The sequence below is a fragment of the Zootermopsis nevadensis genome, unplaced genomic scaffold, assembly GCF_977971745.1.
Source record: "Zootermopsis nevadensis isolate Lab colony 2312 unplaced genomic scaffold, Znev_1.0 Znev_ptg000011l, whole genome shotgun sequence".
Lineage (NCBI taxonomy): Eukaryota > Metazoa > Arthropoda > Insecta > Blattodea > Termopsidae > Zootermopsis > Zootermopsis nevadensis.
In genome coordinates this window covers 8,603,628-9,757,060 of record NW_028259143.1, presented here as the reverse complement: position 1 = coordinate 9,757,060, position 1,153,433 = coordinate 8,603,628, and the positions used below count along the sequence as shown (strand labels likewise).

The 1,153,433-nt window shown below is 36.7% G+C and overlaps 23 protein-coding genes and 12 long non-coding RNA genes across 82 annotated transcripts; 17 read left to right on the top strand and 18 right to left on the bottom strand.

The window, feature by feature from the left end:
* Positions 1-85,856: 85,856 nt before the first annotated feature.
* Positions 85,857-137,263, bottom strand: LOC110828462 (uncharacterized). Of its 2 annotated transcripts, none has more exons than XR_002542681.2 (3): positions 136,917-137,263; positions 136,728-136,767; positions 85,857-87,043 (listed from the first exon to the last, which is right to left on the bottom strand). It is a non-coding gene; the product is annotated as an uncharacterized LOC110828462 (long non-coding RNA). The 2 variants fall into 2 exon arrangements; XR_002542680.1 differs by lacking the exon at positions 85,857-87,043 and adding an exon at positions 134,426-135,365.
* A 1,537-nt stretch (positions 137,264-138,800) lies between these two features.
* Positions 138,801-353,785, top strand: klu (zinc finger protein klumpfuss). 11 transcript variants are annotated; one of them, XR_002542673.2, is made up of 4 exons: positions 138,806-139,353; positions 139,458-139,574; positions 169,833-169,954; positions 207,292-208,077. XR_002542673.2 is itself a non-coding variant. In XM_022061209.2 (4 exons), exon 4 carries the CDS (start codon positions 212,928-212,930, stop codon positions 214,746-214,748), a length of 1,821 nt encoding a protein of 606 aa, XP_021916901.1. In that variant the 5' UTR covers positions 138,841-139,353; positions 139,458-139,574; positions 169,833-169,954; positions 212,678-212,927; the 3' UTR covers positions 214,749-225,385. The 11 variants fall into 11 exon arrangements, 4 of the variants coding, with proteins under 4 accessions (XP_021916901.1, XP_021916904.1, XP_021916903.1 ...); XR_002542672.2 differs by lacking the exon at positions 207,292-208,077 and adding an exon at positions 184,404-185,538; XM_022061209.2 differs by lacking the exon at positions 207,292-208,077 and adding an exon at positions 212,678-225,385 and having other exon boundaries at positions 138,841-139,353.
* On the bottom strand, positions 244,499-252,003 carry LOC110828461 (uncharacterized). The gene is made up of 4 exons (XM_022061213.2): positions 251,936-252,003; positions 248,718-248,872; positions 248,003-248,227; positions 244,499-247,536 (listed from the first exon to the last, which is right to left on the bottom strand). Exons 2-4 carry the CDS (start codon positions 248,870-248,872, stop codon positions 247,443-247,445), a joined length of 474 nt encoding a protein of 157 aa, XP_021916905.1. The 5' UTR covers positions 251,936-252,003; the 3' UTR covers positions 244,499-247,442.
* A 19,947-nt stretch (positions 353,786-373,732) lies between the features above and the next one.
* Syx17 (syntaxin 17) lies at positions 373,733-380,888 on the bottom strand. 3 transcript variants are annotated; one of them, XM_022061225.1, is made up of 6 exons: positions 380,606-380,738; positions 379,323-379,398; positions 378,014-378,209; positions 376,618-376,877; positions 374,959-375,175; positions 373,733-374,582 (listed from the first exon to the last, which is right to left on the bottom strand). In XM_022061225.1, the coding sequence occupies exons 2-6, from the start codon at positions 379,338-379,340 to the stop codon at positions 374,458-374,460; spliced, it is 816 nt and encodes a 271-aa protein (XP_021916917.1). In that variant the 5' UTR covers positions 379,341-379,398; positions 380,606-380,738; the 3' UTR covers positions 373,733-374,457. The 3 variants fall into 3 exon arrangements, with proteins under 3 accessions (XP_021916917.1, XP_021916919.1, XP_021916916.1); XM_022061227.1 differs by having other exon boundaries at positions 379,323-379,386; XM_022061224.2 differs by lacking the exon at positions 379,323-379,398 and having other exon boundaries at positions 380,606-380,888.
* Positions 380,889-381,717: 829 nt separating this feature from the next.
* Positions 381,718-400,054, bottom strand: AcCoAS (acetyl coenzyme A synthase). Of its 2 annotated transcripts, none has more exons than XM_022061234.2 (11): positions 399,609-400,054; positions 393,452-393,647; positions 390,720-390,846; positions 390,229-390,380; positions 389,507-389,622; positions 388,305-388,497; positions 387,054-387,187; positions 386,247-386,436; positions 385,219-385,408; positions 383,889-384,134; positions 381,718-383,735 (listed from the first exon to the last, which is right to left on the bottom strand). In XM_022061234.2, exons 1-11 carry the CDS (start codon positions 399,911-399,913, stop codon positions 383,533-383,535), a joined length of 2,052 nt encoding a protein of 683 aa, XP_021916926.1. In that variant the 5' UTR covers positions 399,914-400,054; the 3' UTR covers positions 381,718-383,532. The 2 variants fall into 2 exon arrangements, with proteins under 2 accessions (XP_021916926.1, XP_087203364.1); XM_087347238.1 differs by lacking the exon at positions 381,718-383,735 and adding an exon at positions 384,256-384,374 and having other exon boundaries at positions 383,914-384,134.
* An 82-nt stretch (positions 400,055-400,136) lies between these two features.
* Positions 400,137-439,026, bottom strand: ppl (glycine cleavage system H protein, mitochondrial). 3 transcript variants are annotated; one of them, XR_015534726.1, is made up of 6 exons: positions 438,387-439,024; positions 434,075-434,154; positions 432,515-432,578; positions 431,109-431,240; positions 419,754-419,940; positions 400,137-400,277 (listed from the first exon to the last, which is right to left on the bottom strand). XR_015534726.1 is itself a non-coding variant. In XM_087347250.1 (5 exons), the coding sequence occupies exons 1-5, from the start codon at positions 438,538-438,540 to the stop codon at positions 400,207-400,209; spliced, it is 501 nt and encodes a 166-aa protein (XP_087203376.1). In that variant the 5' UTR covers positions 438,541-439,026; the 3' UTR covers positions 400,168-400,206. The 3 variants fall into 3 exon arrangements, 2 of the variants coding, with proteins under 2 accessions (XP_087203376.1, XP_087203375.1); XM_087347250.1 differs by lacking the exon at positions 419,754-419,940 and having other exon boundaries at positions 400,168-400,277; positions 438,387-439,026; XM_087347249.1 differs by lacking the exons at positions 400,137-400,277; positions 419,754-419,940 and adding an exon at positions 426,776-428,293 and having other exon boundaries at positions 438,387-439,023.
* LOC147874046 (uncharacterized) lies at positions 418,661-419,369 on the top strand. Its single transcript, XR_015534729.1, has 2 exons — positions 418,661-418,965; positions 419,123-419,369. It is a non-coding gene; the product is annotated as an uncharacterized LOC147874046 (long non-coding RNA).
* LOC110828480 (uncharacterized) lies at positions 422,667-429,241 on the top strand. The gene is made up of 3 exons (XR_015534727.1): positions 422,667-425,818; positions 427,724-428,412; positions 428,637-429,241. It is a non-coding gene; the product is annotated as an uncharacterized LOC110828480 (long non-coding RNA).
* A 1,380-nt stretch (positions 439,027-440,406) lies between the features above and the next one.
* Positions 440,407-986,482, bottom strand: csul (protein arginine N-methyltransferase 5). 5 transcript variants are annotated; one of them, XM_087347239.1, is made up of 15 exons: positions 986,241-986,482; positions 892,483-892,525; positions 727,105-727,144; positions 652,491-652,549; positions 456,088-456,189; positions 455,467-455,585; positions 453,730-453,947; positions 451,869-451,975; positions 450,466-450,763; positions 449,978-450,186; positions 449,264-449,386; positions 448,996-449,171; positions 447,835-448,038; positions 446,987-447,168; positions 440,407-445,708 (listed from the first exon to the last, which is right to left on the bottom strand). In XM_087347239.1, exons 4-15 carry the CDS (start codon positions 652,514-652,516, stop codon positions 445,556-445,558), a joined length of 1,917 nt encoding a protein of 638 aa, XP_087203365.1. In that variant the 5' UTR covers positions 652,517-652,549; positions 727,105-727,144; positions 892,483-892,525; positions 986,241-986,482; the 3' UTR covers positions 440,407-445,555. The 5 variants fall into 5 exon arrangements, with proteins under 5 accessions (XP_087203365.1, XP_087203366.1, XP_087203367.1 ...); XM_087347240.1 differs by having other exon boundaries at positions 727,105-727,142; positions 892,486-892,525; XM_087347241.1 differs by lacking the exons at positions 892,483-892,525; positions 986,241-986,482 and adding an exon at positions 862,998-863,273.
* LOC110828467 (uncharacterized) lies at positions 458,131-466,681 on the top strand. The gene is made up of 5 exons (XM_087347252.1): positions 458,131-458,244; positions 462,893-463,031; positions 463,191-463,345; positions 464,793-465,014; positions 465,540-466,681. Exons 3-5 carry the CDS (start codon positions 463,191-463,193, stop codon positions 465,553-465,555), a joined length of 393 nt encoding a protein of 130 aa, XP_087203378.1. The 5' UTR covers positions 458,131-458,244; positions 462,893-463,031; the 3' UTR covers positions 465,556-466,681.
* Positions 466,845-469,023, top strand: LOC147874045 (uncharacterized). The gene is made up of 2 exons (XR_015534728.1): positions 466,845-467,040; positions 467,578-469,023. It is a non-coding gene; the product is annotated as an uncharacterized LOC147874045 (long non-coding RNA).
* Positions 469,736-473,046, top strand: LOC110840959 (uncharacterized). Its single transcript, XM_087347253.1, has 3 exons — positions 469,736-469,778; positions 471,221-471,372; positions 471,904-473,046. Exons 2-3 carry the CDS (start codon positions 471,221-471,223, stop codon positions 472,115-472,117), a joined length of 366 nt encoding a protein of 121 aa, XP_087203379.1. The 5' UTR covers positions 469,736-469,778; the 3' UTR covers positions 472,118-473,046.
* LOC110828471 (uncharacterized) lies at positions 473,348-475,816 on the top strand. Its single transcript, XR_002542688.2, has 3 exons — positions 473,348-473,470; positions 474,039-474,169; positions 474,701-475,816. It is a non-coding gene; the product is annotated as an uncharacterized LOC110828471 (long non-coding RNA).
* Positions 502,474-505,709, bottom strand: LOC110836154 (uncharacterized). 2 transcript variants are annotated; one of them, XR_002545191.2, is made up of 4 exons: positions 505,555-505,709; positions 505,241-505,395; positions 504,566-504,787; positions 502,474-504,030 (listed from the first exon to the last, which is right to left on the bottom strand). It is a non-coding gene; the product is annotated as an uncharacterized LOC110836154 (long non-coding RNA). The 2 variants fall into 2 exon arrangements; XR_002545190.2 differs by lacking the exon at positions 502,474-504,030 and having other exon boundaries at positions 504,187-504,787; positions 505,555-505,705.
* On the top strand, positions 507,062-512,761 carry LOC110836153 (uncharacterized). 2 transcript variants are annotated; one of them, XR_015534725.1, is made up of 4 exons: positions 507,062-507,238; positions 507,398-507,552; positions 508,006-508,220; positions 508,647-512,761. It is a non-coding gene; the product is annotated as an uncharacterized LOC110836153 (long non-coding RNA). The 2 variants fall into 2 exon arrangements; XR_002545188.2 differs by lacking the exon at positions 508,647-512,761 and having other exon boundaries at positions 507,070-507,238; positions 508,006-508,603.
* LOC110836151 (uncharacterized) lies at positions 552,605-873,668 on the top strand. 5 transcript variants are annotated; one of them, XM_087347245.1, is made up of 12 exons: positions 596,834-597,150; positions 601,795-601,944; positions 641,076-641,152; positions 743,909-744,083; positions 758,451-758,558; positions 802,519-802,597; positions 822,598-822,615; positions 852,983-853,134; positions 858,588-858,722; positions 861,604-861,833; positions 870,819-871,031; positions 871,401-873,668. In XM_087347245.1, exons 3-12 carry the CDS (start codon positions 641,141-641,143, stop codon positions 871,500-871,502), a joined length of 1,224 nt encoding a protein of 407 aa, XP_087203371.1. In that variant the 5' UTR covers positions 596,834-597,150; positions 601,795-601,944; positions 641,076-641,140; the 3' UTR covers positions 871,503-873,668. The 5 variants fall into 5 exon arrangements, with proteins under 5 accessions (XP_087203372.1, XP_087203371.1, XP_087203370.1 ...); XM_087347246.1 differs by lacking the exons at positions 596,834-597,150; positions 601,795-601,944 and adding an exon at positions 552,605-552,741; XM_087347244.1 differs by lacking the exon at positions 601,795-601,944.
* Positions 879,743-884,187, top strand: LOC147874044 (uncharacterized). The gene is made up of 3 exons (XR_015534723.1): positions 879,743-879,873; positions 881,370-881,494; positions 883,007-884,187. It is a non-coding gene; the product is annotated as an uncharacterized LOC147874044 (long non-coding RNA).
* On the top strand, positions 969,018-977,943 carry LOC110834221 (carboxypeptidase B). Its single transcript, XM_022073179.2, has 9 exons — positions 969,018-969,125; positions 970,154-970,363; positions 971,683-971,770; positions 972,035-972,343; positions 973,540-973,636; positions 974,277-974,422; positions 975,067-975,123; positions 975,290-975,374; positions 976,897-977,943. Exons 1-9 carry the CDS (start codon positions 969,061-969,063, stop codon positions 977,079-977,081), a joined length of 1,242 nt encoding a protein of 413 aa, XP_021928871.1. The 5' UTR covers positions 969,018-969,060; the 3' UTR covers positions 977,082-977,943.
* A 2,583-nt stretch (positions 986,483-989,065) lies between the features above and the next one.
* On the bottom strand, positions 989,066-1,005,630 carry smid (nuclear valosin-containing protein-like smid). 2 transcript variants are annotated; one of them, XM_022071532.2, is made up of 16 exons: positions 1,005,608-1,005,630; positions 1,004,154-1,004,280; positions 1,003,301-1,003,419; positions 1,001,448-1,001,515; positions 1,000,483-1,000,642; positions 999,391-999,546; positions 998,388-998,522; positions 997,807-998,026; positions 996,119-996,401; positions 994,569-995,079; positions 993,957-994,124; positions 993,317-993,439; positions 992,335-992,541; positions 991,107-991,334; positions 990,874-991,014; positions 989,066-989,422 (listed from the first exon to the last, which is right to left on the bottom strand). In XM_022071532.2, the coding sequence occupies exons 2-15, from the start codon at positions 1,004,275-1,004,277 to the stop codon at positions 990,967-990,969; spliced, it is 2,550 nt and encodes an 849-aa protein (XP_021927224.2). In that variant the 5' UTR covers positions 1,004,278-1,004,280; positions 1,005,608-1,005,630; the 3' UTR covers positions 989,066-989,422; positions 990,874-990,966. The 2 variants fall into 2 exon arrangements, with proteins under 2 accessions (XP_021927224.2, XP_021927312.2); XM_022071620.2 differs by lacking the exon at positions 1,005,608-1,005,630 and adding an exon at positions 1,005,079-1,005,454.
* Positions 1,005,631-1,006,836: 1,206 nt separating this feature from the next.
* Positions 1,006,837-1,015,069, bottom strand: Arp3 (Actin-related protein 3). The gene is made up of 8 exons (XM_022071840.2): positions 1,014,886-1,015,069; positions 1,013,883-1,014,063; positions 1,012,170-1,012,326; positions 1,011,515-1,011,672; positions 1,010,073-1,010,390; positions 1,009,191-1,009,409; positions 1,008,610-1,008,693; positions 1,006,837-1,007,811 (listed from the first exon to the last, which is right to left on the bottom strand). The coding sequence occupies exons 1-8, from the start codon at positions 1,014,927-1,014,929 to the stop codon at positions 1,007,716-1,007,718; spliced, it is 1,257 nt and encodes a 418-aa protein (XP_021927532.1). The 5' UTR covers positions 1,014,930-1,015,069; the 3' UTR covers positions 1,006,837-1,007,715.
* Positions 1,015,070-1,016,613: 1,544 nt separating this feature from the next.
* su(r) (dihydropyrimidine dehydrogenase su(r)) lies at positions 1,016,614-1,037,533 on the bottom strand. The gene is made up of 19 exons (XM_087347236.1): positions 1,037,404-1,037,533; positions 1,034,482-1,034,592; positions 1,033,070-1,033,240; positions 1,031,813-1,031,974; positions 1,029,126-1,029,307; positions 1,028,125-1,028,251; positions 1,027,222-1,027,372; positions 1,026,666-1,026,835; positions 1,025,438-1,025,648; positions 1,024,005-1,024,189; positions 1,022,768-1,022,983; positions 1,022,100-1,022,264; positions 1,021,310-1,021,462; positions 1,020,924-1,021,044; positions 1,019,854-1,020,116; positions 1,019,283-1,019,462; positions 1,018,245-1,018,472; positions 1,017,627-1,017,784; positions 1,016,614-1,017,383 (listed from the first exon to the last, which is right to left on the bottom strand). Exons 1-19 carry the CDS (start codon positions 1,037,443-1,037,445, stop codon positions 1,017,320-1,017,322), a joined length of 3,060 nt encoding a protein of 1,019 aa, XP_087203362.1. The 5' UTR covers positions 1,037,446-1,037,533; the 3' UTR covers positions 1,016,614-1,017,319.
* An 870-nt stretch (positions 1,037,534-1,038,403) lies between these two features.
* Positions 1,038,404-1,047,612, bottom strand: Prp3 (pre-mRNA processing factor 3). The gene is made up of 13 exons (XM_022073060.2): positions 1,047,462-1,047,612; positions 1,047,180-1,047,355; positions 1,046,417-1,046,658; positions 1,046,025-1,046,246; positions 1,045,023-1,045,184; positions 1,044,036-1,044,224; positions 1,042,556-1,042,716; positions 1,041,976-1,042,061; positions 1,041,213-1,041,355; positions 1,040,540-1,040,754; positions 1,040,302-1,040,448; positions 1,039,832-1,039,922; positions 1,038,404-1,039,339 (listed from the first exon to the last, which is right to left on the bottom strand). The coding sequence occupies exons 2-13, from the start codon at positions 1,047,328-1,047,330 to the stop codon at positions 1,039,187-1,039,189; spliced, it is 1,962 nt and encodes a 653-aa protein (XP_021928752.1). The 5' UTR covers positions 1,047,331-1,047,355; positions 1,047,462-1,047,612; the 3' UTR covers positions 1,038,404-1,039,186.
* Positions 1,047,613-1,049,132: 1,520 nt separating this feature from the next.
* On the top strand, positions 1,049,133-1,061,250 carry jef (major facilitator superfamily domain-containing protein 6 jef). Its single transcript, XM_022075358.2, has 11 exons — positions 1,049,133-1,049,606; positions 1,051,280-1,051,670; positions 1,052,859-1,053,350; positions 1,053,876-1,054,031; positions 1,054,835-1,054,948; positions 1,055,124-1,055,220; positions 1,055,461-1,055,622; positions 1,056,254-1,056,384; positions 1,056,833-1,057,004; positions 1,057,665-1,057,768; positions 1,058,797-1,061,250. The coding sequence occupies exons 1-11, from the start codon at positions 1,049,212-1,049,214 to the stop codon at positions 1,058,908-1,058,910; spliced, it is 2,328 nt and encodes a 775-aa protein (XP_021931050.1). The 5' UTR covers positions 1,049,133-1,049,211; the 3' UTR covers positions 1,058,911-1,061,250.
* On the bottom strand, positions 1,049,736-1,058,921 carry LOC110835398 (uncharacterized). Of its 6 annotated transcripts, none has more exons than XR_015534719.1 (4): positions 1,058,780-1,058,921; positions 1,055,451-1,055,589; positions 1,053,945-1,054,043; positions 1,049,736-1,053,380 (listed from the first exon to the last, which is right to left on the bottom strand). It is a non-coding gene; the product is annotated as an uncharacterized LOC110835398 (long non-coding RNA). The 6 variants fall into 6 exon arrangements; XR_015534721.1 differs by having other exon boundaries at positions 1,049,736-1,053,093; XR_015534720.1 differs by having other exon boundaries at positions 1,053,945-1,054,086; positions 1,055,459-1,055,589.
* Positions 1,061,251-1,066,377: 5,127 nt separating the features above from the next.
* On the top strand, positions 1,066,378-1,068,757 carry Spt-I (serine palmitoyltransferase subunit I). Its single transcript, XM_022075477.2, has one exon. The coding sequence runs from the start codon at positions 1,066,648-1,066,650 to the stop codon at positions 1,068,052-1,068,054; it is 1,407 nt and encodes a 468-aa protein (XP_021931169.1). The 5' UTR covers positions 1,066,378-1,066,647; the 3' UTR covers positions 1,068,055-1,068,757.
* Positions 1,068,758-1,069,223: 466 nt separating this feature from the next.
* LOC110834812 (double-stranded RNA-specific editase Adar) lies at positions 1,069,224-1,090,867 on the bottom strand. Of its 14 annotated transcripts, none has more exons than XR_015534710.1 (14): positions 1,090,634-1,090,866; positions 1,090,411-1,090,448; positions 1,089,158-1,089,212; positions 1,088,854-1,089,011; positions 1,087,083-1,087,578; positions 1,086,383-1,086,566; positions 1,084,863-1,085,125; positions 1,083,652-1,083,763; positions 1,082,007-1,082,166; positions 1,080,723-1,080,874; positions 1,080,090-1,080,232; positions 1,078,980-1,079,248; positions 1,076,689-1,076,822; positions 1,075,687-1,075,782 (listed from the first exon to the last, which is right to left on the bottom strand). XR_015534710.1 is itself a non-coding variant. In XM_022074750.2 (14 exons), the coding sequence occupies exons 1-14, from the start codon at positions 1,090,680-1,090,682 to the stop codon at positions 1,075,762-1,075,764; spliced, it is 2,190 nt and encodes a 729-aa protein (XP_021930442.1). In that variant the 5' UTR covers positions 1,090,683-1,090,867; the 3' UTR covers positions 1,075,687-1,075,761. The 14 variants fall into 14 exon arrangements, 9 of the variants coding, with proteins under 9 accessions (XP_021930511.1, XP_021930442.1, XP_021930344.1 ...); XM_022074750.2 differs by having other exon boundaries at positions 1,076,689-1,076,778; positions 1,090,634-1,090,867; XM_022074819.2 differs by lacking the exons at positions 1,076,689-1,076,822; positions 1,078,980-1,079,248 and adding an exon at positions 1,069,224-1,074,907 and having other exon boundaries at positions 1,075,589-1,075,782; positions 1,090,634-1,090,865.
* Positions 1,090,868-1,090,876: 9 nt separating this feature from the next.
* On the top strand, positions 1,090,877-1,092,639 carry LOC147874043 (adipose-secreted signaling protein-like). Its single transcript, XM_087347234.1, has 3 exons — positions 1,090,877-1,091,187; positions 1,091,281-1,091,655; positions 1,092,099-1,092,639. Exons 1-3 carry the CDS (start codon positions 1,091,175-1,091,177, stop codon positions 1,092,197-1,092,199), a joined length of 489 nt encoding a protein of 162 aa, XP_087203360.1. The 5' UTR covers positions 1,090,877-1,091,174; the 3' UTR covers positions 1,092,200-1,092,639.
* Positions 1,092,640-1,094,475: 1,836 nt separating this feature from the next.
* Tapdelta (Translocon-associated protein delta) lies at positions 1,094,476-1,096,094 on the bottom strand. Its single transcript, XM_022071283.2, has one exon. The coding sequence runs from the start codon at positions 1,095,809-1,095,811 to the stop codon at positions 1,095,296-1,095,298; it is 516 nt and encodes a 171-aa protein (XP_021926975.1). The 5' UTR covers positions 1,095,812-1,096,094; the 3' UTR covers positions 1,094,476-1,095,295.
* Positions 1,096,095-1,097,021: 927 nt separating this feature from the next.
* LOC147874042 (uncharacterized) lies at positions 1,097,022-1,116,482 on the bottom strand. Its single transcript, XR_015534716.1, has 2 exons — positions 1,116,366-1,116,482; positions 1,097,022-1,097,463 (listed from the first exon to the last, which is right to left on the bottom strand). It is a non-coding gene; the product is annotated as an uncharacterized LOC147874042 (long non-coding RNA).
* Positions 1,098,368-1,100,484, bottom strand: LOC110833368 (uncharacterized). Its single transcript, XR_002544198.2, has 2 exons — positions 1,100,416-1,100,484; positions 1,098,368-1,100,065 (listed from the first exon to the last, which is right to left on the bottom strand). It is a non-coding gene; the product is annotated as an uncharacterized LOC110833368 (long non-coding RNA).
* On the top strand, positions 1,107,180-1,111,704 carry LOC110833173 (uncharacterized). Its single transcript, XM_022071017.2, has 3 exons — positions 1,107,180-1,107,898; positions 1,108,539-1,108,877; positions 1,110,276-1,111,704. Exons 2-3 carry the CDS (start codon positions 1,108,548-1,108,550, stop codon positions 1,111,476-1,111,478), a joined length of 1,533 nt encoding a protein of 510 aa, XP_021926709.1. The 5' UTR covers positions 1,107,180-1,107,898; positions 1,108,539-1,108,547; the 3' UTR covers positions 1,111,479-1,111,704.
* Positions 1,112,719-1,118,199, top strand: LOC110833269 (uncharacterized). The gene is made up of 2 exons (XM_022071148.2): positions 1,112,719-1,113,450; positions 1,116,443-1,118,199. The coding sequence occupies exons 1-2, from the start codon at positions 1,113,139-1,113,141 to the stop codon at positions 1,117,637-1,117,639; spliced, it is 1,509 nt and encodes a 502-aa protein (XP_021926840.1). The 5' UTR covers positions 1,112,719-1,113,138; the 3' UTR covers positions 1,117,640-1,118,199.
* A 3,354-nt stretch (positions 1,118,200-1,121,553) lies between these two features.
* Positions 1,121,554-1,126,296, bottom strand: LOC110833107 (PI-PLC X domain-containing protein 1). The gene is made up of 6 exons (XM_022070803.2): positions 1,126,121-1,126,296; positions 1,125,495-1,125,611; positions 1,124,775-1,125,256; positions 1,123,759-1,123,963; positions 1,122,567-1,122,828; positions 1,121,554-1,121,943 (listed from the first exon to the last, which is right to left on the bottom strand). The coding sequence occupies exons 2-6, from the start codon at positions 1,125,568-1,125,570 to the stop codon at positions 1,121,688-1,121,690; spliced, it is 1,281 nt and encodes a 426-aa protein (XP_021926495.1). The 5' UTR covers positions 1,125,571-1,125,611; positions 1,126,121-1,126,296; the 3' UTR covers positions 1,121,554-1,121,687.
* Positions 1,126,297-1,130,072: 3,776 nt separating this feature from the next.
* LOC110833626 (uncharacterized) lies at positions 1,130,073-1,141,456 on the bottom strand. Of its 2 annotated transcripts, none has more exons than XM_022072046.2 (5): positions 1,141,253-1,141,456; positions 1,134,532-1,134,985; positions 1,133,197-1,133,374; positions 1,132,218-1,132,393; positions 1,130,073-1,130,988 (listed from the first exon to the last, which is right to left on the bottom strand). In XM_022072046.2, exons 1-5 carry the CDS (start codon positions 1,141,344-1,141,346, stop codon positions 1,130,205-1,130,207), a joined length of 1,686 nt encoding a protein of 561 aa, XP_021927738.1. In that variant the 5' UTR covers positions 1,141,347-1,141,456; the 3' UTR covers positions 1,130,073-1,130,204. The 2 variants fall into 2 exon arrangements, with proteins under 2 accessions (XP_021927738.1, XP_021927657.1); XM_022071965.2 differs by lacking the exon at positions 1,141,253-1,141,456 and adding an exon at positions 1,135,549-1,136,569.
* A 239-nt stretch (positions 1,141,457-1,141,695) lies between these two features.
* On the top strand, positions 1,141,696-1,147,280 carry LOC110833777 (uncharacterized). 2 transcript variants are annotated; one of them, XR_015534722.1, is made up of 3 exons: positions 1,141,696-1,142,098; positions 1,142,899-1,143,259; positions 1,146,028-1,147,280. It is a non-coding gene; the product is annotated as an uncharacterized LOC110833777 (long non-coding RNA). The 2 variants fall into 2 exon arrangements; XR_002544341.2 differs by lacking the exon at positions 1,141,696-1,142,098 and adding an exon at positions 1,142,268-1,142,493.
* Positions 1,147,281-1,153,433: the final 6,153 nt, after the last annotated feature.

Sequence of the window (1,153,433 nt, the reverse complement as noted above, 5' to 3'; positions counted from 1 at the left end):
CTAGTGACATCTACATGTTATCTCGAATAATAGGTCGCCCGCCTAACGTAATGCTTTGTCCACTGTGACAGAAACTAAATAAAAAAAAAAGCAAGATCCAAACATTCTCTGAAATCATATAATTTAAATATGGTTGTCTCCTGGGTTTTTACGCCCTCTGGTCTGGTAGAAGTTTGCCGACGTTTCAGAGGTGAATTCTGCAATCATAAAGGCGATGAGACAGCAAGTAGCTCTGAATTGTCTGTGAACTTGTACCAGACTGGACGGCGCAAGAAGCCACAAGACAGCCATCTTTATGAGAACTCACTTTATGCAACATCGTAAAATGATGTACGAATAAACGAAAAACCATTATTTTCGGGCAGTGTTCAGTTTGTGATATCAGACAAGGCGTATAAAATGTTGTGCACAGGAATTTATTCTTTGACAACTACAAATTCGACGACGGTAGAAAACTTTGAGGTTATGTATAACTAGATCTAACGTGCACGAAATCTGTATTACTCGAAGCTACTAAAGAAATAGCTATTATTAATTTAGATGCGTACTTATATTTAGCTACACCACACAGATTAAAGAATTTAAGAAGACAAGCCGCTGGAAATTTCTTTACATTAATTTCTTCTCTGGTATCATTATTTTGAAAAGATAATATTGCCATAAATACAAACGAGGTTTTTAAATTTACAAACATGTCATTCTCCTGTTAAGCTACGCATTTTACTAACCTTATCCTTTTAAGCACGTGGATCTACAAATTGAACATTTCGTTAGTAACATGATCAGGACAGGCGTAATCAGATATCGTGAAGCAAGGATCTCATAAATGTTTCTAGGTTCTCATTTCGGTGCAACAGAACCGAAGCATACTAAGAAAGTAGCTTTCAGTTGTTTTCGTCGGTGTAAAGTTTCACGTCCAGCCATCGTCATGTAATTAATCATGCCAACGTTATCTGATGGCTCATACTTTGTCTGCTCAAAGTGTAGAACCAGAACATAAAACTATCATGGGTTTGCAGCGACTTAACGTAGTAATCAATCTACATCCACGTTTATCATCCAGTGTCTTATTTGTAGGCAACGCAGCAGAGCCTTCAGGTATTCTCGTATGTTGTGGTCGTACAAAGTACACTGTTATGCCCCGAGGATGTAACTGAGCTTGATCCACTCATACCTGCTTACAAAATTTTTTGGAAATACAAAGTTGGAAAGATCCTAAATAAATGCGGCTTTTAGGGTGCCTGAGGCAGCTACAAGTGTACCTGGTTCCCTCTACATCACTTTTGAGGCTCTGCACTCGGTAATTAACGTTTACAAAGGCGAATTGTTTGTTTTCTCTTGAAGATTCAGAAGTCTGAATAAAAGATTATAAATCTAGAAGATTCGTTGTCAGTATTTCAGACTAACATAAAATAAAAAGTTTATGTTCACTTTTGGGTCCTGGTTGTGTCAATAGGCCAATAGGCTATGTTTTTATTAACTTTTCGTTTCATTTTACAGTAAAATTTTATAGATGTTCAATGCGAGACAGAGAACACAATTTCATACAAAAATTAACCAGAAAACCTTGGCTTGGGCGTAAATTGAAGAAGAATTTAAAATGGGACTCAAATTAATTACTTTCACCTATCAACACCATAAGTTCCTAGTTTAGGTCATTCTATTCCATCACGGTCTAAGTACAACAAATATAAGGTACTGGACATGTGTACTAGCGGTAATTATGTAATAAATAGATCAAAGAATTTTGCAGTTATTAATTTAATTCTTTTAATGGCTTCTTTCTATATACGGAGAAGTTTATATGGAAGTTATTATGTCGAATATTCTTACTGCATTTAAAATCATTTATGTATCTGGTACCTTAAATAATTTTCCATCTCCCCTCTCTTCGTATTTTATATGATAAACTTATTGTTTAGGGGAAAAAGTATATTTGGCGTAGAACAATTTTGTGTTGTTGGATATGAAGTTTTCATGGCGGTCAGTCTGAAGATGGCTGTCTTCTGGATTGTTTTGCCGTGTAGTCTGGTAGAAGTTTAGTGACGTCTTAAATTATGTGAAGTTGTTTGCTTGGATAATAACCTTTTATTTCAAATATCACATTTAGTGTGGCACGGGATTATATTTTGTTAAAAATAAATATTTAGTAATTTCCAATTTCGTGGACTGCAGTAATTACAATGATTTCAATACCTTATACTCATAAGCTAAACTTGTACATCTCAAGAGTTCAAATGTCTATAATTTTCTGGAAAATAAAAGTGATATATCTATAATAACAGTAATAAAACAATACAATATCAAAATCACACACTGAGACGGCGAAAGGATCGAAAAAAATGTCTCGTTTTCTAGGAGTGCGCCTACCTGCCAAATAAAATTAGTCTTCACTCAGAACAACAGAAGAAAAATGGCTAACATTCTTCGTTGTTTCTAAGAAAGGCCGCAAGACGTATCTTTTTCACCCGCCTGGTGCCTGCCTGGCGCGTCCCGCCCTTACACGTGCCCCTCTGGCGTGAGTCGGCAAACACCCCCAAATTTAGGTTGAAAAGAAATGTTCTTTTTAAAAAAAAACATTCGGTAGCTGTAGGCAAGTGAGCAGCCTGAGGTAACCTGTCTCGCGTTCGCATTAACGTCTCCTATATTCCCACCACAATTACATTGGAACACCACTAATTTAAGGAGTGATTTAAAGGAGCAATTATCAGCCTAAGATGGCGCACACCGTCTAGCCCACGCAGTCTTCCTCCAGAGCGCCGCACTCAGGGGTGCAGAAAGCCACCCCATCGTGCAGAACATTTATTACACCCTAACCGCCACACCAGAAAACTATTTCTCTAATTCAGACGCATTTCAATCCTTAAAACATCTCACACCGTATTTATTTGCTCAATTTTGAAAGCGCTATACGACTTACAACTTCTGTTTTAAGGGACGAGAAGCGACGAATAATAGAAATTATACACTGCAGTTTTCATCATCAGAGTGAATATGTAATAAAGCGAGGTATGAAGAAGAGGTGAAGAGTCGGCCCTTTTCAGGGCCAGTTGATGTGAGAAGGGGTGACAGAATTTTAAGGACACAGATGGAGGTTAAAATGCGGGAATCCGTCTTCACGGTTAAACTTATGGGAATGGTAACCACAGTATTCGACGCGGATATTTCCTGAATATTATCTTAAACCTAACGTTAAAAGCCAAGTTATGAGCATGGTTATTTAATTATACCAAAATTGTATTTAGAATTGTCCATTGTTTCTTATACACAACTTTTCGACGTTTCTACTCTCATCTTAATTTTTCAAATGTCGAATGTGATTCAGATCGTGGAACAAATTCTCACAGAATTAACACGTGTTTGTAGCATTCTGAGATGTTTCATGGTTTTCGTTTGCCATCTCAATTTAACACTAGATAGTACTCTGAGATAGACTGTGGACCCATGCCTTTTATACTCCCCCACGTCATTTATCTGCCGTGCCATTTCACGATAAACGACCTCTTCAGTTGATGTAACTGCATTAAGTAAAATTTAAAAAATAATATCTTCAAGCCATATATTTACATAAGTAAAATATACGAAAACTTAAGTGAACGCATCAGAGTTTAAGTTGAGGGCTTGTAAATCATCTGATGCCAAATAAAATTCGAATTTGTTCACCCATTTCCGAATTCCCCTCCGGGAAGTAGAACTGGCACCCTCTTCAATACTCCGGCACCCCCGTCCCGCTAACGTCCCAACAACATTGTCCCTCAACAGTGAAGAAAGAAAGTCATAATTATGAAGTGAAATTCATCATGACAGGCAACGATGCTAACAAAATAAGTAAACTCCTGTAATTTTATACGTTAAAGTCGCTGCAGAAAATGAAAATTGTGCTCACAGCCACGAGCACAATTCCAGTTTTCGAATCTAACCCAATCACATTACATTTATTAGAAATGATCTAGCCGTTTTCACATTCCAGGGAAAATTTCAGAATTCCTCTGTCGTTACCTTGTGGGCACAACAACTGATGAATTAATTCGCTTTTATATAAACGGAATTGTTTCTCTTCGAAACCTAACTGACCATTCTTCGGGGTCTTTTAGTAAATCTCACGCCTCGCGGGTGGAGTACTACCCAACCATTAAGCTTTGTTCCGTGCAATCCATAAATCACCCAGACTGGACGAAATTCTATGAAACTGAGGCTTCGGCGTCCTTCAAAAATGTGTACAATGTGGCTTAAGTAAATTATCACCGTCTCCCATTTCAATGTGTTTGTGGCGCCCAACGAAAGATGGCACGGCGGCACAAACTAAAGGTTGCTTGTGTAGAACAAGTCAACCTTGAATTCTCCAAAGCCTAATCCATCATACTATAAAACTAACTGAATACTATGTTGCTCAAATTTAATGACACCTGATATGTATGGGCAAACTTACTAAACTCAAAAAAAATTTCTGTAAGTTCTTAATTTTTTATTCCAACACTCAATTCTTATTAATATAATTACAGTCTAATTCGGTGCAAGGTTAAATGAATATAAACCTAAAAATTACAACAGAACATACTTTACAGCCTATATTTTCAGCTACCTGCAATTAAACTGCAACTTCAACTCAAAGTACGCATACAAATTTTAAATTATATTATTTTTTCAAAAATCAATAAATATCAGTTGTATTTTATACAGCCTACAATTTTTCTTTTACTATACATGTTGGCATCAGTAGTCGTAATAGAATTCCAAACGACCGCGGCGTACTCGAGATTTGATTTAAATAAGGTTACATATAAGATATACAGACAGTCGAGAGGAGAGAATGAAACGGTTAATGTGCGAACAAGACCCAGCAACTTAATATATTATGAAAATATGTCGTCAACATTGCTGTGAAATCGGAACTTAGAGTCGACAAATATTCCCAGGTCTTTAACAGTGTCGTCGGTACGTGTTACAGAGAACTGAGAAAGTTTGTAATCAAAGATCAAAGTAGTGGTTTTTCTCGAGAAATAAATTACTGTAGTTTTACTAATATTGAGTTTCATGAAGTTAGCAGTGCACCAACCTTGTGCAGAGTCAATGTCAGTTTGAAGTTGAATGCAGTCGTTATGAGACTTTGATATCATCAGCGAAAAGAAGACATTTAGAATTATTAATTACTTGGCATATGTCGTCAATAAACAAGTTGAAAAGTAGGTGACCGAAAACAGATCCCTGTAGAACTCCAGAGAGGGCTACAGAAGGATACGAAAGAGTTCCAGAAACACGAACCTGGTTAAGCAACTAACGAAACCAGTGTACATAATCACTAGAAAGTCCAAAAGTACTGAGCTTTTTGAGTAGCAGAGTATGAGGAACAAGATCAAATGCACTGCTAAGATCAAAATAAAGAGCATCAGCTTGACCCTGGGAGCCAACTATTGGGTTAATAAAATTTAGATAAGTCACGAGATTAGTTACTGTAGATTTAGATTTTGTAAAACCAGGTAATAATAATAGGTTAGTATCGTGTCAGGTTCAGGGATTGATGGACCCGCTCTGTAGAGGGGAGAAGGGGGTAATTACGTCATCGGAAAAGGCGACCACGAAATGAAAATAATCACTCGCTTTCATACATAATCGAGGCTAAAGCTACGAGGAGCTTTATTCAACATCTCGAACAAGACATGATGAAAGCACACGCAAATCTAAACCAAACTTTATTACAGAATTAATCGAAATAATCTTAACCGTCAAATACAAAGGCTTTACATACAAACATATCAATATGGAAAAATCATATATGAATTAGGAAGTTAGAATAAAACTGCGCCTGGATAAGACACAAATATTAATTATATGTTTTATGTAATTCTAATAGCCATGTAGTACGCCATACGGGCCCTGGGTTATTTTACTGCTTCTCGTATTTGTCGCCATGCAACTTATGCTAAAGCAAAGTTTCAGAAGGGGACGTGTTAAATTCCGTGACTCTGGAACTACAAATCTGATACCAGCTATTTGTGTAGAAAGGTATCAGCTGTGACTTATGTGTTTCTTGCATTATGTAAGCCTTCCTCTCACCCCGTCCTGCCTTAACAACGTAACAAAGGAGAAGTGGTAATCTACATGAGACGGGGAGTGTTTAAGATCCAATTTGTAAGCACTTCAAAGTTAACTGCTAATGCAAGTTGATATAACTTTTAAGGGCCTTGTGCTATAAGATGTCATTAAAGGTAGCAGATAAGGCACGCAGTGGACTGTTACAGCAAGGAATATTCTGTGTATTTTGAAAATTTATAACTTTTAATTTTAATTATATCAAATGACATGTTTACGAAAATTACTGAAATGGAATATCCAGCACATCTGAACTTCGACAATTTCTGACGCTTGGGCAAACCTTTACTTTTGGACTTCTTCCATTGTTTGAACAAAAACAACACACTAACGTACTAACTCCACGAGAACAGTCGGTCTTGGGAAGCTGATTATCGCTCAGCTGGCAAAATTTCTGCTTCTGATTTTATTTATATTTTCCAGAGTTAGTGAATATTATCGGATTGCACATTAAATGGTACATTCTTTACAATTTGTCACTTATTTTTAATATATTTGCTAGCTCCGATGTTCTTGTCATCAGTAATATCTGTGCTAAATAATTTCGCATGAAGAGTTTGAAGGAGAATCTGTATTAAGAATAATAAGACATAAATCATGATATAAAAACGTGAACAGGTAGTGGGCATGACATTGAATGGATTGATTGTCTGGTTCTGTATCTTATTTTTGAATGAGCATCACGTATAATCACTACAACGATGAATAGATGTCTAAAAACAATGTCACGACTTGGAAGGAGACGGTAGTAAAGGTACATGACATGTCTGGTGAAGGTGGAATTAATTATTTCGTCTGATGAACACGTGCAGAACATAACTGTTCACATGATGGGCTTGGTGTTACACGATCGTTGTCATCCTGATGATGTCAGTTGACGAAATAACTAAAATTTGTCTCGCTTCCTATTTTTGCTTTGCTATAGAGAGAATGGCTGACTCACAACAGTGTTTACTAGCGCTCATCAGAATATTTTGGTCAACAAAATTTTAAACCTGGTTACGAGGTAGACAATTGAGGTTCTTGAAAGGGCAAGGATTTTATCATAGAATGACCCGCCTCATAATTCTCGTGCGGATAATCCACAGCCCAGAAATGTACTTATCATTCACAAAGTCAGAGATCAAACGTTTCATAACTGTTAATCTATGCGTACATTTCTTAACTTGCCAACGTATATCCTTGGTTTTCGGAGATAGGCCATGTCGAATGATAAAGCAGCTCAGAGATGTATATTTTTGGGATGTTGCATCTTGTAGTCTGGTACAAGTGTACCAATATTTCAGTGGTTCTAGTAAGCCATGCGTAACATTTCAGAAGACAGTCGTCTTATATTCGCATCCGTGAGAACCTGAAATCTCACCTTAAAGTAGTTTTCTCAAGTGTGAAATTATACATTAAACAGTATTTGAGATCTAGCTCCAAGGGCAGAAACATACATTTTAATTACAATGAAAACAGTCTTCGGAAATGCGCAGGTTGGGAGATGATGCGTTACATTATTATTCACTGACGCCACACCACATGTCGCATGTTGCAAGGTGACTTGACAGCACATTAATTTCCAGAAAACTGCTGATGTCTTCGGGACGCATTTCTTTTAGAGCTGGTGCGAGAAGTGATGACGTCAACAAGATTTTTATTCTATAGTCTAATAATTTATATAGGTGTTTGATACTTTCATGATCATATAAAATGGCAGCGCTTTGTCTACTCATGTATAAAACATACTTTTTTGAAGTTCAGGAACATCGTATTGGATTACGTCATTTATGTGGTCTCTGTAACGCCTGACTTTTAGCTATCACTTCGGTAATTCGCTTTACAGTACTTACTGATTGATGCATGCGGGTGGCAAGGATCAAAGCTAGAAGTTTTGGTTAGAGTGGGGTCTGGTGTCGAATGAAAGTACGAGCAAGAACCCTGCAGGTCTATATGTAGTGAAGGTTATTTATGTCTATTTTAACAATTTAAACATGTCTACATATCCCAGTTCAACTCCGCAGTAAATAATTTCGTAAAAAACTCAGATTATAACATATGGACCTAAGCAAAGCTAATATTCGATTTTGTGTAGTATGGCTGCCAAAGCTCCTAAAATGTTTATACATAAAATTTGCATTCATATGTTATATTTAATGCCGGTCACAGTGGAGCTTATGCGCTTGGACACAGGGACCGTGGGTTCGAATCCTACTCAAGGCGTGGATGTTTGTCAGCGTCTTTCTGTGTTGTGTAGTCCTGTGTACAGTTAAGAGGCCTTGCGACGGTCTGATCACTCGTCCAAGGAGTCCTACCGAATGTCTAAATAGACCAAGAAATCTCCAAAAGAGGCGGCCAAGAACCACATATTCCAAATATTCTCGTCAGAAACCTGTCCTCAAACATCATAATCCTACATTCTTCCTTTTGTGAAAGACCTATACACACGCAGATATAATTATACTTCAACCCAACAGATTTAGGTGATATTTCTGCTTCCCACAGCAACGAGTATGAAGATGATTCTTCTCTGGATTGTTGCGCTGTGTAGTCTGGTGATGGAGGCAGAAAGTGCCTTCAAAACATCGGTAAACATCTACCAGACTAAATGGCTCAACAACCCAGAAGACGGTCATCTTCAATAGCTTTAGAATCTCGAACAGAAGATCTTGAACCGAATTGTAAGGATTTAGGCAAATGTTGATACTAGAAATTGAGAAGTGGACAAGCAACCCTACACCTTTTGTGCATGTAATGATAATTCACTGCACATTTACGTATGTTAAATGATAAATCAGAAAATCCTTACGCAATTAACCATACGTGATTCAGAGCAGTCTGAAACCTGTATCAGCATCTATTTAACAGAGAAGAATGTGGATCTGGTAGTTTATTACGGATAACTGTGTCAATGTTGCCACACCTGTTGGCCACAGCTAGCCAAGCAGGTTGGCAGGCAGTCTGAACCTTGACAGCCATGTGTCTTATAGTTAAACTGCCCAAGTGTAATAGTCATTAAATTCAAACTCATAATCACGATAGGTCCTGTGACGTGATATGTAATAAGTATGTATATATCTTACATAATTTATTAAAAATGATTACTGACTTCTGCACTTGGAAAGTGGAAGTATTGCATAAAGTATATACGACAAGAAGAAACAATACCAAGCATCTATGCAATGAACTAGGCTTAATTAACATAGTGTTAGTTACGTCTCTGAATTTAAAGTGTTGTGCTTTAGTGACATAATTCGTTTTTAACTTGACCCTTTTAACAACGAGAATTCCGCAATGATCTTATCTGTTTTCGATATTATTTTATCTTAATCTTCTTCTCCGTAACATCACATAATTGAAACTTTTCAGGGCTAATTCACATCTGGGCGACTGAAAATGTAACCGAAAATTTTATAAGTTAACCTCCATCTACCACGTCTGTCAGTCACTAATAATATTTATGTGATGTTAACCACAAAAATCATATTTAGTCGTTTCATTTTGCCAATATCACGAGTATCTTCAAGATACAACCAACAGCGTACCATAATAAATACGTGTATTATAAGAATATTAATGTAAGCGTTACTAAGCCATATAAAAGCAGGGGCTCGATTGGTTATATCCTCCTTTTTAAGAAACAGTGATCTGTAAAGCGTTAATAGAAAAAATTAATCATGATTAATGCAGTACGTCTGTTGACAAAGCCCATTTGTGTTGTTTGATGACGCTTTTAAACTGCATTACGTATTAATGTTAGGATGATTACGAATTATAAATTGGAACAGATTCAGAAGAAAGATTTTAAGTCCTCTTTTAACGTAGTGCTGTTCCAACAGAAGCTTGGAGCGCCTGATAAAAACCATAAAATAAGACAGAAGCTCGGTCTCAAGCATTGAATTGGATTCAAGCGGCTCAGGGTAGCCTAAGAGCTGGTCTCTGTGAACACTTTAACAGTTCCAAGTGAGATTTCGGGTTCTCACGGTGGTGAGTCTGAAGATGGCTGGCTGTCTTCTGAGTTGTTGTGTCGTGTAGTCTGGTAGAAGTTTACAGACGTTTCGGTAGTGCCTACTACCTCCATCGTCAGGGCAATTCCTCAATCATCGCCCTCATGATGAGGCAACAATCACCTCTCGAAACGATTCATTCGTGATGTGAAGGTCTGTTAACTGACTAATGCATGATCTCGGTCGATACGACTTGAAACCCCATGTTCATGCAGTCTTCATGGCCCAACGTACACTACACAGTCCGTGACATAGAGTGACAACTCATGACGTCAGTTCCATCTCGCCTTGTACTGACCTTCCCAATGACGTGAACTCTTCGCTGCAAAATTATCACATTTTATGAGGAACCACATGACGTCTGTCAGGACGTGTGACGATCGACGTCATAAACATTTAATACTAAACTTCACATGGCGCCGTGTCCAAGTTAAATATAGTCTTAGTGGCACGTGACGTCCCCAACTGTGACGACTTGGGTGTTATTTTTACGACAGTGTGTTGATGGAAGTAAAACTGTAGGTTCACTACCAGATCTTTGGTGCGAAATTCTTAGTAACAAATTAAAAAATTGTAGTATTAGTAGCAGCAGCAATGATATCAGTAGAAGCAATTTAGATTTCACATAATTCATTCTTACATTTTTACAAAAATTGTTAAGGGTTTTGGAACACGACTCAAAATGAACCAGCAGCGTAAAAATTCTGACACGTTCGCTAATATTGGAACTTAGTCTTTGTAAATTGAAGGGGATTCCCAGGGCGGAGATTCACGAGGAACGCGTGCAGTTATTTATGAAAAGGGATCGTTATTGTCACCCGATCTTAACCTAAACCGTAAAATGTTGACAAATCTTAACAAAAAAAAAAGCGTGTATATGGATGGGCCCAAACTTGGCTCACGTGCTTTTTCTGTATAGACGATAGAAAATTACGGAACTAACAGATAATAATTCGCTTAAAACTAAATTCAGCGATACGGAAATTCCTGGAAACAAAAGTCGATATTGGCTTACATAAAAGAACTATATCTACCTTTTCCTGAAACTGCTGAGATCGATAAACGTGTAGGTCATTATCCATTGGAATTCAAGTAGACTTGTTACCGCTGAGGTAATCTACTCAGTCTGTACGTTGGAATATACTGTACCAGACAACACGTCAGTGAACTTATGAACTCCGAGAATGACCACAGTGCTGTCCTCTCGTGGTCAGGAGGGAAAGTTTTTCAGCACTATCCCAAAATTCTGTATGTTAATGCACTAGATCAAAGTTAGCAAGTGGCCCATTACAAATTTTACGCAACTGTTTTCTCAAATGCAAAGGTTACCTGCCATTTTTTAAAGGACGATTTTAAATTATGAACCTTGATAGGATGTGAAAGCAAGTGACTGTTGTCACTTTTAACAGACAGTCGAGAGCGATCTCCGACCCACATTCGAACTCGGGACCCAAAGACGTAATAGACGGCTCAACCACTCGACGCGATATTAGATCAGTAAAAATATTGCATGTGACAGACATATTTTACGTCTACTGCGTGGATTTCCAATCAACCGATCATTCCTTAAGTCGAATTCTCTACGCAGAAGACTGTGTCTGCTTAACACAAGGTTTATGCGGTCCACAGCTCTAACTTAACTACAATTTGTATTTCTAGTACGGATGTACTCTTGCTACACACAATGTCTTTCTGTAAGTACAAATCAACTTTCATTTTCATTTTTCCAGTTGTATATGAGAAATTTTATTCTCCCATTTACTCCATATTTTATACAAGTATTTTTCTATGGTTTATGCCTGCAGCATTTCTACAACTTATTATTTGCTAAAAAGCTACCTGTTCACTCAAAAAAAAGGTGGCTTTCTGAATATACATGATTATTCGAAGCTTCGAAGAATTAACAGCGGTTACAGTTCAGATTTTAGTCTTTTGGTTTATTAGACCTTGTAGACTTGTAGGTAGTTACCAAGGTTTCGGAGATACATCTGCCTTCATCGTCAGTGCATACGTTACACATCATCCACAAGATGTAGGTAGTATGTCCGCCCGAAGGTTAAAATTCAATTTATTTATTAAAGTGTTTGCCTACAGCGAGGAGTTAAAGACAGGCAAAAACTGATAATAAATGAATTAAATTTAAAATAATAATATTAATATTGTTATTATTATGACACTGCTGTGTTATATAGAAAACATTTCCAGATTTAGTTGTCTGTTGGCACGTTACAAGCTGGACCAGAGCACTGGCTATTGAAAATATTGAAATAGTATTTTGAATAAACGAAAATGACTTCGATTCTTTTGGATGGGACAACTCTTTCTACTTGACAGTCCACTGTCTGATCCACATGACGGATGAAGGGGGTACAAGTGATGGTTTATAAAGTGGGAAAACAGTAATCTAGTTGTGCAGGGTGTAATATATAAAGGGCACGAGGTTACTGGTGACGCAACCCGTTTGCGTGTTTGTGACGTCAGCAAGTTAAGGTCCTCCTCCATACACACGTATCGTGCACGTAGGGCCGAATATCCTTTGACGTCAGATAGGATAAAAGCCCAAATACAGATCTTCTATTGTAAAATTGATAACAAAGCTTTTACGGGTCTCTTAAATGTTCAATGTGACGACGGGGTACAGCGTCTATTGTCAGGTAATCGAAGCGCGACTGATTTTGTTTGCACTATCAGAGTTTGACCTGCGATAAAAATGTCCGATCTCCAGCAAAAATAGCGCCAAGAACTGAACTATTTTATAAGTAAAGATTTCTGTCTTCTGGGTTGTTGCGCTGTGAAGTCTGGTAAACATCTACAAGACTACACAGCGCAACAACCCAGACTACACAGCGCAACAACCCTGAAGACAGAAATCTTCATACTCACCGCTGTGAAAACCACAAATCATACATACTTTATAACTCATTCAATTTACACTTAATGATTTTTCTTACAAATTATATTTTCCTAAGCCTTTAACTCATATCGTTAGAGCAATTTTAGCAGGATTACAGCAACGTGGATAATTAATAAAATCCTCTCCTCTGGCGGAAATAAAAAAAATAATTATGGTATTCACAAAGGCGCGCCATCAGCACTGTCCAGATATAACCAATCTACGCCTTCGCAAACTATTTCCCTAAGTCTAATTTTAATTACATTCTCTTATTGATGCCGAAGCCTTCCAAATTGTATGTTCCCTCCTGGTTTTCTGACAAAGCACTCTATACACTTCTCATTTCTCCATGCGTGCTACACGGCTTGCCCATCACCTTTTTTTTGATCATCCTAATGATATGTGGTGAAGAGTACAAATTATGAAGCTTATCAACATGAAACTTTCACCAGCCTCCCTCCACTTCCTAATTTACAATAAAAATTCCTTAACTCATATAACATAATTCTTTCTTTGAATATTCTTTATAGTTTAATTCTGAATTTCATAGTGTAAAGCTGCAATTACATCATAACGAAAAGGAACTTATATCTTGAACCATGCTAATTTATTTTAATCTAGATGCGTATGAAAGGCAGTTCAGGCACTTTTATTTTTAAAACTAATCCTCTGAGTTTTACATACAATATAATTGAATTAAGTAGACATTATTCTTAAAACACCTTTAAATCGATGACAAAAAATTAATTAACATTCAATTATTTGTACAGGTGCTTGTGAATTTGGAAGTATGGACATAATTAGCTCTGTGATCTGTGACATTTCAACAGATCCGTTTAAATTTAAAAAAAAAAAATATCAGGCTGAGTCCGACAGTGGTTTGGAATGTTATTTTTCAAACAGGCTGAACTCGACAAAGTTCTGACATGTTCACATGATTGTATATGAACACATCACATACAAACAAAACCAGTTTCAATATATAATTTGAGACTTTCACGGCGAGTAAATCAATAAAATCTTCTCCGGCAATCAGCCGCGTTAGCTGGTAACCGTAGTACACCGACGTTTCGGGAACAAACTTTGTCCCCATCTTCAGGGTTATGATGTGACAGGATCCAGTTACATCAGAACCCTGAAGATGGGGACAGAGTTTGTTCCCGAAACGTCGGTTTACTACGATAACCAGCTAACGCGGCTGATTGCCTGAGAAGATTTTATTCATTTTCAATATGTTTTTGCTAATTGCTAGATTATCGAGATTACTGCATTCAGTCCTGCATTTCAACGAGACATAATTTCGATCAAAGGAATTATTTTAATGTAATCATTATGGATTATTAGCTAATATTAGAATTCGTTATGTGGATATGCAAGTGTGTTACAGCGGCGAGTGACACGTGGTTTGTTGAATAATGTGGTGGTCAGGGTGTGCCAGGAAAGAGTTGGAAAACTTGTTGCCATTATTATTATTATTATTATTATTAAAAAGAATTTAATTGAAAAAAAAATTGAATTATTATCTGAAGTTTATACAGCGATGTTGTCCGTGGCTCCAGATACAAAACTTCAAATTACAGGATGATTAATAAAAAGTGAATTGTATAGGATACCGAAGGTTAGGAGAACAACCACGAATAAACTCATGGAAGAAAGAGTGATTGTTTGTGCAATTCTGGTCTTATCCTTCAACTGCAACCGAATGGATATTTTTGAGATATGAATCAGTATCTATCTTTAGATTGGAGCTCCATTTATTAATAAAACTGCCTATATGCAATATGTTGATTACTAACCTAAATAAAATTATCGTTAATTTTCATGTTAAATCCAAAAATAACTGCATAATGTCACAGATAATTTCAACTTTTGATTCATCCCACACAGTATCATTGTTAAATAGCAGTTTCATATTCGGTAGATCCTTAGTTCAAATCTTATCTAGAAGATTACCTATCACGACTGAAGCATTTCAAGGCTTTCCTAAGTCACTTTCCAGACTAATACTAAGATTGCAACTGACGTTAGGCTACGGAAAATTCCCTACATACTCTTTTAAAATCATTATTCTTTAACCGAAGTATTATTCGACACGAATTTATCTGATATGTTGTTATTTTCATTAAATAAACGATAAATAATTACATAACTAATTCTGGTGTTAAAATACCCTATGTAATATTGGATGAATTTAATGGTAGGGATCTTAACCACATCACACATTAGTAAACCTCTCTCGAATATCACCTACGAGGAAACATTTCCAATTACAGAAAACTCATTTCAGAGAGCTTTTACACGAACTGTAATGAGGTAACGCTGGGATATGTTTGTCTAGGATCAGTTCAATATAAAAGTAAGTTCGAATGAACACTGCAACAAATTTGATTTAGTTTGGTGCTGCATTTTCCACAGGACTGAATAATAAAAACAAATTCGAACTGCGCTCGTTTCATGTGGGACTGGTTTAATGGAATTGCACCATAGTTGCAGCAAGTGTGAGGTAGGTTTCTTGTTTAACGTAGGTAAAACAATGTTCCTAGTTAATGGGTAACATATATGCTGCATCACATACACTTCACATTCAGATGTTTCGAAGCACGTGCTGTGTGTGCGACCCAAGTAATTCTACCACAGAGTTTCACAACTCTAAACCTTTTTATACAAGAATGCACTATGTCCTGCAAATTACATAATTATTTGAGTTTTTATTATAATTATATTATTTATAATAAGTATTAAAGCACGAAAAACAGAAATATTTTACCTAAATTTCAAACAAAAATAAATTATAATAATGGATAAAACATTTTAAAATTTTCCAGTTCACTTATCAAAAATTAGACAACGGGATTTATGAAAATTTTATATAAACAAATTCAGATCATATTCTTTGGAGTTTATGCCCAGTCTTCCAATGGGCACATCTTTTTAGATTTTCCTAGGAATGTTTTAAACACGTTTTTAATCACTCCATGCTTCCTACATGTCCTGCCCATATAATTTCCCATGATTTAATCTCCCTAGTAATAGACCTATTTCGAAAAGAATGAAAATTATGACGTTCTTCTTAATGAAATTTTCCATATATTCTTGCTACTTCCTTTCTCTTAGATCCAAACATTATCCTTAGCACTTTTTAAACGACCTCAACCACAGTTCTTTGCTTATTGTAAGAGAATTATCTTAAAATAAATTAGTGTATAATAAATAAAATAAATGTCAGTATAATAACAACAAATAACCAGAAAATTGTAATACAAGAAAATATCAAAACGTGTTGTAGGATCACATAAGGGACCATGAACAACATATATCAAAATAATTAATCTACAACTGTCACAAACCTTTAGACTATGCATACTGCAAATTCTCATAATAATCGTGACATAAACTTTTGAACAAAGCAACCGGTAAATTCTCATACTCTACATACAATAAATTTTTAGAGAATGCAAAACGCAGAGTTTCATATATTTTGTATCATAAATATATTAATTACAGATGAATAATTTGCAGTTTAATCATTGGATCTAAAGCATTTGTCACTTTACGCACTTGGAGACAAATAGTGGTGACATTAATCACCGCTTTTAGATAAAGAAATTGGTTGGAGTGGTTCCACTTGTGCCCTAAAATTGTCCATTTCTGCCAAATTATCAACAATGCTGGCACAGTTTGCTTTGATTCCAACGCATGTAATAATATAATTTATGAAGTTCACATCATAGAATCCAAAATTAGAAATCTCATTTGTACACAGATATCTAGGTATTAAATAACCGCTATACATCGGAAATATAGAGATTATAACCATTTCTCAATGCCTACTTATTTCCCACCCACCCTGTACATCTTACGTACTGAAAACCACAATTAACTTAACATCTCAGAGCGCAGAGCAGGAAACGATTGCATATAAGCGTCCTCGTGTTTGTAATGGAGGTAGTTTACTAGAGGCATTAAAGTAAACAAGGAATTTGGGTTCTCCCATATTGCCAAGCACATAAACTGAAAAAAAATATTAGTTCTGAATTCTTATATTCAAATAATAACCTGCGTAATAGATTAAGAAAGTTTAGAATCAATGAATTCTTATTTTATTTTATTTTCGGGAGAACTTATTAGGGTTGCATGAGTATAGATTTTATCTATTTCAAAATAGCTGGACATTACCTCATATTTGATACTGAATTTTGCGAGATAGTTTATAATCTGTCTTTACATAAAATTCACATGTCTAGCTTCACTGCTTCGTTAGTTCCGCTGTCAAACTAAAGGCCAAGGAAGGGTTTGGCACTCCCGCTGGCCATGTTTTTATTTCATTGCATTACTTTAACACTGTAGTTAGACATTGGCGTTATTTTAGAATATGTTTCCAAAATAACTATCATCGTCTGATTCCAGTAATGCTTCAGGTATGGCGCCACGCAAAATCCATATTTAGTGTTTTATGTGAATGTTGTCTGGAGATAGGTAATATACAAAGTTACAAATTATTTGATACTCATTTTTATATGTTGGCAATTAGAAACTTGAAGATTTGAGATTATAGCTCACAAATTTATCTCAGTCGGTATCTCTACAAGAGAACGTACAATCAACAAAAACAGTTTAGTAGATTGTATAATTATTAATTTACAAACGTTCTTACTTTTTGTTACAGGTCACAAAGAAGCTTTTCCAGAAAACAAAGATATTTTTTCAGAAATTTTATCTTTATAATTTGGAGAATACGACAAAGAGATTAATGTAAGGAGGCGTCAGTACCAATTTAAAAATTCCATTGAGCGGAGTCATTTTTAAGAAACTGATATTCGCTCAGATAGTCAAGTAATTATTTGTCTTTTATGAACCCCGAAAGCAGATTATAGATGACGCAAGAGTCCGCTAATGGACCGTATCATGAGCGAATTTAAACCGGTCCACATTACAAATTTAAACTCCCTTTAATAGCAACCTTTCATCTATATTAGATCACCATTAATTTCAGGTTTTATCATTGTCAACAGGCCTTCAACAAAACTGTTGCCGTCTCTGACATTCTAAGCATTGTACTTCTTGTGGACTTTTGGTCCTACTATTACATTTGTCGACATACAGATTGACTACAGACTTAAGCAATACTGAAAAATCTGTTTTGCTTTGTGACTATTCATAAATTTGAAATATTCGAGAAATCCTAACATGACAGATTGCTCTGTTTAACACGAGGATATAACTCGGTATTGCCCTAAGTTGTGTTCGTACATCGTAATTCCAACTCAGATATATAGGACACAAAGCTACCGTATGTGATTGTGATGTGGATTGCGTATGTGTCTGGAGGTAATGAAAATAGGATATCGGCGCGGGGGGTTGTACAAGTGTTCGGATGGATTTGCGGTATTACCCGATGCCTAACAGAACTGTCGAGGGGAAAAGAGACGTTGGTTCAGTAACAGCAACCACAATTGAGTGTCAGTGAAACAACTGGAACTGCTGCACCAACCTGTAAATTTATCTCATTTCCAAGTTTTGATTGCCATCTGCTGACCGGCTCTGATGCCTAATCTCACCTTCAAACCAACCATAAGACAGACGGTGATGCAACGCACAAATAGAAAAATTAATGAATATTCAGTTTAAAAATTATGTGAGGATATTTCGCGGCTGTACTGCGACAATACACAATCTTCCCGTTATGCGAGTCCGCTGGGTTGCTTGCCGCGATTTCTAGTTCTAACGGCACAGTCGCCAAAAATCTACATTGTATATTCATACACAAGAAACATACTGATCTATAACAAGATATTTATTCTAACCAATTTGGTAAGTTTACCTGAGCCTTAATTCAGAAACTGATAGTCGTTCAGATAATGAAAAAATTTTTGGTCCTTCATCCAACCCTAAAGTTCATTATTTCACATATACCAGTCACTTAATTTTATTATAAGCCAGCTGAATCCTCTCCACGTAATCTATTTTTTAAGATCAGTTTTAATATTATTCATCTACTCGTGCTTAAGTCTCCTAAGCGGTATCGTTCCATCAGTAATTTCGGCTAAAATGTTACGTGTATTTTTCACTTTTCCATCTAAGTTAAACGTCGAACTCTTTACCATAATATTTGGTGAAGAGTCAAAATTATGATGTCCCTCATTATGCTTCATATTCCTGTTAATTTTAACTCTGAGAACCAAATATTCTCTTCATCATCTTGTTTTTAACCATCCTACATATTTAGGTTTTAAGACAGTTTACGGATAGATAAACTACTTTAAACTAAATGGTAGTAAAACATCCCCGAATTTAATCGGCTCTTAACTTCTTATTGAATGTAATTACACTTTCTTACTGTACTCCGTGATATAATTAAACTATCTTAAATTTTGATAATTTATTAGCTATAAATATATTATGATTTTGTTTACACCAAATTTATAACGTCATGACTCGGTCACCGATGCCTCGTTTGTTTGAACATCGTGCACTAAGTACAGCTGAATTTGTATTAAAGAGGGAAGGCACGTCCTACATCTTACCTTCACGAACGATAATGATTATTCAATTCAATCCTTTATGTTAATGATAATTCAATTCAAGTCATTTATTACAGTGCATAACAACAGCCAAAAAGGCCTATAACAGCCAAGTACTAACAATACAAACATTACAACATAAAAACAAACAATAAACTAAATATACAAATGTACAATGTTAATTTATTACAAAATAATCAATAAGCAAATGAGCCAAATATACTTAAGTAATATATTTCAATTAATAATACTAAATAAAACAAAACAGAAAAAACTTATAAAATTAAAACCACAAAATAAAATGCAGTCAGCACAGCAAGTTAATAAACAAAAAACGATGATTATTGTTTAAAAAGTTGACTGATATCAGTAAGCAAAGCACGATCTTTGTTAAAGATGTCGATGCTCCTGCAGACTGCATTGGCAGCAGAAACACATCTGGCAGAGGGACTGGCCTTGAAATTACGTTGTACAGTAAAGGTAGAGTAGTCTCTGATAGACCTAGTGGGTACGCAGAGACTAACTGTATCAAAAACAGATGAGCAACTAATTTTGCCTTTAAAAACATTGATAAGGAAAAGCGCATCCAAAAGCTTTCTCCTTAAATGCAACGATAAAAAATTTAATCTGACTAATATATCATCATAATTATAGGCACAAACGCCATTAAAGAATCTAGTGTAACATAGAGCTACAAATTTCCTTTGATTAGTAATAATACAATTTAATTCAATTCTTTATTATTACTGTGCTGTATCAACAGCCAGATGGCCAATTACAGATACAGCACAAGATAGAAATATAAGAACACAACAATAAATATAAGACATAATAATATTGATAAAAGTAACAATATTCTATAAAATGGTGAATAGATGGGATAATAATAATAATAATAATGGTGGTGATTATGATAAACAAATCCACTGTACATGACCGTGATAAATGTTAATGCTATTAGCCAGAGAGACTCACATATATACAGCGTGGATTAGGCAGCGTATAATAAACAAAGTTTTTGTAGTGGCAGGTAAACTTGATTAACTAAACACGTGACAACTAGAACATTCATCGTGACTACGTTACCTCGTGTTACCCCGTGTTACCTCGCGTTACCCAGCGTTACCCAGCGTTACCTGGTGTACAAGTTAGGAAATTAATGCAAGGGTGAACCAGATACATTACAACGATCCAATAAATTCTGTTGAGGAAATATAGGGCATATGTGCACACAACTTGTTTTAAAGTTACGCTGCATGTGTCCGGCGTTATTATAGCGGAGTATATTCTCTCACTGCGCGATAATTATTTACTCCAACCACTTTTAACGCGATGGTTAAAGAAATAAATTTCCACATAAGGAAGTAAATAACTCAAATGTTACCAGTATTCTTTTACTGACGTGAAACTTGATCGCTTACTTAAAGGGAATTGAGAATGTTTGAGAATAGACGCTCTGAAGGATTAAAAAAGCTGTATAATTAGGGGCTTATAATTGTACGTTTCAATAAATGTTATTGGATGGAGGAAATTGGAGAGGATGTGTTTGGAAAAGGCGAAAATCATATAATATTTACTTCGGAAACGTGAAGAGACTACGAAAAATTATCTGACAGGCGACAGGACTTCAGTATTAAAATAGGTTTTGGGAAAATACGGTATTAGAATCTGAATTGGACCAAACTGGTCCAGGATATAATCCAATGGTGGGATTTTATTAAACGTGGTAATGAACCTTCGTATTGGATATAAGGCGAGAAATTTGTTGTCTAGTTAACAAAATATAAACTCTTTTATCAAAAATACTCTGTATTTTGGTATTAGTTAATTATATAGTGGACACGCCTCCGCAAAGAGATACATGGCTGCTTGCTGAGTGCACATGAGCATTCTAGAGGTTATATTTGGTTTTGATTTTAATTATATGCATTTAAATTCCAATATATATTGAGCAATCAATAGCTGACGTAATAACTGTAGAGAGAACTGAACGTGGTGTTGAACGACTAACAAGTCTTCTTCGAACTCCGAAAATATCGAATTCGACTCTCGGTCCAGACAATCGTAATCGTGACGAATTATTCACGTAGTTTTTCTCAGACATTCGAGGTTAATGCCAGATTAATGATTAAACGGGCTATGTCCGTTTCGTCTCATGTTTAACTAAATTTTCATCATTCTCCCCTTTCGACCCTAAATGACCGACGTCGTTAAATAAGCTAAGAAATTTACAACGCAGGGAGGTCATTTGATGAGGTAGACGGCAAACCTAACGTGAGTTAAATATCTAGTTACGGACCAAGAACTAAACCTAAAGTGAAGTGATTGGTAAAATTTGTTCATATGGTACACATGTACATTCATCTTAAAATGAGATGATTCTAGAAAGGCATTGCAAGGAAGAAACCCGAGTATTATATAATATTTTGCTAATACATGATAAGCCATGATCTTCAGTGATTAGATCTAGCAGAACGTAAATTTTCCACATCTAACATTTTGTTTGGTCAATTTAGTTTGTAGAATTTTCAGTATTCTTCTTTCTTGTTAAAATCTCTTTTGTAAAGTCTTCCATTTGTCAAGAATTTCTAACAATTTAATGATGTAATTTATAATTCCTTCTATAATATTTTTAATCCGTAATTAATTTCTAATTTCTTCAGAGCAGTAGTAAACTCCTGATGATGATCTCAGGCAAAGAATTTGAGAATCTTAAAACCTTCTGTAGTAATGTCTGTTATTGTTATGTTTCTGTCATTCTATGAAAGAATAGGTCTTGCCATTGGCTAATACTACACTATGTGAAATTCTTAAGCCAAAATTAAATTTATAATGCACAAATCTACCTACAGCGTACGGGATACGAAATATGATATGTGGTTAGGTTAGGTTAGGTTAGGTTAAGTTAAAGTTTCCAAGAAATAAATATGGAGATTAGTCTAGAACCCTGAAAGTATATGAAGTGCTGATTAAATAAGAAAAAATGTGATTATGAAAACAGTCGTGCGATAGCAATTGTGTTGTGTAAAACTATAGGCATTGAAAATCATGGTAGGATATCTCTCTGGATATTTATCTTCTGCTCCCTGTATCCATCATCAGCTATATTTCTTAATATTTAAATAATAAGTGAAAAATGTATTTTTAAAATAGGTCTATGATTTAAGTTACAAAAATAGGATCTATGGTCGTGACATGGATCCATCTTGCAGAGACTAGGGACCAGTGGTGAGTTCTTGCGAAAACGGTACGATTCTTCGAGTCCCATAAAAAGCGGATAAATTATTAACTGGCTGAGCGACTATTACTTTTGATTTCCATGGAATTTATGCAGTATTTACCTAGTAAATATATGCTACAACATTTTATGCTAATCTTAAAATTATGACAAATGATCTACAAAATATTAATCAATATACGCAAACATCGTGATAAACAGAGTACGGCGTATTTGATGGCCAATGAGGATTGAGGTAGGGTGGGGTTAAGATACGACGTTATTTCCAATTATTTCTGGCGATAGCAGATACGCAGTCACCTGTAAACCGGAAACGGTAGTACGCCAATTTGTAAACTCCTTCAATCGTAAATAAGGACATCTGACATTGGCTGAATTGCAGGTAAAATAAAAAGTAACATTTGAGTTGAGTTCGTTTACAAATAACAGATTATTTAGAGTCTAACACATTAACAGGATGATTATATAGACCTAGAGTGAACTGCAAAGGAGTGGGTAGTAAGCATTCACGGCCTATTTAAAATATTACCTGTTAGTGCTGATGTAAATTTACAAATAACTCAAATCAGACACTTCCCATATACAAAGCGCATGCACAATCTGTATTTGTGTTCATAAACCTTTCCTAGCCATTTTATTATTCAGAGTATCACAGCATGTTCTATTATCGCGAGGGAAGTACACGCGTACCTGACCCCCCCTCCAATACATTTATATACACAAGAAAAAGCTATCACATGTGTTGGGAATAGTAATGATTAAGAGGAATGGGATTAATTGGCCACTTGCTGCTTCTAGTGCACCTCAATAAGAAATTATCATCTGTTATCGTGACCTTCATTTTATAAGGTTTCTTCCGGTACCAAATAAAACAACATAGGCCTATTTCTCATTCAGAGTCTTTGTCTGATATTATGCCTATTTAGGCGAAATATTGTCTCCCATTAAAAACCAGGACATAAACAAACCATTAATTTCATAATAAATACTTCGTATGCATGAACACTCAATTTACATGCTAGTTTTATGTTACACTATCGGTGTAAAAGTAAATTTAATTACTTAGTGTTACAGATACATTTTTAACATTTATTTCACTACCGTCAACTCATTAAATTAGCATATATAATAAAATGTGAAGCAATATTTCACTATGATCGGTGATATTTTTTCATTTATCATTGCACCTACACTTATCGATTTCATTTCAGTAGCAGATCAAATTATTTAAACAATTACATTCGACTACAATACAATAGCACGAACATTACATAGGCCTAATAAAGTTCATTATTTGTACGTCCGATCTTTACAGAATATTAATATGGCAACCAATAATTAAATAAGAGGTGGGGGACATGTAGCACGCATGGTAGAAATTGCTACAAAACTTTGTTTTACTTTAAGGAAAGAATCACTTGCTAGATCCAGGAACAGATGTGATAATAGGAAACATCTGAGAGCCTGAAATAGAATTCTCAGGGAAACCGGACTTTTACAACTCTCTTCGCAAGAGCCCTGAGTCAGATGAACACAGCCCATATTCTCATTCCTTATTTCTTTTAAATTAACAATATTACCCTCTCATCTTTTGCTGGTATTTACGAACTGGTCTTTTCCCTTCACGTGTTCCGATTAAGACTACTCATGTCTCCCCGTGAGTGGTATATGCCTTGCCCATCTCATTTTCCCGATTTCATGATCCTAATAATACAAGGCAGTGCGTAGTATATAAACTATTAGGCTTCTCATTGTGCAAACCGTGAAATAAGTAGTTCAATAAAGAAGAACGTTAATACATAATAACGTATCTAATTCCAGCTTCACGTCTGAACCCGGCGCACATTCATTGTCGTTTTCTGACGACTGATACGGTAAGAAAAGCAAACGGACGCTCCTGAACCTTGCGTTATGTTCCCACGTCCCGGTAGAAATGTTTATTATCGACACAAGACTCACCTACAATCCAGTGTTTGCACCTTTGAATACTTCTACTGATAACACTGTTACAATCACACACCCTCACCGCCTTCAAATTTATCACCTCGCTCCTTTGCAGATAGATGTTACTGTGCTGTACAAAGAAAGGCGCCAGGTTGTTGTCGCACAACACGCCATGAAACAAAGCGTTAACGGTATCCTATTAGGAATGAAAGACTTTCTTAATACGTCTGGGTAAACCTGTGCAGAACAAATATGTTTACGCGACACAAAACCTTTCCTGAAGCCAAGTGTGAAAGATTACAAGTTTCTTGCAACATCTAATACATCGACTTAATGGAAAAGAGCTGCTACATGAATGCTAATTACCTCACTTCCTTTTTAAATTAGGTATTATATAAATTATCCAATGAAATCTTCTGAATCTAAGGCGTGTGTGTAGGACAAAATATTTAAAATATTTCATAATAACGCAGTTTCAGACAAACGACGCTTGGATAATATTCAACCTCTTGAATAACAGTAAATATTTTCAACCGCTGATAATGTTAATACAAGATACAAAATTATAAATGATACTAACAGAAGAGCCCTCAGACCAAACTGGTAATCATTCATTTGTTGACCAATACATACATGTACATATCGTTAGCTTACGAGAAAATCCCGTTGAATCCATAAATGTTTCTGACAAAAATGACTCAGAAGTTTGAATCCTCAAACCCAACCGTTTGTGTAATACAGTCAAATCCAGATACAGCACCCCTCTATGTACAGTTACCTTACATTGTGCCCACGAAATCCTCAAAGCAGAAATGATTTGTGTTATTTCAAAGGGAATCCCTCGGTAAAACACCACCTCCGCCATCAAGTGTGGTATTATAAATCTACCGCTAAGCATTATAATCATGTTTCATACAGCTCTATAAAATTTTGTTTCTACCAGCTAAACAAACAAGATTTTCTACTAAAATTCTGTAAGTATTTCTTGCTTCCCTATCCGAGGTTTATGTGTAGCCCATTCAAATTTCCTACACTACCATTCTTGTATAAACCACGGAACCCCGTGTTTATTTAACAAGAAAGAAAACTGAAGATTGCTGTCTTCTGGGTTGTTGCGCCGTGTAGTCTGATAGAAGTTTACAGACGTTTCAGAGGTCCTCTAAAACGTCGCTAAACTTCTACCAGACTACACAGCGCAACAACCCAGTAGACAGCCATCTTCAGACTCACCGCCGTGAAAACCTCAAATCCTACAAGAAAGAAGTCTACAAATAATCCTGTTTGTGGATGAAAGGTTGCGATTTCATGGGCCAGGTTAAAGATTTTGAGATTTGTTTCTCACTGAAGAACATAAGTTGGATAAGCACAATTAACGCCACACGTGGCATGGAAACTCAAAATGGCTTCCCTGAAATAACAAGCGAACTGTTTGTTTCTGGAATGCCAAGACTAATAAGACAATACGGAAACGCGTGACGCACGTGAATCCATGTCTATGGGTCAGTTTCACAGAACATAAATATTCTGACCCCGGTCTACATACGTTAGCTTGTTCGAATATTTTGAAGCAGACTACGACGTCACATGTAAACACTATGCACTAATGTAATATCACCGGTCAATGCTCTCAAATGGTGTATACTGGGTTGTCCTCTTCGTCACTTGTACAGAATAGTCTAGAAGTCACGCGACACTCAACAAAACTTAGTTTAACTCATACACGTCTTGCTCTAATTGTAATTACTTTCTTACGTATTTCACACTTTTCTCAACACTTCTGTAATTTTTAATTATAGTGCGTAGTGGATGTTATCCTTCGCATTCCCGTCCTAAAGACCAAAGCTCGTCTAAATAATGTTTAAAAATTAAGCAGGATCTCAAATAAAACACAGATCTTCACCATTCCCCAGTCGGTTAATGGTGTTTAAGAAAAAATCACTGCTTACTCTGAGAATTATATTAAACACATAAATAAGGCAAAATGCAGACTTGATGATTGTTAAAGAATATAGTAAATATAGTGACTACTGGGCTTTAATGTAGCCCGAAAAACTTAGGTTTCTGGTCAAGCCGCGTCGAGTGTTGGTATTACGACGTCTAACTGCATTTATTGAAAACGAAGGTTCATTGCCGCGATAACAAGAGTCTGCTAGTGGACCCTGCCTTAAGCCTGATGAAACAGGTTCGCATATTCAAAACCTTTCTTGTGGCGACAGACCAATATCTATACCCGAATAAATTAACACGTAAGATTACGCTTTTTCAGGACTTTGTTTTAATCTTTATATTTCATATAGTATATGAGACAACGAAAGATCCAGAACTGTGTGATATCAGGGATTCCCCAGATTGAATCTGTCCTTAAATTTCTTCCGTAAATTTAATTTTGATTTATTATTATCGTTCTCAAGTATTTGGAATTTGATATAATTTCGAAATGTTGATGCAAGGCTGTCATGACAATATTTGTAATGACGACTAGGTGTCGGTTCATCGGAAAGGCCTCTACCAACACCGGACAACACGACACCAAAAGATGACGACAAAATCCATATCCTGAGTGCGATTAGAACTCAGGATGTTTGAAACCATCTGTTACTGAAACTGAAGAAGAAATAGCAAGATGGTTGCAACTAGCAGGTCGTGAAGTCGAAACTGTGGTGATATAGCTCATGAATGTTCCTTTAGTCTTGTGCGTGACTACCTGTACAGTTTTTGTCTCTCGTAATGGTACAAATCTATTGCGTGTCGAATGGCTCCGGGGCGAGAATGTTTCCGTAAAAAGTGTTGCATCATCTGAACTAAGACAGATTTCCCCATGTGATGCGTGTGTTCATACCACATAACAAATCTCGACAGGAAGTCGACTTTTACACAGGTCACAAAAGCTTCGTTAGCCAATACAAAATGGTTTAATAATAATTCGTGAAAGACTGTAATGCATGTATTTAAGGAATATATTCAGCACAGAACAATCTCTGTGGTTCCACAAAGAGAAAACTTGGAATAGACCAAAAAAAGTGCAATATCCACAAATAAGATAAGCTGTAGCATGGAATGTGCATTCTAACGAAACCAATATGTGAGAACTTATTTCCAGTCACTGTTGACACGAAGCCAATAAAATTAGTTGAAGGAGAGACCGCTGTTCATTAGACTATTAAGAACGGAGTTTCCGGTCCGAATGTAAAGTGCATCGTATTTCAACATGCAGTTCTTTTAAGTAACTATTTCTGTTGGATGCAAAGTGGCTTGCTTATGGATGTGTGACTCAAGAGAGCTACAGAAAGCAAAAATTGTAAAGAATCTTTTGAAATTTCCGTGCGTGCAGAAAGAGACAGATCAACTCGTGTTGTCGTCAGGAAACACACCAAATTAAATAACGTACACCCCCGATTATTCGGTCTGACCGGAGTTCATCTGGTTGAAACCTATTTTTGCGGAATATCCTGGCTTTCTGTCATCGGGAAAATATATTTCCCAACCAATACGGATAATCATTAGTCTACTGTAGCTTTACAGTCTATGTCAAACAGTCTCACTGTTTAGATCTTTACAGTAGTTTCTGTAGATAAACATAATTATATTTTATTTCCAAAATTAACACAACTATAAATTACACTGTATTCGTGAGAAATATCTGAGATGGTCTGTGAGGATGGTAAATGGATGGAGTTGGCTCAGGATCGAGTCCGGTGGCGGGCTTTGGTGTTGTCGGTGTTGGACCTGCGGGTTCTGCTACCAGGGAATTAGTTGATTAGTCTAATTTCTGGGATTCATTTTGGTTTAAAATATAAACTTCTCTACACTGTAATAACATAAATATTCTAAAATGTTAGTAGAATAACTGTGTATGTATTAAAGAGTGCATTCTTACAGACATATTTTCCATAATCTTAAGATTTGTTCGAGGAAGTGTTTCATAGTTGCAACGTCTTATCGAAAAGTAAACATGTGTACTGTCGAAGGATGGCTCAACAGGTATTTATTCAAACAAATTCGCTTCTTTGTATTGGCGTGGCCAGTAAGGTATCTGCGGTTTACGAAATAAAATATATATCTTTATTTACCATGAATATCATCAAATGCAGTGTCAGTCTATTGAAAGAATGATATTGGCCAAAGATTATGTCATTCTGAAAAAAGAACCTTAATCTCCCATGCACCTGGCACTAAGTAAAATCATCACATCCTTCTTGTGCATAAAAATCATGAGACTCAAGGTAAACCATACTTAATATTGACATTCAAATTTGTAAGTTTTTAAATATAACAGAATAACGACTGGTATATTCGCTAGAATCGTTATTAACGATGGTACTAGAAGACACAACAGAACAGCCAAAGACAAATTTATTATTTCTTACAAACTCTTTAACTTCTTTGCGATTTTCTCACTCAGTGGGTCTAATCGAAGTAAATGCATGACAATGGACATTCATTCATTCATACACGTGCTTCATTTCCTTAAATTTAATTTTCTTCCAAGGTCTGACTAATTTCTTTCTAGGTACATCGGCCTACGTGTATAGAATTTTACAACTTAATTCAGCCGGGATATGTCGCAATATGCATGACGGACAGACAGAGTTTGGGACAGTTTTCACCCGTTTTTGTCCGTATCTCTGAGCTCCTAAGAATAGGAACCATTACGAATTTTTCTCATGTAAAGAGTAACCTTGCTTCATGGCTATTATCATCTATCAGTCTTTGATGTAGGCCTATCCATACTTCTAAAATCCGCCATTTTAGTTCTGTTGTTTGATAGATCAGAATTGTATAACGATGGCGTATCAAGTGAAGCTGTTATTTAAAGTCTAAATATATTTGGGGGTGAGTGCTAATTTAAGAAGAAAAGGCAAAAAGTAGTCTTGATCTGTTCATAGGTTCTGTCCTGGCATTCGTCTAGAAAAACCGAGTAAAATCACGGTTATACTAAGTCAGAGGAGCCGGTGTCACAGACATGATAGGATTATTATAATTACGTTCATGTTATAAATGTAATACAAAATTAATAGAAGTGAAATATGTCCTCAGATGTCATTTGCTTAGCCACAGCTGTTCTTGTTACTGCGTGGTATTGGAACCAGTCTCTGGGATTGAATATTATAGAACAAAATATGGACAGAATCAAAGAAATACATAATATAATATGAGTGTATCGAAAACTAAACTAAGCCTTAATGCAGCAGTTGAGCCCCAATCTCAATCAATCATGTTTCGAATTCCATCCGACTGGAATTGCCACTTTATTCAAAAGTCTTCACCGACAATGGAATTAACTGTTTCTTTACTTCAGTCTCAGGAGACGTGCACGATCTGCCGAGAATAAAGTTGTTCTTTGTATACAGTATTGTAAATAGGTGATTGTTTTTCTGAAGCCGAATTTATGGTTGCTTCACTAGTTGCATGGTAAAGATGACTTACCCCTCATCTCATCAGCATAGAATGCCGTTTTCGAAAGTTTAAAGCTCGTTGCGTTAAACCAAACTATTCTCGGATCCAAGCAAGAAGGCGGGAAGCTGTTAGTTGCGTGTTATCAAGGACTGTCACGTGGTAAGGGCAAAATAAATCAGCGTTAGTGTTTGAGTTACTTAATTATTTAAAGTCAGAATCGGACAATTACGTAACTTTGCTAGGTGGTGACAAATGACAAGAAAGAACTGTTACATGTAGTGATGGTTTTTGAACCGCCAGATTGAAGATAGAAATATTGGAAAGCCACAAATTTGGTGAACCGTCTCATACGGTGCTCCAGCCATCTTAACCCCTCCTAGTTCAGGCACGTCAACAAATTGCAAACATAACCTTTTAGCTTCACCATATCTGTATGTCTGCATAAAACAACTTGCGAACAGCTGAACATATTTTTATAAAAAAAATAACACCAGTAACGTTTACTAAAATGTCTTGGAACTTCCTAGTTTTTGCTAAATTTTGACGACGGTAACGGAAATTTTGCCTGCTTTTGCGGGCATCTGTAGCTCAACTCACTGAAGACGTATCGAAGTGCAGAATGTTATGAATTAAATAAGTGCAAAATAATAGGAGAAGCATTTTATGCGAAATACACTTGTTACGCAAGTCTTGACTTTCTCGAGATAATTAAACATAATCTATGTAACGCTATGATATCTCGTAACTTGAGAACAGAAGGGAAAATTAGTTACTTTCACGATACGAAATATATAAATTTAATTAATATATTCTGATCCTGATATTGATCTTGATCTATGGTTTAAAAATATATAACATACTGCGATTTGATTTCAGTTTAGAGCACATGGACTCACTTTTACTTAACTGTACTTCATCTTCTAGGTGTCTGATTTTAATGAAATGTTTCATATATAAAAAACCAATTCCCTTTCATAGACGAATACTAACTACAGTTCACATACTCAAATATCAACACTTACATAATGGAATCAACAAGAGAAAACAGAAAACGTCGATCTTCGTAAGCTATTAGAAAAGGCTACAAACTTCTTACGAGTTTAAACTGGCTACTGTGCATTGTAAATCAGACAGTCGTTGTGGTAACCCGCCCACAATCCTATACAAGAATGTTGTATTAAGTTAGATGTAAATATATGTGTGTATTATATAAGCACTAGATGCATATATTCTGCTGTGCACACCTCATTTCATCAATTCAACTTGCATCTCTCTTATTTGTTTCGCCTCTCGCAAAACACTTAAAGGGCTGCCACTGAATACGATAAGTTAGGTTAAGTTTTTGACATCCGCCTTTAAATTCATGAGGCCATCTCAGCATGCCACCTACTCTACAGATGCAAGAAGTGTGTGTGGGACTATGAATAGTGATTAAAGCAAAACAAATAGGTATAAAGTGAAGGCTGTAGTTTACTTCTTGATATGCGCACTGCGTTCCTATTCTCCGTTTCTCAAGCTTCATCTACTGAAAAAACAACGTTAAATATAAATTTTCTCTTTACTCTTCCAACGTCTTACGTCAAACAACCAAGAACTCGCTTGGCTAACGTTCAGAAAGTTTCTTGATCGAATTCTGCTATCAACTGTACTGATTCAACTTTAATTTTCCTACGGAACGTCGCCGGCTAGTGGTTAGCACGCCTGATTCCAATTCGGGAGATCCTGGATTTATGTCTCGGCACGGAGAGATCGGTTATCCTGACTGTAGGTGGGTTGCCCTCATTTCATCCAGTTAAAGACCGGGATACGTACAATAACAAAGACCAAGAAGCTTCCTTCCACTTCCGTTCCAATTCATCATTCACTAATCATTCTATAATTCGATGTTACGTAATCTGAGCTACTAAATCGTTAAATAAACCATAAATAAATTTAAAAAAATTGAAGAGTCAATACATATCTAACTAACTAACTAACTAGATGGCTTACCGAACCCGAAGTTTCATCACCGAACAACCAAAGCCCTCCACCGGACCCTGTCCTGGGCCAACATTTAAAAATATGTCACGAGTTTTGCCGTACATTTTCTTGTTAGTTTATGCGCCGTGTACTCTGGTAGAAGTTTACCGACATTTCTGTCTCCATCATGAGGCGATGCAGAAAGCACACGGCGCAACAGCCCAGGAGACAGCCGTCTTTATGCTCGCCGCCGAACCTGAAATCTCGTATCTTCTCGTCACCGTTCCGAGAAACATATGTTAATGTACGTTTCTCTATTCCAGCGTTGAGACTATTCGTGGGACATCCTACAAGTTACGAAGGGCAAACATTGTAGGCCCTGGGCGTGTATGTTATATTTTAATGTCAGTGCTTTGGAAAGAACACGTAATAACTCTTTCTTTTTTGTCACTAGATTCTAATGTTTATAATGAATCCGACCGTCATTGTCACATTGTTTTGGCGTTTCTGGTCACGTGCTATGGGTGGTCGGTGTAACGGGATAGGACCACTTCAACACCTGCTGTAACCCACACAATAGACAACTCTTATAAGTATCGCCAGATAAGCGAGTAAATACATGATAGATTCGAACTGTACACTCCATTGACATAAAACTGGGCCTGTTTTAAAGCAAACCGGAAATAAATATGAATGTTACATGATATTACGTAGCCAGTACCAATATCTTCTCTCCAGAAGTGTAAAAATTCAGTCTGGAATCGTGTGAACTTTATAACACACTAGTTGATATGCAACATTAACTTACTGGAATAAAGACAGTTCGAGTATAAGGTTTCAGATAAGCTTCTAATATCTTTTACTGAAAATAAATGTTTAATAGCGGTTACACTGAGTCTCAATCCATTCCAAAGGAAATAGCAAGTTTACGTTTTCAGGGAGTGAAATATGATTCTGCACATACGTACTTATAGAATGAACAATGGATGATTGGATATTTTCATAGTTGTAGGCCCGTAAAGTCGCCACAAATTCCGGATGTTACATTTTAACAGACATCAGATTAGTGAACCGTTAGTTCGTGCAATCTAAGAACACCTTTAGTGAAAAGACCATTATAAAACAAACAAAAATTTAACAAAGGTAAACGAATGTTAGATCATTCTTGCCACGCATTATGACAACGCAAAGACGCCATTTATCAACAGTAAGTATATGAAACTAAGATGGCTGTCTTCTGGGATGCGCACCGTATAATCTGATAGAAATTTACCGACGTTTCGGAGGTGTTTGCTGCCTCCATCGTTAAGGTGATAAATTATCCTCTGAGTCTTTGCTAAGTATGTACCAGGCCACACGGTGCTACTTCCAATAAGACACTTATTTTAAACCCACAATACCTTGTTTATTACACTGAATTTTTATATAATAATTATATACTTTCTATGCAAATTTTAACTTCGTGTATTCAAAATCTCATTGATAGAGCGAATAAAGTGATCAGTGTCAAGTTCCAGCCCTCTTCACTAGCGTTATTAATTAGATGGGGTCTTCAGAAAACAATGCCGGTAATTAGAATTTAAATACTTTTAGAATCCGGTAACAAAAATTTAAACTTGTAAGAAGTGTGGAGAGATTTCAAAATTAACAATACCATATGTCGTCATGCGGGTTTTTACTATCAATTGTGCTACCTGTACAAAGTCAAAATTTCTCCTCTGTCCTATAACTACGTTAATCTGCTTCTCTTCCATGTTATTTTAAACTCAAAGGATCCATTTTTATTGCGTTTGTATGCCACAATTATTTAAATAAACTAAATAATTTTATGGTGCAACTATTTAAATAAAAACGTTTTTTTGTTTAAAATTCAATGGTAACATACAGAGTGATTCAAAAGGTTAGGGCCAAACTGAAGGAGCGTATAGAGGGACTCAGAGAGAACAACTTTCGAATAGGAATCCATGTACTCCGAAGTTATCCTGAGTCAGTCACGAGACTACAAAAGCAGCAATACACCAGTCACTATCAACTCACAAATTCATTGTAAGCAGTCCAGGGGCCTGTGTAGAATCTGACGGGATACGTGTGATTTAAAATTAAGCTAGTAGGAGAATAGCAAAGTACAATTATTTCAGCGGTATGTTATCAGACTTCCCTACCTTCAATGGCCTCGACTGACTCAGGATAACTTCGGAGGACATGGGTTCCTATTCGAAAGTTGTTCTCTCTGAGTCCATCTATGCGCTCCTTCAGTTTGGTCCTAACCTTTCGAATCACCCTGCATGTAAACCTGCTCTAACAATAATTACGTTTGTACTTTGTCACAGAACACATTTACTATATTCGCTTGATTTGCAGAATAAACGACTTTCTTATTTTTTTTGAGCTAAAGGACTGAATTTTTAAATGTGGTCGTTCTCGTGTAAATGCACTACCTTTGATTATTATAATTTTCATAAATCAGAGCATGCCTGATTAATCCTGACATAAAAATAGACTCTTATAATATTTTAATATTTTTGATGAGGAGAGGCAAACCTTCCAAGCCATCAATTCCTGTGCACCAGGCTTTCCGTGGAGACAATTTGATTCATTTTAAGAAGAATTCTGCTGCTGCAAAAACTGTTATACATTCTGAAACATACCTATGAGCAGTCAAGTTTTACTTTTTCCCTCGGTTGACGGACATTCTGGTCAATAATTACTGTTCTCAAGGGTATTTACACACAATCCCGATCACACAACGTTTGTAACATGTGACTGTTTACCGTGACACTGTGATCTAGAATGCATTTGTTCTATCTCATTGCAGTTCTGTTACACAATTAACATCTGTCGGATTGTAATCAATGAAGCGCTATTCACATTCTTCAGACCAAAGAAAACAGACGACAAAATATTTTTTATTCTTGTGTACCTGTAAATCTTCTCTCAGGGGTGAATATTAAGTAACGTGTGACGGAACAAAGAGTGAATAAGCTCAGAAAGTTGCCGGTCAAACTCAAGCAACTGGCTGGCATGAAGCGAGAAAAGAAATCTTCCTGTGAGAATGATGAAACTTTGTGTTAAAAGTTGAGGCATCGTGTTGTTTTTACAAACAACGACAGCATAAAACTTTTTGTGGTATTTAACTGTATTCGTTGTTTCTCATATCTCAATAGGTCTTGTAACAAAACTTGCGATTTATAAACATGACGATAACAATTACATATGATGTGAAAGAAATATAATCCTTCATTATTAAAATATCAAACCACAATTTTATTATAGTAAATCGCAGGAGGGAGACACTACCGAGGAACATAAAACTTTCCGAAAATTAGTGTCTTCTGGGTTTTTGCAATGGGAAGTCTGGTATACGTTTACCGCCGTTTCAAAGGCAGGTAGCTCCTCCTTCATCAGGGCTGCAGCTCTAGTCGGTAAACTTCTAGCAGACTACATGACACCGTACCCCAGAACACAGCCGTCTTCGTATTCGTCATGAGAACTTAATATCTCAGCATTGATAGTGCCCAAACTTTTACTGAAGACCAGTATATTATAATTATCAAAGAGTAAAACGTCTGTCGTGCTATTAAGCAACAGGTTCAAATCTTAGGCTAGATCCTTTTGGCGTTAGTTTCATTATTTTTAACCTGAAGACGGAAGTAGAATTCAGCTTCAGAAATATTGTAATTTTATTATTTTATGATTTAGACGATGAACAAAGTCCGAGAGAACAATTTCACACATCATATACTTCCTTTGATACCCCTGCTTCTAGAATTGTAACTATGGTTGTGTTGCTATCAGATAGAGGGCTCACTGAGTGTAGGAATTGTATCGACAGCAACACACGTTGACATTTGAAAGCTTCTCTGCCCTCTACTGTCCTTAGTACACAGTTACTCTTTACTGGCATATTGTCATTCAGCAATTTTATGTCTTCCAGGATTATTATTATTATTTGAATAAGAAACTCCAGACGAAACTCACAAAAACCTATTTTCCTACTATAGACATTGCTAATTTTAAGAATCTTGTGTTGCTATATTTATACAATATGCGCATATTAAATTGTATAACTTTACGTTAATATTGCTAAATAACTAGATAGCACAGGAATAAAAACTAAACACACCTGAATGGACTATATGAACAAGTTTTTATAGGCTGCTAGAAACTAAATATAACGCTGTGTTATGTATTAAATAACATTGATTTTAGCGCTGAGCAATTTCATTACAGAATTCGACGCCTCACTCAATTTTTCCAATGTCGAAAAGACAGTGGAATGTTGTCACTGGTCACGTGGAGCGGAGGTATACATCCACACATTCTTAACCTTGGTACCAGGCGGACGTGAATGGCAAGCTTCATATCCCGGTCGATTTATCCCCGAGGGAAGAACTCCGAGCCACCGAATAGCAAATTAATTTAAAATAATGCTTTGTCTTTAGTCGTCTTACGACGTAAGGTTCTTGGTGTCTTTGTCCAAGATTCTCAGATGTGTACGAAGCATCGCTCTACTCAGCCGTACGTCCTCTGGAACACGGTGTTGTTACTCGTGTTAAGTTCATTTCCCTGTGCAGCCACACCCGCGCCAAGTGAGCAGTGCAGGGCTATTGAAGAGGACACTGGCGGGTGAGTGGACTGGACTCGACCTTGCGAAGCGTGATGGCTCTAGGTGTAAGTCCGCTAGATCAAACGTTCTTTCTCCGGGATCAATAGAAGGAGATAAACATAGGAAATCCATCTGCCTAATTTCAAGATTGACAGTTTATTCATTGGTCATTTGTTTTTAGGCTAGTAAGAAGATGGCTTACTTGTCTTCTGGGTTGTTGCGCCGTGTAGTCTGATAGAAGTTCACCGACGTTTCAGAGGAGCAACAACTACATGGCGCAACGATTAAGAAGACAGCCTTATTGCGATACATGGGTCGTTTAAACACCCTTTACAACAACATGGACTGTTCTGAGTCCATGGTTAGGTGATTATTAATTAACTTTAGGGAACAGCGTCCTTCTTCAGAAACTTAAAGTCGATTAGCTCGTCATAAACATCTCCGCCTTTTAAGAAATTTGAGAGATCATTCACACGTTCACAACAGCTCACCACTGGACCCTTACTTCCTCCAGTTAAACCAGTCAACATTCTTATTACCTTAAGATAATCAATGTACTAATTCAATGTCGACAACAAATAAAGCTTGCAGTTGAAATACGATGAGGATAAAAATGTAGAATGCGTTGTAGTTGAGATTAGGCATTGTGGTTGTGTAAACGTGTACAGGAAACGAAGTTTACTGCGGATGGAATGTTGATATATGACCCTTGCGAGGGAGGTGTTCGTCCTTCGCCGCTCGAGGGTCAAGGTCTCACAAGCGTTTATCAAGCGGAACGGTTACAAACATCTTCCTTAGACTGCGTGACAATTAGTGGTTCGTAAACGGGAGCCAGGAAGCGCCATGGTTTGCCAAAGACAAGCACCGAAGATCCACCACACGGAATACAATTTGGCTGCTGTATCTGTTTTCAGAAGCTGATTGAATATTGATAAATTTTACTGTTTGAAGCGACATTCGTCACATCCGAAGGTTGTCGTATATCGAGGAAAGGGGGGAGGGGGGGGGGTAATAGTTTTGAATGTTTTTGTGATTTGGAGCAGAATTTGAATACTTCGATTTTACCGTGGGTCAGAGAACAGGAAGAAAAAAAAGCATATACCGAAACGGCGCCAAAACCCAAAAGATCATCCTCTAAAATTTCAGAGTTGAAAAGTATCTCACCAGGTATAACATAGTCGCATTAAATTAATATACTTTTTTGACATAACAAAATACATACAAATTTCATTATCAACAATTAATTTTGAAAAGAAAACTTTTTTCTGATTCTTGTTCTTAAGCTTTTTTTTAGCTGATCGGGAATGAACTCTTGAATTCAAGATGTCCGTCGTTTCATAGGTGCAAATACTCATCGCCCTGATGAAAGAGGCAGTAAGCACCTCTGAAACGTCGGCACATTTTTACGAATCACGATGCTACCTTCATAATGCCGCCGTCAAAAAGATCCTGAGTTCTCCCACTGACTTCCTCGTACCCAATGTATCAAATGAAATTAGTAACTATAATAAGCCTAAACCTACCAGATGCTCCAAAACCTAACCTAACCTACATTGCAGTATTTAGATATCCCCAGACCATAGTTTGTGAGACACCGTAGATGCAGAAATAAAACAGATGAAGTAAGCTTTCTTTATAGGGTTACCAAGTAGATGGGCCCTATTCTGTGTTCGCCGAGATGTCTCATCTCTGCAGAGGAGCGATCAGCACGCGAAGGTCACCTCTACCCGAAACTGAAGAACTTCACTTTAAAGTGCCTTTACATCTTCATGATTAACAGCTGACCTCCGATAAAAACATCATGACGCTGAATGATCGATTACCCGTCCAATGCCAAATTTCTACTCTCTCTCTAATGTCTAAAGTTTTCTTTCGCGAATATGATGCCATAATAGAGAAAATGATCCCTTCATTTCAGGAACGACCACAGCCTTCTAACACAGCAACGTTTTTATCAATACAATTGTAGCCTACATAGCAAAAATGAACAAGCCTATATCCATGACAAACTTATTGATATTAAAATGTTACAGCCTACAAGAAGAGCAGTTAAAACACTGACATGCGTTGCTACGATGGAAACAGTGTGAATAAACTGAGGAAAACCTAGTAAAATATGAGGATATCCGGTGTCTGCATTCCCTAAAGGAGATTTCCTAGTTCGTCGTTATTCGTGACGTTTTCCCGTATGGTTGTGAAACCTGATCTTTTACCCTAAGGGACGTACAAAGATTGTTATGAAGACAGGATAATGAGGAGATTATTTTGGACCTAAGTAGGAGGAAGTAATAAGTGGTTGGACAGGACGTGAGCAGAAAAACTCTAATTTACACTTTGTATGAATAATAAACAAAGGCACTAGGCGAAAAGAACGCTTGAGAAAAATAATAATACTAAGAGAATCTTATTTGAAAATTTGGAGAAAAAACCTAGGCGTAGATGAGAGATAAATAATAAATTAAATCTTACGAGTACAAGGTGTGAAGTTGTGAAATTGAATTGTGAAATGGTAACAAACCACCTCGTTCAATAAAAAGCGGTAAGTATGTTGACCTGCTGAAGCTTCTAAAAAAATACTCTGGTTCCATAGAAGCAGTCATGCTTATTTGTGTATAGGTGAAAGCATTTCATGAGAAGTATAATAAATTTTTTTCGTGAGCCAGTCCTTCATACATATATAACCAAAACTGAGTTACATTTAGTTAGTGCATCTGACAGTACTCGGTAGTGTAGAATAAACGCGTAAGATTTGTAAGAGCATACGTGTTAGGTTTGCCAAAGAATCTTCATTTTATAAACGTTTCTACTAACAAGACACTCCTTTAATTAATGACACGCATTAACATTTTAACCAAACATCTAACTCTTTCCATAAAAAATGTCCATGCCAAGTAGCGCTGTCTTTACAGTTTTAACTCATACAAGAAGTTGTGAGTCTAGTTAACTTAATCTTCACAATTGTCTGAACAAAGATAAATGAAAGTCAATTCTGCAATCTGGCATGGTTATTGCTGTAAGTAGTACAACCTCCGCTTGGATGTGGCTTCGCAGCGTCTGCCTGTTCCACTCAAGGTTCAAAAGTGTAATAAATTTTGTCTGAGTGGGCCATTCTTTAAAAAAAATTTCAAATAATTTTCACCAAACTTGTAAACACGTATTACAAATTTACATACAGAATAAGTACATTTAACCGCATCAGAATAAACATCGCCACATGGAAACCGTTTCTGATAAAAATTGTAAGGTCAGGTGTTGATTTACTTAGATAATGGCTAAAATTACAGCACATAGAAGCATTTTTTGTATTACATTAAACAAGGTTAAATAATAATAACAAAACTAAAGTCTTAGACCGTAATAAGAGCCAGGTTCAGCGACTACGGACTGGACATCTCAGGATTCGACCTCATACAGATTTGCTTCTAGCCTCTGCATCGAGACCGGCTTCTGTCCAGTGAGTACCGGGGTCCTTTTCTGGGTATAAGGCCGGGCGCAAACGGAGCCACTAGTGGCTAAACACGACCACTAGTACCCGCCACTTTATGTAGACATTTTCCCCAACCGCACGTCAGTAGCACAATGGACTCCGATATGGAAGCATTGGTCTCAATACTAATAATACGACAACGCCGACGTAAACGACGACAAAGACAGCGCCGTTTTTGAATACATCTAATATTGCGAACTCGCAGCGAGAATGGCCATTTTGCTACGCTTTTTGAGGAGCTAACGAGACACGAAGATAAATTTTTTAAGTATTTTCGAATGAGCTTGACAACATTCAATGAATTATTGTCCTTGTTACAAGATCATTTAAAACGCCAAGATACCATCATGAGAGAAAGCATACCTCCTGTAGTGGCGGGAACAAGTGGCTCCGTTTGCGTCCGGCCTAAAGCGCGGCCGGGCTGCGACCGTCACCACTCACCCCATCTAGTGCCGAGTTTAAGAATGATTATGAACGAAATATCTCTCATCCCAAGCGCCTACACGGCGTTTGGCTGGACAGAAAAAAATATCTTAATAATGTGTAAGATCTATATTTTATTCTTTGTGTTATGAAATGGTTGTGCTACCTCAAATAAAGTTTGAATCATGTTCCATATGAATATGCATGTTGTTTTAAGAGCCTGTAGAGAGGATATCCGTACAAAGCCCTCCACCCCATTTTTAAAAATCAGATCAGTGATTCTGGAGACCAGATATGCGACCAGAAATAGGAACATGTACATGGTCTTCTCAACTTCGTGGAAGCAATACAAATAAAATGAACTCTCTCAGCTTGCTGTAAGGTGTGACCGCCAAGTGAACAACGCAAGATAAGGTCAGCTTCAAGCATTCTATGCACGATCTTAAGCACTTCCTCTTTGTTTACTGTTCCGTGTGCAGTGTGACATGTCTGAAAATCTCTTCATGTTTACCTTACGTTTTAGTGCACAAGAAATCTAACCGGCACATAAACGTGAACCAAACACGGAACAAATATTTCGTCATAATTCCCTTACTCCACAAAAAAGACGAGGGAACGATCAGCTTCGGGGTTGGCAAAACAAACTTGTAAACAACCGTTATGCGTTTCTACAAAGTAAACGGGTATTGGGTAGATGAATGTCTTCTCGGTTGTTGCGCCATGAGGTCTGGTACAAGTTTATCGACGTTTCAGAGTCCTTGCTGCCTCCATTATCAGGTCGATGATTCGCCCTAAAACGTTATTAAACTTTTACCAGACCTTACAGTGCAACAACCGAGAAGACAGCCATCTTCAGACTCACCGCTGTGAAAACCACAAACCCTATTCAGCATATGGGGAATATGCCTCCCAGACCGAATGCTTCATTCCTGAAGATAATGAACGGATATCGATGTAAACCCAAATTGTACTACGATTTTATGACATAAGTCATCCAGCTAGTTACTGAATTCCTCTCCTTTCACAGAATTTTTCATCATTTATAACCGTGTTCATAGCAGAGAGTATAACATTTCAAGCTCCTTTTCGTACTAATAACACGAAGTTCACGAAAATAAAAAAGTACGAAAATCTTTTCTAATAACAACACGTTAATTCAAAAAGTTAACGGAGCCAAGTATCGAAACGTCGTGTGTCATATATTAAACAGGTCAATAACGTTCATAATTTCAGTGTCATGAATCGATTTTTCACAAACGTTTGTAGCTGACACAGCATCGTTAGATAAAGTATGTATTTTTTTTATTATTATTATTCTAGTGTTTTGTCTTACGACAGGTCCATATGAACAGGATCCTTCCATCCTTTTCTCGGACTGGGACCTGTTCATATACGTTCTTGGCAGATGATCCAGAAGTGGTTTGCCATTGCCATTGCATTGTGAATGGAGTAATTGTTGGGATGCCACGGAGAAACCGGGGAAGCCCCCGGAGGAAAACGCCGTGTTGCCTAGACCACGGCCTTGCCCAACACAAGTTATAAATTCGGGCACCGTCGGGAATCGAACCCGAGACCCCAGGATTACAAGGCCAGCGTTCTAACCGCTAGACCACCGTGGCGGTATATAAAGTATGTATATATTTATTTATATACAGGTCTAGCAACATGATACTGTTTGTGAAGTACTGCTGAAGGAAACCGAATGTCGTGGCGGAACGGTTAACTCTCCTGATTCCTTTTCCAGAAGTCCGTGGTTAAATTCTCGGTCCGGACACGACTGACCTGAAATTTCTAGCGGTGCTAGTCTCTTCAGGCAAATGAAGAGATCGTTCTATTGTTCTGAGTTACTCACTGTGTTGTTAAATAAGCCATAAATAAATAAAATTAAGGAGTTATATTTCTGATTATAGCCTATATTTCCAGTGCGGACCACTATTTTGAACATATCCCATCTGAAAGGCAATTTTCAAATTCTAACGTTCTGCTACGCTGACTTTGTCTTTTTTTAAAGCCGGAATTTGTTACCATAGCAACATGCATGACGCAACTTCACAAACACACAAACACCTTTCAAAGCGTATTTTCTCGAAGCACATTGACAGCAACTATCATTCTGCACTGTCACTTCTATTCTGCGACGTGCTTAATGGCAAAATAATGTGCCTAGTGTCAGCTGGGCTCACAGAGGCATAACGGTAATAAGGAATTTTGTACGGTACGTGAAAAATAACAACAGAATCTCACTTTTATCTGAAAATGTCTTCATATGATATCGATTTATAAACCATATAAAATTAACAACAAAATATACTTTTTTAAACGGACAAAAATTTGAAACATCAAACCTAAGGAAGAGCAAACAGTCAACATAAATAGAAAGTATTTTTCTCTTTATATAATTTTGATCCAAACTGCGTTTCCTATAATTAGTGTGACAAGCAATATTCCCAAAACAAATTCGAAATAATTAAGCCCGCCAGTCTACAGATATGTGCAGAATATTATATTGGCTACTTTAAATGAAATAGATCAAAAAATAAATTTAAAAAGCATGATTCAGTAATATTGTGTTATAGGCCTATATAACCATGAAGGGTGAATTTCTGGCTTGCGATATGTAATAAAACAAACATACACACATATACATAACATACATATATGTACAAAGCGTTATTGGAACATGTCTATACTTTAATATTCTAATGTATAAAAAACAATTTAACATTTTTAAGGTATGAGACTTCTTATGAATTACACAGCCTTGAAATGAGCGCGATGTTTTCCTTTGCACGATGCTGTACTTCGTCCTCAAAGATAAGCTACCTTTTAGTATCCGCGCTATAATATTCAAACGGAACAATGATGCCATGTGAGAGCACAGAACGGAGGGAGGTGGCCAAGGAACGGAAATGCAGGTCCTTAACTATGATTTCTTAGTCTCCAAGTGTAGTCGTGTGTCATTTGAGCTAGATCGACTTCTCCCGCTACAGTCTACGGGTGTTATAGGTGACCTGCAACTCACATGCGATCATAATGTAAAGAGAATATTATCGTATCTGCTAGTCTCAATTTGTAGCTGGAAATGCGTCAGAACGCTGCAGAAATAGCCGTAAGGGTTCTTATATCGGCTCAAAAGGAAAGGTACCTTTGAAATTGTATTCGTTTTTGTGCTTAGATAGACGCATGATAATAATGTCGAATCCTTATGCCCATCAGTTATATCACATATTGGTGAAAGTAAGTTACGAAATTGTGGTACGAGATGTTGACATATATTAATTTTATTCTGTAATGACCTCTATATGCCTAAATTCCAACTTACTCGAAGTTCAATCACAAGAAATTTGGTCTCATTTTTTACTTGGGCGTGTTTCTGCTACTTGGCGACTGTTAGAACAGCTCAGAGAAACAGGAAATTTACTTGTATATCAGCTTACCTCGGTTGGCAACCCACATCCTGAACTTTATGTAACGTCAACTATAAGAAATCCACTCATATAATTAGCTAAAGTAACAGTGTAGCAACTTTAACCGAGATTTCGCTAACATCTCTAACACTGGAACCCCCCCCCCCCCCGCAGCCAGTTTCATCCGGCAATCCTAAAATTTATCTTAATATTCTTCTTTTATCTCCTCGTTCTTCAAATTTGACATTTTTCAATATCAGGACATAAAAAACTCTACGGATTCTATTACTTTCCCATTCTAAAAACTTCTGCAAGTGATACACTGTTGTAAGATAACTTACAAATAAACTACTAAATCACGTGCAGTAAAACAGAATATAGAATTGGCGCAATGTATCTCTATTTCCACTCCCTAACAAGGAAACATATTTTGGAAGTCGGTAATCGTGTATCTGCACATACGAACATGATCTATGAACTCTGTTCTTAACGATTGAAGTGGGTCTTCACGCTGCGGGCAAAAGAACATGGCCAGACATAAAACGTACATGTGAATCCAAAAAGCAGTCGCGAACATCCACTGTGACGAGGACCTAACAATCTCTCACGGTAAAAACTACTGTCACAAGAAACTACGCACTTCGATGCCATTTACCTGAGGACAGTACCCAATGGCTGATCGTAACGAACATACCAATGAAAGATTCTTCACACTAAAAGGCGGACAACTTCTTCATACGTGACCGACAACTAGCTTTAAAAAGAGATTGTCCTCCATTGAATAGGTTGTTTAAAGACGTTATTTCAGCAACCAACGGTATATAATATAGAATCTTTGAGAGGGCGGTAAGTAGATAGTTAAGGATTTGGAAGGAAGCTGTAGTAGCCCCCAGTGTTAGCTTGGTGAGGCTGAGGATATCTATGAAAATCCTCACTCAGCTTAACCTCTAACCCAACCTTCTCGCAGAAAAAATATCTTGAGTGTTATTGTTCAATGAATTGTTGTCACTTTCCTACAAGTTTATGGAACTATCGATGAAAATTGTGCATACTTGTGTTCTTAGCTATTAATTTTATTTGTGTGGTACACGAACAAGTCCTTTGTGGCATTAAGCAGGCGAATTGTCACCCCTGCCCAACGCAGTTTATCTCGTCAATATACCGAAATGACCTGTGATACGGAGCGGGGCGGCCCCTTCCTGGAGGAAGCAGGAAGCAACCATAAGCTCGCCACCTCCGTCCAGTCAACAGGAGATTCAAACTTCACCGGAAGAAACAAACATGATTGTTTATTCCAGCTGTCGAGTACAATGATCGCTTCAGACGGGTGGCTATGAACATAATAAAATAGAGCTAGCAATGATATTATGGCTATTAGCTGATATTATCATCCAATATGTACTGCCTGGAAGAAACAATGCCGATTATATATATATAACATGCAAATTTCTTGAACATTCCTTTGCCTAATTTCCGACAGAGTAAATAATCGATAATTATCCTGTTGTTGTTTCTCCAAAATAAACATTTTGTGTTTTACACCACTTACTGACTTCGAAACTTACGCTGCATTTTAAAATATCATTCCGGCTATTGAAAATAATACAGCTGACGAACAAAAAGAATGTTAGGGCGTGTTTATTACCAGTGCCCATCTATGAAATGTGTTAACGTAACTCGTTCGGTGTAGACATGTATTACACATTTATCTTGATCAGAATTAAAACAAGCAAAATATACATACGAATAATTCAAAGCGAATCGACTGACATACAATTTACATCTTACTATAGCATTTGCATTTAAATCCTAAGCTGGAGAAAGTACTATAGGTTATAAAAAAGAAGAAAGACGATTACTTAAACTACCAATGTAAATTGTATTATAGATAAACTAGTAATGATATATGAATCTCTAATCAGTGATTAATGACAGCATCATCTTATGTTTATTCATGTCTCGAGGTGAAATGAAGTTTTGATTGCATCTCAATGGACAAGCGACGGTAAACAGAAATAAAAAGTCTTTTGAATGAAGTTTTGTTGCTTGTTCGGCTCGTCTCAGAACAAACACACAACATGTAACAAGCAGACAACATTGCTCCGTCCCAAGATTTTTAATTGTTCTGCAATCTTGTTCATTACATAAATTGTCGTCTATGATTTAGGTGCGTTTGGGTGTGTGTGTGTACACTGTGCGTAGGTGGCTTTATCATAAAGGCTGATTTCTAATACTGGTAAATGTAGCTTGGTACAACATCAGATTATCTACGCGAATCTTTATTAGTTCTCTACACCAAACGGTTAATTCAAACATGTCTTCGTCTCCGAAACTCCTCAACGGATTTCGATTCAGTTTGTTGTGTGCAAAAGGCTTTGTTTTTGGGCGAAACCTTATCGGCTGAACACGCAAATCAAACACAATTCCATTCTGGTCTCTGACGCAGTTCGTCGAACAAAATATCAAGTTTACATGGCATTAACATAGCTCTAATTAAAGTCTATACTGTTTATTTTAAAAAATCTTAGGACTTTACGTATTGTTAATAATACGGGAACAAGTATTCTATGGCCTTATTCAATGCCAAGTTATATTGTGTTTTGCCAAAAGACAACTTACGATACTCTGACATTTATCAGGTTTAATACAATAGATCTGTATAAAAGTTTCGGAGAAATATACTGTCTCCATCCACAGGGCTGAAGACGGAGACAGTATGTTCCTCGCAACGCTGGCGTCTACCGACGAGTCTACACGGCGCCAACTCTTATAGTAGCTCATTTGGTACAAAATACTTAGATTTTATAAAATCCAATGGTTCATTACCATGTTCACAGAAGTCCGCTACTGAATCCTATCCTGAACCAGTTCAACTTCGGTTACATTCTCACAGACCATTTCTTCAACTTACATTAACAACATCCTTCCTTCTATGCATTCGTCACCCAAGTGGTCTGACTTACTTTACGTAAACATTCCACCTATTTTGTATTGAATTTACATGATGAAGAGGTCTCTGTGAGACTAACAAGCTCACAAAATGTGTTCCGCATCGGAATACACATCTTAACCTTATGCATTCTTTGCAGCGTGAATTTCGAGGTATTAAATATAGGCCATGTTCGATAGTTGTCACTTTGGCCACCGGATCGTAGCACCTCAATGCCTACCTAAATTTGATCAAAATCCATCCAGTGGTTCTCGTGTTGAACCCACTGGACAGACGGACGGACGGCCAGACATGATGCGATTATAATACGTTCTCGCTATGTACTCCGTGCAAGGAATGTTACGTAAACAGCTCCTCTACCGTATGTCTAGTTTACTATAATGAAAACACCAAAAGTTACACTGAATGACGTCTACACACATTTCAGCATAATAAGGGTCACGCGAGATTGAATTATCTCATTTCGTGACCCACCACATGTAGAGGACATCCATTTCATGGCACGGGAGTGGTATCAGCACTCATTGTTAGACAATAAACGAGGGCTTACGGGGGCGGTCACCAACATTACAAAACAAGTTCTTGCGACACGTGGTCGTTTCAAGGCAGCATGGATACATCGGGTACAGAATGTAGTGAATGCAGTGATGGTAAGTTTAGTTTCTAAGGAAGACATCGTTGTGGTGCATTGCGTTCACTGATAAAGCCGTCACTACCCGGCTCCCGGAAGGAACTGTTGAATTCATTATTTTCCTTAAGATTTTGTAGCTGGAATTAAATTTGTCACTTGTATTTCCGATATATATCGATAGTTATCTAGCGTTTCGGCAAACATTGCAATTACCATCTTTAGGGAGAGGATAACACTGAAGCTGGAAACTACTATACTTAAAATTATTTACTGTCTGAACTTTTTCCATTGTCTTTGTTTAAAATAAAATCTACGACGTTTCGGAATCTAGCTCTGTTTCCGTTTTCAGGCGAGAGGTACCTACTCAGTTGGTTACGTTAGATAGAGCTAGTCTCCATAACTGGACCAACGTTGTGATTTTTCTTTTAAACAAAGACTATAGAAAAAATCCAGATAGAAAATAATTTTAAGTGTAATCCACTATCGTCAGGAACCCTTTACAATTGAATGGCAACTATTATGTTTGCCGAAACGTCGAATAACTATAAATTATCAACGAGGTCTTCCCCCGAAAATAGAAGTCACATTTTCACCCCATGGAAACAATAGGATGTTACGAAACAATATGAGTTATCATTACAACTATCTGCTTATATTCAAGCATCGTCCTCCAATTTAATTTAATTGTTATAGAGGTCTGCGTTACAGAAGTACAAAGTCAGGTCCACACCTGCTTTTTCTCCGAGTTATTCGGTTTTCCCATGTCAGTATCATTCCATCGCTGATCCAAATTCACTCAGTGGACCAGTTAGTGGCTACAGTAAAAACAATAGTTAGTAGGTTATCTGTTCGTGGTTTGAGGAAGCACAATGACTATTAAAAAGTCCGTAAATTTGAAACTGTTAATTTTACCCCATCGCCAATAACATTTAGAAATGAATAATAAATGTTGTATAAGAATTAAATCTTCTTTTAGCGAATGTTCATATTACACAAAAGACATCACGGGAAAACATAAATACAGACACATCGATAACCTTTCAGTGTTTAAGACGATCGATATCAGGTAAGTTTTCTACACACGTATTAGAAATACGTATAACAGGAAATAATTACACGAATTCAGTACAAATTACAAATTATTGACCACAGTTTTTATCTATCATGATCAAGGAGGGAAAACCCCAAGGAAATGAGGTCTAGGACTATACGTCCGGCTCCATTTGTGGTCGAGGCGTTCTTGGAATTAAGATGGCTGATACGTAAAACTCCCCCTCCACCCAAACCAAGCTTGTCGCTTCCTTTGGAGGCCTAAGTTCCGGTCACACATCGGTGTCCCACAACGACTTGTAACCAGGAAGTTACCGCACGGATAAATCAGAACTAGAGCTCATAACATTCAGTTCCTCTCACATCCAACAAATAAAATAATGCTACTCAATTTCATCAAGATTACAAATGCTGCCCTATTCTTAAATACTACTACGTTGTGAAAGCTTATAAGTGGTTTCAAAACAGTTCCATGCATTTTTAACCTCCTCAGGTGGGAGTGGTGGCGTACTCCTGTAATCCAGCTACTTGGAGGCTAGGTGTTGAGTGACTGAGATAAGACAATATGTGACTAGTTTGTGTAAACATACTTAGAATGAAATTTCTCCATGATAAAGTTAACTGATATCTCAGGATCATCCGACTTGCTGTTATTTTATCATTCTTGGTAAACTGCGTGGTCGTTTTATTTACATCTGTGATAAAAACAAGCAAAGTTTTGGTTAGAGTTAGCTTATCTTCTAATGCTTCAGTCCACAAGGTGCGGCTAATAAACACCAGGAAATTCATGAAACACGGTCCTTACTAAGTGATTAATAAAAGCTCAGATATTTAATTAATTTCCAGCCACTTATTAAGCCCTAAAGTTCATTACCATGTGTACAAAAGCCCGCCAAAGGGTCGTATTCTGAACCAGAAGAATCCATCCACATCCCCAAATCCTATTAATTTAAGATCTATTTTAATAATATTCCCCCAACTAATTCAGATATCCGAAATCGTCTTCCTTTCAGGTGCTGTGACTAAAAGTTCAAGGCCAGTGTATTTATCATCTTTCATACATGCTATATGCACCGACCATCTCAACATTCTTAATTTGTTAAGCAAAATAATAGGCTATTTGATGAACATATAGTCATAATTAATACAAATCTAAAATTGTTGGGAGTTGCATACTTAATAAGAAATATGCAATACCTCATACAACTAGGGCAAATTTTAATAACGTTACTTTACGTCGCAGGCAATGGAGACGTGATTTTTTTGTCTTTATTTTAAAACCTGTGGGGAATTTAGTAAAACCACGTGACTTTTCACTCTTCAGTGTTCGCATTCATTTCTCACTCCCAGTGACGTTCGCTTCAAGAAAGGTCGACATTATAAAACTACAGCAGTAACGAACCTCGCGAAAAACATCAGTTTTGCACACTTGAATTATAATTTCTCTTCTATTACGTCACATGGTGACCAACAAGTTATGAAACTGAATGTGTATAAACACAGCATTAGCAATTCTATCTATGTAACTAAACATATGATTACGTCTTCTTAATTTAAGTCAAACAACACGTTTAACAATATCACTCGCTTCCTCTTATTATACAATGTAAAGTATCTATGAAATATCGTAAGTGAAGTTCTCCTGCAGGGATATCCAACGTAGAGTCACAATAATGTTTTTTAAAAATCTGTAATTTGGCATCAGAGTAAAATGCAAAACGCTCTAATATATATAACTTGTCATTATTCCAAACATAAGTTTCAAAGAACTATAGCTATTGGTATGGTTAAGACCAAATAGTCACGTGGCATGACAATCTGGATTAAAAACCACTTAAATTTGAATTGTCTATATATTTATGTTATCATCCCTTACAACGTTATTAATTTCTCTTAAATATAATATAACTTAAACAATCAATTTTAAAAGTTCTAATATATTTATGATTAATGTTACGTACATAAAGCAGTCAGCTTGTAGAGTATCAATACAGATTTAAACACCCCTGACTTACCAGAGGCTGGATGGGTATACATAGCCATTCATACCATCTGGCTATACGTTTACAGTCGTATAGGCAAAAGCTTACAGTGCAATTGGTAATAAAGGGAATGCTTCAAACCGCGACTGACTTCTTCCATATAAGATGACCGGCCGACGACCTCTACTGCTACTGCTTCTCCCGACCAGTTGATTTCTCCAAAAATGGACCACAAATGTACTTTCCCCTCCCTCTCCTCAGTTAACAGCCTTAAGGTAATAATGTGTGTAATGGTTTGGTAATCCACTCGTCTGCTGTGTAGCGCCACCGCACGCCCAGTATCGCGGGTTAGAACCCCTCTCTCGTTTATTAGCGTAAGAGAGATAGAAACATCATTACAAAGCGAAATTCCCTTTCAATCTCCTGTATGAAATGATATCGTCTACGACTGACTGGGTCTTGATTTATTTAATGACGCTTCAACTAATGCTCAGTGCTATGTAATATATAAAAGCGCAGAATGTTACAGTGACTGTAAATTAATTTCAAATACTTTAAAACCGGTTGTGGTCTATTTTGAGGTAACATCAACGAATTTTTCCTAAAGGAATTGAGAAAAATACGAAAACGTCACTCACCTGCTATCAGGCCTTCGTACCGAGATTCGAAACCTAACCTTCCTGAAAACGAAGTAGAAATGCTAACCACTACACATGTACGTTTGGTGAATCTTCATCCGTTCGCTTGATTCTTAAATTATATTCTTTTATATCTTTATAAATGGGACTCGTTTTAAATTGAAGATCTCGTTTTTATTCTAGTAATAAAGTCTTTGTATTTTGATGGCCAGTGAAATTGTTATCCTAGTTAGTACGTAAAATAACTTACATTCCTGTACGACAAATAAATCGGCCAGTTCAAATTTAAAGTGATCATTGTAACCTATTTACTTATTAAAATACATAAAATACTTTACATATAGAAACAAGCAATCAGAACTATATACAAGCCTATTATTGGATTCCTTTAACATTTGCGTAACACATTGCTATCCACGTATCATGTACTCGATACTAGTTTCAAAGAAAATATTTCAACGACAGTTTTAATGTCTATTTACCATAAACCAGTTGTTGGTTTAACGATAAAGATGCAAGTTATGCATCCAGCCACATAACGACTGGAAAATACAACTATATTTTATATTGTTCTGATATTAGCGTGTCCAGAAAGTCCGAGGCCAAAGGAGAGCCCAGCTGTTTAACAAAATAAGGAAAATATAACGAGTGGGATCTATTGAAAATATGTGCTTGCAGTCTCGAGTTATTTAACCTAGGACGAGCCATTACAGAGCTACATTCTTTCATAATCTATAGTAAAAAGTTACGGCGATGTTGCCAACTTGACATGACAGTTCGCTATTCGTTGCTGCATTATTTATTTATTTCCCTTCGTGTTCCCTGAAGAACCTGAGTCTATTTTTCTGCTATTTAACCTCACTCTGGAGAGATCCCACTTTCGTTGTCAGTGAATATGGCAACATCGCTATAATGTTTTACTACTCATAATGGAAGGAGTGTAGCACCGTAACGGCTAGTCATAAGTGAAAAAGAAAAAATCCCAGCAGTTGTGGTTAGAAACACAAGAATTGCAACAAACTTCCCTCTTTACATTTATGCTTCTATTACCAAGTAAAAGAATTCTCCTATGGCCCCAGACATGTGAGATACATTGTGTACGTAGATTAATATATACTGTAATTAGAAATTTCTTAACACTTTTCGCACGAATCTTACAGAAATAAAATCCGCGTTCTCATAAATCGTCCGAAAATGAAACTTACGTTGAAAAGTGACACTTTTATCAGGGTTAATACAGTATATTTCAAAGGGTGTGCCGTGAAGTTACTTTAATGGTGGGAGTTCTCGCAATCGCCCTGATGATGGTAAGGCAGTAAACACCTCTGAAACGTTCACAAACTTATTCCAGACTACACGGCGCAAAAACACAGAAAACAAACATCTTCATACTCGCCGCCACGAGAACCTGAAATCTCACCTACTAACATGAAAATCACGCTAAATTCTGAATATGGTGTTACAAGTTCACGGATTTCCATATTGAAAAACTGAGCTAAGAAACAAGTGAGGAACAACGGCTACACAGCTGTTAAGAAACTCGAGGGGATGGTTCACTCTGCCGGAAATCTATTCGCCTGAAAGAAGTGACGTCACCATAAATACTGTATACACTTACAATTGTGTGTGTATTATTTGATTAGAACATGTTTTATTTTTACTCCATGATATTACACATTCAGACGAAACCCCTTGCAAAATTGACAATCATTAGTCCTGCTGAAGGAGTTGCGGTTATGTATCCACTGAATTACAGCCTACGTATGTGTCCGGAAAACGATTTAACAGCCCTCTGAATCACACCTCATTATCTGCAAAATGCTTTTATTGAGAGCACGATATCTTGTGGTCACGCTTATTACATAGCACAAAGCGGTAGAAATATCTGCTCTTGTAGGCACCATGTGTGAGTTCTACTCGTAACCCTGAACTCTCATGATGTTCAGAACGTTTTGACAAGCACCCTAAAGCTACTGAGGCCCCCAGCCACTTCTTACTGGCAACTTAGATTTGTTTCAGTAAGGGACAAGAACCATATCATCTCAAGTAAAGGATTCTTTGTGTCTGTCTACGAGACCACGCTTTATATCCTTGTCAGTTGAAAAAGCGTTGTTAAATAAACAAAGGAATATTTGCTTTCTACAGGCCTGCCATATTTTGAAAAATACAATAAAATGTTGCGAAAAATATAATCAGTTAAATCATATATTAAGTTTTCAATAAAATGGATAAGATTAATTTTAGACTTCAAATTAACCAATTAAAGCCCAGTCGCAAATATACGCCCCACGGGTTTAACAATGAGGTCTGCATTTGTGAGTTTTGCGTGAGTCTAACTACAAACAGGAACTATTTCCTAATGCTTTGAAGTCGAAGCTCGCTTGAGGAATAGTTAAACAATCTGTTCATACCGCAGACAAGCATAAAAGATTTACCCTTGCAATGGTGAAGTGTAACGTTTTCTTTGCTTGCAGAATGAAATAATAATGTTATTTAGAAGAGCTTCTGTTTTAAAGGTTAAAGGTGGCTTGAATTAACATTTCTGCACAAAGGTTCAGACAGTGGGCTACATACACGTAACTGACAAAGACGTATTCACCTACAGCAGGGAGAGTGACATTTTTAAACATCAGATCATATTCAGAAACATCTTATCAGACTTGTTAACAGCACGCTTCAATATTCATCTACTGTCGTCATTTTAGAGAACGAATTGTATAATAATGAAATGTTTCACGTCGATTTGGATTCTTTACGATTCTTACGCGTGTCATGAAAGCAGAATGGCTTATTACTCTGATTTACTGATTACTGTTACATAGTGCAGACATAAACCACTTCGGTTCATTCACATAGCCTACATGTGGTCTAGACCAGGGGTGACAAAACTACCAATGGATGGTATAGATATCTGGTTAGAAAACTAATTTGAATTTCCATATTCTTTCGAGTGGCTTAAACAAAACAGAGTATGTTTGTAGGTGGGTGTCTAAAAACCATAAAAATAATTAAACATTATTTTACTTACTTAAACAATGACTAAAAATTAAAAAACGTACAAAAATATAAATAAATAAATAAATTTATTAATGAAATGTCAGACAAAAGTTTAACTTTCAAATCTCTTTTTAATAGAGACTATATGTATGTGAGTTACACAAACACACGAGGATTCTGTTATAAAGTAGTTTGAAGGTTTATGTAAAGCCTTTGATATAAACGGTATTCATAACGATAGTGTGCTCTTTTATTTAAAAAAGTTATTTACAAATTTTATAATTAAATTAAAAAGTACATTTTTAAAATTTCCAGCCTAAATACAAAAATAATTCCATTCAGATTTAAGGGATCCATAAAAATAAAACTTCGATTTCATTGGGGCCTAATAAAATACTTTAACAAGAATGGAACAGATTCCTAGTTTGACCGGAGTGTAGGGTATGACTTTAACGTAAAATAAATAGATTTAAACACATTTTTTAGAAATATAAAACGCATATTTGTAAGGAAATACTAAACGCAGACCTTACTAAAATTATACAAAGAGCCATAACTTTGAAGAAAAATAACTGCTTAATGGTGTTCAAGGACTTAATCGCTGTTTATTCTGACAATCTTATGAGAACTCACAAATACACACCATGCGCAAAATGCACACCAAGTTGAAATAGGTGGCATATATATACTTAAAACATTTAGGGAAGAACTCGGGATGCCAGACATAAATAACCAGCTGTCAAAGACTTGCCAGAACATTAAAAAGCCTTAGAACGGAATCTGAAAGTTGCTCTGTCAATATTAAAGTAAATATCAACCTAATGGTAGCAGATGCTGCTGACATCCGTCAAGGGGGGGGGGGGCATTGAAAATTATATGTAACCTTAAATGGCCAGGAATTTGACTTATTCCATCCATCATTTTATTGAAGATGACAATGATGATGATAAAAGATAATGTTAATATAAAACGTATAAATTATGTTACTCACCGACAGAGCGAACACCAGCCGTGCAGTCCAGAACAGCATTTCCAGTGAACAGAAGTAACCTAAGAAAGAAATGTAATTTATATGAATTCACAGCGTTATTCAAGCACAATACAATATATAAAACTGTAATTTTTGTCTGTTGTTTTGTACGGTGGCAAATTCTGATTCTGACATTAAGTGATGAGCCTAGACTGAGGGTGTTTTAAAACAGGATACTAAAAAGGATATTTGGTGGAAGAAACTGCGTTAGAAAGAATTTAATAATTGTATTCTTCGCTGTTTTATTCAAAGTGTGATGAAATCGAGGAGGATTAGACGAGGGATGTGCGCATCGGAAAGACACGAAATGTATATAAAATTTGGGGTGGAAAACCTGAAGGGAAGAGAATACTTGATAAACACAGATATAAATGAAAGAGAAAAAATATAATGGTTGTTGGGAAAAATAATGGGAGGGCGTGGGTAATCAATCTGGCACAAAATAGAAGAAGAAGGTAATGGGACTTTGGGATTAAATAAAGTATTGAAAAATTTCTTGATTATGAAAATGACAGCCACTTTGGAAGTGCGACTTATATTCTCGTAGATACAGACCGACGTTTCTGAGGAGCATACTGCTTCCGTCATCAATGCGATAAGTAACTTGATATTTCATAATTTCTTGACTACATGAGCGATCGTTAGGTGCTCAAGAAAAGCTTTACTCTAAAGTGTTAGTTATCTGTAATAGTCTACATTAAATGGTTTAAATTTCTGATCAAAATCTGTAGTACAATCACTACCAAAACTCAACAGACCTGCATCTAAAAGGTGAGAAGGATGACAATTAAGCGCGTGTTGACGCAGATACTTAATATCTACTACATTAAATGGATGGTGATGTGTTTAATGAATTAAATGCCTGTTTATAGAATTTCGTTCTTTAAGAATGCTGTAATTCTATTAAAACACAATGAGATTTTGCCTTGCACGTGGACTGTATAATTGTGTACTAGTCTAATAGGTCGATTCCGAAGTTCCCAGAGCTGATCCCAGCTGTTGCTATTAATTATATCAGTAAAAATAATAACATATCTGTCAGTATAATGATAACCAATCACACAAAACGATAAGAAAGCTAATTCCCCATATCAAATATAACATGTTAGGCAATCGGTCATGCTAGATACAATATTGATATGATTAATCAAACAATGTCACAAACGAAGATTGCTGTCATCTGGGTTGTTGCACCGTGTAGTCTGGTAGAAGTTTATCGGCATTTTAGAGGTCCTTGCTGTCTCCATCATCAGGGAGATGAAAGAACCCTTGAAACACCGGTAAACTTCTACCAGACTACACGGTGCAACAACCCAGAAGACATCCATCTTCATAATTACCGCCGTGGAAACCTCAAATCGTACAATGTCACAAACCTTCAGTGAATAAACATATAAAAATATACGTACACGTGAACTTTATTGCATAGTAACTTACCGTTACGACGAAATGAATAGAACAATATTAAAGATTCCGAGGCAAAAGCATATATCACACGGATTAACCAGGAACAAATCAGCAGTTCAACGTGATAACTTTCTAAACAACAGAAGAATTGAGTAAACAATATTACGACAATGTCCGTTCTGGGTTGCTACATCGTGTATCCTAATAGTAGTTTACCGATGTTTCATTAGTGCTTGCTGCCTCCAACGTCAGGGAGATCGCCCTATGTAAATGGACATCCCTGAATTGCAGCTACGAACCTGCCTATAGAGTGCATTCAACAAAACTAATTGTCATTTTACATAGGATAACAGGCAGCAGAAGACAAGTAATTCCCATGAAGAGCACGTATTGATCATAGTAAATATATGTAACTAAGTCTGCAATGATTGGAATAATGCAGTTCAACAAAAGTACTTGTAGACATGTGTACAGAAACTGTCAGAAAGTTTCATATTTAAAACAAACACAGTGAAATTATAGTAGCCGACTTTCTTATTATAATTAGCATACATCAAACGATAAAACGTTATCATCACACAAACAAAACATGTTTTTGTAACACGTCATGTAAAAGAATTAATACCTGCCGCTACCAAATGTAATGACCTTTGTTTTTACTTTCTTCGTACAACATCTTTGTGAAAACGTATTGGCTACGGTAAGAGCCATAGTTGAATGGGGACTTAAGAGGATTCAACGTCTTAACCCCACTTCACACAGAAATGTCAAGGTAAACTTAAGAAAACTTTCCCAGCAATAACTAGTTATAAACGACAAACAAAATAGTTCATCTGGAAGTCTATGAAGGCGAAATAACACGTAGTTTTATAAAATGTTTTTAGCATAATTTACTTCCTAAAGATACAAAGTCCACTGTTTCATTTATATGCATATATATATGCAGTATATTCTCTGGTATGTGGTAAACGCCTGTATATTATTTAATTTACTTGTATTGCAACATTTCAACTCTCTGAGTATTTGCTCACAAAGTTTCAAACTTTCATGATTCTAACCCAACCTTTAAAATCGTAAATTATCTTCTCTTCACACAGCGACTTCCTTCTGTATACAACTGCTAGTGAATTCTTGATAAATTCAAATGACACTTGTAAAGAAATTCGACAAACACATTTCAAAGATGGCTTATTTCTGTTTCAGTAGGTCAGATATATCCTCGGTTTTCGATAAGAGGGGCTTAAGTGTTTCGATTTTATCCCTTCCTTCGCAGTGCCAAAGACACAGAGTCGAATGACGGAACAATGAACTGAAAAGGATGCGGAAAGAAACGGCCATGGAGAGGGAAATAACCCCTGAAAATTTCCAGGAGAAAATTAGAAAATTTTTGACAACTTAAGTCATAATAGTAATGGGTAATGGTACTTTGTGATTAAGTCGCAGAAGACAATGATAATTCTGATGGACCTGATCAGATTGTGATAAAAATACTTATTTCTTTTTGTGAGGATCTTCTACAGTAAAATCTGTGTAGTATATAATTGCATAATTTTATTTCTTTAAGAAGACTACTGCTTTGTAATTCAGTTCGATTCGGTTTTATTATCAGTGTGCTGCGTCAACAGCCAGAAGGCCAATTACAGACACAGTACAAGAGAATAACACAAGAACACAATAATAATTACAGAATGGTAACAACAAACAGACTATCAACAAATTACATGAGTGTATAGGACATTTATACATAAAGCTAACTTGCTACTAAATACGTTAATATAGTTTTAATAATAATTAAATTAAATTATGTCAATTAGATTAAAAGGAGAAGAAATTATACAAAACAAACAAGGTATTAAATCAGAGAATTTATATATATATATATATAAATAGTCAATGGTGAGTTGTGGAGGAGAGAAATGGAATATATTTATATTAATGTAATTAATGTCTAATGTAGAGATAGCAACATAGTTATTACAGAATATTATTAAGGGAAGAAATATTTCTTCAAATATATCGAAGTCCCTACAGACAACATTAGCAGATGATGTGCATGTAGCAGAAGGACAGTTTTTAATTGAAGGGCTGTAACTAAACATAAAAAGTCTCTCAGAAACCGAGCATGAAGTCGGAGCTCGACTGCTTCCAGAAGGGAATGGCAGTATTTCAAATCCACGGTAAACTTGGATAAGGAACAGTGCGTCATTGTACCTCCTCTTATGAATGCTTTGGAGTTTTAAATACTGCAAAGCGTTAGCATAGCTGTAATGCACATGGGGGAGGAAATGAATGTAGCAAAGGGCTGCAAACTTCTGCAGGATACGTTCCAGTTTGTTGGCATCAGTAGTCGTAATAGAATTCCAAACGACCGAGGCGTACTCGAGCTTTGATCTAAGGTAAAATACGGCATGTACAGGCGGTCAGAGACCAGAATAAAGAGGTCAAAGTTCGAACAGGACCCAACAACCCAATTCACTGTGAAAACACGTAGTCAAAATGCTTCAGGAATCGAGCTTTGGAGTCAACAAATATTTCCTGGTCTTTAATAGAGTCGGTACATGTTACAGAGGACTGACAAAGTTTATAATTAGAACAATATATTAGTTTGTCTTGAGAAGGAAATTACTCTAGTTTTACTAATATTGAGTTTCATGAAGTTAGCAGGGCACTAACCTTATACGAACCGATGTCAGATTGAAGTTAATTGCAGTCGTTAGAAAACTTAATTGCACGAAAGATTTTTATATCATCAGCGAACAGAAGATAGTAATAACAACAACAATGCCCTTCGCAAGTATAAGAGCTAGATGACGCAACCTAATCATGGATTTCCTATTCGCCTGCAGGACAATTCCTTACTCTTTGTGGACTTCAGTGCGACCCAAAAGTTTCGCTTATACTGTTTTGTTCACTGGAGATATATGTCTCGATCTGTGTTGCTAATAAAGGTGAGTTCACAGTTATTGATAGGACTATTTGCATTACCAGTTCAACACATTTTAACCCCCAAGCGAGGAGCAGACCTGTAAACTGATTATGAATTAAGAGAAAGAAAAATAAATCTGCACAGACCAAGAAAATTCGTTCGAAAAGCCGTTTTAGGTAGAAGAAGAATTTCACTATTATAAATAATCCTATTACCCGTAAATTTACGTGTAAAATATTAACACAGATGATAAATAAGATGTTCAGACGTCTTTCATGAATTCATTACTTTCATCCAAATGCATTTTGTGCAGTATATATTGATCCTTTGAAGCTGAAAGCACACCTAACAGCAACATTTAAAAATGTGGTTTTTACTTCAAATAAAACACAATGCGTCTACTTACAAAGGCCAACTGGTTAATGATATTCAGCAAAATATTACCAGTTTATTCTAACAATCATAGGAAATCACAAATATCCCCTGCAACCAAAATACAGAGTTATTAATTCTAATAACAGGAGACACATTTGTGCTTTAAAGCGCTAAAAATCTTGTCTGCAATTCCAGGCACAACGAATCAAAAGAATTAAGAGCAACATTATTATGCAATTCAGCAGCAGAATATGCCAAACTGACATCTGTATCTTCCTCTTAGCTTCCTGTCTTGTTACATTTTGTTGTTTGGATATTTAAAAACATCAGTCGTAGGGAGGTGATTTAATACGTAGAATTAGGCGTAAAATAAAGTAACTGGCCATCAGTGAGTGAGATTCTCGGCGAAATGTCAAGTACGGGGCTGGGCAAAGCACGTTACATTAGTAGATCAGAAAATAAATTATCGTTTATTTGAAACACACAGCTTTCAAGCAAGTTATATGATTTCTATTACTGCTATATTTCACGCCTCGTAAAGATACAAATATGTCAGTGTGACGGACACTGGTTCCCATTTGGGCGAGTGCAAGAAAAACGTATGTGACGCTTGAGTGTTCTTCAGCCTTTCACAATAATGTAACACGTTTAGGCAAACAGGCAGCGTTATTCTTCCTTCCCAGTTTGACAAACGTAGGATGTCTGGCATCCCGAGACTCGACACCCCTTCATTCGGATGCCAATTTGACGTCGCAACACCCATTCTCGTAAAATGTATTCATCGTGGTGGAGCGGTTAGCACTTCTGCTTCGTATTAGGGTGGCCCTGGGTTTAAATATCAACCCAGAGACCGGCTAACCTATTTTTGTGATTTTACTCAGACCATCAAGGTAAGCCCCGGGTTAATACATTAAATTAGGCTACGACAGATTCCTTTCACATCCTTTCCAATTTATTATTTACAATAATCCTCTCATTCGACTCTATCCAGTCTGAGCTACTATAAAAAAAACGAAAAGCGTAGTTATATAAACTTTATAAAATATACAAACACGTTTATTCGAATTCCATGAAACTGAATATTGGTAGTAAACGCTATAAGATTAAGCTACTATGTCGTAGACTTGTAGGTCTCTGCCTATAACTTTTTGTGCCTAATGTCGATAATAATTCTGTGTTATTCCTGATCAGTCTATTCGTGTTAGGTGGTGTAATATTACTCTAAGTTCTCTTTGTGTTGGTTCATTAGCCCCTTTCCTCATGTTTGTTTATATTATGATGTGGCTTTTATTCCTAACCTCTTTGGGCAAAATATTCCGATTGTGTGGCCGTAGGTAGATAGGTCAGCAGCGCTGTACGGAATTAAATGCGCTCCAATGACGACAATTATCTAGAATAATCTGGCCACGAAACAAATTTTATACTCACTATTATGTGAAGCATGTAAGTGGCAATTATTCTAGCGAAGCGGTAAATCAGTCGGAAGCCGATCTCAGTACACAATTTTAGCGGACATCACTATGCTAGCTCAACCTACGCACAAACGATTAAAAGATGCGGAAAGTTACAAGAATGAAAATACCGGTGATGCGTGCCAAAATGTTTCGGTAGCAAAGACCGTGTAACATTTTCATGCTGATGGATTTATGGGGCTGCAGCATCTTTATGACTGTAACCAACAGAGGCGCTGTCGGTTTGGAAAATTATGGGGCCGAGTTGACACTCCGTACACTTCCAGTGAATACCACAAAAAAGAAAAAGGGAGAGAAACATAGAAGGAAGAGAGATTAATGGAATGAGGAAGACACAAAAGGCAAAGAAATAAATAAAAGTTTAAGAAAAAAGAAGAAATTGACTATTGCAGAAAGGAAAGAATAATGAAATAAGGCGTTAAAATGAAATGAAAATAAAGAAAAATAGAAGAGGAAATATAAAATAAAGGAACAAACAAACAATATAAAATCTAAGATTAATATAATGGATCGGTGGAAAGCTTTGGTTAATTCGGTGATGAAACTTCGGGTTCCGTAAGCAATCTAGTTAGTTAGTTAGAGATCAATGTAATAAAGATTCGTATATTTATTCGTATGAGCTTTATTGAAAGTTTTTTATTAATGGACTCACAAAAAAAGTTGTATTTCGTATATTTTCTAATTTCAAATGATTCGTAATCCATACAGAGTATCTGCCTTACAGTATGCATATTGTTAAATGCTCTTAAAATTAACCTTTACATAAAATGCAGATTTTTAAGCAAAAAAAAAACTTATTAAAATCGCCGGGAGGCCACACCTTGTCTGTTATCCGTCAACCACAAGAAGACATATTACATAATGCCTACTAATACCTGCTGATAATCGTCGCATAAAAATGTATTGTGTACACACATTAGTTATGATAATACGATGTTACACACAGTAATAACGTGTTTGAAGACAGAACGAACGTTGCTTAATTCATTTTATAAAACGTTACAAAAGTGACATGAAGACCGTTTTGCATTGTATATTTGTGTCAGGCCGCGCGTTTGAACTTAGCCCCCTAGCGTATTGACATATACCATTACAGAAAACTGAAACTATTTACATACTAAAAATGTTTTATGGATGAGAATTAAAATAGACCAGGTAATGTGTACGTTTCAATACCTAAAAATGTGTAGTTAGGGGTGACTAAACTGTGTATGAAGTATAAAACACAAAACATTTAAAACTTAAACATAGACACACAGGACATGCGTTTAGTTGTAACCTGGTGAATTAAACTTAGACCAGATGTTATTTTACTCGTTAATTGACCATAAAAGTGATCTTCCGTTGACACAGGTTATTTTAAAACTTGTATATATGACGGACTAGTTTAATTTGATAAAACCTGTCATATTACATCAGACCAATTCTGTTCTTGGATTATGAAAATGAGGGAAGGTGTTCTAATAATTTTACGATACCAATGCAAAATTACTTAGGATTCTCGGAGAAGGCATAGCAGTTTGTATTACATATAGCACAAGAGGCTGATAACAACCAAATCCCCAATGAGAAATAAAATTTATGTTACCAGAACGAACCAGTGTCTTAATCCCTGATATTAATGCTAGTAATGAAAATACATATTTAACTATTCCAATACTGCGCCTCTTTCGTAAGTCACAAGTGCCAAATAAATGTGCAAGGGGTAGTGTTACTAAGCAAGGAATATTAATCCCATACAACGTACGATAAGCGCTAAAATATCTGTTCAGTTTCGCAGTAATTCCTCAGCGATTAACAGAATACCTTCGTACTTTTAGTATGAAGAGTATCTGAGTCTCATCACATAAATCGCTTTCTTCCTTCAAAAGAACGTGACAGCTCCAATTAACTTGTGTAATTTCGCTTATTGTTTTAACATTTTCTTTACAATGCACTCATCCTCCCATTTATCAATTATACGAAATTTCTCAGAACTTTGTCTTTGCTTTCTGTAATTGTTTCTTCTTTTTGTCAGAGTCCCTTCTTGTAATTGCTTGAGCACTCATTTTTTGAAAAGTAATTTTAGTATCTTATTTTTACTGCCTCATATTTTTGTTACGTTTCTAATTTCACGATTAATCGCAGTTCTTTGTATAAACCACTGGAACATAAGAAAATAAAACTAAAAACTCGCGTACAATTTTTCCACGTATTTTAACTACCTCTACTCTTTGTTGATGAATGCGCCTTAAAATCTCACTGTACAAAAACGTATTTTAACGCTGCAATCAAACATTCCTAGACCTATTTACTTTTTATAAATTCTAGAAGGAGAGACCTCACGCAGTTAAGAAACTGTCGTTATTGCGTCTACCCTCCTACACCCTGAAGATTAAGACATACAAAATAATTTTGTAAATTTTGTAAAAAAATATGAAACGTGTCTTAAGTTTCAAGGGATAACATAAATTACAAGTGTTTGAAAAACCAGTGCCTGGGAAAATGTTTAAGCCTGAAACTAATTGAGCGGTTTAGGTCATTGCCCAACGAGAAAATTTGTGATACAGACCGCATAGTGTTTGTTTTTTCCTTCTTCCTTGGCCACGAGGACTAGGTCTTCAAGACCTATTCCATCATTAGGGTTATACTAATTTTTGAATAGTTACTCCCATCTTATTCATTGTCTAACAGACACCTTCTTCCCTCCTGAACTGTAGTATTAGAATAATGTAATCTAGGAGGCTATGATAGGATGAGAATGTTGCTAAAATCAGGAATAAATCAATTAACAGAAAATGTTGGTAAGGAATAAGGTAGATCATGGCGAAATACGTGGTCAGGATGGGAAATGGATCGTGTCCAAATATAAGTTTGGTATTAGCAGTTCTGAACATCTGGTTTCAGCTACCAGACAATTCATTAACGTTTTATATGACATAGGTGAGCTAATTATTTAATTATATCTTCAAAGGGCATTATGATGTGATGATATGTATGGAAATAAAACCAATCTAATTTAGGGAGGACCGTCCATGTTAACCAAGTTAGCCGGTCTTACACGGATAACATGAACTCTTACGATCTAATTACATCTTTAAAAATATCACCTACACGCAGGACGACAAGTTGCACATAAAATTAAAATAGCTTGTCAGTTGTTTTCGTCTCAAAATAAAATTAATATTTCACACACACACACACACACACACACACACACACACACAAATGTCAGACACAGACGTTATCGATCTAACATTGTGTGCCACATAAATGTTAGTTTCGTTTTAGTGAATTCGTTTCGATAATGTGAACAAACAAATTTCCTCCTGCGTCACATAAAGATGTCTACATACAAGGAAAATATTCCATTTCATAATGTGTATAGATATTCTTAAAACACTCGTTGGTCCAGTAAAACTTGTTGAAAATGTCTGCTTTTATCGTTGTTATTCTAGAAATAAACATTAATGAAATAATTAAATCTTATATTTATTATAATCTCTCGAATACTTTCATTGACATTATCCTATTATTTACTGCCTTTGCGTCTAAATTGACGGTTTCCAAGTAATGAAATCACGGTAACCACAAAAACGTTTTTATTCTGACGCAACTGTTGTTATTTATAAATCGTGTTGTATAGAGCAGATATCGTCGAAAATTTAATTAGCCGAGTAACTCAGAAGTATTAAAAAAATGCGCGTGACATTAATTTAATAGAGACATTAATTAAAATGATTTAATTTTTTCAATCGTTATTAAGAAAACCCTTTAAAACAGTGACAACTCTAAGTACTATCTGCCAATAAGTTTTGTCTGCAGAATGTAGGCCTCATGAAGAGGTTTCGTATCATGCTGAAAGTGGACTCTTTATTATTTTCCTGAACAGAATTAACCAATTTATCTTTAATGGAGAAGCTAAGCCTTTTCTTTGAGGAATAAACTGATTTTTTAAACGTTATACTGATCGACGTCATTTTTTAAAAAAAAAAAAAAATAATGTTGGTGTTTAAAAAAAGGCTAGTCATTTGAATCGTGTTATTATTCAGTTACAACTCTTTCTCCAGGAATAGGCTTATAATATTTAAATTAATATCAGCCAGCAGGCTTGTATGAGTTTGAGAGAGAAATACAGTGACAAGGAAATGTGAATGAGTCAATAAAGTGTCGCTTGTCTTAGAGAGTCCATATCCTCAATATTTGTTATTTTATTACCCATAAAATCTGTCGTCACATTTTACTTGTTGCCAATACATTACAGCCACATCGATGGCAGTAAAATTCATCCAATGTTCAGAAAAGTTGAAAACTCAATACCACGTATACATAAAGACTTAATAGTCAAGACAATGTGTTCAAGTATTTAATAATGCTCATAAATGGTATAGGTCGTTAAGTAAATATTATTACTGTCTAGTTTATTGTGGTTCCTAGCAAATATGTTATCATTTCTTGCGGACGAACAATAACTTAAAGCAACCTGCTACATATTACGACAATACATTGTAATTCTACTGACCAGATCGGTGTAGCGGTAACGATTTGGATACGTAGGGTACACTCAAATTTCGTCTGGAATACTACCCATTGAAAGGTTTCTATGGTCTTTCTCAGTCACTCCAAGATATTCCTGGGTATCATTTTTAAATAAACCACAACCGCCTCTGTCCTCGTCATTAACCACTCACCATTCATGATCACCTTCTAATCTCACTCTACGCTACATAACATCTACAGTTAAAAGTGCATCGTTAATGACTGTGAAAAGTAGCAGCCTAACAATTCTAGATGACTGATGCAAACCACGAATTTTCCTGTTGTGTAATATCCTGAACTTCTCTCTTCAAAGATCTCTATATCTCTGTATCATGTCAAAATATATGAGAATTTTATATTTTAATATAAAATTTTATGCATATATAGTGTTATATTCAATTATGCACCTGAAAAAGAGTATCAAATAGCACAAGTAACCAATCAATCAACACTCGACCGTAAGAACTAACGAAGTGTAGAACCTTCAAGACAAATTTGCTTTGAAAATGGAGACAGTCAAATTCTCTGAAACGTCGGTAAACTAATGTGCACCACAGTGTCATCAAAACAAGTACGAAAAATCAAATTCATTGTTGGAAGCTCGAAATTTTCATAACCTGTGAACCAATATATTAATTACATTTACTAAATGTAACTCTTACAAATATCTCATAATTTTTGTACAGACTGTACAGAGTAGCATGTTCTAATGAGACTGTATTCAGAATAACAATTCAATCCGTCCTCCTATTGTTTAACGGTATGCATAATTGGGAAACAGTAAGAATAATAATTTGTGGCACTGTGATGTTTGTCTGTGTGAACCATGAAGGCTTATGGAACTCAAATCCCTCCTTCTCTCGATTAACCACGCGCATTTGTGTGTATACATCATTAATATGTCACAGCATTCTAATTGATTGATCGACTAACTGATCTTCGAGTTATTTAACGGTACTTCTGAACTGCACAGGTTATAAACCATCGGAGAACAAAATTAAAATAATGAATTGAGAAAGCTATGGGATTTTTAGTTCCAGCTGGGCTTTTAATTGTTAAAGGTTAGTGAAAAGAAATATATATTACAAATTGAATCTTATTATCATTACGCTCTCATTATACCATTCGTCATTCCCTTTCTTTAACAGAGTATCTTTCGCTCCGTTCCTTCACTTTCCCTGAAAGTGATTTCGTTTGGCCTCGCTCAACTTATCTGGCAAGATCGGACGATATCACGATCTAGGATTCAACGTGTTGCTTGCACATTCCTCCAGTTTGGAGCAGTAAAGAGCCAGGAAGGAAAACAAAAACTTGGCTCTTTTCGCAAGGTCAATGTCCATGTCCCCAAGGTCACGGGAAGAATTTATTCTGTACACGTGATTTTGTTGTAGTTGAACGGATTTCTGAAGACACTTCTCGCATATAATTTGACTTTACTTTCATTTACATATATTTTTGTGACTACACATGAGGACGCGATGCAGATGGGTGATATTTTGTGGGTATATATCATGAACCGTAATATCTTGTAGCGACTTCAGTTTGTTATTAGTGGATAGCTGTAATATCTGCGCGTAGGAAAATAAGTTACGGAGAGTGAAAATTTTCTGTCAAAATAGCGCAGACCTAATAGTAATCTTCTCACACTGTAGGGAGATGCCTTGACAAGGTAAAAGTTGATCATATAGTCAAAGATTACACAACTCTTTTAGAAATTCAAAGTATCATTACCGTGTTCACAAGAGCCCACAACTGGACTCAAAATGTAAGCCAGATGAATCTGTCCACATCCTCACTCACTTTAAAATTCACCTTATAGAAAATATTGGAACAAAATTGACCACGTTTTAACATAGTGTGTTTATGGTTTCTTATGATTCTCCGGTTAAACAATGAATACGACCCTAAACGACATTAACCAGTTGATGTTTGTTACGGTGAAGTATTTCCTTTGTGGGATTTGAGATTTTCAGAGCGGTGAGTCTGAAGATTGCTGTCTTCTGGGTTATTACGCCGTGTAGTCTGATAGATTTCTACCAATCATAGCCCTGATGACGGAGGCAGTATGACCTCTGAAACGTTGGTGGAAATATACCAGACTACACGGCGCAATAACCCAGAATACATCAATCTTAAGCCTTTTCTTTGCTTACTATTTAGACCAGCTTCGGTTTCAGAGACTTAAATGGAAGTCTTTCCTTGCTGTGTAGTAACAATACAATTATTGACTTTGTTTCGATCCTTTTTCGCCATTGTCACTGCATCTACTGCAATTTCGTAGCTTCAGACTATTCTAATGAGGCATTACATGCGGTCTTGGTAATTAAACAGAAATTGTAAAGGATTTAAGGTTTTCACGACGGTGAGTATGAAGATGGCTGTCTTCTGGAGTTGTTGCGCTGTGTAGTCTGGTAGAATTTTGCCGACGTTTCAGAGGTCCTTGCAGCCTCTATCATCAGGGCGATGCCCTGATGATGGAGACAGCAACCCAGAAGCTATTCGAATATCCCAGGCACTGACAATGTTTATCACAACCAACTCTAGAATAGTTATCAGAATACTTAAGAGTCTCGTGTCTTTTGGATGCTGGCAAGCGAGTACAGCATTAGATCGTGACAGCATTACAATGAATATATCTTTCATGTTATTGTGCTTATGTATACAGGATAATTTAATGTTTAACCGTTTTAAAGAATTTGTTTGTTTTCCATAAAATGGGATAAAATGTTGAACAACAGAAAGTTATAACGATTCGAAACACCTTAAAAACACGACATATTCAAAAACTACTTAAATTTTGATACACTTATATATTTAACGTTATTAATCGTGTATGTGAGGGTAGTGTTTTACTGACATTTATTCTGCCATAAATATTTCACTGTGACCAAAGAAGCGTTTTAACGATATTTTTGACTTATTTAAATTCTGTGCGCCTTATAAGTTTACAGTGTTACCGTCGCATTCTGTTATATACTCTGAGAAACCACGCGAGAACGAAAGATAGAAACAGAAATGAATGAATTAAGGAGACAAAAAACAAAAGAAAAGAGAAAAGAAGAAAGAAAAACGCAAGCAAGTAAGAAATTATTATGAAGAACTGTGAAAATCTAACCATGGATCTAACTAACTAACTCCCTGTTAACAGAACCCGCAGGTCAAACACCGACAACACCAAAGAACACCATCGGCCACGATCCTGAGCCAATTCCATCCATATTCATCCATGGATCTACAAAACAATAATCCAAAATGACCATCTTAAACCTTCGATCTCATAAATCATCTCTAACATGCATCTGCTAAATATAACCCCAGATTATCTTTCGCGTTTTAAATACTGCTCTGTCACTCCGCGGTGTTCGACAGCGCTGCGATGTTTCGATACATTCTAACAGAGGTATCAATCTCCCATGATAGGTGTAATGGAAATTATGACCTTGGTAAAAATGGCATTTATGAATTATTAGTTTAGGCCTTATATTTCATACATAACCTTGCGACATAAAATCAAAACCGAGCTGTCGCACGGTGACCTTGCTTAAGAAAAATACTGTGGCTCTGCGCGCATTTATTGTCAGTGGCTGAATGTCACACGAATACGCAAACGATAGTTCTTGAAGGCTTCTTACTTACTTACTTTGTGTAAACTAACATCCACATGCAAAAGCCAAAGACGGAATAATACATGCATATAAAAAGAAAAAATATGTCAACTCGTATGATTAACTCTTATATAAACTGACTGATCCCGATTAAAGTACGTTTTGACTTTCGGAAGCAAGCCGATGGGGCGAGCAACTTGGTAAAGGAAGCCTGTCACAAGCCATGACAGAAAGATCGCATCGACATTATATCGACATCGATATTTTGTGCAGGGTCAAAGGTCTGAAACGTCCGGTAAAGACTTTCCTAACTCTTGTAACTGTGGTACCATGTCTTGAGCCAAAGCAGACGTCTTAAAGTTCACGGGACGTATTAAACTCTTCTGCGCCTAGTGTTATGTATCTGCCCCCACATGCTTAACAATTTATGAGTCTGTTCTTTTTCCCATTTCGACCAATTCTCAGTGTAAACAGCTATTATTTACTCAAACACCATTAACAAATTGATCTTCGTCAAGGCAAACTTTTGTGTTTTCTTCCCGGGACGGACTGACTAAATAAATAATAACATTACGCCCGTAGTGCTAATGCAGGCAGCTGCCGTGGCGACCTTCTTAACCTGGCTACAGTGGCGACCTGTCTACTATAATTCCCATTGCAACAGTGACGACTTGGGCGACCGAAGTGCCTATGTTCTGAGAATGGCATTTGGCGACTTGTGTAGTCGAGTCGATCCGAGGTCATGAAGCGTATCGTCGAATCTATCGATGTGGGTTCCTATGTGTCATGTATGTATTCCCCGAGGGTCACGTATCCTTGAATATTAAAGGAAAAAATATTCCGAAACCCAAAATCTTCACCGAGATCGAACCCAGGAGGTTTTTAGGTTTTGTGACAATAGTTCCTGTAATTTCCATTCTGAAAGAAACAAATTATACCTTGACATATTCCTTCGCTTGTACTTAGTTTTAGAGCTATATAAAACTTCCTCGACTAGAACCTGAGGAAGTTTTCGGTGGTGTTGCTATTGTTTTTATAATCTCGTAGAAAACAAAACAAACAAACAAACAAACAAACTTGGTCTTGGCGCTGTTTTTCTGTCGTGCTCATTATCCGATCTACAGAAATCATCTACACTGGGAATCAAACCCAGGTATTTTTCTGGGATTTAGTTTTGTTTGCATAATCTCCTCTTCTAAGCAAAGGACTATATTTCTATCGCGTTTAGTTTCCGAACTACGGGGATCACCCTCAGCTAGAATCGAACTCATGACCTTCGTATAATTTCCCGGTCTTAAGAAATAAGCATGCAAGCGTGGTTTAAGTCGGTAATCCGTTCTCGAGCTATATGCGAATAAGCATAAGAATAAACGTAAACCCTCGATATCAGCTTTATAAGTGAGGTTCTTCAGACGAGCTTCGGCTTAAGAGATCAAACGTTTTCAGCGTTTCATACAAATCGCAGATGTTAATCGGATTAAATATAGTACCTACCAGTTAAAATGTTCAGGACTTTTGTTGCAATCACAAAATTAGAGAAAATATTAAGCAAATAAATCGTACAAGGTTCTTTGATTATCTTCAAATTCATAAACTCAAATCGATATATGGTACATTATCTTACAGTCCAATGTAGTAGTGGGTGAAAACACAATAAACATGACTTGGTGACGTGTTACATCTGACTCGAAATTTTCAAGATACCGCCGGCTGGGAGTGTTTAAAACTCATTCTTTACCACTGACCATGAATGCTAAAACAGTTCTTGAGACTGGAATAGGGCCACGTCCTTCCCAGTCCTATCCCGTTTTGAATATCTCAGTATTTTTATAAGCCTCACTTCTGTTTATGACCGCATTAGTTCCATACCGTAGGTGGAGACCAAACAGTGCTCGTACTACCTTATGAATATTTCATAGTTAAATGCGTAACGGAATACCAACACCTGATTTTTCTCCCTAGCGTTACTCAGCCTAATGGGAGAACATCTGTTTGACTGTTTGCATGTGCATTATTTGTCTTTCTTTTTAAAAAAAATTAATGGACTGGCGTAAGTCATGTGTTGTAAAATGTAAACGATTATTATAATATTTAACTATGGGTATAGAAGATTCCATCTTTCTCTCTGAATCTCCTGTTGTGTATAAGAAAATAATATTGAAATAAAGAGAAGTCCGTACAAGATTTTGGTTGGATTCTGAAGTTACGTAATCTGGCGTGATGGAGGTTTACAAATTATGACGTAAACAAAAGTAGCGCTGTGTAAGTCTTTACTTTTTAAAGTAATTTCAGTTTGGAACGAGAACATGGTTTTTTTAGCTCCGTGCAGTGTCTTCTCAATGCTGTTTACAAGGAATCAACGTTACAATTACAAAGGTAAGATGAAACAATATGTTAAATTTGCAAGTAAATATTCAATAAAAATACCCATTGTCTTCTGAAACATAAAACACGAAACAGGCCTACAAATGTAATAAAATTCAATTTCTAATAATGATCTTAAATATGTAATCATCTACTCTCACAATGACTAAATTTAAAATGATTACATCTATGAAATCATTCAAATTAGTATCTTATAGTCTGCTATATTAAAAATCTGATAATTAATATATTTAAATTTTTATATTTGAGGTTCGAATGACGGCAAAGATTCAGGTAACTCAGAAAATGTGCTTACCAAATATATTGTCATGTAATAATTTGAAGGAACTTTTACTTTCTCCGGACTGCCCTTAAAATGTAGACGGTATGCCGTATATCCCTTCGAAACGTTGGTAATCACAAGACTACAAGAAGTCAGACCAGAAAATCAGATTCCATGATAGGCAAGAGGCAGGAATTTATACCGAAAGGAAGAGTAAAATATTACAGAAATATCTGAGTACTTATAACTTGAAACCATAATCTTTAGTGTCTTTGGGACGCATTTCTCTCTGTCCATCCATCCATCCATCAATCAATCAATTAATTAATTAATTAATTAATCTGTTTGTACAACTGTGCATTAATCTAGTCATTATATTCCTACCCATCTGTCTGTCTGTCTATCTATCTATCTATCTATCTATCTATCTATCAATCTATCTATCTATCTCTCTATCTATCTATCTATCTACCTCTATCATTCTGTGCTATTATCCTATAAAATTAATGATAGAGCATTGGACTGTTATGTAAGAAATGTGTGATAAGGTGAGAAGAAATAATAAATCACAGAGAAACCGCAACCAGTTCAAAGGTATTTAATATAAATAACAATAATATTTATAATAACGAAAATTTGGTCTACATATTTATATACTACTTAATGATGCTGTCAACAGGTCGAATTAGCCTAAATGGCATGGCATGTTTTGACGATTACTGAATAATAAATTGAAAAATAGGTGGAAGGAAACAGTCGTGGCCTAACTGAAAAGACTGTTCCAGAATTTGCCTGCAATGACTGACGAAAAGCACGAAAAACCTGTCAGAATAATAGTCTGCCTATAGGCCGATTTTTGAAAGATGCAACTCCCGAATTTGAAGCAAGGGTGATAAACACTCGACGACATTTTTCGGTAATAATACAGATGTTTTATCCAACCATGTGTAAGCAGCATCAAAATTCAACAGAACTCGTTCTCATGATCCAAACGTCACAGCCATCATGTTATCACTTATATTAGCGTTTTCGTAAGGATGTTACGTAGGCGTGACCTCTCTAAAACCGAAGCGCCGTCTTACAATGATGCTGAGTACTTTGTACAGGTGTTCTGTAACAATACTAGTTCTGCTTACTGTACTGTACTGTAATGCAATGACTGGTTATCAGTTTTTGCTGGCAGTCTGCAGACGTACATTGGGTTAAGCTTCTGTGGAGGCGGTGGAGAAAGGGGTGGGGTTATAGACCTTCCATCGTCTGAAGTATGAGACAGACAAAGCAGTGGGGTCGGTACTCCTGAGATGACAAAGTACCGACTGTAATTGGACTTCTTTGAAGTCGTCACCTTTAGAAAATAAACCTCGTTGTACTTGAACATTTGACATGATTCTCTGCGAACATCAGGTTACTCACGCATGAAATTGCGTTTAAGATTCTGAGACTTCGATATCACCTGTTTCATTTTCTGTTCTTATCAATGTTTGAACAGACTGTATGATGTACGAGGTTCTCATGGCGGTGAATAAATCCATATTTGCCTTCTGGGGTGTCGTGTGGTAGACACCAACGATGCCTCCATCTTCAGGGCTGAATAAACGTAATTACGTAAATTTATTTAAAATATATTCAATCGTCACCATGTAATCCACTTGGTGATCACGGTTCCAAGTAGACTGTATGAAGCTAGTGACTAGCTTTATTGAGAGGGATAAATCAAAAAGACCGAGATGTAAAATACTTGGGAAAATAAAATAATCGTCGACGTCACAGAATAAAACGCTGGAGTTTCTAAGAAACGGGTAGATTGATGACTGGATACAAAATGCATGCTGCTGTCATATGGCGACACCAATTAATCTTCTCGTTTCATAACATCGATATATAATATTTTGAACAGCTGTATAACTGTCGTCTGATTACGATGTCCAAAAAATGATTCGACTTTGAAATTGATACGCGGAGTGTAAGCCGATAGGACTCACATTCCCAAAAACTTATTGTCTTGTTACAAAGTGTTTAATTTGGTGATTATGTTATTTAAGTCTGAAGATTCGACAAATTAATTCAAACCTTGACATGTTTACGTCGTAGGGCAATTTATTTTGTATTCCGGAAACAGCCAATTCCAAATTGGTTTATTAGACATCTTTTTCCGCGTATAATCCTTTAAAGAATTTTTTTTTACTTTAAGACATCATTATACTAAAGCGAGACATTATTAACACAAAAGGGTCACGGCATTTCACGAAATACAAATAAACTAACTTACCAACTACATTCAGTCTGAAAGCCAACACCTGCCAGAAATGTAGACAACCTACCCTTACACAACTTCATTGATACCTTTCTATTAAAACGATAAGTGTAACAATTATTTAATTAATTAATCTCCATATTGATAAAAGATCTGAGAGGGTTAATGAACACACAACTAAGCCTTGACCTTCTCTGCCTTCTGCTTGGAATGAAGGGTCTCCAAACTGGTTATTAGCTCCCCCACAAACTACCATCTCACCAAACTATTAAACGCCGATACATATGTAACACGGGAACATGTCTTGCCAGTCCCTCAGCTTTACAGACGTTGATAACAGCTATTATTTTCAGTTGTGTGAGCAAAAAATGAACAAAACTGTCAATATAGGTGAACTAAGAACGTGGCCACTGAATCGAAAATAATACGAATCGACTACAAGTGTAGGCTAATAGATATGATGGCATCATACAGTGGTCCGGTACACATAACAGACAGGAGTTATCTGTAAGATTAATATATAGGTACCTGAGTTAAACTCCGAGTAGTTGGAATCTTAAATATGGAGCAGTTATAAGAATACCGTAAAGTTAATGCTCCTAAATCTCCATAATACGTCGAAACCGAAATACGTATTCAGTTTATAATTATTTATTATTTATAAAGCGCTACGGGTGAGGAGATATTCATCAGATAACATAGAATTTAGGTTGTAACGGCGACTAGTAGTCTGAAAGATATTGTCCCTGATGATGGAAGTAGGAAGCTCCTCTGAAACGTCGGTAAATACCTATAAGACTTGCACAATTTCCCAGAAGATAACAGTTTACTTTGTAAGTTAGTCTCGTAGTTGCATAATTACGGAACGGCGCATATAAATCGCGTTACGTATTACCTCGCACGGTCTTCCAGGAACCATCAGGGAGGAAGCCTGAAATAAACACGAAGAAATAGAAGAATATTTTCTGCACTCATATCTATATGATTGCTTTATGCCTTTAATTACGTTTGAAGCACCTGTTCACTTTTCATGAGATCACGACTGGCTTCTGAGGCCACCGAACTTCTCTTTGGTGTGGTAGGCTAATACTGTGACTACGGTTCATTAAGCAGCATTGCCATTAAGTATGAAGAAGTGGAGTTGGAGCTCCTCGTATTATTGACATCGACACTAGACGGAGGTGAACCGTTAGTTTGACTTGCAATCGAGTAAAGGGTTCCTGATTGAAAGCATGCTGCCTTGTTTAGTACATGGTAAGATCAATTTAATTAACTTCTGAACTCGGCAACTGATTTCAAAACACAATCAAAACGCAGTCTTTACGCAGGAAAATAAAAAAAGTAATTAACAGTTTACTGTAATTGAAATATACGTATTTTGTTTTATTAGTAATTCCTTTTGTTCATGTGAGATGTGGTTGAAGTAAAAGCCATATTTTGCTACTCTATTCCCACTGTAACTTATAATTCCCGGAGGGTGTTTGAAAACGGGATGCCAAAGAGAATCTCTAGATCTGGAAGTGGCAGGAGGCTGGATAAAACTGAATAACCCTTTGCGCCCGAAGCTCAGTTGTTGCCGCAAAGAGAACAACACTTATCCATTACAAATATCAATTGATTAATATTATTTAAGCAAATAACCATACAAAACCCATAAATATAAAATACACAGTTAATTACTGTAAAAGGTGGTGGGACATAAAGTTATCACTGGGGTTTTAAAAAGCTAATAAGAAGCTTCATAATTAGTGGGGTATATACTGAATACTGGGAACGTCCCGTTCTTCAAGTGCCTGAGCACTGTGGGTCCCAACTTTTCGTTGGCAGGATCTGTAGACTTTTTGGTAGGATTCCCTGGGCGAGGGATCGGCCCGTCGCAAGGCCTGTACAACACAACACAGAAAAACGCGGACAAACATCCATGGCTTGAGTGGGATTCGAACCCACGGTCCCAGTGCCCAAGCGGCACAAGGGTGGGGTATATAATGAGCAGTATTACTAAGGAAATCATATTAAGGACGGCTAGGCATACAGCACGCGTTGCAACCACCAGAGAAAACATAGAAACATTTGGTCGGACATTCTGAAATGCAGACACTATTCGACGTAATAGAATAATAATAAAATGTATCTTAAATTATATAATATGTAGTTTTTACTATATTCATCTGATTCAAGATAAGAAAAAGTGGTAGTTGTGAAAATAGTAATTAACATTCTGGTTCCATGAAAGACAGGGAATTTATTGAGTAAGTTAAATATTGGTAGTTTCTCAAGAAGGACTCTGCCCATGGAATTATTCTCAGATTTCTTTTGGAGATAAAATGAGCGGTGGTTTGTCAACGATATTTTTCTTTCTGAAACACACATAGTCGCCAAGTTAACACGTTCTTCTGGTGACAAAGAGATAAATCGACCGTGAGTCAAATATCCACCAATGACGCCCTCGTAGTTTCGGTGTGACAGATCAATGTTACTTTCTTCACAAGTCATTTTTGTTGATATCAGTTATGAATGAAACTTGCATGAATGAAATTTACAAAAAAAGAAAGTTTAGAAGAAGCCGTCTAGTTTCAGCTTCTCCTCACTTCATAATGTAGCAGAAAGGGGCGTGAAAATCACGACTTCGAGCCCATTACGAACAACAAACACGGCGTGAGTGAACACAGCAGTTTGCTTCTTATACAGTTCTGGTGAATATAAAATATCACGACTACTTTCATTGAACTCCTATTAGGTTTTTATAATAATGGAAGTTGGACCTAGCCCGTTCCAAAACTTCAGATTACAATCTCTTATTTTAAAGAATTATTTATATATATATATATATATATATAAAATGGTTGAGACTATTTTATCAGTATTTATGAACTAAATTCTGCCAAAAAATATATACGTAGACCTAGGTCTATAGATTTCAGTACCACAAGCACATTTATAGAATTAAAACATTTTAAAAACATGATTTTTTAGTTTAATATTTCACGTAAATGATTTTGTTTTAAAATTTAATTTATGCTTTATTACGTCTTGTGGTCTCCTAAAAGTTTAATGACGTTTCAGAGCTGTTTGCTGCCTTCATAATCAGTGTGATGATGGGGTCTGATAATGGAGGTAGCAGTCTCATCTGAAACGTAAGTAAACGTCAACCATACTACAAGACGAAACGAACCAGAAGACAGTTATCTTCATATGTGCCGCCACGAGAAACTAAAATCATCAATTGCCTCATAATTGTCTGTTGAAACATGTTAGTGGTAGCCGCGTTGAAGCTATGGATTATATTAGTTCGTAAATGATTTATAAACGTTTACGCTCCACAGAAGTAGACCTAGATTGCATGTTACAATGGGACTTTAATTAAAGCAAATTTGTTTATTTTTGGTGTGATATTTACATGTGGTTTGTTTAACGATGCTGTCAAGAGTTCAGAATTTTCAGAGTCGAATGATTAGGAGAACTAGATACCTCACGAACACGTAGCAGGTGTGCGAGCCAATCGACCGCTGTTTGGAGGTGTACAGACTCTTCATCTGATCTGCTTGCTAGTGGCTTGCCTCTGAAAGAAACAGGTTACGGAAAACTCCCCCGCAGTCAGCAGTGCGCTTGGTGTAAGATCTTCACCGTGGGAACAGCAGGGCAGTGGCCCTGGGTCTTCTACAGCTCGAAGGCAAGTCGTCGCCCATGCTTCACTTGACCTCAAGAAGTCTTCTTCGCTTCTCCACAGCTCGTGAGCGGTGCTTGCCAGTCGAGACTCATTTAGAAGGAGGGAGGGAGTCATCATTAACGCGACAAAAGTAGTTTGTTTTTACAGTAACCGACTGGCAATGAACTGACGTGTCTTCATGTCGTTCTTCAAGTCCCTAACTGACCAACACCCTCAGCTATTCAATCCACTAAACCTTTATTAGTCCATCCACTTCCCCGCATCGTTACTTCAGCTCTGAAGATGGAGACAATATTTATCCAAAATGTTGACATCTACCAACGAGTCCATACGACGCCAAAACCCAGAAGTACATCATCTTCACTGCCTTTAAAACATCAAACCTCACGTAACGTACCTTTTTCAGAGCGCAAAAAAGAACAACTGATTCAGTAACACACGCTTACTATACATAATGTAAATCGGTGGTATAGGAATTTGAATTGCAAAATTTCATCATCCTCCAGATATGAAGGATTCAGAATCAATTTTTGAAAAATTCTTCAGAAAATTGATGGAATACCTGTATCAGAATTCAATTCGTTTCCCCTGGACAGCACGGACGTACTGAAATGTTTCCCATCTTCTGGCCCGTACTGCACGGGACACAGCACACAAAAGGGGCAAGTGGTGGATGTGTTACGTTTAGATAACAGGGCACTGGCAGTGTAAAAAGGAATAAGATGCGTTATCATAAAAGGAAAATCCAGAGGTTAAAATCTAACGACGTCCTACTGGGTAACAATTACATCTTTATCAAAGAAAAGTAATTATATTGCAGCCCAGAGCGGAAAGACATAAACCGAGATTTGCTCTTCCTACAGGTGACCTGTAGGAAGATACAAAGTCTGTTCATTCTTAATTCTGGACGCACCACGAAATAGGAATCCGAATTTGCTCCCGTATCTCGTCAGAATATCAGTGTTGCTTTGTCACGTAATATGGAAACAAATACAGACAATATTAAATTAAAGAATTTCAAAAAATTTTGTCATCTGAGTTGTTACGCTGTGTAGTCTGACAGAAATTTAGCGACGTTTCAGAGGCGCTTACTGCCTCCATCATCAGTGTTTACTCATCGCCCTAATGACTGAGGTAGCAAGCACATCTGAACCGTCGTGAAACTGCTGTCAGACTACATGGCACAAACCAGGAGACAGCCATCTTAATATCCGCCACCGTGAGAACCTGAAATTTCCCTTGAACAGATAAGTTTCTTTACATTTGTTGCAAAGTACATTGTACATAATACTGTCTTGCAGTCACTTGAACTGAAAACTACGATTTAAATTTGCGATTAGAAACTGGATATTCTACTAAATCGTAAAAATAGAATAGATTGCAGATAGACTGGAATTTTTATGGTCGAAATATGATACTGCCGGAATTATTATAAAATAAATAACATGCCACAAACGGACCTGTAAATTTCAACTGATGTTCGGTAGAATCTCGTGTAAGAAAGCACATACCTCTTCAGCTAAATCACCCCGACGAGAGGAGACGCTTCTATACGTTGTAGAATAAACATAAGTTAATAAAGAACAAGCATAACAGATTAATGTTTCCCCCTATCCGTCTAGAAATAAACAATGTCAAATTTTGTCAAATATCGTCACACGAGTTTTACATCCTAAGTTACGCGAGCAAGTACAGGTGGGTGAGAAGTAAGTAAGCATTAAATAATCGCTATGCATTGGAAATATAGAGGTTATAACCATTTCTTAATGCCTACTTACTTCCCAGTAGGAAAAACTGCGTCTTACATGGGAAGCACAAGTTGAATTTTTGTATGAGTGTGTGCTAAAAGAACGAATGAAAATACGTAATTTCCAAATTGTCAAACACAAACACCTGAAACGCTACATAAGTACCTCATAAATCCTTGTTATATATTAAAATAATATTGGTGAGTAAAGTTTGTTCAGGTATCTTAAATTTGAGACGGATGAAGAGTGGTACAATAAGTTTAAACATGACTGTCTTGTAGGATTTTTCGCATTGTAGTCTGGTAGATGTAAATCGACGTTTCATAAGAGCGTATCTCCATTATCAATCATATTTTATCTACAGATAGGACTATCCACTTGAGATCACGCTTACAGCCTTTCAATTTAGAATATTTTGACCATTCTCTCTTTTAAACACAAAACAATTTTTAAATGTACACAATAAGGTACTTTTACTTGCTGTTTTATTTAGGTGAATTTTTGTCTCTTACTTTAATGAGGGGCTTGATTTCTTATTCTTTTCGCGGATAATCTAGGCCCCATGCAAACGTGAAAACATAAATACATACAACATTTCTATCGGAAAATGTAGGATTGCTGAGGGTAAATCAAGTAAAGGAATTTTGTGAACAAGCTAATGAATCTGTAAGTTGCTCACAAGCACAGAATTCTTTCAGCGGTTGAGCGACTATCGATTCTCAAGAAAGACCTTGGTCTATAAAATTATTTTTTGACATACTAAAGCGATTCGGAAATAATGTAAATTACTCTTGTATTTCAATCCGTGACTTTCTTCTGAACATATTACGTCCTGTCTTCGAACTGCCATTCATTTACGATGACGAAAAAACTATTTCCGTTAATGCAAAAAGTATATAATAATTTAACTCACAAGCGCGTTTTACTAAGACTATACTGAAGTAATGCATTAACCCATCCATCCAATTATTTCCTGTTGTGGTTGACTGAAACTGGTTTACAATTTTTTACATTTGTTTGTAGTAATAATTCCCCAAAGCTACATGAGAAAGCAGGCAGACAGAACCAGTTAAGTCACCCATCACAAGCCTTGTTGCCCTACACAAGTTCGTCTAACTAATGCCATCTTATAGGTACTAAAATTTAGGAATTAATTAGCCCACATAACCGGATTATATCGTGTCCAATATTTCTTGAACTATTTCCTCTGTCCAAGAGGATGTTAATTTTACACAATAAAATACTGTCATAAAAGACATTGATGGAGTGTCTGATTAAAAGAATAGAATATGTAGACTAAGACATTACTCAAGTAATTAAATAGTTATTTAAAGCTACGCGACAAATAACATAAACCCCTTTCAATTAAATGATAATAATACGGAGCTGGCTGAGACTAAATCGCTTGGTTGGCCTTCCAAACCGTCTCTTGTGATGTGGATGATGATAGATGAATATGGCAACTGGCTGGGGGAAACCGTGGTAGAATTAACATTAGATATACGAGACACCGAATATTTTCGAATAGTGACAGGTGTCACTGTATGATAGTCGCTATTAGGCCACCAAGTGTCCTCTACCGTGTAGGATTTGAGGTCTTCACGGCGGCGACTATGAAGGTGGCTGCTTCTGGGTTGGAGCTCAGTGTAGTCTGTAGTACATAGCGCAACAACCAAGAAGACAGCCACCATCAGAAGGTATGTTGCCACTGTGTCGAACGAACCACCACGTCGAGAGAGAATTGAGTGTTCGGCTCCACGCATTCTTAAACTCAACACTTTTTAGAGGCGAGCGGTTGTCTTCACGGCCAAGTTTTTTTACATCCCGGGATATAGCTCCTGGCCACCATCCGGAAAGAAGCCTGGGTTAGGTTCCCTAACCGGTCGAAATGACACCGAGCGAAGTGTCGGGAAATGAGTTAGTCACAACGCTTACCACGGTCTTCGCATGCTAGTAGGTGGGTTCCAAGTTAAATGGGACACTGTATATCTATAATGCTGTGTATTTATTTAAACACTGAAAAATCTCTCTATTTTATGAGCTGTTTTAATGTGAATCATTTTGTTTCTCCAATACTTCAGACTCTGCGGGATGTAACTTGAACGAGTGACTTGTTCGCAACTCAAGCTCACCTACTGGAAGCATTTTATTTTATTTTAAATTAACCAACAGTACCGCTGAAGTAAGCAACATCTCTGCATGGTGCCAGATATTCCACTATATAGTGGTGTAATTATAAACTGTAATTCCACGAGAAAAGATCTGTTACCTTAACACATACGCTGTAGTGTCTGCAAGACATAACTTATTAATTACCAACCGAGAACTTCTCACGTGATGATAATATTTATGTGAAGATTTTTTAAATTATTATGTCTGCAGAGATTTAGCTTCGTGTCATTCACGAATTAAGATAAATCTTTAAATATAATCTACGCTATTAAAACACTTAAGAGGTCTTAGCTGCTGAGGTCATGTATTCAAATTCCGGTGGCAGTGTTTTGGGTTGTGACATTACAGAATAAGATAATAATAATAATAATAACAATAATAACAATAATGGTCTTCAAGATATTAAAAATTGCAAGGAATGAAAAATCTAACTGGACTAGAAATTAACTGAATGTTCATCTACGCAAGAGTTCAAAACGATGGTCCATGAACTAAACTGCATTACTTTTGAATTACTAACATAATTGCATAAAAATGACATTAACCAAACAAGATTTATAGCAATGAAAGTCCGTGAAATAGAAATGGAATATCTGGATTTCTTTCTAATTATTAGTTACATTAACTTTATTAAAATAACTCACATTGTGTGCAATAAAATAAATCAGATTTTATGATAACATTCAATAGTTAAGTTATTTATCAAATACAGGTAACATTTAAGCGATAATTCTGACGCTATTATTAGCCTATATTTCTATTCTATAAGGTTATATTATTTAGAATTAAAATAATCAGGATAAATGCTACGAGCTTCTAGAAATACGAATATAGCCACTTACTTTCTCCTTTTTGGTACGTATCAGTTCCTAAAACAAATTAAGATAACATGGAAGATAAACTGACAATATGTGCTGACAGAAATGAAGGATTCATAAAGGTAAGTCCGTATTCTGCCTTCTACGAACCACATACGTTTTATTGATCTCTATCAGCACGAAGCTTGCTGCTAATGAAACGTACGCACACACTACAGTTGAGAACAAAAACATCATTAAATTCTGCTCACAATGGGCTTTTTTGAACTTCCTACTTTCTATTCAGTATTTAATATTTGCGTATTGATCATACAGTCAGATAGTCAGAGAAAACGGGGCAAAAATACATCAAAGATTTCATTATAATACTTTAACATCTCGACAAAAAATATGGGCGCTTTGAAGTGTTTTCTGGGAAATGGGGTACGAAGTTGAGCTGGCTGGACTGTAAATTTTAAGTTTTTGTAAATTATTTATTTTTGCATTTTCGCCTAACCAATTGCTATGAAGAGAGTACCAGCGTATCAGATATGAAATATAAATGCTGAATTGCCAAAGGTTAAAGGTGGAGAGCTTTAGAGACGCGTGGCATGCGTTCGGAATTTGCATACGCCCTACAACAGAGCCAGGTATCTCATTCAGTATAGTGACTGATAGCCGATCACGGTTAGAACCCCAACAGGAACAGAAGATTTTTCTCTAGCCTCTGTGTCCTGACCTCTTTCGAGGTCTACCCAACCACACGTCCAATGGATACCGTGGTCCTTTCCCAGGGTGCAAAGCGTGGCCGGGGCGTGACGCTGACCACTCACCCCCATCTAGTGCCGAGGTCAAGAATGAGCAGGAGCTATACGCTCCTCCCCGAAGCATTTACATGGCGTATGCGTTACAACACCTAAGATACTTTACACTACACTATATAGACCTTTGTGATAAAGTGAATATAGTATTAGGTTCAGTAATAATGTACGTGGCTTTTTTGCCGTTTTACAGAAGTAAAGTAGAATGTTACTTTTATAAACATAAGATCAGGAAAAACGTATGTGTGTGTATATATATATATATATATAAATAAAATATTGTTTTTCTTCATAAATAGTTTATAAATCATAAATAATAATAATAATATTAAATCTGATAGCTAATACGCGTGATTAAGAAAACTGGGGAATATAGATCATTACAATAACAAAATCTATCAGGAGAAATAGCTAGATGCAGAAAGATTTGTTTGCTTTGTGCAAGAAAATTTAATACATTTCCACGAAGCACTATCCTACGTGAAAAGTTGATATTCTTTCAGCTCCAAAGACATATCCCGTCTTTTAGGGAACCCATAAGTTAATTAACGTGTTTACAAAATCTCACAACTTGTACCTGTCCTGATCCAGATGAATCCATTATATAGCTTCATGCCTTATTTTTACTTATCCACATTAATATTATGTTTCCATTTGCGCCTAGATCTTTCGAATGGCCTCTTACCATCAACTTTTACAATGCAAATTTTGTCTGAAATTTCTAGTCCTCTTCTTCTATTCCTTATCCCAAATTACGGAGCTCATCATTATAAAATTTTGTCTTTCTGTTACTTCTTTCTTATATAAAAATAATTTCACCCTGTTCTAAAAAGCCCTCAATCTAAGCGTAATTTTAAGTTACCCTTCCTACCCGAATTCGCTTACCGAATCGAGCATGTACATTCAATAATTGGTTTGGGACGAAAATCTCACTGCATTACCGTGCTCCTAGTAATTGTATCATATTCCGTCAGTTTTATACTGTGCAGATAGAATGGCAAGTTGAGTAACATTTAAACACCAACACACCTCACACGGTGTCCTCCACAACAGTGATTACACCAGGTCATTTGAATTTGATTTTATAGTCTACAACTGATCACGGAGAGACCAAAGCCAGGAAGAAGTTGAATGAAATATTAAGGTTACATGGATGGCCACAGGGACAAGCATACGAATTATACACATTCCCAAAACCTATTCTGCTGCTGAATACCATAGTGCGGAAGAATTATTGTAGCAACATCTCCACTGTCTATTACGAATACGAGATCAACTCTGTCAAGCCAAATGAGAGATAGTAAGAGCAGAGATACGAACGAGTAGCAATACACGCTACGTTTAACTGGGGCGGACATATATGTAGACTATGAAGGTTCCCAGACAGTACCCATTCGTCCTTCTGACAAAGGTTGGTTTAATGAAAGTAAGGCGTTTAGAAGTGTAGAAGGAAAAGAAATAGTAAGTGGAGAAAATATAGAAGTTGAGAAGGGTCTTGCTGTATTCGTAAACAGTTTCGAATTTTAATATTAAACTTTTGATATCCCAAGCTCGTTTAAACAATGTATATGAATTCAGTTCGTATATCAAAGAAATCACTACATTTCACCAATACTTATTTTAAAAGTAGGTGGTACATCTTGTTTCCACTGGGCTTTGGAAAGTTAAATATACTTTCACATGTGCTAACCTAACCTAACTTAGCCTGAGTATAGAACGGAGAAGCACCTCAGTTCGAGAACTTTCAGTTAGAAGAGGATCGAATACGTCAAGATATAGAACTGATCGCTGAAGTATGTGTGTGTCGTGTGCGCAGTTGTATGTAAATCATGTTTTAACCTCAATCGATAGAACTGTTTTTACTAATCTGTTGCAGAAATGTGCCAAACGAGCTTTCGACCCATTGTTTCCTAAGCTAATTACTTTCGTAATTAACTCAATGGAACAGTATCCTTCCTGAAAAGAAGTCTTTCAGTAGTCAAAAAATTACTCGCCTTTTATGAAACACTAATGTTTCTTACGATGTTTACAAGAAACTGCCTGTGGTTCCTATCCTGAAACGAAAGGATCCGCTGCAAACCATCCAAACAATTTCTCTAACAACTATTTTAATATTTCCATCTTATTAAAATTAGGTTATGTTTATATACATAAGTTATTCTATATGTATAATGACTGTGGATAGCAAAATGTCGGTATTAAACAGACACTGTCTTTTGTAGACGAGAACTAAATAAATTATTTGATATTATCCTCCCATCTATGCCTTGTTCTCGCAAGTGATCTCTTTAATTCACATTTTCAGACCAACTCTGTGTATAGGTTTATCTTCCCAATGCATGCTACATGCCCCGAAATCTCGTTCTCTTTGATTTGATAATTACTTTCCTGAAAATGAAAGAGCGGTGCTTTCAAAATTTCTGCCGCATTGCCGCTCATTTTTGCGTCTTGAGTTTCTGCACTTGAAGCAGGTCGTCGGGTTTCGTCGCGGCGGGAGGGCGCAATCTTCTGCTGGCCGTTCAACCTCGTTTGCGGCTCGGCTGGTGGAGTGGGTGTGGCAGAGGAAGAGCCTGACAGCATCCTCGGGGCTGCTTTGAATTAGTGTCTGCAGGAGGTTCCTTGAACCTGCTTAATGACTGTCAAATTCGTCGGCAATTTGTTTCCTTTTTCGAATGCTTTATAATATATTTTCGTGGACAGAGTAGTACTGTTAACTTAGACTATTATCAATATTTTCTTCTTCTTCCTTGGTTCTACAACTCCGTCTGGGTCTTCGTATCCTCCATTCTAAGGTTTCTGCCAGAGCCATCTAGCAGAGAATCAGGAGAGACATTGATGAGAAATGGCCGCTGAATTTTGCTTACGAAACATGTCGCTCATGCTCGTAAATCTGTGACAAGGGACCGCCGGCTTTACTTCCCCTCCGAAGGAAGTTGTGCTACCGATTTTTATCACCCTTAAGAATCCATCGACCTTGGACGGCTTTGAACCCGAGAACCTTTGGTCCAGTGGCGAGCGCACTAACCACGACGTTTATTTCTGAAACCGAATTCTAGTCAAGCGCCACCAACTTTAACACAACTGTCACCGTCATATTATTCGTAGTTCTATTAGTTAATTGGTTCCATTACATGCGTCAAAACCCCTACATCTTTCAGTTATTATTTCATCTAAAATATGTGGACTTTATCAGTACGCAAAAGCATGATTAAGAAAGTTCAATACTCTTTTTAAACATATCTTTCGATGGGGTTGATTTTGCTTTTTCAGTGTTGGCAACAGCAGATGTGACGGATGCTCAACTTCTGAGATGTGGTTATGATCCTCCGCCATGACGTCATTACCCATGATTTTACAGGACGACTGATGACGTTATCGCTTATCATGTCCGTCTGTGCGAATCTAATAACAGAAGAACGGCTGAAATCATTTTATAAAATTTGGAACGGATATTATATCACTTGATTCCATTCCAAAATTGTATTTATATTTTTCCAATCGGTAATACCAACTTTATGGACTTTCGAACTTGTGAGGTGAGGAGATTATACTCCAAGATGACGCAACAATTAATAAATAAACAAACAATAAATGTAAATCACCACTGCGTCGTTGCTTTTATATGATTACCCAACTATGAAGCGTGTTTTGCCAGTTTTTCATCCTACGAAAGTCAAATCCTGGCGAGCGCACCATAAATATCCGTACATTTGCTAACTTGTTTATTTATGTAGACAAATATATCCTTTATTCTGTTTTATAGGAAACATTTAAGCTTAAATATTGCTGCTGTGCTAACATAATTAGAGATATTTTGAAAAATAACACCAGGTTTATTTATGCAAAATAATTCACTGATTTCACAAGCGTCATAACGCAATAAACAGGGCACAGGTAATTACATTGCAATACACCTGCCAAGAAATCTTGTAAAACAAGCTTTCATTATGGGAAAAAGGAGCTCACAAAGTGCATTTATCCAAAGATTCAGAATGGGGCCGGGCGAGTTTGTAGCAAATATCGATTTCTCTTGTTATATCCGTATTTCAGTTCATATTCCTGGCCTAATATTTACTGATTCCAAAATACTAATAACTTCATTAATTACCTATAAGAATGTATTTTGAGAGATAGGCTTATTGATTCGAGAAAAGACAGTTGCTCTTGGAATTAGAAGTATGTTCTGAAACACCCATTCATATCAATTCGGGTTCACGGTTTTCATCACAAATAGTCCACACTCACTTTCAGATAATTATAATGATTACAACAGCAAAAGAAGGGTTTGAGGTTAACCCGGAAGTTTAGAAATTTCTCTGCTGCCACATTCAAACACAGCACGTGAGCCTGAAGTTAGTAATCTACTCTTTAAAGGGAGACAGGAACTCACTTTTACATTAATCAGCTTCATTTATCTTGAACATTAATGCTATCTTACTACATGGTTATCCAAATGACAGCTACATGTTCATTCTGATCAATGAGTTTTTACAATAGCGAACCCAAAATTCCACCAATGTTAACTCGGTCATCGCCCATTCTTTGAGGTGTATTAATACGCTTATTGTGGCAAGAACTTACACATTTATTCAGAATCTACCGCCGTAAAGAAACAAAATACAGGACGTGCTGTGTTCAGAGAAGGAAAAGGTTATATATATAAATATATACGTCGATCTATTCCATCCACATAATATCTCCGTTCAGGAAATTAATGACTGATTATTCTGATAATCAGACAAAACCCATAAAAGCACACCACGGACATATGCTGAGTTACAAAATGTTGAAACGGGTGGTTCAAATTGTTTAAAATCTGCTTTGAAGATTTTCCTGACGAAGAATCTGAAATCTCAATAATGTGTGTCATATCACACAAATGAGTCAAAATACATAATATGGTACGTAAAAAGGCAGGTTTGAAGTGGTTCTGAAATGAATTAAGGTCAATTAAAATTTCACATTATAATAGTTTAATCTTATATTAGAACTGTCTGCCAGAATCACCCTCCATGATTACATTTCCTCAATATCTGATGCCAGTATAAATTATAAAGTTCATTAATTTTTTATGACTTCCATTTCCCACTTTATATATAAATTTGCGCCAAGTGAAATTGCAAGTGGTATCCATATGAAGGTAATAATAAATCGGTGAGAAATCATTAGTCAATTTATTTAGCCATTACTGAAATGATATCGATTAATATGTTAATATATTTACAGCCCCAATTTAAATTAGGACATTATATACAAATAATTCCGTTTTCCTTTAGAATCCTTGAATATAATTCTAAACAAACTTATGTTATTTACATAAATCTCACAATACACCGTTGTATGGACTGTCAAACTCTTTACAGCAAGACAAGATATTGCCCTACAACTAGACAGTTTTCGAGAAGAGAAATCAACTGTTTCTCAGAACTCATTTCACAGCAAGTTGCTATGCTGGACTGGTTTCTGTCGGTGGAAAACTAAACTTCACATTTCAGCATCCAGCCCTTTTCTGATAAACATTTCACCAATAAATGGATTCTAATTTTACTCATCAACTTCCTTTACAATAATCGGATCGAACTGGTTAAAAGTTATATTGGGTTTAACTGTCGGTTCGGATAATTCAGCTCTGAAGAAGGAGGCAGTATGCGCCTCCGAAACGCTGGTGTCTCTCTATAAGTTTACGCTGCATTGCAATCCAAAAGATCGACACTGACAATTTTGTTCCTTGTATACTGGCAGTTGAATGCACTGCCTTAAGTTTAAAGCTCATACATGTGAGAACAGCTCAAGTAAACGTCTCGGGTTATCTACCTTGCTGGAATAATGACCATGCAACTGCAAGTGATGGAGCAGGAAAAGGAGACGAAGGCAGAGAATATAATTGAATAAAAACAACAGAAGGCGAAGGAGAAGAATAATGAGATGGAAGTAAAATATCCTTGTAGCGATAAGACACATTGCGACCCCGGTCTTATGAATTTCGTCTTCGCCAGCACTAACTACATATATGGCACATAACTGTGGATGACATCAAAATTTTGATATTATTAAGAACATCAGAAACGAAATTAAAACAACATGCTTCGATTGTAATATTTTGCGTAATGACTCTGTGGACTTGTCGGTGGTTGCCAGTTTTTCAGAGGAACGTACTGCCTCTATCTTCAGCGTACGGTGGAGGGTCCTTCCAAAATATCATTGACCTCGAATCTTAAAACTCTTCATACCGTGTAGTACTGTAGTATAGAACTTTAATAAACCAACCACATTTACCACAATTATTGCATTTTTATTTCTTTATTTGCCAACAGCATTGAGGCTTCTGAGAAAGTATAGTGACTAGCTACAGCTGAGCGATCGGGGTTCGAACCCCAACAGGGGCAAAGGATTTTTCCTCTAGCCTCTGCGTCCAGACCGAATCTGGGGCCCACTCACCCTCCTGTCCAATGGGTACAGGGTCCTTTCCCGGGGGTAAAGCGCGGCCGGGGCGTGATGCTGACCACTCACCCCCACCTAGTGCCGAGGTCAAGAATGAGTACGAGCTACAACTCCTCTCCCCCCAAGCGCGTGCATGGCGTGTAGCGGGTCTGCTTTACTTCACTTTACGTTGCGGCTTCAAAAAACATCATCAGCAGCTATACATTACGCATTTGAATCAATTTATCCTGTGTTACGAGGTTTCTAATTGGCTTCTTTGCATTTAGTAGTTGTCGTCACTACGTTTAGCCTTGTGACGCTCGGCATCAATCCAGAAAATCCTATCTACATCACAGTTTCGAAACGCCTACATAGCTTTTTCGTTTTTGGAACCTATTCGCGCAAAATTATTTGAGACTCGAAGGATGATCCAATTACTCAAGACTGTTGCCTTTGCCGCCACTTCAGTTAGGGATGTATGACTTTACCTAAGATACATTGTTGTCCTATCAAGAGCAAAGCAAAAACTTAGGTTTGAAGGACAAGTATATGAGCATTTAACTGCAACTGAAATGTTGACAACCGGTTTCTTGGTCAGCAAGATATTGTCTTGACCGACAGTTCAAGTTCCGCTCGATGACTCGTCATAGTATGGAAAAGCATAAACGTTTACTACATGCCGACTCAACTACACGTTCTGCTGCTCTCCTTATTAGGGAAAAGTGCGTCATTTATTAACTCTTTCCAGTGCTGTGTTATGTTAAAAAAATATGCCATATTTTATTTGAACATTTCCACGATAACTATGAAAATTCCATGCGTGGAAAGTTACAAAGGGTTATCTTGGAGTGTAATAAAGATAACAGCGAAAGGAATCAGTTATTGCAAAAAGTAAAGCTGTCCCACTATACGCCATGTAGGCGCTTGTGAGGAGAGGAAATTAGCTCCTCGTTCTTGACCTCGGCACTAGATTGGGGTGAGTGGTCAGCGTCACGTCCAGTCCGTGCTTTACCTGCAGTACACACTGGGTAGGAGGCCAGGTGGGCCACATAGCCAGTCCCTTGCCCCTGTCGGTGATCGAATCTTGGTCGTCCAGTTCGTAGCCAGACATTATACAGAATGACTATGCCCATGTACAGGCATAATGAATACGATAAAACTGACAGTAGTATACTAACTGAAGAGAAATATCACTTTTATTACTAACTTCATACACAACATTCACAAATATTCTACCCAATTATGTAAACAGCGGAACATAAATGCATAAATACTGGTCTCATATAAGTTACGTCTAATTAACTCTGTGGTAGCAGAACCCGCAGGTCCAATACCGACAACACCAAAGCCCGCTACCAGCCACGATCCTGAGCCAACTCCATCCATTTACCATTCTCACAGTCCACCTCCCTATGATCCATCTTCATATTGTCCCCATCTTCTACTTGGTAGGCCCAGTGATCGTCTTCCAGAAGGATTCCTAACAAAAATTCTCCACGCACCCGTTGCCTGCCCCCATGCGTGGTACATGCCCAGCCCATTGGATCCTCCTAGATTTCCTATTCTGAGGATTTGCTGTAGTTTTCGTAACATAAAATATTTTTACGGTGAAGGGTTGTTAGCCCTACGCCCAACTCCCAAGCTGGAGGGCCACCCCTTAAAGGCTGTCCGTGACTGCTTATTCAATATATTTGCAGCTAACTGGAGGCAGTTGGTCCATCCGCAACCTACCTTCTCACACCAAAAAATCACTGCCTCTTTTACTACTATATTAGGATGAATGCAACTCAGATTGAAATCATAGTCCATGGAGCTGGTAGATGTTTCTAGGGCAACACATATTTTTCTAGTATTGTATCACTATGCATGGTTAAAAATACCTCACTATATCCACGTGATTTTAAGGAAACAGTTATTAAGAATGACAAATCAGCAAGTGTGTTAAAGAAAACAATTGAATAATACGTAAAATTTTGCCTACCTTTTTAATAAATTGCCATGAATTTTCAACCAACCGCCTCCCACGGTGACTTGCGAGTCGGAATACGGTTAATAATTTCAGCAGTCTTTATCATACTGTATTCTAAGATGAGAAATACTGATGGTATAACAGTGAAAGTCGATATGCCAATTAGTAATCCCTCCACTTACAAATTTTCGCTAAAACGAACCATGTAAATTCATACTTTTTCTCAATTTACGATCATTATATTGCTGCAACAAAGAACCAACCTTCGTGAAATGAACATCCACTTCGTAACTAACGCTCGTCAAACTACATGAGCTTTCTTAATTAAAACCTTAAGTTCAACATAAATTATTAAAGAAGGTTATATTAATTTCTTGTTATAGATTCCTTATAACTATTATACTCATAGTAATTAAGATTTTAATAAGGGTGAGTTTTTATTTTTTTGCTTACGTACGTTCTGACATTCATTACTACAACTACAGTACCTGCTATTATATTGAAATAACATGAACCAAAATTATATTTTCCAAATAGTTTCTGGGTTAGACTCCCTGCACTAATTTTTTTCAAAATCCAGTGATTAGGTTCTAAAATGTAAACATAAGACTTACACGGCCTTCATAACATTTAATTCTACTCAGTGTAGGGATGAATAAATAAACGTGTTTATGCGATCATTCGTTTGTTAAATGTCGTAATTAATTCAATAAATAATAAATTATGAAACTGCATATTGCTTTTCATGCCATCAAGACTCCTTGTCTCCGATATCTGCCTTTTTTATGAGTTATAACTGTAAGAAAGCCTCCATAGAACGTTCCAACAGCAAATGTATGGCAATGACTTGTGAAAATCCTCAATGGTTTTACGTTCCTCCCGGCAGTGTGTAGTCCCCATTCTTTTGAATTGCCCAACATTCCCTTACTAATCAATATGACATTCTTTCCACCTGACTCCCACCACAAATCTAACGTCATTTCTACTTGATTGGTCTGTAGAGTCTCTATCGGTTACAAACTAATTTGGTTACTTGGAGCTGTTAAATCATCCCTGCCGAAACTCTTTGCATCTCAGAGATTAAAAATCGATTATTATCTTGAGTTCTTTGATGATTTCTATGTACTTCCCATAACGTCAATGGCCTGATTCATCTGGACCTAGCATTACAAAGAACATTAGCTTCGTATGTATGATTTGACGCTTTCACTGCGGTGAGTAAGAAGATTTCTGTCTTCTGGGTTGTTACTAACGTTTCGGAGTTCATACTGTCTCCGAAACGTTGGTAAACATCTGCCATACTACACAGCGCAACAACCCAGAAGACAGAAATCTTCAACATGAGCTTCGTCATAGTTTTATATACAGGACTAGTCTAAATGATGTTCCCGATTTGAAACACATGTTACTCACGTTTCATGAAATTCAGATGCACAAAATTGATACCGATGGAAAGAGAAACTCTCCAAGTTTATGTTGGTATACTTCGCAGCCGCGTAGTAACACTGTTCGCCGCTAGGGGCGATGTGAGAGAAAATGGCTGCCATCGAAGACAGGGGAGCCTTTTGTGTCCTGGATTTCCACGTTCACTGGTCTGTTATTAGTGTGCAACGGCATTTCCGAACCAAGTTTGCGGCAGATCTACTCAGTGGGCATACAATTCGTAAGTGGTATTCCGAATTTAAGAAAAGGGGCTGCATCTGTAAGAGAAAGTCAACCGGCAGCCCGTCAGTAAGCGAGGAAACAGTGGAGCGGGTCCGTGCAAGTTCACACGACTAGAGGCTGGATGTGTGCCGAGTTACCAAGGGGGCTCACATTGAACACCTGTGGTGTACTGAAACAAAACTTGGAGAGTTTCTCTTTCCATCGGTACCAATTTTGTGCATCTGAATTTCATTAAACGTGAGTAGCATGTCTTTCAAATTGGGAACATCAATTTGCCTAGCCCTGTATACTGTGTGCTATGCAAGTACCACGAATCTAGTGGCAGGTTATGTACCACCTGATAATGAAGAACTCTACATTTTAACCACCTCCGTGTAAACCTCTGACTTAAAACGCATAATTACTGACTTAGGCAGTATTGGAGAACAGGCCGTATGACTTGGTTCTCCTGTTGTGACACAACTCTGCAGAACGCGCAAGAACATTTTTTGGCCGCCTGTAAAGCATCGGAGAATTCTATGTGTTTTTTTAGATGGCCTTCAATCCTTTGACTCAATAATTGATGGTTATATGTAGCTGGCAGACTTATAAAAGCAGGGGCATCTTGGCTTCTTTGTAACGCACTTATGAAACGGGTAACAGTGGTGTTTTAATAACGGTAATCTTCGACATAAAGGACCGATGTTGTTTTGTTATATCCATCACTAATTTGGAGCTGAGAATCGCAAACACTGAGTCCTGACACGTCTGGTCACCAATATGTTTTAATTGTTATTTTCGCAGAGGACTATTTTGCTACAAAAAGACCATAACTTTATGATAAAGTAATCATACATACAAACACTGAAGATAATCACAGTTCCAGACGAAAAATATACAACATATGACAAATGACCTGTTCATATGAATTCACTGATGAATACAAATTATTCGTCCAATCACTAAGAAGTCTTATAACGTAGATCGGAGAAATGAAAAATGTATACACAGTTTTGTTCAGAGAAATAAAGGAAGGAGGTTAAGTGAGAAACCTAAGCGTTGGTTGGAAAATAATATTAAAATTATTCTGAAGAAATAGAGTTTGGGTAACAGTTTGACTAAAATTTGAACATTATCCATTGTCTGTTTCTCGACGTTTCGAGGTCTGGATGTGTCTCCGACATCAGGTAAAATAAGGACAAAAGGGTTTCCACTCTGTGGGGTCCCTTAGAAGTACCTAGTTTCCATCCAGGGATGGAGACTACCTATAGACTAGCTCCTAACAAGGCATTTGAAAACAGGTGAATAACATTTGAAGATTTCGCGGCGACTAAAATCAATAATATGTTGTTGGGCTATCAGCCGCTTCAGTTGGTTACAGGAAGAGACCAACGCCCCAAGAAACACCAGGGTTCTGACCAGAACCGTGATGATGGGATCGGAGATGGTCTCTTCGTATAGCCAACTGAATTGGCTGTTGTCCGGAAAGATTGAAAACAGGTTACTGAGGAGAATATATGTACCCGAGAGAAAGGAAGTGACAAGTTAATGGAGAAAACTGTAAAGGTACAATTTGGCTGCAAGCGACAGAGACAAGCGACCGAGGCAGGCGACAGAGTTACGAGACCGAGACTGGTCGCTTCCTGTCTGCTCTCTGTACAATCGTATGAAGTACAATTACGAGCGCGAGACAAAGCACAGGAGACCGCTCTCGGACCAGTAGTGTCTCGCGACGGGCTCAGGCAGCACGTATGTTGTTGAGTAAAATAATGGCAGAAATTAAATTTACTGGTGACCAAGATGAGCAATTGGTAGAATTAGTAGCAGAAAACCGACCACTGACCACCGACAGAAAGATCCTTCTTCGCGTCTGGTTTTGAATATTGAACTCACAGGTTTCCTTTGTTTATTTCGCAACAAATAACACAGCAACACATCATCATCTTCTTCTTCTTCTTCTTCTTCTTCTTCTTCGAGTAACCTTTTTAGAAGCATTTTTGTACTCATTTTTCACAGAATATGTGCACGTATGTCTCAACAAAACAAAGAAAACAAACACTTTGCCGTATGTCTCGGTCGTCGCCTCAAAAGTGTGTGGCGACAAGCTGCAATGTGTCCGTCTCCCGTCTCTGTCGCCTGCCTCGGTCGCTTGTCTCTGTCGCGTGCAGCCAAATTGTACCTTAATATGGAGCCTCATAATTTGTACTCTTCACTAAACACTACTTACTTACTTACTTAATCTGTGACTCTACAGTCCTTGAAGGACCTTGATCTTCTTACATATGGGAGGTAGCGTAAGGTACTTAGACATTGGTAGTACTCCTTGGACGAGTGATCAGACCCTCGCAAGGTCTCTGCCCACATAGGGCAGCAAAACACAGAGAGGCGAGGACAAACATCCTTGCCTTGCGGGGATAACAACCCACGGTCCCTGGTGAACATGAATTTAGTAACTGATACAACTTTGAAACTAAAGGAGAGATAGAGTGAGTGAGAGAGAGGAAGGATGGCAAAAGAGTAGAAGAAGGAGAAAACTTATAGCTGTAATTTCCCAGGCAATGCAAAATCAAAAGGATTACGATTAGTCTCCGCCAAACAAGAAACAAATCGTCCTTCTGGTAAGGTTAAAGTAAGAGTGAATTAGTGACAGCGAAATTTTGATTTGCTCAAAACTCGTTTAAAAATACCCAATAATTCAGTCCATACCCCAAAGAAAACATAAGGCATCTCCATCACACATAACAATCAGTCCATGCTGTTTTAGAAAATAATCACTGTTTATTCCGATAAGCCGTCACAGTGGCCGCCTGGTCTGAGGCGTCGGCCTTGTGCCGCTTGGACACAGGGACCGTGGTTTCGAATCCCACTCAAGCCTTGGATGTTTTTCTGTGTTGTGCTGTCCTGTGTACAGGTGGAGGCCTTGCGACGGGCCGATAACTCGTCCAAGGAGTCCTACCAAATGTCTATAGATCAAGCCAAGATCGAAAAGTTGGGACCCGCAGTGCTCAGGCACTTGTAGAACGGGTCGCCTAAGTATCTAAGTAACTAAGTATTCCAATAAAGAAACGAAACCTATGATGTATACTATGTTGGCGAAATTCGGAGTTTCTGACTGTTAAATCACATGGTACATATAGTCACCACTGGGCTTTGAAGTGTTAACCTCCGGAACACTAAAATGCGTAGTAAAACAAGCTCGAGTGTTGCGGCGGAGTGCGACGGGTGGGTGGGGGGGTGGGGGAACACAACTCTCGTCATGTAGCAAGTCGCCTTATCGGAGTAACCTTGACTCGCAGAGTTGTTGCAGACGTTAACACTGTGAGCCGCGACCCCCTATAGACTGGTATTCGAAACCAAAATAACAGTCTTAAATGTTAACATTCTCCTTGCTGAAGCCAAACAATATGTTGTTCAGAAAACAACTTTCTAGAAAGTAATATATGGGTCCAGAAATTTGGTACAACGTACCAGAACACGGTGCCTCAGAATTAGTGTTAAAACGAGATAACATAAAAATCCTTTTACAAAATTATGTGAAAGTGTAGAGAGTGTTAATTGGTTCAAACTGGCGAAGGATAAAGGCCAATGCGGGCTTCTTTGAACACGATGTGCTTTCGGATTTCATAAAGTGGGGATTTGTTTCCATTTAAGCGGCCACGAAGTTGATTTTCCATACCGGTAGCTGATGAGTTAATTACTGAGTCATTCAAGGATTTAATGTGTTAATGAATCCGTCAGAGTTGCTGATAAGTGGGTTAGTTTATTAGCTACTGAGTTAAATTAATCTGTCATGAAGTTAATTTACTACTATTATTCGCGTTCTGTGTTAAGAAACATTCTGTAGGCAAGTCTGCCACAGTACAGATTTCTTTTGCTCTCAGGAATCAAGGCATTTAGCAGAATCAAGACGTTCATAAGAACCACCACATCGCATTATACATCCTACAACAGTGGATTAAAGAAGCAATAGTAACAGCTGACCCTTTCTACAGCAAGTCACGTTAAAAGCTGAAGTCGTGATTTCTGTGACACAGATTATTACAACATCACCTAAGATGATATCATATGTACCATCTTGACTAGCCGGTCATCATCTCACTCTTTCCCTTGTCCTTTGTTTCCTTTCTTTTGCATTTTTTCTCTGCAGGCCTCTGCAGCAACTGTCTGCCACCAACACAGAAGAATAAGATTTTGGGTTTTGCTAGGGATCATTACACAGACAGGCAAGCAGAATGCCATGCCACGCCACGTCAGAAGCTAGAAAGATAGAACCGGTTACTGATGCTCTGGTGGGTGGACTTCTCCCCTTTCTCCTCTGCAGTAGCTATTATCTTATGATATTTTATATATGCTAGACTCCATCATCCAGCCACAACTTGGCTCTGTTAAATCAGCTGCAGAATCATGGACTGCAGCAATTGCAGATTTGGCTATTCTCTTGTTTGTTATGTAGTCTGTGAAATTTAAACACTTTCGATAGATTTATGTTTCAAAACTCTGCAAAACACCGAAGGTCTGCTAAAGCTGCCCTGCCTCGATACATTACGGAACAGGCAAATTTAATGTTTCTGAAGACGCACAAACAGATATTTATATTGTACATAGCTGAAGTGGCTGTTTTATCGTTGCATCTTTATCGTTGGCGTATGTAATGAGCTAAATAAGAGCAGCAGACTTTCACGTCTCAGCAGGAGTTCTGCAGGACATACGACGTTTTTCACGGAGGAAAAGAGTGGCATAAGTCGTAACAAAAGCAGATTCTGACGGAAGATATTACGAACTGAAGGAGATCGAGAGCTTCTATCAATACATTGAAATAGGTTACGACGTATTTTCCATTCTTAGTAATCCCTGTAGGTAAAGAACTGTCTGTTTAAAACTTGCTGTAACGACGTTACTTTACAAGATACACCATCACATACCACGCAATGAGATGTGACAGCTTCTGTGGTTACGAACATGGCAAGTAGAATGCTTCTTAATTTCTTCAGTTACAAGATTCTTCTATACTTAAAGCACAATTTGTCCCCAGTCTTATGGAAATTAAAGACGGTAACTGTGGGTTCAACAACCCTTAAGGGAGAAAAATATTTTTTTGTAACATTCTTTAAAAAACTTTTTGGAGAGCCGGGATAAGTATATATATTTTACAACTGATACCTAAACAGATTTTATACCATGTTCGCCTGTGCCGATTTGGGTTTAAGACTGTAATTTTTATTTTATTTAATTTATGTAAGTTCAGATGAAGTTCCAGGAATTAAAACGAGAAGCTGAGAATAGGGAAAACTGGAGAGCTCTTTTTGGGCAGAGCAATGGACCTGTCGTAAGACAAAACACTGAATAATAATAATAATAATAATAATAATATAACACAATAAGGTATTTTACTTCTGTATATAGAATCCTAAAGATATATAAAAAACAAATTGTTTACAATTTCCATGATCATAAATAATTTAAATAATATTACAATAAACATAAAACAAAAAACTATCGCAATGAATAATGAAGTACTGGATGGATTGGCCAAATAATTATTATCGTATTTCATAAAGAATACAGATGAATATTATATTATGTAAGATTTGATATTATATTGCTAATTATATAGGCTCTTTCTGTACATTAGATATATTATTCAAGAATTAATTACAAATACTGTTCGTTGTATTACATATTTCTGTACGTAAGAAAGATGAATCAATGGTCTCATTGCGATGATTTCGCTTATTTTGGCTGTTGTTAATAAAGATCAGCACGCTTGTATTTAAAAACACCGCATGCCGTTTGTCGAATTTGCAGTAGTACATTAACATTTACTCTTGATGTGGATGTAGCTTTGGATAATAGAACGCATTCGCTGACAGCAGACAAGGGGTGGCTCCCAAATTTGTGGGTTTCGACGCGGGAGTAAAACGTCCACACGGTAAAAACACAGGTGTTAAGAAATATTGCACAGGGCCCTGAATTTTACCGGCTCTTATGAATCCGGTAATTAAATTTTGAGTTCCATAAAGGACTATGAATGTCTTAGAATGCCTCAGGGACTAGAGGTTTATCAAGTAATCTACTTCATGGAGTCACTGTGAGATTACAGTATCGAACGGGTCACGAATGACAGGAAACGCATATATATATATATCCATCGGCATTTCCCGTTCCATTGTTGAGAATGCGTTGACCTAGAGGAAGACACCAGCATCCAACATTGACTCCTGACTTCTGCTGGCATTCTTCATTATAACAGCTTTAGGTTCGGGCAGCAGCAGGAGAATAAAGAAGAGGAATTAGCTGCTGGAAACTTGTCTTGCCGGAGGGTGTTTAGATTTGCTTTCTCTTCGTTTTCGTGTATATTATAATATTATATTATATGTGGCAGTCGGAGCAGCTTTGAGGACGGGGCGTGACTCCCGTGTGTGCGTGCGTGCTACGTTTGTGTTTTGGAAGGTAGATTTCGCTACCATGCTACCCTCTTATGTCAATTCTTACTGGACCAATAGTACAGTCATTGAACCACACAATAGAAACCTCCTGCCCCGAGGTGCGTTCATAAACTGGAGTCTGAAATCGTAATAAGCGCAAGACCAGTTTTAATATCACAGAAATAATTAAGAAATCTATTTAATTCTTTCCCTTGTGTTAGCAGGAGACGATGATTAATGTTCCCTGGTATTGCTTTTGATACGGCATAAACCTAAAACGAAATTGTCTCTTTGGAGCGTTGTCGTGTTAAGACAAAAAGACAAAGAACGAAATTGAAAAAAAGGCTGAAATTCGATAACTTTCCATAAAGTAAAGTTCTTATATAAGAATCTTAATTTAAAGATTGTTCGAGTTAATAAATATGTATATGGACCTACATGCTAGTCGAAACGTTTGAAAAAGTGGCTACTAAGAGGCCTGGCGTAGGCGGGAGGGAGGCTAATGTTGACGTCCATCTTCACAAAAATAGGATTTAAAAGACTGGATTAAATCCATTTGGCTCAAAATAGATTCCATGTACGGGATCTGCCAAGAACGACAATAAACCTTCAAGAACCGTCATAACTAAGATTCTTTGGACTATTAACTATTAACTATTAAACTTTCTGGGAAATGTTTTAATCAAAAAAGACCTTGTACAGCACTGTTTTAATTCAAATTTAATTTGCCTGCGAATAGCAATTACTAGTTCTGAATATTATTTATGACATAATCTAACATGAATATTTTTTGTTCGTTAAATTAATCATCTTGATGTGTGTCGACATTACTTAAACTCATCTCTATCCTGGTGCCTGATAGATCAAATCCACATCCTCCTGCTTTATTGCCTAATGTCCATTTTAATATTTTCTTCCCACTGGTGACAACGTCTAAGCTACGCAGACGTTTATGGGATATGTAGAAGAATAAATAAATGCTTGACAGTGGAAAGAGACAGTATTATGATAATTTTATTATGTTTATACAACTAGACATAATATCAACAAGTACCCCGGAATAATTCATTCTTTGACTGTAATGCCAAGAATTCTCAATTAATTAAACCGTTGTTAAATCATTATTCCAAACCCATAGAATAATAATTAGTACGTAAGGAAGTAAGATTCCATAGTCTCTGTTCTTGGCTGATCTTGAACGAGGCCATTCACACGAAGACTTCATTCTGAAGTCTAAACCATGGAGTCAGCGCGGTGTCCGAGTGTTAACATACTGCCGCAAGCCAGTCGCAAACAAATTATTTAACAACAAAACGAAACAAGAAATAAGAGTTTGTCTTGGCCAAAAACCTGTCGAATGGCGACTCGAGACGTCCATCTCCCTCGCCCCAAATAATGATACATGTCCGCGTTAATTGACGCTGCAGGAATGTACAACTCTTCTCTTGCAAATGATTTACAGACTTAGTCATTCACTTTATGTGACCTCAGGTACAGAATAACTACTTCGCCGTCATTAATGTCTCCTTCGAACAAAGTACTGCTGGTTCCAAAGCACGTTTCTAATGCTTCAAAATTTGTCACGAAAATATAGTAGATGCTTTGTTGCTTTCTTACATAAACATTATATTACAGTCATCCATACCACACACTTTTAACCTCGTTAATACTTGGAGGAGAGTATTCAGTTTCAAACTCCGGCCGCTTTGTTACTTGGATAAACATTATGGCTATCATACAATTGCAATAGAAGTGAACGCCAAACTCAGTCTAGTAGTGTTAATTTATTTACTTATTTATGGATGCTGTATCACTTGGCGTGTCATATAGCTTCGAATGGTACAAGCTTTGTCAATTTGATTGGACGAGAATATACGTGATCGTGGCCTATTTCAGGTACGAACCCAGAGCATTCTGGAGGGACTGATGAAATCAACGAAAATTGTTAATCAGGCTAACAAATCTCTATGCCCAGAACAGAACCTTGGAGTTCACAGATACGAAGCAGGAATGCTAATAACTGAACCCGTGATAATCGGTGATTGAATTATGAAGAACAAAGCAAGGTTTTGTCCCAGTAGGCCAAAGATAGAATCTACCGAAGAAAGTGAAATCAAGATGAGACGAACTGAAACGTCTCTCATATTCCGCCACTGAATGAAGACAATTTATCTTCACTAATAACTTCTGAAGAAGCAAAGCTAAAATAACTAGTCCCATACGTAACGCGCACAAGAGCGAAAGACGCTGGCAAAGCTCACACGTCTTTGCCAGTACGCCCACTCCTTGCGGCGTATTCTAAAACTGTCGTTCCGAATTCTATTCTTCGTCTCTCCAAGTTCCAAATTTGTTTTTTTTCAGAGGGGGGGGGGGTAGTGGCACAGATTCTTTGGTTGCCTACGAACCGTGTTCCCTTTGCCTCGCGTGATTCGCCGACTTACGCAAGGGATATTTACTCTGCTGCCATTAATTTATTTTGATCATTACTCATCATTCTAATTGCTTTCAGTCTTACATTCTTTTGTTTAGCAAAACTGGAAATGTGCACTCTTTGGAGTACAGTGAAGTTACAGATGTGCTCTTTACGCTACATTACGGTACATGAGGTCAGAAGGACAATCAAGGTAATAAAATACGACAATAGTATCCAATGTAATTGTGGCAACAATGCGATTCTGGTTGATGTTGATGTAATGAAAGACGTGAAAGATACCGACATGTACGATTATATAAGATGTTCTTCGTCTCTGTATCCTGGTTTCCGTGGAAATGATTTAATCTGAGGTTCTTTCCTCAACGACTAAAGGGTATCGGATTACTTTACGTTATTCGTCTTAAATATTAATAGTACATTATAGCAATACTTTGTCAATATCGTAGGTTGCTTTCTTGTAAAAAAAACACTGCTGTTGGCAAATCAAATTCTCATGAGTAAATTCGGGGGGGGGGGGGAGGGGGTAAGCCGTGGTAGCTGTACAAACTAAGTTGCCTGTTCCTTACTTAAGGAAAAAGTACTAACGTTAAAAAATGTTGACATAAAAATACGTTCTACAATTGGTAAGCAGATGCTATAGAAAACTTGTATCAGATGCTGTTACAGCCCTGATATCAGTAAATGTGGGTGTTGGTGTGAAATCTACAGATTTCTTTCCACTTTTACACAAATTAGAAGCTGCTAACTGCTGGGCCTTTAACAAGCTAACAGCTTCTTGCCCTCTCTTCTTCACATATCGGTGCCTTGCAGCCTCGAAACGCACCGTTGCAGACAACATATTTCAGAAATCACTTCACAGAATGGAAGTTCATGTGAACTTGTCCTTGAATTTCTACATTTTTTTATATCTGAGGGTAGAGATTGCTCGAGGTGGTTCCCCCAACACCCAGCCGCAGAAGCAACAGCTTCCAATCTTGTGTTGCGTGACTTGAGCAAGTAGCTTAGTTTCATCATGCAACGGCCCATCTGTTATCCGTCCACCCACGAGACCTTCCAGCCTCGGGCCAAGAAACGCCCAGATCTTCAATTCTAACTGCCGCTGTATATTCACAAGCAAGTGGCACAATAAAGGATACAGATGAACATGAAAAGTGGACAATGCATTAAATAAATTATGGATGATGGAGAGAGAGATAACGTTCATAAACCAGTAGGCCCACCTGTCTAAATCTCGTCTTTCCCTGCTGGTAAAATTCTCGATATCGATATCAGAAACTCGTAGGCCTCTTAATTTGACGGAAGAAAAATAGAAGTTTATTCTACAGTTCCTCTGTAGCCTATAATCTGTGTAACAACGAAGGTGGTGTGGGCAGCACTGAGTAGCCGACCAGATAATAGTAGTCGCCAACCTAACAGCAATATATTATCTGTACCTTTAGTTTAGGTTAGCTTTGGTAAGACCAGTTTAAGGAAATATGCTATAGAAGATGGCTGTTTCTGTGTTGTAGTACTACAACCCAAAAGACAGCCATCTTCGTATTCACTGTCGCGAGAACCTAAAATCTTAATTAATATACTTTTATTCTTTCGATGGTGGTCGTCTAAGGCAGTGGCATTCAACCTTTTTTGTTCGCGTACCCCCAGATATAATTTCTCTTCAACTTTGTACCCTCAAAGTTGTTGGTGTATAATTCAAGTTATACATAGTATATAATCTACATCTAAAATAAATTAAATAAATTACATTACTGATTATTCAGTGTTTATCATAAAATAATATATATATTTTTTAAATTTCACGTTCCTCCTAAGATGTCTTCGACTATCCCAGGTTGAATACCACTGGTCTAAGGCAGTATGTTCCACCCTAATGTCTGTCTACAAATCCACTCGGCGTTTCAAGTAAGATTATCAACACTGATATCTTTACCGCTGTGAGAACTTTAAGTCCCATACTGTAGTATTGGCGGTCTCTTGAGGCCTTTAACGCATTCGAGGGAAAACTCATTACCATATTTAACAATCTTCCTCAGGAAAACTTTTGGAAGTGCAGGCGTTTATTACGTTTTAATCTGACGCTTCCACCCGCCTCATTACTAAGCCTAAGCGTCTTGACACAATCCCTGAAGATGGACGCAGAGAGTATCTCTGAAACGCTGGACTTACGGTCAGAATTAAAGCATCTGATCACTACACAAAACTTTGTCACTTTCAGTCGCCGTGAAAGCTTTATGCCTTAAACAACGTCTTGGATTTATCCGTTATTTCTAGACAAAGTAATCTAAGTACAGGCTGGGTCTGTCTTTGTCCTCAGGCAGTAGAAAAATGTACATAATCGGCGGCTAACCGAAAGCAATGATTACCAACTCGCGGCAAGCAGACCGCATGCTGACTGTCGGTGTGTTTTGTGCAACCGGCGTAATATTTTTATAAATATGCTTCGTTAATGCTGTTAGTATCTAGTAGTAAGTACCACTGTAACGGCTTCTCAGCTTAAATAAACTTAATGCTGAAAGATTAATCAAGAAAAATCAGTGTCACATCGTATCTTCCAGTGTTTGAAACCGAGAGGCATAAACAACGATAACGTATTCTATTAGAACTGGAGCTGTATCCGGCTCGAATATCAGCTATTGACTGGCCACCCCCGACAGTGTTTTCTTGTATTAACTCAGAAAGAAAAACTTTCATAACAGTATTAAAATAGATCACTATCAGTTCCTTCTACATCCCTCACAATCCATCATTCATAATCGTCCTTCAGAAGTTGCTTCAGCAAGAGTAATAGGAACACAAAATGAAAACAACAACAAAACAGCCTCTGTGGCAGATACGAAATCGTTAAACAATAATCATCCACTCAGTAAGTTATTGGACATAGCTGCAGGGATCCGAACTGAGTTTGATTGGTCGAACATCGATTAGAATCTTCCTCCCAGGAACAATAACACAGTTTCATCTTGACTAACACGAACTTCTGTAGAATCACGTTGTTGTTGTTGTTTGTAAATAAATACACTGGGTCATCTACAACGCTTCGAGCCATTCGTGACATTACAAATTACGTAAAACTGAAGCAATGTCCTTGGGTGGTCTACATTTGCCATGCACACAATGTTCCATTTGAAAAGCAACACTGACTATTAATCACGAAAACTAAACCAATAAAAATTATTAATTCTTGCAGCCGTGTACCGTTTTTGCATCTGATACGCTGCTTAAAGCCGCCGTTTCATGACTTCCTCTCAACTGGCATGAGTAGCGGCCTTAGCAACCAGGGTGCCCTTAAAATGAAGCAGACCGGTGGCCCAGAATCTTGAAATTCGCCGACGTTTTTTCCATTCATATCATTTCAAATTCACCATTTCCGCTGATGCCTTAAACTCTTTGCAATCAAAACAGAATGGCGTTCTTGTCCGTAGGTTTTCGCGACTGGAGTTAAATGTATAATTTTCGCTTTTGGGGTTAACACAAAATATTCGACCCAGAGATTTGTTGTTGTTAACTAATAATTATTATAACATTTTAAGATTATCCAAGTCTCCAAACTTTCTCAAATATCCCCCAATTAATACACAATGTCAAAATAATTTTGGCATAATATCATTGCCGCAGACGTTTCGAGACTCAAGATAACGGAGTAAACCATACAAATGACTAGTAGCGGGAATAACTTCAGAAATATAGAAGACGCACGGCAAAATTCGCTTTATATATTTACGTAACTAAAAAAGTTTATACGAGATTATTTACAGGGAGAAGCGCTTTAGATATTAAAAGAATTAAAATAATTATCTATTCTTCATTAAAGATCTAAAATTTTAATACGCGTGGAAGAACTCAGGTTGAAGCATTCGAAAGCCGATGTTAGCACGAACATAAAGCTTTGTCTCACAAGATGACTTGTGCCAGACGTTATCTAGATAACCAGTAGTTATGCACAAACCACTCACATTTACATTTCACAATCGTAAAGAGAGATTTAGCTGTGTCTGTCTATGCAAGTGAGAGTGTTGGCTGGGATCGTTTCTCATCGTCGGTCTCAACAGTACCACAAAGTGACTGCGGTAACTTAGACTCCTACTGTATGGAGAGGTTTTACAAATAAAATTAAACAACAACAGCAATAAACAACAACTTGCATCTGGGAGGGAAAGATATGAAAATAATAATAAAAACTAAGTAAATTTTAAGATTTTTGTGTATGTTGACATTCCTTAAACTATATTCATCGGATGAATTTATTATTTTTTTCATATAAAAATATATTTAAAATGAAATCCGAAACTGCTGTCATTTGTTCATGTTTGAACCTCAGATGGTCGTAGCAACAAGAAAAAGGCTGCAGAAAATTTCATAATGAGGAGGGTCATAATTAATACCTTTTACCAAATAGATCTTAGGGTAACGAAAGGAATTAAGATAAAATGGGCAGAACATATATAGAAGACACGGAGAAATGTTAAATGCGTACAGAATTTTAATATGAAATTTTAACTAGAAGCCTTTTAGATAATGTAGACGCAAATTAAATGAAAAGATGAAAAAAAAAATCAAGTCGTAATCTTTACACAGAAGTTCCAGATACAAGATCAACATAATAATATATTCCCTACATTTTTGAAACGATACCTTTAATTGCAACTAAATCTTTTCACATTCACTAAATTCAACAGTTCCCTCATATTACTCTGTGCAAAGTAACATCTGCAGTTCATACAGCGTCGTTTAATAACCTATTATCTAACCTAGCACAAACGGCCGTGAAATTATGTGAAGTGAATGATTGCATGTGGCTACTAGCAGAAACTTCAATAAATACTTGAAGTTATGCAGCTCTACAGCAGACACCGAAAAATCTCGAAAGGAAGTTATTTAGATTAATTAAGTTTCCTACTTCGTATTTTGAACAATCTAAATATAACTAAAAGCGCGCTAAAATTAAGTTGTTCTTACAATCAACACATGTTATGTAACCATTCTTTGTGTACTATAAAGAGAGTAATAATTCTTGTTCCCATTAACGAATCTTTCATGTTTAAACAAGTTACAGCATTTACGTGTAGAACAAAAGTACTTAACTTCCATAACGATTCAAATATATTTAAATGTGTTGCACTATTTTTGTCGAAACCGGTTTTACATTTCTCTCACGTATGAAGATAAAAGCTGTGTATAAAATTTAACCCTTTTAATTTCAAATTTTACTTACAAAATTTAAAAATGGAAACCGTAGGTCAGTGGAGGTAGTCCTTAGAAGCAAAAGAATGACAATGTCTGTCCCGTTCTTCCAAATTAGCCTTTTATCTTAAAGTAATAACTGATTTACTCTACACGATTAGACTTTAACAATAACGAAGTTAAAGCTGCCACTGTATTTGATTTAAGCACCACGCCATGAAGCCGTTGGTGGAGCTGAGGTACAGCTCCGCGCGTTTTTAACCTTAATTCTTGATAAAGCCGAGTAATTAGCTTCATGCTGGGGCCGCATTAATTCCTGTTCTCGTGGACAGGAGGTTACATGGGCCTCAGAGTCGGTTTGAAAGTGGTACGAAGTTGAACAACGGTCGCCCAGCAGTAGCTAACCACTATATTAAATGACATGTCTCGGCTTGTGTAGACACACCACCCCTGTTTGCAACACTAATTTTATTCCTATTTCAACAGAGTGATTTACTTGTGCTAATGTTATTAGTAATTTTCTTGCCGTGATAAAATAAATAATGTAGCATTCAACTACCTCAATTAACTTAAATTTAATAAAAATTTTATCTGGATATAATTATATTATCCTGTTCTGAGTTTACAAGATTTATAAACATATTTTTATATCTTCAAGTCTATTTTTATGATGCTAGGACACGTCGAATATTTGTAGCTTTGCTCTTTGTTGTTGTAGTTCTGATCTGTCTTATATTTTCTTGAAATTAATTTCATCGGATTGGAAAGGTGTGTAACTACACAGCACGTCTTTACTTTAATTCAAGTCCTGGTTTCAGAACTGTCAATTCTGTAGACCTGGGTAGAACATGTGCGAAAACATATATTCTTTTGCCCAGTTTTATCTCCTGCTAATTAATATAATTTTCTATATCCTTTATTCATACTAAAAACATCGTCTACCTAAGTAATGCAACTCTCATAAAACATTTTCGTTCGCATTAGAATTTGGGTTTTATAGATTACTAAGTAGGCTGTGTTATTTATTTTCTTCTTTCTTGGTTTATTTAACGACGCTTTAATAATAAACGACAGTTGTGTACGAAGGAAACAGTAAAAGTGTAAAATAAAACAAATGTGATTTATTTTAAGATACTATCCAAGCACTTACTTGGAGAGGCTGGGAGAAGAGAAGCCACGTCAGTCAGGAATAACGAGAATCTATTCCGATGCCTAGCAAATTGACCGCGACATTAGTCTCTGTCTGTACTTGCAGCTATGACTGTTTTGACGCAGCTTAAGTCAATTTGAAATTCTGAGGTCACAGTAATTTTTCACGTTGTGCGACGGTTCCATCCTGTCTGCCTGCAATCCTCACGTGCATCATGCAGTGGGAATATTATGGCGACATAAACATCTGCATCTAAATATTCGTATCCTTGAAGGATGGTAAATAGAAACTACGAGGATAGGTTAAGTATGAAAAATAGCTCCTACTAGAATATATTGTGTTACAAACATAAAAAACTAGCTGCTGTCTACTAAATCAGCATAATTATCTGATCTATCCCTAATTTGTTAGGACAATACAAGACCTTTAGATCGCCATCTTGTTAGGAAGTGACATCTTCATGTTATGTAAGGAGAAAGACACTGTTTCTAGCTTCAACAAAATTATCTTCAGCTTAGAAGATTGAGGTAGTATGTTACTTTAAAATGATGGTATTTACATACGAGTCTACACAGTGTCACAACCCAGAAGACTCCCATGGCATCTTCACCTGCCATGCGTAGAAACCTCAGATTTCAAACATGCCGGATAAAGGCTTACAGAAATATTTCAGTTTTAATTTTTAACTGGTCATACTCCCACATCAAATAATGCAAGAAACCCTATTTAAACCTCTTACTCTAGAGACAACATTATCCTAAATGTTAGATTTTAGACACTTTTAATTTATTGTCAGGTTAATATATTCATGTTTCGTATCTTTACAAGACAAAAACACAATTTCTAATATACTAGTATACGAGGGCAGTAAAATTGCGGTCTAATTTGAAAATAAATGTTGTCGTGACATTTTAACTCTTTAAAGATCTAAGAATAGGTAACAACATTTCCACATTTAAATAAGGGGACAACATACTTAAATCATAATCCTACCCTGCTTTATAAAAGAAATTAGGCTAGAAATACACTACACTCAGTACACCCAGAAGGTCAATTAGATTCTCGTTATCAAGAAAAATTATGTAGATTATCAGCTGAGAAAATACTTGTAGCCGTTTCAAATCACTTGACTAGTCTTTCCCGTGCAAGTGTCTACGTATGCTTGTCACCCATACCAACAAGCAGTTGCGACTGTATCACCAGTCTTCATTGGTTTGAACAGAAACTAGTAGTTCCTTCACCTCGCTCGTACAATGATTTAGAAGTGAGTTGTGGTTTATAGCGTGCAGCTAACTTCCCACGATCAAGGGCGTTCCAAAGACTTCTACAGCTGATTTTCGATATCGTCCAATTACCAGTTCAAAATTATTTCATATCTGATTTGCTATGATCTGTCGGCTGCCGTCGGTTTAATGTCGTACCAAATAATTTAAATCTAATCTTCAAATCAGTTCTTTTCAGGCCAAGCGCTGTGTTCTATATGTTTTGTTGAAACTCGTACATGCTTCCTGTGATTCTTATATAAGATAGTAATGATTGAGGACTAGACGGACAGACTGAAAATAGCGCGGTTATGTGGCATTGTAACGAGCTATTCCGTAACTTCCACCAGCTAGTCGTTTGTTTCATGACCTTGCGTCACGTGCTTTTACTGCAGGGTATCTAACAGCGATAATGCATGAATGAATTATTTTCGTGCGTCATAACGCTGACAGGCTTACTGGGTACTGATTAGTTATTTGTTTAGTAAGATTTCAGGTTCTCACGGCAACATGCATGAAGATGGCTGTCTTCTGGGCTGCTGAGCCGTGTAGTCAGGTCGAAGTTTACCTCCATCATGCTCATGGAGTACGTAAACACTTCTGAAACGTCGGTGAACTTCTACCAGCCTAACAGCCTGGCGTAACAACCCAGAAGCCAGTTATATTATAATTCTGTGTTCATTTAAACAGAATTTTTTCGGATGACTGAATAGAGAATTAAGTGGACGGAGCAAAAAGTGAGCATAAGGGAAATGAGAAATGCGTAAAGTATTTTTATAGGAAAGCCTATGGTAAGAGACTGCCCGGAGAACCTAGGCGTACTTGAGAGGATAATATTAAATGAATCGTAGTGACACATAAATGGAGGGTTGGATACATATGGCCTAGGTTACGGATCTGTGGTGGTCTCTTGTAAATAAGGCAATGAACCTTCAGGGCTTTGTGATCTATTTTCTTGCTGTTATCCTTGTCGAATCACCGCGTCATGACAATCAAACGCCGTCAATCAACGTAAGTTTCGACACTGAGTTCAAGTAAACTGACTTAGTTGTAGTTTTCCCTTTCTGTAATTGTTTAAGGGAAGGTTTTGTCTTCTATCCCGTACTCTATGTACCATCCTCCATTAGAATACATCTTCTATGTTTCCTTCCGCCTTTCAGCTTCGTCGACCCGGACATATGGCGCGTCACTTTATTGTGGACAACATTCATCTTACGTGCTGTTACTCATCCTCCTTCAATTTCCTCCTACTTCTTTTCCATCAGCTGCCTTATGCTAGTTCCCACACGTTCCTCTCCCAACTCAGCATTGTCCTCAACTTGCAATTTTCATCTTGAACGCCTCTCCCCTGCATCCTCCTGCTTCATCCACATGTCTTTATGATGGGTCAGACACAGTGGCGGTTAAACGTATGCACCAAGGTACATTCGTAATTATGTTTCCGCCTATAATTTCGGATTTAATGAGTGTCTAACAACTACTTGCATGAACTAGCAGTATTTGTGTCATTTATAACCTAGCGGTTAATGTAGCGGTAACACTGCAGACTGGTATTCGGAAGTTACCCTGTTCGAATCTCGGCCGGTTTATTGGCTATCCTGAGAAAAACATTTCTGGTTGCTGTAATTTAGTCCAAGAGATTGCTCAGGCGGTACTTTGAAATAAGTTACAATCGCCTCCTTCTAAATCCTTACTTCTTCACCATTAATTATCACATTACAATGTCATTCGTTATTTTCCTCAGTGTCTCTGGACAGATTGTGTAACAGTATTTTAAAATAGACCACGGTCCACCGCTTATTATAAAGCATTTTTACTCTCAGTCAAACTGTGCTAAGCCTAGCAATAATTAAGGCACACTAAATAATTCTCCGCTAGAAAAGCAAGCTTTGTTTGCAGAAGTTCTGAATGTAATTCACAAAAGCTTTATATTTAAATAATTGCTTATGTCACGTAAGAAATGCTGATTTTTTATACCTCAGAATAACAAAATATTGTGTAAACGTAGGAAAACTGTCCTATATCCTTTTCATGATAAGATATATTCTCTGGAGATAAATGGTCTACATCTCTAGGAACATTTACTCTATTTATATCACACAAATTACAAACATGTGATAATTCTATCAACACTAGGAATGTGTATCATTGATTGAAACATCGAATTTTATAACAGAAATATTAGTTAAATTATTTAATTATTCTTCAAGTTAAAAAACTGGACTCTCTGGTCTGTTAACATACAGAATTACATCTAAATTTTTAAGTTATTAAATTAATAAAGTATTTTTCATAGCACGATCAATAATGAAAATGAAGTTAAAACATATTTACGTGTATTTATATTTATTTAAGATTAATATAATATGAAAACACAACGAATCTCCATTACATATATCAATCTGTTAATTCTGTTCTGGGAAATAACAGCTGTCCATTCTGAGAATCATATGAAACCCATAAATACATTGTGAACAAAATGTACAGTTGCTAAATATTAAAGCATGAAGAACAATTGGGGTTTAAAGGATTAAAATAATCAAATACAAATCTACGCTAAAAGTGGTAATTTGTTAATGAAGATCACATGTTATGCTTCGTATGAACTATGAATACTTGTATCAAAATGTTAATTAAGTAAATAAACAGTAAACTATACATTCACATATCCCCCCTGAAACGCACACACACTACAGGTCACTACAAAGGGGCATAGAACTGCTGTATACACTGGATAAAATAATTAAATTATATGAATAAAAACAAAACATAAAAACTCCCCTGCCCCTTTCACAGACACCAATTTTGCTGGGTGGCTGATTTACCTCTGTCGCTGTTCGGATATAACTGTCCAGCGACGAACGGTAGTGACCTCGTAGGGGAATGAACCCCAGGCATTCCAGTCAGGATTTAGTATTCTGAACCAATTTATCCCCCATTTATTTTTTACTGATGTGGTGGGTCCGGTTTCTTTTGTCCCTTGATACGTGTTGAATGTTTAACAGACACTATCAGACAATTACACAAGCCCGAGTTGAGACGCGAACCCACAACCAGACTGTAAAGTCGTAATAAACCAGTTATTTGGTTTGCACGACGCCCGCGAAGTCCTGCAAAATGTCCGTGGCGTTAATAGTTTCAACAGCTGATTCTGAACTAGAAAAGACCTGAGGACAAATTCATAACAACCGAAGAAGAAACAGGGAAAATATTGGATAAATGTCAAAGGTAAAGATAAAGGGATATTTTGACAAAATTTATCTGGAAAGGCTGATGTAGGCAGTGAAAAATCGGTCCGGACAGCATCTCTCCAAACAGAGATTAGAACTCTGGACATGAATAGTAAAAACTCTGACTACGAAATGGTAACATTTGGACCACTTATCACAATAAATGTGCTCATTCTGAAATGTAGGTTGCATATGTAAACGTATCACATAGTCATAGTTTAGAATTATATCGCATAGTTGTTCCACGTAATTTCTGTTCTTTAGAAACAAAGTAAGAAATACAAGTTTTGCAGGCTACATGAATGTAAATGAACACACAAAACACACCATAACTGATTGTTCGGACACGCATATAAAATGCAATGTGGGGTAACTGTACAGAAAGCCCTTATTGAATATTCTTTGGTTTGTAAAATGGATCGGTGCTTTGTTATTCCTTTTGGCAACCATGTTTTTTTCCCCATAACAAGTCCACAGTACAAGAGAAGTAAATTTCTATTATGAATGTTAAACTATTGGCAGAAGAATTTTCATCTTTCTGAACACGAGGTAAATAACAAAATAATATTTTTCATCAGGTTCACGAGCATGCATGTACCTCGAATGGAATTTGAGCCCTCTGCCCTATTGCACGAGCGAACGTATCATGTTTGAAACTGGTAATTCCTAAAAAGCTGTCCTGACAAATGAAGGCGTTACTACCGCAAAATTGATTCACACGATCCATATTGAATTTTCAAAATGTAATCACCTTAATGTTGTTATTTAATTCAAAATTTATATCCGACAGCCATAGTTATTTAACAATGCAGTATCACATTCAAAGTTAATGTACTTTTCAATGGTATTAAATGATTATTGTGTACGTTAATGAAACGGACGTGGGAGGAAGCAGTTATGGCCCAATACAAACTTCACCAAAGAAACCTCTTAGATAGACGGAGATAAACAATGAAATACCTCAGAATTTCAGCGCCTCAGGTAACTATCAAACAGAAGGGTGAAGTGTTAACACTTGTGGTACGCTGGACTACAATATCAAATTTAATCCGTTAAAGAACATTAAAAAAACTGAAACAGTAATAAATAAGCATGTAATAATTCAATTACGCATATTTAATTAGTCAGTCACTGATCCGCCACTGATACATACATCCTCACACTATGATTTCGAGTCCCTTGTTCGGTTCCCGCTCACAGGTAGGACAGGGGTACAGGGCAGGTGTGGTTGTCCCCTTCTAAGTGACGTCCACGTAATGTGCAGGGAACTGAGCGTCAGTTCCCACGAATCCAGGCGGGCGTCATCCCACCGCTGTAAAATGGGGAGTTACAACCCCCACACCATGCCACTGACGGGGGTTACAACCCCCTCATCGAACAACTACCGGGTCTAGGAACAATGCTAACTACTTTTTTCTCTTATCCGTACTCATGTGTGGGTATGTGGTATTGCTGTGTTTGAAGTTGAAGTTGTTGTAGCCTCTAGCCTACATGAAGAATGACAGAGTAGACTTATCGCATCCCTCTTAGCTTCCCAGGCTGTTTTATGTGGTCTCAGCGTGGGATCAAATGCTGTTTGAAAAGTTTAACTTGCCAATTCCGTCCTCCAACACACCTTTACTTGCTTCTGCTTTCACTACAAATAAAAATAGCCATAAACGTCTGGTCTATGCTGATGACGTTAATTTACAGAGTGAAAAATTAAACACCATGAACAAAACGCTCAGACCATCAATCAGTCCCAGTACAGAACGGCAATGCTCAGTGGTTAGTACTCTAAATTTGTATTCTTGATATCCGAGGATCAAATCTCGGCCCAAAGACCACCTATCCAGACTGTGGTTTTTTATGTTTCTCCCCAGTGCCTCCAGACAGTGCGGGGATAGAACATTTAATTAGACTACTAATGATTCCTTCGATATGTTCCCTGTTCATTATTAAACCTACAATTCCACTTTATATAGATTCAGCTACAGACAGCTTAGTTAAATAAAGCATAAATAAAAATCAGACCACAGTAAGGACGTTGTTCTAAAAATTAGCGTAAATAAAATAATTTTATGCTCATGTCTGATCATTACATTGCGGGAAAAAAAACATAATATAAGGATAGATAATAAATCCTGCGAAAATATAACAAAGTTCATATATTTTGGAACTACGGTAGCAAATCAAATTAGATGAAGCGTTAAGAACTTGAGGAAGGCGCTTCCAGCTAACAACTCCTCGTAGTAAAAGCAGTTTGTTAAGAAATGTTACACAGGGCCTCGGACTTGACAGGCTTTTGTGAGCATGTTAATTAACATTCCGGTTCCATAAAAGGCGGGGAATTTCTTAACTACCTTTTCAAGGAGAACTCTGTTCCATGGAGTTCATTACCGAAATTTGTAGTGCTGTAGTTGTTTTTCTTCTGCTTTCTTGTTCCAAAAGACTGCGTTTGGACGTGCAAGACTGTATCTTTTTCTCGCAATTTATATACGATTTCCTTTGAAACCGATTCAGTATTCATAAAATCGTAGCATTTTCCACAAATCCATTAACTGGACCGTAAAATTGTTACTATTAAAGTCAATGAATATATTTTTTATTAAGTTTGTGATCTATTTAACGAAATTTTCAGTGGCTGAAATCATATAACGCTGAATAATAGAACGAATAATGAATTGAAAATAATGTGAAAGTGGTCGTCGCCTAATTTAAGACGTTATCCCAGCGTTTGTATGGGTGGACTGAGCAAATCCACAAAACCTCTTAATCAGGATAGTTATTTATCAGACTGTTACTTAAACCTGGGGCCACGTAAACACAAAACAGGAGTAGTAATCACTCAAGGGCAATGTTTGTTCAACTCTACTGATATGTACCTTATCATACAATGACCTCGTGATATATAATAGAAGAAAGATGATCCACGTTTAGTTTCTAAGTGCATACCTTATTGTATGATATATTCAGGCTAATAGCGTTTAAACTCACGCTTATTTGCAAATTTGTAATATAATTGACAACAATTATTAAAATTCAGTTCTTCTGTTCAACACAATGAGATGCATTTATTTGTTTGGTAACGTTTATCGTGTTTCCAGTGTAAAAATAGTGATCATTTGACGATTAATAAAAATACGTAAAGTTAAATACGAGTGCTAAACAGAGAACAGAACATAATGGAATTTTTGAGGAATAGTAAAGAAGATATTGAAGAAATATAATACGGACCAAACAAAAAGCCAAGATTAATGTTTGCTAACAAGAGCAAGGCCTAGACTCTAAACACCTGTAACTTGAGGACACGTCATGTGGTGAGAAATCAAAGAACATTTAATTCGATTAAATGAAATTATTATATATTTTAATATTTAGCTCTTGGACTGAGTATTCCTGAGACGGACTGTGGTGTCATTTCTTCTATTAATTAGTTAAAACAATTTTTTCCTTCGTTCATTTACTTTAGTAGTTCCTACGCGGTCACTAATTACAAAAGCATTAATTCATTAACACTTTAGAGAGCAATAGTAACTAATTGTCCAACCTGCTTCAAAAATGAATAACTCTTAAATGTGTATTTAAGAGTTTCGTGTGATTCTCGTAACAAACAGTGGCTATTTTATTAAACAGCATTAACCAACTGATGTTTGCAATACTGAAGTGTTTTTTTTTGTGGAACGGACAGAATTCTTAAATATTATTTAGCCAAGCTTTCAGATTCAAAGGTTAATAAATAGAATGCCACTGATTTGTGAACGCTACTAGAGGATAAAAATAATTAATTTTATAAGTGACCCACAATTCACTTAGGTCTACTATTATTGAATATTAATTTGAAAACAGAAGGTGATAAAATTTCAGTTTAAGTTTATAGGTTTGAAACTAGTGTGAGATAATTTAAAATATTTTGTAAGCTACAAACTTATTTTATTTTTGCGATTTATATATATATATTGTTTACATATATTGTTTTGAAATATCAAGACAGTTAAATGCGATACACTGAGTGGTTTTTCGCTCGCCTTATCGTAATAAAAGTAGTTCTTACAACCTCTACCGTGAGAATTAGACCAGTGGGAGGATGGGGGGGAGAGAGAACAGGGAATCTTCACCCCTCATTCACATTTGCCAAGAGGTAGGGGTATTGAAGTGTTGACCGTTATAATTTGAAGACTCCGCCATAAGTAATGAAAATAACAAAATTCTGAAAATAGTTGTAGGTCTAATGAAGAGGACTTATATTTTGTAACAGATTTCAGAACTTTTGAAAATCGATAAATCAGATTTTATCATGCATGCCAATTGATATATCACATTCAAGGGCTTTGCAGTTTGCAACTCTGATGAATCTGTCCCTGGCAATGTCGTGCTATAACAAACTAACTGTACTTTTGTTTTCAGATAGGTAGGCCAAGAGTTACTCTACACTCTGTCAACAAGAAATAAGCCAAAGACTCTATATTATATACATTTTAGAATATTACTGCCTGCTCATAAAAACAAGAAAATTATGACGTAATTTTACATAGAAACTTCATTGAGAAACACTACGTATCTGTAAATTTTACTTATGAAATACAGAATCCGACTGGAATTAATAAAATATATCTTATATAAATTTAGTTTTGTAAAAAATTGTTTAAATTTGTAATACATTTTGACCTAAAACTAAAATCCATACTTTATTACAAGTAACAATTTCAAAACATTCTACAAATGTGTTTAAACGAAAGAATTTTGTATTTACCAACTACTTCCACCAACTTCATGACAGACGAAATAAAATAGAGTCTATTTTTTAACTCCTGGGTCGAGGTTAAAATTAAACTTCGTTATTCGTCAGTGGATACAGCGCAAACAAGAACAAGCTAGTGTAATGTAGGCGTATTCTTGACATGCAAATCTTGCAGGTTGGCGAAAGCATTTGTAATACACAGACGCCTTTCACTTTGCTACTCTTACATAGAAATTAATTATTTAGCCTGAATTAATAATGCATTGAGGAAATTATCGGTTACTTCGTATTGTAGATTTGTATTAAAATCAACCCCCATGGTACAGTGTTTTCATTTAAAGCTTACAGTTGCTCAGATGTTACGAAATTACCTACGTTTTAGGAATCCATAGGTTCATTACCATGTTCACGTGGTCCCACTACAATGGACTGAATCCTAAACCAAATAAATCCAATAAGATCCATTTTATATTATCTTCTTATCTACGCCTAGATCTCTCATGTGGCCTCTTACTTCAGGGTTTCGGATTAAATTTTGAATGAATGTCTTATTTATTCCATGCGTGCTACATATTCCACCTATCTAATATTCCATTATTTGATCACCATAATAATATTTAGTGCATTTTCTAATTACAAAACTCGTGAGAAACAAGGGAACATGTTTACTCAAATTCATCCCGTTTTCTTGTACTGTTTAGTTTTGGACATCCTGAACTGAAGAATCAATAATGAGACGACAACATTACTATAAATTGCTCCATTAGAATTCTATATAAGAAGTTGAATGATCGAAAAAGTAATTCATATACCCTTCTTGTTCATAAGAAAAAAATATATAGCATAAATTTACTCTTCTGATAAGGAAACTATTTATATTCTAAGTGAAATGTACAGAACTATATAATGGAAATATATAGTCTAAAGTTTAATAATGACAGTGTATTAGTCGGGTTAGCTCAGTCAGTATAGTGATTGCTATGGACTGGACGACCAGGTTTCGATCCCCTGCCAATGCCATAAAAAAATTGAACTACCTAAATAACAATAATACTAATCATCATCTGTAGCTGTACAACCCAGCATGGGTCTAGGGCGCCTCTTTTGGAGATGACTTAATCTGTTTAGACATTTGGAAGGACTCCTTGGACGAGAATTTAACCCGTCGCAAGGCCTCTATCTGTACGCAGGACAGCACAACACAGAACGACGCGCAAAAACATTCATGCCTTAAGTAGGATTCGAACCCACTGTCTCAATGTCCCACACCTCCACTCTGGCGGAAAATAATTTTACTAAACGTTAATTACATTACAGTGGATAACGAAATTTACAAAACATATTCCTTCTTTTGAAGCTTATAGTTCACGTAGTCACAAAATTATCTCTTTTAAGAAACCTATTTTTTTTATTACTTGATATGGAGACCTGTACTAAATCCAGACTACAACTTACACTATATTTCTTCAATGTCAATTGTAATACCATTCTCCTATCTACAACTAGGTTTACCGAGTTTTTCTTTCTATTTATCATCTCCCATACCTATTACGTATCCTGCTCATTCGTGTCTCGATTTGATCACCGTAATACCATTTGTAGAAGTATAAATTATGAATCTCCTTGTCAGATAACATTGTCTATATATATAATACTATTTTCTTTCTCTTAGGCACAGAAAGTCTAAAATTTAAGGAAACAAACTGATTTAGAAAAGGTTAATCGCGCATTATAATGTCACAAGAAAGAGATAAGGGTATAATAAAACATGTCATAAAACAGCTTAATCCAGTTCTATAGAAATAGAACTTAAGATACGATGTGCGATTTGAGGTTCTCAACGCGGTAAAGATGTCGATGTACTATGGCTTAGCGCCGTGTGGGTATGCAGGTGTAAATCAGTGTTTCAGAAAAGTACTGCCTCCATCTTCAGCCTTAGATATGGAGGTAGGAGCTTCTTCACGACGCAGAATAACAACATCGATAAGGAAATTACGTTCTGGCAATTTTCTAATATAACCTCAGTCAGTTTCAAGAACAAGAAAATGCCTCAAGCAACGATTTAAAGTTATTTCAGAGCTACAAATTCAAACATAAGGGAAATGATACGAACTGGTGTGTTAACCTGGTTGTATGATCAGGATCTAATTTGTAATTTACTTTCTAAAAGCTTTTAACGGTTTCTTGAATCAAGATTTATAAAGGCAGTAACAAAATGAAGTCGTCACACTGAAACAAGGTACAAGGATACCGTGTGAGTTACATTAGTTTACAGTCTGCTCATCTTGAATTATTGATAAAGCCAGTTAAAAATTGGGGATTTTATTTTGGTCAATTTTGATTTATTCACTAGAACGTCTCCTTTCTAATTTTTGTCTCATTACAAATAAACAATACTTGTTCCAGAAATAATGTCGCAACTGATTAACCATTTAAACCGCAATAGTAATTTTATACACGACTTCGTCAACAACCAATAGCTGTGCATTCTTTATACAGAATTATTTGGAGTTTCATGTGATCCTTGCATAATTACACATACACAAACACATAAATATTCAGTATGTGATTAAGTGTGTTAAAAGATAGATGGGTGTTGTTTTCACTGCAGCAATCTGCCGTCACGTGTAAATTGTTACATTGAATCAGTTCATTGGGTTCGTAACAACATAGCATCACCTACTACATGATAAAATAAATAATTAGTCTATTCTCTGCATTTTGTAAAGAAAAGGTCGCGACAGTATTGCTACCACGGAATGTCATGTTTTCCCGTCTGACTCGACATCGCCTCACATACGCTGCACTGCTGATATTGAACCATTTCTCAGAAAATATATAAAATATTTCCACGAATACAATGACGCACATATAATCATCTCCATAAACAGTGATCAAACAGGTTTTTGAAATCCTCAAAGTGTCTTACACAAAAGTATTGATAAACAGATATCTTACTGCATATTTTATAAGGTAACATTCGGGGCCTATTCAAGTGAACTTGGAGTGAGGTTTTTAAAAGTACTACCACAGTAATTACTTATACCACACTCAGATTCCCTTGCGCTGAATTCTACTATGACATAAATATATAAAACTGTGACTAAAAAAGCCTGGTGTTCAATAGCAGTTACAAAGAAGGCACAGGCCGTGAGCGGTGGTAAGAAATATTAGCATAAATCTTGTGTTGAGAATGGGCTCAAAAGTCCCACGCTGGGGTCCCATTGACGTATGCGCTTCGAAGGGGGACAGATGACGATATGGGGTAGGACCACCCCTTCCTTCACACATGATCCCACGATTCTGTTTTGAAGAGGATGAAACAAGGTGCGGAAGTAACTGCGAAGGAATGCGGAAATCGGGGCCAGGTGCAGGGAGAATTGCGTAACAGCGCAACGTCTCTCTAACTTCTGGGGGGGGGGGGGGGTTCTGGTTGCTTTGTTGACATGGAATCGGGCAATCCAATCCACCCTGTTTAGAGGGAGGAAGAGAAGCTGGTGGTGTCCCTCCACCTACTGTAGATCGTGTGAACCAGTGGAGAGAGACGCTGTGGTGTGACGTAATAAACTGAGCTTCATACATCTTGCGTCTTTAGTGTTACAAGCAAACCGACTAAGAACTAAAAGTCTCCAACATCGGTTTCGATGACATTTTCCCTCAAGACACTACTGTAATGACGACTATAATCAGACTCATGGTCAACTTTCTGTCATGTCAACTTTATGACTGAATAGTCCATCATAATTTTTGTGTTTTTATGACAGATTCCTTGTTTTCTGAATGACCGTCATGTGTCAGAAAGTTTGCCGTTACTGTGATTACAGTCGTCATACCTGACCTGATAATCTTCTAACTCTTTAAAGACCAGTGGCGACTTCCTGTACCACGTAATGTAATAAAAATAATTTTTAATTTTGCCCATAGATATTTATTTCGTTTGATTCACAAAGTAAAAAGCGATTATCTCCTTAAACAGTATTGACCAACTCACCTTCTTAAGGGAGGATTTTTAAAAAAGTTATTTGCGGTAGAAACTGAATGTTTAAATACTATTTAAATAACAGCCGGCTTCAAAGGTTTTGTGAGCATTCTCTCAACATATTGTGTTGCTTATAATAGCTTATTTAATTCACAGGCCTGTAAATAAACCTATGTTTAATTGTTTGATTTTTAAAGTAAAGTCTTAATAATTCGAAAGTTTTACAAGTATACGTCAACAAAAATTATCCTGGCTTCAACTGACAAAATTCATCCAGCCACTACACATTCACCCCGAGAATAGCAAGTGTAATATTTCCTGAAATCTTAAATAATACTCAACATTTGACGTTGCTCAAAAGGACAAGAATAACAAATTCTGTTCTAGTATTTCTTCAAAAAATTAAAAAGAAGCAGTCCCAGGATAATAGTTTGAACAGGGCCCGCCATTTCCTTAAAGTGACCTTGCTCATGTATCGAAGTTTTAAAAACTTCCGTAGCACAAATTTACATAAATGATTCTTGTTGTGGCTTGGAAGCAAGGAGTAAACAAAGGTTTACATAAGTATCACTCAAGAGCACAGTATTATTTAGTATCCAGTAACAATCATTCTCACGACAGAAAACAAGGTCCAGTTTTAGACATTATATGAAACGAGAACAAGAAGGCCTTGGTGATATCTGATGCAGTGATGCTGAGACAGATTAGATGACTTGAATAACACCATTCGTCCCCGGTAAGTAAATCAAGTTGTGATGGTAAACTAACGGAAGATCACCTGAGCAACGACGCAAGGTTTAACACATGCAAGGACCAGAACATATTCAAATACACTTGTTGCGCAAAAACTCGCTAAGTCAGAGGAGTATCTGTATCATAATCTGATGTTGTGGTAAGTCCTATATCTATTGTCCTACTCGATTTCCATTCCATTTTGAATGACTTTAGTTGGCAGTCGCTTATGAAATGTTCGTACACTGAAAGACAGACTGATTCCTTCCCTACAACGTTAGAGGTGTAGGTGAAAACCAACCTTAAACTGATGTCTCTATCTTGAGGGTAGAAATTACTTATTTAAATTTCTTACAATTTTAAATTAATATAATAAAATTAATTTACAACCAAATATCGATTTATTTATCCTTATTCCTTCTAATCTGTCCATGTTAATAAGCTATTATTGACCTAACAGCCAAAATTTATCTTATAAGTCTTTAAATTACTATAACCGCACATTATTCAAAATATTTTCAAATTCTTTATATCTGAAAGAATGTGTCATTTCTAAATAGAGACGTTAAAACACACTGAATAAACTCAACAAGAAGAATATTATTCCACTTTATCAATAAATTACTCCTGAATCTATCTCGTTGATGGCGATCGCCTGCGGTGTTCAAAGACAACTTCTACAAAATGTCGAACAGATTATACCATATGCTATCTGAGGTTCTCACTGTGGTAAATATGTCGATGTTCATCTTCTGGGTAGTACTTACAAGTCCATACAGCTATTCAATACTGAAGACCAACATCGACAGCCAAAAAATGAAAGTCTGAACACGGCCATCATCTCTGTCTGTTGAAACAACACATAACATTGCATTTAAAACCGATAGTAAATTTCAGTAGCCTACCACCCTAGCTCAAAATGGAGTTGTACAGTTCTTGTTGTCATTCTTATCGCATCAACGTGTGCTGTGTATGGAAATGCATGGCGACTGAACGCTGTATTTAAGTAGGTTTCAGTTTAACATTTTCTACGACTGCTAAATATAGATGCATGTCGTCCACTTCCGGTAGAAATAATTTATCTCGCTCGTGGGCGATGAATGATTCAAATAAATAATGATTGCAGACGCGGAATGTCTTGACCCAAATATTAAAATACGTTATAACTGTTGCCGGCTTCCTTGCTTTCCGACAATCTTACAGGTCATCATCATTACCCTCATCTGTGGTCCTAAAACCTCATGTGGGGTCTTGGTCATCTCTTTTGGAGGTTTCCTTGATACATTTAGACATTTAGTAGGACTCCTTGGTCTGAGGCGTGGGCCTTCTGCCGCTTAGTCGCTGGGACCGTGGGTTCGAATCCCACTCAAGCCATGGATGTTTGTCCGCGTTTTTCTATGTTGTGCTGTCCTGTGTACAGGTAGAGGCCTTGCGACGGGCCGATCCCTCGTCCAAGGAGTCCTACCAAAATGTCTATAGATGAAGCCAACAAAAAGTTGGGATCCGCAGTGCTCACGCACTTGAAGAACGGATCGTTCCCAGCATCCCTTGGACGAGTGATGAGCCCATCGCAAGGCCTCTACCTGTACACAAGACATCACAACACAGAAAGACACGGACAAACATCCATGGCTTGAGTGGGATTCGAACCCACAGTCCCAGTGTCCAAACGCACGCCTCAGACCGCTCGGGCACTGTGACCGGCAATCTTAAAGCTACAGGTTGATAAAAAGTTATTTCATAGCTACGAAATGGGATATGACAACGGTGTGTTTAATTTCGCTTCTGTGAACCGCACCAGAAATGGTGATGACAATAATGAAAATACCAAAAATTCATTTTAAATCTTTAATTATTTACGTACTTATCAGACAACCTAAACAACAGGCACAAAGTAAACTCAAGTTCAGAAGAAACAGAAAGTAAAAAATAAACATACAAAAAAAACGCACATAGAAACAAAATACTAAGCCAAGGCAATTAATATAATTCAGATGATAATTATTTTGACTTGTGTCATAAATTCTAAGAAAAAAGCTAAGCAAGAAAAAATATAAACATCTATATTAATAGAATATCTACTAAACTGGAAAGTATATAAAATTATAAAATATCACTGAAATGAACAATTTTGTATTAAGTATATCAAAGTCCCTGCAATAGCAGATGACGCGCATCTAGGAGGAGGATAATATTTAAAACCAAGGCAAAGGTAAGGGACATCGCATCAAGGTGATTCCTCTTCTGACATAAAGTATTTAGTCTTAAATACTCTAAAAACCTTGGTATGACTGCAATAGCCATGAGGGAAGAAACGGTAATAACAAAGGGATGTGTGTTCCAGTTTCTTGGAATGACTAGACGTATAATGATGAAGATATGATAATGATAACAACAACAACAACAACGATGTCGAGCACTCCACTTGAGTTCTGAGAGGCTCAAAACCAGCTGTCCTGTCAGGAACATCATTGCATAATGACAGTACCACAGTAATTTTTTTATACAGCACAGACTCACAATCATAATTGTGTATAAGACACTCACGGTTCTGTTTGCAAAAACGCTGTTTAGTTTTCATACTTGTTGGCACAATGAAACGGGGTTCATTGGCTGCGAATTTCTTTTTGAGGCTTGTAAGACAGGGAATCCTCTCAAACAGTCAAATAACAGTATCCATGTTCAAAACAGAACATGTATTTGTTTAAAACATTTATTCAGCAACTAAGTGAAGATACACGTAGCGGCCATGACATGATATAGTCTGTCACCACGTAATATGAACCATAAATGAACAAATATGAAAATTTAGAAATGATTTTTAACATTTTTACGGAAAGCTTCAATGTAATTTAGAAGATACTTTGCAACTATTTTAGTAATCTACAGGAGCAGAACTCGCAAATATTGTTACCAAAACGCTTCAAATATTTAAGGAACAGAAGTATTAATTCTTTAATGCGTCTGAGTAGTGTTTCTAACTTCAGTTTCTATCCCAATGAAAACACAAAGCCCCTCATTAAATAACATTTAATTAATTCGATTTGAGGAATTAATCTATGTTTATTCTGTGAACCAGGATGCTATAGCAGTGATATAATTATGATTCGATATTTTCTTCTCTCAACAATCTAACACGTGTCGTTACAGGAATATTTTTAATTAATTCAAAACTATCGGTGTCATTTAATGAATTGACACGTTGGAATGTTTTCTGAGAATATTATACAATTGCTTTTTTCCTTTACGATAGGTCAAATGCAAACTACTTAAAAGTTAATGCGATGACAGACACTAGTTTACAGTTGTTGACATTCTGTGAAGTGACGGTGCAAACTACGCAGAAGACTCCATAAAGTCTGGACCAAGAAAGGTGAAAGGGGTGGAAAGAGTATTTTTCTCCGGTATACCGGTCCACGCAGCTGAAGAACCCAGACAGCATCTACAAAGGACCGTTTCCTTGTAATGAAAATACTGGTCGTATTTTAAAGAGGAAGTTTGTATGTAACAAAGCCAAAGGTTACAGAGCTAACTTTTAATGAAAGTCGCCATACTGCAGTAATAAAATTTATATTTGTACCCTTCACCTTTATCCTAATGGCTTCATGAAACCAAAAACAGCACAGCTTTATAATCCCAAGGGAGGATTATAAATGTGAATGAATTCTTAATAGGAAAACCTCAGAGACAAATTTCACTTTGCAGACATGAACATGGCTGGGTAGATAATACTAAACTGATTTCATTAAACTGTCTTAGGATGAGGATTTGTAATCTTTTGTGAATACGGTGATGAACATTTTGTTTTCATAAAAACTGAAACAATACTGACTTTACAACTATATTTTGATAAGATCGTCAGTTTGAAAAATGTTTCTATTTATTTGTTACTGGTGTTGTGACAACAATAATTTTATCGCTCTGGTTATTAACTAGTGAATGATTACATGATCCAACCATGACCTTACTTTCATATTGCTATTTATAACAGATGCTAGCACATACATTTATAACAACAGGGAAGGTACCCGCCTATGTCTTATCAGAATGTTTAGATTAATGGCATGTCCTCTGATCCCTTTATCTTACTTTGACCAAAAACAACAAATACATCAATTGACATTCGCACCAAACAACAAACAAATCACATATGCTGTTATGACGTGTTTATGATGTTTTGCATTACAGATTACTTAGTTTTACCAGAAAACAATCAAAAGAAAGAAGGCAGACAAACACACATTTATGATATACACCAGCGTGTTCCAACTGGCGACCCGCGGGCTGGATCAGGCCCGCGAAGGTATTTATTAATTTGTTAATAGTTAGTACAAACCCATTTTTTTTCGAAGTTGATATTCCGTCACTGGTAAAAGAGCAATCTGCCTAGTGTCCCCACTAAAGCCATTGACTTTAAAAGCGTAAGATATACGTTTACTGGTGCAAATTGTTATTGTATCAGATAAACGCTCTTAAAGTAGCGGAGTTCAAAAAATTGGTGAAAGTTTTTCAGATAAAAATTGTAAGAGATACAATCTGTTGCAGGAGCAAATTAAGCATTATTAAAGGATAACGACAATGCAAAAATAGTGACGGTAGGGGTTTCGTGGCCCTTGAGTCCAACAGGAAAACGTTTCTGGTCCAAGCGAGGAAAAAAGTTGGACCACCTTGATATATAATTGTTGTACATTGGACGAGTACACAGAGACAAAATAAAGTTCGGAGACTAGTCACAGGGCTTAAAGTGGACCTACACGAACGCAAAATTTTTAGTGTAAATCTGCTTCACTTTATTGAAGAGGTATTAGGACGACTACCATGATGATGAAGGCAGCAGGGACCTCTGAAAAGTCGGTAAACTTCTAAGAGTACATGGCGCAACAACCGTGAGACAACCAATTTTATGTTCGCAACGTAAGAACCTAAAATCTCACGATATTGCATTGGTTTTTAGTAGTTCTTTGTGACACAATTTAGCAAATATGGAACTGAGTGTCGGAGATATCATGGATGGTGTGAATTATTCTATTATTTTCATCGCCATTTATAATTATCACTGTTAATTGCTGTTTATTAATTTCGCCATTAGTGAGATGAAGTGCGGTTTAAATGAAGATGTGTACTGCTACAGAGACCGTATTTTTACATTATAACATCAAAATTGCATAAAATGCATTATTTTCATACATCCTTGAATAATAAATAAAGTTTTCGCTGTTCCTAGTGACAAAAATTTCAATTATCTTTCCTTCAGGCAACAGTTAATTTCCATACTCCTGTGTAACGTAAAAACATTTATGATGTGCCCAAAATAATTCTTTAACGAAGTGATAAATAGATTAATTTCATGTTGTAGATCGAAGTACTGGATGGAACGCAGATCAGGAACAACAAGTTCACCTCTCAGCCTACAGCCGACGCCCTGTCCAAAAACATATCCTCCAATTTCAATATCCCAGAATACAATTACAACAATAATAACACGAAAAGACGACGCCAAGCTTTATCGTGAGTGGTACACATTTTTACAACGCCCACCCAGATATATGTGCGTGCACTAGCAACGTATGTCACGCCGCTAGAGAGACATCGGTCTCACGTGAAAATGTACTGTTCAATTCCGCTGAAAGTTTTTTCTTGCTTTAGCAGTTTTAATATTCATAAAACTCTGCATAATTAATTGGTGTAAACACCAACTAGAACTTATTTTATACTGTTCAACATTTTTCCCTCCACCTACCTCTGCTGATTAACAAACGGAAATGCGAGAGGCGTTGTCCTTCGCGATGGAGCGTGGGGATTTATCTCTCAAAGGATTACTTGTTATAATAATTAAATAACATGTTAGGTATAAAGCGAATTACTTGGGATACGTTAATATCACCAGTAGTGTAATGGTGGCCCATAATTGCAATGGGAATTGTAGGCAGATTAAAAATATGTTGGGAGGAAACACCCATAACAGTGGACAATATTAGAAGAACTGGTTAATTAGAATTAATAATTGGAATTCGTTCTTATACATACTGCTGCATGTAATTTTATAGAAAACTTTACATCTCTTGCTAAAAATTATATTTTTTCTGGATATAAAAGACTATAAAACTACTTTGGGCAGATCATACCATCAAAATTCTTCTCCACTCCAAGAGTTCGTAGTTTGTATCTGGAGACAAAATACTCTTAACTTCTTAACTAAAACAGTTTTATAGAATTAGAATGGTGGAATACATTTGCGTGCCAAAAAATTAAAACTAACGCATAAATTTTAAAACGTATAATTCGAACTAGTTCTGTTTATCACACATTTCTATGGTTAAAAACAGTGCCTGGTATATCCCATCAAACACTTTCATCTTACTGTTACTGAGAGAGAAGGAAATGTTTAATGGGTTTTAATTTCTTTCTTTCTTCCTTTCTTTATCTTCTTCTTACCCAGCAGTCCATTTTATGTTTTTTCTGCACTCTCGAGATTTATTCTTTCCCATTTGTGACACGAATTCAACCATTTTGACGACTTCCAAGCTTAATTCGTGTTTATTCCATATTCTCTGAAGAACAATTGAATGTTGATACTACAGAAAATTATTTTTTCTTTAACCCCCCCCCCCCCCCCAGTTTCTTCTTGCAGGGCTCTCAAATGCTTAAGTTATGACGGTAATAAAATGAGAATTTCAGCGTTTCTCACGAAAAATGAGAAATACCAAGTGTGTTTAGTGACAGTGACTAAGACTTACCCTTTGAAGCGGAAACTAGCCTAAGTAATATATGCAAATTCATTTCATACCTCAAAGAAAATACGTGTCTCCACTACGAAAAACAAATGGATAATGCTGTTTATGGAAATTATCATTGTTTATTTCCTTAGAATTATACTAAACCTATAAATAGACTATGGGCAAAATTCAAATTTACTAAATGTTATAGCAGATGGTATATATCGTTACCGCTGGGTATTAAAGAGTTAATAACACACTGCCTTGTTGGAAAATTCTCTGATTTGATGGAATGTGCTAGTTTCGGATATTTAATCACGTTTTGAAAAATTTAAGCCGTATCTGTCTGCCCGCATTCAGTAATTGCGTTCTGGATTAACGGACTCTTTTAAAGTCGATATTCTAGAGTCTCTAATGAAATTAATCGATAAAATGACATTTTCATTACAGTTTTGACAATATCGAATATCACTTCACACGAAGACATGCAGATAAGATTACAGTCGTGTATCTGTATGTTCACATAAATACTGCGTATCTACACTGACTCAGTTCGATTCCTTGTGGCAAACCAACTCCTTATAAATCAAAGCTCCATATTCTGGATGGAGATTACTGAGAGGTCAAAGGACCCAAAATGACGTCAATACTAGAGCTGTTGTTAATGCACTTAAATGGGTCATGAGACTATGGCAAGCGGGTGGGTGGCGAGTACATACGCCAGGTCTTGTGCATGTATTGGCCCTGATCTCGCCCTGATTGACACTGATGTTGTCGACACTATAACGCAGCACAGCGGGGTCAATAGATTGCAAGTGGAAGACAGACCCGACCTCAGCCATCTAATTGGACAAGTGGTTTGTTTTGTTTAAACATCTTCACGTTCTACTCAATGCAGTCTGTCATGTATGTGAACAAGAATCAGATTTTATTCCAGAACAAGCTAATTTTGGTATGAAAAAGAGTAATAACGTCATTTAAAGCTGACTGTAATTTGGCTGAACTGCTTAACATACCGCTAAGACCTACAAGAACTTCCTTTCTCTCTTTTGTTATCGTCTATGGTCAACTTGACCGTCGTGACCCCTTTCGGGGTTTTCTTAAAGTACCACGATGGTTTCTCCTTGCCTTCAGTGACCAGTCTTTACCCACCACACTGGAAGGAGAGACGCGGACAAACATCCATGCCTTGAGTGGGAATCGAACCCACGGTCGCAGCTTTTAGGCGCACGAGGACCATGCCTCAGGCCGTGGCCACTGCACCAGTAAACATCACTCTAGAGAAACAATAAAATAATATTACCTCTTATATTGCATTTCGTGCCGGGTGTGTCGGAAAGTGATAGTTACGCCCTGTAGAGTATTTAACAGGACTTATAATCTTCGGCGAAAGGATCGGATGTGTAATCTTGATAAATGAAACAGATGTGGAAGAAACGGTCGTGGATTAATTCAAGGTTCATACTATTCCAAAATTTCCATCGAAGAATAAGTGAAAACCGTAGAAAATATCTGAACCAAGAATCAAACCTAATATCAGCCGAAAACAAAGCAACTTAATCGAAGTATTCAATCAACATGAAGTGTCAAGTGTACGATGTGAATCATAGAGAAACCGGTCTTGGTAGAATATATGTAATATTGGTCTCTCAAATGCGTGGCAGACACGCCGAGTGTTGTGTTTACTGTCATGTGATCAAAGATGACCAATGGCATGCAGAAGTGGTTTGCCCATCCCTAACCTGTCGCTTTGTGAAAGCGAACATAACTTATATGACCTGAATTTCATGGTACTCGTTCGTGTCAAAAGGTTAATCCACGGTGACTGCAATTTGAAGACAAACTGTAACTCTAATGAACATCAAACAACAATCATTGTGGGCTTGTTCATCATGTGTCAAGAACATACGTAAGTGCCAACTGAAAACAACACACACGTCTTATGTGAGTGTCCTTGATTTATGCTCTATCCACAGATAAAGATAATCCTACACCCACAATTATCTGTTATTTTAATTGTACTTTTCTTTAATTATATATATTCCGTTCCTTTTTTCGACAATTACTTTTTCCATTGAAGATGTCTGTTGTCTGGGTCATAGCACCTTGTAATTTGGTCAGTACGGTGTTATTAGAAACTGAAAGCATCGTTCATTAAACCAGGAATGGACAAGAAAATAAATAAATAAGTGAACCAAAGAGGTTGGCAAACCTGTAACGTCTTTTATATGGGAGACAGTCGGTTCATAAGTGGACTTCAAAATCGGCAATCTTAATTGAGTCGTTTGTCTGGCGTTTCTCATAGAGACCTATTTACGGATATACCACTATCACTTATATTCAAATACTTCTGCAGTTCACTCATCATCCATATGATAATTATCACCTTATATGATTTAATGTTGTATAATATATACGTATTAAAGAGCGTTGTTATTTAGAACGATAATGAACAAAATCTACGCGGAAGACAACAAACGTAAACAATTATTTCAAGGAAAAACACTCATAAATTTTAGGAGGCGCAGAGGAAAACTACGTAGTTCTTACTATGATAATACACAGAAGTGGGGTCAAACCCCGGCAGCAAAGTGGCCCCTGCAACCACAGTCCTGAAGCGTGGGTTGGTTGCAATAAGGCGAAGAGAAGAATTCCTAACGCCCCCACCAGAAAACGGGGCAATGCCCGCCTATCCAGTTAGTTTACTCAATGTACCATCATGGCTATAAGTTGGAATATTATGTATGCATTATGCAAGCATTCTGTTGTGGATCAAAGTTAACTTGTTAGAATTTCAGTCAACACGTAGCAAAATGACAGTGAACGAAAGATAAACTGATTGAAACTAGTCTAATGTATCAGTTAATGTAAATTATACGATGAATATTTATAAACTTTTCAAAATCGAATGATATATAACCTCATGATGCCAAGCCGTAGTTAAAACATGTCGTTATAATTGAGCTTTAAGATTCTCACGGCGACGAGTATAAATATGGCTGACTCCTGGAATGCTAAAGCGTGTAGTTTGATGATGGATACAAAAAGTCTTTCTTGAAACACCTGTCAATATCTACGAGACTACACTGTGAAACATCCTACAAGACAGTCATATTAATGTCATTGTTAATTTTTATATATAAATCCTATTTCTCTTGCAAACTTATTGGCATAAACAAAACTGCTTTCTTCTACAGGACTTTTATTGAAGAAAGTTAAAATGTGAAATTCAATAATGAAACCAAAAGCTTATGACGACAACAGCGTGAATATATATCCTCGACGACCAATGTTTTAAGTTTTATTCATCGCTGGGATGCCTCACGGTAAATATAAGATTCATTAAAACAGTTGCCAATCTACGAAACCGCTGTGAAATAATACTTTTTACGTAAAACAAAGACCACTAAAAGAAAAAAAATTAGGTACAAGGTACACCCATAAAAGAGCGATTTAATAATGATTCGAATTCGAGACAAACGAAAATTCTTGACACTTTATTTATATGACGCTGTTGTCTTGGATTGTGTTCCCTCCCGCGGTCATTATTATAATAAAGATATTTCTCACACAGCAACAATGAGCAACTGGTACCTTATAATAATGGCATGGGGTAAAGTGAGGACCACACCTTTGCATTATCATTGTCTCAAGAAAACATTAGAGCAGGGCGAGGTAAGTCCCTTGATGACATTCCACCTCCATTGCAACATGTGACATGTGCAGCCATCATAGTTTGTGGGCCTCCTACACGTACACTCCATAACAAAATATAATAACACCTATATTAATGACACTGTATTACCAGTAACAAACAAAAATTGACATGACAGCAGATCTGAAAAAAGAAATCGCAGTTACCGAACATAACTTGAATTTTGATATTGGTAACGATAAGGTTATCCCAGTAATTAAGCGCCATATAATAAAGTAATATAGGGGAACGGAGGTAAAATCTCACGCATTTTTAATCTCAGATTAGGATGGAGATGAGTGGTTTCAACACAGGGCGACATGAATGTAGTGAAGGAAGAAAATATCGCCCCTACGGTAACAAAACCACGGTCGTCAATCCCGCAGAAAGTTGAGAGTAAGGATAACACGTAATAATAATAATAATAATAATGAGACGACAGATCACGTTGTGTCCGGATGCCCCGTGCTCGCAAAAGAGCAGTATATACAACGACATGATCGTGTCTGTACTCAGTCACATTTTAACATATGCAGGAACGCTGGGGTAATGCTAGAAGACAAGCATTGTTATGAACACAACCCGAAGACAGTGGAGACAAGTCAAGATGGCCAAATAACTATTTTGTGGAACCAGCAAATCAGAACAGATAGAACCATCCCAAATAATAAACCTGACATAATAATCAGAAACAAAAACGGAACTTGCCTCTTAATTGACATAGTAACACCGACTGACAGGAATGTTATTAAGAAGGAAGCAGAGAAGATCTTGAAATACAAAGACCTTCTCATAGAAATACAGAGAATGTGGAAGGTTCAAGCAAAAGTAATCCCAGTAGTTATAGGGGCAACAGGAACTGTCTCCAGGTCGCTCAGGAAATATTTGGCCAACATCCCGGGCGAACACGACATCAGGGAACTGCAGAAGACCGCCATTTTGTGAACTTCATACACCATTCGAAAGACGCTGTCATAAAATAAAATTATATAATACATGTGACACTTGCTAAAAACAATATGTATCCCGGAAATAGCTACTGCCCTATGTACGTTAGGGACAAGGTCTGTCTCGGGTACATGGAAGTACATGCCCCATAAAGTGGTGAAGAGATGGGATAATTCAATTCAATTCATTTATTAAAGTGCTTAACAACAGCCAAAAAGGCCAAAATATTAATAATAATAATAATATAACGAGTCAGATAAAACAAATTGGTTTATGCCTGGCACGTAAAACTCAGTGTCTACTAACGAACGACTGAAAAAGTGGCTTCCTGAGGACAATACATGGGTGGAAAAATCATAAGTGCCAACATTTACAACTTTCAAGCTTAGCTTAAAACGTATTTTTTATTTCCCCACAGACACACACAAATGTGAATTTCATTTAAACATATTTCCACTTTATTTAACTAAAATGTAATCCGGCGGTACTCAACCTAACATAATAAGCAGTCATTGACATGCACATGAAACTTAATTTTTTTTGAAATCATGTAAAATTTGAGAAAAGGGTCAGGATACAGAAAATACTGAAAAGGGCCACATGCGGTCCGCGGGCCGCGGGGTTGTTATGCCAGGAATAAACTGCAACTAAAATACTGTAAGTGCCTACCTAGTCAGGCCTTTCTATAAGAAATGAAGTGTCGATCAAGACAAACAACTTAATAGCAAACGTATCAAATAACAACACCAATAATGTAGCTAAGGTAAAATATACATTACATAATTAAACGCTAATTATAATTTCGTACGAAGTGCTTATATACCGACCGACAGCGGATTGTTAAATACTGGTTGACAAACACAGCATTACAAGTATAATTACAATTAGGTCTCTCTGCATGCTAACTCCATGGAGAATATTTCTTATTGAGAAGCATGAAGTCGATCGGCCAATCAAGAAATTCCCCTCTTTCTATGGAGCCCGAAAGTTCATTACCTTGTTCACAGCGACTGGACCACATGAATCTAATCCACAACATCAGATTCTATTTCTTTTATATCCAGTCTAGTATCATCCTTCCATCTACGTCTAGATCTTTCATAATACGCCATAATATCATGTTCAGAGTCGGCTAGTCAAACTCTCAGCTGTTCTTCGGCAATAAAGTCATCGACCGTGTTCCTTTTGTTCAACCGAATTGAGATAGCATATCAACGTACCTGACCACCAATTAAAAGAAGAAGTTTACATATTAATTGAGTGCATTGTGCTAAGTCAGAAGGGTAAAGAGATGGCTTATCAGAACTCCGTTAATTACAAAGCTCTGGTCTGTCATACACCCTCTACTCATTCTAATGGATCGTTGTTCGATTTGACAGAGGGTCTACGCCTCATTCTTTCTTTCTTTTTTAATCGTACATACATGACTTTCAAATCATGCAACAGAAACTACGGTAAGTGTTTGCGGTATGTACAGTTTTGAATATACGCGACGAAATGAACCACAACAATAAAGAGTCTCAAAGTTTCTGTAACCGAGAAACTGCTAACTTCGTAGGGTAAAGTTTGTTTCTCAACAGCGTAGATCAATGTTTCTCAATCCAATGTAAATTAAATTCTCTACCGCTATTTTTAAGAATTATATAGGCTCAGATGTCTTAAATTCTTATATAAACATAATAAAAATTGTTAATTAACATTTCCTTTCTTGGTCGTTATTTTAGCAATAAAGCAAAACACAGAACTACATTATAAATTGTATGTAAAGACAAACTTAAATGATGTACCAAAAATGTTTGATAACAAAACTTGCAGAAAATTAAAATAACAATTGAAGTAATAAAATAGCGTTGCTGTTCTTTATCATTCAGTAATTTTTATCTCTTCCCATTAGTTAACAAAAATAAAATACCCCTGGTAGTAAAGAGCTTTCGGCTCGGTAAAAATATGCCGCGAATTTCTGCCTACCGCAGACCTGGGGTTGAGAAACGCTGTTCTAGAAGGCTCATAACCATATTCAGAAGATCCTACCCATTTACTCTAGATAATATCTGCATTGAAAATGCCAGAACACGTTCATTGTGCCCCATAGCCGTAAAATATAACTCTTTCGTGTAAAACTGAAACCAAACCTTCGTAATCCTCTTTAGAAATTCAAAATACCTCCGACGCAAACAGCGAAAACAGAAAAATCAACACGTTATTAACCCAATTTAGCTGTTAATACGAAAATGTATAGTGTTATATGCCGGCATTGTTATACAACCGATTAAATCATGAAAGAAACTAAATTTAAAGTAATAAATAGACTGCAAAAAGCAATTAAATTGGCCAGCATAGTTTAATGGTCCATTACTCATCCATGGCCTTAAGCAAGAGCTGTGTATGTCTCTAGACACTACTTTCACGACAGTAGTTAGTGGTTCTAAACCAATGGGTAAAACATGCAGTCCTACCATTAGCAGCAGGTTCGCGGCATTATGAGAGGTACGTCCGAATATGTTACACGTATTATCAGACATGGAATAAATAAAGTTTGTTTTCAAATAAAAGTACTTGAAAAGTAAATTTTCGTTTCTCACCTAAAGATGGAAGCAGTGTGTTCATCCGAAACGCTGGTACCTGCAACATGAAAACATACCGTCACAATACAGAAGACCCAACGCTGACGTTCTATTAATTTATCCGTGAACATAAACTTGATTTGTTACTGTCATTCAAAAATATTTGAACGTTGCTACATTTTCTAGTGATTTATTGTCTATTCTTACGCTGTGATTTCTCCCGTATTCTTAAAATACGTTACTAATGCGAAGTACGTGTCGTATTGACTACCTAACTCTCAAGCATGATAAAACAGGTGGTCCAGAATTATGCTCTGTTCAAGATGTGTATGGAGCGGAAGTGCACCATACGAGGAACAAAGATAGACAAATGACCTGCTTTTATCCGTGCTCATATGAGCTCACATGTGTTCAGATTAAAGCGTCCCCGGCCCAAGACCAATCCGAGGCCAATATGATATCGCTCCCTGACGAGTTTTTATTGATGCCTGTCCATACACATCTTGAATAGACCATATTACTGGAGACACCCATCGGGTGTGGTTATTTGTATTTTTTCTCCAAACACTTGTTGTCTTAAGTTGCTAGGTGATGACACAGCAGTTCCAACAAGAAACCTTGCTCCTTCCTTGTCAGGGATTAAACAAACAAAAAGCATTCACAATGTTTCGCCTACTAAGCGTGGGATGAAATTGAAGTCATCGCTGATCGTGATTAAGATAACTTTTAACTGATCAACGGAAATTCATGTTCATTAATTTTCCAGCCAACAGAACCACAATTCTGCTTGAAGGCCGAGAGGCTATGCGATAAAATTTCTGTTTAATATAAGCAGATGATGTCTAGCGCTGTGTCTTAAGAGTGGATGTTCAAACCCCGCTTCCAGCTGGCTGTTTAATTCTGATGCGTCAGCGTCACTGTTTCTGTTGCTGAGGAGAACCACGACATGTGCCATCATAGATTGTGGGCATTCTTGTTTGCAATACTGCAGATTTGTAGGTTGTTAACAGAGCCTTAGTGGAAAATTCTACCTCCATCTTCAGGAAGGATACACGTTTCTCTGAAATTCTGACAACAGCCAATAGTCTAAACGGCGTCACAACCCAGAAGACCAGCTTATGCAACACTGAAAAAATTCGGGTAGACAACTTCTAGAAATTCTGGTATAATTTTAGAAAAATGTTAACTAGAAATGATCTGAACAGTAGATGTTTTATCTGCTCACTTCTTATCTGCAAGTCTAATGGTGTGTAAACAGTCCTAATAATTGAATAATCATTCCGTAAAATGCAAGGAAAAATTTCCCTCTACCAATGGATAAAGCAGACACATGATTTTAACAGCACCCACAAGAAAAAAGTAGAAACGAAACATAATTAACTCAGAATTGTTGCAATAATATCCTATTTTATTTTAATATTATTGTAACAATTACTCTACATAATTTTATTTGTTAATATTGTCTATCTATTCTCTTACTTTCCACCTCTATAATCTTTAGATATCGCTTATTTGACACCTCAAAGACAAAGTGTATGAATTTATTGCCCCAAATATGAAATTAAAAAGTTACAGTGGAACCAGGGTTCCGGAGAATTTGACGTAAATACGTCTCTGTATTTAAACTATATTTATGTCTCTGTAATGTAATGTAATGTTATCTTCAATGTCATCCATCTTGTTACGAAAGCGAATTGTTAACGGCAGTAATGTAACACAACAATGCCGAGTAAACAGATGACGTTTCCTAAGTAACATAACAATGCACGCAAGCTGACCATTGTTGTCGGTCCATATTTACACATTGTTGTCGATTTGTTGATACGGATCTTACACATTTTTCTGTCACTTTTTCGTTACACTTTTTCGTAACACTTTTTTTGCGGAATGACCCTTCCATATAGACGTATTTACGCCAAAAATTCGCTATAAGGAATCAAAATTCACCTAACTTATTTTTATAGCGACAATACATTGTTCGTTCATTATTCCGCCTACATCTGTGACATAAGAAATAAAAAAATATCACTGTTATTTATTTAATCTGTGATACCCGCGTTAAGAAAGAAACAAACAGTGTTCAACGACTATATATACAAACGTTTTTATGACCCCTGAAATAACACAAGAATAAATGCGGTATTTTGTTTATGTGGGTGAGCTGCAAGACAACAAGAATATTAATATGCTATTGACAATCTGCATTGACATTAGAGGTCAGAAATAAGTTATATGACGTCAAATATAGATCTACAAAAAAAGAATAAAAAAGTGACACAAACAAGCAGTCTATATATAAGAAAGCACACCCGCATAGGCTAGATCTTTCTGGAGCTAGTTAGATACTAGTGGTTTATCGTTGATAACAGCACAGTCATTTTAATCCTTTAAAATTAATTCGTAGAAAAATACACACACACACGAAAAGAATTGAGAGACAAGAACGGAATATATTTTTACTGTATATTAGCTAATGTAAAGAAGAATTCGGGCATCCACGGTGGCTCAGTGTTAACGAGTATCTTGTGCTTAAACCAATAATAAATGGCAGGGACCATCTGCTATTCTTTTCTCCTTCAAGATGGAGGCAAAAAGGATCTACGAAACGTCACATGTACATATGGCGTCATAAAGCAAAAAACAGGTTAGTGTGACGAGCTTCTCTGAAAAATAAATTCTTGTAGGTATAGTGTTGTAATTCAATTAAAATTTAATAACTGTTTCAATACATCCTATATCCATCAAAAGGAAAGTGATTTGGAGACACCTCGGAGCTTTCGGAAGGGATACAGCATTCCACGGAGAATCAGATCCACCTACTATCAATTTTCAACAGGAACAATACTGACCAGCTTTTTTTGAAAGGTAAGCGATGCATTTGCAGGTACATCACCATAAAGCTGCCTCATGTCGTCCTCTTTTGGTTTCAGAACAAGACCAGCGTTTCGGACAAGCTAAAATATATTTTAAAGCCTTTTCTGTGTAATTTAATAGTTTGCTTTACATTTCATAAAATACGACTTTAAAGCATGGTTGTCCCCCCCCCCCTCCCCGGTTCAGAATATCAACACGTAGGCCTTTTTAGATGCTCCTTGACTAACGGCAAGTCATAATTTGTATTATATAATTGGCGTGTCATTTTGTAAGTCGGCTTTCACAGTTATACGCCATCACATGTAAACGCAATGTACGTCTACCTTAGTTTTTAGCGTAAAATACCTTGAAATTTATTTCATTTCCTAAACAAAGTAGCCTTCTGACTAAAAAGAGTTGATTCTTCGTGCTTTAAGCAATTTTTTTCTGAAGGGTTAATCAAATCAGGAATAACTGTTTACCTTTTGGCCAACATATTTCAGAAAAACAACAATCTCATCTTTACTTAAAAATTATCCCATTTATAAGTTGGAGGCCCAAGGAGTTACGTCCGATCTGATATTTTCCGTCAGAAAACATAAATCGGAACAAACAGCAGCTGTTCAACCGAGGGGCATGGGTTAGAAATCTGGATACTTGGACGTCGGACACAGGCCTGTAATTTCAACGGTCTCAGATGTTTGACGGACGTGGAATAGATTCCACGTTTTATATAAATTTATTCCTAAAATTTATTGCTGAAAGCACAGCAACGACACCTGTTTCATCGAACAAATAAAATAGTATGCAAATTAGTAAAACAAAGACTGTTGTCCTAACTTCATTTTATGACCGCCCTTTTCCCTGTCTTGAATCGATTATAGTTATTATGTAGGCCTATATTAGTACTGAAAATATTGATTACGTGGAGACATCTACATTCAGCATCAATGTTTACATCTAATTTAATCAAGATTATAACAAAGGCTTTTGTTTAGACTCGCATTTCAAACTTGTCAAGAACTGAGCATAAAAGACACAATGCTAACCTTGCAAGGCATTCAGCTCTACGTATGTAAATGTTCTGTCAAAGGAACAATACAAGAGGTCGGCGTTTGTAAACAAGACAATAATTCTGCTAGTTGTTTAGTACTGATGAAACCAAGTCTCTTACTTTAGGGTAGGACATGAATTACAAGTGTTTTAAACAAATGTTTTGTAAAATGTTGAACTAAAGAAAGTTGTAGAAGTGTGGAATGTAGAATATTATTTAACAAAGTCACTTCGCGATCTGTAACATTTACCTAGGAAGCTGCGTTAGACTGGGCGTGTAGCTAGTATGAGGATGGGTTGGCGATTTTAAAAATGCATACAGAATTCTGTTTTTCAAACTTCCTGAGAAATTTTCACGGAGGAGTAACGAATAACGGGAAGACATCTCTGTGATATGGAAACGAGGGTCGGAGATGAAGGATTGTGTCAATTTGCGGAATTTGGTATTAGCAATAAAACCTCCTGCTACCAAATTGTTATGTAATTAAATGGTTACAGTAACTGATACGCTGATGTGCAACACTGTATATATTGCGCAAGATCAATGCTCTTGATAAAATATACCCATTTTTTATTTGAATTTCATCACGACTCTTTGACATAAGTTAATTAAAGTATTGCAATAATCTTCAAGCAGATGAGTTTTCAGATTCTCACGGTGGCGACTATGAAGATTAATCTTCTGGGATGTTGTACCATGTAGTCTGATAGAAATTAACAACGTTTTAGAGGTACATGATGCCTCCATCATCAGGGCGAGTAACATCATGCGCATATAACAGACATTTTAATAAAATAAAATTAATAATAAAATATATTACAAATAATTTGACACTAAAAGTTTTCGTTTAAAATATTATACATGTCCATTGATTTGATGTTTACTGTCACCTGGTCTCTTTTATTCATGATTTATTTTAGCCCCACCCGTCTGACTCTCTTTTACATAGCAAACAACGGTTTTGCACACCACACAAACACAATCAGATCCTTAAAAGAATATCAACACCTCCAACTGCAGTTCCTAAGAAAATGCAGTTAAAGCTGCTGCATTATTTTTCACCTTGCAATTAAGAACAGAACTTACACTCAGGTGCACAGAAATAATAGTCGTAATTGAGTAGTCAGCTCTCGGCTTCTGAGTCGAAAAATTCCGAGTTTAACTCTCCTGATGCACTTATAGTTTAACTCAGTCCCTCTAAATAAATATTTGGATAGTGCCTTAAAATAGGCTGCGATAGCTTCCTTTCCAATTCATACCTCATGACAGTACGGTTAGGTAGTTGGTTAAGCGCTGATATACAAACCAAAAGAAAAGAATCTGGTATTTTAAATATATACAGGTCTACCCGTCAACCGGTTCTCTCCTGACACCATCTTCATATCACACCACGTTTTACACTCATTAATATAGTATGCTTCTCCATAGTTCAGAGAGAAAAATGCTTCGTAAAACATTCAGGACTATTAGAAACGTAGCGTGGTTTATGCGGTCCAACTGCAGTAATTTTACCGACCACAGAATAAAAAAATGTACTTAATGTAATTTAACGACGGTTGTTTATATCCATTGTAATTATTTTTTTCTGTCGTTAACTGGTCCCTAGCCACAACAGATTAGCATATGCTGTGGGTCCAGCGATGTTGAATGAATGGGATGCTTTGTTAATTACTTAGATTTCATAGTATCGATGCGGAAAAGTTCAATTAACTGATTTAAAAATATTTCAGGGCCTTATTGCCTGCTGTTGAATTATTTAGTCTCTTAAGTATCATGTTTTATTTATTAACATATGACCCAGAATTTCTTATAGTTTACAGCAATGTAGTAAGGAACATTGTTTTCATAAACGAGGGCGTAGGTAAAAATATAAATGTACGTACACTAAACACACCAAAAATTTCTTCCTCCCCAATTCATGGATGCTAATAAAAATAAATTTCTTCCCCCCGTGACCGGGTTTAATGATCCACTTCTGTATAATTTTCACTAACGAAAATTCTCAGTGTGTTACAAGTGACAGATCACTAACTTACATATAACTGTTTATTTACATCTTTAGTTAACTAAAAAATACTGGCTGAAGCCTTTGAAGGAAAGAGAATGTGAAATTCCTTGTTTGTTTAGTCAAGATTTGGAGTTGCGTTAAGTCATAAGGAATGGAATATTTCTGTTTGTCCAATGTTTAACTTCTGTAGACGTTTATTTTAATATCTCTTCTCTTCCTTCCTTCCTTCCTTCCTACATTTCTAAACATATCCTAAAGGGAATCTTCCAACATGGATAAAGTTTCCGAAGCATTTCACTTTATTTTAGTTAGGAGGTCTACAGTAAGCTGAGTTTTACCACCCATACCCCTCCCAACATGTGTAATCTTTAAAAAGGACATTTTCAAGCAGGAGGTTATACATCTATATTATCTATTTCCACGCAAAATTATGAAAGTTATCTCCATTTTTCAATCATATGAAAGGGAAAATATCCCTTCGGTTAATATCGTGCGGCAGCCATGTTGCTGTCTTACAGTTCTCAGAAGATACATGTTTATTAAAAGCCTTTAACCTAAAAAAATTCAGTGTCTGTCTTAAGTGGTGGTTACTTCAACAACAGAAGTTAGAATGGCCATCAGATCAATTCTGATGACTATACAATATCGCAATATGAAGGTGACTAGTTCTATCATCTTAATAATAAGCTTCATGAAAATGTGCCAACTGTGGCTCAGATTTAGGGGACAAATGAAGAAATTAAGGGACAAACACTGGATATTATGCTATAAAACAAAATTATCCGGATGCAGCGGGTGAATCGCTTTATTTACGTACTACAGTTACAAAGATTGAATCCCGAGTGGTACCTGACAGGGCTTATTCATAATTTATTTTACTTTTTCTTCTCGAACAGTGCCTTTAAGAGAGATTGACAACCTCAGTCCTGTTAATGTTCTTATCCAATCCCCTCAGTTGATGAAGCATCGTTCAACAAGTTTAGATGTATACAAAGGAATAAATAAGATGTCTACTAACATGTCAAGAGAAAGAAACAGACTTTAGTTCTTTATATGCGAACTTTACAAATGTTGCGTGACTTAACGCGCCGTTCATAAGAGCGACCCCTAATCCGGAATTCATATTTAAAAGAGACAAAACCCACGCAAGCGCAGTGAGTGCAATAAGTTCTACACCGCCCTAAGTGAAGGTTAAATAAATATCTGTGGCGGACAGTACCTAATATTTCTATAGATTTTACGCAGATAATTATAATTTTCACCATGAAACAGAAATAAAAATTCTTAAAAAAATTTTCCTCGACAATGACTTTAATCAGACACAATTTTAGTGCAAATACAAATGTACGAAAATACTCCTCGTGTGTGTGTGTATATATATATATATATATATATATATATATATATATATGTGTGTGTGTGTGTGTGTGTGTGTGTGTGTGAACTTCCTTATACGGTCATGGTAACCTTACAAACTCCGCCCCGTGATCTGAAACCTCCCCACCGCCCCCTCCTGGACATCATAATTTTTCCCAGGTCCCCACCACTACAACCCCAGGACGCATGGCCCACCGGTGCACCCTCCTCCAGTCATACCGCAATCTTTGAGTTTAAAGTTGAGTGCTCCAAGCAGTACCACGCCAGTCAGTCGTTTCGTGCACAGGATCGCGGGTTGCTTTTATACTGTATTCTTCACTTGTTGCTACACCGAATCTCTGTCTAGCTACTCAGTATTAACACTTTATGGTAATATTTACATATTTAAGGTGAATTGTGCTTATTCGTATCTAACATCCAGTATCGGTTTTGACGACTACAATTTCCCGTGTTTCACCAACTTGAAGGCTAAAATCGTGTGTAACACGGTAGATCTTCCTCATTTGATTCTCGCTTTACCTGCGTGGTTGATGGTTACAAACACTTCTGGAGTTCAACATAAATAATAGATTAAGGTATGTGTTAATTTTTTTTTTATTTTGTGACCGTAAAAATATTTACGTTAAATTAATAAAATTTATGTTCAAGATTCTAGGTTTTCACAGCTGTGAGTCTGAAGATGGCTGTCTTCTGCTTTGGTGTTCCGTGTAGTCTGGTAATCTACCAGACATAATGGCCCAAGAACCCATAAGACAGCCATCTTCGGGATTTCAATACATTTTCAAGTATCATTACAGAAATAGCGCAAACTACTTCAGAGATGCATATGAGTAAAGTAAATAAATGTGCATGAAAATAAATAATACTATTGAATAACTTACTGCTTCCATTATCAGAGGGATTAGACCACGATGATAGAGGCGGTAAACACGTCTGAAACGTATGTTAATATCTACCAGACCATAACACAACGATCTAAATAGTCGTTGCAGCGGAAACCTCAAATCTTAATTAACACGGAATTTTGTGAAAACATAAACCTTCTCTTATTGCATATTTGTATGTTTTGAACCTACGTGTTCTCCCACAACAGAGTTACTGCCTTTGGTTTGTTAGTTAATCGGCCGGTCTCAATCCTTAACCCAAAGTTAAGAAATAATTCAGTGTTCTAATTAGGTGATCAATAATAATGCAATGTAAGAATTACTGGTATACGTTTTGTTACCACGTACAGCACATTGAAAACAATAATTTTGCTCGTTTTGTATGGGTGTGAAACATGGTCTCTTACTCCGACGGAGGAACATAGATTGCAGGTGTTTGAGAATAGGGAGGATATTTGGGCCTAAGAGAGAAGACGATGGGGTCTGGGGAAAACTACATCTTGATGAGATTAAAAATTTCTACTCCTCTCCCAACATTTTTAGGGTGATTAAGTTAAGAAGAATAAGATGGGCAGGGCATGTAGCGCGCATGGATGGGACAAGAGGTGTGCACCGAGTATTGTTCGAGAAACCTAAGGGGAAGAGACTGCTGGGGAGACCTAGACGTAGATGGGAGGATAATGTCAGGCGGGATCTATGGGAGATAGGAGTTGATGGAGACTGGATTTTGTTGGCCCAGGACAGGATCCGATGGAGGGCTTTGGTTAATTCGGTGATGAACTTTCGGGTTCAGTATGCCATCTATTTAGTTCGTACAGTAGAATGCCGATTATCGGACCTAACGCGAACCGAAGGACGGTCGGATAATACGGAAGACTATCGCAAAACAAGAGGGTAACGTGACCGACATTATATTATTCTGTTACTTCTGCCATAATTTCACATATATCAAGTCTCTGCAAGAATTCCAGTTTTTGTTAGATGGAAACAACCACTTTCTTGACATGTTAATGAAACAAATCACTACATTATCAAAAATTAGTAACTTCCCCAATGTCGGATAAAATGTAATGTCGGATAATCGGAACTGTGCTGTATGCCCTGCACAGATAATCGACTACTACTATTACTTTTTAAGCAGGATTCGAAAACACGATCTCACTGTTGGAGCGGCCATGTTTCGCACCTCAGAAAGTGCGGGCGTTAGAGATATTAATGATACCTGAAAGTGAAAGCAAACAGACCACATATATATATATATATATATATATATATATATATATATATATACAACAGTCTGTATGAAATACTCATTAGAATTTTATTTAGAAAGTGCTGAGGTGTGAAGATTTGCTTTTTACTGTCTCGCTACTATTTATTTTGTTCTGACAGTTAAGATTAATTTGGAGTATTAGAAGAGAGTGCTACTGTTGATGTTTTTCTTGTTTCTCTGGATTAATATTTTTAAAGAGTTTCCAGTTTGTTTCAAATGTAAATAGCTAGGTAAATGACTAATAAATATAGCTTTCACATTAATAGAAAAGCAGTTACAATTAACCTAGTGAAGGCTATTGTTATTTTAAAGAAATAGAGTAGATTATCTGCATTAAATTGATAAGTGAAACAATACAAAAACTTGTCATTTCTCGGAGAATCTGAAACGATTGACTTAAATTAGGTGATGCAAATCCATAAGCTGATATACACATTTCTACCAGTTTTTGAATAACATTTGAAATAAAAGTCTAGTGGCGATCTCTGTCAGGTAAAAGCTGCCATATGCACACGAAAATACAAAGCTATACAATCAGTGAAAAATGTAACCTCATAGCCAGAAAACGTGACTTTATATATTAGCTGCACAACTCTGAAAATGGTCTTCTGTAAAACTGTTTTCTTAAAGTATCAGCTTATGGGCTTCTATCTCATAATTAATACGAAGCTATCAGCCCTAAAAAAACATTTTTAAAACGAGAAACTGGCGTTGTAATTCTAGATGGACTTCGATGTCAGAAAATTAGTAAAATTAGAAACAGTAAAAATATCAATTGCGAGACCAAAACGGCAGTCCAGTGGCAAGAATCAATCTGCCATTGCAAAACAATTATTATTTGCATTTGCAGTGAATGGTAATAATTTTTACTCCAAACTAAGTTATTATTTTAAAGCTTCTGTGCTCAGTTTTCTGTTATTAGCATTTTTTCTTATCTATCAAATTTAATTCCGTGGTGTTTCAAGACATTCTTCTCACTTTGCTCAAGCCTGTACGTTTAACTTGGCCACGAAATACCTATTACCTATTAATACACAGTTCTATTTTATTCCACTATATCATTCTTCCACAGTTGGTAATAATTTTGATTTGTTACATATTTTATTGTAATTTATCAACACCTCTACAAAATGACAAAATAAAACAGAAAGAGTTAACAACAAGCACTCCTCTTTTAGATCAGTGTAAAGTGCAAGAACATTATATTTGTATTTGCGTCAGACTTAAACTTACTTCATGACGCGAAGTAATCACTAAGAAGCTAATTATCGTTCCGTTAATATACAAATTTCTTTCATTATCATGTTCATAACAGCCAGTCCCTTTCCTGAGCCTAACGCGCTATTTCGTTTAGGTTACGTTTAATATTATCCTCTGATGTAAGCGTAGGTGTTCCGTTCGGGTTTTAAAACATAATTTTGAATTCTCCTATCCGCTGCTACTCCCTCTTCAACACGCATTTATCAAACACCAGGTTTAGGAACACAGGAAGATTTTGTCTACAAGTGCTCATTGAGCTACTAAACAGCTGTAAGAATTTAAAGGTTTGTTAATAACTGCAAAAGTGGTATACGGGGTTAAATAATTCAATATTTCCATTGGTTTCGTCGTTTTGTGTCTGAAGGGGTTCATGACAAGTAGGACTGCATTTTAAATGTAACGTTACGTATAACTGCGTAGAGAGGGAAAAATCACCCCGACACAGATTAAAAATTAATATTTGGAAGACTGATGATTTTATTTCTTGACGACATGGACAGATGCAATCTCTGAAGCATCGATTTCGTTTCGTATCGACGCGGCTGATCGAATGGGAAGACTTCGTGGGATATCGCTGCCATGTAAACTTGCTATTTTATATACGTGTAAGGATAACTGAAAAACACAAACACAATCAGAAGCAGTGTAGAGTAAGAGATGTTCTCAGAGTTATCGGAGTAAAGAGACTGTCAGAAGTTTCGGCTACAATACAGAGCAATATTATGAAAACAAAGAATATCAAGCAAACGCCAGAACACAGAAACTATTAGAATGAATATATCCTGAAAAAAATTGGGATAACATCCACACACAGACCTCAAGATGAAGACAACATGTTTCTTAGAAATAGTGGTTTCCACCTATAAGTAGACACTTTGAAATCCAAAAATCAGATTCGATATTTTCAGCACCGTCAGACCCTGAAATGACACACAGAGAGAGTTCAGAAACAGACAATTAATTCAGATCCTTCTACGTTGATGATAATGATAAATGATAAAAGAGCATGACTAATTAAAAAAATCCTAGAAACTTTACGTAAAGCTCTTCAGCAACTGAACTAGTATTCTCCCCCCTCCCAAAATACAACCACCTTGGTGCTTTCGCTCCTTCCTGATAACTCCCCCTAGTATTTCTTCTTTCTCGTCAATCCTGCTATTCATCGTCTCGTCTCTAGCACCTGGTATTCGCTCCCCTTATGCAGGACGTTTCTTGAGTATAAGCTAGGCTGACAGGTTTAAACTAGGAGCAGTAATACACAGCCTACATCTACTTCAACAGACAGTTCATGGCATATGTCATCTTGCTTCATGATGCTTTGCTTGCAACAGCAGTGCTGACGACAGAATTTGTCGTGACGTCATTGCAGACACTTCATGCAGTCCCACGAGTACTTGGATAACGGGTTCTTACACCGCTCGCGACACTGAAAGGCCCATAGAGGCAAATGCAAAATTCTTCCTTTGGACTTCTTTCATCGTCTCAAATTATAAATTCACATCCAGGTCGCAATTTCGCAGTCTTGTAACCTTGGGTGTTTTCGTACACTTAACAGACGACGTAACATAACCGAGGCACTGAGACACGTGTTAGAAATACGAAGAAAATAAAATAGGCGACTTCGAAGAAGCGAAACGTGTTCTACATTTCGCGAATGTAACTAAATGAGAACAAAACCTGTCTGCCGCCATCAAATGACGGTGTGGGATGTAGGATGTCAGATTAACCTCGTTCATGTGGTACAGAAGAATTTACAGGTAAAGAAGCAATGTGGAGAAATAGTGCTCAATTTTTTATTACACCGAGTTCCTTTATGCGTAATACAGGCCTCTATAAAGCCTATGTTCTGCATTACTCAGCTTTGATTCAACGTGATATTATTTGAACACCTTAAGATGATTCGTCAGCACTGAAAAGCACTGAAGTACGATGTCTGCATTACTATTACTTGACTATATGTTTCAGAATATAAGTAATTAAATTAATGCACCACGGATAGATGTTAATAAAAGTCATCCATCTTTACTATAACACTTCTCTTTTTGTATGAGTGCGATACTTGTTGACTGTTACAATTATTTTGTCAACACTTTTATAAAACTTTCTAGTTTTTTAAAACTACTTTCGAGTGTTACCCCTCAGATAACTGTAGAACGTCTGAAGCACAGACTAAATATTAGAAACGAAACTTGTTTATATAATTCACGTTCTAGTAATCAGCCACTGAGTTTCATGCCAATAACTACCTTTCAATTCCAGCCGTAATCCAGTTAAGAACTACACAATTTGATTCAGTTAAAATGTAGGCTAACTTTTTGTTTCTTTATGAAGATGAAAAAATTTATTTTAATTTGTAACCTATTCTGAATAATCCCATCCTTCAGTTACCTAAAGTCATATGCTGCAAGCTATTTTCCTTCCCAGTAACAAAGGAACTAGCTCATTTCGAAAAACTTAAGTAGAGATATTCGTCGGCATTTCACATAATGACATGTCTTGAGGTTTTAATATTTGCGCTACCACTTCCAGTTGCACGCTCATACTTTTTATTACAATTCTGGCTATATTTTATACATCGTGGGTTGATTATAAATACATTAAAGATTGAGCTTAAATCGAATAATTTCCTTCAGCATTAAACGAGAAAGCCCGGAGGCAGTGCGGAGCATTTGGTATAAATAACACAGTACGATGGTACATAATCACCGAAACGTTTAGCATCATGACGGACATTAGAATAGTTTCACAAAACCTTTTCTTAATTTCGGGTTTACATTTGTTAAACTGGGATATAATTAATAAATTTTAAGTTATGGAAACAGGTGGTTTCGACCTGCTACTATTTGCCTGTGGCGTTGTTTCTACTTTCACCACCACCACCACATAATTTTGTGGTCCTTTTTATTACACAGGTCTGATTTTAATGAAATTATGTGTTAAATGTTCTGTTTTCATATGCAGACTGTGAAGATGCGTTCAATCCTTAACAGTTAATCGCCTTTGTTATTCATCACGTTTTCAGTGTCCAAAAAACAAAACAATGAGATGGCAATAAAACGATCTTAGAAGTCAATGATCGAATAGTATGTCACGTGTCGTACTTCGTAGTACGTCTGGCAGAACTGGAGTTTATTATATGAAAATTAAATTATTAAAATATCTTTTATATTCAAGCAGGCCTATAACATACAATAAACTAAGAAATACATGAATAGAATGATGAAACAAAATTTACTAAATGTAATCTACTGATCTGTAGATTAATTAATATGAATGAAGAAATTCTCACAGTCAGTGGCGAATTCTGGTCTATACGTCGCATATTACAAAAATGGTATATTATTAAATACCTCAAAAATCGCACCAAAATACTAAGGTATTTAATAATACTGATAATAAAAATACTATTGTCTTCATAAGTAATAAATTTCAAAAGTTTTAGTGGTCAGGCGGCTCACTAATAGGCAGACCTTAGCATTTATCACTATTTATTGCGTAGCCCAGTTTTACACTTTATGTAGAAATTAAAAATTTATTTGTGGGTATACAGCCGACACGAAATAAGGCGGAACCGAATTTTACGTTTATAATTCTTCTTCAAGGGGCTTTGTGCATGTCATAGAAGCCTTGGTCTGATGGAAAATTTCCAGCCTTTGAAACATACTGTTAGACGTTCGGTAGGACTTCTTGAACGGGAGTCAACATGTTGCAAGATACCTACCTACACAGAACAACTTTTATTATTATCTTTCGCAATTATAACATTTATAAGTATAGAATCTAATAGATTCTAAAACGTGTTTAGTGTATCACACGCCCAGTTACAAGAAACTTGTGCACAGTTAGATAACAGAGCGAAATGATTGGAAGCTTGTCTTTTAAAATCTTTTCAATAAGTTCGGTCTTGTTTTATAAATAAGCCAGGTTTAAACAAGCCCTAATATTAAACATTAAAACTTTGTTAAAATTTTGTTTTACAGAGTACATTTTTAAACTTTTTACTAGTCCTAAGCAAAGACAAAACCCGTAATGGGGTGGCGACCAATCCGTAGGATTGTAGATTTAAAAAAAGTAGTTAAGGTCAAATACAGTTTTGACATGACTTTTCTCATAGAATATTATTGTAATGAACCTATTAATTTCAGCATTGGTGATGGTGGGACAGATTATTTTTACACAGTCGCCAAAATGCAAAATTAAGGTTTCACAAACATAAAAATAACATTCAATATTTATGATACTGGATACGGGTTCTGTTTTCACTCTCTATATTGCCATGGTTACTCAATTTGTAGTGTAAATAGTAAAATAAAATCATCAAATATGTTACAGGGGTTTCGTAATTTACATACGACTTGGGCACAAAACACAAATTATGTAAAGGCATTTAGCGACGGTGAATTAAATAAATAAATGACATAAAACAGAAATAAGAGTGGAAATATTCATTCTATTGGTACTTTTTCCAAATCATGCCTTTGCTAATTAATGCCAACATACAAAACTACTTATTATTCTTCTTCGTTGTATTCATCTGGTGTTGAACTACTGTTCCGAAGTGAATAATATTCTCAATTAATTTTAAGCCCAAATTGAATAACAAGCATTCTTCTTCCTTATTACTTCCACTATCTGCCGGTATCATATGTATATATATATATTTATTTATTTATTTATATACAGTGATATTTTTGTTAAATTTCACGTTATATAAAATATGGGCTGTAAAGCATCAATTATTCTTTTGATATAATATTACTCTTTTATCCTGGACCTACCGAGTTTTGGAATAATTTGTTATTTTAATAAGCAAATATTCTTTACTGTCCGCATACATAAAAATGAGTTCATAAAACTTGTTACTCGGTATCTATGTCATTATGAAGGCCAGGATGTGTTGTAGAGCAGTTATTAATATTGTCAGAGTGACCCACTTGTAGCCTGTTGCAAAGACAATTCATGGAACAGTGTGGCATATAATGTCAATATTAAACCGCATATCTGACAGTGACAAATAATACCCAAGTACTTCATTATAACATATTCAATACGTTGCCTCCCATTATAATAAATTCCTAGTCCTATACTGATGGTGTCGCTTCTCGTGTGCACTAATATGCAAGATCAGATGACCGTATTCTAACACAGGTGATTTTAATAACTCTATGGAGAATAGTCCTCCTTGAAAAGGCTAAGTGACGCTCACCTGATAAGGAAATTCCTCTCCATTTTATAGAAACCAAATGTTCATTAAATTGTTGAAAATAGCCCACCAATCACCACACACTTACCCACTTAAATACAATCTTTAACTTCACACAATGCTTGTCTGATGATTCAGTTTAAAATTGCCCTTCTGTCTATACTTAATTTTTCCAGCTGATCTTATAATTCTCAAGTATCCTGTATTTTATTCCTTATATTATGTCCAAATGCTTTCAAGACACATACGCATCAACTTCCATCGACAATCTTCCCTAAAGGCGAGTGACCAAGTTTTAATCCATATAAAAACATAAAAACTTAAAACGTCTATCTTCTGGGTTGTTACTCCGTGTAGTCTGGCAGACGTTTACCGACGTTTCAGAGGTGTTTATACATCCCTTAATTTAGAAATGAAGGAGAGAGACACAGAATGTAGAACTGATTAGAGCGATGAAAAAGTCATACAAAATGTTGAACAAAAATCCTAAAGGCAATAAACTACTCGGAAGAGGTAAGCATAAATGGGAGGATAATATTATTAAAGTGGAAGGATTCGGATAAGATCCATCTGTCTCAGGATAGAGTACGATAAAGGTATTTTATTTGCACGATAATTAGCCTGAAGTTTTATTAAAGACCGGTAAATTTATTATTAACTAAGCGACTAAAATCATCTTAACAGAGACTCTACTCCATTGAGTTGGTGTTTTATCATGCTAGGGGTCTTTAGACGTCTTTGTCTGATGACAGTCATATGAAATCCACGCTTTCCTTGGGCTGTGTAAGACAGCAAGCCGGGCCGAGTGGATGGATGTGCGTTGCCTTTAGATCAGCCGGCCAAGTGAAACACTTGTTCTAAATGGAAGTGTGGGTAATGCAGCATCAGTCTGAAATGGACTACAAGAGACGCACTCAATCTTGTTCACTGAGAGAATTACGGGGAGTCCAGACGGGTAGACACGTGGACAGATTTTTCATACTAATTAGAAACATACCGCCGAGAAAGTACACTAAAAGGAAAATGTCTGATTTGTCTGCTTGTGCTTTCAAGTGTCTAAGTTTAGTCTGCGTAATATTTCTGTGAGTGTGATGCCCTTTGAAAATGAAACGAAACGTCCACACACTGGGTAGATAAACCAGCCTACACTACAGACTATACCATATTCCATATAAGCTATCATTCGTACATGATCTTTATTCACTGCATCTTTGTCCACGATCGTTCGTGTCGTATCTCTTCTATACGTGGAAAGAACATCAACTCAGGAAATCTGACAACAAACTGTTATATGCAGCTAGAGACGCAGATATGAGCGCAATACTGTATATACAATTTAAACTTGATTTAAGTATGAAGTCTGGATTAAGCTGTCACCAGTGACAGGAACATGTGAACACGTTAATACACTTTGAGCTTTAAAAAAGAGCGAAATTTCGTATGGCTGAGTTGTCTGTCAGCTTCTCAAGATAGTCTCTCTGGGTAAATTAATAATGTTGATGCAAAATTATTTTTAAGACGAGGAAAAATAGACCTACGCCAGGACACGCTGTTAAACAAATGTTTTCAAAAGTAACAGAATGTTGGCCTATTCGTTCCTCAACGGAAGGCATCTCACAGTATAGATAATATTAATATTACAAATCGCGAAAGCACACAAACTGATGTAGGGTTCCTCATTAATCTGGCTAGTGTGAAGTTTAGAAATTTTGGCAGAAAAAACTATAATCTATAATTTGTTTTGTGACATCCAGATCTTCGTTTCGATTTGAATGACTCAAGATTTTATTTAATCATTAAATTAGTCTCATTTCAGACTTAACTGACTGCTGGTAATAATTTATTTGATACGTAATATCACGGCACGCGGCCATGATGAGAAAACTAGATCAGGCCCGAGGCTTCTTAAGACTGCATGCGTGGTGTAGACAGTAGACCGGGTCACCGGCCTTTCTAACAATTTCCCTGGTTCCCGTCAGACTCCAGACAAACGCCGATTTAGCACATTAACCTTTCAAAGCTCAATGGTAACTGTGCGTACCACCTGCTTAAAAAGTCACTGAACGCCCCATTTTATATTTATGGTTTTCGTATGTTTTTCCGAGTAAACAGCTATTATTTCCTCAAACAGCATAAACTAGTTGATCAATGTACTGGAGACGTGTTGTGTTTTCTTTGAGGTACGGACTGATTTTTTAAATATTATTTAAACGAGCTTCGGCTTCAAAGTTACGTTCCTTGTGAGTTCTGTATGGGTGTGAAACATTGTCTCTCGCCCTAAGGGAAGAACGCAAATAAATGATATTTGAAAACTGGGGAGTGTATTTGGACATACGACGGATGACGTAACAGGAGGCTGATGAAAATCATTTAATAAGAATCTTCATATTTTGCAGTCTTCATATATTATCAGGATGATCAAATGAAGGAAAATGAGATGGGCGGGCATGTAGCATGAGAAATGCATGCAGAATTTTAGTGCGAAAGCCTAAAGGAACAGTATCAAATTGATAACGTTTGGAAAACACTGTTAAAATAGATTTTTAAAAAGTGGTGTGAAAGTTTAGACTGGATTCTGCTGGCTCACGAAAGAGATAAGTAGCACATATTATTAAACTTTTGGATTATAGAAAAGGCAAGGAATAATTTTTATAGAAGAACAGCCATTATCTACTGCTACTAGTAACCTCTGCACTAGATCTTTAAATAATCTGCAAGCCAAGCATATATCAAGTTCTGTTGAAATTCCTACATTCAAATTGCCTGTTATATAATTAAACACATGCCTTTTGTTTCAGTTTATCATCTCTAATACGAATTCACCATTAAGCAGACAAAACACATCTCTAGCAGAAAGTAGTACAGTCTGAAAGTCAGTCACAACGGAATGCGTTTCATACCGACTGCAGTAGCTCGGATAAACCTGCTTTTGCGTGACATTCGTGTCGCTGTTAAATGACCGGCCATCATATGTTGTTGTAACCTAACCTTACTCTAGTTTAGAAGCTGTGTCACTCACTACGCGTCATTGACTTCAGAGTTTTCTGTTTACTGCTGTTCAAGAAAATGGCCCCACCCGTCGATACGCACTGTTCTGCGGTTGTGTCATATTCCATCTACTGTCAATGCGTCTTACAACACAGTTACGTCTCTTCTCCTTTACCTTTAGCTCCTTTCTGTTTTTTTTGTCGCTTTATACCTGCCGTTACACGTCTGTAATACTGCCTAATACAAATTAATGCTACAGTTTCTAAGACGCCTGCATCATTCGTTTCTACGTTGTTTAAAACTGATTTTCATAACACGCATTTGTCTACATAAGTTACGCAACGCAACGCAGAACATTAAAATTATTTTTTAATTATAAGATGGAGAAGATATTGATGAACCCAGTACGGAATTTTTTTAACTCATATGTGAATGTAACTAAGTGTAATCACGAACATATCGTAAGAGACTGTGTTCAAGCCGAGATTTGGCATTCGGTCTTATGTTGTTTAATAATCGTATTTTAGTGGCAGGAGTTGATTATAAGAATCATACTTAGATGCGAGTTCATTGAAGTGGTAACACTGGTCTCAATTAATTGCTGTATTTTATGTTGTATCAGGACTGCTCGTTGCCTAAGACACCAAACATAAATACATTTAAGCGTTCTTTATGACATTTAGGAAACTGGTTCCTTCATGTCTGTCTTCAGATAGGAGCAAATATCCGCTAGAAAAAGTCAGAAAACTGTTGTAAGTTCACTACATACATCCTAAGCTGTATACTGTTTTAATTTTTCTTCTATTTTTTCCTTCCATTTATTTTCATTCCTTTTTCCGGAGTTCTTTCCTTAATTACATCATTTTTATTCTCAGATGTATAGGTTATTGGGTATAAATACTCTTTGTGTATTACAGGAATATTTCTGAAATAAATTCCAGGATTTATAGAGCACGTAACAAAATTATATTAACAAAAACCTATCCAAAAGATTCATTCGTTAAATTTGTTTGTTTCTCCTTTCTAGATGCTATTTCACATAATTCTTCATGTAACATTCCTCTAAAGACAGGTTTACGTTCAACACAGATTTTGTTTCCGACACGTCTTACTGCGAACTGAACAGCAGCATTGTGATTAGGCAGGTTTGCATGACACACAGTAGCTACAGTCTATTGTTCGTGGGACCTTTTGAAAAAGACCTGAAGAACAAGCAAGCCGGTTGACTGACTACACGAGGCACGTGCGACGCGTGCAAGCAAACGGAAAAAAAGAGAAAAAAAGCATCAAAGCCGTTAAAAGGTGAATCGTGATTCCGTGTATTTATTTGATGGGAAAGGATGATTTTTGGAGAATGAACTCTACAGCTGTTTCATATCTCCGAGGGCAACAAAACTTTGCCGTAATCCTTTGAAGCACGAAGCTCAAGTGAATAATATTTATAAATAATATACTCAAAACCCGTCTAAATTACAAAGATCAGTTTCGTTAATGCTCTTTAAAAAATTCACTGGTAATTCTGAGAATCACAGGAAAAACTGTGCACAAAACACAGAATTTTAAATGTAGTGGTTGTTTACAGTTACCGGTGAGTTTTTTAAAAGTGTTGACGCGTCTGAATTCAAACAGGAAGGACCTCGTATCAGAACGACTGCTTTCTATGACGTTTCGTTGGCATCCTTAATCAATCCAAATGAGCTTCCGGAAAATAAATCAATTAAATAAGCCACTTGCAACACATCTGCCCGTATTATCTGTTCAAGAATTTGCGGATTACCAACAGGATGACATTAGGAAGGATCACGGCTCGAATCCTGGGAGGGAATTGTCTATTCTAACTTCTTTATCGCTATCTTACTATGCCCTTCTGGGAAAATGTTCAGACAGCTTTAAATGTGGTCTTCAACGCTTCCAGAGCTCTTAGTCGTAACCATCCATCCATACCCTTTCACATTCGACATTACCAATGAATAAGAATTTATTTTTTTATATTCAATTTTGTTGTTAAATGGGGACACATTTTTATGAAGGGGTGGAACTACGTCTACGAAACTGGGCTTCTAACGGGTCCCCTTGTTCATCCCCACATAATAAACCAGAGAATATAAACGCAAAGGTAGAATGATACTCTTTGGGGAACACAGAAAGACTCGGAGAATGGAATGTTGCCTCTATCATCAGGGCGATGTCTGATGGTAAACTTCTACCAGACTACACGGCGCAACAGCCCAGAAGACAGCCATCTTCAGAATCCAATCCGTCATTGCTCCGCGCGACCTGTGTGGGTGCTGTGGGGGGACTAATGAGAGAGAGAGAGAGAGAGAGAGAGAGAGAGAGAGAGAGAGAGAGAGGGGGGGGGGGGCGGTCAAATTCCCACCAAGGTCGGACCCCCTACTGCCGAAACATGACAATCACAAAAAAGGAAACAACTTGCCTCACATCCTAAGTCATCATCAATTCTTCTATATCTCAGAAGTTACTACCAAAACAAATCACAAGTGGGAGACTCTCGAAAAGTGTTGAGTTTCCTGCAGTTTTATGATACGTTTCCTTCATTATGGCAGGATGTTAAAGCCACACATTTAACACCATTGAAAAACTGGCCTATGGGTTTCTTCTTTTTAGTATTATGTACAAGCAACACTGTGCTAACCTGTCAGGGTCATTCATGAGTGCTTTCGGCACTCTGTCAACATTAACAGTATAGTGTTTTAGTAGATGCCGATAATTATTCGCTGCTAGCTGTATAAATGTGTGCCACCAGTTCATTAAAATGCAGCCCTATGCTAGTCATTTACACCCAAAATCATAACTTATGTGTTCTTATTTTTATATTTATACCACTCTTTCTTTACTGATATATTTTTAACCATAATTTTCCTGTTTTCTTCGTCGATTCGTTGTTCCTGTTAACAGCATTTGTAGTTTTTGTCTTGATAATTTCGTCACCAAAGTGCACCTATTCCTTCTTGATGTAAATATCACTCAAAAGCTTAGACAGCGGCCTAGACCAATTTTTTTTTATGAATTTACAAACATTTTGTAACTGATCTCTTATTCCTTACATTTATTCACGCAAATAGATTAATGAACATTACAACAGAATAGTTGCTCCTGATAACTCTGTGTGTTACTGCAGACTAGCAGTAACCAGAATACAAGACAAAATAATGCGACAATAATAAATTTAAACATTTCTGAATATTGTTCTTTATGACAATAATCCTCCCGAAAATTGCTGTCTTCAGACGCACCACCGTGAAAACTTCAAATCCTACAATAATCCTCCCTTTATTCCAATTCAGAATTAGGTTTCGAAATTATACATACTTCTATGCATTTTATATAACTCCTTGTACTGGAGATCAGCCCATCACAAAGCAGAGCACAGGAAAACTGATAAAACTACGGACAATCATCCGTGCCTCGACTGTGATTTGAACCTGCAATCCGAAAGCTTGAATGGTAATTGAAAATATAAAATTTGTGCATGTTACAAGCTTATCAGCTGAGAGTAAGTTGCTTCCGTCAGTGAAACGTACAAGATCTAGTCCCCCGAGAAACGTAAAACTTCTTCAATTGAGTCGGTGTCGTTAACTAAAAAGAAATCACTCATTCTTCAAATGGATTATTAAAATTATATTGTAGATTCTGGGACGATCTAGACCTTTATTTTACCGACATATATTTTATATACAGCCTGTTAATTATTCCAATAATTGAAGTGGTGTTAATCTTAAACCTGGTCTGAACTTTCTAGCAACTTCTGGTGACCTAACAGGAGATTCGATTTACTTTTCTCGGGAATATCTATAACAGCGGGGACTAAGATCTGTTATGAAATTTAATATATTGCCTAGCTATTGAAGCCTAAAAGATTCAGCCTCCGAGCATCTAAAATAAAACCGGTGTTATAAATCATGTGTTTGAATAATTTGATGTTAATCACTACGCCCAGCCGTTAGGTACTTAGCCAGTTGCAACTGGTATTTAAATTTAAATAATTTAATCAGTACCTCTGGTAAATCTTGTGACTCCATTCTTGTGCTCTAAATACACCCGAGAAAATTTGGGATACGTGTCACTCAGACTGAAGGGACCAGATGAGAAACAAGGGAATTGTCTTCTAACTAATTAAACTTAAAATCTTTTACCAGCTCTTAAATGTGATTAAAATTGCTAGCTTCTGAGGGAAAGGACGTTCCATCATTGCTTACGCCTTGCAGTTTCTTATTCTGGGTAGGGTTAAAATACGTGTACACATGCTTATGTATGACATTAATGGATTTATAACAATAAATTTGATGTTTGGAAATGTTACAGTTACTTGCGTGAAGCATATTGTGCCATTTTGAATTAAAATGCCCTAAAAGTTGCCCTCGCCTAAGAAACATTACAGACTCGTGTGAGTACAGCATTTTAATCGGGAAATCTTGTAGAAGGGAAGCGATTTGGGAAAACCAGGCTTAGATGAGACATAAATATTAGAATGGATTTCAAAGAAATAGGGTGTCAGAATGTGGTTTGAGTTTACCTGGTTTGGAATAAGGTTTAGAGGCCGGGAGTTCTCAAGGAGTTTCAAGGAATTACTGAATTCGTAAAACTATTCTTCTAGGATTTGTCCATCCTCTGTTTTGAAAGTCTTAAAACCTTAGAAACTACTAAATTTCTGAAGCTATAACTTCCTTTGTATTCAGGTAAAAACTGGAGAAGTAATCTATTCTATTCGATCTATTATCCCGAGACAATCCTCTTATCTATGGACTGTCTACTGGACTTCTAGGTAGAAACCAACGTTTTGGAAGAACATACTGCTTCCATCTTCCCTAAAACCGTCGTGAGAAACTCAAATATATTCAAATGATTTTGTAAGCAACATATAGGCTTCTACTAGACTACATGTCTGTCAATGATAATACGTATATAAAATTCTTGATAAACGGTTATATTAAATCTGTATCGTAAAACATGTATAAGTAAAGTTGACAGTGTAAAAAGTTACTTTTAATTTTATTTTATCTTCATATTCCTCCTCGTTTCTCCCCTGTAATCTCTTCCCTTGGGGTTTTCTGGCTATAATTTTATATGTAATCAGACTTTGCTAAGTTTTAACAGCGACCGTGGTGATTCTCCTAGCCCCAAACTTTCCACAAGGCAATAAATAAGATTGCCGAACGCGATGTTTTTTAATCGCAAGCCCGCATTTGGCCGAGGGATTGCTGTTTTGCACCAAATGAATATTAAGTACTGAAAACTAAAAACGCCCTTTGGACAATAAATGTAGCTACAAATTGAAATAAGGCTTTTCATCCTTGTTTCATTTTATATCATGCCACTGACTGACCTTCATTCAGATAAGGCCATTAGTGTCCCTTAGCTGTGCCTACAGCATTCGGATGCGTGTTTGAACTTCTCTGCTTCCAGTAGAAGACTCGGCCAGGGGAAATTCTTCGCGTGACGACGACAGATACCAACCTGCTCCGCTCTGTCCGTATTAACTCTGTTTTATAATCTGACATGCACGGTAGCTCGGGGCAGTAGCAGCAATCAAAGCGAATGGACTCCCATTCATCATAACTTACATCGGCGTAGTAGGCTTACTGATATAACGGAGTTCCTTCTTTTTTCGTGTTTATTACACGACTCGGTTTCAATTGTAGCCGTTACACAGTGTTAAATTAGATGGTAAACCAAATGTGGTTAGGATTTATACCCTCGGGATCAAGTCTCGGCTTCGAGATTGGCTATCCTGACTCACGGTTTTCGTAGTTTTCCTCAGTTCTTCCAAACAAATTCTGCAATTGCCTGATAGGCTTATCTCAAATCATTTCCCTTCCACATTCTTTATTCACCAATAATTGTATCATTAGACACGTAACAATTTCGTTTAATAAACCAACAATAAATACAAGATTGGCAAACCTAATAACGGTCCAAACTTAAGAATTTGGAAGCACCTTGCTGTGACCTACTTCGGTAGTAAAGCCGCGGAAACTACAATCAACATGTCCTGTAACCCGGAGGGGATTTGAACCGGTTACTGCAAGATCAGTATCTCCTGTTACAGGGACGTATGTGACATTGCGTTCTCACTGAATAAATTATGACAAAAACTGGTATTTGGTGTTAGTTAGCACCTCGGGCTGAAATCGTAACCATGTTATACTTTGTCTGCGAGCTTTAATCTCACAGACTCTTCGAATATAAAACTTCATAAGATATAAAGTTTATTTTTAATTATCGTGTTACATATACAGATCACATTCGAAGCATAAGTTTTGCCATTAGACGGAGGTGTTTCTAATTTTTATTTTATCGATGTTATTCACCAGACGATGAGTAATATTTGATAAAATGGCGTCCAAGTTGAATTTCAATTAAAATGTTTTATCTGACGTTTTAATTCCCATATTTCTGTAAAAACAATATTAAGGAGCACGTAACGCAAAAGATTCCTACGTCGTGAATCTAATTTTATTTCAAACGGATAATTTGTAGGACTAAAAATTCGTCTTTACAACAGTAAAGTAAAATCACAAGGCTGGGAACCGACGGCTCGCTCTTTTGAATGCGGTAATGAACATTCGGATTCCATAAAGTCGAGCAATTTCTTGGCCGGCTGTGCGACTCTCAGCTTCTAGATAATGACTGTTCTCTATCGAGTTATTCGAGTATTAGACTAAACCACATACGCCAACTGAAGCCAGTATATGACTGCTTGAAATCAAGTGTTAGAAGATACATAAATGATTCTCAATATTTTGAATCACAGTTAGAATGAAAATAAACAGTAAATATTCTTTGTCCACTGGTTTGCGGAGACAATATTCCAACATTTATGGAAATAGATTCACGACAGATCATGTGATAAATTATTAACGTGTTAGTTACAAACAACGGATCGAATAATAACCGGTACATACAGTATTTATTGATATAGAGAATCATGAATATTAAAAAGGAGTTGAAGACGTATAGGAAAAAATATGGCATTCACTTAATGTTTCCGGTTCAGAACCACTGCGACGCAAATACGTAAGTCTGACGAGCTATTCTACGTACACGATGATCCACTGCGCGCATCTTCCGAGAGACCGGTCGCTGCAGGGGCAACAAGTTTTTAGCTTCTGCTGCTACTGGGTATACATCACACACTGCCTAATCCCGTATATACAAAAGAAATTCTAGAATTTTCAAAACTGACTTCCGATTCAAAAGCCGTAGTTTGGTTATTAAATTCAATTCATTTATTTAAGTGCTTCACAACAGCCAAAAGGCCAATAACAGCCAAGCACTAACAAAAAACACAGAAAAATAATAAAAGTAAACATTACAATACAAAAACAAACAAACAATGAACTAAATATGTAAATGTACAAGGAAGGACGTATAATACCAGTGGATTCACACACATTCTCTATTTCTAGGAAGTAAAATCGGAATAATATTTTTAAATGGGACATGACTTATCAAAATACCAAGTCATTGACACAAACATGGAGGCTACCTTTTCCTAAGGGACCCTCACAGATTCTAAACTCTCTTGTCCCCCTTATTTTACCTGATGAGAACATAGATGTCTGTCTTCTGGGTTGTTGCGTCTTGTAATCTTCCTAATAATGAAGGCAGTAAGCATAGACTACACGGCGGAACAGCCCAGAAGACAACCATCTTTATACGCGCCGCCTTGAGAACCCGACTGGACGTAATAAAAGGACTTAAGAAATTAAATAAAGATAAATTTCATCATTTTTACTCATCGCCTAATAATACTAGAATCTTTTTATTAAATAGAGCAACACAGGCGAGGCACGTAGCACGAATACCTTAAATCAAAATCACATTCAACTTTAGAGATATTTGGTGTCTTCATTATCATCTTCGCTATGATGATGGAAACAGCAAGTACATACTTCTGAAACGTTAGTAAACTTCTACCAGGCTACTTGGTGTTACAACCAAGAAGACAGCCAAATTCGTTCTCGCCGCCGTGAGAACCTCAAATACTACACTCCTGACATTATTCAATTTTAAAATCATGTCCTTTTCCATTTCTTGGGACGTCCTAGAAAATCGTTCTAAGTAGGCCTATAGGATTCACGACGTTAAGTAATACGCCACTGCTTTTTCACGTAAGAGGTTATTAGGCTCCTCTTGTCCGCTGTCCGCGATTGCGGGTCAGGCGAGAGGATGTGACGTATTTCACATCACTGCCTACGGAAAACCATCACATTCTCCCGCCCATTTTCTGCTACACTTCATGTGTCTGATGACACGCCATACTGTGCTTGAAGAAATGCACAGAACACGTTGATATATCAGTTGTGTGAGTTTAATCGAATTTACGTTTCTGTACAATCCAGACAAGCCACGGTGGTCTAGCTGTTAGAACGCTGGCCTTGTAATCCTGGGGTCTCGGGTTCGATTCCCGGCGTTGCCCGAATTTATAACTTGTGTTGGACAAGGCCGTGGTCTAGGCAACACGTAGTTTTCCTCCGGGGGCTTCCCCGGTTTCTCCGTGGCATCCAAACAATTACTCCATTCACACACAGAAGAAGGCAATGGCAAACCACTTCTGGATCATCTGCCAAGAACGTATATGAACAGGTCCCAGTCCGAGAAAAGGATGGAAGGATCCTGTTCATATGGACCTGTCGTCAGACAGAACACTAAATAAAAAAAATATAAATACAATCCAGACACTTGCAATATTAGATCCCATTTCCTAATTTACAAGACGTACATTAAACTATAATTAGTTATTTTTAAAACAATAGAAGATTCCTGGGGTTTTATATTGATGTTTGCTGCAAGACTTATTATGCTTGTTTCTCTTTCATTTAACAACGATTTTTAAACCGAAGAGGTCTTGTAGTGTCGAGCTGGGAATTGCAGGATAGTATTTAAGAAATGTGGAACTATTTGGTAGACAACTATCACAGTACACGATTTCTACATTCACCTAGAGACTAACACAGACCATGGAACTCCCGTTAGGAATCGCCAGTGTGTTGGCTGAGTTTCAAACTATGTACTTTCGAATTTTAAGATAATAATTCTACCAAAACCTCCTTTGTGGACAGGAATTTCGACATATACATGAGCGGTGGGGGGGGGGGAAGTATTGCTTTAACCCTTAAAAATTCCAGTGGTAATTACATCTTACCTGCTTCAGCAATAGTAGTCTTCAATTTGTACTTAAAGGAATTTGTATGATTCTCACTGTAAATGGATTATTATACGTTCTTTGCACGATGTGCACATAATTAACTCTTGTCTGTCTGCCCTTCCTTCTGTAAGTCCGCATGATTCAACTAAAAAATCGCTGAACGGATTTGGAAAAAATATGGTATGGATGTTATGGAATTGGGAAGTATTGTACTTTACAATTTCCTACGATCGATAATACCAATATGACGAGCAAAAAAATGTATGAAGTGGAATCGATAATAACGTCTCTTGTAACAGGTCCATACAGAGGTGTACGGTTACAGATATTCTGAAAATATGAAACTTTGTCAATCTTATGTAAAGTTTAAAATAACAACATGGTAGTTGCAGGAAAGAATGAATAGACTTCACGTGGATTCGATCCCACAACACCATGCGTGCAAGACAAGTGCTTTCCAACAGATCTAACTCACCCGATAACGTTGTACTGTTGAGTTAGGTTAATTAAAGGCGACATAGATTTTATAGTCTGAATCTAAAGATGTCTAAAGAAGATTACTGACTTACTATTTTATCATATACTGAGAATTTTCAAAGAACTCTGTGTCTTCCGAAATGGTTTACACATTTCCAGTTTGATTTTCTTAAACAATACCAAGCATTTAATTTTTGTAATAATGAACTGTGGTGTTTTCTTTGCGGTACGAACTGAATTACTAAATATTATTTAGACGAGCGTATGCATCAAAGAGTCAAGATACATTGCGGCAAGAGAATAAATGTCAAAAATTCGTAGTATTGGTACAATGAATCAGTTACTGCAACAAGATATTATAGCTGAGTTTCCCAAACAACCATTTTAAAGATGATCGAGAAATGTTCTTCGCTGACAACTTATTAATTTCTTTGACCGTTGATTTACAATGCTCTTAGCAAGAGACACCAAAGACAAACATATATAAATAAAAATAATTAATTCCACAAATACATTAGCACTTCTGTATGGCTTGTTTGTGTGCTTTAATTGATTTCATTAATTTATTTTTTGTTGTATCCCACCAATATTCCACTGACCACCGAAATGTAACTACTGGACTTCTGACAGCCCGCGGCACACTCTTCAAAGAACCAATACCGATGATAAAATAGAATACGATAGGTTCTTCCCACATCCTTTCCAAAATCGCCATTCATAGTCATCGTATCTACACGGACGTAGATCTTCGTGATCCAGAGATCGGCATGCACTTTGATGGTTTTGTGTGGACGACTAGGCAACGCGGGAACCGTGGGTGGAGGACGTGTGGGAGGGGTAACGCTGGAGGGAGGAATGCTGGAGTTGGCCTCAAGGTCCGACAGACCGACTCTATGAACTTCTTTGCCGCCGCCAACGAGATGCTCGAGGAATGCCAGTGGCCTCTAAAAATGGGGGGGCAGAGGAGGAGGTTTTACTATGCGCAGATTATGAGCAGGTAGTTAGTTACTTTTGCCGCCAGCTTAGTAAGTTGTAGTGCACTTATTTCCAATGAGCTACTGAGGGCGGTGTGGATGTAGCGTTCATAAACTGAACTTCTGGCTGGTAAGACGTCTGAAGAAATAGGGCTCAGTCATTCACAATAATTCAACACAATCATCATTCTAAAAACCTCATATATATCCAGAATGAAATCCACAGAGCAGAGTCCTCTTTTCTGAAGATAATTGTCACTCAGCCAACCAAGACATTTCCCAGGGTTTCATGCAATGTTAAGATTCATTACGAGATTTCTGATTCTCACGGTGGCGAGTTTGAATATGGCAGTCGTCTGAGTTGTAAAGCCGTATAGTCTGGTTGAAATTTACTTACGTTTTGCTCTGATGGTGGAGGCAGCAAGCACCTCTGAAATGTCGGTAGACTTCTACCAGACTAGATGGCATACAACTCAGAAGACAGACATCTTCATACATTGCAATACTGATATGAACCCTTCACTGGGCCCTATCCAAAGACAGAAAAACACCTTCGTATCTATTTGCATAAGATTCGTTGCATTATCGTCATGTCTATGATTCTGCCTCCCAAATAATCTCTTTCCTTCAAGACTTCCAACAAAATTGTGTATAGGCCTATATAATATTTCCCAGGAAGGTCTCAATTTTGATTTGGATAGTATGTGGAGGGAAGCGGCCAAGGCTTATTTTGGTTCAACATTCCAACATACGCCTGTTCCGAGAGGGGCTGAGGATAGTCATTAAACACCTCAGAATAGCCAGGCTTCAGGTTGAGATTCGAAACCGGGATCTACAAAATACAAAACAACCACTCAACTGATTGTAAAGCAGGCTGACTGCTGAAATGTTACCCCAGGGTTCAAGTGTAAAGTACAATTACATTTCAGTGAAATAACTTGGCCCGGTTGCTTCTAGCTATTCTTCTTGCGTTGTATCCTTTCTAATTGTGGGCGTCTGAGTTTCAAGGTCTAAATGAAAGATAAAAGACGACAGAAGAGACAAGTAAGTTTACAGTTTCCTTGTTCTAAGGGTTTGGATTTCCCGAAGAATGGAATTTGTGCCCTAATGTGCAATGAGTTGGAAGTGAGTGGTGGGTTACCTACCATTAACACAGTCGCCACTTAGAATTTAGCTTCACTACATTGTAATGCCTGTTGGTGTCTTTGAGGGTGGAGTAAAATTTATGTACAAAATGTAAAATGCGAAATGCATAACAAAGGCGAATGCTTTTCTTTCTATATAAACGTTTCAGACAAGTTATGAGAAAGCTTGCCCTGAAACGAGTGTGGTCATCACAAAAATATTCCACGTCTTGTTCACCGTCCTAGCAGAAACGTATATTCTTTGAATACCAATTCATAATCCAGTTCATGCTGAATTTTACTTTCTACAACTGAAACTCTCTGTGTTTCCGGCATTATTTATTACTAATACATCTTTTAATTACCTCAAGCTTTGAGAAGCCAAGTTGACAGCTTCACAATGTAATCAATGCCAGCATAGTAGCCCAAAGAAAAATGTTTTGTTTCCCCCTTGTGACGGGCCTTTAATAGGCCAAACATTTTAAAGAATACTGTTGTCTATAACGTTACGCTACGGAGTAGTCTCGTAGAAACTGAGCGACGTTTCAGAGGCGCTTACTGTCTCAGGGCTCTGATGACGGAGGTAGTAAGCATCTCTAAAACTTAGATCAATTTTTATTAGACTAGACGACACATCACACAAGACAGTCATATTCATACTCGATTCCGTCAGAACCTAAAATCTCAGTTTACAAATTACATTTATTTAAGGAAACATAATAAAACATTCTAAATATGTGCAGTTTGATACCTGTAGAGCGATTAGCTTCGCGAAAATAATTTTGGCTCGTAATTAAATAAACATCAAATATGAAAACTAACATAGAATAACCCTAGAAGTTATGTTTACTCCACTGGAGCTCTATTTATGGAAGGTGCGTAAATGTACACCATTCTATGTAAAGTGAATGGAACTGTATCTAATCTATTTTTGATTTTGTTATAAATACAATTTTCAAACCGCTTTAAATAAATATATATTAGTCCATGTGACATGGGTTATTTAGTGTAGTTATTTGTTTCAAGTACCAAAAGTAATTTATTACAAATATTACCACACAATCTCTACCTTCCATGAACTAAAGTTCATTTTTAGTACACGTATTTTTCACCTTCAGATAAATCAATTATCTGCGTTATTACAAAACGAGGGCTAGATTTCGAAGTACAAAGAAAGGATTTGTCGCATGCGCACTCTGTAGGTTGTCCACGTGACCTAGGCAGATGTGACGAAGTAGGTGACCTAGGCAACCAGTATCAGGTCAAGGCTACGCCGGGTCAAACCCAGAGCACAAGGGAATTCTTGCTGTAATGATAAACAGAAAGCAACACCTAACTGTTTCAACTTGTTAATATTGCATCGTTCTGCCAGTAACCGAATACGTTTAGTATCTACATACATATTTAAACGCTCTTTGACGAAAACGTGTGTTCGCATAATGTAACGCTGAATGCATTTGCGTATAAAATTGATGATATGACAGTGGTGATAACTGAAGGACTAGGAAGAGATCCGCTGCGGAATATTTTAAGGAAATAGCACTGCAAAATATTTTCTAGTACGAACAGAGTATTAACATTGTAAATAATATCTAATAGAAAGTAGATGCGACATCAACGACACTATAATATTTCGTGGTTTGAAGACGTAGAGGCCAGTTTAATAAATATAAATTAAATGTATAATTGTGCACTAGTAATTCTTAATCATTCTTTCGTTTATAATGTGAAGCTAGAGGCCGTAATGTCAACATTCTTGTGCTGACCTGCACGACTCAAAATGTAACTGGAATATCTCCTACGCTTAAATTTCAGTTAATATCACTATGATCTATGCAGTCTGCAAGTATTTGTAGACTATTCTTATTTCTATGACTGAATTTACCTCTATGCCTGCAGATATCTGTAATTCACATAGAATTTTTTTTCTAATTAATAGAAAACTCACTTGATGTACATTAGAACTGTTTGAAAAGCAACTAGCTAGCTACGACTACTTCAGGTCTACACATATGGTAAGAATTAGTAACTGGAATTATGAATATTAAATGTCGATTTTGTGTAATTCCCATACTATGATGTTGTATAATGGCCAGACTTTATTTGCAATAACAGGATTGTTGACTTGTACCGTAACATATACACTGACACAAAGTACAGAGTATAAATAATTCCTTACAAAAATACCCAATAACATTATTTCCATCGTATAAATTTGTAAAGGTAGATTAGACTAAGAATGCGTTTTTACACTCGATATACTTGTTAAGACATAGTAACAAATAAATAGTATCTTGGTTAAATTAAAAATTTGAAAGGAAATTTCTGTTTATCTACATCAAAGGTTGAATTTACGTTACATTTTATCGAAGACATTTCTGTCTTACTGCACTTTAAGTCCTATAATACCTACTTTTATAAGATAGAACCTGCAATCAAGCCGTTAATAACATTAATTTGTTTCAAACAATCTTTACAGAACATGTTGCACCCAAGCCTGTGGTCAGTAAAGCTGAAAATCACATCGCATACTTTGACTGGTAACTGATTAGAACAGTTTGTCCGAAGCTGAGGAAGAGACATCTCCATTTCTAATAAAAGGTAATGTAAAGCCACAATTTCTTTAATTCAAGGGTTATACTCTAACTACTAATCTGCTAAAATATACAGGTTAATGGGGGAAAAGTGGTACCAGCAGCTTTTCCTAATTCGTAATATTTCCACTGTATTTATAGCCTATATTATTCAAGGTATCTCACCTGTTACATAATCCCTTAATTATAAATCTGAGATGGGGAATAATTTTTCCTAATCTGTCACAACACTGTGAATAAGAAGTAATTTTAATGTAGATAACTAAGCGAATCAATTATAAATCAACATCATTCACCATAAAATCGGCCTATATTCTCGTAACTTTATTATATGATATATATACGAATTAACCGATCACTGTGTGTTAGTGCATTTCGCTGTACGGATGATAAAATTTATTCTACCAAAGACCCAACAGAATCTACGTATGTATCTAATCGAAGATGACTGTCTTAGGGATGTTGCGCAGTGTCATGATTACCCTGATTATGGAGGCAGTAACAACCTCTGAAAAGTCGGTCAATTTCTACGTGACTTAAAAGAGAGTCATTTTAAAACTCGCAGACGTGAGAACTCGCCATGTATTTATCTGCATACAATTGTGTCTCTGTTTGTAAAAGCCTCTGCAATTAACTTTAGGCGATGAAAATCGATACAATTTACTCTCTATTCGTGAAAGCCCTTTCAATTAATTCTGTGTTGGTGAAAGATTCTGTGACATTTGGGTCAAAATGATCCGTGGACATAAATCAAAGGCAGGTTAATGATATATATCAGCTGATAAAATGTAGAGGAGAGAAACTGTCCTAGACATCTGTGTGGAAGATGATTAAAAATAAGTCTTAGGGTCAACCTTTCTAATGAGTCCAAAGCAAACTCCTATCCGACTGGCTTGTCAAATTCCACAAAGAAAGAGATCAATAAAAATAAAAAATTAGTACAAATTCGAATAGACGGAGACGAAAGATTTTGTCGCGTAAGAAATCTACGAACTTCAACTCCATGCTGCATTTCCAAAAATACGGAACAAGAGGGCACTCATAGTAGCCGACAAACGTTAGTGAGCTAGCCTGAACTAAACAGTTAATTCGTTCTGATAGCGGTTAAAACAGACAACGGGTGTTGATAGTTGAGAAACAGAGATGCAATCTATCCTTCCACCACACACAGTCGAACTTTGTTCGTCTTACATTTCATCTCAGAGAACTTCTAGGAATCCCTATAGACGTATCAATTCGGGGAATCCCTTCTAATGACGTAATATATATATATATATATATATATATATATATATATATAATAAATATACTTATTTAAAATAATAAGGAGTAAATCACAGATTTCGATAGCTGTGTAAGCGCATCTGCTCGGTCAATTTTATACCTTAGACCTATCGTAACGTAACACACAGAATTCCTCTTCTTATCTTAGCTTCTACCCTTCACACAGAGAAAAAGAGAAAAAAAGCAGTCGAAACTGTTCTAGCGTTCATTTAACAAGCTTACTTGAATTAAAGAGCGTCAGGTTTGGAAGTTTTACTTTAATTCCTATAAATTTTTATGAGCCGGGATAGCTCAGTCAGTATAGTGACTAGCTACGGGCTGGACGATCGGGGTTCGATCCCCGACGGGGGCAGAGGATTTTTCCTCTAGCCTCTGGATCCATACCGGCTCTGGGGCCCACCCAGCCTCCTCTACAATGGGTACCTGGGGTTCTTTCCCGGGGGTAAAGCCGGCCTGGGGCATGATGCTGACCACTCACCCCCATCTAGTGTCGAGATCAAGGAAGAGAGGAGCTATACCTCCTCTCACCCCAAGCGCCTGTACGGCACGTAGCGGGACAAACTTTACTTTTACTTTTCCTGTAAATTTTAATGTAACATCATATAACTAGTGAAGCTGATAGAGCGACGTTAAACAAACACAAATTAGTGTTTACTGCAGAAGTGTAACAAAAACTGTTTTCAATGGGAACCCCTTGCTTTTCATCAATGATATATAATATATATAATAAATAAAATGGAGCAGTTTTTTTATTAAGTTTTATATCATTTTATTAATGTTTCGAAAGCGCTGTATTTGTATTCAGAATAGGGAGTTTTTCGATTTACTGAAATACTACGAGAAAATGTCATTGAAATCAACTACAAATAATGTAAGTTTCGTAACTTACTATACAATCAATGATAATCAGTTTCGTATTTGAGTACGAAGACCTGCATCAGTTGTCACACCGAAAGATAAACAATATTTTGAATCGTAACTACTAAGAATTCAACAAGTACTTACCGATCATCAAGTAGGCGGAAACTGCTTTACCCCAAACTGTGACTTATACCTATGACTGTTGTTAGGTACACTGCACTTTTACGACGGTGGTGACCATTATTCCTGCAGGATAACAATAAATTACAATTAAAATACGGAACATCACAAGAAACGTAGACCTAACAGTTATAAATAATCTGGAGTGAGATACAGGTGGTTTTCAGACCTGTCGACGTTTTTCATACAGCCAACATTTGCAATAATTTACAAGCAATAAAAACTCTTTTATTCTAATATAAAATTATTTAACATCAATGAAGCACAGGGCTGTTCTTCGTATTATAATTTATGGGTTGTTTTGGTCTTATTTATAAAATTGGTGAAGGTAAGTATTTTCTGAAAATTTATAGGCCTATCATACAAGATACTGGAGCCTGGACATTTGAATATTTCTAATTGCTCCTACATTAAACTCGCAGTAAATTTTTTTTCAAGAGAATTATGCAATACCCCTCCTTAATTAAGCTTATGTAAACATTCAGTTCAGAACAGACTTCACGTGAACCATGATCGTCTCATACGGAAACTGAATTAGTACTGGCTTGGTATTTAACTTCACATAAATTGTCACTTCAGAATTATGCCAGCTTGTGGTTTCAAGGGTGCATACCAAATTTTCGGAGGAACACACAATACTGCCTTCTTTTTAAGCATAGAAAATGGCTGTAATATTTCAACTTCTAGATGTTATAATTCACTGTTTTTGTCGTGAAACTGTTAACACGAGTGATTCATTATTCATTAGTTTCTCTAAAACAGAACAACCACAAGAATTATTAATGCTGGAAAGTCATCAAGATTTTTTCCTGACTTTTGCAGCCAGTAAAAAAAGTTTTTAAATTTGGCCATAAGAACAGTCAACTTAACTTAGTAATAATTGTATAAAATAATAAGTGAGGCAGTTATTTAGACATATATTTACGATCTACTTAAAGACGCTATAAGTTTGTTGAATCATAAAGCGTAGAACAATCGCCATGATGGTGGAAGCAGCAAGTAACTCTGAAACGCCGGTAAATTTTTACCAGGCTATACAGCGCAGCATACCTGAAGAGAGTAATCTTCAAACTTAACACCGTGAGAACCTGACATCTCAGTCTTGATATTATTTGCGTTCTAATCGAGTGACATGTTGAAATTTACTAGATTTTAGCAACTGTTAACTGCCTTGAAACACAAATAGTTTAAGTTCCTCTTCTTGATGTCACTAAGTGTATTATTTTAGCATTGATGATCTGAATTGGGGTATATGAGACCGGGACAGTGAATAATTATGTTACCGATAACGTTCAGCAAGCAGAACTACAGTTAGAAACATTAGCAGGTCAGAATTTCTCAGGCATTCCAAAATGTTACAGAAGAAAGTATCAGATGTTTTAAATAGATACTGATGGAATTCCAGACAGTTAAGTCAGATATATAAGGTGAAATGCAGCATAGGAAGTAAATTGTTAGACTTCTTAAAAACACCATGACTTGAAGCCTTCAGTAAAAGCAAAAACAAACAATAATAATAATGATGTAACAAACAGATAAGGAGTTTTGTTTTGTTTTCAGTCTGTTGCTAGTCTATTATCAAAGTAAGCGACAGTGGGTTTATTGCAAGGCAAAGGCTAAAGTGGTGGGGGAAACGAGCAGAATTTCAACTTGTCCCCCACCCCAGCTAACACAAATTATATCTCACTATTTTATTTACTTAGAAGTCTGAAGTACAATGAATTGTTCAACGTAAGGTTTGTATTTCGTTCCCTACCCATTCCCTGCCGTCTTCAACTCTTCTTCGGTGAAAAACCTTCAACGTTAGCCACCATCCGACTAGCGAACTCCATTTGTAAAACGTATTTAATACGCCACTTTCCTATTTATTGGGCGTACTTGATTTCAGAATCTGTGTATGAATTTATATTAAGATTGCAAGCCTCTGAGTCGACATTCAAGGCCTGTAATTGGCAAGGGAAACTTTACTTCAAACTAATATAGGCTTATTTGAGACATATTTTATTCCGCACTAATTTTACTGAAAACTAATGCAGGCTATATTAAATAATTATTCCCCGCATACAAAGATACATGGGAAACTATGTTAACTAACGAAACGGACAAAACAGAGGAAGAATTATATAACGGTCCCAATGGTTTGCACACATCGACGAAAATAAATCACGTGATAAGCGACACACTTTGCAAGTACGAGATAAATGATGAATGCATTCGATTTTGTCTGGGGAACCTCGAGAGATGGCAGAAGGTAAATATTTGAGATGGAAATGGATAATTATTAGGCTGCAACGATGTGGACTGAACTCAATCGGATCAGGACAGGTAAAAGACGTAGGCTGTTGTGAGCGCGGTAATGAACCTTGGGATTCCATGAAGGCGGGAAATTTGCTGATCAGATGAGCGCCTCTTGGATTTCCAATAAAGATTTCGTTGCATTCACGTCACCAGATAGTACAGCATCATTGGGCATCCAGTACCTTGGCGAGATTTCAGGTAGTCACGGCTGTAAACTACCAGATTGCACGGCGCAACTTCCCAAAAGACAATCACCTATCCAACACCTTATCCACATTACTAATTGTAGTCATCGGAAGTCCGTCAATGACCTTCAGGACTGGTTCCAAAAAAAAGATTACTCAAGACTAAAGCTGCGATATCTGGTGCTGTGCATTGCATGAAGGTATTGCTTCTGTGTTGTTCATCTTCTTCGTGTGCCCTCGTGAATGTCCGGCCGTGGTTAGAATTGCCCAAGGCGGGGAGTAACGCCTAGTGGTAGGGCAGTGCAGGCGAATCAACACTCAGTGTAGTAGAGGCTCAGTTAGCGAGCGCCGGATGGCTCCACAACTCAGTAGCGAACACGTCTTGCACGCGGGTTCTAACGTGACGTTTGTAACAATGAAGAACTAGGGAAAACATAGTGATTATGTGTAAAATCAGTGTTATAAATCCGCAACATCAAACGTTTTTACATGATGAGACTCTGAACTAATGTTTACGGAACTTTCAGTTTCAGTTTGAGTGTGTTAAGTGCAAGGTGAGTAGATCGTCATGTGTCTGTTTCATTTCTAGTGTTCATGTTGTATGATCGTAACATTTTGAGAATTTCGAGTACTCTCGCTTGAAATAATGTTAAGAATATTACAAATTACAAAACGTTCGTCTTATTTGAATGTGTTGTATTGGCAATAGTATTCAGTGTTACATTAACGTAAAAAGTACACTTAAAAGCAGTGATAAACGGAAGTAACAACAATGGTGCGATTGTCGATATTTCTTTATCTGTTATGAAGATCGAGATTTGATTATCCCGTTACGTTCGCAGTAGTTTCCAGAAACTCTAAGCCTGGTGATAATTTTTCCCCACCTGATTTAACAATCAACGAGTCTGTACTTTTAATGATCTGTTTCATATCAGACAAACGGAAATTTCCGAAAACAACTTAAGGAATTGATCTTGGTAATGGTGAAGTGAACTGTTTTGTTTCAGGACTGTAATTTTTTTAATATTATTCAGGCGACTGAAACATTAAAAGGTTAATTATCCTGCATTAATGCTTTCCAAATTAGTAGTATTTCATTTTATATCATTATCATATCATGTCACATTTTGTATAAACCTCCAGGAACACCTATAACAGAAATATTCAAATATGCATGAAAATTGAAGTCATTCGATGTTATTTTCTTTAACGCTGACAGTGAGAATTTTTCTTTTGATACTGCAAAATAACAGCTCGAATAGTATTTTAGCGATTGTATTAGGGTTCTTTGTTAAAAATATAGTCGGATCATGGGAATTTGCAAAGATATTACGGTATAATGATTTTATGCTCTTTGAAACGCGGGGTATGAGAACATCTGCTATTAGCAGTAGAATTTTTGGTGTATTAATTTAGTTTACGCGAGTTAAAGATGCATATTTGAGGCAATGATTTTCAGTAACTTACTGGAATAATTAGATTTTTCTGCAGAATGGTAATATTTCAGTACTTTTAAGGAATGCTGAGTTGTGACAATTTCTCATTAGTGTTAACTCACCGGAAGTTTTCAGCACCTGCCATACCTAGCAATTTTGTATGCACTATTACCGCGGAGTCCTTATAATCACAACAATTGTTATCTCTGCCTGGGTGTCTGTAATCTACAAAAGTGTTGAGGCACGATCATTTATAGGAATATATGAAGCTCTAACAATTTTCACGAGTAAGTACTATTAATTTTGAGACATGGCAATTTTAAAGTCTCTTTACGAATTTAAATTAAAAAGGAGTGCAGTGGTACCATGACATTGCAGAATATAAATTTATAACATTATAGGTGTTAGTCGGGGCATAACATTTGTAAGTGTGTTCGTCTGTATTGTTAAATTTCAGTAGCATGACAGTTTCCAGTTTAATTGATTTTTGACATAAAATCCTTCGGCTAAAACATGACAGTTTGTAATAGTGTTGGGAAAATTTTCGTCGTCAATATTTTAATTCTCATCTCAATTAACTACCTATAATTTTTCTTAATACGAATATTATTTATCTCTTGCTAGCATTACTGTCTCGGCTTTATGATGCAGCTAATTAAAGTGTAAATGCCGTTAAATACGAATAATGGTGCAGGTGTGACGTAGCGAGGAATAGGCCTGCGATCTATAAAGGACAGCGACCGAACGCCGAACGTGAGTTCGTACTGTCGTTAGGATGAATTTTCATCATCTCTGTCCTCCGTCACATCTCGTACCGTCTCTAAAATGCCGGAGGGCCGGACTGTGAAAGCGGTTTCAATAAAGAGAAGCAGAGATGTTTGACGTCATCAGGGTAGTTGTATTGACGTCACATTAACACCCTAGATTCACCTGTTGGGATTGGTTACAGGAATAAGCGTGGCCTGCACATGTAACATTCTACAGGTTGCAGTCGAGTGAGAAACAGTAAACATTTCATAAGCATGTAGAAGGAAAGGACAAGGCATTGCTAGGTGAGAAAAATGAGAAATGAATGGAAATTCGCCTTGAACTGATGGTGTCTATCATTTTAATTGGCTAAAATCTTATCTTTTATCCGATTTAGTGCCATTTCACACTACACGCCAGCGCACAATGAGAAATAATCGTTATTATGATCGAAATTCTTACATTTATTGCAATTATCGGACGTATTCTATTAACCCCTTGAAGCCCATTGATAAATATTTGTCCCGCCTGCTTAAAAAAATCAACAACTCTTAATTTTGTATTTGTTTCTTATGATTCCCACTTTATATAGCGATTATTTCCTTAAACAGCATCGACCAATTGATCCTTATGATGATGAAGAGTTGTTTTCTTTGCGGTACAGACTATTATTCAGACGGCTTCACAGAGTTCTTTTTTCGTCAATTCTCCTTCCCCAAGGACAAAACAAAGGTTGTTCTGTCGTGTCTTTGGGTGAATCGATCCTTAGACCTACTTTCATTAGGTTTTCCTCATAATTAAACCCATGATTAGTATTCATGACAGACTTTATGATTCTGAACTATATGTTACTAGTTCTATGACAAAATATTACTTCCGTTCACTTCTGAATTAGGTTTTATCGTATTACCAAGAGTTTTCTTCCAAATTACAACACTCGATAAGAGAAAAGTAATACTGGTTTTTAATGTGATTCTGTTTGGAAATAAGCTTGCCAGTTCAAGTTGCATTGCAAAAATATACCTTTAGTAATTATGAGCACATATTTTATATTATGACATACACATTCTCTTTTCAGTGGAAAATCTTCTATAGGTATCGATTCTTTTCTCTTGGCTGAAGAAAGACGTAAATTGAAACCGTTCACAAAAATCTTAAAGTGAAATAAACTTCACGTGAGATGAATATCAATCTCCATCCCAGTTACAATTAGCTATTTACATAAATGAAAACCGAAGGCAAGTAATTCCACTTGTATTATGTGACTAATCACGCGTGTTGTATTTGTTTTTATTTTATGCTGTAATATTAAATGAAGGCAGAACATGCAACACATTCTGTCATGTGTTTTATCTGTCAACCTATACTTTATACTCACAATGAAATAGGTACATACCTACAATTCACTGAAAACCTATTGAATACTTCTACCTTTGTCCTGCCACATTGAAGTACACTGTGTAAGCTGTGTACAGTGGAATGTGACCTGAATATTATTAACGTTTTCTATTAACCAAATTATCAACAAAAAATATTTTACTTATGCTTTAAATATATTGTATTTTGTTAAAACATTTTTAATTAATTTTGTTTTTTTATGCATGTGGAAACAATATGAGAACGAATAGGCTTGTCTCGAAACAATATTTACATGTTATGAAAATTAAAATGGCAGAGAAACAGATATCACATCCGAGAGCCACTAACTAACTACCCTGTGTTATTACTTTCATAAATGACTGTCGTTAATATGTCTATAGCATTGTTAAATACTGTTGATTAACCCTTTGAAGTCAAAGTTCATCTAAATAATATAAAAATTAATTTCGTACCGGAACGAAAACAACACATCACCATAATGAAGATCATCTGATGATTTCCTGTTCAAGGAACTGATCACTATTCATTCAGAGCGTCGTATGAAACCATAAACACTCGTGGGCAAAATTCAGAATTAATTAATGTTAAAGCAGGTGGTATAGATAGGTACCACTAGTTGCTAAACGGTTAAGAACATTTCAGGTTGAGTGGATGGCATAATATTGTAGACATAAAACAAGTTGACTGCGTTGATTGAACTAGGTTTCTCGGAATAATTAAAACTTTAGTACGACAGACACTTTCCAAGTTAAATAATAAGGTAAACCTATAATAACTATGTTTTACAATTAGATTTTGATGAAAAATATGTCACATTCGTGGTTAGCGCGATTCTTATTGAGAACATTTTAAACGTTAATTCTTTTTTGTAAGTGGGTGTCATTTCATAATGTCGACTGTGGTTGCAATCTGAAGTGCAAATTTTACGAGATCTATATAGGTTCACGTTTTCACGACAAATAGTTGCCTTTTCTTCGTTCACATTCTATGCTACGTAACTTTATTGCAACATCAACACCTTTTTTATTTGCTATCCTTTCACATAATCTAAACATAGTACTGACTTTTTATTACCATTGTGATTTACAAGAGGAAAACGGACGAGAAAGCTAAAACAGCGGATTGATAACAATCACTTTGATATTTGTTTTAATTTTTCAACCCAGAACCTTTTACCCCTAGGCTAGTGAGTGAAATATTTTAATGTTGGGGGGGGGGGGAGGGTTTACACACATATTTTTAGTTCATTAACCTCTTAAAAGTTATTCATTGTGTCAGAATTTAACTTTGATTAATAAAATTTAGCAGTCGCCAATTATATATTTACGAGAATATTTTGCATTACAATTGTGGATTCATTTCTATGAGAAATTCCATAATGTTCTGCAGTCACATTAATACGTGTAAACTAACTGTCTAGTGTATTTAATTTTTTATACCACGGAGGTTCAGAACACGCATTTCACAATTTTCCGAGAATAAAACAACATTCGTCACACAACTAGGCCTGTCTGTATCCAGGAAATGAGATTTCAGGTTCTCAAGGCGGCGAGTATGAAGATAATTGTATCTGGGATGTTGAACCTCGTAGCTTGTTAGAAACTGACGTATCAGAGGTGCTTACTGCAGTAAGAACCTCCCAAATGTTGGTCAGTTGGTAAAAGACTACACGATGTAAAATACCAAAAGGCACTTACCGTTTTGATGTGTTGAAAAGTATCCTATAAATATTTATCTGCCACAAAATATGAACACATTAACATTTTTAACATTTTAAAAATCAGCTCACCTCAAGATATCTGGCACACAACTATGTATCGCCTATCAGTTACACGTGGAAAGTGGAAATTCTGAAATTAACATAGCTGCATGAATGAAATGTTACAGGCATAAGTCTACTTGTGACCCGACAATCCGTCGTGACTAGTCAAATATAATTCTCCAGCAATTCACAATGAAATGACTGTAACTTACTTTATAATTTATCCTAACTTCTTTCCACTCTCTGAGTTGTTATTAATCATTATTCAGTATTTATAAATCTTAACTTTTGGTATAATATCTGAATTTAAGAGAAGTAACTTCTGTTAGACACGACTTGACAAAATGGAGTAAATGCTTTGCAAGATTTTAGATTGAACCACTTTTAGAATGGATTGTAAGGAATGTATGAGGAATACATATCCTATTTCTGTGTGCTTCTCTATACAGATTTCAACTACTTTTATTTACCTGTACGCAGACATATTTTTTTACACCGAGCATCAAAATATCAGTAATAGCCTACACTCTGTTTCTGAAATTTACTTAAGGATCTAAATCTTCTAAAAAATCCTTAAATTGTCTCACACTTTGCCCGCATTTCTGCAGTAGGACTTATATTAGCGTTGCTATCAAGGCGTAGGCTGGTTTGTTATGTAATTAAGACTTCCATCCGATTACACACTTTGGAATTTCTAGGCACACTTCCCGTTTTCAAGAATAAAAAAGAACGCCATTTCCTGTAGCATGGGACACGGCTGTAATGTCAACGTTAATACTTAAGTTACTTTGATCATGGTTCCTGTAAGCGCCGACACGTAATTAAGTAAGGAAATGGATTAATGTTGTATAATATAAGCAAAGTGTTTAATATCCCATAAAATTTAAGCTCGTTCCAAACAACGTGTACATAGGCAAATGCTGGAATAAGAGAGACACTGATGGACAGTGTATACATAAAGTTTTTATTACATTTCATATTCTCACGGCGACGAATATCTGAGGTGTAGCACCGTGTATTCTAGTACAGCATTTCTCAATATATATTACGCGTACAACCGGTGGTACGCGAGCCAATGTCGAGTGGTACGCGAACTAAGTGAGAAAATCAAAATATAATGATAACATAAATAAGTTTTCCATTACCGCATTTGGTTACTGGTACATTTAATGTGTTAAATTAGAATTAGTGGTACGCCAGCGAAAAAGGTTGAGAACCCCTGGTCTAGTAGATACTAACTTACCTTTCAGACTATCTTATCGCCACTTACTTATCGCTCTGAAAATGGAGGCAGCAAGTACCTCCGTGCAGTTGGTCAGTATCTACCAGAGTACACAGCGTAACATCCCAGAAGACATTGACCTTCTAAATCACCTTCTGTCTATAATTTTTTCTAGTCGCACATCTTTCCAGTTCACGACACGTAGTCAACTTTCCTTCTTACTTTGCATTAAACGTACTGCATGTATTTATTCGTCGTTATTTAATAATTTAGGAACGTGCTAAGTAGTAACAACGACAACTGATTCACACAACCTTGAAAATTTTTGTCTTCCAACCCAGTCCAATGTAGATTTCTGTCTTCTGTTGGGTTGTTGCGCCGTGTAGTATGACCTCTGAAACGTTTCTTAACATCTACCATACTACACAGCGCAACAACCCAGAAGACAGAAATCTTCATAGCGTAGATAACTTAGAACGAATCGCCCTGATGACGGAGGCAGTATGATCTCAGAAACGTTGGTAAACATCGACCATACTACACGGCGCAACAACCCAGAAGACAGAAATCTACATACTCAACGGTTTTAAAACCTCAAATCATACCAGTCCAATGTCTTTGTGTACACACATCTGTGGCACAAAATTTAAATTTAGTCTCACGACAAAACGTCGAAAATCTTAAAATTTCTACAGTCTTCCTGTAGGGAGGTTTGAAGTAAACCTATTCAATAAATTCTGCAGCATGAAGTCATACGAGTAAAGTTGAAGCTGTTGAGATTCAGCCCTACTTGATCATTTATAGCTGTGTTTAATTCAGTTACGATCAAAGTGATGTCTCGTAACCTACCCAAACGCAACTCTTGGCGAGAAATTATCGATTCTCCAGTACAGGGGAGGTCACTGCTCGCGTCATCACGCCAGTCGACCTTGATAAGGGTTGGAATTAAAGCAGGGCGGGGTTGGTACTCTGACACCCCAGGTCATTTCGATTTTATATGCTACGCTACACTACTGTTGCCACAACAAGGCATTCTGGGAAGAACTCGTGACGCCCAGCTTTGCTTAGTACGTTTCTAGACCCTATGTATTCTGAGCTACTGCCAACGTCATAACAGAAACTACAGACAAATTTGATATGTTTCATCTCGTATAGTGCAGCCGGCGAGAATTTATTAATTTATATTTACTATTTCCACTGGAGGACTACATATGTTGGCTAAGTTAACGTTTTGTAGACTTTTCCCCAGTGTTTCTATATATCTCTTATGTTTGTAGATAAATAAACAATATTTTATGCCAAAATTGTAGGTACGTTTATTATGTATCGCCTTACAACATTTCACACGTCTAGTTACAATGGTTCTTTATTTATTGCCGTAAAGCCCAGAACAGAGTATAAGCTTTTTGTATTTCACGACTCCTGGGTTGCTTATTTACATAATTTTCAGAAAACACTTCACAGCTTAGATGTTTTTCTAAGATGGGTCGTACCACAGATTTACAGTGCTTCCGCTAATGTTGCTTCAACCACAGATCGTTTAACGCTATCACGCTGATACAAGGTTGGGTGTCATAGACCCATAGTCATACTTCGTTCAAATTTGCCGAAGATCCTCCGTCCTCTAGTTCGGAACTTATTAAGGGGGCGGACACATATTTGCACGGACATGAACAGCTTATATGAACATAGGCTAAGCATATGTTGTTTTATGGCGAACTAACTCACCTACTTCAATGGGACAAGGGTCTTCTTGAGCAGCTAATAGTCCCTGAGCTGGTAAAAATATTTCACTCCGCTTTGTGGAATCGTAAAGTTAATTATATTTTGCCTTATTAAGTAAGGAAATTAAGGCAGATCCTAATAAATTACGTCTTTATGTTGCACTCCTTGGATTCTCAATATAAATTGGGTTCATTCCGCACCATGCAGAAGTCATAATGCGTCCTTTGGCTAGGATTAGAGATAATGGATAATTAGCTACGATAAGGTTATGATGATGACAGAGACGGAAAACCGTCCTTCAGTCAGAGATTTGGAAGTAGAGACGCCTTAAATCTATCACAATAAAAAGTACATTAGTATGAAACCTTTAAAATATATTAGAATTTGATAGACTCGAGAGTCGGTTGTGTGGCTTTTTTATGTATTGTCCCAAAAATTGTATGCAGTCATTGCGTAAAATCAGGATAAATACTGCCAGGATAGCTTTCGAACCTATAATCAAACCCGGAACGTTCCGAATACAAAGCATTTAGTTGCATGAGGGAAATTAAAGATTTCATAATAGTCTTTAGAAATGCATTCGGAAAAACGTGTAGAGCAGGCGTACGTGCAGGAGGGGCGATGATATCATTTGGATATTTAATAAATAGAGTTTGTGGATTGTCTAGGAGCTCTTGTCTGGTCTAATTTAAACAGAAACCTTTTGGTTTGGAAATGACATCACTTTGCTTCGGATCCTTGTGTAGCGTAACGGGATTTCAGACTGTGACGTAGTAAACAGACACGCGCCCCTTTCCCGCTAAATCGATCGATGTAAATCGAAGCTTACACGAGGTTCAGGCCAGTGCCGACGGTGGTTCCCTCTTTCTCTTGCCGGGTCAAGGTCTGGATGTGCCACGTGGCAACACCTGTCAGTGCCACTCGCTCGCCCGTGTTTCTTTTTCAATTATTTGGCCAACGTGAAATGTTTGCTGTTAGGGATTTCAAATATGAAAACATCTGTCACAGTTAACACCATACGTTTCTTTTAAGAAGTGTGAGTAGTCGCAGTGTTTCTAGGCTGAAAAGTATCCTAGAAATGTTTCTGTATGATTTTGTTCGTTATTTCATTAAGGAGTAACGTACTGTAGACCTCATTTGAAAATAATTAAATATACTTGACAGTCTTTTTATGCTAAATAATGTCTGCAGTTGAAACTACATCGTTAAATTAGCATTAGTACATTAAGCAAGGCGTCAAGTTTAGTGAGCCTGTACCATGGCTGCTGATGATAAAAGTGCACAAGTGAGTAAGAAACATCCAACGTAGAAGCAACGGGTTTGAACACATTTTCTTAAAATTATTAGTTTAAAAACAGAAAACCGCTAACTTACAGATGCTGGCCTTCCAGATTGTACGTGTGTGGACTAATAGGGCTGAACCCTGAAAATGGAAGCAGCGTCTACCTCCGAAACGTCGGTATCGGCTTACAAGTTTTGACACTGGGTAACAACTTAGATTGTCATGATCGACATCTTCACTGTCGCAAGAACCTCAAATCTTTCTCAACAATAAATTTACTTAACGGCACACTCACCGCGAAATAAGGTTTTCAAGATTAAGTAAAATATTCATATTAAATAATTTTTCGTGGATTAATAAATTAAAGTTACGCGCCTGTTTTTTAAGAGTGCACAAATGGCATAAACCAGCTCACTTTCGGATTACTAAAACCCATCATTTATTACATTTTTTACTTCATCATTATTTTTCTGTTCTACAATGCGAAAATTCTTATGGATAATTTTGTGGTTCAGTTTTTCAGGTCATGCGTCTCGTTCTGGTAGGTTTCGCCAGGTAATGACTTAAGTGAGATTCCCCATATTCACACACTTCATTTTACAACACATTGTAGTCGGAATTTGGCTTGAAAATTCGCCAATGATTTTAACTGGTAATACTTGTCGTGCAATTTTTTACCAGCCAACGTATGTGAATTTCACTGAAACAGTTTCTTACCAAATTATTTCGAATTTTCGCTTTGTCCCAGTCGTGACAACCGTCACGGTTTTGCATTCAAGAACAACTTTTCATTTACGAAGCCAAGATCTTTCACGTACAGCCTACTGTATTTTGTTCCTACCTTTTATAAGACGTGCTAGAATGTTTGACAGATCGATTATCGATTTACTCTCATTTCATACAATAGAAGGAACTATGAATTCTCCCGAGACACACAGACGATGAATTGACGTGCTAAGTTGTGAGTTATGACTCAGAATTGTGAAGTGAGTATTGTCAATGTTACATAATTTGTGGTTTACTACCTACTTCTTACGTTTAATGACTTGTTACAAGCCTTTTTATTTTTTAATAAGTTTTAAATGAAACATATTCCCTCTTTTCTTTATTTTTGGGACGCCACTAATAAAGTGTCGGCTGCTTTTAGAGTAATTTAAATACAAAACTCGATAAACATGTAAAATGTAATGGAAAATTTAAAATAAACTTAATTCGTGTAATTATACTAATTTTATTACAGTCTAATTTCATTTTAGGACTCGAATTTGTCATCGCCAAATTTGTAATAAACAGAAGAAACGTGTAAGTCACTGGTTTCCGGTTGTCAGCTCTTTGAAAAGCGTTAACGTACAACTGACGGGCACTGACACCAGCTGACTAGCATGTTTGTCAACATAATGGGTACACCGGTAAGATGAGGAATGCAACATTCTGCCTCAAGTTATGATTTCTTCCTGCGAAGTTCAACGAAGTGACAACCGACTGAAGGACCGTATCGAAACGATCTACTTACGGCTATCAGCTAACTAACGTTGAGCCACGGTGCCAGTTAAATGTCTGTTTCATACTAAAGCTACTCGACGTCTTCTGGTCGACAGCATTTTAAGTAGAATTGCAATACGCTTGTGTGAATGTTTCAGAACACGCATTCAATTTTAGGAATCATGAAATTATTACTAAATCTCCGTTGATAACATTTAGAGGGTCGGACATCTGATGCCAAAATCAGACACTGGAACTGATACTGAAGTAGTTCAGTTCCGTCAACTTCTCTAGTATGTAGTTTAATATTATTCTATCACCATGTTCAAGGCCGTACGGAATTGATGCTTTCCAAGATATTCCCCACACAATTTCTGAATTTGTCTCATGCTTCTCTGACCGAAAGAGTTATAAGCCATGTCCAATCCATTTCCATCTTTAAGTCATTTCCTTCTGAAGGACTCGGGATGGGCCGAAATAAGAAAACTGCTTAAAATTACAAATTTTGTGAAGGTACTCATATATTACCTTCGACCAAAAAGGCTACCGGTATCCCTTTTTAAAAATTTAAGTAATAAAATTACTTAATTATTCTTTACAATACTCGTCATTATGTGTAATATATGAAAACAAAGCCCAAATGGGCCCAGTTCCAACAGCGTACAATACTGCTATTTGCTTTGCTGTATCAACGAATATTTTATTTCTCAGTAAATTAACCAAACAGTCGCCTACCTAAGAGTAGCACTACTCCAAATAAATCTGATATCACAAACTACGCCTATGTTTAACTTTACATATTGTTGAAAATCAAAGAGTAGAATGTATCCCTATGACGTCATGTTCTCTTAACACTCACTTCCTATGTGATAAGCTACACTTTTTCAAGGTCGTTTTAGACAAATTAAAGAACTCAGCATGATAACAGTGGGTGCTGAATAACACCATCTTCCCTAATGCATTCCGTCTGTGCACTGTGTGTAACAAACCCACGTTTTGTAACAGGCCCTTTACCTTTGGAAGGAAACATTTTCTTGTTTTGACATACGGTCATCATCGGTGCCCATTAAGAAGAGTTTAAATCGATAGGAATAACGTTCAACTCAAGCTCTTCTTACCCGCGTCAACAAAATCTTAACACTTATTTATTTATGTCAGTGTTTTATACTACGATGAACAAGCTAGTTTGGTATGTCACTTGTAAACGTGCCAGCCATGTGAACAGGATAAAGGAATAAACGCTGGTATAACCCTTACTTGGAAGTGGTAACAAACTCTGAATGTGTGTCACTACTCCGACAAGAGAAAAAAAGGGTTAGTTTGTATCACTCGTTTCATTGATTCTGCGTGAAGCTGTTGTTTCGTACACGCCATTTTAGTCACGAAGAGTCAGTTTGATTTTACGATAGTATATGACATTCACAGTCCATAAATAGGCATATTGCCGTTTGAAGAACGTTCATGCTGCGAAAAAAGTGTGTTCCAGTGGCGTATGAATGGTCGGTCGAGTGGGGTTAAGTGCCCCAGAAATCGTTGCTTCCGGAAATTATACACGCAGACGAACAGCATGACCTGCTTACTGTGCGTTCATTTTACAAACTCTGTGCAAAGATGTCTCCACTGGCGCAGTGGATTCCAAAAGACTGGGCATTTTGCGATGTAAAATCACCCATATGCGTTCTGTTAGCCCCTACCTTTGTAACTTCATTGCACATTTTTCAAAAGTTACCTTAAACGATTTGTCGTTAAAATATTCACATCAAAATACTTTTGTTGATATTTTACATTTTCCTAGGCAAATAAATAAATGAAAGTTTTATATTTTAAAAAAGTCGTCATTTAAGACTCCAGATTGAACTTTCAAAGACACTAGTTGTTATTTAAACTAATAATTTCACATGGTCATGTTCGTTGATCATAGAAAGTAACAAGGTCGGAAACATATGCATACCGTAATAATTCTGGCGTTCGTCAGAATTTAACCGTACCCAGTCAAACCAGCGCTCATAAATGCTTGCAACTCCTCAAGCAAAATGCTCGTTATTGTCCAGTTTTATCCAAGAAATGAATTTATCGTCATACGATATTTTAGCAAAACTGCCCACTATCGAATTTCATTAAAATCCGTTCAACCGTTCTCGAACTCCTTCGTGTATATCGACAGAAGGCCAGACCTATGACTGAAGCATCATTAAATGTTCTTCCAATTTCTTTATATGTTTCATACGTGTCTATTTGTCTCACAGACACCAGAATTAGGTCACGGCATGCCATTTGAGTAACAAGTGAGTAGATGAGGTGAAACGGTCAAGAAAGACAAATCCTCCTGATTTAAATTCATCTCCGCTAATTTCTTTTGAAAACCCTATTTGACTATAGTAATATTCTTATTCACGTGGAAGATGGGTTCTGCTGCAAAACCTAACAAACAATATGACGTCATATATGACGCGGAACAGGCTCAACGGGACCGAGCTCATGTGGATACAGGAGTAACCTGTTGGAGAAATGCTGTTAGTAGTAACAACCAACAAACTGATATTCCAGGAAAGTGCTAGTAATAAGTAGCAGCAGAAGCTTGTATCGCTCGACCCTCACACCACCAAAGACATGCGCAGTTGATACTAAAACTCCTAGCGTCACTTTCCCTTACGTTAACAAGCAGTGACGCTTGACCACAACAGGTTCTCTGTGTTGGCAACATTGTTGAATATTGTCATTATCTAAAGTGAACAAATTACCTTTACTCCGACACCAGCAAACTTCTGGGTCAGAGATGAAGCCCCTAACTTAACCACTAAGGATCTGGTGCGCTGCTTTGTCAAGATCGTCGTACACCTCATGGGGAGGTGTGGTGGCTACCAGTGAGAACTACGCTATACATTCAGAAAATTTGTATATTGAGGGCATAACTATCATCAAACCTTAATTTTTAATAAAATTCAGTTACTTATATTTATGAATTAAATGCCTTAACATAGGAAAGAAACGTTACCTAACGAAGGTTTCAGCAGTCAAAGTTGTGTAGCGCTCAGACATGAGGCAGTTTGTGAAAGATAAATTGGAAAAGTGTGGAAGAGATATTTATCTGAAGGGACTCAGGAAAATCTCGATAAATCAGAATATAGCCGTTTCTGGGCCCATATGCGAACTCAGGATCTCCCGATAGTGAAGCAAGATATCTAACCCCGCATCCCTGACAGGAAGTTTTTAGAAGGCCGAAATTGAAAAGCTTATGACACATTGAGAGACGGTAATAGCAAGCAATGGAAATTATATAATTGATGAAATATTGTAAATATATTTAAAAAATTAGTTTGACTTTTGATTTGAAAAACGCAAACATTTTCCGTGTAATTTGCTCTTAATTTAAAGCAGGCCTCCATAACATGCAGCTAGTGGAAAGAATTTACTTGGCCCACGAGCGATCGGTTCAGCCGCGCCCCTGGGCCCCTGAAAAAATCACCTTTCAAATTTAATCAAGTATAATGAAACCTGACCACGGTGGTCTAGAACCCTGGAATTGTAATCCTGGGGTCTCGGGTTCGATTCCCGACGGTGCCCGAATTTATAACTTGTGTTGGGCAAGGCCGTGATCTAGGCAACACGGAGTTTTCCTCTGGGCGCTTCCCCGGTTTCTCCCTGGCATCCCAACAATTACTCCATTCACACACAGAAGAAGGCAATGGCAAACCACTTCTGTATCACCTGCCTAAAAAACATATATGAACAGGTCCCAGTCCGAGAAAAGGATGGAAGGATCCTGTTCATGTAAAGGAGACGGCGTAATAAGAAGAATAAAACCTGACGTTATTTTTAAAGAAGTGCAGATCAAATTGCACTTTTTCCTCATGCCTGTCTTTAATATTTTTATAATGTATTTTATTGTACAAAACATATTTAATATTATTGACATTTTACAGTTAGAATGGAATGTAACCAAATCATATTCTGAGTACTTCTGTTTGTATTTTTTTCATCTATCACCAAAAATCATCTGTTATATGAACACCCGCGCCAAAAAATAATATATGAGACAGTACTGAAATTTCTTACCTCCACCATTAATAGCTGAGCGTGTACTACTTTCTCAGTGTTGTTTTCCGCAAGGAAAAATCAGTATTGTTTTGTGGGTAAATGTTTTCAGTAGTTTTCTTTTCCTAGCACGTTATATCAGTTTGCGTTTTATAAACATAATTTTTTTATTCGATTCATCGTCATCATGAATTATATAAGACGTAGAAAGACTGGATCTGAAAATAGAGCCTTTAATCCAAAATGTACGAGAGACAAAATTTTGTGTTATGTTTGCCGAGTAACCTGTCTGTACCTAAATAATATAACATTTGTCGACACTTTGAAGGAAAACATAGCGACTTTGCATAAATGGATGTCACTGAAAAGCAAATTACAACAGCTCAGTTGGGAGCAGAGCTTTTATAAGAATATAAATGCGGTTAATGAGGCAGATACCAAAGTTAGTTTTCATATTGCCAGATAAATTGCTGCTCCTGCTGCTGGAAAATATTTGACTGAAGGCGAGTTAGTGCAAAAGTGTTTATTAATGGCTGCTTATGAATTTTGTCACGATAATAAATGTATTTTTGAGAATATAAAATTTTCACTCATGATAATGCAACGAAGGGTGACCGATGTTTCTAACATCCTCCTTTTCTAACGTAATTATCATACAGGAAATACGAGACTATACAATAGTTTACGTTTTAGATCACAAGTACTTTTAAAATAGTGCAGGCCTAGTATAATGCATTATGGATAGCTTTACGAGTAAACTACAATTTTCCGTTTCAGTGTGAATAACAAATTGCAGAACAAGAAATTTGGGGTATCTAACCTGATGCCATATTCATGCTGATATTTTTTCAACACTTAACATTTCATGTGAAATTTGTAAACACGTCTGTATCCGCCATCATGAATAGGCTGTCCGATTTATGTCCTATATTTAAAACTGTGTCGTTTGAACGCCAACACGTTAAGAACGAATGCCGTCCAGTTTAGACAGTCTATTTATATAGACGCAGACCCCCCAAGCTATCAATATAGAACGTATTTGTAACACTGTTTCAAAATCCCATGTGTCACAGTACTGACCATGCTTACAATTTTCACACAGCGTCTAGTTTAATTTTGGGAGGGACCTCAGTGGCAGATGTCTGCTTTAAAACTTTGGCATTGTGGTCTGCTAGTTTCGAGCATATCGCTTCAAGAATATGGTGGTAGACATATCGATTTACGAACAGCCTAAATCAAGGGTCAGAAGCGCTTTGCCCGCGGGCTGCACGTGGCTTTCGTAAACTTCTTTTGCGACTCGTCACATTATTTGGATATTAACCAGTGACTTAAAAGTAATGAATCATAAACCTAAAATGGGAAAAACGTCTTTAGTAGCCACAGTAAAAAAATATACTTGCGTAATCCGATAATTATTTTGTCTTTTTTTAATGCAATGAGCAGTATTAAAGCGAGTTTAATCGGCACCCGACAAATACTTTTCTCCTTTCAACTTTTGAATCAACAGGCTAGTCGATTCTGAAGGCTTATGAGGATGGTGTAATATACTATGAATTTTTTTTATATATAGTATAATGTTATAAAATATACATTTTATCAAAAAGCCAATCAAACTGGATCTTCACTAGTTCTGGCATGAATGCTATTTATGCCACTGAAGGTCAGCTGAATGCCATACTGTTTAATATCCTACAATAGGCAGAACAAAATGGCAGACGCATGAATCCATATTTAGGCTGTATTTTAACAATAACACATGGCGAAGGCGCGAGATTTTGAGGTTATGTTGACAAATTTAACGCACACAAACATTTTGTCTTTTAGACCTACCTAAGTAACACCTCTTGAAGAACTATTAAACTTAAATTATATCTTGTTCTCTTTTGCTGCTGTATCTACTACTACTACTACTAACTAATGAGAATAATAATAAAATGATAATAACAACAATATCAACGCGAAACATTTACAGTCGCGTGCAATAAAAGTTTATGCGGCAGACAGGATTCGATTTTATGGCCATCTTTCTTAGCCCAAGAGAAAAATGACGTTTTATTGTTGAAATTTTTAAGTTAGTGTTAAGTTGCCGAAATATGACGTCAACAACACATGATTAGTAGGACTGGAAGTCTGTACAATAGGAAAGCAGGATTTATGACTCCTACCAGGTAGCCTTGATACCTTCTCAGAGAGCAGTTTTCACAGTTTTGTAATTTAGACGACGCTGATAGCGAAAAACGGGTTTGAAATTAACGCTACTAGTCTAGAACGTGAAAGTCGTTATGGACATCAACGCGTTGTCTCACTAGAACTATGTGTGTGATAAGAGTCGCTAGTACAAACAATGTTGACGCCAAATCGGGAATTTTGATGACGTGATGTTCAAATATAAAAAGCCGATAAGGACACGCACAGTGGTCTGGGTATAAAAACAAAGGAAAAAAACTTGCCATAAATTATATTCTTATTCTACGCGCAGACATAGTTATTTATATATTTTCGTAGCTGCTAATGTCGACACATCAAAATGTATGTCTGTCTGTCAGCATGAAACAATTCGAGAATGGTTGAACGGATTTTCTTGAAATCGGATCGCCGGGACTTTTCCTAAAAAAATCGCAACATTTAGTTAAAAAAATTAAAAATAACGGACATTGTATACGAATGTCTGAACGCGTTTCTGCCCGCGAAGAAACTGTGGTGGGAAACGGTGGAGTTCGCACTCCCCTGACCGCCCTGTTTCTATACAACACAATCATGAAAATTACGAAGAATATTATCAACGTGTAATAATTTATATTTTCTCCATTTGTTCATAAATTGTGTGAATCATGTAAAGATTTTAATAAAGGCACAGTGGTATCTATGTCCCCCGTCGAACCTCCAGGTGCCTCCACACGTATTGGTCGAATACCGGAATATGTTTTTCATCTAAACTGCGACGATTATCCCAGCTTGAAGCGTGCTCAAGAACATTATGACTTTGCATTTGGTAAGGAGCGAGATGAAACTTGTTGCATATTTCATGTAGCTTCTTTAAAACTACGCCCAACTTTTTGATGTCACACATACGACGTTGCAATTTATCACACATTATCGTACAGTTTCATAACAATGTTTATAATACAAGTATCACTGAGGATTTTAAACGATAAGACTAACGACATTACTTCGATAAATCTGTAATTATACGTCCGTTGTGTTGTGACACAGATTTTTTTCTTGTATTAATTCGAATTTACTGAATTTAAAACCAGCAAACTGTCCAAATGCCTCGTCGGTTTGTTCATCTGTGGAGCGTTATACGTGGTTTAAGATATCATTTCGCTTCTGAAACGTACCTAAGCTTTCATACTCTATAGCAGATACTTTGTCACGCATTTAGAGCTCTTAAAAGTGCCTAGAAACTGATGCTCTACCAATTCTTTTATTTCAAAGCACTTTACAGCGTAAACAAGCTCTTTTGCGCATACTGCCATAATTGCTGACAGTGATTCTTTTGCACTGACAGCGGATAATATGTTGTGATTATTTAAGTATTAATATTTGTCAAAAGACTTTGTAATCCTTACTGCCAAAATATGTACACAATTCGTAAGAATAATCACGACATGGGAGCCTCGTCATACATTTGCTTCTGTTAATTACATTTATTTATTCCAGATATCAATTAAACAGAGCCACAAATATATGTACCTAATTCATGTTTCTATTCGAATTAATCAGATATGTTGGCGTGTTTGCGTCATAGTTATCTGGCACAACCAATTGTAATTAATTGAAGGCAGAGAAATGCCGCAACTGGACAAACACAAGAAAATTAATGGTATTATGACGTCACATCACTTCAGGTTTCGTACTATGAACATTTCATGCGTTTGATTTTTGTTGCACAGAGTGTAAAAGGCAAAATAATGTCTGTGCTGATTATTATTTCTGTCAGCTGTGGATATTTTTGTTTTATTCTGTGATGTAATATCCCTTTTATTGACAATTATATCAGCAGCAAATTTCAGCCTGAAACAAATGAACGCTTATACCAATGATGTACAGCAACCTGAATAAGCATTACCACTTTTAAAGTGTTAGTAAACAATTAGAATTATAAAAATTGGTGGACAGTGTAATTCTTTCCCGGTGCATGATGCTTGGTAGACGCAAGCTATGGCTGTCTGCATGTTTCACGAAATATATTATTCTATGAATTACAGTTCTTAGTTATAAAAATTCTTGTGGTCCTTATACACGGTGACCAGCTCGACGAGGAGGGGTTCGGGTGGGGACACCTAGAGATGTTATCTTTCTCGTAGATCATCTTTAGCATGCATCGTCGTGGCCTGCACCTGTTCGAACGTCCTGTATCAAAGGCGATGACGTCAGGTCCACTGACCAACGTGTTTCGAAACTAGGAGCTGCAGCGTCTCTGAAGTCGAATCAACTGTGACTGATATTGATTACAGTCGTATCCTACACGAGTGGAATGATGAGTGTTTACCGGGTGTCCAAAAATATTTGGGCCAATAAATTCCGTGACATGTAAAAAAAAGTATGACCGTTTGTAGCACATACGTTTTTCGGTTGTTATAAATAAATACACGTCCCTCAGAAAGCTCGCTAATTTATGGACACACTTTACACATTTTATTTACTTATTAAATGATAACATTCTCATTATAGTAGACCCAACTGAGTACCTCGGACACAAGCTTTAACAGTCACATACTTTTGGGTGTCTATTGTTTTCTAGAACTCAAATAGCTTATTCGCTGTAATTAGTTGTTTTGTACTTGAAACTAAAATAAGTATTATTTGGGATCACTGACACACAACTGTAAATGAGTAAAAGTTTTATCTGATGTAGTCTTACATAAATACCATTTAATGCGGTACAGTGTTTGGTAGCGAAACTACGTTTTTCGACTTGCAAGAAGTTTTACGGTTGTACTAACCTATACGGCGACCTTTAAAAACTACAAGAATTTTTTAAACAGCATCGTATTTGAACTGATCACTGTTTACCTGCTCTAGGAACAACAACTAAAATATATTATAGGTCAAGTACATTCACAAGATACATCTGCGCCATTCATAATTAAAATACCACAAAATTGGAACAAGGAACAAGTTTTTATAAAACTTCTTGCATCATTCATATTTCAACATTTCGAAATATTTATTAGACTTTTTAAAACCCTCCAGCTGACAAATGATTTCGTCCAAAATAAGAAAAATAGTAAGTCGAAACATGTTTCCAAGCTTTATACCATATTAATGTTTACTTTCTGTACAAACTTCATTCCGTTATTTTTGTATGTGGACTATCGCGTATCCCAAATAATGGCTTTAATCGACAACAGGCTGCGTGTACTTCATTACAAAACAAATAAATTAAACGCTCGCGACCGACATTGAAAACTCTTTCCTTTACCCGAAGCGGAATTAAATAGCTTCTAATTTTAAAAAAATAATAAAACATAAAACTCAATGAAATCACAAAAAAAATTCTAACAAATCTGACAGGATACATTTTCTGTAGTTTAGTACATTTTAGTACGTTTCACTTTCGTTTAGAATAAGGTATAATATTGGTGTTTATAGTTACTTTTGTCCACTAACTGGTATTGAACGCTTTGACCCCTGCTCTCACTGATGTGCAACTGTCAATTAATTATCAATATTACGATATTTTCAACCCGATAAGCTACTGCAAGTTATTAGTTTAGATTCTGCAGTATATTTCCAAATAATCGTAAGTGCTTATATTACTTCTTTCACCCTCAGATTAAATTTTTTGTGTACTTGCCAACAAAACAAAGGAGGTACGCGGGAGCAGTTTTTCTTCTTTTTTGTGGCTACCTTTCCTAGACAATATTTAGGGGCACCGAAGACTGAGGAGACGTAAGGGCCGTTGCTTTGGCTAACTCCGTCTTCTCCACCACAAGCGATGGGTTTTAGTCCACATGCCGACCTGTACTGGCCTGATGAGATTTCTCTGTCGATAATTAAGCGAGGGACAAAGACAGACGACAAGTGGTTTTCCACAACGCAAGAACTAAAGTAGGATTCCCAGACACTGATATGACGCCATTAAAGTGACTGAAAATGATATTAAAGAGGAAATTAACAGAAGCTTTTGAAAATAAAGATTCCTGATTATATCGCCAATGCCGTAAAGAGGGCAGAATAGTATAAATTTCTGAGAAACGAGTTGTTGATGCGTGCTCAGATGTGTAATTAGCCCCAGTCGTCATGGAAACCAATTACGCTGACCAAGATTCGAAACCAGCCTTTTTGAGTCAGATTTATTTATTGTTTATTTAATAACGCTGCCAGTTGTTTTAATCATATAGCATCGAATAATAGGAAAATTAATGAAAAAATAATTTTAAAATATTTGTAAGAAACAGGTTCTTAGACTAATTTTAATATACCGAGCTGGACAGTTGTTTTTTTTTTGGAGGGGGTGGTGGTAGCTGGGTTAAACTACAAAACCCTCGGCGAAAATATCTAGTCACCCAGTATTCGATACATGTGAGTGACAAGCTTCATGCTTCGGCATATTTTCCTTTGGAGATACTGAGACCATTTCTTTAACCAGAAAAGTAATGTTGGAGAGAGAGAGAGAGAGAGAGAGAGAGAGAGAGGACTCAGAACAAAGGTTAGGTTAGGTTGACGAAACTGGCACAAGAGTCTGGTAGCAACCCCGGGCTATCAGTTGACTACATGTTAATCAACAATAACTCTAATTAATTAGGCCATACATTCATTGTTCTCCAGTGCATTGTGTTCTCAGGAACAACGTTTTGCAAGGAAAATATTTATTGAAGTTTAACAAACGTAATGTTTAATTTGATCGATTAATATATACAGCATGATGATGATGATGATGAAAATTTGGACAGAATTACATTGGCAGTTTGGACAATTCCTAAGTGCATTTGACGTAACAAATAATCACGGCACATCTACGAGAAGTACTTATCTCTTTTATAATGTGATATATTTCCGTGTACAGTTATATGAGGTGTGATAATTAGGTCTAAGTAACCAGATGGAACTGTAAAATAAAAATGTTTCCTGTAATATTTACTGAGTGCAATCATCTTAAAGGTTGAAAATCTCGTAGAATGTTTTTTTTTCACTTGAAGAATTCAAAGCAATGTGTAGATCAGCCATATTGCTCTGAATCTCTTCAAGTGAACCAAAATAAGAACCATTCTACGAGATTTCTATTTCCAGGACCGTGTAAAATTAACGCTATATCACATGTTTGGCCCATTTATTTTTTCAGCGTAGAATTGCTTTTGCAAAAGTGTTGTGTGCGAAGTCACGAATATGACCAAAGATTCAGTTAGCTATTCTTTACTACAGTCTGACTGAGCAAAATGTCTGAACTTTACAACAGAAGTACCCATCTTCGCAGGCGCACAGCAATTATAATACGCGATGTAGACACATCAGCTGATTATCAGTTCTTCGTCAATTTCCTAGGTTGTTTAAGTTTTCTCGAAGTGAATTTTGATAACTTTAATCGTTTTTCAGATGATCTGTTCAATTCAAATAACTTATTCGTTGATAAAATGATTCGCTGAGAAAAGGTATGTTATGTTTTTATGTGCGAATTAGCCCGGGAACATCTAAAACATAAAAAAAGTCGGTCATAAAAGCATGTTTATACCAGATGAAATGCTAAACGTGGCCTACCTTCCACTGACAAAGACGCTCTCAGCTGCTGAAGTAGCCTGTTAGTAAAGGCATGCGAACAGATTACAATCTGACTTTTGTAAAGTGACATTAGTAATTTGAGTGGTATTTGTTCTGCCACTGGACTCTTTGTACTTGTCAGTCAACACATTCAATCATTCACCTTATGAAAGGGGCCACCAGAATGCATTATTCGACAATTTGTAATATGAATATTCTTTCTATTCTTGTGCCCATAACAAGCGAATGTACCGCGGTTCACGTAGCTGGAAAGTTATAGCTAAGGCTGCAAATTTTGTGCTAATGATGATGATTCTTTGGCTTTTGGCACAATGTGGACAGGACGGTAGATGCTAGGGTTCAGCCCACACGATGGAGACAGTACGTTTCTCCGAAACTTTGGTATCTACCGACGAGTCGATTGTGGTTTTCTGGGTTATAACACCGTGTATTGCCCTGGTCAGGGTGAAGTAATTTTCACCCTAAAGATGGAAGCGATACGTTTCTCAGAAATGTTCATAATCACTCCACGGATTCAAAACCTAGAAGACCACAGCTGACACTAATAATGCCAGAATAATAAAATTCAGAAATAGATATTTTACTAAACAACGCGTAGCTACTCCAATGTCCTGTTATTTTAGTTTATTTAATAAGCCACAACCAACCACGGAATGGTTATCGAACTGCGCCCAGCGGTTGGTGTGTAAACTAGATATGACTTCACCCTGCGGCAGGAGGCAACGTTGACCTATTCTGCGTCTGTTTCTTAGCGCTCGGACCCGCCGTAGAAGTATCCAGATGTCATTACAATGGTTCATTTAATAACAACGCGCTTATATTTGGCAATGAACTTACATACATTGGTTCAAAGTGTCATACAACAAATGGCATTCAATGAACTATATATATCATGCACCTATTAACCAAGAAATGTACAGGTGTAATGCATGTGGCGGCAAACTTTCACTGCGGCGGTCACCCGCGTTACAATCTGGACCTGTCTCAAGTCAATTAAAGTGCAGTTACGACATCAGCATCAGTACTACCAATCGCTACACACAAAACATGTGAGGCGGTGCTCCAGTATTTTTATAATCGATGAGTTACGTGTACTGTGCTGAAACGTCGATGACACACTAGTCTAATTTTTACCGCGTATTGGAGATACGAGAAATGAATGGAATTAAAAATAGTCTTCATTTATAAAGAAAATAGTTAACTGTAGGATGGTCCCTATCTCTTAGTCCAAGAATTATCGAAGCCTCTGAACATTTCACCTAGTTAAAGGCTTTTAACGATAGTGTAACACAATGCTTATCATAATTTTCTTGGCTTTTATTCGTTAAAATTTGGCCAAGTTTAAGACTACCTCAGACAGGGATCCGACAAGTATAATTACTTCCTCTCATTGGTCACTTGTAGATAGAAATAAAACTATCAGAAACGCCGTGTTCTAAATTAAAAATCCCAACAGAATTTATTCGTTCCATCGTTATACCTCTCTTTACCTATTTCTTCTCTTTATTTTCTTCCTCCTATAAACATGCAGTTGCAGAAGAATTATAATTAAAAAATAACCCCCCTGTGCTACTGATTACGTTATTCGAACGTTTTCCGTGGATCTCCTTCCATTTAAATAGGGAGCAGACATGAAAGCGTCGAAGTATAGTGTATATAATATACTATAACTGCTTGCTTGTTTTACAGACAATATCATCGGCACCAATTAGTAGGCCTGTTACTTGGAGTGGACACACGAAAACAAAATAACACGCTACTCTATTGGTCACGCAGCCAGAGTGCGTTTTAAACGAAACACATGCAAGATAATGTCTATAAACAATATTCAGTGTAGGCCTAAACGTAACGCTGTACTTTGTTATAAACTTCTGGCTCTTGTTTTTTGACGTAAATACGTCTATAAGGAAGGGTCATTCGGCAAAAAATGTGTTACGAAAAAGGGAAACGAAAAAGTGTAACTGCATTGTTATGTTACCTAGGAAACGTCATCTGTTTACTCGGCATTGTTGTGTTACGTTACTGCCGTCAACAATCCGCTTTCGTTATTGGGGAAAGAGCTGAGATTTTAACATTGATTTAAAGAAGGAGGAAAATCAAAGCTTTATCACATTTATGGAGGAAATGTTTGGCTTAATGTTGATGTCAAATCCTTAATGTAGTACTACTAGATCAAAATCTTGTTTAGATATGGTGTTTGCACGGAATGTTTGTACTCTAAAGTGCACTAATTTTATAACATATTTCAGCTACCACAGACCCATCTTAAGCGTAACTAATTCAAGTTAAATAGGCAATGTCTTAATCAAACTTTACTCAATTGTAAAGCATGTATAGAGGAAATATTTAGAATAAAGCTGATATATAAACGGCATTTCATTGTATTTGTTGCCTAAATATAATTTAAATACAAAGACGTATTTACGTCAGATTCTCCGGAACCGTGGTTCCACTGGCAAGTTTTTATTACATTGCGTTACTTCGAGCAGATCTTAACTGAAACAGTTCACACGTCGACATTTTGGGAATGGATTTATTCATTCATTTCGGAATTATCATAATTTTACAGTTTTTGCCTGAGTTTGAAATAAGTTTATACGCTAAATATCTGCATATGTTTTTTCTTCATACTAGGAAACAGCTCTCTTGTACAATTCATATGTTCTCCAATAGCCAAATCTCGTCTTAAAGTCTCCAGAATGTACCACAATCGGTGTGTCGCTACTAGGTTTCAGGTGTGCAACGATTTTTTGGAAAATTTGTTTCCTCGAATGTTATAATTAAAAAAGGCGATATTTTATCTTTCGCAATTATAATTCGTAATACGTCAGTTGAACGCACGCACACCCCGTTTATCATCAATAGTTTTATTCAACATATGTTTGGTTTTCATATGCCTTCAGTCTTATAGGGCAATTATCTTTATACAGATAAAAATTTATGGTCATGCATAGTTTCTGTGTATCACTGGTAGAAACTTTCAACGTACCATTAATCTAGAGGAAAGCAGCAAGGTCTTATACGCTCCACTGACTGACTATAAGGTAATAGGACTACAATTTAACTGTTCATTTCTGTGTATATTTTCATTATAACGCTGTTCCATATAAGAATTCGCACAGTCGCCATATTTATTCTTCTTAAGCATAATCAACATTTCATACACAATTCGTAGGTTCCTTGTGACCTACCTTCATAAAAATTGTATGTACCCAGTTTCAATAGTTCTTTAGTTATTACCATGCAATTAAAACCTAGTTACAGATTTATCACGTCCGCCATGTTATTGGTTTTCATAAAGAATTGGAATGAAACTTCCACATCTATCAAAAATATGTTCGAAGCCCTATATTTTAGGGCGATAGTATTACTCCCACCTTAGAAGTTCGCACTGCTGTCGATATTATTGGTCTTGGGAAATTAAAAATCACTCGGTGAAGTGGCATCTAGCAGCTTGATGCTCGTATCAAGTTTTGTCAAAATCCGTCATTTTACTCGAAAAATGTTCAAGACTAAACTCATGGATGTGATAGTAAGTCTACCATTAGGCTTATCATATCATTATAAAATAAGTTGCACAATTCTTGAGATAAGTACGCAGAAAAACATATATGGTTACGTACTGGGGCTGTTACCTTGGAAAATATTACAAAATCCTCTTACACCCGACTTAAGAAACTGTCTCTTTTTTGAACAAACTGGCAGAAATCTGTCTGTGGCATGATTTGTTTCAGTATAGGAAGATACGTATCTGATGTTCTGTTATTTATATGCGGAGTCTAAAATGTTTTGCAGGGTGTGGTTCTGGTCGCCCACTGACTGCCGCTCACTGTAAAAGCGAGGCCACTTCATTCACACATTAGCACCTACTCTCGCAGGTGTTCGATTGTGTAATGGCGCCACAAACTTCTCAACTTGCGACTCATTTCTAGCCTTCGTTGCTGTCTACTGGATACTTGGGCGCTTTTCAGGACAAAACCCTTACTCATGGCCCTAAAACCTGAGTAAAAACATTTCTGAATTTAACGGAAAGTTTACGAAATCGGAAAATGTATTTCGCCCCAACAACAAAGTCTAAAATTTAATGTCAACGTAAATTAATAAACTAATTAGAAATAAATAGTAAATATTTATTGTTCAGTTATCATGAGGGTCTTTTTTTGATGATCTAGAAATTCGGAAAAATACACCCGACCGTCAACGAAATAATATACAGAATGCAGAATACTTTAATGCAGTGCCTGCTATTGGAAGGGGGTGTGGTGGCGCGAAAGGATAACTGGTAAAACTCATAGGCTCATTTGAATTTCTTGCTACCAGAGTGGTCACCATCAGAACGTAGCTTTCGCTTGTTTCACATCCACTCGTCCATCCAAGTCTGACGGACACTGGCTATTATACTAGGAATAAAACTAGATGACGTCAGGTTACCATGATATACCTACATATATTAACCAGGAAAGTGATTTCCAGTTTATTAAGAAGAAATGTGTTCAGTGTAGAATAGTAATGAAAGTCATACAATTCTCCACGCTATTGGCGAGATTCAAAGACGTGACCCTTGCATATTTTGTATTCCCCCGAGCACCAGAATAAGCTGTGCTTCAAAACCAAAATTTCTCTAGCGTCTTATCTCGATGTTCATGTCGCAGTGTCCACGATAAGTAGGCTACAATTTAAATTCTCACAGTTTTCGTGTTTCAGGTTGGCAATGTTGTTCGGTAAGTTACAATAAATTAAGTTATGTGGTGCTTGTAAGGCCATTCTGCCAGATATTTCGACTGGAACATGTTGATGTACAGGATCACGAACCACTTGTTTGTAACTTGTGATTTATTGTAGTTGTTGCGAATCGAAGATAGTGTAGGTGGCTGTCGGGAACCTGAACACGCTACTTATGACTATTACATGTCCATCCATTATTCTGTGGAGTGGAATTACATCGTACCGGAGGGGCCTTGCTCTTTTTCTCTTTTCCTTTTGTAAGAACAATACTGCTTATTGAAACATGGGCTCGCTGTATTGGTGTCCATGCCTTCACGTACAAATTCGAAACCAGTGCTAAGTTGTGAACAATAAACCAAGAAACATGAACTAGCTACCTCTCTTGTGTTCTGTAAGAATAAAGAGACGTTGATTGTTTTGTCCTGTTTCTTTTGTGTTCGCGTTCACATTCTCAGGAAACTACGTAATTCTTTATCTCATTTTCTTCTTCATCGTCATCTTAGCTTCCTCTATCGGCAGGTTTACTAAATTATATTCTGACGGAACAAATCTCGAGAAAATAACATTTATCTGTGTCGCTCTTTGGAATGCATCAGACGTTTGTTCCATTAATGAAGAACACGCCTTAGAAGCAGTTTACAAATATGTGATAGGCCTATGAATAGCATACTACGTGACAAAGGAACATTCAAATCTACTGTAATAAAATCAGGAAGTTGAACGCCGTTGAATAGAATCACGTCACTGGCCTCTATCTAGAGAGAGTTTAATGCAGTTCACATCAATACTATCAGTTTCGATGACAAATGCTAATATTTTCCTCCAATTTAGAACTTTGTCTTCCCAAAGTCTACTTTCCAAGAGGTCTATAAAAGCTGTTACTCAGCTCAAAGCAAGCCGCTTTCGTACGCTTGAAGGCAAGACGTCTTGTGCTTAATTAAGTCCCACGCCAAGCAGTCATATGCGAAAGTGAATGTCAAGCTCCACCCGTTCTTAAACTTAACGCTTGATGGGGAGATGAATGGTCAGTTTGACGTTTCGGCCGCTTTACCCCGGGTATTACCTGGTTTTTTGGTTTCCAGACCAGGTCTCGACGCAGAGGTCTACAGGGACATCCCTGTTCTTTCCGGATGTTGAACCCCAGTATTTCAGATGTATCCTGACTCATGAGATGTTATTTGGTTTCATCATGCTATATGTGATGTTAAGTGCTGAAGATTAGAGTTAAAACGTCTCCTTTGTTTAAATTATTAATTTATTAAATAAAGTATAAATAAAACTGCTAGATAAAAACGGTTATGCTTATTAATTCCACGGAATTGGATTTTCTTCTTGAGAAAGTGACAGTTCATTAATGTATTAACAAAACCCGACACTTTGGGACAACTTTTACCTACTTGTAAAAAGAATCATACAAGATTGCTGTCTTCTGGGTTGTTGCGCTGTGTAGTCTGGTCGATGTTAACCAACGTTTCATCGCCCTGATGACGGAGGCAGTACGACCTCTGAAACGTTGGTTAACATCGACCAGACTACACAGCGCAACAACCCAGATGACAGAAATCTTCATACTCACCGCTGTGAGAACCTCAAGTCTTACAGAATCATACAAGCTGGCGACGACGTTCTTGACAGCAATGGTCGATTGATCCTCCTGTATGTCTTTTGACACCGCCGTTTTTCTTTTCGTACAGGGGGCCGATTAGACATAAGCTCCACCACAATGCAGTTTGCTACACTACCGACATACAGTTGTGTGTATGTGTGTGTGGGGGGGGGGACAGGTAAATTACATAACCCGTATTATTGAGGCGTTATGAAGAGGACTTCCTCCGTACATCACGTGATAGGTTGTCCTCATTTCTTCGGTACGCGATTCGCTAGAACACATTTGTGCCTTCGGCAATTTTGAATTATGTGGGTGTACGTCATACGGCAGTCATCTTGTTTTCAAAAGAAAGGACGTATTAAGGAACAAACTTCACCAATGGTATTCAACGGGCCTATGTACTTTAATATACTTTTTATGTTAGTTTAGTCTAATTTTAAACATTTAGGCATATAAGAGCAGACAGAATTACTGGGAACACGCGTGCCGTGTTCGAGAAGGCGCAAATCAGTGGAATTATCAATTATATTTCATTTTTAAATATTATTCTAATTTAAAGTTGTATAAGACGAGAGATGCGATCCTAACGGCTGTATCTGACACCTTAATCCTTATACTGTGACTCCTATTTTAAGTCAAGCACATTATGCCATGTATTAAACACAATTTCACAACTACAATAATAATAATCATCAGTGAATCAGGAGACGGGGTATGGACTGGGTGGCTTGTGTTCGATTCCGGTAGAAGGTCTTTGATGTGTTTCTATTAACATGTCGTTAGCGATAACTCTGGCCTCCACTTCCGGAAAAATAGGTGAGACGTGCGTGAAGCTGATTATTCACCTCAATCTAATCTCACGGTTTAAGGATGCGTGTAATTTAGGCTCCGCACCACATACAATCTTTAATGTGCTGTAACTCGGGGTTATCTTCAGATAATCGTTATTTAATCATCATTACAAATAGCGCTGAGATGTTATTAGAAACAAGCTGCGTATAAAATTCTGATCTTGATATTTTTAGGTCTTCCGTAACAAATGCAGAAGAATTGTCAGTGTCTAAAATTTATAGGAATTTTTTTATTAATTTTATTTAACTAATTATGATTTATAGTTTATTTATCGAAGCTGTTAATAATGAATTGGAAAAAGATTTTGAAGGAAACTGAAGTAGTATAAATTTTGGTAAAGTAAAGTTTTCCGGTACGTTGTGTCGTACAGCCTGATAGAAATTAACGTATGTTTCAGAGTTGCTTATCGACTTTTGAGTGGATTTACAAGTGATGACGGTTTATTGAAGACCCATTTATAAACTGCTACTAATTAGGCTTACTGTTGCAAACAGATTGCTTAATACTTAGTACTCAGTTTTTAACATAATTACTCGTCAATAAGAGATGCGCACAGCTTTTGCTCAATTAATCTTTCTTTATCAGGCTTAATTTCTGTTTTAACGATTAGAATTCGTCTATCCAAGCGTTCGTCAGTGGGACACATCCATTTCCTTCATTTAGCTGCAGAGCTGCTGAAAGTCATATCTACTTTAATATAATTATGAAATAAACAAATATTTGTTCTATGATACAAGACAAATATATTCGTCAAATAGGGCAACATAACAGTACAAAAAATGTACCTAGACCGCATAAAGCGCATCGACGGGCCGCGAGTTCCGAACCCCTTGCCAACAAGTAGGCTACTGCAATACATTTACGACCCTGGTGGCCGCAGACCGGCAATATTGTTCCAGTCTATCCGCTTTAATCAAAATGCCGAGGGCGTTCCGTGGCGTGTACCGGCTCAGCCTGTGTTATCTGTATCTGACAACTGAGAACTATGCTCATCCAGTCAAATATATGTCGAAGATACCACCATTATCAGGGCACTCATCGCTGTGATGATGGAGGCAGCAAGGACCTCTGAAACGTTGGTAAAATTCTACCAGACTATACGCGCAACAACCCAGAAGATAGCCATATTCGTCCTCATCGCCGTGAGAACCACAGATGCTACATAACAAGGAGCACTTTATCCCAGAGCTAATTGTGAGATTTCAGGTTCTCACGGCGATATGTTATGGCTGTCTTCAGCGTTATTGCACCGTATAGTCTGGTAGAAGTTTACATCCATCATCAGGGTGATATGCTCTGGTGATGGAGACAGCAAGAACCTCTGAAACGTCGGTAATTTATACCAGATAACACAACGCTACAACTAAGATGACAGTCATCTTTAGGCCAGCTTGTTTGTTTGAATTTGTGTAAAATTCTGGATTGTAAAAATGATTTGAAAATTTAAACACTTTCATAAGAATTCCAGTTAAATTTCTTGTGTATTAATGTCAACTATAATAAGCTGATTGCTCGTTTCATTTTGACAATAGTTATTTTAATTGACAGAAAGCAATTTTCTGACATTTAGAATAATATGTCACATTCTGTTGTCACGTGACTTGCGTGACAGTGACGCAGCAACAGTCATCGTTATCTACAAACGAAGCGAAACGCCATTTTCTTGTTATTGTTTGTTTACTTACAAGCTAGACTGCTATCACTTTTGTGAAGATACCCTTTCCAAAGTCAATAAACAGCTGGATATAAAACTTCACTTCTTCATTAATATTCCCCATGGTTTTGCTACCTACTACCCGATTTTCTCAGTTAATATAGTGACTGGCTACGGATTGGACGACCGGGGTTCGATCCCCAACGGGGGCAGAGGATTTTTCCTCTAGCCTCTGCGTCCAGCTCTGGGGCCCACTCACCCTCCTATCCAGTGGGTATCGGGGTCATTTTCCGGGGGTAAAGCCGGCCGGTGCGTGATGCTGACCACTCAGCCCCATTTAGTGCCGAGGTTAATAGGAGCTATACCTCCCCCCCCCCCCCCAGGCTTTAATTTTTACTTCTGAGTGTGCTTCCTTTAAAAATGATCAGTTAGACGTAAGGCACATTAAGAAACTTCTTTGGTCAAAGTTCTGGCATCGATATGTTTGTCGATAGATGACAGAATATTCGCTTTACACGTTTCCTTTCCTGTCCTGTCCGATTATAATCATCTACCTTGCCTAAACACATGTTTCATGAATTTTAAGTATGTGTATTAAATGCCATCATTGAATAGCTGTAAATGTGACTTGGTTTCTTAAGAAACGTTTTCACGATATAAAATGGTTTTAAATTAGCCACATTTCCTTTTAAACGTGTACTGACAATTTATGATCTCATTTGTAATTAATTCCAATGTTATATTAATGACTTCTGGCCGATACGAAACAAATCAAAGAGCCAAAAAGTTGTTTTTATATTGGTATTCTTGAACAGGGCACACACAGTTTTTCAGTTACGTCTAACTTGGTTATATATTTCTAAAAAGTTTTTATTAATTTCGAGTCTTGTTTCTTTACAGAAGTTTTTCCATCTACGTATGTTAGGCAGGCAATGCCCAACGGTATGATGATTTGAAAATTATGAATTGGAGAAAGGATCTGGAAGGAAGCCGTCGTAGTTTGGTGTATGATACTGACCCTGGTATTTGTCTGAAATGACTGAAGAAACCCATGTAAAACCTGTCAGGATCATCTATCTCAGAACTGAGAACCGAAACCATGACCCCCTGTAAAACATGAAATTCGATTTTAAAGCGCAGAGACTGACACTAGCACTAACAACTGCACAAATAAAATATCGTGTAGAGTGACAAGTTACGTATAAAAGTGTAAGATTCGACGTAATTCTTAAAACCAAGAGAAGTTGTAGACGTATTTTATTGTCTCTAATGTCTTATTGTCCTTACACTTTTGATTTTAATTCATTCTGTCACATTGTGCTTAACACTATTGCGATGACTGAATGAGTTGATGTTATGTCCAACAACTTCCAATCCATTACACTGTAACTTTATCGTGATTTGCCTCCCTATATGTCGCTTGGTAAGCAATTTTTATTTGTGATAAGGAATAAAACTGCAATTGCAGTTTCCAATGACGTCTTATGACTGTACCGTGCACTTGAAATTGCGTCAGACGACACTCAGACCCGAAATCTACCACTGCTATGGATTACGCGAATCTGGGGCGTATTAATACGTTGTAGAGTGGGTGGGGTTCAACCGGTATACGTGACGTAGTGTGTTTGATGTCTGTGGTACGCGTGTAGAGATTGTCATCATGACCCGAGTAATGGATTTCAAACCTCTGCCCACCTTCCAGCATGAATTATTGATGTCGGAAGGCATTTCCACCATCACACCCATCACGAATTTTTTAAACGATCATGGAATTAGCTTTATTGTACACAAATTTTAACACATTGTCCAGAAATGTTCGTGTTACGGACATGCACTTTGAGATTTTTACGGCCGTGAAGATCATGATCAAGATCATCTTCTGGGCTTTGGCGCCGCGTAGAATCGACAGTATATTTATCCGAATCTTTGGCATCTACCTACAATTTTACATTGCTCCGAAACAAAGAATTGTAACAACGCCATGTACTATGAATGCACGACGGCGCTTGAAATTAATTATAAACTAGTAATTAACGAGACAGTAATAACCAAGGCTCGTCAATATTACCAATATTTTACCTGAATGTGATAAAAATATTTAAAGATGGCTTTAGTACAATTATTGACTGAAAGTACTGAATGTAAAAGACCATGTGGGAAACCTAGGCATAGATAGCAGGATATGAAAATTAATCTCTGACAAGCAGGAGGCGAAGGTCAGAAGTAGATCAAACTAGCTCCAACAAGGTCAACAGCTGGTTTTATGAAGACAATAAACTTTTACCGACTGAATGACACCAACTTTCAAGAAATACCAGTCAATCACCAAGAAGATATGTTACAGTACATTTATTAGACACACACACAAAGCCGAGATAATTATATAATTACAAACTGCGTTTTCATCAAGTTTTGGTATCTAAACTATATCGTGTACTGCTTATATTTTCTTTGAAATCGACAAGGCAGTCAGTCACACACAGAAACAGTTAGCTCTCAGTGACGTAGAGAAGGGAACTCCTGGTAGTTCGCTTCCCTACGTACACGAGGTCCTGCTGTTACAGCAGAAGGCAGGTGTTAGTCTGTATCTAAACGGAAAGCATTAATTCATATGACGATTTAAATTAGCTCACATATAAGTCCTCAGAACTGACATACTAAAGAAACACTTATGTGTGATTCCTTCTGCGTTATTAATTTCGTTGCCTTAAATTTCACATTTTATGTATTTAATTTCAATATTTTTCAGACAGAATTATGAAACGAATCGTGAATCAAGTATTAGAGCCTTGCGTCTGTAGAACATACCCCTCAATAAGAATTGATGCAGAAGGAGAATAAAGTTTAATTTTACAATGTAGGTCTCAAATAGTTTTCCGTTTTCAAGGTAGTGAAGGTGTCGTTCGATATTGGTCTTCTGGGTTATAACGCCGTGTGGACTTGTTAGTAGATATCAGAGTTTAGGAGAAGAATAATGTCTCCATTTTAAGGACTTAAGATGGAGAAAGAATATTGTCTCGGCAAAGTTGGTATCCTTCTACTTACAAGTCCATACGGCGTTACAATCCAGAAAAAATCGACACTTTTCAAACAGAACTGGGACCGATATTTTGAAATTTTCCACGACACTGAATTGGAGCGGCTGATGAAAACATTAGAAGCTGGTACTGCGTCCTTTCCACTGAGACCTGTGCTGATTAATGTCGTTCATTATAAGTTAAAAATATCATTCATTGAAAGTCTTAAATTTTAGTACCAAGACATTTGAATGTCAAATGCCAAGTTGTTTTTAGTCTGAGAAAATTATTTCTGTTTGTATTCTACGTCCCACCCCTCGCTCCTGAAGTGTTTATCGACAATGCAGATAAGGAACTTGGCTCCGTATTCCTGCTTGAATGGCGGACTATGTAACTACAGTCGAACCGTAGCTTGACTGAGTCTTAGGAATAGTAAGTTGCTAGTGGGGAGGGTATAGTATTAAGTAGACTATAATCCATTATTTGGTAGCAGCTGTTCTAGTTGGTAACATGTGACGAGAACAAATTACAGAATTTTGGAATTTATGTGCAAATCATGAATTAATTTTTGTTGTCTTCTGGAAAGGGTTACCATATTTCCCGAGAGTTAGTAAGCCTTCTCAGAAGAGGAGGTCGTTCCATCTTAAGAGCTCTGCCTACACAAGATAGGAGGGAACACAACACCGAAAGTTGAGGACGAACACTCCATGCCATGAGAGGGATTCGAAACCACAATCCCAGTATCCAAAAGACCAAGACCCACGCCCTAATTTTATTTAAACCCTTCAAAACAAGGGCCCGCGCTATATTCGGGGTGCCAAAAATTTGGCAGAATGCGATATAACAACAGTTAATAAATAATTATCAAACGTTTCCTCCCTTAATCGCCTGAGAGTAAAATTGATCAAATATAAGACTTCCTGATTAAATCAAGGGAAGCATAGATACATTAAATTGTTATTCTGTTGTCTTCGATTGTAACTCATAAACAACAAAGTTCTTTAGTTGAATATAGTTGTAGAAAAAGGACAAACATAGATCTACCTTACAGTGACTTAGAAAATAAGTGCGGAAGAACATATACACTTTATTCTAAAATAAAGAAATTACTGAAGAACGGCTCATAGAAAGGAAAGTTCATTGTTTATATAGCTCGTCTAGTACTCTTAAAATGAATAAATCAATTGCTTCTGACACGCAGTCTACTTTTTTTTTTGTGGGGGGGGGGAGGTCCTACAGAATTCTAATGGCAGTACTTCTTGGAAGGGGTTTGAAGTGGGAGATTGAATGGTGATATTAGAATGTTTAAGAAGATAGTTGAGTATGTGGTGAAGTTCTAAACTTAACTGAACTGTCTCGGTGTCTTTCCAGTTGCGGGCTTTAGTGTTATCGACGTTTGCTTTTCCTGTTGTTATCAAAGAGTGAGTGATAACGAGATTCTTTCCTTATTATCGTAACAAATTAATTTGATGGCAGGCACTACTGCTTGGTATGGTACATTTCTTGGGTCATCTGTTATATCTCCTCGAGTGGCAGGACGACTAATTTATCGGGTGAAACGACGTGGAAGGAAATGTTCACGACCTATTTTTAAGTATCAGTGACACGAAGTAGAATGGCGCAAGTATTTTGAGGCTGGAGGGGAGAGAGTTGGGTCTAAAGTAGTTCTCCTTTTGCCCCCATACGTTAACTTGTGAGATAATATTAAGTCGATGAGATGGTTGTCTGACGTCACTGACCACTGCGAAAATGTCTCAACGCTTTGGTTATAAGTTTATACCTTTTTGTTATTTCTTTCTTCTTGGTATTTTTACGACTCATTTCATAAAAGCTCAGTGTAAAAAGATAGGATGGTAAGTAATAAACTGGAAAGCAGGTGCGAAGAAGTGGACATGACCTATCCCGGTGAATTGCCTGGAAGGACTGAGTAAAATCCACTACAAACGTAGAGATAATCTGCTGCTGGGACGAAATTTGAACCCGGGACCTCCCAAACAAGAGACAGGAGCGTTAACCACTCGATTCTGACGTTCGGGCTAATTCCGTATCAACCGAAAATGTATCCAGAGGGACTGAGGAATACCACGAAAATTATGAGACGGAACAACCGATCTCTGGGGCCTGGTTTCCAGGACACTGATGAGGTTCGTTGACCACGTTCAGTAACGTGATGGATGTGTGTTTTTTAAGTGGTCACGCTTAGTGGGTCACAACTGCTGGCAGGTATTGACTACGCGGCACTCGCCCCCGCATCGCTCCTCGCGCCTACTCGAGCGCAGCAGACTGTCCGCAGTGCACCACATTGCAGACACGTGTTCTGATGTCTCACGGCGTTGCAGTCACTGCATGCGCTGGCTATCCTCCCACAGCTTCACATATCGGTTACTCTCTCCTGTCTCTGGCGACATGTCTTCCAGTGGTTCCACGGATCGACACCCATTCATAAAATTGTATGTTAAACTAACTACATGAGCAATAGTCCTTCTTGAGAAACTGCCACTGATTCAGCTAGTCACTGCATTACGAGGTTTTTATGGAAACCAATGGCTCATTCCTGTCTTCGTCGGAGTCCGACACCTGTCCTTCTCCTGACCCCTATGAATTAAATCCTCAACTTTCCGCCTTATTTCCTCAAGATAAATTTTAATTTCATTTTTCCACCCACCCTTAATCCTTCCAAATAGCCTGTATGTCACTCATGCGCGCAATATGACTAACATATCTCGTCTTCCTCGATGTAAATGTATTAGTATCTTTGACTTGCACAAATTGTAGAGTTCCTCAATGTTCGGTCTTCTCCAGCCTCCTGTAACTTATCCAACTTGGGGGTCCATATGTTCTCCGCAGTACCCTGTTATCAAAACCCCTCTTCTTCCATTAACATTAGAAACCAATACTTGTTCAGATGGTCGAGGATTCCCTGCATTTTACGATGCATGAAGGTTCATTACCGTGTTTATAAGAGCCAGCTAGCGGACATCCAATTTGCTACCATTCAGTCCAGAAGCACAAACATTAAAGTCTACAAACTATAATTTAATCTGTTATTTTGATGAATAACAACGTCTTAAGAAAAAAGAACTGGCAAGACGGTCTAAGTTGTGCAACGATTGTATGCAGGTCTACATTTAAACGTCTGTGGGGAACGGTTTCTTCGAAATGTAAGCATGTAATGGTTTAGATTCTTGTTATGAGCACACAGTAGGCCTACTGCTGAAGTTGTCACATGGGTTGTACGATCGTTTCACTAAGCGTTCTTATTGTTCCAGGTGGAGTATCTGCTCAGCTGTTGCAGTGTAGAGGACACTGCGTATGTATTTTTGCCAGTGTGCATTCTGCATCCAGTTCATGCAATATTATCAGTACCTGGGACAGTGCTGCGCCATCCAATGTGTTTACAATGAGCAATTCTGACGCCAGCAATTGGTCTTGGCCTGGGGGCTTTGCCAGTGCGCGCTCTGTCGTCCACAGAGAAGACAGGTGGGGCGCGGGAACGCGGCGTCCCGACGCCCCCGTGTGATGATGACGATGGCCGAGACCCAGGTTGAATCTACTGCGGCGGCGACGGCGACAACAGCAGCAGCAACAACTCAGAATCTCGTGCAGACAGACCAGCGACATGGTGACAAGAATTTCAGCAACAATAACCACCCATACGCCACTAATAACAACTGCAGAAACAACAAGCAGGGGAAAAGAAAGCGTCTGAGTCAGGTGGTAGACAAACTCGCGATTCAAGTGTCCTGCACAGGGCAGCGGTCACCGAATAACAACGCCCACAATAACAACAACAACAACCATATCGACAAGAATGAGTTCAGAGCGCCGGCCCATGTTCTGAAGACGCCGGAACACATGTTCAGTGGTCGCCACCCCGAGCCTCAGGACCAGGCCGGACGAGACATGGCGCCCCACCACGGTGAAGAAGAACTCCGCTGTGATAGCGCGGACAGAGAGCGTTATCACTACGGCGCCATCTCGAGCGAAGTAGAGGACGTGTTTTGTCCAGCGTCCTCCTCCGACAAGTCGCCCAACTCATCCAGAATGAGTTTCAGCCCACTGAATATTAAAGACAGTAGTACTGAAGGGAAGATGGATGGTGGAAACATCTGCATCCCTCCTCCAGCGCTGTCACTAGTCCGTAATTTTGTTGAGCCTCCTGCAGAACATGAGAAACAGCATTTCAGTCTTCAGCCCAGCTATTCTGGTTATCCCTGCACTTTATGCCCGATAGGTAGTGGCCTCTTTCCACAAGCCCAAGACAGATTGTTCTCGCCTTCTTTCGTTGATCCTCAAACCCCAAAGTCTCCAATAGTTGCTCCTACACAGAGTTTCGAAAGCTTCCTGCAAACCAAGTACCCAGATGTATTCCACAAACGGAACCATTCGGATTCGGACCTTCCGGATTGGTTGGAGAAAGGGAACGCAGTGAGTGGGGCGCAGAGTCCAGGAACAGTGCTGGGGCAGCGCGGCAGAACGATGTCTCATCCTCCCACTTTACAGCAAATGTCTCACCATGGAAAAGGAGGCTCGCTGGAGTCGGAACATTCTTCGCTGCAAGATTCACCGCTGGATCTGTCCATGAAGGGGAGTCGTGAGCGAGTGGCGAGAAATGCAAGATCGGACTTCGTACCGCCTCCACCCAAAGAGCTGCCTCCACCGCCGATGCAGTTGCTGCCACCGGGTTATCTTTCGCCGCGGGGAGTCGTCACTGTGCCCATCGTGAAAGGAGACGTTGCATCTTCCACCACGAAGGAGTCTGTGGCAGTGCGCTATAACATTGAGGTGTCTCCCGTAGTAGAGGAGATGCCACCCGGTGCTGACGTGGCATACGTGTGCCCCCACTGTGGCCAGATGTTCAGCCTCCACGATCGGCTAGCTAAGCACATGGCTTCGAGGCACAAGACGCGACAGCATACCCCTGATTCTTCCGCCAAAGCTTACCTCTGCGGCATGTGCAAGCGGTCGTTCGCGCGCAGCGACATGTTAACTCGACACGTACGCCTCCATACGGGTGTGAAACCTTACACGTGCAGGGTTTGCGGACAGGTTTTCTCGCGCTCGGATCACCTCTCCACGCATCAACGCACGCATACGGGCGAGAAGCCGTATAAATGTCCACAGTGCCCATACGCTGCGTGCCGACGGGATATGATCACGCGGCACATGAGGACCCACGCGCGATATGAACCAGGTAGTGGCGGTGGTCACTCTAGCTCCGAAACTGTCGAGGACCACGTGATCACTTCTGATATATCACTTTCTCCCTCTCAGGCGCTCAGCTCATTGTCCGTGCACTCGCCCATGGACACTTCTTCTGTCGAAGATGATTGTGACTGACGTACATTTTACGCCATGTTTACTGCATGGCAAAAATCTCCCGTTTAACACGTGAGAACCAGTAAGGCAGCGCACCAGTATATTTGTAGCTGCATGATAATTACAATAGTGTAAATGGCATTGTTCATCTTGGTCCCATCCGTAGCAAACAGGTATTTAAAGGTTGGGCAGGACATTCTCACAACCTTTATAAAAAAGTGCTTTTCTGAGTAAGATTTACAGTTTGTATGAGTGGGAGTTTTGGACCAAAATGTACATTGACATGCGTACAGTGACCTCTGCGCCGAAAAGAATGTGACACTCCTTGAGTTGTATGCCCGTAGAATGTAAGCAAGCGAATTGTAGGTTTACGTTAAATATGATGAATGCTCACCGGGGTTCATGAATGTACTCTAATAAGAGGAGGTTGTGATGAGGCTGACACTTAAACCAATCGGTTTCTTCGCTTGGAATTCGGGAAGTTTTAACTTTGTTTCATTGATGTTGTCATGTTAAGTTTCTTCGATGGTATATGGCAAGAAATTGTTGACTCAAACTCACGTGTACAAAATACACCGTCGGCCGATTGTAACAACTGCGGTTTATCATTGTATATACATTTTTTTAAAAAAAGGTGCTTTGTTTCATCAAATACCATACTCTCCACAAGAATGTTTCTTCCCCGATGGGTTGTTAAAATATAATCCCGTTCATAACTATGTGAATGACAAGCCAATTTTTTATATTATTGCATGCTTTTATTAATCTGTTCTCACTTATATTAGTGCCTCCTCCCCCATAAATATAGATTCGACTGTTTTGCGCTCTGGAGCTCAAAATGGCGTAACAGTAAAGGCGCAGATTTACGCAACTCGCTTTCAAGTACTATAACTAGATTCTAATTGCCAGTTTTCCTCCTGCAGTAAAACTTTTTCAGTTTAACTTCCAAAACGTCCATGTGGCTTGTACGTTATACACCTATAGATGGACAATTACTTGAGAAAACTATGGAGGGGTGGCACATTGATTAAAAACAAAAGTAAATATATCTAGCAGTTACAAAACGCTTGTCCAAACTTGAATCTCTTTACTTGAAACTAATAATCTCGAACCCTTACAAAGACATCTTGCTCTACAAATAGTATTTTTACTGTGCCCGCGTCTTTTTGTGTTGGCCGTCTGTCATGTCACGTGTTGGTTGTTTTTAGTGTAGAATTTTAATAAGCCGTGATATATCTTCCTCTGCTACTGCTGATGGACGAAAGCAATTGTAGTTGGTTTTTGTTTTTTGGGCTCGTGGTAAGGCCTAATTTGTAACGCGGCGGTTAAAATCAAATCTTGTTAAGGTATTTTGCTGAACCAGATTTTGAAATGCTTTCCAATTTTCCTCTTTTATTTATAACTGTTATCAAGCGGTTTTGATGCAAGCAGGAAACGCTTAATATTATAACGTCGCACTATGCAGAAGGTGATAAACCAATCAAATTAAACTACATCTCCGTTTCCACATCTATAAATAAACATTAAATTGTACAAAAGCTACTGTATTTCATGTCTCCAATTTTGCTTTCAGTTATGGAGCTTAATATAGTGAAAATATTTCTGTCTACCAGAGACTCTTCATTGATTTCATTTCGCAAATTATAACCGTCTTCGATCCCTTTATTGTCCTCCACTTGACTTACAGATTTGTAAATGTTAGTGCCAGTAGCAGATGGGAAGCCTGAGGTGAAGAGACCGCTGGGGAGACCTAGACGTAGATGGGAGGATAATCTCAGGCGGGATCTATGGGAGATAGGAGTTGAAGGAGACTGGATTTTGTTGGCCCGGGACAGGGTCCGGTGGGGGCTTTGGTTAATTAGGGCCGTTTCACACTGTCGACCGGTCGCCGGCGACCCAATCGCTGAACGACCAAAACCATCAGCGACCAAACGAGGAAACCAGCGCAGACAGAGGCCTCAGCCTCAGTACTTTGGAAGCATTCAAGCAGTATGGACGTCGAGGAGATCACTATAATGATAAAAATTCGTTCCACTAAAAGAAACAGGAAAAAGAGTAGTAGAAAACATTAGGTGCACCCTTTTTTCAACTCCCTATTTGCATAATTGGGACTTCCAAGGTCCGAAATGGCTCTTCGTGACTCTACGGCCGAAATAAATCTTTTTGTATCAAAACGCATGACATACCGATCACTTGAGTGACATGAACAGGACGGGAGAAAACAAGAAACAATGGATATGTCACGTCTTTGAGCTCTGGTCGCTGACTGAGTCGCCCGCAATGTGAACACGTGATTGCCATCTATGTATCTCGTGGTCGTTGGTCTCCTGTGCGTCGCTCAACTCTTGTTGGTCGACGGCGGCCATTGGTCGTGGTCGCCCTCGTGTGTAAGCTCGTACTTAGCTTTTCTACCTGGTGGTCGTTCAGCGACCGGTCGTCAGTGTGAAACGGGCCTTAGGTGAGGAACCTTCGGGTTTGGTAAGCCATCTAGTTAGTTAGGTAGTTAGTGCTATAGTTAGATAGCAACATCCTAAAATGGGGTTAGCACTTTTAAGTGACACATTTTGAAATGGTAAATAGTCTGAAATTAAGTGGAAGAAATTATGGAACGTTCAAAGAAACAAAAAACAGTATTATAATGTAGGTTGCACCATGGCACAGCTCACTTTCGAGATATAAAAGTATAAAATCTTGAAGGAAATACCTTGCCTGTTTGAAGCCTTTATTCTTCCATAATTTGAAGTGAAATGTTACAAAGTTCCCTCCAGTCTTTGATAACTGAGTGAAACTCTCCAATATTGTACCAACACAAAATAAAATGCCAAAATTATAATAAAGCTCTTATTGTTCAACTTAACATCTCCACGTCATGGAGGACGCCAGAGGCCAGCACAAGTCAGTGATGTTTACAGCCGCGACGCGTCTCGACCTTGCTAACTCCTTATCGATTTTCGAGAGAGGAAATAGGGAATCGGGTCACTCTCGTTAATATGTCAGGAGCAAGGTCATTTGTCTATAGAATTTAATATTTATTGTTAGTGTTCGCAAAGCTTAAAGTGGTTTTTTGTTCATTACGAGCTTTTTTTTGGCACAAGATTTGTGTATGTAATTCGGAAAAAATAGTCATCCTCATTTTCTCGCCTCATTAAAAATTATTTCACAAAGTCAACTGTGTGTATTACACCGATGTTTCAGATAATCCATTTCTATATTAAACCGTTGGACAAAACTATTATTATCTACACCTTAGACCTTTACGTTATATATCGTCATTCAATATGTGGAGTTAAAAAAACCATTTTAAAGTTTCTATAAGCTATTGTGTTCAAATAAAATCTGTTGTTTTTACAACGCGCTAAACTGTAGTGTTAAAATATTATAAAATTCACGAATTAAAATTATATTCCAAATAAGCATCACTCCTTTCTTTTAGGTTTTATGCGTCAGCTTTTTTTTTGCTTTAGACTTTGCTGTTCACTGGTTTTATGCTGTTTACATAAAATTAAGTTATGAGAATCAGCCTATACGTTACTATTCTACTCGTAATTCAACTCCAGCGTTAAAATATTACGTATTTATATGTTTTTGAACTTCAGGTCTACTATATTTGATTTACGTGTCTTTGGCTATTCACTGGACCTGTAATGTAGCAGTACCAAAATTTTCCCACTTCCCCTCCACTTTACCAGAACGATTTCTGGCGTTTCTCGCTAAATTAAACACAAAATTATGATCTGTAACAGGCCAATAAATATGACTACGAAGTTGGCTGTCTTCTGGGTTGTAACTCTATATATTCTGGTAGAAGTTTACCAGCGTTTCAGAGGTTTTTAATGCTTCCATCATCAGGGCGACCAGTTATCATTTGAAATGTTGGTGAAATTCAACCAGAATATATAGAGTTACAACGAAGAAGACAGCCATCTACCAGTCCTGCCTGCCTATTACGCAATTCCAGTGTCCACCTTTGGCCGCGGCCATTTGAGTATCTCGTCTTTGAGCGCAAGAAAAGTGTCACCCACGAAGACCAAGTCGACTTTAAATGATACATACTAGAAATTGCTTCTGATTACTTAAGTATAGAAGTTAGGTAATACTAGGCAACGGCCCACTAAAATCCGTATAAGGGACCAGCATGATTTATTCTGTTAGAAATCGATAAATCACTCAGCCCAATTGATATCTATTATAGACCTTGTGCTAAAAATTCAATCACTGTGCGTCACAGATGACGACCGTGTAGGCTCGGATATTGGGGCGTGAACATCACAACGTAAAGGATACCGTATTGAACGTGATTAAAGTTTTATACGAATTCTGGCAGCCGTTAATATGTCAAATACAAGGCCGAACTGCGAGGTTGTCCACACACGTTGAACTGGATTAAATTTAACTTACACTCTGACTGTCATGTCTTTTGACCGTTAAGACGTCGAAAGCAAGGCTGAACTGCCCACAACTGGCACAAAGTCCTATATATTAGTTGCCGCGCGGAAATAATGAGTATTGCTGAATGTATGGACGTTAAGATTGGAGAAGTTTTCTCTTTCATAATAAAGTGAAGTCAAAATTTGTTATGTCAATATGAAGCAACCCTCTGAAGCCGGCGATTATGTAAATAATATTTAATAATTCAGTCCGTACCACAAAGAAAACACGACACGTCTCTGTTACATATATCAACTTTTTAATTCTGTTTAAGGAAATAATCGCTGTTTACAGTGGGAATCATACAAAACACACAAATAAAAATTAATTATTACCGATCGCTGAAGCAAGTGGGGCACACACTATTGGACTTTGAACGGTTAATTTAACTTCTGAACGATTTATGCAAGTAAAGCTAATGAGTACAGCGTTCTGCAAAATATTTTGAGTTACGTATGATTTAAATTCTTTCAGTGTTTAAAAGCTAGGCGGTTACGGGCTACGAAAAATTTATTGTCTGTGTAAGCGTCATGTTATGTAAGGAGAATGTATTTCATTTTATGCTTTTAACACTGGAAGTGTGTCACATTTTTCTATTAATTTATTTTTTTCGTCGGGTCATGAATGAAATGACTGAGGAGTGTGGTTATATTCTGGGTTGTTGCGTCGTATAATCTGGTAGAAGTTTACCGACGTTTCAGATGTCCTTGCTGCGTCCATCGGGGCTATAAGTGGCTAATCAGACTACACGAGGCAAAAGCCCGGAAGACAACCAACTTCATACTCGCTGCCATGATCACCTGAATGCTTACTGAAATATATATGGCATTTTCTTCTTGCAGAAACGTGGTACAAAAATTTCTTTCCCCTTTTCGGTTTGAACGAGACTAAGTGACAAGAGTCTTTTAAGAACAGACTGGATTATTTACATTTTTATTCAGCTCTTCTAGATTAAAATAATCCGATATTTTCTTAACTTCTATTTTAATACCCATAAGGATTCTCTCTGTGGTGGCAATTTATAGACGACTATTCAAGCCATTAATATGTACTCTGTTATTAAAATAGATTGATATGTAGAAGCGTAATTATGCCACATGTTAATTAGTGACTTAACCGAACTGCAACTAGTAGATTCACAAGAGTTATTTCATTTTAAGCGTAACCTGCCTGCATAAATGTAAATATTTGTAAAAATGAATATGTCAATGAACATTCCCTATAACGACAAACGAACAAATATTAGAGATTAATATCAGTAATATGTCTTTATGTCATTTTTAAACATTACTCAATGCTAAGATGCAAGATATTTTGCTCTCTAATGAGACTGCTTGATGCTATTTCAGTTTAGCGCATTGTCAAACTGTTGAATCCTTACGCATACTTTAATTGCATTGCGAAATGTAGGGACTTCAGAAATGTGACATGAAATCATAACAGAATTAACACATGCTCAACCAAAACAGTTAAGTGTAAGAAGATTTCCGCCTTGCTCGTTATAACGTTCATCTAACCACGGAAATAGCATCAAGAAGGCCTTATGTGGCTACAACTTTTACCCATTGCTTATTGTGCCAAATACAATGAACGGACAGTTGTATTTTCGCGTGCAACAATTACTTCCCGTTGAAGATTAAATATGCCAGTGTTTTAATTCAATTTATAAGGTTATACCACCTTTTTTGCACTTTTTACGTGTTTAATTATTTAATAAACTTTAATCCCTATACGAAAACTAATTTACCTTTAAATTAGCAATGATTCTATGTCTGTCTATGCGAAACAGAACGAGATGGATGAAACAACACTCCGAAGAACGTGCCACACTGTTGTGCCATTTCAAGCAGACATTGTTATTATTTTATAGTTATGTGACCTTTCCCACATAGGAGATTAATTGAAAACAGTAATCAATGATATAGGGCATTATTAGATGGTTTAAACATGGCGAGTTGTGATTTATATATATATTGCTTATATACTCTTACGTATAGCTCTCTAAAAATCGATATGTTGAGTGTTTAACCTACCAGAGAGAGAGAGAGAGAGAAACAAATAATTTTCATTATGAGTGTAAGTAATTATTTGCTGTTCGTTCATAATCCTCTATTCGTCAGTTGTAAAATGTCTTTCATTTTGGCTTCCTGTCATGTTCACACGTTGGAAACCATGTTGAATTTTTCAGTGTTGTCTTACGGATCGGTTGATATGAGAGGAATAAATATTTGTGCCAGATTAGTGTAATACATAATAAGTTATTTTGTTACCCTTTTTGAAACCTTCTTTCAGGGAAGGTATATTCTTATTGTAAATTTGGATTTACTGCCAATGTACATTATCGAGGTAGATTGTTTTAAGGTAAATATTTTGATCATCAAACTTGTTCTTTATTATTTATGTCATCCAATATATTTTCATGATTCATAATGAACATTAATTATTAATTTCTTTGTTTTATTATAAAAATTGGCTGCATTTTTAATATGCCTCAAAGAGTACAAAACGATGATACCAGTTTATTAATGATGTTATGTTGTAGTAGAAATTGTTAGCATCTATGGACATACATGTTTTTTCCCCAATAATTAAGTGTTTTTACTCCTTATCTGTTTGCAACACCGCCTTCCTCTCTCCCTAACAATTGTCACCACTCCGTAGCACTTTGTTCGTGAAGAACATATTTCTGAATTTGTGTCCAAACATTATATTTAAATTATAATGAGGCCTACATTGTAATATTTGTAACTTACTTGTAACATATCATGACTTGTTGGTTGTTAAATAATGTGAAGCCTTTGGCTACAGAAACAAGTGACATTTGCCTACTTTCACGGCCAACTGGAAGTTGGAGCGAACGTTTTCTTGGAGGGGCGATCACTTCTGTTGGCTAGCGAAGTGATAATTAATTCTGTCTCTAGCCAACGAGTGAAACAAACGACAATACACTCATACGCGATTTTCATGCTGTATTTATTAAAAGCTGTTTGTCTCTTTAAATCTTGGACAGTGGGAAAGAATAATGGTGCTAAAATTGTCCACGATATTTTTGGGAGAGGAATGTAACATGATAATTCTAAGCGTTAAAGATTGAATTGTGGGAGAAATAGTGTAATTTTTGAGTAGAAATTACTACATTTCTTATATTGTGCCATTTATAAACTTAAAACTACAATTTTATCAATTTATGGCATATTTCTTAGTATCTGAAACTGTAATCCGTAAGTGCATACTTATAAGAAGATAAAAATAATAAAAAGTCTTTCAGTAGCAACTTCTTTCTACATACAATTAGGAATCTAGCAGCTGAAATTTGTTACTCCATATATTTTCCACGTCGTTTGCTCAATTACTGTCAACTTTTGCCTGTTACATTTTATGGAGTGAAACGCTTTCTTTTATACATCACACCCGATTTGAACTTTCACATTTAAAACACAATATTCAAATTATACACTTGAACTTGCCAACTTATAATTTGTTCTTAATTAAAAATATAATAGCCTATATAACTGATTATTAATTTGCAGGGAAATCGAGTAGGGACGGTATTCTGTCGGGATTTAAATGTTAAAAGTGTACCTGGGAACCGAAAGATTCTGTGATGATGTTAAGTAGTTGTTCTCTTTGTATATTGTAATCAGGGTCTATTTTTTATTTTTTGAATTTGAAAGTACAGAGAGTTGATAACACAAGGAGGCACATTAAGAATTTAGATGTTAATTTGATGTGATTTGTTTTAAATGTCTGAATAATAACCTTAATTTCACAAAACTGAAATCAACTGTAATTTTATTCTAATACCACACTTCCCTCTCAATATGTAACTGTATAGACTGCGCATTTGAAATGTGGTACATATTAATGTATTCCCGTCTTTCATGAATTTACCGCAAATCTGTATTTTCTTCACACGATATATCTTTTCACTACACCAAGGATCGGATACTTTTTTGCAAAATATCTTACAGTTCTCTCGAGATGCATTTCTCCTAAAGTATTCTACGTATAGGAAATGCTGTCCTATTTGTCGGTCATAATCTGCGTTATGGCATCGCGTTGTTTTGTAGGCGCTTACAAGTGTTTCGTAAGTAAAGTGGTGTGGGACATTTATACAGGAATAATATGACCAATGGGTACAGAAAAAAGTAGTTGGCATAGATCCCATGTAATGTGCAACTCCTACTATGTCCTTACAAGGATCTAAATTTAAGGATGGCACTGTGAAGAACCGGGGGGGGGGGGGGGGAGAGTAGCGATAATGAAATTTGCCCCTGTCATTTTTGTCCTTTCCCATTGGTTACCCTTCTCAAAACAAGATACTAAATCATTCCACCCTGAAGATGGTGGCGACACATTGGTAACCACCTACAAAACTAGACGTAATCATAACCCAGGAGACCACACTCAACAATTTCACCGCCCTGAGAATCTCTGATATCTCATTTCTTTATTCGTTACTCTGACTAAAAACTAGATCGATTTTCAAAAAAATTTAGAATGTGCAGAATATTAACTCATTGAGATTCTCAAACTGTTACGTTGGTCTATAGCACAAGAAATATATGTTTTGCTACAGCTGCTTCCATTTACCAGTGTTTCAACTCTCACTGTTCGCCGAATTTCTGTACAGTCTCAACAGCAAGGCCTACTGAATTTGTCTGAAATTTGGCCGGGAGGCGAATGTTTTAATAGACAAAACACGAATTGCTCTAAGCTCAAATTATAGTCATGAGCAGTATTTTATTGTTAAGCACTATGAATATTTACAAATTATATAATGATTTGAAAGCCGTCAAAAAATCTTGTCCCAGTTAACTATACATTGCGTCTTCATGTAATTAGTGGTTAGTAAGAAGTGGACATGATTATGCCCTTCTAAGTTTTGTCGCCTCTTAGATGGAGACTATGTTTCTTAGAAACGTTGGCATCTACTGACGAGTCTGTATTGTGCCAGAACCCATCATCACCGCCTTGAAAACTTAAGATATCACAAGAAGTGAATATAATCCGCCACTGCCAGTATAAACTGTGTTTAATTCTGCCGAACACAAATTTTCCAGGGATATAGGAGCTTGGCATTACTAATGGGTTACATTAAAATCACAAGTACAAGTAAATGTTCTGATGATACGTACATCTGTGAACTTATAATTGGAGTATACAGGGAAGCTTATTTTCACGTAAAGGGGAGTGCTATTACCTAAAAAACAAAAGCGTATTAATATATTATTTATTTATATAAAGAATATAGTTTAGTGCTATAATGAAACCGATTACACCTTTCAGATATCTTTTACCATCTCTTTTCGCTTGTGTTTGTTTTCATTAAAGACTGCATAGTTGTCAAAATTTTCGGTATCTCTGTAGTATTAAACACCTGTTACTGTAAAACACAGAAAAATTATTTCGGTATTTGAGATAATTCATACCAAAATTCGCGTCTCACAGAAAATGGCAGAATACTGGTACACTGGTAAAACATTCCGTTATCTCTGGAAAGTAAGACCATAGAACAGTACCGAGACAGTTTTGTGCCTTCCACCAAATGTAAAATTCTTAACGGATGTGAAAACTCGACATGCAATTTTTGTGAAAGACGCATCATTTCAACATTGATCTAAACAATTGTGTGTGTTAGTCCCAATCAAGCAGTACACTGTTATATCCTCTGTCCTAAATAAGGGATATAATCTCTGACACGGCACTTACTTCGGCTTAAAAATAGTTGTTCTACGTTTGATAAAATGTCAGTATTTAACATTTGTAAGTTTATAAAACAATATCGTTAAGGAATGGTCGTTGCTGTTGAGGCTAGCAAAACCCTTGCGTGATCATTTGTTAGTTGTTACAATTTTAAATGGTCTACTAAAAGCATTGGATGTCTCTTATCTGATTTGTCAAGTGTCCAAGTTTTGTTTGGAAAATTTATTAATGGAAAACAATTTTATTGAATCATATTTGTACAGTATTATGAAGATCTGGTTGATGTATTTTATGTTAAAACATTGTGTAATTCGATAACTAGGATGATGGTTTGCGGGTGGATTAGACTAGCTGCCATGTTTATGTTGGCAGAAGCTGCGTGAACATTATCCACACCGAGTTTCTTAAAATTTGCTCAACGTTTATCTTCTATATACATATATATTCTCTCTGTCGAGCTTGTATTTGAGAATGCCGTATGTAATGTATAATATTTTCAATAAATGATTCTTTGTGTATATGCACATCAGTAATCCTTTTATCAAACTTCATACCTTCCTCACACTTGAAGCATGGAGAGACAGTACGTTTGCTGTAACTTGCGCCCTATTTCATCAGCTGTTTCGAAGTATTACGATTATTATAGTTTACTGTTATAAAATTATGTAATTCTCTGGCAGTATAAACCGGGTGTTCAACACCGCTAATACAAAACCCGCCAAATGGACAATAATGTGAGTGATTTCTAATTAGTTTCATCCTCACAGCCAAATTAAATGCGATCCATCTTAATATATCGTTATTCCATTTGTTTCTCGGTTTTAAAAGTAGCCGTCTTCCAACAAGTTTACTTATCAAAGTTTCGCATTTCTAGTCCCCATTCTAGCTACATATTTGGCCCATCGTAACTTCCTTAACATCAATCTCAATGAAAATTGAAGAAGACGAGATAAATAAGGATTCTCGACATTTAGAGTTTAAGAAGTACCCATGAGACAGCCATCTTTGGACTCACCGCCGTCAAAACCTCAAATCCCACTTAAGAAGTAATTTCTTTTAAACGTTATCAGTTTTGTGGGCTTCTAATGTTTAAAATACACAAATCAATATGCTGCTTCTATCTATTGATAATTAGTTCTGTTAATAACATATTTCTGAGTTTCTCTCTACATATGAATTGAGGACAAATTCGATAAGATGAAATAAACAGATTTGTGTCTAAGATAAATGATCATAATAAATTACAAATTTATAAAGAATGTATTTGGAAGAGTTGTGTACTCCGCGAGAGTATCCCACATGTTTCTACTATTTTTCTGTTCCCACTCGCATATGACTTTTTTCGTGCGAGTTAGGACTGCGCTTTCCTAGTGCGCACGAATCCAGTCCAACAGTTCAATTACAAACTAACCTAACCTATACTGACTGGGGATGCTAAAACGTTTCCCAGTGGAAGCGAAACTGTTTCTCCCACGATAACAGATGTCACAACGTAAAAATGCGATACAGCAGATGCGCGAGTTCCTTGCTGCTTACAAAGTTTCAAATTCCCAGCGTTAACACGGAACTTTACAATAAGTCTCTCAGTGCTTATGGAGCGTTACCCAACACAAAAGAGCACCAGATAATTACAAGCAATTCGCATCTCAAGTAAGAGGATTTCTTTCAGCTCTCCTTTACACTTTATTTTCAATGTTTTGCTGAGATAGAACTCATTGCACGCCACGGTACCCTACGTGGCCATTCTCCTACGGAACAGATACGAGTAACTGGGCATGTGACGGCAATGTATTGTCGTCATTCACATCTATTTACTTCAGAGATCTTACCGTCACGCCCAAATACATCTCACCGAAGTAAAATGGCGAGATATATTTATGTTATAAATAAAAGTAGAAAAAGTAAAGCTATCCCACTATAAGCCATGTAGGCGCTTGGGGGGGGGGGAGGTGGTATAGTTTCCACTCATTCTTGACCTCGGCACTAAACGGGGGTGAGTGGTCAGCATCACGACCCGGCCGCGATTTACCCCCGCGAAAGGACCCTGTACCCATTGGATAGAAGGCTGGGTGGACGCTGAGTCTTCAGGAAAAATCCTCTGACCCCGGTCGGGCATCGAACCCCGGTCGTCCAGTCCGTAGCCAGTCACTATGTCATAAATATAAATAAATTATTTAATAACACTGCATGTTACAAAGTTTTAAGTCCAAGAGATCTGTCCTCAGATTGTAGATTAGGATTTAGAATTTTCAGTAGGGTATTGAACATTCGGATTAAGTGAAAAGCATTTCTAAGCTTTATTGAACATCTCTTGCTAAAGTTCTTACTGTACGAGTTCTTTCGTATAGATCTTGTGATGGGGGATTAACCCCATATCATGAGTCCAACTATGCAATTTTCAAAATTTCGCCATCTTATAAATAATTTTGTAAAGAATAGGCCTGAAGACACAATTCTTGTTAACTTGTCCTTGTACCTAACCACAGCACCATAAAGTAGTAATGGCAAATAAATGCAAGTAAAGTTCCATTTATTCTTAACATAGGCTGTTTTATTCCGTGGGAAAACGCGACTGGTACCCATGTAATATAAGAATGGGCGGACCTCAGTGTCCAACGGATAAATTCCAGCCACTGTCACTTATTCAGCTATCGATAAAATAACAACTACGTTCCACTCAGCCATTTAATGTTATCGATATGGCAAGGAATGCGATTATAATAAGGGCAATGACCTCTCAGCTGCTACCACGTCTTGTAACAAAACGATGCCTTCCCACGCCTGAGTGTGACCTCATCAGATCTGAGGGGCAATCACTTTTATACTGACCGTACCAAAATGGTTATTTTCGAGATGCAGTGTGCATACTACTGCTAGTTCTGTTTCCCACAATAAGTTCCTGACCGCAGAAAGGCAACAAGTGCTGTTTTCTCTTTCAATATAATTCTACACCTTCGGTTCCACACACGAGTTAAGCACTCATCGTAAGATAGAAATGTTGTAAACAAAGCAAACATTTCTGTCCTTGTTTGCTTGATATCTACAAGTAGCTAGTTCCACACTAGAAATCAATAATGGATATATTCCACGTACTCGTTCTATGACTAGTCGTGGAAAGATTGTGAGAGTCTAATACAGATATCAGAACAATGTTAAAACATCCACAAATATAGGCTTACCTGTATTAAATCCTGAAGTTGGTCGACGCTGACCGAAACACACAAGAGCAATTTTTTTAATTCTTTGAACCCGGAATAGGTCAATAGTATAATTTGTATTGATGAAAGATGATAAAATTGATCACAACTTACAGATCGGCACAATCAATGGATTCTGCACACTACAACCCACTTGAAACACTTCGGTAATTGCAAACGTAAAATCTTACAACTCACATTTATCACACACACACAAAACCATTTATAATATATATTTATATTAAGTATGTTTTACTCAATTTAAAACAATTCGTCTGATAGAAATATGTTTACAAATCAAACACATGAAAACAACGCTACACGAACTGCGTCTCGCATACGACGAGATGTAGCGAGACAGCCGCTGAGAACAGAAATGAACCAAGATTAATATAAAAGGGTTTGGCTGCTTGATTTGTCATACTATCACAGAGCTTGAGTCAGGTAATCGACACACTACCACCCCTCCGCTCTGAATAACCACTGACCTTGGAGACGAACAGCATGTGCTGGACTGTTTCGTGCAGGAGCTAAGCTCAGTTGCAAAGAAAACTTTCCTTGCTTGGACATAATACAAGTTGACTGTCGTAAAATGTTCACGAAACGCTACTTTTACCTAACAGTTTAGTGTTGTATTAAAGACTTGGAATATAAAAGTGTAGATGATTGAAGTTTTTCGGCTGGGGAAAATGAGATAAACGACGAAATCTTCAGTGAGGATAGCAAGTAACCCGGCCGAGATTCGAACTGCGCATCTCCCAGATACAAGTCAGAAGTGTTGCAGCTTCAGTTGGCTTTCTCGATGATGAAGGATACAACGGGATACGACGGTAAGTGTTTCATAAATATATACATATTAGTGCATTCCTTGAATCCATAATTTAGTAAATAACAGGTTGTGGAATTTGTCATAAAGATTTCATACACAGTAATGAACTGTTTCAAATAAATCAACACACATAAAGTAAATAAATTTTACTACCCATTTATGCTACAGAAAGGCAAGAAAACCTTACAAAAACATGCGTCAAACATTAGAAATTCACAAAAAGAGTAAAAGGAGTGAGCATTTAAGTAAATTTTTAATGCTACTTTAAATTGTGACTTTTTATTCATAAGACTTGTGAGACTAGATGGTAGACTGCTGAAAATTTTGATTCCTGTATAGAATGCACTTTTCTGAAAGCATCAGAGTTCGGCAATAATTGATCCATGAACCTGATATTTATTCCTTGTGGTAACACTGTGTACAGTGGAATTCGTCAGAATATGTTCTTCGATATTCACAGTGAATTTCATTAATGAGAATACGTAATCACATATAAGATATAAAATCTGTAATCTCTTAAATATTTTTACTAAATTTATAGCTTTGATGCCACCATTTATTCTAATAATTTATTTTTGTAAAGTGAATATCTTTTTGCTGTTAGATGAATTTCTCCCCCTCCCCCAAATTATTCCATACTTAATTATGGATTGAAAATAGGCAAAATAAACTTATTTGAGAGTGTTGCTGACATGAAACATAGATCTAACCACATAAAATGCTCCATTTAACTTCAGAACCATTAGATCAATATGATTTTTATAATTTATGTGGTAATAAATTTGTGGTACTTATCGGGACACATCGCCTTAAAAATAGGTTAGGTTAGGTTAGGTTAGGTTAGGTTAGGTTAATGTGTGTGGATAAATGACATATACTTGAAAGTTATTATACTCAATAAATGACAAATTATTTTATTTTATTTGGATATGCATGAGATGTTAATTGTTGTTACAACCTGTCTCCGTAGGCCAAAATTCGCTTATAGATTTTAGAATAATTTTAAAAATATCGCCGTTATCATTTGTACGCCGCCACATGAACTCAGCTAAATATGAATCCAGATTATGTCGGGCCGTGCCTCTCTCTTTTTTATTCCGCCATTTAGCTAATCCCCATAGTCTTTCTATTGTTTGGGTGTGTGCACCGGATTCCGGATCAACAAAGTTGTGGTTGACAGGTGTTCTACAAGATTGTTTACCGGACCTCCATTTCACTCTATCACTGAAATATAGTTTCATAATGTGATTACCTCGCTTTTATTGTTTTGCAGTTTGAGAAAAAAATTCGCCTTTAGGGGATTTTATTTAAATGTCTTCCATCTGTTAAACAGAATATGAACCATTTTTCGGCTGTTGCTTTAATGCCATTAATATGTAATCAGTTAATAAAATTTCGTGTTTTTCACAGTCAAAAAGCTTTTGATAAATCATTGAATATTCAACCAACATGCATTTCTTGGTTAACTGACATTAACACACTTTTGTTTGAAAGATACAATTTCAGCTGATACATTTTTTCTGAAACCAGCACGTTTTGTTAGTTTGTGTATGATGGTTTAATCTATTGTGCATTACCTTCTAAAGCAATTCAGAAAAAGTAGTTAGTAGTGAAATTGGACTGTAGTTTGTTATACTAATCTTGTCACCTTTTTTGTACAGTGGTTTTATATTGAGATGGTCTGGGAAAATGCATGTGTATAGAAAGTGATTAGAAATGTGAGCTAATGGGTGTCTAATTAAAAGTGAATACTCTTTCAAAAATTTACTTGTTACTTCATTATAACGTGATGATTTTTTTATTTGAGAGAATGTATTATACTTTTTATCTCAGTTACAACGGTTAAAATAATTTTAATACCAGGAAAGTTCACAGAAAATTCGTCTTCTAAAAATGAAATAGCATCTTCACTCCCCCCTGATGTAATTTAGACTTTCAGTAATTGTTTAAAAATATTGAAAGCGCTAGAAACTATTACTGGTTTCTTTATATCTTCTTTGTTTACAACGAGAGGTGGCATCTGTTCAGCAAAAATTTATGACACACCTAAAGACATTATCAGTCGTCTTAATATAATTAAAACACGACGTTTCGGAGGTTGGAATCCGTATCTTCAGGTACAACCTACTAAGTTCGTCCCAATCGACAGAGTTATCTCAGGAATTAAAGTCTGCGGAAGTGAAAGGACGTGAATGAAGTCGCGTCCTTCCTTCCCTTAGGGAAATTTTGAATTTGAATAAAATTTCCTTTCCTAGTCATAAATTTTACCCGAAACAAGTGTGGACTATGACCACATTTCTGATGGCAGTTTTCTTAATTCTGTCACATGAAGTTGAAGAGGTTTCTAAAGCTGTTATATTTATAACTATAAAGATAGATTCAACAGAAGTAGGAACAAAATATGATAATTTTACCTTCCAGAAAACCTTACACCGAATAATGTCTTAGTAATGATTTGGGCGAGGCGATCGTGAGGGAATGCATTTCATCTCGTTTTCAGCCTCGAGACAGATATCTGGTTTACAAAACACGTTTCTGAAGCTTTTTCGCATCTGCGTGAAATATGGATACGAGACTTGATTATCGATGTTTCTGAAGCAATGAAAAACTCTGGATTTTTTTATCTGTGTAATTTAATATTTTTAGTTGGAGGCCACATTAATTTCAAATCATGCGTGTGATGGGCTTCCGGTCTCGAGGGCATAACGCAGAGATACACTGAATCATCACGCAACAATAAAAAAGTTCTCAGGGGTGTCGAACATCTTCCTGACAAGTATAAGAAAGAAATGTACAAAGAATTAAATGACTGATATTTCACGACAAGTCGGTCTACTTCGAGGATAGAATTTATAGTACGATTCTTATGCAGGAAAATTTAATTTCACCTCCACCAATATATTTCCTCATTTTATAAGGAAATTTTAGGCTACTCGTTGAACTAAGTGATGGTTTTTCATGAAACGTTGCACAAAAATTGTGACACATGACGTCATAAAGCCTCTGCACTTTTTAATTTTATACCGAAACTCTAATTGGTCTTTGGCTTCAGACGTGTTTACAACACCGGTCATTGTATGGCACTCATGTTGTGTGATCAAATATATTTAAACTTACGCAACCTTTTGTAAAAATATGACTTACTTTTTTGTATAAATCACAGCACTGGACATGAAAACTTAAGACAGAGCGGTAACGTAAAGATTGAATGATACTATTAAGACAGATATTAGAAAAATAGGTCGTGTGAATGTTAAGTGAAGGAAATGGTTTACGGTCAGGACTTGCTAGACCATTGGTACATAAGAATGTTGTATGGAAAACGTCGGCCTAATTCCTGATGTCGCTCTGCTGTGTAGGTCTACCTGAAATCTACTTTGCTACGCATTCCAGGCAACAAATACACGTCTTATGTCAAAGAGATGTACAAAGTAAGATTACACTCCCGTGGTGAATTTTTCGTTGTTCCTACTGGATGTGTTTCAGGTCTTACACACGTAACTGTCTTTCCACAGCCAAACTGTCTCAGGCAATTACAATCACTATGAGTTTCTGAGCAGCTGCGGCGATCAGACGTTCCTTGAATTCGGAGGAAAACACCGTGCTGAATTCATTAACTAAGTTTAGAGACAGCAATCGAACAAACAAACAAGCAAACAAACACGTAGTCTGAGCTGACTGGATACATGAACTGTTGCATTGTTTTCTACAGATTCATTACAGTTGGAGGAAGATGCTATTAAGTTACACTGTAGGCTTACGTCTAATGGAATAAGTTTAAGTCAGTGGACACGGAAAATTCGTTAAATTGACGATCACATAAGAATGCGATGGGATTAAATAACAACAATAATAAAAATTACGGCAAGAATAACAAATGTTGATTTCGCTATGTCTATTGTATTATGGTTGTTAAACTATTAGGCATTTTGTTGTTATTCTTAGACCTTTATCATCATCATTATCGTCTTCGTCATCAAAAACCTACTGCACAGAAAGGTCGATGCAAAAAGACGCGGTTACTTTCTTGGTTTATTTTTTTCCCCAACTGCATAGGTTAAGTTATGTAAACCTATATAGACCTAATGTTGAAACATAGGAACATGGAAATGTCTGCGTTGTCCTATTCGTTAACCCTTTGAAGCCGAAGTTCAAGGCGTCTCCATTACACGGATCAGCTGGTTAATGCTGTTTAGGGAAATAATCGCAATTTATTCTGAGAATCGTATCTAGCGCATGAATACACTCCGTGGCCTAAAATTCAACTCTTAAAGAGGTGGTACATATATTTACCATTGAGATTTAAAGTGCTAATGGTTTATAATACGAGCCGGGATAGCCCAGTCAGTATAGTGACTAGCTACGGGCTGGACGACCGGGGTTCGATCCCCGACGGGGGCAGAGGGTTTTTCCTCTAGCCTCTGCGTCTAGACCGGCTCTGGGGCCCACCCAGCCTCCTCTACAATGAGTACCGGGGTCCTTTCCCGGGGGTAAAGCCGGCCGGGGCGTGATGTTAACCACTCACCCTCATCTAGTGCCGAGGTCAAGAAATAGTAGGAGCTAGACCTCCACTCCCCCCAAACGACCTTCGTGGCGTATAGCGCGACAAACTTTACTTTTTTTAATGGTTTATAATAGGATTATCAGGAGTGACTAAAGAAAACCACGAAACAATTTAGTCAGAATAGCGGATCTCCGAAATGGAAACTTCTATTCATACGACAGTGACGTTCGTTGAAGAAATTCTGACATCATTAGCATCTTATCTACGTCTTCTTCGTGAGAATCTCAAGTCTCGTTATGTGTTTTCTTCATTACCACTTTACCGAGATTGGCTGTTAGTGACATCCTGACCAATTGGCAACGTGGACCCATTGCACGAGGGTAAAGGCTGTCGAACTGTGAAACTCACCGCTTAACACCATCTGGTGTTGTCCCAAACGTCTTAAGTCAAAGACGCACGTGGCCCGCTGATTGAGAACCCCATAAATTTGGAATGGATGGAACTATCCGCCCACGCCCACTACACGCCTTCTCGGTGTGGTGTACAGGCACATAGGCAATTTTACTTTTAAATTCTATCCCTGGGAGGTGGAGGATCCCGAAAATAAAAAGTCCACTATTCCAAATGCATAAGAGCGCATTGTAAAGCCCACAAACTTGTTGATCGTGAAACTGAATCTGTTATTCTCAGTGTTTTATGAGGCTAAAGAAGATGGTGACCTGTGCAGCTGAATTGGCAGTCGCCTTACTAATCTGCACCAGATCACAATTCCCACGGAACGTCGCGAATCAATTCAGCTGACAAAGTACACGCCACAGGTAAAGAATTTTTGTCGCCTACGTCTTGGACCCGAGTTGCATATGAGGGGGGGGGGGGGGGGTTTGCAATATATTGCGCAGCTGCAAATGGGCGTGATCCATTTTGTGAGGTGGAGCCCTGAGTAGGTGGAGCCCACCAGAGGGGCGTCACCCACCGTGCACATGCGTCTCCGTCGCTATTTGGTGATATAATTCGTTTGCGATAATTATTTTCTCTTGTGGTGGGTGAATAAGTTCAGTGAATATCCAAATCCCCTAATCCACTCACACAGGAAAAATATCTTATACATCGAGAAATGAGCTAAAGTAAACTCATAAAACCTTGCCAATAATGTTTAAGGGTGTGATTAAAGCAAAAAATAATCAACTAACACAAACTTTCATGCCCCTAAAATGTTTCGTGTAATCTCAACAGATCAAAGCCGTTGTTTGAGAAACGAATAGGTACTTAGGCATTCAATAAATTCCCACGTTGTTTGTAACGTGTTCGTTACCAAGGTCACAAGAATCCGTCACTGACTCGTATTCTAAGGTAGATAAATCCTCTTATCTTTCATATTCTGGGACAGGAGAATCCAGTTAATATCCTCACCACTTTTATTTAATACACATTTTAATATTATTCTCCAATCTATGCTTATGTCCACACGTTACTTTACCCTTCAAGCTATTTATCTTGTATTTTGCGCGTATTTCTAAACTCTCCCATGCGTTCTACATGCTTCGTATATCCTTGATTTCATCATCGTAACAATACTTGGTGAAAAATAGGCTTCGAAATTATACAGTTCCGGAAAAGGCAATCAAAAGGCCAGCCTACATTATAATGTTGAGTTGTATTGGATTTAGGCCGTAGCGATCAATTCATCTGTAGAATGTAGTAATTGCCTAATATTATATTACATTTATCTGGGCACATAAAAAATTAATAGTTAACCAAACGTTACATATACAATTTTAGACCCTACAGTGTCATTAATTAGGTAAAGGTACTTAAATAAGTTGTCCTTTGAACTTATTTAGCACTGCGCCATGAAGACGTATGGGGTAGTGGAGGTATAGATCCACTCCTTGTCCACAGTGACACTACGTGGAGATGAATGGTCGGCTTCACACTCCGGCCGCTTTACCCTGGGGGCTGGTTGGGCCTCAGAGTCGGTATGGAGGCAGAGGGAAGGAAAAGATTATTTTGCCTCTGTCTGAAACTGAACCCCGGGCGTACAAATCTTACTCAGACACTACAATAATTGAGCTACTCAGGTTGCGCCATTAATTAGGAAAGGCGGTTAAAAATTTTACTATAAAATTGCCTCTTTAATGTGCCGAATTTCCCTTTCAGGGAATAAATCGGAACATATAACAGCACAGTGTCAGGTTTCATGATTTCTATGTTTAAAATTTTCGTGCTTAGTCCAGTGTTCGACTGGGACATGATTCTGTTAATATTAGACTGAGCTTAACCCAGAACCATGGACAAAGTTACGTCGCTACACTGGAATCAATCTAATTCGCCTGGAATGCTACTCCACGCACATCACAAGAATACTGAACTCTGTGTAGCACGGGTGCTTAAAAGCAAACGTAAGGTGTACAGGTAGATCAGCATTCCCTCACCCCTCGCATCTATTACACAGCAACCTGCTCCTTTATGCAGATCGCTACAATCGAGTTGAAGGCAATTTCGTAATAATTATTTCTTGATTTGGCCTAATGAGTAGCTGCTTGCTACTGAATGAATCTTGTCCGCCATCACCGCGGGGTGAAAGCAACATAGTCTGTAGTTAATCAGCAGCTGCATGTTCCTTGTCATGAGAGTAAGAATGAAAAGTGACAGCGGAAAACCTGGATTTCGTACCCTCGTAAGAGCTTCGCGACAGTTATCATCACTACAACGTCTGCTGTACATCATAATAACATAGTTATTAGACAGCCAGATTGTTTTAAGAGACAAGGTAGATAAGTTGGCGGATAGAAGAATAGACTAAATAAAATAATGATAATAATATTAATTAAATAGACAGTAGGACTCTTTACTGTATAGTGGCCAATGGAATAAACTGGTTTAGCAGCGGGCTTTTGCGAACATGGTAATGTTCTTCAGATTCTGTAAATATAGGAAAGTTATTAACTATATGCGCCACAGTCAGCTTCTCAGTAAAGCCTTTGAACCACCGAGTTATTGCATTTTTTAAATACAAATATACCACTTTTGCTCCCGTAAAAATGTTACGAGTGAAGGGCTGTATCAACTTGATTTTAAGATATGATGTTTCTAAATTGTTTAGCAAAAATTAAACTACTGCCATAATTTTCTCGCAGTGCTATGATTTTATAAATCGGTAAACATCTGGGGTAGAGTCCTTTTTGAGAATCTGATAGTCTGTCTATTGGACATGATTTTTAAACATTTTCATGGAGCTAGAGGTTCATCATCGTTTTAACAACAATCCGCTACTAGTCTCTGTCCAGAATCAGCTGAGTCAAAACCAGCATATTACGTTTTTTTGTGATATATTATAAGAAACTTCCATCTGATCTTAAGTTTCCAAAGTAAACTCTTTTATTTCTATTTTCCAACAAAAGTTGAATAGAATGTTTAAGGAAAAGAGTACGTTTTATCAATTATTTCAGTTTCAGGCCTACATTATATTAGGCCGTAGGCAACAATTTGAGCATCTAGTTTTATTAATCCCCTGAATACTGAGACAGGGACAAATGTTTTCAACCCCTGATTATACATTATCATTTCAGACACCCACCATGTTCCGACTGTAAACAATTTGTCTCTTGGTGCTTGTCATTATAATGCATTCTAACGTACACGATTATTAGACTATGCCATTTCTGCATAATATACTGCAGATGGGAACAGAAAGTGTGTGTATTCGTGACACGAAATGAGTGACAGTCAACGGGGACCCGTGAAACAGGTTTTTACTTCGCTTTGTATAACGAAACACAGCTCCCTCCTCCTTCTCTTCCAAGGTCCCCTCTGTATCTTCTACGTACATGATCCATCGAAGATAGTAGCACGTATGCACCTGTTTCATCATAAACGCGGACTGATGCTCCCTTTTTATGCCAACGGCTTAAGGGTTTTCTGTAATAAAAAAAAGCAACTTCAGCTCCTCCCTGAGAACCTGCCAGCACGTGATTATGCTCAGCATACACGCTAACTGTTCTGGATCTAATCACTCAAAAAATTATCATAATGAAAATAATCATTGTCAATAACACCAAACGCTGAGACTTGATGCCTAACGCTTCCGACACGAGGCATTGAATTACACTGGTTAAAGAGCAGATGTTGACGGAATCCATCGATCAAGCGAGGCCACTGAGGCATTACCTCACAGCTTATGCGGTACAGTTCACTTCTCTGTTTCTTACAGACCGTGCTGGAGTGGAACTTCCGTCATGGCTTAGTTAACTACAGACACCACTTTTATCATCCTTATAGATGCATCGCATGTCATAAAAGTAATATATAACGATTAATGAAAGTAGTTTATATTGGCAACTCTCATAAGTGGTAAAAGCATTTTACTACAATTTAATGACACGAATGGCTCCAGAGATGTGTTGCCTTACTTTCTAATGTCTTGGACGACCAATCGTATGTCCCAGACTTGGCTCCGTCTGATTTCAGTCTCTTTCCGAAACTGAATAAGCATTTAAGAGGATGTCAAGACGACAGCGGAAATGTGGTTTAGTCAGTAAGACAAACATTTTTATGGTGACCGACTCATAATGCTACCTGGACGTTCGCGTAAATATATGGACAGCAGAAGTGATTATGTTGGGAAGTAACTTTGCAGACGTACAGATAAATTTCAGTAAAATCATCTGTTTTTTAAGTAAAATGAAGTGTCTAATCCCGTTACGGAGAAAGCGAGAAAGCATTACTTTTTAGTACGCTTTGTGAATATTGCTGATCTGGGAGTCATTTAAAAACATTATTTTAACCCATTTGGTATTATACTGACATATTTTGACATGAAATAAACCTCCTTCTTTTAAAAAACAAAATATATAGAAAAAAGGTATAAAACGTAATAATTTTACATTGCTTAATTATTAATACAATTTCATTAGACTTTTAAATAAATATTAGGCCTCTTTTGGAAGCAACTCTAATGATAAACTAATTAGTGTAGTACAATAGAATATAAGCATATTAGTAGAACACACTAGAAAGTTCGTCAGATATTGGGATGTGATTCTAGATAAAATAAATGAAAAGTGAGTAGGCAGCTGTACGAGAAACAGGTGAGAGATACTTCTTGTTAGGCTTATTGGTAACTCACTTGCTGCATCTCCAGACGGACATAAGGGTTATTTGTGGGTTAAACTGAGATTACTTTCTTCTCGGTCTTAGTGATCAAGTCTGAGAGTTTTGGGCTGGTCGGTAACCTAATGAGACACAGGAAAAGCTGCTAAGGGACAAGGAATGATAAAATAAAAAAATAAAAATACGCTTCGCGGCACAGAATGAAAGAGAAAAGGTTGAATACTTCCTCATTTATTTAAAACAAAACCAGTTTTTCTGCTTAGAGCTCATCGTAAAATAAAACAACATACAGACGAAACCAGAGCCATGTGGCTTTGCTTTTGAAGCCCTATATGAGTTATATTTTGTGCCATAACCGGCGATTTTGAAATCTGCTTCAGGCGGACACAGCGGTTGTTGAAGGTGGGTGCGCGGCAGAGTTGCAGTGTCCTTCTTGGCACAGAAGATGGTTTGAGGGGGGCACTGATGGAAGAATTTCAGTGTGAGGTCGCTACTTGCATCAAGTCCTATCAGGTGGTTAAGTCGTTATAGACTTGTCCTGTACCTGGAAAATGGTTTATATGCATTCCGCTTGCCAGTCTGATTGGAGTGCAAGGTATAAGCTTTGATAATACACTAAGAAGGAAAATGTTATTCGACGACGTACTTAAGACTTTGTAATTAAAATGCTTAAAATGTTTCAGTGAAAAGTTATCGTATCATTTAATTTGAGCAGAATAATTGAGCAGGTTTTTAAAGTAGGAATTCAAGACACAGGGAGATCAAGCCAGAAGTGAACAGGTCGCAGCTAGCACTAAGACCTGCGAATTCAGTTATAACAATATTATTCGCACATTGTCTTATTTAAATTATCTCGTCTTCGTGATCCATTGACTCTCATCTAGCAATAATAAATATTTTCCATTTGTCTATGCCACAAAAATTTATTGACGATTCGTAGATTATTTAACTATGTTGTTTCAGCTACAAAGCTTATAGTTTCAAACATAACCACGAATGATAAGTGTACTTTTAAGATATTTCTGATCTTCATCGACCTCTGCAAGCATAAACGTATTTGGGCAGCCAGCTGATGTATTCGGAAGGAGGAGAAGCCATTTCCCTTCCCCTCTTACTCTGACTTAACTCAGGTTCGCAGATATTTTGCGGTAAGTGTACTTGCACCTTTTCGTTAGCCTTTAATGTCACTTAAGTTGACAGAGGCAAACATTAAGTACGGCGAACTTCTTTAATTAAAATACGTTGGACAAATCAGTCTAATTTTATAAGGAAGAGAGTGTACAAACGGTAAACTAAATACACGGAACAAGTATGCAAATGAAAGGGGAATAATACTACACAGGTACAAGATACTAAGGTTTAGGGCCTCGTTTGAGACCAATCATGTCTGTTAATGACCGGGTCTGAGGTGGCCTGAATATTATTACGCAGTGCGAATGTGTCACCTAACCTATAGGGATAAGAAAAGCAGTGACTTGTCAATTTGTACTTGAGACAGACAGATAGATGAGTAGCTTATACAGGTCCATCTTACTTTATATAATAGATCAAATATTCTCAAAAGAGACATTTCTGTTAGTATTAATCTGTTGAATAAGACAATACAACATCAGTTTAATAAATGTGAGAAGAAATTTGTAATGTATAATATATATATATATATATATATATATATATATATATATATGATTAGCAAGATTCCGTTTTAGCGTACGCCACAATCAGAATAAATCGATTCGCTTTGTTCCGTTCAGTGCTCGTCGGTTTATATACTTATTGGGTTAATTTATCAGTAAATGATCCCACAAGCTGGAGATAGTCAAAAGGGAATCTTAACTTTATGAAATGTCAATGATATGCCCATCTAAGGTCATAAACAAAAAATTGCGCTTTTATGTCATAGACGTCACTAATATGATAGAAGGGATGGAATTGGGGGAAAGTTTGTAAGAAAATAGTACGACACTGAACAGAAGAAATCAATGGAACGTGGTTATGGCGTTGTGGAGGTGTTGAGAGGCGGAGATCAGTCATCAGGGTGGACCGTAGCTTCCAAGAATGTGCCAGCACCTTCCCATTGCACTGAATGGGAGACAACCACTCCTGCCATTGTTCTGCGGGATGTCAAACAAAATATTCCAATGACGTTTTCCATTCTAGTCTCCTCTACGCATATTCTGACACTGTTGTTCTACAAGAGGGACAATCACAGTGATAATTATTGCTCGCCTATTATTCTTTACGAGGGAGTTGAGCCACACGCCTCTGACAAATGAAGGAAGCCGAATGGAAACTTTGCTCTATGCCACTCCTAGTACACTCAAGACTATTTAAACACAAGGACAGTGGCTTTCCTTACCATAACGACAGACTCAGAAAATGATTTTCTTCCTACATAGACCTACTTCTAATTTCGTATTACAATAGGCTGTGTAACCCATAGTCTTTAACCCGTTAAAATCTAGTCGTGCCACTTGCTTTAACAATGAGAAAGTCTGAATATTTTTTTCTTAGAATTATCAGTGTAAAAAGGGATTATTTATTATTTTATATATTTGATCTTTGCAGTATTGAAATGTGGTGTTTTCTTTGCGGTACGAGTTGAATTATTATTAGTCCTTTTTGGCCAGCCTCCGCTTTAAAGCGTAAATGACAAATTACAATTTTCAGTGCTTAAAAAAACTATAATGTTCCTTGTTATTTTATACGGTTGTAAAGCTTAGTCTGTGAAGTCCTTAGAAAGAACGAAGTTTGAGAGTGTCAGTCTTGATCTTCTGGGTTGTAACGCCGTGTAGACTTGTAGATAGATACCATTATTTCAAAGGAACATAATGTATCCATCTTCAGGGCCGGAGTTCTGAAAACGGTGTTCCTTCGAAGTCTGCATGGCGTCACAACTAAGAAAGATAGGATCGATTAGTGTCTCGTATTGAAACTATAACCTGAAGGTTCGACATTTCTTGTACAGAAGTCCGCAACGCTGGATCTTATCCTCAGTCGAATTTACATATGACCTTCCTTTTTCCTGAAATCTGTCTTAACCTTATCATCCGTCTTAATCTTAGAAGTGCCAGTAGTTAGTTTTCAAGAATTTTCTATGTGCCCGTTTCTAGTGGTACCACCAGCTGTTTTCGAAAGGAAGGAGAAAAATGAAAGTAGGCCCAATACTTCGAACCAATGGTAGTGAGGATTATAATTATGATTGCAATTAACTTTTGAAGTTAAGCGTGGTTTACCTAACCCTGTAAGCAACAGCCATCGGAAGATCATTTACACTTGTGATTTAGCAGACTGTATTGACTACCGAAATTCTAGTCTTTCAGCACTCGCAGTGCTGCGTTTAAATATTTGATTTGTCGTCTCGTGCTTGGAATTTGGTTTAAAATAAAGAAAATGGCGCCATAGAAAGTGCTGGAGGGCGGGGGTGGCTCGACAGCCGCCAAGAATATCACTCGCCTTATCATGTTGCTTAGTTAACTACAATTTATTGCGCGAAGCGCATAAAACGAACGCATAATGATGATGATGTAAAAATTTGTGTTATAACTCCGTGTCTAAATACCTGAATTGCTACACTTTGCCTGTAACAAAAAGGCTTAAATTTTTGGTTGTAAAATCTCATACAAGGAGAACACTTGGGAGACTGAGAGACGATAATTCATGGAAGGAACATAATGATTAAACTGATGTAGGTAAATTGGTTGCGATAGATTAAGAAGCGTGCTAAGATGTCTGGGTACATATTGCAATGACAATAATGGAAAAAATAAATGTTGGAGGTAATTTAAAATGGGGATATTTTAAACATTTAGGCTTAGAAATGGATTGTTAAAGACGTCTAACACGGATTAAGTTTCTTAGGATTTCAACGACGCATTGTCTGTGGCGAATATCTGCAAAGTGTACGCCTATTATTATTTTTACAAATATCATAAACATTTTGTGGATTAGGAAGATAAAGATAGAGTATATACTCTAGAGTTATTCTGGAACACCTGGAGATAATCATGTTGGAATTCAGAAAGATGTGAAGCTCCTGTCACTTAAAAGTGGAAAAGAATACGTAATCATAGAACTATGGCGTTAACGAAGCATTTGCTATTTGGCGACGTGCGTTTGAGAATGTGACTTATGGTCTGTGCGTTAGCAGCAAACTTTAAAATATAATGAAATACAAAAGACTAGTGAAATGAACTTTAACTTTCTTCGGGCAGATAATGTTATTAAATTATTGCATTGTAATAAAAGTCCACCTGTTGAGGTATTCGAAAGAAACACTGTTCAGTGAGTGTTGCTTATATGACGTCATGGTAAGTGAGGAAATTCAAAGAATGGGAGGATAGTAATAAAGGTTTAAAGTGAATATAAGCAAAGAAGGTTTTTTCACGTATCTTCTTCATAGCCAAATGATAAGGCTGTATTGTGACTACCTTTTTCTATTGCAACAATGTCCATCAATATTATTCATTTTGATAATTTTTACAAAAGTGTTTCGGCAATACAAAAATAAACTAAATGTGGATGGATATTATTCTAGTGTTGTAAGGTATGTCAGATAACACGGAAATTAATTTAATTAACACTGCAATTTATTTTAGAACCTGACCCCCGCATAAGAAACGTGTCTATTAGGCCAATTTTTCTCTATATATTCGTACATAAAACGTAGTAATTCAGTGTTGAATGAATACGTTATGAAACACATTAACTTTAAAACTTCGCAATGAAAATTACTTTCCTTAATAAACACACTTAATGTGCGCAATGCTATAGCCAGTCGGATATAAGTTTGCTTGGATTTCCTTAAATATTCATCATACTAACTTTTTCTAAAAATTTACACTTTACATTTAATAAACTCTGTATTATACATTTGTTTTATTGTGGTTTATTTCACGTTACTGGTACTAGCTCAGTGTACATGATATCAACATTTAGATATATTTTGCTATCACGAATGCATTCTGAGTTGATCATCAAATATATCTGAGGTTCATGTAAAAATTAAACTCACTTCGTTACATTTAATACAGAGCTCACACCTCCAAGTCCAAATTTAATCCTAAAATCAATGCAATGAGATGAGTAACAAATATTGAAGTTAGATTTTCCTATGTATCTGAACATCCCTTATCATGAAATATAATTGTTTCTAATACATTCCTCGGCATTCTTGTGTGATTTCTAACAGCATCTATCTAGATCAGATGTAATATGTCACCATGCTCTCCAAATACGTCTGCAAATGTTTTGTATATGTAAGATAACACTTGTAACTAACGTGGGATTTGAAGCCATTTCACAATTTTGGATAATCGATTTATTTATTTATTTATTTATTTAGTGTTCTGTCTGACGACAGGTCCATATGAACAGGATCGTTCCATACTTTTCTCGGACTGGGACCTGTTCATATACGTTCTTGGCAGATGATCCAGAAGTGGTTTGCCATTGCCTTCTTCTGTGTGTGAATGGAGTAATTGTTGGGATGCCACGGAGAAACAGGGGAAGCCCCTGGAGGAAAACTCCGTGTTGCCTAGACCACGGCTTTGCTCAACACAAGTTATAAATTCGGGCACTTCCGGGAATCGAACCCGAGACCCCAGGATTACAAGGCCAGCGTTCTAATCACTAGACCATCGTTGCTATCGGATAATCGATATGTTATAATAATATAGTATCCTGGTCAGTTCAAATGCAACATAGTAGTCCTCTTGAGAATCTAACAGTTACTTACCTACTCCATGAATCTCCCTCTGTTTTGTTGTAACCGAAAGTTAATTATGGTGGCCACAAGACCCGCCACTGATCTCTGTCCTGGACTAGACGAATCAAGTCTACATCTTCAAGGATCATATCAACTAATTCAAAATTAATTTAGACAGGATATACCATAATCTTACTTTCCAAAGTACAGAAACGCTGATACGCGTTAAACAAGATGACATAATTCAAGGTGATATGCATTCTTTTCTCTTCAGTTGCTGACAGTTCCAAGTATGCGCCTTATAAAACAATTTATTACATAAGAAATTGAATTGTACTCTGTAATTACAGGTTGCTGTAAAACTGTGGCAAATAGAACAAAAAGAGCCATATGTCATATAAGGTGACCAGATAAATGCACACATGAAGAAAGCCCACACGAAAATTCCGAACAGAAAACCCCACATAAATTCTCACATGAAAAATACCTTCACCGAAAAATGCTCACACGGATAAATGCTCACACGGACGAATGCTCACACGGAATAATACACATTTAGAATAATTATCACATTATCTTTAGTTTACAAAAATATTATTTAATATTTGAAAACGCCAACAGGGCCAACGAGGCCAACGGGACCAACGGGGGCCAAGGGTAGGTTAGGTTAGTGTGTGTAGTATGTTTGAACTTCACTTCATACCATGCACATAACGCTTTATTAAGAGTGTTAATTGATATTATTGTGAATGTGAGAATCTTTCTATGTGCGTATTCTTCTGTGTGAGCATTCGTCCGTGTGAGCATTTATGACTGTGGGGTTTTTCTATGCGAAATCTTCATGTGGGCTTTTGTCATGTAAAAGTCATATACATGTTTACGTGGTTTTACAAACATTCTTGATATCGTCCCTAATGATAAATTATTTTCAGTTCTGTCACACCTTAATCATGTGGGCTGAAAACCTTCGTGCCTATCAAGGTCAAACTGATTGTGAAGTATTTAAATACAACATGGCAGCTTTTAAAGTTGTGTGACATGCTGCTAAGAGCCGGGATAGCTCAGTCAGTATAGTGACTAGCTACGGGCTGGACGATCGGGGTTCGATCCCCGAAGGGGGCAGAGGGTTTTTCCTCTAGCCTTTGCGTCCAGACCGGCTCTGGGGCCCATCCAGCCTCCTCTACAATGGGTACCGGGGTCCTTTCCCGGGGATAAAGCCGGCCGGGGCGTGATGCTGACCACTCACCCCCATCTAGTGTCGAGGTCAAGAAAGAGAGGAGCTATACCTCCACTCACCCGAAACGCCTACATGGCGTATAGCGGGACAAACTTTACTTGTGACATGCTGAAAGTTGGGCATTTCTGAAACTATCCCATAAAGAATAAATGTCAAAAGATTAATTTGTTAAGATGATTGTCTTCTGAGTTGTAGCGCCTTCTAGTCCAGTAGACGTTTACCAGGCTACACGCCACTGCAACCCAGAAGACACCAATATTCTGACTTAACTTCAAAAATCCTACTAAATTGATTTCTTAAATGTCATTAAGAAGAACAAGCAGAATATTAATAGTTGTTGGCCTCCTGGTTTCTTTAACGACGACGTAACAACTGCAAAGATTACATAGTATAAAGATGGCCAAATAATAATGATTTTGAAAGGCTGTGTAATTGGTACTCCAGCATTAATCTGACGTACTATATAAAATCATGTCAGACCCCAGTAACTTTATCTCAAGATAGATAGATGGATAGCTCCTGTAACTCCTAAGTGGAGCATAGGGCCTCCTTTCGGAGGTTACAGTATTTAAAGCTTGCTTTTGAGAGTAGTGAGTGACTAGCCCACTGACTGTGCACAATTTCTACTCAATCCTGATTTGACTGCCAGAGCCATCTAGCAGTGAAGCAGTGAATCAGGAGAGATTTGGGTGAGAAATGGCCGCTGAATTTTGCTTAGGAAACATCTCGTATCATACCCGCAAGGTTCTTTTATATGACCTAAATCTACGCCATCGGACCGCCGGCTTTACGGTTTCTCCGAAGGAAATTGTACTACGGATTTTTATCACCCTTAAACATATCTATCGACCTCGGCCGGGATTGAACCCACGAACCTTGGGTCCAATGGCGAACACGCTAACTACGAGAGCTTGATTTATATCAAAGTTCTGTCGAATATAAAGGGAATATTTTATTTAGTAGCAACACTAGGGAAGCACGTGGAACTTCAGTTTAAGTTAGAAGAAAGCTGTCCAAGATTTTACACAAGAATCTAAGATGCAACGTCCATATTTGGTGAATCGAACATTTTATTTTGGCTACCCTGACCTCATTCTGAGGCCGGAATTAGAAATATCCTTCCCCCATTCTTGAAGTAAGAGATGTGCAATGCGGTAAATTTTATTCCAGTGTTCGTAACTGAGAGTGCATGCATGCTTACACACTGCAGGGAAATAAAGTATGCCTCGAAGAACACTTGCATTCCACTGCGTTTCGGCCATTCCCCGCTTATGTATGTGATTATTAATTGTGGCTGCAATCCAAACTATTTGGGAGGGTCTCGGGGTTATGATGCCAAATGAGGCACAGTTGTTTCTATAACAGGAGGTCAGCCATGATGAATATCCAAGAAACTCACATATGGTCATTCTGAGTCTTCAAATTCTGCTACCATCTTCTGGGCTGGATTTGAATTTCCCACAAGTGCACCAGTGATCCAATCTAGCTCACTCTGGGTGTGATTCACGCTCTCGTGGATTGGAGTGGTCTTTAGCCCACTCCTCCAGGGCATCCGCCACTCCCGACTCGAGCTAGATGAGATCTCCCGTGCACTACTGAGACTACACACGTGAGTTGCTGACGAAGACTGGACCCTACTCGATCACATGATGGCCACTTGAAGCCGACAACAAATGAGCTTGAGATATTGTAGCATTGTTATCTGACAACATGGGGATGTGAACATCACCATCAGAGAAGATCTTCTAAAAGTACGACTACAGGGTTGGAGGCCTCTTAGGCTCAACGTGCCGCCGATGTTCCCTAGGACGAACGGGTCCCCCGTAGATCGAACTTGAGTACGATTTAGGACCTATTTTACTGCGTGTCCCAACATGTGGCCATTTTTCTCGGAGACTAACAGTCTTCCTCACAGGAAGAGATGTCTGCGGTGTCTTCTGCGCGGATTATATTTGTTTCTGCTGATACGTGGTGTGGCGATGACAGTTATTCGTTTGCTCATGTGAAAAGTGTCGGTGATGTACTATTAGTGGTGGAATTAATTCCACTTATCATACTCAGTGTCGAATTATGTGGCGATTCAAGATCAGTCCTGTAACACAGATTGAGATCACAGAGATAAAGAAATAATTGTACGTGGTTGATGAGGTGACCTGTTACCTCGCAATATTCTTGCTTATGTCCAGGCAACCAATTGGAGTACGGAAATATTAAAAATGTTAATTTTAAAGTAATATAACCGAAATATTTGAAGTTACATAACCTTGTATTGACATTAAAAGGCATTTGAAATTCAGGCTCAAAATTAATATCATATAGTCGATTTTGAATCGGATATTTTTCAAACGTATTTGACATTAAGTGTTTCTTCAGAAGTTGAGCGACGTTTCGAAGTTACGAGCTGAATCCTAATTTTATATAGCGAATTTTATTACTTTTTAAATTTAAAAGTTTTGGTATCGTAAAAATAAAAAATCATAATTTTTCCCGTTCCTTAGCGAAATATTTTCGGAATACAAATAGTCTGCTTATGATATAGAATATCCAGGTGTACTTACTTTTTCCGCTCATACGCTATTAGGTATATTCCGATATACGTCAAGAATATTGAGTACACAAGTAAACTAATGAATATCTCTATACCTTCTTTATAGAAATCGTCATTTTTACTTGTGAATGTTGTTGGTGACGTACTGTTAGGGGCGGAATTTTTGGCAGTTTCTGTGTTGGAATCTGCACTTATCGTAGTCAATGTCGAATTATGTTCTGATTCATGAGTAGTCCTGTAACACAGATTGAGATCACAGAGATGAAGGAAAATACAGTACGTGGGTAATGTGGTGACCTCTTGTCTGTGACCATGCAACCAATTGCACTATAGACGCATTGCTAATGTTAGTTTTAAAATAATATACCAGAAAATTTTCGAAGCTTCAAATACCTTGGTTTGAAATTAAAGGCATTTGCATTAGAAGCTTAAAGTTAATGTCATATATCCGTTCTTAGATTGGATATTGTTGAGCCGTGGTTGACATTCGCTCGTATAGTCTTCAGAAGTTCATCTACGTTTCCAAGTTGCGTGCTAAATCCAGATTATAGATACGCGACCTGGCTGTTTATGTAGCGAATTTTATCAGTATTTGAATTTAGACATTTTCTTATCGTAAAATGTGAAAAATCGTATTTTTCTCCGTTCCTTAGCATAATATTTTGGAAATTCTAAACGTCTGCTTATCATCATAAGTGTTTGAAGGAATATGCAAGTGTACTTACTTTTTTGGCCCCGCAATTAAAATTATCAGCGTAAGTATGATTATTGGAATCGCAAGTACAACAATAATTAGCGATACGATTCCCAATATGGCATCTGCATCCAGGGTTTTGACGAGTTCGGTGCTGTTTGCATTAACTGTGAAGTTGTTCTCCATCTGAGAAGTTAAAAAGGAGATTGTACGGCTCATAACGAAAAATAATTCTGTACACTTAATATTTGAACCATGCCATTAGCTGCGAAGTGAGCTGTAATAATTTTGTAGGTTTTTTTCACATCTGTGTTGCAGGAGTTTTGTTGATGACGTCAATAATCTGTTTAACAATTTAAAAATGTATCAAGACGCTGCAACAATTTAGTGAAAACGAAGTTTTTAAACAATTGGAATGTACAAATGATGAGTTAAATATAATTTTTCTACTATAAAGATTTGTGTTTTGTCGTCGTCGTCAGAAAATGACGTCATCAACGATGTCATCTTGTATTTGTTTATACTCGGCATTGTTGTGTTCCACAACAAAGCCGAGTAAACAAATGACGCTTCACAACAGCGAGATCAACAACTACCAAGCCAGTCGCATTATCACTGCTCCAGAAGCAGCACATCGCATTCTTGGAAATTGACTGACAGTTGGCCTAAAACATCACAAAAGTGAAGGTAAGACTTACATTGATAAAGGCAGGAAGACGTATTCAACAAGAACAGAAAGAAACGAAGATTTGCAAGGGTGGGGCTGGACGTAGAAAGTTGACTGACCAAGAACAGTTGGCGACGTAAAGAACTAAAACTTCAGATCTATTTAATAAATAAAGAAAAGCGAAGGGAGACTTACATTGATAAACGTAGAAAAAGTGACAGTGGAGCCACGGTTCCGGAGAATTTGACGTAAATACGTCTATACGGAAAGGAAGTTTATATATTGGCTTTATTCTAAATATTTCCTTCATACATGCTTTACATTTGAGATAAGTTTGATTAAGACTTTGCTTATTTAACTTTAATTAGTTACGCTTAAGATGGGTCTGTGGTAGATGAATGTAATGTAAAGTAATGTATTGTAATGTAATGTAATGTAATGTAATGAAATGAAATGTATTGTAATGAAATGTAATGTAATGTATTGTAATGAAATGTAATGTAATGAAATGAAATGAAATGAAATGTATGAAATGTAATGTAATGTATTGTAATGAAATGTAATGAAATGTAATGTAATGAAATGTAATGTAATGAAATGTAATGTAATGAAATGAAATGTAATGTAATGAAATGTAATGTAACGTTTCCTAGGTACTTCTATTTTTTACGTTTTCTGTACTGTCTCATATATTCTGCGTTATCGACTCTTTTAGCTTCAATGTGTTTCATCTTGTACATAGTATGACGCAACAAACTATTGCAACAATAGATTTCTTAATAATTATTATATAAGATAAGTACTTGTGATATTGTATAACGTTTTTACCAGCACAAAATTACGTAGTCCACGACGCACTTCTTCTATAATAAACGATTCACAGCTCAGCTCTTGCCGCAATAACGAAAGTAATGTAACACAACAATGCCAAGTAAACAGATGACGTAACAATTAGTTTCTTAGATAACATACCGAGTAAACACATGACGTAACAATTAGAGTAAACAGATGACGTTTCCTAGGTAACCATCTTACACATTTTCCTGTCGCTTTTTCGTAACACTTTTTTGCGGAATGACACTGACCCTTCCATATAGACGTATTTACGTCAAAACATATTCACCAAGAACAGTAGAGAAAAAACGAGGATATGTAAGAGTTGGGTTGGACGTAGAAAGTTGTCTGGCCAAGAACAGTTGGCCTCTGAACAGCGACGTAAAGAACTAAAACATCAGAACTATTTAGAAATGAAGGAAAGCGAAGTAAGACTTACATTGATAAACGTAGAAAAACTTATTCAACAAGAACAGAAGGGAAAAAAAGCAGACGATGATTTGGTCACGGTGAGACATGGTCAGCTAACTTTCTACGTCCGACCCAACCCTAAAATATCTTCGTTTTTTTCTCTTCTATTCTTGGTGAATAACTTTTTGATTTAGTTTCATACTCAAGATTTTAAAACGCAACCAGCTCCCCCGAAGGGGGTGTTGGTTGCGTTTTAAAAACTTAACCAACCCCCCGAATGGGGTGTTGGTCAAGTGTTTAACATCCCAATTCGGGGGGGTTGGTTTAGTTTCTTATTCAAGATTTTAAAACGCAGCCAACTCGCCCGAAGGTGGGTTGGTTGCGTTTTAAAATCTTGACCAAACACCCCGAAGGGGGGTTGGTTGCATTTTAAAAACTTGACCAACCCCCCCGAGGAGCTCCGAAAGGAGCGCTCTGCTGTAGTTGCATTGAAATGTTGTGGATCGTAAGCTAATTAAATTTTGTTTTCATGTATAGGCTATAATTACAGTTGACTTTCTATTATCGAGGTTGGTTAAATTTGTGATAATTAACTAATAACGGAAAATACTTTTTTTAAATTTAATTAAGTACATACCAGCAATTTTTAAACGTTTTTGCATCCCGTTGTAATAACATATTATAGTAAGTTTCCTGTACATGTTAATACGTTAAATAATTTGACATTTTATTTAAACCTTTCTCTTCTAACGCTTATTTATAACACATCTTATATATCACATGTTCAGTTTTAGCTTAAGTAATATAATCCCCCCCCTTCATAATCACTGTGAAATATTTAGAGATATATATAGACGCTTAATTCCACACACTCATACAAGTACAAGTCATTATAGTGACTGGCTATATACTGGAAGACCGGGGTTTGTACCCGACGAGGGCAGAGGATTTTTCCTGAAGACTCAGCGTCCAGACCGTCTCTGGGGCCTACCCAGTCGCCTATCTAATGGGTACCGTGGTGCTTTCGCGAGGGTAAAGCAAGGCAGGGGCGTGATGCTGACCACTCAATCCCATTTAGTGAAAAAGGTTAAGAATGAGGACGAGCTGTATCGTTCTTTTCGACCCAAGCGCCTACATTGCTCATGGTGGGACAGCTTTATTTATTTTTTCATACAAGTACACATACGTGATGCCTATCCAATGAAATTTGCGTAACTTTTTTATTTTTCCGTAACTACTATTTAGATGAGTTTCGGCTTCATGGGTTATTCCACTTACCTTATTGAAGATTATATTTTATCAATTATTTATATTAATTAATTTAATTTGATACTCACCTTACTTAGTAAAATATACCAGATGTTTTCTGCGCACTTATGTTCTGTTTCAGTACTTTTCTCTTGTATATCTTTTCCTAGGCGAGACCAGTAAACAGTCTCTAACAATGTATCAGTAAATTATATTTTTTCGCTACATATCCACATAAAAATTGACAGTGGAAACATGGTTCCGGTGAATCTGACATAAATACGTCTTTGTAATTAAATTATATTTAGTCAATAAATACAATCAAAGGCAGTTTATATATTAGCTTGACGCTAAATATTGCCTTTATATATGCTTAACAATTGAGTAAATAGTTTCATTAAGACATTGCTTATTTAACTTGAATTAGCTACGCTTAAGATGGGTCTGTGGTAGCTGAAATATGTTATAAAATTTGTACACTGTATCAACATTTCGTGCAAACACCATATCTAAACAAGATTTTAATCTAGTAATATTACAACATTGCGGATTCGACATCAACACTATATAAAAAAATAAATGTTTGTAGAACCTAAACCATTTGAGATATGTAAAATCTGAAAACAGATATGGAAATCTCAAGAGGTAATACGTATTTCATACGCAACATGTCCGATCCATGTCTTACGGTTTTCGAGAGGCGAGGCGCTTAATGCGCCAGATGCATTGAAAATTGTTCACATTGGTTCATTAAAATTACAATAAATATACTCTTACCGGCGCTGGATCTTACACATCTTCATAACGCTGCTTTTGCCGAATGACCCTTCCGTATAGACGTATTTACGTCAAAAACGACAGCGGTTGCCACAGATTACCACCAGCCAAGGAATGCTTGTGAGGATTTTATATGGCTTTCGCATTTACAGGTGGTATTTGTCGAAGATCTACACAAAATACCACATTCATTCCCCCAAACAGTTTATCATAGTCATTGCATATTTCATGTAATCTCAAATTTATGATGTGTAAAATATCAGCACCAATCATGCTTACTTCGTCCACGAACAACATTTGAACATTATGAAATGCCGATCTGTACGCCCACTTTCATGCATTGTTATGTACGCAGGAGTTCATATAAAAGCTGACCATTGTCGGTCCATATTTACAAATTGTTGGTATGGATTTTACATATCTTCGTAACGCTGGTTTTGCCGAATGACCCTTCCGTATAGAATTTTTGAAGAGCCAGGTGTCAGGAAATCAAAAATAAATCATATGAAATAGCCAAATGCTAAATTCGTTTTGTAGGAATTCTATAATAAAACAACTGTCGTGAACCCTCATCCATGCACAGGGTTATCCATAGTATAAAGACACGTCACACAGGGTCTCTCTAGTGAAAAGTTTCTATTGTTCCATGCGATACGTAAGAAAATCACTGGAGTTAACTAACATCATGGTCTCATTTCTTCCATGTGATGTTACTTTGCTTGTTTCTTCGCTGAAAGTCCAAACGTTCCATAATTTACAGTTACTTGCGTTTCATTCGCCCAAATGTTATATACGAGGCTCGTCCACAAAGTAAGTTTCCCTGGGGCCGTTTACAGAAACAAAACACAATTTCATGGAAATATTTATTGCAACAGATACAGCAAGTGTCCAGCTATTTTTCAACATATTCGCCACCGGAATTGAGACATTTGTCATACCGTGGGACCAACTTTTGAATACCTGTGTCGTAGAAGTCTGCCGCCTGGGATTGGAACCACTGTGTGACAACCATCTCCGCCTCTCTGTCATTCTCAAAACGCTGACGCTGACCGGACAGGAATTTCTTGAGGTGTAGGAAAAGATGGAAATCACTGGGAGCGAGGTCCGGGCTGTAGGGTGGATGATTAAACACCTCCCAGCTGAACTACTGCAGGAGACTTGCTGTCCGTCGAGCCGTGTGCGGCCTAGCGTTATCACTGACCGCACTTCACAGTCGGCGGGAGCTGGAATAAGAACCTCCATCTTCAACAGCTGCAACGATGCTACTGTGAGAACGCGGGAAGTGCCGTTAGTGCATGCGCCATGCTACGTCATTGCTCTATCACGTACGCACAGTCGCTTCGCGCAATATAAGGTTTGCTAGCTGTGGGACGAGTGGGAAACTTACTTTGTGGACGCGCCTCGTACTTCTGAGCGTTGATACAGTAGACATGAATGTGTACGTACCTCTCTGAAACTCTTTCCTATGCCGTCGCGTTCTTTGCGATATTTTATTGTTCCAGACATTTATTTTTCAGTTAGGTCAAACAGAAACGCAGTAAGTGCCTTCTCGTGTTCTTCGATGCAATGCCAAGCAGAGAATACGTAATATGCTCTAGAGAATAAAATCCTAAAGACTCTATTGTTAATTCACTGAGACAATAACCAGATAATAGATATCTTTCGTTAACACATTCACAATGTCTAACGAGGAGATAGATCCTTGTACTTTTTTAAACTGTTAAAAAAATTAATTATGCAGGGTTTTGTATTTATCGTTTATACCAAGGGATGTCTGAAAGTACTAATATTTCTATGGTCTTCATGTAAGTAAAACAATTGGTCTAGAAACTTCCAGTTTTTAATGAAACTCGAAGTACTAAATAAGTTTTATTTGTTAAATTACTGATCCAACTGCGATTTGTTCGTGTGTACACATTTTAGAAGTGCTGCAAGAGTATTACAGGTACTTTCTCATTCTGACAGACACACTCGCAGTTTCTGACATTTTATGACCTCAAATCTTACCAAAGAATCCTTTTGAACAGCCACTGAATTTACTCATACACTTCAAGTAAGAACACCAAATTATGATTATGAATGTCTTTTCGCTTGTATCGCCGTGTAGTCAGGTAGAAGTTTACTGAAGTTTCAGAGGTTCATTCTGCCTCTTTCATGCCCCCTTTTTACCACAACACTGAAGCAGAATCCAGCCTTCGAAAGGCTGTGGTTTGTAATTTAGACTATGGAAAAAGTCTGGAAAAGCAGTTTTAAATAAAGTCAACCAATCTGTAGTTCGTAGATTAAAATGTGTCTCTGATTTTCAGTACAACCCTGAGTTTTCGGCACAGCGGAATGTCTTTGAGAAACTGCGCGCATTATAAACCTAAATGTACGGACGGAGTCAACACAAAAGTTCAAGCCCTCGCAGCATGTGTTCACGATTATTTCGATCTAGAATGGGGCGATTTAAATTTAGTCTGTTTTAAAATTAGATAGTAGGCCTACTTGGCAAACAAAAGCTCATCAACGTTAGTCAATGGCGCACCTTTTACAACACTTAATGGTACAATTGAAAGCCTACTGGTACTTATATGCACTACCTATTTAAAAATTAAATACATTTTGATTGTGCCTTCGTCTCTACATACGGGTTTCTTAGCCAAATGCAATATATAGAAGACCAGCATCAACATTCTCACTTCTATGAGGGTCTCGAATCTTATGTACGATGTACATAAATTAAAGTCCACGGACGAAGTCATTTCACAGCATGACAGAAGTGGAAGCTGCCACAATACATGATGCACTGCAATTTTATTAATATCTTGTACAGTGCAAGTAAGAATAATGGAGACCTGGATAAATTGTGATGCTGCTTAGCTGATTACTTCTTTTTTTAAATTTCTATTCGGTTGTTGTTACGAGTTTGGAAATTAAGACACACATTTTTTTTAAAAAAAGTTTCGTAGAATATCTACACCATCGTTACCTATCAGACAATTCATTAAAACTACCTCACGTCGTTTTAAGTCATCAAATATAGTCTACAATTAATATGGCTTACTTTACAGGTCTGCCTTATGATGTCAAAAAGATGAATGTCAATTCCGCCAAGTATTTTTACGTATATCTTCAAAATAGGTCCATTACATGTTACCTTGATCAGGCCAATGATCTCACCGATTATGGAGGCAGAAAATACTTCTGAAACGTCGGTAAACTTATACCAGTCTACCCGGCGCAAGAATCTAGAAGACAGCCATTTTCACATTTTCTTAACTCGTCATTCAAATCTTCGTAGTTTATCTACATTAAATAAGCAGTACATCTAATAATAGATAAACTAGGAAAAGACGCGAATTACAATTACTTTAGTTCTTTTTTGTGATTTGTTTCGATTTATATTCTTCTATTTCTTTATCACCTGCTGTATTATTTTGTTTTATTCAATTTTGAGGCCAAATATTGAGTTGAAATCACCTCTGCAGGTTTAATCTACATGCAACAGCTGGAATACCTGTTGAATATGAAGTCAGCTGATGCATCATTGACCACACTTGTCGCTACTCACCGCCATGCAGTGCTACTACGAATTAATTTTACTAGAGGTAATATGTTGGAAATATTTACCTAGTTGCATGTGTCTAAAGGTCAGGGGTGTGTCTCAGTTCACTCTCAGGGTATCTTTTACTAAATAGGAATGACTGGATGATAAATAAGCAATGAACAGGCGATGCTGCAGACGGTGGCGTTCGTGGTCTAATTTATAAAATATTATCCTGGTATTTGCTCGGAAAGTCTGAGGAAAACCGTCCGTTACATTTTCAGATCTGCTAACCCAGATTTCAACACGTCATTTCAGGAGTCAAAAGCATGGCTGTGAATTCGACTGAGCCGTTTATTTCATGATATTTATGTACTTAGTCCGTGCCTGAAATGAAACGAAGCAGCTGTTTGACAAAGAACTAGCGGTTTAAGTTTTGTTAGAAATTAATCGCTGTTTATTCTCGAAAGACATACATGCACTCTGTGGGAAAAATTACTGGGTTACTAAATATTAAATCTGATGCTACATATAAACAACTTTTATTATTTGATGAATTTAATGATTTATTCGAAAATAATACATCCTTCTACGGAAACGTTTACTAATATATTCATCTGTTATTATTCATAATTTCATATTAACTCTCATTCACAATAGTTTTTATGTTTCAAAATACTTTTTCTCCCTATTTCTTAATTTAAATTACCTACAATAATTAAGTCGGGAATTTTCAGATCCACACAAGTTCACTTTTAGATATAACTAAACTATTGTTACCATGGCAATCACCAGGGATAAATGAGTCCTCTAGCGAAGAATAAATTACATAATTTCTGATATTTGCTTATACAACACAATCAATGATGTCATATATTTTATTGGGTGTGGTGGTGTCTGCAGACCCCAGATACTCCCAGCGCCAGTGGTTGCATACCCTTACCACCTGCCACTCAGCTTTATTAGCGTTCATGGCCCCCCTGCCGTCCGTCCACCAACAACTTACCTTCTCTCACTCCGAATGGCCACGCAAATATGATACATGCCACATTTTAGGCTATAGAATTGCTGCTACAGTAATAAGTAGGGCCTAGATCTATTTAATAATGTGAGGTTAATAATTGCAATGATGGATAGAACAGCATAAATTTGTGGCTTATTTTAACTGTGTCACTTAGATCTCCACATAAGTGGAGGTTACACGTGACTGATTCTCTGTTCTAGGCCTTCTTCTTCTTCTTTGTAATCAATCCTAGGATTGGTTGGCAGCAGCTTGAGCTGCTGATGTTCGGGAAATTCTGAGGATTTTTAATGCGTTGGATTCCCATTGCCTTCCGCATCCTATGCCGTTGACCCATCCGACTTCATCCGCTTTTAGGGATGATTTCTCACCCCAAGGGCATGATGGTGCTCTAAACCTCTATCCTCCGAAGAGGCTGAATTTAGGCCTATATTACGTTAATTATGTCTTAAAACGTACGAGATAATCACACTAATGATAATGACAAAAACAACTTTGAAATTTTCTTATACCATCCATGTTTGGTAATAACGTACGTACACATACGAATTTACTAATCTTTTCACATGATTTCATTTTTTATTTGTATGTTCTTTAACGGAGCCTTATTCAACATTTGTCATCCTTTAATGGATGTGAAATATGACGAGTTGGCCGTGAAGTGTAGAGTGTCATTTATAACTGAAACCTAACTACTGTACGTAAAACCCTTCACGCATGAAAGAATTAACCCAACTAAATTATTGAATTCTTGCGGCCGTGTGCCGTTGTTGCAGGTAATGACCTGCTTTAAATCGGTAAGGACGTAAACTCAAATGTTTTGTCTCTCGATGACCGTTTGTCACAAACACTTTCAGTGTCCGGAAAAGTTGTTACAATTAGGTGCGTTATTGTTGTCTTATTCTTTACTTCCTTGTCACGACACGCATTGCTAAATGCTTCACTAACAGCAGCAAACAATTTTGATGCGAAGTAATGTTCGAAAATAAACCACACATTCTGCTCTCGAATACACAATGTTCGCACATGCATAGCTTCTGCGCAGATAATAAGATTTTGGTCAGCTACTAATTTCACTTTTGTGTCGCAGTAAGTGATTTATGTTTGGTTGCGTTCCAAATAGAACACCTTGCAATTAACTTACGGTCTCTAAGTTAAAGGAAAATTTACATCGTTTAAGAGGTCCTGTGTAACTTTTCGCAAAATGCTTGTCTTTCACTGCTAAGATTTCTTAGTTCCCTTCCCCCTGTCCATCCCACAAGTTGTCAGCTGTCCAGGATTTCTTAGTCAATATATTTTCAGACAATTATCATATCTGTAGGCCTTCTCGTATATGTGCAACTGGAAGACGTGCCTTGTCGTGGTGGCAAAATACCCATTTAAGCAGTTTACTTATTTTGAGGCAATTCCGATACTGGAAGAACGACCCTTGTCGGCTGTCCACAACGGTTTGTTTGACAAATTTAGAATTATCTTCAAAATCTTGAAATCTTTTCGTTAGGTCCAGAACTCATTCCAAGTAATTGGAGAATAATACGACGCTGATAATGATGATAAATGAGGAATGAATCTCGTTGGTGATAAAATGCCATGGGCACAGTATTCAATTAATACTAAGAAGCCGACAGCACAATATTGACTTCGTTGCTGTGTGTAGCGATTACAGATGTCCTCGACACTTATTTATTGGTGTCACGGAGTATATTTATATCATGGCTGAACTTTGATGTTGCAGTAATTGAAACATGGTTCACCCACAGCTTGTATTTTGTTAGGATCACAGTGTTTTATTGTGCGCGGAGTCTGCCAAGAATATAACCCACTCAGAATGTTGCGTGTGTATTATTAGGTTCAGATTTTATCCCTCTGCACCGCGTCTAGCTCTGTCCGAGAAGCAATGAGAAGAATAAATAAAAGAATCGGAAGAAGTAACTAAGAAAGGCCACTGGTTCGAATCCCGGAGGAATGTTCGTGATTCTTCACTTCAGCTTTTCAAGATAAACCAGGCGTAGTCTGTTTAAATACACAAACATCGCTTTACGTTCATTCTATTATTTTTCTTTTAGTACTACATGATCTCTATACTTAACAATTATGCTCTTTATCAATATTTATTATTAAAGAAATTAAGAAAAATGTAACAAAATTTATTGGAGGTTCTGTTTCCACAATTTCCTCTCCCGAAAACTATTTAACTTCTGGCTTATAACTGATTGGTTAGTGAGAGGATAATATTAAAAATGCATGTTAAGAAAATAGGGAGGGAGGGTGTGGACGGGATTCATCTGACTCAGAATAAAGAATTTCTCGCATTTTATGGAAATGAAAATTCATTGCCTTAGTTAAAAACGTACACCACATGACGTGACATGAGTATTATATTACGAGAAGTCGATCTATTCCGCGAATATTTTTCCCTTTTCTAATGACATGTGAATATACTTTAAAGCTGTATTGATGTTTCTCCCGACCTCCCTACCTTAGCAATGCGCTTAATGTGTAGGCAGATATCACTACCAATCTAAGCGATTCCTATGGCTAAATTGGCATCACTGTTCCTACTAAAACTCTCGCTCGGGACGAGATCGACTGCTAATAACAATTTTCTGGACCATATTTAACACTACACGGCGTTTCAACTTTAAAGTTTTATCGCATATTTGCTGTTTCTGTCTCATAGTCGCTGATTATAATCGTTTTTAGGCCGCGTTATAAGGGAGGCATTATGGTGTGTGTTCAACGTTAGACTGAGGGTCTGTCTACACGACAGGAAATTTGTGAAAAATTAGCAGACATATCTGTTAGTTACGAACGTTTAAAGAGAATCACTTAAAGATGACCAAGTGAGGTCGAAACATGTAGCAGATTCTTAGTAAACACTGAAACCATAATCAAGAACTGATGTGTAGACTGGACGGACTGCCAACCTGGCCCGTTCGTAACTAAAATTCACAAGGGTTAAAGTTAAAATTCTGGTAGAAAGCCATAATTTTTACATTATACGAACATATCCAAAGTTGTTCATTTCAGTGATCCCAGCTTTGGTATGTTTATACACTTAGACTGAAACGAAATGGCGGTAAATCGTCTTCAGACAGAGCGTTTTGTACACACGAAGATAAAAGTGATGAGCTATAATTCTCAGCAGACTTCCAAAATACTGCCTGTCACTACTTATATGCGAGGGTCGCTCATTAAGTAATGCCCCACATTTTTTTTCTCAGCCAATAATGAAGATAGAAAAGTGCACTTTTACATGCTTGAGATTTGATGTTTCCCGCGTTCGTGTACGGAGTTTCAAATGATTCAAACCGATAGCGGAGCTGTAGTGAACTGTTAAAATGGCGTCTGTGAACGACTCTCGTTACAAGCAACGAGCTGTAATTGAATTCTTTTTTGCTGAAAAAGAAACTGTGGTGAACATTCATAAACGTTTCTGTGCTGTGTATGGAAGCTGTGCAGTCGATAGGAGCACCGTTGGTCGCTGGGCTAAGAGAGTTAAAGCTTCAGGAAGTGAAGAAACCGAGCTCCGTGATCTGCCGCGCTCTGGGCGTCCTGCCACAGCCACCACTCCAGACATGTTGAACCGCGCGGATGCCATTATTCGTGAGGATCGGCGCATCACAACTCGACAATTGGCCCAACAGCTTTCAGTCAGCAATGGAAGTGTGATTGCAATTATCCAGGCTCTCGCATATTCGAAGGTGTGCGCAATATGGGTTCCACGAAGTCTCACAGCAGACCACAGGATTCAAAGGAAAACGATTTCTTCTGAATTGTTGGAGCGTTTTGATGCTGAGGGAGAGATCTTTCTGTCCCGGATCATTACAGGTGAAGAAACCTGGATACACCACTTTGAGCCGGAGACAAAAAGGCAGTCGATGGAGTGGCATCATCCTCAATCACAGAGAAAGAAGAAATTCAAGACAACTCCCTCCGCCGGAAAGGTCATGATGACTGTCTTTTGGGACAGTGATGGGGTCATTCTTGTGGATGTGATGCCAAGAGGTGCGACCATCAATTCAGACGCGTACATTATGACCCTGGAAACCCTCAAGAAGCGTTTCCGACGAGTTCGGCCTCACAAGCATCCAGCAGAAATTTTGCTCCTGCACGACCTCACACAAGTCCGAGAACCCGGGAAGAAATCACCAAATTGGGTTGGACGGTGCTGCCCCATCCACCCTCTGACTTCCATCTCTTTGGGCCACTTAAAGATGCTATCTGCGGAACAAGGTTTGAAGATGACGAGAGCGTTATTCAAGCAGTGAGGACATGGCTACGTGCACAGGACAAGAGCTGGTACCGGCAAGGCATGCATGCACTTGTTCCACGCTGGCGTAAAACCGTACAAGGTGATGGGGACTATGTGGAAAAACAGTATGTGTAAAGGAAACATTGATTTATATTGTCACTAAATTTGAGCCATCTTGAATAAATATGTTCTGAGGAAAAAAATGTGGGGCATTACTTAATGAGCGACCCTCGTATTACTCAGTCGGTTTTCCGCATAATTACATAAGTTAAACATTATATTACGTCTATGCTGATTTTGTTAAGATATTGAACAAACACGGAACTACGCACTACATGCAAAGATTGAGGACATTTTCTTCACAAGTTTATAGTTAGACACAATATCTAATTTTTGTGTTCAGAATGATACGTTTTTCCTTTTATACTAGCTGTTAGCAAAGACTGTGTATCGTAGTAATAATACTGAACAAGACAACCAGATTAATCTTATTTCGCCTGAGTATAAAGTACAGTGAGAGCAATAATTTTGTTGTTTTTGCTGTTCCTGTGATCCGTGGGAATTTCCAGTTTTAAAACTGAACGGATTCAATAGGACGTTTTCAGATTCAGATTCAATCTTTTCGATTCAAATGAACAGTCAGTCTGATACATAGCTTTACCCGGTGAAATGATTTGTTTTGCTCGAATATATACGTCTGTAGTTCTAAGTTAAATATCAACTGTACTTATTATTTTAACAAATGTTATCTCTTGAATACCTTTTGTAGTACATGACCTAAAGGGCCATTAACCACTGACGCAGTCTTTGCTATTGGGATGATATCTTGGAGAGACCATGATGGAGATGGGAAAATAACATTAAGAAGGATCTTAGGAAGACGGGCTGTGAAGATGGGGGATGAATAAAATCAAATCACGACTCTGCATCAGCGATCTTTGGTATTGTTGGAGTTGAACAATCAGGTTGGTTTTGTTAGAATACTATTTACTCAAGAAGCTCACTTCAATGCGGCTGTTGTCAGGAACTTGGTGTTCAGATTGCGCTGTATTTTGCTTTTGATCGCATTTATTTATAGACTTTCAAAGACACGATTTTTGATGGATATTCCCAAAGATTTGCATAGGTACAGAAACCTGTTACCACTGTTAAATATAAAATCATCACACTGACTGTATTGGCGTTACGAACAGAAAAGATGAGGTACGTGAGTTCCCGAATATAAATGAACTGAACTCATTGCAACTGCATCGTGCATTGTCCCCTGCTCATGCAAAAATAAATGTGTTGTAATGTGCAAGATAGATGGTTTTATTCTATTCTTAGGAAACACTCTGTGCATTCTAGTGCAGACAGTTTTATCACCATTAGTTATTGTACTGTCACTAACAACATTCAACTGAGCTAAAAACATTCATGGCAATTTTAATAGAATATAGGTCTCTGACCGGTAATTTCAGTTATGTCTTAGTCAACCCATCACGTATTCATTTGTTTCAACATCACAAAAGCTCTTTGTCCTTCAGAACTATAGTTTAATATGTAGAAACTCAGAGGTAAATATATGTACCACCTACTTTAACAATAAACAAATCTGTATCATGCCCACAGAATATATTTATGGTTTTAGTATGACTGTCAGAGTAAACAGTGATTACGTTTTTAAAAAGGATCAAGCAATAGAGAAGTATTGTTTTCTTTGCGGTATGGACTGAATTTTTAATTAGCATTTACATGAGTTCCGGCTTCAAACCGTTAATGATGCACGGTGGGGTTTTCAGTTTGCCGAATTCTGATTAAATTCCATCATAAAAATATATAGATTCTACTTGAAGAACAGTAGAACTTAAAAAAATCTGAAAAGTGGTAGTTATACGTCTACTGGCGTATGAATTTGAAAATTTTAGCATTGGCAGGAAGAAATCGGGAGAACCTGAATCTAAATAAATGGTATCTCGTTCGAGATTCGAATATAGTCTACAGTACCAACTTTAGAAGTTGACGCTCTAAAGGTGTTGCACCAAACGTGTCATTAGCGTATTGCCATTGGCATTCAACTATGTAACTAAATGAACGCAGTTTTTTAAAAAAATATTACCATATATTGTGTCTCTTTTTAAATATTTTATAATTTACTCATCCCTTCAGTTAAACGTGACTTACAGATATTTCAAGATGTTTTAATTTCTCTGTTTTTCATATTTCTTATGGGATACACGTCTCGTTTAAGGAAAAAAACTACGTACGAAGAAAATGTGATTATTCTCAACAGTAGCTGAAAATAAATAATGCGAAGCTGTTGGGGAGTGTGAAAAGATGAAAGAAAACCACAGATTTAATCAGCGCAGAGAAAACTGTTACGAATTTCAATGCTTCAATAAAAAATAACGATGCAATAACTTAACATCACTTAGCAATGGAACTATAGCAGACTAATTCACCCTAATTGCAGTTAAATCTGTTAATTAGGCCTACATAGACATTTAATTCCGACTGTAAATACAAAAGTTAATTTAATATATAATAATTATAATTTCATTATTAATGATATTGATTTAACCTACTCTTTGAGTCATGTTTTAAATATAGGACTTTCGAAAAGTCACTGCACAGTTAATCACGATTTGCCAGTATTGCCAGTGTCAGTGTTACCAAGTTTTTATATTGCCAGCAATCATTAACTTACATTTAATGGAAATATAAGTCACTTCACAAATACAACCCCTCCTGCGACAGCTGCAATACGTGGAACACTACAACATAATCAAAAAATAAATTCTTCTTTGCAGATATATATACTTTTTACAGTGGCATAAATAAAAGCAAGAGAAAACCGCACACGTACAGCCTGTCCACCATTAATTTCCACATTCGTTTATCGGGTATTAATTTTTATCCATTTTCTAGACGAAATGTGTGTTAACCACAACACCAGATGCGCTTAAGCCTCTATAATATTCCTTTGTGTTCTTTATATGTTGTGTATGTGGGTGTGTTTATAAAAGTACGAATAGTCGAAAGGACGAACTGGCATCCGGGCGGATAATAAGCAGTGAAAACACTGAAAAATCTCCCAAGCTTTCTACTGTCCAGGTAACACTTTAATTGGATTCTCAAAAAGGCCTTGTCCAGGTTCTGGTAGTAAAACAGAATGTTGTAGTTTTGCTGCTGATCAATAGAGGCCCGTTTCAAGAAGGCGGTTCGTTGCGTGAGTGATTAAAGTCTGTCCCAGGGCTTATCGCATTCGAACACGACACCTGGGGTCAAAGGAAAGGGTGAGGAGTATATGTGGCCCTAACGTCCGAAACAGGGAGGTCCCACACCTTTCTCCTCCATATCCATTTCTTTGCTGTTCCCTTAGGAATGTGCTTGTGTTCCACAACGTCGTATTATTACGTCATTAGGTTTTGCTGTTCTGAAACAGTGAGACGAGCCGATAGCTTCCATTCCACAGTAACTAAAATTAATTAAACTCTGCCAGAGACTAATAAAATATACAAAATGGAATAAGATAATTGTATTTCTATACCAAATGTTGTAAGTTTAAGATTAAATACATTCGGTTATACTCCAATTAATGTTGTTGATGTAGGCCATAGTCTGGTAAAATAAAGGTTGTTGAGATGGGTGCGTTAGGAAGTAGGAATTAATATCAATACAAAATTTTAGTCAGGACTCTGAAGGGAAGATAATATTAACATGGATCTTGAAAATATTGCGTGAGCTTGTAGACTTAATTCAGTTGGCTCAGAATAGAGTCCGGCCGCGGGTTTATGATATATTGAACCTTCGGGGAGTTTCTTAATTAGCTTAGCGAGTTATTACCGCTGTTTATAAAAACAGAATTGTTGCATGGAATGTGTTATTTGCTTAGTTAGACAATTTGTCGAAGGAAACAGCACAAACAGCAAGAGACAGCTTAACCGCTGTGAGAAAGTTAGGTCTCTGACATTTCATTTGGCACACAGTTTTGTTTAACAAAATGGCGAACTGATATGTGGAATTTTTATACTTTAGTCAGCAATGGACGGTAGTTTGAGGTTTTAATAGCAAGACATGGTTTGGAAAACATCTGGGTCGAACCTAAAGAAGGAAGTTTCACAATTTAAAAGAATAAAAACATATCCGAAAAGCACATTTCTGACGCCGAGAGTGTTGAAAGTTGACAAACGACAAACATCTAAATTCTTGGCAGAGTACATGGACAGAAAATCAAACAGTTTTATTTGACTGCAGTTGCACATGTTATGGGCCAACTGTATTCGGGAGTGTAAATATAACTAACAACTGCACAATTCAATCCTCTAGCAACTTCCAGAAAACCGCAAAGAACAAAGAAAAAACATATATCATCTTCACTTAGTCACGCGCTAGCACTTGAGGGATGCACCTGTTCATCTTACTCAGTGTTACACTTAGATTTTATTAGGCGTCTTCGAAAAGAAAAATTGTAAAGGTGCGCCAAATAGTTTCATCATGTCTGTACTCACCTAACAATTCGACAACCGATCAACGTACTTTCATTTTATATAACACTGGCGAAAAATTACTATAATTCTTCTGCACGTTATAATTTTACAAGATTTGAGTAACGAAGCGAACAATAAATAAAGATTTACATGCGTTAGGCCACTGCACTTATATCGGGCAAGACTTATTGAAGCGAACGTGTTTATCGGAGGGAAAAATGCTTTGAACAAAACCTGTACAAGGAAATAAAAAACATATTATTCCCGGTAGAATTTCTTTGCTTCCCACAAAATCAAATAAATTATATATTTTTACGTCATCCGTGAACTAGTCCACTTGTCTGTCCGCCTTATTTATGCTATTATAGCATAAAAAATTAGCACCCAAAAGTTAAAATTTCGTTGTAATAACATATAGATATAACATAATCTGTATAAATAATAAAACTCTAGAACAAGTCAACACATTTAATTATTTAGGCTGCACCCTATCTTATGAAGGTGAGAAAGATATACGCTCAAAAATATCAAAATTTATACAAACAACCGGAGTCATAAACCAAGTCTTCAAACCATCCTTAGTACAACAACATACGAGATTAAACATTTACAGGACTCTAGCAAGACCAGTTCTATTGTATGGTAGTGAAGTCTGGACAATTAGAAAGGCAGATGAGAAAAGATTGCAAGCAGCAGAGATGAAATTTATGAGGAAAACTGCTGGATTTACACTTTTGGACCGCAAAAGAAATGAATAAATTCTAGAAAAATTGAAAGTCGAACCAGTCTCTAAATTTATTCAGAATTATCGTGCCAATTGGAAATATCACGTTGAAAGAATGGACTCTAATAGAATCCCAAACAAACTTTTGAACTACAGACCGAATGGAAAGAGAAGCCTGGGAAGACCATTAAAAAGATGGAATGAAACCGTAACAGGCCACTTGGCCTAATACTTTATGAATATGATGATGATGACATAACAAAATATAATATATACGTAATAACTATTACGCCATGTTTGCATTTCCTAACTTGTTAAATAGCTGTCAGCACTGCTTGCTCTGAGGGTCTTCGGAAATCTATTTACTCAACGGTGCACGGTAAAAATATAAAAAAGCGTACCTGCTTCTATTAGAAAGGGTTGTAAAAATAATATTGAACAAGGAGTTCAAAATATGAGGTTTTATTCTCTTTCCTGATTAGTCAATTATGAAATAAAAATATTATTAGCAAAAATGGTTGTTTAAAATATAGCTTAGTATTACTGATAGTATTAATGGTTACTAAGCAGAAACAATGTTACAGATTAACAAAAGCTGGTGGCCATTTTTGTTAAATTAAAAGGAATAAGGGATTTAGATTCTAACTTATTTAAACAACTGACCTACTGTCGCTGTTCTGAGGAATGTTATGAATCACTTAATTAAGATAGCTGATACAGGAATTCGACTTAGGAGCTTTGAAAATGAGACGCAGACACATCGCTGAGAATTTCATTTGGTTGTAATTCGGTGAAGACGTGAGTAAAATAAGTAGCACAAACAGTCAGACATTTCCAGCTAGAGTGTCGTTATAAATCTGCTAAACTGCCTACAGTTTTACTCCTCTCAAAATTATATTTCTCAATTAATTACAAGTGCATCTCAAACGAGGTTTGATGAAGTCTCTGGCACACATCCAAAACTTTGCACACACTATGCAGTCTGAATAAATGATTCTTGGTTTATTTAAAGATATTCATTCGTTGTTCTTGTTATGTGCAGCCGAAAAGTAGAATTATACGTAAATGATCCCCGTAAATGGATTTGAAAAAACGTGGTCGTGGCCTATTATAAGACACTTTCCCTATATTTGTCTAGAGATGTTGATGTATCGTGGTCAAGATTCGAATCGAAGATCTCCCGCATACGAATGAGAAGTGAAAAACACTGAACTGTAACTGTGTTGCATACCTTTACGTAGTATGCCAGTGTTAAGAGGTGATGAATTATGACACGTGAAATTTAATATAAACGATAATGAAGTCATATATTACTATGTTAAAGACGAACATAAATAAAGAGATACATTCACATCCTTAATCCGCCACTTCTACTACAGCGCGAAAGATTGAAATGTTACAGTCTTCTTAATTATACGAAACGTAGAAACCCCCATCTTCAAGTAACGCGCTTAGATGTACAAAATATCAACAGGGTTGTCATAGTTACATATTGTCTAGTTTTGACGCGTATAATCTGAATTACTGACGGCATAGTTACATGTTTAACAAATAATTTTTCTGCTTTTATGTAAAAATCGATATTTATCGAATATTAGTAATCCATATTCACGATATATCGTGGACGAATACATCGAACGCGTTGGGCTGTAATGGCAGCTGGGAGACACCGTCACAGTTATGACGCTGAAAAGAATCTCGTAGGCGTTTATTTACTGAATCCGTGTTACATTCTCGTTCCGAGAACGTTTTAAGCTCCTAAATTTAACTACTCTAACAATACCAGCAGGAGAGAATAAATCGAGTTGTTTCCTAGTAGCCAGCTACAAGCTTGTCGAAAACAATTATTAGTCAGTCCAGGTTAAATGCTAGAATAGCACTCGTACAGTAGAACAACAATCTCCAAAAATTTTCCCCCACGGAATTACTTGAAAACTTCTAACGGTCTTGGCGGAACACTTGACCATTTGCCTGCGTGTTATTTAAAATTGTACTTCACTGTGCTACAGATTATAAATAATAAAATGAAGAGGAAATGCTATATTTAACATATGCCATAAGTAGGCACTTCTTCGCTTCGTTTATGTGTTTTTATTAATTTTGTTTCATAATAGTTTTGTAATTCCACTCGTTCTGCGGACAACCTGAATAAATCTCACGAGCCACTGGTGGTCTGTGGACCACATATTTGGAACCTTTGCGTTAGAACTTTCCAGTGGCTGCTTCCAGTTAATATTCTAACCACCCTTTCAAATGAAGCAAAAGGCCTACGGCGTATTCACGTGGTAGGTCCGGTATTTTAGGTTGGAGCTGTGACGACGCGTACACTAATAGACGAACGTTTTGGATAAACTGTCTCCATCTTCATGGTCGCTCTGAAGGCGGAGACAGCATGTTCCTACGATATGTTGGAATCTACCTATGAGTCTACATGGTGACCCAGCGTAGATCATCTTCGCCACCGTAAAAAAAGGTAGCTTTCTTCAGTAAAAATTACTTAATTCCTGGCCGAGATTTTAAACTGTGACGTTCGGATTCCAATGAAATCCTAACCAGTACAATGCCTTCACCCTTACCGCCGTGTCCATAGTATGGATTATATGTGAGTGGGTCCCAGAACTTTTCATGTTTGTGTAATGCCCTTGCCTGGGGTCGAATATTTCCGTCGATCTCGGGGAGATTTGAAATACCGTGTGTCAGAGAAAGGCAATTTTTAAGTGTTTACCTGAACAAACTACCAAACGTAGAGACAGATTTAATCTTTGGGTCGTGACGCAGGTTTAAAAATAATGCTGCTCTGTGTCAGAGAGGCTTTTTTTTCTTTGCTTGAGTCAAGTTTGGATTCATCAAGCTAAGTGGCATCGCGTTAAGATCGTTATGTAGGTGCGGTGTCCATCCTTTAGAAGATGAGGAGGTCCTACAAGGAGAGTTTGTAGTACATGCCTTACCATTTAATGAACGCTAGAATGGAGGTGAAGTAAAAAATAGTAGTAATACCCACTTATCACATATACGACATCCTTATTCGTTTAGCTTCTTTTTTTCAATGTCATTATCGAAACTATAAGAAGAACTCTTATCTTAACGTGAAGTGACAGGGGTAGACAAGATAATTGGGGGCTATGCATACAATATAAGTCTGTCCAATAAGTGAACTTAGACAATGTAGGAATCGAAAACTACGTTTCCGATTAAGAAGGCATTTCATTTCAGAAGCGTGTTTTCTATATGACACTCAGTTATACAAAACACATACATTTCCTTTTTAGGCGACCCTCAAAACGTCGAAGAAGATTTTGGACAAATTTGTGCTTAGTGCCTGATATTATTAGGGTGTTTATATAAATAAAAATATGATGGGTGGGGCATATAGCACGCAAGGAGTAAATGAGGAATTAAAAACACTGTTAGAATATCACTGATAAATAGACAATTTTGGACATTTATCGGAAGTAGTTATTCAAGTTAAGTTGGTTAACTTTAGTGCATTAGAATTAGTCAGTGAGTTAGTAAGTTAAGATGATTTAATCAGAGACTTAAGTGCTCTTTCAATTCTAGCAACCGAACTGTGGTATTCAATATTTTCCTGTGCAAGCGGATAACTCTCGGACTTGACTCCAGAAATCTGGAATTCTATTTCCCGGGTCTGAAAGTTATTAATCGTACTTTAATGGTGAATCTGTTTCACAGATATATTTATAGTTACATTGGACCTTATATCGGTATTTTTAACATTAATCGCCCGTTTAGAATTGATAATCTAGCTACTTCGGCTGTTTTCGTGAATTAATTACTCTCTAAATAGGTTGAAACAATTATATGGTGTTTAATATACGCCTATGCAATATATATTTCTTTTGCTCATAGACAGCGCAAATGTGTAACATCTCAGTCACAATGGAAAATTGAAAAGAACAGGGTGGAAGGGGGAGACAAAGCTGGACTTTCTTCACATGCCGCGGATAAATTTCTGTAGGGGCCTCTAAGCAGCAGAATTATCGTATTAAATTTCTCTAAACCATTTCTCATTTCCAAATTTGCTATAAGAGAACATTGGTGACAGGGGTGCTATAAGCGGCCTGTTTAAAAGTTTGTAACATCTGTTACAGAATATTAGGTACTAAATGGCAGAGAAATTTATCTGTCGTGAGACAGAGGTAAATAACTGTTTATTTTTACTATGCTTTTGAAAAATATGATTAAAGATTTGTATTTTACAAACCCACATCAGAGAGAACATATACAGTATTAGATGTTTATTAAGCCGAATTTTTTAAAATAATACGATTTTTGAGTTCTTCATAGTAGTCATTAGAAGCTTAATATTTCTTAACAATTATTACTTTTTATAATGTGTAGACGAAGAGGTTTGAAATATTGTCTCTTGGATATTTAGTTGAATTTTAACAGGAACTTTGCTAGTTTTATGTAGGTTACCGTCTACAAATTTTATAGCAGCAGACATACGTGCACAACGCTACGTTGCAACCATAAAATATTTTGTGTGACGGAAATTTGCGAAGTATAATGATTCTTTAAAACAACTTACGAAGGATCGAATGGAACAGCGGAAAATCCTATAGTGTTCGTTAGTTATGAAGTGATGGCTGTTTATCTCACTACTCTTTATCAAGTGTTGAAGTCGAATGTGATACGGTAGGATAATGGCGAACGAATTATTGGAGGATCTAAGATGAGGCGACCGCAGTATATTTAAGGAAGGCCTCCTGGAAAGACTGACTAAGAGAGGACGTTCTGTGATCCGGTGAGAGCAGAACGTATGTTAAAAGCGACTTGAGCCAATTTGCTGCTCTCATTTCGCCATGAAGCCTCAGCTGTGTGCTGACACGAAAAGAATCATGACAATGACTGTCACAGGCTGCTGACAGGCTCGAGGGCAGGCCACCAACTTCGAGGATTTGTGTTTGAATTTATCTCTAATCGCTCGGTGGTCTAAAGCAAATAGCGCAGAAGACTTGCTGTGTTCGTTCCACGCAGCCTTGTTGAATACCAGCATTTAACACGAGTACGTAATCGCCTTAAAGTTGGCAGACATATAAAGATTGCAATAAATGGATTGTAACTAATTATGAAGCTGAAGATGGCCGAGCTCTTGGATACTGAGAAGTTGGCCGACGTTTCAGAGGTGCTTATTGCGTCCACCATCAGGTCGATTATTCACTCGGATTCTACCAGACTATACGACGCAACATCCCAGAAGACAACCATCTCCATACTTGTTACCCCAGCAACCTGAAATCCCACAAAGGCAAATGCGTGTTTACATTTATGTAATATGTAAGCACGTTGTGTATGTTTGTCTGTATGTGTTAGTGCTACACATAAAGCAGTTTCTTTACAATGTACCGCTGTTTAAGCCATTCGCTAACAGCAAATTTCCTACAAACAGGAACTGTACCTATTTTTATTTTTATTTTGAAGATCTAAACGCCTATTTTATTTTACCTTATGTGAAGAGATTAACTTATGCCCAGAATTGTCGATATATTATTCTGATGGCTTTGTATCTTTGTCTATTATTATAGCCTATACTATTTTCAAATTTACACCTTGTAGTTTCGATTCAATGATGCAGGTGGCAGCTTCGGTGTTGACGAAACAAATTTACGTAAATGTTATTTTCATTTCTGACATAAGCTTTTTCTCTAGCTCCTAGTTTATGGAGGAGGTTTCTAAATTTATCGAAAATTCGTGCAGGTTTGCGTATCAAGTTATTGTATTGCCGCGAAATATCGATACTATTCTTGCTATGGATGCCAATGCTCTTTTAAAACTGGGAGGGAAGGGTTGACGAAGTAAGATGTCTAATTTGAATTTTGCAACCACTATAAATGAGGTTGATATCCTATAGACTGTCTCATGAAGACGTTATTTTGTCAAGACAGTTTCTTTATGAAGAGACTCAGGTGAATTTTTGATTTTTCAGACAGCAGTTATTGATATGGGATTTGTTAGATCGAATACAGGATCGAACTCTCGATTCGAGAATCGTTTTAAGAAAGTACCCAAAACTTGGCATGATACAGTTAATAATTAAAACTTGTAGATAAAATTATTTTGTGTTTGAAAACACTGAAACTCTAATCCTACAGTTTTATCAAGCACTAAAACATTCTCCAACCCGGACTTCTTCGAAACCCACAGACAAAAGAAGTTGGACATCGCGGCTGAGTGAAATATACTGCGCAAGTGTTGGTTTATGATGGTAACTTGCGGTAAATTCTTTCTTTCTTAAGAAATATGTCTCCTACAGCCTCAACATATAGTCAGTGGTCACTGACACCGTTTAGCACTTGTCCTCATGGCTCGGGGATTCACCCACGCAAGTCGCACATCACCGAGTAGCCACCTGTCTACATGACCGGTAAGATGTCTGAGGCATAACGTAATATTTATTACCTGATGCAGGGATATTTCAGAATTCCATGGCAGCACTCCATGGGTATTACAGATGGATATGAAGAGACCATTTATAATCCAGATTATATAATCCTAAGATAATACACTGCACGGAGGTAAAAGACCAGATATGCTTGCGGAGTGGCACTGTTTAATCATTGATTATCTTCAATAAAATCTTCTCGGGCAATCAGCCGCGTTAACTGGTTACCGTAGTAAACCGACGTTTCGGGAACCAACTCTGTCCCCATCATCAGGGTTTTGATGTGACTGGATGTTATTGATTGTACACGCCGCGAAAGTCTCAAATCCTATATTGATTATATTGTTTTGTACGTTACGCGATACTTGGTCTCTCGCGCTAAAGTATTGCTATTGATGCTAAGAGGAAAGGATGGATTGTGATTAAGAGAGTGGAAGTGGCAAAAAGCTGAAGGAAGCTGTGTCTGTAAAAATAAATTTTATTTGGTTAGTTGTTCGGTCGGTCATCATTTACTGTTGTTACTTCCTGCCACCAATATCTGGACAATGAGTAAAAAAATATTAAGCACCTCTGAAACGTCGGTAAATTTCAACGAGACTACACGGCGCAATATCTAAAAAACTATTATCTTCATAGTCGTCGCCTTGAAAACCTGAAATCTTACTTGAAAGTGGTTTACAAGAACCGAAATGTCGAGCTTAAAATAAAAGCATTCCGATTGCAGATGTCATGAAGGCAAGAGGTTTGATGAAAACCTATCAATAATACCGTTCATTCTTTTAGCTCAATCGCGTTGATAGTGTGTGGATATGTGGAGGCGGGGAGCTGTTTCCAGTTCGAGCTGACAAGTGGTGTAGGATGCAGACTCGGGTCGTGATGGCAGATTCAAACAAATGTGTGGGCAAAGTCAGTTTCCGGTTATTGTTTCTGCTGTCTTTCTCAGCTGATTGATCAGTCTTTAGTCATCTGCGTTAATTTACCTGCAATGATAACAGATACGCTTCACTGCCTCCCAGTGGCTTTGATCTGTATCAAGCAGATGCACGTGTTATGGAGTCAGAAATGCTGTAACTGAAGTACTCGCATATTGGAAATTCACGCCTGTAGCCTGTTGAGTTTGTGTGCGCAATTAATTAAATATAAAATGATTTTTTAATTTTAAGGGCTTAATTAGGGCTGTAATAAAGGAAGTAGGGCCTACGCGAGGTGCGGTTAACACACTTGAAAATAAACTTCTAACTCGGGTCAGGCCAAATGATCTTAGGGCTGGGTGAAATTTTGAAATTTCGGGTTAAATAAGATTGGGAAGCCTGAGGGGAAGAAATCGCTGGGGAGACCTAGATGTAGATGGGAGGATAATCTCAGGCGGGATCTATGGGAGATAGGAGTTGAAGGAGACTGGATTTTGTTGGCCCAGGACAGGGTCCGGTGGAGGGCTTTGGTTAATTCGGTGATGAACCTTCCGGTTCGGTAAGCCATATAGTTAGTTAGTAGACCTGTAAATGGTAACCTTCCGGCTGCGACGTTCGGTACACAACCATAATACATTCTTACTTTGAGCATCTCACATCTTGCGTGTTTTTTTTTCTGTACGTTGGAGAGCGAGACGTTGAACTGAAAAGTAGCGTGGGTGGTAATGGACCAAAGAGGACACCGCTCGTGTGTGGGTGACATTCCAGCTGCATCTCTTATGAGAGTTGCATGTCATCGTCTTTCGTTTAATTGCACTAGAGGTATGGAGACAAGTGTATGAGTGGGAGGCCATCTGCAATGTCCGCATTTGACATTCCGACAGATGGTCTTGCGGCCAGACACCAAGTGGGCCCGTATTTCAGACCTCGATATGTCTTATTAATTTTGTCACACCAGGTGCATTCAAGGTTTTGCTCTTCGGGTTATTGTTGACGTACGCAACTAAGTCAGTGTCCCAGACACAAGAAACACCGAAAATTTGATAAAATAATTCAAGCATTTATTTCATTCGCATTACCGAGCGTTACAAATGTCGATTCTTTCAATACTGTTAATTAAGCAGCTGGCTAATTGTCTAGACCTATATGAACTCTGTATGCTTGAGGAACGATTAGTAATGTCTGGTGCGTTACAGGTTATAAATTAATCAACTAAGACTACAATCAACATTCGATTAAATTTTTATCTTCTAAATACAGGCTTATTTTAATTGTGTATATATTACCGTAGCGAAAATGTCAAGAAAGGTAAGAATGTTCATGAAAAAGTGAAATTTCCTGTTTTCTTTTTTTCTGAATGAATGAATTCAGACTTTTGTTGTGTCCATCGGTTTTGTATTTAAACGTTCAGAGCTCAGTTTTGATTGTATGTTGGCCTGTTAATGGTTTTAACATTGAAAACTCTGCATTTTCCCAGAAGTTGCGGGTTTGTTATGATTCTCATAACAAACAGCTATTATTTATCTACATAATATTAACCAATTGATGTTTGCAATGCAGATGCGTTTTGCATTCCATTAAGAGAAACTGAAGTTTATACTATTCAGATTGGGGGGACGATAAATAAATAAACAAATAAATAAAATAAAAGACCACTTCCTTTACTCTAAATAGTTTTGACCTACATTGTATCAAATCCAACAGGATATTTATATACATAACAATAGAACCAATTAGAATGTAATTTAAACGTATTCATTATACATTGGCACAAACGCAGAAAGATTCAACTGTACCTCAAGTCGCCAATGTTAACTCGATACTTGTGAACCAAAAAATATGTTTGTTGCCTGTGATTTATTCACGTTTAAGGTCTTAGGCAAATACCATTCTAGAATGATATCTGAAATAGCGAATCTCTTAGAGATTTCTTACGGCCCCTTGGACCGCCGTCACACGAGCACCATACACATAGAACAACGCTCAGAACAATTTAGAACATGTACGCATGGCGTACCAGTTCTGGTGCTTTACTCAGAATTTGACCTTTAAGAATGGCACCAATGACGTCTCTCTAGGATCAACAACCTATGCTTGTCCGACTGGGCAAACATATTACACAGGGTTCCCACAAGTGCTTGCGCGGCTGACTGGTAATTCCCCAAGTGGGAATTATCCGAACGTGATTCCCCATGCATAAATTTCTCGGATTGGGATTCTTCACCCAGAAAAAGTATGTAGATCTTCATGTCCAATTTAGATTAAAACTGGATTGTGTCGAAAAATTCTAGTGAAACATCTTTGTATTAAATTTAATGAAAATCTATTCAATGGTTCTCTAAAAGTTATATGCGGATAGACATTCATGCTCCGAGCGGATTCCGAACTCGCTGTTGCATAGGAATAAAATAGTTACGTAACACTGAACACAAATAAACAAAGACTAACAAATTATAAATAAAGGAGGCAAATTTTTCTCCCAGGCTAGTTTGTTGGCCACCCAGTTTCGTTTCTGACAACCCACTCAATCACGTGACAGCAACACAACATAAAAACAAGACCTAATCGTCATTATCTTATAGATTTCGTCCGATCTACTTGCCAAGCGCCATTATTATTACAACACGTACATTAAAGCACGAATATTATTTAATATCTAATATAACATCTCATATCTTGAGGCTCTCCCTCTCATCTGATAACAATTTGTTTGTTTACTATGCGCCCATGTTAACAAAAACCTCTAACGAGTGACTGGATGCGCGATATCCCATTACAAAAAGCAAATTACTTATCAGGGGAAACCAAATAATATAATATAAGCCGGTCTGGTACACGCAGACAGGGCAAAGCTAACAACTCGCTTTTATGGGAAAAGCGAGCTGTTAGCGTCATCGATGTGAACTATGACCGTTCATGAGACCTGAGAAAAATCCAGTACGAGTCATTCCTTCATCTTTTGTTAAGTACAAATACAAAAATGGGATTTGATATTTGTTAAGTACCAGCAAAGCTATTTATTCATTTGTAACATTTCCACCCAAGCTGTTACACTTTAGAAATGCCAAAGTCCCATTTGTATGTGATTTATATGTCAATCGGTCTTTTCTTACAAAGTTCGGATTAGGTTTTCCATTCATGGACTGTGTCTGGTATTATAAAATTTCCGTTGGAAGACGTATATACTCTGCACCCACGTATAGACACCCTCTGCTTTGTCCATTTCCTGAACACACGCCCTGATCTTCCTTTTTGTATTAGGCACCCTTCGTATAGGCGTATTATATATAGCCCGTCCCAAAAATCATGTCCACTCAAATAAAAACTCTGTATTACTACACAGAACTTAAAATAATATGACAGATATTGGGAGTTGAAGAAGACTGGCTTTGGTTGGGTCGGTGATGAACCTTCGGGTTCTGTAAGCCATCTAATTAGTTAGTCAAATATTTATATTAAACGTTCCAGATGTCAGAAACTTATCAGCAAAAGCAGCCTGCTTCAAGAACCAAATGGAATAGCCTAACACAGTCTCAGTGTGTCTACGAAAATTATTCTGAGGAAAATATTTGAAACTATGAGAAAGTAAGTAACAGTGGATGGAAAAGATTACATTAAATTCTTCAACAAAGATGAGGTGGGAATGACAAGTAGAACGCATGAGTTGGATTAAAAACACAAACTGGTTTCGTCACAAAATGTGAACAGAAGAAACCACTTTGAAAACCTAGGTATAGATGGAAGGAAAATATTAAATTTGGTTTTAAGAATCTAGGGTTTGAGAACTCGAATCGGCATAGGGACCACTAGACGGCTCTTGTAAACACTGCAATGAACCTTTAGATTCTATAGAATGTAGAGAATTTATTGACTAGCTGAGCGACTATTGGTTCCTATAGAAGTGCACTGCCCCGTGGAGTTAACAATTAAATTCAATTAAACATAGCACTCAAGTCTGCTGACGTTGTAGACTATAAATCATTTAAGTTACAAGTATTTTACATGCATTGTAATGTTGGTAATATTTGAATACTGGGCTACTGTATTACTTAAAGACGTTTCAGTTACTGGAACTGGAAAGAGACGGTCATGACCATGGTCATGTTCGTTAGTATCATCATTTGGAGAAAGTAAATCAAACATCCAGAAAAGTTGACGTTGGATGTTTTATGGATTCTTGCACCGTGTGGTCTGCTAGACGTTTATTGGCACTTCACAGGTGCTTGCTGCCTTTATCAAGGCGATGACCGGCATGAGAACCTGATATCTCACTCGAAAATCGTCAGTTAGGACAGTCAATATCCGGGCCGAGATTAGAACCCAGAACTTCCATTTACGAAGCAGGACTGGTAACCATTTGACGGAAAAGTTCGATAAGGAGTCGTAAAATAACGGAATGAATATGACGTGGCCCTGACTTCTTAAAACGCTGTACATGAAGAATCTTATTGCTTGAGTGATTCTTGTTGGAAGATGCGTGTGTGTGTACAGTGGGTGCGTGCGATTTGTGCGGGAGTGAAGAATCTTTTGAAATGTTAGGTCGGTAAAGCACGTGGTGCTTTGTCGGTCAAGTTCTCGTGGTGGGGGGTGGGAGGGCACGTGGATCTACAGCTGCCGATACACACCTGGTTGTACTAACTGACGTAATTCTTAATAGCACCCTTTGGAGTTCCTTGTGCTACAACCAATCCAACTGTTTTTACTGAAGAAGCATGACTTACACACGTACCATAGAAGGTCGAAAGCTTAATTAACACAAAGATTGGAACGTCAGCTGTGTCGTAGAAGAGTGTGTCATACGTTATTTATATAACAACGCCGATTCAACTGTGTAGGCATAAACAACTCCTACTTCGTTTACGGGATGTCCCGGGTTTAAATATCGGCCGGGAGAACGGATATCTTGACTGGATTTTTCGTGGATTTTCCTCAGTCCTTCCAAATTTGGACACTACCGCTTTCTTCCTCATCCTTTCCAGTTCATTATTCACTATCTTTCTCTCATTCGACGCTATATAGTATGAGCTACTGAAAAGCGTCTTTAAATAAACTACAAATAAATGTTACGAACGAGATAAAGTTCATAAATTATAAGAAATCAAATGCTTGGAATGATAATGTTATGGCCAATTTCAGTGTATTGTTCCATAAATTACCTGATGGTGTTGCTGAGAACGAGTTAGGTTAGGTCAAGTTAGGGGGTAACATATCGGGGATATGAACTGGATACCTTTACAACACAACGCTTAATTCTGTTTAAGGAAATAATTCGTGTTTACACACAAATAAAAAATGTAGACTTATTGGTTGTTAAAGCACGTGGGGCATATAAAATTCTCTACTTAAAATAAATGAAAATATTCAAATAATTATTCAATAGATTATGTAGCTTGTATATTCCTGACATTACAGGTTTAAACATATATTATAAACACAGTGAAAAATCTTGCTCGCTGTAAGTGATTGATATACAGAACACGACACAAACGTATTCGCCGTCACTTATTCTGCATAGGAAAAACTCCTCCTTAAGTGACAAATCCACAACACGTCACTATGCATTATCAATGCCACATCGACAGTCAACTCATCGGTAAAGAAACGAATGGTTGTACCATTAAAGTAATGGCAAGAAAACATCTCTGAGATGCTATACCTTGATCAGAATTCCTCACACGTTTATTTCTGTCTCCCACACTACTGCTCACTTTATTTTTTGTCTTCATTCTATTTCTCATTATGTTTTTTTCCTTCTTGGCTCACTTCATCTTCTGGTTTTTTATTTTAAATAATTCTTTAGACTGCTCCCTAGCTCTGAAGATAACTACAAACACACAGATGAGCTATTTTATTTTAACCTCACACCACATGCGCATCGTACCCCTTGGAATGCGTTTGAAACATTTCGAACCTGGAAGCTACTGGGATGTGCTGACGGTATCACTGTAGGAGCAAAATCAGTACAAGATAACTTCTGGCTCATGATCCTGATGAAGAAAATTGGAATAGATGTGTGTCCATTTTGCTGAACGAAAACTAGATAGATCGTATAAATAGATTTAAAACAGGGATATCCAACATATACTTATAGTCTGATTTGTCCACTTTAAACACTGAATGGAAATGTTTAGTATTAAGATCGATCGACACAGTTTAATTATCATGAAAGTTCTCAAATTACTTTGCTGTACAATTAATTTTATAATAACTTCTTAATTTTCAGTAATAAAACAAAATATTCTCTCTGAAATTAACACCGAATATGCCCCCCCCCATTCAGCTTATATTTGGAAGGAATAATAGATTTTGATAATTATGGATTTTAGTTTGGGAACAGCAAAACAATTCTTAATTTTTCTTTGTTTACAGGCTTAAAAATTTAAATAAATGTTCGAATTATTTAAACAGATATGTTGATTCTCTATCTATGATTGACATTACTAAAAGGGAACACCTATAGTATTTTAATTGTTTCATATTTGTAATTCAAACTCTTCACAACCACAGAAACACTGATGATGATGGTGATGATGATGATATTTTGAGTTCTTGCGCAGTGTAGATTCGTTGGTAGAACCCAACGTTTCGGAGCAACATACTGTCTCCGTCTTCAGAGCTGAAGTCGTGACGAACATGTGTTATTATGCTAGGACCAAGCAGGTATAGGATACTCAAAAGTTGCCTGACTCGACTGACAGCCTTCACTAAGTTTTGTAGTTACTTTCCTCAGTTCACTGCTTCTTTCTTCCCCGGCGTTTCAAATGTACCATTCACAATTTTTCTCCCATTTAAAATATAGGCTTGCATACATACTGTAACTCCATAAAACCGAGATTCCTCATACCCTAAGAGTAGCTGAGATGAACAAGAAATTCCCCGCCTTTTACAGAACACGAAAGGTCATCACAGTGTACACAAAACCGTGTAACTGAACTCTAACCTAAATCTATGTATATTTGTGTATACAGGCTTATATATATTATGCAGATGAGATAGAAGACCAACGTCATGTATGAGATTTGAATCTTTCCGAGCAATAAATGCACTGGAATTACCTCGAACGATTAGCCGCGTCAAAAACAACTGAAAAATCGACGTTTCGGAGACCTGCTCTGTATCCATAACCATAGTTTCCGAAACGTTTGTTTCTTAATCAGCCTCGACGTGGCCTAATATACGAGAGGGCTTATCATCGTCATAAAAATGTAAATATCTGGGCCAATTGTTAGAAAAGGTACGCACAACATATTATATGTTTACGAATAAAAGCGAAGGTACGAGGTGACATGTAAGATTAATTTAACTTAAATTTAAATAGATTTTTTATAATAGTTACATTTTAAACGCTATTGGGGAAAAATATTTCCATTAAACAAAATCAAAATTTAAGCTTCGCAATTCAACCATGACAGACAGCAGTTCGACAGTTGACGGAAGCATTCGATTCCCAAAAAGAAAATAAGGAACGGTGATTCCTTGTCTGGAAATACTGGTTTCAGCCGTCTGGAATGTTTCCGCACCTCAGGCTTGAAACATCTAAATGATGAAAAGATTTCAACTAGGAGCATAGTTACAAGTACGGGGTCATTTTCTGAACACGTACTGATCTGCATTTATCATGACAAAAGTAAACAATTTTTGCTGCAAAATCCAGAGTCACTTAGTTCCTTTTTCATCCTTATTTACATCATATTACTACATTTGCTTCTATTCACCTATGTGGTACTTTTCTTGTGTTTGTGTGAGCTGTAACATTTATTCCTATTGACACACACCCACATAATTATTACTTGAGATGCCTTATTTTTTGTATCATTTATAATATTAATATATAAATGCAATTACTACTTAAGAAGCCTATTTATAGATGAGAGGATACTATTAAAATGCATCTTAAAAACTGGGTTTTTATGATGTGGATTGGATTTATCTGGCTAAGAAAAATTCTAATGTTAGGCTTTTTGAGTATAGTTAAGATAAACTGACTGGCATGGGTTTCTCAATTGTCTCTTCCTTTTAGGTGTTCCCGTCAAAAATTTTGTATACGTGTATCATATCTACCATGCGTGCATCATGTCATAATTATTGGTTTGGTCATTATCTGTTTAAGAGCAGAAATTCTGAAGCTCCATTCAACGTTCATAATCGTCTTCGTATCTCATTCAGTGCTATATGAACTCAACAGCTCATGTAGAATTATAGGGCGTATATAGATCCAATCTATGAAGTAATTTTTGTTAAGTCGATCAAACCACCGACTTCAATGGAGAGATATCAGTGAATGCAAACTGCATAACCAGTCTCTCAGCTGCATGTATTGGTGTTATTCTACGCGTTTATAAATTTTGTTACTTATTTCTACACTGCTCTATCTCCATTAACTATAAAATATTTACTGTCAAATGGGCCTATATGTTTTTATAACGGACGCAGTTGTAGCCCTTGCTGGCTATAACGTCATTCTGTATCCTTGTTATCTCATAATTCAGTTGCATTAGAACCGGTTTCACTTTAAAAATTAATATTTAGTTACCAAGTTCTTCCTTCACTACGTCTGCATATAAAAATTTATCTGAAAAATAAGGTTGTTACACCTGCAAATTTTCCATGCACAAATCATCCTTTGTTATGTGCCAGGATAGATTCATGAATTTTCAAAGAATTAAAAGAACTTTTGTCATTGAAAGAGATGCAGGTGGGTACTTGATGACAAGTAGATTCTAGGATTCGTTTCCCACCTGTTACATCCAGCACAGCGAACAATATTACGCATATTTATTATAACAACGTAATATGTCAGAACTGGATATTAGGTAATTATAAAATGTCAGAGGGAATTTAACAGGTATCAGACTACAAGTTTTTCTTATGAATTAGGACTGATACTTTTACAACTCCTGTATAATTAAAACTATTTTAATTTAACAATTAATATTTCGTAAAATCTGTTTATACCTGTCTTTTACTTTGTTATAATAAATTTAATTTTAACTCAGAATTCATAAGATCAGTAAAAAGACATTTTGAACTGAATCTATGATACTTCGTTTGTGATTAATGAATCCTTTAATAGTGTCGAGAACAAGTAATTTTTTACATAGGATATGCTTTCACGTATTATCTTCTGAGTGATCATCTCATATAACTAACACAATAACTCCACTGACACTTTTGCTTCGTATTTGGGAGGTCCTGGGTTCAAATCTAGGCCCGCAGACCTGCTATCCTGACTGTCCCTGACAGTCCCTGCAGGCAAATGCCGAGATAGTACCTTAAATTAGGCGAAGACCGCTTCCTTTCATATCCTCTGCAATTTATTATTCATAAACATCCTCTTATTCGACGCTACATAGTCGGAACTGCTGGAAAAGCATCTTTAAATTAACTATAAATAAATAACTACAGTGAATAAAACCTTTCTTAGAAAGTAGGTAGGTGCTCGGCTAATCAAATAAATCCCCGATTTTTTCATGGAATTCGGATGTTCATTGCCGTGTTCACATGATCCTGCCACTTTATTCTTCAACGTAGCGGGTAAATTCTGTCCAGCTCCTCAAATTCTACTTCCGTAAAATCAGTTTTAATAATATACTTCCATCAACGATTAGGTCTCCCAAGTAGTATTTTTTCTTAAGGTTTTATGATTAAAATTTTGCCTCATTTATCACCAATCCTAAACATGCTGCATGCTCCGCCCATCTCATTCTCCTTGATTTGATCACTCTAATAACATTTGACGAAGAATACGTAATTTTCTCTGCTATATTTCGCGTCACACCTCCCATGTCCAAACATTTTCCTTAGCACCTTTTTCTCAAAAACCCTCAGCCTCTTAGGACGAAACAACACCAAATTTAATAATCTAAAAAACAGGTTAATTTTTAATTTTCTTCAGATTTCAGATATAAGCGATTAAATTGCATAGTAGAAGCATTTTAGAATATTATTTTAACTTAATTTTTCATTATTAGCATATTTACCAGCATCGAATACAGATTCTGTATTTTTATTTTTATAGTCGTACATATGTCTCCACCCCCAATTAATTAACATCACCACCACAAACCCGGATGTAATGCATCCGACTCACTCCCTGTTTCCTTGGATATTACTCATGGCGTATTCTAAAACAAAGTTGAAAAGTAATGATAATAAAACATCTTGCGTCAGACCATTCTGAACAGGAAATGCATTGGTCAAATTTTTATGTCTATACGGGATTTGCTACATGTTCTGTTTAAATATACTTTAATTACCCTAACTGGATTCACTGGAACACCGAATTCAATGAGAATGTTTTATAAGCATAATTCATGTCTCCCGACTGTACAGTAAGCTGTCTTCAAGACAAACTGTCTTTTATTGTGGAAGCTTCAAATCGTTAGTAAAATACAGAGCATAGTCTGTATTTTGTAAATGTTTTGAAGTAGAATGTGTTCAGTCAAGATGTTCCAGATTTAAGGCAAAAGGGGATAGTGAGCCAACAGAAGTTCGGGATTTGAGTAAGATAATGTACGAGGTGCGATCGGAAAGTTTCAAGACTGCGCCTATAAAAACCCGTAAACTTATCTCAGGTATTAAATTCATCCATCACCCTCGAAGTAGTTCCCCTGGGAGTGAACACAACGATCCCAGCGCCGCTGCCAAGCCTGGAAGCATCCCTGAAAATCTTTCTTTGTCAGCCTGTCAAGCACCATCTGCGATTCTGCCTGAATCTCTTATATCGTCTCAAATCTCCTTCCCTTTAGCTGAATTTTCATCTTTGGGAAGAGGAAGAAGTCACACGGAGCTTAGAAAGGAAGTTGGGGTCGGTTCTTGCAAGATCTTTGAGCTCCTGACAAACGAGAAGTCGATTCTGCTTCTGGTCTTCAGACAGGATGCGTCGCATGTGGAGTTCTTCCTTTAGAATCAGCTGACAGGTCCCATAGCCTATCCCAACAAGTCAAGTCGCACAAGTCGTTGATGGTACGACGTCGATCTTCGTGAATGGCCTGTCGAATCTTCGTAACATTTTCGGGCGTTGTGCTCGAAGATGGTCGTCCAGAACGCTCGTCATCATCGACAGAGGTTCGGCCATTTTTAAAACGTGAATGCCACACAAAAGTTTGTGCACGACCCATTGCGGACTCCCCAAATGCTTGCTTTAGCATTTCATAGGTTTCCGTAGCCGTTTTGGCGAGTCTTTGGAAAAATTTTATGCACACGCCATTTCGAAATCGCAGGAGGGTCGGTGTAATGCACTACCAAAACGCCCGTAACTAAGAAACAAATGCTAATTCGATGATGCCGGCTGGCACACTGATTCACTATGAATGTAGGCCGCACCCCCTAGCGGTTCGCCCTCTATTGACACAGTCTTGAAACTTTCCGATCGCACCTCGTATCTCTTGCATGCATCAAGCTATTTGACTTACAGGCTTCAACAGCTGCAGTCGATTCTAAGCCAGAATGCAAATCACAGTACTTTGGATAACGAATTCTTATTATACTGCAGCCAATCAAAGGCTGGTACGTCTCCATCATTGCAAGCCGAAATGGTTTGCTTCCATTTCTTACTGAGGTTAGAAATCTTAAATAGATATTTTTCCGACTACATTAATGTCGAAACGTGGGTGTAAGTTGAAACACGCCATCACACCGTCTGTTAAGGTAAGTGATATAAGTCGAAAAAAAACTCGTAGTAACTTATTGTAAAAATTTAATCTGTCAATTTAGTTAAAATTTTAGTACGTCACAGTCGAGATATTATTAACCTATCTTGGTTTTCAGAGGTCAATTTTCAAATGCTCGTCGCTTCAGACGAGTAGCCTGAGATCTTCGTGTTTGTTTTTCAATTTATCAAGACAAATGCTGGGGTGGTATCTTACAACAAGCCGTTCAGAATAATTTTAACATTCGACTGTAAATAGTCTACACAGTTGAGAAAGCGTTGTTCAAACCAAAACACCCTGACTTGTTCTCAGCTTTACTAGGCAAAGTAAAATCCGTGATTTTCTGTGTATTTCAATCCAGACTAGTGTGTTTTTGTCAAGGGTGGGAAACAAACAAGTTAATCAGGGCTATCATTAAATGAGCTTCCAGTCAGTTGAATGTAGCCTACACACTACACTCCAGTTATTTAAGATCCATTTTCAATTACATCCACTCAGTGTCTCTAATTCTCCGTTCACTTTTTCCGAATGAAATGTATGAATTTCCCACCTCCTTCTGTTGGATTTGAAAACTATACAATTTTTGGTGAAGAGTACAGATTATGAAGATCATCTTTACACAAGTATGTATTGTAATTATTGGAGTTTTTATAGTTCTAGAATGAACAAAGAAAACCTTGCAGGCCAGTCCATGTATGTCTGTCTGTCTGTCTGTCGAGGCTTTGCTAGAAATGTACAACCCTAGGTTATCGCAATACTGATGCAACAACGGACACCGGGGTCATGGTTGGACCAAATTGTTGTGAAACAATAGGAATCTAAGATAGCTGTATTTTGGGTTACAGAGCGTGTACTCTGATAATAAAGGCAGCAAGTTCCTCGGAAAAGTTCGGTTAACTTCTCACAGACTATATGGAGCTAGAACCTGGAAGACATCCATCTTCATAATCGCCGCTGAGAAAACCTAAAATCAAATGGGAATCGAGGTTATTGTTGGGAAGGGGCGAGACCACTCTGAAGACCTAACAGTAGGCAGTGGCGTAGATAGGAGGATAATATTAAAATGCACCTTAGGGAAGTAGAGTTGGATTCAATGCACCAGGCTTAGGACTGACCGGTTACGGGATCTTATGATGACGTTATTGAACCTTCGGATTCCATAAAAGGCGGAGAATTTCTTGATTAGATGAGAGAATTGCCATTTTCTCATGAAGGACTCTGCTCCATGGAGTTAGTCACTGTTCGCCTGTCCTACTGTGAATCAAAGCCATATGTTTACATGACTCCAATTGCCAGTACGTTGTTCAGCAAAACAAATGGAAACCGAAACAAAGAAATACATTGCTTACTGCATTCAGATGCGACGGCGGAACTCCGCCATAATACATTCTAATAACCCGGTGCAGCCTTTTATACATCATGCAAACAGACCCATCCATCTTACACAAGACAAGCAACTCCAGCCGATGGGCTTACAAGTGTAGCAGCCTGTACTAATAAACCGGTCTGAAACCGACGGCTGGTATGGATGAATTCTGTAACAGCTGTTTGTTAGTCGCCGGCTTCTCACCGCAGGAGACAGGGTTCGCGTCCAGGTCAATCTATATGGGATTTGTGGTGGACAAAGTGCTACTGGGACAGATTCCTCTCCGAGACTTTCCTCTGTCAATGTCTTTCTATCACTGCTTCATATTAATTCATGTATCATCTGCTGGATGGACAAATGACACATTGAAGGCCGCAGATCCATTAAGACATGGTCCCACCCCATAGCAAGAATGTCAGTGTAAAATTATTAAATCTGGATTTGCTTATTAACAACGTCATGATTCTTACGCAGTCTTCGCGAGATGAAACTTTCTCCCCATATAAGGTGCACACATTTCGTCAGATACTTGGCTTTTGGCAGTTCTTAACAGCTTTTACACATACTTTTCTGATGTACTGTCATAGGAAAAAAATATCTTTCCTCTTTGCATTGTCTTTTACTTAGAAGATACATAACGTGGCAGAAAATGACAGCACGCACGTGCTTATGTAAATTAATAAAGACTTTGTTCTGTTACAATGAACATATCTTCTGATAAATATAGTTACATATAAAAAATGCTACTGTAACATTGTTAATGCCTAAACATTTTTGTGTTTATATAAGTACTCGCTTAAGGATTTAAAGAGTATTATTAGTTTCGACATTTCATCAAATTTTATTAGGAAAAAGAATTATTTGATATATATAGATTTGTTTAGTCAGTATGTAAATACTACGCCAGTTGAATGACAATTAAGCACTAACCACGGATTAGATAAGAAAAGGAAAGTTAAAACAGGAGTTAAACCTGTTTCCTAAATGCATCCTGATAGCCACATATGTTCCATACAGAGCATAAAACATAAAGGCCAGTGGTCTTCACTACACTTGCGTTGGATTCCGAGAATCGAGGACCGAATTCGAATTCCAGACTTCTGTTTTTATAAATAACGACTCGAAGTAAAGATGACGTTATTTCTAGGTATTGCCCGTACCCGGGAGAGGCTATTGAGCGTTGACAGCACTTGTGACAAATGAGTTTCTAGGAAAACATACGACAACTTATTTTCTTGAAATGTCACAGTGTATACGATGACGCTAGAAATAAAGTATAAATTAATGACGGTAGAAAATTTTTTCTGACAAATTCAGTTAGTAGAAATCTGTATAATTGGATGTTACGCACAAAATAAACCCCCAAGTTTTATTATTAATTTGTACTTCTCATTAGCCTCGGCGCATGAGTTGATGGGAAATCTAAATGCAACAAAATTGAGGTTCATAATATCTTTACTGGTTATTACAAGACGATCACAACCAAAATAATAAGCTGTATTTTTGTGTCTGCCCGTACCGTAGCTCAAAACTAAGGCTTTCCCATCACTCGCAAATTGTACCACTACATGCAAAATGAAAACACTACAAGTTTTAACATTTGGAATCAGAAGCCGGTTTATAACATACTGGTGGCACTTTCTGCGGTCAATACGCAAACTACTGAGCGGATCATGAGGGTACCAAGATGCCACGGCTTCTCAACTTTCATTTGCCTATAAACGCACTAATAATTACTGGCCATTATGTAGAGTGTGCGGGCTTACGACCGGGCAATTACAAATAAGATTGAGGCATTTTTTTTAACACTTTTGGATGTAAAGCCACCAACGCTTCAAATTCTATAATTAAACGTTTAATTATGCCTACATGATAGCCGACTTGGATCATATTATACATTATGTTTCCTTGCATATAACATAATTACAGGCGTAAGAGCAAGACGTCCATTTGCTTATTTATCTTTTTTGCTTTTTCGTGTTTCCTATAGGGAATAAAATCAGCAGATATGTTCGTTAGTTTGCAGCAAGAAACAGGCAAGCAACTGCTTCTCCTGACTAATCTTGTTCTCGAAAGTAGGCCTTCAATTCTGACGGAATAACAATCGATTTTGTCAGGCATTAAATAAAATATATCTGTCAAGAAATTCGGGAACATGAAGCCGCTAAAATATTAAAACATATCAGGTAAAATGCTCATGTAATCATTTATAACAATATTAAAAATTGCAAGTCAAATTACTACATTTCACGAATATTAATTTGTATGTCGAACAGGTTTATAGATTGTTTAGCGACAAAACTCTGGATGTTTAAAATTGAATGTTTTATACAGATCTTTGATCTAAAAGTTATATCTCATTACAGATCCCGTCTACGTTTAGGTCTTTCGATTGGACACTTTCCCATAAGCTACCTAACAAAATTATGCACGCATTTTTCATCTCTCTGAAAGCGTGAAACATGCCTCTCCCATTTTATCGCCATTGATTCGACGACCCTAATAATTTTTGGAATACTTCTGTTATGGCCTTTCAAAGCGGGAATTGTGCGCCAGGCTTATATCTCCCCACATCTTTTAAAATTATTTTCTCAAAGCCCCTGCACAGTAACAACAGTCTTTTGCTTTACTGGACCACAGAGACATATGTTCACTACTAAGACAGTTATGAATGTATTGGTTCCTTTCCAACGCCAGTAACTTATAAATGCGGGCATTATTTATATCACCCGGATTACTGTAATAGACATAACTTTAATGAATCCATTTCTTCTGGCTTAAGATTTTGCGTTCTTTTTGTTTTCTGCACAAAATTCAGAAAATAAACCCTCAGTGCTTAAACTGCCTGTCCGCATATTTTATAATACTTTACAGACCTACGATACGGATTTGATTCAAATTTGTTATTAATGACTTACAACAAAAGCCTGGAAAATGTTAGTTTGGTTAGCATATATCAGATGCTTGAAGATAAAATTTAAATACATTGATTTTTTATAAACTGCTCGTAGTTAAAAATTTAAAGTCTGTAGTTTAAATTGTGGTTATAACTGATATCTGTAAACTGTATTTGAATCTTTTTCGGTAATGCAAATATTGTCTATTACATAATTGGAAAATATGTTTTAATTCTATGTGGCGTGAGTGAATGTCTACAAATATGTATCTGAAACATAACGCAAATCCCTATAAGGCACTCGCATATTTCTGTTGTTGTAGAAAATACAAGAGGGAAAGGATGTTATAATAGTGAATACATGAATGGGATAAGTTATTCGAAGTAAATAGCATCAATATGTTAAGTTAGTTTTACTGACAAGACATTGACATGCAATATGAATTAGTACAAATATAATGTTTGTTCAAGAGATACACATTAATGTGTGTGAATGGTGATAGGGTCATTGATCAAAAGATAAAAAATGACGTTGAAATAAATTAATTCAACTTAACTGTCTGTTGAGAGACCATTTACATGTCTCAGATACGTGAGGTTACACATTTAATAGTATGCAAGAATTGTATCAGCATTAGATAAGCACCAAGGTGAATGAGACATGTAAGTTTACAAATAACGCATTTAAAAAATATGTATAGGCCAACTGAAATCCATCGCCAGTCGCGAACTTTACATATCTCAGTTTTCCCTTTTGTATACGTATACAATATTTGCGTAAATAATGACTCATTTTAAAAAGCCACGAATATGATATAAATGCCTATAAGCGGGCTTTATGAAAGTGTTATCCAAGCTGTTAAGAATCGTTACCATCAGGATGTCCGTTTGACTTACAAGTTGCATATATAAATATCGGATAGGCTTCATGTCTAAGTAAAACTATCCTTCCAATCAGATAACCGAACGTTAATTTTTTTTTTGTTATGCTGTATTAAGTTCCATCTACGTTTCGCTCACTCAATCTTCATCATTTGCCATCTGAACTTTTGTGAGCAGTCTAATTTAAGATAGAGTCCCAGAACTGAAAAAAAACTCTGCACATACTACATCGGAATCGAGATTGGAACCCATGACCTCTTGCTGAAGCAGGTGTGCCAACCACTCGACCGCGACTTTCAGTTGAAACATGTGAATGGCTGTGGGGTGATTACTGTTTCGTGTTATGTGCGTCATCACACTTGCAAGTGTGAGTGGAAAAGGCAGATACCTGTCCTGGCACACAGCAGCTGCCTTAGGATCATTTTATGTACACACTCGCATCCGGCAGCTCATACAACGTTCAGCATCAGACTTCTTGTGTTCTTAACTGTCAATGTCGTGAATTTTGCTTTCGAAAATTCTTACAGCACGAAAATGTAAACGATATTAAAATATTGCCTCTGGTATTCGGGAAGAGCTACCATAAAATGGTTTCTCAGTTTACATCGAACCTTAAAATCTCTACTTTTAGCTTTCACATAAAATTTCACTTCTTGCTTTTATATATACACTTTACATTATGACAATAAACAAAGGACTAAGTTCTGACTCACAACTGCTTTGTTTTAGTCTATGGTGGCTTGTGTTCAGTCACTGAATTTAAAGCATCAAGTTTTAGGGCACTTCGCGTGTCGCTTAGTGCTTTATTGGATGAACATTTTCCATTCTTCATTGCATAGTCTTCTGTGTGTCAAAGCAACAAAAATTGCCGACGTTTCGGAGTATCTTACTGAATCCTTCTCTCTGGTTTTGAGTATATTTTGTATGTACAATCTGTGACATGTTCGTTTTGCTCAAAATTTCAACCACGACAAATGTTCGAGATTTATGAAACACAGACATTAGCGAAAATGTCGGATTTTGGCATTCCATTATACGGCCTAATACTGTCTTTTTAAAATGAAGGATTTTAAGTGAAAAATCAATTACGTCCATGACTTATTGTCATGTTATTGTCTTTTACATATAAAAGTATGCAGAATGTTGTACTTAATCTCAATAAAGTAGCATCGCCTTGATTCTAAAATAAAACGGATATGGAGCTCAACGGCTATATTCAAAGCAAATGTATCCTGCATGGGTCCCATCCATTTCAGAACTCAAAGGTTCACGTGTTTACGTCGCATTAGATTGAAATTTGACACATAAATGGAAACAAGATCGTAGCCCTTCAAGTCTCTGACTGCCAAACAACGCTGTGGCAAGGCTAAGATTAGCTGTTGTTACTCATCGGTCCTACACATCATTACGACAAAAATATCGCTTTCGTTACTAGATACAGAAATCAGATTCTACAACAGCAGTGGCGTCCTTACCTAGAGGATTCCAATCTCAATATGGAGCTTTAACCAGTGTAGAATAATACCAGTGGTAAAAGCGCTTTGACATTCAACTGGGAATTAAAAATTTCTGTTTTAACTACTAAAGCCATTTCTTCATTTTTTTTAACCTTTTCATACAATTATCTCTTTATAACTACTTTCAAAAGCTGCCCAATGATAGCAATACTTTCAAAAATAATTTTCATATTAGCTTCATTACTGAGAACATGATAAGTTATGAAAACGCAGATATTTTGTCCTTAAATTATATTCTATTATAGACCTGATGGGCTTAAAGATGGTTTCGTTAAAAGTGTAATACAAATTATCATATAATGAGAAGAGAAAAATTTGGCCTATTAACAATATTATCAATGCATTTAAATGTTGCCGACGACTTCTTCGGAAACTAACATTATCTAAGCTAGGCAAAAGTTGCCTGTCATTTATGAAACCCAAAGGTTAATCGAGGTGTACATAAACACCTGCTATTGTCTCCTACACTGAGCTATATGAATTCAGTCCACATAGTTACTAACCATTTTTAAGATCAATTTTTATATTATTCATCCATCTTCGCGTAGTCCATGAAGACGTGACTTCGCTTCAGATTTTCGATTAAAATTCCAATTGAATTTCTGATTTATCTCACGTGTGCCCACAACATCACCCGTCATTTTATTGTTCTAATACCATTTGGTAAAATGCACAAATTATAATATAAAATTATTTTAATCCCATAAAGAACAACCATCAACAGCAAGGAATTATAATAGGGTAATTTGGGTATATAGGAGTCGAGATTGCTCAGTCAGTATACTGACTAGGTACGAGCTGAGGCGACCGGGGTTCGATCTCCGAAGGGGACAGAGAATTTTTCCTCTAGCCTCTGCGTCCAGACCGGCTCTGGGGCCCACCCAGCCTCCTGTCCAATGGATACCGGGATCCTTTCCCGGGGATAAAGCGCGGCCGGGCCGTGATGCTAACCACTCACCCTCATCTAGTGCCGAGGTCAAGAAATAGTAGGCGCTAGACCTCCACTCCCCCAAGCACCTAACATATACGAGTAGCTGCACGCTTTACTTTACTTTAATTTGGGAATATCGAATTGGTGGCAAGTTTTCTTTCATAGTTTGCCAGGAAACGGGTGGAATTGCTTTGGTATTCTATCGCGCCTTTGCCAGGGAAAGGGTTAAAAGATGTTTTCTTATTTCAAAGGTCTCCGCGGGCAACATAACACTGTGTCGTGGACAACATTTTGCCCGAGAGCTACAGGTTGGGCGGTCCGACCTCAATGCATGTATAGTCCTGAAACGCTCAGTCATTGCTGTAGTGGGTTTGAATCGGCCTCGACGCAAGTGTGTCTGTCTGTTTTTCCTGTTGGCTGCCCAGAGGCCTTAGTGAATGGCCGATGCTGAGTCCAAATTTGCAGAAAATTTATTATTTCAGAAATTATGTCTGATTTGTAACTGGCCAAAAGGTCTAATCAGTTAAAAGCAAACAAAGAAAAGAAAAACATTTATTATATTTAAATTTTTAAGATAGGTCAACCTACAGAAATTGTTGTTTCGTTTACTATCATAATATCTTTGAAAATATGCAATATTTTAAAAGATCTAAAAGGCATGTCGAGGTCAGGGTAGTAACAGACGAATAACATGGCAGGATGTGGAACATCTGAAGTAGTGATGTTATGATTCTGACTAATGATTAATTATCTATAAATCTGTGAAATTTATGACAAATATTCATAGAACTTGACTAAGTGCTGTGTTATATTCTGCCCACAAAATTAGCACGTGTAGGATTTATTTTGGATTTTACTCGAATGACCGATTACATTTTGTATTCCGTCTTCGTATTAAAGTTACCTAGTGTATGTAATTTGGGTTGGGTTAGGTCTATCATACTTTGTATAAAGCTGAAATCTAAATTATTTTCTTCTCAGAATCGGCTTGTTGTGCAAATAATATGTTCGATTACAGAAAATGTTATATACAGCTTATTAAGATTTTTTATTTAAATGCATTTTTATATGATAATAATTAACGAAATACAGGAAAAGTAATATCTGACTTTAAGTAGTGTGACAGGTTGCAGAACACATGTATCTGTATGAAAATTATTTTTTACGTTCAAGAAAACTTACATACCTAGCTACATATTCACAAAATAATTGCATTTGATAGTTAAGTAAGTTTTGTTAAAAAATAATATTATTCAGTCCATAATTTAAATTTACTACGTCGTCTGAATGATAGTTATACACTAACAAAATAAATAAAAAAGTGTGCTTAAGCAGAGTAGTCCAACCTGTTTCTGAGAGATGAAATTTAAATTAGTAACATTACACATTTTTTTGTGTGAGTGTAAAACGTTGTTTCTTACGAATGTAGATTGAGGGTGTTTGACAACAAAGTGCTAAGAAGAATATTTGGTCCTAAGAGGCATGAAGTGACAAGAGACTGGAAAAATGTGGGCTGGAAATCCTGAAAAGAAAAGATTGCTCGTAAGACCTAGGCATTGACGACAGAATATTATTAAAATGGAACGTAAGAATTGGGTATGGTTAGGATCTATATGTCTCAGGGTAGGGACCATGATGGGTTATTGTGAACACGGTAATAAACCTTAGAATTACATAAAAGGCGGGAAATTTCATGACTAGTTGTTAGCTGCTACATGGACAAGTCCCTAAGCTGCCCTTCGGTCATGCTAGAGAGCGAACAACATCTAAATAAATTTCCAAGTCTCTACCAGGCCTGATTCATACCTACCACACAGCGTAGTTAGATAATCTCCTACTGCTAATAGTATTTCTGACATGCTTCTTTTTGCCGCTTTTAAAAAACAACCGCGTAGTTAATTTTCGGCCGAATAGTAGGAAACACTTCGAAAAAGGAAAGGTCATTAAAGCAGAACGGTTTTACTGTATACCACTGTTCTACGCCACTGCTACCAACTGAGTAATTGACGTCTGAAACTGTGCGTACATTCACAGAACAGTGGGCAGAACATCAATTATAATAACCTGGGAAAGACTGAGACATTTGTGTTTTGCTGTGAAGGAAAATAAAATACGGAAGAAAGATATACAGACAAGCTCCACTTTGTATGTGACTTCCAAGAGACATTTCAGCATTTTTTTAATGATTTACATAGTTTATAATACCGAGACAGTTTTCTGTTTATTAAGTTTCTTCTGTGTCAATTTCCTGACTTGCTGCAGCGACATTATTGTATCCTTTGTGGCAAACTTCCAAAAGTTCTAGCTAGCAGAACACCTGACTGTCGTGTAGCGTAGGTGAAAGAGGTAGGTCTGTTATTTTAATTTGTTAGTTCTGATACGCTGCTACATCATTCACTATGACAAGCCACAAAAAGCAGGGACCTGAAACGCAATCTACCGGGTGTATGGCAGTCCAACTTGTTACGACAACAGTTCAGTTAAACCGCCTTAATTAACAATATGTCGAAAACTGAGCTGGTCTTTGATGCCTACAATGATTAGTTTTTACAATATTTAACTATTGTCTGTTACTGAGATAAAACATACGAAGAGTTTAAATACTGTGGTGTAAAATACAAAGACACAAACAAGATAATTTTCCTGTACGAAAATAATTAAAAATCTTGAACATCAAACTTGTGAGCTCTCCTGCATGAACCGGGAGTTAGAACCTCAGCGTTCGTAGGAATTAATTACGTAAATAATAAAAGAACTAAGTAAAGCCCTGGTTGGACCCTTCTGTACTTTTGCTCGGCAACTTCCTGCAAAGTGAAGGTAAGAGACGGGTATCAACTAATATAATAGCCAATAACCGTCACGCTTGACTGTACTTGTGCGCCGTTCGTGCGTTACGGAGAAGACTGAAATTACGTTCTGAAGGTGGCGACTCTGATAGTAAGAAATGCTATCGTGATGCCTATGGTGGAGTTTGGCGGAGATTCTGTTTGGCGGGAATCTGAAGTCAGATGGCCGGTTTTATGTTGGTACGTTTTACAGTTATATGGTTTCAGTGGATGTGAGATATTTTCACATTAATTTAGTTTATAAAGTTATACGTTTTGTACTTTCAATGTAATCTGCACAGATAATGCTACAATAAATTGTATTACTGTTTAACACAAAAGAAGTTTTGTTCCCGTCAAATTTGACGGGTCACAACAAAGCTAGTTTCTGAATAATTAACCTACACTCTATTATTTGTGTTTATTTAACGAAGCTTTCAGTTACTTGTATTATATTATCGAATGATGAGATGATTGTTAAATTATGAGTTGAACAGAATGTGAACGAAAGCGGCTATAAATTAATTTTGGTACTAAACGACAATTTTCTTAATGAGACTTGAGAAACCTCATCCAGGAATCAGGTCTTCTGGCTAAGATTTGAAGCCGGGGTCTCAAAATATGAAGCTGTAGGGTACCCACTTGATTTATTTTCAGGTTAAATTAAATTTGTTGACGTAAGAATTTTAGTTATCTGTGTGGCATGTATTTCCAAATTCTCATTTAATTACTATCACTATTTTCATTTTAGTTTCTCGAACATTAAATTACGTCAGCTGTGTCCAACCACGCGTTTCACTCTCGCGCGCAAAAATGTCACTTGAATTGTGGAGAATTCATCATCAGGTGTTGAGCGCAAATATCTCTGATTTGGTTTAACCCACAAGTAGTCCCATTAACGTCACTAATTACGCCATGGTTTGAGCCGTGGTAATTCTATAGTTCACTACACTGTAACTGTGGATATCCCTCGAAGTAATAAACTGTTACAGATACAAAATAGGGGTTGTCCCTTACAGGGTTTGAACCTCGGAGATCCCTGCTCTAATGACGATTATACTCGAAGGTTCAAAGGCAGTGCAACACTCTGTCTGATGGCACGGTATGTCAATATGTATTTATTAACAATTTTGTCCGCAGGCAATGGATACATAAAGTTCATCACAGTCGCCACAAAAGCCGGCGGGTGGATTTTAATCTGAGCTCAAAGCCTCATTATAATTGTTAGGTTATTTCTTTCAGATCGTAACACTCAATTTGTTTATTGGATGGGTTTGTTACATCCAAATTCTACCCCCATACAGGGTCTGCGTTTTTCAGATTTAAATCTCGGGGAAACCATTTAAAACAGAGAAGTTGGTAACCGGAGACTGTGATTCGCAAATACCTTAGGCTATGCAAAAATTTGTGAAGGATTCGCCGGAAAATTTCTTAATGGTTAATTATTTTACATAGTATAATTATTCCATAACAAATTTGTAAAAATAAATTATGTGGATGCTGATGTATTTGTTGGTTTTTTTAATGTTAATTTTCGTGGCCTGTTCTAAGTGCATGGTTGAGATGTGAAGTTATGCTAAGATCCATTTCATTTCGGAAAAAAAATGAACTGTAAAATTCCACTTTAACTAATTGCTGCTTGGAATGATCCAGATAAGAAAGATACACATGCGTAAGGTAAAATGTTCTCGAGGATGAGTAATTATTTTGATCTGAGGAGTAGGGTAGTTTAGTTTTTCAACAAAGGGGTCCTAAGATAAATTGAACTGTGGAACTTAGCATTCTAATAAAAACAAGCAAGATCAAGAAGATTCTCACCCAGTCGGTTAGAACCGTTGTGTTTCCATTTCTTTACGGCAATTCAAATTGTTGTGTGGGAGGTGGGGCCCGAAGTTAGCCATTTTATTTGGCACTAATAGCACAAGAAGTACTTTACACTACATAAAATCGTTTACATAAATGCTTGTGTACACAAACGAGGACCTGTTCTAAAAAAACATGTACATCGGTGTATGATAAACCACACGCAAAATGTACGTCTCACTTTTTTCTTAAGCAGCCTACCGTGCATACTTAACAGCTGTCGACATGTGTCTTAAACAGGCTCTGGTATGGTAAACAGGGAAGCTTAATATCACGCCACAATTTTATTTTAAACATTACTCTGTCGAGGATCAAAAATGAACCCATAAGTTTCTCAAGATTCATAGGGCAAAACGTATAACTGACTAAACATATAGACGGAGAAGCCTGATGTAAAGTGACTGGCTACAAAAACTCCACCAAAGCAGAATCTCAGAAGCTAGTCAATAAATTCCCAGAATTTTATGAAACTGAAATGTTCGTTGCCGTATTCACAAAAGCCCACCACCGATCTGTATCCTCAGCTAGATGAAACCACTCCACACTTTCACATTTTATTTATGTAAGATCCATTAAATACCAAACTTCCATCTACGACTAGGTCTTACGAATGTTACCTTCTTTCATGAATTTTAACAAAACTTCTGTACACATTGCTAAAGAGTATTCTATATGCCTCTCCCATCTTACCATCTTTGATTTAATCACCCGAAGAATGTTTGGCGAAGAGTGTGAATTACAACGCCCCTCTCCATGTAATATTCTCCAGTCTCCTGCCACTTCGTTCTTCTTAGGTCCAAATATATGGTACAGAAGTAAAATAAAATATAAATTGATTATTTATAACATATATTAATAATAAAATAAGTAATAGAATATAAAAGACTAGGAAATAAAATAAATTAAAATGTTTAGTTATTTCCTCTGAATGCAATTCTGTAGTGAATCGTGGAGTTTTGGGTTATGTCGCCGTGCATTCTTGTAGGTAGTTAACAGAGTTTTCGGAGGAATCTATCACTTCCAGCTTTAGGGTAGAACAAGGTGTAATAACCCAGAAGACCACATCTCATATTTTCACAGCTGTGAAAACCTCAAATATCATAAAATATTTATTCTGTTTCGTATTTTGATTTCACGCACACTGTAAGCCTGTGTGTTTATTAATAGCTATTAGAAAGATAATGCAATATCTTTGGCTCTCTAATCCTTTTTTGGATTCAAAGGAAGTACTGAACGTTTACTTTTGGGTAAAATGTGGTGTCTGGAAACATATTGACCTAGACAAGATCTTTGAGTTAATCCTTTGAAGCATTAACTTCATTTTCTACCTTAGACAGATCTACGATTGATTAATGACGTTTCGAAAAATATTAACTGTATAATCTGAGATTCATACGAAATCCATAAATAAACTCTATGGACAAAATTCATAATTAGTAAATCTTAATGCAGGTGACACTTGTATGATTTGTAAAGTTATAATTTAAATTTATTTTAAAAGAAACATTTTGTTTTATAATTCAGCATATGTATTCTATAGTGTATATATTATATTTAATAGGAATCGTCTCAGTACAAACATAAAATCAAGGTACTCTACTCGAAGATGTGCTATTCACTGCACAATAAATTTCTGGCAAACAAATTTATCAGCAGGAGAGAAAGAACAAAATTAAGTTCCGTTCAGTAAATTCAATGGTACTAATAGCAGAAGAAGTTTACGCCTTCATCAAAGATATTTTAAAACATTAGAATGCTAAGGTGTAAAGAACGGATGTAGAAATTGATCTCTGGTACAGATCACAAATTTCAAGTCGTGTTATAGAATTGTCAACATTAATACGCAAAAAAAATCATAATTTCAATACAAGTAATGCCATTGCGTAATCTAAGGAATAAAATCTTGTAGCATAATTTAGATAGAGTGCAGTAGACCTGTCCGGAGACGTGAGGAATTTCAACAGTCTGTCCGCAATATCAGTGCCTGAACCACATCGGACGCCACTAACTTGTGGGTTCTGGTCTGCTAGTTCTTAGTTTCCTCCCACGACTAATGGAATTTAGACCCATTGGTCTTCTTTAAAGGATTGTGCAGAGAGGGACGAAAGAAACAAAAAATTAGAGAAAAATAAAATAACTCTACATTCAACATTCTTAACCACCCAACCATGTGTACTGATAAATGTAATACCTCTGTTTTCATGTCTACAAACACACACATGGACAAGTTTCATCATGCGTCTTTAACAGTACAAATTCCACAAAATTCGTCTCTGACAATAAACTGACTGAATCTAATATTTTTGGTCTTTGTATTTTCTGAAATAAACCTATATAAACATTCTTATGGTCATGGAAGTACATTAAATTCGCCAATTGCCATGTAGCCTCGTACAATGAATGTTTTAAATGCCCTGTGTTTGTATAAATACACGAAATAAATTCGGGGATAATTGTGGTTAAATTCATTTATTAAAAATTTATGACAGTACATAATAGTACAAATCTTTTTTGTAGCTAATTGGTTTTGTTGTAGTGATAATACTATGATTTATTTAACATTGATAGAATGTACCAAACTAGAATAATGAGTAACTTTATGATTGTACATTTCAACTGGTACTATTTGAACAAACAGGTTGTGGAGGTTGTGATGGGTTGGACATATAGAGGGAACTGGTGGTTTAAAAAATCTGAAACTTTTTAAGTGGCCACTCGGAAATGTAGATATAGCTGGAAATATATAATATAAAAATGGAATTTATAATGATGTACACTAGATTCCACTAGGCGAATGTGTATGGGTACAATGAACGTCTATGGGCTTTTTGTTTCTCCTGAATGGCGGTTCAGAGACAGTGTAATGTCAGGGAATTAGCTTCATCGATATTTGCTCCAAGTAAAATTACATGTCTAGTGGTCGATTAGCGAAAGTAAATTAAACTTTCGACATTGTATTTATATCAGATCATGGGGTACTGTAATTAAATGCTTCTCAAAAATATACCATACCACTTCTCTTCCGAATTTGCATGAAAAGATGATAAATGACTCGTGTCCTGTCGCCGCCGTAAGTCCTTGGAGATAAAATGACAGGTACTGAGCAACTAGAGACTTTTGTAGACAGCAGAGACAACTACACTCTGATCTGACTGTACACCTGTAACTCTCTTTTGTTTGTTTACGAGTTCCTGAAATTTTTATCTGCTCTAAGCGATCGAGCAGTTGTAAATTCACTGAGACCTACGAAGTAATTATGGCATTTCTTTAGGACAGTCAGCGGGCACAATGCGTAGAATTTCCGCAGTCTCAATTATTTCCTGAGAAATGCCAATAATTTCAAATATTTTTTTACAATTTCGGTTACGTAAATAACAAAAACCTTGACACCTGCGGGTAGAAGAGGATCGACTAAGAAAGAAGGAATAAAGAATTTACAGAGTAAGCTACTTATAAATTATCAGCGTAACAATTGCGGTGATTAAAAAACTGATTTCAAAACTATAAATTTCGAAGCTTAACCACAATTGAATCGGTCAATTGTAAAATTGCAAATTTATCTTTTGACAGAACTGAACTGTTGCTGCCATGGCAAACATAAGGGATAAATACGCCGTTTCCTGAGAATTACATAAGTCCACGCCTTTACTGTGCAACGGGCTACCATAGCTATTGTTTGTTTCCCAGAAAACGAAATGAGTCCTGGACTCTTGTTGTTTTACTATTAGGTCTTGGTCTTTACCTTAAAGAAACCACTGAAACCCACAGCGATCTAAATAGATCACCTTAGCATTAAAAGACGATACATAACCACACGAGTCATACAATGCTCGTTTAATACTATATGGGTACTAGTAAAAACAACACAACTCTAAACATAACGTTAGCTTATAACTTTAGATGCCAAATTTTATGGTGAATTATAATTGTATGAAATAAATATATGCTTGTCGTTTATTCTTAAGGAAAAAATCAAGCATAAAATAAGTAGTGTGTTCGATATTTTTTTTTTGAAAGCGAGTTTCGTGGATTCACGTTGTTTTTGCTTCTGATCGACTCAATTAAATTTGAGTCTAGTGCTGCACGCGACAAAATATTGACATTGGTCCTGTTATTACAGCTTACACTGAAGGTCGTTTTCAGGACATTAATTAATTTTAAATCATTTTGAGTTGATAGAACCTCACACTGAAACTGCCACATACAACACATATTTGAAATGTGGACAGGAGAACGTCTGTAGTAAATCTGTCTTCCGCCGAGCTGCGGTTGTGAACAAATTCGTTTGACACACTGCGGAATCCTTGAGAAGTCAGCGTCACACTCCCAGATATATCAGAATACGTCACATATTATTCTTGGATGCTGTTCTCTACATATTTTACGTTTCACACATTTGCTGCGAGGTTCTGATTTTTTAAAGTAATTTAACTCTTCTTTTAAACCAAATAGATTATTGAGATGGCTGTCTTCTGGGTTGTTGCGCCGTGTTGTCTGGTAGACGTTTATCGATGTTTTAGAGGTCCCTGCTGCCTCTATCACCAGGGCGATGATTAAACCATGCAGCAAGCATCATTACATTGTTGCTCAACTTCTACCAGACTGCACGGCGTAACAACCCAGAAGATGGATATCATCATACTTGGAAAGCTACACTGAAAATGATAAAATTCGACAAATTTCACGGAAGGTTATCTGCATCAAATTTTTATCGTGCTGTTTCAAGTAATCAGTAGTTATAAGACTAAACAGGTTGACACAGTGTGTTAACAGGGATGTTCTAGGCTCGCTTACAATGAAGGTGTTTAATAATGTTTGTAACAGAACATAAAAATTTAGAACTCACTATCTGGCGTCAATAACAGAGAATATTCTTTGGAATTCTTACCCTATGCATGCATTTATTAAATTGTTATTTTTATATACAAGTGAATGGTCCTAAAATTTATCCATATGTTGCACAACTTTTTAAAAGATACGTACTAATGGTACATTATAGTAATTAGCTCCTTGGCAAAAATACTATGATACACACGTGCTTGAAAACACGTCAAGAAAAATCTTCATATTTTCGCAATAAAACAAAATTATTTTTATATAATTTACACAATAAAATAAGGCCCAAAACCAGAACTAATGCAAACTTTCCCAAGTTCATTGCAGCCGTTTCAGAACACAAACATATATAGTAAAAGACAATAATAAGTACTCATAAATTTCCCATGCATGCCTTAGTTTTTGCTTTATAAATAATTTATGAAATAATATAAGTTTATATATGCTAAATTTGAATCCGTGACTTACTTCGATAGCCTAGAACACCAACATTATCAAGTTTATTTACTGTCTCTCCACATTTTTCAATTCAATGTAATATCCTAACATGAATTTGGCCCCACTTTGCAAATGATTTGCCTCCCAAAGCTTTAACGCACGTGTTTGGGCTATGATTGACACTTATGTGATGATGATCATGAACTTTGTTAAGTTAAAATGTTAAGGTATGAATTTCCATTGTCGTTTCGATCGCTCTAAGCATATACCATGGTAATTTTTAATTTCTGAATAAGTATTGTTAAGGATAGCAAAAACTAACCATTATTTGGACCAAAATGAAAACTTTTTGGACCAGGGAAAGAAAAATATTGGACCACCCTGACTTAGAATGTACAGCAAATAATATAATTATGCGAGTAATACATTGCGACGACATTGTCTCTCTTCTGCTCATGCGCAAAAATGTATGACAGGAGCAAACTTTTACATAGTCTTGCCGAATAGTGTTTGTCAACTGTCCTATTTGGTCAGCAAACATAATTTAGTTTATGTGAGGAATGCATACACACGTGCTAACGGCTTAGACAAAGCACTAAAACTAGTTATGACAAAAAATGCGTTCATAAATTAATCAAATTTGTGGAACAATGGTCCATCTCGTCTGGTATTTGCTCTCCTTTTAAAGTATCGTTGTACGGTCATTGTCCTTGCTGATGTGGGCGCATGCGCTGTAGGAGGTAGCGCGAATCTAACATTCAGGGGGGCGATACAATGAGGTAACGCCCGAGAAGAAACGTTCTTTCAATCACAGAATTTTTTATAGATGATGTAGTTGCTTTAAAATCCATAAATTTTAAAAGTCAAGACATAACTTGGTGCATTTAACTGTCTGCACTTCGGAGATGAATCTTTTTGTCCTAGCGTGCGAGATATAATGCAGAAGCCTAACTCAAGTTTCATCAGAAAATCAGTAGCCCGAAAAGTTCCTTCCTTTTACCACCAACGCCATCCGTATTTCCTTCATCCTGTTTCTCCTGTTGTTTTCTTTCTTCGATGTCCAGTTTTCAACATGTCTGCTTCTCCTCACAACATATCTGCATCACTGTTGGTACTGAATGCCTTGTGAGCGGGCAGTAACTTTTATCCCGTTCATTGATATTTAAAATATCTTCAGAACTAGATAGTTTGTTTGTGTATTCTTCAAATTCTGCTCTTTTACAACGCTACAAACTGTATTTCTTGAGTGCCTTTCTCTCAGTTAAACTTGGATCAGAAACTCAACATTCTTGGTCGAATGCGTCAATCTCAGTAGAATCACATCTCGGATAAAACTGACGTATCTACAGGTAATTATCTTCTAAGTTTTGTAAGAAATGTATTATATTATACCAGGTGATTCAAAAAGGACTTTACAACTTTGAAAGTGTATAGAAATTTAATCAGAAAGCTTACAGAATCGGTTGAGGTGTCATTTTGTAGCAAGTCAAATCAAGTTTGACTCACGTTGTGCTGTATTACCGAATTCCGTCACCGCGAGCGCAAGCGGCAGTGTATTTGAAAATGGCTACTTTCACAGGGCGGAGCGCGCTCGCTGTGTGCTGTGGTTTGAAGAAACGAAATCTGCGACAATGGTTCAACGAAATTTTCGCACCCAGTATGGCAAGGATCCTCCCAGTAGACCTACAATTTACTCTTGGCACAAGAATTTTCTTGAGACTGGTTGTTCTGTTCGCCATGACAAATCTCCAGGTCGCCCGCGTGTTTCTAGTGCTGTTGTGGAACACGTTCGTGACAGCCCAAAGGTGAATGTGTTTTGTGCCCTTAGCAAAGTTAAAGTGTACGGCCCGTTCTTTTTCCATGAGAGAACCATCAACGGTATCGTGTATCTGGAAATGATCGAAAATTTTCTCATATCACAGTTAGACGAAGATGACCAAAAAGGACGCATTCACTTCAAGCTAGACGGCGCACCACCTCACTACCTCACAGAAGTCCGGGATTTCCTCAATAACCGTTTCCCAGGTCGGTGGATTGGTCGAACAGGGTCGATACCATGGCCACCTCGTTCTCCAGATTTGACACCTCTCGATTTTTTCTTATGGGGTTTCATTAAAGATCGTGTGTATGTTTCACCCTTACCTGCCAATCTCACTGAGCTCAAAGCTCGAATCACCGCCGCAGTTGCAGAAGTGACACCGGATATGCTGAATCGTATTTGGCAAGAAATTGATTTCAGGTGGGGTGTCTGCAGTATCACCAATGGCAATCAGATCGAACCAAAATGACTATTTGAGGTAAAACGTGATTTGTTTTGCTACAAAATGACACCTATACCGATTCTGCAAGCCTTCTGAATAAATTTCTATACACTTTCAAAGTTGTAAAGTTCTTTTTGAATCACTCTGTATACTTGCTACACTATTTTATGCGTTTATAAGACATCCCAGGTAAATCTGGCACCAGTCGAAAATATGGTGCTAGTAGAGAAGACTTAAAACCTATTCGTATGGCTGATTATTTAAAACGGTTATAAGAAGTATCGTTGCTATTTAATAAATTAAGGTGGATTCTAAGTAAACAGGCTTAGACCATGTATATTGCACTGAACCGGCTCAGGATTAAATCCAGTTTCCATTCTTTGCTCTAATAGCTTTGACCCTTTAGGTCATAACCGGTAAGTTGCTAACTTATGTTGGTTACGTTAGTCACAAAATCGGTTCGTTGACTTGCTAATTATTCAGTCTGTTTGTCTTTTAGTGAATTAACAAAAATACACGCCTTTCTAAGAAATAAAATAACTGAAAACTTTATTTTTTAAAATAATAAGAAAATTCTCAGACACGTGCCGAAGAGAGGTGATGTTGATAATGATCATTTTGAGCGTGTTATTAGTGATGTGTTTATCCTGAACAATATATTTTAAAGTGGTTCTGACCTTATCACACACTCTATACTACCGGTTCTCGTTATAATACCAAAGTTTTTTGATCCGGTTTGAAATATATAGGTTTATAGCAAAGTGTGGGAAGGTGGAGTTAGTCTTACGTGGCCCCACCGCTGAGCCAGTCTCGCTCGGCTACAGTAATTTCTGAATGGTTCCCTGGACACCTGCCACCATAAGAAAGTACTGAAATATTAGTTCCAGGTTTCCTTCTACAGAATGTTCCATTTAAATCACAACAATAACTATAATAATGTTTGTAAGCTTTGGTGACATCGATATAACAAGACAAACAAGTTATTTTTATAGTGGTTATTTGTTAGGAAAAACTTAAGAACAGCTTTACAGCAGATACTAAAATTGTCCACCTTCTTCTCGAAGACGCGCCGAAATGTTACCAGTAAACGAAGGTCCATTGTCGTATTCGTGCTTGCTTGTCAAAGTATGTTAATGCTCCTCGTACAGCAGCAAAATATTTCGATGTTTCGTTCGAGAATAAACATACGATCTTGTCTCGCGCAGCGGCCTTGCTACAGGAATGACCTTGCCTCGTTGGAAGAGATGTAAACCTGCTTTAGATTTAATTTCTGAACAGAAACGTGATTTTCTTTTTGCTGGGTTGCGTTTTAAACGGTTCATCCTGTATAAAGAAACATGTTGAAGGACTTATCTCAGAAGGTGTTCTCGTAGGTGATGAAATGTTTACTAGCAATTTCACGTATTATCTGCGTATTTTCTTTAAGTATGACGGGTTGTTTCATCTTTCTATATGGTAAGTCAGATAACAGGCCTATAAGACGCCCCCATGGGTCATAGTGCTCATATAAAAGTAGAGTGGGGGTATGTATGCTACATTATATCTTCTGGATCACTTTATTAGATACCTGAAGGTACGTTTCGCCACGCCTTTATCAGTTCTAAAGATCAATGTCTTCATCGACAAACACTGAACTAGTAGAGAACAGATTTAGGGTCGCGTCTTCGTATTGGTCTATAAGCAGACGCCATGCACAGGTGTAATATCCTGGGCTCCATTATTGTCTTATTTGGAACATATACGTTCACACGAGGCGTAAAGCGTCTTATTTACACTTGCTTCTTTAATATAGCATACCTAAGTACGAGAATATGAATATAATACGAATGCCCGATAAAATGAAAGTAATAAATTAGTTTAACTTATAAAAAAAATATTAAATCCCGGAAGGAAAGAATTAACAATAAATTCACGACAAAGTAAGACAAAAATCAGTTCGATCCGTATTTATAGTTAATTTTAAAAAAATGTTTCGTGTTCATGCTATTTATAATATTTAACACATTTAAAACAAAAATACTCCAGTTAAGTTTGAAAACTGAGAGACATTGCTTTATAGTTTATGGGGTAAATATAACATAGAAAGGGCATGTGAAAACAATTTACCAAAGAAAATATTTGGCTCAAAGACACCTGAAAGAAGTGAGATACAAAAACAAACAAAAAAACTTATGATTTTTACAGTTCGGGAAGCGGTTTCAAGTCTGCACACCGAAAGATGTTATGATGGGGAGGTTATTCGATTTTAGGTTTTTACGGCGGTGAGACTGGAGATAGATGTCTTCTGGGTCATTGTGCCGTGTAACCCGGTAGACGTTTACCGACGTTTCATAGATGCTTACATGTACCAGGTTACACGGTATAAAAACCTAGAAGACAGTTATCGTTAGCAAGTAAAATTCATGAAAAAATTTGGTAGGAAATCGACTGAAAACTATCGTTTGTAAGATTTTGCAGATAAGGTAAATATTAAAATGGGCCTGAAAATTAAGCTTTAAGATTGTACTTAGGATTTGATTAGTTCGGGATATGGTTAAATTTAGAGGAAATACGTTATATTACTACTTAAACGACGTTTATACAAACCGCTGAATTGAGACAGAATGAGGAATTTGTAACGAAAGGGTAAAAGAACAGTCCCATTAAATACACATAAGTAAAGAGACAAAAAGAGAAGGAGTGAGTTAGAACAGGATCTTAAACACGCAAGCTTGAACACTCAAGTGTAGTTGTAAACTGTCACTGAACATATGTAGCTGGATCCACCGGTCCGACTCGTTTGGGAGGGACAGTGACTAGGGTAACACACTGCGCAAAAGAAATGCACCAATAAAATTGAAACGAACTGTAGTTAACACCGAATAAAAGCTTATACGTATTATTTTGTTCATTTGTGGTGCATTTAACGACGCTTTCAGCAGGTCAGACTAATAATTAGATTAATAATATATAAATAAAGAAATATAAAGAGTTTGGAAGGAAACTGTTGTTGCCTGGTTTAAGGTAATATCCCGAAATTTCAAGGTAGAATATCCGATATTTGAACCTGGGAGCTCCGTTTACGATGTTGCAGCGATGTTGGGTCTGATGGGTAATGAATTGTGGAATATAAAATATTGGATAGCGTGTTGGAAGAAACAGTTAAGGAAAATGACAATGGTCAGAAATTCCATAATACCATGTGCTGGCCATAACGAAGATATACCTTCATGGATCGGATTCCTCCTTAAGAAGTTAAGAGTTGCTCAGCTAGCTGATAAACCTCACACTTTTATAAAACCTGAAGACATGTTACCGCGTTGACCAAGGGCCACCATTGGTCCTTATCTTGAACCAAATAAATTCAGTTCATACCCTCCCATTCTACTTCCTTCGGATTCATTTTAATATTATCCTACCATAGCCATTTGAAACTTGTTACTTTACTAAGTGGCAATTATAGTAATTGTCACTAAAAAATTTGCCTACGTGTTGGACGACCGGCTTTCGATTCTCGGTATGTTTGTGGAATTCTTATATACCGAAGTTAAAAATCCCACGTGATGGATTTTGGGATCTCTTTCCGTGGATTGTGGCTCTGGAGCTTAGAGCTGACCACTAACCTCATCTGGTGTCAGGATAAGAATCTACAAAAATTCGCTTCTACGCACCCGTAGGCCTTCATGGCTTCTAACTTCGACACAGAAACACATTTAAATTTTCACCCTATCTCTAATAATAATTCAGTTCCTTATTTTAACGCGCTAATTCTAAAGCTACAGGAGCCAATTAGAGTCGGCACAGCAAAGTAAAATAAATACAAAAATGTAAACAATAAAAACAAGTAAAACCAGACAACTAAATACCTGTACACATAAATAATCTAAACACGTTCTCGTGTAGAAAAGTTGTTCTCAGAGGTGGCAAATTTTTTTGCCAAAAATGCCCAAAAGTCTGCGTAATAAATTTGGAGTAAAGATACACTTAGCTCAAAGACTGTATTAAAACACTGCTCAGGCTGAAAGTAGGAAATTGTCTTGTCTTGTAGGAATTATAATGATGATGATGACGACGACGAAGACGACATCAATAATAATAATAATAATAAATCAATTCAATTACATAATAGACTTACGCAGGCTACATTTAAACTACTAAAATATGGCATAGACCCATAAAACCATTTCTACGTTTTTAAGATACGAAAGTTACATCCCACGAGTTCAGTGAGTGTATTCCTTTATACATTAGTATTATCCCTCTATAATATATGATATTGTACACAGACAGGGAAGAGGTTTCTGTAGTTATTATGCAGCCTGCGAAATCCTACTAGCTGCTGCTAACGTAACAACAAATCAGACGCTATTAGTCACATACGTAATCTCCGTACGTTGGGAGATTTTTACCGGGAAATGAGTCACTGGCCATTCATAGACTTCTACAGTAACAATAGAATATACGAGTAGCAGCGGGACCACTTTGGATTTTTGGCTTGTCTGTTATTAAAAATAAATTTTACTTTTCGAGAAGTCGTGTTTATGTTTCTGTATAACTAATGTTTTCTTTTTAACATCTCAGTGCTGTCATGAAACATATTAATTTGTCCTTGGTGCTTAGATGACCACCACAGACATTTTCATCACCGTGGGAATATCAGATCTCAGAGGGTAATGGTATGAAATTTATTCAAAGGCCATTTCAACGTTTTATGAAATGCATAAATCTCTCAACTCTTTGAAGTATAAAAGAGATGAAATAGAAATGATAGTAGAATAGGAGAGTAGGAGTAAAGAAAAAAGTGTAGGGGGCAAGTGGGCATTGCCTGGGATCCTTTTAAGAACAATATGTTCTTTTTCCCTTCACTCTTGACTTGAAAGTCTGATTACAGTTTATTGATAGTAATATAAATTATGAACCTCCAATGTGTTGGGAATGTATGTATAAACGTTAAAGTAGTACACCAACATAACAAAAATAAAACAATATTACTCACCCAAACATATAAAAAAAATTAATAATACCTCTGATTCCTTGCTTGTAAAAACCAAATTTTTTTCTACTTAGTTTACTTTCTGCGGCGGATAAACACGCGTTTGGAATGGTATCTACCAATTTTCATTCAAACACGACTTTTTCGTTGCTAAGATACTTAAAACAGATCCCCAGATAGCTAGTAGGCAGCATCATTTAACAGTATTTAGGAGATTCCGTGTTCAATCGTAATTGACTACGATTATATTAAAGTGATATATGAATCTTGAATTAATCATTGTAATCACAAAGCGAATCTATTAGATCATAGGTCTATCCTGAGTCAGTTCAATCTACTTCATATTATCACAACCTGTTTTTCAAGACCATAAATTAACATAGAAATTATTTGGAAATCTGTAGTTGATGCATTGTCCTCAGACAGTCGTGTCAATAACAGTGAAGCAGCCATTTGTCTGGTGAACTGCTGTTGTCCTTACAAAATTTAAATGACACGAAACAAAACTTTAATTTCTAAGAATTTTGTTAAGTGTCTTCGTGAAACAAACTTATGAAGATTACAAGGAAGTATGGAAAGAATAATTGGAGATGTAATATTTTTGGGGCAAAGCAATATTTATAAAAAAAGAAAAGTTTTAGACCAAAATGTCATTTCTTTCAGAACACTTTTAAAACCAGTATTATATCTTCTAGAAATAACAGTTGATGTTTATACCTTTAAGAAATTAAATTTTCTTCCATTTGGCCAGTGTTACTCCAATTTCTAAAATAATGCTCTTTAACAGAAACAGATAAGATCTTTAAGCATTAGAATTCTGACAGCCACACACAATGATCTGTTTTGGTGTGTGGCATTATAGTATTGTGTGTAAGGTGCAAACACAAATTAATGCGATTTCTGTAAAAGATAACGCAGGATAATTTAGCACAGAACATGTTTACGGCTGCCACAAAGGAACGAACCGGTTCAGGCTACTATAAGAGAGAGAGAGAGACCAGAATTTTGTTGTTGTCATAAGGGTTCGCTGTATCTTAACTCCAGTTGCTTATTCCACGAATGTCTATTACGGTGCAAAATACCGTAAAGACATTTTATATTAACTTACAGTTCCGACGTCGGGAAATTTGAACAGGAGACGTCATGGCCTTGCTGATAGTAGGAGATCAAGAAACACAAATAACGAACCGGCTTGAATTGTTATGATATTCACACGAACTCTAATTAAAATCCAGTAACTAATATAATATGAGGCGGACCAGTCTTTTCTTACAAATTAATTAAGTTATAAGATAAATATTTATAGACTTTATTTCAAAGGTTCTTTCGTATTCATAAGGACTTACAACCTGGCATTTAAACACATGAGCCATTTTTATATATATGTACTATTGTATTTTTAAACTCTTTACAAATTTGATGTTCAGAGATTTTTATGTTTTGTATGAGAAAAGATCAGCGTAGTAGGATTTGATGTTTTCACTGCGAAGAGTACAAAGATGACTGTCTTCTGGGTTATAGCGCCGTGTGTTCTGGCAGAAGTTCACCAACGTTTCACATGTTCTTGCTGCCTCCATCATCATGTGTCACATTCATCTTACTGGTCGTCTCCGTTAGTTTAGGTTCCGGTTTAAATTTCGAAGATTTCTATATAATATTTAAGAATTCAGCTCGTACCTATTAAAGTATGCCGGGGTGTAAAGGGTGGCTGGGATGTGACTCTGAACGCTCACCCCCATCTAATGCTGAGGTTGAGAATGATTTGGTGTTATACCGCGTCCCCTCTGAGCGCCTACATGGCGCGTAACGGGATGGCTTACCTTCGGCAATTATACTTACACACTGTTGGAAACATGTGATGGTATATACACAACACTAGACCTAAACCGCCCAATCAGGTAACTCTGCCTCTGGCAGTTAGAAATTTTGTTGGTATGTATTGTTTTGAATAAATTTCGATTTTTTCATTAGCGATAACTTCCAGGGTGAATTAGAAGAAAGATTTTACTATCTGCTGTGATTGAATGTTCTGAAGTCTGCCATTCTAGTTTAAATTACACCGAAATTTATTTTATCATGATTCTTGATCTTCGAAGTTATGTGAGATCCAAAAAAAGAAATTCTGTTGAGAAACACTTATGAATATTAACGATTTTACCCTACTACAACCGGAAAAATAAAATGAAATACAAATAACTGTCACAGAGTTATACATAGACCAAAGTATTATTAATCCTGGTTATTCGTACATATTTAAAATATTAACTTGTGCAAAGTGAGATTACAACGAAATAAAAATCCATAACAACACCTGCCCGGAAATTATAGTCATTTTGCACTTAACAGGTTCCCTAGTTCAGACAAACCATTGGTCACTTGTCTGAAGAAAACGCTAGGCGGGGAGAGAGGACGGTGACTTCGGTGGTTATTTATGCTTTACAGTAATACAAGTTTCACATACAGGCGTACGTAGCTCACGACCCGTTGAAGGTAGAGACACGTCACTTGAAGAGAAAAAAAGTAACACTTTTTTTGTTTTTTACTGTGCATAACTAGCACTTCAGAATCTTAGCTTACATTTTGTTTTGTTTTTTCAGTTGATTCAGAATGAAATTATTTATTTTTATTATGAGTACGTCGATGCTGTGGTGATACCTGAAATGACTTCATTCTTAAATTTTGTTTTCTGTGTTTAAGATTATTTCACATTGGGAAGTCGTTAGATCGACTCTTCAAAGTCTTCAACTGTTTTGTGTTAGCCGGATATACAAGGGCAGAATACGGTACGACAAAACATTCTAAACCGAATATTAGCAAGTATTTTCCGAATTTAATTTACCCTTACTTCTTTCACAAATTCGGGTGTAAAGTGATGTGTTTCTGAGTTCATTAGCACCTACTTCAACAATACCAAACTCATTAAAATTAGAAACATGAAGCAAATGTGACTCAAATTTACAAGTTATTAAAATAAAAGTATGCTTACGCTATATAGACTTATATAATATTCCCGTGTATCTACAGGTATCACACTGATGTTCAAAACATACAATATTTTGTTAGGTTCCAACTCGTTTAGATGTTTTAATATATTTTATCTACATCAAAATACATAACGCATGCCGTTACAAAAATAATTCGACAGATGACATTTAGGAAAAAGACCATTATTAATTATTAACAGAAACTATTGTGTAAATCCAGTCTAGTGCCTAGTTATGGAACGTTAAACATGTGATATACGATTATTAGAAATAAATGAAGAGGTATCTCTTTCCATGACAAGCTTATAAACCTCTGGTACTCAGCATGAAGGTCTTAAGGCAATATAAATTACTTATGACGTAAGTCTTTCTTACTGAGCACCAAAACCACAGACTTTACTTATTATTCTGGTATATTTCCATGGCGAAAATTTATTTGCTGAAAAATTATAATTGTAATTAATTGTCAAAAAAAGTTTCAAACACTTATCTTGTCAACACCAAAATACATTTCAACGAGAATAGTCCGTGTTTTAAAGCGTGATATCGCGTGCACAGCATAGAGAATATATATTTTTCCATGCACCATCACAATTACCTACACTTGTCTTGTGCATTCTGTGTTTGGCGTTATAAAATTTTTGGAACTACAAACAACTAATTATATTTGTGTTGAAATGTGTTATCCCAGATAGCTTCTAATTTGCATGTGCCCTACGAGATAACCGGAACGGGAGCTGGATTTTTATCATCTTAAATAACGTTTGAAATGCACGATTCATAAACATATGCAGATATAATTGTTCACATTCGTAACACAAAGAGCTGATTTACTGACAAGTGAAAACTTGAACCGACAAGCATCCTCCAGCGCCCTCTAAATCAAATTCGTCTGACAGTTCGTAAACCCACACCAAGCTGCAGGAAGATCAAAAAGATGACCACTGTGACCCACGAACTTTAACCGTTCATCAGTGCGATGAGTCATCGCCCTGATGATAGAGGCAGCAAGGGCCTCTGAAACGTCGGTAAACTTCTACCAGACTATATGGCGCTGTAACCCAGAAGACAGCCATCTTAAGTCAGAGAATAACTTTACTTACCACTCCGTTTTTTCCATTACCTACGCCTAAGAATTAATTTGTTAGAGATCTTGTGTAAGCTAAGTGGGTAAACATTTATAATGGACAGGCCCTTACGACGTAAGCAGGGAGGATTAAGAAGACTGAACCTTCGTAATTTACATGTGGCACCGAAATGCTGTTAGAACAATAGAGAACCAGTCATATACACACAGAAATGCCATTCGGCTTAGTTGTGCTAGCCACTTCACTGGTTTTGAAATTTGAGAGTGGTGTGGGTAAAGATGAGAAAACCACGAAGATGTCAGCTAGGGTATAATTTGTCTGATACCTGTTTCTTATCCTTACTCTGAAAGATTAATATATGGAAATTAAGTATACAGGACTAATTTTTATAAAACACCTCATTCCAGTTTTACGGAACATTGGTAAGCTTATAGTGGTATGAGGGCAGAAGGTTTTCGGAGGTAAGTAGTTGTCAGTAAACCTACATGCATCATCACACAAGGTAAAACTTCTGAACTGCTCAATCTACATAATCTACTTTTTCATTTTAAAGTAATTATAAATAATAAATTTTCTAGCATTCTTTCTACAGAGTTAAATTCAAAATTCAGAGACCGTGTTTCTGTATGTCTAACCCTCCGTCCGTCTAAACATTTTATTTCTAAATCGAATGTATAAGAATTTTTGAACGTTAAAAGGTATCGAGAAAATTTAATTTTGATTAATATTAATCAAATAAGAAGTTTGTTTTACATGAACAACACATTTGTTTTGTGATGTGCGATCATTCGAGTTGTAACGCCGTGTAATTGCAAACGTTTTGGATGAGCATTGGTGGGTTAGACCATTAAACACTTTAAGGTGCCACGAGTATGTACACCACAATCAAACTCGGACTATGAAGGCCTATGTTTGAATAACATTAGATGTTTAACAGCCTGAGTAACTGACGTCGTTAAATAAACCACAGACATAGAGATGATGAATGACAATCATCCTGTTCATAAATGATTACCTAGTAACTCTTTTGTGGTCCTTTGCATTGTGTTTTCTAATTAAATGTTTAATGAAAGAGGATAAAATTAGAGTATCATATAGCACGCATTAATAATGATAAATAATTATAATTTTTTTAGATAGCCTAAGAGGAAGAGACCACTTGTAAAACTTTGACGTTGATGGTAGGATAATATTAATATGGACCCAGAGAACTAAGGATGGAGGGTGTGTGATGAAATGCAATCCAATTTATAGTTTTGCTATGGAACGGTATTGAAGTAAATAAGATGATGTGCTGAAAAATACCGGAACTTATTGTCTGCTTCAAGTAAGCATGACAACATCAAAACTGACAAAAAATATTTAAAATTAAGGCTTCTTTACCACGAAAGTTTACTTAAGAAAGATTTTTGTTTCGTTTTTAAACACTGCCACACTGTAATCCTATAACGAAGTCTTAGAAGGGCACACACCTCTGTTGCAATTTAATGATATATCAGGAGGAAGATGAGGGCACTAGAGCCATCAGTTAACTGTAATTATTTCAACTGATCAATCAAACGAAGAACTGAAGATCAAACAGCTAAATAAGACAGACACTTAAAAAAATTAATCACCAGAAGATTTATATAAATTAGCTTGAATATATTACATTTTGTCTCTCATTTCAAATTATTGAACTACGCCTATTGGAAAGTGTTTAGACAACCACAAAATCTACTCTGTCAAAGATGTTGCCGATACGTCACGGCGTTATACCCTAATCGTACAAGATTTCGCTGTGGCATTTCGATTACCAATATGTGATTCCCAGACTTACAGACGAAGCTTATTACACGCATACAATATGATTTTCCGTATCTCAGTACCGAGTAGTCTAATTGATTTATGTATGTCTCTAAACGTAATTAATTTCTGTTTTAATTGTTATTGATTTATGCATTTAATTATTGTTTCAGTGACCCATTTACATTGTTTAACCCTCACATTCAAAATGTATACACAGCGAAAACTCAGATACGTGTTATACAGCACGAGGGCCTTATGAATCACGCGTCATGTTTCGTAAGTCAGGGAGTTCAGGTTGAAAATTAGCTTCTAATGCAGCGTATTCTTGTAGATGGAGCTTAATGTTTCGGAGGGACATACTGCCTACGTCTTTAGGGTGGATACAGTGTGTTCCTCCAAAAATTGTCGTAAACGCATAAGGCAAAATTCCGAACTTCCTCTACCATAAAACTTCATTTCGTGTTAATGAGAATGTGTCGAGATTTTAACACAAGGATTGACTCTAAATTAGTGGTTAGAAAATCCATACACTCGTTAAGTAGTCTAGGTAATGAAACATCAACGAGTTGTTTCTAGATAGCAATATCTCGTGGAAAACATGATGAAATCTACTTTAAATTATATCCAAAATGTATTTTTGCAAGTTCTTGTCGTTTCATAAATCAAAAGTATTTTAACTTCATAAAAATTAAGCAAGACAGGACGAATTTATAAGAGTACCCCTATGTAAGAGGTAATAGGGATATATTAGGATCCACAGTGGTGCAAATGTTTAAAACTGGATTCCTACTCTGTTCTTGGTACTCTGTAGTGACCTAATTCCATAGCCTCTCGTGGTTTATGTATTTTTTTCTCATACAAACATGTGAGAAAAGTGTACATCCCACTTTTGCCAACTGTGGACAGCAATTATCGATATATAAATCAGTATAGCAATATTTAATTAAATTTACTTAAGACCTTACCAAGGAACTAGCTTCCAGAAGGTAATACATCTTCTGGTACAAAGTGGGAAGTAGCCATTTCATAAATTGAATAAATCTTGTTTAAAAAATAATGCAACCTAAAGTTAGAGATTAGGCAGTCGGTGTGTTGAGCGGAAAAATGCACCTGCCAGCTATTGCTGTGAGTCAGGCGGGCAGAACAAACCAGCTTCTTGTCTCCTCCCACTGCCTCTACCTTGATTTGTTACCTAATTAAAGCTACCGACACAACACGGCTACATAAGATTATTTCACCCGAGTTTTATGAAGCAAAATGTACACATTCAATAGTGAAACATTAAAATGTATCTATCGATAACCGAATATAATTTGCGTAGACTCGTCGGACTGCTTTAGATTATGTCGAAACTAATCTCAGTTAGTGACTCTCTGATATTATTCTAACTCCATAGTTCGCATTTACACATATCCCTTCTGCATGCTACATGATCCGCCCATCCTATTCTCCGCGATATTATCAAGATAATATTTTGTAAAGAGTAAAAATTACGAACGTTAATATTCTGTAGTATTCTAATGCCTTAGAACTTCTCAAACGACGAGACTTACACCAGCACAAAATTATTGTAACTTCCAGATAATAAGAGAGAGTTATATTAATTGTATCTGCTCTTAATTTCGTCTGTAATATCATAATTTTGTCAAAATATCCTATGAAAAGTTGCAGCTGAGTAGTCGACAATCCTGGGATCGTAGATTGTAATTTGTAAATGGAGATCAGTAGAGCTAATCCTTAGCTTTCCTCAATTATCTAAATGCTACATAAACTTAAAATAACTGAAGTCACGTTAGCTTGTCTCCACTTATTTCACTATTCATGATTTTCACCGTATCATTTGAAAGTTCGCTCAATCAATCAATCGCTGACGACGACTCAAATGCACTGTGTGAACGTCGTTTACATGCTACCGGTACAGACACTACATAAAATTTCTCACGGGACGACTCAACTTTATCACGATCGAAAAGTGACAATTTAATACGAGCAATATAAAGACACAGGTTACGCACTTTCGGTGTGATGTTGATTGTCTTTTGTCACTAAGGTAGGATGAGTCTTTAAGTTGTGGATGAAGAACACGCATACCACATTTGAATGCAACTGCAAGTATGTTGAATAAGCTGTTCAGAATAGCCAACAGAGTGTAATCCTGCAGCTTTGGGGCTGGCTAAGGGAGGAAGAAGAACACAGTAAAAATTTAATTTGTTTCAAAATATTTGAAATGGCCTCGTAACATGACAGATTCATTGTTTGTCTGTAGGACAATCTAATGAACGACATGCACTAAGCATGGAAGAGGCGATAAATATACACCATATTATCGGTAAATTTGAAGGGAAAATTTCAATTGGAACAGGTAGAAAGGAATGGAAGGATAATATTAAAATGTTTCTTAAAATAATTTTTGAGAACCGAAGTAGGTTAATCTGCTAGAGATTCATTGGCGGGTTCTAGTGGACACTAATAAATTTTGAGGTTAAGTAGAAAAAGGGAGTTTTCTTTACCACATGGCTGATTATCAGGTCATCAATTAGGGGTTTGGTCGATGGATATTATCAGTTATTAAAAAGACAAGGGAAGGAAATTATAATTTTACTTAAGAAAATATCCCCTCGTGACTGTGGTAACATGAAACTATTTCTTTGTAGCTGGTTAAAACAGGAAGATAAGAGTTAATTCAACCTGAGCATGTAATTATGACCGGATCTAGGAATTATTACTACCTGAGTATTATGGTTAAATGCAAATAATAAACCTCCATATAAATATGGGTCTCTTTATTGCTTCTAAATACACAGGGCGTTGAACTTACCTTAAAATAAAATTGTAAACGCATTAGTTCTAATATAACATTTATTCGCAGTCCTTATAGAAAATATTACAAGTAATTAACATTAATTTTTGGCACACACTTCTGCTCTTCATGTGACAGAATGACACATCAGCCGGGAAATTTCTGGTAAATTACAAAATCAGACTCATTTCTGCATAGAGTTCCCTGTTTGTATTTCTACCATTGAACACAACTTATATTTTACGACATATTCCTAACACATTCTGTATATGTGTATGTATTTATGTATTCATAAACTGTATATAATTTGCATTTGTTTAATTGTCTCAGTGTAATTCGGATGAACATATAAGCCACATTTATTATATAAGCTGGTGAAAAGTATTCAGACGAAAAACAGACAGAACATTACGCACCTTAAAGATGAAACATTTAGATAACTTTTGCATGAAACAAAATTCAAACGGTCCTAATATCCTACTTTAAAAATTGTGCTGTAATGTCTTGTTGTGAATCAAATCATATAGAAGCTTAATTAAATATTCTATTTCCTTTCATTTTCAACTACAACTTTTCACATGTAATTACACGTACAAAGTCCACTATTCCTAAATAGATAAGTTGGTTAAGACACAGTTAAGTCAGCAACAAAAAATGTGTATACAAATTAGCAGTCAGTTTTGAACACTTAAAAATAGCCACCTGAAGATGACTAAATAAAGCCGAAACATATATCAGATTCTTAAGAAACATAGGATCTTTATAAAAAAAATTGTTGTGTAGACGATCCGTTTCCTTCCTAATATCCACATAAATTTCTTGTTGAACCTGGCCGTCATATTCTTTCCATAAACATGTTAGGGAGATGCGTTACAGCTTATAAAATGACCTGTTGTCCGATGTGTTGAATTTATGCTTATGGGCTTGTGACAAAATTTACATATTGCATCCCTAACTCGATTTAAACTTTAAGAAGTGTAACGGCTATAAATCTGTACACCGAATTTCTTACACAAGTTGTAACAGCTTATATCCATCTCTGTCAGCACCCACGCGCTCAGGAGGTTCGCCAAAAATCTTACAGTTAGCTGCTTCTGCAGACTTGTAGATATTTCTCAGACTCACAGGGTACAGTTCCAACCTTATTTCGCCGCCAACAGCGGTTGTTTACGGACTAAGTTTGGAGCATATATATCATTAATTAACTCTCTAATCATAAAAGTTCAACAATACTTAAAACTTACCACTGAAGACAATCCTAAGCCATTTGCTACTTCCATCAACCTACTGTTCTCAAGTGACAAGTAGCGACCCTGGCTTGTTTTAAGGAATATGATGATATTTTCTGAATAAATTAATCTAAAAGGTTATTCCAAATAGCTTGCTTCAGATCCGAGATTTGAACCTAAAATATTATTAAAATGAAGCTTAAATTATAATCACTAAACCTCCACTGGTGGTAAAATGCAAATGTAACTGAAATATTCGTTATGAATAATTTTGAAATGACTCCCCAACTGTGAGGAAACTCTACTTGTCATTTAACGCGATGAGGTGTATATGGATCAGTGCCACTTGTAAATAACTATTTTTATCTGTAAGCAGCGGTTTCTACTGTCAGAATCAAGACAGTGGAATGATGGAACTAAAGCATATAAGTGAGGCAAGTAAGGAGGGGATAATAACAAATCGTGTGTTCAGTATCTGCACCTGCCTGCTAGTTAACAGGCTTCTAGTAATAGAGACTTTTTGTAAATAAAAAAAAAAGCTCTCCGCCCTCTCCTTGTCCGTCCGTCTGTCCAAAACGCTTCATTTATAAATTCCTCGGCGGTGGATTCTTGTCTGGTAGCTTCCATTATGTCTACTGTGGGCGTCTTACTATAAGAAATGCTAGCCAAAATTCAAAGTAACACAACAGCCATCTCGAACGGCAATTAGCAAGACCTTAAATTAATTCACGACAACTGGCTGCGAGATTTCGGATCTGAATTCTGTTGTTTTTCGTTATACTGAGATGTGCCTGGTATTTAATGGTAAAGGTAGAATGAAACGTGACTGCACCAGTATCTAGTGAATTATTAGGTGTACTTCGTTCCAATGAATTAGACTCGTTTCGTCTGTTTGTCAGTTTACGTATTTAGACAGTTTAACGGCCAGTCGTGTTCGCTTTACGTGCTCTTGCGAAAGCAGGAAGAACGTTGAACGTTTTGGACGTTCAAACTGCATTCTCTTATACAAAACAATTAAATTGTAGTGAAGATTTAATCATTTTGTAAATAAATAATCGTAATCTATTTGTGAATCTGTAGCACGCATGAGGAAAATTTAGAAAAGATCTTGAAATAGGTCTCATGTAATATTAAAATGTACCACAGATAAATCGTGTATGAGATCATAGACTAAATACTACTGAGGAAAATGTGATTTTATGTTATTTGAAATTACTAAGTAAATCACATTTTTATTTAGTAATGAATTTATAATTTATAAGTCAGTGACCGCACGGTCTAGGGGCGTGGGGTTTAGCCACTTTGACACTAAGATCGTGTGTTCGAATCCTACGCAAGGCATGGATGTTCTTATTCGTCTTTCTGTGTTGTGATGTTCTGTGTAGACAGAGGCTTTTACGACGAACTGATCACTTATTACAAGGCCTACCAAATGTCTAAACTGATTCGTAATTTCAGAAGTAATTTTGAATTGGGACAGGCTACGTGGGCCTATTCAATAAGAAATGACGATATTTCACAGTAGAATCGCTACACAGACGATAAGCGATTAAAGGACTATATATCGAGGTAATGGGTTCGAATCCAAGTAACTATAAATGCTTGACAGTTTTTGCTGTGTTTACTTTAAAAGGCAGAGACGTCACACTGACACCCTTAAAAATATTCTATCGCCTTTCTGGTTAGAATCTAGGAAACCTGTAAGTGTAAACGATGCCCAGGTTCTAATATGGTTTTACAGCATATAAAGGAGAAAATGTAATGTAGTTACTTTTGCTGGATTTCTAGACTTTATATACTGTCTGGAATTCTGAAAACAACACAACGATTCGGAAAGTAGATATGCTTCCGTTTTCAGGCGTGATACCAAACACTAAAAAGGTCTGAGTTTATATAATTTTGATTGACTGTTTTGGTTGTCCAGTAATTGAGGCTACCTTTTCATGAAGGACCCACCTAAGTAACTATACCCCACATTTTCACGCAAGGACAGAAGCAGACCCAGTTTCCGAAATGTTCTTTCCTTTACAGAATACCAGACGATGGACAATATCAGAAATCCAGTAACACTAATTGTAACACACCCCTGTGAAAACACTTTAGAAATAAACTGGTTAACAGCTATGTATTTTATTCAGTTTACAATTGTAGTTTATAAGAGTCTCATCAACTATTTAGCTGTGCAGATATAAAATGTAGTTTTGACTTCGTAAGAGTCAGTCACTGACATTTGAATTACAATGCCGTATATTTTATTGGATGTAATCCAAATTAGAGTGAGCCATGAGGTCTGATAATTTTCTTCTAGCGAAGAACTTCACCTTGTTTCGCTTTTCTGAATTGTTAATAACATTTTTGTTTGTCACGGGGATGAATTTCAGTTATGTATGTCGATTCATTAACTTTTAGTATCCTTCGTTCAACATAATCGTATAAGATAGAAATAAAATACACAAATGGTAAACGGATACTCAACTAAAGTTAGAAATGTGCCTGTCTTCTTAATCTGCTGTGTAGAAATTAGTTGGAATATTATGAGCGGTAGCTTTCATATATTTCATACACAAGCTAATAAGTAGCTGCATTATCTGGACCGCTGTATCGTCTAGTGCGCACAATTTTAGACCAATTTATTAGGAAGACACTGTTAAATCACTACACACGGACTAAATGAAACACTGTATCTAATTTACAGGTAGTATGGCCTCGAGGAAACTTCCCAAATCCTCCTCCTCGTATTTATGACTTTATATGATTTATTTCTAACGTGTTGTTAATTTGAATTCTGGCAACACAAAAGCAAGTGTAGAATTAAATTTTAACTTCTTTACCGATTAAGTTATTTTAATAGTGGGTGACTCTATACACCTTTTTTGCATATCAGAGGCGTACTGACCTCAAGTACGTTTATAGTAGTTTTACGATTACCTACCTTACTGTCATCATGTTTTCACTATCAACTTCAAATTTCATCATAATTTTCACCTTCTATCTCACGAGGCCTTTATACTGTTTTGTAGCATGACGTACTTGCACAAACGATCATTATTTGTTGTCACATATCTGTATTAGATAGAGTTTCCAACCTCAATATTCGTTAGGCTACCCCAAATATTATTACAATGAACGGATATAGGTGGAGAGGATTGGCAAGTCATGTGGCACGGATAAAAGAGATGAGATGTTTGCACAGGGCCTTGATCAGAACAGATAAAGAGTATAGGTCACTTTTAAAACGGGCACAAATGAAAGAATAGTGGTAAAATTAATGTTAAATAAATATGCTGGAGTGTTGGGACTGGATTCATCTGACTCAGGAATGGGTCCAGTGGTGATCTGTTATAGACACGATAATTTATCTTCGAAGTCCATAAAAGCCATGATATTTCTTGGATTGCTGATTCTCTCTTAGGTCCTTAGGAAAGACTCATTGAGTTGGGGGTAATTGGAAAGACTGTAATATGACAGTGAATCAGAAAATATTGGTGACAGATACAAAAGAAACATAAATATAGCAGAATTATTACTTCTTACATTAAATTATTAACGTTAATATTATTACAGCTAGGAATTTAAAAACCTGTGATAGATAAGTGTCATTAAAATGACACATAATCATGCGTGCGCGAAGCTAAATTTCATGCCCAGACTTAGAACAATCTAAGTTATATTTGTAACAATAAAGCGATTGAGTCGTAACGTGCCGTTTATATACTACGCGTCTATTTGTCGTACTTTAACCTTTTAAACGTAAATTAGGATATATACGACGATCCTAGTGTCAATGATGTTTTCCCTACGTAAATCTTCCAAGAATAATGTTCACTAACCGAATTTACTGCATAGCGAATCAACGTCATGAAACTGGGCGTAAGGCCAGCTTGAATACATTGTTAACCGATTTATTATATATAATTAACAGGTAATTATCAAACATAATGAAATGAGGTAGAGTTTGGTGAGACGCCAAGCCAGGTAAAACATTTCAATAATTCTCATTCAGTGACAGTGTAAAATGGCCACTGTTTACGAATACTACGCACGATTGTGGATAATTATTGGACGACCCCCGAGAAAAATACAAAGCCGAGGCCTTACGACATAAACAAGTCGTAAACTACATCAACACGATGTATTAGCGACTACTAAATATTAATAAGATATTGGCTAATAGTAAGATAATTAGTGATAAAAATGAAAGTTAAAACGCGCATGGGTAAGATTTTATGTACAATAAAGCATAATAACAGGACTTTTTGTTAGTACAGATTCAGATTTTTAAACATTTCATCGCAAAGCAAGAAGATAACGTGGAAGAATTAAACATGTTTAAAATCAGCCTTAAGTCTGTGTTATTGCTCATAAAGGCGATGAGTTTCCAACGAATGAGGTGATGACAGATTTATTATAATAGAGAAAATAACAACTCAGAAGTTACCGAAGGCCCTATTTTACAAATCAATGCGCTTAGACGCAAATAGGCCATAGGATTATGTATCACAGTCACAAGAACCGTACAAGCGACATTTATTTTATTTTTTATAACCACACCCAAGAAGACAGCCATCTTAAATAATTCAGTTATATTCAATTCGGTTTCCTACGACAGGCAAGCACTAATTAAGGAACAAATTAAAAGAAAATTAAATTAAAATAATTAATTTAGACACTTTCTTGTGGAGAACAAATGGTATGAAATGAGAAAGTGTTTCCGATATAAATGTACAAATATGTGATAATAATTCAATACAGTTATTTATTATTAGTGTGCTCCCATCAACAGGTAAAAAGCCAATTACAGATACAGCACAAGAGACGAACACAGGAACACATAGTAATTACAGAGAGGCAAGAACAAAGAGATTGTCAAAAAATAGACGATTAAAGAAGTAATTTGTACATAAAGGCAACTTGTTACTAAATACATAAATATTTTTGTAATAATTGTTCAAATAAATTAAGTAATTTAGATTGAAATGAGTACAAAATACGCAAAACAAACAAGGTACTAAATAAGAGATTTAATATAATTAGAATGATAACACACAGTCAATGTTGAGTAATGAGGAAAAAAGTTAAAAATATACATACATTTATATTAAATGTAATTGATATCTAATACATGGATAATAACACAATTATTACAGAATATTATTAAGGAAAGCAATTCTTTCTTCAAATATATCGAAGTCCCTACAGACAACATTAGCAAATGATGCGCATGTAGCAGAAGGACAGTTTTTAATTGAAGGGCTGTAACTAAACATAAAAAGTCTCTCAGAAACCGAGCAGGAGGTCGGAGCTCGACTGCTTCCAGAAGGGAATGGCAGTATTTCAAATCCACGGTAAACTTGGATAAGGAACAGTGCGTCATTGTACCTCCTCTTATAAATGCTTTGGAGTTTTAAATACTGCAAAGCGTTAGCATAGCTGTAATGCACATGGGGGAGGAAATGAATGTAGCAAAGGGCTGCAAGCTTCTGCTGGATACGTTCCAGTTTGTTGGCATCAGTAGTCGTAATAGAATTCCAAACGACCGAGGCGTACTCGAGCTTTGATCTAAGGTAAAATACGGCATGTACAGGCGGTCAAGAGATCAGAATAAAGAGGTCAAAGTTCGAACAGGACCCAACAACCCAATTCACTGTGAAAACACGTAGTCAACATGCTTCAGGAATCGAGGTTTGGAGTCAACAAATATATCCTGGTTTTAATAGAGTCGGTACATGTTACAGAGGACTGACAAAGTTTATAATTAGAACAATATATTAGTTTGTCTTGAGAAGGAAATTACTCTAGTTTTACTAATATTGAGTTTCATGAAGTTAGCAGGGCACTAACCTTATACGAACCGATGTCAGATTGAAGTTGATTGTAGTCGTCAAGAGTTTTAATGTTACGGAATATTTTGATATTGTCAGCGAAAAGAAGATACCTGGAGTCATAATCACATTACATAAGTCATCAATGAATAGGCCGAAAAGCAGAGGCCCCTTCCCAAAAAAACAAAGGCCCCAAATTATAATAATAGTTATTATTATAATTTTAAGATATGTCGTAATTATACTTCGAAGTTAGAATAGTTAATACTCTCATTTTTTCAGACTCTTGGACAGTTCAAGGCCTTTTGCCTCGTGGGTTTATAACGACGTGATAAATGCGTAGAAAATTTTCGTGATATTCTGAACAACATGAGCAGAGTTGTGACATACACATTTTTTTTATTATTTATTTAGTGTTCTGTCTGACGACAGGTCCATATGAACGGGATCCTTCGATCCTTTTCTCGGACTGGGACCTGTTCATATACGTTCTTGGCAGATGATCCAGAAGTGGTTTGCCATTGCCTTCTTCTGTGTGTGAATGGAGTAATTGTTGGGATGCCACAGAGAAACCGGGGAAGCCCCCGGAGGAAAACTCCGTGTTGCCTAGACCACGGCCTTGCCCAACAGAAGTTATAAATTCGGGCACCGCCGGGAATCGAACCCGAAACCCCAGGATTACAAGGCCAGCGTTCTAACCGCTAGACCAAGTGAATCTCCTTTTGCTGAGTGATTGTGTAAGTTAACGTATTGAAAAGTGGCCAGAAATCATTGTTCCTAAATTTTCCACAAGAAGAAGTTTAAAATATTAAACACCAAAATTATCTGTTAATCTGACACGAAATCAGTTCAGAGATTTTCAAAGCAAACAAAGTCAAAACAGAAGCGTCCTCTGGGCATCTCACCTTGTCGACGTTTCGAAGGAGATTTTTTGTTCAGGGTCTAAGTGATTGAATATTAGGGTCTGAACAGCCACTTACAAATTGTTATTGGCCCGAAATAAGATGAACACTTTCTAACTCGACCCTGAGGAATGAGACAGTTAGTTCCTCCGAAACGTCTACAACTTCGACATTGTGCAGTATGCTCAAAACTCTGTAAAGACAAATCACACTATTTGCAGCACATTTCCTTCTATTTGGAGACTACATTTATGCGTTTAGTTTATGAATGACGTATTGTTTATCATTAGCTCGCTGCCGGCACGATCTGGGGCGAGTACCTCCCCACTCTTAGCATAATAATCTCGTTCCGATGAGCTCCTACCACGGCTACAAATGGATTTCAGATCGAACGCCTCGCGTAGTATTAATTGGTTATGTACAGCACAGTTCTCATTAATTGTGATTGTTATTTAGGGCTTACTGAACCGGACAATTGGCTATGACATTGTTCCTGATATAGCGAACTCAACTGTGTGTCCAAGATTTCTTTACACCTTAGCGATTTAAGTGGAAAACTTCGATGAATTAAATATTGTACGGAATTATTATCATGGGTTCCAGCTTAATACAGAGTGTCTGTCTTTGGCGGAAGTTCTTGTTATAAAACAATGTACAGGCATACCTCATTTTATTGCGCTTCGCTTTATGCGCTTCGCAGATATTGCGTTTTCTACAAATTGAAGGTATGTGGCAGCCCTGCGTCTAACAAGTCTATCGGCGCCATTTTTCCAACAGCATGTGCTCACTTCGTGTCTCTGTGTTACATTTTGGTAATTCTCGCATTGTTCTTTTAGACAATATGCTATTGCACACTTAACAGACTACAGGATAGTGCAAACACAACTTTTATATGCACTGGGAAACCAAAGAATTCCTGTGACTCGCTTTATTGCGATATTCGCTTTAATGTGGTGTTCTGGAACCGGAACCGCAATATCTCCGAGGTATGTCTGTATATAATTTGAGGATTTACATGTAATATGACAGTTTTCTGTATGAATGCCCAACGAAAGGTAATATGTAGTAATTTAACTTTATTGGATTAAATGATGAATGTTAAGGAAACATGGTTTATTCCTTCTGTCTCCGATTACAAATGTAATACTTTGTCGTTATCTTTAACTTCCCTGATGATGGAGCCGGGAATAGTCCCCGAAACGTAAGACTTCTTTTCACAAGTGACACGGCTTAGTAAATTTGTATTTTAGGCCTGTATTTATGTCGGAAAAAGGAAGTTTAGAGTCACGCAGCCGCACATACATTTTTAAACCGTGGACCAATCAGCGCCACTACTTAAATCCAACGCTCGAATGTGAAGGCTACTTCTCCGTGCCTCTTGACCCGAGGTATAGCAAAACAGGCTCCATGGCTCGGCCAGGTATTTCGGGTAGCCGACTTCATTTGTTACACCTGTCGGCGACCGCCTCCTCAGCCCCATTAGTGCGCTTCTTTCACCTTGATTGTGTTTAAGACAGGTGGACCACGCGCGCTACCGTCGAAACAAAGTAGCAACGCATTGCTCTTCAAATCAGATATATGATCAGTGGCTCTAAATGCTTCACGTCCAGAAAGATGTAATCTGTATCATTATAAAAGATTTGCTTCTTACGTTTTACGCCTCTTCGTTTAGCGAAATATTTAGGATAAGGAATTATAAATAAATGTATGAAGAATTTGGGGGGGGGGGTAGGGGTTTACGGCGGTAAAGATGTTACGTAAAGAGGGGTGAAGCCTCGCCTAAACGTCAGATTGTATATTTTAAGGACTGTTTATGGTGTGAATGTAATCCTTAATGTATGGGCTTATGTACAGGTACGATGTGTGTTACAAAGAGTTGACCGAGACAGATAAACCATCAGGGCCAACAGATTTTTATCGGAATACAATTGAAACATTTCTATTTTCTGGATGGTCCATTACATTGTGGGTACTTCTGATAGGAGCGAAAAAAAATCAGTTCAGCTATTTTCTGGAATCGAATCCTGAGCCCAGTTAATACAGATAATGAGTGGTCCTTGTTATTCCATCATCAGGGCGCTGATGATGTTGAAAATATTTTTAAATATTTTAGTATTCATTTATTATACTTAAGAAATGACTCCAATTTTAAAATCACAACGCCTTAAAACCACGGACATAACAAATCGTCAGACAGATACAAAATAAAAACTACAAACAAATTAACAGAGAGTCTCAGTCACACAGAATACACTCATAGTTAATTTATTGCTAGGTTACTTTATATGAGTTTCTAGACAGATTAATTTTCCTTAAAGAAATCAAAGGGATACATGCAGTGACCGAAACGTCGGATTATGTCCATGCAGACAGTGAGTGAACGATTTGTGTGTACAAAGCAGTGTGGGTGAGAATGGAAATTTGGTGTCGTTACAACTCAAGTAACGCTACATGAATTTCCCATTAGAGTGCTTCTATCATTAGCACAAAATGTCTCACAGCCAAGATCATGCTTAGGGCGCTATTCTGTACGAATGAGTCATCGCACTCAAAGCCTGCTTGTGGCAAAGTGAAAATTCAATTCTTGGAGCTAGTAAATTTCCTATTATTTGTTACTTTCCGGCTTGATTTGATTATATATGTCATCAGCAGTATTTGACCTTGAAATAATAATGACAATTATTTTGACAGAAATCACGATGTTAGTCAATACGAGGAATTATAAAAGATACCCATGATAATAACTTAAAAATTCTGTGTACATAAATAGTTTTTTTAAAGCGGAAGTAATGAGTAATAACTTCAGGATTAGTGTGAGGGGCAAAGTAATGGTTGCCAATAACTAAGTTTAGACCGTAATAAGTGGGGATTTCAACCTATACACATTCGTCGAAAGATTCTAAATCATGCCTACGTTTGCAGGAACGTACTCAGGGGGGTAAAGCTATTAACACTCTACCTCTACGCGCCTTGTTAGTACACACTCTGTCAGAACGGAAAACTGAGTAACTGTCAGGAAATAAATTGTGATCATTAACACAAGTCGTTAACTCATGTCTCAGTTAAGCATATTACGTATATTGTGGGTCGTGAACCAAACGTTATCATGCTATTTAAGTTGCTTGGTCCTGAGACATTTGACGGTTTAATAATAAATGTCTAAAGAGTTTACTGGCTGGGTGTTAGACATGGAGAAACGACCGGTGTTTACATCACAATTACGAGCCATTTCTAAGTGCAGTACCCCATCCACCTGAGGTCCATTAGAATCTGTAAGTAAGAAACGATGTACTAACGTAGTGTGACAAAGAAAAACCACGAAAACCCGCCAATCAGGATAAATGGACTCTTGGTTATGATCTGAAGGCAGTTAGAGCAAAATTCGGGACCGCTATTTTTCGACCGTCAAATCTTCGGCGTAGTTAGTAAATTTATTGGACCGATTTGTGGGACAAACACCGCAAAGAATGTCGTTTAAACATGTTACGATTTGGCTGCTAATTGGAAGATTTTTTTTTTATTTAGGGTTGAGTTTTTTTTAGCGATAAATGTAAAGTTTGTTGTGAGTGGTTTTAATGTTTCGAATACGTAGAGAATATCGCGCGCAAAATCAGGACATGCCCCGCGTATTGTCCCATGAGCTGGAAAGTTAGATGCCGCTCTTCGGTGGTCATCTAGAAGAAGAAGCAAGCGCTGGTTTTTTCATGAGAGGCGAGTGTCAGAGGCTACTCGCTGCTGGAAGACGATTACTACGCGCGTCAAGTAATCGGGTGCTCTGCCCAAGGGTAGAGGCTACCGAGATCAGCCTTGGACTCATCATCATGTGTGCCGAGGGCCGGGAAGGGGTTAAACAGCAGCATACGAGACAGGGTTGGCCATTTATAACACGAATGTCTCAACAGTAAGTTTCATTGTATGTAGGCTTCCTGCTGAGGGGTTTACTAGTTAATTTTCAGTCAGCACACAAGAAAATCTTTATATAACAACAAGGCAAAATTTATTAACAGTTGCAAGTACATGTTTCGACTACATGTAGTCATCTTCAAGTTTCCTATTATTTAATCTCGAAGAGTGAACTTTATAGCCATATTCGTTGGTACATATTATATTAAGACAGTCATATAACGTTGTTAGATACAGTTGAATAAAATAATTAGAAATAGATTAAATCATTACATAGACTATATTTACTAAGCAGTCTTTTGTGTAAAAATTACATTTAAAAACTACAGTGATGTTTTTAATATTTTAACTATCGTATTGTGGTTTTATACGTACTGAAATTACGCCAGGAAGATATACGAATATGTTATAGTAAAGTTCCTTGTCAGTTTTAACTTTTGTGAGGAGTCTTATTTTTGTAGTATAAATGCTCCTTTCTAGTTTATTAAAAATTTGTAATTTTCTACTTAACGTAATAATAAAACAATTACCCCTTATTTTAATTTCTGTTTAAATATACGAAATGTAAAATCGTCATATGTTTTGAATGTAGCAATAACGGTATGCGCAGATGGTAGTTAGTTAATTTGTTTTATTTTGTTCCATGTCGTTAATGTGCATGTCAATTTGCGTCCTGAATTGTTCTCAGGATAGTGCATTATAATCTGGAGTACTCAGTTTTTTGGACTTGTCCATCGTCTGGTGTTCTAAAACACACATGGAGTGTTTCCAGAACCGGATGTCTTTATCCCTAGGTGTAAGGAAGAGGGGTATCTACTCTGTTGGGTTCACTAGAAAGAGCTAACTTCAATCGTTGAACTGGTCTAGTGAACCCTTTAGAACACCATTCGATGGACAAAGTCCAAAAATTGAGTAATACAAATTTATCCTATTATCAATGTTTCTTGAATCAGACTTATTAACCAACTACATGGTATAAAGTCATTATTTTGAAGCTAATAGTCTCTCAGTTGGTTATAAATTTCCAGCCTTTCATAGAACCAACCATGCTCCAATGTTCGTCTGGGTTTTCAACGCTGCACCTCATCCTACCATATTATTCTCATTGATTTGGTTACTCTAATAATAAATTGTAAAGAGTACAAATAACCAAGATCCCCATTTTTCGCCATTCTGTTGCTATTTTTCTCATAGGTCTAAATATTCTCACCTTCAGTAAGAATTATCGATAATAAACCAAAAATAATTCTTGTCTAAATCGGCTGTAGTATTACTTTTGAAGCATAACGAATATTATTTTAACTTCCACTTTAATTAAACGTTATTACAACTCTTTAAAAAATGGGATTCTGCTGAAAGATTAATAATTTAATCATGCAAGACGTTTTTTAAATAAATGGACCAGAATTAAAAGTAGAAGGAGAAGAAACCTATAGCTAATTACCAATTGCAATGAGCATGAATTTGACGATAATGCTATTGTGCAAGTACAGTTGCTATATAAAAGTTTGATTCCTGTCAGAAATACCTATAATATAACTAAATTTATCAGATTAAAAAGTCACTGATATATATTAAACAACATTGTTTAAAATAATAAATACTTTCTATAAGCGTGCACCATGTTGGACAATGTTGAAATAAAGCTTCCAGACAAGGTCAAAACTTATTGGTTTAGTTAGAATCTGCGAAGTGGTGATTTGCTCGTGGTAATTTTATCTCGTACGAAGAGTATAAAATTATATTACTTACAGTTATTAGCGTTCTAGATTTTGTGGGAAACTTCATATTGAGTTACCATGGTTACGGAACATGGTGGATGTTATTGACACGTGTCGTGTTTAAGCTTATAAATGATTTATCCAGCCTAAGAGAGAGTTATCCTAAGCTTACCTGAGGGGAAGGGGGGAATCTGACTGAAGCAGGAATACGTATCGATAATTAAGTAGGCTTTACCGTATTTCCTATAATTTAAGGCACACTATTACACATTTTACATTTTCTGAAATTGGGGTGAGTCTTGCATTCGATGGCGTCTATGAATGAATGTGGCGTGTGTTTACCTGAGAATCTGTTACCGAACCAAGGATGCGTCTTACAATCTTTGGAATTTTAAAATTCAGGAAATACTATATATGAATTATTTACACAAGAACATGCATCTATACTCTTTGGTAAGAGGCGTCAGTTTGAGGCTTTTCCATAAGAAAATTGCAAGAAATAATACGGCATGGGTCGTCTTTATCAGTCAGATTGCAAAGAGTGCACACAACAATTATTCCATTCACCGACATCTGAAGTGTTGGGCCTGTATCATGACTCGTTATCGGACGTTTAATGTTAGAAATTAATAAATATCAAACGTACTTACTTAAACATCGTCTCGCACAAAGGCGATTAAGACTGTATAAGCCTAATTATGATACACTGGCTATTCACAACGTATTTGTTGCACCCACGTTGATGTAATGACTTTTTTCGATAAAATATAATCTTGGGACAACACTTAGTGTCCGCTTGATAGTAATTTTAAATTTATGATAAAATTTAATCAATATAATATGAAATGGATTAAAATTTCTGATAACATTTAAACTTTTATTACTGTCTTTTCTACATTGTAACTAAAAAATATGGAAATATCGACTTGTGGATACACCTCCTGCCAAGTTTCATAACAGCCGTTCTTAGTTTTTTCAAGAATAATGCATCAGATGAAACAGTGAGACAGTCTTGAAAGTAAACGTTTCATTGATTTCAACAACTTCTCTACTTTGTGACTTTTCTACTAAAGCTGAAAGTCTTGATAGAGGCCGTTACTATTTTCTTGTGAAATTTTTTACTTACATTGACAATTAAAGCGTATAAAAACGGGGTAGAAATTGTACCCCGTTTTTAAAACAATCGGAAATATGTGTTTATGCTCCAGTAGAAGAAAATGTGTACATTACAGGAATTGTGCATCAGGAGGGAATCGATTGACTCGAACTGGTTTAACGATCGGTGAGCCACATTGCCTTCTGGCAATGTAAAATTGTTTCCAACTGTTGGATAGTTCTCACGCTCAATTTGTACAGACTATGTGGATGCCAACTACACAGGGAGTATTAATCCAATCAATCCACAGCCAGGAGCTGGGAGCAGAAATCAATAACAAATCACAAGTCCTTCTATTACACAAATCTATATTGACACTTTCACAGAACTCTGGGTAGAATGTGTGGACCTAAGAGGTGACAGGAGAGTGAAGAAAAATACGTAATGAGCAAAAACCTCTGAAACATCGGGAAACTCTCGTAAACTACACGGCTCAACAATCCAGAAGACAGCCATCTTCGTACTCGCCTCCGTGAGAACCTAAAATCTCGCAGGTGTGGAATTAACGTTTGTTAGCTAGGCTCAGAATTCTTTTAGAAAAGCTGAAGACAGAATTTGACCAGGTTTGAACTTAAACCTCAACTTAGCCAGCCATTTCCTGTCAATACCTAACTACTCGTCTGTGAGAAGGGTGGCATATGTAGAGAATTAATTTTTCATAGTCCCCTATGGTGGCCTACATACATATACGTAAAATAGTATAATTCAAACACGTTTAAATGAAACAAGTTGATTGTTTGTTTGAGTCTTCGTGAATTAGAAAGAATTATTCTGCAACTTTATGCAGAGCGAACGAGACGGTAGTGGGCGAGGAGTAACGCATTTGCTCTCGAGCAAAATGAAAGTGGAACAGATTTTAAACAAGAAGTCGCCTTCCAAGAGTATTGGAAAACACAGGTAGTGGGTGCAGGTTACATGGGCGGTCACGGGCGGATTAAGACTTCGCAAGGCACTGAGTTGTGATATAGACGTGGTCTCTGTACATATTAAAATTTTGTAATAATAATTATTAATAAACATTGGAAAATTTTATTCAATTCATTATATATTAACAGGCTTTTTGTGACAGGGGAAATTTTAACAAAGTAAGAAAAAAATAAGTTTCATTTAAAGTACATTCAACTTTTGTCGGATTACTAAAGATTAAAAACACTTGATTTTAATGAAGTCTCGTTTTATCGTGGATGGAATATTTTTATCCAATTAGTAAACTGAGAAAGAAGTAAAAGATATGTTGTGGCCTGTTTTAAGGTACTGTCTCAAAGTCTTCCTGAAGGGATTGAAGAAAACTACAGAGACTTCATGTGAAGGTATCGGTCCCCATACCAAGTCAAGGAATTTCCGAAATCGAAAACAAGAAATAAAACATTGATACCACAAAAATTAAGTTTTTATCTTCACAACAAGCACTTAGATAAACCTTTATCTCATTCACAGATTATCAGCTGATGACATTAAGAATTTATCCTTGACTGCATCCACGTAGAACAAATTGTTTCATGACATTGCAGTGTAAATTTGTTAATTTAAGGAGCCATCAAAATCTTGTAGTTAAAAAAATACTTACGCGTTCCAGTCCATAACTTTGCATACGGATGGGCATGTTCCAAATTTCGCGTGAAATATATATTCACCTCTCATCAAAACTCAACACTGAAGTATTAGTACTCATATGGCGCATTCGTCACTGCTTTGGAATGGTGACAACTGCTGACACAGACTGGCACATACACTCTGTCTCTGATCCAAAATGTGGATGACACAGTTACATACGTTTACTTCCGTGTTAAAGAAGTGTCCGCCATTTAACAAGTCCTGAAGGTTGCACTAATCTGACTTAAGTTTCTTAAATTTAACATAGTTTCATCTAGTTAACAATTTGCCAGGTCTTTGATAAAATATCACGTAATAAGTCGCAAAGAGAATTCATTCCGGACGGATAGATATAAGACTGATATATTTGATACTGTTGCCATCAGAAAGCTGTGCTCATTTCGTGTTTTCCACTCTTCTATTCGATTTCTCTCATTCGATCTACTTCCGATACGAGTATATTATGTATCGATTCGTGATCTTAAATGTATACATTTCGTCATGTCTGGTATAATCTGCGTTATTACATAAACGACTACCTAAATTGTTTATTTCTATAGTAAACCCTTCTTCCACGCGGATTCGATTATACGCTTGAAGATAAATCCAAACACTTATTAAAGAAATACTTAAAATTATACGTGGTCTACCAAACACAATGTAGAACGAAAAATTCCACTGTGACTAACGATAATTTCTATATGTGTATGATTCTCATATAATATTTAAGAATTTAGTTCGTGCCGCAAAGAATACACTTAATCATTATAAACAACATGTTAATACTGTTTAAACAAATTATCGCTGTTTACACTGAGAATCATACGAAATATATAAATATAGAATGTAGCGTTACTAACTGATAAATCTGATGGTAATTGGTAAAAATAAAGTAAACGGGAGATCATTAATGAAAGTGTTTATTCCAAGTAATCAAGTGTACACAGATTATTGAGCATGTCGGCACATTATATTTTGTAAGAGTCCTACATTTCGTTCCAGGCATCTCTAAAATCTTACCGCTGCATTTTCTATGACTGCATCCAATGCGTGCTTAAATACTGTTGCAAAAACATGTTTGATGTTCTTTTTCAACTGAAGCACAGTGTGGGATACTGGATCTCTGTGCACAAGTTCTCTGAGCATTTTCCAAGGTCCGGTGAAAGAGCGGGGTACGCAAAATTGGTGCCTCTGGAAATGGTTCGTTCACCAAAATGGCCTCGAAGCACTGTGATTGTCTCCCGAGCTGTTTCACTTCTTGCCCCATCTTGTCAGAACCACTGTTCATTCATACGTAAATTTTTTGAACGACGAAATCTCAGTTCGCCGACAAATTTCTCAATCACCTCTCGATATCGCACTTGATTGTCGATTACTGTCTGACAACGACCGGACCGATGATGCCATGGCTGGCGACAGAGCATCAAACATTTTTCGATATACTTTATTTTGCGCAACTCTGTATTTGCCACTCGGATTGGGTTCAGTTTCAGAAATAAAGTAAAATAAATATAGTGTTTATTCTTTATTAGACTTCGTATTATACATTTCTTTGCCCAAACTAAAGAGTCATATCTGACGGACAAGAAACTCGTTCTACAGCCTTAATCAATGTTTAATGCTAAATATAGTCCTTGCAACTCCTTGTAGGCATTACAAACCTGCCCTTTCTCTCTCCTTCCCACTTCTGATGACCGCGTGCTTTTTAGATCTAATGGAACTCAGTGGCAGATTCCAATCATACCATATCTGAAGGGACACCGAACTGGTGGTAAGCAATTTGGCAACAGTTCGGAACGTTACATGTCTACTTATTTGCTCTACAGAACTCAGGAACGAAAGTCGTTGTTTAATGGTTGGCAATCCTGCTTCTAGTTCGGAATGTGTTCTTTGTGCATCTCAGCTGGAACGACGGATATTCTGAGAGTTTCAGTGGTTTTATTCAACCACGCCAAAGCAGTATCTCAAAGTAAGCTCTGCGATGTTTATACACATTCTTTCTATCTTCCTCCGCAATCACTTAGTATTAAATATGAAAAAAGATGAAATTACCCCATATGAGAAATTTCATCAGGAGTATTCAACAAATTGTTTCACTTTAAAACTGCAATAGATAATGTAACGATATAATTGTCTATGGAACTACCATTAGTAACATCAACCTGCTTCGACTGCAAGGTAATTAATTTTAATTTTTTATAGAAAAAAGCTCAGAATTATATTAAAATATTTGAACTAATGTTATCACATACAAGTAGAGCACGTGACTTGAGTGCGACACGTGACAGTGACCATTAGTCTGCTTCAACCAGCTGTGCCGAGGGCGGAGAGGCCTTTCGATGTGCGCAAGTGTAAAAATTGTGCTCTTAGAGGAGCATAGGGACATTTGAATCACCCTGTATTACGACTCGGTAACAAGAGGAAGATATATTCCGTTTCAAGGAAAACGTGACAAGTTTTTCTGAAATCAAAACGAATTACGAGAGACTTAAGCCCTTTTTACCGATTAAAACATGTGAGTTTTTTATTTGTTCTCAAACTATTTTATTGGAGAATTGTTTTGTTTTATGGTCGAAACTAAGCTTCTAAATATTATTTAGTTAAGATTCAGCTTCATACAGTTGGTTAGCATTCGAAATGGCTTCAGTTACCGAGAAGTCGCAACCCACGATTTCGTTGTTCGAAGTTTCTAATCATCGCCTTTCATCCGGTCACAAGATATCATACATTTGCGCCTGTACAGTAGGCCTACATCTTAACCTGGTCCACCCACATCGCTAGCAGGTTCCAACTCCCGCACTGCCTGCTGGACAGACATGTACTTTCCCTTATAAGGGCCGTGCGGAGAAGCTGTATTCACAATCAGGGTTGCCCAAAGCAAAGTAACGGTTGATGCAGTGTCAGTGTATTTCTCAAGGCAACAAGGCTTCTTTCATTTCGTGCATTTTATGTATAACTGATAAATTATCAGCAGAATCGTCAATGAAGCCGCAAATACTGTATTTGAAAGAGTGCAGAATGATCTAGAACTAGGTTAGAAATATTTCTTACTACAAAAAATAATATTCTTTCACGGAATATATTCATAAATTTAGTCAATTCATCTACCACTTTTAATCAACCATTGCTTAGGATAAATCTTCCAGAAAATCGTGAATAACAAGCATAATATACTAAAGAAACTGATTTAGGGCAGTTTTAATGATGCAAGATAGACAGAAGATATTTGAGAGCTTAAAATCTGACGCAGGCAGACTTACTTTGATAAAAAAAATAGCAAGGTATAAATAAATAGTGAATTCACCCTGTAAACAGTGTTTAATATATATTAAGCCAAATTTGACGTGCGTATGATCATTAGTCCTTTTTGATTCTTTCTCGTTGTGTTTACTTTTAGTGCCATTATGTTAGACGCAATTATAATCTTATAGCGTAGAAGGAGTGAATGTACTGTATCAGAGGACGTGGAAGAAAGGTACTGTGATATATTTTTAGAAATCGTCATGAAATTCACGTTGCATAGATCAGCGGTATTCAAACTTTTTTGTTCGCGTAACCCCAGGTATAATTTCTCTTTAACTTTGTACCCCCAAAGTTGTTGGTGTATAATTCAACTTATACATAGTATATAATCTACATCTAAAATAAATTAAATAAATTACATTACTGATTATTCAGTGTTTATCATAAAATAATATATTTTTTTTAAAATTTCACGTACCCCTTAAGATGTCTTCGCGTACCCCCGGGGGTACGCGTACCCCAGGTTGAATACCACTGGCATAGATTATATAGACTATCATCGGTCGTTATAGAATTCTGTAATTCATTAAAATATCAGCTTTAGATCTTAGTGTACACAGGTTCAGTGTTTGTCATTTTATCATAAGTAGCAGTGTGGGAAATGTTCCAACGTGTACTACGTCCTAAGAAGTGCTTAACCATATCTCTGGTTAAATTCTCCAGGCATAGAAAGGTGTATATTTCTCTGTTCCGATAGTGAGAATTGCATTTGAAATCTTAACTTATTTATTTCGTGTTCGTTTCGCCATAAAAACTTCCGTTTTTAAGTCATTTTACTTTTCTTTTCACTTTGTGTTTGTACTCGGAGTTCTTCGATAAATGTCGGTTTCCTTGTGATCTATTTTGCGTTTAAGACAGACATTAATTCACAAGGACGTAAGATTATTGCTGTGACAAGCAGCATGAGATAAGGTCCATTTTGGTAAATGGAAGTATGTGTCGAGTCTTTAAATTCCAGCAACCATCTGTTGAGTGTATTCTTCTTACCTCTGTCCTTCCAACGTCTGTCTTAGCTTCTGATATATTTTAATTCTTTTAAAATAAGTTCCAACGTCTCCATTCAGCTAGACTTCCATCAACAAGCAAGCGTCATCTGATTGCACGCGTCGGGTCTTTCTGCTGTTTCAAACAGGTGCTCAACGATGGCGGACTGGTTACGATAGTGAGTGACGGGTATCAGTGGCGAACTGGATCATGTCACGCTAGCGAACGCATATCCCAGACTGATATTTCCATGTAGACAACGCGGTAGTAGATTCTTCGCAGTGTCTGGTTTGATCAAGGTTGCCAACTTTATTTGTTATTCGACCCACTGATGGGGCTTCATTTGCTCGATTGTCATCCAGTTAACCATGATGGGGGAAATATGGAACTCTGAAATATCGGCCAGTTTCGACCAGACTGCACGGTATTAGTGACAAATTAAGCCATTTTTACAAAGCACCAAATACATAATCTGAGCAATTTATGACCTCGACGCATACACCAAAAACAAATTAATAATATTATCCCACAATATGCACACCCTTCTTCCAACCGGTTTCTTCCCTTCAGATACTGAATTAAAAATTCTGTACGGTTGTCTCTCCATGCATTCTACATTCTCCGTCAATCTCATTTTCCTCAATTTATGAAGTTCCTCTCGTTTCACGCAATTTCTCTATCATCCACCCACGTTCTTTGCCATATATCCAAATGATAACGTAAGATATCTATTATCAAACACCTTCAGTCTGTGTTAAATAATCGTGAAAAGCTTAAGACTTACATTAAATCAAGCCTATTAAATTAATCCTTTGCCACTACACGTCCTCATACTGAAGATTTAATAAATGAAGGAAAATTTTAAATGTATTCACAAGAGATGGTCCTGTGTATTGGAGACTAAGCATGGAGAACAATTAGATACAACTGAAAAAAGAAATATTTGTAGCTAAGTTATAAAATTTCTTGAGTACAGATTTCGTAGTTTGCACTATTTACAACTAAATGTTGCTGTAAAATCAATAACGCTGAACTTATTAGAATGTGTGACAGACACAAACTTAAAAGTTCTTCTGTAGCAACGTTGATTAAAATTTGGTTTTCATAATAACAGAACAGTTAAATATCCAAATAAGTCTAAACTGCTCAGGCGATACGCAGTTCCTCCTTTGACAGCCATGATGGCATGAGAAGAAACGCTAGCTGTATCTTCAAGTCACGCAGTGACGTAGATGTGTGGCAAAGAATACTCTGTTATTAATAAACTAGTGGAAGTAGTAAATTATAATTATTCATCCTCAAAAATGGATCGTTATTTTGTTATGAATAAATCGAAAACTAAACTGTAACATTAATCTGAACTCGCAATGGCAAAGCAAGTTTTAATACATAAAAATACTCAGAAATTAAACATAAGGACATTAAAATTGTATTTAGAGTGAAATAATTGGTATAATAATGAAAAATTTAGAGCCGGGTAGCTCGTTTTGAACAGCGACCGACTACGTGCTGGGCGATCGGAGTTCAAACTCCGAGGCAGAAAATTTAATTTTCTAAATATTTTTTGGAAGTCGTTTGATAATACCTATCTCAATCGGATCGAGCCAATTTATTACAATAGCCTTAACTAGTGATACAGCATCGTTGCATATAGAGACACGGCCCTTTGAAATAAACATTTTGTGCATCCATGACCCGTATAATTATCTTCTTTCCAGGCCATTCGACTCTGAGTAACATTTGCAGTTGATTTAGTGTAATTTAATAATCTACGGTCGAGCCAACCAGCCTGGTGCAGTGGTGTAGACTATGTAGTGACATGTGTTACGTATGTCGCGCTAGGATTGATTTGGACAACTGGATTGTGAGGCTGGCTGTTGTTGTCCGTGGAGGAAGGCTATTAAAAATAGCTGCTACAGACATCTGCCAGATTGCTACGAAACGCGAAGGTGGAAGAAGACGACGACCAATGGCTCAGCGTCGTACTGTTAAAATCACTGCTTGTTTACTGATGCTCCAACACAAGAATTTTCTGAATTACAATCCCTATTTGAAACTGTTGGCATTTGTATTCCCACTCAAAATTTTAGAGCCAGTCCTTTGTTTACTAATGGTTCCTCACGTAGAACTTGTCCCTAAGCTAGATGGCATCAATCACAAATACGTTTTGCCAAAATATTGATATATTCAACAAATATTTAGTTGTACTTAATCACATTTTAAAATATATAGTTTTGCTGTTATTAACTTTGATTTTAATTATAATGTTTAATATATTCATTAGTTTTTGTATGTTTTTGTTCCTGTTATGGAACTGAATTTGCTATGTTGCTGTTCATGCAGCACATTAATATAAAAAATCAAACTGATTTATATTATTATTATCCTTTTAAATTTACCTGGTTTTGTCGTTCAACTATTTACAGCCCTGATCCTTACGTGGGAGATCCATAATTCTGTTCTCGGCAAAGAAGCCTGGCATCTTGACCGAGGTAATTCATTATTTTCCCCAGTCCCTCCTAACCAACAAGATCATGAGTAACTTACAACTTCTGTCATGTGCTTCGTATCATTTTAGTCTTGTATTTTATTAGCAAAGATAAAAAAATCATTTGTCAAGTACACAAACTTCTAATAAGTCTCAAAGATCAGTTTTTCTGACAAACATAACGACCTTCAAGACAATTAATTTGTAGATAATCCTATTTATACACGAAACTGAAGATAAATAGTAGTTAATATTTATGAATTAATCGCTGAACATGCTTATTCGTCTGGTTCTTTCTAGAATCCAATTTTTCTTGTATTTATTTATACATTTTTGTTTCTTTCTGCCTTCCTTCCTGTATTAATTTCTCCCTTTCTTTTCATCTCCCGTGATTCTTTCTCCTTCATCCTTTCTCTTTGTTTCACTCACGCATTTGTCTTTACGTTCATCAATTCGTGTATGAAGGTAGAAGTGTGCATGTAGTGGACTGGCAGGAAACAATTCTTATGCATTCAGTCTGACCCCTGCAGGGTAGGCTGCTCGCTTCTTCTTTCTGAACTCAGTCCACTGTGCCGGAAGCGACTGGTCGTGATATAGGAGAAGACGTTATAATGGTTCCTTGGATATTATCAGTACACTTGTTTAATTTAACCGTCTGGGTTTAGTGTGGAGACGTGGCAGTCTGTAGTACCTGACTCGCCCACGGGAGGGCAGAAAAACCAGACCATTAAGAGGAACGCTAAATAGCTCTAGGCGTGTTTTGTTTTGTTTTTTTAAAATATTCTTCTACATACAGTAAGAAAAACTACGCACATGCGCTGTCATTCATCTATCCACTTTAAGAGAAGTCAAATTAGGCACTACAATGTTTAATTTACATGACTGCGAAGTAAAAAAGAGCACTAATAAAAATGGATCAGAGGAGACTTTTGGTTCCCCCTCTTGTAATTGTTATCGACGGTTAGGAGGAACCTTCTGCCTTATTCCTCGGTGTCGAAATTCAGTTACCCAGAAGACCCTACAACAAGTATGATAAGTTTACGTCTCCGGTGAACGATCGTGTTCAAACTTTCTGGAAATACAGTCCTTGTTCGAAGCCATTTATTGTATTGAACAAATTACAGTGACTGACCTCATGTAGTTTTATACCAAATACTGTATATCAAAATTAATATGAAATAGGACGTTCATTACATTATTTGGATCATTGTACAAGATTTGAATTACCACTTTTAAAGAATGAAAAATTAAAATTACGTACCTACAAATAACTGTCCCTATCCCCAAAGCTTACTAATATTACTACATTATTAACATGTTATCAGCTATTTAGTTACATATATTGTCTTAAAAGTGAGATAAAGCTCCCGTTGTAGCAGCGAAAAAAATGTTATTCTACCAGCTCTGTTTATGAACTATCATGCTCAACATTAATTTTTCATGCCTAATTACGTTCAGTTAAAGTCAGATGTACCATGAGACGGTAGCTCAGTATAGTGACTAGCTACGGGGTTTGATTCCCGACAGGGTGGAAAATTTTTCTTCTAGTCTCTGCGTCCCGACCGGCTCTGGGACCCACCCAACCTCCTCTACAATGGGTACCGGGGGTCCTTTCCCGGGGGTAAAGCCTGCAGGGGCGTGATGCTGACCACTCACTCCCATCTAGTTCCGAGGTTGGGAATGAGACGTAGTTGTAAGCCCATTCCCCTGAACGCCTACACTGCGCGTTGAGGGATAGATTTACTTTTTATGTTATGGCAGTGTTTCTCTATCCCCCATACAAGGAGTGATGCCTCATGTCAAATGATTCACGAAGATATTTAAGAATCAGTTCTGAATCGAACGAAGTAATGATCGTTTGGTTAAATCTCGGGCTACCAGCCGTGTCAGGGGTTTGAAAGATGAAAACACCAACATTTCGAGAACTAGTTTCGTCCTCATCCTGAGGTTACTGAAGTATTCAGTAACCTCAGGACGAAGATGGTATAATAGACCTATATTTTTTCTCCAAACACAATTAATTGGTGGAAATAAGAGTTAAGTGGTGAGACATTAGTTTCTCATCGTTAGGATGTCAATGTTGGCCTTCTGGGCTGTAACGTCATGCAGATTTGTAGGGTGATACTAGCGTTTCGGCGGAGTACATGTCTCCACCTTCAGCTCTGAAGGAGATAGTATGTTTCTCCGAAACGTTTGTATTTACCAGTGTGAGGTAAGTGTGTACACGTGCGTAACTTGAACATGTTACTTCTCCTTTATGCATGGATATTACCTACATACGTAGCAACTATGTGCACTCGTGGAACAGGTTCTCAGGAGCCAGCAGCAGGTGTAATCGGGTCACCTGCGAGGGCGAGGTGGGTCACACCACGTGCCTCCAAGCTGTTCGACCTTGGGAGTGAGCGGAGGTCAACATGTCACGTGATTACAAAGTGCTTTGGCCACTCGGAACAGTGGGAGGCTAGGTGTAGGTTGAGATAGGTAAAGGACCAACAGCTGTATTTGATGGCTTGAAACAAATTATCGCAGTCCATCAAATTCCGTCGCACTCCTGCTTAACATTCGGGAGGTCCTATGCTTCAATATCATACCGGATACTGGCCATCCGGATTGAAGTTCTTTGGCTTCTCCAGGAAAATTCAGGAACAGTAAATAAAATTAGGTCACGAACACTTATTTTTATATCGTTTCCAGTTTATCACTAACCATCCTCATAAACACACAAGATCTTATGTTAGTACGCTAAAAGTGGCGCTACTATCGAACCCATCTCAGCGGTTCGCAAGTCTGTCACTTTTGTAGGAAATTTAAAGATCATTTAGTAACATGATGGAATATGAAGTTTCAAGTCCACAATCCCACATCGTACTTCTAAAAGCCACTTTAAAATATTTATTCTATCTCCAACTACGTCTCCCTGGTTCACCGACTTAAATTCCATATTTTTATGTTACACTCCGTAAACGTATTTGTATATTTGATGGAATGACGGTTGCAACATTTTCATTTAGCTACACAAATATTTAAGCCAAAAGAAGTGCCTGGGATTTGATCCAGCTTCCATATACGAGTTAGACACCATCAGCTCGCTATTTTATTTACGAGTGACACACCGCAGTTTACGTTAATTTGATATCCTCAATTTGCGTTTTAATTAAATCAATAACAGGTCTCCAAAACAGATGTTAGAAAACTAAACATATGCTTTGTAACGTATGGTTATGTAGGATACCTGTGAATTGTGTAACAAAAATTAGTTACTAGTGCTAGATGTCTCCAGAACAAGTTAAAAAAATTCAGCGAATATTTGTATAAAATAATTTTCTTTCCTTGTCAGAGGAATCCAATCCTATTAGGGAGTTAAACATTATTCTTACGCATTTCCTGTGATGAACATAATATACAAAACCATGAGCCTAAATCCGAGTTGAATTTGAACCCGCCATTCCAAAGTCCAAGCTGCCGAAATGCCACATTGAACCTGATGGAAGATGAGCTACCGAATTTTATGGTAGTAAAATTAATGCTTAACAACTCTCTTCTTCTTCAAAATGCGCCATACTAAGACATCTTAAAAACTTCTTCGTTGCCTGGAAACTACTAATTACAATATACAGCAAAAAACAGTGTGGTAAAACAGAATTTGATAAAATATGCAAATGAAGAAATATTAGCCTGAGGAGATGGCACAGTCTGTATTTAAAGGCTGTGCTAACGTTAACATTTTATTTTCTACCCAACAGTTTTGTTTTGTTCTGTTTTATTTAACTACGCCTCGCTTTCATAATTTAAAGGCACGCACTGAGGTTGTTTAACAACCGTGAGCTTTGGCTTATTTGGCGCTCTACGAATTCATATCAGGTTAACTACGTGTTAACAGTCATGAGTTTTATTTTAATAAGGTTACGGCATGTTTATAAAAAATTTCATTGAGAGAAACAAACAAGATTCGATAATACAATATGTTCCTTCGTCGTATTATTTAAATACTCTATTTTCATTTTTTCAGAATTACTGCTCTCATTCTAAAGCTGTCACTATTAATTCTGAAGTTATATATCCCTTAAAAATTTGAAACGAATTAAGTGCTCCAGGCCAAGGCATGCTTCTAGAGAAGCAGATTTCAAAGGATGGGGAAGAAACGCTGGAGGGGGGGAGACATTACCTAACCAAAGAAATCTGTAGCCTACATGACAGACTGAATAAGCATGTCCTACATCATATAATTCAGTAGGATTTTTCGGTGAAATTTAATTTTCAAAACTAATTTAAAAGAAAAACACGTCTTCTTGGGTAAAGGTATCCACTTGCTCAGATCAACATTCCCTGTTCTTAAGAAACTGTAAGGTTTATCTCCACCATAAAAAAATCCTGCTCTTGTCCTGAAACAATTCAATACATTTTATATCTTCGTTAATTACATCCCGCTAAACTGAATTCTACATAGCGAACTACCTTTTTCTTACGACTCAGTTTAAAAAGTCTTAAAACTCACAACGTTTCAAAGATGAATCCTTCTTAGTCTTCATGTAAAACGGGAGAGACATAATTTGTAGCCCACAGCTCAGGAATATCTCAGTGTATCAAATGCAACAGCATAAGCTTCTCCCCTTTTACATCATGGCAAAGGAAGATCTATTACTGGAAATTGGATTTTTAAGAATCTCTAAACAACTTTTAACAGACGATGCGTAAAGTACAAAACAAGGAAATGAGCAATATGATAACTGCCAAAAAACATTCAGACAAGAAATGACTATACGAGTCTGACAAAAGACAGGGGTTGATTCTGCAAAATATAAATTGTGACTAACCTATGGCTCCTTCAGCCGAATTAAAATATTTTTCCCGACGCGTCCTCTGCGAATTTGTAGTACCTTATAGCCTTAACGTTTATTTAATGTAGACAAAAAAAAAATTCTTCGTTCTCACCCATCTCGTACTGAACGCTCGTGGTATAAATGACCATTAAAGTTTATTAATTCAGATCTTAATAACATCTTATCCAAGTAACAATTTTTCGACTATCATGGGCTCTATTTTATTTATTTATTTTGAAAACTGAAAAAATTGTGATTCTATAAATAGGGGACCAGCATGAAAAAATTTTAATGTACACCCACAACACAGTTTTCTTTAATGTCCAGTGGTTTTCGGAGATAAAACACGTGGACGGCAGATACGAGAAGTTAACTTCATACATCAAGTCTAAGTAATGCATACAAACGTAGATAAGTATAAATACGTCTTCTTGTATGTTGCGCCGTGTAGTCTGGTAGAAATTTATCGACGTTTCATTGATGCTTACTGCCTTTCATTAAAGCCTTGATAAAGAGAGTAAACACCGATGAAACGTCGGTCAATTTCTACCAGATTTCATCTTCATATTTACTACCGTGAGAACCTGATAACTCACCAAGTTTAAAACAGATGCCCATTGCTTGCATAGGCCTACGTTATCGGAAACAAATCACCAAAAGTAATACACAGATAAGACAGTCGGCTCGCACTCAACTTACTACAAAAGACAGACGAACACAAACCACTTTACAAGTACGCGCGTGAATGAAGATGTTCACCCCTCCCCCCAGCGTCGATAGTTAAGTCGTGACCTGTTGCAGACGCCAGGCTGAAAGTAACATCCGTCATCGATAAATTCACTTGAATGCTTCAATTTAATTAATACATTATGACACATGACTTTCTAATCAATAGCAAGTGTTTTAAAACCGGTTTGACTCTCACCACTAACCTTACGTATGAATGAAATTTCCGACATAAGATAGAACGTAATTATAAACCCTTCCTCTCAGCCATTAGGCAACGTATACATGTCAGATCTGAAAGCAAGGAAATCAGTCTAATGAAGTAATTAATCCACCTTTTTGCCTTGTGATACGTCAATAAGAAATCTTGAACGTCTTGTCACAATTATATTCCATACATTTAAAATGTAATAGAGGCATACCTCGGAGATATTGTGGGTTCGGTTCCAGACCACCGCAATAAAGCGAATGTTTTGGTTTCCCAGTGCATATAAAAGTTATGTTTACACTATCTTGTAGTCTGTTAAGTATGCAATAGCATTATGTCTAAAAAAAACATTGCGAGAATTACCAAAATGTGGCACAGAGACACGAAGTGAGCACATGCTGTTGGAAAAATGGCGCCGATGCTCGACGCAGGGTTGCCACAAACCTTCAATTCGTAAAAAACGCAATATCTGCGAAGCGCAATAAAACGAGGTATGCCTGTACATGCCCGCAAAACCGACTTCTACATACCGTATGTAATAATGCTGGCCATTGAATTTCTTGATACCGGTGATAATGAATGGTTAATGGAAAGAATGGTGACATGGACTTGTGCAGAAACTAAATAACATCGTAGAAGCCCGCCTTGCTGATATCGTTGTGATTTATCATGACTTTTTAGCGAATTGTAATCGCAACAAATATTTATATTAAGAAGAACTTTAATCATTAAATCATTAGAGTTCTGAGTTCTGTGAAAGAATAGTTTTGCTGTCCTCACTATACGCCACGTAAGCGCTTGGATGGAGAGGCGTTATAGCTTCTACTCATTCATAAACTCGGCACCAGATGGGGGGGAAATACCACAGTTCCAATTGGATGGGAGGCTGGGTGTACCCTGCTGGGGATCAAAAGAAAGCAGGGTTTAGTACCATATAATATGTCACCAACCGATCTTTGTTATTCAGACGCTGCCGTAGAGGACTGAGTTCGATTCCAGGTGGGATTTCTGATGGACAAAGTGGCAATGAGACAGGTTTCCGAGTCCTTCCGTTCAACTCTGTCAGTATAATTCTACCGCTTACTTCCATGAACACTTTTATATCATCTGGTGAATAGATAAAAGACCCGTTAAAGGCCGCGTACCACAGCGAGTCTCACCCCGTCGCAGAAAAAACAACAGAGCCGCTTTGCGTTTTCTTTGAGCTAAGAAATTAATTTGTTTTATATTATTTGGATGATCTGCATTTTTCAAAGATGTAAACACAAATAAGTTTATTTTTTGGCCTGGGTTACCACTTACATTAATCGAAATGAATATAGTATTCCTGATCGATTCATGTATTCGAAGTAGATAAAACGTTCCTTGAAATTCGTTGTGAAGATGCTCTCAACAAATTAGTTACAATAGACGTCACACAGTCATGATCATCACACGGATATGCATTAATCATAAAACAAACGAATTCACTGTCCAACTAACAAACTTGCCATCAAAGTTCGAGATGTAATGTATTTTCGAAAGGTGCCGTGTCCGAATCTTGATACTGATCGTTATTAGTTTTTTCTTCAGTCCCTCTGGGTTCAGATGCTGGAAAATTAATCCACTAGACCTTCTAACTGCGTATTTCCCTTTAATTCCTTCGTGCTGTCAGCATTATATAGAGTGAGTCAGAAGTATGTTTACAAACTTCGTGTGCATGTTCCAGGATCAAAAATAGGAAAAAATGTTCCTAAGAATATGGGGTCGCAGATGTTTCATTTTCGAAATAATAACCAAAAATAATTTTTCATGTATGCCTTTATTGCCAAGTATAAGGACAGGGATGTTTCTTTATAACAGATTCTCAAAGGTTGTTCCTCCATTCTCCACACATACACGAGCACGAATTGCACAAGACTGACGAATTCGTTCGTACACACCAGGGTTTCCTCGAATCATCTGGCATGCATTCTGCACACGTTCCCATAGGTCGTCTGCATTGTTCATGGGTGTTGGATAAACGACGGACCCCACAGATAAAAGTCCAATGCATAAACCACATTGTCTTCTTGTATTCAGTGGTACATCTTCAAGGAGACGTGACAAGTGTCTTCTTAAGAATCACCGGTATGAAGGTCCTCTTAGACTTGATGGAAGCTTGTGTGGACCAATAAGCATGTCGCCAATAATTCCTGCCCAAACATTAACTGAAAATCTTTGCTGGAAGGTGGTTTCACTCTGATATAATGTCAATTCATTGTAACTTACTTTTGACTATTATTTCGAAAATTAAACATTTGGGACCCAATGTTCATAGGAACATTTTTTTATTATTCTGTAACACGCACAAGAAGTGTGTAAACATACTTCTGACTCAGCCTGTATAATTTAACAAATCGACAAAACTTCGCCAAAAAAATTCATGTCTACTAATTGTAGTTTAAAAACTTGTGAAATTAGGGCACATATTGTAGTTTTTCATTCTTAAAGCCGGTTTAAATTGCTACGTTTCGAATCTTGGTCACAGTGGAATTAAAATAAAGTCAGTCGAACTACCTGACGGGGAATGAGATGAAATGACGTATGAAGATTATGAAAAGAATGGATACTCACATACCATAGTAGTGAAGAAAAATCACCTGGCTTTACATTTTACAGAAGGGGAACTACAAGGCTGTCACAGCCCCGACTGACGCCACGGCGACCGCAAACGCCATCACCAACGTCACAGAAGCCACCGCCACAGCCACAGCAAATCCAACGACCATTATCGGCACAACCATCGACACAAGTACCACCACTCACAAAACCACAACTACAGACGGTACGACCACCAACGCGAATACCAACAGGACAAAGAATACAAACAAGAACTCAAGAAACCCTACCAACCATATCATAAATGCCAACACGAATTCTACCACCACGACAAACGCGATCACCATCAAAACGACGATTAGAAAAAATTCAATAATTTGAAAAATTACTGAAAATTATAACATTTTTGAAAGTAGTTAAACATTTTAAACAAATAGAGCAGGGCGCTCCTTTCGGAGCTCCTAGGGAGGGTTGGTCAAGTTTGTAAAACGCCATCAACCTTGTGTAAGAAACTAAACTAACCGCCCCGAATAGAGGGTTAAAACAATTTACCAACCCCCCTACTGGGGGGTTGGTTGAGTTTTGAAATCTTAGGTAATACGCTAAACTAACTTCCCTTCGGGAGGTTAGTTTAGTGACTCATTCAAGTGTTTTAACTCCTGAGTAAGAAACTAAACTAAACCCCCGAATGGGGGGGGGGGGTTTAAACATTGCGTTGCGTTTTAAAATCTTGAGTAAGACACTAAAATAAACCCCTTCGGAAGGGTTAGTTCAGTGTGTCATTCAATTGTTTTAACCCTTGAGTAAGAAACTAAACAACCCCCCGAATGGTGGTTAAAATACTTGACAACCCCCCATCGGAGGGGTTGGTTGTGTTTTAAATTCTTGAGTAAGAAACTAAACTAACCCACCCGAATGGGGGGTTAAAACACTTGACAACCCCCCATCGGAGGGGTTAGTTGCGTTTTAAAATCTTTAGTAAGACACTAAACTACCCTCCCCTTCGGGGGGGGAGTTTAATGTCTCATTCAATTGTTTTAGCCCTTGAGTAAGAAACTAAACTAACCCACCAGAATGGGGGGTTAATACACTTGACAACCCCCCTTCGGGGGGTTAGTTGCGTTTTAAAATCTTTAGTAAGACACTAAACTAACCTCCCCTTCGGGGGGGTAGTTTAGTGTCAAATATAAGTGTATTAGCCCTTGAGTAAGAAACTAAACTAACCCACCCGAATTGGTGGTTACAACACTTGACAAACCCCCTTCGTGGGGGTTAGTTGTGTTTTGAAATCTTAAGTAACCCGCTAAACTAACTCCCCTTCGGGAGGTTAGTTTAGTGACTCATTCAAGTGTTTTAAACCCTGAGTAAGAAACTAAACTACCGCCCCAATGGTGGTTAAAATACTTGACGAACCTCCCTCCGGGGGGGTTGGTTGCGTTTAAAATTCTTGAGTAAGCCACTAAATTAACCCCCCTTCGGAAGTGTTAGTTTATGTCTCATTCAAGTGTTTTAACCCTTGAGTAAGAAACTAAACTAACTCTCACCCCCCATAGGCGGGTTGAAACACTTGACTAACTCCCACTTCGGGGGGTTGGATGCGTTTTAAAATCTTGAGTAAGACACTAAACTATCCCCCTTAGGGGTGTTAATTTAGTGTCTTATTCGGAGCAGTTTCTCTAATCTGATTTTTTACTTCATTATGTCGCTGTTCAGAGGACAACTGTTCTTGGTCAGTCAGCTTTCTACGTCCAACCCCACCCTTGAAAATTTTCGTATGATTTCTTTCTCTTGTGTTTTTGTTGAATACGTTTTTCTACTTTTATCAATGTAAGTCTTACTTCGCTTTCCTTCATTTTTAAATAGTTCTGATGTTTTAGTTCTTTACCTCGCTGCTCAGAGGCCAACTGTTCTTGGTCAGCCAACTTTTACGTCTAACCCAATCCATACATATCTGCGTTTTTTCTCTTCTACTCTTGGTGAATAAGTTTTTCTACGTTTATCAATGTATGTCTTCCTTAGCTTTTCTTTATTTGTTAAATAGTTCTGATGTTTTAGTTCTTTACGTCGCTGTTCAGAGGTCAACAGTTCTTGGTCAGTCAACTCTACGTCAAACCCCACCCTTTCAAATCTTCGGAGCTCCTAGGGGTGGTTGGTCAAGTTTGTAAAATGCAACCAACCTTGTGTAACAAACTAAATTAACCCCCCGAATGGAGGGTTAAAACACTTGACCAACTTCGGGGGGGGGATTGCGTTTTAAAATCTTAAGTAATACACTAAACTAACCCCCCCCTTCGAGGGGGGGTTAGTTTAGTGTCTCATTCAAGTGTTTTAACCCTTGAGTAAGAAATTAAACTACCCCCCGGATGGGGGTTAAGACACTTGACCAACCACCCTCCGGGGTGGTGGTAAATTGTTTAAAACGCAACCAACCCCCCTTCGGAGGGGTTGGTTGCGTTTCAAAATCTTAAGGAAGACACTAAACTATCCCTCCTCATTCAAGTGTTTTAACCCTTGAGTAAGAAACTAAACTAACCCCCCGAATGGGGGTTAAAACACTTGACCAACCCTCCCTTCCGTTGGGTTGGTCAAGTGTTTAAAACGCAAGCAACCTCCCTTCGGGGGGGTTAGTTTCAAGTGTTCTAAAAGTTCGCTGCGTTTTAAAATCTTAAGTAACACACTAAACCAACCCCACCTTTGGGGGGATTAGTTTAGTGTCTCATTCAAGTGTTTTAACCCTTGAGTAAGAAACTAAGCTACCCCCCCCAATGGGGGTTAAAACACTTGACCAACCCCCCCTTCTTTTTCAGCGTCTTGTTTTTTTTCTCCTCTGTTCTTACCGAATAAGTTTTTCTACGTGTGTCGTTAATATGATCTCGTCTATCATTGTAAGTATTCTTTCTTAAATAGGTCTGATGTAGTAGTTCTTTACGTCGCTGTTCAGAGGCCAACTGTTCTTGGTCAGTAAACTTTCTACGTCCAGCCCCACCCTTGCAAATCTTCGTCTTAAAATCGATCATAATAGTTTTCGTAATCGTAATATATAGAGTATATGAGTAGTATTATTAGTAGCACTTTACCTTGTTGCAGTTGTTGGATTTGGTACTTCAAGTAGTTGATAACTTCTTTTTTCACTTTTCTGATGTTTTAGGCCAACTGTCAGTCAATTTTTAATAAATGCAACGTGCTGCTTCTGGAGCAGTGATAATGCGACTGGCTTGGTAGTGAAGCGTTATTTGTTTACTCGGCATTGTTGTGTTGTAATCGGCATTGTTGTGGAACACAACAATGCCGAGTATAAACAAATATAAGTTGACATTGTTGATGACGTAATTTATTGATGACAACGACTAATCACAAATTTTTATAAGGAGATTACATTGTCAAGTTTTTCAAAATTTTCGAAACATCAAAAAAACTTGAAATTGTCCAAAAAAGCGCAAAAACCAAAAAAAATCGAAATATTTTAGTGTTTTTTGGAGTTGAGATATTTCAACACTTTTCATTTCTGTGCGCTTCATGAAAAATATGGGGCATTCTTTGATTATTCGATAATTTTGAAATATTAGAAAATTTCTTAAAATTTTTTTCCCAACTGATGCATTCCAGGACCGGTCTCTGCCTAACTCTGGCTCACCCGGTCTGTGCCTCAAGCGGTCTGTGCAAGAGTCGGTCTCTGCCTTACACGGTCTCAGCTGTAACCGGTTTGAGCGAGACGGCCAGTTAGAGACAGGGTCATACAGAAAACGGATCATGTTGACACCGTGTCAGAAAAGGATCGGTTGGGGAGAATTTTGAAAAAACTTCGAATTTTTCATGATTTCCAAAAAATAAAAAATGCTGGAAGTTGTCCAAAGAGACCACAAAAATGAAAATTTTTGAAAAATTTTAACTTGATTTTTTAATATTTTCGCAATTTTTTTGTTTTATGCGCTTTTCAGATTATTCCAGGATTTTTTTATTATTCGAGTATTTCAAAAATTTTGAATTTTTTTTATCAAAATTCTCCCCATCTCTTCCGCACCAGAACCAGTCTCTGTCAAACGCGATCTCAACCAGACACTCTCTGGCTCACCCGGCATGTGCCTCAAGTTATCTGTACCGAACACGGTCTCTCAGAAACCTTCTGTCTCACACATCCTCTGCGTCAACCTTTCTCTGCCGGACTTTGTCTCTGAAATAATCGGTCGACGCCAGACGGCTCGTTAGAGATAAGTACATGTAGAGGTCTGATCTTTCTGGGACAGAGAGGGTAGGAGACAGTGTAGGTCAAGGAAGATGTCCGGCGGAAACCGTTTCTGGCAGGGATAGCTTGGGGAGAATTTTAAAAAAAATTGCATAGGATCAAAAAATATTGGAAACAGACACCAACCGGTTGAGATACATTTCGAGTCCGGCAGACACAGAGTGAGGCATTCAAAGAGGCTGGTATGCATCGCTATCGGAGATTTTTCAAAAAATTTCGACATTTTCAAAAAATCAAAAAATGCTGGAAATTATCTGAAAAGCGCACAAAACCAAAATTTTTTAAAAATTTAAAAAAAATTTCAAGGTGGAATTTTTCAAAAATTTCTAGTTTTGTGCGCGTTTTGGACAATTTACAGCATTTTTTCATTTTTCAAAAATTTTCAATTTTTTCAAAATTCTCCCTACCTGATGCTTTGCAGAACCAGTCCCTGTCAACTGTTACTGAAGAACTGTCTCTCACAAACGAGGTCTTTGCCTCACACGCTCCTCGACAAGCGATCTCTGAAAAGCCCAGGTGCTGAAGACAACACGTAAGGCAGAGACCGAGACAGGCAGAGACACGTTTGTTTACATACCGAGTTATGCAAGGGCCAGATGCTGCAGACAAAAAGGCAGACAGCAACCGGGTGAGATAGAGGCCGAGTCCGGCAGACACAGGATGAGGCATTCAAAGAGGCTGGCATGCATGGCTTGAGGAGATTTTTGAAAAAATTTCGAAATTTTCAAAAAATCAAAAAATGCTGGAAATTATCTGAAAAGCGCACAAAACCAAAATTTTTAAAAATTTTGAAAAAATTTCAAGGTGGAATTTTTCATAAATTTCTTGTTTTGTGCGCGTTTTGGACAATTTCCTGCATTTTTTGATTTTTCAAAAATTTTCACATTTTTCAAAATTCTCCGTACTAGATGCCTAGCGGTACCAGTCGCTGTCGGACTGTTACTGAAGAAATGTGTCTCTTACGAACGTGGTCTTTGCCTCACACGCTCCTCGACAGGGCCGTCTCGGAAAAGCCCAGGTGCTGCAGACAACACGTAAGGCAGAGACCGAGACGGGCAGAGACATGTTTGTTTACATACCGAGTCATGCAGAGGCCTGTTGCTGCAGACAAGGCAAACAGCAACCGGGTGAGATAGAAGCCGAGTCCGGGAGACACAGGATGAGGCATTCAAAGAGGCTGGCATGCATGGCTTGATGAGATTTTTGAAAAAATTTCGAAAATATCAAAAAATGCTGGTAATTATCTGAAAAGCGCAAAAAAACAATTTTTTTGATAATTTTGAAAAAAAGTTTAAGGTGGAATTTTTCAAAATTTTATTGTTTTCTGCGCGTTTTGGACAATTTCCTGCATTTTTTGATTTTTCAAAAATTTTCAAATTTTTCAAAATTCTCCCTATTAGATGCCTTGCAGAACCAGTTGCTGTCGGACTGTGTCTTTCACGAACGCGGTCTTTGCCTCACACGCTCCTCGACGAGCCGTCTCTGAAAAGCCCAGGTGCTGCAGACAAAACGTAAGCCAGAGACCGAGACGGGCAGGGATATGTTTGTTTACATACCGAGTCATGCAGAGGACTGTTTGCTGCAGACAACAAGGCAGACAGCAACCGGGTGAGATAGAGGCCGAGTCCGGCAGACACAGGTTGAGGCATTCAAAGAGGCTGGCATGCATGGCTTGAGGAGATTTTTGAAGAAATTTTGAAATTTTCAAAAAATCAAAAAATGCTGGAAATTATCTGAAAACCGCACAAAACCAAATTGTTTTCAAAATTTTGAAAAAATTTCAAGGTGGAATTTTTCAAAATTTTCTTGTTTTGAGCGCGTTTTGGACAATTTCCTGCATTTTTTGATTTCTCAAAAATTTTCAAATTTTTCAAACTTCTCCCTATTATATGGCTTGCAAAACCAGTTGCTGTCGGACTGTGTCTCTCACGAACGCGGTCTTTGCCTCCCACGCTCCTCGACGAGCCGTCTCTGAAAAGCCCAGGTGCTGCAGACAACACGTAAGGCAGAGACCGAGAAGGGCAGAGACACGTTTGTTTACATACCGAGTCATGCAGAGGCCTGTTGCTGCAGACAACAAGGCAGACAGCAACCGGGTGAGATAGAGGCCGAGTCCGGCAGACACAGGATGAGGCATTCAAGGAGGCTGGCATGCATGGCTTGAGGAGATTTTTGAAAATAATTCGAAATTTTCAAAAAATCAAAAAATTCTGGAAATTATCTGAAAAGCGCACAAAACCAAATTTTTTAAAAATTTTGAAAAAAAAAAAACAAGGTGGAATTTTTCAAAAATTTCTTGTTTTGTGCGCGTTTTGGACAATTTCCTGCATCTTTTGATTTTTCAAAAATTTTCACATTTTTCAAAATTCTCCGTACCAGATGCCTTGCAGAACCAGTCGCTGTCGGACTGTTACTGAAGAAATGTGTCTCTTACGAACGTGGTCTTTGCGTCACACGCTCCTCGACAGGGCCGTCTCGGAAAAGCCTAGGTGCTGCAGACAACACTTAAGGCGGAGACCGAGACGGGCAGAGACACTTTTGTTTACATACCGAGTCATGCAGAGGCCTGTTGCTGCAGACAAGGCAGACAGCAACCGGGTGAGGTAGAGGCCGAGTCCGGCAGACACAGGATGAAGCATTCAAAGAGGCTGGCATGCATGGCTTGAGGAGATTTTTGAAAAAATTCCGAAATTTTCAAAAAATCAAAAAATGCTGGAAGTTATCTGAAAAGAGCACAAAACCAAATTTTTTGGAAAATTTTGAAGAAATTTCATGGTGGAATTTTTCAAAAACTTCTTGTTTTGTGCGCGTTTTGGACAATTTCCTGCATTTTTTGATTTCTCAAAAATTTTCAAATTTTTCAAACTTCTCCCTATTATATGGCTAGCAAAACCAGTTGCTGTCGGACTGTGTCTCTCACGAACGCGGTCTTTGCCTCCCACGCTCCTCGACGAGCCGTCTCTGAAAAGCCCAGGTGCTGCAGACAACACGTAAGGCAGAGACCGAGAAGGGCAGAGACACGTTTGTTTACATACCGAGTCATGCAGAGGCCTGTTGCTGCAGACAACAAGGCAGACAGCAACCGGGTGAGATAGAGGCTGAGTCCGGCAGACACATGATGAGGCATTCAAGGAGGCTGGCATGCATGGCTTGAGGAGATTTTTGAAATATTTCGAAATTTTCATAAAATCAAAAAATGCTGGAAATTAACTGAAAAGCGCACAAAACCAATTTTTTTAAAAAATTTGAAAAAATATCTAGGTGGAATTTTTCAAAAATTTCTTGTTTTGTGCGGGTTTTGTACAATTTCCTCCATTTTTTCATTTTTCAAAAATTTTCACATTTTTCAAAATTCTCCGTACCAGATGCCTTGCAGAACCAGTCGCTGTCGGACTGTTACTGAAGAAATGTGTCTCTTACGAACGTGGTCTTTGCCTCACACGCTCCTCGACAGGGCCGTCTCGGAAAAGCCCAGGTGCTGCAGACAACACGTAAGGCGGAGACCGAGACAAGCAGAGACACGTTTGTTTACATACCGAGTCATGCAGAGACCTGTTGCTGCAGACAACAAGGCAGACATCAACCGGGTGAGATAGAGGCCGAGTCTGGCAGACACGGGATGAGGCATTCAAAGAGGCTGGCATGCATGGCTTGAGGAGATTTTTGAAAAAATTCCGAAATTTTCAAAAAATCAAAAAATGCTGGAAATTATCTGAAAAGCGCACAAAACCAATTTTTTTTGAAAATTTTGGAAAATAATTAATGGTGGATTTTTTCAAAAAAAATTCTTGTTTTGTGCGCTATTTAGAAAATTTTCTGCATTATTTGATTTTTCAAAAATTTTCAAATTTTTCAAAATTCTACCTAATAGAGGCCTTGCAGAACCAGTTGCTGTCGGACTGTGTCTCTCACAAAGGCGGTCTTTGCCTCACACGCTCCTCGACGAGCCGTCTCTGAAAAGCCCAGGTGCTGCAGACAACACGTAAGGCAGAGACCGAGACGGGCAGAGACACGTTTGTTTACATACCGAGTCATGCAGAGGCCTGTTGCTGCAGACAACACGGCGGACTGCAACCGGGTGAGATAGAGGCCGAGTCCGGCAGAAACAGGATGAGGCATTCAGAGAGGCTGGCATGCATGGCTTGAGGAGATTTTTGAAAAAATTCCGAAATTATCAAAGAGTCAAAAAATGCTGGAAATTATCTGAAAAGCGCACAAAACCAAAAATTTTTTTGGAAATTTTGAAAAACAATTCATGGTGGAATTTTTCAAAAAAATTCTTGTTTTGTTCGCTTTTTAGACAATTTTCTGCATTTTTTGATTTTTCAAAAATTTTCAAATTTTTCAAAATTCTCCCTATTAGAGGCCTTGCAGAACCATTTGCTGTCGGACTGTGTCTCTCACGAACGCGGTCTTTGCCTCACACGCTCCTCGACGAGCCGTCTCTGAAAAGCCCAGGTGCTGCAGACAACACGTAAGGCAGAGACTCGTTTGTTTACATACCGAGTCATGCAGAGGCCTGTTGCTGCAGACAAGTCAGACAGCAACCGGGTGAGATAGAGGCCGAGTCCGGCAGACACAGGATGAGACATTCAAAGAGGCTGGCATGCATGGCTTGAGGATATTGTTGAAAAAAATTTCGAAATTTTCAAAAAATCAAAAAATGCTGGAAATTGTCTAAAAAGCGCACAAAACCAAATTTTTTTGGTAATTTTGAAAAAAATTTCAAGGTGGAATTTTTCAAAAAATTATTGTTTTGTGCGCGTTTTGGACAATTTCCTGCATTTTTTGATTTTTCAAAAATTTTCAAATTTTTCAAAATTCTCCCTATTAGATGCCTTGCAGAACCAGTTGCTGTCGGACTGTGTCTTTCACGAACGCGGTCATTGCCTCACACGCTCTTCGACAAGCCGTCTCTGAAAAGCCCAGGTGCTGCAGACAACACGTAAGGCAGAGACCGAGACGGGCAGAGACACGTTTGTTTACATACCGAGTCATGCAGAGACCTGTTGCTGCAGACAACAAGGCAGACAGCAACCGGGTGAGATAGAGGCCGAGTCCGGCAGACACAGGATGAGGCATTAAAAGATGCTGGCATGTATGGCTTGAGGAGATTTTTGAAAAAAATTCGAAATTTTCAAAAAATAAAAAAATGCTGGAAATTATCTGAAAAGCGCACAAAACCAAATTTTTTTGAAAATTTTGAAAAAAAATTCATGGTGGAATTTTTCAAAAAAAAAATTCTTGTTTTGTGCTCTATTTAGACAATTTTCTGCATTTTTTGATTTTTCAAAAATTTTCAAATTTTTCAAAATTCTACCTAATAGAGGCCTTGCAGAACCAGTTGCTGTCGGACAGCAACCGGGTGAGATAGAGGCCGAGTCCGGCAGACACAGGATGAGGCATTCAAAGAGGCTGGCATGCATGGCTTAAGGAGATTTTTGAAAAAAATTGGAAATTTTAAAAAATCAAAAAATGCTGGAAATTATCTGAAAAGCGCACAAAACCAAGTTTCTTTAAAAAATTTGAAAAAATATCAGTGTGGAATTTTTCAAAAATTTCTTGTTTTGTGCGCGTTTTGGACAATTTCATGCATTTTTTGATTTTTCAAAAATTTTCAAATTTTTAAAAATTCTCCCTATTAGATGCCTTGCAGAACCAGTTGCTGTCGGACTGTGTCTTTCACAAACGCGGTCTTTGCCTCACAGGCTCCTCGACGAGGTGTCTCTGAAAAGCCCAGGTGCTGCAGACAACACGTAAGGCAGAGACCCAGACGGGCAGAGACATGTTTGTTTACATACCAAGTCATGCAGAGGCCTGTTGCTGCTGACAACAAGGCAGACAGCAACCGGGTGAGATAGAGGCCGAGTCCGGCAGACACAGGATGAGGCATTCAAAGAGGCTGGCATGCATGGCTTGAGGAGATTTTTGAAAAAATTTCGAAATTTTCAAAAAATGCTGGAAATTATCTGAAAAGCGCACAAAACCAATTTTTTTTGATAATTTTGTAAAAAGTTCAAGGTGGAATTTTTCAAAATTTTCTTGTTTTGTGCGCGTTTTGGACAATTTCCTGCATTTTTTGATTTTTCAAAAATTTTCAAATTTTTCAAACTTCTCCCTATTATATGGCTTGCAAAACCAGTTGCTGTCGGACTGTGTCTTTCACGAACGCGGTCTTTGCCTCACACGCTCCTCGACGAGCCGTCTCTGAAAAGCCCAGGTGCTGCAGACAACACGTAAGGCAGAGACCGAGACGGGCAGAGACATGTTTGTTTACATACCGAGTCATGCAGAGGCCTGTTGCTGCAGACAACAAGGCAGACAGCAACCGGGTGAGATAGAGGCCGAGTCCGGCAGACACAGGTTGAGGCATTCAAAGAGGCTGGCATGCATGGCTTGAGGAGATTTTTGAAGAAATTTCGAAATTTTCAAAAAATCAAAAAATGCTGGAAATTATCTGAAAAGCGCACAAAACCAAATTGTTTTCAAAATGTTTTTAAAAATTTCAAGGTGGAATTTTTCAAAATTTTCTTGTTTTGTGCGCGTTTTGGACAATTTCCTGCATTTTTTCATTTTTCAAAAATTTTAAAATTTTTGAAACTTCTCCCTATTATATGGCTTGCAGAACCAGTTGCTGTCAGACTGTGTCTCTCACGAACGCGGTCTTTGCCTCACACGCTCCTCGACGTGCCGTCTCTGAAAAGCCCAGGTGCTGCAGACAACACGTAAGGCAGAGACCGAGACGGGCAGAGACACGTTTGTTTACATACCGAGTCATGCAGAGGCCTGTTGCTGCAGACAACAAGGCAGACAGCAACCGGGTGAGATAGAGGCCGAGTCCGGCAGACACAGGATGAGGCATTCAAAGAGGCTGGCATGCATGGCTTGAGGAGATTTTTGAAAAAATTTCGAAATTTTCAAAAAATGCTGGAAATTATCTGAAAAGCGCACAAAACCAATATTTTTTGATAATTTTGAAAAAAAATTTCAAGGTGGAATTTTTGAAAAAATTCTTGTTTTGTGCGCGTTTTGGACAATTTCCTGCAATTTTTGATTTTTCAAAAATTTTCAAATTTTTCAAAATTCTCCCTATTAGATGCCTTGCAGTACCAGTTGATGTCGGAATGTGTCTTTCACGAACGCGGTCTTTGCCTCACACGCTCCTCGACGAGCCGTCTCTGAAAAGCCCAGGTGCTGCAGACAACACGTAAGGCAGAGACCGAGACGGGCAGAGACATGTTTGTTTACATACCGAGTCATGCAGAGGCCTGTCGCTGCAGACAACAAGGCAGACAGCAACCGGGTGAGATAGAGGCCGAGTCCGGCAGACACAGGATGAGGCATTCAAAGAGGCTGGCATGCATGGCTTGAGGAGATTTTTGAAAAAAATTCGAAATTTTCAAAAAATGAAAAAATGCTGGAAATTATCTGAAAAGCGCACAAAACCAAATTTTTTTGATAATTTTGAAAAAAATTCAAGGTGGAATTTTTCAAAAATTTCTTGTTTTGTGCGCATTTTTTTTTCCGAAAATTTTCAAATATTCCAAAGTTCTCCCTACCTGACCCCTAGCAGAACCGGTCGCTGTCGGACTGTTACTGAAGAACTGTGTGTCTCACGAACGCGGTCTTTGCCTCACACGCTCCTTGACGAGCCGACTCTGAAAAGCCCAGGTGCTGGAGACAACACGTAAGGCGGAGACCGAGATGGGCAGAGACACGGTTGTTGAAATACGGAATCATGCAGAGACCTGTTGCTGCAGATACCGAGGCAGACAGCAACCGGGTGAGATAGAGGCCGATTCCGGCAGACACAGGGTGAGGTATTACCGAGGCTGGCATGCATCTCTTGAGGAAAGTTTTGAAAAAGTTGAGAATTTTCAAAATTTTCGAAAAATCAAAAAATGCTGGAATTTGTCTGAAAAACGCACAAAAACAATTTTTTTTGAAAAAAATTGAAGATGGAATTTTTCAATTTTATTGTTTTGTGCGCTTTTTATATAAATTCCAGCATTTTTGATTTTTCGAAAATTTAAAAAATTTCTTTCAAAATACTCCCCACTTGATATCTTGATGAACCTGTCGCTGTCGTATTTTTTCTGATGTACTGTCTCTGACGAGCGCGGTCTGTGCCTCACACGATCTTTGACGTGCCGTCTCTGAAATGCCCAGTTGCTGCAGGCAACACGTAAGGCAGAGACCGAGACGGGCAGAGACACGTTTGTTGACATACGGAATCATGCAGAGACCTGTTGCTGCAGATACCGAGGCAGACAGCAACCGGGTGAGATAGAGGCCGAGTCCGGCAGACATAGGGTGAAGCATTCACCGAGGCTGGAATGCATCTCTTGGGGAGATTTTTGAAAATGTTGAAAATTTTCAAAAAATCAAAAGATGCTGGAAATTGTCTGAAAAGCGCACAAAACCATTTTTTTTAAATTTTGAAAAAAAAATTGGAGGTGGAATTGTTAAATTTTTTTGTTTTGTAAGCTTTTTTGACAATAATCAGCATTTTTTGATTTTTCGAATATTTTGAAATTTTTTTCAAAATTCTCCCCACCCGATGCCTTGCAGATCCGGTCGCTGTTGGACTGTTTCCGATGTAGTGTGTCTCTGACGAACGTGGTCAGTGCCTCACACGGTTCCTTGACATGCCGTCTCTGAAAAGCCAAGTTGCGGCAGACACCACGTAAGACAGACCGAGACGAGCAGAAAGACGGTTGTTCACACTAGTCCTGCAGAGGTCTCTTTTTTGAGTGTGTGTCTCAACGAGTCGGGGTATCGGTGAGGACAAGACCGGGGTAGGCAGACACGGGTTGCGGAGAATTTAAAAAAAAAAATCAAAATTTTTGAAAAATCAAAAAAATGTTGGAAAATGTTCAAAATGCGCACAAAACAATTTTTAAAAATATTTTCAACTTCAAATATTTTTAAATAAATTCGAAATTTATTTTTTATGACATTTGTGAATTTTTTGAAAAAAAACCAAAATTTTTAAGAGCTTTCGAATTTTTAAAGTCGGTCCAACACACATCCGGACCGGCTGAGAGCGGTTGCGGCAGAGATAGTCCATCGCTTCTCGTCGGTTATCAGGAGGCCTACCTCTGTAGACTGGATCTCTGGCTGTGGGCTTGGAGGTTTGCAATCCAAGTTCGATGGCTACCGCGCCTCTTCGTTATGGTCGTGAGACGCATCCAAAAGCCCATTAAATGCAATTTCTTTGAGAGCTGATACAATGGGTAAAAACAGCACGGTATCTTGAGGTGACCCTTGACACCGGGCTTACCTGTTCGGCGGACTTCAGCCAGGTGGGGAAGAGGGCAGCTTAACGACTTGGCGTGTTTGGTTCTCTCCTTAGCAGGAGAAGCAGCCTCTCTGTCAGAATTGGTGTACTGCTCTACAAGCAGGTCATCCGCCTTATGATAGATTATGCCTGTCCGATCTGGAGGTCAGATGTCAACAACCACGTACGGAAGCTGCAATCGGTTCAATCCAACTGTCCTCGTATTGCGACCAACGCGTCTTAGTACGTTGGTAACAGGCAAATTCACGAGGATTTGGGAATTCCATTCTTCGTAGACCACATCAGAGCACTGACTGACAGCTTCGACTCAAAGTTAGCTGATGTAGAGAACCTCTTAGTTCGGCAACTTGGAAGGAACTTGTGCCGACCAAGGGCTGACTGAGGTCACGCACGGGCAACCGAGAGGGGCTGATGTTCAGCAGACGATCCGAGGCTGTCCCTGAAATGATGGTTAAGTCGGCACGAGTGGTCTAACCACTAGGTTACCTTGACTGAGGCTCTCCGTGATTTTTCTCAGTTGTGAGACAAGTGCAATTGGTATAAATCAAACGGGGCTCGGCTTCAGCTGAAGTGGTTCCCCCCTCCCCCCCCGAGTCGCAGAGGCCATCAGCCGAAAAGACTCCCGCCCCGTCTGGGTTCAAAACCCAGATAGCCATCCAACCGAAATCGTTTTCACAGAGGACAAGTTGCCTGACGAGATAACCTCCCACCAGCAGCAACAGACCCTAGAGGGATAGTCAAGGCATTCCGATACGAAACAATTTCCGTTAGCGAAGCACACCAGCGTTTTTTTTATAAGGCGTTGTTTGCGATTTACAACTTTCGTTTCGTACGCAGGAGTGGTGTAACCTAGCAAAAGACAATGTCTTGTGCTTGCGTAGGACTTAGCCCTTCATTAGGTTTTTGGTTGGTTGACGCGCGGCTTTCAAAGGTCCCTGATGATGGAGGCCGCAAGGACTTCTGTAACGTGTGTAAACTTCTACCAGACTACACGGCGCAACAACCCAGAAGACAGCCATCTTCAAACTCACCGCCGTGAAAACCTCAAATTTTACTTAGTTTCGTAACCTATTTATATTTTCGTGTACAAAATTTATCTTAAGAGACAAAAATACATTGAATAAATCCTTCAGCCTGTCAGTAATTTTCCTGAATTAATTATTATTAATGAAGAGAATTAATGCACAATTTTAATTAGGTTTGTCTTGCAGCGGACCAAAATGAATGCAAGTCATGTCCGTGTATAAGTTGACAACTGAGGAAGATGCACTGTGACAAGTGAACGAAGCAAGGATTGTTTGAAATCAGGGGTCAAACACATCTCCAATTAATTCATGATTACTTGAAAGGTTATGTTAACGATTCCTGTTCATTTTTCGCAGTAATCTTGCAGACAGACAAAGATTTGTGTTTTTCCATTAACTGTATTCGTTGCAAACTTGCCACGTGAAGGCAAATTTATTTCAAAAGCAATTCACACCGAATAAGGAGATGCACAATTAAGATACATGAAACTATTTGTTATGTCATCAATATAAATACACTGCTAAAGCAGGGGTGAGTAAACTGTTCTTATTTCTGAAGTAGTAGTTTTTTTCATTTTACATTTTCAAAGTACGAAGTAAAGTAATGAGGAGTTTCATAATTGCACTCCTCAGTAAATATTATTATTATTATAACGAAATCTAGATTGGTAGGGCATGTAGCATACATAGGATGAGTGATAAATGCATACAATTTTTCAATTGAAAATCAAAAATAACATAGTAAGGCGTATCACAATAAATCGTGGATCAGGATAGGAGTAAGTGACCTGTGAACACGATAATTAACTTTTGGATTTCACAAAACAAGACAGCTGAGCGACTATCGTCTTCCCATGAGAGGCTTCGTATTTTGGAGATGGTGAGCTCACTACCACTCTTTACTTGAATTTATGATAAAAGTCGCTGGATTATTCAGGTGATATTCTGTTCTGTGGCTTCTCACTGAATTCTCTTTAATTATCTCTTTCGCTGATGGAAGGTTGGGTTACTTTTGATTTATCAAACGATTATTTTTAAAGCGCAAAGACTGTGGGGTGTCAGTGGTTGGTTGATGGTGTAGGAAGAAAAGGTCGTAGCCTAACTTAAATTATATCCTAGCATTTTAATGGGAGTACTAACGAAAGTCACAAAACCCAAACCCCCAAATTTAGACCAGAATTTTGGATTTCGGAGTACGAAACATCTGTTTGGAACTAGCGAAAACTCTTTCTCGTGTCCTGAAATATTAACAACCCTATCCTTTTTCCTTGGCATCGGCAAACCCAAGTGCTTCCAGTACCTATCCCCATCTTAAAAATGTTTAACATTCTGTAAGCAACAAACACTAGTGTATGATCTTATAAACAAGCAGTGCATACGATTCGGAACACTACATGCATATTGTCAACGACGAATGCTTTTAATACTTGTTCCTTTACAGGAAACAAACCTGGAAATTTATTACATTAATCAGCGAGCTTCAGGATTCGATTCACGGATCTCACAATAACGATTCCTACACACTTCAAGTGATACAGCCTTGAGCCTAAGATCATCAATCACACGTTAGGTTGAATGAGCAACGGATACAGCTACTTGTTACTGATAAACAAAAGGTCTTGTGCAGGAATCTTAAACTCTTCAAGACGAGTTCTACGATCAGAGCCTTCTCATACCCTGACACAGCCGAGGGCATTCCCATTCGACCATCTCTTTCCCACTTACAACCATAAGCTTCATTAGGCAACCGACGCAACTAGTCTTCCCCATGGACATTAAAAAAATATTAACATGTCTACGTTTTGTCAATTTTGGTCAAGGCTCTGGGTAAAAATGACATACGAGGTGCGATCAGAAAGTTTCAAGACTGCGCCTATAAAAACCCGTACATTTATCTCAGGTATTAAATTCATCCATCACCCCCGAAGTAGTTCCCCTGGGAGTGGACACAACGATCCCAGCGCCGCTGCCAAGCCTGGAAGCATCCCTGGAAATCTTTCTTTGTCAGCCTGTCAAGCACCATCTGCGATTCTGCCTGAATCTCTTCGTCTCAAAACTCCTTCCCTTTAGCTGAATTTTCATCTTTGGGAAGAGGAAACCTTAGAAAGGAAGTTGGGGTCGGTTCTTGCAAGATCTTTGAGCTCCTGACAAACGAGAAGTCGATTCTGCTTCTGGTCCTCAGACAGGAGCCTTGGCACAAACTTGGCTGCGATGCGTCGCATGTGGAGTTCTTCCTTTAGAATCAGCTGACAGGTCCCATAGCCTATCCCAACAATGTCGCACAAGTCGTTCATGGTACGACGTCGATCTTCGTGAATGGCCTGCCGAATCTTCGTAACATTTTCGGGCGTTGTGCTCGAAGATGGTCGTCCAGAACGCTCGTCATCATCGACAGAGGTTCGGCCATTTTTAAAACGTGAATGCCACACAAAAGTTTGTGCACGACCCATTGCGGACTCCCCAAATGCTTGCTTTAGCATTTCATAGGTTTCCGTAGCCGTTTTGGCGAGTCTTTGGCAAAATTTTATGCACACGCCATTCCGAAATCGCAGGAGGGTCGGTGTAATGCACTACCAAAACGCCCGTAACTAAGAAACAAATGCTAATTCGATGATGCCGGCTGCCACACTGATTCACTATGAATGTAGGCCGCACCCTCTAGCGGCAGAAGCTCGTCCTACTTCCGGTTCGCCCTCTATTGACACAGTCTGGAAACGTTCTGATCGCACCTCGTACCTTCAACCTTCTAATGAACTACTGTTATGTTTATCAATAAACGTTGCATAACACATAATTTTATCATAATGAACTACATATTAAACTCAGAGGAGCAAAACAGAACACAGAGCAATATATCACAATAAAAACATAAGTTTCCTATAAATAGCAAAGCAAATATACATTCAAATAATCAAGTTCAACACAATGTGTAAATTGACGTCTTCATTTTAAAGACTTAAAGGAGAATACGTAAAGGTTTGGGTGCAGAGTTCAACTTAACTCAAAGCTATCTTTACGTGTTTTCGTATCCATAATGTAAAAATACAAGAAACATTGATCGAAGACATTAGTATTAATTATGACTTACGTCATGGTCTTCACTGGATGTCTGTTTCAGTAAACTTGTCACAAACCCTACATTACTAACGTTGATAAACTGTGATTATAAAATAATAATATAAACGCCATCTTTCACTGATGTTATCAACATGACCGATCTAACATAGCGAAATGTAAAATCATTGATGAATACATTTGACCGTAATAGAGGTGAGTTATTTTACCCAGCTATATAATTTTACGCCAGTATCCCTCAGTTTTTCCACAAGCAAATAAATGCGACTTACACTGAAACACATCTCCACTTTCACCAAAATATAAAAGAGCGATACACCAGTAACTATTTGACGTGCATTTAAGATTAAAATTGATTAAAACACATAAGAAGGCCGCTACTTCGACATAACATAAATGCTAACAAATATTTTGGTCGAGAAACATCAAGGAACGTGACGAGAGCAGTTGTGAGACCCGAATTTGGATGGAATGACAATATTAAAACGGATCTTGAAGAAACAGGGTGAGAGGGCGGAAAGTAAATTCAACTGACTCAGAACAGGGCCTAATAACAGTATGTGGAGAAAATGTCTTGACTAGCTGAGTGACCATTAAAGTTTTTAACGATGATCATGCGCGGTATAGTTTGTTAGCCAAAATAAATAACCATTAGTTTATTTACTGTCACAAGGCAAGACTACGAATCTACTGAAAGCACTGTAGCACTGCCGCTGGCATAATACACCCCTCGTGTAAAGAAGCCACTGCTTTGTAATGCCTCGCTAATGGAGGTTAATTTTTCAACCGACAGACTAGTCTGACCCCTTGTGGCCCGATAGACGTTCAATTGAGTACGAAGGAGGCGGGGGCGGAGATCTTAAGAACACTTGCACAATAAATCCCTCTTGTTCCATAATTTCACTTTGAAGCTGTTAACCTTTGCGCTTGAGTGTATGAGTCTCGCCATTCCAAGACTCAGATCAGAACATGTTCAAAAGTTTTGCATCATACGCGACAAACATTCACTAATTCAGACATCAAACTTTACCTTCATTATGTGAATCCATTAGTATTTGCTGTAATCATGCGGCCAAAAACATGTTAGCGTGTCGCCATTTTTATTCCTATACTAGATTTAAGGTCCTTACGGCGGTGAAATTGTCGATGTTAATACGAGTATTTTTGGTTGTAACGCCGTGTGGATTTGTGGGTAAGACATCAACGTTTCGGTGGAACATAGCGTCTCCATCTTCAACAATGTCTACAAGTCTACACGATATCACAACCCAGAAGACCACCAAAGCTGACATTTTTTTATTCATATACGTTCAGAGAAATTGAATACTTTCGCCTACTCTCCTTATTTAGTAGGTAAATAAAGGCTTCCTAAAAATATTTAAATAATTTAATTTTAAAGAAAAATAGGCACCAAACGTTCTTCCATAAATGCCAGATTTTTACAAACAAAATTTTAATTAAATTGTAGTCATGCAAGCTGATTTTTTTTCAACTGTGCACTAGAAAAATTTTCCCGCAATTAATACTAAGAACTGAAACAGGCAGAGTAAATAACTTAAGAAGAAAACTTAATTTGAGTGCTGTACGCTTTTGCAACAAATATGAACGACGACAGACACCTAACTGCCAGTGAGCGGGGGCGCGCATTCTTCTACCCGACCTCCTGGCGCTAAGACAATAAGTCGGTTGGTTGCATCAATCATGACAGCGAGGGAGCACTTGGCCACAATTCAGTCCAGTTACGTAAGCTATGAGCACGTGCGATGAATTAAAACTACGCTTCAGTACAAGAAAGGACGTACGACTACGAGGATTATTCCCACGTGCTGAATATTTGAAAGAAGTCAACAGAGCAGACTGGTCCCTGAATCGACTCTTGCTGAACTAACTAACTAGATGGCTTACCGAACCCGAAGGTTCATCACCGAATTAACCAAAGCCCTCCACCGGACCCTGTCCTGGGCCAACAAAATCCAGTTTCCTTCAACTCCTATCTCCCATAGATCACGCCTGACATTATTATCCTCCCATCTATGTCTAGGTCTCCCCAGCGTTCACCTCTTGTCCCATCCATGCGCGCTACATGCCCGGCCCATCTCAATCTTCTCGACTTAATCACCCTGACAATATTGGGGGAGGAGTACAGATTTTTAAGCTCGTCATTGTGCAGTTTTCTCCACGCCCCATCATCTTCCCTCTTAGGCCCAAATATCCTCCTCAACACCCAATTCTCAAACACCTGCAATCTGTGTTCCTCCCTCTGAGTGAGAGCTCTTGCTGAATACGATGACATTTTTCTTGATCCCAAATCACAAAGATGGCTGAATGACTTGAGAATTCTATTATCCATGATAGCAAGGCCGTGGATGCAAAGTGAAAGACTACCGTCAATTTGAATGGAAGCAGAGCTGATAAACTCTGTGGCTTATCAACGGCAATTGGTGGTTGAAGAACACTGATGTATTCCTATGTTTGAGTATTAGAAATGTCTTCCGGTCTTCAGGAAATGTCGGACATTCTTTTACTTTTCGTTCTGTTGTACTGCCACCACTGTTAACACAGTGACGTGGGGTTTGGGGGTGTCCTTGGCCATTCTCGCTTAAGTGACAGCACATAATGATGTATAAGCAGTGCTGTAATATACTCGAATTCTTGGCATAGGGTTTGGAACACAAGCTCGCATATTTCTATCGTCATATGACACAGCCCATGTCCTGGGTCAGAGTTTGTTCCAACTGTTGCAGATTCATTTTAAGACGTTAAACCTTCATATCAGAGTACCATAAATTCACACGAACGTCAAGTGACACCAAGACTGCGGGACCGCAACAATTAAACACGAACAAACAAGACCTTAATAAATCTAATAGACCTCAATATCTAAGAAATACAGTAAAACCCCTCAAGTTGGACACCCCTTTATATTGGACACTTTTAATCGGAATAGGCGAATATCCTATACTTTTACATGTCCACAATACCCTGTATCTTGGACACCCCTTTATCGTGGAACATGAACACCCCTTTTGTTGTAAGTTGGACAGGTTCATGCACTTAACTTCGATGCTTTTCAGGGAAACTTTTTCAGTTACATATTTTGTTATTTTGAATTTCTGACTGATGAATGCCTCCTCTCTGGAGGATTATCTAATGGACATTGAACCCATCACTGGAATGCATTGCAAGTGTTTAAATATTCTTTTGCTGAACCCTTAACTGGACTACAGTTTTAACTCCGTCAGTACTGTGCTTGCATTCGAGTTCAGACTGTGTTAACAGAAACTGAATTTTTCTTTTTGCGATGGGGAAGCGAAATTTGGTGGAATTAACTTTAGAAAATGTTATTGAGGCTGGGGTGTAATGTGCAATGCATGGGAGTGGGCTTCAAAATATTATTGTTAATACTATTGTCATCAATTCTTAATTCCAGTAAGCCTAAAGTAGTTCGTGTATGTAAGTAAATAGATTATGTTGCCATTAGACCACAATCTGATTTTTCTCTTTCCCTCTATCTTGGACACCTCTTTCAGTTGGACGCATTTTCGTGGAACCCAAGTGTCCAACTTAGAGAGGTTTAACTGTACATAAACCTAGAAGAATAAGAAGAATTGTAGTAAACACAAAACATGCGGCAAAGTATGTGATGGGAGTGTAATGGTGAAAACACGAAGATGATGTATGTATTCAGCACGCAAAGGAGGCCAATGTACAGGAAAACTTGAGAGCCCTCTTGGTATCCCCTGCCACAATGAGGACTGACCTTCCTCTGCAGGGTATGCTTCAGCTAGGTGTGGCCTGGTCAAGGGTCAATCTTTAGACATTGGAGTGTGTACGTGAAAGTTTGTTTCACAGTATTTGCTGCAACAGTAAGACTCTCTACTGCTAAATGACTTCTCGACAAAAGAGGAGGGACATTTTTAACGGGACTTTACAAAATTAAGCTTCAATTCAGTTTTCTTCTCTCATAAGAGCAGAATGTTAACATGTTACATATGCAGGTCGTGGCTAGAAATAAGAGAAAAACAGTAACGTTGTCAATAATCGTCAGATACGTTGGTTACGCGTCAAAACACTTTGGTAACTGTGAACAGACGAGTGACGAACGAGGACAAATGTTTTGCTGGTGTCAGCGAGGGCTTAGGACATTTCCATTCAACATCCAACACACTTCCTGGCAAAAAATTTGAAAATCTCAGATTTTCAATTGTCTGAAATAATGTACCGATATAAAGCAGCTCACAGCCAATAAAAAAACAAATTATATTACTCATAGACTCGCCCAAGAGAAAAGAATGGCTGAAGGATTTTCGAAGTGAAATCCTGATATCAGTCTCAGGAAGCCTAAAACGACGTCTGTCGCTCGTGCAGTCACCCATACAATTGCTTACAATAAGCCATGAGTTTTTAAATTGTTTGATGTTTATCACACGCAAGGGGGAAGAAAAACAACAAAAAACAATGTTTGTTGCCTGTTCGCTGAACTTAAATGGTGTTTGAAGCTCGTAAAAAGAAAAAAAAATTTATGTTGTGGCAAGTACTGAACAAGGTTTGCTGCACGAATCCTGAAACATTTGTTCTTCTGGCCTTAAGTACTTTTCAGGCATGTCTGAACCTAAAAGTTCTAAAATAAGCACCATTTCGCTTTGCCACGTGTGTCCGACTGCCCGCGCACGTGACAACTTGAGAACCAATGAACAAATTTCCATATGAAATTTGATACTGGGGAGTTTAACTAATACTGTATTTCTTCAATTGTAAGATGCAAACTTGATGTAGTAATAGATTTTCAGGAAAAAAAGGTGCAATATCAGTGATCAGATGACATCAAATTTAAGACACACCCAAATTTTAGTAATTTTAAAATGTGAAAAAAGTGCATCTTAAAATGAAGGGAGTACATGCAACATGAAGGAATACCAGGAATCATCAATGATGACTATTATCTTCCAAAAAGACAACTTCCAGACACCGAATCCAACTTCTTAATGATCAACACAGAATTGCATTTGCTTACTGTTTCAATAAAGAAATAATTATAACAAACACTGGTGTATATTTTTTCATACTGTTGAGAGAATTGTAGGTGCCCCCATCATTAGGGTGATGACGGAGGCAGTATGACCTCCGAAACGTTGGTAAACATCTACCATACTACACAGCGCAACAACCCAGAAGACAGAAATCTTCATACTCACCGCTGTGAAAACCTCAAATCTTACAAATTTGGAATTCCTTATTCTGCCGCTAAAAAGAGCAGTTACGTAAGAGTTCGGAATTTTATGATCTCCGTAGCAAAATTAACGATCGGTTTTTAAAGGAGAGGTGGGAGTTTCACCTGGAAAAAGGCACAAGGGGCCCTATAAAGTAAGATTTGAGGTTTTCACAGCGGTGAGTACGAAGATTTCTGTCTTCTGGGTTGTTGCGCTGTGTAGTCTGGTTGATGTTAACCAACGTTTCAGTGGTCATACTGCTTCCGTCATCACGGCGATGTGCCAGTGGGGTGTGTGGCACATTCATCACCCTGATGACGGAGGCAGTATGACCTCTGAAACGTTCGTAAACATCGACCAGACTACACAGCGCAACAACCCAGAAGACAGAAATCTTCAATAAAGAATATATATGGTATTTCTGTTTCAGCAAGTCTATGACACAATTTCACAGACTTAACTGTAACAAATTTAATTTTTGCTACTATTTTTGGCAATACATTCACACTCAAACACACAATAAAATTATAATTTATGAAACTACCAAAATCAGTTCAGTTTTATATAGTATAAAGCATCACAAAATATGTGCAAATATTTTAAGGCACTTTTGTTAGTTATGATGTCAGTGCAATTTTAAAAACTACCATTAGTAAACCTTAAGTTCAGGAGAGAGTTCTAAAAAATATATACCTTTTGTAGTTAACACATCCAAGTGTTTCCTTACTTTATATTTTTGTATAAAATTTCTAGGGCGTCATGCCAAAATTAAAAATTACTGATTTACAGGAAACTAAACTCTTATGCTTATTTGATATCATAAATGTGCATTATTTGCATTTATATGCCCAAAAGTAGCTATAATATATCTGTGTACAGCAGAAATATCAATACACCCTTCTGGCATTACATCCTCCATCTGTTTTAAACAACACATCGATGGAAAACAAAAATATAAATTACAATAAAGCAACAGTTTCAATTCAAGTTACGAGCACGTCAGGATACACCAAATAAAACTGTAATAAGATTTACTATAACAATATTGCACTGCCCACATTTCATAAAGTTTTCTTTGTTTCAAAGAACTTACTTTGTGGTAAGTACCTCTGTACTGCAACGAGGAACTTTATTTGTATCACAGATGTGGTAAGGAAACAGATCCCCGCAAGTTGCTGGACCGTCGAATATTGGTAAGTTCAACATCATTCTTACCTCCTTCTGCTTGTTGTTTCTTTTTCAGCAACTGCCCACCAGTAAATCCTTAAAATAAAAATGATAACAGTAACCATCAGTCAGTTTGTAAGATTTGCGGTTTTCACAGCGGTGAGTATGAAGATTTCTGTCTTCTGGGATGTTGCACTATGTAGTCTGGTGACGGAGGCATTATGACCTCTGAAACGTTGGTAGACATCGACCAGACTACACAGCGCAACAACCCAGAAGACAGATATCTTCATACTCACCAGGGCGATTCATCGCCCTGATGACGGAGGCAGTATGACCTCAGAAACGTTGGTTAACATCGACCAGACTACACAGCGCAACAACTCAGAAGACAGAAATCTTCATCAGTCAGTTTCTATCAGACTACACTTTAAAACATGCCAGAAAACAGTAATTTATTACAAATACTTACCAATGACTCCACAACCAAGAGCGGCAAGCCCACCTAGCTTCATGCCAGCAATAAGGCCAATTGGACCTCCCAAACATCCACCAAGCACAGCACCTGCTATTGGATACATTGTAGCCCTGTAGCGTGCGGCCCTCACCAGATGTGATGTGCCTTCCTCTACATTCTCTGCTGCTTCTTCGACATTTTCTTCTACTTCATCAGTCTTCTCCTTCTGTTCCTATTATTATTATAAAATAAAAGTATTCATAAAATGAAACATGCTTACCAGCTGTGAATAGATACCAAACTTAAAGTTTCGTAGACTTCACGGAACCCCACTGTGTTTCATCTGTGTCCATTACGGACCTGCTGTTGTACCTTATTGTACTTCGAAATACAAGTTATATGTAAATTCTGAAATTAATAATATTACAAAATCTATTCTTTAGAAATAACTTATTAATGTTATTTATTTATTTTTGGTTTACATAATGACTTTTCAACAGCTCAGAATACAGTGTCAAATAATTAAAAATAATTGGAAAAGATGTGGAAATAAGGGGTCAGGGCCTAGTGTATGGTACTATCTCAGAATTTTCCTGGAGAGACTGTAGAAAATCATGAAAACCTGTCAGAATATCTTATCTCTGAGCTAAGATTTTAACCTGGGATCTCTCAAACTGCCAACCACTTGGTTATGACACCTGGTATTAATAATGTCAAAATATAAATCATATCTAAAATATGCATTCAGAAATTCTGATTGCAATGTTTATGGCAGTACGTGGGAAAAGAACGTGTGCCGTATATGTGATATAAAAATGTGTCACGCTCACAACTGTGCTCAGGAGAAACATACAAACAGCGAAGGGAAAAACTGAACACAAGCTGATCAGCCAGGTACCTCTTTTTATGGTCATACGGTATCACATGTTCAACTTCATTTCATTATAATTTCTAATGGACAATTATTAAATAACCGTATTCCCGTCATCACCCAACCACCATACTCTCCAGATCTCGTTCCGAGTGACTTCTGGCCATTCCCTACTCTGAAAATGGGCCTCAAGGGGACGAGTTTCGCAACCATGGAGGACATCAAATTGAATGCGACGGCCGAACTCCAGACTTTTCCAAATGAAACCTTCCGCCAGTGCTTCCAACAATGGCAGGATCGATGGAGCAAGTGTTTGTGTGCGCAAGGGTCCTACTTTGAAGGTGATTAGGTAAGCCTTGCCATATGTCCTACCATTACAGTGCTATACCACAATTCCAGGAACTTTTTGACTGCCCCTCGTATATCAAGTTATCTTAAAAAAATAAAATATATAAATAAAATGGAGTACGTTCTTTTAATTACTATCAGTTTATTACAAAGAAGATGGACCGTTATATAAATTTCCTTTTCTAGTATGCAATATGTATGTACATTCTAATTTAATTCAATATTAATTTCTTTTACATATAACATAACCTATTCAAGACTTTTACTTCCTATTATATGAGACAACTTAAAGATAAATGAATGATTATATATGTCAATGTGGTGATGGAAAACTAAAAAAATTAAAACCACTAGCGCGATGATGGTTAGCCGGACTACATGTAAGCTGTGTCACATGGACAATGAAGGTTAAAATGGCTGTTTAAATATTCATTTACAGAGGTAAATCTCCTCACCTGAACCATAAGTGAAAAGTCTTCAAACAGCTGGTGTATATCCTGTACCTCTGCCTGTAGATTCTCCCACGACCTCAGACATTCCTTTTGCTTGGCCAGTTCCTCAGAGGAAATGCTGCCAGTGATTTCTACAGGTAAACCTGACATCTGATTCAATAGGGTTTCTTCCTCTATGTTGCTTGTTACATCTTCAGTGTCATTTGCACTGATGTCACTCTGCGGTGTAACCCAAACTGGTTTCTGATGCTGAGGATTCAAAACTTAGAAAAAATAGCAAATTAATTGCATTAAACCATACACAAACTACTAAGAAACTAAAGGTATACTACTAGCTATTCATGGCACAGAATCTGGTTGGCAAATTTATAGTGAAACATGTATATTCTTTATGCCTGCGTGATTTTGACGTAACTTTAATGCTAAAATTTCTTCTAAATTAACAAACATTCTTTAAATCTTGTTGAAAACAATGCAATCTTTTAATAAATTGCAAATAGTGCACCCATCTAGTCAAGAAATTCCCTACCTTTTAAGGAACTCAAAAATTCATTACTGTGCTCACAAGTGCCTGCTACCTTGTCAGATAAATACTATCCATGCCCATATATTTAATTTCAGCAAAAACCATTTCAAAATTATTCTTACATCTACACCTTGGTTTTCTAAGTTGTCACCTCCCTTTACACTTTTCAACCAAAATTTTGTTCCCATTTCTCATCTCCCCTATGCTTACTGCATACAGCTCTCATATTAAACAAATTTCTAATAGTAATCTAAAATTTATAACATCATACTAAATCATACACAGTCATGACTGTAAATTGAGTTCCTACAGCACAATTTTCATTTTGAAGTGGTGGTAGCCTACTTTAATATAACAGACTGGATTCTCCTGGAAGAAGTGCAAGGAACCACAAGAAATTTCAGTCAGGACAGCTAGTTCCGTCACTGAGAAATGAAGAAGATCCATCCGTTTTGCGAACCTAACAGTCACTTAGGTAGTCAAGCAAGTTTCCTCGTTTCACAAGCGCCCACCACGTATCCCTATCTTCAGCCCGATGAATCCAGTTCACACCATATCACCTTAAGATTGGTTTAGTGTGAATCCTCCCATCTATGCCTGGGTCTTCAAAGTAGTCCATTTTCTTCAGGTTTACAAATAAAAATTTTGAATACACCCCTCAGCTCTCCCATGCAATATGCACTGTTAATCTGATCCTCTTTTAATTTGATCACTGTAATAACATGTAGTGAAGGTCTTCTGTCAGGATCTCACACACAGACGCAGACACACACTCAGAGATACACAGACACACATACACTCGTGTGCACAAACACACACACACAAATTCGTACTACTGGATCACTCACCAATTACAATCATTACTTTACTTACCTAGATAGTCCTTAATGGCATCCTGAGCATTTTTGCGAGCCCTATCAGTGAGAGTGTCAAACTTCTGTAGATCTGAATCTTGTACCTGACTTCTTAGCATGTCCATTTCATAAATCAGAGCTTTCAGCTGTTTTATTAATCTTGTTGCATTTATTTGTTCACAATGCATTCGATCCCAGTCTCCCAACTGTTGAAACTGGTGCAAAGAAATTAAGAATTGGGTACTTGTGGGTTATTGGGGCACATCGTTTTAAAAATAGGTTAGGTTAGGTTAATGTGTGTGGATAAATGACATATACTTGAAAGTTATTATACTCAATAAATGACAAATTATTATATTTCATTTGGATATGCATGAGATGTTAATTGTTGTTACAACCTGTCTCTGGTGGCCAAAATTCGCTTATAGATTTTAGAATCATTTTAAAATATCGCCGTTATCATTTGTACGCCGCCACACAAAATACATAAAGGCTACTACTGAACTTCCCATGTAAAGTCAAAATTTGTTTATAAAAATTAATAAGTTTTAATAAATTAGAAGCAATGCAATGTTTCTTAAATTAAAGCTGATACTTATAATTTAGAAATGAATATCAGTGAATAACAAAAAAAATAGAATTTTTGAAGATGGATATAATGAAAAGAAAATTTATGATAATTTAAAACAATGTTTAATTTACAATGAAAACAGCTTAAACTAAACAAAAGTTACGAGATGTTTTAAAAATCCAATATGGAATGTCAAATTTCTTTCTACCCAACATTCAAGCTTTGTATGAATTCTGAAGAGGAATTTGAGAAGTACAGTCTGAAGGTGATAATGTGAGATGTGATTTTAATTCCTGGTTTCACAAGAACTGCTGAATTTGTTTCAGAGATAAGAAAGAACTTCAATGCATGATTAATATGTAATTGTAACTTTAAGTATATATTTCATGTTATTAATTTATTTTCCTGTGCTTAATAAACCCAACATAATTCTAATATAATAAAACAAACTAAACTAAATTAAACAAGTGTAACCTGTCATTTAATATGTATATGATAACTTCACTAGAATGATGGACAACATCTATCACCGTGCCACTATGTACTAGTGCTACTGATAGCATCAATAAATAAACCACAACCAATTCAATAAATCATTGAAAAGCATAACTAGGTGAAAATATCATGTCAACAATGGAGGCAACATAAATAAATATTAAGATTTTTTTTCTGTTCCCTTTTTTATTATGTTATACAGTGTCTGACAATTTACTAACCAGACTGATTCTGAAAAGAAAAATTACATACTGTCACTAACCTTAGCGAGTGTGGTCATCTTTGCCTTCTGACTTTATAAACACACTCCAGTGTCTCTGCCATGGCTGGGAACATACCTGAAAATCATTTTCTGAAAATCCTTTCACTATTGTCATAAAATGCTCTGAATGCTCCTGGAGTTTCGAAGCAAAATCCTTTCAAAGAGTTTTAATAACCCCCCTGTACTATTTTCTAAATGTTACCAACATTTTTCTAACCCACACAAAATGTGAATGTCTTACAAAGAAGTGACATTTTTCATCAATTTCAGTAAAAATGTCATGTTGATTTCTAGTTATAACAATATCATCCATGTTCTATACAAACAAATAAAACATTCCTTAAGTAAAATTGTTACTATAACTTAAAAACTTATTTTTAAGAACTGTCTGGCACAAACCTGTTAAATAATCTAGTCATATGATCCAAAATATGCAACTCACCAATGAGATGCTGCATTAAACATCAGTCTAGTTATTTGTCAGACCTCATATAACAGTACCACACCACCATTTGAGATTACATTAACATAAAACAAACAACACAAAAGGTCAGTTTCAGGGGGACCAGAAACAGATGCTATGATGTATTTAAAGTTTTGTCCTGAATTGAAAAATTCATACAAAATCTTAATTGGGACATAGTCACAGCCAGAATTTGAAATGGAAACCTCCCACTTATAATGATACACACATAAACAGGAAGATCTTTCCAACATCAATGATGCACTGCAACCATAATGGTTAGACAACATCAGCTTTTAAAAATTTAAATTGCTAAACTAAATTTATTATAATGTTTTCACTTTATATCAAGAATTAATTTATGAATGGGAATCTGATATAAAAAACTTCCAATTAAATTCTATCCTTAAGATGAAGAAGATATACAATACTACATGACATCACAAACAGAAGACTGAAAACAAAAAATTCCCAGCAGCTGTAAATTATTTACGTATCCCAGAAAGGACCAGATAGTTTGATTTGAATACATTGTCCAGTACCATTTATTTCAGTTCCTTCAATATTCACAATAAATTATGAAATGTCATAATTTATAACCTTTATCAAGTTCTACCAGCTGTGGCAAATTATCAATCCACATAGTAAATGTATGGAACAATCTCAATCCAGTAATGAAATAGGTTAAAACGTAGCTTACACTGCTTTGAAAAGGTTCCTGAATTTAATTTTGGCACATTATATCATAAAGCTGAATGGTCCATATTTATTTTTGAACACAGAAATTAAGAAATTCATGGACATAAAACACAATTTTTACCTTTTCTATGTTGATCTTATGTTTTTGAAGTAAATCTACGTGATGAGGTATCGCTACGTCATTGAATTTACACAATGGAATTTCAACCCTCTTCAGAGGTTGTTTAGGAACTGCCGTGACACTTATATTTTCGTTGGATCTTGACATTATGCTATGATTCTGTTTTCCAGTACTTTTCTCTTGTGTTACACTATTTTATCGAAGCTATACTTATTTAAAACACGAATCCCACTTCACTACCATATTTAAAATTATTTCACAGCTGACTAGTATGACGTCGTCATTTCAGGATTGCCAATGACATCAAAATTACCCATTTCCAACGTAAATTCCTGACTTTATTGCAAGTGGTAACATAAGCAGCTATTATGTCCCTATTAAGCATTAACCAATTTATCTTTTTAATGTGATTTTAACGGATGCTCGGCGGGGTTGTGCACACACCTTAAAAAGAAACTTAAAAAATGGTAAATTACAGAAGCATATATGGACATGGGGTAACAGAAACTACGTGAAGTAAGGTAGTAGAAACAAAATTGTTTGGGCTCGCAGCTGACTAAACTGGCAAAAAAATATATGCTATTTTATAGAAACTTATGATTGGTAATATGGTTTACCATGTATATTGTAGATAGATATAAATAATGAAGACAGCATAGCATTACAAATCTGTATGATGAAAAGTTAGGGGAACACCAAAGAAATGCATGAAGATATCCATCCTCTCAGTCTTGAGTTAACAGTATGTGGTATATGATTTTGCTCATTATGTCTCATTTTGGGCTGGCCATTTTTCTCCCTAATAATATGTTCTTCCATTTACTGAATATGTATATGTAATTTTTAGTTTTACATTTGGTTTTAAACTGTTTATGTAGTTTTTCACTAATTTCTTACCTCAAGGACACAACTTAATTTCAAGTACCACCCAATAATGTTTGTGGAGAACAAGGATCAGCTGTTTCCTGCAAATTATTTACAGTATGGATGTTTCAGATACCACATGTAATCCATGAGATATGACTTCACTGTAAAATTGTTTTGGAATCATTAATATGGAAATTTTGGGTCCTATAACAAGGGCTATGGAGTCACTAAAATAAACTACCCTCTAACCATAAATTGTCATTTTATTTGCATTTGCATAGGTACAGCATAATTACCACAAAAAGTGTAAGCTGTAAAAGAAAAATACAGTACATTAAACCATGCATGGTGCTATGCCTACAGTTCATATATTCATTTTACCTTTTCAGGTTAGAAAACAACGGGCATAATAATTCTGAATGCATTATGACATGGTTACAGACCCTTGGTATCACATTATCCCTCTTAAATATTAACAAACAACTGTTCAATGATGGATTTTTATAGAACATTTATATGTACTATTTTATGATAATGTGAGTTGTATTCATAATTATTTCATTGTCCTTGTCTTCCATATTTCACCATATACATATATTCCCAAAACAATACATAAAGGCTGACTCATCAATTTAAGTTCCTGAAGGAATGATATGTAGAAGTTAATGCATGCCTGCACGCAAGTTTTCAACTATAACAAACTATGTAAGATCTGAGGTTTTCACAGCGGTGAGTATGAAGATTTCCGTCTTCTGGGTTGTTGCGCTGTGTAATCTGGTCGATATTTGCCAATGTTTCAGAGGTCATACTGCCTCCGTCATCAGCGCAACAACCCAGAAGACGGAAATCTTTATAACAAACTAGACTAACACACACAAACAATTATAAAACACTTTAATATAGTACTATGAGACAAGTTAAGTTATTAAAACTGTGGTTCTCGACCATCTCCATATCAGGGATCACATTTGCCCTGTCTTATTAACTCGCAGGCCATCAGGTTACAAATGAGGACAAATAAAATTTATTGAAACTTGTCAGTAATTTATTGAACATGCTACTAACTTACTATTGCAAACAGATATATATTATTAAATATTTTGTTTAACAAATTTCATTAATTATTTTTATTAACTATTCACTTAAAATTAAATATCTGACTGATACAGTAACAGTTTCTGCATCATGTAAACTGATACAAAAGTACACAGTCTGCACAAAATGTTGGCAGGCCACAATTTTAGAACCCCCGTTTGAAATATAATATTAAGACCCAGTCAGTTACCTTGCCAGTTTGTGTGGTTGAACTTTTCAAAACTGAATTTTACTTATTTGAACGATAATGCAGGTTGACATCAATTATTTCACCTTCTGTATTAACTTGCTATGTTCTGTGAGCTAAGAACATGAGATACTAATTCAAGAAATGCAACTGTTAAACATTTTTGTTTTCCACTTGTCCAAAATTATCTGTTTTGTATTTAAAAAAAATAAGGTTTTGTTAATAACAGATATTTCATTCACCAGTTAAGTACATTATAAGCTACTTCTAAAGCCATGCAGTTACTTGTTAAGATTATGTGAATACAACATATTTTCAACTATATTTTACATCTCAGTGTACATTTCAGTCATTGTATTTTCATTGATTCATCTACTGAAATTTCTAGAAAAGATCCAATCAACACTCTCTAAAAATGTTGACAAAATTAAATCATATAACGCGCACATTACACTGTTTGTAAAGCAGTCAAAACAAGTATAACAATAATTTTGTTATTTATAATTATTGCAGAATTCAAGTATCATCTTCAGGTAAGCTTAACATTTTCTTTCCACAAGACTTAAGACAACTATCATGAGGCAGAGTATAGTTCTAAAATTCCGACAATCTTAGCTTAATTTCCTATAACTACGTTATGTATCAGTGTTTTCTTTATACCTTGCCATGTGAAACATCAATATGTATTTAAAGTAAATACACTACATAACAATTATAAATATCTATAGAATACTGCTTCAACATGAGTACCTTTGTGCTATTTTTTTCACATTTAGTTTCAAGCTTTAATTTCTATCCTGTTTTGAAACAAAATTTCAATGATGCCCTCATCAGCTAATGTCGAGATGTCCCCAATATCTCTATCGTTCTGAGCAACCTTGCGAAGAATTCTTCTCATGATTTTACCTGATCTTGTTTTGGGAAGGCCAGGAGCATGTTGAATTACTTCTGGTGTAGCAAATGGACCAATCTTTTCACGAACTGAAAAAAAAATTAGCGCATAATTATATCAGAAATACTGATGTGACAAGACACTAATGATGGTAAAGATGACACTGGCCCAGGACTAGGTGCTACAAGTACATGTGCAAATCATTTAAATATTTTAAATGAGAATGTTTACATGAACTTTACCTTTCCTCTTAAGTTCATCTGTCAGTTTCTCTGAGAATTCCACATCTTCATTTGGGGTGACAAAACAGTACAGGCACTCTCCTTTGATTGGATGAGCCTGTGAGACTACAGCAGCCTCCGCTATACTTGGATGTGCTGAAAGTGTGGATTCAACCTCAGCAGTGCTCAACAAATGTCCTGATACATTCAACATGTCATCCACTCGGCCAGTTACCCAGAGATAGCCATCCTCATCTCTGTGTGCTCCTGCAATTGTAACACCATAATTACATCAACCAACTGCACAGAACAGAGTTATTGAGAAGCTAACAGTATATCATCTAGTCAAAAAGTTCCCATAATTTTATGGAACTCAAAGGTTCATTACCATGTTCACAAGTTGAATCCAGTTTATACATTCATATCCTATTTATTGAAGATCGATTTTAATATTTTTCTCCCGTCTATGCCTAGATCTTCCAAGTGGCCTCTCTTGAAGTTTTCCAACTAAAATTTGATTAACATTTAATAACACACTGAATTGTTTATACTGACAGGTGGTAGTACTTAGTAATTACAATAACTTAACAAAACTATTTAATCAATGTTTTGACATTTATTAAATAATCTTGCATAATGGACTAACCTACCTACCAACTAAAAAATAATTAACTTCATGGTGGAAAAGTTGACAGTTGCTCAGATAGTCAAGAAATTCCCTAGCCTTATAAAACCTTTTCATATCCATGATTACTGAGGCCTGACATTGGCCAGTTCAATCCAGTCCACAAAGTTCTCTGAAAAAATTTTAATATCATCCTCCCACCAATGCGTAGGTCTCCAAAGTGGTCTCTTTCCTCTATGTTTCCCAATTAAAGTTCTCAATTAATTTTTCAATATCCTCATACTGTACATAAGCAATTCCTCATTATAATGTTTGTTAACACACAGCTGGATAGAACTCAGATTCAAATATCATCTCATCTCGCAGAATGGCTAACCTGGGTCACGGTTACTGTGATATTTCTTAATCCCTTTTGAAAATGAAAGGACAGGACCATAAAAGAAGCCACAAGTGCTTCGTTTCACATCCTCTCAAATTCATTATTTTGCAATTATCCTACCACATGACACTATTATCTGGAAATGTGTCATTAAACTTTATAAACTGTTCACTGCAGTTAACATGTTAAGAGCAAATAAACTTTTTACCATTATAATATGATGCGTATCTGTATAAAAGCTATATATACCCCACAGGGGCTCAATCCAATGAGACTAACAGGTGCACTGTATCTAAACTTAGTCCCATACTCACTCACTGGTAGAAAGCAAATCTTGCATTTCTTACCATCCCCTGTGCAGTAATATCCAGGAAATTTCTTAAAGTATGTTGTTTCAAATCTCTCATGATTCGCAAATAGGGTCCTCATTATGCCGGGCCATGGTCTTCTGAACACCAGGTACCCTTCTCCAGGCCCCAGAATCTCCTTACCATTCTCATCCAGCAATACAGGGAGAACCCCAAAGAAGGGCAATGTCTGAAAAAGGATATTCAGTATAAAACGTAAGTTTCGCGGGGCGGAAGTCTCGAGTCAACGCGAAACCAGATTATAAGTGGTAAGAGGTGATCTGAAACACGACTCATTCCATTGGGGCCAAGAGAACAAATCAGACCTGTTAGCTACACTGAAGTTCAGACAAGAAACATGGAAACAGGGACCTTGAAACTACATGTACTTAACATAACTAATTAAAATCAAGACTCCAGAAATACAACTTAAATGTCTTTAAAATATAAAATCATCTTGCCCATAGTCTCACAGTATGCTTCAAATAAATGTTAAGTTTAAGGAATTAAAGTTATACATTATTTAATTTGCTTCTTGTGCTTTACATATGATTTATTTCCATTTTTTAATGATGCTGTCAATAAGTTAGATAATACGGTATCAAATGGTAGGATGATTAATTAATAAATGAACAGAAAATAATGCGGAAAAAAGTGACTGTGTTCTCATTAAAAGTAATTTTCCAGCATAAGTGAGGAGAGAGTGACAAAAATCATGAAACGGTGGTCAATATACCCAGTCCGTCAGCCAAGATTTAAAACTGTGAACATCCAAATAAGAAATATGAGTGCTAACCACGTGGCTGCAATGATAACTATTTGTTAAATTGTTAATATAATAATACATTTATATGACACTATTGGTTAATTCGGTGATGAACCTTCGGGTTCGGTAAGCCATCTAGTTAGTTAGTTAGTTTAATATGCATTACCACCTGTGGAAAGTATGTGTTTCTGGAACCCACAACAAAATTATGAATTAAAAATCTTTTAAGATGTTAACAAAGGATTGTAACTATTCCACATACCGCTGAGCCTGGTTTCATAGGTGTACATCCAGGTAATGGCGTTATTACATGTCCTCCAGTCTCTGTCTGCCAGAAAGTGTCTACAATAGAGCACTTCTCATGTCCAATAATTTTGTAGTACCAATGCCATGCTTCTGGATTGATGGGTTCGCCTACTGATCCAAGTACTTGTAATGTGCTTAAACTATGCCTGTTCAGATAAAATAAACATTAATTCTGGAACACATTTTCAAAAATAAACATGTCCATGAGAAGGTGGGGTCAGAAATCCACATTCTGTGAACAAATACAAATGCTAAATTAATTGTATCAGATCATCCCACTATCCTACAGCTAAATAATATGATCTTCACATGTTAATCTTCATTGCAAAATGTAAAGTTAAAAAAGGGTGCTCCTCCACTTGCCACAATCACATCAATTAGCCCCAGTGGCCCCCAGGCTGTTTCCAAAGATTAAAAAAAACACTGAGGTATCCAAAATCAGTTATTTAAAAACAGTGGCGGATACAGCAACTTATCTGTGTGGAAAACATATCACTAAACAAGTGTTTAAAATTCAGATTGAGATCTTTGGGTTGTAACACGTAGTCTTGCAATATTTTGATGAAACTTGCTACAAGAGGTCCCAAAATGTCATGAAAAAGACCACACGAGAAACCAGAAGCTATACGGGAGAATACTACAAAATGTATCATGAGATAATACACTGTGGAGATGTAAAATTAATAAACCCTCTAATAGTGGTGGTTGAAATTTACCAGATCTGTAGCATTCTTGCTCTGGTCAAGTTTTTCATGCGGCTTACTTTTTAACAGGTTCATCCCCAAACTTCATGAGTGCTCTCAATGCTGTAGGTGCCGTGTAGAATTGATTTACTCGGTATTTGTCAACTATCAGCCAATACCTGTCGTTGTCCGGATGGAAAGGCGTGCCTTCAAACTATACCAGAAAAACAACAACATATATTTCAGTGAAATGTGTGATTTAATAAAAATACAATACCATTTTCACACGCACGCATGCGCGCACATGTCCTTCTAAATTTTACTAATTGTAAGTTTGGTAGAATTTATGGCAATGTGTTTTTTAAACATCAACCAAAATTTTAAAGTCACAGGAAGGAACACAAAATAATATCACATAACTGTTTGTACTAAGAGCTGTTTTCTCTTGTTGAAAAAAATATAAAAATTTCAATATGTGAAAGAAATTTTAGGCATTTCAATACTGGAAATGTATACGATATGGAGGATTTATAGGTTTTGAAAACTATCATACACTCAATTATACAGAATTTTGTACCTGCACTCAGGAATGTGTATGACGAGTACTTACTAACAAAATAACTTTTACAATAAGGTTCTCTATTTATTCATATATCTTCATTATGTTTCACAAGCCAGTTTCAGAGTAATAAAATGCAAATAAATGAAATTAAAGTAAAGGAACCACAAAATTTCACTTAAATAATTAACCTTTCCTTTATTTCTATAAAATTCCTTATGTATTTACGAGTCACTTATATGGTGTTTAAAATTCTGCTTGCATCATGACCTTTGTCTTCTGGATCAATGATAATGTACTTGGTGTTTTCACATTACAAAGGATCCTTAACTTCAGGTTCAACTTCAGAAGAGTGATAATTCCAAGTTAAATGTTAAAGTTAAAATATCCTGGCATTTGCTGGATGTTACACACGTTTCCAGAATTCAGACACTGCTGACATAGTACTTTGCATTTAAAAGCAAACAATCTGATTATAAAGCACAGTTGATCATTAAAAAGTTTGTACAACACAGTAATTGTTGCATCTTGTTAATTATAAAATAGATACACGCTAAATAAAAAGTTTTCACTTTAGAAATTCATACCAGATTCTGGAAATAGTTTTACTTGGCTCAATATATTTGAAACTGAAAGTAAATATTTAGCTTGCGCAGTACCGAGGTGCTAATTTAATAAAGCCTTCTTTACTACACTAAATTTCCTTTACTCTGAGACCAGCCAAGTGCTGGGCTAATCTAAAATTATAAGTTAATGTAAACATGTTGCTTACTAATACTGAAGTTGCCCCATTTGCAAGTGGTCCATACACAACATACGTGTGGCCAGTGATCCATCCAACATCAGCAGTGCACCAGTACACATCTCCGGGTCGATAATCAAATACATATTTGAAAGTGGAAGCGGCATACAATAGGTAACCGGCCGTTGTGTGGAGGACTCCCTTTGGTTTCCCTGTAGATCCACTACAACAGACACCCAAATAATTGCGCTAGATGCTTCATTCCATGTTCTGCATGGTAAGTAACCTTGAAATTACATTAAAGAAGATGTGAAGAAAGAAGTCCATATACCTAATTTCAGCAACTCGTATTATATGATGAAATTTAAGAGAACAGATATAAAGTGATTTATATTTATAATGTTACCATCAATTCAGAAGACTGTGTACTGGCCATAACTGCAAACTTGAATCAATATGGATAATTTATGCAAGTCCATACACACAAAAAAACAAACAAACACATATCAGTTAAATTAGAAAGAAGCACATCATGATGGTGATAACACAAACATCAAACGAAGTTGTCAAGGTTACAAGTTACAACCAATACCATCTTATTAATAAAATAAAAAAATAAAAAGAAGAAGAAGATGGAAAAAAATTCTTGAAACACAATGATATATTCATGAAGTAAAAGCCAACCTGAGGATAAGGGAATCATCCATGTTGGCTATGTACATTTGACCAGTCTCAGTGTTAATTACATACACCAAATGCTTAAATAACAAATGACTTTGCATTTTGCTCACGGAGTATATTCATGAACTTCGTATGATTCTCAGAGTAATCAGCAATTATTTCCTTAAACAACATTAACCAAATTTATCTATGTAATACAGACACGTGTTTTCTTTGAGTTATGAACTGAATTCTTAAGTATTATTTTAATTGTATTAAGTTCATCTGTAGTTTCTTTAATGGTGCTATCCATAGCTCAGACTACACAACGGAAATGAAAGTAGTCGTAGCAGCAGTAACAGCACCACTTTCACATATTATTCTTACTGTTATTATTAGTTAGTTTCATCATCATCATTGCTGCTGTTGTTTTTGTCATTAAAACATAAACACACATTACTTCAAAAAAGTGTTGACAGACATCACAACTAATTCATGAACCATAAATCTTCACTACATTATTAAACATTATTTGCTGTGTATGCTTCGATATATTAATACTTATTACACACCTGGTGTAGAGCATGAAGAGAGGGTCTTCAGCTCCAACCCAGACAGGATAACAAGATGTAGACGCATCTTCCATCTCTTCATGCCACCAGACATCTCTTCCTTCTGTCCATGGAATCTGACGACAAAGAACATATCAAATGTCTAAGCAATGTTGTGTGATCCTTAGATATTCTAATCTTCATTATCTAATGTTCGTAAATATTACTGAATCTATCCTTTCATAACCTTTTGGGAGGGGGGCATATTAATAATAAGGAGAAAAACACTATCGAGGTGTTTTAATACAATGTCTAGAAGAGATATTTTATGTTGTTCTGTGCTATTAATCCAAATGAAAGAGGAAGAGGAGAATGCTGGTTAATGCGCGCTATATGTTGCGGTAGCGTTATATTTTCAAACAAATTGCTTGAAAGAAGACCAACACAAGAGACTCTAGTATGGGACTGCATAACACAGAAGATTCGAAGGCACTGAACATTCAACCTTGCATAATTAAAATATGGATGCCTGTGTTATCATACAATAGAGTTACTATGACATTGAATATATGTCAATTTTGTCCTTCCCAGTGAAGTCAGACATCAAAAGACAGAATATATATTAACTTTCAATGCACTAATAGCTTGATATATATTTCAAGACACAAACACTTCAAACACTGTATGTAATATGTTAAATCTATAAATTTTAGATTATGTTGAAGCTTGACTATAATAGTTACCTTGCTGCCAAATGCGTTCCTTTTTTCTGGTGATATATCACCATTTTCCTCAGTGATACCATTTCTGTTCTGTGAGGCACTTAGGCGGGGTAAGTGTTCAATAACTATGCAAGTCTCCACTTCATGCCCCAGTTTTTTGCAGCGTTCCAGAGCTACAATTAAAAGGAAAAATTAGTGCATCCTTCAAAAATAAAACTTTCTGGAAACTCACTATACACTTTCACTAACAAAGAACACCTTTAACAACACATAATAATACTGTTATTCCAGATATATTCCATAATCACTTTAATTTCCCATCAAGGTTAACAATGCTAATAGCTAGTGAATATAAGGAGCTACTTTAGCCATTCAGTATGGTATTTAATGATGTATAAAACTTATACATCCTTGTTTTAGAAAATAGGATATTAAGATGATAATTTTCTCTGTTGAGCATATTAATTGAAAATTAGAACAGTTCTTTGAAACCAAAATGCAACTATTTCTACCTGAATCACAGATTTCCTTCAGACAAAGTAACTTCTGTCCCCTCCACACTCCATCAGTGGTTACTACCACTTTACATTTTGAATCCAGCATTCTTTCAGCAAAGGAGTCAGCTGAAAATCCTGCAAACTAAAAAATTACAGGAATGCAAATGGGAAGTAATTTAAAATGTTGATTATTACGTTGTCTTGAGGACATGTGGAGCATTCAATTTAAGCAGTTTAAATGTAAAGACTTTTAAGTTAATTCAATTCATTTATTTACATATTAATAATAACAACAATAAAGTCTGTGGACAGTCCTTGAAAAACTGCCTTTCATGGAACCAGAAGGGTCATTAACACATTCACAAGAACATATCACTGAACACTATTCACTTGAACGAGTCCACAACCTCACACACTATACCACTAAGATTAATTTTATTAATTATCCTCCCATCTACACCTAGGTTTTCCAGCTAGTCTTTTCCATTTTTTTATATGGTTATATTTTCACACCAAAAGTTTATATGAATTTATTGTTGCTCATATGCTACTACATCTCCTGCCCATTTCACCTTCCTCAGTATGATCACTGATTATTTTAATAACAAATGGTGAAAAATACACACATTATGAAAGGTTTAATTACATAATTTACACCATTTCTCTCTCTCAGGTCCAAGCTATCTCAGAAATTTGTTCTCTGATACCCTCAAATTATCTGCTTTCTTTTGTAGAACCCACATGAAACAATCTGTAAATTATAGTTCTCTTTTGTTGTTATGGACAAACTACTTGCAGCATATGTGACTGTTACAGGTAGGTTGTAGGACTGCGGTGAAAGTCTTAGCTATGCCATGCTGAAAACATTTATCTCAGGATTTAGTTCTGGTTAGCAGTTCAAGGTGTACAGTTATGTCCTCAGTTAAATACATTTTCAATTAATAACAGGATCACCATAAATTTCTGCCAATTACAATACTACTAGTACTTCTGGACTGCCACGCCGTCTCTAACATTTCTATTACATAAACAAATACCAGTGATACTCAGCAATACAAATATGTTTTCAATGCCATTATAAAATTGTAAACATTACTGGCTGCATTCAAGAAGACAACTATGTTTGTCTAGACAATCCTTCAATTGTACTTTGCAAACAAGATAGTTACCACATAAATACAAAAATAAATTAAAGTGTACAATATTAAACAATTTTTGTCAGTTACAATAAAATATGACACCAATCAATCAAGAATTTTGCTCATGAGTTGTGCTTAACTGTCTCATTCTAAATATTACTTTAAGGATGTGACCTAGCCGGAACAGCAAATGCACTGAGACTTGTATTAGGACATAAAGCGCACAGAAAATGAGTCAGAGAGCTAAGTTGGCTGCATATTCTGGTTGAATTACTAATAAAATGAGCTCCTATATTAAGCACAGCAAGGACATACACACACACGTACATGTGTGAATATACCCATTGCTTAAAATTGACAGAAATTTCTTCCAGAGTTATTGAACAAATGGTAACATATTTTTAACCTTCTCAGTATTATCATTATAATCATCATCATCATCATCACAACCACTACTGCCATAATGTATCCAGAGCTATCATACTGGAAGGTTTAAGGATGGTTTTATGTGTTTCATCTAACAACACTATCAGTAGCTCAGATTACACTGAAGGCATCACGCAAGATGGGTGTATCAACAAAATGGCTGATTTTCAGGAGACTACATGCTTATGCCCGTCCCGCGCTGTAACCGTGCGGTCTGAGGCATCACGCTTCAGACCGGTGATACGGAATGCGTGCTGGTTCGAGTCTCTGGGGAGAAGAAATTTTCTCATGAGCTTTCGACCAGTGTATGGGACCGGTGCCAACCCAGCATCGTGAGGAAATTGGGCAGCTACAATGGGTAGCGTAATCTGGTCAGGAAAACTAGCAATGGCTGGGGGTTCGTTGTGCTGTCCACACGTCACCCTATATCTGGTTGGATGATCGTTTACCTCTGCTTAGGCATGTGAACGTGAGGCCAGCAGTCAAGCTAGTCGGCTTTGGCTCTCTGGAGCTGTTATGCCATGGATTTCATATTCTTATGCCCATTTCATAACAAATGTGCATTATAAATGTTCACATACCCAAATGTAACTGTTATCTATGTGTAGAGCACCATAACCATAAGCATTATGCTCTTCTGGCATGATATACATCCCATTGACATAATATACACCTAATTATTTTATGAAGTTATTTCAAATATCTTTAATTATGCTAACATGCTTACATGCCCTTCTGGCACGATGTCCTCAATTTTATGTTGAATGATAAGACAATCAATGAAGAATGAATTAAAATGGAGGCACTGGGAAGAGGATTTGGCCTAATTTAAAGTAGTATCCCAGAATTTGCCTTGAGGCACTGAATAAACCCATGGAAGCCCTCAGTCAGGACAGCCAATACATGAATCAAAACATGAACCCAGAATCTCTTGAAAATGAAGCACAATGTTCAGTTTAAGGCTAAAGGGAAGGACGATTAAAGAATGAAAAGGACATACCATAAAAAATGCAGTTTTAACAGACAGACACACCTACCCTAGCAGACATCATTTCTATCTTCAGTTAACTTCATCTTTTCTATCCCATATACTCCAAAGTTCTTTAGGAACTTAATAACGTAAAGAGAGTCGTAAACTTTTGAAAATTGTATGCACATCTACAGTAAACTTTGTTTACATACCACAATAGTGTGGACGGCTCCAATTCGAGAACAAGCAAGTATTGCAATTATTACTTCCAGGATCATGGGCATATAGATAGCTACCCGATCCCCTTTAGTGACGCCTTTTGACTTGAGAACATTGGCAAACCTGCACACCTCCTCCAACAGCTTTCTGTATGTAAGTCTGCTGTAATCATCAGGATCATTTCCCTCCCTGAAATTATAAAATAAAACAATACAGAAATACGTAAATATTCACCTAGACAGATATTGAAAATGGATAAAGTGGCTTGTACCACAGACTTTGAAGGTTCATTACCATAATGGAACTCGGACTACTGCTTACAATTATTTGCTAATATATGGTTAAAATTCAAGCCCAGGCTACTATTTAAATATTTATAGCATTATAATATCAAAAGCTGTGCCTTAGCTGAAAAGGTTAGATACTAATTTCTCACTGTGGAACTTGTAAGACAGTATCCTGTTGTGTGTCTTCTAGAACTACAATGTACTTTAATTATTCGACAATTTAATAATAAAGTGCTGTATTATCAAACCATTAAATAGTTAAAGGAATAAATGGTGTCAAGAATATGATGACTTATTTCAGATGTGTGTTGACTGATTAAAAATACTTTGTTCTCACTGTGGAGACTGAGTTGAATCCCAGGTGACAGCAAGATGTATTCCTTCAATCGTGAACGCACACATATACATATATATTTATTACATTCCATAGATCCATAAGTTAGTCAGACAACAACAAGATGTGAAATAAGTCAAAACAAAACAAATATACATGTACAATTCAAACAAGAACAGATTTCAGTTTTACTCTGCTGACCATCATTCTGTCATTCATGCTACTTATGTAACACCACTCATGAGCTGCATGAGAGCACGGATAAAATAGAACATTATCATACCCTCGGTCTTAAGATAGGGTTAAAATTTTGGCCCTGCCATCCTAACTGGATTTTTCATGATTTTACTCAGTCCCCACAGTAACATCCAATCCAATCCACTCATTCGATTGAAAAAGCATCATTAAATAAACAATAAATAGATTTTTCGCAACTTTACCCTGTACCTGCATTCAAATTCCATACATTAGCTGAGTGATAAATCCACCCTTTACTAATTCGCTAATCTTTATCGTAATCTGAACTGTTACATCAACACCTTGGGTAAGTGAATAAACATGACTGTCAGGCTACCAGGCTGGTAGCCTGAGAAGAATTCATTATCTTGGTAGCATGTATTTACTTCTTCTGCAACCATTGTTTCCATTTTACACATTGTCTAAAACTGTACAAGGAAGTGAAGAGGGCATTGAATATTCAAGTTTGGATTTAATGCATGTCTTAACACCTTCAAAAAACCAATGACAGTTTATAATACCCTGCCTTAATTAATAATAATGCATGTATTTTGGTTTTCACCTTCTTTACTTCACGGCACAAGCATTAATGCCTGTTGCAGTAGTGAAATTAAAGTAAAGACATCTTTTGCATCCATTCAAGGTGGATACTACCACTAGGTTCTCGTGTGTTCTGCCAGGAGAAAATCACACAATATTTAAAACACAAAAAATAATTTGCTCATTGTTCACATCACATTTATTACTGATGTCCTTTCCTAAGGTCAGAGACACATTTGAAAAATCTAAACTATGCTCTTAATGATAATATTATATGATAAAATATCCTGTAATCTTCAAGTAGGAAGGCAAAAGCTAGGCTGTAAACTTTGTGCTTATCAAACAATGCACATATTCTTTATATTGTTTGTTTACAGCTTGTGACGGTGACAATCGAATAATGCAGCTTTTTAAAAATTTGTCAGTCAGTCTTTGCAAGAACCTACACTTCCCACCCACACCCTGACCTTGACTCCAGTCTTATTCAAATTCATTTCATCCGTCCCCAACTGTTGGTAACGTATAAAGAAGTACAAAACAGGAATATTAAAACTATCCATGCCGATATCTGAAGTGGTTTAAACTGCACGTGTGTACGTATTTAAGCCAGCAAAGAGGGAAAGTCTTCTAAATAATCACTAAGTGTTTCACACGGGGCAGCTATTCACAGGTGCGTAGTAGAGTCAAGGCAATCCAAGGTCGTGCATGGTATGTCTTTGAATGCTGGGAATTATTTTGAAGCCCACCCGTCCATGGGCACAGCATAGAAATTTTGAGAAATAAATTGCATAGAGGATGATAAAACTGCCATGATTTAGTAACTTCCTGATGTTTCTTGTTATGGGTCAGTTCAGTTAAGTTATATCTCTTTAAGAGCGTTGTATTTATCATACAACCTGCTGTTGACTGGGATACATACACTGGTACATACATTTGCTTGAGACAAAGAAGGCTACAATTAAAATTTATTTACCTTCCATAGATCCTTCATAGCAAGAGCCAAGAGTGTAGAATATGTCATAGCATGAACATGAACACAACAAAACAAAATACCAAAACGTAATTACAATTGCATGCTAATTACATCTATTTACATAAATATTTACAGTGTTGTCATAATTGTACTTTATAGTTATATTAGAAACAAGTATTGATTGTATTTGTGCTGATATGTTCTACATCCTTGGCTTGAGCCTATGAAGAATTTATGGAATGTAAATAATTTTCAATTGAAATAAATTCTTCTACATCTTTTTGTCTCACTCCTTCCAGGAGTGAGATAAAAGATAATTTTTTACCAGCCAATTTATCTGTCTTCTCCACTGCAAAAATACTACCTAAGAAATTAAAGTGAAAGCAAAATCCAGCTCCCAACTGAGAAGAAACCGCCAACGTTTGCGTTTCCTTTTCAGTTGGGAGCTGGATTTTGTGGAGACAGTTAGCGTGTGCTCTAGGCTGATAAGTCGAGGCATAGATTTTATTGAGGCTGTCGCTGTGTGCGTTTTTTGCTAAGAGCAAGGGCGAAGCGTAGAAATAAATTCTGGTTCCCTCCACTTGTAAGTCAAAGATTGTTGAAAGCCCAATTTCACAAGTTATATGAGGACCTGCGTATGTATCCAAATAAATTATTCAGGTGCTTTCTTTTTTTTGTCAAGTTGGCTCGAGTTCGGCAGTAGAGCTTCACAGACTTCTATCCACAGTTTTCGTCACTGTACTCCGATATGGCCGAAATGTACAGTGCCAGCCTTTTCTCATATTCAGTTATCGTCCTGTCAAAAACTTTTCTGTCAATATCCGTGACGCGTACAATCGCTACCAAGGTCGGGCAAACAATGGTCACCGTGCTGCTGTTTCGCCGCTCGTGCGGGCACACAGGTTAGGTTATTCACGTTCCATTGCCACTGTGGGGCCACCGCACCGCATAGAGCAGGGGCCAACCCAAATGATCTTTCGGGCCACTTTGGAAATGCATCATAACTCCGCGGGCCACATATAAAATTATATATCCCCATATTAGATTTACTCGTAGATACACTATAGACTTTGGCCATTATAAAATAAATATACGAGGGTCGCTCATTAAGTAATGCCCCACATTTTTTTTCTCAGCCAATAATGAAGATAGAAAAGTGTACTTTTACATGCTTGAGATTTGATGTTTCCCGCGTTCGTGTACGGAGTTTCAAATGATTCCAACCGATAGCGGAGCTGTAGTGAACTGTTAAAATGGCGTCTGTGAACGACTCTCGTTACAAGCAACGAGCTGTAATTGAATTCCTTGTTGCTGAAAAAGAAACGGTGGTGAACATTCATAAACGTTTGTGTGCTGTGTATGGAAGCTGTGCAGTCGATAGGAGCACCGTTGGTCGCTGGGCTAAGAGAGTTAAAGCTTCAGGACGTGAAGAAACCGAGCTCCGTGATCTGCCGCGCTCTGGGCGTCCTGCCACAGCCACCACTCCAGACATGTTGAACCGCGCGGATGCCATTATTCGTGAGGATCGGCGCATCACAACTCGACAATTGGCCCAACAGCTTTCAGTCAGCAATGGAAGTGTGATTGCAATTATCCAGGCTCTCGCATATTCGAAGGTGTGCGCAAGATGGGTTCCACGAAGTCTCACAGCAGACCACAGGATTCAAAGGAAAACGATTTCTTCTGAATTGTTGGAGCGTTTTGATGCTGAGGGAGAGGTCTTTCTGTCCCGGATCATTACAGGTGACGAAACCTGGATACACCACTTTGAGCCAGAGACAAAAAGGCAGTCAATGGAGTGGCATCATCCTCAATAACCGAGAAAGAAGAAATTCAAGACAACTCCCTCCGCCGGAAAAGTCATGATGACTGTCTTTTGGGACAGTGATGGGGTCATTCTTGTGGATGTGATGCCAAGAGGTGCGACCATCAATTCAGACGCGTACATCAGGACCCTGAAAACCCTCAAGAAGCGTTTTCGACGAGTTCGGCCTCACAAGCATCCAGCAGAAATTTTGCTCCTGCACGACAATGCACGCCCTCACACAAGTCTGAGAACCCGGGAAGAAATCACCAAATTGGGTTGGACGGTGCTACCCCATCCACCCTACAGTCCAGATCTGGCACCCTCCGACTTCCATCTCTTTGGGCCACTTAAAGATGCTATCCGCGGAACAAGATTTGAAGATGACGAGAGCGTGATTCAAGCAGTGAGGACATGGCTACGTGCACAGGACAAGAGCTGGTACCGGCAAGGCATGCATGCACTTGTTCCACGCTGGCGTAAAACCGTACAAGTTGATGGGGACTATGTGGAAAAATAGTATGTGTAAAGGAAACATTGATTTATATTGTCACTAAATTTGAGCCATCTTGAATAAATATGTTCTGAGGAAAAAAATGTGGGGCATTACTTAATGAGCGACCCTCGTATTTTGTAAAAGTGTGATGAATCTCGCGGGCCGGAAAAATGGTCAAGGCGGGCCACATGCGGCCCGCGGGTTGGCTACCCCTGGCATAGAAAATGAAGCATGTTGCGTTCGAAAAACCCCAGCGGTAAAACTACTACACGTGCGCTCGCTTCCTATTGAAACAGTGCGTTCCATCAATACGGCAGAAATACCGCTGCGGTCCAAACCGCAAAATAAAGAATAAAAGTATTATTTTCGATTAATTTACTGCTTTTAAACTCTTACTTAACATGCATTTATGCAATTTTAAAGTTTGCAGCACAATCCAGCCTCTGAAAATGACCAGAACAGAAGCGATATATTTAAAGAACTGGTCCATTGGGGGGGGGGGGGGGGGGGGGTTTGAAAAATCTATTTTCCGAACCATCTGATACATTTTAATAACGTCACTTCAAAACATGATGGAACTGAAGTTCTGAAGTGATGCAACAGATATTATATCCAATACCCCTCTTAGCAGGGACGTATTTAGAAGGAGCTTTAGGTGCTAAAGCCTCCAATGCTAAAATACGAATCGGTTTTAAATATACAACTTTTAAGAATAAAATCAAATTAGAAAGTAAAATCTGGTGACGAAGCACGCCAATAAGATAACTAATAAAACAGGCCAACGTGATAACATGAAATTTCATTTGTTTTAACCAACCTTCCCCTGCCCGGAACAATATTTTTAATATACAATACTGACATACTACGTGAACATGCAGTTTTTGGTTAAACTTTTACTGAGTGAAAGGAAATTAAATGCTCAAGGTGAAAAAAGTAACGCTACCTTCGCATTTGTACAGTTAGAAATAGAAACAGGAAGGACACGCGATATACTGTCTGAAAAGTCACTAGTGGGTATATGTTCGCTTGAAACTTGGACTCCTCTAACCTCGATATCCACAGTAAATATTGCAACATTTAGTAAAATTAGTGTTCTGCAACAATGTTTTCACCCGCGGCACACTCTAAAATGTTAATTTCGCCTCACGAAGAGGAGATACGATACCATACATGATCATAAATATGTATCTACATACAAATCCTTGCCCAAAAGTGAGCAAACATATTAAAACAAAACATAATACATGTTGATTAAACTAATGATTATGTACCAGTGTGTGTAGAACGAATTCTAAATACGGAACACGAGTTACTTTTGTTTTCTAACGATAATGTGTGAATAAACAATTTGTTACAAAAATTCGCGGCACACCTAAAACTACGTGGTGGCACATCGGTTGTGGAACACTGGTAGAGAGGATCTCGCCACCAACCAACCAACACATGTCTATTTTATACAGATATTTAAATTTCACTTACCAATAAAACGCAATTTTATCACCGAGTCCACTTTTAACGTTGCGGTCCAGCAAATTGTAACAAATGTTTGTAGTCGCTCCTTCCATCCATTTAATATGAATTGGTCCCTTGGTGATATCGAAATTATAGGAGAAGAATTTGTTTGGCGATGCTGGAGTCTCCCAGTGGAACTGTTTAGCTATGTCACCCCAGAACTCCTCGGGAGTATCGATCGAGCTTTTGTACATATCCAGGTACTGAGCCATGGAACTGATGTGACTCTTTCGCGATAGTGTCGAATCGGGCATATACACCGTTTTCCCCATCTTGTCAATCAACTTAACACTTGCAACTGTTGAAATGCCGCCGAATAAGAATTACACAACACAACAGCCGTCCTTTGGGCTCGGTGCAGACTACGTTCGCAAACAGTTCTACTTTATATCAGCACTGAACACACAGCATAAAACTCTAGTAATAGAGACAGCCACCAGATGGCAACAACAACCTACCAGTGGGCGAAATATGATCACTGCGATGCAGGTGGAGACTTTTTAAACGAGAATCTGATTAAACTGCACAAGAAAATGGTTTAACTTCACGTTCATTTACAGAATTATCAAAAAACTGTTTTGGACGGACCGAACTCAGTTATTTTAGTTTTGTTCACATGATCCTCAGTATCGCCATCTGAAAACAAATCATTAGATGAATAAGAAACCACAAAAATGCACACAATTTAAACAATATTACCAAACATACACATTATATTTCACATCACATTTTTAGATGTAATTATAAAAATAAGAATATATATATATGTGTGTGTGTGTGTGTGTGTGTGTGTGTGTGTTAGTACAAGCAAAGCTAAACTCCTCATGTATCTTCCATTGAAAACCAACAAACCCGGAAGCCTGAAATTTACCGACAGCACAATGCCAATCAGAGGCCGAGATAATTTTTTCTATCGATTAACTTCATTGTTTTTATGCAACATACGAAGCTTACACTGTGGAGATTTCCTTGATTTTACTCAGTCACCCAGCCAAATACTGGAATACAAACCTAAAATACGTCTCGTACACTTTCTTCCAATTATGCATTCGTAATCGTCCTACAGTTACACGAGCCAGTTCATAAAGCGTTGTCAAACATTAGACTCTTGGGTCACTCAATGACGTTTTATTAACTGGAAAGGTTATATAGCACTGTATTGTACCTAATAAGGTTGCGAATGATGAATTTCACTCTTTACAGGTTTAATTAGGGTGATCACATCTAGTATGATAATAAGTGCTGGACATTTAGCATGCACTGTAAAACCTAAAAGAATGAGATTACTTGAGAATAAAAATAATTAAATTTATTCGTTTGTTTGCCAACAGCAAAGAGTCTATAACAGGTAAAGTACCAAACATGTAATTTAAACAAAACAATTTGACGCTATTAAATACATATAAATAGTTTAAAAACGTTCACGCATAACGAAAGTATCCTCACAAGAGATATTGTTTTTTGTCTGAAAATATCCACATATGTAATTTGCCGCAATGACACACCTAGCTGAAAAACCATGTCTTAACGCATTGCTGTCACTAAAACATAAAATAATCCTGATTGCCTTGTACGCAAATAAATAAGTTTTCAAGGCGGAATAACAATTTATTTTTCTCTTGAGAAGGACCAGGAAGCGGCCATTTAAGGTACCGCCAAAATTTTCCTGTAGATACTGAGGCAAACCACAGAAACCTCAAGCGCAAGATCCAAACCCGGGATCCCCAGAACTTGAACAAACTTTGAAACTCTCGACCACTTTTGGTACTGATAAAATAAGCCTTCAGAGGTGATAAACCAAAAACAGGTACCTTCTAGATATCTTTCATCAATATACGAGCATTCAGGACGGCTGCTATTTCAATAAAATCTCCACTGCTGTTGGCAAACACTCCAAATTGAATTATTATAACGCCTAATTACTCATTTTACTCACACTTCTTCGGAGTACAGACCGTTATAACACGAAGCATCGCTTTAACAATCATGCATATCGAAAGTTAAAAAATCCTTAACTAATTACATTGTAATCTTTCCTCCTACAAAGTATGCGAACAGAGAAAACTAGCCAATCGCAAACACTCAAAGTATCAGCTGGGGTTCTCAACCTGGGGTCACATTCACTCCTTGTTTGGACTCGCGGGTTGAAAGACCATTGCACCAAACGGCGACAGTTTCTTTTAACCAAGAAATGTTCGGCATTTTATGGAACACGAAGATTTTTTAACGAGTTCACAAAAACTCACCACTGAACGCATACTCTAACCCCCAATATCACCAATTTCATGGAAAATTTCCTTCCTAGTTCCGGATAACAATATCTTCTCTCGTTGATGAGATTTTTGAGGTGGTGAAAACGTGCACTGTGGTCTTCTGGGTTGTGACACCGTTTAGTCTTGCAACATCTCGGAGTAAACATGTCGCATCAATTACGACTACACAGTGTCACAACCCAGAACACAACAACCTGCAACCCCTCCCCCTGCGTTGCGACTGTAACTCATTAACAAAGAGTTCATACGGTAGATAGGTAACTGATTAAACATTGATTTTATGTTCCAATTCTTCATAACTACTTTCCTAACTTGGGTCAGCGACATTACATCACCAAATACAGCATCGTTAAATAACTCGTGAAAAAAATAAATTTTGCGTGATTTTGAGCCTAGTTTTTCTACACTTAGCACTTGCCTTCAATTCTTAATAAACATGACACACATTTAAAGCGATACTAACTGACGCATGATGACTGCTACATTTTTGTATTCTCGACTATTACAAGACATCCGGTGATTAAAATACATTCATATTCCTACTTAGAATAGGTGAAGTATTGAACTGAGCTGTGCCCATGACCCCTTAGACCCATTATCCCGGTAGACACAATGATAGTCTCTGCTTAAAAGACTAACACGTTGTGGACGAAACAGTATATGTCCCTGCTATATCTTGAAGCAGGTTTTGCCTACGAGACAAGATGTGAGTAGACCCAAACTTGTGATTAGAATCCGGGTAACATCTTTAGCGTTAACTTACCAAGGGGCACTGGAGAAGTCCACCTAAACAGGTTATATTACACAGAGGCATACCTATTGTCACTTCATTGAAAGACGCCTTTTAGGAGAATAAAATAAAATCTGAATCAAGACAACTGACATCTTGCAGACAACGCAAATCACAATTTTACTAACATGAAGAAGGCAGCATAGCTAATAATTGCAGAATGGAAAATCAGTAGCAGTACGTTCATACTACACGACACACATATTTCAGTACGGTATGTCTATATGCAAAAAAAAAAAACAAAAAAAAAACATGCTCATTGTGACATGCGAAACATTTCCGTCTTTCGTACATTCTATGTTATATTTATTTAACTCTGTCGTCAACAAATGACAATTGCACATTACAATGTTATGTAATGACCACGTCAGTGATAAACAACTTCTATGCATTTGTGACACTCGATAAGATTACAATTGATATATGCGACCACGGTATTCGATGTTACAGGTGCGAAGCGTTCATGTTAACCGTGTTAGCCCGGCTAACACTGTGAAGAACAAAAACATAAAAAGTCTTCTGTATTACTTTTGCTGTTCAGTGGTACTCCACATTCTGTAACATGGCAAAACCCATCAGATAAATAGCATCGTTAGCGTAAAGAACACCTTTGGATCTTCAGTGTATACAACAACTTCACAGCCTTGTTATGAATGTTCTCTAAGACGAATGCATAAAAGTAGCCGAACACGACAACGGAAAATTTCCACAGTATGTAAATGATAAAATGAGGTAAAAACATTTCCGTGTATTGTCTTTTGTAAAACATGAACTGCGAAGTCAAACACTTTCTGAATATACGTACGTCTAGCACTACAGCCACCAACTATCACAGTTAAAAGTTGTAGTCGCTGAATTTAAACACACATTCTAAAGTCTCTGCCGTGTCTGAAAATACTTTTCAAAGTCGTCGTTTTTCAAAAGCCCTTTCAGTACTGTCGTCACATTGTGATAAAGTTAACAGTCTGCAAGGAAACTTTAGTGACATTAGGCCAAATCAGGCGAGCAGGGCGTACTCGGGCTTTTCCAACACTGATAACGATGTTCTCAACACTCAATCACCAGTAAATACACTGATACAGATCAATTAAGTCCTCACACCTCTTATTTCCTGAAGATCTTATCATCGGAGGAGCATACAGCCTCTATCTTCTGGGAGGATATGAGATTTTAGTGGTTTTGTGATTAAACATCGTGGGTTTCTGTTTTCAAGTTTCACATATAGGATTTTTCTAAAGATGTGGTTTTTCCAGGATCTGATACATGAAGTGTCTTCTTTGTACTGCTTATAAGTAGACCCTACAAGTCAGATGACGTTAATGTTGCTTCTACACACGATCTACAGTTTACTTTTCACGGCATTTCTACACTACAGTTCTTGTCCTTCAACTTCTCTTAGCTTGTGCTAAACAATACGCATAACAGACAGTTTGGCAATGAATCTATCGCCTACCTCTGACTCAAGATGATATCAGTCAATTATTTTTTTTATTTTTCTATTTTATTCATTGCTCAACGACGCTTTCCATAGCTTAGAAAAAAATCGTCCAATGAAGGGGAGATTAATACATTGGAAAATATGTGGTCCTGGTTCAATTTGAGGTACTGTCCTAGTATATACTTGGTAGTGACTGAGAAAACTATAAAAATCTGTCATGACAGCCCGTCTTCGGGCCCATATTTGACACCTGAGTCTCCCTGCCAAGACGTCAGGTAGTAACGTTTGGTGTTGTTAGAGTATGCAGTATTCGGCACACGTCTACACAAAAACGCGTCGATTTCTACTGTATCTACAATTAAAGGTAGGGCATTATAATTCCTCATGTCTAAAGCCAACTCCCATAAAAGCGCAAAGATAATTTATTTACTTGAGCACATAAGCTATCATGACTTAATAAGATAAAGGTCTAGTAAAGGAATACTCCTTAATCGCTTTCCCAAAAGGTATGTACGAATGTACTTAATCTGTTCATCAATCGCGTTATCGCAACATCTCCGCAACATTTATAATCTTCATTCACATCCTTTTAAATAATGCAAAACAATTTCACAAAGATAAGTTACGAGAAAAAGGTGCAACTAACCTCATTAGCATTTCAGTCCATATATATATATATATATATATATATATATATATATATTATTTATTTAGTGTTCTGTCTGACGACAGGTCCATATGAACAGGATCCTTCCATCCTTTTCTGGGACTGGGACCTGTTCATATACGTTCTTGGCAGATGATCCAGAAGTGGTTTGCCATTGCCTTCTTCTGTGTGTGAATGGAGTAATTGTTGGGATGCCACGGAGAAACCGGGGAAGCCCCCGGAGGAAAACTCCGTGTTGCCTAGACCACGGCCTTGCCCGGCACAAGTTATAAATTCGGGCACCGCCGGGAATCGAACCCGAGACCCCCTTGGATTACAAGGCCAGCGTTCTAACCGCTAGACCACCGTATATATGTGTGTGTGTATATGTGTGTGTGTGTGTGTATATATATATATATACGAGGTGCGATCGGAAAGTTTCTAGACTGCGCCTATAAAAACCCATTCACTTATCTCAGGTATTAAATTCATCCATCACCCTCGAAGTAGTTCCCCTGGGAGTGAACACAACGATCCCAGCGCCGCTGCCAAGCCTGGAAGCATCCCTGGAAATCTTTCTTTGTCAGCCTGTCAAGCACCATCTGCGATTCTGCCTGAATCTCTTCTATTGTCTCAAATATCCTTCCCTTTAGCTGAATTTTCATCTTTGGGAAGAGGAAGAAGTCACACGGCGAATAAGGAGGGTGCGGGATGACGGCCATGGTGTTTGAGGCCAAAAACTGCCGAACTTTGAGGGCGGTGTGCGCTGGCGCGTTGTTATGATGCGTCGCATGTGGAGTTCTTCCTTTAGAATCAGCTGACAGGTCCCATAGCCTATCCCAACAATGTCGCACAAGTCGTTGATGGTACGACGTCGATCTTCGTGAATGGCCTGCCGAATCTTCGTAACATTTTCGGGCGTTGTGCTCGAAGATGGTCGTCCAGAACGCTCGTCATCATCGACAGAGGTTCGGCCATTTTTAAAACGTGAATGCCACACAAAAGTTTGTGCACGACCCATTGCGGACTCCCCAAATGCTTGCTTTAGCATTTCATAGGTTTCCGTAGCCGTTTTGGCGAGTCTTTGGCAAAATTTGATGCACACGCCATTCCGAAATCGCATGAGGGTCGGTGTAATGCACTACCAAAACGCCGGTAACTAAGAAACAAATGCTAATTCGATGATGCCGGCTGGCACACTGATTCACTATGAATGTAGGTCCAACCTCTTAGCGGCAGAAGCTCGTACTACATCCGGTTCGCCCTCTATTGACACAGTCTTGAAACTTTCCGATCGCACCTCGTGTGTGTATGTGTATATATATATATATATATATATATATACAGACACACACACATTCGCTTTTCTCTCAAAATAATTTTAATCAACATCATATTATTAATATTTTTATAATTATTAGAATCGTAATTATCATATTGCTATTATTTTTATTATATTGTTATTGTCAACATGATTAACACTTTAGTCAATTGCCTAATTCGAAAATTCTAATAGAATAACTCAGCCATGATTATGCGGGCAGTAAGAACCTTTAAAACGTCGGTAAACGTCTACCACATTACACGGCGCTGGAGACCAGAAGACAGCCATCTTCGGACTCACCGCCGTCAGAATCTGAAATCTTACTCAGTTTGTAGTCAGATTCCTACCAAAAACCGACCGTCTATCTCAGACTCTAAAAGATATATAAACTCGATTCCGCCAGATCACTTCAGGGCATCGTTTGGATTTCTTGCTAACACAGCCGCCACCGTCAAAACGTAAATTTCACTCTTTTTATCGCACTCAAGCGTGGCGTGACATTGGGTACTATATTAGGAGTGGATTATAAATAAGCTAACTCAGCGTTCCTCAACCGTTCTAATGACGTGGACACTCTCCCCCTCCAAATTGTAATGAATTTTGATTAATTATAATCCAAGTAGCCCAATGTAAAATTCCGTAGTACAACTTCTTTCGGAGGGAAGTAAATCCGGCGATTCAATGTCGTAGATTTACGAGCATGAACGAGATGGTTCGTAAGCAAAATTCAGCGGCCATTTCTCACCCATATCACTTCTGATTTGCTACTAAAGGGATCTAGCAGACAAATAAGGAATTAGTAGAAATTGTGCGGAGGCAGCAGGCTTGCCACCTGCTACTCCAAGAAACTAAAAAAGACTAATAAGACAAGTTCAAGGGCCCAATCCTTGATACAAGATGACGATGATGATGACAAGTGGGCTAACTAAAACACAAATAGGAGGTACAGGTTTTTTTTTGACTTGACTTGACTGCGTGGAAGGAAAAGGCGACGAAAAAAGTTACAAAATTTCGGCAATACAACATAAGAAAACAAAAAAATCAGAACGTATTCAATTAGCGGAACCATTTGGCACAACCTGCGCATCCCCGGCTGAAATACACTTCGTTATCCTGTAATCCTCCTTCGTCTTCACTTCTTACGACAGTCGTCTTACCAACCTGTCTACAACTGTAAACACTCCATATTTATATATTGAATCAAATATGTACATACAAAGCCACTAATGATGGATTCATGGGGAAGAAACCCGTTTGACATAGGAAAGTCAATATTAGTGGTAAAAGTGGTTGGTTTATATAACCTTTGAATGCTACTACGAAGTACGAAGTGTTTTAATACTACATTTATGATACCAGACGTCAGATTTGGCTTCATGGTCTTATATAAGATTCTACGGCACTGTATTTATAAAAAAGAAGACATACAAAGCATGTGTCAAATTTTAATATAGCTAATTACGTAACTCTCACCGAATGGCTGATCAAGCGAAACACTGAACTTTAGGTCTATGTAGTGAGTTATTTTGTCTAACATCATAATAACATAATAATTATGATCAGAGATAATTGTCTCGTAAGACGATACGCAAATATACAGAGTACCCCATAAACGCAGGACTACAGGAGCTCTGCTATTTGGCAAATACGGAAAAATGTAAAGACGGAAAGTTCTTGCAAATGATATTTCCAATCTTAATTGCTAAATTTCTTTTTACCAAAGACAATCCATTAAGGCACTACATTCTTTACGCTTTCAAAAGTAAGACGTTTCGGTGATGTTGCCAAAGTGGTATGATAAAAAAGGGGGATACGTTCCCGGAGTTGGAGGAAAGCAGAAGGAAATTCTAGAAATACATACCTCTTCCGCTGTCATGTCAACGTGGCAACACTATCGTTAATTTTACTGTTGATAATGTAAAGAGAATAACGCAGTAACGTCTAGTCCTGGGTAAAAGACCCCAAAACATGGTTTTCAACGGGTTGTTAACACGGTAATGAATCTTAGAGTGGATGAAAGATTCCCGGGCTGCAAGCCGCGTCAGGTGGCTGAACGGAGAATAAACCAAATCTTCTGCCAACGTTTTGAGAACAATCTCTGTTCTCATCCTCCGGGTTGCTGGGTAACCAGTCCGTTACTTTGTTGCGCGCTAGCTGATGAGAACTGGCCGTCCACCGACAGCCATTTTGGACAATTTATTAGGAACGTCACGTGGAGATTAAGATAATTAATGTTAATAAATGACGTATGAAACAAAATTTTCCAAAATACCCTTCACTCTGTAGTTTCTAACCTGACCAGCTGTCTAACGATAGGGACATCTGTGTGGTATGTACTATACCACACAATTTCATCACAACAAATGTATTTCATCATACAAAAATATAATTGTATATTTATTCCTAATCTATGGTTCAAATGACGGACAGAATCATAGCCAGATTTTAACCCAAGTACTTGTGACTCTTTTACCACGCGACAGATAATAACATGCTTCTAGTCGCCATACAACTGTCATGTGTTGACGCGGTGCAAAGATTTGTTCTTTGTTTGCCCTTCCACTTATATGTCTGGTGATGCGATAACATTTGACTCTGCAGAACAGAACATGAGATATACTGTAAAGATTGGGCACAGTTTTCCTTTAACAGTTAATGGTCGGCCATCTAGACGAGAAATCCTTCGTCTTTTATGGAATCAGACTTCATCATCGACATCACACGTCAGGCACAGAACGTAACCTGAACTATAAAAACCCAGTCCACAAACTCATACCCTGTTTCTTCAAGATCAATTTTAATAGTATCCTCCCATCTGCAGCTCGATTCATCAAGTAGTATCTATTCTTCAGATTTTCAGACGGAAAATGTGTACATATTTCTGATTTCCCCATGCATGCTTCATGACTTCACCATCTGATCCTCTTTGATTTGATCACCGTAATAACAACTGGTGAATAACACAAATTATAAAATTATATTTTATCTATGCCGATAATTTCTCTATTAAGTCAAAATTCTGTCCCCAGCGCTGTTTGTTAATTTTAAACAAGTAAATTATTACAATTACTGATTATGAAAGAAAATTAGCTGATCTGTAATATGTAAAGTCGAAGTATTTCGATACTTTTTAGTGCCGTATTTACATTAAAATAAAAATAGTACTCGCTGTAACGAGTTAGAAGGGGAGATTGTACCTTCTGTAAAGGCGATAGTAGATTTTTACAAATTTATGTACATTTTTCTCAAGAACGTCTTCTGCAATGCTCTACAACACTTTGCAATAATGCAAATACACTATTTGTCACCATAATGACATTAGTTCAAGTCTATAAAAGCAGACAAGTAGTAGTGATAGTAATTTCCATAATATAACAGTTTACAGTCCTGTAATAAATACTTCCTGAGATAAAGGTATATTTGCCTGCGTAAAGTTGGCACATCACCGCAATGTCTATAAAAAAATCGGCACTTGAAGCCTCGACAGGTTCTCCGAACACAAAATGACAATGCATTTATAAAACAAACCCAAAACTAATAAAAAAAAACACAACACTGAATATTTCATCACAAAACGCCATACAACTTCCTCTTAAATAATTCGCACTAAAGACAACATAAAATACAGCACGTTCACGAGGAGGTGCGGTCCACTGAAAAAATGTTTCCTGTTATTTAAGTTTATTACAATCAGATGTCGCCATACATACAGGGACAATAGAATCGGTTTCCGGTAACATAATTTATAATGTACATTTGAGGGCGGAAATAATGACCACTACTTTCAACAATTTATCTTAAGCCAGTTTCTTCCACATGGGCTGCGTCTCCTTTTAAACATTACGTAAGTATTAATTATAAAATGTCATACAGGAATAGAGAACATTAGCATAGAAGTGTGTCACATATTGATAAAAATAATGAAAAATGGGATATACGAGGTGCGATCGGAAAGTTTCTAGACTGCGCCTATAAAAACCCATACACTTATCTCAGGTATTAAATTCATCCATCACCCTCGAAGTAGTTCCCCTGGGAGTGAACACAACGATCCCAGCGCCGCTGCCAAGCCTGGAAGCATCCCTGGAAATCTTTCTTTGTCAGCCTGTCAAGCACCATCTGCGATTCTGCCTGAATCTCTTCTATCGTCTCAAATCTCCTTCCCTTTAGCTGAATTTTCATCTTTGGGAAGAGGAAGAAGTCACACGGCGAATAAGGAGGGTGCGGGATGACGGCCATGGTGTTTGAGGCCGAACTTTGAGGGCGGTGTGCGCTGGCACGTTGTCATGATGCGTCGCATGTGGAGTTCTTCCTTTAGAATCAGCTGACAGGTCCCATAGCCTATCCCAACAATGTCGCACAAGTCGTTGATGGTACGACGTCGATCTTCGTGAATGGCCTGCCGAATCTTCGTAACATTTTCGGGCGTTGTGCTCGAAGATGGTCGTCCAGAACGCTCGTCATCATCGACAGAGGTTAGGCCATTTTTAAAACGTGAATGCCCATTGCGGACTCCCCAAATGCTTGCTTTAGCATTTCATAGGTTTCCGTAGCCGTTTTGGCGAGTCTTTGGCAAAATTTGATTTGTTCATGAAAATACGCCATTCCGAAATCGCAGGAGGGTCGGTGTAATGCACTACCAAAACGCCCGTAACTAAGAAACAAATGCTAATTCGATGATGCCGGCTGGCACACTGATTCACTATGAATGTAGGCCGCACCCCCTAGCGGCAGAAGCTCGTACTACATCCGGTTCGCCCTCTATTGACACAGTCTTGAAACTTTCCGATCGCACCTCGTAGGTCTTAAAATACCAGGTTAAAACTGTAAAAAGTTTTAGGGCAATAAGCAGGCTGTAAATCCAAATCCAAGCAAATGTCGATAATAAACATGGAGTAGCTAATAAGTTATAAACTAGACTAAATGTAGACCACTGATAATTAATTACAGACTGCTAAGATAATTAAAATAAAAATAGAATCACGAACGTGCATAATGGTTTTAAAAAATGAAATGGTTTACAGATAAATACAATTGGTCAAGAAAGATACATAAATGGATGTAAATCATGAGTTGGAGGTATAAAACTAGGGAGTCGTGGCCCGAAATCTGCAACACGAAACCGAAAGGAAACATAGAATAAATTAATACATTTATTACGAACTAGCAAACAGAAATGGTGGATTATTCTGAATACCTGTTTGGCTCGTCGTTCAGTTGTTCAGCGACAGCTGCTTTGTTTTGTTTTGTTTACAGGACACGAGTGAAGCAAAAGTCTACTTACGTTCCTGTACGTGATACATGTTCAACCTTCAAGCTGTTTCGTAGTGTAGCCTGGTGAAGCTATCTCATTGTCAGTTACGATATTTAGCGTGCAAAAATATCTGCAAGGTTTGAACAACTACACGTCTACCACAATCACAAAAGTTCGCCTGTTGAGTCGGAGGCCAGATAAGGTAATCTTCAAGGTTACCTTTATTCATCTGTTCTATGTCAACGAGCTATTTCCAAACTCAAAACAGTTACGTCATCACAAGGTATGCTGGTATGACGTAAATTACGTTTAAAGGGGTCCTTACAAGTTTTGTTTATTTATTTTTTTGGCGAAGCTGTGCCAACTAAATTTATAGAGAAAGAAACGAGACGTAAGAAGTTTAATATGGATAACAAATTAAGAAGGGTAGGGCGCGTAAAAACCAGAAAATATTTTAAGATGATACGGCGGTTTAAGAGAAATGTGTGAACTGATCTTTGTAAAGAAAAGAGTCAGAGGAACTTCGATTTCAAAGGGTTAAAGAATGTAATTCCGTTCCTCGCACGAGTATCTGTTGTCAGGATTTAATATGCCTCAGAATCTTAATAATGAGTTGCACTAAACTTAATGAAAGAATTTCATTTTAGTTGGCCCATTAAAAACATCGTACACAAATCATGGCTGGACCTTTACAACTTTCTCCTATCGAACCCAAGATAGTCTTCGTCTACCCATCATCATTTTGATCGATCTATTAGAATGCATAATGTCTGTAATGATAAAATGAAGAAAACACATATGACCCCTCGAGAAAAAATTAAATATTTTATGAGGAGACATTTTGTGGTGTGCCGTCACGTGTCTTGACATTTCAGGGTGTTCTGCGGGTGGGAAAAAAAATTGCCAATTACTGCTCTATAGTGTGTATATAATTATTGATGAACCCCTTTTATTTTAAATTTTTTATAAAATCCTGTTTTAGCTTAGACATGGACTCAACAGGCTTCTTCTTTATAACCTAATTTCATGTCATCTTACATTCACACTTTCCAATAGTTTCTAAATTAATTTAAAACTGTGTCGGAGGCTCAGTATTTACATATTATTCTTTTCCTAACATTTTAAAACCTTGAGAAGCTGTTTTGTACGTTATCTTTACAATTATGCACGTTTAACATTCTCACAAATCTCTTTCATATTGGTCCGAATATTCACTAATCATTTCTTTGTAAAGAGGTTGACTGCATAAATACAGGTAAGTTACAGGGCTGCAGTCATCCAATGTCGCCAGGTGAAAGGCGGACGAGGGTGTCGTCGCTTGAAGTCAAGCAAGATTAATCAATCGAAGTACATTACGTCATTCCAGCGTCTATAAGTAACCACCATGCTGAGCAACTGTAACGAATCTGGTTTGTATTTGATAAATGCCCGGTTCGAACTTCGGTCCACACAACGTATTTTTTTTAATTGTCTCCTCAATTATTCCAGTCGAATACTAGTTTAAGCCTTGAAACAAGAGGTTTCAAGCTCTTAAAATTGAATTCGTTACTAGGCCGTATATATGAATTTTGTATGAAATATTATAACCATCTATAACTTCCACCAGAAATGTCTCTGGTTGGACAAATTAAAAATTGCATTACCAAAGCAGAAATTCAAAGACGCTTTTAACAAAATGTTTGTCTGTGAAATAATAATAACACTTTATATCAAACATATTACACAAACGACAACGTCGACTTCACATTTTATGGGGTTTCTGAAACATCACTAGCTGAAAATCAGTGTAGGACAATTTTGAATACTTTACTGAAAATTCAACCATGACAAAAGTTGGTACTATTTAAAAATAGTGCGTGTAAAGAAATTGTTGACGTACAGAGACCATCACGTTATATAATTTAAATTTATAATCTCGACTGACTACTATAATCAAGGACATATAATCACCACACGTCCTTTCGTCCTTCAACAATTTCTTGTTATCATAACGCGATGTTCTTTATAAGTAGCAAAGCATACAAAGCCTCTGGAAGGTCAAACCCCTAGGTCCATCTGCCCTCGACCTACTTATCAGAAGTGTCTTCAATAAACGTTTGATAATATTTCATATTCGGCAGTGTTACTAGAATCAAGAACTCAAACTGTGCTTTCAGATAACCAAGGGTAAAAATACACTTGAGGACCTTCATAAATTTATAATTTTTCGTTAATAATTAACAAAATATACAGATATCTGAGATAGTTACAGAAAACAATCATAACGTAAAATATAGATGCGACCTGTTACATATCCAATATGATGGGTCACTTTTAAAAATGTTTACAACATTTATTTTGAATGTAAACCAATACAGTGTATGAAGTCTTCCCCTTTGTTTATTAGGACCTCGACCCACGGAATAATTTGTTGGAATTCTTCCGTGTTGTAAAATCGGCATAAGATTATAACGTAAAAGGGAGATAAAACGCAATTTGCTAACCTAACCTAACCCACAAATCTTCAACCCAGAGGTTACAAAAAGCTGACATTCGAAACATTCTTTTTTTTTTTTTTTTTTTTTTTAGTTTATATCTTAATTGCATCATGCTTGTGTTCCTCAATACAATACTTTTATTTTCCGTCGTTACACAAGCTTGTTGTTAAAAATCATATAAAATTTCACATAAAATTGTTACATTTTAAAATTGACGACATGTTTCGATATACAATTCTATCATCGTCAGGTCTATCAAAATTAAAATTAAAATCTGGTGTATCTGTTGCTCTGCTTATATTGCTTTTGTTTTTATCCGTTTTTATTACATCTCAGGCTTCTTCCATTTAATTTTGGAGACGCGCCTGGGTGCCTATATCTGCAAAATCAATTTTAATTTTTATATCGTGATTCTGGATACCGACATAGGAAATGGAATAATATTACTCTAATTTTATATTAAGGAATTACTCAAATATATATCGCATTACAAGCAAAAGAAATGCAATCACAAAATATAAAGTATTATAACATACCGGGTTGTGTGTGAGGTGCGTGTCCGTTGTTATTGAATGGCAGACAGCAATCAATCAACAGATTCAGATAAAACGTTTACCATTAGTATCAATATCATAAGGAAACGGATAGCAGCAATCGGGAAAAATAAATCCGTCGGACCAGATGGCATCCCCGGGGAAATTTTAAAGTTAGGTGGGGAAGCAATGATTCCATACCTTGCGCGTCTGCTGGAGGTAACGATGAACAACAATTCTATCCCAGGGGACTGGAAGAAAGCTATAGTGGTCCCTATTTATAAAGGGGGAGATCGATCGGTAGTTGGGAACTATAGACCGGTCAGTTTAACCTCGGTGGTTTGCAAGCAAATGGAGCACGTTATAGCAGGGTATCTAAGGCAAGTCTGGGAAAGGAGTGAGTGGTTATATGAGGGTCAACATGGGTTTAGACCAGGGTACTCATGCGAAAGTCAAGTAGTCACGGTTTGTCAAGATGTTGCTGATTCATTGGACGAGGGAATCAGGACTGATGCGGTTATAATAGATTTCTCAAAGGCATTCGATTTAGTCCCACACGATAGGCTGATTACAAAAATTGCTGCAACCGGTGTGGACTTGAGGGTAGTGTTATGGGTAAAGGAATTTCTCTTAGGACGTTCGCAAAGAGTAAGAGTGGAAGGACAGCTATCTCATGAAGTCAGGGTAACGTCAGGAGTGCCGCAAGGGAGCGTATTAGGTCCCTTGCTATTCCTAGCTTATGTTAATGATATTTGGAAAAACATTGATTCAAATATACGGCTTTTCGCTGATGATTGTATAGTATACAGGAAAATAATGGATAGTAGTGACATTGATAAGTTACAGACAGATATGAATAGATTATGGGAATGGGCGGTAGACAATGAAATGAAGATAAATCCAGGTAAAAGTAAAGCAGTCAGCTTCAATAGAGCTAGGGTGAAGGATAAGCTGAGTTACTTTTTTGGGGATCAATTAATTCCAGAGGCAAATAGCTTTAAGTACTTAGGAATACTTATTCGCAGTGATCTGAGCTGGGCAGATCATGTGAATTATACACTAATTAAAGCATGGAAGGCTCTCCATTTCGTAATGCGTATACTAAAAAAGGGAAATAACAATACGAAACGTTTAGCTTATACGTCGCTAGTGAGACCGATACTTGAATATGGAGCTGTGTGTTGGGACCCTTACAGGGAAGGACAGGTAAGAGCACTAAATCGGGTGCAGAAGAGAGCGGCTAAATTTGCTAATTTCACGAACGAATCTGGTTGGGAAACATTGGCACAGCGTAGATTGATAGCCCGAATGTGCGCCCTTTTCAAAGCATACACGGGGGGCCGGGCTTGGAAAATGATAGAGGATAGATTATTAAAGCCATGCTACCTGGGCAGGGACAATCATACTCGGAAAATTAGGACTAGGAAACAAAGAACGGATGTAGGCAAATATTCCTTTGTAAATAGGACCATAAGAAGCTGGAACCAATTACCTCCAGGCGTGCTAGAGTCTTTCCCCTGTAAATTAGGCACCTTTAGAAAGAGGGTCAGAAAAGTAGTTACAAGGTAAGGGTTATTAAGTTGGGAATAAATGGTGATAAGTGAAGTGAAGTGTCTTAGTCTCCAAGTGATGAAGGGCTGTAGTTCTTTGGGATAAAATTTTCATGTACTGAGAGCGGACTTTATATTCTACTCTTAAGTATTGTGATTAATTAGTGGATGTGTGTTTTTTTATTGTGTGTCAGATGTTTTATTTTGAGTGTGGTATGTTGTATTGTTGTGTCTCATTGTATTGTTGTGTGAGTGCATCAGTTCATGACGTTTGTAATACATTACAGTTATTGTCTTATGTCTAGGTGGTATTAAGTTCTTTTTTTTAAGTTAAGTACTTGAGGTTGGATGGTTTTGTAATTTATGAGTTGGTTGATTTTGAGTGGGATGTGTTGTTTTTGTTGTGTCCTTTTTTATTGTTTTGTTCTGTCTCTGTGTTGATGTATCTCATTGTATGTTGTGTCTTATGGTTTTTGTTGTGTCCTTTGTTTATTGTTTTGTTGTGTCTCATTGTGTTGATGTATCCCATTGTTTGTGTGTCATATTGTTTTTGTTGTGTCCTTTTGTTTATTGTTTTGTTCTGTCTCTGTGTTGATGTATCTCATTGTTTATTGTGTCTTATTGTTTTTGATGTGTCCTTTGTTTATTGTTTTGTTGTGTCTCATTGTGTTGATGTATCCCATTGTTTGGGTGTCATATTGTTTTTGTTGTGTCCTTTTGTTTATTGTTTTGTTCTGTCTCTGTGTTGATGTATCTCATTGTTTATTGTGTCTTATTGTTTTTGTTGTGTCCTTTTGTTTATTGTTTTGTTCTGTCTCATTGTGTTGATGTATCTCATTGTTCTGTTCTGTCTCATTGTTTTGTATGTTATTGTAGGACACTGCCACCGGGTATAAACCCATTTGCAGTCAATAATAAATAATAACTGAGTTGTAAGTTTCGTGTGTGGCTATTGTGGGTGAAAGTTGTTTAGGGGGTTGGGTCAATGGACTGTAGAATGTTAAATATCGGATTGTTCGTGTAAATGTTGCTGTCGTTTAATGCAAGGTTATGTTTATGTGTTCGTTGTATATGATATTTCTCTATGGTGTCTCTATGTGGTTTGTTTTGTATTATTTTTATAATGTCCATTGTATGTTCTATTTTGTTGTATGAATGTCCTGTGTTTAATATATGCTTTGCATATGCTGAATGGTCTTTATTATGTTTTATTGCTGTAATATGCTCTTTATATCTTTGATTAAAGGTGCGTCCAGTTTGGCCTATATAGGTTAACGGGCAATCATTGCATTTTAACCTATATATGCCTGGTTTTTCGTATTGATTTGTTGTGTCTATTTGTGGTTTTTGTTTCAAGATGTTTTTTATAGTGTTTTTTGTTCTAAATGCTATTTTTATGTTATTTGTTTTAAATGTTTTTGTTATATATTTGGTTTCTTTTCCTATATATGTGAATGTGGCCCATTTGTTTTGTTTATTTTCGTTTCCGTCTTCATTTATGTTGTTTATATTGTTTATTTTATTTTTGGGTTTTAATTCATAATTATTATATCCGTTTTCTATTAGAATTTGTTTTATTGTGTTACATTCAATTTGTTTGTTTACTGTGGTTATGGGATATGTATTTTTTCTGTTTATTAAGTAGTTAATAGCCATCTGTTTATGTTCATTCGGATGGCATGAAGAGGCATGAATTATGGTGCTTGTATTTGTGGGCTTTCTGTATATTTTGAATTCGAAGTTATTTTCGTTTCGTATTATAGTTAGATCTAAATAATTTAATTTGTTATTTTGTTCTTTTTCTAAAGTGAATTGTATATTTTGATTTATGTTGTTAAATTCATTTAAAACATTTTTTATGTCTGTATTTTTTCCATCATAAATCATGAGTATATCGTCAACATGGGAGCTCCCACCTCGAGCATATTATCTGAAATATTCTTACAATATCTCGAGCATGATTACATAGTGAATATATTAAATAAATATCAAATTAAATACTATAGTAGATATGTTGACGATATACTCATGATTTATGATGGAAAAAATACAGACATAAAAAATGTTTTAAATGAATTTAACAACATAAATCAAAATATACAATTCACTTTAGAAAAAGAACAAAATAACAAATTAAATTATTTAGATCTAACTATAATACGAAACGAAAATAACTTCGAATTCAAAATATACAGAAAGCCCACAAATACAAGCACCATAATTCATGCCTCTTCATGCCATCCGAATGAACATAAACAGATGGCTATTAACTACTTAATAAACAGAAAAAATACATATCCCATAACCACAGTAAACAAACAAATTGAATGTAACACAATAAAACAAATTCTAATAGAAAACGGATATAATAATTATGAATTAAAACCCAAAAATAAAATAAACAATATAAACAACATAAATGAAGACGGAAACGAAAATAAACAAAACAAATGGGCCACATTCACATATATAGGAAAAGAAACCAAATATATAACAAAAACATTTAAAACAAATAACATAAAAATAGCATTTAGAACAAAAAACACTATAAAAAACATCTTGAAACAAAAACCACAAATAGACACAACAAATCAATACGAAAAACCAGGCATATATAGGTTAAAATGCAATGATTGCCCGTTAACCTATATAGGCCAAACTGGACGCACCTTTAATCAAAGATATAAAGAGCATATTACAGCAATAAAACATAATAAAGACCATTCGCATATGCAAAACATATATTAAACACAGGACATTCATACAACAAAATAGAACATACAATGGACATTATAAAAATAATACAAAACAAACCACATAGAGACACCATAGAGAAATATCATATACAACGAACACATAAACATAACCTTGCATTAAACGACAGCAACATTTACACGAACAATCCGATATTTAACATTCTACAGTCCATTGACCCAACCCCCTAAACAACTTTCACCCACAATAGCCACACACGAAACTTACAACTCAGTTGCTGTCTGCCATTCAATAACAACGGACACGCACCTCACACACAACCCGGTATGTTATAATACTTTATATTTTGTGATTGCATTTCTTTTGCTTGTAATACGATATATATTTGAGTAATTCCTTAATATAAAATTAGAGTAATATTATTCCATTTCCTATGTCGGTATCCAGAATCACGATATAAAAATTAAAATTGATTTTGCAGATATAGGCACCCAGGCGCGTCTCCAAAATTAAATGGAAGAAGCCTGAGATGTAATAAAAACGGATAAAAACAAAAGCAATATAAGCAGAGCAACAGATACACCAGATTTTAATTTTAATTTTGATAGACCTGACGATGATAGAATTGTATATCGAAACATGTCGTCAATTTTAAAATGTAACAATTTTATGTGAAATTTTATATGATTTTTAACAACAAGCTTGTGTAACGACGGAAAATAAAAGTATTGTATCGAAACATTCTGTTTCCCAGTTGGGATACAGTACAGATAACACGCGGCTACCTACAATCTGCGAATTGCCGAAAATTGTAAAGCGGTTGATTAACAATGACGTAAACAGCAACTGCCAATCATTTACTTCAATAAATTTTCTCTGTTTTCCATAAGGTCTACAGAAACTGTTTGTTTATAGGTTCAGACACGGTCATATTCTTCGACAGCACGAGGTTTCGAGTGTCTCTAAGTCGTTTCTGCGTTAGGGTAAAGGTAATGTGGTAGGCAAATCCCTTATCTTAGGGATTCTACCGGATATTCAACAAAATTAGTGGGAAAATACAAAGAACTGTACAAGATCAACCAAAAACCGATAAGAATGAACATGTAGCTTACCCAACGTCGAAGACGAGTGGTTAGAACTTCTGCTGCGTAATCGTGAGGTCCCCGATTAGAATCGCGGCCCGAAGACTGGCAATCATGATATATTTTGTGAACCACTTACTATTCTTACTTCGTCCAACAGACTTGGGTCATCTCTTTTCATATCATTTTCAATACATCATTCAGTCATCCCACCATTCTGCAATATAAAACCAGTGGATTTCGAAAAGCGTTGTTAAATAACCTAAGAATCAATCAACCATTAAACTAAAACCCGTCGAGGATGGGTGTAACAAAGTGGCTTAATTATAAGATTCATAAGCTTCCTTTCAACAAATTACCAAGCCGGTGGGCTATCCAGATCGATATTAATGGTGCAGATTCTGCGCAGAAAGGATGCTACTTTAGCACTACACCGTTAGAACTAAAAAATTCATACTAAAAGAACATATGACAGTGAATTATTTAAACATTTGCATATTTGGGTTACAGGGCATGATATTAAAGTAGGAAGACTAAACCTGATCACTTCCGATTGAACATGTGCACGATATTTGAGGCTTTCGAGATATCGTAAATGTGGACTGTGGTCTGGGTTATGATTTCGTGTAATCTTATAGGTAGTTAGCAACATTTCGGAGAAACGTGTAGCCTCACCCCGACAATCGGAAATATACGATCCCCCAACCAAACAGAAAACCGCAATCCAAATTCATAAAACACGCGTTCTAACGTTTCAGTTCTGCCTGGGAAGAGTAACGTAAATATTTTTTTTCGAATGTAATTTCAGTACTGTCGTCAGATTGTTCTCAGTGATGTCTTCAACTGGTTCAAAATTAGATTCTTCTAAGGAAATTTATGGATTAGGGAACTCAGAGTAACACGGGATCAAACGAGGAGAATATTTTGAAATGTTCCAAATTTGATATTTGTTCCCCAGTCAAAAATCTCTTTACCTGAAGTTCTGAGTGAAAAGGTATGTCATGACGAAATTACCTCATTGTCCGAAGAATGCGCTGCTATAAACAATAAAAAAACTTGAAGTAAGAATACTGGGTTGGGCCTTTAATTTAACCAAACAAGTTTTAGGGAAACAAAAAAACAGATAATGGCTTGCTTTGGCCTTCGATGCTGATATTTCCGCTTTCTTCAATGTCAAAGAAAAAAATTATATAGCGAATATTTGTGTTCTGCATCTAAGTTGTGCTAGAAAAGGTATATATCATCACAAACTATTACCTCCCTTCCCAAAAACTTCAGGTCCTACCAGTATTGTTGTTGAAAAGTCTTGAGTGGAATTTTTTCATCCTCGTGTGTTTGATAATACGACATAGCCAAATACTCAAACTAAATTGAATCTCAACAAACGTCTGATACAGTATTACTGAATTATATAATAACATGACACACACGTGCCAGATCACAGGCGTGTCCAGTTTATATAAAAAACAGCACAGTTGTCAAAGTGCCAGAACTTATAAGTAAATAGCTTCATTCAAAACCAAACTATTTGCTTGCAATACAAGTCAAGGAAAAGCTTGAACTTGGGAAAACATTTATCTTCCTAAAAAATAGTCACTGCTGTTAAAATAATGCGGTCTTGTACAAACTCCAATTTTCACCAGTTATCGCGAAATTTCAAAAACTTTAACGTGTTTACCCATTCACAAGTCAAAATCATAACATATTCACCATTCAAGACCACATTATTAACCAGTTGTAAAGTAACACCCCAAACTGATACATCATTTTTTGTTTATTTAACGACGCTTTCAATAGCTCAGACTAACTTCCAATGATCGGATTAGCAAATGAAATGCAAAGGCTGTGGATGTTAACAGCAGTGACGTAATTTGAGGTACTATCCCAGCATTCGCCTGGAGGGACTGAGAAAAATACAACCACAGTTGGAAAAACCGGTCTCCGGGCCGATATTTGAAGAAGGGACCTCCTTTATACTTAGGAGTGCTTGACAGCAACGTTCGGTGTGTATCTGATATAAAATACCTAGAAATCTATGATAATATTAAAAAGGGTCTAAAGATTATTAGGCATTACCTTCGAAAGGTGGATGAAAATTATCCAATTTGTTTATACAAACAGAGCAGACTCTGTAACACCACTTTCCTTGCGGTAATAAGACTAAGGATATTCTTGGGCTGTTACTTCGTATCAAGGCTAGAACCGTGACATTGGAATTACATTTAAAGCTCAAAGCCGGAGGCCCAAGAAGGATTTCAAATGGAACATCTAAATTCCAGGTTGGTTAGGTAAATTCGATCTGAGTTCCGTAAGTTCGTTGCATATAAATAGAATATAACGCGAAATGAACTAATCGTCATAATGTTCTGTCCTGGCATTCACAGTGAAAGATCGAGAAAAGTGATAGTCTAACCGCGCACCTTTCGAAACTGAGACAGACATAAAAGACACGGGTTCTGAAGGCGGTGAAAATGTCGCTGTTGGTCTCCTGGGTTGCAACGTCGTGTGAGCTTCTAGGTTGGTGGCAACTTTTCAGAGGAACGTATTGCCTCCTTCTTCAGGGCTAAAGATGAAGGTAGTACGTTCCCACGAAACGCTGGTATCTAGTCTACGCGACGTTTAAGTTAACATGGTACGGTCCTTGACAACTTACGCACTAACTGTAAATTATGTGTGACGTTTTGTTAATGGTTATGAATGGTTGATGAGAATGTAAAATTCGCTTATACAACCTTCACACAACAAGCTAATCCGTAACCAAATACCCATCAGAAGACATTACGTTTCAATTTTCTATTTGTGACCCACTGAAACAGCAACACAAATAGTTGTAAAAATATTTAAAAATTTTGGTTTCAAAATATTATATATTTCGTGGGTTTTCAGGTTCTCACGGCAGGGAGTATGAAGATGGATGACTCTTGAGTTGTTGCGCTGTGTAGCATGGTAGGAGTTTAACGACGTTTCATAGGTGCTTGCTGCCTCCATCATCACTGAGATGTTCATCAGCAAGTTCCTCTCAAACGTCTGTAAACTTCTACCAGAATATACTGTGCAACATCCCCAAAAAAGTAATATTCATATTCGTCGCCGTAAGACCCTGAAATCTCAACTTCATTACCAGTTTCCTGGAGAATCCAAAGCCACAAGGCGAACTCTGACGTCATTCGCAAAGACCACAGTCTGGCAAACGCTACGCATACATTTCTTAAAGTTTTTCTCCGAGTCCAAATAAAGAGCTTTCCACATGATAAAAGGCGAATTTTCCACGTAATGAACACAACAAAAAATTATAGACACTGAAGGGTGTAGTGGACAGCTTCGTGTTCTGACCCGCCAAATTATATATCAGTTACAGGCAAAGTTGATAAAATAAAATTTTAGTTTTACATTACAAATGCGAGTAAAACGACAAAAGGAATTTTTGTTTTAAGTCCTGCCAAAATAATCACAAAATAATTAGACACACTTTACCAATCGATGTAATCGCCATTCCTTTCAATGTATTGCAAAACGTAACTTAATTCTTTCACCGCTTAATTCGACAACCGACGCAATCTCATAAAAGTCAATTGTATGTTCATCAAGGACGTGGAAATCGATCACCTCCGTAACCTCTACAAATCACGGTCAATAGCCATCCAAAACAAACTTTCATAATTTCTCCCATTTATACATTTTCCTCTTACAAATTGAGTTACTTTTCTGTAAATTCCGCTAGTTTTTGCACCCTCTGATCACAAAAACCACGTCACAAGTTACTTTTCTCCCTCGGTACATCCTATCAATGATGATGCCATGTTAAAATTGTCAATGTCCAAGCTAACCTAACCTAACCCACAACTAATGAATTAATAATTATGCTATCTTTACGCATTCAAAATGTTGCAGCCATTACAGGGATTATTACATCAAAGATTCTAATTTTTGTCTCATTTTTAATTATTCTAGGAAGGAAGATTCATGATTATTTATACTGCCACCTTTTGATGTTGCAAAGATCACTTACGAAGTATAACAAAATTACATCTCCTTCTCGATCTTCTATCATACATGATGATATAACACTGTTGGCCAATTTGCAAAAATATTCTCAAGGATTCATAATCATGGGAATAATCCACGTTATGGAAACACCATGTGAGCCAAATTAGTTCAATTAAATTACATAATAAAAACGTCTTCGAATTTTTAGCGATGATATGATACCAAGTTTCACGAAAATCCACTGCGTACTTGAAATTTATAAGTAAAGACAGACAAGAGGATGGACATACTCTTGCAGGCGTGACGGAACCACAAGCCCATTTTTCCTAATAAATAAATGAAAACAGCTCAACAATGAAACACTAGCAGAAATTGTTCAAAGTTAAATTTGTCACACATAATATCAAAATTTTGTATGTTCACATGAATGAAATATAGAATTCTTAGTTCTGTTTATGATCTACCTACATATATAAAAATTCACGGGGGTTCATTATTGAATTTCTTAGGCAGCTATTTTGTTGCTTTACAGTTTAAAAAAAAGTATCAAAACGTTTTTGAATATCTATCACCTCACAGAATTTCAGGGTTGTACAGATGGTAAGTGTTGCTTCCACTTTAGAAGTTCTCGCTGTTGCTATGTTTATTTCTATTATAGCAGGAAATTAAACCAATTGAACAGGTTTGTAAGGATAAAATTCATTTCGTCCATGAAGGTTAACAACAAACAAAACTACATTTTGTTTCAAAATGTGCATAAAATGCTATTCCAGATGACGAAAGAAAATATAAAAACTAGTGGGATGAATAGAAAGGCACACAAAATCTGTGTGGTTGGCCAATCTCCTAGCCAAGATTCAAACCAGGTTACCTCCAGAATACAAAGTTAAGCGCTTTACCTTCCAGCAAACATAAACGGCAGCTACGGCCGAAAATTCAGTAACCGGTTTGAAAAAGATGCAGATCTTGTTAAGCAGACATTTCATATGCATCGGCAAACCACAAACCACTATCTCACAAAGACGTCCGCGGCATTAATTCAACATTCCGTCACGCTCGAGGAAAATACCTAAAATGGCATGACAAGAATTCAAATTAATTTTCAGGAATCTCCCATTACATATGAACTTACTTTTATTTCATATCTGAAATGGGCTCACTCCAGACTCTTCTCATAAATTCCTTGTAAAGTTCTGCTGTACGACCATTTATTTCCAAAAACAGGAGCCCAAGGATAAAGGAAATGCAACTTTGATAGCCATGATGCATGATATAGTTACTGCATTCAGATATTACATTATTAAAATCTGCTATAAAGAGTTTAAAGTATACTTAATAAAAGACAGAACAGATATTTTTAATCAACAAGTTCAGGGAAAGACTTATGATGCTTACTTTCCTTCAAATGCTTTTATCTTTGATAAATGATAAAATAAGTTGTAACATGTCCGACAGTCTTTTGAGATACCTAGTCTCTGTAAAACGTAAGCATCGGGTCAATTTGTATGTGGGTGCTATGGAAACTATTTTCAGATGTGTGGGATGCATTTTCAAGGATTGAAGTATGTACTAATAACCTTCGATCATTATCAGTATACAGTGATTTTGCTACTCAAAGTCTGGGCCCTCTACCAAAAGGATGCAACTAAGAATGCAGAATTAATAATTATAAATTACAGCAAGGGTCATCAACCTGGTCCCTACCGCCCACTAGTGGGCGATTCAAGCTTTCATGGTGGGCGGTGGGGGTTTCTGTCCGTTGTTACAAATTTTGTTCTTTCTCCATATATCGAATACATTGCTAACAACTTCGCGCAAGTTTGACTTTTTAAAATATGCTTTTGCAATTTACTTTGGAATTCCATCTCTAAACTTTGAATATGGATAATAATTCACCGGACACTTCTCGAAGTACACTCGTGGACGAGGGAGCAACGAATGAGCTCCGTAGCCAAAGGCACGAGTTTAGTGAGCATAACGAGGGCGGGGCTTACCACCGGCCATCACTCAGTCTTCGAGCTGTACCTCTTTCATGGTGGTGGGCAGTATGTGCGGCACCGGTGGGCAGTAAGGAAATTTTACCATCAACAAAGATACAAAAGTGGGCGGTAGGTATGAAAAGGTTGACGACCCCTGAATTACACAATTCAGTGGTCTATTTCTCCAAGTATAAAGTATAACTACGCTAAATCTGTCCAACATCTAAAAGTTTCACAGAGCTGCCATGTTTGCAATTGTGAACTTGAGTTTGAGGTACATTTGATACGCAGAACATTCTGCAAGATGGCTCTACAACTGTCTTCAAGCTAATGGCTGTCAGTATAACCACAACCAGTCACCTGAGCAGGAAGTAGAATCAACTTCCAAAACACTGTGTCTATCAAATGTGCATAGAAATTGACAATATCCTATACAATGTTATTAAAATAAATTGATTAACCGCTGCTACAAGAGTTGAGAAAGTCGATAAAAGTTTATTCAAAATCTGTAGTTATTCTAATAATTTATCTGTAAACAAAGTTTTGCATTGCTGACTCCAGTGGTTCATTAGTTACTGCTACCAAATGGAAAGCTAAATATAGGTTTCACACATTTGCCACATTTTTATTTTGTGTTTCAATGATGTATATTTCCACGGCTATAGAAATAAATATTAGTCTGTAACTCTTCCTGGGGAATAACTTACATATTTCAATGAAGCATCATACAGGAGAATGAATGTGTGTGGGAGATGCAAGAAATGTATCATGCATGAAACAGATGAGAATAATTCTGGTCAAAAAGTGTTGGACCCAGGCATAAATGGGAGCAAAATATTAAAATGGATCTTAAGGAAATATGATGGAGAATGCAGATTGGACGTACATAGCTCAAAATAGGGACCAGTGGGAGAAACTTGTGAATAAGATAATGAAGGTTTAGGTTCCAAACAAGGTGGAAAAATTTCTAATTAGATAAGAGACAATTAATAACTTCTCAAGGACTCTGTTCCATGGAGTTAGGTAGCATTGCATTCTTCCTCAAAAGTCTGTTTTCCTCCCTTTGAACAATCATCACTTCTTAAATTCAACAACTTTAATAAACATTTATTAACATATAAAAATACCTGTCTATAAAACCCACAAAAACATAATCTTAGAAATTATGAGTATATTCGAGTACAATATTTAAGATCTACTAAGTGATTTTAGAGGGAATATAAATTCATTCTGTATCGTTATACAATCCCAAATTATAGTCTACAGACTATAGACTTCCTTTTACAAAACAAAAATTACTCCAACATTCTTTAATATTAATCGTGTGTATCAGTTCTAGTAATAATGTGTCATCAACAAATGATAAGAAAACATGCATTAACAAATTGAAAATACAACAATTTACATATCCCAAAACATGGAACATGAAACCTCTGTCATGTAAGCCCATCAGAGTCAAATATCACAACTGCTTGTATATTAATATTATCTTCCCCTATCCCCAAATTCTTATGTATTTGACCTAGTGTCAACCAATCTACACAGATTTATAATAATATTTATCCTATTATGGCACTCAAAATATGCTGCAATGTTTCGCAAACCTTTCGTAAACACTAAAAAAATTAATATAATTAACATTCAAGGAGATGAATAATTTGAAATTAAATGGTCCAAATATATCAAAATATACCTAGAAAAAAACACAGAATACAATTAACCCTGTTGCTGCATAATTTCTGTTAATAGAAATTCCTTGGTTGAATAAATAAATTTGGACACCATTTTGTTCAATTTAATTTTAAGTGACAGATTACATACTATCCTTACATTCACTATACAGTTTAAAATCTGCAAATAAGGTATACTATCTGTAATCTGTTATGTCTGAAAGAAGCCATGGCTACCACTTAATAACCTTATTAAAACAACATACCATCAAATTGGCATAACTTTGAAAATAAAGATATTTGTGACATCTAATGGAAGAAATTATATTTAATATAAGTAAAAGCTTCTACATATTGTCGACAGACATTCCACTCTTCCACAAAATAATTCCTGCATAAACGCAAGATCCACATGACCAGAAAGTTTAAACTCAGAATAATATGAGTCCTGCAGAAACCGGCTCCTAACCTAACCTTGCATTTTTACAAGATCCATTGCAAGACGGTTAGAGGCAGAACAAAAGACCTTAAGGTACGTGAATATTCATATTAGCTCCTCACAGAATTTCAAAATGCTATCACACATCAATGGATTTGTACAAAAGACATGCAATATGAAAAAGATACTTTAAATCTGGTTTCTATTCCAACAATAAAACAGAAGGTTGCAAAAATAATAATAATGAATTTTATCTATAACATTCTATTTTGTATTATGCGAGAAGAGAATAAATTAAATGGTCTTTCAGTGCAACATGTTTTCAGAGAAACACCTCCCATAAAAACAATTTTTGGATAAACTCCCTGAAATGGTTTAAATAATATATCTGATCTCATTAATGGGCATCAGTTTTAAGGAAATTCTCATATTCAGATTCTGTCATTAATTCCTTTAGTTCATCTGGATTTTTAAGTTCAATCTTGAACAACCAACCTGGAAACAAAGGAAACATTCTTATGAAAACGGAAACAAAATAATATAATATATGCAGCTTGCATTACTATCATCAACAAATGAACAACGGGAAAGAAATTTATTTCAGGAATGAAAAGGTAATGAGATGCTTGAGAATGTATCAAATTTATGCAAGATCAAAGTTACAGCTAAAATGCTTCTTTCACAATTTCTGTGGTAGATCTTTCAAAAATATGCAATGTCTGTTAAAGTAATATTTTGTAGAATGTAAAACAACATGACAGCCACATAAAATGTATATTCAACTTTCCACCTGAAGACAGTAACTAATGAACCATTTTTGTTGTTATTTTTACAAAAGGGAAACTATGTCTCTGCGGAGCTGCAGCCACTAATGGGCCCTTTTTCCAGCCCCCAAATGATACATGAGAAAATATGAAAAAACAGTGGAGTGATAATGACAGGGAAAAACTCAAGAACTTGGAGAAAAGCCACTGTGTCCATATCCAATCCCACATGGGCTGCCCTGGATTCAAAGCCAAGCAAGTAACCTGCAACTGACTGACTGTCTGGGCTATGGCACAGCCTCGGCTAGGTGTGTACCACCTTGTATGAAGACGTATCTACCACAAATATATTTACAAATTCTATATGAATATTATGTTTTATATGTTAAAAATTATAAATATGGTAATGGTCAGAAAATACCAGGTAGTAATATGAAATTATACACAGAATTGATAACCAAATTACATAATTATAACTCTGTAGTTCTTATTAATCTAACCATAAAAAATTAAACATTTGAAAGAAAGGAAGTGTGATTAAAATTATGTAATTTATTGTTATTCTTAAATCGGCACACTCATAACCCACAATGCGATGTTTTTCAGTTTCTTAATATGTTAATGTGTAGTTTTAAACAGATTACATCTTGTGTTATATTTTAATAAACTTCAGTTATTTTTAAAAATAACCACTACTTACAGTTTGCACGCCATGAGAAGTCTGCTGGGAATGCTATGCTACATACGAGGTGCGATCGAAAGGTTTCCAGACTGCGCGTATAAAAACCCGTACACTTATCTCAGGTATTAAATTCATCCATCACCCTCGAAGTAGTTCCCCTGGGAGTGAACACAATGCTCCCAGCGCCGCTGCCAAGCCTGGAAGCATCTCTGGAAATCTTTCTTTGTCAGCCTGTCAAGCACCATCTGCGATTCTGCCTGAATCTCTTCTATCGTCTCAAATCTCCTTCCCTTTAGCTGAATTTTCATCTTTGGGAAGAGGAAGAAGTCACACGGAGCTTAGAAAGGAAGTTGGGGTCGGTTCTTGCAAGATCTTTGAGCTCCTGACAAACGAGAAGTCGATTCTGCTTCTGGTCCTCAGACAGGAGCCTTGGCAAAAATTTGGCTGCGATGCATCGCATTTGGAGTTCTTCCTTTAGAATCAGCTGACAGGTCCCATAGCCTATCCCAACAATGTCGCACAAGTCGTTGATGGTACGACGTCTATCTTCGTGAATGGCCTGCCGAATCTTCGTAACATTTTCGGGCGTTGTGCTCGAAGATGGTCGTCCAGAACGCTCGTCATCATCGACAGAGGTTCGGCCATTTTTAAAACGTGAATGCCACACAAAAGTTTGTGCACGACCCATTGCGGACTCCCCAAATGCTTGCTTTAGCATTTCATAGGTTTCCGTAGCCGTTTTGGCAAGTCTTTGGCAAAATTTGATGCACACGCCATTCCGAAATCGCAGGAGGGTCGGTGTAATGCACTACCAAAACGCCCGTAACTAAGAAACAAATGCTAATTCGATGATGCCGGCTGGCACACTGATTCACTATGAATGTAGGCCGCACCCCCTAGCGGCAGAAGCTCGTACTACATCCGGTTCGCCATCTATTGACACAGTCTTGAAACTTTCCGATCGCACCTCGTACTTTCACAAAACATTTGCAGAGTACTGAAGTACAATGCATTTGGAACAGGAATAGGCAGAGTTTGCGTGCCTAGTAACATCTTCTCCCACTTCCGAGCAAACTTCTCTTGGCACGCGAACAGTAGTAAGTATACGCCACCAAACTCCAGTAACTGGCCTTCCATCTAGCTAATTCCTGCTTGATTCAGAATGCGTTACATACGCCTATACACCAGACAGGCAGTGTGTGTAAATAAAATGCACACTGCTTGTGCCTTCCCTAAGGGCATGTTTGTTGAATCTTCTTATGTAGATGGTACGTAAAACGATGACTATATAAAGTTTGTATTTACCATTTAGTCTAAGGCAGTTGATAAACCACTGCAGCAACAAATGTGAATTTGATACAGAAAAATCATAAACATATAGAAAAATAATATTTGTGTAAATATTACAAGCATGGTTAAGCTGTGAGTTCACTTTCAGATAGAGGAAATCCATACTAAAGTAAATTATACACAGAAATAGATAACAAAGTTGCGTAATTATGTTATTAATTTGTAACTTCTGCTAATTAACCTTTACAGTTGAAGCATGACAGGAAAGCAAGCATCATAAGTTCACTCTGAACCTTCCTCCAATCTTGTCTTTAATAACGAAGCATGGCGACTTAGCTGCTGGATATATATGTACTAGTGTTAGAAGCTCATTCAAATTTATTCCTCTATTTATTTCTACTCTTCCGTCACTGCATTCATAAGTCTATTTCCTTCTCTCTACAACAAGACCTTAAAGAAGGCTTATATGAAGAAAATAAGCTGAGCTACAAGTTACAATTTAAATACAGTACACACAAGCACGAAAGCAAAAAGCGATTTTTATATGATAAACATAGATTTCATTCTGCCATACCTTTTTCATAACATGACTGGTTTATAAGAGCAGGTGTTTCCTCTACCGCAATATTCTTCTCTACAACTCTGCCTGATACAGGGCTATACAGCTCACTAGCAGCTTTCACACTCTCTAGAGCTCCACATTCATCTGCAACATATCAGAATTTTAAATTTTAAGAAATAAAAATACAGACTATCCTATACAACAGTTTCCTAAAGTGTAGCGCGTGAAGGGATTTTAAGGGGCATGTGGCAAAATTAAATTATTAAAAATTATTCTAGAATTCTATCTGCTGTCAGATAAACTGATATAAATTATGTTGAACAATGCTGTTTAAGTTGATAATGCTCTTATATTTCTATATGCTTTTTAGCTTACCCCACGGCCTTTTCTTTAGTTTGAACATACAACTTAATCGTACTGTTTGCGATTGTAATCTTGAGACTTGCAATGAATGCAGGAAGTCCAAAATGTACTACTATACTGCATAGCAGACGCTATCTTTCCTCCATCACCTCACTTCCTCACCCCACAAGTCTCATGATTACAGTCACGAACATTACTGTGGCTTGACCAGTTGCAAGTTAAATAATTTTGATCTAACTGGGATAGGGGGTATGCCAATAAGGCCAAGTTCCCAGAAGTATACACGTTACAAGTCTGGGAAACACCGCTATATGACTACTAACCCATAATGTTTTCATTTCAATGTAATATAGTAGTAGTAGTAGTAGTAGTAGGGAAATAAAAAGGAAAGGAAAGTTTAATTTATCTCAGAAGTGATATTTGTAGCATTGAAAAAGATAGCCAAATAAAAACCTTCTTCTATCTACATCTATTTAGTTTTTACATTTTTAAAATAGTAATAACTAGTGAGAGCAGCTGGCAATTACCCTTTTCTTTAGAAATAACAATAAACTGGGAAGTGCTTCAATGTTTTGGACACTTTTGCACACTACTGTCACCTGCCCTTGTCAACCAATCACCTTCAGTCACAGCTGTATGCTCGCTTGGGTAACTGACACATAAATTATTCAGTTACTTCAGTGTTAAGCTGCTGCTGGCACACCAGTCCACATTGTTGCCAAAGCGCAAGAACATGCTCCTGACATGCGTGAAATAAGTGTTGGAAGCGTGCAAGGTCACAATTTGCATCTCGCCCTCTCTCCATGCCACCTGCCTTTGTTCCTGTCAGTCACTTTAGTTTTAGAGAAGTTAGAAACCTTCATCTGAACACTATATTTCCAATGATAAACACAAGTAACACACATATAGGAGTTTTTACTTTTATGGATTTAATGCAGTGGAGCACAATTCTGTAAGTCATTCTTTCCATACTGCACAACTGCTCCACTTGGCTTATGTTTGTGTATAATATATCTGGCTTGAAAATCAAGATGATACTAAACTACTACACATACCTTTCTTTAGAATCTCAGTGTCTATGTCCGGTAGTTGTGCATATACAACATCACCAAGTGCATCCTAAAATAAGAACAATGTCATATTAAACAGACAGAAGTAACAGAGTAACTAAAGATTAAAATAACAAAAGAAAAACTTTCTCACTTTTAAACTGACATGTTCATTACATGCTTGAAATTATCAGATGGTAACATCTTTAATAACTTAATTACATAACAATGAAAGTATGAAATGATAGTGAATGACAGTTAATTGTTTCAATTTATAGCAAAGAATATTGTTGAATGAACAGCTGTTATCAGACTCATACATTTGATTAACATTTCCAAAGAAATTCCAAGAATTAAACAGAATTAGGCTCAAAAGTACACTACCTGTTTTGAATAACACACGGCACTTATACTACAAGCAATAACCGGTGATTCTATTGTACTGTCTGCATATCATGAAAAGTCCGCTGGAAATGGGGTGGGCATCAATGATTATGCTATACACTTTCAAAGAACACGCATCTACCCCTGCATTCAATATTGATATGCATAATGAACTACATTGCTCGAGACTATTGAAGTATGATGTGTTTCGAAAAGGAATAAGCAGAGTGCAGTAAAATCATCCCCTTCTCCCACTACTACATCCCAGCAGACTTCTAGTAATGTGAGTAAAACAGGCATATGTACCAGATTCTATAGACATCTCTTACATAACATAATGATTCCAATTCTGTTACTGTGATGTGCTATGTGCGTGGGTCTAAACTTACTTAAATGGCAAACTATTTTCAATATAATTTATTTATTTATGTCAAATGGCAGGTACATATGTTGCCAAGCTTGTAGACAACTTTGCCATCAGAGACGTTGCCCAGGTTTGCACCCCATTGTCAACATAGTAGGCACACTTATTTTGAACAGAGCTTCATTTAAATCAACATATAATAACAAAATGAATACAAATTTAGATACACAGGTTAAATAAAAGTTTAGATATTTATCAGACTTTATGAATTATTCTACTTTTAACCATGAAGTTCTAGGATACTTTTAATAAAACATTTTCTTTAAATGGAACCTCAGTCAAGACAGCCAGCTTTCGGGTTGAGATTTCAGTCCTGGACCTCCCAAATATGAACCACAAATGCCAACCACTCAACTGCAATATTTAGTAACTGACGGGAGTATAGGATTTTTCCTCTAGCCCCTGCATCCAAATCAGCTCTGGGGCCCACCAAGCCTCCTATCCAATGGGTACCGGGGTCCTTTCCCAGCAGTAATGTGTGGCCGGGGTGTGATGCTGACCACTCACCCCATCTAGTGCCAAGGTCAAGAATGAGTAGGAGCTATACCTCCTGTCCCCCGAAGTGCCTACATGGCGCATAGTGGGACAGCTTTACTTTACTTTACTATCAAAGTTAGAAAGTATCCTACATTGTGACGTTTATAGTTTCACAAAAACATATCAGGATCATAGAGAAAAACATGCAACTTGTTCCGTGATTTGCCAAAAAGAATCTCTGTTCCTCTAGAACCATACAAATTACTTAATTATAAACTAACCTGTGCATAGTGAGAGATTCCAACTGTGCCCATTTTCCCATCAATTAAAACCCATTCATGTTTGTCTGTATACATGCGTTCTAAAAAAGAAAATACATTCATTAAGAGAAGCAGTATTTAAAAATTTATCACTGCAATAATAATATGCTTTACATGGGATATGTCCTGCATTATAAGGTTTAAGCTGCATTTGTCAAAGCAACTTCAAGAAACTGCTGCACATACATTAGTTTGATTGAAGAATCTCTACACCAAAATAACTTTGGGTTAGTGCTGGGCAAATTCCTTCAGCAACCAGAGTATTTAAGGTATGCTGCTGAGTAGCAGTTAGAATTATTACATAATTAAAATCACTGGGAGAACAGTTGACTGTACTCATTTGGACTGTAATGAAAATTTGGACATAATAAAGGAATGAAATATGCAACCAGTCATAGAATTACTAGAAACTACAGATCCACTATAAAGTTCCAAATTCTCTGTCACCAAACAAAAGGATGATGATGTTTGAAGACACCACACACAATGGCATGAGATTTAAATGGGCCATTATGCCCAACATGTGGAAGACCAATAATTTTGTTATATATATATATATATATTCAATAAAAATTAACTACACAACACCCAAGCCGGACAGGTCTAAGGAGATGCGCTAGACTAAGAGTGATACCCTGGTCCTCCAGGTTGGGGGTTGGGTGTAGGGCTAACAACCTTTCACCTTTTAAAAAAAATATGTGTTACGAAAAAATCAACCAAGCCTCGGATCAGGACGGACTCTTTGGCACGACCACGGCAATTGAAAAAGGACATGAGATTTGGTACCTGGAACATTAGGAGCCTCTATAGGGCTGGGGCACTGAAATCAGTGTGTAGGGAATTAGGGAATTATAAGTTAGACTTAGTGGCAGTGCAGGAAGTGCGATGGGAGGGGGAGGGCACGATCCCAGTGGACAATTTTACATTTTTCTATGGAAAGGGGAATGACAATCATCAGCTAGGGACGGGTTTTTTTTGTTCATAGCAGAATTAGGGCAGCAGTTAAGAGAGTAGAATTTGTTAGTGACAGGTTGTCTTACGTAATTTTGGAAGGACGTTGGTGCGACATCATTGTCCTTAATGTTCATGCCCCAACTGAAGACAAAAGCGATGATATCAAGGATAGCTTTTATGAAGAATTGGAATCAGTATTTGATACATTTGGCAAGTATCACATGAAAATTCTGCTAGGAGATTTCAATGCAAAAATTGGGAGGGAGGATGTCTTCAAACCCACAATAGGCAGCGAGAGTCTCCATGCACTTAGTAATGATAATGGCGTCAGAGCAGTGACCTTCGCTACGTCAAAAGATTTAATTGTAAAAAGTACAAAATTTCCACACCGTGATGTTCATAAATACACTTGGACTTCCCCAGATGGCAGAACACACAATCAAATAGATCATGTTTTAGTAGATAAGAGAAGGCAGACAAATGTAATTGATGTGAGATCATTCAGAGGAGCAGATTGCGACACTGATCATTATCTGGTGGTAGCAAAAGTGAGGGAGCGGCTTTCAGTAAGTAGACGAACTAAACAAAATTTTGACACAGAAAGATTTGATTTGAAAAAATTAAGTGAGGGAGAGGCAAAGGAACAATATCAAGTTGAAATTTCGAATAGGTTTCAAATTTTAGAGACAAATGAGGATAATGAAAGTGTGGACATCAACAGGGAGTGGGAAAATGTCAGAAACTGCATCAAAATTTCAGCAAAAGAGAAACTAGGATACTACAGGAGAAAGCAAAATAAACCGTGGTTTGATGAAGAATGTTCAAAATTAATAGATCGAAGGAAGCAAACAAAATTTCAATGGTTGCAGAACCCAAACAAAACAAATGCGGATAATCTATGTAACGTGAGACGTGAGGCTAGTAGAACCTTTAGGACTAAGAAAAGGGAATACCTGAAGGGCAAAATTGCTGAACTTGAGACAAATAATAAGGAAAAAAACATCAGAGACCTGTACAGAGGCATTAATAACTTTAAGAAAGGATATCAACCCCAGACTAATTTGGTAAAGGATGATAGTGGCAATTTGCTTGCAGATCCAATAAAAATTGTGAATAGGTGGAAAAATTTCTTTAGCGAGCTCTTAAATGTTCATAATACTGGTGATATTAGACAGATTAAAATGCATACAGCTGAACTGTTGGTGCCAGAACCTAGCTTAGATGAAGTGGAACTAGCCATTGGGAAGTTGAAAAGTTATAAATCTCCAGGAATTGATCAGATTCCGGCCGAATTAATTAAAGCAGGTGGCAAAGGGTTGCATATGAGGATCCATAAGCTTATTCAGTTAATTTGGGATAAGGAAGAGATGCCACATCAATGGAAGGAATCCATAATTATTCCTATTTATAAGAAGGGGGACAAGACTGAGTGTGGTAATTACCGAGGAATATCGCTGCTATCAACCTCATACAAAATTCTATCCAACATTCTTTTGGCAAGATTAACCCCATATGCGAATGAAACTATTGGGGATCATCAGTGTGGGTTCAGACGAAACAGATCAACGATTGATCAGATCTTTTGCATTCGTCAGATACTAGAGAAAAAATGGGAGTTCGGTGGGACTGTACATCAGTTATTTATAGATTTCAAAAAAGCCTATGACTCTGTGAAGAGAGAAGTGCTATATAATATTCTTATTGAATTTGGTATACCAAAGAAGCTAGTGGGTCTAATAAAAATGTGCTTAAATGAAACCTGCAGCAAAATTCGAGTAGGTAAATATGTATCTGAGACATTCCTCATCAAGAACGGTCTAAAACAAGGAGATGCTTTGTCTCCCTTGCTCTTTAACTTTGCGCTAGAATACGCCATCAGGAAGGTCCAAGGTAGGCAGGAGGGTTTGCAATTGAACGGGACACATCAGCTATTGGCATATGCTGATGATGTTAATTTATTGGGGGACGATATAAATACAATAAAGAGGAACGCAGAAGTTTTACTAGAGGCTGGTAGACAAGTGGGGCTGGAAGTAAATTCAGAAAAAACTAAGTACATGTTAGTATCTCGTCATCAGAAGACAGGCGGGCAAAATTATCTTAGGGTAGCTAATAAATCCTTTGAAAGGGTTACAAAGTTCAAATATTTGGGAACAACAATAACAAATCAAAATGATACTTGTGAGGAAGTTAGGAGGAGACTAAATTCCGGAAATGCTTGCTACTTCTCAGTCCAAAATATTTTGTCTTCCCGTCTGATTTCTAAGAACCTGAAAATTAAAGTATACAAAACAATAATCTTGCCTGTTGTTTTGTATGGGTGCGAAACATGGTCTCTCACTCAGAGGGAGGAACACAGATTGCAGGTGTTTGAGAATCGGGTGTTGAGGAGGATATTTGGGCCTAAGAGGGAAGACGATGGGGCGTGGAGAAAACTGCACAATGACGAGCTTAAAAATCTGTACTGCTCCCCCAGTATTGTGAGGGTGATTAAGTCGAGAAGAGTGAGATGGGCGGGACATGTAGCGCGCATGGATGGGACAAGAGGTGTGCACCGGGTACTGGTTGGGAAACCTGAAGGGAAGAGACCGCTGGGGAGACCTAGACGTAGATGGGAGGATAATCTCAGGCGGGATCTATGGGAGATAGGAGTTGAAGGAAACTGGATTTTGTTGGCCCAGGACAGGGTCCGGTGGAGGGCTTTGGTTAATTCGGTGATGAACCTTCGGGTTCGGTAAGCCATCTAGTTAGTTAGTTAGTTATTAACTACACAACAGACTAACCAAATAAGAAGTTTAACAAAAATTTGAAACATGTAATTTGATGTGCCTGATGAAGTTAGCATTGTATCTATTTGTTCCATAAAAACACTAATGAATAACATAAGTAAAAGAGCTACACCAAGCTTTCAGAACAAGTTCTAAGTAACAACCAAACTAGCCTTTAATGATTTTATGGATTCAATGCAGTTTTTCTATACTTTTATACACTTGAGTAGAATATTTCATGACATCTACAATCCTGCACAAAACACAATGGTTAATCATCTTCTCTACTAACCCTATTGTGTAAATCAGTGGTAAGTGCATGAAACATAATATACATGAAAGCAAATACATGAAACACACTTATTACATTACTCGATATTGGAATGCACGTTTCATGCCAAACGTGGGCCACATATATCTCAAAATCCAAACCTTTTTCCTGTGCACTACAGAATCTTTCACAGTACACTTACTGGTAAACCGGCCTGCTTAATTAATATATCACCCCAATATGTAATTAATAATCAAACATACTGAAAATGTCTACAAACCTGCATACGATGTAAGGGTTGTCTTGATGGTTCTGAAGTTCTGGAAAGATATAGGCGATGATTTAACACACTTTCTATGCAATATACCCAGCATTCGAGACGACCTGGAAGTTATCTGTCCACATTTCGTAACCATTTGCAAACACAAAATCATTTTTATAAATTTGTCAGTTTATTCTTTAATCGTACACGGCAACTAAATACACCAAATTAAGTGCGGCCCTAGCTGCTCTAACGTACGTAAACAAAATCTGAGAAACAGCTTACAACATTCATATACGAAAGGAATTGCAAGCATGTAACACACTGAACCACATTCTCAAAATTCCCTTACCACATGCATTGCGCAGTTCACCATGTTGAAACATGACGTCATAGATTGGGTAGCGTTTAGTTCATCTGTGCGTAGTAAAACACCTTTACAAAGTTGTGTGACAATTGTAACGTCACGTGAGAAATTTCGTAGACGTTGCAGTCTGGATGAGAAATATAAACTTTGCATAAGTTACCTCTGCCTCCATCCCAGATATATAAATGTATTAACTGTCACTGGGTCTAGTATTAAATTCAGTATGAGACGGTCTCCGAAACATTGTACATTTGGGTAATCTTTCTGTATTAGCGAAAGCAAAGAAAACATTGTACCCAGCCATGCCTGTTCTTCGTTAGCCGAAGAGGTCGTGCTGCCATCTACCGGCGGTATTACGAATTAGTTCCGACTACAAAACTCAAAAATTTTCGTTAAACATTGCACATATATCGGGGAGCCGGGTTAGCTCAGTTAGTGACAGGCTACGGACGGTTCGTTCCTTGACAGGAGCACGGGATTTTTCCTCCTGCGTCCACTCAGCCTCCTATCCAATGGGGTTCTTTCCCGGGAGTAACGCTGACCACTTACCCCCATTTATTTCCGAGGTTAAGAATGAATAGGAGCTATATACCCCCCAAGCGCCTATATAGCGTATTGTGAGGCAGCTTTACTTTACTGTATGAATATTATATCGTGGACGGGTCCGCAAAGTCATGAAGTGAGACGACGATGAACCACATAGCCCAAAATCGTTTGCACAAGCCCTTATAACCTTTGAACTCTATAGCAAATAATGGTGCTGGAAGCGATGTGTACTCCAGCAATCACTTTTTCAAACTTGTCTTACCTAGGCAATGGACACAATAGAAAAATATTACAATATTAAATGTGGCAAGGTATTTATTCTAGTAGTCTGGCCCACTTAAATCTTTTGAAAGTATCAACACTTCCTCCTTAGGCAATTAAAATAATTTTTCAATATTTAATGAACAGATAATTATAATAATTTATTTTATGAACATGTATAGTTTACAATGTGCTCCTTTGGTTCATTCTTTAAAAACTGTAGAACACAAATGCCTAGAAGTGCACACTCAGAATATTATCTGATTTGAGGTTTTCATGACAGTAAAAAATACTGATAGTGGTCTTGCAGGCGGTTACCAACATTTTGCACAAACAATTTTCTGATACATTCCTTTGACACATTGGTGACGTATCAGAAGATGGACGGTCTTATTCCCGAGTCATGTATGAAGATGAGTCCAATTCTCAGTGGTTGCAGAGCTATGGGCAGAAATTCAAGATGATTTGAACATAATTACTGTTATACTTCCACCATAATGGGTCACCCCGCATTATAGTAGGAATGGTCACTTGACCTCACTACTGTATGCTACATTTTCATGTATAGGGTTACATGAAAACACGATGTATTAATCCAGAGAAAACAGAATAGAGGAAATACCTCATTGGGTTTTTAATGCTGAAAGACAATGAAGTTCCTCCCAAGGTTGAAATCATCCTGAATTTCAAATATCTCTATCTCTGTAACCTTTGAGAATCATACCCATGTTCACATGATAACTCCGACTGGGAACGATGTCAGAAACAAGACACTGAGGTATTGACAATCACCAGACACCCCATACAAACACCAAGATCAGTGAAATATGTAAGCCTCAACACATTTGAAAAATACACACCTACTGAAATATGCCACTTAAAAACTTTAATATTTTATATGGTGTTACACCTCTGAAATTGAAACATGGTTGTTGTGTAACTGATAACTAGAGTCTACTGTGTATTAACCTGTTTTAACTGGCTTATGCAGCAAACCATTAACATACTTCTAAACTGTTAACTGCAAACTTAAAGTCTAGCTGACAGCCCCATATTACAGAGGTTTAAATCCACACTTCTATTTAGTAAAGGTAAAGATGTATAAAAATTCCAGAAATCATTGGAATCATACACCTGACAATTTTAATTTTGACATGCCAAATAATGTTCTGGGTGTTGGCAGTATTGCATAGGATTGTGCTTTGTAATGGTAGAACTATAAATTCACAATGAAGCGTATTTCATTATACATTACGCATGCAAGCAAATTGTTCAGATGTAGAATGCTTGTATTCACTGAATGCATTTTTCTTTCCCTTAAATATACAATGTGAATACTACAGTTTCAGCAACATTACATAGCAAACAAATGGAAATTTGACAACCATGGTTTTGATATGACCTTTCATTTGGGTCATCTCAGTGGAACTTGGTACAAAGTTGTTATCTCTACAAAACAAGAATTATGCATTCTGCCTTTTTTTAAAGGGTCAAAAGCATCAATATCATAACAGAATACACACTTATTTAAAACTGTCCTTGAACCTTACATTGTACATTTAAATACATGGTTATGCTTTATAAGAATCGGGCAGCCATTCAAAGTCAATAATAAGGTACATACCTGTATCTTTAGCAGTATTTGGTAACTGATGTAATGCAGGATTATGGAGGAATTGCTCACTATTCAGGAAAGTTTCTACAGTTTCAGTGTTAGCTTGCATCACAGATACAGACATATTCACAATTATCGTAACTATTTTGTTTATTACACACTGCATATGTCATGAATTACTAAAAAATTTCATATCAAATTACATTTAACACAACCCTATACTGGCACGTGGCTTTTTAACAGAGCATAATGTCCTTTTATTCAACATCAGTTCAATTAGACAATGACTGTTCACAGAAATGTTCTTGTTGAATTCAATAAAAATCTCTTGATGCTCAAAAAACAATTTAATTACAACCAGCACAATCTTAAGTCTATACACTGAAGTTCATGACTGTTGTGGGAAGGCATAAATATTATAGTTACACAAATTTGCAAACATCTGTATTGTAATTTGATGTGAGTGTTGTACTCATTATTGTACTTCCCCAATTTGCTAAAAAAAAGTTACACTATGATTTCTTCAAGGATGGGTTGAAATCAGAAGAAATCTAATTAAAACTATCACATTAAAAGAGTGTATTTATGATCACGTTCAGCTGAAGATCAAGATTTTGTTACACAAGTGCAATTTTCAAATAATAAGAATGACCAAGTCAAGGAGGAAGAGATAGGCAGGGCATGTAGCCCACATGGGAGAGCAGAGGAATGTATACACGGTTTTGGTAGGCAAAACAGAAGGAAAGAGAGCACTAGGAAGATCTACACACAGGTGGAAGGATAATATTAAAATTGATCTTAGAGAAACAGAATGGTGTGGTATGGACTGGATTCATCTGGTTCAGGACAGGAATCAGTGGTGGGCTCTTGTGAACATGGTAATGAATCTTCAGGTTCTTTAAAATGTTGTGAATTTCTTGAAGGCTAGAGTGGTTATGTATTGTCTTTGCGCATGTCCGTGAGTAGCCCGTAGGGAACTGCAGTTTAATTTTAATGTACGCTGAAAAACAAACAAAAGCCTCAAACTTACAAGGCTCCAAATCATAACATCTCATTACATATAACTGAAATTCAGATTTTTGTTCTTCACCTTTAAATTTACTTCCTGTCCCCACCCCAAATTAACTTTTTTTAACAGTAAGTACTAATTCTGATTCCAATCTCCCACTGCAGTGAGTCACAACCATTTGGTGAATTCTACTTCTAATATCCAATAATCGTGCCACCAAGATGTTTTAATTGTGAATAACGGCTTCTAACAGAAACGAGGCAAAAAGGAAACATGTCTTGATGATCACGTGCTTTTGCCTATGAGCTGGATGTCCAAAGTTCAGACTGGGTGTGGCCCACGTAAGCTCCTCTAATGGTGGGGGTTCTTTTTCCTGGTGGTGAAGCAGCTGGGACTTAAACAAACGACCATTCACCTCCATCTAATTCTAAAGTTACGAATGCAGAGTGCAAAACCCACTCTGGTATATGTCTTCATAGTGTGAGTAGAGTAGAGTTTATTTACATTCCACAGATCCTTCTTAGGACTCAACCAAAGGATGTAGAACATGTCAAATTAATTATGAATCTCAATAATCATGAAGTTCAGAGTATTCTGGGCAGACTAGATGCAATATTTTACTGTAACTTCACCCAACCACTTCTGTAATATTGGGACCAGACATGATTGATGCATAAAATCACTATACTGCAACAATTACAATTTTTTATTACTGAGGTAAACAGATTAGGCAACCTCTCCAACAAACATTACCATTCTGAATGTAAAAATGTATTGTGCTAAATATATAAGAAAAATTTCTGTTTCCTTCACTGTTTTGGTAAAATTGACAGTGAATACAATTCACATTAAAATACAGAACTTTCTGCCATTATGATGGCATTTTTCATCCTGTGCAATTTACTGGCCAGCATCGGTCAATGTTGGAAATGGCACCTACCATCTGTACAAGTAACACAGTTGTAACAACCAGTGTTAATAAAGTAATCATGTTGCTAGCTCTTTTCTGTTTATGCAAAGTCTTTATTAAATGACATCATTCAAAATTTCTTTAATAATTACAGTTTCCACAAAAAAGAACATGACTCTTGTTGATGTGTTTGATCAAATTCTATAGTTTCCTTGGCCTAAAAACCGAAACACAACTTTAAACTGACATAACATGTATTAAATTTAACCAAGAATTTCCAATGCGCATTCAAAAGAAAACTGGAAGTTTGTAGTCACTGTAATTCACTCAATACCACTGTTAACTCCACTGTATCGTTCTTAAAGGTACACAATCATTTTAGAACACCTTGTTTTACTCAATAATTCATAAGCATAACATCATTTTAGGACAACACACATCAAAATAAACTAAAAAAAAAAATACAGTAAAAGGAAACTATATAGACGGCGTCTTAAAACACAAGGTTACTGCCACTTGTCAAAGAAAGGCCATAAAACTCTGCAAGTAATCTTCATTAAAGAAACACAATGAGTTATCATAGCTGAACACAGAAAGTACTATTTTATGTTCACGTGAATCTTTCATTGAAAGCACATGATTAGCGATAAAGTCATGATGTCCTTAAAAACTTTCAAATGTGGCACCAAAAGTCACAACAACCAGTAGTCATAAAAGTTTGATAGATCTGTGGCCAATTAAAGTATGTTGTGGTAGCAAGTACAATAATTAAACAAAAATTATGTCCAGCATGTTCCATGGCCATGTAACATTAAAATTTTCCCGATTCTGGCATATATTTTCAGCCCACCTTCTTCTAACATGTATTATCAATTCCCACTTCCTCTGTCATCTCTGAAAAAATATCCATTAACTTTAATACATCTGGTACAGCTCTGCCCAACATGGAAAACAGCCTGATGTACTGACTGACTTTAAAAATGTTAAGATTTTAATTTCAAACTGAAAATACCATAAATTAATTTTTAATGCTCATTATATCTTCCTTTTTGCCAAAGTCTTTTACTAACAAACTGCACCTGGGACTTCTTTTAACCTTTTGAGTAACTGGTACACAGTGGCTGAATCAAGCACGATTTATTATCCTGCCCTGATACAGAGTCTGATATAGTTTCATGCCATCTCATCAGTGGTTTTAAACTTCTCTTTCCCCTATAATTGTATGCCACAGTCTATTTTAGTATTTTGATTTCTATTCTCAAAACATAACAAAATTAATACTGTTATATTTGAGACAGCATATTGAAAAATAAAACCCATATGTTTACTTTTATTACTGAATAAATTAAAGAACTGAGAAAAAAATATGGGATGTCCTGTGAATAAATATGTTTCAGTATATGTCAGTCGCACTGTTCGTACCCTTATTTCTGAATACTAGAATAGTGTTTTTAGTACACAATTTGTTACACATTAGTGCTGATCACAAAAATGTATAAATCATTCCACCAGCTTCAACATTTATAATAATTTCAATGATTATGTTCTTTAAATCTTGTAACAGTGGGCTTCAGTAAGCTGTTTCATAATTTTAACCCCAATTTGTGTTAAAAAGCCAATTAATACAGGTAGCACTCGATTTACGCCGGGGATGTGTTCCAGGACGAACTGGCGTAATCGACGTAAAGTGGAACGATTTTATAATGTAAATCAATGGGAAGTCAATGACATGCATTCCCAGCACCCAAACATTGATGAGTAATATAATGGCATTACATTTAAAGCTCTGAAATAATGTAAATAAAATAAAGGGAATTTAAAAAATATATTTTATACACTTACAATCGGCAATGGCGTGATGAAGCAGCGTTAGTTCTCTGACGAAGTCCCTGGCTGAGGATCGTCATATTTTTTAAAGAAGGCATGTAGTGTGGACTGTCATGATTTCTTCTTTCTTTCTTTCAAAATTTCATGATTAAATTAGTCTTTTGAAAGTTAAAAGAGCCAGGAATGAAATTACACAAGAGCAAACTTGTATAGGCAAAAGTTTGCATTTCACAAGCAGCTTTTACCGTTTCACTGATCTCATTGGAGCAAATTCACGTTAATGAAACATACGTAATTGCAGAGATGACTGTATTTATAATTTTTTTCAAAATCAGCGATGTAAGCATTACGATTTAGTATAAGTAGTACGAGAAACATTATAAAATGTTACAAATAATAGTAAAATATATATTTTTGACTTTCTGGCTTCAAAATCGGTGTTATTCTGAATCGGCGCAAATTGGCCTGGCGCAAATCGAGGGCTACCTGCAGCTATACAGGAACAGAGTAGTTAAAATCCAATGCCACAATTTTCCAACAATATCTATCATACCATTTACTACATGAAATATTTTGCAATGTCTGTGACTTACAGAAATTCAAAGAGCTAGCAGCACAGTTTTCCACAATGAGACATGTACTGCTTCTGCTATCACAGACCAATGGTGTACGACCTGCCATTTGGATTATGTACAGACACAGGAATGGGTTTTGTGATACTCCACTCATACCATACATTTTTCTTGCTGCATAATCTCCAGAAGTGCACCTCCAATTCATTACCACTTTGTAGCTGCACAGGCTCCTGATACGTAAGATATAAAACAGAAACAGTTTAACACCATTCAGAGTTAGGAGAATACGTAATAATGAAGGCACTAAACTCATTACTTTTTGCGACTAAGAGAATTAGTATGTTCTGAGGTTTTCACTGCAGCAAGGATTCAGAAGATTATCTTCTAGGTTGTAGCACCATGCAGTCTGGTAGATTACCAATGTTTCAGAGGTACTTGCAGCACTCATCACCCTAATGATGGAGGCAGCAAGTACTTGTAAAATATCAGTGGACTAAATGGCACTCAGCACAGAAGACAACCAATAATCTTCAAAATGAAATAATATTTGGATGAAATCTACAATTCACTTCATCCATATAAGTTGTAGATTTTCACTTCCCCAAGCTCGAAATATTTCGGCAAGTACACTAAGCTCATTCTTGCTCAATAAAGCTTTTAAAAAGTACTAATTCATGGAAGTGTTTTGGAGCAAATGCTACATTCACAATTCTAGTAATCAACAATTTTTTTCCTGGGTGGTATTCAACCAAATGAAGGATACAAGAAGTATGATACAATGTCTTATGCAAATGGATTTACTAGTCAACCTCCTATAAAGTCACTTCTCAAGTCACCAGTACAATCCCCAGCATAAAACCCACCTGACAGCCTTCCTTATAACAAGTACAAATCTCTCTCTCTCTCTGGCTGGTCAAGAAGGCATCACCCTATTTATTTTGATTTATTTATAGTTTATTTAACAATGCTTTTCGCATCTAGACTATAGAGTGTCGGACGAGAGAATTACAGAGAGTAATAAAATGGAAAGGACATGGAAGGATGTGGTCACAGCCTAATTTAAGGTACTACCCCAGTATTTGCTTTGAGGAACTGAGGAAAACCATAAAACGCTTAAGTCAGGATAGCAGTCTCCAGGCCAAGATTTGAACCTGTGACCTCTGACACGAATATGAAGCAGGAGAGTTAACAACTTAACTACTACATTTGGTGCATCAGCTCATTTTACATGTAACCCTACGGATTCAACAACATTTTCAAGGAATGCATCCCAGTTGAATCTAGGAGAAAGCTTGTATACTGTGTTCAGTACATATGTGAAAAATTATGTTTAGAATAAGAAGATATGGGGCATGCTGAGCAATGGGGCTGCATTATGCAGCAGTATGTTTCAGAATGAGTTTGGATTATTTATTCCATACTGACCTGCATAAATGCCATATTTCTAAGCTAACTAAATACAATTTTCAGCCATAAATGAATTTTATATCTTTCGGTAATGTACTTACCCGAATAGGGAAGAAAATTGGGAACCAACTAAACATTCCTCTTGAGTGTGTTTCTGGTACAATACTGAGATTTATATTTTTGTACAAAACTGTATCAAAATAACCAGAAAAACCGTGCAGTACACAGTCCTGAGCTATCTTGAATGACAAGCATTTATATCGTGTGTTGTCAAGAACTTCATCTGAAACAAAAGCAAATATTACTTCATTTTATAGGTTACAATTAGTCACTGATCAACATTATATGTTGTCACTGTAACTTTTTACATAACACCAATTCCCACTGCTTTACAATTGTATACTTTTGTTGACAAATGTAAAGGGTACCAGATGCAACTACACTCTGTGTTTGGCGACAAAAATTAATACTTGTAAAAACTGAAAGTGAAAATAAAATCAAGTCTACAAACAACACACTGGGACGGTACACTACAGAACTAGTATAGGACTATATTTTAAATTCTCCTGTTATTTCCTGAAACAAAGCAAGAAGTATCTACAAGATAGTCAGTGGGATGGAAACAAACAGGACAGAACAAAACAGAGATCTGTAAAGGAGCAAAAATTAATAAATACAAATTTAAGTTACATTCATGACAGGTATAATTGAATCACCAAAGCTATGAAATGCCAGAATCAAAAGTTATGTTACTACAATTGCAAACCCCCAATTTCACACTGGACATAAAGCAACAACAAACAGTATTTTTAAATTATGATAGAATCTACAACTTATTCAATGTGTCTGTTCTACTGCACTGTTAGTTTTTCTTGGACGAATGCAGTCTGCTTTCAAGCAAAACAAAACAAACTTAGATCAAGACAAACACAAGAAATATTTTTCTTACCTTTGTTAGGATGGTGGAATGTAAAGAGCGCCTGTGTTGGTGCTAGCTGAAATCTGTTTTGCAGGTGAACAACATACGGAGTTTCAAAGTGATTTAATGCATGTTTGTCCTTCTCTTTGCTGAGACGAACTTCGTTATACAGTTTGGAAGACTGGATGGGACACAAGTATGAAGTGTAACTGCAAGGAATACTAATACCATCACCTGCAAACACACACAATAAAATGCTTGCTGCAGTATAAAAGTGTATTTGGGGCAGATGTTAGGTGCATAACAACTTTAATTATAATCATAAAAAAACAGTAATTATTTTTTTTCCTTTGATTCAATCAGAATCTTTTCTAAGACAGATCTCATTAACAGAAAAATAAATATTTTAAGTCATTAATTCCAATGTACTTATGGAAGATGATAGTTAATCATCCTTAAAATAATAATCACCCACTATCCACAGTTTCTCCATGGAACTAACATCACAACAACTACATCCCTACGGTTCTCTTTATATTACACTTCCATCTATTTCCTAACCTTCCAAATAGTCTATTTTCACAAGAGTCTCCCATCAAATGTTCTGTAACTACTCAACTTATCATAATTTAAACTTAAGTGCTTAATAACATTAGATAAAGAGTCCACTGTAAATCATGAAGCTCCACATTTATTTAACTCCTGTTTGGTCCACAAAATTAATCAGCACTTTTCCTTCTAATATATTCCATTTCTGTTAAATCATTTGCATAATACACCAGATAACACAAACCGCATAAAACACACAATATGGTATCTCAAAAAACCTTCAAACTGAAAGCAATAAAAATAAAGTAAGAAGAGTGATCACTCTGATGATGTAGACAATAACCTCCGAAACGCAGGCAAACGTCTATCAGACTACAAGAGGCAACAACCCAGAAGAAGCCATCTTCACATCATACACCATTTCAGGACCATGTATCAAGTGACACTAGTGTCATCCACCTCAAATCTGTCTGTATATAATTCATGTAGATGGAAGACAATTCACGTAGATGGAAGCACAAAGCAGTTATCATCTGCATGCACGTCATGTTGCATGCCAGTGGATGGCATTACACTGCACTCCATGCTTAAAGGATACAAAAGGAGAAAAATTAAGAAGTAAAATTATCTTCAAGTACCTACCTTTAAGGAACTTCTGAGCCCCATCCAGGCATTCAGGTGAGAGTTCATTGTCTCCAAATGAACCCAGAAGTTCGGATACCAAAACATCAGCTTTTTCAGGCGAATTCCAATCTCTCATATCACATGAGACTACTGTCACTTGATCACCCCACAGTTCTTCCTGTTGAGCCTGTAAACTGAGAAAAAAACCCATAGCATTGTTACTATTGTCTTCTATACATACATCGTCCTTTAATCTTGATTAGGCAAGAATAAACTAAAAACTTACGTAACTACAGCATTTGGATTTTTTTCTACTGCATAAACCCTGATCTTCCTATCTGCCTTATGAGCTGCATTCAAAGCGGCACGAACAAGCGGTCCTCTACCAGCACCTACCACCATCACGACACTGAAACACAAATTTCAACGTATTTGATTTACACACCATGACGTCATTTCCAAAGCTATATGAAGAGAAATATTTTGTTAAGTTTTTGCTGTAGCTGAACATAACATTTTGAAGATGTGCACTGTACTTTAAAGCAGTGGTATTCAACCTGGGGTACGCGAAGACATCTTAGGCGGTACGTGAAATTTAACAAAATATATATTATTTTATGATAAACACTGAATAATCAGTAATGCAATTTATTTTAGATGTAGGTTATATACTATGTATAACTTGAATTATACACCAACAACTTTGGGGGTACAAAGTTGAAGAGAAATTATATCTGGGGGTACACGAACAAAAAAGGTTGAATACCACTGCTTTAAAGCAACCTCATATGAAGTTGTGTATGAGATGAGTTTGGTCTTTTATTATGGAGGTGCCGAAACAACTGAACTTCAATGGAAAATATTAGAACTTGTATAGTTCCTGGCTTGGGAGCCATTTCAAAGTAGGCACCTCAAATATGAATTTGGGTGGGAGGCGGGGTGTTTACAGTGAAATTCCAAATAATGGTTTCTATATAAATGGAAAATGAATCCTACTTACACAACTTTGGTATCCTTTTCTTCAAAAGGTATTCTGTCAAGAAGAGCACTGTATATGGCACGTTGATACTCATTATATTTGACCGGATCCTTTTCAAAAACTTCGTATGTCTGAGATTCCAGATTATCCATGAGGGGTTGAAGAGGGCATTGCAGATAATCTTCATATCCTCTTGCATATGTTAGCAATGAATCAGTATGTGAAGCACTCTGAAAATATGTAAAAAAGTAATTTCACTTAGATTTCAAAATATTCTATTACCGACAAAATTATGTGCTGGACATTGGTTTTAACCCTTCCTCAGAATAAAGGACCCTCTGAAATTCTTTCTACAACTACATATAACTTCGAAATGAGAATTAATGTAACAAATGCTGTACCACACACTTCACAGACATTCAGGATATATAACTACAAAAAGGTTTAAAATTTAAGGCTTTTTAGTATGAAATGTAACTTAGGTCTGAATAAATAATTCCTACACCCACCTGCCACAGATGATCCAAATACTGCTGATAGTATTTAGAACAACCATGCCTGATAGCACCTCGTACCACAACCTGAATATCCAGAGATGCAAAGGATTTTATGAGATTTTGATGTGGACGTAACAGCACAGGGTATCCTTTCTTATTCGTAACAAACAGTGACGTGGACAAAACCAAACACTTGATTGGTTCACCCATCCATCGAGCAATTTCTTCCTCAGGTGGAATATCTGGAGTCACTTCCAATGCTAGACCCAGTTTCTTCTCAAAGTTGCACACAGAACGGAACTTGTTCCACCTAACACCACATTGTTATAAATGAGTTTCAAAGTCCATGATGAACTACAGATATAAATCTCAGGCTTATTTTTAACGGAATGTGATTGACTACAGTTGATAAAGGTACTTCCGCAAGGAAGAAACATGACATGACACATAATAACAAGACAATTTAGATGACTGCACAGGCCAAATTTTTTTAATTTTTCCCATCCGTCTGAGGACCCTTTGACCTGTCCCAGCCTGATCCTGAAGTTTATCTTCAAACATGTTAACTCTACCTGACCGTGCCCTGACTTCCTTTTAATCCAGCCCAAAATGAAGACTAATTCATTTAAAATTTCCCCTGACTGTCATATCATCAATACGTTTCTTTTAATATATAAAAGCCAGTAATCCTTGAATGACTTTTTTAACAACATTTCAAGAACATCTGGGGTTATGTTCATGTTTGGGGAGCAGTACAAAGATATCAAATACCAAGTTTGTAATATGATAAAGTGACCTATTTATGGAAAGGGACAGGTATGAAAATCAAGTCAGTGGAATTTGTTTTCAGAACCTGAGTGTGTCACGAGCATAAGATGAGCGTAACAAGAAATAACTTTTTCCACATGAAAAAATAGCATGAGAAAGCTCAGAATGTTCTGTACAACGTTAAACTGCTATCATCTAAAGTAGGCCCAAACCTGCACATTATCTGACCTACTCCCCTGCTGACCTCTAAGACAAACAATTAAAGAATGCAGACAACAGACATGTGATTCAGTAAAAATGTTCTATGCATCAAAATGCCCCTCTCAGATTTCTTCAAATTTAGTTATACATGTACTTAAGGAAATTTTCCACTTATACATTTAATATCATTTCCACATTAAGGAATGGGCAACTGGCCCGTTTCGGGACAGTTGCTTAAGGCAACTTATCCTTATTAGTCTTGTATAGTGCATTTGAGTAGTGAGTGACAATTTCTATTCAATCCTGACTTGTCAGCTACAGCCATCTAGTAGAGAATCATGAGAGAATACTTATATATCAAGTACGAAAAAGTTAAAATACATGTCCATGCCATAGCCATACAACAAATAAAATGTTTTTCCCTTCTAAACACATAAGCTAGTTACCATCCCCATGTGTTGATATCTCCCTGCAGTTTTATCAGCTCTTCTTCACTGTTATGATAATATGAAGCTGCTACAGCAGGACTTTCCATGGGTAAATGTACCCAAACCTAGAAAATATTAAAATATGCTGTTACTTAAAGGTTTACTTATAACTAACTAACTAGATGGCTTACCGAACCCGAAGGTTCATCACCGAATTAACCAACGTCCTCCACCTGACCCTGTCTTGGGCCCAGTTTCCTTCAACTCCTGTGTCCCATAGATCCTGCCTGACATTATCCTCCCATCTATGTCTAAGTCTCCCCAGCGGTCTCTTCCCCTCAGTCTTCCCAAAAGTTTACTTATACATATATTAAACATAATAACAAAGTAAAAATATTAATTTGCAGAAAATTAGTAAATCAGCAATACAAAATCAGTGTCCTACAGACACTAAAAGGAGGTTATATGAGATCCGGCAAGAAAATTAAGACGTGATTTGTGAAGTAACTGCAATTCAGGTTAACTAGCGCACGTTGATTCAATAGTCTTGAACAAACACTTTTAAGTCCAGTGGTAAGTATATGTACCTCCTGGTTAAAAAATCAGTAGCTCTGCATTTTGCTCAGAGTGTATTTGTGGTATGGTAAGCTTCTCAGAATAAAGTCACTATTTCCCTAAACAGCATTAACCAACTGATCTTTCTGATAGTAATGCATTATGTTTTCTTTCAGGTAGGAACCGAATGTTTAAACATAATTTATATGAGCATTGCCTTCAGAGGATTAAACAATGAATAAAATTTGTTTTGTAGTTGTAGGAAGTTCATTATTGGCACTGTGTTTTGTTTGTCAAAAAGCAATGGCGATAAATCATCAAAACAATGAACCAACATTAAATACATATTTAGTGAAGCTAAAGAAAAATGTCAACAATGTACAAGTTTATGAAGATGTAACAAAGGATAGAACAAATCCTACACTTTCTCCAGTTATAATGGCTAGTCCAGCATAATCACGACGGACGCTCTATGCACCAAGGAAGTAAAAGCAAGGATAGCCATGGCCAAGGCAGCTTTCGTCAAGAAGAGGATACTTCTCACTAGCAAGTTGGGCTTGGAGATGAAGAAGAAACTAGTGAAGTGTTACGTATGGAGTGTCGCGCTATATGGAGCAGAGACTTGGACACTCAGGAAGAAGGAACAGAAATACCTGGAGAGTTTTGAAATGTGGTGTTGGAGAAGACTAGAGAAGATCAGGTGGACGGATCGAGTGACCAACGAAGAAGTATTGTGAGTCAACGAGCAAAGAAACATTCTGCAGGCGATTACACGAAGGAAAGCTAACTGGCTGGGACATATTATGAGAAGGAATGGATTACTGAGTGATATTACCGAAGGCCAGGTTGAAGGAAAGCGAGGACTGGGAAGAAGACTGACACAGCTAACCGACGATCTTAAACAAGGAAAGAAGATGAAGTTCCAGGAATTAAAACGAGAAGCTGAGACTAGGGAAAACTGGAGAGCTCATTTTCGGCAGAGCAATGGACCTGTCGTAAGACAGAACACTGAATAATAATAATAATAATGGCTAGTCCACAATTACACATTACTCAGTTACAAATTACCATAGCCTTGATTTCTCATTAATTTCTGTATAAGTAACCATTATTTCACTAATAAAACATAAGAATGTTTGTAGGGTGAATTAATTCACATCCTCAAATTTAATTCATCCAAAACATCATTTACCACCTTTTGCTGTTTTAATTCTACTTCAAATCAAGCTATCACGTCATTATACAACCAGAATGAAATCAAACAGCACACCTTATAAAAATACTAATCTAAACTTAACATTACATCTACCAACATGAAAGTTACCTGGTAAGTGCTTCCAGCCTGCATTTTACTGTGAAAAATTCGTGCAAGATTGATTTGGTTATTTCCTCTGAGAGTTAACATAACAGCAGGAAGGCCAAGATGATTTGCATAAGTGAGTTCTTGGTTCAGTGCTTCCTCGGAATGTTTTCGCACAACTGGATCTTCAGAATCAACATTAATATATGGTGACAGTTTTCCTACTATCAAATTGTTCCAATCTGTAGAAGGAATTCAAATTTATTGTTCTATCAATCCAACGTCAGCTACATAAATTTTCTCATTTAAATTCAAGCAAATTTTTATAGTCTGGAAATACTTATTTCCATGAAATCCTTCTGATTAAGTGTTTGTTATTTTGTATATGATATCCACTAGTGCAAACCACTCATATGATATTTTAACCATATTACCTAGTCTCACATCCAAATCTTGACCTGCTTCAACCTGATGATGGAAGGAATATGTTTCTCCAAAAAGTTGTAACCATCTACAAGTTCATGAATAAAACTTTCACTGCTGTAAGAATCCCAAATCTCAAGGGCAGGGGACATATCCTTATATACAAATGCTCAATTAACATATTTATTTAACATACTTTAAAAATCTTCTTCTTTTTCTGGTTTAACAATGTTTGTACATTTTCCAGTACCCTTTACGGGTCCCCAACTTTTCAGTTGGCTTGATCTATGGACATTCGGTAGGACTCCTTGAACGAGGGATCGGCCCGTCGCAAGGCCTCTACCTGTACACAGGACAACACAACACAGAAAAACATTCATGGCTTGAGTGGGATTCGAACCAACGGTCCCTGCGACCAAGCAGCACAAGGCCCACACCTCAGACCGCACAGCCAATGCGGACCCCATACTTTAAAAATCAATATCCTCTTTCCCATGTGTCTAATGGATTTTTGCTAACAGTAAAGAACGTTACAATGAAAATACACCATGTAAATCTCACAAATTAATGTCCATATCTTTACTGCTGTGTTCAAATTAATAGAAGTTCAGTTTTGTTTTTCCAATTTTTTTCTAATGTATGACTTTCAAAAAATGTATTCCTTTTGTAAAACAAGTTATTGTTTACACCAGTGGTCCCCAACGTGGTGCCCGCGGGCGCCATGGCTTTTTTTTGGGTGCCCGCATTGTTACGGAAAGAGGTTATACTGAATAATGAAGGCCGTTGAACCATGTACATTACAAAATCAAAGCGCAGATCTCGACTTACTAACACCCATCTTGACAATTGTTTGCGAGTAGCAACGTCATCCTACACTCCCAAATTTGAAAATCTGGCAGATGAAATGCAGTGCCAAACATCACACTAACTTCCCACTTGAGTAATAATAATTGTACTTATAAAAGTACGTATTTTTGATTGCATGGTTTCTTGCGTCATTAAACGTTGTGTTGTTGTGCGTATTATTTGGTGTCCATATCTTATTTGTCCAGAGAACAGAAAATTTGGCTTTGTTAATTGGTTGGTGACCGCCACGATCTCATACAGTCTCAAACGTGCCCGTAGGCACAAAAAGGTTGGGGACCACTGAGTTACACATTGAAGTAATTCATGACGGTTGAACTTTCCTCATTTTCTCACATTCTTCCACCTGCACAAATGTATATTCTGTAAAAATCTCGGCAACCTTCCTAATACCACAATGGAACAAGAGACCAAATTAAAGTTTTATGTACAAACTAGAATCCTTGGTCACAAAATGTGTCACAAATTACATACCTGAGCCAGCAAGGATAAGATCTGATCGTGTAAAAGCTCCAGGTCTTTCTTTACTCTTTCCACTAATAAATTCTCTTTTAAATCTTGGATGAACAATTGGAAAACACGTAAAGTCATATCTGAAAAACAAAAGGAAACACATCCTAGTATTGCAATCTTATTGGTTAACCTGTGAGACTATAATAGTGAAATTAGATCTAAGTCCACATCACAAAGTTAACATTTCAGAATATGCTACAAAGGTTCATGCTGGGTCAGTGACCTTGCGGAACAGATACCTTCATTTGTTCTCGAAAAAACACTACCACCCTATCTGAAGTTATGCTGTTTTCTGGAAAATACCAAAGGCCAGATCATTACTGGGAAAAAAACAGATATGAGTTTAAGATGCGTGGTTTAACCCTTCCTTCTCCTGACATTTAATCAAAGCTGATGTCATGGAAAGTTCTAAAATACAGGAGCCAATTTTATTAAATGCTGATATTTAATAACAGCGCACAGGTATTTAGTTAAGGGTTTAAAATTGCAAACCACTCTGAGTTTCTTTTTTTAAAAACTACAAATAAACACACTGAATTTAAACAGTACAGTAAATGAAATAGAAATGTAAAACAAGCATACCCCGCTTCTGAGGCACCTTGAAGACTTCCTCTGATATCTGGAACACTGCAGAAATCCAATCCACAAGATACATGATGGGATGAGTTTGCCATCTTCATTGAGCTGCAAATAGAAGAAAGGAGAACAAGAATTAAAAGGTACCAAGAAAATAGTATGATTTTCTAGTGGTTTGTGATAATGGCTGAGGAGGTATAGCTGATATATAAAGAAAACAAAACATCTTCAAGAATGGTTTATATTGCAATAGACAAGCCTCATAGTCTACAAAATTAATTATTACTTATTTTTCTGTTTCTTTATGTATGCTGCAATATATTTCATGAACTATTTTCTTAGTACAGTGGGACATCGATATAACATGGGTTTTGGGGGACAGCTTCAGTTCGTAAACCGAGAGTTGCCTGTAAATATGTATTTTATAGTTTAATTGAAATTCTTGGTGCATGTGAAATACAATTAATGAATTTACAAATATTACTTGAACATTACAACTATGCAGATTATCTGACAACAGATTTTTTTTTACACATTTCTCATCTCTCCCATACACATTACATGTCAGGTCCATGATTAACAAACTTAAAATTTTATGAAGAGTACCTCAAACCTGGTATCATGTTAAGGAAGGTTCATAATTACTTAAGCTAGCAAATATATTTGCCACTTACTGGAAGAATCACACCTTTCATACCAAATCATAAACAAAGATAAAATACTTTAACAGCTGAAGCTGAAATCACAATCCTCATTGCCCACCTAACTAGGCTAGGACTTTTCTTGGTATGATGTTGAAACACAAGGCCTCCTAAAGTATTCACAACAAAATAATTTGGAGATTTGTATGACAAAACACAAACAAGAAAGGTATGCCTTGATGAATAAGGGACCAAATGGTTTTGGCACAAGATTTGAATTCTCACACAATGATTAGCAGGAAGAAGTCTCACAAAAAAAATCTTACAGGTAATGCATGGCTTTTACTTGGGAGGAGTGGATAAATTTATCAAACTTTACTAAGAAAGCCAGTTCTACATTCATGATTACATAAAATTTCAAAATAATCAGGTAGGCTGACCTGAGATTAACAACATTAAAAATATATGCACTATATATCACTACATAACATTAAAGCTGACACACGATGAATTAGAAAAGACACATATATTACTGGACCAGTTATTTTTATAACAATGCACAAACTTAAACACATAAATTAATTACTATATAGGTTGTGTAACACACAGGACTGGAAAACAGACTATGGTTCAATTAAAATCAGCAGAGAATTAACAAAAACAAGAAATTACACGTTAGGAAAATACTGACGTAAGATAGGTCATATAAAGACTTTCGTACTAATTATATATCTGGAGAATCCATGTAATTAATATGTAATTTTCGGTTTCCTCATCTGGCCACATGAAATAATGCAAAAATATGTATGGACTAATATGTGTTTCTTTATTATACCAGACTGGATAAATGTATTCAATGTTTACAAATAAAGGTCCAAAACAGGTTTTATGGCATGAATGGGATCCGTTCAAATATCTACAAAGGACAAACACACATTGGACTACGACTGTTGCAGTCATTAAAATAGCTGTTCTCGTCATTATAAGTCTTTTTGCAACATAAAGAACGGAAATAAATATCATAGAAATTCCCAAGAATGCATACATACTCTGTCTAAGATGATTCTAATAACTTTAAACAACAAACCACTATTATTACTTCAATACGAAACGAACAAACACTACGGCGCCATTTCTAAGCAAACAGAAATCGAATTCTTTAGACGCATTTTCGCCATATTAGTTATCCGAGAGCACAGAACTACCAACACTCAAGTAGTAATCTTAGAATTATACACTTATGTATAGGTTAACGTAATGAACGCGATTCGGGAGCCTCACATTATTTTATATTACAGCCCGTGTTAATTAAACTCATTCACAAGTATTATGAAATGCATACATATTTGAAAAAGAGAAAAGGATTTTAGATGCATATCTATTGTTTCATTCTGGCATGTTTCCACCTTTAAAATCATTGGCCAATAACAACTTGTATTTAGTTTCAAAATATATCAGATGACGAGCAGACTGTGATGCTGTTTGTTATCAAGTGGTAGCAAAAGTGAGGGAGCAGCTTGCAGTAAGTAGACGAACTAAACAAAATTTAGACACAGAAAGATTTGATTTGAAAAAAATTAAGTGAGGGAGAGGCAAAGGAACAATATCAAGTTGAAGTTTCAAATTTTAGAGACAAATGAAGATAATGAAAGTGTGGACATCAACAGGGAGTGGGAAAATTTCAGAAACTGCATCAAAATTTCAGCCAAAGAGAAACTAGGATGCTACAGGAGAAAGCAAAATAAACTGTGGTTTGATGAAGAATGTTCCAAATTAATAGATCGAAGGAAGCAAATAAAATTTCAATGGTTGCAGGACCCAAACAAAACAAATGCGGATAATCTATGTAACGTGAGGCTAGTAGAACCTTTAGGAATAAGAAAAGGGAATACCTGAAGGGCAAAATTGCTGAACTTGAGACAAATAATAAGGAAAAAAATATCAGAGACCTGTACAGAGGCATTAATAACTTTAAGAAAGGATATCAACCCCAGACCAATTTGGTAAAGGATGATAGTGGCAATTTGCTTGCAGATCCAATAAAAATTGTGAATAGGTGGAAAAATTTCTTTAGCGAGCTCTTAAATGTTCATGAGACTGGTGATATTAGACAGATTAAAATACATACAGCTGAACTGTTGGTGCCAGAACCTAGTTTAGATGAAGTTGAAAAGTTATAAATCTCCAGGTATTGATCAGATTCCAGCAGAATTAATTAAATCCAGTGGCAAAAGGTTGCATATGAGGATCCATAAGCTTATTCATTTAATTTGGGATAAGGAAGAGATGCCACAACAATGGAAGGAATCCATAATTATTCATGTTCATAAGAAGGGGGACAAGACTGAGTGTGGTAATTACCGAGGAATTTCGCTGCTATCAACCTCATACAGGTCAACAATTGATGAGATCTTTTGCATTCGTCAGATACTAGAGAAAAAATGGGAGTTCGGTGGGACCGTACATCAATTATTTATAGATTTCAAAAAAGCCTATGACTCTGGGAAGAGAGAAGTGTTATATAATATTCTTATTGAATTTGGTATACCAAAGAAGCTAGTGAAAATAATAATAATAATGTGCTTGAGCGAAACCTGTAGCAAAATTCGACTAGGTAAATATGTATCTGAGACATTCTTCATCAGGAACGGTCTAAAACAAGGAAATGCTTTGTCTCCCTTGCTCTTTAACTTTGCGCTAGAATATGCCATCAGGAAAGTCCAAGATAGGCAGGAGGGTTTGCAATTGATTGGGATACATTAGCTATTGGCATATGCTGATGATGTTAATTTATTGGGGGACGATATGTATACAATAAAGAGGAACGCAGAAGTTTTACTGGAGGCTAGTAGACAAGTGGGGCTAGAAGTCAATTCAGAAAAAACTGAGTACATGTTAGTATCTCGTCATCAGCAGACAGGCGGGCAAAATTAACTTAGGGTAGCTAATAAGTCCTTTGCAAGGGTTACAAAGTTCAAATATCTGGGAACAACAATAACAAATCAAAATGATACTCGTGAGGAAGTTAGGAGGAGACTAAATTCCGGAAATGCTTGCTACTTCTCAGTTCAAAATATTTTGTCTTCCCGTCTGATTTCAAAGAACCTGAAAATTAAAGTGTACAAAACAATAATCTTGCCTGTTGTTTTGTATGGGTGCGAAATATGGTCTCTCACTCAGAGGGAGGAACACAGATTGCAGGTGTTTGAGAATAGGGTGTTGAAGATGATATTTGGGCCTAGAAGAGAAGACGATGGGGTCTGGAGAAAACTGCATAATGATGAGCTTAAAAATCTGTACTCCTGCCCCAGTATTGTCAGGGTGATAAAGTCGAGAAGAATGAGATTGGCGGGGCATGGATAGCACAAGAGGTGTGCACCGGGTATTGGTTGGGAAGCCTGAGGGGAAGAGACCGCTGGGGAGACCTAGACGTAGATGGGAGGATAATCTCAGGTGGGATCTATGGCAGATAGGAGTTGAAGGAAACTGGATTTTGTTGGCCCAGGACAGGGTCTGGTGGAGGGCTTTGGTTAATTTGGTGAAGAACCTTCGGGTTCGGTAAGCCATCTAGTTAGTTAGTTAGTTATGTATTTTCTCATTGTTAGAACATAGGGTTTTAATTTCATTGTTGCAGTCCCATTGTCTATTCGAACATTGTTATGCAATGCCTGCGACAGAAGCACTTGAATTGAAACACAGCCGAAAAGAGGATGTCTGAACATTGTACCAATAATTTACTGGAAATATAATCATAAGGAGATAAGTGGTGTTTAAATTATATATATGAAAATTATTTATGGAAATAACTGACAACAGACAATCTTGAATAACACAATTTATCGACAGGGAAAGAGTTGTCATATATATTGTATGGTCGTGTATGTCTGTGACGAGTGATGCATATGCAAGTAATTATATTAGTAACTTCGCAGTAAAGTTTCAATTCAAGTCTGTTGAACAACAACACATAACCTAAAGGGCCATAACCACGTCATCATTAATTCGGTTTAAACAACGACATAAGCAGGCGACAAGGAATTTTTCTCAAGAGACAACAGTTAATAATCTGACAACATATTTTAACTCGTCCACACTCTCACATACAATTTAATATTCATTTCAATTTTTTGATGTAAATACGTCTATACGGAAGGGTCATTCGGCATAAACAGCTTTACGAAGATGTGTAAGATCCATACCAACAATGTGTAAATATGGACTGGGGTTTGATCCCCGACGGGGGCAGAGGATTTTTCCTCTAGCCTCTGTGTCCAGACCGGCTCTGGGGCCCACCCAGCCTCCTCTACAATGGGTACCGGGGTCCTTTCCCGGGGGTAAAGCCGGCCGGGGCGTGATGCTGACCACTCACCCCCATCTAGTGCCGAGGTCAAGAAAGAGAGGAGCTATACCTCCACTCACCCCAAGTGTCTGTATGGCACGTATCGGGACAAACTTTACTTAAAAACGTTTTAATATATCACAAGTTCTTATATAAGGCCGGCCATTCACGATCGCTCCATTCGTCCAAATGGCGCGGTGTCGCTCCAAAATTGTACCGTGAATGCGGAAACTGAAGTCCATTGGCGTGGCGCGGTGGGCTCGTTTGGATATTCTGTCGAGCCATAATCCATCCGATCGCTCCATCGCGCCATCGTATCGTGAGTGGCGGAAACGTGGTCCATTCTCATGCCAGTCTGCCACGAGCCTTCGTCCAGTCAAGTCGAAAGTTGCATAATGTCGGGGCGTGATTTCGTTATTGATGTTATTGATAAATATAGAGAGTTGCCATGTATTTTACAAATAAGTTAAAATATATTATGAGACATGTTTCGCCTCTTAAGTGGCATCATCAGTCATGTGATTCACGAACTAATTGAAACTAATTAAATGTAAAAAAATAATTACATTTAGAAACTAATTAAATTTTAACAAATATAGTAATAATCCTGACCTTACCTTAAGGTATCCTTTCAAACACTGCAGTATTGCCCTGCAAGTCTCGGGGATAATTACTCCTAAACGTTGTGGAGAAGTAGCTGTCACATACTTCAGTTCTTCATAGTTCATGCCTGAAGCCAAAAATCTCAAAGTCGCTGACAATCTTTCATGAGGACTGATGCATTGTCTCATATTCGTGTCCTGTTTTTGTATCACAGGCGTGACTAGCCCCAATAAGCGGAAATAAGCACACTCATCCATTCGTAAATAGTTTCTCCAGTCTGACGGCTCCAAACTCAGTTCACTAATTAAATTGACGTGACTTAAATTGCTTCTATTTAAGAGCCATTGCTTTGACCACTTTCGTTTTGGTTTCCTCCTTTTAATATACAGGCATACTGCCGTAGCTAGTAACAATTCTTCGTCCATCGCAAACACCACGCACTTCACAGAGTGACAACAAACCGCGACTGGCGTGACGCGACCGTGAATGTAGTACCTCTTTGGACGACATCCGTTTGGACGTCATCCATCTGGAGCGATCGTGAATGGCGGCCTTAAGAATTATTAAGAAATCTGTTGCTGCGTTTGTGTGTTGCGTCATACTATGTAGAGATAACAGGATGGATGGCATTGAAGCTAAAAGAGTCCGGAATGCAGAATATATGAGACAGTACAGAAAATGTAAAAAATAGAAGTCTTAAATAATGAACATGAAGTTCCCAAAAAATACCGAAAACTAATGCTGAACGTATGAGGGAATATAGAAATCGCAAGAAGCAATTATTGCAAGTTAATGCTTCGACGTCATTAGCAAGTACAAGCGTTCCTACAAGAATCGCAGAACGTATCAATTGTGGCTAAAACTTGAAACTTACTATAATAGGTTATTACAACGGGATGGAAAAACTTTTAAAAATTGCTGGTATATACTTAATTAAATTTAAAATAAAGTATTTTCCGTTATTAGTTAATCAAAAATTTAAGTGGTGTACATCTGTGAATAAACTTACATATTTATTAAATTAGTGTCTTTCTCTTTCATTTATGCGGGCTATTCAAGGTTACCATTAACTGGGTTCATGATCGGAAGTCAACTGTAATTATAGCCTACGGATGTAAAACAAAATTTAATTAGCTTACGATCCATAACATTTCAATGCTGTAATTATGTTTAACTCACCATTTGTACATCTCAATTGTTTAAACACTTTTTCATTCAATTGTTGCAGCGTGTTGATACATTATTTACATTGTTGGAATGTTTGCTGACGTCATAAACAAAACTCTTGCAACACAGACGTGAAGAAACAGAATGGAACAGAGAACAGTCTGCAACCAACAATTTGAAAGAGAACATAATTTTATAAGGTAAGTGGCAACTGGCCTCCTGACTGAAACTGTGTTTGCTTCTTTCATGTCCAAATTATAACCACAATTCACTTCGCACGTAATGGCATGGTTCACATATTAAGTGTAGAGAATTAATTTTCATTATGAGCCGTACAATCTTGATTTTTAACTTTTCAGATGGAGAATAACTTTACAGTTAATGCAAATACCATCGAACTCGTCGAAACCCTGGATTCAGATGCTAAAACTGGAATCGTAATGCTGACTTTTGCTGTACTGGGGCTTCTATGTATCATATGTAGTGTGATAATAGAAATTTATATTCGATATGAGTAAGTACATTTGCATATTGCTTCAAAACATTTATGATGGAAAGCAGATGTTTAGAATTCCCAGAATATTATGCTAAGGAACGGAGAAAAATACGTTTTTTCACATTTTACGATAAGAAAATGTCTAAATTTAAATATTAATAAAATTCGCTACGTAAAATTAGGACCATCTCACAGAGGATTATTGTAACAGCCGGGTCACATATCTATAATCTGGATTTAGCACGGAACTTGGAAACGTAGCTAAACTTCTGAAGACTATACGACCGAATGTCAAATACTGCTCAACAATATCCAATCTAAGAACGGCTATATGACATTAATATTAGGCTTCTAATGCAAATGCCTTTAATTTCAAAACAAGGTTTTTTAAGTTGCATCATATGACTTTAGTGTGGGTCAAACTGGACATACATTCACAAATAGGTATAAAGAACACATTGCGGCAATAAAACATAATAAAGATAATTCAGCATATGCCAAACACATTCTAAACACTGGACATGCATATAGCATGATAACAGACACAATGGACATCTTAAAAATAGTATACAATAAGAAACACAGAGACACAAATGAAAAATATCATATACAACAAGCATTCAAAGAAAATGTTTGCTTGAATGACAATAATATTTATCTCAATAATCCCACCTCCAACAACCTCCTTTCACTTGCCACCCCTACAAGACAACCACAATCCACAATGAACACAGTTCAGTTCAAACACGGCAATACTTCCAGACAGATGTAACTCCTCTACAACTTTCATTTCTGGTATGTTTCAAAATTATATTTCATTATTTCAATATATTATTTTATTTTCTATTTCTATTTTATTAATATTCATTTAGTCTTTATATTATTTACATTGCAGGCTGATGCAAAGGCAACAAAAAAACGTTCACCCACACTAAAGTCATATTGAGCATGATGTACATATACAGAACAACATTGAATATGTTATTAGAATGGAATAGAATCTGGAAAGGAACATCGTTTGATACCTGATAAACGTCCGATAAAAATATACGCTAAAATAATATATAGAAATTGTATTTAAGAAATTGTATTTAAGTTATTATTGATTTGAATCTTTATATAATTATATACACCTGAAGATAGTTCTTTTAGGAACTGAAACATGTCGTGAAAAATGATGGTGTAATGTAAATCGAATATTTCGATAAAGAACATCATTTAATATTTTAAATGTTAATTATTGTAATATTTTAATATTTAATAAGAATTTATTGTGATTAGACGGACAAGATTTAAACAATATATAAGGTTTTTTAAGCTTCGAACGTTTTCTCATATATTACTTTTAAACTAACATTAGCAATGCGTCTGTAGTGCAATTGGTTACATGACCACAGTCAAGAGGTCACCACATCACCCACGTACTGTAATTTCCTTATCTCTGTGATCTCAATCTGTGTTACAGTACTACTCGTGAATCACCAGATAATATGACATTGATTACGAAAAGTGCAGTTTCCAACACAGAAACCAACAACAATTCCACCACTCACAGTACATCACCACCAATTTCCCCACGAGATGGATTATACAAGTCACTCTACGTAATGGAGATGATTGGTTTAACTGTGCAGTTTATATTGCATATATATATCGGGATAGACCTAATAACTCGTGAGCGGAATAAGTAAGTACACTTGCATATTAATTGAAATATTTATGATGGTAAGCAGACGATTTGAATTCCGAAAATATTTCACTAAGGAACGGAAAAAATTACTATTTTTTTACGGTAAGAAAACATCTAAATTTAAAAAGTGATAAAATTCGCCACAGAAGATTACGACCAGCTCACAGGATTATTGTAACAGCCAGGTGGCGTAACTATAATGTGGATTCAGCACGTAACTTCGAAACGTCGCTCAACTTCTGGAGAAACACCTAATGTCAAATGCGGCTGAAAAATATCCCATTGAAAATCGGTTATATGATATTAATTTTAAGCCTGAAATTCAAATGCCTTTTAATTTAAATACAAGGTTTTGTAGCTTCAAAACGTTTCGGTTATATTACTTTAGAATTAACATTCTTAATGCGTACATACTCCAATTGGTTGCCTGGATATAAGCAAGAGTGGTGTGAGGTAAGAGGTCACCCCATCACCCACATACAAAAATCTCCTCTAACTCTGTGATTTCAATCTGTGTTACAGGACTGATGTTGAATAACCACATAATTCGACACTGAGTACGATAAGTGCAATTAATTCCACCACTAACAGTACATCACCGACACTTGTCACATGAGTACAAGAAGAATTACCCTCGCCAACGCACATACCAGCAGAAAGAAATTTCATCCACGAAGAAGACAACGCAGATATCTCTTCCTGTTATGACGGACCTATAATTGACATCAAGGAAGACTTACTCTCAGAGAATAATGGCCACATGTTGCGACACGCAGTAAAATGAGTCCTAAATCGTACTCAGATTCGATCTACGGGGGCCCCGTCCATCCTAGGGACATTGGCGGCATGTTGAGCCTAGGAGGCCTCCAACTCTGTAGTCGTACTTTTAGAAGATCTTCTCTGATAGTGATGTTCACATCTGAATGTCGTCAGATAACAATGCTACAATATCTCAAGCTGATTTGTCGTCGGCTGCACGTGGCCATCATGTAATCGAGTAGGGTCCATTCCTCATCAGAAAAATGACGTCTCTAGTGTCAGCTGTGCACGGGAGATCTCATACACCTCGTGTCGGGAGTGGCGGATGTCCTAGAGGAATGGACTGAAGACCACTCCAACCCACGAGCACGTGAATTACACCCGGTATGAGCAAGATGAGATTTCTCGTGCACTTGTGGGAAAAGACCTGCGCTTGTCTGGTGATTGTCGGCAGAGGTCTGGTGGGCCTTTCGTTATCGCGTAATGTTCGCTGCAGCCGACGACAATTTTCGGCGTTGGCAAACATATACAGCTGGACCCCCTGACTGATAGCAACAAGACGATGGTCGCGTTTGATGTGATGAATGCGCTCATTATCTGGGGTGGATTAACAGGGTTCTGTCTGGTTTAGACGAAAATTACAAATTTATTTGGAAAATCTGCCATAAAATGCAATGTTTAATGGAAAGGAATAATGCAACAATGGCATTGTATGAACTATTAACTCATTTGTAGCTGAAACTTAAAATTATAAAACAGAGCATTATTACTTATCCGTCTGAATCATTTCCAAAAATATGTAATATGTATTTTGTGAAATTTTATATAAAACTTTTTCTATTATTAGTATATCTAAATTTAATAATGTATGTTCGTAAATAAAATAAAATTCTGGTTAAATTGTGTGTTTTTCTTTAATTTTCGCAGATTAGTCATACATTTAAGTACCCAGAACAATGTTTTCTTCAACAAAAGTCAACTCTATTTATAGACTACAAATTTAATAAGAAATTCAATTCGCCTTTTATTCAGAACTAGGGCAGAACGCTCCTTTCGACTCGGCATTGTTGTGTTCCACAACAATGCCGAGTTTGTTTATAGTTGACATTGTTGATGACGTAATTTATTGACGTAATTCATTGTTGAAGTCTCTTAGTCTCCTACATTGTTACGCATTGTTACAAACTGTTTGCTGGCGTTACCTAAGAAACACCTACAGTTGATCTGAACACAGCTCGAGGGGATGTCTGAACTAGATATGAACGTAAGTGGTAACTTAGATTATATTTATGAAGCATAATTATGAAAATAACTTATAACAGACAATCACGAATAACCTACTTTATCAATAGAGAACAAATTGTCCTGTATATTGTATCGGCGTGTATGTTTGTGACGAGAGGTAAATATGCTTGTAATTACATTATTAAATATGCAGTAAAGTTTCGATTCAAGTCTGCTGAACAATATTGCTTAACTTATATGGCCAGAAGTATGTTGTCATAAGTTCGTTATAATATAACCAAGCAGCAACACATTTTTCTTAACAGACAATAGTTAATTATCTGATTCCCTATTCTAACATGTCCACACTCTCACACAAAATTTAATATCCATTTTAATATTATCAAAAGGTCTACGTTTGATTCTCCACACACGTCATACTAAAAGGCCTTCTGACTAAAAGTGTGTTTATATCTTTCACCTGTAAAATTATGATTACAGACAAATTCGCAAATATTAGGTATGGAGAATTATTTTTTCGTTATGAGCCGTACAATCTCTTGTTTTAATCTTCCAGTTGGCATTTAACTTCAAAGTTAATGCGAATAGCACCGAACTCCACAACACCATCCTGCTATCTACAGGAACTGGAACGGTGATTCTGCTGATGTTGACATATATAATTTGGATATTTATCGAGATACTGCGTTCAAATTCAAATGCACCTTCCAACACAGGAATCAAGCAGAATTCCATCACAGAGAGTACATCATCAATATATTTCATACGAGCACAAGAACCACTAGCGCAATACCACGTATCGGATGAAACAAATAAAATCCACGCAGAAGAAACAGCAACATCGCCTCCTGTGATTACGCACATTTAATTGACATCCAGCAAGAATGTTACTCTCAGAGTATAATGGCCACATGTTGGGACACGCAGTAAAATAGGTCCTAAATCGTACTCAAGTTCGATCTACGTGGGACCAGTTCGTCATGGGGAACATCGGCGGCACGTTGAGCCTAGGAGGCCTCGGACTCCGAAGTCGTACTTTTAGATGATCTTCTCTGATAGTGATGTTCACATCCAAATGTTGTCAGATGAGGAAGCCCTATGCAGCCTTTAGAATTTTTCACGCTGCTTTATCGCCGGCTGCAAGTGGCCGTCGTGTTATCGAGTAGGGTCCATTCCTCATCAGAAAACTGACGTCTCTAGTGTCAGCTGTGCACGGGAGATCTCATAAACCTCGTGTCGGGGAGTGGTGGATGCCCTAGTGGAATGGACTGAAGACCACTCCAACCCACGAGCGCGTGAATTACACCCGGTATGAGCAAGATGAGATTTCTCGTGCACTTGTTAGAAAACACCTGCGCTTGTCTGGTGATTGTCGGCAGAGGTCTCGTCCCATCTTAGTTGCATAATGTTCGAAAAAGTGTCACGCGCTGTAGCCGACGACAATTTCCGGCTCTGGCAGAGAGCTCTAGAGCCGGCTAAGAGCTCAAATATCGTCTGGACGTTCTCTGTGCTACCAATGGATCCCATATTGAGGTCTACTGAGGTCAATAAAAAATTTCCAGAAATTCATTATAATCTGCCACAAACCGCATGTGGCTAGCTCAATTTGTTTGCGCGCCACAATTTTTCAAAACCCCGAAGGGACTTTGTGGACACACTGTATATCCCAAAAAAGTCAACTCTAATTAACGTTTTCATCATCATGACTCTAATAATAGACTAACAATTTAACAAGGCATTCATTTTGCATTTTTATCCACAATACGTTAAGCTGTAATTATATTTTTTAACGTTTTTGACGTAACTATACGGACGGGTCATTCGCCAAAATCAGCGTTAGTTACGAAAATGTGTAAAATCCATCTTCGAGTCACATTTAAATGTTCATTCCTCAGGAATGGTAAGAATAAGAGTAATGTTAACCATATGTAAAATGATCAGTAAATAAGGACCTTTCAGAATCAGTAATGTATTTTATTGTAATTATAATTGTTTATACATTTATTGTAATTTTTATGAACCAATGTGTACAATTTTCAATGCATCTGGCGCGTTAAGCGCCCGCCTCTCGAAAACCGTAAGAGATTGATCAGGACATATTGCATACGAAATACGTATTACCTCTTGAGCTTTTCATATCCTTTTTCAGATTTTACATATCACAAATGGTTTAGGTTCTACAAACATTTATTTATACAAATAAAGGCGCATCGCACTTCACGCTACTGCTGTGTTTGCGTGTTGCGTCATACTATGTAGAGATAACAAGATGGATGACATTGAAGCTAAAAGAGTCCGTAATGCAGAATATATGAGACAGTACAGAAAACGTAAAAAATAGAAGTATTAAATAATGAACCCGGAGTTCCCAAAAAAATACCAAAAACTAATGCTGAATGTATATGGGATAATTAAATAAGCAATGTCTTAATCAAACTTTACTCAATTGTAAAGCATATATAAAGGGAATATTTAGAATAAAGCTAATATATAAACTTCCTTTCAATGTATTTGTTGCCTAAATATAATTTAAATACAAAGACGTATTTACATCAGATTCTCCGGAACCGTGGTTCCACTGTCAATTTCTTGCTTCCCCATTGTTTTAACATCTAGTTTTCAATTCATTGTCGCAGTCTCTTAGTCTCCTCGTAAATTGTTACGCGTTGTTACAAATTGTTTGCTGGCGTTACCTACGTAACGCCTGCAGTTGAACTGAAAGCAGCTTTAGAGAGGGTGTCTGAACGATATGTGAACGTAAGTGGTGACTTAAATTATAATTATAAAGTATCTTCTACTATAAAAATTTGTGATTCCTCGTTGTCGTCAAAAAATGACGTCATCAACAATGTCAACAGATATTTGTTTACACGGCATTGTTGTGGAACACAACAATGCCGAGTAAACAAATAACGCTTCACAACAAAGAAATCAAAAAATATCAAGCCAGTCGCATTATCACTGCTCCAGAAGGAGCAGTTCGCATTCTTGAATATTGACTGACAGTTGGCCTAAAACATCAGAAAAGTGAAAGAAGACGTTTTCAAGTATTTGAAGTACCAACTCCAACAAGGTAAACTGATACTCATTCGATATATTACGATTACGAAAACTATTATGAAAACTGACTTTATGATCGATTTTAAGACGAAGATTTGCAAGGGTGGGGCTGGACGTAAAAAGTTGACTGAACAAGAACTGTGGGCGGGAGGGGTAGTTTAGTTTCTTACTCAAGTGTTTTAACCCCCATTCGGGGTGGTTAGTTTAGTTTCTTACTCAAGGGTTAAAACATTTGAATGAGACACTAAACCCGAAGGGGGGGTTAGTTTAGTATGTTACTTAGGATTTTAAGATTTTTGAACACTTGACCAACTCCCCTTCGGGGGATTTGCCAAGTGTTTAAAACAACAACAGTTAAAATAACTGACCAACCCCCCTTCGGGGGGTTGGTCAGTTGTTTTAACCCCAATTCGGGGGGTAGTTTAGTTTCTTACTCAAGATTTAAAACACTTAATGAGACACTAAACTAACCCCACCGAAGGGGGGTTGGTCAATTGTTTTAAGCCTCCATTCGGGGGGTGGGTTGTTTAGTTTTTTACACAAGGTTGGTTGCGTTTTAAAAAATCGACCCCCCCCCCCCGGGAAGCTCCGAAAGGAGCGTTCTGCTCTAGTATTTATATAAATCACTGATAACAAACAATCATGAATAACCTACTTTATCGATGGGTAAAAATTGCTCTGTATATTGTATGGGCGTGTGTGTGTGTGTGAGACGAGTAATTCATATACAAGTAATTATAAAATTAACTTTGCAGTAAAGTTTCGATTAAGGTTGTTGAACAATAACGCATAACTAAATGGGCCATAACCTTGTTGTCATTAGTTCGTTTCAAACTGGCATGAGCAGGCGACAAAAGATTTTTCTCAACAGACAATAGTTAATTATCTCATTCCCTATTCTAGCACGTCCAAACTCACACATACAGTTTAACATTCATTTTAATATTATCATAAATCCTACGTTTGATTATCCAAACTGGTCCTACTACCAGGCCTTGTGATTAAAACTGTTTTTACATCTTTCATCTGTAAAATAATGATTTCAGCCCAACTCACAGCTAATGGAATGGTACATACAGTAAGTGTAGAGAATTATGTTTTCGTTACAAGCCGAACAATCACTTGTTTTAATCTTTCAGATGAAAGTTGACTTCAAAATTAATGTGAATAGCAGCGAATTCGAAAACACCCTGGTGTTAGCCTCAGGAACTGGAGTGCTGATTCTGTTGTTACTGACATATTTGTTTCTGATATATAACGATAATTTCCGAACAAATTCAGGCCAAAATGAGTAAGTACACTTTCACATTGCTTTCAATATTTACGATGGTAAGCAAACGTTTTGAATCCCGAGAATATTTTGCTATGGAACGGAGAAAATTAAGATTATTTATATTTTACAATCAGAAAACGTCTAAATTTAAAGAGATAAAATTCGTTACGTAAATTCAGGACCACCTTACAGAGGGTTAAAGTAACAGTCAGTTGGCGTATCTATAATCTGGATTCAGCACGCAACTCCGAAACGTCTGTCAACTTCTAAGTCTATACGACCAAATATCAAATACAGATGAAAAATATCCATTCTAAAATCGGCTATGTGACATTAATATTAAGCTTCAAATGCAAATGCCTTTAATTTAAATACAATGTTTTGTAGGTTCAAAACATTTCGGGTAATTACTTTAAAACTAACAATTTCAATGCGTCCGTAGTGGAATTGCTTGCCCGGACATAAGCAGCAGTCCTGAGCCAAGGGATCCCCCCCATCATCGGCGTACAATAATCTCCTCTATGTCTGTGATCTCATTCTGTATTACAGGACTACTCGTGAATCACCACAATGTTCCACAGTGAGTAAGATAAATGCACCTTCCAACACAGGAATCAAGCAGAATTCCATCACAGAGAGTACATCATCAATATATTTCATACGAGCACAAGAACCACTAGCGCAATACCACGTATCGGATGAAACAAATAAAATCCACGCAGAAGAAACAGCAACATCGCCTCCTGTGATTACGCACATTTAATTGACATCCAGCAAGAATGTTACTCTCAGAGTATAATGGCCACATGTTGGGACACGCAGTAAAATAGGTCCTAAATCGTACTCAAGTTCGATCTACGTGGGACCAGTTCGTCATGGGGAACATCGGCGGCACGTTGAGCCTAGGAGGCCTCGGACTCCGAAGTCGTACTTTTAGATGATCTTCTCTGATAGTGATGTTCACATCCAAATGTTGTCAGATGAGGAAGCCCTATGCAGCCTTTAGAATTTTTCACGCTGCTTTATCGCCGGCTGCAAGTGGCCGTCGTGTTATCGAGTAGGGTCCATTCCTCATCAGAAAACTGACGTCTCTAGTGTCAGCTGTGCACGGGAGATCTCATACACCTCGTGTCGGGGAGTGGTGGATGCCCTAGTGGAATGGACTGAAGACCACTCCAACCCACGAGCGCGTGAATTACACCCGGTATGAGCAAGATGAGATTTCTCGTGCACTTGTTAGAAAACACCTGCGCTTGTCTGGTGATTGTCGGCAGAGGTCTCGTCCCATCTTAGTTGCATAATGTTCGAAAAGGTGTCACGCGCTGTAGCCGACGACAATTTCCGGCTCTGGCAGAGAGCCCTGGAGCCGGCCAATCTATTGTTTTTTGGAACAAGACGATAGTAAATTTTGGTGAAGTGGTGAATGCGGTCTTTAGCTAGGATTGGATTAACAGTGTTTTGTCTGGTTTGGACGAAGATTACTAATTTATTTAGAAAATCTGATGTAAAATGCAATGTTTAACGGAAAGGAATAATACAAAACTGACATTATATAAAGTATCAAATCAGTTGTAGGTGAAATCAAAAATTATAAAACAGAGGGGTATTATTATCCTTTGAAATATTTTCATAAAAATAACATTTTCTTTGTAAAATTTTAGATAAACACTTCTGTTATTAGTAAGTTTTTACAAGTTTAAATAAAGTATGTTCGTAAATAAAACTAAACACTTGGTAAATTTGCGTGTGTTTCTTTCATTTTTGAGGAATGTTCATAGATTTCAGTACCCAGAACAATGTATTTCCCAACCAATGTCAACTCTATTTATAGACTACAAATTTAATAAGAAATTCAATTCGCTTGTTATCCAGAATACGTTAAGCTGTAATTATATTTTTTATCGTTTTGTACTTCCACATTGTTTTAACATCTAGTTTCCATTTCATTGTCGCAGTCTCTTATTATCCTCGTACATTGTTACGCATTGTTACAAACAGTTTGCTGGCGTTACCCAGGAAACGCTTGCAACACAGGCAGTTTGAACTGAAATTCAGTAGAAAAGAGGAATGTCTGAACGATATACGAATAATTTACTAGAAATGTAATCTTAAGGAGGTAAGTGGTGACTTAATTCATATTTCTGAAATATTCAATTCAATTCAATTCTTTATTAATATATTTACAAAAATAACTGAAAACAACGTGAATTACCAACTGTATCGCTGGGAGAAAATTGTTCCATATATTTGATGGGCTGGTATGTCTGTGACAATTGATGCTTAAGTATGTCATATTATTAAGTTTGTAGTAAAGTTTCGATTGAAGTCTTTTGAAGAAAAACGCATAACTTAAAGCGCAATGACCATTTGTCGTTAGTTCGTTTCAAATAACGACATGAACAGGCGAAAATATTTTTTTTTCAACATACAACAGTTAATAATCTGATTCCCTATTCTAACACGTCCACACTCTAAAATACAATTTAATATTCATTTTAATATTATCATAAAGTCTACGTTTGATTATCAAAACGCATCATACTACCAGGCCTTCTGACTAAAACTGTGTATGCATCTTTCATCTACAACTTTACGATTACAGCCCACTTCATAGCTAATGGTATGGTACACAGAGAATAATTTCTTCGTTATGAGCCGTACAATCACTTGTTTTAATCTTTCAGATGGAAAATAACAGCGAACAATATACCACCCTGATGTTAGCTGCAGGAACTGGAGGGCTGATTATGTTGACGGTGATATTACTAATTTTCATATTCTGGGAGTTACTGCTATCAAAATCGTGGCTAAATGAGTAAGTACATTTATATATTGCTTCAAACATTTGTGTTGGTTAACAGATGTTTCGAATTCCGAGAAAATTTCGCTAAGGAACGGAAAAATTACGATTTTTATATTTTACGATAAGAAAACGTCTAAATTTAAATGAAAATAAAATTCTCTGCGTAAAATTAAGACCATCTCACAGAGGATTATTGTAACAGCCAGGTGGCGTAACTATAATCTGGATTCAACACGTAACTTCGAAACGTAGCTCAACTTCTGAAGACTGTACGATTCAATGTCAACCACGGCTGAAAAATATCTGTTCCAAAATTTGCTATATGTAATTAATTTTAAGCTTCAAATTCAAATGCCTTTAATTTAGTACAAGGTTTTGTAGTTTCTAAACGTTTCGGGTAATTGCTTTAGAATTAACACTTTCAATGCGTCCGAGGTGTATTTGGTTGCCTGGCAATAAGCTGAAGTCGCGTGGGTCAATAGGTCCCCAATCACCCGCGTACTATAATCTTCTTTATCTCTGTGATCTCAATCTGTGTTACAGGACTACTAGTGAATCATCATATAATTCGACACTGAGTACGATAAATGCACCTTCCAACACAGGAATCAAGAAGGATTCCATCTCAGATAGTACATCACAAATATTTTACATACCATCACAAGAATCACCAGCGCTACACCAGGTATCAGTAGAAATGCATGTAATCCACGCAGAAGAAACAGCAACATCGCCTCCTGTGATTACGCACATTTAATTGACATCCAGCAAGAATGTTACTCTCAGAGTATAATGACCACACTTTGGGACAGGCAGTAAGATTGGTCCTAAATCGTTCTCAAGATCGATCTACGGGGGACCCATCCTAGGATCGACAGCTCGTGGAGCCCAGGAAGCCTCCAACCCCGTAGTCGTACTTTTAGATGATCTACTCTGAGAGTGATTTTGACATCTCTTTGTTGTCAGATAAGAAAGCCCTATGTAGCCTTTAGAATTTTTCCACGCTGTTTAGTTGTGACCGTGATGTGATCGAGTTGGGACCAGTCCTCGTCAGCAACTGACGTCTGTAGTCTCAGCTGTGCACGGGAGATCTCATACACCTCGTGTCGGGGAGTGGTGGATGCCCTAGTGGAATGGACTGAAGACCACTCCAACCCACGAGCGCGTGAATTACACCCGGTATGAGCAAGATGAGATTTCTCGTGCACTTGTTAGAAAACACCTGCGCTTGTCTGGTGATTGTCGGCAGAGGTCTCGTCCCATCTTAGTTGCATAATGTTCGAAAAGGTGTCACGCGCTGTAGCCGACGACAATTTCTGGCGTTGGCAAAGAGATCTATAGCCAGCCATCCTAGCTGATAAGAACAAGATAATTCTCGAGACGAGGCATATCCTGACAGCTATTGCCCTCCTCCCCATCAAGAACTAGTGTATACATGTGGTCAGTTCTTCCGCATGACGACGGTCAGCAGAACGCCTACTGGCCCGACCTTGAAAGAGTGTCACAGTGAGTGGGAACAATTAAAGCAACTCTGACAGGTGCTTAGTTGGAAGTAATGAATCAGACTCTGCCTCCGACGACTACCAATATCTTTCTTTTCTTAAATCTGTGCAAAATTTGTATAGGATTATTGTGACTGTAAATAAAATGTATAAATTATTACATGACTATCATTTAAAGGTAGGGATTACAACGGACCGAAGAAAAATAAAGTTAAATTTACCTGGAAAGCTCCAATGTAAACTGCTCCAACACAAAAATTATTTGGCTGTCCCTCTGTAGTTTAGGAACGGAAAACATTGAGGCCTCCCCCAACCACGAATATTGTATGATTAATGCAAAATAAATGAGGCTATAGTTTTTCACACAAGAAAGGAAATTACATTACTGTTACACACTTTCAGTACTTATGAAAATACTACACATCAAATTGCTGTTCAGAAATGAAAATAAATAGAAATATCAATGTTACGCACATCGCAGACAGTGATATGTCTGCTATGGTACTCCATGTTTTACGTCCCATGAAATCTTGATTTTGTACCCTTTATCTGCTAGAAAAGGACATTTTGACAGCTGATAAGCGTTAATTGCTATTCATATTATAAGGCACATAATGTTGTCTGTGTTCGGTTGACTGATTCAGCTGCACACTGTTTCTTCTGGAGATAATATCAATTGTAAAAAACATACAAATATACTTAAGTAACTTACAACTTCTTAATGAGGATTAGTCCTTGAATAATTGATCACACTTACTTTCAACGGAAAGAATAAAATTAAATAATAATCGCTTCAGTAAGGCCAAGAGATACGGCACGCAGTCTAGTTCAATAGGTATAAACAGTAGCTGATGCGACGGTCTGCAGTAAGCTTGACAGTTTAATAAATTCCACGGGGGGATGTCACTTGAACAGACACAATTCCTCTCATCGACACAGCAATATCCTAGTCCTTGATGATTTTCGAATAGTAACTGCCCTATTCTAGAACCAATTATCTTTACACGACCCCAAAGCTATTTCTCACCCTCAGAAACTTCAAGCAGCAATTTTGAATTTACAGTTCCCCTTCACCCTGCTATGTGTGAAGGTATTCGGCACACGAGAAACGTCGGAAGAAAATATATACGGATGAAGAAACCTACAAAGAGGGACAAAAATATATTAAATCATTTTATTTTTCTGGTGTGGAGACACGAGACAGTTGAACGAAAGAGGCATTCTCTTCGAATGGCGTTAATAAAACTTAGGGTATTATATAAATATCTTATTCTTCTTTCTTGTCTATTTAATTTGCTTAATATTGTCGTTGTTATAATTTTTAATAGTGTGATTATCTAAAACAACAAAGCTAAACATGTCGGAGTATATGAAAAAGATCGTTTAAAATTTTTTTGAAGGCTGTTTAACCTTTTACACTACAAAACCTAACATAAAGAACATTTAAAAATGAGGTTCAAACATAATTCATTACTGTTACGAACATAGCCTAAGTATTTTAAAATATAAAGGTTTACGTGTGCCGGCGAGGCAAATGAGAGAATTTTCTACTTTTAGTGTGAGCAGTGCGCTAAGACACAGTCCTTCAGCCAGGTGCGTCATCGCTGCAAATGACGTATGTAAATATTTGGACGTGTTTAGCATAAACATTGTCTCCCTTGAGGACACGTTCTCAATAAGGGAAAAGATCTAGATAGGTTGTCTTGATAGATGATCTAGCTTGGTTATCTGTTTTTTTGTATTTCTTTAACGATGTACATTTATATTAGTGTTCCCTAGGTGGATTATTTGTTTTTATTTATATTTCTTATTTTATTTTCTTTGTGTATAGTATTGTTTCTATTTTTGGCTTGCCTGTTTTTGGCTGTTATATTTAATACTGTACATGTATAAGTTTAGTTAATCTGTTTGTGTACTATTTTTCATTATTATTGTATGTATTATCAGTGTTTGCATGTTATTGGCTTCTTGCTGTTGGCAAACACTTAAATAAATGAATTGAAGTAAAATGTTGCTCTCTATTCTGAGAGTGAAATTAAATACGCAAATAAAATCTGTGAGCGACTCTAAAATAGTATAAATGTAGAATCAGCAGGTATACATAATTATCACTGATAAACTGACCTAAATGTTTAAACAAACTCTTGTTTAGTTATTTAATAACGTTTTAAATTGTCCGCACTGATGCTAATTTAATTTAGAGTCAGTCAGAATGGGGTACGTTATTTAGTACTGTGTCTTCCACCAGATGATTCATTTTTCAAAACGTAATCTTATTGAAATACAGGCTATAGACAAAATCCAAAATGCCACTTTTACATATTATAACGCAACATTGTCAAGAACTTTCAGACTACATTTCTGAATCTTTGTAAGGGGATATTTTTCATTAACTTTTATTGTGTGCTTGATGAACACAAAGATTGAAGGCTGCTCAGAGATTATCATTTTAATTAAAACTCGCTGTAACGTGGCAACTGAATGGAGATCCACTACTTCTGAGCTACAACGATCTATGACTATGAGTAGGTACCGTCGAGATATTTTCGTGTCAGCTGAGCAAACAACTTTAAAGCCTATTAAAAATTAATAATCCACTGTTTCTAATGAATAATAAAGCTCCGAAAAACGCAAAGAAGCGGTCGTTGTCTAATTCGAGGTCCGATCACTGATATCCGGAGGAACTGAGGAAACCCACGAATAACCTAAGTCAGATAACCGACTCCATAGCAAGATTCTACCTCGGTCCTCGGGAGTACGAAACAGAAGTGTTATCCAATGGAAGGCAACGTTTGATATTTCTGCTAAATACAAATAACTAGAACAGTAACGTACATTCCTCATTACCTTGTTCGCTTATACATTATCCAAACAACAACATTTTTTTTAGAAGACGTACTCTGCGTTTGAACTAATTACCGCAGACAGGGCGTTTCGTATATTTATAAAGGGACGTGTTTGTGTTGAGGCAGAATGCGGTTCTACACCCTGCCACAGACTTGTGGTGGCCGTCTCCAGCCAAGAGGCAAGGGATGAGGCGTCAGAGGTTTGTGTTTGAACTTCACCCCTCGAGCTAAGCGACAATTTTGCGGGGAGACGACCCCGACCTCAGTTCCACAACGGAATATTTAATCGGCTTAGGACTTAGCAAAGCAAAATGTACAGCAGTATAAGGCAAAGCGCTAAATACGTACTATACATTTAGCACTTTGCCTTATACCGCTGTACATAGCTGGAACATTCGGTACGGTATATTGCGTATTAAACGTTACATTCTGACGGAGGATGTCTGTGTACAATACGATGACGCGAAGTGTTTGGAGGCTTAAATTGCTGGCAAAGCTCTGATAATAAGTGCTGCGTACATGAATACAGGCAGCAACAAAACTATTATGCTCTTCCTTATTTATCTATGTTTTCTGAGGAATATTGTACCTGACCAAAGAACGTACAAGGGAGAGTATTAAGTAGAGGAGGTACTGAATACAACGGTGAATGTAACCAACGACATGAATGATAAAAAATTAAAATACTAACTAAAATATTCTCGGGAGATTAACCGCGTTAAGAGGTTACACGAAGAGACCAATGTTTCGGGAACTATCTCAACCACCATCATCAGGGTTCTGATGTCTGAAGTGAAAGAAGACTTTATTGAGTTTAGTCGCCGTGAAAGCGTAAAATAATGTAACTTAAAACAATGCACAACACATCAATTTCATCTATGCCTCAATATAAATATTCAGTATTATTTCAATAATATTTTAATGTTACTTAAAGGTTTTAAACCTTTTTAAATAAAGGTACAATGCGCTTTGTAAAATTTATAGATTTCGCTGTAAATGATGGCCAATACACCAAATAGTAGTCCTTACTTCAGATTATGTGTAACCGACTACCACATTTCCAAATTTACCGAGTCAAATTAAAGTTGGAAATGTGGAAATCTACTGAATCATCTATACACATAATGGTATTATAGTTTGCAGCTTTATAATTCGCTCTTTCTACCTAATGTTATTACCAATTTCAGTTCAAGGATGATAGGGTAGGTGGGGTATATAGCACGCATGACTGAGACGTGAAATCCAAACACAATTTTAACACGAAAACCTAAAGGGAAGCAACCACTTGGGGAATCCTCTGTGTGAATTTGAAGATAAAATTAAACTGGAAATTAATGAAGCAGGGTGTAAGAGTTTGGATAATATTAAAGTTGCTCAATATCGGGGATCATAAAGTGGCGAGCTCTTGTAAACTTTTGGGTTTCATTAGATGCAGGAAATGTCTTTGTCAGCTGAGTAAACATCAGCTTCTCAATGCAACTAATAATTATCAATAACTGATAGTAACGTCCATTGTCGCTTATACATCTGCAGATTACGTGCCGCATCACGTTGCCTTGATGGTTTTCGAATTAAAATTTATAAATTGGAAATCAACAAAAATACAAATTTAATAAAATTTCTAAACACAGTCACTTACGAAAAAAACATTAGCATATTTAAAATGATATTACACTTTAGCATTATTTCAACATGCTATAGATCTATCATAAAAAATTAAACCTCATTTTATAAGCATTTATAAGCTTTTTCAAGAAGGGGTCACAGCTCAACAGGTTTAGATTGCTATTTTATATAACACACAGAGCAAAAATACGTGTATGGATGCAAGAAAAAACTAAAATTACTACAAAAAAAAAACACAATATTTGGTGGTTATAACAATCAATCGAATAAATGCAGCAATGCGGTTTAGGTGCAGTACGTCAGTTTTTTTGTCCCAACTGCATGCAAGTCATCCGCCTAGCCAAATACTGATTAGAGTACAAGCATGAAAGTGCTGTCAGAGAAGTTGCCGCTGTAGCACGGCGAAGACAGACTGCCGAGTTCTCGAAGCCCACTGTTTTTGCTTTACTTATCCTGGCGACGCAAAAAGCTCACGGATGCAAATGCATTGGGGAGGGAGGGGAACACGGAAACAGACAAACTAGTGTATTTTTTTAATGAATGAAATAAACAAATTTGAGCTAGTGCCTTGAAGTTTATGGAAAACAAATTTCCAAACTACCAGTTAATTTATGGGATACCTTCCTTAGATTTAACGGAAGAGTAGCATGTAGTACCATTCCGCCCAATAATTTTAGTACGTTCATAGATCCAAAACGTGGACAGACTATACCAAGGAATTTCGTTGTATATCATGGTTTAGCTACAGGAAAATTCAGAGACAGTACTTTAAAACACTTGTTTATAAACTCTCAGCTGTAAACATGACAACAAAAGATACTGTCTCTGTCCATGTTTTTCACGAACGTAGATTACTTTTGTAGGAATAATATATGTTAATCATCCATTAGTTTGGATTGTTCAAATTTTGTTCGAAACCATATCGTAATCTCATTTGACGAAAAGTTCACGAACTATTCAAAACACAGGACGAAAATGCATATTCCATGTTATGGACGTAAGGCATAAACAATTGCCTAGTGAATTACTGGCAGAAGTTACGTCTTCGTCCTCATTTCTTTTTCTCGACGAGTAAAAACGTCCAGCAATTCATTTCACGCTGAACGCATGCATCCATATTGGAATCGTCCATCACTCCGCCGTAATAATATTGTTAAAGAGAGAAATTATAAAACGTCACGTCAGTACAAAATCGAAAGCCAAGAAGTTTATTTTACATTTCATGTAAGTGATTTCCAGGGTTCAGTAGCCGTTAAGGAGGTCAACTGCACTACCAATTTCACTTTTCCCTAACAGATGTCGTGAGTCTCACAGCACTGGTAAGCTCTTTCTTTTCAACTATTCAGATTTACCGAAAAACTTTTATACCATTGACAGATACAGATAAGATATGTGACATTCCTTTGTAAGATTTGAGGTTTTCGTGGTAGTTTGCATTTCGATTGTAGTCCTGTGGATTAAGGTGGCATGTAAGATCGCGACCTCGAAGAAACCTATTCCCTGAGTTTGCAGGATTGTTAAGTCCACCCTGAACGCGGGGGCAATAACTACTTCCGAAATATTAGTAACCAAATACAGTACACGGCGCCATATTCCCGGAGGACCACAATTCATAAGTCATTACTGTTTTTCCGCCCTGTGAATTCAATTGAAATAAAGATTTTCTTCTGGGTTGTTGCGCTGTGTAGTCTGGTCGATGTTAACCAACGTTTCAGAGGTCATACTGCCTCCGTCATCAGGGCGGTGAGTATGAAGATTTCTGTCTTCTGGGTTGTTGCGCTGTGTAGTCTGGTCGATGTTAACCAACGTTTCAGAGGTCATACTGCCTCCGTCATCAGGGCGGTGAGTATGAAGATTTCCGTCTTCTGGGTTGTTGCGCTGTGTAGTCTGGTCGATGTTAACCAACGTTTCAGAGGACATACTGCCTCCGTCATCAGGGCGATGACATCTTCATACTCACCGCTGTGAAAACCTCAAATCTTTCAATTGAAATACTTCAAATACTCGTTTCACTATTTCTGTGTCATACGTGCTTAAGCAAACCTCCCAAGATCATATCGTCCATCGTATATAATCACAGATAAGGTCCTATGTCCGAACAATATTGACACTTAAGCTGGTATTTATCTTAATAATATTTTTAAAAATCCAGTTCTTACAGCATAGGAAACATGAGACGCCTCAATTATATAGACAAAATGTAGGATTTGAGGTTTTCACGGCGGTGAGTCTAAAGATTGCTGTCTTCTGGGTTGTTGCGCCATGTAGTCTGATAGAAGTTTATCGATAAGCTCTGAAACGTCGGTAAACTTTTTTCAGACTAAACGTCGCAACAACCCAGAAGACAGCAATCTTCAAAGAAAAAATGGTTAATGTTGTGTAGGAAAATAATCGAAGTTTATTATAAAAATTAAATGAAGCCCACGTATATACTCTTTATTTAAAATAGAATAATTTAATGATAAATATATGGTATATATAGTTATTAATTGGGCTTAAAGGATTAAATATACAATGTAAATGCTGTCTAGTAAAAATTATTAAATGCCCACGCGATTCACAATTCAGTGGCTTAAATGAGAATTTGTTACGTTAAAAAAAGCAATAGTGAATATATTCGGGAAAACAATATTACTGCAGTGCATGGTATATTGCAGATGCTCTAGCATAAAACCCAAGAACAAGACGAATTGGTGTATAAAAGAACAGAGCTGAAATAATGGTTATAACTGCAAAGCTCAACCAGACCTTTTTTATGCTGTATAATATACAAATAGAGTATGTTTGTGAGACTTTGAGAAATATCAATGCAAGAAGGGAGAGAAGTTATTTGTTGGAATTCGGTAGTACTGTAACAAACGTGAGCTGAGAATAGAAGTAGCATGAGAAGAATGCCCAATAAAAAGAAAAGAAATAAAAAAAAACACGACGTAAAAGTCTTCAAGTATGCAGATGGAAGGAATTCGTAAGGGTAACTGTGAAAAGTCGAGATCTCAAAATCCTGAAAGAAATACACACACAAAATCCAGTAACTTCTAGTGTTGTACAAGTCACATACAAACTACAAAGTTTTCTATACACTGCCATTGGAACGATTAACATTTGTAAACTTTGACAAAAAATCTGTACTACCAGAAGCAGACGTATTATTCTTCATGATGAGAAGAAATTCCTTCGTGTGAGAATATTTTGGACAATGGATTAAGTTAATGATGGGTTATCTTGTAGCCTGTATTAATAAACAATAAATCTGTGCAGATTTTTGGGTGGGATGCAACCAACACAGAAATGGAACCATAAGAATCGAAAAAAAATTGCATCATGTCAGGAATTTTCGTGTATGCTGTACTAAAATTTTGAGAACCAATAAATACCAGAAGAGAATTAGATACGGCTAAACGTACAAACGGACAGAGGAATATGACAAAATTTAATAGTTTAGTTTCATTTCTTTACGCATTATTTCTGAAAATATACCTATCGATTTTTTTAGACAATACTTTGTTAAATTCCGAAAATGACATGTCTCCATTGGATATAATCTCGTGGCCAACTGTAAGCTGCAATACAGTATAAACACGTTTCAGGAATTAGCAGTAACTATACGCTCTTAACTGTAACTACTGGACACGTGGCTCTGATCAAAGCCTGAGTGGTCACCTATTGCGTCCTGTACGCGGAGAAATGCATGCAAAATTCAATTATTTCCTAGAATTCGTATTGATGCTACGGCTATGTTGGCAGTGGGCGTATTCTATGGTCATTTCTGTATATTCTGATTAAAACAAGAGTGTTTATGTGTGTGTGTGTGTGTGTGGGGGGGGGGGTTGGTGAACATCGATAACTCAAATCGATATAGTAATACAATAATTTCTTGTCTGGTTTAGAAACACAATTAACAAAAACTTGTAAGAAATTTTAGAGGAAATTTCTTGATCTATATTTACGTTTAATTCATCTGGCTGTGAACAGTATTCAGCGGACTGCCCTACTGAAAACGTTGAGAAAATTCGAGTTATGTAAAAAGAGGGAAATTTCTTGAACTCTTAGCTTTACAAGAAGAATCCGACTATGTGGACTTAGGTAATTTAATGTACCTGATCGATTATGTGGCATTATTAATAAAACAGGAACACATACGATATTATGGCGTACAAACCCTGCGAAAGCTTAAGATTTTAAAACAAAAGAAAGAAAAACAAGAAATTTGGCCTGATATTGAAATTGGTGATAGGAATAACGAAATATTTGTTTTCTGGATTGTTTAGTGATGTGGGGCTGGATAAAACTACATAATAACGAGCTCCAAAATTGTACTCTTCACCACATAACTTATAAGGATAATCAAATCGAGGATGATAAAATGGACGGGTTATGTAGCACGCAATGGTAGATGATAAATACGTACAAAATTCTTGTTAGAAAGCCTGAAGGGAAAATACTACTTAGTAAATCTAGACTTTGGATAATATTAAAAATATTGAGAGGGGGTGTAATAGATTTATTTGACCTAGAGCAGGGACAAGTTAAGGGATTTTGTAAACACGGTGATGAACCTTCGCATTCTGTAACATATGATAAGTTAAGAGACCACAAGGTTCTCAATAAGGACTCTATTCCATGTAATCTAGTTTTTTGTTACATTTCTTAGATCAGTGTCCAGCGGGGTTTAACTTTAGCGGGGCTCCAGTAAGCAAAATTACATTAAAAGTTTCAAGTTTCATTCGTAACACCTTTAGGGGCCATATGACTGATGCTATCCTGTTCGCCACAGTGCAGATGTCCAGGTTCATAACCATGTCCCCAACGAATTGCATCTGGCACTTGTGGTACAATATTTAATCCTTCTGCACTTCTGCACTTTGAGGTGAAGTTTATATTAAATTGTAAGACTTGAGGTTCTCACAGCGGTGAATATGAAGATTTCTGTCTTCTGGGTTGTTGCGCTGTGTAGTCTGGTCGATGTTAACCAACGTTTCAGAGGTCATACTGCCTCCGTCATCAGGGCGATGAGCATGAATATTTCTGTCTTCTGGGTTGTTGCGCTGTGTAGTCTGGTCGATGTTTACCAACGTTTCAGAGGTCATACTGCCTTCGTCATCAGGGCGATGAGTATGAAGATTTCTGTCTTCTGGGTTGTTGCGCTGTGTAGTCTGGTCGAAGTTAACCAACGTTTCAGAGGTCATACTGCCTCCGTCATCAGGGCGATGAGTATGAAGATTTCTGTCTTCTGGGTTGTTGCGCTGTGTAGTCTGGTCGATGTTTACCAACATTTCAGAGGTCATACTGCCTCCATCATCAGGGCGATGAGTATGAAGATTTCTGTCTTCTGGGTTGTTGCGCTGTGTAGTCTGGTCGATGTTTACCAACGTTTCAGAGGTCATACTGCCTCCGTCATCAGGGCGATGAGTATGAAGATTTCTGTCTTCTGGGTTGTTGCGCTGTGTAGAATATTCATCGCCCTGATGACGGAGGCAGTATGACCTCTGAAACGTTGGTTAACATCGACCAGACTACACAGCGCAACAACCCAGAAGACAGAAATCTTCATACTCTGATGACGGAGGCAGTATGACCTCTGAAACGTTGGTTAACATCGACCAGACTACACAGCGCAACAACCCAGAAGACAGAAATCTTCATACTCATCGCCCTGATGACGGAGGCAGTATGACCTCTGAAACGTTGGTTAACATCGACCAGACTACACAGCGCAACAACCCAGAAGACAGAAATCTTCTTATATTAAATTGGTCCGATAAGAAACAAAACTTAATTCAGCCAACAAAATAGTCTACACCGTAAATAGATTTAATCAAAAACTGTTGAGATTTCTATACGATGAAACATATTGAGAGACACGAGCTCAGCATTTTGCGTTTGCTTCATGCATTTCGTGCAAAGTTGGCTTATAAACACAGCCAGCACATGGACACGGAGGGCACTTCTAAGCGTCAGACAGACAAGCTAAATTAGTCTGCGATTTTGAAAATACATTGGAAGATTTAAATAAAACAAAGTAATACATTTAGAAATTGAATTGTTTTATCCCATAGTGCGTAAAGCTGAAGTTTATAAAACTCCACAGACAATTCTCTGATCTCATTTGTTCTTTGGGTAACGGGGATACTCTCTTTAAAAAGGCAGCTAATCACGAAAAAATAACACAAACGTTTCTGTACATCTGAATGTTTTCAAAGATAAAATTAAATAAAAAGAAATCAAACGGAAACAAATTACGATCCGTTGCGTCGTCCAATCTACTGGTTTAATATTGCCTGAACATCCTGTGTGGGCGAATGTCCTTTGTTTTGTTATTTTGCGCACACACACACACATTTTACTAATGAATCCTGTACAATCAGTGGCTATTCTTTCATGAAGGAGACCAGTCAAGCTTTTCATTACTGCCCGGTGTTTTATGTCGGCATCCGGCTGATGGAGCCGCTGGCATCTATTCACCAGACCAAAAAACTCAAAGTGATTCTATTTGTTTTACCGTGATTTTTGTTAATAATATGGCTCTTTTGTGATTTACCCTACGGTGCAATATGTTTTAAAACGAGATTTAAATGCCGAGGGCCTTTGCTTTGTTGCATACATATTTTAAAAAAGACTGTATTTTATACTTTTAGTTTTAATACGGCGAAACTATTTCTGTTAATTAATTTAGTTTAATTAAATTTGATATATGTCATTAACAACAAAAATATTTCCTTTTAAAAACAGCTAAGTTAAATAATATATACACGGAATAAACAATCGATGTTTTCAAATAGAAATACAAATTCTGCAGGATCCATCGCATTGACTATCTGTTCTAGATAAAGCAGAATTAACATGTATTTAAAAGACTATAGAGAATATTCAGATTAAAAAGAACATCAATGAAGAGTTCTGAACATGCAACGTCAATTGCAAACAGAGTTAAAACCTCTCGTTTAATTAATTAACTAAATAAATGTTGTTACTATTAGCATCGTACAACCACAGGCCGGTAGAAAATTAGACTTTTAAACTATTTATTACTTCAGTCAAAGTTATCTATTATGATTAATAATAACAACAATAAACAATAGTAGTAACTACCTGTTACATGATTTTTTAACCAGCGGGACACAGATCTTTGGCTGCTTTCATAAATCACGTAATTATTCAGAATCTCAAACAGCAAAGCAGGAATTTACCGATCAAAAGTACATGGTTAAGGCTGTGAAGGAAATTAAATGTATAAAGTATAATACTTATTAATACCAGGATTCAATGCCTTAATACCTTTAATAAAATGAATGAAAAATGGCAAGAAGGACAAAGTTGTTTGCGTTGACAAGAATATTACAGGAACTCAGGTCACAAACCCAAAACCTCTCCTGGATATAAGTGCCTCGGTGAAGATGGTGGGTTTATAGATATATTTTCTATGACAGCCATACGAATAGAATGATTAATAAAGATTTATAAGATGTGTAAGCTTTTATCGAACTCCCCGCAGTTATAGTGCGGGAATTTTGCTAATACTTTCACATGGGCTTACTTACAAAGATTTACTATTTGTAAAACTACTATTGCAGATTTATAAATACAACAGTAAAAAGAAGTAGTTATCAGGACAACGAAAATCTTCCAAAGAAGAACAAATACGTTTTCTTCCATAACATTTGTTTACACAATTGTCGTCAGACTGAATTTAGCCTTATTCTAAGTAATTAAGGAAGTGAAATTCAACTGTTCATACAGAACAGAAATGACAGATGAGAAAAGGGTTTTAAGGTTGTCTAGAAGGCCTTTAATAATATAACTAATTTCCATTGGTATGTTGCAACTGTTACACAGAACTAACGAGCGAATAATGTAAATCATTTCTAATGTCATATCTTTTATATAAATGACACAAAACAAACCCCATTATGAATTATGGAGCCCATGTTCTCTGTCAGAGCAGATGGGAGGAACGTTGATTGAGGCAGAATCATACTTTTTGTTTGTAAGATAGGCAGATACATTGTAGGACCAAAATATGTACAATCTTAAGAATGAATTGAAATTCGAGAAAAACACACACACACACACACACACAAACACTCTTCTTTTAAACAGAATATACAGAAATGACCATAGAATACGCCCACTGCCAACATAGCCGTAGCATCAATACGAATTCTAGGGTGTATATATATATATATATATATATATATATACGAGGTGCGATCGGAAAGTTTCAAGACTGCGCCTATAAAAACCCGTACACTTATCTCAGGTATTAAATTCATCCATCACCCTCGAAGTAGTTCCCCTGGGAGTGAACACAACGATCCCAGCGCCGCTGCCCAGCATGGAAGCATCCCTGTAAATCTTTCTTTGTCAGCCTGTCAAGCACCATATGCGATTCTGCCTGAATCTCTTCTATCGTCTCAAATCTCCTTCCCTTTAGCTGAGTTTTCATCTTTGGGAAGAGGAAGAAGTCACACGGAGCTTAGAAAGGAAGTTGGGGTCGGTTCGTGCAAGATCTTTGACCTCCTTACAAACGAGAAGTCGATTCTGCTTCTGGTCCTCAAACAGGAGCCTTGGCACAAACTTGGCTGCGATGCGTCGCATGTGGAGTTCTTCCTTTAGAATCAGCTGACAGGTCCCATAGCCTATCCCAACAATGTCGCACAAGTCGTTGATGGTACGACGTCGATCTTCGTGAATGGCCTGCCGAATCTTCGTAACATTTTCAGGCGTTGTGCTCGAAGATGGTCGTCCAGAACGCTCGTCATCATCGACAGAGGTTCGGCCATTTTTAAAACGTGAATGCCACACAAAAGTTTGCGGACTCCCCAAATGCTTGCTTTAGCATTTCATAGGTTTCCGTAGCCGTTTTGGCGAGTCTTTGGCAAAATTTGATGCACACGCCATTCCGAAATCGCAGGAGGGTCGGTGTAATGCACTACCAAAACGCCGCAAATAAGAAACAAATGCTAATTCGATGATGCCGGCTGGCACACCGATTCACTATGAATGTAGGCCGCACCCCCTAGCGGCAGAAGCTCGTACTACATCCGGTTCGCCCTCTATTGACACAGTCTTGAAACTTTCCGATCGCACCTCGTGTGTGTGTATATATATATATATATATATTTATATAGACTGGGCATATGGCACAAGGCGTTACTTCCAGTTTCACGTTACACCTGGGAATCTAAGGGAGCCTTGACACAAAATCGAACACTTCTACGTGTAGCTACTAGACAGCATTTTTATTTGAATGTGGCAAACATGACATCCAGATAAGAGGACTAAAGCTACACACGAGCGAGTAAAACAGGAGGTTTATATTTAAATAAATCACAATATCTTAATTCAAATAAAAGATTATCTAAAATTCAAGCTATAATATGTATTTCAATCTATGAAGTTACAGTAAACAGAAATTACTTGTAGCCTTTGTCTGGTGCACAACATTCTTATACTTTATAATATTAATTTAATATATATTTTTTTTAATGTATTTCCCCTGCTGTTTCTATAAAGATGCTTATAAAACAGTTGGGTAAGGAGTCTTAGATGGCTGCTTTGATTCGTTTTAGCTCAGGCATGAAGACAGTTGTCACTGCGGGGGGGGAGAAACATTTCGGCAATGCGAATGGCCCCTGCTAAAGAACTTAAAGATGTATACATCAAATACTCGTGAATACATCAGTGCAACTTATCACAAATCATACAAAGTTCAAGTAAGGCGTTGACTGACAGTGACATTGATTGATGGAGTATATGAGGAGAAGCATCTAACTTTTGAGATTAAATTTACTGCACGCGAAACACCGCGTGTTTTCCCTAGACAGATACTCTTGAGCTATGAAGTCACGTGGAAAACAGAGAAACGAGCACAAGAAATGAGTAGAGTGTGTGGGTTTTGCATACCAAGATGAAGGGTGAGATTAGTTGGTAGCACAGGCAGAAGCATGAGTTAGTTTTAAACAAGATTAACAAGCCAGTAAATTGGAAAAGATTGTTTCTTCTCGTCTCTCTCCTCACATGTGCCCTATGAACTCATACGGTAGTGTCACAAGAAAAGCTCATCTGTTTCTATAGATCTAAGTTCGTTAAATTACCGCGTAGCGTAGGGGCAAAAATGTTTTGATCGGTTTGCGATGGGCAATAAATTGAATTTATAACCGAGAAGTTAAACAGACCGGAAATGACACTCACTAAAAGGAAAACAAATAATTATTTCAATGTTACACATCACATACAACGATTGGTGTTGACAATTTTCGTTTTAACTTAGCCACATCTAAATATGCTATAGGTTCTGAGAAGCCTCCAAGTTTTTGTTTTGCATTTTAAAAAATTTCAACCTTAATCAAAACTGCATTATTTCAAAGGTCATGAAAATTTTAGGGCAGATATCGGACATCAAGTTTGTAATGTGATATCTCGAAATATTTCTGGGAGAAAGTAGCTGAAAAAATCTCCGAGAAAATCAAGTCGGTAGCATTTGTTTCCAGAGTCAGATAGATGAGTGCTATTACGAATAACATTTACTTTAATAAAAGGTAGGGTTAATGACTAGAGAATGCTCGATGCTTGATTGTCAATATTTGAACCAGACCCAAACCCGTCTTGGACTCAACCACAATATTATCTGTTTCCGGTCCTCAAAGACCCGACAAGACCTTCCCGGACGTCTACTGTCGATTTGCACAAGTGTCACAGAAATGTATTTACCAGTTTATAATTTATTAAAGCTAGGCAGACACACATAGATGATCCGTAAGTCTGTCTGACCTTGCAAGATAACAAAAGTATTCTAAAAATGAAACATGTTACCGGTTCCTTAACTCTGCCCGCAAAAATAACTTCTAATACTTCACAGAAAACCAAGTGACCTACTTACGATATTGCCACTGCACTATATTGCCAGGCAGTCAGGAAGTATCCATCCGCTGGTTTGTTTCGGTCCACTAATGACCTCATAAAATACCGTCTCTTAGGAGGTAGTTTATTGAGGTGAATTAAGTTAGCGCTATTTGTGTCAAGCATAAGCTGAGTACTTTTGGCAGATACACGTAACTACACGGATACCTGTAGTACATGCGCAATGCATAGTTTACGTGGATTCAAATCCTGTCTAACGCAGTCCAAGATAAGTTGGCGGTCACGTATACCTGGCCAAAATATTTATAATGACCGTGGCAAGCAACCCATGTCGTTTTGAAATGACAACAGATGCTGATTCGTGTAAATATTAATGACATTTCCAAGATCCAAGCTCTCTTCCTAAATTCCATCCATGTTTGTGAGATTAGAGGTTCTCATGGCGACAAAATATGAAGATAGCTGTCTTCTGGATCCAGTATCCTGATGCTGGAGGTAATATGCTCCTCTGAAACGTCGGTCAATATCTACCAGACAACACGCTGCTATATCCCTTAAAGATGGCCATCCCCATATACATGTGCTATCAGACAGTAAACACATCGGATTGGGTAATATTTTCGATAATATCTTGGACCTGTACAGACAGCGACTTCGACTCTAATCGAGATATCAACAGATTCCCTCATTTATCTGCCTTTTATTTTTCGATACAGACATTGAGACAGACCAAACCTAACCTCAATAAGTGCTACTGAATTTCTAAAGAATTAATAGTTCTAGAATTAATTCTGTTTACGTAGTTTTATTTTAAATATCAGACACTTGTATCAAACGACATTAATGTTGCTTCCACATCAGAAGCTCGAATAATAGCCATGATTTTATTACTGAGGGCAGATAATTATAATGTTCACACGTGGGTGATACATTAGCATGTTATTCATACGGAGTTTCAATAATTATTTAATTTGATAAACATATTTGTCAAAAACTTTCAGATTTAAAGCTCTCGAAGATAATTACGTGAAGCACAAATTTATTCTTTGCCCCGTATACTGAAACTGCTTACCGATACTGTATTCTTCAGTGCACTGCTGATTCAGCTACTGTTGATTAATTCTTTTCTGTGTCTTTACGTTCTCATTTGCTACCACTCTATCTTCGCACAATCATTCTAGCTCGCTTATTTTGTAATTTTCCCATGCAAATGAATATCTAGCCGAGATAACGCGAGGGCAGATGATACAGTATCTGAAACATAAAAGTAATCTCTGTGCTACCCAATGTCCACAGCCTCATTGGGCCATAAAAACCGCTGGACGAGTTGAGGTAGTGGCATGTGACGTCAGAGGCTATGAATACTGATTTAAAACTGGAGGATAATAACAGTGTGTCCGTGTGTGTACATTATATGCACATACAGTCATGTAGATTAAAACGGCATATAGCGTTTCTGACCTCTCGTTAGAAGGCGGTATGCGATTTTAGCTACACTTGCTGACTAAGCGAAGTACATACTTTATATTCTGTCAGTTAATAATATCTTTCTCATTCACTATATACTAAAAATTCGTAAGATAATTAATACCTTTTGTATTAATGAGTGTAACAATAAAGGCCCCCCAACAACTTATCGTATATCTCGCTTTATGTGGCGAAACAAAGGTAAGGAATTTAGTGCAGGAACTAGTATGTAATTTAGGTCGTGAAAGTATGCATATTAAGTATTTCCTGGCATTTAAACGGTGCTTGGGTAAAATTTTGTTTTATCACTTTAAAATAAAGCTTAAACAATATGGAGCGTATGTTGTAATTTAAATCGAAATTATTTTCATGATACAATTAATTATAAGCCTATTAAATCCAGGAAGTTCCTACTGTGGCATAATTCAGTTCACTGTTTCTAGCGTCCTGCATAAAAATTAAAGTATAATTCTACCTATTGTTTTACATAGTTGTGAAGTTATATCTCCCAATCTACAAGAACAACAAGTTACAAATGCACCGGTATTTTTTTTACAAATACTCAAAGGAACAATTGTGGAAAGATGTAGAAGAAAGTGATAATGGCATAATTTTTAAGGCGCTATCCGGGCATTTCTCTGGAGGTACTGAGGACAGCAGACGCCCGGACCAAGGTTTGAACTGGAACATCAGAATACGAAGAAGAAGTGTTAACCAATCGATTCAAACTCACAACCCAGTTTTTGAATTGTCACTATGAAAGTTAATACGTAACACTGCACATCACTACTGATGAAGATGACGATGATCGCCCTGATGATGGAGGCAGCAAATACTTCTGAAACGTCGGTAGACTTCTACTAGACTACAAGGCCTAACAACACAGGAGAGAGCAATCTTTATACTTGGAGCCATGAGAACCTTAAATCTTACGTTACTTTAGATATTGTCTCCAAGTAATGCTTATAAAGAGAACAGTTTACCAGGCGAATACAATGTTAAGGTCGAATGATGACTTTGTAACACAAACATAACTGTAAGATTTGCCATGGTTGTGTAAGAAGAATACGAATGTAAGGTAAGACGTCTTAGATTTATGGCCAGAAGCTTACGGATGGCTGCAAACGAATGGATACAGGGCCCTTCCTATAAATCACCGCAAGCGCGTGCCAGGAAAAATATCTGAATAACAATAATAAGAAAATTAGTTATCCCAAAGTAAGAAAAAGTGGCAAAACCCAAGGAAATATAAACTTTAATCTTTTAAAAAATTAGTTAATTCTAAAATTAAACGTATGGATCAATTCAATGAGGATTAAAAAGGGAGATTAGAAATGCGAACAAAATTTTGGTTGTGAAGTGCGGAACGAAAGACACCACCCAGAAGAACTAATAGACGGTGGAAGTAGTGTAATATTATAATGAATGTTATGGAAATCATTATGGTAAGTTTGGGTTGAATTATTCTTCCTCGGTGAAGGGAACGCTGACGCACACTTGAAAATGAACCATCGGAATCTATGACACGCGAGGAATTTCTTAACTGAGGACTTAGTTCCATCGAGTTAGTTAAGATCCCAGTCACATCCAACACTCAAAAACATATTCCAGTTGAAAAAAATATTTCCTAAATCAAGTATTCAGTTAAAATGCAGAGAAGTAGCACCTTAAGGACCTTGAAAGATATTGTCGTACATATCTTTAGCAGTTTGATACATTTTTATAAAATTTGATATAGCGTATTTGCGTTAGAGGAATACTGTAATATGAAATATTATATAATTTATCATAGTAATCAAAATAACTGTCAGTTAACACTAATTTATTGGAGACATGTCGTCAATAAATTATAATAAATCAGTGTCAACTAACCATTAGTTTTATTCATGTTTGCAATAAATAACAATATTAAAATACAACCGAAATGCTATAAGATAGTGTGAAAGTTCTATTAACTATAATTCATTTCAAGGCCCGCTTTACGTAAGCTACAATTAAACATTAAATTAACAGCCTAAAGAAGTAGAAGATCAGGGTGGTGAATGGACTGAACTGGCTCAGGATAGGATCTAGTGGTTGGCTCTTGTAAACTCGGTAATAAGTCGTGGAGTTCAATAAATGGTGGGGAAGATTACCTGAGTGATCATCATAATCTTATTAAGAAATATACTTGGAAACTTGTAATATGCCAAATTAATTAATCGTTAAATTATGATTGGAATAAAATTAAAAACAGGAAACGCTTGTTGGGAATTCATATACGCTCAACTTAAAATTAAATCAGTTTATTAATCTGTAACAGATCTACGGATAATTTTGGAGCTTAGTTCAATCTTTGAAGTGAGCAGAATTTAGTAAATTCTTAAAGAGCAAAAATTCTGTCTTATTACTACTAACGTCTTGACTTCATTTGAGTGGTCTCTTATTACTGCACATTAAATCGAAAGGAAATGCCAAGGCCCCAATATAATTTCAGATAGATCTGCTACATAGTAAACAGCATATTAACATCCCACTTTCCCAAGTTACAAAGGTTGCTGACAGATGTCACTCGAGGCACGTCTCCTCTCATTTGACTTTTGAGCTATGGAGGTAGGTTCCTTTTTCCACATTGACGTCAGTTAGAATTAGAAGCAAGGCCGTTTGTTATCTAGTGGGACAGCCTTTGCATCTACTTTGTACTTTATGGTCTTTAATTATTCTGTGTTCATGACCATAGCTATGCTCTCTGACGATTTAGGAGTCTGCGCGTATTTCAGTCGTACCAACTCCGTCTCCCTCCAGAGGGTTCTAAATAATGGATCAGGAGGATGTTTTAAGAGGAACAAATGAACTCTGTTGCTACCACAATAAATACGGGAGTGTCAGGTAGGATCTCTCGGGACAGAACATTTGCCACACCTTATTGTGGGGTCTGGGCGTCGAGTGTGAGAGTAAGCCTGAGTAGTAGAAGTGGCCCTCGGAAAGATTAGAAAGCTACAACAGAACCATTATGTGACTTTCTGCACCTGCAATTTTAAAACTATCACGTCTAGTAAACCTACATGTTTTATAAGACAAATAAAAATCTGTTATATAAACAGAAACAGGAGTATGCTTGTCGCGAATTATTAATGCAAAACTTCATTTATACAACTAGGAGTGTTACAATTTTGGTTTGTAGCAAAATAATTATGTTCTACGTTTAGGACGTTTGGCGTCTGTGCTGGCAGCAAGACACGGTCTTTTTCCACTGTCGGCGGTTGATGTATCGGTTTCACCGTATCCTAGTCCTGACGGCACAGTTGCCAAACACACACTAAGCTGTAGATGCAAAGTTTTCAATTTGTGAGATTTATCCGTCAAAGGCTGGAATATGTGAGACTACCTGTGAAAATTACATACAAAATGAATCGTTAACTTGTATGTACTACCTACCTATTTGTTACCACTGTATATTTCTAGCCTTACCATAGGCTACGTTATGTAACATCTGAAATAATACAATCGTCAGAAAAGGTTTTATATTTCATCTCGGGGAAAATTTGAACTGTGATCCTGAATGTGACATCGTGTAATCTTGCAGTTGGTCACCAACATTTGTGTCGATATGTTCCTCCAGAACTTTGGTAGCAAAAGTCACCCATGAGACTGTACAATGTCACAATCAAGAAGGCCATTGGAATCGTAGTACGTCTGCACACGATTGGTGGTTGAAGGTAAGTTAAACAGTTTCTCGGCTTCATTTTGCCATTAGGTGATTTGATTCAGAACGACACAGTGATATCGCCAGAGTTATGTTCAATAAATGTGGAATGATAAAGTGTATACATATCTAAAGAACTTTAAGGTATTTAGAGAGACTTATCGGTGGACTAAATTGCATTCCAGTTACATTAAAAGTAGCAACAAGATCGTGTATTTTGTGTAGCGTTGGAAGCCTATTAGTCCGATATTGAAGTGATGACAGGGTAAAATATTAAAGCATCCATCCTTTAACTCTTCAAAGTTTATAACGATATTTGTGCAGCATATAAAACGCGAACACAGTAAATATACGTATACACCATCACTTATAAAACTTCACACGTACCGTATCGTAAATGGGACTGCAAATTGGAATCTCACTACAGTAATCTTTTCTTTTTAATGGCTTCATCTCTTATCGCCTCGTAGCAAAAACATTACACCGACTATTTTAATCTTGTAACGATAACTTTTATATGTTGTTATAGACGTCAAGAGTAAAGGGGCTGGAGAGGTAGATGTTATGCGTACGTTGCAGCTCCTCGTAAATTTAGATGGGTTTCTGCAGAAGTAATCATCCTCTTCGACACCAACAACCTGAGTGTTTCCATCCTTCTGTAAGAGCACGTGTTTGATCCTTCCACTCTTTACCTTTGTAACGCAATTTCACTTCACTAGAATACCTTTTAATAAGGTAATTACGGTCTATTGTTTTTAAACCGCAAGGCGCTGCGGCACCTGGTAAGTTTCTGCATCAGTAGTGTTACTACATAATATCAGCCTTAATCAAAAGGAAGATATTTGCTTTAAGTCTCTGTTCGTTCCCTGCTCCAGACTTTGAAAGAGGGGTGGGGTGAGGAAGAATTACTCCTCAGATAATTAATTTTAGGCAAATAGTTTTAAAACAAATTCTTGAGATAATTTCACAACTTATGTTGAAATATTACAAACAATCTTTATTCTTCTTATTGTCTGATAGAGGGAAAGAAACAGTGCGGCCGGGGCGTGATGCTGACCACTCACCCCCTTCTAATGCCGAGGTCAAAAAAGAGTAGAAGCTATACCTCCATTCCCTCCCTCCCCCGAAACAACCTACATGGCGTGTAGCTGGACGAGTTTACTTTTAGAGGGAATAAAAATAGCTTCAATAAAATACTTAGAACTAACTCTAGATAATTATACTCATTACAATTCTGATTTACATTTAATTGTAACAGTTATATAAATTTTCAAGGGTAAAAATGACTGTAGTATATGAACTATCAGGGAATCAGACATTCAACCGAAAAATTCATATTTTCGATGCAAGGTTCCATATTTTTTTTAAAATACGACGGACGAGAGAAAAAAATACGTAATATTAAAAGGTATCTTCATTAAATGCAAGAAGACAGAATATAATTCAGTAGCACAAAAAGAGTAGCTAGATCACAAATTCTATTCTAAAGGGTTTTGACTACGGTAGTTTACACTTAAAATTATTCATTGTCAGGACTTTTTCCATCGTCTGCTGTTTAAAATCACGACGTTTCGGAGGCTGGTTCTGTCTCCGTCTTCAGGTGAGAGGCGCCTACTCTGTTGGGTCCCTTAGATCGAGCTAGTCTCTGACACTGGTCCAGTGGGACTAGCTCTATCTAAGGGACCCAACAGAGTAGGTGCCTCTCACCTGAAGACGGAGACAGAACCAGCCTCCGAAACGTCGTGATTTTAAAGAGAAGACGATGGAAAAAGTCCTGACAATGAATAATTTTAAGTGTAGATCACAAAGTTTTGTATCATGCTTTCGGAATTCTTCGGCATTCTCTCGGGTTGTTTCGTGTATCTGTAAATGTGGATGGTTTCATTTACGCCAACCAAAAAATAGCGATCAGCCAGAACCATAAATTCACTACAGTGACCTTAAACACCGACAACAATTACGCCAAGTCTCTGTAGCACGAGATCAATCTCAAACAGCTGCATTCAGAGAGTAACTTTACTGCCACAAATCCAATGTGTGTGCCCACATGGCGACGGTAATCCGGATTCTACCAGAATCGATTCAGCTTTTCCGGAATTATAAAGTGACACATTTCACTTCCTACTTGTTCTCTTCCTGACTGGGCGTCTTCAATACATGTAGTCGTTGGCATTATTCCGAAATTAAAAATTAAATGGGCTAGATCCGGGGGTTTAGGTGACCAAGAATTGGCCCTATTCTCCCAATTCACCTAACCAAAATATTTTTTAAGCTTTCACGAGCGATGCAATAAAACTGTGGGCATAAACAACGAGGCCCAATAGTCTTAAATTTGAAGCGTTAGACAGTCCTAGGGCAAATCAAAAAAAATATTACTTGTTATGGTTATTTCATATAAAAGGAAGATATCAATAACTTCATCGTTCGGATCGTGAAGGTTATAGAGAGAGGAAAAGTGTAGTTGGTTTCAGGAAGCGAAATTGTAATTTATATTTAAAATTTAGTTTAGTCCATTGTGTATTTCCAAAACCGTCAATATCAAAATCCTGACTCAGTAAAAGTAATGTTTATTTCTATTATTTATATCAAATCTAAAAGTTCGACAAGATGGTGAGTTATTTGAATAAAAATTTCCTTGGATATTTTCCATCGTCTAGGAAAATAATAAATAGGAAACGACGTTTCGGAAATGGAAATCTATCTCCGAAACGTCGTTTTCTATTTTATTATTTTATCCTGACTCAGTAAAAGTAATGTTGATTTCTATTATTTATATCAAATCTAAAAGTTCGACAAGATGGTGAGTTATTTGAATAAAAATTTCCTTGGATATTTTCCATCGTCTAGTAAAATAATAAATAGAAAACGACGTTTCGGAAATGGAAATCAATCTCCGAAACGTTTTCTATTTTATTATTTTATTAGACGATGGAAAATATTCAAGGAAATTTTTATTCTGTTATTTATGTCTTTGATGAATTATTCTGTGATGTAAATTAAAACTATTTATGAACGTACGTATAACCTCGGTCTTGTTACAAAGTTCAGTCTTCGGATACGAATCTTATAAAGGCCGTTGCTTGTTCGTATTAAACTGGCTTCTTCTGAATTTTACATTGATATTTGACGCTGCCTTTGAAAATAAGAGACATTCTTATTCTTACATAGAATGGAGCATAATATCACCATCAAGTCCCTATTTACCAACCACACGTTTCCAGCTGTGCCGAATTACTTTTCTCTTGTTCAGCAGCTTGTTGAATGTAATATAATTAGCGAAGTGATGCTGACAGACCTTGTAGTGCCATTTAACTCTCAACAAACTCTTCTTAGAAATCTTCGGAAATACTTACGAACAGAAATCTCACGCAGCATATAAAGTTACTGTCACATTATCAAGCAAAATTATTATCTATTCACCAAGATGTTGCTTAACTAACGTACAACATAATTTTGGGCTTGAATAAGCAGTAAATCCCGGCCGTAATTTTGCTTTTGTCTCTTGTCTCCACCTCCTATTAACTATTAATCAGACACTTATTGTCATCATAACTTTTAAAACTAAGTATACAAACATCCTATAATGTTATTGTTTGATTTTAAGACTGAGGGATTAAGTGGATAATCCGTTTATAAAGACGGAATTTATCGAAAACACTTCACGAAATGTGGACGAAGGATATCAACGGTACAGCCACTGCGGACGACAATTTTAAAAAAAGATTGCTGTCGAACAAATATATTTCTGTCCGATAATTATTTTTTAATCACTGAACGAATAAAAATATTCCAAATCTAAGTAATATTTTAATTTTATTGGAATTACTTAATTATTCCCTCTTAGATTGCCACTTCTAACCTAAATTTGTCAATCACATCTAATGGGCAGGTCTTGATCTGCGTATGCATTAATATGAAGATCAACTCTGTAGATCAATGCGAGATTTATAAATTTATTTATGCTCTTAAATTGTGCTGGTTGGACCCACGTCACTTTTAATTCTATTTAAAAACAAAATTAAGCTAGGAACGTGTGAAATGTCTGCATGATTCCATTTGCACCAGTAAACAAACTAACGTAACTATAAAAACAGCCAAAAATTGCATACGCTGTAAAATAAATTGTTGTACATCATGACAATAGTAATCCAGACGTAGACGATAGTGGCTTTATGACAAATGTAAACCTTAACAGCTTTACCATTTAAACTATTGTAATAATTTAAAAACAATACACACATATAGACACTTAATCATTATCCCAGGAGGTCGAAAATTATAATTTTAACGATTACAATAATTTATGCATAAAAGACAAAACATAAATAGTCATACACATTTTTCTATTAATAGTCTGTAACAATGTATCTTTCTCCACTGCTGTTAATCTGTAGCCAGGCTTTGGAAACACAATGATGAACGGATAAGCGTTGGACTGGATCATGTTAATCTTCTATACAAGCCAAGTTGCTTTTAATATTCCCTTTTGTTATACAACACTGTACCAGCTTTCTGTTGGTTTTGATTGAAGATTCAAATTAGGTAAGCAAGTAGAACACCCAAGCTAGAACAGGACCGAGTACAGCGTGTTCACATAATTGTCCAGTCTTTTGAGAATGCAAAGTTTAAAACCGTTCTCCCTCGCATTACATAATCTTTTAAAAACTTTCATTAGATCGAATACTGATTTTTAAAACTTTTTTCTCTATTATTAAGTGCAATGAAATCTCAGGCGATAAGCAGTATAAGTATGGTTTTACAGTACAACGTTTCGGAGACCGTTTCTTCTTCCATCGTGAGGGTTCATGTTTACTAATCACTAGAGAAGACTTCATTGAATTTTCTTGCCGTGAAAGTTTAGAAATTTTACAGTTTTCTTAATGTTATTATATATGAGGTAAAACTCATACAGAAAATTAATTTATTGTATAAGAAATACAGTCTATAAAGATAACCATCTTCAATGACCACTTATCGCCCTGATTACAAAGTCACCAAGCACCTCTGAAACGTCGGTAAACTATCAGATTACAAGGCGCAATATTTAAAAATGGAGTCATTTTCATATTCGCTGCAGTAAAAACCTGAAAATTCACTGTAAGTGAAGTTTATGCAACAACAAAATGTGACGGATTTATGAGCCATGGCGTATAGAACTGATAAGTATGCGTATTAAGGCTGACCGAACATCAATCAATATATAGTGATTCACTCAGTGCCAGCCACTACTGGAGGAAGATCCGGTAACTGAAGTCCGTAAAGGAATCTAGGAATAGGAAGACGTTGGTGTATTTCCAACTCAGAAACCGAATGAATTTGAAAATAAGGCTGTCTTGTAATACGACATGAAGTCTTTTAGAGGTAAGAGGAGGGAAAATTTCACTACCGTAAACTGAACTGGAGGTAGGAATTAGCTCTACCGACTGGACCCAACAGAGTAGGTTTTATCTGAACACGGAGATAGACTCCCATCTAAGAAATGTCGTGGTTTTTATTGATTTTGTTTAAACTTGGACGATGGATAATATCCGGAAAACAGTTTACTTCAACAACGCACCATCGACACATAAGAGATGCGATCAGAAAGTTTCAAGACTGCGCCTATAAAAACCCGTACACTTATCTCAGGTATTAAATTCATCCATCACCCTCGAAGTAGTTCCCCTGGGAGTCAACACAACGATCCCAGCGCCGCTGCCAAGCCTGGAAGCATCCCTGGAAATCTTTCTTTGTCAGCCTGTCAAGCACCATCTGCGATTCTGCCTGAATCTCTTCTATCGTCTCAAATCTCCTTACCATTAGCTGAATTTTCATCTTTGGGAAGAGGAAGAAGTCACACGGAGCTAAATCTGGCGAATAAGGAGGGTGCGGGATGACGGCCATGGTGTTTGAGGCCAAAAACTGCCGAACTTTGAGGGCGGTGTGCGCTGGCGCGTTGTCATGATGCGTCGCATGTGGAGTTCTTCCTTTAGAATCAGCTGACAGGTCCCATAGCCTTTCCCAACAATGTCACACAAGTCGTTCATGGTACGACGTCGATCTTCGTGAATGGCCTGCCGAATCTTCGTAACATTTTCGGGCGTTGTGCTCGAAGATGGTCGTCCAGAACGCTCGTCATCATCGACAGAGGTTCGGCCATTTTTAAAACGTGAATGCCACACAAAAGTTTGTGCACGACCCATTGCGGACTCCCCAAATGCTTGCTTTAGCATTTCATAGGTTTCCGTAGCCGTTTTGGCGAGTCTTTGGCAAAAATTTGATTTGTTCATGAAAATCCGCCATTCCGCAATCGCATGAGGGTCGGTGTAATGCACTACCAAAACGCCGGTAACTAAGAAACAAATGCTAATTCGATGATGCCGGCTGGCACACTGATTCACTATGAATGTAGGTCCAACCTCTTAGCGGCAGAAGCTCGTACTACATCCGGTTCGCCCTCTATTGACACAGCCTTTAAACTTTCTGATCGCACCTCGTACTTCAAAATTGAGTTGATTAAGACATGCTGAAATAAATACGTTGGTTGGTTAGTGGTCATTTTTATGGCCACAATCTGCATCATATGGTTTAATTAAGTAAAGTTAAGTAATGTTTTAAATGTATATATGATATTTAAATAGACTTATCTATAAAAATGTTTTTAAACACTGCTTTAGATTTTTGTATCGTTCTTGTCAGGTAATTTTTGTGTGCATGTAAAATAATGGTGGGGTAACAAACAGTCATATTTTTGGAACAAAGCACGATAGAAACATGAAATAAAAGTTAAAATAAAGAGAAACTCTCTAATGTTTCGATACGTACACAGGATCTAGCGCAAGCGCATGCGCGCTGTGTTACAAGGTCAATAGCCGTGTGAAGCTTCTTAGTCGCCATGATTACGGTGCAGAGGAAGGTTCAATGTGCTTTTTGGCTTGCTAATTTTTAGTCAGTTACACTTGTTAGGCGTGAATACCGCCATGTGTTTAATGAAGAACTACCACACGAAAATAACATTCGCCGTTTTGACCAACAACTCAGACAAACGGGCAGCCTACTGAAGCAGTCACGTCCAGGACGACCATCAGGGTCTGACGATACCACTGAAGCTGTGCGAGCAAGTTATCTGCGTAGCCCGAAGAAATCAGTGCCGAAGTGTTCTGTAGAACAACTGTTCACAACGTTTTAAAGAAACGACTACGCTTTATCGCTTAATATGGTCTTTCTGTGTCTTCAAATTCTGATACCATCTTCTGGGCTGCATTTCAGTTTTCCCACAAGTGCACCAGGGGTCCAATCAAGATCACCCCGGGTAAGATTCACGCTCTCGTGGATTGGAGTGGTCTTTAGCACACTCCTCCAGGACATCCGAAACTCCCGACTCGAGCTAGATGAGATCTCCCGTGCACTACTGAGACCTCACACGTGAGTTGCTGATAAAGACTGGACCCTACACGATCACATGATGGCCACTTGAAGCCGACAACAAATGAGCTTGAGATATTGTAGCATTGTTATCTGACAACATGGGGATGTGAACATCACCATCAGAGAAGATCTTCTAAAAGTACGACTACAGGGTTGGAGGCCTCTTAGGCTCAACGTGCCGCCGATGTTCCCTAGGACGAACGGGTTCCCCGTAGATCGAACTTGAGTACGATTTAGGACCTATTTTACTGCGTGTCCGAACATGTGGCCATTTTTCTCTGAGACTAACAGTCTTCCTCACAGGAAGAGATGTCTGCGGTGTCTTCTGCGTGGATTATATTTGTTTCTGCTGATACGTGGTGTGGCGATGATAGTTATTCGTTTGCTCGTGTGAAAAGTGTCGGTGATGTACTATTAGTGGTGGAATTAATTGCACTTATCGTACTCAGTGTAGAATTATGTGGCGATTCACGAGTAGTCCTGTAACACATATTGAGATCACAGAGATAGAGGAGATTTTTGTACGTGGGTGATGAGATGACCTCTTGGTTCCCACGACTATTGCTTATGTGCAAGGCAACCAATTGTACTACGGAAGCAAAGAAAATGTTAATTTAAAGTTATATAAACGAAACGTTTAGAATCAACAAAACCTTTTATTGAAATTGAAATACATTTGCATTTCAGGCTTAAAATTAATATCATAAAGCAGGTTTTGGATCGTATATTTTTCAGCCGTGTTTGACATTCGGTGTTTCTTCAGAAGTTGAGCGACCTTCCGAAGTTACGTGCTGCATCCAGATTATAGTTACGCCACCTGGCTATTACAATAATCATCTGTGAGCTGGTTCTAATTTTACGTAGCGAATTTTATTACTTTTTAAATTTAGACATTTTCTTATCGTAAAAAATAAAAAAAGTCGTAAATTTTTCCGTTCCTTAGCGAAATATTTTCGGAATACAGATCGTCTGCTTACTATCATAAATATTTCAAAGAATATGTAAGTGTACTTACTTATTCCGCTAATAAGTTATAATGTATATCCCTAAATATAGCAATAATAATGACACAATCATGAGAGAAATGACAACAAATGCAATTTCTGTCAAGGGTACTTCTTCTCGTGTAGAAATTGTTGGTGATGTACTGTTAGTGGTGGAATTGTTGGTGATATCTGTGTTGGAATCTGCACTTATCGTAATCAGTGTCGAATTATGTGGTGATTCATGAGAAGTCCTGTAACACAGATTGAGATAACAGAGATGACGGAAATTACAGGACGTGTGTGATGTGGTGACCTCTTGTCTGTGGCCATGCAACCAATTGCACCACAGACGCATTGCTAATGTTAGTTTCAAAGTAATATAAGAGAAATCTCTCGAAGATTCAAAATTCTTGTTTTGAAATTAAAGGTATTTGCATTAGAAGCTTAAAATTAATGTCATATAGACGTTTCCAAGTTGCGTGCTAAATCCAGATTATACATACGCGACCTGGCTGTTACAATAATCCTCTGTGAGATGGTCCTAATTTTACGTAGCGAATTTTATTACTTTTTAAATTTAGACATTTTCTTATCGTAAAATGTGAAAAATCGTATTTTTCTCCGTTCCTTAGCATAATATTCTGGGAATTCTAAACGTCTGCTTATTATCATAAATATTTCAAAGAATATGTAAGTGTACTTACTTATTCAGGCCCAAAATTCCTGCTATTAGGAAGTATATGAGATATAGATTCAGCACCACATAAATAGTCAGCGATAAGGTTCCAAGTACGACACATGAATTCAAGGTTTTGGCGACTTCGGTGCTGTTCGCATCAGCTGTAAAGTTATTTTCCATCTGAAAAGTTAAAAATCAAGATTGTACGGCTCATAATGAAAATTAATTCTCTACACTTAATATCTGAACCATGCCATTAGCTGCGAAGTGAATTGTGGTTATAATTTGGACATGAAAGAAGCAAACACAGTTTCAGTCAGGAGGCCAGTTGCCACTTACCTTATAAAATTATGTTCTCTTTCAAATTGTTGGTTGCAGACTGTTCTCTGTTCCGTTCTGTTTCTTCACGTCTGTGTTGCAGGAGTTTTGTTGATGACGTCAGTAAACATTCCAACAATGTAAACAATGTATCAACACGCTGCAACAATTGAATGAAAACGAAGTGTTTAAACAATTGAGATGTACAAATAATGAGTTGAATATAATTAGTACAGTTGACTTCCGATTATCGAGGTTGATTAGAAACTTTATAATCCCGCTCAGACGTAACCTTGAATAGCCCGCATAAATGAAAGGGAAGACACTAATTTAAATTTTTGATGATAAACTAATAACGGAAAACAATTTACTTTAAATTCAATTAAGTACATACAAGCAGTTTTTAATAGCTTTTTCTTCCCGATGTAATAACCTATTATAGTAAGTTTCCGGTTTTGGCCACAATTGATACGTAAATTTCAAAACGTTAAATAATTCGTCATTTCATTTAAACCTTTCTCTTCTAACGCTCATTTCCAACACATTTTATATATCACATTTTTAGATTTAGCTTAAACCACATAACCACCCCTGATAATCACTGTGAAATATTTCGAGATATATAATTCGACACACTCATACAAGTACAAGTCATTGTAGTAAGAGGCTATAAACTGGACGACCGGGGTTCGATCCCCGACGAGGGCAGAGGATTTTTGCTGAAGACTCAGCGTCCAGAACGGCTCTGGGGCCTACACAGTCGCCTATCTAATGGGTACCGTGGTGCTTTCGCTGTTTTTGCCGACTTACCCGTCCGTATAGCAATGTAAGCGCTTGGGACGAAAAGAAGGGTATAGCTCGTATTCATTCTTGAACTATTTCACAAAACGGGGTTCAGTGGTCAGAATCACGCCCCTACATTGCTTTACCCTCGCGAAAGCACCACGGTACCCATTAGATAGGCGACTGGGTAGGCCCCAGAGCCGTTCTGGACGCTGAGTCTTCAGCAAAAATCCTCTGCCCTCGTCGGGGATCGAACCCCGGTCGTCCAGTTTATAGCCTCTTACTACAATGACTTGTACTTGTATGAGTGTGTCGAATTATATATCTCGAAATATTTCACAGTGATTATCAGGGGTGGTTATGTGGTTTAAGCTAAATCTAAAAATGTGATATATAAAATGTGTTGGAAATGAGCGTTAGAAGAGAAAGGTTTAAATGAAATGACGAATTATTTAACGTTTTGAAATTTACGTATCAATTGTGGCCAAAACCGGAAACTTACTATAATAGGTTATTACATCGGGAAGAAAAAACTTTTAAAAACTGCTTGTATGTACTTAATTGAATTTAAAGTAAATTGTTTTCCGTTATTAGTTAATCATCAAAAATTTAAATTAGTGTCTTCCCTTTCATTTATGCGGGCTATTCAAGGTTACGTCTGAGCGGGATTATAAAGTTTCTAACCAACCTCGATAATCGGAAGTCAACTGTACTAATTATATTCAACTCATTATTTGTACATCTCAATTGTTTAAACACTTCGTTTTCATTCAATTGTTGCAGCGTGTTGATACATTGTTTACATTGTTGGAATGTTTACTGACGTCATCAACAAAACTCCTGCAACACAGACGTGAAGAAACAGAACGGAACAGAGAACAGTCTGCAACCAACAATTTGAAAGAGAACATAATTTTATAAGGTAAGTGGCAACTGGCCTCCTGACTGAAACTGTGTTTGCTTCTTTCATGTCCAAATTATAACCACAATTCACTTCGCAGCTAATGGCATGGTTCAGATATTAAGTGTAGAGAATTAATTTTCATTATGAGCCGTACAATCTTGATTTTTAACTTTTCAGATGGAAAATAACTTTACAGCTGATGCGAACAGCACCGAAGTCGCCAAAACCTTGAATTCATGTGTCGTACTTGGAACCTTATCGCTGACTATTTATGTGGTGCTGAATCTATATCTCATATACTTCCTAATAGCAGGAATTTTGGGCCTGAATAAGTAAGTACACTTACATATTCTTTGAAATATTTATGATAATAAGCAGACGTTTAGAATTCCCAGAATATTATGCTAAGGAACGGAGAAAAATACGATTTTTCACATTTTACGATAAGAAAATGTCTAAATTTAAAAAGTAATAAAATTCGCTACGTAAAATTAGGACCATCTCACAGAGGATTATTGTAACAGCCAGGTCGCGTATGTATAATCTGGATTTAGCACGCAACTTGGAAACGTCTATATGACATTAATTTTAAGCTTCTAATGCAAATACCTTTAATTTCAAAACAAGAATTTTGAATCTTCGAGAGATTTCTCTTATATTACTTTGAAACTAACATTAGCGATGCGTCTGTGGTGCAATTCGTTGCATGGCCACAGACAAGAGGTCACCACATCACACACGTACTGTAATTTCCGTCATCTCTGTTATCTCAATCTGTGTTACAGGACTCCTCATGAATCACCACATAATTCGACACTGATTACGATAAGTGCAGTTTCCAACACAGAAACTGCCAACAATCCCGCCCCTAACAGTACATCACCAACAATTTCCACACGAGAAGAAATAACCTTGAAACATTTGTTGTCATTACTCTCATGGTGGTGTCATTACAATTGCTATTTTTAGGGATAGAAATTATAACTCATCAGCGGAATAAGTAAGTACACTTACATATTCTTTGAAATATTTTTAATGGTAAGCAGACGATCTGTATTCCGAAAATATTTCGCTAAGGAACGGAAAAAGTTACGATTTTTTTTATTTTTTACGATAAGAAAATATCTAAATTTAAAAAGTAATAAAATTCGCTACGTAAAATTAGAACCAGCTCACAGATGATTATTGTAATAGCCAGGTAGCGTAACTATAATCTGGATGCAGCACGTAACTTCGGAAGGTCGCTCAACTTCTGAAGAAACACCGAATGTCAAACACGGCTGAAAAATATACGATCCAAAACCTGCTTTATGATATTAATTTTAAGCCTGAAATGCAAATGCATTTCAATTTCAATAAAAGGTTTTGTTGATTCTAAACGTTTCGTTTATATTACTTTAAATTAACATTTTCTTTGCGTCCGTAGTGCAACTGGTTGCCTTGCACATAAGCAATAGTCGTGGGAACCAAGAGGTCATCTCATCACCCACGTACAATAATCGCCTCTATCGACACTGAGTTTGATAAGTGCAATTAATTCCACCACTAATAGCACATCACCGACACTTTTCACACGAGCAAACGAATAACTATCATCGCCACACCACGTATCAGCAGAAACAAATATAATCCACGCAGAAGACACCGCAGACATCTCTTCCTGTGAGGAAGACAGTTAGTCTCAGAGAAAAATGGCCACATGTTGGGACATGCAGTAAAATAGGTCCTAAATCGTACTCAAGTTCGATCTACGGGGGACCCGTTCGTCCTAGCGAACATCGGCGGCACGTTGAGCCTAAGAGGCCTCCAACTCTGTAGTCGTACTTTTAGAAGATCTTCTCTGATGGTGATGTTCACTTCCCCATGTTGTCAGATAACAATGCTACAATATCTCAAGCTCATTTGTTGTCGGCTTCAAGTGGCCATCATGTGATCGAGTAGGGTCCAGTCTTCATCCATCAGCAACTCACGTGTGTAGTCTCAGTAGTGCACGGGAGATCTCATCTAGCTCGAGTCGGGAGTTTCGGATGTCCTGGAGGAGTGTGCTAAAGACCACTCCAATCCACGAGAGCGTGAATCATACCCGGGGTGATCTAGATTGGACCCCTGGTGCACTTGTGGGAAAACTCAAATGCAGCCCAGAAGATGGTATCAGAATTTGAAGACACAGAAAGACCATATTAAGCGATAAAGCGTAGTCGTTTCTTTAAAACGTTGTGAACAGTTGTTCTACAGAACACTTCGGCACTGATTTCTTCGGGCTACGCAGATAACTTGCTCGCACAGCTTCAGTGGTATCGTCAGACCCTGATGGTCGTCCTGGACGTGACTGCTTCAGTAGGCTGCCCGTTTGTCTGAGTTGTTGGTCAAAACGGCGAATGTTATTTTCGTGTGGTAGTTCTTCATTAAACACACGGCGGTATTCACGCCTAACAAGTGTAACTGACTAAAAATTAGCAAGCCACAAAACACATTGAACCTTCCTCTGCACCGTAATCATGGCGACTAAGAAGCTTCACACGGCTATTGACCTTGCAACACAGCGCGCATGCGCTTGCGCTAGATCCTGTGTACGTATCGAAACATTAGAGAGTTTCTCTTTATTTTGATTTTATTTCATGTCTCTAACGTGTTTTGTTCCAAAACTAAGACTATTTGTTACCCCTCCATTATTTTACGGACACACTGTATAATATTAAATATAAAGTACTATCTTTATTACACTCACTTACTTCAAGGAGCCGAGTACTTCCTGAGCATCCAACAGCTGCTCAGCTACTCTAGAAATTTCCAACATTTTATGGTAACCAGAGGTTTATTACAGTGTTCACAGAAGACTATCACTGGTCCCTATCCTAAACCAAACTACTCGAGTGTGTACCACCCTATTCTATTTCTCTAAGACCCATCTTAGTATTATGCACACACCTGCTTCTAGGTCTTCCGAGTAGTCTCTTTCCTTCTGGTTTGCCCACCGAAATCCTCCCCATGGTGGCTATAAGCCCCGCCCATCCCTTTATTAAATATTGTTTTTCATTACTGTTATTATCTTAATAATAATTAAGATACTAGATGTAACAGAGTTCTTCTAGAGATATCATTTGCTACGCTAGTCAAAAAATTCGCTAGATAACCTAGAGACCCTACTAGAATTGCATTTCTAAATTATATAAAGGTATTTTTCATATCATATTTCTTATTAAAAGTTAAGATTACATTTATGTTTGCATTTAGGTTTTCGAAGTCTTTGTTCATTTGTGTGAAAAATGGAGATATTTGTACCCTCGAACGAAATAAAAATGTAATCAAAGTTCTTGCCAATTTTCTTGACTCTAACGCTCTTATAGTTTCTATAAACTTTTCCAATATGCGTTAACGCAGTTTACAAATTTACTTCGACGACGTTTTTGTTTGACGTATACTGTTGCGACGCTAATACTTACATTCATTCGAGGCGTGCGGGAGAGAAATATATTCTCAGCTACGATTCGAAATTGTTTTCTGCGCGTCAGTCCAATTTCTATGACTTAAATATACGAGGCTCGTCCACAAAGTAAGTTTCCCTGGGGCCGTTTACAGAAACAAAACACAATTTCATGGAAATATTTATTGCAACAGATACAGCAAGTGTCTAGCTATTTTTCAACATATTCGCCACCGGAATTGAGACATTGGTCATACCGTGGGACCAACTTTTGAATACCTGTGTCGTAGAAGTCTGCCGCCTGGGATTGGAACCACTGTGTGACAACCATCTCCGCCTCTCTGTCATTCTCAAAACGCTGACGCTGACCGGACAGGAATTTCTTGAGGTGTAGGAAAAGATGGAAATCACTGGGAGCGAGGTCCGGGCTGTAGGGTGAATGATTAAACACCTCCCAGCTGAACTCCTGCAGGAGACTTACTGTCCGTCGAGCCGTGTGCGGCCTAGCGTTATCACTGACCGCACTTCACAGTCGGCGGGAGCTGGAATAAGAACCTCCATCTTCAACAGCTGCAACGATGCTACTGTGAGAACGCGGGAAGTTCCGTTAGTGCAAGCGCCATGCTACGTCATTGCTCTATCACGTACGCACAGTCGCTTCACGCAATATAAGGTTTGCTAGCTGTGGGACGAGTGGGAAACTTACTTTGTGGACGCGCCTCGTATCATCCCATGTTCTCCTTCGCTTATTTACAATCAACTTATATTACGCTTACTTCAGTTAATTGTAAAACCGAATACAAATTAAGATGACGTCTGTGAGATACTTTCGTCATAAAGCTGCATTTTCCGTTACATAAACGTGGTCTCATTTCAAATCCCAATAATTCTATTTCAAATTTGAGGTTGTGGTGAACAGACTAACGGCTTTGTTTGTATCTTAGTTACTTTAATATTTGCAATTAAACAATCTTAGTTCTACATATTGGCAGGTAAGAGCCCTAAATCGGGTGCAGAAGAGAGCGGATAAATTTGCAAATTACACGAAGGAATCTGGTTGGGAAACATTGGCACAGCGTAGATTGATAGCCCGAATGTGCGCCCTTTTCAAAGCATACATGGGGGGCCGGGCTTAGAAAACGATAGGGGATAGATTACTAAAGCCATGCTACCTGGGCAGGGACGATCATACTCGGAAAATTAGGATTAGGAAACAAAGAACGGATATAGGCAAATATTCCTTTGTAAATAGGACCATAAGAAGCTGGAACCAATTACCTCCAGGCGTGCTAGCGTCTTTCCCCTGTAAATTAGGCACCTTTAGAAAGAGGGTCAGAAAAGTAATTACAAGCAAGGGGTTATTAAGTGGGGATTAGATGGTGATAAGGGAAGTCTCCAAGTGATAAAGGGCTGTAGTTCTTTGGGATAAAATTTTCATGTACTGAGGGCGGACCTTATATTCTACTCTAAGTATTCTGATTAATTAGTGGATGTGTGTTTTGTATTGTGTGTCAGTTGTTTTATTTTGAGTGTGGTATGTTGTATTGTTGTGTCTCATTGTATTGTTGTGTGAGTGCATCAGTTCATGACGTATGTAATTCATTACTGTTATTGTCTTATGTCTAGGTGGTATTAATTTTTAGGTTAAGTACTTTAGGTTAGATGGTTTGTAATCTTATGAGTTGTTTGATTTTGAGTGGGATGTGTTGTTTTGTTGTGTCTTATTGTTTTTGTTGTGTCTTTTTTATTGTTTTGTTCTGTCTCATTGTGTTGATGTATCTCATTGTTTTGTTGTGTCTTATTGTGTCTTTTTTATTGTTTTGTTCTGTCTCATTGTGTTGATGTATCTCATTGTTTTGTTGTGTCTTATTGTGTCTTTTTTATTGTTTTGTTCTGTCTCATTGTGTTGATATATCTCATTGTTTTGTTGTGTCTTATTGTGTCTTTTTTATTGTTTTGTTCTGTCTCATTGTGTTGATGTATCTCATTGTTTTGTTGTGTCTTATTGTTTTGTATCTTATTGTAGGTCACTGCCACCGGGTATAAACCAATTTGCAGTCAATAATAAATAATAATATTACACTAAATCTAAAACAAATCATTTCGATAGATAATATTCTAGTCCACAATAATTAATACAGTTTTGGTTGAAATTAGATAAGACTGCTATGTATCATTCGAATTTAATTTGCACAAGAACTGTGCCATTAAAAAAGATAGGTCTACTGAATAATTTGATTAAAATTGATAAGTTACATTACAAATTTGCAGCCACAAAAAAAAAAATTCGCCTTCACGAAAGCAAAACTCGTCACTGGAACTTACTGCCCTTAAATCAATTACACGTAAATGTATTTCATTTTTCTCTTTTTACAGTTTGAGGTTAAAGCTAAAGTATAAGATTTACTGTAAGAATGTGTGCCTGAAGTTGTGAGGCTATTTTTCGTATATCAGAGCGTTACCCACCAATTGTGTCTAGCGACTCTACCACTCACCAACAGCTAAAATGGTACCAACGCTGCTTGATGTTTGGGGTACAGGCTCTAGGAACAGCCAAATCTTAGAAAATACCAGCTCTGGGTGAGGGTTTTATTAAAATAGCTCAACCTGTCGACCCTTCATTCATCTCTCTCTCTCCCCCCCCTCCCCGAACTCAATCGCCTAAATTTCGTAATATTCCATTGCGAAGTTGGTATCAATGTATAATCTCTACGTAATAAAGACTTAACTGGTGAGGTGTTATTAATTAGGTTTGTTAACCTGTATGATTGGCCTACGTCTGCTTTATATGACGAATGCCACATTCCAAACGACCCTCTATCCCATTATTTTACGTTAAAGAACATATTGAAAATATTGTTTTTGTTTCATTTTACGATTCTAAAGTCGGTTAAACATGTTAGAACTTGTGTTTGTGTTCTGAAATAAAATTATAACTTCAAGGATTTCTTGCATTTTGCTATTCTGAATACAAAACTAAAAGTCAATATATTGAGTACGGATTTGTCCATCTCTCGTAAGAATTAAATCTGTATATACATTTATAGTTCCACCAACTCTCATTATGAACATGAGCTGGTTGAAATTATTAATATACATACTCAAAAAATTAAATCATATTATTTTAGTTAAAATTTTATAAAACTGCAGGATACTTCAGAATTAAATAATTGAATTCCACGTGCAGGCAGAGATCAGATCATATCGGACTAAAAGCGTCAGGACAGTAGAGACTTTTTCTGCTCTTATTATTAATGTCTTCACCACAAGAAGAACGTCATGGAGCAGAGCCTTTATTGAGAGGCTAACAGCCATTCAACTACCCAAGAAATTCACCGCTTCTTCTGGAATTCCGAAATTAATAAACTCATTACTATGATCACAAATTTCAGATATTGGTTCCTATTTTAAGCCAGAAGTAACCAGTCAACAACCTCATGCTATGTTCCTCTTAAATCCATTTTAATATTATTTACCCGTCTATGTCTAAACTTTTATAAATGGGTTTTCCGAGCAAAATTGTTCATGCATATATTATTTCCCCTGCGCTAATCACAACCACACACACACACACAACAAATAACACATTTATATCCCGATTAAATTTCGTATTCTTTACAGTTTGAAAATAGACAAGGCATATACTGAAATTCTCCTTGTCAGAATCATTTTCATTTAAATGCTAACTAAAATTATTAAATGTTTATGCTTTCTAAATATTTTAAAAACAAGAAACGGTTACTATCTATATACACGAAAGGTTTAAATAAGGTTACTAGCAATATGTCAGGAAACTCCCCGTTTTCTGACTGAAATATCCTTTGTTTATAGCTGAACAGTACACAGACGATCGGCAGGTAACAGGCATTCAATACATCGGTCCTGTAAAAGAGGATCTTGATCTCCAGGGAGGACCTGCTGCTAGGAGGATGCTATTGGTCCCAAAACACTTAAACGCTAAGGAAATAGTTCTTCTTCCTCTTTCCTAACTGAATAAGACATAGTCCTGCAGTATTCCACAGACCACGAAAATGCGTCCTCTTACCCGGCTCTATTGAGTGGTCAGAAAGGCAACTAAATTATCTTCCTCAGTTATTTTCTCTAGAGGCAGCGAGAGGTGGAAAAATGTGGCAGCTTGTACTGGCGACCAGATGGAGACATTTTCGTCCGAGACTTAGGATATGAAAGATGTCCATATATAAAGAAATTTTAAATAGGCAAATATTTTTGAATCTAGCCGCCAAAAAAATCTTCTGTAAACCAATTTAATAACTAGAACACAATATATTTAACGTAATGTTCATAACAATTTAAAATCTATATTATACAATTAAAATCTTTGAACTATGGTACATAAAACAAAGACTGAATAATTTACGTCTTCTAAATTTTTCAGCATGCGGATTGTCATTTACAGTGTGAACGTCTAAACGAAATTTCTTCAAAGTATTGAACAACGTTTGAATAAACTGTGTTCGTGTGAGTGTGAACATAAGCAAGAAGTCGAAGTTTGTAGGTTTCTCACGATGGTGAGTTATGATGTGTGACATTTATCGTGTAGACTTTGATGATGGTCTAAATTACAAAATCATAAGATCACACGTTTCGAAATCACGATTCTAATTTCTTCCTCAGGTTTAAAAAAAAAGGATTTTATAATTCATACGATGGAAGAAGTCAAAAAGAACAATTTTACACATAATTCACAACCTAACACAAATTCTTAAAATATGTCAATAAAGGAAATATGTCGAGATTCTAGGGTATTAAAATCACAATAGCACTACGAAGTTTCCACTAGACACACCATATCTGATAAAACACTGAAATACTAAAGAGAAGAGAAACCTAATACAAATTAAATCAGAAGCTGCTAATGAAAGGCTATGAATATGGCGGCCGGATTTCGATTCCCAGAAGATATGAACAGAACAATTTATCCGACTGGTAACAGACACTTTGATCCTGAAGAAATAATAGCTCAAATATAAAACTGACAAACCATCTTCATGTAATGCGAAGGTAAGACTTATGGATCCAACCTCCGGGCCCTTTTCACATCTCTTCGTGTCGGTATTGCGCTTAAGGATGTTGAATACATGGGAGGAGAGCCCTTGGGACTGTAGGCAATAAGACATGCGTAAAAGGCCTATAGGTTATGTATTTTATGATCTGGATATTGCCATTAATTGGTCCAATATTTTTTTGTAAAAATCCGTGATGTTTAATTAAGTGATTGGACAGAGAGAGCCGGCCAGTAATTGGGGAAAAAACTGAAGGGACTACTCAATGCTTTCATGTCACGAGATTTCTTAATTTCTAGATTGGCAGCATCGTCACAATGTACATTCTTTGCTGCCTAATCACAAGAAATCTTTCTGTTACTATTAGTAAGCTTTCTTCTGCTTCTGTTCATGAATACGGTGACTGATTCATGGCGATGAGAAAGCAGAAAGGTATCATATTAACGCTATATTGTGACATGCATAATATTCACGGATATAACAAGACGCAGTTCACATAGACGATAACGAAAACCACAGTGGATAGTAGATGCAATGATGTGATAATGAAGAGGAAATTATAATCAGCTGGAAATAGCTATAAACTTTTCAGGCTGAAATTACTATAGCAACAGTTATCAAGAAATATAAGGAAAACCTAGACCCAGAAGGGTAAACATCGTCTGATACTGAAACCATAAGTACTTGTTACATGTATTTGATACTACACGACGTTCACGGAAGTGACTCTACTCCCGCCATCAGATGAATATTGTCATTATACTAACAGAATTTGTATTCTAAAGCTATTGTCGTCGTTTGGGATTGAACAGGAAACTTAACCATTTGACTAGTATCACAACAACAAATTGCAGACTACAGTCAACTCACGAAACTTCCTGCAGATAAAATGTACCAAAGATCATGAACAATGTGTAACATAACATATCGATGATGACATTATGAGAATCATTTAACCATCATTCCCGAGCAGCCTATATGACCAATCCTCAAGAAACGCGTGAGGCCGATTAATTATTGGTTCATTATATGGACAGAGCCTACGTGTTTGTATAAACAAATTCTCTGCTTAGCATATAAAAGATTAAATATTTTGTTTGTATTTTGGGGGGATTAAAGGGTGTTTTGGTCGAGTTGCAGAGGATACATACGTAAGGCTTGAGTTTTCACTGCTATGTGAATATAAATGGGACAATCTGTTGTGTTGTGTAGCATAGGCCAACTACAGAGTGGGCCTACATATAGGGCTATTTAGCTCTTTAACGGATCTCTTAAACGTAACAATTGTCTTATAATATAACTCAAGTTTACATATTAAAATAGTAATTAGTTTGGAAATATGTAGATTCTGTGCAAACGAAACACAAAGCGATTTTCTGAACTCCGATTAAATCCTTACAATTTATATCAACATGGTTCACTTTCCTAATGACTCAATATTAATAAAAATTCCCATAATTTAACAGTCTACATATTTTCTGAATACTTAAAAATTTTTTGACGTAAATACGTCTATAAGGAAGGGTCATTCGGCAAAAAAGGGGAACGAAAAAGGGAAACGAAAAAGGGGAACGAAAAAGGGTAACCTGGATACCTAGGAAACGTCGTGTTTATTCGGCATTGTTGTTATCTAGGAAACGTCAATTGTTTACTCGGCATTATTGTTACCTAGGAAACATTTCATTACATTACATTACCTTACATTACAAATTTATAACTTGTGTTGGGCAAGGCCGTGGTCTAGGCAACACGGAGTTTTCCTCCGGAGGCTTCTCCGGTTTCTCCATGGCATCCCAACAATTACTCCACTCACACACAGAAGAAGGCAATGGCAAACCACTTCTGGATCATCTGCCAAGAACGTATATGAACAGGTCCCAGTCCGAGAAAAGGATGGAAGGATCCTGTTCATATGAACCTGTCGTCAGACAGAACACTAAATAAATAATAATAAATAAATGAACATTACATTACTTTACCTTACCTTACATTACATTACATTACTTTACATTACATTCAGCTACCACAGACCCATCTTAAGCGTAACTAATTCAAGTTAAATAAACAAAGTCTTAATCAAACTTTACTCAATTGTAAAGCATGCATAAAGGAAATATTTAGAATAAAGCCAATATATAAACTTCCTTTCCGTATAGACGTATTTACGTCAAATTCTCCGGAACCGTGGTTCCACTGTCAATTTTTTTACTGAACATATTTTTGCCATTTTGTTGTTTCAAAAACTTAACCTCATTTGCGTTGAAAGCAAAGTCTTTGCATATCTACTTCATATTATTGACATTTATCAAAGATTGGACGCTACATTTATTGGTAATTTTAATCAGGATTAGGCAGTCGAAAAATACTCCACGTCATGATCGTGGATGATCCCGAATCCCATAAGTCTTGTCAAGATAATCCCGGTTAGTACATTTTACAGAAATCTCGGTTACTTACTTTTAAAGTAAATTGTAAGTAAATGAAGAAAGGCAATTTCGAAAATGTTCTTTTGATGGCTTCCTACAATGCGTGCAGGGCAGCGATCTGCTAGTTCCTTACAGGGACCATTGGAGTAGGAGGGGCGAACGTTTTCAAAAGGGGTTGGGATTCAAGATTGAGTTGTCTGCTGCAGATGGCACTATGTTGTTAGTGGGTGGCTGTGGGGGGTGGTGGAGGTCTTGCTTTATAGTCGCGTGCTACCCTTTTTGACCGAATTACAACTCAGGATACGATATTGACAGTAATATACGGCGAGTGACTGTTTGGACGAATTTATTTGGTTATGCATTAAGTACACTACGAAACTTCAGGAAACCATGTTTCTCGTGAGACCCATCTTCTAAAACATATCTACATTATATTGATACAGTTTAAATACATTAGGCTTAATTATATTCATCAACTTTATTCTCATTATCACTCTTGTTAAAATTATATAATTTTTATTCACACTCTTCTACCATCTTTTTCTCATTTTCTACAAGAAATTTCTAATTCTTTACAAAAAGGAACTATCACATAATAATTTCATTAATTGTAAATTATTCACGGTATTTCCTTAATTTTATAGCATTCGCCAAACCTGCAGCTTCCCCACAATCTAATATAACGTATTTAGCACCTTCAAATTCGCCCCACACCCATTTATAAACTTCCCTGAATAACCTTCCACTTTCTGTCCTAGACTCCACAAGACTACAAACTTCCTCTCACACCTGTTACATTTATGTAGTTCTCTCTGTCTGAGACACATTTCGCATTGAAGTAGGAGGTTAATGAAATCATCCCTGATATTATAGATAACAAGTTCTGTGTCTCATTACATTATATAGTTTTTATTATGACACATATTCTACCAATGTTTTTAAGTTGATAATTCCCTGTATATGCAGGACCTAGCCCATATATTTACTCCTTAATTGTGTATACCCATTTGTCAGTGATAAGACCGTCTACATGAGATTTCAAATACTACTCTGAATTTTCCAGAGATATTGGTCGATGCCATTATTTAATCATATGTTTGGATATATTAAATTCCGGAACTTAATATAAAGTCCACAAAATATTATAAGAATGACAAATCAACCAAAGATGGCTGAAATGGGTGAGAGATGTAAAATGCATATAAAATTTTGGTCGAAAAACAAATATTAAAATTATAATATTCAAAATCCACGTTCCTAACTCTATTATAACATGGGTGAAAGTATAATTAATAGCAAATAGACTCGATAATGCTCTGAAAACGTTCAACCAATATTTAGATTTATTTGATTTAAATTCTTAACAAAGACGTATACCAAAAGAGTGACATAAGATTTCAGATTTTCAAATATTTCGACTATATTTGAGACAACGTTTCAGTTAATGATCCAAATTGTTTTATTGCGAAATGAAGACTATGGGTAAAGCAGCCGATGAGGATGTCGCTGGACTGTTCACAGCCATCTTGGAAATTATAAACAAATGTTAGAGACCAAAAGTAAGTATTCCTGAATAACAACAGAAATAAATATCCTCTAACACCGAACGAACTACGCTGTTTATTCACTGTTTGCCTTATGCAACAGATACATTTCTGATCGAGTCACAATGAACTGTGTACACGTGCATATTGAGGACTTTTTTTAATAGACTAAGTTCCATTACGTCTCGGGTCGATTATTCTCTCTCTGACTTTAGATCTTTCTGTCATGAAAATACTTTGCATGAATAGGCCATTGTTATGAAATTTAATTCTTAATAAACCGCAAATTATTGTAACGTTTGTCTTACTGAACATCCCGGTAAAAGTAGGAATATGAGTTAGTAACAGTAGGGAAAAATTCTACTCGTATTCTCATTAAATTTAATATAACCTGAACTTAATTTAACTTAACTTAATTCAAAGTGACTATAAAATATCTCGGGTTTCATACCACTGATGTTTTGAATTAATTAATAAGACAAACAGAATAATATTAGTTTTTAAGAGTATAAAACACTGAAGTAATGCAAAAGGTGTGTACAAAATGCTGAAACAGTAAAGAAGAGGGCGGATTTTAATTTTTGTTCGAAACCTTGCTTAGGCATCCTATATAAAGTCTCATATGACGCTGTCAATGTGTTAACCGCAGGCTTAACAAACTGAAACAAGTTTGTGCTGGTTCTTACATTATCTGTTCAATACCCCCTCAGTAGAGGATGGGTCAGATTTGCCCATTTAATATTTTACCTCAATCTCTTTAGGAATTCAACAAAATACCTAGAATTTACATATAATGACTAGGAATACTACAAAAAATACAAAGAAAATATCTTCATTCCATACTTTACCAAAAATTTATAGGTATTTTACAAACGCCCAGGAATTTATTTTAATGATATTCCGAATACGAAGCCGGAGACTGCTAGCAATTATAGTAAATTCTCTGGAGCTGGGTTACTTACCGCATTTCATCCAATATCTAACTCTAAAGTTTAGTTTTCCCAGTCGAATGTAACAAATAAAGTTGTAGTAAAATGCTACCCGTTGGAAAAGCTTGGCTGTAGTTAGAGCCCAAGCACTTTGTGTTTCTATAGAGTTAACTGTGTCGTAGGAATAAAATTGTGTGCATCTCAGAGACATTTTAATGACATCAGCAATTTATTTAGTAATAACACATTTATAAAACATACAATATCATAAGTTAGCACCGTATGGCAGAGTTATAGTAATTGCACAGGACATTAACATATGTAAGCAAACACACTTCTAACGCTTTTGAAAATATTACATAATTTACGGGCGCGGATGGCTTTAAATTCCTCTGTCGTTTCGCGTTTGCGGATTCAACAGCGTTAAATGTATATCACTTCCTAACACGAGGCTACAAGAATCTAAAAGATCTGTTCATAACGAACAGAAATGAAAGAAAAAAACAGAGACGCATTTTAATAGTGTTTGGATATATCTCGCAGTTGTTTACTCATTAATGGAATTTATAGTTTAGATGCGTCATGTTTGTGTTTTCAATTGATACATATATTTATTCTTCAAGTCTATACACAAAACATTTTAATATTGATGTTTAAAATTAAAATTGATATAAATAATTCGCGCTATTCATCGTTTTTTCTCGATGTTACAATTTGCGCTATATATTACAACATGTTTCGATGTCTCAGCATTAAAAAATATTGAATAGTTTTAAAAAATAAACCTGAAGATGATGCTGAGACATCGAAACATGTTGTAATATATAGCGCAAATTGTAACATCGAGAAAAACGATGAATAGCGCGAATTATTTATATCAATTTTAATTTTAAACATCAATATTAAAATGTTTTGTGTATAGACTTGAAGAATAAATATATGTATCATTAATGGAAGTTCACACATACTCGGAGGTCACTGTTTGTTTACATACGGTTCTTTCGTTTCTACTGATTTTTGATAAAAAAAATTTGCGCTATAAAATTAACCAACTCTATCGAACACAGTCGTCGTTGAGAATCTTATAGTCATTCAGCTAGAAAATACATTCCCGGCATTTTATGGAACCGGAAGGCGGAGGTTTATACGGGTCCAGACCTTGTCAAAATTATAGCACACAAATATATAAAATATTTCGGGCTTTCTCGGACCATTATCTTTTATAAAATAAGAATATATTTATAGTTACGCTCATCTCATACTCATGACAAAGCCAGGCTTTGATAACAGATTCCACATATTTTATTTTCTCAAAGATAGTTGTAAATGCCCCCTTTCAGAAATAGTTCGAGGAAAAAACCTTACAAAATTGGAGTACGTTATTTATGTACCGTTTCACAAATGTAAAAATATCATATTTCCATACAGTCTCGCAATTCACTCAAACATTTCTTACATTTTTCGGTCTGGATTTGGTAAAATTAAAAAAAAGTCCGATGCAAACTTTTACCTGAAGGTTAATTACTATGTCCACATTACAGATGTAATCTTGCGCTGCTTAGTTTGGCATTAATGTGAATCTTTGTTCTATACAGATTGAGAGCGAGATTAACAGCAGCGGATGCTGTACATCCAAATCGGGGGCTGTATTATACTGCCCTAAATTAAGCAGCTGCTACTGGTCTCATGTTTTTCTGCCGTGTGCTGCAGAATGAAACCCTCTGGTGTTAGTAATTAGTGTACCAAATGTTCTCCGCTAAACTTGATCCTTGTCTTCAGTCGGATGTTCGCCCATTGGCCCACTGTGAGTTCCCAATGTCACTCCCACATAAATTATAACTGATCTGTAAACAGTTTTCCAACAGGATGCCCGCGGGACAAATGCGGCCCGCGGACACAAAATATTCGTTTACCGTACTTTCAGATTTTCACGGCAGAGTTTGACAATTGCTATCTGGTTGAGTTTTATCGACGTTTCAGAGGTATAAGCTATTTCCATCATCAAAGCGGTTCTGAACTTGAAGGTAGAAGCATTTTTGAAACGTCGGTTCACTACCAAACTACACTTTGCAGTATCCATGAATACAGATCTCATCTTCAGAAATAATTAATTTTAAAAACGATCACTCAGTTAAGAGCACACCCCGTTATAACCACGTTCCATTTTAGACACATTGCCTCTTGAAATGAAAGTATAAAACTAAGAGATTAATATTCCAATGGTCTAAAATATCCCAATATTGTAAAAAAAATCACAAAACTCATAACTGTCACTAGAAAAACACGCCATTGAACCTTTTTCTTAAGTCCTTTCGTTGCAGCCCACATAATTAATTAGATTCAATTATATTATATAACAAGAAAACACAGCTTTTAATAAATACATACCACGATGCAGTGTCACATGTGCGGACGAATGAATGGATGGAAGAGGTTAAAAAACGAATCCTACACACAAGTTTGATCACACGCAACGCGCTTTGTAATGCACTAATTCCTGAAACCACTAGGCTTATACCGAATTTCATATTATTTATTTTGGCGTCTCTGTCCGTCTGAAAAAAAACACTCGAATATTAACCGTAAATGCAGTCAACACATTCAGATATGAATATTAAGTTCGTAGCGCAAAGCGTTTTAATATTTAATATTAACATTAATATATGCACATGTGTAATTGCACTTTACTTTTTATTTTAATTTCTTGCGTAGCGACTAAATTTATTTCACAGTGTTGGTATAGGCGTGATTTAGTCGAAGGAATTTCGTAATTTTTTACGCCTATTTTTCGTGACAAATAATTTATTTAAGAACACGAAGATGCGTCAGAAATATAGCAAGAGTATTAATATGTTTATGAAAAATGATAGATTAAAATATAACTTTGCTGGAGTAAAATATGATAACAGATTTTGATTTCATTTTTTATGATTATATGGATTTTATTCAGTTTGCTACTTGTGTGGAAACAAATAGGTAATTTTCTTGAACTTCTGTAATATTGCAACTACACTAAAATGATATAAACATTTGATAATACCTACTCAAATTATTTAATCGGTTGCTAACAGTTTATCAAATCATCTTCGAGCTCATTTGGATACGGAACCTAAATTCAGATAGTCTAACATTTAAAGAAGTCTTACTTCCTGGAAATAAAAAAAAAGATAATATAAAAAGAACTTCTTAAGTCATGGTCTCCATTACGTTACAAAACTGCGAAGAGAAATTACTACAGGCAATGAACTTCTTCCCACTAACACTCGAAGGATGTCATGGATAACCTACAGCAGCTAATTTGTGAAGAATATGAACTTCCCTGTCTCTCTCTTTTAATCTGTTCGTCTCTTGGTTAGCAACCAAATGTAGCAGCTCGTGAGACCGCGCAGGTTATTAACAGCCACTGAACTTATCGGACCTGAAACGCAGTCACTGAAAAACGAAGGAAAGATCTTTTGAACTCCTAATGTGTGACGACCTACGAGCAAAATGGAACTGTTTTAATTCTGTAGTGAGTAATTTTCGGTTTTTATATCATTTCGAAAGGCAATTTCAAATTATTGCCTCCTTTCCTCTTTCTAGCTGTGGGTAGGCCTTAAAAGAATATGTAAGCTGTAATATACTTAAGTGTTATAAAGAGTCGAGTTAATGCTCTACTAAAGGAAAAGATCAATGCAAATAAAAGATGTCACTAACCGAGCAAAGACGAGGGCTTGAGGTGGGATAAAAACACATACATCCAACTGACACAGGTAAATTCGTCACCAAGATCTTAATGTTTAGAGATATAAATTACATCTGATTAATTTACTTTTATTGTATATAACAGTAATGTAAACAAATCGTGGTAAAAATGCACAGATCTGATTACATCCTGATCATAATTCTAGAGCAATGTATCATTATTATAAAAAAGTTAAATATAAGAGACTAAATTCGCAAGAGGCCCAATAAAGTTTCTAAGCTAAAAATCGTTTCTGAAATTCTCTTAAAAAATTCACTGCACAGCATGTATCTGGGAGGTCCCGGGTTAAAACTTCTATCCGGAAACCGGTTATTCATCCTGAATATTCACGTGCAAAGAGATTGATTTAGGATTCGGCACTATCATTCACATTCTTTACAATTCATGAACCATTATTTATCATGTCACTCACCGCCATATAGTCTTAGCAACGGACGTCGTTAAATAAACCACACATAAATAAGACGACATTTATTCTTCCTTCATGTTTTAGATACTAATGTATTTTGCACCTACAGTTTATCTTCTTATTTATACTTTTTGTGTTCATCTGTACCTCCCAACAGACTTACATTCCACTATACAGATAAACAAACATTGTATTCTTAATTACGTGCCATCAATAACCTCAACATGGCTGACGTGCGAAATATGTGGTTCGATGGCAGTATTTCAAATAAACATGGGAATCTAAAATGTCATATGACAATAGAAGTTAAAAGTATGAAAGTATGTAACATTTGTTAGGGCGTTTCTTTCGCATAAGGCAGAACAACAATATAGTAGTTACAATAAATAGACACTTATCCTTACGTTAAATGGTGATAAGCACTTGGCAGTGGAAAATCTGTATATAAATAAATTCAGAATGAACAAATTCAAAGACAATTACAAATCATGAAACGAGGCGAAACTTATATTGGACTTCTATAAAGGAAATTATACATAGAAATGGATAATAAAATACAAGTATTATTAATTATTAGTTCATTTTAGATTACTATAGAGATTTAAGTATTTCAAGAAAAGTGTCTTACTTCACAGATACCTACTTCCTTTCAACTGTTTCCGTGACTAACACGTTGGGATTCACAACATGGAGGATTTTAACATTTATGGCAAGAGAACTGATTCACCCTCTCCGATCCCGCAACCGTGCGATATTTATTCTGCTTTAAATCACGCCACTTTTTCAACATCTATATACCCCGCAGAGGGAACACACACACACACACACAAACTCTGAACAAAATGTTACTGGACTGAAATAAACATTGTTTCTCGATACAATAGCATATAATACTACCATTCAGTTCTAATGTTCTTATCCAATGATTTTAAATCAATAAAACTCCCATTTTGGTAAACATAGTATATCAACGGATCTACTTTTGTTTACCAGGGCAATTACCAGCGTTACGTTACTAGTTTACGAGTAAGTAATCCTATAGCCTACAGTGACAAGGAAACACTCTTCTTTTTACAACATGAAAGACATTTTAGTATCTCAAATACTTCAACATAAAGCTTGAAATCTCGAACCACCGAAAGGATAATGGCGACTTTATTAGATTACAAGAAGTGCAAGGAGGAAAAACCTCGTTGACTGAAAATTCTTTACGGCAAACATAGCCAATAAAACACATTTAGAACATATAACGCAAAGTCGTAAGCCTTCATTAACTTTCAAGCTTGCAACCCTGCGTTGAATGACTCGCATAAAGGTAACGCTAGAATGGGATAGACCTATGGTTATATCTAATTTAATCCTAAGATAGCTGTATGAGATTGTCCGTTGCCTCGGTAACCAAGCAATTTCCATTTCATCCAACGAGTAAGCACATACCTATTCAAACAACCTTACAATATAAAGTCCATATCACTTGTCAAATGTCATTCTGTCCTAACACTCTCATGGATATTTCTTCTACAAAGTTAGTGGACAATAAACGTGAATACACCACAGAGTTTTGGAACGCAAAATGGCCGGCCGTCTGTCCTTTGTGCGAGATGATGGACGCATAGGCCAGGTGATTGAATTTCCATACCAGAACAGGAAATTGCATCTCTCGTGGTGCCATCTTCGTCGTCTATATTGCGATGTGGGGACACACGGCCTTCGACATGATTTCGTAGCCATTTCGACTATATTCAAGCAAGGATCCTAACCAGATCGGCGTTACACACTTTGTCCAGAGACTGGAATCAAAACAGAATGAATCTTCTACCAACATAAATTTGATGATGACTTTTCTGAGCTATTACGTCGTATAGTCTGGTAGATGTTTAAGTTACATAGGCGTTTGCTCCCTTCATTATACGGGAAATAAGATAAATATGTTTTACGCATATTTAAGCTCTCAAAATATATGAAATGTTGTTCTGAAATGCGTAATTTGTGAACTGATGGTAAATGGAATGTGTTTCCGTATTCAATTATATTTAAAACAATAATACACATCTATAAAGCAAGTAACATAAAAACGAAATTCTGTTAACTCAGTTCAACGTTATGTAATTCTAAATATGTACGCTATTCATCAGTTTTAGGTATAAAGGTGTGGAATCATTGAATGATCAAACATGAATAAACACAGTGAGAAGCAACATAAAAGCGATCCAGTAGCTTAAGTTATACACTTACAAACATTGTTGTAAAACAGTTTGCAAACAAGTTTTTTTCTTCCCGAGTATCGTCCGTATTTTCAAGCAGTTTATAAAAACAAATATTCCATGTTTATTGTTTATTATTGCAAATGGAAAGCAAGATACGATATTTTCAAGCGTGGATGTGTTTACAAAAACGTTTTCAGTCTAACGCGATCTTCCAGAATGTGGACAAGTAAAAATAAGTCGGAGCTTGATACAGTATTTTGTAAGCAAACATTTGTTGCAGTACTGGATGATTGGTGTCATTCTGTCCAATTTCCTGTAACCAACTCCATCTGCTACTTACGAATCTGCAGAAAGATTATCTCCATACCACGCTCCTTATTTGAGAAAGTGTCTACTATACTTCATCGCCTTTCATTAACAGAATTATATATCCAGCGCAAATTCCAGCCAATGCTACAGGATGCTTTGAACAGGCTGATCACTGTGATTTCTGAAAGCGAATATTTGCTGACAGTCGTCAAACTGGAAGTAAACACTTTGGCGACAAATATGTATGTAATTACGTACGTCCAAACCTTTGACACGGAAAAGAAACTGTTGTCAACAACCTCGTAACTGCGCATATTTATTTTCGTTCACTCTAAAACAGATCCCTTAACAGTCGGCAGTTAATATTAACTTAATAGATAGAATCATTTGGAGCTCAGGGCAACAGCTAGTCACAAATATCTTGGCTCTCATGGAAACCGAAGTATCATTATCGTAATCTGAAGAGCAACCAGGATCTATCTTGTGCCAGGTGAATCCACACTCATTCTCTATTCTTTCGGATCCATTTTAATATTATACCCACATTTACATCCAGGTGTTATAAGTGTTCTTATCCTTTCCGGTTATTTTATTAAAATAACTCTAGCATTTTCTTGTCACACATGTACCGCCCTTTGGATAATCTTTAATGTTATAAATCTTTGATAAAATATACAATTTATTAGGCTCATCATCGCGTAATTTCTTTTCGCCTTTCTGTTACTAACCTACCTCTCTTACTTTTAAATATTATCATCTGCAGCTGTTCAACAATCGTTAATCTGTCTTATTCTATTTGGTTGAGAATCGAAGTTTAGTACTCACAAGTTAAATCGACTTAGGTTTTAAGTAGGACACGGAAGAAACAATTATAAATTGAATAATTAAAACAATTATAACATACATGTATTTTCTGAACACGAAGACCTACAACATTCTTGTTAAAATTTTCGAAGTACCACTCAGTCTCTTGCGTTAAATTGGGTTTGTAATTCGTGTCTTACAAACATTTGATAGTTACAGGCTATTTAAAGTCGAACTGGCTACAATATCCTCTTTCTGGATGTTTTTTTATAAGCGCAACAAATGACTTCCTAGTAACGAGAGCTAAAGTTACGTTTTCTATTTGTTAAACACATCCGGCAAGCGCCTTACTAAACAGGTATACAGCCACGAGGCATTCTTTACAAGATCCGCTATCATCAGATGTCCGGAAAACTTTAATGAGCACGACAATGTATTTACAGTGAAATCTATCCGAACAGCCTTTTCACAAAAGAGCAGGTATATGGAAATATGCAGAGTTGCAAAATTGTGTTACACTAACATCATACAGAATTATACACATGTCCACACTCCAGACGTGGTGTGAATAACAATGAGGATGGAATATTATCTCTCTTACAATTTTAACAGGAACGAATTTTGAAAGAACTGAAATAAAATACACTCTATTTTAAATTAGCCATGCTGAGGTGTAATGAGAAAAACAAACAATTTATCTCCTGCCGGATATTAAATGTATTTAGCGGATATTCATTACGAATGTTAAATTGCAAATTTAATTTGAAAGTGTTAAATCTGCCATTCTAATACTCCAAAAGAACGTAATTCAGTCCAGGAAAAATAATAAGTTTAATGAGCGCACTTAATTACGACTAAAACCTTTTGTGACTGAAGTTCTTGTAAATTACTAACACAAAAAATTTCTTTCTACAACTCAAAGAAAACAACACGTAGATTATTCAATATATAGATCAGTTGACAAGGTTATAAACATAAAAACAAATTCTTTATGGATATTTTAATATATTAACAATTATAGTTAAGGTGCGAAATTCTGAGGTTATATAAGACATCAATCACGTTCATAACAGGAATTATAAACATATCTTGAGAACTATATTGTACGCCTGTAACTATTGATTCACAGTCCTTGCAGGCCTCATCTCAGAGAGAAACATTTGAATGAAATTAAACACTGCAAGTTTCTTCCAGAAATCATGGTTGAATCCCATTTGCATTTAACGATATAATGTTAGCGCTGATTAGGCGTATCACAAAATTGCTCTTGTATATAAACTATAATAAAATATGTACGCCTATCTGTATCATTCTGTAGAGACAGCTCAGTATCTTGAATACTCTAATGTCTAGACGCCTATGAGATTTTACTCAGGACCAGCAAAGGCATACGTTAGAACTTCAGAGTTCAGGAACACGTCTTCTGACAGCAGAATATCCAAAGTTTTCTCTGTTACTATTCTTGTAGGTATTCTAAGCAATATATCTTAACGTAGATTAGCGGCTATGTGTCACCTGCAGGCGTTATGAATTTTGATATTTTGATAAATGAGTACTACAAACCGTTCAGAAAGCTACACGCTGGCTTCTCACCGCGGTTCAACCCCAGATGACAAGTGAGATTCTTCGATTACCCCCTGCTAATCACCATTCCACCACTGCCCTACTCATATACCACCACTACATAAAAATTGCAACTGACCGAACCAAGTAGCACATTATAATTCATTCTATCCTCAGAGGTTTCATCTGTGGCGTGGTCTCAAAGGTGGGTCTTCGGCGCTCGAACGCTAAGATTGCGGGATAAAACCCCACTAGATTCTAGATGTGTGTCTGCGTTCTTTTTTCGGTGTTGTGCCGTATTGTGTAAGTAGAGGTTTTATGACGTGTCGAAACTCCCGTCCAAGAAGTTCTGCCAACTGGCGAAAATGTATCGAAACGCTAACAGATAATTCTCTAGAGAGCTAAAGCTTAGAATTCGATAAAGCGGTAACGTACTAATAATATAAACTTGTATTACAAAGTGAAAGATTAATTAATTTTTCTGAATTAATTACCGATACTGGAATACTGGGAACGACCCGTTCTTCAAGTGCCTGAGCACTGCGGGTCCCAACTTTTCGTTGGCTCGATCTATAGACATTCGGTAGGACTCCTAGGACTAGAATTACCGATACAAGAATCAATATCCTGAATTGAATTGAATTTAAGATCTGGCTGTAATTCCATAGAATTGAGTATCTGATTAACAAAATTGAAGACAATACAAAACTGCCTCCATCTGCAAATGTTGTAACAATTTCTAACAGGTCCACTAATATTACATTATAACGTCAGTATTTAAAAAATCTATGATGGGGAGAGGAAAATTCAGTCTTGGTACGAACAATCACTTTCTGTTGGTTCTGAATCGTAGCTGTCTCCACTAACGTCTGTGTCGATGAGAGGATTAAAAGTTGGCCCAATGGGAGGGTAGTTGTGGCATGTTCAGAAAAGTTTTTAAAGCTGTTCTGTAAGCTCATAACAAGCATTATTCCACTGGGGGTCCTAGATCGGATTTGTGATTACTTTTGGGCATGACAGGACCATGACAGAAGATGACTCTCTGCTGGGGTGTTGCGCGATGTAATCTCGCAGAAACTGAACAACTTTTCACAGTTACTTACTGCTTCCATCATCAGGGTGATGATGGAAGCAGACTTGACGGTTCAACATCCCAGAAGACAGTAATATTTATAATCATAATGACACCTTGAATTTTCACTAAGAATCAATACTCCTCATAGCAATGAAACTGACTAAATTTCATTTTATTAATCTGAACCAAGAAATTTTGTAGAAATTCACAAAGACTATATACATCTAAATGTAATATGAGTTATAAATAATAAATGTCTTTTATTCCTGTACATACATTTCGGAATATATTTATAACAAACAAAATATAATTTTATGTTTCATTCCTCGCTGAATGAAACAGCATTTTGCTACTTGAAATATCTCTGGGCTAGAAGATTTTTCCTTACTCTGAACTGTCTGCTCTCTCACGACTGTAACAATCTCTTTCGAGACGTCTCGAAAGGAATAAAAAAAAGCTGAATGTCTTGGATTTACGAAACGGATTGACCGCTGTGATCCACAGCTGAACTGGCATGAAATCACTTTAACATCGGAATCAATGTCTATTATATATCAGACACGGGATAGGATCACTAGAAAGGTATTCAACATCTGGAAAAGTTTAGGAAGAAGTCATAAATCATGACAGAACACGTTTCTGGACGTGATGAGTGTTGGAGGCAAACTCAGTGGAACAAACAGTGATCTGATAATGGCGACTGTAGGATAATAACGGTTAAAGGGCCAATATTTTTAAAGATGCAAGAATAATAATGAGACAGCTTACACAGTTGCACGTGGCATTTACAAACAGATATATAAATTACTAGAAGTTTGGACATCGGCTTCAATTTCGTGCATACAGATGCAGTATCTGACTTGTGAGTACAATGCATTTTCAACTTCTGCTCACAAAATGTCGTGTGTTTTCTTACAGCGATACACCTCTATCAGTGCACATAGAATAATTAGGGAAGTCCTGAAAATATGCAAAAACCTAAACATCCATGATATAAAAGGTTATTCAGGAAGGGAGGATGGGTTTCCGACTAACACATGTACATTCAGTAGAAGTGACATTTAAGGTTCTCGCTGTGGCGAGTATGAAGATGGTTGTCTTCTGGCGCAACATCCCAGAAGATAGCCATCTTCAATCTCGTCGTCGTGAAAAACCCATGTCTCACCCTAAAATGTTTGTATTTGTAGCAGGTAATTTCAGATTAAAACAATGCAAACTGAAAAAATACAACTTTGAAAATGTGATCTTGTTTCGTTAAAGGTCTTGGCTTCACGAGTCTTGCGTGAACATGGTATGCGGAATAGCATCTGTGACAGAGAAATCGGTTCTACGCGTCGCTGAATTGCCGAGTTAAAAGTTCGCTTCTAAAGTCAACTCAATTCTAGAAGATGTCTCCTGTGAGCTATTCGCTCTTCGTTTCTTATCCCATGATTCATTTCAAAAGAGTTTCGATTCTTTCTTGAACAGTAATCCATCCAATGGATCTGCAGGTAGAAAGAATTGGGGGGGGGGGGAGGTGAGGTTTCCATCGTCCGTCTGCCTCAGTGACTGACATTGTGCCCATCAGTAATAGTTCTCTCTTTTCGCCACAATTGGATTCAAATCGTCCTTTTCCTCTTTGCTAAGGAATAAAAAAGAATTCGGCGTGAGGAACAATTCCGTCTCTGTCTTATTTTTGATGTAAAAGAATTCTTATTCTTAAATATAAATGACGAAGAAAAAACCCGGGAAGTATTGTTAATAGGAAATGCAACTTATAAATAGAAGTTAAAATTGTCTCTTCATTAACTACATTCGTACATATGTGTGCCAAAAAAGACGCTCCGAGATATAGTGTAACCACTCATCAATCTCTGTACTGGTGTATGTTAATTATATACGTGTAAGAAACCCAACTTTTATGTGGTAGGTTATGAGGTTTTATATTATCCACTTGTTGTCCTGCTTTTCTTTTGTTAGTTTATAATTCCTTTGTTCTTCATTTATATTCTGGAATATTGTAAGCTTCGGATCGGAAATGGATAGCCGATACTAAGTGAAGTAGGAGTACCTGAGGTAAGTGGGAACGCAGAGGTTTTAGGAATTTCCGTAATTTGAAATTCTCTTGTACCTGAATTACCTGCTCTTAGCCTAAGTGGGTTAGAGATGCCCTTTAGAATTAAGAGTGTGGGAGGGAATCCCAGAGGATTGGTGGGAAAGGGGAGGTCCTTTGAACCGAACCTGGACCCACACATACAGGAGTTAATTTACATTTCCTTTTGGGCAAAGCTGGAAATATTGGTTGTCGAGCCGTAAGGGTGCTTACGGTATAAAAAGGGGTTATTTTGCCCGCAGAGGGTTATTCAAGATTAGATTACCAGATTATTGCAAGTTTACATTGCGAGATTACATTACATTACATAAAAAGTTACAGTATTAAGAAAGGAGGTAATTGAGAAGTCAGTGTGTGGCTGTGCATTTGAGAGATTTGTGAAATCTAACGAAGTGTAAAATGTCAAGGATTGGACTGCGTGTCGTGGGACCAGCGTATGTAGATCAACGATCACGCAGGTCCTAAATAAATTGTGTGTTACTTCCAAACGATCCGAGTGTTCAATCAGGCTGTTACGAACTGGCCGTGACACCGAATGAGAGTGAGTCGATGTATACCGAGTAGCTGAGCTGAGCAAAGAACCCTGAGAGATCCCGAAGACCCAACAATCCTTACCAGCCACATCGTAGTGGAGGCTGTGATCAGCAAGTAAGGAGGAAAACGTTTAAAATATATAACATTTTTCAGCTTCAATAATAGTGAAAAAATCAGCAAAATATTACTGAATCGCAAGTAAACAATTCATGTTTTACTATGTCTCAAAAACATATTGTAACGTAATATTCTTAGTTAAGCTTAATATGAATGTAAACACGTGATAAATCGTATTATTGAGTTAGAGAATATGGACCAAATAATATTGTATTTTACAATATGAATGGTAGGAGATCGATTCCCAGCAGAGACTTTAATTTCTAATTTACGATACTGCGTCTACAGCAGAGCAAAGTTTGTTGGAATAATACTAATGCATTATTTCAATGACCATGTATTCGCTGGGGGTATCAGGCATATGTTAGATAAGGTATATTTTCACATCATGAAACAAATCGAAATGTCCTAAAAGCTTGACAATATGAAAAATAAATGTGAAAGTTATGTTTCGAATATCAACGTCTTCGTCTGACTATCTTGTAGATTCTAGATCAGTTTTCAACCCTACCCTAACCTACGAAAACCTCTCCATCCGTTCGTCTATCCACAGAACCATTCTAGGCAAGGTGCAAAGAAGAAATCAAATTCCACCTGCCAAGATTCGAACCACGGGCATGATCTACCGATGTCTTTACGTTCATTTTACTTTACTGTCAGACTATATAGTGTCGAATTACAGGATGAATAATAATTAAATGGAAAGGATATGGAAGGAAGCGTTCGTAGCGTAATTTAAGTTAAAAACCTGATATGACTGAGAAAAACCGCGCCTGTCAGAATAATCTGCCTTGAGACCGGATTTGAACACGGGACAATCCGAATACGAAGATGTGCCAAATATTCGGCTAACATTCGGTATTACTGGTCCTTTGAGAACAGAATATTCCTTGCTGAAATATTTTTCTACCCAATGAATTGTCACATGTTTTGTGGGCAGTCTTTCTTGGCAACATAATCCAAAGGCCAGTCTACATCACCATTATTACACCCGATGATGTCACTTTTGTGCTTCAAGCTGCCAAAGAATTTCTTTTAAATGATATTTTAAAACCTGCTCCGTATTTTTATAGCAGATTGCACCTGATAAGAATTGTCAGACTAATAAAAGTCAAATGAATGCTTGATTGGTCAGCACACCTGCTATGTATCCGGAGAACATTCATTGACACAGACGGCCGGCCACATGCTGAAACAGGGCAGTGAGTGTCCGAGTGGTTTCTGAAAGCACTTAGCATGGTTTAGTTCTCCTCCGCTATTGGTCCATGCCACTGTCATGAAATGGTCCGTTAGATAAGCGAGGTGGACTCCTACTGCCTATTTCCGACACTCCGCTCTGTCCACTGTAAATAATTGACTTGTGAACAGGGGTAAAATAAAAATGAAAGGGCAGGGGAAATGTCAGTCTGTTACTGACAATGAACCAAAAACCGCAGAGAAATAATTTCAGCACTAAAAATCAAATATAAATATCAGCTTTGCGTGATAAAAAAATTCTAGCTAGTTTCAATTGATTGGAATGATTAAGCATATGGTTCGTTTTTCCAGTACGCGCTGTAATTTTAATATTTTTTCATTGTGTAGTTAACATTCCTCACCGCTGTTTAAACGAAATAAATGCCTGCTATTATTAGATGTTGCGTTTATAAAAATTACGGTAACGTTTTTAATACTAATTATATCTAGTTATAATTAGGTTTGGATTTATATTAATCGTATACTCATTTGTTTATATCCAATTTACAGCGTCATTAAATAAATCATAAATAAACAGATTATACCAAAAGTGTGTGGTTTGGGATTCCCAAACAAATACAAAGGGTAATTTTTGTTACTCATTAGAAATATTACATCAGCAAGTATTTAAAATTAATAGCATGTGTAGTAAAGTACAGTCTCACTAACTCCCCGAGCAAGGGGTTTTCACTGTGTCTTCAAGATTCGTTGTCTCAGGTAGTAAGCCAATGTTTATTTAAAACATAAACATGGAGCTCTGTTATTCTTGTTTTCAACAATTGCCATTCGAGTTGCTTTCTGAACATGCTGAGCGGTGTTATCGAAGCGAATGAAAGCAACAGAAATTATACGATGCATACACTACTTACCGAAAAGCAAACAGCTCTTAATTAAAGTAATTCAGGTACATTAACTAGAGAAGTGAAGAGATGGTTTCTTGTGTGTACACATTGTCAGCAGCATATAACACACTAAGGCAAATTTAGTGTCAAAATGTCCTGTATATGATAATGAAGTGTGTTTGGTCACATTGTGTATGCAGGTAGGTCCATCTTCGTCTTTATGTCAACAGCGTTCGCTGTCATTAGAAGTCTGTTTGTATTAGATCGCTTCTCCAGTCAGCTCTTGCGAATCGTTCTGGAACCAGCGAGGACTCTCTCGTGATAAAATCGAGGGTACAGTCAATCGACAAGAAATACCAGCAGACAGAAAAATTGCAGGCATTTCTTATTGGCTGGTTAGGTTAGACTAGATGTCTGGTCATAATAAATGAAACACAAATAGCAAATTACTCGTAACATAAATAAATACATTATTACATTTAATTCTATCATTATATACGTGGCTGAAGAAATTTGCTATTCATTTAATTTCATACAGTCATCATACAAGCGGGCATAGGGTTGGGAAATTTCTTATTCTTTTGATTGCATGGGTTAATATAGGTTTTGGTGTATCGATATGTGGAGCGAAATACATAATTACTGTGTAAGATTTGAGGTTTTCGCAGCGGTGAGTATGAAGATTTCTATCTTCTGGGTTTGTTGCGCTGTGTAGTCTGGTCGATGTTTACCAACGTTTCTGAGGGGGAGATGAATCGCCCTGATGACGGAGGCAGTGTGACCTCAGAACGTTGGTTAACATTCGACCAGACTACACAGCACAGCAACCCAGAAGACAGAAATCTTCATACATAATTACTGTTTCTGCTCGCTTATAAATTAGTTTATGAACGTCGAAAGTGCATCGCAAAACTAACAAAATTAGAAAATCAGTTTATAAGAAACAATGTAGCGTCTTCGAGAACAATTGAAAGTTTTTTGCACTCATATTTATGATTTATTACCGACGTAATACAAAGGAATATATTCACTGAAGATTCATCGCCCTGATGACGGAGGCAGTATGACCTCTGAAACGTTGGTAACATCGACCAGACTACACAGCACAACAACCCAGAAGACAGGAATCTTCATACTCACCGCTGTGAAAACATCAAATCATACGAATATATTTACTCGTTTAAAATCACGTACCTGAAAACTTGAGAAGAAAATTTCGATACTTTTAGTTAGTTCCCCTTTAATTTCTACCTTCTGTTCACTCGACACCGCCAGAAAATATCGCCTAGGTCGGTCTGCCCCTAAAGAAGATTAACGTAGGGTCAGGATTAAAGGTGACATTTGATAAGGCAGTGCGATCACACCCGTGCATTGTGGGTCTACCTTCATCATTCTCTCTCTCTCTTCCACATAATTCCTTTGGGTTTTCTACCCTTTCTTACTGCTCTACCCCTTTCTTTGGTGGTCTGAGAGACGTTTGTCCATACAACTCAGAACACTGCTCCAACAAGCTTTTTACTTTCCGTTCCGAAAGAGAACCGAAATGGCTAGTTTGTCTTCTTTCTAGAACAGCCTGCTTTCTCTTTTCCACAGGCGTATCTACATTTATCCATTTTTATTTTCTTGGCCACGGTACTCATTTCTACCAATCTTCGAAGCGCAGTGCCTTATTCCACCCAGTTTCATTTCATGTGGCCATCTGTCTTCGGCCTCCAAACCGTAAACTTCGGTTACTTCTGGCATCGTTTGTTGTTCGTTCGTATCACACCCTAAACGCTGTGGCTGTAGGAAACTGTTGTGGTTATTATTGAATGTAAGGGTTCAAGTGTTTGGACCCAGTGGATTTTGTAACAAGTTACAGGAAATAGCACGTGTAATTATTAACATAACTCTTCTATACATAAACGGCACTTATTAAATTGATAACGCTGAGAGCTGCTGACAATTTATAAGCTTCATAACTGTCTTGGCGTATTTATGACAATACTGCCACAGTGAAATATAGCCCGGAATGTGAAAAATGTTACAACTAAAAATCTATTAAAATTTTCATTGTGACGCAATGAAATGATGTGTGTCTATTGGATTTAATGCGTAAGTTACTGTAAGCAGTTTCATTTGAAAATAATTAAAGCTACCAAGGACTGAAAATAATACAACATTGTCTGAAGCAATGACATATAAATCAAATCGAATACCAAAATCACTGGTAACAAACTAAACTTCGCAAATAGCGCGCAATTCAAAAGCAATTGACATAAACCTAGAGAACATGTGCTTGTTTCTTCTGTTTCGTATCATGTAGTATCGTGTTCCATTCTCGGTCTTAATTCGGATTAACCTAACGCTTCACGGTTTTCTCAGTCCCTCCGGGAGAATATTGAGATTACACTTTAAATCAAACCAAGATCACTTCCTTCTACAGGATTCACAATCATTTTTTCATATTAGTAGATATAAGCAATGCATTTAATGCCAGATAAATTAAGCTACAAGCAATATTTCATAATTACTGCACATTCTTTCAATGGCGTTCTTTTGTTTGCATACAAATCATACAAACTTGGTATATTTGAAGGACTGTGGCACAGGGGATGTTACCATACAACTACGTAATCACACCCGAGAAATTAAATGAGGCCACCCTACAACATCTCGACGCCAAGAGAGCAGTAAACGAGGAAGCGAGCTACAATATTAATTTCTCTTTCTCGCTGGACTGCTCATGACATGGAAGTGACGACACACAGTGGTCTAAATTTGCCAAGAAGCACTTTGAATACGTGAACAAACCCCCTTTCAGACAATGCAAGGTGTGTAAATACAGATTATGGATTTATTAGGCTCACAGTACGACGTGATAATTTTTTTAAAAAATCATTACGGTAGTCATCAGAATTCCTCTGAAACTCGCGAAAAGTTGCTGGGTTATTAGACAACACAGAATGTAGGACTGTAGTGCCTGTGCAAAACACAGTAAAGTTACGTATAATAATTTAACTTATCATGTCAACACTTCGAAATTACCGAGTTTGAATACGCTTCGCGTCTGACGTATTTTTAGCGACTTATTTATCTCCAACATCCAAAGGAAATATGAGGCTACCCAGAACACTTGAAAGTACTCGTAATGTCAGACCGCTTGATAGAGGCATAGAGAGAAGCTACTGTACCTTAAGATCCTAAAGAGATTGTACCTTCAGTTCTAATTGACTAACTCTTTATGCGATTCTAAGATAATTTGAATCTTGTAAAAATTTCAAACACTAATTATATTTATTTAAATAAAGGCTAATTTAAACACAATAATTTTTAATGATGTTTAGTAAGCTATTTGGAAACGTTAAACGAATCGTTATGAACTGCTCGGAATGTTTGATAGCTGTGAGGCAAATGCATAGAGACTGTTGGAAATGTTTCTTCCACAAATCGCAGATAAGGTATATAGCAGGTCTGGAACTTGGTTATATTTGGCAAAAGATTCTTACGTCAGTTACAGATAATTTACACAACCTTGTCATTTTCTGGCACCAAGAATTCGAAATTTCCTTAACTAAATATTACAATTAATTTATTTTCATTACTTCCAACACACGTATTTCTCTTAGATTTCCAAGGGAAGTTAATATTTTCTGTATCTTAAGAAAGGGCTCGCTCATATATAGAAGGTTTCATATACATAAGAGTTTGACATGAGAACATGGATATGATAAAATTCTGCGTCACTAAGAAATATATTTGGTTCATGTTCAAAATATTTTATAATTTTTGTCTCGCGTTTTCTTCATCTGCTATATTCACATTGTTTACACTTACAATGTTAGAATTTTATACAAAACAGCTTGCGTCCAACTTAAAGTTGATGAGACTGCATTACTTGAAACAGATATATATATATATATATATATATAAATTAAAAAAGTATAATCAAATTATTCCTCTTCTCACTGTTATAATTACGGTCTAAAATAATGCATCTTCCCCTCCCAAATAAGGAGTAAATACCAATGTTTTTTTCAGCATATTACCTACTTTTCACTAAAATTTATGACAACGGTGTTATTTACATATAACCTAACAGCTGACAAGTAAAAGATGTTACTTACGTGAATTATTATCAAAGACGAACGTTACACTCGACCACGTTCGAAAATGAATCATTATAGTGTCACCTGCCGGCAATATATACACAAAAACTGTAGTCAATTTCTAAGCCAAGTGGATCGCTGCCACACAATTAAAACGAAAGACAAAATACTGCAAGTGGATGAGAGCCAAATGTTTACGGAAAGCCTAAAACAAACTTAAGCAAATAATATTTTACCGTCTTCTTATCCTCAAACAACAAGTCAGACAGCAGGGAAAGTGTCATAATTTCTCAAGAGAACAATACATTTGTATCTTGGCCAGTTCATGGCATTGGTTCAGATCTGTAGCGTGAATCACCTGTCAGTCTGGCACAGCGTTATCGTGTTGCTTAAAAATAATGGTCGACCCATGGCCTTAATGCAAAACTAAGAGGCCGGATACTAGCTGAAGGTTTCCTCTTTTCTTACACGGATTAAGAGCCCTGGACCATGATACAAAGAAATTATGATGATATAATAAGTCTCTTACACACGAAGTAATACTGCATATAGATTACCCAATTCTACAGAGTGCTCAGAAAGTCTGCACGTGATTGCAATTCTACAACATTTAGCGGATGGATATATGATAAATTTTATCTGGGTTGGCAGCGCGAATTAAAGACAGTTGTGTACAGCTGATATAATGTTGAATGCAAAATCGAGTTGTGTCAGAAAGAAATATGTAAAAGTAAGTATTTTTTTTTATTTTCTACGGCATAAAAACATTTTAACATCACAACCAGACTGTCAGCACAGGCCAACACGCAGAACAACAAGGAACACCCATGTGGACTGTAAATTAAGTGTGCAGTGGCCTGTAATAGCAGAACATTATCTTCGCTAAATGATGACAATCAATTTTTACTTACATATGCAACGACGTTTAGACCAAAATAAAAAAAGCAAAGCTGAAAATTACGCTAACTATAAATAGGCAACTTAAAGACAAAACTATAACTCAGATACAAAAACACTGAAGTTTAAAACATTATTTATAAACTACAACTAATTTTTCCCTGCATCACAGGTTTATGTCAAATGTGTGTGTAGGTAAGAACAGCGATACAGAGTTTGCATTCAAGATCCAGCTGTTTCCATTCTCGAAAGCGGGGATCCCTCAGCGCCCTGACAATGGAGGCAGCAAATATCTCTGAAACGCCGGTAGTCTTCTACCAGACTACACGGCGAAACAACCCAGAAGACAGCAATCTAAATACTCGCCTCCGTGAGAATCTCAAATCTCACCAACTGCAATAACATTTTTCAACCCCCATCCCCTTTAATACATACCCCAAGACATGAGGTAAATACCTCTTTAATGAAGATTTTCCACAAAAGTCCTCAAGACTTTTCAATTTAGTTTCACGCCCTTATGATACACATCAAAGAAACTTAACACAAAAATACCTGTATCACGCAATGGACAAATTACGTAAAGCACACTTAATACAAGAAATTTAAAGTAATTCGTGTAAAAACTAGCTTCTATTTTGGCAAACATACAATAATGAAATTTATCCGTTTACTGAAGGGTCAGTAAAAAAATTCCACCAGTTTACAAACAACCTTTCTAGCTCTTCATTTATCCATCTACCTATCAGTCCAATTTCATGGCGTAGGGACTTTTCTGAAACGTTGAAAATTATATTATATTACTATTTAAGTAAAAAAAAGTAAAGTTTGTCCCATTATACGCCATGTAGGCGCTTGGGGTGAGTGGAGGTATAGCTCTTCTCTTCCTTGACCTCAGCACTAGATGGGGGTGAGTGGTCAGCATCACGCCCCGGTCGGCTTTACCCCCGGGAAAGGACCCCGGTACCCATTGTATAGGAGGCTGGGTGGGCCCCAGAGCCGGTCTTGACGCAGAGGCTAGAGGAAAAATCCTCTGCCCCCGTCGGGGATCGAACCCCGGTCGTCCAGCCCGTAGCTAGTCACTATACTGACTGAGCTATCCCGGCTCATATTATTTAAGTAAAGTAAAAAAATTAAAGCTGTCCCATTATACGCCATGAAGGCGCTTGGGGGGGAGTAGATATATAGCTCCTACTCATTCTTGACCTCGGCACTAGATGGGGGTGAGTGGTTAGCCTCACGCCCCGGCCGCGCTTTACCCCCACTGGACACCGGTAAATATTTAATTGTCTTCAAGTTCAGAAGTAAAAGTAACTTATGTCTTAACGCAATTTCCTAAACCAATATGTATCACATCACTCATGGGGGCGCAAAGCAGAGGAAGAGAGAAATATCGTTATGTTGCGTAGATGTACGATAAATATGATGGAAATTTTTGAATTTTCAAGTGAGCAGAAGAGCAGGGTACAACCACAGAATGCTACATAGGGCAGCTAACGATAATTATACAGCCACTGCTCTTCTAATTAAGATCAATCTGTGTGGAAAGGTTTGTGTGTGTTCGCATAGACTGAAGCACGATCCAGTACATGAAACACAACCCGTATAATTGAACTAATCCTCTTTCTGGTAATTAAAACGAAGCATGTTGAATGCAGACAAGCTGACCACAGATATTCACCGTTAGTTGGCTGTACCTGAAAAGACGTTGGCACATAAACACTAAAAATTTATTCCAATATTTTCTATATTATTTTTTAACAAAGCAAATACCTTTATTTATGTATGAGAAAAAGGTAACTTTTATTTATTTTTACGAAATCAATTTCATATCATCACAAGTAAGTATAAAGTGTTACTAGGCCTATTAATGCTATTATTTCCAAGACTGGTTACAAATCCGTATACACTAACATACAACATGTATTTTGACAGTATGATATTTGAGTATAATATTTGCTTAATGAAGAAATAACAGGTAAATTTATACTGGGAGATCAAACTTTCTACATGTCTACATAACCAGGTCTGTATTTTGTTTTACAGAAGTCTGAATTTCTTGCTTGGAATTCAGCAAATACTTCATGTTGCTGTTGGTCATCATCAGATCACTAATGTATAGATTCTGTTGACATTTAAAGGGAATGATTTGCTTCAAATCCTAACCCCTCACTCCCTTCCCTTTGCCCCTTCCATGACATTATCTCATTCCCCCTGAAACACGTCACAGATGAACAAAAAAACAAACAAACAAAAAAAAAACTGTGCTACGTGTTACGCCACTTGAACGTTTTCCACGAGGACCATGTTCATTTAAACAGAGCGCGAGCAAACATGAATCGTGTTTTACTACATAATATGAATAGAATGTAAAAATTTCTGCTAAAATATCAATGGTTTTCATATTGTCACCTGATATATTGGTCTACAAAATAATTCTGATTTTGACCATTCATTTTCCGAAATTCGTGATTCTTTTTAACTGATTATAATCTAAAAATAATAAAAGGTAATGGCATAAGACGTGGTATCAGAAATATGCCCTTAAGTTCGTGTTAATATTTAAAACAATTTCCACAATTAACCTACGTTGTGAGCAAGACCACATCTGATTCCTCGTTAGTTATAACGAGGCTTATTATAGGTCAGATGAAACAAAGGTCCCAACAGGTGAACGATTACGACAACATTAAATTAATTTGAAATATGTTTTAAATTTTTCACACCTTTACTAAAACTACTTGTGAAGCATGTCCATCAAATTGTCATAACTGGCAAGATAACTGACAAATATGTAAATGGCGTTTGAACTTCAGATATAAAAAAAATATTCCTAGACTGTGGGGCACGTCTGCTAAATGCGGTCCTTGTCAAAATGTACTCTATATCAGAAGTAGGTTACATGGAAAAGAATAATTTCTGTGGGGCCACTAAGGGGTAAATTAAGGTGCTACACTGGACCCACACAGAACTGTAAATGCTATGTATGGCGCAGTATGAATGTCTTGGCTAGAATTCCGCGCATCTGTGTCTTGTGGCCATCGCCCACTAATTGCTGTTAATATACGCTTCATTACATCTCTTATGCCTGGACTGTAGTCTGGTGTTCCAAAGCTAAACCAATTAGCCATAGTTCTTCTGCGTGTTGTTTCACGGAACCTTAGCTAGACGAACGTTAACTGAGGCGAACGAAAACCATAGAGATGGTAGAACACTCGTACGTTTGTGAAGGTAGTAGTAAGAACTCCACGAGATATGATAAAACGAATACAGAACTTCGATCAACGACCGTATTTCCTAATAGTCTCCATAATAAAGTGAAACAAATAAAAAAAGCATTACAAATATTTTTACAGTCATGACCAGAATTGCCACCTATAAAGGTGCATTACCTGTTATCATAATATTGGATTTTTCGAAGTTGGTGCATAAATGTGGGAGGTAGTCGACAACTGTTGTAACAGTTTCACAGCCTGTAAGCACCGCCGGTCCTTTCAGATGAAAATAAGTTCTGATTTATACCCATAATAAAACCCCACACTTTTCCATAATTAAATCTCAAAGCTATATACACGAAAAGAATTAATCACCCATATAACATATAGCAGCTTTTAAATTTAAACTTATTAATACTCGTAAATCTGATTACAGTTCTTCACACGAATTGCTTAATTTATAAAAACCCACCAAGATCAGTTAATAATATAGGAAGAGAATTCAACTACTGTGGCATTGTCAGAAGATGATTTGTTTTTATATTCATTACTGTGCAACACATGCACGCATCATTAAACAAAAATAATAGGACTTGCAATATTAGGTCCAAAGTAACCTAACTATACAATTTTGTCATTTTTGTTGAAATACATGAAGTACAGACAGTCTCCGAAACTTTGAATATTTTATCTCCATGCTTAAAATTCGCCAGGGATGTGGGTACGTATAATCTGACATAACTTGGCACACAACCTCAACAAATTAAAACTAATGAGAACAATTTCTGTCACAGGTAACAATGTTCGCTTTTACTTATAGTCTTCCTTGTAACAATAGCTTGTGCTTCACAGTGTACCTGGCACACCAAGACTCTGTGAGAAAGCTCTCCGATGAAGTATTAACGTTTCATAATGAAATGAATCCTTTTTAATCACCGGGTAATAAATCTGTTGGTTCTTTCATTACTAGCAATTTGTTAGGGCCCGGAAATTATCCGACAGTCTTCCTATACGTATATAAATTGCAGGCGAAGCCATTCCCGTCGTGACAAACAGCCCTGTGCTCGCATCTTTCAACAAGCACCGTGCCAATTTGTACGTTGTACGGGGTACAGCGGATACCTATGAATGCCTTGCTTGTCTTCCGTTACTATGGAGATGACAATGAACAAGTACTTTGGGTGTCGTAAGTTTAACACAGGTCAGCTCTGAAATATTCACGCCGAACATTTACAGCTTACATTACACACACATGTCCTTGTGTTATTTTCCTTCAGTGTTTAATATTTCGCTGTGAATTTAGTGACGGGGATGATGTATATTAGTAACAACTCACGATAAAGGTTTCAAGTGATTTTGGTGCGCACGCTCATTGTCACTTCTTCCGTTTCATCTTAAGACGTTTTCACTTCAAGTGGGCCGTTTCACATCTAAGACCTTCCATCTGTTTCTTCTCACAACTATTTCCTAATTCCTTCTGTATTATATCTTTCATAACCTGCTATTTCGATGCTCAAATCGATAAATACATACTTAATTTTTTGTGAACGACACTTAAATATGATATTCATATAACAGAAGTTTCTTGTAACGTATTGACATAAATTTACCAGGGAATTTAAGATAAGAAGCTCCTCCTTATCTTTAAGTAAAACAACCGTTGGAATTAAGTTAACGAAACTTACACAGTGTAATCCTGGCATAACGCAAGTTGAAAACAAGTGTGATTAAAATCTGCGAAAGATTTATAATATCTGGGCTTTAAATAAACCAAACAGAAATAAAAATTTATCAATACAATTTAGTGTAGTTTACAATATAGCGTTTAATCCAAATCGGTCATATTAGGTTATTAAGGCACTGTTATGTGTTGGCGGGCAAAGACAGTTCGCAATGAAGTTTTCATTAGTACGCACCAAAAAGCGAACCTACAGAATGGTACTTTTAGTCATTATCCCTTGTAATGCTCGTCTTCGTGAAAGACAACACGCAAAGCATTCTGTAATTGATCCCTTAACATTTAAATTCCTCTGGGCTTAGCTACATAAGGCCAATCATTTTTTTATATTCATATTATTATTATGCTAATAGTGATGCAGTGATTGTAAAAAAACTCACTTAAAATATTTAGAGAGCCCTAGTTAAAAATAAGCACAAATACCGAACAGAATGAATTAGTCCCTGAAACTCCATATTGTGGGTTATGACTCCTTGTAGTTTTGTATGGATTACAAATGTTTCTGGGAATCCTAACCCTGCAGATTAAGGCGATTTTTTCATTCAAACGCTGGTAACCACTACAAGGCAGAAGTGTGTGTTCCAGATATTAATCGCCAGACACCAACAAATCTCGCATGAAATTGTATTTTGGTTCTACATGACAATATTTTCCGAATAGTTTAAGAAGTCAGACGTATAAAATAATGAATTGTGATATTATATTTGTAAATTCTGATTGCCAGTAATAAACAATATAAATTAAATCTGGGAAACTAGATGTCTTTAGAGATAATACTATACTACTACTATGACACATTAAATTTAGTGTTCTGATACTTTGTGTGATCGTTTGTGTATTGTAACTGAGTATACGTGTGTATATAAAAGGTACAAAGGACGACCACTAGACTATCTAAGATCAAAGTTTCAAGCATAAATCCGACAACTCAAGTACTTGGCCGAAAGAAAATCTTATTTAAACAAATTTCTGATATTTATACTTCGCTTGGACTTTGCCTTTATGTCCTTGTTTCTTTGCAGTAGAAAATCAAATTTTCTCACCTTACATATCAATATGGACCACAAACTTAAGAAACAAACTTAACCAAATTCTATAGAATTCTCTTTCACAAAATTCTATTTCATTTTTATAAAACGTCATTTGACTCTCCAAGTCCCTTCGCTGTCTTTCTGGAGACGGGTTTTCGATAATTCACTTTAGACCCATGTTTTTTTCCAGTCTCTGAGCCCCACAGAAAGGTATCCAAAAACTCCATAATTTAACTACTGCGTCACTGCTACGGAAATTACATAAAGCAAAAAGTGCAATGCTCCCCACTAGCCATCACTTAGTTCGTCTCTTAAAGGTGGAAATATGCGACCTGTTAAACTGCTTAGATAATTACACAGAATGATGTTTCTCTGTAATACTAAGATACCATGTATCAGAACCATATAAAACAGAAGATAATATAATTGTTTTGTACGTTTAATTTTCATTAAATTTGTAGAGTAAAAAAATCGACGAATGATATTTTAACAGAATACTGTATTTCTCATTTAATTATTCTCTCAATCCTTTGAAGCACAATGTTAATTTTAATAATATTAAAAAAATAGTTTTCACGTCATAAAAATATCCGTTACAAAGGTAACTGACGGACTGTTTAAAGAAATATTCGCTACTTATTTTGAGAGTCATACAAAATGTTTTATGATATACTTGTTTGTCTTTATAAATTTGAGTATGCGAAAATAACAGGACTTACAACAAGCAGTGAAATGATTGTTTGCTTATCGATTACACGGCGAACCTATAGCATACTGAAAACAAAACGTACATTTACGGAATGTTAAAGCAGGTGATACAGTGCTTTAATACGCACGTTATTTTGTCATTCATGTCGGTTTCTTTTTATCTTATATATGTTAACAGCTATTCAGTTTGTACCACACTTTGACACCAATACTACATAAAGCGCAATATAAATAATATAGAGCTATATTACACACAACTGTTGAATCAGCACGTTAGAAAACTGGATTTAATTGACTTCAATCATAAATATCTTTATCTTTATCTTTTATATTCCAATAAAAACTGTTTCCCTTTTGAGACAATTTCTCGATATATGAAAGTGTCTACATTGATTATCTGTTTCAGTTTAAGTTTGTTTAATTAATTTTGTTCTTAACGCATTCTTATTTGTGTTGTACATTTTTATTGATGTTTGCCTGTTATAGGCTCTTTGTTGTTGGCAAATAATCTAATAACGGAATTTCATTATTTATTAGATAGCCATGCCATAGCTCAGACAATGGATGCTGGATCTCACAGCGAAACCCTGGTTTTAATCTCGGGTGTCTTAAAGTAAGATTCGTATTGTACGAAATGGCATTGAACATTCCACGACTGGTCGATACCTATCGATCACCACCCCATGAGGTGTGTGATAAACCTGACCAAGCAACACATAATATCCTCGGTACTAAGTCATGAGTTTAATCTCTGAAATGTCACTTGGATAGTCTTGGAGTAAAAATATTATTATTTATTACATAATGCTATATCGACTGAACTGATTTGTTGACAGTGTAATATAGCCAAACACTTATTTCTGTACAAAAGACTCGAAACATTTCTTGTATAAAACAATTCCGCAAATACATTTTTTACGTAGTTCGTAGGTTTAGACCTGGCAACTTCTAGTAACTTCCATGCCAGCCAACAACTCATGTTCACGAGGTAACCAAATGAGACAGCCCACTGAGTGCATCCAGGTGTGTGTGTATGCTAAATGCCACAATGTGTTACTCCCAGCTGTTCGCAGGCATCAGGAGACCAACATACTGATGACCCACTTACGTTGGGATAAAAATGTCACTCCTTTAAAATCATATTCAGTCAAATTGAAATAAAAGATCGCTTTCTTTCTTGATAAATTAATTTGTACGCTACGTATCAGCGTAGTATCAAGTACTGAGGTATACTTATTGGTATTATTAGACGGTTCTACATAATTTATAATTATGGTCACTTTTATCGAACGCTACGGTATCAGACCATACAGGTTCAACATAGCTAATAACAATACCGTCAGTGTTATTATTCCAAGTCGATCAAAAACTAAATTTAAGCATCCAGGGCGAGGTGGCAAACAGTAATATAATCTGAAAAAAATAATTATAGCATGATGCTGAATTTATATTCCCTGGTGCCGGGTGGAGTTGCTGTACCCCCAGACACTGCGTAGCTCGTTTGATTCGGGAACGCCGCTGATTGTATAGGTCGCGCGAGTAGTCGTGGCATTTGAATGCGCGATGTAAGCCAAGAGAGGGGAGTTCAGTAGAAGTGGGGGTCGCACAGCCTCAGCTGTGGTGACGCACCGAACTAAACACAGCTAGAGCTACAAACCAACTGAAGCTGACACCCCTCTAGCCCGTGCTTCGAACGGGTCCATCTCATACGACCAAAATCATTCCTTTGCGCAAGTCCCAGCACTTCTCGCTCGGCCTATACTCACTACGTGAGCCTCTGTTAATCACAACACGGACCTTTTTGATTACGAATTCCTGCAGTGAAGAAGACAGAGCTACGTTCTGTCCTGTGTTCAACACCCTGGAATATCGTGTGTCACAGACCTACACTGGGTATCATTTTATTTTCTCTGCTGAACTGATTACAGACCAGCAGTTGCGATTGGAGACCTTGTGTTACGCTTTGTAATGTCCTTTTGAAATATAATACTAGGCATTGTATTCAACAGAGTTTACCTTACAAGCACCCCGCATATTTGCTGTTGATACCCATTCTTTTACATATATACAGATATAAATATGAACATGCTAAATAATATAAGTTGAGGCAAACAAGCGACTGGCGACGAAATTAACCGGAGTTCGATTCCCGGCTAGGTGGTATGTCCAGACAGCTCTGGGACCTATTGAGTTGGTATCTGGGACTTTTCTTACGGTAAAAGTGGTGGAAGTGTAAAACTTGCAACTTAAATTAATTTATTTCCGAGGTTAGCAATGTTTGGAATTTCGTTCAACTCCATTTACCTTATACGCCTTGGTACAGCGACACATAGGACTGGTGAAATTTAACCAAATTACGTAAAATAATTAATAAATTGTAAAGATTTCAGGTTATAAGTCTCATATTGATCTAAATTAAAATTTTCTGGTATCAAAATGGGTCCAGAATATTGGGTTAGTTTAGATATTTTTGTTAAAAATTTGCTAAACTCTTTTAATCAGCTTTTATACAAAAACGTAGCCTGTAGTAATCTGTTGGCGAAATTTGTGCACGGATGGACGAACACAAAGTAAACAACGGTGATTCTGCTTTCATGAAACTCTCCAAAAGATAAAAATAACAGGACCGTTATAGTAGCAATAGAGTTTAGCCAGTTTGTTCAACCCTATTGTGGGGGTAAATTTGAATCCAAGTTTCAGAACAATGTACAAATGTTCCCGCGTGGACTGCACTTGTAATGGAAGATATTGTGTAACACATTAATTAAAGGCCAGTGCTTTACCAACCCAGCTAATGACAACACTCAATTTATATGTTTTGTAGTGTCCATATAGTTGTCTGCACGGATCCACAAATGAACATTGTGATAGTGCCGCTCATGGACTCGCTATTAAAACAGAGTATATAATTTTTTACCTGTCCACTGAAGGTTTAAAGGGGAAAACACTGTATTCTGTAAATGTCTACTAAGTATTTAATAAATCTTCAGCACTCTGTCTCAGAAACATAAGAAATGGTACAACGAAAATGAAATTTAAGAACCCGGGTCTAGTGACAACACGATTGTTAATTCAACTAAAGACCTTTTTAAACTGAAAATATACACTCAAATGTTTATCTTATCTTTTATATCTTTTCTTCTCAGGATCCTACTTTGTGTCCATAAAAGTATTATAATTTTCGGGTGAGATGATTTGTCTCTGTATCTTGTGATAACTTTCTTAAGTAAGTGTACACTTTATGAATCTCTTGCGTTATTGTATCCAGTTTATGAGCACTGAGGCGTAATTCTTAAGTAAGTTTAATAAAATAGTTACGCACCTGGCCTATTAATCTCTTTGACACGGGGTTTCCACAAGTAGCAACTGACTATCTTCGTTCAAAATTTATATGGTGGCCCTACACTAAATGTTGTAGAGCCGTTCTCATTTTAGGTCAGTTTAGTTAATTCTAAAAGCCTAAATTATTCTCCAGTCCTTAGTACCATTCAGAATCTCCACCCATTTTAAGAATTACAATTATCTTTGTTTTGTCGGTAGGCTGTATGGTATACACGAATTAAGAAACTGGATTGTATATCTTGAGTAGAGGACTAATTTGATTTCAAAGAAGTGCAGTTTGGCTTCCTGGGATACATAATATAATGTAAACCCATTTTTTCCCTGAAGATAAATAATTGCATACTCGTATAAGAAAGCAATACGGAAGAAAGTCACTTGTTACATGAATACAAATTAAGCTTAATATTACCTTATATATATGATGTACAAAATAAATAATTCATGATCCGATAGACTTCTTATAATTGCTAAACAATAAAACGTATGGGATCTAAACATGTTTATGACTACTACAGACCAACACGATTCTGATTTGTGAACTCAATGCGTAGTCTACATGCGACGTTATCTTACCTAACAGATATCTGAAGATGGCTGTCTTCTGGGTTGTTATGCCGTGTAGTCTGGTAGAAATTTACCGACGTTTCAGAGATAATTGCTGCCTCCATCATCAGGGCTACAACCTAGAAGACAGCCATCTTCAGACTCAACGCCGTGAAAACCTCAAATCTTACCTATCAGATGTGTGGTTTGATTTTGAGCTCTAATATGTAAGAACTCTCGGTATGCGGAAATTTTCTAGTCTAACGATGCGCTAGTTTTTAAACGGAGAGGCATGAGGTTATTTTTCAATCTGCTTCTGTTTCCGGAATGTTATCTTTTGCCTCCTGTAGCATCTGAATCTTCTCTTTATGTGACATTCCTCTGGCTAGCATCCAAATGTCTTAACATTTCAGCTTGTGTTCCACATTGAACACGTATATAGGCCTATCGCCCTACACAATTAAACATTAGAGACGGAATACTGAAGAAAATCTGTTGTCACGTGCTTATGAATGTTATTTATTGGATAGATCTCAGTATACTGATCGTGTTAGGTGCGTATAATTATGAAGCTGATTATGTTCTGGGTTCTTCGAACCCAGAAGACAGCCATCTTCGGACTCATCGCCGTGAAAACCTCAAATCATACAAGATTGTCAGTCAGCCTTCACATCCTTTGAATCAAAACACTTCCGGATAAGAACTGCATTAAATTCTTCGCACACACTTTCATCCAGCGATTTGTTATAAATGTTTGTAATGAGATAATAATAATGGGCTTTGCAACTTTCTTCTCGAAGGTTCATAGCATTTTAAACCAAGACACATGCAACAGTAAATTCCTTTTATGTCCAATACGAGACGCTGCAATGGTTCTCAAGCCACAATGCGCAGATAAGTATCTGTTTTGTTTTCTATATTATTAACACAAGAAGTCACGTCTTACAAGAGCAGGGAGAATATTTTATCTATTCCAAACTAAAATTTCGCAGATGATGAATTGTGCTCCATCGACAATACACTTAAGTTATTTCTTTATTCTACTAGTTCTGTATAAAAACTTACTTCAGCTTCTCGCCTTATTAATTTTACATTTTATACTTAAAGCATTGTGAAAATAAATTGCTTATCTTTGATTAATGCCCGTTGATAAATTAAGGACAATAAAAATTATCCTATGTCTACGTCTGTTAAACGTAATTTTAAATTCACAGAGACAGTTTAAATAATTAGGATTCAAATGAAGAAATAAAGCTAAGCCGCTTTATTCCAGAACAAAAATTCAGAGGAGAAATAATCTCTCTCCCTCTGTACCAACTTCACCCGCTTCTTTTTCATAACCTCACATTCCACTGAATGTAACAGCCACATAAAGAGATACCCTACGTATACCGAAGATGGCGCTACTGGGCACCGCATTGTATATTCATTCTTCTCTCAGTCGACGTGTGAATCTCTCCCTTCACTCATTTCCCACCTACTTCGGCTTCTGACAGAGACAGCAGCACTTTAATGCATACGTGAGTGAGTGACTGAGTGTAGTAAGTGGAGGTTGGTGAATTTTTAGCTTGGCGGGAGTTGGACCTGGTCCCTCCCGGGAAATACACAACCACGAACTCGGCAAATATCTGAGAGAGATGGAAAAAAATACAGCCAGCAAGAGGAAGGAAGAGGAATGTAAGGTAATGTGAGCCTTTAGGGGTCATGACGTGTCGGAGTGCAAGGCCTTAGGACAAGCAGTCATTTATCCCACTACAACGCGCGGATTTTACACCTAAGCTAGGATTTGTCAGAGGACGAAGCATTCCAGTGTGACTCGACTATTAGACTGTTGGAATAAAGCGTCTCTCTGCATTTCGAAGAGAATTTGGGTAGTTAACAGGATCAAATGTCATTGCTTTCATGTGTAATACACCAAAGCAAAACCCTTTTTATGGCTACCGCTAACTGTTTCTGTGGAGCACGTGTTGAGCTTAAGAGGGGAGTGTCTATTATAGCAAAAGTTTTAAATGAAATCCTTCGGTCTTCAGTGTAAAATACACTGCCAAAATTCTTTAATTCTGTGTCGTTCTTTATAACTAACTAGATGCAGCATAGACTTTCTGAAGTTTGTGGTTGTTTCCCTGCCTTTCATGAAACCTAAAGAGTCATTAACGTGTAAGATTTGAGGTTTTCACAGCGGTGAGTATGAAGATTTCTGTCTTCTGGGTTGTTGCGCCGTGTAGTCTGGTCGATGTTAACCAACGTTTCAGAGGTCATGCTGCCTCCGTCATCAGGGCGATGAGTATGAAGATTTCTGTCTTCTGGGTTGTTGCGCTGTGTAGTCTGGTCGATGCTAACCAACGTTTCGGAGGTCATACTGCCTCCGTCATCAGGGCGATGAGTATGAAGATTTCTGTCTTCTGGGTTGTTGCGCTGTGTAGTCTGGTCGATGCTAACCAACGTTTCAGAGGTCATACTGCCTCCGTCATCAGGGCGGTGAGTATGAAGATTTCTGTCTTCTGGGTTGTTGCGCTGTGTAGTCTGGTCGATGCTAACCAACGTTTCAGAGGTCATACTGCCTCCGTCATCAGGGCGATGAGTATGAAGATTTCTGTCTTCTGGGTTGTTGCGCCGTGTAGTCTGGTCGATGCTAACCAACGTTTCAGAGGCAGTATGACCTCCGAAACGTTGGTTAGCATGGACCAGACTACACGGCGCAACAACCCAGAAGACAGAAATCTACAGTCAATAACGTGTTCACAAAAGCCTGTCACTGCTCCCTATTCTGAACCAGGTTAAGCCAGTCCGTCCGTCCGTAGCATCCACTTGTTTCAGAATTATTCTAACACTATCGTACCACCTACATCAGTGTCTTCCAAGTGAGCTTTTGTCTTAGATTTTTCTGGATACAATTTTTATGCATACTTCGTCCATCTAGCCTTCATTATCTGAATAATATAAAAATTATAAAGCTCCTCACTGTGTAATTTTCTCCAGAAACATTACTTCTTCCCCTCTCTCTTTTAGTCGAAACTATTCTCTTCATCACCTCTTTCTCGAATTCCTTTAATCCGTCCTTCCGTCAGGGTGAAAAATTAAGTTTCAAGCTCGTAAAAGCAAGAGATAAAATTATACTTCTGAAATTAAGCTTACGCTGTCAGTAAACTGTTCGTACGGCCTAGAAACAGAGACGCAGAGAATAAATGTGCAATGCACAATCCTAAAATTCACTCCAGTTTCCTTTTACACGTAGCACAAATTAAGTGCGTGCCAGTTTACTGCCTTCTAGAGGGTTAATGTCTTTCTCGGCGTTAGAGAAGCACCAACAGCACTAGCTACGAACAAGGAATGATGGTATTTTAATTCCCTGCTGGTATATTCTCAAACGTACCACATCCTTTCAAATATAGTAATATTAGATTTTTAAGATCCTATTCATTCTTGACCCCGGGTGAGTGGTCGGCTTTACCCCAGGGAAAGGACCCCGGTACCCATTGGATAGGAGGCTGGGTGGGCCTCAGAGCAGGTCTGGACGCACAGGCTAGAGGCAAAATCCTCTGCCCCTGTCGGGGAACGAACCCCGGTAGTCCAGTCCGTAATCAGTCACTATACTGACTGATTGACAGTTCTAATTGTCCATTGTATCGAGATGTTTTAAGGTGTTTTCAGTTGCCGATAGTCTGCAGTGGGAGATAGAGCTTATATTTGGTCATATTAAGGATATTAGTAACTCGCTAGGAGTTCTATCACATATGACGTATAAGCGCAGTCAATCACATTTGTTGTAAGGAACCTACTGACGGAATGTTCTAGAATCTATTATGTCGTTCTTACATTGTGCTACAAATAAAATAGTTGATGCAAGTGACGTGTGCGAGGACGTGGTACGAGCAATGTATTTTTACATTAGTATTTTGGCACCAATATGTTACGTACAGAATTATAATGCACTTCTGTGCAAATATAAAATAACCTCCTCACTTCAAGGCAGTGACTCACATTGACAAAGTTTAGCAATCTCTTAACGTCACTGGAAATACAGTGTAATGGAGCTGATACGAGCAATTTTATCGCAAAGAAATAATAATATTATTCACAAATAATCATATTATTCGACGCTATATTATATGAGATATATAAAATTAATATACATAAATAAATATATTTTACATTCTACAGAAGACTATTTATTGTTTCCAATGAAACAGTAAATAAATTCATCACGTGCATTTTCTTTGAGTTTTCTCGTTTCACAGCTGTTGCTTTACAGCACGTTTCATTTTTGATGTAACTGGTACCAATATTAAAACCGCAAAGCACAAATACATAAACAACATACGGAAATTAATACTTTGAATACGGTTATTGGCGATAAACGGTCACACGAACCAAAATACTACATAAAGTCGTTTCAGCCCATTTTATGTGCGTGTATTTTGTAACGCGATGTAAAAATTCTAATCAGCACACAAGCAAAATTACGTCCCACCTAACAACAATGCAAATTAAATATCCACCAATCATTCACAGTGATACATACGATGGAAAACGACGGCTGACGGTAGATTTTGGTTCAATATTGTCTTCCTTCTGGACTAAATCCATCATTCCATATATTGAAATGAAGCCACTGGCTCTACTCTCGTCTTTACGTGATATAAATCTACTTTTTTGAGTCTTCTAGAAGGGCAAATCCCAGTTTCTGGATAACTTTAGGTCAAGCTCCAATCAGTTGACTTAAAAGGGCTATAGAAATTGGGACGGGGGAAGAGTCAGCCTTTGACAAGCCATGGTTTAATTTTAATATAAAGAACGATGGATTTAATCCAGAAAATAAATATTACTGAATGCAACACACCATCGGAAATGGCTCTCTTCTGGGTTGTAGGGCCATGTAGTGTGGAAAGAAGTTTACTTCTACCAGACAGCCGTAAGAACTTCAAATCCTACTTAACACACCACAACTAAAACCTTTTAAAGGGATTTTGGTGCTCAAATTGTTCGCTGTACGAAATGGGCAGAGCTGTGGTATAACTGCTGTTTGGCGTGGATTTTCAAAAATTCGTACACAAACAGACTAAAATTAATTAATCTCGAAAATACTAGTAGTGACGACGAAATTTCTAGGTGACACGACAACCTGACGCGCAGGTTATATTAAAACCTGACTTAAAATTACATAATGATATTCTTACTAGACATAATCATTCCATGTAACAATCTTATAGTCAAATTCAGTTCCTACCTTCAAGAAAACATAAACCCGTTTCAAATCAACATGTTTAAGTAATAACAGATATACGTTATTCTGTGAAGGAAGAAAATCTGATGAATAATACCGAGTAACTCAATGTACAATCAGTGGACCTTCATAAAATGACACGTATGACTATTTTCCTGTAAGTAACGGTGATGATATTGATTCTGCGACCGTGGTAGCTGATTTTGCCTCAACAATCTGCGAAACTATAAACACTCTTAATGATAATAGATTAGAAAAGTGTCTCTACATAATTCTTCCCTCACTCTCTGCTAATTTTTTTACTTAATAGCCTATTACGTTTCCTGGGCAACATTTATGGTTGTTCTTTGTTTCAGCTACCGTCAGACAAGCATCTAAATTAAATAGGCTATTCCATGATTTGCGTAGGCTGTAGAGTGGCTCAGCTCAGGGGAACTAACTGAACAATTTTCCACACCACTTGATAATTATATCTATTGCTACCCTCTAGTCTATGGTTGAAAGGGTACAACAACTGTTTTCTTATACTGGTTCGAACGTTAATTTGAGAAATCGAATATGGGAGAACAAAAGTTACATTGAAATAAAGTTAATTCTACTATTTCATAATGTTTTATCTTTCCACATTCAATACATAAAGTAATTTGCTCAAATTTCTTTTATTTTCTTCTGGAAATGAATTGATTTTGAAAACAAAAATATCCCATCATTATAGGTATCTCTATTCTGTTAATATATTATTTGCGTACATGGTTTCTTCATGTTCATATTGAAACGTAATCATCATTATACAAGATTAAAGTCCTAATTAAGATGGCACAACTTCTTGGAAGAAAGAAATTGAAAACTGTGGCTCACATCTAACTACTTAACTCCTTGAACCAAAAACGTTGTTGAAAAGATGACAGCTGACAAGTTAGTCAAAGATGTTTCGTCTTTTGTGGGTCCCGAAGGTTCATTAACTTGTAGGATTTGAAGTCTTCACGACGTTCAGAGTTTCGATAACGGTCTTCTGATTGAATACAAACTATATGGAGGGGCATGCTGCCTCCGTCTTAGGGGTAAAATTGTTTAACGCTGGTGTTTAACAAAAAGGCTGTAAGGTGAAACAAACTTGAAAATCACTAAGTTAATTGCCGTGTTAACAACAGCCTCCTACTGGTCCTTATCCTAAGCAGCATAAATCCCACCCAACCTACTTGTTTAAGACCTCCATTTATATTATATTTTCATTCACACGAAGGTCTTCCAATTGGTATTTTATCTAGACTTTCGACGCAAATTTTTCATGCATTTTTTATCTCCCCATTCCTCATACAAGATCAACACATTTAATTCTCCTGGGTACGATTACCCTATTTACATACGGTGATCAGGAAAAAATTATGAAACTACTCAAAAGTGTTAACTTCTACAACTTCTGTCACTTCATTTCTCTCAGATTCAAATTTTATCCTGAGCATCCTGTCCTCAAAGACCATTAATTTATGTCCTTACATTAACAAGAAAGATCAAGTTTCACATCCGTATAACACGTGTAAAATTACAGTTTAGTATTTTTCAGATAACGGACGGGAAGACAAATAATTATGAACTGTGAAAGATTTGAGGTTTTCAGAGCGGTGAGTATGAAGATTTCTGTCTTCTGGGTTGTTGCGCTGTGTAGTCTGGTCGATGTCAACCAACGTTTCATCGCCCTGATGACGGAGGCAGTATGACCTCTGAAACGTGGGTTAACATCGACCAGACTACACAGCGCAACAACCCAGAAGACAGAAATCTTCATACTCATCGCCCTGATGACGGAGGCAGTATGACCTCTGAAACGTTGGTAAACATCTACCAGACTACACAGCGCAACAACCCAGAAGACAGAAATCTTTAATTATAAACTGCATTGTACGAAAATTTGTCCCAATTCAATCTGCCGTTAATTCCTTCGTAAATGCAATTTAGATTTGTTGTTAGTTTTGAATGCAGCACTTTCTACAGAAGTTCCTACTTTTGTTATACACTGAGATAATTCCATAACGAATGACTACACTTCACAACCGCATTTTTAAACAGCCTATTAATCTAAAAATTCCAAAGTTGCATCCTTGTTAAGATCGTTATTTGTCAAACAGCATGGCACGCCCTCAGGATGCAGACAGCAAATTTCCAGATATGGAGGTTATGTAGCTTCTGAAATAATGAGAAAGTCTTTGCGGACAGCCCACAATGGGTGGTCTTGCAGCTTGTTGTCGGAACGTCGGGGTGGAAGGACAACAAATTCGCACCGTAAAAGAACCAGAATGTTAGGAAATATTACACTGGATCTAGAACTTGGAAAATATATTATTTATAGGCACGTGTACAAACACAGAACATAATATTAAACTAAATACCATTTGGTAAGTTAATTTATTTTAGGGTGAAATAATTTGTCAGAAAATTACTCGCAGTAGTTTCACTTTCAAGCCTTAAGAAATCTCTAATCCTCGTATTAACCAATTTTCGTGGTAATTAGACAAATACAGTAATGTCGTAAGGGTGCAATCTCGTACTGAAAGTTTTCGCGGCTGGTCACTCTCATACCCCAGAGTTAATGAATTTCGGAAGTCGATATCTCGTTGTCGTATACCAGGCTCTTTACCATCCACAAGTCGACGCCTGCCTCGATATAATAATTGAGTTACATTTAGTAGTACATTTGTTTTACTATAAACTTTCGACTTCTGTTATCTGGTTAATTTATGTAAACGGGTTATAACTAGTTTACACGCATTAGCACGTCCAAACACCACCTGAAACAAAGTGCAGATGCTTGATAAACGAATGGAAATGGATACACTTGTTTAATTCCTCTTTTCCCACGATGCCAATTAATCTGCGTGTACGCCTATAGACCAATCAAATCGAACTTCATAAACATTCTCAACAACGGCTTATTATAGAAATATAAATACGTACAAGTTATTTAGAACACAGCTGTAATTATTTTAAAAAATAATCTTTTGTATGCTAAATATTTAATGAAATAAAGTTAAAAATATATTTGCTTTATCTCGGAAGTGTAAACTCTGTCATCAGAGAAACATTACGCCTATGGTGATAAACATTAAAGTCAATTAGTTTCGCTAAATACGGAGAAGATTAAATTATTTCTGAAAATACGTGAATTTCACGGGGCTAATTTCTTTTAGTTTATAATTTATTCTGCGACGTTAATAATTCAGACTATACAGCGTTGGATAATATGAAGATTAATGAATAACGAAAAGTAAAAATCATGAGAGGAATTGGTTGTGGCTTAAAATATAATATTTTCATGATACTTTCCCGAAATAACTGACAGATACAAAAGTCAATGAAGATAGCCGGATTCAGAGCTGAGATTTTAAGTCTATATAAGTAACAAAGGACGAGACACTGTCAAAATGTAGGAAGAAAAAGGAAAAAGTTTAATTTTTTTATTAAAGTACTTTTACTATCATTATTTCAGATTACATGGGTACGATAATTCGTGTGCAGTGGAACAGAATTAAGGAAGTAATTAATTGTACACAGGCCTATAAACAAAGAAAACATGCTGTAGCGAATACAGTATTTCAATTAACATTCTTCTGAAAGAATTACAGCAATTTTCAGGCTCCACTGCAGAACAGTTGCGGTATTCTCATTTCCTATTTGATGACGCACCAAGATCTCATATGGCGAATGTCACATGAGTTGCATTATTGCTAGAGAAACAGGAATTCAGAGTGGCATGGCCCTGAGCAATTTGATTCTCCCTCAGGACTCATTACCAGGATATTAAAGACATCGGTATGAGAATTTACCGTGTCTTAATACCAACCAAATGCTTGGAATAAGCAGAGGAAGGGAAGGTAAAAGGGCTTACGAACGCTAGGCTTTTCGTATTATAGGCTGATAATAAAAAAAGGAATTGGGGAGATTATAAAATATTTATACTTTCAGTTTGAATTAGCATATTATTTTTAAACACAATAATTCCGCTGTAAATTACAGTGTTTCCTCAAGTTTTCGTCAATTACTAAATCGGTTTTTGGTTTACTACGGTACCGAATAATAAAACATGATCAATCGGAGCCCTTTTAGATGCGTAGGTAGGTTTGTCCGTCGCCGGATTCATTTCTGTTAAACAGACTAGCTGATCGGCCTTTGAACAACTCACTACAAACACAGTATTCGGAGACGCCTAATCGTGGTCAATTTTAACTGCGTGTCATTAATAATACGGACATGACAGCTTTGATAACTTGTGAATTGAGAACAAAAGTATGGTGATTCAATGTAGGGTCTTTTAAATGTTGTATGGTGATAGATATTTAGAAAATTTACAAGTTCCATTACAGTCATTTTTGGTGTGATCACGATAACTGCAATATCATTTTAACTTGACATGCGAAATATATGATGTGATCTGCTTTACGCATATCTAATAGAAGTACTAGCAGTATTCAAGGGTCATAATGCAAACCTGCAGTACACTTCAATGGATAATACGATAATAATAATCGTCTATTTATTTAGTGCATGTTCTATTTTTCTAACGAATATCTGAAGTGACAGAGAGAGAGAGAGAGAGAGCTTTTGGTACTGTGCATCCCAGATTCAGCACGTCATTTTATCTTAAAACCTCGCTTTGTTTATATGCATGTTTTATACGTAATTTTATGTAAACACGTTCCCTTTTAAATAAAAAAGTCTTAAATATTCAATCACAAGAGCAAGCATATTGTATCTGAAACATTCGTTCTTGATTTCATAAACACCTCTCGAGAAAAAATTACAATAAGTCGACATATCTCTCAAATATTTTCGCCCTGATGATAAGACGTAACAGAGTTTAAACAAGCAGTATGAATATAAAATATGTTTTTAACCCTTGAAACGGAAGCCCGTCTAAATATTTAGGAATCCAGTCCGTACAGAAATTAAAACACAGCACCTGACCCGTAGAAAGATTAAATGGGAAATACACTTTAAACGAATAATCACTGTATACAGTGGGAATCATACAAAACGAATAAATACAAAATGAAGAATTATTAATTGTTAAAGCAGGTATGACGTAGTTACCACCGGAATTTAAAGGGTAAACTGATCAATTACAAGCCACAAACCTGATTTTCTTCAATCAAATGTTACGTAGCTACAATAAGGATGTTTGGCTGCTGTGCTGGCGACACAACACGACGTGAGTGAAAACTGCGAAGATTACAGCGTTTCCTGGTCCTAGCGGCACAGCCGACAAATATCTTAACCGCTGCCCCGTCATTTAAATGTAGTCACTTTCTGCTTGCTGTGATTACACAAAAATACAGTGAAGAGATCCAAATAAAAGGATGGATTATTAGAAATCCCCATTATAAGCTTCGCTAATCCGGATTATCGCCTAATCCAGACCACCTTCCGCTTTCGTAGATCGGATTAGGGAAGATTTACTGAACTCAAAAGGCATTACAGATAACAAGATACTATACCATCACGGCAGAGAAACTCAACTGAGGATATCTCCCAAATATAAAAATTAAACACATTCCATAGATTAAATTTATAGACTGTATCTCTTACTCTATGCGTTTTTCATTTTTCTGCTATCCCGTTTAGCGATTCAACGGCACCCAAATGTAGCTCAACTGTGCCACAAACGTTTTCATCTCTAAAGCCAATGGAAAAGAATAGAATAAGTTGAGAAATAAACGTCGCTAAATGAACAAAGTATCATCAGACACGTATCAAAACATTTGATTAAGCTTTATGTATGAAATTTTCTACCATTGCCACCAAATGACCGTTACGTGAGTGAATGTTTACTGGTAATTATAATTACGGTGCAGTGACCGAACTGAAATTGTTGCAGAAATGATGCAGTACTAATTGAGTCAGGGGGACCACTGTGTAACTGACCACGAGGGTTTTGAGTTCCAAAATCCGATTAAATTTGGCATCAAAATGTACAAAATAACAGACAATGTAATGGTCAGTAATTCACGCATCACACAGATCTCAAAACATACTTTTTGTTAATTTTATTAAATGTGGGAGTATTTTTCTAAGCAGCCAACCATATAATCTATAGTTAGGGAATCTGATCAAATTGTAGTTAAAATTTCGATATGCTGACATTTCTCTACAGGATCTTGCTTGTAAACATAACTTATTTTATAGGATTTGAGGTTTTCACGGAGGTGAGTCTGAAGATGGCTGTCTTATGGAGTATTATGCCGCGTAGTCTGGTAGAAGCTTACCATCAGTCATCGTTCGATGATAGAGGCAGCAAGGACTTCTGAAATGTCGGTAAATTTCTACCAAACTACACGGCATAATACTCCATAAGACAGCCATTTTCGTACTTGGTAAATATTTTATGCTTTAGTGATACATATATATGGCCGTGTAACTAGGGAAATTATGATCTTCGAGAAAAGGGTATGAGGGTGTGGTCAGAATTAAACTCGCTCTCGAATAGGACCTAATGGCGGACTATTGTGAAGATGGTAATGAAACTCAGAGATTCATAAAAATTTGAAATTCCTCAACCGTCTCCACAACTATCGGTTTTTAAAAAGTACGTTGCACATTAACTTATTACATTTCGTTGCCTTTGGTTTAGTGTCGCTTATTTTGTATAGTCTGTCTGCGTTACGTATCTTTAAATTTCTGAAAAATTAGCCGCATCCTGATGAAGGTCTGTATGGGAATGTTTTAATAAACAAATTTGGTGAAGTTTTAAGATACTCTGAAATGTTATAGATACAAAGTATGGGGATGTAGAATGGACGCAACTTACACAGGACAGTGACCACTTGCGTATAGTCTTGTGCGTAATATAATGTAGGCTTACCTCATATTAAATAAAAGAAACAGCTGGAGATAATTTAGCTTCTCAAGAAGGACTTTGTTCCAGGAGTTAGTTATATTTTGTGCTTCATTTATACAATTATTTCTAACAGTAACGCAAGTATAACATTTATATTTACACCAAATATTACTTTCGTGCAGTTACTAAAATGAATTTAGTTTGACAGTAAATAAACAATGGTGTGTTTTCAAATATAAATAGTACTTACTCTGTTAAAGTGAGTAAAATAGTAAACAACTTGGAAATGGTTAGGCGGGATTTTATGAGCTCTTTGCGTCATCATCATGTTTAAGGTGGCGGAGGTATTCTACCAGTGTTATTGCCAATGGTTACCCTGGGTGTTATTCTTGAAGACAAACATCTAAATAATGCAGCTGAACACACAATTCTAGAGCAGATACCAGAAAATACATACAGCTTTGTTGATATTTGCAGCAAAACTTTAAAGAACAATTCTATACGGAATTCCAAATAAGTTATGAGTCGATGTAAACAAAGTCATGTAAGGGGAAGTCTACCATTTCCTGACCTTGGGCCTCAACAGGTTACATTTCACATTACTGCTCCTGTATCCCCCCCCCCCCCCCGAAAGATGTAATAGCAATTATGTTACTGTATTCAGTGATAACGTCTTGAAGCGTCATATTTGTGAGTATTTATTATATTAATAGTGTTAAATGATACAGTTATAGATGCTACTTAAGCCCTTTCTGTACAATCACCTTGATGTTGATGCATATTTATTTGAACAGTGAGTTAAGTCTATAGATTACCCATTACGAAAACATTCGTTCTTGTGTTTCGTGACTTACAACAGTAACTTGACAAACCACTATTATCTTGTAAGGGTTTGTTTGTGAGTATTGAGAACAACGTTTGTATATTTACAGAGTGTGGTAGACAGAGAACAGTTCAGTAATACAGAAAATACAAGAATGACAAGGACCTACGTTTGCAGGACAGGCAGTAACATTTATACTACGTGTTCCAAAAAAATTTTGAAAAACACGATATATTGTTCTGACGTCCTATCAACTTAGTTGTGACATGGTATAGTTTCAGTTAAAAGTTTTCGTATGTTCAACAGAACGTAAGTCCAATCAAAACTCTCGACACGATTACTTAATTACCCTTTTAATTGTAACTGGTTATACGCTTAGTCTGTCCTCTACCAAATAGTTCACAGTTCAGTGCCGATGCGGTTGGCTGAGTCCACATAATGAAGGCAAAACGGCTCTACTATCGTTTCCTACCATCACACTACTATATATTTGCGTTGAAAATTATTTAGTATGTAGAGGGGTTAGGGGGAATTTACACGCCCTGAACTCTCCCCTCCTATCTTACCACCGTTGTTATTTTATGCACCTAGTTTTCCAATTTCCAAGTCCGTGTTTCTCAGTAGAAGGCAGGTTCAATAACTCACATGGCGAGAATTGCAGGACAGTGGTGACCAAGCAAGAACAAACATTGCTACAGATTTGCCAGCACCAGCCAGAGAAACGTTCATACTAAGGATAACAACGCTGCATCGCGAGAGACGGTCTCAGCCAGGAGACCATTTGTTAGAATAAAAATACAGGGAGATGGGAGGTTTTAGTCTATAGAAATTGGATGGAGAGAGCTAAATTTAAGTGCGAAACGGACACTGCAGGATATTACAAAGGAAAGAGATTAACGCAGTGAGAAAATGAATAGTGAATAAAAACTGCTGTTCGCGTTGGTCCTACACTTTCTTGATAATAGTTGTATATTTGAAGAGTATTTTTCTAAAAGAAACGATTTCCGTAACATGAAAATAAATAGGATATCAATAATCGTAATCATAACTGATGATTGAAGCAGGAAGGACCTCTGAAATGTTGGTAAACTTCCACCATACTACACGGCGCTACAACCCAGAAGACAGCCAGCTTCGTACTCAACGCCGTGAGAACCTCAAATCTTATTTAAGAAATAAGTATTACTATAAACAGTACGGCGTCAATGCTTCAATATATAGATGGTTAAGCTAGGTATATAAAATGGGGTGAAGGGATAATAAACTAAGAGTTGAACTTTTGATGAAATTTAATTTTACGTCAAGCTTACAGTTTCAATGTAAAATTACCTTAACGATCTATTTCGTTTCAGTTTTAAAGGCCTTAGAAGCCGTAATCCACAACGGAATACACACAGTTTCCACATGCATTTTTGCACTTTTATATTTGGAATTCTCGCAGCTGTCATAAAATATACCGTTACCATAAACCTTTTTTGAATGTACCTGTATATTTTCTTATTCACAAAAGAAACAGCAGAGAAGTGGAATACAATTCACGAATTTTCCACGACTACAACTATTATCATCAGTGAAATACTTAAACATACATTTCAAACATTGTATTTTTTCTTCTCTACTAATTCATTTGTTTTTCAGAAACAATTTCTAGAGAAACCAGCATAGTATCAAATACAAGGCCCTAAATTTGTTTCTAGCCTATGATATAATGTTTCTTAGCCTGGTAGTGTTAGTGTTTATGTTTATGTTCACAATGTGTGGCATACGTCAAACGTGAACTATGAAAATTATCATTCCATACGAATGATGAAATACTTCGGTATTTATATTTTGTTCCGAGATCAATAAGGGTTTTCTTCTGCGTTATATCTAGATACATTTAAAATAAAACAAAAGTAACAAATGCTACACATAAAGAACAGAAATATTCTACATGAAATCGAAACAGACCTATTTGCAAATATGGAATGACATGAAAGAGTATTAATAAGATAGCCTAAAGATTGTCAGGCGAAATATATACGGAAAGAATGCTTTAAACGAATAGAAAGCTGTGTTGTCCTTTTTAACACGAAACGCAAAGCCTACTGAACAGAAATTTAGACTAATTACGAAGTTGTGTGACGTCAGAGAAGTGGTATTTTCAATTCCGTAGTGCTTGTCAATTCCCCTGGTGATTAAAATTTAACAGTAGACACGCAGTGCATACGACGAAGTTTGGTGAACACGGTATGGGTCTGGTCGAACAAACCGGCCAGACAATTTTCGGTTGTCTGTTTCATGCCCTAGTCTGCTGTTCGTCTAGATAGACTAATTGTAACGAGCTATCCCCTTAACCTCTACTAGGAAACTTGTTTAATGAAATGCATGATGGGAGGACAGGACCGTCTGTCGTACTTCCTAATTCCCACCGTAGTAAAATCGTCCCTTGACTTATAAGCAAGGTTTTAAATGTTTCAATTACCCAGTACGATCCATGTATAATATCAATGATCGTTGAGGTCACATGGATAAATTAATCTTTATAGGCTACAGATAATGGGAAATGGCATGTCAACTGATGCCCAAGTAATTGAGAACCTATGACGTCAACTCTAGGATTAAGACAAGAATTGATTTTCTATGCGTGCTTATGATTCTTTTGTGGAGAAGGCGAATTTATTGTCATTAAATTTAAGTTTAAACCTATGTTATTGAATCCTATCTGTATTTAATTTAATTGTTATCCAAGTGTTTATAGAAGCTGCTAGTGGCCTACTATTCATATACAAAATTATTCAAAGTCTTCGTAGCTCTCTGATACGCAGACATCCAGGTCTGAGGTTAACTCAGCCAAGGGGCCTCAACAGATATATCCTGTATTTTTCTATTTTATTACCTGATCATGAAAGTAGAATTTATATTTGTAAACGTCATTATTTTATAATTTAGACACTAAACAAGTTTAAAAGAGTAACTTAACATAAGTTAACGTGCCATCTTCAGAAACCTCCAGAACTTCGAGTCTTTAAGTAGTAAGTAAATATATAAAATACTGCACCAAAGTTTGCTGCTTATTACAAAAACAATGAAATAAAATAAAAAGGTTAAGAAACGTAATCCAATGATGAAAATTCTTAGCTTTTCAGTTTATCACGCGCAAGCACATATATATGAATTTTGATACACAATTGCGTGAGAAACAAAATGTTCACAAATTTACAAATTGCTTTATGTGCCAGGTTCTTTCAAGAACTGCGCCCCTTCTGAACACTCAAATGTCAAACATACTTGGTGTGAAATAAATACGAGATTTAGGAAAACATCAGTAATCCGTAGCACATGACGACTTCCAAATATCGTTTTTACATTGATCAAATTGAAACTTCGCTGATACAATATTATACAAATCGATATGTGAGCGGTTCTGTTAACCTCTGAACCATCCTTGTCTTTCGTATCAATATTACCTTCAGCGGAATAATAAATATTTTCAGTAATGGCTTTTCAGTGTCGGCTGTCAATGAGGTCGAAAATACCGGTGTTTATTTTTTAATTGGTTCACACTAACCCCGTCTATTTTTAACAGGCAAATGGAAGAATCTAATTAGTTCCTTCAAGACCGCTGTACTGCAGTGGATGTTTTCTGTAAAAAGGTTACTGAAACATTTATGAAAATCGTATCAGATGGGAACTTGTCAGAAGCTTCTTCACAAGTCAAGACTCTTTTCCATCAGAATAATGGCCAAATCGAATCTACACACGATTGTTTATCATTCTTTCAAACTATAATTGTTGTTATATTTTTAATTTTAATATTAAAAACTAATATTGATACCGTACTTCAAAACTTAAAAAATATAGCAGCGATACGTATTACTGCAAGCTGCAATGCGAAACATGTACTAGCCTGTCACAAGACATCAGGTCTTTAGAAATCTATCATGTATGCTGCTAACATGGCAAATGTTAGTACGGTAGTCCAGTTCTGCTAAATTTATTGTAGTCCACAGTATATAAATGACTCGGTTAATCCTGGTCTTTAGCACTTCATTGATGAAGTAGAATGCACTGCTTCGCGAAACCTGATAGTCAGTCGAGTTTACAGAACTGAGGCAGGAATTAATAACTAACCAAATAATTCAGCAGAATTCTTGTTAAGCTAGTGAGGGCCCACTTATATATTTTTTGTAGCTCGTCTATCTCCTGCCATTTGAATAAAATATATTAAATTGCAACACGTTACTTTTTACTATAAGTATTATTGTTTCTAAACCAACAATGATCTTATTTTATTATTTACCCTACCCATTCACGACAATTCTTTGATTTTTATCAAAAAATCCTTTTACATTGCACGAAATATACTTTTCCATATCTTTCAAAGTTCATACCTCACACTCATAACATAAAATGTCTCTGCTACAGCACTTTTGCCAGTCCATCTGTTACTTCTGCATCCTTTTCACAAATCTTTAACAGCACCTTGTTTCACAAAACCCCCAAATTGTATTCTTACTACAGGCAAAATTAAAATTTGTGTTTTTCTTTTTGGGTGGGGGAAGGAAGGACAAAAATTCCAAGCCGAACGGTAGCGATCAGAACTTCGAGTCTTTTTACCTCACGAAGGTAATTTACAACTGTCGTTTAATCATTATTACTAAAATGAGAACAAAATTAATAAATAAGAAATTATTTCTCTGTCGACTCCAAAAACAACTTCCGCTTATCACCGTTCTGCCTAAAACAGATAGTTTAAAACCCATGAACTCCTACTACACGAATTCGTATTTGTAAGAAATGTAAACTAAACAAAGATGCAATTTAATCCAGTTGTGTCGGATAATTACAACAATAATGAAGAACACCTCGGGGCGTGAAGTTTCTTTTCCATATCGATTACCTTCGATACGAGTTAACGCAAAGTGTAAAGTCGTAACTCCAGCAATTACTCGTAACGCCATCCTACAGCGGGACTAAGATGAATACATAGAGCGCCAGGTATCTGTAAATGGGCGTATTGTAATTAAACGTTATATTGTCTCAAATGACAACTGGGGAAAATTGCTCAAAGCTATTTCGTAAGAACATTCAGCCTCAATCCACCGCGAATATTGCTAACACCTCACACTACCGACAACGGTAACTGAACTGTTTCTATTCTGGTTCATTCCAATAAGCCCTGGTGTCTAAAATTGTATAATCGAAACATAATTACGGCTCTAATCCTTAATTTGGCAAAACTAACAATCCAGCCTTAGGTTTATATACTCATTTTACTTACATTTATATATAAGTAAATTATCCTGATTCGTGATGACACGTATAGCATCATTAATTAACCAAGATATAAACAAATAACAAACTTTAAGTCAAGTGCTGACCAGAATTAAGTGAAGGGAAATTTACTATGAGTAAAATATTTAGAGACGTTATAACTAGTGAGATGTCTTCTCAACAATGTTTGCCAGTAGCAAACCTTACTGAATTTCACAAACCTCTGAATTCAAAATGCATCATGTTTATACTGACTAGTGGCAAGCTTACGAAATATGGAATTCAATGTATCGAGAATCTGAAATCGATAAATCTGTGGTATCAATGCCAATATCAGTACGTGGATCTAGATGCTGCCAGTGTGTTAAAAGACGCTTTCACATTTAAAGTTATGTCGATGGAAGCTACGTATCTCCATCGAGTTCCAGTGATGTGTCGTTCCGTGTTTTATAATGCACGGCATAGTCCGTGCCAGCCCTGAATATCAGCATGCAAAGAAAAAAAAAACTTTTACAAACCTAACACAACTGTGTGGTTTGCTTACATGCCAGGACCCAAATATCTGGAAAAAAGTATTTATTTATATTTTATTTAACGACAAATTTTCAGTACCTTAGATTCTATGGTATCGAAAGAGTGGATGATAGTGAATAATGAATTGTAAAGGATGTGGAAGGAAGCTGTCGTGGACTAACTTAAGGTACTAACCCAGGAGGGACTAAGGAAATCCACGAAAAACCCAAGTCAGAATAGCCGGACTGTGAGCCGAGATATGAACCCGGGGCTTCCCGAATACGAAGCAGGGGTGACATTCGGTTGGAAACAGCAGAAGAATACCCCTTTATCACCTACCAATCCACGTCCGACTGTTTAATGACAAGCTTTCAGGTACATGGTTTTTCATGTGATGCGAAACTGTAGCGTAGTAATACAAATCAACCGTCTAGATGCAAACAAGTAGATGTAAGAACCAAGCTCTCAAGAGACTGCACGGGACAGAACAAGACAAAGTAATTGCAAAACAGCGTTAGATAATGGAAAATCATAATGTTCCAGTCACAAACACTGCTTAATAAATTAAATGTATTCGTTGGTGTGTTTAATCCACGTATCCCTGTTGATGGAGATATCCAAGTACTTCTGAAACGTCGGTTAATTTCTGTGAGACTACAATGAGAAACATCCCAGAAGAAAGTTATCTTCAAAGACGTCACTGCCGTCAAATAATCAAAAGAGAAAATATTTTAAATAAAAATACGTTTTGCGAATGAAGGTTTTGGAGCAGGTGACAGCAATATGTCTGAAAAGTATGTGTTTCTAATAATGTATACAAAGAACAAACACTCTACATCTAGAGCAAAAAATGAGATATCACACTGCTGTGTATTTGCCATGATTGTTTGTTTTGTATATTGCCCAATTTGACCAAACACAAGATAAAAGACTTGTTTTTCAGACCACTCTCGATGAACTGAAATTTTGTTTTCACTTCCATTTCAGTAGTAGTAGTAGAGATGAAAAGACCAAGTATAATATATGCCAGTAAGATTAATGAACAAAACGTAAGCTCTTTAGAGGATATTGGAGGTAGCAAATGAGTTTCATACATGAAAGAATTATTTATGTTAAAAGTTCTTTTCATACAACGACCCTAAGTCTTAATTATCTTATGACTGGTTTAGAAAAACTTATGTTTTAGAAACTTGTTTGCAAAGTAATCGTGAATCAATATAAGTATCAGTAATATTTTGGGGAAGAAATATACAGCGTGTCCGTAAAATAATGATGGGGTAACAAGCAGTCATAGTTTTGGAACAAAGCATGATAGAGACATTAAATAAACGTCAAAATAAAGGGAAACTCTCCAAGAATCTTACCTGTTCAGTAGATTTCGATATGCCCTCCTTTATTTGTTCTGCAGACATCAAGCCGATATTCAAGCTCTTGCCATACACGACCGAGAACATCCGGTGTGATAGATGAAACAGCTTCAGTGATCCGTTCTTTCAAATGGTCCAAATTTATTATTTGGACAGAAAACACTTGTTGCTTCTCATAACCCCACAAATAAAAATCCATAGAGGTAAGATCTGGAGAGCGTGGAGGCCAGGCTATCCACCCTCCTCGTCCGACCCATCGCTGAGAAAATGTTTGGTTTAGGTAATCCCGCAGGAATGTGGCAAAATGTGGAGGATCTCCATCTAACTGGAGAATTAAATTCTCCGGTATTTGGGGCACTGCAGTTCAGGTGTTACATAAAATTTATCCACAGGAAAAAATTAAAAAACCATTCGAATTTGCTACAGACATTCTTGATAGGTTAAATCATGATGGGGAATTTTTAGACAAGTTTATGTTCAGTGATGAGGCTACGTTTCATGTTTCGGGACGAGTCCATCAGCATAATGTTAGAATATGGGGTAATAAACCTCCATATGTCATTATGGAACATCAACGTGATAGCCCAAAAGTTAATGTGTGGTGCGCAATTGGACGAGACAGAGTCATTGGCCCCTTCTTTTTACTGAACAAACTGTGACCGGAAAAAACTTCCTGGATATGTTAGAAGGGTGTGCTGTGACAAGACAAAGACAAAGATTGGAATATGTGACGTAGATTTTTGAGGATGTGGGCTGCAAAAAATATATGGAAATGAAGAGATTAGCGCAAGATAGGCGAAAATGGAGGACGGCATCAAACCAGTCGAAAGACTGATGACAAACAAGCAAACAATGGTGAGTGGATTTTCCACATTTTGTTTAAAAGACATAAAGGAAGGAAAACCTCCGCGGTACAAAGAGTGACCTCCAGTGATATATACAAGATTTACACTTGGCCTACAATAGTGGATCGAATACGCAAAGTGGGATCTCATGAAAACTAAAAGAGAGTTTAAATTATAACACCTGAAGATAGAAGGAATAATTGGTAAAAATCAGATCGCACAGAAGAGATGTGCTTCATCGAGAAAAGCAACTGCTCACTAAATAAAGTACAGAAGAAATGAAACGGAAAATAAGAGCGACACAAAAAAGAAGGAATCAGGACAGTAGAAGGTGAAATCCAATGAAGGAAGATAAAACACGTGCCTCACGCGAGTGGGAGAGGACAATCTGTGATCGATTCTGCGAAGACCTCGACATTATCTGAAACTGAGTTCACAGGTCACATTGTAGGCATTTGGACACAGAACGCTGTTCCCTCGTCATCCACGAATTTAGTCACCGGAACAGTTTTTTTTTTTATATTTTATGCAACGACACTTTTTCCACGGATCAGGCTACATAGCGTCTAATGAGAGGATAATAGTGAATAATGAATTGGAAGGGATGTGAAAGGAAGCGGCCGTGGCCTAAATGAAGGTACTTTTCAGGTATTTGCCTGGAGAAACTGAGGAAAACCATAAAACACCCAGTCAGGATAGCGGATCTCCGGGCTAAGATTGGAAGTAGATGTATTTAAAATTATTCAGCTATTAAAGAAATTAGAAGTGTACCAGGCTCCATTACTGAGCTCTTAGTACACTGTATAAATAGTATGACAGCCTACGATAAGCCTACTGTTTATAAAGTATCCTTAGTATATTGTGTGTGTACCTTTTCGGGACACCCGATATATCATATAGTGCCATAGTGCCGTATGTCAGATATATGAGGTGGTCCCCAGTTCGAATCTTGGCTCAATAATCGGCTTCGATCGAGGGTTTTTATCAGCCCTACACGAAAATTCCGGGAAAGAATTTTAAACGATGTTTCGACAGCTTCCTTCCGTATCCTTTCCAATTCACTGCTCTTTACTCATCTATCATTCGACGTTACTTATGAGCTATTAACATGACTATTAATTAAACCATAGATAAATAAAACAAATATTATATCAGATATAACGCTGCATACAGTCTACATATAATAGAAACTCGGTTTAGAATACAATTAAGTTATATTAGTTATATAACGTTGAAAGGTAAGACGATTAACCAATAATGTCTAGGACAGGACGTGGAAAAAGTGGTATATTCTTAAGAGAACAGAAAAGAAATTACGAAAACCCTCAATCAGGATAATCCACCCCCGGTCCTTGTCCTCCAAAATAGGACGCAGCATTTTCAACTACTCGGCTTCGACATGCGGTTATTGCTATAAAAGAAGGTACACTTCAGAATACGCTAAATTTGATTCCGTTTTGGGTTCTTTATACTTTTATTGTTTATTCCAATTATTATTTAAAGATATGCATTAAAATACTTTAATATAATATTTTAATACACCCAACTAAATTTCCAGTATTTGGTTGCTATTCTTTGTATTCAAATAAAAGCATCAGTTATCCTACAAAAACGCTCTGAACTACATCAGAACTACAGTTTTTCAAATTTGAAATCATCAGAAGGCCAGCTAAGCATCTATTTGATCTCAAGACGGGGTCTGTTTCGTACAGTTAGTAATATCCAGCAAGAGATAAGGAAATTCAGATCCTAAAATATTTATTTCTTAACAGATCTATGATTACATTAAATGCGCTGAGTAAATAACCTTTCTTGTTTTCAGTGTGTTGAATCAGTCAAACATCCCTCACAAACATACCTATCGAATCATTGGTTCAGAAACATATTTTTCGTGTTCTGATATCAGTTTATGCAGACAGAATTCAGCAGAACCTCCCAGGGACTGTTTCCTCGCTCAGTATAGCTCGTATATTCTGCAACAATAGCAGGCAAGACTTCTGATCCGAAACACGTCCACATTCCGAATCGCTCTCCCTTGCTTTTAAGGTCACAATAATTTATAACCGATGATCTAACATTTCGAAGGAGAAAATGTCAAGTGAGTAATTTGTTATACGAAAGGGCATTACATCACTTTGTAACAGAATAGGGCTAGATAACCTTTGGTAAGCTGTCTTACAGCGGTTGCCACATATTATACAAATCTGTGATTTATCTGTTGTTTTATATGGGCGTGAAACTTGGTTTCTCAGTCTAAGGAAAGAATGTTAACAGTTTGAGGGTATTTTGGAAAGAAACTCCAAGGAGATTATATAGACCTTGTGAGAAGAAGTCACAGAACAGGAAAAATATTTAATGAGGAAATATTTAATTTGTATTCTTCGTGGGAACACTTGAAAGAAAGAGTAGAAAAATTCCATTTTAAACGTTTCCTGCATAAAAATAATTTGTATTATATTAAAGCAGAAAATATAAATAGAATAAATCCCTGTGTACGCAATAATATCATTCGGCCCACGGACACTTAACAAAAAACTCTCTGCTTTGACATAAATTACAGGAGTCTAAATTTAAGTTCATATTTTAAAAACACACACTGAAATGTCAGAGAACTGACAGTACAAAATACTATGTCACTACTGAGGCATTTTACCACCCTAGCTCTTAATGTAAATAAAACAGAAATTCAACTTAATCCATATTATTATCGATAAGTTAGTCCTATTTCATAAGAGATGATGCTGTCAACTTGTTCACGACGGAAATAATCTCTCTACCTGTCGACCTTAGTACTTGTTCTATGATAATTTTACATCCGATTCTTCTACTTTCTGTCATCACTAATCAAAACTTCAGTGCTTAACCACGTAACTCAGTTTGCAAGTTTGTAATGTTATACTGGAAAACTCCGGGAGATGTTCCAAATACGATAACTAGTATCCTTGTTCGGCAATTGATGGACCCACAATCAAAGACATGTTAGTTCTTAATCTTTAACAGATATTAATAATGTGACCAGAATAAGAAGCATGAGATGTACAAGACATGTAGAAAACACGGAAAAGATAAATCCACAACTGTTTTACTTAGAAATTAATGGCTGAGCACAAAAGCAAATAATCTCACCGATCGTTGCAGAAATGAAAATTGTTTTGCAGCCATAAATGTTCATCATTAAATATCAGTGAATACTAATTAGAATAATATGAGCCGGGATAGCTCAGTCAGTATAGTGACTAGCTACGGGCTGGACGGCCGGGGTTCGATCCCCGACGGGGGCAGAGGATTTTTCCTCTAGCCTCTGCGTCCAGACCGGCTCTGGGGCCCACCCAGCCTCCTCTACAATGGGTACCGGGGTCCTTTCCCGGGGGTAAAGCCGGCCGGGGCGTGATGCTGACCTCTCACCCCCATCTAGTGCCGAGGTCAAGGAAGAGAGGAGCTATACCTCCACTCACCCCAAACGCCTACATGGCGTATAGTGGGACAAACTTTACTTTACTTTTACTAATTAGAATAATATTTAATTCCTATGACGACATCAAGAAATTATTTCATCTGGAATTAACAAATGATTGGAATACTTAGTATCAGGTCAATTAACAGTAGATAGGGAAAAATAATTTTCAGAATTTTTGGACATGCAAAAGTTCTGTGCCATTAAGAAGTAAATTCTTGAAAAGAAACGTGTTCACATATTGAGAAAGGAATAGATTTAAGAAACCTTTGTTAGAAATCCTAGACTAAATGTAATAATCACGGCGTTACTCGTCATTAATTAATTTCTGTTCTCTCTGCTGAACTGAAATACACTTAAATTAAAACCGAGGCTTAAACAGTTGACCCCCGCCCTCTCCACATCCGTAAGGTCCCGAGCTTGAACATTAAACTAGCAACAGGTTATATTGACTAGAGGTTTTCATTATCGTTATGGGGCAGCGCATTAAAATAGACCACAACCTCTTGCTTCGACATGCTTTGCAGTTTATAAATCAGTCAGCCGTATTATCACGCTGTACAACACTAAGACAAAAATTCACAGCATTAAAATCATTAATGTAAACAATTTTCTAAAAGTTCTGTTGGAAAATCTGAAGGTAAGAAAACCTGCATGACTTAACGACATAAAATATTATGTGTTAAATTCGAAATTATAAAGAAGGCTAAGCTTTTGTCCTACGATAAAGCAAGTTTACTATCTTTTACTTTAGTGCAAAAACAAGTGGCAGTTAACAGGCTATCAGCATTTCGGATTTTTTTAGTTTCTAATTAACTTCTGCGACAGCAGTTTGCAATCTGGAAAGAAAGCAATACAGCGGCAAGAGGCACTTCTGAGGGTTCCATAAGTTATATAAAACTTTTTTCCTCAGACTGCAGTACCTCTAGTGGCAATTACCCACACTAGCCGAAGAGTTTGCACCTCCATAGAATACCTAAGTTACTAAAAGACAAAGACAGAAATGAGATTACTATCGTGTTTGTAAGCAAGAGTTAAAAGCAGTTTCATTACCATTACAAATCTAGACACCAGTAACAGATTCGTGTTTGCCCAACCTCGGGTTCGCGAATCTCTGTCGAACCGCAGATGAAATTATGCCGGCGTCAAAATTCTAGTTAGCGTTTACTAGAGGTAGAATACTAATATTGTACCGTTCTCGGGGAAAATCTGCGCGTTTTACCTACGTCACTGGCTGATATTAAATTTGCACAGGAAAGATTTCTGACTATAATGTCTCACAACATACAGAATGGGCCCAAAGTCATATGCAACATTTCACAATAACATGTTGATATTTATAATTTCTTTACTTAACAGCAAATAGACCGGGCAACGAGATTCTGTTTAATGACCTCCGAGGTCACCACACCTCACACTTCTTCATTTATTCTACTGGAGTCATTTTAAATATGCCTACGATGAGCACCAAAGAACGGGTGTGTGGACAGACTAGGCCTAATACTTGGGATTTAATATCAGATTTTGGAAAGGAAAATATCTTTCTGAGAAGTTCGAAAATATGGACCACTACAGGATTACAAACGCCTATGTGGATCTGTGGGTGCTCCCGAAGTATAATGTGCACGTGAGAGGTGTTTTGATAGTTTGACTACGCAGCTTGAATTTGTACGAAATCAGGATTAATTTGAACAAAACAGAGCAACAGTATGTGCGTGAGTAGCATTTAAAACATCCAAAAGTTGTTGACTCCTTTTTGTCTGTCACAATACAACGTTTTACCAGGATACATTAGTCCACACTGTTATATTTTGGATATTAAAACCGGTGTAAAATATGTTCTACGAATGTTATGCCCCACGAGCTTAAAGAATATCTGCCCTATAAAACTTATATTTAGAAACTTTTAATAAACTGTGTATTATTATGAAGTCTGCTTCTATGAAAGTCAGGGTATCCAACATGAAATTCAGTGATTTTAATAACATGACTATCTTTATACTGAATCAAATGTGCCCATTAGTTCTCAAAGCGTTCGTAACGCTGTCACTTTCGGAACTGTCGGAAAAAGGAATAGTTCCTAAGTAATTTGTGAGTAGTTTGTAGTAAACACGTACACAAGTATAACGAGATTAGTCTTAAACATTTGAAGCCGAAGCTCTTCTAAATAATACTTTAGAATTCAGTCCGTGTCGCAAAGCAAACACAATATTTTAACATTAGAAAGTTCAACTAGTAATTTATATACATTTTTTATACTAACGTCAAAATATAATGTAGTATGTGAAGATAATAATTTTAAATTTTATAAGAAGATTGTATTTGCAATGAAAACTTGAGCCTTCTGTGTTAATATTTTAATTACACGAGTCTTTTCAGTCGATTAAAAAGTGGATTAATCTGACTGAAGAACAACGGGTCCAAACTCTAGCACAGATTTCAGAAAGTTAAAAAATTCTGTCCAGAGCAGTTTTCATTATTTTACATTAAAATTGGCTTTGTCATTATACTCGACAATTTACTGGTCTACAAACATAGTTCACTGAGGTCGAAAAATAGCAAATAATTTTTTAAAAATATGCAGTGCACGTATGTTTGTTTTCCCTTTAGTGTTTTGCTTTGTATTACAAATTTTATCGAGTTTAAAGTACAACAAAGTTTCCATGATAAACCTCTGGATTAACAGACGGATACTAATGAAATCTGTTAGGTCCCATAGGCCCCATTTTAAATTAATTACTTTAGCGATACACATTGACGAAAATAAGCAACCCTATGGAGCAGAGTCCTTCTTGAGAAGCTAGTTGTCACACACCTGTTCAAGATATTTCTAGTCTCTTTTGTAACCATTAGTTTAATTTCAGTGTTGACAAGAGTCTGGAGTGAACTTAACATTTGGTCAGATGATTTTTTTTCGGATTTCATCAAAAGTCCAAAAAATATAAATTAGTAATTCAACACTATCGTCAATGACACTTAGAAATGAACGGATGAATCTAAAATATTGTTCCTAAAAACCAATGTTAATAATATCCTCTCAGCTACTAAAATCTAAACATAAGTATCGAACACTGCTTACAGTATGTAATACACGTAAGCGAAATAATGTCGATTTCAGTAGTTGAACGCGTTAACAAATTTTGAATGAAGTATCGAAAACGAAGATCCTCCCATGACACAGAACATTGCGTGCGTCTCTCACGGATAATAACCTTCATCACTATCTTAAACACCATATTTTTGGAAATCGGATTCTGTTGTTTGATAAAACCTTCGAGTTCAGGAAGGTCTTTGAGCATTAGATATCTGGGACACGACTCATATGTCTGAGAAACTCCGAGAAACGGCCTTAACAGAACCAGTAAAATTAATGCTCCTCATGTTTAAAAATAAGCAAATACACATGGAAATACAAGGTCATTTATCTAATTTAGCAATTTCAAGTAGCAAATTCAAACCTAAATCCCCTCATATTGATATGTAAATATTTCATGTCATGGTCTATCATTTTATCCGGTAAATTTCCCAACTTCTTAGTATCGCTTCTTGATAATGCGTCATATGTGGAGAGGTGAGGCCAGGTAAGCAAATTCTACTCGTTATTTACGACATAAATTTGTTAGTTCTCAGATAATGTAAGGATGAAATTGTTTGAACATGGATAATTGCCAATTAAATTAGATAGGCACATAAAACTAGCTGATGAAATGTATGCAAGAATGTATGTATACGTGTGTGTAAAATAAAATGGCGGTGGTTCAGGGTAAGCTCAATTAAGAGAGAGAGAGAGACAGAGAGAGAGAGAGACGGATGACAAAGTGGATGGAAGCTTAAGGCAGGGGCCATATTGTAATTAAACGTGTAAATAAAACTGAAAGTCAACATACGCTAAAATGCTGCACCGTGTGTTTGGGAACCAGGCTTCATTCCTCAACGAACTATAAAATTAGAATATACAGGCATACCAGCCTCTTGAAAGCTCCGTTTCTTAAGAGCCTGCCAGCAGAAACATTATAAAGAGTTGCAATTGAAGAGCAACGATAATTTTACCAAGCTAAATCAATCTATTGCACTCTTAGTATCAAATTCTATAGAGATCCACGATGGTGGTGGTAGTGGTAATATAATCATTATCATCATTAGGCTTTATGTCCATAAACAGTAAGAAACACTTGAGATATTAAAAAAACTCATTACATTTAGTTGTAGAATAATACTTTTAAAATAAGTCCTTTTGAAATAATATCACCAATAAATCTTTTAATTATGACGAACTACAACGACACCCAGGCTTCAACGTTGAAGATGGAGGAGTGTTTCTTGGGAATGTTATCATCTATCAATGAGTCCACGCAGCTTTACAACTCAGAACAAAAACACTTCCATCTTTACCTTCGAGAGAACCTCACCGTTAACATCATCTTAACATTATTTGCCGAAAAACTGTGCTTCGCTTACCAGTGTATTTTTGGTTTTGGTTTATTTAAAGACACTTTCAATAGCTCAGATTATAACTTTGTAATTGTACCATAGAGATTACGTTTGACTTAATCCATTTTCACTGTTCACAAAAAATATTTAGGAATATAATGGTGAATAATGTGTTGTAATTATTTTGAGACAAGATTGTAAAAATATATAAGTTATTTTATATTTAGATTCTTTCATGCAAGGCTATGAATGTTTCAGTGAAAGATAACAGGTACCAAGGTATATAAGTGACTCAACACAGTATTCCGTATTATTTTTCAATATTTTTCTTTGTTTCGGAAGTTCCGGAGTGGCTACCTGTAATAAAAAGGGAACTTATGAAAGATGTAGGAAATTATTCAACAGGTGTCTCAATATTGAAAGAACCTCTTTCTATGCTGAAGAAGTCCTTCGTCTCTCTTTTGCTTCCTTTTTGCTACCACTTTCGTGTTTCCTTTGGCTGAGGTGCTTGGAGTAGAACCTCACACTCCAAACACAAACAATATTTTAATTTGTGCCTCGCGGCGTGAGGTCCTGGCGCAACTGCAAATCTTAAACTGACCGACTTCAAACTTGACATAACCGTGTATCGATTCCCCATATTTCCAATCGATCAAAACTGTCGTAATGCATCAAAACATGAAATAGATATATACAAGAATGTACAGGAAAGTGTACTGAATAAGACCACGAAAGCTTAATTCAACATCCTATTCTACTCATTATTCACTCATCACCCTATTATTCTACGGCACATAAGTTAATCTCAGTAACCGAATAGTCGTTAAACTACTATGAACAGATAAAATAAAATAAATATCCTATCACCATTAATATCAGAATAATATCAGTTAGACGTTTCAACGTAGAGGATACATTTAAGTCACTAAATTTTGGATTCTGTAATATTTTCTTTTATAATATATAAAACTGTTGTTAGGAAGTCAGTTTTGTTGCATGTAAAACAAGAATTTAAGGAGCAAAATATTCACAATTCTGTTGATGGAAATAATGAAAAATCCGCTATAGGCAGGTTTGTATAATTTTGTATAACTGATCTTAGAACATTCACAGAAATCCTGTATGGACCATACGTCGCGAACTCTGACACATATTTAACACTGGCTAATGCGAATATTTGCTGAAAGAAATTATTAACGTTCCTACTAAACTCAGATTGAAACATTTGGAAATAAGTACCAAACTGTCTTCCAGAAGCTTCACACTAAACTACTGGCTGAATATAGTACATGATTAGACAGATTCGAAAAATGTATTAATTTGAAAAAGATGTGTGTTGAAAAAATTCACAAAGCACTGCTTTATAGGTACTTATTTTAATCGTTCATGTGGAAGGTCACACTGTCAAATCCCGAAGTAATGCATTTTTAATTAAAGAACTCATACATCATACTAATTTGCCTCCATTTAATAACGTTACAAGCTCAATCTGTGACTGAAAGTCAGTATCATCCTCCGTCCCAACACAAACAACACAATGATTAAAAATAACGTCAGTGGATATTCGATTAAAAGTCTTTGATATGAGACTTCAATGACCGACTGATAGATTATAGCTTTGAAGCGTACCATACGACATTGTTCGTTAGTTGATTTCTTTCTTTTTCCTTTTAGGTCTACTGCAAACGACTTGTCAATAATCGGACTGTTTTGTTTCCTATTTGTGACCAATTATACTTCCCAGGTATATTATAAAATACAGAGTGAACAATAAACACGTAATTATAAAAATTTAAACTGCTACTCTAGCATAATTTACAGTTATTTCTTTCATTTTTGCTTATTAAAGTATCATTACATTAACTTTCATTTTATATTCTCGAGACTAAAAAATGTTACGATACACACACTTTGGCTTAATACAGATACTTGACCGTATACTGATATTAAAAAATACTTAATTGCATATGCATGCATATTAATTAATATGGCACTGGACTTCTACGATTGGAATTAGAGTGTACAGTAATAATTCAAACTATTCCTCATGGGAGTTACAACAAGAGCCCTCCTCCCTACTGACATAAGCATGTGTGGAGTTATGCACAATAGTATCTCCCCTTGTCTAATAAATTATCAATCTGCACCCTGTTAATAATATATATATCCAGTCGAGATTCTCAGTGCATCATTTTACAAAAGCAGGCAGACCGAATGTTCAGTATTTTGTAGGCGGAATTCTAGGCTCTGTAATAAATTCCTTTTAACATATTTTACAAATACACAGCATGATTCTATGCTTGTTGAATGACACAGAAACGAAGGCTGTCGATTGCAGTGTATTTCCATATAACAGTAAGCATACGAAGTTTACAAGGCGTCTCATATAAGTTTCCAAACATTCACTGAACTCTTCAGCGAAGCGAGGTAAAAATTTCGATTAACATCACTTTAATCGAGTTCAGGTTTCCGAGTTATGCCACATACAAGCCATGTAGATACATTATTTTGAATCTATCACACATAACTTGTTATAATATGATATTATTATCGAATGTCACATGTTTCGACATCCACTGCAAGCCTTCATCAGACCTTATTTATATATCATATATATTTAAACGTTTACCTCTGATTTAACTTAATATATAATTATGTAAAGTGTGAAAATATTAAAATATTTATAAAACCAAATGCGGTGATAATTAAAATTATATATGTCAGTAAAGTCTATGGCAAAATGCGATTCAACATGCACACAACATATCAGATTCGGGTCAATGTTTATGGCGTTTATTTAACTTAACGGAAACATAAAAACCATACAAAAAACAGAGATTCTGTTAGACATCAGTATGGAGGTTGATCTGCAAATGAACGCCGAAAAAAATTCATTTACCTCGACATCTCGTCAACATATGCAAAATATGACAGCTAATAAATCGTTGCAAAATATTCTAAAGTTCAAGTAATTGTGATCGACAGTAAAAAACACCAAATTATATTTACGAACAAGTTAAAGGAAAATTAAATTTGAGGCATTACTGAATAATTAATATGTCCGTTTTTTGCCTAGGATTCTGAAAATCAAAATTTAAATGTCGTTTCATGTAAAAAAGGGTACCTAATGAATTCTTTGAAAATACAGCGAAGTCCAAGTATTTGGGAACGACGTTAATAAATCACATTTATTTTAGTGAGGAGATAGGAGCAGATAAAATTCGTGGAATGCTTACAACTGTGCGGATTATGGTCCTAGGTGGGATGAAGTGACAAATACCTGGAGAAAATATCACAAGGTGTTTCATAATTTTTACCATTCATCAAATATTATTAGGGTAATGGAATCCAGAAGAGTGAGATACATGGAACATGCATGGCGCATACGGAGGAGAGAAATGTGTAAAAGATTTCAGCATGAATACATGAAAAGAACAGACCATTCCAAAGACCTAGACGTAGATAAGCGGATAATATTACAACGGATTTTAATGAATTAGAAATTATGCAAGTATATTGGATTCATTTGGCTGCAGACAAGGCCTGGGTTGTTGTGAACACGGCAATGAATCTACCGGTTCCATAAACTACATTGAATTTCTTGACTAGCTGTGAATGTTTATTAGCTTCTAGTACATGGAGTTAGTTGGTATATGAGGCTAAGAAACCTGGACTAAATGAATAGCACAAAATTATATTGTCTAAGGATAATATGCTGAAGAGATATCTGGATCCAAGAAAAAGTAACTTAATACCTGAGAAAATAATTTACTGATGTGTGTCACACATTGATCTCTTCACGAAATATTATTGGTTCGGGGGGGGGGGGGGGGGAATCGAAGACGACGAGATGGAAACGAGATATAAGAAATTTACTAAAAATTATAGAAGGAAAACGTAAATACGTCACAAAGTTATACTTTGTGTAATTTTGTTCTGGAATAACTTACATATAGTTTAATTTCCATATGCGATTACAAATACTTCACTTTCATTATCGTTGGCTTTAATCTTCCCAGTTCCACAAGTTCATCTTTTACGTTTCTGTTTTCCTACTGTTGAGGTAACCTTCATACAAACAAGAGACATTCTAAATTAACGTCTTTTACGAAGTAACATTTTCTTTACATTCAAACTCATAAAAGAAAAGTTTGAGGTTACTGCAGATTTATAATCCCTGTAGTGACACAGCCACATAAATTGTAATGAAAAGAAAATCTGAAGATGGCTGTCTTCTGGGTTGTTGCGCCGTGTAGTCTGGTAGAAGTATACCGACGTTTCAGAGTTCTCTGCTGTCTCAATCATTAAGGACCTCTGAAACGTCGTTAAACTTCTACAAGCCTACACGGTGCAACAAACCAAAAGACAGCCATCTTCTGACTCATCGCCGCTAAAACCTCAAATCATATGAAACGAAATTCCTTAAACTTTAGAGGCTTTGATTTATGTTGTGCGTTTCTTGTATAGAAATGGAGCCAAGTGTATTGGACAGTATCTAGTTATGTTAGTCACTTCGCAGCGGCAGAAGATAGGGTTATACTGACTTTGGGAGGAAAATGTCTTCTTCAGCACTCATATATGGAAACAAGTCGTTAGGATAAAAAGACGTATTTGTTTGTAGGCCAGAAAGTACCAATAGAACTAGAAGCTTCAGTCAAATGAAGGTGAATATATGACACATAATAATTTAAAAGATTTCTATTGGTCACTGCAAGCAGTATGGAATAGGTTGTAATGTTTGGATAACGTGAATGTCTTCCGTCAGGACATTGCGTTTATTTGTACCTTTTATTTCTGTAGAAATTTCCGTTTCGTTATGAAAGTATGAGAATGGCCGTAATGGATTGACTTTGTGACTTCTGTCCTTTCGATACGTTTCAGGTTACATCTCCTCTGGAAATTCGTAGGCTGATGACCTCTTTTCAGTGTCTGGATTTGTGGAATTTCACATAATTATATATATTATGATAAAGCCTTGTATAAAAACTCAACCTGTTCCAGTGTTACTCCTACAATTTCTCTAAATAAATTTAGATTTTTATTCGGAAAGATTCAATTAAGCTAACCAAAGTAGAACGTAAGAGGAAATAAGTTTATTACGACAACTATTGGTCCACAGAAAATATTAACCTAAAATATTATCATTTCTGTTTGGGAATATTGCCCTGGCTCGCATCTCTCAATACCTATTTCAAAAACTAAAACTGACGTTATTTTATAATTATCCACATATTTGTTAAAATTAATATAGATATATTTTACCTACTTTCGAATTATCTTTGGATTATCTGAACATTTACATTTGGTTCGATTATGAATTTATTGCAACACTATTCTCAAAGAATGGTGTGTTGCGCTGTGTAGTCTGGTAGAAGTTCACCAACGTTTCGGAGATGTTGCTGCCTTTATCACTACGGCGATGAGTAAGTCATGATTTTAACCTGTCCGAGTACATACAAAACCACTTCCTCGCATGCGGATTATTGTTGCCCTAATTGATTCAGCAAGCACCTCTGAAACGTCGGTAAACTTCTACCAGACCACACGGTTTACATCCCAGAAGAGAGTTACATTCACACACTGCTGTAAGAACCTGATATCTCACAAATTATTTATAGTTTCATAAAGTCTCATGTTTTGTTAAGTATTCAACTAAACCATCCTTTACTGTTCAGGGATCAAGACCCTAAATGCTGACCGATCACATTATCATTAGTGATCCACACCTCTAGTGGCCGTGATAGTTAAGTATGTAACAATAAAGAATTGTGATTATCAAGAGAAAATCAAAGAAATAGGAGTCTTCACGGTGACAAATCAGGGTGTTTAAGCCTAATATTGAACTAAATGCTAATGGACTACTTTATGCTACTTATGTTAAGTCATAAGCACATGATATCTTTCAAATTACTTTAAAATGAAAAATATATAATATTATTGTAAATATTCGGGGGGCGGAAGTAATTATCTCAACATTCCTCGTCATTTCTACCACCTGAGGTGTTGAATTCAGTGCTGAGGAAGATAAGATTACTGAAGACAGAGAACTGGGGTTTCAAAGTAGGAAATGGACTGACAGTTTTAGCGACATGGCCGTTGGGTTCTACTTACTGTTTTTGAGACTAAATTTGCTTATCGCCGCTTACTAAGCTTCAGTGTGCTCCGTTGTCATTCAGCGAGTAATTCTTCTGACTACTCATTATGCAAGATAAGTCGTGCAGCTTCTGGATTTGGTGAAACGAAATAAAAGAGGTTTATCGCAAGCAGAGCACGTAAGTGTAGGGCTGCTATCCGCACTCTATAATTACAAGACCGCGTAAAGGCAAGCAAATTACTATCCCTGGCTGTCTTCTACTTATACGGTATCTGAAGTCACCCAGATATTTCCGCTAATGTGAAGTATCTACAGGGAGTTTGCGAGCGGGCTCGGGTTGCACTCCACCCATAAGTCTTTCCCATCCATAATGCATACGTTCGCTTCACGGGTACAATTCACTTCATTTAATGACACCCTTTCCACTAATTAATATTAATTCCCAATTCATATACGACTATAATCCACTTGTATCAATGAATGTAAACAGAACATGTTAAAATGTCGCAGAACTAAAAGATCTTTCGTTCGTGACAAAAGACTGAACCTTATGAGTCAATAAGGCTAGTCTACTGTTTGCAACAAATGAGTTTATTCGGTGCTATATACACTTTAAAGTAAACGAAGAACAAGTTATGGGCCCGTTCTATCCGTCCTTCTGTCTGTCACGTCTTACACCCATAAAGAAAATAGTCATTGATTTTTCGATGCATGCAACGACAAATTTATGTAAGTGCATATAATGTAAGTTATAAATAGACCTCTCCGAATATTAAGCGTGACTACATGAAAAATAAAAACACATTAATCATAAAAATGGCTGTACTTGATTGGTAAGTAAAACCTCAGACCAAGTAACTTGTAAGTAAGCGATATACCTTTTATTCCTGATTTTATGACCTACAATATAGAATGAAGGGGCATTTTTTAGAAACGTAACAAATTTGATGTTTGTTCACGTTGTCCTGTTTATAACTGGAGAAATTGATTTTTAGACGACAGATTTTTACCCGAGACAGTTTAGAGCAATGTAAAATGAGTGGCAAGCGAGACTAAATATTAATATGGTATTAAAACAATGATTATTTATTTCTAAATCATGAAAAACCACAATTAATTTACTGAAACGCAACCAATATTCTAGCTGAATCTGGAATGTTACAGAACGCTGAGATCCAAAATAAACCAACAAAATATTATTGCTAAAGAACTATATGCATATGTTTTTCACAAAATGTTTGTTTTAGATTAAAGGTATTGAAAACTCTAATAAAGGTTTATTTGTCAGCAGGATTTATCGCGCTAGTGAAACATGATTGTGATTTCAGATTAAGGAACACGTCTTTGTACGTTTCCAAGTAGCACTTCTATGGTATTTTTTTCTGCGTGTTGCTTCGCCTTATTTCTCGGGGCATACTTAGTTCACTGTACAGCGGAAATAATCGGGCATACTTTTGTAACGTGTGTGTGTGTGTGTGTTTGACAGGTGTCCAACTACACAGGATTTAAATTTATTTTAAACATCTAAATAGAATGTGTCATACTGTCAGTTACAATAGGGATTTCAGCTATTTCTTATAAAACGTTTGAGGGTGAGTATAAAGGTCTGATTACCTAGTGCTTGTTGTGATAACAATTTTTTAAAAAACGTTTTTAGATATAGCTTTTTGTCAGAATACAAGCTGATTGAAGGTACTGCAAGCAATTAAATATACAAAATATTTAGTACCATGTAAAATTGTCACGTAACACTTTACAAGAATAACTTGTATGTTAAAAACGCGACAAAATGTTTCTTCTTCAAAAAATATATTAGCATTTCTAATTGAGCGTTAGTTTTCGACATTTGTCCCTTTTCATGAAAGCCGTTTATCCATCTAACTGTAAGTGCTGGATGTTATGTTAATTAAAGCAAAAGTATCTCCAGGCCATCTTCATTAGAATATCTGTTTATTTATAGTTTATTTAACGACGTTTTTCAGTAGCTCAGACAATACAGCTTCGAATGAGAGGATGATAGTAAATAGTGAATTGGAAAGGCATGATTTAAGGTACTCCAGGCATTTTTCTGGAGGTACTGAATAAATCCACGGCACACCCTAATAGCTTGATTCCGGGTGAAGATTTGAACCCGGCACCTCTCGAAGAGGATGCAGGAACCACGACGTTCCGTTCGCCATTAGAAAGCTGTAAGACATTACGACATCAGAATCAGACAGTAACTGAGGAAGACATTGGTAGTGAATGTAGAGGTGATGATGTGGTGACACGGTGATGGCTGCTTTGATTATAATTAAAGCTGTTATTTTGCTTTATTTCAGATTTCTAGAACGTTATTTTTAACAAAACAAAACTTTGAAAGTTTCAAAATACATACGACTGAACATCGCTATCAATTGATTGGCACTACTTTTATGTATTCGGGAGGACTCAGGTTAAAATCTCGGCCCTAAAACTGAATATTTTGACGTAATTTTCGGGGTTTTATTCATTCTATCCAGCTAAGTACCGCGATATCTCTTAAAATTATGTCACGCCTCCTTCCATATTCTTTCCAAATAGTTACTTAGAACTCTCTGTACTAATCGATTGTACACAATCCGCGCTATGACGGTGTTGGTAAACAAATACAAAACTTGTTGTTCATTTAATAATTGCATATGGACGAGTGATTGTACATCCCTGTCTTCTTAAATGCATATAGGCAAGTCTAATTCGGGTGATATTAATTTACCATGATAATTTCTAACACAGATCTTTAAATTCGTGATAATTAAGTGCATAGCGAAAAACGTTGCCAAGAACGATAGTCTTTATGTAAAAACGCGAAGAAATACGAGTACTTCGACAGATAGTAAGTAACGTTAAGTTCCGTGAAGCCTTTCAACTATTTTGTTTAATGAATTTAAGCTTTTGTAACAATATAAACACTTTGCATTTTCAAGTATAATTCTCTTAGTTTATTGTATAATTTCTTTTACGACTCCCGGACAAGGAAGGGGCAACATTATATTCAAGTCAGTGCACTGGACCTCTGAATTACGTACGGAATGTGTGGCTTTTTAATCTTCTGACCGAAGCCTATAAATTACTGGAGTACTTCAAGCCAAACCAACCGCGTTGTTACTGCGTACATCTGAGAAAGAAGCGAGTGGAATATTCCCTCGGTGTACGCTACTGAACTACTCACAGCATTAATATGATTACGGATTGTAATTTGATTATCTCAGATCCGGAGACAGTTGTTATTGAATTATAGCAGTGGAGCTGTAAAAGACACCCGTTTCTTGATTGCCTATCTGGTGTCTTTGACTCAAAACTTACTGCAGAGAAGATGTCTTGCTTCTTTATTTGTCATACCCGAAAGAGGCGCTGTCTACCCTCCACTACTTTGCCTCCATGGCTGTAAAGGAAGACGATACGCGCAGGTACTGGATGATTCTAGATTCGATATCGGAAATTAAATAATCTCTGTTTTATATATATATATATATATATATATATATTGATTACTTCGTATTCATTAGTATCAGGGTGGAGTCTTTCGCTGGTGGTCTACTATCCTGGATGAGATTCTGTATAGTTTTCTTCAGTCCCTCCAAAAGGATACAATAAAACTGTATGATTCATGGTCACGACAAAATCATACACTGTTGTAACATGAACGTCTTAGCCCAGGTTAGAGAAAACAGATCAATTTTTGCATCGTAACACAACTAGCAACGTTATGCTGGTGACTCAGAGTCGCGGTTAAAGGTGGAGTCCCTCCGTGACCTTGAAGCATGCAGGGAGACGGCTACTAGAACTAAGATTATTTTTTCTACTCTTGCTACAAATTGTCTTTGACGATCTACTGATCTGAAACCAGTAGTAGATGTGAAATGCACACATAATTTAATCAGAAGACTTGAAAATATACCACTTCGGAACATGTATGTTTCTGTAAGGATAATATTAAAATGTATCATGGAGAAATATACTGGAGTCATCCAGCTGAGTACACGGACCAGTGGCGGGGTCTTGTGAAGAAGGTAATAAACTTTCATTAATCCTTCATAAAACATGGGTCATTTGTTGACTTGATTAGGGACAATTAGTTTCTAATAAGTATACTAATGCAGTCAAAGGAATACAAGGGATATATTCGTTCTTTGTACCATTTGTGAATACGAGAGCATTATTTTGATTTCTCTGTGGTTTCACAGCTGTTTGTTACCATTTGCCTTTTCCTGAACGGTGCGATATGTGCGGCAGTGTTAAGAATGATCGATATCAGTATCGAAACAAAACAGTTCCTACAGAAATTCGAAAATACCTGATCATAAAGCTCTAGAAAGAAGAAACTCGATGTTAGAACTTCTTTGAATATCAGCTTGTTCAGTTTGGTATTACATCAAGAGTCCAATTTACGCATTCTATTTAAGATTTATCTTAATATTATCCTACAACATAGGTCTACGTATAGTTCTCTCAACTTATGATATAGATTAAGGATTTATGAATGCAAATTTGGTAATTATTTCTTGTTTCCAAAACGTGCAACATAGCATCTATTTACTTACATAGCAAGTTTTCGTGGGAAGTGCAGGCCTACAATTCGTTAAAATCCTTATGAAATATTCCCCACTTCTTGTCACTTCTATGTAGGTACAAATATTCTCCCAATAGATGTTATCTCAAATTTCCTTAACGTCCTTCAAAGCAAGATAATATATTTTACATCCATACGAAAAGTAGTTCACAGATTTATAAAGGTTTATCTGAATCTATTGATTTACAGAATGAACAAACATATTACAGAACCAACAGCTCAGGAAACTGAAGTTCCAAGTAGACGTATCACGTTAACTTCCAATTTTTGTTTGTGATAATACTCGTATTTTCTGTTCTTTATTTCGTCTTTTTAAACGGACAAAACAGGCCTATTTAATGATGCAATCTGCAAAGGTTTAGATTTAGTATTCACATTATATCTCCACAAAAGAATATTACCTCTGGAATCGACAAGTTAGTAATACCTTGTCATATGGTGCGGAAACCTGACTATATGGTTTATAAGAATTATAAAACCAACGCCAGACCCTGGATAGCAACGACTCTGATGACCAACATACCAAGTTATGACGCATAAACTGTTTTTAAATTTATTTTCTGTTTCTTTTCATAATTTGTTTGCACCTAATTTCCTAAAACAAGGGCAAGATAGGTCGGAGAAGTTGGCAGGAATGGCGGTAGGGAAGCATGCAAAGGTCAGTAAAATCGGGAAGATAATGATGCCCAACCCTGGAGGGGTTGGCGCGAGAAGCGAGCAGAGTCACAGCCCCTAATTAAGTACATGTTCTTCATATAAAGCTATTTGCATAGAGTTCATGTATTTTAGGTTCTCTGCAACATCTGTGTCGTGTTATGTGAAAATATATGCCTTTGTGTAACACAGTACATATTTCTTTTAGATAAACCAGTATTGTTTCTTATAGATCAAAGGTTGTTGCAAACGGATTTTATAAATTTTCTTCCCACTTATTAAAACTGAGCAATAAACAGAAACTATTTCTGATTTATTACATTTCATTGCCACTTATCGAGAGATTGGAATTGTCCAAGAGATCATGGGAATAAGAAGACAGCCATCTTCAGACTCACGGCCTTGAAAATCTCAAATCCTACTACACGAAAATACGAGGCTGGTCTACAAAGTAAGTTTCCCTGGGGCCGTTTACAGAAACAAAACACAATTTCATGGAAATATTTATTGCAACAGATACAGCAAGTGTCCAGCTATTTTTCAACATATTCGCCACCGGAATTGAGACATTTGTCATTCCGTGGGACCACCTTTTGAATACCTGTGTCGTAGAAGTCTGCCGCCTGGGATTGGAACCACTGTGTGACAACCATCTCCGCCTCTCTGTCATTCTCAAAACGCTGACGCTGACCGGACAGGAATTTCTTGAGGTGTAGGAAAAGATGGAAATCACTGGGAGCGAGGTCCGGGCTGTAGGGTGGATGATTAAACACCTCCCAGCTGAACTCCTGCAGGAGACTTGCTGTCCGTCAAGCCGTGTGCGGCCTAGCGTTATCACTGACCGCACTTCACAGTCGGCGGGAGCTGAAATAAGAATCTCCATCTTCAACAGCTGCAACGATGCTACTGTGAGAACGCGGGAAGTGCCGTTAGTGCATGCGCCATGCTACGTCATTGCTCTATCACTTACGCACAGTCGCTTCGCGCAATATAAGGTTTTCTAGCTGTGGGACGAGTGGGAAACTTACTTTTGGAACGCGCCTCGTATATTCTTTATTCACTATTTTTGAACTTAAGTCACAGAAGAAAGATACACAAGGAAATGTGTATTTCTTATACTAACAAAGCTTGTAGATATAATCCCACGACAGAGTTTCTGAACGTTTCTTTCAACGTGTGCGTCAGAAGCCAACTTGTTCGGCCAATTTAACTATTAAAGATCCACAAAAGAAGCTTTTTATATCATTAAAAGGCAGCAAAAAGATTTAAAAGACAATTAATTTTCCTGTGAGAACCAGCACAGATGTATTTTGATCAATGCAAAATTTGTGTCTGGTATATCAGAATAACTTCTTTCCTATAATTGCATTTCAAGGCGAAAATTCTGGCTTTATCTCCGCCGAAGATGAAAAGTCTGTTGTAATCAACGACACCTGGTAGTGTCAGCGTTGTTAAGTCTGTCGAAACATAATTTTAGACTTAACAGTGATATTAACCTGTCGTTGGTTGTGATCTTCTGGGTTGTAACGTCGTTAATTCCTTATTAGTGGTAACTAACTTTTCGGAGGAACATATCGTCTATACTTTTAAAAAATACACAACGTTACAATCCTGGCAACCTCGACAACATTTTCACAGCCGTGAGAACCTAAAATCTCCTGAAATTACCTTTATGATACTATAAATGACAGCACCTTGCTGTCAATTTATTACCACAAATAAAATAAACAAGAATTAAGAACGAACACCAAGAGAATTAATGCAATGTCCTGGTACTTTATGAGGTAACAGCTTGCATTAAACTGTAACTGTGCAGACCAAAATTTCATACGTTAACAATTCCAACGATGGGAAGAGTGGGAATCAAAAGTTGATAATGGACAAATTTAACATACAAAATTAAATAAACCAAAGAAATTAATTACTGAAGCATATAATTATTAATCTATCATTCTTCCTTCTTCTAACACACGTATTGAAGTATATGAAGAAAAACTAATATAACTACTTTCTATGAGATTGCTTGAAATCGACATAGAATCGTTTAGTTTGTCATCACTTGGGATGTCACGCCTTGAAATGCCTGGTTATACACCAACATCTGGAAAAGCAGAGGCCCGATGTTATTCGACAAAGCTGGTATGCAAATAAAAAAGCTACGACTCGCAACAATCCGAAAGACTAAAATCTTAATCCACGCCGTCCTGAAAACATGTTCTGCGCACAGACGTGCTTCATTATGTGATGCAGAGATAGGGAAATACTAGATTAACAAAATGTGTATACAGCAATAAATAGAATATAAATGTGAATAAACTCTCCACAGGAACAATCATATCTGTTGGACCCTTCGCTCAGGAATAGATAAAAATGTAAGGACATGCGTAAATTGGGGTGTGACTAATTACGACACACGAAACAGTTTACAATACGTTAGTACACAGATTCGTTCAGTATTTTCTTAACGCAAGAATATTAAAACAGCAATGCTTCAACATCTATTTTTCTAAATCCAGCTGAATTTTTGTGTTCTGCCGTAGTTCTGCAGACACACCCTTATCTAATTTAAAGTATTCTTTGTTATGAATAATCATATCAAATCGTAAAAATCGGCCTTCAACATATATTTCGAAGATAATTTATTAAACAATGCGTTAGGTATATAGATTATAGGCGTGATATTAATAACCTACACTGATTGATATAGATCGCAAAAGGACATAAGCTTTAATTTAGCAATTCAGATATAACTAACTGAATTATAAATAGTTTTTAATACATCTGACACGAACACTTGGACGCACGATCAGCCCACGGCGAGGCCTCTACAACTCTGAAGAAAAGTGGACATACATCCAGGCCTCGACTGAGATTCAATCTCACGATACTGGGGTACGAGAGGTCTAAGCCAGGTAATGTTTACATTCTTTCTCATGGAAAATTCGACGAAAATAGGAAATAAAAGAAAATCCAATCAGTAACATTATCTTATCAATATCTCGACTTTCTGACATAGAGTTACAGTCCTACCAGATGCTATAGTCTTTAAATTTGCCAAATCCGGTTGATTCCATTGTTCAAGTGAGGCTTCGTGATGTCTAGCCACAAAATCATGGGTCTCTTAGACACTGACGTTTTTCGACAATAGGCTTCGAAGCACACGCGACGTCTATAAACACACAAAAACATCATATAAAAGAGATCGATGCACGAAATGCCAACTGAAGTCACGGAGAACCATCGAAACGTCGAACAAAGGAAGATAAATAGAGTTCCTGAAAAGCTGTTGTTCACCGTTTAAGCAGAGCACGTCAAAATATTGCCAACTACACGTCACACTTTCCAATATCTTAAATACAAACAAGAACTGTAAATCCTAGTAACAATTACTTAAGTCTTTCAACCACTACTTTGTAATTTTCAGACGTGTTTGCATGAGTAGACAAGGTACGATTTTTAAAGCAATACCAAGACATGCTGTACAAAAACTCTCTAAAGTACAGACAAAGAAAGTTAAAAGTAGTTGTAATTATAAGTAACGTTCGCTAGCAAAAATATAATTGTCAAAATATTAACGTCATTGTATTGGCAGCAGCAACTCGTCTTTCTGAGGGAATCCAATAGTGTTTTACAATAAATTTAGAGTAGTCCCTAATTACCCTAGTATATACACGTACACTGACATTGAAACATCGAAAAATAATTTTATAATAAATAGGGTATATAGATATTGCTGCATGGAATAATGATGATGATGACCATAGAAACAACTACACTTCGCTGCTGTGATATATATATATATATATATATATATATATATATATATATATATATATAACACTTACTTTATATTCCTCCAATATCAGTGGTCTTAATGCGCATTACTATCCAGGGCGGAGCATCTGCTACTACTTTGTAACAAGTGTTTGACAAATTGTACACGAAAAAGACACAGGAATAAAGCGACATACAGCAAATACGTGCACATATTCATAATCGGAAGCCAATAAATCCTGCAACTTCATACTTGGTATGGACTGAAACCACAAACTTAAGCGAGACGTTATACTTTACGTCTCTTTAAAGCCTTGCGTAATACAACAGCGAAATGTTTTTTTGTGAATATTTAAGATCGATAGGTATTTCAGCAATGCGAAATGAATATTTTACCTGCGCTTGTAAACCAACTCGTTTTACGGCAAGATGAAATTGCTCAATAAATATTTCCTTTTCGAAACAGATTCTGTTCTGTTCTAAGTGAGAGCTTTTCTTAGGAAGTATTAGGATGCGTTACTTATTTTACCACAAACATCGACCACACTACACAGCGCAACAACCCAGAAGACAGAAATCTTCGTATATATTCACGTTTCAAGAGAAACAAATGTATAAAAAGTAAGAATCAACAAAAGTTAGATATATGACATGCAGTTTATCTATCTTTATAATGAGAGGGTTATTTCTGCTTCTTTTCTTCATAAATCCGTTAAATATGAGAAGTGATGTCGGACGAACAGAAAACATTTGAAGACTATTGGATGATCTGAGATATCTAAAGAAGAATTTAAACACAATTTAAACCTCCCGTGACTTTTCTCAAAACGCATTTAAAATTCAAATTCTATAACCTATGCTAGATTATTACAACATTCGTGCTAAAAAATATCATTGAAATATTTTAGGGCAGCAATCGTGAGAAACTATTGTCCTATCTTAATTTCTCTTCTCATCTCACACATATCAGGAAACACTTTTGTAAGCTATAAACTTGAAAAGAAAATTTCGTTTATTAGGTGTGCTTCATAATCAATCAAAAATCTTTCTAATGATTTTGTTCCCAATCATACAATTTAATATAATTCGAAATTACAGTAAAACAAATACTGGTGCAGGGATGAACAAATCTTTCATCCGAACGAATAAAAACCGTTAGCTGGTTAAAAATAATTTTATACCGTATACAATTTAATAAGACTTAATAGAATCTTCATGCCTAGATCTTGGGTTTCTATTTGGATAATGTAATAAGATGACATATTTTATTTGTATTCTCTTAAATCTTCTTAATAAAATTAGATTTTTAAATAGACCAGTTTTTTTAATCTTGATTTAGAATATTAGATTAACGTTTCCTGCAATTAAAGCAGTTCATGCTTCATACTTATTATTTTTTTACAGAAACCAAGTTTAAGTGACAAACGTTAGAAAAGTAGTTGAGAAATTATTCACGTACATTATTTTAACTTGTAAGAACTAGCCAAAAACAGAAGCTTGTACATGATACTGATGTATCTCGTATGTTTAAGATTTGGAAAGGGGAATTCTTCAACTGAATTATAATCGTGAAGGCAAAAGTGTTTGGTTGACTTTTCTCCTGAAATTTGTCTTTCCTGCTTTATGAAAAGAAACAAACTGTTGCGTCTATAGGGCAAAGTGGGAGAGGAGTCCTTACTTGTATCGACAGAAAGTGAGAGGATTCGCCCTTGCTACAACAGCCCTTATCCTACGCGCAGTCTACGATACGGAAGACACATTTTTTTCTCTCATACGCCTGACCATTGGAGCTGTGTTCCGTGCGGCAGTCGCTGCGTCTCTGTCTCTCTTACACCGAAACTTCGCGAAAGAACCCGAGCAATGGCGGAACCACGCCGACGCTTCACGTCGCGCCGCCTCTAACTGCAAGCGAGTTCTGCGTGTTTTCAGAGTTAGTCAGTAGGCGGAGACGCAGAGAACAAAGGTTCAAGGTACAGGAAATTTTCAGTGTCGTCTCTGTGTTCGGTGACATGAGTGCCCGGTGATCGGTTCTTACAGGTGTCAATGAGAAGTTCCTGCTGAGAAAGCATTACGGTCGTCACATACATACATATATACGTCTACTGAAGCTGAAGGGTGGTAGAAACTTGAATTGCGTCTAGGCTCATCGTAATAGTGAACCAGCTGACTTCCAGCAACGCAAAAGTCTTCAGTTGCCCAACGCTTGGGCCTTGTTATAAAATCTTCAGTAGAACAGGTATGAGAGTGTTATAACTATTTCACATTCTGTGTAAGCACGTCGTGTTTATTTATCTGTTTTGACACTGTTTTCTAAGAACAAATTACTGATTTTCTTGAAATGATTCTAGTTCAATTTTCAAGCATAATTTAACCGGCGATTGGATTTTGTTGGCCCAGGACAGGGACCGGTGGATGGCTTTGGTTAATTCGGTGATGAACATTCGGGTTCCCTAAGCCAGCTACTTAGTTAGTTAGTTTAAACAACAATTTTCAGTAGATGTGATAAGTTCTGCTAACGTATTGTAATGTTAGGTTGTACTACTTAGAATCATGCTTATTTATTTCTGCCATCAAATTCGGAAAAAATAGTATGGCTTATATTCAACAGTAATTTTAATAAATGCGAATACAATTTAATTCCTAAAGCGGAAAAACACCTTCTGGTACAATATTACAATTTTAAAATTGATATACAGCCAAATTTTATCGTAATACTCTAATTAAAGTAAAAAATACAACATATTTTTACAACATATTTTCCACAGGGTCCTACTTTCAAAATCTTACTGATTTGTAATTCGTATTTTAAAGGGCGAGAATATTACCCAACTGAAAGATAGGCGATGAATTACAGTGGAATTAAAGTTAAAAGGAAGATGAATAAAGTAGTAACACTTCCAATAAATACTCGTAATTAATTTTGGAATGAACAAGGGCGAAATTTTAAAATTATTAAAATTTTAAATTTCCCTTAAATAAATATTGTGTGTTAATAATAGGTTAGGTTTCGCTATAACGCAGAACTCCAGAACACATGCTACCTAATAAAGCCAGAAGAATAATTTATGTCGGAAACAATTTTTTCTATAATAACAAATGAAAAATCTTGACAATTCACTCAATTTTCACACATATATTTTAAGAGTTATTTACACTTTTGCGCACTTAACAGATTTAGGCGTTTGCCTTTTTTTTTGCGTCTGTTTAAACGTTTAACAGGATCAAATATATTGTTTCTAACAGCTGAAGGAAGACTCCCTTTGAAGAGATGGTACGATTATATTTAGTGCCGCACGTGGCGTTAATAAAACACAGGGATCGCATTACCTTAATGCCTAAGTGCTTACCAAATAAACACAAATATTTAGCTGTAGTAATCGTTCTTAATTACATCATACGCTCTGATAATTATATATAGTTTCATAAAAGTTTGTGAACTAGTAACAAATAATATTTATTCCCGTATTTATTGTCACGTGAGTAATAGATCGGCACATAAACCGAAGACACACTCAAACTATTCGTTAATATTTCGTGTAAAATTAATGGCGTCGTTCAACATGACAGTACATTCTTGATATTACATTTTAAGTCAAGGACCACGTCAATAATTAACTTTTTAGAGGCAAGGGAAACATGGTAATTTATATTCATAAAATAACCTGGACTGATAAGTAGACCAGAGTTATAAACCTGACAAGACCTGATACATACAGATTGGCCACCAGTGTAGAAACATAAAAAAAGAGCCCTCTAACGGCTGTAAAATTGTCAATGGTAGTCCCCTGCGTTGTGACACCTTGTGGTATTTTAGGTGGTTACCAACATTTCGGAGGAACGTATCACCTCCATCTTCTAGGTAATGTGAAATCGGAGGTGATACATCCCCCCGAAAAGTTGGTAACCACGGCGTAACATAGCCAGAGGACCACCGTTCCCATTACAGAATCGTTTTTTGATATCAGTAAAATGGCCTCTTATGTTGATACATGAGTCTGTTTATGTTTACTTAACAACGATTTCACAATTTGTATGTACAGTATACAATGTGATAATTATTAAAATTATATATTATTACGATCATATATAATTATGTGGAAAGAAATATGGGGGGGGGGGGGGGAAGCTAACGTGATATATTTTGAATGACTAACCTCTTCATTTCACCTTTTACATTTTGCGTTTGTGCTATTAAAGAACTGCAGTCACATACGTACTTAGGAAGCCGAAAAGTCGTTACGTAATCAATAAACACATACATCACAATTCGATTTTGAAACTCGATGTGTTGTGGAAGAGTCCATTATCTGCGAAGGCACAACCACACTACACATAATGCTAGTCTGTGCATACGACGTTATCATTCACAAAGATAGCTGTGTTTGATTTATGTGCTCCTAACTACGGACAGGTGCAAACTTGCGTTGTGGCATACAGACATCTATTTAGAAACTACTGTCGCGTTCAAACGAGAAGCCCGCTTAAATTTCGTGTTTTCAAAATATCGTACCACATTCATTTGCAAATAGAAACTACGAATTCGTTGTTCATTTCTATACAGAAACCGAAACATGCTACTTATACTTGCTGGATTTTATGAATGAGCGTAAGCGACTGTCAGCTTCTCAAGAAAGAACCTACTTCGAGGATTTCGTTATTCCAAACTCACGAGATGTAGAACATTTTCATTTCAAAGGACAAAATTATGATACTGAAAAGATTTTTTTAAAAAATTTGAAAGCATGGAGGCTTAAATCAAGTATTTCATATCAGGCTTAATAAATCTAGTAACAATTTATATATGTGCATATATATAATATACGCCGCAAACATTTTGTCTGGGAACTATGTCCTATTTCGTCATGTATTCCTCTGTTTAGATAATACACACCAATACCTTACCGATAAATCTGATCAGCAAAGCAGAGCGGATGTTTGAATTGGGGAGGGTCCCCTATCTTCCACAAATTAAGGTGAAGCCAAATTTAAATTCACAATCACATTTAAATGGTACTTGTGGCTTGTGAATTCGTGTGGTTTACGATGTACTGCAAGCTGCTGTAAATTTTGTTTACAAGAATTAACAGTTGTTCTCTGTAATCAGTTGTTAATCCACGCACTTGTCTGTAAGTAAGAAATGAGAAAGTCTGAATTATCTCATGTCTAAGTGACCGTAAAATAACAAATACAAGAAAGCTATCCTCTCCTTGAAGATAAAACTTTAACAAATAGACATGAAATATGATTATGTACGTTAGAATTTCTTCCAGGAATAAAACAATTTTCACCTAAATACTCGAAACACGGCATACAAAGTTTATTTTAGTTTCTCTGGAATCCTACTGAAAGCCAAGATCTAACAACGTGTAGTCTGCTTGAGGGCTGTATTACAGCATATGGTACGGTCACCACGCAGAATAATGGCAAGCAGTTACTTGCTAAAATGTAAAAGGCAGGTCTGAGCAGCTTAACACCTTCAAAGAGACCCCGTTCTTCTCTCAAATAACTAAATATTCACTATTCATATATATCTACTTAAATTACGCCTGTGTCATTCAAAATCATCCACCCAACCACATAATTCATAATTATTCACCCACATACCTTACTATTATCCGCTAATATCATTCATAATTATTCACTCACACTATTCATAATCATCCATCTGCATACTAAATAATCATTTGCTTATATCTTTCATAATCATCCACTTATCATTCAGCCATAAAATATATTATAATCCACCAATAACATTCGCGTATTACATAATCTTGTAATCAGACAATGAACTTCGAGGTTAAGTGGTTAGAACCCCTGGTCCTTATTCAATGGGTCACTAATTCAATCACCGGCAAGTACCTCAAATGTAACTTAAATCACCCCACAAAAGCTTCCTTGTATATACATTCCACGTCATTATTCATTGTCCATCCTATCATTCGAAGTAGTATCACATGAGCTACTGATAGAGTCGTTAAATAAACAACAGACAATACAAAATATTTCACCCACATAAAGCATAATCATACATCCTTATAACCTTATGTCACATAGCCTCTGATCTTTAAGTATGTAATCTAAAATTCTGTCGTATGTTAGAGAGAGGTTAATAGAATAGTAGATCTATGTAACACTGTCATTTAAAAACACTGGCAGTACCATTTAAAACGCAACCTAACGATAATCACGTGACACGACACATAAAACCAAAATCAGGTCTACCACCGGCTTAACAAACTCTCCTAACCTTACCCGTGACAGTAGAGTCAAGGTCATTCAAATTCCTAGGCTGCTGTTCCTATATTGACATGGATACAGTATTTTTTTCCCAAAACTGGTAACTGCCTTAGGTCCCACACGACGTCACAAACCAGAAGCACAATATCGATATCATACACTAGCATTTCTACGTCCTCAGTAATCTATGTACACCCACTAAAGTAAACTGGCGTGACGTTTGAATATTTCCTCGCTTCGACGAACATAAAATACGGCCCGCTCCACAATAAATGTGAGGGTATATATGGCAACCTACACATTTTATGTATATCCGTTAACATAACATTTGGTGACCGTATCGCACACTATAAATTGTTTGTCCTCCTCCGATAAATTTTAATTCTTCAGTACTGTCATCGGATTGATTTATAGAAGCGATGTCACTGTACACTTAAATATCCTTAAATTTTCATCAGTACGTTCGGGTATTTTAAATCATAGAAAAGATTCGGTGATTCAGAAAGAATATCCATGATTTATCTTCTTAAGAAATGCTCTCAACATAGAAGAGACTTTACTAAACCATAAACAAAATTTTAAATTCAATAACATCTCATTGTGAGAAACTGAGAGTTGTTATTTATTCATTATCGGATTACAGATGGAGGATAAAGTGGCGCTAACATCGCTTGAAGGCGGCGCGTGAGAGAAATGACAAAGCCAAACACATCGCAAAATCTTAAGGAATCCGACTATTTGGGAGACTGGAATACGGCACTAAAACATATTCCAATGGAATATGTAATACAAGGTTATGGATTTGATCCATCTGTCTAAGGATAAAATGGCTGGCTCTGGTAAACAGAGTAATTAAACGTTGGTGGTGAAGCTTTGACCAGATACCAAACATAATGGCATAGAAACGTATTGTATAATAAAATCATATAATAATAAGTTGGCCAACTTTATTTGTTTCCATTAGTTTCTTTTGAGTATAATTTACTTTTATCTAGCTTTGGGCTTTCGTTGTTTTAGTTAATAGGCCTATACAATGATACATTCTTGTATATCGATATATCTTGAAGGTTCTGTTATACAGAGTGAATGTACAGTGACTTCCAAGTTTTTATGTTACGCAAACGTTTACATTCATACTTCAAAACATAAGACTTTATTTCGTAATACAGCTGGTGTTTGAACCGTCGGCCTTTTTTGCGTATAGCCAAGACCGTCACAGGAAAATTCGTGAGTCAGAATTTCCCAGACCTTACCTCATACCTTCATTTCTGAACGTGACTGTACTGCACTACAATGTTTTTACATACTGTTTACAATCGAATCAGTAACTTGCTCTTAGTCATACACAGCGTTCACTACGATAGCGCTATATTTTTATACCAAGAGCTTGACAGAAGACCATCACAAGACAATTTTGTCACAAAAAACCTCTTAAGAACAATTTTGAATGCATTGAACATTCAGTTTGTATTCTGAAAGTATTATAGGCCTAAAAAAAGAAGAAGAAACACTCCAAAATACAAAACTATCTCTTCATCGAAGAAACGCCCAAGCACTGTATTTTGCGTCGCTTGGAGGATTGTCCGACAGATGTGGTTCGTCCGCTTGTATCGATCCAATCCACGACAAATTAATTTTCCTTTGTGTTAACCAATTGTTCTGGAAATACCGCTGGATGAAGCCACAGCATGCGTCCACTGAAACGTAGCCCACAAATTAAAACAACGTTTCTATCTAATAACACAGTCTTGTAATACGTGTCTCACATTTTCACACTACCGTAACACCAGTTCATAAAACTTTCTCTTTTTATCAAATGTCATTAAGACAGTGGATTGTTACGACGTTTCAGCAGCTGGAATACGTCCATCACTCTACTTAATATGAAAGCAGAGGTAACATGTTTCTTTGCCAGCTTGGTCCTGTCCGAAAATGACATATGTTCTATCGTCATACGTCTTCCTTGTTTTTGCAATTATTCACATACGGCCAAGAATCAAGGTATTTCTTAATGGATAGTTCATTTTTTTCACGTCCGTCTTTGCTAATGGTTGCTTGCTACTTTAATAAACAATTTAAGCTTCCTACCACGGTTTTACCATAAGCTTTAATACGATAATTTAAAGCTAACCATCATTTATACTCATCATACAAATAATAATAGTTTTTATTACATAGTAATAATTATATTTTAGTATAGTTATTTTAGTTATAGGTTTTAGTACTAAATACAGTTTTAACTGTCGTTTCACGGTTGTGTTACACTTGATTTCTTGCCCTAAGGGAAAAAAACAGTTGAATTTTGAAAACAAGGTGCTGTTGAGAATACGTGTACCTAAGAGAGGTAAGTTTTAAACGGATGGATAAAATACATAACGGAAAAGTTAGTCAATATTTTTATAACCGTCTTAATTTTCAAAAACTCGTGTAATACAGCTCCCATGGTATCCAGCATAAATTACGCTCATACCTAATGCTTGCACATTACAGAGCAACACAACCATTCTGAACAATATTTCATACACACTCTCACGTACGTGCAACCTAACAGACATTAGCTTGTCAAGTCATCTGCGTCAAACAGGCCTAACCACGATTAATGTTCTACGTAAAATCGTTTGACCCTGGGGAAATGGAGTAACAGTTTTGAGGACATTACTAGCGTCAGCAGTGAATATTTTCCCCTCGTGCTGTCTTGTAAACTCTACATCCCCAAAACCAAAGCCCTAAATCTGAGAAACAAATGAAAGCTAAAATACGGCTATAATAAATAAAATTAGTATTCCGGAACAAATTAAGGATAGATTAAATTTGAGTAATGCGTAGTAACATTTAGCTCATAATCTTCTGTCTTCCGATCTGCTGTCCAAAAATGTAAATATAAAATAATACAAAATCATAATTAAACTGTTTTTGTATGGGCGTGAAGCTTGGTCTGCCCCAATAAGGGAAAAACACGAATTGGGATGTTTGAATAAAGGGTTCTGAGGGGAATATTTAGACTTGAAGAAGGATGAAGTAGCAGGAGAATAGAAATACCTGCAAATTAAGGAGTTTAATAATTTGTATTCTTCACCAGATATTATTAGAATAATGAAATGAAGGAGACAGCACGCATGAGGGAAATGAGAAATATAAAAATAATTTTGGTAGAAAAGTCCGATTGGATATCACTACTTGCAATACCTAGCCACAGATGGAAGGTTAATATTGAAACTGATCAAACGAAAATAGTGTCTAGGCTTCATTCATCTGGTTTAACATACGGACCAATGACTGGGTTTTGTAAATATGTTAATGAGTCTTTGTGCTGCATACAAAAAGGGAAATTTCTTGACTACCTAGGCGACTGTCAAAATCTGAACAAGAAATTTATTTGTGGTGTTACTTGGTTTATTTAGTTTAAACCTAAAAATTACACATTTTCTATTTCAATTGCCACATCCATTTAAATCATGCCTTTTTATGTATTTTATAATTTCGAATCCCAATCGATATGTAATTTCTTATTGATATCTTCAGGTACAGTCATGAAACGAAATGCCACGAACATAATACTGAATAATTTCTAATTAAAACCAAAGGTGCACACCCATGACAGGTTTCTAGTGGCCGGTCTTCAGATATTTCAGTTACATTCTGAGACAGTTACAATCTAGGTAGATTGAAATCTATCCAAAGTGAATCAACATATAATTCATTATCTTGCTATTTATGTACAGTCTCTAACAGATGAGGCGCAGAACGGTTCAAATAAAGAATATAAAAACTTTTTGAAAGTAGTTATAAATTAAAAAATATAAAAGGAGCAGTATTTATGTGCATCATTTTTATCGCCATAATTTTTATTAACTCCAAGGTAAGAGATTATTGCCGCGTTCATTCCCACTGGAGTTGCTACTGATCTCTCCATCGTATATTAGGTCTTCCAACGTCTTCTCTATTCCGTGGAGTATATTTATAAGTCTTCTTTGGAGTGCTTTTATCTAAATTCTTGTCAATGGTCCAACCAGAGCTGTAATTCTATATTTGTTTTCATTTAAACTATACAGCTTCAGTAATTCCCTGAATTATTCATTTATACGTTTGTAAAAAGTTAAGCTACACACGCTAAATTTGGTTCAAAGTCAACGAATTTCTCTAATCTGTTGAATCAGGTCTGACAGTAAACTTCTGTTTTTGTACAACATTTGTTTTTCGTTGACATGTACTTGTTTAAGGAAATTTGTCTATTTGCGGTCTACAACATAGAGTTATTCATCGCGTGAGCTTTGTCCTATCAAACAAGGCATAATCCAAGCAGTATCCCAGAGCTTTGCCTTGTCTGCTTATATATGGCGTCAGTTCAGTTGCTGAATGCTACTAGATACATACACATACAAAATTTCTGGGATATTTCTTATTCCTTTTCTAATATAATTTCGTGTCTGTGTGCATATACGTATATGTATATATATATATATATATATATACATTCACATATACATATTTTTTTATAAGACAGATAACTCAGGCACGGTCTGTTAAATTTATGGTAGAATTTAAAAAGCGTAATAAAAGATTTCTGGCAAAAGGTGTAAATTACATTTTCACAAAATGTTTATGCATCTTAGCTCGTAAATAACAAGATTAATGACGAGCTTATTCACAGCATATTAATAAGCATTTGTTAAGAATAATTCTATAGTTTTACATAAAAGAGCTTTAAGTAGCTAGACATAAATGCACTGATATAATTAACTCAGTGTGTCATCATGCAACTGAATCGATCGTCTTGAAATTTTGTGACATAATTCGGTTTTAACTTTATCACTTTAATAAAGAGCATTTCGCGGTGTACTCTTCTGATCTTGATACATTTTTTTAGCAAACCGTATTTACGGTAACACCACAGAAGTGTAGGAAGCAAACGAGATTACCTTGAATGAGTAGAGGGTGACACATCCACTTTCTTTGCCAAGCAGGTGAATACTGCGATAAATCAAGACGTCGTACAGTTTTGCTACCTTCCCTGTGAAGCCCTGACAATTTACGTACAAAAATTACGACGTGATATGAATTAACTGGTAACAGTTCTGGCTTATTTAATTAAAAACTTAATGAAGATAAAAACGTGTACGAGAGTAACAGCAGAAAAAACTGATAACTGTAACAGCCAGTTAAAACTGCCGTCATATTTGTTTACTAATACATTTATGAATATAATCACGATTGAAGAAATTATTTACACAGAAATTAAATGTACAAACAGACTCTGCAGTGCAGTCTCGTGTTTCAAATTAGATTTACAGCTATCCCGGCTCATACAGTTACATTTAGGTAATTAAATATCAATGAAATGTATCTTAAGAAATTGTGCTAAATAACTGTCATGTGCACATGGGATTCATGTGTGACCTACTAGGAGAATAACTTGAAATTTAATTCTGGTTATGTGTTAATTTCTTTTTATGGGTTTCATTATTCCGCTCTCTACTTCTGTAGCTTCAATGCATTGCCACTCTCCAGCAGAGAGACTGTTCATTTCAAGCAAAATAGAATTTCCATTTTTCTATGTTAACAAGAACTCCATGCAGCACAGTCCTTAAAAAGGTCACTGTAGCTCAGATACTTTAAATATTCACCTCATGCATGGAACCTGACGTTTACTGCTGTCCACACGAGTAACTTGTCACTGTCTTAAGCTACTTAAATCCAGTCCACATTTTTCCACATTATTTTCCAATCTACGCCTAGTAATTCCAAGTACGCTCTTTCGTACAGAGCCTCCCTACGTTAGGCATACATATTAAAAACGGAATTCAAGTAATATAATTATTCATGCAATTAAAATATCCTCAAAATATTAATCGTTTAGGCAACTTGAAGCTTGGACCAATGCTGTGGATAGTAATAAGAGGAATCCATGTATCTGCAAGACAAAAAAGTAGCTACTTTGCAGTGTTTTTGGTGTAATTTTTTTCATATTATACGTACTACGCAAAATAAATTACGTGCTATGAGTGTATTATTTCAAAATAAAGAATTGTCAATAATGGGAAGAATACGTATGAAATTATAATTTAAAAAGTAGATGGATGGTGAAGAAATGATAATATGGAGTGTGTAAAGGAAACGTTCGAAACAGTATGTATATCTAATGGGAATGGGAGGCAGATAGCCAAAAATAATATATAAATGGACACCCATCAACCAATAGGATGGGAGTAAGAACACGGACGTTTGGGAAGAAGGCGTTCTGCAAGCATGACTTGTAGACGATGCACAAGGCTGACAGAAGTTGCGTCTTGGGAAGCCAAGGTGGCGAAAAGCTGCATAAATGGTACATATTAAAATGCTTACTACATGCTATAATAAATTTGAATTCAAATGTTAAGAAAGCAGTTCAATAACATATTAATCTCATTACTAGAAAATGTTTCAAGAGCACCAACTCTAAGTAAACAGTCTAACGTTTTGCATTATAAATACGTATAATATGTTTTATAGAGTAGATATAAACATTTCAGTTTCATTCATTAACATTATCATCTGTAAAAATTCTTCTTCTATTCAACAAATACTTTATGATTACTTAACAGAATTTAACTTAGATTACATTGACCACTACTAAACTGAAGATGTTCTATACAGTAGGTTCATTTTCGGAAATCAGAATGAGTATATATACTAGCAACATCTGGCATGGACCCAAAATAATCGTGTAACATTGTAAAAGAGAAACTTGGAGTCTGAAGAACTCAGACGTTTCTACAAATCTTTCATGAATGTCCACGTGGATGAAAAATTAATCAACGTTGCGGACAGGACTGGAACGAACATGTGGCGCAACATTTGTACGGGCGCCAGAATTGCTTCACATATATCAATTTTAGCTAAGGAAATATATCAGTAACGGGTGGAGTTACTGTGTGGCCTGCCGTAACGCTAAGTAACAATTTGCTGGATTATATGAACTGAGAGACAGAAATTCTTATTTCATACCAAATATGCCATAACATTTATCAGCAGAAAATATTTTATTTTCTGACTTATTTAACGACGTCAATAACCCAGACTTCATAACGTCCAATGACAAGATAATCTACGCATTATTAATTTAAAAGGATATAGAAGGAAGCGGCCGTGGCCTAATTTAAGGCCGCTAATATTCAGAAATTTTCCTTAAGGGGATGGAAATAAACACGAACAACTCAACCCGAATAGGCAGATTCCGGGCCGGGTTTTGAACGCCGAATACGAAGCAGGGGTATTCGTCAGGGTTTTGATGCTGTGTGGTCTTGTAGAAGGTTGCCAAAATTCCCTTCGAAACGTTGTTAATCACCGAGTTCACCAAAGAAGATCATTTTACTCTGAAGATGGAAGTGATACGTTCCGCCTAAATGTTAGTAACCACATACAAGGTCACATGGCGTCACAACACGGAAGATCACAATGGATGTCTTCGCCGACGAAAGAATCTCAAATTCTGGACATGTCGCATAAATTCGCTTCACGCCTGCGCTGTCTAGGAAATTAATCTTATTGTACTGTATATTGTCTATATATTACAGATGAACTATTAGTCAGTGATGAGAATATCAGAGTGTTTCTTCTTCTTCTTCTTCTTCTTCTTGTTCACTTCATGATATTCAAGTCCGTTCCAACTTCGCGTATTGATTCCACTTTTTCCTAGTTCTAAACTTGTCTCGGCGTCATTTCAGTTTATCCTCTTAGATGAAATTGCGTATAGTTTCGTTTTCATCTGTTCTCCTTTGTAGCGATTATAATTTCGATTCCTTCCTCATATCTTGTTTTAATATGGTTTAGTCTAGTAAAGCCATTAACAGTTTTCACACAACACATCTTTGCCGATTTCATATTATTTATGTCCCCTGTTTAAATTTTTCAAGATTTACTTTCAATCAACAAATCGATACTGACACAACTTTATAAAATCTCAGCTGTTTATTTTCTTTAGTCAGTATGTTACTTAGTAAGATACCACATATATCATAGTCATTGAGCATATCATATATGCCAGTGTCTAAAGTATACATATTATCACTTCATATTTATATGAAATAATATTTATTCTAATACATCACTATAAAAATGATTCTTACCGTGTATAAATTACGAACATAGTGAACTATATACTCCTCAACATGCCGCATAGATCTGGTTTTCCGCGACGCCGTGGTTAGATTTTAATTAAGATTAAAATATCTTTTAATTACAATACAGACACCAGTGACGATATTACTAGATCCAAACTAAAGGCCGGAAAAACTATTTTTTAATACAGTACACATTTCATGAAGTTACATGATCACCTCGCATAATTCGACGCTAAATGAACTTTGTAGTTGATACATGTTTGATAACCCATCACTCGAATTCGAAATACAATTAAAAGAGAATATTGTTTATTCTATATGTAGGGCCTGTATTTAAACAAAATATTGAATGTAATGTTATCATATATTATCATATGGAAAGTTTATCTTTATTTTTAAATTATATACGTATATTTGATTTTTCGCTTCGAAAAATAAAAGCAAATTCATCTCAAGTTGCGTGCAGAAACGCGAGTTAAGTCTTCATATGAGTTGTCCATTATCGCTATTTGATTTGGTATACAAATAATATTCCAAAAGTATAACATTTAATAAAAATCCGTTCAGGGATACGAGTTTTTACATACTAGCAGACAGACGGACAGAAAGTCATGTTAATGCTAACTGGTCATGTTTGCAACTTTTTGTTGTGAACGCTCCAAGAGCTATTTTTATTTACCTTTTACCTGTGCAATATTCATGTTCTCTTCCTGGAAGAACTGATTGGCTGTGTATAAAACGTACAGAACCAGACCAAGATAATGCTATGCAGTACCAACATGGCGTACGCACTTTCGTGTCTGTCTGACGCCTGTTTGTCACGCTATGTAACCCATAAATATCTGTTGTATTGTGAGACTTGAGGTTCTCACAGCGGTGAGTATGAAGATTTCCGTCTTCTGGGTTGTTGCACTGTGTAGTCTGGTTGATGTTAACCAACGTTTCAGAGGTCATACTGCCTCCGTCATCAGGGCGATGAATATTCTACACAGCGCAACAACCCAGAAGACGGAAATCTTCATCTGTTGTATTACCAGCTCCTGGAGATTTAACAAACTTATACGTAAAATATACCAGTTTATGGTTTTTAAAACCAGAAATCGCTTCATGAAAGATAATTTTTCTTATTCCTCTGTAGAGGGGGAGAGGGTTTAAGAACCAAAGTCTATGCAGTTATATTTGTTTAAGTTTTTATAATCCGATAGGAGGAAAAATGTAATTTAAATGATGGGTTCTATAGGTCGAAAAAGATAAGGCATGGATGAGTCAGGGAGTTGATGAAGAGAAGCAGTGCTTGATAATCGTGTCTTAAGCCGGGTTTTACACGCGAAACTGACACGAACATGTGACCATCCCTTATAACAGATCACGATACGCCACGCACTCAGTGGGGTGAGATCATTCACCTCAGGTTTTGAGGGCTGAGTCAGTGAGAGCATAAATAGAGAAAGCTGTCACTATGTATGAGCTTTGTGTCTGGTCTCAGGATCGATTCTCGTGTGAATAAGGCAAATAGATTGGTAATTAACTGCAGGTCTAATATATTAAATACAATCCAAGAACAAAAGAACAAACGAATAAACAAATAAAAGAGAAATGAAAGCAGCGGGAGACATTACGTTTAACGGAAATTGTGGGAAAAATAAATTTTCGCTTATGCTCGTCCATCAGGTAAAGGGAGAGTGGAGAAGGTAGAACGATGAGAAGGAAGCAAGGAGAAAAGTTGGGTAAGATATTACTGCATCCGATTAGAATTTTTACATTAACCTTAGAAGAGCGGAGTTTGATAAAATTTTGATTTTATCATGGGGGAGGGGCTACTTCAGGGCAGAAATTTATTATAGTATTTCGAGGACTGTTTGAGAAGCTTGTAGTCCAACGTGGAATTTGGGAACCAACTCACAATTTACTCTGAAACTGAGGGAAAACACAGAAATACTTGATGGAGTTGACAGGTTGCATTTACTTCCGGACACACACTGATCAATTACAGTTTCGTGCTTTTCAGACAAGCATTTAGATGAGACATACATCACTGAAGACATAAAACGTATCGCGGCTTGATTCTGAATTGTTTTATGTAGCGGCGTAAAACAGAGGTGCGAAAATAATAAAGAAAACAAAGGCTGAGGAGAGGAATGAAGATAGGACGAAGAAATGGAGGGAAAGGTAAGGAAACACTGGAGAAATGAGACACAGGAAAACAGATTGAGAAGTAAAAATGGAAATAAACGAGACAGAGGAATGGCGGTAAGACAGACATTTTCTGTACACCTATCTCTTTGCCTTTAAATCTCTGTTTCTTCCTTATATGTGAACCCAAATTTCCGACGTTTTAATGTACATCAAGTACAAAAAATTACAGTTGAACGAAAGTAATCAAATAAGTTTGTATACTCTGATTACTTTTTTAATGAAGCAGGCAAAGATGATTTCGTGTGGCGAGTTGACACAGTAGAATTTAATTATTTAGACGGTTTTTCGCAGTGGCCATTAATCTCGTGGTTTCCGAGAGAGTAGCATTTCCACAGGCTGTAAGCAGACCCGAATTTTCATTTGATACTTAGAAGTTTCATTGAATTAAGTTTGTTCAATGCATAACAAGGCCTTAAGGTATTTTATCCAGGCATTATTCCCACCTGGGGCGAATTCATATTTATCATACAGGTTAAAAACTAACTTTCTCTACCATTTATCTTACAGTGCTGACTTGATATGATGGTACGGGACAAATTACTTGAAGAATAATGACTCTCTTGAGCGTATTCCGCACAGCAGAACTAAACTCACTGCAAAGCATTCTTCTCTCAAACGCATGGAAGCAGTACAAACAACATTTTTGGACTATTCTCTTGTAGAGATGCGAACGGAGATTTATGTTTTATTTACAGCTCACACATCACCATTAAAACTAAATAATTATGACCTAAATATTCCACTGCGTACGTTGTATTAAGCACACGTATCTGACATGAAATGTTATAGCTGATTCTTGATTTGTTCAACGACACTTTCTCTACTCTGTACTATTATAATAGCTTAAAATGGCACATATAATTTGGAAATTAGGTGAAATAGAGCGATGGTGACCTATTAGTTCGGCATTTTATTTTAGGGACTTAGGAAAATTACGACAAACTCAGTCAGAATAGTGAACTTACAAGCCAAGATTTGGACCTGGGATATGTTCAGCCCGAAGCAGGATCGCTAGCCCAACATCGACGTTACTGACACAGGGCCAGTGATTCATGTACGTAACTTAAGACAAATAGTTTACAGAATCAACAAATGAATCTTGTTGAATCGCAAGATACAAAATTCGTTTCAATTTCTTAAATGTGACTTATTCTGGAATGTGTTCAAATATTCCGTACTATATTCAACTGGAAGCTTATCCATAACAGACGCCGAACTTACCAAACTATCCGCAATTTTTGAAAAAGAATATAATTAAGTATTTAATGAAGACCCAAAAAAGATGGCACTGCTAACAGTTACAATCATTTATCTTAATTTATCTTTCTTTCTGGCATCATGTCATATTAGCAGTTAGTTAGCGTCAAAGCCGAGAGTCTTAAATAAATATGCCTACACGTGTTAATATTTTGATTAAGATGTCTTAAATGCTATGATGCAAAAGACAAATCGACAGAGCACGAAAAAAAAATGTGCGTGCGTGCGCATTTTTACAAACGTCTTTGACGTCTTCGAATTTCCAGTCGCAATTCTCCATCCACCCACTGTCCTCCCACCATCCCTTCTGCCACTGCATTATGCATTCCCTCCATTCTTTTAACGCTGTCCTCCCCTCTTCCTTCTTCAGAAACTATCCACCTAAGCACATGTCTGGCCCATTTCTTGTTGTTATTCTTTTAACGTAGACCTATCAGAACCAAATTAATTTTTATTGAATCCTAAACACAATTCTGTAAACTAAAATACCGTCTACTTATATGATTTTGGGTCTTTATTTTATTCATTTTCTTGTTGAAATTGTAGCTGTTGTTAAAGTATGGAAAGTTATCCCTATATTACCATTTCAAAGCCTACTGGTACATATGCGTCTTGCGTGCTTGATAATCTGTAAGTCTCCAACCTTTTGTGTTTCTTATTTTCAACGTTGGCAGTATTAAGTATCACATTCGTAATGGCGAAATGTTTTTTTCTAGGCGATACTGAATAACTTATTAAATTATAACAGTGTTCGCAATGCTGCTGCGCGAAGCCATTGTGGTTAGGTTAGGTTCGGTTCGGTTATGTTTGGGTTGGGTTTGGTTAGGTTGAGTTGAGTTGAGATGGTTTGGGTCGGGTTGAGTTTAGTTATGTTGTGTTTAATTAGAATTATATTTGGTTTGTTTATGTAACTTAATCGATATACGTATCTCGGCGAATGGCGGTGTCACATTTTCCGTCGCTACGCCTGGCGTCGGTTTGGTAGGTTTTTGTATTAATCCCAAGGTTTATCTTTTCTATAATACGAACCATCTGTATGCACCGTAACGCTCGTCGTCGATTTGCCAGAGTCGTTTTGCATGGCGTCCTGAGGCTTCTATTAGCTTCATTTGTGTTTTGGAGTTGGCGTCACAATGCTGAGCGTCGGTTTTCCTAGAATCGTGCAGTTTCACATCCCAACGCCCTTACTGGTCTCTTTTGAAATTATGAGCCGTCGCGAAGCAAAGAGTTGTTTTGTCAGAGTCGTGTCATATGTCTTCCTATTCTCATGTTTGCTATCGATGGCGTCTTCTGTCGACGTCTGAGCGCTGAGCGTCAGTTTGCCAGTAGAGAACAGATCATTCTAGTGTAGATGGATGTAGGCCAAATCTCGGATGCGTGACCACTATGACACCTACAATTTTCATGTTACTGCTTTAGGCAGGACATGTAAACAAATTAAAGAAAGATGTAATGATATCGAAAGGCGGAATTTTTTGAAAACGTGAAACAGGAAAAGGTCACTAATATTTTATTGTAAGATGAAAGTAGAAAGGGCTAGAGATGAATATGTAGTTTGTTGTGCAAGGAAAGCGAGAAGTGGGCTAGCAAGGTTTATGTTGGGTATTTGGAAGCTGAGAGGGATGAAGAAGGGATTTGTGAAAGGAAGATTTCCCTCATGGAGTAAAGAGGAAGATGCTTTGCATGTACTATTAAAATACCCAGAAACGAGGAAGTTGAGGGAACACCTACTCAGCAGAAAATGGCTGGTAGTCAATGAAGAAATAGCCTACAAGAAAATAATAAATTGTACCAATACCTTAGAATTAACAAAATATATGAAGTTATCTGTATAAAGTTAGATGGTTGAATAGAATTAAGAAACTATAATTATATTAGAGAGTAGAAATATAGAACTATGAATTACAACTGTGGTCTTTCAAAGGTCACAGCCTCTGTAAAGAGATCTAAACGCAATAAATAAATAAATTAAAATTATTGTGATAGTTTTTTGCCCACACAAATTACTGTGTAGAATATTTAAATTCTCACCATGCGGTTCCGATTTCACAGTACAGATGGCAGATCCAGCTTTGGAAAATAAATTTATGTTCATATCATTTTTATTCCTGAAATATTTTCTTGATCATAAATTTATAAGAAATTTTTACAGACTTGGATGGTGAATACTATTAAAGCGAATCTTAAAGAAATGAGATTGGAAAAGTGAGTAAGTATGTATAGGAGACAACTGTGATCTATCCTTAAATATGTTCCTGGCATTCACCTGAGAGGGTTAAGGCAGACCACGAAAATCCCCAGAGTCTAAAATTAAAACCTGGTATTGCCAATAGGAAATGTATGTATGTATCCCAAATCTAGTAGGTGCTGAAATATTTACATGCGTTAATTATAGGTCAGGTATGATACGTAATGAAATACGATTTTCTGTGCTGGAGTCTGCTGAATTATTACAGTTATGACGTACTGCTATTTCAACATACTTTATTATAGAAACAAGACATCAGATTGGCGGATGTATGTATATATATATATATATATATATATATATGTATCTTCTGTCATAATTTTTCTCATTGTTGCTTTTTTCAGCTTATATCAACCTGACTTGAAAGTTCGTGTTCTCCTTTACTTTTGATATCTTCACAGATAATCGACATACTGTAACCGCTCATCTGGAAGTAGTTAGGTTTTGTTAGTTTTTCTTTTGTGTGTGTTTCCAGTTTTCAAAACCTTTGTGTAAGATTCTAGCACCACCTGCAGAGAACAAGGGTGGACTTCAGCCCTAAGAGCTAGAAGTCATGTTTAGGCCATCTGGGTAACAATCCGATTTCGACTCCGTCTACGACAGACAAAGAAGTGCCTTTAGGAGCAAGTGTGGAGGATCATGTTGGGCGGTCCGTGAGAGGTCTCTCTCTGACAGCGGGGGGTGCTTCGCACCAAGCCCGGGACCCAGGCGCCGAAGAAAATTAGGGTAGAGACTCACTCTTGTTTGAAGTCGCGATAGCGGAGGTTCTAGGACATACTGGAGACTGTATATTGTATAGAAATAAATAGTAGTGCCTTCCAACTTCAATCCGAATCATTATTGGCTGGTGTGATCAGGCCGTTAACACGACCTGAGACAAGAGCTACATCCCGACTAGCTAGCTAGCCCTTAACAATCCTACACCCTGATAAGGCAGCTGTTACGAGGCCACGAGCAGTGGACGGTTACAATACATTTTATTCGAAATCAAAACCTGATGAAGGTGAATAAATAAATAAATAGTTTTGGTTGTTGACATGGGTGCTCTTTGGACAACAGATTCCAAAATGGCCAAAATTAAAGACGGACAACAACAGATCAAACTTTTGTCGTCCGAATAAAAGTGATTCTAATATAAACTTTTCTTCCACTTTATTATAAATTTCCGAAGCTCTGTCAACATTTAGTGTGATAGACTACATACAAAATTGTACTTGAGACATCGAAAAAAGTGATTAGCCGAAGTGAACGGAATTATCATTTAAGGCTTATACTTTAGTAGTAGGAGTCAAAGTATACCAAAGTATATTGAGTCCCACGCACAACGCCGCTTATACTAAAGGCAGGCAGACATAATGCGCTTTATTTCAGCTGCGTCTCTCTCAACATAAAACTGAATGTGTGTAGAATGAAAATAAACTGATAGGTTGAAAGCGAGGTTTACATTACCGCAGAACGCAAAGAAAATGAATCAAAGGAACACAAGTAAAAAAAAAAACCCAGCGAATCTGAGCATAAATATAAGAAGATATTTTCACTTCATACACAGTTACAGAGCTGTAGTTATTTGCATGTAGGATTTGTAGTGCCGATAAGGTAATAGTCCAACCACGGGTGTTAATAAACCAGTTTAATTTATGTTATTGTTTTATACGAAATATGCTGCACATATTATTGTAGGAATTGGCAGATATTTGACCTAACATCACATACGAATTCAACGCAGTATGTGGCAACTTCAATTAATCTTTCGATCATATTACAAAAAAAAAACAGTGTGCGTTCTATGAATTTGTGAATAACATAAAAATCTACACACTCTGTATGAAATGTATTTTATTTTCAACTCTTTAAAGCCCTATGGTAACTATATGCACCACCTGCTTTAATAACCACTTATTCTGCATGTGGTATTTATGGATTTCGTACGATTGACTGTAAACAAGGTTTAGTTAGTTAAACAGCATTAACCAGATGATCTTTGTAATTCTTAAAATTAATTACACGCACAAAAATACTGGAGTTGTCACGTACTAACTGAAATTAATTTATGTTTCCTGCATATGACTTGCGATGTAGTTACTGAAAACTTTTTTACGATTCCAGCGTATCATGACAAACGTTTTCCATGACGACGCTCAAAACTAGATACGATCTCGTGATTCCATGAGTCCTTGTCTGATTCTAAGCCGTATGAAAATGATGACTCAAACTGGCATAAAAAGTAAATGACAGCTTAAACGGAGGTTATATCTCCAGAATAATCAACGCAGTGCATGCATATGAATCGTTCATTCAGATAGCAGATTTGCTCTCGTTATGAAAATGTTGGAACACAAGAAACGTGTTTTCGTTTGTTCAACCCAAGCTTACAAACAAATCCTAACTCGACAGTTACTAAAGCTAATGTAAAATTAGGAATAATCTTTCGCTCCCCACTGTCCTCTTAAAACTTGAAGTTAAACTGTACCCTTAGAATGAATTACTTATGGATTATTTATTATATATGATTTCAAGCTTTATTATAGATTATATTTTGCTTTATTCAATATCAAATTTACGAGCTACAATGGATGATTTGCAGTGCATGATAAATTTGAGAGAACATATCTAAACTAACATGGATTATAGAATTAAATGAGGTTCTTTGTTACTCCGACCGAAAAACCTTTGTAAAGAAGGAATCATTCCACTGATTCATGGACTGAACTTCTGAAGAGCGTTTACCAGTGTGTAAGACGTCATACTAATTTTACTGCCAATTATTTTGTATGTGGTGATTAATGCACTTTACATTTTGTGTGTGTTAAACGTAGCCACTCAACCTAAGAAAAGGACAATATACACTGAGGGTGTCTAAAACAGGGTGAGAATAAGATTTAGACTTAATATGGAGGAACAGGAGGGTAAGAAAATTATGCAATTAGTAGTTTTACAATTTGTAGCATTCACCTAATATTATTAGCGTAATGAAATCAGAAAACATGAGATGGAAAGCGAATCACAGTACAAATTTTTACAAAATACCAGTCGGAAAATCTGAAAGCAAGAGACCACTTGTGAAGAATAAGTATACATATGAGGTTAGGTAACACAGGTAAGGTAATAGTTAAATAATATTCGAGCTTATGGGTAGGATTCGTGTGGTTTATGGCATGGGCCAGTAGCGGGATCTTCTAAAAAATTACCAGTAATAAAATAATAAAATCAGGAGCGATTATTAGCTTTATAAGGAGAACTCTGTTCCGTGAAGTTTAAAACGATCACCGCTTCCTTCCACATCCTCACTCAACCTTTTATTCACTAATTGTCATACCAGTCAACACAATAACTTCAGACCTCTGTAACAAAGGCTTGAGTCAAACGTAATTCCTATTGATGCCTTTAAAAATCACCAAAAATATAGGACCAAACTATGATAATGAAAGCAATGTCAACATATTATAGCCTATAGCACAGCTCTCTTTACTTATGTTTCGTGTATCCGCAGAAGTAAATGGAGTGAGATTTGCTCTGTGTGTTGTATATAAGTCAGTCATGTTGTATATGAATTTACTGTTATTTCAGCTTGTATGTGGGGAGGAAACGTAGCGTATAAATTTGTGAAGTCATACGACGTGTTGCCAGGAAACATATAAACCAGCCTAGCGAATTTATTTTCAGAATCAACAAAGTTCTTTCTAAATGCGTTTTAAATTGTAAAATCACGACAGATATCCAACATCAGCTGTGAGAATTGAAAATTCAAACACTAGTTTTTAATGGAGGATTAAGTGGGCACTATTTTCATAGATGTCGTCTTTATCTTACAGGAACGAATTAATTTTGCACTGACATAACATTTATTCCCTCTGTACCCTGTGAAATATATTAAATTCCTAGTATACGTTGATAAATTATTTATATTGTAACCCCCGACAAAATTACTATGATAAAAACTCTATGTTAAGAAGATGACAGGCAGCTGGTAAAAATAATATTTTAAGGAAGACGATGAATAATTAAATGTTTGCAAAATCCCGCTACTGAAGCCTATTTTGAGCCACTGAAATTCAGTTCACAACTTTACTTTTAAGATCCATTTTAAAATTGTCCACCCAAGTGATACATTTGTTTAAGGTTTTCAGACTACAATTTTATGCGTGCTACATGGCCCACTTTCTTTATTTTCCTTAATTTGATCCTCTTAAGAATATTTGGCAAAGGGTGCAAATTATAAAGCTGTTAATTATGTAACTTTCTCCATTATCCTATAAATGTACGTCCCTTGAGTCCAAGTATCCTTCTCAGCACTTTGATCTCAGAGTTAATCAATCAACATATTTTATTCACTGGATTCCTACAGTCGAATAAGTATTATTTACTGCATGATAGTAAGTATTTCCAATATTCAACCTGTTAGAAAATATAATTTTGCTAAGACAATCATCGGATATGGAATGCAATACACAAGTCGAGGGGAATCCGATTATGTTGGAGATAAATTGAAATAAACTGGTTCACTGTAAAATCCAGTGTCAGTCTTTTGTTTTGGTGGTATAGATCCTGCAAACTCTAATAAAATAAGTTATATTGCCTGCTTAATTAGTTAACCCATTTATATTTTTAAGACGTAATCCCACAGAGGGAAATGTGTTTATACTGTAGCAGTTCCGCCATGCTATGTCAGAGAGTTGAATAAGGTTATACCTTATTCAAAACTGTGTAGGCATCTTTCATGTTAGTGTTACTGATAAAATATCGATGTTTGTATTCTGAAACTATGCTTTGCCTCGGCCATTTTGAACATGTCTTGCATTATAAAGTTTATATTGTGAAATTCAACAAGACATTCATTTGTGTGAAAGTAGAGTTCAGTTTCCTGTAACAAGACTTTGCAGTGAAACCTGCTAAATGTGAAATGACGATAAAGAAAATTTTAACTTATAAGCTGAAATAACTCACTCAGTATAATAGCTACTGTAGCCTAGCCTATGGGCTAAATTCCCTGCCAGGTTAGGACTTCTGTCTTCGGCACATCTTCCATAACACCTATTCAGCTTCTTACTGAGTGAGGATTGAAGTTTCTTCCTCGGGGATAAAGCTAAATTTAAGAAAGTGTGGAGCTATACCTCCACCACCCCATACGCATTCATGGCATTATAATTTCTAGGACATATTTCAGTCGTCATGATTCATCATTGAGATGATCTCACTCAAATTACCCCTTCAGATTTAACTTCCCCATACCTGACAATGGAAACAACCAATTTATGACACGTTACAATTTAAGAAAAACCAAAATGATGGTCAAGGTTCACGAAATTATAATTAATCACGAAATTTTTACTTCTATTAGAAGCAAGAGGAATTTATGTGCGCTACAGCTGTGGTTTAATTCCTTCAGCTACCAGAGTATAAAAATATTTGCGAGTAGTTTAATTTATAGATTACATCCCTAGTATTATATGAAAAATGTCTAAGTATAAAACTGACGCTTTCCCTTATCGATGACTCAAAATCCAACTGAATCCAGGTCACACCTCCATGAAATCAAAGCAAATTTAAACAACTTATTAATATTTTCTTGCTGTAACCAAAACACAGATCACGGTGAGCTTTCTGGTAAATGCCTCTGTAAAAACCTGAAGCCAGCCAAAGCTTCTAGTGAGAACCAACACCCTGTTTAAAACCCGCAGATCATACTATACGTGTTTGCATTGCAGTATATTTTAAACAAGATACCTGGACCTTCAGCGAATAAACACGACACCACACGTGTTTACGTATAACAATACCAGCGCGTGCCTTTATCTAGGTACGTCCAATGTGATACACTGTCTACACACAAACTTTCATCCCAAAACCTCGCCCCTATATACCACCAGCTCCCGTTTCACAAAATATATCAAACCACTTCAAGGCACGTTATCTACAGTAGGGTTTACAAATAATAATCTCGTTTGCCAACAAAAATTACTTGAATATTTCCAGTCTAACGGTGAGCTAATTTGTTACTTTATTTAATAACATTGTATCAACATAATGCATTCTACAGAATTGAATGCCAGTATTATTAGGAATGATGAATGGTAATTTCGTTATATAAATAGGCCGTGGCTTATTTTACGTTTATATTATATATGATCGCATTAAGTAATGTATCAATGAACTTATATTCGAAATAATACATTACATCTCAAATTTATTAGTGTCCAGAAGCCTGATAGACACAGAGTTTCGAGATCCAAAACCCCGACTAAAGATCCACGAAGGTCGGACAGTCGTACATCCTATGGGAGGCGACATAACAGTATAGCGCACCATTGAGAACACGATAATAGTAGGGAATCACTCGTAATCTGAGAAAACCCTATTTTAGTGCTATTATATGTACCGTGCTGGTATTGAACCAGGGCCTTAAAGGTGAGAAGCCGGGGTCTAATAGCTCGCGCTATATAACTCTGCTGAAAGTTATATTTTGATTTTCATGAACGAGAAATAACTACACGGCCAGTATGAAGACTGTCAGATTAACAGAAACATTCCAAGCATTAGATTTTATTCAAATGTTTAAAACCGATTTTTTAAAAAAATCTAACATATATTATCTTTAAATAGTCTGAATTCAATGGGACGACAGAACTAAGGCAGTTCCGATTCAACACTGTGCATTGTCAATATTGGGCAAAGTGTTGTCTGTGTTTACTTCCAGGAATTGGTTCATTTGGCACGAAGCATCAATATCAAACAATTGTATATGTGTAAGTGTACACAAAACAGAGTGCCCACAGCCAAGTGGCAAAGCCGAGAGAGGGAGGTATTCAGATGTACGTTTGTTTCCATAGCCTTCAAGTCGCACGCCCCCTATATTACGCATGAGCAGAGCCTGATCTCATATTGTAGTTGTGGAACAATACACTGTTTTGATACTGAACCAGTCTGACTACATGATAGAGTCCAGTTTCAAAACAAATGAAACACAAAGAAAGCTTTTGGTAGATGAAACCATTATATTATTTACGTTTATAACATTTTATTTCTATAAAGATGTGGACATAGCACAGTAATTCAGAATAAACTCCAGTGGAGTATTCATGTTGGTATCATAACATACATTTTGGTTTCATGAAAATCAAAATATGTCTAGACCAGTTTGATGGTTAATAGCTTTTTCAAAATAAATTTATTCCACCGAGTCAGTAAATCAGAATAACAATTTATACAACGATCCCGATAGAACATTTCTTTAGTAGAATATTCACACCTATTACAAAAGAGGTAGCAGGAGGAGATTCTCTACCAATTATTATCATGACGTGTAAAATCGAAGGATATAGAATGAGTAGCGTTTGTAGCACGCATGAGATACGAAAATAACGTATATAATGTTAGTCGGAAAGTCTAATGGAAAGAAATAACCCAGTAGACCTGGTAATAGATAAATTGATAACATTAAACTGAATCTTGACATTCTTTAGAAATTGAATGGATTCATCTGTCGTGCATCGTAGACTCTTGTGCAGGCGGTAATGAATACTCGAGTTACATGAAAGACGGTGAATTTCTTGAGTAGATGAGCGACTATTAGCTTCACAAGAATAACTCTGCAAAGGATGAATCAATATAAATGAGACATAGGTTTTTAAACACTTATACTGTGTGATGGAGGAATGGAAGACACAAGAGATATATGGCACATGCCATTCAATTTAACTTCGTGTTCTGCAGGCACACCGCCAACGTTTGAGTGAAATTTACCGTAGCTCCTCTCAACTTTTGGAACAATTAAACAGACAGTATATCTAACAACAATTTTAATTAGAGGTGCACACAATTTCGGTCTCATTTTTTAAACACATAACTTTAAAATTACACCAGTAAATATATTTACCTCGTTTAACGCCATATTATTTATTTGTGATTAATGACTGTATATTAACATAACTGATATCTATTTTCGAATTTAAACCTAATGTAAAGTTCCAACAAGGCTACCGTAAATAGTCTCATGCATGAACCCTGCGAGCGAATAAATAATTGATTAGGGTAGCAAAGTTTGTCCTCTGCAAATGTTTGAATAGCAATTTAAATAGTTTGGAAGGATTTCTGTTTCTACATAAATGTGTGTTTCAGTAAGAAACCGTCAACTTACTCTTTCTGTTGAACACTTTAAAATATGTCATACACATTATTCTAAATCCGTTTACTCTACCCCAATAATCTGTCACAAATAATTTTCAAGACAAAGCAAGCTGATTCACAGATCTACACAAATGTAACGCTGAAAAGATAAACATCGAACCTAGGTCAGATTATCGATAACCCTGAGTCTTTTCGAAGTAGTTGTCAGTATCTTCAAATAGGACAGAATTAATTTTCGGAAAATTTCATAAATGTGTATGTTATATTACACGCGGCTTTACAATTTTAGAATACCGACACTTTAATTCTTGCAAAATTTAGAGAACCTGTTGCCATATAAAATTACATGACGCATATTTAAAGGTAACGAGTAGGAATTTTCATGGCTGTCATGTTTCGCTTACATTAGTATATACAGATCGATATAGATAGTAGGTTATGTAAAGACGTAGTATCAACTGTAGCTATTATTTAGAACTGAATAACGTAAAAGGGTAACGTTCGTTAAACCTGAAGAAATTTGAAAGAAAGTAATCATGACATAATTCAAAGCACTATCTCAGCACTGGCCTGGAGGCGATGAGAAAAGCCATGAAACCATCAGTCAAGGCAGTCAGATCCCATCATAGATTGGAACCAAGATTCTCCTGAATACAAGTCACAACCTTGGCCTCTTGGGCTAACTTGCTCGCTTACTAATGACAGGAATTTTAATAAGTCGATGTTTCGATGTAAGACGAAGACCGTAGACTATAAGCAAAACATTCATTACGAGCTTTAAATAATATTTCATTTCATTCAAAAGAGTCAATAGGAAAACAAAGATAGGTTTACGTTTTACACAGAAGTCCGTTTTTCTGCTGTCTGAACTATTTGATACATAGTCGCTTGCAGGCCTCCAGTGACAAGATCGATGAAACATATATCGATACTGAATTACGAGTGGGGAAATTTAATGAGAAATGCTTAGATTACAAGTGAACAGAATCAGTCGACTGTCTTCCTAACTTTGGCTAGAATAATTCAAAAACTATAAGAAACAGTAAACTCCACGCCAAAACACTAAAGGGATGTTCATAATTTAAACGAGAACACGTCGTTTATAAGAACACGCTATTCTCAACTACTTGAGGTCATATATCGTCTGAGCAGTTTATGTTGAAATATGAGGTTTTAGGTTTGGTATGGAGTTAGGGCTGTTACCTGCTACGGACAAGGCTCTTATTGATCGTTTACCTAAAATAGATATCTCTGAACTGGATGGACCGTATTCAAAATTTAGCTAATGCCGTCAACAGAAAGTAAACGGACACTGTCAGATAAATTTCTTGTTTCCACTTCATTTCCGAATTAATCACGAATGTCCACAATTATTAATAATCAAAAGACAGTAAAACTTTATATGCAGGTGGTCATAAAAGAGTAGTATTAAAGTGGGTCTTAGAGAAAGGGGACGAATTGGATTCAAATGCCTTCGCCTAGAGAAAGGGGATGAACTGGATTAAAATGGCTTCGACTAGAGAAATGGGATGAATTGGATTCAAATGTCTTCGACTAGAGAAAGGGGATGAACTGGATTAAAATGGCTTCGACTAGAGAAATGGGATGAATTGGATTCAAATGTCTTCGACTAGAGAAAGCGGATGAACTGGATTAAAATGGCTTCGTTTAGAGAATGGGATGAATTGGATTCAAATGTCTTCGACTAGAGAAATGGAATGAATTGGATTAAAATGGCTTCACCTACAGAAAGGGGATGAACTGGATTCAAATGTCTTCGACTAGAGAAATGGAATGAATTGGATTAAAATGGCTTCGCCTAGAGAAAGGGGATGAACTGGATTCAAATGTCTTCGACTAGAGAAATGGAATGAATTGGATTAAAATGGCTTCGCCTAGAGAAAGGGGATGAATTGGATTCAAATGGCTCCGTTTAGAGAAATGGGATGAATTGGATTCAAATGTCTTCGACTAGAGAAATGGGATGAATTGGATTAAAATGGCTTCGCCTAGAGAAAGGGGATGAATTGGATTCAAATGGCTCCGTTTAGAGAAATGGGATGAATTGGATTCAAATGGCTTCGCCTAGAGAAAGGGGATGAATTGGATTCAAATGGCTCCGTTTAGAGAAAGGGGATAAATTGGATTCAAATGGCTTCGGATGAGTCAAATGACCCGTTTCCTGAGTACGATAATTAATTTCCGCAGAATGCTTCTTCATCTGACTAGTAACTTTTATTACGAAGTTTAGCGATTAGTTGATTCACAATGATACGCAATTATACCTTACAAACATGTAATCTGTTTCATATACAAATCCTGTTGAATAACAAAACATTTGTTTAATAAAATGGTATTCGAAATGTTAACACCCTTTCCCTCCCCACGGTTTAACAAGTATTCAATATGTGTTTACACATTTTTCACACATGTTATTACAGAAATATTTGTGGTCATCTGTTTCGCCCCTCTGTGCTTTGTACAAAACACAACTTTCTGTGTTTACCATTATGCACAGTTGCTGGTCTGTGTTTGCAGTTGTACAAGTGCGGACCAGCATCTTTAAATCCAATGCTGTGGGGCAGTCAAACAAGCTGGCTTGTTGGCAGGCGATTTACTTTAAAGGAAGTTTCTGAAACACTGATTATTAAGGTTCATGTACACAAATAGCTCTCACTTCTCTTCATAGTTTTTATCTACGCACAATGCAAATTTATCCTCCAGTAATGAATGAATTAACATAATATGCGTGCGTATACGTGTGAGTAATTCCAAGTCCCAAAACAAAACTTTCTACCATTTAAAACTAATTATACTTCAACAATGATAGGTTCAATCAATCCTCATACTCAACAGAGGGTAACACGTTTGAAGCTTTGCAAATTCAGCAGTTTTGTGTTTGTTCAAATCTGTATTTGGCGTCCATCCAATTCATAGGTACAGTCATTTATAAATGTCATTCACTGCAGTCATTATTCAATTTCTATTCTAGTTCTCACAATGTAAAAATTAATCGACCGACCATGTTCAAATGACATCAGATACGGCCTCTGCATTTATGGTCTAACCTGTTGATTCAGCTGCCACTGATAGATGCACGTCAGCTTAGATTTAATCCACACTTCAGTGGAGTTTTGCTGTTTGTTGCAGTTTTCCCAAAATATTATAGTATTCATCAGAATATTAGGTGCATAATTTTTCCATTACTTTATTTAAAGGTACAGTATAAAATCAATAACAAAATATCAACTGTATTGGAAAATTTTAAATTTGTTTCATTACGCCCTATTACAGTTACAATGGTACCATTTGCACTAGAAGTACAAAATACATAGTCATTAAATAGTTCATGTCCACTGCTGTGAAAAAGTGTTTAAACTAGGAAGTGGTTAAAAATCCCTACGCAATCACACGGTCTATAAAGTAATAGTGATAATTTAGTATCAATAAAAATGAAGGCTATGTTTGTCCGAAACGTCGGTATCTACCTACAAGTCTACGCGGCGTTACAACACAGAAGTTCAACATCGACTATCTTTACAGCGGTGAGAACCAAAAACGTCGCACTGTAGATGCACGTAATTTATTTCATTTCAGTCTACTCGAAATATATGTCTACATGCTCATATATTTTGTATAAAAAAATAACGAACTGTCATTAGAAATATGGCTATCCAAAACAAGCCTGTAACAATATAGCAAGACCGCTACCAAAAAGTATATTTAAACTTTTATATTACTGTTAATAATTTCTTATTACTCTCCATGTGTTACAATATCGATAATGATTTAGTATTGAACAGAAAGTAGCACTTTATTAAGGAAGCCCCCGATTAAAACATAACCTACCCTGATATTTGCTTCTATTTTCCTCAGAATCTCAGTCGAATTTCGAGATAGCGTCTTAAAACATAAATGTAATTTCCCATCACACCCTCTTAATTTCTGATTCGTTAGGTTACGTAATTGGTTTAATAAAACCTTCATAGTTGATAACCAAACAATTATGTAATTTGGAGGAAATATGAACTGGGACAGACTTGTTCTGCAGCAAAGAACGTATAGAAAAAAATACAGAACAAGCAGGATCAAGTGCACAGAAGCACGAAAGTACTTTGGAGGCCATGAATACGCAGTTTATTTCGAGATTAGAACTAGAGCAGAAGTGCCACTCCATATCCTCCACGTAATGCTGGAATGTTGGTTGAGATGGAAGTCTGGCGACAGACATGCAACCAGCACATCACATACCAGTAGTCATGGAGACTAATGATTTACGGTCATTAGCAAGGGCATGTCCCAGCTGTTACCGATGACATTCTACCCCTGCTGCCCATGTTCGGCGTGTCGATGCGAACGAGGTGGACAGAGATGGAGAGGAATACGTCTGCGCCGTCTCCTTCCTGCGTCAAAAGCCGATCGTCTGTTTTCAATGTTACAGGGAAATTCTCCCTCCCTTGTACTGCCAACACCACACATTCTCGTGCATGTCCCTCATACCTTAGTGTCATGGGCATTAAACATTTCCATGTCTTGATTGGACTGCAGATGAAATTATCACGAGAAATTTCTGAAAAACTCGAGATTCCGTTAAAATTAGTTACGAAGCAAAACGGTACTTCTGGTAACTCTGTAGTTACAGCTAAAATAAAGGCAAGCCTACAAAACGTAGTGATCAGAGTATTTATAAGTGGAAGGTACTAATATTGATTTCGTCTGTCAGATGAGGAAACTAAAATTAAGAAATCCACCTTTAGAACAATTTTTGGCTCGCCTATATGTTCTTTACGAAAGTGTATCATTAAACTGATGCAAATTCTTTAATATTTTTCTTCGTGTACTCATTTGAACATTTTTAAAAACACAACGCGTTTCGGAAGCCAGATCTGCTTCCTTCATCAGATGAAACGATGCAACCTAGCTGTTTCCAATTGACCTAACTGATTAGATTGCGTTTAATCTGATAAAGGCCCGCCAATGGTCCCTATAACGAACCAAACTAATCCAATCCACGACCTCCAACCATATTTATTTAATACCCATTTTAATATTATTCTCTCATGAACGCCTACGTCTTACGTGAGGTTTTTCACTTCAGGCATTCAGACCATAATTGTTTACGAATTTCTAATTTATCCCCACATGCTACGTTCCCTACCCATCTTATCCACCTTGATCTGGTCATCCCAATCATGTGTGATAAACAGTACAAGTTATGTGTCTTCTCGTTATGGAGTTTTCTTCAGTTACTTCTTTCCTCTTAAACACAAATAAATAATAAGCCTATAAGAAAACAAAGAGCAATTTTATAGTCTCAAAAGCCTCGAGCAGCCGTGTAGAACTGAAATATTCCACTAGAACCGAGAGAATGGCAGTATAATTCATAGAAATCAATTGTGAGCATATCACAGCCGCATTCACAATGCGACGATACGTCCGAAGAGACCGAAGACATATCTCGCATATTGCCTGCTGGTTCGTACCAGTTTCGCGCTGCATCTCGTAAACGGTTGAAGGCATGCGACTGATAGATGTGCTCTAAATAACCGCTCGACAGACTGCACAGTAGGCCTATAGGATTTAGGTATTCGAAATCAACCAATATTCATCGCATATTATACTGAGAAAGGGATATAATCCAACCCTGCCTAATCGCAATAGTAAATTCATACGGAATTACGTGAGATTCCAGGGTCTCACGGCGGCGAGTACAAAAGTGGTTGTCTTCTGGTATGTTCCGCAGTCCAGTCTGGTAGAAGTTTCCAGATGTTTCAGATGGCTTTATGTCTCCATCAACAGGGTGATAAGTGCTTATCGCCGTGATAATGAACGTTAGCACATTTAAAAACACATAAAAATCACGCCGTTGTAAATTTTGTAAAATAGAAAATGGTTTTACTCTGTTACCAGTCAAGTGTCGGTTCAGAGATAAAGCTTCTAACGTAAGTCCATGATAATGGGCTGGTTGATCAGGGCGATCCTGATTGATGATGGTGGCAGCAAGGACTTCTGAAACACAAACTTTGACCAGACTACACGGCACGACAACCATCTTCTGAAAGAGAAGAGCTCATGGCGATGGATTAGGCATTCTGGACAAAGATGGGCAGAGGAAGTCCAGCCGAGATTAATAATTCCATACAAGTCAGATCCTCTGTGTCATGTAGCTGCCTTTATGCGACGGAACCGTGGGTGTTGGGAGGGGGGTGGCGTCAGTGAAGCCGTCGACAGCGCGAGAATGTTGAATTCCAAACGCTGGATAGTCACAACAAGTGTACATGATGGACATTTAAAAAAAACCACATTCAAATGAATACAAAAGAGGAAACAGAAGGGAAAAATATCCCTTTGTTATTCACATTTATGATGCATATTGGCGTGTGAAACAAAGTGGGATGAAACTAAAATGACTCCAGGCGTCGGCTGAAGACTGGACAGAATTATTCGTGGGAAGAATACTAAGGACCCTAGGTTATAGCACGTCTATTATCTAACTTTAACATCACAGAATCATCAAATCAAAGAGGGTTCAGACATGGTGAGCCTATGTACGGAGAATACAATAAACGATGCAGAATTTTAATTGAAAAAATGCACGGAAATACACCCGATAGTAGATTTTAATATAATAGTAAAATGGTATTTCAAGAAAAATGGCGTGATAGTATTTCGGACCTCTCAGAAGATCCATTAACGGGCTAATGTGTAGAGAGTAATGGAATCTGAGTTCCAAGAATGGTTGAAAATTTGACCAAAATATAGCTGTAACTTTATTAGTAAAGGTCGTCAAATGGCTGTGTATTTTCACATACAAATAAAAAAATAAGACATCTTCTATAACAACTGAAATTGACTGTTAAATAAATAGGTTATAACATATAACATATAATTGAAATGTAAGAACTGAGCTGATTTCTTAAAGCTATTTTTCTCATACTTATGGCACTGCCCTGACTAAAGGAGTGCCAAAAGCAAATAGCGTTAAGATACACAAATCCTTCGTTAATATCATTAAAACAACTCCACGAAGCAGAGGCATTTTGAGAAGATATTATTCTCTGAGTTGCGTAAGAAATTATTTTAACCCAAGAGTTTATTACAGTGTGCACGTTACATCAGCGGACCCACATGAACCATTCCACAGTCTCACGCCCTACTGGTCCGATATCAATTTTAATGTTATCCTTATACCAAGCGGTCTTTCCCCTTCAACTCTTTGGAGAGAGGAATGTGAATTATGAAACTCTCCATTATTTAGCTTCCTCCAACGTCCTGTTACTTTCTCTCTCTCCCTCACTCTCTCTCAGATTAAAAATTTTCCTCAACACTCAGTTTTAAAACAAATTTCTAACCAACATAAAACAAGTAACACATGGCTACATTTTTGTATGTTGTAAACATTACGTTTTTTTATAAGTAAGGGGAATACAAAAGATAAGTAAATCAATGATAAGTAGATAATAAATCGTGAAAATACGGCGTACAATAAAATATAATAAAGAGACTCGTATTTCTCCCCCACTTCAAAACGGAGAACATGTTTAATATAGAAATGAATCTGTGTTACTGGAGCTGGAAGGATGGAATACATAACCAAAGTCTGTCACTAAATCGTAAAACAGTTACATTAATTTTATATACTAACAACGTATTTTCGGAATGTGCAGCCTTCCTTTCCCCCCCAAAATAACGAATTTTGTGTATACTTTTTTCCCCTATGACCTATATATTCAGCCCATCGAAATCAACTTCATATGTTTATTTTAACAATAAAACCAACGACCTTGTTATGAAATATCTACTAGTCATGACACTTTATCACTCCAAGGCCCATAATTATTGTTCAATAGCTTAGACTGCACAGAGTGGAAGTATAGGATGATTAATAAATAAATAATTTGAAAGGATATGGAAGGAAGCAGCCGTGATATAATTTAAGGTATTTAATCATAATTTGAATGGAGGAACTTGGAAATTCTACAAAAAAACCTCGTGCAGTACAGCCGATCTCATGACCGACATTTGAGCCCAAGATATTCAGTTTACGAGATATTGCTTACCACTCGACAGGGACTTCTTGCGATGGCAAGTGGGGGGTATATATAAACACACACTCACACACAAATTTTGCACGCATATTTACAAAGATAACCTATTGCGCATTATTATATAAATAACTTTTCTTTCATCGGGAGTTACTCAAGTTATGTGTCTGCTGTATTCAACATATGGACGTTTGTTTATATTTTAAATACATCAGTAAGTTTTCAGAATGAGGTCAGTCCTGGTGTAGTGAATATGGCGATGCAAGTGTAAAGATATTCTGGCCGATTTTTCCACACGTTACTGGACAGGTGTGTAAATAGAGAATGCTTTATGAGGCTAAGAATGTGATCATTCGACAGGAAAAATCGCTAAACCAGAAAGCCCTTGCATCAAATAACTTTGTTCCACAAATATCAACTCCACTCACTTTTTAATAACCAGCATATTTCACTTCGTATTAAGTTCAAAGTTCAGTAGAGTTATCACAAAAATATCACATACAGAAATACCATGGGAACAGTAAAGTGTTTAAAACACGTCTGTGTTAGATATCACGGAATTAAATCGAACGTAATGATTATTTAACATAAAAAACGTGGCATTCTATGCGTTGCAGAAAACGTAGAGATACTTGAATCTTAACGCTAGTAAGTTTTGGCATAACTCCATTTGTTAAAATAATTTACTTTCGATATGACACACACGCCAAGCTATAAATTGTGTAACGAACTTGGGCGAAGTGATGCAGAAGTTAGAATGTGCGTTCCGTAACAGCATGGTTTGGAAACTATCTTAAACTAGTTTACCAACTATGCATGAAGATTTACGCATGAATTCCGGCTTTATAGTAAGATATCTGAGAAGTAAACTCGAGACGATATGTGTTAACGTAAGTTTATCAGAAACCTCTGTGTTCAAACTAGTAATAACATTTTAGGAACTGAAATATATTTATTAGAAGCACATTTTAAATATACGTTTATCAACACTACGTAAATGTAATCAAAAGTTTCTTTCCGATTCAGAAATTACTGCGTAATGGTGGTTATTTTCCTTGTAAAAGTGAGTGTATTTTACAAGTCAGAAACTGATGCGAAATACATTTATTGCCTACTAGAAATTAAATAAGTATGATGTAAGTATGTAGAATGTGGTTAATCATGTTAACTGTTGTATCTGTCGCGATTATAAGCCTCACATTTATACCATCATATACGATATTATACGCATTTTTCTACTAACTTCTTGTAACATTCAACATTTTAATTTTGCACCAAAATGTTTGCCGTTGCTAATTAAAATTTAATATACTTTAATTATTAAGCTTGTTTTATTCAACGAATTCAGTACTGACATCACAACCTCTGCTTCTCATTTTAAGTAATCTATTCCATTTTTTCTTTTTATGATTTATTTCTAGGGTAATGAAAAATTACGATACAAATTCAGTTTCTATCCAGAAATTTTTACCTTTACAATGTGTAGGTCTATGTACGATATGCTTCGTGAAATTATTTTCGTACAAATTAATTTCAAATCTATATGAACTAGAATGATGAGCGATTCCTAAGTAAACACGCATTGGAAATAGGCCTATCTTAAGACTTAAGTCTGTTAAGTCATAAAGATTCAGTGCAAGTACGATTTTAATTTTATATAAATTATTTAAAGGCTTACTTATGTTCAGGTAAAATACATTAAAAAACTATTAAATATCCCTCTTTGTAGTTTCAACACTTTATAAAACAAATCTTAATTGTATAACGAGTAAAATTATTATTCTGGAATCTGTAGATCGTCTAAATTACAACATCATAAGTCACAACATTTCGAAAACTGGATTCTGCTTCCATTATCAGTGCATGTTTAGATGTAATCTTCATAACAGGAGACGAATGAAAGACATCCTCGCACAATTCCTAGGTTACTGCAATCTCCCGCAGACAGATCCACCTTTCAGCTCGTGGGTGCCATACCGTGCTAGCTTCCTGCAATTCGTCGACGACCTACAGGTGTTCTGTGGGCAGCGGAGGAGTCACGTCGACCGACAGCTCATGCGTGTTTATAAATCACTCACTAGGGACGAGATTACAGCTCACGGATACGTCAAAGTGGGACAGTCTTCGAATTATCCACATCGTCATCCATTTCCAAAGAAACAGGGTCCATAAGATGGTCATCGCCTCTTAACTGGCTAAAAATTCCCTCGTCTTTATGGAATTTGAAGATTCATTGCCATTCTCACAAGATCCCACCATCGGATTTACTGCTCAGATAAATTAATCCAGTCCACAATCTCTCTCCCTATTTTTATAAGACGTATTTTAATATCATCCTCAGGGCGATGAGTCCTAGAAGCAGCGAGGACCTTTGAAACGTCGGTAAACTTTTACCAGACTGTACGGCGCAACAACTTACAAGGCAGACATATTCCGTCTCGTAGACGGTTACCACTTTCGTAGAAGCGTATCGCCATGGTAGATGGAAGCGAAATTGTTCTCCGAAACGTGAGATATATCCTGTAAGAATACATTGCGTCACAAACAGAAGACAGTAATCGTCATTTTCACTGATGTGAGTAACTCCAGTCTGTGTTTTCCATTTGGTTTTTATATAAATGTCTTAAGTTGAAATATGTTCAGACTGCATCTCTCTTTACTGTTCTGCTTTGTGAACAGCTCAATCTGCTTTGGCTGTATCGCCAAATGCGGTTTATCTGGAAAGAGGTTATGGCTTAACCTCAGACGTGGATACATGTCCCACCTCACGCCGCAATGGAACTCCTTTATCCACATCACGTACTAGAGCGACTCTCCAAACGCAACCTCTTTTGACTGCAACACATGCTTGGTACTTCTGTTCTTTTCACATCAGTGCAAACGGATATATGCTTTTTATCTGGCCAAAAATGTCGTCAGATTAGCCGAAAGTGTGTGATGTCTCTTTAAGGTGTAAAAAATTACACATAAAGCACAAGAGTGTCTAAAACAATTTTCACTCTTTTAAAAATATATTATAAATAGAGTGAGCTGTGCAGAAAAACAAACGTTGAATTTCCTCTCTTCGGAATATGTTCAAAAAGTTACTACTGCAGATTTGATCACATAATTCTCCAACGTTGTTGAAAATATAATTTAAAATTCTGTTCTACTAATTGTAGTATCATGTGGACCAATTAACGTGCAACAGGAAAAGTAACGTCTAACGGTGTGGGCTGGATTCATCTGGCTTAGGACACAGTCCAATGCCAAGATTTTGTGAATGTAGCAATGAAAACTAGCCTATTCCATAAGTGTTAAAAATTTTCTGAGAAGGAGAGGGACTCTCAGTTTGTCTATAAAGGCTAAGCATTGCGGTCGAGTTGAATAATTTTACGTTAAATTATGCTATTTGTAAGAACATATTATGTGCTGAAAATTCGTGGTACGCTGGAAACGTGGTATGAGGAATGTTCTTGTTATCGATTTAAATGATCCGCTTGTCTTTATGCAAAACAGGGTCACAGAACGCATAAGTAGGTCAATATCTGATTCAGTTAGTCTTATACTAAGGATATGAAGAGGATAACAAATTATAGTCCTGTTTGATTATCCTACATTAATGAAACCAGAATGAAGTTCGCAAGAATAGAAATATTAAAAGAGAACGGGAAAGCTTTAAACGTACTTAATGAAAATATGACGTATATGAAATGAAAAGCGTATGTGAGGAACGAGTCTATTAAGGGAGACCATGTGACAGAGAGTAATTGGTCCACTGAGCTCGTATGATGGAAACATGATGACAATATCTTAACTTCAGAGACAAGATAAAATTAATTAAAATGAAACAAATACAATATATTAATTCTTTAGGCTCATCCATTGCTTGCAACTGGCACAAAAGTCTAAATTCCCACCGCCTTTCCTCTGTGTGCATTTTCTGAAACTACTTGGTGCTATGGATCCATTGTAATAAAATTAGCTGACGGCTTTTCTACACTGTATCCGTGCCCTCGTTGTGTATAGGAAAGGTTTAGTAAAACGGCATGTGATTCCAATCCCTAACAGAATATATTACTTGATTTCCATTTTAGTTCATAGGGGCAGATTTTGTATTGATTTAATCATTTTAAAGTAAAGTGGGTAACTATATGTACCACCTACTGTAACATCCAGTAAATCTGAATTCTATCAACAGCATGTATTTATGAGTTTTTTATGCTTCCGAGAATAAAACTTTATTATATATATGATAGCATAAAATAATTAATCTTTATAATGGAGACACGCTAAGATTTCTTTGTGGTACTCAATAAATTCTCAAAAGGGCCACAAAATGCAAGAATGTTCTGATGTATTTGCTCATAAGATTGAATCGCAGTATCAGAACACCTGTTAATTACTCAAATATTCTTAAGTGCATAAAACGCACAATAAAGTATGGAATAATCTTGGAGTAGCAAAACACAGAAAAAAGAAAATTGTTAAAATGGGCCTTAGAAAGATTTGTTATGATATGACTAAACTGAAAATGTGTAGGATACAGTTAAACAGCGAATATTCATTAAAGAATTTTCGAGTTTCAAACCATTTAGGAACTACTCCGTAGATGATGAATCTCTCAGTCAAGAGGGTAATACATTTATTTCTTAGTTAACGACGCTTCTAACAGAACAGATAATACAGCGTCAGTTAATAAGATAATTATTAAATAATGAATCGATAAAGATGTGAAAGATAGTTGTCGGAGTATAATTTAAGATGTACCGGAATTTTTCTGCAGGGACTGATTAAAATCTCGGGGAAGAATGCAATTTTCCGGGATCAGATTTGAACCATTGACTATCCAAATATGAAACAAACATCACGACGTTCCGTCAAAATGTTTACAACTACTCAACTATTTTCAAGTGAAGTTCATCAACACTTACTACAACCATTTCTATAAGATTTTAACGCGGTGAGGAATATACACAGACCAATTTCCAAAAACATGTCTCCGCTGAATCGTATAATTGTATTCTAGTGATCAATTTCAGGGTCTGAGTTCTCTTTCGCTGTAAAGCAAGACAAATGCGAAAGGCACTGCGCGTAAAGTGTGCTCTGGCATGATTGGGTTCACGATGATGATGATGCTCAACATGGAGAGTCTTCTATAGAAATATCGGAAATAGAATGTAAACGGGGGGGCTGAAAAAATAAGGTGGCTGCCAATCAGCTATCGATTTTCATCAGCAATTTAAAGTTTAGAGAGAATACCCATCCACTTGAATTCAAGTTATTGAGTCATAAAATATGTTCTGGGTATAACTGATTGTCCACATTTTTGAAGCAATGATAACTTCACGATTTTTCTCATTTAGTTTCTTGTATTTTAATAATTTTATTATTAATGGTTCATTTAATGTCGTGATAATAGTTCAGATAATATAGCGCTGAATTATAAAACAATCATCAGGGCGATGAAACGTTGGTTAACATCGACTAGACTACTCAGCGCAACAACCCAGAAGACAGAAATCTTCATATTTTCATTTGTATCCTGCGTCTTATTTCAGTTTTAATTAAAATTTAGAATAATAAATATCTAGTCTCCACAAATTCTAATTAGGTTTTTAGCATACCTGGAGTAGCAGTGTTGATTTCCACTTATTTCTAGAAAGTTTGAATTACAGGCTTTAAAACTGGTGTGACTGTTCACTTCACCATTTACTCAAATACCTGCCAGTAATTTTAATTTGCAAAAAATGTTCAATATTTACACCCCAGCACACAGCGAGTTACTACCAAATAACTCTGTGGAGAATAATGTGATTTCAGTCAATTTCAGCAGCGATGCAAAGGAGCGAACACGCGTTGCCAAACAAACACAGTAAACAATATTACACTGAGTACAAAAACGTATGTTTTTTGAAGTTAATGGTTCATATACGTTAACATGTGGTGTCAAAGATTTTTTCTTCTTTTGGTGGCGGGCTATTAGGTAAATGTTCAACGGATGTGTTTGGATTTACGGGCCACAGAAATTTAATTGAATCTAAAAATGTGACATTATGGTACACAGATATTCCTTGTTGCATACGAGCAGATCTAAAAGCAAGTTAATTCTGTGATCAATCACTGTCCGTATTGATAATTAGCTGTTATTGCGTTGCCTGCATTTATGTATCTTCTGTGATCGGTGGTCAGTTCATTCAGAATTTTGCCTCTTCAAGCGCTGCCTTTATAATCGTATTTTCAGATTTGCTGAATTAGTTAAAACTGATAACGTACCGACTGACGTGTCAGTTTGTAGCTCTGAAAATCAGGGGATAAATTTTGTTAACGTAGGACCATTCTTCGATTCACTAACGAAGATTAACAAAAAATAAAACTTTGTAGACAGCCCAAAATCTTATAGAATCCACAAAAATAGCATTTGTGAAAATTACTGATTTACATTGCCAGGAAAATTACATGCTTTGGTAAGACTTCATGTTATTACTGAGGCGAGTATGAAGATAACTGTCCTCGGGACGACGTTTCAGAGGCTCTTACTGCTTCCATCATGAGTGTAACAAAAGAAAGTTTTTCATTACTTAGGGCTTGGTTTTGGCGCAACTATTTTATCGAGCAAAGTAGCCGAGATACACAAATTGCCCTGTCCGAGATTCAAACTCAGGACATTGTTTCCTCGAGTTTAAATTTTCAGATATTTTTTCGTGATCTCGTGGAATATGCGTGCTAATTTTGTGCAAATCGGTGTATCCGTTCTCGTGCAACAATCGAGCATATATACGCCTAATTTTCATTATATATGTATGTGTGTGTGTTTTCCTCAGAAGTAGAACAATATTTGGATCTATTAATAATAACCAAGGTTTAGTCCACACATGCATACACTGTGTCCTTCTTACTCTCATATAGTATTTATGATCCACATATCTTTTATGTACAATGTTTGAGGTGAAAAGACGGGGAAATCAGACCTAATTTCGATAATTAACTGATTTCTCACAAATTTTTTTCTTCCTGTATTTTCTGATCGCCTGGATTCAGGGAGAATTTATCGTTATAAACATAAAGACGGAGCAGGGAAATAGGTCAATGGATAAATTGAAACTCTCCCCCACCCTCTCCGTTTATAGAGAAAAGTCGATCCGAAAATGGGCTCCTTTAATATAGGCAGCATCATAAAGATACGTCTAGTCTGTATAAACTCATACACCAGGAATTTGCTTGCTTTCAACGTTAAAAACTTACAGAGACGCTACTCCTAAACATAACGAAACACAGGGTTACTTCATAACAGTGACGAAATATTCCAATGCACTGGAAGTGACTACCACATTCAAATTAAGAGGTTAAATTTTAACGGTTCAGTACCTTCTACATCAACTACTAAATTTTACTGTCTCTGCTGTCGCCAGAACATCTATAGTTTTATGAGAGTGTTTTCAACTCCGCAGGAGGTTGGCAACTTAACCCTGGAGTAGAATAACCACAAAAAATGAGATCAGCGAACTCATTTGTCACTCACTGCAAATTCGGGTTGGGGGGACGGGGCCTGTTCTGTGAAACGTCTTTCTGCTATTTTCGTAATCTTCACAATACGTAATCCCAGTGACCAAACTTGCTGTCTATTTACCACGTGCCTAGTGCAGGGTTTGGTAACCGGCTTTATTAGTAATATCAAAAATGCACGAGTCCCTATATCTCTCTTAACTACAAACAACATTTTTTAAATCATTCATGAATAATATAACATATAATAGATAATATTAATATAAAAAGTAAAATGCCACACGCTACACGAAATGGTCACGGTTTTTTTTGGGGCGGGTACTCGTTCTTGACCTCACCACTAGATGGGGATGAGTGATAATAAGCGTCACTCCGCGGCTGGCTTCACTCTAGGGAAAGGACTACACGTATTAATTGGAAAGGAGACTGGGTGGATCTATACACACTTCTTGCTCGTGAATTCACCATGATCGCACCTGCCCAGCTCTTGCGCAAATGGCGTGAGCTGCGGCGTAGTAACAAGAGTGACCTTGATTCAAGTTGTCACGTGGAAGGATGGGAGAATACAACATGAGGGGGGGATAAACTTGCTTCCAATTTCACTCTTGTACCCTTTGTTTATGATTCTTGTTGAGCTGAATGCATCGGTCTTAGGCAGAACAGGGTTCTTGCTAGTTCTTATCATTAGGTCTATAGATTCTAAATTAATGTATTCAACAGTAGGCCCAGGAATAATTAATGATTTTATCTAACCACACTCTTAAAATATCTGAAGGCGGAGACACTGTCAATCCCCGATATATATATTATATATTTCCATCAAGACAAAAGATGACAGTGATAAAAGTTATAAAATTTAGAAGCGGCACACTTTTTTTATTAATGCTATTGATGATGTGTGTTGCATCTCGGCACGTTAAGGATTCAATAAATGAGCCAGTGGTTAAAACGCAGACATGAGAACTAAGCTCAAGATTATCTTATAATATCCTATTTTAGTACAGTCTAGAACAGAGTGTATAAATAGTAATCCATTTTAAACAAAACAGATAATTTAGTACCGTAACTAGTATTAGGTTTACACGGGTAAAACGTAATTATACCCGAGCAATATTATCATAAATAATGTAATATTCTCATTTTAATTCATTACATAGAATTATTACATCGCCATTAACATGATCTTGTACAATATATCTATATTAAAACAGAAATACATTATATAGCTAAACTCATTAATGTTTTCTAATATTTTAACTAATACTGAAATGTGTTGATATATTTATTCGAGTTATAACACGTAGACAGACAACCACGTCTAAGCATTTTTGTTACTTTTCTAGTTGTGAATGCGTCCAAATTTAGGTTCAGCTCTATTGTTATGTATTATAGGAAAGAACTATTTTCTTATCTAGGCAGGAGAACGAGGAAACCGTCTTTTATTGCTGCACGAATAGCATCGATTTCTCGCACATACAGTGGGAAATATTCATGAATTATTGATAATGTGTTGGCGTATCGCTAGAGGGGGGGGAAGGGTCAGGAGCAGGAGAGAATGAGGAAAATATGAAAGTGAGAGATAACAGTTAAGAGAGAGACAGAAAGTAAGCAAAGGCTGTATCGATCCTTGGAATTGCAGACACTCCATCAGAGCACACATAGAAAAGAATACGTGGAACAATTGTTTTATACTAACGTCCAGAAGCAAGCTCATTTTTAAAGAGAGTTTTACTAAGATTTCCCAAGTGAACTTGAACATTTAGTTTATTTATTTACGCATCTCAAATTTTTCATCACTTTTTCAAACGAATAAACAGGTTTTGGAGAAATGAAAAACAATCTAATATAAATTGTGAAGATGGAGAAACTACCTAAAATAACCTCTAAGTTTACAACAATTATCTGAGTATAATGCTTTTAATGTAGGCATCCATAAAATAAGCTAATTAGTAACTCAAATTACTGAGACATATTAATACCAAATTATGACACCTTATAATAACAAACCTGCTGTCATAAGAACTGTCATTAATTGTCTCGGCAGTGATGTAACAAAGCTTACGATGGTGACCATTGTTGTAGTATTTTATCTAACATTAACAGTAACATTTTCTGTAGAAGTAATTTAATTTATCTTTGTTTAATTTAACGATATATTCAACAGCTCAAATAAAAATGCGTCAAAAATAGGATTAGTAAATAATGAATTAAAAAGTATGTGAAAGAAGAGACTGTGTCCGAATTTAATATAAACTGTCCAGGAGGGAATGAGGAAAATCACGAAGATGTCAATCAGTGTAACCAGTCTTTGTACCAAGGTATTAACACGGAATCGCCTAATTACGAATCATAAGTACTAAACATTCGACCTTTCAACGAGAAGTGTTAAACATTGAAATAATGTTACGTATGTGCCCCCGAAATAGTGTTTGTTTAAAATATTTAATAATATGCCGTATTTCATTTACAGGTAATACGAAAGGCGAGCCGTGGAAAGAAAACTGAATGGTGTAAAATCAGCACAGAAGTTGCACTATGGAATTATGGGTAAGTAGCTTTTTATTGTTTTCCGAAGAAAATTTCCTATTCGTAATATTTGTAGTTTCTTTTCTCGTTACGTTCACCCAGAATGTTAACACACGATGTTTCGGGAGTTGGCTTTATTCCCATCTTCAGGTGACTGGTCATTATTTGTAGCTACGGTCATGATGGTTTGCCTAGAGCGTTGGTTATATATCGTCGGATTGGGTGACTGTGAGAGTGAATTGGAAAGTAAATATAACAAAACCATTGTGGTCTAATGCAAGATTTTATCCCAAAATTTGTATTAAATTGTGGAAGAAAACAACGAAGAAACTTATGGGATAACCGATCTCACGACAGATTCAAACCGGTATTTCCCGAATACGAAGCAGATTCACTAAACAGTCGTCATTTTACTGCTCTAATGGAGCAGAAAAAGGACGAAAGTAGCGACCGAATTGTTAGCATTAAGAAGATCCCTGGTTCAAATGTCTGTTCATTTACGTACGAGGTGCGATCAGAAAGTTTCCAGACTGTGTCAATAGAGGGCGAACCGGATGTAGTACGAGCTTCTGCCGCTAGGGGGTGCGGCCTACATTCATAGTGAATCAGTGTGCCAGCCGGCATCATCGAATTAGCATTTGTTTCTTAGTTACGGGCGTTTTGGTAGTGCATTACACCGACCCTCCTGCGATTTCGGAATGGAGGATTTTCATGAACAAATCAAATTTTGCCAAAGACTCGCCAAAACGGCTACGGAAACCTATGAAATGCTAAAGCAAGCATTTGAGGAGTCCGCAATGGGTCGTGCACAAACTTTTGTGTGGCATTCACGTTTTAAAAATGGCCGAACCTCAGTCGATGATGACGAGCGTTCTGGACGACCATCTTCGAGCACAACGCCCGAAAATGTTACGAAGATTCGGCAGGCCATTCACGAAGATCGACGTCGTACCATCAACGACTTGTGCGACATTGTTGGGATAGGCTATGGGACCTGTCAGCTGATTCTAAAGGAAGAACTCCACATGCGACGCATCGCAGCCAAGTTTGTGCCAAGGCTCCTGTCTGAGGACCAGAAGCAGAATCGAATTCTCGTTTGTCAGGAGCTTAAAGATCTTGCAACAACCGACCCCAACTTCCTTTCTAAGGTTTCCTCTTCCCAAAGATGAAAATTCAGCTATAGGGAAGGAGATTTGAGACGATAGAAGAGATTCAGGCAGAATCGCAGATGGTGCTTGACAGGCTGACAAAGAAAGATTTCCAGGGATGCTTCCAGGCTTGGCAGCGGCGCTGGGATCGTTGTGTTCACTCCCAGGGGAACTACTTCGAGGGTGATGGATGAATTTAATACCTGAGATAAGTGTACGGGTTTTTATAGGCGCAGTCTTGAAACTTTCTGATCGCACCTCGTATTATCAGTCACTGCAGACAAATTAAGGGATAGTTTATTAAATAAAGCCACAAACACTTCCTTCTATATCCTTAAACATCTGTTATTCATCCAATCATTAGACGCTATAACTATAGTCTGAGTTACTGACAGCGTCGTTAAATAAACCACTAAAATATATTAAGACACACTGTGCCGAAAAGACGATGAAATAGTTACCAGATTAGTCGGACTGAAGACTGTACACTGAACCTAACGAAAGGAATACTAGTTCTAGTGAAAATTACATTATCATAATTGAATCGAATGCAGTTCATATATTTAGTCTGCAGGTAAAAACAAAATTAGCCATGTAGATTTATTGTTGAAGTAAGCGAGTCTGGATTCATTCAATATTGCAACGAAATGACACAAATAATTTCTTGCATATTTCTGCACATAGTTCCTTGACCACGCGTTCTCGTCACTGTTCCATGTGACGCCCCATTCTGTGACACTGGCCCTTGGTCTAAGCCGTCAGACCTGGGACTCGAACCTCAGGGTACAATCCTCAGAGAAAGACCAAGCAATAGACTGATCGATAAATACGACAGTATGTCAGCGTTTACATACTTTCTTTTTTCCTTTCTGTAAATATAGAATTTTATGAAATTGTTGAAAAGGCTTCATCGTGAGAAAAATGCATACATGAAATGAAAATTTTATTTACACAAGTTTGTAACTTCTGTCTGCAACATTTATGTCTCTTGTATATAATGGGGCAATAAAACATATTAAATAAAGTGTAATGAAAATGTTATCCCTGCGCTGTAGCATTAATCATCATCAATCTAATTAATTTTATTCCATTTCACCGAGATTCCAAGTAAAATCGATTAATTCCACAGCCACTACGTACCTTATAGCGCCTGAGGTCTTACACTGCAAGCGTAGTAGCATCTAGAAAGGATGGACATGTAATTCCAAGTTATTTGTCGCTCTGTAAGAAGGGAAGCCTAGAGAAATTTTGTCGCACACCTCGGACAAAATATCTAGACAAATTGGACCAGAATACTTCCTTTATAATCATTAGGCATGTCTCCGTTTCTGCTTCAGACTGTCACTAACGGTTGACAATATCTAGATCCATTTTCAGAGTCTTACAATAGACCACAAATTCATTCCCTTCTGCCTCGAAGAATTCAAAGGTCTTATTTCTCTAGCAGGTAACATTTTCGGATGGAATCTGAAAGGGTTGAATGACAACGACAGTAATATTACGCCATCTTTACATAAATGACCTTTAAGACATTTGGATTTTAGAACCGATAATTCAGTGTCTGACTGTGAAGGAAAGTACACAATGACTAGCGCACAGCCAATTATTCATATGGACTTTTCTTGGTTTCAAAACTTTCAAATGAATATCTCAAATAAAGAACAGCGAATTGTTAATGTAACGTCACTTAACAATAACTACACTCAAATTATACTTTACAGCTAAAGAATTTCTCACACTACTAGCTTAAGTTTAAAAATAATACCGATATCAGTTCTGTCAGCTTATTACATTAATAAATTGCATTATTATGTAGAACTATTGACCATAGTTCTTTCATTTGTACGCACGTGTACTGGATTTTCCTCACAATTTCTAAATATTCTTACTTAAGTTTCAGGAGAGCAAACAACCGGCAAGTAATTAAGTCTTCTTGAATGCAACAGGATTTTCTTTCGTTTGAAGTGAAAGTTATTTCTGCAACTTGCTTTCATATAGGCACCACTGCGCTTAGCGCTAAGGAGTGATTCTAGAAGGAAGACACCCTTTCACAGAACATGGAGAGTGTATATTCTAAGTTAACAGATGTTTTATGAGGACATTAATCATACTATTATAATTTTCATAATTCGGTCTATCGTATACTAAAATCTAAAATCACTATCTCTCTTTTGAATGCACAAAGATTATTTTCTGTTAGATTAAAAGTTGATTGTGCCATATTACATGTGGAATGGGGAATTTTCCATCACTGATTGAAAACAATGCGCCTGCTTTTAATGAACGCTAATCGGAGACTTGGCCTTTTACGAGACTGTAAAAAATAAGTTATACAGAGTCAATGTTCAATGAATTATATTATTCAGTACGGTATAAAATTCTTGCATTAAAACAAGCAGTCTTTATTTGGTAATACACCAAGTGTTTTTCTATGGTCCTGGGTTTTCTTTATTTAATTTTTTTCTCCTTCAACCTATGCCTTATTCCATACCTTCATCTCTACCGTTACTGTACTATATTTCAAAAAAAGAATTAAGCTGTTTATAATCAAACCAACAACTGGCTCTTAGACGGTTAATGCACATCATAAGCTGCTGTAGCATTATATTTTCATACCAAGCGCTTGAAGAAAGACCAGCAAAAGACACACTAATGGGTTGAGCGGGACTGCAAAAGATAAAATTTTCGAAGGCATTGAACATTCACTCTATTTAACACGTACAACAGAATTCCGCTCAAGGACGTTTAGGACAGATCAATTTAACACAGCAATTAAAAATAACTTTACTTTAGAATAGGACACGCATCGAAATGTCACAAAATGCTGGATCCCGTATTTCCTGATGAAACCAATCGAGCATTTTGTCTGCGATCTAGGCCTCTGCATTACCTTAGTTACACGCCCGGATGTAAAACGCAGTAATGAATACCTGGTGATCTGAGATCGTAATAATTATGTTTCAGTCAGACGTTCGGGTCTTCAGAACTACGAGATAACACTGAACGCCGCGTTTTTTTTCGAATGTGGTTCACAGCCATCCGGTCAGCATTGTCGGCAATCATCCTCGGGCGTGCTTGTATTAAACCTCCTTTATATATCTTACTAATGTAAAAAGCCCGTTGAAATTCATTGGGAAATGATTTATTTCGTAACTCCATCCTCGAACTTCACTTTCTTTCGCTTTAACCATTCCTTGATTTTTTCTTTGTTCGTTCCTCCTGCATTCCCTACCCAATCTTTTCATTTGTCCATTCTATTGTCAACCCTTTTCAACTTCCTTTACTTTATTCCGTTCGTATCTTTATCTCATTTCCTCCAAAAATGCCATTACAGAAGAATAACAAAGGACAAACTGTGCTATGCGTTACCTTTTTGTACATTATTCGCGGGGATCTCTCCCATTTAAATAAAGCGTAAACAAGCATAAACGCTTAAATTTTTGTTTTATTAATATATACCCACTTTACTAGCATTTGTAAAGGAAAAATTTTCAGTGTAATTAATTAAACGTATTTAAAATTCAATAAAGTGCACAATTTCGTAACAGCGACAGTACGAAATAATAACATATTACAAGTGTTATTTTATCATATTAACTTTTTAATAATAACCCTTATATTACCTATAATTTGTGGCTTGCGTGGTTTATGACTGATGCAAATATATACCCATTAGTTGGTTACTTCAGCGGTAATGGGGCTAGACTGTTTCACTACTCAACTGTAAAGCGGCGTGTACCATTTATGTTCTGATGCATCCCTTCGTTACCTGTCTGTTGATGTTCACGACAAATATGTTCCATGGTTTACAGGCATTATAAATTGTGTTAAGAATATTATTCATGGTGAGTTATAGGATATCACAGTTAACAATTTGGGTTCTTGTTTATTTTGAAGCACTGAATATATTAACTATTATCAATTGAATGGTATTATTATTCGGACTAAAACAAAGTAATTTATTGTGTATTTCCGACATTTCGCAATGCCCGTGTGACGGTTCTATAGGAACTATCCAGTATGCGGAATAAAAGGAACAAATTAGGCCTATAAACAAATAAAACCATTTTAATAAAACAATTCAATGGACAACATGTTTAAAAATGTAATACAGTAATTTGGTTTTAAATTATGCAACAAGTCTTTAGAATTTCATACAGTATTCACTTTCAAAACGGAATAATATTATAATAATATTTAAGAATTCAATCCGTACCCAAAGAATACACCACAACTTCACGATTACAAATATAAGCTGGTTAATGATGTTTAATGAAATAATCTCCGTTTGCTTTGATAATCCTATGAAACCCATAATACAAAATGCACGTGCAGATGGCCCATATATTTAACTGCTGGACTTTAAAGGGATAAAGCCATTTATGCTGGCTGAAATGAAGAGGACACTGCATTTTAATTTGTGAATACGATATAACGAGTTTTCGTAATCATTCATTTCCAACGATAAGTGGAATCGTAGACAACCGGTCATGAATAGAAGTATTCGAAGGGACAGTTATAAAGATTAAACAACTGAATTTCGTTACAGAACCGCGTGGACATTTTAACACGAACCGGACTTTTGAGTGAAAACGCGACTAGTCACGTGCAGAAGTTGCGTTCTCTGACCGGAAACAGAACAAATAAACAACAGCATTACAAACTGGCATTTATTTAAAATTCTATTTTCCAACACACATGGATAGTGGGATACAGTAAAAACGAAAATAACAATTAATCTCCCAAGTATGATTCTGAAGTATGGCTACATAATGTCGACATAATTTACTTTCTTTGTTACAATCTGTTCATGCACATCCCTCGCACGGGAAATATCCTCTGCAGTTGATAGAAGACGTTAATGCCAGTAATACTCAGCAACCAATGTAACAAGGATCATAATGACTTATAAACCTTAAAAATAAATCGTAATTTATCTCTTTCTCGGCTTATTTCACAACAATCACCAACAATGAAAAGAAAATTGTTGCCGACGAATTGGTTTTTATGTTGAAAGCAGGCGATCGGGGCCGATTTTGATTTACTCTCGAATTTCCAGGAACAACTGAGAAAAGTCACATAAAAGATTCGCTCTATTTAACTGGTCTACGAAGCAAGATTCGAACCTGAAATGTTCTGAAAATCTAGCATAAGTGCTAACCATTTTCGGCGAAATGTATCGTGTTATATCTTCATCATGTCAAGGTTTTAATTAAATCAACATAAATTTATACACTTACTGACATGTGACTTCTTGTATGGGTTTCGTTCTTAAGTATATTACGGCTATTGAAAATGAAAGCTGCTAGTATGTGAGGAGGCGTAGAACTTCGAAGTCTTGGCCTGCCGCTGACAGCAAAGGAGATCTGGTAAAAGCCTTATTGGGGAAAAGAGGGAATCTATTTCGGGTTGAGCTCTTAATAGAGTTATCTCTTCTTCAACAAAGAGATTAATAATAGCATTGAATTTTCTATTTCCATCATCCACTCAGTTCCGGAACTTCTACTGGATACAGCCTATAATAATATCTTACAAAGAAAATTAATCTATTCGATACCTTGTTTTCCGTTTCTTCAGACATAAAATTAACTTCTTTTTTACGATGATTTGTAAAGGACTTTCCGGGTTGTTGAACCATATAGTTCAGTTGAAGTTTACCGGCGTTTCGGAGGTGCTGGCTACCTCCATCATCAGGGCGATAAGTCCCCTTATTAATGGCGGCAGTATGTACCAGACTACATGGCGTTTCAACTCATTCGACAGCCATCTTGGCACACACTGATTGCAATCAGTATCAGTATGGTACAGGGCATTCAAGTAATAATTTTTGTATTATCGGTGGTTATAATAAGTATGTGTTCAGTAGTCTAGTTTAAAAGTGGCGAAAGTAATGTTAAGTGAATGAAAGATAAATTAATACAGAAATTGTAAAGGATATATTTACTTCCTTCTTCAACATCAATATCAGTTTTAAGTTTCGTGCTTGCATTTCTAAATGAATAAATCTCTGAGGAACGGAAATAAATTTACGACAACATATAAAAGTATTTTCCCCTTCCGAAACGAAACATATGTTCTGTGCGTCTCCCCACTTTATCATTTATATCCTTGTCGATCCTGACCGGGTCCTTTCCTTGCTGCAAAATCAGACTGGCTCCTAGACACGCGACCCACATCTTCTTATGGCTGCCGTCTGCCGTCTTGGTTGTCGCGGGCAGTAAATCACATTTGATCCCCATTCCGTACTTACAACTACCAGCCAAAACCTTCTGACTCAAACACTACATATTTTCACGTTCTTCAAGTCTCGTCTTCCCTCTTCTGGTGCCTTATGTGAATCCTGCTTCTCCATTATCCATCAACCGAGACAATGCAAATTGAAATTAAATTGGTTTGTTCGATTTTACCTTCTGCAGGATTCCGGATCACGTAAGCCGAAAAGATTACAGAAGGAACTGAACTTTTCTCATTGTTTGTCCTTCATTCAGGTAGAATGGTAATGGTAAAATAACCTTACAGTTTCACTAAATAGTATTTCTATAATAAAGTTATGTACACTGAATAACAATGATTTACAATAATATACTGAATTGAATTCTAAGAACTCTAATTAAAATTACAATTAAAAATTCTGCAAAATCATCATAAACCTAAAAAAACTGTTTATTTACATTGTGAATCATCAATCATAATCATCACCATCATTCTTCATCGCCACTGATGTTGTTCAGATTTCATATTGAACGGTGTTATGAGACAGTACGCTGTAAAAAGCAGGTAAAATTTTGGCTACAATAAGTCCTTACCTTCGAAGCATATATAACATTTGATGTAAACTTCACAGCATATAATGTTACCCAAAAAACTTACTTTATAGTAAAAGGAGCTTTTGGCAGAGGGCGTCTGACATTTCACATAAATTGTCTTTGAATTTATAGGTTCTAGCAACATTATCTTTTAAATCTAAGTTATTTGCTTAACATTTAATCCGTGTATTGTGGTTTTCTAGGCTATGACACCGTAAGTATTTATAAACGATTCGAATGAACGTATCTCTTCCATTCGGGATTACAAAATTCTTTTAATTTGTCCATCGTCATTTGTTCGAAAGAACACAACGTTTCGGAAACTGATATGTTTCCGTCCTCAGGTAAAAAGGAAAGAGGCATCTACTCTATTGGGTCCATTGGTTTAGTAACTGAGTTTAGCGTTTTCTAACCAATCCAACAAAGTTGATTCTCCCTACACTGGTACTATAGGTTTAGCCATGTATTAAACACCTGATTGTTGGAAGCTATATACTAATTTTCTGGCATTTAACTATTTGGTCGAATGATCTGAATATAGGTCAACATTTCTTCCAGTATTAATGACACAACATTAATCAAAATGTAACGATTTTAAAAATGTTACCAACTAGTACGTTGCAACAGCGTTAACTGCTAAGAACTAAAAATGTGATGATATCCCATTAAAATATCCCACTACACAGAGTATGCTAGTACTACGCTGGGGTAATTGGGTTATAATATCCTCTTGTAAGCCCCCATTCAAATTACCTCGTGTTCCAGTAAAAGCGGCACGCGATAGATGTGGATGACGTATTACCCACTTTGTACGCAGCCGAGTTTTGGTACCGTAGACACGCAACAGTACATCAATTTTCACCTCATCAAGAACTGATGGCACAAGCAACGCCGTGTCGTAATATTTTGACGTTATTACATAGTAACTTCCTCGTGACGTACTAGCACACGATAGGAATGCGCATACTAACTTGAGCGTAATAATGCACTGACATTTGACTTGTTCGTTTGTTTCCTTGAAGTTCAAACCAGAAGTAAACAATGGTGGAACAATCTACATTATATTGTTAATAAGTCTAAATGAAATACAGTCCTTTTCGAGCAGCAAAATATTGCTTAGCTGGTCAAGAAATTCCATGTCTTATACGCAACCTAAAGTTCATTATCGTCCTTATCCTCACATAAATTCAGACTACATCCTAAAAAGCTTTTTCTCTTCGACACAATTTAATATCCACGGCTTGGCCGGTCTCCGGAGTGTTCCACCCCTTAAAGTTTCGAGATTAAAATTGTATTTGTATTTCTTGCCTTACTATGTGTGCTACGTGCTCCGACCGTCTTATCCTCCTTTATTTAATACCTCTAACAATATTTTGTGAATGAAAGAATGACGAATAAGAAATAACAATAAATACACACATGTCTAGAATTAGACAGAGATACGGTTGAGAGGTGAAATTCGTAAAAAATTGTAAAAAAGACTTCAAATCTATTATCTTTTTTCCCTGATAAGAAAGTTAAGACGTGCTGATAGTATGGTAGGGTGAAACTATGTCTCTGTAGAACATGAATGACAGTGGAGCAGAAGAGGAATGATATTTACAAGGAGAAATCGAAATATTCGGAGAAAGACCTAGCTGAGTGACCTGAACACGAAACCAGGTCTCGCGGTATGATGCCGGTGACTAATCGCCTTTGCTATTACACGGCCAAAGTTAGCCTTACAGAGTAACGTTACGAAATCTGAATAGTTCACTTTGTCAATAATTTCGATTACAATGGTGAGTTTTTTGTTGGAAATTTTCTAACATTTGCATCTGGCCAAAGTTCTTGTTCCTGACCGTATATCACAATTTTTTGTGTTTTGTTGACAATTTCAATGACCATTTTGTGTATCGATGTTATCATTTTAGTGAAGGTGGTAGGCCTGTGAGCACGCGTATACGCGGACTTCACAGAAAGTAAACAGCAACTTACGAGGTAGAATAAACAAGCGAAGTGCTACTACTCGTAAATAAGCCCTTATCATTTCCTAGAATCGCTCTAAAGGCAGATTTTTTTATTTTCGCTCTACCACAATTTATGTATGTAAACGTAAGTTAAAATTAATTAAAAGTTAATTAAGTTAAAATGAATTATGAATGAGTTCAGCCTCTTGTGAGAAAAAAATTATACTTCTGTGTAATTTTAAACATAACAAAGTTATGAACGTCATTGATGAGAAACGTTCGCCTCTTAAAGTATTGTAAGACACGTCACATGTCGAATGGTATAGACGAACGAAAATAAAATACTTTTGGGGAGGATACAAGTCGAAACCAGCACAGATAAAAAACATTTTTGAAAGTTACTTGTGAGCCTACGTTTCTTTAAGTCCTCTCACATGGACATAGACACCCCAGAAGACAGCAATATTCATATATCAGGCGTAATATTTATTTGTTTCGGGAACCATGTAGGCCTATGCGCAAAATTGAGTCTGAAATAATAACTGAGAATAATTATGAAATCTTGAAATACGTAAGAATTGTAATTCAGAAAAAAGTTTGGAAAAACATACTAGTTGTTTCGATTCAATTTTATGAAATTTATCAGATTAAATCAATAATTATTTCGGTTTACAGCTTTTAAGAAATGGGTTTCTTGAGTCTTGGTTTATTTAAAGAAGTTCCAATTGCTAACTACGCCATGTTACACAAAAGACCAGAATAATTCGTGAATGGTAATTGCAAAGGACATGAAAGTACAATTTTCCGGGCGTAGCTGAGGAAAACTGCTAAGGAACTCAGCCAGAGGAGCAGGTAACGTGTCCGAGAATTAAACCCGTGACCTTCTAAATACTAGGCAGTAATGGTGGTCACTTTGCACCATGGTTCGGATTAACAAATTTATTACTTGTCTAAAGGCTGATGATACTGATTCTGAATTCCTCATAATGGCGAATATTCAGAGCGTAATAAACTGCTACACACAACCTGGCGTTTTCTAATTTTATGCTCCAGCTTGCAGAAACTACAGCATGGAGTAAATTGAATACATTAATGCATATATATTATTACGGTATACCATTTAGTTCCTCAATGGAAAATATTCTTAATATAACTCGGTTTTAACAAGTACATTTCGCGATGCTATTTTATCATTCGAAAACATTTGTTTACTGAATCCTCTTTTCCATGACCCCTCAGTTATATTGTCTTTAAGATTCGGTTTAAGGGGAAAAAAATGTAATATTCTGCATCTCATGGAGAACTACATTTGTCAAAATCCAGAAGCATCAATAAAAAATCCGGGAGATGTAGTCTTACGATACAATTAATTTTTCTTGGTTTTAGGTCAAAATACGCCTAGATAATTTTCGTAAAACCAATATTATGGGATAATGTAAAGACAAAATGGACTTACCCCGCATCTGAGTGGTCAGCATCCATTAATAATCCTCCAAATGGTCCCGCGTCAACATTCTGCAACGATCCAACGACAATCATTAGAGAGAATTTTGTAAAAAACATAAACACAATTAGTCTGTGTAATAATTTATTAATATCTAAGCCATAATTACATTTTTAAGTGATTTACAAATTTTGGACTCTACTAAAAGCAGAAAACAAGTACTTTTTCGGATTTCCTTGTCAGTCCATAGCAATGATCGCGCTAATTAAGTTTAACAGAAGCTGACAATGGGGTGAGGATTTCGAATTTAAAAAGCCATGACTGTTGGGCTGTGTGGTCTGGTAGAAGTTTACCGACGTTTCAGAGATGCTAGCTGACTTTATTATCTGACAATGAGTTAGTGATGGACGCGAATCTCCGACCGTAGCAAAGATTAACCTCCCCTTAGAGGTTTACTACGTGTGATTTAAAAAGGTTCTCAAGGATAACAGTATGAAGATGACTTTATTCTGGGTTGGTGTAATCTGGTACACGTTTATCGACATTTCAGAGGTGCTAGTCGTTATGAAAACCTGAAATCTCACTTAACAGACATTGACTAAACTGGTCACACGACGCAACATCCCAGAAGATATAGATATCTTCAACGATTATATCCCTACGCAGCATTAACGAGCTGATCTTTATAACGGAGACGTGTTAATAATTGCTTTGTGGTATGAACTAAATTTTAAATATTATTTAGACCAAACTTCGTGATTCAAAGGGTTAATGATATGCAACAAACTGAGGAAAGGAGAGAATTGACTGATTAAATATTCATACAATTGCCTGAGAAGGATGAGATAAGCAATTTGGTATATGTAATATGCATTAGTGTCAAGGTTAAAAATGCATGGATTAATACTTCGTTAATGGCATCACAGGACGAGGAACCACGTGACTTATATAGGTCACGGACAATAACAATGTTAGGATATTAAAGTGCACGGGGCTACGGTATGAGTCTAGGATGAGAGATGTAAGCAATGCATACAGAATTTGGGGGGAAACAATTTGAGATGGAGAAAAAATTAGGGGATAACATTAAGATGAATCTTGGGGAGATAACTTTAAGCATGTGGGCGGGAGCATGGAAATGGCCCATTATTGTGTTCAATGGTGGGTTTTGGTCTTAACTTAAGATTAAAAGGAATGGCGACAAACCATCTCTTTATTTTAGACCATTTAATAAAAAAACGTGTCAGACGAATGTTTACCTACACGGACTTTGGTATGAGTTTCGTTTGAACACATTTTAATAAGCCTAACTAGTTTCAATGAGAATATCAGTCAGTATAGTGACTAGCTACGGGCTGGACGACCGGGGTTCGATCCCCGACGGGGGCAGAGGATTTTTCCTCTAGCCTCTGCGTCCAGACCGGCTCTGGGGCCCACCCAGCCTCCTCTACAATGGGTACCGGGGTCCTTTCCCGGGGGTAAAGCCGGCCGGGGCGTGATGCTGACCACTCACCCCCATCTAGTGCCGAGGTCAAGGAAGAGAGGAGCTATACCTCCTCTCACCCCAAGCGCCTACATGGCGTATAGTGGGACAAACTTTACTTGTACTTTTTACTTCCCTCCTAACTGAATCACAAGCTTTATTAAAGTCTATGAATAGCTTACGTACTGTTTCATTCTACTCCCAATTTTCTACTTGTATGTGATGAATACAAGAAATCTGATCAGTAGTTGACCTATTGCATCGAAAGCTACACTGATAATCCCTAATAATTTCTTCTACGCATTGACCTAATCCTGAGAGAAGGATGTTGAATACAATTTTGTAAGAAGTTGATAAAAACGACATGCCTCGATAATTACTACATTATATTAAATAAAATTAAAATTAACTTGACAATAAGTAACTGTATAAAACTGTAACATACAAAACACAGCACAATTTGTATTTCTCATTAAGTTTTACTACATTTACTTAAAACATTTTTCATATGGTGGATTTTTAATTACATAGGTTGATAAGGAAAAGTACAGAAATACGTCTAGTGATCAGCTTTGTAATAATATGATTATGCGAATTTCAAGTGCAATGGGACTGAAAAAATAACAAATAACTTACATACAAATTAAATGTACTCCATTCGAACACTCCTTATTATTACAGTTTTATTTCTAAACGCATTTTTATGTTCTATTCAGAGTAGACACAACCGTTCACCTTACCTCATTTGATACCCAATGAAGTAGTTAATTGCCTATTCAAGCTGATATCCAGTCCCTATCTTGCTGACATCATCAGGCAGTCAGAGAGTCTCTTTGAGCAACTACAAATTGCTGGTTAGATTTGTCTTGTAGTCCGCCCAGTACTTAATTACAGGTTGCGGGGTGGGGTGGCGTGAGGTGGGGTAGGAGGACAAAAGTTGTGATTTTGGAGTAAGTGGAAGACGAGAGGTTGTAGCTGGCAAAGACAAGGTACAAAGGTAATCTGCTGAAGAAGAATAAATGGTCGCAATTAGCTCTTTATAAGAATCGCTGAACTTGCGAATTACAGCGGACGAAACGGAGTGGGAAGTTCGGTTCTGTTAAGTGAGCAACTTGAAGTAAGTTCGGAAAGGTGACGGAAATTCCGTCGTCACCTGCTTGTCCCTCAAAGTCAAGTAAAGTTTGGTCGGTCAGCTTAATGGAGTTAAACCACAATGACGTATTATATCTATTCATAAACAAATTTAATTTTGTGGCTGCGTATGTTTTACCTTATAGATCGAGAAGGGAAAAATCAATCTTCCCCAAACTTGACATGATAATCCTCTGAAGTCAAGGAGAGTAAAAGTGTCTTGAGCTCGAGTCCCGGCGATGGCGGGTTCTGCAGCTCAGAAATTTTACACGACAGAAAACTGAAGCCAAAATTATAACCGTTTGTATCTGTCAGTAGATCACAGAAAAAAAGTCACTATCCTGTTAAACTGTCCTACGTTCGAGTCCCCATATACATATTTTCCGTATCTTGGGAAACAAGTAACAGAACAGGACTGGAAACCGATTATTGTGACGTAATTTCGTGGTTTTCTCAGTCTTCCAAGCGAATTTTGAGAGAATACCATAATAAGGTGATAACCGATTTCTTACACATCCCATTTCAACTGACAGCGTTGTTAAATAAAGTATACATAAAATGTTAATACCCTACATCAGTGGTATTCAACCTTTTTTGTTCGCGTACTCCCATATATAATTTCTCTTCAATTTGTTCCCCCAAAGTCGGTGTATAATTCAAGTTATACATAGTATATAATCTACATCTAAAATAAATTAAATAAATTACATCCAAAATAATGTATTAAATCTGGCCCGGATTATTCAGTGGTTACCATAAAATTTGTTTTTAAATTTCATGTACCCCCTAAGACGTCTTCGTGTACCTCCGGGGGTAAGCGTAGCTCAGGTTGAATACCACTGCACTACATTAATGCGAAACTTGAGTAACTCATGCCGCACTGCTTTAATAATATTCCCCCACTAGTAATTCTTAGAGAAGGTGACACTGATCAGTGATAAGGCAAAATACGTGTCAGTTCAAATAAAAATAAAGGCGATTACTGCAGACGTGCTAAAGATGTGCCACAAGCAATTCAATATTTTATTGCATTTAAGTGAAAGAAAAACTTGGCTTATTAAAGATACATGATTCTGAATGTTATTAGAATCCGTTCTACTAGTTATACATGAATGTTGTTACAGTTAGCGCCTGAGGGATAAATACGAAAACACATTGAAATAACATGGAACTATCAAAACCCGAGGATCTGCATAAATTTTAGTCTTATAATCCGTATTTAGTATTTCTAATATCATATGTAGTATCTTCCGTTCAGGTTTTAGACTAAAATTTTGTTTACATATTTCATGTCCCCCAAATGATAAACCCGTCTCAATCAACTCATCCTCCTTGATTTAATACCGCTTAAAATAACTGAGGAGTATGCCTATATATTATAAAGCTTATTATGTAAATTTATTTACGCTTAATCTAAAGTTTACTGTCATTTTCCTTCGAAATATTTTTCTCAGGACTTTGCTCTTGGTTGAGCAGTAATGTTGGAATGCACAACTAATTTAAAGGTTCTCTTATATTACATCAGCTGATAGCTAAGTATGTGCACCATCTGTTTTAACAATCAGCCACAATACATTTTGTATTTATAGTTATTGATTCTCACAAATAACAACGATTATCCCTTCAAACGACAATAATTAGCCTATCTTTGTAATGGAGACCTGTTGCATGTTCTTTGAGGTACGGACTGAATTCAATATTATGTGGACAAGTTTTGGGGATTACAAAGTTCATTCGGTGTCTTTCTTACTAAGTAAGTTAATACAGTACGAAGAAACCACATGAAAATATATACCAATGTAAGAGTATGAAGAATAACAAAATAAGGAAATAGATTCCAGGGCATCTTGTATTGAGAATTGAGACGCGCAGTAGCGATCCTTTATAAATACCCATGTAAACACACAATTGCATAGGTACATGCACCCTCTATAGCAATTTCTCTGAAATTTGGCCATGGCCTGTCCATTTGACATGTTTACTAAACCCCAAGTCAACACAGTGAGAGACAAACCAGTCATCACTATTCAAAGCAGATACACGTTCATGTCTCTTCCGCAATTCTGTGGATATATGCATAATTTTACGTCACCTGTTCGCATAATTCGATGTACCAGTAATTCAAAGCCGTCACCGGTTGAGCAAATTTAACTTCGTGTCATCAGTTTCAAAATTTTAATTACTTAAATCAAAATAATCTAATTTTTTACGGCTTTGTGAAAGAAAGTCACACATCTGACTAGAGAAGCGACCTATTGAAGTTCACAGAACATAAATATCAACACTAGTACCGTATCAGCTATATTTAATTCCAGATAAATTCCCCCTTACTCTAAGTATCATACAGTCTAGGGGTTCTCAGCTTTTATTCCGCCAAGATGCAGTCTTTGTTGTAATGTATAGCCCTGCGTGATTAAGAAATAGTAATCGCCTACGTTAAAAATTATTAGTTTAAAGTGACCATTGAATAATAATGACTACTAAATAAATCTCTTAGAGAAAATAATTCAGTAGGTCTATTATGGACACGTAAAAAAGCTTCAGTTTTCTAATTTACGGCAGACTTACTATCCTACGATTAACATGGAGGAACTAAATAAAACCACGAAAAACATCTGAATACCAAGTCTGTCTCGAAGCCAAAATGTGAATTTGAGATCCACAAAACACGATGTTAGAATGCTAACCACTCTACAACTACATTCGGTGTATTCCTCTTATAATACGTAGGAGTGGGTCTAAAGTGGAGGTCCTCAAGTATTTTTTCATAGTTACATAGCAGAACAACCAAAATATAAGGTGACCTGTAACAAACCCAAGTTCATCGCCTGATAGTTTAGTAATAGGTGTATAGAAAGAGCTAAATTCTAGATTGTAAGCTTATAGTCAATGTGGAGGGGTGGGTAAATTCGTAAGAGGTTTCATAAATAACGGCCTACTTGGGAACTGATGACACGTGTCTTCTTTTCGTGATACGTTTAAGAGATGGAACGGTCTACGACAGATTTTTCCACGCTATTCGAATGCATTTTTTGCATTTGCTTTATCCATTCGACATTAGCACTGAATATGTTTCTTATCACCTTCGTTCAGCTGCGATTTCTCGTTTCTAAAGCTTGTTTACCCTAGAGAGCCACTACACTACACGTGCTGTATATCGACTTTATATGATAGTTTGATTGTCGTTATCAGTCGAGAGAGACTGTCAGTCACCATTTTAATTCGTCTTGACTCTTCCTGCAACAGTTCAGTTTATTCAACGCTTTGAACTGAACTTACATAGCAAACAAATTTTATATCAGTCCGAGGATATATTTGGTTTCTAATTTGTAATGGAAATGCAAATAATCTAAAGACTTGTAAATGGCCTCAGAAATAGGCAGGTAATGGTATTATAACGCTTTAAAACACAGTGATAAATTATATGAACTACGCGATTTAACATTCACTGACTACGAATTTTAGGTCTACAGTGTATATGAATATAACATGATTCTCAGAACAAGAAGTAATTATGTACGTCCTTCGTGGTTAAAAATCTAAGGAGAGCTGATAGAACAAAAAGATAGTGTTTGAGAAATGCTACATTAGCTTATATGATATAGAAAATAAATATCTAAATTATAATTCAACGTACCACATTTCTCATATTACTTAAGAGTTCGACAAATTATAATCGAGACTTGACGTTCTCACAATGGTAAGGATGTCGAATGTGGTATTGTGGGGTTTTGATATCATGCAGTTCTGCAGCTCGTTTTTAACTCCGTACACCACAATTGAAAATCATATTAAAATTGAGATGTTTTAAAATAATTTCCAATATCTTTATATTTTATAGAATATATGCGTAATTTAGAATTCAAGACTTCTGAAACTACATACGAACTGAAGCATTCATATCAATTATAGTTAACTCAATTAAGGAGGAGTGCGATGGACTGTGCATGCTGAAAGCATGGAAGAGAAGAGAAATTGGAACAACATATTGTTTGGAAAGCCCGGAAGGTTATGTGCTGGATTAATGTGGTTTACGCCAGATACCAGTGGTAGGCTAACGAAACTTCTGGTTTCATAAAAGCCTGGGGGAATTTCCCGACTAGAATTCTGCTCCACAAAGTAAGATGTATAACTAACCCCATGAAACAGTCCTTAAAAAACGTGATAATGGCTAACCTGATCGGCTCTGATGGTGCAGGCAATAAGCCCCTCTGAAACGTCGGTAACCTACCAGACTACACGGCACAACAACCCAGACGACAGAAATCTTCATACTTGCTGCTGTAAGAAACTCAGATCTCACAAATCGTAACTGTTTGTAAAAATATTCCAGTCTGTTCTGATACCTTGATTTCATTTACTTCCAGCAAGTATATTTCGTATTACATGACTCTGTATAATGTTAACAGGTTCAGCATGTCAGTATTTCAGCTAATCAACAGCCTTCTATCTGCCAATCTGCTTCCAGAAAATAAGTTTAAAGGGAGCGAAATTCACAGTGAGACCCTTGAAAAGAGTTCAGAAATGTTGCTTCTAGTATCACAGTCGCTACATTTTATTTTCGTACAAGTAATTCAGTGATATATGACAAAGATACTCTTCACCTAAGAGGCACGCGTAATACAAAAGTGTGGGATAAACTGGCAAACTTCGTCCACAGTATTTTTGAGCACTATTCAAGAACTGAAATATTATTTGAGGAAATAAATCTCGCCTACGAAACCCATAAAGGCATAAGTGGACAAAACACATTTCTGCTCAATACTAAAACAGATGGTGGTAGAAGACAGTGTAGAGTAATTAAACCTTTGAATCCGAAGTTCGTCTAAATAATATTTAAGAATTTAGTCCGTACTGCAAATAAAACATTACATTTATAGACTAGCACAGAGATATGCCTAAACAAAGAATATTGTTGAATTGAACTGAATTATTTACACAGTTGTCTGCATACATCCCTACAGACCTTTGGTTTCCATCAACGATGGAGAATTTCTTGTCTAGCTGAGCGACTATTTGCCTTCAAATAAGATTCTGCTTTATGGCGTTAGTGTTTATCAACAACTTATACATTTACACTATACGTCTACGAGATTTACCCTAATGTCCTACTACAAGTAGTTCACCCATTTGGACACTTCCGTTTAAGTGTTTCGCCCTATTAGTTCTGAATACTTCGTTTTTTCCCTTATTAAATTAATTTGCCTTTACAAATCTGATGTGTTCAAATTTCGAATTCATGTATGTTTTCCATTGATTAATTCGTTGCAAAGAATGTGTACAAGCCCGAAGAACTTTGTGTCGTTCCGTATCAAACTAGTATTTTTTTAAATAATAGGTTGATAGCCCCAAGCGCAACCGAAAACTCAAACGACCAAATAATGTCATTACTGTTATTACAATTGTTCATGTTTCATATTTGCATGGCGGATATAGCAGTGTTCGCGGCGTACACTGTGCTTTGTTTTTGCTTGTCCAAGCAGCCACCATTACGTTGCACCATAAATTAACGTGTGTATGGTCAGCTTTATGGCGCCATATTGCTATAGGGGTCGCTACTCTTTGAAGCGTCTGCTTGCTGTCTCGATGTATGCAAATATATCGTAAAAAGTTAAATTTTAATATGTTTAAAATTATAAATTATTTACCAAAACACTTTAATATTAAAACTTTTTATGTATCCTTAATTTTTATCTTGAACAATAATTTATGCGTAGGTTTTGTTTGAAAGTATGTCTGTCGTGTTTTTTACCCGAGATCGTACAGCCATTTTTCATAGAATCTATTTGTTCATAAATACATTTCAGAACGGCAAAGCGGGTATTCACGAAATTCGGTATGATGTTATGCTATTCGAGACTACATCAAACTTGTACATTCTTCCTTTCCTGCATCAATAATACCAACGTAACGGTTAAACGTATGAGGTGGAACGATGGTTAACTGTGATGACGTCATGAACGCAAACAATAAACAAGCAGAATGCAGTACAGTAAGTGTCAAATAAAAAAAATAAGCACACAAGAACTGTTACGCCATGTACACATTATAGAAGTTTGACGGTTTGACAATATCCCACTACATTTAGCAAGTAATCCGTGTATTCAGTTTAATGATCCTAATTAGCCAGCAAGAAGCTTCACGTTATAGGCGATAATCAGAGTGACCTATAAAACTTAAATTGAAGTTGGAATATTCATCTCTGTTTCTAACAATAAACGACAAGCAGTAATAAAAGCTCCACATTTTTAAATTTATTTTGAGTGGAATATCACGTTCTGAAAACTTCTTAATATATATATTTCACATATATTAAAATACTGTGCAAAATGAAGTTTTTGCTCAGCTCCAGCTTACGATCAGAGTTAAAATAAAAGCGTTAAAACGCAGTATTATACACTTCTAAATCTGAATTACAACATCAGAAGTTTTCTTGATGAAGTCCACTAGACGCTACTCCATTCCGTTATTAATGCATTCTCCATGTTTACCGTCAATCTCGTTCCTTCCTCTTTGCGTACTCCTATCACTTTATTTCCCTCCTCCTTCTGTGCTCAAAATCCAGCTACATCGCCAATATGAACACAAGGATGGGAGAAGACAAGCATTGATGACAAAGGAAACTACAATGCAGGGCACGCACGCGGCCTGCCTAATCTCCGGACTTCACTGCCTACTTTATGTGTTTCTTTAGCATCTGATATATTCCTGACTTTAATTAATTTGAGCATCGTAACTAAAATAATTTATATGGCATCATTCCAAACCTAATTATTATCATTATCAAAGTTACAACCTTGTTTCATATCCACAGATCTAGAATAGGAGTTTCTATTCTCTCTTAGATCAGGTTAAGGGTCAACTTCATCTTCGGCAATTTTAATAATTCTATTTATGAGAACTACAATGTTACAACACTTGCCAACAGCCTCCTGTTGTAGCCAATATGGCACTGTAGCGAACGTTTAAGGATATTAACGGCGTTTAGAAACAAAGCAGTATTAGCAAAGTAGAAAAGCAGGTCTGAATGTTTCGCTTCTTTTAATTTCTTCATCTAGCATTGTACAAATGTATTATAATCATGTTGAAAATGCAGTCCTTCGTCCTTCATAAGTCTGAAAATAAGACTTAATAACGCATATCTGTAACATAAATCATTTAATTGAATGACTCTTAGTTTTAACTGCGCTTTATAGAATTTAACACGGAATGGTACGATAATGTAAGGACGATACGTTGGGAATTTTATAAATAAAATTATTCTGATATTCGTCCAAAAAATAACAAATTCGTTGCTCTTAATTTCCCGTCCGCCATCTAAAAACGTACCGATCTGAACATTTAAAATTATAATTGTAGTTATTCTTTGAATGGGTCTGAAAACTGGTCTCTCGCAATAAGGCAAAAACACAGTTTGGAGGCTTCAGAAAAGACGGTAGTGATAATAATATTTGTATCTCAGAGGAGTGAAGGGACAGAAGGCTGGAAAAAATTGCACTGTGAATCTTCGTAATTTATATTCATGACCATAATTTATAACGACAAACAAATGAAAAGAGGATGAGATGGGTAAAGCATATAGCATACGTGGGAGATAAGACATGAGTACAAATTGTCTGGAAAGTCTAAAGAGAATATACCAGTTGGAAGAACTTGGGGCAGATGGAAGGAAAATATTAAAATTGATATTTGGGAAATGGGTTGTATTCACCTCGCTCAGTAACGTTACTGGCTGTGGTTTATTGTGAACACGGTAATTAACTTACGGTTTCATTAAAGGCGGGGAATTTCTTGTTTAGATAAGGACTCTGACCCAAGGATTTAATGAGTTAATGAAGCAAAAGGAAACACAACAACTGATTTATCTGTGTTTTCCGTTTCACGATGATATTGAACCGGTTACAGAAACAAAGATTAGAAAGTTGTAATCGAAAGACGGACCTTCACAGTTTTACATACTTCACTGCACTAATTTTTATTGATTGACGACTAAAATTCGTGTTGCGAAGATAAACGTACTTCAAACATCACAGTGCGCTACCAATTTATGTAACCCTCTTTTCCTTTCACTATATACAAATAAATATATTACAAAGGAAAATGTTTTAAATTAAATTGTTGACTTTAGTAATACGGTTAATTTTGGTAATGATCAGCCATTCGGGGAAACCCAATCTCATCCAACAGATATTAGTGAGAACATCCAATATCTAATTCATATAAATTCGACGATTAGTTCTGGAGATAGAGAGACAACATTAAAATTACGCTATAATTCTATCACATGTTGACATAAAATGTAGCCATTCGGCTCTGGGGCCCACCCAGCCTCTTTGCCAATGGGTAAAGAAGTGCTTTTCCGGGGAAAAGGCGACCAGGACGTGACACTAACCACTCACCCCCTTCAAGTGCCGAGGTTGAGAATGAGTAGGAGCTATACATCCTCTTCCCTAAGAGCCAATATTGGCGTGTAGTGGGACAACTCTGCTTTTTCTTACTATGTAGTAGTCATTTTGCTAATGAAGCGAAGTACTTACAGTGTGCCGTTATTCGGATGGGTACCTATACTTTGCCTGACAGTGAGGCTACTATCCTGTCTAATGGATATTATTACTCATGAATTCTATGTCTGGTACAGAAGTGCCCTTACAGAACGCTGAAGAGCACACCCCGGAAATAAACTGTTGATCAATATAAAGCACTAACGTCTCTTATTATAGGATAAAACAGCCGACGGGTAAAAATTGGTAAACAGGATCTCAAATAAGTCAATATCGATTGTCTTCGAGGAAGGAACTGAGCTCGAGAAAAATAGAAACTGTACTTACATCAGCTGTAAGTTGCACTACAACTCATAAGACGTCGGTCTGTCAGCAGGCTTAAACCTGGGAATCGCTGGATGGATTTTTAAGAAATCTGATATCTGAAGCCACCCGAACTTCGTACTTTTCAATTTCCTACAATCGATAACAACATGGCGATCGCACGAACTCGTGAGGTGGAAACGGCATTACTGCCTACAAATGCGAGGTTCTGAAATGATGTATGGTGACAGATATTCGAATCATACGCAACTTATTTTTTGTCGTTATTGTATAATGTAAAATCTAGCCTATATTTAGCTTTAGCTTTTACGACCATTAACTAGTGAACTATTGGGGCTAGGAACTGGAAAATTGTTATGGAGATAGATAATAATATGCCTATAAATTCTTCCTATAGTACAAAATGCAAAGCAAGAAAACTTGCGATTTTTTTAAAACGTACTAGATAAATTTAACGCAGACAAAATCTGACCCCTCAGTAATACATTCTCCCCCCAAATAACAACAAGAATAACAACAATAATAATAAAATTCCTGGCGTCAAGTAGCAATTGTGCCTAAAATTGTCACGATGGCGCCTACAATTCTCTACATAGGTCTATTATAGTCTATATTATATATTTTGAATCTTAATTTTCTTAAGTGGCTCCTGCATTTATAGGAAATTATATAGACAAAATACTGATAACAGTAATAATACCAGCGTAGTGCAATATACTTACCATTTCACACATTCCTTTTAGAATGTGTGATCATTTTTGTAAAAGCCCAGCCCGCTACCTTTTGTGAAAAATGATATTTCATTTCTGTTGCACTAATTAATTAGGACAATAAAATACGATTTATATTTTTTTCTAAATAAGATAGTGAATATTTTATTTTATAAAATTAATAGGTTGAGAAAAATTTTCACATATACTCCATATCTTTCATGAACTGAACAGTTTGTTGTAGGTCTACATAAACTTAAAGCCAATGCCATCTTTTCTAGAAGCATTTTCTGAAGAAAAAAAAAGATTCAGTAAAGCACAAGAACAAAATTAACATTTAAAAGTTACGATTATGTTCTTACAGCGATAGCAATACTGGGAACTATGTAAATTAGACTGCAATGCGGCCCATTCTTTTATGTGAACAATACGTTGAAGTCGTCATCATCAAAGTTGTTTGCAACAGTACGAGTATTCTGAATGCCAAGGTTCGAAGAACGCGAGTGGATACCCTGTTTATTCCGGCACGGATTACATCTTTCCAATCTTGTTTGAAAGTACTTTACCAATTACAGTAACAAACTAGCGAACAGGCAGTTCAGGAGGGCCCCCACACCTACTATAGTCAAGCAGAGCAGATTCTGATATATGTAATGAAGGCTTGAATAGAATCTGTCAAGCAAAAGTTTTGGACGTGTTTATCAGGCGAATTGTACGAACAAAGTCTGCGTGCATGCAAGAGGGAGAGACAGAGAAAGATAAAGAGAGGATAGAAATGTGAAAATCATTAATAGGATAGAAGAACGAGATGAAAACGTGATTTCAACAAAGCAAAATTTGCCGAAAGGAAGAACTTTTTGGAGAAGGTGCGTCTGGACTACCACCTTCTGGGTTCCTGAGGTGCTAACGTCTTTGAAGTTCACATTTGGGTTTGGGTGTTGAAGGATGATATAGGGAGGGCGTGTGGAACCTTGCCAGGAGCGAATAATCCTGTATTCGGTCCATTTAACATGAACTGATGGCTGGAACGTGGGTGTGACTTCTAGGTTCGTAGAATTGTACAGATGTCCGGACGAAAGTGTCCATGTACGAATCTTTCTGATACATGACTCAACTTTTAAACCTGGGAATAACAAGGATTCAAACAATGATATCTCTGTAAACCAGCTCGTGATGGATATTGTATAAATTTAGTTTGTATCCGCTGTCTTTTCTGTAATCTGTTCTGTCTTCAGATTGGTTGTTTTTAAATGCCATTAAAGAAACTTCTTCCTGACACTTCTTTAAAATCTCATAATCCCTCAAATAGCCAAGAATTTCTAGCCTCTTATGGAACCAAAACTCCATTAAAGGGTTCACACGAGTCCACACACCAAGTCCGAGAGTGATATTTCGTAACATTCCTTTAAGATGAGAAATTGAGAATTTTCCAACCTGAAGGAACATCTTCCTTTTGTCCGTCACTGCACATTCAGAATATTCATAGCTCCTACCCATATCTGGAGTACTCTACATGCAAAATTTGTAGACGCGCCGAATCGCTATGAAAATTGACTCACTATCATGGAAAGCAACAACTAATAAATAAATCGGCCGTGGCATATATCAGTTGTTGGCTGCATAATCTGGAGGATAGATAATGGGTCCGTTGCCGATTTATTTTAACAGAGACACACCCTCACACAAACAATAAACAAAAGAAACGTTTCAAGAAGGAAACAAAGACAGACTAGAAGACGGGAGAAAAAACCATAATCATGCAACTAGCAGAATATTTCGTTCTACAAGACAGAATTCAGTGGAACTGAGATTGCGCTACAGAAACAAAATTGTTTTCTGTTGTGAAGAATACTAGACCGGGAATGGAATACGCATTTTTGACCACATTACAGTAAATTACGTAGATTTAGAGATATAAAGGAATTATAAATACTTCTCTTGATGCATTACTTTCATCGGTTTTTTTTTAAATAGCTGTAAACTAGTTAGCTTTTGTTAACAGGGACATAACATGACACAAAAATGGATTTGTATTACGGAAATGTACACTTTATACACCGAGATGCAACAATTAACAAAGTTCCAATTACTTACACCAAAAGACGAAACTGCTTAATCAATAATAGCGAAGTCTCAGAAGCGTACTTTTTCTTCGCAGACAACTAGTGGCTTTGACCAAGTTACTAGCTTCATATTTTAGGTAACAATTACTGGAACATGAGACTCCCCCGTACACTTCATCCCATTTTATCCGTTATCCAAGTCGTAAGAGGTGAACGTTCCGTGATAATTGTAATAATTACTAGAGTTTGGTTCTTGGAGTTCGGTTGCTGGCAATACGTATTTACACAGCTCTGTCAATGTGGTTTATGCAGGCTTAAATGTTACCAACATGCCCTCAAGATCTTTGCAAAGAAGTAATTATCACAAAATTATAATGCTTACAATTTACTAATGATCGTACTTAGACTTGGTATTCTGCACATATTCTAGGTAATAATTACTTTCTGTAATGCCAATTTCAAAGTTGTGTACATGATTTTGGTAATTATAACTGACTGAAGAACAAATACAGCGGTCGACTTTTTAGCATTGCTGCTTCGAATTCGGAACTTATGAAATTTTTTTTGTTTTCTCTGTCCCCCTTAGAAGAATTCGGGATAGTATATTAAATTAAGGCATGCCCCTTCCTTCGCCATCTTTTTCAATGCATTGCTTAGGCGAGTCATAAACAAAGAAAATTAGTCCCATAAAATCGGTGTCATAAAAATGGAAACCAGTTTTTATTCTCAGTCTGATTTTCTGTAAATGGTTATCTTCGTTTATAACATGTCTTCCTAATAGTACAATTATTCAATTCAATTCAGTTCATTTATTAAAGTGCTTGACAACAGCCAAAGGGCCAATAACAGCCAAGCACTAATGACAATACAAACATTACAATACAAAAGTAAACAAACAATGAACTGAAAACATAACTGTACAATATTGAGTTATTGCAAAATAACTAATAAGTAAAAACCTAAATGTTATAGATAAGTAAAATAATAATTAAACTAAAAACAGTTTAATTTTGGACAAACAACATACAAAATAAAATGTTATACTAAATAAACAATAAAAACAATGATTATTGTTTAAAAATCTGACTGATATCAGTAAGCAAAGCACGATCTTTGTTAAAGATGTCGATGTTCCTACAGACTGCATTGGCACCAGAAACACATCTGGCAGAGGGACTGGCCTTGAAATTACGTTGTACAGTAAAGATAGAGCAGTCTCTGATAGACCTAGTGGGTACGCAGAGACTAACTGTATCAAATACAGATGAGCAACTAATTTTGCCTTTAAAAACATTGATGAGGAAAAGCGCATCCAAAAACCTCCTTAAATGTAACGATAAGAAATTTAATCTGATTAATATATCATCATAATTATAGGCACAAACGCCATTAAAGAAACTAGCGTAACATAGAGCTACAAATTTCCTTTGAATCCTTTCCAATTTAAAGGAATCAGTATTAGTAATAGAGTTCCAAACAACGGAAGCATACTCAATTTTGGAACGGACTAAGGTACTGTACAAGACCAAAAGGCTATCAACAGTGGAGAAGGAAGAAGTAATGTACCGAATCAAACCTAGCATTTTTAAGCTTTGTGAGAATATATAGTTGATATGCTGGTGAAAATAGAGCTTACAGTCCAGTAGAACACCGAGAGCTTTAACACATTGGGAGCGTGCTGTGTATATAATCAGAGCTTTTGACAAAATTAAGTTCATCAAGAATAAATAAAAATAAACTGATTGCTGGAACTTATACTTCTAGAACTTTGTTACTTTTATAGTATTACTATCTACAGACAGTCGCATTTGTCTGTAGAGCATTGTCGATTATTTTGATTACTGTAGTTAGGTAACATTGCAGCCACTTTGCAAATACGTGGTGTTGCTCAAAACGTCTGTTTTTATAAATCAACCATGTAACATGCAGAAGTAAGTTACCAAGTGTCTACCAAAATAAAAAAGCCTATAACTTTATTACTGCCTGGGTACTATGATGCTTTTATCTCAACTTCTTTTTGAGGGTGTACAAAAATTGAAAACCAGTAAAAATAAAATAGGCCTGTATTATCGAAAGATTTGCATTTCACTTAGATAAAACTGAGGGCACACAGCCTCACTTCACACACTCTTAAGTTTAACTAAAGGAGTTTAAGGTATTGTGGGAGTATGCCGTACTTAAATAGGCCCTTTGAAAAGCCAAAGCGTAAATGGAAAGTAATAGGGTATGATAACGTTAAGCGGATCGAACTACTTCAAAGCTGGTTCAGCAAATAGCTTTTGTGGCAACGATGATGAGTTTTATAGCGTAACAGGCAATTTGTTACCAAATTATTTAGTTAGAATATGGTGTTTATCCCGAGAGAATAGTTGATCCCGCAGGCAAAGAGCTTAAAAGCTACCGGAAACATACAGATGACTTCTGAGGATCTAGATACACTTTACATGATAAATTGTTACCAGGGGATATTTCCTTGGGGTTAAATCGGTCGGAGAGTGAAGCTGACCACTCATCTCCACCTAGTTCCAAGGTGCTACATTTTACCTTTATATCGTTATTCGCCTTTATGGTATGGTGCTTAATTAAGCACGAACTAAACCTAGTATAAACTGGTGAAGATACAACGAAACTGCGTAGAATTTTTTAAAACCTCCTGCAGGTTTATTCGTTACAAGGTGTGATCCACCCTGTATTTTGGTCAGCGTACAATGATGTAACTACACACCGGCAGAGGTGTCCCTTCTGAGAAATTTGTAAATATATCCCCCTTTTGAGATCTGACGTAATACAGACCTTCCCAAATTTATGTACTCAGTACTATACACCGTTGTTTACGAATGCACAATATCACTGTCTACGAGGTCAGAGAAATATTCTTGAACATTACAGAAGAACTAACAGCTAACTATGCATACAGGCACTGATAGAAGTCTAGTGATGGAAGCAGCAAGGACCTCTGAAACGTTGATAAAAGTCTACCATATTATATAACCCTACAACTCACGATACAGCCTTCTTCGTATCTAGTTTATTATGTATTTATGTCACACCACAATTAATTATTTTTGCTTTCGTATTTTAAACAGTGCTCAGTTGCTTCTTTCTCACCCGCTTTTATATCCATAATCAAACAGAAACTTGTAATATCTCAATTACTTTTAACGGATAAGAACTTGATTATATAAAGATCCGTGTTAAAAATGATGATATGAAATATCCAAGATAATTATACAGCTCTGCTTTGTTGGTACTATTGAATTATCTTAACACTTTTAGGAACATTGATGTGGTTTGTTGACAGTTTTAATGAGGAGATTCTCTATGCCCCAAACGAAGACACGCCTCAAAGGATTTCTTCCATTACAACTGCGAGCTCAGATTTTCACGACACACGTTAAATAATTTACAGGATCGACTTGGACTGGTTCATGTAGAATGCACGAGCAGCAAACTGACATATTGGTGTGGGAATTCCAAAAGGCAAGGATCATTATGTTTTCATTGGGGAAACAACACACATCGAGCTACATGCTACGATTTACACAGTGAGATCAATAAATACTGTAAGACGTACATCTTACCTATCCCCTGAAGAAAGGATTATGAGAGAAGAACATGACTTTATAGATGTTTCCCTCTTTCCTATTTCATCTGAATGAAATTTTAATATTTTCTTTGGTTCCTTAAATTGTGTTTGTACATTTACAATATATTTAGGTAAAATTACAATGAGTAAACTTACATACGTGATCAATGGTTATGGAATATTTCAGTCACTTAATAAGGATAATATCATTCAATTTACATACGATATCAAGACTATGAATGATACAAACATGTAATGTGTGAGGCCATAACATGCCTACTGTACGTCTACAAACAGGATAATTAAAAAGAGGTTTATAATCTCTTTCTTCAAATGATAATAAAGTAGTTTTATTTGCAAATGAATATCATGAAACAAACGTTTTATTTAATTGGAAATAACAAGTAATGTCTAAGACTGTGATATATAACAATATAATGTATTTATAATTAAAATTATTTCCAAACACTTCGGAAAATAGCATCCTGGAAAACATGTCTTATTATTTAAACTGATTGATGGTATGTTAAGATAGCGTAACAAGGATATGTAATGACAAAGACAAATTGTGAGTACAACTGGTAGACATGAGAACATTATGACCTACGGATCGATATACTCTATTAAGCAGAAAATGAATCGCTGATATGCACAGAAACTTAACATCGACAGTGCAGTTTAAGACATTGCACATAAAAGAGATGGAAAAATCACAGCGACAGAGAGGACGAAGCAGGTGTTGGGAGACCAAGGAGGAACCGAAAGGAAGTTTATTGGGGCCAAATCTGTGAAAAGGTATATTAAGTTTTCTTTAGACGTACTTCTGAAATGTGTGTAAATTAAATGTGTATATATATATATATATATATATATATATATATATATATATATATATTCTGGATTTGACTGCGAGCAATAATTAACTATCCTGGCACACGGGACCTATTAGAGAGACTCTTGATCAATATTATATCTGATTTAGATTTCTGGATTTGAAGGGAAAGTCACTTTCCTTATTGCCTTGAAAAGGAGGTCTCTAACATCTCATTTTCATTATTAACTCAACAGCTGCATATCAAAGGCTTCTTGTAATTTTAAGCCAAAGAAACTTTGTTGCATTTACAGTCATAGAAGGAAGATTCTTGTTTGGTGCTCCCGTTCTCAGCAAACATATGTGGAGTATAGAATAGCGACAGTTGAGTGTATCTAGTACTAGAACAAACAACGACGAGGAAAGTGAATCTTAGTGTTACCTCATTAGTTGTAGGGGAAAGTTACAGAAACGAGCAGCGAGAAGGTAATCTACGAACGGAGAAGTTTATATGTGTCGGGGTGGGGGTGGGGGGCGCTTGCCTGGGGACTGTCCTTATGTGGGTCACAATAAAATTTAACACTGAATACTCACATATCACGATCAGTCACACGGACACAATCAAAACTCTGGCGTATAGTGGTCTAATCAATTATGAATAGATTTTATATGATTTTCCTATCTTTTCTGGGATTATAAACAAGTATATGACTATCGTTCAATTAGTAGAGATTTAATACTTAACCAAATTTATCTCTGTAAATTTAAAATAATCAGTTCTTAATGAATTAATCCAATTTTGTAGGAGGGACATCAGTTAGAGAGCGAGAAGGAACTTTGCATTAGTAGGGCGGAGAACAATAGGATGTAACAACGAGCTGGGAAAGGGGTCATATAGAGGAAACAACAAATGCCTACACAATTTTATTCAGAGTATCTCATGGAAAAGATTCACCTCCATGAACGATAAGCAGATATCAGGGTAACATTTAAGACTTATCATGTAAAGACATGTTGTTGGGTCGGAGTTTGTGACTCAGGACCATGTTCAATGGTAGAATTTCGTGTTAGTGATAGAAATAGTTTCTGCTTAAAGCAAAACGTCAGAATACTCTAAAAATATTAATAAATGTATACTATATTATACATATTTTTTCTGTGTCGTCAGTTTACTCTCGATGGAAAACGATGGAAAACGTAAATTTTTCTAATATTATTTAAGGATATTAAACAGTATTGGTCTAAAGGGGGAAGAAAATTATTGCATAAATACCATTTTACTGCAATCTAATTATTTAAAAAATATTTTTAATTAAATATATTTGTACCGACACTGTGACTTGTTCTTTAGGAAAGTTCTTGGAAACCGGAAGTGATGCGCGTTAGTGGTAAATGGAAGTTAGGTGTCTCTGAGGGACCACAACTTGAGCTTAAAGGAGTGTTTACTGAATCGAACTTGGGGCTAACAGTAATGCAGTCTATTTATGTTAGTCTCTCTCAATATGTGCGTGGAAACTCTAGTATTCCTTATGTATACTGCCCGTCTATGATGTTCAATTAAACAAATCGGAATGTGACAACTAATTTCAGTGAAACCTCACCAACATTAAATTTTATAAATTCTGTTTAGCGGACAGCTAAGTATCCAGACAGACACAGCAAAGCAAATAAACGCATTGGGTACCTTTTTGTTGTAAACGCGCTAAGAAAGCACTTTATTATCTCGGTAGGCGTCTATCCTGAGCAACAGGTTGCAAATATTTCCTGTTGTACTATTTTAGGGACTTCAGAGTTATGCCTGGTTTCTTCTCGAATTAAAATATGCTCGTCACATTCCACAGTTATTTTCTGCGGCTGACAAACTTTATTGACACCCACACATTTGTACGCACTCTTATTAAGTCAATCGCTGAAAGTTTATTTACGTGTACGTACTCCTATTACTTGACATTCCAATTATTATAAGACTTATTTTCTAATAATTCGTTACCACAAACCAGCCTGGCTTATATTCACACAATATTTTAGACCAAGCTGTTATCTATCTAGCTTATTGACTCCATTTAATAGAGTCTTTTCTGAGAAGCTAACAGAACGTTCACCTATTCAAGATATTCCCAGAATTATATGGAACCTGAGGGTTCATTATCGTGTTTACAATGACCCGCCATTGTCTCTATGTTTGGCAGGATGGATTCATTCCCCAAACACAAATCCTATTTATCTAAGATACATTTTAATATTATCCTTCCATCTACGCCAACGACTTCCAGCAAGCTATTATCACACAACAGAAAGGAAATTTCAATGGTTTACAGCCCTAATTTATTTTCAAATGAAATTAAATTTATTTAGTATTTATTTCCATATATTTTAATATATTTTCCGAAAGGCACGCACTATTAAATGAGATGGCTGAGTTTTCAAGGATCGTGATATTATTATAAGATGGATGTGTACGACCCATAACATTCTATTCACGCGTGGTGAATTATTAGTTCTGGCCAGTCTAGTGAACGGCATTCCAGCCTAAGGAATCCAAACGTGTGCCTTGTAACCTGCCGGCTACAAGCAAACTCATATGCACCCAGGAATGTTATCACACTGCTTATGTGGCCTATACATTTCACTGATCCACTATGGATTGTTAATGAAATTTGCAAGTAATAGGACTGTAACTATTCAGGCTATGAGGCAGCTGAATGATGGAGCATGAAATAATAATACTAACAATAAAATATTAATATATTAAATCATTACTCCTCAACCTATCCCCAAAGACTGTCACCATCACTTTCCCTAGTCTTAATTTATTTATATTTGTAATATGTTTCACAAATGCTGATATCAGCGTATTAAATGTCTTATTGTAGTAATCTTAACTAAGACATATATCTGTGAAAACGATACGATGTGAGATCTATATTAAATGGCGGATGTCAAATGTGGCTTTCAATAGTTTTAAATTGAGTATTAAGAAAGAGACAGCAAGTTTCTCCGAAACGCTGGCATCTGCCGACGAGTTTACACGGCGCCAAAATCGGTAACAACAATAACGTAAAGGAAGTGATAGTCTGTGAAATTGTATAGGAACACTTCCAAGTGATTTAATGTAGACAGCCAACAAATTACAGAATCTAAAGTTTAGGTGTAATGTAGCCTAACATTAGACTAAGTCTGGTGGCATGGTAAATTACTAAATTGACTCAGTAGTATACAGCGTTCTCTGAGAAATCGATACATACCCTGATGTTATAGCAATATCCTGTTGTAATGGATCACGTTACACAACAGCTTGCCCCTGGGCTGTATGCATCCTGAGCTTGTTAGATCCTATACATACCCTTACAAGCTATGCCACTAATATGAAGTCAAGTGTTTGCGATTTCTTTGATCAAGCCCTTAAAAATAAAAATACTGTCGAACAACTGCCCCAATTCAGATCAAAATTACTAAATATCTTAATTTTAAAATAGATGGGTTACTTCTGTCATGGAAAAAATATAAAGGAAAAGATATTTACATCAATATATTTTATAACAGGAATTATTTCTCTCGGTAAATATGAAAGGGTTAAACAAGAGATCTGAAACACGCAATACAATATCGGGACAAATATAAACAGGATTGTAACATCAAGAAGATATAAACAAATTACAAAATGACAATACTTTTACAGATATTAAGACTTGTAAACAATCACAAGCTAAATCTAGTTCAACGAAAATCAAGATTAAAATTATACAAAACATTGGCTCTTTCGTTGGTCCATTATCTCATCCAGATATGGATAATGAGAAGAGAACAGCAGACTACAAATATCAGAGACAACATTTCTAACAAGAAATAGTAGGATAACGAAAGAGGTTAAAGAATTTTATAAGAACTCAAAATGGATCCTTTGAAGGAAAAACTTTAATACAGAGAAATAAATGACTTCTATACGTAACCGAATGGGAAATCACAGAATCTTATAACATTGTTAAAACAGTTATACCACAAACAGACTGACAACTTGAACCAACGTAAAGGCTAAACTTCGCAACTGCTGATGATGATAATGGCTGGTCCTATAAAAACAAATGCAGGCATGTGTAAAACTGAGTGTGGTCACCTTGAGAAAATATACGCTTTCTGACGTCATATACTCGTTCCCCGTATATTCCACACCTGAAATCGACGAAGAAAATAATTTTATCAAAATCCTATTTCTAGGAATATTGTTGTCACATTTCTTCAAGCATCCAGTGAGATTTCAGCTTCTCACGGCGGTGAATATAAAGATAAATGTTGTCTGAGTTGTTGCACCGTGTACAAGTGGCACAGGTTAACGACGTTTCAGAGGTTCTTGCTGCCGTTATCATTAGTCGGATAAGAAAGCTGTATTTTTAACTAAAGTAAGGTGTTCATAATTTTACAGATTAAAATATGGTATAGTTTTAAATGTTATGGTCATCGCTATTTCCAGACCTCGTATTTTGTGCATTTCCTTGTACAGAAAGAATTATTTCTGCATCGTCAACGTCTGCGGTAGCAGAATTCAACTTCTCATTTGCAGACTCTGAGACTAAAACTGTCCTAATACAACTTTTGGATTGGGAACTTCGACTCCCCCCTTTATTTTTTGTTTTATTGTAAATGAATGACTCTGTTACCACTCGATTGAACTGCACGATACATTGCGTCCTAATCCGCCAAACCTTCCGCCGTCTTCGTCTATCTCCCGAGGGAACGGTGGGAGTGTTTGTCGAAGGCTTCTAGGAAAGCGCACGATGTAGATAAATACGTGTTAAAAATTGAATAGTTATTGATGGAAAGGAATACCGAAGTGGTCCATTTCCGAAGAAATTGCAAATGTCTGAAGAAAGGCGAAGCTTCATTGCACATTTTAGAATATATAGAAATATTCAGGAAGAGGAAACTGAAAGGACAGAAAGTGTGAGAAGAAAGAGTAATAAAATGTAAATGAGAGAAGGAAAGGAAATGTTAGAAGACGATAATGTATAACGGAAATTGAAGAAAGTGATGTAAAATGGAGGTGCATGAAAGTAAAAACAGAATCGATGGCCTAGTCAGAACAGAGTTAACAGAATGAGAAGAACTCAAATTCAATGGGCAGAAAACACAACAAGAAAGAATTAACGAGATTCATTCAGCGTACACTGGTACATCTGCTTATGTGCAAATCATTTAAAATGTCAGCAGGACGATATTTATAACGAAATCTGATAATTCATATCTATTTGTGAATGTGTCGTAGAATTAACTCTTAGGGCATATGTTATTTTCGGATGGCATTGTGGAAAATGTATCCACGCTACCGCATCCTATAAAACCAGAAACCTTTGACGGGAATTTTATAAAGTGTATAATGAAAGCATTTTCTATTGAAACATAGTTTTTATCATATTAAAAAGGCACCAAATGAATAAAATATTTTAAGAGATGATAGTAGAATTATATGGTGTATTTGTTACGTTTCATAATTCGATGTGTGAAACCATATCCCCCCTCCACGCATATATAAAACTAAATACATAAAACGATAAATTTACTAGCAGACATACTGTTAATAACCAACAAATTGATTCACAAAAGCTCGAAAGTTAAAATTTAAATACTTTTTTATAAATATTCAGAAATATGGATGAGTGTCGATAACATAGCTCTCTGTGTTTGCACGACGCATCGAACTAATCAAACGCTCCTCAACTGTTATCGGTTCACTTCCATGGTCTATGAGTCATGACGCTGTGTAAAAATTCCGATGTATGATACTTCGCGTGCATACATGCATTCACGAAGGACATTTGGAGGGCTTCTACGACGCACCGTTCGCAGTCAAAGATGATAGATGATTGATGATCGATCACGAAGGGACTGTCGGCTCTACCACTGAAGGCATGTCTCAGAAGAAAGCCTTAGGTTACCTGAGAACACAAACATGACGTAACAACTACACAGTATGTATAACTACTTTTGCCTTTCTGTATTCATCACTTGAATGTTATATAAGGTCTTCATGTCCTATAGGATTACATTTTATCGTACATGTATGTTGCATACCGGACTGTAGGGAAAAGTGGGTAGAGAGGTCTGGCACCCCGCCATGGATCCAAAGGGTAATGGAAGAAAATGAAGAGGGTGGAACTAAACTACTCAAAGTTGGTCGCCTGCTTCAAGTAATTCAGCCGGAAACACAGAATCTGCTTTTCTCATTCTCGACATTTAATGAAATGGGTGTTGAAGGAGCAGCAGACAAGAGAAATTCCTACTGGTCCCTCCTTAATAGTTTGAAAAGACAAGAGTTAGGCGATTTAGTAGATGCCTAAATTTTTATGAAATTAAATACAGGTGAACATTATTTTCCTGACAGATTTTTGTAAAGTTAAAACCAAAGTAACATTTAAATAAAAACTTATTATCTTAATTTCACGTAAGAGGTTGTCGCAGCCAAATTTCTATTAGAACGAATAATTACCGTCGATAAATACAAGGGCACGATTACTCAATTTAAACTGGATAACAGCCAGGTATAAAATTCAATATATTTTTTCTATAAATATCCGCCATTTAACGTTGTGTATTAGATATCACAATCACTATTTATTTATAATTTTGGACTATGACAATCGAAACATCGATTCTATTCTCATAACTGAAATTCCCTGTTGCATTTTACTGAGAAAGCAATCCGGATTGCCTCGCGGCCTAACGCGTTCAAACAAATAGATCGGAGTTTCAAATACGATTCCCGGCTTATAGACACGCTTGTATTGTTCTACCCAGCAAGCTCGCGAAGCGCTATTCCGTTTGCAAAAGTACACAAGCCTGAGTTGACTTCGTAATGTAATGCCAGGGTTTCTGAAGCGTGACATTTCTCTGTATAAACAATTTAAAATCAAAGTGTATTGGAAATATTTACGCAGACAGGGGATATAATATCTGCATTAAATAACTGATGTATATACGTATATATACATACACACACACATATGAAGTGAATATTTATTAGTCACTTAACACTAACAGACAAACTTCTAATGCTATAAGAATAGGAACACTATAGTATTCTACACATTTACCCTTTGTTTTTGGCCACTCAAACTCTTATTTCACTCCTTGCATTTCATTTAATGTGCGTCAATAGTATTTGATTTTGATACGCATAAATGAATTACTACTGATAATGGATTTATATATTTTCCTGTGAGTATAACACTGATTTATTCTTGTTTTGAGAGTATTAATGTCTGAAAGCCTCAGCTACCAAGACAATAACTTCCGAAATTCTAAAAAAATTACAAAATCCACTCAGCTAAGCAAACTCTTCAGCGTTTATGGAACCTTAAGATTCATTATCGTGTTCACAAGAGTCCGTCACCGGTACACATCCGGAGCTTTAAATTCTCGTAATAATGACAATAAATACGAACTCCATTCGAGCAACCATTATAACAAAAGATAAAACTGAAAGTTGCCATGAAAAGTTGTATATGATACATACAATTTCTAGAAATTTGTATGGACTACAAATTATACAAATGCAAAGTAAACTCTTATAAAACAGGAAGCAGTCATGTTACCCCTAAATTTTATTCCAAATCAGGACAGTGGATAATTTAATTTTTTTAAGCTTTACTTAACTCACACATCATGTCTGTTACATAAATGTTATAAAGGATCAATTCGCTAAATTATTAAAACTGTTTTTAATTGCATGCTGCATTTTAATGTCTCGATGTAGGTAATTTACCGCTAGTATTACTAGCAGATAGACCTACGTCTATAATATTTCCACCACGCATATTTAATTTGTAGTGTTACAATATTCCGATTGGTCACTATGTACCTTTATAATACTTCCTGAATTACAATCTTAATAAACTTCAATATTTATCACAGACTTGACACTTCACACCATTTCAAACCCCAGGAGAACGGCTGTAGTGGTTTTCCTCTATGACAAGTTTGTGAGGTCATCGTATTGCTACTGATGACAAGAAAAACGCAACAAGATGGCGTGGCCTTCTACATTAAAACTGACTGCAGGAAAGTTACTTAGTCTGTAATTTAATCAAGCGATGAACGTACACTCTGAGCTCGCTAGAACCCCAATATTGTAACATGTCTTTACTACAAACTACACCGAGTTGTAGTTCTCTTAACATATCGTACATTCTACCAACTTTGGGTTATTTATGGGAATGAATGAAGTATGACGTAAACTGTTTTACATGATACCCTTATATTCATTCTACTTTAAAATGTTTTATTCATTAGCTATACATTATGACTTTACCTGGGGTCAAATTTCCCTCTTTTGGCAAACTGAGAGAGAGAGAGGGGGGGAAATCTATTCACTCCCGTGTGCATGTACACATGAACACTCATGTATTCGTAATTGAAACTCTTCAATTAGTGAATGCGCATTGGATTAAACACCAGTCCTCTCAACCACTTTCACGTGGCCCTTCTCCCATTGAAACCATTCTACGAGCGTCCCACTCTAAATCACGTCGCTTAGCAACAGAGTGACAAATTCGACGGCAAGTCCTGTATTTTTAGGGCGCCTCACGGCCACTCTGTTTAACAATAGAAATACGTAAACAACGGGACAGGTGCAGGAAAATAAAGTAAACAATTAGAGGGCCTATTATCATTGGTCATTTTCTAGACAGAAACAAGGCAAAGAGAAGAGAGTGCGTGTTTAACAATTCAAATGTACTAAACACGAAGCCGGAGTTAAAACTGATTATTCGCTCTGAATACTATAGGCTTCACCTAGATATTCTTAAACACTTAATTAATATTAGATTAACTTATTAACTTATTACTTGTTTTATCCAAGTGTTTTTCACAACTGCCCCACGATTGCCGAGACGTACAGACATATCTGGATGTCATCTCTTACCATCAAATGTTACGTAGTGATATATATTTATTGTGATAAGAAATAAAATATTTCTACCGTTAGGTACATATTCTAATATATAAAACTTAAACAATGGTGAGACGGTTTATTACAATTTGAAGTGCATATAGTTTTAGACAGCATACGTAATTTGTGATTTTACAGACTTCATTGGTATTTTTTACTCTTTTAAATCTTCTACACGGATAATTTCAATTGCATCTTCCTTAGTGTATTTATAATCCCACTGATCGAAATAGGCTAAAATTCATTTCATCAACCTTATCAATCTTTTTTGTGTATATCACCTTTAATATGCCGCAGATCTTGAATAATTATTAGATACTGGTCACGCTCTAGAGAAAGTTAAGAATACCTCATGAGCCCTTTATGTCTGTCTCTCTGTCTGTCTATCTGTCTGTCTGTCACTCTTTCAAATGGACGAAATGCACTGTTCGTTCACACGTCGCAACAATTACATCAGATCATATTATTCCAACAATGACCCTCGATACCACTGTTTAATTTCTTATTCCCTTCTTTTCGTTGCTGAAATCAATGCCCATAAGCTCTTGTGGCTGTTAGTACGCCGACGTTTCAGACTAACAAGCTGGCTCGATATTCATGCCTGTGGTTAAAAGGATACACCAACGTTTCAGAAAAATACTATGCCTACATCCTCAGGGTCGACTCTGAAGATAGTGGAAGCATGTTCCCTCCAAATGCTGATATACAACCACATGACTAAGAGATGTAACATTCCGGAAGACAACGACCGAAGTTTTATTGTTATCGAAGGCATTTTTTTTCACTTTAACGAAATAAGAAGATTGCTGGTTTAGGTTAAGAAGCTTTTAGAACAGTGGGAGATTGTGAACTGCACTAGACAGTTGACAGAGATGTGTTTAGCTTTGGATCAAGTGTGGGATTCTGCGGATACAGATGTATTGAGCCAGAAACAGCCACGCTGCTTGGCCTCGAGTTCAGGATCAATTCGGTAGCGATTCAGCCAGACCCCGCTCTTGATTAGGAGTCTTCGCGAATTTCCTCCCTTCCAACCTTCCAGAGTGAGACAGAGGATAAAGAGCAGCTCTTCACTTGTGGTGCAGGAAAACTGGATTTTCCAGCTAATTGGCTCTCAAGACACCAAGCTCCAATATCTCACATCATGGACTACGAACAGAAAGCCTCAGAACAGCTAAAACTGATACAAGATGCTACAAGGGATGCGTGTATTTTTTTATCCAATATATTACATTCTTATTAATTAGCTCCTTGAACAAGCTGGCTGCATAGTTTTAAAAATGGAAGCCACGTGGGTAGGATTACTCAAGTAATATTTATATCCACCCTTTAAGGTATTTTATACGTAAATAATAAATTCTAAACCCCTTCAGAATATCATATGAAATATTACATCCACCAAGCGGTTTCTTAAATTTCACATAATGGATGTCATTCATTTGTCTTCCTTTACACTCCACTTCCTATTCTGTTTCTGTCCCCTCCATTCGAATTTGTTTTTATATGTTTTTAAAAGTATCTTCCTTCTTTTGCTATCTACAGCAGCAAGAGATAAGTTCTAAATAGACGCAAGGTTTTTTTTTTTTTTTTTTTAGTGTTCTGTCTGACGACAGGTCCATATGAACAGGATCCTTCCATCCTTTTCTCGGACTGGGACCTGTTCATATACGTTCTTGGCAGATGATCCAGAAGTGGTTTGCCATTGCCTTCTTCTGTGTGTGAATGGAGTAATTGTTGGGATGCCACGGAGAAACCGGGGAAGCCCCCGGAGGAAAACTCCGTGTTGCCTAGACCACGGCCTTGCCCAACACAAGTTATAAATTCGGGCACCGCCGGGAATCGAACCCGAGACCCCAGTATTACAAGGCCAGAGTTCTAACCGCTAGACCACCGTGGCTATAGACGCACGTTATAACACAATAATGCAATATTTGGTTCCGAACAATTAATGCCGTAAAATTACCCAACATAGACATAAAATTCCCACAGAGGACGCTTTACGATGGAGATCTAGAATAGAGTTTTGGTGCTTTTGCTGTTAATAAGAATCAAACTGGGCCATCGGGTCAGAATTTCGTTACTTTTTGTAATGTATTTGAAAACTCATCGGAAAACATCCCCCATAATTTCAAAGCACATTTGAACAATCAAAGCCCTGAGCTGCATTCTTAAAGATTTTTGATCAGTTTTTCGATAAGGTAACCCCACAGGAAGACGTCATAGGAATTTATGTTCAGGCTATTGGCTGGCAATTTCTGTACACATCCATGGCGAGCAGAATATCTGTGAGAAATCACAAGAGGACCGAAAGTGCAGGTTAGGATGTCCAACACAACGTTCGCTGTGTGTGTGATGTGGTGTGTAGCCCCATCTCGCATGAACTACTGAGTATTTAACAGCAAACCAGGATGGCGTACAAATTGATACCCTGCTTTTTAACGATATGCGCCGTGATAAATAACTGAAATACACGATAAATTATCTTCTCCTAATATTTATAAGATCTAACGGGTTGCGCCTATGCCTTGTATGACTGAAACAGAAGATATTTCGAGAAGCTGTTTCTTAGGTATAACTTAGAGATGAGTTGATAACGTACGTTACCAAAATGAATTTAGATAAACAGAAATAATGAATCGGACTGTAGTAGCTTAGTAAAGGGAACAGAGACTATTTTTTGCGTTCGAAATAAAAAAATTACCCTGGTTCGGACGACACAGACAAAAAATTAGGAAAGTGCTAATTAAATATAATGTGATACACGTTTTAAGGCAATTTTCACGTTGCAATAAAATATTTTTTATCTAAATAAGACTACCACTTATTACAATTATTTATTTTATCTCTGATAAAGTTTAGAACAGTAATATCGATTACATGACTGTTGACGTACACACCATATAAATCATTTCAAAATGATGACGACACTTTGGCGTTGAACGATCATACTTTACGTTTGTTGTCTGAATGAGACCACAGTGATCTGTTCAGTGCACATATAATAAACGCATACGAGATTCCGGGAATACTCACAGCAGATGCTATCGTTTTTATTAGCTTTGTGTCCTCCATTTTATAAAATGAATGGTTCGAAACGGTTATGAGGCATTGTGTCCCTACCATCGGGACTGCACATGTAATTGCATATATTAATACCGAATCACCGTTGGGACTGTTGTGTTCATTGTCCCATTACAACTTTGAGGTCAGGTGGTCAAATATGTACACGATTTCCCATTCTGTAGCGTTTCCTAAGCTGTTTATCAAAACATTTCTCGCATACCAAACCAAAAACTGTATTAAATTTGTACGCGGTCATAATGTCAAAAAAAATACCAAGGCAATTTATCTCAAACGTCATGATGGCAACAATTAGAAATGGCGGTGCGAAATAATACGAATCCTTCCTCAGTTACACGGACGAGAATAATAAAAGTTCAGTGATAGTAACATGATACCTATAACATGGCTGTTCACTGACAGAATGCACCAAAGAATAACAACAATCTGTGATCCGATTTTGTGGCCAAAGAACGTGAAAACTAGCGAAATCCATAGAATAGTTAAAGTTCAGTAGTCTGTGGCCGTAACTGTTAGATACAGAACAATTCACAAATGGATGGTTAGAGTGAAAGGGGGAAGCAAGTTTTGTTACTAATGCGCGTTCTAGAAGGCCGTTGACTATAACAAGTTTTGAAGAATCACCTTTGATGAAGATGTACCTCAAATGAGCATCAATAATGGATATAACAGTTGCAAATAAGGTTTAAATTTTTGTTTTGATGGTATCATAAAACCTATCAACGCTGCATTTGTAAAACAATGCGGTTACAACGAAAAATAATATACATTTAAATAGACATATTGTTTATTTTACAAAGATATTTAACGAAACTACTACCAAGTTTTTACTTACGTTTAAAATATGACTATAAGATGACTTCGTGGGTTTTCTGTCAGTACTTACGAGACTTGTGTGGTGAGATTTCAGGTTTTCAAGGAGAGAGAAAGAGAGATGAATGCTTTCTGGGATTTTGCACCGAGTAGTCTGGTATGTACAGACCGACGTTTCAGATGAGCTCGCTGCCACCAACATCAGTCACTCCCCTTGACGACGGAGTTAGTAGTTCCTCCGAAACATAGGTAATCTACCGAACTACGCAGCGAAAAATTCCTAGAAGACAACCATTTTAATACTAAGAGCTATGTTTTTGTTTTTATTTCTGTATTGAAAACGACGTATCTTCAAGGATCGTTCTACTATTTTCCATTAGTTTGCCTTCTCAGAGCTTCATCCAAGTTTTAAGGGGATACGTGGACAAACATTCTGCTAAATCTAAAAGATGTTTCACACAAATCGCAATAAAACAAACAAAGGAAGTATTTGCACACTATAGTAAACAATACATCCGACGGTTTAGTGTAGTCGACTTCACTAATAAAAAAATAATACATAGCAAAAAATATCCTAATATAACAACAAATCAATAGAAGACAGAAGCAAAGGAAATTCTTGAAATGTTTTGTAAAACAAATATACAACACATAATATCCGTTTAAGTATAAGATTATGCTTATGTTATATAATCATAGTAACGTTGAATCTCATGTTACCTTAGCAACGGTTAACGTGGATACACGCTTCAGAAATCCATCTTCCACTCCTTATGTTATTTCGTACAAATATGGGAAATGTGCAGGCGTGGGCGACTCTTAGACACAAAGAGGTGTGATTTGAAATCAGTCAAATTAATGCTAGCATAACAGAAATTGTTTAACTAAGTACAAAGTCGCTTACGATACAACTTGTTATACACTTACACTTATATTATATTTTTATCCATATTATATCACCAAGTATTTCCTGGTATTCTGAAACGAAAATGTTTAACAGATCGTTTTAAAATGGTTCTGCTGACACTTTTAAGCGATTGGCAAATACATGTACCACCTGATTTAACAATTAGCCTCGTAACTCTGAATTTTATTTACAGTGTTTCCTTAAACAGCATTAATCAAATGATCTTTGTGATGGAGAAATGTTCTATTTTTCTGACGTACATATATTACTTTAACGAACTTCGGTTTCGCAGATTTGGTGTGTAACGGATATAACACTTTCAGAACTTCTATCGAAGAAAAGAGATGTGGACATACGATCTCTACAGATTTAATTTAAACGACAAAATAATTTGCCATAAAACACAACCGCATAATATTTAGAGAATTACTGCTAACAAAATTCGGTTATGTCATTCGACAAGTCACCTTCTTCATCTGCTTATGACTAAGAACTCTAGCGTGTATCTTTAATTTAGGCTTGCGTTTATTACGTCTCAAGTTTAGTTTCGCTCTCACCGACAATTCTATCGGAGGTAGCCATTAATCAGCATATAACACTGCTGATCACCGAGATGATGCAGATTATAACATTTGCCCAGAGGGACCACCACACTAGGCGTCTCTTGGTCCGGCCTGATTGCCCACTAGGGTATACGGGTCATCGATTAACCCTGTACACCTGTCGCGTTCCCCCAAGGTCATACACCGAAGACACATGTAGATCAGGGACAATCTTTACACACTTCTTTTACAACTAATTACAATCATGGAGCATAATACTTCTGAAAATCAGCTTACAGTCGCTTAGCTGCCCCCTCCTCTTTTAGAGAACACAAAGGCTAAGAGATGTGTTCGTAGGAACACCCACTGGAGGATATCCTGAGCTATTTGAATCCAGTACGCACGCCAAAACTTCATTTCTGTAAAATTAGTTTAAAATTGTGATATCACCGAAGGCCAGGTTGAAGGAAAGAGAGGACTAGGAAGAAGATTGATACAGCTAACCGACGACCTTAAACAAGGAAAGAAGATGACGTTCCAGGAATTAAAGCGAGAAGCCGAGAATAGGGACAACTGGAGAGCTCTTTTTGGGCAGAGCAATGGACCTGTCGTAAGACAGAACACTTAATAATAATAATAATAATATGCCCAGCTCTCATCTTCACCATGCGTACTACAAGTTCCGTCCATCTCATCTTCTTTAATTTTATCACTTTATTAATATTTCTGGGATACTGGAAACGACCCATTCTTCAAGTGCCTGAGCACTGCGGGTCCCAACTTTTCGTTGGCTCGATCTATAGACATTCGGTAGGACTCCTTGGACGAGGGATCGGCCCGTCGCAAGGCTTCTACCTATTTACAGGACAGCACAACACAGAAGAACATCCATGGATTGAGTGGGATTCGAACCCACGGTCCCAGCGACCAAGCGGCACAGGGTCCACGCGCGGCCACTGCGGACCCATTAATATTTCATGACGAATAAAAGTCAGAAAACCCCGTTTTATGTATCTTAGTTATGACGCTGTGATCGTTATAAATGTTTCGGAAGAATTCAGGGTCCACTTACGTCACCAAGCCAGAGGGTCTACAGTGTGGACTGGGAACGTCAAACACCTCAAAACATAACCCAACCTAACCTAACCCAACTGAACCGAACCTAACCTAACCGCTGAATTATTTCGCCCACAAGCACAAATAAAATCTTCACTCTGAAGATGGAGATAATACTTTGTTCTAGAACGTTGGTAACCACATACATGACCAATATCCAGAATACCATTATGATCGACATCTTCAGCACGGTCCTCCAAAAACTAACGATCGATTCCCGGAAGGGAAAAATATTTCTTACCGTTTCGACACTGACACTGAGGCCAGACTAGCCTCTTATTTAGTGGGCACGAAAGCCCTTTCAGCGGAGTCTAATACGACCTGGGCGTGCAGGAGACTACTCCCACCTATCGTCTAGGATTGAGAACGTGTGGATTAAAACGTCAAATTTCCATTCGTCGCCATGTTTCGAAGCTTAATAAAGAGCCAGGCACAACTACACCTGGTTCAGAGATGTCTGATGTTGGACCTTCTTCCTGAACTGTAAAGACGGGGAAAGCCTTGCATAATATTTTGAACCAACGCCAGAATCAATGTTCGATTCCTTCTTTCCAGTAGAAAGAAGACGTCAGAGATACTGAAGGCATAGAGGGTTCGGCTTTTGTTGTCTGGTAACAGGCGGCCTTGAATGTAAAGCTTTAGTATTTATGTAGAAAAGTTCTAAAGCTGGAGTTCGCGACCTAAAATATTCACTGGAGCTTGTATGAGGTATACCTCAGAGATATCTCAGAAAGCTGTCAATGCTAGCACTAAAAATTCGAATTTTTGTTTTGTCGGTTTATGTGAATTAAAAACCAAACCCTGGAACTTAACTTTTTTTTTATTTGGCAGAAGCGAATTACCTGACGGACGCTTCTTACTTAAACCCTCATCCGTTACTTCCTTATTACACCAACTACTGAGGTTATTTATAGAAATCAATTCTAGTGACAGTAAAGAATGCAATGTACCGAATACCATTTTGCTTTCTTCAGCTTTCCTTCACGAAATGGGCTTCTTAATGTCTGCGTCGGACCAAATTAACTATTTACCTAAGTTATACTATGGAATTATACGGCCCACTAAGTTTACCAAAAATCTTAAACGCACACCGCTGTGCCTTACAAACGGGGCTATGGAAAAATACCAGTTTTCTGTAACACTGTTTACATAAAGAGAGAGTTTTTATCCACTCATATCTGTAAAAGTTACAAAAACGATAACGATGCCGAGTGGTTAGCATTCCACTTCCATATTCGGGAGGTCCCGTGTCAAAATCTTCGGCACGTGGACTGGCTATACATACTGAGGCATTTTGCAGCTATCCAAAGCCTCTATCAGCTGATTAATTACGCCTGGATGGTTGAAGCTAGCTAACGCTACATTTTATCTGATCGGATCTGCTGTATTCGAGTGTTCTACCAGTGAACCAAGACAGTAAGACAAAATAATTTGTATTTTTTATTTGTCAAAACGTTAGTCGGTATAACGCGGTAAGCATGACATTTCACTCCTGGGATGGGCTTAGGAAAACCACGGGGATACCTAATCAGGATAGCCGCCTACGATGCAAGATTTGAACCCAAAACTCCCATGATTACAAAACATGACCACTTAACCGTAATATTCGGTATACATCCACTTAAACCTGGGTATTAGGGTAATGGGCAGGGTATTAGGACAAACGCGCTGCTGTTAAGTACAGAGAACAATGATAGGTCAATTTATTGGAATGAAAACTAAGTTACGGCTAGAATTGGGAATTTCTAAAGAGATTACAAAAGTAAAACTGGTATTAGCGGTCGAACGACACAACTTATCATCCGTCATGGTCTTTTACATGGTGTTACATTACAGGTATATTATGTAACAGTAGGCTGACCTATGTACCATGAAATATAGCTCATCCTTATTTACGTTAAGTTATAGCAACGACGTATTTTAACTTCTACTTCCAAAAGGGTAAATTATATTAAAAGGAGGATAGAGTGATTCAATAAAGCGTCTGTCCTCTATTGAAAATTTGTAACATTTACAACAATAATTTAAACCAGTGATACAATTACTTAATACATTCGCATCAATGGTTTTAGAATACATTTATGTATTATGTCCTATTCTTTTCCTCTATTTCAGTAAGCCTTCCTACTTCATTTAGTACAGTAAAACCCCTCTAGTTGGACACCCCTATATCCTGGACACCCCTCTATATTGGACACTTTTAATTGGAACCGGCGAATATCCTATAATTTTACATGTCCACAACATCCTATATCTTGGACACCCATTTATCCTGGAACTTGAACACCCCTTGTTTTGTAAGTTGGACAGGTTCATGCACTTAGCTTCAATGCTTTTATGGGAAACGTTTACGGTTAGTATTTTGTTGCTTTGAATTTATGACTTATGAATGCCTTCTACCTGAGGATTAGCTTATGGTTGAGGGTGTGAGACTTTGAGCACATCAGTGGAATGCAGTGAAAGTGTATAGTTATTCTTTTGTTGTAGGTATTGCTGGTACAGTTTTAACTTTGTCAGTACTGAGCTTGCAACTGAGTTAAACAGAAATTGGAACGGTGTGCTTTCGCTCATAATCAACCAGGAATGGTTGAAACTTTATTCTGATTGCGGCGAAAATTAGAAAGAGGATGGACAAATTCAAAGATAAAAACAAAAAAGCAGTGTCTTGTGACGGACTTTTTGCAAGAAATAAGTGACATCATATGTTGAGCTAATGCCGTAAGTACAATTAAAAAAAATACGTTCTGAACATTTAAAATTTCATTGAGGCTGGGGTGTAATGTGCAACCACGAGAGTGGGTTTCAAAAGATTATTATAATTAATAATTAAATTATTCTTAATTCGATCAAGCCTACAGTAGTTAGATTATGTAAGTAAATAGATTGATTGCATTTTCGGTAGACGTAAAGTATTGGTGCCTTCCCTATGAGCTTATCCATGCAAGTTTAATTTAGTGAAAACAAAATTTGTAAAAATTTAATTTACCCTTTTGATTTTTCTTATCAATAATTTCCTTTTTGTGAAGGGCTCCATAATACTTTACAATTACCACATTGTTATTACACGACAATTTGAAAGGATGATTTTCCCTCTTTCCCTCTATCCTGGACACCCCTGTAAGTTGGACACATTATCGTGGAACCGCAAATGTCGAAGTTAGAGAGGTTTTACTGTATCTTTCATTATAATCTAGTTTTATATATCATATTTATAATGTTGCTTATTATAAGTAAAACTCATCGAACGCGCGTTCTTTTCTCCAATATTCTACATCTGAAACTAGAGGATTAATATAAATATATAAAGGGCTATAGTTCGAGAATCAGACTACCGACATTTTAACACAAGTATAAATGTTATAGAAATAATCCCTTGACGCACACATAAACAAGGCTCATCCATTACGTCGTTCATACACCACACATAAACACTACAGCATCTAATTTTTATTTGTCCTGGTATTAATGGGAGATTCATTCGGGATTCATCTTTATTCCTACATGGATTTAAATAAGAATCCCTTGTGACGTAAACGATTCTGTCACATAATTCGAAGTGAGTGCTGTTCGCTACTACTGACACAGTCTAAGAAGAATTAACACTTTCCAGCATTCGTCACGACTTATGTGTTCGTTTTTTATGACAATTGTCTCCGTTTCCAACAATATATCTTCGTGATAGTCTATTTATTCAGCAATGCGTATCAGACTGACGTACGCAAGTATTTTGAATTGTATTTTATTCTGGGTCTTCTGGTTTGCATCGCTGCTTGCCTATCAATGTTCATTAGAACTACATTTGTGAATTTTATTAAAATTTATTTAAATTTATTTAATTTTACGCTGTGGTGATAAAATTTCACTTCTACTCTTCATGTACTAAATGTAGTCCAATATTAAATAAATATGGGAATCTACAGCAGGTTTAGTTATTCTGATTTTGAGATGTAAGTGTCACGTCGACTGAAAAAGTTTCAAATTACTTTAAGTCTGACTCTCATAATTACAGTCACGTCGATTAAACAAATTTCAGACCTGGTGAAGTCTCACTTTAAAACCAAGGAATATGTCGACCGAAAAAAAAAGCTTTAAAACGTTATACTTCCAACGCATTTTTAACCAACTTCCAAGAATTTGCAGAAAATATAATACAACATCAAAGGAAAAATTTCACCAGACTACATATTTTCTCCGCCTATGATAATGGAACGGAGAACTAGTTAACAAGATTGTTATTACACACGTGAACAAAGAAACAGAAGAAGCCTTCATTCTGACGTCTCCATACCCATAATACATCATCAAGAAAAACAACAAATAAAAACGAATACCGCATTCCCAATTGTCATTTCAATTCTAAAAACGCGGAATCCCAAATAAAATAAACTTCGTAACAGTACTCATTTTGTCAGCCGGATTTTATGTCAAACACGTGGACTGGAACATAAATGTATTTAAATATCTGTAATAAGTAACAAAAGGTAAATATTAAACTCAAGGCTGAGGCAGGGAGACTTTTACTTAAGTAACGCGTAATTAAGTATATACACTTAAACATTATCAGGATATTTTGCCTCTAAATCTAGATTCAGCCGAGTAAAATTTATAAAAGTGAATATTGGAAACAAAGTGTTCAAGGGTAATTATCTGGACCAAAGAAAAATGAAGCAGGCCTACGTGAGAAATTTAGGATAGTCTTAACGAAGAACTTTATAATTTTGTACTCAGTTACATTATGACAAAAATTTGAAGGATACGATCAGCTGCACATGTAGCTAGGAGGAGGATACAAAGAATGCACGTAGAATTTTGGTGGGGAACCTTCTCAGTAATCAAACCTTTAGAAGAGGGGCAAGAGACGATAACATTGAGAAGGATCTTAGGAAAATGGGATATGGGATGGGTGGTAGTTGGAAGTGGCTCAGAGTCCATTAGTGGGTATTTTCTGTAGGTCCTGGGTTTCCATCTCGGCCCGAACACCATCAACCCTGAATCCTGACTGACAGCGTTAGTGATCCTAAAAAGCACTTCCTAGCAACAAGTGAGGTACAGCCTGTACCTTACATTAAGGCACGAAAAATTCCTTCTACAGAATACATTAATCATACTGTCATTGGACGCCACATAATTGTAGAAATTGAAAGCGTCGTTACATAAAGCTGTAATTAAATAAAATTATTTGGGTATTAACCTCACACACACACAAGAATACACATCGAATCCGATTAAATAAATACGCAACTTCTAGTTATATCCGAGACGTACTTAAAAGGCTTTTCATTACGCAACTGTCATTTGTAATAGATGCAGCTGATAACTATAACACCGTACGTTTAGGCTTACATTCTACATCACGATCAGAAACGAGACAATCAAGTTTGCCGCATTCCAATTAGTTTACTTCAATTCAAGGTGTACGTAAAGTCGTTTCTTCACTCTGCATTTGTCCTTTAACATTATAAATACACGCTCCATGGCTTTCTGCTTGGTCTCCGGAGGCTAGAGACGGACTTGTACAACTGCGTCTGGAGAGAATTGATTTCCTCACGTGACGTCACTAGTGTGTGCAGAATACTGTAGTCATCACAGCAGAGAGGCACAGAGGGGTACGAACCAGTTTCACAGTGCCTACCTCACTCTATCTCTTTCGTATTCTCTTCGCCACTTGTCCATTACTATTAATATAGCTAGGAACTGATGTTCTGAAACATTTGGAAGGTTCCGCTCTGCCCCCGGTTGGAAGCGGTGAAAATGTCGCCTATCTTCCGAAGATAACAGCATGAAAACGCATGGACTTTTGTTACACCTGAAGCTTACGTTATTCAATTGTTACACAAAACTTTGTCATATCGTCACATTTCTAATCAACAGACATTCTGATTATTTTTACCACCTGGTTTAATATTCAGTAACTTTGCTTTTCTCGTAAGACTTGAGGTTCTCACAGTGGTGAGTATGAAGATTCCTGTCTTCTGGGTTGTTGCGCTGTGTAATCTGGTTGATGTTAGCCAACGTTTCAGAGGTCATACTGCCTCCGTCATCAGGGCGATGACGGAGGCAGTATGACCTCTGAAACGTTGGTTAGCATCAACCAGACTACACAGCGCAACAACCCAGAAGACAGAAAGCTTCATACTCATCGCCCTGATGGCGGAGGCAGTATGACCTCTGAAACGTTGGTTAACATCGACCAGACTACACAGTGCAACAACCCAGAAGACAGGAATCTTGCTTTTCTCATTATGAGCTTAATTTTATTCTCAGAATAAACAGCACATCTTTTCTAAATATCAACGAAGGTGAGCTCTTTGGTGTTTATGTGGTGTGTTCCCTTCGAGGTACGAACTAGATTATTAAACGCGAAAATTCAGTGCAACGCAGTGCACGAGGTAAAGAATTGTTGTAATTCTGTTCTCCATTGTTTTCAGTTTGTCAAAAGTTGTTTCTCGCCTTTTCTGCTCAAGGGTTTCCGTGGTATTACTACGTTTTCTTAAATTTTAAGTAGGTCATTGTTGTCACCTTGGTGATATGGTCTCAGCAATAGTTTCAATCCTTATGTTCTCTTACTTAGTTATTTTCCGATCTTTTACAATGTACAGAGCTTGTACTGTTTCGAACGAATAATTTGTAAGCTATTATATTAAAACACAGATTCTATTTCATGCTTGCTTGTATTATATTTAAATGAAGTGTATCTCACGGAATATGCCGAAACGAATAAATACGTAGCACGGCTCAATGGTATTCTGTAACGACATGTTTTTTTACGATAAGATGACAAAAGTAAAAAAATATATAAAGGAAAAGAAGAAGAAATGGGGTAAGGAATAAACATGCGAAAGAAACTGTTCCATGTAGAACAGAAACGGACTTTTTAAAATAGTAATTAAGAATAAAGAGTCTAAAATCTTGAAACAAGTAGACGTAACTAATATTAAGAAAAGTGTAATTCTACAAAGAAACATCAGAAAACTGATAATAGTTGGACACTGACGTTTGAGATATGAACATCTAACTACGAATCAGTAACAGTTACAATAACACAAAACTACACAATTTATTATTTGGTTTAATATTGTAACCAAGTCCTGGTTACAGTTGACCTATTGTCTTTTGTCATTGCTTAATATATTCCGACCAATGGAGAATTAATTCTCATATGATGTACGTTTCATATTACAAATATTGATACTTTATTCTAGTTATTTCACATGATTCCCTTAAGTAAATTATTTACCTACTTTAGGATTGAATTTACTGGTTAAGAGCAGGGGAAATCCCCTTCAATTACATACGAACCTATTCACACATTTATCCACACTGGCTTATGGTACCTTTGTCTTTGCACACTCTACGTATTTGGGATTCATGTACCAATGCCCATATTTTCCTTTGTAATCTTAAACCTCAACTTACAATAGGAGAAGTTTCAAACTTAATTTGCTTATTGGCAACAATTTTAAAATTTTGTTGTATCTAAATACCTTTGCATATACATATACGAGGTGCGATCGGAAAGTTTCAAGACTGCGCCTATAAAAACCCGTACACTTATCTCAGGTATTAAATTCATCCATCACCCTCGAAGTAGTTCCCCTGGGAGTAAACACAACGATCCCAGCGCCGCTGCCAAGCCTGGAAGCATCCCTGGAAATCTTTCTTTGTCAGCCTGTCAAGCACCATCCGCGATTCTGCCTGAATCTCTTCTATCGTCTCAAATCTCCTTCCCTTTAGCTGAATTTTCATCTTTGGGAAGAGGAAACCTTAGAAAGGAAGTTGGGGTCGGTTGTTGCAAGATCTTTGAGCTCCTGACAAACGAGAAGTCGATTCTGCTTCTGGTCCTCAGACAGGAGCCTTGGCACAAACTTGGCTGCGATGCGTCGCATGTGGAGTTCTTCCTTTAGAATCAGCTGACAGGTCCCATAGCCTATCCCAACAATGTCGCACAAGTCGTTGATGGTACGACGTCGATCTTCGTGAATGGCCTGCCGAATCTTCGTAACATTTTCGGGCGTTGTGCTCGAAGATGGTCGTCCAGAACGCTCGTCATCATCGACAGAGGTTCGGCCATTTTTAAAACGTGAATGCTACACAAATGTTTGTGCACGACCCATTGCGGACTCCCCAAATGCTTGCTTTAGCATTTCATAGGTTTCCGTAGCCGTTTTGGCGAGTCTTTGGCAAAATTTGATTTGTTCATGAAAATCCGCCATTCCGAAATCGCAGGAGGGTCGGTGTAATGCACTACCAAAACGCCCGTAACTAAGAAACAAATGCTAATTCGATGATGCCGGCTGGCACACTGATTTACTATGAATGTAGGCCGCACCCCCTAGCGGCACAAGCTCGTACTACATCCGGTTCGCCCTCTATTGACACAGTCTTGAAACTTTCCGATCGCACCTCGTATACACACACATATATATATGTTGTCTGTACGAAGAGCACATTCTAACTCCATGAAGCGGAATGCACAAGAAGCTAATAGTAGCTCAGCTAATCAAGAAATTTCTAGCCGTTAGTGGCACATGAAATTGAAATAACTTGGATACTATCTCGAGCCAAGTGAATCCAGTGTGCAGGATGACATCTTATTTTTCTTTAAGATCAATTTTGTTTTTCTTCCAAAATAATCTTTTGCATTTGTAACCTCCTTCAACATATTTTGTAATCTTCATAGACTCATTCGTATTTCGTGCCCCGCACACCCGATTCTCCTTAATTTAAACGTCCGAACAGTCTTCCTAGTTGCACGACCACAAAACTTGGTTATTAAATATCATGTTTCGGTCTCAAAATTCTAACCGTAGTCTTTTAATTATTCGTCCAGGTCTTTTCAGTACAAATGTGTGACCAAAAATCAATTATTGCTACGTATATGGGAGGTCCTAGTTCAAATCTCTACCCGGAAACCAGCTACCCTGAAGCTTATCTTCGTTTCATCACTATCCTTAGGCGAATAACAGCCTACCTTAAATTAGATCACAAACTATCGCTTACACGCCCTTTTAAAATTAAATTTCACTACGCATCTTATTATTAGTAGCTGCAATTAGCTTAAAGGCGGGGTTAAATAAATTAAATAAAGTAATTAGGTTAACACACAAAAACGTTTTCAGTCTTTGTATCCTCAAGTCATCGCTACAGGTACTCTTCGGGGACGTCTAATACAGAGTCCATTATTTCGGCTACAATTTATACAGTCCTGTTCAGAACGTATGTCCACATTAATTCCGTGCTCGATTGTCCAGCCAACACGTAGAATCAGTTGCCAATTTTCACAAAACACACATCACAGCCTCTCTCTGTCAGTATCTTTGTAAGGAACATAAACACCAAAGTACAAATAAGCCAGCTTCCTGGAAGCGGTATTTGGTTGATAAAAGTTAAATTTAATTCTGTGTTTAAACATCACAACGCGAAGTAATGCTCCACATAATTTTTAATTTAGGAGCCACGTGGATATGAGCGGTCAGTTTATCATCTGACCACTTTGCTACCGGGACAAGAACGCTCGGTTCATGAGTAAGCTAATATTAGCTTCTCTCGAATGCTTTTGTGGAACTGATGAGGAATTACAATTATTGAATTATTTCTTTATCCAGCACATTCCACACGGATTCGTTTGAAAAAAATTGCTTATTTGCTCGCACATTCCGTTCGTAATTATCACCATCTTTATTTTCTCAGTTTATCACCACTAACTTCTCATATGGGCATACATGTAGGAAAATTGTGTTAATAATACCACACAATTTGTTTTGCATGAATTGAGGTTTTCACAGCGGTGTGTATGAAACTTTTTGCCTTCTGGGTTGGTAAACATCTACCAGACTACACATCGCAACAACCCAGAAGACAGAAATCTTCACAATTTGTTTTATTTGCAAGATAAAAACCACGCAGTAACATCTGATATAACCAACACAACATGTTTCTATTAACTGTAATTCTCAACAGAAAAAGTTTTTGGCCACTAAGGAATTTCTCAAAACGATGTGCAGCACGTTCATAAATTCAATACTCCGAAGCGATATAATGGGTTGCGGTAAAAATAAATGCAACAGAAGAAAACCATTACGTACTTTTTCCTCGAAAATCGTTATAGTGGTGTCATGTAATATCGCTCAAGTGCATCAATATTAAATTCCGAAGCATCTCATATTGATTTTCAGCGGGGCAGGGGTTGGGGGTGAGATGTGGCATTGTGAAGGCTATATCATCGAATACCTTTCTTTTATCTTTTATTCAGCAACTGCGTAGATTCCAAAGCCAGACCTGCGTTCTTGGCTCAATCGTTCATCCCCGCCACGTGGACACGAGCGTGTTACCTAAACCCTCTGCCGAAGTGCCAAATCTCCGATAAAACCCTTCCCTACGCTTATTACTGTGACGGATTAGAGAGAAGTCGACGATTTTGGTCTTCTGAACTGTAACGCTGTGTCGACTTTGAGGTAGATACCAGCATTTTGGAAAAAGCGAGCCCTGAAGATGAAGACAATATTTTTCTCCGAAACGCTAATTATCTACTTACAAGTTCACAGAGCTTTACAACCCTGACATCGATAAGTATTATCAAGTTAATATTCACATAATGACATTTATATGAGTTGGTCATAGATTCTAATTCTTATAAGAGTTTCCACATACACGCACATAGTGGCAGACACGAAAAGAATTACGTTAATTCAAAATTAACTGATATATGTTTATTTAGAAATTATTCTTATTTCCAAATGTACCATGCCGATTCAAGGTCCAAAGGGTTCAATTTAAAATGCTTTAATCTACTGTGAGTGATTACTACGTTTAAAGATACCATGGGTGATTCTTGTTTTGTCTTTATGAAAAGCGTTAAACAGTTCGTGACTCCGTAAGATTTCGTATTACATATATTAATTTAAATATTATACAACGTGTCTGTGGATCAGTGGAGCGGAATCCTTGCTGCAAAGGTAACAGTGCATTAACTGAAGAACCTGTCTCTTTGTTCTTGTTTACGTCATGCCAATATAACGTTACAAATACAAAATGATGTTGACAATGCAGACAGAAAGGACCTCTGAAACGTTGGTAAACTTCTACCAGACTACACGCGCAACAACCCAGAAGACAGCTAGCTACACAACACGTTTCCATTGCAGAGATAAATTGGTTAATGTTGTTTAAATAAACAATCTAACATGGACGTGTGTATCCCGTTGCGTTCATGGATCAAAAACAGTGTTTAGAAAAACAATTGATGTATACATGTAGACGCTGGCCTTGTAATCCTGGGGTCCCGGGTTCGATTCCCGGCGGTGCCCGAATTTATAACTTGTGTTGGGCAAGACAACACGGAGTTTTCCTCCGGGGCTTCCCCGGTTTCTCTGTGGCATCCCAACAATTACTCCATACTCCATACACACAGAAGAAGGCAATGGCAAAGCACTTCTGTATCACCTGCCTAAAAAACATATATGAAACAGGTCCCAGTCCGAGAAAAGGATGGAAGGATCCTGTTCATAATATGACGCCAACCTCCTGTAAAGGAGACGGCGTAATAAAGAATAAGAATACATTTAGAATCATATGAAATTATATTATGAGGAGGTCCATGATTTGTACTTTCCAGTAAATTTAATTAGGCTTACTAAATCAAAGAGAATTAGAATGTGGGCTGGATTCATCCGGCACAGGATCCAAAAGTGGGTTTTTGTTTGAACTAACACTAAACTGTGGGTTCCAAAGAAATCGTGGAATTTTCATACAGCTGTATAATCAGCGAAAGTTACTAGACTTTTTCTTCTTAACATATACAAACACTTTCCATCTTAATGTTTTTTACAATAAAATATTTGTGGATTGATGTTTGAGTAAGAGATTTTCCGCATGAATAAAATTAAATATCTGTTAGAATTGGTGCATTCAGGCAAATTGTGATTATCAATTTTTAAAATTTACTGAATTCTATTTCATACCAAATAAGCACCAATGCATTGTCACGCGTAAATTGTTATCAGCAAACTGCTGCAGAATACAACAGGCATTGTCATTTGCATACTAATCCATTCCCAGCTTCATACTTTGTTCATATGTGGAGCGATCACAGATGAATGAAAGGATTTTCAATTGTTATAATTTGCAATGGACTGTGCACAGACTTCTACATGCAGCCTCATTCAAGACGGTTTTATCGTCATGATATCGATTTGTAGCTCTAGCAAGTTCAATACGAAACGAAGCTTTAACTACACCGCGATATAATACTAGTGATGTGATTTGTTGTTTGAATTTAGGCCATCTGGTGTGTAGTGAGGCATATTCCATAGATCCACACAACGGAATACGAATAGGCGGTCTCCAAATGCACTGGTTATCACATTTTGTTTGTAAACATTCATGAATAATGAGGTCAAATTACAGAAAGTCAGTCACTCCTACTGGAGGATTAACACGCCTGATTTGTGCACAGGGTGCAGTGCTCGGTCCCACACATTCGCAGTTTTCATTACTCTAAATTTTTGGTTACTTCAGGAAAATTATCCAATAAGATCAACCTGCAATAATAACATCTCATACTTCTGATCCGATACTGCAAACTCATAATTTTTATCTCATATTTGCGTCATGTACCACTCCTAAAATATTTACCGATTTAATAGAAATGTCTGGACAATTATTTAGTTAAAAATTACACCAATGCCACACTCTCCTAAAACCAATATTATGGTTAGGACTGTCCACACGACGATTCTAGAGTTGACTGTACTCCAGTTTCAGAAAATCTGTTGTCACTAAACCCATCTTCACGCGTCTTAGTATCTTATTTATGATATTAGTGTCTACGGTTGACACAGAAAACTGGATTTTTTTTAATAAAAGGCTATTATTATGCTATCATCTATACCAGCATTACCCCAAAATTTGAACCTGGGCTACCCAGGAATACGTGAAGCTCTTTTTGACGGTTGGGGGAGGCTAATGGACTAATTAACACATTCAATTAAATTAAAAATATTACATTTCGATTGAATTTAACCTTATATAAGGTTGGGGGTCACAGTGGCCGCGCGGTCTGAGGCGTCGGCCTTGTGCCGGTTGGTCACTAGGACCGTGGGTTCGAATCCCACTCAAGCCATGGATGTTTGTCAGCGTTTTTGTGTGTTCTGCTGTCCTGTGTACAGGTAGAGGCCTTGCGACTGGCCGATCCCTCGTCCAAGGAGTCCTACCAAATGTCTATAGATCAAGCCAAGATCGAAAAGTTGGGACCCGCAGTGCTCAGGCACTTGAAGAACGGGTCGTTCCCACTATCCAAGTAAGTAAGTTTATAAGATTACACAAACAAAAACTTCAAAACCTTCGTTGTGGTTTAGTACACAACGCGTCTCATTATGTCTCATCATCGATTATTTTTAAATAGCTAAATAATATTTTTAGTCATTTTTATAGGATGAGGTGGAAGGCTTAAATCACACCAAAGGAGTCTCAGAATAAAGGGATTTGGTAAATATTAACCCAGACCACTGGAACGGTCAAGAGGTCCCGGGTTCGATCCTATCACTACCACATAACTTAATAAATATCTCTCTCAAGGATACCTCTACCTTCAGTTTTATTTTGTATATTTACATTTTATTCCTTAATATGTGCGGTGTATGGCTCCAGATATCAGAGTAGTCCTTGTTAGTGACTATAGGAGCAAGTGAGGTATAGACTATGAAGATTTTTCGTTCCTCTGTAACTTTATAACACAGTAACAAGTCAGGCTCAGCAGTAACTTGGTTACTGCGCTACAAAATAACGAACAAGACGCCATCTCATTTCCTTTGCTAGTAAAAAAAATAAAGACGTACTAAAGGCAAATATACGTATTAACATAGAAGTTTAATGGAAGCTTTCCAAAGGAGATTCTCGCAGCATTATTCCATGAAATTTTGGAGTGTACTTGTGGGAAATATGGGTATACTAAAGAATACTAAGCATTTTATGTTTACCAATTCTTATGAATGAATTGGTCAGATTATTAGAAACCAAGCAGTAACCCCGAAATAAATTTTTAAATACATTTTCAAGGACAAAGAAAGAGTGTTGTCAGAAACAGAAATCTGGAGAATTAATTTATGTTATATAAACAGTCCCTTGAAAATGTCAATGAAGGAATTGATTCTAGAAGTTTTATTCGGAATTTTAATTTAAATTCACGGAAAGAATATCATTATTCTGAGGACGACAAAGAAGATGGATCTCGAAACTATGGTGTTTTCTCCATTAAACCACCTGACACGACTGGTAGTCCGAAAAGAATTCATTGTAGAAAAATACAATGTAAGCGCGATGCATTTCACGTATTTGTTTGTTTTATAATTCTAGAATCATCTAATTTTAACAGTAATTAACACTATCTGTTGTTATTAGAGAGGTGATGATATTATAATTTAAATATTTATCGTATAAAAATCTTCCGATCAGAATTACTCTTATAATGAAGCTGACCATAATGTTTCTGGCACTGTCTAGATGAAACGTATAAATAAACATAGTGACGTCACAATTAAGGTACTTTTGCCCGTTTTGATAGAACTGATGACAGAGACAGCGAAAACCTCTGAAGCGCCAGTGAATTTCTACCAGATTACACGGCGCAACAAACCAAAGGCATCTTCATCTCGTCTGTTTGAAGCCGCCGTAAACCTTCGTAAAAACATACCCGATATATAACATATCAAATGAATACTTTCAAACTGAACGTTTAGAAAGTTATTTAAAATATTCCACGACCATTATTTTCGACGTTCTACTTTTTAAGCCTTTATAAATTACACAGATAATAAGACGTCGTTACATAAATTATGACTGAATTACAATTTACTAGCATTTATGAAAATGAAAAGACAATAATAAACAGAAATTCATTACTCCGGAATTAGTACATACACAAGTTATAAGGTCTGTAAAATATACAAATATGATAACTCAGAAATAAATATTTCCCGTTTGGTGGCTGGAGGGACAAACACGCATATGAGATTGTTGGCATTTCCGTGTACCTGTGACTGCATGACATATGACTTACGAGCAGTAAAAATTAAATTTATTCTTCAATAAATTTAAATTACGTGACATTTAAAACTGCAACTTTAATATTACCCAAATATTTAGTTTCCTGTGTTATTTTTCTACAATAGCATATTTATACAACACTTTCCTTGAAGTCGAGCGACGTAACTTCAGTACTAAAACTTGCTTCCGGATAATTTTTATTTATAAACCTAACAGCATACCCATGTTCCTCTGGCAGGTTATACAGAACATATATAACGTATAAGCACCGCATATAAGAAGGCTCTACGTTGGAAGTTTAAAAAGCTAAAAATTTAAAATCCCAAAGCATGAATAGAAATGGCTCACAGTTAAACCGATAAAACGCTTTTCGTATAAATTCCGATCTATGAGGATTCTTGCCTCACAACTGTGGCGATTTTTAATATAACTGGACATGAATTCATGTCACTAAGCTATCTTAGCGAACACATTTACCTTGACAGTGTAAAGGCACGTCTAGCCACAAACTACAGACTGTGATTCCTCCCGACATTATACGGGAGAAGTTACATTCATTTAAGGGGGTCTGGCGGATTAATGAATGCACAACAGAAAAAATGCCAAAAAGAAAATAGTTCAAATGTTCTTGAAAAACTATAAATTATTCGTAAGAATCAGACTTGCTTTAGATATAGCGACTAATATTTGTCAAAACGTCTCGAAAACAGCAAGTCGAATGTAAAAAAGTCTGTTGGACATGGAATTTGGTCTAAACTTTCCTCTGTATCTATTATTCAAGAAATTTCTTGCATCGATAAATATTTAGCGAGTAACGCGTACGTTACACTGAGCCGCGCGCAGAAATGAATGTAAGTCTTCCAATAAAATGCCCATTATCCAGTTTTAACCAAAATTATATATATGTCAGCAAATTTTTGTAGAATAGCCCAATATCACATACAACTAAAATTCGTTCAACGATTCTCCAGTTTTAACGCCCTGACTAATGACCGAATATATGAAATAAAGTGCAATTAACAGGCACATTTATAATGCTTTGTTACAAACATATCAAGAATATGCATCAACAATTAATCTTAATGACCAAGACCGACAGGGCATAAAACACGTCATGCTTGTCTCAGCACAAAGAAACTCATAGAGTTATTTTCGATATTAAAAATTACATCTTCTTATCAGTAATATTTTTCATTTAATAAAGGTTGAAATCTGATCTGGAACTATCTTTATTTATAAAATTCTGATTTACTTGCAAACACTTTCTAAGAATTCTATACTGCGTGTATTAACAAGTGTGTAGGACTTGTTTGTAAATAGAATGTACCTGAAGGAAACACCTAAAAGGGTTTGTTGACGTAAAATAAGGCAAGTTTCTGGTCAGATGTCAACTGGCTACGTAAGCTACACGCAAAATAAATTATTAATCATTGTATTTAAATAATCCCGTAATTATAAACGTGTTCCGAAATAGAATCCGCTTATAACTTGACTCCAAATAACACTGTTCACATTACGACGGAAACTTTCTGTTTACTCTTGTTGTTGAACCTAATTCGATATTATGTAACCGAAAACACCTTTTCGAGATAATGCTGGAGCCCGTCAAAACACTCCCGCATTATAGTTGTTTGGGTTAGTGGAACACGGGGTAAAAGCCAGCATTACATGAGGTTTTGCAGAAATACCACACAGTCCGATACGCCTACAACTGAATTAGTTAAGGTCACTCCATCTGGCATAAGAACAACTTAACCTATATTCGTGTTGCGTGAATTTGACATTTGTTTCGCTCTGCAGTCAGACCTTCTGCAGTTTGAGCTACAGTCCAGTTACCTCACAGCAAACAATGTTACGACTTCCAATTCTGTAAAGTCGACAAAGGACTTCTATATTATACAAGTCAGGAGGATTTCATTAGGCTACAGAAACTATACATGATAATGTAAGGAGGAGTTATGACAGACATTAGAAAGAGTTATCATAAGATTTTATGTTGTAGAAAATAAAACTTCTGCTGCAGTTACATTTGGCTATTTGGATTTTAACAACAGCTAAGTTAATGAATGCTTCGCGGGCTACCAGCCGTGTAACGTGCTTTAATGGAGAAAACACCAATGTTTCGAGAACCATCTTCTCGAAACGTTTGTGGTTTCTCTATTAAACCACCTGACACGGCTGGTAGCCCGCGAAGAATTTATTATACTTATAAAAGCCTCAGATCACACAGCTAAGTTAATCTTGCCACTTAACTTTACTTAACTTAATATTTATATTTTTAATATTCACTTCGCTCAAAAAAACTAGCTGCCGAATCCGAATGTCGCAAATGAGTGGTTACTACTCCTGATTCTTATTCGGGAAGTCTTGGGTTTAAAATTCCGGCAAGGAGATCGGCTTTAACTTTTGAGTGCTTTGTGGTTTTTCCTAGTTCCTTCAGGCAAATTTCGCGATTTTACCTCAAAATCAGGCCACTAACGCTTCCTTCCACATCCTTGAATTCATTACTCATTCAATAATTATCCTTTTCATTCAACGCAAAAGGACATAAAGGACCAGACTGAAAAAACCTGAAAACACGTCACATAAATCGTAAGAAATTTAACTGACGACTGCTTAATTGTTCGATATGAAGAAGATTGATACGTTTATTTAACTACGTTCTTCAACTACATAATTCATATTTAAAGCAGAATGGGAGAATGACCTGTGAACGACAGAGTACATTGTTGTGGATGTAACGAGTCTATATTTATCCGAAGGTACTATATTGGAATTTACCTGAGGATAATCAGACAAAACAATATTCAGAAGATTTCACCTTTGGCAGAGAATAAAACCCGGAAACTCCGAGCATGTAGGTGTGCTGATCGCGACGCCGTAACTCCGGTAGCCAGACAGTAGAGACCCACTCGTAATCCCGAGATTTATTCGACAAAACACATCCACATATCAGTCAATAATAGCCTACAGTGAGTCTACAAGACGTACGGCATTCTGTTAGGCGTAAAGCACTAGTAGTCAATTAACTTGAAGCGTAGAGTAAAAATCCTTAGAAGTCATTTAAAACGAGGAGACCTCTTAAGGAATATTTCATTTTCGGAATTTCTATCAAGAATTTCTGTTAATATGTAGTTATTAATTTACTATCACTTGGTAGCGTAATGATATTTCAAAATACGTTATTTTCACTGAAAGACCTTTGAAATACAATTTGGAGAACCAATCGAAAACAGTCTTTTGTAATCAAGCAATGCAATATCGTACTTTGGAATGTAAATCGTTTGTTGAGGGAGAGTCATCGAACTGTGAGGTTAAGTAAACAAACATCCGAGTATTTCTTTCCGCACGGTCACTCATGAGATAATTTTGGTATAAACATAAGGATATAATTTTTATTAATTCTGAAAACTATGGAAAAGAAAGCTCCAATCATACTTCAAAATTTACTTATCAACTTTTGTTTGAAAATCACCTACAACTTAGATAATAATGGAGTTATTTAAGAAACATGAAGGAGTTATTTCAGACTAATTACTTTTTCTTTATAGAAACTGGATGTGCATTAGAACGAGAACGATTCTGTGACTTGAACATGCAAATATATGCGTTGTTTGATCTATTTAGTGGCTACCATTTATAGACTAACTTACTGAATTACACGGAAATATTTAATATATAACTAATCACTCATTTGTTATTTGAGGGGTCTACGTTAGAAACTAGCAAATGGAAAATAAATTATCACATAGCGTGTTGAGAGGAATCTGTATTACTTCGCATTGTATTCCTATAAATTCAGTAACCTCTTAATTTATCTTAATATTAGACACTACAAGCAGTAAACGTTTCAGAATTACAGTGGGTTTGAATATACAAACATTAATTTATGATTAGTATACTGTAAAGACATAATTTATAACATATTTTATATTATATGAATAGTGGAACTATTATTACAAGAGGGAGGGGCCGCCATTTTCCCAGTTGACGCAGTCGGGAAGGGTCGCTTATGATGAAGCGAAATCTGGAAAGGCCGGCGTATAAACAAGTTGACCTTACTCGTCCTTGGACCTCTGCCCAAGTATGTTACGTTCCACTCGTGTTTAGTCGTACTGTACCGTAACCTCGCAAACTTTCTCTAAACTTGATTAACAAGATGAGCGGAAAGAAATATGACATATAATCGCATTATTATACAGAAGTCAACAACATTACTGTAACTGAATTTGTGTATGAATGAGATTTGATATTTTCACAGCAGTAAAAATGTAGAGCGCAGATTTCTAAGTTATCTCGCCGTTCAGTCTTGAACGTGGTTATTAACGTTTAAGAGGAATATACCGCCTCCATCTTCAGGGCAGTGTTTATTACCTACCACTTACAAGAGTACATGACGTTACAACCTGAAATACCATAATCCACACTGTGCAACAATGTATTTTATTTTAATAACTTTTAAAAACCCTCAATATCTGAAAGCCCGTTCTGCACGAAGATTAATAAATAATACGTGCATTATTTATTCTTCCAATTTTAGTAAGAAACTTATAATAATAATATTACAAACCCGCAATTTTAGTATATTCACGTATCCATTCTTCATTAACGAGCTGGCTCTTTATGTATGTCCAACTGTTCCCATGAATATGGCGTAAAGAATGAAAAATATGTCGATGGAATCTAATCAACTGTGTATCTGATCTCCCTAGAGTGACGTGGGTAGATTTGCTCCAGCAACTACCCACTAGTGTAGAGTGGAGTATTTTTGTTGTGGTCCCACTTCATTTATTCTGCACGCGAAGTCCTTCATCACATGCCTATCACATAACATTTTAACTACTACAAATATGCAGAAGTTACAACGTGATAGTATGCAGACACATGAATGACATGGTGTCAATACACACATATTTCGCATGTCCGAAAATTATGATTAAATTAATTATTAAATTATATTTAAAAAGGAAATAAGTACACACACACACACACACACACACAAGTAGAAGTATATTAGGATATAGTACATTTATCAGACGATTTTCAATATGTTACCCCACGCTTCCAAAATAAAATGGTTCATAATTCACAGATGAAAATTCCAAAGTGCCATGTTTGTACAAAATTTATCATCTTATTGTGCGTAGAGCATGCCTCTAAAGCGACGCAGTGTATTACAGAAATATTCTGTACATCTTTGCTTCTGATTATATTCAATCGAATAATTCCAATGCAAGCGACCCAAGGTCACACACACTTAGATCGCACCGCCACTGTCACCAGCAATTAGCAATTTCATACTGTACAACTCAGTTACTTAAAGTACCTTAAATTTAATGTAACTTAAAAGAGAAACTAAGAGAGATGTAACCGGCGTTCCGTTTACAACCTACATAGTCCATGAAGATCATCATCCTCAGTCATCAGGTCGCCCTGATGACTGAGGCAGCATGACCTCTGAAACGTTGGTGGAAATCTACCAGACTACACGGCGCAACAACCCAAAAGACAGCAATCTTCAGACTCACCACTGATAAAACCCCAAAACCTACATAGTCTATCTTTCCGGGCGAAAAAATGTTACATTTGTTTAAACAGGAGCTAATAATTATTTCGGTCTGGACAACATTGCGAACCTTAGAATCTGTTCCCCCTCCTAGTTATGCATGGCCGTATTACCCCTGTTTCAAACGAAACCACACCCTAATCATCGAAGATGGAAGCATCATTTATCATCGTCCGACCCAATCCATGACACTCGGGATGTACAATTCCCTTTTAGAAACAACCGTAAGAAACATCCGCTAAGTTAGTTTAAACGGATAATAGGCCCACTAAGCAAATATTTATAAAAGCAGAACTTTATCCAAACATAGCTAAGATCAATCATGATGTGATGACGTGTAATACAAGATAATACGGAAAATGTTTCGTGTAGGCACACATCAAGTTTCCATGATGAATTACCTCAATTCAAAATATTTAGTTAACATGTACGTCTAGAAGTCCTATGTGACATGTTTTATATCGTCTTATGTATTTAAGGGTAGAACTTGGGGTAATGTTCCGGAGAGACGTTTACGAATTAGAATATGCCATGTCTTTCAAAGCTCAGACATGAATGAAAATATCTAAGAAATATCGTATATCTGAGAATGATGGCTGGACTTAAGCAGTTACACAGTAAAGGGTTCCGAGAGAGGGGGATAAAAAAAGATAAATGGTCATCAGGATGGTCCATCTAGAATATGTGGTATACAATCCAATATCGTGCAAACCTCCATCTTAAACTACGAAATGAAATCCAACAGTTTTCCATTATTCAAGTATTATGGCCAGTTTAATTTTTATTATATATCTTATAAACTACGTCCTTCATCAAGGATTTGTATGACAGTTTGACAAATGGTTCATTATTACACAGAAACGTAAGTTTCGAACAGTATCCATCTTATTTTAAATGTTATACAAATTTTCCTCAACAAAATATGTGAAAATGCATTCGTGTGTAATGTTTTCAATTTATTTCTTGCATCACAAGAATTATTTCAGTATAGCGTGTAAATGATATACCAAATACAAGTATGACTATTAGTTAAATACATGGAATTAAAATGCTTAGGAAGTGCACACACACACATCCACTAACAAGTCATGACTTCAGACACTTACTGTTTAAATCATACATCGAGTCTTTTTTTATTATTTAATTTCGTTTACAAATACAATATTTGTTCCTGTAACAACTGGCAGTCTGCGTGTTCGAGGCTTGTTATTATGTAAACTAAGAAATCCATATGTTAACTTACTCGCTATATCACAGCAACACAGTACAAAACCATATATTTCGTTTGTTTATAGTATAATATGTATTAATTATCTTGAGAACTACAACTTTAATAAAACAAATGCATGTAAGTGAATACTATTTTCTGAAAGGGCTGTCGAAATTCCTTGAACACGATTTGCTTCCATTAATTTAAAATTGTTCGTGCCAATTACTGAGTCGATATTCTGTACTCCTCGTGAAGAAACTTTGGATTAAAGTGGGGTGGGACAGAAGCTGCATAAATTTGCAAGACAACACATGTAAACCGAATCAGTAGGAGAAAAGTATTTAACAACATTATCATTACATTTTATACAGAACTAAACAAGAAAGTAGACAGCCTAATTAAAACGCGTTCAAACAAACTGTACTGGAAGCAAGTTAGAGTAAACATTTGTCAGATACATTCTATTTAGAATGACATGAAACAAGATATTATTTTTATGGTCCAAAACTTTTACGGCGAGGAACATTTCATCAATTCTCTACGCTTAAAAGCCGTGTCAGTTTTTAGACAGTGACACGGCTTATAGCCCGAGAAGATTTTTATGGTGATGCTTTATCACCAATGTTTTTCAACTTCGGTTCAGTATAATGTGTGCAAAAAAAATAACATCTACAGGTAATCGTTACTTCCACAATAGAATATTACAGATGAAGTAAATCACCCGTATAATATATGTTTTCCGTTGAAGGATAGGCTAAACTCCATTCAAGCATTGTCATTTGTACACAATCTGCGTATCTATTTAGTAACTAATAATGGATGTGTGTTGATTGACTGCTTTGCGGAGTGATACATAATAGAGTAGCCGTTTTCGGTGTGTGCGAGGTTTAAAGTGAGTCACACCGAAAATAAAACATTTTTTCATATTTCACGAACCTACTTTGCCTTATAAAGGCGTAGCGACGCATAACAGCAAAGGGTCCGTCATTTATTTTATTTATATTTGCAACTCAACGTCCAAATAGATTAGTGAAATCTGTTTAAAAATAATACAAAAAACAAGCGGATCTCACAATCCGCGAGAACTCTGAACTCTCTTAAGACGATTAAAATCTTATGTGAGAAATAATGAGAGATAGTTAATATATCTTCATACACATAAACAAAAACGTAAGCCGAATACATGACACGAAGAAATTTGTTACGAGTAACATGAACTATATAAACATCTCAAGAATTAATAATTATTAATTCTTGAGATGTTTAATAAGTGGTACAAAAAATATTGCAACAGACAGCATTAAGCTACTACCCCAGTCCCCCTTGTCACCAAGGTATGGTGCATTCTGAGATTAAAGATGGCGGAGACTGCCTCCAGCTGCTAAAACATTCTTTAACAAATATGCATGGTCCGCTAGCCTGATGTTGGAGTGCGGAGTTAGTAAAAATGAAACAAGTCAAATCAAACATTACTTTTAAGACATTTCAACTCGTGTTGAGAAGCAGATTAAAGTGGGAAAACATTACTAAAAATTAGGTCTATACAATAAAATTGTATTATTATACATAACGATATACATGAGAACGTAAAAGATCGGAGCATTTCTTCTGGAGTCATTAACGAAAACCACGAAATACTTCAGTCAGGATAACACACATCCGGCCCGGGACTCAAAGTAGAAACTTTCTACAAATAAATCTGAATTATTACCCACTGGCAATGGTGTTTTTAGGATATGATCCCGGAATTTGAATCAAGGGACTGAAAAAACGCCAAGAAAAACTAAGCCACTACAATCGAACTGCTTCATTAATATACGTACGCGGTTTCCGTAACAAGCGAAATAAGCTTCAAAGTCCTCTCAAATTTTGAAAGAAAGATACGATGTTATTGCTATGGGCTGCTTTCATCATCCGTGTGCCATGCGGTGTTGTATTTGCGCCGGCAGATGGCGTTACACGTGTGTCCGCGTAATGATATACATACACAAAGGAACAACACATGAGAAAAGGTAATGTAATTAGCGTGTATTATGAACAGCTGCTCTCTGATTTGTTGTTATAATTCTGATGCACATATATTAATGTATCTACCTAGTAAAACGATGGTGTATGCTTGTTAGGATAATATTATACAATATAGATCAAAATACTGAAATTAAAAAGTATTATTGTTATTCTTTGACGTTAACCCTTTAAAGCTCATTGGTAATTACATGAACCACTTCAACAATCGCCCTTTCTGCATTTTGAATTTCGCACGATTCTCAAAAGAAACAGAGTTTATTTCCCTAAACAGCATTAACCAGTTTGGAGCCTATATTGGGGATAGGGGGGTCTGACGTCATAATTTTTAATAAAGGAATCAAAGAGGCATATATAATAGCGCTATAGCTAACGAAAAAAATTAAATTACAGTGTAAGTAAATATGGTGATTTGAAGATTGGGTTAAATTGCTTATAGAAACTCAATAACGTATAAACCCTACCGCTGAAGGTGTCGACCACTGGTCTGACAAACAACACGTCAATCAGCAACCTAAACCTAACCAACTAAATAGAAAAATAAAAAGAACACACACACATACAGATGCAGAAAGACGTAGGCTAATTATAGCAACATGAAACATCACAACAAATTTAAAAATAACTAGAGCAGTATGTTGTATGCCCACGTTAGTCTGCCCCCACCCCAGAAAAAATATAACAGCTGAGTTAAGAAATGTGTAGTAGCATAACAATAAATAAATAAACAAATAAAACGCGTAATTTTAAAATATTAAACGCAAACCGAAGAATGTTTCAGTCCATGATATTTAAATGATTAACTTGTGATTTTCAATTTGGAACAGCATGCTGATGAATATAACTATATCATCATCTATTATGAGTCATAAATCAGATTACCAGCTTCCCCTCCGCAGTCATCGGACCCCTCATTCTGTGATCCATCACACCCGAGAGATCTTGCTGTCACTTGTCTGCAGACACGCTCATCCGTCTAGGTTAACACAGGAACCGTTCCCCTGCTACTGTATTAGTTGTTGAATCATTGATGACTCGCTGGTACAGACATACAGTGGCACTCGCCTCATTTCTATTATTTGGTCCCATACCACGTGTTACAAGGAACCTGCAGATTCCGAAGGAACGTCACTCCGATAAAAAAATTCTATAATGATAATTTAATTGTCAGTCTAATTTCAAATACTGGAAAAAGGAACGTCTACAATTAAAACAGCATAACTCTAAATACATGTTCTCCAAGAAATTGTAGAATGCTACAAAGAATTTTCGGAACACTTGTATGACTGAAAAATAATACAGGTTCTAAAAGGAAAATTTTTGCTTTAAACAGAAACAACTTCTAATTCTTAAAAGCCAGTCCTCTGATTTCGCAAGCTGCTGCGACAAACCTTCGGTTCCATTAACGGAGTAAAATTTCTCTATCGGCAGAGGAAATATTAATTAGCCCCCGAAGGGGTGTTCTCCAAGCTAGATATTGGTAGATCCATATACATGAGAACAGTAATAAATGTGCAGACAAGATATCCATTAAATCTTATTTTAAGTAAATTAAAGTGATAAATTGTAGCATGTGAATAATATATTCTACATAATGTTTTGCTTTCCTTGTTACAAAGTTCGTTAAGAGTTAAGGTACCACATCCTAAATGTTTTCTAACCAGGAAGACGTAGGTACCGTTTAATGTATTTCTGCAGTGTGGTAACAGGAAGATGTATGAATGTGGTAGCTTTTAAAATGAGCCCTGTAATGTACGAAGTATTATGCCTTAATTAGAAGTACAAGTCAAGGTATTCCGCCACAAGGTCGGTCCATTTAAGGGTGGCCTACTGCAGCTTAATAATTTACATGGACTAAATGAGAGATGGTAAATTAGAATTCATGAAGATGGCTGTCTTCTGGGTTGCTGTGCTGTGTAGTTTGTCACAGGTTCCCGTACGTTTCAGAGGTACCTACTGCCTCCATCATCAGGGCGATAAGTGACTTAAGTGTAAATGTGAGACATTATTATGGGTTTTACAAAGGTAGGATGTGTGAATGTTGCTGACGTTGTGGTCAGGTGGTAGTATTTTATAAACAGGGCAACGCATTTTGAGATTCCATAAACAGCGAGGAATTTATTGACCACTTGATCGACTATCAGCTTCTCAGGAGAGGCATTACTCCATAGAGCTAACAGTCTATCAGGTCGTTATTGTTACAAATGCTGCTGTTTAAATTATTGTTAATGAGTCAGTACCTACCCATTTTCACATTTTTATTTTAATCAATTATTTCAGCATTGTTTTGCTTAATGTTTTTTCTCTTTACTCTCATGTCACTCAGTAATATTTTAAAAAGGGAAGTCGAAATATTTGCTCTTAATTCTCGCTACCACCCCCATCTATCACTGCCAAAACATCAATCATCTTCTTCGTGTATCTTTAAAGAAAAACGGAAATTCAAGTGGTATGAAGCAGACGAGGTGATCGGAGCGTATGATCAGTTTTCCTTGAAATGTCAGATGTGTCCTTTATAACATTAGCGCCAGCTGTAGAGCTGCAAAACAAGAGATTGCTATAAAATTAAACAGTGATATGCGATTCTCCGTACCAACCCTTCACCTAGCTGCTGCCAAAGCACGTGTTGTCAGACATTTAACTTCTGAGACAAGATAAAATATAGCTTTGAATATATCACAGAAAACACCAAGTTCATTAAGTCAGTAGGCTGATGTAATAAGCTTACTTACACTGAACAACGAAGTTATCTATAGCTTATGAAGTCAGATATTGTGCGTTTATGAACAAATGGAAATGGTCTTATATATTTCCAAATGAAAATAAATTATTAAATATTGAAGCAGCTGCGTGGGGGACAAGAATAAAAGGCGAGAAATGTTAAAATACAACGAATGTAACATTAAGACAGTTATATGCCAACGATATCAGCTGCTCAGTAGTTTTATCCGAATAAAGGCGAGTGATTACGTAGCAAGAACCGAAAATATTCAATGAATATGTTTGCTAAGACACACTGCATTCAGTTCATTAGCTACATACTTACGCGCTCTCGTAAGCTAAATAATATCATAATATAAGCCTGTTTTATGCGTTGAACAAAGTAAATAACGTATTCCCATGTTTTGTCTTCAAAAGTACTCAGTAACTTTCGATTAAGTTGACACTGTGCCAGACATTACAATTTGGTGGCCTGCCACCATATTTGGAATTTTTACCCATATGAATTATTGTACAGGGTCGAAATGTTAAATAATTTAAATCTGTTCGAATCTGTTAAATATAGTTTTGAGTCTGTTGTTCCTCGAGAAATACAGGACCGACGGACCGAACAATTAAAACGTAAAATGGAAATTTGGGTCGCGATGAAATAGAGCATGTTTACAAATAATGTACGAATGTACTGCCAACCTTCTATTCGAATCAAATTTTTCACCACAAAATAAACGGTACGAATCATGTGACTTCTCATTATACATTGTCCCCAGCCTGATGTTTCTCCTCTCTTACTTCCAAATATTCTCTTCAGTACACTGCTCCCACACCATTAATTTACGTTTTTCCTACAGGATAAGAGACAGTTCTAAATTCAAACACGGCAAATAAATATTATAGTTCTGTACATTTTCATCTTCGCGTATTTAGATAAGAGGCGGAAAAGCGATGGATTCTGAAGTGGTATTAAACATTCCCTCTATACAAGATCTGCATGCACGGAAATATCAGTGTATGGAGAAGAGGAATGTTTTATGACCGCAGTATTCATATATTCATGCAGAATAGCAGACCGTAGTTCACCTGTGCTCCAACGAAGTCAATTTTGAATTTCTGAACACTTTATTCATCATGTATGCCGATGCGAAGTCAGATTAAGTAACAGCATAGAATGGCCTCATAATATTTTAATTTTTCCTTACGTGTTCTTATCACATTTTATAACAATGTTGCCGCTGTTCGTGTATTTGTGCGTGAGGCTTATCAAGAAGCTAAAAAAATTAGACAAATTACATTTGACAGGTGGGCGTTGAATTCAAGAAGGTTGCCATGAAATGTTACGCAAAATACACTTACTGCGAGGTTGAATGCAGTCTTTCTGTGATCACAGATTTGAAAGATCAGAAAAAAATACAGTTTTATGTGTTGATTTACATTGAATGTAGTATAATTAATTCTTCCAGGACTACCAGCCGTGTCGGGCCCTCGTACTCAGGTACCGAAGAACTTTAGTACCCTGAGGAAGAGGACGAAGATGGTTTTCGAAACTCTGGTGTTTTCTCCATTCAACCACCTGGCACGGCTGGTAGCCCCAGAAGAATTCATTTTACAGTAATCATCAGTTATCCGGGACACGCGGTCTCTCTTACTGCTTACCAAGGAACAGGGAACTTGTTTTTATTAAAACGCAAGTGGTTTTTTTAAATTATTCAACAGTAAGTAACGTGACAAAGTGGCGTCTGAGAAAAAATATTCTCAACCTCCAGGAAGTACACCCTAACTCATTAAAAATAATTACCGCTTACATTTCTTATGTAAAGTAGACTAAAACACAAGAAAGTAATTTTCTGGTTTCTTGATGTTTCATACTGAAGAGAAATATCCTCGAGAGAAATCGAACAGCAGAAATGTGGTCTACTTCAGTTAACAGTTGTACATTTACAGTATTTATATTTGGAATTTACTTGTAACAAATATAACATTTAATTCACATACATGTCTGATCTTAATATGAATATGCCACCAACTTATGCATCTGTGTTACCCGTATAGAAATAAAACATTCTACGATCACTACACAAGGATTCTTTCATTACGTTTCACAAAGATGCTAACCAATTAATTATTTACCCCAAATTTTCATATTTTGTGTAAATTGTGAAAGCTTGGAGATAAAACATATCTTAATATTATTACATTTGTTTGAATCGCTTAAAGTTTTACGCCAAAGATGTAATCGGTTTTCTGAGTCTTAACGCAGTAAATACGATGAAGTTGTTTTCAATGAGCGGCTGAGGAAAGGTATTTTACAGTTTCCAACATCCTACTTCACTCGATACCGTTTGTGAAAGGAAACAGCTATTGTAAAACGTATACCGAATATATTTCGTGGTTTTGCTGCCTGAACAATCGCGTTTTTATAACCTAGAGAACAGAATTTTAAGCATTCGTTTTATATTTCACACCTCACTAGATCTCTTTCTACAAACATGCAACAACAAGCCTCAAGCAGTTACACACACTAATCTTACACACAAAGTGCCTCAGAATCCATAATTAACATTGCTATTTTAGGATAGAATGTCTTCTCCCTCCACCCCCAAGGATTATCTGCGGTCCATTAAAACTGTTAATGAATAATTGGTACATTTTCGACGAGTGTAAAACAGAAAGATATAAAAATACGCCTATTAGCTCTCGAAAATCGCTGAACGGATTTACATGAAGCTTGACATTGGGTATTTTTACTGAATCTGTCGCCAAATTCAAGTTTTTGGTTAAAATCGGACAAAAATAACGAAAACGATGCCGAGAAGCGCGCTTTTAAATATGTAATTTGCTGTATTTAACGGAGAGAATTGTTTCTTTAAAAACAAATAATTGATATTTGAGGTTCTCACAGCGACAAAAATGAAAATTACTGTATTCTGGGATGTAGTACCGTGTAGTCTGGTAGATGCTGACAGACGTTTCACAGGTGTTTACTGCCTCCATCATCAGGACAATGAGCCCGAACTGAGTTTCTCAAGGACTCTGGAGTTAATTTGTGAATAATGATGTTGATAATAAAAGTGTATCTAGGTGACATTACCACGACAAATTTTGTTTGTCACTTTCTCAGAATTGTCTTTTCTGAATTAAATAAATTGTTTACGTAAGGCTACTTTGTGTCTAAAGCAGACGTGAAGTGCAGACTTATGTAACCCGCGTTACGCTCTACACATATAAATAGGCCGTACATGGTAAAGCACACGGACTTTGTAGTTGTCATACAGGAACTCCACAAACGTTGAATGTGTGCTGAATAAAATGAGACAAAACATGTTTCAACTAACAACATTTCGCCTGGAGAAAGATTTAGCTACCGTGGTGTATATCCTTCCCATGATAAAATACATGGTCTTTGCACAATGGAAAGCAGTTTGTTTAGCACTGTGATAGGAAACTTAGCAACCAGTTAATAATCCTATGCTGTTTCCTGGATTTATTTCATAATATTACGGGCTAATCAACTTTTCAGAGATAATTATACCTTAAGTTTATGCATGAGATAAAATAATTCCACCATAAGTAGAGAAAAGTAAATGAGTTATATGTAATTATTTATTTAGAAATAAATAATTATACATACATAATTACAAATAAAGGAATTTTAAAAAGTTCAGTGACAGCTGCGTAAAGAATATTTTTATTTCCCATTAAGGTGCTAATTGTCGGAGAAAGCTGACCTTTCTGTTCGACTGTTAGCGTTCTTCAGATACGTTTTCTCGACTGAATCAACAAAATAAATTAAATTATGGCCTACTTAATGGGGCTTGTAATTTTAAATAATGATACGAAATTATCTTCCAGTCATTACTTTAAATATTTAAGCGCCTTAAAGGAAAGTAGAATTTGGACTAATTTTATTTATTTTGCAAGTCTTTTCCCCCACAATAATTTACAACAGATTAGGTGGTCAATGCTGTCAATGGAAAAATGCCTGTTTGTATAAAATAATAAGTAACCTACTTTGTATAGACAACGCAGACATACTGACTGTTAAGCGGGTGATATATATAATTACCACTGAGCCTTTAAGCTGTAATAAATGTTGTTTTTTCTGCGTATTATATTCTTACATCTGCAATTTTAAATTACATAGATGTAATTTTTGTGTTTTTTAAATGCTTCAAAGTATGAAGCGTGTTTTCGTAAACATGTTCATGAATAACTTACGTTTGATTCAAGTCCGTAGTACCATACCGCCATCTTCTATCCACGGTAGGTCCTAAAACAAAGAATCTTGAAACGGCGGACACCCAAGAGGGGCGGGCATTAATTTCCGTTGCTTACTGCACTGAGTCCGGAATTTCGCTACTTAAGCATTCCGTCTTTTCCGGCTTTTTACAAATACGATTACGAGACCAGAGATTTTAATCGAGAGTCTACCACAAACCATGCTGTGACAAAAGAGTAAAAGCTGCCTATGTTTCGACACGATTTCTTGCAAACAGAATAATTTCGATACGTGCGTTTCCCGCTGCTTCTGTGTTTTAACTGCCATTTTGTTTTCTATCAGACTTTTCGATGACGACGATAACTTTAGTACAAAACTGATATCAGTTTCCTCGAATTATAAATGTTGCTTCCACTCAGTAGGGTATATCCTGTAGTCTTACTTGACAACTAATTGTGTTTACATTTTTAATTGCCATCGCAACAGAAATCTTCTCAGAATGCATCGCATGATTTTAAATATATGTAATACTAACAATTCGTAATACAGACTACAACAAGTAAGATTACCTTCAGCCAATTTCTGTAGGTGGCAAAATGGATATTGCCCCAATGTAAGAATTATATGTGGCTCTGCAGTCCTTGACGTACCTTGGCCTCCTCACACACGGGAGTTTACTTAGTCTATTTATAGAAATTTGGTAGGAATCCTTGCACGAGTTATCAGCCCGTCGCAAGACCTCTACCTTTATAGAACAGCACAACACAGAAAGACGCGAACAAACATCCATGCCTTGAGTGGGATTCGAACCCACGGCCCCAGTGTCAAAGCGATCAAGGGCCACAACCACTGTAGCTAAAATGTTAGAACACAATTAATTCAGCTTAAAGTCTCTTACATAGCCAATAAATTCTCAATCTTTTAAATAAACCAGGGTCACGATCGCATAAGAAAGTGCCCGCCAATGTAAGATAAGCACGGAAATCCAACAAACATTGTGCCATTTTAACTTCCATTTTAATATTATCCTTCTGTATCTGCCTACATCTCGCAAGTGGTACCTTTCCATCAGGTATTTCAATTGTCTCACCCAACTCATGCTCCATCAATTATCTGATTACCATAACAATATTTGTTAGAGATTGTACTTTAACATGTTGATTTATGACTGGATACAATTAAGTTACAATTATATAAATATCACTCTTACAAATACAGACATGCATTAATTAACGCAGATAGATTGCAGTTAGGTACGTGAAGAATAAGTCACTGATCCAGTTAAGGGTGGATTAGTGTAATATCGCTAAAGCATACAATAAAACTAACTGATGTTCAAAACGTAACATGTTTTTCTCAATAGATATTCTCTTCAGTTCTAAGACCTAATGAGAGTTAATTTAGTTTAAAATTTGCAAGACTATATTCTGAATATTTATAGAACAGTTATCAGGTTCTTTGTACCTGAACGCATTTAAAATGTTCTTAAAAACGAAACGAAAACCACTACAAACATTATATTTTTTTGAAAGAAGAGTGCTCACGTACAATTGGTAGGGTCTGATAAAGTTAAAATGGTTTTCCTTCTAAATGAGGAAAGAATTTCATGATCTGTGAGCTGAATATTTAACAGAAAAACACACATCTTTATGACTACGTCAGAAGGAACGTGAGATTACGACATTTTGTGGCAAATTGTTCGGAAATCTCCTTTACTGTTCGCCTTTAAGAACTCCCACCATAATCATCGCTTACGATTCAGTTTTGGAGGTGGAAGACGAATAAAATTTGCTCAGGATTCTTTCCCTCGTAGTTGTAGGCTATCAGCAGGCGCCTGGCCTTTCTATGCTGTTCTGTGTGTGAGACTAAGGACATCGTCATTTAAAAGTCAAATATCTGAAGTCTGTTCTATCGCTTGCGTTTTTCTAAGCAGACACAGTGCGTTAGAACGGAAGAAGAAAGTGCTTTCTGCCTCAAACTGTGTACTGGTTAGAAAAAAGGATTAAAAACTATCGATAGTAATGTCGATACTGTGGCTGTGCGATTGATAGATGCAAACTTCATCGATCTGTAAATCAATATACATTCTCCCTTAAAGTTTTTCAAATACTTTGAAACCGAACCACAAACTCCAGTATGACTCGAACACTCTGTATGCAGTCACTCGTGAAGTACTTGAGTTCATTATGACTTTTCTTAATTACCTCAATTGCGCTGAATACAAGCCCTTAACAAATGAGAAGCGCATACCGTCTTCCTGGTTCTGTGTTTGTTGACAGTTGTGAACGGTACACAAGAGAACACTAAAATCATGGCGGGCGTCTTCCATTGTCTAAAGTAGGTCTGTTTTTGACGGAATCTTACACGACGTTTCGGAAGTTGGCTCTTCTCTCGGGCTGTCATATCCAGATTCATTAATTAAGTAATTTACTAATCCATCCATATCCCCCCCATCCTTTCTTGGTTTCGCGACTAGTTTTGAAATTTAAACCGAATTAATTAATAAACTACATGCTAACAATTCGAGATCAATGCGGATGAACAGATTTTGTTTATGTAATGGCAACGAGTCACCTCAATTTATTTATAGTTCATTTAACGACGCAATTAAATAAATTATGATTTATCACAAAACTTATATAATCCTGCCTAACGATTCTGTATTATCGGTTCATTTTTTACTGTCACGTGATTGTCTATCGAATGTAGATCTAGTGATAAAATTAAGAGTTTAGCTCGTAAGTACAAGTAAAGTTTGTCCCACTACACGCCATGTAGGCGTTTGGGGTGAGTGAAGGTATAGCTCCTCTCTTCCTTGACCTCGGCACTAGATGGGAGTGAGTGGTCAGCATCACGCCCCGGCCGGCTTTACCCCCGGGAAAGGACCCCGGTACCCATTGTAGAGTAGGCTGGGTGGGCCCCAGAGCCGGTCTGGACGCAGAGGCTAGAGGAAGAATCCTCTGCCCCCGTCGGGGATCGAACCCCGGCCGTCCAGCCCGTAGCTAGTCACTATACAGACTGAGCTAGAGTTTAGCTCGTACGTAGTAGGAATTTATTATATCATGTCAGAATATCGAGGTTATAACATCGTAAAAACTGTTTCTGCGACAAATTGCCTATTATGATTCCAACATGCGTCTGTTATGCATGCGTCTTGCTGTACGGAAACGAGGTACTTAGGAAATTTCTCATTGACATGGAAATACAAGTTTTAATTGTAAAATTTTTAAATTAACTGTGTATTGAATACTGCCAGAAGAACGAAGTAAAGATAAAAAAACAACCGATACTTTCATATCTCCGCTGAGCGATGATGCGAAATCGGATAACGACTTTCCATAAGATGATACTACAATATTATTAAACAAAGCAAGAAGGCACGTGGTACACATCGATTGTTACTTTGGTATAAAGTATTTTTATTTTTAACAAAGTTTAAATGCAGTTTAGCAGTAGTAACTGTGTAATTAATAAGTTACAGCTCATGCACTAGTAAATCTCTCTAAAACTTGTACGCATCTGCCATATCATTATGTAGCGACAGATTCAATTATCTGCTTTATACGCTGCGGCAAACATGTCTGCAGGTAGGGGATGTTGTTAACAAATATAATACTGCACCCAGACGTCTTTAAACAATTACATGAAAAGTTTCGCTATTTTAGATGTTAATAAAACAGAAACTGTCACAAAACGTGCATATTATCTATGGAGTGAATATCAAATGTGACCCTATAATATCTGCCAAAAGACAAAATGGGGATTGCAACCCTACTTCAAGCAAAAGTCCTATAACTTACTCTTTTGTCTAGAAATTTCTAAAACATAAATCTCTCAAAATACAAATAAACCTATTATTATAAAATCCCGCTACTGAATTATGTATTGATTTAGTCTAATCTGTTCGACATACACCACAGTGTATTTATTTACAATAAATTTATTTTTCAGTATTTTCCTCGAATATCTGATTAGCTCTCCCAATTGGTCTTTTCTCCATCAAGTTCTTCGAACAAAATTTTGTATACAGTTCTCATATCTTCTACCATGCTACATGTCCCACTCATCTCATCCTGCCTAATTTGATGGCTCTAAGAACATCTTATGTAGAGCAGAAATAAAGAAGATTCTCGTTAATTTTCTCCCGTCTCCTGTTCTTTTTTGGTATTTAAACCAAAATATTCTCCCCAGTACTCGACCTCACCACACGTATTCAGAATATTAAGTACTTTACAAATTTCAATAGTTTTAGAACATATTTAACAAGTCGAATGCGGTCTTCTGGGTTGTGGCCCCCTACAGGCTTGTAGGTGGTTTATCAAAGCTTCAGAGAAACAAGTTGGAGGCGATACATTCTCCCGAAAATACGGTAACAACCTACAAGACAACCCAGAAAACCACAATCGACATATTCATCACCGCGAGAACATGAAAATCTAAACTATTTAACATTCCAGACCGTGTGAGTCTGTTGTTCAGTTCCACATTTTCCAGAACATATTTCTACTTCTTTACGTCGCCATGATTTGTCCAGTTACAGCAGCAGACTGTAATCTGCAATCTGGTTGGACTTCAGAGACTTACAAACTTCGTTCCTTAGGGACGCCACTCCCGTTGTTATAGTGGCATATCTTAGTTAATGCAGAAGAATGCAGTAATTAAGCTCATATTGTAGTTGAGGCAAATATATGCGTTCTGCCTGCATCACTAGCTTGAGGGTAATACTTCAATTATTCAATTCGCGTTTTAAAGTACTGTGGCCGATTCATGCAACCCTCCCAATTTAAATTAATCAAAATTACCCTCTTGTGTGGGGGTCACTAATTACTTCACTTTCAAATTATCATTCCAGTAATCATGTTTAACTTTTGTGGTAAGTTATCAAGTTTCGAAAGACAAGATCTAGCTTTTATTATTTAATGTGTTCATTAAATGGTGAATGATAGTTGTCTGACTCCTTACGGCATTAATGAGCGAAAGGAATTTTAATTTCTCTCCAGCCTGATGCAAGTCAAACGTCATTAAGAAAGTATGTAAACGTAGACGAAAAACTCATGAGATCGATAATTTTCAACAGTCATCCGCAAGTTACAAGCATTTTATAACTTACCACGCCTATTTAAAATGCAATGGTTATTATTAACGTACCACTAATTTTAATCTGTATGACGAGTCCTATTCGCTAGATTCGTATGTGACTAACACATTTGGCTCGTTACGTGAAAGCAAGAAAGAAATTTCTATTGTAGATTAATTACCGTAATGGGTTGCTGTCAGCAAGTTAACCTCCCAACGAATTAGCTCAAGCAGAGAAATTTGGCACGGAAGCTACGGTATATAAAATGTTCCAAACTCAGGTGTAACAATTCAGAACTGTCAAGTCTCTGACCACAACTGATTACCTGCCTTCAAGAGTCATAATCTAAAAATACAAGTAATTCTAGAATTTATCGACTGAAATGAGCGAAGTGCGAGAACTAAGGACCAAAATCGGCATTTCCCTGTCACAGGGCATGAAAAAAAATTCTGTGTGACATTTAAGGTTCCCCATCCGAATTTGAAGCTTGAAGCTGTCTTCCGGATTGCTGCTCCGTGTAGTCTGGTCATCGCCCTGATGATGGAGGCACCAAGTACCTCTGAAACGTCAGTCCACCAGACTACATGCCGCAACAAGCCAGAAGGCAGACGCCTTTACAATATTTATATCAGTGGGACGGGTGGATTCAATATCGGGTGAAAAAATGCGTATTGCATTTACATGGGTTAGGATAGGGTTCAGCGGCCAGACCTTCTAAACATTGAAATAATTCTTTTGGTTCCATAAAGAGAGGAAATTTTCTTTATTAGCGAACCAACTATTAACTTCTCAAGAATTACTCTCCTCCTTGGAGTTAATTTATTTGGTCATGAATGATCGCTCTCTGATGCGTTTATATGTTTCTGTGAATACTGTGACGCTTCCTAGTAATCTGATAGAAAATCAATGCCCAGTTCCTGCTGCACTTTAAGAACATGCATATTTGAGAAGTTATTTTTAAACATCTTCCTACGTCCAATTAACATTTGCATGCGAATCTGTCGCCATGGAGTAAGGTCCTCGTATGCCAGATGATAGTTGCTCAGTTGGTCAGAAATATGAACAACCGGCCTTAATCGGACACTAAAATTTATCGTCAAATATGCCAAAACCAGTGGCTGAACGCTGTCATAATTTGGTTGAATTCATCGTCTCCCAAATAACTTATTTCTTTAACATGTTTTGACCAAATTTCGTACGCATTTCTCGTCCCTCCCGCATGCTTGCTTACATTTTACGGCCTCTCATAGACCTACTTAACATTTTTATTGCTCTCATAATATTTTATTACGGACATAAATTATGAATCTCCTATTATATATTCCAACATCAACTCTGTGAGTCGCGTTTGCAGAGAAGGCTGACAATCTAAGAGGCATTTCGCTTGAATACTGTGTGTACTGTGTTGAAATCTCGGTACGGGACCAAATATACTAACTAAAATATTTCACGGTTTCCCTCAGTCTCTCCAGATAAATAAAGAGATAGTACCAATACCAGTCACATCGCCATATCTCATTTGCCAATAAACTCATTAATCTATAGAGCTAATACCTTAATAAAGTAGGATTTGAAATTTCCACAGCGGCTGCTATGCAGAATACCGTCTTATGGATTGCAACGCCGTATAGTCTGGTAAACGTTTACGAATATTTTAGATGTATTTCCTGCCTCCACCATTAGGGCGATGAGCCGCCCTGATGATGAACCCCATCATACGCCACGTACGCAACCTTACACACAATCTCACCGAACCATATATTTGATTTTGTTCATCAAGGGTTTTCTTTTCTAAAATAGAACGAGACAAACGATTATGAGCTTTATAAAATTACGATTACATCAAAAGAATATTGTTATAAAAATAACCTGACACAATGTGCACCTGCAAACTGCAGAGCGAAGCCAAAGATATCTGCAATTCTTTTGTTAATGCAGCACTAGTGAGTCACTAGTCTATTTGTTTGTCGGCAGATGCCGCGTGAGTCAGTTCTGGGAAGTGGCACAGTAGGCAGTGAACCAAACTTGGCCTCTCAGCTGCGTGTCGAGAGACACACTTCACCTGCCCCGCCTCGAGTTTCAATAAAATTCTTCAACGCACTCTCATTTTCAAGACCTCAAACATAATTACGTATGAGAACGACAGAGGTCTAGAAGGCTTCGTTTCGAGTTTTTTTATTTCGTACATAAACGTCTAGATTGACTATCATACAGCCACTCACTGATTCCAAAAACAAAAACACCTACAGTCACTAAACCGCAACAAATGATTGTCAAAACGTCTGTAACGAACAAAGTTCATATTAATTAATGTAGAACAACAGCGGGTTTGCACCATTTTATTGTTTCACTTGACTGGCCGATTTTAATTACGTCACGTAGACTGTTCTTTGATCAGCACCATAATGACTTTAAAATTTATTCCGCAACATGAGCAGACCAGAATGTCACAGTATTTTCTCTTACATACAAGCCCCATTCAAAACCTCATAATAGACTATGGGTGATTAAAATGTTGGCCGCAAACCACTTTTGCATCCCCGGTATCAGAGGACATTTACAACGTAACCCAGAGTGCGGGTATACCCCGGCCTAATATTGGCTGCTACTTCAGTACATCCTGTTGAATATAAAGTTAATAAAATCGAAAAGTACCTGTAAAGAATTCTTGTTTCATAACAGCGGATCACAAACGCAACCAAATTAACTTTTATGTGAAAAAAAACTAATAAGAAAATAGACTTCCAATTCTTAATCGCTAAAATCAAAAGATTATATAGCAATTATCAAAAGATATTCTTTGCATGTGCGTTTTTAATGCAGAAAAAATTTATTTGTGTTGTTGAAACCAAAAATCGAACAACTTACACATGCGATCAATAAAGCAGCGTTTATTTATATTCATAATAAAGGGGTGTATTAACATAAACAAGGATATGCCTTATTTTGTATTAGGACCTAAGACAGATTAAGTGACAAAAGACTACAGAAAAATATGTAATAAGGACTTCATACTTTGTAATCTCCACCAAATATTAAGAGTGATAAAATAAGCAGGATCTTGGGGGGGGGGGGGTGAATAGGTTTCGTGGATGTGAATTGGGTCCATGTGACTCAAGATAGGGGCCAGCGGCGAGCTTTTGTAAATACGACAATGAACATTCGGTTTTCATAAAAGGCGGGCAATTTCTTGACTAGCTGAAAGTACTATTAGTTTCTCAAGTAGGACTCTGTTCTGAAACACACAGTGATTTCAGTCACACGAAAACACGACATACGCTCGTATTTTATAACATGAATTTTTAATTCAACATTAAATATTTCAACATTATATTAAATGTGTTCAATCATAATATTACCATACGTTTAATGATCAAACACCTATCATTGGGCGGATTATAGTAGGAAATTCATAATTTTGTGTTAATGAAATGTCAAATTTCTGTGTAATTGGTCTATCGCTGTAAGCCATCGACAATTCTGTAAACGTTTATGTGGTCTAATTCTGTCACTTGACACAGTTTCGGGACATATGTAGTTAATACGGCTATATGATGCAATATTATTTAAATTAAAACATCAAGCTACTTGTCTAAGTATTCTCTGTCCCTAACGGAGACCGCTGTCCTACCTATCTTAACACACATGCCTTATTTACCGTCTAAAACCGCAACAAAACAACAAATAATGGAGACAATGTTTCTTTTCTTGGCTGTAACGTCGCGGACTAGTAGGAAGATACCACCTTTGTTACAGATATATTGCCACCATCATCAGGGCTTTTCTGAAGATGGGAGCAGTAATTACCTCTGAAACGTTGGTACATACATGCGTCATTACAAATCAGAAGACCAACATCGACGCCTTATTAATCTGAGACCCCATATGAGACAATTAAAATGTCTTATTGGATATCAATTTCTCTCTTCAAAAGCAAATCAGTTAAGGCCCGTCTCAAACTCAGTTAGTGCTTAAACTTCTGCTACCTAATCTGTTATTCTTCTCTCGTGTATCTGTCAAACATCAAATTAAATCTTGACGTTTCTACGATGTATTCTCTTTTTCCTTTTCTCCCTTCAGTTTCTCAAGATTTCTAAACCGTGCTTTGATTCATTTCTTAACCCCCCCCCCCCCCACCCACTATACCGTGCCAGATCATTACCAGATGTCTGACTCAGTCTCGTCAAAGACAAGAGACGAGGGAAACGCGTATGTACGTTTCTTTCTGTCCATGTTGTCATGGAAAATGCGGAAATTCGTAGGATGGAAAAAGAGCTGAAGAGTTAAAATAAAGACGACGAAATACACATGTAGAAACGTCTAAAGAACGGAATATACGAAGAGACGGCTTTTTTAAATGCGAACAAGAATGAAGGGAAGAGAATTACAGTGTAGGGTTGGAGAGACACAGCATAACAAGCAGAAAGACGTATGCCTCATGTCAGCAAAGTTGAGTGACGCACGAAAAATTGGGGTCTCTGGTATCAGAGTGAGAGAGAGAGAGATATAAAAAAGAAATTCCTAATGTTCGGTCACGTGGTGTTGACTCAGAGCAAACCTGACATTAGTTTCTTTTTCAACACTTTATGTTTCTAATTTAAGATCAGTGGATGCAATTTAACATCCAGTTCCTTTTTTATTTTTTTTTACTATTTTTTTAATGCTTCACGCTTTCCCTACATTTTCATTTGTATGAAAGTTGTCTGTTTCGAATTATGATTTCTGAAGACGGAAATAAATGCTATAAAATATATTCAGGTACTCACCAGACGTCTTGAATGAAACGACCGCCATCTTTGGACATCTGAAACATAAAATAATGAGCAAAGTAAAGATACTGAACTTCCATATAGCACCACACAACGAAACCTACACACAAAACTAAAAACCATCAATGCAGAATTCCCTTTTATTGGCTCAGCAGTCATCAGTCGTAATTAACAAGAGTTTTTTAAAATTAAAATACTATCATTGAAAAGATATAATTACACGTCTGAGGTTTCTGTGTTCGATGTGCGTTACACACTCACCCTTCTAACTCTTTTTTTAGGTAGTGAGTTTGCTGCTTATTTTGAAGTAATACCATTACTGCAGTAATTAAATTGCCTAAACGCTCCTGTCCATAAAACTAGTTGAAATTAACTCTCTGTAGCCATTTGACTACAACTGTTCCAATTAACAAAGAGTTAATTATTGAGTGTGTGGTGTTAACTAGGCCTTTCTACTGTATAGACGTCGTATACAAAACAATTTAAAACACATTTCAACTCTGTACGTTCTGAAAGAAGCTAAGCAAATCATTCAGCATTTGGAATTATAAATATTTTTATTACCATAAGGAACTTCAACAAATATCAGAATTACCCCACATACAGAAAATACGAATTCCGTACGCCGTTATATCTTCTCCTGTTAATTATAATAATCTAACACAGTGACTACGTAAATATCTCGGACACGACATCAGCTCACTTGATAAAGAGATTCTTAGTGGTATTTCTTACTCATTCTGGGCGAATATATTATCACTACTTCGTCTCTGATGAGGTTTATAATTTGTGGTCTAACGACCAAGAATAGTAGACATTTGCAGCTTTCTCGTTAATGTTTTGCTTATACATTCAATGTTAGTCTACTAATTAAAAGGAGACGGTGAGAGAAGCAAAACTTGATGCGGTGCCGACGTCGGTCGTCCAAATTAAATCCGCGAACAGCCACAGGGGTCGTTGCTTGTGGGGATTTTGCAGTACAAAACGCTAACTGTCACACTACTTTACGCCAGGGCTAGATATTTATGTGGAACTGCCTCACACTGACCATATCAATGTGATGGACCCGTATTCATACTTTGAACGCTGAATTTACGTCCTTTGCTTAGACGAGGAATCTGCTGCAATGCTAAATGCACTGAAAAGTTATTTGTCTGTTTCTGTGCACCCTGACCATTCATTACACAGTATGAAGAGAAAATTATATTTATTTGTTCTCTTACTGGAGGTGAGTTGTATGTCTGTTTAAATATAAATCATAAGTTAAAAACTTCCTAAGTAACACAAAAAATTGTTGTGGATAAGCACTTTGAACAAAATTAGTGATATTAACAAATGCCAATATTTTGCGGATTGGATTTGGTTCTCATAATAAACCAACGGACATCACAGTTGGCTATCATACATACATCCGAAGATAATATGTGTGTGGGATTTGAGGTCGCCCTGATGATGGAGACAGCAAGGACCTCTGAAAAGATGGTGAACTTCTACCAGACTATACGGCGCTACAACCCAAAAGACAGCCATCTAGGATTATCAGCGTTCTAGCCCCGGACTTCAAGAGAAGAATACGACCATAAATTAAGAAGTTGATTTGGTGATGAAGATAGTATTTGAATCTAAGACGGATGACGTAACAAAAGGCTTGATGAAACTGTATAATAAAGAGGTTCGCAATTTTTACTTATCAGATCCTTTTAGGTGGATCAAAACAAGGAAAATGCGATAGGCGTGGCATGAAGAACGCATGGAAACATGAGATACTTATACAAACGTCAGCAGAAAAACCTGAATATAAGAGACCACTTGTAAAACCTAATCATAGACGGCAGGATAATATTAAAGTAGATTTTAGAGGGCCAGGATATGACGATGTAGACTGAATTGATCTGACTGAGCAGAAGAATCAGTGACAAGGCAGTGTAATCACGATGAGACTGAACGTTCTTGTCATAAAAAGCAGGGAATTACCTGCTAATTGTGCGACTATTAGATTTTCATGAATAATTTTTTCTCTATGTAATTAGTTATTTCAGACATTACCTATGACAGTCCTTCATTAATTTAATGACCGTTGGAACACATTGTCATACCTCAGCACACAATACAGTGTCATTACAGAATAACAAACAGAAAACTAGCAAGTTCTTTGTCTATTGTGGTATCCTGTGTTGTCTTGCATGTGGTTAATAACATTCCTTGGAAACCACCTGTAAGACCACACAACATAACAACTCAAAAGATATCGAACCTCAGACAGCGTGTTTTGTTCTGTTGTTGAAACCGTATCAATAACACCACTTTTTATCATACGCAACTATTTTTTTTTCTAATTGTTACGTACAAAACTTCACAACGCATCTGGCTAAATGCCGCCTCACACAGCATTTGTACTTCATACAAGAATGGAGATTAGCTTTTTCAAACAAAAACTTTCTATAAAGAGAATTTTATAATAAATTTGCATATGAAAGAGGTAATAACTTAATTTCCCCCGTTTTGTACGTGCTGCAAAAATATAAAACATAACTACTCTTGTGAAAGAGGAAATATTACATAGATTAATAACAAATTATAAAAACGTTCAGGGAGTAAAATTACGAATCTGTTAAATACATAGAAACTAGATGAAAAGGAGATATAACGTAGCAGAGAAAGAACTAATTACAAAGGGGAAACGAGCTGTGTACATTCTCCCCCCCCCCCCACAGTTCCAAATAAGTTAGGCATCCTCAGGTCAAGTACGACTACTACCTAGAGTTACCTGACACCTATCTTCAAGTGAAATTATCAGAACAGAGAGGCCAAGAGAAACCACTGGACACTCCACTTCATCCGGTCTGCTCGCCATGACTTGAACTTTCGACCTCCCAGATAAGAAGCAGACGTGCTTCGCTTCATTTTTGATGTTCTATTGTTTTCCTTTTATTTTACTTTTGCCCCAAATTTCTATTATGCAATCTGCCTAATGCACTTAATTTGTTATGTATCTTCTGACGAGTGTTTTGGTTAATTAACAGCACTGGATTGCGCCTTGACAACTTAAAAGAATGTTGCTCTTAACAGATACGATATTAAGTGAGTTGTAATTTCCATCTGTCAACGTAAAAATAGCGTTTAACGGCCCGAAAACATTTTACTTCACCACCGATGTTTCACGGATTTTCGCCGCGGTTGTAAAGCAATAAATTTTATAATCGAAATTTGTAGCTTCTCCGAAAGCTGTCAAGAACAAATTTTCTTTGTGTTATACATATTAAACATTACGTTTATTCAGAAAATAGGCCTATACACAGGGTAAATGAAAGAAAACAATTCAGTTTAAATTGCACCTTCAAATCAAGAAAGTGCTTAAAGCACCAGTATTTCTTCATTCAATATTCCCACCACTGTTGCCTGACCGGGAACAAAACAGTACTTATTCGAGAAATTTCAGTAAAACTCCCAATTTAAAATTACATAATAATCTGCTCGGCGGTTCTTATATTCGAACCGACAGACAGACAAGGCGAAGGGAAAGCGCTTAAAAAGTAGCTAATTTAAAGGAGTACTTAATATTTAGAAAAGAAATTTAACAAAATTAGAACCTTAGATCTACTCGAAAATGCGTGTCTTTAAGTCGAAACGCTCTGTATTTATGGCGCTTGAGTAATGGTCTCCGAATATTAATTTTGCCCACAGGAAAGACATCTCATGTTAGTTTCAACATCCTCTCACCATTATAAAACTATAATGTAATCAACCGAATTACAATTTCCGTGACTGGATTATACAACATTCTGTCTTCAGGTCATACACCACGTCTATAACCTATCAAATATTAAAATGCAAGACGAAGCATCTATGTACCTCGGGGACTTTTAATAGAATGTATGGTCGTGGGACATAGGCTGCCTCTTGTCTCTTCCTTTACGATCGTCACATTCAATTTTGTAGCCCTTTTCTTCAGCTCTGACTTGCACTTTTCTCTGTCTTTCAAGAGGGAAACTTTTCGAATTAGGTGTCAGGAATCCACATGGAGTTTAATTCCGTGAACGTTCATTTGTTACAAATGGCAGGCAGTCAGGCAATGTAATCTAAGAAGCGTAGTCTTCCAATGAAACCTATTGAAAATATACGAGTTCGGGGTTTGTATCCATCTGAAGGAATGTGTTTAACATTCGCACTAAAGCATGCTTACATCTTACAGTTGAATCCTTTCGAGCATACGTAAATGTACAGGACTTCGCCACGCACATAGAACACTAAAAGCGAAAATAATTCCTCTTCTGAATTTTCCGAAATTGGTACAGACGTCTGGTGGGGAAAATCTGTTCAGAAATATACATTTACACAACCAAGAAAGAGACAGGAATATAACATTCTAATAGAAAGGATATCTGTTGTGAGGATGGGCGGTAGATGGAACTGTTTTCTATTCGGGTTCAAAGATGAACTTCGTATTAGCGCTGAGCGTTCGACGTTCCTACCATAATGTTAGTGTAAATTCTGTTCTAGCCCTTGTATTTTCCACTACGTATATCGTTGTAGGTAACGTTGGAGTGTTTCCAATGTGATTTTTAAAAATTATTTCTGATTTTAATCTAATAGAAAGAAGCTCTATATAGTTTTCTGTGTTAACCATACGAAAACACAGAGTTTAAATAGAAAAACAATCAGTACAGATATTTGTCTTTATATTCTCTGAAGTGTCTTTTGTCTTAACGAGGTTTACGCTAGTATCTGTTTCCTATTCAGAGAATACATTTCTTTTCGTTTTTGTATATTATAAGGAAACTCTTTCGTTATGGTTTTATTCTAACTCAGCCTAATCTTATCTACCTTGTGACATTCATTTTTCCGAGACTCTGAAGTTCTCAGAGATTTACGACTGAAGCCTGTATAGGACTCAACGTAATTAGGAAAGCAGCAAGTGAATAACAGAACAACCGGAGATTTGCTGCCACGCGATGCTGTATAATTGTCTCCTTGTGCTAGCCAGTCAACTTCCAATTAGAGTCCTCTACAGCTGCTACCGGTGGTGCAGAATAAATACACAAATACTGGTCTCCATCGGTGGTCGCCTGAATTATGAAATTTATCTTTTATAGTGGGATAGCAAAGCTGTATTATAACATAACTAGCAGGAAGTTATGGAATATCTCTAGTAATTTGTGATGTAAATACTAACTTGCTCATATGATAGTTCGACAACTGTACCTCTCTGGTCTCAAGAGGTTAGGAAGTCGAATTATTTTCGATAGATTCAGACAGTATGGCGAGTGTACTGTTTACAAGCAAAATTACAATTAATTTATAGGTAATTTCTACATTTTACCTTATACAATGTAAGTAGTGAATTATCAGTTATTTTAATAAATTTAACGGATTACAGAATTATACAACCATAGGCCGTGTAGTTCTCAGATTCAGATCATATATGCTGCAATGATGTTGTAAGTACGAAATTTCCAATTAGATTTAAATATAATAAATTATTCTCGGGCTACCAGACTTCTAGTCCGAGAGGTATTCCTTATGCTTAGTCGCAGTGAAAGCTTTACACCATAGGCTCGAATATGTAGACCTACTGTTTCCGTTGTAAAAATACAGATTAGAGGAAATATCACATAGGAATATCAATTGTAAAGTTTAAGATACGAGCATGAATAAACATGGGGAGATATTTGTTTATGAGTAAGTGTGAAAAACTCTATATAAATTACGAGTTTCCAACGTACTTAACATAGTTTATTTGTCTTCAGGTTTATCTCCCTACTTCACGAGACTTTTTCTCTATGTCATCGTATTCAGACCGCTTCCTAACAAAGTGGCTTCTGCGCGTAAATGGACCATAGGTTTAAGCTAACCATTAACCTCCGTCTAAGGTCGATGTTAGGAATTCATTACATTTCCGAACTGGCGATTTCCACACGTGTGTAGTCCTCTGTACAAAGCCCTGCCATAGCTAAGACAGCTAGACGCTGGCTTTTCACTGCAGAGTAACTTAAAGTGAAATTTGTGGTGGACGAAACAGTATTGGAATATATCTTTTTCTATCCCCGAATTCTTTAGCTTTATTTTTCTAATTAATATTCCAGCATTGCTCCATTTCCATCCATTACCACCCCACGAAGTGTGCGATAGTCCTAAACAAGCAGCACATTATCACATTATCATACTCTCAGTCCTGAAATAGGGGCTTCATTTCTGACCCCCTGACTGGTATAAAATTAAATTAATTATTTTAGTTTCTTTATTATCACAATGTTTTACATTATCAAGTTTAGGTTCACATTTTGAAATTTGAAATTCACAGCTATTTATACTGTTTCAGATTAAAATATTTTCCTAGTCGATTTTTAAGTAGGAGTTTATAACATGGACGTTTGAGTAGCACAAAATTCTTGAAGAAATTTATGAAATATACCAGTTATTTCACTTAATGTTATGGAAGACAAAGCAACGGGAAATTCAACCATATTCTATACCACGCCTTGTACCAATGTTTTGTTTTTGGAAAAGCAGCATAAAATGTTATGCAAGTACTTGTATTCTTGATGATGATCAATATTTCAGTCCACCAAGTATTCGTAAATATCAGGATACTGGAACATGGACGTATTTCGCCAGTGACTGGGTTTTATAGCTAGCAGAAGCACCTCCAATGTGCCACCAAGTGAGAAAGGATGGATGGCCTAGCGTACAGCTCGTTTGGGCCTACATGCAGCTTAACAGAAATTTCCCTCAAGAATAATTCTATGCACATGGAGTGTGAAAATTTATATGGTGTACATTTCCTCACTGAATGTCAGTTTTACTATCTTCGCATGAAACACAAAGCTTACACGGTAATTCAAAGCTGGGCTTCTAATTTTGTTTCTAAAACTAAAATTCGTCTCTAAAATTATTTTTAGGTAAGTGGTTGCCAACTGTATCATATTAACTGAGCGATAAAATTTGTAAGCCTTTTTAAACACGGCGTATATACGTACAAATATATGACGTACAAGAAATCAAAATGTTAGTACACAACTCTGAAAATATACTACAGCGAAGAGCCATAAACTGCAAGGGAGGAATTAGCAGGAGACTGTAAAAAATACATAACGAAGTAATACACAGTGTGTATTGTTTACCAAATATTAATAATGCAAACAAATAAAGAAGGGGCGAATGGGCTAGGAAACCATACGTTGAGGAAATAAAAAATAACAGAATTTTAGTTTAAATATAAAGGAAATTTTTTATCAAATTTTACGTATGTGTTTGGACAATATTAAAATCTATATTACGTATTTATTGTACAGATTCGACCCATTTATTTCAGGATAGGGTTGTAGGACGGATTCTTGACTGTTTTAGAGAGTAAATTCAACTCAAGAAAAGTTTTTCTTCGTGGAGCTAGCGCACGTCTTTCAGCTGACCGCACAGGGGACAACTGTCCCTTTTTTTATATAACAACCTGGAAACCGGTTAGCCATCTGGAGGTTCCACTTTTACCTCTAAAGAAACTAATAAACTTCACATGTGACAGTAATAAACATCATGAACTATACACGTTATGAAAGACAGTGGGTCATGAAAATTGTTAGCCACACGTGGGAAGCACTGATTTTACTGCCAGGCATGCAAACCATAATGCTGAAAATCCCCAAACAGCGTTACTATGCCAACGGTTACAGTTATGCATAACACACATACTTATACGCAGTATCCTATAAAGTAGAAAGTCCTTTAATAGCGTTACCATAGTAACTGTTATAAATTACGTACAGTCTAACATAACACAGTCATAAACGTTAACTAATACCACTGCGAACGAGTTCTTTCTGGGAAGATTATTTTTCGCTCAGCTATCCAAAAAATTCTTAACCTTCCATGAAATTCCAAGGATCATTATCGTGTTTACAGTATCCCGTAATATTCCCTATTCTGAGCCATATAAATCCAATCCACACTCTCAAACCCTATTTCTCTAAGATACATTTTCATATTATCCTCCCATCCACGACTTGGTGTTCCTAATACTCTCTTCCATTAAAACTTTCAAACAAACATTATGTGCGAATTAATCATCTCCCCACGCACGCTACATGTACCACCTACTCCATTATTATGGATCGTAGCCATCCGCTGAAGAGTGTAAATTATGGAGCCTCACATTGTGCAGTTTTCCACTCTTGTCACTCCAAATGTTCTCCTAAGCACCCGCCCTATTCAGTCATAAACCTTATCTTATTATATGAACATAATAATCATAACTAGTAAGCCTACTTATTCGCATCACACATCATAGTACATAGCATATATTTACGTTGCACTAAACGTAGGCCAAACGTCTTTAAAAATGTTAAAAGTACAAAATTACAAAAGAGTTTCCGATTAAAAATTGTATTTGGTGTCCACACTAAATATTAGGCGTTTAATTTTGATCAAATATAATTGTTCGTGAATCTCGAGTCGAAGTTCATAGAATTTCTCAAACACATATCTTCGTAGAAAATGTGTACATGACAAAATATAGGCTGAGACTTACGTAAGAATCATATATTGTAAAACAATTACGAGGAAAATATCAGGCTGTCCAGTGTGAACAGCTACCAAACTAAAGATCGTAAGTGTTGGACACTGTCAAAACCTACACCGAGTTACGTCGCAAAATTTGCTCCCAGTATCTGCAATTATTAATGCGGTTTTCGACGGAATTATGTTCGCTTCCGGTTAAACCGTATCGAAGGAAGATTTGACATCTGTGTTCAAAAATGTTTATGTTTATCAACAATAAATTAATAAGAAGGCCGACAAAGTATGTAAAACGGCGAAGAACACACATGTTCGTGAGTACCAGAATTCAAATTCTGCATAGACCAAGTTATGTTTCATCTGCAGTCCAATACCTTTTTCTGTTAGTTTACATTCCATGAACCCTACACATATCTGAATTTTACCTCTAAAAATAACTATTGTAATTCTCAAGGCGCCACCTGAATTACGAACCCGAATCGTGTTATAAGTTTTATGGCAAAATAAGCAGTGCGGATTGTCTGGACATGTGTGCGCCTCGAGTAGGGGCTGTAAGTTACAGTAATAAAATAATTGTTTTACAAATGACTAAGTCCACTTTGTGGACTAGCGTGTCGCACGACTTTGATCAAGAAATGAGATTGGTTTCGCTACTTTTATAGGACGCAGGCAGCTAAATGGATGGTTCTTAACCTGTGGCCAACGAAAAATAGTCAGGTGGTGTGACGAGAAATTTCCAAAATCGATTTCAAATGAAATATGCAAGATTTGCGTATTAGAATAAAGTCGTATTAGCTGTCTTAGAAACTTGTTATCCCACGTAACAGCAATAATGAATTAAAATTTACCTAAGCCTAATTCAAAGACCGCGTTAAGAAATTGTTATTAAACTGTAATATTTTAAAAATAAATTTCATTTAATGGCGCTTGATAGTCATGTGATCCACCTAATTTCATATAAATGCTTTATATAAACAAATCTTATTTATTATAAGTAAATATAAACATTTTTTAAACCTGATAGTTTTACAACTGCATTCATTAATTTAAACAACTTAGAGATGAAGTATAAATCTGTTATATTTATACTACAGACCCTTAGTATCCTAGTCTGTTTACTTTACTTCACATATTTCATATACATTCATTGTGGAGTAATAATCTTTGTAGAGAGATTTAAATTTTACTACAGTTAACTGACTTTAAAAACATCTCCTTGGCAGACCGCATCAAGATAAAGCCAATGGCCTGAAGAAATACATTTGGCACCCCTGAGCTAGGTAGAATGTGATTGTTACAAAATTAAATGACCTACAACAGTTTACGTACGAAGAGTGTCTTTAAAAATTCAGCACTAGTAAGCATCTTACGGCCTTGTATGAGTTACTCAGCGGACTACAAAGAGTAGCAGCAAGGATATTGCTCCCGCGTGCCCGATGGCGCTTACCTGTTAGACACAAGACGAGGCCACAGGGTCTGTCGCAAAGAAGAGCGGGGATAAAGGGCTGTGAACCCCATTCAAAATACTATTATTACGATAATATCTGTCGAATATTGTGAAACGATACTTCGATCCTCTTACACATCAGCATCTTGTTCATAAAATGTTTTATTGTAAATTAAATAATACAGCTTACAAAAAACAAGTTACTAGTTTCGTGATTTTATATTCACACAAATTGAATTATTATTTAATTCTATACCAAAGTTCATGTGAGCGATCAGGAGCAAAATGATGTTTTATTACAATTTATTTCGATTTTACCTTACTTTAAAATACACCGTTAGGAATGTCCACTCGCTAAAAAAGGATGCATAAACGTCTGGGTGAATATGTAGGAGACCACATGAATAAAATAAGGACAGCTTTCGAGACGTACTCACAGCGGAACAATTCAGGAGCTTTCGCCAGAATCTGACCCACGACCTTTAACCAAGGTAACAAGAAACCATGGTAACCAACGTAGCCTCTGGATTATCTACTTATAAAACAGACACGTGTGGAGGTCTTCAAGCAAAATGCCTCATTATTGTCCGATTTAAAACAAAACTGTAATGTGTCACAATTTTTTGTAAATCTCGCCTATGTCAAATTCCATGAGATTTCATTCAGCTGTTCTCAAGTCTTTTCATGCCCACAGACGGACAGATGAAGCTACTTTAACAGCGTTCCGCATCTACACGACCGTGACTGTAAGCATAAGATTCTACTAAGAAAATTTAGCCTATAAACAACCACAGAGAAACGTACGTGTATATTCATGTCTCGTTACCAGAGTAAGGATATTATCGGATGATGTTTCAACGCATACCTTGAACGGTATTAGGGCAACAGGGTTTCCTCGACAGTTCGAAGACGTACTATGACGATTCAGTCGTAGTTCATAAGGCAGACATGTATTACTCATGAAAATGCTGAACTGATTTTAAGCCAGGTTGTTTTCCATATATAACGAGATTTTGTACGATTTAGTAGACTACAGGATAAAATAATAACATAACGGTAGCTAATAATTACTTCGAAAACGTGGCAACGTTAATATAGCCGAGAACGACGGTGACGTAACAAAATTACACATACGAAATAATTAAGCGCAGATTAAAGTCGAGGGATGCTTGATGCTACTCAGTCCAAAATTTTCCGTTTCCCAATCGCTTATCTAAAATCGTGGTTATGTGCTTTAACTATAATTATCTTCTTTCACATTAATATCAAACGTGGACTGTCACTCTGGAGAAGGAAATAAAAGAGAAGAAGATATTTGGATCTAAGGAATAGAAAGTAACAGAAGACTAGATAAAAGTACATCATGGGGAACGTCAAAATTTGTACTCATTTTATCAATCATTATTATGATAACCAAATCAGGAAGCATGTGATGGGTGAGACATGTAATATGCAGGGGAAAGATAAGAAATGCGTGCAGAATTTTTATTGGAAATGTTAAAAGGAATATCTCACTTGGTGTAAACAGAATGATATAATATTTGGTCATCAAGAAATAAGATACTACGATGTTAATTGGATTCATGTGGGTCATTTTAGGGATAACTGGTGGGATGTTTTGAGCGTGCTAATGAACCTTGGAGTACCATGAAAAGCTGGGAAATCCTTAACGAACTAAATGAATGTGTTATAATTGATGTAACGTCTTAAGTTGACACAGTGCTGTCAAATAATCGTGAAACCAACAATCTGGTTCTTTTATTTTAAAACACAATTGTCACAGTAGGCAGATACGTAGTTTAACTAACATTTATTTCAAATTCATTAATTAAAATAACTTTTCTAAGACGTGGGTCTTATTCTATCAGAAATGTTGTCATACCAGCAGAGTAGAATGTCCCTCTGTAAGGTCCCGAAGTGATCCGTCTTCAGCTTAGGAAACAGAAGTGACACCTATGCAAACAAGTCAACAGTCACACGATAAGAAAACCCTCTTATCTGTCCGTCGTAAATCATTGTCAGTTACACATATATTCTGTCTCGTTACATTCAAGTACGTCTTTATTATCTGCGGTTTACATAAGATCAAGAAGACACATGCAGTTTTCAGTGTTGACTTAAGAAGATACCAAATAAATAGGCCCATGTCGTGCGATATTCGTGTTTGCTTTGGGCTACAAGTTGATCTATTTCTGCAGGCTACGCATTATATTCATCATTCTCCATCTCTTAACCTCTGTTGTTTCTCTTTGTGCATTTTCCATAAATATTGCTACAATTAACTACATTTTATTCACTGTCTGGAGCAATAAAACAAAAATGTTATTCATTAAATCCTTTTAACGTTTAAAAGGAAACCTTCTTCAAAACCTAGAGACCTACGTCTGTCGGTCCGGCCAATGACTCAAGTGCATCTGTTCCAGTTGCCAGGTTGAATACGCCACTGATTCTTTGGGTTCATTGGTTGTCATTTCATTGACATTTTCTTTTTGTGTAACGAGATTGGTGGCGACGTTGGCATCGAACTACTACACTAATATCTTCGTTTTTAAAACACACTGGCAGTCCGGAAATTTCCTAAAAGTAAATAACAGTCCTACTGTATTCAAGACCAACATTACCTCACAGAACTGAATTAATCTTTAAATCTAATGTGGAAAGTACATACAAGCTGATCTTACCAATGTACAGTAAACCTCTCCCTAAGCCTGGGTAACGTTCTTGAAATACGCGATGTTCAAAGTTAATACTTATAGCAAAAATGGCGTTAGGGAAACCAAAGACACACTAAACACGACACTTAATACGGAAAATTAATTAATAAACATGAATAAATCAGTATTTGTGTTCCTGGCCGAAAGTTGTCAGGATTATCTAACACAAGGGCGACAACCAGTTTTAAAACCGCTGAGAATAAACTCGGTCCTTTCGGTGTGGAAGGTAGTTGATGTTGGCTGTCGTGTACGACGCCATGCGCCTGCCCAAGAGTGACCGCGAAAGAGCGAGGGACCCAAGCCGCGAATAAACTAAACCCCGGTAAGGAGGATGATCTGTTTTATACCGTTACTAAAAACTACACAATTAATGGAGGACTGTCGAAATTTGTCTGCAATTTTACCACCAAATGTAAACAATATCCTTGCTTTTCTTCGCATTCAGTGAATGGTAAACACGTTGCCATTCATAAATACCGTCTCAGAGACGAAATTAGTAATATTAGATCTACAATAAATGAAGAACAGTATGACGTAGTTTCAATATAAACACCCTTTCTTGTTTTATGGAAGGAGAATTAGGAAGCTGTATTTTCCGGAATGTACACTTTATATAACCTCAATTACATTTATATACATTCGAAAGATGTAACTTGGAAAACCAAACGCCTACCACGCTCTCAGGTAAGTTTCGGTTCGTTAAATTTGAGGAGGTATTGTATCTAGAAGTCAGGAAACAAAGCTCTCGCAACTTCAGTACTTCAGAAAGCGTCGGGGTAGAGACGAGGCTTCTCTTGCTAGAATAATACTGAAAACCAGACGAGAAGTGTGACTTAATCTCTCTACGTAGATTAGCTTTACTGTAAGGCTAATAACCAAATTGAATTGTAATTGTGATTCACGTTTCATTCTTCTTGGATTTTAGGCCTTATTAGCAAAACAGTAAAAATAACTTTGTTGTGAATGCCGGGATTTGTCCATGTAAATTTAGTAATCATAAAATTCAGCCTTAAATTACATAATGTCAAATTGCCTTTGTTTTCTTTAAAGTCATAAATTCATATTAAACAATTCATTACGTTTGATTTCTTTGTATATTTATGATTGTTACACCAGCTACTGAATTCACATAACACTGAATTACGGGCTTGAAAATTGTTTTAAAAATAGAATCGGGGAAAAATGTGTATTTGAGAATTTTTACTTTGTTTACAGGAACAAGCGAAAACGTTCGTTTCTACAGCCAATAATGTTACTATACAAATTGAAGCACAAACATATCAGGATGCTACATTTTAATTTGGCTTTCTGTTCATTCGGTAATAAGAGGCTTCTGTGATGTCACATTTGTTTCACGAGAAACCTGAAACCCTTAATTTTAGTTTTAAATCAGCCCTTGTTTTGTATCTAATGACGGGTAAATACATTGTGGAAACAGGAGTCGTGTGAATATGGCTGTCTTCTGGGTTGAAGCACCGTGAAGTCCATTATCAGGGCAATGCACCCTGCCCTTATAATGGAGACTTCAAGTACCTCTGAAACGTAGGTAAAAGTCTATTAGTCTGCACAAGCGCTAAAACCCAGTAGGCAGCCATCATCATACATCCGTGAGAACCACAAATCCTATTCATAAAAGAAAGAAGGATCTAAAAAATAAGGAAGATATTGTAAAACTTATTAAATTATACGCCGAAGACACAAATTTCTTCTTGAAATATGGAACGAATTAGAAACTGCAGATACTTCGCATTTGCAACACACTAAACTACCTGGTAGTAAGATAAACTAGTTCATCAGTAGCTACTGAACCAAGCAAATTTTATCCCATCACTGCTCTTGATGGACGCGACAGCTCTGCTGGAACTCGTGTAGTGTGAGTGGTTGCGATACATTATAGAGTTCTGGAGCCGTCCGGTACATCACCACGGCAGCGAAGCGTCACTCAACGCAGTTAACGTCCTAGCTCAGTTACGATATTTTAAACAACGAACATTCAGACTCTATTATTTAGTAAAATTTTAGGTGGAAAACTGTAATATGTATACTAGTACTTTATTTTCTGCTTTAAAATGTTCAATTATTTACCTTATAAAAGAATCACAAAACTCTCTTTATCTGAAAAATTCTGGGCAGTTGCTTAAAATATATGTAATTAAAATCGAATTGCGAGGAAGTCTGTCATAATTCAGTTCACTGTATTTCATTCTACCGTCTCCTATCTAAAAAAGTAACATTAAAATAAAAAATTTCATGATTACTCCTTGTTTGGCACAGACGTGAAGGACCGGTGATTTAAAGAAATGCTAAGAAACATATTTAGACAAAACTTACGGGATGAGAAATTCATATAAAATATAGGTCTGAATACCTGAACAAAATAGCCTACTTAAAATGTCAAGTCAAAGATGGGAAGATAATATTGAAATGGGCCTTTACACGTAGTACATGTGGCTGAGGTATCGATTTATCTATCTCAGGAAATAGAACAATAGCCAACTCCTGCAAACACGTTAATGAACCTTGTAGTGCCTCAAACGAGAGGGCTCTACTGAAAAACGTATTCTAGTCCTTGGAGAGAGCCGGATATAACAACCCTCTAATACGTATGTACATAGAAACGTACGACCGCGTTAGAAACATTTTTATGTAAGTTTTTCAGCATGATATAGTAGGCGAAGAGTACATGGTCAATTTATGATTGTGTCTGTTTTTCAGTGTCTGACCTGTACGCGAAAGAACTCTTGGTTTTTGAACGTTCCTTCTGCATTTCAACTTTATCAATTTTTAATTAATATATCACAGCAATAAAGAATAATATCAAATAGCAACAGCGATTCTGGACCCAGACTTGCTTACTTCACCCCTGTAAATAAAATGTGGAAAAGTTAGAATCACACTCCCAATAATTCACAGGACTTGCTTTTTTGCGTAACAAAGGACAGCCATTTTATTGTCTGTAAAAACATTTACGATCCTTCGGCATAACTACCCAAAGATTTGAGCTAGACCCCGATGTTTATCGACTGCGTTGTAACACGGTATGGACTTGTTTCGGAGAAAGATATAGCCTCCATCTTCAGTGATGCCTCAGCCCTGTCTTGCAGATATCAGCAACATGTTTCTCCGAAACGTTGGTCCACACAGTCTCACAACCCAGAAAATCACTAACATTTTCATCGCCGTGAGAACATCAACTCGAGAGCTAAAATTATTGAAGCTTCCAGAACTTTACTTGAAATCTTTAATATAAAATGCCAATTATATTTAGAACTATACATCAAACTGTCATTCACGATTCGTGGATCAAATGACAACAGAGTAGAGAGAATGTCCGTCATGCAGAAACCTTGCTTTAAACAATGTCACTGAATTTCTCTCACCAGCAGGATGGAAGCCATAACTGACACCGTAATAAACGCTGTCAGTTGCTATTTTGTTGGCAAATGCCTCGAGAAGACAAGACTCCTAGGAATGTTTGCTTTGTTTAACTTCCCATACAGTCTTCCTTCGATGTGTAAGGCAATTATACTGCATGATTAAGTAGCTTATTGCAATCTACCTCGACCCACATCAGCCACGTTGTTTAATACACAACGCACACAAGTACATTATTAGTTTTAAAAGTATACTGAATCTATGCAACGTATGCGCATAGGCTCATATTAACAGTTAGTTCAGTTTTCCAAAGTCCAAAACGATAGATATTCGACAGCAGCGCGGCTTGAATCGAGGTTGGAGGCAAAAAAGATCATTACCGCAATACACTCTTCTGAATCCATAATCACTTAAAAATTCGATTTTGCACAGATTTTTTAATTGGTAGAGCATTTTAAAAATTACATCTCTTTTTCACTATTCCAACATTACACACAGGGATAGGAGCTTTGAAATTAAAATACTTAGCCTACACCCCTTGTTACAGAAATATTTATTTTCCATGTGTATTACTAATTTTCGTAATGCGAGTGTAGAGGCTTACAAGTTTCAATATTCACCATGACCAATGGAAGTAACTAAAACGATTCTTGAAACATGATTGCAAATTTCAGCCCAGCTGTCAATAGATTAATTATGAAAACTTCGAATCCTACAAAATAATAATTAAATAAGAATTTGTTGTTTGCTGTTACAGGCAAAGAAGACCATCACGTTGGAACGCGCTATGAAGACGAATAAAGTGGGCAACCAGACAAACTCTCAAGACCCTCAAGCGGTGAACTCGCGGGTGTTTGTCGGAAATCTCAACACGTTCCACTGTAGTAAAATTGACGCGGAGCGAATTTTTCAGCGATACGGACGCATTGCCGGTAAGTTCCCTCACTCCACATGCACTCACACGTTTGGCGTTCCTAGCCTTCACTCAAATGGTCATTGTCTAATTAATAGTAACTGTCTCTAGAAACAATTTACGAAACTCATCTACGCCTATATATACAAAATCTACATTAAAATTAAATTAGGCCTAAATATTATTTTAAAAGAGTGAATAAAATCTCAGATCTCAAAGAACTGTCTTATGAAATCCAATTTCTTACACTGATGAATTTTCCAGTTTCGTAACGTCAGGGAATTTCTTGAAGATCTGATACTGATCCAGGACCAAATCTTGGATAAGTTTTTAAGTTCCCCCAGAAAAAGTGCTTTCTACAGATTCAACAGTAACTTTAGAAGGTAAAGTGTTTAAATTCGAAACCCAGATTATCTGTTTCATAAATTTGTTAACGATATCCTCAAAGCTAAAGAGGTTTTCAGTTTAATGAATGTGACTTTTAATAGACAAAAATTTAAACATACGATTATTACACCTGTAAGAGGGATATTTTATGCACATGCAAGCTATATATTTCTTTTTAGATATGTGTTAATATATTCGACTGCGTTTTACTGTTGTGTAATAAACACTTTCTTTATTAGCAGCTGAGATGCTACAAGTTACGAAGGTTTTAATTTTTAAAGCCCGTAATATTATAATTTTTAATCAGTCTACAGAGTTGGCTGAACTGTTGAAAATCTTTGTCCTGTAATTGCATTCATTGACCAGGAAGCATTTACAAAAATATGTAGAAAAAATTGTTAATTACTCGTTTTGTAATTTTTTAAATTACTTCCAACGCTTCGCTGAATAAAACTTGTTAGCTCTGCGCTGTAGAAAGCATGAGCAAAGTTTAAAATATTATGCAAATGCTAGATGTATATGGGTTTCACTTCAACAAAATAAGCATAGAAATTGATCCTCCACGTTTTTGCAGTTTCTAGAAAGAAATTAACAAGTCTGCTACATGAATTGTACACTGCATCTCGGTTCTAAACTTCTTTGGTCAGCCAGTTCAACAAAATCCACGTTCAATTATATAATCACGCAGACTATAATAAATTCAAGAGTCTTTCGAATTTCTTTCAACTTATACAACATCCAGCAAATGGAAGACTAAGAATTATAGACCGACTGTAAAGCTTGATGCAGAAAATTATTACATGTTTATATTTTCTAGATCTTATTACACAGATCTCCATAAGAATTCACTAAACGCTATATAAATCACAGCATATAAAACAATGCACTGCAGGACATTTGATGACAGTAGTTAATAATAACCACTTTAAGAGAGCTTTATTGGGGTAAAATAATTAATTTAGCTGATACTAAAAAACAACATGGCTACAAAACCTAACCTAACCGTCATAAAAACATTCACTGTTGTGAAAACAACAAATCTCAAAATGTACTCTAAGGTGGAAGAATATTTTAAGAAAGAGTCTTATGTAAATACGCTTTGCTCTACACAAAGAAAAGTATGAAGGAAAAAAAAAACAAAGGACTGTTATTGAAGGAGTGGATGTAACTTTTATTACAACAAAGTAAATAAGTATCATGCAGCACATCAATAATTGTAAACAGCACCATCGTTTATTCTATACTAATTTACCAGCTTCTCTTGTGTACATTAAATACGGAGAAGTTAAAATAAAGGACATAGTTATGTTGTTGCAACTGGTTCTGATATGTTTCACAAAAATACGTTTCCACTCTGCTTATGTTGGCATTTTGTGTCTGCTGGATAGATTCCATGAAAACGATGTGGGAGCCAGACAGATGTTTAGACTTTGCTGGGGATTTTTAGCTTGAAGAGACAGTATTTTTATTTTAAAACATGTTGAATGTAAGCTATATACAAGTATTTTTCATTCTTGGGTTTACATTATCCCATTAAAAAAGAATATACATCACGACTCCCTCCATCGACAACCAGAATACAACGAATTAGAAAGAAAAATACGCGGATTTACTTTTCCTAATGATTTTAGAAGTTTGTGTTTCACTGTTTAGGCCTGAAAAATTTCGTCATATCGATATTTATTCTACAAAGAGTTATTTTTGCGCAGTGCAATAGAAATTTGCCGACTTTTAGATACACCTACTTCTTTCATTATCAGAGCGATCGCCCTGATATAGAAGGCAATAAATATCTGTTAAACTTCAACCGATTTATATCAAATTACGCTGCGCAATATCCCTGAAGACAGTCATCTATCTTTAGTTCAGTAGCTAATCGTCTATTTAGTCGGTCTTTCAGAACAAGGTCTTCGACCAATGTTATATCTAAGACACTTACTTCAGGTGGTTTGAAATAATTCGTTAGCGTAACTGAAGAAAATCATAGATCTCATGATAGAAGTAACGTAACTTTAAAACGTAAAGCAGGGATGACAAGAAGGTTATCGCAATGTTAGGTTTATACCTAAAAATCCTTTACGCACCAGTAATGCCTTCCAAAATGAAGTAATTTTCCCTCGTAATTAACTTCGGAAGCTACTCACCGTCCCGGAACGAAATGGTATGAGATTCATTTCTATAGGAAATACTATTATGCTGCAAACTTTAGGCACGCGCCTGTCGAGAAATCTAAGAAAGATTTTACGCTCTTACGACAGCAATTATAAAATGGTAAGCACCTCTAAAACACTAGTAAATATCTACTACACTACTTGGCGTTGAAGGGCAGAAGACAGCAGTCTTAATAGAAATTCTAATTGTGTACGTATATACCTAGGTTTGTTTTAATTGAATACATTTGGAAATATTTTAATTCTTGAGCTAGAAATGCATAATTAGTTTAATATTGCTATGTGTGACATGTAAATTATTTTGAATATTTTATGGAATGTTTGATATAAAATAAAATACTTAGACCTAAAACATCATAATAACTTTTAGAAACTGAGAACCATAGAATCCAATATTTTTACTTCAAATATTATACGGAATTTAAGCTAAAATGATCATCTGTAGTATACTATTATGTGTAATATACGTTAAAATCTACAGGCTTAAAAAATTATTTTGTAATTTTACTTTTCACGTCCTGTTCTTGTTCAAGCTGAATTCTTGTACAAGCTACATTCACGTGTACAACACGATATGTATACTTTTAACCTCTAAACAAGATAAAAAGTAATTAAAAACATGTAAACATACAAACATCAGCTTTTGGATGCCTGTCTGAAAAAAAGTTCAAGTAATTTACCAGATCCCAATAAAACAGGCATCACGACAGAACTTACACAACACACTAATCACCCTCTCTTCCGTAATATAGGACGCCACATTCAGAACTAATGCTCTAAAATTAAAGCTCCAACATTACTTTACGGTACCTTACCAATATCAGGCCAAATTAGCTCCACAAAACGAACAGCCTCTAAAATAATGCTTTCGTGAAGACGCTTGAATTTGTGTGTAGAACCTACACTGATTCAGATGCGGGGTTTGCCCTTACATTACAAATTTAAGAAACGTGTAGCGATTAAATACAGGTTCCAAATTTAGAGATACTGAACATCGACAAAAGAACCATAAAACAACTTTGGTGTTCAGGATTGTTGATAACTTGCTCTAAGCAGCGAAGTCCTTCATAAATCCCGAGCATCAAATAAAAGTGTGGAAGACAAGACATATACCTGAACTGAACAGAGGCATCATGCGGACCAACAAACCGGATTTCTCTCCATGACAAAACCGATGGGCAGTAGCGGGAGATTAACTGTTGTCGTGCCGCCTGCATTCCGCCGATAAAGAGCTTTATTTTGGTCGGAAGAACAATTTCAAAATCGATATATAACGGTCGACAGCAAAGAGGAGACGCATTGAACATATACTGGTTATTTAGCTTAGAATATAAGGCAGTGATGAGCAGTTCAGAAGTAGTTGTACTTTACTGCAGTAATGTTTGTAGAAGAAACGGTTACTGAGTGTCGCGATGCGGTGATTAGAAAATACATATAATTCGTATTACGAAGCTACTCCGATGTAAACTCGGAGTGAGAAAGAGTTCATAGTGCGTAGTTTTACCCCCAGTTTTCTTTTTACTATCAGGAAAATTTTAGAATAATATCGAGTCATTTTAATACCGTGAGAATCTGAAATCTCACTCCAAATACTACGTGTTTTGTGGGGGGAAAAAAAACTATCTGAGAAGGAAATACTACGCTTATATACTTTTTCTTAAGTTTCAAATTTGCAGATCTTTTAATGTAATAACCAGGCAGAAATACCGAATCGGACGCATTAAGATAGTCTCTTTCCAATATTACACACAGTATTATTATATGAATGCTTTTGATAGACAAGAATACCGTAATCACTAATCAATACATCTGTGTATCGGGTTATCTCGTTACAATTAGCAACTACTAATACAACAGATAATAAATACGGGTTTATTGTGGGGCTCAGACATTGCGCTGTGTAGTTTTGTACAAGTTTACCGACGTTTCAGAGATGAGTTCAAATTATACGAGACTAAACGGCGCAATATCACAGACGGCTGGCATCTTTATGATTAATATGTTGAATATAATGGAATACCAGTTGATAACGCATGGCTACATTTGTTCTGATACTATAATGCCCATTTATAAGGGGCTGCCTAGCATATTGCACTTTTACTAGATCCGAGATCCACTAAATCGTGTTTCATGATAAATGTCATTATTCAAAGTCAGATACATGCCTCAGGATTAGGAATTAGGTAAAACGAGTATTAACGTCCTGTAATTACCTATAAAATAAAATTCTGATGGAAAACCGTCGAAGCGTAATGCAAGCAGGAAATCGGTCGGATATGATAGCAGACCATCGGCAAGACACTCTGCAGGTAGCTACATAACGAACCTAGGTTGCAAATAGAGCCAGGTGTTTACATAAAAACCTGGATCAGATTTTATAATTTCACTGTAAGCTTGACCTAATTTATTTTGGTACGTTACTTTCAAAGCATTAATTTCGGCTTTGTGACCAAAATTCCTTCATCCATTAAGATTATAACTTTAGAACATGTTTTCTTTGTATGATTGAAAAGTACATCGCAGATTCGATTTCCGGCGAAGGCACCGGATTTAAGGATAATAATTTGTTCCTGTGATATTTAACATCACACATTGAATTATGAAAACTATGATGAACATTCGGCTAATTAATACTGATAAAAAACTTACAGAGCTTATGAGAATTTCCCCCGAAATAAGAGTGCGGGCTCTCTGCTCGTGTTTGTATAAACACAGGCGTTTATCTCTTGTACAGAACGCATAGAGAAGTGAGTCTGTCACTTGTAACAGAGCTGAATGCTGTGTCACGGAGTCGGACCATCACTGATGAGACGCTTTGGCACGTACTAGTGTAGGCGGTAAGGCCAACACCTAATCTCTTGCAAGTCCACGCGGCCGTGGAATTGCTAAGTAAATCGATACCGCGTTCAAAACGGGTCGCAATCGAGTAAACTTTCAAAATAAAACCGTGCAAGTCAAAATAAAGACTGTGATTCAAAGGTACATACATATACAGGGCTACGCCGTATCTTCCGAGTTGCGTGTTTTATAAGCCTTTGAAGACGGAGTTCGTCTAAATAATGTTTAAAAATTCAGACCTCTCGTAAATGAAAACAATATAACGCTATTGCAAACATCAATTGTTTATATTGCCCGGGGAAATAATCGGTTATTATTCTGAGAATCATATGAAAGCCATAAATACACTTTCTGGGCAAAATGTAAATTTGCTGAAAATTTAAAACAGGTTGTATATATAGTAATTTCTGATTAAGAAACAGACCTCAAGGAAAGAGACCGCATTTCATGCCCATATGAAACAACAAACAAATGTATTACTACATACTGTTTTAAATTTGTTGTAAATGTATTTGGTGACAGGTTCTTGAACCGAACAATAAAAAAACGTTCTGAAAAGAACTCAACTTTCCTCCAAATTCTTTAATGTGTGACCTAAGACCAATTAAAACTATCAATTAATAATCATAAAATTTGTAATTCAATTAAAGTATCTGTTGGAATAACGCTGTATGATAATTTCATAACAAAACTCCGTCCTAATTTCCTTCCTGCTGTTGCATTGTTCCATGATCAATTTTCATTTCCCTGTACTGTTTTAATATAGTTATGTATCTGCCATTCATAAGTTGGCTGTCCTGAAATAACGCTGAATAGCAAAGGATGAAGGGCAGAAGTTGGAAAAAGTTTTACCAGAAGAGTGCAATTTAGGGTTATATGTGAGGAAGCCTCAATTATGTCCGTAAATTTCACTATTACAGGTTTTCAATACATTACATTTGTCAGATAAAACTTCAAACTTTTACAACGCTTTTCAATAGAACAACTACTGGCTTCTACAGAAAACTAAAGATTCCTAAGCTTAACTGTTTCATATGCGTGTGTATGTGCCATTCCGTATGTCCATATTTAATAGGACTTATAAATTATTCACTCTGAAAATGGAAGTTGTGTGACTAAAGATATTCACATTGAGCACCACGTTCCTTTCAGGCGTGGTAGAGTAAAGAATGATGTAATCAGATCAGTCGTAAAAGTATCTGGCACCCCGTCAACCTGTTTCCTGAATACTTTATCGAAGTAAGATAATGGCTTCCTGAAACAAAATATTCAGTCTACAGAGATTATTACAATAATAGTCTTTAATTTTGTGCCACGTTTCTGATCACTTTTCTGCGAACTTTGTATCAGAGTAGGAAACATGCAAAATACAAGGTCAGGCGAAAGAGTTATAAACAAAATGAAAAATTAAGAAAGAAAAGAAATACTAGGAAAGTCAAATAGTTGTGAACACGAGAAAAGAGAATCCCAAATGTGTCAAAAGAAGACACAAAAATTTCAAAGAACGAGGCAACAGATTATATTTAATGGGAATACAATGCTAATGCAGGAAATAAGGTTAATTTAACATATTTCTTTTAGCGGTACATTAAGTAAGATTTTAAAACTTATAAAGTCGATGAAGATACATCCACGAGACGCTGTAAAAAAACAACAACCTTAGGTTATGTCTTGGACTCTTGGACTTATGTGAAGAACAGAAGACACATATACGACGCACCAAATAAAATAACATCTTATAAAATAAAGTTATAGTTTTGAGTTTCTAGACTTTAGATACACGTACAACGTATTAATGTATCGGCGGAGACTTAATGGTGTAGAGTATTTTACGAGTGCTGGATAGAACTTATTTCAACAGTTAAAAACAAAACAAAATTTTTTTTAGCACGCTCGTAAACATACGCAGATTACAGGGCTCGTGTTTTCTTTGGTATCCATCAGGCTTTCGGACAGCAACCTAAAAGGAACACACATTATTTTCTGATGGAAGATAAGCCACGAAAAGAACGAAAAGTCTGTAGGCCTTATGAAAATTTTATGAGAAATGCTAAGCCATTAGAACCCCTGAAGCCATCCTCTGCCCGGCGCAATGACTAGTACACTGTACAACACACTTATCTACTCATCGCAGAAATGGACACTCGTCAGTGTCATTTGGCGTAATTTTGTTTGAAATAGAACTACACTCACTTGAGGCCCGATAATGGAGGCAGTATATACTTTTGAAACTCTACGAAGTGCGCATATTTTATATTTGTTTCATCTACGACCCTACGTCTTACCGGTCTTGATATTCATTTATCCCACCCGGACAGTAAAAGTAAATAGAATTACCTATGCTTTCTTAATGGTGAACACCATCTAAGTGTTTGTCTTCTGAGTTATAACCCCACATTGACTTGCAGGTAGTTACCAAAAGATTCGGAGAAATATACTTTTTCCATCTTCAAGCCTCAAGACACAAAACATTGATATCTACCTGCTAGTCGACACAACGTTTAAACCCAGAAGATCAATATTGTCATGGGCAAGAAAACGTGGTTTTTCTTGAATGCAGTTATCAGGTACCTCTTCACAGGTTTTGTTTTTTCTTTAAACACTCTAAGTTCATAAACATCCAAAAAAACATTTATTCTTATTAAGCAAAATATTTAATTTGGTTGTGATATTTTGCAAGAAATGCCCTGACCCAATATAATATAAACGTAGTATAAACCAACATTTAATTAAATTACGAGTTATTTAAATGTCACACTTATCTCTTTACGATCTGATCTTAAACCTGGAGAAAAAATGGCACATGGTTAGATAATATTAAAATATATCTTGAGAGAAAGAGTGGAAAAGTATGGATTATTTTCTTCGCGTGGAGTCAGTTTATTTATTAATGTCTCATGAACAGAAGTAATAATACTATTGTGTATTATTACTGTTAAATTTGGATTACTGGGAAGATAAAGTTGAATCAGAACTGTATGGGCTACTTTTAGAAACACTAAAGTATATGGAAATACAATACCAGTTGACAAATGCAGTAAAGTTCTTTTACTTAATCTTGTTTAATCTTACCCATTACAACAGAAGGAAAATGTTTTAAACGCTTTGAAAGCGACGGCACAGGATCAAAATGGTCTCTTACGTTATCTGTTAGAGATGATAATGAAAGAAATTATGTCAAAAAATATAAATACTGATTCATTAGTTTTCTTGTCTGGGGAAAAAATATCTATTTACAAATTATTTGACTTTTTGATCTCAGTAAAGTGAAGAAAATTCTTTCTGAGTCAGGCTGTGCCAGTAAAGTGGATTCCACTGTGCCAAAGTTATGAATTTCCCTGTATAAACTGAATGCACTGCTTGATCCGACAGTCAGTGCAAGAGTGCTGAATGAGGTAGCGGTGACCTACAAAGCCCTGCGAGAAATCTCTTTCGAAAGCTCGAGACCTTGTAGGGGCGTAGGCAAGTTTAAAAAGCCCATAAGTAGTTAAACACTAGTACGATCTCCTTACTTAATAACATTTTTGCGCATAAGACGAGACAATTAAATAACTTACCAAATCAAATTCTATGCGTATTAGAGCTTTGGAGACATGAGATAGCACTCTAAGTGCATTTAACAAAGGAAATAAGCATTTTTAAGAATTCCTGTAAATTCTAATAAGTTGCAGGAGAGACGGTCTTTTTAATTATATAATTCTGAAGAGTTTTTAGATTAACTCTTTAACGCACCGTTATAAATTATATGTAACAGCTGTTTTAACATTGGACCAATTTTCATTCTACCCACAGAGTGCATTTATGACTATGACGGGCATAGATATAAAAAATCAGCAATTATTTGCTTAAACATTCGGATGTTTATAGTGTAATCGTCTGCAGCATGCCGTCAGCTGACATTGGACTTGTTAGAAATGAATAAGCAAGTTGTAATGGGATGATGTTTTTTTTGGATGATCGGCTATCATAAACCCTGGTGATGGGGGCACAGAAAGTCTTCGAAATGTTGGGAACTAACTCCATTTTCATACGGTACAATCGCCCGAGCAGATTTCATTGCATTCAATCGAGATAAAAGCTTAAAATTTTAAATGTGTGGTGTCCTGCAAAGCATCTACCTGAAGATGCATGAAAAATTAATGACACCTTACCCACTAACTCCGGGGAATATAATTTTAATTATAATTTCCTTATTAGTGAATATTATGAAAATTACAACATGGCGCTCAGCTCTTCAATTACATATACCAAGCTGCTTTAACATTCACTAATCCTTAATTTTGTATGCATAGGTTTCGTCTAATCTTACAATAAACAACCATTATTTCCTAAAACAGCACTAATAACTTGATTCCTAAAGGTGAAGCCTTGTGTTTTCTTCGAGGTACGGACTGAACTCTTGAATATTATTTAGACGAGATTGCCATCAACGGTATCATTGCGAAATCAATCGGATTGTGAGGAATCAATGATGCTGTTTCAATTGAAATATGACGAGATGTAAGAAACACAAGAACTCGAGCTTTGAAAAAAACCTAGATCACGTTTACAAAGCAGGATACTGTTCAAAAGCGACGAGAAACACTTGACACGCGACACCTGGTTACGGCCACTGAGGATCGACTGTAAATATCGTATTCAACAAATATTTCCGAAATATTCTAAAATAATAAAAACACGCAACAAATCAATAATTTTAATTCACAAATTCTGAATCTCATCCAAGCGTGTGCCAAAATTCACTTAGGTTCACATAATATTCTATTCAAACACACCAAATAGTTGATCTGACACGTCAAACTTAAACAGAACTTAAAACAGCAATCCCATAAATAATATCAGTAACAAGTGCGCAAACTGATTATCCGAACGAGCGGATAACGCCTTAAAATAACACATTTTTTGGCCCATACTCGCTGTACAACTTCGGTAGGCAACGTTTAAAAGATGAACAAGATATACTTAAAAGGTTTTTGGGGTTTTGAATAGTTTTAAAAGTCTAAGAAATTATTAACTATAACGGTATCCGAAATAAAAGTGACAAAACTTAAAGTATACGACAAGTTATATATTTGAAAATATTCTCTAGAAACGTTCACACACTTTCCTCAATATGTTTCAGCATAGCCGACTGCACTGTAAATGGTATGGAACTCTAAATAAATAATGAAATAACGCTTATAATCTCTCGCAATAAATAAGTACATGCGCGCAGTTTAATAGGTCATAATATCGAAAACGAACAAACCTAAATATATTTCACTAGACAATCACGTTATTATTTTACATTCTACAAGAAGAAAGACTTTCAAGATCGCAAAATTTCGTTCGCCTAAAACGACTCATAATTCTAGGACCACAGACTAGTATCTTAGCAGTTGCGTTAGTGACGATTCGACTACACAATGCATTTCCTCCACGTGTTATTAATGATGTTTTATAAAGCATCAAGTTTTGTGAAAACCAACAGCATGTTGTCCATACCAAATTTCATTAAAATGTCAGTAATTATAATATTTGACAGTATTGACACTCACAACAATGCGATACCTCGAGTCTGTGTTATCTAAAGGAATTAGTGAAAATCAGCTGGAACTACAACGTACAAATCCTGTCAGTGGAAGAAGGTTGTAAGACAGCTGATCGAATTAGTAATGGAACACGTCACAGATGGTACTCCTAATCTGAAGAAATGTCGATGGAGATAGGGTTGACTAGAAATGCCACAAGCGGCAGTCCGTTGGAAGCTGAAATATTAACCGAGATTCATGCAAAACTGGCGCAGACGAGGACAGCCGTACCCTGCACCAGTTGCTTTAAAAAAAGAAGAAATATCGTACGTCACCGCATGGAGTCTGAATAGAGTATGAGCAGGCAGGCACAAGAAGGAAAAGACGAAGAGATACAGATGAAACTAGTAGAACCAACACCGTGGCGCGAATCTCGAGAAATTGAAGTTTCCACCACACACACACACACACACACACATACATACTGAACTTCCGTTCTGGGAAATAGAACCCCTGAAATTAAACTTCACGCACACTCCTCAAACACCAAACTGCCTCACAGAAGCGGATGCGAGAAATGGAACTGGCAAGAACCACCAGCTATTACCTCTTTCTAGAGAAACAAAGTTATTACCGATGTCACATTCCATGTAAAATTGTCGTGGAAACAGAGGATGTGGTATAAAGATCAATGAGGAATACAAATGGGAAGCCAAATTTTGTCTTCTTCGCTATGTAACTGCGAGCCGATAGAAGACACGGTAGTTCGAATGGAAAAAGAGATGGATATTAGACGTTTAGTTTACCTTCATGATTGCAATAAACATCTACCCCTTGGATGTGTCCAAGTACAAGATGGTGGAGAGAAACGAGTGGTTTACCGCGTTTTCGTTGTAGTCAAATGATTCTTAGTGCGTTATATAAAAAAACATTAAATACTGCTGTTTTCTGGGCATGGCCCGTCGTTGAATATTCTAAAACAAGACCACTGCTTTTCATACTAAGCCTTCTATCAGGATCATCAGAACACATGCATTCACATGAAGAAGGGAGCAGAGCCAGGTATCGAAACATAGTGATTTTATTTTAGAATATTTCACGATGGATCAAGCCCAGAAAAAAATCAATATTAAACGTAACACACTCATTAATAATAATTTTATTTGATAGCCAAAAAGATGAAATCATTAAAATTAGTGAAGATATTTGGTAAAGAGAACGAATTAGGTACTTCAACGTTAGAAGATTTTTTCCCAGTCACTTCCACAAATAATATCATATTTTAATGTCCACATTTATTGATAAGCAATGATTTTAAAAAATGCCATATTCAACTGAATGACTTTGAAGAAGACATATCGCTCGTATACACCTTTCTTTCTTAACAACGTGTTCGGCGGTACACCACATTCTTCCTTGCAACGTTGATAGACGGTATGATAATTTTAAACATCACAAGCCTTTGGGTTTAAAATATTTCTCCTCGTTTACTTTTTAAGTTCCTAATCACTCAGTTTTCCTATAACATACTTTAATCCCTTTTCTGTAAGGTATTTCCTTGCTGTCTTACATCCCTTTATAATCTTCTTTACTTTAAATAACAACGTGGATAGGTCCATGAGCAGTAAATTTCATATTAACACAGATAAAATGTGTGCTATGCTTTAAGAAACACTTCCACATACAAATTAAACTGAAAATGGGATAGCACGTGAAAATTTAAATTCTGAAAAATCATACGAAAGTTTTTTAAAAACTGCAAATGTTTAAACTACATAAACCTAAAATACAGCGCCGAAATATATTTAACTTCCTTTACAAAGCATTGTTTTCTGAAAGGATAATAAATTGTGCATCATTCTGTTTTGACGCCAGCAACCTACGTAAACCTTTGAAAGTGATTAAAACGAATCTCAACTCAGAAAAAGGCAGAATAGCGTTTAAAAGAAGAAAGTGGATTGTGGGAAGAGGGAAAATGGAAGAAAGCCGGACGAAGAACTGTTGCAACAAATCGAATGATATGCCCGCTGACTCCGACTTCTCGAGAGACGAACGGACGACGAAATTCAATTCTTGAGTGTTGGCACGGCGAGAAGAACTTTTGGTGGTTGCAGTCGTAATACAACGGCTGTAAGCACGACAGCTGCTTTCTTGTCAGCATTGTGCCAGCTGATATTGGATTTTATCACTTTTCGGGCAGACAGATGTGTGATGCAGCGCCCATCACGGGGGGGGGGGGGGGGGGGGGGGATCGTCATTCATAAAATGTTCTTCCTGCTACAGTCGCATGTTTTTTTTTCAAGAAACGAACACTCGATCATAACATCATTGTACACACAGTGAACAGAAAATTCGATTGGAGGACAGACGGCCGAGTTCAATAACACGATGGGGGATATAAAAGTCGAATAAAGTGGTTTCTTTATTAGCTTAACTTTTTTTTATAAAACGACGCCAGATAAAATAAAGAATTTTGTTAATGTGTTTGAACTTCAACGAAAGAAATAACTAAATATTATCTTTTCAGCACGATGGAATATATTAAAATATATTGCGTTGTCTGCTTTAAAATTCATAAAATGCAGTCATGCCTGTCAGCGAGATTCATCACTGAAACTACTCGACGTTTTTACATAAAATTTACTTTTCGTGTGTACCGGTAAATCATAATTTTTTCTTCCATAAAGCTCAAACTGTACTGTACGAACCAACAGATCTACTTGAAACTATCAGCAAAGTTTATAAAATATTTAATGAAAACAAATAATGTATTCTCAGATGTTTAGATGAAGTGTTATTAGATATGATAATGTGTATCACGCCTTCATTTAATGTGATAGATCCAGCGAGGTACGCAACATGGCAAAGGAAGCGTTTTCATTTTAAATGTACATGCACCACGGACTAATTCTAAGTGTCTCAGTAGACGTTGTCCACTTCTGCTTAGAGCAGCATACAGCTTCGAATGATAATTTAACACAGCAGGTCCCTTTATAAACTTATATTTGTTCACCTGATCAAACTATTTCCGGCATTTTATAAAACCAGAGTTCACCAATGCCAGCCACTGGACTTCATTTTAACCCACTTTAGCGCAGACCACACGCCCAAACCCCACGTAAGTCCAGTTTAGTATATTCCTTACATTTACGTCTAATTTTCCCAAGTGATCCGTTTTCCTCAAGTAATTATATTAACATCCTATATGAATACACGCGTGCGGAAAGCCCTGCATCATCCTTCTTGATTTGACCCTAATAATATTTTAGCCTAGTAAAACTTCGCCTTGTAAATTGCCAGCAACTTTAACTTGCTGTGTGTACATACTGCATTTCTCGATGCGTCTCCTTCTGCTGCCGTGCTGTGCCAGAGGCTGTCAGGAAGGTCTGAGTTCGTTGTAATCACCGCGAATATAATACACAAGAAGAAAACTTAACTAACCTTAGTGTTGTAATGACTTGGTTTTGTGTTTCCCCGCAGGCATCTCCATGCATAAGGGGTACGCCTTTGTGCAGTTCACGAACCCGTTCGACGCTCGAAGTGCGTGCCTCGGCGAGGATGGACGAAAAGTGCTAGGACAAACCCTGGGTGAGTCGATCTATGCGTTTCAGCAACTATTCCATATGATAACCAATTTTGCAGTAATTTCTTCTTGAGAGATGTGTGTTATACCTTGAGTCCTTCTCTTTGAGATGCAAGTAAATACGTCATTTTGTTTGTTGACGTTATTACTTTCCAAATACCGTGTTGTACTGAAAACCTATAATTATATCTTTGTCATCTACTATCAGTCTTAAAAGTCTGTAATGAACCCTAAAAAGTCTTCACGCATTCTTCAATATGAACGTATTTTGGTACCTGTAATATCAACCTGGGATAAAATAACAATTTTTTCTAAACGACAAACATTTTCCGAGTAAAAATGGTTCAAACTATAATGGCTACTTCGTTATACACAAGGTCTGACGCTTGTAGGAAGATGCAGCTAAAATATGGCAATTATTTTAACAAAGATTATCACATACACCCATACCGCGTTCTTTACAACTTTTTAATACCTTATAAAAATGGAGTTCATTATACTAGCAAAATCCAGGAAAAATGAAGCAGGTACTTAAAAATAATATGTGGGCTGTGTACCACGATTATGTGTAATAAAGGTGGTAATAAAACCAGATCTCATGTGAAGATAGCGACCATCGGACACAACCGGGAAATATCATGCTTAAAGGTGAGGATGGAACAGAAATGTAAAATACGGACAACTGATCTTAGGTTGGAGTTTAAGTTAATGTAAAATGAATAGAAATTTATGATAGACTATACAATAAAGGTCTTACTAAGGGAAATGTTTAAAGAAGTGAAATAAATTAAAGATATGTGCATAAAATAATGTAAAAGGTGGGAGAAAAAGACCGGGAAGTTAGCATGTAAAAATTGTATATGACAGACTGAATAAACATATCATAGAATCATACAGAATTTTAGACATATGGAAATTTTTATGATTCTTTTTTATTTCAGTCAATAGTTTGCTCGGTTTTGAGTTCCATTTGAAACTCTGGCTGTGCATGATAGCGTACTCTCATTTATGATATTATGTCGAGATGACGCAGGTTCACATAAAACGCTGCTGCAGAAAAAAAAATTTCTGACGACGGTTCTATGACTTTTATTAACAGGCACGATAACAGCACACAGAACAAGAAAATTAATCTGTAGCAACATACGATGTACTTATCTGTATATATAGATTTTTAAACCAGAAAACTGAACTCTTATCATCAGATTGATGATTAAGTAAGCTCCTATAAAACGTCGATAAGTATCCACTAGACTACATCCTGCAATATCTCAAAGTTAACCATCTTCATGCAAGATTTTAGGTTTCGAAGATGGCTGTCTTCTGGTTTGGGTTGCCTCCATCACCGCTCTGATGATAAAGGAATCAGGGACCTCTAAAACGTGCGTGAACTTCTACCAGACTACACTGTGCTACAACTCAGAAGACAACCATTTTCGAAACAACATCTACTCGACTCCGTGAGAACTTGTAATTTAATCTACGCTATTAGATGCAGATATTAACTGTAAATAGCCCTCAGTGTGCTTAAAACTAAAGAGCAACTAGGTACATAATTTTTGTGTCATAATACTTTTATTATCGACATTTATTATTCTATCGGATTCAGTTTACAATGCTGAACATGACTCCCTGGTCTTATGTCCACTTATAAATATACTTACATTTCCTATAACATTTTTACATTCTCTACTTTCCTTTAATTTATACTACCATCTGTCATCTTTAATACCGTCTGCTTTACAATTTATTCGTCGTCATATTTCATCACTCACCTTTTCCATTTCTCCTTATATAAACTTAAACATAACAACTTTTTGCAGTTTCTCATAATCCTTATTTGTCGTTATCCTTGTAATACCAATTTCGGGCTCCGGTAGTCTTTGATCTTATGTCTATCAGCTCTTCCCAACAATTTTTGGTCCCCTCTCAACATGAGGCTCTGGTCTTTTTATTTATCGGGTACATCCTTTTTTCTGCATTCCCTTAACACCCTTCAATTTTCAGATGCCCATTTGCCACCATCTTATACCTCTTCTAGCCTCCTGAGTACATGCTTCTATCAGAAATGTATTTTTTAACTACTCTTCAATTAATTCTAACAAACCACTAATCTTTTCTTTCATAATTGTTTCCCTTTCATATTGTCTCAATGTCCACGCCCAACGTTTCGTATTATTCTCGTCTATACTTTCACTATTAGCTACAATTATTTTTATAATCTGCTAATTTATAGGAGCTTACCCTGGAATGTTGATTTTATATTCCATACAACTGGGACTTCAAAATATTGCTACAGTTAACAGGTTAGGTGTTGGAATTCAAAATGTAATCCTGTATTTTTTCGTGGTATGAAAATGTATGTGAAGGGAAAGTGAAGATATAACAACTCTGCTTCAGCTCACGAATGCGGATTTGGCATTATTGCATTTGTATAATTACGTTTGTATAATCATTTTATGAATTAAGAAGAAATTTATATTTCCTTATGACGGCGATTATAAAGATTGGATTGTAGTGCATCGTAGTCAGGTGTAAGTTTAGCGACCTGATGATGGTGGCAACAAGCTCCTCTGAAATGTCAATAAACATCTACCAGATTACAGAGCGCTACAACCCAGAAGACAGCCATCTTCATTTTACAGATTCGATTCCAATTTAACGAAATATATCTGAATTTATATCAACGCGACAAATGAAAATAAATAACAGTACATGAAGTTTTAATATAATTTGTTAGTTGTGTGTTAGCTCAATGCGAATACATAAACCTGTACCTTTGTTTAATTGTGCATACATTTCAAATATTAATGTCCTTTTGTTAACTGCAAGTTTATTTAAAGTGGGTTAATAAAAAAATCGCTGCATTCGCACAACTGAACTAAGTAAGAGTAATGAAGAAGGGAAGGAGGCACATTTACATTACGCTGTATCGGCGTAGCATTTGAAACCCGGCGCACGCCACTGCAGCGCTCGGCAGATGATGTACTACCGCATAAAATAGACACACATTAAACATTTCATGCAGTGTTTTTGTTAGCGATGATAAACTGAGCACATATATAACACACGTGAAGCGGTAACTAAATTGCTCATTAAGTGAATTTAAGTTTACTATAACAAAAGCAGGTGGGATACGTTCAACAAGGTTTGATAATATACTTTGATTTCTTATACTCCTGAGCTCAATTATAACTACCAACAAAAGAACATCGTCAATTTTGCTATGGAGATCATAAAATTCCGAACTCTTACGTAACTGCTCTTTTTAGCGGCAGAATAAGGAATTCCTAATTTGTAAGATTTGAGGTTATCACAGCGGCGAGTATGAAGATTTCTATCTTCTGGGTTGTTGCGCTGTGTAGTATGGTGACGGAGGCAGTATGACCTCTGAAACGTTGGTTAACATCGACCAGACTACACAGCGCAACAACCCAGAAGACAAAAATCTTCAATTCCAAATTTGTTCGCAAAAAAATATAACACCTACCGTTGCACAATAGCACAGGACCCAACAGTGTAGCCGATTGTAGCTCTACTTTATTTGCTCCGCACATTTGTGGAACCAACGGCAGTGAGTGACCTCTAGATGTTTAAACGTAGTTTAATTAAAATCCATCAATTCCCTCAGACTTTTTAGACAGTCACGAGACGACGTTCCTACTTTTTATTATTCCTATTAGTAAGGGACCTAGCTGAAACACGGAAATGCATGCTATGCTCACTGCTCCTGAAGCATGGGTGAAGCCAGATCGCAGTACGCATGCGCTGTATTATTCCGCCCTTATTCACGCGAGGTATTACAGCGGTTCTAACGCTTTTAGTCACAGTGAGCACAGGGCACAACGTTCGTTCGTGATCGGGAAACGAACAGGTATAGCGTTAGATTTTGTATTCCCCCTGTAACAAATAAATCATTGTCCATACTGCGTTCAATGTTGTGAGGGTGGGCAGGTGAATCTCATGCGTCGTCAAACAACGGGAAGTTACCATCAGCTCTCGGACTCCTGCGGTTCAACGGCAGATCACGCAATATTTTCCAAGTGAACGGAAATTCAGTGTCGGGACGTTAAAACAGTGAAATGATTGAACCACGCCCCACATTGCCACTACAAAAATTATTGTCATGACGTGGCATGTTTCGCCCAAAGTACCTCGATGCTTCGACTTTAAACCCCTATTTACACGACCTATCTTACTGTACATAAACCGTGCATTAAAAATGCGAAAATGCCCAATGCATTAACAGGTTCCTTAAAAGTGGTTTTTGGAGTCAGAGGGTTTGATGGTGGGGGCATTATTAGGGAGGCTGAGTACCCTATACGGAGATTTCGTTCTAACTAAATCAGTCAGCCACGCCTTTTAATGCATGTAAATACAACAAAAGTCTATATCGCGATTCGATTAAGGACGCTCGCCTATGGATGTCTCTGACGATGGTATTATGCCGTTTTCTTTGTTCTGGACTTTAACCATCGTATGTTTTTAATCTTAAAAAATCTTAAACCCTTCAAAATCACTTCGCTTCGAAGGACGGATTTTCCGTAGTCTGCAGGTGAAAAGGGGTGGGGAGACATTCTCCTGGATCCGACAGACAGAACTAATCTCTCCCCCCCCCAACTTAATACAAAGGAAGAGCCATCCTTCAATACGTAATAAGTTTTTAAGGCTTTTAAAAAAATGGAAGAAAGTAGTCACTTAAATTCGTACTCCCAGAATTCTAAGTTTCGTGTAAATAGGACCTTGCGGGGCTTTCAGTAGGAACCAACCGACAGTTTAAGCTCATATTTTAGGATCGTGCAAGTCCGAATCCGTGACACAGCTTCCAACTTACGCTAAAATAAATACCAGATTCGCATCTTTAAAATACCCGCATAAGGAGAACCTTCATAATTTATTATTAGAACTATAAAATCAAAGATGATGTAATGGGATAGACGTACGAAGAGGATGACAATTTACGAGAATTTTGTTCGGACACCTGAAGAAGGGACATTGCTTGGAAGAACATGTCGTAGGTGAGAGGATAATATTAAGACATCGCTTATATCTTTATAATTACGTAAAAAGTGTAGTTCACTGCTTAACCAAGTAGGCTATAGGATATGTATGTGTGGACTGGATTCAACTGGAACGGAGGCAGATTATTGTGCACTCAGTAATGAAACTTCCGGTCCCATAAAAGACGTTGAATTTGAATAGCAGAGTGATTATCCTCTTCTCAAGAAGAACCTCGCATCGCGGTATTAGTTACACTGCAATCTTGTCCAGAAAACCTGATGTCGGTAAATACGTTGTGGTTTACCTCTGACCCTTCCCAAGTCAGAAATATAATTATTCAAATTTATCACCCATCATACGTAACCGTTACAGTCAATGCGATGTCGTTAGGTAAACAAGGTATCTGAGTTTTTAAAACTTTAAATGCTGAACACGAGACTTCTCATTTATAATAAGCCTAATTATTTTCTTCTGCCTGTAGGTCATTAGTGTTAATCAACTCTTTATTGTCATCTCAATAAATTATATAAATTATTACTCACTAATGCCCAACTAAAACAGTAGGTTACAATTATGTTAATACACAAGAAAAATTGGTAACTTATCTTTCCTTAAAATCTCAGTATATAAAATTACCTCAAGAGCAAAAATATAATTTTTATCCGACGCCGAAGAACAAAAATATGAGCCTGCTAAAAGTATGCCTACACCACGCTGTTACTGAAGAGTACACATTTTCATATTTTCAGCGACTCCTTAAAGCATCTGCCCACATTTTATCTGCGGTCGGGCTTTATTGGTTACACTAATGACCATTTTCAGAAACCAAAATCATATGAAAAAGAGTAATCAAACATTTAGCATATACTTTACTCTGCTTAAAACGTGTTTCTTTTGTTTGCACGTCACAGAGTTAGATTAGAATTTCACTCTGTAATCGCCAGGGTAGAAAAATCCAAAGGATGAATTACGTCCGTTCTATTTTAAACTACCATTAACAGCCTCTAGTGTAGCATCCTGGTGTGTCATGTTGATTTTTTTCCCTGACAACTTTAAAAACGTTAGATGATAAAGTTGTCACCTTGTCAAGAAACGCCCCAGTTTTTATGAAATCCGAATATTAGAATGTTCAAGTCAATCATAAGGAGACCTCCACTAGACCACATCCCGAACCAGATGAATCCAGTCGACATCACCACTCCCTACGTCTTCGAGATTTATTTTAACAAAATATTTTCCCACGTACTCCTGGCCCCCCTAAAGTGGCCCCTCCACTTCATTTTTTTTTCACTAGCAATTTGTGTATATATCTCATCTCTCTCATGTATGCTACTGTAAAACAATTTCGGAAGCATCACATTCTCCATTATGAAACGCGAGTATAATACTGCACTCTACAACGCTCGTACCATTAATTCCCAAATGTCCTTCCCTGATGTGAAATGCTTCGTCTAAAAATTACTCGCATATTTTCCGATAACTGAGGTGATACCAAAAGCCATTTTAAGTATGCTATTTTCAATACGCACATTTTATAATACTTCCCGTTCCCTAAATGCTAATCAGACAATCCGTGGTAGAGCCGTATCGTGCATGGGTTGTGGAGGAGTAAAAGCCTCTGTAAAGAGGCGCTTTATCCAGTGACACTGCTGATTTCTCACGGTCTGAGTTCAGTACCACACTGTCCCTGGTTCCCTGCAACCCAAGCAACACGCAACCGGGTCTCCACGCTGGCCGACTTCCTTTCTGTCGACACTCAGTCCCCCACAAGGGGGGAAATCTGGATTCAGCATGAAGCCATCCACACAGAAAGTCGAATTACACCTGGAAACTTTCCGGCAAACAGACCCCGAGTAATATTAATCACAAAGGGAGGTACCTTGAAAGACGTTCATTTCACGATATAAAGATCTACGGTGAGCAATTCGGCACTGCCAGGTTAGAGTGGTATAAGTCCAAATATTACAACCAAAATATAATTTCGTCCTTCAGGTCAGGTATGTCAAACTCACGAAAAAGTAACGGCCGCTTAAATACTACGTGATTTTCAATGGTAAAAACAACATAATAGCCTTCTGGTATTAATTACAAACAAGATTTTTTCGTTCCTCTGTTTTACCACAATACACACAAATATAAATTTTACTGAAATAAATTTCCACTTTTTCAACTGAAATATAAGACAGTGGAACACGGGTATGTATTTCAAACGAAAAGTTATTACAACTGTAATTTTGGAGCCGGTCACTGTGTATAATTTGAGAACAAAGTCAGGCCGCTTACACCGCTGAAGGCGCACACCGGGTCACTGAATAATTTCAAGATGGCAGTCGTGGATGATTTGGTTGCTACTGTATTGCCACTCATATTAAAAGCGATTTCACTGAGCTGCAAATTTGCATAAAAGAAGTTCATCACGACGCAGTGCACAAAGCATCGATGAAACTAATCCACACGGAAGCAAATGGGCTGAAAAACTTGTGAAGCTGATTTGTGTCTGCGTAATTCCAAGAACCAATTCTTGTAGAATCATCCGACAGGAAGTAAACTACACGGTTTGTCAGAAGCATTTGTATTCTACCATAATAACTAAAATACTGTAACTTAATATAAAATACAATAATTTATTTACCGTCTTTACACAAACTTAAAAATGTTGTTAAAATTACTTAAAATTTATAACATTTTTTCATTAGATACTAGATCTTGTTACATTTTACATTCGACGACATGTTTCGATGTTATTTCATCATCATCAGGTCTATCTATTAAAATCTGTTGTACTTCTTGCTCTGCGTATATTGATTTGTTTTATTTGTTTGATTTTTAAGTCTCTTCCATTAAATTTGAAGGCTGTGCCCGGATGTTTTAAATCTGTAAAATTAATTTTAATTTTCAAATCGTGATTTTTGGATAATGACAGCTCAGTTGCTATCTACGAGCCCGTAATATCGGACACAACACATCACATACAACCCGGTATGTTTTACTACTTTTAATACTATTTTGTGATTCTTTTACTTGTATTACGATATATTACGTAATAACTCTTTAAATTAGTAAATTATTCTATTTCCTATGTCATTATCCAAAAATCACGATTTGAAAATTAAAATTAATTTTACAGATTTAAAACATCCGGGCACAGCCTTCAAATTTAATGGAAGAGACTTAAAAATCAAACAAATAAAACAAATCAATATACGCAGAGCAAGAAGTACAACAGATTTTAATAGATAGACCTGATGATGATGAAATAACATCGAAACATGTCGTCGAATGTAAAATGTAACAAGATCTAGTATCTAATGAAAAAATGTTATAAATTTTAAGTAATTTTAACAACATTTTTAAGTTTGTGTAAAGACGGTAAATAAATTATTGTATTAATAAACACAAACATGACGCAATTAAGATATAAAAAAAAATTAATATAAAAGTACAGAGAACAGTTATTTTGTTTCTTTCATCGGAATGTACTTTGTTGTGATTTCTTTGTTAGTAAGTATTGGTAAACGAATATTATTGTAGTCTAGCTGGATAACAGCTTCATTATAAAGCCAAGATTTTGGGCAACACTTGGGAACAATTTTTACTCTTACGTAATAGAGATCACAACGAATTGGAGAATAAATATTTATTCCTGAATATATCAAAGGGTGTTTATGTCCAAACTGTAAAGTAATGTTTGTAAGAAAATATTAGTAACACAAGATTTGAATGCACTTTCCGCCCCTGGCACAACTGAATTGCTTGTATGTTATACGACGTGATGTATAGAACAATACTTTGTAGAAAGAGGGCCCTGTAACCTTCGTAAGGTAAATTGTTGTTTCATTGCTTTTACAATGCCACACGGTGAACTTCACAGTTACTGTAAGATGTAACCCTTTATGCAAAAGTTGGTAAATTATCTTTATAGCCGTGGTCCTCCAGTTTGGGTGTTAGGCGTGTGGCTAACAACCTTTCGCCTTAATAAACTGTAGTGTTACGAAAAATTATATCAATCCTCCAAACACGACGGACTATTTTGCACGCCCAGGACAGGGACGGTGGAGGGCTTTGATTAATTCGATGATGAACCTTAGGATTCCCTAAGCCATCTAGTTAGTCATTTATTTAGTTTCTTAAATTAGTCATAACTAGGATACAATCCTTTACTCCATACGCCTCAGAGTTAAAAATTTAAGGACCCTTAATGTTCCGACATGCTTATATCTGCGTAGACTTCCTACATACAATTCTAATTCAGAAGCAAATAAATACACATAAGCCAATTCAGTGAACTAAAAGTTTCATCGTATCATTGAACCACATGACTCAGAATTTATGAACCGCCTGCCAAGCAGGTTGAGCATTGCCTAGTCGTTACGTCTCAGAAAAACAAGCAAATTAGGAAACCCGTCTTTCTAGTTGAATGTTTTGGCATGCAGACAACATCTTGTGTGTTTGACAGTCGGAAACTTCTTAGAACGTAGTGGATCAGAAACCTGTACCTATCTCTTGTAAATAAGTGATACGAGTGAAAGAGAAATCAAAGATTCGTCCTCTAGTGTTGTATTAAACTTTTGGTGAATCGAGTTAATTTTTAATTTTATTCTACTATGACGTTGTTTTTTAATAACTCGCTCTACAGCCCCAATTCAGTAACTGGGAAGTGTATTTTTGGTACACCACAAAATGGGCGAAAGACCAGAGCGGAAGAATAGCACACTGTAAGATGATGGTCATGATTTTAGAACACCGTGGTCGGACAAAGTAAACGATCCCAAAATGCGACATTCCGCTTTTACGTTTAAGAAAGGCATAAAAGTGAACGTGTTCACAATAATCATAAAATAGTTCAATGTATGAAGTAAAGAAATGCATTTCTTCGGGCAGTGAGGAGTCTATTGGCTGTTTACAATTTCCTTTGCAGTTTCCGGAGTTTATGAAAACGTTTATCGCCCCTGACATAAAAGGCATCTAAACTTTATAATATATTACTAATTTGGTTTTGTTCAAACATACAGGTGTCCCAAAAATATGTATATGCAAATTCAATGAAATATGGATATTTTAACAAATTAAATAAAAAAAGGAATTTAAAATAAATTGTGTTGCGATGACACCTTTACCAGTGTGACGAATTCTGGATAAGTGTTGGAATTTTAATATTAAGCTCTGTAGATGACTCGACACATGCCTGAGACAAGAACTTCTGGAATAAGGAATATAAGTTTCAAGGTTTACCACAAAACAATATGACTGTTATTTGTGGCCTGTAACCTAAATATGTAAACATAAGACATTTTAGGCCAACGTGTAATCAAGTCCCAGATATCATAATTTATAGTATAAGTTGCAGAAGGTACACAAGCGTACTGTCTAATACGTCGTTCCTGACAGTAAACTTTTAATGTGTGTTCATACTTTCTCTTCATCAATATACGGAGTTTATAAAATCGTTCTTAACGAGTTTCGATAAATCGCCGATTCGTAAAAATTATTTATAGTGTATTTTTAGGTTTGTTATGTATACAAAAATACCTCATTCACTAAATTAAAATGCAGGCCTACGTGGAGTATATAACTTAAGATCTGATATACTTGGATATTAACCTCCAAAACTTTATCTAATCTGAATATAGAACAGGACAGATATTTTAATTTTCTTTAGATCGGGTGTGTGTGTAGTGTTTTGTGTTGGCATCTCACTATTTATTTCTAACATAGTGTAACTAATATTTTATAAATATATTAGTTATCATTTTTACTCGATACTTCATTCACATATTCCACTGCAATTTAAAAATGTCAGTTGCAGAAGTAAATAAAAAATTCAATACTGATTTCTTACATGGAAGTGAACCAATTCTATCAGTTTCGTATTTTGACTAGATTCATTCTAGTCTCGTCCAACATCTTTCAATACACTACTTCAAAGGATTCATTGTGATTAGTATCTTTAGACTGCAGAAGACCATTAACGAGGATTTTTATCAAGCACCTAAAATGGGTCAGACCTGTTTGTAAAGAGAAAATTATTAATAAAAACTGTGTTTTAACTGCGCCATGTACGAAACGCATACAAAATATTTTGCGTTTTAACCCAGTACCCTGCAGTTGGATTCTGGCCTGAGACGTAATACGTTAAACTTATACAGCAAATATCATAATTCGTTTCTAAGTGTTATTTGCACTTTAAGCGCAAAAAGAACGCGTGTAAGGCTTGGTCATATCCATGTGCACGTTTGTCTGTCAGTCCGCATGATTCGATTCTAGAACCACAGGACGATGGATTTAAATAAAATTGTCATAGACGTTAAACGACTGGTAAACACAGTGAATTCGTAATTTTTAATTTCCTGCAACCGGTAATACCAACATGGCGGTCGACCAAACGTGTGATGTGAGATCGTCACTAACACCACTAGCAATAGAGACATACAATGATATATGGCTATAGATTTTCGAAAATTACAAAACTTTGGCATAGCAGTTATTTTATAATGTAAAACAACAACATGGTGGCTGCATGAAAAACATGTTTTGGCTTGACCAGAATTCGATCTCATGACCCTAAGCGTAAAAGTATCCTACAAGTAAGACGCATCGGTATTGATTTATACATTACTTAAAAACAAATCAAGATTACATAATTTGTATAGTTAGAAACTAAAGTTTCCTAATTAAGATAAGTGACAGTTTTTACTAATCAAATGACATCTGAAAAGAACGCGCGCGTGTGTGTTCTGGCACGGATTGCTCCTTTCAATTCTTGCATTCCTCAAAGCTCCTGGTTTCAATCATACTGATAACAATTGTATAAACATAAAAGACAAATCGTCATTAAACAAATCATTTTTAAAAAAAACCTCACATAAGAGGTAGAAGAATGTATTTCATTGCTTTCGTTAAGACGATTTAAAGCCGTAATTAAATTTTTAGGACTGGGATCACCTAACCTGACTGCGGTGTTCATATGTCATGTAATCGTGTATACGCGACAATTAACACTCCACAGATAAGACACCATCACACCAAATCTCAACCAACTGTGCCTCAAAATTTTTATTAAGTCCCCATTATTTTTTATCATTTTAGAAGTTCAACTGCTGATAATTTATTACATCTAGAAAAGATTAAACCTAGAATAACAGCAACTCTTGGATTTTCGTACGAATGCACTGACCGCATAGACGTAGCGAACCTGTTTTATGAACTTCATGGTTAACAAGAACATGGTTGCACATGGAAAAGCTGGAGGAACCAAATAATTTAATCTCATAACGAATCACTAGTTCAACACTTGATGGAATGAAGGTAGGGAAAAGATATCTTCCGAAACATAAACATAATGTGTACCAAAGACAATGGGCAATGTCCAGGGAGCATAGTAACATCACGACATAAATACAGTTTTAAACTGCTAACGGAGAACTCTCACAGACAAAAGCATATTAACGACTTTTTATCAAATGTTGACTGTACAAGATATACCTGAAGGGAAAAAATTTAATAAAGTGTTAAATGTAAGAAAGCTAAGTGAAATCTGCTAGAAGACACTCAATCGACCCACCACGTGTTTATCAACACCGTGCCGCTATTGGAAATCTATAGCTGCCCGATATCGGATATTAAATGCAGTACAAGTATTGGACACTCGATGGCTGAAGAATGTATTCAACATCGGACTGACACAGAAATTCCATTACTGTCCGAAATATATGCACAGAATTTTAGGCATTGATTCCAGTGTCCTGCTAATATAAAAAAATAATTATACAGTCTTATAAGAGAATATTAGACCCACTAACGTCTAGTGTTTCATTTACTGATTTACATTCATGTCACTCAGAATATTTCAGAATATTATGAAAATCGTGGAACGAAAACATTTTACCTCTGCCTAATTTATCTTCGTGAGTTCTGAATCATATCATTGACGCTGACATTGAAGGAACTAACTCCAATATCCGACAGTTTATAGATAAAACGTAAGTTTCTGATTGTATTATTTTTAAATTTGTTTAATATTAAAAATATCGTATGTCATAAGGACGAGGGAATTTGCAACATTAAACTAAGAACTGACTGTATTGCGCATGACGCAATCCGTCGGTAAACAGCAGATCATTGCGAAAAGATATTACTTACGCGGTGATATTAGTTTATATCCAGTTCTAAGTAAGAGTGAATGGAAACAGATATATAATCACTTAGTCAACCGAGTTGCCTACATTAAAAGTTCATAAACACAGCTTATATTATTACAAACTGTGAATATCTTGTCACAGCAGTAATAAACCATGCTGTCGTCATTGAATAATATCAACTGAATGTTTTGACGTGCATTTATGTGTAGATAAGTAATTTTTTAGTATGTTGTAGCAACGCATGTTATAATTCGTTACGTGCAGTAAGATCTCACAAGTCACGTGACTGAGGGCAAACTTAACACTTGAGCGAACGTTTGGTCATGTATTTCCCTTGCCTACATAGCCAACGAAACTTCCTGGTCGCGCGATAACGTTAGGGTAACGGGCACCTGACATGATCTGGACGTATCTGCGTATTCAGAGTCGCTGGAGAGGAAATAATACGGATATGTAACACCAAGGTTGGCAAGCCTACTCGTCTTCTTACGCGACGAATAAAACGTTAAGGTGGGCTAGTGAAGAATCTTCTACTTTTCCCCTCAATACTGTCTTCAGTTATCTCTTATAATTTCTCAGCAAATAACGAATTTGTACCTTGCGTGGGTATGAGAATCTTTGTTAACCCGGTACTGACGTGTTTGAACGTGGAAATAGGTTTTGGAAAATATGAGAGCGGTTGATTTTATCCAACAATGATCGCTCTTGCTGCTGATGGCATTGAGTCACCTCTTAACTGAGAAGATCAGTTGTAATCGGCTACTACCGTTTCTTTTCTGGAAGAAATATTTAGCTAGTAGCATTTTTGTCACACAGGTGAACCAAGCTGTTGACTCCTGTGAAAAAAAGTCCTACTTTCGTTGCTATGGATCCTCACTTCACATTCTTCTGGTCACCGACTACCATGCTGCAGGACGGTTCGAGAATCGAAGCAGGATCGTTAATTCAGGTGTTATAGACACGCGTTTCCGATAAAGGAGGCAACGCTTACAGTAGCAACTCCAGGAGAATAATGGCTTAACACCGGTGTCTGCAATAGACTATAGAATGCTCATTTTCCACCCAGCTCCCTAAAGCAGGATCCATTCTGAGAAGCTGGTAATCGTTCAACTAACCAGTAAGTTTCCCTACATTTATGCATCTCAAAGGTTCATTGTCGTTTACAACAGCCCACAACTGGTCATGTCCTAGGCTCTGTGTAACATTTCATTAAGTTAATAGCTCCCCGCCAAACCTCCACACAGAAGGATCAACCATATTTCCGCTATTCGCGACTATTTCCGCCGCTGCCTCTGTATGCGAGGCAGACTCCTTCATCGGAAACCTCATTACATATCTTGCCGTATTGACAAGGGACACACTTAACCCGGTACGCACTGCTCAAATCCTATTAAAAATGAATCAAAACCTAGCGTTGCCTTATGTTTAAAGATACTGGTGTTTCGATACGTTATGCCATCGATGAATACGTCTTAGTATCGAAATGATAATTGGTATCGAGAACTATCATATTCTATTGTATAAGACTACTTAATATTATTACTAAAACTGATAAAACGTCCTGTGATAAAACCCATTATTGTTTAAAAGTTCATAAAATAAAATATTCAAGCCCTGGGTTACCGACAAATTTCTAAGTCATGGTTCATTTACAGACAGCAGTGTATGACGACTGTTCAAAACGCTGAACCATAAATTCTACATTTACTGTGTTGACTAGACGTTTGTTAGAAGTTACATCATCATTGCTACTGATGTTTCTGATTATTTTGTTATTTAGACAGCCACGTGTATGCGGAATAAAGCGAACCTTTCAAATGAACACAATGCCTGATATACGGGGGCTATGATCACATTCAATGTTACTGACGCTGCTAAACGAAGAACAATCCTGTTATGTGAGTTCATTTACGGCATGTTTTTGCAAAACAAAGCAAAATTTCCAAAATAAAAACAGTTACACGCTAAAAGATTGTAACCTCTTCGATGCCTTTTTTATGGAGCTTACCTTAATTACATAAAAAGGAGTAACATAATGACTGTCTCTCTCTTTAAAGAGATATTTATGGACTTTAAAGAAGTTTAAATCACGAAGTTGATATAGTTTCCTATTTCTTCTTCATTCTAATCGTTTCTTCATCGTACGCATTAGATGTACATATAATGACGCTTGTACCAGGCTCGGAGCATCTCGGACTTCGTGTCTCTTAACTTCCCTCATACATCCATACACTGACAATACACGAAACCCTATAATGAAGCAGACTCCTTAAGTCATGGCGTGTCTGGACGTAGTTGCATGTACGAGCAAATTAAGAAATACTGCAGGTCATGTGCCTATCTCAGGGCTCCAGGGAGAATTGGAAATGGAGACTTAAACAACTTCTTCTATCTTATACAATAAGTCAAATACCATTAACTGAAACTCTAGTATTTGAGAACGTTTCGTTTTATAGGTCAGCTTCTTTCCGATCAGTGTCTCCGCGCGGCTCGAGGCCTCTTCAACACTGGGATAACGAGTTCAAAAATCGGCCGAGACATGGACGTACCAGAACACGTTTTTCTATGCTATGCTGTCGTTTGTAGGTAAAGGCGTTGCGATGAGCCAATCTCACGATAAAGGAGGGGACATATTAAATGTAAAAGATGATTCATAGTTTGAAAAGTTAATTCTTAAATGTAAGAAATAACAGAAACTGTCTTAAATTCTGATGGAAAAGAACTTCCATCTGAGTTGCTTCTGTAATATGTAAATCTAAGTAACAGTACTTTTTTTTAAGATTCACGAATCTTAGGCATTAAAGTCCACATCACAAACATCAGCATTGTTTGCTGTTGTAAGAACCTCAAATCTCATTAGATATTTGAGGTTAGATTTGCAAACGCGAATTAGCGGGCTTACAAATTCAGTATACTGTTATTGGCTATTTCTCTCAGAGAAAATTTCCATTAGTTTACAAAGATTATTGCTGCGTAGTCTGTAAGCTATTCAAGGGACATAAGTCAGACACGGTGTCGTAGAAAAGAAAACAAATATCTGAAAGGGCCTACACGTGTATTCCATGAGTCAGAAGGGTCTAAGGGGGAGTCGTCAGGGAGCACTGGAGTGAAAAATTGAGTTTCGCATGCAACGTACACAGCCTCATCTACGGAACAAATACAGTATGTCCCAATAATGTATACACAATGGTGACGTATGTATTGATGGGTATACAAATTTTGGCACACGCTGTATACGGAATACTAGAAGACGAAACATATAAAATCAAACGAAACTCGCCACATATTCAACTCACTACCCAGACAACGAACTGTTAACAGTAAATCATCACTCGACACCAATTTACGAATCTTTATGATTAAATATAAACATCTTAAAAAACTTGACCGCTGTAGTCTTCGATAAATCAACTCGAAGCGATTGGCATCCTCATAACCTTTCTCGTTGAGAACAATTAGCTTCTAAATATTTATGATCCAAGAAGTTCCTCAGTAGTCGGGGCGAATTGGTGAGTTCGTCGTCTCTAGAAATAAATGGCAAGGTGATCAGAAGGGTTGGAGGTGTAGTAGATAAAGAAACAAAAACATCTACATTATAAATATTATCTCAGCGATAGTACCTTGTAGATCGCTGTCTCAGTTACAAAGTACGTAATATCTTTTGATTACATAAAAAGGCCTATATATTTGTTTTCTTTCTACCCGCAATCTAGTGACGCTTAAGCAAAACACACAGTTAGGTCTTGGATATTGTTAAGGGCTAAAAGAAACTTAACAGTGGCTATAAAACTACCATGGGCAAAGCCCTGATGGAGACACAGCTAGTCTCCGAAACGTTAATTTTTACTCAAATTGAAAACTAAAACCCAAAAACCCAAATGTAACAGACGTTTATCAGCACAAACGAAGCTACTTCTTTGAAAAAATTATGTGTAATTACAGATAAATATATAATATTTTCCGGCTCTCTTCTTTCGGAAAACCTCTTTAATCACCATTATTAAAGAATCTTATATAATAATGCCTTGAAGTAACTCGAAATTGTAGATGTGATTCAAAATACAAGCCTACTTTTGAGTCTAAAGAATAATAATTACTCAAAATATGTGTTAATAAAATTCACGTGACATGGGCCAATTTTTTACAACAGTCACTCTGAAGAGAGTAACGAAATTTAGTGCCATAAAACTCGTTAAAATTCTGATGACGGAATAATAATGATTATAATCAGTCATGCCTGAGTTGTTAATTTTATTACACTCCGTGATGAGCGCACGTGGAATCCCCATTTTTACAAATGGAAAATGCAATATTCTCTCAGTAGATGTTAAATTAAAGAGAACAATAAAAATGTAATTAGTTAAACACATTCGCAGTAACGTGTGCATGGATTGTGTTAAAGTAGCTAATCACTTCGACAATAAAGAAATGAAGCTAGAGAGAAGAAAAAGTCGGCCAGTCCCATTAGTGACGGCGCCCATTTAAAAAAATCACACGAAAAGTAAAAAGACAAAAAGACTGCTTGAACACGAGTCGCTAAAGAAATTGGAAGCAATTTTCACATTCCACAGTATCCATTAAAATAATGTACAATTAAAACTAAAATTTCCTTATTGACAAAGAAATAAATAATATCCATTAATGTCCAATTAAAAGATGAATTATTATAAGAACAGGTGCATCTTTCTGACGTCCTACACAGAAGCCTCCTAGTAGAAACAGGCTCAATTCGAAAGCATAAATTTCCTCATTTATCTAAACTTAAAATTCCCATTCACTCAGTAGAAGAAAAAACTGTTTTCTTGACAGCAGCGATGATTAATATGTACTCTAAGAGCAGTCTGTACAAAGCAGAAATTAATTTATGTGTCGGCAGCTGCTGCTGTTTCTATTAAGGAAGTCGGGTGTTAAGAGCGTAAGTTATTGAGTCAACATCGAAATTCTTCCTCCTCTAAGTAGGCATACTTCATTAATACAGCATTACAAATATGCAGTTATTAGTGACGCATCAGCACGCTTTCGTAATTCATGGAGACGGGTGTAACAGAACAATTTAGATTTCAAATCTTCCATAAACCGTAGTTCTAAATTCATTTTATACTTATAGGATGTTTCAAACTCAGATTTACAACTCAAATGTTTGTTGTATCTAAGGAAACTTATGCCCATCTTAAAAACATTCCTGAAAGTCAACGGGAATTTTAAATTATGAATACAAATTTCGTATTTATTGGAACTAATTCCAAACAACGACACATCTTATTTCACAAATATAAATGCAACACAGAATAAACATTTGCACCAAAGACAACAAAGTTTAAAAGTTTCTTACAAGTACAATAAATGACGACTAGACTCACGCATATTTAGTCACAATACCGTTTCTATTTCAGTGACGTCGTGTTGTTTTGTTGGTAACATTTCAGAGGAAAATACCGCCTCCATCTTCAGACATAAAGACTAAACAGTGTCACATCCCAGAAGGTTCTGTCGTCATATATTTTAAATCTATATTTTTTGGTCCGAATTTAAAGAGAAGATGTCTGTCTTCTGTGTTATAGTGCCAAGTGCCACAACCCATAATACTCCTACCTTCATACCTTCCGCCACAAGAACCTGAAATCCAACTTATCAAGTGTTTGCTTATCCATGGCTCCTTTTAGCGCTTCCAGAACCTCCGAGAACATGAACGACTAATATAATTGCCATTTCGTATGAATCATGCTAAATTGTGAATTCTCTGTGTGGAATGTAACTTGATTTTAGAACTATTACGTTCCTAAAAGTTACGGTGCAATGGTTGCACGCCCTCACGGCGTCGTAATTATGGTGACATGAGATATCCGCCTGTGTCCATAGCTATGTCTCCGGGAGGCACATTCTCAAGCCTTGGCGTCAAATTATACATCCTCTTTATTTTAACTAGCATATGAGGTCAGATGGAACAACAGCACACACAGTTAACGAAGCCAGTCTAATTTGTTACTATACATTAGTCTTCTGTTAAATTAACGTAGCAAGTTATGTTGTTTTCTTGCAACATATCATGAAGGCCGCTTAAAGATATCGTGGCAGTCCTAAAAAATCGGTACCAGCGCTTTAGACATAATAAATGGTAGTCCAGATTCGCTACGCTGTCTCGCACCCTTAGGTTTAAATGCATGTGATGTTTCGTTCTTTCTTAAATAAAGAATCAAAACGCGAACCTGGACATAGCAACTTACATTACAGTTTACATCACGTGCGTGTATTCATGTTTTCGACTTCGAATGGCTTGTTGCATTAAAGTACATCCCTCGATACTGATGTATCATTACTTTCTTCTACGCATACTTCGATTGCGAGTTAATTACCAATAAAGTCGGGACCAATTTCAAATTCTTCATATTTTAAATTTTGGTTTCTCGTAGTGAATTTATCGTCATGACTCAAATCCCCTTCAAGGATAACCCAAGATTTCTTCCTTTCTTGCAGTACACAGACCGGCGGTTCAAACATGCCGCATACACCAAAAAGTTTACACAGCGTCTTTGAAAAATTTGTCTTGTATGCATACAGATCCTAAATTCTAAATTTCCTCCGTATTACAATTAAGGAAGGAATTATGGAAAAGCTCTTCTCGTATCTTAAGTGATGTGTTCGATGTTTACGGAGTTACGTTAGTGACAAACAAACCAAAGAAGTTGGAAAGAAAATTTGCCACTTTGGTAACCAGAAATCTGAAATGTTATATCAACCAGAACTATGTATCAGCTTCTACGCTCCGAAATTTTATTTTGGGTTGCTCCTTTTGAAATAACCGATAGATTTATAACCGAAATACGATATAGTAAACCGTACATCCATGATGATGAAGACAGCGCGTACTTCTGGAACGTCAATAGAATGCTTCCAGTCTGCATAGACAACTGAGCAAACAGCAATTTTTATTATCACCACGGCGAGAATCTTAGAACCTAAGACATAAAGATGACAGACAATGTTTAAAATTACCATACACCATCGACAGAAATAATTTTATTGAAATTTCAGACAGTATTTTAAGACTAGTTCCCGCAACCACTATTCATTATCCGTGGATAATTTTTTCACTTTTATTTTAGCTTCAGTCTGTTTCACTTGCAGCAGAATTTAATACGTTCTTTATTAATTAAATACATCCATAATTCTACTTCATTACATTCATCAGGAGCGTCATTTGTAAAGTAATTCTGATTATTGTATACCGACAAACAGCCAAAGAAGTTTGAAAGTGTGATTGCTTCATTATCTCGACATTTATGTATTAAGCCATTTTCCTTTCTTGTTTACTTCAATGGCTCCCTACTCTATTCTTCTTCTTTGACGTTCATTATTCCAGTCTTCTTTGTACAGACAGGAATGAAAGAGGAAGAAAACGTTAAAACGGCCCCCGCTGGTATACGAACAATGGCCTTATATCCTCTGCGGTATTCATGAATGGGGGAGTAAGTGTTGTTAGGCAGAGAGGCTTCAACAGTGAGTGGATTTGGAGATGGGGCTTGAATTGTAATGTAGCTAGGTCATTTGCAGTTGTAATGATTTTAAAAGGTAGTTTGCAGCTTGTTAAACTGGCATTGTTTGGTACTAAACAGGAAAATAAATGTATGGACTTACTGGGCGAATATGTTTACTAACTTCAATGCTATGATTATTCGTATTAAGTAAATAAACACTTTTCCTCAGAACATAATAATATATTACACATACCTGAGTATTATTATGTAAACACACAGGCATACAGTGATTTATATAGAAATTAAACTTTTCTGTCTGTTACACAAGAAGTTAAAAAAATATTTCCCGGTATTTTCAGCTTTTTTTATTACGAATGTCGAGTCTATACACTGTTAGCAGGACACACACATGTGAATCACTCATTCTGAAAATAACTTTACCCCAAAAACCTAAATTTTCAGGTCCTCACAGCGGCTAGTTTGGTACTTGCTACTTCCATCACGCCCTGATGATGGAGGATAACAAATAAAATATTACACATTTATTTTAGATGTCACACGAGTTTTAGTCATCCACATCCGCAGACAGACTAATTTATCACACAGGTATCTGCGGTCATGTAGGTCTATACTTCACACAGAGTTTAAGACATTATTACGAGAAAATGTTCATAAAATTCTGGTAGAACTGAGTAACGAAGTAAATGACTTTTTGCTGAGAAATAATCATCGTCTTGTCTCAACCACTTCCGATTAAGTGGGTGTCAGAAGATAGCCACCTCAAAGATATTTTCTCTGAGGTGGAAAATGATCTGAATATCTCAAAGCAATCGGACGCTATCAGTCTACTGTTTTGCTAGCACAGAAAGCAACAGTGTCCATGGGAAATCTAAACTGTGGACTCGGATGATGAAGGAGAAACTGCTTCCTTTCGAACATGGCCTTCTTCTGATAGATAACCATTCTGCCTTCATCGGCGCACAGGGTATCATAATGTAAAACTCCAAAGGAAAAAGAAACACACGCACGAACTGAAAAGCCGAAACCAGAGTTCAACAGTTCTCGAGAATGTGTTCGAGAAGAGTTAGATGCGAAACACCTTTAACGTCGACGCAGAACTACCAGACAGTACTGCCTGCATCCGTACGCTGCTGAAAATGCTTACTGAACAGCAAAGTGATGGGAAGCCTCTCTAAGATTTCAAAAATGAATTCATATTTACGAGCTGGTTTTATTTAAGTTTTGCACAACCTTCATTTCACCAATATTTTCTTTACGCTTTGCCCCCCTCACTCCGCAGGAACCTACCTATGTTTAATTCCTGCCTAACATGAAAGCTTCATCGTCACGGCTGTGACTGGCTCTTATAAACAGTCTTAATTATTATTATTTAAAAGTTAATTGGTACTTCCATTCTTATAATGAATTAAGTGTCTATTTTATGTATTAAATATACTTTTAATTAAGGCTCGGATGGGAAGTGTCGTAATTTGGGTCGCGATTAAAAAATAAGAACCAATGATTTATATTTTATACAGCTGTATCCGTAGACTGTTTGAGCACACTGTACCTTTAACGGCCTCTGCAACTGACATGTGAAACATATTAGAGAACAGCTATGTAATCAACTCATCCAGGTCCGAAAAGCGTTTAGATTGTGCAGATAGATCAAAGAAAGCAACATAGCAACATCACAAACAGTTACTTCTAACGATCATACGAAAAAAAGCTGCATTTCTTTAAATTCAGGTTATATGAGCTTTGAAATGTGGAATATGTTTATGTAGTATAAAATTACACGGCTAGTAAAATAGAGTTAATAAAATTTTAAAACGCAAAAGAGAATTACAGTTATACGAGGTGCGATCGGAAAGTTTCTAGACCAATACAGAAAGCTATAGAAGACAGAAGATTCGTACTGGGTTTAACTACGCTTTTCAACTTCCCAAATCCTGTAGCGTTGAATTGTAAGATGGCTGTGACGGAAAGGGATTCGCACGGAACAGTCATGGTCTGCTTTAATATAGGTTGGACTCCAGGATTTGCTTGGAGAGACTGAGGAAAATTACGTAAGATCTCTGAAAGGATAGTTGGCCTTTGAGTCGAGATTTGAAGTCTGGGCCTCCAATCTAAGAATAAACGTTAACAAAGCGACTGAAAAATTTGATCACCAGTGATTACAAGTACAGGAGGGGGCTTATAATATTTCCTCTGTCTATCATATTGTACTTCAAATACGTTATGAATAACAGAAAGAAGTCTGAGGCTAAGCGTGGAGAACCGTCGATTATCAAAGAAAAAACTTTTTATAATTACTGAATGTGCTAATAATAGTCCGGAACGGTTACATTCATAATACAAGATTAAGACGCTTACTTCATACAAAAATTTTCATTTACACGAATGTATGTAGATTCGTTTTTGACCTGCGCCTAAGACGATCTTGGCAAAGTAATTTGATGAGTACTGTACCACAGGGTCTGTCTACGAGAACAGCGGTTTTCATATTGGCCATCTAAGGAGAGGATCAATTCCGAACACCTGCGCCACTAAATATAATGCCCGAGCACTCGCAACTGCGCCTATATTGCGAACTAACATTACAAACTCCGAAGCTCAGTTTTCAAAAGTTCTTTTGGAATTCCTACTTTATGCATTTAATGAACTACATTCTCAGGACTCGCTTAGTTTACGTGGTCAGAAATACGAGTTTTGTTGGTTGATCCGTTGTTTATTCAGCGAGTAGTAAACAAAGAAGTCAGCGGTCGCCTACATCAGCGTAGTCCAACTGGGGACCTGCAGACCACATCCGGCACGAGATCAAGTATAGTCCCGCTTGATTGTTAATTTATATCTAGTTAATATAGGTTTACGGTGGTCTAGCGGTCAGAACGCTCGGCTTGTAATCCTGGGGTCCCGGGTTCGATTCCCGGTGGTGCCCGGATTTATAACTTGTGTTGGGCAAGGCCGTGGTCCAAGTATCACGGAGTTTTCCTCCGGGGCTTCCCCGGTTTCTCCGTGGCATCCCAACAATTACTCGATTTTCATCATTTGACACTAAGCACACAGAAGAAGGCAACGGCAAACCACTTCTGGATCATTTGCCTAGGAAACATATGAACAGGTCCCTCTCAGAGGGAACTTGTTCATACTTCATACCCGATGGTACAAAAATAATAATACGGGTTCATCTATTGACTTTACTCTGAAGGATAAGGTTTCGAAATCGCGATTCTTATCTCGTCATTTGCTTTTCGTAAAAATGCCACACACGCTGTTCACTTTAAACCCTATCGTAAAATGCAATTTTTACGGATCAGAATTTTGACAGATACAAGCAGTTGTAGGAAAATATTTTAAGATAATAAGTTGGTGAAAATTTCAATAAAATTCATATTTGAGCAGATATTATTGTAATTTGTAATTTTTAATACGCATTGTTAAACATAGCGAAAATATCTTAGGAGGGGCTTCTTGACCCTTGGGCGCAATGGGAAAACTATTCTTGGCCCGAAAAAGAAATATTTTGGACCACCCTGGCCTATTTAAAGATACTATTATCCTATCCTTGTTGTTTTCTGAAAACGTTTCTAAGTTCCCAGAAAATAACTGTGTGTTGCAGTTAAAAGTTATAATCTGACCGATATCACTTTGACTTTTCACGAAAAACCCATAACTAACCACTAGACACACACACAAGTGACAGCCTTTGTTCATGATGTATTATCTCATCCCTATTAATCCGGGAATAAAGACGGTCCTATGAAGAATATAAAGCCTGTGATTACAAGTTCGCAAGCTCCCGAGTTTTGTTCAAATCCTTTACGGAAGGGGAGCTGTTTGAAATGTCTATACCATAAAATTAGTGCACGTGATATATCAAGAGGAATTAGTGAAGTGATGGACCTAACACAATCCTTTTAGATCTGAAACACGCTGCACGAACTGAAAACAGTAAGGGGTTATGATTTATACGCCAGAAAATGACAGCACGCTAATTAGTCATATTAAGTAATTAATTACGCAACGAAATGAATTAATTAAACCTTGTGCATGTGTGAATATATTTCTCGTCTGTATAAAATAACTGGTTCTTTACCTCCCTTGTCATTCATTTTTATTTTTCTCAGCTTTGAGGCAACATACTTCATTCAATTCGTTAGCATGTCTAAAAGCACCGTGGATACTGTGACACGATGCGTAATAGAGATCCTAAACATACCTAATAACTTAACAGCAATGATGTTTGCTTTGGTTAAAATTTTTAAAACTTTCTAAAAGGACTGAGAGCGGTTGGGTGTCTGTAAAGAGAAGAGTAGGCGCACACTTGACATAGAAGTTGCCGCTAACTGCCTAATCTCATACGCCTCTAAGTCTATACACACGTACGAATTCAGGTCTTTTTTCTCTTCCAACATAGGTCTGTATTTAAATAATGGTTATATATTTTCAAATAAAGTGTAGATAATGCATAAATCGAAAATAAACTAGTTTACAAGTGGGAGGATAAAAGCAGCATTAACTTTTCCGGAAACAATCCGTAATGATTTATCATAATTTTAATAATATTTATAACTGACACACAAACTGTGGCACGCTTCATTAGACCCACAAATTATCACCTTTTTATCACAAAGCTCTTCGCTAAGTTATGTTACAAAATATTAGAAAGGTCCTCAGTACACTAATGAAACTTCGGGTCCCATAAAAGATGTAAGATTTGTTTATTCTCTGAGCGACTACAAGCTTCTCAAGGATTAAATATCTTTCAAAAACTAACATTGTTATCAAATAGTTTGGCTAATACACAGTTAGTAGGAACATGGTGTTAAAGATCTTAATAGCTTCGTTATTTAGTTCAATATTAAAGGATTATTAGCCTGAATTAGAAGCGTCAACTTATGTATCACATAATTATCATTTACTTACAGAGTATTAAACTTTATTAGTAGATTGTTTACCAAAACGTGTAAGAAACCGCCAATCTGAGTGTCGCCTGTGTACTAACGACATCACTTGTCATTTTACCTTTATGCGATGTAACTTCTGCAGACTTAACAGGTTCCATATACAAACACGGTCTTTGAAACGCGTGCATGTAACATGTGGGAAGCTTTCTATTCGAACGTGCTAAGCTGAATACATGTTACTCGCTTGCAGTTTGAATGGCTTTCTTCATACGCCTCATTCTAGCATCGAAAGCACACTCCACAGACAGTAATTAGTAAAGTTTTAGTCTTGGTTATAGAATGACTGGTGCTATCACATCCGAATTTGTAACATATTCAATGACTGCATATGTCATCAAGTTACTACGCTAATCTGTTCTCATGCAACAAACAGTTGGAGCTTTCAGCTTTTCGTAAGTCGCGTGGCAGTGAGTTGTAAACTAACGCTCGTATACAGTCTATTTATACTAACAAGTAGCTCGTTAGTATATCTGTTAATGTTCAAGTCTCAAAATGAATGGATTAAGCTCAATTTAAGACATACAAAATTAAAGTTGAGGCTACTTTTTCACTGAGGCTGATTAATTCATAGAATATGTATCATTTAGCGCGCATTTTATTACACAAAATATCTATGACCACAGGTGTGATAAGAAACCGTTCTGGACATGACTGACTGATGAGATTAATCTGTGGTTTCAATTAATTACCACAGAGACAAAAAAATCCGAAGGTTTAACATTACTGAATCATAAGTACTCCCGTGGACAGGATTCTTAACCAGTTCCAACCTCACAATTAATTTTTTCTAAGATTCATCTTAATGTTATCCTTCCAATTCTTTTACGTTTTTTAAAGCAAAGTGTCTTTCAAGAGTCCCCCAGTAAATACATAAATTCCTTTTTTCAGTACCCACCTCTCAAATCCAGCTGTCTCAGCGGTTGAAAACTTATATATATGACCATGACAAAATTCATACGTTACATTTAAAACAAATTTGAGAGACCCCCTAACTATCATGAATGACACCAAAGTCGAAGGAAATTTGAATTAAGTGACGAGCGTAAACATACATTTTCATAATATGTCATACCTTTAAACTTATATTAAGAGTGCTACATAGTGTTGGTGTCGTCACTAGTTTAGCAACCCATAACATTCTGTTACGTACAACGAACGGCTAAAATGGCGAAAATTAAATTCTCATCATTCTTAAGGCATCACGCCGTGAAGACGTACGAGATAATGGAGAAACAGAGATGACATTACACCCTCGGACTACAGGTGGAGGTGGGTGATACGCTCCACTCTCAGACTGCTCCCAGCAGCAACTGCAGAGGGGACAGAGTGCACCCAGAACCAGTCTGGACACTGTGACGCAGAGAAAAATCCCCGCTTCAAACCCAAGTCACGCAGACATGTAGTCACTTTATTCCCTCAGCTACTAGGGAAGAATTTATAAATGACCGTAATCGTACATCTTGCCACTATTCATGATTAGATTTGTCTAAATTAACCATTTTGGAGAACACATAAAGTGGATGCTACAATTCTTTAATTCCTTCAGGTTGTGTGAAAATATATGATTCGATTATTTTAAAAATAATAATATATATTAAAGTAAATGTGGCTTATGACGTGTGAGATATTAGCCAAATTTAAAATATTACTTCTCCTTACTAGCATAAATTTGAATTTAAATTTTAAAGGTATTAATTTGTTGTTCTTAATAGTCTAACCACATAAATCTAAAGACAGCTCCAGGCAGTAAACTTCTTCCCAGAACTTCTCACTAAGCTTATCAGTAAAATTGTACCCTTAAAATACCAGGGTGTAATATAATTTATTCAATTTCATTTAAGAATATTTCAAAGGTAACCTGAATACATGACAGCTGTATAAACGGCAATGTGTTTAATATGAAAGAGATTGTTCGTCTACCGTGCTCAGACGCTAAACAAAGATTCAAAACAACAAACTACTTGGGCTAAGATGACAAAAAGTTCTCGAAACTTCAGTAACAAGGAGCTGTGTGAATACAGTTTACCTACGTATGTAGAGGTGACATGAACTGTAACATTTTCCAAGAGTTTTACAGACATGATCTGAGCACTGAAGATTTATCTAGTTCTGCAATAAAGAAAAATAGGAAAAAGAGGAGTGTTTATGATTTAATCTCCCTCTGCTGTACAGCAGATACTCCCTTATTGAGGGTACCGCCAGGTCCTTATTATACCGTAGCCCACTATTTCAGTTTTGTAATAAACAACGCAAAGCTTCATCAGTATAACATTCAGTTTCATTTTATTCCACCAGGAGAGATGAAAGTATTGCCTTGTCTTCAACTGCAAAACAAATAACGATCTCATCTTCGCCCTAATAATTTCAGAATTTCTTTTCCATGTTGATTTTTAAGACTATGACAGGGGCGGACTGGACGTTAAATCTCTCAAAAACCTCATGCACTCACACATTCTTAAGAATAGTCACGATTGACTTTCAATACTTCATATGCAAGCCTAATAATATAACATCACTAGTACATACCCTACATGTTGAGGAATTCCTCAGCTTAAAGATAGTAAATGTGATACAACGTAAATCGTAATGATTAACCAAGAAGTAATCAGCATATAAAACAAGAGGAAAATACGACAATGTAACTCGTGACAAGAATAAATTAAATGAATGCACGTAGAAAAAATTATAGCATCAAATTTACTCTATCATATTTTTATCTTTTAAAGAAGATGCCGTTAAACATAGGTTATAGAATCAACCTTCAATTACTTTTAAACAAATACCTAAACTGCATAAGCATGAAGTGTGCGTAATACAGATATAAATAAAGTATATTTACGGACCTAATTTTTTATTTAAGTTGGAGACATAATAGGATACAATCTCTTAAAATCCAGAAGGTTCGTTACAGCTCCTTTCACAAGTTTATTCTAACCAAAACGTTTTTAACTTCAGGTTCAAAACTGATGAGAGTTAAAAATAAAGGATCGTGTCTATATTACATACAGATGTAAACATAAGAACAAGAGGTTAACACCATAAATTTGCAAAATTAATACATTTTAATATTCCTATCACCTTTTACACAGCTAGTTTTAAGGACGGGTGGGATTACAATGATAAGCTAATCTTGTGTTAAAAACATCGTATCTTTCCTTTTCTAAACTGTGAGATGTGGAGGCAGCCTGGAGCATCATTTGGAGAATCAGTACAGCCAGCACTTGACATGCAAATCTCGTGAGAAAATTCTATGTATATGGAAAGGACTTCTTGTGTATGCTTTACCACTACTACACAGAAAGACGAGAGTCGAAGCAAGGGGTCACGTGCCTGATAAATCGGCCACTTCTTCCGCACCATTATCCCCAATAGCGGATCAAGAAAGTTCGAAAAAGGGCACTGGAACGGAAGTGGAGCTGTTGAAGTTGAGAACGTGGCTGTTGCGATCGGAAAGGTTCTTACAGCCTTTAACAAAACAGTTACTATGCTCTGTGGACTATGTAAACACACATCAGTTCAAATCTGTTATTTTAAATTTAGAGACATTTGTAACTACACCCTAGCATTCCATCTCACTGCAAAGGCATTTTGATTATACGTGTATTCTCAAAAAACTACACCCGACAAAGGCAGTTAAGACTGCTGTAGCACTCTGTTACATTGTGCTCGCCCTAAAAGTTTCATTACATAACCGAGAAATATCCGCGAAAAATTCCATGTGAGTGAACTTCAAAGCAGGGTAACGCTAGGTTGTTAACCGTTGGGCACTTACACACAACAAAATTTTATCGTGTTTAATGTAGATAACTTATTAAGACACATTATAGAAATAATTAACACTGGCTAAGTGACTAGAGCCCAACACTTTAACTTTGATTTAATCATAAGTAAGTCGCACTTCGCTAAATATAACACAGCAAGTATACGGCATATGAGATCAATTATTCTGACTGGGTTTGTTATGTCTGTCCTTAGAAATTCAAGTAAATTATGAAATACTGCCTTAAAATGCGCTAAATAATTTGTCACACACCTTCAATATTTAGCCAACTTTCAGCGCTACAAAACCACAGTAGGTGCAAAATTTATCTCATTTTTGTTCTTCCCTGTAATTTTTCGATATTTTAAAACAATTGCCTTCTGTAACAAATTCTATTATATCCAATAATTATCTATTATAATATATAGATATGCAAACCTTAATATTATCGGTAATATGACACTGTAAAAACTTCTTGGAACAAATGAAATGACAGTGCGCTTGACCTTAATATTTTTCTCACTACGTATACATACACAGAAACTAAAAATGCTTACAATAAACTGATTGCACTACACCTTTATGTACAACATTTAATAAACCAGACAGTGGATTACGGCATGGCGGTAATATTACTAATTAAGATTATCCCTCTGGCGTTGATATGGATGCAAAGCCACTGCGAAAAATTTACGTTGAGATAAAATTTGGTTCTTTCTTCCTTCGTACGTAGAGAAATTACAAATAACCAATACATCTGGCTGGACTTTAAACCCATAAAACAACCAAATGGCTATTTCATAAGCTATAAATATAGGACTTCAAACAATAACTGACTCAAGAAATATACACTAATCGATAGTACGTTTTCTGAAATGTAAAGGACAAAAGTACTTTACTCACATGTCTCTGTTGTTCGATTTCAACCAACGAAGATCCAGACACAATAAATGAATGGGAAATATATACACTTCGTTTCTATGGGTTGCCACATAAGCGGCAATACAGTTAGCTACAGCTAACAACGCCGGATCGGCTACAGCTGGCTAACGATACGTTTTATCTGATCAGTTCTACTGCGTTCCACTTTTTTGAATAAGGCTAATCCCTAAAATAGGCAGACGACGTTCTATTATTTGTTTTTCGAAATGTTCTCCAGACTGACACGGTTAACAAGAACGCTCCGCTCATGACGAAACGATGTTACGAAGCTAACGATTCCGTCGCAACTCGTGTGTCAACTTGCCTTACAGGTGATCTGCGATAATACGCCGTAACTACGTCTTGAAGGATATTCTAACCCTTCTATTGAAAAAGTACAGTGGGTAGATAATGAAGAGGTACAAGGATGAGAAAGGAAAAGCCTTGGGACGAGGCAAAGGAAGGAGAAAAAAAACTTTGGTGTGAAAGATGATAGATAGTGAGTAAAAGTTTGAAAAGTGTATTATCAGCTGAGTGCCAACCTGACTCCTTCCACTGAAAAGAAATTGCCGCTACGAAGTAACGCGAAGCAAAGCCGGATCTAGAATCAAGGGACTACACGAAAGGAAGACCAGGGAGCAAAAATTTGTTTAGGTTGCAAAAATTACAATGGATGTTAGTCGAACAAAATCAGCCTCAAACTGGTGGACTATCATGGGAATTTTTCTCCGATCAGAGGTGCTGTACGAGCAAATCACTCGGAGGAACCACCACCCAAGGGAAATTTCGTGTCTTGAGAACTCCTGGATGGCTTTAGAAATAAGAATAAATTGACCAAAAAACTGATTCCAAAAGTTTAAATTAGTTTCTTGTCCTTGTCGTCCAAAATACAACATAAAGAGATAGTAAGAAAGAGAAAGGAGGACTTTATACTAAAATACTTTGCGTGCTTTTGTACATGGAATTTAGAGTGTTTTAGAGTAGAAGGGGGTCGAAGCAACTCTCCTTCAGGAAATATCTCGCTTTCGCGTGTATGAGATAGTTCGCTGAACTTGCCCTGCATACCGTCAGTCGTCTGCAGACCTATCTTGACTGTGTCTGAAGGACGAACACGGAGCATTCAAGAACTGTCTCGGACTGGGAGTTCTTTGCAAACGCTATCGTGCTCCGGAGACATCTACAGTATTCGTACCAAGCAGCGCGCATCTACAGAAAGAAAGCAATTTCTGCATTCATTGCCCTGATAAATTCAATGTTTAATTCACGAAAGGAATCAATAAATTTTATATTTTCAGTCACAAAATACTTGAACCGCTTACAGTCTTCACGAAATCGCTGAAGAATTGAGGTAAACGGTCGACCGTTCTGTTCATAAAGGTTAATAAACTTTAATTTATTATAAATCGTAATTGAACTTCCTACTTCTTCATTTTTATCCTCATCTCTCATCATAAAACACAAGATTTTTATTAGTTTAATCACTGATTCAAGGCCGATAAAAATTTAGTAATCACATTTAATTAACACAGAGACAGAAAAGCGAATTTTTAGTCAATTACTAACAAGTACATCAGCAGTCGCTACATTATATTTTTTTTTTCGGTGAAGTTACTTTAAGGAAAGAAACGGACACAGCCGCCTTAATGATCACAACAGAATCGTCTGAGAAGTCTGTTGGCCCACTAGTCTATACCGATTCTTCACTTGATCACTGGAGTGTTTCAGCGAAGAAATCGGCTCCATTAGTCTAGTAAAATTCAATACGAACTTTCTTTTACCACGTTTCAAGAAAGTAAACTCTCTCTTAGCTCTAGTCTATCCAGAATTTCCCGTCATCTCAATCGAGCTATGTGGTAACATACTATGATGAAATAACTCGACATCACGCAGTAGAGTGCTTCTTAAGAAGCTAATGGTCCGAATCGACAAATTCCTCGTCTTTTATGGAGCCAAAGTACACAGAAAAACTCGTGACTGAATCCCATGTTGAGCCAGATATATAGTGCATAAACTCACACCCTATTTCTTTGAAATTTCATTTTAATATTATATTCGTATCTACACCTAGGTCTTCCGAATGGTTTTGCCTTCAAGTTTTTCGACCACATTAATATGCATTTCCCACCTTTCTGGTAACCCTAATGATTTTCGGCATAGAGCTATTCTGAATGAACTTCAAAATGTGTTTTTCACTTACTGTGAAGGACCAAGCTATACACCCATACCAAAAAAGGCAAAATTCAAGTTGCGTATGTTAATCTTGCGAAATATGAGTCTTTTTTAACTTTATTTCAGAGAGAAGCCAGACTTTTTGGATACTAAAGCTTTCACGGCGACCAAGTAAAATGATTTATTCTCGGGCTACCAATCGTGTCAGGTGGTTGAATGGAGAAAACACCATTTCTTCATTCAACTACATGACACGGCTGGTAGCCCGATAAGAATTCATTATTTTAGGATACTATTTCTTATGCCACACTAACTTTATTTATAAGCGTAAATCGTCACAGATTTGTAAGTGCGTTGTATCCAGAAAATCAAGAGGTTATAAATCTAACACGTCACACATAATTCAATTCAATTCAATTCAATTAATTTATTTACGTGTTTGTCAACAGCAAGAAGCCAATAACAGGCAAACACAGATAATGGTTATCTCATTAAAGTTTTTGGCCGTAAATTGCAATGAGCGGATGTAATCATATTAGAAACAATTTCTTGCATTTGGTTTGGTTTACATTTTCTGCACTAAACAGAGTGTAGTAGGTTCATAGGAAAACAAAATTTGCTCATATTTTAACATTATTTTCTGAGAAAAAGCTGCATTGCTCTTGCAACTATGCAGTACGAACTACGTATAGTTCAGCTTCGCTTTAACAAGATCATGATCTACCTTCCGTTCGATTGCTCGGTACGGGCAAACCAAGTTTAGTTCAGCCACTGACAGACACTTGTCGACAGTCGGGAAGGCAGGCCAGGTGATTTGGTATTCGGCAATCGACTAGCCTGACCTCGCCGCAGGACACATGCCGCCCTTCAACTTGACATCACACAACTTGTTTGTTTTTGATTCTACAGACGGGCAGCGTGCGAACATTGTCGAGTATTTGTCGCTTTTTTGGTTGTCGACTGTGTTTTCAAAGGAGCAATGAAGGGTCTTAAACATGGAGCTAAAGTTAGGGCTGTTTGATCATCCACTTTCCCGTATTTTCTCATAGAAACCTTAGGCATACATTTATGGCGCTTAAAAGCTTTGATTTGTATCAGAGCGGATAAAACACAGTCACAGTTTGCCCCCAGCTTTACTCGGAATATCCCAACAAACAAGAATCAGGGTCTTCGTCCATTAATCTTCTGAACACATATGAGAAGGAGCCCTATCCATTTCTCCCTCCATACAAGTTTCGGCTATGAAGAAGTTAATATTTTACCTTAGCACCACTTATTTTATGCCTACGAACAGCGCTTGGAAAACGCACGGCGCAATATTAAGAACACGCAGAAACTTTCATCTTTTTGATACAGGGATCAGATTTTAGTGAAGTAACTAGCCAAGGAACCGAATAACATATTCCATAACTCAGTTTAACGTGTAGGATGTTGACACTGTCCCTGTCAAATTCTAAAAATCATAAGAAATAAAATATGTATTAATTAAGCGATTGCAAAAAGTATTAAAATTATAATTTGATCTTGTTTTTAAAAATAAATAAGTAATATTGGTACAGGGACTTTTAACACAAATTTCCTATATGCACGTTGTCGGAGACACGTCGTATTATTACGTTAATGAAATGATAATCTTGAATGTATTTCCCCTGCTTTGTAAAAGACACAGACATAAGGTCTCAGTTTTGTTACTTCACTTAGTTAATCACGTATTGTAAGAAAAGGACAAAATACACCGAAGCTATGACTTAAATTGGAGAAGGGAAAATAAGGGTTGGGATGATGTTGAAGATGTAAGACGGGAAACGTAATTTGGATCAATCTGTTCTCTCTTACTCGAAAGCCGACATAATCAACTTACGTCAATATGGAGAAGGCGGAGGATCTGTTAAGATAAAAATAAGGATACGAAGTGCTGAAGTGGAAGAAACCTCAATTATTGGGGTTCTTTATAACAATACCGTAACCGGAACAAGCAAACGTTTTTAAGTTTCGCAGAGATGATAAAACAGCTTAAGAATATTAAGAAATACAAAGTGTGTGTTTAGATGAGCACAGTTTATAAAACGATTCCAGTCACTGCGTAAAAATCAATATTCAAAAGATATAGACTGACATTTTAATTTTACTCTTACCACGCAGAAATATATTAAATAAAAACACAGTGTTTACACATATACCGTGTTTTTTAGTCTCGATTCCGCTATATTAGAATAGGGATGATAAAACATCCTGAGAATTTTATTCGTAATTAAAAATAGGTCTACGTCAATAACCCTGTTTCCCTTGGGGTGGGGGGTCCATGGGTCTAATGTAACTATCTCTAATGCCGCTATACTACGCATATTCATTATCATTGTAATTTTACTCTCTCCTCCAAAAATTCAAAAAATAGGCTAATTCCTGATTTATTTCTCTCACGCCTAATTTTACACAGGCAATTTTGTATATTTCTTAATTCCACTCGACACGGATTATGTTACATGAACAAAGCTTAATGTATTGTTCAAAATATAATCCGATTATGTAATTTAGCGCAAGTTAACTATTTAACTACCGAGTGTGTCGTGTTTCAGTTATTTTTATAATTTTACTTATTCGTGTCAAATGCTACAATGGTTTGTGGTGACTGATGAATAAAGATCTGGGAAGCATATGAAAGATATCAGTAGTAAAATAACTTAAGGAGTAACTGAGAAAGATCATGATAATCATTTATGATATCCTGTCACCGGGTCGAGTTTTGAACTTGCGACCTCCAGTATATGAGCTAGGAGAGTTAACAAGTTCGGTGAGAATTTACTATTCATAAGATGTCATAAACATTTCGTATACAGTTTTGAAGTAAGATGTTTTATCACCATTGTTTTTCAACTTTATTTTGAATAAGCCATCGAGAAGGACCAATAAAATGAAAACGGGGTTCGAATTGAATGACGCACATTAACTTCTGGTCTATGCCGATGACAATTCAAGTGAAAACATAAAAACGTTAAAAAAAGGCTCACAAGGTAGTATGGAAGTTGGTCCAGAAGCAAAGTCAGAGAAAAGGCATCTGATCGTATCTCAACACCATACTACAGGACAAAATTATTATGTTAAAAGTAGTGAACAAATCCTTTAAGAATGTTCACAAGTGCCTACTACCAGTCTACAAACACCCCCCTCCCCAAAATCTTTGTTCTTCATTTAATGTTAAAGACCAAGTTTCACACACAAAAAAAGCTACAGCTGAACATTGTAGTTTTGCATATTTTAATTCTTATGTTTTTAGATAGCAGAGAGGAGGGCCCAACATTCTGAACCGCGTGGTACGCAGGGTTCCCCGAATTTTGTCTGGTCTTAATTTCCAGTATAATAAAAGTAATTATGATATGTTATAGTTATCCCCAAGCATATGAAATTTGTCAAACGGAAATGAACATGTTGGTTACATAAAAGACGGGTAATACTGACTAATTTAATGTGCCACGAGTTTCTCAATAAGGACTCTGTTCGACGGACTTAGCTGCGATGTTATTGTTGATGAAATGTTTCATATGTCCTGTTTATAATAAAATCTGTCAACATTTTCGTTTTATATCCACACCTCTAACAACACGTTCCTGGTCACATCAACTGGCGTGCCCAATTTGATTCTGCTTCAGTCCACTGTGGTCTGTTGCTATTTTGACAGTTCATACTTCCTTAACCTTGGAGGAAAATAACGGACGAAGTTTAGTTGGGAGCTGCTTCAGGAATCCAACAGCATGTGTCATGTCACGATCCTCAGTTCAACATGCTCAGAACCTCAACTCAAGTTGGGAGCTCGCTTAGTGGCACCTGGCATTCCATTCGCTAGCCAGCATAAGCATTTCGCAGCACCACATACTGCTTGTGTTAGAGGAACAGAAGTGCCTTGGGTAAATATAGAATCTTGGCGAGCAGTAAAATTAGACGCTCATGCTAATTTCGTTGCGTTGTTTCCGGAAAGAGTCGCATAAAGACCACAAGGAGGAATAAGACGCCGGCCAAGAGAATTGTTTTTCTTAAGCCTGTGCTTTTGAGACGATACTGTTCCTATATTTTCATGAAGTTTAGCTATGATGACAGACAATTTACCAGATAATGTTCACAATCGATTGTTTAAATCATATTCCGTATCAGTTACCAAATAATTTTTACTTCGACAATGTAAAATTCAAGGCGACAGCCATCACAAGAGAATCCAAAACTGATACATAAGATCACATGTGCACAAAGACGAGGTGCGTGAAACATGAAGTGCACGTGGATAAATAAGATTTCAAAGAAAATCAGGCAAAGTTTGCCAAGTTGGTTGAGAGGTTTATAAAGATTGCCTTAGCACAAGAAAAAATTTAATAAATAAGACCATGGCTTAAGGCTGTCTTTAAAACAATTAAAGTATAATTAGGAAAGTATTCGCAAAACAGGAAGAATAATACCAAAGAAAGACAACAATGGAGACAGGGAAGTACACAGAAAGTATGAAATAACTGAAGGTAGAGACGATGAAGTGGTAGAAGAGAGACAGGATTTGTTTGAAAAAGTGTTGAAAACAGTGTAATCAAACTTACATAGACTACGGGGAACAAGATAAGGTGGAGAAAAACACAAATAAATAGAAATAACTGGAAAAAAGTTAGATAAAACGTAATGAATCTTTAACTCGGAATGGAACTATTTTTGTAGCCCAAGAAATTTGAAGTTATTGTCAACAGGGAGAGAAGATTGTAATACAAACCACGTGATCCAGCGTGGCCCAGTTCTAGCGAAGCATCCAGTTTTCCGGGGTAAGTTATGCATTTTGTACAACTCCAAAACCTCTATCTGGGACAAGTCAACGTAAATACGACACACTGACCGACTGAGTGAAGTAGTTGTACAAAAAGGGTGTGTGAACAACATCCACGAAGTTTCAAGATGCGATTCCTGAAGTTCAGGGCGACTCCCGATTTGCTGAAGGAGGGAAAGCTTATATGACAGCTGCTATTCCATAGGAGTGGAGTCTAGACGCTACTTGAAACAGAAGGGAAAGCTTTCCCAGCAGTCAGTGGAAACCCAAAGGCGATTTCCACGCCTCAACACGAGTCTTGCATTAACCGAGAAGAAAAGAAGTGAGTGAGTGAGTAGAAGCGAAGTGGTTGACTGGCTGGAGCAAGAAACGACATGTAGACTGAAGAGCGAGGAAGGTGTCTCCCTCTCTCTCTCTCCTTTAATGCCCCGTGGAATATCCGAAAGGGCTTGCATTATAGACAACGTTCAGTAGTATGGGCTACCAATTCGCCTGCAGAAGAGAGAGAAGTATAAGCCTCCAACCCATCGTCGCGTCCGAGAAGTTGACATAAGTTTGTTCGATGGAATGGGGGTCATATGGATTTATGACAAGGGATGCACAAAATATTCTACAACCTGCTTTGTAACAAGGCTAACCTTCTCTTAGCCACAACAAAAACAGTATCTCGTCATCACAGACTGTCACGGAAGTACAACATTTCTCTGCTAGGAGTTTGATATGGACAGGGGATGTAGCACGCACGGTGGAGATGGGAGAGGCATATATGCAACTTTAACTCCTACGCCTGGACCCCTTCACGCACAAACTACACGAATACTTGTCCTACACGCAGCGCGAATATATATTTTTTAAAGATATAAATATTCTGGCCAGATAAAAGACGATTATGTCTATAATGTGAGGAACTGAGTGGTTAACAAATTCCGTAGATATCTAAACTCGTTTTTATACGAGACTGAATAAAACTATGACCATTTTGTAAAATTGCTATTTTTTCTTTAAAACATCTGGTTTTCCTATGAAGAGTTAATTGCGTCATAAAAACTAGGGACTCCGTTCAGCTGTGTCAGTATTACGTTTTCAATATTGCATTTATTACAAAGAAACAAAAGGAATGTAAAAAAATATTTAAAGTAATTTGGTTCTTTCTGTTGGTTCCTAGTATCATTTTAGTTTTTAAATAGCCTTCTGAAAAAAGCGGGCTTTCTGTTTGCCTGGAGGGGTTTTGTTAGACTGTAGAGGCTGCAAAATACCTTGTTATAACGGCAATCGCTGTTAGATGTTTTTACAACAGAAAGAAGCAAAACTGAGCAACAATTCGCATTTACTACCGTAGTATTCTACACAACGATTTGTAAATCGCTTCACCAAGATTGTACAAACCACTTTAATGAAAAATATATCTGTTTCAAGTGAATAAGAATAAAATAAATAATAATTTTTACGACAGTGTGAAGAATCGATGCATACGAAAGTATCAAACTAAGATAAATTAATGTTCAGAAACTCTCTCGGTAAAACAACATATTAGCCAACCCGTATTTTTATTTTAATATACGATAAATTAAACGGTAAAGGCGTCTTTCAGTTCTTTCAAAGCGTTACGTAGACCAGTGGTATTCAACCTGGGGTACGCGTACCTCCGGGGGTACGCGAAGACATCTTAGGGGGTACGTGAAATTTAAAATATATATATATATATATATATTACTTTATGATAAACACTGAATAATCAGTAATGTAATTTATTTTAGATGTAGATTATATACTATGTATAACTTGAATTATACACCAACAACTTTGGGGGTACAAAGTTGAAGAGAAATTATATCTGGGGGTACGAGAACATAAAAGGTTGAATACCACTGACGTAGACAGTTCTAAAAAGTGTGGGGAATGTAAACATTAAACTTCTGTCGTTGCTCCATGTTGCGTTTATTGTCGTTTCAACGGAAATTTTGCTACATTTAACACGGCTGTCTTATTGACAGTTTGCATAAAAGAAAACCAAGTAAGATACGATCTGCGGGGTCACAGGTTCATATGACGCGTACAAAAACCAATACTTCACCATAGCGAGCCACAGTAAGTATAACGAATTGGTTGGAGGATTCAGACTTTGTCATATGAGCGTTCTGAGTGTTTATTGACTTTAATAGCATATGTTAGGGTAAAGAAACACACTTATAAACGTATAAACGACAACGGTAATGTCGGCACTGATTAAATTAAGTCTGAAACGAATATCAGGTTCATGAAGAAGCTGTGAAAGAACGGATTGAGGCAAAACACAAAATATTTTATTTTTGGCATCAGGAAATTCAGAATCCGGTTCTCAGCCACATTTTCTCTTAAAATAAGTGACCAGGGCTCTCTCCCACACACAAAATCAGGAAAAAAACAGAGTTAAGTATATTTTAATATTTAAATTTTTTACATCAGACCGAAAGGGAACGATTTCTGAACTTCGTGACAGGAAGCATTCCAGACAATTAATATACTCTTTATTTATTCGTGAATGCAATCTTGATTTTTTTAAAATCGTTCTAAAACCGCTTAGCTTACCTATCAAACAAATTTTCATGTTAACAAATCAGTTAATAATCTTAAACCACTGAGTATGGTAACTGAAATTACATTTTAATCCCAGAATTATATTTACTTTTTGTAACACCTTACTTTAATTTGAAAGAATTGTGGATCGGTAAATAACTACCAGGATTTGAATCATAAAACTCCAGACTATATATATGGGTCATAACATCACTGATTACAGAAAACGTAATGTTGCGTCAACGCACTTCACGTGTGAGTTCTAACCATAATGTGATTGAAAATACATTTAGGTATATACCGAGATAATGGATAACGGAAAATGTTTTTGTGCGAGTATGTTACAAAAAAATGACCAAATGCGTTAGAAGTACTGACACCTGAAACAATAATCACTCTGGACACACGTAACAACTATTGAAGTGTCTATATGAATCGGTGCATAAGTTAACAACATCGTATTAACATGGTTCGTTGGGCAAATAGACTCAGAGACTAATGTTCCTCTAAATCCACAGATATTTCACGCAGACAGGTAATACACGCAAGTACATGCATATGTATATACAGAGTGAGTAACAACTGGATCTTCATTAAAATAAATTATAACTCCGAAATAAACTCGCGGCAGCCACATTGACCATATATAAAAATATACGAAAACAAAATTTAAGTTTGCTCCTTTATGATATGCCGTTGGCTCATATCATATCCGCAGCTTTGTTGGTTTCAGAGTTGTAATTTCTTTAAAAATGTACTTACGTCTATATACCAGGTTTTAAGAACCGGAATAGCTCAGTGGGTACAGTAACTAAGCTACGATCTGAAAGTCCGAGATTCGATTCCCATCACGGCACCACATTGTCCAGACCTTCTCTGGGGCGCACCAACACCCTATCCCGGTTATTTGTTTGCGGGAGTGAAGTTGCCACTCAACTATATTTAGTGCCGAGGTTAGGAACGTGTGGAGCTTTCCTTCCACTCCCCATACGTCTGCATGGTACAAGCATAGTTAAGCACCAGGGGTCAACTTAACCTTTATAGGCCTATAGGATATTAGAACGTTCTTCAACACGACAGATGTAGGATTTGAGGTTCTTAAGACGGCGAGTATAATGATGGCTGTCTTCTGGGTTGTACTCATCGCCCTGATGATGGAGACAGCAAGTACCTCTGAAATATTTGTAAAATTCTACCAGACTACACTGCATTACTACCCTTAAGACTGGCAACGAACGATAAATGTTTAAAAATAAATGGTCTAGTAAAACAGTGTACTCGTAAAAATAATAAGCTCATTTTTACTGACACAAAAATATTCTATGTGGGAACGAGGTCATGTATTGCCGAATTATCTGAAGCAAATATGAGAACTCTGAATGGTCTCCCCTGGAGCTTCCATTCGCAGGAACTGGCAGCAACTTCTAATCCGCTCTAAATTCGACTTTGTTGCGGTTCTGTTGATGACTTGCTGACTTGTCTTTGTTTGGTCATGTACACGCCAATGTGGAGGAAACACACCAAATTCAGATATTCTGTATAGGACGCCACACAAAACAGATATTAAGTGAAAGTTACTGAATGTCTCTGAGTATTCAGCCCGCAGCCAGCACAGGGACATTGTGCGATGCACAAACGACCGCTTATTCCCTCAGACACTGCAATTAGTAAATTTGCGTCAGTCAATTCTGCCGACACGTTATGTCTCGTGTACAGCAACGAGAATATTCACACGCTTTAAAACTTCAAAGTCCACTGCTGACTGTATGTACCACCTACTTTAATAATCAGTAAAGTTACATTTTGTTCGCAGTGTGTATGTGTGCGTGATTCTGAGAATAAACAGCGACCAGTTTAAGGAATTAACCAATTGGTCTTTGTAATGGAGACGTGTTCTGTATTATTTGTCACAAGGACTGTAATGTAAACAATATTTTCTGTATATTTTAACAAATTCTCGAATGTTCTCGAGTTCTTAGCTGCTACTGCATGCTTTTCATACAGTCGTCCAGATGTATATTAATCAAAATTACCCTCTTACTATGGATGCCAATAAATTACTTAACTTCCTCGCTCTCTCGGATTCAGAGGGTTAAAAAGAAGTACGATTATAGAAGCACTGATGTCTGGCGCGATGCAGTAACTGGGTTTCATTTACCTTAATATCATTAGTATTAATGTCAGACACAGTAGCCCCTCTTGGCACATACTCGTCCAGGAATACCTGTGGGGACCGGGGGTAAAGTTCCTCGCACTTGGTACAAGTGTGCGGAGACCAACGTCACACTTCATTTTAACCTCTGAAAAGCGGCCTGAATATCTATTAGAAACATCCCACTAAGACTATTAATAAGGCTGTATATGTTGTAAAAGTTAATATGTGCATTTAAGATGTCTAATTATAATTATTCCTAAATTATTAACAAAGAGAAATACTTCACGCAAGCACCTCATTATCTTACAAGTTCCTAAAATGTTATCTTAATAAACTTGAAAATGTTTTCAAAAACATGTCGCCTATTCCAATCTAAAATTCATATACTAACGACCTTAATGTTTTACCTCACAGCTTACAGGGTTGTCATGTTGATAATGTTACTGACAGCGAGATGAAAACCGATGTTATTTTGAATCTACTTTCATAATATTTGTAAAATACACGTTCCACGAAAATCGATCAATTAATGTGTAAAGTACTGATGTCAGTAACTGATGAATCAATGGGCGGATGTTCACATATGACGCGCGTGTAGCACAATTAGCACAATTATGAAAGGCGAGCATACAGCGATGGAAGAAAAACCATCCAAGGTCATTCAAAAGTACAACGCGCCCTTAACTTTGAATCCGCCGGATACTCTTAAACACTTGTCCACTTCCTTCCTTATCCTTATCCCTTTTGTAACTTTGCCTCCTCCATCCCTTTCAACTCAGAGCTGCAATGAACAATATCAGTCATACATCAACGTAGGCTAATAAAATTTGTCTTACAGTACCGGCACTTGTAAAACAGAACATTTTACCATCTAACGCCATTAGTACGAACGCTTAAATTCATCAAATCAATTTTACAACCTTCATATATGTATGGAATTAAGAGATTTAGACAATGTGACTGACCTACTCTGTCCTTTGAAGCACAAAGTACATCTAAATATTTTAAAAATTCTGTCATTGTCTCAAAAGAGACACGATGTGTGTCCACACACACATAAAACTGGTGTTTTTAAGTAACGACAGTATATTCGGCGACTGAATGGTAATCTCGGAGCCAATGTAAAATGTAGATGCATGACATTACCTTGTATCGAAGCGTGGCTGCATATTTGTAAGAAAAAAACCACTTGAAGTTACTTGTTTGTCGCACCACGTTAACGGAAACACAATTTGAGCGGAAGATAAATCTGGAATCTGACTTACCTTACCTGTAACAGGACAAAAATGTTATATCAGCTTTCATTAGGAAATAGTACAATTCTGTCTTACGTTACTGCATTTTTTGAAGTCGGGTATGAGAAGGAACTTTCTTGTTTCATTAGGGACTGTTTTCAAATTACAATTTCTGCCATGAAACACATTTTTCATCATTTTATTGTATGTACAACTAGAATTAACTTTCAGTAACTCTGCATGGTGCTCAGCTGGTCAGTTCATGATTTTCCTTTGGTTTCCAGAAAATGTTTATGTAAACTTCATTACAAGACTGATCGGAGTTGTTTCTTTGGAGGTAGGAGCCGAGTTATTAAATATAATATTTAAACTTATAAATGCCTATAAGCCATATTTATTTTAATGTATTATTTGACCTACAGTGGGAAGACGCACGAAATCTTAAGTAGTGAAAATAATTAATTATGAAACCATATTGAGCTCAGAAATTTCAAGAAAAAATGTTACTAATTTTAAAAATTCAATTTTAACAAGTATATACTATGCAAGTAATACTGTAATATCTTAATTACTTTCATCATCATTATACACAACATCATGACTTTTGTAAACATCGGTTCTTAATTTTTAAGAAATTTTGATTTATTTACAGCTGATTTGGTGTGGAATACTGCAGAAACATTATTTTTAAAGGCAAAAGAGGACCCACATTTTATCCGAGTTGCAGTGAATTTCGCCTGCACTTTTTTCCAGACATATTTTGACACTAACTCGTAGTGGTATTTTTCAGATGTGAACTTGGTTGCCGAGCCAAAACCACATCAGACTGGTAGGAAAAGGCAAAATGTTGCGAAAACCGGGAACGACTGGTGAGTTTTTAAACCCCCAAATGTTAATATGTGTTTTGTGAAATCAATGCAGAAGGTTTTTGTACTGAATTTTTGTGATAGTTTTAATGCGGTGTTTAAACCATTTTTGCCTTTGAGAGGCACAGACATTATTTTCTTGTGTATGTGAAAATTATTTTTATTTTAATCAATATAGGCGACAACCAAGTAGTTTAAGGTATACTTGTGTGTTCTTTATGTATGATAATTTAACGTGTTAAATTATAGTACAGGATAAATAAAAATAACATTTAATACTTACAATAAAAATACATTACATAATGCCTACGTTAATAAATCTTAGAGTTAGAATAATAATTAAATTAAGAACACTAAAATTAAGTATACATTTTACTGTACTATTTATTTTTAAGAAATAATTCTGCATCCATAGATATTATATAGACAATTGTTTTCCTGACAGTATGATTCTTATGCAGTGGCTAGAAGAAAATCCTCTGCCCCTGTCGGAGATCGAACCTCCATCGTCTAGCCCGTAGTCAGTCACTGTACTGACCGAGCTACCCAGCTCTTAATTTATTTTATTCTTTTGGGGAAAAAAGCTACCCTAATATTTTTATAAATCAACAAACAAAGTGTAATGTGAGCCCTTTTACTCTTTCCACCGCTGCGAGGTTAAGTCCGCACAAGTGTCGATTCACACTGTCAGATGTTCGCCATTTCGTGTTAATGCAACACCGGATGATCGCACGCTAATTACTCAAAACATGCACGCAGCAGTACGAAAGCGGGCACTATGCTCCAGACGTATGTTTTAATGTAACATACGAGGGTGAGTCAAATGAAAACCGTAAAACTGAGATAAAAATTCGAAATATCGCGCCATTGTCCTATAAGTTGGCAGACATGTTACCAATGCTATAAAGAGTATCCTATAGGTGGTAGTATAATGCAGACAAACATATCGCCATCACAGTGCCAATTTGAAAATGGCTGCTCCACTAGTTACGTGCACGAAAGAAGAACAACGTTCTGTAATTCGTTTTTGATCAGTGAAGAATCTTGAAGAATCATCTTCGACCTGCAGTCAGATCAAAGCGACGTGGACTTTTGACTAGAGGTGTCCTTGACATGACAATGCTCGGCCCCACTCTGCCGGTGCAACAGTTGCAACAATCAAAGACTTGCACTTTGAGTGTCTTCCACATCCGCCATACTCACTAGACCTAGCCCCAAGTGATTACCACATGTTTGGGCCACTCAAAGAGGAGATGGGAGGAAAGAAGTTCCGTTCTGACGAAGAGATACAGCAGGCGGTGCATGAGTGGTTGCGCAGACAACCACAAGAATTTTTTTCTAGAGGAATCCATACACTTCGTAAACGCTGGAGGGCCTGTATTGAACGAAATGGAGACTATGTAGAAAAATGATATAGTTGTGTACCGCTTTCACTCAATAAATTAAATTTAAAAAAAAAAATTTACGGTTTTCATTTGACTCACCCTCGTACAAAGCGCTACATCGCACAAATATTTTAAATTAGGCAAATCTTAAAACAGAACATGCTCATTCTTGAGCCCCTTCGACGGTGCAAAGGAATATATCTTCTGGTTAGCCTGTAAAAAAAAATCAAAAACTTCCCCTTCGTTTGTGCTAAAACATTTCTGCTTTGCGTTTCTGTGGGTCTGGAAAATCCGTAAATATCGGAAAATGCAGAAGTTAATGGCGGTGAAATGTATTTGTTTTTCTTGTATTGGCATCCTTCTCAACAGTTAATGCCACCCAAACTTTTGAATCTAGTTAGACATTTCCTTATAGCATTACTAAGAAACATCTGTAAACCGCACAAAACCTCATCATTCACTGAGTAACAGTACATTCTGGACCTATGCTTTAAATTCATTCAAACATTTCTTAAAAACACACTGACTTAAGAGTTTTAATACAAGTTTATGGAGAGTTTCACAATTTTGGAAATATTTTTACATTTCAGATCCTACGATTACGTAGCACATAAATGTATTTGTTAAAAAAGTAGAATAAATCTGAACATTCAAAATATTCACCCCTTTACTGTAAGGAGAATGCTTCTTCTTCTTCTATAGTCCGCGACTGTAATCTTGAGACTTGCGGGGTGAGGATGTGGGGTGAAGGAGGAAGGAAAAAGATAGCGTCTGCCTTTAACGATCCGGACTTACTGCATTTCTTGCAAGTCTCAAGATTACAGTCGTGGACTGTACACTCTCTCTCTCTCTCTCTCTCTCTCTCTCTCTCTCTCTCTCTCTCTCTCTCTCTCTCTCTCTCCCCTTCGATTCCGCCATACATGAAATGCTAAACTTCTTCCTGTGATTTTTATAATCAGGCCACTCTGATGATAAATATTTATTTCTCCAAAGAGTGATTCAAGAAACAAAATTTATCGTTGCCACAGCATAGCACGTAAATACACTCACGCAAAAGTGAAGTGTTTAAGTTATGTAACTTAAGAGCAAACACGAGTTCGTGCTATAGTGTCCTTAAGTACGACTGAATAAACGCAAACTTTTATTGAAGAGATATTTGCTGTCCATGCCCTCTACAACATAGGATGATCATTTTTGCGATCAACTTGAAAGATTCACCAATACTTATACACAAACATTTCAATTGTATATTTGAAAATAGGTAGTTTAAACGACGTTTGAGGCAGCCAACCACATGATGTGGCGACCAAAGAATGGATATAAGACCTTATTTTACTAAAGAGTGCTGTACGCGATGCGGGCCGTGTTGAAGGACAAATTAACTAGAGCATAACAATAATCTCTCACAATGTCAACGAAAAAGAAAAGACGAGAATAACTTGAAGTAGAAACATGGAACTGCGCCAGAAGATGTACAGCCCTGGTTAGTGAACGAATTCTGTGAGATACCGCAGGACTTGAACTTCAATCGCTTGAACCGACGCATTGCACCTAGCTACAAGGAGCACGATTACATTACACTTTTATAACAATTCTATCCAGACATACAACAGAAGTTGTATTTAGACATCTTAATGTACCTAAGTGTGAGAATAGTATTATTTCAAGAATGTTCTCTACAGCGTAGCAAGGGAGATGTAGAGTTGGGTTATCATTTAAAATATACTGAATGCACCTGACTGTGTAACTGAATCGATTAACAGGAATGTTAGACAGTCATACAGACATCAGAACTATACTTCGTGTATGGATGAACAATATATCGAATTCTTATAATTACATTGCAAATACTATAGCAACTACTAAAAATAATTTCACATTATGTCTGGTATAAGAACGTAGCACAGTTGAAACAGTGGTGGAGAGACCAAGCTGTCACGATGTCACCTATCTTTTAAATTATTTTGTCAAAAGGAATGTTGTAAATTTTTGTATCCCATAATATGTACACTCTTATTTAAGAAATATCTAACCGTTCTTGTGTATTTTAGTCATAGAAGTGTATAACAAAAAGTCCTCAAGAAGCAAGAAGGTATATGTGACGTATGACAGCAAATTGAGTCCTTTCCGGTTTTCAGACCAGAAATGCTTCAAAATGATGAGGACATTTTTTAAAGCAATATCTAATTATCATAGTCATGAAAAAAGTAATTTCAGTTGGTTCTGTAAAATGCACCTTTCTTTCAACGTAGATTTGTTTCTAGTTCCATCCGTGACCATGAAAGAGTTTGCAAAATAGCACTAATCGTAATAAGTAAATTTAGTTTTCGAAGTTACCCCTCTTTTGGAAAATTAAAAATATACGCAGCTGAATAGAAATGCCTCCCTAGTTTTTGCTGAATGTCGTTTAATTATTGAATTTAAATTAGGTTCCAATTTAAATAAATTATAGTTCTAAAATGAACAAAGCTGCAGATATGACACAAATCACATTATATTGGAGCAAGTTTGTTTTCACAATTTACATTTTTGTAAGTGCTCAGTGTGACTGCCACAAGTTTATTTCAGTTATATTTTATTTAATTCGGATCTTAATCGTGACTCACCTGTGTTACAACTGTCAGCAGAATAGTCCAAACTGAATCTGTGTATTTAGTTTCTCCACAGTGTGTGTAATCCCTATATTAAATTACAGATTGAATTAGGTATAATCAGAAATACTTAACGCACAAATTATCTACCGAACAAGTGACGGACTGTGTATAGACCACATCACAAATTGGCAGTGCAAGATAGAGAGTGATTGGCTATCATTTCACTTGATTCCATAAATCATTTCGATGTCTTGCATAAACAAGTTCGATTATATCAAAGCATTCTTTGTACAGCTTACTAACCCACGTTGAAAATCTCCCTCGCGTACTTGTTGCCGTAGTAACATCTTTTCTTAGCTGAAGCAGCAGCCTCAACAAAAGTCTCTAGAGGATTCTGAAGAAATATTCTACTCTGAATTTTAAAGAGGTTTTCCCCTGAATGACTAAACCGAAATATAAGCTTGTGCTGCCACACGAAGACTACGATATCTGAGAAGTCGCTTTGCTTTACCCACGTCTTACAACTATTCTTCCTCATTTTAAAGCAGCGTTTCTATCACTGATGCTGTTATTTGTATTTTTTTTTTTCCATTTTATCAATCTTAAATTCTACTGTGTACAGAAGTATAATGACTTCACAATGATATCCTTTCTTCACCTTTGCCTTTCATGTCTAAAACTTTTGAGATAAAACACGATTTATTCAAAGTGTGAAAGTAAACAGTGTGTAACATGAATTGTTCGTACTGAGAGTTAAAATTATTAAAATTATCTTTCCAGTATCTTATCCCAAGTAATATGAATTGTATGTCGCCTTGATTTTTCACAATTACTTACGGCGAGTTAATACAATACAAAAAAATTGACAGTGGAACCACGGTTCACTAGTTAACGTTGAATAACGTTTAACTGTAGAAGTATATTTGTACAGAAATAAAATTTTATTTGCACATTGATGTATACCTTTACATCTATACGTGACGTCATCCGCCGACAGCTTATCTATGTGTTGCGTCATGTACTCAACACACTCACTCTAGAACCGTTCTTTGTTACCAAATAAATGGCCAAAACTCCTAAACCGTAAGAGTTAGCTGGAATCAGTTTACAAATTTGAAAAGCTCGTGTTTATTTACGTATTTCACTCGCAATATGTCCCGATCTAACTCTTGGGCTTTAGACGTGGTAAGCGTTTGAAGTTAAGGAACGAGGGTATAGTTATTACATGTTTTGGGTAATTATTTAAACAATGTATAAAATATGCATTATAGAATAAAGTAACCATCATGCAGAAAAAGCCCTTTATTTACTCTTTAATTTACATATCGGTTTAAATTCTCTATCTTACATATGTCTCGAGTTATTGGCGTTTGAAGAAGTTACACACCAGCGTTACCTTACATCTTACAGTTTCCGTCGAGTGTACCGTGATTTTATAAACGTTATTCAACGTTAAAATTGTGATATATTACGAAACTGGAATTTACCTTTTGAATGTTTGTTTCACCTAAGTTAAAAATATTAACATGTGTTTAATTGAAAATGGACACCAAAATATGGAATATATGACTTAAAATCCCAAAATGGATTCCAAGTATGTATGCCCAGACCGTACCGATCCAAAACCCGCTCTCTCCTGCGAACTTCGTTTAGTTTGTAGATGCAATTCACTAAAATCCACGTGCATGCAAAATGGATCGTAGCAAACTCTCTAGCTTTCTTTTCAGATAGCCTACTTAATAAACGAATACAAAATAAAAGAGATCTGAGGTTTTCACAGCTTAGATGTGATATTCTCTGTTGCGACTCAATTTAGTTGTAGGTACGTATGTGGTTGGTTACCAATGTTTTCGAAAAGCTTCCCCATAACGCTGATAACAGTCTCCATGACTACAAACTCAGAAGACCTCAGTCTAAATAAGTAGTAAGTTACACCGTGAGGTCTTCCTTTGTAATTTTTGGTCTTGCACATATCGATATTGGTCTCCTGAGCAGGAAGTAACGCCCTGTGGAATCGCATGTAGAGACCAATAATCAGGAGAAACAAATTGCATACTTTAAGGGTTCAGTCCCGCCTTTCAGGCTAAACAGCGTTTTAACACAGAAGACCAACATCTCTTTCTCACCACTGTAAGAATCACAGTCTTATACCTAGACAACGACGTTTCGCTGAAAACTATTGCCTCCATCTTTAAGGTACAACAATTTTACCCTCAAAATGGAAATTGCTTCTACCATGAAGGCGGCGGTAGTAGCCCCTCCCCCCCCCCAAAAAAAATCGTTATTAAAAACCCATAAGACGACACTAAAAGACGTTCCTGTATATTTGTTGCGAGAAATACAAGGGTCATCATTTCTTCCATTCACTCTTTGCTATCTTATGCCAATCTGCGTGTTAACTAAATGTACGTAAGGTATATTTACTACTAAACAAGAGAACGGCGAAGCAAATGTTAAATAAATACTAGTCGACCAAAGTGAGATATATTTACGTAAAGATATGCAGCATTTGGTCGTTTTATACAGCCAAGAGCTACGACTACACCATCCTGAACACAGATATTACTACGAGATGTAGAAGACTCAAGACAACATTCGTAAGACACAAACGCATTCTACGCCAAATGGAACATGGTCTCAAGGGCTGTGCTGGGATTTGATGTCGAGATTACGTTGTTTAGTGCAATATTATTATATACAGCGTACACTCTGAGGGTTTGTTCTGGAATTCAGGTCACTACGCTACAACAGTTCTGCAACGCGTAAGAGAAACCGAGGGTCCCTTAACTGCAGGCTTAGCAAATAACACAAAGTGGTCTGTAGGTATGCTGAAATTACGAGGCTTCATATACAGCTCAGTTTTAAATAATAACACCGTATTTGTTAGGGCTAATACACTCAAGCTGTTAAAATAATCCTTGCAAAATATACTGTAATAGTAACCGCAGATGCGCTTTAAATACCTGAATAAATATTACACAGAATTTCTCAGACATAAGTCATACTTAATTCCATGATTAATTATATCGCTTAACATGTTTCAGTTCCAAGTCAAAATTCTTGTTGCTGCTCTAGTATTATGCTTCTGCCTACATTTTCTAGCGTGTGTCCCGTAAGTAATATGATTTAATTGTACCTGAGACAACACTAGTATTAACAAATTTGAAATAAATGCATCAATCTTCACTCGGCGTATATGTCTATAGTCTATATTGTACTGACCGCAATAAGACTTCAATTACGAGCAACGTTCCCTACTTCAAACCCATATAAACGTACACATATCACTTTTAAACCCCTGTTTCAGTTTGTTTATAAAATTATACAAATTCTAAATTGATTTAATCTTTGTAGTGATAAATTTCTCATAATACTGTTTCTTAGCCAATAATTATTTTACCCACATTCTAGGTAATGCAATCTAGAACACGGAAAGTGTGTTCTAGCTGCCGATCAGAGTAAAATTCATGGCAAATAACTGCGGAACGAGTAGCTAGACACAAGTCATTAGTCTTCTAAATTCTACTCTGTTGATAAAGTTGAATATCAGAGCGCCAACACATGTTGAGTCCTTTATCCAGTACTATTACTGACTCTGATAAAACATGCCGGAATATTATATGGCGTGACACGCTTGTAACTTAAGACAAAAACTGAATGGGTTGAGCTGCTTCAATACTACAGATTCGATATACAGGCTACCCTACCATAAAGACAAACACAAAAGAACGAAAATCAGTGCTGTGTATTCACAGAGGTACCGAACAGAAGTGGCATTGCATAACGTTAGCAAATCCCTCAGTGTTGAAGTCAGCATTGTGTTCAGAAGGGGTCGTGACGTCACCCCCCTCACCTGGCAGACGTTACAGTAGACTACCGATGGTCAGAACCCGGACAAGCGGGTGGAAGGAGGCGGTCCCCTCGGGATTATCTGCAAAATGGACGCGCCAACAACCATATGTAATACCTAATCTGATTGTGGATGAAAAGCACAACGACCAAGAGGAAGAGAATAAAATGGAAATAGGGGGAAGACGAGGAAATTGTCCAGTTCAAAAGGGCAAGTTCTATAGTGCCTAGTTTTCTGGACAAACGTGGTAAGCTGAGAGAAACACGGGGATAGCTACAGCATTTAATTTCAAATTCAAATAATGAGGAGAAAAGTCGAATAGTGTCATCTGTTATGTAAATATGGAGAGACAAACTTTGTAGGCCTATTACTATGAACAGGTTATGCGCATAACGGTGTGAGTGTATGAACAAACCTTTTGAAAAAATGCGAAGGAAACTGTTCACATAACAGCAATTTGTCGGAAATGCCACTCAGCTTTGTAACACAACTCCATTTATTATTAACTACCGGAAAGCTTACATGAACGAAATCACTTATGAGATCTAGTCGTAGAAGGGAGGATAATATTAGAGTTTATCTTACTAGGGTATGAGGATTTGTACTGGAGTTATCTGGCTAATTTGACAGACTCTTCTGATATGAAAACCAAAGACGAAAGAAGTGTATTTTTTTGCTATTTGAGCGCCCACTACCAGCTCAAGAAACGCCAGCTCTTTCGCAGGAGGCTTGCTTATTTACCACCCTGACAATGGAGACAGTAAGCATCTCTAAACTGTCTATAGATTTCTACGAACTACAAGACACAACAACACAGAAAACAGTCACCTTAGTTTACCATTAAATCGACATAATTTACTCCATCTCACAGCACTAACATTCAGCTGTATTTTGAAAAAAATTTCAGCTGAAGTTTTAAGGAATGAATTATGCTGAGGATTAGAATACACTTGTATAGCGTAACTTAAAAAAACATAAATACGTGTAAATGTATCCTGAAAATGTTAACTCTAGACGAAGTAAACACTTCGGTGTTAAAAGAAATTCTCTGGACCTACTTAGAAATAGAGATATAAAACGTCGATTTCTGTGAGGAGCAAACAACTTAATTTCATGATATGAACATTATTATGGTATGGCGATATTCTGTACATATCGACCGAGCCACCGACAGTGTGAAGATCTCTGAAACGACATTACACGACACCATCACACCTTCCTTAAGAACATCCGCTATTATCTTTGTGAAAATCTGTAATACTGGAATTTAATATTACGTGCGGCAGCAAATTATTAACCAGATAATACTTTATAGTCATAAAATACGTTAAGACATCATGCCTACTCATGAAGTATAAATGTAAATATTTATATGGGCCTATAGATGGAAAACTCCAGCAAATACAATATAATAATATTTCAAGGTATAAAATACGTTTGTTTCTTTGAGTCTTTAAATCTCGGCGAGGTATTAACACCCTAACTTCATATAACAAAGAAATATTTTACATACAAGTCTACGCTCGTAAACTGGTGAATGTTTCTGTCTGGCCAGTAGTGCGCCGTCAGACCACTAAAACTGGAAGCATATGAAAAGAAATGCTTTACTTTTTAAAGCAACAGCGACAAAAAGCAATAATAAAAATAAAACACCTTCGCGCTGTGGTGTGATTTTGGGGGACATTTAATAATATTACACTTCAGCACAACAAATATCAGCCACTGACAGGAATATATTTTTACAAAGTTCGAGTCTTTATTCTTTTCATTGTCTCCATTAGCTACCTTCGTAAAATTTCAACACTGCTGGGGTGAGATGTGTATGGACATTTAGTGGTAGGAGACTGTAGACGATTGTCTACTATGAAATATACTGAAAAGCTATGACCAACATTCTGGATAAAATCTGAACTATAAGAGTATAAAACACGTGTAACATCTCTATATAATCTACCGATGTCTTTATTATGATTCAAAGAGCTTTCCCCTTTGAAGATGATTGTAGCACCGTGAGGTCTGGCAGAACTTTGCCAACGTTTCACGGGTCCTTCCTGTCTCCATCATCAAGAAAGCAGCAAGGACCCAGAAGACAGTCATCTTCGGACTCACCGCGGTGGAAACATCAAATCTTACTTAGCTTTCCCCTTCTCATGGATTGGAATTATATTTTAACTTTAGGTATCGCAATGTATTCATTCTATCTTCGTAAAATATATGAAGGGATACATTTCAATTACGTACAAAATAGGAAATACCATTCGAACAGCACCTCCTGATATAAATTACAGGTTCGTAACTTCCATCTTTGATAATGTAGGTTTCGTAAAGCATAGCCGACATTCTGATCTTACTGTAAATAAGAGAGAAAGCATGATACCTTGGTATACAGTCAGGCCATAACGTCTAAAATCCTCACACTGCCCGTAATGCAGCCCAGCTGTGCATCGTGCCATTGTCTGTATTCAGGACGAACGTGTAATGTATCCGGATGTAAAGGACACGCCGCTTGTAAATGCTCGGTGTATTCTTACTACCCGCTTACATGAATAAATAGAAGAAGAAAAAACAAACAAGGAAAGCTACTTGAGATGTGTCAGCTGCGGAGAGATGCCAGATTTCTTTGAGAACCGTGTCACAAAGGTCATAAATAAGATTTCGCCTTGCGACGCCTCATCACACTACACAGCTCTGTTCTCCATCTTGCCTCCTCAACCTCAGTACTTGAAGACGAGGCAAGAAAACAGTGTCGTAAATTTGACTGCGGTCTGAACTGGAAATGTCCTCCAGTTCACCATACATCTTGGAGTTTCAACGTATTCTAGTCCTCCTTTGATAACAGCTTGCAGTGACGTTGTATACATCCATTCATCTTACAATGTTTATTAGCTACTTTCCTTGCCTACAAATAATCATTATTCGAGTACACGTTTGTTTCTGCAAGTCTACATTCCGAACGCCTCTGTACAATTGTTGGCACTCGTGCTTGGTATTCCAGAGGTCCCAGGTTCAAATCTCGTATAGGTTCTGCGTATATTCATTCAGACTCCTTTTCTCAGTCCGTCCAGGTATATGCCGGGATAGTGGCTAAATTTAAACATGGCTGCATCTTTTCATATTCTTTCTAATTTATTAGTCTGTTTACTAATAATCATATAATTCAAAGTTAATATGAGCTACCGAATGACCCGTTAAATTAATAAAGAACAAATACTCCTGTATAAGATGTCGGTTTCTCGCGGTAGGGAGTTTAAATATTAGGATGTTACACCATGTAGTCTGGAAGAAACTGGACGACGTTTCAGAGGTGATTACTGCGCCTCAACGCTCAAATTATGGAAGCAGTAAGCACCTCTAATACGTCAGTAAATTTACAAAAGACTGCATGGCGCAAAATCTCAGAAGACAGTCATCTTCAAATATATCTACTTAACGCGTATCTTCGAATGTGAATTTTACTATAAGTGTAGAACTACGGTAGCCCGGTCAGTAAGACAGCCGAGTTTGATTCCAGGCCGGACAGAATATTTTTCTTGCCACAATGTTCCGACTAACTCTATAACCTTCGAGCAGGTGTGGATATCGGAGGTTCCTTCTTGATGAAAAATTGGTCGGTGCGTGAAGCTAACTACTAACCCCCTCTATTTAAAAAGTTGGTGATGCTTTGAGCTTTACCTACTGAATATACCTAAGCCTGCAATGGGCTGATCCCAGACCTAGTGATCCTACCACATTTTTAAATGACTGTTTCAGAAGTAATTATAAATTATGAGAGGCCAGAGACTTGAATAGTGGCAACTGAAGATGGATTCGGGTGGTAGGAAAGTCTTGTTCACCTGCTACACTAAATGTGTACTTACCCCCCCCCCCCCATTTCGCTTTGCTTATTTAAAATTTCTTGGAGTGTATTTATAAACTGCGAAGTTCTACCTCAACCTCACTCGCCTGTACAGTATGTAAGTTAGGTTGCACCAACTCATCTTGTTTCTTCGTTTTCCCTTATCAGCTTGTCCCTCTTCCTTCTCTCTTACATAATCGCACTTTCGTCTGCAGCTCCGAAGATTCGAAACGCCTTGACATTATTTATTTTATCTGCAAAGTTTCTTAGACGTTCCTCTTTCGTTTCTTTCGAAATCGTCAAAAGACAAAGCCTTGGTGGAAACCTCTCCTTCCTGCAAAGCGAGATGTAATGTTTGGTCCACAAGGCTATTTACTTGTAGTTTATAAAAACACGCACATATGGCGTAGTTTAAAAACTTTTCATAAGTTTATAGTTGTTCCCGTCTGTTCTGCTGAACACGTGAGAAGTCCCCGGCTTTCAGCAGGGTCCAACAATAAAATGACTTAGTGCAACTTCAAAGCAGTAATTACAGAGTTCCTGATCATGGTGCAAGAAGCAGGGAAGTGATATGATGAAGACAGACGACGGACAGAAAGCAGATTGTACGGAGTAGTCAGGTGCTCTGCCCCTTCAAGACAAATAAAAGAGATATCTCTGAAAGATCCGAGTGGGTCACAGGAAAAATTAGGGTTAACGGATTTTACAAAACGGAAAAGCTTCTAAAAAGAGACAGGATAAAAGGACAGAAATTGTGCGTTTTATCGATTTCATGAAACTTGATTTTCTTTTCTATCCGCTTTAGTTTTTCCTCATTTCATTTCTTTGTGGAGATTGCCGTGTTCTTTCATTTCCTCTTTTACTTCCTGGTTCCTTGCAAACCTATATACTAAAAATTGGGTTTTATTCTACTTTATTTCTCGGTTTCTTTTCTTTTCGCTGTGTGGTTTGCGACCGTCGTATATTACAGGGAGTAGAGGGTGGTATATAAGCAAGGGAAGGGGTTATCCCGCGGGAGATGTGCACAGGGGTTATGGGGTGGCTCAGAATGGAGAGGGAGTAAGAATTAAGGAACGCTATATTACGGAATTTACGTCCGGTGATCCTTGGTGGCTGTGCCGGGAAAAAAACACATGGGAAATTATATCCCTGTAGGAAAGTGGCTATAACATTGCGGCTCGTGTGACAACAATTGGAGGCGGTGCAGAAAAAAGGGAGTGACAACATTTCTGATCAGATTCTGCGTTTTTTAAACGTACACCAATTGTCAGAGAACATAAATCAGTTACAGCAGCCTTAAATTTTCAACCAAAACGCTAAGCTTTTATGGACACGTACATATTCGTGGGGTTATAGACAGAATTATGGCTACTGAAGGAATTGTCTGTTAAGACTGTTAATAAGAATATTTATAGCGACATTAAATTATTTTAAATGTTATTATATTCTCTTAATAATTTGTTTCGAGGCCAATCTTAGAGATTTTCAAACTTTTTTTTCTCAAAATATTTAATAAGCAATGCAGAGTTTCCGAATTACGGATATTTAAAAATGGGGGGGGGACTCTGAAAGATATATGACTCAGCTTTGATGCTAACGAAATAGTGATTGCCTGTCGGCAGGACTTTGGGTAATTTCTGGATTAACGGACAATTGGACTGCTCCTAAGCTATGACGCGAAGCCGACAAATACTCATCAAGTGAATCTTAATTTGATAACTAGTATTTTCTTATGCCATTTTTTGGCAAAGAACCCTGTCTGTAGCTATTTTTCTGATATTTATTCCTTGTAAACTTATAAAATTCACTTACAGTTTTAGTAACATTTATCTTCACACTACCCTGACCGAAATGAGATCATCCCCCTACCCCCCAAAGTGGTCTGAGAACAATTTTCTCGACAAGATAAAAACATACGTTACAATTTAAGTAAATCCAATCTTCACTCCAACTGCAGTCATGAAACTACTGACCACGTAACTTTAACTTACGACATTAACAGTTACGTACTGAAACGGTTGTGCCACTAAGGCACTTTGCTTACGTCTTCTGCGCTTTTGTAAGTTTAATCCACTCGGTACCGCATTGTAACACCATGGTTTCCGTCGAATGAATGCAAATGATTGACAGCCCCTATTCAGACACGGAACTGCAGTCACAAAAGGACGTATTTTTCCACATCTTCTCTCTTCTGTCATCCTTCCATCTTGCTTTGCATCTTGCATTAATCCAATTCCAACTTTTGCATACAGACGAATTACTGGAGTTTCCGCTCTTCGCTTTACAACACGATCACTGAACTGCTTAGGTATTCACATTTTAAATGTATCATTCAATAAACGATCTCTGAATATCTGTTTATTGTCCTGTAAACCCGATAAGTTGTTTTGTAAGAATTGTAAAATCTGGTTTCTCACATTAAGTAAAAACAATCAACTGAGAGTGATTGACATCACAGTGCTGAAGGTATATTTTTCATAAGGGAGAACACAAAATAAAAGGCTGAAAAAATTACAACTCTGAGCTTTAAGATTTATGCACGTCACCAATTTTTTTTTAAATAATAAAGTCAAAGAGAACTAGACGGTTGGAACATACAACGCGCATGGGAAGTATGATAAACACAAACAATGAATTTTAATGGATAGGAAATATTTGAGAAAGGAAACTGAGAATATATGTAATAAGAAAAATAAAGAAACAGATAAATGTACAACACATGTAACGCAGTTTCTTCATCACCTGTTGTTAGACTGCGTAATCAGGGGCTCTCAGCCATCTTTAGACTTGGAGCCACAAGCGTCCTTTTTTATCGACTCGCGGGCTGCAAGGTTAAAATCGCGGGCACCTTTCTGAACCGCCATGCCAGTATAATAAAATGCTGCCACAAAAGAGCATTACAGGAGAAGTCCACACACTAATAAATTTCTTTAATAAAATATGTAGTCAACAAGCTTTTTGACTCTGCTTTTGATTGATTGACCTTTCATTATCAGGTAAATTTCAAAATAAGTAAAAAAAGTTGGCTGAGAAATACACAACACAAAGAGGAAACGGGGCGTATATTTCAGATACTGGTTGGAAAACCCTCTGAAAGAGACACCTTGGGAGAAGTAGACACAGATGGAATGGATTATAAGGAAAGAGGCAACAAGGATATAAACTGGACTGAACTTGGTCGGTATATGCTCAATAAATGGGATGTCTTGCATCATCGATTAACCTTTGGGTTCTGTCAAAAGAGGGCCACTAAAGGCGAACGCATTTTAATGGATATAATTGGGTTTTAAATTAAATAACTCATTCTACTGTTTCAAATATCTAATTTGCATGCCGACAAAGATATATTATGTTGGAACGCCACTTATCTCAAAACGTGTAGCGTACATATAAATAAATAAATAAATAAATAAATAAGACATTTTGTTCTTCAGCAATGTTTTACCCAAGCTGTGTAAGATGAGACGTCTTGTGTGTAAATAAGACTGTAAACTACAGCTTTTCATTAAGTCGTCAGAGCTCCACTTATCTCATTTTGTAAAGTCACACAAACGCTCAGTTTTAAAAATGCTCAGTTAGTTTGTGACTTGTAATTTTGTAGTATGAAAGTGACATTTAAATACACTTTTACATAACACAGACTAGAAATCTAAGAGTATTTTATTTTTCATTAAACATTACACCCGTTCCAAACCCAAGAACGCGGTAAGGATGCGTTCCATGAGCCACATTCACGTTACACAAAGCCTCAAGCGTTCAACTCCTTCCGCGTGGAAGAGTAGTTCGATATATCTGATAAACTTCGAGGTTAATTATTTTTCAACTGAATAGTCAATGGAACACTGCATCAAATATTCACGTTTTCACAAAACATGAGAGTGAATAAACGATAAATCTCCATCCACCCTGTGTATCAAAACAGCTAAAGACAAACCTCCTGGAAAATGCATGGTAGGGCTGGAAGTTCTATGTCCAATGATCACAAACAGCAGTTAATCGCTTTGTAGTGAGTTAAGGCATGATATAAGATACATCCACACCAGCAGCAACATAGGAGGGATTATGATAAAGTGATGTCATGAAGCACTAATTGTGATTATCAAGGGTCATATTTGTTGACGAGGTCGCTCGACTTGCATTTAAACAGAGGAGAGAGAGAGAGAGAAGCAATCTGTTGAGTGGCTTGTTCCCTACGTTCTGAAACTTACCAGCATACAAGTCTGTGAGGCAGTTCCGTACAATTGGCAGCTTACACGCGAAAATATGACGCAGGACGAAAAAAATCAATTTATTACCACTCTACAATGATGGGAATTTTCAGATTCAAGTAATTTTCCCGAAATGTCTCAATCTAACAGAAAATAAGGTGTACGTGTTGTGTTGACATTGGTATGATAATTATGTAAGATGCGAAATTCTCAAGGCGAATAAATAGTATAAAATCCTAGCGAACGATAGGATGTGAGAATGTTGAGTTCCGCCGAGCAAAATTTATCATGATAAAGTAATCTAAAATAATTACGACAGCCGCAACATAACAAATTTTCACAGAAGTCTTTGGCATTACTATGAGAAAACTCGACAAACGCTTATTATGCTTATGGACAGACAAATTAAAAATAGCCTTCAAAACAAATAACACAATAAAAAACTTCCTTAAACAAAAACCACCAATAGACATAAATAACAAATACAATTTACCAGGAATATACAGACTAAAATGTAAAGAATGCCCATTAACTTATATTGGTCAAACTGGACGTACATTCACAAATAGGTATAAAGAACACATTGCAGCAATAAAACATAATAAGGATAATTCAGCATATGCAAAACACATCCTAAACACTGGACATGCATATAGCATGATAACAGACACAATGGACATCTTAAAAATAGTATACAATAAGAAACACAGAGACACAAATGAAAAATATCATATACAACAAGCATTCAAAGAAAATGTTTGCTTGAATGACAATAATATTTATCTCAATAATCCCATCTTCAACTCCCTTCAAATAATTAACCCCACCTCCAACAACCTCCTTTCACTTGCCATCCCTACAAGACAACCGCAATCCACAACGAACACAGTTCAGTCAAAACACGGCAATACTTCCAGACAGATGTAACTCCTCTACAACATTTCTGGTATGTTTCAAAAATTATCCTCAATATATATTACTTTGTTTCCTATTTTACTAATATTCATTTAACCTTTATGTTATTTACATTACAGACTGATACAAAAACAACAAAACGTTCACCCACACTAAAGTCACATTGAGCATGATGTATATATACAGAACAACATCGAGTGTGTTATTAAAAATAGAATAAAAATCTGAAAAAGAACATCGTTTGATATCTGGTAAAAATCTGATAAAAATGTACGCTAGCATAATGTATGAAAATTGTATTTGAATTATTTATCGTTTTGAAGCTTTATATAATTATATACGCCTGAGGATGGTTCTTTTAGGAACTGAAACATGTCGTGAAACATGAAAAATGATGGTCTAATGTAAATCGATTATTTCGATAACGAACATCATTTAATATTTTAAATATTTTAAATGTTAATTATTGTAATATTTTAATATTTAATAAGAATTATTGTGATTAGACGGACAAAATTTAATATATACTTATGGACAGAAAGTTAAAAGAAAACACTTGTAACTGAAAATGCTAGTATTCTGTAGGCTCGGATGAGTTTGTCTAATCCACAGTAAAGTCCATTTGCAACATCTATGAACAACGTGTGCATAAATTAGCGGGAGATTCGAAGGGAAGCTTGCGTAATCTTTATCCTGAATATCGCAAAACTGTTCATGCCTTGAAAATAACACAAAAGGGAAACGTTCACATTTGCATTTATATTTTATCACACCGTGTGAATGTATCCCAAGACGGACCTCAGTAGACGTTATTTTGAAAAGCGTACGCACAGCTCAGCCAAATATTGTGAAGGCAAATCTTCCGACCAAAAGTAACAGTTTTATAACCGATGCTTTTCACTCTACCACGGTCATAACAATTTAGCACAAAGAGAAAATCCATGGCATTAAATCTAAAATATGTATTTCATTGAAAAAAATTCCTTCCATACAATACCCTATTATGCAAATAATTAAATTCCCTCTCCCTCTTGATATGCCAGTATAGAAAGACTACCAATATTCGCCCCCTCTCACATTTATTCTTTAAAATTATTCATCATGACCTTTTCACTAAATCTGTTCAAGGTAACACATTTATATCGTAATCAACTCAGCAATATGACAACTCGGAAACTTTACCACTACTTAAAGTCTACTGTAAGCTACTGATTTCCTATATCTTTCGCTGTGAATCTGAACCAGTTTACCTCACAACCCCTGCATAATACATAAATGTTCGTAAGGACATTAAACCAAGCAATCGATATTAGTGTTAGTATCGACATTCTCAAATTACGAGTAGTCTGGAATACACCCTACGACCTTTGCTGTTACTTTTCAAAGCAAGAACAACGGAGGTTAAGTAACTGCCAGAGGGTGATTTTTAACTGTCTCACAAATACAGACGTATGATCAGTTCTACCAACTACTCGTACAAAGACAAATCTATAAGTTAATTTCACCTATGAAAATTGAAACCGACAAACAAGAATAAAAGAAGATTAACAGTGAAGTACCTAAGGTTCTTCTAGAAATCAGTCGGTAAAATCGTACATCCACAAATGTTTAAGTTTTTGTGCTAGGCTAAATATTTCTCTAATACTGTACGTCTATTTAACTATAGTTGAAATAGAGGAGCATTTTATGGGGCATGTCCAAATAATTTACATAACAAAGGGGGTGGGAGTGTTTACGACCGCCTTTATTTATTAGCTATATTTTTATACCTGAGGCTTCAATAATATTCCGTTTGGTAGCGCTTCATTGCAAATAAATAAACGAATGAGAATAACTATTCAATAACTGACTATTTGATTATTCTTGGCAGTCCCGATGCATACGGAACTATATCGTCATTTGTTGAATAGCCTAGTCCACCCGCGTCTCCGACAAGTTGCATTGAAATGTTCTTTCTGGTTCGCCGACATGCTCGGAGACATTTCTGACAGCACGTGCCTCAAATACGTTCATCACCATGGGAAATCACTTCTTGTCCAATATTTATCTTTATTCTCAGCCGGCGCAATAGGTTAAAGGGAGAAAACACAAGATGAGCATACAGGCTACGTATTCCAGCTCTTAAGTTACGTTCCTGGATAGAGTTCGTAAAGCCAGTCGCTGTTTCCCATAAGTACGATGTTATAAATTGGGGTTATGTTCCCGAACGACCAAAAATATTCACTATTTGTGCGTTCTACTGGATCCTGTCCTCAACCAAATTAATTAAGTCCGACAAAAAACATATTTCTCTGAGATTCCTTAGGCTTATAATATTATTCTTTCATCTACGTATGTTTACCTAGGCCTATCTTCTCCTGAACCCTATAGCCGAAATTTCTGTATGCATTTTTAATGGCCCTGCATGTCATATGCGACACACTTGCACGTCACGTCAATATATTCTATAACTCACTCTACAATATAGTTTATTACACAGGGCACGAGAAGATAAAAATCCAAGCCTGCATTTACAATGTTCTCTTATATCCACCACGATGAATCATTATGTGTAATTATACATGTATAGTCAGTAATACATTTACATGTAAATTTTAAGTGTATGGAAACAGTAGCCTCAATAATTATTTGCCCATAGTTTCATTTCTGAACAGTCTACTTGCTAGCTTCTAGTACGTTCTAGTGTTCGTCCTAGCCATATTTATGTTTTCACATAATAAATTCACATTGTGATTATATAACATCAGTCGACGTGTTTCGAAAATCCCAAGCTCTGTTGATTTTCAGGCCATTAAAAGTAGTACATTCTATAACAAAACTTGACAGCACCTTTTTGTTTCAGATATACTGAATTGTAAATTTATACACTCAAGCCCTTCACACTTTGGTGAAGGTAGAATGAATTTCTGAAACCTATTTCAGCCAAACATTAATTTCTTGCTTTGTCAAGTGATATTTTATTCCATAAATGTTCCTAAGTAACAAAAGCAGATAAATATTTTAACAAATTTAACAGTTACAGTCAATGCTACCAAGTACTTTATTCAATGATGAAAACGTATTTTGTCTAAGAACTAAATAATTACTATTTAAAGAGATTTGTTAAGACTGGGCATAAGTTCTTATTTGCAAAGAGTCGATAATGAACAATTGACGAATTTATAATGCTTGCAACCAAATCAGTCTACTTTAATAAAATTCTTTCTCTTGTTTCAGGGACTACTACTACGACAGGTAAGTAAAACACAACATACTTCGAACAAAGTTGCATCGACTCCGGCCTGCAGAATTACCCAGACTTCATAAGCGATGCTAGTAACAATTTCATATCCTATTAATGTACAATCCCTACCAAAGCACAGCAAAAGGACTGAGTCCTTGGGGGCTTTAATACTTCCGCAAACTATTCCTCACTGCTACACTTCTCAGAATTTTCTGATTCACGGACTTGTAAACCAGTTGCACGTTTTTCGAGGACCATTTCCCTATTTGTCTCACGATGTACAGAATTTCCCCTTTAAAATGCAACCGTAACTACGTCATATGAACACCTTTATACATAAAATGACTAAAACCACAACAATATTGAATTCTTGTAGCATATCCCGTGTTGCAGCTGATGCACAGATTCAAATCAGCACAATCGCAATTTCGACTATTTTGTCTTTTGATGAATATTACTTCGCATCGAAATCGTTTGCCGCTGTTTGTGAAGCAATCAGCAACACGTCGCCTGACAAAAATAAAATAAGATAGCGCAGAATAGCGACAACATTTTGGGGCACAAGAAATGTTGGTCTGTGACAAGTGCTGGAGGAATAACACACGTTCTAATCGTGAATACGTCATGTTCGCACCCATACAGCGTCTGCGCAACTGGATTGAGCAGAGGCCTAGCAATAACGGTGATCTTAACTCGAGTGTCAAGGGTAAGATTGGGAGAATCTATTATAATACAAAGGGGTGAACCTGCTACAGATTTCATTTATATACCATAGCACGTGATTTGTGATGGCGTGCGTTTTAAATGGCGTAGCCTATTGTTACTTAGTTAATGCCAATGAGCTCAGGTTAATTTGCCTGCAAGGAATGAGTCCCCGGTAACCGGTGAATGGAAGCTGAGAGGGACTCCATATGTGGTAGCAAAGAGAAGAATCTCTCCATCCGACTAGACCAAACATCTGTCGGCTAGCTGCTAAGGATAATAAGAAAATAAATTTATGACAGGTCGTGAACAGCAGACGGTGACTTGTGGCTAATAAGGGTACCATATTAATGAATTAAAATCATTGGTTACTGTCGTAACATTTAAACAGGACATGCATTCAATAACACACAAACCGAATCACGTAATTTGTGTATATACACACTTATAATATGATTAAATGAATTCTTAAAGATTATTTTGTCATTTAGCCGTCACCAGCCTATAATTCATCCGACAGTAAAGCTCATTCCATTATTCAAACAATGAAGCTACTCGCTCCTCTTCTTATATTAGCCAGGACTCCAATACTTCCTGCTGCTCTCAAGAATGGTTGATCCCACCATTAAAGTTAATTGAATTTTCTCGGCGTTTGCGAGCTCTTAACCTCAAATTGACTTTGGAAAGGGCGTGCAAGCATGTCTGAGGATAGTTTGCTTCATACTGCAAGAACTACGCTAAGTGGAATACGATTCATCCGTGACTCAAATATGAATTTAAGCAAAGAGTTACACAGGCTGCAAAATCAACGTTACGCACACCCCGGTGAAAATGCAATATTAATAATTAAAGCTATTCAAGATACCTCCACGTGACATTTATTTGCCCGACATATATCGTCACAATCCTAACCTCGGCACTTGAATACAACAAAACGCAATAATTTCTACTTATTTAAACAGTTACTTCAATTATAAAGATGACTGCATTTATATTTGCACATTTATAAAATACGCGTGTTTAAACTGTGGTAACAAGTTCTTTTCAAGAACCTTTTAATGAGTAAAGTGAAGCCATCCCGTTACATGTCTATGTTGGCACTTAAGGAAAAGGAGGTATAGCTCATACTCATTTTCAACCTCGGCACTAGAAGGAGGTGAGTGGTCAGCATCACGCCCCGGCCGGGCTTTACCCCCGGGAAAGGAACCAGATACCCATTGGAGAAGACGCTGGATGAGCCCCAGAGCCGGTGTGGACTCAGAGGCTAGAAGAGAATCCTCTGCCTCTGTCGAGGACCGAACTCAAATCTTCTAACAAGCAGAGTTGCTTCCTTCGTCATGGTTAAAGCCCCAAGCATCATTATCATCGCCCTAATGATGGAGGCAGTAATCATCTCTGAAACATCCGTCAATTTCTGCCAAACTGCACGGTGCGATGCCCCACAAAACAGTCCTAATCATAATCCTTGACAATTTTGCGGAAGTATTTAGGCAGCCCTTTCATCGACCATAAAAGTTATATTAATTTAGTTTACAAAATTACGATTTAAGGGATCTGTTTGCTCTTACAAACGTTATGACATTAACCACAAAAAAGTTCTTTAAGAAGCTGCATTAGAGCCAGTTTTGAAGAAATTATCAGAAAATATTTTCAGACTTGATTCTCAAAACAGCAAATATTTGTCCATCGTAACGAAAGATTTACTATAAATAGACATTTACTATTTACGTGAAACTCATGTAGGCTTATTTATTTCACTTGTCCCCGTTTTCGATATATCTACAACTCCTTGCTTTGATACACGAACTGTTTAATTTTTAAAATAACACGCGAGCTTCCTATATTTAATATTATGGTTGTATAATAATTTATAGCTTTTGTCTGCGCCTGTGTTTGGGTAGCGAAATGTTTAACAGTGAACAAAGCTCTTAAAACAAAATTTTCTTTATTAAAAGAATTCCTTTTTCGTATGAAATACACAAGCTTCTTTTGTGTATAAAGTATATTAATTAAACCACATCGTGCAGATAGAAAAGTAAGCAACGGATTGTACTTTTAAAAAGGAAAATTTTGTGTAAAATAAATTATGCCTTACTCTTTGAACCTTCTTTCATGCTGCATTATTTAATTAAGAAACTAAAAGTGCAACAGACACGTGTAAATAATAATTTACTTTCTTTCAATATTAAAAACTGTATAAAGTATTCAGAATATTTAAACTCATGTACAGTAAGGCTGGTGCAATGAATTCCAAAACAATTTTCGTTCTGTCAAGAAATCATTGCCCTTGCTGGGAACAGAAGACAGATCGCTTAGCCTAAAGCTAGTTACCATATACATAATGTAATAGACTTTAATTGTTCGCCGACATTCGATGCACCGTGGAGGAGACTCGGGCACACATACGTAGGTCTATACATCGCATTTTCAGACTTGGAGTACAACTTATCTTACTTCCTATGAACTGTACGTTGGAACCAAGAAAGATGTTTACACTTCATTACCTCTTCAATCTGTTGTAAAGTGGATGGGTTAGGACTGTCTCTTGAAAAGCAAGTGTTGTGTAAGAGACTGAGACGTGGTTTAATTATTGAAGCAATATGACGAGATGCCTGCTGTTTAATTTCCAACGCTGTTATATTACAAAAGAAGATGTTTTGAAATGGAACAGAAATTTTCATTCAGCTGAAGAGAATGAGCGGTTTTGTGCGTGGTGATACGCGTAGTCGTGTTAGAATGTTCATACTTGAAAAAAAAAGTCACCAACACAAAGGGAAGCATCCATTTCTTGTGCATTGTTCAAAACTTCTTGAAAACCGCTGAACCGAATATTAAAACGTAGGGCTTCAGCTTATATTCGTTCGTGCACTGTATGCTCTGATATCCCTAGAACACTTTTCAGTTTATCGAGAATTTAAAACAAGAGGATTTATGATGAACAAAGTCTCTCAAGTATCGTCAGTTCGCGTATTTGTTCAAGCTTCACAATATACGATTCTACCTTCGCCGGAAATTTCTCCTCAGTCCTTACAGACTCGGCCGAAGTTAATGCTGTATTGAATGCTACTCAATAATTCATTAAATTATGCATATTATGAGTTTTCAATAAAGTGAACAAAATAAACGCACAACGGTAAATTTTAGCTCTAAACGTATAGTTCATTCTTGAAACTACTGAACAAATTGAACTAAATTTGGTTAATGAATGTCTACAGCAAATTTGTCTGATGAATTTAATTTTTGTTCACACCTGTTCAATGTGTCTGTTACTTTACATGAAGCTCAAAATCAACTTATCACCTCTTCCAAAAATGTTTCTGAACTCCATGGAGAAGATACTTTCTCAGACTGTCACACATGGTAATAATACCAAGTACAATGCAATAATCGTTTAATAAAATCTGTTAGAAACTCGATCTAAATCGAATAAAGTTTATTTAGACATTAAGTCAAACAGGTGTTTCGATAAACAATCTGCTCCATCTTCAGCATTTCCAGCTCTGAATATCGAGGTCGTATGTTATTCCGCAACGTTCGTACCTACGTACAAGTCCGCGCGGCTTCACAATCCAGAAGACCAAAATCGACAATATTACGTTCGTCGTCTTGGAGATTAGGAAGTTCGAAAGGTATGATTTGTAGTGGGCACAGTAACACTCAAACCTGGCTGTCCGAGTGTTTAAACTTTAGTCTATCGTCTTTTCAGTGATGTTCCACCCTCGCGTCACTTAGGGATGGGGGTTAAAGCGAAAATACCACACAACGCCTCGGGATTTTACGATTCAGGAATCTCACTCGGTCGCCAGCGTAATTCCTGCACTGTCATTTACGAATACGCTAATTGTTTCTCGTCACTCATGTATCGCTCGCTTTTTATGGCAGTTCCTGCTTTAATCGCGCTGAGGGCCGCCATGTATTGCATTTCCGCCTCATCACGTAGCCGATTAGCCTGCCGCACTGCAGTACTTGGAAGGGCCATTCTTGCAGGAAATGAACTGCTGTATGAGTTTATTAACGCCACTTCGAGTTTATCAAGCAGAGGATGTAAAATAACAAGGCTGCCAGTAGAGCACTTGAGTAGATTGTGACGTTACTTATCACAACAAAACGGAATCTCTTTACTCGTCCCAGTCATAGCTTTCTCTGCCCATCACAAATACAGTATCTCAGGTTGTTAGCAGGCTATCAGAACACAGGCAATGAACAAGATTTTTGTTAAAGTTAGCAGCTGACAAATTTAACTGGTTCTCAAATCCATCCTTTATAATGCGTTTGTAGGCGATGTGAGTGAAATAAAAGGAAAACGGGATGGTCTTATTTGTCTCTCTGTCTGGCTTGCTCATGATTTAACTCGAGAACCAGCGGACGGATTTGGATGAATTTTGGTACGGATTTTATGCCTTTTGCCGACTACCATAAAATCATACTCTTCAATTTCCTGCAATCGGTAATACCAACATGACGGACGAACAAACTTCTGAAGTGGGATCGACATTAACACCCATTTGCATCAAGATCATGAAATCGCGTAAGGTTGGAGATTTCCGAAAATACAAAACTTTAAAACAATAATACTTCGTGTAATGCAAAATACGTGCCTCATAACCTATTCGTATTTATGTGTTGTACTTAAAGAAGTCATCATTTGCAAACTAAAGTTCTTAAATTGAGAACTGGCATGACTTTTTATTAATAATTCGTAATCTGCAAAAACTGCGCGTGTGTATTTCACCTCTCCAGTCTTGTTAAATTACGTATTTTTTAAAATTTCGAACTATTTTTTTAATATCAACTACCACTTAGCGACCTGGTGATAAAGACGCAAATTAATAAATTACGAATATTAAGAAACACAATACGTGGACAAATAGATTTTACACTAATGAATGGTGGGGTTTCATGACTTTGCCATAAATTCGCCATTACGATATACTGTTTTAGACACATCTTAACTCAATCATATACTCATACGGTTTTAAAAAAATCAGAGTTTGTATTTGCAGTGTTGTTTCGTGTTGACTATCAAGAAAATGAGTATCATGAAGATGTGTGCCGAGCTGTGAATGGCTCACAAATTTAAGTTGCGTAACGCCGTTACAAAAACTTACCGAAATGAATAAAACCAACAGTACCACGTGTAAAGACTTTGCGAATCAAATAAACAAAAGTACAATGTAAAATAAAAATCTGTTTTTATCAATCCTCTTACAAAATTCCATCATTAACTTGCGTAAAGCGTGTCTATAGGGCTGATCCATTAATGTATATATTCAAATGTACTAAACACATCACGAGTAATTTGGATTTGATTCACTACCGTCTTCGGGCAACTGCTTGTCATTATACTGACAAGAAGAAAGAAAAATACAAAATATTTGCCAGTACGACAACCCGTCAATTTTAATATCACTGGGCAGTTATTATAGTAGTGTGTACAGAACGCTTATAGATTGCTTAACATTGTCAGTATAATCAACCATTTTAAATGTCTCCAGAGAATACAAAATTATCAGGACTCTGAAGTACTTATTTCCCTTTTCGTTTGTTACCTTTCAACGCGGTGAAATTAAAACATTTTTGTAAATATCTCCTTTGGTATTTGCACAGAGAAACCGGTTAAGTGAACTTGTTATTTATTAAGCCGTGATAAAGGAACGCCCAAAGATACAGACGCCTTGAATGGGATTCCAGATCGTGACGCTTGGAGCGCTTGTTCTAGCAAAACACGACAAGCATTAATGAGACCATGTAATTACACTAGATAATTCTGTACGGTAATAGTCCTCTACATGAGACTAGGTTAAAGGAGTAATTCAAGTAGACTACCCACCTGCTTCTGTAGAAAGCTCACAACTCTTAAATCAAGTAAACTACGGTTCTAGCGACAGACGTTTCAGAAGCTGGTGTCTGGAACAGTATCTGATATCTGACAATAACTCCATCTTACAGAGACTCGACAAAGACTTACAAATCACATGAAGTAGCTGTCATTCACCACACTTTCCTTAGACGAGTGTCATGGTGCGGTATTTTACATGGTAACAATTAGATAGACGAAGCACATCACGATATTTTTGTCAAGGAATTAATTTATTAAGAGAGATTTTCTATTTCAAAGTGTGTTTTTACGATGTTAAAAATGGAATCGTGTTAAGTACGGCAAGGGATAAAGTACAGCAGTGTAAGAGAATATCCGAATTAAAGCATTACCACAGGACTGTACTATTAGTTGCGAGGCTTCCTAAGACTTCTGACAGAAGGACGAAACGTAAAATTTATTTAACGGTGCCGACAACAAAGATCGAAAGATTAAATTTGGGATCAATACCAAGCAAAAGAACTTTTTGAATGACGAGCAACCCCCCCCCTCCCCCCCATCGCATGCTTTTTAAAAAGAAATGAAAACACTTTTATCGATATAGCATACCCTAGCTACTCCGCCTACCCTATAAATGTGTCATGCTGAGTGTTTATATTTAAGCTTTGTGTGATATATGACGAACTAGTGGGCACTTGGAGTGGATAACAAATATTGAACTTTACAGTAATAATAGCCCATTACTTGTCCATGTGTAAGAATAAATGGAGCGATGAAGAAGAAATATTGTAATTTTATTCGCTGTTAGAAGCTTGCTGGGCTCTCTTTGAAAGGATGGGATGAAAACGACCCACAATTCAAATGTTGTGAAGTAATTTTGGCTCAAATGCAGAACTAAGGAAACTATAGCATGTCTTTTTTATTCTTTAAACCTTGTTGGTTGAAAAAGGGATCAAAACGCCCTATGCCATGACATAAAATGTTATGCAAGAAATTTAATCATGCGAAATAGCGTAGCGGTGAAGTGTATGAATTTTACAGATTTCCCAATCACATTCAGAAACTGGCTGCTTTACTGCGATTTTCATTGTCATATTGTCAGTAAGGAAATGGCCTACTGAGACAGTAAATAAAGATAAGGGTTTCCGTCTGCAACAAGTCGTTCGCGGTAATTCAAACTACTAGATTTATTAAACACAACTTACTTTGTACATTGACTGTTTAAAATACAAACATTCTGTCAATATTCATGAAAATATTACACTTATCGAACATTGTATTGAAACTAAATCATGTACGAAAGACAACCAAGTTGAAGGTATGGAACACATTGGCAGTTCCAACACTAATATACGGTAGCGAAATATGGACTTTAAGAAAAGAGGATGTAACCAAATTAACCACATCAGAAATGAAATTTCTCAGGAAAACAGCTGGATACACATTAATGATCGCAAACAAAACGAAAAAATAATATAGAAACTACAAGTTACGCCAATTTTAGACAAAATCAAAAATTACAAAACCAAATGGAAACAGCATGTATCAAAAATTGGTGACCAAATATATCCTAAAAAATGCCGCAATATCAAAGTAGACAAAAAGAGAAGACTTGAAGACATCTTAAAAGACTTTTAGACGACATTCAACTAGAGGCCGAAACAGACCACTAAGGTCTAAAGACGTTAAGTCGTATGATGATGATATTCTGTGATAAGTTATACTTCATAATGAAACACACGCAAATGCCAAAGGCATTTTCTACGACACTTCCAAAACATATTACCAAAACTGATTATTATGCAGAAGTGACAGAACAGCTTTGCTGAATCAGTAAGGCGAATGACTTGTAATCGGGAGATTAACAGGTCCTAATCTCTGCTAGAGTACAGACTATCGCGAATGATGTTTCAGGCTTGTTTACAGGTCCAGGAATCCGTTATAAAAGCAGCTTTGCCAGTTTATCAGCGTGGCGCAAGTCAGAATTCGAGAACGACTGAACAGATTCCCATAAAATGTCACATTTGGGAGTTCTACAAAACGCTGTTGACCCATATGTGTTTTCATTCGGACTGGACAAATGTAATGACCACTTCATAACTCTCCATGCAATAAAACCGTAATCATGCGACTGCCGTAATACAAGGTAATTCTGCTGGTGAGCGGCTCTGTCAATAACATAATTAAAACGAAATTATGCTGCACGAATTATGGTAGGAGTGACTGTGTGTTAATTAGAATAAGTTAAATGAAAGGCGACTAGAACAGCACGAATGTCTGAAATAATGTCGATAAATATATCGGTAGGATTTGTCAGGAAAAAAATGAATAAAACTGAAAAAGGGTACAGATTTCTAGACGAGTGGCCGATACAAATGAAGCTCAGATAGAACGCCGGCGAGCTACTCAACGACGATGCATTTTGTTAACATTTAAAACTGAAAAAGAAGGATGGAAGTTTCCTCGGACGGGGTTTGCAACCTAAGTCAGCAAGGGAAGATCCCTTAGTACAGCATTTTATAACGTGACGTATTCACTTAAACAGTATTCATCAATTCGATCTTTATAATGGTGACTCGTTACGTTATGTTAGGGTAAGAACCAAATTCCCGTTTACGAATGCTTGTTGCCATTACATCAGGACCAATGTCCATTTTACTTTGGTCCTTGTTTCTCGACCGCATCAAAATCTGGAACTCACAAACTAAAAATAAGACGCAATAACAAATAACTGATTCGTTGCGCACACTTCGATGACTACAACTCCAAAACCTTTCCACATCAAAATAAATATCCCCAAATCGCCACAAAGACGCTATATAATGTCACAAATGACACGGTATCGTTAAATAACCGACACAAAATAAATCCTTATGTACCAAGAAAATCGAAGTTACAGAGTGGCTCTGTTCAAATGGATCGCGCACAAAATGACCGGCCAATTATGCTTGCAGCCTTATATCTGTCAGCTATTCTCCTTTCCTTTGTGCACACCCCCAACAATTTCAGTCACGAGAACACATTTAGCACCTTCATTTCAAAATCATACTGATCAGTATCCCTAAATAAATATCGAGTGCTACTTGTTCAGTCTTGCGAACTACATGTAACCTGCTAACAAAATAAATCTTACTGCTCAGAATTTGTCATTCTTCTGTCAAAATTCTCAAAACTTTAGCCGTGTTCATACTTTATGAAGAAAACAAAGACGTATTATTTATCATTGCACTTCTCAGATTTCTTACCAAGAACATGTAAGCAGTCCAAACTTTGTTCAATTTAAAGTTTTCACGGCGAGAAGAATGAACATTTTCTTCTTGGTCTTGAAGCCGTATGGACTCACCGGAAGATGACTTCGTTTCGGACAAAACATACTGGCTCCATCTTCAGAGCTGAAGTGACGATACTGGGACGTGGTAGGGTTGATGTGAGGTTAAAGGAAAAAGGCAAAACTGAGGCAGTGGCCAATCAGAAACAAGGAATTGATGGGGAAGCGAGTCATCAAGCAGGTGTCGGGGGGGGGGGGGCAGGAGGGGGTTAGGTAGTTAGGGTGAGAAGAAATATTTTGATGAAAATATATATTTGAAAATTGTGCAATTTTAAAAATGGATATGGTACTTATGGAGCTGGCGGGAGAACGGAGGGGCAGAGAACGAGAACCGGCGTCACATCCTGGAATCCCCAATCGCACTTGGTGCGTAGCGTTATTCAGTTATTAGTTCCGCCAGACCGCTATTATTCTACCGCCAGCAGCACGAGAACAATGGGCCATTTAATGTTTTATAGCGGATACCGATGCTGAAGTTCTACCAAATAGGCCTACCGCTTAAGTAGAAATTCAACTGAGAGAGAACATCTCATTTGTTTACCAATACCACAGCGGATTTGACCTCATACGACTAAAAATTGTCTGTTATAGGTTGAAATTAAAGTGTTTACTCAGTAATTACTGGGGCATTCATAGTGCATACAATTAACATCACATCTAATTCTTGAATTAAAATTACGCCGTCGTTTGTGACTTGCTTAAAAATATGACTTGACAATATTTTCGGTCTGGTTTGAGTTTATGCCACGCGCCAAAAATCGTAGAAAAAAGTGCAAAACAGTGACTCGTATCTTGCTACATTTTGAGCTGCGTGCAGAACACTAGCCGAACGGGGGGGATGACTCCGCTACTCGTATTTGGCTTCTAATCCACAGCATTGACAGAGTACAGAGCGAGTTCCAGCACACTGGTAAGGCTTCGTCCATGTAACAGTACAGCACCAGTAGACAGCAGGTCTGACGGTGAATCGGTCGACTGTAATGCAGAATTTGCTGCTACCCCCCCCCCCCCCCACCCCCCTCAACCCTTCCTTTCAGCAAAGCGCAGCGCGCCCTGTCACTTCTGTTGTCACTCATGTCACTGGAGTTGACATTCACGCTTCCCGGTAGGAACATGTACCCAGCCCATTACGTGATTCGCATTGGGACTTCCCCGCCAGACTCTAGTTGCTATAAGCAACACAGGTCGTAAATGTCGGAAAGAAGAGTCCATCTAGAGTCCATCCAGTTTTATAAAAAACCTGCTTTAGAAAGATTACATTATGCTTATGGGATTATCGCTCTGCAGACTTGAAGAACTATTTTAGAGGCATCATAAATCAGGTTTTATGTGAGAAGCATTGGGTGGGACTAGTTCGAAGTCAGGCGTGTCGGGGTACTTAGTTGTGGCGCACAAAGTCATTATTTCCATGGTTGTATATCCAACTCCTTGTTTGATTAGTAGGCTACCCGACACGGTCGGCTTTAGAATAACCACTGGGAAATGTCGCAAGGAAGGATCCTAAACTATCTGCAGAACACCCATTACGAATAACTATATATTCATATGTCCCTTGGTGAGCAGTGGCCTAGCAACAAGGGTGACTCCCAACTCTATACCATGTTATGTGATTGCTGGATTGCATTTTAAATGCTAAAATCTGTACAAGAAATCCCATTGCTGGCGAACTGCGTTGTTGAAAGGCTGTTTAACATATTAATATTATTCCGGCAAAACCCACTATTTTCAAAGACCTTGTTAGAAGGCAAATAATTTAAACAATCAATCATCAACAAAGGAATGCAATCGAAAAACCACTTATAATCAGTAATAATAACCCAGATGTCTACCTGTTATTCCGGGATACAGAATGAACACTGAATGCGGTCCCATCTCGATTCGTACAGTACGAGTCAGAATCGTCAACCCCCAATCATATGGATCAAAGGTAGCCTATCGGAACACATACCAGTGACGCAAGCAGCATGTAATTCAGCTGACGTCGATCAGAAGCCCTCTTGGGGTTCTCGGTGATCTGTCATTTGGAAGATAAAGTCAGACCTCCCTTCCGAAATCAAACGCCCAACACGAATGCACACCAATTTGATATTAAAAATCCAATTTCATTGACAAAAGCAAAGTTTAAGCCCATATAGAAATATTAACGCTATGTATTACATTATGTAAATGGAAATAATTGTCTAAATGAACAATAAATTTTTACTGAAGTATGCTAAATTTTGCTACACTTTTAATGATGTCATCAAGTTTCTGCTTCTTCTTGAAAGCCTTCCTACCATTACTCTCCTCCGACGAAAAGTAACATTTGTATTTGTTACATCGCTATAAAATAACGAAGTAAAAATACACGATAGACTGTTTTCAACTTTAAAATTCGCTGATGTAATTGAAAACTGAACTTGACAATCAATTTGTAATTTAAAAGGGCGCCTATTAAAGGAAGAACCGTTGTTAAACGATGTTTTTTTCGAAATTGTTTTCTCTTTACAAGAAACAGCAACCGTCAGCTGCTGTGGAAGGTGCAACATCTCAACATGCCAGGAGCAAGTAAGCAAGTCTTTGCTGGTTGCTTGCTACTCCAAGGAACCAGCTCAATCGCTGAGAAAACGAGGTGTTCGTCGGAGCGCGAAAATCCCGCCCCACCTCCCCAACAGAAATTTAGCCTTACTAAGTCCGCGGTTTGCTTTAAAGATCCAGGGGATGGTGCCGATATCACGACACCCCACTGCAACCAACCCCTTCACCGTCTCAATGACTTTACGAAATTTAACTGCATCGATTCCAAGAAAGATCCTAGTAATTTTTCTTCTTCCACTTTTGTAATGGTATACACTGATCAAGGGACTAACTATGATCTATTTCTTGAAGGCCACCGAGATTTAAAATTGTCTCCTTAAAGCTGGAGAAGAGAAAGTATGAAGATTTCTGTCTTTTGGGTTGTTGCGTTGTGTAGTATGGTCGATGTTTACCAACGTTTCGGAGGTCATACTGCCTCCGTCATCAGGGCGATTCATCGACCATACTACACAGCGCAACAACCCAGAAGACAGAAATCCTCATACTTACCTCTATGGAAACCTCAAATATTACAGGAACTATGAAGTTTCAAATATGTGTCGGTCTTCTAATGAAATGTTACGTACGAATATTTTGTTGTGATTTATATTTTATTTTTCACTGAACGACTAAACTACATTTATGATGAGACAAGACAATTGTTTCTTCAGAGATGAAGCCCCTAATTTAGGACCGAAGGCATAATAATTAACTGCTTGGTCTCTTACACACGTTGTGGTTTCATGATAGAAGAGCATGTAACAGTGGCCGAAAAGGGACTACACGAAGACGTCAGAGACAAACTTGTTCCGGTGCTACTTTCTTCACTACAAATCTCATTTGATATATCACGGATTTAACCAGTGTCTCAGCGGTGAAAAGCCAGCGTCTACCGCCTGAACTACGTCACGGCGGATTTTTATTTTGTTCGGAGAAACTGCTTAAATCAAGAGTGACACTTATGCCCATTTTACTATACCAAATTTTGAGTTTCGACAACATTTTAACCAACGTCTGCAGTGTCGAAGCAATGCATTAAATTCAATTAGGGTAGCTTTTATATTGTATTAAACAAATCAAATATCATTCTCCTCTAGTAATTAGACATACTGCTCCAGATGTGTATTGGAAATAGATTTATGCCACGTATTTATTCATTATTGATCAATAAAGCATGAAGGCTTAGGTAATCTCTCTGACCAACCTTACAGTCGCAGACTATAACACAGCGGTTTCATATGTTTCTGTATTTATTTTTAAATACAATCTATAATTATTTTACACGTGCTCACAACGCGGAGGACGCACGCAGCGTTCGTACGAGAGGAATTTCACGCAGACTTGGTGTTCAAGTGTCTTCTACAGGCAAAATAAAAACGATGAAAAGTGTAATCGGAAAGTTCTCGATAAAATCTACTTCAGCACTAATTGTTTCACCAGATTTTTCATATAAAATCTTAACATTCCATAATGGGATCGTTTCACGTGAAGTCTAGTTTTCACACTAGCCCTGAGGCCAAAGTAACATCAAATCTATTTTTATTTTAAATAGTTCCTGATGTAATGTAGCTACATCAAATAAAATGCAAGGAAATATAATTTAAACTAGTATGTATATCACCTAAAATAAAAATCTACGTAGTGAGGTATAAAATACTGCAATATATTGTATCCCATCTGATTCGCAAAAACGCATGTCTTTCAAAAAATGGCCCACAGACAACATATTTACCCCAGTATTATTAAACAGTATGTATACTAGGTCTGTGGCTATTACTGGTAAAATAGTGCTAAATATTATTTATAAGGCGAGAGTTAAGGTTGTAATACCACGAGTATAAAGATGGTCGTTGCTGGGATATTCTGCCGTGTAATCTGTGTAATCGCCCTGATGATGGAGGCAATAAGTTCCTTTGAAATATCGGCCCGTATCTACCAGACTAGACTGATCAACATATTAGAAGACAGCCATCTTCACAGTATTTATTGTTTGTGTCTTCTTGACATTTTTAAAAATTTGAATAGTTAACCTGTACAATTCCCTGGTCTCTTCTTACAGTCCATTTCCCGTGCTAGTGAGTATTCAGTATTAAGATAACCATTCTGCGTTGTGGTCAAGAAGAAATTCTTATTTTAAGTCTTAGAAATGACTGAGATGCCTGGACCAGATCTCAGGAGACCAAACGGTTGCAACGCAGTGACTCAAACGAGAATAAAAAAAACTACCCGATTGCTGAAATTGAAAACATAGAAGACGTAACTAAGAAGTCAATTATAGGAAATTTAGAAAAATCCAAATTAGGAAAATGACATAAATGCTCGTTTGTCGCCAAAAGGATGGTAATTCCATCCAGTCACATAATGATCAATATCGATAGTGCTGGCAGCGATAAGTAATACTTAACGATCTGCGCCCATTAAGATCAAGAAGCTTTTTATTCTGAGAACCCTTCTGTACACAAAGATGCTCATTAAAACTCGGGACTAGCCTCAGTCAAGGGTTTACTTTTAGGTCCACAATCGCTGCAACTTCTTTGATCTAATGCGCTGTTAAAAGGACTAGCCTGTATCGAAAAAAGATGCAAATTTTATTTCTTCATTAAAATGCACATGATCAGTGAAAATAATTTTTTCGACTGACAGCTGGATGTTACATATGGTGCAAACGTAGAGGATCACCAGTGTAATTAATTGCAGTTCTCTTGACAGAAAATCTCTTCTACGACCCTCCTCAATGAATCTTTGTTGTAAAATAACAATATAATGACTAAATTTCATAATTACTTTTTCATTTGACACGTGTTAGAATTACGCACACATTTTTTAAATCTAGATGCATTATTAACACCCACGACCTTTGAATGATAGTTATATTCGGTTACAGATTATAAATATGGCGATGGTAAGAAAGTTTGACGTCATGTCTGAAAATTTCCAGATGCTGCAAACATTTACTTGAATTAATTTTACGCAAGGGTAGGTTATTAAGTCCTGAAATTGTATGCACCTTTATCAAGTACGAATCAGGAAATGTGCATTTTGGTATAATAACAGTGACGAACAACAATTTTCCTTAATAGCATTAATTACGTGATATTTGTTATAGAGAAATGTTATGTTTTATTTGAGGTAGGAACATATTTTTAAATATTATAAACTAGCTTCGTCTTCACAGGCCTAAAATATCTTTGAGTGTACAATTCAGAACTAAGGAAACACGGTCCTGATGTTAAGTTGTGTAAAGCGCCTGTTTTATTTTATGCGATATAACAAACATGAACTTTCGACAGACTCAGCAAATAACACCCCGTTTGTTTCTGTAGGAAACAATAACTTCCCTCCCTCAAATTCTAATGGGAATTTTATACCGAAATTTCATTATGTTTGCTCATTTTCTTTGCTTCCGTTTACAATATTTCCAAGACATTCTCCCTCATCTACGTACTAATTTACGATTTTTTTAATTTTTGCTCCCCAACTGTATTTGCTAGTTCCATTATTCTTTTCCTTATCATTTGTCAGTAACTTCTGTATTTCCTATAGAACTAAAAACTTAATTTATAAAAATCAAATGTTCCTTCGAACACAGCAGGTTCATTTCAAGGATCTGGGCTGCCTGCTTGGTTTTCACGCATCACTGCCAGAGAAATAATTTTCTGCTTCAAAATTTATCGGAATTAATTAACAACCTTAAATTGTTTCTGGGCTGACAGCCACAAACTTGCGAGGGCTGTAACTTCCCGTATAATTTTACAATTATCCATTCCATTAACTTTACAACGAAAACTCTAGGAAATTAATATCGAATAACACGCGAGTTACACTTGGTATTTCGTCACTTGAAAATCGGACGTAACGTGTTTGAGAAGAAAGAGTTTGTTTTGAGCAAATATACATACAATGGGCAGTGACCTATTCTCGTTGAGATAAATTTCGAAACGAAACAAGGCTGGGCTGACCATTGGTTATGTAGGAAGTATATATTATTAACTGCAGGCGCCATAACCGGATTAAATGTATAAATTTTATGAATAATGAAAGAATCAGAAGCTGGAAGAAGTTACGAGAACATTAAGTTCAATTTGTCTTCAGTTTTACCAACAGTGGCCTTTGGGTTTATGTATCCGCAGCTTTTGTGTAGTTTTGCACACGGAAAGATCGGTGTACTCCTCATCAAGAAAGCAGAATTTGCTAAGAGCAAGGCTGTAATGGCCTTCTGAGTCCATCCCACAGCTTCACACTCCATTTATATTCAGGATTTCCAACTTTGGTGTGCGTTTACATAATTTACCTCTTATGTACAGAAGGGGACAATATTAACATAAATTTATTAAACCAAAGCACAGTAAGTTGACCTCTTGTTTTAAAAAAGGCAACTGTGATGTATTACAAAACAGCTTAACTAATAATAGGCATAAAATATTAGACTATAGGTCTATTCGCGAAGTACAAACGAATGGATATCCTAGCTAAACGCAAAAGGGCTTTTGCTTTTATGACTAACAGAACTGGTTTCAACAAGACACACGTTCGTAGGATACCTTGTTTTATGTTATGAATCATCGATGTTGCATACTTAATGCCAATCTGTGGTTCATCAGAATGCTCCATTTGGCAGCCGTTCGCTTCCTCATGCCTTCATCATTTAGACCAGTGGTATTCAACCTTTTTTGTTCGCGTACCCCCAGATATAATTTCTCTTCAACTTTGTACCTCCAAAGTTGTTGGTGTATAATTCAAGTTATACATAGTATATAATCTACATCTAAAATAAATTAAATAAATTACTGATTATTTAGTGTTTATCATAATTTTTTTTTAAATTTCACATACCCCCTAAGATGTCTTCACGTACCCCCGATGGTACGCCTACCCCAGGTTGAATATCACTGATTTAGACCATTCAACGAATAGGATTAACGTCTGCATACAGGTGGCACGTTCACATACCATTCCATTTTTTGTTACACAATATTTATAACAATAAACTGTGATATTTATAAATATGTTCTCCTTGTTAGACCATTAATAAAGGAAGCCCAGTTTTCAAAACTCCGTAATATGAAGCTATGAAATGTAAAATTTATTTATTAACACAAATATAATAATTAATTTTGTACGTGAATTCTAAAGCCAATTTTGAAATTTAGCTCTATCGGATTTTGACTGGACAGTCAAGTAAAATTACAATTGATAAGTCACGTTCGTACTTCTAATTGTCAGGATATTTGGCATGAGGTAACACGTAGTCTAATAGAGTAGCGGTGTGGCGAGCGAAGTACACTGTAAAACACCTGACTCCTCGTTCCAAACTTGTGCGTCACAGTCTAAACTCGGCCCTCAACAAAAAAAAGTGTACCACGCCACAGAATAAACAGGCAGTGGTGCGTGAGTTGTGGCAACTTGGACCAGGTTAATTAACCTCAGATGATGATGGCATTGAACAGTGAATGCTCGGGTATAAATAAAGGACCACTACAAATCTATGCGAGGAATATAATTAATATAACTCAGGTATTAATGTACTAACAAGTAGTTGTTAATCAGTGCTGGTCCTCAAGAGTGAAGGGTCGTGTTTTACAACCATGTAAAACCGAAGTTAAAATTACAGCTTTTAATATTCTGCTTGTCAATGTCTAATATTTACTAAATTAAATGTTGAAGGGATTTCTAACATTTTGTTTCTAGCATTTTCGACGCACATTACGTACATTCTAAACACTTAAACTTGAGACATCCAATTTAAACGATTATCCCAGCAATCTATCGATACGGCTGTAAACGCATAGTTTCTCGGTACAAGGATGTCAGAATTAATTTCCTATTACAATCCGTGCAACTGTGACAAGCGTACAGAATTACCACACACAGTCCCATTATGAAGTACTTCTGCTTCGTTATAACGAAGCCCAACGCGGCTTGTCATGTGGAACTTCTGTGTAACTGATTGTCCAATAAACAAGACAGACAAGGAAATTATTCTGTAGTCTGTAATATGTGTGCGCCACACCATCGCGGTCTAGTACAGACGCCTTTTCCAAGTTTAAATATAAATATCAGCTCAAAACGCAGTTCATTCTACTACGAAGTTCGTTCCAAACATAACAAAATATTGATAATTCGGGGCAATATATTATAAAATCGCGCATAAATGCCCTGCGGTGGGGGTGATTAGACCAATAATTAATTGATAGTAACAATTATAACACCACCAACGTTTATACTTACACAACTTAGTAACTGTGGAGTTCTTAAAATGAGTTTTGATCAGGAGAAAAGACGTTTACTTCAAAAGAAAAGGATTATGTAATAGCACTTCAAGATACTTCTATACAGCTTACTTAAAACAAATTCGAACAATTAAGTTGTTTTTAATTCGGTTGTCTGTGTGACTACATAAAACTTATGGCATCATATCACACCCATATAGGGTACATGGACCGCAGTCGGAAAACTAAGAAGTATCACAGCACTTTGAAGCATTTGTAGCGATTTCAACATCATCAGGAAAGCAGATATCACAGTGCCTAAACTTTAGTTCCCAAAAAATGTTAATGATGAATGAAAGCGATAGATTGATTGATCGTAACCGAATACAAACGCACCAACGCGTAGGGAATTACATGGGTATCTCCACCTGATAAATAACCCATTCACCCCTCCCTCAGGACCAGATGGAAGATTTCTCACGTTTCATTAATTCCATCATAACCAGTAACCTGCTGACATTTAATGGTCTTTATGATGTATGACAAATTAACTAGTTAAAATTCAGGCGTAAATCGTGAAAACAAAAGGGATTAATTTTTTTTTAAATTCTGCTCACTCTGTTCGCTGGCGTCTCTTTAATACGAGTTACGAGCCATTTCAATTAATAACGAATGAACACTAACTAAAATTCATCTGAACATTTTAATGTTATTAAATAAAAGGTGTAAATCGTTTATGGATGGTATTTCGAAAGGATAGAGTGCAGATACAAGAATAGACGTTTCCTCGGACTGTTGGTCAAGAACCTTAATCGCTTGGGTTGATGTACTCGAACTTTCTTCTTGTAATACAGAAGCTTTCTGTCTCTTGCCCTATGTCATTCATTTGTGTTAAGATGGTAAACTGGTGTCCAGTGTCTACTTATAATAAATGTAACTTAAATCAGCAACAAAGCCTTATTCCGGCTTCGCAATCTTTAACCCATCTTGGCCAAACAAGCAGGTTACTCAAAATTGAGGACCGCTGTGGGAGGGAGTTTACGATTCATATCCGGCGGAAGAAAGCACATCTGAACATTTGACGAAAAAATCGCAATACGTCCGATTCATGGTACCACTTTTCAATGCGAACGTTTACTACGTGCTTGTATTGGCCTTGACTGTCCGACCCGGGACACTTGTAAAGAAGTTCGGATAAAAAGCTTTATTACAGAATGGGTTTCACTTGTCAAAACTGTCAGCCGCGGTCATAATAAGATACATTTATCACGGAACAGCGTTCATGTTACATACTTCCAGTGCTTGCACCTTTAATACCTACTGTGTGTCTCAAGACCTAGACGTAGATGGGAGAATAATCTCAGGCGGGATCTATGGGAGATAGGAGTTGAAGGAGACTGGATGTGGTGGCCCAATACAGGGTCAGGTGGAGGGCTTTGGTTAGTTTCGTGATGAACCTTTTGGTTCCTTAAGCCATCTAGTTAGTTAGTATCTCAAGAGCTTCCAGTCTCTCCTACTGGTGTGTTATTTTCACATCTTTTGGTAAAGGTCCAAGTATCACGTCCATAATTTTACACTGTCACTGTTTCTGCGTTATGCAACTAGCTTCCTGTTCTAATGGATGATGAAAGTCATTTCATTATCCTAACCGAACATAATCACTTTATTTGCTATGTAACGCTAACACCTTAATTAAATAGCAATGACATTATAAGGGTGCGTGATACTGTGTGTCCAACCAATTGAAATCAAACACTGACAACGTTTCAGAATTCAAGTATAAAGCCACTTCTGTTAATAATACAGATCCAAATTCCAACAGTCTGTAATTATGACGTATTTCCATAAAATCTGTGCACCAAATCAACTGTTTGGCAGCGCAAACGTTCAGTTCACGCCAGACAGAATCAGTGCGTTATTGCGGTGCAAAGGCACAACTGTTACCAGTGTAAAATCTGATTAATTAGACAGATATTTAACTAAATATGACCACGAAACATTTTTATCTTTTGTAGTATACAAAAAAGAAAACGTAGAGGTTTGAGTGGATTATATTTCTTATTTGTACCACTGAACGGCTTTTCTAGAAAAGAGCGCGCACATCTCTCCAGTTGAAATCACTCTGTCCGTCCGTCTGTCAGTACGCATAAAGAAACTTAAGAATGGATGAAGTAAATTTCATAAAACCTTTACTCGGAGTTATAAAAATTTCAATTTTCATTTATTTCCGAAATTTTAATGATATACGAGTATAATTAATGTCTCAGCATAACGGCATATGAAATCTACAGTTGTTAATGTAGTTACCTGGTCCTCAAACGACAGCGAACGATTTCGATGCTAAGCAATGTTTAGAACTAAAAGGGACGCTGCTCGTGAACGGACCTACGCAGCTGTTGTGAGAATCGGCCTAGCAATCAGGGTGACCTTGACTTAAATGTCTCGGGAATGGTTCAGACCTGCTTATATTTCAGTTCTGTGCCACAGTACCTGATTCTTTGGGGCTACATTTTAAATAGCACAATTTTATTTTATATAACATAAAATAATAAATGTATTTATATAAAGCGTAACTGCTTCTTGTTTCCTTCAGTTTTGTATATCTAGAACATGGAATCCTCTCACTTCAGCCTCACATTGCACTACACGCCGGTAATATGTCGGTCATGCCTATCACGAATTGAATGACAATAATTTGCCGGCATCTACCAAGCGAACTGGCATTAACGCATCCACAGACGACTTCAAGATGCCTCAGCACTGCCGAGTTTAGAAATCGATTGTCTGAAAACTACACATACAAGGCCACATACAAAATTTGCTTCGTACAATAACAGGGCTTTAAGGGCCAGCATCAGTACATTAAAATGGAGGGCGTTGCAGTGACTACACCGTTACAACAGAGCGTGTTGTGTAATCTACACATAATGACATAAGCCTAGCGTGCTAAATTTCCCGATGTATAATACGAGTTCTCCAACAGTACGATCCCTTAGTGGGCCTAATGTAAGTGCACGGTCTACGTACCATAGACATTCACACCTAAACTCTGTCTACCGCACGACGACGGCTCCTAGCAAGCAGATGACCAAGTGTATTGGTTCTATTTTAAATTAATTTCCCGTAGTCATACGCCAGTGGGAAATTCAAACACACCGGGTTTATACTTCACTCACCAGAGAGCAGAGGTGGTTTACGGATTATTTAAAACCAAGTTTAATAATGAATATGTTGCAATACTTTCCTGATCTGATGTCGAAGGACATTTTGCAATATTTATATCAACGAAACGAAGGAATACAATAATTAATTTAAGCCAAATACGGAATTATATAATTTTAATTTTTATTCAGAATTTACCGCCTACCTACAATAAGCTTTAAAAGCCACGGCACTTGAATTAATCGTGTTCCCTAATCTCAAGTTGCAAAATCAACTGCAGTCTCGAAACAGAAAAAGAGCAGACACGGCTGGGCTGGAGTTTATAGTGTTTTCTACTGAGTGTTGTGGAGACTGCCTATATACTCCACGTAATACAGACTGTTCGCTAAATTGTCATCCAAGATTATCACAATGCCGGTCATCAAAATACAGAACTGAGATGCAAAATCTAACGCAATGAATTCACAAAACCGCCTTAAAATATTTGGGAAAAATTAGTTCAGGCCTTCTTGTTAAAGAAACGTTTTACGTGGTCGATATTTGATCTAAAATATGCATCAAGCTTTAATGTTGAGGAAAAAGTCGCCCGTGTGAATTTATGAGAAAGAAAAACATAAAACAGAATGTATCCAAACAAGTATAATCATTCGGTTTATTGCGTTTACCAGACATAGTTAAGAAATGTAATCCATATTAATAAACAGTAATACTCAGAGTTACTAAACGTAACAAATGGTTATTTTTAATGAAGCGTAAAGTATTTATGTCCTTTGCTTTGCCAATAAATGCTTAATTCTAATCACCGCGCAGGATTCCACAACCCCCTGAATTTGTCTCTGTTGGAACACACAATCACGTGAACGAATCGCTGTAGTCTGTGCATTTCAAATGAACTGATTAAACAAATACTGGACGAAATTATCTATTTTCAAAAGCGGGCATTGTATCCCAATTTAATTGACTGATGAGTATAGTATGCTGTTAGTAAGAGCATTTAAATCCATTTGTCCACACGACCAGTAACATTAGACATGTAGCCATCTACACTCGTTTATTCGTAGATGCAAATATTCTTGTAACAACACGGATAAATTCTCTGTGATGCCTCGTGGGACGTGACAAGCACGTACAGATCCGATGGTCTTTGTTGCGTCTGCCAGAGATTAAAAGCATAAATACGTGCTATGCTCTCATATCATTGAATACTGATGCTATCAACTCATGCATATAAAGGATTCTAAATTAATCCTTCACTAGCCACAGTTCTGTACTCACTTTTCCTGTCTAATCCAGTGGTTTTCTTCATTTTCTATATTTCGTAACATATTCCATTTACTACAACCGCAGAAAGTGAGAGAAATAACACCATCTTCAACAGCAACTTATAGGCTAAGTCCCATTAGATCAGTATTTTAAATTGTGACGAGTATTCCGCAAGCATGAACAAGTAAATTGGATATCTCTCTGCCGGAATTTAAAATTTAATATTTATTGAACGCGACAGGGTTGTACAAGTGAACAATTGTTTTTACCGACCAACTTTGTCCTTAGGTTATCCTTTACTTACTTCATTAATCGGCAGTAACGTTTCATTTTCTTTGTTCAGATGTAATTAAGCTGAGAAAGAACTAATTCTTTGAAATGAATGGACGATCCTCAAAGTTTTTGAACTTCTACAGTTACTTAGGAAATTCGCAATACTAATCTGAACACTACTGCCCATGTTGACTAATTTCCCTGTGGGAGAAGGGGGATACGAACACGATGCATGTAAATGAATTACAAATGTTTCCTCTCAACTTTCCTCATTCGCCTTAAGTACCACAGACTTGTTCAAATGCTAAACCATCTCTTCAGCTACCATAAACCTGTCCCGTCGAATTATGTAATGAAAATCAATACGAGAGCTAGTATTATCTTTAAAAACAGCTGTATTACTAATAGTTTAATAGGGAACGACGAAAAAGTATTATATATTTATGTATTTATTGTTTATTTGAAAACGCTCTTTCAAGAACTCAGACTATATAGCGACGAATGAGAGGGTGATACTGAATAATGAATTGTAAAGGATGTGTATGGAAGTGGTTGTGGCCTAATTTAATTCACTATCTCGGCATTTGCCTAGAGTAACTTAAGAAAACCACAAAATTCAGATTTGGACCCGGGACCTCCTGAACATGAAACAGGAGAGTTAACTACACCACGACGACGTTCGATTCGAAGTTGGTGTCGACAGCAAAAATACAAGGGGACTTGTGTATGATAAACATGAGTCTGGAGCACCCCAGTAGTAGCAGCCATCAATATGGGCAGCTTTAGGGACATTTCAGATCATTAATCTGAATAGATGCTATTTTGGCGTTTGCTATAGTATTGTATAATCTGTACTCTTCATCCAGCCCTTATACCGGTAACAATTACAGTGGATATTAGAGGCAGGTTACAATAAATGCGGTAACAGAGATGGAAGGCTAGCATTTAACCTATAATGCATAGCGATAAGTCTTCGGATTTCTAAACATAATGGAATTTTTTGGCTAGCCAAATAAATACATAATTACATACTACAAACTTATTTATCTGTCATTTATCATCTATGTAATATGCATACCTAAAATTAATTTCTTAGATACGCTACTTGGAAATTAAATTTCTAGAAACAATAAACAGTAACATCCCCTTGTTCTCTACAACTCGGCAGATAACACTGCTGACTGCATGTATCGACAGAGGAAAGATACACGAAAAGCTAATCGTATCAAAGCGTAATTTTACGAAATTGTTACGTATATTGCAACATCACGGTTTCCGGCATAAATGTGTTAAAATTTTCACGTTTCTATATTGTGGTGAAATAGTTTAATAGAAAAGACACTTATCTTTCAATACACGCTAGCTCACCTATGACTATGTTATGCTTAATAATTTCTATATTGTTTTAAAATAGTTCAATAGAAAAGACATATTTGTTCTTCGAAATACTTCACCTCACCTCTGACTACATCTCAATCCTTTCTTAAATGTTAACGCTCTCAGATAACACGAAGACGAAATCTCATTGAATTTCGCCACAAATCTATCGTGTTCAATAGCTAAATCCGTAGCATGCATAAACACATTTGCTGAAGTGTCTGCGAAAGTAAATTAATTCAAATTATGCTGTAATGATGGCATTTAGTTCAGGGGGTAGCTTAGGAGATTATCTCAAGCGTTAATGCTCCTGACGTTTGTTCGGGAGGAAGACGGTTGAAATCTTTAACAGGTATCTGCTATGAAATACAGAATTTTAATGATTTTCCTCAGTCTACCCAATGGTACGATTATACATTTAAATAAACCAAAAATTATTCTTACCAAATCACGTACAACTAGACATTCACAATGACATTAAGTCTCATTCGATAATGTACGATCGTCGCGGTCCCAGAATCGTTTAATTACAAGAGTTCTGAAACGCTTGTTTGTTAAGTAAGAGAAGACGAATTATGATGGATTCATTGGACGAATATATTTTTGTAAGTATGTGGAATTCTATGTAGGTCTGCCGTAGATAGCAATCAAGATTCTGTCACTCACAGCTTGAGAAGTTAATTAAAGCCGAGGAGTTGCTTTTGTGTTAATGAGCGTGTATCAGATAGGTTTTATCTACACAAAACTTTCCTTTTAACCGCTTTAGGCAGACGTTTGCCTTAGTACGAACCTTATGCAAACCTTCATTCATCGACAGTATAACTACAATGCATCAGCTAAACGTAAGTTCCTAGAAAAGGAGATTATGCCTCATAAATTTCTGTCTTGACTTCATTGGTTAGCACAAACGCAAAAGTGATTTGTTTTACATTTAAATTCAATCACAAGTAACCCGTATACGACGTATTTAAAGTCTAATAAGCGAATTTACTTAAAGTGTTTCTTTAGATTCATAATACGTTTACAAATTAGGTGTTAATTTCAATTTATTCTTTGAAATTCCGGTTGTCTGTCTCCCTTTCAGTATCCTATTCATATTTTAATATACATATATGATTCAGCACTGAAGTTACTTATTTGACAAATTTTCGTGATACACATCACAAACAATTCAATGGAGACAATCCCTCAGTACTTATAAAAAGCATGTCAACAAGACTAATAACTTACTAACCTTTTCCCTTGTTACGGGTATCATACAGTGTAAGGCCAATTACGAGGTAGATTACGATGCAAGGAAATGTTCAGAACATTATAGTCCACATCTCCTGGAATATGTAAAGAGAATCTTCAGAAACTTTCATTCATTGTGGAACCTTCTGGATACACTGCAATACAGCGGTTCTAGACTGTAGCAAAGGTTCTTCAAAGTCATTATACAGATGTTATAAAAACGTTCGCTACGCGCCTGTCCTTTGTCGGAAGATCCACTAGACCTATTGCCTATTTTAACATCATTGTCGACATTGTGGAGAAATTTTCAAAGAGATCCCGAAACAGTTTCTTTGGCAGGTTTCCACCGTACACAAAAAACAAACAACTGCTGTTGACAACTTGATAAAACTAAAGGCAATTAAACGGAACACTTTGTGATCATTACGCTTAAAGAACACAAGTCTCGGTTGGTGAGAATTAAACAAACTGTATCAAGCTCTCTCTACACTGTATACATTTATCTCAGCTTTTTCTATTGTTTTTTTTACACATTATACGCCTGTTTATATATCGAATTTGGCGAAGTAAAAGTTGACTTAATAAATTTCCAGTCGTCACTGAAAATAAAATATAGCTGTATATGGAACAAGTTCTGCCGCCAATTAGACCAACAGGTTTATTCATTACAGACAGTTCAAAATTAACATATTTTATTGTCACATTTCATGATAAATTTCATCTGAATGGACTAATTGGTGTTCCCAGAAATAGTTCGAGATAACATCATACAAGCTTGGCATCCGATACCTTTGTTTCGTTCCTCAAAACACCGAAATAACCTCATTGTTAAATAACTAATATAAAAATTATTTAAATTGATGGTTTAAAAAAAGCATGTGTTAATGTTACGACAATCAGAACAGAGTGCAAATAGATCGGAAATCATTCGGGCTGGAATAAAAGAAAGTCAGAATTAGATGGTGTACAGGTAAATTTTTGTAATGGTTTCAATGACGTGTTCGTCCGCAATCCCGATTGGTCAAGGGCCGTACAGGAAGGGGCACCGAGAATGTATATAAAGAAACAAAGGTCACCCATTACATCATTCCCGGATGATACAGGCAGAGGTCTCTGAAAAGTTGGGCTATATAGACGATTAGTCGCCCGAGAAGATTTTATAACATTTATTTAAGATAAATAACTGGCTTTGGGCTGGAAGAGGCCAGATGGTCCTCTTGCAGGGTGAGATTAAATTAAAAATGTGTTCCGTGAAGACTTCTGGGACACCAGTATCTTGGCCAAGAAACGGATATAATCACCAGAAAAGACACAGAGATCGAATTCAATCCTAGTAACATTCAAACTAGACTCACTTGGACCGAGAAAAATATGGTGATAGTTTAAGTGATCGATTTAGGTTTCTTGTAAAGATACAATGGCTAGACACTGACAAAAATGATACTAACCCGACAAATATTGTTGTAGAGGTCCTTGCTACCTGCATCATCAGGGTTATGATAGCCATCTTCAAGGGAAATGGAATTAGGCAGTTACAGCGACATTCAGCACAACCTCAACAAATATGACGTATTATTATTACAGGAGACAAGAACAAGGACGCGTTATGAAAAAAAATGGATCGTGCAGACAATGTAGACAAAAGAAGTCGTAGTGCGCTGTCTGCTTCCCATTTACTTGGCAGAAAGGCATGAAACCTCACAAAGAATCTCCAGAAGACAACTTTTGCGTACTGAAAGCAAAACCTGTAAATGACATAATGTATCTATTACTGAAACAGAAATGTCTGTCATTGTGTTACACATCCAAACCAGCCCGAGTTCTCTCACTTTTATTGTGTAGTTATAAAATGGGCTTTCAACGGTTCTGACACTTGAATTTCGTTTCAGACTTTGACAGGATCTTATATTATTAACCTGGTAGCTAATGGTCTATGGATCTGAAATGTCAACAGCTACGTTTTTTTCTTCGTACTGCAAATCAGTTACTCTCTCTGTGCAAGTCACGATATACAACTGTACTCTGCCTTCAGGCACACAGATTCAGGCATTAAACTGAAATTTTCTAACCACATACTCGTCTTTTATTTCCGTTTCTCCCTATCTTCTATACATGTTAAATGATTTCACTTCATTTCAACTGAGCGTTCCTAAAGCGTCTTTCTACAGTTATTAATTATAATTTTTAAGCAGGCAAATTCTCCACTATATGCTTAATTAAATTATGTTGTAACAATATAAAATACTCTCTAACATGACACTAGATTTCCGAAACACACAGTGTAGAAACGACTGTCATTTTTTGTTGGACAGTAACAGCCACAAATGTAAGTACCTTGCCTTACTTTGGAACAAGGTCTTAAGAAGATGGCTGCGTTCTGGGTCGTAGCGTCGCCTAACATAATGTGTTACATCATAAAATCATTATTTTATTATAAAACCCTGTGTATTTGAGGGGAACCTCAACAGGTAGATATAACATTGCATAAACAGTAATCAGTGTTCGAATAGAAAGCCCGTGTATCGTTGGAACTGTCGAAATATATGGCATGTGTAAAAACACAAAAATAGACGCTCGTATGATACCGCAGTTGGACGAATTATAACACGGTGAATTTTTGATACTCGACATACAATGATCAGAAACGCGCAGACGGAAATATTAAGAAGGTTACATCTACGCCCCTGTTACAAGAGTGGCAGTTATAATTAACTTTCGAACCGAAATCGAGTTTGCAAACTAAGCTACGGATTAATTCTGCCCATTAAAAACGATGATCCTTTCAAAACGTTGCAGTACAATGTTATTTGCTGAAAGCGACGAAGAGGTAATAATTTTCATAACCTGTCATTTTCAATGTGGTCGAACTTATAAATATTTATGTAACATGTTCTTCCTTTTTTACTTTCCTGATTAGCGCTTATATTTATGGAGCACCAAACATATTTGATAAAAAAATGTGATGTATCGAAATATAACAGACCCTAATTTTACGACTGTAAGTCCGAGCTATGGAAACTGAGTGTCACGGACGCGCGATGCATCGAATCCGTCAGAGCAAAATACTGAAACCAAATACACGTAGTCGCCTACACATGCCAAATGACCTACCAGAGTTCCAAACACTTAATGCGCCACGCCTCGTTATGGAATCAGCCGACTGCAACGTGTCTCTTCTATAAAAATCCACATAACGCATACACACCCCTGTAAATAGGGCAAGAATTAAATCCATTTGCGGTTTTCACGGCGGTGGGAATAACGAGGTTGTTGTTCTGGGTTTGGCGTCGTAAGTAGATACCAACATTTTGTAAAACATTCTGTCTCCATCTTCAGAGACAAAGATGGAGAGTTCAACCCTAAAGATGGAGACAGTATGTTTTCCAAAATGTTGGTTATCTACTTACGACAACCCACAAGAACAACATCGTTATATCCTAGTGAATCCCATTAGAGACAGGTAACTAACAACAAGAACTACATGTACAGAGTTGAGTTATTTTGTTCACGAATTATTATTTAGTTACGCTGTCAGCAGCTCAAGTTACATGTCATCCATTGATAGGATAAATAACGGAGAATAAATGTAAAATGATATGGGAAGATAATATCGTGACTGTGCTTCATTTACTGTTGTTATTTGCCTCGAGGAACTGAGGAAAACGATGAAAACCATCAATCAGGATAGCCGGTCTCCAGATAGATAGGTACCGGACTGTCCAAATAATCCTCCTCCCTTATGAAACCCGAAAGTTTATCATCGTATTCATAGAAAATCACTGACTATTCAGCCCACATCTTCATAACCCAATTCTCTCAGACTGATTTTTAAAATAATTTCATTCCCATGTAAGTTTAGATCTCCGAAATTACACTCCCTTTGAGGCACAGCAGCAAGGAAGGTCAAATTGATTAAATGACTGATTTATAAAAGACTAAATTCTTACGCTTATTTGGTTTGACAAACGTTCATTATTAGTGTACATACGCCCGAATGAAACTGTATCACTACTATACGTATATTCCAGCGTCTTGTTCTGGACATATCTGCAAGACGGCGCAAGTAATATATTGTGTCACCGCCTCACACACTAAAATAATATAAAATCATTAGGATTCCTGTTGTTAAAGGACTACACATTTGGGTAAAGTTAAACCATTTTTAAGCTCTATGAACATCTGGTCCAGAGAAGATTTTCCTTTGTAGTGTGCATAATGATGGTAAAATCAAAGATTACGACTATGTTATTATTAAAAGGACCATTCTTATACTTCCACATTTTCTTCAATATGCAACAATCCAAATTTAATCTTACTTCATATGTTTTAATGCAGTCATCACTTCTCGCGTGTTTTCAACTCAGTTACACTGAAATCATAAACCTTAGGTTTCTTCACGCATCAAAGGAGAGCAATTATTTCATTTTGTGGCAGTAAAGATGTTTTGTTTTCCTCAGTTACTACGCCTCAGCGTCATTCCCTCCGGGACCACCACGAATTGTACCACCTCCCAAAAGACCACGGCTAATGGTACCACCTGCCAGACCGGTCATCAAAGCTCCCCACTCTAAAAAGGTGCAGCCACCTCTGAACCAGCTGAAGATATACAGTAAGTACCTTCAATTTCTAACGATCAGTAGCAAAGGGAAACTACGAAATTTCGAATCATTCTTGATTAAACGCGTAGCGTAAAATGTATTATGGTGAGACTACATTACCGCATTTCATCGATTTTAAGAAATATTTTTTTTACAATTTAAAATTTCTTAAATCGAGGTGCGTCTTCCATTTTATGACGTTTAAGAACTTATATAACTTTTTTTCCTTAAAACATGGTATTAAATCAAAGATGTGTCTTTCAATCGATGGCAGTAGTAGTGGTGCGTTTATAGGCGCATCGGCTACTCTGGATGTCGTCTTAAAAATCGAGCAAATACAGTATATAGGCTTTGCGTAATTAATATAGACAGGGTTGTCCACCCACCTTGTCAGTCACTTCCGCATAAGCGCATATGCAACTAAAGTGCAGGTTATTTTGCCCGAATTTAACTAAACCTGACACATTTTCGTATATCTCCCTAATATCAAATTTAATGGAAATGCGTTCAGCGTTTCTCGATTTGTTAAACACAAAATTACAGAAATAACAGAGGTGGTGCGCGCATTGTTACAAAATTAGCTGATATTGCACCAAACAATTTTCATGAAAAGCTAAAGAAACAATGAAATAAGGACTTTATTAATTTATTTATAGTTTATTTAACGATTCTAACAACAGCTTAGAATATAGTATCACGTGACAACATGATTAATAGATGTTGCATTGGAAATGATACAGAAGAAACCACGACACAGCTGAATCAATACGGCTCTGGTCCTAGTTGTGAACCCACGACGTTCCGAATACGGAATGATAATCATCTGGCCACGACGGTGGATTAAATGTGTGCGCGCGTTTTTACGGTAATTAATTGAAACTTGACTGCTTTCGATTTAATGGCAACAACGTGCTTTAAGTGCGCGTCCAATACTAAATCTCAAATCGTCGTTCGTTCAGTTCAGACACCCATTAAACCCTTCATAAATGCAAAACATACAAATAATTCAAAATAAGCTAGCAATAGCATTTTACATTCCAGCAGCGCAAATTGGATTAACGTGTTTGTGCTAATTCACACCGGAGGTATTAAAACTTTGTTAAAATACGAGAATACGTATGTGATTGAGAATTTTTTCCGATTCAGAAAACAAAATATTTCCAATATACGAACAATAAACATATCTGATATGTGTATTGATAACTTACCAATTTGCATCTAGCTGTTAGCATATTCATAAATCTTTACAATATATGTGAGTCATCCAATGTACTACAGATATTTTAAATTATAATCAGACAATATTGATTGTTACTAAACAGAACCTACAGAAATGAATTGGCTGCTATGTTGTTGCCAATGTCAACAAGTTAGCTCCATTATGTCCCCGAACCTGGTTTCTGCTTGGTTAAATATTTAGGTATCAAGAAGATGAATGTTTTCTGGGTTACTGCGCAGTGTAGTCGAGTAGAACTTCAACGATGTTTACTGCCTCCATCATCAGGGCGATGAGAATTTATAGGCGCAATAACCCACACGTAAAGTCTCATTTTGGTAATAGGTCATAATCACGTGGTTGTGTGAATAAATGACACAAGAAACAGAAGCCAGGAATAATCTGTACACATGACTCAAGACAGAAACTGCGAAACATTGGTTATTTCTCCAATTAAAACATCAACTGCTAACTGTGAATGCTGTAATCTAGATCCGTTTGAACACCTGAAGGGATAACGTGACGCGTTATACAGGCAAAAAGAAGAGGATGCTTTTCTCAGGGGTGCCCATATTAAAGTCAGTGCCGTTACTTGGTCCAGCTACCTTAATCAAAGGTGTGCACCATCCACCTAAAGAAATTTGAACGACAATTCGCGAAAGAAATCGCAGTTGAGATGGGGTATCTTTGCTTCTCCTGTCTTGGTTCGTCTGCCTTTCTACTTGAGCTTTTGGTGTCGATGTGCCTTGTGTTACAAACGTTCTGGTTCCAAAGCTGAGCTCGTTACACTGATGAGTCATCGGCGTAATTTTCATCATTCATTATAATTGTTCTTTTTTCATATTCCACGGATTAGGCATTCAAGCCTATCCCGAATAATTACTACTTTTGAAACATTAATTACGCGTAATTCCACTGAGAAGTCCTTGAAAATCTACCAGCCGTTAAGTTATGAAGCAATTCCCGCTGTTTTTAGAACCCAGCGTTTTACAGTAGCCCGCCACCGGTCTATATCCTCAGCCATATAAACCCAACCCAGCAGTTCTATAACATCCATTTTAATATCATCCTCCAATTTAATCCTAGGCCTTCTAAGTGGTATTATTCCTTCACATATTTCGACAAAAAATTTAGTACTTACTTTTCTGTCCTACGCGTCGTACATTCAGGGCGTCTCTAAAACAGACATACGTTTGTTCAAAGACAAAGCGAATGTGTACATTAATGCATAAACGAAATTACACGTGACACGTAGAAATATGACGCAGGTCGCACGTTCTTGGGCAGAATTATCCTGACCATTGTGTTACGATTGGGTGTGGGAGGTTATGGTCAGTTGGATGCCGCTGAGTCGCATCCGCCATGACTGTAATGGGGAACGACTAAAGGGCATTATAACAGCAATAAAAATGGTCTATAAATCAGCCGTATTGATGCAGCCAGACACAGAAACAAAACACTTAAACTGCCATTGTGGCAGTACCATACCACTGTCAGCAGAAGCATTTGTAAAATATTCAGTCGTTCATGCCTTCACCCTCCCTATATTGGCAGAGGGTTGCAAGTTTTCACCGCTAGGAAGGCCAGCGGTCCATATAAATTGTAGCAGAACGCACGACGTAAAGCAGCTTCAGTAGTGTACAGGTGGCCTGTAGAGTCAGAAACTGCAATATTTCTTCCTATGGCTTTATTTATCGATATACTCCACGAGAAAAATATGTATCCACTCTGCTGACGTGTTGAAATTAAATGCTGTTTCAGTCGGCTGCGGTACTGGAATACCGAATGGAGCTACGTTTTGAACTAGGCGGTTAGATCAGCGGCACAATCATCTCAGCCGATATTGGTGAGGCTGTTATTAATGAGATGTAGCAATCACAATTCTTCATCGTTCCTTTCGGAAGGAAAAAAAGGGCATACGTTATAGCCACGTTCTCTGCTGGTGTGTGTATTTCCACTTTAAAATGCTGACTCAGCTTAAAGGTTCTCATGAAATTCTGTATGAATTTTGTGATATTTAATGCCATACGAATATCGTACTTCATGGCAGATGCTGAAATTTGTGAACTGGGATGACACTAGCGCTACTTATAAAACGTTCTGAAATTATTCATAACAGATCACTTAAAATACGCAATTTTAAGACCGTTCGAAAACTCACTTCACCTTGCATTTTGTTAGCTGTAACTAACGAACCACTGTTTCTAGATACGTGAAATTCAGTTCGGCAATAATTCACAAACAATGTTGGGATAAAATGAGAAAAAGTACAAAAAAACACAGTCAAGAGAGCAGATCTCTCGGAGCGAAAGAAATTGATGGAAATTTCATAAATGCTAGAAACTTGTTGCAAATTCATAGACATTCATTTGTTAACACATGCCTTGAGATTCAGCTATAGTACCTATCTTGGAACTTACGGCATTAATAGAAGCAACAGATCTTCAAGAGAGTGTGGAATTACAGTCTTAATTAACTTAAAGCTATATACAGTGTATAATTTCCTGCTGCTAGGCAACGACGACCACGTGGCGTTCGCTTTATATAGTATCAAAACTGGCAAATGAGCTATAAAATTCAATGTTTGTATAACTGAACGTGTGTAATTTTTTAACTAGTGTTGCGATAGGTTGTTGGCACATTAAGTTGGGCTCTGTAATAAAGAAATTTACCAGTAAGACAGGTTTCCGCGTTACACTGACGTGAACATGGGCTAAATTTAAAACAACTAATAATGTCTCTTAAAATAAATTTGCATCAGAAAGGAATTGTTAGTGCACCTAAATATTTGCATTTCCGTTCTTTATACAGAGTGATTCAAAAAGGACTTTACAACTTTGAAAGTGTATAGAAATTTATTCAGAAGGCTTACAGAATCGGTTGAGGTGTCATTTTGTAGCAAAATAAATCACGTTTTACCTCAAACAGTCATTTTTGTTCGATGTGATTGCCATTGGTGATACTGCAGACATCCCACCTGAAATCAATTTCTTGTCAAACACGATCCAGCATATCAGGTATCACTTCTGCAACTGCGGTGGTAATTCGAGCTTTGAGCTCAGTGAGATTGGCAGGTAAGGGTGGAACATACACGCGATCTTTAATGAAACCCCATAAGAAAAAATCGATAGGTGTCAAATCTGGAGAACGAGGTGGCCATGGTATCGACCCTGTTCGACCAATCCACCGACCTGGGAAACGGTTATTGAGGAAATCCCGGACTTCTGTGAGGTAGTGAGGTGGTGTGCCGTCTTGCTGGAAGTGAATGCGTCCTTTTTGGTCATCTTCGTCTAACTGTGGTATGAGAAAATTTTCGAGCCATTTTCAAATGCACTGCCGCTTGCGCTCGCGGTGACAGAATTTGGTACTACAGCACAACGTGAGTCAAACGTGATTTGGTTTGCTACAAAATGACACCTCAACCGATTCTGTAAGCCTTCTGAATAAATTTCTATACACTTTCAAAGTTGTAAAGTCCTTTTTGAATCACCTGGTATTTCAAGCCATGTTACAGCAATCTTTTATTTACTTAATTAATGGCTGTTCCGTTGGTTATTTAGCGACTCAACATTAGCGCCATGCGTTACACAGGCCAAATAAGTAACTAAGGATTCGGAAGTTGGTGGTCATGTATTTATGAAAGAAATATAGAAATAAAAAGATATGTTTACACATTACAATACTTTGGTGGTCGCTTGTGACTCAGTTGCTTACCGCTGGCAACTGTTCGACGAAGCTATAACCGTGGTCATTTAGAACACCCACACTATATTCGCTAATTCACTAAGTGCCAATGCTGACGTATGTATTGGCTTAGTTTTTTAAAATGTCTTAATTTAATTCACTAAATGTGTATACATTTTTCTAGGACCACCTGTATAACTGCATTCGCGTAGAGATATTAAGTTAAACCAATAAAAACGTAATTCAATTCTAAAGGGTTTTGACGAATGTAGTTTACACTTAAAATTATTCATTGTCAGGACTTTTTCCATCCTCTATTTTTTAAAACCACGACGTTTCGGAGGCTGGTTCTGTCTCCGTCTTCAGGTGACAGAGACTAGCTCTATCTAAGGGACCCAACAGAGTAGGTACCTCTCACCTGAAGACGGAGACAGAACCAGCCTCCGAAACGTCGTGGTTTTAAAGAACAGAGGATGGAAAAAGTCCTGACATTGAATAATTTAAAGTGTAATAAAAACCTGTTAATGTAGCCAGGTTCTTATAAATATCGTTATTATATTTCAGGTAACCCTGACATACTGATATGTGGCAACTGCAGGGAGATGTTCACAGAGCTGCAAGAACTTCTGGACCACAAGAAAACGTACTGCAAACTCCGCTTCACTTGCAAATGTCACACACTTAACGGCATAAACAATAGTAAGTAATATGAGACATTTCATTCCAGTTCTCACAATCTTGTTTTTCATCGTGTTTATTAATGCAAAAATGATTGTCCAGTGAAAATCACGTTCTACAGCCGTTCAAGTACGATCAAGAACAAAACCTAAAACCATTAATCATTTAACATAATTTACTAAATGTAAAGCCCCATAGATGTACCATATTCTATACAAGGGGAGACGTTTTAACTTAAATCTAAATATCTTAGTATAAAAGAAAATAAATTAATAAAATCGAAGACAGTTTTAAAATTTCGTGTGAGAAGTTTATATATTCTAACAAGAAATTTCCCTTACTCTTTGAATAATACATGTTAATTCCTTTTAAATACTGGAATTTTAAAAGTTGCGTATACATTTAATTTTTAAATTCAAGTAAATCCACCTCTTAAGTACAGCATTAGGGCCTCGACATCAAAAAAAATGGCACACCAAAATACTGAAAGCAGCACACACTATTTTTGGAAGGCTGTTATTTTGTTTTCTCAAAGGTAAAAGTAACATCAGAATTTTTAAAATATATCAGTTCCACTGAGTAATGTTGAAAGGAATGGAATAAAAATAAACAGCCTACCAAATCAGCCACTGAAGCGAAATGGCGTTACAACTAAAAATAAACGCACCATTTTAATGTGAACTCATGGACGCATTTTTCTTGTTACTAATTTTTAACAATTATCATTACGTAACAAAAATAAAATCTACTGTGAGAGATGATTCATGAAAAAAACGGAACATCGACATGCGGCCAGTAGCAAGGAATGTGCAGATAAAGCCAGTCGAGGGTCGAAAGCTTTTCAGCTGCAAATCTGCTTTCATCTATCACAAAGCATATTATGTCTCACTCTCGGCACATAATTACCGGACAACTACTTAGAAGCTAAACGTCAATCCTTCATGGGATCTCTCGATTATAGTAGGTCGACAATGGGTCCGTATCTGACTGCATGTGTGCCCATGTTTACATTAATACGGCATTAACATCTATATAGCACAACTGTGGCGTCGTATGTTAGCAGTAAGGTCTGACTGCAATCAAATGACAGTGTACAGGGATGACTTGAGTGTAGCCATAAACTAGAATGTCGACTCTGAAACCAATACCCCGCCAACCTCGCCACAGCCACTGATTATGTTATTGCCAAGTATGGTTTACATCTGTAGCTCATACGCTGCCCGGTACACATAAACCAATTGTCTGGTTCTCATACACGCGTTCCCTACATTGGCATGGAACCTCAAGGCAAATGCAGCCATCCTATTGGTTCACCGTACTCAGTATATCAGTGGCGGTATCGAATGGTTATACTATCCACAAATCTTTATTTTAGATGCATAAGCGCGGCCGCACACCAACTGCGTCAAGACAAGCATCAAGACATGAGACAAAAGACGCAGTCTTGCTTCATTCGTGATTCAGACTCGAGTCCGCACACCGGAGTAGCACGTGTCTGCGTCTTATCACATCTTCTCTAGTTGATGACATGACGTCGTCGAGTGAGGAAGATATTTTAATGTACATGTGGCTTAAATTACGCAAAAGAAGGAAAAGGAAGTGGATTCATGACTTTAATGAGTCGTGTGCTCAACATGGTGCGTACGTTTTAGCGCGCGACTTGTTAAACGATCCGGTGAAATTCCAGTCTTATTATCGAATGTCTCCAGAATCCTGTTAGGAACTTCTTCGGAGAGTTTCTCAGCCGTCTGCACTATTTTAACATTTATTTGCTTTTCACTCATGTCGATAACGTACACTGGTTTTGTTACTTGAGTACTGATGTCTCAGTCTTGACGCACAGAAAAGAAACATGCCGAGTCTCGCTGCACGTGTCTGCAGCATGAAGCTGACGTCAGCATCATGACTCAGGCCGGTGTGCGGCGGTTTTCATAATCTCATTCGTTTCAACTGTGCTTCTTTCTTTGCGTCATGTCGCAGACATCGTGTCTTGACTGTTACATGTCTTGACGCATGCCGCTGTGCGGCCTACCTAAGTCTTTTACGTCTGCGTCTTCTCTGACGTCTCGAGACAGGGAGCTTTCATCATTCGGAACCACCGTTATTATACCAAGCACAACCGACCAATCGGATGGTGGCATTTACCTACAGGTTCCATATCAATGTAAGGGTTGCTTATGTGCTTCTGGTGGATGTTTGCCTACCCGCATTCCCATTTGTACCATTATTAATATTATTGTTATTTCTAATGTCGAATAAGAAAATAAATGATGGCCTGAATTAGTACTCATCAGTACTAGTTTTTGTTCAATAAGTTAGAACTCAAATGAAAATATTTTTGACTTAAGTGAATTACTAGCGGTGAGAAAAAGGAATATATTTCAAAGATTTGTCCTCGTAAAACTAATATTACATTCTAACACACATCATGATCACATACGTAGTGTCACTGTTTGGTTAACCGGTTTAAAAATGAGATGGACTTGAGCCTTTCTTGCCTTGCAACAAATAATTCTCATGTTTAAATTAAATATTGATATTATTCAACTGTGTAGCCTATAACGCGAGCGTGTGTGTGTCTGTGTGCGTGTTTCCTTTCCCTTGCTAAAGTTTGTGTTTGCTTTTACTTCGCTTTACATTTCAACTATTCTCCGTTCAGCAGTATAGTTAATTTATTCAGTGTTTATGGAAAGGGCTTGATTTCTTGTATTCAAACCTTTCCACAACATCGCTCATAATATTGTACTACAATCTCAGTCGACACACCACGTAACTCTACAATCGATGTAATGTCGTTTATTAGCCTGCATCAAAGAGTGGCAAATTATGACTGCAGGAAGAAGAAAATACCCTTATGAAAGGGTTAAAATCCACACTCGGTAATCGTCTATGCATGTCACAGAGTCCCCAGGAGACGACTCGTCTTCGACGGCAATGCTATTGTGTGTCCTGTGCAAGGACTCGTTCCCGGGCGCTTGGGATCTGATGGTCCACGTGCAGGCAGCTCATATGGTGACCATCTACGAACTAGGGGTTCCAAAGTCAGACAATACAAAGAAAGATGACCAGACCTCAGACCACACGCCTTCAGAAACATCGCCCTGCTCCTGTCCCAAGCATGACGAAGAAGTGGTGAGTTATTCTTACTTCATTACGTAATTCTTGTGTAAACAAGAAGTAGCAGGTAAATTATGTAACTAGGAAACATAATTTAGTACATACAGATCATCTAATATTGTTGAGACAAATGTGTGGGGCTGGGATGGAAGTACTGGACCTTCGAGGTCAACCGAACTACTAGAACGTTAGCCAGACGAACTATTACACCTCGGCCGCAAGTGATCAGCCTGCCAACTCTGCAGACGACCTGCCCTAGAGGAAGAACCTCGTGTAGTCTTTGAATAGAGAATGCATAGTCGAATCGGGGCGTGGCAGTGAACAGAAAAAAAACATCCTCCCTCCACAGAGACGGACAAGACGGCAGTAGGACATCAGTTTACAGGCTAATCGAACCCCTGTCATGGGATAATCATTCTTACTAAAAGTGCTACTTAGAATTATCGATCATTAAATAATACATGTAATAATTAATATCTAACCATTCCTTACTCGTATCGAAATTTACGATTTAGTGGACTACATTCCAAATTTCATAAGTACGGTTGGAATGAGTCAGCCATTATCACAGTATTTTTATATAGTTATTTAAGATATTTGGTTATCATGTCAGTGCACAAATCATGTTGGTCATCTTGGGTTGGAACGCCGTGTGGACTTGTAGGCAGATACCAACGTTTTGTAAAAGAAAATACAGACTGCCTCCATCATCAGCCTATTTGTTGTCTCAATGTTATTTTATATTTAGCAAAATGAAACATAAAATATTAATTTTTAATTAATTACAGTTCACCGGACATCGCATTGCTGTTTCTTATTCAGAAGGGATCGTGTTCAATTTCTAGCCCGAAGAAGACCAGCTATTAATCCGGGCCGTGGTAGTGTCTTAAAATACGCCATATATTTGCAAATAGATTATGTAATTAATTAATTTATAGACTTTAACATTCGGATTCATTAACGTTGCGTTATAACTACTCAATACCTAGGCCTACACTTGGTTTATCGAACTTATTCGGCAACTTGTAATAGAATCTTTCGCAAAAACTTTCCATGTGATTACATTTCTGAGAAAACTTGCTATAATGCTTCTTGTAAATTTAGCTATGTTTTCAATCTGTTTTAAAACCACTCTAGTTGCAATATAAATATCAGTGTTTAAAAATATTGCTTGATACTTACATTAGTAGGCAGCAAAAGCTTTCCAATTCTGCTTCTTGAAAGCCGTATTTAACTATCACAAACTCATGAGGCACTGACAATAAAGGGATAAGATACACTGCACAGAATGTCACTATAGACACATAAATTTCGTACATTTTCCATTATTAAACACTCTATCTGATATAAAACACATTTAATTAAAAGAACAAACTAAACACGCGACCACGCAACAGAACCATTTTCACCAACACAGGAAATGGCGACAGTCACAGGATTTTATTCTCGCGTTGTATGATGGGTAATATACGAGAAACAGGTAGGAGAGGGGGCAGTGGATTTCTCCTTTATTTGCCATACTAACACAGCGATTCAGCAATTCTTACTGGGAAACGCAGCGGGGAAAGTAAAACACATGACGAAAAATTGACCTTGGGTGGAGCAATATTCCGTCACATGCAGAGCTAGCTGAAGAGACCAATAAACTAACGCACCTGCAATACAGCAGTTAGACTAGATTTATTCCTGCGGTCATGGCTTTGTATTCCGTTTTTAAATAATGTTACGGAATCTTCGTCCCGCTCCGACTAAAAATTTACGGATTTAAGGAACTAGGAATATATCTTATGTACTGTCTACGAGTATTTATCAATCTGTTGATATGTTTCGTCTCTGAAAATACTGAGCAGAAAAAGATGATATGGCGTTATACAGAAAGTTGTGCCACGGTGGTCTAGCGGTTAGGGGTCTCGGGTTCGATTCCCGGCGGTGCCCGAATTTATAACTTGTGTTGGGCAAGGCCGTGGTCTAGGCAACACGTAGTTTTCCTCCGGGGGCTTCCCCGGTTTCTCCGTGGCATCCCAACAATTACTCCATTCACACACAGAAGAAGGCAATGGCAAACCACTTCTAGATCATCTGCCAAGAACGTATATGAACAGGTCCCAGTCCGAGAAAAGGATGGAAGGATCCTGTTCATATGGACCTTTCGTCAGACAGAACACTAAATAAATAAATAAACAGAAAGTTGTCTATCGAATTTGATTTTTGTTTGTACAGGTTCATTATAATCTCTACATTACAGGAAGCTGAAGTCTCTTACATCCTTTAGAAAACGGTTTATCATATGGACAATTAAACATGATATAATACAAATTTAATTTGAAAAAATATTTTTATTAAATACAGAATTTGGTATGGTGCATATTTCATTCAATACATAAACCAACGCTAATTTGTGACTACTTGGAAATCAGCGAAGTTATTGTTTATTTTTGTAACAACGATGCAGCAAACGTCGGCAAAGAACAAAAAAAAAGTATATTTTAATGATTTACATCAACTTCAAGTCATGAAATAAACACACTCCAAACAGATTTCTTATTCATGATAACTAGGGGCTCATGAAGTACAGAGTAAAAATAATATCTCCGTACTTTGCATTTCTGTTCAGATTTCAAACTGTGAAAAGAAAGTTTGAAACGGAACTAGCAGTTAGCTGACATGTTGGGGTGGACAGTCGCTGTCGCGGTAAGGAAGGGGTATGGATGTGTTCATGTTTCATTAAATTTTAAACAAAGAAAGTGCAAATTTGTGTTCTGCTGATTTGATGGAAATATTAAACAACAGCTACGTCCTAATTTTCACTACTAAATAATTTTAGGCCTTCAGTCATTACGTCCAAGCTCCGCTCCTTGCCTCGCTTCTGACGCCCACGTTTCATCAGTTAACAGCCACATGTTTAATTAAGATATTGGGAAGAGCCAATGTAAGGAGATGGTCTTGCATACGTAAAACCCATTTCGTAACACGTATCGAATTTCAAGTACTGTTGCAACCACCGAAAGGGTCTGTCAGCAACTGCAACTCATTACACAATTTGCGATCAGCTATAACAAGCAAATACCTGGCTTCACTACTCCATACCTAAAATTTCTGTACATACTTACTACATGGAGCCGAGTCCTTCTTGAGGAGTCAAAAGTCGCTCTTCCACTCAAGAAATTCCCAACACTTTATGGAACCAGAAGGTTCATCACCGTGTTCAAAAAGCCCACCGCTGGAACCTATCCAGAGCCATCTCAAGCTCCCTGATTGGAGGAGTACAACCTATGAACCTCCTCATTATGTAACTTTCTCCAGCCTCCTAGTAATGTATCCCTCTTAGGTTAAAATATTCTCCTCAACACCCTGTTTTCAAACACCCTCAGTCTACGTCCCCTCCTTAATGTCAGAGACCAAGTTTCACACCCATAGAAAACTACAGGCAAAACCTGTAACCTCTGTATGTTAAATAAAGGAGGTTACGTAAAACAGCATTAGAGAATTTTCCCTAATTTACGTAAATGTTATCCGGAAAATCGATTAATTACATTGAATCTTATATTTAAGCTGACGACATGCGTGCCACATTTGGCCCAAGACCACTCGTAGCCATCCCCGCAAAATCGTTTGTTAATTTGTTACCGGTTACTACAGGCTACTTTAATTTTTTCACTCCGAAAGATTGGAAAAAGTCAAGATTCTTGGTTGATTTGCTGCTTTAAGTACAAGTGGCACAAAGGTTACTGACATTTTAGACCACGTCGTAAAACGCGAGCTTTCCATGTGCCAGATGCAAATTTAAAACAATACGTAACTTTTGTAGTTTGCACACATTTCAATAAAATTTATAAATGAACAAGTACTGTGGTCATTTTTCGTTTCTGAATAAGTATTGCTAATGATAACAAAAATTACCTGTCGATTTTTAAAAACACCACAAAGAGGGATTTATTTGCCGTTGGGTTCAACCACAAACGGGTAATAATTTATTACTCATCACGCCACTTTTCAACAGACGATTTCAAATCGTTAGTTTCGAAGCCAGGAATGAAGTTTTTAACTAATTGGGGAATATTCTTCGTTCCAAAACTGACGTGTAACGTATGACAGGCGCGGGGGGAGGGGGGTGTCCATGGGGCCACGCCCATCATTGTTACTCGGTCGGTGGGGTCGTTCATCAACATGCTACAGAGATTATCGACAGATGCCGTAGTGACGACCAGCTCTTAGGAGGAAAACACGATGGATTGGTTCCAGCTTGTTTCATCCTGCAGTGGAAATGAAGGGTGGTACCCCTGCGAAACAGGACGGCAGCCCTATCTCCAATGGGTGTGGCAGTTCCCGCGTCCTGTACACTGGCTATCACAAGAAAACAACTCCATGAGGGTATCAACACGAAATGTCATGTCAGCTGCCGTCACGAATTTGTAATAGCCTACAGTACATTAGAAAAAGTTACGCATCTACAGTATGGCACAGAATGTAGTGAAATAATTTTGAAAACTTCCTGAAATTTATCAATTAAAATGTGGCAGACACGTTGTGTTTCTGATTCCGCTGTAATGTTTTATCTTATTCGGTTCCTTTAAGCGATGTTCTATTGCGCACCGTGGAATAGGATACAATACAAAATAAATGTGTATTTTAAGTTTCTGTTAAGATTTTGACTTTAATGACTAAGAAAAACATTATAAATATCAAGAATGCGTCTCCAGTCGGGAACGTGATCATAACAAGGGTCATTAGTCATCATTGCTTGGTTCCTCACTGAGGTCTTACGACGAAGAACTAATGTTTTTACATGGGCGTTAACCACGTCAAGCTGACCTCAAAAAATCATTTAAATTATTGTTTCACCCTCGCTTTTGCTATCAACAAATTAGACGTCACATAATGCATGTACATCGAACGATTCTTCAATCCTGTAGGCTACTGTCCACGCAAGCTCTTCATTAAATTCAAAATGTTAGAGTACAAGAAACTTTAGTTTCTAATGCTGCCTCCCAAGACACCAGTTGTTGTCTACACTATTATTATGTATACACTACTTAGACTTTTTAAAAATTTACTAATAACAGAAGGGATTTTATATAAAATTTAATACAGTACATATCAAATATTAAAAAATAATTCCAGCGGATATTAATAACGTCATATTGTCCAAACTCCAGGTTTTAACAGAAATTTATAAATGTTAATACGTTAAATAATGTCATCGTTGTATTTATTCCTTTGCTTTTGAACGTCATTTTACAACAGACATTTAAATTAATTTTTAACTTACTTTTAAACCAAACAGAACCCCTGTTAATCTATTGCACACAAAAAGTATGCGAATTCTATATATATATATTTCGTTGTTTTCTGAAGAGATGATATTACAAATATAGAGTAAACTTGTTTTTAAACGTACATCCTCGCGCTCCGGAGTCTCGTAAAAGCAATTCAATTACTGCGGTAATTTGCACTGAATTCTGCACGCATTTAACAGGATACTAGGGCGAATCAGGTTGTGAAAAGCGAGAAACGAAGCCATTCACTTCGGTTTTGTGTTCGTGTCTGTTGGTTCTAAAGACGAGACTCAATCGAAATCCCCGATTGTTTTGGAAATACAAACAAACTACAAACTTCTTGAGGCCGAGGAGACATTTTGTAAAGGCAGAAGATCTGGGTTCAAAGTAAAAGTACTTTGCGGTTTCGAGAAATAGTTTGAACTGTTTGTTCCCATTGGCATCAGCTGCAGCTGGCAACGTTATTCTGTGATTCATCCTCGCTTGCTCTATGAGGCTTGAAGTCAATTGCGTACAACGCAGTTCGTGCCTAGAGTTCTCAGCACAATTAACGCCATTTTGGATGAATCTAATCCACTATGCAAAACAACATCCTGTAACTCTCTCTTCGGCGGAAAGTTATATAATGATTCACTAAATAAGTTTTTATTTTTAGAACCTTGCAAAATGAATGAGATGTTAAAGAATTATAAAAATGTGACTAATTTTATTAGCACGAGTCAAAGTTGCATGATATATGTCTTATATGTATGTCACCTCAAGGTAATTCATCGTAAGACCTATTCTATCAAATATAATTTGACTAGATTTTCGTGAAAATTAGTCATATAACGGTTAATTCCAGTCAAGTATCTTTTCAAAAATAAATAAACAAAATAAAGTAGCCTACATTACAGCAGTATATGCAGGGATCCGTGAATTAACACTTGGGTTAAACTTTATCGTTGAACGCACTGTATTTCCGTACAAATACTGGTTGGTAGATTGTTTTGGATTATCGATTACATGAAAATTAAAGAAATATATAATGGTTCGTTTTAAAAACATCTCAGATGAATTGGTTAGCAAGGCATTTAATTACAATGACTCATCAGCTGTGGTTACGAAATTATAAATCATTAACGAATTTTAATAATTTAAGAGAGTAATTATTAATTTATGTTTTCTGGTAGCTTCATCAAAACGACTGTATGCGCCATTTTATTCCAGAATTTATGTTGTTATATCTGCATCATCATATGCTACACTGTTGCGGTAGAAATAAATGCTACAAATCGTTTCTATGTTCACTGTCGAGAAAAATACCGGTCCACGGATGTAATTCGATAGGTATACAGCACATAAAATATCAAAGAGACCTACTCGTGGCAGACTTTAGTATTACGTCGGGTACCGAAATATTTTTCAAAAGAAATCGCTCTTTTAAGAAAGTATACATGATGACCTGACGTTCATTATAAGCAAAAATTAAGGTTTATAGGGGCGATAAAATAAAATTAACTTCACTAATTTTGGTGTAAACCTCCGATACGATATTTTATCAATAGATGATCCCGAATTTTAAAGACAAAACATATGGACGGACAGAAATGATTCTGACTGTTCGATCCTACTATTACACAATTCAGGCAAAAGTCACTTGCTTCGTTACACGTGGATTTCTAAATAACAAAAACGTAATAAAATTAATTTACTCTATTTCGTACAAAAAAAGATTTGATTTAATATTCAGTTAACCTGGTCTACAGACGAAGAAACTTCCCACATGGGAGGATGCCAAGGCTCGACTTCGGGGGTGTTGCGCCATAGAAGAAGAAGAAGAATGTGGTCTACATGTTTTAAATATTTATTATAAGGTACTTGGCTTGCCATGTAACAATTAATAATACCAGTCGGTATTGGATGGATAGAAAATTACCGTATTTTTGGCACTATAAAAGGCAACACGACTTTAAGGGGAACATTTTTAAGACTAAAGATTACTTCCAAAGTGCAGTAAAACCCCTCAAGTTGGACACCCCTATATCCTGGACATTCCTTTATATTGGACACTTTTAATTGGAACCGGTGAATATCCTATAATTTTACATGTCCACAATACCCTATATCTTGGACACCCCTTTATCCTGGAACTTGAACACCTCTTTCGTTGTAAGTTGGACAGGTTCATGCACTTAACTTCGATGCTTTTTAGGGAAACTTTTTCAGTTACATATTTTGTTATTTTGAATATCTGACTGATAAATGCCTCCTCTCTGGAGGATTATCCTATGGGCATTGAACCCATCATTGGAATGCATTGCAAGTGTTTAACTATTCTTTTGCTGAACCCTTAACTGGATTACTTTAACTTTAGAAAGTGTTATTGAGAATGGGCTGTAATGTGCAATGCATGGGAGTGAGCTCCAAAAGATTATTATTAATACTATTGTCATTAATTCTTAATTCAAGTAAGCCTACAGTAGTTAGTGTATGTAAGTAAATAGATTATATTGTCATTAGACCACAATCTGATTTTTCTCTTTCCCCCTATCTTGGACACCTCTGTAAGTTGGACACATTTTCGTGGAACCCCAAGTGTCCAACTTAGAGAGGTTTTACTATATAAGACACATTCAGATCCTTGAAAAAAGTTTCCTAAAAATAAGTGCGTCTTATTTTTCCCAGAAAATACAATAATAAATTATCAAAATTATTATCGTCATCATCATGCACTATTATTAATTTCGTCATTGTTTTGCGTGTTCTGTTGATGTTACTTTCCACACAAGATTTTTCACGGTTATTCCTAAAGACCGTCAACTCCATGGAGGTTGAAAACTTTCATTTACATGGCAATTATTATACTCCTCACTAATTACTACTATTAAGCTAATCACGACTACAGTTCGTCGAGTGATGAATGGCGATGTGTAACTAACGCCAGTGAATGACACGCAAAATTCCAGTTAACTCCGGACAACTGGTGCTAGAATTCGAATATGATAAAGTAGACACGTGTAGGAGCACTGTTTTATTCTGGCTTCAAAGCATGATTTCTTATCAAGGTTTGTAGCAACAGATCCAAGACAGGAAATACTGAAAAATTACTGAAGGACAATACAGTCATGAATATTCCGTCTCATTGCTGAAACCCTAAATCGTAAAATATTCATAACTATGATTTTACCTTTGAAGCGAGAGAAAAATAAATGAGAGTGTATACGTAAAACAGTATTTGGAATATTTTTGTGTAAGAGGGTCGGAGAAATGGGAATGGCGAAAATTAGAGTACCGTCAACATCAATTATATATTTCACACATAAAGTACGTCATTAACACTACATGTTTCGGCATGTCTCTCATCAGGTGTTGTTTAGATCATCTTCCACAATACATAATTAATAGAAAGTTATGGATCCATATTAATTACAATTCAATTTTGTTTTAAGTTAACAGATCATTTATGTTAACCGACTACTTAAGAAAATTACTAAAGTTGAGATTTTAGGTTCCAAAGGCGGCGAGTTCAAATATGGCTGTCTTCTTGGTCGTTGCACCTCACTGGGAGAAATTAGCCGACGTTTCGGCAGTGTTTGCTGCCCCTATCATCAGAGCGACAATCTAGAAGACAGCTTTCCTAAATTACTCAAGCTCTGTAACATTCCTGTCATGAAGGTAACGAGCAGCAATTGACGAACGCTATTATTTGACAAGCTTTGTGTTCATATCTTTGTGTTGGTAGGAGGCGAAGAAGAGAGTTCGTGAAGACACGCCTACTCCGGAAGACGACGACGTGGTGGAATTATCTGGTGAAGACAACTTAACCTCCCCGGAGATGGGAAAGACCAAGGACCTTCTGGATGATCCTGACGACACGCATCACGACAAAGAACTCGAGGACCTGATGGTTGTAGAGTCAACTGCTCAGGCGTGCATCACAAGCGCATTGCATATTGTAAGTCTCACAACAATTTACGCAGCCTAAAGTAAAAGAGGGAAATGCGAAGGGAAACATGACAGGGGTCCTGAGTAAGGACAGAAAATATGAACTGGATAAAGCAAACAAGCAGTGCAGTCTGGTTTCAAAAATCTGAAACGTTGGCAAACTTCTACCAGACTACACGGGGCTACAACCCAGAAGACAGCCATCTTAAATTTCCGTTTAATTTCAAAAGAATTTTACAACAGTTATTTATGTTATATAATACTAAGATCAGTTAATAATTTCACTAGCCTAACATTATTTTCTTATTATAACAATGGAACTATGTTGTGTATACACAAAATAATTGTATGTAAGATGCAGATTTTGCATTTTTTTCAGGAACAATCATCTGACACCAACCAGAATTTGGAATCTGCGACGTCAGACCAACAATCAGTAAAGGTGTCTATCACAAATGGAGAACTTAGTGCCCAAGAATGACTTATTGGTGGTTTTATATAATTAATTCCGTACATGAGCGTGAGAGTTGAGTGCTGGCCAAAATCGTTCACCTTCCTTATTCTCTCCATACGTGTATCACCAAAATTAAACACATATCACCTACCCACGTGATGACATACAGAAAGCAGTACGTATATTTTTTTTTAATATTGGCGTTTTAAAAGATAAGAGAGTAATTATAGGCTGAGAAGAGTGTGTTTATATTACTGTAAATAATAAATTACCTGCAGTCTATGAAGTGACATTGATTTACACGTTTTAAAAATACGATGATAATACTGACAGAGATATTCACATTTTTATTAGACGAGCGAGAACTTACATAATGAATATACACATAAAAATAGAAACCGTATTTTATTCGACAGGAAAACAAAGGCCCAGCAACAACGCGAACGTCGGGTGTTACAACATTTGTGGTCTGAATATTCTTTATTATACTAATTTCAGAAAAAAATTCATCAAAATAAAATATGTCAAAAATATATGTATGAAATATATCAAAGTAAGAGTGATCCTTCATGTTTATGCTATACAGGAAAACACATAAATATTTAATTGTTTACACTTCTGAAAACTCGCTGCATTTCAAGAATCCAAGTGAAATGTATTACCCATCATTGAAATGGTACATTATATTACATCCCACTGTATTATAAAATTATTGGTCTTATTTTTTGGAATGTATAATTATGAGTGGTTGTGTTATGTTTTACAAGTAGGAATCCTACATATTGTTCTGTGATGTTTCGTAATAATAATGAGTAACGCAACTTGAGTCACTTTTAATGTTAGCCCTTTAAAACCCAGTGGTAATCAAATGTACCAAATGCTTTAACAATCAATAGCTCTACATTTCGTACGTAAGGGTTTCATATGATTGTCACTGTAAACACCAATTATTTCTTTAAACAGCATTAACTAGCTGATCTTTATAATGGTGAAGTGTTGTGATTTATTTGAGGTAAGTGCTAAATTGTTAAGTACTATGTAGATAAGTCTCGGCTTCAAAGGGTCAAAGCTATCCATTGCTTATTATACAGTGGTCAGGTTTCACCGCGCCCAAGTGGACTATTTGCTATAAAACATACATTTTTGTATAATTTTATTTAATGTCGCCTTTACATGTGGTAATACACAAAATTATTTATAACAATTTTAAAAACTCTAAATGTCTCAAGTTCAAAAATTGATTAAACTTGGCAGCATCCAACATGTATTGTCGAAGTCCGTAAGGAACATGTTATGGACGTGATTTTTTACATCACCGTGTCTGATGGTGAACGGCTAGGTTTGTTCTGGAAGCCGAGCTTTATTCATATTGCATCAACAGTTTTTTTTTTGGCAAAATGTCTTTGTCACGTTTGCCAAAAGCAGAAATTCATATTTCATTATCTTCACTTCGCAGCTATTTCAATGGCTGAGGACCAAAACATTTCTGCAAAACTTGTACCCCTGTTATATTTAAAATTTCGACAAAACAGCGAGACAACGGATGTCGACACAGCATTACATAATTATATTTACTCATTTTCTCACAGGACTCACACATTTTTATTTATTTATTCAGTGTTCTGATGCTGAAATTTGTAATTCATCTCCACACTGCTCAAAGTAAATATATATTGCTGTTCTGTAACGATACGCATCAATGTTGACATCTTCTTGATGACATATGTGTCTACTTAAAATTATATTTATTTTGTTGTCTTAAGTATGAAATTTACATCAGGTGTTGTGCACACAGTGAAAATATGTTTTTATGTATGAACCCTAACTATTACCGACAAATCTGTATTCATGACTCTTCAACTGTGATTAATTTATCAGTAAATAAAATGTATGTCTGTTAGCTTTGTGATTGTGACGCGTTTTGAAATAAAATTTGTCTATCAGTTGAGACCCAGTATCTGACTGGGTTGCGGTTGTGTTGAGTATACTGGTTAAATACGACTTTGTTTGTTTTAAAATCAAGCTTGGTATAAACCCCTATGAAATATATAATATGCCTCATGAAAAGCAAAATTTAATTCGAAAGCCATTCTCATATTTTTCTGCAGTTTTCCCCTAAATGTTATTTTAGGATTATTTTATACTGACACTGTAATGTTCTTGCAATTAATAAAGGTATTGCTTGTGTAAATATTTCGAAGCCACATTACTGATCATCAGACAAAGACGTAACACGCAATTTCATTTGCAAGATAATTCAATAATTCAAAAGAAAGAACAATATCCGTGAAGTATATTCGATTTAGTAGAACTAATTTTGCTAAGCTCCATGATTCTGTGACGGTACGATAAAACACCGTCTCTTCCATTCAATATCACCAGCCATTTGTTACACTGTTATATTAAAACACTGTTAATAATCTACTTCGCTTTTGCATGCACTTTACAGAGTCATCCACCCGACACGTTGCTTACATAAAATTACGTCTGTATTGTACAAATCCTTGAATAACCCGAGGGTTCACTAGCGTTTTCACAAAAGCCCTTTCGGATTACCTACCCAGTCCATATTACGGTCAGAAAAGAAGAAGAAGTAGAAGAATAAGTAGAAGAAGAAGAAGACACTAGCCCGCCAGAGGTCCTTGCCTTGAGCAAGTTGAATCCAGTTCACGCCCTATTTCTATCAGAGAGAGATTGCGTTTACAGACAAAAGGATAATTTAGAACTTTTCGTCCTGATCAATCGATTTTGTTCGACGTACCAAATAAACAAGGTCGGGTGTACATCACGTTTATGGATCGTACTGATACCATTCGAACACGCCTTCTTCGTTTTCGGGAGCTTTCGAGTTTAAATCTCGATCCTGAGACCGACTATCCTGACAAAGATTTTTCGTGGGTTTCCTCATCCCTTTCTTTAAAATCCCTAAGAGAACACATTAAATTAGGCCACGACCGTTTATATCCACATCCACAAGTTCATTATTTCCTATCCTCTCATTCGACGCTTTCTAGACTGAGCTATTGAAAGCGTCGTTAAATACCATTCGATTATATTTGACTGCTTCAGCTTGTTATTTACTAAACTGAGATTTGATCTATTACCACGTATTTTTGATTTGTTACAAACGTGGTGATAAATATTTCAGAAGAGCTTACAGTCAAGAATTTCGAGCTGCAACTTTCTGCGATGTCCAAGACACGCCCCTCGAAAGCTGTGTAAGAGGATAAGGCAACAGCGCGAGAAGGTGTACAATCTGACAGTGACAGTCAGGTGGGCACGTCCGCAGTATGACGCGGACGTTTTATGCGAGGAGTCAGGCGTATACACGCACCAGTGAACAGAGCGGAAGAGAGTTCTCGAATGTAAAAAAAGAAATAAAAGATGCCACCATAAATGACGGTATTAACTACGTTCAACGAAGTGTAGCAAAGACGAAGTCTGAAGTTCTCTGCTTTCTGCGTTAAATGTTCGTTTCTCAGCAACAATATCTGAACCTGTCTTTATCGGTTTGGTACTGAGAGACGATGACGGACAATGAACCACGATCACTGAATGAATTCAAACTGTAGTTACCTTAACACAGGGCGGAGGCAGTTTTGGAATTCTTATCAATATTTCATCACTGACATGACAACCATTGGTCAAAACGTCATATATTCAGTGACCTTGTTTAAATGCGGAATTCTATTGTACTGGGTATATTCCGTTTTCAATTGAACTGAAGCTTAGCTTACGGAAAAAAGAAGTTGGCTATCTTCTGGGCCGTTGCGTCGTGTTGACTGGTAGATGTTTACCGATGTTTTAGAGCTGCTCACTGCTCCCAACATCAAAGATTATCCTGCCCATAGAGGTTTACTTTATAGATTTAAGATTCTCAAGACGACTAATATAAAGATAGCTGGTCTGATAGAACTTTCTATATCAGACTGCACGGCCCAACAATCCAGAAGACAGCCATCAACATACTCCCCACTTTGAGAACCTTAAATCTCATTTCTCACTGAGACAAACATAAATCTTATTTACATTATATCAGTCTTTTGACGACCTGAAGTTAATTTTGTTTGACAAATACTTTCGACATTTTGTGGAAAGGTGCATTCCGTCAGCCCAAGGTAGGAGGAAAGGTGTTTACAAATAAGTAATTTTAAGGAATCTGACAAGGCAAAGTTGCTGCTATGAGCAGCTTAGCTTCTAAAAATCTAATGTAAACATTGTAAGGACCATACTTACACTTTAAATATTCTGGTTGTCATGGGTTCGTCATACTTTGTACTGAAATGCTAAAAAAGACTCCAGGTCAAGCGTAGGATTCTAATATTCAGATTTTCGACGGTTGACATGGAGATAGTTACCATAAGCGAAAGCTTATGGTAACTATCTCCATGTAGCAAAGAACGATGTTGCGATTCTAGGTCATGACGCCGTGCAAACTCGTGTAGACTCGTAGGTAGATTCCAACGCTTCAGAAACATAGAACTTACTGTATCCATCTTTACAGACTTCGTTGTCACAATCCAGAAGAACAACATTGTTATCTTCACTGCCGTGAAAACCTCAAATCTACACGAAGCAGACTTCTTATTGAGAAACACACAGTCTAAGATAGTCAGAAATTCCCCGAGTGTTCAAAAAAGCTAGTCACCAGCCTCTAGCCCGAGCTACATCCACACCCTGACACACTATATCTCACAAATTTATTATAATAGAGTATTATTATACTTGGCATTATTATTTAAAATAAAAATATAAGTAAACTGTCTTTGTCCCGAAACAGACAAAAGCCAGGTTAGAAAGACATAATATAAAACAATAAGAAATCTGTCAGTAAAATGGCAACAGAATGTCTGAAAGCGAAAGCAGATCCAACTCCCGAAACGCCATATATATCAATTATATCTCGGGCAACGAAAAAGTCCAAACTAAAGTAGGACAAATATGTATCAATAATTGTTACAAACTTTTCGGTAATTATGACATTGTCACTTCTCTTCGTGTAAATTGGCCAATTTTCGTATTATAAATAATGAGTTTGATTCCAAATTAATTTTTCAGGATATGATGCGATATTAGGCTACGAACACACAAACATCATAAGAGATAAATAAGATCAAATTAAGATGTATATGATTGAAAAGAAATGTTTATAATATAATGGTTTTACTTCAAGATTTAACGGAGAGGAATCTGACTTCACTATTGTGGCCGAGGTTTTAAGACATCTTCTTCAATCATACAAAATGTTTATTAAGACATATCTAAATTATTCCACGCTCAGCTTATTTCCAGAAACATGTTCATTTTTCCATTCTTCCTTCCTTACCACACAATCTGAGCAAATTGTAAAGCTTCAGAAATTAATATACATCACTTTATAAATTCGTCTGAAAGTGTACAAAGTGAAATCTAAAACATCAAAGTTCACATTTTTATAGTGATATATTTTCTGTCTAATTCTTACGACGTTTACTGTATAAAATCTGGATTCTGATAGTGAGTAACAGAGACAGGATTTGTTGTACAGTACCTCTGCGAAGGCATATACCCCATTTAGTTGAAAGTCCTTCTTAGAACTGTGTCTTTTCTGGCTGACTTACTCTCGTGTTAGTTGGAGTGGAAACGTAACAAGAAATTAGGGGAATCGTCTTGAATAAAAGCTCGAGTGAAAAGAGGTCAAGATTGGTAAAATACAGACAGCGCACATTTATGTCACCACTTTACAAATTGGATTTCGGCTCTTCAATGTGACGGCTTCAGTGGCGTGCCACAAGCTGCGTATTCTAGTATTACCATAAAAATAACGAGGCAATCAAAAAACGAAAGAAATTTATTATGTGTCACAAAATACGAAAATTAAATAAAGGTTATAATTTTACAGCCTTATTACTAAGATGGCTGTCTTCTGGATTCTTGCGCCGTGTAGTCTGGTAGAAGTTAACCAACGTTTCAGAGGACCATGCTGCAACCATCATCATCATCACCCTGATTATTGAGGCATCAAGAACCTCTGAAACGTTGGTTAACTTCTACCAGACTACACGGCGCAAGAATCCAGAAGACAGCCAACTTCGGACTCAACGCCGTTAAACCCCCAAATCATATTTTGCCTTATTACTACTGTTTACAGGTCATCGTGCTTAAAGAATATACAGATCCCATATACAACAAAAACGTACAAAAATAATTCATATACTTTTATCTTATTCTTAGTGCTTATTCGTTAGACTTCCTAAAACCTACAATAAAGAAAACAATGTAAAAAAGTAACATTTTGTTGGTCACGGTTCGTGCTTCAATGTATTTTGAATGACATTTACTATTAACTTTTTAAGATGATATTTCACTTCTTAAAAACAAAATTTCGGGTCGCAACGCAGCGAGACTGTTATAATTCATAACATGAATTCCTGCTCCTTCTTTAGCACTCATTATTCAGTAGTCTCTATCAATACATTGCCGAATGTTATGATTATTAATGAATAATGAACTCTAAGGGATATGGAAGGAAGCAGTGATCGCCTAACTTAAGGCACAACACCACACTTTCCTGGAGGGACTGAGTAAAACCTGTCAGTATAACAGGTCCTCAAGCTGAGATTTGAACACAGAACTTTCCAAATACGAATCGGAAGCAATAATCACTCCAATGGCAAATTCTGCTCTGAGGCATATCATTATCAGATAATTATGATTTTAATTCTGACGTTTCTTCGGGAGTTTTGTTAACAATATCATATTTAACGAAATCGCTGCAAATGTCAATTAAAATTTATGGGAGTAATTAGATTTTATTTCTGTGTTTGAACACAACTGGTAAAAAATATTAATTTACAAGTTGTACCTAAGAGAATACTTTAATCACATACATATTTATAGACGTATAGCGCTAATTGATAAAATAAAATGTATACATATTAAAGCCTGTCAATTCCATTCGTTTCAACATTTAACAGTACAATTGGCGATAAAGAAGGCAGGAAGACCATGGTTTATATTCGCTGATGAGAATATGGTACTGGCAGGACAAGTCGTTAAATAATACTGAACTAATTCCAGCTCGTATTTCAATATAGCCCAGTGTACTGCTGGTGAAATGTTTGGCTACCGCAAGCATCAAAATATACACTGAGAGGGTAAACACTCATAAGCTAAACTCCGAGCCCAAAACTAACACAATAGTTTGCAGGTTTGAGGTAAGACAACTCATACCCATAATAAAACTCAATGTTTTGGGGTTTACAGAAACTCAAACACTGCACTGTAAGAACATTGAGGTACATACAACTGAAGAAAATCCAACTGTAAGAATGTCCTACATGTGAAGGCTACCCAAAAACTTGTCTCAGTGGTAGATAAAATTATTGACCGGTAATGCGTGCACGCTGAACTATTTTTGTTTTAATTCCAAGCCCAATGTGTCTGCCATCAAAGGTTTTGTTTTTCCGAATTCATTTTTATAACTGAAGAAGGAATAGAAGAATACAACAAAAATTGCTGCTACTTCTGACATTTTCGCGTCTTAAACCAAACAACTGTAATCACAGCGCCAGAAAATAATAATGACAATAATAAAGATAATAAATAATGCATAATTATGGAAGTCGATTTTATTATATTCATACTTTTGTGCGAATATTTAAACGAATATAACTAATCCAATGACAAAGCAATTACTCCGTTAATATCCGTTAACACAAAGCAAATTTGTGAAAAAAATAACCGCATTTCATCTCATTCACAAACTCAGCTTTATGACCTAAACGATTTCCTATCGCTATATTCACTTCTATAGAATACATTGGCCTACATCATATCAGATCACATCCATATAACCCTGACAGTAACAGTCTTACTGGTATGTAAGATTTTAGGTTTTCACAGCACGTGCGTACATATAATTCGGTATCGGCCTAGTCCGTTTGCTGTCGCAGTACGAAAACTTAACTTTTTATCAAATTACGATTTCGATCTTTAGATGAAAGTGATTTAATTTCTATGCTGAATAAAACTTTATTCCGGTTACAGATTCTTCTTTCATTATGTGAAAAGTTACAAAAATTGTTACATTGTTTAACACTTTTTTTAATCAGCTAGTATATCGAGTCTCACCTATACATATACGTGTAATAATTAGAAAATTTGTTCTTAAAAGAAATAAATTAATCCTTTTCGAAGTAAGCATTGCATGCACCAACATTGTTTAGAGTTACGTTACCACAGAAACAAGTAACAACAAAGTACTTTAGTGATACTATGATACGCATTGTTTGCGGACTGTTTACTCGCACTGCCCTGTAAGAAAGCAAAGAAGCCAGCGTACAATTTGATAAAAACAGATCGCACAGTCTGGCCAGTTCACGGAGAAAGGAAGATTTTTGGAAGATTTGTCATGCAGGTGAGTGATTTAATTTCAATTTCCGTCACATTTATCAAAGGGAAGAAAATATGTAAATAATTAATTATATATTGTACGATATTCAACGGCGACTTTGAATTTATATTTCTTCCATAGCGTGTTTAAACAGTAGAAAAGTTTGCTCCCGAAGCAGGAATATTATTGTTGGCGGTTGAAACACGGTTTAAATAATAAGACGTATTTCAATTCGTATACCTTTAATGTGCAAACTCTGAGATGCTGTATACCTCATGTAAGTTTGCGTGTGTAAATTATTAATACTGAAGACACACATTTAACCTGGTTGTGGATTAACTGGGGTCTATCTGGTTTAAACGAAAATTAAAAATTATTTAGAAAATCTGTTGTGAGAGTTGGGATCCGCAGTGGCCGCGCGGTCTGAGGCGTGGGCCTTGTGCCGCTTGGTCGCTGGGACCGTGGGTTCAAATCCCACTCAAGCCATGGATGTTTGTCAGCGTTTTTCTGTGTTGTGCTGTCCTGTGTGCGGCGGGCCGATCCCTACCAATGTCTATAGATCAAGCCAACGAAAAAGTTGGGTCCCGCAGTGCTTAGGCTCTTGAAGAACGGGTCGTTCCCAGTATCCCAGTCACCAGTTGTGAAAGTTATATCGTTTAAAAAGAAAGTAATTAACACAACAATTACATTATTTAACGTATGTCTTTAGTTTGACGTCACCAAACTCTTCCTTTAAGGCCTTCATTCAGTCTTACTATGTGATAACAACTTTCAAGAATTAAGACACATTCTCGCACACACATGGATGCATGTTCCATTATTTTAAAAGGACACTGTGATACAATGCCATAGCTTAGTAGACTCAACAGTGGGAGAAAGAAAATTGTCCTCTTACATTTGATCTCTCCTTATTTTCAATGTCTTATTAATTTGCGTGTCGTAGTCTGAGTATAGATAAGAAATTAATTTTGCAGTAGAGTTCCAGCTCAAGTCTGTTGAGTACTAACACATAAGATTCCAAATATTTTGTTTCAAAAAACGAGATTAGAAGGACGGTTACCTACATGGGACAGCAAATGAAAACTATTCGTCTGATACCCTCTTCTAACAGAGCCCATCTTTCATAAACCATAATAGCCCGCCAATGGACCGTGTCCTTACGCAGTAAAATTTCGTCAAAATCTCACAAACAATTTAATCTCTCAAGATTAATAAATTCTTGGACTTGTCCATCGTCTGTTATTGAAGAGAACACAACGTTTCGAAAACTGGATGGGATTCCATCCTCCGGTGAAAAGGGAACAATTTAAAATTCATTGAAAATATATTTTCTGACATACGCTTAGCCTTCTCAAAACTTCTTACCTACAGGCAGTTTGCTTATACACGTAGTATCTTTCATCTTCCCAACCGCGCTGACACTCCACTCCTCAGCCACTGGCACGGCAGATATTTTAAAAATCGATAAACGGAGAAGTACATGTTCGTTATGTTGATAGCAATTTGTTTCAATCTTGCAGATAGAGTTCTCAATCCTGGAAGTGTGTGTCATCGTGTTGGCTATATACAGCATAGTGAAAATTGTCCTCAGAGAAATGACATTCAGGGGTCGTGTACGAGATTTGAGGAATATCACACCAGAGAAGTAAGTGTATTTGAATACTGATTCAAAAAGCTATGGTGGTAACAGACGTCAAAATTTCGTGAATATTATGAAGAGCGACGGAGATAAATTATAACTTTTTTCATATTCTTATAAAATTTGGCAAAACTTAGGCAGTATCATTATATTCGCTACTTGGATCCGACATGTTATTAATGTATTGAAATCAATGACACAATGTCTATGGTGTAACTGTCCGTCAGAATTGTATTATGACAGGTTTCATATATTTTGCTAAAATTTCCAGAACCACGTAACCAGCACGCAGAGTGAGACTAAATTGTTCGATGAATTTGGTTACGAAACAAAACGATTTCGAAGTAGAGCCATTGTGAGGATAGTAAGGTATAGGAGGCTCGGATAGGCTGGACATGAAGCACGCATGTGGGGCAAGGGGTTCATATAGAATTCTGGTGGGAAATCCTTCTGAAAAACGACCACTTGTTAGACTAAGTAGGTGGGAGGATAATATTAAGATGGATATTAGAGAGGTGGGCTGTGAGCGTGGAAAGTGGATGGAATTAGCTCAGGATTATGTCTGGTGGCGGACTTTGGTGTGTCGATGTTGGCCCGGCGAATTCTGCTAATAGGGAGTTAGCTATTATGTACCTTGTAGCTGAACCTGCATGCCAGTCAAATGTGATGTATTCTTTATTTCGTATTATATTTTAATAATATATTATTTGCACTAACAAGTGATAATGACGTTCAAGACGAAATTACGAGCAGATTAAATTCAGGGAATGCTTGCTATCGGTCAGTCCAAATTATTTTGTCCTCCCGTCTCATATAAAAACATTACAGATTAAAATTTAGAAAAGTGTAATTTTGTCACTTGTGCTCTATGGGTGCGAAACTTGGTCTTGCGCTTTGGGGGAGGAACATAGATTGAGGGTCCTTGAGAACAGAGTGTTTAGAAAGATATTTGCATAATGATGAGCTTCACGGCCTGTACTCCTCACCTGATATTGTTAGGGTGAATAAATCGAGGAGGATGAGGTGGGCAGGACATGCTGCATGCATGGGAGAGTGGAGAAGTGTTTACAGGGTACTGGTTGGGAGACCTAAGGGAGGAGACCGCTGGAAAGACCTAGGCGTAGGTGGGAGGATAACATTAAGATGGACCTTAGTGGATAGGAGATGGAGCGAACTGGATGCAGCTAGCTTAGGACAAATTCCGGAAGTGGACTTTTGTGAACACGGTGATGAACCTTCGTGTTCCATAAAGGAAGTGGGCTATTGTTTGACAAGCCGAGTACACAATCGACTTTTTAAGGAAATTCCTGCACCACAGAATGGGTATGTTTATATTGCTGTAAAATATTTCAGAAAAATTATTTGAGCTCAGTATTCACGCCTGTAATATTTCCTTAGCGAAATTTTATTGACTGGCTTTAGGGAGAAGTTACAAGCGCGACGGTTACTTATCATAGATGTACAAAATTCTCGTCTGTCAATGTTCTCTGGGTTAAAACGTGTATTCAATTCTTACAGGGCTGAAACACACAATTACCACAGACACAGAAGCCACATGGCCAGAAGGGATGAGAATACAAGAAGCAGCTCGTGTTGCATCTGCAACTGTACCCATAATTCATCACAGTTTTCCAGGAGTTATACAGCTAGATTATGTTGAGTGATTACAACTTTTGAAGAATTCCTCAGTGTTGATACGCAATTTTGACGCAGTGTCTTAAGGCTTAAGAAGGCTGCAGGATCCTCACAAAGCTGTGTATTAAACTGATGACGACAGAGAAAGTAGTTTATACTTTTACATACGGCGGTCACAGCAGAATTGTTGAGAAAATTCCAAAAGCCAAGACATTCAACATGAAGGTGCTTGATGATACTGTAAATTACCTGATGTCCGAACAGAATTGATGTTGAAGCAGGCAGAGCTTCGAATACTCTTATCCTCAGTACCACAAGGATGTGAGTGTTTGACTTCACGCCGAAGCCTCAATGTCAAGGTGCCCGGAAATGGGTTTACCTATTTACTTTCTAAATACACTTACATTAAGAATAAATTATATGTAAGTAGGATTTGAGATTTTCACGGCGATTAACAAGAAGTTGACTGTCTTCTGGGTTGTAGAGCCGTTTAGTCTGGTAGACGTGCATCAACATTTCAGAGGTTGTTGCTGCCTCCATCATCAGGGAGATGACTCTTCATTTTGAAACGTTGGTAAACTTCTACCAGACTGCACTGATCTCACAATCGAATGGAACACAACAGAGTTTATTAAATGTCATTAAATGAACCAGGGGTCAGTAATTGAATTGAACGAACCCACAGACGACGTGATTTCCAATTTACGTTTCTTTAAACTAGTGACATATTTTAACTCTACTGAGTGTTTGGATGATGCTGCCATTGTTGAAGCTGTGAAAGTTTTCAAAATAAAAACGAAAATGTTTACTTAATGGACAACCCTTACAGTACACGAGGCCTACGTACAATTTTTCTGAAATGTTACATTTAATTTCAAGTCTGTATTTTCAGTAGATGAGTTCGATAAGTATGCTAGTAGGTCTTTCTACCATAGTCTGATTGTAAAAACCAGACAAGGGAGTGATAAGTTAAACCGTCAGTATAGCAAGAAATGTAAAGATTTGTAACTAACAATTACTTGTAATTTATCCATAACGCGAAATTACAGCGTGCATAAATTATACACACATGCGTTGTAATTCTGCTATACCCACTTACGCTTACAGCGATTTCACAAACTAAATTTCCTGTCCCCCAAAGTAGCTATCTAGGTTTAAGGAGAAGATGGCAAAAGGCAAAACAAATTTGTACGAGCTTTTATCTGTCTCCCTCTTTTAACCATGAATTAATGAAATTTAATTTACCTGCTATGTGTATTTCTGCAGACAGATGAATTATTTCAGCAGATCCACTTCACCCTTCATTTGTAATGTTCTCTGCGTATTAAAACGAGCAGGTTCGTATATTAACCTCTTGGGTCCGTATTACCGACTGCATACATAAACATTGTGACCTGGTTCGATGAAGATCTTAGAATATCGCTGTAATTCTTCATTCGCGGGTAGCGAAATAGTTTTAGAAATTAATTTTCAAATACGTAAGACAGGTAATCTTCATAATTACCTTTAATAACACTTAAAAGAAAGCAAACACACTTGAATTTAAATCAATTTTGTAAAAATTTTCGACTCTTGATATTACTAAATTTGTACAAATTAAAGAATTCAGTCGGACTGAGGATACATAAGAATAATAAATTACTAAAATCTCAGTTTACGTATAAAATAAATAAATATACATATTTACATAAATATATGCAACAATATGCATTATCAGTACTATTTACATAAATTCAATACCAATGCTTACACAACCTACAGGCTTATAAATGAGAAAAGTAGAATTGTAAATGCGTGTACATGCATCACGTTTTCTAAGAAAAGTGTGAATTCCCCCAGATAATTGATCGCTTGTTAAACCTAAATTTCAATTTCTTATCAAATTAATAGACGTTTTTGCTCATATTCCTTTTGGTAATTTTAATTATTTTTACTGTGAAATAGGAGCACTTTAGATCAATCTGAAATAAATCCGCGGACTCAATGTAATTACGGCTAATGTTCTCTGTTAACAACTTTTTAATCGTCTTTATTGAATCGTAAACTTTAGCTAACCTTGATTACCTTATTAAGTTTCTGAATTTATGAAGGTATCGCTTATTCACTCACTGTAAACGAATATAAGCCATCTGCATGTCTCCTTTAAGTAGCTAAGAAAATTGGCTTATTTTTTAAAAGTACTGAACATGAAAGGCCAGATCTGGACATTCATTAAAAGTCTTATATCAGTAATGGGAAATATAATCCACTTTGGTTTGGTGGCTGTACCTTTAAGACTTTCCAAAATGGGTGTCTGGTTTTTTCGTGTAAAACTTTGTCTGTTATTTGCGCAAAGAACATACACTTGTAATGACTGAGACCGAGGAGCTAAGGAGAATATTTTGATTCAAGAGAGAGAAACACGGGGACTTCAGCGTTTCGGAGGAACATGCTAAGCCTATCTTGTGGGTTTACGTTCCCCTAAAATGTTGGTAACAAATGAAAGACTGCGCCAGAAACAACGCAGATCACAAAACCAATAAATGGATTTTTTCTAAAGCAAATCACCTGTTGTAAGTAGCCCCTGTGCAACTGAGTCAATTTATATAATTGTACTGTTAATAAATTTTTGCTAAATCCAGCTGGAAACTCGCAATTAGCATTGTTCTGAAAACACCTCCTTAACCAATAGAACCTTCTAATTACACGAATAATACAATCAATATTGAGCTGGATGTTGAGAACGGCGACAAATTTTTGCCTCGGAAACGTACAATGAGGCTTAAGCCTGGATTCGAAATATGACAAACAGCAGATCGCGACAGATTCTTCTAGTTATTTAATTTATGGCACAAACAAAACGTTTAAGAATTTCATACAAGCGAAATTCTATGGGGTTTCAGTCACAGTGTTACATGTTTATGTTGACAAATCCGTCGTTGAGGTAAACACATTCGTCAAACGACGTCCGCCATATTTAGGCCTAAATTTAAATCACTTCACATGGATGCATATTAACTGCAAATTAAACTAAAAATTTCTGCTATTGTTGTTACGTCAAGAAGCATTTTCTAGTCATTACATGGGTAAAACTTTCAGTCCTATTTAGACCCTTAAAACTAGTCTTTGAATATGGGAGTACGCTGTCCGCCATGTTGAACAAGTGTCCTGGAGAATGTTTCAGCTCTTTCTATAGCTAACGTGTAATATTCTTAGCCGGCAGTCTTCCAATTTCTCAGATTTTTGTAGAGATATTTCAATCTGCTACTCTCTAAACGGGTTGATAGCGGTTAGATGAGTCACGAATTGAGATCCGAGGTTCTGTTTCAGTCTTCTGGGCTGACGCCATGTGGTCTCGCAGGTCCTTACAGCCGTTTCAGAAGAAAGCGCTGTGTTTCAGCGATTAATAAATTGAGAGTACAAAAAGGGTCTATCATGGGTAAAACAGTGCGGACCGTATGAGAGGTATTCACAAAATCATTTTTATTCTTATGGAAAATAACTCTTTTCATTCTAATCAAGGTAACACACTTTGGAACGATACTGTAAACGCTAAAATATGTCATACGCCAATACTAGTGTGAAGCTAATATTTCCAGTACACCTATTACGTTTCATTGGTAAGCTGACAATGTACAGATCCATTTGCATTGTAAATTTCACTGTCATTTATATTCTTCCATTTCGTCCTTCAATGTTCGAAATTCACAGGCTTCATTAATCACGTTATGAAAATAATGGATCATACATTAATGGAAATATGAGCAGAGACAATAATGTCAAAAAATATTACCTCACGCTTATCATATTGGTAATTTATTTTTAAAAGTTCGTGGTTCGAATATCTACGAATGAATATATTTGTATTACGTATTATGAAACGGATGAGAGATTGTTCTAAATGTACCTTGTATCCACTTCACACTTGTGTGTTCCCTGCTGGTACAGATTTCAATAACATTTCGCATCAGTGGTCTGGAAACAGGTTCTGGATCAAAGTAAAGGCCGCTCCCAAAATGCTGACCGTACTGTCAAATCTATAGGCCTAAGTGAACAGCGTGTTTCTGTGCGTCAGAGCGAAAATGGCTCCATGACAGACGAAAGCATTACCCCGTTAAGCACAGTCCGTTTCGAGAATCTACCTGCTCAGCCAGTCAATGAATTCCCACTCTTCCGAACTTTATAGAACACTGCTTTACTCACAAAATCTCACTTATGGCTCCTTTCCTGAGCCACATGAATTAGGTTTACACCTACCCCGTGTGTCCTTATGATCTAGTTTAATTACTTAACATTCGCAACCATGCCCAGAACGTTTAGAATGGTTTCTCTTAACCATGCCTGCCAACTAAAATGTACTAATTTCTCATCTCACCAACGTGTGTTGCCTACCCTAAGTTCCTCGTACTTCTGTTAACAATAACTTAGCAACTGCTTGTTGGATTTTTGCAGAGTGAAACATTTAAGCATGTTTAGCACTCTTAGCTACATTTTGTGTCCAATAGAAGTGATGAAGATTGGACAGAAATGTAATTTTCCTCGTAAGACGAATAAGATTTTCGTAAGTTATTTATTACAATAGAGTTTCACAAAGCGAGAGATTTAATTATGTATATATGCCTACAAATTGATAAAAATACCATATTAAAATGTAAATATAAAATTAATAAAAAGTTTTTCACAAATATATTTATGTGGTTAGATTTTTATTATTTCTGACAATGTTAAATCAGATTCTGACAGTTAGTAAGGTCAGTTATTAAACTGATTAGGCTAATGGCTGGACAACCGGACTTCGATTTCAGGTACGAGGCTGCCTCTGGGGCCCACCCAGCCTTCTGTCCAATGGGCACCGGGGGATCTTGCCCCAGGGAAAAAATCGAACACGACGTGCAGGCTAATAGCAGTCTCCGTCTAGTTCAGAGGTCAAAAAAGACCTAAATCAAGTTTTAAATAGTTTTTATTGGCTGAGGCCTCAACATTTCTTATTCACGTGAAAAGAGACTAAAAACTGAAGCAGTCTGCGAACGGCTGTGTTAAAGAACAACAAACGGCCATCTCACATGAAGATCTGCATGCGTTTTAAGCCCATTTCGAGCCTTAACCCGCTAAATATTTTTTCGCTGCTAAAAACGTTTTCAACAGAAGTTGCAGAAAAAATTGAACAATCTTTAAGCAATAAAGATATAGCCCTAAAACTGTAAACCTTATAACAATGTAATTACCCTTAAATGCATGCATGTGAAACTAATACTCGCATAATTTATTCTATTGTTATCCAAATATCTTAAACGATAAGCAAAATACTATTAAAATTCTTAAGTAAAAGGGCTATTAAAATTATGAAAATTGTAATGGATTGACAAAACTTACTGAAGGTCCACTACACCAGGCTGTACTAAATCGATTATCTACTCTGAGCTCTTTTATATGAGGACGGACAAACGGACTGGCGTTCAAACATAGTAGTGCCCATTTTTTTAACGCACCTGAAAATTTTAATAAAACTTTTTAAATGACAATACGGTGAGTTCTAAAGGGTAGCAGAACAGTGGGTGCAAAGAGAAAAATCAAAGACAAAGTGGGCAGCACATTACTGGGTGAGGGGTCATCTCTTTCTTGGAGATCCCCAGGCGTCGCCAGCTCGTCTTTCTGATAAAGGTTGTATCAATGTAAAGAAATTATGGTGGTAAGAAGCAACAGCTTCCGACAGATCGCGGAATTTAGATTTCATGATTAATTTATAAAGAACTACATAATTTAGAAAGACAAGTATTTTTGACCGCCAAAGACTTCGTAAACAATCCCGTCCATGTGTCCTATCGTGTCAAATACTAGTGAAATTTCACTACATTTTGCAAATCCGTTATAATTTTGATTTAAGTGGGCAATTTTAAGAATCGTAATGAGCTTTAATGTGTCCCTCCTTGTTATTTTGACACATCTGGATAATATTAAATTTTATTTTACTAAATTCTAAACAGTATTCAAGAATCTGGTTCACACCTCCAAGACAACTAATTACCGTTACGAATTAATCTTTTGGTATAATATGTAATTCTTCATTCTAAGAACCAAATTAAACTCACAAATACACTCGGCGAGTAGCATACAGAGATATAAACATAAAAGAAAAGTATATACACAGTTGTCATTGGCCTATAGAGGGCGAAAACGTTATTGATTCTGCGCACACGTAGTCGGAAACTGGATAAATGAAGGTACAAAGCGCATTTTATTACCACAGCACAGCGGCTTTATTCTCCAGCACCACACACAATAACGAAGCAGTGTTCTTGCTGATCGGACCGACCAATGGTAACCCAAAGGCAGACAAAGCTTTCTGTTGTTTTATAAAAGGTATTCCACCAAATAGCCAGTATTTTGATGCAGTGGTACAATATTGCATTTTTCTTCCAGCTTAATTTTATACCCGTATTCCCAGTCCCAACTAACCAGAGTAAAGGAATTATGTCTCGTGCAATTATTCTAATCCGTTCTGCGTCTGCAGTGTTTGCCTTCATTTGAGTTTTGTACGTTAAAATGGGATTGCTTTTCCAATGCTCGAGCAAACAAGTTGTTCCACAAGCCTAATAGGCAGAGATTTATAAAATGAAATGTCAAAAGTAGTAAAATATAAATATGTGGATATTATAGAGGTATCATCATACCAAACGAGTCCCTTGTCACGGTATTGCACGTCTTCAAGATTAAAATGTCCAAGATTGACTCCAGGTTTCCGTGAATACGTCTAAGAAACAGCCACGGACAACCGACAATGAATGATGCTGTATAATTGATCTATTGACCTACCGACGTAAAAACTAGCACGATGCAAAATGTTAGAACATTTGGACTGAAGAAACAGAACACAAGTTGAAAAGCGTACGAGCTCTAATCAGAATCTGATTTTTGTGAATGGCTGAGTAATTCCTTGGTTGAGAATAAACCACCTAGATAATGTACATGACGTCATTATTCATGAAACGTGCAAAATATGTGCGCAATTCGAATTTTTAAAGTGGCTAAATTAAAAAAAATGAAATAATAGAACAAAGAAATCAGAGACAGCTAGAAATAAAGAACCAGAAAGAGACAGAATAATGTAGAGAGAAAGAGATAAAAACAAGAATATATAGAAAAGCAAGAACAAAGAAAACATAGAGAGACAGGAAAAATAAATAAAAAGGTCGGATGAGTGAATGTAAAGTAGAGAAAAATCTAAATGAAGAAAGATGGAAATATAAACAATCACAAAATAAGAGAGGACGAGAAATTGTGATCGTACCTCACGATAATTGGCGTTAAGACGAAGAGGGTAAAGCGATCATTTACTTAACGAAGTGCTATTGAGAGAAACCTGTAGATTACAATGTAGGAACCATACGAAAAGGTAGGAGATGCACATCCTAATAAGGCATTTTATTATAAACCCAGATACAAAAGGGAAATTTGGAAGAGCAGAGAAAAGATTATCGTACCAGATTCGGAACACGAAGCTGCCCAAGTGGTCTTATCCCTGGAAAAGTATAAAAAAGTAGGAGAGCAATGAATTACTCATCCATTAATCTGATAGAACTGTGCCGACGTTTAAGAGGTATCAAACGCGTCAGAAACGTCGGATAACTTCTACCAGACTACAAAGCGCAAAACCCCAGAAGGCAGCCATATCAAATGCCTAAATCCACTGACTGTTTTGTTCACAGTAAGAAGCTAACAAATGGACTTGGAAGAACAGGGAATGTGGTTACCTCTACTCTACGACGACGTCTGGGATAGAACTTGCTCTATAGATTAACTCGACCCAATAACAAGGAAATTACCATACGCTCATTAGCGAATACATAAATAGTGGACTGCAGGAGGAGAGATTGTAAAAAAACATGAAGTTAAATCACGATAAGCCGCTGATTGCAAGACGCAACAAGCAGCTTTATGTACGACTGTTCTGTGACCTGTGTTCCGGCGGAAAATAGAACGAAATTCAACCATCGCAATCACGTCGCGAACAATATAACTTAAAAATTCTATCGTCATGATTTCAGTTAGAATTATCGATTAGGTAAATCGGTAACTCTGATTTTAAAATTCATTATAATTCAGTAGACAACAATTGACGGGATATTTATTTTAATATCCTTACAACTGATCTATATGTGTGTGGCGTTCTACATATGAAATTTCTACAATACTTATTCAAACGGGCTGAGATTTTCTGCCAAACGAAATAATTTATTGACTAGTGCGTTTCAGAGTCAAAACTATTTTAATCCCACAAGGAGCTCACGAAAGTATTTAGATATATTGTGATTTATACACGTATTTTTCTTACAACTATAAAAACTGTAGCTGAAAATGTCTGCTTCCAAACTGTTGTCATCTTCTGTTCTCATCGATACCCTAAGGGCCGTTTCACACTGTCGACCGGTCGCCGGCGACCCAGTCGCTGAACGACCAAAACCATCAGCGACCAAACGAGGAGACCAGCGCAGACAGAGGCCTCAGCCTCAGTAAAAAAAAATACTTTGGAAGCAGTCAAGCAGTAGGGACGTCGAGGAGATCACTGTAATGATAACAATTCGTCAAACAATTCCACAACCTCTTCCCACTGACTTTTTTTAACTCCCTTTTCGCATAATTGGGTCTTGCAAGGTCCGAAATGGCTCTTCGTGACTCTACGTCCGAAATAAATCTTTTTGTATCAAAACGCATGACATACCGATCACTTGAGTGACATGAACAGGACGGGAGAAAACAAGAAACAATGGATATGTCACGTCTTTGAGCTCTGGTCGCTGACTGAGTCGCCCGCAATGTGAACACGTGATTGCCATCTATGTATCTCGTGGTCGTTGGTCTCCTGTGCGTCGCTCACTGCTTGTTGGTCGACGGCGGCCATTGGTCGCGGTCGCCCTCGTGTGTAAGCTCGTACTTAGCATTTCTACCTAGTGGTCGTTCAGTGACTGGTCTCCAGCGACCGGTCGACAGTGTGAAACGGCCCTAAGTGTCCATTTCTACGACACTGTCTCAAGCTCTTAACAACACGTGTCCCAGCTCGCCTACGATTTTTTTAAGCACTTCTGCTAACCAATATTGTTACGCTCTCTATTTGTACAAGACTGAAAAATACGGGCCTATTTCCTTCAGCAGATTCTAAAATCGTCCACTTGATGAAAATTTAAAGGGTTTATTATAGAAGCATTACTTCATTTGCCTAAAACTTTTGAATAAGCAGGTCAGAGTGCTGAATAAAATCATAACACAAAAAAGTAGTTAAGAAGTCAATCGACAGTGCGGCAAAGTTCACATAGTTCGGAGAGTGAGCAATAAATGAGTATTAAATTCACAAGATCAATAGCATATTAAATTCGGAAAATGCTTACCATCAAGAAGTTCAGAATCCCTTGTCTTTCCGCCACTTATCTGAAAACATAAATAATAAAATATCAACAGACTGTTGTGTTCTTTCTGAGAAGCTAACAGTCGCTTAGTCACTCAAGAATTTCCCAACATTTTATCGAACCCGAAGGTTCATTACCGTGTTCACAAGAGCCCGTCACTGTTCCTGTCCTAAGCCAGATGAATCCACACCATACCACCCAATCCTAATTCTTTAAAATAATTTTGTATTTAGAATTTATTTATTATTAATTTAAACAAAAGAACATTAATTTATTTATTACAAAACAATTTACCTACCTAAAGAAGGCTATTCACAACCGAATAATTTAATACTAAATTTTAATCTAAAAGTTCAGAATATTAAGCATAATCACGTAATTAGTATTAATGTAGAAATTTGAACGAATTTCTTTCCCTTAGGATTTGAGGTTTTTACGGCCGTGATTCTGAAGATGGCAGTCTTCTGAGTTCTTTGCACCGTGTTGCCTGGTAGATGTTTACAGACGTTTCAGAGGTCAATGCTGCCTCCATAATCGCCCTGATGGTGGAGGCAGCAACAACCCGGAAGACAGCCATCTTCAAATTTCTGTCAGTGCCATGAATAGTTCCGCTCGTGATCGCCACGTGCGTTCCACAGCAGCTATTTAGTACAGCAAACATATAAACCACGATTAAAAATTGTTCAATAAAACACAATCCCTTAGGCAGTAAAACCCATTTCTACTTTCAAAGTTGTATGCAACGGCATAATTTTCATTTTACATTCAGAGAGACATTGTCTGTTACAGAAAGCATATTTAACTACAAATTGTTCTTTCATTTCATTTTATACCTTCAGGCTGTCTGAAAGCCTGGCTTACTGCGCGTTCATTACGAGATGTGCAATCGGAGAAACCTATTTTGAGATGATTGAACGATTTGTCGACACTTGTATTTCGGCATATTTAATGCTGTACATGTTGTGCTTACAGTCACTACATAACAAAATTACTTCTCTTAAGAAGTTGATAATCGTTCAGTTGGTCAAGAAATTCCTAGCTTTTTTCAATTACCATGTTGATAAAAATCCATCATTGGAGCCTACCTAGGCCAGTTTAATCTAATCCACATTCTCATGCCTTATTTCAGACACATTTTAATCAACTATTCCTCAAATAGTCTCCTCCCTTCAGGTTTTCAGGCTGAAATATCGTATGCATTTCTCTTATGCCAGATGAGTTCTACACGTACTGTTTACTTCATCTGCTTTGACGCCACAGTCTCAACAAATGGCTGCGTGACTGTCATTATATTCAAAATACCACACATATCTCACATCCAAATATTTTCCTTCATGCTCTGCTCTGAACACGCTCAATGTCCTTTCCTTACGTACATATACAAAGTTTATTTGATAATGTATTTACTTGAACAGTATATTTACATAAATTAAAATACTTTATGAATTAGATATTTATAGACTGATAGTGCCTGGTAGACCACTGATAAGATGAAACCACTGTTGTTTTAATCTTATGAATAATTCTCTGCAGATATTAGCTTTCATCTGGTGTGATGATGAAATTAAAATGCATATTCTAGAGCCTAACAGAAATGACTGAAATTTATATTTCTATCATCATGCGATACTTTACGGCACGTTTCACACCTGTATTCACGTAATACCACCAACCTTTAACGTGAATTTGACTACAAATTCCCATTTATTGAGAATATAAAGAACATTATCAGCATGTGATAACTTTAAGCATATGGGTTAATAACTACCATTTCAACCTTACTTTGCACCCAGCAGATAGTCTTAACCGGTAATGCGTCTAGTTTACATTCATGATTACCTGATAAGTTACTCTAAATGAAGCATTTCTTTTGTTTCTTTGTGGTTTCTTAATCCACGCGGCAAATAGCTCAGATTACACAGTGTCGAATAATAGGACGATTAGTGAATAATACGTACAATGGAAATTATGTGGAAGGAATATGTTTCAGCCTGATTTTTGGTACTGTCCCGGCTGAGGAAATTTGCAAAGTCTCAAACAGGGCTGCTAATCACTGACGAATCTTGAATCATTAACCTCTCAAAGATAAAGAAGAGGTACTAACCACTCGGCCGCCGAAATGAGTTTCTTGGTTTCCGTCTCTGCAAAGTCCGTGGTACGGCCTTCAAACAGTGTGTAAACATTTATATGATCTCTCTCTACATCGTGAGATTAGGACGACGTGAGTGACGCTGAAAAACGTAGACATCTGTTTAATTTTTCATGAACACAAGAGTACCCACTTTCCAATACATGTACAGGTTCTAATAACTGTAGCTTAGGTCGTCTCGGACGTCCTAGACTAGACAGGAAGCTCGCAAATGGTAACTACACGTATGAGCAGCGAAGGCGAAAGACAATAAATCATGAAGTCTGCCGACGACATAACAGAGTTAAAAGACGAACTCTGGGAAACAGGAATGAGAGTAGAAGTGAGAGGAAGATGGTGGAGGAAGGCTACAGTAAGGCAATGAGGGAAATTAAATGTATAAAGCGTAACGCCGCTAAGCTTCCCATCATCAGAAAGACATCTCTGTGGACCTTGCGTGCGGGCTCACCCTACACAAAGCTTTATGTGGGCCACACGAAAACCTTTGATATGTTCATAATTGCATTCAGTGGAGTGTTCTAGGTGCCGGGCCAGTACCTAGTAGTTAGCGGATGGCTTTAGGAGCGTGACATGGCTGGAAATGCCCTATGTTAAGGAACCTGCCGCCACCTCAATAATTGGGCGCTCCCGTGGGCTACAGTGGCGGATCGTGAAGCAAGTCTGATATGGACCAGTTTTAGTTAGGCAACATTCTCTATCACAGCGTTTCTCAATCTATGGTACGCTTACCACTGGTGGTACGCGAGCCAATATTGAGTGGTAAGCGAACTAAGTAAGAAAATCAAAAGATGATATTAACATAAATAAGTTTTCCCTGAACGCACTTGGTTAGTGGTACAATTGGTATAAAATAGAATTAGTGGTACGCCAGCGAAAAGGGTGAAATCCCCTGCTCTATCAGATATAATATTCATCATATTTTCAAAGAACTTGTTAAACACCATCAAATAAGAATTTTGTTCTGCGATCTGGTGACGAAATATTAATATATACTTATTTTTCTCTGTTAACCATAATCAGGACTCATCGTCCTGATTATGGAGGCAGCAAGGACTTCTGAAACGTCGGTAAACTTCTATCAGACTACACGGGACAAGAACCCAGAAGACAGCCATCTAAAGTGTAATTTCAAATTCCTTCTCCATAATGAGACGAGAGTAAACACTATTGTGCAAAACTGTAGGCAATTTAAGTTTACATTTGTAAGACATCAATACGACAGGGGCAGAAGCAGGTCAGGTCCACGGGCATTTAATTCTTCTCCTTTATTAAACCAATTATCCTCTGCCTTTGTAATAGTCAGAATCTTATGTTACTCTCAAAATGTCCGATCAGCGGTGGATCTAACATCTCAGTGATTGAAGAAGCTAAAAAACAGGAGTGAACTTCAATCAGAGTTTAATCAGGCGGCAACAGGTTTAATTGAAGACCACGTGCTATTAGTGTTAAATTTCACATTTTATTTGTTGTATTGGCAGGAACGGTGCTCTATCCTCGTTAATTCGTCCAGAGTAGGTTGGGTTGTGACAACAATTTTGACTTTTGCTGACGGACAGTCAGCTTCCAGGCAGGAAGTTTCCCATAATTTACCAGACTTTCATCTAGGCAAATGTTAGCATAGTGTCTCAAAATTCTACACAATTCAGTAATATCTATCCGGGTACCCACACAGCTCCAGAACCCAGAATAGCAAAACCAACAAGGTGCTACATTGTTCACGAATAGCTTAAAAACTACCACTTTATTATTATGACAGAAGTTGGCTTATTTGTTTTAATTTGATTTTTGTTTTTATTTTGTTCCTTGTATTTTATTAGTATTTTACCTTTACTGCACAACGTAATTTCAAGGCCAGTCCCTCTGCTAGATGTGTTTCTACTGTCAATGCAGTCTGTAGGAGCATCGACATCTCTAACAAAGATCCTGTTTTGCTTACTGATGTCTGTCAGCTTTTTAAACAATAATCATTGTTCTTTTTCATTGTTTATTTAGTATAATATTTTATTTTTATGTTGTTTGTCCAAAATTGAACTGATTTTAATTTAATTACTATTTTACTTATCCATAACATTTAGCTCATTTACTTATTAATTATTTTGTAATAAATTAATATTATACATTTATATATTCAGTTCATAGTTTGTTTGCTTTTGTATTGTAAGATTTGTATTGTTGTTAGTGCTTGGCTGTTATTGGCCTTTTTGGCTGTTGTCAAGCACTTTAATAAATGAATTGAATTGAATTAAATAATAGCAAATAGCAGATCTGCCATTTTCACATTAGGCGCCTTGAGAACCTCAAATCCTGTTTAGTAAATCAATTTTGAATATTTTAATCTTTGCATTTGGTGTGTGAACTTATGGCTGAATACATTTCCTGGAATAAATGTTTGTGAATATAATTTTAACGAGATCAAATATATATCGTTCTTAATACACAATTTATTAATATCCTCCAATTCTGTTCCTTTTGGCATGCTATGAAGAGATCCATCACTACACCACCGTCAGAAAATTTATTAAACTCCGCGACACCTTGTTTAAATAAGGCTCATATTTCGTTTCGTGGTAAAGAAAGATTACGTACTATTGATAGCTAATCGGGCTCTGTTAATTGAAAAGTTGCCGAAGGCAAGGAACTCTACACTACGGCTTTGACTAATTGTCTCTCGTCTGTAGTTTGTTGACAAGACTATTCTTTCAAACGGAAAAAAGAGAAGTAAATGCAACGAGCTTCTGTAATAAATATGCAGAGTGTAAGTAACAGCGTCCTAATTATTATAAATATAACCGTGTTTTCGTTCCCCTTTATTCCTATAAATATAATGTTATTTTCGATAACTGTTTATAAGCTCCTTATATTTTTGTACAAAAAATAACATTTCTGCTCCTGTACATAAGATGTGCTATTTGTGTCAATGAGTAATTTATTTTTATTTAAGCAATTTTTTGTATTTTAACTCAAATATGTTATAAATGAGTTTTGTTCATTTAACACATAAAAGAACGAATTCAGCTTTGGAGAAAACAGAAATTCCAATAAATTTTAGATTTTACTACCAAGGTTCATTTGTAGACAACCTGACTTATGAAAAATAAAGATGGCAACCACGGTGGATGCAGGAAACACACACACATAAATAATATATATATATATATATATATATATATATATATATATAATAGGAAGGAGTTTGAGTGAAGGAAGTGACAATGAATTATGGAGTACAAAAGCAGATTCTATTGTCCAATTCTGATGCAAATTTCTACTTATTCCGTAATGGACTAAACTTATTTAAGACGTAAAATCCCAATTAACCTAACCTAACTGACTCGTTCCTATAGTCTGGTATATGAGTACTACAAGCGGTCTCAGACTTCAAAACGTCATGTCCATTAATAGAGTCCCAGACCTTAGAGGAGATTTTCCATTCGTCATATCCTATAGTCTGGTTGATAACTCTTCTGTCACAAAAGGCGACTACAGCGTGACCATTCTTTCTGCCTCAATACGTCAAAATTTCAACATCAGCTTTGATGTTTGCATGAAAACAAAGGCGTTTTGTGACGTTACGTCCTCTACAACATGTTTCCCGTAGCTATCATACATTCTCGACTTTCAATTCCGGCCAGTTCTTTGTGAGACCTTTCCAGTTTTTGTTGATTGTTAATTAAAACGCACAAGGAGAGAGCGACAGAGAGAGGAAATTTACAAGGAAGGGTAAGAGAGAACCAGCATGTCGCACGGCGTCAAAAACAGGAGGTGAAAGGGAATCACAAATCCACGTACATGACAGACAGACAGGTTGAAGTGAAGCCTTGTCCTAATTTTAAAACACGGAGCAGAAAGTGTTACGCATTCCTAAGACGATTGATATACATGAAGGAACAGATGCCAAGTTTAATTAGTTCAAGTCGAGAAGATGACGTGGATAGAATTACGTCGGCTTTGAAAATGCCAAGGTGGAGAACACTTCGGTATCGGTATAATAAGTGGAAGCAGAAGAGAGAACTACAATCAGACAAGAGTTAACTGATATATTTGCTGATCAAGTTCAGTTTTAGCGTTTTCGAGCAGAAATGCGACAAAACGTTGTGTTAAAACTTTAAATAAATTCTATTTGTTTTAAATATTACAGAATCGCTTTAGATATTTATTGCATCACTAGAAAATTATCCGTTAAGTATGACAAGAAAATCTCATGTGATACTTCAAAAGATATGTACACATAAAAGGGCATTAATGGAATTGATTTTAAATGTGCATCGTCTGTTCTTTTCACAACTCCTTTAAAAATATTAGTTTCAAAATTAACAACAATTAGAAACATAGAATTCACACGAATGTATTAAAATATTTTCGTCAACAGTGCAGCGTAGATACGAATTTTTATATAAATATTGCTGACGCGCATTTGAACATCGATTTAATACAATAACACAAAGCCTAATAGACAATTAGCAAAGGTCAATCTCTTGCATAAACATTATTCAATAATAAATTGCAAATCATACACAAAACAAATGTAAAATATATTTATTGACACAATCCTGTGAGTGCACCGCAATGTAGCACAGCATGAATAATACCTTTACTGTTTTCCTTTGACTATAGTTTCACATTACGTCACAATTACACCATTCCATTTCAAAAAAATATTTAAAATTTCGATAAGAAACAGTTTCTATACAAACTGCACATTTAAAAGCGTAACAAAACATCAAATAAAGATTGCTATTGCTGTATAACAACCCTATACACATTCAGAAAGTCACCAACGAACAATTATGTTAACTCATGTTTTCTCGGTGGTGAAAATGTGGGTGTGGTCTTTGGACTCGTAATGTCGTGCTGTCTCGTAGACGGCTACAAACATTTCGAATTAATATTAAATATGGCGGAATCTAAACTGTACTTCACCCTTCGAGCGATTGATGAAAATTTTTAAAAACAAATAACTGACTTACATGAAATTTAGTTATTAACAGACCAGTCTTCTTAATTCTCCTCAATCGACATTTATAACATGGCAGACGTATGAATGTTTTTCTTTCCTTACAATGTAGCAACCTTAAATGTCCTATAGCAATACTTTTTTTAATAACATATAAGCTTCTGTTAACGACATCCTTGCAGGAAACGTAACATCACGAAACTGGCAGATGTATTGCTCGTTTTCGTACTGATAACAAAGGGGCCATTATAGCTAAGATGCATAATTTATCACGGGTTACTTTACAAAAATAACTTTCCACAGTGTAATAAAGTATTGGGGTCCGCAGTGGCCACGCGGTCTGAGGCGTGGGCCTTGTGCCGCTTGGTTGCTGGGACCGTGGGTTCGAATCCCACTCAAGCCATGGATGTTTGTCCGCGTGTTTCTGTGTACAGGTAGAGGCGTTGCGACGGGCCGATCCCTCATCCAAGGAGTCCTACCGAATATCTATAGATCAAAGCCAACGAAACGTTGGGACCCGCAGTGCTCAGGCACTTGAAGAACAGGTCGTCGTCCAAGTATCCAAGTATCCAAGTATGAAAGTATTTCTTCTGTGTAAAATTACATTATTGGTGACAGCAAAATCATCACGTAACAAGTGGCAGTTTTTATGCACCTTACTGTCTACTTGTGAGACTAAATAACACCAATTAGCAGAGATATTCTTGAAAGCCTAATACTCGCTCAGTTGGTTTATTATAAATTCATTAGACTTTAAGGAAACCAAGATTTAATATCTTGTTCACAAGAATCCGCCAAGTCCGAGGCCCTTCGTTACATGATTTAATATGTTTCAGTGTAAATTTGTTAGATCCCGCCCATTTCCGAAGCTGGAGGACCACACCTTATTTATCAGGTACTAATGAAGAGGAAGATTTATGTGCCCATTCATTTTTGTTGTTACAATACCGTTTTCAATTTGCGTATTCTACTAGCGTTGAAACGTCACAATTGACGATACAAGTTATCAAAATATGTAAATAAATTATTGGTTAAATGCGAATGAAGCATTCGCATAGATAGATTGTTTCAGTAAGGCTGTAAATAATTTATTATTTTCAAATAATATGCATAACAAATCCATGTATATAGTTAAATTTACGCTTTGAAGCCAACGGGGCAATAATTTGTTCAATTAACCTTTAGAGATTAGCAGTAATTACCCTATTTTTTGTTTTTAAATGTTCGTGCTGAGATTTAAACATGGGTCTTTCCGAATATGAAGCAGTTTTAACCGCTCAAGAACGAAATTCGCTTACAAGAGTTCCATTTCAAGTGATCGTTCATGGAGACCATCTTGACCTGCCTAAAAACCTAATTCACTAAAGCATCTTACTCATTTTATGATCATAGATGACGTCATTCGCTGTTTTTCCGACGACAGAGACTTCAGATGTTTACAAAAGTATACAGCTGGTCATTATTCACTAGGATATCAGCATAAAAAAGCGAAGAGAAGAACTGTACCGAAGCAATGCAATCTAGAACATGCAGTTTCGTTGTATCTCATTACCGGAGCTCATGTAATCAGTTTCTGACAACACTGTGAGTGGAGGCGTCTTGCCTCCCTTTCACCACCCCTTCACCCAGGGCACATCAATCATGCTGTATATTACTTCCTCTGCAGCCTTCGCATTCCCAATTCCAATTCAGTTCCGGCACGGTACATCACGCGAGCTAGACGTCCACATTCAACTTTGATTTTAAATTCGCCAGGGCTTTGTACGAGGCCTGCCAATTAAATAATAGGACTGATTTTTCTGTACAGAAACTCTTAGAAACGATCACTTACCACATACCGTATCACTAAGCAGTTTTGTGTCAAAGTAGTTAGAATTCGGTTTATTTTATCGTTGCAGTAAGTGTTTTGTTTACAAAATACATGTCACAAATTCCAAAGACATTACCAGAAGAAAGAAAATAGTGACAAGGCTTGGTTCTTCCATGTTAGTTCCATATTTTCTGCCTAAAAATGTTAATGATGTCTTTTTTACAAACGAAAATATACCAAAGATTACGAAATACAGTAAATGTTACTTAGAACACTTTTTGTTGTAAATATTAAATTTTAACGCATATATAATCTTAAACTCTCCCCATACATGTTCTAACAGAATTTATTGTAATCATTAATTCATGCTCTATGCAAATTCCGTCATTATTTAGTATTTGTCTATGTAAAGCCAACATAATTCTCGGGACGCTGTGGAAGATCAAACCATTGATATCCCAGGCTGGAATATGTTGTGTTGAAACAAACAATCTGCATAAGCACTACATAGTGGGTCATACGCTTGTAACATTAATACCTTCGCAGCTATTTGTAAAACACTGCTTCGACTAATCTTGGAGATAATTCCGGTATACAACGCATAGGATTACGAATGCTGTAGCAAGAAACCTACTAAAGCTCCATGAAATCATGCCGGCCAAGGAAAATGTCTCAACACAGTGAACGTGGTAGACATTATAAATGTGTGAACACAAGATGCTTGGTCTATAAACAGAAGTAGCCAGCTTACACATAGTTATGTAAGCTGTCATAGTGTAAGATATGAGTTATAGTTGAGAAAAATGCATATTTTAGTTCAATACTTCGCAAGAAACACTTTCGTCACCTGCGTTACCCTACGGAGAAGAAGAATGGAACTACAATATCATGAAACGGTACATCGGTAGAATTTAATTTGTCTGTTTAGTTAATTATTTATTCTTCACATATTTAACGACGATTTGAATTAATCAAGTTATACAGTAGAATTTAACGGTAAATTGGAAGATTTGGCGAAATAAATCGTTGTGAGGCTGCGACGCCTTGTGAAAAGATACGTAGAATCTAACCTATTGGAGACACAAGTCGTCTCCATCTTCAAAACTAAAGATGGATATCGAATGACCGAAAAAATGATGTGACGTCATTCGAAGATATTTTCGGTGATAATGAATAAAACAATACAAAGCAGAAGAGATGACTGGAAATCAGAGGCAATGTTTCGTGAAAGTGAGTAAAAAGTGCTACCTTTTTAGTTTTGTTTTCAGCTAACTTTCTTCGAATACGCATATTCCAAATGAAGTTTCCTACCAGATTACAAGATTTTAATTTAATAGTAAATCTACTCAAGAGTTATATGCTTTCTTTCCGACAGTCGCTGAAGAGCAAGGTCTCTGTTATTACCATGTTATCATATCCATATATTCGGAACAGCGCTTCTTTGCAGATGCTTAGTGAGTTGAGTTTATTGCAGCCTCAGTTCTAAAGCCGAAGGTCTTCAGGGAATAAGCACAAAGCGCAAGAATACATCTTGTCATGCAGGGTTCTTAATACACTTGAGGGTTTTCTTGCTGTGATCTGCTCGTGAGGAAATCTTACACCATAAATTATCAGTCTTGACTGTCTTTAACAACGTCACACAGATAATCCGCACATTAAATTTTACATGAGTAAGTTTACAATCTCTCTGAACACACCACTAACCATTACAGTTCATCAACGCCTGCCTATAACAGAAATTTCTTATACAGCGCAACGCCCATATATTATAAGCATAATCCATTAATTTTATCTATTGGAGTAGAAGCCCTCAACAACACATCGCTTAGTGTTTAGAGTTTAGGATAGATAAAACCAGTTAATATTACTTACGTGTAAAATTTTGCTTTCTCTGCGATTTCAAGTGGCACTATTATACTTCTGTCTCGTTGTTCCAAGGACCGTATCTTAAACCGCTTAAATCTTACGCGATGTTCCGTAATCGTGGGATCGGTTAGAAGATTAATCTAATCACTTTAAAGCATACTTATGTGTTCAAATAAAATATCTGTTCGCAAGGCAGAAACAACTAAAAAAAATGTTTTTGGTGTGAATATACAACACATTACCAAGATTACTATGCTAGAAAAATTTGTAAAGTAAATTCGTATGAAATGTATTCAACGAACAAATTTCCACAATTATGTATGTCATTTTAAATCAAGGGAACATAAAAGTGCTGTCACGTGTACACCAATGGATAAATAATGTATTGTGAATGTGGCCTGGCCTATTATCGTTTCAGGAAATTTATTTTATAAAAGTCGATCCTTCAAATTTAACTGAAATAAATATACAAGAAAATCTTCCTTCAAGAAAAATTTTTCGTCTTATCCATAATGCTGGCTAACACCCGGAAAATAATTACCTGCTCCATTTTCATACAACGTCAATCGTATTTTATTATTTTAATATAATTTCAGCTGGTGAAGACATATGTATCCATTACATCCAAACATAGTACATTATTTTATTTACTTTTATACTGATTTGGAAAAGAGCATTTCTATGTTTAAAGTCAGGTTATAGCACTACGAGCAATTATGGGTAAAAGCAATGTGGTTTTTTTCAAGTGAGAAGCGTCTCATATTCCATTCCAGAAATCTTCAGATTAATGTTTCTATTGTAAAATTTAGTAATTTTAAAAAAGTATATTATTTCAAGCGTCTTTAAAATTTGCAAACTGACTTGTAAGACAGAGAATATACCGCACTCTCCATGCTCCATCTATGGGTTATACATTCTATGCATGAGTTATAAATTATCCAAGAAGCTTCTTCCACACAGAATAGCTTCACAGACTGGCTGATGGCAGCAAGGCCTCACCTCATGCCTGTAAAGCCAAATATTGTAGAACGACCAAGTTTACAAACTCAATGAGGATTCTTTTCAATTTATTCCGTACAATGAAATATTCGTCTTTCACGAATCCAAAGAAACTTAAGACTAGTTGAAAAGGAAATGAAACTTCTTTCTTTTAACCCAGATGTTTATATTCATAAGCCACATTCCGTGAACAATTCAAAGAGTTTCAAATCTAATTTATTATTTTTCTTTTTTCTCATCGCTGATTACAGTTTGTAAGCTAATATTTATAAAGGCCTACATGTGAACTATATGATACTAAGGTCGTAAGACCTGCGAAGATCCCTGAAAAAGAGTCAAGTATCTTCTGACGAATACCACCAAGAAGGCTGTAGATCGTGAGTCTGTAAAGTTGCACCCTGAGGGAATTTTTTAAATGAATTTAGTGAAAGGAAACCCTTCTGTGTATGTGTGTGTGTGTGTGTGTGGTATATTTTAATATTAATTGCCCCTGAAGGAACGTGGGCCAAGTTTTCACTAAGAGAAAGAAGCTTTGAAGTTGGTAAAAAAACGTTTCTTTATTCCTTATTTCTAAAATAAAGAATAAATAACTACAAAGAGAAATTTTCAAACTGTGTGTATGTGTGTGTGTGATATTTGGTAATACAGAGTTCTTAGAATGTCATGCAGATAATTGCACATATTATATATTATTGGAATACATTTCTTAATCTTAACCACAGAGAATTTTATATATGAGGATTAACTTATTACAAGAGAGAGTTGGATTAATTTTGCAGCAAGAGGTCACTTAAAACAAAAACACAAATTTAAAATGAAATATACATTCAGTACTATGAAAATATTAATATTACTGAGATCGCTTACGTCAAAGAGGTCATTAATATACACTAAGATGAAAAACATAATCTAAATTTTATTGCTGTAATTACTTACTGCCAATAAGCTCTCCAAATTCTGCAGCTATCAAGATAAATGTTGCCAGAGTGTAAAAATTAAGTAACGTTTACAAACGAATTAACTAATCAAAACTGTTTAATAAATAGGAATTGTGATCTATTTCTACAAAAAAGTAAAATTCTTTAATTTTGCCACAAATAAGTTTCTCCGAAATAATTTTTAACACGAAAAGAAAGCTATTACACTGGTAACTGAATCAGCCTACAAGTTTTCAATTTCGTAGGACCTACAAATTTCGTGCGATAATTATAACCATAATTATGAGAATTCAAATTCTGATAAAAATGTTAGGTCATAAGTTATTAAAACTTACTATTATTCAATTCAATTCAATTCATTTATTAAAGTGCTTGACAACAGCCAAAAAGGCCAATAACAGCCAAGCACTAACAACAATACAGACATTACAAAACAAAAGCAAACAAACAATGAACTGAAAACATAAATGTACAATATTGATTTATTGCAAAATAACTAATAAGTAAAAAACTAAATGTTATGTTAGTATCTTTAACATCTATTGAACTCCTGCTACTTTCTATAGATATTCATTGGGATACAATAGTCGATGCTGGTCTTGTGGATTGTAACGCCTTGTGAAACGTGTTTAGATACCGCTTCGAAAAAATATACTGCCTTGTCCTTGTGAAATAAATATGGAGGCCATATGTTCTTTCGAAACCAGAAGGCCAAAGGACATACACACAGCCTTTACAACTTCAAATCTGATATGGAATATATCCGTTTTATACATTTCTATGTTTTACTATGACATTTATAAACAAAAGTCTCATGTTAAGTTAAACACAAGTTGTTATCGTATATGTAAAAAGATCTTTCGTAATAAGCGTGCGGTAAAGATGCGCTTAAAAGCAAAGTAATCGAATACAAGTATAACTAGTATCAAATTCAGTCAAATGATATTAATTTGTATGAATGCAAGAGAAAATAGAAACGTATGCTTTTGACTTATAAAATACGCTGATTGGACATGATATATTTTTATGTAGGTCCTACGGATAATTAATGTGTCCATGTCCATAAAATTACGGCCACATTTCACCGTTCATTTATGGACACCAAACGATGCATATTAAGCTTGTTTCTTCCGTGTTATTAATGGTGTTCAGTTTGCAAACACTTGTCACGAGCAGCAGCTGTCATGGTTCTGATAGATGACTGCAATGATCATGAGTGACGTTTCTGATCAGAGGCAGTTCTTTGCTCAAACCTTCTTAAACCAGAGTGAGGTTCCGGGTGTAAAGTTCTACTGGTTCCAGCAAAGCAGAACAGCTAATCCAATTAGTGGGATGAGTGCGATACGCTCTGCTGTGGGGCAACTTGAGATAAATGGCCTGAACTCTGACACTTGTGAGGTTAAAACCGACAATTCTCACATCCGAATACCATATTTTTATTGTATGAAAAACAAAACTTCGCAAACATGGCACGAAACATAACGGGGAAAAAATCTGAAGTATTAAACGAAGTTCAAATAAAATACTAAACCAGAATAACCGCCGCTCAGATACAAGTTATGAGAATAACAGCAAAATACACTTTGATGAAAGAAATGGGAGAAAACAATTTATACTGAACAGAATTTTCAAATATAAAAGCAATTGGATTTAACGTGTTGACAGAAAGCAGACTTCCCAAAGGATTACAATATTACAAGCCATGTGGTTTATAGAACCGAGGACGATCTTTAAAACACTTCTAAAAGACTGAGGTCGGAACGGTCAACAATAGACGCAATTATAGATGACTGTAATAACTATCATGATAAAATCAAGTTTAAAATGTGCACCGAGAGTATAAATCTATCAGTTTTATTAAGTTAATGTTAGGACAAATTAATCTAACCTTATGAAAGCTACCAACCAATTAGAATACATAAAAATATCAAAGTGCAATACAAAACAATTAACCAACCATACACAACAGAAAACCATCGATTAACTACAACATAAAATTAGTTAGCTAATTACAAAAGAAAACCAATCAATCAACCGCGATAAGAAACATATAAATCAACTAACAAAACGCAATCAAACATCAACCAACTAAAGCAGCCTAACAAACTAATCCGATCAGCAAAATAATCAAAATGGCAAACAAAACTAAGACCAATCAATAAAATCCAATTAGCTAACAAATGTCTTCCTGTATGAAAGTTTAACTTTGACAAAACAAAGCAATGAAATATATATATATATATATATATATATATATATATAAACATATATAAATTTGTATATGGGATTCACTTACGCTGTTCTGCTCTTAATCGGAAAACGTATTAAAGAATATTTTCGGACAAGAATCTAACTGGACACAATGTTCTTTGTATGATAACGTTTAATGGTGGCTATGCATGTAATATGCGAGGTCAAAGAAAACTACTTTTTACTAGATCCTCCACAGAAAATGTAACAAAATTTAAACAAAAATAACGATTGTAGCATATCAAATTTGCATTTAAGAAGAAAATAAGAGCATGTTCAATTCGAAAAACCCTTGCTACAGTGCAATTTAAAATCATTTGAATTTCCGTCTGCTTTCTAAAAACGTAAAACTAAAACAAAATCTATCATGTTCTATATTTTTATATGGGCGTAAAACTTCGTTTGTGGCCCTGAGGGAAGAATATAGATTAGGGTTTTTTGAGAACAGAGTCCTGAGGAGAGCCTAAGACCTCAGACCTCAGACCTCAGACCTAAGAGAGTGGGGAGTAACAGGAGGGTAAAAAATGCATAATGAGAAGCTTCGTAGTTTTCACTGTTTAGAAAATATAATTAACGTGATAAAATAAAAAAGTATGAAAAAGTGGGGCATGCAGCGCACATAAGAGAAATTATAAGTGCGTACAAATATTTGGTTTCAAAACCTTTAGGGAAAAAACCACTGCAAAACATTTTGTGTAGATTTTAAGATAATATTAAGATGGATCTCAAAGGAAAAAGGATTCCGGTTGTAGACTGGATTCATCCGACTCAGGATAGAGACTGTTCTGAAAACACTTGTAAATTTTTCATCTTCCATAAAAAACGGGGAAATTTCTTGACCAAATTAACATTTGGCTTCTCAAGAACTACTTTTTTGTATGGAATTAGACAGGGAAGAGTTTGGAAATATGTGAAATGAAAAATTTTTCTGAGGGTACAGCAAAATCAGATTAACCTTAAAATCTCAAAGTCCAATCATAATTCTGAACATCCGAGTACCTTACACACGTTTACAAAGAATTTTTAACTATGTCTTCATCTAGTAAATTCTTTTATTTATTCACCCATTTATGGCAATAAGACTACAAAAATTTTGACACGTAACCTGATATTGTGATTCCAAATTCGGGATCTGATTTATATTATTGGCGCAAATTATATAGTTCTTGTGGCTCTGGGACTCGCTGTATTCTTGTTATTGATCCCAGCTAGGAAGACAATCGGTGCTAATTTCATTCTACGTAGCGTTCAACAGACCGACCCACGGGTGTCATTTCAAACCCCCCGTCCATTACAAAGGCTACGCTGGGTAATGCGTGACTGTAACAGGTGCATTCTACATATAATACCCCGTCACCATGGTCACTTCAATAGCTATCATCACCCTGAATCGCAATGAATATTGCAAGAGACGCTCCACGCAATTATGCTTTCAGTTCGAACGAAAGTTTCCGCATTGATTCAGTTCACAAGAAACATTATTTTACAAAAAGATTGTATTTTATCTGTGTTTCACATATATATCTGTGGTGTGCAAGAGCAGACACACGGAATTTGAACCAAGTTAGAACACTAATTCGTGTTCGATACTGATGTTTTTCTGGACTTCATATATCTTTCAATATTATAAAACAATACGGTACGTTTTGTTGGCTGGGTTTTCTCCCGACTTCAAGTGAAAATCCTGTTCTGGTCGGTCGAAAAGAAACGCCAATACTAATTCTTGGATCCAGTGTTTGTAGAGTACTGATAAGTGCACATAGTTTAAGGTTATATAACAGTAAAATAAGAACCACTGATAATGCGCGCGCGCGCGTGTGTGTGGAAGCATAATATTTTTGTTGCATATTATCAAACTGATCTCTCAGTGAATTTAATGATTAACTTGTAATAAAACACTAAATGTGTTTCAGAAAGAAGAAATGTTACAAATAAGGAGTAAGAGTACATAGTCTGTGCAAGAAATATTACCTTCTGTATTATATTCCTAAGCCATAAAGCTGATTTAGAGAACAATTACGAATTTGCTGATTTATCTTCGACCAACACTGATCCCATAGAAGCAAAGGGCAAAAGGTTTTATATCAACTAAAAGCTTGTCGCTTTTAAGTAAGTGCGAGTTTCACTCAGTGTAATGTGACAAACTGTGAACGTTTCCAGCAAGCATATTCCTTTGACATGAAATTTAACTTTGATCACATAGACTTCCTTTTGTACTGTGTGTTGACATTTTCAATTACTTTTATTTATACAGTTTACCTCGCTTTCACTATTTGTTTCATATTTGCCTTTAATTTAAAACAAACTGTCAAAGTGGTGACAGAATAGAAGTTACTGCTTTGTGGCCCACAAGTATATGAAAAATATAATAAGATACATTATTTACCGAGTTTAACATTTCTCTCTGTTGATTTCAATATTAATGTACAGCAGTAATCTCCCTTTCACGAAATTGTTTTTATCGCCTATCAACTTATCTGGAATGTCTCATAGTAATGTTCTACTGATGACTTAAGCCCCAAGGTAAGAACTTCCGTGGTCTTGCACGGTTCCAATATGGCGACCGCTCCCATAGTAGATCCGAGTCCATGGTACAAATATCCAGCCATCATGGCCCACACCACACTGTGTTGTGCAGATAACCATAAAAATTATTAACAATTTAATAGTGGTTGTAAGAACGTGATCCAATTGTGAGGAAACCGCAGTTTCATGCCTTAGGATTTCTTCATTAACTAGATAACTATGAAGTGTAGAGATAAAGTTTTGAAAAATTCAGTTAGTTTAGTTCACTTTTAACGTTTAGAATTGTATAAAAAAGTAAAATTGTTTGGTTTACTACGTATAACATATTGATAGCGAAGCCCTAAGGTAACAGACCACTCGGAGGACATAAAAGTTGATGGGTGACAGTATTAACACGGATGTTAAATAGGATCTGAGGATACTAACTGGACTGATCAACCTCAGGACAGAAACCGATAGCAGACTCTAAAATAATTATGAACGTTTATATACTACGGAATGCAGGGAATTTATTGGCTAGCTGAGAGACTATCAGTGTCTATTTAATAACTTCGCCCCTTACTGAATTCAAACTTGAAAATCGTTCTTGCATGGCCTTTTTTTTTGAACAGGCTATCGTGTTTAATTCCATAGCACACTTGAATTACCCAAACGTGAGAGAGACGAACACGTCAATAAAAGACGACGTCATTATGCACTGCAGGTGATGCGGCTAACACCACTGTTCATCGTTAAAAAACAATTTTAAACTTTTCCAACAATTTACGGAGTTACGACCCTGTGCGTCGTCGGATATTAATAAGTGTTACAACACATGTGTTAATGGTCCAAAGATTAAATTTGAACAACCACCCTTCCCACCGTCACTCCAAAACACACACAAAAAAATAAAAACAAAATGGCGAGTCATTTCCTGTCTAGTCGTTACTCAACATCTGCATCCATATCGTGTGCTCACTAGCGACAACCGCCATCAAGGGAGCATGTAACGAACTAATGACGTCATTTCGGGTGACATGTTGCGCTCATTATACTGAGGCGCGGAGAGAAGGCGGAAGGGGTGTGTGTTTGCGTCTCATCAATATGATATTAAGGTTTTGTGTCGAAGCGACCATCATAGTATTTAGCACGTGCAACCGATATTGCTGCTGCTATATTATGCTGATATGTAAACGGACCATTAGAATGTGATCGAGCAAAAAGAAACAAAAATACTTCTATGAGAGGTTCTTTTGCTACATGAATCTTATTTCATCACGCTAAGCGTGGAATTTCCATAAATAAGGAAGCAATTAATAATCAACACTGCAGTCTTAAGGTTTGCTATCATTAGTTCTGATTCTGAATGCTAAAACGCATAAAATTTATTTTATTCAGTGAGATTTCATGTTCTCACGGCGACGAGTAGAAGCATGACCATCTACTAGGATGATGCATCTTGTTGACTAAGTTTCAAAAGTGCTTGCTAATATGATGATGGAGGCAGAACACCTCTCTTTATAACTCTGCCTGTTCATTTTTAACGTATAGGCAATAAATTTGTTCTCTCATCTTTGCAGCGTTTGAGAACATTTTTCTTGCGGGAAATATTTGTTCCTAGCCGACAGGAAGTAACAAGGAGGGAAGTTTCATGGGTAAGTCCCTCTAAACGTAAGCACTTAACATTATGGCGTTCTGAACATAAAAAAATAACCAATAAAAACAAATTATTTACAATAAAAACTTAATTGAAAACTTATCTTTTGAAACATAAGATTACACACGTTAGTTACAAAAATACCTCAGACGTTCCAAAGCAAGCGAAATGTGCTTACAGAAGAGATATGCATCGTGCAACATCTACTGACAGTAACTGCACTGAACCGAGCCTTCAGTTATAACTTTTTCTAATGTAATGTCACAGTCAGGGCAGCAAATACTTTCTTCAACGTCTTTTGATCCTGTGGGGAGTTTTAGGAACTATGAGACGTTTCCTTTTTCCGTATTATCTTTATCCTTCATTCGTCCTTTCTATTTTGAAATATTCGAAGCCGTTCGAGCATTTCTGAATGAAGAAACCGACATAACTTCCGATTTCTCCTCATTTCTCTTTCATGAGGTAACAAGAGTTGGCAGTTTTGCCAATTTTTCGCTTTTCTGCGTCATAATGTTAGTCCCGACTACTTTTTTTCAGTTTCCAGTGATGGATCAACGCAGAAAGATTCCAAATCAGCTATTCTAACTTCTGGTCGAAAGGATAATTGGATAGTTGTGATTTAAAGTGGTCGTAACTTAATGTAAAGGACTATCCAGGTATTTTGCGGACAAAAACCCTAATTCATAATAGCCGGTCTCCGGACAGAGATTTAAACCTGAGACCTCTCTAATAAAAAAAACAGCAGTGCTAACCACTCGACGGCGACGTTACGCCATGAAATTGTAGGTCGAAAACACAACACGAAGAAGAAAACTTATTCACCAGCAACTGAAAAAATAGAAGCCACAATTTTTGGATAATATAGCATGTCAAATAGGAAACTGAAACGCGTCTGAATAATTGATCATGTAACTGGCGTTTGACAGTGCAGAGATGTTGGGAAATTCAAACAGGATTTTACCCGACTCTTCATGAAAAATCAAAGCACTGAAGATACGGCATGTAGCACTCATGGAAAGCGGTCAAACTCCTGTGAACACAGTCATGAACCTTGAGGTTCCATAAAATAACTGCCGAAACGCGTATTACTTACTGGAATACCTGCTCAGTTGGGTTGGAAATTTAGAGGTACAGAGGTGAGATAATGTGCGTTGAAGATGGTTTATCAAGTGCAGGTACTGACATGTGGAGCATACGGACGTACTCTAGCACGCAATATTATCACGGAACTTGACTTGAGAGGCAGTGAAATCCATAAATATGGAAATCATTACATGAATCAAACTTATGTCCAGTAATTAGCTTTCGATCCCAGGTACAGCAAATAAGAACGAGGCATATGTCAGATAAAACTTGTTTGTTTTTCAAATGGATTTGTTTGATAACATTTGATGTTTTCACGACGGTGAATCCGATGATGGCTGTCTTCTGAGTTGTAGTGCCGTACAGTCTGGTATACGTTTACTAAAGTTGGTGAACTTCTACCAGACTAAGTTGGATTAGAAGTTTTTACGGGGGTGAGTATGAATATGGTTGTCTCTTGGGTTGTTGCGCCATGTATTCTGGTATAAATTTACTGACGTTTCAGATGTCCTCCATCATCAAGGTGATCGTCGCCCTGATGATGGAGGCTGCAAGGACCTCTGAACCGTCGGTAAACTTCTACCAGAATACACGGCGCAACAACCCAGAAGACAGGTATCTTCGATTTGCTTGATGCTCGTTTTTTAGAACTGAATTGTGTGTACTCTTATCAAAGTTTGACGAGAGAATTGGTATTGTGCTGCGCTGTAGAACTCGCCTGACATTCATGACCGAATTTAATTTAAGAGTACGAAAGTTCGTCATAACTTAGAAAAGACTGATGATATGATTGAACAGTAGAGAACTTTGAGAGAAAACAAACGTGGTTCGTATGTATGAGTACGCGGGCATAAAAGAGGCGGTGACAGGTTTTAATGTGGTCCCTCTTGTACTTCCAGTCACTTAAAAGCAAAGCTTGAAAACAAAAGCTCTTTATTGTGCTTTTCACTAGTCTATACGTTTTACACGATAGGTTTAAAAAAAATGAATATGCATATGGTACGTCACGTTTTCACACCTTATGTTTGTGTCAGACTTTATGTTCTTCATGACACGACTTTTATAAAAGCCAATTTTTCTTAACATGTACAAAAAAATTAAATCCCTATTGCAAAAGAGCTAATTACATTGTAGGCCTGATCCTAATTATATGAGAAAAATTACTCAGTGCAACAGAATTTTATTATACTTGAAGAAGTAATCTGTTCATTTCTTTGATAATGAATTGGAGAACATGTGGAATGAATCGATCATGATTCGTGATCTCATTGATAGATAAAGATAAATTTAAGAGAATATACAGTTAGGATAACTGATGTCCAGGCGTAGATCTGAACCAAATACGAGTGCTAACCACTCAACCCCGACGTTGTGCCGGAGATAACAAGAAATTTGAGAGAGACGTCTAAGAGTAAATGCGCTCTATTACGACTACAATTAAAAATACTGGTATAAACCACATAGATGTTCTGGTATCTTCATGCATGAGATAATCCTCGGTGGCATGTTAATTGAAACTATTCCTTGCTTGTCTCCATCACAGACGATGCCGCAACAACGCAAGTCAAGGGCTCCAAAAACCGCAGAAGTAAAACGGAGAGACGAGAGGAGATTGGCATATAGGGGCATGTTTACTACAAAGTTCCTCGATCCCTAATGTTCCTCAAGCGTTTGGTTTAGTAGCTGCAAATGTTTCGGTAACTTTTTTCTTCTACTGCGGTAATATTCCATTAGTGAGAGAACGGGATTTTATGGGGTAATAATTTTGTTGAATTTATCTTCGTACTCCACCCCGTCTTTCAAATATTTCAGTGGTGGAATTCAGAAAGCAGTGGTGTAGCGCAGATAACGTTTAAACTCGTTAAGATAAACAAGAGATAATATTATACCACTCAGGATTATAAACAAATATGGCTTGGACCAAAATATGTTTCTCCTCAAAATAAGTAACTTTCTTTATTCCATTCTCTAAGTAGCCGTTTCTGGGAGACAAAATTCAGAACGAAATAGAAGCATTCATAACAACGAGTTAACAAAGACACTGTGAACTACTTGTTAAAAAATGGTACAGACACTAATATTTTTAGAGTGCATACTGTATTTAAAATAATTACGTAACTTTATTATAATCATGAAAGTAAAGACAAATCGTATAAGACATTCAGCAGGCCACCGATTGTGTATCAATGAACTAATTCAATTGTTCCGATAGTAAATTCAACTGTACAGATATACAGAATAACCACAAATGATCTGAGATTTAACCATATGCAAAAATCAAACAGTTCTGGAAAGAGAAGTTCAGAAAAATGTTTGTAGCACACGTGAGAAGTGATTCCAACTACGTTAACCAGAAACTAAACTATTTAATGACAGTAGAATGGCGACACAACGCGAGAAATCAAATTTAATTTGCACATGAAGGAATTTTTATGGAACTTCCTTCGAAAACCAGGTTAAGCAGTGGTCATGGATTATATGGGCTGAAACTGAAGTACACAAAATGCTTTCTCGGAATGAATCACCATTTTACTCTCATATAAAAAACTGCGCTCCTTGTGGCCATAGCTGGAGTTATACAATTTGTTCCCCTTACTACAAAATATGTTTAAGTTCTCTTTCCACTGCTGTATATTTCCTGCCCTGCTAATGTTTATATTGCTTATTATACTTATTGCAGACGCACGTAGACTAAGGTACAGTACGATTAAGATATGGTACAAGCAGTTAAGCAGATTTACGTAAATGTTCATTAAAGTTGTGTAACATAATAAATAAGGTATTTAATTATTTCACTACAGTTTATCTGAAGAGAATCCCGGTTGAATGAGCTTTTGGCAAGTTTTTTCCCATAAATAAAGAAACAGCAGCAGTATATCCGCTTATCCATCCATTCTTGGAAAATTACAATTTTATCTGTGAAATAGCCTACGCTTCACATTTTATTTTTACGCATATTTATTTAGTATAAGTATACTCCATATTTAATTATATAGTATAACATATTTACCTAGGTGGCAATTTGTTTTCAATGCAACTTTGGTAAAAGAAACAGTTGTGGATAAACATCATAATCCAGAATCTGGATGAATCAGAATTAACAATGAATAATACAGCAGGACATCAGCAAATCATCTGCTCTAAAATTCCGGACACAGGCTGTCAATACGTGGCACAAACGTTCATACGCTTTAGTTTGAAACAATGCATTTTCAGAAGTGCATGTTTTATTGATGAATAATTACCATAACGATGAAAGAATCTGATGCCCAAAATACGAATCCTACCAATGGACGAAGAGTGTGATATATGCAGCTGATATTTAATTTCGTGTCAACTGTCAATGTGACAGAAAAATTACCACTCTTGCGTCAATACTGGTGAACGGAGAAGCAGCCCAACCAATAAAGAAACAATAGATTATACGAAGCCATTTCACATCGGGTCACACTCGTTTCAAAAAAGAAGAGAAGTCAAATTGTTATTTTTATTTTTGATGGTTGATGTGAAAAATTAATATCGTTCGTTGTTGAAAATATTCAATAGCAGCGCTTTAGTTACTGCATTCACAGATCAGTTTTTGTTTGTAATTAATCTGTTTCGAATGCATTACAATATTCTACAAATATTCTGTACCACTGTAGGAAACGATAAAATTAAGAAAGTTCAACTGAGCAAATACTTCGCATATTTTCTAAAACTGAACTTTTTTGACGTAAATATGTCTATATTTTAGGGTCAGTGTCATTCGGCAAAAAGTGAAACGAAAAAGTGTAACTGCATTGTTATGTTACCTAGGAAACTTCAATTGTTATTGTTACCTACGAAACGTCACCTGTTTACGCGGCATTATTGTTACCTACGAAACGTCGTCTGTTTACTCGGCATTATTGTTACCTAGGAAACATTTCATTACATTACCTTACATTACATTACCCTACCATACATTACATTACATTACCTTAACTTACATTACCTTACCTTACATTACATTACATTTTCTTACCTTACATTACATTTCATTACATTACATTACTTTACATTACATTCATCTATCACAGACCCATCTTAAGCGTAACTAATTCAAGTTAAATAAGCAAAGTCTTAATCAAACTTTACTCAATTGTAAAGCGGGTATAAAGGAAATATTTGGAATAAAGCCAATATATAAACTTTCTTTCCGTATAGACGTATTTACGTCAAATTCTCCGGAACCGTGGTTCCACTATCACTTTTTATAACAGGAAATCATGAAAACAATCAATAAAATACCTCATTATTCACCAGCATATAGCAGTCACATTCAATTCGTTTTATACAAAATGTCGCAGTTTCACTTTTCCCGACAGCAACTGTTATAGTACCTATAGTTAAGTTTATTGTTTTATGGAAGATATTTGACCCGATACGAGAAAACCTTGTCAGCAAATCATGCAGTTTTAAACTGGAGCTAAGAAATGACAGTTACGTTCAACGTTACCTTATAAACATGTATTATTTTTTACAAAAAACATAATCAAACATTCTCGTGTTGATATTCTGGTATTTTAAAACCATAATGACGTCAGTACGGTAGCTTATATTCCCATATCTTACTTCTAAAACAACGTACATCGAATGTGTAGTCGAAAAAGGCAAGCGATTCTGTCTTGCGCGAGCATATTTATGAAGACTTGTGACTTTCACGTCGCAAGAGATTTTGTTCCGTGTATTACACTAGTCTCACAAGACATAAGAGAACAAACAAAAGAACAAAAACAAACGAACAGCGCGTTTCTCAGGTCAAAAAGCGTCTCATATTGACTGCCGTCTGTCTACCAGTTAAGAGTTTCCTGCTGCACTCAGATTTCTGGCAATTTCCTCTGGGATAAAAAAGAGACTGTTCATGCTATATATATGGGTAGAAGCGTGATGTTCACATGTCAGGCGTAGGACGTAGTAGTGTTGTATTTCCACAAGACGAAACGACACCTTCAACAAATGCCTCAGTGAGAGGTAGTGACGCTTTATTTCATTTTAAGAGATGCCAAGAATTGTCATCGTACGCATAAAAACGCCAACACCTACCTCTACAGGAGTAACACAAGACGTGACTATGACAATCCAAGAGACTTCAGACATGTCTCGTGTTGCTTTCAGGAACAAAGAATACGTATCGCCCATCTTTCTGTAGCGAATAAAATTTTCCAATGGTATGACAGAATTAAATGCAGTAGTTTTGAATAAAACATTTCCTGGCTAATTACTGATTTCCATCTTACTGTATCAATCACTGTTGTTTAACTTTGCCACATCCGAATATCACGCAAGACTTCTTTGATTTCGTGTTTCCTCGATGTTTCGTAGCTTTCGTTTTTTGACGATGCTTTCAATTTATCAAATCGTATAGCTTCAAATAATTGGACAGTTAATTAATATTTCACTGGAAAAGCCGTAAGAAGTGGCTACAGTTGACTACTTCAAGGTGCTATCCTAGAATCTGGCTGGAGAGACTTAGGAAAACCACGAAAGCATTAGTTATGATGGCCTGTTTTCGGACCGAGAACTAAAACTCTGATATCCTGATACACAGCAGAAACGATAATTACTCCATCATGACATTCGGTATTTCACATTCATATGCTTGTCTCCTTAAAAACATCCACTTTAGCTTACTTTATCACGTTACTATAGAAGATAAGCGTAGTGCATGATATTATACCCGTGTATGTCAACCAACGTAAGTACTGAACAATGCAAGGTTCTTGATAAAAGCTAAGCGATAATGCTATGTGAAACACTTTTACTTCAGTCTGTAACATCTATAATATCAAATTGGTGGGGTTCGAACTTGAGGTCTATATGGTTATCAGACTAAACGGACTTATTTTCTTAAACAACACTAACAAATTCATCTTTCTAACGGAGAAGTGTCATGATTCCTTTACGGTAGAAAATGAATTCTTTTAAATCTTATTCAGATAAATGTGGCCTTCAAATGGTAAGTGATCTAACTCTGCACAAAATTTCATATTCCTTGCTCCAATGGTTCCTCAGTTATAACCGACAAAACCGGATTACACCAGGTTCCAAAGGCAATCTCCTCCAAACTGGACGGCCTTGCCTTGCTCCGTGGTACTTACCACTTCAGCACCATTCTGGAGTCCATCTAGTATAATGAGTATCTGGATGCTTTCCCCAGGGATAAAGGCGAGCAAAGAGATAAGGTAATGTCGACATCTGAAATCTTGGGGAGCATTACTGCCACACCCTCGCCATCACGATAGGGTATGACGTCGTACGCACAGCGTTGTCTTTTACAAGAGGCTTTAAATCACAAGCAGCTTATTTCCGTACAAATTCTAAGCAACCTCAGTATGTCTAAGCTGAATAGCTCATTATTGACTTATAATTAAGTGCAACGTTACCGCAAAAGTCAAGAATAAGTTTCGAATAGGATGTATTATGGAAGATCATGCTTATTTGTAAAGGAAATAATTGGCATTTCACAACCGGTAACGTTTAACATTGAATTACGTCAAGAACTAATAGTTTCGGTATAATCATTCTATTGTTTTTCTCACTTTAGTAAATTTATAGATTTTTCCTCACTGAATCGATTATCGTTTTCTTAGAAGACACGGTCCTATTTCTTCCAATGTTGATTTTTAAAACGTTAATTATGGACTATTCTGTCCCTCCCAACTCCTAATTATCACAATATTTCGCGGAAAAAGCTTAATATCCAGATACACAATAAAACAATCCAAAATAAATATAAAAGTACACAATAACCCTTAAAATATACCGCCTTTTAGAAAACTATTAGGTTTACAAAGCTTACACTCTTAAGAGATGGAAAATAATTATCTAAACCGCCCATTGGGGCACAATTCTGTCATAATACAAAGCTAAAGAAAACCGAACTAGTTTTACAATTGTTGTTAAACTATGGATGGAAAATATCGGGTGCCATTGACGTGTGGATGTAAGCTAGGAACAGGCAGAATTGGACCAACAGGATCAAATAAGAAGATTTGGAGCACATGCGAAAAGGGTGGTTATCCTTCTGCTTATGTAAAGAAATGAGGAAGATGTAGAGAAGGATTTAAAAGGAAAGGAAGGAGAAACGAGGAGATGAAAGGCGGTAGAATTGTGTGGAGTCTCTGAAAGTAAGCAGAGACAAAAACAGCGCAAATGGAAACGAACTTCAGATTATGTGAGTAGGTACAGAAACGAGAAAATAAAGGAGATTAATATTAAATAATAAAAGAAATAAAAGGGAACACATTTTAAAGATTTAACAGAAATGCAGATAGCTAATGCTGAAGCCGTATATTAAAAAGCAACGATATCTATATAATGTAAGGGAGTATCAAATGACGTGCAGTAGGAATTCATAAGACCATAACCCCGATGGAAAAATTGGATTACAACTCTATATGTTAGAAATATTCGCAATATATGTAATTTCAGGAACAATATATTTTCCTTTGAGAAAATCTGAATATATATATATATATATATATATATATCACAATGAAGATGGCTGCCTTACGGGTTGTAAAACGTCAGTACAGTTCTACAAGGTTGAATGTAAAGAGGCCTATATTTTTATGTTTAATCCTTTGAAACCTTAAAAACCATTCTGAGTTATATCAATGTGTATTTAAAACCCAGCTTTGCCTATGTAACGCCTTCTTTCCATTCTTTACAAGACCTTACACATACCTGGATCAGTGAATTACAAACAATGAAATTGACTGGGCATGTAGCACGCATGGCCACGCTAAGATATTCATAGAAAATATTAGTTGAAAAAAGTGAAGGGAAGAGACCACTTCAAGGACTTAATCGTGGATGGCAGAATAATATTGAAATGATTTTACAATACTAGGGTAACAGTTTTTTAGCTATATTCAGCAGTTTCAGAATTGTGACAAGTATCGGGCTCTTGTGAATATGGTAACGGGCCTTCATGTTTTATAAAAGATGCAAAATCTCTTCATTAGTTGACCTGCTATTAGCTTCTCAAGAAATAATTTGCTCCATAGACATAGCAAAGTGTCAGCATAATGACAAGCCTGAAAATCATTAACTTCCGGTTTCATTTTTAATTTATGACTCCTCTCCCCCAACATCTCACTCGATGTTTTATACCTGTTCGTTTATATTTATTTAATAAACGCCATATATCCTGTCTGATTCGTTACAGAATTCGTACGTTCAGGAAAATTATACGTAGAATATTCTCCGTGCATCACATATTCTATCTTGACACAATATCGCGCCCCTTACGATTTTCGTCAGTATCTTTCTTCAGAGAAATTTCAAACAGAATCCGTATATGCCTGTACATTTTAAATTAGTATGGCAGTCGCTCATAAAAAAAAATTTCCCATAACTCCTTATTACGTGGTCTACCAACTTTCTGTTCCTAAAAGAGAAAGAATACTATATCATTCATGTAAATCTTTTATATCGTGATGATAATAGCGTACAAAACGTCTTCTGCATAGGATATATTTGCCGTACATACATCATATGTCTTATTAGGCAACGCCGCTATAAATAATTCATAGCGTATCATAGATGGCTTAAATATATTCGTAACATCTTAGCGCTTACTGCAGCCACAATTCAAAATTATATCCGAGAATAATTCAATTCTTTTTCTCCCAAACTCAATAGTGCAGGTTTTAGCTTCAAAACTTCCATATTTAATCAGCTGGTAAGAAATTCTTCGCGACTGCAGAACCCACTAGCCCATTACCATGTTCATATAACCTCACCAAAGGGCTTTACCCCGGGTCAGATAAATCCATTTCATATCATCAGTCTGTTTCTGTAGAATTAATTGTAATATTTTCTTCTTATCTGCAACGAAGACTCGCTCTTCATGTTTGAAGTAGCAGTGCGCACCATTCAGTGTAAGAGTCTGTAAAAATTACACCCCCACACCACTCACCCATTTTAAAAGAGAGAGAGCAGCGGCCATTTTTAAAATGACAGCGCATTGTCATTTCCAGTTCAATAGACAGCCCTATGTATACCCATAAGGGCTGTTCAGGTGGATTGTTAAACTATTTGGTCGATGAGAAGAGAAGGCATGGATGAACAAGTCTCACGAGGGACACCACTGCATGTTTGTACTTTATGTATCTTGAAGGACAGACAAGAAAAACTTGTGCTAAAACTATTTCCTATTGAGGTCGGGAAACTGAAGTCTCTGGAGACTTAGAGGTAACGGGGATCCCGAAAACGAAGAATTTGCCACCAGGAGTGGCCGTGTTGAGGAATTTGGCGTGAAGCAGAATTTTGAGAATAAAATAGCTTCGGCTAATCAAGAAATACCCCACAGTATATGGAAACAGAAGATACTTTAGCGTTTTCACTAAACCCGGCCATTAGAATCTATTAATTAACATAGATAATCAATAAAAATTAACTCGATCTCCATCACTACAAATTAATATTTTTTTCCAATCAGTATAAACTACTATTACAAAAAAGGAACTATTCATATTCAACGCAATTTTATAAATTGGTACAATAAAAGAGTATGAGATTCACTGGACATGTAGCACGAACAGAACGTCCTGGACAAGCTATTAGTATTCTTGTCTCGTGTTCGCGAGTTCTAGAGTTCAAATCTCGACCCTGACTATCCTGACTGATCCTTGGATACTCTAGGTATATATGAGACAACAATATTAAAACGAATTTTAAAGAGATCAGATGTGATGGTTTGGACTGAATTTATTTGCTTCAGGTTACAGTTCAATGGCGATCTCTAGTGAATCCGGTATGAAATTAAAGGTTCCATAAAAGCCGAAGACTTTAATGAACACCGAAGCGATTACCAGCTCCAGGAGGAGATATAAGCTCAATGGACTCTTGTCTTCCAATGCTACCAGTTTGGCAACATCAAGAAGATAATACTGTCTTTTACGAAGGTCTCTAGTGTGTAGTTTACTTTACGACACACTCTTTATTAGCTCAACGCAGGGTTCCCTTGTTCTCCCTATGGAAATGATACAAATAAAAACTTAGCGGAGTAATTAAATGTGTCCCTTCATCTAAATTAATCAAAGTGTCCCCCCTTACTCTGGAGGCAACTAAATTACTTAACTACAATATCAACATTCATCAATACGTAAACCAAAATTCCCCCGTCTCTTATCAAGCTCTCACTACTTATTATCTCAACATCTTCACTCTTATTCTATCGTTATCTGAAAGACCAAAGGGCATTGCCTGAGAATCTTCTCTCTCTCTCTCTCTCTCTCCGGCTTCAAACAGTTAAGCAATTGTGGTTCTGTTGTGACTTCAGCCCTGAGCCCTGACTCTGTCATCTGGTCTGATATATTCATTGAGATACAAAAACAGACCTAGCCTATTTTAAAACAGCAACGTACTAAATACAATTTCTGAAAGTTATTTATTACTTGGTTAAAATTTACAGAGCTGGTAGAAACATAAAGCATGGCATGCTACAGACACGCAAATAACATAGCAAATAACAGTTTAGGAATGAAGAATGTAATCTTGGGTAACTACACTGTAATTAATTTTCAGTTGTACAGTTAAGCATTCCCGTGGGCTGGAAATTGCATTCGATTAGAGAAAGAGAGTTTCAGTTATTTATGGACGAATCACAGCTTAAGAGACGCAACTTCAGTAAGTGAATATTCTCTGCCATGTGGACATTATGAACCTGCAACAACCAAGAAGACTACAGTCCACGACTGTAATCTTGGGACTTGCGGGGTGAGGAGGTGGGGTGAAGGAGGAAGGAGGAAAGGTAGCGTCTGCTTTTTGACGCTACGGACTTCCTGCATTCCTTGCAAGTCTCAATATTACATTCGTGGACTATACAAGAAAGCATTTAATCTAGTACGCTGCCAAAACAATTATTCTTATTCATATTTAAATTCAGGTACTAGAAACGAAAAGCAGACGTCACACAAACATTCTTTTTAAGATAAATATCTTCTGTCGCATTAAGCCTTGTAGTGTGCTTAAAACTCACAGACGTTTCAGAGGTGCGTACTGCCTCCATCATCACAAAATCAAGCACATCTGAAACTTCGGTCAATTTTTATAAGACTACACGGTGCAACTTCCAAAATCACAGTCTTCTTCATGTCCGTCGCCGTGAGAACCTCAAATCTCGGCAAATTCTATTATTACCGTCGTGACGCCTCATGGTGACTACATACAAAATACATCGGTGTATGCATTGAACCGCCTACAGATGAAACAGCTGTGGGTACAGGTGGCATTTGTCGTATTTTAACCCTTAGCAAGCAAAATAAAACATGGCTGAGGGTAACAGGAGAGAATCATAATCGCATTTACTATCGTGTTTAAGAAGACAAAGAGCAAACCAGAACGCACCATTAGACAATTAAGCCCCTTATATATGGGTCATTATATGTTTGTTTTCCAAAAATAAGTAAATAATAATAATTTGATAATTTACCGTTAATGAGTACCTAACTAACAATACTGAGCAGGGTCTTTCATGAAAATGATAATAATCGCTTACATATTCAACAAATTCGTCTTTTATACAATCAAAAAATAATCAGATCAGACAGCCACAGATCCCTTTCCGGAGCCAATGAATCGTTCTCTTTATCCCACCCTAGTTTTTCAGATTCATTTCAATTTATTTCTCTATATACGCCAAGATCTACCAAGTGGTCTCGTCACTATATGTTCCGAAATAAAATTCTGTATGTTTTCGTCTGTCTTAAGTCCATTTCATACATTACGACCAATAATAAAATATTTATAGAGCTTTAATATTTATATTATTTACTATATATAAAATGTATCCTTAAACATCGCCTTCAAGATAATATAGACTTCTACAACCCCATTTATTTAATTAAGCGCTTCTGCTACACAAAGGGCCTTTATATGCAACTTCTAAATTCGATGTTACTTTCACAGTGAGGTACTACAGTCTACGTAAGAAACTAAGCCCAGCGTAACCTTACATACACTAGCACTAATTTAACACTAAATCCCAGTTCCGTTTCAAGAATGGTGTTTCTCCTCAATTAATTGGAATTTAAAGGCGGCACTTTCTAGTATTAGAAGGAGTTATGTATGTCATTTGGCGAGCAGAAAGTAGGCAGAATCTTCATCTTTGGTGTGTGAGAGAAACTGGTTTTAACAACATTAAGACCATGCGCGCAACCTGCTTCAATTTCGATGCGGTTCGGTGGCAACAGAACACGAAGAACCTAACCTGTGTGCCGCACGGCGACCATTGTTTGTGCGACCTTGGTGTAACTGAACAGGAGAAAAGGCTGGCACTGTACATTTCGGCCATATCTGAGTACAGTGACAAAAACTAAAGAGAAACTGTGGATAGAAGTCTGTGAAGCTCTACTGCCGAAGTCGAGCCAACTGTATAAAAAGATAAAGTATCTGAATAATTTATTTGGATACATACGCAGGTCCTCATATAACTTGTGAAATTTGGCTCTCAACAATCTTTGACTTACAAGTGGAGGGAACCAGAATTTATTTCTACGCTTCGCCCTTGCTCTTAGCAAAAAGCACACACAGCGACAGCCTCAATAAAATCCATACCTTTACTTATCAGCTTAGAGCACACGCTAACTGTCTCCACAACACCCAGCTCCTAACTGAAAAGAAAACGCAGACAATGCGTTTATTTCACCGTCCGCGTGCACAGGCAACAGGAATACGCGTTTGCTGTAGTTTACCGCTGCGGCAGAAAGCCCGCTAGTGCGCGCTACCCCTAACTCTCATTTTTGTGTTAATGTCCGTATTAGTACGGTCAGTCCTATTACTGCAGAGGTAATGCTGTCCAGCTTCCGTTCTGCTGGTACGTTGCGATAATGGTAAGTAATGGTCCCGAGCGAGATTGGTTTGCCTTCTTGCAACTACAGCGGACCCAACGTTATTTAACACGGTCTTTAGACTCGATCCTACCAACAAGATAATATTATTTTACTATTCTATTCAATTAATGTGATTTTGTTACTCTGAATAGCCAAAGCTTGTTTCAATAATATTTAAATATTCAGCCCGTACCTCAAAGAAAACACAGCCCGTAATCCACGACCAATCAGATAATGTGGTTCAGGGAAATAATTGCTTTCCACTCCAAAACTCATATGATACCGACGAAATACAATATGTGGGCAGAACGCAGAAATACTGACTGTTAAAGATGTTGATAAGTATAGTTATCACTGTGTTTTAAAGCACGGATAATAAATTTTGCTACACACACTATTCTATAATGGAGAGACATATATAGATAAGCGAGGAACAAAGTTTGTAACCTCAAAAGTAAAGTGATCAAGTCTAAGAGAACTCTGTATATTCTGTTGTTGACGACAGCTAACATTATTCAGAAAACTTCAAAAAGGGGATTAAAATTTACAGGAGAAGTACATATTTTGCGACGCTCGACTATAGCTGTTAAAGCTAGTTCCCTGATTTTTCGCTACTCAGTGTTTACCTGCTGTAAATTATGTTCGAGTCACTGACAAATTACAGTAGTAACTGAGACTTATGGATCCTACACTTGTGAATCGTCACATCGAGTTCTGCACAAATTCGTATGGTGTCGAATATCTGTATTCAGCATAGACTCGACAATTCAATATATTTTTAATAAAAATATAATTAAATAACTCTAAATGTTTTAAGCTTATTAAATAAAAGTCGTATTTTCCATGTTTCGAAATCGTACAGTGAACTTTAATGATTTATTTCTTGCGGATGTGAAACGTGATCTACAAGTGAGTACTAATAATGTTCGTGAACATTTATTCATTTATACACTTTATTTCATATTTTTAGGACACTCAAATCTAGAATGTAACGATGCACTCGGCAGAAATATTCAGAGGGATAGGCAAAGAATGTAACGTATACAGCTTTTGTGACAAAGTCTTTAGGGCGAAAAGACAGATGATGCGAAGATATTAAGATAAACCTTAGGAAAACATGTTGTGAGGGTTGGAGACAGATGGAATTGACTGACATCGTATGCAACGATGAGTCTCTGGGCTGAATATGGAGGCAGTATCTTCCTCATCAACTTTAGTACCTACCGACAAGTCCATACGTTGTTACAACCCAGAAGGCCAACAGGGACATCTTCACCGCATGTGAGAACCTCAAATAACCTATATTTTCTGGCTTGTAGATCCTTTAACAACATTACACTAACGAATAAGTTTACCTAGAGTGATGTAAGCACTTATAAGTGACGATGATGGTGTGGTGTCGGGATAAAAGTGAGAAATGCGAGGGAGAATTCTGGTTTTCAAGGCGATGAGTATGAAGATGGCTCTCTTCTGGGATGTTGTACCGTGTATTATGGAGGACATCGGCCGACGTTTCAGAGGTGTTTACTGCTTCCATCATTATTGCGCCCTGACGATGGTATACAAGTGTTATCTTCTAACGACAATGTTGTTCATAACTTGTATGTTAGCGTGTTAAGTCTTTATTAGCGCTGTCGAAATGGGATTGTTGTATGTCGACTGACTGTCCATTTATTTATGATTTTTCAGGTACTGCAAGATCATTACGTAAACAACGAACTGGAAAGGCTCTGGAAAGACTTGTTTTGTGGAAATATGTAAGAACTAAAAGAAAACGGATATAGAAAAACAAACAATTTTTGTTTGTTTCGAACACAGCCGAATGCAACGATGTGATAAAATCTTTACTGTTACTAATTTCAACATACATTTTTTACTGTTTTATTTGGTCTGCTCTGCAGCCAGTTTATTGGTTCCGCTCCGTGTTGTTGCTGGCTGGCTTGGTGCAGTGCAGCCAACATTGCCTGCCTGCACGCGACGTCATCTCACGCAAGGAAGATGTCATGATAAGCTATCTCTTCTGCCAAGTTATGTTCCTCCACTACTCTTCTTTCCATGCTTATATACGCAAGCTCGTGATAATGCTCTTCTGTTTCTTTCTCTGGTCATTCTGTTGTTTCTAAAAACTACCTTGCGCTCGTATTTTAACTTCCGTTCAGAGGTGGAGGAATGTCCAAATGAAACATGGGCGTCTCTTATCTCATTCAAGACGGATTTTGATAACAGTGCTGACTATAAATGCAGCACAAATTTTCAAGTCCCGTTCTTATAGTCTATGAGATAATTATAAAGTAGACATACATCATTGTATAATGCTAAATAATTTAGGTATTCATTATAAAAAATCGTAAATATTATACTTCCTACGAAGCTACAATTTGTAACAGATTACTTTTACTCATTGACGGCTTATGAATTAACGTGCCCACATTTTCAGTACGAATATTTAGTGGTTCTTTAGTAAAGATTTAAGTGTTCATCTTTCCAACATTCGCCTCGGAAGTTAAAAACCTCGAAACACCTCCGTTCCTGTCTCTAATCGATCTTTATATTCGACTGACTCCGTAATGGGCGTCAAGTTTACTGCTGTGATATGCACGGGAAGAGACTTCACTGATATTTTGCTAGCTCTATTTTTCGTGGCTATTGACTGAATAAACTGACGTTACAATTTCTTAGACACATCATCGACTTGTCCATCCCTGGCAAAGACAAGGATACATTAAGGGTAAAATCGAAATTAAAAGTAGGTCTTTCTTCTCTTGTAACTATCGTATATACATATCTTAATAATTCGTGTAAATGAAACGATCAATTGTTATTAACAAACTACGTAAAACGACAGATGCTGGCGGAATCTCAGGCGGTTCGATAATTCCTGAAAATTTAAGGTGACCGAAATTTAATTACCTTGTCCACAAAATTTCACTACTGGTACCTATCCTGAGGCATGATAAATCCAGTCTAAGCCCTAATCGTATTTCCTAAGATCCATTCTAATATTATCTTCCCGCATATACCTTTGTCTCCCAAGTGGTCTCAGAAAATTACACGTTGAATACATAAAACAGTGAATAGGTTCTTCAGAGGTAATGACTTGCATAAAGTCACAAAATTCAAACACCTCTTAATATACGTCTGAAACCAGAGAAGGGACTTGGTGTCAGGGAGGGGAGGGAGCAATTTCATTTACTGTTATAGCTAGTCCAGGATTTCAATTTAAGTAAAATTTAGTTGCCATGGATTCAAATTCATTTCTGAATCTTACAGAATGCAGATAATTAGTAACAAAGCCAAGCTACAAACAGCAGGGATGTGTTTCAATAAACTCACTTATACAGAATGTACCAGAGCCATTTGCTCTGATCCCTCATTTAGATGGCTCTCCAATGGCGTCATTCAGTGTTAAAACGTTTTCAGTTCAAAGACATTTTCGTTTAGCGTGGCCACTAAAGTTAATAATTTTAAATACAGAGCGTTCCACGGTAGCACCGTGCTTCCAACTCCAGTAAAAGCATCGCAGAATCAACTTCGACAGGAAGCACTACACATTTCTAACAAATGAGAGCGTTGCTTTCATCAAACGTGTTTAACCATGTATAATATTATGATAAAAAGGTAAGGCAGCATATGTACATTTCAATCACATTATAAAGGCGTATAGTTATACGGATGTAAAACTTCACGCATTCTTAACATTGGCATTACAAGCTTTAAACTTGGGAAAAATGAAATCCAGTTACCGACTGGAGAGTAACAGATAAGTCACTGAACTATATGACAGCTTCTAACAGCCCAAGTGATTTTCGGTCTGGAAAAATCGGAGAACTAAACTGCTGGTGTACACAGCTCTTGGCTATCAGGTCTTGTCAATACAAAACTGCAGTAGAAGACATGAGGCCGGTTGAATTTCCGGTATATTTGAGTTGTGAGATCCTGTTTGCTGTTTTCCTGACCACACACGTCAGTCACAAAGACGATGACCGATCCACACAGCAAGTAGCTGCTGGCTATTTACAAAAGCGAGCCTCGTACTCAATATACTGCAGAGCGGACAGTGTAATGAAATTGCTGGCGGGTCGCCTGTCCTCGCGCCAGATACTTCCTTCAACTCCTTCCCCCCCCCCCCCTCCCCAATCAAATGTCCGTGCCGTATTCCTTGGTCCACTAGAACTAGATCATCTAGTTTCCTTTCCCTGACGGACACTGGGTCTACCACAAATCTTGCTGTTTAGATTATTTACGCCCGTGACCTAAAGACAAATATTTCTGAACTTAAATTGTATTAAATGTTTACTTCTTGGTGGAGATATCAGAGTAACCTATTACTGAAGAGTTCTGTTTTCTGGGTTGTTGCGAGTTGTAGTATGGTCGATGTTTACCAACGTTTCTGAGGTCATATAGCCTCCGTCATCAGATTCAGAAGACAGAAATCTTCATACTCAACGCTGTGATAACCTCAAATCTTACATAACCTATTATTATAAACTTAAAACTATCCCATCTTAGAGCGCTTACAGTCACTCATTCGTCAAGGAATTCCTTGCCTTTATAGAACCATAAAGTTATTTAAAGTGTTCACAAGTGTAATTATAACGTTATTTAACGACGCTTCAGAAGATAATAGTCAATGGTTAGTCAAGAAATTACCCTCACGTTTATCTACTTTTTTTAGGATCGAATAATAACCAAGTTGTGGCACTGAAGTACAGCATTTTACATTCAGTCAAATAATTATAGACTGAGTTACGTTCCTTACTACATAGACGTCTAAAGTTGTTTATTTTTCTCCTGGAAAGTGATATTTAATTACTTAACCCCTTTCAGTAACACAACAGATATGACAATAAAGTTGGATGAGGTTGATTCGTCATTTGTGAATTAAGATATTCCTGTGTATTACTTACGGTTGCGTTTTAGATGGGACATACTGTAATCGTGAACGAATCGTCAAATGAGTCTGACAGAAGCCTCTTGAAGTCTGAATCACGGGAATATTGGAAAGCGAGGAATGAGTTGGCGTAATATTCTGAACATGTCCATGAGAATTAGCCCTTTAAAGTTCAGTGGCAGCTACCACCTACTTAAACATTTAAAAATTATGTGTTTTTCCCACACCGTGTGTTTGTGAATTTTATATCATTCACAGAATAAATGTCAATTACTTTCCTATACAAAATTAACAAGTAGATATTTGTAATGCAGATGCATTGCACTTACTTATTTAGATATAAGCCGAATTTTAAGAAATATTTAGATAAGCTTCGGATTTCAGAATGTTAAGCTTAGTAAACAATTACGTAAGCTGATCAGGACAGCTCTTAGGACATACTTATATCTAGTACAAACATTCTAAAGTTATTTGGGTAAATAATGAATAAAATATTCATTAAATATAGTCCAATAGTTTCTGAAAGATATATTATAGCTCCCAAAATATCTAAAATTACCTGTTCTTTATTGTGGGGTGTTGTCTTGATTCGACTAATACTATCTCATAGTCATATTAACACAACACTTTGCATGAAGTAGATAAGTTGTCTGTCTTGCTCCTTCAACACTTATCAAGCTGAAGTGCCTTCTCTGACTTCACAAACGAGAGAAAATTTACACAGAAAACGCTCTTATTTTACAACAACGGAGTAGTGCAGCTATTACTCCAAAACTTCGTGATATAAATGAGAAAATATTTACTGTAAAGAAAAGTTAATTTATTTGCCTACGACAAACATTTTGCGGCTATTTATGAAACTTCTCTTTACCCGATTCGTCATCATGATAATGAACTACTTCTTGTTTAATGTCATACCTCGTTAAATTGTTTGCATATCCATTATAATCATTCTTTCTACTTATAAAAGGTATTCATTTTACGGCAAAATATATTAATAAGGACTGTGAAGGTCAGCAACCAATAAACAGAATTTAATTAAGACTGTGACAACAAATAAATTAAAATAAACAAGTAATATAACCATAAAAAGCATCCCAAGCCTTGCAACTTTGCTAAATTGTTAGTCAGATTTTTAAGCTATTTTAATTGTAGTGAAGTGTTTCCACAACATCATACAGAGGTCACGAGAAATATTCTCCAAAATTATTTTATTTTATACTGTACAGACTTTACTGTCATTATCTCTTTTATTCCCAGTTCTTTCCTCAAAACTTTTAAAGTTCCCATCACATAACACAAATCAGATACAACCTAAAACTTTCCGCATAATCACCGCGTGTCATTTTTGACACAATCTTGATTCACGATTTCTATGTGAGTTCGGCAACAAATTTTAACTAGCGTCCTTCCAGTGTCTCATTACGTATCGCTATTAAAAGGAAAGCTAAATAACTCGCGCATTTCTCATGCCCATAATGCTATTTTAATCTACACGCTGTAGATAAGTCACCTGCAAGAATGAACAAAATTGTATATTAATTATAAACACTGTCGCTCCCATGATAAAACTTCGTATGGGAATTCTCTTGGTATTAGGGCTTACAAACATTGACATGAAAATCAAGATGACGTGGTGACCTGTAATTGCATGACGTTCATACGACGCTTCAAGATACTACAAGTATTGTTTCAAATGTTAAAAAGGAAGCAGACACACACACACACGGCCATAATTTCTTAAACAGTAAGAAATATTGGCTAAAATAATTATACATTTATTCGGACATAATATTCTCAATGCATTATACGATGCACCTAAGAAATTTACATTGTATGAGTGAAGAATGGCATAAAATCCTTTTGAAGAGAAGAAGTATGGAGTTTCCTAGATTAGTTTCAAATGAAATGAAGACAGTTAAGACAAAAAGAAGGACAGATTACAAGTACTAAAGTTGCGCCATTCTCTCTTTTGTCCTCGGCCCTTTCGCGAAACAATGCGAAAGTTCCCTCCGGAGTGCGAACAGCACTTGCCGTTAGCAGTTGCAGAGACGCCAACCCATTCACAACTTTCAAAACAAAACCAATTTGAAGGAGGTGTAAGAAATCGCAGGAAAAAGACGAGACGAAAAAAATCGAATGGCAATGTCACGTGGGAAACTACAAAGAAATATACGCCTCTGAGCAGTGGATATAACTAACCATTCTTCATTCACTTCATGTAAGAAATGAAAAATGTTTTACTTCAAATTCAATATTTCTCTATTTGAGAGTTTGTGAACACGTGGAGGGTTAATATCGAATTGACAACTTGAAAAGGGACCGCGTACCAGCATAATCTATTTTCATTTACTGTATCGCTTATGTTCCAGGCACAAACACCTGTCGCAGCAGATTTTGACCATACCACGATCGCTAAATAATATGCAGAATTTAATTATCCTTCCCAATGCATAGGGGTAAAATTATTTACAATATAAACCAAATTCTACTACAACGTTAAAGGTAATATATAATGAAAATTACAATCTTTAAATTCTGATTTTGTAGTCTTCAGGAGAGTGTATTACTCCCTTTAAGGTCTTCTAGTCGCATTTATGGGCGTCGTCTCAATTTTATGAGTTTCGCTGATGGGATATGTCACATCAAATGAAGATTAGTTGTTTGGAAGAAGGGGTGCCAACATTCAGACACATGCGACCTGTTTTAAGTCATCTCTAGCAACAAGGGAAACTAAATTTATAACTAAACGATTTTCTGCTCCTAAATTTGTATTTTTATGTTTGCTTACGTTACATAGATTAAGCTACATAGAAACAAAGAGTGAATTTCCATTTTAATATTTCGTTGTCATTTTGTTGCGTGCAATCCTGTCCCTAGCTTTTTTATCATTTCTCTTTTAGCTCCTCATGCACGCACGCTTCCACGTCACAGATTATTATGAACATTTTCAACATGATTAACCCGTAAGCTTGTGAGTGCTATCCACTCACCCTTTAGATAATAACAAATGTAAAATATAACTCAAAATGTAATGAAGTTACAACCCGAAGCCTCTGCCATGGACTTGACTGTCAACATTCTTGTGTACGCAGGATGGAATCATGTTGTATGAGAGCATTATCACACCTGTTTTCTGTGGCATTAGCATAGTCAAGTATTGCTATTTATGGTGCAAGTGAGGTATGGCATCCTTTAGTAACAAATGGGAAGTGTTGTATAATCGAATTCGTCTGTTATTTGATGATATCTGTATTTAAATTTGTAATAAGTACACAGACAGTCCATTTGACATAACTGGGAATTGATTTATATATTCTTGGAAATATCTGCACGGAATAACTCGATGAGATAAAATTGGACATGGACCGAAGAACTGAACAGCTGTCTATAACAGATTATTTAAATGGACTTTTATAAACAAAACCGCATACAATATTATTCAGATATTAATGTTAGAACATTTCCTATTATTTACCATAAAATTTCAACAGTACCAGGTCTGGGGCTAGCTCAACCAGTGGCCCAACAAAATAGGCTGTTCTCCCCCTTGGACTCATTCATGATAACGATGTTTTGGGTTTTGATGCAGTGTGGACGTACTGTTTCCATCTTCAGCTGGTACATTTCTCTTCAACTCCGAAAATGGAGCCAGTACGTTTCTCCGAATTAGTTCGCACAGCGCAAGAACGCAAATCATAATCATTATCATCACCACCGTGAAAACCTTAAATCCCTTATACTCGGTGTCTTTCTCAAAAGCAATGTGCGGTCATTTGTTTCAGTTTTTAGTTTACACGTGTCTGACAAATTCTTAAAACACATCATTTAACCCGTCGGTAGAAGTATCATTATATCCAACGGCAAGCGCACGCATTTGAGCTGTTGACTAAAGACAATCGAAGTGAAGTGGAGGCACATGCTGCCCTCTAGTAGCCAATCGAAACAATTTCCAAGTGACAATGAAGTGAAGAGAGACAGTGGAGTGACAGTGGCAACTAACTAAGCACCTCCCAGCTTCATGTAATTCAATTACGGAGCCATCTGAGAGACCCACGCAGTACATTACAGAGCTGTGGCAAGTAGCAGTGACGAGTTTAACTTCATTTGGCATCGCGAGACGTGACTGCAAGAGAAAAGAATGCACTGTTTAAACCTTATCACCCTTTGTACCTAGGGTTATACAAAATCGTTATGCTGTCGCCAAATATCACGTACTGATGATTGTCTACACTTTCAATGACCACATTGAAGTAAAAGTAAATACTACACACGAACAATTGCCTCATGTTTCTGAATACGGAGTTAGGTCACGTTCTCAGGATGGTTAGTATGAAGATGGCTGTCTTCAAGGTCGTTGTGTTGTGTACTTGGGTAGATTTTCACCGACGTTTCAGAGATGCTTGCTGTCTCCATCATCAGGGCGATTTGCACCATTGATAGAAGCAACAGGCAATCTTCGAGATAAAAGAAATTTCTATTAACACACCTAAATATGATATGCGTAGTGTATAAACGGATGCTAGTGAGTGAATGTTAAAATATTCGTATAATTAGGCCCATTAATCACACCACACTCTGACAATTTAAAGGATGTGAGTTGAAGTGCAAGCAGGAACAGACAAAGGCGACTATTAGTACTTGATAAACGCAGGTCTAGCAGTCGGAAATTCATAAAGAATAAACCACATATAATCTCGTCATAAATGATTTCACAAATCGTACCAGTGAACACCCAAGACCATGCACGCTTCTATATCAACAGACATCACGTGTGTATTTTGTAACATAATTACCGTTAATAAGTATTTGCCTAAAATCTTGTGTTCGTGACTGTTTGGCTGTTAATATTTATCAACTTAAAAGCACACAACCTGAGGCAATAAACAGATTCGATTTCACATATTGTTGTATATTTTGTTGTTATTGACACGCGTAGCTGTTAAGTTAGCACGTTAAAATAAATAATTCAACAGAATTATTATATACTTTAGCGATTATTAATATAATTTAGATGACCAGTTTACGCGTGCCATCTTTTTCGTAACTAGATATAGACAAACAAATAAACAAACAGACCATTTTGGTAAGTCTACTTCCTTTGCTTAAATTAAATAAATTTAAATAATTCAACAGTATACACATGCACATTTACTAATGAAACTTCTTTTAGCTGCACTGAGGGACATTTTCCGGTGTCCGTGGACTTATTTATTAACTTCCGACCGTATCTTACTCGTAAACAGATATGGGCACTATTAACACTCTGTACAATGAAGAGCCTACATATAATTTAAAAATGCTTAGAACCGCTCCCATTTTAAACACTAGTAACCAAAGGTTAGTGGTTTCAAGTTAACGGTAAAAGTTTCCCAATCAAAGTGAGTATTGTAAAAATGTTCTCTAACGGGCAAAATGCCGGGAGCGGAAAATTATAACCACAGGAACTCGATTTTAAGGGACGGTTATGAAAGCAGTGTGAGGGTGGCCTTTAAAGGGACCTGCCCCAATGAGAATTAAATTGCCATCTCTTATATCTTGAAAGTGCAAAATATATTTAGCTTTCCTATTCGCCAACGTCTCTAGCGACCGAAGTTGGTAGCTCTGCCTCCTTCCCATATCCTCTTGTACACCTCTAACTCCCTTAATGGAATTTTTAAGTTCGAAGATGTGACGCTTGTGTAAAGCACAAGGCCGATTCCCATGGCGCTCTTATATTACCAACCTATTAAGTCTAACTCCATAGAAAAAGTCTTTCTTAAGAAGTCAGTAGTCGTTCACCATTTAAGCAAGTCCTCCGTCTTTTATGGAAACCGAAGGTTTATTAATGTTTCTATATGAGCCCAATATTTGTCCCTATCCTAAGCCAACTGAATTCAATTCACACCCTTATATCCTATTTCCTTAAGACGTGCTATAATATTGTCCTTCCGTTTACGCTAATTCTCCAAAATAGCTTCTTCCCTTTAAGTTTTACAACGAAAATATCTTAAATTGTCATCCCCTCCCCCCATTTCATCCTCCAATATTAGTTCAACATTAAAATGTTTTTAGAAGAGTACGAACAATGAAGCTCCTAATTGTGTGACTTCTTTCAGACTCCTAACATTTCTTCTCGCTTAGAACCCGTCCAAATATTCTTCTGGGCACCGTTTTCAAACATCCTCACTCAATATTCTTTGATCGGAGTCACTGACAGATAGAACGACTGGTTTCGTTTATTTTAGATTTGAAATTCTTGGGTTTACCGTGTCTAATATAAACGTAAATAAATACTTACAACAACACACAATATCATTTATCATATCGTGCACTTACTGGGGTACTTAAGATACATTACAACAGACAAATGTGTAAGGCGGTCTAACTAACTGATATTTCATAAGGTCTCAGAAACAAGCTTAGTAAATGAAGGTAATGTCTGACCTTAGACTAAGAGATAAACAACTCGAGGACCGCTGGACCGGTTTAGATAGAGTGTAGTATAAATGCTATGCAATTAGGATCAGCCTAAAAATTGTACTTTTACATTTTCCACAATCGTTATTAAAACAGGGCAAACGAACAAATTTCTGAGATAGGATCGACACTAGAGTCACTTGCCACACAAATATATATGGTTAGAAAACTTTGGTAGAGCAATTTCTTGTGCCATTTAAAATAACGTTGCGACCTCATCAAGTAAAAGAATGTTTAGACTTGAAGAGGATTCGATCCCACGACCTCACAAATAAGAACCCAGTATGACACCAGACGGTTAACACAGCATGTTCAGTATTTCTACTGATTCACAGTATTTAAATAAGACATTAAAGTCACATAAAATGTAAATATTAAAACTCAATTTGTGCAAGGTAACTGACGTAGTCTTCTATTATGAATTCATAATTTGCAAATAAAGTATGTGCGTGTATTTCGGTAACGATTACACATTTGCAGTCTTTAAGTCTATCGACCACATTCACAGACTGAGCGCTTTGAACTACAAAACATTGTGGGGCTTAACAACCCATATATTTTCCATTCTACACTTAACAAACAACGATTTCTCAAAAACTGGCGACGAATACCGATATTTTTTGAACTCACTGTTACCTAAACAAAGCTCCTCCTACGTAAAGTCACAATTTGTTTATTTAACTGCAATAAACTAAACCGAACTGCTATACTCTGCATAAACGTGGCTCACATTCCTAAATTAAATTATTGCATTACAGGTTGAATTTTAGTGTTAAAATTATCAAACTTCCCTATTCCACCGCTGACTAAATATAATGACATAATCTACACCCCCTCAATTAATACGTCAGTAACTGCACTTACCAATAAGATGTGAGCCTGTACAGCCTTTTAACTCGTCGTAACCATCGTTTCATTTTAAAGCTATCGTTGATAATTAGTGGCAGCTTTGAACTCTATAGGATTCATTTCCAACCGAAAGCTTCCCACATTAAAAGGATAATATGCAAAGTAGAAGGAACAAAGAAAGTGTGTGTGTTCGTTTGTATGTGTGTGTTTTCGTATTACCAAGTGAAAGCAGAGAGAATTAGAAACCTGTTTCATATTATGGGCCGTCTTTGTTACTTTCATTGACCAATAAGCTTGTCTGCCCATCCGCTTTGAAACACGCTATCTGCACGACTGAGCGTCACAGAACGCGCTGGAGAGGTCGGCAAATACAGGCTAGTTACTTTTTCTGGACAATGAACAAATATTTTAATTGCACGTTTCTGACTTTACAGAGGACTAATTCGTAACTGTAATGGAACTTCGTTTACTACACAAACACTGTGCTAGACACTGTACATGGTCTGAGTTACGTTTTATACACACGACGTTTCGAAAACCGGTTCTTCTCCCGTCTTCAGGCGATTGGCTGTAATTATAACGATGCTCTTTCTATGTACTGTTAGACTCAACGGTCTGGATCGAACCAGGAACATTTAGAATACTAGACCAGTGTCAGTATGACGACAACCAGTCACCTGAAGACGGGAGTAAAGCCCACTCCCGAAACGTCGTTTGTATAAAATATACCTTAGACAATTTACAATGTCGAACACAGGGTTTCTATAATTGATCAACTAATAACACAACCGTTTAGAGAATCAATGTTATTAATGTTCGTTGCAGTGGGTATTTGTTTGAAACACGAAAAACAGTAGTAATAACTGAAATTCAGTTATCAACAACTATAGCAACTACTATGATAGAAAAATACCATACATGGTACTTTGCAGATTTTATGGAATTTTTGTAGCTGTATCTGTTCACTTAACATATTTCATTGTAATTAAATGTTAATGTTAAGCCAACGCGTCACTAAATGAGACAGGCCATTATAAATTAGGAAGACACATTAGCACTTTGATCTTTACCAGTGTAATATCATGCTTATCTGTGATAGTAAGAAACCAGCTAATCGACACAAATGAGAGATCCCAGAGACTGTGAATGCAAACAACTTCAATCAAGATAAGGAATTGTGTCAAGTTATATATTTGAAAAAAAATTGATCAATTAAAATCAAGTAGAGAATAAATCAACAAAGTCCAACGGTCGAAGTCTTTCATCAGAAGCTGATAACAAGGAAAAACCTCTCTATGTTTATGAAACTCGAAGATTCATTTCGATGAACACAAGAAACTACTGGAATTTACACCGATAGACAAACGGATCCAGGCGGACATAACTAAAAATAAATTATTACAGCTGTTTAAATTAATAACTGCAGTAAAAGAATCAAAAAATTTTGTTTAGGGTGTGGCAATTTGCACTGAAACCAACTGGTTCAGTGGTGGTTTAAAGACCTGAAGTATCGAAAAAATCAGCCCAGTGTTGTTACGTCTGCTGCTTTCGTATTCGAGAAATCTCGCTTTCAGATCTCGACTCACAGACCAGAAGTTTTCTGTAGTTTTCCTCAGTCCCTCCAGATAAATGTCGATATACAGACCACGATCGTTTCCTTCCACAATCTTTTAAGTTCATTATTCATCATATCATTCGATTTTGCATGGCCTGAACTACCGACAGTTTAACTAAATAAACCACATGAATAATAATTGAAATATACATCTGAACCTACTACTGCTTAGCTGAAAATTTGTACCCATTGTTTTTGTAGGCATGTCGCTGCGGTTTCTAGCTGCTTCATAAATAAATTATAGTTTCTTTTTATGTCTGTTGTAGGTAACAAAATGTATTGTCTGATTAAACAGTTGGTCCCAGGACGGAGAACAGGGTTGGTTCACCGCGTGCTCGTTCCCAGAGATAACATCGTAACGAAGCAATGCCGTTCGTTTCCCGAATGCAGGCCTTCGTATGGCACGCAAACTACCTGATGTCTTGCATGAAGCATCCAGTAAGCGGTTCCTTACGATGAGCCAACATCTTGCAATAAGTTTATTACAACTGGATCTAGATAATTCGTAACAGCTACTACTGTTAAATATCTAGAGGCTGATACACATTAAGTGTAATCAGAATAGCAAACTTGGAATCTCTTAATTACAATCGAGAAATATTATTTTAAATTCGTGATGCTGTAAAATAACATATTTTATGTAAGACTTGAGGTTCTCACAGCGGTCAGTATGAAGATTTCCGTCTTCTGGGTTGTTGCGCTGTGTAGTCTGGTCGATGTTTACCAACGTTTCAGAGGTCATACTGCCTCCGTCATCGGGGCGATGAGTATGAAGATTTCCGTCTTCTGGGTTGTTGCGCTGTGTAGTCTGGTCGATGTTAACCAACGTTTCAGAGGTCATACTGCCTCCGTCATCAGGGCGATGAATATATATGACCTCTGAAACGTTGGTTAATATCGACCAGACTACACAGCGCAACAACCCAGAAGACGGAAATCTTCAACATATTTTATGTATTCCATACTTTTTTTTTCTATTACTGAGGTGAAACTTCTAATAGTAAATATGCCTAACTCATAATTATGGATTATTAAGCATGGTTTCATTAATATACATATGTCAATTCTGTCTGTAAATCAAGGTAGATGAAAATATGGAGATGGCTGTCTTCTGGATTGTTGCGCCGTGTAGTCTGGTAGACGTTTACCGACGTCTCAGAGGTCCTTGCTGCCTCCTTCATAACACGGCGCAACAACCCAGAAGACAACCATCTTAAACCATCCAAACTTGAATTACTACAGAAGCCTATAGCAGTATCTTCAATATTTGAGAGGATAAAAAATGAATGGGAACATTTAAGATGTTTGTTTAATAAATACGGCAAATCGAAGTAACACATAACTCACATACTACTTAAGAAGAAAAGAAATGGCATATTGTATTTATATTAATTACATTTATATGTAGAGAAATATGTGTTGTCTTTCATCTCAATGAAATGTAAGATGTAAAAACCTGATTCCGATAATTTGTGTTTGAAAGGCTATTGATATTTTGGTTCACTTAACATGGCTTGTAGATTTCAACTAAAGAATTTCGCTATCTCCGAGATCTGAGAAGAAGCCTCTAACTTAGGACCAAGAATATGATAATGTGCTGGTTGGCCTAGGCTGTCGTACAAATCGTACAGTGGTGATGGATGAGAATTGAGCAAATGTCGAATGGTGATTAGTAAGGGAGAACCGAAGAACTCGAAGAAAAATGAACTGCAACACGAGTCTTTTCAAATTGCACTTGAATCAATACTATTACTTTACTGATTGCTTTTTTCCTTTATAATTGTCTCATGTCTTTGCGGGTGTGGCTTTTCGGAAACTGAACTTACGTTAGAATTATGAAACAAGTAATTCGGAAGAAAAGCGATTTATAATATTGTGACACTACCCTTTGGGAACAAATTTACATTCTTCGAAGAGTGTTATTCCCTATAAATTAACAGTAAAAACATTACAGTGATGAAAACGATACTTCAGGAAAGGTATTTGGTAGGATAAACCACCTCGTTGCTTTAATTTAATCCCAGTATTCATTAATAATATTGTATAAAATGTGAACTGTTTATTATATACACCGTAGCTATAGAATTTAGAACACACAACACACACTGTAAATCACGTTCATTCAAATATTTTAAAAATAGAAGAGGGAGTGGAAATATATGGGCCACACTTACGAAAGTCTACTCCTTCCGTGAGTAGAAACTTAAAAGTAATTTTGCGTAATTAGAAAATGCTTACGACTTTCCAGATCAACACGTTCATAACTACGATTTAAAATTTCTACTGTGATCGAGATACCTAAAAATGAACACTTATAAGACTTAGACGCAGATGGAAGAATAATATTAAAATATATTTCAAGAAAATAGGGGCAGAGTGCAGACTGGATTTATCTGACTCAGAACAGCGACTAGTGGCTGGATTATTGTGAATAAGGTAATGAAAATTCAGATGTCATTAAAGGTGTGAAATTTCCGTATCAGATGAGAAAATATTAGCTACTCTATAAGGACGCAGTTAATGCTAGGAATTTGTTAATATAGTTTTTTCAATGTCTGAAGTAAAGAAAGTTCTCTCTGGAAAAGGTGCACAGTTGTAGAATCCGGCTGGACAGTACACCAACTCCTTGCTACACTACACGAAATCCCACGCTATAAACCGGACGTTTCTGTCGTGTTTACGATAACCACGTAGAAAGTACTTACAAAGTACACCGCATGCTGCCATGAAAACGTCGGAAAAGTCGGTTCAATTTTTGTGGCAGCACAAGACTTCAGTGAACATCGCTACTGCATTAAGGGCTACAATCGCACTTCACGGACATTTTAATCCTCGTTGTGAGGGTTCTATTCCTTTCCTTGCTGCTACAAACGATAAAGGGTTTATGGAATGTTCATTGAGTGCGTTTGCCTGTTCCTAAAACCTTTCGGTCATATTTACCAACTTTTAAAATACACCGAGTTCTGTCACCAATAAAAACTGTCTTCAATGACAGATATGTTACCGACAATATTTCATACAGGATATTTTTTACGCACCATTAAAATTCGATTATCCAATATCACTGGGGCGTAGGATTTATTTCTGTTTAATTATTTGTTTTGTAATACAACAGTAATAAAATATACAAGCAAAATAATAAGATTTACATCAGAGGAGAATCCTCGTCTAGAAGTCAAGTTTTGCGTAAAAGCAGTATTATTGTTCCCCAACAATCGCACCACAATGCCAAGGCATTTAACAATAATAATTTTAATAATAAGCCGCTTTTGTGTTACATTAGTCAAATCTTAGTGTTCTCATGGCTCGTTACCTGTGGTATTTGCCACTGATCTATATATATATATATATATATATATATATATATATATATATATATGAAATTTTGGATACATTTATAAAGTAGTTAAGCGATTATTGTCTAAGTTACTAACAAAATTGTGCCACATGAAAATGTCAAAAAGAGTGATATGAACGACACATGCATCTCACATGATGGAGACGAGAAATGCGAACAAAATTTTGGTTAGAAAGCCCCTGAGGGCCTACATGGCGTGTAGCGTGATAGCTTTGTTTATTTATTTTTATTTTTTTCCCCACCTGAAGCTGGTAACGCAAGTTTAGTGACACACTGTTTCCTGCCCCCTCACATTCATGCCTGAGATGGCAGTGGACGGCCCCGAAATGTCCTTATGATGTGACATCTTCCGTGTACGTCCGTAGCTCATCAAATTTTATGGCCACCGACTATCCCACTCTGATAGTTACGAGATAGCAGGAGACCATTTTTGGATAAAAGAGACAAGCGTGTTTACGAACATGGAAGAAGACTTTGAAATTTGAATGTAGCGGTTGTCAGAGGATACGGATTCCAATACTGGTTTATGACCAGACATGTGCATCCAGTATCGACGTCATGGCCTTTAAAAGTCGATATTTGAACTTATATAACTTGTTTTATATCCTGTTGGTCATTAAATTAACAGCGGCAGTTTGTTAGAGAGGTTCGATCGTTACATAAAATTGGCGTTCTGGATGGATTGCACCACGTGAAAATCAACATACTCAACAATTCCCCCCCCCCCCCCCCACCACCACCAATTCGCTCACCTTCACAGCCATGGCACAGCTATAAAACTGATAAAAAAGGCGCCATAGAGACAATTCTAGGCGATATAAATCGATGGCTGCCTTAAATGCTTGATACAATGTGACGACAGAGCAGGGAATATAGCTTTGAAACAGCTGTTACCTGTTTCAAAGCATCTGGTTATGAGCTCCTATTTTTACGATCACTTCTCGCAATGCTAACAACGTGAGGATGCTTCAAATCGTGATCAAATTGTCTGTGTCTGGCAGGTTCGTATTATAATGCGAAATACAGTAGAACACCAATTATCCGGGGCTAATTTTGTCTCTAATACGTAATTACATTTTTCTGATGAGTTGCTGAGACATTACTTTACCTCGTGGAAAATTAGACTAAATTTATTTTGTTGACTTTTTAAAAATTCTTGGGGACACAAAAACAAAACAAAAACAGGCCAACGGAAAACTCAAACAAAAATTACGGACTTTTCGATAAAATTACTTCAAGAAAATTGGCTAGTATTTATATATACGTTTTGAAATATGAATTCGTATGTTTCTATCTACAAATATGTATAAGTTCCTATTTTGCTTACATGAATGATTGTAGTTCTAATAGAATATAATTTACATTAACCGCGTTTTTCAATTATTCGGGCCCCTACTTACCACAATTACCACGGACAATCGGCGCTCTACTGTACTTTAATAACCGTAAATTTACTTAAAGTAACAAATTCAGAATTTGCATTAACACGGTTTCCGGAATTATGAGTTCGGTCTCTCGCAGTGGCAAAATGACAACCTGTAAACCTAACTACGACATTTCTGCCCAAACATTTTAAGAGAAATTCCAATTCGTCATTCGTTATGATACCCAGAAGGTAAAATATATACAGCAAGGAAAATAAACGAAAATAGGACAAAACAAAAGGAAATATGATTGCATGAGTATTAAATAAACACGAGTCTCAGGATCAAACTTAATAAGAAAAATTACGACCCTTTCAAAATGCTCCTGCATGGCGTATGGGTTTTGTGCTGACATGCAGTTGTGATGTATCACCCAGGACATAAAATATGAGTCCAAAATTAATGTAAAACCACACTGGTATGCAGACAGAAAACATTCCCTGCAATTTAACGCATTAATTCAAAGCTGAGACTAGTAAGTTAATGTAAATTACTAGATTCCAACCCACGAAACGAGAAACATGTAGCCAGGATTAATGAAACGAATAATGGAACGTCACGATACACCAAATCTGGGTATAAATAAATAACTATATACACACATACATTTTTTAGTTGTTATAGATAATTATCGTACATTCCTATCTTTATCTGTGTTCTATTTAATACTTGCAGCAGAATAATTTTTCTACACAATGTGAAAATTAAAATTGTTACTTTTCAAAACGTATTAGGCCTATTAGGATGATAAAATAAAACAAGATAAAATGGACGAAACATGTAGCATACATGGTTAAGTTATGACATGAATAAATATGAAAGAAAGATGGTGTGAGTATGTAGACTGGATTTATTTATTTAGCTCGATAAAGGATCATAAGTCGGAAACTTCCAAACACGGTAAAGGTTACCACTCCCCCATGTAAGGGATCCTATGCTTTAAAATGCATTTAGAAAAAAAAATGGAGTACTGTGCTGTCCATCTTTTTACCATACATGTTTGTATGGAACCTGAGCAGCCCAAAATATGCGTGAACTGAGGAACACCACCTATCACATGATTGCTGTGTTGCTAAAAATGTATCGGTAACATGAAACGAAGTTAATTATTCACGCCAAATATTATGTTTACATCGAACCTATTCATTAGTAATAATATTTGTAAAGCTTGAGAACCACAGTTTTGATTACCTAAAACACAGATGTCTCTACTGATGATTGACAGGCCATACAATGCACACAGTCCGTGAATATTAGTTTTGATATGACAATAATAGATGATTTGAAGGGGTGTTTTTGAAAATGATTTTCTATCATTGTCAGAGTAATTGGATGAAAAACAGCAACAGATGATTTAACTCTTCAATGTGTGGCATTATTTGGACAAAACGAAATATGAGTGCGAAAGTGTAATATGACATAGTATCTGTTGTTCACTAATATGTATTAATTATAAAACATCAGAATAACTTTGTGAAATTTTTGGTTCTCAGTCTTTGTACACAGCTTCATAGTTAGACCTACACATCACATAGGTTATACCATTTAAAACGAAAGCCAAAAGCAATCACGTAATGCGGTACAGAAACAAAATCATAAGCAGGTTCAACCCCTGGATAATAGACTATCCCGACCTGTCTCGTGACACTCGAACAAGGTCACGCCAGTTGCGAAAAAACTGTACAGGTGCTAACATGGTGTATTCGGGAGCAGATCGTGTGTTCCTTCCGGATCATTACTTCGCATCGAAATCGTTTGCTGCTTTCCGTAAAGTATTTACCAATAGTTATCTTAACAAACAAGTGCCGAATAAGACAACACACCTATTGGTAAATCAATTTCGGGGCAAAGACAGTGTTTGCGACAGGAATCATGTCAGACGTCGGACGGTGTCGACAGGTTAGACGCTCTGCAGCGTTGAAGAAATACTACAAAAAAAGTCTTTGCGAAAACCGTGCCAGCAAAGTGGATTACCTGTGACAAGGGTGGCAAAACAGATCTCCAGACCACACCCTGCCAGACTTCTCTGTGTGGGGGATTTCTCAAAGAAAGGGTTTATTCGAATAACCCACGGAACGTGAAGAAAACGAAACACAATATTGAACTGCCTGTTGCCAACACTGACCCAGACACACTTGGCAAAGTTGGGCACAGACTGAAGAGGGTAGATATTTTTCTTCGAGAATATGGTGGACATTTTCAGTATCTGTTGCAAACCTGTTCTGTGAGTTCTTTCTTTTTTTAAAAAAAAACTCGTTCTTCATGTTACAATGCCGTCACCAAAGATTACATGTACTATTTTAATTACGGTAGTGTTTTAAATAGAACATTCTGTATCCGTCGTTATCATAAGGCCTGCTGTAGATATTATTATTCAACTGAATTACAGACAAAACACGTAAATATTATGAGACTAAGTAGGTTAAGTATAACGCATTAAAGCGTGTTGTTTCATCAATTTGTTATGTGAATCAAAAATACGCCTACATTTTAATAACTATTTTATGGTTATACAACTGTATTAAAATCAACACGGACACTGACACAAACTACGCAGAAGGCAGAAGTACCGTCTTACATTAACAAGATGGAACCTATATAACTTTTCAACAACCAGAACAGGATTCATAAAATATATACGGACACTAAAACAGTCAAATTCAGGGAGAACAAAACTTTACAATCTAGTGACAGATTCAATAAGCCCTTCCGAAATGTATTTTACACCTTGCATCAGCTACACGGTGCAACATCCCAGAAGGCAGCCATCTTGAATAAAGTTGTTTGGTTGCCCTTAGCGCCTTATTGCCCTGTGCTGTTCCTACAGTTGTTCCCCATTGATTTCTGCCGGTCACAGACAATTAGCTTTCCCAGTTGTAACCGGTGAGTAAAAGCACGGAACTGAGGTTCCGCCTCTTTGACAGTGCCCTATTAACCGCTTGTGCGTTTCAGCTGTTGCCATCCTGTAACTGTATTACGTAGGGATAATTCTGTGGCTTTAAATTGTCCAAACATGCTGTTATCTCGATATTTGGAAAAGGCGTTTCAAGGGTCACATTCCATGGCGGTTAATATGCAACTGTGCTGTGAAATTCAATTATTTTACTTTTATGTTGGTATAATATATTACTCTGTATAGACAGTGTACAGTCGCCTGTTATGCATTCAATGAACTCAGTACGCCAGACTCGAAGGGGCAAAATGGCAATATAAGACACAGTGAAATTCTTGTGAAAAAGTGCCTTATACCTTACCCCAACTAAGATGATAAATGTTCAAAAATTCACTTCTCCTCTCACTCCTTTTTAAACAGGTGGTAGAAATGTTACTTCCTGCCCTACAAACATACATCATTCTGGTACTATCTCGATAAAAGGAATTTCTCTCTGCCTATTACACTCTATAAATATACAAACAAACGTTCTCAACACAACGAACAAATAATCACTTACTTGAAGAAGACTGGTAACAAATCTTTTTTTACATCATGTTTATAGACACTGTAAGTAAAATACATAACAGTTTGAAGAATCACAGATAAATGATAGTTGAAACATACACTCGTATAAATTTTACTAACGGTAAAGTGGGGCGTTGAAATTCAACGGGGAATAACTCCTATCGTGCCTTAATCCCTTGCCCATTTCTTCCTTTCTTTTATACCTTTCACATCTTTCTCCTTCTCCAATAGGATTAAAATTCTAAGTATCCTATGCACACAACAAACATGTTTCTACGGTCATAATACTGCTAGCGTAAATCACACAATACAACAGCAATTTCTTTCCTTAAAGGTTATCTAACAGAAAGGTCTTGGAGTTAAGTTGAACAAGGTCTTCTTTCACCAAGAACACGATGATCACATCATGACTGTAAGCGCCTGCTTATGTACAAATCATATTACAAGCAATTCCAATTTACGTCCAAGAAGAATTACTATAAACAGCTCCTTATATTACTGACGAGAATGTGCAGCGTTCAGTTGCTAATTAAGTAGATTTCGTTGATAAAGGTTAGATCTGGTTAGGTTAGTGAGACACGTGATCCGAAGCTCATACGCAATGTTCAGTTTCTAAAGAAATATATTTGGTTGAGAATGGTTAGGTTTGGTTGGAGGTCAGGTTAGGTTAGATTAGGTTAGATTTGGTTCGTGACGCACGTGCACAGACGACCGTGTGCTATGAAAGATGCAATGTAAAATATCAGTGAAAATCCCAAAAACTAGCAGCAAAAGTAGTATACGTCCTCAGGCTGAAAAAATAATGCATGAGCTATAAGCTACTGTGAAAAGTGACACTTAAAATGATTCATAACTCAGGCAACGTCTTATTCTAAGCCATTCAATTTATATTAAAACACCATATTTTCCTACACGTCTAGTGTTCTGTATTTACACAAACTTTACGTGTATAAATTAATAAATTTCTGTATAAACATAAAGCTGTTTATCATTATTAATGTCTATTTAGAAACCTCTCATACAATTCACCAGAGTTAAGGCCCAAATTCATCATACAAATAATTAACATGATTTTTCTTTTTGTCTCGTGAAAAATTCGAATAATGGATATCGATCAAACCGATTCAAATGTGCATATTTGCTTGTATTGTAATGTGACACCGGTCGATGATTTGTTGAATACATCACCTACATTAACTTATGACGTTTCTTTAGAGTTTCCAATTAAACTGTGTTGGTGTAAGCTGCTTAATACGTATCTCTGTAGCCGACATTTTCATGGGTCTCTGTTGTTTCGTGAATCTTCGTGATGCGTGGGAGGACAGGTAGTAAAAAGCGGATGCTCATGGACGATGATTATGAGGTTCCCACTCACAACAATAGGCATCCTATCATGATGAATGTACAACAAGATAACAGAGCAAATGCTACCTAGCACGGTGGTAATTTCACGTGCCCCTCGCTCCAAAGAAATTGGCTTATCACTTCAAATAAGAACTTTGCAGAAATCAACAATTGAGTAGACCACCATATAACTACATTCTTAACTTATCGGAAACACGTAGAAACATTTCATTTCAAATAAATATTTAACTATGTTGCATACCATGCTTATGTCTTTCTTAGAAGTCCTTTTATCGATATCTGTAACAGTCAAGTAATAGTTGTCACGTGTTTTCAGTTATATTAATAATTTAAAATATGACATAAATATTCAAAATAATTTTTTGTATCCATTTTCCATTTTAGACACACAGGGCCATACTCAGGTGGTCAGTAGCATACAGCTGATCAAGTACTGCAGAACAAAAAAGTTACAGAACTTGGAACATTAATATGTGGTTGGTAGGAACAAACCGCATTATGGTGTAACTCTTCTTCAAGTAAGTACCATACATATGTATACATATATAATCTATGTTTTGAATAACGACATAGCTTCCAAGCTTATGATGATAGATACATTTACTTAGCTGATATATTTTTGAATCCCTAGTAAAAATTAAGTGTTTCTCTGAATGGGATACCTTTCCTTGTAAAAATATTTCATACGTTCAATACTTCACTTACTTGAGTTATATCATTCAGTAAATTACGGTTTACATATACATTTTACTAAAATATATTCGTACAAAAATAGCAGGTAACAGATCATAAAAAGGCGCATCTACATAAACTATACACTGCTGAGAAAAAATTATTTTCTTAGGCCTATAAACTCTCCCATATACTTTTCCCTCATTGCGGTTCACCTCATCCAAACTTAACTTTATCTCGTGACATGATCGAAGCCAACAATCACCAAGCAATTTATCACGAAAACATTAACAGCCAACATTAAAATTTAAGTTGCAATTTATGTGACTGAATTATTTACTTCCCACAAAACAAGTCAGCACTGTCCTGGGCTGACCCATTTGACAACTACGGTAACACACTAGCTAATACAACTGCTGTCTCTTTGCCCTGTCACTTGTTTCTACTTGTATATTTATCTCTCTGTCCGTCTACCTATTATTCATATGTCTTAGATGCATTAAAATGTACCAAACAGCACGTAACACCCATAACACACACACGTTTAAATATTTGTGCGGGTAAATAAAGTAAGATCAATACAAAATCTATTCGTAATGATGTAACGTTATCTTTCACCTGCCGTCCCAGTGCCCATCTGAGTAGCCAGCCTCTTCGCCCGTCTCTATTCCCCATCAATTCATCTGACTTTACACATCTGTCTACAGAATCATCTGTCATCCATCCATCCACTCATTTCTCCACATACGTTGAGCACTTTAATTAACAAGAAATTTCGTGGTTCCCTGTAATCCAAAGGTTTAACGTTGTATTTTAAAAAAGCCTGTCCTTAAATATTACTCTAATCTAGTTCGATCTACTAACATACAGGGTATATATAAATTATTTTTACAACTTAATGTACATCTCATCTCTTAAGAATCTATTTTAAAATCATATACCCACATACTTGTACGTCACACAAGTTATTTTACCCTGGGTTTGTCGATATTGAATACTGCGTGCTACATGTCCGTCTCAATCATTCTTCATTCAATCGTCCTAAGAATACGGTACGACTATCGAAAATAATTAAGCTGCTTTCCACGCACTTTTCTTAGTTTCTCTTTTACTTCAGTTTTCTTGTTGAGACGGCCGTGTGCAAAAGTCTTTTTATGTCCCAACGCAATAATTCGTCTCCCTGTGTTAACATATGCAACAGTTTCATTTTGAAATCGCGCATGTGAACATAATGGCTACAAAGTACAATACGTAAATGTTATAATAATGAACACATCGCAATTCTACCATGCAACTGCTGTAACATCGCTTGTAGCTGACGCATAAATTAATCAAAACCAACTGCTGAAGCCGTAGGCATCGAACAAAAAAAATTGCCTAGTCTCTGATCCATTATCCTTGATCTTTATGTTTCCGCTATAATTCATCGTCGTCCATTGTTGCTACAAGACTAAGATGATATTGTGTTAACCCCTTACAGCTTAGTAAGAACTATACGCACCAACAATCATTATGGGTCCTGTACGATTCTCAGTGTAAACAGGGAATTTAAGATTTGATGTATAATCATCATGGCTTATCGCCCTGATGATGAAGGCAGCAAGCATCTCTGAAACGTCAGTAAATTTTTACCAGATCAAACTGCTCAATCACCCAGAATACTGACAACTTCAAAATAATAGCCTTCCGATAAAATAAATTGACCTTTGATTAAGATAAGGCGTTGGCCTCATCTATGAGAGAGATAAACTGATTTCAAACTTGAAATTTCTGTCTGCGACACTTGTGCACGCATACGAGATGAAGTTGTCAGCTGAGTCTGACTACTCTCAGGAAGGCTACGATTCTCGAGAGACTCCAAGACTTCTTCCCCCCTGCTCCTCAGAGTCCAAAGACGGCAGGTGAACAGTCATCATTGCAATGGCTGTCAGAGTAGCCTATCAAGCAGAGATATCTGGTATACTATAATATCCCATCCCCTGTGGGATGTGTACATCAGAGACGGGTACATCTGAAAAGCACTCTTCATGTAATGGTACTGGTAGTTCAGCAACGTAGGGCAAGTTATGGGTCACAGAACCACACGAGACATTCCAAATATAGTCTGTCTTACTATGTTCCCTAGGAGACTCGTAAAGTATTGGAATAGGAGGAAGAAAGTCTCTAAACGGGTAAGGGTGACGCTTCCACATTGCGGTTTCTACCCTACTTTATTTTATTATATCTCCTGCCCCTTCGATACAGCAGCGGTTGCCCCATTTTCACCTTTGAGCCCGTACCCTCACGGAATAGAGTAAAGTTGAAGACAACGCGTATGTTGAATTAAGTTTCCTAAGTTTCTTTAGTCTCTACTTATACTAGCCTTTTCGTGGGACATAAAGCAAGCGTGGATAGGCGTGCAAGTATTCTCCAAATGCTTCGTATAATGCTGACATCGTGACAACCAATCTTCTGCTGCTGATAGACATTAAATAATATTTCAAATTATTACACCAGTTAGCAGTTTCAAGCACACGCATAGATAATGATAATCCTAGGGATAATAAGTACCTTTCACTGGGACTTCGTTCAGACTAGATCTTTTCGTTAATCGAGTTTTTTCGGAAGCTTTCTTCAACACAAAAATACGACCAGAAGATCTGTTACCGAAACTCGCTCACCGGAAATTCCGAGGTATTTTATGACCCATGAAAAGTCTTGTGTTAGTAGGGATTTGATTTGAATCATATTCTGAGGGTCTGATAGCTACGTTAGACATCTTTCTTGAGTCTTTAGAAGTGCTGTACTATAGGTTTTTCTGACGACTATCTTTGAATCTCCAACAAATCTTAACCACAGTAGGACAATTAGACATTAATAATAATTACGTAGATCAATATTCACAACAAAGCCGGACTTTATGTATACGTAATTATAGTCTCGGTGTATTTTAAGCTTTAATTTTATAAAAATATTGGTTTACAATCACAGTCCGAATAGCAGAAATTTACAATTTCATAGGACAAATTACTCAAAATTATTAAGAGAACCATCAAATTAAAAAAAACTTCCCCCCCCCCCCCCAATTGTTGCCTCGATTCCTGACAGGCTCAATTTTTATTACAACAGTGACAGTTTAGTACAATAATACTTACAAACGCGTATTTACAATTGTTAAAAGAATTTGCATACTTACTACAGGCCTATACGGCACTGCAATTATACTGTAAGTATTGTTACAATATTGTTTACTTAAAACATAGAAAATAAAATTCTAAATCGAAGATGGCAAGAGGACCTAGTCCAAAATAACTAAAATACTTTCCGCTTGTTCACAAAAATACGTTACGCAATTCTCCTGGGGCGAGATGTCCAGTGTCCAGAAACAACACCGAGAAGTAAATTCAGATCTATATAAATGTCATATTTCGGGTTATCACGATGACAAACATGAAGAAGACTTTTCCTGGGATCTTGCGTTGTGTAGCTTCGTAAAAACTGACCGACGTTTCACAGGTGCTTACTGCCTGAATCACACTTATGGCAGAGGCATAACCATTTCTGAAACGTCGGTCAGTCTCTACGGGACAACACGAGGCAAGATCCCTGAAGACATTCATGTAGATAAATTTTGTTTCTAGAGTTCACTTTTCCCTCTATGAAACTATACTGACCTCAGTTTATTCATGATGTACCTCAAAATAGAACAAATTTGTACGCAATAGCTCCTCGTGACATATGATTCGTGCTCCATCATTGTAAATTTTCCGTTAATTATGAAACAATGTTCATTTAAATCAGTGGCTATGAGCATATTATTTATATCCAGTATGAATAATTAACATGCCCTATAATTATTTGAATTGGCAGCAGGTGGGGAGGTGTATTGTAACAGCGTACACCAGACTCGTATTCTAAATGGTTACAAAACAGGATACAGATCCAGTAGAATTACAAACCACGGCAAGGCTTAAGCATATTCCAAGGTAACTAATGCTGTTCCTGATTTTAAATAGAGATCATGAAAATATATCAAAAACTAAAATTTCTAACAAATTACTGTCGATGGACTGTGATAACTTAAGATATCAAAATTATTATCACACTGAACTAAATTTTGTCTCGTCGCCTAAACCAATATTAAAATTGATCTTAGGGTAATATGGTTGTATGACGTAGACTGGACTCAACTGGCTCAAAACTGAGGCAGGTGGCGGGCTCTTGTAAACACGGTTATTAACTTGTGGGTTCCATAAAGGAAGGTTCTAGACTACCTGAGCGTGTTATCTATCAGCTTCTGAAGGATTTTGCTCTATGATAACTGGCTAGTTAGTTAGCAGAGCACTTTTAGAGGACAAATAGTTTTAATGATCAGAATGTTATGTGATGACATTAATTACATCCCACGACATTCCATTGTATTAAAATGTTCGTTTCGGTAAAAGTGAGACTGTGAATGTTTAACGCTGTAAAGTCCAGTAAAATCAATAACCGTCTTGTATTTATGTGTTTCATATGATTTCTGTGTATTTATCGACAGTTTACTTGAACAACTGTAACCAGTTGCTCCCTGTAAAGGAGACGCCTTGCACTTTCTTTGCGGTACGGACTAAATTCCTAAATATTATTTAGACGAGCTTCTGCTTCAAAGGGCCAGTCAAACTTGGCTCCATAACGATAAAGTTTATTAAAATAAACTGCAATGCGAACTATTAAACATTGACGGAATCACTGTGTTCTAGGGGATAATGAATCCCCATTCACGTAATTAATAAAGCGCATTTATAATTTAATTCTGGCATTCACAAAACGCTGCAGAAATGTGCCCTAGAGACCCAATATTTATGTTTACCAATTTGTGTGTATAATTTACGTTCGTTGATGGTTTTGTAGATAAGTGGAATATTCCTGCTACAAGCGTCCAGAAATTAATCCTCGGTCAGATCAATCGGTAAAATCGGGTCGGAGACCAAACGAGTGACAACCATTATTTACAGATCGGTGAAATATCCCGCAAGTCCCCCTTGGGACACATAATTTACCCCTCTTCTGTTTCATATGTCATTAATAATTACTATTAATCAATGCCTTTCGTCGAACGGACTGGTAAGGATTAAAATTTCCATTTTGAAATTCTGTGTTGTAACTAGAGTAGGGTTACATATTCATGTCGTCATAATGGCACAGAAACATAACACAGGATTACAATTGTTGATAGAAATATTAATATGTGACAAACAAAACTGGACGCTCGCACTGTTATTGTTGTCGTTACAAATATTATTGTTGTCTGTGGGTACATGTTACTGTAATTATGAAGGTGTGTGAATCTCAATGCTTTATTCTAGATGGTGGCATATAAATACCACATTCATTACTAATATTCCTAATTTAAAAACAGGTTGTCAATGAAGGAATACGTACTAGGATAACCACAGATTATACTGCATTTATGGTTAAAGTTTCAAGGCCAGCCCGTCAGCAAAATGGGTTTCTGTTACCAAAATTATTTTCAAGGACACTGACATTTTAACAACGATTTTATTTCGCTTACGGACAATTCATAACAATGCATGTAATAAAATGTGGTTTTAAATTTTCTTTGTCGACGCTCTGTAAATTTAACTTTATACATGTGAATCCTGCACTTTTCTTTGTAATATTATCTTATGGTCTCTTTCGAAATTGCTCTAGTTTATTACATATTTCGTTTTGTAATATTGTTTTAGTGCATGGCCTTGTTTGGCTTCTGTCAAGCAAATAAATAAACTGAACTGAATTATTAAGAATAAATAATTGCATTTAAATTTATTATTTCGCAATTAACTTGCAACTTCACCTCACACAAATTAAAGGAACAGCTAAGAAACTTATCCACACAAGAACAACTCGTCTAAAGGAAGAAAGCCTGAAAATTAGAGGGAGTCAGAACTCTATGCTTATGGTGAGGAGAAGGGGCAGAAATAATCGGGCCCTTCAGGTTATGGGCTGGAAACGGATTCACACAAGAAATTGTTTAAACAGCATTTATCAGGCGTAAGAATGCTAAGGATGACGCTCAGAACAGCCTGAATTCTTGCTAACTGAAACATGAAGAATTTCATCCGTGGTGCTGTTGATGGTTGTTGCCTTGAGAGATATCTATCCGTATTCAATACCTAAGGCTAGAATATCATTGTCTAGCAGACAAGAATATCAACAGGATAATGTGATAAGTGTGAAGGAAGACTCAACGTGAAGTTAGTTCGAACAGCGCTAGCCTGAAAGCTTCAACTTTCTTTAAGCATAATTTTACTCTATAAAAATGCACTCATTTTTAATAATAATGCTATTTAATAAAAATTCAATAAGAATCCACAAGGATGTAATATTACTGTTACACTTTTCCTGATATCCTCGGGATCTACAGTAATATGACTATAATACTTATAATTACAACATCCCATTCTGATTTTCTTATATTTAGGACACTGGTCCTCAAAAATATTATTTAGGGCTTACGTGCATATCGCGAAAATAAAACGAGTTTCTAATATTATAACGGCGGATTTAAAAAAAAATCGCTTCATTGTACAGTCAAAGAAAATAAACATCCGCACTTTTCTACGCTTAACTAAAATCTGATTATTATTTTACATTCTATTTTTTTGTAAGGAAGTTAGTCTCTAATTAATGTATATTCAATTTTGTTTTATCAACCATTTACTAAATTTTAAACGGTGTTCTGAAAACGTTTGGCTTATGATCAAACATGTGACAATTGTAATACTATGTTTCTCTTTCACAAATGGTCAATTATTCAACTTCCATTATTTTTATACACAAAGCAACACTCTGATTTGCAATTATGGTCAACAGAACACGTTATTTTCCTCATTTATATTTTATAAATAATAATATAATTAACATCATTATGAATAATTCATAAAACGTTTTAGTCTACTTCAAATAAACGTCAAATAGCTGACGGCAGATATAAGTGAAATAAAAAACAGACCGATATACACAAGGGTTATTGTCATCAGCATTTACAGCGCTCAAAAGGGTTCACTGTAAATTTAAATTTGATACCAAAAATAGAGACCCTAATTGTCGGTGCAGCAGTAAACGATTTTCGTAGTCTGAGGATATCTATAATTTTGATGATTAAAAAAATTATCTTCTATTTTTCAGTGTCCGAGTCCTCCAGTTCAATTTATCTCAAACTTTAACGAATGAGTAATAGTTTCTGCCTTTATTTATCACGTTAGAGGTCTGCATGCGAATAATTTTCGATTAACATCAAGCTAATACGAGAGTCGAAGTTAGTCGATGGTTTGACATAACCTAACTTCCATTCTCAATAATAAAAACAAATAAAATCTCGCATTGGAAACACTGTGTCTGCTAAATACATTTGTGTGGCACCCTGTCTGCTTTTGGGAGCATTTTAGTCATGAAATGTGCCAAACTGGGTATGCTTCGAACAGCCTGCGGTGTGTTCTCCAAACAAAGACGAACGTTCCATGTAATTGTCACTAAAAGGACATGACAGCCGAGGGCTACAAACGGAACGCATGCCGTACGACACATGTCTGAACACGTCTCCTGAATGCTGGGGCATCAAAGTAATTAGAAGACAGCATTATCACCAACGCTTCATTAATCCTGTAACTTGGCAATTCTATAAGAGGTATGTACCTAAATGATCTGTGTTAATACAAATTCATAACCCTGGATATTAACCACTTGAAACCTAGGGGGGGATTTACACTGCTATAGCAATCAATAATTCTACGTCTTTTTTATAAAGTTTGTTTGTCGGTTTCGTAAGATTCTCAGAGTAAACGTCCATTATTTCCCTAAATATAATTAGCTTAATATCTTTGTAATGACTATGAGTTGTTTTTTCATTTCACCGAGATAGAGAACGAATGTTTAAATATTATTACGCCGAGCTACAGCTTCAAAAGATTTAATATACAGCCACCAACACCATCGTTATCAATTTCATCATCTGGCACTCAAGCCATGTGGTGACCCTTTCCATTCTCGCCCTTGAACCTTTACTCCACACAGTTTATAATTTTTAAGTTTCGTAAGTGCCTCTCTTTATATTCTGTTAGCACGTTGAATTCAATTACTTTTACGTCCAAAATGTTATCCATTACAGCTATGTTCTTATTTCTTTCAATATGTCTTCGTTTCTTTTATAGTCATTCCAAGTATATTAATAGTTTTCATAAACTTTGCGGCTTCTGTAATCCCGGCTGCTTTATTATCAAGTTTTGGTTTCCAAACAAAAGCGTCTAAATTATAAATTTTTCTTCTAGTATATTATAGAGATTTTAAGGTCTGAAAATTATTTTGATAAAGCTTGTAACTTAAAAAATAGACATTTATAGACCATTATGTGTTGCAAGCCCTAGTTTTCAAATGAATTGTTTATCCCTTCGTTATTTCATATTCACGTTACATTTTACACGCTTTTAAGATGGCTTTGCGACTACGGTTTCATATGAATAATCAGTGATGCTGAAACTTCATCAACAAATTTATAATTGCTCTCTGATAACCAACCATCCTTGGTTTCATATATTAAAATTTTGTTATGAGACGAGTTTAGAATAAAAAAAGTTTAGTTTAACAAAGAAAAAGGGGAAACTCTTTACCGTAGAGTTATATTTCTTATAGACATAGAGACAAATAAACTTTGTATGCCTGAATAACTTACGTAGACGAGACAAAATTTTCGTAATTTAAGTAAAAGAAAAAGGTTAAGATATAGCACATATGGTTTACAAGGAACACACAAAATGTTCAGTAGTTAAGCTTTCTGGAAAAGTACCCACTTAGCAGATCTCTCGAGTAGTTATTAATACAATATTTAATTATGTGTGTAGAAAGTTTCTGAGTATGAAATGGAATGTCAATGTAGGTCCTGTTTAGGATAACACAGAGATTAAATACGTCACCACTACAATCTATATATGCATTGTCTGAAAAAATTGATGGTTAACAGCGATTCCATAAATACTTAAGAATAGGCCTACCATAAAAGCAATGGGAACGAGGTACAAGCCTTGTCTTTCTTGATTACGAAAACTCAGTGCTGTGCACACACAAAAAATTACTTAAACTTCTATTCATCTCTGATTACTGAAACGGAGGAAATTAACATGAAGTAAAAGCTGAGTTGGGAAACTGCAGACAATTATTAAAGAGACGGAAGGGGTTCTTGATAAATTAAAGTAATAACGCTAGACCAGGTAAATACAGGGAGAAGAAAAGACATTCAAATTGAAAATGGGAAGTATAAAAACAGAACTTCAGCAGGATGTATCCAACCGGAATCAAGAAACATTACAATTACAGGTGAGATTTCATGTTATCAAGGCGGCGATTATGAAGATGACTGTCTTGTGAGATGTTCATTACAATTATATTAGATATTACTCATCTCTCAGTAACATTGTAAGAAGAGTCATCTTGCTTCAAACAATAACACTGTAAATTTGGAAATATAAAAGTCTAATTTATTGGTACAACTGGCGTTTATTTGCAATTGGTCTTTACACAATTAAACCTTAAATAATAATTATTTTAAATGCTATATTTTAAAATTTATTAAAATAACGATTTTATAAAAGTCAGTGTTTTACACTAGACTATATAGAAAAATAAATATAAGAATATACGTAATTGATAACGTATATATTAAAATTTCACACAATTATTGTATCTTTTAGATTACAATAATTTACAATTGCTAGTATCTCCTGTAAAATGGGTTAGCCTTCTAAAAAAATGGATTCTTAAACTACCTGCATACCTTACACTCCGCAGACAGTCGTTAAGTTCCATAAAAGTATATAATTTCAAAACACTATATACTTAAAGTCTAACATATCCGTGTACAAATGTATAAAGACAATCACAAAACCAACAAACCTCAACTCCGATAGTTCACGTAATGTTAATATTTTTTTAACAGCATCCTCCCATCAACGTGTCCATTTAATTTTTCGATCAAAATTTGGTATGAATTTCCCAGCCCTCTTCTATGTATTACATACCCGACCATCTTATCCTTTTCATTCGATCAGCCTAATAAAGATTGGCGAAGCTCAAAATTATTAAACTTATTATGCAGTTTACTCCGTCCAAATGTTCCTTCCCTCCTTTTACTAAATATTTTCCTCATTAACCTGTTCCTCCGTCAGGGTAATAAACTACGTTCCACGCCCATACAATTCAGAGAAAAATATTAAATAGGTCTACATCAGTATTAAACTGGTATGCGTTTCTCGTGTCAGAAAGGATCATGAAGAAAATACGGCTATGTCGTATAGCTCAAATCACATTAAACTCGAATTTAGTAGGTCTTGTTGGATTTCCATGTAGATCCACAGTTGAAAGCACTTTGCAAAGTGGGATCATCAGATATCCTTGAGTCTAACACGTTTATAAGCAAACTCAAGTTTTGTCAAGTGTAGCCGAGATCCAAAATCCCTCACGATTCTTGAGAACTCGCATATTAACTTATGGAGTGTATTGGTGTTGAATTTTAAATGCGTTTTTCTGACGTCCCTTTGTTGTAAAATGCTTCTCTGTCGAAAGCAAATGGGGGATAAAGACAGATATAAGAGAAAAGAAAATTTTATATATAAAGCATTCATTATTCATCACAGTTGTGTTTGAAAAGAGGCTGGTTCAATTCTGCGATTTCTTCAAGACGTCAAGTGTCAAGAACTCACAATTTATCTAAATGGAAATCGTGTTTGCTTCTTGTGTATATTTTATCATAACACGTTGCTCTGAAAAACGAGCCGGGCACCTGATTCTGACGTTGTTTATATACATCACATCGCTGTTTTAAATCTTCTCATCGGCGACTTAGTCTGTTGAAAGAACCAGTCGGGGTTGCTGGCTGTCGCTGTACCTCTAGCAATATTTTGCATCTACCTTTACCTCTTACCATAGACATTTTCACTTTGTCAGTGCCCAAGGAAAAAGACGCGTCTAATGAATTTCCCCGTTTAATTTCTTGAATCCCACCCGAAGAAATGGGTATCTTGAGGTTGTCATGGTTTTCATCAATCACTTCAAACGTATTCTGGGACAGCAATAGACAGTTTAATTATCTTAAAAATCACAAGACTTGCAAAAGTGAACTGAACAGAAAATATAGGCCTGTGTCAAAATGTTCTATGTGTTTGTTCGAGACATGTTACGTCCACACATACATCTAGCGAGTAACGCTCGACTTTAAATGAAACGTCTGTAAATCGTCATGTAAAGTGACCGCTACTGCCCCGTCTTTATCGTCGGCAAACTTCAGTCAACCTCTTCAGATAACATTTCATGAAACTCCATTCAGCGGTTTCAGAATTGTTATACGCGGACAGACGGAGTGTCAAGCATGGCGAAACAAACAGACGTATTTTTTCAACTGATTCATCTTAATTCGATGGACTACTTATGCCTAATTACGATCACGTCCTGTTAGAGCTTATTTCGGTCGTAAGAATTACGGATGAAAAACGTAGGCATAGGTAATCTTTTTACAGAATAATGAAAGAACATTTTCTCTTTCTGTACTTACGTTCTTCTTAATCTAATCTAATTTCGACTACTATAATTTTCATACTCCAAATCCAAACGGTGTTCTTGAGGAATGTGTTTATTTGTAATGAAGATGGTACAAAATGTTTTAGTTTCTTCCATTGTACCGCTGTCATGTAACAAATACACGACATAAAGAACCTGCTTCTAATTGTTTCTTGATAATTTAATCCAGTCCAACGTGTTGCAATTTCGTTAGCTTCATTATCATTCAATCACAACCCCACATGATTTAAACGAAAAAATGCGTCGAAACAACTACCTTCCAGGCACAGAAGTCTGTCCGTCTTTAAATTATGATTTCTTGTGATGGTTGTAGCTTTGAAACTGGTTACCAGCGTTTCAAATGAATGTATTCGCCTATGTGCCTCCGAAATTCCAGTAAACGTCTACAACACTACACGGCATCACAAAGAACATTACTACAATCTCTCTGCTGTGAAATCGTATATCTTACCTCTTGTTTCTACCTCAGGTTAGAAAACAGTGAATAAAAACATATATCGGTTTGATTAAACGACAGCCACGCCACAGACAACGACATTTAAAATAAATCTTCAAAATCTGTTTATATCCATCTATTCAACTTCACAGATAGGCACAAAAGATCGCGGCCGAATGGTTAGAACTCCTGCTTCGTATTCGGAGGTTTCGGGGTTAAAATACCGGCCCCAAGACAATCTATACTTACCGAAGACTTCCGTGGTTTTCGTCTGACCCTCAATGCAAATGCCGGAATAGTGCTTCAGATCAGCTCATGACCATTTTCTTCCACACCATTTCCGGTTCTTTAAACATTTCCTCATCCGACGCTATAATGTCTGAGCTACTCACAACATCGATAAATAAATCGCAAATAAATAATTAAATAATAGATGGGCACGCCGGAATTCAAGTACATTTTGTTGGAGTTGAAACTGTATGCCACCTAGCCGTACCAGTATGAACTATTACGAACATCTACCGGTACAGTTCTTTCGAAATAAATAAATAAATTTTTGGTGTATTCAACGACGCTTTTCCAGACTGGACATGTTACGTAACATCGTGTCGTAGGATACTTCGTGAATTGGAATGGACATGGAAGGAATCGTTTATATTATTTTGTGGTTGTCTACTTTCTCCGTATTTTCCTAGAGGAAACAGTAAAAACGAATAAAATATCAGGCTAACCGGTCCCTAGGCCGAGATTTAAACCGGGAACCACCCGAATATAGAGTTTGGGGGGGGGGGGTGAATTTGATTCCGGTGGGTTAGGTTGTGCTAGGTTGAAAAAGAGTGGGTGTCTGACGCGCATGCGCGAACGACCATACGCAATGTTCATCTTTTAAGGGGAAAATTTCGTTTTCTCAGTTGCTATGGGTCGCGCATGCGTGAACGACAATGAGCAATAATTAGCTGCTAAGAAATAAATTTCGTTGAATTTGATTATGTTGGGTTTGGGTGGGCCGGGTTGGGTTAGATTAGGTTAGGTTAGTGACATGCGTATAATATTCTTTAAAACGAAGCTACATGTCAATAACTAAACAATATATGTGCCACCCTGAAATTATTTTCTCCTTCTTAAATTATAATTATGTAGGACAACAGATCTCGGTAGTTATCTTACTGATAAGTGATTTGGAGATAATTTAGAAGAAAATAATGATCCGACCAAGCGTTTCCGACGGTTTCTATTTATATTAAGCGGGTTGTACGTACGCATTACAACCTGTATTTTTCTGGGTTCCCCTCTTTTGTAAAATGGTCAAAAGATTTGTGAAACATGTCGTATCCAAATACTACATAGTTTAGAAAGGGTTTACTGTGCAAACACAGGAACGAGGAGGGAGGATTTAAAGGCTAACATTTCAGCCATTCTTCCTCATCTGTGCTCGAAGTACATAGCAAAGCCCAACCATTTCTCAGGCTGTGTTCCACCTTAGTGATGTTCCCCAAGTCTCTGTCCAATATTTTGCTTTACACAAAACAAAGGAAAGACAAACAACAAGAATATTAATAAATACGTTTACAAATGGCTTATCCCATTATACGCCTTTTTTCAGATAAGAATTTAACCGTAGCTCATACCAAGTATCATGAAAATTTATCAAACTCTTTATAATTATTACGGGGTCTAACCAAGGTGAATTTCAGAAACGCTACCTTGTTCATTGGTAACGTAATCTACGGGGCTTCTGCTGTATAGTACCGTACATACAGCCTCCCTCTTGCCGTATCTACTCCCCTCTACAGCCTTCGTACGACGTAAACATTCACAAAATCCCTCCGACTAAATCGGCCATTCTTGGTCAGACGGGATATACATGGGCATTGTAACATCCTAAGTCTGCCTTTCCCTTTGCAAATGAGAAAGTCGGCCAAAGGTCTGTCGTCACTGTTTTACGTGATATAAACGACTTCTCTTGATCTCCATTTGTTACCAACTTATCAGAGAAACGTGAATGTTAATCCGGAAAGTTAGCACCCATATAGAACTCCACACGGCGCCACAACCCAGAAGGTCACTATGAACATTTTCACTTCCGTGAGAACCTCGTATCTGAAAGTCTGTATTTCCTCACGTGTCTATTCCGGCTCAACCACGCGTTTCTGAGGACCGCCATTATTAAATACACAATCTAAAAAATAAATAATGACTTCCTTTTCAAGTCTTTTCATACTGCAAACCGATTTAGGAAATAACGTCCGATAACTTTCTCTGAGACACTTGAATCGTGTAGTTTGTTTTTAGATCTACGCCCTTCAAAGGTTTTCCGACTTTCAACTCACTAATTCCATGAAGCCAAGCACCTTCTGAGAAGCTCACAGTACGCTCAGTTAGTCAATAAATTCCCTGTATTTTAAGAAACTCAAAGACTCATTGCCACATTCACAAAAACCTTCCACAGATAACTATTCTGAGCCAGATGAAACCTATCTAAACCTCAAAACCATATTTTCTAACATCCATTTTAATATTATCCTCACATGTAGACGAGTCCAGTTTTGTCGGGATTATTCTTTGTGTTACACCGTCTCCTCCTCTATTACCTACCATTCCCTCCTTTACTGTACTTACAATAAATATCGTCATTAATTGTCTTTATTAATGCAGTGAAATACAGTACGGACTAACGAAAATAATCTGACACAAACTAAAGTTCTATTCTAAAGAGGGTCGAAGGTCGTCAGAATGAAGTTCAAGACAGGGAGTAATTTGCTATTCAAATCCTCTGTGTCATACCCAGTAGGTGTAATCAAACCCACGCAACTCAAGAAGCGTTGTGTTTCTGTAGGCTATCGCCAAGAACGCATGGGAATTAGCACTGCGGAGACCAAGCAAAGCTCGGATTTAAGTAATCATGAAATATTACACCACAGTAATTGGAAGTAACGGGTGTTTCGTAATATGTAACAGTGTGGTATTATAAAAATACAACGAAACGCGTATCGGCGAATAAATTGTACAGAAATTTTTGATAAATTCCAGTTTCTGAAAATCTAGGATGATATGTGAAAACATATAAACATACATAATGCTGCAGTTTTAAAAACCACACACACAACAGGACTTCCTGCAGCTAACACGACCAATGAGGGTAATGGATTGGCCGGATAACCTAGGAACAAAAACTACAACTATGTGATATACCATGGAACAACTGAACATTTTAATACGTAGAAAACTAATCAGAATTTTCTTGACGGTTCAATCCAAAGTTACAATTTATTTTCATGATTTCCAGGAGTCAAGATATAAGTACGCAAATTTTTCTGCTAATATGTCAGCAGACTGTAAATAAACCCAAACACTGCGTTGTTATCACTACGCCATTCTATAAAAATGAAACAAAAAAATTAATACCTAGAGAACAATCAATAAACTCTCCACACAACACGCTCTGTATATGAATTATTGTACATTCCGGTGTAAGGGTTCATGAAAAATCTGAACATTTATACACGCCCAAAGTTATTCCTGTCTCCTTAACAACCTGCTACTGGCTACACACAAGTTTAACGCACCCCATTCTCCTTGTCTCGACATTAAAATAAATTTTGACGTGAACGTTAGTCTCGAGTTATTAACGTCTTTACCTCGCCGGAAAAGATGGAACGCAACTTGAATATGAATTAGGAATATCGCGGCATTCCCTGCTGCTTGCCTACTGGTCTCCAGAACGAAAATCGTCTGCGCAATGAAGCACAGTTTCTGCACGGAATGCTAACCAAGGCCCTTATTGCCTGCAGATTCAATGCCAATGCACATTATAGATAAAACGTAAATATTATATTCTTGTTTTTTAACTCTTTAAGTCACGAAGCAGATCAGAATAATACTTAAACACACATCCTACCTACAAGAAAAAATAAGTCTCATTATATGAGATTTCAGGTTTTATTGCGTTGAGGATGATGATCTGGGTTTTGGCGCCGTCTATACCCGTGGGAAGACACCAACGTTTCGGAGAAACAAATTGCCTCCATCTTCGGGGCCGAAGTTGCGATGGTGAGAAATGGAGTTATGTATATAGAGTTAAAGGAAGAATAAGGATCCCCCCCCATTTCTCGTCTCTGATTGGCCTACCCCCACAGTCTTCTCTTCCTCTGTCCTATATACGACCCTTCACTTCCCAGCATCACCACTTCAGCCCTACATGTGTGTGTGTGTATTTGTGTGTGTTTCCGAAACGTCAGCTTATACCTACAAGTCTACAAGGGGCCAAAAACATCATGACAACATTTCCATTACAAAGATCTATTAAAAAATGTCGTTTAGGGAAATAACCGCTGATTAATCTGAGTCGTATCATTTATCCTATCACAGCTTTAAGTATTATGTCCTAATTATACCAACAATTACTTTAAGTTAAAAGTGTATATCAGTGATTTCATCAAGTGGTCAGTAGATAAGATGCGGGAATGTCCACATTTCATTGTACTAGGTTTGAGCTTACGGTATCAATTTTGTGATAGCATCTAAAAAAAGTTACCAAAATAAAGTTCTTTGTTATAATCTCAGATAAATGTATCATTTGCCCGATCAGATGAGATTGTCTAACACATTTTAAGATTAGCAGAATAAATTAAAAGCGATGTAAAATCCCATGTGTATATTTTATCAACTTTCTTCCTACGAAGGATTCTAAGACACTGGAATCCGTTTCTGTCAACACTTGACCTTCACGCAGTCAGCTTGAGATATCTTATCTCACATCAAAGTAAGAAAATTCAAAATGGCGCCTATAGTAAAATAAACATTGTTTATGCTAACAGTTAAAAAACATAAAAAATGCCTTCGCATTTTATGAAAAACGAAGTTCAATTATCGTGTTAACTAACAGCCAACCACTAAATCCTTCCATTACTCAGAAGAATTAAATCATTTTATCATGCTTATTTCTGCCGAACTGTAGGTCTCTGAATGAGCATACTCATGTCAAGTTGAGATCACGGATAGGTCAAAATTATGTCAATATCATGATTATATCAGCCCAAGGGTTTGCCGAATAGAGGGCTTTAAAAATTTCAAGGTCATTTTTTCTCGTGCTTATTTCTGCCGAACTGTATGTCTCTGAATGACCACACTTATGTCAAGTTAAGGTAACGGTAGCAATTACGCGTAACTGCCACAAAATCCAACTTACCAGTTTATTCGAGTGGAAAAGCAACGTTGGTAAAGTCGGGAGGGAGGGAGGGAGGGACCAAGCTACATGTATGTACTGAAGTGCAACTTCAAGACTGCTGCCATCACGTGACCTCTGTACCCCGCACTTGGTGGTCGAGACACATGCAGAACTACGTCAGTTTGATTTACACTCGGAGTTTGTAACTCCACCGTCTAACACGCCAGCCGCCCTCGTTCCTTTTACAGTTGCACAAACATATATATATATTTAGAATACTGACATCTAAATAACAGTAATTAGAACCGTAAGCAAAAGGTAATGATTATTTTTTGAATCTGAAATGGCTAGCATGCAGTTACGTGTATACATCTTTTTGGAACGTTCTATATATTCCTATATTTTCTACTCCAAGTCACATAACCATTATGACTCTTAAGTACCGAGGTCGAGTGTTGGAGCACTGTATATTAATACGCATCCTGGTAATTGACTTACGAAAAGGCAACGAGGAAAATGTATAGTTGCAATTTACTACAAGGAAAAATGTTTTAACTTCAGGTTAACTTAGGAAGTATCAAATTAGGAAATACTTATAGTAGAAAATTAATAAGCCGATAACCACGAAAGACTTCCAGAACAGTTTTGCAAGGTTCGTTATTCTGGGAATCCGTCTCCGTATGAAACAATATAACACATTACGTAACGTGAAGTATTTAAACAATGACTCGGACTATAATTCAGTTTCAGATTAGGTACCTTATCTGTCGAGAAGTGATTTGAGATTCTTTAAGAAGCACATAAGATACGGAGCTTTTTATCACTTTAGTCCATAAAGCAATTACTTGAACCAAAGCCTACATTTTGTAATAAAAACATAATTGTATTTAATGCTATGTATCTCACTGTCCTTTTTAAGTGGTTTACTGAAATAATATTATGTTTGTTTCTTGATAACGTGGCATTTATGGGTTCACATCGTTGAATAGAGGAAATTACATAATCAATAATGACGACTTTCGAAGTATAAGGAAGGGCGCAATGGTAAACTTTATATTAATAAGCACGTATTTACCTGCAGTGGGGAAACTCCTAAATCCCGACATCGCGTCAGCCATTTCTTTACCAAGATTCCAAAATGGAAGCTCATGAATTATTAAGAAGTAGGTATAAGATCAGTACAAGAATTATTGTAATATAAAAAGTTTTCTGGATGTTTTCCATCGTCTAATAAACTCGTAAAATTACACGACGTTTCGGAGATGGGACTCTATCTCAGTCTTCAGGTAGACCTACTCAGTTGAACCCAATCGATAGACCTAATCCCTATCTCCGGACTTTAAGATTTTATTAGACGATGGAAAACGTCCAGAAAACTTTTTATATTAAAAACGCACCATCGTCACAAACTTTTAGATCTGAGCAAGAATTATTGTGTCAAACATAGGTTAATAATTTTAGTTATGAGTCAGGCATTCTGCACTTCTTCACTAGGGGAAGTACGATATATGTCACCAGGTTAAATGAGTAGTTCTAATTCACAAAACTGCCTCGGTTTGCCATCAGCATTAATATATGAAGCATCTCCACCTCAGTGCGTGTCTAACCTATGGTTTTATAGTTTTGAAGGTCCATCATAGAGAATATTCAGAATTTATATATATTATTTATTACTCATAAATCAAGTGGATATGATGAACCGGGCACACAGCAGTCATAAATGGAGATTAGAACTGCGTACAGAATTTTTAACCAGGAAACCTGGATGAAAGAGATACCTTGGAAAGCTATATTAGATGGAAGGATAATATTAAAATTTGTCCTAAAGTCGTATGATGTGGAGGTGGGCACGGTGTAGAAACGTCGGTAAATATTTACCATACTACACTGTAGAACATCCCACAAGACGACCATCTTTAAATTGTGCATTTATTAGCTGTTACATAATTATATATACACGTACTAATAATAGATTGTTTAATTTTTGAGGCTCAATTAGGAGAAAGGAAACTATTTTGTGCTATATTGGCAGAATTAAATCTATCATAATTAAATCGCAATCCACGTGTTGAAGATATTGGAATCTTTTCTTTTTATAGATAAAATTCAGTTCGATATTGTTAAGTGTTACAGATAAGCCTCAGATATGTTGTTTTGTATAAATGCAAGCCCAGCTGCGGGTGTCCTACTGTTGAAACATGCGTCTTATACTGCTGGCAGCTCTACTAGGCGTCGCCATTGCGAGCCGGGTATCCTATGAGGGGTAAGTGAACACAAATTATATTACACGGAATAGTTTATATGAAAAATGACCTATAACATAACTGGATACGAGAGTATTATTTATATTCCATCCAATATAAATATGTTTTTTACTTTGAAAATACAGAAGAGCGTTCAAAAAACTTGGGGAAAATAAATTTCATTGCGTAAAAATAATTTACTAGAATAATTATTTAAATTCCATTCTATAAATGTCGGCTGTTTTTTGGCATAACTCTCATTATCTACAGAGTTGTTAGGAAAATAACAAGGAAGTTTTCAATTTCGGCGTAAGTGTTTACAGAATGTTGATAATACCAAAATTAGTGCTAGGTAAATTTTATCTTTTATCATTTGATCATACAAAATAAAGTTTTACAACATGCACAGGAATGTCGCGGATTTACTGGACATTTAAGAAATTTTCAGTGTTTTTTGAGACGTGTCGTTTTCAAACTCTTTAGAATAATCTTGTTGCTTTTTACGAGGGAAAAAGAACTAAGTTACATAATATTACTTAAGTGTAACTCTCTAAGAAATAAAATAAAATCCAAAACATGCACTCAGGCCCGTTTTGTAATCGGCTCAATCAAAATGCATAAACTAAGCACATAAATGTATTTTGTAAATTCCTACATACAACAATTTAAATCGGAAGTTCATGGGATTAAGTGACTGAAAGGTAAAAGGTCCACTGATTAACATTCAATCCTCTGTAAAGCAATGAACATATATGCATTCGGACTATATTCTAATTTTCATTAAATACATATTCTTCCTCAGAAAAGTATTATTTACCAGATCAATAATTTAATAGTACTATTCAATTATCAATTTAACTGTTAATTTTTATCTAATTCATTCTACTAAGACAAATTCTGAATTTCTTTGCTTAATTTTTAATTTCAAATGTGTTATTAAAATAATTTATAACAAAACTCAGTTAATAATTTTGAGTTTATAAAAGATGATGCAAACTAGCGAAGAAATTTTGCTAAACGATGTTTAAAATTATCAAATTTCGGCCAGGTACAAGGTGCTGCGTCTGATTCCCAATGAGGAAAAACTGCAGCTCCTTAAGACGTTCAGGGACCGTCAGGGGTTCGACTTCTGGAACGAACCACACAAACATGGTGAAAAGCTCGACATCATGGTGTCTCCCGTGGAACAGCCTTCCTTCCTAAACTTTCTCGAAGACAACAAGATTGGCTTCACGGTTCTCAACGAAAACGTTCAAACGTAAGTAATTTAACTTCGTTGCCTGGTATTCATGTTAGAGTCACTTGCGACGAGTAATCATTGCGTACCAACACTGTGGATGTACAGACCTAAGGTTCAACATTCGAAACACAAAGCCCGCTGACGGACACGAATCTCATCAACATACATTTCCTAGTCTCACAACATTTTCGCAATTCTATAAAAGTCAAATTCTGTAAATATTAAATGCATATGGACTTATCAGTTATTAGTACTTCACTTCATTTGTGAACACAGGTATCCGTCATTATACGCGATCTCACTTTACGTGTTTTCGCTATAACGCGATTTAAAAAAAATGTATCTCAGTATTACTTTGTACTGTAACTGAAAATCGACCTCCATGAAAAAAACGTAATGACAATGCCCGAAATGCTGCCAGCGGCAAGAAACAAAGGAAATCTCTAACCCTCGTGGAAAAATTAGATGTGAATAAGTGGTCTGAATGTAGCGAACGGATCGTTGACGTAGCATGGCAAATGGCTTAATTTTTAAACACACTGGCAATGGCATTAGTGTCATTAACGAGAATAATCCTAACAGAGAGAAAAGCACTAAAGTTTCTAGAGAGATTCAGAACTCTTTGGCTTGTTACAAAAAACTCTACAGGAGGAGAAACAAATTCTGTCCGCCAACTGTCTCTTGACCATTTCTTCAATGGAGCTGAAAATCGTCAGTCCGCCGACCCAGGGCCTTCAAAGGAGCCAGAAAAGGATGATCTAGACTCGCCTGTATCAGTTGATTCATCATACGATTAAATTAATTACAGTATCAATGTACTAATTGAATAAAAAATAAATAAATGATTTTTTCTAAATTTTGGATGATTATTTTTAATTTTGGAACGCATCCCTATTTTACCCATGTATGTACAAGTTAATTAACTTTACGCGATTTCACTTTACGCGGAGATTTCTCGGAACTAATTAATTTCGTAATGCGAGGGATAACTGTAATATGTTGCTTAGTTACTTCAAAACCAAATTATGTCCTAAATTACATGATAACTGGTTAATTAATAATACCTATCTCTTCAAGTGTTAGATTGTTTTATATTTACTTTAATTAAACAATTAAATTAACTCAGTACTTTATACATTTCAAAGGAATATTTATTACAGTTTACACAGTAAATAAAATAACATCGATGTGATTCGTTTACCATAATACGAGTATGTGCCTAACTCCGATACTTAGAATGCTACATAAAACTTTGAGAATGTGTTACATTTCTAATTTCTAGTCATGTATGTAGCTTTAAAATTGATACTGTCCTAAAAATAACAAAATGTCTTCAGGTTGATTGATGCTGAAATTAAACATCAGGCAACGGTGCCTAAAACCCCCCGGGAGATCTCATTTAACCAATACTACAGACACAGCGAGGTAAGTGGTACATTATGTAAGCATCTATCTTATGGATCAATTTGTTTGCATGGGTGTGAAATACGAAAATTGAGTTACAAAGTGAACATTAGGCATGAGCCCTTTTAGAAAGAAACAGTTACAGAATTAAAATAAAAATAAAATACGTACTTTAATTATGCTGTATAAATTTAATCAATTCGAAAAGCAAATATAGCTAAGAAAACTATTACTCCGTGGTATTTGTTGCTGAATAACGTAAAATATTTGCTCATTCCTAACCAGATTAACATCTACCTAGAAGAATTAGCCGTCCAGTACCCCGACCTAGTTCAACTAGAATCAATTGGACTGAGTTATGAGAATCGAGAAATGGTGGTGATAAAGATCTCGACAGGAGGCAATGGAAATCGACCCGCAGTGCTTGTAGATGGTGGAATCCACGCCAGGGAGTGGATTGCCCCGGCAATGGCACTGTACATCATCCAACAACTGGTGGAAAACAATGCTGCCAACAGCGATCTTACTGATGAAGTAGACTGGTACATTCTGCCCGTACTTAATCCTGATGGGTATGAATATTCCCACACCAGTGTAAGTAAAATTCCTCGACACGCTTTACTTCCATAGAATAAAATATATTGTGCCTCATATATACTAAAGTATATGATGTAACAAATAGCGAATGGTTTTCCAGTTAAATGAAATATGTAAGTTACGCCTTTGTCACTTGAAAAGTATGCCGACAAAATTTGAGTTCCTGCCAAATAAGTTGCATTCAAATGTTAGTTCCCATGTCTTTAAAACGTGCCATTTCAATTAAAATATTTGGGCTGTAACGTTGTGCAGTCTTTTACACAGTTCTCAAGATTCCTAAAAAAGGATCGCCTCCATCTTCAGGGTAGAAAGTCCTATTCTGAATCCATATAACGACAGTCGGCATTTTACCGTAGTAAAAACTTCAAATCGAAAACTGTATTTCATTTCCTAACATGAAATTTGTAACTCGCAGTCATTTTAAAATTAAATTTACGTTAAATTTTTCTTCTCTCTAAGAAATCCAGGGTTCCGACCAGGTTATGATTTCACGGGCCACTTATAACTTACAAAACTGAAACAAAACTACACACTGCTATCCATTAACCTATTTCCAATATTTAGTGCTCAGTCAGCATTTATTTAATTGTATCATTGAGAGACACGAAGAAACAAATCCTATATTTCTGGGAATTAAGATTCTCATAGAAATTAAGATGTCAATTGCCGTCTTTTCTGTTGTGATACAATTTAGTTTTGTAAACAGAGGCGAAAATGTACTCCGAAACATTGGTAACCACCTAAAAGATTATACGGCTTCACTGCTCACAAGACCAAAACCGACAAAACATGAGTTGAGTGCCGGTTGCATATCGTGTAACGTATGCGATATTAAATGGTGGTCCCGTAATGCCTTGAAACATGGATAGTTTTGTCCAAATATGCAAATGCTACGGAAAAAGACCTCCTATTTCTGGACGACCTGTAGATTGGAAAAGTGTAGAGTGATAATAATATTGAAATTTACAGTTTCAATAATCTGGCAAGACCTTCCAGCCTAAGTTTCAGTAAAACGTGGTTATATTTATGGTACAATTAAAATCCAAATGCATATTTTTAGAGAAAGGCATGTTACTCATTTCATGGCCTTGTATATGTTCAGGTAAACTTTTTTATATATTTTCTACCTGTAGGTTTAATGAACTAGTAAGTCAAGATTTTTTAAGTTATAATATAAAAACTTGCATTCATAGGATCGTATGTGGAGGAAATCAAGGTCAGCCATACCAACGACGACTCAGGTATGCAGAGGTGTTGACCAAAATAGGAATTACGATTTCCACTGGATGGGTGAGTTTCGTTTGCAATTTCATTAATATTATTTTTGAAGATTTTGGGCTCAAAGAAAAACACCTGCAAAAGAAAATATCCATAGGTATGTAGAAGTGTCTATATACAAGAAGTGAGTCGCTCATCTAGTTAAAGATTCCTCAGCTTTTACGGGACACGAAGGTAAATTACCGTGTTCACAAAATCCAGCCTCTAGTACCTAACCTGAGCCAGATGAATCCATCCCCTCTGAGTCTATGTAATATTAAAATTAATATCCTCAAAAACTCCCAGACAGCATGATTTCCTCTCGTGTTTTCCAACCATTTCTCAACGTCCCCATGCGTGCTACATACCTCGCCAACCTCACGTCTTTGATTTCTTATCTTAATAAAATTAAGTATAAATCATCATACATTTTTCTGGGTCCCTTGTTGCGTATCTTCTGAGCACTCTATTCTTTGACATCAATAGTAAATGTTCTCTTAATAAGAGGGAACAAACATCACGCCCTATAAAAGCAACAAGCAAGATTATGGTTTTCGCCATTCAACCACCTGACACGTCTGGTAGCCGTGAAAGCTTCAGATAGTACAAAGTTTTGTGTATTTTAATCTTCGTGGTTTTAGTTCTTAAAATGGATTTGTATTTTTCAATTCAGAGAATGGAGCCAGCGATTACCCCTGTTCTGAGATTTATGCCGGCGAGGAAGCTTTCTCTGAACCTGAGAACCAACATATACGCGATTTCGCAGAGGCCCATAAGGATCAAATCAAGTTGTACCTGACTTTCCACAGTTACGGCGAAGTACGTCTTGCACTTAGTTATATTCACGCACATTCTTTCCAACACAAACTCAAAGCATTTCTAATTCCATAACACGATCTGGATGCAAAAGGTGAAGCTGTATAAGCGTGTACATAACCAACCATGTATAAAAACACGTACACATATATATACATACATAGACCCCGTTATTAATAAAAACCCATTTTTTATATTCTGACTCTCGCTGCATGACTTGTTACATACATGCATACGTATATACATAATCTTCATAGAATAAAATATTATCAACACGTATTAATTTCCTAAACTCGTTTTCACGTAACGAACTACTTTAATTATATAAAACATTTATAAATCTATAGGAGTACTTAATTTTTGCGTGAGGTTAATATTGACATACCAAAGGATTTACGTACAATTACATGGCGTTTCAAATGTAAAGTTTCGTCATTAAGGGGGAAAATGTTAAACAAAATATTATTTGGTTTTATTTTAAACTTAAAATGCATTCCTTCTTTGAGATTTGATCATTATGGCATAGAATGTTCCATTAACTTCCTTAACGTACACGTTTTGACATTAGTGGAGCAAGCAAGGTGGTGTAAGTTTTAATGTCGTTATAAAAAACGAGTCATTATAATAATATGTGTGATCTTTTCCAGTACCTCTTGTACCCATGGGGATACACTTCGGCTCTTCCTTCAGACTGGCAGACATTGGTATGTATTTAGTTTTAATTTTCAGTACACTAAACTGGGTAATGCACACGAAACAATACGTCCCGTAAAATAAAGTATTCCATGTCTTTAATTCATATGCCGAAATAAGGATTGTAACTACTTGTTCGTACACCTGGTAATATATCTTCCTCAATTCTGTGTACAGCAAGCCTTGGCTGAGGAAGTAGATGACGCCCATGCAGCAGCAGGTGGAAACCATTTCAGCATAGGAACTTCTACAAATGTCCTGTGTAAGTAAACTAGAAATGAGGTACTGTATTCATTATATACTTCTACGTTCAGACTGGGTCAGTATTCTTTTTCAGAGATTGAGTCTTCAACTCATAAAAATAAACTTAAGGTCCAAAACACTCCACTTCTATTTCATAGGAAGGATATTTAGCAATAACGTACCACGAGTCAGGTTAAATCGGTAAAATTATTTGTAATCGAAAAACAAAATCACGATGGACATCTTCATTGTTTTAGGTTATTATCACATATAATTGTTAATATTACACATAACTCAAATTTTAATCATCAGATAACACAATTACTCTTAGACATTCGATTGCCATCTTTTGTACTGAGAATCACTGAGTCTGACGTCGACATGGAATTAATCTAATGGATTAAGGACTTCTTAGCAAACAGATGTGATATTTTCGGTTCTCGCGTCGGCGAATATGAAAATGGCTGTCTTCTGGGTTTTGTGCCGTGTAGTCTGGTTCATGTTTAACGACATTTTAGAGGTGCTTGCTGCTTCCATTATCAGCATCAGATATACAATAGTTTTCGATTTATGTCAGTTTATTGAGTGAAAACATAATTTTAAACACCAAGGTGCAAAAGGCGTGGACTGGTTATAACAGACTCAGGATATGGTCCACTGGAGATCACTTACGAACATGGGATTGAGCCTTTGAGTTCGCCCTGGACTTGCTATGCACTTCTCGTATTTCCTATGTGTTTTAAATTTACTGGCATTAGTTGTCAAAAAGATAATTCGTGGACTAAACTCAAATAATTCGCATATTTACTGTTACATTGATTTTAAAAGATTAGTAAACCTAAGATGGCTTACAGAGGAAAATGTTTCTTGGGTATATTCAAGAATATCAACGAAACATTCCCGTTTGACACAAAATAAAGCATTTTCAGTTCTGCTTGCGATGAAGCTCAGGTCTTCAGAATAGGCCTATACATGTTGCATACCAACAAAGTCTATTTTTCTTGGAAGACAAGACGGTGGAAAGGTATCGCCAGAATATACTTTAAATACATTTTGAGAGTGGGAATGGACAGAACGGACTTCGGGCCGTGTCGAATACTGGACTTCAGTATCAAGAAAGGCAAACCGCCGGGTTCTGCTACAAGAGTATTACTTCATCAGTTAATAATTATTTAGTTATTAGTAATGTAACTGGTTGTTAGTTATTATTGTTACCACTTAACAGTTACTTGGTTATTTTGTCATTAATAGGTAAAAAGTTGTTTCTTAGTTATTGCCCAGTTCGTTGAGTCAACCTTAACCGGTGTGACGCGGCACACTGCTGAGTAGCGAGGCTTTGGACAAAAAAAATATTGTATAAAATTAAACGCGAAAATTTAAAAAAATTGTTAATATGAATTTATTGTCCGCAAAATAAGTGCATTTAAAAATTAATTAAACTTCATCATCTTTCTGTTTTATGGTAATTTACGACATTTTACATGCCACTAATAACAGGAGCATGGGACCCCGTTCTGAGTAAGTTCATTTGTTGCCAACAGATGCTGCTGCTGGCGGAAGTGACGATTACATGAAAGGGGTTGTAGGAATCGACCTATCGTTCACAGTGGAACTGACAGATACCCCATACGGCTTCGAGCTACCTGCTTCGCTGATCGAGCCCACTGTCACGCGGTTCTTTGAGGGCGTTCGTGTGTTCGGAAGACACGTGAAGGAAAATTTCTGAGAAGAAAATTAATAAATCGTTCATACCATTTTATGCATATTTCCTTTATTTCGGATTTTAAATATTTTTCCCAAGTGGTGACACTTTGGATTATATTTCTGTCTCTCTACGTCTCACAGCACACCAAATCATGGTTCACTGTAATATGGTGTACCTACGTGTGCAATGAAATGTGGCAACATAAATTTAGCAAAAGAACATCATCATAGAATAAATAAATTACAAAGCAAAGCTTAACGAGACCTCGCTGGTATTTAATTATCAATGACATCAAATGTACTGAAAGTCATATTAGGTGAGGTAGAAGAGTTCTAATGGCGACAGCATTTTAATCCAACTTGTTGCAGACACTTCGTTGAACATCACTGCACAATATTTGAGGAACAGTACTTCAACAAACGATCTAACGCCATGGTTCAATGGCTTCCTTGAAAAACCAACAGTTCTTATGAAATACAATTCAATATTCTTAAATTGAAAAGTACGACGGTGAGATGGAAAGTAATGGTAGAGGTTCACACGAAGTTTCGTAAAATTACTTCAAATGTTTCCAAGTTATGAAAAGGGCATGCATACACGCATAACGATACCACAAGCAAACCAGAACTAAACTAAAGGAAAGAAGACTATCAGCGAATTTGAGTATCTCACTCACGCAATTTACTGTACTAAAGAAAATTTTCCGACATTGTTTGGAACAAAATGTGAAAGCAAAAACAGTACAGTCCAATAGTTTGGAACTATAATGATACTGCTGAATAAAATAATACATATAACAATAATGTAAATGTCATTATGTATAAAGTTTTACAGAAAAATGATATGTTTTAAATAAATAAATAATATGCATTATGTTAGAGTACGTACGAGTATATTATAAGTTATTTATCTGAAATCTTTCCTCTAGCTGCAACACCTGATACTTAAATAAAACAAGGATATACCCATAAATTTATCTATAGCAAGGACTTAATTATGTTTGCATAACTAACATTAAAACACACTTTAGTTTTTAAATACATCCAAGGCAATTTTCTAGTTTTACAAACTCAGAAAAAATTCAACTACGTTTCACATGTATGTTAAACTTGGATCGATTTGCTTCATGTTTAAAGCAGCATGACTTATCTTTCCCACTTCTATTGTCTTTTTATATAAAAGCATGTTTTGGAGAAGAGCTGGCAAAGATACGAAACTGGGAAGGAAAATCAGAAAATAGGCGAGACACGAGGATAAGAAAGAAGTCATTCCCGTTTAATTTTAACGAATTTTTACGGTAGTACAATAACAATAAAGGTCTACTTGAAACTTTACAGAGGTAGGAATGGATAGCAACCCGTGTTCGGAAGACTACGCGGCCCAGAACCTTTCTCGGAACCGGAGGCAAGAGCTCTAAAAGACTACACAAGTTGTATCTCGAACAACGACGCTACGGCGATGTAAGTCTTGTATGCTCACACAATTCGGAAAGAAATTGTTGTCATAAGTTAAAAGTTACTAACATGGCGGCAGTATGAAACTTCGAGGTTTTGACCCAGTTACTGGAAAACTTAACACAGACAGAATTTCAATTATCACTAAATCATGTCCTTTTCGATGTATAATTTCAGCGATCACCATATTGAATGACGAATATGAAATTAAGTAGGCGTTATAAATTCTTAGAACTTCGTTGAAGAAGAAAACAATTGTATAAAATTTGTAATTACCTATAATTTCTACAAGAATTTCAGGTTAATTAATGAATCTTTGCGTTTGTTGCACAAACTGAACCATTTATTTTGTTTCCGAATCTACTGGAAAAACCAAAATAATATTTTGTGTTAGGTGTCTACATTAAATGCTGTTGGGGATAATTTAATTTCGGTTTTCACTAATCCGACCGGCCTATAAAAGCTCATCTACGTGAAAAATAGTCTTCATAAAAACACTGGCGTAAGATAAAGGAATATTTCTTAATAAATGCGAAGTTTTATTTCAGAATACTTTTGACACAGTAAATATTTAACTAAGTACAAAGTCAGACGTCTGCTGATTTTATAAGCACTGATACCCACATTGAAATAAGTCTTACAACTTTAAATCTGTATCAAAAATAAAGAAGCAATGAGAACAATTGAGTATGAAAAATAAAAAAACGCGTTTCGTAAACGTGTGCACTCCAACGGAGTTTAAAATAGAAGTTAAAATATTTCAAACACGAGCGTTTTGTTTTTAATGTTCAGTATAATAATGTTTGATTCTACTCTTGACCTCAAAACAAGACAAGAAATATCACAGACGTGTAATACAGATTTTAGTCTGAAATTAAGCACGGGAGAATCTTGTGTTAAACATAGACTGTTGAGAACCAGCTCTTTACATTAATCCGTGTTTCATAAAACTGGAGTAATTGATATGATTTTTTTTGTGAGTTAGGGGCTTGGCCTATCACAAACGAGCCAAAATTTGTTAAGCCGATTAAAAACGCATGTAATAAGAACATGCAATCCACAACCTCTTATTTCTATAAATTACATTTTTCAAAAGTGATGTAATACAAAGTCATTCTTAATATCTTCTGGAACAGAATATACGAATATTAGTATTTTCTTTGAAACTCTGCTCTACGTTTCGCTATGTTTAAGGACATTTTGCCCCGCCATGACAAAATAGCTAGATGAACGAGGACTGATCTCTCATACAATATCAGATTCATTTTCAGTGTTTATATACCTGCTACAGTCAGAGGTGACAATCGATATGGCTAAAATGTTAAGTACTACAGAACTGAACATCACATATATTACGGTCTATTACATTTACATATAACCGGTAATCGGAGAACGTGACCTTTCAAAATCAGATGGAGTTTAGGCTGAATAGTTCACACTGCGAGAATAAATATAAAATTAAATAAAGTTGTTAGCTCTGGTGTCGCAACAGCCGTTCGTCCTATGAATCGTCACTCAACTATAAATTCGGTAGTTCATTATACAAACTTACATTCCTTTCATCAAATTGATATTTCTCGCTCTTAATACTGAATTATATTATTTACAATAATAAATTGTTTACGATATTTCTAACAATACTTATACATGCCTTGAAAGCTACAATATTTTAAAGCTCGTGTTGCTTTAAATTTTGCATCTGAAGTATTTATGGATACTTCATATCAGTACAGATTCACGTTTCTTTAATTTGCGGTGTTTTATGTTTTAAATAACCTAATGATATACTCCAAAAACGATTCCTGGAATGGAAAATTTGTCCTAAATGATGTACAGTCATACTTTTTGTGTAGTTTTGGCTCTAGTATTTTATAATCCTGTCGTCTGACAATTTTATATTTGATAACCACTGAATTATTTATCCTTCCAACAATATAACCTTTTTCAATATGGAAAGCAGGCCTGTATCAAGAGAAAGTTAAGATGACTGTAAACCGTTGAGACAAATAAGATAGCTTTCATTACAATCAGTACAAAAACTAGTTTAGACGCATTAACGTAATTCTAATTCTACATGAGCTACTCTTGTTATTTTTAGAATATTGTCTACCTATGGAGTTACACAAAGAATGCACACGCAAACCTAAAGACTTTGGTAAGTATCAAGTAACAGTAGACCTTAGCCACATTAAATAAACTTTTTTTATCTTTACAACGCAGTTACTTATCCTCAGGGTACTAAAGTTCAGTTCTTGAAGCGTTGGTGTTTTTCTCCATTAAACCACCTGACACGGCTGGTAGCCCGAGAATAATTCATTATACGTACTTAGTCGCCGTGAAAGCTTCAGATAATACATATTAAAAACATGTTTAATGCAATGCATTTCATGGACTTGTGACAATTTTTAAAACAAACACAAAAACACTAGCGGATCTATTAAAATACAGAACTAAGACAAAAATCCGATTGTCTCTTACATCAATTGCCTTGAAAGCATCTGTTATTTGCAGTTTAATTTCAGTAAATAGTAGTATTTGCCATAATTCTCCATTAAGATCAAATATTGATGTGTCCATGTTGTTCCATTCTAGAAACTAATTTAAATAAGCCATTGCAGGGAAATCCGGTTTTAATATACATTATTATGTGCCTCTGTAACTGCACTGTCAGACCAGAAAAGCTAGAAAATAACATCTTCATATAAAATGGAAAATCTGACGTTATTTTATAGTCACTAGACGTTTCGGTATAAAATGTAACTCACGCATCTTGTTTCAGGACGGTATAGCACAAACCGTCAGCGAAGCCCTTGCGGCTATGGGAGATGACAGGTAAGGTTGGGACCTATGAGAACATCTTGTGTAACTTAATTCACTCAGAACACAAGCATGTGTTAAAATCAGGGCTGTGAAGTCGGAGTCGGAAGCAAATTTAGGTGGAGTCGGGGTCGATAAAAATGTACCGACTCCGACGTCGATATAAATTCTTAAGAACAATTTTTACACCGTGTAAACGGCCGGCAGACTCACACAATGGAAGATTCAACGACGCGTTCAGCCACATGGAGTTGGAATAAAGCTTTGCAACTTTGGTTCCGGTACCTTAATAATACAAATTGTCTACAAATCAACCGATTTCTGCGATAACCATTAAACTTATATTTAAATATAGGTTATAAGTCTCAAAAGTACGCTGATGATTCACTTTGTGGTGATGAAATCTCTTATGGTGTCGTTTACCATTTTAGTAGGTTTACCCTTATTAATACATATTGAGCTTTTATGAAGGAGTCGGAGATTTTAGTAACGATACCACAGCCCTGGACAAGACAATATAAGTACCGGGAATTTCCGAGTAGAGGCCTTTAAATTTTTCAAGGAATTTTGAAAGCCATTATTTTCAAACGCATTTTTCTACCGATCTGCAGGAATCTGAGTGACAATACTTATGGCAGCTTGAGGTCACGCACAGGTCACCGTCATGTCATAATCACGACAATATAAGTCCGTAGGTTTCCCGAATAAATGCTTTTAAATTTCTCAAGGTCATTCAAAGGTCATTTTGTCAAGAGCATATTTCTCCCAATCTGTAGGAATCTAAGTAACAATACTCATGTCAGTTTGAGGTCACGGACAGGTCATCGCCATGTCATAGTCACGACAATATAAGTCCAGTGGTTTTCCGAAGAGAGGCCTTTATAATATTCAAGGTATTTCGAAAGTCATTTTTTCAAACGCATATTTCTGCCGATCTGCAGGAACCTGAATGACTATAATCATGTCAGTTTGAGGTCATGAACAGGACAACGTCTCCACACGATCATAAGAAGATAAGTCCAAGATTTTTAGGAATACAGGCCTTTAAATTTTCGAAGCTCGAATGAAGAACAATTTTTCCCAGGCTTAATCTACCTAACTTTATTAAATTGAGTGACCATAACCATGTTAGTTTGAAGCCACTTATAGATAAACTTCATTCATAAGTCAGGACCATTACATTCCAAAAGATGGGGCTACTTGAGAAAGATACGAGGCTCGTCCACAAAGTAAGTTTCCCTGGGGCCGTTTACAGAAACAAAACACAATTTCATGGAAATATTTATTGCAACAGATACAGCAAGTGTCCAGCTATTTTTCAACATATTCGCCACCGGAATTGAGACATTTGTCATACGGTGGGACCAACTTTTGAATACCTGTGTCGTAGAAGTCTGCCGCCTGGGATTGGAACCACTGTATGACATCCATCTCCGCCTCTCTGTCATTCTCAAAACGCTGACGCTGACCGGACAGGAATTTATTGAGGTGTAGGAAAAGACGAAAATCACTGGGAGCGAGGTCCGGGCTGTAGGGTGAATGATTAAACACCTCCCAGCTGAACTCCTGCAGGAGACTTGCTGTCCGTCGAGCCGTGTGCGGCCTAGCGTTATCACTGACCGCACTTCACAGTCGGCGGGAGCTGGAATAAGAACCTCCATCTTCAACACCTGCAACGATGCTACTGTGAGAACGCGGGAAGTACCGTTAGTGCATGCGCCATGCTACGTCATTGCTCTATCACGTACGCACAGTCGCTTCGCGCAATATGAGGTTTGCTAGCTGTGGGACGAGTGGGAAACTTACTTTGTGGACGCGCCTCGTAGATTCGTTTAGTTAGGTTGGGTTAGGTTACGCTGGGTTGGGTTAGCTTATGTTAGGTTGGTTAGGTTATGTTTGGTTAGGTTAAGTTATGTTAGGTTAGTTTACGGGAGGTTGGCCGATTGATAGGTTTGGCTATGTTTGTCCAGGGCGGGCTTCAGTGACCGAAAGGCCCCAAATGGCCAAAAGGGCCTAAATGTCCCAGAGGGCCTAAAATGTCCAAAGGGCCTAATTGGTCCACAGGGCCTAATTGGCAAAGAGCCTAACTTGACAACAAGGCCTATATAGCTCAAAGTCCTAAATGACCCAAAGGCCAGTTTTGTAAATTTACGTTATGTTAGGTTGTTAAGTTTGGTTTGGATAGGTTGGGTTGGGTTAGGTTAGGTTAGGTTAGGTTAGGTTAGGTTAGGTTAGGTTAGGTTATGTTAGGTTGGGTTAAGTTAGGTTAGGTTAAGTCAGGTAAGTTAAGGGTAGATTATATAAGGTGGTTGTTTTACAATGGGTTGGGTTGTCCTGGAGAATTAATATCGTGTTCAATGGGTGGTCGTGGGGGATGTCTTGGAGAAGTGCTGGAGAATCCTGGAGAATTCCAGAATTCCTGGAGAATTCCTGGAAAAGTCCTAGAGTAATGTTGGAGAAGTCTTGGAGACGCTATGCAAAATTTTATTTATCCTGGTTAAAATTCTAAAAATAATGTTCATCCTACTATTTTATTTTACAAGGGAAGCTAGATATATATACTGTGTCATGACCGTTCGTCTTTGTGCGTTTGTGTGTTTCCTATTTTGATGTCTTATGAAGCAACTGAAGGACTTTAACTAAAGCTGGTAAAAACATCACGTCAGTAGAAGCCATTCTATATTTTTACTTTCCACTAAAATTACCTGTAATCGACAATAATGAAATGGTGGTCTGCTGGTTCTGAAAGTGGACTGTTCGATGGCAAACACAAAAGTTGTGTGGGGTCTTCCCTCATTCGATTGAGCTTTGGAATGTTTATGTTCACACTTGAGGGGCAAGGCTACATTAGGGTGAAGTTACGATGTAAACACAAGCAGATAGGGAAATAATGGCTGATTATTCCGAGAATGGTAAAATATTAAATACACTCAGTGAGCAAAATGAGGAACTTAGTGTTAGAGCAGGCGGTACATATAGTTACCACTGCGCTTTAAAATGTTGATGCCGTCTGTTCTGTGATATTTCAATATGGTGTTTCAGCTCAAGCTTCCGGCACAGGTCTCGACTGGATGAGCGGTGCTGTGGGAATTCTTTTATCCTACACTGTTAAGATCACCCAAACTCTGTATAAGAAATGTGATACGAGCGACTCTGATCGAGTCAACTTTCAGAAAGTTCTTCCCGGCTGTTCGCGTGTTTGGTAATTATGTTAAGGAGCACTACTAAAATCAGAACCTGTGTTCACAACTGCAGAATTGATTACCAAGAATAATATTAAATCATGATAACTATATGTACAATTTCATTTTCGGAATAGTGGCGCATTTAACAACCGAAGCAAATAAGTATGATAACACGAATATGACGCACGTGTCGAATCATGTAACCACGTTAATACAATTTCTAATTTAAGAGTTGTGTACATGTAAATTTGAGAGGATGATATCAAGCGGAATCTATGGGAGATAGGAGTTGAAGGCCATTAGATGTTGCTGGCCCAGAACGGGGACAGGTGGATGGCTTTGGTTAATTCGTCGATGAACCTTCGTGTTCCCTAATCCATCTATTTAGTTAGTTCATGTAAAATAATATTAACGATAAACACAAATTTGTTAGTTAGAACAGTATAATCATGGGGGAATCAACACAAAGATAGCAACAAAGAAAATTCCGAAAGTATTAATACAAAGAAGTTTTATGTTCGAATATTGGCAATTCCTATTGTAATATACTTTTTCCTGAAAACCCATTTCAAAATCAAAGGTTCGTCTTACAATCGATAGCGTCTTAAAATCAAGGAAATAACAGTATTGATAAACTGAGTAACAATACAAAACAGTCTACGCTACACTTGCCTAGTTAGTAATAGCGCCGTTAAATAAACTACAAATAAATGTGTAATGGAATGCTATAATACAAGCTTAAGTAGTTCACGAAGAAATTTGTTGACGAGTAATAACGCAACAGGCATTCAAAGCGTTATTGTTACTCTCAACACACCATCACGAAAGTAACCAGAATGCGTATGGGTAAGGTACCATAAATTCTTAATCTCAGTACTAGATTGAGGTGAGTGGCTAGATTCAAGATCCGTGATGGCGTCCTTAAGAGTAAAGACATCTTAGAACACGCAGCGTAGCAAGACTAGCAAAGTTGTCGCGCGGTAAGGGCGGTGAAATCCTTCCCTCCGTCCTTCCCAAATTACACGACGCGTGAACATGATCGCCGTATTGCAAAGTCGTTCCCAGTAATGCACTCATCGCAAAAGTATGCGATGTGCATATCACATATAGGCTGCGCATATGACCACACATAACCTACAATTACACTTAATTCTTAAAATCGGCCCATGCCAAAATATTCCGCATTTCTGGTCTACTTTTCGCTGACTAAAAGGCTCAAAGAATGTCCATGAACACCCTCCTTTCACTACAATTCATCTACACAACTTGCACCTTAGATCATATTGCTTATGGTGACAGACTTGCCACGCAAAAGAAATTCTGGAAATAGCACTGTAGTTGTTAACAATCGATAATAAATAAATCAGAGAAATAAAATATTTCTCCTGTCTTTATGTTGACACTGCATGAATTTTCAAAGCAGCCGTACGTACATCAAAGCAGACCTACTTACAGATAGGGAACTCTGATGGTGCTACACACCGCACTAGTTTTGATCATATGTAATTTAATTTGCGAAATCCATAATGAACCGAAGAGTGTAAGCCACTTACAAAATTAAACAAAAGAAACAGTTCAATTTCCATGTACGAGCTGCTTTTAATAAACACATAAAGAAAACACACATTTCATTAATCATTCAATAAAGAAAATAATTTGGGGGCATACGCTTCAAATCGTCTAAGTTAACTTGCGTTGAACTGAACACACACGTTTGTACTTACCAACGCACGCAGCGTCGATCATGTGATTCGATGAACCTTTCGTTCTGTAGTGGAATAAGGCCTAAGTCAGCTGTCCTAATGTTGCAGTCTGTTAGTTTCAAAACAAATTGAGGCCACAAATTACACTGCACATGAAAGCACACTACGCTAATTAGAAGCGTCTACATAACCTAAAAATTTGTTAACCAAACACTTCTTAACTAACCGGAATCTTCCATCACACCACCAACACTCTCCATGACGAACATACAACAGCGACACGTGTCCTTCATTAATAGGTACTGTGGTCACAGACAAAGCAATAGGTGTTAAAGCAGAACGGGGCGGTTTCAGTTATGTTTAAAATTCAACAAATGCCATCTACAGTTTTTCTTTTATCTTCCATAAGATAAAGTAGACAGAAAGTCTATAAATATGATAAAATGTAGTACATACATTTCTTCGAGTCACATAACCACAGATGTTTCAATTTCTACGAGCCAGAAGACAGTTTATGTCTTGTAGTGCCGTACAGTTGGCAGAGAACTTCAAATCATGCTTTTCAGTTACTAGAAAATTTAAATGATTTTTGGAAATAAAAATGTTTTGGCGATATTAGGAATCAGGGGTCCAAATACCGCCCACATCGGTGTTCAAATGTGGTCAGTGCTAATTGGGAAACGAAATTATTACATAAATATTTAAACATTATAGAAACCGGGCAAAATTATATTGAAAATAAATCAGTTTAACAAATGGGGGCATCGGCCAGGTTGGCATGTCAACAAAATTGATAATTTATAGATTAAATTCATATATGTCTATACGGTGCGTTATGCATTATTAGTGTTCATACGGCCAGTGCATCTGTTTCTTTCTCATTGTACAGCAACATCAGCATTGCACCCTTCTAGCATGACATAATTGTTACACCAAATATTTCCAATTTATAAATACGTTAATACAGCCCCCCGGCATGATCCCCTCGACATGTAACACCATCAATCTTACGGATTTTTTACGAGTTAACTCAAAGAAGTATGCTTGTCCATGTTGCTCTCCCTGGCTGCCTGCCGCATCTTTCGGCCGACATTTGTGCTACCATCTGTCGGTAGCCGAACAACCTACATGTTTTGCGATAAAACTGGCCAACAGCTGTAACGTTTTTCGTGAAATTTGGAATGGATATACCATTGCAGATTCCTTTAAAATCACACTTATAAATTTCCTGTCAGGCCAGTGTGATGACAGCTAAAAGTTTTAACAATGTGTGAATAGAAAACATGTTTGGAGTGAAAGGAAAAATGTTCCACAAATTCAGTGTTATAATAACATTAATTTGAATAGTAAAATATACAAACAGCATAAAATAATATCTCGCGAATCAATAATTCTGGTCAGTAATAATAATTAGTTCTGAATGAAAATGCTTCAAATTATCCAAATGTTCACCACATATACTGCCTGGTATGTATCATAACTCATGTTCAAGGTATCGGCAAACTATCAGGACAGCAACACTCAATGGAATCACAAAAATCAAACAGCAGCCACTGCAGATATTCCATTTCTCCTTCAGACATGTGGTGGCTAAGCAATTTGTCACTTCAACATTGATTGCTCTAAGTGATATGTGATGGGGGGCAAATTTTGTAATTTAGTCTTATGGGCATGATGCCATGTAGTCTCATGGGCAATTAGCCAAGTCTGGGAGGAACACTGGTAACCACCAACAAGAAAACATCGCATCACAAACCACCACCCTGCCATAAGAACTTCAAATTTCATATACACAAGTTTCAGTGGTGCAAAATATTCAGTGAAGCTTCTGATTCCTTTCACAAAATATTTCTGTATTCTATATCAATTTAAGTTCTCATAAACATATGATTCCATCATGAAGCATATGTATATGCAGGAGGCATAGGATATTAAAGTACAATTCCATATTCTATAGTTTAATTTAAAAGCCAAACTTCACATAAAATATTATGCACCTTTAGAAAAAAATTACATACAGAAATTTTCAAAATGAAAGCCAGGTCTCTATGCCTTTGCTCTCAGCCCCTGCACACAAAATCTTGCCTGCATACACATGGACACGCGCGCGCACACACTCACATAATGATGTGCCTACAACATTACTGAACTAAGCAATCAATTGGCTATGACATAATAATAAAATTATAATATGAAATAATATGAAACATCACATTCTGTACTCTGCCCTGCATTTTTTACAGGCTGCTATTCACCAACTGCTCATCAGACAGAAGGTTTGCTACAGATTACTTCAATGAATGACAGGTCTTATGTTTAAACAGATACAAGACTCTTGGCCTCATTCCATCTAGTGCTGATAAGTTTTCCAAAGTTGTCTGTTCACTGTAAATATTTTCTTCTTGTTAACTCTTTCAAGTTCGCTGAATTTTGGAACCCTGATAATGACATATCAGTTTTTAAAACACACAATTTCACTACAAGCTTTATACCATATTGAAGATTTCTGTCTTCTGGATTGTTGCTCCGTGTAATCTGGTCGATGTTAACCAACGTTTCAGAGGTCATACTGCCTCCATCGCCCTGATGACGGAGGCAGTATGACCTCTGAAACGTTGGTAAATATCGACCAGACTACACAGCGCAACAACCCAGAAGACAGAAATCTTCATACTCACTGCTGTGAAAACCTCAAATCTTACTTTTATACCATATTATATTATATGGTAAAAGCTTTACTTATCTGCCATTTCTAGATTCTTTAATTCCAATTAAGATGGCAGGTACATAAAGGTGTAAAAAAAAAATTACACTTTAAGACAGTTAAATAATAAACAACATAGAAGTGCAGAGTTAAAAATATTTTAATCAACATAACTTACAACACAATGAGCACTGATGCAGCAAACATTTTCTTACACTAGTGTTGTCATATGAATACTAATGCCATGAAGCAATAAAAATATTATCAATCAAATTCACTTCAATTGGCATAAAACACTGTATCTAAAACTAATGATGCAACAGATTATACCGAAACATGCGTTTCAACAACACAACATCCGGCTTCTTTCTGGTGTATTTAAAATCATCCAGTCATTCCACTACTGGAATTGAACCCATTCTCACCACGTCCATTCAGGTATCAGGATGATAATGTATTCTTTGATGCCATCACACACAGCAATCCAAAATGATGTAAACTGAAAACCACCATTAAAATATTTTTTCAGAGACCAGTTTCTCAATACAATACATTTTAAACAAATAACACAAATAATTGTTAATAGAAAGCATGATTTATAACTAATATAATACATATCAGATCTAAAACTTCTTGACGATGGTGAAGAGTCAATTGAATAAAAATTTTCTTGGATATTATCCATCGTCTAGTAAATATAAAACGTAAAACGACGTTTCGGAGATGGGACTTTATCTCCGTCTTCAGGTTCCTACACAGTTCAAGATAGGGATTAGCTCTATCTAGTGGGCCCAACTGTGTAGGAACCTGAAGACGGAGATAGAGTCCCATCTCCGAAAACGTCGTTTTTACGTTTTATATTTACTAGACAATGGATAATATCCAAGAAAATTTTTATTCAATTAATATAATACAGTGTACAGTGTGAAAACTTGTAACCCAAACAATAATTAATGTGAAGTTACGGCATTTCTTGCAATGGCGTTATACGTTTGCACTGTCATCAACAGATGTGAAACACGATGCACACGCAGTACTGTAATGACAGTGCACAAAACTGAAAAGTCGTTACATTCTCAATGCACGTGCCAGAGGTTTTAGCAGCAAAGAGTGATGCACTAATTACAGAAGCAGAATTTCATTATATATAACATTATTAAGTTTAGCTTGTATTGAATAACGATTATTATGAAGATTGCTTGCTGTCTTCTGGGTTGTTGAACCCACGTAGTCTGGTAGATGTCCACTGATGTTTCAGAGGTCACGCTGCCTCCATCATCGCCCTGATGACGGAGACAGCATGACCTCTGAAACGTTGCTGGATATCTACCAGATTACGTGGCTTCGACAACCCAAGACTATGGAACTAACTACCTGGTATAGAGCATTCCAGAAGCATCTGGAAAGTATTAATAAAAATCAATGTGCTCTATGAAATAAACAATAGGTAAATGTCATTTTAACAAGAATCACAATGTGTGGGGTAGAGTATAAATCATGTAATTTTTCAATACCTATTGATCAAATAATGCAAGAAAATTAATAAAATGTTTATCACCTATCCTTTTACCTTCCCAACATTCAATTTTCAAACTAATTATGTTTTGGAAACAGGTTACATTTTCTGCATCACATGAAAAATTCCGACACTATTGGTTTCCCAGGTAGAGCTAGAGGTCCAGCATTGGAGACAAGCGATACCCAAGTAGCCAAAATGAGATTTTTCAAGTGACAAAGGAAACAGAACCAGATTTAAAAAATAGGAAAATGAACAAAGTTCAAGAGATAAGTCATGCACTGTGTGACACCATCGCCAGAATCCTTCAGGCATAAATGAAAAACTGGGTGTAAATTTGCAACAATGAGATACTTTGTAGCACATTAACAGATTAGAGTATATACAAACAAAACAAAAAAATACTCAGATGATAATTATGTCATATAAGTTACCTGGAAAAAGCAAGTCTTTCCCTTTCTGCATGTTAAAATATTCTTTATGCTGAAGATTATAAAGATGAGTTAAAATATTCTTTATGCTGAAGATTATAAAGATGAGTATAACTTTTGCAACTTTTCGTAATGCTTCTGATCCTGTAAGAACAATAAATATTTTATTCATACACTCACTCGACAAATACTAAAATTACCATAATCAATTCATAGTGAAAACTGCAAAAACAGACCTTGTCAGAAACTGATGGGCGTATCTTTTCTAGTGCCTTTGAGAAGTGCTTATTAGATACAACTAACTTTGTGGTTGTATTTGAAGCAGTAATGACTTCTTTAAGGGCTTCCATTCCTGCTTCTCGAACCAGAGCAGCTAAATCTGCCCCAGTGTAACCAGAGCAATATGGACTTTCCCCAAGGGCTTTCAAGTCGACATCTGTGTCTAGGACAGGTTTTGTACCATTCTGTAACAATATGCAAGAGTAAGAAATAAATCAGAAACAAATGACAACACTACATCACTTATTACACAATTACATGTTTTATACACAATCTAATATACAATTTATCATAATGAAGGCCTCATATTTTTATTCAAGTAGTACTAATTCTTCAATCATAGATTATATTATAACTCAACAAAAATCAAATCTTGAGATCAAGGAAAAGATAATCACAGAAAGAGGAAAGCTCAGCATTACAGATCAATACAATCACCTGGGGGTTAAACTAACATCGGACGGTAAAGACATTAACAACATATTAAATAATACAGGCCAAGAAAGAAAGACAATGCAACAACTACATTCGATTCTTTGGAGTAAAGGGCTTTCAAACACAACAAAAAGACAGTTTTTATGACTTTGATTTAGAGTTGTGTCACCTAAAAGTCAGACATGTGGGTAATAAATAAAAGATCAGCACAAAGAATAAAAGCAACAAATTAATTACTGGTGAAGATGCTGTAGTATAACAAGACTCAAACTCATAAGAAATCAGAGAAAGGATGGAAGTTTAAAGAACACTTATAGACACTACTGAAAAAAAAATGAACTCTAGTATGGACACTTAAGACACATGCAAGAATAAAAATTTTCTCTTCACTGTGATCCGAAATACTTTTCCACTCCTGTATTTGCTTCATTATGAAATGAACTTAATTACCTGCACTAAGTAAAAATGTCAGTGATTCACAAACAGGGGAGTGTTTAATGTTTATATTTAAAAAAAATTTAAACATTTATCCATGTGCAATTATCAGAGACTTTGACTTACACTGAGAGGCCCCTGTAATGAGACTATACGTATCCTACAGATTTGTTGGGCATTACTATCCAATACACTGTGCCACAATCCCTCGCCAGCTAAACTGAATGCTCTTTTCAATACTTTCAATTCTTCATCAGTCCATACATAACCTACTTTCACACAGAGATACATGTAGGATGTGTTACTATACACTACCTTTGTTAGTGCGTTGAGAATATCCACTCTGTCAGGTGCAGACGGCAGGCCAACATACAGGATCTTGTCCAGTCTTCCTGGCCTCAGTACTGCCGGATCAACAATCTCTGGCCGATTACTTGCAGCCATCAGAAACACCCCTTTTCGACTTTCAATCCCATCCATCTCTGTCAACATCTGGTTCACTACACGCATGCTTGCTCCACCCTAAGTCAAAGCAAGTCAGTGTATAACACAAACAGCTGCACATCAAAATCCACAAGACATGCAAAATATGATACTATTAAAATACTTCATAACCTGATTTTCCATAACTGTACATTTATACGTATGTTACAGTGGATGTAACTAATTTAAATATAAATAACTAGGAATTATAGAAAATAACCAGCTGAATATATTTATTTATTTACTATTTTCTGTCTCTGACATAGGGACTGAATTTTTAAATATCATTCAGGCGTGATTCAGCTTCAAAGGGTTGAATGATTTATTGTGAAAGCAAATAGGTGTTCAGACACATCCTGCATAAATACATAAACAAACATTATTAAAATAATCCACTTTCTTGGATTTTATTTTAGGGCCATTTTAATCCCTTGACAACTGCGCCTGAAATATCACAGGCTAGTGCAAAATTCAGAATTCTGCTTTATCCAGAATTCCCTAATCTGTAACATACATACATTTTTACAAATTTTCTAATTAGATGTAATGCTCAATAACAGACTGTACATATTCTGTCATATTTTGGAAAAATACCTGGAAGTATTTGTACATTACATTACAGAGGTAATTCTAAGAAAAATATATTCTGGGATGATGCACTCAGTAATCTGGTACAAATTTACCAACATTTCTGAGGTGTCTGTTACCTCCATCATCAGGGTCTACCAAACTACGCAGAGCAACACCCCACAAGACAGACATCTTCACACTTGCCATGAAAACCTGAAATCTCACCAACTTAATACTACTTTACCTCTCCAGATTCTGATCTCTTTGGACAAAGGGCATCCAACTCATCAAAAAATATTACACACGGTGCCGAGTTCCTTGCTCTTTGAAAGCACTGCCTCACTGCTTTTTCACTCTCACCAACATACTGGAATTAATACAGAATAAAATATATAACACTTCTGTTGACAATAAAAATTTTACGCTGAAAAATAAACACACACACCCAATCATATACAGTAAAATGTACACTACATACTTCACATATTTTTCAAGCTGTTTTAAGTTAAGGGCTCATGCAAATTAGGGTTGTTTTAAATGGAAATGATTCTGCATTTTATTGATGAGAAATGAACATATCTTTAGTTTTCTATGCATTTATTTCTGATTTCCCAATAAATTAACACCATCAGCAACAGACATAAGCTCCATAAAACACGTGCAAATGAAACACTAGAAGGAATGGCAACTGTTTTTGAAGAATGACGTGCAAGAACAGATTTGAGATTCTCGTGGCAATGAGTACAAAGATGGCTCTCTCCTGGGTTGTGGCACTGTCGTCTGACAGAAGTTCACAAATGTTTCAGTGGTTCTTGTTGGCCTGATGATGATTTTTCTGTATGATAGTTAATACTTACAGAAATCATCAAAATAATTGTATTTACCATATTAAGGAGTTCTGGACCTTTGACTGAAATGAAGTTGATTCCCGCCTCGTTAGCCACAGCTTTAGCTAGAAGTGTCTTCCCACAGCCTGGTGGACCACACAGTAATACACCTGAAGCAGCAGAAATTCCCAACTCAGCAAACTGTTCAGGATGTCTTACAGGAGCCTTGAATCAAAACAGAACCACCACCTACCTATAACTGACTTATCATAAAGCTCCAGTTCAATCATAATGTAAATTTGGTATATATTTTAACCACGTCAGTACACTCCAAAGATTTTATTTATGCAAAATATGGCCATGAAATTTGATCTGAACCAATTGTTTTGAAATGAATTATCAAAGGCACTTAAATCAACTCAACTGCAGTAGTTACCAACTGTTCAGAAATTAAATATGTGTACTTCAATCTAACAATCCAAAAATAATGAAAATTTTAGTTTGAGCAAATATGTCCAAAATCTTGCTACAACTAAGTTACATAATTTATCCTCTAACTTGAAAGTCAAAGAACTAAACATGTATGACATTTAAGATAAAACACTGTAAAAACCTGTAACTGTCATTCACTGTAAAACAGGCACAATAACTGATAGTACTGTTTCTTACCAATATTGTCATTTGCAATTCTTCACGGATATCCCTCAAGGAACCAACGTCATCCCAAGTAACATCAGGTACTGTAGCAAAACCTTCTCTTTTAGCTGAAGGCTGGACACACTTAAGAGCCTGTTTAAAATCTTCTAAGTCAACATGAAGTTCATTTAATTGTTCATCCGATAATGGACACTGTTCACCATGCAACCACGCTGTTAAGTCTAGTATCTCATTACTGAAAGATTCATTATTTACAACACTTTCTGCTGATAATTCTGGCTCATTCTTTGAAGTTTTCTTGTTTGAAGACACCTCATTTGAAGGTTCCTTGTTTGAAGATCCATTATTTGAAGGTTCCATGTCTGATGACACTTCATTTGAAGACTCCTTGCTTGAAGATTCCTCATTTGCATTGTTTTCAACATTCTGAAGTGGGTCTTCTCCTACAATTTCAACTACATCCTTTATATTTTGTACTTTATCTGCACTTCTACTGGTGCCTTTCTTCAAATTGGCAAATACCCTAAAAAAATATGGATTGCATAAGTATTATCATATATTAAGAGCATTCACCAGAGATATGGTGCATGTCAGAATTTTGAATACTTACATCATTATGTTTTGTTACTACTAATAAATATATTTATAATGTCACAATCCAAACATCACATGTCAACTTATGTATCACACCAAAATATTTCATGTATTTGCTATGATATTATTTCCATTTTCCAAAATGGATCTTAATAAAATTCATACATTCGCAATAACTTGAAGACTTTACACTGAAATGCCTCACAAGTATGCAGGCTCACATGCTGAAATTTCCAATGATATGAAAAATACCAAGACAGTTCTTCAACAACACAACAAATTTCACAAAAGAGGTCAATTGGTATCTATGGTATTCACTACAGAAAGAAGAACAAGGTTCCAAACAAGGAGCTCTGGGAGGGTTTCAAAACATCTGATATGAGGACTAAAGTACCCAAGCAGACAGACACCCTACTTCCCACCCACGCAAATATCCCTGACTTCAATTCAGACCTTACTTATGCTATTCATAAAGACCAGAAGTCAATATGAAAAATAATTCAACTATGCTAGCCATTATGGACATATTCTGTCTTTCAGGCAAATAGATCATACTTCCATCTGTCAGTGGTAAAATAAACTATTCATGCTATCCACCAGTGACCACATGAACTAACTGGTATCACACTCATTGGATGTGGCATAAGAATACCTTGGAATCTTTTATCTTTATCTAATCTTATCATACAGACTGACATCAGTATAACAGTTGATAAATATGACATAAAATGCACCATAATCCCATTCAAGAGAGATATTCATATTTTAATTGAGAATATTATAATTTCAATCATAAATCTTCAATATCCTGCATTTACGGGACCATATAATGACACGTCAGATTAGCCTTAATGTTTCAACAATACTTCCCTCATGTTTTTAATTAATGCCATTCTCACTTTCAGGTGGAATAAATAATGAAAATTACTTCCAAAATAACAGAACTCAATCATAATGAAACCACCAACCTGTTTACTGCAACCATAGATGCTTCCCGAGTCAATGCCATTAAGTCTGCTCCGACAAACCCTGGTGTATTCACTGCTACGTACTCATAGTTGAAATCTGGAGCAAGTTTCAACTTGTTGCAAAGAATCTGAAGAATATGAACTCGTGCATCCTTATCTGGTATTCCTAGACACACTTCGCGGTCAAATCGGCCCGCTCGACGTAATGCAGGATCTAATGAGTCTGGCCGATTTGTGGCACCAATTACAACAACATGATCACCACCCTCTTTTCGACCCAAATCTAAAATTTAAAGGGCAGAATTGAATGTCTGTAATACATAAAATTTTAAATTTGTTTCTTTTCACACAACAACTTACTCTAAACTATAGAGTATTACAAGAAATCAGTTGTAAATATTACCTGTAATGTTACAAATGCATCTCAAAGATGTTCTGAAGAGCAGAGATTAGAGTACCACCATCAAAAATAACATTTCTCAAATGTATGCACACTAAGATCAATGTGGGCATATAACATTATTATCAAGTACTACAGTATCAAGTTTTTTACATCCAATTATGTAAATAAAGCTGTAATGGGCCAAACTGAGTTGAGTGCTGAGTGCAGAATTCAATTAACCTGAAGAGGATACATTAATTATGGTTGACCCTAACAGCCATAATAACCTATTGTAAATGAAGAAATAGTGAGGGTGAGAACAGTATGCACAGCAAAGACTGCTTTACAGTGATTGATAACAAGCCCCCACTCTGTACTTCCTGCTACAAGAAGTAGGACCCTTTGAAGGTCAAGCTTCTTATTGCGTCTAAAGAACAACAAAATTTGTATGAATGACACTGTCACGTCTACTGCTGCATCTTATAATCCCATGTGTAGCACTTTGCATTGCCCACATAAAATCCTCAAACATGAGATGAATTTGGTTTTACAGGTAAAAGTTTTAGAAACAACAGTGCAGGTGTTATCTAGATAAAAAGAGGACTTCCATCCATCCAATGGTTCTACAGCCCATATCGGGCCTTGGCCTCCTCAATTTTCTGCCTCCATCAAGATCTATTATTTGCGGCCATTTTCCAATTTTGACATTGGATCAGACTGGCAGCATCTCGTTTCACAGCATCTTCCCACCTTCCTCTAGGTCTTCCCACCACTCTTGTCCCTTCAAACTTAGCATTTAGGGATATCTTAAGGGTTCTTGTACCACCCATCCTTTGAATATGCCCCGCCCATTGCGGTCTTTTTAATTTAATGCGTGTTACACGATCGGGATATTTATATAGCGAATATAACTCCTGGTTATATCTTACCCTCCACTGGTCATTGTCTTTAACTGGCCCACAAATCCTTCTTATTATTTTTATTTCAAACACTATCAGGGCATTTTCCGATTTCTGGGACAGCACCTAGTTTTCAGAGCCATACATGAGGACACTGCGAATTAAGGTTTTATACAGCAGGATCTTCGTTTTCTTGTGTATATCTCCACTTTTCATCACTGCCACTAATGAAAAGTAGGCCTTATTGGCCAACATTAGCCTTCTTTGGATCTCTCTATATTCTTCAATATTACTGTTAATGCATGTGCCCAGGTAAAAAAAGAGGACTTACAGAAGTTGAAAACATTAATCTGTGAGATCAGAACTATAGAAAGATGGTCAATACTTACAAAGCATATAAGACCTACCATCAAGACAAGACAAAAGCTGTGCAACAATTCTTCTTTCCATTTCTCTCTGTGCTGTATGTCGATTTGGTGCAAGGGCATCAACTTCGTCCAAGAACAAGATGCAAGGCGCATTTTCTGCGGCTTGATCAAATAAATCACGAATTCTTTCTTCCGATTCACCCGATACACCAGCAACCAATTCCGGCCCAGCCACATTCATCAATGGTACACCTAGCTCCTGCAAAATACATTGTACTACAAGTTTTAAATGTTCTAGTCACTCAATAATATGTACAGCAAAGCAACTTTCTATGAAATGTAACATGTCTAATATCAAATTATGCTTCCTTTAACACTACCAATCCAGGCTCTTGGATGGTAATCCATGTTTGTCTTCATTTACCTCATTCATGCATTAACAAAATTCCTTTCAGTGTCCAGAAATCAAATGGTCAGAATACATAAAAGAGAAAAATTATGAAACAGGTTAATTACAAATTGCTGAACTCAAAATCAGTGCTTCATATTGCACAAAATGAGGCACCTCTTCAAAGCAGCTTAACAATCGAATGGGAATGGCATAAAAAAGTACAACTTACCCCTGAAATGGCATGAGCTAGCAAAGTCTTCCCACAGCCTGGTGGTCCATGGAGCAGAAATCCTCGAGGTGGTGTAACCCCAATCTGTTTGTACACTTCAGGGTGACGGACATGTATCAGCAATTTACATACTTCCTGCATAAAATTATAAACAACTAATCAATTCTTGTAGCAGATTAAACCTTAAATTACTTTTAAATACCATGTTAGTAAGATAATAAATAGACATAAACCCCTGACAATGCTGTCTCTGTCCAGCATCCAGTATTACACAAAGTATGAAGTATACAATACTATTAGGCTGTAATTATCTCCAGAAATAACAACTTCAACCCCCCCCCCCCCACCCAAAAAAAAATAGAATTACAGAATTGGTCAATGACAGAACTAAATCTACTGTTAGTTAATAATGCTGTATGTGTCAAGTACCTGTAAATTCTGTTTGTTCTATATCTCTCGTCAAAAGACTTAACAGTGATACATAAATATAATCTTTGTATAAAAAGGTAAACAATAATAAGACCCTCTAACTTTTGTTTTAACTTAGAATGATTAAAATTTATAATGTACAAACCCAGGACCATAGAATATATAAAAATATTGTCTCTAGGACAAGAGACAAATGTTTAAAACAGTCAAAACCAAAGCCAGTACTGCGCATGATTCCTAAACAATACATTCTCATTCACATAACTTACATCTCAAAGACTCCTGACCTATTTTTAGTTTTGCAAGAGGCAAGTTGAAAGTGACAAATCAGTACACATATGCGACAAAAAAACTGGCCCTATTAACACTGACTACACTACAACTTACATGTAACATACTAGTATTACACTCATTATGTTTATTTCTTAATCAGAGCTGTCACGTTTAATTAATTTAATGGAACACAAAATAAAACTCTTGTTACATAAAAAATGAAATGAACTTGTCATTGGAAAAATGAACCAAATCATATCATCACTCTCCTCCACTTGCAAGCACACATTAAAAAAACAACCTGTATAACTTTGGAGCTGCCTCCAAAATCTCTGAAGGTCACAGATGGCTTTCTTGCCTCGACATCTTTCCACTTCTTCTTCTTCTTCGGAGCTGCAACTGCGCTTGATGTTGGTACACATGGGTGCATAGGTACAGTCTTGGGTTGCACATTATTCTAAACAAAAAGAAACAAACAAAATTCATCTAGAAAAGTAAAATTCCATTACAGCAGAATACAAAATCATAATGACCACTAAGTCTACTACAGCTGCAATACAAACTCTACAAATAATGCAGATGCCACTCCCACCTGCTTTTGTTTGAGAATTTACATCTTTATCCATCATTAATGTTCATTTATTCCAAATACAAATTTATTGTTACAAAGGCTTAGAAACAGCACAACTATCAATATACACAGAAATATAAACTATTTTCCTTTGTATTTCAGGTAAACATATACCACATATAAGAATATTTCAAAGCAAATTTATAGTTATTAAAAAACACAGCAATTCAAAAAGTCCCTGTGCATCTGCAAGAAATGGAAATGGGAAGTGAATCAAAGTGTGTGTGCAATGCATTTTCAAAAATTTGATGAAGTAGGATTAGAGCTTCATGTGAACTGAGATCATATGAACAAATTAAATTCACATGAGAACTTCCTGCACAGACCTCAGTAAGAAATTTAAATAAAATCTGTCAGTTCCTCAGAAGAAATGTAAGGATGCATTTCTCTTCATAATGCATTAATAGCATGGCTTTTGTGCAAAGAATACTTAAAGTGCACCAGACAATTCCATGCATTTATTACTTTAATGCTTCAAGTTTTGCCTACAGCTCCTTAAGCAACAGCAGAAATAATTAGACTATCTTCTGCCTACACGGGATAACAGAAAGAAAATATAAGCAAACATCTATAACATGAGTATGATCCAAATTATCTGAGCAGTAGAAGAATGCACATGCACTAATTGATCAGACACCAAGATCAACATTTAAATATTCAATGCAAATGAAAATCTGATGAGTCATGCAGATTTAAATTCTTCTCTTTCCACCGTCATTACAATGATTATTTCATATTTACATATGTAACATTACAACTTACTTTGGGAGGGACTAGACCTGGAATATTTGCCTTATCAGCGGTTACAGCGCCATTCTGTGATTTTTGTACAGATGAATCACCATATTCATTCTTGGACATGTCATCATCACTGCTAATGTTTATCAATTCTTTCTCGCCTTCATCACTTCCAGACCGCTTTCTGTTAGAAGATTAGTGCAAACATAAACAATTAATCAAATAAATTTACTCCTCTGAACTTTCTCTTTTCTTGATTCATTGGTACCTTACAACAAACAATAACTTCTAAGTATGTAAGATTTGAGGTTTTCACAGCAGTGAGTATGAAGATTCCTGTCTTCTGGGTTGTTGCGCTGTGTAGTCTGGTCGATATTAACCAACGTTTCAGAGGTCATACTGCCTCCATCATCAGGGCGATGAATATGCCAATAGGGTATGTGGGGCTAGGTTTATAGGTGCCGGAATGTGAATGGAGTAGACTGCCCTGAGCCAATGGGGGCAGGCGTTGGAGTGGACCAATAGGAGCGCGTGGGTGTGAGAGAGGGAGAGGGGGCAGGCTCGGGAAGTGCGTCCGGTGGGACATCGACCAGATTACACAGCGCAACAACCCAGAAGACAGAAATCTTCAATAACTTCTAAGTTTGAGAAGAAGGTTTTAATTTGTATGATCAAATATTAAGTGCTGATTGTGGGCCTGAGTAACGATGCCACGTGGTCATGTTATGATTACAGTTTTGGAAAAATACTGATAACTACCCAAGAGAAATTCTGGTAACCACCTACATCACCAAATAATGATCTCAGAAAACCACAATCAACATCTTGACTGCTATAAGAATCTCAAATCTCTGACAAATGTTAATGTCCAAACCAAAACATTCAACTGTTTTTATCCATTAAGTTGTATAAAGTATACTCACATGCTGCACTCTGCAGCATTGCCACATCTCTAATGTAAATAAATTAAAATTGAAAGGTAATATTACCTCTTGTTTTGATGTCCTGATTGTCGCATATATACAGCAATCATCTGATCATTTGGTCTGTTATATTCCTACAAAAAAAATTCAGTACTATTAAATCAACCATATTTTCATCACATTTAACCACATGGTTAATCAAATTTTGACTAAGATATAAGTAAATTGGGGAGCATGACAAGTGGGAGAAACAGAGAGCAGACAAATCACTCTCCCAATGTAATTTCGCACTCTTCCTTCCAATTCATTGGCTGTAGTATTGAAAACAGGAACTAGGAAACATCCTAAGGACCTTCCATAGTGAACTGAAAGCAATGATATCAAAAATAAAAGGCCATAACATATTAATGAATTTGAAGAGTGATGTTTAATTTCTGCATAAACTCAAGGTTCATCAAGGTTCAATACTCTGGTCCTCTCTTTCATTATTATATATCTATGATTTACCTCCAACCACTAATTCTCAGTCAAAATCCATACTTTTTGTGGACGATACTAATATTATTATTTCACATCCAGAAACTGTTTCCAAACTTGCATGAATGATGTATTTGCTAGCTTGAACAAATGGATTAAAGCCGATACAATCACATTAAATTTTTATAAAACAAAGTACATGAGATTTTGTACTACTAGCAAAAATTGTGTATCTCGGTATAGGGTACGAGGATAAAACAACTGAAGAAGTAGAAACAATTATATTTCTTGGCCCAGAAACTGACATATTCAATACATTATCCATAAACTAAGCTCAGCATGCTTTGCTATGAGGACTGTCACAACACTCATGAAAACAGAAACTTTAAAATTAGTCTACTTTGCTTATTTCCTTTTGACCATGTCATATGGAATTATTTTCTTGAAAAACATAACAGACAGAAAAAAAAACTTCCATTCAAAAGAAAATCATTAGAATAATGGGAGGCACTAAAAAAAGAGCCTGATGTAGGGAATTGTTCTAGAAATTTAATATTCTTCCACTAGCCAGCAATTTTTTCTATCATTATCATCATTTGTAGTGGACAACACAGAAAAATTTCAAACAAACTCAGATATCCACAACATAAGGACAAGATACAGATATAACCTCCATATGCCATACACTAAACATCAAAAAGAGTTAACATTAACTGGAATTAAGCAATTTGATAATCTTCCCCCCACTATAAGAAGTTTGAATCACAATACAAAGAAGTTTAAAGCAGCACTAAAGAATATCTCCTATCTCACTCCTACTCCACAGAAGAATGTACCTCAACCAAACATTCTCAGCTATTATAAATATGTGTAAGCAATAATGGGTGTGCTTTCTTGCGCAATTATTTTTCTGGTAAAACTATAGTTGACTTCAAATTACTGTCATAAAGTAAAGCTGTCCCGCTGTACGCCATGTAGGCACTTGTGGGAAGAGGTGATATAGCTCCTACTCACTCTTAACCTCTGCAGGGTGAGTGGTCAGCATCAAACCCCGGGCATGCTTTACCCCCAGGAAAGGACCCCGGTACCTACTGGATAGGAGGCTGGGTGGGCCACAGAGCCGGTCTGGATGCTGAGAATCACTGTCATAAATATGTAATTTATATTTGTATTGTGTGTTTATTACTTTTTCACATCATTCTTAATGGAGAATTTATTAGTCTGATATAACAACATTGTAAGAATGTATTGACAAAAATGAGATAAAGAAATATAATTTCAAATGTGCCCAGAAGCTCTTTAAGGATACAAGAGAAATGTAAGCTTGCCAAGTGGTTTGGAGCATAGATGTGCAAATTTCAATTTTCTATCTACAAAACACAGCTCCTTCTTTATTTTCTTAAATTATATAATTTTTAAATCCATTTAGTAAGACAACATACCATCTCATCCAGGTCTCCATCTCTATCTGATGCTGACGAAATATCGCTCATATCAGATGTCACTCCCCAGTCGCTAACATCCGATGTCATTCCCCAGGTTTGATAAACTAGATTAAAAGCTGAAATAATGTGAAATAATGGTACATTTAACAGTGGTATTAACAGATAACCTTTAAAAAATATTTTTACAACTTACAGGTGAAACAGAACATGGCAGTACTTAGAAAAATACCAAATAACCATAACATTGCCATAGAATCTGGCCAACAGACTCCTGACATATCAAGATCCAAATCTTATGTCCATTTTCTCTTGCTTAGAGTGCTCCAAATAATCTCTCAATTTCATGAAGTGGACTACAGTAGAAATTATGCAAGAAAGTGAGTCTTTAAATTATATAATACAATTAACAGCATGTACTGATATTTTGAGTAGACACTATTACATTCTCATAACATTCTGTTTTATACAGAATGCCGGATTGGGAATAATAAATATTTTGTAAAAGTGAGTATGTTATTTCATGCTCCAGTCTAAACAGCTGTACTACATACTTATCATTCAGACAAAAATATTATGATAAGTTTGTTTCCAAGTCCTATGAAGAAAATAGTTTTACTCATACAAAGTGTAGTAATACTGTGTTTATTAATCCAATCAAATTGTACTAAAATGCAACTAACAATAAGTATTGAAGTATGGGTTGTGACTATTTGATCATCTGTATTACTGACCCACACTTTTCATATATGTTCTTCCATGTATATGCAAGTATGTATATGATTTTATTATTACATACTGTCATATATAGATATTTATTTGTATGAAAGATGATTTTACTTCTCATACTCACCATTACGTACACCTTGTTTAAAAGGACCTCGTTTTCTTCTGGCATACTCAGCGTATAATTCTCGAAGTTCATCAACCATCTCATCAACATTAACATCAGTGCCCGAGTAATTATGTTCCTCCATATACTATTAAGGAAAAGAAAGTATCTAATTTATTCCATTCATATTATCTGTTTAATGCTCTGAAATATGTTAATTACCATCATGACTAAAGATAGTGGTCTTCTGGATTTTTGCAACATACAGCCAAAATACTGACATAGTAACCCAGATCATAATCAATATTTACATTCAAATTCTACATCACTGTGACTGCTTTCTAAAACATAGAAGAACAGGATATATTAAACACCTGTTCTGAATAGCTATGAAACACAGTTTTACTTTGAGGGAAGAAAATAAATTATAAGTGATATCTGAAGTACTAATGGTCACAAGTATGAAAATGGATGTCTTCCAGAATCTAGCAGCATGTAGTCTGATAGGTATTCATAAATTACAGGTGTCTGGAAATCTTTGGACCTAAGAATCAAACAATTTAAACTGTGCTATAGTAAGTGACTTTCACAATTCATACAGGTTGAATTAGTGTAACAGTTAGTCATAATGGGCAGAGTATGGAGCACATGTAATGTGGAAGAGAAAGATAGAAAAGAAATTAAACATTCTGGTGGGCCTAAAAGGTTATAAATGATGCAAGTAGTGTTATCTAAAACACAGAATAAAATTTAAACTTCCATGGTGATGGAATCTTCGGAGTAGAATATGGATATAAATAACCTCCTTTTATGTGAACTGTACAACACAATAATTAATGTGATGAATTGACGACGTAACCAAATATCCATTGCCTGTCTCGGGCACTTAACCCAAACCATGGTAATAATGAAATACCTATGCAACCAAGAATTTCGAGTTGTTTACCTTTTTTATGCGTGGTATTATCAACGGGTCTGTCACATACGGCACTCTTCTCGGTTGAAAATGTTTTTTAAATTTTTCTTTTGATGATCCTGGTCTGTTTGAGGTTTGAGATCTATTCGGTTTAATGCTTTCCATCGTGCTATCGGACGTGGAAGAGAAACTTGTCACCGTCGTACTCTTTACCGATTCACAACTAAAACCTTGGTGTATTTAAACTATTTTGTATCTACTAATGTGTGAATTATTATAAATATTACGAAAATAAAACACTAACACAAAACAACGCCCTTCGACTGAAAGTGCAAACACATTCACTTATCACGGACTACGAACATAACATGGAAACGTATCCGTGACGTTGATTGTGCTGTCATCTTTCAATGCCGACGGATTAAAAATGTGACCGGCATCAAATGTCGGTAACACGAGGTCTGACACAAAAATAACGAGACTGATGCTGCAACTACGTAACCAATAATAGTGAGGGCGAAATAAACAGATCATATTTGGCCTTTACCTTTACCTTTACCTGTAATGCAAGTTTCAACTTGATCACTTCACTCAATAGCGGTGGATGTTTTTTAAAAGGCGGGGAAAGCGTGGAAGATGAGCGCCCAGGTCGTTCGCGCGTATCATTTGCCGAAAACAACATTGAAAAAGTTCGAATTGTGATTCGATAAGACCGTAGGTTAGATGTTCGAGCAGTAGCTGGGATAGTTAATTTCGATAGGGAAAGTTTTTGACGCATTTTAACCAAAGAATTTAACATGAAAAAGGTTTGCGCAAAAAATGGTTCCTGAAATTGTCAGCTGAACAAATGGAAGTTCGAAAAGAAATTTGTTCTGACCTCTTGCAACGTATTGAGGACGAACAGGTTTTATTGAAATCGGTAAATACTTATGAGACTTCGATATTTGAGTATTGTCCGCAAATTATGCGACAGTCCATGCACTGGAAGTCACAACCCTCTCCAAGAGCTTAAAAAGGTTGCATGGGCCTTTCAAAGTCCAAAGCCATGTTAACTGTTTTGATATTAAGGGTGATAGCAGAGTTTGTTTCCAGCTGCCAGACGGTAAATCAGCAATATTACATCAAAATCTTGACAAAACTGTACCGAGTGAGAAGTAAACAGCCAGAGTTGTGGAAAAATGGGTTGATTTTACACCAGCCCATACAGCTTTCCTGAAGCAGTTTTTAACCAATAAGAACATAACTGTGTTTGACCACACCTCTTATTCACCAGACCTGGCTCCCTGCGACTTCTTTCTCTTCCCCAAGATCAAATCTGTGCTCAAAGGACCAATTTTGAGGTAGAAACAGCGAAGGCAAGAAACAGTGGCAGCATTGTATGCAGCTGTCAACTCCGAAGGGGGTTCTCCAGCTTGAGTGTTGGGCAGGGAAGCCATTAACCCACATAACAGTAAAATATCATGTTACAAAATGTTACACAAAGCCTTGGACTTGGACATCAGGAAGGACTGGAACTTTTTTCGAGGCATAGCTCATGGTATGCTGGTGATGTCAATTTATGAAGCATATAATACATACCAGAAAGAAAATCACTGCAGGTCTAACAGAAACAAGTAAACAGGCTGGTCCACAAACACACCAAAAACAAAGTATGCATTTTATGTCTTATTACCAGAATTCAGGAGAAAATCATAATACTGTCTTAAGATAGGTTAAAAAACCCTTCACTATGTGGTAAAGACCATACATTTTCCTCACATATGAAGAAAATTTACATATTTAAAGAAATACATTTTTCCTTAAATGTTTTATTCTGTTAAAAACTTGTTACTTTGCATTTCAGTACAATTAAGAATACTTGAAGATACACATTTATTAGGTATCTCACTATTATGGAGTTCCCATTCCATCATGATAGAGAATTTATAAAATGATTGTTACCTGAAGCATTATGTACATTTTTAATGCAGTCTTGTGAACATATCCTCATATTTTCTTCCCTGTAGAAGTCCAGTTTATTCACATGTTCTGACAAATTTTGTGTAAAGGACAGAGTACAACTGCATAAAAGATAGGCATATTTTAAAAAAACTTTTGTAACATATGGAAGAAAACTTGCACATCCCTAACATAATGTAGCTAGTGCGAGGACTGATAGCACCACAATATACTGACTACTATTTTAATTAAATATTCATCAATGTATATTATAGTGATCTCCCTGGATACCAACAAGGAATGGTTCTCCAGCTTAGTGTGAAGTATATAACCATAAATAAGGTACTCATAATTGTCAGGAATAACAGCACCTTTTGCCACTTACAGCAAACACCAGTAAATGCATCTAATTTAAAGTGGTTTTCACTCCATTGTATAACCTCCATTTTATCATCATACATTTTAATTTGCAAAGATTACCTCTCAATTGTAATTTAATCTTATTTGTCCTTTTATTACTCATTGTTAAGAATGTTGCAACACTTTTAATGCAACCCACCATACCATATAAGAGATGACTTATCATTACATCATTACTGATAACAGCTATCATACTGCTTTAAAATGGTAGTTGTACCATTTGTTTTACTTTTTATTTCAATAACAAATAATTTAACTGCAATAAACTGTCATCAGCAATTTGTCTTGTTTTTGATATTCAGCTCACATTTATGTCATGGTTCCAAATACTGGATTGTGCCGACATATACTGGGACCATACTCTTCATAAGCCGCTTTTGTGTGACACACCTGGTAAAATTCAGGCTGAAAAATACACAAATGAATTATTAGTTTTATTTTCATGATGCATGTTCACAGTCCTATTTTATTTTTAATTTATTAGAAACATATCATTTTGTTGCTGTGACTTGTGCCTCGAAGTATGGTCTGTAACAATGCAGACATCCACATTTTTCAGCTGAAAACACCAGCATGGTGTGATTTCCATTTTGCACCTGATGACATAATGATAGTAGAGACAAAGAAAAGACCTATAGCTTAATATGAAAATCAAACCTTGATGGGTTTGGCATACCACAATATCTGCACCGTATCAGACCACAAAAAAAATTATAATTTTCTGAACACAAGGCCAACACCTTATCTGTAGACCACCAGGTACCAATGAATCAAAGTAGCATAGCAAACAGAAAACTTCAATCAATGCTACATAAACAACCATCCACTAGGAAGCAACCAAGTATGAAATGATGAATTAAAAAACCCACCTACAAATTAAATAAGTGGAATGAAATATCGATGAAAGAAACTGTGTATAACTTGCATTTTTCCTAACACAATAAAATCACTTCTAAACAGAAAATATTTCTAAGAGACTGACTGGACAATATGTGCATGGGCTGTTAGATAACCAAGCCTTTCCATCTAACTTTGTTTTCCCATAACTACTACTAATGCATCCTTCCCTTTTGGTGACATCTTTCCTAATCTGCTGTTCCCATCTTGATCTTGGGCTCCCTCTTTGATGCTTACCTTTCAATTCACCAAATTACAATTTATATTTATGTTAATCTGTCACAATTTCGATAAATGTCTGCTTACCGTGGATGCAAGCATGCTGCCTCCAAACCACACAGCATATCGCTGCATGTGATGAGAGATGACCTGGACCTCAATAGGTTTTGGCTGTGACAGAAAAAAAAGTGTTTTATCAAAAGAAATGCATAAGCTTCTAAATGCAACCAGAGAAAACAATGCAATGTCATAAATTCATCTAATACTAAGTTCAGTTATATGTTAAACACAGCAAAGGTAAAGGATTAATGAAGAAGTAGGAATTCATACAATTATTTAAAAGAACAGAACTGAAGGTAATATTTCTTTTACATGCAAAATGGATAATACACACCAATATAACAGTCACTGTCTATTTTAAGGAACAGAAACAGAGTTTAATAATATCTGTTTTGTATCGTCTTAATACACATACATTTCCAACAAAGGGCAGAGAAAATGCAAACACTCAACTGTTAAATCTAAAACCAAACTATCACATACTCTAAAATATGATATCAGTATTTTGGCATAGACAGCAAAACTGTGTTCCAAATTTAGACTAACATGCTTTCATACCCATAGAACAATTGCTAAAAATTTAATCTACTACTTTCTTTGGGTGTTACCTTGATTCTACCACCACTCAAAGTCTCACTAAGCCGCAGACGTGCATCTACTGTTCTTTTGATATCTCTCTGGAGGCGCCGTCCAAAATCCCTGAACATTGTAGATCCACCTGACAGTACAATGTTGTTGTACAGCGGCCTCCTAACGTCAATTGGACAATTCTGTATCACTGTATCCACAATCTCTGATATTGGAGTAGTGAAATCTGGATTTGAGAACTGAAAATAATATTATCATTGTACATCAGATGCAATAAATTATCATGATTAATGATGACATTCAGAACACATCTATGGAATAAAATTATTTACTATAGTATGCCATATGTATCAATGATCTGATCAAACAAACATCTGTTTAGGAAATAAATTAAGTTATAATGAGCATGTTCAGTGTTAATTACATATCACGGACACATTTAGCTTCATTGCAAAAAGAAAGACAAAAGAGGAATTACAGTTATATACAAAAATTCTTAAGGAATGCAAGCAAATTTTTAATACATCATTTTGGCCAAGTCATAAATTCATAGTGCAAAAAGCATCTTACACTGCAACATCATCGCACAACTTCATGAGAATTATAACTCTATGGAGCAGAGCCCTTATTGTAAAGCTGATTGCTGTTCAGCTGGACAAACTTTTTGTGGTACACAAAGATCCATTACCATTTTCACAAGAGCCTGCCACTGAATTCTACACTAAGCCAACTGGATCAACTACCCAATCTTTTTAAAGTATGTGTAAATTGATCACAAAGAAAAATTAATAAGGGCAGTGAATTAAACATGTTAATAACTGCTAACTTCAAACATCTCTTCGTAAATATGTGTGTATTTTTTTTTACATTTGTGCATCAAAACTTCATGCTTATATTCATACCTCAGGATGAAAAAAAATTTCTGGTCCCAAAAATCGTTCATAACCAACATCCACTACAAATGGTGTCTTCGTGACAGAGTTAACACCATCAAATTTCTTCATCCACTTTGAAGAATCAGAATCATACTTTGCAAATTCTTTTGCAATATCTGGACATATGTAACAAAACCTTTCCTTTATAGCTTTCGCTGTTTCCAGGGACTGCTCTGGAGGAATACCAATTTCTCGTTCTCTTAGAAGTGACTGGATGAAGTAAGTTATGTTACGGCCTGCTATCGGAATATGTTTGATGCAACTGCCAATCACATAACCATCTGCCTGAAAATAGTTCATAAATAAAAGCAGACTAGTAGTACAACTCCCTGAACCCTGAGTTCCCATGTTTATATATATATTAAGGTTTGGATCATATACTGTTTAGAAAATAATTATGAATCCCATGTTTGGTGCTTTGCCTACAGCATGTCAACTTTGACCAAACTTAGTGGATACTTTAAACATCTGTCGCAAAGGCTGATTCATTACAATGCACTCTTGTTGGACACTCCATTTTTAGAGTGTATTTAACATACAGAATAGGAAAAAAATTGGTTCTATTCTCATCTTCAGAGACTCATTAGCATATTGAAAGATATTTTTGTTCTTTTCATGGTCAATTTTAGTGGTAGAAGTCAAAACTGAACCTGATATCCTATGCTAAACACTGGTAGTTGTCTCTAGTAGGTACACTAAAAAATCACTGCAATAAATTCTAATAAACATAGATTGTCAAGACAATAAAATATTTTATTATAGCAGCGTTAAAATTTGTAACAAATCTTGCAATTGTCATATTTAAGTACCACATCTGTGTGAATCAAAAGAACACCATTCACGTCTAAAAATGATATGCCAAACTCTGCACACAGTACAGTATTCTTTATTTAAGAATCATAAATGATACAGCTTGGATCATTATGAAAACCATAATTAGACATGATACAAGACGACAACAACAACCAAACAGTCTGATAAGACCATTATTTCATTCATGCTCAAGACCTCTGTATCCCAGGCACACTGAATTGCTAAACCGCTACTTCCAAAAACAGACTCATAGGCCCTTTTCATATGGTTGTAACTCCACGATAACATAAACACAGTTTCCAGTTCATAATATACCACTTAAACTAGGAAACTGACGGTTAAAGCTAATTGCGGCTTTTAAGCTAATTTATGATCCTAATATATAAACATACAGATAAAATAACACACATAGTATAAATAAGTTAATCATCAACAACACAGACTTCATACATTTCCTTCACTAAAGCTTTGTACTAAGTGTAATTTTGTTTTTATTTCCACACATGTGCACAAAATTATGTTGTGTAAACATTAAAAACTATAAGTATGACACTTTTAGTGTTGGACACTAAACAGAATATCAAAAATTTACTTACAACAGGAATAACATGAGTAACTCCATCTCCACTGTCAACTACTATTCCAGTAAGAGTGCGTTCGCCGACTGATCGTGATGCCCAGGACGCAGCCAATGCCAGGACAGCCTGGACAGCAATATACAAGCCAGGAACGTTGAATGATTCAAACATTATCTCTGAAACAAAATGGGTATAACTTTATAAGCATTCATTAGTGCATTTCTATCAAAAACATGTCGCTATATGACTGACAAACTCAGCCATTATAACAGTAAAGAATAACAGCTAAATCTATATTTGTTGTCATTCTGTTTCAAGACAACACCCATAATGTCACTCAAATATTGGTCAGTGTTATTTACTCAACACAACAAAATTACAGTCAAGCAAAGATATATTTGTTTCAGGTTAAATATAATGGTACAAGCAAATTTGCACACACCTATAAAGAAGATTATATTGGATTTAATGACCTAGATTTACAAATTTTACACTATGGACACAAAGGAAAAACATGAAAAACAGTAAGAAAGACAATCATCACAAGTACACGTCAATGCCATATGTAGGACTCAAACTTCATGTTCAGCAGTCTTTTTCCAGTATCAGTTCCAATGGCTATTCAAGAGGTTTAAAACCTACAATGTTATCTGTAAAGAGGATATATTCTAACCTGCAGTGTATTCACGGTTCTCTGGCGTGTTGAGAGGTGGCTCTGTAAGCAAGAAATAGTGATCCTCTGGCTCTGCACGAAGATACTTAAATATGCACTGCTCAAGAAACCTCTCCATAAGGTCCCAATCTTCAACCAAACCATGTCGCACAGGGTACTGGAAATAAAATGCAACAGATGTTAGAAATAATAATGCTGGATAACCATCAAGTAGTCTGAACTCTTAAAAAAAGATACTTAAATTGTCAGCATTTTCTGAATATTGCACTAGTGGAATCTGCAAAGTATTTCATGACATTCTGCTAAAAACCTGTAGAAATGAACAAGTCACTTTAAAATAAAATATGTAGCTTGTATTCAGAATTTCTATAATTAATCCCATCAATAACATTTTTATACTGATTTCCTTAGTTCCATTAGGTGCACATTCCTTACTCAGATAAATGGTGGGCATCATTCAAAATAAGCACACAGAATTTCAAAATGCATGTTCATATACAGGTAAACCTCGATTTACACCGGGGATGCGTTCCTGGACAAACCGGCGTAAATGGAATCGGCGTAAATTGAAACTTTTTATAATGTAAATCAATGGGAAGTCAATGACATGCGTTACCGGCACCCAAACACTGACGACTTAAGTTCCTCAAATATTGACTTTGCCTTATCCTTGATAGCAATTTCAGTCAAGAGAATGTTTTTTCGATTCATGTCATCCACCCATAGCAACAGTAATTTCTCCATTCTTTCTAATAGTTTACTTCTGCGATAACTCACTTGCGTTGCACTTACTCTCGTAGCCTTGTTTTATTTTATATGAATTTATCATTATGGTAGTCACAGTGGGAGGCAAATTCATACTTCTGCACATATTACGAAGGGTATCACCACCTTCTATTCTACGAATTACGTCCATCTTATCTTCTAACGCAATAGACCTATGCAACTGTTTAGCAGCACATCCACTTCTCTTACCAGACATGGTGGCTCTTCTACAATTTATAAATATAAAACAGCTGCTACTGCAGAATAGTGGTCGAACAACAACACAAACACGTTTAGCACACAGTTTTCAGCACATTCAATGTGTCAACAAGAAGCGAACTGAGCACATTTTTCCTTACTCCCTTATCAGGCTGAATGCAAATGACTCACTGTGAAGAGTGACCAATGCTCACGTGACTGTTGCGCAATATTGGCAGATTTTTAGGAGATTATCTCACAACTACTTAGAAATGAGTGCAGAGGTGACTGTATTTATAATTTTTATTCAAAATCAGCGATGTAAGAATTACGATTTAGTATAAGAATCAGTGCAAGAAACATTGTAAAATGTTATAAATAACAGTAAAATATATTTTTTCCACTTTCTGACTTGCTGGTTTCAAAAGCAGTGTTATTCTGAATCAGCACAAATTGAGGTTTACCTGTACTTTTATATATTTGTTTGCTGTGACTTTAACATGAACTAAATAAAACTATGAAATGGTATAACTCATGTGTTCCAACATTTTTTATTACATGAAAATGTCACACATGTACTGGGCTGTTTACTGATGAGGTTTAATAATTTTAACACTGTAAGTTGTATCATCTCACCCAAAGAAATACTAAAATGCTATGTGAAATTAACAGTTATTAGACATTCTGCCAATATAACATGGTTTACTGGGTTGTGACCCAGAAGACTACAACAGACAAAAAAAGACTTACTTTTACAGCATAACCCGTAGCATCAAATGCCTCATCTCCTATGAAAAAATCCAGGTCTTCAACACCTTTAGTCAATCTACGTATTGCTTGATCTCCAACTTTTGCAAACTCTTTGATGGCAATTGCAGATGGGATGATAAACTGAGGTTCCTTGTTTGCTGCAAATCCAAGCTTTGTATATCTGACAATAAGAAGATATTATTTTCAACATTATCTACCAAAATTTAAATCACTGGACACTCACTGTTTATCTGATTAATTTTCAAAAGGTAAATGAATCAATCTTCTTTAGCAGGGATAAGTTCCACAACTGCTGTCGATTAGAAGAGAATACAGAAAAATGGGAGTTTTGTATGTAAAGCAGATCATAGATTTCACATTCTCACAGCAGTATGAAGATGGCTGTCTTCTGGGTTGCTACACCATGTACTACCATGTATTCTGGTACAAGTTAACTGACATTTCAGAGGTGCTTGCTACCTACATCTTGCCTTGATGATGTAACATCAGTATACTTCTACCAGATCAGCACATCATGTTTTGCCAGCATCTTTTCTTAATAAGTTTGAGATCACTTTAGTAACATTATAATTAGACTTGCATTTGTTCCATGTATGTTACATAATCATAGAAAAATAATTGAAAATGTGTTTAGATGAAGTTTACATCTCGGACGGACAAAATATTCTTTATACACAATTGTAATAGCTTATAGGTATTTTATTTGTAATATGCCACGTTCTAAATCCTTGGATTGGGCCTATAGATCTACAGAACGTAAATAAATTCTATTCTATTCTGACATAGAAAAGATTAAGAAATTGTAAGTCATATCTTGAATCCTTCTAACAGCATGTATATGAATGCTTACTCAAAAATAAACTACGGTAACACAACTTCCCATCCGAGAGTAGAGTACCGAATGAAAACTGTTCCACGCATTTACATGCTACTAATAGGAAATTCTCCGGCATTTGCATTATAAAAGAAGTAATAACCTTACCCAGTTCCCACATCAATTACACAGGCAGGTAATCTTCCAGCCATGTTTGAATAAATTCCTTTCAGTAGGAAATATAATTTACAAAATAATTAATAGTACCATGCACCACACCTTTACTCATACATGTCACTACCAATGCGAACACCATTCGGGCGTGTCAATATACACAGTAATACCAACTCAACACAAAATATCAGCATAGAGAATAGATTAATACATGCAGATTGTCCAACACTGCAGTTTTCTATAGTTTGACAATTCCCAAGAAAATGTGAAGGTTAAGATTTTGTAGTTTTGTTATGGAAAATCAATATCTCCTGCTGCAAACGACAATATTTTTTATATTCGTTTGCAATTCTCTACATATGCCACTCGTTCCAAAGTACAAGCAATATCGAATGTTACTGTCACATTGGCAACACAACCATACACGATTCTTACATTGACTCCTAGCGCTACCATCTTATTTCGGCGGATATGACTCACAATCAGCAATAACAGAAGAAAGTGAGAAAAGGTTATCTATGACGCACAATTTTTGAAATTTTGTGGTAGACGTTAACACGTGACAACATTTTATTATATTACCCGGCCCGACCCAAAAGTTTATCTTCAGATATGTTTTAAGGAGCCCGAATGAAGCACCGTCTACTTACAATTTGCTTGACATATATTTTATTGCATAAATGCCAGTAATCCATGAAAGAATTAGGTGAAAGCATTCTAAAAACATCCCATATTATTTTAGTATCAACTGTGATTTTGGTGTTTAGGGGAACAATACAAAGATGTCAGGTTTTAAGTTTTTAAGGAATTACCTCAAACTATTATTGGGAGAGAACTATGAAACTCAGCCAGTGTCAGTGGGCCTGTCACTCACTACTCACCAATGCACAATTTAAAGACATAGAAACCTCCCACATGGGAGGAGGCCAAGGCTCAACTTCGAGCTGTTGCGCCATAGAAGAAGAAGAAGCTACAAGACCCCCCCCCCCTGAGATAATCAAATAGGTGGGATTTGTTTTCTGAGCCTGACTGTGTCACAAGTGCAACTACAGAGTGGCCATAAAGTCTGGAAAAATAGGCAGTATCAGCTAAATGTGTTTGTCTTTCGTCAAGGACATCTTCAATCTGTAAAGAAATAACAATATTATCTATATTTACAAAAATGAATGGCCCAAAATTTTCTAACCCTTTGTAAGATTTGAGGTTTTCACAACGGTGATTATGAAGATTTCTGTCTTCTGGGTTGTTGCGCTGTGTAGTCTGGTCGATGTTAACCAATGTTTCAGAGGTCATACTGCCTCCGTCATCAGGGCGATGATTGCGGAGGCAGTATGACCTCTGAAATGTTGGTTAACATCGACCAGACTATACAGCACAACAACCCAGAAGACAGAAATGTTTCTAACCCTTGTTTGTTTACTATAATTTGAACCAGGCCGGAATTCAGCCCAGATTTGAACATTATCTGTGATATCAAGCCCTGACCCAGTCCTTGGGCTGAGGCCTGGGTCTGTACAGACTTCTAATTTATGGTTCTCAAATATGGCGCATACAATGTGAGAACCAAAGATGTTATATAGCAGTGTTATTAATTAGATTCAGTCCATAGCTAAGAATGTCTTATAAGAACAGAATCTACACATTTTATATAATTTTCAGAACAAGGCCACAAACTCAGATCCATAATTATATAGAACATCCAAAATAGGTTTATTATATCAGTTTGCCATTTAATAAACACTTTATTCAGAATGTTATGTTGTAGTTATAATATACAAATTATGAATTTATATCTAACACAAAAATGTCAAGATAAACCATTCTGTGCCCCGGCTTGTTTGTAAAAGTGTCAAAATGAGGTAAACAGTTTACTGTGATTGGTTGTGGTATTGAAATCCTTAAAAAATTTACATGTTTTCAATTCTGGTCATGATCCCACTTATGTTTAAAAGTAATTGAAGTATTTGAAGTTTGACCTACGTATTGTGTAAGATGTTATACTACTTAAATTTATAGTTATGTGGCAGAAAACACTAGAGAATGATTAAATGGTGTATAATAAAGAGACTTCACATTTACATATAGCAAATATAACACAAATATTAATTTCACACTAAATTATTGTTGTTAAGTAAATTTTCTCAATACATACCCATCAGAACAATTCATATTATGAAGATATGTTTGTAACATGTTTTATGACCAATTAAGCTATATAAAAATATATATATGTCTGTGTGTGTGTGTGTCCGTTAGCTCCTCATTGCAGCACAATGTGATTGATACATGCTCTAGTTAACTTACCCATTGACGAGTGGAACTTAAATAATTTCATAAAAGCAAGACCTTCATAATAAGATGAATCACAGAATCAGCATTCAACTTTTTGTTTTAACGTCAAAATATAATACGAGCTTTAAACAACTGTCTACGCATGTCCATATATTGGTACCCCACGGTTGACTTCATGTGGAATTATACGAGGAACCATACTGAAATGGGAAACAATTATTATTTACATATATATATATGAAGGTATACACACAAATACATAAAAATCATACAAATAAACAAGGATTATATCCTTGAAAGATGAAGTAAGGAGTACAGAAAGAAGAAAATACTTGTACATAAAGAAAATGAAGTTCATCTATGATAACATAGCTACCTTGTCCTTCTCAGATCTATTTTCTAAACATGATATATTTATTAATTCCTAAGCACATGTTGGCTACCTGATACAGTCGATTATAGGACACACAGATAGGCAGAGAGTACAGCCTGTGCAGTCGTCTGTCACTGTTGGAATGTGTGTTTCTGGGTCAAAGGTGATAGCTTGGTATCCAGAATCATTGCATGCCATGTAGCATTTCCCACAGTTAATACACAAGTCCTGAAAACCAAATATGAAGTGACATCAGTGTTCAGACACAGAAATTGAATGATTAAGTTGGTGTCACTGCTAAGAAACTCTCATTACTGGTTTTACAGTACTTCTATTTAAGCTATATAAAATGTTACATTAAAATTGTAGTAACTGACCACAGAACAGAGTTATTTATTACAAAACTAATAGCTGCTCAGCTGGTCAATCAATGTTTTCCATTCAGGAATAGGGGGTTTATGCATGTGCACACCACTTGTCTACTGGGCCACCTATGTCACAAGTACTTAACTTTCATGTATGGTAGATTCAAATGGCTTAAAACGTGGTTCAGTAAACACATTGAACATGGTAATAAACCTTCAAGTTCCACAAAAACAGGGCATTTATTGACCAGCTGTGTAACTATTAAATGTGATAAGTGTCTTCAAAAGAAGCAATTTCAAGAATGTTTTTTTTATATACTTACATCATCTATTACTGCCACAACTTGTTGTCCATTATCAAGTCTCATAAATGGTCCAATCTTTGGTAGTGCTCGACCTATGATATCTTTTACTGCAGGAACCTTTGTTGTGGGTTTATGATAACTTCTCAGTGGAGGTTTCAGATTTTCAGCCAGTAAATCTGTTTGCTTTTTCAATTCTGAAATTGTCTCTTCTCTCTGCCTTTGGTAGGGCCCAAAATATGGCCATTTCTGAAAGCAAAAACAAGTATCATCTCTTATTTCTTGAATCATTAAGTAGCAAAGAAAGTCTTTGTTCCAGTGACACAACCCATTTGCTACCTTTTCCTGTTCTATACAATCAATGTTCCCTAAAAATGTAATTCTGTACATAAACAAAACAAAGAATCCCTTCACTAATAACTTCCTCATTAAAAATGTAGCTGACTCAGTATTATGATGCTTTCCCAACAGTTTTATATAACTAAAAGGAAGTCAATAAAAGTAACTTGCCAATATATCTGCCATCACAACTAAAATACTGCATTATGCAAGGAATATCATGCTGACAGAGCTCTGAAGATGGAGACAGTATGTTTCTCTGAAACATTGGTATCTATTTATGAGTCCATATGGCATCACAACCCAGAACAACACCATCAGTCGGCTTCACACTTGTTAGCATGAGAACCTGAAATCTCGCTATTCTTTCACTGGCAATAATACCTTACAAATAATCATGTGGGAACCTTAAGATTGACAGATATTTATTTTTAGCTGTGTGCCATATTTTCATCATTATCTCATTATCACAATTTCACTTTATCTTTAGGCAACTGATTACAAAAAACAGGCCTCCACAATTGTGAATAGTGCTTATCTAAAAGTTATACTGGATTAAAACATCCTGGGACTTTGGCTATATCAAGTTTAAGACACCATTAAATAATAACAAAAAAAATCTCAATATGAAGTACAGTATAAATGGAAATACTCTTATAAATAATGCTGTTATAATTTTTAACTCTTATAAGCTGCACGCTGGGAGAGAGAATCTGGTACCTCATTTCTTAACTCCTGTAGGGCAATGATCATTTTTCCTCGTTGATGTTTAACCTTCGGTGGTGACTGCCCATCCCATCCTGTATGATGATCCAAACTCTCAAGATAAAGCAATGCTTTAAGCCCAGTAATGTAATCATCAATGAGAGTGAAATCCTGGTTCTGTATGGCACTTCCAATCTGTACATGATATGCAAGCAAATAAGCATATATTCATAGTCAGGCAACTGAGTAATTGTCAATTATTATAGATCTGCATGAGATACATATAATTGCTGAATACATTTCTTAATCCGAAGATATACCACTTAACAAACTCAGATAATGTGACATTTCTATATAAGTGAATTGCCACACCTAGCCCTCCATTCCCATATTTGCAAATAAGTATCACAAATAATGAATATCCAACTAAATTAATTTTTATATATTTTTTTAATTTACAATTTTACTGATTTTCTCTACTATATAGTCTTTTATAGTTTTGTTTATATTTCTATAATGATGTCAGAAACTTCCACTGTACTGTGTTGAATGATAATGTGAATAATCTAACTATAAGCCTGTATACCTGCAACACTGATGCACCACAATGCAAGAACTGCAAACTGACTTCAGCAGAGTCGATGCCCCCGATTCCCATGATAGCAAATCCTTTGAGCTCTTTAGCAATTGCTGAAACAGCACGTAACCCAACTGGCCTTGTTGCATTGCCTGACACACCACCATATGTGGTGAGCCTATTGGATCCAACTGAAGGCCATGGAGTTCCATCTGCTTTCAATCCCATTAATCCTGATATAGTGTTAATAGCAGAAACACCGTTAGCTCCACCTAGAACAAGAAAATATTTGTAATACTGTATTTTCATTAATTATATAATGAAAGACTACCTAAATTCCATATTATCAATTGCAAACTTGAACAGAAGTTTACCTATTTACAAAGGCCATAGATCTTATTCTCAAACTTTCTGACAGTAATTTTGCAGTTTATGAACAGGTATTATCTTCTTTTAAAAAAAGAAAGAAAGAAAACAGAGGTTTACAATCACTTTGCTGTGTATCCCACAACCTTCTGCCCTTTCAAAGTTCTCAGTGTATTCTATTTCCATTTGGAGCCATTATGATAAGTAACAGACTTTCTGGTAATGGAATCTAACACTAAAGCAAGCTACAGGGAACTACCCTGAACCAGATGAGTCTTTATAATATCACAACCTATTTTTTTTAAGTTTCTCTCGCAGCTTTTTCTCACTGTCTCAAGTGACCACATTCCAGTATGTTTCATCATCAAACTTCTATATTAATACCTTCTCTTTCCCTCAATTAACTCTAAGAATCTCTGGTAGATCAGCAAGTTTCTGCAATGAACAACACTACTGAACTTCTGAAGTATGAACACAACTGAATATGTTTTACAGCCATTTAGACAGTAATGAGGTTCTAAAAATCCAGCATAGTATTGTTTCTGTTTATACATAATACAATTAAGTGCTTTCATATATCCACTGACATTACTACACAGATAAATCACAACAAAAATTAATTTTCGCAGTACGGGCTCAGTGCTAATAAAGAAATGCCATACACAACTTAATTACCAATTATTTCACACAGATGCCTATGTTCATTTACATACCTTCATAAGCCGCTCTTGCTATGGATAAAATGTCTGTGATGTTTGGTGTGATTTTTACAAAGAATGGAATTTTTATGGCTGCTCTCACCCAATGGCATATGTTGCGAACAAGTTCTGGATCCTATACACCAGAAACAAATATCCATATATTTCTCATAATTTCATGGGAATTATTTAATTAAAAACCTTTTATAAAAAACAAAAACAAAATTAATTCAAAACATAAAGTAATCAAATAGTTAATTTTTGGAGAATATTGTCTCAGACACCTTATATTGTAGACTGACAGAACCAAACACAAAAGCATCCTATTGTAACATTCCAATCACATTAATACTCTGATAATAAAATCAATTTGGAAGCTGTACAGTATACTTATTCATTACCTGACCACATGCTAGCCCCATGCCTGATTCACCCATCCCATGTGGGCATGACAAGTTGAGTTCAAGAGCATCTGACCCACAAGCTTCAGCTTTCTGGCTAAGTTCTGTCCAGTCTGCAGCATTGTAAGAGCACATTATACTTGCAATCACAATCTGGAAAGAAACAATACTGTAACAACAAAGAAAAGGTAAAGAAGAACATATACAATACCCTACCTCAGACAACAAAAATAACATTAACAAAAATTCATGGTAAGCAGATATCAGAGATAAGAGTAAGAATACACAAAATCACAGGAAAATAAAAGCAACTTTAAAGTGCATGTGCAGTAGACAGGGAAATCCACTGAGACAAGCTTCACAGCAAAACATAACATTGAATTAAGTTCAAAGATGCTGAAATACTTTCCAAAACATCAACTACATATAAAAACTTGTCAATGAGTCAACATGGACTAATTTGTCATAGAAACAACCAAAATACAGGCACAAACAAATAACTTCAATGCGGAAGAGCGTTTATAACTGAGTTTGGCCATGAAGATGCTACTTTACTCAAATATGACTGCCAAGGACTAGCCAATGACTGAAAGACTGCTCCGTAAGCAGTGCTGAACCACGTCTTTAACGGAATTTTGAACTGCTGAACTTGAACCTTCACCTCCCATCACCAAATGTGAGTCACAAATGAGGAACAGGCATCACACTGCCTGACTGACTAGTTTTATAAAGAAAATTTTATTCATCATTTTAATCTAAAACATACTTAGTAAACCAGTTCACTCATTACCTTGTCAGGAAAATCATTCTTCAGTTCTCTTACACTATGACACCAATATTCAGAACACTTTTCTGAGATAAGCTCAATATTCAAAAATGAACCCTGCTGTGGACCATAGTGATGACCAGATGTTGTTCCTTTCACAATTCTTGGTGAAACATTAGTCACAAGATCCTGAAAAAAGCATCCACAAAGTTTTCAGGATAAAGCATCTTTCTGGACCACATCACAACATACCATAATATAAAGTATAATTTTAAGCCTTTACGCTTTTCTATATTCAGTCATTATAAAACATATGCATCCATTTTTGTGGCACAATCAATTATTTATCACTTTATTTTGTTTGTTTCTGTCATATTTGTAGTTGCATTGGGGACATAAGTAACTGACTATTCAGTCAGGCCAAATCATTGAAACATATTTTTATTCCAATAATCATATTCAAAGCAAAGCTTCTTTTCAGTATTTTCAATACATACATAAATGCGTAAACGTTAGTGAACACAGAATATCTTCAAATACTGCTAAGGGGACCTTCCAATGAATAAAGCAGTTAGTCAGCAATGGTGGCACACTTAGGAAATGAGAACTCTGTAACATATATCAGCTGATCATGAAGCAGTCACAACAATCAGTCCACAGACACAAAAAACTTTCAAATTTTTAATACATACCTTATCTAAAGAAAAAGTTTTCGTTACAGCAAATGCCCAACCTGCTTCAAAAGCTCTTCGAATCATAGCACTGGAAGTGGCTGGGGGAGCAGATGCCAATCCAAATGGGTTGATGAACTTCATTCCACACATTTCAACACTGATATCTACATCATCAATAGGAGTGTAGAAAATTGGAAGTTGGGGCTCTTCTGAGACCTTCACTCCAACCAGACTCTGAGAATTAATGTTGCTTTATCATTAATTTAATTGGTTCTAGAGCAAAATCACTCTTGAGAAACTAGTAACTACTGGCTAATAAATATATTCCCTGCTTTAATGAAACCTGACGGTTCTTCACAATGTTCACAAGAGCCTGCCTCTGGAACTGCTTAAAAATCCACTCTTGAAACTGAATCTAATAGTGCAAGTCCAGTTTTCCTGTCACTATTATATTTTCAGCTGAACTCCATACAAAAATCGAAGGCACAAACAAATATAACAGATTTCAATATACTACAGATGCCCATGACAATAGCCACTAAAGAACAGTGATATAGAAAGGAAGGATTTGCATACTAAAATAACTTATATCACAATTTTTTCAGAATTTTAAATGTTTTTAAACACCCTATGTCAAAATGTCCCATCTTCCCCTGACTAAAAATACAAGATTTGTTTCTAATGGTTCATTTCCATCTTTAATGTAAAAACATGAAAAAGAACTTGAGTGAAACAAATTTTTAATTGCTTTATCATATGCCAATCATTAAAATTCCTTTCTTGAAATAATTATGCCAGTGAAGACACATCTTGTCCTTTGCCACTCTTCTTTCTGATCTGGCCATCAGAAGAGGGAAACTGTCCAGGAAATTGTCCAGAGCTTCAAATGCATACCATTTTGCTGTAAGTTCAGATTGTTCTAAGCACAAATTAGCAAATACAAAACCAAAAGAAATATAAAAGTAGTTTTTCATATACATAACAAAGATATTATGATATCTTTTAAATATTATATAAGCACCAGTGACTTGCTGTTCTTAAATGTACAGAAGTCAATATGAATAAATGGGTGGACAGATAAACAAATACTGTAAGAAAAATTAATAAAAACTGAAGATAAGCAATAGCTTAAAACATATTTTTGGACATCCTCAAAATCCCTGTAAAAAATAACATTCAGGAGAGTTTTATTGTATATTTTATGGCTGGTCATTAATTTAATACTGATATTTACAGGTCACCTAATATAGCTCACCTGGAGATACCTGTGCATGAACCAGGATGCAGTTTTTCCATCATTAACAGATTCTACTGTTGTTTCTGAAATCCCTGCCAAATCTCCACCACAGAAAACATTGGGCAAACTACTCTGCATTGTTTCAGGATTAACCTCTGGAAGTCCACTTTCACTAAAATTCAATGGTGCCATTGCATTCTTTACTAGAAATTAAATAAGTGTATTGAAAAATCGGTCTGCAATTATACATTTAAATATAAGAATAATGTTGGGGGGGGGGGGGGGGGGGGCGCGACAGAAGACAAGAAAAATCTTTGTTGTGGTCACTGGTAATAATGCCCTCAGCTTTCCTGTGTCTTGAATTTTCAGGCTTCTAACTAAAAAGACTTTATGGTGGCAAAACAGATGAGAATAAAATCTTTTCTAAAACAAAACCCTAATTAACTGTATGAGATAGCCATCATATTGCCTTATGTTGTACATGTGAAGATACAAGAAACTCAACTCTCATTCTGTAGACACTGACAATTTGTTGGTTATTAAGCAAACACTGTAGCTAATTTTGAGTAACATGAAATTAAAACACATTATAATTACAGAGTTGTTATTATGTTTTATAGAAAAATTGTGATAAAGATATTCACATAAAATTAAACAGAAATTGTGATTCCATCCAAGTAGAATATTAATATAGTATGATTCAATCAATCTAACATAAATTTGTGTCCTAACACACTTTAGAAAACCTCACACATTCTGTTCAAAGACTGAATTAAGGTATCTTCAAGTTGAATCAATATCTACTATAATACCAGCAATATAATAACACATAATTTAGACCAGTGGTATTCAACCTGGGGTACGCGTACCCCCGGGGGTACGCGAAGACATCTTAGGGGGTACGTGAAATTTAAAAATATATATATTATTTATGAAAAACACTGAATAATCAGTAATGTAATTTATTTAATTTATTTTAAATGTATATTATATAATATGTATAACTTGAATTATATGCCAACAACTTTTGGGGTACAAAGTTGAAGAGAAATTATATCTGGGGGTACGCGAACAAAAAAGGTTGAATACCACTGATTTAGACTACTGGAATTCTCAATTTCTTTTACATGCATCTGTTACACATATGTTGCAAGTGTTAAAACACCTGTTTCTCTATATAATCTACACATTATTTTCTCACTGCTGCATAAAGATAAAAAAACTACCTACATATATGTTTTTAAAGCCACCCAACAGAAATAGTAAATATGGTTCTCAACCTGCTTATCATGTTCAAACTCCTAGTAACAGACAGTGGATGTCCGGTAGGGTTAATTACCAAACAAGGAAATGCTTCCTAGGCAATACAAGACAGAGACTTCAAACAATTAAGCATGGTTTCTCCAAAAGAAACTCAGAGAATGACATGTGATACATAAACCTTTACGTACCCTCCAAGTCATACAATCCAGAACCAAAAGCAGATATAATAAAGTTAGCTCTCAGTCTTGTAATTTGTTCAGTATCTTCAACCCATTTGTCATTTTCATCTTGTTCCATTCTGTAAAATTCTATTGCCACAATTTTATTTTGTTCAAGGATTACTTTCTTTGGTGACTGGAATGGGATGAATTCACATTTTTCTTCAAAGGCTAATTCAACCTGTAGAAAAAAATTACAGTAATTGGAATAACATGACAGCGCATCACTTATTTTGATGTATTTAACCTAACTGTTATAGCATTTGACAGTCACAGGCCCATGCATTAACATATACTACAAAATTCAACTTTAGTTCACTTTAAAGAACAATTTTACACATTTGCTATGATATTTGACTGCAAAGTACTACTATATAGTCTGAACATAAAGTAGGTAAATGTTACATGGCTGCTACACTGTTGAAATTGAATCGTCTGAACATGATTTTCAATGTTAAGGAATTATAAGATTGTTACGAAGGCAAGACTCATTCCAGAGAACAGCTGTTGATCTGAGGTTCTCAAGGCAATGAAAATATCAATGTTGGTATTCTGGGCAATAGTCCAGTGAACTTGTAGGTAGATACCACTGTTTCAGAGAAACATACTGCCTCCATCTTCAGCACCAGAAAACCAACATTGACATCCAAACTACTGATTTAATTGTAGATCAAATATTAACTACAATAAAGTTCCTGAGATAAACTTTCTTCTGTACCTATATTTAACCATGCATTGCAGTTCAGTAGATAGCACTATTGCTTTACATTTTGGAGGGCAGTGTTCAAACCTCAATTTAGTAGCCAGATATAAAGTTTTTATGATTTTTCTCAGAAAGTACTTTAAAACAGATCATGACCTCCCTCTTACTTCTCAATTTCCAATTCATCATTCGCAAATCATCTCACAATATTTTATGCTATATGACTGAGTTGAGAAAACACCATTAAGAACATTAAGAATCAGTCGGTCAACCTTAGGTTCATTCATCGCCCTGATGACGGAGGCAGTATGACCTCTGAAACATTGGTTAACATCGACCAGACTACACAACGCAACAACCCAGAAGACAGAAATCTTCAACCTTAGGTTCCATAGCAATGGGGAATTTCTTCATCAGATAATTATCTTATTTTCGATTATGACCCTCTATTAATAATTTGATCTTTACTAGTTGTTTTATGGATTGCTTACTTACTTCCTCCGGTACTGCTCGTATATTCCTGAAGCCTTTACGAAACACAACAAAAACTTTCTTTGCCCCACACCGCAGAGCTGAAGTGGCGCAATCAAATGCAGTGTCCCCTGCTCCAAGCACAACCACATTACCATAGAGTGTAGGCAAAGCATTCCTGCATTCACACATGCCTATAAATTGAAATATTTTCCTTCATTAAATAATAATCCAATGTTAAAAATATATAATATATGTAAACGCCATTTTAATAAGAACACAGCATTTAATCAAACAAACAAAATAAAGTAAACCTAGGTAGGATTTGAGGTTTTCATGGCAGTGAGTTTGAAGATGGTTGTCTTCTGGGTTGTTGCGCCGTGTAGTCTGGTAGCCATCTGGATTGCATTTAGGCATGCACAGATGAAAAGGTTAAGAGCATTCAACATTGATAAAGTGGTTTTAGGGTCCCAGAGGATTAAAGAAGCTAAGCAGCATCACTGTTAGATGTCTGCTGTAGTTTAATTTGTTAAACTGCATCTGACCACCAAAAATAGATTCATTATTTAAATGCACATACCAGCTTTGCTTCCTTTAGCAACAGATGGCAGGAATGACTTTGAAGAATAGAAACCCATATCTTCAGTCAAACCTTCAAATGCTGGGATTATTTTTGGTTCAGGAAGCCCAATCCCCAAAAATATTGCTTTATATTCTTCCTTCAGTAAACCCTAGAAAAATATATTTCTAGTATTAAAATAAGCACTTCAAAATAAGAACTAACATGTGCACAAATAGACTGAGACACAAAGAAACAGTACACATGCACACACACACACACATGTAAAGAGCAAAAAGTGAGAACCAGTTGACAAAACAATAAACATTATGACTGATAGATACAATAACACAGTTCATATTGAAAAATTGTGGCTTATACATACATTTTTATTTTTCTCCCTTCAAGCAGCACTGTACTTGTTGCAAGATATCTCCGAGGTTTGTTGACTGTTATAAATACACAAATTAGTGGCGAGCCAGCTGAGGTATGGGGAAAGAGGAGAAGTAGTAGCACAATAGGTATCTTGCTTACACAAAATTGGTGCCAAGATCTTGCAATCTGCAATTCCTGCACTACTAAAGCCTTTTTAAGTTTTTAACATCAGAATTCCTGCAGATGAATTTTAAAAATGCAAAGCATCACACACTATCAATTTTTCAAACAAGATGAGAACACACCTGAATTCACATGAAACCAATACCTATTTTCTGAAAAATTCTTTTGTTAAATTTTTACAAGCATGTTGCATTTTAACACCAAAAATGTTCTGGGCACAGACATGATTAATGGCAAGACCTCTATATATTGGATTAGAGATTTTAAGCATGTAAATGATTCTGTAAGATAAAATACTACAATAAAAATGGTTTTATAGAGTTTAGATGTTCATGTCATCAAGACAGAAGGCAATGCACATCTTACCTCAACTGAGAGATCACGTGTTGAAAGAACTCGACCCGTTTCCACACGCACGCCCAAATCTTTCACCATGTCTATTTCAAATTTAACTACATGATATGGTAAACGATACTGTGGGATCTCTGAAGAACTGTAAAGAAAGCACTAGTGATTACTTTACTGGCAGACATCTGATCAAATTTATGCAACACCGACATCTGAGACAGGGCTACACTTGAAAAGTCCTGTAAAGTTTTAAAAATGTCTACTCTCCTTTTAAATCCTCCATTTGAATAAATAAGCCACTAAAACTTATAATAAATGCACTGAATTATTTTTACTTCACAACTTGTAGTGTAGTACCCTGAAATACCAAATTTAATTTCAATCTACTACTAAATTTAGATGAAACATGTATATGTGCAGACTGTCTAATATATAAACTCTGCATTTTGTGTTCAATTTGTGTGCGCCCTTTATGAAAAAAAAAACACTTAAAAATCATAAATGCTGATATTATTTCATACAGTTACCATTATATTATTTTCAGATTTTTGACATACAATAAAACGTATGTAATAATACAATATTTTAGGACTCTTCCATGTATGGCTACATTGTTGTAAGTGCTACACATAGGGAACTGAAAAACCGTGGAAAGTATTTGTGGAACTTATAAGCAGAATTGGTTCCATTATCATTGAAGTTCCAGTCTGGACTACTGTTTGTTTGGAAAATTAATATAATGTTTTTCACATTGGACATCTGTATCAATAGAGAACTGATACCAAATAAAGTTGAACATGTTCTTCTGGGTTGTGATACCATGCCATCTAGTAGGTGGTTACCAATGTTCCTCCAAAATTTTGGTTAACAACCTATAGGACTATACAGCATCACAACCCACAATACTGCAACCAATGTCTTCACCAACATGACAACCTGAATGTCTTGATTAAATTAAGTAAATTATCATAAAAAATGTATAACACATAATACTTTGGGTAGCAGAAGAGCACACTTACCTGAGACCTCCCACATAATTCTCCTTCTCAAAAATTGTAATGTCTGTGTATCCCAGTCTCGCAAGAAATGTTGCACAGGAGAGAGAAGCAGGGCCACATCCAAGCAATGCTACTTTTGCATCACTGTTATCATTGTGTTGATTAGGTGGTCTTATTTGTGGAATATTCATGGCTCTGAACACCTGAAATTATAATATAAGTGAAAATGATTCACCAGTTGAGGGCAAATTGAAACCATTCCCCAACAATAATATTCCAACCAGTTATTCATGTCCTGGGAAGAACGTATATAAACTGATGTGTGACAAGATGGACTATTCTAGACTTTCTGCTCTTTCTGTTCCTCATTTCATTATTCCTATAACCTTCCCCATCTTTAATTAACTACCACTGATACAATCAATTTTTACCACATTTCAACAGTTTCATCTCAACTACAGAGTGTAGTTGGCTTGGCTCATTTATAAAAGCACAATTTTTTTAATGAAAATGTATAATAAAAACTTATAAATTAAATGTTGCAGTCTTGAAGCATATTAATGATGGTGTTACAACAATAAAAGTGAAAGTTTACTGAAGATTTCAATTGTTATACATTTATCATTGACAATGAAGGCACAACGAGCAGAACTATTAAATACATAAAACGGAGAAACAGTGAACACAGAAAAGCCCCAGGACGTCCATATTTAAACGTTGATGCTTCTGATTCCCAAGCACAAAGGACATTATGAACATAAATTATGCATCTATACTTTTTAACATTAATTCCTATATTCATTACATGGGGCTCTAAACTGGTCAAAATGGTGAGCAAAGTCTTATCCAGTTTGTGGAAGAAAAAAATAAATTATTTCTGTGTAACACATGTTCATGGATATGTTTCATAAAGGAACACCAAGAATAAATATGATTTGTGTGTGATATAACCACTTTTTAATCATACAGTTTGCAAACCAAATAGTGTCAACAGCTTAGGTATGAGGAGTGGATTCATGTAGTGTACATACATAGCTTCAAAATATCAAGCCAAGACCAGTAAAGAACGAAAAATACTATTTAAAATTTGGAAATGTTTATGGAAATTATTATATATGAGGCCCTACGTTTCAGGTGATGCAAATAGCTACAGAAGATGAAAACGTTTACACTTTGTTATGACTTCATAGACTGGTCTAAAATACATCTCATCACATACAGTTTTTAGTAATAAAATCAATTTTCATATTTCAGGTTCTGTAAATTGTCACAACACAAATATCTGGGGTGAAGGTACATTACACAAACCACAGGACATGTCTGAATATCATTTTTATATCGTGGTGCTCAAAGTAAATATCTTTCAACTGAAAACAACAGTTTTTGAATTACTGTTTATAATAATGTTATTTTTAATTGTTTATCTTGTTAGGTCACTCTCAATACATTTTTTTAAAGCATTCAACTAATTTATAACAGTCCTTCCCGTGCAACATAAAATATACAGGAGTCAGAAAGCACATAATTATGTTATCGTGTTAGCTATCTGGTGAAAGAATTAATCCTCTTGCTAGTGAAATTTCAATAACAGACTGTAAAAGAAGTGTGTCATCAAAGAATAGAAGAACATTAGAGCATTTAATGCTGATAAATATGTTTAAAAAAGATTCCAGTACCAGACAAACTAACAGAGATTACAGTGATGCAATAAAATATAAACTAATCTATTGGTTAAGTATCTGAAAAGTAACTGATGTAATCAGAGAATAAACATGAACAAGGATGTTAAGGCAGACAAAGTCAAACATAGAGATAAGATATAAGACAAACAGAATTAGTTTTCCTTGTGAACAAATATAAGAAGTGACAAACTCCTTGATGTGAATGTAATAAACCATTATGATACATATTTACTTGACAACAACTTATTAGCCTAATAATAAAGAAGTATTGTTGTATCCCGACTTCCAACTGTGGCCCTGCGGTGTCGTATCATCGATGTTGACACGTATGGAGCTCGGATGTCGATCCGGGCTGGGCTTGTAGTAGGGGATGGTGGGTTCTCAGGTGGTAGGTAGTGAGCAGTGATAGAAGAATGTCCTTAACAAAGTGGTTTATTGCTTGAAAATTGACAGGATACAGTACAGGACTCTCAGAAATAAGAGATCAGACCCGGTGGTCGGACGCCCGTCGTAGACGGGTCTATCTGTAACACTCTGGGCTTTTATTAGGTTGGTTTGCTGTTTACTCATGTGTAGCAGCAAAGTCAGCCTGCCTCTGGAATGTTCCATAGTTCACAAATACAGTTTTGCCATTATTCTCGGTATTCTCGTCTCTGTTCCCATGCAACATGTAGTGCTAGTCAAGCATGGCGGACCCGAACTGTTCAGAGTTCAGCTCAGTCATACCTCAACCATTCTAGTTAATCATTGCCTCTGACAACATAGAAGAGATACCGAGTTACAACATGTACTCATCCTGTTATAGATGCTGAATAATTAATACTAGATACTGCACCTTAATTACACTTATTTTAACTACGTTTACCCTGCTATATATAATTATTGCCATATATAACAGTATGTGTTATATAGGAAATAACCAATAAGTAGTAAAAATGTTTAATGTAGTACTGGCAGTGATGGATAAAAATGTCTCACTATGTACACAGAAAATTAAATTAATGAAATACAAATAATGTCACATACTTCTGTGGCAAACTGCTGAAGTCCTCCTATGTTTATAGGACCTTCTTCTACAGCTTGCAAGTTGCAGCCTCCTACACATAAGTCACTAGTCGGACACACCATTCCACATGTCAGGCCCAAGGGGTTATCTGAAAAAATTGCTTTAGCAGCACCATAATAATTCTGTAACACAAGAACAATTCATTTACATTAATCATTATACTACAGGGTGGGTGGGAACAGTGGATAATTCATTGTCATTTCTGGGGTAAGATCAGGCATTTCCTGCTTGGTGTACTGTAAAACAACAATGGCTAAGAATACAATTCTGATCTGGCAAGTATACCCTGTGGTAACACAGGGACTGGTGTGCTCTTGGGGAGTACACTAACATTTCAAAGCCGTTCTTCACACTGCATGTAGCGCGCATGGATGGGACAAGATGTGTGCACTGGGTATTGGTTGGGAAGCCTGTAGGGAAGAGACCGCTGGGGAGACCTAGACATAGGTGGGAGGATAACGTCAGGCGGGATCTATGGGAGATAGGAGTTGAAGGAGACTGGATTTTGTTGGCCCAGGACAGGGTCCGGTGGAGGGCTTTGGTTAATTCGGTGATGAACCTTTGGGTTCGGTAAGCCATATAGTTAGTTAGTTAGTTAGTCTTCACACTGCATCATATAGACCATTGTTGCACTAATGTGACGTGAGTACATTGCTACACCTTTGGCCATTCATCATTAAGAAACAAGTCTATTGCTCTGGAATCCAAATGTTCATCATCACAAACTCCTGCTATAAAATCCTACTGCTATATGCATGCACAGTGAAAAATTGCATAAAGACTATTATAAAGTTCCTGCCATAATTAATTATTTAATAATTCTTCATGTATGTTAACATTTCCTATTTCAAAACTAATTTCTGTTGATTTAAATAAATTCTGCAATGCATAAACATAGGTTTTATAACACTTATGTGCCACAGTCATCTTAATTGAGCCCAGTAGTCCATTTGAGTGAACCTTCTAATTTCATAAAAGGGAGATACCACCTGCTCAAGGATCCTACTCCACTAATGCAATTAATTATGTTGTATGGAAAACACCCCACCTGTCTTTAATACAAACACAAAGGCCAATCTACATTTAGGAAAAGAAATATTTTCATAATGAAATAATGTGACAATATGCTTATGCCTGAGAAAAAATTAGTCTATCAAGAAATTCCAGCAGCTTTATTAGAATGGTCACCTGGTCCAGAATATTGTGATGACACTTACTTTGTTAGAAATACTGGTAATGAAACTTTTAATATCCAATTGAGTTGGACATGATTTTTGACATGGAGCATCTGCACATTTCAGACAACGAGCGGCTTCCCTCAGAGCCGCTCTTTCACTTAAGGTGGTGTGTTTGACATCATCAAAATTCTTCGCTAAGCTTCCACAACTCTGGAATAAAAAAAATTCACTTCAACTATACTTTTAATGTATTGTTAATTAAAGTTATAACATAAAAATAACCTATGCCTAATGTACTATAATATATAACTGACAATATTCAATTTACTGTCACACATTCAAAATTTGAGGACATTAATATAGTCTTGTTTTGTTAATGACTGACTCATACAATTAAATTACACGAAGAATAAAACTTCATAAACTTTACAGAAACTCATTTAACAGGATTTTAAATCAAAATTTGTCTTCAAGACAACTGTGTTGTTGTGTCTTATTTTTATTACAATATCATTTTGTAATTTGCTACTGAATTTTACTTTCAATGTCTAGTCTTATACACAACTGTATTTGAGTCAACTTCATACTGTAAGCATTTAATCAATCAATTATACAAAATAACACAAATATGATTAATTTTAGAGTCAAAACATTCATAGAAAAGTTTATAGAACCTCCCTCTTTCTGCTACTCTGCATGCCAAATCATAAAACTTCTCAGCCCCCAAGTTTTGTTTAGGGTACACATTAAATTCTGGCAGAATACTTGAAAGAAAACATAAGAAAATACTTCCTACTTACTAGCTGATACATCATTTACTATACGAAGTACCTCAGTGTAATTCATGTTTAGAACTTTACTACAGGCATAAAATATATATATATATATATATATAAGAATCAGATTTTATGTTTATAACAAAGTTACAAGCTAGACTGTACTTCTCTACTACACAATTGCAGTAACACACCTCCTATTAAAACAAACACAGACAAAGCTCAAAATCCCGACGAAAACAACCCACTTAACATGTGATGAATTCAAATTTAACACACTGACAATCTAGAAAGTTTAATTCTTGGGCATTATACTACCAGCATTTTAAGGCCTGCCACAGGTTTTTTTCTTTCCCTTGTGTGGCCAGAGGCTTTCATTACATATTGAGAGTACAGCAAATTCTAAATATAGTCTGTAATTTTTAAATGTTATTAACACGGGCATGCAAATTGCACAGGTACCACACTAGCATCAGCTTGCCATGACCTACCTTGTTTTTAATTTATAGATTACTGACTTGCCAAAACTTGTTGCAAAGTATTAAAATGATGCTACATAACCAACCCACAAATTCCTTGAAGTGAACAATCAGCAGCACACAAGAAATGTCAGATCCAAATTCTTAACTGGCAGGCAATAAGTAAACACATAATTACATGCTCATTTGTACTTACATCACACTTTCTATCTGCATTCCTCTTCCATTTAAGCTTGTTCTCTTTTGTTTGTTTAGAAGGTGTAACACTGGCAAATGGCTTGATCCTGGGATTTAACTTCAGAAGACCCTTTAATTAAAAGAGATCACATCAAAAACAAGAGTCAATTGAGAAAAACAATTTGTGTAAGTGAAGATGAAAATTCCTTGTATGTAAGAAAGAGAGGGGCAAGTACAAGAAATTAGGATGTGTATACATGTGACAGGAAAAATTGACAGTGGAACCACGGTTCAGGAGAATCTGACGTAAATACGTACTCCGTACCCAATATATCTAAATGGCTATCAGTAACTTGTTTCAAATCTTTTTCAAACCATAACCGATCATATACATTGCAAGCGTATCCAAATCTATTTTCATTAAAATGCTTATGAAAATATTCCGTTGCATTGTCATACATTTGTTGTGCGATTCTTTTAGGAACGTTTTACTTGATAATGATGTGGATGCATTAACTTGCAATAATTGCGTCTTGCGATTTCTATATTCCCTCATACACAGTGCATTAGTTTGCGGCTTACGGTTTCTATATTCCCTCATAAGTTCAGCATTAGGGTTACCGCACACGTAAGACAAACAGTCAGACGACTGTTTCGTCTTTCGCATATAGAGATGCGCACACTGTTACAACACGACTGGCAGTCGGTTACGTCTACTGACAGCCCCGGATTTTTCTGTCCACCAACTGTCGTTGGCCCTTCGAATTATATGAAAGAGCTCAGATGAACGACCTTTCAGTCGTTCTGTCTTTCATTTCGTGGGAGCATTTGCCGACAGTAGACGATTGTCAAACATGGATTTTGTTGAAACTGCTACAGTACGTGCACTTGTGATTCGCCTCAAGAAAAGGAGGAAAAGGAATTACTGGGTGCATCCATTATACAGTGTGAGACTGTTGAAAGGAAAATTCCATACTATGTATGAAACATTACGGAATTATCCTGCAAAATTCTTTTCATATTTTCGCATGAGTACACAAAGTTTTGATGAACTTCTATTATTGCTGAGACCGAGTATAACCTATCAAGATACGGATACGAATTCGCTCCAACGTGGTACCACAACTGAACAAATCTCTTGCCAAAGTTCTCTTTTAACATTGATGTTTGCATAATCTTTTAATTTTTTGTCTTTCTACCTCTTCAATTAATTGTTCGATATTCTCTTCTTGCAACATTCCTGACTTCTGTACTCGGCGAGCACGGAGGGAAGAATGTGGAACAAAAGAGAACAAGAGATTGACTGAATAAAAATTTACTTGGATATTATCCATCGTCTAGTAATAAAACGTAAAACGACGTTTCGGAGATGAGGCTCTATCTCCGTCTTCAGGTTCCTACTCAGTTGGGCCCACTAGATAGAGCTAATCCCTATCTCCGGACAAATTAAAAAGTGAAAGTCCCAGAATACGTTTTATTACTAGACGATGGATAATATCCAAGTAAAATTTTTATTCAACTGACTCTTCACCATCGTCAAGAAGTTTTAGATTTGAAGAGATTGACTGTTTAGTCGTACGTATACGCCTGCTCATGGACTGAACTGTCTTGTCGTCAAAGGGTCGTATGCTTCAGCCGACGACAGAACAGTCAGTGTGCGGTAGCCCTTAGTTTTTGGTATTTTTAGGGAACTTCAGGTTCATTATTTAATACTTCTATTTTTTACGTTTTCTGTACTGTCTCATATATTCTGCATTACGGACTCTTTTAGCTTCAATGTCAATCTTGTTATCTCTACATAGTATGACGCAACACGCAAACACAGCAGTAGCATGAAGTGCGATGCGCCTTTATTTGTATAAATAAATGTTTGTAGAACCTAAATCATTTGTTATATGTAAAATCTGAAAACAGATATGGAAAGCTCAAGAAGTAATACGTATTTCGTACGCAATATGTCCTGATCCATCTCATACGGTTTTCGAGAGGGGGGCGCTTAATGCGCCAGATGCATTGAAAATTGAACACATTTGTTCATTAAAATTACAAATGCATAAACAATTATAATTACAATAAAATACATTACACATTCTTAAAGGTCTTTATTTACTGATCATTTTACATATAGGTTACATTTCCCTTACTCTTACCATTCCCGAGGAATGAACATTTAAAGGTGACTCGGCGCTGGATCTTTCACATCTTCATAACGCTGTTTTTGCCGAATGACCCTTCGTATAGACGTATTTAGGTCAAAAAATAATATTTAATAATTTACATATTACTGCGAGAGAAGACGTTCGTGTATAATGATGGCATTTCGTAACGGAGCGATAAAGGCGTTATGTAACCCCCGAATATAAGAAGTGCACACTTTTCCTGGTATGAATGAAAAGCTTAAATTTTCTAATGCTTTTCAAAGTAGCAGCTGAACACGACAAGACAACAAAACAACGGGTTCCAAAGCATAAATGTCATTCTGAACAAGTAAAATTTTATCACATACGCAGTAGCTGAATCTGAGACCAGACCTGCCTCTAATGCAAATTATTGTAACTTACAGCAGCTTGTCACTGTACTGTGAAAAGGAAAAACCATAGAATATTCCTGTCTTCTGGGCTGTTGCGCTGTGTAGTCTGGTTGATGTTAGCCAACGTTCCAGAGGTCATACTGCCTCCGTCATCAGGGCGATGTGCCAGTGGGGTGTGTGGCACATTCATCGCCCTGATGACGGAGGCAGTATGACCTCTGAAACGTTGGCTAACATCAACCAGACTACACAGCGCAACAACCCAGAAGACAGGAATCTTCATACTCACCGCTGTGAAAACCTCAAATCTTACGGAAAAGCTATAGTTTACAATTACGGGCATTTCCAATCAATGCAGTTGAAAGGAAAAACAATATTAAAAATAAATATACACCTTCTCACACATCTTACCTCTATGTCAGGAACGTCTTTAGTCAACTCACGTGACTGCATCGTCGCCACCCCAAATATGAACTACATATCTACTACCATAAATTTATGCAGATTGTGGGCACGTCGGCGCTGCAGTCAGCAAAACAGCTGATTGCTAGACACTAGAGACCTCTATGAATAATATGGTAACTTATTAACGAAAGGCGCGAGAAAGGGGGAAATTTACTGTATATTGCTTTATTATTGTCCCTTTAATTTACCTCCATACAAAACATTTTTATTTCCGAAATTTGAATCTGTGGCATACTGTAACTACCACTCTTTCTGGACATGCTGTCGGGTACCAGATATCTAAAAACTAGCAGGCTCCTTTGTTGTTACGAACGTACATTAATTACCAATTACTGTTCTATTCGAAATGTCTATGTCCTAGCTGTTATTAACATCCACACTATCAACGCTATGGACGGGACACGGTACTTTTTTGAAGACAGGCAGTATAACATAAGGTCAATGATGGTTATGACTATGCACCTCTATAAACTCACTTCTTGCTCCAATACTAAACTTGTATAAATTGCTTTCTTGTGGGTTATTACTTAATTCTGTAAAAAGTTACAAAACAGTACACAAGGCATAAAGTAATGAGAATGGCATCAATATTAGCACTCACTTCTTCTAACCTGGAACTGCATACACTTCTACTTTTATGAGTACAAGACTACGCCCATACTTACCATACAACGTAAAGACACTTTTATGTTCCTCAACCTCCACCTCCAACAATTGGCTTTTAAGGAAGTTGGGGGCCAATGCATTATAAAAGAATAAAGGAAATGCTTGCTACAATTCAGTACAATTCAGTCTTCCCATCTCATGTCTGCAAACCTAGGGATTAAAATATATAAAACCACTTGTTTTAATGTACAAAACTATTCTAATCAGCGCTTTGTATTGTTATTGTTCCTAAGGGAGAGGATGATACTGGATGGAGAAAAATACATAATTACAAGCCTCATAATTTGTACCCAACAATTTATTAGGGTGCTCATATGGAATAGCATGAGATCAACAGGGCATGTAGCACACCTGGAAAAGATGTGATACATCCAACCATAGAGAACCTCAAGACAAGAGAACAGAGTGGAAACCTTGGCATAGTTGGGAGAGTATCAAAATGTATACTAAAGGAACAGACTGGGATGATGTGGACTTGATTCAATAGACTCAGGATCTGGTCCAGAACTGGAACAAAGGATTACAGTACAAAAAAAATAAGGAACTTCTTGACCAGTTCAGCAACCGTCAACTTCATACAAAAGAGAGTTAATTAAGATTCCATGTCATTATAAATTAGGACATCTTGGTCACAGGGTATACACTACTCTCACATGCAGAGATTCTTAGGTTCAAATCCACAACCCAACTTCAATGCAGATTTGTCAGAGTCCATTCTCAAGTGTTACTCCCTTCCGTTGGCTATTATTCTCAAAATTATTCTAGTTCCAGAACAGCACACCATGCTACTGATGGGAGCCACTTGATGTAGGACCCTGAAATTATATATTAACAGAGCTTTGAAAAGTACGCAACTTTCTGGTTCTTACTATTCTTGGCATACTGCAAAGACCTATTTGAGAAATGCATTCCACAAACTAGTCTTTCTATGTAACAATGTATGAGTTTAATTCCTTATTACAAGCATCTCTTATTCTTAATAAATTCAGTTTACAAATACCATTGACTTTTGTAAAATGCATCACTGATTCACCATCACGTGTGTCTGCACAGAGGAGAAATTTTAAACATCGTCAGTTGCTTCAAGAACTGCCCCACTATATGCCAAGTCCCAGTACTGCTCCACAGAATGCTTTTTGAAGTGTTCTCTTGCTAATTTCTCTGTTGGGCAAACTTTGAATTTCATGTCACCAAAGTTTCTCTGTTTCACAGTCCCCTGAAAAACATAATTGAGAATTGATCACAATGTACACAACTGGATCAGAAATCAATTCAACTAGTAGCAGAGATGGCCTGAGTTCCAAGCATTTGCCTGGAGGGGTTGAAGAAAAATTTAAAAATTCAATCGAGATAGCTGGTCTCTGGGATGAAGGCGAAGAATATTAAAACATATGCAAGACATACAGTGTGGAAGTACAGACTGGATTCATATGGCTGGCTTTTATGAACATAATATTTTTTCAAGTTCCATAAAAGGTGAGAAATTTCTTAGCCACTGACTAGCTAAGTGATTACCAGTTTCTCAAGGACTCTGCTCCAAGGAGTTTGTCTCCAGCAACACAATGTTGTACCCTTGAACTTTCACTGTACTTCAATATATAAATGAATGAAAATTATAAATTAAGGACAAAATGATGATTCAAGTGACCTGTAAAAACTACTGAAAACTATTTTAGCCATAATTCTTTTAAAAATAAAAGCATCTTACTTCCCAAACCATGACACATTTGTTAGCAGATTCATTTCCATCACTGTCCTTCACTGTATCTTCTTCCCATTTTATTCTGTTAAGCATTAATCTGAAAACAAAGCATCAGTCATCACACTTATATTCATATCAAGAGACACTAACTTAAAGCAAAGAGGTTACATATCTTTCTGCCAGCATAAAATATATCACTTTACTATTTTAGTTTCACGTATTTGTCAAGCATCCTACAACCGTTATATTCACATAATGCAACTACATATTTTTCTAAACAAGTCAGTCTAAATCCAGAAAGTTGCACCAGATACACAATGATTTTTCAATGTTGTCACAGTGGATAAAATGAACCATTACTGCTTCCTTGGTTTTCTTTTCTCTTCTCTAATTTTTATATAGCATTACAGCTACAGATTCTGAATTTACATCGATTTTTCAGAATTTCCATCAACACTAATTAATTTATTACTTACCTTCTATATTTCTTTTGCTGCTTTGTACCACCTTCCACAACCACAACATTGCAGTCTTTAAATAATACTACACATCCGGACATAAACAACTGTTTGGCATTTGTTTCTATCTTGAATTTTTTAGATGCATTTAACAATTCTTTTACCCTGCAATAAAGATATAAGTTGTACATTACATTAAATATGCTAAATATATTTTAATGTAAATCTGAAAAATAAAACTTTAAATGCTTTGTACCTATATACAGATACACTGACACCTAGTGTGGTGTCCTCCTTTAATTTGCGGACTTTCTTTTCTCTTCTCTGGTCTGCAGTCAGCCTCCTAGCGGCATTTGCTTCTTCGTGAGCCTTTTGGCGCTTTGCCATTTGTTCTCGCACGTGAGCTTCAATCTTGGTTGGATCTTGAACCGCTTCTGTTCCTAACACTCGCATCAAATTTGATATCCTCAGCTACAAGCACAAGAAGAAATCTTATAAATTAATTGCACATTAAATCAGGATGCAGATACAGTTATACTTGTAAGGCGATTTTATTGTACTGTTTTTATACTAATTATTAATTCTCATTTTTACTTCACTATGGACAAGTAGGCTTAAATGCATATACTGGCAACTTTTGCACACAGGGATGATCATAAAGTAAAACAAATTTTAAAAAATAACTAAGAATACAACTAAAATATTGCATACAGCATATACACCTCATACAAAGGACAACACACTACATAACTATGGTGTAATTAATCAACCATGAGCACAAACCTTGAAAGAATTACCATTATAAGACAAAAAGTGCTGTTCATATTTTTTTACTTATGGTAAAAATATTATAGTTCTTTGATTGTTAACAAATTCAACAGCATAGGTTTAAGACCCTGGAAAAATAAATACTATAATAAACAGTTTGCCTTAGGTTCAGGTGGTGGTTCCAGACCAAGTCGAATCTTTTCCTGTTCTTCCTTCCAAGCCTCACGTCGGTTTTGCCTCCGCAGCTTCTTCCGCTCCTTCTTTGTGAGAAACACAGGCATATACACAGGTTTCAAAGGATCCGCTGCAACAATGTGAACCACATACCTGTTACTGACACTGGCTTATCCATTCTAAATCTAATGTAGCATGATGTGATACGTCTTCTGTCATCGTTACATTTTACAACATAATGTATAAGGGACATCTGAAAGAATGAAACCAACAAGAAAAACAGAGAGATAATACAGAAGAAAGAAAGGAAGTATCGGCTGGTCCCATCATGTCGGGCTAAAATTAATTTAAAATGTGGCCACAAAGAGTTAAATAGTGACTTAAATAGGTTAAATGCAGTGATTGTTAAATTCCAAGTAAACATATGGAGAAACACAGTCTTCATCTCCAGGAATAAAGTGCAGAAGTCTGAAGTATCTACCTACAAATCTATATGGCATCAAAAATCAGAAGAAAAATATTGTCATCCTCACCACTGCAAGAACCTCAAATCAGATAAGTTTAAAAAATTTGAATATGCATTTCGGTTTTTTACGTCGTGCACAACTGTTCTGTCATCAAATAAATGCACATATAGACAATGAGATGGCAGCTTTTATATTCCGATACTGTAATATATTCTTTTTATGAAGACAAAATCCCTTCTCCTTACCTCAAAAATACAGAGATAAATTCTAAATAATGACTTACTAGGTGGTCTCAACTGAATCGGATGTTCCACAAGATTTGTTATTGCGGATTCCTTCAAAAGTGGTTTCCCATTTCTCACAATGTAACTGTAACAGAGATACACATACTCAGTCATCATCACCTAGCTGACAAAAGCCTATCACTGAACCTTATAACTCATAACTACTTCCTCTTCCATCTCTTCCATTACACCACTCAAAATCACATAATTTTGTAAGTCCAGTTTAGTGAAGGAACTACAGACTTATGTAAGTGTTTAACAGCAGCCATGACATAATGACACAAGGACTTAGTCTTGCCAACTGTGGTGTTTATCAGGAATGGAACACCCTCAGATGGCGAGATATTTTGCATATTTAAAGGATAGTAAAGTATTAGTTGTAAGTGGATTGGATAAAATATTCATATTTGATCACCCAGTTTTAATATAAATCTCTTGAACAAAATGTTGTCAAGATAAGGCAATAATTTCAGAACTTTAAAACCACAACCCACAGGAATGCCATTCACTTTGTCACTGTAAACAATTCCTAAACATGAACGTAACATGTCAGTTTCACATCCTACTTGATAAACATACTTTTCTTCTGTGAGAATTACAGAGTCCCACCACTCAACATCAGGAATTTCTTCTTCCCGGTGTTCAGCTTTGGGTGCTATCAGTGCTAGTTTGGTAGCAGATGTGATACCCGTCCTCTTGGCAATTTGTGAGATCTCATTCTGCAACTTTTCCAGTTGAGCCTGCAAAACAAAATTAACCCAGTGCCTTACGCAGTTTCCTTGGACCACCTGCTTCATTCAGTAATCTTATGATTAGCTTCACCCTTCACAATGCTATATAACTGACATACACAAAGAAGATGGAGAAACTGAGAGACAGCACTTACCAAATATAAAGTTACAAAGGGAAAAGCATAACATTAGTAATTGGACTACAGAATTATAAACCTTGAAGGATGAGTTATTTATAAATGCATAAATACACACTGCAAAATACATCATACAGACTTGATAAAAACCAACGATTTCTTGAAAAATTACCTACATTTCTGAATATTTAACCTGCACATAATTTGGAATCACACAACATTAATCATCATGAGCTCATGGGTTGCCATGATGTATAATTTAAGTGATCTTAACAATCAGTGTAGATGAGTTATGTGAAGTCCTCTTAAACTGCTTGTCAACAGGGACTTCATGCTACTGTAAGATATTGTAAACGAGAATTTATCTAAATTACAGAAAATACTATTAAAATATACTGTTTAATGTACTGATTCTGCATGTAATAAAAAACTGGGAACTGATTACACTTACTCATATATTTTACAACTGTTCTTTTTATCACCTTCATTGTATTCTATAACTTCAAGTATATCTCAGTAGGATTGATACTGTTTTCAAACTGTAAATTTTACTAGTGGCAGAATTTCAGATTTTTTATTACTTGATGTGCTCGTTTATTACTAAGCCATTCACTTTACTGGTTTCATCCTATTTGCATAAGCTACCATAGGTTTTGAATCATCAAGCTGGTTAATTTTTCAGTTTTCCTCACTCCCCAGGAAAAAAAGCATGGTGGCACCCAATCTTGGTTTGATAGTGCTGTTCGATACCCAGAAAATAAATTCATCCTTCATGCTGCCTGTGACAATGCTGTGGTCACACAATTGTGTAGTGGTAACTCTACTGCCAATTCCACAATGTGCAGAATTATGTTCTGAAACTTTATAATCTGTGTGGTCAGAATGAACTGTTTGACTGGCAAAGAGATAAATCTGCCTTTGTAAAATCTAAACTACTGTAAACATTGATGAGCAATTCTTAATAATGTATAAAGTAAATGGATACCTGGCTACTAATATGTTAATAATATGCCATTAATATTTTAACAGGATCAGTTTCCTCTGTCTTCCCATAGGGGTGATAAGTTTCAAATAAATGTCAATAAAATAGATGTTAATTTTATCACGTTATGAAAACTGCATTGTCTAGAACTGAACTTCAGTGCCAATACCCTCATCTGGGCAGTCACATCTTCAGTTATTGGCACATACCTTCATCCTCATTCTGTCGGCCAACTGCTGAAACTTGCCTGGCTCATGGAAACGAAGTGCCCTTTTGTTACGAACAGCAGACTTCATCCCAATGCGTGGATCAAAGAAATGTGTTTCTGACAGATCCTCAACAACTCGCTCCTGTAGTTGTTGCCTGAATTCCTCACGTTTCTTTGCTCGGATGTTAGCCTAAGAAAGACGTGGTAGTTAAAACATTTTATATCTTCTTGTATTGAAACAGCATTCTAAACATATTTACCAAAATCAAAAGTAGATCTGAAACATATCAAGACTATAAGATGAACCATGACGAACTACAAACTTCTTTCACATGTCAAAAAAGGAACTTGGCAATTCTGAGTGATTTTATCATACAATATATTTGGCTGCAAGTATTTATCAGATGATAGCAGATAGTTAATATATTATGGAAACTGTTATATGTGTAACAATGCGTACCAGGAGCTATTTCCCCAGGAATATAGTGACCAGAGTATGAAAGTGATCACTCACCTCATCTAGTGCAATTATTAAGAAAGTGAGAAACTATCTAAACTCCTCTATATGTCTTCATTGCAAAGTGCTTATTCATAAATACAACTTTGCCTTTACAACAAGTGTGCCAGCAAGTACACAATGCTGAGAACTATTTTCATCAATCTTTTAAAACACCTACTGCAAATATTTTACCTTTAACATCTTTGCATTGGAAAACTATTGATCTTCAGGGCAAGAATAAGAGTATACAGAACCTTGATATTTTGAATGAATATCTATCAAGAAGACATGTAGCATTCTTTCACCCTTTCACCACATAGAGATTTCAGAATGGTTTTCAAAGAAATTTTTTTAAACACAACTGATAAGAAACGTAGTACAAGAGAAATTCAGGACCATACCTGCAACTGTAGAACTTTAGCTTCAGCTACTGAGTTCACCTTTTCCATTTTTTAAATAAAATGTTGTATATCGTAATAGTAGTTTTACCTTAAGGGTTGGAACTACATGTGTCAGCTGGACTTCTTTGCCTGTGATGTCTACAGTACGGCCTTCATCATCCAAAATCAATGGAGTAGGTTTGTCTTGAATGAGTGGTCGAATAGGAGGAAGGCTTAACATTCCTGTTGAAAGTTTGGACTGAATTTGAGCCTGAAAAAGAAACAATCCACATTCAGTGGGTGACAGATTGTTAAAAAGGTTACAAACTGTTAGGAATCCCGAACCAATACAACTCACTTACTTAATAAATAATTCATGTTTAATAAATATTCCTTAAGTTCAAGACAGCAAGGATTATTTAAACAGATATTTTATATTAATGCATATTGTGAATAATAAACAATCAGCATTTACAATTCATGTATATAATAATCATGCTACATACATGCACATTTGAATGTAGCATAAGTAAATAAGAATTCATTCTTGACTCAAAAAATAAAATGGAAAGCAACAAGTAATTCACAAAAATATACACATAAAATTAAGTGTTAAAAGAACAAAGGTGACAACACATAATTCATATATGATGTTTAATGAAATAATAATTTAATGAAAGAAATTTATTAAATTATACACTTCTTGCTTTATTGAACATCATCACTCCAATTGACAAGCTTCAGCATTTATTATGAAGAAATAAAGAAAGGAACAAATTACAGGTAAATGAATAATTATCAAAACTCCAGAAATCTAGTGACTTCAGACATAACATAACTGGAAAATCAGAATTTATAAAGTAGGTATAACACAGCTGAAACCTGCCTGAAGCTCCATGTATCCTTTTCTCAAAATCTGAACTGAAATAAGGAGGTGGTACTTTCAAATAGCTCATGACTATTTCCACTTACTCTTCAAATACACTAATCATAATAATTCACATCTTACTACACTTCATATAAGTAAAACATTGAAAATCAAAGATTTTACTTCAATATATAAACATACTTTCTAGAGAAATTGGTATTAAAACTGTGTTGCCTTCACTACCTGAAGCTGAGCAATTTTTCTGGCCTTGTCTGTTTCTCCACGTTGCAACAGTGATGGAATAGATGTGGGAGGTAAACCATACAAACTCGGATGAACAGTAAAAGCATCATCATTATGGAAAGTGAAACTACGAACAGGTGGAATTTCATCCGCCCGCAGAGCATTTAGAGCACGCTTTCTTTCCTCTATCATCTTCTGGGCATTTGCCATCATTTCTTTTATCTGAAAAAAGCAATTAATAGTTTTAAAACCTTAATATTCTGTTATGTAGCCACATGGAGGTCTAAGATTCTTCTGTGCCAAAAGTCTTGAGTTCAAGACCAGCTGCAGCTTTAGCCACAACATACATAAAAGTCTATAATGATAAAATTCTGTATGAATGCAGTTTTAACCTGCAATGTTGTGAGCTGACCAGGACTTGGGTTTCCTGGGGCTGGAATTGTTGTCACCTCAGGTTCCATGTTAGCTTTTGTCTTAGCTTTCTTTGAGACTTCCTTATCTTCTTGTTTTAGTTCGTGTTCATGATGTCGTTTCCGAGATGCTCGCTGAGCTGATTTCAACTCTTCGGCCAAATCAAATATACGTTCTGTAAGTCTAGAAGCCTTTTTCTCATCAAGCAGAGATGCCAACTTATCTGAAGCAATAAACACTCTAATTAAGCGCTACATAATACCTTTATCAAGTTTACAAAGTTCACAGTATTCACAAAACTACTTCAGTTTACATACCACCAAATATATTTCACATTATTCATACCAAGGAAAAGATATTGATTAACATTAATCTCACATAAGGAAGAACATTATCCTGCACAACATTTAAAGGTTGAAACCTCACATAAAAAATTTCCATTATGTTGCATCCACATTGCACACACACACACAGTAACTTCCCTGCATGTTGAATGTCAAAGCACCTTCTACAGAATATACGACTGTCACAATATACAAATATGCATCATTCTACTCTGATATATAGAGCTTACAGAATTGTCATTAGTAAGAATAAGGTATATATTATACACACCCCTTTCTCATTCGCCTCTAACCCATACTATAACTGGAGTTTTTAACTTTATCCTTCTTGCATTGAGGTATCTCTTCTCACACTTAATATTTGCTCACCAACTTTCAGCTTAAACTACAGTGTACTTACTTGAGGTTTTCCGCCTGTCATATCCTGATGTAAGGCAATTTAATGCTGCCGTCACTAACGAAGGTTCACTAAAACCCAAAAACTTCTGAACCGTTTTATCTACATACGGCTTAATTTCTTCAATGTCCTTTTTTGAAAGACTGGATGCCATGATTGGTTGTATTTTATTATAACACCTAAAAATATAAAACCAAGGTTCGGAAGTAAGATAGTGTCTACGTTACTTTATAATTTTCTAACACATTAATTACCCAACAAAAATAATCCGGCAAAAGTACATACAAATAACATTTTAACACTTGCAATTGATGTTCCACAAATACAAAGATCGTTATTCATTTCTTTTCACAGGCAATCAATATGATAGTATGATCTCTGTGCAAGTATCAGTCACAGATTACAACAGTTAACAAATGTTATAGTATACCACGGATCATATCACCAGATACTGATTTTAATGTTCGGATACTTCTGGCTCTGTGGTCTGGATAATAAACGATACACACTACACGAAAAGGCAGGGAATGTCTTGATTAGCTGAGCGTAAAATCAGCTTTTCTAACCCATGGAGTTATTACAGGGAAATGAAGCGCCCTTCATTTCGTGCTCACAATTGGCACTATTTTCAGTATGTTATTCAGTGAATGAGTGTGGCAATATGTACACACAAATGCCTTCCTAATAATTAATATTTCAAGCAGCAATTTGTAAATTAACCAAAATCCATTCAATTTTATTTATTTGTAGTGTACATAACGACGATTTTAAAATCTATTATACCCAGTAAATTATCACATAATCGTATCCTTATTATACACGATGCAAGATACTCTTCAATTCAATTAATTTATTTTCTCTTGTAAAAGAACTATTTATGGTGGCTACCAGATCCCTTGTACCGTCTCAGTGTACACTGTAATGAACCTTCAAGTCCCTTAAAAAATAGTGAATTTTGTTGACCAGTTGGGCCAAAAATAACTCGTTAAGGACTTTGCACTATGGAGTCGTTCTTTATCACGTACGCCAGGATTGATCAACCCTTCCAAACCAAAAGCAGCATTTACCCTTGCTTCCACACTGGCGGACTGCTAAATGAGAAATAAAATAAATTGACAGTGGAACCACGGTTCCGGAGAATCTGATGTAAATACGTCTTTGTATTTAAATTATATTTAGGCAATAAATATAATGAAAGGAAGTTTATATATTAGCTTTATTTTAAATATTCCGTTTAAGGTAGACGTAGATACACCATACAACACGATTTATGAATAATCAAAACAAACATAAGATGCGTAAAACGGGAGGATCAGCGGAACACATGCTACAATAATGAACAAAACGGACGAATAAATTGAAAGACATGCATTATAATATAAAGTAGTTTTAAAAGATAACACCTGAAGATGATGCTTTGCATCGAAACATGTAGTGAAGTGAATGAAGGCGCTCTATTGTAACATCGTTATAGAGATGAATGGCGCAAATTTAAATTTTAACATTTAAATTTTAACATCTAAATAAAGTTTGTGTATTGACCTGAATTTTATTATATATTTTAATCTAAATATTCCCTTTATACATGTTTTTTGGTTGGTTGGCTTTTTTCCATATTTATTCATTGTTGGTATGGATCTTACACGTCTTCGTAAAGCTGTCGAATGACCCTTCCGTATAGACGTACTTACTTCAAAAAAAAGCATTACTGACTAGGTGACTGACCATATTATGTTAACTGCGGAATTCGTTTGTGAATATTATGTGATGAAGAATGGACTTTTCAGAATACTCCGAAATATACTACCAGATTCTACTGATCCCTTCTAACATGACAAACTGAAGCAAAATATTTTAATAACCTGAGGCTGGGCAAACGGGACATGAAATTTCAAGCGTGGGTGGAAGTATTGATTTGGAGCTGGGCTGACCTATTCTGGAATTGTGGGTAGAGCACTTTTGCTATGGTATTGATTTACACTCTCGCTGGCGTTGTCTTGAAGCTCGGTTAGTGGTCCAGAAGCAGGCGGTAACAATGGTTGGAATGGATAGGATGGTTTCTGAAGAGGATGGCTATGTAGGACAGCAACAACGTATTCCCATGACAGCACCAGGAGTCCGTCCTGTGGTAGACCCTGAAGCTTTAGGAGAGGTGGACCCAGAAAAATACCCACAACCGAAGGAATCCACCCATAAGATTCGCGGCCGGTCTGACATTATGGAGTTTCTCTGTGGGTCTGTTGATTCTGAACTGTTGACTGTCAAGACATTTTACTTTTTCTTCTACTCGGCTTTCGGCTCGTTATTCCCATTAATGGGTGTGTACTTCAAGCAGATGGGTATAAACCCAGGGCAGTGTGGTCTTCTTATAGGATCCCGGCCATTTGTCGAATTCCTGTCAGCGCCCTTCTGGGGCAGTCTTGCTGATAGGTGAGTAAAATGCACTTTTTATTACAAGTTAAATGTCGCGGCATTTGCTGCCGACTGCATTATAACAGCCATTTCGAAGTTCCTGCTCTATTATCTGAAGTTAAAAGTTTACATTTATGCAATAAATAATCAGCTTTCACTTACAATTTTAATGTCAGTAACAATCAAAATAATAACAAACTCAATATTATCTTATCAATCAGGAATGCCCGCCATGTTCGTATTATTGTTAGAATATATAACAAAAACGCGAAGATGAGATAACGTCAACTGACATGATGTTTACACGACGTTTCGTGAAAATCAGTCAATTTATTTAATTTTTTTAAGGGGAAAGTCATATTGATGAAAATACCTGCAAGATGATACTATGGACCTGTGATTCAAGAAAATGATATTCATAATTTCATCCTTTAATCCATATTTTCCTTTCCACCATCCCTAATTTAGAAATACCCTCATAAAGTCCATAAAAAGTAAGAGCACTTGTAAAATAAACATTCTGCCATCTAGCACCATTGCTAAGAACTTGACCAATCATGAAAACAGTCCTTTTACAAAATGAGGTCTAGTATTTTATCATGCAAAAATGTTTTCTACAATAAGCCATTCTGAGAATAACCGACTGACTGCCAATATGTTGACTAATCTTCAACATGCTGATTTTATTTCTGTCCATGCATTCTTGTAAGATTTTGCTTTTGTTAGTTATTTTGTATCTTTAAAGTAGTCATTATATTAAAATATACATTAAAAACTTTATATACAGGTAGCCCTCAATTCACGCCGGGGATATGTTCCTGGACGAACCGGCGTAAATACGAACGATTTTATAATGTAAACTGACGTGATTTCTTCTTTATTCATTTCAAAATTTCACGATTAAATTAGTCCTTTGAAAGTTTAAGGCGCTAGGAATGAAATTACATAAGAGAAAATTCGTATTTGAAAAAGTTTGCATCTCACAAGCAGCTTTTACCGATTCATCGATCTCATTGGAGCAAATTCGCGTTAACGAAACATACGTAATTGCAGAGATGACTGTATTTATAATTTTTATTCAAAACCAGCGATGTAAGAATTACGATTTAGTATAAGAAGAAGTACGAGAAATATTGTAAAACGTTATAAATAATACTTTACCTGGCAAAACTGTCACTTAGCTTTATTTTCTTAAATTATACTAAATCACAGGCCCATAGAATCATCTTGTATGTATGTTCATCAATAAAATAAAAACATATACCAATCAATATAATTTCAAACTGAAGTTCATGCATAAATTGTACAACCATATTTCTATAATTTTTTTAAAGAAATCAATGAACATGATTTGTGAGAACTCAAAAATTGATTTTCGTTTCCTGAACTTTTAGCGTCTATGTCCCTTTACCCTGTCACTAGCAAATTATGTGATGAGGAGCAATACTACAGAAATGTCAAAAAGTGATTGATACGTAAAGGAACATGAAACGTGCACCGAGGATGGTTCCGCAGAACCGAAACACATCTGCTGCAACACTGTACGGTACTGATGGAATAACTGTAATATTTCACATAATCATGAAACTAAGTACTTTATGCATAGTCTGCTATAAAAATATTGACAAGACTTACATGAATTTTCTTCTGCAGTACCCCAGAAATAAAGAAAACATGTAATCATTTTACAGGTGGCAGAAGGGTAAGATGCTCCTGTTAGCATCTCTCTCTGCATGGATCATCTTTACTCTTCCACTGGGCCTTATCCAGCCTCCAGCCACTTCTTGTATTCTGAAGGAAAACCACACCTACGTATTGAAGACAGTTGCACCACCTGAGCAAGTGTACAAGCGAGAAGTTGACAGAAGCATTCTTTTCTTGCTTGTGGATAGTGATCTGCAGAAACCAGGGGCAGGCAGTACTGACGCAAACACTTTTCGGTCCCGTAATATTCGTTCCTACCATCAAGCAATGACCATAGGGCAGTCGCCGCTTGATGTGCGGTATGCATCCAACTATAAAGAAAGTGAACATAGTAGCTGGGTGTCACCACTCTTCAGTTCGATCGTTTATCGCACACAGGTGTGTCACGTCAAAAGAAAACTGCCATTACAAGATTCTTCTTCCAGTCTACATTGAGGCAGTTAATATAAATATAGTGAAAACTAACATTCTTATCTTGAAAAATGAGATATTTTTAAGATAGTGATAATTATTGACACAATATTTAAAATCTGAGGTTCTTGTAGTGGTGAAAATGTCAATGGTATTCTTACTGATTGCATGTGGACTTGTAGGTGGATATAAACATTTTAGAGGAACATCCTGCCTCCATTGTCACATGACATCACATCCCAGAACACCACTGACAAAATATTTGTAGATGCCTCAATTCCTGAATCTACTTTTCTTATATAGGTGGAAGTGGCAACATAGAGGCATTAATACAGTTCTGAAAAACTTTGAGGGCAGTTTTAACAGCGTGCCCACCAATTATTATCATGGAGTAAGGACAAGTGGCAACGCTTGTATAATTTAGATCCTTAAGAATGTCAAAAGAGCCTTGCATACAATTTATCTGTCATGTCCTAAGTGACTATCTATGGATCTTAACACTGAATCAGTTGCTCTTACACTTGAAAATGCCTCTTTGTGCTGAGTCAGAAGACTTATAAAACTGTTCAGAGAATTAATTAGATATGAATAAGTAAGTGAATATAACAGGTGTTTCTTATTAAGAGTATTAATATGGTCTTAAAACTTTGCATACCATGTAGTGTATTAGAATATAAAATAAGTAAACAAACAACTATTAACACTATAAAAAAGACATTATTGCCATACGCGTTTCAACCTCAAGAGTGGCATCAAGGAAATTAATTCATTTAATCTAATGGTTTAATTAATTTCCTTGATGCCAATGATGATGACTTCTTGAGGTTGAAACGCGTATGGCAATAGTGTCCTTTTTATAGTGGTAATAGTTGTTTGTTTACTTATTTTATATGTATTAACATGGAATTAATTACTAACATAAAGAGAATATGCCTTCAGTCCCAACGGTCACATTGCCGCGAAATTTAAATTATAGTCACATCTGTACTGAAAATAATTGCAAGTGATGCTGCTACTTCCACGCCTATTCCATGATTTCAGGATCAAATGACAGAAAAAAAACATACAAAGGCCTCAGCAGAAACATGACAAATTAAAAATTAATAAAATATCACAAACTGTACATGATATTTTCTAAATCTGATTTCTGCACAGGACATTCAGAAAGTCTTCTTCCTGCTTCTTCTTCTGGTGATAATAGGAGAATTCTTCAGTGCTCCTGCTATTACCCTGGCTGATTCAGCTGTGATCACACTGCTGGGTGAGGATGCTGATCGCTATGGACATCAGCGCATGTTTGGTTCTCTAGGATGGGGGCTTGCCATGTTTTTTGTTGGAATTGCTCTTGACCATTCCACTTCATTCCCAGAACATCCATGCAGCCCAGATGCTAAAGAGAAAAACTACACTATTTGTTTTGCCACATTTTCTGTGTTGATGGGTGCTGCCCTAATAACCGCAACACAGATCACCTTCAAATATGATTTTCCTCCAGAACCAGAACCAAGTACACAGGAAAAACAGCCTCCAGAGCTCTCACACGAAGATGCAATGCAACAGCAATTGGCCCAACAGCTGAACTTGCCACAGTTGGCAGACACGAACAGCATACCTGTACCGACCAAGCCTGCTCCACCCCAACTACAGGTGAGGTTTGTGTTTCTTCAACTGGATTAGCTATTATCAGTGTCAAAAGTCAGAAACACTAGTGATGCTTCACTGCAAGGGTATAAATTACACCATGAACAAAGCCCTTCAGAAGTTAACAGTTGCAAGAGCCTGAAACTGGACTGATCCTAAGACAGATGAATCAAACTACATCTGCACACCCTATTTCCCAAAGATCCATTTCAATATTATCCTCACACCTTAACCTACGTATTTACAGTGGAATCTACTCTATTCACCAATGTGTAAATCTCAAACCAGACATTTGTTCATGAGAAATGTTTATATAGTTACCATACATAGTGTTACATTAACATTTTAAGAGACACCACTGCCACCACTTTCCATCAGCACTATGCAATCATCTGTCAAGTTGCCTGTTACCGACTGTGTAACCATGTTAACATTAGAACCGAAATAACAAACAAGAGTGGTAAATGTTATTCAGGTGCTTTGAACAAAAAAATTCATACATGGAGAAATGACATGGCTCTTCTTTTACAGACAAAGATGTTTGCACAGACAACACGAGAAATTCCTGAGTGGGTCACTGTTTTGAAGCAATTTGCCAACCTTAAGTGTGGTTCATTCCTCTTTGTTTCTTGGTTCATGGGATCTGGCATTGGTCTCATCTTTACTTTCCTGTTTTGGCACCTTCAGGTTAGTCTCCATCTAAAATTAAATGAACTCTAGCTCCAGAGTCTGTCAATTTAGGCTGAAAAATTGCATGTGAATATATTTATCACAATTATAAAATTTAACATGTATGAAAGTTACAAAATAATCCTGATATGAATTAACCTGGACTGCAGATTAACTCTGGTTTCATGTTACTGTAAGAAATTGACAAAGAATTCAATTACTCAATGTAATGTAACTAAAGAGCTTAATTTAGCATGGTAAGCCTTGGAACATTCTTCTTGAAACAAGATGACTAGTTCTCTCTCTCCCATTTGCTACTTATACAGGCAAGAAACTAGACACATAACAAAATAAATTTCATATTTGGAAACACAAGCAATCTCAATAATTATGAAAAACATTTATGATATTATATTACCCATTAATGCAGCATGCAAGAAGTAACCTTCCACACATTTCTCTTCCTAATACATTTAAATTAGTGAGATATTAAATTCTCTTTTGTAAATATTCTCTCAATGAATGCATTCCTTTTGTAAAATGAGTAATTTGTGTACATATTTTGATCAACCATTTTGCTATTTTACCTTCTGCTTAAGAAGGACTCTACAAAATCTCCACACTTACTATTTGAAGATCTGTTGCCACATGAAATAACAGGTCTCTAAATTCAGACATTTTCATGAGATGTGTGTGAGTGCACACACAAACATTCATGCACGGATATGACAATATTATAACATTCAACAAAAAGAATAATTATAAACTATTAATATACAGTACAAAGGGCTTACTGCTTAATAAAGTACATTATTTTTCAGGATTATGGAGGATCCCCAACATTGTTTGGTGTAGCATCAGTTATCAACCACATATCTGAAATCTTTGCTTATTTCTTCAGTTTTCGACTCATAAAACAGATTGGCCATGTGAAGGTGAGGATTTATGTATCTACATATTACTGGAGGAAATGTTATATACATTATTATTTATGGCAGATCTAATGTGAGAATTTCTATTACAGTTCACATGGATCTTTGCATTAACTAAATGTTTCATTGGAAAACTTAAAATAGAAAAGCATGTGATTTAGTATATGTGTGATTCCAGGTCTTATGTTTGGGACTAGCAGGCAATGTTTTACGTTTTCTCTACATTTCATGGTTAACAAATCCATGGTGGGTGCTGCCTTTTGAATTTATGCAAGGTAAGTATTTAAAAGACAGTTATCATTATCTGGCTTAGTTCTGAGAAACATGCAGAATTATTGTCAGTAAAAATGAACTAGATGCAAATAGAACATTAACTAAATCCAAAGAATCAGAGTTGATAGTTATTCAGCTGTTCTTATGAAACTAAATGGCACATCACCTTCAGCACAGAAAAGATAATCAATGAATCTTAATAAAGAGTATAGATCTCCTCTAGGAGTCTTGCCTTCTTACAGGAATCACCCATGCTGCAGTATGGGCTGCATGCTGTTCTTATATTGCACACAACACACCCCAACAGTTGCGCAGCTCAGCTCAAGGTGTGTTACAAGGAATCCATCATGGTCTGGGTCGAGGATGTGGTGCTGTCATCGGAGGAATCTTCGTTAATTACTTTGGTAATCATAACACTAGTAATATATGTCAGAATTGGATAAAAAGTGTTCATCACAAATTTAAAGTTGTTCTTCTATGTTAACCTCTGGACTATCTGTGAGTGAGTTATTTTCTTCCAACAATATGTCTGACAAATTTCTAAGCGGAAATTAAAATGTCCCATGAAATATCTTTAATATTGCCTTCCTTTTCAGGCATAACTTTTATTAAGCATTTCTTAATAGTAATTACTACACATGTTTAAAAGCTGAATTAAATAAAAACAAACAAAACTTTGAAGGATGCCTCCATATACATGTTCATTTAAACCAAAACAAAATCAAATGAAGCTTTAAATGTGAACTAAATATGCTATTAACTTACGTCTCATACTTAACTTACATCACACACCACTGACCCATAGAAAACAAAACAATGGTATTACAGTAGCAACAACAACAACAACAATAATAAAACTGAAATCAGCAGACTATGAAATAAAACTTGGGAGAACATCAAAATATTCAAAACTTCTAATATAACTACTGCTAAGAGGAAAAGACCTAATAACAAATTCTACATTCATACTGTGATATTATTTGGAAAGAAATCCAAGAGTTTGAAATACTCAACATCATGTATTTGTGTTGACAGGAACTACAGCTACGTTCCGGGGCTATGGCTTCATGTGCTTGCTGGTATTGGCAGGATTTATATTCATCAACTTTTATCGCAAAGAAACTGGTTTTGTGTCTGAGTTACCAGCCACAGAGGATCCTCACCAGGTAAAAATAAGCAGTCATGAAAGCGAAGTCATTATTACAATTCCATACGTCCTTTTAATACATAAAGGGACAGCCTCAGGAATGGGAAAGCAAGGTAGTTGCCAAGGGCACCAGATTGAAAAGGGATAAGTGAAGTAAAGCATGAACAATGCAATGCTATGTTTTTAAATGTTATGGTATTTTTTCCATTCCTGACATTTAGCACACACTGTTCTTCCATGCACACAGATAACATTGCTGAAGTACTATCATTACTAGACAGACAACCATCACCTACAGTGTAGGTACTAATGACAACACTTTCAATAAAACTGCCCAAATTTTATGGTAATTATGCTGAATTTTTTAACATACATGCAACAGAGTGATATGCATTAGGACAAGGCAGTGGTATGGATATTTCATATACTGGATTTGAAAAACATCAAAGAATATCTCTGTCATATAGGTAGCTGAAGAAACAGCACACTTGGCTCCACATGGAGTTCCAAGTAATCCCATACCACGAGCACTATCCAGCAGTCGTCTCCATGAGCTAGCTGGACCAGACCAATCAGGCTACGGTGCTACTTATCAGACAACTGGAGGAAACCTTGATATTCCTGGCCAGCAAAATGGAGGTCAGTCACGTGGATAACTGGGACACGTTAATTTTGTGCTCAAGGCAGAAATGAGAATTTTGGTTCAGAAAGCAGTTATGACCAAACTGGCCAAATCATGTTACTGGCTATTAAAACAGCAAAAACTATAGCTAGATATTATGGTGCATGCTTGATAAGGTAATGAAATAATTCATTAAAAACAAGCCTATATGTAGGATTTGAGGTTTTTGTGGCAGTGGGTCTGAAGATGGCTGTCCAACATATGAGTGTCCAACATATAGATCCAATGAGAACACAAGAATATACTTCTTACTAATAAATTGCCCATCAGAAATGACATGAAACACACACAGTCATAAATATTATTCCATTACAACTAAAATCACAAAGGCTTTGTGTTCATTTGTAGACCAGCTAACTTGCTACCATCTACTATAGTTTCTGCATTTTTTATGACATTTATGTTTTCACCCATTAAATTAACATCATCAGCATACACCAGAAGCAGATGTGTTCCATTCAACTGAAATCTCGATTTTCTTGAACATTCCTAATGGTATACTAAAGCAAAGTTGAAATGCAATGGTGACAAAAATCTCTTTGTTTCATCATTATCACTAAAGAATATGTCTTAATACACTACAATACTTCTAACATGTGTATTTCATTTGCTCACAGGAGGCACCACAAATCCCTTTCTTCAAAATGGTGGGGGAAGTGGCTACAATTACAGCTACAGGCATGGAGAAACTAAAGAAGAATACATCCGACGAAACTTTCAGGTAAATACACATCATTATTAGATCCAGACTGTTGTTTTACAACTGGCTCTTTCCAACAGTAGTCAACATAAATGAATAACAGATGTTTTTAAAAAGTTTCATAATTATACCAGTCATACCATGCATATCAACATACATACACAGTCTTTACATTGTAACGTTCATCTGACATCAGTAAACAAATGTAGAATCTATGTCTTTTTAAATGTGACAGCACAACAGTGTTTCAAAATTCATGTTTTTATCTGCATATTTTAAATATTATCTTCTATCTGTAATCCTCAATACCATTTGCTTTTCTGAGATAACTTACATATACAACATTTTCAGATGTATTATTAATTACCTGCATGACAACAATTTCATTAACTACAAGTTAAGCATATTACTGGAGAAGGTTCATGCATTACTGGTCTAGGAGCTAAGCAGAAATGGAAAAGACTAGATGAACAATCTCTTTCAAGTACTTTTTCCCAGTAATATACAGTGAATTTGTACTTACAGAATGCTTACAATAACATTTAAATGCATAAATGGACTCTTTTTCATATGCCTTCAGTAAGATGTTATTCTGGTAACTCAGTCTATCATCAGATGAGAGAATGATTAATGAATAATGAACTGGGAAGGATGTTGAAGGAAGCAGTTACAGCTTAATTAAAGGTCCTTTCCTGGAGAGATTGAGGAAAACCAGAAGAAACTTCAATCACTTTAGCTGGTACCTTGAACCTTCCAAATACAAACTGGTTGCACATGGCTCTATAATTTACACCCAGAATAGTTGTAGGCAAAGAATATTGCTCGAAACATATTATTACAGGAGAATAATAATGAAAAATATTAGCCATGCTACATCAACGTGTTCCCCAAGGACTGCACACAAGCATACACACACATAGAAACATCAAACTCAATTTTATATAATACAAATTAGTCAAATGTATTTTGTAAGAAGTTAATGGCCTCTTATTTCCAGCATTCACTTTGCAAATACATATGCCATCAAAATACCTTGATTTGTGTGGCAGATGTATACTGAGTTGCTGGCCCAGTATGAAGATACGAAGGCAGCCCCGGCACTCACACGACTACACACACAGCAGCCAGGTCCTCTTCCCCAGCATGACTCTTATGATTGGTAAAATTGCACGACTCTTCAACCTACTCCCTAAAAACATCATGCAGCAGCATATATGGTGTTACAACAATACAGAATTTTCTTTTGTGCTGTACAAACAGTATGAGTACTTGCAAGCAGTTTTCAAAATGGCTTTGGTATCACAGTATTGTTTAGTCTTTATCAATGGCAGACTAATTTTCTTGTAAGGTAATGTGTGAAGAAGAAATATATGAGTTTGCAGGCAGTTACAATTCTAATACAATGCTCAGTACTCCGAACAGAATTAATTGTAATCTTGAAATAAAACATTCTGTTGAATATATTACAGTGAAGCACTCACACTGTCTAAACAACAGTATAAGTGCTTTATTGTCACTACTCTGTTTTCTATTTATGTATGGAGACTGTAATTTTCTTTCAACTAATATCATGAAGCACACAAATTCTTGAAAAGCTGACATCACTCAGCTGATCAAGATATTACTGTGTTTACAATAGACTGCCACAGGATCCCATCCTGAGCCACATGAATCCAGTCCACATCTTCACCCAACATTTTAATAGTATCCTCTTATTGTCCGGTGTCCCAAGTGGTATCTACAGTTCAGGTTTTCCAACCAAAACTTTGTATGCATTTCTCATCTGTCATGTGTGTGCTAAATGCCCCACTCACGTCATTTTCATTAATTTTCAACCCAGTAAATATAAATTATAATTTAAAGAGATTTTTTACTATACTTGTTAACACAAGTGAATGCCGCAGATATACAGAAAACAATTTTTGTTCATAATGAGAGAGAAAATAAATGAAAAATGTGTGTGTGTGTGTAAATGTGATGTGTGCTTTGTGCATCTGAACATCCTTTCTTGTAAGCACTTTGTGTCTTCCCTTTATTAGATTACAATATGTAAGCATGCAATCTTTTTTAAAAATGAAACATCATTAACTATTTGTGCACTAATAACAAGACTGGCTCATTGACACGGCAAAATATTAATGAGCCGCCCCACGAATCTGGTTCGTTGGCCATTAGTAAGAAATCTCACTGCTTTAACCACTTAAATAAATAGGGATCCAACGTCAAGTAAAACAGGGGATGAAATTCACCTCTCTCCTTTTACTGGGTAACACACTGTTGGTGCATTGTCTGCAGCAAAAGGGCATATGTATTATATTACATGTACAATCCTTCTACTTGCTTGGAACAACTAAGAAAAACTACAAACTACATTCAAATATCAAACTCTGAAGATCTAAGACTCCCAAACAACAAATAAATATCTATAAATTGTATGTTAGATTTAGATACTGCAGTCTCTTATGAATTTCTGAATCCTAAATTAAATATGTTGATCAAGAAATGTGAAAGTGTCAGACATAAGGTAACTTAGTTATATACTCTATTAACTATAACGCAGTAATTCTTCATGGCTAGAATACTGAATTCTTTGAATTTAGCAATTCTGTTTGCAAGAAGTAACATTAATAAAGTAAACAGATGGCATTACATATTACTATAGGTATTAAGCTGAGTAGAATATTTAATTAAAAATGAAGAACCTTCAGTACACAAATAATTTAAAGAATGCACTAGTGACAGAAACTTTTTATATATTAATATGTCATTAAATATCTGCACATAAGGAAGTTTGTGGTTTGTACGATTCTGAGATCTTTTGTCTTTTTTAATTATGTCCATTCATACATTTCTGCATATGTGAATTGTGAATGGACAATAAACAAAAGCCTTGTAATTCCCAGCAAGTATGAGGAGAGACATGTTTACTTCCAAGAGATATCTGATTTTTTATGTTCAGTTTATGTGACACATGCTACAATGAGATTATGTTAGAGAAAAGTGTTATATTACTTTTCAGTTGTCATTGTTACATTGTTGAAAAATATACTTATATTCCCAATGTTAACTGTGATCAGATTGCCTCTAAACTTCACATTATATTAAACTTATAATAATAAAAACATGTAAGGTAAGGAACCAATAAATTTGTAGATTGAAACCAAACACTCGGTTCAAATATACCATGACACTAACTTGTACATAATAAATAGATGTATTGCAAGATATAATGGAGAGTAAAGCACATGTGAATGATGTAGTTGAGGCACCATTGTATGACATTCATATGCAACTAACATGCTGTACATTAAGTTGTTTTCTGAAATTCATCAGATGTGGATATGTAAATGATGTACATTTCATAATCATGTACATGAATGTATTTACTGAAGTTGAGTCTAAATTGTGCATAAAAATTAATTATTCAAGCACAATTTTACTCCTTTTATTTAATCAATGTTTCAAATAAAGGATAGTTATTTTGCAAATGAAGAGGAACAATACATTATTCTTAAATTCTTTCAGATTATCTTGGTTTACACCAACCTTTTTAGAAATAATTAACTAAAATAGTTTTTTTTTAAATATGGCCTTTAAGTGAATACCTAAATTTAGTATTTGCTAAAGAATGTTCATTGAATTTATTGGCCAATTTTATGTGCAGTAACTGAAAAATGTACCAGATACTGGTGTCCTCCGTTCATAGTTTCAGTGATTGGTCATTATTATACATTTATGAGTTCCTGAATCAAGTAGATGGACTGAGAGCATATCACTTTATTACAGTGTGAAATTGTTAACTTATGTACATGAAGTTATTTCAATCAGGAACAGAATAAAATGCCACAAAGATTCCAACATGAGATTCTTGTAGTTTACAGTTCAGCATTAGACCTAATGAATGTCTAATACTTCATAATGCAACAAATAGAGGATTCAGAACTTCTTTATATATATATTGGCTTTTTAAGTGATCAAACTATGAGTCTAATATATAAATGCAATATATGCTCACAAACAAATTTATTAAACTAATATGATCTTTGTGCCAGAGTGCAAACTGTAATGCTAATTCAACACATAACTGTGGTTCTAACTGAAATACATGACTAGCACTCTCTATGACTTATTAACATTGTAGTGATTCTTCCTGATAATAATTTGTGTTATGCTGTGATACGAAGAGAATACAAGCATAACTTCCTGCCACATTTTTCAGTTAGTTTTCTGAGAATATTTTAAAACACTGGTGTTTTTAGAAAAAACTGTGGTTATGGATATTATAACAAGTACACACAAACATCAGTGTTTCTAAATGGCTTCAAAACTAATAACAGATAACTTTACTAACATACTTCACTAAAATATGAGGCAGCCAGCAAGATTTCTTCACTGTCTTCACACATTATATTATTCTTTACTATAGAACTCGGGTTTCAGTGTTCAAATGATCAGAGCACAAGAAACTGAAGTATGAGAATGTTTTAAAAGTTAAAATTGTGTAAACAAGTGCAAGTCCACTTAAGCCACATTTTCAAACCAGTTTGTAACTATAATTAAGAAGTAACACAAATATTTCACACAATATTTTAATGGTAAAAAGTAATGGTCAAATGGAATGTGTATAATTAATGAAATCAACATATAACTTTTTCATACAATAACCATCTTTGTGCCTGGTATTAAGTTATATTCAAAAGTATTAATTCCTCAAATAGAAAATAACTTGTGTGGCAGTTCTAATATTTACAATGAGCAGGATGAGTAAAAAGTTGTACATCATAGGCAACACTCAAAACTAAGTAAGATCAATTAGCTATGGCATAATTCATTCTATAGCATCTTTGTTAATATATCACCAAAGCACTTCCTGCTCACCTGCCAACAGCAGCTCTGGAGAACTTGTTACCAAACTGAGAAATTCTTTGAACATGATGGACATCACACTTAACAGATCTTGTAATTTCCCATTATGCATAACTTTCCAGATACCAGTACCATATATGAAGTTAACCTGTATAAACTGATCATATGCATTCCATGAAATGTGCCCTCTTTTGATATACATTTATTTCTTACTTTCATTTCTCATGAGATGTGTTAACACACAATTGTAAAACATCAAATTTATTCAGCTGTGTCATTTCATTGAAAATAATAATGACACAAACTTTACGCAGGTTTCACTGCAAATACAAAGCTCACTCCAGGCCAACATAATGTTCTGGTACTTAGTGGTGTAAATTACAGTTACATTATATGTTTGTGAGTTTAGAAGTATGTTAGCTTCTAAGGCTATTTATACCACTAATTATGTTAAAACAGTTGTGCCACAACAATGGGTAAGATTCACCCTCATGCCAAGGCACAGGACAGTGAAAGCAAGCATGTAACTGCAAGAGTAACAACTAACACACAATGCTAAATTATTTGTAATACAATTTTACATAATTAGTATCAACTAGTTAGACTTGTCAGTGTGTAGGATAGTTTTAAACTTCTCCCCATTAAAACACCGTCTGGTACTTAATGTCTAAATCTCCATTTATATGTTAGAGGTGACTCTTAATTTACTTTACTAATGTGTCCATAAGTATTCTGAGTTTTGATGTGGAATGATTAGTGGCATGCCCATTAAATACTGTTTTGAGGGATACAGAGTTTGTAAAATTTCACAGCTGATGAATTCTGACATTCTGATTCAAAATCCCTGCACTACATGAACATCTACACTGAAGAAAGATATATATATGCAAAAAGATGTTTGATGTTTCCTTTGAAATCTTGGAACCTATATTTGCATTATTATCTAAAAACCCTAACTTCAGCGACATAATTATCCACATTCAAAAATCATGATTAGCATTCTCATTTAAAGTTGGAAAAAAGCTCTTTTACGTTATACCCTTCCATATAAAAACTGTATCCAAACAAATCAAGCACACAGGCTTGCTTTAAAGCAAGATGAAAAAGATATTTTCAGTCAACTGCATACACACAAACACATATACAAAAGCCTTGGTTGTAAGAAAAGCAATTTCTGATTTAAGGGTCACAAGAATATGATAAAAATATTTATAGGTTGAACAGTCCAGATTTACAGTTACAAATATTGCAAACAAACTCACAACTGCTTTGAAAGAATCAAGAGGCAAGTAAGAAAGAATGTCACAAGACAGAACAAAATGAAACTACAACCTTCATCCCAGCAGTCTTTCATGAATGAAATCAAATCTTTCATTTTCTGCATAAGGGGGAAGTAATTCTAAACAAATATGTAAATGTTTCCAAGTGTGTGTAGTGCTAAAAAGATGTTAAAAGAAGCAACCAGGACAAGTTATACAGCATGCAAAACAATCATAACACCAACTTCATTAACTATCTTCAAGAAAATGCTGTGTTAAAAATAATGCAGACTGTGACACAAAGGTATTATGAGATAATAGTGGTTATTTAATAGGTATATGAAATTAAAAACTGTTATTAAAGCAGGAAATGTTTACATATCAACATATCATTTATATTGTGATCAATGAAATGCCTATATTTATAGCTAAGTGTTATTATACTGTGTACTGTAAAATTAATGAAATTACTGCTCCAGAATATATTTGTAATTTACCAATGATGTGCCTGCCCGCGCAGTGGCCATGCAGTCTGAGGCATGGTCCTTGTGCGCCTGGCCACTGCGACCGTGGGTTCGAGTCCCACTCAAGGCATGGATGTTTGTCCGCGTCCCCTCTTCCAGTCTGGTGGGTAAAGACTGGCCACGGAAGGCAAGGCAAAACCACCATGGTACTTTTGCAAGAAAACCCCAAAAGGGGTCACGACGGTCACGCTGACCATGAGACGGAAAAAAAAGATGTGCCTACTAATTCAGTTTCCCATCCAAGTTAAGATAAAACATAGCAATGCCATAAAAAATACACATACACACACAATATGCTGTCATACATTCTGGTAAATAGGTTGGTCTTTGTAGAAACACACATGCATATATACTTACACAGTCTTATGTTAAATTTTAATTGTATCAACTTGCACAGTATTTATATACAGACATTTGTATTATGCAAAATGCAAACACTTTTAATCCTATTTTTGGAACATGCTCTCCACAATACAAACCACAGAAAACTGTGGTGAGCGATTAATTACTTTAAGTTAAACAGCACATTAAAATGTCACATGTCATTATGGGATAGATGGCTAATACTCAATTTAATCCCCTGTGTTAACATTTAAGTTCAAATACAAAATGTATGCTTGCCTTTCTGCATCACTGCACTTTCAGGCAGACTATTTAAACAGAGAAAGTCACATGCTATTTATTCTTTTGAGAGTAATAAGGCCTATTTTATAATTCTCCACTCCTCCAATACTCCTTCCACTCTTGAAAATTCTTATATAAATAACATAAATATCTGCTACAACTCTCCTGTGCTTATTAATATAAAGTTCATTCCTTTAAGTATTCAGGATATTCTGAAAAGTATTTCCAACCCCATCACCTCTCCAGCTCTAATTTTTGATGGGTATTTTTTGAGAGAGAGAGAAACGTACATTCTTCTCTTTTTCAGTAGTTATAATTTTATTACAGTAAAACCTCTCTATGTTGGACACTTGGGGTTCCACGAAAATGTGTCCAACTTACAGAGGTGTCCAAGATAGAGGGAAAGAGAAAAATCAGATTGTGGTCTAATGGCAACATAATCTATTTATTTACATACACGAACTACTGTAGGCTTACTTGAATTAATAATTAATGACAATAGTATTAATAATCTTTTGAAGCCCACTCCCATGCACTGCACATTACACCCCAGCCTCAATAACATTTTCTAAAGTTAATTCCACCAATTTTCGCTTCCCCATCGCAAAAAGAAAAATTCCATTTCTGTTCATACAGTCTGAACTCAAATGCAAGCACAGTACTGATGGAGTTAAAACTGTGTATTCTGCAATACTATAGTCCAGTTAAGGGTTCAGTAAAAGAATAGTCAAACACTTGCAATGCATTCCAACGATGGGTTCAATGTCCATTAGATAATCCTCCAGAGAGGAGGCATTCATCAGTCAGAAATTCAAAATAACAAAATTTGTAACTGTAAACGTTTCCCTGTAAAGCATCGAAGTTAAGTGCATGAACCTGCCCAACATACAACAAAAGTGGTGTTCAAGTTCCAGGATAAAGAGGTGTCCAAGATATAGGGTATTGTGAACAAGTAAAATTATAGGATATTCGCCGGTTCCAATTACAAATGTCCAATACAAAGGGGTGTCCAACTTGAGGGGTTTTACTGTACTTGTTTCTTTCCGTTCATTATTCACTGTTACCACAAGTTCTATGCACTACTTTCGTGTGAAGCTTTTCTATTTTTTAAATAGTATTGCAAATTACATCTTGCCTATCCCTTGGTAAATTTAAAGAACACCCGACTACCCACGAGTTGTCTTGTAATTATACTATGAGATAAATTCATATACACTAATCAATACAGTTTCTTGGTATCATCTATGGATAAAACTTTTCTATTATCTTAGACGGAGATATGTAAAACTCCTTGACTTGAATATGTCAAAGAACGCCTATGCACACAATCACTTGGAGAAGAGGTACTTGAGAGTAGTAATCGTATGCAACCAAGCACCGATGATCTAGGACAACAATTAGTCAACGCTATGACAAATAGCCGGAACCGCGTACGATGTTTGTAGTAACTGCAAGATAGATGGGTTAGTTATCAATGTGTGATAAGTTGTGAGCGTAAGAGGTGTGGTCAGTTACCTGGAAGGAACGCTCATAAGTATGGTGGTTGGAGTAGGGCGTGGATAATTTCTGTATTCACTGAGCTAATTAAAATTCCTGTGACGCTAACGATATCCACGATAACGTTCGCATGGCTACGCAGTGGGTATTGCTAGAAGTGTTTCAAGCACTGAATGAAGTTCCGTTTTATCATATTTTCCTTGAAGTAGGGTTGTTGATGTGGATTTTGTGGCTCATCTTTCATAAAAGTTACAACCCTAAAGAGCTAGAACAGTTGACAGATTTTGAAAAAGAGAAGCTGATTGAAGAATGGACACCAGAACCTCTAGTTGGGAATGTTGCACAAAACCATCCATCACTGAAGCCTCGTATGGTCAGTGGAAAGGCCGGTAAATTCATTAACGTAGATGGTCACTATTGTTTAAACATGGCAACTCACAATTATCTTGGATTTGTAGGGAACAAAGATATCGAGGAAAGTGCAATTAAAACATTACAGAAGTATGGGGTTGGATCCTGTGGCCCTAGAGGTTTTTACGGTACAGTTGATGTTCACCTGGACTTGGAAGACAGACTTACAGAGTTCATGAAGATGGAAGAAGCAGTTGTGTATTCTTATGGGTTTTCTACAATTGCAAGTGCTATTCCAGCATATGCAAAACGAGGTGATGTTATTTTTGTTGACGAGAATGTGAATTTTGCCATTCAGAAGGGTTTAGATGCTTCACGAAGTAAAATTCGTTTCTTCAAACATAATGATATGGTAGATTTAGAAAGACTTCTAATGGACCAAGCAGCATTGGATAAAAAGAACCCAAAGAAAGCACAAGTGACTCGCAGATTCCTTATTGTTGAGGGCATCTATATGAACAGTGGCAATATATGTCCATTACCAGAGTTGGTGGAACTGAGGAAGAAATACAGGTTGCGCATATTTGTAGATGAAAGTATTTCATTTGCTACTCTTGGAGACCATGGAAGAGGTGTCACTGAATATTACAATATACCCAGAGAGGAAGTAGATATGATAAGTTGTAGTATGGAATGGTCTATGGCTACAATTGGTGGTTTTTGTGTTGGTTCCTCATTTGTTGTAGAACACCAGCGACTTTCAGGATTGGGATACTGTTTTTCTGCATCACTTCCCCCTCTGTTAGCAGCTGCAGCCATTACCTCATTGGATATTATGGAAAAAGACCCCACTCTGTTCAAGAAATTGCAGCAGCAATGTCAGCTTGTTCACAAAGCTCTGAGTACACTGCCTTTGTTTATTTTGCAAGGTGATCCTGATTCTCCAGTTAAACATCTGTACTTGCGTAACCCACCAAACTGTACTAACCATGAATTTAATCTCCTAAGCAAGATTGCTGACTTCTGCATTGAACATGGCATTGCTGTTGTAACAGCTGCATATCTACAAACAGAGAAATTTACCCCAAGGAACAGTATTCGTGTGACAGTGAATAACATGCTGACAGGAGATGAAATCAATAATGTAGCTGTGGTACTTGAGAAGGCTTCTAGTGAAGTCCTTTAAGAACTATATGTTTTTTGTAAATTTGACCGCAGAGTTAAAAGTTTGCAGTTTTTCAATCATATAAGCATTTTAATTGGAGAAGGCTTCCAATGAAGTTCTCTGAGAATTATATTTTTCTTAAATTTGACTACAGAATTAAAAATTGCAGTTGTTCCATTATGTAAGCACTTTAATTAAATGGATGTGCAGATTGTTAATATATACAGAAAGCTTTGAGTGGAAGAAATAGATAAGTGCAGCAGAATATTTATATAAGTTTGGATTGACACTCATATCGTTGAAAAGTAGTTGATTTTGTGAACATAAAGTTGGCATTCCATTACATTTAAAGCATAGATTTAGATAATACTTAGATATGCTATATATAGTTTTAATTTATATAAGTACTATTACAAGGCTTCATTATTGAATTTTTCTTTTTGGACATGTTCTTTTATTGTAAACTTATAGAATACTTGAGATTTAGAGTATTTATTTTCCTGGCATTCATTTCAGTATCAGAAACATGTTACATCTTAATATGCAGCTTATAAAGTGGTTTTGTAACATGCACTAAGGTTATCATAGCTAGGAAACTGCTGCTGGCATGAGTGTAAGGAATCCAAAGATTAATTTTAGATTATTGGCCCTTCGAAGGGCTTATGCACATGTATCTGATATCATGTCTACAATTAACTTCATATAAAGTGCAATCTACTTTTCAGAGGAGGTGCTCTTTCTATTTTAATGTTCCTCAATCCAATAATTCCCCCTCCCCACCATTTGATTTATGCACCCAATCAAAATATTTTGGTTGAACTCATGGGTTGTATACACATCCTCATAACTGACGCCCCACATTAAATTCCAGTGCAGCTGTGTTTGTTTCTTAAAAAGGTTATGTGCTCTGAGGATTTTTGTGAATGCTTAGTTCAGAGGAACAGGAAAAGAGGCAGTGTTCTGTTAGGTCGGGGACAGAGGAAAACACGAAATACTAAACTCAAAATAGCCAATCGCACTTGAGATTTAAGCTAGATATTACTTAAGTATGTACTATAAGTGACAGGTTCAGTGTTTTGGAATCAGGTAGTAGTAAAAAAACCTTGGAGAAGTTAAGAACTATATAAAAGTGTGCAGATTATGTGGGAAGGTTGGAAATCTGTCATTTACATTAAATGAAACATGAGAGGTACTTCTTAATTTATAATCATGATACAGTTCTATGCTCAAGGTGGTGGTTATAACAATAAATAAGGTCTTATATCTGCTTAAAAATTCTAAACTTATTCTCTCCTGAAAAAGTACATGCAAGAAATACTGAAGTGCAGAACTGGCTTATGTTCTCTGAGGGGGGTGGGGGAAATCTGTAACTGGAACACAACTACACAATATAACATATGGGAAAAATTATCAGTGCTTACATCATCATCAACTGCTACAAGGACTGGGCCTTATTAGTCTTGTAGAGAGAGAGTAGTGAATGACCAGCCTATTGACTGCACAATTTCTACTCACTCCTGATTTGACTGCCAGAGCCATCTAGCAGTGAATCAGGAAAGAGGTGGGTGAGAAATGGCAGCTGAATTTGGCTTACGAAACATCTTGTATCATGCTCGTAGGGTTCTTTTACGTGCCATAAATCTACAACATGGGACCACCAGCTTTACTTTCCCTCCAAAGGAAGTTATGCTACGGATTTTTATCACCCTTATAAATCCATCGACCTTGGACAGGTTTGAACCTGCTGACCTTGGGTCCAGTGGTGAGCACGCTAACCACTAGTCCACCGAGGGCTTAAAACATAAACCCACAAAATGTGCTATGCTTATCTTTGTGTATATGTGTGTAAATATACACAGAACTTATTTACAAAGAATAGATTAAATCCAGAAAATTTTTAAACATCTGGTAATTGAACTCACAATATTTCTAAAACTACACATAATACCAAACTGATTTAAAACTTTTATCAGCAAAAACAATATACTGAAGAAACCTACTGTGATAATGTATCTTGAGATTCAACCAGCAGTTTTTGACGGTGGTGAAGCTATACACCAAATTATCTTATTTGGTAACTATACTGATCCATGATACATAAATAATTGGTCATGATTCAACGAAATAATACTGGTCTTGAGTTACACAGTGTAACAAACCTCTGGCTGTTGTGCCAGTCTGACTTTTTCACTTTAACAGCAATGTTAATCTTTCTGAACAAGGTACCAACATGCCAGTGTTATAACAGCATTCTCCAGACTCATTAATTTGTTTAAGTCATATACTATCTAATATTTCAATGTTTCAATGGAGTTCTGCACCATTCCAAAAAGTTAAAACCCGCAATATTTTAAGTATGATGCGAGTAGGCAAATCACTCGCACAGTTATTCCTAATTCTAAAATGGATATGAATGAAAGAAGTATTTCTTTAATTCATATCCACACTATATCCAATTACAGTTTGCTAGCACAGTCCCTGGGTAAAGTAAGACTGTTAAATATTCTGAAAATTCAAAAACTTACAAAATGCTAAGAAAGAGAGAACTTTTAAGTTAGCAAGTTTCATTTTTGTTATGCTGGAAAGTTTAAACAGTACATCATATTGTCTCATCCTAAATTCTTCTTAACTTTCATAAGCATGTTTGATCGTACTTAAAAAGGAACTACAGAGATTATGTTTGTAACACTATTTAAAATATGATATATATTCTCTGGGACCCTGAATGTTTTATAGCCTAGAATACCTGCCAAAGGCTATGATTATCTATGTTATAATGATCAGAAACATTCTATTACTTGTGATATTATAACAGTCTGACACTTGTGCAAGTCAATTAACCTTTCATAAAAATGGGGCAATCACTACAATCAAATACTTAAAAATTCAACAATGTAAAACATATGAAACTTCAAGTAAGATGATTCAAGAACAGCAATATGCTTATGTAATTACAAATCTTAATATTTCTGCTACAGAAATAATTACTGATTCTGTAATGCTGCAGTCACCACTGACGGATGCAAGTACAAGTTTTAACTTTGTAATATCACAACCAAACAGATAAAACAAAAATAAATTTGGGAACATAACTTTTGACAAAATTAATATGCCTGAAACTGAAAACTTAAATGACAATGAACACAATAAATTAATGATTGACAAAGCAACCAAACTAAACATTAAACAGAGGTCACCAGTATATTAAATTATCTCATTTTTATCCAAAGAAATTATATAATCTACTTATATTATAATTTTATGCTTAGTTTTTTACAGAAAGGTGTAATGGTACCAGTATCATATACCATCAATTTCCACATTAAAAAAGATAACTCCATTCTTCTTGTATGAAGAAAATGAAATCCAAATTACATTTACCTTGAATACTAGTATGGTTAATTTTACCAGGAATGTAACAAACATCAACATTTGTGAAGCCTGTCTCTTTTAACATTATGGCACCTTTCTGTCAGGATGAACTGATAAATCATCTATAATGTGAAGAAAAGCTCTTAGAAATTTACACCTGACCAACAAATGACTGTCCTGTTTACTAAATAGTGAATTCCGTTGGTCAGTCTTTATTTTGTATGCATGTTCACTCATACTAAAGAGAGACAGCAGAAAGAACCAGTCATTATAGTGATTATTTTCTTGCATAAATAAAAATACAATTGTGTGATGACAAGTGAGACACTTTGTACCAGAAAAGTATCCTATGGAACAATAATTATACCATCAATATATTAACTACTGAAAATATCTATTTGTTCCCTTGAAGTATTAAAAAAGCAACCATACACAACCTTTCAATAAATATTGAAATGTTGTGTATTTACAACCAATTTTAAATTACAAAACACATTTAAGTTCATTGTTTTACAAGAATCAAACACTGATGCTTTGTTGAGTGAAATGTCCCTCTTTAAAAGCATTAATAACAACAAATAAAAAAGTTATTAAATAAACAGGTGACCACTGTTAATAAAATGTTGCACTTGTTTATAAACATCCTCTTACAAGTTACAGAAAAACTGAAGGATGGGATGCAATGAAATGAGTCACAACTTCAAACAGCAATCAGCCTTATCAAGTGACCTTAGATCAATAGATCTAAGAAATTGTTAACAATGGCTAAAAGAGGGAAGCAGCATTATTTACCTGTTTACAACATTCATATACTTTAACAATAATGTTCCACTGATATAGCCTAATACAATTTTATTAAACACAAATTAAATTTCATTTCAGTGTCTAAAATATTCTCTCCATGCTCTCCCTCCCCTGCAAGAGATACAATACATTGAGCAGAATAAACTGTACATTTGTCCACAAACTGGGTTATGTCTTGCGTTGGATCTGGCAATGTCAGCAAGTGCAATGACATTACTTTTCAGGCACCACTGAACAGCAATGGCTCTGAGTGGGATTCCTGGAGACAAACAACTAACAGAATAGACCTGGTCTTCAGTCCACCATCCCATACTGACTTGGCATAGTGAGGGGCAGAGTCTGGTAAACGCAAGCAACATCATTAATAACAACAATAACAACACACTACCAACTGTTACAGGCAGTATTTGCATGTTTTTCAAACCTATTTGCCTACATTTCTCCATCTACTTCACAGCCAATCTTCATAGACATGTTATATAACATGTTTTGTAGTATCCAGCAGGTGAAGATATAGCGGGAATAATTGTTATAATTTTATAAATATTTTCTCACACAAATAAAAAACCTATGTTGGAATATCAAGTGAGCCACTTTGTGAAGATACAAGTAGCCCATGACATAACAATTGTACTGTCAAATGAACTACTGAATATGCCAGTTTATTTCCTTGAAAGTTAAAGTTTTTTAAAGGATAGTAACCACAAATAAAATTACACCATACACAATAAGACATTTACACAACCTCAAATTACAGAACAAAATTTAGGTTTACTTCAGAACTTGCAAATTTTCATCAAAGAGTTTATTCTGCTGTTTATATGGAATGTCATCCTTCAAGCTGTTAAAACACAACTTTCATGATAAAGAAATGCTAATATAAATACCAATAAATGCTCTATTATGTTAAAATATGGCATGCATGAAATTTGCCTGTGAACAGAAATCTGAGTAACCAGATCACAATGTACTGTAAGAAGTGAGTAGTGTCATGTGGAAGAAGATGTCAAGTACTTTACATGAAAATAGGAGGAGGCTAGTGGTACGAATGTGAAACACATTGTACATTCATGCTCCATCACACCTAAATAAACAGGAAACCATACTATGCCAGGGATCATATATAAATTTGCTCATTAAATTAAATGAGTACTAAATGCTTGTTATTGTATTAATTTTAACATAAATGACTTTACTAAAATTATTTTGAACAAAAATGGAAGGTGTAAACCATACTAGAATATACAAGTGCACGTTCTTTGCAAATTCAGAATTCTGAATGCTTCTCACTGAAACAAAAATATACACCATACATACACTACACAAACATAACATCCTCTTAAATGTAGCAATACACTGCAGGCAATGTAAAAACTTAAGCATCTATCTTTAATGAAAGATTCATTCATTCATTATATTTACCTTTATATTAAAAAAAACAAATGAGTGAATTGGAATCTAATGTACTTTCCACAAAATTCATGGAAATGCATGAACATATACTTTAAATGTTTTATTTCTTCTCTACTGTTATCAGAAACTGAATACTGAGAGAACAGCATACATCTATTATAAACTGAACCAGAAACACAATGTATAACCTATGATATATGCTGAAATGCCTCTTGACCTGTTAGCTCCTAAAGAACAATTATCAAAACAGGATTACTTCAATTATCTTACTTGGTCAACTTTAGTTTCCAACTATACCAATCATGTGGTTTGAATGTCATATTTAAATAATGTAAATCAATAATGATAGACCACAAGGCATATCATGTCTGTGGTAGCATACTGGACTCATATGCATGGGGTGATGGGACTGAATCCTTGTCAAGTCAAAATATCTTTTTTCTTTCATGTGGCTGCTTTTCCAGAGTTTTGTATCTTTTGAAAATCTATAACCATACAACATTGGCCCTACTGCAAGTGACACCAATGTCAATATCAGCTCACATGTTCATACATCCACAATGCTGGTATTACCAACTGTAGGAAATTGAAAAGTATGATTTTAGGGTAGACACCAATCACATAGCATCCACACCAAATTTCATCCAAATATATCCAGCAGTTCCCAAGCTGAATCATGAGGGACAGACAGGATCAACCCCACATGCATTCTCATGCAAAGAATGCATAATGGATAGCGCCTTTACTTTAAAATTTGATTTTTATCGACAGTGTATTTCTTCTCATGTATATTTTGTTATTTTAGGAGGCAATTTGATTTTGTTCCCCGCACAAATTCAAATATAAATTGTAATAAATCACAAAGTAACGGTTTATTTATCTCAGCAGCCATTTTATACATGATCCCTAAAATTTGTTTATCTACTGCAGTGTTACATGACTAGAAGAAAAGTAAGTTAATATTAATGGTGCTTGGGGTTAACTACTAATTTGAGATGAGTTGTGAGCAAGAATAAAGGAAGTGCTAAGCTCAGTTCTCCAGACTCTGCTCTTTACTGGTGCCAAGTGTGGATTTAGCTTCTGGGAGCAACTGTGACAGGGAGGGACGGAGGACTGAGCAACTGCTCTATTCTGCAAGGTAAACCCCAAAAGGATCATCTTCCAGTCACTGATGATTATTTAATACAGAATCATCTAATTCAAACTGGTCTTGTTCTATTGGCTTCTTCAGCCATGTGCCCAGTCCAGCTTTGTGGAATGCAAGCACCAGCTGCTCCTTTGCCATCTGCAATACACAGCAACATGAACAATTCACTCTACTGTAATAAGAGATTATGGCAAAATTCAACACTTTGCACTACACATTAACAAGGAATACAGCAAAGGATATAATTCTGTATATCAGTAATAACAAATAGTTTTCTTGTAAACTGGAAATCAATTCACTTCTTAGTCATCCTCTTTTACATACATCAGTTTAGAGGATAGAAATAACCATTATAGAAGGAGCAAACGTTTACCACTGCTATTGCACATGTTCACAATCAAATGATACTCCCACTTTGATATGTGACACAGAGAAAGAGATATTAAAACAAGTTGCATTATTCAATGCAAATACAGCTTATCAGTATATGCTGAAATTAGTATAAGTGGTCAGAAGACTAGTTTTAAATGTTAGAGACTCTACATAAGAAACAAAATGAAAAGTCCAAATTGTAAAGAACACAGATCATGAAGATGGTTGTAGCACCATGGCACTACAACTCAAAATACAGCCATCACTGTACTCACAGCCATGAGGACATTAAATCCTACATAATAAATAATAAATCATTACTTAAAATGATGAATGCATAAAACTATACAATTCTTTATCTGCTTTGGTTAATTTTGACTTGGAAACTTGATGTACACCTGTCTTTCCAACTGTTATTTTCCACAGAGAGAGGCACACTGGACATACCTTATAATCTTGAACTGCTTCTTTAGCACCTGAGTACTGATGTGGACATGATCCAACAGTCAATCCTGTTATTGAACCAATTCTTCCCACAAGATTGAAGAAACGTTTGAACAGGCATTGTTTTGACAGGCGAGATGCAACACCTTGATCATCTTTGCCTGTTATTGAGTTAATTATCTCAGCATCCTCTTGTCCTAGAATTCAACAACTATGTTTGTCTCTCAACTATAAAACAAAGATGAGTTTCTTACATATGCAACATAACTAACACATACCTTCTAATAAAATAAACAAGAGAATTTGTATAACATTTACTAAAAGTTGTATTACAACAAAACCATCAAAGATATAATAAATATAAGAGAAGGGCTGGAAATCGTGTTTCACAAAAACTCAAAAGGACTCAGAAAATATAAAAGTTGAATTAGTTCTTACATAGCCCTTAACATGAATTAAACTCACACATGGTAACACCTGCATAACAAACGTGACATATACCAAGTTTTAAGAAAAGACTAACAGAATACAGCAGAAGTTTATTTAGTAATTTCAGTAGTGGCTTTAAAGTGAAAGAAACTAATCTAAAATCAAAATAATGTGATAAAATTGAGTGCAGGTTTCTGAGTTTAAACAAAAATCAGTAGTATTTTGGGCATTGTTACTAATAATGGACAGACATAAGAAATTATAGGTAGTTTTAACTCTCACTTTTAAACATATCTATAAAGTAAAGCTTTCATGGTGACTGAAGTTGATGAAAGACTCTCGGGTTACAAGCTGCGTCAGGTGGCTGAGTGGTGAACAAATCACATCTTCTGCCAACATTTTGAGAACAATCTCTGCTCTCATCCTCAGGGCTGCTGCGTAACAAATCTGATCCTTTGTAGCATGCTCGCTGATGGGCTACAAAGGATCAGATTTGTTACGCAGCAGCCCTGATGATGAGAGCAGAGATTGTTCTCGAAATGTTGGCAGAAGATGTGATTTGTTCACTTAAGCCATCTGACATGGCTTGTAACCCAAGAGTCGTTCATCGATATCTAAAAATAATTGAAAATTATATAACAATAGTCAGTTGTGGCCATAATGTAAACTGATACCTTCTGAATAGAAAACAGGTGTGGTAATATGCCACAAAGTTGATCTTTTTGGGAACTGGCAATGTTATCATGTCCTGGGACTTTCTCCTTCTGAAATTGTTTCAGCTTTATTCATTCTTCCTCCAGGAATACAGCTATAATGAACAGTTTTTTGCCCTGTGTCACCTGCTTGGACTCTATTCCAAAATAAACAACCTCCAAAATACACTCTGTACAAAATTAAAAATTCTGATGACATTTCTTGTATCTCTTAATAGGTGGACAAGAATGACTTAGTGTATATTGGATAAGTTTCTGCAAAATTCTCAAGAGATATATCTGATTTTTTTTTGTGGAATATCACAGCTTTCTTAAAAGATACCAGGCAGTCACTGAGATAGACAAAACAAGTGCATTAATGCTACCAGGAGAATGACTGCTGTAGTACATCACAGGACAGAACTGGGTTTGAGTAAAATAGCTTCTGTACCACATCAGAACAACACAAGATTTCTTAACCCTTTAAAGCACACCTGCTTTAGTGTTCAGTAACTGAATTCTGTCTACACAGCACATTTATAGATTTTGTATAATTCTCAGAAGAAACTAATTATTTCCTTAACTTTTGCAATAGGGGGCACTTGTAATAAGTCTCTAGTGCAATGTCAGAGGGTATTTAAATATTAAACATTCAAAATACAGTATTTTATATAAATATTGAAGTTCATATTATATTCATTAAATTCTACAGAATCACATAACTCGTTCCAGCTTACCTCAAAATTTAATTTGATACTGTACAACTCAGAAATCCTTCTAGGCATGGTCTGATATCACAAGCCTGGCAGCAAGAGAGTATTTTTTTCTGTTATTTGCACACACAACACACCCTATTTGTGGCCTTACCTTTTTTCCCATGGGTGGCATTTTCCTCAGGAAATGTCTTCTTCTTGGTCAAACGAGCATGTTATCAGATACATGACAGCCTGACACTTTGTACTCAGTATCACCAAACTGCAGGAACAGCTCCTATGCCAGCAGAACTTTAAACACCATATGACGAACATGTTTCCTGGTAATGTGCTCATGTGTTATCAATGAATTTACCACAGTAGCCTTTAAGTATCCTGAAGAGTTCAATATTCCTCTTATGCAGAAATTTGCTTTCTACTAAACAGGCTGTAACAGCTGATCCTTCAGATCAATACCTCTTTCTGTAATACTCAGAGGCTTTTCCTTTTCTTTTCCTCTATTTCAGACTGAGTTTCAGCCCCATGGTACATAAAATCATTGTAACAATTTATAACTTCACTTCGCAACAATGAATAACCCTGAATTCTGAGGTACTACTATGCCCTTCCTAAATTCTTTTACTGTTTTGGGCACTCCCTTTCTGTTTAGTCAGAGTGTCCCCTAACAACCAGCCCATTTATTCTTGAGTAATGTAGTCAGTCAGTTGACACAGTTGTCCAGCCACAATGTTTGTCCTTTGTGGAATAAATATCTGACTATAACACAATAGAAGCGGTCTTCTTGGCGGCAGGTTATCTTATGTGACTCCAAACTTGTCACTGCCAGTGTGTACCTCAAAAGACCAGATGTAGACTCCCACAATTCACAGGTCCTTATGCTAAATTTGGGAGCTTCCAATGGCAAATACTGCTTGAAAGATAACATTCCCTTCCACAGTGTCAGATATTTTGACCAGGAACATAAAGATTCTGAAGTTTTCTGTTCAGATATGAAATAACAGGAAATATTTTGAAAAATATAAGAGAGCCAACACAATTGTCTATGCAGTTACAATCAGAAAAATGGATTACGCTGCATATTAGTTGATGCCTGTGCCTTGATATCACGTCACTGAAGCCTGGTGTTGACAGAATTCCTTTTATAGAAAAGCAAGACCTATTGGTGGATTTACTTATGATCCCCATTAGCATAAAAAACCAGTCATAACACACATTTTGTTTACAGTCATAGGGGGTTCACTATTTGACTACAATACAAGTGAAAATGTTTTGAAATTTATGAACTGCTGGGTGAAGCATTTTTTTTCAACCACAATTTCATCGCACAAGTCTATTATAGAACATTAGAAAAACAACTACAATGTCACGCTGGCCTGTATTATTCTCCATTCCAGTCTGAACCTGACCAATGTGTGCACTTTCTAGTTATTATTCTGTTGCTATGGCACTGATTGCATAGACAACAGTACAATCATCATAACTATCAATGACACTCAAAATCAATATCAGTCATCAGAATCATATCAAAATAATAAATTTTATCAACACTCAAATTCTTACCCTTGCTACTGGATGCTGAGTTTGATACTGGTAAAAGTGACGTAAAGCTGTCCCTGATATATGCTGTAAAGGAGACCGAGGGGAGTAGAGAAGGTATAGCTCGTACTTGTTCTCAACCTTGGCACTAGATGAATGGGAGTAGTCAGAGTCACATCTCGGCCATGCTTTAATCCCAGGGAAATAACCCATGATACCCTCTGGATAGGAGGCTGGGAAGGCTGTAGAGCCAATATGGATGCAGAGATTAGAAGAAAAACCCTCTGCTCCTGCTGGGGATAGAACCTCAGTTATACAGTCCATAGTCAGCCAATATACTGACTATTTACTTTGATTGCTGTCTCTGACTGATACTGGTGGTACAAGAATATTCGTAAGGCACAATCTTTGAACTTTAACCTTTAACTTATTGTATAGTCACATAACATAGTTACAGATTTAAAGACAGCCTTATGAAGTCTTCATATTGTTACAAATTTATGACAGAAGCATAAAACAACTTACTACAGATGCTTCGAACAGAAGAACAAGAAACTCAAAGATGCATATAACAACCCTATTATACCACGCCAAGGCATGATTCATATGCCAAACAGAAGCACAGAACTTTGTCCATGAGGGTACACCTTTCATTTAAAAAAATACTTTTGAAAAGTACTTCAACATTTGAAGCAAACTGAGATTTTGCACTGAGAGGCAAACTGATGAACTGTATTTTTCTTTCAATGTTATGATGGTCATAAAATAAAGCAGAAGTAGGAAAAATTAAGCAAGAAACAAACTTGCATATCAACAGAAAGGGCAAACCTTTACCTTCAAAGAAACATAATATATTTTAAACACCTTTAAAGTGTGCAAGATGAAGTAGTATGAAACACATCCTTAGTGTGTTAGTGCAGTGCATTGATGTTGGTGACATACAACAAAAGAAAATGCTACATATTAAAAATAAAGGTGTCCAAGGTTTAAATAGCATTATCAAACTGATTTTTGTAACAGAAAAGTGCTGAGTTGTTTCTGAGGTAAAAATTTAATTTCTAAATATTATTTAGATGAGCACCATATTTTAAAGCATTAATTATAATTAATACTATGAACCATGCATCTCCCTACCTGTGGTCCAGTTCACACTGTAGTTAGGTGCCTTACCAGGCTGTCGTACCTCTGGTGAAGTAATAAGGCTCATAAGTGGCTTGTTCAGTCGATAAGGAGGAGGAAGTCCTTGGATTGTAGTTTCAATCCTACCACACACAGCCCTGGAAACAAGTGATTTTACAAATTTCCTTATATACAGACTGCCAGAATGCAAAGTAAAATCATGAATATGCAAATATTTTTCATAAATACTGGCCATCATTACAATCATTGCAACAAAGCTGCTTTAAAACATTATTCAAATAACTAAAATGTTATAAGATGGAAACAACACATACAGATGTGTAGTAGACACGATAATACAAACAAGAACCTCCAATACAAAATTTTATTAAAACCAGTTCAATGGTTCTTCAGTTGTGACATGACACAGCATAAAATAGAATTTAGTTTCATAAATTTTCAAGATACACTGCTACAAAAGAACATTTTCAAAACATGGCAATTAATGAAAATGGCTGTCCTCTGGGTTGTTGCATTGCGTACTCTGGTAGTTTACCGACGTTTCAGAGGTGCTTGCCGCCTCCATCATCGGAGCAATTCTTATAAGGTACATACAGAAATTGATTAATTTTATAAGAATTCACTTGCCTGTACATATGGCTGGGATGGAATAAACTTCCAAGCACAATACTCTCCAGGTATACAGGCTCAACAAAATGTGACAGTAACGCTCCTTGTACTCCCACAACATTCCACCTGGCAATCTTGTCTGAACATGACATTGTCAGCAATCTCTGACCCTAAAAGAAGAACTAACTACATTCACAGATTTGAATTATTACAATTACACTTATGATGTAAACTAGTAGACACAAGGACTAGTAACAGCTCAGGTGCTGTTAAGCAACCACTGCACACACGCTTTATTTAATACCAGGCAGAACTTAAGCATTCACAGCCTACTGGTAATTATATGAACAATTTACTTGAACACTTTGCCCACACAAAGTGCCAAAGTACTGAAATCAAGATAATGAAGAAAATTAGTTGTAGTGCTACAATGAAGACCTTCTTGTGCACTTGCACTTAAAGAATAACACAGGTGTGACGATAAATACAGAACCTAAATGTACAAAACCCATTTACTTGTACCATACAGTACTGTTCTGCATCACACACTTAAGCCATCAGGAACACTGCTAAAAACCATACATGTTCGTAACATTTACCACACCATGGCATTGACAGCCACTGTCTGAGCTATTCTGAGTGTGCTGTCCCCCCTCCACTGAGCTGGTATGAAAATTACAAGTGTATAAACACATTTCACAACCAATGTAATCTCAGTGGCCAAAGATTATTTCTGTTAAGTTTCTTTAACTATTAGTTACGATAACTAAACACACTTGTATTAAAATCCATATCTGTTGTAGAATTTCTATAAGCGGTACTTTCCCCATTGTTTAAGAAAAATTACGAATGCCAAATGTCAGTAGAGTACTCAGAACTCTAACTCCAGAATACAGTCTGAAAGATTTAAACACATATGAAGCCATTTAGACAGGATGCAGATACTATCCCTTCTAACAACTGTGACAGGAGATGAAACATGGGCTTAGCACTGGGATCTGGAACTTGAATAGGAGAACATGCAGTAATAGTGCAAAGCATGTTTTGTGTCCAGAAATCTGCTGGCAAGATTATGTGCTCCTTAAAATCACATGGAATAAATATGTTGCATATGAAGGTAACTACTTTGGAAGATAAAATTTTTCCATTATTTTCTTATAGCTTCCTATAACACTCCTCTTGTACCTATGTCTGCTCTTTTTGTACCTCTTTTGTATATCTTATGTTACTAGTACTTACCTGTAAATTAAAGCTTTGTACAAACAGGATGCTCCCATCTTTAAGATTAAGACCAAGACTTACCTGTAAAACTCCATCCCAAGTTTGAATACCATCACTTGACTTCACTGGGATAGTTCCCTCACCAGACTCTATTTTTGTCCTTAATTGTCCTCGTGCTCTTCTGTTTGGATGCTTATCAATGGAGTCATCTTGAGATACAGCCTCATGAGGAGAAAAGATCCTTTAAAAAACACAACAGACGTGAACGTGAACAGATTCAATAATAGGCATCTGAAAAATATTTCATGATAAAGCATCCTAAATTAAAGCAAAAACTAATACAAAAAATACACTTCCTTTTAACTAGAATTAACCATAAAATGTCACAACTAAACTGTAAGCTGAACACTTAAAGAACGCTATGAAATAAAGACTGGTATAAGGTACGATACTGTTACAGGATTGTTCAAGGAACCACTCACTAGCTCAGATTTGAGCACAAAGAAGTCAGCTGCAGTCTTCTGGTGTGTGACGCCATGTAGTCTTGTAGTTACCAAAATTTCAGAGGAATATATCACTTCCATCTTCAGGGCTGAAGTGCACTTCAAGGCAAGATTATGCAGTCTCACAATCCAGAAGACCACAAACGACAACCATTTACTACCTTCCATCCATTCTGGCAGGAAATTGTTGAAAACTGACTGACAACTAACCAACACATAAAACATGATCACAGTAGCATGGGAAGAACAGAAACAACACTCTTCTATTGTATGCTATTTGCCTAATTCTAAGCCAATCAGAAAAGGGTTGGTAGCATACTTTTGTAATTCAACCTTCCCAGATTTTAATTGTTACAGTTCAGTGACAAGATCTGGTAAACACAATAATAAACTTTCAGCTTCCATGAAAGGTAGGAATTTCTTAACCAGCAGAAGTGTTACCAGTTTCTCAAGGTAGACTTTGCTCCATGGAGTTAATACCCATCACATGAAATATTATCTCTGTTATAGCCAGTATACAGCCTACTATGTAATGCTTACCAAGGCCCTTTCCCTGGGGTAAAGCACAGCTGGGGCATGATGCTGACTGTACTCACCCTTATCTAGTGGCAAGATTAAGAATGAGTAGAAGCATATAGCAGGACAGCTTTACTTTATTTCCACTATACTACAAAACTTTTCATCTTAAAATGGTGTTTCACTCTGAAAATACTTTAGAAAACTGTCATAATTCAAACTTCTTAAATTATTTTTAGGACCTATCTGGTACACGAAATTAGTGAACATTAACTTCATGCTACAGCAGCCTTCCTGACCACTTACTATGTACACCTCTTCAATCATTGCCACGCTGTTACATAACCCAAAGGTTTTATCATCACCATCACAAAACCCAGCCATTACGTCCTGTTCTGATCAATACTTATTGATTTCACATCTTCACAACCTACTTTTCAATACTTTTTACCCCTTTTTCTTCTGACAACCAATAAAAAGCCACATTTTTACACTCTGGTAGAACAACAAACATAAAAATGTGAGCTACGAGATTTGCTAAGAGCAGAAAAGTGGGAGGAGAAAAAGAAAACCCAAATTCAGCTGAGAATGACAAGCAGCAATGAATACGTTTAACATTCTTGGACTTAAAATTCATTATATGGAGCTTTCCTTGTATTTACAAAGCAAAGTTTAATAAAGCATGCCATCTTAGCTTCAATACAAACCTAGCATCTCCACAGGGTGCAGTATTTATGTATAAATGAAATTTGATATTGTCCTTCAACTGATAACCTTTACCATTAGGCCGAGGTACAAAAATGGATTGTTCTGATGTTTCTGAAATTATAAAAAAGAAAATGTTACAGTTTCAGTCAAAACAGCACATGATCAACTAGCAAGAGAATATGTAATGCTGATACACAATTACTGATACACGGCTAAATCAAACTGTACATGTAATTTGTTCCTTCAAATGCTTATTCCAGAAAGACTTCAGCATTAATTCCAGATATGGTATACAAATAAACATGCCTGTCTCTCAGAAAGGACTTCATCATGGCCTGAAGACCAGATGCAGAGCTTGGCATAAAACTAATTGGCAGGTAACTGTAATTAAATTTTAAGAAAAATAAAAATTTAACTTTATCATTCACATAAACAAATGATATCCTTTGCACAATTAACAAACAAGACTGCAATTTCTTTATAACCAATTTACATTTGACAGGTACCTTGTATTCATGTGAAAAACGATTTCTTTGAAGCAAATAAACGGAGGATTCAAATGCACCCTTGTCAGTGTCCTTTCAAATCTTTTTTCTGTCCCTTACTGAACAATGACAGTGCCAATGCACTTATTCTACACTTTTCTATAAAGTTCATTCATCAGTTTGCTTCTAAATTAATTAATTAATTTTTACTCTATCAAAATCTGTTTTAGCTTTTCTGATCATCTATCACACACTGTATGTCAATAACTTTATTACAGTCACTGATGACTCAACTCTGTAAAGATACAAATAGGCTGCCCAGATGCTACAGTCACCAGCCATAATGCCCTTTCACCTGATTCTTCCATGTGTATGCTGCCCCAGCCTAACTTCACACCACCTTGTAATCACTGCAGTGTTACCAGATGGCAGATAAAAAATGACATCTCATAACAAATTATGAAAACACATTATGTACTGAAAAATGTATGATGTATGAGTGGGCGCACACACACACACACACACAAACTATAAAGTGGCAGTGTATATTTTCACTGCGTTAAAAAACATCAATATATTGGTATGGGTTAAACATTTCACTGTAAAATAAAAATACACCAGATAACTGGTTTACACGCTGAATGGGACAGAAGTAAGATTTTTTTGTACAAAATTAAATGACACCCTGGCTGTAAAAAATAATATAAGAATAACTTGAAGCAAACCTGAGTTCATGTGCATTTCAAGCTGAGCGTAAATAAAATCGCAGAGGCAACGGCGGGCAATAATCTCAGCATGAGTGTCGTTCAGAGAAGCTCCAAGCACACTCATGTGTTCCCCATTGATGCATTTGGTACCTGTGGCTACTGAGATAACTTTTGCATCTTCCATCTGAGGGCCTATAGTCATCACAATGCCCGCCAAAACCTTCCGTCGAGAATGCATGGGCTGTCCTTCGGTCAAATCTGTAAACTTGCTTATCACCAACCTGGGCGAAGAAAGAAAATATTCTTTTAGCTGTACCGACTGAATAAAATTATTAAATTATGTTCATTATAACATCTCTGAAAATACGTAATAAGTACTATCATATTATATCTCACATAAAAGTACAACTTTCATCTGGAGTATGCCCCAACCTTTGTGGTGAATAAAGTAAAAATGTTCACTTACTTTCCCAGTTTACTTACCAGAAAGAATATATTCATCTTCCCCAGTTTTACCTGCATCAACACCAGTTCTTGTACATCTTCACTAAGTGTCCTGCCCTATATCAGCTTTTCAGAAGCTTTTAATCTTTGTCCAGCATCCAATAACACAATCTACAATTCATCACCATGCACACAACTGGCCATAATTTAACACTGCCTCTGTATAAACATGAACACTAGTGAGCAGGGCCCTTTTAAGAAGATGAGTCAAAAAAATCTGCCTGTCATGAAACCTGAAGGTTCAATACCAAATTCAAACAAGGTATCACCACTTAATCTTATTTTTCATTTTCAATTTTCTTCCTTTAGGATGGGAGACCAAGATTCACATCCATACAAAAACCAGGCAAGGTTACAGCTTTGCACATGTTTTAAATGTTGTATTTTTGGACAGAAAGCAGAATGATAAAAGATTCTGAATTTTACTGCAGCATGCATTCTCTGAACTTAAATCTACTATTAATTTATCTGTGAATATAGTTATGGTTTGTTACTTTTGCTCCTTATATTTTAACTTCACCCTATTTTTAAAATATGTGTTAAATATCTTTATATTATGACTCTGTCCTGCATTCTGTTGATAAAATATAAAGATATACTAAATTATTTCTGCATTTACATCTAGACCATTTCCCTTACTAGCATCTAGTGGCAATTGTAGACTCCATCGTTCCTAAATTTTGTGTTACACAAAATATTCAATTCATATTAAGACTTAAATAAATATCATACAAAGAAACCTTGTTCTTTCCAGTGTTTTTGGCATGTTTCCCAGCTGCTGAAATCTTTAATCCTTGTCTTCTGAACACTGCATGAACAAGGTTTGCTTGCATACAATTTGTGGCGAGTATGAACATGGCTGTGTATGGGGTTGCAGTGCTGTGTAGTCCAGTAGCAGCTTACTGACATTTTAGAGGCAGCAAGTACCTCTGAAACATTGGTAAATGTCTATCAGACTACACGATGTTACAACCCAGAAGACAGCCATCTTCAAGGTTTTCCTGTGTCATACAGAACAATGATAACTTATTCACCTGGATATGTGATCAGCAAGGACTTGTGGCAGAGCCATCTGTTCAAAGGAAACTGGTGGAGCACTTGGAGAACCTAAACTCCTGTTTGGCTGGAGCGGTGATGTGAATGGTGAAAATGTGATATTGTACAGCTTGGCTAACGCTGCCTTCGCTGCTGCTGCTTTACCCAGTTTCTTGCTTGGACCTATAATAAAACATTAACGTAAATACAACGCAGTTCAAACATATATAAACATCATCATCTTATCATGGGCTACATTATTTTCCTTATTATGCAAATACTTTCATTTCCACAATTCAAGAAAGGAAACTAAATTACATACATTTACAAAAATATTAAAAAATATATTTGTATCTTTTAACAACTAAATTAAACATCTTAAAATATTTATTCCCAAAAGCAACCATTTCCTAACAATACCAATATTCATGTAAAGAAATATTACTTATAATATTCATAGTTCATTCATACCAAAATCCTTCACATATTTCATCCTCTCTCATTCTTTCTATAAAAGTGAATATAAAGACAGCAAAGCAGAGTTAACATATCTAACTACAAAGTGTTGAAACACATGGAAGCATACTTCAATAATGCTGAAGCCCAGTCCATCGAGTTCTGATCTTTTCACTAACTTAACGGCTCTATCAATTCCCTACACCTCCAGCAGTCTTTAATCTTTCAGATCTAAAAACTCACCTGTTCCTTCAAATCTTTCAACATCAATAGTTACAGACATAGTAAACTTGGCATATGGTTCACCATCTTCTGAAACACAGTCAAACTTAATCCCTGGCCGGAGTTCGTTAAGAAGCATGACAGGACTCTTGTCTCCTGGATGAATAGGCAACCTTGGTGCACTGTTGTGACATGCTGGCGGAAGCATCGGATGGATGGGCGCACCATTACCGCTCTGAACTGTAGGTGCTTGAGACACAAGGGCAGTTTCTGTACTATTCACATCCCCTGAAGTTGTACTATTGTTGCTGTCCAGTGGTTGAAAAGCATTAAAAAGAGAGCCTTCAGTTTCTGTTATATCACTTGTAAAGTCCAGGTCTTTAAAATGCATATTCATTGCTTGCTGGGCCTCAGGAGCATTCTTGAACTGCACAAAAGAACGGAGAGCAGCCTCCGCTGCAGCATGCTTGGCTAGCTTCTTAGATCGTCCTTGCCCTTCAAAAACCTGACCATTCACCTAAAAAAGCAGGTGCAAAAGTCAGTGTGTGTACTGGAAATAATATTAACAGAAAAAAATAAACTTATTAATTTATAGCAAAAAACAGTAATGAATGAGTTTGTATTAGAAGTAAAAAAAATATTTTTAAAAATTCTTCTGCTTTGAAGTGCACTTTTAACAATGTAATAAATATGCACAGTTCTTGAGGGATGCTCACATAACACTTTGGTTCTAGATCTTTATTACATAAAAAGTATGGATGCAGCATTTCAGAAGCATATGTCTGACCCAACCAAATGGAAGACGCATTTGCAAACACTGGTGCCACATGGGAGTGTATTATGATACTAGGAACCAAAATACCATACTTCTGAGTCTGCTAATACTAATTCAATGTCTAAACTGCACAACATTGGTGCAGTACAATTGTACCAGAAATCATGATAGAATTTTTTTGATTTTCAGTCAATAGAATCAGTTTGATCTTAATCACATAACTATTCATAAAAAAACTATGAAGACAACGGGTCCTTCAGGGAGAAGTAAGAAATACCAAACCCCATAAACTTACAGACGTAGCACAAAAGAGACATTTTCCTGGATACTATGAATATTACAGATTACCGACACTACTTACAAGGGCATGTTTCTGCTGGCTTGTAATTCTATTATATGGAAAGATTCTTAGCACCAGTGCACTTTGGTTTGCCACATGTACAATATTTTGGGGAAGAGTTCTCAGCTGATGTTTGTGATATTTACATTTTGTAACGTTTGTCTACAACTGTTTTCAGACATTTTTAAATAACTGTACAGTCTGTATTTTTTTTTTCAGAAAACCAGTCCTTCTAACAACAAAAATACTTTAGTTTTGTTGAACGTAGTTTTCTATCAAAGTACATAAAAAGTATCCGAAAATATAGCAAGGTACAGTATGATAAAAACAAACTTTTCTGTTATGTAAGTACAGAAAACAATTTAATTTTCTTGCTATTGCTAAGATGTAAATTTCTGCAGTGTTCAATACTAATTTATACATACATGAATCACATGCTGAGTAAGTTTTGTTACAACAATGTTGTGTTAAAATTTTCCCATGGCCCTTCATTCACATAAGGTTGTAGATTCAGTACTGGCAATCAAGATAATTCATTCAAAATATTCATATACTTATAATCCTTATTTGCTCCAAGATATGTCATGATACCCCACAGACTTAGAATCATACACACGAAGTGGCCCAAGAACATAACAGAACAATTACAGCCCATCAGTAAAAGGTTTACAGTATACCTCAACAGAAATTGTAAATGTTGGAGCATGGACGGGTCCGCTCATGCTCACTGTGTTGTATGTAAGTCCTGGACGTAGCTCATTAAGAGCACACACAGCATTCTTTGGCTGTGACTGAGTCACATATTTCTTTTTCTTCTTTCTGGCAGGACCAGCTCCTAAAAGAAACAGTAGATTATGTAGAGGTACATGAAGACAGCCAAGCCTTGCTGTCAGCCAGGAAAGTCTCTCCTTTGTTAGGAACACACAATATATCTACTTTGAAGCGTATTCCTTTGGCTGATAGAAATAAAACACGACTCACCATCAGAATCAATTGGAAGAGATCTCTTCTCTCCACGTTCTTCCACAAATATGACCTGCGAAGAAAAAAAATTGAAATAATCTACAACATGAAAATAAATTGTATCTTTCTTGTTTTCAGACTGGTATGGTCTAAACTGCAATAAATCACCCTGAATGACAAAAAGCTTAATTATTTAAGAGTGTAACAAATATGTAACGGCAAAGCATTCTTCCAAAGTGTAGCTCACTGAACACAAACATTTATAACAATCTTATAAAATTAAGATTACTTCAGGAAATAGATTCTTGTTTTATTTATCAACACCATGTCAAGTACAGAATATGTTTCCACTGGCAGGATGACTAAGAACTATGAGCAAGAAAGGAAGTGACTTGATTGCTTGGTATTTGTCCAGCAGACCAACAGAAAGCACAAAATTTAGCTAACATTTAAAATTGTACCCTTTAAATACAGAACAGGTATATCATCACAATATGATCTGAAAGAAAAAGGTATAAAATGATTGACTGACAGCAGTGTTGATAATGAATGAAGAATAAATCCCTTTGTTCACTGGTCACGATTCATGTAAATACATATTATTACATTCCTTGGATCCAGATCCATAAGTTAGTCAAATGACAATACAATGTGGAAGAAGTCATAAAAAATACAATATATATATATATATATATATATATATATATGTATATACACATACACACACACACATACATTACATACATACACACACACACACACACAGAAGTGCAATTCAAACTATTATAAACTTCTTTTCAAATAGACTAAATAAACATTTCACATAAAGTAATGAGTAAAGAGTAAAAGTAAAGCTGTCCCACTATGCACCATGTAGGCGCTTAGGGGGAGAGGTGGTATAGCTCCTACTCATTCTTGACCTCACCACTACATAGGGGTGAGTGGTTGGCATCACACCCCAGCAGTGCTTTAACCCCGGGAAAGGAAGCTGGTACCCATTGAATAAGAGGCTGGGTGGGCCCCACGGCCAGTCTGGGCCATAAAGTAATGACCGTTTCAAATAAATCCACATACGTACAGTAAATAAATTATACCTTCATGCCTACACAATAGCACATAATTCCATGCCTGAGCTTCAGAAATATCTAATGACCACTCTTCTTTAAAGTTAAATTACTTATTCATTACTTCTGGCTTAAGAAAGTTCACCTCCTACTTAAATAGCAATATTTCAGTAGGTTTATTTCATTCCTTCGAGATTTATTACTTACATCTGGTAAATTGTCTTCAACATTCACTCCACTATTTTCTGAAATAAAATAATTTCATGTCAAAATGATAATCATACACAGGTCTACTACGTATGAACAATGCCGCCAACAAACTTAGACATGACATCAAATTTAGTAAGTCTTTCACATTCGATTGAAGCATTTTTCTTTTTCGCCATACGAACACTTTAAACATAAAGGTTAGTATATAAAGAACTACTACCTGAAGACGCATGTACTTCCGATTTTGTTATTTCCATAGGCGATGACATCCTGGCAAATCTCTATGGCTTATTATTGATTTAAAATGTCTTAAATCGGATACATTAATATGATATAGTTGGATACGACCTACATTTAATTACACAGGTTAGCTTCTCTTGGTGCAGATCATATTGCCAACTAGAATGAACAAAGCACGGAAATCGTCGCCCGTTATCGTTGGTAAACTACTGTCAAGGTTGGTGATGCACACGTTATAAATCGAGTGGTCACGGAACATCAGAAATGTTAAGTTAACCAAACATGTTGTCGAGGATAATATCTAGTCTGTGATACCAATTTCGTGCTTTGTGTTTATTGAGATATATTCTTTGACCAATAATAAACTTAATATGAAATGGTTTTCTTCAGACTTTCATTAATATAATTGCTAAGAGTAAATGAGGTTACCTGTTTTAAAAAAATGCAACTTTAATAAGGTATGCAGCAAGGACGACTTTTATAGTCACTTTTCGTTCTTACTTTGACAAATATAAGCAATCATGTCAGACAAAGGTAAATATATATGACATTCATTCTTTTAGAATTGAATGAATATACACCTGTATTCGAGGTGCAAGTTTTAATGCCTGTTGTTGAAATTTGCAGAGCAACATCGGGTCCATTTCGGAGAGCATGCCGATAGTTTTGGTAAAGATAATGAAATTGTTATACAAAAACGAGATGATTGGCAATTCACAGCACATCTCGGATTTTTACAAGTGGGCCACAGATACGAAATATATTTCACTTTACCAAGATCTCTATGCAAACTTGATGAAACAACAGAACTAAGAGAGTCAGTGTGCCAAAAGGTCCCCAATGTAAACTGCAAACTAGTTACCATTTCTTCTGACAAGAAAGATATTATGTTGAAGTTGGAACTGTTTGCATACAAGGAGAAATTACTGAAGGAAGAGCTTTGTTTACAATGCTCTGATCATAATTCTATGTTGACTCTTGTTGTACTTGCTAGGGTCTTAGGTAAGGGTAAGCAGGTGTTCAAGGTATTTATGTTGTGATTAAAGAAAATAATTTGTTGCATTCTAGACATATGTCATGGTACGAGCCAAGCAAGGATGTGGAATGCAGAATATTAAAATCAGCACATCCTACAATTAAATGCCAATACAAATATAATTACATAGTTGTTACAACTATTTCCAAAAAAATGTACATTTAATTAGTTTAAATTTAAGTAAATTCTACAGAGTAGGAGTAAGATAAAAGATAATCTTTCTTTGCTGGTTTAAACACTTTTATTTCATTTAATCATCTAATGCTAGTTGGAAAAGTACTAAATAACTTGATCCCTGCATACTGAGCACCTTTCTATTAGGTCAGCACAAGTGCTTCATTTGCTTTTCCCATTATAGTACTGTGTGCACATGTTTGATTTTTATTAAATGGGCCTTTCTTTCTTACAGGTAGGGGAAAAGGTACCCCTTTGCTTAAAAATGGGATTAAATGCATCGGAGTTGAATTGGATGATGAATCAGAAGCATCAGATTGGCAAGGATTTGATTAACTTCTATACATTGTATATACAATCCAGTGTTTTTAGATTCAACATATACAGGTCTTGTTTTATGAAGTGCAATGAAATGGAGGTGTGGAGCCATGCATACACATTATTTAACTTTGAAATTTTATGCAGACAGTTGTACATTCCCATTTGGTGCACATATTTAATGTGCATTAAACTTCATAATCAGTTACACATACATTAAAGCAGCATAACATTTCATTTTTTGGTTAGTAAATGACTAGATTTTGTTGTTTTTACAGTAGCACTGCCATACAAGGACCTATAAGTCACATATATATTGCATACAGCAAATGTTACTTCCTGGGAAGGTGCTAACTCCTTTCTCCCCAGTCATATAATCATGCAAGTGTTTCACTTGAGATTGCAATATGTTTACAGTGTATATTCCTTAAAACAAATAAATTGTTCCAGTTTCAAAATGTATATTCATTACAAAATAATAATAATAATGTTTTAAGTCTTCACTGTACAGAACTCTTTTGTAACATCATCTCTTCTACTGCATGCAAGTGGTGTTGGAGGGGGGGAAGAGAACTTCATCTTGTTTCAACTTAAAATTTATATTGATATGCCATCAGGAAAGTCCAAGATAGGCAGGAGGGTTTGCAATTGAATGGAACACATCAGCTATTGGCATATGTTGATGTTTATTTATTGGGTGCTGATATAAATACAATAAAGAGAAAAAGTAAATGCTAATATCCCATCAGCAGATAAGTGTGCAAAATAATATTAGGGTGGCTACAAAATCCTTTCAAAGTGTGACAAAGTTCAGATATTTGGGAACACTAGTAACTAATCAAAATGATATTCATGAGGAAATTAGGAGACTACATTCCGGAAATGCTTGCTAATGATGAGCCAGGCAATTTTTCCATGAGGAATTTATATTTTTATGACTTCCAAAAAGGAATTCAGCTTGCCACAAATGAATTGAATAAATTATATATTTGAATATATCAGTCCCGCACCATAGCTGCATGGTCTGAGGCATCATGCTTCAGACCGGTGATACGGAATGTGCACTGGTTCGAGTCTCAGGGAAAGAAATTTCTCATGAGATTTTTTCACCAGTGTATGGGCAGTGCCAACCCAGCATCGTGAGGAAATTGGGGAGCTACAATGGGTAGCGTAATCCGGTCATGAAAACTAGCAATGGCTGGGGGTTTGTCGTGCTGACCTCATGTCACCCTATATCTGGTTGGATGATCATTCACCTCTGCTTAGGCATGTGAACGTGAGGCCAGCAGTAAGCTAGTCTGCTTTGGCTCTCAGAGGGCTGTTACGCCACACATTATTAGTATTTGAATATATCTATATGAAATTACAAGACATTTGTCCTACAAAATAACATTCCAATGTAAAATAACAAATGACATGTATGCTTGCTTCCATTACTTCAGATTGGGCTTCTAGTGGCTGTGTATGTCTTGTAACTATTGTAACCAAAGTATCACTGGTCCACAGCCCATGTAGGTCCAGTTCCATCACTGATGGCCCTTTCATTTCAGCAAAACCTTTTGCTATCTCAGAATTTTGATTTGCACTGTAATATTGGGAATGGAGACATACTCTTCACATAACTCACCCTCCCATGTAACTTCCTGTCCACTGATGTGTGAAGCTGGCCTACAGGAGAAAAGACAACACTGGTTCCACTTTTTTTAAACTTATTTTTTCTCCCCCCTGATGCCTCATTTTCATTAATCTATTGAGTTTCATTTCTAGTGAAGATTGCCCCTAAATTAATTGTTTATGGAAGAATCAAAGTCAAAATTTTTTTGAAGACTACTCTAGAGCCCACTATGAATCTAAAAACGTTTATGATTAGGGTACATTACTAAATTGATATATTCTGGGCTTTTCCATCATTTAATTTTTGGACAAATGTTGCTTCAGAAGCCAGGCTCTGCTTCCATCATCAGGGAGGATTGTAAAGCCTACTGTTGAGTCAATTAGACAGCTAATCCACAGGTCCATGGATAGAGATTAGCTCCATCTAATGGACCCAACAACATATTTCCTGCTCCTACCTTAAATATGAAGCAGAGATGCTAACCATGACATGTGACATTTAATATAAGTTATAAAAATGTCCCTTCTAGAAAAGCACATACACTCAACACCATTTTACTCAGTTCTGCTACAAAAATAATGTCCTAAAAAAATAATATAGAGCATTAGGAAACCAGTCTTTAATTCTATCTACATTATTTAATGGTAAGCAATAAAGCACAATTCAAACTCTGCAAACATTCCCATCAAAAATTTCTCTTTAATAACTGTAATCATCCAAAATCACAATTTAAAATATGTAATAACTTACTAATACATAGCCAAACTATTTTCATACTACAAAACCTTAATTATCCATGGAAAGATCTAAAAATTAGAAACAGCATATATTTAATACATTCAGAAACAATTCTAACAAGGAAGACAATGTTATTTACATGTAAAGAATGCAATAAAATACAACTGCTATGTACTTTCACACATTTAGAAGTGCATATTATGTGCACTGAATGTTAAATTTGCCCACCAAGATTGGATCCACTAAAAGCATACAGGGAACACAAAATTCTATGCAAATGAGATACAGAAGCATGCACTACGTTTGTATAATCACAACACTTAAATCATGGATCTTCATCTGTCATTGTTCCTTGTAAGTATTCTTCATGTTAAATCACTGCATGAATCAGGGTTCTTATGAAAAACTGACATACACATACACGGTTTTTTTAATTTGTGATTGAAGTTCGACCTTTCTATCAGACCTAACTGAGTGGGTGCCCCTCCTCCTTTTTAACCTGAGGATGTTTGCAGATCCAACTTCCGAAACATGGTGTTCTTTTTTAAAAACACAGGTGATGGACACAGTCCAAGAATTTAGTGATCCTGACTGGTCTTTTAGATGTACACAAGTGCAATTCAATTTTGTTTTCACATATTTCAATACTTCACCTTTCACACCACCACTTTTATTCCAATAATTCCCCACAGAAGGTCTGAGTATCCCACATTTCGCAAAATAAAAATGATTGTGTGGCAAGTCACTGTCACACTCTACAGCTAAGCAAGAAGTTTTGACCGTGCTGAGAAGGCTAAATACCATACTACAACAGATAAAATTGCAGCTATGAATTCAGAATTCAACCATGGTCCATTGTATGCACCAGGATAGTTAACGACAATGGTGACCAAAGACTTAATAGACGAAGGATCTTCCCCGTTTCTAATAGCTTTCCTCAATGCAGCATAACCCTCCTCATCATACAGGATGACACTGTAGTCACCTCTTTTCGCCTTCTTCACATCTTCTGTCCAGCTGATTTGATATCCGTCATCATCTTCAACCATCGCAGCAGGTAGCATTTTCCCATTAACTTCAGCATACAGGGGCAATCTCGTCACATGGTTTCCGCAATTCAATGTAAACTCCGCCACAAATGCTACATCGGTTAAAACTGTAGCATCCTGGGTTGTGTACGCCGAAGCGGACACTTCTGGTTTACTGCAGACGTCCGCCAACGCAAACTTAGATACAGCCAAAACACTAACAATTATAAACATATTTCCATAAACCATCTTCTCAACTGTAACCCGCCTTCAACCTGCTTATAGATGACGACATACACCGCTTAACTAGCCTGCCACGTCCAAATGTTCTACTGGTAGTATACACAGACAAGCCACGTCTGAATGTGTTGTACTTCTAGTACAGGTTGTGCAACAGTACGAATCTACCTTCATAACGCACATATAATTTGTAATTAGTTTGAAATATTAGTGGAATAGTATTAGCATCATATTTCATGTAACGTTTTAAGGCCTAATCGCCAACAACAACCTCGTTTCGTAAAAGACCTTGACTACATCACAACACTTTACATGTGCCAACATGCTAGAAAAATATTTTGTTCCACAGATATTAAATTGTAGTAATAGTTTGGCTCGCGAACACAAGATGGCAGCTCATTTACGATAGCTGGAGAGTTTACTCTGAAGATGGTCATACATTTTACCGATAGGTTGATCACTATACATTACTGCACTGTATCACTAAACATCTTCACAGTATTTCGTAACAGGATTTCTATGTGTGATCTAATGTTATGTTCATCACGCTAAGTAACGTCCAAAAATGAGTACAAAACTCAAGACGAACCAAACTTGTCATTTTTAGCTATTTCAGAAAATAATATTCTGACGGTCTTTTCAAACATTGCGATCATCCGTTTATTAGTGCCAATGATGTGTTCCAATTATTTATTCTAGACTTCCACAAATTTTGCAAAACAAGCAGTGTGAAACTTACAGGATCAGAGAAAAATTGTGGTTCTATGATAAAAGATTCTCCAGTTACAGGGCGAGTAGGAATGGGAGGATTGCTGGACAAACAATTAGTATTTAAGCTGGATTACCCTAAACTTACATCTATGAAAATTCTGGAATATTAAGTAAACATCTCTTAGCCATTTCTGAAGTAAGAAAGCAGTGTTTTGATTCTTCTGTCATATCTTCAATCCTTTAAAAAAAAACACTCCCAGACTGCCCAAAGAAAACGGACAAAATTTATCTTGCATTCGCATATTCTCGTTTATGCCAAATTTATTGCAGAACCAAGATTGGGACAGAACTGGAGTACACAGTGTTTCCACAGGCACATTTTGTAATTCAGCAGTCTGAATGCTTCTACTTTTGCTGAATAGCTCCGAGGATGATGTTAATGCCATCCACTATTATTACAATCCAACAGCAAAGACATAAAATATGTGAGACTTTTCCCTTAATATTGAAGCTGTATTATCCTATGAAATATTGTTACCCACCTACAAGTCTGCACAGCATCACAATCCAGAAAACCACCATGCACATCTTTACTACTGTGAGAACCTTAAATCTCATGGTCATGAAGCTGCTTTCAGCACCACAAAAACTTAGAGACATATTCCTCCTTAGGTTAACCTGTATGTGCAATGAGACACTTACCTTTCTGGCATAGTTATGTACCTATCAGCAAAGTGCTTGGGCGAGGGTTTACCTTGTTGCGGAATAATCTGGTGTTTATTCTCTGTGTTACTACAACGAATGCCATCTTGAATGGATTATCACCATACATCTCGCGCAACTTCTGCAGGGGTTCAACCTCATGCTTCTCCACACCACCCCATCCCTGTATACCACAATTCGCTCTGGAAGAGCACCTTCATTATATTCCATGTACTTGTCAAGAGCCTCTGGAAAACAAGTAATTTCTTCATTAATTTAAGAATATTTGGAAGTCAATTTGAAAGTAAAATGTCAACCATCCACTGAATCTTAAAAGCTTCAAAACAGAAACAAAATTTGTTTTTACTATTGATAGAGTTATTAAGAAATAACCAAATACAGCGTGTTATAGGTCAACATCGACCAGACTACACAGTGCAACAACCCAGAAGACGCAAATCTTCGGAACAGACTGTAATAATTGCTATTGCTTATTTCTCTTACGAACATAAACTCTTTGAACAGAACAGAACAGAATGTAAGATTTGAGGTTTTCTCCACTGTGATCAGGAAATTCTTAATTGTGTGTTTTTATCTGTCGCGTATATTTTTTTAATATTGCCTAACATTTATAAAATAGTTACCTAGGGATGGAAATTTGCACTAATTCTTATTCTTATTATTGTTGAGAGAAGAACATTTAACAACAGAAATGGACCCGATCTCGACTCTCTGATGCGATTGATCATTATTATTTGTTATGTAATTATTTGGTAGTAACTATCGATGTTAGCAATTGTTTAGCTTAATGAGAATCGTCAAATTGTGTATTAGTACACGTTTCACTGATAAGCTCTCTTAGGATGTCTGCGAACCGCGATAATAGCATTTTGTATTGAACATTACACAATCGAACGCATTGTGTAATATCTCACTAGTGATTTACTTTGTTAAAGAAAATTGTTGAGTAATATGTGATCCTCTTTTGAATAAGAGATTAATTTATTATAGTTCGTCATGTATTTCCATGTTGTGGCAGTAAATGACCCTCAATTAGAACCTTAAGGCCTTTATTCTTCTCTTCCCTAACTGAAGATGTACACGTTATGTATTTCATGTGTAACCACATTTGTGTTATGAAGTATCAAAGCATTATTGAATGTAGTATAACCATTTTATTCCCACAGATTTTCCTCACAATAACTATACAGTATATAGCTCTGCATGCTGGAAAATACAGTTTATTAAATTTACCTTTACATGTTTCTTTTTCTTCGAGGCATATTGTTTTTATAAAAAGATTAATCGCAAAATTACATAGCTATCCATCTTTGGATTATAATTAAATATAAGTATACTCTGATGGTGTGATCTGTTACTGGAACCTTTTTTGTTTCAAACGACAAAAGTAATGCTTAGAAAGGAAACATGTATTAGTTTATGTTATATTATTAGATGTTTCAGACAGAGCTCACAAACCTTCCTTTCCTAATGCACAGAGTTTGAGTCTTAACAAATGTGCTGGTAATTTTGACTGTATTTAGGTATTTTTGTTTATAATGAGACAATTAAATACAATTTAGTTAATATTTGTCTTATTGCTTAGTTTGTCGTAGTGTTGAATGTTGTTCCAGTCAGAATTTTTATCGCTTTCTGCTGTAATTATATTACGTATTACGGAAAATAAATCGTGAAACAAATTGCTGTTAAACATTAGAACTAAGAAAGATGGGATGTAAAAATAAATAGGCAGGAATCTGATAAATTATGAACTAAGTAGGATTTGGGGTTCTCACGGCTGTGGCACCGTGTCGTCTGGTAGTTTACCGACATTTCAGACATCTAGTTGACAGTAAGTAATAAGCAGGTTACGATGGGCTGGTCATGTAGCCAGGGTTGGAGAAACGAGACGCGAACTTAACTATTTTGGATATGCATTATTTCGAAAGCTATCACTTTCAACATCGAGACAAAGATGAGTGGATAATATGAAAATCAATTGTGAAGACTTTGGGTTGAGTAGGCTCATGAGTTTTAGCTGGTCCTCGAATAGTACTAGGGGTGGGAATTTTGATTAACGATGTCCAAATTTTGTATATATGTAGTAGCGTATTCTTGTTATAATCTGGTTTTTGCTAACAATGCTGGCGATAGTTTTGCTTAGAAGCAAGCTTCTTGCAGATTCATAACAACGTCACGTTGTTGTTTTCCCAAAAGCGCACAAGAGTTCCAATATAGCTCACTCCGGGTGTGATTAACGCGCTCGTGGCTTGAAGTGGTCTTCCACCATACCTGGGACGACCTAGATGAGATCTCTCGTGCACTGCTGAGACCACAGTCGTGAGTTGCTGACGAAGACTGCACCCTACTCGATTACATGATGGCCACGTGCAGCCGACGACAAATCAGCTCGAGATATTGTAGCATTGTTATCTGACGACATGGGGATGTGAACATCACTATCAGAGAAGATCTTCTAAAAGTACGACTACAGGGTTGGAGGCCTCCTGGGCTCAACGAGTTGCCGATGTTCCCTAGGACGGACGGGGCCCCCGTAGATCGAATTTGAGTACGATTTAGGACCCATTTTACTGCTTGTCCCAACATGTAGCCATTATTATCTGAGAGTAAGTCTTCCTTGATGTCAATTATAGGTTCGTCATAACAGGAAGAGATGTCTGCGTTGTCTTCTTCGTGGATGAAATTCTTTTCTGCTGGTACGTGCATTGGCGAGGGTAGTTCTTGTGATCATGTGAAATGTATTGGTAATGTTGATCGACTCTCCCCTTTTCAACAAGAGTCCAAAGGGGAAGGAGGTTTTCAGTTCTATAGGTCGTTGGTACCCTGAAACTGGGTGTAACTCCTTCTTAAAACAACCTTAAAAATACGGCAATGTACAATTAGAAACAAAACCATTTACTTTCTTGAGACAAATTATAATACATTCACGTTACACGGGGTCATTGATTACCCTACTACAAACAAAGAAGCTCACAAACAAAACATATAAGAACAAAAAAAAAAAAACATGACTCCTCTTGCTCTTGGCACCTCTCCAATTCGTCTTCCCAGCCTTGACCACCCTGAGGGACCACAAAAAACTCAAAATCACGGTGGTTGCCCGGTCCACCGACACAGCAAAATCAATACCTATTCGGACGGGCAACTACAACGTGAAAACAAAAACAAACCAAGGTCACCTCGAAGAGGGTGCCCAGGCGGAGAGACGTTGCCGACCCGATCCGTGGAAGCAGCCTGAGTCTCGTCCGTGTACTGGAGAGAAGAGGTCAGCCCAAATCATCCCCCCCTCTCCTAAACCTGCCTAACCTCACCACACGCATGCGCACCCCTTTCGAAGTTTCGCCGTCACATCATCAGAGCCGAATAGTCGGCACAATGTACTATTGGTGGTGGAAATAAGTGAACTTATCGTACTCAGTGTCGAATTATGTGGTGATTCACGAGTAGTCCTGTAATACAGTTTGAGATCACAGAGATAGAGCAGATTATTGTGCGTGGGTGATGAGGTGACCTCTTGGCTCCTACGACTATTGCTTATGTCCGGGCAACCAATTGCACTACGGACGGGTTGAAAGTGTTAATTTTAAAGTAATATAAACGAAACGTTTAGAAGCTACAAAACATTGTATTCTAATTAAAAGGCATTTGCATTTGAAGCTTAAAATTAATGTCGTAGCCGATTTTAGATCGGATATTTTTGAGCCGTGTTTGACATTCGATGGAAAAGTCTTTAGAAGTTGACCGACGTTTCAGAGTTGCGTGCTTAATCCATATTATGGATTCGCCACTTGGCTGTTACATTAATCTTCTATGATGTGGTTCCGATTTTATGTAGCGAATTTTATTACTCTTTAATTTAGACTTTTTTCTTATCGTAAAATATAGAAAAATCGTAGATTTATCCGTTCCTTAGGAAAATATTATCGGAATTCTAAACGTCTGCTTACCATCATAAGTGTTTGAAGCAGTATGCAAGTGTACTTAATGATATTGCTTATAAATTCTTCTTATCACTGTATATATGATAAATAGAATCTTCAATGCAGAAAAAGTGACCATTGCGACTCCGACTGCAACAAGTGGATCCCGGGGTTTGGCGAGTTCGGTGCTGTTCGCATCAACTGTAAAGTTATTTTCCATCTGAAAGGTTAAAAATTGACAGTGGAACCACGGTTCCGGAGAATCTGACGTAAATACGTCTCTGTATTTAAATTATATTTAAGCAATAAATACAATGAAAGAAAGTTTATATATTAGCTTTATTCTAAATATTCCCTTTATATATGCTTTACAATTGATTAAATAGTTTGATTAAGACATTGCTTATTTTACTTAAATTAGTAAATTAGTAAATCTGTGGTAGCTGAATGTAATGTAATGCAATAATTCTTATATAAGGTAAGTAATTGTGATATTCTAAAACGTTTTTAACAGCACAATATCATCTACTCTACGACGCACTTCTTCTACAAGCGATTCACAGCTCAGCTCCTTCCGCAATAACGAAAGCGGATTGTTGACGGCAGTAATGAAATACAACAATGCCGAGTAAACAGATGACGCAACAATTAATTTCTTATGTAATATAATAATGCACGCTGGAGTTCATATAAAAGCTGGAAACCCTCTCGCCACGGGTCTGCGGAGTGGAGGGTGATTGAGGAGAGAGCGGAGCGAGGATTGGGAGTGGACGAGACCCCCACCGGCACAGCCTGGAGAGAGGTAGGGACGATGCTTGCGCTTGCGCAGGCCTCCGCCCTCAGTTAGCTTTTTGGTTGTGTCCAGTGGGACTCGTGTCGAACGAGGGCTGCCAGAGGTCGCCCAAGGGCAACCGAGGGCGACCGATGTTCAGCAGGCCAGCCGAGGCCGTCCCCAAAAGACGGCCAAGTCGGCACAACGAGTGGTTAGACTACTCGGCTACCCTGACTGAGGTTTTCCGTGCTTTTCCTCAGTTGTAAGGCGAATGCCAGGGTATAACTTAATAGGGGCACGGCCCGCCACCCCCACCCCGATCACGGAGGCCATCAGCTGAAGTGATCTTCCCCCCATGCCGCAGAGGCCTTCAGCCGAAACGGCCCCTCCCTCTCTGGGTTCAAACCCCGGAGATCCAACCAACCAAATTCCTTTGGACAACTTGCCTGACGGGATGACCTCCCATCAGCAGCAACGGATCCCAGTTTGAATGGTCGAGGCTCCCGCCACGACGTAACCCTGTTAGCGACAGCAAAATTTCCGTTTCTTATATTAAGACTGTTTACCATTTCCAGCAATGCGCCTTGTGCGCAGGAATGGTTTCACCTAGGTAGGGACGATGCTTGCGCTTGCGCAGGCCTCCGCCCTCAGTTAGCTTTTTGGTTGGTTTGGCCACGGGTCTGCATTGAGTTGACACGACGTCTCCTCGCCGCGATCCATTCACTCCCCCCCGGGGGGTCTCGTCCGCGAGCCCTCCTCAAAACCGTTCTCCTCTTCATGGCCGACAATGACTGCACGGCCTAGAGGACACGGTAGCAAGGCCTTGCGGCTGGCTTACTGGAACGCCGACGGTGTCCGCGACAGGAAGCTGGAGCTGGAGCAGTTCCTCGGTGACTACGGAGTCGATGTTTGCCTCCTGAACGAGACGCACCTCACGTCGGGTCGGGCCTTGAGGTTCGCGAACTACGTTTGCCACCGTACGGACCGCCCGACGCTAGGGGGTGGCACAGCGATCCTTGTCCGCAGGGGCATTGATCATTACCCTGTGCCGGTATCGGGTCTACAACAACTAGAAGCAACCGCCATTCACCTGGTACTGGCAACCAGGAAAGTCAAGCTAGTGGCGGCATACCTCGCACCCACCCGGCCATGGATAGAGTCGGACCTGACCGAGTGCTTGAGCGGGGGTTTCCCGGTCCTCTTGGCTGGTGACCTCAACGCGAAACACACGGACTGGAATTCTAGCCTTATCTCTACTAGGGGCTCGCTCCTGCGTGATTACGCCAACAGAAATTCCTGCTTCATCTACGGGCCGGATTCTCCAACCACGGCTCCCTACACACACAACGCCACACCTGACGTCCTTGATATTGTCCTCATCAAGGACTTCGTCCTACCGGTGCACCTGACTGTCTGCCCCGCACTCAGCTCAGATCACCTGCCCGTCCTCGTCGACACCACGTGCCGATCGTCCTTTCAAAACCTGCCTGATCGCCCGGACTTCGCGAGAATGGACTGGGCTGCATTCCAGGCTTGCCTCGAAAGCAGACTACCGGGGAACCCCGTGGTAAACGACGAGGAAGAAATTGACAAGTGCGTCGAGGAGCTGACCAGTGCTATCCTGGAAGCCACAGCAGCGTCCGCTCCCAAGCTTCGACCCCGCATTGACAGGCGACCGCTTCTACCCGCTAGTATTCGAGATGAAATACGCCTGAAGAACCGGCTGAGGAGGCGATGGCAGGTCACAAGAGACCCCGCTCTTAAGACCCAGGTCAATCGACTCCAGAGGTCGGTGACCTATCGTCTCAACGAGTGGCGGAACGAACAGTGGAGCGACACGCTCGAATCCTTGGACTGCGAGGACCAGTCGCTTTGGAAAATGACCAAGCGTGTGATGCGAGTCCCCACTCCGTCGCCCCCCTTCTTAGTGATGGGAGGACTGGCTCTCTCGAACCCCGAGAAGGCAGAAGCCCTAGCCGACAGCCTTGAGGTCCAGTTCCAGCCGGTAGACTACCCGTCGGACCTGACTACAATTGACATGGTTAACGAGGCGATGCGAGCATACGAGTATGCCCCTGTAAATGAACCAAAATTAACCAGTCCATCGGAGGTCGCCCAGGCCATCAAGGGACTCAAGCTTGGCAAGGCTCCGGGCCCCAACGGTATACCGAACAGGGTCCTGAGACATCTCCCACGACGCGCGGTAACCTTTCTCACGAAAGTGTTCAACGCGGTCCTTCGCAGGCAACACTTCCCCTCGGCATGGAAACACGCTCGAGTGGTGTCCATACTGAAGCCGGGGAAGGACCCCACGCTACCTTCTTCCTATAGACCCATCAGTCTTCTCGACACGGTCGGCAAACTCTGCGAGAAAATCCTACTAACGAGGGTCCTACACGAGGTCAGTGAACGCGGGCTGCTGCGCGACGAGCAGTTTGGGTTTCGACCCAGACACAGCACATCGTTACAGCTGGCTCGCCTCGTCGAAAGGGTCAACAGAAACCTTGATGAGAAGCGGCTAACCGGCGCGGTTTTCCTGGACGTGGCCAAAGCCTTCGACACAGTCTGGGTCCAAGGCCTCCTATACAAACTGACCGTCCTCAACTTCCCGTCGTACTTGGTAAAAACCATCTCTTCCTACCTCGCTGACCGGACATTCCAGACATCCTTCCAGTCGGCCACGTCCACACGTCGTACCATGCGGGCTGGAGTTGTGCAGGGCGGAATTCTCTCCCCTGTGCTCTTCAGTCTGTATGTCAACGACATACCCACACCGTCCCGCCACGTCGAGTTAGCACAATACGCGGACGACACGGCTCTAGTAGTCACGTCCCGTAGCCCAACGCTTCTCGTCAGGTATCTGGAGACCTACCTCAGTAGACTTGAGCTCTGGCTCAGGGCCTGGAGGATTGCTATCAACGTCTCGAAGAGCACCGCGGTTCTCTTCATTTCCGCGAGAAGACACATCCAACAGCCCCGAGCAGTGCAGTTCCTCGGACAGCCGATCCAATGGGTCAAAACAGCACAGTATCTGGGGGTCACCCTTGACGCCGGGCTTACTTGGTCGGCGCACGTCAACCAAGTGGGAAAGAAGGCAGCGCAACGATTAGGTGTGCTAGGCCCGCTTATCAATAGGAGAAGTGGCCTGTCAATCAGGAACGGTGTACTACTCTATAAGCAGCTCATCCGTCCCATAATGGATTACGCATGCCCGATCTGGAGGTCAGCTGCCCACAGCCACGTCCAGAAGCTGCAAGTTCTGCAATCCAAGTGTCTTCGAATTGTTACTAACGCGCCCTGGTACGTTAGTAACAGGCAAATACATGAGGATCTGGGGGTCCCTTTCTTTGCCGACCACATCAGAGCACTAACTGAGAGGTTTGACTCGAGGTTAGCTGGTGTGGGGAACCCCTTAGTTCGGCAACTCGGAAGACACTCGTGCCGAATGAGGGCTGCCAGAGTTCACCCAAGGGCAACCGAGGGCGACTGATGTTCAGCAGGCCAGTCGAAGCCATCCCCAAAAGACGGCCAAGTCAGCACAACGAGTGGTTAGACTACTCGGCTAACCTGACTGAGGTTTTCCGTGCTTTCCTCAGTTGTAAGGCGAATGCCAGGGTATAACTTAATAGGGGCACGGCCCGCCACCCTTCCCCCCGATCATGGAGGCCATCAGCTGAAGTGATCTTCCCCCCATGCCGCAGAGGCCTTCAGCCGAAACGGCCCCTCCCTCTCTGGGTTCATACCCCAGAGACCCAACCAACCAAATTCCTTCGACAACTTGCCTGACAGGATAACCTCCCATCAGCAGCAACAAATCCCAGTTTGAATGGTCGAGGCTCCCGCCACGACGAAACCCCGTTAGCGTTAGCAAAATTTCCGTTCTTATATTACGACCGTTTACCATTTCCAGCAATGCGTCTTGTGCGCAGGAATGGTTTCACCTAGGTAGGGACGATGCTTGCGCTTGCGCAGGCCTCTGCCCTCAGTTAGCTTCTTTGGTTGGTTGGTTGGTTCTGCAATCCAAGTGTCTTCGCATTGTTACTAACGCGCCCTGGTACGTTAGTAACAGGCAAATACATGAGGATCTGGGGGTCCCTTTCTTTGCCGACCACATCAGAGCACTAACTGAGAGGTTTGACTCGAGGTTAGCTGGTGTGGGGAACCCCTTAGTTCGGCAACTCGGAAGGCACTCGTGCCGAATGAGGGCTGCCAGAGGTCGCATAAGGGCAACCGAGGGCGACTGATGTTCAGCAGGCCAGCCGAGGCCGTCCCCAAAAGACGGCCAAGTCAGCACAACGAGTGGTTAGACTACTCGGCTACCCTGACTGAGGTTTTCCGAGCTTTCCTCAGTTGTAAGGCGAATGCCAGGGTATAACTTAATAGGGGCACGGCCCGCCACCCTTCCCCCCGATCATGGAGGCCATCAGCTGAAGTGATCTTCCCCCCATGCCGCAGAGGCCTTCAGCCGAAACGGCCCCTCCCTCTCTGGGTTCATACCCCAGAGACCCAACCAACCAAATTCCTTCGACAACTTGCCTGACGGGATAACCTCCCATCAGCAGCAACATATCCCAGTTTGAATGGTCGAGGCTCCCGCCACGACGAAACCCCGTTAGCGTTAGCAAAATTTCCGTTCTTATATTACGACCGTTTACCATTTCCAGCAATGCGTCTTGTGCGCAGGAATGGTTTCACCTAGGTAGGGACGAGGCTTGCGCTTGCGCAGGCCTCTGCCCTCAGTTAGCTTCTTTGGTTGGTTGGTTTTTCCATATTTTCACATTGTTGATATGGATCTTACACATCTTCGTTAAGGTACAATTTGGCTGCACGCGACAGAGACAAGCGACCGAGGCAGGCGACAGAATTACGAGACCGAGACTGGTCGCTTCCTGTCTGCTCTCTGTACAATCGTATGAAGTACAATTACGAGCGCGAGACAAAGCACAGGAGACCGCTCTCGGACCAGTAGTGTCTCGCGACGGGCTCAGGCAGCACGTGTGTTGTTGAGTAAAATAATGGCAGAAATTAAATTTACTGGTGACCAAAATGAGCAATTGGTAGAATTAGTAGCAGAAAACCGACCACTGACCACAGACAGAAAGATCCTTCTTCGCGTCTGGTTTTGAATATTGAACTCATAGGTTTTCTTTGTTTCTTTCGCAAAAAATAACACAACAACACATCTTCTTCTTATTCTTCTTCTTCTTCTTCGAGTAACCTTTTTAGAAGCATTTTTGTACTCATTTTTCACAGAATGTGTGCACGTATGTCTCAACAAAACAAAGAAAAAAAACCACTTTGCCGCATGTCTCGGTCGTCACCTCAAAAGTGTGTGGCGACAAGCTGCGATGTGTCCGTCTCCCGTCTCTGTCGCCTGCCTCGGTCGCTTGTCTCTGTCGCGTGCAGCCAAATTGTACCTTTACGCTATACGTTCGCAACGCTGTTTATGCCGAATGACCCTTCCGTATAGACGTGTTTACGTCAAAAAAACAAGCAAGTTTCATCGCGTCTCACGTACAGCATTGATACAGCATTGATAAATAACGTGGCAAATTTTCGTCGGGGCTTGTTCCATAGCCGCTGGTGGCTGCTGTACTCAGAGGCACAGAGAATTAGGTGAAGGTGAACATCAGGCCGGCCGAATGAGTGAGGTAAGAGCCATCGGTTCTGTTCACACTCATTCAGTCGGATGCAATGAGCGATATCCATCATTTATGTCAGAATTAAAGAAAAATAATTCAGTTACAGTAAACGGCGTAACATAAAATAGGTTTGATTGTCATGTTCTTACAGATGAAAAATTACGCGCTCTTCTGACACTCGGGTTCAGTTGTAAAACAATTCGTCAATGAGAATAATTTACACATGGTGTGTAGATCGGTACCAGTGTATGTACAAAACTACTTCTCCTCAAGCCGTCCTACCACATTGTTCTTTACGCAGAGCAGCGAGACACACTTCTGGTAACAGGTAAGCAACATTTTGTTCTAAGTAGTCTATAAGTGCTTACACTCCCAGTCTTAATTATTCTCTTTATGTTTGCATAACAATGATTATGCACAGAAGAGACTGCTCGGTTCTTCAGTAATTAATAACAGTAAAGTAAAATTATATCATCATCATCATAGTTTAATTCAAGGCAGTACTTTACATTTCTAAGAAAAAACTTCATGTGCATTTGAACTATAATACTTAACCCCTTTTCTAACGAGACCATTTGTTGTTGTTATTCCATATTTCTATTTCCAGTAGTCACAGATTTTAACTGCTGTGAAATGACAAGTTACGTTTCTTTTAGCCTTCTTCTGATATATGAAACAAATCCATATCAGAAGGGCCATTGTCTCACACCGAGAAACTTGCTGCGTTGTCATGGAAGTGGCTAAGAGGTTTATACTCTAAGCGCAAAGAATATGTGGCAGGCTTATAAAGCTATGTACTGTTGTTCCATTATGATATTCAACCAGTTATAAATAAGCGATGTAACGAGAATTTATAATATTGGCTTTTTACTTAGTGTGTATACAGAATTGTACGCGGGCCAGATTTCTGCAACATAACAGCTTAACATAAAATAGTAGTAAACTAAACCTTGGCTATGTACTTTCAGCCGGTGACGATGGTGAACACGATGACATCAGAAGCTGAGTGCGACCAGCATTGCTCTCCGAGCGTACGGCTATGCGACATAGAGCGGCCTGCCACGGGTTCTTGTGGGTTTCATTTGACCCGAAGCAAATGGGACCCATACCCATGGGTGAGTGGGGTGGAGTCGGGATCAGCTGCGGAGACTGCAGGACTCCAGGCTGGAGATTGCGTGCTGGAGGTGAACGGAGAGGATGTCCTGGGTCTGAGGATAGGAGACGTCGCTTCCAAAGTGCGCGCGAGGGAGGACCGCGTCACTCTGCTGCTCTGGAACGCCGGGTCGGACCCCAGCTGCAGCCCCGAGGTAAGGTCTGCGAAGTGACGTTTCCAAACAGATTTTTTTGGGTGTCGATAGTAATCTCCTGGGTTGTAGCGCTGTGTGGGCTTATAGGTGGTTACCAACGTGTCCGACGGATATATTTCTACTAACGTCAGGGTGACATCTTCACCTCCGCGAACCGAGACTTTTAGGAAATGTACACTAGCATGAAGCAGATGAATATAATCCTCATCTCTAAAAACTATTTCTTCAATATGCATTTTGGTATGCTCCTATCTAAGCTTAGGTTTTCCGAGCAATTTCTTCCCTTCAAGGTCTTCAGCAAAAATTTTGTATGCATATTTCATCTCCTCCGTGTATGCTACATGACCGCCCATCTCCTACAGCTTCATTTCATCGTCCTACATCCTCCAATAACTTTATCATTCATAGGTCCATATAGTATGTGTTGTATAAGCTATTTTAAAACAAACAAGTAGTATACGAGCACATACTATAGCATTTATCTCACGTCAGTGCTTTTATAATAAATGCCCGTATTCTGTATAGTCGTATAGCGCATATAATGCACCTACCAGCAGGCTAGTACATTAGGCCTATTCAGAATTCCAAGTTTTTACAATTCTTAAAGCAAATGAAATCAGAAGGTTGGATACTGACCTACAGCGCTCAGTGTGTTACGTGTATTATCGTGCGCGGCGCGGTAGTGGTTATTTCAGGGGCATTGCAAGACCTTGTGCAACACAGCTCTCTTGCAGCTGCAGGGCTTGATTTAATGGCCACAAAGGAAAATAGCTTACAGATAAATGCGTACACCACAAGTAAATGCATTTACTGTTGCATTATTCCTTCAATTTTTCGTTTTGCATATTAAATGACAGGCTTACAGTATCGACTTTTCCGTGTGAATGCGTGTATCCTTGCATAATATCTTTACCCAATGAAATTCATCCCACTTTTGTATCAGTGTGATGACTCTTACGAAGTGGGCGGACAAAAAGCGGGACATAATTTGAATAATTAAACTACACTTCATTATTCTGAAAACATGTTACAAACAGAGGGACGTATGGATGAGATCTCCCCATTGTAATTTTGTTTTTTATACGTATACGTGGAAGTTAATACAAACTGATTGTTCCTGTAGAAATGAATTACTGTTTTCTAATTAAAGTTTCCGTCCTTAGCCAGTATTGTTTTAAATAAAATGTTCCGAATAATAACATCCCTAATCTATTAGGCATTCCAGTTAGGGTAAAGTTTAATTAACGGGCTGCTAAGAAACAAAACAACTGTTAACATATAATTTATTTCACTATAAAAACCGTCATGGCCACCTAACAAGACTGAGTACACAAGAAGAAAGAATTTTATATGCTTCAAGGCTGCACATTACATGGACCAACAATTGTTCTGTTTCAGTCGCTGTGCTGCGGTCCAATGCCGTCGAACCTACAGCGCCTCTCAGCCTGCATGAGCTCCATTCTGGCCGTCCTTGAGTGTCCAGTTTGTCTTGACACGATCCCACCCCCTGCACACCAGTGCGGCAACGGGCACCTAATCTGCGTCAAATGCCGAGTCAAGACCGAACGCTGCCCCATCTGTCGTATGCGTTTCTGTAGAGCCCGCAGTCTTCTTGCCGACCAAGTGTTCAACTCCCTCACAGAAGCCTTCGGGATAAAGGACGAAGTTGAAGAAACACGACCCGCCAAGTTGCGAGAACGTCTTTTTGGATCCAAGAAAAATAAGCAATCTCAAGAATCAAAAACAAAGCCGGAACTAAAGATCAACCTGGTGATGCCCCCTACTAACAAGTTCCTGACACGCATCCTGGGGAAGTCGTCATCAGTAGAAAATCTATCATCTACCCCCGTGAATATTTCAGCAATTCCAAGGCATTTATCTGCAGTAATAGATTCAGAATTCTCTTCTAATCTCAAAGCCAAGTCTCTTTCTACTAGTGAGATATGTCACCCTTTAGGCTCTAGACCAGTGTCTCGGTCACCGTCAGTCAACTCTACGCACTTTATCGGCAGTACATTCCTCGACGTTCCGACCTATCTGGGTTCAAAGCGACCTGCTTCTTACCATGGCTCCTGTGAATCACTTGATTCTGACTTCACTGATTCCCTGCTGTACTGTTGTCCCTGCGAACAACAATGCCCTTGTCTCCTAAAGGCCTCGGAGGTGTTGCAGCATATCCAAGAATCTCACGAAGGCCCCTTAATGCATTACTTTAAACCTCGACTGTCTCTTAGTCTTCCTTTAGCATTCGAAGAAACAGCTGTGGTAGCTGTAAATCACGACAGAAACACATTTTTCTTGAAAGTGGTTCGGCAGCTTCCAGCCGCTGACACTCTAGTGTGGCTCTGGATGATCGGGTCTCAACAGGAAGCGAATAATTACGACCTTGTCTTGAACGTAAAGGGACACGGCGATCACGCAAGAGACCTTACCTTCCGGCACAGAGCCTTATCATTGTCTTCAACTTCCTGGTCACAGATATCTAAATCTCAAGATGGTATTTGTCTTACAGCGAGCATCCTTACAGAAAACTTTGCTACTCAACTAGAATCTGGTATTCCAATTAAAATGGAGGCCGAGGTGAAGGTTGCAGACTGTTAGTGTCTACCACACGGCGAATCAGAAACTCTTTTATGATGTGTTGATTCGTATCTGTACAAGGTCATCTTTAAGCATTCTGCGCAAACACAATTTGTCTGACGGCACATTCACTAATTAGCATATCTATAACAACTGAACTGTAATAACTTTAACTTAATGTATTATAGATAATGTGGTTCCATATAATAAATATGAAGTACTGCATGAAACGTATAAGTTATTACGTTGATGCAACACGACAGTTGGATCAGACCAATGCACAGTCGCAATTAGTGATCTAAGAATATCAGGGTAATATTTTGTACAAAATAACAAAGCCCAAACGTTAAAGATTAATTCTGACATATTTTATAATTTGACTTGAAGACCAAGCAATGTAAACTGCATTTCATGCAGAACAACGCTACGGCCCACAAAACTAACGAATCTATGAATGCGTTTTAGATTCTCAGATGATAAACAGTAGTTGAAGAATTTGGTAACGACTGATAACGCAGAATTGTGACCTATTTCCTCACTCGATTGAAAACCTTGTGACTTTCATTCAAGGGTCACAATAAAAGATAAAGTTCTTGTAAATAATTCATATTCACTACGACAAACGTTAAGAAAATACCCGTCAAGAAATTTCCGTCATTCCATGACTTCTCCGCGTGTCTAGAAATATTTTTAAGTGTGACATCTGCATTAATTTATGCACGATAAACCATACACTTTGTAGTATAACGGGTCTGGGAACAGAATCTATTGTAAGACGGGACCAAGAAATTTCGCTGGACGCCCTCAAGCTTGGTGGAGTCAGCAGAGATTGAATAATTCATGTTTAGGCCCAATTAAAATATAATAAAACAATTCAATACCTTTATGAGAGTATTTGCAAACAGATATAAGCCTGTCACAGGCAAACAAATATAGATAGCAAGAGATGGGTTGGGCATGTTGCACGCATGGAGATGAGAACTATACACAATATTTTGGTGGAAACCCGAGGGGAAGGACCACTCGGGACACCATGGCGCAGTAGAGAGGGCGTGATGAAAATAGGGTTTAGGCTTGTTAACTGGATTTCAGTTAACTAAAGAATATGCAGACTTAATACATGATCACTTGCCCTTAGCATCAGTATTGTTCTCTGAAGCATTTTACAAACAATCGAGAGCTTGCTGTCCTTCGCTGTGTCGCTGCCACGGTGTTCATTTCCTGTTCTGGTGAGTGAGCACGAGTCAAGACCGATGAGAGCCAATCAGTTCTCTTCCGACTCGGACTGCGTGAGGCAGCAGTCGACACTCTCACTCACATTTTTCAGTTCCACCGGCAACTTCTGTAGTCACGTGTTCGGAATCTCTGTTTAAACTTCGAACAAAGGAAAAACAGAAGACGCAAGAGTCTGCATTGAAAGAAATTGCCGGTTGGAAGGAAACTTCGCTCTACGGAATAGAGAACAAGGACCTTTTCGGAAAATAAAACTTTTACTTGAGGAGGTAAATCGTGTTCTTGACATTTCCTGGGGGGAAATGAGTAATTTATGACACCGAAAATTATCGTCGGATGTGTGGAGTGTTTAACGGAGGGTAAGAGAAGGAAAACAAGTTAACGTGTCTGGATGTTTCATAACAACACGCTTAGTGGCTGAAGCAGGAACGCAAGTGTGGTTATTATTATGCAGGACGAAATGGGCGAGAACCAACCGTCGCTACGACTTTGTGATGTGGAACGACCTTCCGCGGGTTCATGTGGATTCCATCTGACCCGAACGGTGTGCGATCCGTACCCGTGGGTAAGTGAAGTTGAGTCGGGATCAGCTGCAGAGTCTGCGGGACTCCAGGCTGGAGATTGCGTGCTGGAGGTGAACGGAGAGGATGTCCTGGGTCAGAGGATTGGTGACGTCGCCTCCAAAGTGCGGGCAAGAGGTGACCGCGTCACTCTGCTGCTCTGGAACGCCGGGTCGGACCCCCACATCGCAGCAACAAGTGTAAGTTTCGTCATGGTAATTACAGGAATTGAACTTATGATGGTTTGTGGGTTTGCCAATCTTGAGGACGCGTCTGTACGGCGCGAAGAAGCCATTTAACTCCACAAACTAAAGTTATTTAACAACGAATATGATAGTATGATAAAAAGGTGAAGTGTTAAAGGGATATGGGTTTATTTGGAAGTCCTGGCTTTCGCTGGGAAAATTGTACCAGGACGTGCCTCGGTTCGAGTACCCGGAACAGCGATCGAGAGACCACTATAAAAATGATGGTTTTAGAATTACATAACGAAAACTTCCTTCTGACTGATAAATCAATGTTTCCTTTTGTAGTTTTAAACGAGAGGGTATTGGTTACACAGACAGAAGAAAATAAGTGGAAAACATTTAATTTAACCCAGATTTTTTGGTAATAAAAGCCTGCTGAGAAACTTGCTTTAAATTACGTGTCATTCAGGACGTTACACCCCTACACGATCACTAGACACTCCCAACCATGATCTCAAGACTTTCTTAAAGCCTGAAGGTCGAGTTCAAATCGCCCTGAAACCTACTGGAGCCTTGAAATGCAAGTACAGTCTGTGCCAAACTTCGTTGTTATTAACACACTGTAGAGCTTTAAACGCAATTTCAAATTAATAAGAATGTAAAGATTCTGACATTCAAAGAATCTTTTATATCTAACTTTAGACCGCTGGCTTTCTGACTGCAAAATACCTTCGGTTTCTGTCGACCACACAGACGCTTTCACGAGATTAAATTCACGAAAAGCGTCTTGATACTTAGCTCAGAAACTACTAAAGTTTCGTCAGCTTTCTAAAACAGTACGGTTAGGATGCAATGGATATAGCTCGGACCAGAGAAGAAAGAAAAGCGAATGTTGACTTGGAAATGACTGCTTGAAAAGGCTGAAACAAACATAATCGGATAATACCAAACGTCGCTGTCGAGAGATTACCACTCCAGCTTCATATACTACAAGTTCCAGATTTAAATTTCGGTCTGGAGAGAGTTTATCCTGAGTTTCTCGTGTTTTTCTCAGTTTATCCAAGCAAATGCAAGGATTGTACTGGTGAACTTATGATAATAACCCTTAACCTTTGGGCCCTTGGCAATTAAAGCCGTTTTTGCACTCTAACATTAACGGAACATATCCTACGGGTTCCGTGTGAATGTTGTTAGCATTATTCTTCAGACTTCACTGTGCTTTTCGTTCAAGTTTTTGTAATGTAAGAACGATATTTAATAGAAATGTTAACTCCTTAAAGGCATTTTTGGAATAATAACAGAGAGACATTCATAATACCGCACACACCACGTTCGCTGTTTTCAAAGTAAACAGTTCATTAATAAGCCGGATGTGGCCTGCAATCAATATTTGATTTGTGGAAAGGCCTTACTTTGAGGAATACGGAACCGTCTCACGATACTTAGGAGACACATCAGCTAACACGACGTCTATATAGTGAGATTAACGTGTTTAAAAATACGAATCAGTAACTTTAGCGCATTTCTATACCTGCCGATTACCGTCCTTTACTTCTGTTGAAGGCCGAGCTAAGAAAACAACATAGGATACAAATAAATACGACCGTGTGGTAATTTTCTGTGACCTTGTTATCAGAATTGTTTTCCTTTGTAGAACCTTAAAAACACCTTAGTCACAATGGTAACAAAATAAAGCATCGGTTTCATACAAATTTAAAAAAAGGGGTATTCTATATACCGCCACGGTCATCACCACCCTAAGAGATGTTGTTTCATTACAATCCGAACAATGTAAATAGGCATCAGTGAATTTTTCCTTGTAGGCAGTTTGTTAATTGTATTTTCTCTAGCCCTCATTTATAAATGATAATAGTTTGAAGCGAATATTTCAGCCCATTATATTCGTACGTACTTTTCCAGCACGTTTAAAAGAAAACGTACCAAAATAGTGCAAGAGAATGGATACTTTACTAAGCCTTATAACATTTTAGAAAGACTTGAAAAACGTTTAAGCTATCTGCAGTTATTAAATTCACTGCGCAGAACAAGATCGGATATTATCTTTCGTGACAGCTCACACCGAGAGGCAACGAAAAGTAATGACAAAGTAAGCTAAGCAACGTGAGATTTACACCTGACGTCATGACGTGTATGTAGCACGAGGCACGCACGTATTCTGGGTGTGTCGAGTTAAAATCTTGGTAGGAGGCTGGCTATCGTCCCACAGGTTTTATATATTTTCCCGTGAAGTCCGTCCACGCAAATATCGGAAGAGCCCCTTAAATTAGGCTACGAGCCTTTCCTTCCACGTTCTTTCCAATTAATTACGAATCATTCGAAACTATATAATGAGTTATAGTTCTGAAAGCGAAGTTAAATAAACCATAAATAAATAAATACATAAGTTTCGAGTAATAACAGTTGTGACATGGTTACCCCTTTTGTCTCAAAATGGATAACTTAACCCTAAAAAGTATGCCAAGTAACTGAATTACTGACTGGTTTTACAACTGCAGTGGTTATTCATGGCTGTGCTTAAATCGAAATACAAACAAAAGAAATGTTTGCCAGCTGCAGACCCTGAACCCTGTTCTGGGCGCAATGTGTTCTAAACCTTAGGGAGACATCCTAGATCGATAAGGGTGAATTAGTAATCGACTTGCCAAAACTACGATAAACGAAATATGAAGTTCATACAATCCATCGATCACGACACGACAGTTTCGTGTTCGAGGAAAAAATTATATAATGTAGCAGCCTTTTTCAAATACCTACATCTGTCCCAAGTTTCCAACTATGAGCCACTGAATAAATCCAGATGATAAATAAACTTCAACTGTAATGATATATTTTGCAGTTATGTCTTACATTACCTCTCAACTAAAATATTCCAGAAACAGCTTAAAGCGAAAATAACAACTACTTACCATAAGCCCTTGCCTCTGGCATCCAGCAACTGTACGAACTGCTTCTAAAGCCTTCTATATTACACTGACTGTTGCAGATCTCTGGAAATGGGACGACGCCAGTGAGCCTTCAGCGTCTGTCAAGTTGCCTTCAGTCAGTTATCCAGCTTCTGGAATGTCCGGTGTGTCTTGAGACGATCCCTCCTCCAGCATTCCAGTGCTGCAATGGTCATGTTCTTTGTGGAAGGTGTCGAGCCAGGGCCGACAGATGCCCGGTGTGCCGAGTGGGTCTTGGTCCGCGAGGAAGATGTCTTCTTGCTGATAAACTTCACAGCCTGCTGACAACAACGCTAAGCCACTACAAACAAAAGAGTCCGGAAAATAAGAAGCAGGTTCGCAACCAATCTGTTCTCTATCTTAAGTCACGCATTATAGCAGACCCTGTTCGGGGAACGGCTGGTGATCAAACAAAATCGAGAGCAGGAACGTCAAATGGAAATCCAACAACACAAGATTTTTTTGAAATTTCTTCTGAAATGACACAACCGAAAGAAAATTCTTCTGCAACAACTGATGATGTGGATGAAAAACTTCAAAGTTCTCGTGCCTTGGTAAAACCTAAAGCCTCTTCTGGAGAAAATAACACAACGCGTAATGGCCATCTGTCGGTGAGACAGGTCAGTGAGCAGATAACATCTTCCTTCATGGAAGGAGCATCACCTTCGCCTCTGAGAACACGTTCTTTGTCGGCGGGGCAGATTCCAACCGGAAATGATTCGGTTTCAGCAAAAACATCCTGCAGTGAGGCTGGTGAGCTCTTTCTACACTGTCCATTCCAAAACAAGTCAAAGCCACGCTGCTGCAGTATCCTGAACGGTTCACGCACCTTGCTACAACATCTGCGCGAAGTCCATCAAGGCCCTCTGGTCCAGTATTTCATTCAGCCGTCGTCCTCTGGAGTAACACTTCGGCTTCCGTCATCAAGTTCCAAGGCCTTGATGTCGTTCACGGCTTACGGCGATGTCATATTCTTTGTCGAAGTCGCTGCTGGAGCGAGGCCCGGACACCTCCTCGTCTGGCTCTGGCTTCTGGGTGACGCAGTACAAGCTGACCGCTACCGCCTACGGCTGACACTGCCAGAGGGAGACGCCCACACTGGACCCGTGTTCCCGCTGACGGCGTCTTGGAGCGACGTCGTGAACAGCAACTGCTGTCTGAGCATCGAGGAACGTCGTTACATTCGTGGTAATCCAGAGGTACAACTGGAAATTCTAGACGTACTAAAAAACAGCTAGAACCAGCTTATCCTAAAGATATATTACAGCCATGAGTTCTATCGGATGACTGAACCAAGAATCTTAATATTATATGATCCAGTATAAACAAAAAGACCTGTTCTTAACTATTACTTTTACGAGTCAGTGTCTTTATTGAGAAACTGTTAGTTTCTGGGGTGGCCAAGTTGTTTTCCGCTTTTATTTAAACCAGAAAATTCATTACTATCTTCACAACAGGCCGGCATGGAACACTATCTTGAGTCAGCTGAATTAATTCCACGCCCTCAAACACTATTTACAGCTGTACCCAATCTCCCAATTGTTTTCTATTTACTGTTTTCGGATAAATGTTTTTATGAATTTCTCATCTCTGCCATGCGTGCTATATGTCTTGTACATCTCTGTATTATCCTAATAATACCTAGTGAAAAAGAAGTTCCGACCTAGGTGTAAATAAGATAATAACATAACAATAAAACTACTATGTGAAGGTGTAGTCTGGATTCAACTGGCTCAGGGTCTTGTGAATTCGGTAATGACGGTATTCTTTAAAATAAAATGACAAGCAAATGAATCTAGTGAAGCGCACATTTATTTGATGCATAAGACTGACGAGACACCATAATAGAATCATACGGAGCATGTGTAAACAGCTGACTTGAAATAAAAGTCTAGCCGTTACGCACCGAGATTGCTTTAACACGTTTTTTACGTAAGAAAATTAGCATTCAAAATAATACTAACCGTTGGGTTCAGCAGAATAACAGACCCAACTATTAGCCGTAGAAACGTCAGGAAGCAAATGATGCAACAACTTCAAGTGTTTCACGTGGTCCTAGTGTCAGGTCGATGTTTCTTGCGCTTAATAAATTGCAATAATACAATTAGCACTTTTAAAATTTCATATATCTGAGCCGTAGTAGACTGCCAGTTGTTATAAATCGAATAGAGCTAATGCTACTCCCATCTAGCGACAAATGACGGGAAATCACAAAATACAAAAATGGAGTAACCTACAAAGGCGTGATGCACGATACGATTTTCACATAAACGTCTATAGTAGGCAAATCGATTCGATATCGAATCAAGGGCCAGTCAGACAAAATCATCAGGGTTCCGAACAGCAGAACATCAGCAACATTTTGAAATCGATATTATTAGCGTCCGATATTTGTCAGAACAATATCAACGCTTAGTTGTGAAAATAACTGATGTTTACGGTTCCGTTAGACATTTAAGTACACAGTGAGGCCAACTGCGACGATTAACAGTTAATAAGTATGCATGTTTTCGTGCAATGTTAACTAGTGCTGATTCGTAATTTCCGGATCAAGGTTACTTTATTCGTACACGATTGGATGTCTGTGAATTATGAAGCGACCGTGTCCTATTTTAAGGTGCTATATATTCTAACATTCACCTGAAACCTCAGTCAGAGGTTCGCAAACGAATTGGAATCAGTCGCGTTAAGCGCAATTTCTTTTAAAAAAATTTCTTTTAAACACGTCATTCCATTCTATACTTCAGCGTAATTTCCACTAAGTGTTATAGGCCTGTTCCAGAGAAGGCGGAAGTTCTTGAGTCATCGGTGAAAGTGGTAGCAGCGAGTGAAAGTTCCGGCGTTGGGAAGAAACAAAAGTTGCCTTTCAGTACGCAAGTACCGACAATATTAAGCATCATCTGCTCCACTTTCAGTTAACACAATGTCTTACGAAAACGTTGTTGCATTTCTTACGTAACCCACAGACGTAACAAAAACTGTATCAATCTCAGAGGAGCAACTGTACGAACAAAAAGATCTGGTCGAAGTTAACAGAAATGAACAGAAATATTCATTCCCATAACCAAAAGCACAGCAGCTAAATCATTTTCTTACGCTGTTTCTAATGACCAAAATCCACGGCAATTTCGATTCTGGTGTCTATGCAAGATCATCAAACGAAATCATGCACCCATACAAACAACTGTCAATCAAAATAATTATTTCGTTCCGACAACCTTAATTACGATATACAATTTATAGCCAACTTTATAAACAGTTACATCCGACTTTAAGTTCTCATAGTGAGTGACTGCAGTGAAATTCTTTAGGGCTGAAGATGAAGGCAGTATGTTCTCCAAAACACTGGATATACCTGAAAGTCCACACAGCATTACAACACAGAAAGCCAATGCTAACAATGCTGTATTAACTGCACAGGTTATATAACACAGTAATAGTCATGATTTGACATACTTATGGGAAGGACTGAGGAATACCACAAGATGGCAAAGTGCACATGCACTGTCAAGTAACATTCTGTATGGCGGTGATGACTCACAATGGAGAAATGTTATTCTAAACTGACCCACTGAGTTGATCACCATAATAACCTCCCCCCTGCACTTACCCTTCGCCCATCTTCTGTAGGACGTCAATATACATGAATGAATTGTCCATTTTAGCAACAATGAAATTACATGAGGAGCTTCTAGTTTTTTGGGTGACTCATTTAAAAAATGAAGATGGACTCGATATATAGCGAGCCAAGGGGAACCCAAGAAACTCTGGATATAATGGGGACAAACATTTGGGTTCTTGTAGAAAACGGGGACTTTCTTGGTCAGTGAACCGCAGTGAGGGGAGGAGATTTCTTTGATTCGAACAAAAACAAAATCAAATTTATTTTCAAACAATATAATAACAAAATAATGACAACTAGTAATACACACTAAACAATTCAAAACAAAACTGGTATTATCAAACTATACAAGGCAAACATACGCCTATATAAATAGGGTTATACAACTCAAAAAATCACTAGTATTTCCTTACAAAAAGACTACAACTAGATAAATGACTTGATACAACCTGAGAAATCGGATGGGCCTTGAACAAAACCAACTCAGGTTAAAATCCCAAGGTACCTATGAATTGCTGCAAAGCCCTAGTCAGTTCCGACCTTCCCAACAAAATTTTGGAAGCACACTAAAAAACGGAAACAAATATAGAACGATCAAAACTCAACTTACCATATTCGACCACCATAACAACAGGTTATCACCCTCCAGCTGGGTCGGAACTGCCCTCCTCTCCCCGTAAACCGCAAGATGACACGGCAAGGAATGGAGGGGGACGAGATTACATTGGGGGGAGGGGGGTGGCGGTGCAAGAGTTGCCTCTATATGTTGCTGCAGTTCACTTATCTTTACATTAGTTCATGTCTTTGCCAACAGATAGCAAAGCAGGTCACATAGCTTTGAGTTTTTCGATCCTTCTATCCGGGTTACAGGATTCCCAAGGAGGTAACCGGGTCAGAAAATTTTCGCGGGCTCATTAATTTATGCCTTCCCAACAGATGGCGCGGCAATGCACTTACCTTTACATTAGTTCATACCCTCGCCAATACATGGCGTGGCAGTTCACTAATCTTTACATTAGTTCATACCCTCGCCAACATAAGCAACTTACTGTTTACGAACGAGTTCCGTTCCAAGACGTTGCTCGTTGTGTATCTTGCATTCCTGAGCTTTTACGATACGTATCGTATACGTTAGCAGCCATTTTGAAGCATCAAAACAATGTACTAATTATCATATAATAATTTTCTGATAATTATTGTAATATATTTTTTAAAAGTTTATTTATTTAAATCTTACAATTATGTTCACTATACGTTTGGCATTTCGTTTTGTAAGGAACTCTATCTATTGGCGACTTTGGGAAATTTTGAATGATTTGTGTTGTTCATTATATCAAATGTTCGCAATGCTGTATTAACTGCACGTTATATAATACAGAACAGTGCAAGATGATGATTACAGTATGTTGGGCTACTGCAAAGTGTAGTAACAGCCATGATTTGTTTTAACCTGACATATGCAGGGAAGGACTGAGGAATACCACAAGATATCTCTGTAAGACAGGTTTTAAATCCAGCTCTCTCCCCTGGTCTCAGATCTTCATAAGTTTAAATTTTATTCTTTCTAAAAATGTCTGACTGCACCGAAATCTAGGCCTTCAGCTCAATGAAGAGCATATAATTTTTGAATACTTTACATTGTGCTCACATGTAATGATCTGTCACTATTGAATACTGCATGCAAGTTGCTGTGCACGAATTTGATTCCAATCAATAGCTGCTTCCACCAGTCTGGTACCTCGGAAAAAGTCGGCAGCCACAATGTTTACCGTTTGACCCCATATCCCACGATACCAGGTTGTAACATTTTGGTTCACCATCTCAGACATGCGACGCAGTCCACCTAACTCATCTGTGATTACCTGAAGTGTTGTTGGTGTTAACTCTGCCATTGCTGACCATCCCTTGTCATTTGGAGGACTGTTAACATGAAAATACACAAAAACTAATTTCTTTCTTCCAATTGTATGTGAAATTTGATTCTAAGAGACAGGAATTAATGGGAGACTGGAGAAAGATGAGTAACTTCATAATTTAAAGTCTTCATAAAAAATCATAATCAATGAGGATGATACAGTTGGCATGCATGGGAAAATGAGGTATGCAAATAAGAATCTTAGTCAGAAAGCTGGAAACCACTTGAGGCTGGGTGTAAATATAGCAAGCCAAGGGGAAAACAAGAAACTCTGGATATAATGGGTACAAACATTTGGGTTCTTGTCTAAAACAGGGACTTTCTAGGTCAGCTGAATAAATACAAACAAAAGTACTCAGGAAAATATAACCCATGAAGTTATACCGAGAGTGGGAGAACTGAGAGAAATTATAGCAAACAACAATCTGAAAACTTTGCATATAACTGAGCTTTCAAACCTTTGAATTCTCTCATTTGAACACGAACAATGAAAATAAAAGTCTGAATACATCTGGCTGTCTTCAGGATTGTAGTTCACGTCCTGCACGATTGCAAATCATTTTTGGAACTAAGAAAACAAATTACTTGGGCACAAACAACTGAATATGTTTCAAATCTTTCAACTTACTTGTTCATAACACCAGAGAGGTATTTATATAAATTGTCAAGTGTCTGCACATCTCCCCACTGATGAGAGACAGCAGGCCACAAAATTTCACTTCTTTCCACCATTGCACCATCATTGTATGTTAAAAGAAGTCGCCTCTTTGTCGACCAGATGTCACCTAGTTGCACATTCCACGTGAGTGATGAAGGGGCCGCAAAATCTCCAAACTCATTCTTCAAGAGTTCAAGAAGCTTCTCATGAACAGCCAGTCCTGAACCAAAACCTGTTAAAAAATAATGAGTAAATAAACAAACATAATTTTAATACAAAAAAATAAAAAAAAAATTGAGACAGCACACAAATTTAAGACTGGTTCAAATATTACATATATATATATATATATATATATATATATATATATATATATAAATAAAGAAAAAACATCCCTGCGAGTGTAATAATTCTTTAGAAGGAAAGTTGAGGATTCTGTGCCACTTAGAAATGTAAACTGCAATGATGCAAAGGAACTAATCTGGCAAGTGCTCATAATTTTCTTAATTACAAATGTATTCAATCTCCCTCCATCCACAAGTGAGGGATAGAACCTGCAATGGATGCAGCAGACAAGGTAAGAGATACAATTATAATAACTTAATAATCTACTTTCTTTTACTTTACAAGTTAAAAAAATTGTTCTTGAAGTATAATAATAATCATTTGGATTTTAAGTTTTAATGGAGGAACCAATTTTGAAACTTTACTTTAGATAGAGAAGATTATTTTCCAAATGTATTCTCTGTTAACTTCATAAATCTCACTGGCCTAGATGTTCATTCACTGCAGACAAAAGTCCCAGTGTTGCAATTCTAACCACATTACAGATACCAAAGTGCATCGTGAGATATTATTTTGGAGCATTTGATTAAATATATAATACAATGTACTAAAATGATTTTCATATTTTAATGACATCTAAATCTTTTGTGATATGCCAAGTTTTGTATGATCAGGTGTTTGTTAGAAGAATTAACCAACAAAAAATAAGAAGAAAATACACTTCTTTTGCATTGCCAGGAAGTGAATAAAAAACTTCTTACATTATTAGTATGCTTTGCAGTTTTGATGCAGTTGATTCTCCAGAGCAAGGCTAGCCAGTTATTATGTCTTGGTTAAATTATATGGAATAATATAATACACAAACAATATCATTTACCTACTGGAAATCCGTGAAAATCAAGAATCACTATCTCATTTGTGTTCTGCAAAAATGTTCGCACATCATCAAAAACAGATTGCAGCGGGTGGATGCGTATTAAACCATGATTCACAAACCATACTTCATCTGTGTCTGGATAGTAAGCAGCACGAATGTCCAGGTATCGCACACCGTTGATCAACTGGCTTAGTATATCATCCTCCTGCAAAACAGTCTCCTCACATAAAGAAATGTCACCACCATCCACTGGTGACAAAGTTTCCTATAATACTAATAAAATAACAACACATTCTTTCTCAAAATATATGTGATACTTTTACCACAATAATTTTTGTAACACAGAAAAACATATTTAAAACAGAAACCTGCCTCAATTTGAGGTTCCCAAGGCAGTGAAGCTATTCATGTTGGTCTTCAGAGTAGTTAAAGCCATGTGGACTAGTACTTAGGTACTGTCTCCACCACACAGAGTCACAACCCAGAAGATGAACACTGACAGAAACCTGCCTTTATCGCGATACTTATTCAGTCTTAAGAGTAGAGAGAATATAAATATAAAATTTCCTCTAATAAATCAAAACAGAAATTAAAAATAATAATTTGATGAAAAACAGTTTGCTTGAATAAATATTATTTTATTTTAATTTTATATTGGCTTGTAATTCCCGGAATATGTCTCAGACGAAACATTCCTATCAAAAAGGGCAAAGAATTATGAAGTGTGAACAAAATTTGGGCAGAACCAAGTAATGAAAATTAAATATATAACCAAAAATATAAATTACTTAGCACCAGTATCCCTTCTACATCATCTTCTTGTCTCTTTTCCCCCTTTACTGTTACCATATCCCTCTTAACACATAAAGTCAGTTTTGTATGTACAGATTACAGTACTACCACTACGAGTGCCTCTAAAGCTGAACTGCGACACACATACCTGATAGCAATTATTTAATGTACTGCTAAAACCTGAATCTCCTGTTGTAGAACTGAGAACTTATGAGAGCAAATACCTGTGTAATGGTATACTTGACAATGAGATTGCTTTCAGAAGATGAATTGTATTCTTCATACGCTCCTGTGTCATGTGTTCCTGGTAAGAAGATCTGTCTCAGCAATAATGGAGACAGTTCAGCCTCCAGGTCAGACATCCAGGTGGGCTCAGTTTGGAGACATGATGATGCAACCACTGTGCTGTTGTCTGCACTTACATATGCCACCCAGAAACCAAGACACCTCTTGATGTACCCTAAATCATGAGATGGAGAAGCTGTTTCATGGGAGTTTGTTTCCACCCAGCCTGAAGAACTCTGTGGCTGTACCACAAAAAGTGGTACAGAACTACTTGATGGCTCTTCATTAAAAAGACCAATCCATTCTCCATCCACTGGAGATGCGTTATCCCATGACAGAATAAGACGCCGAGCAACTTTGTCTTTGGGAACGGAGGAAACAATTATAGACACCTGTAACTGCTGACTTGGATCTGCAAAACCTGTAATATAATGCACCACAAAATTAAAAACAAGAACTGTTTCTTCTTATGAGCTCTTTTATGTTATTACAAATGCCTTATGTACAGAATGTAAAGAGCATTTACATAGCAGGTAAATGCTTCATCCATCTGACCTACTGCATCATTTTTATTTTTTCTCTTAATAAATAAATTACATGATATACTACATGCATGTTATACCCATCAAATGCAATTCTAATCTCAGTTAAGAACTTACTGCTTGTTGAACATCTCCTGACTATCCCACCGGTAACAAAGTGCAATAGCACAAACAGGAGACTGTATTTCCACATGGTACTGAGACTGAACACCTCAAATCCTTGATGCTAAACCACTAAAAAGATTAAAATGAAGAGAGGTGTAACTAGAAGCATGTAGAATACAATTCTGATAAACATTTCTATTGCAGTATTCAGAAAGGATGACTACAGATCTGAGCAGCAAAAACTGTCTTTATGTCAGTGTATATTTAGTTACTTGCTAATTTAATGTGTTAATGTTTCAACACCATTTACTCAAGTATGTTCAAATTAATTTGTTTTGTGAAATAGCCACTTATTTCTGGTGGACTATTTTAAACAAGAAACTGAGCCCAGAAGTGTGACAATTTTTTCTTCCAGTGACCAGTATTGTAAAATGACATGCATTTGAAACATATGTTTGAATGACTGGAATCCATCCACTGTTTAATGATCTTAATATTTTATTTTGTATCTGCAAGAAGTGCAAAAGTTTCCTTTTTTTAAACCTAAACAAACACTGCAGTCATGAAAGTTTAGAAACATGAACTGTGCCTGGAATTAACCCCAAACAGAATATTAAGACTCGTAAGACCCAAATTACCTGAGTAAATGAGAACAAAAATCTAGTGAGCACAGATGATACTGACATGTCTTCTTGGGAGTCTGTATTTTTATGTGGTGATATGTCATGTGTAAACTGGCAGTGATAAGCACCAATTATAACATGTCAGACTCCGCAACAGATCTTCTTCTGACAGTAATACAAATATTCCCAGCTGAAAAAATATGCATGACCATGAAACATACATAAAAAATAAGCTTTATATATCTACAAGGTTACATCACGTGTCTCATAAATCTCACATATGTTCTACTTAACATGTATTTACATAAAATTATTTGAAATAATCATAAAGGCTTTGTATTCTTCAGCATTAAGTAAAAGAGTGGAAAAGTGTATTCCAATTTGAAGTACACATTTTCAAAGTGCATTCTTTGTGATTTTACTCACCTGTGTCCCTGATGTTCCTCTTTGTTGTAGATATGAAGCTCGTAGCATGATAATTCAAATTTACATCTTCCTGATATCTAATGTTTAATCTCAATGACATATATCTTGCACAGGATGTCTTTCAGAAGCAAGTTTAAACTCATCTACACTCTTATTCACCTTTTAACTTATACGAGGGTCGCTCATTAAGTAATGCCCCACATTTTTTTTCTCAGCCAATAATGAAGATAGAAAAGTGTACTTTTACATGCTTGAGATTTGATGTTTCCCGCGTTCGTGTACGGAGTTTCAAATGATTCCAACCGATAGCGGAGCTGTAGTGAACTGTTAAAATGGCGTCTGTGAACGACTCTCGTTACAAGCAACGAGCTGTAATTGAATTCCTTGTTGCTGAAAAAGAAACGGTGGTGAACATTCATAAACGTTTGTGTGCTGTGTATGGAAGCTGTGCAGTCGATAGGAGCACCGTTGGTCGCTGGGCTAAGAGAGTTAAAGCTTCAGGAAGTGAAGAAACCAAGCTCCGTGATCTGCCGCGCTCTGGGCGTCCTGCCACAGCCACCACTCCAGACATGTTGAACCGCGCGGATGCCATTATTCGTGAGGATCGGCGCATCACAACTCGACAATTGGCCCAACAGCTTTCAGTCAGCAATGGAAGTGTGATTGCAATTATCCAGGCTCTCGCATATTCGAAGGTGTGCGCAAGATGGGTTCCACGAAGTCTCACAGCAGACCACAGGATTCAAAGGAAAACGATTTCTTCTGAATTGTTGGAGCGTTTTGATGCTGAGGGAGAGGTCTTTCTGTCCCGGATCATTACAGGTGACGAAACCTGGATACACCACTTTGAGCCAGAGACAAAAAGGCAGTCAATGGAGTGGCATCATCCTCAATCACCGAGAAAGAAGAAATTCAAGACAACTCCCTCCGCCGGAAAAGTCATGATGACTGTCTTTTGGGACAGTGATGGGGTCATTCTTGTGGATGTGATGCCAAGAGGTGCGACCATCAATTCAGACGCGTACATCAGGACCCTGAAAACCCTCAAGAAGCGTTTTCGACGAGTTCGGCCTCACAAGCATCCAGCAGAAATTTTGCTCCTGCACGACAATGCACGCCCTCACACAAGTCTGAGAACCCGGGAAGAAATCACCAAATTGGGTTGGACGGTGCTACCCCATCCACCCTACAGTCCAGATCTGGCACCCTCCGACTTCCATCTCTTTGGGCCACTTAAAGATGCTATCCGCGGAACAAGATTTGAAGATGACGAGAGCGTGATTCAAGCAGTGAGGACATGGCTACGTGCACAGGACAAGAGCTGGTACCGGCAAGGCATGCATGCACTTGTTCCACGCTGGCGTAAAACCGTACAAGTTGATGGGGACTATGTGGAAAAATAGTATGTGTAAAGGAAACATTGATTTATATTGTCACTAAATTTGAGCCATCTTGAATAAATATGTTCTGAGGAAAAAAATGTGGGGCATTACTTAATGAGCGACCCTCGTATGTGTACTTCATCACATTAACTTTCACTGAGCCAGGGTAACTCAGTCAGTACAGTGACTTGGCTCTGGCCCAGATGCCTGGAATTTGATCCCAGAAAGGCGGTTTTCTTTTCATCACAGCTTCCAGGCCAGCTCTGGGGATCACCTACCCTCCTGTCTGAAGGGCACCAGGGCTCTCTCCATGGACGTAAAACAGCCAGGGCATGAAGCTGTCCAATGTGCTGAAGTTAAGAATGGCACAGTGTATAGTTAAACACCAAGAACAACTTTAATTGCTATAAATTTTCAAGGAAAAGACATAAATGTCAATCATTAGTTCCATTTTGCAAATTCCAACATACTGACTCACAGCAATCAACACTACCAAGATTATAACTTATTTTTCTTGTAGTTTATTAAACATTCAATGTATCAAAAAATGTTTTGAATAGGTGTTATCCTGAGATTTTAATCAGTGATCTCCCAAGTATCAAGCAGGAGTGTTAACCACTTGACAATGATGTTTAGTCATCAATTAACACAAAATAAGACTCTCAAATTAATAAATTTCAAGAACATAACATGGGACCAAATCAGTCATGGTGGATGTTGACACACTGGTACTTATTCCTGGGTAAAAAATTTGTTTTATAGTAAGTTCCATTTGGGGAGGTACATTATCATCTTAACAAAAGAAACATTTTGGGCAAAATATTTAGTACTTTTTGGCAAATGAACTGCCATAAATATTCGAGATCTTGAAAGCAGAAAAGAAAGTTTAACTGCTTTTGAGGAACAAATTTGTCATGGATAATTCCTCCAATGCAAAAAAAATGTGGGTCAGCATAGTCTTGACCACTGAATTTTACATTTGTGTTTTTTCTTTGGTGTTTTGTTTCTGTACAGTACTGGAAGATCTAAGTCTCCTCACCAATGACTATTTCTTCCAAGAGATTGGATTTATCCAACAATCTTATTGAAATGTCTGAAGAAAGTAATTTTTTTCGCTTGCCACTAAGATTCTTCATTACGATTTTAGCACAGACTTTCTTCATATTCAGATCGTTGGACAAAATCAATTTCACAGCTTATATACTCACATTAAATTGATTCCCAAATTTGCTGGGTAGATGGATCTTTCACCATCCACATTGTCTTCACTTCCATCTTTAAGTTACTTAACCCACAGAGAAACCTGTGTTCTATTTATTGTTCCTTCCTCACAAACTGGCTGTAATATTTTGCAAATGTCAGTGACATTTTATTCAAATATCACTCAAATTTAATTAATTAAAAATGTAACCTTGATTCTATGTCCTAACAATTTATCACCCATGTTCTTAATAAACAAGAACGCTGCATCATTAAATCACTTGCTACAACTAAAAAACAAACTAAATTTCACAATACTTCTGAAGCCACAAGAGCTAATATACCAGTTCAACTGCGTCACCAGTTGCTGCACATAAACATCAATCCCGTTATATGTTTGAATTACATAACATACATAAAATATGTTAATAAGTACTTACACAAAGTATGACTGTCTTTTGTTATCATACATAAGCATATATGATGGTATCTGCATGGACTGAGCATAGATATATGACATCTTGTGCTCACACGTCACAGCTTTGGAATAATATGTGGAGTAATTATTACACATTTTGAAGATTACTGTTGATCTGCCAACACCAAGATCCAAAATGGAGTACTATGGTGTAGTCCCACTCTTTGACACATGCCAGTACCTCACTTTTTGTTCCTTATAAACCATGGCTTGTATAGTATCTGAACTACAGAACAAATTAAGAATTCAAGATGGAAGAACACTTCACAAACCAAATTCCAAGCTTTGCACATACTATGTGTATTTATTATCTACCTAATCAATCAGCTCTGCATCTAAGCTTCATACTTTTCCTGGTTAATCTTTGAAATGCACATTAGCTGTAACATAATGCTTTCCAGTACACCTCACTTCTATTAGGTACACAAAATTTGGAGGGGAGAAAAAAAAAGCTACAGGAAATTTTAATTGAAAGCATATATGAATACAATATTCTCATTTATTTCTGACTCGTAAATATAATAAAATAATTTGATCAATACAAAAATATATCTGCCATTAAAAATTTATGCAGTCTTCACACACAAAATGCAGCATATGTAGACAGCAGACGCTAATGTTTTAATTTGTTTGTTTCAAATTTACTTTCAAAACTTGTGTCACTAGTGCTTAAGCCAAATTTTTCTTTGTTTAAATTAACACTACTTGTAGAGACAACATCTGATACTTCACTCCACTGGGACATTCCACTTGGCTCACTGATCTCTGAGCAATGACGAGGTGGACTTGGTAAGGAGACACCAATACCCATTTTTGTCTGTCTTTTTAATCTCTCAAATAAACTCCTCAATTTATTCTTAAGTTCTTCATGTGTTTTAGGTTCAATTGTGCTTGATTCACTTCTTGATTCTGTTGCAACATTCTCTGATAATGAATCTACAAGAAAACTTTTAAATTCTGGGCTCCTGGGTTTTATAAAAGAAAAACTTCTATTACCTTCTATACCAGAATCATTTTCACTTTCGTTCATATTATTATTATTATTCCTTGTTGGAGGCAATACAAACATTTCCCTTGAAGAAAACTTGTTCACATCATCTTTATGAGATAATGAAATTCGGCTAATGTTCTGCCAAGCAGGATAAATGCCTACAGACGATGTAATAGTAGATGTGGGAGAAGAACACACTGGCTGCTTCTCCATTTCTCTACCTCTTTGGGCTTTTTCAAGAGACAGTGCTATTTCTGTTGACAGAGGGTCTGGCTCAGTATCATCACTGATGATTGACCGTTTCTCAATATCAAGGTCACCTTTATCAATTTCATTTGCAGTCTTATGAACAGCGGCAAATGACTTCAGGTTCAACAGCTGTTCTGAAGTAAAGGCTTGAATGTCCCTGCAGGAAAAATAAATTACAATTGTAAATGACACAGCATGTTGGCAGATTTAATATAAATGGAAGTGAAGAGGAATCCATAAATAGGTTGAATGTTAGGTTATATGAAGTAAATGGCAAATGTATTTGCTTGTTTAAAATGCTACTGTCCAAACAAGCTTTAATAGCACTTTAAATGTTATGCATTCCTCTTCATTAAGCCATATAAATCTGGCCATATACCAAGAAATGAAACATTCTCAGAGGCTTCATAGAAGAATTAGAAAAGTACCAGAACAAAGTTCACGAATTCTTACAAGTAAGAAAAAACATTTAAATGACATGTCAGAAGGAATAATGGGGCAGGTTACTCAGATAGTTCTGATTACTCTATATTAAAGTAACATGCTGGCACTTCTAAGTAAATATTACATAACCTGAATGTCTGTACAGTTCACCAAATTGAAAATCAAATTACACTAACAAAAGATAAACATATATTGCTTTATCTGCTGAGACATCTAGGCTCTCAGGTTGCAAACAGCATACAGAGGAAATTAAAACCTTACAAGTTAATGCAGAGATATGTATCAAAACCGATACAGAATAGTCCTCAAGATAACAGCCACCTAACTAGCTATCCTGAGGAAGATGAATCCAGTCTCCACTATATGTGCAGATCTCCAACGTACTCATCGTGGATAAACCTCTTACATGTTCATAATTCCTCTCATGCCCCTCCCCCCCATCACATCCTTCTTGATTTGATTACCATAACAGTATTTGGTGAAGAGTAACAAAGAAGAGAATCTTCATTATGCATTCTTCTTTATTCTCCTGACACTCTCTCATGTTTTTTCCTGAGGCAAAATATTTCAATATTAAGCAAAGACTTGCCAACCAATTCCTTGGTCCTGTGACCTCAGTTTCTACACTCCACACACGCACCAGAGGATTGTTAATCCTTGGATAGCATTAATAAAAACCATACCATTAATTACACTAAATAAATGAAATGTTTTAACATGCATTTCAAGGTTAGATAATTTTAACACCTCTAGTCAATAACATTTCTTTGGGGGGGGGGGGGGGGGGGGGGCAAAAAATCTCCAAAATAAATCACATTTAGAGACAAAATAAGCAAAAGATGTAATGAATTTAAAATGCCTGAACGGATACCAATTATGCAAAAGCAAACTGCTGCTGTTGAACTTTAGGCCATGGAGAAAGGACCTGATCTGTTTGCTTACATGAGTTCTTGTTTCAATTTCTCCACCTCCTTATCCTTGCTAACCAAAAGGATTTCAAATTTCTCACGTTCCAGCTTCATTATCTGGAGCTGTGCATGGATATTCTCCTCCTCCTTGCTACGTTCTTTAAGGTGCCTTGATAGAACAGCTTTGGCATCATGCAATGGAAGCAATTCCTACAACAGAAATGAAAATACAAAAGAAACTGTGTAATTCACATTGTATAATATGATCATAACAAGAATTAAGGACTGCTGACAAGTTATTAAAAATGTGTAGCAAGATTATTTTACATTATCACAGAAGCAGATTTCTTTTCTGCACCATTCCTATAGAATGTTACATAACTAACTCCATGGAACAAGCTGATAGTCACTCAAGATGACCAAGAAATTCCTGCCTTTATGGAACCCAAACATTCATTTACCATGTTCACAGAAATCCACCAGTAGATCCCATCCTAATAATTTAGTTTCAGTAAGATACTTCTCACACCTCCATCTAGGTTTCCAAAATGACCTCTTCCTACCAAAATTTTGAAGAGTGCCACATATACAGAAGCAAAAACGAAAGGTATTATTAGTTCAAGGCCTACCAACTATGGGAAACATGTAGAATTCAGCAGCTGTCAGCAGTCCTACAGAGATCTCATAAAAACAAAGATGCCATGTGATCGGGGCTCATCAACATAACGATGGAGGCAGCGAGGACCTATGGAACATGAGTAAACTTCTACCAAACTACATGATGCTATAACCAAGAACACAGCTATCCTCATACTCACTGCTACGAAATCCTCAAATCCTACTTATCTCGTAAGAAATTTCAAATCTATGTATGTAATATCCCACAATCTGCACAAAACTGCAAATTTTAACACAAGTCTAAGGTTTTGCAAAATATACTATTTACCATTCTGAATAATGTAGTAATGACATTTCCATCTTACATTGAACAGTGTAATGATTGCTGTGGTTACCTTATTTTCCTCTTTCAATTGAGCATTGCTTGCAAGTAACTCACTGACAGCTTTACCCTGTTCATCTGCCTTTTTTTTCATATTTTCTAGATTTGAGCTAAGGCAGTTAATGGTTACAAGGTAATCTTTTTCTTTTTTTGCCAACACTTCTAACTCTTCTTTCTCCCCTTCTATTTTCCTGTAAATAACACAGAACTAAAAGTACGAAACACATCTCACATCCACCATACATGTCAAAAACAAGAGTACAGTCTTCTGTCCTCATATTCCTTCAAATATACTCCACAAAAATGTCTTGCATGTAAGATATTGACAGGTGTTCAATGAAACAACACTTTCACTGCACAGAAGTTATCATTACATGATGAAAGACAAGATAATTTCATTGACATAAAGAAGCAGTGGGACATGGATAAAAAGGTAAATAATTTGTTTCTCTTTTCACCCAGTAAAGAATACATTTTAGATGAGATATGTACAGACAGTAATGTTGATTTAAGCACTGCTGGGTTACTTCACTACAGAAAATAGCACAGAGTGTTCAGAATAATGTACACAAAGCAGCAACTTTGGTGGCTGCTTGGCAGTTAGTTGGTCACTGCTGTCAACTGTGCCACAAAGCCAGCGATCATTATTTTGAAGACCTGCACTAGACTTGCTAATTAACAGTGCCAATGCCGACAAATTTAACAGTTTAATTTATTAAAATGTTTTATTTCATTCACTGAATGTGAGAATACATCTCTTTGGCATAAAAGTTATGTTTATGCGATAAAGACAAAACACTTTGTTTATTGTAAATCTCTGACTGTAATATTAACTTGTTTTGTAACTGCACAACTATGGTGTGAATTCATTCTGAATAAGAACTAAAATACATCAGGGATTAAATTTATACTGAATCAAACTAATTACAATGACAATCATTTATTCTAATTATCTGCCTGCCTTTTCCAAGCAATTAAACATCACGATGCTCCCATGAAACCTTGGTTCAAACTGGTTTCTTTGCCACGCCTACATACACTTCCCAATATTTGTAAAGCCTAGCAAAATTCTGTTAAGTCACCTAACCTTATAAATCAGTACTGGTAGCTGGACTTGAGCTTATGTAACATATTTTGGGCCAGCTGTTTTTTGTGTCTTGAACAGTGACCTTCTGAATCATGGAACAAATTTTTCACAATATGTAACAGGAAATTTTACTAAAACATATCAATGCATCAACACAGTTCCCAGGATGTAAACCCACAGGTCCTTCAAGATAAGGGGCTAGACTCATTACAAAGTAAATGATTATAAATACAAGTGGATAGCAAACTGTATAAAACTTACTCATTTAAAGCATCTCTTTCCTTCCTCAGTTGATCACATGTTAGTTCTATTTGCTTTAATTCACATTCCAATCTTGCGCATTTAACTTCAAGTTCTCTTTGCACTGTCTGTGTTCCGGAAGTTGTTTCTTCTGAAACAAGCTGTGTATGTGCAGATGACTGCAGAACTGTTGGGCCTCTCTGTTGTTCATGTGACGGTGGCAAACGATGTTTAAACTGCCTTGAAAAACTCTGTTCTGAAAACTTCACACTGGGCAAGACAACAGGTTTTGAGTGTGAAGTTTTTGCTGGTTTCATTGGAATGTATTCAACTTGATATGGCCTTGCGATGAGTGTTTCATCTCTAGTAGGGATATCATCAATGTGATCCTTCTCACGAGCATTAACTTGTGAAGGAATAAACATGAGGGTATGTTCCATGTCTGTGATAATTCTCCGCACGTTGCCATCTTCCTCTGGAAACATAAATTATATTACTGATAACACACAAAATAAAAAATGCTGCTTGTAATTGATTAATATCAAGAAACAATACTTAATGCACGATTAATTTTAAATCTATCAGTTGCACATCACTTGTGGCACACAGGATCAAATCATTTATGTCTACATTCAAGGTACTTCATTCAGTGAAACACAGAGACAGGTGGAATGAATGCATGGCATTCCAAACTCTCATGTAGGCCACTCTTTAGATGTTAACATGGTACATGCTGGTGTTTCACAAGAACTGCACCAGTTTTCTCACAATTTGAATTGTGTAACTTCTGTTGTACATGTGTTGTGACTTGCAATTGTGGATAATGAGAAGATATATACTAAGTTGTATGTTACTAAGTATATCAAATATATAATGTAAAGTAAATTTCTTACTTGTAAAAATGGTATAGTGGCTACATTAAAGTATCAGTCATATTATCACCAAATCTTTGAGGTATGAATTATGTGATATAACATCCATCCACACAAAACATATAAAATGTTATAACACCAGTACATAAACATATAATTCACTTACCACTTTTTTGCAGTTTTCCACGTAGTTCATTGACCAGTAAATTTAAGGTTCTAACTGGACTGAACATGGAAAAATTAGTACCACCATTATTAGAATTATATTTTGATGGCAATTTCTGTTTATCATCATTAACTTTAATTTCTGGAAAACTACACTGAATACTTCTATCAATACAATGCAGTGATTCCTCATCATTTAAATTGGCATCACTTGTGCTACTACTTAACGAAACATCAGTAACCAAGTATTTGTTTGAACGTTTAGAACTATGTATCAATCTTCTGGGATTAGCATATACTTCTTTTTGATCAATTTCATCTCCATCCTTAGGCACTGCATTATGGATAATGCAAGCAGTGTTCTTATCTTTCAGTATGTGTGCCCATGAAAGTGATCTGTGTTTTGAATGTGAATGGTTTTGCATCTCATGCTGAATATTGCTAGACTGCTTCTGTGTTTCACCTTCTGGCACAGGCCTATGAATTTGTGGTACAGAAGCTGATGTATTGCTCCTTGGTCTTTTCCTACACTTGCCAATAGCAGACTTAGTCTTCACTGTAACCTCAACTGTAGCTGTATTATTTTCGAAAACTTCTTTACACAGCACATGGTTTGCAGTACTTGATGCTCTGCTAATAACTTTACCAGAATTTGATCTTAGTTTTGGTGGAGAGAGATCCTTCACTGACGAACCAGCAACAAGTGGCATAAATGAGCTTTCATGAACACCGCTTTTCATGACATTTTGGACAGGTTTACATGCATTAAGTTTTGGTTTATCAACTTTACCATTTATCACTTTTGACAAAAACGCTTCGTAATTTGTAATGTCCCTTTCAAGACCGCTGATACTACTTTGCACACGGCGGGAATTCATTTAGATAATTTTGTCACGCTGTTAGATTATAATTTTCATTCCTTAAAAAGAATTTAAATTCATTACGGTCACTGTAACACGCATCAAAATTAATAATTACACTACATTCCTATAAATTAGTCGTAACTTATTCAAACAATTTTCCAATGTTATATTGGCACCACATTACCAACATTGAAATTTAAACACAAGCACACAGCCTTCTCTTCCCTGTCTGTTCCTAGCCTGCCACGTCAAATAGTAGCTTTATATATTCTTACCACTAGATGGCTACACGATACAATAATTTGTATAAGAGAATAGAATTTATTTACATTACGTAGACCCTTCATAGGCCCAAGCCAAGGATGTAGAAAGCGTCATAGTACAAATACAATACTTATTTCTAATACTAACTAACTAACTAACTAGATGGCTTACCGAACCCGAAGGTTCATCACCGAATTAACCAAAGCCCTCCACCGGACCCTGTCCTGGGCCAACAAAATCCAGTTTCCTTCAACTCCTATCTCCCATAGATCCCGCCTGAGATTATCCTCCCATCTACGTCTAGGTCTCCCCAGCGGTCTCTTCCCTTCAGGTTTCCCAACCAGTACCCGGTGCACACCTCTTGTCCCATCCATGCGCGCTACATGTCCCGCCCATCTCACTCTTCTCGACTTAATCACCCTCACAATACTGGGGGAGCAGTACAGATTTTTAAGCTCGTCATTGTGCAGTTTTCTCCACGCCCCATCGTCTTCCCTCTTAGGCCCAAATATCCTCCTCAACACCCGATTCTCAAACACCTGCAATCTGTGTTCCTCCCTCTGAGTGAGAGACCATGTTTCGCACCCGTACAAAACAACAGGCAAGATTATTGTTTTGTATACTTTAATTTTCAGGTTCTTAGAAATCAGACGGGAAGACAAAATATTTTGGACTGAGAAGTAGCAAGCATTTCCGGAATTTAGTCTCCTCCTAACTTCCTCACAAGTATCATTTTGATTTGTTATTGTTGTTCCCAAATATTTGAACTTTGTAACCCTTTCAAAGGATTTATTAGCTACCCTAAGATAATTTTGCCCGCCTGTCTTCTGATGACGAGATACTAACATGTACTTAGTTTTTTCTGAATTTACTTCCAGCCCCACTTGTCTACCAGCCTCTAGTAAAACTTCTGCGTTCCTCTTTATTGTATTTATATCGTCCCCCAATAAATTAACATCATCAGCATATGCCAATAGCTGATGTGTCCCGTTCAATTGCAAACCCTCCTGCCTACCTTGGACCTTCCTGATGGCGTATTCTAGCGCAAAGTTAAAGAGCAAGGGAGACAAAGCATCTCCTTGTTTTAGACCGTTCTTGATGAGGAATGTCTCAGATACATATTTACCTACTCGAATTTTGCTGCAGGTTTCATTTAAGCACATTTTTATTAGACCCACTAGCTTCTTTGGTATACCAAATTCAATAAGAATATTATATAGCACTTCTCTCTTCACAGAGTCATAGGCTTTTTTGAAATCTATAAATAACTGATGTACAGTCCCACCGAACTCCCATTTTTTCTCTAGTATCTGACGAATGCAAAAGATCTGATCAATCGTTGATCTGTTTCGTCTGAACCCACACTGATGATCCCCAATAGTTTCATTCGCATATGGGGTTAATCTTGCCAAAAGAATGTTGGATAGAATTTTGTATGAGGTTGATAGCAGCGATATTCCTCGGTAATTACCACACTCAGTCTTGTCCCCCTTCTTATAAATAGGAATAATTATGGATTCCTTCCATTGATGTGGCATCTCTTCCTTATCCCAAATTAACTGAATAAGCTTATGGATCCTCATATGCAACCCTTTGCCACCTGCTTTAATTAATTCGGCCGGAATCTGATCAATTCCTGGAGATTTATAACTTTTCAACTTCCCAATGGCTAGTTCCACTTCATCTAAGCTAGGTTCTGGCACCAACAGTTCAGCTGTATGCATTTTAATCTGTCTAATATCACCAGTATTATGAACATTTAAGAGCTCGCTAAAGAAATTTTTCCACCTATTCACAATTTTTATTGGATCTGCAAGCAAATTGCCACTATCATCCTTTACCAAATTAGTCTGGGGTTGATATCCTTTCTTAAAGTTATTAATGCCTCTGTACAGGTCTCTGATGTTTTTTTCCTTATTATTTGTCTCAAGTTCAGCAATTTTGCCCTTCAGGTATTCCCTTTTCTTAGTCCTAAAGGTTCTACTAGCCTCACGTCTCACGTTACATAGATTATCCGCATTTGTTTTGTTTGGGTTCTGCAACCATTGAAATTTTGTTTGCTTCCTTCGATCTATTAATTTTGAACATTCTTCATCAAACCACGGTTTATTTTGCTTTCTCCTGTAGTATCCTAGTTTCTCTTTTGCTGAAATTTTGATGCAGTTTCTGACATTTTCCCACTCCCTGTTGATGTCCACACTTTCATTATCCTCATTTGTCTCTAAAATTTGAAACCTATTCGAAATTTCAACTTGATATTGTTCCTTTGCCTCTCCCTCACTTAATTTTTTCAAATCAAATCTTTCTGTGTCAAAATTTTGTTTAGTTCGTCTACTTACTGAAAGCCGCTCCCTCACTTTTGCTACCACCAGATAATGATCAGTGTCGCAATCTGCTCCTCTGAATGATCTCACATCAATTACATTTGTCTGCCTTCTCTTATCTACTAAAACATGATCTATTTGATTGTGTGTTCTGCCATCTGGAGAAGTCCAAGTGTATTTATGAACATCACGGTGTGGAAATTTTGTACTTTTTACAATTAAATCTTTTGACGTAGCGAAGGTCACTGCTCTGACGCCATTATCATTACTAAGTGCATGGAGACTCTCGCTGCCTATTGTGGGTTTGAAGACATCCTCCCTCCCAATTTTTGCATTGAAATCTCCTAGCAGAATTTTCATGTGATACTTGCCAAATGTATCAAATACTGATTCCAATTCTTCATAAAAGCTATCCTTGATATCATCGCTTTTGTCTTCAGTTGGGGCATGAACATTAAGGACAATGATGTCGCACCAACGTCCTTCCAAAATTACGTAAGACAACCTGTCACTAACAAATTCTACTCTCTTAACTGCTGCCCTAATTCTGCTATGAACAAAAAAACCCGTCCCTAGCTGATGATTGTCATTCCCCTTTCCATAGAAAAATGTAAAATTGTCCACTGGGATCGTGCCCTCCCCCTCCCATCGCACTTCCTGCACTGCCACTAAGTCTAACTTATAATTCCCTAATTCCCTACACACTGATTTCAGTGCCCCAGCCCTATAGAGGCTCCTAATGTTCCAGGTACCAAATCTCATGTCCTTTTTCAATTGCCGTGGTCGTGCCAAAGAGTCCGTCCTGATCCGAGGCTTGGTTGATTTTTTCGTAACACATATTTTTTTTTAAAGGTGAAAGGTTGTTAGCCCTACACCCAACCCCCAACCTGGAGGACCAGGGTATCACTCTTAGTCTAGCGCATCTCCTTAGACCTGTCCGGCTTGGGTGACCCTACCATGAGCCGAAGCTCAGGCCGGCATAGCCCTAAGGGTCATTTGAGCACGCAAGCCTCCTCACCCGGCAGATTGCCTTCGACAAGGTGGTGATACCTTCGAGAAAATACACGTCAACTAAAACGCAAGGAAGTTGTTTGGTTTCATATTTTACTTTTATTGGTACAGTAAACTTGCTTACAACAAATTTAGGTCAGAACACAAGCTATTTTAAGTTTGTCTTGGTTTTTCTAAGCCTCGGATATTACTTTAAAATAGGGCATTATCGCTTCGTTGAATTTTTCATACATAAATATGGTGAACCACGCTGAAAGCCACGTTATAGAAGGCGTTCCTGATTCATATTTTGTTTTCAGTTAAAAGGTCAATCATACAACCTAATACAATGAATTAGGTTTCTCGGTTTCTCCTGTAACTGCATTGAAATTCCGTAGTTTGTATTAGGTACGATCGATTCTCCGATATCCTTTGCCAATTTACTAATAATGATCACATTACCATTTCTTATTCGACGGCAAATAATCCGGTCTGAAGCTACTGATAAACGTATAAATTTTCTGACTGTCTCAGATAATTCGAAGTTATATCGTCTACCAAATAGAAATGAAACTTTAATTATATATTTATCGTCACCTATCGCTAAAATAATTATAAAATAACGCTTCAAGCACGCGAATAAACAACACACAACCTCAAATCTTACAAAACTCTACTATTTAGCAAACTAATCACTTTACTGTATTATACATCATCATCGAACAGCGGACCCGGAAATTCGTTTTTGTATCGATAATCTCAAAATGCATCACCCTACGATCACACATATTTCTCTGCATTGATGTAAGCCATCTGTTAATTAATCTATCAACTTAAAACCTCCATATCTTCTTTTACTACTACTGTGGCCGATGGTTGAAAAATCCTCAGAATATAATGTTTCACTATAACAAAATCTGTTGAAAACAAAGCAGTTTCTTACCTGGTGAATTGAAAGTCCGCCTGACAGTATTGTGACTAAAATTCAAGAAAGCACAAACACATTGGATACTTATGTTTTTAAATTTAAGCTTTCTTCTTGTAAGAATAATGCATTCGTGTGATGGATTTCATAAATTCAAAATTTCCGATAGCATGTCTTTTGGCCATGACAAAATAAAAACGTAGGTGCAAGAAAATATTATCCTGTCTTTGATATCTGTGTTATAAAGAGGACAATATGAATAATGAAATTTAGAAGCCAACACTTAAAACTATGAAAATATTAAAATGTTTTTAACAGAGTACAGGCTATTTTCCTTACCGGTCTTACTTTGCGAAGAGGTAGATGTTTTTCTCAATTGGAGAAAAGCAGACGACATTGCAGTGCTGCTGCTACCATAACAGGACAAGAACATGTATTCAGTCGAGTTGTGTTCATGAGGAATTAACAAAAAATAGCACACATATTGCTTTTTTGACGTAAATACGTCTACGAGGAAGGGTCATTCGGCAAAAAAGTGTTACGAAAAAGTGTAACTTCATTGTTACGTTACCTAGGAAACGTCAACCTTCATTGTTATGTTACCTAGGAAACGTCATCTGTTTACTAGGTAACATAACAATGGTTACCTAGGGAACGTCGTATTTACTCGGCAATTTTGTTACCTAGGAAACGTCATCTGTTTACTCGACATTGTTGTTACCTATAAAATATTACATTACATTACATTACTTTACATTACCTTACCTTACATTACATTTCATTACATTACATTAGTTTACATTACATTCAGCTACCACAGACCCATCTTAAGCGTAACTAATTCAAGTTGAATAAGCAATATCTTAATCAAACTTATCTCAATTGTAAAGCATGCATAAAGGAAATATTTAGAATAAAGCCAATATATAAACTTCCTTTCCGTATAGACGTATTTACGTCAAATTCTCCGGAACCGTGGTTCCACTGACTTTTTTAATCGAACTACCTGTAACAGATTTACTTACATCGGAGTTTCTTCATTGCAGCACAGTTTATAAATACATTTACAAATATAAATATCTCTGGTTTCGTGAAGGTTGGTATTAGATTGTTAAACACAGAAACACTACTAAGTACTCCACAAGGGAAATCCCGTTATACACACAGGAAGATTGCCGACATAAGGTATGACGAAACTGACGTCGTTGAAGAGACGGTTACTTCACGTAAAGTCGTACGATATCGCGTAGCTTGTTGCTTCGACGTCGTTATGATTGGCGCAGCAATGCTAGAAGTTATGTGCTTCGGTGTCGCGATAACCTACGTCCCCAGATTCGGCGTCGCGATGCTTGGCGTCGGGTGGCTTGCAGGGATTTTATATTGATTGACTTAACGTAACGTTAGGGGAGGCCTGGTCTAGTTGGCTACAGGGTTTAATTGTTAATAACTCACCCTGCCTTTGCAAGAGAGCAGCGCTAATTAACAGTCCTGTTGGTAGGCAAAATTAGTTGGCACATGTGTCATATGCAGTAATTCACTACGTTTTACTGAGAGTGTTTAGAGTTTCAGTGTGAGTAAAGGTATGTTGAAACTTCGTACATTTGTGTGCATTCATCTCAGAAAAAACTGACCTAGAAAAGTGATAGTAGCTGTAGGGTCTAGTTGGCACATACATTGTCCGAAAAACATATACACACATATTCAATGATGAAATTAATATTTTTTAACAAACATTGGCACTTTGTGAATTATAGTATCTAATGTGGGTGTTCAAAATGAGTACCGTTAGCTTCGTAGCACAGTTGACAGCGGTAAGCAACTGACAAACAAGCGGCCACCAAAGTTTCTGGTGTGTATAATACATATTTTTTAGACATTCTGTATATTGCGGTGCAGACCGGCTTGCTGTACCAGCTTATAGCGCATTCAACCTTCAAGTGTTTTGTAGACCTTTTATCAATTTCATTGTTTCAATTTCATTTTAGGAAGTAAAATATGCCGAGAAGATAAAAAAAGCAAAACGTGATGGGCAACCACTGCTCCACTTCTGTATCGTAACCCCCTGTGGACTTGAAGAGAGATTCCGACGTTTCGGAAATAAACCTTTACCACATTTACTTTGCCAGATGCATGATTGAAGAATGTTAAGGAGTATTATGTTTGTGTCGGTAATGGAACTAAGATTATATTAAAAACGGAGTATTAGGCTAACAAGCAGGACAGCTTATGACTTCAGTTGGAACTCATATCAAGAGTGAGAGTAGAGGCCTAAAGATCACAGGCTATAAATCCATTGAGATACAGATCTTTTCTTTGAAACATTTTTGATGTGGATCATATGCAAAGGTAAGGTTATCTTTAGTAATTAACTAAACACCACACCATGAGGACGTAAGGGGAGAGTGGAGGTATAGCTCTATTTATTTTTAACTTCGACACTAAAGGGAGGTGAATGGTTATTTTCACGTCCCAGTCGCTTTACCCTCGAGGAAAGAACCCGGTACCTATTAGACTGGATAATGCGTGAGACTGACGTCAGAGCCGGTGTGGACGCAGTTCCGAAAAAAAAGAATCTTGACCTATCGGGACCTGAAGCCTAGACGTTCGGTCCGTAGCCTAGCCATTATACTTACTGAGCTATCCCTGCTAATAAAATACAAATACAAATTATTTTAGGCCCACCCGCAACAAATATGGATTCCCCTACATTATCAACTTTTAGCGCTCGTTTCTGATTGAAGAGTAACATAATCCCGGAAGCTCAGAATCCAAGGCAGATAACTTTTTGGATTGCTGCTTAACAGATGCTCGTGTCACTGAATTAATTTACAGGATAACAATGATCTGGAATCCGATAGCTTCACTTGGTCTTATAAACAGAGGGTAGCAGGACATATACAGCGAGAAAAGATAGTTCGTTGCTCTGATCAGAAATCATTTACATTCTTTTCTTTAAATATTATGAATAATTTTCTCAGTATTTCAGTGCCGTATGTCGTTCCGAAAAGACCTCCGACATAAAATTGTCCCTTACTTAAGTAAATCTGATTAGTCAGCTTAAAATATGATTAACTGTTCCAATAAAATGTACATTACTCAAATAGTAGGCTACAGAAAAGTTGCTGAAATGCAGAAGGAATAAGCTAACAAAAATTACATAGTGAACTTTGGTGATGAAACCCATTGGACAGCAGTCGTTTGGAGACCAAGAAGGAACATGGGCATAATTGTAGCTCATAGCCAAATAGGTTTGGAGTGTGTGAATTGAACAGAAATGGTTCCCTGCGTGGTTTATGAAGTATTTTGGTTTAAGAGGCGTCGATTCTCTGGGTTCTCTTTCTAAAGAGTTGTAAATCACATTGTTCCCTCCCCAAATGGCACGTTTCAAATTTTAAATAACAAATCTGGAATCTCTGGTTTGTGAGAATTGTGTGTACGTTATATTTATAAAAAATACAGCTTTTATATTCTGCGTTCCTAATGTAAATTACATGAATAATTACGCGGGCAGCAACATATGAAGAAATTTTTGTACAAATCGCTACCCCAGAAGAACTTCCAGGACTTACTCTGTAAAGCGATTTAAGTACAAAGTATCGTGGCCTCAGAAGTCATATTTAATTAAAATAATTCCATTTGGTTCACACACGCCATGACCAAACCATACGCCTCTTTTATAAAATTACAAAAGCCTACATGGGCTAAAACCAAATGAGGCAGGCTACCATCCTCCAAGTGCATGTGCACCCAAACCACTAATTACGCTAAAAGTTATTGCTAACATTTGCGGACATCTTACAGAATGAGGCCTCCAAATGTAAGTTTCAACTGCTTTCCTATTTAATTACCATGCAGCAGCAAATCTCGAAAGCTAGACGCCGCTAATATCAAAAGACGCATTTGGACACGACTCTGAGCCAGTTATATACCGTTTATCATCATCATATCTATAAGATTCATTTTAATACTATCATCCCATCCCCTTCACGGTCTTCAAAGTGGACGTTTCCCTAGAGGGTTCTCTACAAAAATTCTATGTAACGTTTTCACCTCCTCTATCCTAGCCACGTACTTAACACAACACAGCAATAATACGTAACGGGTTTAAATACCAAAATTCCTCGTTACGTAATGTCCTAAAGGGCTCATTTACTTCATATATGCCATATATATGTCTATTTAATATGTAATTTATAATATAATATTATGTAACAGTATCTTGAGGTACGTCATCTAGCGACTTATGAAAACAAGGACATTCCAACTATATTAGCATTAGGACCTGTATAAGTACTTGGTTCCTTCAAACACCAGCATGACGCAATCAGTACGCTTCAAAATGTCAAATTCAGGAGATACGGAAAGAAATGGTATTATGTATTGAACAAAATATTAACTCATCCGGAGTGAAGGTCATGCTGTCTTCGTGGAATATTTAAGCAGGTCACTGTTATCTTTTATTTTGCGTTGCATAATCATCGTCTCGAACTCATTTCGACGCCGGGTAAGAACTGCAATTCATTCAGTATCGTTAAGTAGCTTGGAAACCAGTTAAACTCTTACAATATAGTACAGGTATTAATTATTAAATCAGAAACAAATGCTGGAAAACCAAGTGGTTATGTTTAATAGCTGTACTAGACTTGTGAAACAAATATGCCGAGATTTTGTATGTCCTCTTGGCGGTGACAGCAGCACTTACTCCCGGCAAGTTTTCCCTGCGTACACCCTGGACCATGCGACGACCTCGTCTTCGCATAGGAAAACTTTTAACCAAAAGGATGAAGCCTTAGGGTGAAATACAACAAAAGTAAATTAAAAAAAGTCTGTCTTGCAGATCAGAGAGTAAGATACCTATTGTCCAAAATTGTATTTTTATATTTTGAAGCTGTTAATGCATTTCGGATTTTCACGAATAAAGAAAAAATAATTTTGTACTGGAAAATAGCAAATAACTGAACAATGTCGTAAGAAACGATAGCTAAACACATTTGGGAACAACAGTACCAAATCAAAACAGTATAAGAGGTTAATTTCGGAGAATCCTTTAGCTTCCTCTCTGCTATCTAAAACGTAAAGATTTATATATAATTATTTTTCCTGTTCATTAATAGGGGTGTAAGACTTGGACCCCAACATTAAGGAAAATACAGACTGAAGATGGCCGTCTTCTGAGTAGTTGAGACATGTAGTCTTGCAGAAGTTTACCGACGTTCCAGAGGTTTTTGCTATCTCCATCTACTCATCGCCCTGATGGTGGAGGCAGAGACAACATCAGAAACGTCAGTAAAGTACTAGAATATATGGCGCAACAAGGCGGAAGACAGATCTTCATACTCGCGGCCGTGAGAACCTCATGTCTCACAAAAGAGACGGAGTTTGAGAACAGGGTGTTGAGGAGAACATTTGGACCTAAGAGGAAAGAAGTGAAAAGATGGCGGAGAAAAACTACATAATAAGGATCTCCATAAGAAGATGTTAACTGTTACATCAAGAGACAAGTCTGCAGAAGTAACATTTTAAAGAAACATGAATATATAAATGTCGATAAATTACACTAAGCAGATTTTTTAGGATTTGTATAGAACCCAAAATTTCAGTACCGTGTTCTCAACTTACCACTACCAGACCTTGATTTGGGCCAATTAAATTTAATCAACATCGGCACACAATATTATATTCTCATCTATGTCCAGTGTTCCCAGGCTTGCCGAACAAGATTTTGTGTAAATTTGTCTCTTCCATGTGTTCCATATGCCCTGTCCATCTTATCCTTTCGATTTGATTACCTAATATCTGGTGAAAAGTGCGAATTATGAAGCTCGTAACTACGTAGCTTTCTCCATCCTGATATTTTCATTTCGTTACGGCGAGAGATTAAGTTTTGTCCCATATTAAAGAAAAGGTAAAACTAATTTTTGTCTATTTTTTTAGTTTCAATGTTTCTAGACAGGAGGCGCTTAGTAACTTTAAGGCGACTATGCTAATTTGATTGTAATGTAGTATCAACAGGTAAAATGTCACTGAACCAAATTTAATCGAAATTTGTTCAGTATTTTGTATGTAGAGCGATGGAGAAAGGAATAAATGATACCTCTCAATTACACGTTCATGCACGCTCTTAATAAAAACAAAAACTGGTGGTTTTAAAACGCATTTATAAGATTACACGTCATTAATTTATAGCTTATTAGACGATACTCTCAGCAATAGAATTAAATCTAAATCTTAGTGGTGCAGTTTGAAGACGAAATCAAAATTGCGAATGCCAATATAGAGGATCCCGTTGGTATCACGCCAAAATATTACGATACGTCTGAAAATGTCTGGGTGTCACGAAGGTAAATAAAATAAAGATGTGTCTCTTTTGGTCCACCGGAATAATGTTCATAAAATTGTCATAACAGATCAGCTGTTGTATTATTTAAATATCCATACAGTTTATTTTAAGATAACCCCTGTGGAAGAAAGGCAGCTTTCGCCAGTCCAACAACGTTAAGATAGAAATATATGAGCTCTGCATTTGTGATTGGCTACAAGAATCATGACGAAGTCGTTTCAGGAGGAAGCAAGCAAGCAACATCGCGGGAGGAGACTGCTAGCTCGTTAGTTGAGTTAGTATGCAAATGAGCCCATTATAAGACACAAGCACATCGCATCGCGTGCGGGGTTGGAAGCGAAAAGTGAAAAGGGGTGGAACTCTACCATAGCAATGCTAGTCTGCTAATGGGCTATTAGAAGTTAGAAACATGATGTATTGGGGGTAGATACACGGTCCTTTGGTGGAGAGGGGTGGGCGGCATGTAAAGGGGGGGTTTAGGAAATTGAAGGGGTTGGTTTTAGAAGTTACACAGAATACGCTGGTGTATAACAATGATGAAGAGTCATAGGGGTGGGTGGTTGGTGGATAGGGTGAGACGTGTTAGTCGAGGGTTGAAACAGACATTGGTCCCACCGTCCTGCTGTGAAACGTGATGCATGGTGGGTGACAAGGGAGAATTTTTATATAAAAATTACTAATCACTGGTATGGTCCATTTTTTTCGGTTCTTTGCGTCCATTTAATATTAGTGGAACGGAAATAATTAGTATGACTTTAATTTCCAGAGTTCACGGGATAAAATGTTCTCGTAAAAGGGAGATCACGCTTATTTTTTTAAATATAATTCAAAAAGAACTTTTCATTTTGAAAATAAGACGCATTCCGATTCGATGCTATACCAATAACGTTACAATATTAACACGTCATCACAGAAGAATTAGTATTTTGCCTCTTGTATTCAGCGCTGACTTTGCTGCCACGTGTGGACAAGAGAAATATGAACTGCGTAGTCTCATAAACTTTGTTACACATTCTTTGCACAAAATACAAAACGCGTTTGGGAGATAACCGTGTCAGTTCCTCTGTCATCCTGCGTATTGAAAATCCGAACATTCTGAACGGATTTTCATAAAACATGCCATTGGTTCAGTGTTTCGTTAAAGCCACAGTGTTTCGAAAGTGTCTTTTGAACCAAAGCTGAGACCAACTTGACCAAATGGCCAAAACGGGTAGGGGGTTATCTCACCGGTCAGCTAAAGACGGAATTATAAGCAACTTCCTTAACGTCGTGGTTTTAAATGAAAATACATTTACACAATGAATACAGTCCTGTAGAATGGTTATACATATTGCATATTTTATTTCGTATGTTTTAAATATATCAGTTTCTCTATTTCATTCTCATACCTGAATTTATTGAATTATTGTTTCAGAAAGGCTCAACATTAGAAATGTTCATGACATAAAATATAAATCTGAGACGCAAAACTTAATTTCCAAAACAATTGTCGATATGGTTAAGGGCTTTAACAGAACACAAGGAAGCAAACATTTTATTACATTAGTAGTAAGACTACCTTTAGACCTGCTATACTGCTGGTAATTCTTGAAACGTGAAATGAGTTCTGTCCACAGATTCTTCAGTTTTCAATAACATTAGCTAATTGAGTGACTTCTGATTCAATAATATATCAGGAAATTTTACAGCCTTAGCTGGTAAATCAATTTATTTCTGATATAGCATTTACAAAACGTGTGTGTGGGCCTACTCCAATATTATTTACGTTTTATGAATTTCTTTGAGTCGGTTCTGGGTACATCTGCTGCATTTCGGAATTTCACTTCTTAGCATTACTGGGCTTTCGTGTTCCATAAGACCAATAAATAATCAATAAAGTTAAAATTTAACGTAAACAATGAGTAATACAAGGATGGAGCTTGCTCCACTCCCAGTATACAAACCGTTCGATGGAGTGACACAAGTTTTGTTCATACAGTTCAAACTCACGTCCCGTGAATCAGCCAGACGAGTACACTTGAGACGTGTCCTTATATATATGTTACAGAACATTCGAAAATTTGTAAACAAACATTTCCAATATCAGTTAGGTCTAGTCTTTTCAGCGCTCTTGAAGCAAAGTTACTTCGTAATTACAGCCCTCCTTAACACATATTCATTGTTCCATCACGAGGTATTGACGTACTCACATATTTCTTCTCTTTTCTCTGCGTTTTATTTCTGAAGTTCTTTCACCGTTTCTTTTACTATTCTGTGCGTCTTGCCAGCTATTGTTCTGGCGAACCTGTGACTGCGCAAGTCTATTCCAGGTGGGCACCAAGTGAAGCAGATAACCCTACTACTGGCTCTAAACACATACGCCTGAACCCATTGGCACATGGCGAAACCAATGTTCTAGTGAAGTTAAATTCTATGAAAAGGAGAGTAATAACAAGACAGCAGTAGATTTTTTAAAGAGACAAGATGTGATGGTGTATCCTGGATTCGGCTGCTATCATTTTATAAATGGGAAACAAAGTCCCATTTAATACTAATTATAATTATAAATATTGGGGTCGCCAGTTCATGGAGGATGATACCTATATGACGTGTAATACGCTTTGGAAATATGTTCAAACCTGCAGGGAAGAAAAGATTTTGGAGACACTTTTAGACGTAAAGAGCACATATTGTGAAGACAGACTTTTTATGCTACTCGCTCAGAATCATGATATATAGCGAGATTTAGTATAAAGGCTGAGAGACAATGTTTCATATCCACACAGAATAACAGATAAAATTATAGTTTTGTAAATCTTGATTTTTACGATTCGAGCTTAAAGACGGGAAGCCAAATTTTCTGAACTGCATGGTAGCAAGCAATCTGCGAATGTATCTACTCTTAATGCGAGTAATACACAGCCGGTAAAATCTAGTAGTGTGTTTCTTGCAGAAATTAAAAAAAACTGCTTCCCCTTCCCCCAGGGAGAGATACCGATAAAATATATTTTTTGGTGTGAAGCTTTCACGGCGGCTTTCATTAATAAAGTCTTCTCGGGCTATCAGCCGTGTTAGATGTTGATTAATCGCCGACGTTTCGAGGACCATTTCTGTCCTCATTTTCAAGACTGTTGACTATGTGGCTCGTAACGCGAACTAGCCTTGAAAATGAGGACAGAGGTGGTCCTCGAAACGTCGGCGATTAATCAACATCTAACACGGCTGATAGCCCGAGAAGACTTTATTAATAAAAATATGTTTTGTTGTTGATATAAGGATCTATATAATTGAAACGAGCTTATTCATCACGTGGTGTGGTTTAGTTAAACAGGAATCTTAAGAGAAGGTGGTCGGGAGTACGAAGGGGACTGAGGGTGGATCTGTTGAAACCAGAGAGGATTTGAGCCACAACAAGCTCCTTTGTGGTAAGCGTGAAGTTGTCCGATTCGATTTAGATGCTGTGAGACGCCGTACAAAACGTTTGTCCCGACAGGGAGCATGGCCTTTCAAACGTTCGTTATGCCAACACCACAATTTGGGCACAGAGCTAAGAATTCCAAGCGAAGTACACAAGGACTAAGATACTCCTGCTGTCTACAGTAACTGGGATATTTTCTAAGATTAGTTACAAAAGAAGTAAATTTAAAGAACATGGAATAGGCCAATGCACTATTATGACTTATTGTTAGCTAAAGACTTTCCCAAAATGCAATGCGACGGACTCCTACTAGGCATGATTCACAACGCTCGAAATTTTACTGCCATCAGTAATGTTTTAAATTATCTGGCATTAAAAGTTTGGCAGACTTGGTGTGTTTCAGAATACAATAGACAACTGAGGAAAATATTTGGACCAGAGAGAGAGAGAGAGAGAGAGAGAGAGAGAGAGAAAGAGTAAGCAAGAGGATGACCGAGACAACTGCATATCGTCTAGCTTCATATTTTCATTTGTTTCCAAGTATTATTAGGATTATCAAAACAAGAGGAGATTGGTGGGGCATACAGCACACATGCAACAAATAAGAAATGAGTACAAAATACAACCGGGAAACCTCAATGGAGAACCAGACGTAGATGAGAGTAACAGTCGTATTAAAATGGGTATTAAATAAATAAGGTTGGAGAATGTGGACGGGATTCATCTGTTCGAGATAGGGTCCAGTCGCAGGTTCTTGTGAAGAAGATAACAGTAAACCTTCGGGTTCCATGAAAGGTGGGGACTTTCTTGACTAACTTAGCAACTATCAGCTTCTCTAAAAAGATTCTGCTCCCTGGAGTTGGCGGAATGACCCTAATGTTTTATGCTCGATATGTCACTCTGACCTGTAAAGGATATTCTAAGGCTACTGAGAGACCTCAAAACAGACAATATGGAAGAAATTATTGGAACACAAATAGAGGAATTACGTGTGTTTACAAAAAAACTCCATGAATGTAAGGCTGCTTCTGTGCTTAAGTAAAACACAACGAAGAAGTAAGCGGGAGTGTTAGTAAAGGTCGACATGTACTTAACATCGATTCTGGATGGAGGTAAGTGATCGTCTTCACGTTCCGTTCACTTTACTCCGGTTCCGATTAAAAGCTTAACACGATATACTTGGATAAAATGCTACACGTGCGTTATTGACAAATGTATTCCTCGGATGATTTTAAATTTTGCGCCGTTAGGTTGGTCATGCTGATAAGATGGCGTGTTGACAGAGAGCGGTTTTCAAGCTTCGGGTGCAAACGTATGTTTTCTGGAGTTTCTCTCACGATTTTATAGTCACAGTGTATCATCATTGGCATCCTAAGATTTCTGATCAGCTTATCGAAACTAATGTCGAGTGAAGACTAGAAGTAAGTCATAATTAATATTAATTGCTTCGACCAGCTTTAGTTGTGCTTTCATATTATGATTTGGATAACAAATGCAGTGAAGTTTGGGCTAAATGACATACCAGGTTTGTGTGTGAACACACACAAACCTAATAGCACAAATTTTACTTTGTCAGTCGGTACGTTTACTTGTTACTTGTTACTTTGAAAATTGATTAAAGAAAAGTTAATTTTACTACATTTTAAACCTGATTATTTGAATGTTTTTTACTTCGTTATTTATTGTTATTTGCTGCTTTTATTACGTAAAAATACTCTGTATTAGAGATAGTGGGCAGTACTGACTATGGACTGGACGACCGGGGTTTGATCCCATACTTGTCCTTGCCGGTATTATTGCAGCCCGTAGCTAGTCATTGACCGAGATGCCCGGCTAGTGGACCGACGAAAATGTCTGAAATTAAGCTGAGGAGAACCCACCACCAAGGTCAATGCTTCACAGAAATGTGTCCTGTTGAACAACAGACATTGGTGTTGTGTGTGCGACACTGGACTATAGGCCCTAGTAGACCGACTCCTAAGGTTAAAGGGGGTATCTTTCGAGCTTTCCTGAGTTAAAGTAAATTCACACACACACACACATTAACATTAGAGCAAGTATCTTGTTTGTGTCCGGAAGTATGTGGTTCGAAACTCTGAAAATATATTTCCTCCTAATGGTGGAGGAACAGACAGTCTCCAAAACGTTCTCACCCGACTGATCTCCCAGGAAGACTTCATTGCATTCAGTCGCCGTGCATGTTTTAAATCCTAACTTAATTTGTTAGCATGCGTTGGTTTGTAGTTATTTAGCGACCCTATTTTCAATTAGTACAGTTGGCCTACTTGAAAGCCCGTAATGAAAATCATAGTTTCTGAACTTGCAGAGTGTCCGGTGGAGATTATCAGTAGCAGTTTCACATTCCGGCCGTATTTACCTCCACGGAAAGAAGGAAAAATCGGCCCTTTCTACGGTACAGACCGGATTTGTGCCACTGTTACACGCACGGAGCCTAGTATCTCCTTACACAGAACATCATAATAATGAAGGAGCCCTCTAAACATGTCACCTTAACCATTTTACAACAAAAATTGTGGACAACAACTCGGGGGGGGGGGGGGGGTCCCCCCTTCACTTTAAAATGAGTTCAACACAAATCTGGTTAGACATTTTCTTCTATTATCCATATACCACCTTCTGTAGAGCGTGGAACTCAAATTATCAGTTATGTACACAATAGGGAAAGAATATGTTCCCACGCGTCATTTCACTTCGTTTTTGTAACAGCGCGACAGTATCTTTATTAAGATTACATTTTCATGCTAATTTCTCACATACGCCTA

Coding starts and splice junctions, on each gene's coding strand:
- klu (XM_022061212.2), top strand. CDS start 212,928: ATGATGACGATGGCCGAGACCCAGGTTGAATCTACTGCGGCGGCGACG.
- LOC110828461 (XM_022061213.2), bottom strand. CDS start 248,872: ATGGAGAACAACTTCACAGTTAATGCAAACAGCACCGAACTCGTCAAA. Junction 248,228..248,717: donor TTAATTGCGGGGCCAAAAAA/GTAAGTACACTT, acceptor TCTGTGTTACAG/GACTACTCATGAATCAGAAC. Junction 247,537..248,002: donor ATAGCGTATGAGCGGAAAAA/GTAAGTACACCT, acceptor TCTGTGTTACAG/GACTGATCTTGAATCGCCAC.
- Syx17 (XM_022061224.2), bottom strand. CDS start 380,752: ATGTCAAGATCCAACGAAAATATAAGTGTCACGGCAGTTCCTAAACAA. Junction 378,210..380,605: donor ATAAGATCAACATAGAAAAG/GTAAAAATTGTG, acceptor TCTTTGCACCAG/TTTCAACAGTTGGGAGACTG. Junction 374,583..374,958: donor TCTTGGTTGTGGAGTCATTG/GTAAGTATTTGT, acceptor TTTTATTTTAAG/GATTTACTGGTGGGCAGTTG.
- AcCoAS (XM_022061234.2), bottom strand. CDS start 399,913: ATGGGGAAAACGGTGTATATGCCCGATTCGACACTATCGCGAAAGAGT. Junction 393,648..399,608: donor GATAAAATTGCGTTTTATTG/GTAAGTGAAATT, acceptor TTATAATTTCAG/GGAGGGAAATGATCCTGATG. Junction 390,381..390,719: donor GAAGGAAATCTGTGATTCAG/GTAGAAATAGTT, acceptor TTTTAATTGTAG/CTCTGGAACGCTGCAAAAAA.
- ppl (XM_087347249.1), bottom strand. CDS start 438,540: ATGATTTTGTGTTTGCAAATGGTTACGAAATGTGGACAGATAACTTCC. Junction 434,155..438,386: donor AACCCTTACATCGTATGCAG/GTTTGTAGACAT, acceptor TTTCTTTTTTAG/AACGCATGTATACAGACAAA. Junction 428,294..431,108: donor CCAGTCATGTTATGAAAAAG/GTATGGCAGAAT, acceptor CTTTGTTTCCAG/GTTGGTTGTTCAAGATTGAA.
- LOC110828467 (XM_087347252.1), top strand. CDS start 463,191: ATGGAGAATAACTTTACAGTTAATGCAAATACCATCGAACTCGTCGAA. Junction 463,346..464,792: donor GAAATTTATATTCGATATGA/GTAAGTACATTT, acceptor TCTGTGTTACAG/TACTACTCGTGAATCACCAG.
- LOC110840959 (XM_087347253.1), top strand. CDS start 471,221: ATGAAAGTTGACTTCAAAATTAATGTGAATAGCAGCGAATTCGAAAAC. Junction 471,373..471,903: donor ACAAATTCAGGCCAAAATGA/GTAAGTACACTT, acceptor TCTGTATTACAG/GACTACTCGTGAATCACCAC.
- LOC110836151 (XM_087347246.1), top strand. Junction 744,084..758,450: donor GCGATACGGACGCATTGCCG/GTAAGTTCCCTC, acceptor GTTTCCCCGCAG/GCATCTCCATGCATAAGGGG. Junction 871,032..871,400: donor TCACAAGCGCATTGCATATT/GTAAGTCTCACA, acceptor CATTTTTTTCAG/GAACAATCATCTGACACCAA.
- csul (XM_087347239.1), bottom strand. CDS start 652,516: ATGGATGCTGACCACTCAGATGCGGG. Junction 448,039..448,995: donor GGCTCAGAAGTTCCTTAAAG/GTAGGTACTTGA, acceptor GTGTGTTTGCAG/GTGATGGTATTAGTATTCCT. Junction 447,169..447,834: donor ATTCCACCATCCTAACAAAG/GTAAGAAAAATA, acceptor CTTTTGTTTCAG/ATGAAGTTCTTGACAACACA.
- LOC110834221 (XM_022073179.2), top strand. CDS start 969,061: ATGCGTCTTATACTGCTGGCAGCTCTACTAGGCGTCGCCATTGCGAGC. Junction 969,126..970,153: donor AGCCGGGTATCCTATGAGGG/GTAAGTGAACAC, acceptor AATTTCGGCCAG/GTACAAGGTGCTGCGTCTGA. Junction 973,637..974,276: donor TTACGATTTCCACTGGATGG/GTGAGTTTCGTT, acceptor TTTTCAATTCAG/AGAATGGAGCCAGCGATTAC.
- smid (XM_022071620.2), bottom strand. CDS start 1,005,213: ATGGAAAGCATTAAACCGAATAGATCTCAAACCTCAAACAGACCAGGA. Junction 999,547..1,000,482: donor CAGGTCTAGTCCCTCCCAAA/GTAAGTTGTAAT, acceptor CTTTTTGTTTAG/AATAATGTGCAACCCAAGAC. Junction 991,335..992,334: donor TTCTCAACGCACTAACAAAG/GTAGTGTATAGT, acceptor ATATTGTTACAG/AATGGTACAAAACCTGTCCT.
- Arp3 (XM_022071840.2), bottom strand. CDS start 1,014,929: ATGGCTGGAAGATTACCTGCCTGTGTAATTGATGTGGGAACTGG. Junction 1,009,410..1,010,072: donor AAATTTTTTTTCATCCTGAG/GTATGAATATAA, acceptor TATTATTTTCAG/TTCTCAAATCCAGATTTCAC. Junction 1,007,812..1,008,609: donor GCAGCATGCTTGCATCCACG/GTAAGCAGACAT, acceptor TGTATTTTTCAG/CCTGAATTTTACCAGGTGTG.
- Prp3 (XM_022073060.2), bottom strand. CDS start 1,047,330: ATGGCATCCAGTCTTTCAAAAAAGGACATTGAAGAAATTAAGCCGTAT. Junction 1,046,247..1,046,416: donor GTCAGCTCACAACATTGCAG/GTTAAAACTGCA, acceptor TGCTTTTTTCAG/ATAAAAGAAATGATGGCAAA. Junction 1,039,923..1,040,301: donor CAGCAAAAGAAATATAGAAG/GTAAGTAATAAA, acceptor CTTTGTTTTCAG/ATTAATGCTTAACAGAATAA.
- jef (XM_022075358.2), top strand. CDS start 1,049,212: ATGGTTGGAATGGATAGGATGGTTTCTGAAGAGGATGGCTATGTAGGA. Junction 1,054,949..1,055,123: donor AACAGATTGGCCATGTGAAG/GTGAGGATTTAT, acceptor GTGTGATTCCAG/GTCTTATGTTTGGGACTAGC. Junction 1,057,005..1,057,664: donor TCCTGGCCAGCAAAATGGAG/GTCAGTCACGTG, acceptor ATTTGCTCACAG/GAGGCACCACAAATCCCTTT.
- Spt-I (XM_022075477.2), top strand. CDS start 1,066,648: ATGGCTACGCAGTGGGTATTGCTAGAAGTGTTTCAAGCACTGAATGAA.
- LOC110834812 (XM_022074652.2), bottom strand. CDS start 1,090,682: ATGTCATCGCCTATGGAAATAACAAAATCGGAAGTACATGCGTCTTCA. Junction 1,089,012..1,089,157: donor TCTTCCAATTGATTCTGATG/GTGAGTCGTGTT, acceptor TGTTTCTTTTAG/GAGCTGGTCCTGCCAGAAAG. Junction 1,079,249..1,080,089: donor CAGTGTGAACTGGACCACAG/GTAGGGAGATGC, acceptor TTCTATCCCCAG/CAGGAGCAGAGGGTTTTTCT.
- LOC147874043 (XM_087347234.1), top strand. Junction 1,091,656..1,092,098: donor TGTACTTGCTAGGGTCTTAG/GTAAGGGTAAGC, acceptor TCTTTCTTACAG/GTAGGGGAAAAGGTACCCCT.
- Tapdelta (XM_022071283.2), bottom strand. CDS start 1,095,811: ATGGTTTATGGAAATATGTTTATAATTGTTAGTGTTTTGGCTGTATCT.
- LOC110833173 (XM_022071017.2), top strand. CDS start 1,108,548: ATGGTGAACACGATGACATCAGAAGCTGAGTGCGACCAGCATTGCTCT. Junction 1,108,878..1,110,275: donor ACCCCAGCTGCAGCCCCGAG/GTAAGGTCTGCG, acceptor GTTCTGTTTCAG/TCGCTGTGCTGCGGTCCAAT.
- LOC110833269 (XM_022071148.2), top strand. CDS start 1,113,139: ATGCAGGACGAAATGGGCGAGAACCAACCGTCGCTACGACTTTGTGAT. Junction 1,113,451..1,116,442: donor CCCACATCGCAGCAACAAGT/GTAAGTTTCGTC, acceptor TGACTGTTGCAG/ATCTCTGGAAATGGGACGAC.
- LOC110833107 (XM_022070803.2), bottom strand. CDS start 1,125,570: ATGTGGAAATACAGTCTCCTGTTTGTGCTATTGCACTTTGTTACCGGT. Junction 1,122,829..1,123,758: donor TTTTCACGGATTTCCAGTAG/GTAAATGATATT, acceptor ATTTTTTAACAG/GTTTTGGTTCAGGACTGGCT. Junction 1,121,944..1,122,566: donor CTCTCTGGTGTTATGAACAA/GTAAGTTGAAAG, acceptor TCATGTTAACAG/TCCTCCAAATGACAAGGGAT.
- LOC110833626 (XM_022071965.2), bottom strand. CDS start 1,136,425: ATGAATTCCCGCCGTGTGCAAAGTAGTATCAGCGGTCTTGAAAGGGAC. Junction 1,133,375..1,134,531: donor GAAAGAGATGCTTTAAATGA/GTAAGTTTTATA, acceptor TGTTATTTACAG/GAAAATAGAAGGGGAGAAAG. Junction 1,130,989..1,132,217: donor AAATTGAAACAAGAACTCAT/GTAAGCAAACAG, acceptor TTTTTCCTGCAG/GGACATTCAAGCCTTTACTT.